The 997,472-nt window shown below is 40.5% G+C and overlaps 4 protein-coding genes, 1 long non-coding RNA gene and 1 pseudogene across 14 annotated transcripts; 3 read left to right on the top strand and 3 right to left on the bottom strand.

Moving 5' to 3' along the window:
• Positions 1-10,445: 10,445 nt before the first annotated feature.
• On the top strand, positions 10,446-82,919 carry SLC7A1 (solute carrier family 7 member 1). Of its 4 annotated transcripts, none has more exons than XM_079138579.1 (13): positions 10,600-10,732; positions 44,692-44,790; positions 60,025-60,408; positions 63,764-63,922; positions 66,350-66,524; positions 70,816-70,937; positions 71,551-71,773; positions 72,906-73,045; positions 75,697-75,799; positions 77,412-77,629; positions 77,909-78,075; positions 78,609-78,717; positions 80,216-82,919. In XM_079138579.1, the coding sequence occupies exons 3-13, from the start codon at positions 60,039-60,041 to the stop codon at positions 80,317-80,319; spliced, it is 1,890 nt and encodes a 629-aa protein (XP_078994705.1). In that variant the 5' UTR covers positions 10,600-10,732; positions 44,692-44,790; positions 60,025-60,038; the 3' UTR covers positions 80,320-82,919. The 4 variants fall into 4 exon arrangements, with proteins under 4 accessions (XP_078994704.1, XP_078994705.1, XP_078994706.1 ...); XM_079138580.1 differs by lacking the exon at positions 10,600-10,732 and adding an exon at positions 15,723-18,670; XM_079138581.1 differs by lacking the exon at positions 10,600-10,732 and adding an exon at positions 41,278-41,299.
• Positions 82,920-91,294: 8,375 nt separating this feature from the next.
• MTUS2 (microtubule associated scaffold protein 2) lies at positions 91,295-690,704 on the bottom strand. Of its 5 annotated transcripts, none has more exons than XM_079138562.1 (17): positions 689,345-690,697; positions 670,738-670,810; positions 512,530-512,584; positions 487,093-489,529; positions 481,260-481,500; positions 434,650-434,844; positions 271,867-272,028; positions 238,496-238,594; positions 219,307-219,518; positions 143,480-143,546; positions 111,187-111,401; positions 103,637-103,742; positions 99,979-100,052; positions 96,796-96,894; positions 95,169-95,288; positions 93,674-93,771; positions 91,295-91,889 (listed from the first exon to the last, which is right to left on the bottom strand). In XM_079138562.1, the coding sequence occupies exons 4-17, from the start codon at positions 489,286-489,288 to the stop codon at positions 91,676-91,678; spliced, it is 4,098 nt and encodes a 1,365-aa protein (XP_078994688.1). In that variant the 5' UTR covers positions 489,289-489,529; positions 512,530-512,584; positions 670,738-670,810; positions 689,345-690,697; the 3' UTR covers positions 91,295-91,675. The 5 variants fall into 5 exon arrangements, 4 of the variants coding, with proteins under 4 accessions (XP_078994688.1, XP_078994686.1, XP_078994687.1 ...); XM_079138560.1 differs by having other exon boundaries at positions 434,650-434,847; XM_079138561.1 differs by lacking the exons at positions 670,738-670,810; positions 689,345-690,697 and adding an exon at positions 624,653-633,311 and having other exon boundaries at positions 434,650-434,847.
• A 23,427-nt stretch (positions 690,705-714,131) lies between these two features.
• LOC306659004 (tubulin-specific chaperone E-like) lies at positions 714,132-768,866 on the bottom strand (annotated as a pseudogene). Its single transcript has 2 exons — positions 768,610-768,866; positions 714,132-715,505 (listed from the first exon to the last, which is right to left on the bottom strand). The product of its transcript is annotated as a tubulin-specific chaperone E-like (transcript).
• SLC46A3 (solute carrier family 46 member 3) lies at positions 767,842-786,504 on the top strand. 2 transcript variants are annotated; one of them, XM_079138769.1, is made up of 6 exons: positions 767,842-769,073; positions 769,779-769,991; positions 775,086-775,956; positions 777,706-777,789; positions 782,872-783,028; positions 785,474-786,370. In XM_079138769.1, the coding sequence occupies exons 2-6, from the start codon at positions 769,803-769,805 to the stop codon at positions 785,553-785,555; spliced, it is 1,383 nt and encodes a 460-aa protein (XP_078994895.1). In that variant the 5' UTR covers positions 767,842-769,073; positions 769,779-769,802; the 3' UTR covers positions 785,556-786,370. The 2 variants fall into 2 exon arrangements, with proteins under 2 accessions (XP_078994895.1, XP_078994896.1); XM_079138770.1 differs by lacking the exon at positions 767,842-769,073 and adding an exon at positions 769,368-769,521 and having other exon boundaries at positions 785,474-786,504.
• Positions 786,505-786,670: 166 nt separating this feature from the next.
• LOC306659470 lies at positions 786,671-797,847 on the top strand. The gene is made up of 2 exons (XR_013763311.1): positions 786,671-795,269; positions 796,232-797,847. It is a non-coding gene; the product is annotated as an uncharacterized lncRNA (long non-coding RNA).
• A 960-nt stretch (positions 797,848-798,807) lies between these two features.
• On the bottom strand, positions 798,808-814,242 carry POMP (proteasome maturation protein). Its single transcript, XM_079137013.1, has 6 exons — positions 814,053-814,242; positions 811,589-811,686; positions 810,236-810,296; positions 806,453-806,554; positions 803,542-803,635; positions 798,808-799,677 (listed from the first exon to the last, which is right to left on the bottom strand). The coding sequence occupies exons 1-6, from the start codon at positions 814,053-814,055 to the stop codon at positions 799,610-799,612; spliced, it is 426 nt and encodes a 141-aa protein (XP_078993139.1). The 5' UTR covers positions 814,056-814,242; the 3' UTR covers positions 798,808-799,609.
• Positions 814,243-997,472: the final 183,230 nt, after the last annotated feature.

Consider the following 997,472-nt stretch of genomic DNA (forward strand, 5'->3'; position numbering starts at 1 on the left):
AATTCAACCCATAACACACCATATGTTTTGAAATATTCTCTTTTCGTGTTTCCTGAATTAAAATGTCAACAGACATAGTGTTCATATGTTAAATAACACAGCAAATGCATGGGAAATTAAAGACTTTTTCATGGACAGCAAAACCTGCCAAGCACTGCAAGAACCCACTAGGTTATGCACCACTGGCCTTTAAATTGGAAGCAAATTAAAATTGAGAATGTTACTGAGGAAAGACCCTTTCTCCGTGGTGACTTGGGTCAGAGCTCAGGTTAGAGGTCACCATCAACCAGTGCTGGAAAACCGATGTGGTGAACAAGATTGTACCATGGGCCTCAGCAAAACAGGACCTTTAAATATAATGTGATGCTGAGGCGCAGAGGGGCAGGTGGGGGTGGGTGGCAAAAGGACAGTCAGCGTAGGTAAAGAATGATTGGATCAGGAAGATGGAGGTTGATTCAAGAGGAAATAAAATGCTAATACCTCCAGAGTACCTCCCCTTCCTCCAACCTGTTGCCAAGGTTACCTGCTTCCAGGGAATCGCTCCTGCCTGCAAGAAGTTATTAATGAATACCCCCTGAATGGGTCTCTTCCTGCCCATAGTCTCTCCACCTTTTGATCACTGGTCATGTAGGAAAGGTAAGAGGAAGAATGGGCATGAGAAGAAAGGATACCTAAAATTTATAAAAGGGGCAGGATACCCCCATTCCCTCAGACACCAACTAGGACCCCCTCCTCTGTGAAGGAACCTCTGTCTCTCTCCTGTTCTATCCTTTAAATAAAATGGTTTGCTCTTCCTCGAGGTTTCTGGGGTGTTCAATCTTCAATACCAGGGGACCAGGACTCGAACGTGATTCTCAACACCGGTATCAATGTCAAAAGGAAAAAGCTTTAAAAGGATTCAGGGTAACTTGGTGAAAGAATAGAAATCACTGGAGTCTTTCACACTTATTTCAATATGTTTGTTTTGAATTACTTGTGGGGAAGACAGGGCACCACCACCTTTTTGAGCTCATTGCCAGGGTACCTACCAGTGGTCTGCAACACGGATCAATGCTGTATACCAGGCCTACCTTTTTTCCTGAAAAACTACGGTGTTATGGTGTGGATGTGAGGTGTGTCCCAAAAGCTCATGTGTGAGACAATGCAAGAAGGTTTAGAGGAAAAATGATTGGGTTATGAGAGCCATAACCCAATCAGTGAATTAATCAGCTGATGGTATTAACTGAGCAGTCACTGAAGGCCGGTAGGGTATGGCTGGAGGAGGTGGGCATTAGGGCCACGCCTTTGGGTTATATATTTGGAATCTGGCTAGTGGAGTCTCTCTCTGCTTCCTGATCATCATATGAGCTGTTTCCTTCTGCCACACTCTTCTGCCACAATGTTCATTCAGCCTAACCTTGAGCCCCAGGAATGGAGCTGGCTGTCTATGGACTGGGATCTCTAACACTGTGAGCCTCCAAAAATATTCTCCCCTAAAATTGTTCGTCAGGTCTTTAGTCACAGCAGCAAAAAAGCTGACTGAAATATACAGGAACAGGAGGAATTGAGAGTGAAGGCTTGGAATACACCTTGGCTGTGTTCTTGAATATGTGAATGTTTGCTGGTAATTAATTTTAAGAAACACCTGAGAACATCCTGGAATATGTAGTATGATATGGACTAAATGGTGCACCCCACCACCTGCCAATTTCATATGTTGACATCCTTACCCCAGTAATTCAGTATGAGATTGAAGGCTTGGTGGTTTTTGGTTATACAGATTTTTGGAGGAAAATAAGGTCAGCATAAAATTTTATTTTGGGGTACAATTTTGATTTTTAATAAGATCTTTGGAGTATATTATAAATTTTGATTGTACAAAATTGAGGTAATATACAAAAGAACTAAAACTCCCTCTAGGGGTACATTTTACATCTCCATTCAGATTATATATAACATGTTTGTATGTGTATATGTATATGCATGTATAACATATGTAAACATACAAATGTGGGAATGTATGAATATGTAGTCATGTGCAGCATAATGATTTTTTGGTCAATGATGAATTGCATATATAAACTGGTCCCATAAGATTATATCACCTAATGACATCATAGCCATCTTAGTTTCTATAAGTACACTCTGTGATGTTCACATAGTGGTACCTAATGACACATTTTGCAGAGTATACTTATGTCTTTAAGTGGCCTGTGACAGGATATATAAAAATGGGAAGTGCATTGCAGACAAAATGTTATAATATGCTCATAATATAGCCTGAGTCCTTTCCATAACATTAAACATTATTTGAAAACATGGTTTTAATGACTGTTTAATATTCTGTTTTATGAATGCATCTGACTGTATTTAACTAATCCTTTGTTTTCAGAGATTTATAAAGTTTGTGCTTTTGCTTCGATAAACGTACAGGCACACAAGCCTTGGTGAGCATCTCTCATCATATTGACAGCTGTATATTCTTAAAAAGACATCCATGGTGGGCACATTTCTCTGGTGGTGTAGAGAAAGCACATTCTATCTTGACGCAGGCATTCAAGTGGCAGGTTTCAAAGGTCTGCAGAAAATTTTGGCAGAAATCTAATATTATTCCCTATTGATTGATCAACAGCCAGACCCTGTAAGCTCAATGCTTTGCTTTTTAATCCAAGCGTTGTCAGGTGCCTCTCACTGTTTTTTCTGCTGGGGCAATTCATTGTCAGAGCATTTCCAACTCTTCCTGTCTGGACCAGGATACACAGTTTTAAAGATAGATCTGTATAAATCAGGACATTTGTGACAGAGACCCAAAATCACATGGATCCAGCAAAAAGGAGCACCTCACTGGTTTGCATTGCAAGAAGGGGTGATCCAAAAATGTGCTTATAAAGAAGGAAGCACATACTAATAAAATGCCTTAAAAATTTACTGTAGTAGAAATTGGCTACCGCCCTGCCATTGTGCACTATCCTCATCAAAACCATTAGCATTCCTGTGCAAATGATAGTTTTTAAGTATTAGACATATATTTGAATTTCACATATATGTTTAGTTAGCATGTTATATTGAGAGAATTCAACTAGATTATGATGTGAAAATATGAGGTCATCAGAGTGCACAAGATCCTACCATTACATGTGAGCCAAGGATTTAGAAGACAATGATTCAGATGACATGAAGGTGAAAAGGAGTTTTTAGAGGTCATGTTGGGCAGGAGTCTGAAGAGTGAAAGATTTGATTGGTCATAGACATTATTTACATATGAGATTTTAAAAGAAACTTAAGAATATAATCTTACTTAAGATAATTCTTTATCCATGAATTGAAAAGAGAAACTTAATTTCTTCATTCGCTTCTTATTCTGTTATAGACAATTTGTCTCTGCAATGTCTTCACTTATTTAGCATTTGTTAATTTGTTCCACAGTATTTAAATGAAAAAATGTTTTCCTGAATATGTATACATTTCATATATTCTTGTATTCCATAAAATCTGGAAGCCACAAAAAAGGTTAGTAGACTATTATGTATAATTCAATACTTATTACCTCTAGCTGAGCTAAATTCTGAGAATAAATTTATTCTGAAAATTTAAAAAAAAAAGAAGGGGTGATCTCCATCAGCACTGCATGGGGACGCAGGGGGACTGATTCTCACTTATTTTCTCTCCTTTGGCTTCTTGCGATATCTTTACTTCATTTTCCTCAGGGCTAGAATGGTGGCTGCTGATAGCACCTGGCTGATGACTGCCCAGCTCTGCCCACAGAGAGCCAAGAGACTGCTCCTTATTACCAGCCCAAAAGCGCTTGGCAGGTTTCTGATGTGACTTCTAAGTCATCTGTTCATACATTGGAAGTACTTCCACAGTCAAGGTGTCAATTGATTGGGAGCTTTCTGTCCCCAGCACAATTCCTGTGCTGAGGAAGATGGAATTTTGTGAAATGGAAATTCCTCTTGAGGCTACAACAGGGTGGAGGTTGAGAGGAACAAGAATTTCCCAGAGGAGGAAGGCATACTGGTTCCAGAAGAATGGAAGGGAGCTGCCCAGTCAACTGTAAAGGTGCACTGAAGAATGTAGCAACAGCTGCATTTTACCTCCCCACCTGCACACCCAGGAGCCAACCCTTGCACATCCAGCTATTGGCAAAGGCTTCTAAGTGTTCATTGTGAGGGACAAAGAATACCCCTTTATTGTGGAAAAAGAATTGTCCCCACCTTAGCTTTCATGAGACACCACAGTCTACTGTCATATGTAATAATAATGCTCACCACATTTGTTCCATGTTAGGCATTGTGCTAAATGCATTATGTGAATATTATCATTTATTCATCACAGAAACTATTATCCCTATCTTAGAAATGCAGAAACCGAATGGAGAAAGGTAAAGAAATTTGCTCAAGGATATGTGGCTTAGAAGATCCAAAGTCAGGATCTGGACCCATGTCATTCAACTCAGAAGACACAAGCTTAACCTGTTGATATATTGCCTAAAAACACTCAAGAAAATGAAGGACTCCCTGTCCTTAATCAGGTTAACTGTAAGTGTTATCAATATCATTGGTGCTGGGGAGTACGAGTGCTTGCACATGACATACAGATCTGTAAGAGATACCACATATATACTTATAAATATATGCATATGTAAGTACATGTTTGAATATTTTAAAGTTTTAAATTTATAAAAATATTGCATAGAAAGGACAGAAAGTTTCCATATATTCCTTTACTGATCCCCCATTTCTCCCATTTCTCACCCAGCACTCACGTACTAAATGTGTTATAATTGATTAAATCAATATTGATTTGTTAGCCAAATTCTACAATTTATGTTAGGATATGAACCTTGATTTTGTATTGTACTTTCTACATGTATTGACAAATGCATAATGATATATATTCAACATTACAGAATTGTACAGAACATTTACACCTACCTGAAAATCTGCACCGCTTTATATATTCATCATCCTCAGCCCCAACTCCTGGCAAAAATCAATCTTTATACTCTCTCTCTATAGTTTTGTCATCCGGTATCATATAATTGAAATAATAAATTACGTAGCTTTTTCAGACTGACTTTTTACATTTAGCAGTCTGCGTAGTTCCGCCATGTTTTTTCATGATACCATGGTGCATTCCTTTCTAATTGTTGAATACCATTTTACTGTATAAATGTACCACAGTTTGGTTATCCATTCACTTATAGAAGGATATCACGATTGCTTCCAAGTTTTGGAACTAGGTGTGCTAGTCAGTTTTCCTTGACTGTGGAAAAATACCCAAAGTAATCAATAAGGGAAAAGGTTTGTTTTGGCTCACTGTTTCAGGGGTTTCAGTCATGGTCACTTGGCCCTATTGTTTTGGGGCTGGGGTCTTCATGGTGACTTAGAAGCAAAGGAAGAGACAGGGAGGGGCTGGGGTTTTAATATCCCCTTCAAGGGATGTTGGCATACAATCATACAATCATTGGGTCATATCCAATGACCTAACTTTCTTCTACTAGTTCCTACCTCAAAAGGTTCCACCACTTCCCAACAGTACCAAAGCTGGGGAATAAGACTCTAACACCTGGATCTTTAGGGGGATATTCCAAATCTAAACACAGCAGCAGGTTTTTATAGACTCATAATTTTCAACTTGTCTGGATTGTATGGTAAGACCGTTAAGCTTTGTGAGAAGTTGCCATATTGTCTTCCAAAGTGACTGTACCACTTTATATTTCAACAAGCAATGAATGAGAGTTCCTGTTGCTCCATATTCTCACCAGCATTTGATGTAATCGGTGTTTTGGATTTTAACCATTCACTGTATTGTGAATGTGTAGTCACCTCACTATTGTTTTAACTTGCAATTCCAGGAGCATATGATGTTTTTCATATACTTATTTATGGTCTGTATGTCTTCCTTGGTGCCCATTCAGATCTTTTGCTTTTTTTAAATTGGGTTGGAACATATTCTAAAATGTATATTTGGTCTTCATTCCATACAACTCCTAACATCTTGGGGTTTTCAGAATGATTGTATGCCAGTGAGATGATGGGTGGTTGGCAGGTAACTTCAGGATGGGAGCTGGTCACCAGAAATAAGATGCCGATTAAAGTGTTTAGACTTTCAGTGTAGCTCTCAACCTTCAGATCAAGGAGAGTGGCTGAAGGTTGATCCCATCATCTTGGACAATGGTTTACTCAAGCATGCCAACATAATGAAGCTTCCATGAAAACCCAAGAAGGACTAAGTTTGGGGACCTTCTGGATAGCTGGACACATGAAGGGTCGTGGTCCAGAGAGGATGTAGAAACTTCACCTCCTTTCGACATGCTTAACCCTAGGCATTTCTTCATTTTTATTAATTTGTTTATTGCAGTACTGGAGATCAAACCCAGGTCCTTGTGTCTGCAAGGCAAGCATTCTGGCACAGAACTACACCCCTAACCTGCATCTCCTCACCTGTATCCTGTTATTATATTTTTAATAACAAATTGGTAAACATAAATAAGTTTTCCCTTGAGCTCTGTGAGATGCTAGAGAAAATTAATTGAACCTGAGGAGAGAATCTTGGGCTCCCCAATGTTTAGCTGTTTGGTCAGAAGCACAGGTAAAAAACCTGGGTCTTGCAATTGGCGTCTGAAGTGAGTGATGCCAGTCTTGTGGTCTGGGCTCTTTAACCTGTGGGATCTGACACTATCTCCATGTAGTTAGTGTCAGAACCAAATCGCATCAGAGGACACTCAGCTGGGGTCCACTGTAGAACTGACTATTTAGTGTGTGGGGAAAGAAAATGCCACGTTTTGTCATAGAAGTCTTCCAAATTAATAGGAGAAATTGGTATTTTCCTCCCATGTTTGTTTTCTTACTGAGTTTTAAGAGTTCTTTGTATATTTTGGATACTAGTCCTTTATTAAATATGTGTTTTGCTAAGATTTTCTATGGCTTGTCATTTCATTCCATTTCAGTGTCTTTTGCAGAGCAGGTTTTTAATTTTAACATAGTTCAAAGTCCGACTTACCAATTATTTCTTTCATGGATCATATTTTGGTGTTGTCTTTTAAAAGTCATTACCCATTTCAAGGTCACCTAAAGTTTCTCCCATTTGTTGTCTTCTAGGAGTTTAGCAGTTTTGTGGGGAGTTTGGGGTTTTATTTTTGGTGCTAGGGATGGAACCTGGGTCCTTGCACATGCCAGGCAAGTGCTCTAGCACTAAGTTATATCTTCAACCCTGAAGTTTAGAGTTTATGGTTCATTTTGAGTTAACTTTTATGAAAGATGTCATAAGGTCTATGTCTAGATTCATTTTTTCCATGCAGATATCCAGTTATTCCGACACAGTATATTGAAGAAATTATTCTCTCTCCATTAAACGTCCTTTGCTCCTTTATCAAAGATCAATTGACTGTATTTGTATGAGTCTATTTCTAGGTTCTCTAGTATATCATACCTATATTTTTCATATTTCCCATGAAGTTTGTATCTGCCCAGCAGGGAGCAAAATTCTTATTTTGAAGATGAAGAAACTGAGGCTCAAGGTAGACAAGCACACTCTCTCCCTAGTCCAACAGCTGGTAAAAAGTAGAATCAGAATTCCAACACACATCTGTCTCACTGATTCCAGGAACTTCCTGTACCTGATGTTGCCTCGTGGTGGTAGACTGGAACATGGCCGTCAACCTTAACCTAAGACGATGCTTTCCAGGGGCTAAATTCTAGCATCTCCTTTCTTTAAGAGTCTTTGGACTCTTGACCCAGTTACTTTTTGAGTACAATCAAGACTGCTTATTACCTTTGACATGAGCTCTGACCTGTCAAAATTTACCTTTTCCTAAAATATTCAGCTGTTTTATCAGCATCCTCTGTTTTTTTCTTTTGCATATCTGTGTAACCTTGAGCATAATAATTATTTTTTCCCAGGTTCACGCTGATCCTTTTTGCTGAGAAATCACTTTCTCTTTGGCCTTGTCATTGAAGGAGTCCTATTGTCTTACTGAAGGCCAAGCCTGCTGAGCGGGATTGCTGAAATGAGCAGTGCTAAAAATCTCCTCTGTCAAATTAACTCTTTGTTAGCTCTCTGTGTTGACTCAGTAGAGCATCTCTACGATCTACTAAATTCTATTTTAATGTCAAAAGTCAGTTTAAAAATTGCAATCATATTTAAAAAACCAAGTGATAGTCTTTTGATCAGAATTGTCGAAGGACAAAATTACAACAATTTAAAGTTCCTAATTGTTTTATTTGCAATTCTAGAATTGGACAAGATTTTATTCTGTAACATAAAATGTGTTCCAATGAGCCGAGGAGAGGAAGTTGGTTTATAGACAGAAAAGAACTGAATAATGTAGGTGTTATGGTTTGGATGTGAGGTATCCCCCAAAAGCTCGCATGTGAGACAATGCAAGAAGGTTCAGAGGAGAAATGATTGGGTTGTGAGAGTCTTAACCCAATCAGTTATTTAATTCCCTGGTAGGGATTAACTGAGTGGCAACTGAAGTACCAGGATGTGGTTGGAGGAGGTGGGAATTGAGGGTGTGGCTTTGGGATAGGTATTTGTATATGGCAAGTGGAGACCTTCTCTCTGCTTTCTGATCAACTTGTGAGCTGCTTTCCTCTGCCACACTCCTCCACCATGATGTCCTGCCTCACCTGGAGCCCGGAGGAATGGAGTCAGCCATCTATGGATTAAGTCCTCTGAAACTGTGAGCTCAAAATAAAATTTTCCTCTTCTATAGTTGTTCTGGTCAGGTCTTTCAGTCACAGCAATGCAAAAGCTAACTAAAAGAGTAGGAACAAGGAAAGACTCATAGATGGGTCACTTCAAAGTTACTTTTCTTATATACCAGGACAGGGGATAGGACAATAGAAAATAACGTATCAGTTAACTTCAGTTTACTTCATGTTACATTTTTTAGTGTAAGGATTAAGGCAGAGAGAATTTTATCATCAAACCAATTGAAACTAGCCTGCATGGGAAATTTGGCTATTTCTGTAATCCTAATTTCTCAAAGATTTAGGTAAATAATTTAATTTCAGTTTGGTGATATGGAAATTCAGAGTGAGTAGCTCCATTCCGAATTTTGGCTTGGTCTGTTAGGGCCTACTACAGGAGCCTAATCTAAAACAATGGCCCCTGGAATTTTTATTAACAGAATGTAAGGTTTATAACCTCCAAACAGGGGTGAAATTGTAGTATGTCACCCAGTAAATGAAGTGGTAGAGTTCAGATTCAAATCCTCATCTGGTGCCAATGGCAAAGCAGGTGTACTTTGAATCACCAGGCTCACCTCTTGCATTGATGCCAGTGTCAGGAGGTAGCGGAGATGGCAGAAGACTTAGGATACCGACTTATGTGACCAGGGCATCATTTCGCCATGGTACAACTGAAACTGAAATTCATGGTTTTAAAATGAAGCATGTGAAGTGGCTTATTATGATTCCAAACACTGTTCAAAACGCTTTACAAATATGAACTCATCTCTATGTGTTCAATAAAACATATTCCTACTCCATGGGATGTGCCAGCAATCCCAATTACTGGGGAGGCTAGGGCAAGAGGATCACTTGAGCCTCGGAATTCAAGGCCAGCCTTGAGCCCCTGAACAATACGGGGAGAATCCTGTCTTGAAACAACAAACAAAAATCTTTTTCTGAAGTTATGAAAGAATGTACTTTACACATTTCTTGTCTAATTCCAAGGGAGTATAATACTATCAGCTATTGCCAATGAGCCACAATTACTGACCAAGGCCATTTGTGGCCCACGGACACCAAACACTTCTTTTTTGCTTTTTGTATTTTTTTCTTTACAGAGATAGATAGAGGATGGTAGTGTTGATCTGTTACCTGTTTACTTATCTCATGTTACAGATTATTGAATTTTTAAAGTTTATGGCTCTTGCTTGGTTTGGGGAGAAAACAGAGATGCACGGAGGGAGTTCGTGAGGTGAACGAGGTAGGATTAGGTACTAAAGTTTCTGCCAAGTACTGGAGAGTAACTCCCAGTAGTGAGCTGCCTTGACTAGCCCACCAGCCAGGCGTGCCTATGCCACAGCCACCGGACACAGGTGGATGGGGCTTTGGGGCCTTTCATGACAATGGACAAGAATAAGGTTTTAGCAAGGGCAAATAAAAAACGATAAACTATTCCAATGACAAGTGAAGATTCATAAACATTCCCTTAAAATCCTCGACGTACTCCCCAAATCTTTTAATTTGGAGAGGGAAACAGGTCGCCGGCCCCGGAGTTGGCACCGCGGGGCGGAGGCCCTGGCCTCTGCCCGCGCGCGGTCGGGGCTGCGGGGACCAGAAGATGCTGCAGCGCCGTAGGCGCGGACTGGCGGAGGAAAGGCCGGGAGCGGCAGCGCCGGGAGGTACCGCCCGCCGGCGGGGAATCCCAGGTTGGGGCGCGCGAAGACTCCGCCGCCCCGCCCACCGTGGGCGCGTCCGCTCTCGGCTGCCGCGCCGCGCTGCCATTGGTGCCCGGCGGTGACACGCCGGAGCGGGCCGGGGCCCCGGGCGGGCGGCGCGAGGGCGGGGGCCGGGCGCGCGGCTGATGAAACCGGCGCCGGATCCCGCCCGCCTGGCGCCCCATTCACTCCGCGCGGGCAGGTGTGAGCTGCGGACCCAGCCGGGCAGGCGGGGCACGCGGGCAGCCGGCACTCCTGACCTCCGCTCCGCTCCGGGCCGAGCGTCCGCCAGTCCGTGCGTCCGTCGGTCCGTCCACCCGCAGTCCTGCCCGCATCCCGCCGCCCACCGCCGCCCGCTCGGTGAGTGCCCTCTGCCCCCAGCGCCGGGACAGCTCCCCGGGCCCGAGTCACCTTGGAGGGGCCTCGGCGCCACGCGGGGTCGCGCGAGGAAGAAGCGGGGGCCAGGAGGGTCCGCGCGGGGGGCGTTGGCATCCTCCCGGGAGGGCGAGGGCAGGGCGGGAGCGGGATGTGCAGCGGGGCCGGTGCCCATGCGGCTGTCGCCTCCACGGAGTCCATTTTGGTTCCCTGAGGCGCGGCGTGGTGCATGATGCAACACCGGCGGAGTAAGCAGGGGGGACCTGGCGCCTCGGTGATGCCCAGCAGCGCGCCTGCCCAGGGACCCGGGCGCCGGGGCGCTCGCGGTGTTCTGTGTGGCCCGGGGCGCGCAGCGGGCGCGGGGGCCGGCCCAGGAGGCATCCAGAGCCCGCCGGCCGCGAGGGAGACCTTCCCTTACATGGCGCGGTGCGGAGCACCCCGCCCCGCCACGAGGTCCTGGGATGTGTCATCAGCCGCGGGTGGGAACCCCTCCCGGACGCTGGGAGGGTGGTCCCACGGCAGGTGGCCGGCCTGGGGACCGTGTTGCGCACCCCCGGCTTGGTGGTCGCGGCGCCTCCTGCCTCTCCTCCCCTCACCGTAGACCCCGAGACCCGCCCTGTCCCCCACCCCTTATCCAGGTTCCCCAGGGTTACTTTGAGGAAGTCACCTCAAGGTGGGCCTTCTTGTGACCCGATTTGGCCTGAGAATACACGGCTCTTCAGGCCCTCCAGATGGTTTGGAGTAGGAGGAAGTTCTTCCGGCTTCATAAAGACAACCTATTCTCAGCGTGTTCCTCTCTGCATAGTAAACTTCCCGGGCGCTGGCAGGTCACCGAGCCCTGCGTGTGCACAGAGTAGCAGCCGCACCATAGTACCACCTTGGCCTGCTGGGCGAGCCTCTGCCCCTCTGCACGGGGTGTGGGAACCTAGCGGGAGTTGTGTTTGACTTGTGTGAATTGGATAGCCAGACATGTGCCTTCAGGAAGAAAAAACTACACTTCCCAACACCCACAGTCATGCTCTCTGGTGCTAGGTTTTCTCCCAGAGGACAGGGTTGGGATTTCAATCCCAGATATATTTCCCTAAAATAAATGTGCTCTTTAAGTAAAAATTCACTAGGACTGTGTACATTGCCTTCTGGTTGAATGTTCTATTTGTAATTCAAATTATAATTTAGTTGGGATTTTATCTTAACATTGCTTGCCCTTTATGTGTGGTTTAGATAAATGGAAAACATGATACATTTATTCCCTTGATATTTTTAGTTGGTCTTAATGGAAATTATCATTATTTTCATGTGAACACACCCACCATTCTGTCATTAAAACAAAATGTTTTATTTAAGTTACACGATCAGAATAGAAATTTAGGGGAAAGGTCAACAATGGATTAAAATTCTTTTTAAAGGTTTGGCATATTGAGATGTTCAGTGATTATAAAGGTAAAGTTCAAAAGGTGTCAAAGAAGTTTTGAGTAAACAAACAGGACAGGGCTTAATAAGTAGAAGTCAGAAAAGTACTCAGTTGGCTGTATGTGAATCTTAGAGCCACATGGCTGTTTTTACGCATATGATTATTGGCTTTAGGTGAGAACAAGTCATGAAAGACAAAATCCTTGGCCTCAGGCAGTTCGAATTCTAAGACATATGTGTTTATTCCATTTTGCAGAAGATCTTATTCTTTGATGAAATTAGCACATGGTTATTGGGTATTCTAGTTTCTTTAGAGTCCAGTAAAATTAGGTAACCGTTGGAGGGCCCAGCATGTCCAATGAAATGAATCCTTTCTCATCACTAACCATGTGTTTGAAGGTATTGCTTATTAATGCCAGGAAGGAATCCGAATAGGAAGAAGTCCTTGTTATTGAGGGAAATGTTTCCTCTCACTCCACTCTGGGAATACTTGGACCTCTCATCTTGCCCAGAGGCATCTCCTGAGATATCCATCATTTCACTTCGTCCTTAGTCCTTACTCCAAGCAGGACCTACAGGTGAGACTCTAGCCTTCTCTGTATGATTGGCCCCTTCAGGCCTGGGTAAATGTGTGTGTGTGTGTGTGTGTGTGTGTGTGTGTGTGTGTGTGTGTGTGACTGTTGCTAGGGATCAAACCCAGAACCTCTCCCAAGCCAAGTGTACTCTCTACCACAGAGCTGCATTCCCAGACCCTGGTCTGGGTAAATTTTAAAGGTATACCTAGCCAGATGGGCCAGGACTCCCATTTGAAGAGTGAGAGAGATCAAGTGTTAAGTCCGAGCATGGTGGAATTTAAGGAGATTTAAGGAATTTAAGGAATTTAACGTATTTAAGGAGATGGGAAGGCTAGGAAAAGAGTGGTTGGGTGGAAGAAAGACTTGAAAAGACACAAATGATATTTTTAGAAACTTCCATTGCCAAGGGATAGGCCTGGACTAGGTGGGACCTTTGGGGGTCCTTCCAAGGTGCATGACTGTGTTGCAGCCACCTGTTCCAGGGTGATAGCCTCCTTCCCGTTCACCTCACACCAAAACTAGGAGCTCTTCTGTCTCCTCTGTTACCTGTCACCTCCTTTTAGTTCCCTTGCCCCTCCAGTGGGCAGCTTGCTGTTGGACTTTCCTGGTAGGATAGGGACCTTCTGACCTTGAGTCAGCGGCATGGGATCCTAGGTCAAGTGTCCATCTGTCCCAGGTTTTAGTTCTCCTCCAGTGAGGGAATAGAGCAGAAACATCTTTGTGGCGGGTTTTCAGCCTCATGGTAAACTTGAACTGCTTCTCTTTCTGTTCCTCTATAATCTATACCACTCCCCCACCCCCCGCCCCCTGTGCCCACAGCAGCCTGGAAAATAAATGCCTCTGCACTTGTTTGGAGAGAGTCATAATTTGTCAAGGGGGGGTCAGTGCATTTGCTCCTGGAGTGAATGCCAGAAGGATGGGCACAAATGGGGAAACCATTTGGTGGACTGCTAACTATGTCCGTTTCTCTCCCAAGGCATTGGTTCATTGCAGCACTGGCAGACTGGGGGACGCTGTTTCCTTGATCCACTGGTCAGGATTTTGTCCTCCCAGCAACACGGGCTGCCAGAAAGATGTTTCTGAGTGTTGGAAGGTTCATCTCTACTGCCACACCCAGTCGCTTGCATTGGGCTTTTCCTCTCCGCATATTATCATGGACGGTGGGGACCTGCAGATGGTACCTCCGAGGATCACACTATGCAAACCAAGTACAAGCTGTGACTGAGGGACGAGGCGTCCACCCTTTCCAGCTCAGTGCAGGCTCAGATGTTGCAGCTCTGAGGAGCCCGGTGGAGGTGGCACTGAGGCTGGGGAGTGCTGCTTTTGACTTCTGGACTTGTGACTTTGCCCCTCTCTCCCCGTGCAGACCCTGGAAAGTCATTTAGACTTTCTGAAACTTTCGCACTTGTAGGCTTCCCAGCCTCCCCAGAGAGAAGCTGGATAGCTTGAAGTCCATTCGGTTCTTTGACAAGGGTGCCAAATCAATGCAATCAGAGTTCTTTTTTTTGAAATCAGCTCAGTTTCCAGCTCTGTTTCCAGTTCTGATAATAGTGACCAGAAACCAAGTATGGGTTTATATAGGGGTGGGAGGAAAAGTGTCCCCTTTCTTAGTAGCACCGGCTCTTTCTCCACTGTCTCTCTTTCTTCAGGATGTGTTGGCATTTCCCCTCCCTTTTCTGGGGACACAGAGGGCCTAGGCAGAGTCACTTGCTTGCCTTTCCGCATTCCTTCTGCAATGCTTTCTTCAGGATGTTCCGTCAGATAGTTCCTGACCGTAAGGACAATCAGACATTTTCCCTCATGTTCAATAGTAGGTCCTAGTTCTGTGTCATAGAGAGCATCTAGCAGTGGTGACTCTGGGAGTGGCCCCTGTTGATATGGCCAACCTGAGCTTATGGCCCCACTCACCCAAACTGTGGGGTCAAAGGAGATGCTGCGACCCCTCCCAAAGAAAGGACCAAATCACAGAGTGGGCCCCACTTATAGGGATGCCTTTTCTAAAGTATTTCCAGTAGCCACATGTAAATCTTTTCCCATTCTGCTTGCACAATAATTGGTTTTAATTTTTTTTTTTTTTTTTTAATTTTTGGGGACGGCATCTCTCCATTACTGAGGCTGGTCTCCAATTCATGGGCTCAGCTTCCTGGCTAACTGGGGGGAAAAATGCCATTACACTTGGCTTTTAGTGCTTACCTTTCAGGATGGAGAGGATTAAAATGAGATAATTGATGTTACACACTTACAGCATCTGGTACCCAGTTATTTAATACAAATATTAACAATTATACTGGAAGGAAAGCTCAATTCTTTGATTTAGGTGTGGAAGAAAAATATTTTTTAAAATAACTTTAAGTTTGCTTTCCCATTTGCCATGCATTAAAATGTAGTCCCCTTTCCTTGGAATTGTGTCCAAATTAGAGGGTGTTGGGGGTCATCTGCTGACAAGTTCCCCGACCCACCTGGTCCTAGGTGGTCCTGGAGGCACCTGGAGGGCAGGATGACAGCCCTGGGTGTTTGGCTCTAATTGCCCGGATGTGCCCTGAAGCTATCACTGTGAGATCCAGGTGCCACCTTGGGGTCCACAGACTTGGGCTTGGCCACGCTGAGCATCTCTGGGAAGCTCCTTTTTTAGTGTCTGCTGTATGTGTGTGTGTGTGTGCGTGTGTGTGTTTAGCAGGGGATGTGTGTTTAGTGGGTGTGGGTACAGTGGCAACTCTCCTTATAGTCATCTTGATTCCCCATATTGAGCCCAAAAAAAGCCAAGCCCAAAAACTCAGGGCCATCTGTTTTCATCCCTTCTTTGAGGTGGTAATATCCCTATTGGGGTAAAAGTGGTGGGCTCATCATCCCTGGGGGGGGGGGGGGTCAGAGGAGGGAGGGAATCACGTTGCTATTTCATCAAACTGTTGTGACTGCTGTCATCCTTCCTATGAAGTGACTTGAACTATCTGTTAAGGTTCACTTGGAAATGTCCTCTTTCTCTTTCTCCTTATTTTCTCACCTGCCTGCCAAGTGCCATCTACCAGTTTAACACCAAATGGGAAGGAAGGTGCGGATAGACGAGGTCAGTTATCCCCAGTGCATGTTTAGTGCTTTCTGAATACTTGGCACTTGATATATTTTCTTCCAGTCCTCACAACTGCCTGGCAAGACTGGTCCAGCTGTTTTGACTGGTGGGGAATGGAGGGTCCTCCCCTCCCCTCTGGCACACAGAGAGGTAATAAGGGCAGAGGGAGGATTGGAACCCAAGCATCCTGGCACCACAGTGGCCCTCATATGTGCCATGGGACTGTGAAGCCAGCCCTGCCTGGGCTCCAGCTTCTCCCGGAACCTGCTTAGCATGCCAGGAGCCTGCTGAGTGGCAGCCCACACCTCTGACTGCTCCCCTTCGTTTCTTGGTGCATCATGGTGGTGCTTGAAGGGCCTCTCCACCACTGGCCAGCACCCTGCCGTCCCTCTCCTGGCCCTGATTTCTCTCTGCCATCTCTGAATGCAGATCTTCCCTGCACAGCTGGAGCCCCGGGGGCTCCTGGGGCAGCTGCGCTGGCAGGTGGCCAGACTCAGAAGCCAGCATGTGTGGCAGAGGCCTGGCTGCATTCTTTCTGGGTCAGTAGTTTGGCATTCACGTCACCAGCCTCTGGCTGGACACAGCGCTTCCTGCCCCAAACCACAGGGGTGCCTTGTGTGACTTATCCCCATCCGGTCATCCCTGAGCTCCACCTCCATGTCCCTGCAGGGAGAGCTCATCACAGGGGGTCTTGTGGGAACTAGAAACTGTTTATACTCCGTTCTTCTGGGGCCAGTGGCAGCTGTAATCCTGCCTCCATCTTTCATTTACTGATTTCTCCCATGTGGTGACGTGGGGAGTGTCCCCTTCCTTAGAAGACACCTCCTTGACACCCTTGGAAAGCCTGGGGCGGGAACTGTCTGACCTCAGGTGTGCTTTCCTGGGACCCAGAGCTTTTTAGATGTCAGAGGAACCTCCCACTCTCCCTTGGGATGAGAGCAGGTCCAGGAAGACGGGAGCTTTGGGTGCAGGCCTTGGGGCCTCTCAGAGAACTCCTGGAAAGGAGAAGGGACAGGTGTGCAGTAAAACTCTTTTCCACCCCTTTCCCTCTTTCTTCCTTCTTCCTCTTGGCTTTCAGCTTTTCTGGAATAACGTTTTGAATTCAAGGAAAAGCTTCCAGAGCACGAGGAGCCCGTGTGCCCTTTTCCTCCAGTTCACCAGTTCCATTTTGCCCCTTCTGCTTTTTTTCCCCACATGCACGCGCACAAGTGCACACGTGCACGTCCCTTTATTTGCCCCTGCATACTTCATCACGTGTTTCCTAAGCACAAGGATGGCCTCTTCTGTAACCACAGTGTGATATCTTCGCTTTCCGCCCCCTTTCTCAGGGCTGGTGATGGAACCGTGGAACCCAGGGCCTCGTGCAAGCTGGGCAAACCCTGTACCACCGAGCCGCACCTGCATGACGGTCTATCGAAATCAGGAAATTTAACGTTATTACAGCCATGTTATCAAATCCACAGCCCTTGTTCACCTTTGAATTGTCCACGCAGTGTTCTTTACAGCTTGGGGAGTTCCCGCTCAAAGGAACTCTAGTCGTATTCTACCTTGTGCTAATTTTCCACCTCACAAGTCTAATTTTTAAGGGCTCTCACTTTAAGAAAAAGTTTCTAAAGTTTTCTAAGCTTACTGTGAAGAAGTTGGAGCCTAGTACAGTGAAAGGAGAAAATTAAAAGTCCACGATCGCTGCCCAAAGCCTTGGCACTTGGCCAGGTGAAGGGATTGTAAGAATGGTGGTTGAAGCTCCTGGTCGTCTGGCCCTGCAGACCTGTAGTCCCCACTCCTGCCAGGAGCCCCTCTGTTGAGTCCTCAGGCTGTCTTTCATGCCCCTGCCCACTCTGGACGGTTGCCCACCTGAGCAGGCTGACAACCACCCCTCAGTAGCACTTCCCTGGTGTGTACGCACATGTACCAGGCGTGGGGAAGGGTGGAGATCATTATCACATACCCAGGACTTGTTTGAGACTTGAAATTTTGCAGGTCCTCTCTTGTCTGCTCTGTACCCCTTGCTCCGTCGACTTGGCAGAGGTTAGGATGCACACCGAGCCTGACTGAGGGCCCCGGCATTGGCCCCTCGTGGCTGTTGCATATAGTTGCAGACTTGCCCCTGGGTGAACCTCTTGGCCTTTCCAGGAGGTTCCAGGAGGCACTGGAGAAGTAAAAGGTGAAATTCTAGATTGTGTAGTTTTCTTTGTTAATGACTGTACTCGATCTCAGGCCTCCCTAGGCGAAGTTTTAAAACTGTGCAGTGGAGTCGGGGTCTTCTGTTTCATCATTTTATCCCCTCTGCCATCGCCGTCAGCACTGACAGTGGCTTCCTTTTCCTGGCCTAGAATGGGTCCTTCTAAGGGAGTCTGGTTTCTGGAATGATTTTGTTTGAGACTATTATTTCAATGTGCACAACTCTTTTATTGTTTGTACCTCAGTTTCCCCGAGCTATAAATCTACATTGTATGTGAGAAGGGGCCTCTGAAGGTCATGATCAAAAGCCTCAAGTATTTTTCCATGTGTTTGTTTGTTCTTCTCCTGCCCCAGACCCTCTCCTTGAAGAAGCTGGCCTTGACAGTGACTCCCGTGGGCAGCCGCCCAGAGTCCATGCACCCTGCTGAGCCCAGTAACTCCTAACCTGGCTGGGCCAGCACCAAGGGCTGCTCTTCAAAGAAGCCCTTTGAAGTGCAAACATTTCCTTTCCTGAAAAGAAGGGAAATTGAAATGAAAACGTATTGTTCTGTGCAGACAATGTTCTCTTCGATCAAAGAGGGAGTGGGGCTTATAAAGGCAGATTCACAAATTAGCCCTTGACGTGGGAAATGTGGCAAAACCCATGAGTATCCATCACTGTGGAGGAGTGCAGTTGGGTCTCTGAGATTGGTAAGATTGCGTTTTTCCTTTTTCCTTATGATCTTAAATCAAATTCTAACGTATTTCATTTCAAGCTGTCTCGTGGTTTTTGGAAATGACTTTAGGTGAGTTATTAGAATATTGGGTAGCCAATAAAAATGGAATTTTCAAAGAACATTTGATCTTAATGGGGAAAACTTTAATGTCGAAAGTGAAAAAACCTGATTGTAATTTTCCACGTTCACCATTATCTTAATGAGATCTGTATATTTGCACAGAAAGAAAATATGGTCAACACTGAACTTTGGGAGTTGGGAGCCTAGCTCAGTGGTAAGAGAGGACGCTTAACATTTAGATTAAGTGTCATTCGATCCCCAGCATCCCTTACTCCACAAAAGTCTTTGTTTGTTTACTGCTGTTTTTAGCACCCATAAATAGTGCTCAACAAATATTTATTGAGGTAATATTTGTATAGTTGGTACCATTGTATATTTTAAAGGAAAAATGACTGAGGTAAATAGTAACTTTTAGTGGGTCAATAGGACTATAAATTATTTTAAGTTTCTATTATAATTCTGTCCTCACATATCAGTTTGGGGTTTATTTTGTTCTTTGGTATAAGTATGTACCATATTTTGTACTTCAGTACAAATCATATAGTGAATTGGTGACTTTATCATTTCAATTTGGACTAGTCCAGCCCCGTTGCGATCTCGGTATTAGGATATTACATTTTTGCTAGGTTGGTAATCAGACACCTTCACAGATGGGGTAAAATTAGAGTTTCCTCTTAATTTACCCTGTAGTTAACCACCATTGGGCCAGCCTGTCCCATCCTGTTGTTGAGAATTTTTGCCTGATTTGCCTAGGACTGTTTTTTATCTTTGAGCATCAAAGAGTACCAAGATACACTGGCTGTATGTCATCCTGATTTCTAAATTTATAATGTTTTCTGAAAATACAGCTTCTTTTTCTGTGTATAGTATAGATTAGCCCTGGAAATGTCCCTCATTCAGGGAAGGTGGCATGAGGCTGTCGCCCGTCTTTCTGGTGAGATTGTTTTGTTCCTCCTGCAGAAGGATTCAGGCATGTGGGATTCAAGCCCCTACCAGTGCTTTCCCAGCTGTCAGCACAAGGTTCTGGAAGCCTTTCTGTGGGATGTTTGAAATGTGACTTCTGCTACCCACACACTTGTGTTCCCAAGGACAGAGACTTGGACGACAATCTATAATAAGAACTAAATTTACATTGCGATCAAGTACACACACGGTGACACACATATTGATAAAAGATTGGAAGTTTCCATGAAACAGCACCCACCCATTCTTCCTACCAATGGTGCACTCTGATAATTTTATTTTGTTTTAATTTTTACAGTCTTGGAGAGGGAACCCAGGGCCTCACATGTGCTAGGCAAGAGCTCTGCCACTTTCCTGTACCCCCCAAACTCTTGATAATTTTTATTCTTTTCTATTTCATTAAAAACATTAAAAAAGAGGGGTGCTTCTAGTGGCAACTTCCATTTTGCAAAACACTGCCCGCTTGGATGCACCAAGCCTGCAACTTCTACTAGTGGTGTTCTGGATCTCTGGTCCACTGCTGGCACTGAGGAGGTGGAAGTGATTCTCTATCTAGACCCTTCTTGAAGGAGAAAATAGTGCAGTAGAGACTTCTTTGGTGATGAGAGTTCCTGTCTGACTGGACATTATTCCCTGTGATGATTCCTAACAGGTGAGCAGGATTAAGGGCACCTGTGAATTTCCCAGCTTGCTTTGAGTGTGCAAACTGAGTTAACTCTGGCATCAGCTCTGCTTCAGAGGTGGTCTGGTCAGGGTGTGTGTGTGTGTGTGTGTGTGTGTGTGTGTGTGTGTGTGTATGTTTGTGTTTCTCCAGAAATAATGGACCTTACATTATTAATTTCAGTACTTTGAATTTCCTTGAGTTTATTTTTTTTTCAATGTGATTTGAGGAAGAACATGCCTGAAAAGTTAGCCTTCTCTTTCAGAGTTAAGGATTTGTGAGTAGAAGAGGAAAAAGATACTTTTATAGAAAAGTTAATTTTGGGATTGTCCAATCTATTGGATTAAAGTTGAACAGAGTATTGCAAATATAATATTAGCAATGACAATTTTATTATTAAATAGTACTTGGAAAGGTTGAATGGATTGTTACTTAAGAAGTGTTTGAATTTTATTTTGGCTTAGCAAATTAATATTCTTAAATAACAAAGCCCATGTATATTATTCTTAAAACAATTGTAAATCAATGGAGTTGATTCCACTGAACAAGAGCATAGTGATATAACAGAACTAGCGCAAAATAAATTGCCCTAGTTTATTAAAACAATGTACAAATATCCTTGTTCCTTGTGAACCTCTTTTATTTACTACGCTCAATAAAAATAAATTTGCTGTAAGAATTCAGAGTGCTTAATTTACAGTCTTTTAAAAAATGCATGTATAAGTTATAAATATTACCACCTTTTTTTTGAGAAGGAACCTCATAAATTCAGTTTTATGCTATTACATGCGTATCAGTATTATTTGAAATAAGTGATAATCTTTTACTGCAGTTGGGTGACACTTTCACAAATCTGTAATGTCAAATTATTAACAGCCATTTTGGTTTTCAAAAAACACTTGTTAGAAAACTTTTTCAGTTTCAGGGCCATCTTGGGTGATATTAAGAAATTTCATTAATTCTTTGAGTAACTGTCTTGAACTGGGAGAATGTTCATCTTACTGGTCTTAGAGTTTGATGCAATCAGAATTTAGAAAGTCTTCAAAACTAATTTGCAGCAGGAATCAGGCCTAATCACTGAATACCTGTGAGCTTTTGGTCTGGTGAGTGCAACTATGTGTCTTGGGCGATTATGAGTTGGGGCAGTGCCCAGTGGAGAATAACAGTCAACATGAATTGGAGTCACTTTCCTGTTCCATCTGGCTGCCCCTTAACTGTCCTGGTAGACCCTCTGCAAGGGAGATGTGGCTGTGCCACTGTACACGCTTTTGTGTTGGTGGGAGAGTTGGGGCCTCTCAGGGGCTTCTGGCTCTGACCCCCAGAGCTGTCTCTTTCTGGGGAGGTGTCCAGGTATGCAAAGGAAGGAGTATCATTTTGCCCTGGGAGGCAGAGACAGAGGGAGAGAATGGGACCCTCAACACTGATGCTTTGTGGGAGCAAGCAGTGCTGCCCCAAGTCCAGATGAATAGACTCGAACATTTTAGGTCTTGTCCCTCCTCCTAGAATTGCTCTTGCTACTAGACTTCCTTGAACTGGCAGAACTTTGTGCCCGTGTGATATGGAGTGTCAGCATGGTGCAGGCACCCTTGCCTATGCCATGTGGCCCCAGGGCCATATTCCTACTAGCTCTAGACTTCATGAAGGGCTTGCATCTCAAAGATGCAAGGTGTACATTAATAAAAGCAAAAATCTAAACCTAGGGCGAGACTAACCATAGTGTATTGTTTCTGGAAGTGTAGCACACAAAACAGGAAGCGTTTCTGTTGTAGTTGTGCATATCGGTGAATTTTGTGATGTGCCTCTTCATTATTTCTATCATTTCTTCATCACTATCTGAAGGCCATATAGGTAGCTAGGTGTATAGGGGACTGGACAGATATGCCAATGCACAGCAAGAAGGATAGAAGGAAGGACTACATCTCCCTAAGCATTTAAGTTAAGTACTTTGCATAATATGACAGGGCCTTTACTATCTTAAAGTGCAACTCTGGGTGTGCTTAAGCTATTTAGACCAGGTTTACATATAAATCCTCCCCTGGGGATCTTGCTGAAACTAGGATTCTGATTCAGGAGGCCCAGGTAGGTTCTGAGAGATTGCATTTCTAACTCCAGTATCACCTGGAGTGGCACAGCCCCTAGAAAAGGCTGGAGCCTGCAGTCATCCAGGAAGACCACAGATGGAAAGACCTCAGGCCACATCTGTCTTCGTGTCTTCTGTACCCAGAGCAGTTGACTAATACAGAATGACATTCAAAAAGTGCCCTTTCAAATGAACTGAAGAAATTGCTGTCTAGTGCCCACTTATTTTGGTGCCTTTGGAGGGACATGGTGGCCCATTCATAGTCTGCGCCTTCATTTCTGACCAGCCTGCTTATCTGTCTACAACAGATAGGAAGTTATAAGTTTCACTGCAGAGGTGGGGCTGCTGACAGTGGTGAGAACTGATAGCTGAGTGCCTGACAGCAGGGAAGAGTATAGAACACTGCAGAAAGAGACACCCTGACTCGTTAGCCACTATGGCGGGGAAAACTGAGCTGAAGGACCAGCAGCTCTGTTCCTTTCAGGAAGTCCCTGTTATGTGACCAGCAGCAACTCTGGACCTTTGTTTCCCTATTTGAAAATAGAGAGTTTGGTTTCCCACTTTGTAGGCAGTGTTGAGGATCAAAGCTTCCGGGCTGTCACCAGGCTGAGTACATGGGGACCCCATTAAGATTGGTGTCTGCAGGGTTAACCTTCGTTTCTGCCAGATGAAAAATCCCATTCCTGAGGTTGCACATAAATGTGTCTTTGCTCAGCTGGTAAAAGAGTAGGTGTCAATTAACATGCAAAGTGATTTTTCCAGAAGACTGAGGAGTGGTGAAATGAGCTAAGGAGAGGTTGCTACATGTTCCCTCTTAGTCAGGAAATTCTTCATGGAAGAGGCAAGTGTCAGGAACTTTCTAATTAAGGACGGGTGAGGGGAAGGTGAACCTGGCGTGGCGAGGGCCTGTGGGGGGCGCCATGGTGCTGACAGAGCTGGCATGGGTTGCCAGGTTTCAGGACCCCTGCTCAGGAGACCTGAAACTAGGGTGCCACCTGGAAGAACTGGCGCACATTTGGGTGTCTGCCCTTGTGGGTAAGCCTCCTTGCAGTTTGCTTATGCTTGGTTCTTAAGAAATCTCAGGAAGGGATGCCAATGGAAAAGGGGTGCCAGGGCATAGTTCCCAGCCTCCTGTACCTCCATGGAGGTGCTGGCCTCTGCCAGGAGGAGAGATTTGTCTTGAAATACTCATAACTACACCTTGGCTGTGTTAGCCTGTCACTGAGTTCAAAGCTCTCTGGCCGGCACATGAGTTGGCATAGAGAAAGTTAAAGGGTGAAGCAGAACAGTTTCTTAAAGGGCCTTGACATGGCCCGAAGCTTCCCAAGTGTTCTACTGCACATGCCTATGGAAACGCCTATAAGTTCCCTTAAATTTCTTACTCTAAGTGGTTTTCTTGTACCTTCTCACAGGAAAGTGAGGTGGGGGGTATGGGAATGGACTGTTAGGAAATGCAGGTATGTGACTTTTAGTTTTGCTGTATTGTGTAGTTCATTAATTCATATACTTATTAGAAAGCTTTTTGTTTGATAGGCTATAGAAATACCATTTAAAAAAACTAAAATAAAAACAATTAAGAGAGGCAGGAAACGCATAAGAAATGTCATTTACATGGTTCTTCGAAAACTGAAACTTACAATCACTTCTATAAAATGTGAGCCAAGGGGCTGGGGATATAGCTCAGTTGGTAGAGTGCTTGCCTCGCATGCGCAAGGATCTGGGTTCAATCCCTAGCGCCACCAAAAAAAAAAAAAAAAAAAAAAAAAAAAAAACATCTGGAAGACTCTGCAGGTTGTGGGTATAGTGGGAACTTAGGATTTACTCTGTGCCCTTTGGCAACTTGTGAATTTTGCACCAGGCATGTGTTGACTTTATAAAAATCCCATCATGGCCTTGTTTTGGGGGAAAATCAGATTAGTTTTTATGGTACTTCTTGCACGAATTTAGAGGTGGTTTATGATCACCTTTTTTACATCTTTCAGTCACTTAAAGGTGCATACTATTTATTCACCTCACCAGGCATTAGGATGGACTACAGATTGCATGGGTGGAAGTATGCAATTGGGCTCATGAACAGTCTCTCCGTTTTATAGCACTTGTCACCTTGCATGGGGAATTGGTCAGCTGAAGACTTGTGTCATGATTGTTCAGCAAAGCAGCCAGGGGAAGAAATTAGGACATGTTCAGAGGTGTGAAAAATGCTCATGGTTCACCAGACTCATGTTCCCTGGCAAAGAGCTTCTGCTGATCGGAAATGATGAGTTTCCTCATTGCCACTGTGGAGTGAGGGGTCTTGGGCCCAGCGTTTCACATTCTGATTGCCCGCTAGTGGATGCTTATCCATTCAACAGCCAGCCATTTCCTGGTGTCAGGTCAAGCTGGACAGGCAGCAGGGTTCTGTTGTGCAGGGTGTCTCCTGGGGAGGGCTGGAATGTCAGGATAGGCCATGAGAAGTTTCAGCCCTAAACTATCTCACCAAGGAGGAAGCCGACAGAGGTTATTTTTCAAAAGACTTATGAACCAGTCCTACACATCAAATACATACAGCCCTCATCAAAGGCAAAGGAAAGAAATCTCGCCTGTTTTAACCCACCCTGCTCGGATTTAGGGTGAAGCATTCCAGCAGCAGCAGCAGTCCAGCCCCACTGAAGCTCTGTAAGGAAAATTCTAGCAAGACCTGCCTTCTGCTTGAAATGTTTTTGGAAAATACTTCATGGTGTGTTTGCTTCTGTGGCTCCCCCGCCCTCTTGAGCAACAGATTTTTCCCCAGCAGAATAAAGAAAGGATAATATGAAAAGATGAGAGAGGGGGTCCTGCCCGCTTCCAGGTACTGCAGGCAGAGGAAAGGGAAACAGTGCGGAAGGAAGTCTCGTGGGGCTGAGATCAAATACAGCTCCTCAGGGGCATGGAGCACTGGAGTGTCTGGTTAGTAAAAGGTGTACGTCCAGGATACCCATTGTGACCCAGCAGCTCTCTGTTCTGTCTAGGAAGAAACTGGTTGCAAGGACATTGCATCAGATTCGCCCTATAGCAGCCCCTGCAGCTTCTCCTTGGCCTTCTCTGGACTCCTGGGTAGACTCAGCTGGAGACCATGCAGGACACCTGGTGCTTTTCACTGGCCTCCTCTATTTTACTCAAGGTCATTTAGATTTGCTGAGCAGGCCTGATCCAGCCATGACAGGGCATTTTGTTCACACATGCAGATGTGTGTGTATAAAAACAACACGCCCTTGCATCGAGGAGCACGCACTGAGCTGTGCCCCCCGTTCAGGGAAGGTTTGCAGGAGGACAAAGGATGGCAAATAGATCTGGAGGGGGAAAAAAAAATGAAGAAGCACCTCAGTTCAAGTTCAGATGTCTTCAATATCTGCTCTCTGGGCAGAAATCTGATAAGGATTGTGTTTCAGAAGGGAGGAAATGTCTAGTTTGCCAGTCCCAAAAGAAGCCTTGGCTTTTGTTTGGGGGTAGCAGAGCATTCCTAAGAGTTGGCTGGAAGATTTGAGACACCCCAAGGGTCAGAGATGAGTTGGCTGGAAGATTCGAGATACCCCGAGGGTCAGAGATGTGATCAGAGTTTCAAATGCCACAGGCCGCAGCAAAATGAACCACACTTACCAGCCAGCTTTGGAAGTCAGTGTGTGTCCTTCGTCAGGTCTTGAAAATGTTTTAGAATGAATAAAAAGCAAATAAGACTTTCCGTGGCTTGAGCACACTGACCAAACCTAGACAGTGTTGTGGGAAGGGGAGGCCGGGTTCTGAAGAATGTGGCTGCACAGCTCGCGGGCCCAGGAGTGTTTGGTGTTTATCAGGAATCTTTTGATAGTGCTATCATGGGACAAAGCTCTTTTGTGAACTTGTCCCAAGATAGGACATTTGGCCGGAGTAGACTAAGTTTGGTTGGGATATTATTTCTTATGTTCTTGGCTCCCCTAACAGGTGTTTCAGAAAGGAGCAGGGGCAAACTTGATTCCCAAGACCCCATCCGAGTTGTCTTTTTGCATTCCGTTGGACATTGTAGAGAGAGTTGCACCCCAGAATGGACACTGCCCTCTTCATTTGACTTAGGAACCCCCTCTTGGAGCATCACCTGCCTTCTCTTCCCCGTGTTCTCCCTTACTTGAGATTTCACACAGCCCACTCCAGGGAACACTGCTGCCTTCTTCCCTGTCACTGCTTCTGTCCCGAGCACCCTGCTTCCTCCACAGCCCCACCACCCACTCCCTGCTTGGAGCTTTGGCTCCTCCAGTGGGAGCCTGTGTAATCTGGTGCCCTGCTCGTGCTAAACCTGACCCTCTTGGGTCGGGGAGTTCACAGTCAGCTGGATTGCAGCCAGGCCACCAGCCCGAGCAGCTGAAAAGGCTGAGATGCCTTCGGGAACAAAGGTGATTGAAGAGAAGCTGGCCTTCTCGAGCTAATCTGACCATCAAGTTCATTCTACAGTTAGCACCTCAAGCCACAGTTAAAGATGACCACATTATGTATGGAATTTTATTTGTATTGTAAATAGACCTTATGTTGTGCTCTGGATATAGTAGTTTGTAAAACTCACAGTAATACTAATTCAGGTAATTAAAGAGAACCCAGCAGTGGAGGTGACCTGCCAGAGCAAGGATTCCTCTGACCTGGAACTACCTGAGTGGCAAGTAGAAGGACAGGGTGGCAGTGCTCTGGCATGGACATGATGCAGGAACCAGCTCCCAGCCTTCCTCTGCCACTTTCTGGGGGTCTGGGAACCTAGGGAATGACTGGTCACTTCCCAGCACGGTCCTGCGCCCTTAGAGATTGGGCAGATCTTCCCTCTTTCTATTTCTCCTTCTTCATGGTGCTGGAGATGGAGCATCTGTTGTCCGGAAAGCCCACTGGGCTCTCTCCTACCAAGACTTCTCCACAAACGAACAGGCAAGTCCACTCTCCGGAACCTCCCCCTCCCTCCCTTCTCTGACTGTCCACAGTTCCACAAAGCTGAAGTTTGATTTGAAGTTGGTAACTGCTGGTGTTGGTCTTTGGAGGGTTGGGAGAATTTGTGACCCCAAGAAGCAAGGACTGACCCCTGATGGTGGGACTGTATCAGTTGCATTAGCTAGTTCCCTGCTGATAGAAAATCGGTCATTTTTATCAGAGATAGTTGGGTGGTTCTTTCTGTCTGCAGAAGGCTTTGTTTTTCATGATGACTGCCAGTTCCCCAAGTCCTGCCCATCCCGGAGCAAGAGGAAGACTGAACGTTGATAATCTTTGGTGGAAATGAATAAAAAAATTCATCTTCAGTTCTGAATAGGGAGCTGATTGGCTGGTAGGTCCTTCCTTGGAAGTTGCAAGGCCCTAACAGATGACCACAGAGGCCACCATTGTCCCTCAAGTGAAGACAGAAATATGTCCCTTTGTGCCATGTTGAAAAAATTAGAACTAAGGACATAGACTACACTTGGAATATAAATTTTTGGGGCAGTTGCACAAAACACTTATGGATTAACTCATTTTTAGCTTAATTCTTTTATCTATATCATAAAACACCTAACAGCTTGTGCTGGAAGCGTGATATTTGTTTTATGCCAAGTAGTGTTTAATGGCATATCCAAAAGCTAAACATACTGTCCCGTGGTCCAGGCTCTATTTGTTTGTAAATTCTAAATTTGGGCTGTTTGGCGGAATGGACTGTTGAAGTAGCAAAGCAAATAAAAGTTTCTTTTGAAAAATTAAAAATATACTGGGGATTTATCATAAGTTAGCAGTACACAGTATTATCTTTTAAAAATATATGTTGTCGTCATCTCTCTCGCTCTTTATGTTCTTTTTTTTTTTTTTTTTTTGAGTTTATTGTTTTGATAAGGTGTCCCTGGGAATTCTTCCAGTGTAGATCAAGAGAAATTGGCCCTGAGTCGAATAATAATAAATAAGAAAATAAATAATAATAAATAAGAAAATTGCGGTGTTCTTAGATGTTTGTTTAGTTAAATGTTCCTGCTCCCCTTAGCTAAAGGACAGTTGCAACAGTTACACAAAAAGGGGCAGAGAAAAAAAATGCATCCTGGGAGGTGGTGGCCTTGCTCCTCTGCTTTGTTTACGAGAAGTTACCATGTGCGCCCTCAGGTGGGGCGGCAGGTGTTTTACTCATTTGTTTGGTGTAGGGCCAGCGCAGGCACTTACGATTTGTACTGGAAGTTATCCTCAGCAGCCAGACTAGTTAAGGAGTAAAAAATATTAGGTGCATTGTGCAATGTCGAGATTTACTCTAGACCTTGTTTTCAGTTGTGAGTTTTTAAATTTGAAGGTAGACTCTTTGAGAATGAAGCATCCATTCATTTATCCATTCTCGCAGCAAACATCAGCTGGGTGATTTCTAGGTGCTCACTCTGAGTTACCAAACTTCTTGCCCTTCCAGGTGGAAGTTCCCTGAGATTCTGCAGATGCTGTGATAGCACAGCAGTTGACCTTGAACCCCATTTCCTTATTGATTAAGTGAGAAGGTCAGGCTCTTTCTACCAGTTTTCATCCCTTGGACCATGTTAACGTTACTCAGAGTTACCCCTTTTTTAATTAGGGATCTAGGGATCTGTACTCGGTCCTCACTCCCTCTTGTGTCTCTGAGTTATTTCATACGGTTGGCTGTTCCTTTTCTACAGAGTCTTCCCTTTCCTGGGTCTGTCAAAGGCGACTTTCTATGGGCACAGCAGGTGAGAGGGCTTGTCACATTAAGGCAGGCGTTGCTTAGGAGAGTGGTCTGCAGAGTGCCTTTCAGAGAGGCGATCTGGGACAGTCAGGCTCCTGGCCCAGACCATTTGCCCTGGTCCAGAATGAGTGAGGGTGGAGGACCTGAGCTCTCAACACCAAGACATAGCAAATAAAAGATGCTCAGTTAGATTTGGGTCTTAGGTTAGCAGTGAATTTTTTTTTTTTTTTTTTTTTTTTTTTAGTATAATGTCTTAATGCTGAAATATTATTTGTTGGCATACCTGGGACATAATGATGATACATTTGGGACATACTTATATTTAGATTTAACGAATATATCCGATGTGATGGCTGCACACTAGGCTACATCATCAAGGCGTGCCCTGCCTGGCTCTCGGCACACTTCGCAAGGTGAGCGTGCCCAATTTAAGGGAAGCAGGTGGAGTTGAACACTCCTTGGCTTCATAGAAATAAACCTGCCTTTGAATTCTTCAGAATTGCTCATGTCCCGTTCATTACTGTGTTACTTCCTTCTTCAGCTCCTGAAATGTGGTTGTTCCCTTGACTCTGTTGACAGCCTTCTTGGCCCCCAAGAAACTCCTCCTGGCAGCGCTTTCCTCTGGTGAGCCAGCATCTCTAGTCCTGGGTTTGGATTCTCACACGCCCAGCTGCCTGGCAGGTATTTCCATCTGCTTTGCTGGACAATATTTTTTTTTGATCCAAGGGGATTTTGACTCTATCTTAGGGACAGAAGTATGTTATCAGAAATATGTCCTCTTTGATGAATTTTCAGTGAAAATCATTTACAAAGTGAACTTCAGTGTAAGGTTTTAGGTTTTTAGAGCACAGATAAGCCATTTAAAGTTTTCATTTTTAATGAAGTTATTCTTACCAGGGTTCATTATTTTCCAGTTATGTTTCTATGAAAGTTTTTTCTGCCCTTATCAGCCGTTTGTCCATAGCAAATGACTGATGGATTTTAGCTTTTGCCACTGTTTTCTTTTGTGTCTTTGTTCCTTCACTGTCCAGTTGTCTTCCATCAAATTTTGCAGATGTACGTTTTTACCAGGTGGAGTTGACCTTGGCCTGAGACGTGTGTTGATTGTTTGTAGTTAATTTGGTTTGTTGGCTGCTCTGTGTGGTGCCGAGAGCAGGCCCAAGCAGACTTCCAGTTACTTTCCTCCACCAGCCATTTGGCCATGTTCCACTCACGTTTTTTATAAGCTCTCCATCACTTTGTAGATTATGAGCCAGAGCAAAGAGAGTACTGGTGGGGTCTAAATGGCAAGGTCACAGTGTTTTACCTAGGTCTCTCTGTCTGCTCAAACTCAGTACTTGTAAATCCACACTTAGGATTTCTTCCAGTCATCCAGATTTGAGATTTGAGAGGTAGTTAACCTTTGACCCACTTCTGTCTTCTGCCCCTCATATTCCATAACTGATTGCATCTACTCAGTCCTGTCCATCAAAGCGTCTTTTTCCTCTTTCTACCACATCCCAGCGCAGACACTCCTGAGCAGTGTTTTCAGTGTCCCAACCCTCTGTCTTTCTGACATTCTCCTTTGTGGTCCCTGTGCCTTTTTGTGTGTCTTTCCTCCTCAGTTGAATCATGAACCTCTTGGGGTCAGGGACCACGTCTACACCTTTATCTGTCACCCACAGTTCCTAACAGAGGGTGTGCCCAGAGGAGAAGATGCAGTGAGTAACTCTTGAGTGTAGGACCCTGGCTCTCCCTCTGGGGGCCTGACCTGGAGCACGGAGCTTGTCTGGCTGCAGGTGGCCCAGACAGCGTGCTACGCTTGGGCCATGCGCAGGCAGCAGCCAGCCCTGTCCACCTGCCTGTGCCTGTGTCAACCTGTCACCCGTAGCCTCAGGTCTGGGCGCTGCCTCCCTGGCTGCTGGCCACCTGGCATCCTTCCCAGTGACTTTTCATTTTGACCTTTCCTTTGAAAAAGGTTTCTGAAGCAACATTGTACACATAAAGGTCAACAAAAAAGAGTGGATGATAAGTCGACAGAAATGTAAGTTAAAAGGCAGGAAGTGAGGTTGCTTAACAACCAGGCTGGGGGCAGTTATTCTTTAATCATCTGTCTTTAGAGACGTCAAGCGGGACGTGGAAACAGACATTTCCATTCAATGTATACACAGGTTGGCAAAACAAATAACTGGGCTTTGTGACTGTCCAGACCTCCCGGAAGGAGGAAAGTGGCCTCTCTCCATGGGCCACTCTTCTTCCGCCTGACTTCAGAGTGGCAGAAACTGGAGGAGCCACCTTAATGGAGGAACTGGTAAAGCCGTTTCGTTTTATTAATGAAAGTTCAAGCTTCCAGGTTTGGCCCAAGCCAAACTGAGGTGAAGAGGCCTCTGGCTGGAGTGTGACGCAGGCAGGTGACGTGTGTTTACTTCATGGAGTCTGAATGGCACATGCTGACGTTCACAGTGGCCACGGTCACTGCCAACGCCCCAGGTCACGGCCGAGGGCAGAAAGAGCTTTGGCTGTTAGTGCGAAAGAAACTAGGATGTTCAAACATGTAACTATTATAAAATAAAAATTTGCTGTTGAAACCTGAGTCATTATTAGTTATGCTTTTACAGTTTACCCATTTCATTTATATTTTTAATACTTTAAAGTCAGTTTTCGTATTTCCAGACAATTGCCCTCAATCTTGTGCCTTCTGAATTAGGGCAGATGGAAATAATTCCAACGATAAACTTTTTTTTTTTTTTTTTTGCAGTTTTGGGGCTTGAAACCAGAGCCTTCTGCTTGGTAGGCAAGCATTCTACCACTGATCTACATCTTTAGCCCTTGTAATTAAAATTTTTAAACCACATATTTGTGGAGTGCTTTGTCAATTACAAAATACCTTCATAGTGTAAAATAGTTAATTTGGGGTACTTAATCTTCCTAGCACTTTTTAAGTTGGCTATTAGTACTAGTGCCTGGTGCATTTAATATTTTATACACATTAATTCCTTTGACCCTCTTCATCTTGCAGAGATAAAAGAGTCAGCTCAAAGAAGTTAAATAACGTCCCCTTAAGCTTTCTCCTGTTTAATCTGAGATTTTGACCTCTATCTCGCCTCTGTCCCTTGATCCTCACATTAAGAACAAGTTAGGCATGGGATAAGGATGGGGGTGTAGGTGAACAGGTCATTATCCCTGTTTCATGTAGGAAAACTGAAACAGAGACACCTAGTGGCTTGTCCAAGGTCACACAGTCAGGGGCAGACAGGGTTTCAGATCTGTAGGTTGATAAAAATGTGACATGAAAATTTCCATTTGATATACACTCAGTTTCAATATTGTAGTTTGATAGGAGCTGCCAGACCCAAAGCAGGCCCTGGCATCCTTGTCCATGCCAAGTTCAGAGCAGAAATGATTCAGGAGAGGACCCCTGCATGTAGCTTATTGGTCATTTCTTTTATGTCCTAGAGATGGCGCGACTGCACCCACAAGGATCCACATTCAGGTCAAGCTCTGCTAGATCTTCTCACCTGTTGGCCCTTCCAAGTGCTACAACTATATGCTTGAGGCTGCTGGGGATTTTCTGTTGTGTGAGAAAACTTTGATCCCTGGTCCTGTTTTTCCTTTTATTACTGTAATGTGACAGGATGTCTGGACAAACTAGGTAGCTGTGAGGTGCCACTGGTCGGGGCCTGGCCAGCCTTGAAGGTGGATCCAAGGCCGCACCCAGGCAGACTGAAGAGAGCTTTGGGATGATGCTGGCCCTAGCCACTCAGCCCAGATAAGCACCATCGATCACCACTTGAGGTTCCGTGTCCTCATTTGTGGAAGGCTTGATGGCTGAGTTTCTAAGTGCAGGAAAGACCTAGCAACGTGTCTGCAGCATACCAGCTACTCAGATGTCATTTGGTTAGATTGAGGAATTTAAAATAAAACAAAAATTTCATTCTGATAATGCACTGTGTTGTAACTGATCATTAGTCTCAAGGTACTTTTGAGACCGGGTAGCGTCTTTTGGTCTTGTGAAACTTGGGAGCAGCTCACGTAATGGGGGGAGGGTGGCTTGAGCATAACACACTGCAACACCATCCTCCTTGGAGTGGGACTGTGTTCTGGGAGTTGTCATCAGTAGCTGCTGGCATCCAGAGCTCACTGTCCCTAACACTGTGGCCATTAGAGGCCCTGCAGGGAACAGATGGCATTCTTAAATTGGGCAATTTGAGATGAGTTTAATGAAGCGTCTACTTATAAAGGCAGGGCAGGGTGTCAGTAGTCTAGGGTAGAGGAAGGGTCCCTCCAGCTCCTCAGACCTGGAAAAGTATTCGGTGATCACAGCTGACAGTGTGGACAAGTGATGTAACATCAAGACACCTTGAAGTGGGGCCTCATTCATTCACCTCCCTCCCATCTTCCCAGAGAGATGAGGACGCAGACAGGTGAGCTGAGTGAAGACCCACAGGTGAGCCCTAAGGTGGGGAAGTGGACCTGGGGGCTAATGGATGTGTTTTCAGGCTAGAAGCACTATGCCAGGTACCTCCAGTGGAGTCGAGGACAAAAAGTTAATGAGTTGTGCAGCCCTATATTCTTTTATTTTTCTTTAGACAAGACATTCTTAAAATGTCAAAGTGACTGTACACAGCAGCATTGGGAAGGCATCGATGTTAGCAGCTTCTTTGGTAATCTTGGTACTCTTCCTTCACTCAGAAGCCTGAAGACCTGTGTCTCCAAGTCACTCAGCAAACTTGGCCTTGAGTTGCCTTGTGGAGAAATAAAGGCACAGATGGGCTCAGGGTTTAGCAAGCGGGTTCTGTAAGGGGCCGTATCACAAGTATTTCAGTCTTTGAAGGCTACCTGTGGCTCTGTGAGGCATGATCATCATCATCTTCCTCTTCCTCCTCCTCCTCTTGTTACCTTTTAAAATATGAACTTTAACATAAAAATAAAACCATTCTTAATTCAGGGTCAATATTAAATTGGGCCACGTGCTATAGTTTTACGGTTCCTGGAGCAGATTGTGGTTTGCCTGACCGTTCTGTGGGGGCTTCTGTCTGCAGGATGGTTTTAGGGATGGCACTAACATTTCTCTTCTAATGGTATGAACTCCGATGTGAATTAGAAAAAGGTAGGTAGGAGTCACATTGAGGGCGTCCTAGACTGCAGCCCTCGGGGTCCCGGCAAAGCAGCTGCCTCTGAAATTGGGTGATTGGAGGTGAGTTTAATATCTGACTTCTGATAATTTGGTTGTGCTCAGTTTATGAGAGTAATATGTAATTTTTTAAAAAAAATGTTTAGGCAATAAAGAAGTAGATTCCTTTAAGGAAAAATAGTAATGATGGTGTACATACCACACAGACTGGATTGGAATGGATTAGATCCGCTTGGCACTGCATTCCTTGATTACTGCATAATTCTTCTGTAGCCTCTTGGGACCGTTTTGCACAAGAGGGCAGAGCTACTTTTCAGTGAAGTCTTGGTCAGCCTATACCAGGTGTGTGGGATGCCCAATCCACCCTTCCTCTCCCTGTGGGAGATCTGAGGCATAAACCGCTCCCTGAGCTCAGGGGCACTTGACCCTCCATGCCGAGCACATTCTACGTCCCTAACTTTTCCTGTGTGGAACCATAGCAACCAGTTAGTGCTTTAGCCCCAGGAGAACAAATTACTCTTAAGTCTATAAAGGAAGTACAGAAACTCAGCGGCAGGGCTTGCGAGTGCTTGCTTAATTCCTTTCGGTGACGACAGGGCTGCGCCAGCTCCTGGTTCTTGGACCTGTGCCGCCTGCCTGGGCTGCGGGCCACATCCAGGCTGGTTTGTCTTTATGGGCATCTTTAGCGCCTCTGCCACGCTGTTCCGGATGCCTCCGTGGGAGGGAAGGGGTGGGCACTGCTGCCTGCAGGGTGTTCTACCCAGCAGCCCCATGCTCCCAGGAGGATTGCAGAAGTCACAGGCAGGTGCGTCTCGGTAGTGGCAAGGCAGTGACCAAACCCTGTGAGCTTCCCAACAGTCAGCGTGGGAAGTATCCCCAAATCTGCCTCCACCTCACTGAGCTGGGTGTTTCTTGGGCCACGTGCTATAGTTTTACGGTTCCTGAAGCAGATTGTGGTTTGCTTGGTTGCCTTAAGAGTGCCTTTTGAAGGCCCCTGGAAACAGTACCGATCAGGCCAGGGGATGGGTCCATCTCCTACTTCCTGGTGAGCTTTTACAAAGACTTCTCTTTACCTCCTAAAGCCTTCCCGTTTTCTCTGATCCTGGACCACAGGCACACACAGAGAAGATTTCCCTCTCCCCTGCACTCTGTTGGAGCTAAAAGCTTAGAAACTCTGTATGTTATATAGTACATTATTTAAAGCAACAAATGCTGCAGTATTCCTTAATTTTATTCTGTGCCCTGTCACCGTGAACCGCTCAAACCTCACGTTGAGATCAGAGCTTGCATTCACAAACCATGAGGCAGTGGTGGTAGGGAGGGTTTATTAAATAGGAGCTAATTCCGCATTCCTGAAACTCTCAAAGCAAAATGGCTGTTACACGTAATAAACGGCTGTGTGGATAGAGTGGAGAGCCTCTTACTGGGGGTAGCTGGAGCCGTAATTATTGATTTGGGGGTGGGGTGGGGTGGGTGATAACAGTTTCGACTTGAAGTTGAATTGAAGCACGTGGGAGAGAGTGCTGCGGTAACAGCTGAGCTGGTGTAGAAGGTATTGATGGGGCCTGGGCCCCATCAATAGGAAAACGATACTGTAGCTCCCCAGGGAATGGGTTTCTCTTAGCTTTCTTTCCAGCAGCTTTTAAAATATAATTTACATACCATAAAATTCACCCACTAAAGTATACATTTAATGAGTTTTCATATATGCAGAGTTATGCAACCATCTCCACAATGCTGGAATAATTTCATGCCTACCTGCCATTCATAGTCCCTCTCCATTCCCCTCCTGCTTCCCCACCCCAGCTCTAGGCAACCACTAATCTCCTTTCTGTTTCTCTTTGAGACATTTTTATATAAATGGAATAACCCAACATGTGGTCTCAGCTATCTTCTTTCACCTAGCGTGCTATTCTCAATGCCTTTTCATGTTGTAGTATGTGCCAGTACCTTTGTGGATGAGTGACATCCCATGGTATGATTGGGTCCATCACGTATTATCTGCTCATCATTCCATGGACATGTGGGTTGTTTCCATGTTGTGGCTGTTAGGAACAGCGCTGCTATGAGTGTTCGTATACATGTTTTCACATGGACACATACTTTTTATTTATTTTGGTATAAACCTAGGAGTGGGATTGTTGGGACAGGTGAACCAAACCTGAGTTAAACTTCTATGTTTAACTTTTGTGGCATCATCATTGTGGTAAAATACATGTAAGATTTACCACCCTAACCATTTCTGAGCACACAGGTCAGTGGCATTAAGAACATTGACACTATTGTATAACCATCAACATTCTTCTTCTACGTTTTATTTGTACCTCTTTTTTTTTTCTTTTTTTGCCTTGCTGGGGGTGGAACCCAGGGCCTCATGCATGCTGAGCAATAGTTCTACCATTGAGCTACACCCCAGCCTTCCTCTTGGTAAAAAGGTGGGTTACTAAGAAAAGCAAACTCAGTATCCTCTGGGAGTTCTCAGGGTCTAGAGAGAGAAATGGGTCCTTGGGCTAGACTCTAGGGCCCCTCTCTGTGTAGATGCTGCTTTTTTGAAAAACACTGGGCAAGAGGAGCAGGGTGGGGTTAACTTGGAAGTATTGCCCAAGAACTGGGAGAAGGGAAACAGCAAGGCAGGCTAGTGTCTGCATCCTGGGCAAGAGCCACGAGGTGTGCTTGAGGGTCACCGTCCTTCCCTAGCACCTCCCCTGGGCACAAGTGGAGGCACGGGGGGCTCATTTCCATAGTGGAAGATCTTCTATCAGTCCTGGGCCCTGGCAAGGGGAATTAGTGGGTCCTGTGTAATCAGGATCACAGATTGTATTTACTGAGTCATGGGAGAGTGTACAAACCTGGAGTCCCAGTGCGCGTGCCGGGGGAAGCCATCATAGAGAGAGAAGAGACCTTGAAGAAGCTTGGCCTGGACCCTTACCTCAGTGTTGCCCTCACTCTCCCCGAGCCCTGCTTGCACGCAGGGGTGGCCTCCCGTGACCACGCCAGGAGAAATTCCCCCAGGCCTCCTTCCTCTCTCCGCTGCTCATTTTGGAGATAGCCCGAAGTGTGTGTGTGTTTCACGAGGAGCTTTCTTACCTTCCAGTCACACCTTCTTCCCTTGCTGTGAAGACTGTTTTATATTCTTGGTTAAGTAACTGGCAGACTGTCATGTCATATGTCCAAAATCGGGTCATTTGTACCACTATCTACCAGAGCAGCTCATTAATGAGATAGTTCTTTTAAAATATTGACAAACTAAGTAATTAAGAGCTGATTATTTACATGTCAAACAATTCTTCATTTAAACTGGAGAATTTCTTTAAATAGCAGCTCCCCCTGGCTGCATATACCTATTTGTGTAACTGGCAAGGAAATCTCAAAACACTAGCTAAGAGCCAGTACTGCTAAGAGCAGAATGAAACGAAGAGAAAGTGCTTCTGGAATTAACATCACTTACTCAGAGAAATTCCCCAAAATGTATGTATTTCATGAAGTACTTAAGGTATTCATATGGACCATCTCCGTTTATGGATTTGTTTTTAAACAATGCTGTGAGCTTAGTTTCCCCTCTGGAGAAGTGAGGAGGCTGAGGTTCAGAATTATTCGTCCAGACTCATCCAGCTAGTCTGACTGGGCAGGAATTGATACCAGCGTCATCTTCAAAACCTTTGCCTCCTGCTTCCATAGTGTCTCACTGTATTTGCTGAGTGGGAGGATCATCCTTGTATCTAATTAAACTTTCGCTATAATTACATTATGGCCCAAGGCCCTAGGGGACTTATTATAAGTCTCACGAAGAGTTTTAGTAGTATTAAAAATAATGGAGAATCAGACACCCTGAGGTTTGACCCATGTCTCCACCTTACATCCACTTTATACAGCCAGGCTCGTCATGCGTGAAGTGGGTGTGATAGCTGTGTAAATTCAAAGGCTGGTTTGAGTATTAAGTGAGATCACACACCTACAGTGCCTCGGGAGAGGGCACTGGTATGTAGTAGGGGCTTAATATTATTATTATTATTGTCAGCGGCGCCCTGACTGCACGTGTGCATTCATCCTTGCTGGGCCAGAGGTGGAATTAGGAGGCTGGTTGAGAGAGCGTGCCCTTGTACGGAGGGAAGTGGCCCCGTGGAAAATCAGTGTGTCCTTCATGCCTCCCTTCCTCCAGCCCTTGCCCTCCCTTCCTCTTTCTCCCACTTTTCCTGCTCTCGTCAGTTTTTCCTTTTACAATCCAGGAGGATTCCTGCATTCGGTGGCTAGTTGGTCCCTTCAACAGCTTACAGTTATGATTTTGTTTTGCAGGTGGTTAGGAGTTGAATAAAGAGGTTCATGCTCACTGGCCAGGAGAGTGTCCTTGGGTGAGAAGGGTGAGAGGCTCCCTTCCCCACCCTGGGAACAGTGCCTCTCACCAGTGAAGGTTGGCTTCCACTGAAATACCAGAGCATGGGTTTGTTTGTTTGTTTTTGTTTATTTGTTTTGTTTTGATGACAAGATATTTTAATTAGATGGCATTTGGGCCTTAATTTCACCTTCTCTTAGTGACAGCACCTATCTTTGATGTGGGGATGGGTGTCCTGCCAGGAGGTTGTCCTGATCACCTGGGAGACGCTTGACAGGCCTGACAGGCCCTCAGCACGGGGCAGGTGCCCCGGTCTCTCCACATGTAGCCTCCTCTCCAGCAGTTCTTGAAGGTGGCGTTCACTCCTAGAAATGAGAACCCAGGTTAGCGTGGGAAACGCGTCTTCCTCCACACGCCATCCTTTAATTCTTTGCTTCTTGTCTTCCTCTGCTTGCCTCTTAGTGATCCTCTGTGCCGCTTTGGGGACATCCAGAGATCTCCAGGGATGTGATGACAAGGTTTTGCTTTCTCAGGAACGTGTGCTCATTTGCAGACATTGTTTGTGGTGGTGGTTCTCAGAATGTAAATAGTGAATCATTCAACAACTCAGTCAATCCGATCTGTGGAACATTTGCAGCCCCAGCTCCCCGCAGTAGGGCAGAGTTTTAGTAGGGCAGAGTTTTTCTTCATCTGGCCACCGTGGATAATTCTTTGGAAGGAGCTGCCCTGCACTGTACGATATTCAGAGCATCCTCAGCCCCGGCCTGCTGGTTGACCCCCTTCCCTCAATTCTGACAAGCAAAGCATCTCCCTCCCAGTGTCTCTAGCCACCCTTCCTGCTTAAGCCCTCTTCAGATTTCTGAGCCTTTTGATCTCAAAGGAAGGAGGAATTACGGGATTCTGAAGCCATGTGATCTTGGTGAAGAGTGGACCGAAGTAGTTTTGATTGTGGAAGGGATAAATATCTTGCTATCATCTCCTTGACCACATTTCCTTTAGAGTTTGTAATTTTTACCCCCTAATAAGTATTGGAGAACCACAAATCTCTATATAGATTGTGTGGTCTCTCAAAGAGCTTTCATACTTAAATTTTTTGGCTGCCTGAGGGAGTGGTTAGGAACTGGTGGAATCAGGAGGGACATGAGAGATGAGAACACCACAAAAATGATAACTGTGTGAGGCAGTGTATGTGTTAATTAGCCAGATTTAGTCATTCCACAATGTATATATACTCCATAATACGTTGTACACAGCAAATGCATATGTATTTTTATCTGTTAATGTAAAAAGAAAAGAAATTAAAAGAGGTGAGATACTGACATTCTCAAGCAGACACTGAAATCTATTCTATGAATTAGCCTGTGGAAGGAATCATGAGTGACAACTGTAAAACCCCCTCTTGCCAGGTAGAAGACAGTACATTTTGTCACTGAGAAAATGGTAAGTGGGACTTTGTAGTGCTGTGATAGAGCTGTGGAAGTTGGAGCATGTTTCTAGTACTATCCAGATCTGTCCCTTTTGAATATGTTATTTCACTTACCAAGAGTCTGAATAAATCTGAAATGTAGTGTGTTAACTTTCTGTTACTATAACAAAATACATGAGATAATCAGTTTACAAAGAGAAGTGGTTTGTCTTGGCTCACAGCTTTGGAGGTTTCAGTCCACGATTGATTGGCCTAGTTGCCTTGGGCCCGTGGTGAGGCAACACGTTATGGTGGAAATGTGTGGTAGAGCAGAACCACTCCTTTCATAGGTGGGGAATGGAAGAGAGAAAGAGAAAGGGACTGGGGTTCCACTATATCCTTCAAGGGCATGCCCCCAGTGCCCGGAGGACTTCCCACTAGGCCCTACCTCTTAAAGGTTCCACCCCTCCAAGTAGTGCCACAGTCTGGGACCAAGCCTTCAACATAAGGGCACATTTAAAATTCAGACCACAGCACTGCATTTCAAGGCTGGAAGGCTGAGAGATGGGGGCCAGGGGGTCACTATCAAGTTCCTGTGGTTCTTCAGGTCCTTTTCTAATCGTCCACTCATTGTGTCTGCAGGCACAGCAAGAAGGTGGTCACTTCTCAGCACAGTCCCCCCCAGTCCACAGGCTTCTAATGGGAAGGGACTGCAGGACAGGTCTGGATTTGGAGGTGATGCCCCATTTCTCGTTATTCCATGTGATTGCTTTAGGAGATCCAGGGTGTGCCACGTCCAGTTAGTGTTTCATACATTCTTGCTTTTTGAAGAGGTATTCCTAACAACCAGTGTAATCTCAACAGAGACAGGGATTGCTAGTTCCCTGCTGCATCCCCACTTTCGAGAACTGTGCCCGGCACTCAGTTCATATTTGTGGAATGAAGAATAGTGTGTCAACTCTTTCATGGGCAAGGTAGTCATGTAAGTTGCCAGGAAGTTGGGTACTGTTTATAAAATAAATCCAAGGACATTTTTGGTGCTACTATTGTAATGGAAAGATCCGACTTCTTTAATGGAAAGATCCGACTCCTTTGACTTATGAATTGGTCAGTGCAATGTGTTTGCTGATGCTTTCAGTTACTTCATTTGTGTGTTTTGCCCAAGGGTACCGGGGTCCACTATTAATATATGGTGATATAGCAACCTGCTGTCACAGACACACTGTCACAGTCCCCACCGCTTCCAGAAGCCTGTCAGAGATGGTGTTGGAATGCTGCATGCCATATTCATAAAATAAATGAGATTGAATTCTTCAGGTATGAGGTAAAGCATTTTCTTTATTCTGCTTTTAACAAAGGAATCCTCAAATCTGGAAAATCAGATTGAATCGCTTGGAACATTCTTGGATTAGAGAAGAACAGTCCTGATGAATGTATTTGCTGTGCATTCCAGTCCTGTTAATCCTGATGTGTCCGTCCTGGATCAGCGCACGCCATGCCTTTCCTGGGACTTCAGTTTAGCATTAAGCGCTTTTATGCCATGACAGGAAAATGTGACTGCAGCGAGAATTCCTTTGGCAGCCGCTTGCTTCATGCCTAATGAAGCAGGAGAGGAGCCTTCCTGCCTTCCTGTGTCCTGTCTGCATTAAGCTCTGCTGCTTCAGGCAGTGGTTCTCAAACTGTGTGGTCTCAGAACCCCTCCTGCTCTCTCTTCAAGACTCCTGAGGACTCCACAGGGCTTTGGCTTATGTGCGTTCTATCTATCCGTATTTACCACTCAGAAATTATGATTTAGAACCATCTGAAATAATTGTGTATTGGTCCTTCCACAAATAACAATGAAAAACTATTTAATGTTAATTATAGCTATTATTTTTCTGAAAAATCACTGTTTTTCAAAACAAAACAAAACAAAAACGTCCGGGGAAAAAGAGTAGCATCATTTTACATTACTTATAGATCTAATGTTTAGCTTAATCATAAAACTTATTTTATTTTATTTATTTATTTTTTCTTTTCTTCTTGCAGTACGGGGTGTGGAACCCCAAATTTCCTCATAGATGCTAGGCAAGGGCTCTACCACTGATATCCCCAACCCCATCTGGATTCTTATATCAGCTTCTTCATTTTCATCAGTTTTGATGTGTTGTTTTAGCTTAAGATATAAAGAAAATATGGCCTCTGAGGTATGTTCTTAGAAAAGGATGAATAGTAGCCTCCCCCCTTTTTTCCCTCTTTTTTTCAGTGCTAGGGATCAAATGCAGGGTTTGGAAACACTCTACCACTGAGCTGCACCCCCAACCCATAGTAGCCTCTTTAGATAATTGTGATTATTATTTTTTGATACGAAATCAAAACTCAATAGCTAGTAGTTGGTTCCACTGTGGAGTCTGAAGCCAGTGAACTTTTCGTACTCTAAGACACATGGGTGTTTTGCACTTTGAATCACTCTTTTCACCCATGCATTGTTCTGTTTTACCTGTAGATCTTCTGAACCATGTAGATCTTCTAAATCTACATTTCAGCATGTAATTTTTTAAAATATCCCATTTGTTAATATCATCCCATGTGTCTTCAGAAAACTCAATTTTCAAATAATTTGAAATCAGTGATGGATACAAATTTTGTAGAATTATGATTTTTTTTCTTGCAAGCTCACATTTTCTCGTTGGCTACAAATGTCAGTTCTAGATTCTCTCCCTGTAACTCCAGGTTATCTTCCTAAAACATAAAGCTTGAGCATGGCTCTTGGCTCTCCCTCCTTCCCATGAGAATAAAGTAGTTTTCTTGTCTTAGCAAAAGAATTAGACAACTTTACTCCAAGACCCCAGAGCTTTGACAGTTTCTAGCCTTTTTTCAAACTTTTACAATGTTTTATAAATGGATTAAACAACACAACCTTATTATCTTACAGTCTGAAGTCTGAAATGGGCACAAATCTAAGAGTTGGCAGGGCCGTGTCCCTATGTAGGAACTCTGGGGGTGAATCTCTGTCCCTGCCTTTCTGTTCTCACAGGCCTCCTGATTTCTGGCTTGTAGTGTCCTTACATATTCGTGAATTTTGTTAGTTTGTTTGAGACAGGGTCTCATCAAGTCGTTCAGGCTGGCTCTGAACTCATGATGCTTCTACCTCAGACTCCTGAGTAGCTGGGATGACAGGCATGTGTCACCATGCCTGGCTTTCCCTTTATGGATTGAGAGCTAGTGATGCTGACAGGGTTCTCAGGTCACTTCATTGGTGCTGGCTCTTCTGCTCCTTCCTCTATTCTTCAGGACCCTTGTGATCACACGGGACCCACCAGGACCATCCCTCTCTCCAGGGCAATTGCTGAGCACCTTCGTTCCCCTCGCATCCTAATTAGGCTGGTGACCTGGCATATCCAATGGACGTGGACATTTCGGGGTCATCATCACGTCTGTCACCCTGAAGCTTCTTCATCTTTGTATTCGTTACCCACTCTCTGGAACATCCATTCCCTTCCTTCCTTCCCTGCAGAAGCCATTCCTGGGCCTTCAGCTGCTTTGTGCTGGCATGTGAATCCCCACCTTGGTGCCCAGATTGCAGTAGGACATTTGGATAAACTGTCTCCCTGCTGATCTGACCTCCCTGACCTTCGTTTCCCTCAGTCCTCTCATGGCACATGATAGTCAAGCAATAGTGTATTGACATTTAGGGACAGTTGATTATGGGCTGTGTTTGGATATTATTGAATTAATACTCAGGTTATTTGGTCTGTTAAGGTCATTACAGTTGTGCAGAACAGTGTCATTCTTAGGATTTATTTACTGAAATACTTGGACGTCAGAAGTCAGATGCTGTAATAGCTGCAGCTCACTGATCTCATGATTCATGTGGCAAGTGTGTATTTACCTACAGAAAGATAAAGCAAATATGGCAAAATGTTAAATTTTGATAAATGACAATGAAGAGTTTCATTCAACTTTTCCATAAATTCCGGCATTTTCAAAAGAGAAAGTGGGAAAGGATGAAATGTACAGATGTAAAGGTACAGAAGGTTTTGGTGGGGGCAGAACGGGATTCCCATGGTTGGAGATCACTGGCTGCTCTTGGAATTCCTCAGCTTGGGATGTTGATTAGCGCTGCTTTTTGCATTCTTGGTGTAATGAGAATGCTCTCTGGGTCCGCACTAGATGCGCATGGTGCTCAGGCAGCTTAATTAAGCCCAGGCCCTGGTCCAGCTCTGGTGCCTTTCCTTCTGGTCTGTGGGCCACCCTCCAGTCACCAAGTCCTGTTTTCATCATCAGATTGCTGGTGTTTGAGGATAGGCATGTACTCCTCACTGACATGCCAGCGGGTGCATATAGGACTCCATCACCAAAGGCCAGTTGTGTGAGTTGGGGTCAGACTGAAGAAATCAGCCATGGTTTTCTGCCTCCTGATGACCTTGACCTCTGTGCCCTGTGTTTGTGGAAATAGCCTGTGTGACACTTGTACATGGCCCTCTATGAAATGGGAGGCTCTGTTTGTCCAGGTGAAATGGTGGAATCTCCTGCTGGGTCATCCTCTCCCTGACTTTTCCCAGGATTCCCTGTGCCTGGGAAGTGCCTGCCACGGGACCTGGTCATCAGTTGGCCATATAGCTAGGCAGTCCCGCCTGCTGCAGTGCTGAGCTGAATCATTCCTCCCTCTGCCAGCCCCCTGGAGATTCTGGGACCAAAACGGAAAGCACCTGACAGCTCTTCCTTGCTTTGCAGGAGTCTGAAGCCCCCATCAGAGCTCTCCTGAGACGTCTTGGCTGCCAGGCCCCAGCGATTCTCATTGAGAAGGTGATAAGGCCTCACATTCTATTCCAGGTATGGTGTGCCCATCAGTCCCCAGCAGGTGATCTCTCTGTGCTACAATTTGTCATTCATTTTGACCCAAGTTAACTGACAGTTGTAACAGGCAAGTGCTCTACCACTGAGCCACACCCCTAGTTGTCTTCTTTTTAAAATTCGTATGGCTGTTCTTTAGCTCATGAGCCCTTTGGTGTCCCCATCAACACAGCAGAAAACAGGGCTGCCTTCCATCAGTGTTTCTTACATCCCTACACTTCCCGCACACAGAACTCTTGATGTTCTATAGCTGGCAAGGCCTTCCACCCGAGTGGTCACCAGGGCATACTCTGGGGATAGGATTAGATAGGATTCAGGCTGTCCCCTCCTCAATCCTGGCCGGATGCCTGGGCAGTGCTGTGTCATGCTGCTCTGAACCTTTGACTTCTCTGTACAGCACAGTGGCAGAGATGTATCTGCTGCGGGTGCTTCTTTTTGACTTTTGGAGACTTCGCATATCTCAGGGTCAAGGGCCAGTTCCAATTTCCTTCCTTTTGAAGAACTATTCTTGCTTTTCCTCACCCTTTCACTTAAGAATTCTACACTTCTGGCTGGTTACTGGGTTTCAGTGGTACAAGGAACTGCTGTAACTCAGTTTGTTTGAGCCTAGGAGCTCAGAGTAGGGAATGTGGTAGTATTATGGTTTAGATATGAGGTGTCCCCCAAAAGATAACAGACAATGCAAGAAAGTTTAGAGGTGAAATCACCGGGTGAGAGCCTTAACCTAATCAACACATAATCCAACTGAATGGATGAACTGGGTAGTAACTACAGTTAGGTAGGGTGTACTGGAGAAGGTAGGTCACTGGGGTTGTATCTTTGGGGTATAAATTTTGTCCCTGGTGAGCAAAGCTTTCTTTGCTTCCTGATTGTCATGTCCTGAGCTGCTTTCCTTTGCCACACCCTTCTGCCATAATGTTGGGCTTCATATCAGGCACAGAGCAGTGAAGTTGGCTGTGGACTGAGACCTCTGAAACCAGAAGTCCCAGGTAAACTTTTCTTTTTCTAAAATTGTTCTTGTCAAATCTTGTAATCACAGTAGTGAAAAAACTGGTTAAAACAGATCTGGATAAGTCAAGACTGGCCAGAGAAGCTGCTCATCCCCCATCTTTCTTTAAGAGTAGCTTTGGTTTTACCTTGAGTCTTGTCTTTGGGTGCAAGTTAGGATGTATTATTTTTTAAAACTGTTACTCTGGTTATTTCCCATTAAACTTAAAAAGGTTTATTGAATATGAAGATTTTATCATTAGTGTTACTGTTTTATTCATCACAGTTTTTTTCAGTTTGGAGAAAGCCCCCGGGTAGTGGGGAAGAGCGAGTAAGTGTGTACACATGCGCATGTGTGTAACAAGTCTCCGCCTACGCTTCTTCCTGGCCCCCACATTCACACAGTCGTTTGTGGCCACTCATGTCCTTAATTCCATCCATAGCTATATTAAAAGCATTCACATAATCGGGATCAGCAGCCTGCACTGAGTCCGTAATCAGAAGGACTTTGTACCTTTGCCACATGTGAATAACTTGGAGCAGGCTGCCTTGAGGTGAGAATTAAGGGGAAAGGAGAGGCCTCCCATAAGCTCCAGGTTCCTGGGGAGGATTAGGCTATAAGTAGGCACCTTGTTTATGAGGCCGCTGCAGCCTTGTAAATGTCAGAGACAAAGGTGCAGAATTGCCGAGTGCACTTTCCCAGAGACAGTAGGTAAAATGAGATCCTTGCCAGCGGGGAAGTGGGAGGATGTTCTGCGCAGGCTGAGCCATTGTGTGCTGAACCCTGTGCGACTCTAGGGTCCTTTTCTTTCCTTCTCAATTGAGGTGCTTATTTAGTACAATTGCTTGAATTAGAGTGGGCACATTCTGCCGCTTCCTGTTGCTGGGCCAGTCCGACTCCGCTGTCCTCACAGACTGTTTGAGAACATCCTCGGTGTTACCTGACACCCAGGCTGAAGGTTGACTTCAAAGGAAAAGCCTGACTCCGACGTTTCTGTTCCTCCAGTTGAGTGGGGCAGTGCCCTGTCCAAGTGCGTAGAGAAGCCCTGGAGTGGCCCTCGGACACAGCCCTGAGCAGGTGTGAGCGAGGGAGTTCACAGCCTGACGCAGCAGGCCACACCCTTTCTTGGGAGAAGAGGTGTGGTTGAGGTGTCAGGCGCAACACAGAGAGCACACCTGCAGGAGGCGTTGGTCTTGCCCCGGTTGTTTATGTTCCTTGGTTTAGTCACATTCTGTCTTCTCTGACTGGGAGGGCACAGAGCTTCAACTGTGCTTCCTGCTACTTCCCCAGCACCTAGGAGGGGAGAGCACATATGAGGTGCAAATAATCATTTGTATGGATGGGTTACCATGTAGGGTGCTGTGTGTTCATTGTCTCCTTTAGCAAAGAATTGACAAACAGGACACAGAGGTGGCAAGCAAGCAGCAGGATTATTGCAAAGACAACAGAGGTAGACTTCTCCGGAGAGTAGGGGCCCCAGAACTGGGAATCTGTGGGTTGTTGCGATTTGGTTTTGTCTCTGGAATTCCCTCCTTTCCTTATCTTCTCCCCTTCCATACTGTCCTCACTATTATTGACTGGTGCCCCCTCTGTCCATGGGTCTGTTTTAGTTTTTCTTTTGGGTCCCCCACTTAGGAGCACAAGTATGGAAGTGTGTGTTTGACTGGGACCCCTGCATGTGTCCAGGAGCACTTCCGTCAAGCAGGAAGTTGCCCTCATCAGAAGACCCTCTCCACGCTCCTGTGTTCTGACCCTGCCCCGGATCCCCTCACTCACCATATTGCCCTGGCTGCTTAAGTCCTCAGTTCTCCCTAGATGGGTGCATACAAACAACTGCTTTCTTCTTCTTTCTAGACCGTGAGCTCTGTGAGGACAGGAACAATGTGCGGTGCATCTTTTGTAGCTCTTTTGAGTTCTAGAGTGGTGGCCCAGGGTAGAGACATTTTTCTTAATGAAACAACAGCCATTTGACATATGCCATTTTTTCTAGAAGGAGGAAATTACATTCAAATCACTGAACCTTAACCAAAGACAGTTTTAGGTGAAGTAAGGATTAGCCGCGCCACTGAAGCAGAAACCCTCACAGAAAGATGAGGCTCTGGGTTTTAGTTCAAGAGGGTTAAAGGAGAGAATAAGTGCATACTTGCTTATTATCACACACGAGCATTTGAAACACATATTGTTCATCCATTGCAGCAACTTCAAACCACACACATCTATTTTCTCACAGATTCTGTGGATCAGGAATCAGCATGGCTGGGCTGAGTTCTGTGCCTGGGGTCCATGAAGCTGTGGTCAAGGTGTTAACCAGGGCTTGGTTCTCATCTGGAGCTTCTCATCTGCTTCCAAGCTCCCTCAGGCGATTGGCCAGATCCATTTCCTCAGGGTGTAGGTCTAAGACTGACCTGACTGACCTGGAGGCTGCCCTGCGCTTTCAGAGGCTGGCTGCAGCTCATTGCAGGTGGCTTTCCCAGTGTGGCTGCTTGCTTCATCGAGCCAGGTGGAAGCTATCAGAAAACTGGAGCCTGCTATAACATGATTAACCACAGTACTGACATCCCGTTACCTTCGCCACGTTCTCTAGGTTTGAAGAAAGCTGCAGGCCCCACTCACACAGGGAACCTAGGCATGAGGTCCTGGGGCCATGTTAGGACTGTATTGCAGATCACCCTTCCTGGCTCCTTGAAATATAGATTGCAAAGTGGTTTCCATTTGCTATCAAGTTTTATAAAAAATTATTTGGTTCTTTTCTCTTTTTTTCTACAATGATCTGATTTTTAAAAATCTGTTAAGGGTCACAGCTCTATAGGCCTACTTATCCTCCAGCCAACATAGCTGTCCGTGGGCCATCACTGACCTGCTGACCGGTGACTGGCTCCGGAGTGCATGGTAGGTTAAACTGTTCTTTGTTAGCTGCCTTAGGTTCCTAACTGGTTTTATTACATTGTGTAGGAAAATGTGGTCCTCGGTATCCAGTGACTTGCTCATCAATGAACTTGTAGCAGGCAAGATATCTTCCCAGTAGGTCTTTCTGCAGCAGTGGGGACTATAAAGGTTTTCACTTAAGGCATAGGTTGAAATGTCTGTTTTCAGCTTTTTAAGAATTCCTTTTAAAGGGTGTAGCTCAGTAGAAGAGCTTGGGGTTAGCGTGCTTGAGGCTCTGGGTTCGATCTTAGCACCATAACAGCAAAACCAAAAAAGCCTCAAAAAATAGTGCAGTCATTTGTGCATGCTCTTCTCCTTCTCTAAAATGCAGAGAGGGAAGTTATTCACTGTCTGGAACATTAGGTTGAATATTGAGAGTCTCCAGGCTCAAGTTTGAGTAGCATTTTGCAGTGACATCTGTGGCTAGGGTACTGCCCCAGAGCCTTCCATGGAAGCAATGCAGGTGGCACAGCCTGTGATCTATGATAAAATATGGCCCATGTCACATGAGGAGAGCCTCTTTGCATTTGGGATGCCTTGTCCATTTCTGGCTCCACCTGGTTCTCCAGTGTTTCCTGGTTTTTGATCTTTCATCAGACATTCTGATATTTGAAGACCTTTGACTCATTGATCATTTACATCCTGATATCTCGAAGGAGTTTTAGGCACATCAGACCCCCTTCTTTTTCCTACTGGAAGCTGTTCTGTTACTGCCACTCGGACGTGTGCTCTAAGTATGTTACACAAAGAGGCTGGGAAAGTACGGCAGGTGGTAGTTGAGGACTAAAGATAGGCCAGGCGGTGAACTGAGCCAGCAGGCGTTCATGTTTCTTTCAGATTAGAATCGCTTTCCTTCTGCAGCAAGTGTCTGAGATTTTGCCACCAGTGAGGTATGGTTGTGACTAGAACAGAAAGACCTACCATAGAATGTGGCATTTCCTGTTTAAGGATTATTTGTGCATGACATATACCTCGTAGATAATTTCCATGGTAACCAGGGGCGTGTGTGTTATATGTGTATCCAGGACCGTTTGCAGGAAGGGGGAACCTGGAAAAAATGGCAGGTAAATGTAAAAGGTCATGGCATTTGCTTGTGCAAAGGTACTTTATTAGTTGGATTAAAATATCACCCCCAGAGGCGAACGTATTGATCTGTTACCAGAGAAGGCCCTCCTTGTATATAGGAGTTCAAGAAACTGGAAAGTTGTATATAGAGTTCAAGAAACTGGAAGTCCTGGGCTCAGTTTTTCCTTCTAGTGTCTTTCATGACAATACCAGAAAAATCCTTCCACAATATTATTTTGTTGATGCTCTTCTTTGATTAAAATTTTTATGTCTAGGGCTGAGGTTGTAGCTCAGAGGTACTTGCCTACCATGTGCGAGGCATACACACACACACACACACACACACACATATAAAGGATAAATCTTCGAAAAATATTTTTACCTCTAGGTAGAGGTACAAGTCCCTCGGCTGGCTGTGCAAAATTTCCCTAAGGGGTTGTTCTGCCCCTTCCTCCTGCTCCTCACTGGCCACACTGACCAGCACAGTGGCCCACTTGTCTACTGTCCAATGTGCCACCTGTGGCCACAGTGTGTGCTGTATCTCCCCACTTAGGTGGTAGGAGGAGAACCAAAGAATTCATTCATGTCCCTCAGTGTTAAGTACAAAAATGTGTGCTTAACAGTTTCTCTCTCCCTCCCTCCCTCTCTCTCTCTCTCTCTCTCTCTCTCTCTCTCTCTCTCTCTCTCTCTCTGTCTCTTTCTCTCATTGGCATTTACATCCTGGCATTTACATAGACTCAGAGAAAACGGCTAGAAGCACAGCTAGGAAGAGCTAATCAGGTCTGCTGATTAGAGATCCTTGACTGTTGGCTGTTTTTCTATAGGCAATAAAAAATGATTGAATATTAATAATTTTATATGGTTCAACCTGATCCTATATTCAAGACTATTTAACTCAAATTAATATGCAATGGTGGCTTACAATATTTACAATGCCAAATCAGCCAAATATTGTATATTATATATTATACATTATTATATATTATACAATATTATATATATTATATATTGTATATTATACAATATTTGGCTGATTTGGCATTGGGGGCATGGGGTTGGGTGGGGTATCCTCAGGACTTTCTGGGTTGCCCACAGTGAATTTATTTTTTTTTCAGTTAATTTTGGAAATTTTCAATTCTATACAAATGTAGAGAAAACCATAATAATAAAATTCCATGTTACTTATTATCAACACCTCCTAGAAAGGCTTTTTTTTCCCCCCTGGTGCATGCTAGGCAAGTGCTCTGCCACTGAGCTATGCTCGCAGCAAGTCAGAATCTTGAGATGGCTTTGACTTGTCTTTGGACCCTGGTGCCTTCCTTTCTCCCCAACTTTTTGATTTCATTAGAGGAACACTTCTTCTACTTTCATCAGAGACACAGTATGTCCAACATCACATTGAATGCACCTGCCTCCTCTAGCTTTTTCTTCCACCTTTTCCACGCCTCTACTGTTCCTGCTACCTTTGTGCCTTCTAGGACTTCCTGCCACATCCCTGGGTGGGTTCTACAGCCAACATCATCCATCTTTTACTGCAAACTGCTTCAAAGCCAGCGGGTCTTGTCCAGCAGCTGGGCGGAGTAGGTGGGTTATGCTGACTCATCCCACTGTGTGAATAGTAAGCAATTTAATTTTACAGGGATGTTGGCAGTTAAGAGGACGTTACCCCACTCAAGTCAGTCTTGAATCCATAGAATTTCAGATAGAGTAACAGAAAAGGAAAAATGGTCAGGCAGCAGGGTCAAAGTTGAGGCAAAGCCAGGTGCAGTGGTGCACCCCTGTTGTCCCGGCTGCTCAGGAGGCTGAGGCAGGAGGATCACGAGTAGCGGCCAACCTGGGCAACTAGCCAGGCTGCCTCTTATAAGAAAATTAGCGGGGTAGAGGACGAGCTCAGGGGTAGAGCACATGCTTAGCATGCTGCGGCCCCAGTTTGATTTCAGCACTGCCCACACGACCCCACAAAACAAAGAGGTTGATTCAATTTGGCACCTGTCATAGGTGATGGCTTCTGGAACCATGATGTAGGCCCAGTTCCTCCCACTGCTGATGACTTAAATGACAGAGGGCATCTGGTCTGCCACCTCAACTGCACCCTCTTATTCTCACAGGAGGCCTAACTTAGCTGCTTCATTGACCTCACGGACTGTTAGAGGAAGTAGCATGTGTATCTGGCGTGGCTCTTACTTAAGCGCTGGAGGTTGACGTGAAGCCGGTTTTATGGACGCCTGCACTCCTCAGGCCCAGGTCCTGATTGACTCTAGTTAATCAGCACGGAACTTGGGAGGCACGGGCTCCTCCCTGTGCCCCACCCAGCAGAGCGCGGATTGGCGTTTACATGCCTCCAAAGTGAGTGCGATTGGAAGGCGTGTGGCACAGAAGCTCTGTGTTCCTGGTAGAAGCTGCTGTTGCCGTGCATTTCTGCGCAGCACCGGGCGGCTCCCGAGGGACGGTGGAAAGCGGCATCCAGAGGCGGCAGTGCCCTTCGCTCACAGCCCCTTGGCTCAGGGAGGAAGCGGCTCGGGTTTATCCAGTGTTTGTGAAACACACTTAATAGTTCTTCCGGCTCCTCGTTTTTCTTGTCATTCTCTGACTTGGGTAAACAGCCTTGAAAAGGCTCAAGTGCATGAAGTACGTGGAGTTAGCCGTGCCTGTGGCCAGGCCCGGATGAATGAAGACCCGGGCCACGCAGACCCGAGCCCGCCGCGGGGCCTGGCTCTGCTTCTCTGGCACAGAGACAGTGGACCTCAAATTGTAATTGAGATTTAAAGGAAAAAAGTTATCGTGAGGAACTAATGTGGTGAAAATAATGATTCTTAGCCTTTGAATGACAGCAAATTTTGCCTTTCAGGGTGTTTCCTAATGCACTCGTGATCCTCCTGAGCACCCTGCAATAGTATGAAAGTACCATCCCTATTTTACAGAAGGGGAAACTGAGGCCCTGAGTACTGTAACTTGCTTAAGTCAATGAATTTGGGCCTTACAGAAACTCAGGGCAGGAGGAGTGGCAGGGACTGCAGCTGGTCCCCACAGTAGAGCAGGAACGACGGTCACACATGGGTGCTGAGGGTGGAGAGAGAGCTCAGCTCACGAGAGAAGCTACCTGTGAACAGTGCTTGAGAACTAGGTCAAGGCCTGCGTTAGCGTTGAAGCTAACTAGCCTCTTTGTACATTTGCATTCATTTATAGGAGCAGAAACTTACATCTTGGCCAATCAGACCATTGCGTATTAGACTACTACACTCTCCCGTGGTAGACCCTCCCAGGTTGTGGACGACTTCCTAAGACAAATGTCTACGTGTCGTCTTAGTTTCTTGAGTTTGAGGTAAATCAGTGGACAGTCACTGAGGGCCCATTACGGGCACTGCACACATTACACTCCTATAAATACCATCTGGTGCCCACTAGGCGCTCTGGGACTGGAATGTGGCCTTTGCCCTGGAGTCGAGTCCACTGCATAGAGTCAGAGGGTGTGAGGGGCTCAGCCCCATGAGGCAGGTGTGGTTCCCTCCACCTGGCCACAGTGCTGTCCATCCCCACTTCTTCTTCACACTCCCTCTCCCCACCCAGCCATGCTGTCCCTCAGCACCTATTGATCCAAAGCAGTTCCAGACTCTGGAAGGAGGAAGGTGATCTCGGCTGCACCAGTCACTTGCTGTCTGCCCCCAGGTGGGTTTCAGGGGGGAGCAACACTGAAGCTGTTTGATCTTTGGGGGGCCTGGCATCGCTGTTTTATAGAATCTTCCCGGTAGGTCGTAATGCATACACAGGGCTGAGAGTTAACGAGCTGTGTTCAAGCCTAGGCCTTGCTTATTTGATGATGTGGCAGGCAGATTAAATAAAATACATTGTGTAAAAATCTCTCATTTGGCTGGTGCCCCACGATGTTAGCTGTTCTTCATTATTACTGTTTTTTGACTTTAAAGATAACATATCATTGTATACAACATGGGGAAGATAGAAAAGGAGAAAAAGACAAAAACAGAAAATCCCTGTAATCTGAAAAATCATCTCAGCCACTAAGTGGGTATCATCCACCCCCCAGGCACACCCCAAATGCACCCACTGGGTACTGTGCTTGTTGACCTGGTGTGTGGCAGTGACATTACAGCTGCTGAGAATGGTTTTCAGACAACATACCATTTTAGCTACAGATTCACCCTTTAAAGCTTGGCTGGCTCTGTTATTCATGTGTCCAGTGTCATCAGCTCTCACTCTGGGGGTTGTCTACAGGGTGTGCATGGGGTCCTTGTGTCCCTCATGATACTCGTGGAGCCAGGAAGGATTCCCTGCTCCTTCTCTGGCTGAGGTGAGGCTGTGCCTGTGGCCTTTGCTCCCCTGTGTTGGGAGAAACAGCTGGTCCTTGGCTGACTGATTCCCGCCATTCTTTGGCTGTGGCTACATCTACAGCGGGTTCCCATGATCCTCCTGCCACACCCATCTGCTGCCATTTTGGTTTTGCTATAGAAACTCAAGAGTGGAGGGCGGTAAACACTGCCATTTGTGAGACCTAAGCCGTCTCAGGGAACCTTCCTTAGTCAGCTCCTTTTTAATTAGTAGGAAGATTCAGGTCATTGGAAGGTGAAGCTCTGGGGTTTTCTGACTATGGCTGAGGACTTTAAAGTCACCAAGGCCTGGAGAACCAGTGCACGCTGTACTGTTCAGATACCACGTTCTCCCTGTGCCCACCCCTGCCAGGCACCAGAAGTCATGTTACCTACAACCATGGATTTCTGGAGAGTACAGCGTGTCTGGACTCACCCTCCTCCTGTGGACTGCTCTGCCCTGGCTGCTCATTCCTGAAATTCTTATGTCCATTTTTAATTGGCTCCCCTATTTCATATTTTACTGTATATTATACACATTTTTTGCTATTATTCAACAGAAAGGATTTCTCCTCTTTTTTCCACTTGGTGACATCCAGGGTGATTAAATTTTATACAGCCTATGTGAGGATATTCTTCAGGATTTTCCCAATTATACTGCTCTTGAATTATCAGTTCATATCTTCTGTACACTGTGCATGAATGGGATCTTTGTGAATGGAGTTTCCCGGCGGTATATATTAAACTTGCTCAGCCAATCCTTCTATCTGATAACCCCACCCACCCCAAGTTGGTAGTGGCTTCCAAGACTTGGCTTTGTTTTGTTTTCTCTGAACATTCCATCAAGAACCTAATGACTTGTGAACACTTAAATTCCCCAGGGAGCTTAACCGATCCCTGTTGGCTCAATTCTTACATGACCTTTGATAGTCCTAGGCACTGGCCACTGTCTTTTCTTCCCTTTGTCTCTTTCTGCCCATGAGGTGACCTTGCTTGCTGCCTCCTGGGACCTCATTTTCTTTCCTTCCCCACCACCATGTCTTAGTCCTCAGTGTCTACCCACCCCAGCTGCACCCTGATTTTTCATTTTTAATTGACGTTCTGGCACCTGGGTGGCCTGACATCTGGAGGGAAATGGCTCCTGCTCTGAGATCACTTCCTTCAACACGGCTTCTTCCCCTGTCATCATTCTCCCTCTCCCCCCCATAGTGGCCAGCATCCTAGAAGGCTCCTTTTTTGGACCCTTCCGACTACCTCTGGTTCAGGTCACACAGTCACAAGCACTGTGCCCCTCCTTGTTAAAGTCGCACCCTCCAGAGCCCTTCCATGCCCCTGGGGCAGCTGCCTGCATGCCAGCTGTCTGGCTGCCCAGTCGCTCTTGCTTTAGAGGACAAGAAATGACTCTGGTGACTTTGTGCCCACCCACTCCTGGTACCCAGGAATGCCAACACCCTGGCAGACATAGTTTCTTCAGCCCAGTACAAATGTAGATAACATTCTCTCTGCCATTGGAATGATAGATTGTATTCTGGATGTTTCCCACCGGGTGCCTGGTGGGAACTAGTTGTTTGGAACCTGAGCCATTCAGAGGGCCTAGTAAAGATTTCTAGTGAAGATTTCAGGGTTAAGATTTTTTCCCAAGGATGGCATTTAGGAATGTATTCTCACAGCCTGCTTCTGACCCCTTTCCTCCCTCCTTCCCTCAAGCCATTAAGCTGGACTTTTGAGGGATGGAATCAGTGATTAAATTTGAGACTGAAAAAATATCACCCTGTTGATACCGCTCACCTTATCAGAAATCTTTAAAACAGAGCCCAGGAAACTCTTTCTCCCTGAAATCCCATTGGATCATTTCACTTCTATTTTTATGTAGTGATTACTAGAATAAAATTTGGAGTTAGACTTTCTTTGGGAAAGGAAGAGATTTTCTTTACTTTTCTAAGAGGATACCACCTAAGGCTAGCATTCTTTCATAAGTGACTGGGCAGTAAGATGCACCTGAGACCCTGGGTGTTGCAAGATTCTTGTCCAAACCTCAAATAAAAGTACAAGTCAACTTTTGTACAGATTATTCCTCCCCACAAAAAAGGGCGGCGCAGGTTCCAGATCATGTTTTCAAAGCATGCCGTCAGCTTTCTGTGTGGGTCCCAGCCGCAGGAAGTCTGTCTCGACCTGACACCACTGAGATTGGCATGGTTAGATTCGTTTTGGGCAGTGAGGGTAGTTTTTTTTGTCTCACTATTGGTTGATCAACTAGCTTTGAAGTCCTGGCACAAATAGAAGTGTAATGTGTGCAAACTGCTGATAGAAAATGCCAGTCGGAGAACGGTTTTTGCAACACCTCCAAAAAGTCACAAAGGATGCTTCTGGAAATAACCCCTGAGCTTGGTTAGCTAGTATCTTATTTTCTCCTGCCCAGGGAAGTAGAAATGAACAGCTAACTTGAGACATTTATGTTCCCCCATTATCAGCTCTGCCCCTCAATGCTGCAACAGACTGTGTCTTTGTTCTTCATCTTCCAAAGGAATTATGCTCACCCTCACTCCAGATAGCCAGCGATACTTAAGGGAGAAGTGGTGGAAAGTTAGTCCACTATCAGGATCCCTGCTGTGCCTTCTCCCACTGATACACAGAGCATTTCCCAAGTGCCAAGGACAGGATGGAAGGCAATGAGCCACCATTTGCCTATTTAAGAGAAGTGAACTGCACCCATGTGGTTACAGTTGTCTCACCAAAGAACTCCCTTTTCACCCAATGTCTAAAAACCAATATCTGTATCCAAATTTATAGTATTTAATAACCTGCCTCCTTCATTTTGAAGGTAGAGTTTAAGTTTGCCCAATTTAGCAAATTGGTTCTTCGAGTGGCCCTTTCACTTGGCAGGGGCCATCTGCGGGGGATGACATGGGTGCCTGTGTGGTTTGCATCCATGGGTGTCCAAGAGGGTCACCTTGTTCTAACACGAGGTCCCAGGGTTCACATTCTGTTCTAAGGAGACTTGGAATTCTGTTCCTGTGGCATGCATCTCACCAAGAATCCCACTGTGGGTCCCTTACAGTTTTGGTCCTGCCTAGGACGATAGCCTGCTTTCTAGAAAGGAGTGAGAACTGGGGACCAGCCTCCCAAAGGGCCCAGGACAGAAAAGCAGAGCCTGTTGAGGGATGTGTCTCTGCTTTGCATCTGGCTTTTAGAATCTACCCATTAGTAAGAGGAAATGAAATTTGGGACAGGAGGGAGTGGGCAGGTACTGTCTCTCAGTCCATCTGGCTGTCACATTTTTCAGCCAAATTAGCAACTGTGAAAGTAATAGGAGCTTTCACACACCCACTTCCCTTTAGGCTCCTGTTTACTTAAAATACTCTCCTTTCTATAAAAAGTGATGTGGAGAAGTGCGTTACAACTTGTTTTGTTTGTTTGTTGTTGTTTGCAGTGCTGGGCCTTGAACCAGGGCCTGCACGTGCTAGGCGATCACTCTATGCTGAGCTTCACCCACAACCCTGTAGCAGTTTTTGCACTCTGTCAGCACAGCCATTGTGTGGCAGTGCTGTCCCTTCCCTGTCAAAGAACTTCAGCAGCCAACAACTGTTCACTGATCAGTTTGTTGTGATTTATAATTTGACTTGAATAAACCAAGTTAAATCCTCTAAGAATGAAAAGAAAAAAGCAGTTCCAGGAGAAATTAGCTCCTGGACTTACTTCAAGCGGGCTAGAACCTTCTGGAACCTTCCAGAATCTTCTGTAGACCCTGGCAGCGGCAGGGCCTTGGTATTTCCTGCTTTTCCCTCGCACCTCCAGCAGCCTGGTCTTGACTCTAGAAAATCCACTTTTCCCAGGCATCATGAGCAGCTTGCTAGAACACCTCAGAACCTTCTCTTGCATGCTTCCAGAGGGGCACCATTGCGCTGCTGAGGACACTAGGGAGCCATCAGCCTCTCTGCTGGTTCTCCTGCGTGCCTTCTCAAACTCTGGTCCTGTGGTTTTCCCACTTGGCTGCTATTCCACAAACAGTGCTCTTCTCTCATTTCCTACCATTTCCCGCCCACCTGTCCCCACCTTGCCACACCAGGATGTCATTTCCCCCCCACCTGCAGTGCCACCGGAACCCCAGATGAGCCAGGGGCCACCGGCGCTTTCAGAACCGTGACCTTGTTTGGCACTTGGCTCTCTGAGTTACTTTTCCTCGTCTGTGCAGCGAGGGGATTCCCCGGTCTAGCTAAACACTTCACAAATCTTGAGATATTTTTCCTTTCCTTTGGTACTGTTAGATAAAGTGCAGGAAGAACCACCCCCGGTTCTTTCGTGACCTGGAGTCAACCAGGGACATGGACAACACTGAGGGGACAGGAGCCTGAGGCCTGGGAGGGTGGGAGGCGTGGGCGGGCAGTGAAGTGTCTCCGGTGGCCAGGCACGGGCTTTTCCAATGTGTGGTCTTTGTTTAAACTACTTTGCTTACCAGTGGCTTGACTGCAGCTGAGTTGGGTCAGCAAAATAAAATATCAATTAATGAAGATGAAAAAAATTGATGGTTTATTTTGTGGCACCTCGGGAGCCTCGTGTCGTGATGACCACGGGTGGTACGTGACTTATGACTGATGACCCAACATTGACACATTCACTGAAGTCCATACTTTATTCAATTCCCTTAGCTTCCCCCTGTGGCTCCCTTTCCATTCCAGGATCCCAGGATCCCACCTTGCATTTATTCGTCACACCTCTTTATGTTCTGACAGAGTGGCTCCAGCAGATTTGTTTTTGATGACCTTGACAATGCTGAGGCATGCTGTCAGCTATGAGTAGAGTTTCCAGTGGTGATTTGTCTGGTGATTTTCCCAAGGTTTGCCTGGGCTTATGGTTTTGGGGAGGCAGACTGCAGAGGTACAGTGTCCTTCACATCACATCACACGCTCAGCGTGGCTTCACAGGGTCGATGGTGACCCTGCTGGCCTGGCTAAGACCGTTGTTTGAGTTCTCCAAGCACAGGAACTGCCCCCACTTTCCATACTGTATGAGGAGGTCACTATTCACAGCCCACCCTTCAGGAGTCGGGGGTGAAACTCCACATCCCCAAGGGTGGCCACTGCCTACAGGACCAAGGCATCACTGGTAGTACCTGCCTGCCTGGGCAAGGAGGGCCACCTGCCCATCACAGGAAAGTAGTCAAAAGCTGCCATGAGTTCACAGATGCATGATGTGTTCCTGAGGTCCCCATGGAGCATGTCCCATATGACCGCAGATGACATGAGCCAGTGTGAGTGAACATGTGACGTCTCAGGAGTAGCCAGGAGCGGCTCATTCAGCACACTGCGCCAACCCCTTGGCCTCAATGGAGGTGCTTCCTGGAGTAGAATGGCTAGGAAACGCCCTCACTTGAAACAATTCAGGGTTTTGCTGCTCTGGACCCAGTTCTGTGTTAACTGATCAGTGGAAACTTGGTCCTTGACCTCAGAGGATCCTGGAAAGATCTAGAAGCATTGTCAGTGCTATTCAAGACCTCTGAGTTTGAATAATTAAATAAGATACAGTTTGGTTTGTCTTCCCTGACAGCATACTAGAAATAACATCTCATTTTTTCTTTGTATGATTACTGTAGGTCGGAACAATATTGTTAATTTATGTTTCCAATACCACTGAATTTCTGCCCATGGAAAGTTCTCAGTTAAGAACAGAAATAAAGTGGAAGCCCAGAGACCTCAGAGTAAAGGCAGCTGGGTATATTGACTTTCTAGGGCCCTTGTGAAAGTGCTGGGGAGCCCCGAGACTTGAGGAGTCTTGATTCTGACAACCAGTGGTGAAATGTTGAGTTGGAACATTTTGGCAGGAAATAATTATAAAGGGCCTTGGAGTCTTTGCATGAGGCGAGGTACATGTGAAACCTGTAGACGTGACACCTTCATTCCTTTTCTTTCTCGACAGACGTGAACAGCACAATGGGGTGCAAAGTTCTGCTCCGTCTTGGTCACCAGATGCTGCGGCGGAAGGTGGTGGACTGCAGCCGGGAGGAGAGCCGGCTGTCCCGCTGCTTGAACACCTTCGACCTGGTGGCCCTTGGCGTGGGCAGCACGCTGGGCGCTGGTGTCTACGTCTTGGCCGGAGCTGTGGCCCGTGAGGACGCCGGCCCTGCCATCGTCATCTCCTTCCTGATCGCCGCGCTGGCCTCTGTGCTGGCCGGCCTGTGCTATGGCGAGTTTGGCGCTCGGGTCCCCAAGACAGGCTCGGCCTACCTCTACAGCTACGTGACTGTGGGGGAGCTCTGGGCCTTCATCACTGGCTGGAATTTGATCCTCTCCTACATCATCGGTAGGTCCCAGCAGGCCTGGAGCTTGAGCCCTCCCCTACCATTTTTCCCACCTCCAAAGAGGTGGAGGCCCCACTCCAGTCCCAAAGAAGATTAGGGTCGTGTCCTTCCCAAGAGCCCCCCTGGCCCAGGGCTGTCCATGTTGACTTTTGTGAAGGGTGTTCAGCTGCCTATGGGCATTGCTGTAGTGATCCACCCAGGGGGTAGGGGATTGGCAAGCCTAGTTCATTCCATTCGCTCGAGAGACATAGAACTAATAGAGTGTTTCTAGTTAGTTAAAAAGTAATTTAATTTCTTTGAGTATTTTTTCTGATTATTCAATACATCACCAATTGAAAAAAACAGGAGAAATATAGAAAAGCACAAAGTAGAGCTAATTAACTTGACAACCCAGAGAAACGGGTTCTCTTATTCATTCATTCATTCATTCATTCATTCTTTTAGGAAGCACAGTGTTTCTTGAGTGTACATTCTGTGCTGGACATTAGGGATACAATGGAAGAACAAGTCTCAGAAGAGTTCATAAGAACCTACTATTTGGAGTATAACCATTGCTAACACTTTTGTGGATTTTAGTATATATTTTTGTACAATATGTCTCTTTATAAAATAAGATACAGTATATTTCTCATTGTTAGCCATTTTTCATGGTAATATTGCTAATGGTTGCATGCCATTATATAGATTTATAAACATAGCACAATTTATTGGATGTCCTTGTGGGATGTTCAGATTGTTTCCACATATGTTGTTATAACAGTTAATTATGATTTCTTTAAATATAGTCATGATTATCTTCCTGAAAACTGTCTAACAAGCAGAATGTTCAGTTCCATTTGTTTAGTTCTATGTGTTTTTAAGGTATTTGTCCCCTCTGACCCTGCGTCCTCCCAGGGAAACTGTTCCTCACAGTGCTCACCCTGGGCATTAGCATTAAACATGGCCACCCAGCAAAAGAGCAACCAAACAAAATGGTAAAAATGCTTTACTTCTCTTTATGATCTTGGTATTTCGATCACATCAACATAAAAGAAACAAACACCTAAATAGAAGAATAAGCAAAGGCTATGAACAGTCACTTCACAAAAGTAGAAGTACAGGTGGCCACTAAATGTTCTTCTTTCTTTTTTCTTTTTTTTTTTTTTTAAGCAAGCTTTCTTTAATATTGCCCAAAAAAACAGATGTGTTAAGTGGAGTCTTGTGACTCCTGGTTCATGTCTGTGTCCATTCCCTTGGGGAACCTGTACATGGTGCTACCCTCTGGGACATTTGTGGCGTCATCTCTTCATGAGGGACTCCACTGCCCAGGCCAGTTGCCAGAGATCAATGTTCAGGCCCTTTGAGAGACACCTTCTCTTTCTTTCTAGAAGCTGCAGTATCTGCTGAAAGCCAACAGAGCTTACTCTTCTGAGTTCTAAAATAAAATTCACAATGGTGTTTCTTTTCTTTTTTTTTTTTTCTTTTTTTTTTCAGTGCAACATCAAAACTTGTAACCACAAGTGGCTCTCACACTACACTGAAGTCTCTCAGTGGCAATGTAGCTATTTTAAAAGGACTGTTATGTTTTCAGAGGATTTACCTGAGCATAAAACAAAAACATTGAGCATGAAGTGTGCTGCTTCTAGACCAACAAATAAGAGTCTTTGTCAAAGTGCCGTTTGCCTGTGTAAGGCTCATGCATGTATTATGGAGATTTATTCCAAGCTTTAGCTACTGGGGAAGGGCAAATTTTCCAGTGACTTTTTTTTTTTTCAAGCCATGATTCAGAAATGGGAAGTGGGTGGGCTGGGAAGAAAGCCCAGGGCAGTCCCTGGTGTCCAGCAGGGTGAGGTCTGGAGCCCAGTTGCAGGGATCTATCCTCTTTAGGAGTGCAGGGGAGACAGTGAGACCATCTCTTTTTACTTAGGTTGTGACCTTCAGGAGCAGAATTTATAATAGGTTGTTGTTGAGGATGAAGACATGTGGTTAAGTTTCTGAGATGTTGGAAGAATACTTAGCATGAGACCAAATACTAAAATTGAATCCTGTGCAGATCACTATGGAAAAATTCTGTGGATAATTCCGACCAGTCACTGGCAAGGCCCTGGAAGTAAAGGAAAATACTATATGCAAATATTGGAATTTTAGTGACATTTCCTGACAAACACCACTGGAGAAGCAGTGACTGTCTTCAGAATTAAATAATCGAGAGAGCCAGAGAGAAAGCAGCCAGCTGCTGTTGGTCTTTGGGGTGCAGCTTCTGCTTGTGTTCCTTGTGGCTGGGGGTGCATGGAGGTAAAGAGGAGGGGCTTCGTCTGTGGTCCTGCACGGTGGGGACCCTGTGGCCTCTGAGTCAGGTGGTGAGAGCTCAGTCTCAGACCCAGAGTGGTGCTGCCACCAGCCCTGGGGTGCATGGTGGCCTTGCTTCTGTTATGGGGTCATCCCCTTCCATACTGTCCATGTAGAGGAGTTCTTGGGGTGCAGGTACAATCAGCTCTACTGCCAGAGGGGTTCCTGCAAAAGGGGCTTCCCAAGCAGACTGCCTGCTGTGTCCCAGGACTATATCACACAGTCAATTTCTCAAGTTGTCAGCAGTGTTTATTATTTTTTTAATGAAATCAAATAAAATTGATTAAAAGTTGTCAGAGTGCCTCCCAACTGGTAGGGGTAACTACTGTTTTGTAAAAATTTTATTGTTTTATATACATATATATGGGCATGTGTATATACTTATATACACATATATGCATACATGTATGCATGTGTGTTTCAACTGTATATACAGATGCTTCCCAACTTACAGTGGGCTTACAGCTTGATAAACCTTTCATTAATATGGAAATAACATAAGCTGAAAATGCACATAATCCTCCTAACATCCTAGCTTAGCAACTCAGTGCCCTGCCCTCTCACTGTGTCCCTCTGTAATCACAGGGCTGACCAAGAGCTGTGGTCACTGTTGCTGACCAACTTTGAGACAGAGGACCCTATCAAATATGGCTAGCTCCAGCAAAGATCTAAATTCAAACTTCAAAGTATAGTTTCTGCTGAACGCAGGTTGCTTTCACCCACTGTAAAGTTGAAATACTGTTAAGTCCAACCGTTGTAAACCAGGGCAAATATTTATAAATATGTACATCTGAACAGGTAGCGTCGTGTGCATGGTGGGTTCCAGGCCCTGGAAGCCTTCTTGCACTTTTCTCTTCACTCCAGCTGCTGGTTGACTCTGTTCTGGCTTAGCACACACTGTGGTCGGGCTGCTGTTGTGGGGCCCCAGCACGCCACCTGTGACCCTGCATGGGCGCTGTGAACATTGAGCCGGATGACGCGTACTCTGTTAACCGTTGTCCTCGAATTACCGCACGTGCTTTGTGGCAGGTACGTCAAGTGTAGCCAGAGCCTGGAGTGCGACCTTTGACGAGCTGATAGGCAAGCCTATTGGGGAGTTCTCACGGAGGCACATGGCCCTGAATGCCCCCGGCGTGCTGGCCGAAAACCCGGACATATTCGCTGTGATTATAATTCTCATCTTAACAGGTAAAGCCACACCTTGACAGGGAGAGTGGGTTGGTGCAGTGGGGGGAGGTTCCTTGACAAGCTTTTGTTAAGTTTCTCTTCTTTTTTTGTTGCCCTGGGGATGGAACCCAGGGCCTTGCACATGACTGGCAAGTGCTCTACCACTGAGCTGCACCCCCAGCCCTCTTCCTTTTTTTCTCGTCTTTGTCTTTTTATCCACCCTGCCACCATTTTTTTCTTTTTTGGCAATGCATGGAGACATCTGTTCATTTGTCCCATCCTAAGGGCTTCTTATAGATTCACACGGGGTCGACCTATTGAATAGCCATTGAGTTGTATGCCATTTAATTAAAAGAGTATTATGCTTTTTCATGTACAAATATACCACAATGAATCCTGTTCATATATATAATTATAAAGCACTAGTTTAAAAATAATAATAATAATAATAATAATAATAATGAGATCTGTAGAGTAGAGAAGTAGATCTGGGAAAAAGGAGGAGAGGGGAATGAGGTCTATTAACTATGTTATGTTCATGTATGAATACAGCATAATGAATCCCACTATGCACTAATGAAAAATGTTAAAAAGAATCTAAGGTATTGAACATAACTGTTCATGGAGTGAGATTTTTGTTAGCACTGAAGCTTCTTTGTGACTCAGGAATAGAACTCCTTTTGACTCAGCGGGTGACCATTTGGAAAGAAAAGTAGTTGTTTGTCTGCCAGGAAAATGCGGAGGAATGAGCTCCGTCTGTCACATCAAGGTATGACTGGGCATTTAGACTTCATGGTGGTTTCACACCTAACAACCACCAAAACACCCTTTCAATAAGTAAGTTGTGGTTAGGGTGTTTTAAAATCCCAGACACTACTTGACACAGTCAATGGTAACTTCTTATCAGTGACAGTCACGGGCATCTCGGCCACTACAATGGAGTTTTCCTTCATGGATCATGAGGCTAACACGCAGCAGATTCTCATCTGGAGTAGAAAATCTCGGATGAGTTTTAGAAACAACATGCCCTCCTTTACACACCACATAATTGAAATAATTTCACACAGGCGGCCTCAGCAGTATTTCTGGTCCAGTTGGCAGAAAAACATGTATCAGAAAATAAGTGTGCACTACTACAGCGGGAGTCATTTTCATAAACATGAAAGGGGGGACACTAGAAAACTGTATTGGCGTGTGATGACATCTCTTCCCTCTCCCTCCTGTGATTAATTACACAATTTTCTTCTAATGTCAGTATTTCATCTAATTGCAATCTAATATGTACAGCAGTTTTTATTTTAAAATGTATGAAAGGTGCCCATGGTAGGTCAATAGTCTCAAGTCCTGGTGGGCCCCCTCATGACTGTCGGAGTTTAGCCATGTGTGTTGGTCACTTTCTGTTACTGTAACATATACCCAAAATTATCATCTTAGAAAGAAGAAAGTTTCCTTTTGGCTCAGTTTTAGAGGTTTCAGGCCATGGCGGTTTTCCTTGCTGCTTTGGGCCTGTGGTGAGCAGGACATCATGAACATGTGGCTGAGCAAAACTGCTTCCCTCCTGTCTGGAAAGTGAAAGAGAGAAAGAGGAAGGCATGACCCCAGTTACCTAAAGACCTGCTAGGCTCCATTACTCCCACTAGTGCTGCTTTGGAGAGCAAGGCTTCGCCACACAGGGCTTTGGGGGACACTTAGGATCCAAACTGTGGCACCATGGAAGTCCACAAATGGCATGGTCGCCTTAAGGTGGTCCTTAAGGTGGTCCTGGAGCCTACACCTCTAAGACAGTGCTGTCATGAGGCCCCTGTGCTGTTTTATTTTACTTAGTAAGGTTTTATGTTTGTTTTGTTTTAAAATGTGAGTTTACCAGCTACAGCCAGTCTACTTAGACATGATTTTATATCCAGAGTCCAGTGAGGAACCATATGTGTTAGTGGTTCCAAAACCACAAATAGTTGTTACTGCCAACATGACTAACATCCAGAGTCCATCTGAATAATCTTTGTCATCTGAAAAACTCTCATCATACCAACAAACTGGGCACAGCTTCTCCTCAGAGAGCATAACTCTGCTCGAGCAGATCATTTCCCAGTATGTCCTTCCCAAGAGAGGGAGTGACAAGGTGTGCGCTCTTCCGTCCTCTGCTGCTCTCCATAAAAGGTAGACTGTCGTGCCCCAGATCTCTGTAGCCCTTTCAGGTCCCAAGGCGGGTATCCTTCATTCCCAAGAGGATCTGGGAAGCCAACTCGGATATCTGGGAAGCACTTCATGGACTTTGATTGTCTAGATCCCTGCCCCTAGAAAGATAATTCCCATTTCCCAAGTTTCCCAGAGGTCTTTGGAGACTCAGCACCATGTGCATTGTTTGCCACCTTGTCCCTGTCCTGTCTCTGAGGGGACTTAACGCAGAGTGTTGTCTTAACGCAAAGTTGTCTCTGTGCCCTTTTTCAGGACTCTTAACTCTTGGAGTGAAGGAGTCAGCCATGGTCAACAAAATTTTCACTTGTGTCAATGTTCTGGTCCTGGGCTTCATAATGGTGTCAGGATTTGTGAAAGGATCCATTCGAAACTGGCATTTCACCCCGGAGGAAATCCAGAATGCATCCTGCCATCCCAGTCAGAACAAGTGAGTCCTTTCTCCGAGCTCAGCATGTGATGGTTCTCTATATTTGGTATTTAACTCCCCACACACTTATTTGGGGAAGTAATTGGTTAAGATAATATGCACCTTTAAAAACTAGTATCATTCGAATTTGTCTTGTTAAGGTGATTTGCTTTGCTGCTTTTTACAGTGAAGTAGCTGAGGGTGTTTTTGGTTTGGAGTTTCTGCTAAGGTTTATTCCCTAAACCAGATAGAACATTGCCTGATAAGGAAGGCGCCCCAGCTCCATATTGTATGTAACTCAGGTTGTCAGACTCTTACAGTAATCTTTTCCCTTATTTTTGGTTACAAGACTAACCTGTGATTTCATATTCAAAAGATTTTCTCTGCAGTTCCTTGGCGATACCACTTTATTTTGAAACATCTTCCTATAGTATTATCAGTGTGGGACTTTTATCAAAGGGCTCTTTCTTTCACATTTGACTTGAGCTGCACAGCCCTGAACAGGAGGGCCCTAGCACCCTGACATTTGCCTCTCAGGATGCCCAGAGCTGAAGGGGGGTGGAAGCCAGCTGTCCCCACTGGGCTTTCCCCCAGGGAGCCCTCCCCGAGCAGCTCTGAGAGGAAACAAGGGCAGACAATCATCACGTATCTTTTTCATCTTTGTTAGATTTTTCAGGCGAATCTCAGTGTCCCACGCTGGAGAATGGGGAGCTCGATTTTATCTGTGATTGTTTTCATTAAGGCTAATGGTTGAACTGCTACATGGTGACACCCTCCTCATACGCAGTGGCTTTATTGATGGGTCAAGTCCTTTAGTGAGCACTCCTGCCGTGGCTGGCCAACCTGGAGACCCAGACTTCTGTCTTGTTCTGTCAGCCCTAAGGATGTCTTTTGTTTTCCTCCCCTGCCTGGTCAGTGCCAGGTTGTAGGCACAAGCGTGACCCTATTTTTTCAGAAGAGAAAAGAGAGGATGGGGGACAGTGTGCCCAGGACTTCGGAGGACAGACAGGGAAGACACATGTCCCTCTGTCTGCATTCCTTTGGCAGGGTCCAGTGGGTGGTCACGTCTAGCTGCAAGGGAGGCAAAGGAACACTGTGTCCCACCAGGGACCTCAGCATTCACACAAACCGAGTTGGTCATTGGTTAAGGGCCAGAGGCCCAGCCACCTCCTGCAGTTCTCTGATCAGTGAGACAGTGATGCGTGACTACTGGAACGTGAGCAGGGAGGTATTGAATTAGATGCATGGAATATCACTAATGCTGCTATTATATGGTTATCAGTTCCAATAAAAATCAGCCTTCCTTTTCTGAACACTATGACAGAGAAATGAGGACTTTTAACATATCATTCCCAAGCATTCCAGAGCCATATTTATACCAAATTTATTAGTTCAAGGTGGAGTAAAGCTGATTCAAAATATGCTTTGAAGTACTGTCATAGTAGACTTTGAGAACTTTGAGAGCTGTTTACAGGTCAGGAATGAAACGCAGAGAGCTCCTCTTGTTTCTTGGTTGCCAGTTGAAATTTAATTTTATTATCTCTATCAAGAGATTGTGTCGGTGACAGTATTACTTTCATCAGTCGTCCTTGTTCAGTTGCCCTGGAGATGATGAACTGTACTGGCCTTCTGGACAGAGCAGTGTTTGTTGCCCTGGCCTCCTGGTCTTGGGTGGTGCTCTTCGGTTCTGACTAAAGACCTCGGACATTGCTGTCGGGGTGACAAGAGACCAACCACTTTACGAAGTGGAATTCTTCAGGCCTGCAGCAAAGCTGGCTCTTTAATTTTATGAAAATTTCCAGCTTTAGATTTGTGTCTCTGACAATGGTCGTAAAGTCTTGCATGAAATTGCTTGTCCCTCGAAATACCAGGGCTTTCCCCAGCCAAATGATGACTCAGGAGCTTCCGAGCGTGAGGTTGGGAGGCCACACTGTGGGATTTTCTGATGCCTTTTCTTTCTGTGACTGGGAAGGAAGCCTTTCAGTCTAAGTTGGTTTGTCTCTGGGTCTGGGATAGGAGTGTCACCCTACTGTCTGGATAGCTCCTTGCGGCCCCAACTTGTGCCGCCTCTGGCCTTACCCAGTGTCCTGGAAATGGCTAACATGAAGTAACAGTAATTCGTTCTTGCTACCTGGGCATCTGTTGAGGTTTTGTTGCATGGCGTCTGTTAAGGTGGAACAATCACATTGACTTCCTGAGATAAAGACGTAGCTTTCTACAGTCAACACTGGACATGGTCAGTCCAACATCTTCTATTCCTTGGACCAGGAATCCAGTTCTTCCATCTTGTGGCTTTATCCATGACCCATATTCCCAAGGCCACCCCAGGGCTCACAATGGCTGCTCCTTCCACTCCATCCAGCAGGAAGGAGAAAGGAAAAGAAGAGCACCCTCCCTCCTCCACCTCACTGGGGCCTTTCTCAGAAGATGCACACACCATGTCTGCCTTGATCTCCTTGAACACAGTCACGTGACTGCACCTACAGTTGAGAATCTGAGACGTGCTCAGTCTTGATTCTGAGTGGCCACGTGGCCCATTGACATAATGAAGGGTCCCCTTGCTGTGTAGAAGAAGGGGGGATGTGGCTGTCAGGGACAGCCAACAGTTTATCTCAGGCAGCAGGGAGACGTCAGGACATCTGAGGCCTGATAGAGGATGTCAGCCCTGAGGCTGTGGGCAAGGGCCATGTGCAGGCCCCTGCCTAGGGGCACAGACCCCTACTTGTCAGTTGTCATCCTTGCTGCCTTCTCAGGAGCCACTGAGTGGAATGCAGAAAGGCTGGTCACCAGACTGCCAAGGACAGACGCTGCACTGAGGCCTGGGTTTAGCTTCTCTTTGTCACCAGCTGCCATTTGTCAGGTGGCAGGGGTGGCAGTATCTCCCATCCCCATGCCTTGACAGCGAGTCTGTTTACCCGAGGTGGCAGTGCTGGTGACACATGGACCTGAGCCTCACATGCGTGTGCCAGTTTCGTAATCGATGATATAGGAAGAGGCTTTAAAAAATACTTCCAAATGCTGTGGCTTGAGGCTCTGCAGAGCAGATTCTGTGCTCATTTTGTAATTACTGCTATGCCACTGGGATTGGTAACACCCAAACTTAAATGTTAAATTTAACTTTTTGAGTAAAATAATCGCACGGTTCATATATCATTAATGTTAAGCTTTCTATTGGAAATCTTGTTCCCATTCCTCTCTTCCTCTGCCTCGTTCTCCTGCCTACCCCGAGGGGGAGTCATTTGTTTTACTTTTGTGTGTGTAGGCTCCTAGGTTTTCTTTTCATAAATACAGGCAAGTGCAAGAGTGCATTTTACTCCTCCCCTTTCTTCACCTATTGTTTTGCACATTGTCTTTGTTACTGCAGGTCTTTGAATGCCAGGACCTTGCTCCTGTTTATAGCTGATGGTGTCCCGGCATCTGGCCTTACTAAGGTCAGGTGGGGTCTGAGGAGCAGGTGCAGCGGGGTCCCAGCTGCACTGGTTCACGGCTGCTCACAGCTCCAGGAATCCACCTGCCCCTCCATCCATCAGCTTTGGAGGTTACCTGGTGCGCCCTCATCACAGTCCTGGGAACAGTAGCTTCTTTTCTTTGGCCTCCTCCCTCCATGCGTCACCCAGGGCCCTTGCCTTCCCTCTCTCGCACGCCTTTCTTATTATCTAGCTGGATGACGAAAGTGAGTTTGGGCGCCCCTTGCCTTCTGTGAGCCCGTCTCTCCTCCTTGGCATGCAGTCCTCAGCCTTCCCAGGTGCCCCGCCTCCTGGTTGTTTAAAGCAATCATCAAGAATGACATGCCTTCATTTTTATTCACGGCACTTCAGCAGCTCATGACCTCGTGTTCAGGGGCACCTCGGGAATGATGTGGTTGACAAAGACAGTTTGCTTTTTTTAACCTGAGTCTCCAGAAATATCTGTTTTGAGACTATTGGTAAATAGGGGACCTGGGACAGGGACAGTGCAATTGACTGGTTGCTCAGATATTTTCCTGAGGGTCTGGGGAGGAGTGTGTGGGATCAATCACAGTGGCTAGAGTCTTCCTGTTTCCCGTTGGACCCCCTGCCTGTCTTTACCAAAGTCAGTACATTAAAGATGCTTCTGGAAGGGTGGCTAGCATGTACCATTGTGGCTCTGGACTCTGAAAAACAGGGAATCCTGCTCTCCATCGTGTTAGAAGGCCCTGGCCTTGGGTCTGAAGCCCCTGGGTCTAATAGTGTCGGGGGTACTGCCTGTGGTCACTTTTCTTTAGGAGATATACTCTACTTCTATGCCAGACTGCACAGCAGGTGACCTAATCTTTAACTGACTCTTTTTCTAGTGACACAAAAGAAGGGAAAGTTGATATGGGTGGATTCATGCCCTTTGGATTCTCTGGTGTCCTGTCAGGGGCAGCGACCTGCTTCTATGCCTTCGTGGGCTTTGACTGCATCGCCACCACAGGTACGCCCTCGGGTCTCCTGGATCCCTGTTCCCCCAGCAGACTGGTGGAACTTAGGCCATCTAGGCCGACACCACATGACATGTCCTTCCTGCTGGAATGTTCTAATTGCTGCTCTTTCTGCTGATGTCCCCCACCCCCTTTATCACTTCCTCGAGTGGCAGTGCCTGCCAGGAAACTGCCTCATGAACTTAACTAACAGAGCTGGTTAGCACCGGATAGCGATGGTGTGGCTGCAGCTGGGTTTCATATCTGCATCCTCTGGGAGAAACGAGGCCATTAGAAGCAGCGTCACCTGGTGGACTGAATACGCCCAGCTCCCTCTAGCCTTTCACATTTTCTTGGCCAAAGGAAACAAATGTCTGCCTTAGGTGAACCACAACACAAAGCAGAGAATACCAGCCCCCGGCTGCTGGTCAGCCCATGTGTGTCACTGAGGGCTGCCCTTCCACAATAGGAAGCTGAGAGGGCCAGTTCTGTGGGGCTGAGAGCTGTGGGGGACTGTTCTTGGTTTTGCATGGGCTCCCTGAAATTGAAGGGCTCTGGGTGTCCTGGGTCTGTGTGGGTCACTTCTCCGGGCCTGACCCTCCTTGACTGAGTCCTTGCCGATTCCAGGTGAAGAAGTCAAGAACCCGCAGAAAGCCATCCCTGTGGGCATCGTGGCATCCCTCCTGATTTGCTTCATTGCGTACTTCGGGGTGTCGGCCGCCCTCACACTCATGATGCCCTACTTCTGCCTGGACATGGACAGCCCCCTGCCTGACGCCTTCAAGCACGTGGGCTGGGAGGGCGCTAAGTACGCCGTGGCCGTCGGCTCCCTTTGCGCACTTTCCACCAGGTGAGGGGGCTTCTGTGGATGTTCTCACAGGAGCCTGGCACTTGAGGGAAGGGGGAAGGCTGGCACAAACTGTGGGAAGCCATGACACGTGGGTTCACTACTAAAAATTCCCCTTTTTCTTGAACTCAAGTCAGCACCCCAACCTGGACTATTTTTTTTTTTTTTTTTTTTCCGTTTGTTGCTTTTAATCATCCCAAAAGTTGTCCGTGTTGTTGATACAGTCATGCCTCCTTATCCATGGGGATATGCTCCAAGACTCCCAGAGGATGACTGAAACCATAGATAATATCAAACTCACACATACATGACTTTTTTCCAATGCATATGTACCTGTGATTAAGTTTAATTTATAGTTTAGGTTCAGTAAGAGATTAACTAACTAATAATGTAATGCATTAAAAATTATTTTACATTTATCAGTTGTTTATTTCTGGAATTTCTCGTGTAATTCTTTTGGCCTGTGGTTGACCATGATAACTGAAACCACAGATAGCAAGACCATGAACCAGGGGAGAGTACTGTGTTTTCATCTTGAAGAATCTGAGGCCAATGTTTGGACATGATCTAGTTAACAAGGGACTTATATCCTGATCCTAACTTTGGACAGGGCACCCTTTTTGATCCCCATATTTTGTCCTTTAGTTTGCCTATAAAGCAGGGACTACTTTGAAAAAGGGAGTAAGTGCCTTATAATGAGAAGCATTTCATCCTGAGTATTTCCTGCCAGCCTGCATAAACAGGATCTATTTGCTAAATATTGATTTGCCTGAGAGAAATCCTCATGAATGTGATGCTTTTATTTTGTTTGATTCAGCTAGAAATAATTGCACAAAGAAATACAAAACTTCCCTTTCCTAACAATCACGTCTGGATCGCAAGCTAGTTTAGATGTTCCGCATTCTATACCCTAGCCCACACTTGCTGTATGTGCTTTTCCTGGGGTTGATATGGGCTTCACATATCAACCCATAGAGAGAGAGTCAGAGAGCCAGTGTAGAGAGGAGCCAGTTCTTGGTGAGGAAAACCGGCTCCCCTCCCATCTGTGGTAAATTGTGCATGGTAGCATATGACACCTTTGTTCCTGATAAGCTCCTTTTGTTTCACTCACGTATTTGCCATTTCCTCTGCCTAGTCTTCTAGGTTCCATGTTTCCCATGCCGCGAGTTATCTACGCCATGGCTGAGGATGGACTGCTGTTTAAATTTCTGGCCAAAATCAACGATAGGACCAAAACCCCAATCATCGCCACACTGACATCAGGTGCCATTGCTGGTAAGCTCGGGAACTCACTTCACATGCTAGTGTCTTAAAATTGAGTTCTTATTCCCCAAGGAGGCACCTTGAATCACTCCTGTCCGTGAGAAGTCTTTTTAACTCTTGGTTTTTGCACTTGGAACTGGTTCATTGAGGCAGAGGCCAGTTTTACAGAGGACACGATGGAATTCCCAGACAGTGTGAGCTCTCATTATCCTCTCCAAGGACAACCTCTGTCTTTCCCCCTTTGAATGTTTCCCTCAGTAGATTTCAGCAGGCTGGCAACTTGCATTAGACAAGCCAAGTGAGGCATTTGGTTATTACCTGGAAATCCAGTGTCATGAATCTTCACTCATGGATTCTCTGGAAAATGAGTGTTCCTTAAAGTCAGTGTTTAATGAAATGTGCCACTGATTCCCTGAAGGATATGAAGGGTGTTGCTGATGAAGCCATTTACTCCTAAGTTTTTAAACAATGGCAGACCCAGGGGAGGTTTCTCTAATCAAATCAGGTTCATCTCTGAGAGGTCAGTTTTGATGAAATCAGTGGAAAGCATCAGAGGATGCTTTCATGCACACTGCTACATTCATGTGTTTATAGTTTCCTTCTTTCATGACCTTTCGTGATCATATGAGCCCTGAGAGGCAGGTTCTATTCCACTGTACAAATGGAGGCCCAGAGAGGCGGGGGGAGGATGCATACCCAGGAAGGGCGGAGCTGACCCTTGATTCCGGGTTTGTGTTTATGCCCAAAGCAGCCAGGCCAAGTAAAACTGGTTCTTTTTGATAAATTAGAACACATGACACCAGTCAGAATTGGTACTTACGTGATTTGTGGTATGGCCACTGACAAGACACTTGACCATCTTAAATGAATGAATTATTTACTGAGTGATGTTAGTACTATGCCCTAGCAACGCATGCTTAGTTGCTTAGTTATGTGGATTGATATATATATAAAAGAAAGCAATTTTTAAATTACTTAACAGGTTTTTTTTTTTTTTTTTTTTAATGTAATCTATACTCTTACAAGTGATCCAGGTGGTCAGGTTGAAGGGTGCTATGTATCAGAACATGACCAGTATATCTGAGGGATTAAGGAATTGGAAATAGTACATTTTTCCAGTGTTTACACGTAAGTTGATCGTATTAAAGGCAAGCCTTAATCTCTCAAGTAGCTATGAAGCACATGCCACTCAGCAGGCCAGGGATTTGCTTTTCTCTTCATTTGGCAAGAGTGATAAGTATTTGGTTTTCTGAAGTCACCTCACATGGAAGAAATTTGTCTTGGGTTTCTCTGTGAGTAGGAACATAGGCATCTATGGCATGCACAATTGAATACTGTTCTAATTATCCAGAAGGACTTCATTGCTCTTTAATCCTATTATTTATCCTCAATCTAAATTTGTGTGGCATTTGTGGGGCTTCAGAAATATTTGTGGAAAATAATGTTTTCACGTTTATGTTTTAACTTGTGTTGATTGCATGCTATTTGAAAAATATCCCAAAGTAGGTCTTGCCAAGTTACTTTTTAAATGGGAAACTTGACATGTTTGCTGACATAAACAGACACATGTCTTATAGAAATTATAAAGGATTTTCAAAAAGCACACTTTTTTAAAAAAATTGTTTTTAATTTTATTTTGCAGTGCTGGGGATCAAACCCAGTGCTTTGTGCATGCCAGGCAAGTGCTCTCCCACTGAGCTACAGGCCTAGTCCAAGCATGCATGTTTGATTCTTCTTGAGGCAACAGGGATATGATGACAGGGCTGATATTTGGAAAAACAGCTTTTCCAAGTTTCTCCCATGTGAAGTGATTTAACGTGAAGAATAGCTCTGCTTTCCCTGTTCACCTGCCTAGGTTAGGGGCCCCTGTGAGTCCTCCCAGAGCACCAGACTTGCCTCTGGGAACTCTGCTGCCTCCCATTTCTGTTGTCATCTGCCCTGTTTAGTGGTGCATACCTAGAATACAGTGACTGTCACAGTGCTGGATGGAGAACAGATGAATGGGTGATAAATGGATGATAGATGGATAGAAGAAAGATTGACTAGGGGAGGAGGGAGGATGGATGGCCAGGTGGATGGGTGGATGATTGATTGGATGGATGTTAGGTGGATAGATCATGGGTGGATGGATGATTGATTGATTGGATGGATGATGGGTAGATGGATGATCAATTGGATGGATGGTGGGTGGATGATAGGTGGATGGATAATTAATGGACAGATGGACTGACATGGCTATCTGTAAGTCAGTACAGTGTGGAGGACTCTGTCACAGGAACCTACTTCAGATCCTTGCACTTCCATTCACTAGCTGTGTAACCTTAGATAAGTCTCCTGAACTCTCAACTTCTGTTTCTTCATCTATAGTGTAGGGCTGGCCTTGCAAAGTTTATCAATGGAAATCAAAAAGGATAAAAGTACTTTTTACACAAATGTTAATTATTATTGTGCGTTATTATTACCATCTGTTGAAAACTGCCTATATGTTTTAATCCTGAACTTTGTCTTCCCTTGAAGCAGATCTTTCTTTGGAAAGACTGGGGTTGGGGCTGGGAATAAAAGCAGTGCCCCTCATGTGCCCTAGATCACAGGTGGGTGGTGGTCCTGGCTATTGACATGTGCAAAGGGCCATCCATGGATCCTGATGTCTGTCTTCTCCCCAGCTGTGATGGCCTTTCTCTTTGACCTGAAGGACTTGGTGGACCTCATGTCCATTGGCACTCTCCTGGCTTACTCTTTGGTGGCTGCCTGTGTTTTAGTCTTACGGTATGTACGGCGTTTCCATCTTCCGTGAAAAATGTGGGTGCATGTGATAGCCATTAACAGTCCTAATAAAAGGCTAATGTGGTGTGACTTTTAGGTTGGTGACAGCTCTTTTGGGAGCTGCCAGGAAAGCATGTGGCATGGTAGTTGGAAACACATCCTTGAAAACTGTCAGGGTGGCCCTGATCTCCCTGAATCTTGTGCCCTTGTTTTTTCTGGGTAGACGTTAAGAAGATAAGATGGGTTCTCAGCCCCACTGTTGGGTCTGGATCCTGGGATCAGAGTTTTTGAAGGTTAGGGTAATGACTGCAATTGGTCCAAGTTCTTGAGACAGAGGAGACCGGGCACTGGCCCTGGAGGGCACTGGAAGAATCCAAGGAACAGTGTGATGCTCCTGGAGCTGGATGCACCGTGGCTGAGAAGATGAAGCCCATTGCTTGGTGTGGTGGCCTAGGCTGATGTTCAGGGACACCTTCCAGGTTCCGGCTCTTTCCATCTTGAGGACAGTCACAGTAAAATGACTCCTGGGCCCAGGCTTGGTGCTTGCACTTCTTACCCCCTCCCAAAGCACAGCCTGGGCTTCAGTTTTCCTTTGCTTTGGGGAGACAGTACTTTGTTTCAGGGATGGCCCAGAAGGCACTCGTTTTGAGAACATGTGCTCATGGAGACTCCAGTGTTGGTCACCCAGCAAGAGCCTCCTCATTTTTTAGGTATTGATACTTGCGAGGCCATTGGTTCCATTTCTGATGTACTCAGCACCTAATTTACTTAAGACCTGGGCTGAGCCTCAGCAGTGGCTTTGTAGAATCAGCTAAAACTATTCTGCATGCCTCTTATTCCTTCCTTCCCTTGACACAACACTAGAATGTTCTCAGAAGTTCCCTCACTTTCTTAATTGACCAAGTCGTGTTATACAAGTGACTCAGTGCAAAAATGGTCAACTATCTTTATTGCCCACTCTAAGAATTGATTGTATGCAAAATAATTCAAAAGGCATTCTGTTTTTTGAAGCTATGGAAGAGATTTTTGTACTGTGTTCATTTGGGGCAGGAAGATAAGGAACCTCATTTAAAACAGATGCTTTTCTTGCAGGTAGCTCCTGTCTTGGAAATCAGGCCTCAGGCTTGGTCCTTCACCCAGCTCTGTAGAGTTATTTACTCCAAGGCTCTTGGAGTTTTAGAATAAATTGATCCAATTAGGTCACGCAAACAGAATTTCTCAAATCCATCAGCCTGCAGACATGATTCTCTGGCTCTCTGCACCAAATAGGATTCTAGCGTTATTGCTTTCTATTTCTGTCCAAACTCTTAGCTCCCTGCAACCATGGTTTTGCAGGAAGTGGCCTAATATCTTAACATTCAAGGGCTACTTCTACTTCACAGAGCTAGAGAAACTCTTGGGACGTTCCACTGAGCTGCCTTACAGTGGAGATCATGTTCCCCCAAAACAGAGACATAGAGGGTGTTACCCAGAAGCTGAAAGAAGTCCCCGGTCTCTGGACCATTCTGACTATCTCTGTTCCATTTCATGCCTCATGTCTTGGGCAATTCACCTTTGAAGACTTGCTGAGAAGTTCAGTTGGTACAATGATCATGCCCCATGCACCTCTCCCCAGGTATCAGCCAGAACAGCCTAACCTAGTGTACCAGATGGCCAGAACCACTGACGAGCTAGATCACGTCGACCAGAATGAACTGGTGAGCACCAGTGATTCCCAGACAGGCTTTTTACCAGAAGCAGAGAAGTTTTCTTTGAAAACCATACTGTCACCCAAAAACATGGAGCCTTCCAAGTTGTCTGGGCTAATTGTGAACATTTCGGCTGGCCTCATAGGTAAGAGCTTGCCTCTTCCCTGTAAGAGGTCTGGGTTCTTGCTTGTCGACTCTGCAGGGTTTCTTGTTAATGGGGAGGGGGCGTGGGGTCGGGGGGAGTTGCCAGAGAAGATGAATATGTGTTTTGCTAACAGACTGTGACTTCAGTTTTTATGTCCTAATTGCAGTTAATGCCACAGAAATGGAGGCTCCCTCTGGACAAGTTTTGGGGAGAACGAGGGTACCTGTGGGAACTTGAGAACTGGTTTTACTGTACCTCTCTTGTTTCTCTCCCTCTTAGCTATTCTTATCATCACTTTATGCATGGTGGCCGTGCTTGGAAGGGAGGCTCTGAGCAATGGGGAGCCATGGGCGATCTTTGTGGTGGCAGGATCTGCTGTCCTCTGTGCGATGGTTACGGGCATCATCTGGAGGCAGTCCGAGAGCAAAACCAAGCTCTCGTTCAAGGTGAGCACCTCAGCCTAATAGACCTGAGGGGACCCTCCTGCTAGGTGGCAGACCTGGTCCTGCTGGGAGGCTGACCTAGATCTTGCCGCTCCAGAGTGTGGCTCTGGCCAGCTGTTCTTGGGGAACGGGGCAGGGACCCTTAGGACACAGAGGATGTCTGCTGAGCAAGGCCGTGACTCTCAGGTGGTGGGGTGCACCTCGTCCATGGGGACTTTTTGTAAATGTCCTGGTGGATTGCATGTCATTTCCAACCCTTGGAGATGAGCACAGCTTCTATATTCTTAGATTATACAAATCATAAAATAGTTCAACCTTAGAGATAAAGTGGAAATGCCTCTTTTAGTCCTTTCTTTAGCAGAAGAATAATGAGAGGAATGTCAGAAACAAGTTCACTTTGGCCATTAGTAGCCTTGGAACCCAACTTCCACCTACTAGGATTTGCTGGTGGGCATTTCTGTATGTGAACTGGAGGGGTGGGGATGCGTGTTGGAGTCACCACACACAGGATCTGACACTGCCTCTTATCTCTGCAGGTCCCCTTCTTGCCGGTGCTCCCTGTCCTGAGCATCTTTGTGAATATCTATCTCATGATGCAGCTGGACCAGGGCACGTGGGTCCGGTTTGCAGTGTGGATGCTCATAGGTACGTTAGCTCAGGGGTCTTGCCGCCTTCTCCTGGGGCCTCCCCTTGCCCTTAGGCCTGTGTAGGCCTGCTCACTTGTCTTGCCTGCTCCTTGGCTGAGTGGTTAATGTCACAGAGCCTCCTTCATTCCAAATTTCATAACACAAGGAAACACATGTCATCTGCAGTTTTCTCTAAAACAATATTGTACCCCTGGTAGGTTGTGGGTTCTCCTCTCCCTTTTTGATCCTTTTCATTTTGAGAGTATTGCTCAGCTCGTCAGCTGGGGCTGGGGATTACCAAGCCCAAGGCTCTGAGTGTTGTTGATAAGGCACCAGTTATTCCAGTCGGAAGAATCTGGACTCTACCTCCCGAGCCTGGCTCTCTCTGGGTCTGTGTGGGACTCAGATTCTGGCAGGTGCGGGTGTCGCCAGTCTCTGCTGGATCCTCTACTGACAACAGTGTCTTCCTCGGGGAAGGACAGTACTTCAGAGCTTGGGGAAGGTCTTGCCAGGGTGTGAGGCTCTTGACAGGACTCGTTCTCTTGTTCCTGACGTGCAATGCCCAGGGCCGGCTAGTCTGGAGGTCTGCTGCTTGGGTGTCAGCAGACCCTCTCGAGGGCCGTGTCCCACTCCCTGTGGCCTCTAATCCTGGGAACTGGAGGAGCTCAACCTAGTTCCTTCCTCAGTGTCTGAGTCCTTGTGCTGATGCCCAGGAGACTGGCCCTGACCCTTGCCCCCAAGGGCTGTGTCCTTGCCAAGACTCTCAGCCCTGGGTCCAGGTGCTGTAGAAAGACAGCTGGTGCCTCTTGGTGTCCCCGGGCTCACCAGTGGCACTTTTTCTCAAGGATGTATATTCCCCTCAGGTCCAAGGGACGGGTCCTCCTCTGCGACACCTCGCCTATGTGATTAGACAGACTCTCTGGAGCACCTTTTAGGACAGCTGCTTTCAGGCCACTGTGGCCACTTGCTGTGGCCCACCACCCCTGTAGAAGTCCCTGTGAGGTCATTTCCTGAGCTTCTGGTTGCTGAGTCCTTCCTTTAGTTCTCCTCCCCTGTGTCAACCACACCAGGTGACCCTGTGGCCATTGGCCAGACCCTGGGTGGGTGACTAGAAGCACAGGTTCCAGGCCCCACCACCAACCTTTGGCGTCCTGGATGCTGGATTTTCAGGTTAAGTAGGTTTCAGTGAAATGTCATCTGCAGTCAGATGGTCACTATGTAGAAAAAACTGTCCAGGCAGAAAGCCAGGAACCTGCTGAAAATCTCACTAGGGGTTAAGCTGGGGGCCTGAGGCTCCCCACGGGGCCTCCCCCAGGCGGCTCAGGAAGGTGCAGTATGAGGACACCTGGAAGGACGTGGGTAGCTTTGCCATAGTAGAAGCAAGACAGTGGCCTTGGCTGACCCTATGTGACGTGCCATGTGTTTCTCCGGATGCAGATGTCAGCCCCGGTAGCCCTCTGCCCCTGAGCCCAGCCTGCCCACCCTGCTCACACCTCTGCTCTGCTCTTGGCCCACAGGCTTCGTCATCTACTTCGGCTATGGGCTGTGGCACAGCGAGGAGGCGTCCCTGGCCACTGACCAGGCAAGGACTCCTGACGGCAATTTGGACCAGTGCAAGTGACATGCAGCCCCGCTGGCCAGAGTTGGTGGCAGCCCCGAAGGATGTCTCCAGAGGACCTGGCAGCACCTCACTCTCTCCCAGTGTAACAGGAACCACCCACGTCCACGACACCCCCAGTGCCACCAAAGGTGCAGCTAACTGAACTGCAGCCGCAGCCAGCGCCTGAGGCCAAGCCTCCTCCAGACAGCTCCCTGGCCAGAGCCACTTGGCTGTGGTTGGTTGTATATCTCCTCACTTCCCTCTGAACAAAGAAAACAGCCCCTCTCCTCGCCAGCCGGCACCTTGCTGCTGCAGCCCCAGGCAGAGGGGAGGTCACCTTGCCTCCCTCCCTGGCGACTGCTCTGGTATTGCAGACGTACATACTCCAGACCTTCAGTAGCCATTTCCCCCTTAGCCCCAAACAGCTGGCCATAGATGCAAGATGAGTACCACAAAACAGTATGTCCCCAGCAGTGCTGCCCCCGAGCCAAGTGACAGCAGTTCATCAGAAGAGGAACAGGGCTGTTTGACTTTCCCCGCCCCCGCCCTCCAAGTTGCTTCCAGATGGGGTTGTTAGGACTGGGCATCTCTCCACAGTGCCCTCTGAGCAGGTTTGTGCTGGCACCGCTGCAGACCCCTCTCACGCAGGCTGCAGGACTGAGGGGAGGTGGTTCGTCCCAGGCACAAAAGACAGGAGGCTCCCGGTGGGAACGAAGGCTTTGTCAGGGGAGGGCTGTCCGTGCCTGCATGCATGCCCATAGACCAGGGGACATTCTCCAGTCCTGTTCCCCGGAGGCTAGGAACAGTTCCTGCTGCTTCTGGAACCTGTCACTGCTGGCCATGTGTCCTGAGTAACTGGAATACGAGACTGTATGTATTCGTGTAGGACTGTCCTCAGAAGAGTTCCAAACTGTCTTCTGTGGGTCTTTACCATTCACTAAGTCTTGCCCTCTGGTGCTTGGGCATCAGTCTTTTGGGTCTTTTAAGGTTCTCAAAGCAGGTGGCAGCTCAGTCTGCGGTTATGACCCTTCTGCCCCCTGGCATGGTCTGTTTGAATCCTCCTGTTAGTTGTTGTGAATCACTCACCAGATTAAGTTGGGGCTTAACATTAACTTGGAAAATGGCCAAATAATAACCACATGCCATTGGCCCGAGGGTCAGGGTGTGCGGTCTGCATGGGAGGCTACTTGGAGTCCTGTTGCTCTCGTGTTTCTGTGGTCCAAAGGCTGCAGAGACCTCAGTGTCCTGTGGCTCCTGTCTGCACCCTGCACTCCGTTTCCTCCTCTGCAGCTGGGTGGGGCCCGGGACCAACACCATTTTCACACACTCCTTGTAGATTGAAGCCCGCAGGAAGGATGCTGATGGAGCCTCGCTTCCATTCAGAGTGTCACTGGGGAGCCCACAGGGCCTGCATTGGCCGTGTGTGAGGGAGGCCAGCATTTTAGACACCACAGAGAAGTGACCGCTGCTTTTGAAGCTTAGACTCCTGTTTCTTTCCTGCCTGGCCGTTGATGCAAATCTGCTAGAAAGAAACTTGATCAATTGATGGCACTTGTTTTTCCCTTCTGTTCCAGGAGGTTCTTAGAGAGATGCAGGCGTTAGTGAAACTGGCCTGAGGGTTTGGCTCAATGGCAGAACTCTTGCCCAGCATGCATGAGGCCCTGAGTTTGAGCCCCAGCACCACACACACAAAAAATTAGAAAAAATTAATGAAGCAGCTAAAAGACCAGGTCAGCCAATGGACCCAGTGACCAAGGGCTGGGCATTTGTGCCCAGTTCTGACCACTTGCTGGAAGCTTTATTCCAAATAGCATCTGTGAACGATCCAGAGCGAGTATCCTAAGACTCTGAGAGTTGGGTTTCCAAAGAAAGGTATTTAAGTTTATGTAGATTGGTGCTGTAAAATATTTTGATAAATATTAACTTATTTTGTTGGGGATTTTAGTTGTCTGTTGTCTTCTTAGGACCTATTAGGTATTTGTTTGCCTGATTTTTTTTTTTCCCGGTTATTTTCTCCATAGGCAAAGAGAATGTAAAGGAATGAGGGTGAGCAATGAGGTGGTAGGGAGAAAGCATTCTTTTTTCTCTTAACTGCTTTTCTGGCTGAAATTTTTGTTCAAGACAGTGTCCAATAGTCTGTGCCAGTTGACGTGTCAGCCGGCAGCCTGTATCAGTCATCTGTCTACACAGTGGAGAGGGGTATTTTGGGGTTTGATCGTCCACAGTCTCCCGTCACAGGGACATGCTGACAACTGCCGATATATCCTCTTTTCCACAATCAGATACTTGGGTGCCACACAGTAGCTCACAGGGACCAGGCGGTGGGGGGGCTGTGGTGCCCCTGTACCCTCTCCCTTGTTGGAGGAACAATTTCTCCGTCAGAAAAGGACACATAGGATGACTTGCATGAATAATAGTTCATTGCTTTTATTAAGATTGTGTGCATTTGCCAGGGGACTTTTGTGTGTGACAGAGGCAGTGATATATGTAGTGGTATTTGGACTTTTCCTTATAACATCCCTCATTCCTTCCCCTGAAATTAAAAAAAAAAAAAAAAAAAAAAAAAAAGAGGGAGAAAGAACCAATAGTTCCACATCTCTTAACCCCTGTCCAAATAAGAATATCATTCTCCGTTTCAGGACTTGGGCAGTATTGACCTACACAGTCAGGACTTGCTTACATTCTAAAGACACACCCATCCTGCAGAATATTCTGTCATCTCTTATTGTGCACCAGTCCCATTTAGTCACTTTGGAAAGACCCATTTTTAATGAGTAAGCACCCTTCCTTGTACCAGGCCCAAACTCATGAAGAAGCCAATGGTGGGAACCCACAGGAATTCCGCAGAAGAGTAGGGGTGAGGGGTGACTCCCAAGCAGGATGGGAGACCCTGGTGATGGGGTGGGACAACAGCTAGCTCCTGAGTGTCCCCAGAGTGGAGAGGAGACGAGAGAAAGGGACTCAGTCTGCACACATGCCCATAATCCCTGTCCACGCCCTCAGGCAGACATTTGTGGATTGGATACACTGTTTCAATCTGAGAGGGAAAACTGGTGTACTCCCCTCTCCTGGGCCATCTCAGAAAGACCGCTAAACTTGCACTGTTGTCAGAATTGCTCAGAGCTATCCCCACTTTGGGGTTTGGTTTTTGCAAAAGCAGAAACTCCATTGGATCCCTTATCTCTCTCTGGCAATTGGTCACCTAGTCCCAAGTGCTGAAGCAGTGGTTTGGGCACCACAGGTCACTCCCCTGCCTGTGACCTCACCTGCCTTCCTGACCAGGGCCCTGCGCGCCCCTCCTGAACCCTTGGCATGCCACGCAGGGCCACAGAGAAGACCTGCAGCCTGGCCTGCGCCTCACTGCACTTCTTGCAGGAGCTGGGAGCCTCGTTCCCCTGACCCTGATGCCGAGCAGGCCTTCTGAATTGGCCGTGGGCTCTCGCCTAACGTGGTGAGGCTTGGAGACAGCTGGGAGTGCTGGACAGGAGCCTGGGTTCCTGGAGCAAGTGTGGAGAGGCCCCGCAGAGGCCCCAGCAGCCTTCCAGGCAAGGACCTGCATTGCTGGACACGGGGCTTGCGCTGGAGTGTTCCTGGCTCCCCACGGGGCCCGCCTTGTCTGACTTGAATGTGTTCACTGACACTCTTCTTGCTAATAGGAGCTGACAGTTCTGTTGGCACCAAAGAGCCAACAGCGTAAGTAAGGACACCAAGTGTCAGGGCACCCGTCCTCGGGTGTGTTGGTGGAGGGTGGAGGAGGGTGTTCAGGTCCACACTCTGGTGAGCTTCTGAACTCCCAGGACGGGAGTTGCTGGGCAGAGGATGTGTGATGCTTGTGCGAAACTTACAGAGTTCAAGTTCAGATGGAACTGAGGATATGGTGTGTAGACTTGTGCATGATTCAAACCCCATCTGTTTGCCATCATAACGAGTGTCTACGTGAGGCTCCCAAGGGAGAAGGACATCTTGTCAGACTCTGCGGGGTCATGAGATGCTTCACTGAGGCAGTGGTGCAAGATGCTGCACTCCAGGTGACGTGATGGTTATGGTGCCTCATGGATTCTTATGACAAAGTCACCCAGCTTTCATCTTCGTCACTCTAATCCAGAGCCTATTTGTGCCCATTGCTTCATTGAGCCACAGGCTCTCTTCCCAGAGGGACCTGGCGGGGCCAAGGAGCTCTGGGCACAGTTACCAAGGAACCCTCCAGGACTGTCCTGTTAACAGTTGAACTGCCTGCCGGTTGAAAACCCACGTGAGACGAGAGACCTTGTTCAAGCAGATGTTCTCAGGGTATTGATGTGTCCAGCAGGGTCAGGAAGCAGGGCTGGGAAGATGCATTCAGACTTTGTTAATTTATTAACAAGGTATATGATTTCGTGTTTCTCGATGACAAACTTTTTCAGTTTGGGGACTTATTTTCCCATTTGAGAAGTTATAATATATATTTAAGATACATTTCCTGCTTCCGTTGTGCCTTTTAGCTTCAATGGGTTTAAGGATCACAAAGGGTCATGATACTAATGAGGGTTGGTTTATTATCAAACCTGAATAGCTGTGGTTTCTCCAGTAAGTTTTTCTCTTCTACTGAATATGGAGCCATTACAAAAGAGTTGTGTGTTTTTTATTATGTAAATTGTATGATATTTTTTGCTTGTTTGATGTTCTATTTTTCTAATAGTTTTCTTATAGTTTCTTATAATGGTGATATTAGATTTAGATTCTGATGCAAACTGTAAATCAGGTTGGTCTCTGCTGGGCCCCTCCTGTTTTCTTATTATATTATATTTTATTTTATTTTAAGGACAAGTGCAGGTGTCATCTATCACCTTTAGAAAAAATGTGAAACTGCTCTGTTTTTTCTTTTTGCTGACTACACTGTACATTGACAACTTCCTACCATACTTTATGTTGTAAAATCAAACTATTTTGTGGTACATTATCTCATGCTTCTGCAAATTCTAATAAATTCTGTCTATGGCTTCCATGTATACTGTGTGATCTCAGGAATTCTAGCAGCTCCTGGCTGGGTCCCTCCGAAGCGTGCCCCACGGTAGAAGGTTACAAATCTCGGCTCCTTCCGAATCTTCCTGCTTTCCCGTAGTCAATGGTTTTAATCACATGGCCTCATTTTCTTGCAGCCAGTGGGGGAATCCTCATCCCAACCACCTGAGCCTCAGCTAGGGAATCCCTCAGACCCACACTTGTGTCTTCTTTCTGCTTCCTCTCCAAACTGGCTTAGATTTGGGGTTCCAGAAGTCATCAGCCATTGGGCGAATACTGGAGGGCATGGGACTCAGCAGAAGTCTCTCCACTGACGCATTGGCTGACAAGCACACTATTTTGTTAGGGGGAGTGGTGTGCATGCAGGGCATAGAGGAGCTGGAGGCAGGATTGAAGCTATTCTAATGATCAATATCCCACTCCTCCAGCTTCCTGGAGAAAGGACACTTTTTTTTTTTTTTTTTTTTTTTTTTTTTTTTTTTTTTTTTTGCACAGAAGGCAAATTCCGCCAAGTGGGTCTTAATTCCCAGACATTGAGCACAGTGATTCATACTGGAAGACCGGTTGCCTGGAAGATAAGTTTTAACCTTTGAGTTTGCTCAGCTGATGGATAGCACTAGAGCAGACACGCAGGGGGCTGAACAGGGAAGGGCAGCAAGCTGCTCTTTTCTGGTGCCCATCATGTTTATGATCAGAACTATCTAATGCGAATCTGTGCTGGGGTACTATGCACACATTTTGTTTAACTTGGCCACATAAGGAACTATAGCCCAGAGCTCAGGCAGTGTGAAAGCAAGGATGTGCAGTGTGTCCCAGGAAGATAGGGTACCTGCCACCCCCAGTGTGATTACTGTTAGACACCACTTACAGGGAGGAAAGAACCGGCATCCAAATCGTTTTACGAAATGGGCTGTCTTCATAAAGCAGCCCAGAGAGTTCTCAGTGCATCCTGGAATTGGGGAATGGGCACGGGCATAGGGCACACCTTGTTCCTGGATGTCTGTGTCTAGTAAGAAGGCAACCTCTGGACTGGGCATGACTTGGGCCAAGCACATGGAGGACCCTGGTTCCTGCAGCCACACTGCCATCTAGTGGCTGCTGCTGGGTGCTGCAAGGCAGCCTGGAAAGGCGCTCCAGTTTTTCAGCAATTTCTTAGAAAACACACTGGGGCTCCTCAAGCCCTTGTGCAGCTATTCCAATCTGCGGTACTAAGGGGACTTCACCTAAGCAAACCTTTCCTCACATAGTTCTATTATGAAATGCTTCTGGTGAATCAAAAGCTGCCTCCAAATGGCTCAGCATTTCTCCAAATGGCTCAGATGCCTCCAAATGGCTCACTAATCCTATGGAACTATGGCACAGGGGACTGCCCTGGCCTTTCAAACCCTTCAGCCACCACGCAGACCTGGGCAGCATTAGGGGTTGCAGTGGGGAGAATTGGAACCAACTGTAGATAAGCATGTCTGCCCCTTCCAGTGGAATTTGTTTAGTTTTACCAAGCCATACGTACAGCTGTAAAAAATACAATCTGAAGAAAAGCTTCCAGAGTAAAACAGACAGCATCTTTGCTAATGGAAAGAACAGCTCCAGCAAACTCCTTGGCCTCTCAGCAAGGCCAAACCCTTAATCCCAGAGGACTGAGGATGAGTAGGGAAGTAGGCAGGAGCCATGCTGGGGGTTAGGGGGCCACTGCCAGCAATGCTTTTAAATTCTCCACAACAGGCGTGAGATCTTCCCCTAGTGCAGTGAGGAAGGCAGAAAAGACTGCTTCCTGATGCATTCATTCGGGTGCAGAAAAATAAGCAGTCGTCAGGCAGAGACAGCAGCTGTGTTACAGGACTTGCTCAGGTTGTGCATTGAGTGCCCAAGAGGAAAGAAGGCAGGGGTTCCCAGGAGGGTCTCACACACACAGGTGTTCAGAGCTACAGAGCATTCCTACCTGGCTGGTGCTGGAAACGCATCCAGCCACAGGAAGCAAATGGATGGCATCTCCCTGCTGAGATGGCAATGACAGAATCTGGCGTTCTTAAACCCCAGGTGTCTTTCACTTTCGTTTTTATGTGGTCTGGGTCAAGAGGTTTGAGAGCAGCAGACTGGCTTTTAAAAAGATATTTGGCAAATGTAATTTAAGTGAATTAACTCCTCCTGTCTTCACAACCAGAATGGCTTGCCAGTCTTCGGTGATGGTGGTGGTAGTGCTGGTGATGATGGTGATGGTGGCTAGTAGTGATGGTGGTGTTGCTGCTGGTGAGGTTGATGGTGGTGATGCTGTTGGTGGTGCTGGTGAGGTTGGTGTTGGTGGTGCTGGTGATGATGGTGATGGTGGATAGCGGTGATGGTAGTGATGGTAGTGGTGGTCATGGTGGTGTGCTTCTGTTTAAACATGTGATACAGCCTCAGGAGTGGGTGGGATCCTCACCTTCTGATCAATGAATGGGAGGACGGGTGTCATTCAATGCTTGATGCTGGTGCACTGATGAAGCACCAGCTTTGCAAATGACCTTCAACTACACCTGCGTATGGAAAGCCACCCAACTCCTGGGTCCCTACCTGCACTTAACTCATCTCTATCTCTGAGATGATACAAGGTCTCCAGTACAGGATAGCTAGTCTCCAAGGCTCCTTGGAGACAAGGTGACAAATAATGGGTTGATTTCAGAGGTCTCCTCTGACTGCTCTAAATCAGCCACAGGAGGGGACAGACAGGAGAGAGTTGATGCTAATCTCATTTCCTGCATATGCCAAGGATGAGTCACCACTTGGCTCCTTTGTTAAGTGAAGTTGCTGACATCCATCTCCTTTACTGCACAGGGATGTGGCAAGGACAATGGTAGACAGCCACTCCAAAAGCACACGATATACCCCAAAAGAAACTAGGTGGGGACATGTTGACAAATAGAGCATTAATCAATAGGTGGTCTCCATTAATACTCTGGGAAGCACAGGTTATCTGGAGGGGATCCTTGGTGTTTCTTATGAGCTCAGGAAGTGACTTGAAATGTGTCCTCTACACTGGGGCTCTTCAGTGCTGTTTGACAGTGTGTTCAACCATTGGTCATGAGGGCAGGCTTGTTGAGGTCTCCCAAAAGTAGCTGCCAGTCCCACGTGCTCTGTAAACCACCACAGGGAATGGCAAACCGAGATACCAACAGGACACTCCAGGGTCAGGCCGGGCTGGTCAAGCCTGCCACACCCCTAAGTGGCAGGATGGAGGAAGGAGCACTTTCAGGTTGAAATGAGTGAACAGGTGTCCCAGGTGCACGTGGGTGTTACAGAGTGTCCCCCAGATTGCCAGCATCCCCATTGTCAGTATAGACTCCCACCAGATGGGCCCAAGGGAGGGGATTCAAATACGAATGGACAGAATTTAAGGCAGGTCAAACGCTCTGTGGGGTAGAAACATTCTCATCCAGGTCTGAATTTTAAACTTGTGTCCTCCTTCCAGCCAGCTCAACCCAGCTGGGCAGAGCAGAGCCATCAAGCTCCCTAAGTCCACAGCGCGGGCTGCCAAAGACCCCGGGTGGAAGAGTGGATGCAGGGACCTTGGACCTGCAGGGTCTGGTGACAGGGGAATCTCTAGACTCCTCTCAGTAACAACTGGCTAACCCTGGCACACACACAGAAGAGGAACCCGACCTGTAGAACACCTCTCTTGCCTCCTGCCTGGGGTCCCCAGCCTGAGAGGGAAAGGTCTCCAGTTATATCAAGTGGATATCACAGAAGGTCCCTCAAGTTCATTTTAATAGGCGTTAGATTTAAACACAAATATGCAACACAGAAACTGGAGGGACAGGAAGAGGAATGTTGTGGCCCCATTAAACTAATCCCAGAGACAGCGAGCCCCCCCACCCGACCCCATCCTGACATCCAGCCAGAACCTCCTCGTCCCAGCCTGTGGCAAGCAGTTGTTGGGGGCAGGGCGGGGCAGGTCTTCCAACCCCATGAAGAGACCGAGCGGTTGGGCAGGTCTGTCTGCAGCAGGTGGGGACGCTGTGGCATCTATATGAGGACACAGCACCCCAGCCCGGGAGGCAGACAGAGGCAGCTTTCCATGTCGAGAGAGGTCCGAATCCTAATGGTGTGGGGCAGAGGTATTAAGGAGGAGACGTGGTTGCTACTGCCGCCTGCGTTTTGGGGAGCAGTCATGACTCAGAGGAGGAGTCATACCTGATGGGCGTTGGTGATGCAGAAATGAAGCCAGGGCCGTGAGGAAATGAGCTCAAGAGCCCAGGTCAGGGCTGCTTAGAGCAGAACTCTAGTCCACCTAAAGAGGGATTCCTTAGTTCTAACATTGCTACGACTTTGACCGCAACAGCCTAACACACTGTACCACATTCTAGCATCACACACTGAAGTCTGTATTGCTGTGTAACTGCTTTTAGCATGTGCGGTTATGGAAGCGGTTCCTAATTCAGAGAGCTAAGCTGCTACTGAATTTGTGTTTGCAAGCTGTGCCTGCTGAAAGATAAAGATTGTGTGTTTAGTCACCGTGGCATGATCTACTCTAATGGAATGCCCAACTCAGTTTCACAGATCATGCAAAGCCACTAAAGGGAAAGGAACTGTTTCTCCACTGAGAAGCTACTGTGTGCGTCCCCAGAATGGGCAAGGCCCTTGGACGTTTGCTAGAAAGAAAATGTGCCTGAGGCCAAGAAGCTCAACTTGGAGTGGTGTGAGGCACATATACAGTGTCTTCCTTCACATCAGCCACACGTGTGACGTTGGGCAAGCCAGCCCTTCCTTGGGCCATGTCTTCCTGGCTCTGTGGCTCTTCTTGCCGTGGGCATGCTTGAAGATAGATCTGGGCTCAGGACAACTTTGAGGGCCTTGGGGAGAAAAGTGCAGGGTCTTTGTCACAGGAAACAAAGGCATCATTATCATCATCATATTGACTGTTAAAACTACTTCTTTCTTTTGTGTTTCATGCTCCTAATCTTCCACAGCACTACATGAATACCTTTCACATTCTAATTCTACCATTTCAGAGACAAAGGCCAGTTCAGTAGCCAGGGTCTGCTGGCTGGCTGTTTCATTGGGCTTCTCTGTTTGGGAGAACCTTCTGGTCCTAGGGTAGGACCATTGTCAGATAAGGAATTGCTTAAGCATCCAGGAGAAAGTACAGCTGGGTTTCTGGGAGATCATGTGATGATCTAGCACCTTTCAGAAATGGTCCCCCAGGGCAGTTTGGTTTTCTGGAAGCCCCTGCTAGAACCCCTGAGCCATCTCAATGTGCAATGATGTGGTTGAGATACAGAACCAAACTGAAGTGGGGTTGCCTATGAAATGCAGGCCTGAGGGTCAGATTTCGATGAGTTGACTGTTTATAGCATCCTACTGGAGCAAACCGAATGGAATGAGGAGGACGCTTTCCTACTGTGTGCCTGGTCAAATATGGATCCATCAGCAGTATTCCTGCATGAGGATAGGACATGAATGGTCTTGGTCATCTCCAAGGTCTCCTCACCCTCACTATACAAGGTCATGCTCCTCCATTTTTTTTGGAGGGTGAACTAATAGCTTATGGCCAGTTCCAAAATGCCATTTAAGAATAAAGCAAAACTTGTGTTACGATACTATATAGATGAGTCACTGTCATGAGTAACATTGGCAAAACTGCTCAACCCCTTTAGGGCTTACTATTGCCATCCCTCAACTACTCAACGACAAGAGGATTCGTAACTGAAACTTGCGAATGGAATCGTAGTGACCTCACGTCATGTGGACTAAGAAGCCAATGGTTCCAAAGGCAGTTACCATTCACAAATCGCTGGTGTTTGTGTTAGAGTACCACTTGGTGGTAGGTTGAAAGGCGCTTCTTCTCTGTATCTTTTTTTTTTTTTTTTCCTTTTTCTATTTTGGGTAGAAATATTCCTGGGAAGTTGGATAGAAATGCATTTTCATTTCCCAATAATTCTTAGGCACAAGTTAGAAAACTGCTGACCTTCACTAAAATATGTCAGCAAATCACGTTATAAAAAATGCAATTCAGAACCGCTGCATGTGTATATACGTATATCTAAATATACACACATATCGGTGCAGTACACAATGATTATTCAATGTATATTCAAAATTGAGCTATTTGTAACTAACCTGAAATTCTGCAGTGAAAGTTCATCACTCAAGAACAATTGGAGTTGTCTTTTGGCTCTAAACTATGGTAAAACGTTTTTGCACATCAGACTCTACCGTTTACACCTTCCTAAGCGCCAATACCAGGACAGTCTTACATAGGGATCAGAAGAGGATGCTGCCTAGGATGCATTATGCAGCTACTGAGCATGCGCGCAGGGCGGCTTCTGGCCCTTGGCCAGCACAAGGTCAGCACTCCCCAGGGTGGACAGAAGCCTGAGCTCCCACAGGCTGCGTGGTGACGTCATCTGGGCGTGGTGCTGATTCTGGCTGGGGAGGAGGGCCCCGAGGAGGAGCCTCGGTAAACCGGGGATGTGGGGGAGAGTTTAATTGGGCTGGTTGGGTCCCCAGTTTGTAGCTTCCAAAGCAGCTCTTCATTGGTTCGGCTCAATCTCTTCTTCTCCTGGGTTTCTTTCTCCACGTATTCCTGGAGATTAGCATTTTCCTCCGACAGCTGTCTGCATGGGGGGATGGGGATGACAAAGAGTTAGGCAGCAAGAAGCTTAGTGACACTTAACCTGAGATCGGGTGATGCATGCAGAACAAGAAGAGGAGAAGGCCATCGCCTTCATGGGGAACAAGGACAGGTCTGTCCAAGGGACCAGGAACTTTGGTTGAAAGTTCATTTCTGTCTGTCCCACTCATTCATTTCCAGAGCCTCTCTGCCAACACCTAATCTGCTCATGTGGCTTCTGGCAGGTTAGGCAATACACTGCTACCCAGTGCCCACAGAAAATGCAGAGAATGAAGAGGAAAGGAGGGAGGCAGAAGGCAGTGTCGGTGTACTGCTGGGCGGCTCAGAGGAGAGTCAGCCTCGTGGAGATGGACACTGACCACGGCCATGGCACAGCGTGGCCATGGCCTCCGGGCAGCTGGGGATGCCTTCCCCTGGCCTCCTGCCCCAGGCATGAGCTTTCACCATAGCAGTTGTCCATCCTGCTGCAGAAGCTTATCTGTGCATCTGTCCACTGCTGGATGGGGAGCCCTAGAGGACAGGGGCCAAGGCTCTGCATGTTGACTCCTTGGGTTCCCACATGGCACCTGGCACATAATAGATGCTTGGCTAATGTTTGCTGATAAAGGAGCAAACAGTTGGTGCTTTTTGTGCCTCTGTCATGAAGCTTGAGTTGCTGGTTTGTTGCACATTTTACAAAACGATAGCACTTCTGAGGAATTGACTGGAAAAAGTACGTATGCATTTGACAGTTGGACAGACTGAAGCCCAGAAAAGGCATCCCTCCAGGACAAAGCCTGCACTTGCTCTGCTGATGAGGGCGCCTTGCACATTCCAGGAGGCCAGAACCATTCTGGCACTTCCTCCCACTCTCAGCCTGTGTCACAGGGAGGCTGGCGAGAATGCCTACCTATGGCCTGGGGCTTGGGGACCCACAGGGCGACAACAATGGGACCGCCACCTCCCTGCAGTCTTTGCTGTGTGCCTCTGAGGCGGGAACCAAGAGCCGACGTCAGGGGTTCAGTGCGTGTGTGCCTGTATTTGTGCAAGAGCATGTGTGAGTAGGCCTGAGGTTAATGTGTGACCCAGGGTAGAGTGAGTGAATGTGAGTGAGCAGGAAGGCAGGTGAGTGTGCCCAAGTGTGTGTGAGCATGCCATGTCTGAGTGTGTGTGCACAAGAGGGCACACCATGGGTGCACCAAGGAGCCCAGGTCAGGAGAGTGGGCGAGGCTTCCGGCGTGAGTCTCACCAAGGTGGCTCAGCCCTGTGGATGAAATAGCCGCCAGCAGCAAGAAAGCCCAAATCCAGCATTTGGCCCATCTGGACTGCAGGAGTGAGGAGCCCGTACCCTTCCTTGAAAGTCAGGATTCCCTAGATCAGATCCTGCAGGGACAGGCAGGGTTGAGAGGGAAAGGGCAGATTCCGGAAGCCAGGAGGAATAGGGTGGCTGGTTCTCTTTTGCCTGGGAATACCCTACTGCTGCTTTTCTCCTACTCTCCAGAAACAAATCTCTTTACTTTCCAGTGCTAGTGGTGGCCCCTGCCACCTGCTCTTGCTGATTGTTCTCATTTCTCTTGGTGGGGGGCATTGCTGCCCAGCTGTCGCACCAGGGTTCAGGCTAGGGGATCACAGCTATGTAGTTTTTTTTTTTTTTTTTTTTTTTTTCTGGTCATCTAGGAAATGCACAGGGAAGCTTCGAAGCTCAGAGCAAAGCAAATGAGACAAGAAGAGGCTCAAGGGAAAGGCAACTTTGAGGGTGACACATGCTCTGTAAGTCCAGACTCCTACCTGGTGACAACCGTGTTCTGGTCGATCCTTGCTTTAAGATCTTCATTCTGCTGCTGGAGGACTTGGATCTTTTCTTCCAGAATAATGTTCTTTTCTGCCTATAATGGACACACCATATAAGACACTCTCAGCAAGGTATGCAATAAACTAGTACCCTCTGCTTCTGGGCATTGGAGGATTATCAAGAGCAGAATTTTGAAAACTGCAGTTTACAATGCACTTGTGAGTTGTAAAATCAGGTTAGAGAAATGTGATCAGCATTTCTGTTTTAAACAAAATAAGACACAATAGAAAATGCCAGGGTGCACTGTACGTAGTAAAAGTAAGCACTGTTGTATATATTGTGAGTATAAATTTTTATTTTGCATATATTAGGTATATATGTGTATTGGGCTCCGTGTAAACATATTTCTTACAGTGAGTGTCCCAGTCCATTGCCACTGTCGAGACAAATGGTGGCCAGCACCAGGACCTAGTGTGACCAATGGGTCTTATGGTTCTTCCCAAAGGATCAACTTCACTATATTGGTGTCCCTGGCCGGGCATGCAAAGGCTACCCCATACAGACTCTTCTGAATTAATAGAAGGATGGAAGTACAAACAATATGGACATTTTTTTTTTCCTTTTGGGATCAAGGGCAGCCAGGAACACAAAGCCCAAGACCAGCTTGACACAGAAAGTCCCACCAGCCCCTAGCTGTCTTTCCCACATAATTTATGACACTTTTGCTGTCAGTGTGTCCCCAGGACCTGAGACCTAGTCTTGTGCAATTTCATTCTAAAATGATTTAAAAATGAACTATATTTGGAAAGAATGTGACATGTTCACTGTTCATTTGTTAATCTTTCAAGAAAATTGTCACTTGCCCAGGATGAGGGCTTGGGAACCCTATGGCCTCTGTCCCTGATCTTTAGCAATGGATACCATCTGGCCCTCATCTTTGCTCCCAGGAAGGGAAGTGAGCAAATGAGTTCATTTGCCTGGAAAAGTGTATGGGATGAGAAGGGGGCATATCTGCAGAAAGCCTGGAACATGGCTCAGAACTGTCAGACTAAGCCAATGGCTGCTGAACGACCCAGGCAGACAACCCAGCCTGGAGGAGGAAGATGGCTGTTGTTCCCAGCATGACCAGTCCCTGCACAAGGCAGGCTGCACAGCAGGAACAGGAGTGGGAAACAAATTCTTTGCACAACACTGGGCACACATTAGTGATAGATGCTCCATTGTGCTGGCTCACCAGTGACACATTCTTCAGGGATGAAAGAGGTCCTAGTGCTTACACAGTTTTCAGGAAGCCCCAGAGATGGACAAAGTCAGGACACCTCTGAGATTCCTCACCAGAACCTCTGGGCTCAGCTATGGAATTTTCTGCTCATGTGTGACTGATAGGAAGGGAAGGGGCATGCCTGGGTGAACACTGTCAATGTTGAGGACATCAATGGCAACAGTAGGAAAATCACACCCGTTTGTCTCCCAAGTCAGTCACCAACTCACCAGCTTTTCCAACTCAATAATCTTCTTTTCCTGCTGGTGTATTTGCTGATTCTTCATTTCTAACACCTGCTTCAGACTCTTCATGTCTTCTTCCAAGTGCTGATAAGGGGCCAGTGCAATCTACAGGAGCAGAGAGCAAGGAGCTGTTTGCCAGTGTCCCTCACAAAACCCAGCATGACCCTAGGCTGTGAATGCAGCTAGATCTGGCCTGTACCGAGCTCCGCAGTAGGCAGCTGCAGCACAGGGAGAGAGCAGGAGGCTCACAGCCTTCCAAGACAAGGTGCCCTGCTAGTTTCCTGCTGAGAACTCTCGTTCAAACCCAGCTCTGGGTGGTGGGGAGCTGTGAGACCCCGCCATTGTCATGGCTGCCATCCACTGAAAGTCTGGATGCTAGAACCGTTGGATGCTGCCACCACGCCCAGAAGGAGGCTCAGGGGCAAAAAGAATCCAACACTGCCTTTGAACATTTTCCTAGACAACTTGATTCACCAGGCAAGTGGGGACCTCGTAGATGCTACATGAGCCCATGAGGCGGTCTTGCCCTCCTACATGGGAAAATAGCAAAGTGGCTTAAAATGCTGAAAAGTCATGTAAGAAAAAGGCATGTTAGGGCAGGGTTCATGGAGGCAAGCAATAAAAACCTAGGAAAACTGCAAAATTTGAATTTCAGACTATTATGGCTTGGATGTGAGGTGTCCCACAGAAGCTCACATGTGGGACAATGTAAGAAGGTTCAGAGAAGAAATGATTGGGTTTTGAGAGTCTTAACCTAATCAGTGCATTAATCCCTGATGGGATTAACTGAGTGCTAACTGGAGGCAGGTGGGGTGTGGCTGGAGGAGGTGGGAATTGGGGCATGGCTTTGGGGTATATATAAATTTGTATCTGGCAACTGGAGTCTCTCTCTGCTTCCTGATGATGAGCTGCTTCCCTCCGCCACACTCTTCCGCCATGATGTTCAGCCTCACCTGAAGCCCTGAGGAATGGAGCCGGCCTTCTGTGGCCTAAGACCCTGAAACCATGAGCCCTCAAATAAACCTTTCCTCCTCTATAATTATTCTGGTCAGATCATTTAGTCACAGCAGCGGAATAGCTGACTAAAACAAAGAGGAACAACTTTAAAAAAATTTTTTAGTGTATTTCATGGGAGATACTTGTCCTCAAAACTTCATCTACCTTCTTTCAAATTTAACTGTGTGTTCAACATTTCATCTGGCAGCACTCCACTAGAGGGAAGGGGGTTTCTAGGTTTTCTGGAAAAATCTTCCCTCAATTAATGCCTCAGCTGGTGTCATGGAGCAGGGGACAGCCTCAAGAGCAGCTGGGAGAATGGGCTAGAGGGGCCTCTGGTTGGGGTGGAGTTTCTAGACTGTTCACATCACAGGAGCCTAGGGACCCTGTCTGGGGAGTGCTGTGGGATTGGGTAAAAAAATGGCAGTTTAATGGAGAAGCCCACAGCTGCAGCCTGTCTCAGGGGAGAGCGCTGACAGGCGTTGTTTAAGCATCCCAGGGAGGTCATAATCCGCTGTCACTTCAGCAGCGGATCTGCACAGAGGCCTCGTCCTTGGGTTGGACTGCTGACACCAGGGCCTCCAAGGTGCCGGGAGGCCTGGACAGCAGTGACTACCTCCAGCTGCTCCTCGGTGTTTTTCCTCAAAGCCTCCTCGAAGCGTCGGGCTCGGTCCCGCAGAGACTGGCTCTGGAAGGTCAGGGTGTCCACCTGGTCCTGCAAGTAACAACATACTTGCGCAGTTAGTCTATTGCAAAGGATCATTCTCAGTTATAAAGCTGAAGCTGGAAAGCTTCACACCCTCCTGGGCTTCTCTCTCTGCCCTGAGACCCCTCCCATCACCATCACCCAAAACTCTAATTAGCAAGTCAGCAACTGATCAGTCCTGCCTTCTCATGTCCCTGGACCCACCGACTCTGCTCTTCCTGCTCCCTCCACCCAGGCCCAGGCACCTCTGTGGCCCCTTCCTAGCCCCAGCACTCCTTGGTTGCTCTTTTGCCTGCAGGCCACAGCCAGGCTGCTCTTGTAGCATGCAGACCTGAACCTGCCACCCCCTAGCTACACCCTCACTGTCCTCAAGGTAATGTGCCTTCATGCAACATCAGAGCCAGCGAGGTTCTAGCACCTCACATTCCAGCTTCCCAGTTGGTGGCACCTTCCTCTGCCACTTCTCGCTAATTCCCTGCTCACTTCTGGGCCCCAAGTGTCCTTCTGGCCTCAGCCTGGGCAGCATGTCCTCAATACAAGTCACTCTCTGAGCCGAGTCACCCAGCATGTCCTACCCTCTCCCCACTAGAGTGACACTCTCAGCCCCCAGCACATACCAGCAACAGGCAGCTTTCTATGTGTATACTGAAGGAACAAAGGTGTGTTTGAGGAGTCACAGAGTCCCTTTCCCAGCTCCCAGGGCAGAGGAGACTCCGCTGACCCCTTCCCACCCAACCTCAGCCATGGATCTCATCACCATGGCGAGGGAAGGATGCCAGGCAGTGGCCTTCTCATGATGCCTAAGGACAACCTCATTCTTCTGGCTCACTCAGGCTGAGTATTCCAAGGTCCTCCACCCAAGGACACCATTTCTGTAATATTAAAGCAAAGGACTAGGGTCCCCCATCCCACCAAATAGTAGGAGCAGGGTAAACAAATTTTGTGACTCTCCACAGTGACTGGTGTAAAGAGCTAGCTGCTCTGCTTCCTTCATCCATCCTGGCAAATGCCCCCATTTGCAAATATCCCTGGGCAGGTTCCTTTTCTTTCTTTTCTTTTTCCTTTCTTCCAGTTTCTTGCATTTCCTTTTTAAGAAATAAAACTCCCCACGGTACCATTAAATGCAAATGCTCATACATTAGGGCAATAGAGTTGTCAGTGGGAGTTTGTACGCACTTGACAAGCCATGGAAATCACAGCCCAGGGCAGCCCCACGGGGCCCAGCACGTCCCTTGTGCTGCTGCAGCTGCCTCCCAAAATGTGCCTATAAAAATATCTCTGTGGCTGCATGAGGCTCACGCCAAACCTCGCCAGAGCTATCCAAGGAAGCACTTCCTTGACACCTCTTTCCCACTGTTAAAAAAGCAAAGCATCAGACAATTACCACTCCGGATGGATCTAAAATACCAAACTGATTTTTTCTGACTTGTTCTCCATTATTCAAAACAGACCCACAGTGACAGAACGGTGCTGCAATAATCAGACAAGACAGGCTGTTTCTCAACTTGGGTTGCCACTTTGTGTCAGGCTGAGACACAAAGACCCAGTTGGTGGTCCTACCCAGCATGGGCCACTCCGAAGTCAACAGATGGCATGATAACAAGAGTGACAACAATAATAAATTTAACAATGGTTGCAGCTATTATAATAGCAAGAGCTGCTACTTACTAGTACTTAGCACAAGCCAAGGTAGTGCTACTCACTTTTCACACATTATTTCCTGTAATCTGCTTGCACCTTGAGAGAGGGACTATTGTCATCCCAGTTCACAAGAGAGTAAACTAACATTTATAGAAGTTATGGAATTGTCAAAGATCTCAAAACCAGGAAGAACAGACCCAGCAAAACCCAAAGCTCAAAATCTCTAACTGCCCAAACTAGCTATTTCTCTAGCTGCCAGTACCCCAAGGAATTTGGATCTAGCAACTCCATACTCCTAACACTGAATCGTCTTCAGGACAAATGGATTATGCTAGGGGAAGAGTCATAACTAAAATATGCAGAATTATGACTATATGATGTTAGTGGCAGAGGAGAGACAAAACGATGAAACAAAACTCTGTGTGTGTGTGTGTGTGTGTGTGTGTGTGTGTGTGTGTGTGTTCCCGGGGATGGAACCCAGGGCCTTGCGTGTGCAAGGCAAACTCTGCCACTGAGGCTATACCCAACCCTCTAAAGTTTTCAAATAGAGCACTCCAGATCTGGGACACTGGTATCTCCATGACCCTGGGTTCTTTTCTGGGTGGGGCAAGATCTGCCCAATGTACACTGCCAGGGAAAAGGGACCCCACATTGAAGAAGCAAAATTTCTGTTTATACATTAGTTATGGGGATCATCTTCCACAATTTCTAGGTACAGGTGTCCCTAATATGTAAAAACAACCTTACTATGACAAGACTTTCTACACTTGGAAATGAAACTGGTCCTCCTGCCCCCTCTCTGCCCCTGCCCCTGCCCATTGCTTGCAAGGCAGCAACTCCATTGGGCTGGGACTGTCACTGGCCTCTCACAGAAGCAGCTGCCCGGGGCTCTGAAAGGGAGGAGGGAGGTACACGCGACCTAGAAGGCCTGCCACCCCCTGGGAGACCAACAGGAAGCCAGGCAGCTCCTCTGGCATCTGAGACCAACGTCTTCATTAGCTGGCAGTGAGAGGCAGAAGGGGCATTTTTCATCTCGCCCACCTCCAGGTGACTGAAGTCCCTTTTAAAATTTCCAGAGTGTGATCCAGGGCTCAACCCCCTTTGCACCACCTAGGCCCCTGCCTAGAATGTTCTCTTCCCTGTGTGCTCCCCTTTCTTCAAACACACCTTAGTTACTCATCTATCTCCAACTACGGCCCTTCAGTAGCACTGTGTCGCTCATTTGGTGTGATTATGTGTTGTCTCTGGTTGCTGTCTGTTATTATTTGTGTCACTGCTCTCTGAGTAGACAACCCATTCCTAAAGGGCTGGGAATATGTCTTATTTATCTGTGTAATCTAGTGTTGAGATCAGGATCGAGTACGCAGTTGGTACTGGATAAATGTTTGTGAGTAGGAATGCTGATGCTGCTGCTGTCTTGGTATCAGTTAAGAAAATCAAGGAAATACTAACCTGTAATGACAGCCGCAGTTTTTCAAAGTTTTCTTCCAATTCTTTTTTCTCAAGTTCATGGGTAGTCATCAATTCTGGAGTGAAGATATTGTTAACATCACATTGTTAAGTTGGTTTTTCCTTTGGAAAGGATAAAACAAGATTCTTGGCAGACGAAGGCTAATATCTTTAGGTAAATAAATAACTCCTGGATATAGCAGATTCAAGGCTAAAGAGTCTCCTCCACTAGCTCGTAGGTGGTGACGGGTTGTAATGTAGCAGAAATACAGAAGCAGGAAGAAAGTAGGGGGATGGAGAGAAAAAAGGGGAAGGGAAAAGATGGAACCAGAGCACGTGTATGCATGTGCTCTCACACACATGCACATATATGTTCACGTGCATACACACACACACACACACACACACACACACACGCACTTACACATTCTGCATCCTATGGCACCACCAGCCTGGCCAGGTCAGATCCTTTGTTCACAGTACTCATCAGATCTTCCACTTTTCCTAATGTTAAAACAACTGGGTACTTGACATTAAATACCCATTTTCTCTGCCTCCCAGGACTTTTCTGGGGACCAAGGGAGGAGCTCTCCAAGGATAGTGGTCCTGCAGAACAGCTGTCTTGTCAGCCTGGTTTGCTGGACAATGGATGGGATGGACGGGACCAGTGGTGGGTCTACAAGGACCCCTTGGTGGCCTCTGGGCCACGCTCAGAGCTACAGATCCTGAGGATTTGCTTGAGCAAAGATCCAGTGTGAAGACACTCGGACAGAAAGAAAAACTAATCGAACTGGTTCCTCTTGGAGGGTTTGCAGCAATTCTATTCCATGAAATGTGTCATCCCAGAAGTAATTTGCAAGTTAGGCAGAAAGAAATGTCATGTAGGAGTTATTAAGCAAATGGATTCTATTTTCCTCCAGATGGGAAGAGTCTTATTAGCTGGGTGAAACCCATCTCATTCTGGCTATACAAGCGATTTGTTTTCATGTTATAACAAGAGAGAGGAAAGGTCATTAATCAGACTGGATCATATGCTTAGAATAGGTGAGTACTGGAGACCAGCAATTACCATTTTGGCTGGAATGAACTGCAATTAGGAAAAACTCTGTGGTTTCCATTGATCCAAATCTTTTAACTAACTGTGGTAAGAGTTGCTAAGAAATCTAGTTGCCATAGCTAAAATTTGCATCTGGGAAAATAAAGAAGTTGTGCTGATTTCATTGACATAGAACCAAGTAGCTTTCTGGTCTACCTGCTTCTATCTAATTAAGAGTCATTGAGGGCATCATCCTAATGATAATAATGATGCTTTTAGCCATTATTACATATACCCTCATTGTCCTGATGTTATATATAATTCAAAGTCTTTGCATATGGTATCTAAATAAGATTTCATTTGTGAGAAAAAAAATCTACAAGGTTTATTGATGTGAAAATCCATAAACAAAAGACAACGTGATAGATTAGCACACCATCTGCAGTCTTATTTCCTCTCCTGAGACCAGGTTTCTATAGTGCAGTGATGGGCATTTCCAGATGACCCCAGAACCCCAGGGTGAAGGAAAATCCAATATCTATTCTGAAGATGACATAAACCATAAACCATGGCTTCTTATACAATATGTGCCCCCATAATGTCATTCTTTATTTCAAGGTCATGACAGTTTGTCCTCTCTTAATACTGTGCTCTAGAACAATGGTTCTCAAATGTTGCTGCATGTTAGAATCACCTGAGGAGTTCAGAAAACTCCTGATGCTGAACCTAACAGCAAATTGAATTGGAATCTCTGAGGAGATGTGTACATGTGAGTGTGTTGTTTGTTTTAACTCTCCAAGTTGTTCTAATGTGCAGTCAACCGTAGGGACTAGTACTCCAAGGACACAGGTAATACATTTAACTAGTTCTCAGGAAACCATTCTTTCTTGCCTTCTGCTTGGACTTTTTCACTTACTAATAGTTCCCAGAGGTGGTGGGGCTGGTGCTTGAGGGAGATAATAACACAAAATGGATTACTGCCCTGTGGGTTTTGCTGTTTACTAAGACTATTTTAATAATAAAAACTTCTGATGTTAATTCTCAGATTTTAAAAAGCTATTAATCCATTGTTGAATTTCATTGTTTTTAATATATACTTTTAACAACCAGCTGATTGAGGGAAAAAATTAAAGGGAGGGGAAATTAAAAAAAAATAAGTTGCTATATTAATATAAATGCATTTGAAAGTATAAAAGGCTTCTTCTTTCCCAATGAAAAAATTGAGTAGAATTTACTAATATTATTTTTATGACTTGTATAAAACCTAAGTATAATTATATTCATCTGTTTTTTATTACCAAAATGAAATACCTGAGGCAGGTTAACTTTATAAAGAAAAAATGTTCTATATAGCTCGCAGTTTAGGCGGTTTAAAGGCATGGTGATAGCATCAGCTCAGCTCTAATGCAGGCCTTAGGTAGGAGCATTCCGTAGCATCTTAAGTGCTTGGTTCCCAGGTGGTGATGGTGAAATCTTTAAGAAGTAGAGCCTAATGGGAGGTCTCTAGATATTACAGGTATGCCTTAGAAAGTGATTGGGAGACCCTCTCCCTCTTCTCCTTCTCCTTTGCTTCCTGACCATGAGACAAGTGATTTTGCTCTGCCACCCACTCCCACCACGATGGATTGCCTCACCACAGGCCCAGAGCAATGAGGCTAATTGATTGTGGATTGCCACCTCCAAAACTGTGACCTGAAATAGTCCTTTTCTCTTTTTAAGTTAATTATTCCAGGTAGTTTGTTATAATGACAGGAAGTTGACTAACATATAGTACTGCAAGAAAATCACATCATCAAACAGAAAGCCAGGGTGACTAGAGTCCAACAATTCTTTCTGCAGGCATACCTCCAATGACCTAAGAATCTCTCACTCTCACTTGATGGCACCTCTTAATGATTCTCTTCTATTGCTACACTGGGGACCAAGCTGTTATCACACAAATAATCCACAACCAAACCACAGCACAAAGATAATTCATTTACAAAAATGTGGAAATAAAGATCTGGGGACTCAACTTATATATATGGTGGATGTGGACAAGGAGTACAAACTCTGGAGATGTTGCCTCCACCCTGAGAGCCCAACACGTGTGGGAAAAGTGCCCCCTCACTGGCATTTCCAATTGGTTTTCTAAGGCCATAGCACAAGAAGAAACCCAAGGTTACTATGCCTACTTCGGAATAGTGGTCCTCAAGTTAAGCTTCATATTAGAGCCACCCAAGAAGCCACAGGAAATTCTGATGCCCTTGCCACAGCCCAGACCAACTACATCAGGATCCTGAGTGTGGCAACAAAGCTGACATCTGTCTTTGTTATAGCTTCCCAGGGGATTTCAGTATTTAGGCAAGGTTAAGAAAAACTGCCCTGGAGTAGAGAAATAGTTACCTGGGTCCTTTTTGTTTCTTTCCAGTGCAGCAAATCAAACCATAGCATCATACAGGCTAGGCAAGTGCCCTATCACTGGTCCATCCCCAGCCCTACTTGGATCCTTAATTTCTATTTCTTGTCACAGAAACCAACACAAAGGAGGAACCGAGAAGAAAAGAAAAGAAAGAGGGAGAGGAGGGCTCCTTGCTCCGCTTGCACAGCTCACCCCTCTCTGCTGCACACAAGGCTGGTAGCTACCTTGGACTTTGTGGTCATGGTCATCCTGCAGAATCGCGATGGCAACTGTGTGGTTATTTTCCATCTCCAGGAGAGCAGCCTCATGGCTGGCGGTGATATCTTCCACCTGAAGGGGAGTCACAATTACTCGTTACCCAGAGAGGTGGGGAGTGGATGCCAGGGATATCTTCACTGCTAGGAAAACAGAGGTTCAATACAATGAGAAGAAAAAGGCCAGTGGCCTTGCATGTCAGGTGACAGTCACCCTCAACCTGGTGCCAAGGGAGAGACAGGATTTGCTGATGATGTGGCAGTTCCGAGTCATGGGGGAGTCACTGCCACAACCTGGCTGTTGGAAGGAAGGAAGATGGCAGCTCATCCACCTCTGCAGAGCCCTGGTCTAGTTTCTGGTCTATCCCCTTTCTGTTCCCATCCCTTCCTTCTGCACCAATCACTCTTTGAGGCAATGATGGAGAAAGAAAAGAAAAGCGTCCTCCCTAAGAAATGGAGGAAACTAACATTTAGTAAGCTATGTACTGTGGGTAAATCCTCAGAGACTTTATGAATGAGTATTTTTATGCACATTTTATAGATGAGGAACCAGAGGCTTAGAAAGGTATAAAATGTTTTGCCCAGGGGCTAGTGAATGGCAGAGCTAGCAGTGGGGTCCAGGTCTGCCTGACCCCAAAGGTGAAGTTCTCTCAAACACACCACTGTGGCTTCTACCCAAGTAAGACCATCAAGTAACACTAGATCCCTCCTTCAATGCCTAGGTGAGGCCAGCAGATTTCCATGAGTTTGCAAGTTCCTAAACATGAACTCCCCTGTTACAATTTGGACCTCCAACATGGGTAACTTGGAGCCTTTCTGTGAAGAGCTGCTGATGCCCTGCAGAAGGCATATTCCAGAAGTTTATTCACAAGTTGTGTAGGCAGTCGGGACTTTAAACTTCCACATTCCTGATTCTTGTACCCCGCTAATCTGTATCCATCATCTTGCCTACCATGTTGATTGTTTTCCTTATCCTGGCTATGGTTTTGTTGAACTTCAAATATAAGACTTACTGAAGTAATTGCATAAACCAACCTCTCCATAGGACAGAAAATTTCTCCTGGACATAGTACACGATATGATGATGTTTATCTGAATTATTTGTCGGTGACCCACTGTAAAAAAAAATCCCACTGTGCATTGCAACACAGCACACATGTACATGCATGTACAACTCCACATCTGAAACCAAAATGTCACAAGATAATCTTTTATTACTTAACAATAATTTGGTCTTAAAATTTTTATTCTGTCTTACAGAATGCTAGTTAAAAGACATTAAGCTTATTTCATGACCTAGGAATGTGTGAAAACATGCCATTTGAAAAACAGAATCAGACAGTGTGCCCAGGTCCTAAAGCACCTTGGTGGACCAATTAGGAACCCATTGCTTCTCTCTGGTAATATTCAGCCACCTCTGCAAGATCCTCTGGAGATAATTCATATCTCTTCTGTGATCTAGAAGAAGGAACCCTGCCATCAACCCATGAGATAATTTTTACTTAAAAATGCTAGATTTCCATTGTGGATCATATAATTTTATGGGAAAAATGTAGTGATTTTCCTTTTAAAGTAAGTGAGATTTTTATTCTTTAAAATGGGGCAAATCAATGGACAAAAGCAACAGTGGAGCCCATAGCATTTCATGGGAAAGCTACATCTCAATGTGAAAGTGAACTTGGTGTATAATAATTCACTCTTATTTACTGGACATTCTTGATTAAACAATATTCTACTTGAGGCTCAGAGCTATGAATCCCACTCAGCAGAAAGGCTTATTACAACAGTATTTAATTGTTCAATTCCTGTTTATATGGGGTTTTAATGGAATCTTTGTCCAAAGCCTTTCAGTCTGTTGGAAAATAAATCAATGGCTAAAAAAAAAAAAAAAAAAAAAAAAAAAAAAAAAAAAGAAAGAAAAAGGAAATATCATTTCTTTCTGCTCCATTACAGATGTCAGTTAAACCCACAGTAGATTCTTCTCTCTGTAGAAAAAACGTACCCACACATTATCCGGAGATGTTACAGAGTTCAGTATAATGAAAAATCTTTCATCGGTCCTCACTATGATTCTAATTTGCAGGGCTCCTACATAAGTCAACATGAGAGATTTCAGAAAAGACGGATATGTGGAAGGACTAAGTACCAGAAGAATCCATGTGCCCTTGGAGGAGGACATGCCCCAATTGGCAATACTACATCCTGTTTGTGGCTAAAATAAATGCCCTTATGGTTTGTTTGAAGGCATGTCTTTGATTTAGTTGTAATGGAATACCCCATCCAATGTATTAAGGATGATATAAGGGCATGGTATATTCACTATTGACGCTAGGAGGCGCTTTTATGAACAAAATACTGATCTCCTAAATCTAAAAGTTAAATTAAAGGAATGACCAGTATGTTTGGAAAAAAAAAAAAAAAAAACAATGAGAGCCCATGAGCTCAAAGTTGAATGCAATAATCCTTGTTTTTCAGCAATTTTTATGCACCTTGATGGTTTTCAAGGAATGTTCCCACAATGAGGAAGAGATGCTGTCCACTCTGGGCTGTCCCCTTTCCTGCCATGGTTTTAAGCACTGTGACTTCTCCTCCTGGTACCTTTCTAGATGAGGGGCTCACTGTCATGGAGCAACCAGTAAGAATTCCCAGTGTGAGAAGACCTGAAACCTTCTGAAGGTATCTGAGCAGATTTAGATACCATGAGATGTTTATACAGTGAAAACACAGGCGAGTCAAACACGGTAAGTAAGGGAATCAGAGACACAGGCACGAAACCATTGCCAGCCTATAGCAAGCTTTTTCTGACTGAAGCATTCTTCTCTTTTTGTAAGAATGGCGGGTACACAGCCTCCATTAAACTACTGCTGGCCCATCCTCTGCTTTCCTCCACAAAGACAGAGTTCTTTTTTTTTTTTTTTTTTTTTTTTTTTTAAAGACAGAGTTCTAAACTGCACCCTGGAGGAGTCTGTCAATTTGCCCATCAAATAGCCCTAGTTGTTCAGAAAACCAGCTATTCCCTGTGAGGTGACTCCATTCCCACTGCTTCTTGCTATTCAGCGGGGCTGGTTAAAATAGAGCCAATGGTTGGAAAACCACCCTGTGCACTTATTTCATTTAGCCATTTGCAAAACTTAATTATCTGGAGCTTTAGTAATTCACTTAGAGAAGACTTACATTTCGAATAAAGAAGCACGTGCTCTATATTATCTGGACTTATATTATTAAACAAAACCAGATTAGACTCCCATTGGTCCTCTTCCCAGACGTGTCCTATACTGGATGAGACAGAGGATGCTGGCTCATGCTTACTCTCTCTGGAGCTCTGCTGATGACTTTCCTTTGTCCAATAACTGGGAGACCCTCCTTCACTTTTTTGCTGCCATGGTGTCCTGGACATCAACTCAGAGCAGGGGCTAGCCATGCTGGGGCTCCCAGTCTCACTTCATCCCTCTGCCTTTTGCTCCCTCTACAGCCCACCACCCAGGCAGGTGTCCACAGAGGCTCCATCTCCCCTGCAGGGCCTCCTCCCAGCCTAGGGAGCTCCTGTGCTGGATGCTGGGAAAGTGAGGCCCCTGGAGATCTCATTCTATTTGATTACAGAGAATGTGGTTTCCTCTGCATGGCAGCTGGGAGCCTGCTGGACAGGCAGGTTAAGGAGACATAATGCAAGATGATAGACAAGTGGTCTCTACATTCAGAGGAGTCATAGGGATGTTGTTCCTGCCATTTAGTCTAAAAGGATGATTTCATTAAGGAGGGATGTCCTGGATGAGTTGAAGCAAATTTCAACTCCAAAGGATGAACACTACTCAAGGAGAAAAAAAATCTCTGCTTATATTTAGTGCAGCAGAATTCACAGTGCATCCAGTTACAAGCTGTCCCGAGGTGAGTGCCTTGGGGCAGGTCGTGGTATAAGACACACTGCCAAAGGGTCCTGGGGGATGGGCAAAGGTCACAAGTTCCATCCTTGAATATCAGGCTCTGGGGAACAACCAAAGGCAGCCCAGGATGGAGCACTGGAAGTTGGATGAAGAAGTAACAACATTCAGAGAGAAAAGGAGAAACACGTGTTTACAGTGAAGATCTGGTTGAATGCTCCAAAATGGGAATCTGTGGCAATGTGTCTTCTGTTAATGCAAAGATTGCTATAGAATGAGATATGATTTTTTAAACACCTTTATCATCACACTGTAGAGTTCTAAGCCAGGCATGGTGGCTTGGGAGGCTGAGGCGGAAGGATCACAAGTTCGAAGCCTGCCTCGGCAACTTAGTGAGACTCTGTCTTAAAATAAGAAATAAAAAGGACTGGGGATATGGTAGAGTGCCCCTGGGTTCAATCTCCAGTACCAAAAAGTAAATAAAATAAAATCAGAATTTTATCACATTTTTAAAGTCAATTAAGAAAGCCAAGATACAAGATCCTCGCCCATCTCTGCCCAAATGGCCAGCCCTGCTAAGGAGCACTTTCTGGGCTGAGGAAGATCTGCCCTTCCCTGAACAAATGGCATGGCATAGGGGAAATGTGAGGAGCCATCAAAAACAGCCCCCAGACAGGCTCCACACAGCAAGTCCAATTCAATGGGCGTGGAAGCTCTGCAAGTCCTCCAACTGATTTCCACGTGTTTCCGGGGAAAGACCTTGGTCAGGGAGACAGGACTTGCCCCTTGAGGTATTGGATGACTCAGCAAGAAGGAGATTCAACTGGTTTTGTCATAGACACATCCTACAGTGAAGCCAGAGGTCAGCCTGCCTTGGTGAGCAAGTCCCAATCTTGATAAGCTCCAAAGACTCAGAAAATGCTACATGTCAGAACTGAGGCAGGCCCCTGGCCCTGTGCTGCTGGTCTTGGGGACACTGAGTTTTGTGGAGAGGCTAGACTAGTTAACCTGATTTTTAAGGCTTGAGAAGGACAGGGATGCCATTATTCATGGGGCCAGCATTGGCATATGTGGCTGTCCATGAGAAGGAAGACCCAAGGTGGCGAGTCCAGCCTGGAGTAACTGACTTTCCACCTCAGTTATCCACTGGGGCTCTTCTCCCATGGGACCTGTGAGCACTTAATCCATCTAAAAAGCCGAGTCTTGAACTGATGTGCATTTCCTCCTCCTCACCTCCTCACCTCTTGAAAGCTCTGCTGCAGAAGCTGAAGATCAGGGAAAGGAGCTTTTGGCAGGAGAAACAGAATCAGGGGTCTGCATCATTCATAGACTTGAATTGCTGGTCCCCCAACCATGGGGTCCCTGTTGGAACCTATGAAGCATGTGGGTGCTGTCTCCACCTTGCCACCTTCCCTTGTCCTCACAGTGGGAAGTCACCTGTCAATGCCTGAGTGCGTCATCTGTGTTCCTTGGGTACTTATCCTGCCCCTGTGAAGTAACCAAGCTCACATTTTATGAACCCTGTATCTCTTGCCATACCCTGTCATGGTGTTCTGCACACAGTGGGTACTCAAATATTCTTGGCATAGGGGAGTAAATAAATAAATGGTTTTAACTCTCATAAAGGATCAAGAAGAACAGAACCAGAGCCCCCAGAAGACTGAGAACTTTTAAAATATACATAGGTAGTGTATGTAATTCTCAAATGCAGAAGTGAAGGGCTTTTTTTTTTTCCTTTCAGTTCCTTCCAGTTTGAAGTCTCCAAAAGGTTGTTGGGAGTCAGCTTAATGAACAGGGTAGGACACACCTGCCGGCGCTTGCATGGAGAGGACCTGGCCCCAGGCTGCGTCTGCCAGTGGAAGTGTTTCACTCGGTAGTGGCCCCGGCAACCACCACCTCCTGCCTACCTCCAACTTTTGGCATCTTCTCAACAGACCCAGACCTGTGGATCAGAAGTCTTTGGTAAACACAGTTATAAACACATTCTCTGTGTGAGAGTCGAGATGTGTAGCCTAGGGGTAGAGACAGAGGACAACTTGATATTGGCACCAGGTGAGACAGCAACAGGTGCTTAGTCTACTTCCAGCAGTTGCCCTCAGACAGTCTGAACAGTAGGATGCCAAGAGTTGAGTTTCCACTTTTAGCACCAGCAGGTAACTTAAGCTGTGACCTTGTCTATGTCCTAGTCTTATGTCTAAATGCCTGAAGCTGGGAGGTACCACTGCATTTTACTGGTCTCTAGAAAAGGAGAAAGACTAACCTGAGATGCTTGCTCTATCAAATAAAATACTGTGAGGTAAGAGATTCTTTTTAGACTAATGGTACCTTCTATTACTTTAAAATGACTCCTATGCTCCTCAGCATCCACAAGTCTCTGGGGCAGCAGGGAGGTGGTGCATGGTACTGCCATCTGGGCTATTGATTGGAAGTGACCCCGGGAGACAGCTTAAAGGTTCGTGATAAGTAAAGGGCCATGAAGCACTACCCCGAGTGTCACTGAGATTTAAAGGGCACTCTTCATGAATGTCAATTTCCTTGGGTGTATGATAAGCAGAACATATAATCACCAGTTAGAAGGCGGGTATCAAGGCATCTGAGCTCAGGAACTTGAAAGAAGAGAAAAGCACAGAGCAGTTTTTGTGGAAGTAGATTTGCTGGGCTTGGGTCCCACCTGTCTCTGTCATTAGTGCTCACAGTGGTAATGGCCATAGAGTGGCACATCTTGCTCCTACTGACTTTCACATTGACAGGACCCCAAGGAATCATTCCTCATTATTCCATGGATGAATTTCCCTGTCCAGTAGGATTGCTGGGCTCAGGTTAACTCCTGGAATTCATTATTTCATTTAACAGAGGCATGTTTTGTGCCTACTTTTTACAGGCACAGTTCCAGGTGTGGAGATCTAGTACAAACCTGGTGAGAAATCTAAGTTAGTGATTGGCAGCATGGACTAGGCAGCCAGTCAGAATTCCACTGTGGCTTTCTAATGAGCAGCTCTGAATCCTGATAGCTTATTTAGATCCAGGTACCCAGTTATTTCACCTGCAAAATATGGCTAAATATGGTACCTACCAGGTAGGGTGATTGTGAGGATACAGTGAACTGCTGTATATAAAGGGTTAAAAGCCATACCTGGTGCAGAACCAGGGCTGAATACGTGTGTGCCTGTTACCATCTCTGCCCTCACAGAATAATCAGATGATAAATAAGGGACAAAAAAAAAAATTTATAATATGTTAGAATGTCATGAGCACTGAAAAAACACTACAGTAGGGGTAGAGGGACAGGAAACGTTGGCATTAAGTGGGGAGGAAGTGTAATTTTAGATAGGGAAAGACCTCACTGAGAAGATGATGTTGGAGAAAAGTCTAGAAGGAGGGGAGAGAGGGAGCCATGCAATCTCTAGAGGGAGAGCATTCCAGGCAGAGGGCAGAGCAAGTGCAAAGCCCTGAGGAAGAGCAAGGAAGGCCACCTAAGGCTGGCGGAGAGGTGAGAGGGTCAGCAGAAAGAACTGTAGTTGGAGAGTGAACTTGGTCACAAGCTCACCTACTGAAGAGGACTTCCTGCTCATGTGCTACTGGCTGCCCTTCGCCTGTGCCCTGCATTGCCCAACAGCAGAGCCTGTGCCGGGGGTGACTGACCTGCTCCTGGTGCTGGCACCGGATCCGCAGCAGCTGGCTGTGGTGCTCCTCCTGCAGGCGTGCTGTCTCCATCTCAAACTGGCCCTGCAGCCGCTCCTGCAGTTCCTGGAGCTCGGCCTGCTGCTGCCAGCCCAGCCTCCGCAGCTCCTCCTCAAACCGCCGCTCCAGGTCCTCCTTCTCCTTCTGCAGCTTCTCGCATTTGGCCGTGTTGAAGGCTGGCAGGGAACAAGCTCTTCTTAACACACTGGGGAGGAGGGACCCACCGGACTCAACCCAGGCTGTGTGCTAACATCCACCCTGAGACCGCCAAGGTTAACCCAGAAACAGAGCAGGATTCCCTGGCTTCTCCTGAAAACCACACGTAATCCTCAGAAAAGACCCTGGATACTACTTTAAAACCAGGGCCCAGGGAACTGTGGAGACTTGCCCAGAGGGTGAAGTTGCTGGGAAGGCAAAGTTGAGCTTTCTGACTTCAAAGCCTGCGAACCCACTCCTAGAGTAGCTTCTCAGGTGCTCCATGGACCATGGGCATCAAAAATGGTGGGCGATTGTTAAAAATCAGGTTCAAGATGCACTCTGGGGAAAGCAGAGCCCCTGGGCCAGGATCCCAGGACCTAACCCTTTAACAAGGGCCAAGAGTGACTGTTAGGTCCCTCAGGCTTTGAGAGCTGTGTGCAAATCCATGGGCACTAGTGATAGGATGGAGCCTCGTGCTCGGCTCTTCTCTTCTGGTGGACATGCCCAATGGGACATTCTCAGAGAAGGTGTGGGGGCTTCCTTTCAGGTAACCTGAAGTTTTACGAACAACACTTTCAGAGGAATCTGTTCTTCTCCACCAGTTTGTTCAGGAAGTCGGGGAAAGGATTAGTCACTCGTTACCCCTTGGCATGGGCATTCGGCTGTAATCACAGATCACGGCTTGCATGCAGTGGGCAAGCAGCCGGCAGGGCACAAGGCAAGGACAGCCACCATTGTTCCCAGGCTCAGGTCCTCCCCCAGGCCTGATCTGCCTCGGTGCTTGTGCCTCCCCTTTCTGTGGGCAAGAGCAGAGTGTGTGCTTTCTCAAATCTCTTCCTACCTGCAAGCCTGCTTCCAAGGGGAAAAGGATCTGGGCAACCCAGGGTCTAGGTCAAATGGAGTTGATTTTACACAGACACACACACGTGCGCGCATACACACACACACACACACGAAGGTGCACACACACAGCACGAGATTCTACAAAGATCAAACACCTTTCTTCTATAGGATGAGAACTACAGAGACATTATCACTTACTTTAAAATAAAGTGAGCAAGTATATCCATTGGTTAACTGTAACTTACACTGAGTGTGGCAGCCTGTGATCAGGAACACACATCCAGGGTCATTAGACAGCATTTGAAACACCTAATCCAAAGTCCCACCCCATAGAGACAGTTCTTTCAAAGGCTTCTTCGCCACATTCAACTCTAAAAGAGTTTAGTTAGCACGAGGGACATTAAATTATGTTTTCACCCTGGAGGAATGAGCGGTGGACTGGGTAGATATTGTACAGGCATCTCACTTTTGTATGAACAGTGTGCAAGAAGCTGTCCAGACCAGCAGCCTTACACTGTCCCCAATAGCCTTTGTGGTCAAAGGCTTCATTTAGCCTAGAGTCCCGTGTCTCACCACTTAATGGGGATTCTGATCTTCCAATGCAATTAGGGTCTACCCAGGGCAGGTGACAGGAGGTGTCTACTCCACATGCAGGTAGAAAGGGGTGTGCTGTTTACAGAGTATTTAAAAGCAAAATCCCAAGCAAATTATTAATGCTAATGATTTTAAATAATGTTGGTGAAAAAAATACTGTATCAAAAAAGTCTTTTTTTGGTTCACTGTAAACAAGCATTACAATTAGTATTGAGATTTTCAAAATCAATTTTTTTATTGGAATTAAAACCCTAGGACCGGGGACATAGCTCACTGGTAGAACGCTCACCTAGTATGCATGAGGCCCTGGGATCCATCCCCAACATCAGAAAAAATAAAGAAACTAGTAAAAGTAAAAACAAAAGCCACAAACAGCAAGTTTGGAAATAGTTTACAAGGATATTATAAAAATGATGTCATCATGTATAAGATTGAAAAAGATTATTCTGATGTACAAGAAAGAAACTGGGACTGTTGGTGGGCATATAGGTGATACAGCTGCTTCAGAGAGCAAAGCTGTCTTTCACAATTTAAATGACAGGGATGAGAGAATTGATGGGTGACAGATGAGAATACAGGCTTCTTTCTGAAGTGACAAAAACATTCTAAAATAAATTTTAGTGATAGTTCTCCCACTTGAGAATATACTGAAGGTCATTGAATTGTGTATTTTAAATGGGTAAATTGTATGTAAGCACCATATCTCAGTACAATTTTTACCAAAAAAGTCAGGCACAATAGCACATACCTGTAATCCCAGCTACACAGGAGGCTGAGGCAAGAGGATTGCAAGTTCAAGTCCAGCCTCAGCAAGTTTGATTAACTATAACAATGTATAATTAATAATATCCTAATTATTGTTCACATGCTTTATGAGTAAAAATATCTTAAAAATTCCTAAAATAATTAAGGTGAACGTTGGATTTTGGAAGGTCATGGTATCCAGTGGTTAGACTTTCCCGTTTTGCTTGTGTTTTATTCGTTTAGTGGCAAGATGATTCATGGACCTGCCACTCTGTTGGGAACTCACAGATATCAGTTTTCCTTCTATCACTGTCCCTGAACTGCACTGTTGTCTTAAATAAATCATGAACAGTGCAGGCCTCGGTTTTGCTGTCTATAAAGTGGCAAAGTAATCTCTTATTGCACAGAGTTCCGAATCCTCAAATTCCCACTTGGTATTATACATTTCAAGAGAGGTGAAACTTACATTCTTCTAATGACCCTATATTGAAGGCTACTGGGTAATAAAAGCAGCTGAGGCACCAAGGGAAAAGGAGCCAATAATGGAGTCCCCAAAGAAATAAATATCCTTTTGCTCCTGGTAAACCTTCAAAAATGTATGCCCAAGACGGAGATTAATATAGGCTAATTTGAAAGCATTGAAAACATCTGGAATCTTACTTTCATTCTTTCTCTATTTCTATCCCTGAGAAACACTGGTATATTATAGTTAAGAGGCTAACGCTACCATATAAATCCCTAGAACCCAAGTATCTGAGAATAGAAATTTTTCAAATAATAGGACTATGACTGACTGAGAGAATATAACATTTTTAACTTAAAAGCATGACTTTGAAATGCAAAAAGCAAAATTAGAATCCATTCTACAGGTTTCTTTTTCCCTGGGGATTGTACTCCAGGGGTGCTTAACCACTGAGAAACATCCCCAGTCCTTTATAAATTTTTTTCATTTTAAGATAGGATCTTGCTATAGTTGCTAGGGCCTCACTAAGTTACTGAGGTTGGCTTTGAACTGGCAATTCTTCTGACTCAGCCTCACCCTCAACTCACTGAGATTACAGGTACGTGCCAATATGCTTGATTGTTCCACAGTTTTAAATAATTGAACTTTGTTGATAATGAGCAATGCACATAACACTGTGTGTGTGTGTGTGTGTGTGTGTGTGTGTGTGTGTGTGTGTTTGCAGTAAAGATATTTCAAACATTATTAAAGCTGTATTTGAAGCTGGGTGCAGTAGTGCTTGCCTGAAATCCCAGCAATTTAGAAGGCTGAGGCAGGAGGATCACAAGTTCAAGGGCAGCCTCAGTAACTTAGTGAGGCCCTAAGCAACTTAGTGAGAACTTTTCTCAAAATAAGAAATAAAAAAAGGGCTGCAGATGTGGTTCAGTGGTTAAGCACCCCTATGTTCAATCCTCAGTATCCCAAAAAGAAAAGCTGTGTTTGGAACATCCTTAGACATAGTAATATGAAGAGAACAATCTTACATTATCTATCTATCTATCTATCTATCTATCTATCTATCTATCTATCTATCTATCTATCTACCTATGATATATAATATAAAGAGACTTATGAATGTAAAACATTAAGTGGCAGTGTGGTCCTTGAGTCAACAGCAGAGCAGACCTGCTCTTGGAGCCATTTGTAAGACAAGCTTAACTTCAACCATAGTTCTTTAGTCAAGTGAGTAGGATAATACTCAGTGAGTAAGAGCAATTTGCTTTAAACACCTTTCTCAAGTGTCTCTTGAGTAATTATAACCTCTGATTGGTTTTCCAAAGAGATAGTAATGATAGGTGAGTACAGCAGTAGACTTAAGCTGAAAAGAACCATCTGGCTCTATAGCTCAGGTTAAAGGCATAAAGAATAATATTATACTGCCTGTCATGTCCTAATGAATGCTTTATATATAATGATCATAAAATAAATTATGAAAAATGACAAAATGATACTGTGCATATGAGTAGTATATATAATGCTCTTACTCTATATGTACAGTATATGTTATATTCACACACATAGTAGATATGGTATGTATATGTACATATTATATACATGTAGTACATATACACACAGTACATGTGATATATGTTACTATTAATACTATCATTACATATTGGTGGAAGGCAATGTACCTCAATTAGAAAGACTGTTTCTTCATAAGATGGGGAGTCATTGAAAAGACAAAATAACTGTTAAGAAAAAACTAACTTAAAAATGATGCATAAAGGTTGGGGGTTTAGTTTAGTGATAGAATGCTTGCCTAGCATGCATGAGGCCTTGGTTTCCATTCCTGGCACTTCAAAATAAATAGCTGAATAAATAAACAGACAAAAATGACATGCAATTTAGATACATAGAGAAAATGGAATTTTTAATCGCATAATCACTTTATAGTTTTGCAGTAGTGTATCTGTTAGGAATTCTCCATGACTTCATGTTGACCATTTCTATGGCTACCTTATATTAGCATGTTGATGTAACATAACTTTATACCCCCTTATTGTTAGGCATTTGGTTTGTTTCCGAGATTCTCTATTGTAGCTAATGTGAAAGCATGCTCACCCATGTGTCAATTTGCCTTTTTCATCAGGGTAAATTTCACTTTAAATCCCATGGGATTTAAGAGTATTAAGAGTGTGAGCATCCTGATGCAGTGAAGTTGTTTTCGCTTTTCTTTTTTGGTGGCAATGAGCCTGTAGCAAATCTGTGACCCCCAGGAGAGGTGGAGGATCTGAAAACGCCATCTGGTGGCCAATGTCCTTTCTCCAAACTTGTTAGATCACAGTTGACGAGATTGAAACATGGCGACCTGGGATCCTGAACCCACTGCCTTGAACCACCCAACTCTCTCTTAATTGCTTTTGATGAAAATGTTAAGAGGAAAGGAATGGCTGAAAATTGAGAATGCAAAGTTCATGGGCTGAGTGGACCTGAGAGGGAAGAGCCAGAGGGAGTCACTCGGCGTCTTGTCATCCTTGCAGATCCACGCAGCATCTCCAGGGCCAGGTGACTGAATGAGAGCTGGCACTGTGACAGTAATAGCATATGCACAGAGTGCTTCCTGGGTGCAAACCCTTGCCTCATCTGGACAGGTACTGTTCACAGCAACACTGCTTGGACTCCAGTAGGTAGCCTATTCTCCATTTGCAAAAAGTAGGTGAGGCCTCAAAAAAGGTAACTAACTGATCCAAGATCGAGGCATGTGAGGGATGGGCCCTAAAGACCAGAGACTGGAGTCTGACTGAGGGAGCCTCCAGGATGCTCAGGCACTGTTGTATCTCAGAGGTAAGACAACGCCTTAGCCTATGTTCTTTAAAACACCCTCCATTTTGAGTTGTAATGCATCTCTCTGTCTGTCTTCCTCACCAGTAGGGAAAACCAGTTCCATAACCCGTTTTTTGTACTTTGTGGTCAGATGGCAGGCCAGCAGTCAATAAGCAGTTCTTGAGCTGAGGATGTAGCTCAATGGTAGAGCATATACTTAACATGCAGGAAGCCCTGGATTTAATCCATAGCACCAACAATAAATAAATAAGTAGTCATTAAATTTAGGAAGCATGTGTCAAGCATAGTTCTAGGCATGGTGGAAAACAGACTCCTGTCATGGAGAGAAAGTAATGAGTATAAAATTTAGATAGCAAAATTTTAGATAGTGAAAATCTTGAGACCCTGCCAGTGAAGAAAGTCAGATAGGGCAAAGGCTAGGGAAGGACGGGGAAAGGGAAAGGCTGCTTTCTAAGGAAGGCTGCTCCAAGGACACCATTTCAGCAGACTCCAGTACCAACCAGTACAGGGAGGGGAGAATGGGCTCCAGGTAGAGACCACTCCCTGAGATGGAAGCAGTTCCAGCAGACTGAGGAACAGAAAGACAACCAGCAGGTCTCCAGCATCCAAGGAGGAGAGGGTAGAGGGAGGTTGGGTTCCAGGGGTAGACAGGGACAGGACATGCAGGGCTGGTAGTTCTTCCATGAGAGTGAGGATTACACGTTGGTAACAGATGAAAACCCCTGGAAAGTCTCAAACCAGTGTTAACAAGAATTAAACTTTAAGTCCTTCTGGTAGTTGTGTGAAAAATAGACTATGCGTGGCAAGAATGTTTTCGAGGTCCAGGCATTGAGATTCAGTGGTGACTTGGACCAGGGTTATAGACAATGGATTGACTGGGGGTACATTTCTCAGGCAAAGGCAACCTGTCTCGTGCATGAATTGGATGAGGAGGTGAGGGCCAGAGAGGAATCCAGAATGACGCAGGCTATTGGTCTGAGTGGAAATAGTGGTGCCCTTTAAGGAGATGGGGAGACTAAAGAAGTCCAACTGGGGTAAACACAGAGCCTAAGTCTTCCCTGACTTCATAACTCAATGAGTGTACATTTAGAGACCCTTCATTCACAAGTGAATTCTCCTCTGACCCACCATACTTGGGGCCTTTCTGGATGTTGTCAATTACTATGAAAAATAAAAAATTCAGGACTGCTGAGTTTTGACAAGCCCTGTGACACTTTAATGATGAATGATGAAATTCTACAGCACATGTTCATACTCTGACCATGTTCTACTTAAACAGTATTGAGATCTTCAAAGCATGAGCCCTCAGGACAGATGCTAGATACTGAGTGTGCCCTAGGGAAGCTGGGCCAAGCCTATAAATATGGTTTTCTCTCTCTGGATCTGAAAAGGGTTTTGTGGAAGGATGTGTAAGATGTGGCTATTATAAAGTGAAGAGTATTTTCTCACTGTTAGAGGTTTTGAATTCTTTGGAAAAATTTAAAAATTTCTTATGAAGGTGGTATTTTAAAGGGTACTTGCAGTTTACTCACTGGGGTCAAGCTTTGGGAATATAGCTATCAGGCTGGGGGCTTACAGAGGTCTCAAGATCCCCAGAAAGGAATCTGAAGAACTGCACTAAAGTCTCAACTCTTACTTTTCTTACTTAGAGTACATGAAATAACTTACTGGTTGGGGATGTGGCTTAGTGATTGAGTACTTGCCTAGCATGTGGAAAGTCCTGGGTTAGATCCCAGGAGCTTCAATCAATCAATCAATCCATAATCATACCCTGGATCCTAAAGGACAGAGTTTCCAGATAACAGGACATTAGAAAGAATAGGGGAAAAGTATAAGTCCAGGAAGGGAAGTAGTCAGATGAAAGGAGAACAGACAAGGCAAAAGCCAATGTTCCTGGCTGGGCCTCCAATCCAGGAGGGATAGGCATGAGTCCTGGGGGCTCCTGCAAGTCCTCAGCCTGAGTCTCAACATCACATCTGTTAAGAGAAGGGGTTGGGCACCTTTCCTGTTCAGCCCCTCCTCTGTCCTGGCTTTCTATGGGTATCATCATAATGACTCAGGGTCACCCAGGAGGATTACATTATATCCCCTGTTTTCTGCTATAAGATGGGAGGGGTTTCCATTTTAAAATATGATTTCCCTCCAAAATAGACCTCAAAAGAGAAAAGCTTCAATACAGGGAAAATGTTCTTTTTTTGCAGAATCAATCACCCACCAGAGTATGAGAAATCAGTAGTAATATCAATGCTTGGAATTTGTACGTGTTTTACAGTGTAAAATATTCTTTAAGGGTTGGGGAGGTAGCTCAGTGGGTAGGTAGAGTGGTTCCCTAGCATCCGTGGCCCTGGGTTCTATCCCCAGTACGCAAAAAAAAAAAAAAAAAAGTTATTTAAGACACAATATTAATTTGTTTAACCTCTACAGTAAATTGTGAAGCAGGATGAAGCAGCATTTTTGCTCTGATTTTGTAGAAGGGGAAATGGAAGCTTTGAGAAGTGAAGTAACTTGCCTAACATCAGATTCAATCCAGGTGTTCTGTATCTCAGTGCCGCTCTTTTGAGCAATAATAATACTGTTATTCTGCCTTATATTATGGAAAAGGGGAAAACAAAGAAATATAAGGAAGAACTGATACAAAAATCCTGAAGATCGACTATAATCATTACACATTGTGCCAATTTTTGCGTTAAGATAAAAGCTGAGCATTTCAACAAATAGATAATAACTGATCCTGTGTGGGAATAAAACTACAAAGCTTATAAGTTACTTTCTTGGCCTTAGAGGAGATAATTACAAGAATTATTTATGGGGCAAAGGAGGAAAGAGGAAATGAATTTAAGAAGGTGGTTATAAGTTTTCGAAAAGAAAAAAAATGCTGTCCAAATGAGAACTAATAACACCACTGCCCATAAATAGGAAATGGCTTTGTGGGGAATGGTTTTGCATGGAGCCTCTCCTTCCTCTCCTCCAGGGTGACCTAGGCTTGCTAAGCTTTAAAAGCATCTTCGTGGCACCAACTCGGATAACACACTACCCAGGGGCCATTCTGAGGCCCAGGCTTTGGAAAGAGCAGATAATGACTCCACATGGTTAACTGACTGTTTGTTACTTCTAATTTCTTTCTTTCTTTCTTTCTTTCTTTTCTTTCTTTCTTTCTTTCTTTCTTTCTTTCTTTCTTTTCTTTCTTTCTTTCTTCTTTCTTTCTTTTCCTGTTTTTAAAGTGGCATCAAAAGCTGACCCTTTTAATTTTATCTCAAATCAATATTTGTTACATCAATTATCTAGGTAACATCATTTCCAAGTTCAACATCCCTTTTAGAAAAAGCCTTTAATAAGTCACTGGAAATTAAAAAGCCTTTAATAAGTCACTGAAAATGGCTTAAAAAGAGGCAGGAGTTTCAGTTCTGGATCCCTCTTCACTGTGTGGAATTTACTCCACTGAGTCCTAAAACCTGAGCTTCTACCATCCAGTCATTTACTAAGTTTCCACGTCTGCCCAAGAGGCAGACTTCCATGGTAGGTTTCTAACCTCGATCCTCTACCCCATAGTGTGGGCAGCCCCATTCCCTTTATTTGCTTCCAGGTGGGAGAGAGATCCAGTGATGCTAGATAATCCATTTTAATGCCCCTGATGGTAACAGGCTCATGGGATTTCATTCCTCCTTCAGGTTGACCAACGCAATGCCCCCGGCTCTGGGTAGCCTGTTCTCCATAGCACTTGGGAGATACCTCTCTGAGGTTTGCCTAGCCTTGTGGTGGTTTTTATTTGTCGTTCATGGGTTTACTGCCTTTACTTTTGCATGGAATGAAGGATTAATGTTTTAAATCTACAGAGTCTGATTTTAAGCATGAAAGGGGTAGATTTCTCCATCAACTTATCCCAGCCTCTCCTGCTACTTCCAGACACATCAGATGGATCCCAACGAGTAAAGCAGGCCACCTCAAATTGTTCCTACCCTCTGATTTTTAGTCATAGATGGGGAAGAAGCAAGGTGTTTATTTAGACCATCAGCAAGATCCCAAGAATGTCTCTACATTTATAAATTATTATAGTTTAGAAGATTAGACTGACCAGTACTAATTAACACTGACTCAGGTGTTCATTCAACACAGTGGTCAGACTTCTGCTTGGCTGCTATGATGGTTTGGGTCTAAAATGTCCCTCAAAGTCTTGGTCCTTAATGCAACAATATTTTGAGATAGGGCTTTGGGGAAATGATTGAAATATGAGGGCGCTAACCTCATCAATGGACTAATCATCAATAGGCTAATCCATTGATGAGTTCAAAGCTTAATGGACTATTAAGAGGCCAAGGTGGAAGAAGTAGGTTACTGGGGGCATGTCCTGGAAGCATCTGTGCTGTCCCTGACCTCTTTCTTGGGTGCTGTCTATGTCCTAGCTGCTAGGATGTGAGCAGTTTGCTCCACCCTGCCCTTCCGCCATGACATCCTGCCTCACCTCAGACCCAGAAACAATGTAGCCAGCAGACCTCTGGTTGAAACCTCTGAAACCGTGAACCAAAATAAACCTTTCTTCATTTTAAGTTGTTCATCTCAGCTATTTTGTCACAGCAACTAAAAGTTGATACAGATGCCTTCATCTATGAGTTTCTATCAGTTAGGACACTTGCCAGCCAAGTGGGACATTTCCATAAATATGCACTGATTTGAAATAAACCCAGAGTCACAAACTCTCAGTCTGCTGAGGAGCTAGGTGGAAGGTCAACTCTTCCTAGCAGTAGGCCTGTCTAAAACAGCAGTCTGGGACAGCAACACCCCCTTCAGGGTACCTGAGCACTCCCACCTTCAGATGGTGGGTTGTCTTGGCCGGTGAATTTATGTCTGCAGGGTGGATTTCACTCACTTGATACTTTTTTCTCCCTAAGATACATCTAGACTAGAATGGCCTCCTCTGCTTTCATGGGGATATTGCATCTTTAGTAGTGGCTTTTCTGGCAGCCCTAGCTTCCTGCCACCATGCACACTGTTCTAATCTGCACGGTGTTCAAGACAGACTGGACCCTTAGAGAAGCACCCTTCAACTGTAACGTGAAGGTAATGCTACCTCTTAGAGTGGAGGCCAGGGTTAAGTGGATTCGTGTTCCAGAAGCACCCAGCATCGGTGTCCGGCTGGCTGAAAGCCACCACTCACCGAGGTCACTGATGGCCAAGTACAAGGCATGATTAAAGAGCTTTAGAATGTGGGGCTAGGAGAAGGGTGAGTTAGAGGAAAACAAAACAAAATTGAGGCCAGATGATGAATTGCACTGACCCCATTTTAGGACAGGACATGGGACTAGACACACAATTCCAAACAGGGACGTGCGAAGATTACAAGTTGAAAGCAGTCTACACGATGACTGGGGTGAAGTGGATTAGCCAGGACACCTCCAGGTCAGCGTTTCTCCAAGTGTGTTGCTGAGCAGCATTACTGCTCATTGGGTGACTTTCCTACTCCCTTAAGCCTCAGTTTCCTTATCTGTGAAATGCAACTTATGCTAGAACTAACCTCCCAGGCTGCAGTCAGTTTTGAATGGAGTAACTCACAGTAGTGCTTAGCTCAGTGCTGGTCTCTGAATCATTCAATCAATATTAGCCTAAGTACTTGCTGTTGATAGGACGAAGACTAGGTACTGAGTGCTCACTGCACACTGGATATCTATTGAGTACTCTATGTAGAGAAGATTATTGAACTTCACAAGACCTCTGTGAAATAGGCATGTCTCTGACTTCATGTTCCCATTTTCCAGAAAAGGAACTTGAGCAGCAGAACCAAGTAACACAAATCTGTGTGAATCTCAAGTTCATGCTTGTTTACTGCCACATCATTCTGTCCTAAGCCAGTGGTTCTCACACTTGAGCATTCAGTAAACTCACAAGCAAACAGGGCTTGTTAAAACCACTGTTGGGCCCCATACCCAGAGTTTCTGATTCAGTAGTTTTGAGGTGAGACTCATGGAATCTGCACTTCCAAGTGCTGCTGCTGGTTCAAAGATCACACTCTGAGAACTACTGAGATCAAGAAGCAAACACAGGGCTTCTTAAACTTTAATACAATGATTAGAAAGAAGAGCTTGTTAAAAATGCAGGCATTGATTCGGGCTGTGAATTAGCCCATGTTAAGCCTGGGTGGAGCCTGAGAGTCTGCATTCCAGACAAGCCCCCCGTGATACTGAGGCTGCTGGTGAAGGCACCACGTTCTGCGTGGCAAGGCCCCAGGACTCAGTACTCAGCACTCAGACCCAGAGAGCCCTGCCTCCTCGGGTGTGCAGGAGACCCCAGCCTTTACCATTTGCATCAGGAAAACTGTAAAAACAAAGCGCAGAGCCAGCGGTGTCAGCTATGGTCTGCGTGTGGTCTGAGGGCATTCCCCACTGGAGGGAGACTTGGTCCTCAGTGTGGTGGAATCTTTAAGAGGTGAAGTTTAATGGAGGTTCTCGGGGCACCTCCTTCACTGAGGAAACTGAAGTCAGTAGGCACGAAGCTCTCCTGTTCCTCATTCTGAAACTCAAAACTCAAAGCACTCCCATCAGGAAGGTGTGTCTTGTTCAAGGTGACCTTCCTCCCTCGGGACTTCTCTGCACTCTTGTTTGCATATCCTCTTGTGTATTTCCTGTGGCTCCCGGAGTGAATGACCACCAACTCGGTGGCTTCAAACAACTCAAATGTATTATCTCACAGTCGTAAAGATTAGAAGTCCAAAATGGGTCTCACGAGGCTAAAATCAAGGTGTTCTGGAGACTCTGGCAGAGTCCATCCTCTCACCCTCTGCAGCTTTTAGAGCTGCCCACATTCTTTGGCTTATGGTTTTTTCCACCATCTTCAAGGCCAAGAGCATAACTTTCTCAAATCATTCTCTGATCCCTGCTTCCACCGGCACATCCTCTTCTCTGTCTGAGCCTTCTTGTCATAAATACTCTTGTGATTCCACTAGACCCCAAAGCCTCATCTCCCATCTCTCCCCTCTCATCCTTAACTGGATCACACCTGCAAAGTCCTTCTGCTGTGAGCACAGGTTCTGGGGATCAGGATGGAAGCATTGCTCCACCTGCTGTGCCTTCTCGGCTTCTTCGGAGCCTCATCTATTGCTCTCTGGGGCTTATTCTTTCCTGCCCTGGAGCTAGTTCCTCTCCATTTTGCTTCCTCTTCATCACTGAACTCCTCAGAAAATGAACACAAACCTACTGCACTGCCTCCAATCCCTTCTCCTCCATCTGCTTTTTCAACCATTGCAATGAAGCAATAGCAATAGTGACATCAGCTCTGCCTTCTCAATATGTCTGGATTTGACCAGGCCTCCCCCTCACTGCCACCAGCCAGCTGTCGCCACCTCTCATCCTCTCTCACCCATTTGACTGTAACAGCCCTGAGCTGTCCTCTCTGCTCCAGGCCTTGCTTCTGTACCGTGTAGTCTCAACACAGCAGCCAGTTTGGAGCCTTGAGACTATGGGTCAGCATGTTGCTGCTGTGCCTGGAGCTTCCCCTCACTCAGGATCAAGGCCAAGTCATCAGGCAGTTCACCAAGACCTGCCGCATCTGGAGCTGGTGGTCTCCAGACGTTGTCTATTAGAAATCTCCCTGTGTGACGGATGATCTCGCTGATAAGTGGATGATGACACATAATGGGGGGTGGGGAGGGCAAGAATGGAGGAAGGAGGGACTGTATAGAGGGAAAAGAGGGTAGGAGGGGTGGGGGGGGAGGAAAAAATAACAGAATGAATCAAACACCTTCACCCTATGTAAATGTATGATTACGCAAATGGTATGCTGTTACTCCATGACAAACAGAAACAACATGTATCCCATTTGTTTACAATAAAAATAAATTAAAAAAAAAAAAAAAAAAAAGAAATCTCCCTGTGTTCACTCTGCTCTGGCTGCCTTTGCCTCTGTAATTTCTTGAACACTTTTATGGTTCTCAAAAGAGGGTCCCCACACCAGTAGCATCAACAACACTTGAAAAGTTGTTGAAATATAAGTTCTTGAAACCACCTCCTTTCTACTGAATTGGAAACTCGGGGCTGGGACCTGGGTACCTGCCTTTGTAAAACCCCTCCAGGTGAATGAGAACCACTGCTGCAGGCACATTCCCACCTCAGGGCCTTTGCACCTGCATTTTCCTTCACATGGCAATCTCTTCTCCTGGCTCCCTCACCAGACACTGGGCTCCCTCTCTTTGGATCTAACTCTCATCCCCAGAGATCTTTCCAAGCTCAGAGATGTAAGCACCAGCAGAGCAGTGCCCTTCAGAAGTCTGAGATCCAGCTCTTTGAAATGCCTTAGTCAAGTTTCCCAGTCTTAATAATGCCGACTTCTTCCTGAGGATCCCAGCTGTTAGTTGCAGGTGCTACATTAACGATACTGTAGTTTATGTTTTGTCTTTCTAGTTGCCCAATTAATATTTCTTCATACAGGTTAGCATCCCTAACCTCAAATTCCAAAATCTGAAATGTTCTAAAACCTAATGCTCTTTAAATGCCCATAAGATGCCCCAAGTAAAAAAATTCTGTGTGGGACCTTGTGGAATAGGTTGCACTCAAAATGCAGGTGCACTGAAAACTGAAGGTATAAAATCATCTTCAGGCTATGTGTATAAGATGTATAAGAAACAGAAGTAATTTCATAAATGAATTTCAAGTTTAGACTTTGGTCTCGTCCCCAAAATACTTCATTATATATATGCAAAAAAAAAAAAAATCTGAAATCCAAAACACCTTTCATCCTAAGCATTTCTGAGAAGGGACATTCAACCTGTATTAGATTCTCCCCGGTGAAATAACTGGTGTGGTTTCTGCCTTTGAGACAGGGCCCACCATGGCAGATGCACTCCTGAGACCTTAACTCATGACCTATTATCCATTAAAAGTATGGGGTGTGTTCTTCCTTAACCTCCTCACTCTCCCAAATAGTCTTATCACCAGAGAAACCAGGTACATCATAAACGCCAGGATGCCTTTGCCATAAAGTCTCTAAGAATGAATGAGAGAATGAGATGATTGGGGACCACCTTTGGCAAACATACTCCTGGGCCCTTGATCTATCTTATTAAAAGCACCTCACCTCCCACCATGAGATCTCTTGCAGGAGCAACGGCTCAACCTTATCGAGAGGGCGAGATGTCTGCGTAGACAGGAGGGATACAGCAGTTGCTGGGATAAGCTGACAGCCCATTCCTCAAGGACAGGGTGTTTAGTTCGCTCTAGAAAACCAGTAAAGCTTTGGTCCCCCTCTTAAAAAGTGCTGTCTCCCACCAGCTGAAGCCCGGGGTAAGCCTGGCCTGCATGTGTTCTCCATACTTGGTCAGTCTTTCTTCTATCACATCTGTGTCTGAAGATCCCATCTCTGGTGTTGGGCATGTTGGTGAATTTAGGGCTCCACACACAACTTGTAAACCAAACCAAATGCCATGTGTCCCATCCCTACCAATAAGATCAGTGACTAGCATGGAAGATTCCTTGTCGATCCAGCAGGTGTCTGTTGTGTATACTTTGAGGTACCAATTATTTGTCAATCTGTGTGTTGTGTTGGTCTGTATTTGTGTACACCGTAGGGCTGCATCCTGGGATTGAGTGACATGTTATCTAAAAACAAAACCCTTTAAAATGCCCCTGCCACCCCCAAGAAGCTGTCTGGTTTAGAAAATCACCAAAAAGAAGACAGAAAAGTAGAGAATATTGTTGCCATTTTTTTTTTTCATATTATTGATTTTTCTTCAGGCAGTGGAACTATAATAAGTATATGAATGTGCCTGTGAACTTTTTTTATTAAGAAAAAAGTCAGTTCATCCCCTAACGAACGTGGCCTCTCAATAAATGCTGGATAAAGGTACAGAGGGACCACCATTCTCTCAGCCTTTCCTGGGCACCACGTGTCTCTGGCCCCAGCTGGTCATCGTACTGCTTATGAACTTCACAATTGCACAGTACCTGAGGACTGAGAACACACTTCCTAACATGACAGATGATGCTTTTATAACTCATAGCTGCTAGGAGTAATTTAGGAAGAAGCGAGGTCTGGAGATAGAAAAGGAGGAGAAAATATTTGGTAGAGTGGGAACAGAGACTTTTGCATTGAATCTTTGATGGGAAGAATAAACTGAACAAAAGTAACTTGGAAAAAATAAATAAACTTGGACCCAAACATCAAATGCCCTGCCGGTTAGGAAGAGAGCACAGAAAGCAAAAATGAGTGGCGGGTTCCTGGGCCTTTGGGGGCTGTTAGTCTCTGGGAGGAAGGAGGGACCAGCACATCCAGTTGTGATGTTGGGAACTATTATCATGTGAGTGGAGAAGCTGAGACTAAAACAAAACAGGAACTAAGCAGAGAGGCAGAGGGCTTATGGGGACACAGTGTGGAGCTGCATAATCCATGGATCAACTGCCTGCTGTACAACTTCTAGCCTTGGGCAAGTGAACAGCATGGTCCTCTGAGCCTCAATAGTCTCGCCTATGAAATAGGGATGATGTGACTTGACTTTCAGGGTCACTGTGAGAGGTAGAACCCATGTAAGCATACTCCCTGGTGTTGCAGACATTTAGTAAGTGGCAGCTTTGATTTTGAAAGAAACCAAAATATTTTTCTCCCAAATGTGAAGGATTGTTGAGCTAAGAGAATCAAAATGCAGGGGAGTGAGAATGTTTCCTCTCTGTTTGCCTGAAGCAGGACAGACATTTATAAGAAAAAAGGTCTCTCTACTCTCCCTGCCTTTCCTAAAGAAGGGTGTGAATTCTCCTTTACAACCTTTATTAACTCAGAGGAGGTACCTGAGGAACGGGATCTGCGTGTAAGCTTTACCCATGGGTTTATTCCCAGTATATTTTCTTTCCCACACTTTCCTGCCTTTAAACTGCTTTATCTTATTACTTCTTTAAAATTTATGGTTCTTTAAAGACATATACAAGCCAGACTCTAAGGCATTGCTCTGAGTTACTTTTCTCCTGTGTGATGTATGCACTGCACTTGTTAATAAACCTACTTGTTTTTCTCTTGTTAATCCATTTTTTGGTTGTTGTTGCAGGAATCTATACCAACTATGAGCTTCTGAGGGTTTGGGAAAATTTATATTTTCTCCCCTTCATTTATGAGTGCAATTCACATGGCCTGCAAACATCTGGTGAAAATCCCAGGCAAGGAGAGCCTGGGGCATCTCCTATAAGAAATGGGAGTAAGAATTCATGTAAATGTATGAAATGCCATAGACGTTATTTTCATTTAGTCTTCTGTATCGTTTTATTTTGGTGAATGTAAAATATATTTTTTAGAGTTTTTCTTTACAGCTCTGTTTTCCCGAATCAATTTCCTCATGTGCTGTTAAATTCCTCCAGTACAAGATCTTTCACACAAAGCATTTGGGAAAGTAAGCTTCACTATTAAACATGGCCACTACCCTTGAGGGGTCCTGGTCTCATGGTGGGTAGGAGAATGGGATAGATACATGAAGGATGACAGAAGTGGGTCATGTGCTCTACCAGTGTGCCATGGAAACAGAGGAGAGCTGGGGGTAGGAACTTCTCTATGGAGAGGGAGGTGATGCAGACTCGAGCTTTCTAGGAAGCCTGCAGAGGTTGGGAGGTGAGCAGGAGAGAACAGATCAGGAAGAGGCCACTAAGTCAGAAGAACTTCCATGGGGACTGTGAGTGGGGAGCAGCAGGAGATACACCTGGGACCAGGTAGAGGGCAGTCCAAGCATGCCCTGCTGGAAACTTGAATTTTATTCATCTTATGAATGATGGAAAGCTACTGAAGCATCTCTCATGTTTTAATTTTTAGTTTTGCAGTTAAAGAAAAATAAAATTCAGTCCTATGAAAGCAAACACAATGAAAGGTCATTCCCATCCCTGGCCCCTGGTCCCTCCAGCCAGAGATAACTGCTGTTTCCCCTGAAGCAAACAAGTTTCTGGTTCCAAATGGGTTCTAACCAAAGTGGAGAAACCAGAGTTGCATTTCAAATACATTCCCAACTGTAGAGGTGGGAGGATGCACTTGGGGGCAAGGATGGGGGGCAAGGAGACCCGGGAAGAGGCTTTTGTAAAATGAAGGACTAAGTCACTATAGCAGTGAGGAGGAGAAAGCAGGATTAGGACGCACTTTCAATACTAGCCACCAGGACTGGTGGCTTATTGGATAGGAAGTACTGGCAAGGAAGGGGTCCAGGCAGGAAGACCCCAGATCACAGGAGGTCACTCTGAACTGTGATGCACCAGTAGCGCTACCAAGCTGTGGCTGAGCCTTTGGATTGTCCCCCATGTGTCCTTCCTTCTTTTATAAATAGTTCTCTTCAAGTTTTAACTGTCAAGGGTTCTTTTTCCAACTTCCCTGGCTGCTTTCTGAGACCATGGGACTGTTTGGACCGAAGTGATGCGAAGCAGTGAAATGTGATTCTTATAGGGAATCTCTAGCCCTTTACTTTCCTTCTTTCCCTTTCCTTCAGACTGAAATATGCCTTTTGTGTGTATCAGCCTCAACCACACTGATACAATAACATCCTGGGGAAGGTGGGGCCTTTGCAGAGCAGGACACCTGGACACACCTGGGTCTCTCTGCTTTGGACTCTGCCATCAGAAAAGAATACCTATCTTTTCTCCTCCATGTATTTGGGATCTAATTATCACAGAAGCTGACCTTGCACTTGCGCTAATGTGGGCTTATAGGAGAAGTAGATTTATTTTGTTTTGAGGCAGGAAATATGCGGTACCTGGCAGAATTGTGCTGTTTGTGGTTCACAAGAGGTGAGCTCCAGAGAGACGCTGAGGATACAGAGGCAGATCTGGGAGGAACAGCTAAGAGGCAATACTTGAAACCACAGATGTCACCAGAGAGATCATGGAAACTGTGAAGGAGCGAGGGCCCAGAGCAGCATCCAGGACTAACAAGGATTTGAAGGAGAGATTACATACTGCATCCTATGCTACAATCGTTTGCAGGCATGTGTCCTCCTACCTGATCATAAGTTCTCTGGGTTCATGGGTTACAATCTCTGAATGAAACACCTAGAATACATCCATGCAGCACAGGCATTGGAAATTATTTTCAGAGCATTCCTAAAATACTTTATACCTTAGCAAATGGATTTGCTTTCTATTTTTCCATTTCATGAAGTTCATTCTGAAGTCAGTGTTCTGTTTTGTTTTATCTCATTAATTTTATTTTTGCAGAGTTTTGGGTCTCACACATGCTTGGCAAATGCTCTATCACTGTGTCACACACCGGAGACACTGTCTTATCCTCTATTTCCAAAATCTGGGTCATTTAACACCCATTTCTATTGACTACTTTCCTCCCTCGGGTATGGATGGATCCTTCTTTTCAATCTTTTTAAAAAAATTGTAAGTACGACATGACAGGTGCTACACTGAAGGGGGTTGTATTACCCTGTCTTCCAAGTGGCCAGTTTTATTCTGTAAGGAAGTTAAATTCCCAGACTCTTTCACCCTCTCAGACTTGTCTTTGTTCTTTGCTAGAGTGGTTATCTTTTCACCTGTCTTTAGTCCTAGAAAGTCTTACTCTGGGTGGTGGTTCTGCTCCTAAACACTGGCTTTCTTTAGGTCTGGACGGGTTGCATAAGGTGCTCTGTGCCATCTGCCACCCTGGCTGGGCTGGAATTCCCGTCTTTGACACTGCGCTACCTCTACTTCTATCAGCTCTCGGAGAGGCAGCAGCTGCCCTCTGCAGGCCTCTCTGCATAAGTGCGGCCTATCCTTCTAGGTTATTCCCCAACCACCAAACTGCCAACCAAGCAAATTCCTGGGGCCCTTCTCTGCTTGGGTTACTCCTCTGCAACGCTAGTCTCACACTTTCTAGTCATTTCCAGGCACCTTCATTGCCCTGAATTCTGGTATTTGCTTCTTCAGCTCAGTAAGATGATGGCCATTGCTTGGAGCACCTGCTGGTCCCTGGTATAGAGAGTGGCCCGGGGAAAGACAGCTGGAGCTAACATAGGACTTATAATTAAGTTTCTCATTTCTTAAGGATAACAGGTCTAGGACATCTACTGTCCAATGCTTGGAAACAGTTGTCTGTCTCCTATATTCTGCTTGTTTCATAGCTGTATACCATGGGGCGTTAAATCCAGTAGCAGTTAACTCTGTCGTGTCTGGAGGTGGAAGGCAGAGAATGGACAGTTGATAAAAGCTTCTAACAGGCTTTCATCTCCTCCCATAGGGACCCCTGACTGTTCACTGAAGGCCTAGAAAGAAAGGCTTATGGGATGAATGGCCAAGGCTATCTCAGTGAGATGCCACTAGTATTTATACCACACAATTGATCTTGGTCCACAGAGCAGCCTATCAGGACAATAGGTAGATCTGCCTATAAGGAGACACATTTCTCATTGTAAATTAATAAATTGGCATTTTGATTTTCTACATTAGACTCCAGACCCCTCTCCTGGAGCCATCATTCTGATTGGCTAAACTTTGACCACCCTCTTTATCACCTTTTTAAAAAGCAAACAGTTGTGTTAAGAAATCCTATGATTTTTTTTTTTCCTTCCCCCTGTGATGCTGAGAATCTACCCCAGGGACTATATTAGGCAAGCACTCTACCACCGAGCCACACCCTCAGCCCTGGGACCTTTTAGATTTGATCAGATTCTCAGATTCATTTTTGCAGAAACCTAGTAAGTCTTGCATGGTTACCTGAAATGCAGAATTTGTCTAGTTATCATCTTCAGCAGAATTCACTTCCCAAAGACTGACTGTCTGACTGAAAAATTGCAATTTTTATCAAAAAGAGTCACCTGAATACTCTACAGGCACACACTACGATTTACATATCGTTTTGTTTGTATAAACTGCCAAACTTAGCGAATGGATGGTTAGTACTCTTGAATACCTGAATATGGCCCTGTGGCTCTTTGAGTGAATGAGAAAATTTCATACCACTATTAGACATGACAAGAAAAATCAAGTGCTAAAAAATCTGCCAAGAGAAAATCACTCATTTTGTATTTCAAACTCTGACCCCTGCCTTTTATGCAAGTGACTTAAAAAGTTGCCCTACAACAGTCATACGGAAAACAAAACTGTCTTCACAATTTTTCCTATTTCCCAGTAGGGAAGCTAAGTCACTGATGTCATTAGTGCCATCTTTGAGAGGGATCAAATGAATGGAAGAATAAATTGTCATGGACACTTCCTTGAAACCTAGCTGTTGTGTCCTTAGAGCTTTTACTGGTCACATAATTGGGTTACAGATCCTCCTATGGACTCCCAGACTCCTATTACCTTACTACGCTGGATTTTGATTATAGTTATCCCTCTGTATTAGTGGGGGTTGATTCCAGAATCCTCCAAGGATACCAAAATCTGCAGCTCAAGTCCCTGATATAAAATGGCATAGAATTTGCATAGAACTTATGCAATCCTCCCTTATATTTTAAATAATTTCCAGATTACTTATAATACCCAATACAATGTAAACGCAATGAAAATAGTTGTTAAAGTGTATTGTTTAGGGAATAATGACAAAAAAAATCTTGTCAGTACAGATCCATTTTTTGCATGCACGTGCATAATCAGTACAGACATAATTTTTCTGAGATATTTTTGATCCTCTGTTGATTGAATGTGTGAATGTGGAATCCATGGATACCGAGAGCTGATTCTACCTGCTTCTGTGTTTGTCTTGCCAATACACAGTCAATGCTGGAGGGCAGAGCCTTTGTTACACCCCTCCCTTCCTACTGGCATAGTGAAGGGGATCCATGTGCAAGAGAAACTTGCAAGTGGGAGTCGATTATGTTTGCATAATTTGAATGTGATAGCAATTTATAACATGCATTTTGCAAAACTGTTCTCCAGCAACATTCGAGTTAAATCTATAATACATCGTATCTTTTCCTTGCTATTTATTATCTTCCTCCAGATACCATGTAGCTCTTATAACACCAAGGCAGTCTGGTATGGTCATGGTGGAGGGAGATAAGGAGCCTGCTGTGTTATTCTTCATAGTTACATGATTTGAGGTTTGCTTCAACTCTCTGTAGTCTGGATTTATTTTCTGTTAAAATGGTGGTGGTATTAACTACCGTACCTTCTTTTTATAAAGTTTTTGTTAGGATCAAATGAAATAATGTATATGAAAGGGTTTTGTAAATTATACTCCACTATTTATGTATTATATTTCTGAGTACCACGTCCACACAGGCAGCTGGCTCCACATCTTGAGAGGCTGTTTATCCCATGGCGGTTGGCTTGGGGGCAGCCACTGGTATCTGAGCTACCCTAGTCAATCAGTTCAAGTTTGTTAAGAATCAGTCTGAAGACTATTTTGTTTGATTATTTATTTATTTATTTATTTATTTAATTTTGTGATACTGGGGTTCGAACCCAGGTCTCACTTGTACATTCTACCACTGAGCTATATCCTAGCCCTAAACCTGCAGGCTCCAAAATACTAACGTTAAACATTAACATATATGAGAAAGCAAAATTATCTCTATTCATAAAAGACTAAATATGTTAGAAGGTAACAGAACATCTCCCACACAAAATAACTAGAATTTGCTATGCATATAGATGTAACCGAATTTTATAAATATCAAAAAATGTGTTGCTGCCAACTGGAATAAATCATTGCCTCAAAGAAAGTGTAATAGTTTTGTGGAATTGTAGCTGATAATGTATTTTCCATGGCAACCAAATGCAGTCTCTGGTACATTTAAGGGAGTTGGCAGTTTTGATATTACTGTGCATGGGTAAGCACCTGTTTGGGAGAGAAACTAAAATGACTTAGGAAAATTACATTTACTAGAATAAAATTTAATTATGGAAGCTGACATCATTTGAATTTTTCCCTGCTCAGAACAGATACCATTTTCTGTAAGAAGGGCAGGATTCCCAGACCTAGCTATGCTGGATGGTCCATCTTGCAATGAAATCAGTATATTGGAAGTATATTGTCACACTCAAATTTTTGACAGTGGACTAGGCTTTCTAGATCAAAATATTTTTTCAAATAACCCTTCCCACTGCACCATCTGATTACCCATGACAGTGCTTAGTATATTTTGGGTGCCCTCTCAAATTCTGAGCAAATTGAGTAAGATTCAACTTTGCTGATTAGAGAATTTTGCATCCCACAAATTTTGGCATGTTGTGTTTATATTTTCATTCAATTTGACATATTTTCTAATTTACCCTGTAGCTCCCTCTTTGACCCATGTGTTGGTTTAAAGTATGTTTTAGGGCTGGGAGTGTGGCTCAATGGTACAGTACTTGCTTAGCATGCACAAAGCCCTAGATTCAATCACCAGCACTGCAAATAAAATAAATAAAATAAAATAAAATAAAAACATGTTGCTTAATTTCCAGATACTTGCATCTTTCCCATGTACTTTCAAGATAAATTGTGTTATATCAAAAACATTTTGTATGATTTAAATTCTTATATGTTTGTTGAGGAATGTTTTATAGACTATTTTGCTGAATGTTTCATGTGCATTTGGAAAGATTCTGCTGGAGTCGGATGGGATGTTCCAGAAATATTAGTTAGGTTAAATTGGTAGTGTAGTTCAGATCTTCAGTATCCTACTGATGTTATCCCTGTGTGTTCTATCTCTACTGAGAGAGGAATGCTGAATTCTGCAGTCATAATTGAGGACTTGTCTATTTTACCTTCAGTGTTACAAGTTTTTGTTTAATGTGTTTTGAAGTTCTTTTGTTAGGTACATAAATATATACTTTTGTCTTTTTGACAAATTTATAACTATCAAAAGTTAGAAAATGCATTATGTAATGTCCGTTTTCACCTTTGGTAATATTTCTGGGTCTAAAGTCTGCTTGGTATGATTTGAATAGACACTTGAATTTTATATTGGTAGTCTCATATCTCTTCCCCACCTTTTTACAGTACATTAGGTCTTTCAATTTGAATAGATTTCTTTATGCAGCACATAATAACTTAATCTTTCTCTTTATACAAGCTGAAACTGTCTTTAAAGTGTGCTTAGAAGAGACATTTTAATAAATCATAAAATGTTTAATAGTTTTATAATCCTAAGGTTGGCTTTTTGTTGCTGTTATTGTGTAGTTGACTTCTTGCTGTCTGCAGTTTAACTCAGTTGTTTTAAAGTTGGGAGAGGGAGGGAAAATATCACCTAAAATTTCAGGGAATCCACACCTAATGAGCCCACACTACTCTTCCAAACCCTCTTCCAGGTCCTTTGCTTGCTCCCACCTTGAGGAATAGCATGATTATCTTACTGTCAAGGCAGCTGGGCGGTGATGACACAGGCCGCCGGCATACTTTCTCCCCTTCTCCCACAGTAATAGGATAATATTTGGACAAGGTCATCGAGAAAAAGCAAAAAGCACATTTCCCAATCTTGGTTGTTTGCCTTGTGACTCAGTTCTGTCTCATGATATAACGTGAAGTGCAGCTGCTAGAACTTTCCCCCAAGCGGAGCTGACCAACACTCTCTGCATCTTGCTCATTCCTTCCTCCATCCTGTTGCCTGGAATATAGACCTGATGACCACAGCACCAACTGCACGTGGGACCAGGAGGAAGAGGGCCACCCTCCAGGGTTGGTAGGACAGTGAGCTGTGAGAAGCCTGGGTCCCGTGAGGACTGAAGAGCAGAGCCACCCTAGGTGGTCACTCCTGCTTTATGTAACAGGAAGATGAACAGCTACCTTGCTTAAGTTACCACTGTTTTGGGACTTGGGTATTTGTAGGGGAACCTAATCCTAATGGACACAGGTTAGGACCAATTATCATCACACTGTCTTATATAATTTATAATTACGTTTTTCTTTTCTTTTCTTTCCTTTTTTTTTTTTTTTTTTTTTTTTTGCACCAGAACTTGAGCCCAAGGATACCTACCACTCAGCTTGAACTACATCCTCAGCCCATTTTATATTTTATTTTGATCAAAGTTCTTGCTAAATTGCTGAGATTGACCCTGAACTTGCAACCCTCCTGCCTCAGCTTCCTCAGTTGCTGGGATTACAGATGAGTGCCACCAGACCCTAAATGCCTGTACATTTCACCAAGACTTTGGTCAGGTTGGGAGAGCATCAGGGGTCAGACAGGCATGCCAGCCAGAAGACTCCATTTGCACCAAGTGCTGCGCTGCATGACTTTCTGTCTGATGGAGTTGATCTAGTTAATAGTTTGTTTATTTGGATTTGTTGCCCTGGCTGGTCTTGAACAAATGATCCTCTTGTCTCAGCCTCTCAAGTGACTGGAACTACTGATGGGCCCCAGTCCAGCTCCATATCGATTTTTAATGCTGAGGTTTCTAGCAAGGCAGGAACAATGAGCTGATGTCATTCTTTTTCAGGTTTGCAAATAGAAAACCCTAAACATCCACTTGATGGCAGCAAACAGAACTTGAGGCATGAACTCTCCAGAGGAAATACTCTGCCTCTAGGAAGCACATCTCTTATCCATCTATCAAGGGTTATATTTTCAAAACTACATTTTCTGGAAAAATTGTAAATGTGATTTAAAAAGTCAAATGTTAATGTCCTATCAGCATGCTCGAATGAAATTAAACAAATTAGCTACAGTGGAACCAGTTTAAACAGCTCTATTTGACTTTAAAAAGAATCTATGACAGTCCGTCACTCAAAGGGTCAAAATCCTCCTGTGTGCTCTATAAACTGAGGGCACTGTGGTAACTTAGAGGCTTGGTGCCATTTTTCAGTTTCAGGTCTTTCAGTTCATGAACTATACTTTTGTATGCACAATAGACTCTTAAAATTCTATCTTGGTTTGATTTAACTTTTTCTTATGCCAAGGAACCCTGTCCCCAAGGAAGTAAAACATAACACAGATGATGGCAAATTCAGCCACTCCACAGGGACTCTATCTACTCTTGGAGCACAAATGACTTCATTCCAAACCACGCCCTGATACATAATTAGATATTATGTGTGTCTTCTCAGTTGTGTGTGCATGGAGTGAATGAGTCAGTGAGAGAGAGATTTAATTTCCTTTTGTACAAGCCAAGCCTAGCCACATGGAGATTAAATCTACCATAATATTTTATCTGGATGTACAGAAGAAATATCAAGGACTTTTTACAGGCACATGAATTTATGATACATATGAAATCCTCTCCAAATTATTGATCCATGCTTTTGAGAATATACTCCCTAGAAAATAACGCAAGAGGAAAACAGGAATTCGCAAACACTGCAGTTGCTATTGCATGACAGAAAAAAATTGGTAAAAATCCAAATACTCAAAAGGAGAGAAGCTTGTTCTAGTTTGTCAGCACTATAGAATGTTTTATGACTATGAAATAACAAGTATGAAAACTTTGATGCATGAAAACAGGATGGGAAAATGATAAATAGCAATTTTCTTTGCTTGGATGTGCCGACTAGGCTGTGCCTGAAAATGACAGTGGCACCTATTGATACAGGGCACGTTCACTGGGGTGGCAGGAGTCAGCAGGTGCGTAGTAATTGTTCTCTCTTTCCTTGCCTGCAGGCCTCTGTCTATGTCTTTGTCAACATACCAGGCCCATCTTAGCACCTCTTCTTGGGGTCTTCAATTATAAATCTTGTAAGGGTCTCAGCTCAGTCTTGCTCTCCATAGAACCCCCAGTACACAGTTGTGTTTTGTGCAAATTAGAAAAAAAAAATGTGCTTCCTGAGTGCTTAATAAATATTTGTGCAATGAATGAATGGACTGAGATGAAGGACAACTACGTTTTTCTTCTTGGTGCTCTTTACAGATATCACAGCTCTATCCAAGGTCTTTGAATAAGTCTGTTGACCAATCTCTAAAATGTGAAGGAACAGGTCATGGTCACTATGATCCCCATCAGCTCTAAAATGCTGTCACTTCTGTGCCTGCTACATGCAAGGTGCTCAGAGCCTCTTTCAATGAACTATTCTCCACAACTATAGCACCTTGTCTAGGGTTGGAATAATATATTCTTTCCCAACACAATCTCCTAAAACCCTGGGAATTTCCTGAGTGATAGGGTATCTTATATTATTGTGCATTCCTTTGAAGACACATGAATCTTGTGCTAATGGAACTTCAGGTGGGGCTCCTAGATAGCCTCAGGATGGGGATGGTCACCAGAAGTAACTAGTGATTAGAGGGGTTGGAAATGTCAACCCAACCCCACCCACTGGTTTCCACAAAGCGGGGAGGCTGGAGACACAGTGATAAAAACTCTAAAACAGTAAGATTCAGAGAGCTTCTGGGTTGATGGACACATCAAGGGGCTGGGAAGGTGATACCCTCCAGAGAGGGCCTGTGAGCTCCGCATGCCCCCATCTCATACACCTTGCCTGTGCTTCCTTCTGGTGAATCATGGAACCCGAGGAGTGGGCTGGAGGAAGCTCTATGTGTTTATGGCCAGTTGGTGAGAACTATGGGTGTCTCCTGGGACTTAAGTCCCAGGTGTCTGAAGTGGGGGCAGTGTTGCGAAATTGAGTCCTTAACCTGCAGGGTCTGCACCAACTCTGGGTAGTTAAGAGTCAGCATTAAATGGAATGGGTGGACACCCAACTGGTCTCAGAGCATTGTTTGTTGATGTGGAAAATTCTACCTCTCCCTCACATCTGGTGTCGGAAACATCACTCTGGGGATGTTCTTGAAGTTTACCTGTAAACAATTGCGAATGAATTCCTACTTAGCAAGTATCAGGAATGTTTTATCAGTGTGGGATGAAGCATCTCCAAGTCCTCCCAGTAGAGGGCACTAGTCAAACTATAGACCTGAAGATTCTGTTGTTCCACGGTAAATGTTACCAAAGAGAAAATCTTGTAAATGTGACCTGTCAGCAAACCCAACAGGGAAATACTCCCTATGGTTAGCTCCTGAAAGCCCATTTGACTCGGAAGGTAGCTGACTTGGAAGTCTGACCACCCTGGTCCAACAGGCAGGGTGAAGGAAGGAAGGGGGAAGAAAGGATATTCCTGTCCCATTTCTCGGAGCTAGGACAGGCCTATGTGTAATTTTCAGCAGGTGGGATCTGTCTTTTGCATCTTCCTTCTCTGTACTCTTCCCAACACATGAGCTTCTTCCATTGTACTCTCTGCTGCCCTCAACTATGGGAGCCTACCCTCTCAGGCCTGTTCCAAGTCACCTACTGCTGCTCCCTCACCTTGTTCCTGACCCTCTCCTTCAGTGTGTTCACTGATTCTCAGACTTCACTGTACTTCATAAATACCTGGGGTATTAAAAAAAAAAAAAAGAAGAAGAAGAAGCAGAGGCCTCCCTCTCAAATACTTATGGTAGACCCAAGTGTAGGTCTTTATTTTGATTCTGTTGTCTGGGTGGCATTCTAGGTGACTCTAATGCTCATCAGAGCTCAAAGCCTTTGGCTGAATTTACTCACCTCGAGGGTGTGGACAACCGATGGGTACTTACTAGCAGATATTGGTGGAATTTAGAGCAGCAGTTAATGGGGTATGAGAAAGTTAAAGCAGAAAGTTTTAGATTTGCAGGACAGGCCAGTCCTGCTCTGGAATCTGTAATAAATATGCCTGAACGATTCTGACTTTTGGCAGCTTCTACCTTTCTTCTATGTCTGAATTCACAGTTTTTAGAAATTACTTTTCCCCAGACTCTTTCTACATGCTCCTACTTCCAGTGACTCCCATCAGAGTAGCTAATAAGAGGTGGTCCTAAGGGTAGGGCTGCTGCTAAGGGCCTGGTGCTGACCTGGTCTTCCTCTGGATCATTCAGCAGTGAGGTGTATCAGCTTCATTCTCTTATTCCAGGAAACACAGTGCAGGTGGAGACTCCAGAACTGATGGACTTCACAGTTGACAGTGTCTCCCCACATTCCCTGTATCCCCCCTCACATATGCAATATGGACAGTGCATTGGAAACTTGCTCATGAAGTGTCCTTGGGACAGATGCTGGGCAGAATGGACCAGGTGTGCTGACAGGGCCTTCTGCCCTGCCTCCATTAGCTTTTCTTTATTTCTATTCTTAGCACTATTGCAGAAAACAAATGACTTAAAAAAAATGTAATCTTTGAGAAATCCTGGTTGCATTTAGAAGTTTCCAGAAATTCAGAGGGCTGTAGCATTGTACTTGGCACACTAAACCCAGCTGTATCAGTTGCACATACCTAGATCCAGAGTTTGCCTGTGGGAGAGCAGAAACCTCTCTAGGGAGGAATACGTTCTATCCTTTCCCAAGATAGAGGAGAATTTTGTACTCTATTTTCAGATTCAAGGTGCTATAGTTACGAGAGTCACCTTTGCTGAGTGCCACATCAGCATTTTCTTCTGTAATTGATTTTCCATTTTATGACAGGGAACCCAGAAGACAGGGAGGCCAACCAAGTCACCCTATGAAGCCCATGCTTGGAATCACCAGCCCTAGAACCTCTATATATTCATCCATTTCATGAAGAAACATACTCAGAGGCTAGCTTATAGCATTTCAGGGTTATGGACTTGGTATCCCTCAATGGAAAACTTCAGAGAAAATCTATGAAGCCAATGTTTCCCTGTAACTCCCTAAGTGACATCATGTCTAATACCATTATGTCTTGCTCAAAGAGGAACAGAAGATGGCAGGAGGTGTAATTCACATGGGTCAGGACTGTACACTTTTGTGCATGAACCAAGGAACCAATAATCATGAGCTAATTTCAGTCCCTGAGATTCTGAAGCCCACCCTTTCTTCTTATTACTATTTTTTATTTATTTTTTAATACTGAGGATTGAACCCAAGGGAGCTTAACCACTGAGTCACATCCCTAGTCCTTTGTGTGTGTGTGTGTGTGTGTGTGTGTGTGTGTGTGTGTGTGTGTGTGTCTACATTTTGAAACAAATCACACTAAGTTGCTTAGGGCCTCACTAAGTTGCTGAGGCTGGCTTTGCACATGTGATCCTCCTACCTTGCCCTCCCAAATCACTGGGATTACAGGCGTGTGCCACTGCACCTGGTTGACCCAGGCATCTTCATTCTCGAATCTCTTGACCACTAAGGACAGAAAAAGAACACTAAGCCTGTTCTTCCAAAGCTCTGTGCTGGGGTACTCTAAGCAAACTTAGGGTTAACTGCAGCAAACTCACAGGGGCATTGTGGGGTGTCTTAAAATCCAAGGGTAACACATCAATGCTGGGTCATTGTTGGTCCTCCAGGAACTCTTAGTTCACGGTTTGACATTAGCTCAACACTAGCTCACACTTCATTCCTTTTGATGATACCTAATCTTTGTGAAGCTGAGGTGTTGGATGTTGCTGTGATAAAAAGCACGGAGTGCCAAACTGTGAAACAGGAACTGTTTCTAAAGTTTGCAGGGCCCAACAGCCCACTCATACCACTAGCAAGCAATCATGGCTTCCATATGAAATGGCAATAAAATTCTTTTCTTTCAATTTATGCTCAGTTTTCAAAATGGCAATTAAGTAGTTAGGACAGAGACACTGAAGTCACCTAGATCTATTTATTTGATCAATGTAGCTGTAAGTATTTATTTGGCCTTGAGAATCTCAAAAAACTTTATGGAGACATTGGTCACTGTGAATCAAGAATTCTGGAACTTCTAGACTATGCCTCTGAACTGCCCATACAATGCCATGAGTGGCCATCTTGAAGGGTGAGGCTATGGTTTCAGAAAGACCAAGAGCTCACTGCTGTCCTCATGCTCAAGTTACCTGGGAACTGGCCTGAAGGTCAGTGTAGGTTCAACTTGTTCTTTTGCAGCTTCACCCGGGAGGGAGAGAGCTCGGAGTCACAGAGCTCGGAGTCACGGCATATTACCTACAGAGCCTGAGGTGGGGGAGGCTGAGGGGTGGGTCTTGCAGTTAGAATCTGGCAAGGAGATACTTCTTTTGGATACAATGGTCTCTATCAGTGGGAGAAGAGGGAGGAATCGTCTGTTGAAGAGGCCATGGGGAGTCATCCACGAGAAGGCCCCATTGTGTGCGCAGGTATGCAGGACGTGCACATCCACAGAATCAACAGTCCCGTTATACAGGGAGGATGGCTGCACTGGTGAATGTGGGAGAGGCCTCCGTGAAGGGGAAGGAAAACAGTCCCCAGCATTTGGCGGGCGCGCCATCAGCAAGGGTGCTGGGGTGTCCCTTCATGGAAAAGGTGTGCGTGTCTCATGGGAGTCCTCAGAGGACCTGAGTGGGATCTGGTTCGTGAGGGGGGCCACGGAGGGAAAGGAACTCCAGGGCAGACAGAGGCTGCAAGCCGGGGGCCTGACAGTGAGGTCTTGGGGGCTGCAACTGAGAACACCCTGGTTGGTACCCAAAGGGAAACAGGCTGGAAAGGGATGGTGTGACCTCAGGGAACGAGACTCGGCCACCATGAAAACGATAACAGCATTAATAAGTAAGGGTGAGGCCCCTCCAGAGGGGAGCGGGTGTCCTGTCCCTCCCTGGTGGCTGTGCTTCCACCTAACAGTGCGGGAGCTGCACCCCCCTTCTCAGGAGCTTGCCTCCCACACGCTGCCACTGCCCTTCCTGGCTGGATCACCCAGAAAAGCCTACACCTGGCTTTTTAATTCCCTGGCTCCGCCTCAGAGTGGCCGGGAGTAGGTGCCCTGCAGCTGTGGGTCCCACAGGGTGAGACTGGCATGGAGCACTGTCACTTTTTGCCTTCCAGGGTCCTGCTCATCTTTGAGGGGCGTAGTGACCATTGCTGATCTATTTCAATGACAAAAGGAGTGACAAAACCCTCTGGGGAGAAAAAATAAGTTTTGCAGAGGAGAAGGAAGAAAATAAAACCAGTGGAGAGAAAGCTACATGTGAAATCGATTGCCCCGGCCAGCACACCTGCAGACCAGCGGTCCCAGGGAAAGCTGGCTTTCTGCTTATGTGTATGGCTGGCCACCAGCTGAGGATGGCTAGGCTGGTTCAAGTCCCTTGGTTCATAGAGGAGCCACACCTGCTCAGGTGAGCTGTTTCCAGGACCACACCAGAAGGAGAAGAAAAGCTCACTGATAAAGAGAATAAAAGCAGGCCAACGGGAAGAGGCCATGATTATTTCACATTTGCTGATTGATTCCTGGGAGTCATAGGTGGTCAAGAAAGAAAATGAGATCAAGAAGTGAGAACATGCAAATACCCCATCTAGTCCTTGGGCTAGAGGGAAAGCCCATTCCTCCTCACATCCTCTCATCGGTAGGGCCTCCCAGGGCTCTGCCTGAATTAAACCATTCCACTGGTCAAAGATTAGTCATTTCAACAGGAATCCTCCTAGTTTTGACCCAAACAGATTTGTGTTTTTGATCTTGTTCTAGTTTACAGGGTATTTCATGGCAGGGTGTGTATGGTGGCGGAAGCCATGTAACATCTGCACACAGTAGGCAGCCCCGCACACTATCAGAGGTGCCTAGATGGAGGGGTGCTTGTCACAGCCAACAACGCAGACTGACGGATGTGCTGCCATCTGTGAGTAGCAGTCAAGGCGTGATTAGTTCCACTGCTAACTGTTACGAGGCTGTCTTTATAACAACACACACGTCAACATTATGGCTCCCCACAAGGCCTCGGCAGCCCACCGCTGTGCTGGGTAAGACACTTCATTCGTTCAGGCAGGTTTACACTGGCTTATTACAGGAGACATAATTGCTTTTGTTACACATTCACAGGAATCAGGAAAAGACATTCTTTATGGTCCTCATTGTCAATGCCCTACTTACCAACTTCATCCCTGATGTTTGCAAGTTCGATTGACAGCTCTTTTTCTTTCACAAGGGCACTTTCATTCTGAAAAAACAAAATGAATACCGAGAGTCCCCTAGTTTTATGCTAAATAAGTACTTTCACATGTTTAATTAATGAATCATATTAAGCAAATATTTATAAGTCCAGCCTTTAAGGAGATAATTTTTCTCATTATATAAGCATATAAAAACTTACAAAGCCAAGTCTGACTCATTCATTTGTATTCATTCAAATGACAAAGCTTGCAATATAATAGTAATAACACCCATAGTTGTGTTTTTCTCTGTTACCCTCTTGTAAATCATCCTGCCACAATTTGCTGCACATTGTGTCCTACAGATTATTAAACTGTCATATATTATTATATATGCTGCTAACTCCTATCACTAGTTGAGATTTTTGAAAAAGTTCATGTTGTCACTCTCTGAGGGGCAAAGACTTATTTTACCTTCGTCCCCTTAAACTTACCCTTTTGTCTACACCTGGTTAGCTACCTAATAAATAAAGGCAACCAGAGCAGAAGCTTTGACTTCAAACATTCTCCTTGGAATAAGATCAGCAACAGTACTTAAGGTTTCCACGTTTTTTGTTCCACTATTGTATCAGTAGAAGGGACGAGAGGAAATCACACACTGCAAATATTGCTTAGTGCAAAGAATGCCATTTGCAACTCATTGACCACTAAGATGTTTTCACATCAAATATTTCCTATGACACACAATAGAGAAATAGTTGAAGATATGCTGAAAGTGTGATCTAGGTTACTGAGTCACCACAGAGAGTTTATTATGACTTTATTCCTAAATAATACCACTAATATTAGGAATGCTGACAATAAGTCAGAGATACTAACACCTCAGAGAAAATCTGTCACTCTATAGAATGTAATCCCAAAGCAAGTTGATTTTCAGAGAGAAAATTTTGGCTACAATGTAGACCAAATACCTAGTGCAAATATCATCAGGACCTTGTGAATATTTGCTTTGCATGTTCAATGTCCCCCAAAGGCCCATGTGGTGCTGTTGAGAAATGCTGGGGGCATTTAAGAGGTAGGACCTAGTAGAGATCCTTAGGTCATTGGGGGCATTTAAGGAGACTGTGGGATCTGGCCTTTTCTTCTTTCTCTTTTGCTTCCTGGCCATGAGGTGAGCAGTTTGCTCTGCCACATGCTGTCATTGCTTTCCAGTGCCTGTAAGAAGCCCAAAGTAATGGGCTCAGTTGATCTTGGGCTGGAACCTTCAAAACTTTGAACCCAAAATAAACCTTTTGTCTTTATAAATTAGTCATCTCAGGTATTTTGTTATAGTAATAGAAAGCTAACTAAGACAATGTTCTTTCCTTATTGACCACCTTTACCTTTGGTTTTAGCACCTCTAATGAACCTGTGCTCAATGGGACTAAAGGATCTGCTGCATTTAGACTTAGGTAACAAGGGTGCTACTTAGTTCCTAGGAGTCTCAGTTTATCCAAAGGGCCTTTGCTAAGCACTGTCACAGTATTTTTAATACCAAAACCAGAACTCTTTTCATAACAAATTGATAGCTATTACAGTCATAGTTATCAACAATTATTAGCTAATAATTCTTTTAAGAAAATGTAGCAACATATCCATCATTGGAGGGACAATGGACCCTGGTATGATCTAAGCGTTTGTGTCCCCAAAATTCATGTGTTAAAATCCTAATCCCCAAGGTGATGTTGCTAGGGGCTGTGGTCTTTGGGAGGAGATTAAATCAGAGGGTGGAGCCTTTATGAATGGGATTAATGCTTAAAAAAAAAAGTCCCAGAGAACAGCCTTGCTCCCTCAGCTTGTGAGGATAGAGCAAGAAGGCACTATAAGAAAGTGGGCCCTCACCAGGCACCAGATCTGTTGGCGCCTTGATCCTGGAATTCCCAGCCACCAGAAATGTAAGAAATAAATTTCTCTTGTTTCTAAGCTCCCTAATTTATGATATTTTGTAATAACAGCCCAAATGACCTAAGACGGATCCCCCCATCTCAAATGTGAGGCCCTTCCGTTCAGTCTCCAGCAGCCTTGCTTTCTCTGAATTCAGGGTTGAGAGTGTACATTTTCCTAATGGTTAATTGACACTACCTCAATGCCATGCCCACTGCACAGGGTTGTCGTGAGGGTTAAATAAATTCACATATGTGATGCGCTTAGAAGAGTGTCCAGCACTTAGCAAGCTCATTCCAGTGTTAGGTGGTGCTATCGCTGCAGGGTTTCTTTTTCTTTTATTTGTACCTAGATAACATTCTATAACTAATAGGTGCTTTCCCATAGTAATTATCAACTGTGTTTATAATTTACATTTCATTCTTGAGCTCTGGTTTCTTGAGCACTTTCCTGGCTCTTCCCAGCCTCTACTCAATTTTGTTTTTTTTTCTTGGTGTTTGTTTTGTTTTGTTTTGTTTTGCTGTGCTGAAGATCAAGCCCAGGGGTCTCACACATGCTAGGCAACACTTTATCACTGACCCTACACTAAGTTTTGATACAGCTCAAAGAATGCAGAACGCAGAACAGGGAAAGTGTCCTAATCAAACTGATCCCAGGGGTTACACATTGTTCTAACATCAGCATAATATTGCCAGGGGACAACCAAACAACTTGTTAAAAGTTAGGAAACTTTAGTATTTTGGACAGGGGTCATTGCGCTATTTACCCTGAAACAATCTTAAACTAGTAAAAAAAAAAAAAAAAAAATTAACTTGCTTCTCCTACTGAGGATAATTTTGAATATTCATATCCTCTAATTCCCAAACACAGCCAGAAAGCTGAAACCTGTATTTATTTATCAGTTGAGAACCAGCCTTTGCCAGGTGTGGCAGTGAACATTCAGACTTGTCAAAAACAACTAACTTCAATTCCCATCCCAAAGCCAACATTTTCCTCAGCTCCTGTAGGGATGCCTGTCAGATCTTAGCAGAGTCCTGCTCCAGGGATCTTCCACATCACAACAGACCATTCTGGCTCAAATGCAGACCAAATACTGAGAGCAATTATCATCCGGGCCTTGTAAATGTTTGCTATCTTTTGCAAGTTCTATGTCCCCCATAAGTCCATGTGTTAAAGGCTTGGTCCCCAGGTGGTGCTATTGGGAGATGCTATGGAGACTTTAAGAGGCAGGACAGACTAGTCAGGCATTTGGCCTGGAAGGCCCCTTGAGTGGACAGGCCTCAGGCAGCTACCTACTGGTGGAGGAGGAGGTAGCGGATGAAGACCACAGACTCAGTCACTTCAGTGGAAAGCTAATGTCGATGCTGGTGGCCAGGCCTTTAGAAGAAACAAGTAAGATTGACAGAGAAGGAATGAGAAAGTAAAGAAAAAGAAGCAAGAGAAGAAAGAAGACAGATAAAGAAGAGATGTAAAAGTGGAAAGGAAATAGAAATGAGATTAGAGACCCCGAGCCTTTTCCATCTGAGCAAGCAAGCTTTCATCAGAGAGATCCAGTAGCCTGAATGAGGGCTGGGGGCGTGGCTCAGTGGGAGAGAGCATTGAATCTCCAGCAGCACAAAACACTCAGAAATAAAATAAATAAAGGCTGAACGAGGGTGACCCCATCCAGTATCACACAGCCATCTTTTTTAAGCTCACACTATAAAACCAACCAGTTTCGAACTAGAGTCATCAGATGCCTTACCAAGGAAGGGTGGGTTGCCAAAGATAAGTCATATAAAATTCAAGGTACATGGGGAGGGTCGGGGATGTTATTCAGTGGTGGAGCACTTGCCTAGCATGCAAGAGTCCTGGGTTTCATTCCCAGTTACTGTACTGAAAAAAGGATGGGTAGAGAAATGATTAAACTCCAATAAGTTCTGGCTAAAGATTATTTACTAGTTAATATGGGTTATTATCAAGGCTAACCTCTACCTAACACAGTCTACAGGCCAGGCCTGGTGCTGGGTGAGCCTCATTCACTATTCCAGATAGAGCTGTCCCTTAGTATCAACTGACTAGGCTCCAGGACCCCCAGCCCCAACTGAGACACCAGCATCCACAGGTGCTCAAGTCCCTGCTAGAAGATGTGTGTATTTGCATATAACCCATGCCTACCCTCCTGCAGACTTTAAATTCTCTCTAGATGATTTATAAAATCTAAAGCTAGGTAAATGGCTCTTATGCTGTGTTGTTTAGGGGATGGTTTCAAGGAAAAAGGTCTGCATGTGTTCAATCAGATGTGATTTTATTCCTGAATACGTTTGATCTGTGATTGGTCAGATCTGTGGCTGCAGAACCCACAGATGCAAGTGCCAACTGCCAACTCTACTGTCCAGTGACTCCTGGTTTTTTTTTTTTTTTCCCCCCCCCTTTTATGGCTCTTCAGGAAAGTAACCAGCCCCTGTACAACCTGCCAGGAAATGGCAAAGGTGGGGGTTCCAATCCTGCACCCTCGCTCTCCATCAGACACCAACACACCAAGACTCCTCCCTCTTCTCCTCATTTATATGAATGCAATCTCCACATTCAAACTGCACTGGTCCTCAGACTGGATCTGCACATTGTACCACACAGCTCTTCCTGTCTGACTTGGGGAGAGGCAGAGTCAGCTTCTGACTGCTCTGACTCCGTGGAACATTCCCTGGCTGCCTCACTCCTTACCCACCAGAGTCTGCAGTTCTTAATTTTTTGGTTTGCATCTTGGTACATTTCCAGTGTTTGGACCATCTTCCGCACAGCCTCCATAGGGCAGTAACTTCAGGTAGGGTAGCTGTTTAGTTATCCCTGACAGTTCCAGAAGAGCCTTTCTGATGGCCTCTGAACACATTCTTGCTGAAGATACTGGCACAGCCCAGCCGAGTACACGAAAGCCAGCCAGCCTGTGCACCTTGGCAACAGCTCTTCTTTCTTAAGTGCTTGTTTTTGAAATGATACCAACCCTTCTAGTTTATAAATTCTTTGCATCAAGCAAGCTGCTCTTGGCTTCCTGCAAGCCAAACCAGAATGACGTAGTGTGACCCTGCAAAGAAATGAGTCAACAGCGGTGACTGCAGGCACAGCAGTCCTCAGACAAGAGGTGAACTTCAAGGAACCTTCCACTTGCTATTCCGTACCAGAAGTGTTACCCCGTCCATCCCGGCTCAACAGAATCCAGCAGTGGTCTTTGTCTTGTGGGGCCCTTCAGTTATGGGGAACACTCAGGAATCCCTCTGAAAAGATCTCAAGTCACTCCTCTGTGTTGTTCCCCAACCTCAGGCAGTCCAGGGTGATGACAGGGTGGGATGACTGGAATATGAGCAAGGACTTCTCTGACAGCCCAGGGTTAGATCAGCGCTTCCCTAAATGGGAGATGAGTGGAAAATTCCTAATTGGTGCCAAGCGCATGAGCTCCTGTGTTCACTCAAGAGGGCTAAAAATAGCATACAGTACTTAACCATCCAAACTATCCTGGTGATAGAGTCCAGGAATCACGAAACTGAAGAAGGCCATTCCTCTAAAGTGGCTGTTTACTCCACGACAGGCTTAACTGGACCTGGACACGCTGGAACACTCTTCTGTAAGCCAAACCAGCAGCTGCATCTTCTTAGCTACCTCTTTTATTTAGTCACATCTCTCTCTCCTTTGTACTCTTAGTTCTCCATTCATTTCAGCATGGTCTATGTATGTCATTCAAAGATGGAGTCCAAGATGAGTTAGTCCCATGAAACGTCCAGTCACCACCCCCTTTACTTCTTCACCCAAACATATCACTGCTGGTCTGCCTCTTTTTAGACCTGGATCCCAAGGCCAAGGCCTTTCCCAAACTCCTGGGGGAATGCTGCCTTTCATTTTTCCTAGCTAGGGAAGCCTGGGAAAGCCTACAGCCTACTCATCATTCCACTAACTTCAAGCAACTGAATGTGTGGCCAGGCCCCAAGCAAAGCTGCCACACTCTGTTATTTCAACATGTTTGGTCAACGGGAGTTCTCTGCTCAGATGGTGGATGCCACCCTGTGAACCTGGTGGAAACAGGGGATGGAAATGCCTCTCATCGTTAGCATCACCCCTGAGATTCCACACTTGGGCATTGCTCACCTAAGCCCCTCCTTGACTGAGAAACCAACTGCACTGCCTGTTTACTTTTAAAAATGAATACTGGGTGATTGTGAGGTGCATTCACCCCTAATTAATCCAGCGATAGGAAACTCATTATTCCTGAGTAAAACAACACATTATTCCTCAGTGACTATAACATATCAGGCACAGTGTTTCTGCTTTTGAAGAGGTTGTCTCTCAGGAGTCAGTCGATGCATAAGCAATCACAATACAACATGATCTAACTCACTGGGGCAAGGCTGTCTTAAAGATTTAAACTGAGACCAGACGATGAATAAACAGAGAGATTTAAAGTGACAAGGGAAAGACCAGGAGAACCAGTGACACAAAACAGCACCTGAGCCTTTCTGGTACCTTCTGTCACACCACTAGATGGGCTCTTCTTACTATTTATTTATTTTGTAGTACTGGGCATTGAGTCTAAGGCCTCCCACATGCTAGGCAAGTGCTCTCCCACTGAGCTATCTATCCAGCCCTTTTTATTTTATTCTGAGACAGGGTCTCACTAAGTTGCCCAGGCTGGTCTTGAACTTTTGATCCTCTTCTGCTTCAACCTCCTGAGTAGCTGGAATTATAGGCATGTGCCACCATACTTGGCCCAGGGCCTTTCTTCTTTTTTTCTCCAGGTTCCTGCCTTTGTGATATGTCCTATAGGAATTCTTGGTTGGTTTCAAGGAGTACTAAGAACAATTTCATAAAATTCATTGTAGTTCTGAGCATTTTTATCAGCTCATATTCTTCCTCACAGGATTGTGTATGTATCTATATTTGTAGTTATACAGATACACAGATATACACACAGACTTACATATATACACACTCTCATATATATACACTCTCAATTATTTTTTCCTGTTTTTAGCTTGTTCTGAAATCAGTGCATATCTGGAAAATCCAACCACATAAGGCTCTGCCAGTTTTTCCAAAGTCAAACAAAAGAGCCACAATGAGGGATAATATGAGAAGTTTATGGAATTCTGGCATTTGAGAAAATATCTGCATCCTTTCCACTGTGAATTTTAAAAATTCACACATGACATACACACATACTAAATGGCAAAGCAAGCAGTTAAGAAAATTTTCATTCTTCCCCAAAACAATACTGCTTTTCACCCTCGACTTCAGGTTAGGGTTTATTTCAACACAGTGGAACTTTGTTTTACTATGGGAACGTTTGCTTTCCTATTTCTAAATGAGCCAGCCACAAGGTGACGTCAGCAGAATATGTACGTCTTCAGAGTTGTCTTCCTGGCACCTTTTGTGAACAGTGCATTCATTTTCAATATGAATATTATGAAGACTGGCCAGATTCATAATATGGCTCTGTGGAAAAAACCCTTGGGAGGTAGACTGACCTTTTATTTTTCATTTTAGTTATTATGGCTTGAAGGCAGCACTGATACTATGTCTGAGTTCATCAATAAATATTATTTCTTTCGCATGTAATTAACACTAAGAACACGGTACTTTTGTATAATGATTTGCTTTTCTTCTCTGAAATATAATTCAATATAAATCAATCAAAGGCAAAATATCATTCAAATTTAATACTTTTCAATACATTTAAATGCCTGTGTGCAAAACGAGCAAAGTCGAACCGTGTATTAGAAGAAATAAGAATGACTAAACTTAAAAATTCCAACCTTTGACCTCATCCACACTGCAGGGAGAGTCCATGGTTAAACAGAAACATCCAGTTTACCTAAGAGGCTGTAGGTAATGAGGCAATATCGTATCTGAGATATAAGAGAAATCCATATCTGGATTACTAATGAACAATTGGAAAGGACAGAGATTAATGGGGCCAAGGGGAAGGAATACTAATCTAAGTAAGTAATGCTGGGAAATCCTACCTCCCGGAATAAGTGCAAAAGAAAGGAAAATTAGCCCGTACCATGAATTTTAATCTGTTTACGTTGCACTGAAGAAGTTTCTTTTCTGGACTTACCTTTCTCTAATCACCTTCCCAAATGCATTACCATCAGAGCCCCACATATACCTGGGAGGAATAGAGAGGTGGCTTCTCCCAACTCCCACCTCTACCAAGAATTTAAATAAAAGGTAGATAAGATTTGCCTCTAGTTGGAACCAAGCTTACAAATGACCCATAAAAGGTTAGTTTATGCAAGGAGCTTCTACAGGGGACAGGATAGTTCTTCACCCAGCAAGACTTGGCAACACACTCAATCTGTTAAAGACAGCATGAGAAGGAACAAGTTCATGACAAGGGGAGTTGGCCAGCAAGGGAGCTCAGAAAAGACAGGCACCAGAGTCAACGGTGATCACACAGTCTCTGAAGTGCAGGCAGGAGAGGGGATGGGTCATGGGCTCTTCAGACTCAGAGGCCACTGGATACTTAAATAACATGATTTGTGGTGCAGATTTTATTTGCATCAGAATGTCTCAAAGCTAGACTTTTAATCCCCAAATGAAATAACATGTTTATCAGGCTTGTTGCCATTCGTTTGCTTGCGAGTTATATTTCTGATTGTTAAAAAACAGGTTGGCATTCTAGTTTACACATCTAGTTTTCTTTTCTTAATAATTCAGCCTTCCTAAAATGGATTGCTTCTGGGAAGTTAAGGATAAGAAGTTTTTGCACTGCAGAGTCGAGGCTTCATCCTGGACCACACTGAGTCCACAGGTGAACACGGATTCTTTGGGATCCATCCAGTGTTCCAATGACCTTCCTGGGTCATGTCTTTTTTCTCAACATACATACAGATGAATCTGTTTGCAGATTTCATCACTGCTCAAAAACTCAGGGTAAGTCCCTACTTTTAAAATAATTATTTTAAAGTTAAAAGACCTAAATCTAGAATTTTCAGAAAATCCTCCCAGGATCCCTCTGTGCTGTATTTCCCACTGTGTTTGCCCTGAGATTTCCCCTCTCGTATGTCATCCAGTTGGGTGAAAACACTTTTCCTCATGCACTCTTTGCTTGAAATTAGATTCCTTCTTCTCCTGGGTTCAGTAGAATTCCACCACAAGCTTCAAAGTGTAATTCATGTTCCAGTTTTTCCAAGAAAGTTAGTTCATGGTTCTGTGCATACTTTTCCCTGGACTATAAACAGGTGTGGTCAGAATCACAGAACTTTCGCCTACTCTTCCCCAGACTTTTTCTACTGTTTAGTTAAGTGCTCCGTATATGCTGTTGTTGCCTACCCAACTTACGGTTTCTCTGGAAAAGGTGGAAATACAACCAAACCAATAACTGACTGTACCTTTTAAGAATTCTTTAATAGTTCCCATACTAACCAAGGACAGAGTAAACCAGAAATAAATATTGCTAATCCGATGGGTTTTATAAGCTGGAAGTACATAAGCACAAATAACTTTTGCAAACTATTTGTTTAACAACAATTTTTTTTTTTCATTTTGTATTCTAGACAAGATTCTAGTTTTCTCCAATAATCCCAGTAAGCAAATGCTAAAGAAGCATGTTCAGATTCCAATTTCTTAGCCCCACCTCTGAAACTGATTATTTAAAAAGTATCTTTAAATTACCATGTTTTCCAAAACATCTTTAGCTATACAATGAATGAACTATAAAAAATTGTTTTTACTTCTCAAAAATAAGGTTTACTATTCTGTACCTATATAAAGTGCTGAGGAAGTGTTATTATTATTATTTTTTTTAAGGGAAAAAGGGAATCCGAAGATTTTCTCAACAGTTTTATCAAACCTCTTCAAACCTGCTGAAGTGGGTGGAGCTGATTAAGACCCTGAAGGGTTTTACTGTGGCATTTACAGGAGTACTGAGTTCTGAAGTTGGAAACTGCAGCAGAGTCCCATACTATCCTACTACACAATGCTTGCCCAGTAGGTAATTATCAAATAATAAATGATTCAGGCAGACTGCCTGTGAAGTTATCCTGCAAAGTAAGCAAATAAACAAAATAATCCCTTCTTTTATTTTAAAATAAGAAAGTCCTCAATTCCTTTAAAAAGCACTTATGAATATATATCTATAAAACCTCAAATGGAATGCTATTCTGAAATATAGTAAGCCAAGAAGTACAAGTGTGAACATAATGGAAAAGTTCATAGGTGTAGTATAAGTCTTTAAGTTTTCATTCATTAAAAATAATTTGTACTGAGTTAAAACATTTAAAAACTACTTAAATGCCACACTGCTAAAGAGACAAAATAACATTGAATTATTTCCCTAAATCTCTGAATTCAAGAATTATACAGGGAAAATTCTTTTCAGGAACTTGAAGTGAAAGAAAAATGGGGACAGACTCACTTTAAAATATATTTTCTTAAAGGCCTAATGTTTTACAGACTCTATTTCTAAGACTTTCCTCTCAGGGCTTAGGAATAGAAACTTTATAATATTGTTGTACACAGGGCAGATCTTTCCCTGTTATTACAATCATTGTTATAAAGCTTCCTTAGACTCCTTTTTGTGACCACTTCTCTTACAAAGAGCTTAACCCCTGCAATGTTGGGTTTGCAGATGATTGAGTGCAAATATTTTGTATTTCTGTTTGCCGTAAGAGAAATATGGCTCATACTCAGGGTGGCAAAAGTCAAACCCATTGAAATGGTTATTTGTATTGGAACAAAAGTACTAAATGACTTTTGAGGTATCAGTTTAATTTTCTGGGGTGGTATGTAAGCCTACTTTAGGTCAAAGTTCATAAGAAGAACTGATAAGTAAGATGTTCCCCAGTGACTGCCTTGTAATGAGTTTTAAATTAAGCCATATATTTTCCTTCACCTGGTCACATACTATACCCCAAGCTATCTAGTAGCTGATGTCCATGTGGGTAGAAAGGAGGCAATTTCACCCCCTGTGAAATCCCATTTCATGCATCTTTGAGAATTTCGAATGTGCATGATAATAAAATATATCATAGAGACAAGAGCTCTTGCCAACAGTTATCAAGTGCTGAAATTAAAAGAATATCCTAATCCCTCTGTAAGCTCACAGAGCAGGCAAGTGTCAAAAGCAAAGAAAGGCTTTGTGTAGGAATTGCCATACAAGTCTCATGAATACTCTATTTTCAGTTCCCTGGCTGTGAATTTTCCTTCTAGTGAATAGTTGAACACACCCTCAGACTCCCTGGCTCTTCAGATTTTCATCTGTGTTATTCAGCCCTCTCTGATGTGGGTGAACTATACCTGGGTGTGCTTTTTTCTCTGACATTAAGGATATAAATTACAAGGATGGATGCTGCGGGGAGGGGGGCGGGAGAAGGAAACTTTCAAAGTTCCAGCTTGGGGAAGAAAAACATGCCTTGCTAACCTACATTCCACTCTTGAACATCTTAGGTTTCCCAGGTACATTACAATGCATTAAGAATATTCCAAGGATTTCTTGGCAGTTTGGATTTTAAGATGTTCCTACTAATTCAGGAAAATGCAACAGTTCCATTTGTGGCCGCAGAATACAAAATTATGTAAGGCACTGCAGAGTATGTGAGACCAAATGTTTCTGTGAACACCACTCAATTCAGCACACTGGAACGGGTAAAGGGAGGGTCCTGAGCACCAACAAAGCGCACACGCATGCTAGGGAGACGAGGGACAGAGGCGGTTGGCTCGCGGCTTTCTCTCTGCCCTGGCAAAGGAGGAGGGGGAAGAAGAGAGAGAGGGAAGGCAAAGTACCGTCTTGTCCAGGCACTGAAGGCAGTTATAAGGCTTGCAGCAGCAATGGCCCATCCCGGCAGGCTGGTTGGCAAGGGGACCTCCTGCTTTCAACGTGTCAGCGGTAATTCCTAAGCAGAGGAACCGGCACACGCGAAAGGGGCGCGCCGCCGGGAGCTGTCACAACTTCCATGTGGTCCCTTCGGCTACCTTATTTCTCCTAATAACTTCAGGTATCCAGGAGCCAGAGGAATGAGAGGCAGAGGAGGGCGGAGCGGCAGCGTTTGGAATCCTGCTGCGGGAGGGAGAACTGGCGGGCGGGAGGAAGGGAGGCGACAGGCAGCCGGGAGGGTCACTTTGCCCCTGGAATCCTCAGAGTGAGGCAAATCAATAGTCGCATAACAACCGAGCATTCGCCAATGCCATCTCCCCAAGAGGACAGCCAGCCTGCTCTTAGCCGGCAGCCGCTCCCAGCCCTCCCCGAGTGCGGATGCGCCTCTGCACCACGCAGACACGCCTGGAGAGGACGCAGGACGCACACAAAAGGAGATCCTGGGCTTCCAGGGACGCTGGCCTGAGGACACCCAAAGGCTGAGAGCGGCGTGCCTCTGCTCAAATCCTGGCTTTCTGTTTTCCTAAGAAGTCACAGTGTTTGTAAGCGTGATGGCTACGGCCTCTCCTCCAAGAGCATTTGTTGTAGATGAGAACCATTTTCAAATTTCATGCCATAAACCATGTTTGACTTTCGTTGATGAGATCTTTACATTTGAAATATAATTTTGAAACAATTGTGAAATCGCTGGCCTGGGTCGACATACACACACCATTCAAGTGGCTTAGGTAATTTAAAATTGCGATTTGGGCTATATTTCTCCAGATATTTCTTCAAATCGAATTGGCACAAAAGCTTAGAGGACTTGATCTTTGAAGGCAATGTGTTATTTTTCGAACAGTTAAAAAATAAAAAAGAGAAGGGGGCAAAAGTTCTCTTCAAAACGGACTTGGTCTTTGATAATATATTTATGTCATCCTGAAAATAAAAGCTGCAAGTATTAGCAAGTTTCTAATGTCCTGATGCCCCAGAGGAGAAATTCCAAAATTTATCATTAGCAGAAATACATGATTACCTTTTCATCCAATAAATTTGCCTCGGCTAGAAGAAGACACTAGTTGCTGAAATTAGGTGATTTTTCTAATTTAACTGAGATTTTTCCAAGCAGATTTTAATTAAGTAGTTAGTACAGGCTATGTAGATTTACTTGTAAGAAAGACAAAAGTATTTGATGATCAAATACAGACAAAGTGGAATGTTTGGGATGTTTGTGCTAAATGTAACAAAATAAGTGCAAATTTTTTTTAAAGCTACCAGATAAAATAGTATAATCCTTTAGGAAGACAGTTTGGTCATACCTACCAAATTTTAAAATATCCATACACTTTGACCCAAGATTCTCCCTTCTATTCTACAGTAATACATCATGATGCAAGAGCGTAGGCATCAGGATATTCAATTCAGCATCATTTGCAACAGCATAAAAATAGGAAATACCCTAGGTTTCTGAAACCTTCCTACTTCATGGAAAGGTGATCCACTGTTGAGTGAGAAGTAAACTTTTATCAAAAGCAAAACGAACATATTCATTTGCACATGCATTCATTTATGTTTAGAATGAAGCTTTCAAAATATGCATGCTGTCTATGGAATGGCAGCCAACCCTTGCAGAATGGAAAACAAGTGAATGAGCTAATTTTTACTTTTTAGCCTCTTGCCAGCATGTTTCAGTTTTTATTGTTTTAAAAGAAGTGTACTAGGGAAAAGCCAAGGACCCCTAACTGTCTGGGCTCTGTGATGTTGGGACAGGGCTTCCTCCTCTCACAGGTTTCTATGCTCTTTGGAAGTGAGATTGGGCCAGCCTCACACCCACTATTTTGAGCTTGAACCTGGACTGAAAGATGTTCCTAGAACTTTTGAAACCTTGGAAGAAAAGTTTTACCTTGTAAGAAGCAGTTGTTTTTTACACCTATGTTCATAACGACCTTATTCACAATAGCCAAGTGTAGAAGTAACCAAATTATGTATTTAAGGATGAAGGGATAAAGAAAATGTGGTACATACATGCAATGGAATATTACTTAGCCCTAAAAAGGAAGTTTGTTTTTATTTTTCTAGTGCTGGGGATAGAACTCAGGGACTTGTTCTTGCAAAGTGCTCTACACTGAGCTGTACCCCAGCCTGAAAAGGCAGGAAATTTGACACTAGAAATTTCTACAACCTGGATGAATCTTGAAAACACTGTGCTAAGTAGAATAAGCTAAATAAAAATAATACATACTGCATGATTCCACTTATATGAGAACCTAGAGTCAGCAATTCAGAGACAGAACAATGTTGGTCATCCAGGGGGATGGGGATCTGTTTAGTGGGTGCAGACTTCGAGTTCTGCAAAATGAAGAGAGTTCTGGAAACTAAACTCAACAATACTGAACTGTGTGTTTAACAACAGTTAAAATGGTAAATTTTTAATTTGAATTTTACCAAAATTAAACAAAAATAGTGGTGACTTGAATTCACCTGGAGGCAAAGAGACCCTGTACACCAGGTATCCCTGAAGTCAAGATAAAGAGCCAGAGGGTACAGGGAGATTGCACAAAGCTAAACCTCTCCCCAGAGTAATGTAAAGAATGTTTTCTTCAGGCAAAAATGATCTTCTCCTTCAGATAGTTTGCCTTAGGAAGTTATTTCTTTCTAATTTAGAATATATATTACACCTTAGTAGAAAACTGCTGCTGCTTATTCTTGGGCCATGTATGAGAACTCTTGTTAATGCACTGTCCAAGGAGATGAGGGTGAGATTGCAGAATCATATAAAGAAAGTTTGGTTTCTCTTCCTGTGCTCTGAGAGCATTAAAGGACAAGTCTGGGGCTGACTTAGTCCATCCGGAAATTGCACACATGGTATGATCTCAGCACACATAACCACGTCGTGAGAAGTGTTCCAGTGTTCTAGAATTGGGTCTTTGTTTTGTTTCCATGTTATATAAGCATACTCAAAACAGAGATAAATACAAAGAATCTTTCTCTTGCTATGTCCAGTAACAACAATGATCAAGATTTTGGCACATCTGGGGCTGGGGTTGTGACTCAGTGGTAGAGCGCTTGCCTAGCATGTGTGAGGCATTGGGTTCGATTTTCAGCACCGCACATAAATAAATAAAGAAAACAAAAGTCAATCAACAACTAAAAGAAAATATTTGAAAACAAAGATTTTGGCACATCTGTTTCATCTATTCCTTTTTTACTTTTTTTAAAATTAACCTATCACCCAGATTCCACAATCATCAAGATTTTTGTCACCTTTCTTTTGTCCCTCTTCTTTTTCTTACTTCCACCTCTGCTAAGTATTTTAAACAGTTATATGTGCTTCAGTATATGTTGCTAAAAATTGTGAGCATTGTCTTACATAACCACAGTGTGACTAAAACACCAAATAAAATGGACAATATGTTCCTGGCATCTGACACCTAGCCTGTAACAAAATTTTGGTTTCTAACATTTAAAAAAAAAAATAGTTTGTCTCTTTGAATCAGGACCCAGACCAGGCTCATGTGTTTTATTAGGTCTTAAGTCTCTTGGGTCTCTGATGGCAGCAACCTCACCCTCTCTTCTCACTCCCTCATGCCACTACCTTGCTCAGAACCAGGCTAGCAGTCTTGAGGAAAGTCCCAGAAGCTGAATTTGCCTCTTTGCTTCCTTGTAATGTCATTTCACCCCTTCCTACAGCCCTTTAGATGGGATCTAGTTCTCAAGCCTGGGTGAGATTCAAGTTCAATTTTGCAGGGGTAATGATACTTCAGACATGACGCGGGCATCCTGCTGCCCTTGATCCGGAGGCAGGCTGCGTTAGTGAGCTGTAATGAATCAGGATTGATAACCTCATCTCCATCATTTTCAGGTTCCTCACCAACCTGTCAGCTAACAGTTTCATCTATTCATAACTACTACCTTAACTGAGTATTTCATTGGAGGGGGTGTAACATGATGTTCTGATTGTCTTTTTACACTTATTTAGTTGAAATTTTTATATGAAAATTAGTTTTGCAGGTTGGGGTATAGCTCAGTGGCAGAGCACTTACCTAGCATGTGCAAGGCACAGTTCATCCCTAGCACTGCAAAATCTTCCTCCTTCTCCTCCTCCTCCTCATCACTATCCTAATTTTTTTACTTATCAACTCGGATTATTTCAACTCCCTACAATATGGTATGTATAGAAAAGGCAAGTTAAAGGCATCTCCTCCTTTCCTTTGAAGAGTCAATTTTTGGACTAAACAACAGTACCCAGTGAGGCTGTTGTTGAGGGGGTCATTTGCCTTCCCTCACATTTTCAAAATATCATTATAAGCTATGAGGTGGCATCTTAATTTTGATATACACAATAGGCTTTGCTCCACTGAACTTATCTTTCTTAGATGCTCAGTGACTCCCATCTTTCTTGTGCCCCGAGTCCTTCAACATGACAGTCGGTCTGATTTGCTTTCTTCCCCACACTAGAAGATACCCTAGGCTCATCTTGTACAAGTCCTGGCCCAGATCTGGAATCATTCATCCGCATCCTCCCCTGAGCTCTGCTTCCCTCAGCTGGGAATGGTAATGAGATCCCATACACAGTAGGTGCTGTTATTCCCTCCCACCACCTAGAGGGAGTGACATTCCCTTAGAGAAAGTGATCCTTCCCATAGGCCAACTTCTGCTGAAGAAGAAATCAGGATGGGGCTTTGAGCTGAGGTGAGAAGGAAGCGATTCCTTCTTTGGGGGACTTCAGAAAGGAGCCTGGACTCCAGGCAGAGGCAAAATGCTCACTGACATTCCTTTTGAGGAAGCCCTATTGGCCCTTTGGAGCACAGGGGCCAGGTAAGGAATAGGAAAAAGACACCTTCTGAACAGAGATTCTCAAGAGGCTACGGGTGTAGCTCAGTGCTAGAGTGTGTGCCTCATGTGTGTAAGGTCCTGGGTTCGATCCTCAGTACCAGAAAAAATATTGATTTTTTTTCTCCAGGAAGTCCTCAGAATGCTTGGACACCTGGAAAAAAACAAACAAACAAAAAAACAAACAAAAAAAAAAACTAGACTTCTTTTTTTTTTTCATTTATTTATTTATTTATTTTTAATCATTCTTTTTTTTATTGTAAACAAATGGGATACATGTTGTTTCTCTGTTTGTACATGGCGTAAAGGCATACCATTTGTGTAATCATAAATTTACATAGAGTAATGTTGTTTGATTCATTCTGTTATTTTTTCCCTTCCCCCTTAGACTTCTTAAAAGCAAAGGAAACAGGAGTTTAGACTGTTGTGATTTGGGATAATAAGAAACTGAAATTATAGGCTCCTGAAATCAGGGACATTTTAGCTCCCAATATTTAAAAAAAATGTGTGATGATTTGTACTCCTGGCATGTTTCTTTTACACTGGGGTTGGAACAAGCATTTAGAAAAGCCACATGAAAGCCTAATGTTATGTCTCATCAGAGAAAACCATACAAACACTCTCTGATTTGGAGCAACAAATAATTGATAACAGATGCCAGGTACTGTGCTCAGGGTTTGCATGAACTAGTTCATGTAACTCTTCCAAAGCTATGTGAAATAAGCACAGAACATCTCCATTTTACAGGTGTGAAAACTGAGACTCAGAGATTGTACAACTCACAAGAAGCTAAGAAATTATTGATAGAGTGGAGTTTTTTGAATGCTGGTCTGCCTCTAAAGCTTACCTCCTGTGAGCTGGTGTTATAACCTGGAAAAGGGATCTGAGTACATGAACGTATCCAAACATGCTTATAGAATTGCTCCACGTTTTCACAGCTTGGAACCAGAGCTTCCATTTTAATTATTTTTAAGTGTGTTTACAAAAAAAATAACAATTTAAAAACGAACATAATAATAGAAACCATAATAATAGAAATCAGGTGCATGTCAATGTTAAAAGGTTCAATTTTATTACTATTTTTGTCTTAAACTTGGAATTCCTTGCCCATCTCCCAGTGAGATTCAAGTCTCTTCAACTCAAACGTAGCTCCAACCTGGCTCCCCAGCCAGCTCCATTTCACCTCCTCCAGGACCTCTCCCTGACCCCATTTGGAGTGACTTTTCTCTTTCCCTTGATTTCACGTTATTCTCTATGCCTGGCACCATGGCCTCCTGTCTCATGTAATCATAATGGTTCACATTTGTCTTCTGCCAAATATTGCAGCCCCCTTGCTGTGCCTTATTCAGTTCATCCCTCGAGGCTAGCAATTTGCCTTGAGATGGGTCTCCAGGAAGACTTCTGAAGTGATGCAGGACGGAACCCCAGAGAGTAAAGGTGGCTTATGGGAAGAGGCATTTGGTGTTTTGTGCACTTTGTGAATCTTGGTACCATTTGTAGATGATAGATGAGACTTTTTTTTTTAAAGTATCCTCTGTCATTATTTATTTGAAAAGAAAACCTTGAAAAATGGTTGTGAAAGAGTCTCTTACAGGTTGTCAAGGCAACCATCTGTTTATTTTGGTCCCATCATCAATGCCCCGCCTTTTTCCATGCATCTAACATATGAGCTGGGGTTCTGGTACTGGATGTTCACAGAGGATTGCCAGGAAAATATGCGTAACTTTTACCAAATTCAACCCATCTAGAGATTTTAATGAGGTGAGAGTGGGCCAGGCAGGGGAAATACAAAACAGGAATCTTAACCCTGGAGGCAATCTGTGGTTACGATCAACTGCATACAGACACATAGAGAGGCTTTGAAACACTTTTGATGCAATAACTTGAATTTAGAAAACTAAAAGAGAAAAAAGAAGACATATGACTTAAGTGCTTCTGTCTCCTTAGATATGTTCTTAGATACTTTTCAAAAGAAAACTAAAAAAAAAAAAATTTTTTTTGTAGTCAAATAGTAAAATTGTTATCCATGAGTTTTTTTTCCTAGTATTTTAGTCTTTGACAATACTTTTATTTTATTGTATTGTATTTTAAGACAATGAATGGCATGATCTCAGGAAGGTAGCCTCGAGTTTCTGTATTAAATGCAGCAGAGTTGACTACTCTCATAAGAGAAATGAAATTCAGTACTTTCCTAACTGGGTCAATAGGCTGGACAATTGATAGGTAGACTCAGATATGGGGATGGGAAGAAGTTGGCAAAACCAGAAAGTGCATTTTTCTATTTGACACTTATTAGATGAGAAAAGTGGTCCTAGTGTACCATAAGCTGACTAATACAAAGAGTGAGAGAAAGAAAAAGAGCAATTACAATATAGAAGACATATGGATTTCAGTTTGACTCTTTAGCTGGGTGACTTTGGGTAGTTCACTTACTCTGTCTCAGGGCCTCAGATTTCTCTTCCATAGTATAAAGACAAAATTCTCTGCCATGTAAAGTTTCTGGACTTGAATTTCTCATTTAATTAGATTTAAAGCTGCTAATGATTCTATCTATAGTAATAAAGACAGCACTGATAGTTCACAGCCAAACTGTTGAGATAACGCAAATGACTTGGCATTGGATATTCCTCCTCAACCAGAAACAAGGAGCTGGGTAACTAATGAGTATAATGATGTTGGCTGGTTACTCCTAAGGTCAGAACACAAAGTAGCATAAGAAAGGATGAGCTCAGGAATTAAAATTCCTTGCTTTGGTGTCAGATAAATAACCTAAGAGCTTCTACATGTGCCCTGAAAGAGATCCTTATCCTCTATAGTTTCAGGGCTGATATTTGCTGAAAATCAAATACAAAAATCTCATCCTGTTATGGGTTGATTGACAACACAAATTACCCTCCCAGTCATATAGGATAGATACTCTTTTTTTTCTTTCCTACAGTACTGGGGATTAGACCCAGGACCTCAAGCATACTAAGCAAGTGCTTTATCACTGAGCTCCATCCCCAGCTTTATTTTGAGACAGGGTTTTGCTAAGTTGCCCAGGCTGGCTTCAGATTTGTGATCCTCTTGCCTCGGGTTCCCGAATAGCTGGGATTACAGGTTTGTGCAACTACCCCTGGCTTGGGTGTCTACACTTAAAGCGAGAACACTGGTGGGAAAGAATGGATCTTATAAGTTGGGATGGGAATGCAAGATAACCTTGATGAAACTAGGGCTATTGGGCCCCTAAATTACTTTCAAACATCTTATAAGTGTATTATACATAACATCAAGGTTCGTTCTAACATAATCACACATGCATGGAATATAATTTGCTTCATTTCAGTTCCGAGTGCTTCCTATTTCCCTCCTCTCCTTGTTCCCCTTCCAATTACTCTACTGATCTAACTTCTATCTATTTATTGCTTTCAATTGGTGCTTTATAGACAGAAAGTTGAAATTCACTGTGATATATTCACCTATGTACATAGCATAATTTGGTCAGTTTTATCCACATTTCCTTCTCTTTCCCATCCCTCATCCCCCCCTTCTATCCCCTTCCTCTACTCCATTGATCTCCCTTCTATTGTCATGGAATCCCCCTCCCTTTCCTTCCATATTTTACTTTAGCTTCCACATGAAAGAAACATTTGATCCTTGACTTAATCTCACTTACTTCCCTTAACATGAGGTTTTCCATTTCCATCCATTTATCAGCAAATTCATAATTTCATTCTTCTTGGAGCTGGGGATATAGCTCAGTTGGTAGAGTGCTTGCCTCACAAGCACAAGGCCCTGGGTTCAATCCCCAGCAGCACCAAAAAAAAAAAAAAAATAGGACTGGGGATGTGGCTCAGTGGTTGAGTGTCTCTGAGTTCAACACTGGTACTCCCCCAACTCCGGCGAAAAAAAAAAAAGAATTGTAATTTCATTCTTCTTTATGACAAAGTAAACTCCGTGTGTGTATGTCCATCCATTCATCTGTTGACAAGCTTTTGTGCCGGTTCCCTATCTTCAGCCCCTAAATTCCATTGCATCTTCATTGCCAAAGGAAGAGGTTTCTCTTCTTCCAACAGAAGTGGTTTCCCTAACCTCAGAGGAAGTGGCCCTCCTGACTCAACTGGCACCACCAGCCTTGCAACCTGGGCTCTTGGAAGATTAATCTTCATTGCCTGGGGAAACCTTTGTGGCCTCCCTTGAGGTGGCTGTCATGCAGGACAATGCTGACTCTCAGGCCTAACCTCCACCTGCCCTCTTTACTTCCAGACCTATAATTAGACTGAAGTTCCAGAAGCCAGCTAAGGGGAGGTACAAAAGGTGATTCATTTCATTCTGAAAGAAATACTTGATTTCTCCAATTTATACAGACAAAAATCCAAGGAACAAATGTGGGAATGGATACTAAGGGCATGGGATAATGATGGAAGTAACACAAATTTGTTAACATGGGCTACTAAGGAGAAATTTTGCATTCAATGTTGCAGCTTAGGCAGTTAGAAAGGGCTCTAACAGTTTGGTTGGTTGGTTGGCTGAGACATGGAACAGAAGTTTGCTCACAATGACAAAACTAGAAGTGCTGGACATGCCTCCGTTTAATGTAAAGGGAGGGGTCTAAAGGCTTAGAGAGGCTGGAATATTACAGTGTATATAGGACCTGCACTGGGAGGGTCTAGAACAAGTGAGGTGAGGCAGAGCATCATGGTGGAACAGTGTGGCAGAGGAAAGTGGCTGGGACAAGGCCACCAAAAATCAGAGAGACACCAACCTCAGCTCACAAAGTATACACCTCAAAGGCACGTCCCCAGTGAACTACTTTCTCCAGCCTCACCTCGCCTATAGTCATCACTGGGTTAATCTCTTTCAGGGGATTAACACACTGATTAGGTTAAGACTTTCATAACCCAATCGTTTCACCTCTAAACTTTCTTGCCTTGTCTCACACATCAGGGTTTGGGGGACATCTAATATCTAAACCATAACAGATGGCAATGGTCAATTGATCATGACGTTCCTAGAAGTGAAACAGATAGGAAGTCTACAAAATTCTTCCTCGACCAGAGACACAGAACAATTCTAGGTCAAGTAAACAAAGTCAGACCTTCATTATAAAAACAGAGTCAAAGCTCCTCAATCCATTTCTACACTTGTAAAAAAAAAAAAATGTGAAAGATGTCAGACTCAAAATGGAGTTGTCAGTGTCAACCTTTTTGAAAAAAGTAAGTAGGTAAGCCAAGAGGTCATGGAAGACGAATGATCTTGCTGAGAAGCGGATGAGGACACATAAGGGGGGGTATGAGGGGTTAGCTTTAGAGTTAGGGTTAGATTTAGGGTTAGGGATAAGGAGGGTGGTAAGAATGGAGAAAGGAAGGACTGTATAGAGGGAAAAGAGGGGTGGGAGGGGTGGGGGGAAGGGAAAAAAATAACAGAATGAATCAAACAATATTGCCCTATGTAAATGTATGATTTTAAATTAAAATAAATAAATAAAAAAGAAAAAAACAAACAAACAAACAAAAAACAAGAGGTTATGGAGGAAGGAAGGGCTCTTACACATGAGGCCTTGAAAGCTCATGGAACTTTCAAGAACTGTCACCAAAGACCTGTCAGAACCACAAGCACAGATGTCACTGCACCCTTACACTCTACAAGGACATTGCCAGCATCTCTCTGTTCAGACTCAAACTGCTGTCACTCACTAATCATTGTGGCCAAAGATTATTGTTTCAAAATATCTATTAATCCTCCTCGTTTCTGTCCTAAAAAACTTCCCCTTACCTCAACCCTTTTGAATATGCCCATGGTTTACTATGGTATGCATATTCTTGTTGCAAAGTTCTGCAATTTACAAATGTCATTATTTTTGGAGACTCTCTCTCTTTCTCTGATTGCTTTTGTATTTAGGTTGACAGTCTTAGGCTAGTTTACAGATCCAGAACACTTTGAGTGAAGGGGATGCTGGACCTCCTTGTGGAAGAATCTTAGAATTCTACTGAAAATGTACCCTAAAATTTTTAACCTTTCTTCTAATCTTCTCTAAAGGAACCTATATTTGTTCAGTGGGGAAAAAGAAATAATCAGAGCTTTGGGGAACAACTGTACACTGGCTGTGAACTGACGCTGATTCCAGGAAATCCAAAACACACTGTCCCACCTGTCAGAAGAGGGGCTTAGGGAGGTCACATGATCCATGGAGCTTTAGCTCAGAGAGAAAATGCAGGGTTCTGAAAGACAAGAATACTGAAAACTCAGAGGACATAAACCCCTAGCTCCATTTACCCTGTCCCCCAGTTCACTACAGAATCTGGACTTTGTAACACATAGTAAATCATGGACTTTGAATAAAGAAAGCAAAAACCTAGGAATCTTGAACACCAACCAAACTAAACAAATAGAAAAAATGGAATAAGCAGATGCAGAATTACTATGAAAAATCAGAAAAATGAAATTCAACACACCTCAGGGGATAAAAATCACCCCCCTCCAATCATGAAGCAAGAACACTGAAAACTGAATTAAATATGCTAAAACTAGCATTTGGGATACTAAAAAAGATACTGAATAAGAAATATAAAAACAAAGAACAGAAATGAACAAGGGAGAGAAAATAGTAATAATTTAAAAAGTTGATTGAAGTTTAAAAAAATGGAAGAAAAAAGGCGAAGTTATTTCCAAAATAAATATTAAATTATAAAGTGTCCAAAAGATAAACTAAGATGAAATCTTACTAAGTGGCATTTTAAAAGTTAGGGTAACAACCAATAAAATAAAAATGAGAAAAGGATAGAAGTAAAATGGGTCATAGAGAAAATAGTGGAAATGGAAAACAGAGAAGAATTAGTGCTCATATTATTAGATTCTCTGAAAAGGAAAAACAAAACAGAACAAATACTTGAGACCTATAATACAAGAAAATTTCCCAGAGAATTGAATCTTCATATTGAAAGGGTCTACTAGATACTTAGAAAAGTTATCTAACAGATTTATCAACCTGTTAGAATTCAGAGATTAAAAGAAGAGTTAGAAAGATTTTTTACCACTCTTGGTTCAAGCTAGTGGACAAAAGTGGACAAAAAAATCCCAATATAAGATATATCTTATATATAATCAGGTAAATGTCATATTTTATATATATATAATATGAAACTTTATGTTTAATACTAGTGAATATACCTTTTTATGAATCACCTTTGATTCATTCGTAAAAATTGACCACACAGTAAACATCAGTAAGTTCCACAAATTTGAAACATTACCAAAAACACCCTGATCAAACTGCAATAAAACTAATTAACTAATTCAATAAAACAATGCTATAATTTGGATATGGTTTGAGTGTGTCCTGCAATGGCTTATGTACTCAAAGATTGGTCCCCAGTGTGGTGGTGCTGGGGTGATGAAAACTGGAAATGGTGGAGTCTCCTGGAAGATATTAAGTCACAGGGGAACCACCCTCAGAAGGAATTGATGCTGGTATCATGGAGTGAGTTAGCTTTCTCAATCATGAGTTATAATAAAGCAAATCCACCCTGTGAACTGCACCCTTTCTTCATGAGGCTGATTTCCTTTCTGTTTCTCTGTCATCTTGTGACATAGCAAGGGGACCCTCATCAGGATGCTGAATGCTGACACCACACTTTGAAACCTTATACTATCAGAATTGTAAGCAAAATAAACCTCTTTACTTTATGAAATATCCAACTTCTGGTATTTTTTTATAGCAACACAAAATAGACAAAGAGAAATAGAATTCATTAACCCAAACTGAAAATAAAAAGGTCTCCCTCTGAAAAATGTAAAAAGCCTCCTATTAAACAACTCTTAGGTGAAAGGGAAAACAAACTGAAATTAAACAATTAAAAAAACTAAAAGGTGTAACGACAACCACAATACCCAAAATACTAACAAATGTGATATCTGTAAGCTGTTATCAGGGGAAGATTCAGAACATGACACACTTTCATAGATTAAAAAATGAAAGAATGTAAATAAATGATTTAGTATCTAACTTCAAAAACTATAAAACAACAAAGTAAACTAAAAGCAAGAAGTTGGAAGGAAATAATAATGATAAAAGCAAAAATTAATAGAGAATTGAAATCCAGTAAACTTAATTGGAAAACATTGACAAAATAGCCAACTACTAACTAACCTAAACTAGAAAAAAGGGAGAAAGCACAAATTAGCAAAATAAGAAATGTCAAGAGGAAAGAGGCTATGTTGCAGATCTCTATATGAAGAAATTTAATATTAAATGGATAGTTTTCTCAGGAAATAAAAATTGTCAAAATTGTGTTCATTGGGGAGAAATAAACAGCAAATTTCAATGGAATACACAGAGACAATTATTAAAGAACTAACACACACAAAAGTCCAGGCATTTTTATCACAGTCTTCCACCATACTTTCAAAAATAAGATAGTTTCAGTGTTCTAGAAAATGTTCTGGAGTGCTAAAAATGTGGTAGGCAAAATAATGTTTCCCTTCTCCTGAACAATATTCATGCCCAAATCCCCAGAACCCAAGAGTCTGTTATGTTGTATGGCAAAGGGTAACTAAAATTGCAGATAGAATTAAGGCTCATTTCAGATGACCTTGAAAAAGGAAGATTATTTTGGATTATCCAGAAGTCCTAATGGAATCATGAGTCCTTAAATGTGGAAGAGGGAGGCAGAGTCAGTGTCAGAAGGATGTAATACAAGAAAAACTCTATGCTTACTAGTTTTGAAGATGGAAGAGAACCATAAGCATAGAAGAAACTGGTAAAAGCAAGAAAGTGGATTTTTCCCCTACAGTCTTGAGAAATAAATCAGCCTGTCTGTCCCTTGATTTTAGCTCAGTGAGACCAACTTTGGACTTCTGACCTCCAGAGCAGATAATAAACTTGTGTTGTTCAATGGTTTATTATTCAACCTCCTAACCAACAAAATCGTTTCATTTACAAGAATGTGAATGGAAATGGAAGCCATGATGTAAGGGAAATAAGCCAGACATAGAAAGACAAATACCACAAGTTCTCATTAATTTGTGGAAACTAGGAAGGCAATTTTAGAGAAGCATGGAATGGAATAGTTGTCACTAAGAGAGTGGGAAGGGCAGGGGCAAACCAAAGATGTTCAATAATAAGCACCAAAACACAGTGAGAAAGGAGTAATTAGTTTTAGGTGTTCTATTGCACAGTAGGGTAACTACAGATTAAAACATGCCATGATATATTTCAAAATGACTAGAAAAGAAAAGCACAAATTCTGATTGTGTAAAAGTGATTAATGTCTGAGGAGATGGAAATGCTTGTTACCTGGATGTGATTATTACATATTTTATACATGTATTGAATCACTATAATGTGGCCCAGAAAGATGTACAAATATTATATCTCAATAAAATAAATAAATAAATAAATTTGTGTTGTTTTTGCCACTAAGTTTGTGGTGACTTGTTATAGCAGCAAATAAAAAACAAGTTCAAAATACTAATATGAAAATAAGAAAGCCCTTTTCTTTTAATAAATTAAGTACAATCTAAGTGCAATACTTAAACCTGAAAAGCCCCACAAAAACATAGAAAAGAAAATGAACCTTGCCAACCAATGTTTCTCATGAACAGTAAAGCAAGAGGTCTAAATAATATATTAGCAAACAAAATCAAATACCACATAAAGAAAATAATACACCACAATCAAGTGGAACTTGTTTCCATAATTTAAGGTTAGTTCAATATTAGGAAATCAACACTGATAAACCTAAGAGAAAATATGATTGTTATCATAGATGTTGAAAATGCCTTCCACAAAAATTCAAAACCCACTCCTACTAAGAGCATTCAAGAAAGTAGGAATTGAAGAATGCTTTCTTAACATGATAAAACACCTTACCATGATAAGAATCCTTAATCCTAAAGCCACTATTTGACTAATATGGAAACACTAAAAGAATTTTCACTCAAATCAGGAATGAGGCAAAAATTCTTACTATCATCACTAATTGTCAATATTAAACTAGTAGCATTGACCAATTCAATTAGAAAAGCAACTAATTAGTGTCATAAGATTTGGTAAAGTAAAATAATCTCTATTTTTACAAAATATGATAATATATCTGGAAAATCCTAGAAAATCAATAGTTAATGATAAAACTGACTCAAACAATAAGAATTCATTAAGGGGGCAAAATAAAAATGTAGCAGTAATCAATACACAAACATTGACTATTTAGAGAACACAGTAGAAAGAGAAACTCCAATTTACACTAGCAGCAGAGATTAGATATATAAGAATAAACTTAACAAAAACATGTAAAACTTCCATGAGAAAAACTTTAAATGAGTCTGGAAAGATACAAAAGTAGACTAAAACAAATGAAAAGCATTTCCTATTCTTGGAGAGATAACAGCCTCCTAAAGATGTAAGTTCTCATTAAGTTGGTTTGTAAGTTTAATGGAATCTCCATGAAAACACCAGTAAGCCTATGTTTATGGAGTTAGACACATGGACACTAAAGTCCATTTGGCAAAACAAACATGCTGGAATATTCAGGAAAATACAAAGGAAAAAAAAGGAAAAAAAAGAATATCTTGAAGGGGAGTTAGATCTATCAGACATTAAAACATACCACAACACTTCTGTAATCAAAATGCTGTGGCAGTTTTACATATGGTGGATGCATAGACCACACACATATGGCATATGTGTAGGCCATAGCCCCACGGAATAGAACAGAAAATCCAGCAGTAGACTTAAGGACCTCATAAATGATAAAGCTGGCATCTCAAATCAAATGGACAAAGATAAACTTTCTAAAAAGCAGTAGCTGGACCAGGCACAGTGAGATTCACCCATAATCCCAGCTACTCAAGATGCTGAGGCAAGATGATCATAAATTCAAGGTCAGTCTGGGCAATCTAGTGAAACTCTGCCTCAGAATAAAAAAATAAAAAGGGCTGAGGATGTAGCTCATTGGTAGAATACCTCTGGGTTCAATCTTCACTAAGAAGTAATACCGGGGAACCATTTGGATAAAGATAAAACTGCATCTATAACTTACATCATACCAAAGAATAAAAAAAGAATAAAATCTAGACAGGTAAGGGATCTAAATTTGAAAACAAACCCATATGAGTACTAAAAAAAATTAGTGACTCTCTCTTTAATATAATATGGGGAAAATTTTTAGCTATGACTAAAAGTACTCATATGCAACAAAAAACTAACAATGTGACTATATGAAAGTTTTATAAGTTCAAAGGATGAAAACTTTTATAGTCATATGAGACAGACAAATGAGGAGGATGTCCAGGCAGCATTGTGACAGATTAAGGCCTGGTACTTCTAACATGCACTCTTCAAAATGGAGAACATCATGCTAAGTGAAACAAGCCAGACTCAGAAAGTCAAGGACTGAATGCTTTCATATGTGGAAGCTAGAGCAAAATTAGGAAATGCAAGTGGGGGATCCCCTGAAACAGAAGGGAGATTAGTGGAATAGAGGAAGGGAATGGGGGTGGGGGTGGGAAGAGGGATGGGAAAAAGGAGGAAAGATAGGAACTGCAGAATGAAACTGACCAAATTATGCCATGTTATACATGAATAAATCACAGTGAATTTCACCTTTCTGCATATCTATAAAGTACCAATTAAAAACAATAAATAAATAACAGAAAGATTGGTAGAGTAATTGGAAGGGGAGCAGGGAGAGGGAGGAAGGGAGGGAAAGACGAAGCAAATCATACTCCATGCATATGTGATTATGTCAAAATGAACCATGTTATTACATATAACTATAATGCACTAATAAACACATTAACATACTGAATAGCCAAGAATAAAAACCCCAGCAGAGACATGGGGATAAACAATTAACAAGAAATACAGAGATGGCCTTTACATATAGGAAAATTGCTCAAAGTTTCTCCTAATTAGGGAAATGCAAACTAAATAGCACTGAGATACTATTTCTTACCAATTAGGTTGGCTAAAATAAAAAAGTATGGGACTTATTTGATTGTAGCAAGACTTTGGGGGAACAGCATTGCTGGTGGAGATATATATATACCACAAATTATGGTGCCTTCACCCAATAAAGCATGATGGTTGAAAAAAAGAAAAGTAGGGTTGAAGAAACTTTTCATGAACTTATTTGACACAATTTGCAGGATATATTGCTAAATGACAAAAATCAAGATACAAAAGAATGTCTGCACTATTGTACGCTGTCTACCATGGAAGAAAGATAATAAGGAAGGGCAGGGCTCTGTTGGGAGGTGGTGGAACCTTTGCAGGTGGGAGCTGGTATGAGATCTTCAGGTTATTGGGGGCGTGCCCTTGTAGGGGATGGTTGGATTCCTCCCTCTCTCTCTCTCTTTTGCTTCCTGGCCCTAAGGTGAGTGGTTTGGTCCCACCATACGCTTCCACCATGATGTGCTGCCTCACCACAGCTCAAAGCAATGGGCTGAATCCATCATGGATTAAAACCTCTAAAACTGTGAGCCAAAATAAACCTTTTCTCTTTATAGGTTGTTTATCTCAGGGTGTTGTACCACTGAGCTACATCCCCAATCCTTTTTATGTTTTATTTGGGTAAGTTGTCCAGGTTGGCCTTGAACTTGCAATCCTCTGACCTTACTCTGGAATTACAGGCTTGCACTACTATGCCCAGCAGGTATTTGTTATAGTGATGGAAAACCGACTGACACAGTAGGTTTCTTCGTGGGAGGGATGCTTATAAGATCATGGAGAGGTACACAGAGGCATCTTGCCTCTAACTGAAATATTTCATTTATATCATAAAATATATGTGGCAAGAAAGTATGGCAAGATAAATGCTAAGGTTTATTAAACTTATACAGCAAATGGTCATCATTATTCTTCACACTTCTCCAAATGTTTGGGATTTTTCACATTCTGAAGGGTTTCATAAGGGTTGTACCTCTCAGTAGCAGGACACTCCACTGCCATGGCAGACCTGCTGTGGGTGATTTATACTCTCATAACTAAATAGACCAAGGCTTTTCTGAAAGGATTCATAGGTCATTCATGTGTGGCATGATTAAAATATAGGACTTCAGAAGCTTGTTTTTTTGGTTTGTATTTTTGAGTGGGCTTGGCAATGTAATTTGGATTTCCATTACAATAAATGAGAAACAGAATTGAACTTGACATTTTTATTTAAAACACAGTGATGTTTATAAACTTGTAAAATCCCTCATCTTTAGATAATGAAGAAGCCAGAAACAGGTAGGCAATAGGATTTATATCTGAAAATTTTTGTATAGGTTCTGTTAAAATGGTTTAATTAAGAAGCAAATCAAAAATGCTTAAGCCATAGCTATTTAACATGATTTATAAGTGCTGATTATTCAAATGACACTAATTAGTCACAAATTTGTGAAGAACATTCAGTTGCTCCCTGGTGGCAGAATGGGTAATTTTATTCTTTCTTTATTTATTTGCAGTACTCAGGATAGAACCTAGGGCCAGGCAAGCACACTAGCAGTGAGAAATATCCCCAGCCCTTTTTATTTTATTTTGAGACAGAGTCTTAATAAGTTACCCAAACTGGCCTCGAACTTGGGATCCTCCTGCCTCAGCCTCCCAAGTAGCTGGGATTGCGGGTGTGCTCCACTCTGCTCTGTGATTTTGCTCTTATATTGAATATATTTTCTTATTCTGGACTTAGGAAAACAACTGAAGATTTGTGAGACAATGTCTGTAGGAATATCAGAAGCAGTTTAGTTCTACAATCAATATAGGAATGGTGAATAACAAAAAAGTCTTCTTCAGGTTTAATAACTGTTACTAAAATTTACAAAAAGAACTGGCTGTCACTGCACGTCTCCAGTGACCGCTCACTCAAAATGATGTAAGGAACCGGAAGGGAGAGGGAAACCAGGCTTTCCTGTTTATTAAGGTTTAGGTTAGAGTAGCATTCTGAGTCTGTCTTCCTTTTGGTGACTGACCAGCACTTCTGTGCCATTTATTTTGTTTTGTCAGGAGGCCAAGCCCTAAGGTAGGAAGGATAAGGCCTGTCTTCTATCCACCCTTCTCCCATTCCTTGTTCTGTTTATAACCTAGAGAGAAACTCCAGAGGCTTTTCCAGAAAGCTGATGCTTCCCCAAGGACTTAGTACAGAGTGGAGTCTGCCAGCTAGGCGGCCTCAGTTTGGGTGGAAGGAGGTACAAAAGCCACCCCAGGCTCTAAGATCAAAGTTCAAATGGGATCTCTGTGGAGACAGCCTGGAACAGGGGGGACAGGCAAGGGACAAACAATGGTTTTGGATCTCAAGTAAAGGAGATTGTCCTTTATTTTGTTGATACTGTGGCCCTGGGCAGCTGCTGGGTGATTTTTAATAGGGAAGGGACATGTTCAGATTGGGCATGTTCAGATGTAGGCAGCATCCCTGTGAAGCGCCCAGTGGTTGCAATAGATGGAGCATGGATGGAGTGGCTTGGAAGAATAAGTATGTAAGTGAGTATACAGAGGTCAGAAAAATCACCAAGGAATAAAGCAAGGAGGGTGTGTTAGTGTTCTCCAGAGAAACAAAACCAGCTGGGTTTTATTTTATTTCATAAAATTTTATTGACTCTGTCTCTATATCTTTATATGTATATATAATACATATATAGATACACATATAACCATATATGTGTATATGTATTTTATACATGTATATATAACACATGAGTATTATGTATAAAATACGTATATACTTAGTATAAAATACATATATATATAATATATATAAAATACATATCAGCTCATGTAATTATGGAGGCTCATAAGTTTCAAGATCTGTACTTGGCAAGCTCAAGATGAGGAGAACCCATGGTATATAGTACAGTCTATACCATGACATACTCAAAGATGACATACTCAAGACTCGGGAAAAACTGATATTTCAGTGTGAGTCCAAAGGCAGGAAAAAAAAAAAAAAAAAAGATGTTCTAGCTCACCGGCAGGCAGGCAGAAGAAATTCTCTCTTACTTAGGCTTTTTATTCTATGCAGGTCTTTGCTTGCATGAGGGCCATCAAGTAGGGTACTCTGTTTTACTAAGTCTACCAATTCAAATGTTAATCTCATCCAAAATACCTTCATGGACACATCCAGAATAATGTTTGATCAAATGGCCAGGCACCATGGCCTAATCAGGTTGATTCATAAAATGAACCATCACATAGTGCTTACAGGTTCCAGGTTTCCTAGTTTAGGTGACTGTAGTGTTCAAATGCAACAGAATAAACAAGGTTAGGGGCACGCATGGCAGGAAACCAATCAGCATGGTTCGGGATCTGTCCAAATCATGCACCTGGAAATGGGGTGGAGACAACCAGTGGGTAGTTGGGTGCAGGAGTGGGGATGCTCGGGCTGGAGTCTGGGGAGCTCTTAGTATGTACGTAGTATCCTGGATAGGTTTACACAGAGATGGGTTGAAAATAAGAACCTAGTTTTAAAATAAAGTGTGAGAAGACATGGTCAGAAATGGTGTGAAACAAGGAAAATCAGAAGAGTGCAACATCACAAGGTAAGCTATTTCAGAATCAAGCCATGGCCAAATTTATCCTTAAGAGTCAAGAAAGTAGGGATGGAAAAAGACCCCTTGGGAGGACACAATTAGGACATGGTCAGGGATGAGTTCAGTGAAAGGAGAGCTCACAAGCAGATTACAGTGAGTGCAGGGCAGAAAGATTAGAGTAGCAGAGATGTGAGCATGCTTATAGGGTGAGAAGAAGTCAGGAGGGAAGGGAACCCAAGGAAGTGGAAGAGGAGATGATTATGAAACAGCCCCAACAATATTGGCCAGGGAGACTGATCAAAGGTACAGGTATGCATATACGGGGCCAGTAGGGGTGTTTAGGATGGGAGAATATGTTTATTTGAATTGTAGATTGGTGAGAGCAAGTGAGAATTAATATAGACATGTATAACTGGATAGCAGGGTAGGTCAATGCAGGCATAGCCTTGGGAGGGCATATCTTGTCTCCAACTCTTTCCTCTCTCTGCTTTCTAGCTGCCATGAGGAGAGCACCTTTCTTCCACCATGCCCTTCCATCATGATGTTCTGCCTCACCTCAGACCCAGAGTAATGGAGGCAGTCCATCATGAACTGAAACTTCTGAAACCATGAGCCAAAAATAAATCTTTCCTCTTTTTAAGTGGTTTATCTCAGGTATTTTGATTTTGTCCCAGCAACAGACACAGATGGCTAGCACCTGAGCTGAATTTTACTGCCTCTGGTTTTGGCTTGCTCCTTTCCCTTTACAGCTTCTGACTACTATTAACTGGTATTTCAAAAGCAAAGTCCAGAGGAGAAAGGCTTTGACTGGTTCAGAGTGGGCACTTTTCAGTACAGAGCATGTTATTGGGTAGAGTTCTTTTCTTGATGCTGGTCAAATTTGTTGGGGCCAGAATGGTGGGGTCTGGGCACCACAGTGATGTAATCAAAAAGAATTCAAATATAGGTGACTCTCGTGGAAACATAGTTGTGAAAACAAAATTGAAAGGAGTAACAGATCTACTCATAGATTTCACATTCAGACATACACAGAATAAAAGATAAAAAGTATGGATATGTACACATATACACATAAAAAGCACTCTTCATCCATGGGCGTGGCATCCATGGATGCAATCAATTGTGGATTGAAAATATTAGGGGAAAAATTATATCCGTCCTCCACATGTACAGACTCTTATCTTGTCATCATTCCCTGAATAATACAATTTAATAACTGTTAACATAGGATTTACATTGTACTAGGTATTATATGTCATCTAGAGATGATTTACAGCATACAGGAGAAGCCAGGCGCGGTGGCACCTGCCTGTGATCCTAGCTATTCAGGAGGCTGAGGCAGGAGGATCACAAGTGCAAGGCCAGCCTGGGCAACGCAGTGAGACTCTGTCTCAAAGTAAAATTAAAAGGTCTGAGGATGTAGCTCAGTGGTAGAGTGCTCTGGGTTCAATCCTCGGTTCCAAAAAAAGAACATTGGAGGCTCTGTGGGCTCTGTGTAGATTCCATGCAAATATTATGTGACTTTACATAAGATTCTTGAGCATCTGTGGGTTTTGTTATCTGTGGTGGGTCCTGGAAACAATCCACCATGGATGCCAAGGTACAACTGTATATATTATGTGCATGGATGCATGTGCATGATAAGATATATAACAATTCCTGAGTGAATGAGTTGATATCATTTCTTGAGCATCATTTATGATAATTCTAGTATCACAAGTTTTCTGCATGCCCTTCTGTTCTTATTGTTTCTGTTGACTCTAATATTTATGGGTGTGTGTGTATGTGTGTGTGTGCGTGCACAAAGGTGCATGCTGTGATTTAATTAAAAAACAAAACAAAACTGTGTGCACCTCTTTTTGTATGTGTGGGAACCCTTGAGGCTCTGTTTGGGAATGTATTTCTCATGGGGCATTTTGATTTCTTCTGTAGGAGCTCTTCTGGTCCAAGTACATTTCAAATTTAAATTCTTAGTTTACAGTTTTACAGACTAGGTAAATAGTAGAATGAAAGACATAGGGTTAGCTAGCAGTTATAAATTATCAAGGGAAACTTCTTAATTTTTCTTGGAACCAGCATGACCTTTAAAATTTTATTTTAGAACCTTACCAAACACACAGAGAAGTACAGTAAGTACTAGAACAGATACATGTATATACAACATCAGATAGTTTTCCTCTATTTATTTTCAAATTCTCTTTCTAATTTCTGAGCGTTCCAGAATTCACTCTTAGAGAACCACGTGTCAGTTCATATTAACCAAACATAACAATTATGTTCAAGGAGAATGAAAATGTGATAGAGTATAATGATTTTACTGAACACATATTAAACAAAACTAATTTATAAAGAGGATTTGTGGTTTGAGACAGGGCTTGAAGGAAATGGTAAGCAGTTGGAATAGCTGAGAGAAAATTAGGAGAGGACAAAACCAAAGGGTGGTGAATAGTTCTAAAACCCCGCCGTGGCTGGAAGCAGGGGTGGGTAACGGTTTGCAACTGTGAACTGCAACATCCACCATGGCTGGGCTTCTTATGTATGGGGTTGTCACAGGAGAGAGTTACAGAGCCACAGGTAGAGCAGTTGACTGAAGTGCTTCCCAGATTTAATGTGCATATCAATTTGTTTAAATGAAGATTCCAGTTCAGTGGGGTTGGGAGAAAGCCTGAGACCCTGGATTCCCCACAGTTGCTAGGCATCACCAACTCTGTTATTCTGGGGACTATTCTTTGAGTCACCATTGATACTGGTTATGGAGGAAATGAAGTTCAGACAAGTCCTGAGACAGTGGAAGAAAGTAGAGGGACCAAGGAACTGGAGAGAGGTCTCGGTGCAAAGTGGCAGGAAGACCTGAGAGTTGGAAAAGGGAGGAGACCAGGCAGAGGAGGCAGGACTGCTCAGGGGTGTCTGGGTTGTTGAGCATTTCTAGGGTAAGAGAGAATCCAGGGTATAGCTCATGGAGGAGGCAGCTCAAGAAGGATCGTGAAGGCATCTGGAGGTCAGGTCCAGGAATTGGAGGCTTGGTTTTCAGTTGTTGGTTGGGTAGTCATCCTAGTGAGAGCTATAGTTATTTCAGGAGGAATTGGAGTAGACAAGAGGGAAAGCCTGCTTGCAAATCTTTAAACATGGGGCAACCAGACCAATATCTAGGGTCAAATCAAGGCATGACCCAAGTGGAAAGAGCTGTGCCTCCTAAAGGGGGAGAAAGATTAAGCAAAGGAGTTGCTGGACCTGACTAACCTGTCATGGCAGAGATAAGAGTGTGGCTAGGAGTGGAGTCCAGGAGCTGGATGAAGGGCAGGAAGACATGGGGTGCTTTCCATGACAAAGGACTAAACACCCTATAGGAACCATGGACATGGTTATGATATGCTATTGAAATGTCTCATAGAAGATTGGAAAAAGCGATGGCCCACAATAAAATGAAGTGGAGGTGCCAAAATTGCCATGGAAGACTATGGAGGAAGGAAACAAAAGGCTAGAGAAGTAAGCGTGTAGAATAGACATTTTGGAAGGCTGCCTGGGCTGACGATGCTCCTCAGGAGGGCCCTGAGAGGACACCTTTTACTAAGGTGAGATCAGAAATGTGCTGCTGAGGGTTTCACTAGGATCAATGAGGAGCTCAGCAGAGGATCTCCTGGAAGTCAAGGATGACAGGAGGACATGCTCTTAGGAAACAGGTTGCTGCAGAATCACTGGGATGAGGAGGGTACCACAATGTGTATATGACATACACATTCTGACAGCACTTAACCATCAACCAGACTGGGAGGACAGTATAATGGACTGTCTTCAGGTATCTATGGAAGAGAGCAAGATAGAGAGATAGATAGAGAGATAGATAGATCTCCAAAAGAAATCAAGAATGAATGAAACAAAGATTGAGGTGAGTTATTCCAATGGAAAATCAAGATACCTTGTCCAATTTCCAGACCCAAGCCAGTTTTTAGACACAAAACTCACATATCAAAAAAGCTGGGCCCCAGGATTCTACAACACCATGGCAAGTGTAGGCAAGAGTAAGTATCACAGGTCTTCACCAAAGGGTCTTGACTTGACTGAGTGTATTGTAAATAAGGGAATACCTTGACCTTCCTAGAAAAGATGTTAGGTACAGGACTATCATAGACACTGATACCCAGTATCCTGGTTCTAAGCTCTATTATGGCTGTCCTGTCAAGTAGGAGCTCAGGTCAGGTAGTTAATGGGTTCCTGACTCTGCATGTTTTTGGTGGTGCTGGGGATCGAACCCAGGGCCCTGCACATGCTAAGCACATATTCTACCACTGAATTCATCACTAGCAGGGAAAATAATTTTGATGGGAGGTGCTGCACATCCTCCAAACCACAGTGTATAAAAGAATGAGGCTCACTTGGGTTGCCTCCTTAGATTCCACGTAGGCATGATGGGAGATAGCTACACAATAAATTTTTCCTGAATTTAATTTCATTTTAAAAGTAGCTCTATATCAACCACTACAATAGCCACATCCTAATTCTATAATGACACAAACATATGTTACAAATTGTATGATACTCTGTACAGTGCACTAAGTCTTTTTCCTGACATTGATTTATCTAGCAATTATTGAATGCCTACTACATGCCAGGTACTATTCTAGGCTAAGTTAATAATGACTCTAGTAGGACTTTTTTCCAATTCCTCATTTACCCAGGCAGATTTAAATACCAGAAATTGAAAACATCTATACCAGGAGTAATTCTGTGCAGAAGATACAATTGTCATGTTGGTATTTTTGAACGTCTTGGGACGGGGCACTCTCCTTCTTTGGATTATCAGTTTCAACGTGAGGCAGACCATGTGACTGTTCTTTTTAAAAAATCTTTTTATCCTAGTTGGCAGTGTTCTGCTCCCAGTGGATGTTCTGCAAATGCTAGTGACTGAGTGACATCCTAACTACAGCTGAGCACAACCATTCAAAAGTACAAGGTTTTTGTTCTGTAAACAACTGTGATTTGTTTCATGAAGCTTGTAAAGCAAGACCCTGAAATGGTCTCAGTGTAGAAGTACTAGCTGGGTGTAATTTCATTTCAAACCTGACAACAGAAGACATTGACAAGGATATTTTTCTCCTTTACTCAGTGTACAGATGATAAATTTTGCAGGATACCATTTTTTTTTAAAGACCAGAAAGACATCACATTTTGAAAGCATGACATGAATATGTTCCCCTATATAATGAACATTTTGATGAATTCTGACAAAAAGAGTTATGTTTTTATCTTCTTAAAACAGCCACTTAGGTAAAACAAGCATGGCCCCATAAGAGCTTACTGAGTTGCAGTACAGTGTAGCCTGGTGGCCCAATTACAGGTAGGGCTTTCGGGCATTCTGATTAGTAGGCCAAACCATGTCATGCATGAATGCTATAGATTTGCTTAATATGGAAAAACCTGGCTGTTATTCTAGATGCACCCTTACAGTGAGGAGATCCACCCTCTCCACTGGCTTCTCCCCTGGATTTCCTCATCTCAGTTTATAGCACCACAATTCATCCGCTGTCCAGACTGATAACCGAGGAGGCATCTCCAATTCCCTTTTCCTTTCAGTGCCTTCTCCAAATTGAATCTATCAACACTGTGTGTTCTAGCTTCAAAATAGAGACAGTCCACAATTTATAATGTTCCTTTCTCACTTTGGTGTAAAAATGATACACATTCGGTAGAAATCACACTTGGAATTTTGAATTTGGACCTTTTCCTGGGCTAGCACTATGAGGTCCAATCCTCTCTTGTGATACAGGGTAGCAGCAGCAATCAGCTCCCAGTCAGTCCAATGATCACGGGGTGGGTGGGGGGTGATGGGATGGTGGGCAAGTGATTCTCTACAGTGTGCTGTGTCGCTGAGCTAGGATGTTCAGTAGGTTAGGTAGACTCCATGAACTTTTGACTTATGATATTTTTTAACATTTTGCAGTGCTGTTGATAAATCCACAGCCAGTGCACACTAGGCAAGCATTCTGCCAGAGAGCTATACCCCCTGCCCAGTATTTTCAACATACAATGGGTTGATCAGGACATAAACCCATAGTAAGTGGAGGAGCATCTGTATATCCCAACTCTATCTTTCATTTTCTTCTCTACCATCACCCTGGTCCAGACCTAGACCTCTCACTTGGGTTATGATACGGATTTATTGAACCTCCTCATTCACTCTGACCTCTCCACAACCCATTTTCCACAGAGCAGCCAGGGTGATCCTTCAAACATGGAAATCAAGAGAAGCACTATCCACATTACATGGCACTTGCAATGGTGCTGACCATAGCAAATAAGCCACTCCCTGATGATAAGTCCTGAATAACTCTTGGCTTTACTTCTTCTATTCTCCTCTTTATTTCTGGAGTTCCAACCACACTTTCTTGCTATTTCTCCAACACATGAAAACCATCACTGCTTCAGGACCTGTGCCTTTTGTGACCTGTCTGCTGTGGCCTTCTTTCTTCTACATTTTCACAAGACTGGCTTTTTCATATCACTCAAGTCACCCTTCAGATGAACTTTCCAGATTATCCTCATTTATAGCAGCCCCCACACCCCATGCCTGCCTCATTCCCTTCCCCAGCATTAATGTCCTCATAGCATCTATATGAAATTCTATTCTATTATCTACGTATTATGTCTTTCCCACTGTATATAGGGTCACCAGGGCAATAACTCTGCATTGGTATGATGTTTAATTCTCTAGAGCCTACAGTAGTGTACCTGGAATATAGTAGGCATGCAATGTTTGTTCAATAAATCCATATCATGAAAATAATTACAGGCTGCAAATCTTTTATATGATAAAAACAGTAATAAAAAGCTTTCCAACAAAGAAAAGCCCACTACCTGATGCATTCTCAATTGAATTCTATCAAATCTTTAAAGAAGAACTGATAACAATGTTTCTCAAATTATTCCATAAAATATTTTATGAAGCCAGTATCAGACTCATACCAAAACCATATAAAGATACGTCAAGGAAAGAAAACTACACACCAATATCCCTGATGAACTTAGATGCAAAAATACATAATAAAACATTAGGAAAAGCCAGGTGCAGTGGCTCATGCCTGTAATTCAAACATCTCAGGAGGCCGAGTTAGGAGGATCAAGAGTTCAAAGCCAGCCTCAGCAAAATTGAGGTGCTAAGCAACTCAGTGAAACCCTGTCTCTAAATAAAATACAAAATAGGACTGGGGATGTGCCAAGTGACCGAGTTTAATCCCTGGTTACCCTCCCCCCCATCAAAAAATTAGAGAATAGTGTTCAACAACATATTAAGGAGATTGCACACCACAACCAAGTTGGTTTCATTCCAGAGATGTGAATCCAGAGATGCAAAGATGGTTGAAAATACACAAGTCAAAATAAATGTAATTCATCACATAAAGAGAATCAAGGACAAAAATCACTTAGTCATCTCATACATGCAGAGAAGGTCTTTGACAAAATTTAGCACTTATTTGTGATAAAAACAATGAAGAAACTAGGAATAAAATAGACCTACCTCAACATCATAAAAGCTATATATGAAAAACTCAAAACTAACCTCACAGTAAATGGGGAAAAACTGAAAGCATTTTTTTTTAAATTTGAGACAAGACAAGGATGTCCACTCTCACCTCTCCTATTTAATATAGTTCTAAAAATTCTAGCTAAAGCTGTTAGGCAAGAAAAGGAAATAAAAGGGATAAAAATAGAAAAGGAAGAAATCAAATTATCACTGTTTTCAGATGATATGATACTACACATAGAATATCCAAAAAGCTCAACCAAAAGACTCATAGAGCTAACAAACAAAATTGGTAAAGTAGCATGTTACAAATTCCACATACAAAAATCAATTGCTTTTCTACATAACAACAATGATTCTTTTAAGAAAGAAATTGGGAAAGTAATTTCATTCTCAATAGCCTCAAAACAAAAAAGTATTTAGGAAAAAATCTAATCAAGGAGGTGAAATACCTCTATAATGAAAACTACAGGACACTGAAGAAATAAATTGAAGACGACCTCAGAAGATGGAAAGACTTCCCATGTTCATAGATAAGCAGAATTAATATTGCTCAAATGGTCATACTGCCAAAAGCCAGATATGATTCAATACAATCCTCATCAAAATACCAATGATGTTCTTAATAGAAGTAGAAAAAAATAGTCCTAAAATTCATTTGGAAGAATAAATAACCAAATAAATTCTAAATCGAAAAAGTAATGCTATAGGTATTGCTAGAACTGACTTCAAATTATACTACAGAGCTATAGTAATAAAACTGCATGGTACTGGCATAAAAACATAGACCACTGGCACAGAGTAGAAAACACAGAGGCAAACCCACACATCTACAGTCATCTGATCCTTGACAAACTCACCCAAAACACACATTGGGAAAAAAACAGCCTTTTTAAAGAATGGTGTTAGAAAAACTGGTGATCCATATGTAGAAGAATGAAACTAGACCTGTATCTCTCACCTTGCACAAAAATTAACTCAAAATGAGTCAAAGACCTAGGAATTAGAACAGAAACTATGCAAGTCCTAGAAGAAAACATAGGGTCAACACAGGCAACAACTTTCTTAGTAGGCTCCCTAATGCCTGGGAAATAATACCAGGAGTTAATAAATGGGATGGTATCAAATTTAAAAAGCTCTGCATAGCAAAGGAAACAAGTAGGAACATGAAGAAAGAACCTACAGAATGAGAGAAGTTTTCTGCTAGCTACTTTTCTGACAGAGGATTGATGTCTAGACTATATAAATAACTAGAATAACTTCACACCCCAAAATCAAATAACCCAATTAATAAATGGGCAAATGAATAAACAGACATTTCTCAAAAGAAGAAACACAGGGCTGGGGTTGTGGCTCAGTGGTAGAGCACTTGCCTCGCATGTGTGAGGCACTGGGTTCGATTCTCAGCACTGCATAACAGATAAATAAATAAAGGTTCATTAACAACTAATAAAAATTAAAAAAAGGAGAAATACAAATGGCCAACAAATATATGAAAAAATGTTCAACATCATTAGCAATTAGGGAAATGCAAAGCAAAACTACACTGAGATTTCATCTCACATGAGTCAGAATGGCTGTTATCAAGAATACAAATAATGATAAATGCAAGAGAGGATGTGGAGAAAAAGCAACACTTTTACTCTGTTGGTGGGATTGTAAATTAGTCCAACCACTATGGAAATTAGTATGGGGTTCCTCAAAAGACTAGGAATGAAATCACCATATGACCCAGCTATACCACTTCTCAGTATTTATCCTGAAGTATAAAGTCATCTTACTACAGTGATACATGCATAACCTTGTTTATAGCAGCACAATTCACAATAGCCAAACTATGGAACCAGTCTAGATATCCATCAACAGATGAATGGATAAAGAAAATATGGTATATACACACAATGGAGTTTTATTCAGCCACAAAGAAAAATGAAATTATGTCATTAAATCATCCCTAAACTCAGTGTTTGGAGGAAGTAGCCCTATCAGGGACCTGGAATCTTTTCTCAATGTAAACCAGCCTTTGTAAACCAACTAGGAAGGAGAGGTCACACATTTCTATCTCTAAAATTTCTGCTGTTTACAGCAGGTTTATTGGAGCTTATTCTTAAGAGAATAAGTGGGCAGTTGGACTCAGTTGTTTGAGCATAGTTTGTGTTTGTATGTGTGTGTGTGTGTGTGTGTGTGTGTGTGTGTGTGTGTATAAATACAGAAAAACAAAACAAATTCATTAACGATTTTTGCCAAATACAAATTGACAAAAACTATCTTCTTGTCCAAACTTTAAACAGGGTCCTCTGAGCCATTTTTTTTGACTAGTGCTTTTCCTAGGAGTATGTAGAAAGAATTATCCCCCACCCCATCCTTGATATCTGATCACCTTGGCCTACTTTCTGTAAGAATCCCATCAAGTCAGGTTAGCAAGAATCCCCTTATCCTTGATCTCTTCCCCTAGTAATTTTCTATCCACTGACCCCATCACTCTGCTCATTGGCTATAAACCCCCAGCCATCTCTGCTCTAATTGGAGTTGATCCCCTTCTCTCTCCCCTATTGCAAAAGTCTTGATGCTTATCATGAGAGTCCTGAATAGCCTTCCTTATCATTTAAACAAGTGTCAGAATATTTTTTCTTTAACAAAGGAAATGATTTTATCTGGCAAGGGTCCTATACCTTGACATGTTCTTTCATTCATTCTTTTGTTCATTCTATATGTGCATTGTTCAAAATGGAATTTTAAATTTGTTCATTCAATCCGTTCTTTGAAAGCATTCTGAGTAGGTATTTCCTCCACCCTTCCTCCCCTGGGCTACTAGGGATTCTTCATGAAATGTTCTGTGTACACTGAAATGGGGCTTCCTGTTTGAGACAGAGGACAGAGTTTACCTTGTCTAGTATGGGACAGTGCTAGGAAATGTTTGATAAGATAGCTCAAATAATCATGTCTTTCTCCTAGGAGGTGAGAATCTTTCTCTTCTAGTAAATTTTCACTCTGTGAGAGAAAAAGATGGTGTTTGGGGGTGGTAGTGGTTTCGTCACTGATTGGGCACAGAGCTGCTCTATGCAGCAGTTCATTTAACCCTTAGCCTGGGTAGAAGGACAGCCAGCAGTGAGGGGAGTTCCAGAATCAGCAGGCAATGGACACTCTGAATTAAACACTTCAGTGACAGGGCGTTTCAAGATGGCGGCCTAGAGGGTGGCTGCATTTCATGTTGCTCCAGGACTCAGGAGTCAAAAGAGGAGATATTGAGAGACTTGGGACCAACTCAAAGCAACCGGGTGAGTCTCTCCCATTGGGGAGGCATCCCGGATGGGATGCTAGTCCCGGAATGCAGGGAACTTTGTGAAGTAGAGCTGCTGGCGAGACGCCCCTCCCCCCGCTGGAGCAGTGAACTCGGACAACTGGGAGCATCGGAGAGGAGGCCACTCAGCACAGAGCTGGGACTCGGAGCAACCACTGGGGCTCCAGTGGCTGCCCAGGGGAGGAGCGGCGAGGAGAGCTGTGTGGACTCAGAACACCGGGGCCTGCCCTGAGGAGGAGGAGGAGGAGTGTGGCCGCTTGGATTCGGAGTGACTGCACCAGAGCTACAGGTGGTTGCCAGAGGAGAAGCAGCGAGGCGAGCTGTTTGGACTCAGACCACTTCTGAACACTGGGGCCTGCCCTGAGCAGTAGGAGGAGGAGGAGGAGGAGTGCGGCGGGTCGTTTGGACTCGCAGTGACTGCATTAGAGCTCTAGGCGGCTGCTCAGAGGAGGAGGCGATTGGTGAGTGGTTTGGACTTAAAGCGACCGCTCCTGAACACAGGGGGGCTGCCTGGAGGAGGAGCACGGTGGGTCGCTTGGTCTCGAGTGGCTGCACCAGAGGTCCGGGCGGATGCCCAGAGGAGGCGTGCAGCGGGTCACGTGCATTCACAGCTACTCAGAGCGACCGCTCCTGAACACCCGGGGGGTAACCTGGAGGAGGAGGAGGAACGGGGCGGGTCACTTCCACTCGGAGTGATTGCCCAGGGCTACGGGCGGTTGGTGGGAGGAGGAGGCACACAGTGAGTTGCTCGGACTCCTAGTGACCGCACCGGAATACTGGGCGGCTGTCTGGAGGAAGAGGTGTGTGGCGGGTCTCTGGGACGCAGAGCGATTGTACGGGGCCTCAGGTGGCTGCTCAGAGGAGGGGCCGCATAGCCAGGCGATTAGGTGCAGAGCAGGGTCCCAGGATCTAGGAGGCTTCTTGGTGGAAGAGCTGCACAGAGACACGCTTAGGGTGGAGCGAAGGTTCCAGGACTGTGGGCAGATTCTCTGAGGAGGGGCAGCCTAAGGAGATTCATCTGCGAAGGGTGAGGCTCCCAGGCCCAGGAGGTAGGGCCGGGCCCCTGGGAACTTTACAGAGGAAGGCAGCCCAGCCCAGGCAGTAGCTGTAAATTGAGGGGAACCTCTAGGAGGGGAACAGACCAGCGAGACCTCCCCACCGGGTGAGTCTTCCCTGGTGGGTGAGGTTTCCCCACAAGGACAGTAAAACCAGAGACTCAGGCCCAAACAGGCCTTGCCTTAGCCCGCAGCCTAGTTCCCCTTTAGATGACCATTGGTCAACAAGTGGAGGCACCTCTGCCCACTAGCAGGGAATATACCCCACCTGAAGGCCACCACTCCTAGAGAGGCAGCTTCTTTGTGGCGCACCACATTATCAACTTCCTCCAAGACTTCAGCCTACTGAAGGCTAAGAGGGGATATATATAGAAATCTTCAAGGACATTGTAAGTCAATAGAGGAAATCTGCAATATCTCAGCGGTGCACTGATACCTGAACAATATGAGAAAACAAGGAAAGAAAATGATGCAAACAAATCTAGATGTTACATCAATAAAACCCAATGACAGCATGGCAGAAGAAATGACAGAAAAGAAGTTCAGAATGTACATAATTAAAATGATCAGGGAAGCAAACGATGAGATGAAAGAGCAAATGCATGCACTGAATGATGAGATGAAAGAGCAAATGCACGTACTGAATGATGAGATGAAAGAGCAAATGCAGGCATTGAATGATCGCACCAATCGACAGTTAAAAGAGCAAATACAGGAAGCAAAAGATCATTTCAATAAAGAGTTAGAGATATTGAAAAAAAACCAAACAGAAATCCTTGAAATGAAGGAAACAATAAACCAAATTAAGAACTCCATAGAAAGCATATCCAGTAGGATAGAACACTTGGAAGACAGAACCTCAGACATTGAAGACAAAATATTTAACCTTGAAAACAAAGTTGAACAAACAGAGAAGATGGTAAGAAATCATGAACAGAATCTACAAGAACTAAGGGATATCATGAAAAGGCCAAATTTAAGAATTATTGGGATTGAGGAAGGCCTAGAGAAACAAACCAAAGGAATGAACAATCTATTCAATGAAATAATATCAGAAATTTCCCAAATCTGAAGAATGAAATGGAAAATCAAGTTCAAGAGGCTTATAGGACTCCAAATACACAAAATTACAACAGACCCACACCAAGGCACATTATAATGAAAATACCTAACATACAAAATAAAGACAGAATTTTAAAGGCTGTGAGAGAAAAGAACCAAATTACATTCAGGGGGAAACCAATACGGATATCAGCAGATTTTTCAATCCAGACCCTAAAAGCTAGAAGGGCCTGGAATAACATTTTTCAAGTCCTGAAAGAAAATGGATGCCAACCAAGAATCTTATACCCAGCAAAACTTACCTTCAAATTTGACGATGAAATAAAATCCTTCCAAGATAAACAAAAGCTAAAAGAATTTACAAAAAGAAAGCCAGCATTACAGAACATTCTCAGAGAAATATTCCATGAGGAAGAGATGAAAAACAAAGAAGCAAATCAGCAAAGGGAGGAATTATCCTAAAGGAATTGTCAAATAAAGGAGGAACCAAGTAGTGTCAAATAAATAAATAAATAAAATTTAAAAATGAACCATATGACCGGGAAACAAAATCATATCTCAATAATAACCCTGAATGTTAATGGCCTGAATTCATCAATGAAAAGACATAGACTGGCAGATTGGATTAAAAAGAAGGATCCAACAATATGTTGCCTACAAGAGACTCACCTCATAGAAAAAGATACCCATAGACTAAAGGTGAAAGAATGGGGAAAAACATACCATGCACATGGACTCAGCAAAAAAGCTGGAGTATCCATCCTCATTTCAGATAATGTGGACTTCAAGCCAAAATTAGTCAGAAGGGATAAAGGAGGTCATTTCATACTGCTTAAGGGAAGCATAAATCAGCAAAATATAACAATCATAAACATCTATGCCCCAAACAGTGGCTCATCCATGTATGTCAAACAAATCCTTCTCAATTTCAGAAACCAAATAGACCACAACACAATAATACTAGGTGATTTTAACACACCTCTCTCACCACTGGACAGATCTTCCAGACAAAAATTGAACAAAGAAACCATAGATCTCAATAACACAATCAATAATTTAGACTTAACGGACATTTATAGAATATACCATCCAACCAAGAGCGAATACACTTTCTTCTCAGCAGCACATGGATCCTTCTCTAAAATAGACCATATATTATGCCACAAAGCTAATGCTAGCAAATACAAGAAGATAGAGACACTACCATGTATTCTATTATATCATAATGGATTGAAGTTAGAATTAAATGAAAGAGTAAAACACAGAAACTATTCCAACATCTGGAGATTAAACAATATGCTATTATATGATGAATGGATAACAGAAGATATTAGGAAGGAAATTAAAAAATTCTTAGAGGTAAATGAGAACAAAGAAATATCATATCAAAATCTCTGGGACACTATGAAAGCAGTACTTAGAGGGAAATTTATTTCATGGAGCACATTTAATAAAAGAAGTAAAACTCAATAAATAAACGACCTAACACTACAGCTCAAAGCCCTAGAAAAAGAAGAACAGACCAGCACCAAAAGTAGTAGAAGACAGAAATAGTTAAACTCAGAGCTGAAATCAATGAAATTGAAACAAAAGAAACAATACAAAAAATTGACAAAATAAATAGTTGGTTCTTCGAAAAAATAAACAAAATTGATAAACCTTTAGCCACACTAACAAAGAGAAGACGAGAGAAATCAAATCACTAAAATTCGGAATGAACAAGGAAATATCACAACAGACAGGATTGAAATACAAAACATAATTAGAAGCTATTTTGAAAATCTATACTCCAACAAAATAGAAAATTTCGAAGACATCAACAGGTTTCTAGAGACATATGAATTACCTAAACTGAATGAGGAGGCCATACACAATTTAAATAGACCAATTTCAAGTACTGAAATAGAAGAAGTCATCAAAAGCCTACCAACAAAGAAAAGTCCGGGACCAGATGGGTTCTAAGCCGAGTTCTACAAAACCTTTAAAGAAGAGCTCATTCCAATACTTCTCAAAGTATTCCATAAAATAGAAGAGGAGGGAACCCTCCCAAACTCATTCTATGAAGCCAATATCACCCTGATACCTAAACCAGACAGAGACTCATCAAGGAAAGAAAATTTCAGACCAATATCCTTAATGAACATTGATGCAAAAATTCTCAAGAAAATTTTAGCAAATCGCATACAAAAACATATTAAAAAGATAGTGCACCATAATCAAGTGGGTTTCATCCCAGGGATGCAAGGTTGGTTCAACATCAGGAAATCAATAAATGTAATTCACCATATCAATAGACTTAAAGTCAAGAATCACATGATTATTTCAATGGATGCAGAAAAAGCATTTGATAAAATACAGCACCCCTTCATGCTCAAAACACTAGAAAAAATAGGGATAGTGGGAACATTCCTTAACATTGTAAAGGCCATCTATGCTAAGCCCATGGCTAATATCATTCTAAATGGTGAAAAACTGAAAGCATTCTCCCTAAAAACTGGAACAAGTTTTCACCACTTCTCTTTCACCACTTCTATTCAACATCGTTCTTGAGACTCTAGCCAGAGCAATAAGACAGACCAAAGAAATTAAAGGGATACGAATTGGAAAAGAAGAACTCAAACTATCCCTGTTCGCTGATGACATGATTATATATTTAGAGGAACCTGGAAATTCCACCAGAAAACTTTTAGAACTCATAAGTGAATTCAGTAAAGTAGCAGGTTACAAGATCAATGCTCATAAATCCAATGCATTTTTATACGTAAGTGATGAATCTTCAGAAAGAGAAATTAGGAAAACTACCCCATTCACAATAGCCTCGAAAAAAATAAAATACTTGGGAATCAATCTCACAAAAGAGGTGAAAGACCTCTACAATGAGAACTACAGAACACTAAAGAAAGAAATTAAAGAACACCTTAGAAGATGGAAAGATCTTCCATGTTCTTGGATAGGAAGAATTAATATTGTCAAAATGGCCATACTACCTAAAGTGCTATAGAAATTCAATGCAATTCCAATTAAAATCCCAATGACGGACCTTACAGAAATAGAGCAAGCAATTATGAACTTCATCTGGAAGAATAAGAAACCCAGAATAGCTAAAGCAATCCTTAGCAGGAAGAGTGAAACAGGGGGTATTGCAATACCAGATCTTCAACTCTACTACAAAGCAATAGTAACAAAAATGGCATGGTATTGGTACCAAAATAGAAAGGTAGATCAATGGTACAGAATAGAGGACACGGACACAAACTCAAATAAATACAATTTTCTCATACTAGACAAAGGGGCCAAAAATATGCAATGGAGAAAAGATAGCCTCTTCAACAAATGGTGCTGGGAGAATTGGAAATCCATATGCAACAGAATGAAACTAAACCCATATCTCTCACCACGCACGAAACTAAACTCAAAATGGATTAAGGACCTCAGAATCAGACCAGAGACCCTGTAGATTATAGAAGAAAAAGTAGGTCCAGATCTTCAACATGTCGGCTTAGGACCAGACTTCCTTAACAGGACTCCCATAGCACAAGAAATAAAAGCAAGAATCAATAACTGGGATAGATTCAAACTAAAAAGTTTTCTCTCAGAAAGGAAATTATCATCAATGTGAAGGAAAAGCCTACAGAGTGGGAGAATATCTTTGCCAATCATACTTCAGATAGAGCGCTAATCTCCAGAATCTATAAAAAACTCAAATAACTCTAAGAATACAAATAATCCAGTCGACAAATGGGCTAAGGAAATGAATAGACACTTCACAGAAGAAGATCTACAAGAAATCAACAAATATTTGGAAAAATGTTCAACATCTCTAGTAATAAGAGAAATGCAAATCAAAACCCCCCTAAGATTCCATCTCACCCCAATTAGAATGGCGATTATCAAGAATACAAGCAACAACAGGTGTTGGCGAGGATGTGGGGAGAAAGGTACACTCATACATTGCTGGTGGGGCTGCAAATTAGTACGGCCACTCTGGAAAGCAGTGTGGAGATTCCTTAGAAAAGTTGGAATGGAACCACCATTTGACCCAGCTATCCCACTCCTTGGCCTATACCCAAAGGACTTAAAATCAGCATACTACAGAGATACAGCCACATCAATGTTTATAGCTGCTCAATTCACAATAGCCAGACTGTGGAACCAACCTAGATGTCCTTCAATTGATGAATGGATAAAGAAACTGTGATATATATATACAATGGAATATTACTCCGCCATAAAAAATGATAAAATTATGGCATTTGCAGGCAAATGGATGAAATTGGAGAATATCATGCTAAGTGAGATAAGCCAATCTCAAAAAGCCAAAGGACGAATGATATCGCTAATAAGTGGATGATGACATATAATGAGGGGAGGGGAGGGTTAGTGTTAGGGTTAGAGTTAGGGTTAGGGAGGGAGGCAAGTATGGAGGAAGGAAGGACTGTATAGAGGGAAAAGAGGGGTGGGAGGGGTGGGGGGAAGGGAAAAAAAAAAGACTTCAGTGACGGGAAATACTGGGAGCCACTGGAAAGCGTGAATGGGATGGGACGGGAGTGGCTAAAGAACTACTCTATCCGCCTTTATCTCCTTCCCTGGAGAGTAGAGAAAGATAAGTTAGAAAACGTCACGAAGAAAGTAATTGGAAACTTCTTGATTGTCCTTGTCATCTCTATTTTCTGACCACGTCTCTGCCTGGGCATTTGGATCACAAGGACATCTTAGGGGTCTGTGGGTATGGAGCATCCAGCACCAGGCCTGCTCTGAGCATCACTGAGGAGTGACGGGGCAGAGGCAGGCTCAAAGAGTTACTGTCTGTGGGTCACAGGGACAGTGGAATCAGATGTGATCTTGTAGGGCCATAGGAGCATGTGTTGGGCTATTATTTCAGCAGCACTGCCTGCTATTCTTACACATGTTGGCATGTTTTAGCCTCCTGAGAGCATCTTTATCTCACACTGATCAGCTGTAGCCTGGAGGCCTGTGTTGGTCTTGCTCTCTGCTGGACCCTGGGGCCTAGCAGCACCTGGCCCACCATGGACTCTGAAGAGAAATGTAATGAAGGATGGATTCTGACTGGGATTGGGCTTAAAACTTGATCCCAACACTAGTGCTACAAACTGATAAGGCAACTGCATTTTTAAAATTACAGCTAGATATTTTTAAGCCTCTGTATCTCAGCAAGAGATATGATCTGTTTTCAGCTAGAAATAACTGTAAAGGTAAGTGATTAAAAGGAAGACAGGCTAGGAGCATGTGTGACTGGGGACCAAGGCTGGGGCTGCCATGTTTGAAGACCTCCAGGCTGACAGACAAGGCTGTGTTTCATGGAAGCACTGGATGTCTACGGTACCCGGAGAGATGTCAGTTGTGCAGAGGCCTCATGTACCCAAGCCCTGTCAGGACTGAAGGTAGGAGGCACAAACCACACAGCACACAATTCTTAGCTATCACAAGTAATGGAGGCCTTTTCCTTTTCCTCCCTTCCTCCCTCCCTTCTCCCTTCCTCCCTTCCTTTTTTCTCTTTTCTTTTCTTTCTTTCTTTCTTTCTTTCTTTCTTTCTTTCTTTCTTTCTTTCTTTCTTTCTTTCTTTCTTTCTTCTTTTCTTCCTTCCTTCCTTCCTCCCTTCCTTCCTTCCTTCCTTCCTTCCTTCTCTTTCTTTCCTTCCTTCCTTCCTTCCTTCCTTCCTTCCTTTCTTTCTTTCCTTCCTTCCTTCCTTCCTTCCTTCCTTCCTTCCTTCCTTCCTTCCTTCCTTCCTTTCTTTCCTTCCTTCCTTCCTTCCTTCCTTCCTTCCTTCCTTCCTTCCTTTCTTTCCTTCCTTCCTTCCTTCCTTCCTTCCTTCCTTCCTTCCTTCCTTCCTTCCTTCCTTCCTTTCTTTCTTTCTTTCTTTCTTTCTTTCTTTCTTTCTTTCTTTCTTTCTTTCTTTCTTTCTTTCTCTCCTTCTCCTTCCCCTCCTCCTCCTCTTCTTCTTTCTCCCCCCCCCCCCCCCCATTTTCTCTCTCTCTCTCCTTATGGTGGTGCTAGGGAATGAAACTGAGGATCTCATGCATGCCAGAAAAGTGCTCCACCACTGAGCTACATCTCCAGTCTAAGGTCTTTAATTCTTTTAAAAATTTATTTATTATTGGTACATTATAATTATATATAATAGTGGGGATTATTATGCCACATTCATACAAGCACATAATTTGATCAATCCATTCTCCAGTGTCTTCCCTCAGTTTTTAGTTCCTGAGGTGCTCCAGACTCTGTTAATGGATGCAGAAATTCATTACATGGTTTGTATTGAATGATTCTTCTCACCTGTTTGGGTTCCCCCTCTCTTTGTGCTAAAACAGTATCAGAGCATGAAGGAACATGTAAAGTTCTGCATCTGAAGCTATTTTCTTCTGCACAAAATGTAACAGGTCAGAACCTGGGTTACAAAAAGTTCATTTTTTTATTGAGTAGGAGGCACAAAAAATGATGATTATATCAGAAAATACAGATAATACCAAAAGTCCAAAGGACATAGGATTTCTCCTGAGCTTAAATAAGTAGATGGGTTTCATCATTACTTTGTTTTGATACAAAAATGTCTCTTCCATTGGAAGAGAAGATTTTTCTCTTGACCATGTATTTTTCTCCATATTGTCTACCTCTCACAAATCATAGTCACAAAAAAAGAGTGTTTTATAAATACACACAGATTTTTTTTCTCCTTTTCTTTGGGGATTTTTCTGTGGTCTGATGAAAAAAAAAAAAAAATTCATTACCTTAAAAGCATTTTCAACATGCAACTCTACTCCAGGTTTAATTATATACAATATAGGTCACCTTATTTTAAAAGGGCCCCAAAGTGGCTGTCCCTGAACTACTTTATATAGTATGCATGAGTAAGTTTCACTTTTAGAGAGAGAACAGGCAGAAGTTAAAGACAAACGTTTTCTCTGTGTAAGTAGCCTGTGGATGATTTTCCAGGATAGTAGCAGGGAGATGGAACTGGAAGGTGCTGAGCCTCCAGGCCCTACACCTTTCCCAGGAGATTTGCAAAGTGAGCCTTACCTCGGCATAGCTCTTGCCTTGGCAGTGGTGGAGGAGACTCCCTCTCTTAGGTTCCCATGTGAGCACTTTCTGAAAGGTTCTAAAACAAGAAGGATGGTTCTATCACCTGAACGAGGGGAGGGAAGATAGCAGGCCTGATGTAGCAGAAATGTAAGGTCCCAGGATGAGAAATCTTCCCTATACAGAATGCTGTCGTTTGGATCAGTAACTCCCAAAGTCCTGTGTGTTAAAGGGTTGGTTCCTACTCGTGGTGCTATTTGGAGGTGGTGGAATCTTTAAGAGGTGGAGCCTAGTAGGAGGTCTTTTGGTCATTGGAGGTGTGACCTTGGCCCTGCCCCTTCCTCTCTCTCTCTCTTTCCCTTCTTGGTTGCCATGAGGTGAGTAGCTTTGCTCCTCTCTGTGCTCCCTGCCATGATGTTCTGTCTCCCCACAGGCACAACAGCAATGGGGCCAACTGACTGAGGGCTGGAACCTCAGAAATCATGGGACTAAATGAACTTCTTTTCTTTTTTGGTCAATTGCCTTGTGTATTTCATTATAGCAATAGAAAACTGACTAACACAGAGACTTTTTATTTAAAGCAAATGACGTTTTTCTATGTGAACCAAAATCAAAAAGAGTTTTATTCATTCTTCTCTTAGCACCACAACTCTGCCTTGCCTAGCAAAGTTGTTCATTTCTCTTGCTGTAGAACCTCCAGGTAAGCTTACAGGGTCCCCTTGGTTACCCTGATACCTGAGATTACAAAGGAGTCTGCCATGGTTTGAATGAATCCCCCCACCAAATTCACCGGCTGGAAATTGAATCCACAGTGCAATGGGTGTTGGGAGGCAGGGCCCAATGAGAGGTGTTAGGCTTTGAGGGCTCTGATCTCATGAATGGATTAACATTGCTATAAGAAATGTTTTGGGTGGGGAGTGAGCTCTCTCCCTTGGCCCTTCTGTGTTCTGTTATGTAATGAGATAGCATGAAGGCCTTTGCCAGAGGCCTGTGCCTTGATTTTTGATTTCCCTCTGGTAATGTGGGAAATAAACTACTACTTCTTTTTATTTATTTATTTATTTTTTTGGTGGTACTGTGGATTGAACCCAGGGCCTTGTGCTTGTGAAGCAATCACTCTACCAACTGAGCTATATCCCCAGCCCAGAAATAACTTCTGTTCATTATAAATTACCTAGTTTCTGGTATGCTGTTACAGTAGCACCAAACAGACTGAGACAGTCAAAATAGACAATATATTTCCTTTTCCTTTAGGCCCTCACCTCTATTTTAAAATATACCATTCTTTACTAAAGTGGCTATTAGGCACTATAATCCTTAAAGCTTTGCATGGGACATCAGACATTTATATGTGTACTCAACTTTTATGTCATTTGAACATGAATTTGCCATTTTCCATGATTAGTTTGTCCTTTAAGATCAGAAGAAGCCAATGAAATAGAAAATCAATCACCAAAAGAATATATATCTCGTTTTCAAAAACATGTCTGCATTAAATGGCTGGACTCAGATCCGATATTATGTAATATGTACACTGTAATCTACAACCATCTACAATATCACTTCCTACCAACACAGAAGAGGATTTATTCTAACTTTTTTCTCCTACTTATGATGCTGTATTGCTCTCTTGCCTCCCATTTGTCTGTAGTCTGCTGGGTTTCTCTTATTTGAGTCTCACTTTTCCCAGGAAGCCTCTCCACTCATTTCCATTTGTACTTCAGTCTTTGGTAATTAATTGTCTGTAGACTTATATTTTTCCACTGGTAAGTGTTCATCTAATTTCATGAACGAGGCACAGTCTTACATGAAGGAAGACTGTCTTTAAACCCAGCTGATGAAGGCTCACAGAAAGCACTCACTCAATCACTTTTTAAAGTCAGTGTCAGAAAAAATGACTAGCACATGGTTTTAAGAGTCCCAGCCCTATCTGACCTACCTAACATCTTCACTTGTATCAAAGGTATCCCCAACTCAGCAGCGTAAGAGCCTAATTCATAAATGTCCATGAATTCCAGTCTTCCTATCATTTCTGTGTGGATCAGTGGTACCCTGTTCACCAAAAAGGTTCCTACCAGAGACCTCAGTCGCATCCTTGGCACCCCTCTTTTCTTTACCCCTATTCTGACGTGTCACCACTCCTACTGAATTTACCTCCTACACATATCTCCAACCACCCATCATTTTCTCTCTATCCCCACATCCACCACACTGGTCCAGGGCCCATCACCCATTGCTGCATAGACTACTGTCCTGGTCTACGGATTTCCCTACCCATCTGCTCAGATCACCCTCTACTAAAAGACTCCCTTTCACTTTCAGATCAGGACTGGGCTCTCATCACTGCTTAGGTTCTGCCTGTCAACCCCTCCCAGCCTAGGGCTCTAGTCTCCCTGGCCTCCTTCCAACTCCATGCACCTCCATGCCTCTTCCTTTCACAGTATTTTTCACATGCTGACCCCCACCCCAACCTGCTGGCATTATTGCTTCTGGAACATTTTCTTCCATATCAGAACATACCTCACTTCCTTGGGGGACGTGACCACCTCCCTGACCTCCTGGACCTGGTCACACTCCCTAAGATGGCCTTTGTTTTAACAGACTCCAAGCTCTGAGAGGGCATGACATGCCCACTTGCTCTGCCTGTGTGCCCAGTGCTGCACAGTTTCCAGCCCTGAGCAGGTACTCAGTGACTTTGTGAATAAATGGTCATCAGCATGGAGTCACAGTATTTCAAACCCTTGTTATCACGTATGTTATTCCAAGTCACCCTCATGACAGACTTATTTTATCGAAACAGAGAGGTATTCTTTCCTGATGATCAGGGCTGAGAGAGACTTCGAATTCCCAATTTTGTGCTTTCTCTATGTTGCCTCTCTCACTTCGTTGTACTATCATTCCAAACAGAGACTACTAGAGGCAGTGGAATGTCACCACGAACACAGGCTTTTAATGTCATAGCCATCTGCTTCAGGTCCCAGCCCTGCTTTCATTTACTTGTGTGTCTTTAGGCAAAGTCATTCATCTCTCTAAGCCAGTGACGGTGCCCACCGCAGGGTTAATGACAGAATTAAATAGGACAATATGGAGTGAGCCCCTACCCAAGTGCATGCCACAGAGTAAGCACATATGTCAGCTAACAGTAAAAATGAATAGATGCTATGCCTTCTTCTTAGTTCCAATGCCTGTAAGTAATTCTCACATTTTGGCAGGTTCTTTTCTGAACTGCAATCTTGCTATAAGCATTCATCTTCTGATTATGTAGAATCAAACACTCCTATTTCCTTGTGTTAGGGAATTGAGCTTTTGCCTCCTTTGCTTGTCTCAGTTGCAGACTTTCTCCTCTCCTGGCCTAGTCTACTTTGCCCCAGATTTTTTTCCTGGCACAGAGCCTCCTCCCTCCTCCTCAATACCAGCTCCTGCATCTGGGCAGAAGCCCAGATGTCTGTTGCTTTAGGACCCCAGTTATAGAGTACCCGCTGCAGAAAGGATTCTAGCAGCTGCAGATTCTAATTTGGGTCATTTCACCTCCTTCTTCGCTTGCTTATCGCACAATCTTCCTAAAATCAATGTCGACTTTCCTAGAAGGGGAAGCAGAAGTGAGCAGCCACAGCTCTTGCCCAGCAGGTGAGCTGCTCCATAGCCGCATGCACTGCATCCATCTCTTCCTCACTGTCAAGGCAGAGCACCCACGAATCCATCCCCATGAGTTGTGTTCCCTCTTCTAGCACAATAACTTACCCCTTAGAGACTGAAGGTAACAAGGTGAGCAACACATCACACACAGCTCACTGAGTGTGCCAGATCAGACCCCCAGAGAAAGGAGTGCAGGTGGAGCCTTCCCCTTCTTCCCAGGAGCTCCCCAGGTTACACTATTGACTGTAAAGATGAAGCAAGTGCTAACATATTAACAACAACACAAACTCACTGAAGTGCACTTGGGTTCACCCTCTAAACCCATTAGCTAGTGCTGACTGAGAGTCAAGTTGTCCAAAGTCAGGGCTATGCTGGCCCTTCTGATGCCAGTATTCCCTGAGCCTGAGACCATTTCTCCAAGTTTCTCCACCTCTCTGCCCAGGGCAAGGGCACCCTGAGAACTGAGTGACAGGGCTACCTTGTAGTCACTTCTTGTGAGAGGCAGTGGGGCCAGAGGGAAAGAGCACAGGTGAGGGCCAGATGCGTTCCAATCCTGCTGCTGTTGCTCCTCAGATCTCAGCCTCTCTGAACTTGGGGTCTTCATCTGGAAGGTCATCTCCTATGCAGGGTGTTGTCATCACCCTGGACCCTCTTCTAGAGACTAGACACACAGCTGGTCTTCCACACCTGTGTGTGCTCCACACCCACACATCCAGCCAACTACTGATTGAAAATATTAAGAAAAACAAAACAAAAATAAACCCATCCATACTGAACATGTATGGTCTTTTGTCATTTTCCCTAAACAACACAGTATAACAACTATTTCCACAATATTTACATTTTATTAGGTACCATGTGTAATCTAGAGATAGTTTAAAGTGCACAGGAGGACGTGCATAGGTTCTATGTGAATGCCACACCATTTTATATAAAGGACTTGAGCTTCTGTGGATTCAGGTACCCTCTGGAGGTAGGAGGATCGCAAGTTTGAGGCCAGCCTGGGCAATTTAGAGAGACTCTGTCTAAAAAGACAAAACTTAAAGAGCTGGGGGTGTACTTTGGTGGTAGAGCACTTGTTTTGCCTGAAGGAGGCCCTGGGTCAAATCCCCACTACCACAAAACAAACCAACAAACAAAAACTGAAGGACAACTGCCTTACCAGACCAAGAAACCACGAGTATCACTATTTCTTCCTGTTTTCAGCTATAAGAGCCTTGTAAAAGGTATGTTACAGATAAAAATTGTATAAATTCAAAAGTATCCAAAAATATCATTTTTCTTTGCCCTTAATCTCTACTGTGAAGTCTCTATTTTCCTCAGTATTGTGAAATGTAATCTAGTTGCTCTTAGGTAAAGCATACATTTTCCGATTTAGGTTTATGTAAATCTGCTACTCTCCAGTTTGGAAGCTCCTCTCCACCTGCTTTGATTCCACACTCCAGAGGGCCTGGTATCAGAGCAGTCCTCCATCCTCTCTGAAGCTTTCAGGAGAAGCCTGCTCTGGCCTCTCTCCAGCAGTCTTTGCCACTCTCAGCCCATCGTGGCTCAAGGGAAGCCCATGAAGTTTGTAACTACAAGGGTCCAAGTCATGGGCTCCTACCACCTTGTGGTCCTCCGAATCACCAGAGTTCCATTGTGTTCTAGCCCCTCCTCTTAGACGACCTGAGGCAGATACGAAGCAGACTAATACTGAGCTCATGAGACTCTTCTGGAATACTCTTCTTGCTGTGGTTAAGATTAGTTTTAGTGTGCCTTCAAGGATTCATGTTTTGGAAGCCTAGTTCCAAGAATGGTGGTGGGACCTTTAAGAGATGGAGCCTAGCAGGAGGTCACTGAGAGTATACCCTTGGAAGGATAATTCTCCTAATTTTCATGAGACTCCAGTCACTCTTTGGCTTCCTGTCTTGTCATGTGCTCACTCTTTGTAGCACAGGCTTTGTCTATGATGCCATCCACTATGATGTGAGGCAGACTGTGGGGCATCTCACTAAAGCAATGCTGTCCTGTTTGGAGTTTCCACCTCTAACTGTGAGCTAAATAAGCCTCTTTTTATTATTATAAAGTACCCAACCTCAGGTGTTTCATTAGAGTGACAAAAAACAGACTTATACATTCCCCTTCCAAGCTTGGATCATTTCCATCTAAATGAGAGAGAATGGGAGCCTGGAGATTAATTTCTTCCTGGATTCATTGCCCATTTCACATCTTTATATGTCCGTCACCTTTTTTCAGTGTGAGGCTGAGCTCTGTGGCCACTGCAGTGAGAGCTGCCTGTGTCCTAACACAGGAGGGCAAGAGCATATTGGAGAATGCTGTGAACACCACTCACCACAAATTGGCACCTTGAACCAGCCTGCCTCACAAGCAATCTGTTCCCACAAAGAGACATCCACCCCATCAAACACTAATAAGTTGTCTTTCCTGTGAATTTCAAATGAATAAGACCTAAAGGACCAGAAGGAAATGACAACATGAATTGTGATCTCTTCTCAACATTCATTTTAAAAATTAACATAAACAATTGAATCTTTGTTGTGTGGGGGACATTTTTTGCACACAGTACTAAAATTTTAAAATCATTTTATAAATGCATGAAATTAGTACCACAATCAGAATACAAAATACACTCTTCTCCTATCTTGAACCCCTGGCTGCTACTCTGGCAAGATAGTTTTGTCTTTTAGAAAATCTCATATAAATGGAATCGAACAAGAGTAACCCTTTGAGATTGGCTTCTATCACTCAGTTCAGTGCCTTTGAGAATCATCCAAGTGGTTGTGTGTAATCATGGCTAACTCCATTTTAATGTCCGGATGAATAATCCCTATTTCATTCCTGAAACTGGAGATCTTGACATTTCTTTGTTAGCTTTACCATAGGTTTACCAATTTTATTGCTCATTTCAAAGATCTACCTTTTAGGTTCATTGATTTTCTCCATTATTTTTTCTGTTTTCAATTTCATTGATTTCCCCCCCCCCATCTTTATTATTTCTTTTCCTTTACTTGATTTGGGCTTATTTTGTGTTTTACTTTTCTGAGGCTTAGATTATTGATCTGAGAAATTTCTTCTTTTCCATTATGAGTACTTTTGATATTAAAACTACTAGATATTAATGCTCTAAGTATCTTTCTAAGCACCACTTTGCACAAATTCCCCACATTTTGACATGTTGTATTCACTTTGCTGCAATTCAAATCTTTTCTAATTTTCCTTAAGGCTTCCTCTTTGACCCATGGTTTATTTAGAAGGGTACTATTTTCCATCTGAGTGTTTGAGAGATTTTCCTGTAATCTTTCTCTTACTGATTTTTGTTTAACTTCATTATTGTCAGATAATATACTTTTCATGATTTCAATTCTTTTAAATGTACTAGTTTTCTAACAAAGAATATGTTCTGTCTTGGCAAACACTCTAAGTGCATGTGAAAAGCATGTGTATTCTGCTGCTGTTGATGGGATTATTTGATAAACATCAGCATGATGCTACTGGTTGGTGGTATTATCCAGTTCTTCCATATTCTTGCTAATCTTTTGTCTACTGCTTCTGACTGTTACTGAGAGAGGGGTATTGAAGTCTCCAAAACAATTTTGGATTCATCTATTCCTCTTTTTAGTTTTCTTACCCATTTTTTTCTTGATATATTTTAGAAATCTATAGTTAGATGCAAATGCATTTAGGGTTGTTATGTCTGCTTGGTGAATTGACCCTTTGATCAGTAAGTAATATTGCTCTTTATCCCTGGGAATTCCTTTTGCTTTAAAACCTGCTCTGTCGGATAAGAGCCACTACAGTTTGTCTTGATGTGTGGCTTCATGTTGTATCTTTTTCCATCACTTTACTCTTTTTTAGAGGGGTGATGCTAGGGACTGAGCACAGGGCCCTGCTCATGCTAGGCAGATGTTCTACTACTGAGCTACACCCTCAGACACTTTTGCTTTTAACCTTAATATACTGTTATATCTGAATCAATTTTCTTGTTGACAACATATAGTTAGGTCATGCTTTCTTAGCCATACTTTGATAATCCTGATTTTTGAATTGGTGCATTTAAACCAGAGCTCAGCAGCCTTTTCCTATAAAGGAAAGACTTTAAAGCTGGGTGGCCTTTATAGTCTGTTTTACTACCTGGATTTACTCATGTCATGAGAAAGTAGCTGCAGACAAAGGTAAGGAATGAATGTGGCCATGTTCCAATAAGACTTTAATTACAAAAGTAGGTTTGGACCATGGGCAAGTTTGCTAACCACTAGTTTAAAATCATCACATTACATTATTGATATGCTTAAATGTATATCTACCATTTAATTGTATTCTGATTGTTCCCCCTCCCCTACCACTTTTTTTTTTACTTCTGGAGATTTATTTTGGATAGAATAAAGACAGATTATAATGATGCATTGTATTAAATACTCTAAGAGAATATTTTAAGTAGGGTTCTTACATACTCATAAATAAGTTCATTCCCACACCAGCAGGGTGAGCTGACAGCCTTCTGCTCACACCCACAAGTGGAGATACTCTTTTCTCAAAAAAGTATTATTCATGAGCGATGAACTGAAGTTCCCTCATATATTTATAAAGAAAATAGTTTTTTTTCCAAAAGAAACAACATCATTACACTAATACATCTTTCTAGTTCTGTAAATCTGAAGTAATCAATCCTTCATTAAATGCAGAAATATTTCCTACTCAAAATATTGGTAATATAATGCCGTGACACAAATTTCCCACAGCTACGTAGTGTTGACCAAAGTTTTCAGCAAAGCAACAAGTGCGTTAGCTATTTTCATTGTTTTTATTTCAGTGTGTAGATTATGATTCCAACTTTATGAAATTGTACCAGACGGAACCAAGAAATAACAGCTGCAAACAGTTTAGTCAAACGAAGTCAGCTGAAAAGAACACTGCCTCTTGTCCTTTCTACCAGCTTTCCTCTTCCCAGAGAGCAAGTCCTTGACTTCAGATCTAACATGTCTCCCACTGCCTCCTCTCTCTTCCCCAAGCAAGTCATCTTCTGAGCATTCTTCTCCATGGCTTTGGTTTTCTTTACTATTCTGACATCTCGAAGACATTGAGTTTGAGAGCAACTCTGACTCCAGTCAAGAAGAGGGTGGGACAGTCTTCAGGCTTTCTTACCTATTGGTGCCTGAGATCTTCTTTGCTGGACTGTGTAGTTGAAATTGCCTTTATTATACCTGTCAATATCTATCCATCTCATTCTCCAAAACTGTGTGCTGAACATTCTTAGTAGATGGAGGCATCCTGGGTCCCTTTTCATTGGTCTGCAGAATTTTCGACTTTTCCCTCTCATTAACTTCTCCTGCTGTTGGATCTCCTCCACCCTTTGTCTTCAGGTTCAAATTCCCCATCACACTCTTCAGCGGCTGTTCTTTGCTTTCTCCTTTTCTAACTCTTCCAATGGCTTCATGATGGCAGGGTTGACATAATCAGTTGTGTGATGGCCTTCTCAGGTCTGTGGTATTTCATGGTACTATTCAGGTGAATTAGTTAAATCCCAAAACTTTTGTAGATCCAAATATACATATATTCTCCTATTTCTGATTGAAGATCTCATTCCCCTTTTCTTCTTGGGTACCCCAATTTCCATTCTTTTCTTTTGGGATAAGAGGAAGTCATTCTCTATCATCTCTATGGTAGCTAAATGCAATCCATTCAGCACCTCATTGACTTCATTTCCTTTCATTTTGTTTTCCACTAGATGAGCCAAGAGTTTACTGTAAGTCTCTATTTTAACTTTTATAACACTGTCTTTGGTGAGGGTCCTGGTCTCTATGATCTCAATTACAGGGAATCCTTCAGCCTGCAAATCTATAACTATTTTCTGTTCACCATCAGAAAGTTAAACTCATCACATTACATTCATTTGCTACAACCGGAACAGGCTTGTTGATAAATAGAGGATGGATATTCTGAAAGAGTTCAAGTTGTCTCTTAACCTGTGTCTACACTGCTCAAACACATCATATAGAGGACCCCAGTGCTGAGATGGGCCAGGAATATTATGGCTGCATTTCAGGGGCATTCTGATGCTCACTGGGATAATCCCAAATCCTTGGAGTACCAACAACCTGCTCACATAGATACTAATAATCCATGAACCTCAACAAATACTTGTTTATAAACCCACATGGCTGAACATCAACATCTGCTCTCATTACCTTACTGATGAAGTTGGACAGCCCAACATATGGATATCCAATATCCACATAAAAGCACAGTCTTTATATTTGGATTAATGGTTGGTAAATGAGATAAATGCAGATGCAAAACCAAGTACATCATAATCTGAAAGTCTGTCATGGTAATTCTGTTGAGTAAACCTGACTTTTTTCATGTAAAATATTTAATTTGGTGAATTTAGTAATGTTTATAAGTAATTGCTGGTGTCTCTAGTTGAGGCTTTGATAATATCAGGTCAATAAAGTTCTGAAGAAAAGAAGATAGTCATGTGAAGATGCGCACACTACAATAAATTTAATTATGTCAGCGATTCCTCCTCTTCTTTTGTCCTCCCAGGTAGAGCTTCAGCGTATACCTTGGTAGATAATCCCACTGTTATCTTCTGAAAACTGTGTTGTTCTATGCTACTGGGGGCTGCATGTGGAGATGAAGCACAGTAGGTAGGACTGTCTCCTCCATTTATGTTGCTCTGTTTCTCCTTTTCTGCCTTCTTTTGGGTTATTTGAACATTTTTTAGTATTCCATTTTCATTTATTTATTCTACTTTCGAATATAGCTCAAGTAATTTTTAGTTGTTGGTCTGGGAGTTATAACATGCAAACTAAACTTTTCACAGTCTACTTAGAATCAATCTTTGACTTCTTGGTGTACTGTGAAAACCTCACCACCATATGGACTCCTTTACATTCTCCCCTGTGCAGTAGTTACCTTATGAGTCACATCTACCTCCAAACTCCATCAAACAATGCTGTAATTTTGGTAAGTATATTTTGAAGAACTCAGTAAGGTAATAATACTCCATTATATTTGCCCATATATTACCATTTCTGTTGCTGCTTGCTGTCATTACTCCAAGTTTTGTTCTGGAATCAATTCCCTATGTAGAAAACTTCTTTAATAGTTCTTTTATACCAGGATTACAGATGATGAGTTCCTTCAGTTTTCCTTCATCAAAGAATGTATTTTATTTCACCATCATTTTTTAATATTTTCACTGCTAGATAAAAAATTCTGGGTTGAGTTCTTTCAGCACTTTGAGAAAGTTCCACTGTCTTCTGGCATCCATAATTTATAATGAGAAATCTGTGGAAATTCAAACTGGTGTTCCCTTACAGGTTAATGTGGGTAATGGTTACTCTTCATTTCTTTCTTTCTTTTGCAGTACTGAGAACTAGAACCCAGGGCCTTTAGCATGATAAGCAAGTGATCTACTACTGAGCTATTTAACCAGTCCTTTAATGTTTAATTTTTATTTGATAGATTTCAATATTCTTTCCTTTGCCTTTATTTTTTTTTTATCAGTTTGACTAGGGTATGTCTGAGCATGGATTTCTTTGAGTTTATCCTGTTTGAGGTTCACTGACTTCTTGAATCTGTAGGATTGTCTTTTACTAAACTTGGGATACTTTCAACCATTATTTATTTTTGTTATTCATATTGGACAACTTCTATTCATCTATCTCCAAGTTCACTGTTCTATCATCTCTAACCATTGAGTTTCTTATTTCAGTTATTGTATTTTTCAGTTCTAAAATTTCCATTTCTTTCTTTATATCTTTTATTTCTTTGACCAGATCTCTGTTATCCTGATTTTATAGTCTGTTGTTTGCCTTTTGTCAGACAAGTTGAGCTTTCCTGGTTCTGTGTATGATGAATTGATTCAGATTGTGTTCCAGGCATTTTGAACATTACATTACAAGATTCTGTGTCTTGTCTAAACCCTATGGAAAATCACTAGCAGGCAGACAATCAGATAGAGTTTAGGTCACTAGTTCCATCCAGCCTTCTGTGGGTTGTGCTTCAAAGCTTTTGAAGAGCTATTAGGATCTGTCTACAAATGAACCACACAATTGCCAGTTTGGTACTTTTTGGTTGCTAGCCTTTACTGTAGCCCAGTTCTCAAAATCTACCTGTGCTATTAGGATGAGATCCATACATGTGTAGCTCAGGGGTGAGCCCAGAGGTTCATAAACAATTTCAAGGGGTCACTTTCTCCAGTTCCTCTTTCATTCCAACCTCCAGTCCTTTCTAGTTCCCTGGTCCCTCACTTTTGGTCTTCAGCCAGAAAGCCAGGACTTCAGTTTCCCTGTTCTGCCTTGTGTCTCACAACTGTGCTCATATCTGTGACTAAGCAGAGCAAAAACAGAGGATGAAAGCAATTGGGGGCTTTCCCACCCTTTTGGGACCATGAATTCTCCAAGGGAGGAAAGTTCTCTTTCCTCAGAGTTTGGCTTTGGCAGGTTCCTGCAGCTGCCACAGGGTATGAGAAAATGGAGAAGAGGAAGGAGAAGGAGAGAAGGAAGAGGAAGAGGAGGAGGTGAAGAAGGAAGGAAGGAAGGAAGGAAGGAAGGAAGGAAGGAAGGAAGAAAGGAAGGAAGGAAAGAGAAAGGAAAAAGTAGAAAATGGAAGAGGAGCAAAGAGGAGGAGGAGGAAAAGGAGGAGAAGGAAGAAAGGAGGATGAAAGAGGAAGAAAGGAAATCAAAGAAGGAAGGAAGGAAGAGGAGGAAGAAATGGAGGATGGGGAGGAGGAGGGGATAAAAGGGAGGAGGAGGAGAAGGTGAACAACAACAAGGAGCACCAGGAAGGAGAGAGAGATTTTCTTAGCTCTCTCTGGATGCTAGAAGTTCCCTTTCCCACTTCTCTAGCCAAAACTAGAGAGTTTCTCCTGGATCTCCCTTGTTCCTATGCAGGTGCTCACTCCCAGGTTCCAAGCTGCACTGAGTTCAGGATAGCAAATACTGGAAAGAAAACTTTGTAAGTTCACCAGCAGTTCTGTGATACTTTAAATTGTGCTTTCTCTGATCCGCCTGTCACATATTCCTTTTCAGAGTCTTCTCATGGCTGCTCCAAGTGCTCTCTGCCCAGGCTGCACAGTTGCATTCAGTGGGAAGGGTGGGGGAGTGAGCTTCCTCCACCTCCCCCAGACCTGGAACTCAGTGAAGATCTTTTGGATTATCTGCTTAATTTTACGTTTGGCATGCTCATACAAGAAATGGTCATCCTGGGAGTAGGGCATGTAGCTTAGTTGTGAAGTGCTTGCCTATGGATGTGCAAGACCCTGGGTTCAATTCCTGCCACTGCCAAGCAAAATAAAACAAACCAAAGAAACAAAGAAATTGTTATTTGAGGAGCTGTTCATTGCCAATAATATATATATATATATCATATATTAATATATATGATATATATATATTTTGAAGGAGATGTAGACACAAATCCATGTCAGTTGATTAAAACAATCTTACGGTTGAATTTTGTATCTGATGTCAGCTTTGAGTTTTAGTTAAAAATAAGTAACAAGGAAAAGGTACTTTTTAATTTCATCACTTTGATCAATTTTTTTTCAAATTGGCTAAATGGATCAAAATGAAATGTGTCAATGTGAATTCAGTTACTTGTTTTTGCTAGAAATGTTATTAATGTAATAAATGTCAATGTGGGAGATAAAAAAAATTTGAAGAAGAAAAAACTTCTGATCATATAGGAAGAAAAAAATCTAATATCTTTGATCTTATCTGAAATGCCCAGGTTTTTATTTTGAAGAAAACATAGACTCAGGATTCTTACTTAATAGCCAGCTGCTTTGACACCTGACTCTCTTTCATGGTTTGCTTTGGGCATGGTGGACAGCCTTCCATGGATGGGTATTTATTCTCAGGTATGGAACAGTGTGCCAAGCTTCTGTCCAGCCTCATAATTGCAACATAGTACCACCATTACCTAGGATTTGGTAATTTAGAGCAGCAAGAAACCAATACGTTTTCTCCTTCAGTCATGGTACTAAATAGTTGTGGAGTTTGAAACATCGTTGCAGGCACTGATAATGTTTCTTCATTTTAGAACAGAAATTTCAACTTGAGATCAAGAAGTGATTTTGCATTGGGATTTTAGTCTGTTGATGTTAGGCTGATGCAGGAATAAGGGAAATCAAAGCAAAAACACTCTCACTTCTGCCCAAGAAAAAGTAGGTGTTAATACCCAGATGGCATTTTGGAAAACTGTCTCATTCTATGCAGGTTTGGTCTGAGGCAGGGCTTTGCAATAAATGGTCCACATGGTTTCTTCTGACTATGCTGAGAGGCAAATCTCCCCTCTGCATCATTCTGGCCACTGATGAATTCCACATGGTAGATCAATTTTATGTCTTTGTAAAAAAAATAAAAACAAAACCCACAGTTAGAATAGCAGAAGGTGCACATTACATTTGGAGGCAGGAAATCTGCAATGAAATATTTTTTTCCCAGTTTTTTTTAAAGGTGTACGATGTGATATCTTGGTACATGTCCACACTGTGGAATGACTACCACAATCAAGTTAATTAACATAGCCACTGTCTCACCCAGTTAACCTTTTTGTATGAGTGTATTTGGTAAGAACACTTTAGAACTATTCTCTTAGAAAATTTCAAATATGCATTACAGATATTACAGATATCAACTATAGTCACCATGCTTTACATTAGGTCTCCTGAATTTATCTGCATGAAGTATTGAGTCTACTCCTTACTATCTTGGAAACGTTTTATCAGATTTTTTTTCTTTTAGTTTGAAGCAGCAGGGCTCTTAGAACTGTAATAAGTGAACCACACCTGAATGTACAAGTCACTGGAACTCAACAGAGTCAGCCTAAAATATTCACAGCTACCTTTATGCTTTTTCTTGTCTCCTTGGAGAACTGACCCCTTTATCATTATGTAGTCCCTCTTTATCCCTAATCATCTTTCTTTTTCTGAAGTCTGTCTAAAATTCATATAGGTATTCCAACTTTTTTGATCAGCATTAACATAGTATATCTATCTCCATCCCTTCACTTTTGATCTGATCTTTATATCTAAATTGTGTTTCATATAGACAACACATAATTGGGTTCTTAAAAGAGTATTTCTTACTACCTTTTTTTTTTTTCTTTTTTTTTCTCCAGTGCTGAGGATCGATCCCAGGGCCTTGCACTAGGCAAGTGGGAGCTACTCCCCAGCCCTGCCTCTGTCTTTCCATTGCTGCATTTAAAGTATTCACAATCAAAGTGGCCACTGATGTAGTTAGATTAACACTCACAACCTCTGTGATCATTTTTTGTTCACTGCCTTTGCACACCTGCCCCACAGGCCTCTTTTTCTTCCTCCTTCCTGCTTTCAAATCAAATAGAGAACTCTGGCTTTGAAAGTCTTTCACATCGAAACACAAATTGGGGAAATACCATTGAAGGAGAATTTGAGAAATAATATCACCTCATTTCTATTTTATCAGGACATTACTGATGATTAGTCTTTGTTTTCAAAAGAACACTGTCAGGTAATAGAGTTTCATTACTTTGAGATTTTAAATGTTTCTTTTTCTACTCTTGGTAGGGCAGAGATAATGGGTTTTTGTTCTCTCCAGGGACGAAATTACATGTATAGATCGTTTTGACAGTAGGTTTGTGCAATGTATAATTGTTTTTATGAATTATAACATAGGCAAACTGCTTGCAGTGTACCACATAAATCTTATTCTTGCTGTCTTAGTAATATGATTGTCAGGAATAAAATGATGAAATGAGCTGTGTGTTTTAAATTTCAAACCTGGTTTCAATTAAGTTTGTGGAATAAGCAGGTCTGTGATTCACACCTCATCAAACAGTAGGCACTAGCACTTGCTTTCTGCACAGTTCCTTGGAATTGAAGGTAACATTTGACGAGTCTTTCCCCCAGCACAGAATTTCATTTCAGGAAGCGCCCTGTAGATGGCGCCATTGCCACTGATCACAGGGTGAAAGGCGACTTCATTCTGCAGCAGGGAGGCCAAGCTTTGCTAAACCATTGTACTGGGACCAGGAAAATGTGTGTGTGTGTGTGTGTGTGTGTGTGTGTGTGTGTGTGTGTGTGTGTGTGTGTGTGTTTTACTTTATACAGATACTTTAAATAGCCAAAGCTTCCTCATTCTGCAGCCCTTTCATTCACTGGCTAGCACCACGTATTATAACCACTCAAAACTTTCAGAAATCACTCCCTCGTCTGGCTTTCCTGAAGTGGGTTCTTCCATCTCCTCAAGTCTAGCAGACTCCTTTCTGATCATCTTCTCTCTCCTCTGGGGCCCTCTTCCCGAACTGGCTTCAACAAAGGAAGTACTGATGTTTCTTAAGACAGTCCCATATCTTCTTGGTTCTCCTGTCTGCACTCTTCTGTCAATCTCATCCCTTTTTATGTGACTTCTATGTGAATGATGCCAAGTTTACTTTCCTAGAACACCCCTTTTCTTGCCTAACATCTCAATCCCTGTTTAACTCCTTTATGAAAGGAGGACCCCCCCAGCATCATCACCCAGAAAGAATCCTAGAAATTGACCTGGGATGCTGGACCAGTCCTGGAGGGACACTGCCTGAACACAGCACACACAGGTTGGCACTTAGAACTAGACCAAGCCCAGCGTGGTGGTGCATGCTTGTAATCCCGCAGCTCAGGAGGCTGAGAGGCAGGAGGATTGTGAGTTCAAAGCCAGCCTCAGCAAAAACAGGGCACTAAGCAACTCAGTGAGACCCTGTCTCTAAATAAAAATATAAAATTAGGCTGGGGATGTAGCTCAGTGGTCAAGTGCCCCTGAGTTCAATTCCCGGCATAAAAAAAAAAAAAAAAAAAAAATCACTGAAATTTCTGGACAGGATAGGAGAGATTAGAATACCCTCAGAATATGGGATGAGGTTCCAGTCTATAGTTCCTGAATTTCAAGGGAACAAGTAATATCTGAGTTAGAAGCACACACCCTGGATCTTGAGGGTGCATGGTTTCATAAAGTATGCAGTTCCAGAGATTCATTCTTCTCTTTTATTCTTGATGCTGGGAATCAAACCCAGGGACTGGTGCATGGTATGCAAACACTTTACCACCAGCACTTAGAGATTTCTTTAAAGTGTCCTATGACTCTTAACACATTTCTGAGATCTGTATGCACACAATTACTAAGTTCTTAGCACTATCATTCCACTTTTGCTATTTTCGTGTATTGTTGGGGCTGGGTGGATAAGGATGGTTCATCCTTAACATCCAGGCATGTCATACTTGTTAATCCTACCCCCTCCCCCAATCCACTTCATTGTCAGGCCTCGCATGAGGTCCTCAACTCTGTCTCTGTGCTCTCCTTTCCATCAAAGACCCCTGGTCCCCTGACCTGCCTCACTTCTTGCCTGCATTATTCTTCTTCCAGCAGAGCTTCCTGTTTATTTTACCTGGAGCTTCCTTTCTATCACCATGTCATACTCAGCTACCATATTACTTTTCCCAATAAACAGCTTATAACACTTCAGTGTCTCTCCGAAATCTTCGGTGCCTTCTGGTGGTCTCTATGATAGCAGCCCCTCTCTTGACTTTGCTATTGAAAGTCCCCGACTTTTCTGCACCATTTGTGTCCTCAGTCTCACCCTCTAGGTGAATGGACCCATCGCCCTCCACCCTGGGGACCTCCCCAGAGGCTGTGCTGCTCTTTTTTCTGCTGCCTGGGATGCCTGATTCCTCCATTGCTGCTGGCTGAGATTTTATTTATCTTTCAGGTCCAGTTCACAAGCATCCCTGCTCTGTGCAGGGCCTCCAGTTAGCATGACTGGAGGCATCTCTGCTTCCTCCAGGTTCCCAGGAACACTGCCTCATCCCCATCACCTTCCCCTCCCTGCATGATTAGCAGGCACCTCCGCCCCCTGGGGAACTGAGCTGTGTCAGGTATGTGATGATAGCATGAGCCCTCAGAGTCAGAGCCACCACATTAAATCACAGAGCCCAGGATCTGAAAGCCCCTTCCCTCTAGTCATCCCTGAGGATGGGCTGATCATAACTGTGTTTTAGAAAAACTGAGTTCTAGGAAAGTTAATGAGCCCATTTCTCATAGGAAGGAGGCTCTGGAGCGGAGGCAACTATACTTCATCTCCTTAGCTACTAATTAGTTTCTAAAATTATCATTCCCTCTACTTGTTTTTATTGGGAGGGGAGTTTTTATCATTTAATTGATTTAAGTAAGTTTCCAGTGACATTGAAGAGAGACTTCGGTATTTGTAGAGGCCATGGGTCTAGAAAGGCTGGGTGTGTGGCCTTGTGACCCACTCTGCTGCCTGCGGTCTGCCGAAGGGTGCACTGAATTCTGCATTGCAGAGTTTTTTAAAGACATGCGCTTTATCACCAGTTTTAAACAACTGCCCCCCTGGGTCTGGGGAAAAACCAGCAGGTCACCTTTCCAAAGTGGCTGGTGGAACTCACACCTGCCCCCCATCGTGTCCATGTCCCTTCAAAATGGTGTCATTTCATTTGAAAAAACAAATGAATCATTTATGACAAAGTGTGAGAGAGATGATTCAGTAATGGGAGCAATTAGCTTTTACTTTGATCAAGTATGGATTTTTATTATGAAATCTGTATAATTGTTATTAAAGTTGGGTTTTATCAGTCTCCAAAACTGAGACTCTTCCATAAATGTTCAGAAGACTTTGTTCCTGAGTTATGTTTTTCACCCGTTGTGAAGTTTTCCATTACTGACACTCCAGGCCAGGGGTTCTTATTATTCCAAAGAGCTGCTTGGGTGTGGCCAGGGGGTTCTGTCTCTTGATTGGGGGAATATGTTGATATCTGGGGTTGGCTAGGAAGTTTCTTCAAGTGAAAGCAAACACTCCACTGGATGGGGCACTACTTCTGTGACACATAAGTCTCTTTAGAACAGTGATCACTGAAATCACCCATTTACCCTGCGACATTTTCCACCAGATTCTGTGCTGTCAGAAGCGTCAAGCTAGGTGCTTGCATTTCCAGTAAACCTTCGGTTATTTAAGATAAATTAAGGGATGAGAGGATAATGGCAGGGCACAGTTTACAAGGGGGAGAGGCACAAAATACTATATTTATATGTTCCCTTTTAGGATTTAGGGAGCTACAAAGAGTTTACAATTTCCAATTCTGATCAGGTATAATCACTGCCTCAAGAGCCCCGCTGAGGGGGAACATGTGAAATTGGACTCCCTTGGCTGAAGGGCATAATGGCTTCTCTCCTGTTTTTGGAGCTTGAGGGCAGACATTTATCCTGATGAATCCCTGAATTTAAAATCTGAATGCATTAGATGGTTAAGGCAAGCAAGCAAGCATTTTACAACCGAATTCTACCTCTGTTCTTCCTCTCTTCCTCTTTAGTGCTGCCTCCCCGGCCCCACCCGCCGGCTTGACCCAAGAATGGCAAAGAAGAAGAGAGGAGAAACAGGTAGAATCCTTTCGTAAAGGATTCTGCTTTCTTGTGGAGCATTATGAAAGATGTAAAGCTTAAAGATGGAGCTGCCCAGCTCCACCATGCAGAGATTGCCATGCATCCTGGAGGAATCACTGCCCTTCTCAAAACAGTCCCCCAGGCCTAACTCTCTGTTCATTAACCATTAACCAATTTGCGGAGAGCTTACCAAGGGGAAAGGGGATGCCACTCAGTAGACTACGGGCTTTGGGAAGTCCCTTCCCACATAGGCTCTTCCTTCCTCCTTGAGGGAACCCAAGTCCCACCCCTCTCTCCATCCTGGCTCTTCTGAGCCTCCTTCCTGTTCACAGTATCAGGCTTTCCTCTAAGCACAGAGAATTTTCTATGGCAACCAGCTAAAGACCTCTTAAGGTCCATGCTATGTAAGTGTCTAACTTTTAGATTGCCATCTCACTTATCTGGCAATTACGCTTTTCCCCCTCTTAACTGTATCAAAAGCACCTTGAAGAGGCGGCAGTTGCATTATTACGGTGGAAAGCATGGGGCACGCCTGTGGGCAAACGGGTATTTGTATCTTGGCTGCAGTAATTTCTTCAGAGGGCTACACAATCTCCCTGAGCTCACTTCCCCAAATTTCACATGAGAATAATATCGACACCCATTAGAGGCATTTTGAGAATTAAAATACTGTAAAGAACCTAGAACACAGTGGATGGTCAATCAATAGGTACTCTATTGTTATTTATGAGCTCTGCTTTTTATTTTTTTTTTAATTCTCCATAGACCCTTTCATATGTACAGGCAGCGTTTGAAGCATTGACCGAGATCCTCTGACAACTCAAGTGAATTGAGTTTGAAAGGTCAAAGTCAATATATTAAAAATATACACTCCTGACTAACAACCACAACAAAAAAACATAGATAAAGCATATGTGTTAGGATGTTAATAAGTGTTAAATATAGATGATGGTCGTTTGGGTATTACTCTTTCCACTCTTCTAAAGTTAAAAAAAAAGTTGTAGCAAAAGATCAGCAAGTAAGAGCAACAAGATTATTTTATACTTTGGGAGGAAGGAAGTCGGTGCATGTTATGGTTTAGATGTGAGGTGTCCCCCAAAAGCTTGTTGTGAGATAATGCAAGAAGTTTCAGGGGTAAAGTGATTAGATTATGAGATTTGTAGACTAATCATGGATTAATCCACTTACAGGGATTAACTGGGTGGTAACTAGGTGGACAGGGTGTGGCTGGAAGAAGTAGCTTATTGAGGGCGTGCCTTTGGGGTTTACATTTTGTACCTGGTGGGGGACTCTCTCTGCTTCTTGTCCAGTCTTGAGCTGCCTTCCTCCTCTACACCCTTTGGGCATGGTGTTCTGCCTCACCTCAGACACAGAGCAATGGAGTTGTCCATCTGAAACTCTGAAACCACGAGTGCCAAATAAAGCTCTCCCTCCTCTAAAACTTTTGTCAGGTCTTTTGGTCACAGTGGCAAAAGCTGAGTAAGACAGTGCAGGATTAATTTTTTTTTTTTTTTTTATTAGGCACAGCAAGTACCTGCTACACTTCAGATCTGGAATGTCTACTAAAGGTCCATGTGTTCAAGGGTTGGGCACCAAGGTGGTACTCTTAGGAGGTGGAGAGACATTAGGAGGTGGGGATTAGCAAGAGGTCTTTAGGTAAGGGATGGTGCCTCTGAAGGAGACTGTCTTTCTCTCTTTGCTTCCTGGCTCCTGACATGAGAAGTTCTACTCCATCATACATCCCTGCCCTACATGCTGCCTCGCGAAAGGCCTAAAGTAGAGGGCCAATCATTCTTGGCCTGAAATGTCCAAAACTTCAAGCCAAAATAAACCCTTTTTCTTTTTCTCTCTTTGCCCCCCACCCCCACCCCTGCCTTTGTACCAGGGATTGAACCAAGGGGCGCTTAATCACAGAGCCGCATCCACAGCCCTTGTTTTATTCTTTGAGACAGGGTCTCACTAAGTTGCTTAGGGCTCATTAAGTTGCTGGGGCTGGCCTTGAACTTACAATCCTGCTGCTTTAGCCTCCTGAGCCACTGGGATTACAGGCGTGTGCCACTGTGCCTGGCTAAACCCTTTTTCTTTATGAATTGATTATTCATGTATTTTGTTCTGATAATGGAAATCTGACTAACACAGTACAGAAATGCTTGACATTAATTTTCATGCCTTTTTTGCCTAAACTAATAATAACTAAAAAGCAATTTTAAAACATCACCTACTGTCACACTTATAAAATTCATGTTAAAAGGTGACAAAATCAATATGAAAAATATTTTAAAATATAATAAATCTAATTAAAATAAATACACCCTCACATGTAACATATAAAACTCGATACTGCAAGGTGAAAATAACCACTCTGTACCATTCTCTGGATAGTTTCATGGATTAACCACCAGGGGATGCTAGAGAGCAGCCTTCCCAGAAACCACACAGCAAGAGAAAAATTCAAACCATTCAACTTGACCCTGAGAAGTGTAAGTCCCAGAGAGTCACACTCATTACTACACCACCCAGAGGTCTGGGACCATGGATTTCGGCCGATCTGTTTGGCCTGTTGAGGAACATACCTTGCTGCACAGGCAAAGCTGTCTGGAGCCAATGCAAGTGTGAGGCTGGTGTTGACACCTCAGTGTGGCATCTTAGACTCTGTTGGGCTGAGGCTGTGTCAGAGCTGACAACTTTCACAGCCGCTCTGCCAGCAGCAGTGAGCATGGCGCAGGAATGGAAGATTCTTATCTGGACTTCTAAGCCTTTCTTTAGTGAAGAGATTTGTTTTTAATACATTCTTAATGGTATCAGCACATTCAGAGAAATATACAAATTGAAGAGCTATAGTAGAAAAATTATTTCTATTCTTAAAATACCATCCAGGCCAAACCCTTTATGTACATATACAGGTTGAGGATCCCTTATCTGAAATGTTTGGGACAGAAGCGTTTTGGATTTTAGACTTTTTTTTTTTTGCATTTCAGATTTTTTTTTCAGACCTTGAAATATTTGCATATACATAATAAGTTGTCTTGGGGATGGGACCCACGTCTACACATGGAGATCATTTATGTGTCATATACACCCTATATAGATAGTCCAAAGGTTAATTTTTTATAATATTCTAAAAGCGTGCCTTATTTTGATTGCGTCCTGTCACATGGCTCAGTTCATTGAATGCTTTAAGTAAAACAGAATAGAACTGACAAAAAAAAAAAAAAGCAACTTGGGCTTCCATACTAGAGGCAAGGGAGGGTGTAGGATACCATAAAAGTTAGAGTCCTCTATACTTTAAGACCAAACCAGTGGAGCATGGGGTAATATTCTTCTGCATTTTTAAACTGGGCAGAACTTCAGTTAGTTCACTTTCTTATTTGGGAGGAATTAATACTGCATTTCTACCTCTTTCCATTTATGGGCATCAGAAGGCCCATATTTAAAACTCACAATGCCCATTCATTGCTATGGTTCAGATGTGGATTCTCCCCGATTCACCCCAAAACACAAAGTCATGGCTTCTAAGGGTAAAGACTTTAAGAGAGATTCACGCTCCCCTCTCTCGAGACCAGCTTAGTTCTTATGGCACTAGATTAGTTCTTCAGAGAGTGGGTGGTTGTAATAGGCAGCTCAGCTCCTTTGTGCCTCCCTCTCTTTGCAGGTGTCGCTTGCCCTTCTGCTTCCCATCATGACCTTGACAGCACAGGGCCCTCACCAGAAGCTGAGTAGATGCTGGTGCCGTGCTCTTGGCTTTCCAGCTTCCAGAACTGTGAGTCAAAAATGAGCTCCTATTTTTTTTTTTTTTTTGACTTTTCACTAACACTGAGTGTCAGATGTTCAAGCAACAGAAAATGAACTAGAATAACCACAATATTTAAAATCTCCAATTCACTTTCAGCCCCAAGCACTCTGGAGTTGGAACCCTAATACAGTCAGATACCAGGCTGCCACCAGCCTCCATGCCATGGTGAGATGATGGGAAACTTCATTCTCCACAGACAATAGCAGACTGATTCCAGATGGCCCCAGGAGCCCCAGACACTCGCTGAGAAGAAAAAAACACTTTCTTCATTTTTCAGAGAGAATGCAAGCACAGGAAAGACTCCCAGTCCACCCCACGCTGCTTCCTGAATACTGTGAGCAGGAGCCTGGGAGCCCCTCAGACCTGTGTATTCCGTTTCCCACCAGCCAAAGGGAGAGTGCTGTGGTTCTGCCTACCTTTCATCGGAAAGGAGCAGAAATTTCAGAATCTGTCCATTTTCCTTTGAAAACAATTCTACTTTCATTTTATTTCAAAGTTCTCACCTTAAGGGGCTGGGGCTTTAGCTCAGTGGCAGAGTGCTTGCCTAGCATGTGTGAGGCACCAGATTCTATCCTTAGCACTGCATAAAGATAAACATATAAAATAAAGGCATGCTGTCCATCAACAACTACAAATTTTTTTTTTTTTTTTTAAATCTCACCTTAAAAAATACTAATGACTATCCTTCCCTTTCATTTTTACACAATTTTCTCTTTGGTGATGATGGTTATCTATTATTTTTCCCAGACTACCTTTACTGACACATGAGAGTACTCTTGGCCCCATAAACATTACAGGATGCTGCAGAAGATTCCGTGTGACCTGACAGTCAAAACAACTCCAACCCCAAACCCAAACCACGACACACACTCAACAGTCATCACCATACACGCCCTTGTCAAAGTCCCCAAACAAGATGCCCTTTGATATTCACCAAACGTGGCCTTACCTTTCCAAAGAAATGCTGAGTGGACACGGCCAGAGCATCAAAGCCACAGATCGCCCTCCTCAGCTCCCCTTGTATGAGGCCCAGCTGCCGGGCCTGCCGCTCACATCTGTCTCTCAGGCGCTGGACCAGCTGCCGCTCAGCCTCCCGGGCCTGCAGGTCAGGCTTGGGTGCAAACCCATTTCGAGGAACCACAGTCCTCTGCTTTGGGTAACCTATAAAAAACAAAAAACAAAGAACACACAAATGTGACAACAGTTTCTCGTAACAGAAAGAGTTCGTTAAGAACAAGTTTGGCAGAGAAGGAATTGCCGCACTTTGCCATGTTAAGTATTAAAAAGGAAAGGGGAGAATAAAACAGCCAGGGACTTAAATTATTCACTCTGTTTATGTGGTTCTAAGTGCAAAGTTTCATGCTTAGAAAAAGGATAACAGACAAAAATCACTGAATTCCTTCCAGCTTCTGACATTTCTTCTAGGCCTGCTTGGAAAGACTGAAGCAGGTGTGTTTTTTTTCTTTTTTCTTTTTTTCTTAAAGAGGATGGCTTTTACAAAGGAAAGACAGTGGAATGAATCTGATGTAGTGTTTCCCATGTACATATATGAAAACACAGTGAATACCACAACTACGTGCATCCATAAGAATGGGATCCTACCTAGAATAAGATACATTCCATGCTTGGATAATTATATCAGAATGGATTCTGCTGTCATGTTTAACTAAAAAGAACCAATAAAAATAAAAATAATAAAAGAGGCTTGCTTTCAGAAAATGTCAAATGGAAAATCAATCAATTAATACAGATAGAAGTCAGACTTAGGAAAACGTAGCCACGTTGTCCTTGGGTCCCAGGTGGTAACCCCTCCATACTCCTTCCGCCCTTCAGATGGCTGCTCTAGTATCATGCCTTCAATGTCAAGTTCAAATCACAACCCAGATCTACTCTGCTCCAGGGACTTCCGACTTTAAATTCCTACACAGCACCAGTGTCCTGAAAAGTCCTCTCCAATGTGTTCCCCAGTGTGATTCCATGTCACCTCAATGGCTAGTCCTACCACCCTCACCTCTCACCCTGCTTCTCATCCTTCCCTGTGCCACAGTCAGAATGGCTCTACAGATACCAGGTGGCAGTTGTCACCCTGCTGCTCTCCACTGCAGTACAACCACCTTCCTTACCCCACCAGGTCAATGTGAGAAGCTGCAGGACCACAGAAGAAGGAACCAGGAGCCCCATCTGGGACTGAGGGTCGGCATGGCAGGGGCATTAAGGAGAGTTGACTTTCAGGCTAAAGTTCGAAAGAAGAAAGGCGAGACCCCATGAAGAAGCCCAGAGGAAACGGGTCCATCCTGAGCAAGGACCCCCAGGTGAGCAGGCATCCTCCAGAAACCACTGTCACACTGGTTAGGCTCAGGTGGCCCTCCCGACCCAGGCAAGCAGAAAGTCTGTGGCTGGCCCTGGACTTACATCCCAAAGGCATGTTCTTTCCTCTGCTCAAGCAGTCACCATTACAGAGGACATGACACGGACACCGACCGTCAGATCATGAATCACCTTCAATATTTCAAATGTTCTTTCTTCCTATTTTTTCCCTTTCTAAAATATCAGGGAACAAATTATAAAACAAATGAGAAAATGATAGCCTCTTCAGTACCTGATAGGACACACAGAGCAGTAATGGGTTCATGAATACACAAGTGGCCTTATCTTTTGAGGGGAAAAATGGTTTATGAATCTAAATACTTCTGATTGTTAATTTAAGGGCTAACATGCTAATTTTCATTTAATCTTCCTTCTGTTAACAAGTCATCAGAGATTGCATTGCAACCTTATACATGACATATCTGAATCCTTGGGATTTAATGGAATAGCAGAATATGAAATTATTGCTTCTTTTTATATGAGATCAGAGTACATAATATTTCAGAAAATCAACTTGCATGTTATAAGCAAATCAATCTTCATGTGTGCTTCATCTATACATTCTCAGCACTAAAACCAAGACTAAGATAACTACCTAAAAGACACCAGGAACAAAAGGTGTGGAAATGTACAGTCTACATTGAACTCTAACATGCAGTCTAAGACCTAAAGCAGATTTTTTTCCCTCACAAGTAATGTTTGTCATCTTGTTGCTGTGGCTGGCAAATTTATAAAACACTCCAAGGCTTTAATTAATGTACTGAGGCACCAGGTACCTGACACTGTTGTGTAGAAGGTACTTCTTTTAGAAATCTAAAGGAATGATAAAACTTACTTCCAGCTCAGTGAATTAAAGCTAATTGCCACCCATAGTCTACAGCATCACCTCTGAGCTTGTGGACCTTAGTGAACACACTGTCCTGTATTTTCAGCTGTCAGACCTATTACTGGGTGGAATGTCTCCTAGGACCTATCCCTATCATCTTTAAGATGATTATTATTATATTATCTTCATCATTGTTATCATTAGGTTAGAAAGCATACTCCATGGTAAGTGGACAATATAAAGGGATTCCATAAAATCCCATCATTGGCCTTTACTTTGATATCGGTGTCATTATTAAATTGCTTCTACTCACACTCAAAATTCTAGCATTCTATGGAAAAACAGTATAGTCATCTGGCATTTCTACTCCTGGGGCCACCAAACAGCTGATGTTCTGAGCAAGACAGAGGCTCCCAAAAGATCAACTTGGGGGACCAACACACCAATCAGAAGTTGAACTGCTCTGGGACCCCCAACCACCTCATGCAAACAATACTTGTTTGGGAGCCTTGTTAAATGTGTCATGGTGCTCGGTCTCTTCCACAACAGGACAAGGACCCAGTCCCCAGAGCTAAGACTGGAAAAGCTGATAAATGAACGTGGCTGCGAAGTTATCTGCTTTTAGTTTAAGAGGGTCCAGTCATTTTCTTAATACGGTTGGTGCTCCCAGGTCCTGCATCTGAGGATTCAACCAGCTCTGAATGGAGCTGCATCCTCCTGTCACTCTTTCCCAACCAATACAGTCTACCAAGCATTTACACAGCACTCGCATTGTATTAGATCTTATAAACATCTAGAGATGACAAAGGATACAGAGGATTGTATAGGTCCTCTACAAACACCAGGCCATTTATATACAGGACTTAACCATCCTCAGACTCTGGTGTCCAAGGGGAATCCTGAAACCAGTCCCCCACTGCCCCCCGATATGGAGGGATGACTATACATAAAGTGTCACTTTGCCGAGGTCAAAAAATCTCTTTACTGTCAGAGACACATTTTTATTGTTCACTAGAAACAGCATTTTTTCTTGTGTTTTCAATTTTCACTAACTACTCTTCTAGTCGACTCCCTGAAGGATCATTCCGTCATCTATTTTCCAGTCCACCCATGTGTCAGTTTGTCCCCGGGATGGTCCATAAAGACAGTGTCACAGGTTCCTTTGCCAACATGGGGAGAAAGCTTGTGTTGAAAGTGGATGGCAGACGCATAGGCAGCCTCACCTGTGGCAAAACAGGTATTTCTTTTTGCTTTCTTGTTTTGAAAGCCAGCACATAATGAGGAGAAAAATGCCAGTCTGCTGGGAAATATGGGGTTCATGGCACGATAAAAGAGGAAGATTCTGGAAAGCAGTGGCCACCTGGAGCTTACAGACTGCACAGCAGGCACTGGAGTGAGAAGTGGTGATGGTTACTCACTCTTGACTCTGACACCTGCAATTTTTGGAAGAGTTGCCACTCGGGCTTTAAAGGAGGGCATGTTGTGCTCCCTGAAGACACCTCCACACACGGGATCTTTGTCACCATCTCCCTATTCTTTCAGGGTTTATATTGCTTCTCCTAAAAGTCAAAAGCAGCCACATGCAGGCAGAGCCTGCTCATCTGGGTCTAGCCTCTTGCCAAGGAACCAAAGCTGTGGTCTCCTACAGTATCCGAATGATTCTACCCAGTGGGGCTAGGAAACTGAGATTAGTGAATGAAGACTTTTTGAAATACAGAGCTAATTAATTATTTTGACGTCTTCATTTTTTTTTTCATATTTTTTCTTGGTGCATCATAGTTGTATGCAATGGATGGATTCATTGTTACATATTTATACATGCATGCAATATAAACATATAATTTGACCTATACCATTCCCTAGTAATGAAATCTTTAAATGAAGTGAAAAGTAAAAACCAATTTTTTATTGACTGGCTCTTGTACACTTCCCAAATATTTTTAAATTTGAAATTTATTTTTAACTGATGCATGAAAACATAAAAATTGTACATATTTATGGGGTAGGGGTACCGTGTGATTTTTGTTTTGTTCTGTTTCACTTAAATTTTTTAAATTTGTGCTAATTAGGTATACATGACAGTGGAATGCATTTATGCATTATGATAAGTCATACATAAATGGAGTATAATTTCTTACTTTTCTGATTGTACATATTGTAAGATCACATTGGTCACACAGGCATCTGTTTCACTTTTAAGCAGCTGGGGATTGAACCCAGGGCCTTGTGCATGCTAGGGAAGTGCTGTGTCACTGAGCTACAACCCCAGCCTCCAGGATGTTTTCATACATACATATATTGTATAATGTCTAAATCAACATAAACACATTGTCTCCTCAAACATTTATTATTTTTTGTAGTAAAAACATTCAAACTATTTTTTCTAGCTTTTTGAAATAGATGGTACCTTATTGTTATTTATAGTCATCCTACTACACAACAGCACCCCAGAACAACTTCTCCTGTTTAACTATAACAGTACCTATTAATCAGCCTCTTCCCATTGTTCCCACACCCCTTGTCTCCCCAGCCTCTCAAAGCCACCATGCTCCTCTAAACTTCTATGAGATCAACTGTTTTAGATTCTATATATTAATGAGATTATGTGGTGACTGTCTTTCTATGCCTGGTTTATTTCCTTTAACATGACAATCTCTAGTTCCATCCATAGTGCCTCAAATGACATGATTTCATTCCTTTATGTGACTGAATAGTATTCCATTTAAGTGTGCAAGTATGTGCAAGTGTATCACATTTTTTAGCCTATTTATCAGTTTATTCCATATCTTTGCTATTGTAAGTAGTGCTGCAATAAACATGGAAATGCAGGTATCTCTTTGATACACTGACTTAATTTCTTTTGAATATATACCCAGTAGTAGGACTGCTGGATCATATGGTAGTTCCATTTTGAGTTATTTGAGGAGCCTCCATGCTGTCTCCCATAATGACGTACTAATTTACAATCATATCATCAATATGCAAGAGTTCCCTTTTCCCAACTGTTAATTAATGTGTAATGGTTAATTTGAATTGTCAACTTGATTGGATTAAGAGATGCAGATGATTAAGAGGCTTCTGGGTGTGTCAGTGAGGGCTTGTCTTGGAATAATTGGAATGTGGGACAGTGAACTGAAGTGGAGAACTTCCCTAAGTGTGGGCAGAACCGCCCAATAGGATGGAATAGAAGCTGGAAGAACAAGGAAGCAGATGCAGATGCAAGCTCGGCTCTTCTTGAATGGGTTCTAGATTGCTGCTTCAACTCTCCCTTCTTTACTCTTCCAAAGTTACTCTGCCAGTGATTCTCCAAGGAGTTTCCAGAAGGCTTGGTCTGAGACTAGGGTAGTACTATTGGTTCTTCTTGTTCTGGGGCTTCTAACTCTTGGATTGTGCAACTACTGGTTCTTCCAGCTCTCTAACCTACAGATGGCCACTGTGGACTATCCGGCTTCTGGTGGTATAAGTCAATCTAATAAATCTCCTTTTTATAATCATACTTCCTGTTGATTCTATTCCTCTACAGAACCCTGACTAATACAAATTGTATTCCCAAAGCACTGCTTCTGAATGAAATACATAAGCAACATCTTGCCAGGCCCTACAGACACCTGATTTCTCATGGATGCTTCATGTCCTATGGTGTGTGGGCGAACAAAATGCTTGACTACTGTTTTTGAGCACCTTCTCTGTGACCAATAATGGCAAGGCATGGTGGTGAGCATCTTGGGTCTTCCAACTGCCCTCCCCCAGGGTTCTTCCCACTTCAGTGCACTGCTGAACAACTCCACATCTCTAGTACACCTCTGAGGTTCTAGGCATACTCTAAATCTAGAGTGACCTCCTACTATACAAATCTTGCCTATTCACAAATACTTTTCAGCCATCGAATTGGCTGCATATGTCTGGTGAGAGCAGATTGAATCTATGTTGATCCAAGTGACAACTGGCAGCCTGGAGGCCCCTGGGGGAAAATCCAGTAAACTGACAGCATCGCAAAGGTGAATGCAAACAGTTTGCGTGCAAAGGTTGAGCTGTAAACAGTTTGCGTGCGAAGGCTGAGCACTGGGGAGGACATAAGGTTTGAAAATGGAAAGAGAATATTAAAAATTCATCTGCAGCCATCCAGGCACTATCCAGAGGATTGGAACAGATAGAAAAGCTTGGTTTAGTTTTAAAACTGAAAAGCTTGATGGATACAATAACAGAGGGTGCCACACTGGAACCTGTATATTTATATCAGAGAACGCCCATGACCTTCACACTTGTAAACAAGAAGGAGAGTAATTAGAGGACACAGCTTTGATAGCTTCTCAGTGTAAGAAAAAACACTCTGTGAATTTGGTCAACATCCTAACAGACAGAAGGACATCCCAGGGGACACATGAGCTGAGTTCTTTATGGACTTAGATAGGATTTATTTTTTTAAACCAATTGAAACACATTTCAGAAAATGTTGTCCCATGGGACACAATTTCCCTACTTGGTCTTCGCAATTATTTACCTGAGGTTGGCAACTGAGGAGGTAAGCAAGTGAGAAATTTCCTTCCAGTCAGTCTGAAGTATGGGTGGAGGTAGGAATTATGCAATTGGGCAGCAGCCAGCCATACAATAAACCAGTGATCTATTATGCCCTAGAAAGCAGAGGTCTGTGTCTCCAACCTTCAGGAGGGAGCAGATTATTTTCTATTTTGGTGTAGAGAACAGAAAAAAAAAAAAAAAAAAAAACAGGAAGGTACAATCAGGGTTCCCAAAGCTAACCCTGAAACATTTGTTAACTAAAAAACACTGTAGATAAAATATAAGTTGGTATGAAAATATTTTCATTTTCATAAGACTTATTATTTATAAGAAGTATGGGTTCTATTTATCAAGGTTAAGTTTCTTTCTCTGAGGGTGAAAATTAGTGGTTTGATTGTGGCATGGCAGCTGCCAAACTTTCATACTAAAAATTCAGCTACTTCAGGACATGGTAGAGAAAGCAGAATCAGACTTACCCTCTTGCCCCAAAAAAATCATGGCTGAAATACACAAGGCAATGGTTTTTCAAGACAATGAACCTCAGGCAATGAAGCACAGTGATCCCTGGGAGTTGGAAATAAAGGGAAGGAGCATACAATTTACTCTGTTTATTACCTAGAGGCACTTTTCAGGTTGTGATGCAGGGAATCAGGGGACCCAAGTGGAGCCAGGGACTTCCCTGAGTTAAGAAAATGAAGTTGAAGGTTCAGGGAGGTAAGGAGGTACCTACATGGTACAGAGAGAGCAGAGCTCCACAAAGAGAGAAATGGAGAACTGAGGAGCACCCTCCAAACTCAGTCGAGACCTGATCAGGGCATATCTGTGAATAAAGTACCTAGGCTGGTGAAAGAATCCTGCACAGGACAAGAGGAACAGCCTTAGAGTTCACAGAGGTCAGAAATAGACCCTGTTCCCACTAGTCAGAGGAAATACCTCATAATGCATGGGCACCAAGGACAGTGCTCAGAGGGCTTTTGCCTCTGTAGTATGGTAAAATTCTGAAGCTAATGATGGGGTCATACCTACTCAATGAAGCTGAAATGCAAGACCCAAAGTGATCAAACTCTTTTTTGAAGTAATGCAAATTTATCTAAGAAAAAAGCTAAAAAAATTGAAATAAAAATATATGTAAGACCCAAAAAGGAAAAATTCACTATGTTTGGCATCTAAAAATTTATCAGGCATGCAAAAAAGCAGGGGCATACAAACCATAAGGAGAAATTTCAATTCTTTCAAATTGACAAATGACACAGAGAATGGAATTGCTAGACAATGATATTAAAACGATTATTATGGCTATATTTATATGCTTAAGAAGTACAGGAATGAGATCCAAGATGGTCGTCTAGAGGGAGGCTGCGTTCCTTGTCGCTCCGCAACGCCGGATTCAAGCAGAGGATATCTGTTTCTCGGTGAGACAGTTTTTGCTGCCTATCGATCCCCTGCTCTTTACCCCATTTGTCTGCTGTGATCACCTGCAATCTGCCAGCAAATCGACGCCTTTTTTGAGAGCAGATTGCTCACTGTCAGGCATCTATCATCCGCCATTTGCCTGCCTCTCGCCTGTCCATCGCCTGCCTTACCCCTATCCATTACCCAACGATCGAGGTTCACCTCCCGATCGTCCGACAGCTGCCAGCAGACTGACTGCAGACTGCCAGTGGAGAACCAGCTGCCTGCTGCTGCCTGGAAGTTCACTGTTACAGTACCTGCAGGTTTGATTACTCGTGGCTGCCGCCATTTTGAGACAATAGCCAGGCCCTGTAGGACCCCTGGCTGGACTGACTGAGTCCCGTCTCCAGGATCCCTCAGCCCGACTGATCACTCCCTGCCTGTAGGACCCTCACATCAACTGACTGCTCCCTGCCGCCAGGACTCCCAGATCAACTAACTGTGCGCTATCACCGGGAACCCAGACCAACTGATTGCACCTGGCCTCCTGGATCCCACAACCACACCAAACACACCCAACCTCCAGGACCACTGCTGGACGAACTGCATCCTGTCTCCAGGACCTCCAGCTGACCACGTCCACCCCTGAGCTGCAGCTCCCCATTTGCCAACACATTTGGAAGCCAGAGCAGCCATCTTGGATAATCCTGGAAGCTGAAGCTCCAATCTTCGGGTGGGGCAAATCCCATCCTGAGACGCCTGCTGGAGGCTTGAAGCTCATTGTCAGGTACCTCTCGTACACCAGGCTACTGAACACTGGGAGGTTTCATTAGTATATGACTGTTATACATTAGATTTTCTTTTTTCTCCTTTTTAAAAAAAAAAATAAGTTTTTATTTCTTTACATTTTTTGCTTTCTTTTCCTTCTGTTTACCTGTTCCCTCAGAGTCACTTTCTCCCTTATTTACATGCTAACATCTGATTTCTTTTGATTACACTCTCATCCTTTCTATTTTCTAGAACTTCTGTATATTCTTTTATTATCCCATTAACAGCCATATTCTTCATCCCTCTGCATCCTCTTTGTCCTCCATTAGAAACTGCAGACATTATTGTAAACCTGTTTGTTTTACCGAAGATAGCATTTGAACACATGTTGTTTATTATGACAATTTTATTATTGTCCCCATAGGGGCTATTTGGTCTATGATTGCATAGTGTCTGATTTGGGCACTGCTAATATTGATCTCCCCCTAAAGAAAGGGTTTTGGAAACCTATAGGGCCACTATAAGCCTATAGGGGGAAATCTGCAATACCCCAAATCTGCAGCGCTAGAGGGGAAGATACATGAACAACATGAAAAAACAAGGGAAGAAAATAATCCAAACAAATCTTGATTCTATAGTAATAGAATCCAATGACAGTATGTTAGAAGAAATGTCAGAAAAGGACTTCAGATTATACATGATTAAGATGATTCACAAAGCAAAGGATGAGATAAGAGAGCAAATGCAGGCAATGAATGATAATACCAATAAGCTGAAAGAGCACCTGCAGGAAGCAAAAGATCATTTCAACAAAGAGATAGAGATTCTCAAAAAAAACCAAACAGAAATCCTTGAAATGAAGGAGACAATAAACCAAATAAAAAACTCAATGGAAAGCATCACCAACAGACTAGACCACTTGGAAGACAGAACCTCAGAAAATGAAGACAAAATATTTAATCTTGAAAATAAAGTTGCCCAGAGAAGATGGTAAGAAATCATGAACAGAATCTCCAAGAACTTTGGGACATCATGAAAAGACCAAATTTAAGAATTATTGGGATTGAGGAAGGCACAGAGATACAAACCAAAGGAATGAACAACCTATTCAATGAAATAATATCAGAAAATTTCCCAAACCTGAAGAATGAAATGGAAAATCAAATACAAGAGGCTTACAGAACACCAAATGCACAGAATCACAACAGATCCACACCAAGGCACATTATAATGAAAATGCCTAACATTCAAAATAAAGATAGGATTTTGAAGGCCGCGAGAGAAAAGCATCAGATTACATATAGGGGGAGCCCAATATGGATAGCAGCCGACTTCTCAACCCAGACTCTAAAAGCTAGAAGGGCCTGGACCAACATATTTCAAACTCTGAAAGAACATGGTTGCCAACCAAGAATCCTATACCCAGTAAAACTAACCTTCAGATTTGAACATGAAATAAAATCCTTCCATGATAAACAAAAGTTAAAAGAATTTACAAATAGAAAGCCTGCACTACAGAATGTTCTCAACAAAATATTCCATGAGGAGGAAATGAAAAACAACAATGGAGTTCAGCAAAAGGAGGAACTACCTTAGAGAAAAAGCACTCAAAGGAGAAACCAAGCCAACTTAAAAACCAAAAATAAGCCAAATGACTGGGAATACAAATCATTTCTCAATAATAACCTGAACGTTAATGGCCTAAACTCATCAATCAAAAGAAGTACAGGTATGACTCAATATATTACATAGAGACAAAGAAGATGAAAAAGATCTAAATAAAAATTCTAGAGATACAGCCCCCAATGTCTAAGATGAAAAATATACCATGTGAAATTAATAGCAGATTAGACACTATTCCTAGGAAAAGATAAGTGACTTGAAAGTTCATGATAGCATTACTAACAATAGTCAACAAGTGGAGAACCCCAAAATGCCAAATGATGCATGGATAAAAAAATGTGGTATGTCCATACAGTGGAATGTTATTCAGACATAAAAAGGGATCATACGCTGATTCATGTGATGACACGGTTGATTCTTGAAAACCTAACGCTAACTGAAAAAAGCAGACATGACAGGCCACAGGTAGAATGATTCCATTTATACAAAATGTCCAGAGTAGTTACATCCATAAAGCAGAGAGCAGACAAGTGGCTGTCAGGGGCTGGTGTACGAAAGTGACTGATAATGAGTACAGAATTTCTGTTTGGGTTGATGAAAATGTTTTGGAAATAAAGATGATGATTACACAATTTTGTTAAAATATGAAAACCCACTAAAGATATTTTCACAGATGTATTTGAACACAGGGATATTTTACTACCATTTATTCTAAAATTTTCACTCATCTTTAGCTTGACACTGTGGTATGGATATTATTCCCATTTTAGAGAAGAAGAAACTGAGGCTCAGAGGAATTATGTAATATTCCCAAGGTCACACATCATGTGAATCACTGAACCAAGATTTGAGCCAGTTCAGTCTATTTTGGGCCAAGTCAACCTGGTAACATGAAAAGGTACAGGGAAAGTTTCTAGTGGAAGCCACTAAGAACTAACATTTTACAGGTGCACAAAGAGAACCAGTAGAGAGGAAGGTTCCCAGAGTCAAAGAAAGAAAAGGATTTTAAGAAGAAATAAGGAATAGAACATGTCTAATAAGACTTAATTACCAAGAAGTCATTAGTGACCTTTCCAGACCTAGGATCAATAAAATGGCAGGAAGGAGGAGGCAGTCAGTTGGCAGTGGGTTATGGAGTCATCTGTAAGATGCTGCAGTTTGGATCTTGAGTGACCTTGAAGGTCCATGTGTTTAAGGCATGGCCCCTAAAGTGATGTTATTGGGAGGTGACAGAACTTTTAGGTATTGGGGACCAGTGGGAGGACCTCAGATCACTGGGCCATGCCCATGAAAAAGACACCTTCCTCTTCCTCTCCTTTGCTCCCTGGCTTGTGATGTCAGCAGTTTTGCTCTACCACACACTCCTGCCATGGTGTACTGCTTTGCCACAGGCCCCAAAGCAATGAGGCTAATTAATCATGCCCTGGAATCTCAGCAACCATGAGACAGAATAAACCTTTTAGTTATCTCAGGTATTTTATTATAGTGATAAAAAAATCTGACAAACCCATAAGTAAAGGGACATAGATGGGGAACATGAAAAATTCTTTCATAAGCCAAATGGGAAGAGAAAATTATTAGCAATATGAGGGTTATGGGGAGTTTGTACTGGCTTTTTTTTTTTTTTTTTTTTTTTTTAAGGATAGAAGAGATGACAGAAATACAACCCTTTCCCTCGTTCGATTTACAAAGCAGCAGGAGAGAAAAGAACTCCTAAATTCACCATCCAGAGAGCATCCCCTAGCTAGATGTCATTTGAAGACTCAAAGGTCTGAGGTAGGCATTAAGTGTTTCAGTTGATCTTTGATATTCAGTGATGTGAAGAAAGAAGAGCTACTATTAAAAAGAAGTAAAGGAAGCAAGGGTTTGAGCTTGGGAGCAGGAAAACTGTATCTCCCAGATCTCTCCACTGTAGTTATGCAGCATTTCCACATTGCCATTCTCTAGGGTAGCTTGAACTCCACCTATGATAGGAGAGATCCTAAGCTGGGATTTTTCAAACTTTTGCTCCTGCATGAAAATATCCTGCTTCTATGGATTGGATGTTTGTGTTGCCTCGGAATTTATATGTTTGAGGCCCTAATCCTCAAAGTGAAGGCATTTGGAAGGTGCCTATAGAAGGCCGTAGGAGCCCTCATGAATGGAACCAGTGTTATAAGAAGAGGCATGAAGGAAGATGATCTCTTCCTTCCCCCTGTGAAGACATGGCCAGAAGGCTTTCACTTGCAAGGGAGGAAGAAAGCTTTTACCAAGAATCAAAGCAGCCAGCACTCCTAGACTCCAGAACAAAGAGAATAAATTTACCATGTTTAAGCCATATAGCCTATGACTTAACAGTCTATCACAGCTCAGGCTAAGATGCCTGCACAATTGCCTGAGTGTTAGTGGAAACTGAATATGATGAGATAGCACTCTTGTGATTATGCTATATTATTTATCAAGAAAAAGATTATTTTGAGTGAAGCTGACTTAGGTAAGACTGATTAACCAAAGTTTTCTACAAATGGTCACAGAGGGGGAAGTCAGAGATCTGAAGCTTGAGAAGGATTCAGTACAGGATCATTGCTTTGGCAAGAAATAGAGATGACCAAATAAGCTGGTCCTTCCAGCAAAGAAACAGGAACCTCAGGTGTACAGCCACAATCAGCTGGGTTCTACCAACAATCTGAATGACTTTGGAAGCAGACTTTTTTCAAAAATCTGTAGTCAAGAACTCAGCCTGGCTATCATCCTGATTTCAGCCTTGTGATACTCCGAGCAGAGAACTAGGTTAAACCACAGCTGGATTTCTGATCTACAGAACTATAAGTTAGTAAGCAGATACTATTATAAAAATTTTTAAAAGGAAAGGAAAGATTAGTGAAAAGATCATAAGATAAACTATCCAAAATGAAACACACAGAAAAAAAACCATCTCAAGAAGTGAACAGAGTATGAGTTTGGATGGGAGATACGGGCTAAGTTCAAATGGCTTAATACATGTTTAATTAGAGAACTTGAGGACAAGGGTAAGGACTGAAAATTTTTGGAAAATGATAGAAAAACAAAGGCAGACATATTCCAAATTTGATCAAATTAAGATTCAGGAGTCTCAACATCTCTCAAGTTCAAAAGGGGAAGAAAACTACGCCAAGGCATATTATAATCAAATTTTTCAACATCAGAGATAGAATATTTTTAAAGATGTGGGTGGGGTGGGGGATATGTATTATGTATAAAGGAACAAAGATAAGTATAAAAGCAGACTTTTCACTGGAAACCAGTTAAACAAGAAAATAGTGGAACAACATCTTTGCATTTTTTTTTTTAACTTGAATTCAGAACTTGAATTCTGAACAAAGTAAAATGAAGGTGAACAAAAATCAAAAGACTTAATCACAATCAAACCTCTACTGTACAAAACCTTGAAGAAATCTTTCAGATAGATGAAAAATGATACCAGATGAAAATCTGGATCTCTACAAAGGCATAAAGAACACTGAAAATGGAAACTAAAAGAGAAAACATAATTTTTTCTTATTTAAATATCTTTAAAAGAAAACTGAGTATCGGTAGTTGGCAATAATCACAATGCGCTATGAGTTTATAATGTATATAGGAGTAAAATATTTGACAACAGCACAAATGCCAGGAGGAGAGAGATAGAAGTACACTGCTATAATACATGTGGAGCAAATGCTGACAGATTTGAAAGTAGATACAGACAAGTCTACAATTATAGTTTTAGATTTCAGAGCTTTCCTCAATTACTGACAGAATGTGGAGATGGAAAACCAGGAAGAATATAGAATACTTGAACGGTGCTGTCATTCAAATTATCCTATGATATTTATAGAAAACTTTACATAGAAAAAGCAGGATAGACATTGCCTTTAAGAATGCAAGAGTCATTTATTAAGATAAATCTTGTTGCGGGTCCTAAAGCAAATCTCAATAAATTTTAAAAGGATTCAAGTCACCAAGAAGTGTATATTTGGTCTCTGCCCATCATTCCTGACACAGAGACCCTAAAATTTTTGTAATGTCCTGAGTGATCAGGTGCTAGGGGCATCCTTTGTTCTAATATTTGGTCTTTGACCCCAATTCCTGACACAGGGCTCTTAAATCCCTTGAAATTTCTTAGGAGCATCTCTCATGTTAATGAGGAGACTCTTGGTGCAGTGTGGATGGCTTCAGGATAGGGCTGGTCACTAGAAAGGTGGATAGAGGTGTGAACATTCAGCTCTATCCCCTATGTTCTGGGGAGCAGAGAGGGACTGGAAATTGAGGTAATGATCCATCATACCTATATGATAAGGTTTATGTAAAATCTCTAAACTACAAGGGTTGGGGAGCTTCTAGGTTGGTCTGTGTGGCACACCCCAACTCCATGGGTCCAGAAGCTTCTATGCTTGGCATCTTTGACTTTATCCTATGTACCTCTTCATCTGGATGTTTGCTTGTATTTTTTAGCATATCCTTTACAGTAAACTGATAAATATAAGTAAAGTGTTTCCCTGAGTTCTGTGAGCTGTTATAGCAAATTATGGAATCTAAGGTAGGGGTTGGGGGTGCCTCTGATTTGTAGCCAGACTGCACAGAAGTGCAGCATCTACTAGTTATGGCAGTTGAGGTAGGGGGAAGTCTTGTGACATTGAGCCCTTAACAGGTGGGGTTTGTGCTAACTATGGGTAGTTAGTTTCAGAACTGAAATAAATTGTAAGAAATCCAGCTGGTATTAGCAGAGGATTGGGAAAAATATTTTTGGTGTGAACACCCCACACATTTTGGTATCAGAGGTGAGTAGAGGGATAGAGCTTTCTTTTGTCATCCAAAATATGTCTTCCAGAAACAATAAAATTATAAATCGAAATAAATAAGAGAAAGATTTATTGAAAGTCCCCAAATACTTGCAAACAACAAAAAAGTCATACTTCTAAATAGTCATATGCAAAAGGAGAAATAAAAAAGGGAAATTTGAAAATATCTTGAACTCAAGAAAGATTAAAACCCAATATATCAAAATCTGTAGATTGCATCAATGGCAGTACAGAGGGAAATTTATCCTACTAAACACACTCATTAGAAAACTAAGCACATAAGCCAGTTAAACCCAGTCTAAGCAGAGGAGAAAAGAAATCATAATGACAAGAACAGAAGTCAGTTAGTTGCATATCCTTATGTAAGAAAAAAAATTCAAACCACACCTCACCCTACATACAAAAGTCAATTCAAATGGGTCATAGACTTAAATGTGAAACTTCCACCTTTAGATCTTTTAGAAGAAAATGAAGGAGAAAACCTTTGTGACTTTGAATTATGCAAATATTTTTCAGAGAAACCAAAAATCAAGATCCATAAAAGAAAAAAATGAATTTAACCTCATTAAAATTCAGAACATCTACTCTTCAAAAGACACTGTTAGGAAAAGGCAAAAAAGTCACATACAACATAATAAAACCATCAGTTATTAGGCAAATGCACATTAAAACCACAAGGAGATACCATGACACACCTCTGAGAATGCCCACAATTAAAAAGACTGACCATACTCAGTGTTGGCAGAACATGGAGGAACTGCAACTTTTACACATCACTGTTGAGAAAGTAAAAAGGTAAACTACTGTGGAAAACCATTTGGCACCTTTTAAAAAAGTTTAACAAATAGCTGCCATACGCTCTAACCATTCCACTCCTAGATATTTGCTCAAGAGAAATTAAATCAGGAATTCATATCAAGACTTGTATGGATATAATAGTAGCTTTATGTATTTGTTAATTACAATAAAAATGTTTCCAAACTGTTGCACCATGGATTTTCTTTTTTTAGGATTTTCTAGAAACAAATATTTCCATGATTTCAACCTTTTAATATTCTTACATTTTAGGTATGTATTTTGGAAATAGTCCGAATTTTTGGAAATAGTTTAAAAAGCTAGATTTTTACAGTATATAATAACCACTTAAATACCTTTTGACTACTCTATAAATGAAAGTAGACTGGGAATCAAAGTCTTTTTCCCCCCTATCTCTTTTTAGTGTTTTTATTAGTACCTTAGAACTATGCATAATAATGGGGTTCATTTTGACATATTCATAAATACATATGACATAATTTGCTCCATTCCAATCCCCAGTGCTATACCTTTCCCTCCCCCTTTCTCTCCCACTGATCTCTTCCTCTACTCCATTGGTCTTTGTTTGGTCTAGATTTTAGTTCATGTACATTTATTATGACATATTTGAGTCCTTTTGTAATTTTATTTTATTATTTGAGTTCCTCTTCTCTCTCTCTTTCTTCCTTCTTTTCTCTCCCTCTTTTCTCCATCTGTGTTAATTCCCCCAAATTATATTAATGTTTCAACCTCTTATTTCAACTTTTTCTCTTGTACTGGTTCAGAACTATACACTCTTTCATTGTTCATCCTAGAATTTTTAACATAAACATTTGAACTTAACAAAGTCTAAGATGACATAACACCTTTACTCCCATAGAATATAAAAACCTTACTCACGATGGTTGTTTCCTTGAGTGTGTACTCATTACCTATTTTAGTTTGCTATGTGGCCACAAGTTCTACAGCATTTTAAATGGAATCTTCAGAGCACAGTGGAAGCAGGGATTCCAGCTCTTAAATTGCAGCAGGACAGACTTGTTATGGTTTGGATGTGAGATGTTACTCCATAAGCTCATGTGCGAGGCAATGCAAGAAGGTTCAGGAAGAAATGATTGGGTTGAAGAGCCTTAACCCAATCAGTGGATTAATCCCCTGATGGGATTAATAGAGTGGTAACTAAAGGTGGGTAGGGTGTGGCTAAAGGAGGTGGGTATTGGGGGCATGGCTTTGTATTTGATGAGTGGGTTCTCTCTCTCTGCTTCCTGATCATCGTGCGAGCTGCTTCCATCTGCCTCACACTTCTGCCATGATGTTCTGCCTCATCTTGAGCTCTGAGGAATGTAGCTGACCTTCTATGTACTGAAACCTCTGAAACTGTGAGCCCTCCAATAAACTTTTCCTCCTCTTCGGTTGTTCTGCTTGGGTCCTTTTAGTCACAGCGGCGAAAAAGCTGACTAAAATACTTGTGGTTAGGGGTCCTCAGAAAGGGCTTGCTCCTCTCACCCTTCTTCTGTCAGAGTCGGAGCTGCATTAGGTCAGTTACCTACAGGGCTAGGTTTCTTTTTCTCCTTAATTCATCCAGCAAGAGTACTACCCTTCAGAAATTTCAGACTTATTCAGGGTCTATGGATCTGATCTCTCACCCTATTTAGGCCCCAAGCTTTGTCCCTCAATCCTTTCAGATGTGCCTTTGGTCTATTTCTTGTATATTTTTAGTCATTCAGAAACTTGAATAAGTCCTATATTTCTTCAAGCTTCCTGGAAAATGGTACAGTGACTAAGGATGCACGTTTGGAATTCCAATTGCCTGGGTTGAGACCAAGCGTTACAGCTTGGATCTGGAATGTTCCTCAAAGACTCATGTGTTGAAAACTTGGACCCCAGTGCAGCAATGTTCAGAGGTGGGGCTTTAGGGAGGTGGTTGGATCATGAGGGCTCTGACCTCAGTGGATTAATCCACGGAAGTATTCGAAGCTGAAGGGATTATTAGGAGGTGGGGGAAACTGTAGGAGGTGGGGGAAACTGTAGGAGGTACAATCTCATGGAAGGGAGTGGGTCCTTGGGGCTGTACCCTTGGACACTAGGTCTCGTCCCCATTCCCCGCCTCTCTCTGCTTCCCGCTCTCATAAGGAGTCATAAGGTGAGCGGTTTTCTTCTGCTCAGTCCTCTGCCATGTATCTGCCTGGGAGCCTGCTGACCATGGACTAAAACCTCTGAAACAGCAAATCAAAATAAATCTTTCTTCCTTTAAGATATTTTTTCTCAGGTATTTGTCACAGTGATGAAAAGCTGATTAACGCACCAAGGCTTTACTCCTTGTGACTTTATTACTCGTGACATTGGGGAAATTAGTTAAAAATCTCCATATCTCAGTTTTCTTACATGTAAAGAGACAGACAATAATGGCACATGTTTCATGGAGTTACTGGGACATTAAATAAGTTAATATATTTAAAGAGCTTAGGACAGTATCTGACATTTAATAAGAAATCAAACACAAGCTACTGTTATAGCCACTATTTTCTGGTAAAGAAAATCATTAAAATTACACCGTGGGCTATTCTACAGAGGAGTTAATGCCTTATAACATGAATATTCAAAATAAGTTTCAACTTTCAAGTGATCTTACATAGCTCATTCATGTCTGAATGTGAACAACTGTTTTCCTCACTGACAAGATAACCATCATTTGATATCCATTGTTTCTGTTTTTCTCCATTATAGAAAAAAAATGTCTTGAGGTGAGATCTTTGATATCTGATTTTCAATTATAAATTAGTTCTACATGCTGCTGAAATAGCAGATGCCCCCTACACAAAGAAATTCTCCCCCCTAAACACATCATAACATATTGTTTTTGAAGATAAAGATGATGCCAGCGACTGGCTCATTTCATCTAGAGTCAGACAGTACCAGCCTATGTACGTCAACCCCTGGACCATCATTAATAATACACAGGCTGGCATTGCTCTGTCAGTGGCATTTGAGTCAAACAAACTCCAAGTTTAAGTCTTCTCCCAGTAATGCAGATCACATTTCGTAAATACCTGGTGAATGAAGTTTGGTGGTGGAAGCTGCTGTTCTCTTAGGAGATGAAACAGTAGGTTTATTAGCATCTTGATCTTTTTGTGCTTCTTTCTTTGCTCCTATATGTAGTTTTGAGAAGAGAAATAGAAAGCAAAAGCTAGTTACAATCCAAAGGGTAAGGGAACATAAATTGTTTGTGCAAAGGGCAGCTTAACAAAAGGCAAACAGAACAATAACAACAAAATATTTGGATGATTTGTTGCTATGGTCACTATCCCCTGGGCTGGAGAAATGACATATGTGTTTATAGCAAAGGGAATTTAGTTTTGAATGGTCAGGGAAAGGATCATATTGCTGTCTCTGGTTTGATGAAAAACACCCCCTTCTCTAATGTTACCATCACCCCAGTGACCCTCACAAAGTATCTGAAAATTAAAATCTTACTGTCTTCAGCCACCAACTTGGTCTGCTGGCTTCTCTCTGCTGAAACAATTTTTCAGAAGATAGGGAAGGAAGTTGTAGCTGAACATCACTGTTAATGACTTCAGCATCATCCAGAGCCCAGCCACAGGGGACACGGTTTGAACTCTAATTAATTTGCATGCAGCTGATCCACAGAGGTGACCTAGAGAGTCTTCTAGGTCTCTTGGCTGCAGCTGAGACTTTGAGGAACCTGAGTGCAGGTGATATCTGGAAACAATGTGGATATGCCTCAAATCATGTTGGCGACAGACCGGCCACAAAGGTGGCTTCTCCCTTGTGTGCTGGTCACAACACTTACCTTCATATCACTTTCATTGCAAAGTCAAAGAACAATGGATGGAAGATTAGGGAAATCACACAGACTTAACTGTACCCAGACCTGCCTCTGCTTCCCTACTTTCATTTAAAGTACAAAGTTTGGGATGGTGTCAGACACAGAACGTAAATGTTCCCCAAACCCAACAACCAAACTGTCCTTTCCAGGGAATGCTAGCAATTTGGTGTTTATTCTCCCTGATCTTTTAATAAGTATTCATAGTTAAATAAATAAATAAATAAATAAATAAATAAATAAATGCAAATACACCTATTAGTTAAATAAATTAATCAAACATGAATTTCTTTTAAACTAACCACATTTGGGAGAGATCTTTTATAACAGCCTATTTACAGATTTTTGTTTAAAGTGCCACATCATATTCATGAGAAAAGATGTACCATAATTCATTTTACCATCCTCCCCTGGATGAATGTGCAGATTGTGTACAAGTTTTAGCTATCAAAATAACTATATGTGCTACAATAAGCATTCTGCTAATTTCACCTTTGTATACTGCACCAATGTCTTTAGAGGGAGAATGCACAGATGCACTTTTGCTGGATTATGGGGTCTACTCATTTGCAATGTGTTAGACAGCTTTCAGTTTTCTACCCAAAGGATACACTAACTCATACTTCCAAATGACCATGTATAAGAACAACTCTTCTTACAACATGCTCAGTGTCCCACCAACATTGAAGTCTAAATCTACTTTTGCCACAAATCAAGAATCCTTACATATTGGTCATATGCATTTCTTTGTTTGGAAATCACTTAATTACACAAAGTTATTTTTAGAACTACTTTGCCCATTTTCTTATTAATGTGTAAGAACTCTTCATTTATTTTGGATGGCAATCCTTTACTATTTCATATATTACATTATTAGCTTTTCAGTTTTTAAAACTTATTTACAGTATCTGTAGTTTAAAAATTTCATATGTTCAAGTAGGTCAATTTTTCCCTTTATAACTTTAAAAGCACTATTACAGATTTATATGTAAATCTATAATTTACTTATATTAGGGCTCAAGGAAGTTTGGTATTTCAACCATTTCTCCACTCCACAGAGGTCCCAGGCACCCATCAGGATACGCCATATGGGGCTAACCTTACCCATCTCTTCTGTCCCTCTGCTTTGATTTGAGGTATCAACAAATGTGGATGATACCATGACTCCTGAGAACTGAGAAGGGAAACACATTAAAGACCAAAAAAATCCACCAGAAATGCTTCCTAAATAAAGCTAAGCATGAATATTTATTTAGCCTTTCATTATTTTCCATTCAGCTTTCATAGAGTATAGTTTGTGGCCTCAAATAGAAATTTAAATATTGATCCCTTTGACCCTGCAATTCTTTCTTTCTTCTTCTTCTTCTTTTTTTTTTTGAGAAGTTCTGGGACTTTTTATATATAATGGTTACTATGACACAATTCAATAGGAACAAGCTTCCTGAGCATAGGAATTGGTCATGTTTGTGATGGAGGAGAGCATTATGCTTCACACTAAATGGCATTCAATATAAACTCAGTGACCCTGCAATTTTATTTCTACCAATGTCTCCTTGGAAAACTCCAATAAGTGTGCAAAGATGTACACTCAAAGACACTGATTACATTACTTACCAAAATGAAGATGTGTAAATAACTAAAATGCACATTGGGGAATGATTAAATAAATTATGGTATATCCAAACCATGGAGTACTTTTAAAACTACCATTGAAAACAATGAGGCAGCTCTGTAGTATGCGGGCATGGAAAAATAGCTATAGCAACAAAAATGCTAGTTGTTGAACAGAATGCATGGTATCATCCCATCTTTATAACACAAAATGTCATCTGCCTTATGTACACAGATGCATAGGTATATGTATAAATGTAAAAGTATTTGAAAGACATGCAAACTTTTTAATAGTGGTTACTTCTGAACAGTAGGACTGAGGGATTTTACTATTTATTTTAATATGCTTCCACAGTATCTCTCTTTTTTATGATGATATACATTACTTGTATAATAAGAAATAAAAACCATAAAAAGAGAGAAACCAAAATCCAAATGAAAATAATTTGTCTAATCCATGATAGGATAGGAGACACCAGTCTAGTTTAAGCAATCCTAGAGGAATAACTTGGATGGAGAGTTTCATATTCCCTCTGCCAACAAACCTCTCTGTAGGGTACAGGCTGCCTGGGGGGGAATGCCTGTGTGGTTATGGAATTCTTGAGGTCCAGAGAATTAAAGCCATTAGTCAAGACATTTCCTTCTTCTTGCAGCCTTCTTCAATCTAGATGCATCCTAAATGTTTTCTAAGTTCACCGTAAGGTACCCTTGAAATCCACAGGGTCTCTGAGTGTCTAGTAATGCTAGTGTGGTCTTTGGTCTCATGGTTTTCCCATTGTCCTTGGTCTTTGGTCTCATGGTTTTCCCGTTGTCCTTGGTCATTCTCCTTTACTTCTGTTTCTTTCATTTCCTGCATTTGAGAAAAAGTATCCCAAGCTGCTGCCCTAAACTTTTTCTGTCTCCTCTTCTGGGTGAGCTTGTCCACTCAACCTGCTTGCACCACAGGTGTCTGTACACCAGGGTCTACAAAACCTGTCATTTCTAGTGCAGGTGGACCAGATATCTCCCCTGAGATCTGGACCTGGTTCCACTGACACAGATATCAACACTAACCTACTAGATGAAAGAACCATTATAACCCAAATGGAGCTACAAAACCAGCTTCCTCTCAGACCTAGCCTTCTTCTGAGTTATCTTTCCTGGTCCATTCTTCCCCCACTCACTGACACCAGAAACCATTTGTCCTCATCCTTATTCTCCCACATCTAAGCACTCACTAGGTCTTCCTGCCTCTGCCTCTGTAGTGGTGCCTAAACTACAAAAATCTCCTGAATGGTTTCTCTGTCTCATGTTTTGCCTTCTTCATCTTTACCAAACTCATCCTCCTTAACACTTCCAGAAGGACAGTCATTAACCAGATTACATGTGTTTATTTTCAAAAGCCTTTCCAAAGCTTGTTATGGTCTTCTAGGAAGTCCCAACTCCATGGCATGGGATAAGTGACCTCCAGGATATCATATCCTCTGCCCCGTGTCCTATCTGTCATATCATAGGTCCCAGTCTGCAGGGTCATAACCCATGTTTTCCCCTTAAGTTAAAAGGTTCAACCTCTCTTGGGTCTGCCTGGTCTGCTGATTACTCTCATATTCAGCTCATTTCTCTTCTTGGAAACTTTCTTATTAGTTCCTGTTGCTGCTATTATGAAAGATTATAAACTTAGTGATTTAAAACCACCCAAATTGCAGGACACAGTGGTACACACCTATAATCCCAGCAGCTTGGGAGTCTGAGGCAGGAGGATCTTGTGCTCAAAGTCAGCCTCAGCAACTTAGCAAGGTTCTAAAGCAAATCAATGAAAGACTGTCTTTAAATAAAATACAAAAAAGGATTGGGGATGTGACTCACTGGCTAAGCACCACTGGGTTTACTCCTTGGTACCAAAAAACCAAAACCAAAACAAAACAAAACAAAAACAAACAAACAAACAAAAAAACCCAAATTTACTCTTATACTTCTGAGGGTCAGAAATCCGAGATCATTCTACTGGGCTAAAGCCAATGTGTCATCAGGAGGAGAGTTCTTTCTTTTTTTCAGCTTCTAGTGGTTTCCTTTATTCCTTGGCTCATGGTTTCTTCTTCTGTGTTCAAGGTATATCATTCCAATCCCTGCTTCCCTCATTTATATCTCCTCTAACTCCTCCTGATTACCTCTTAAAAGGATACTTTGGATTACACTAAGCTTGTCTAGATAATCCAGGATAATCTTCCTATTTCATATTCTAACTTAATCACATCTGCGGCAATACTGAAAGATTCTAGCAATAAGTACATGAAGATATTTGGGGGTCATTATTCAGCCTACCACAACTTCCCCATATAACTGAATGAAATAATGAAGAAGCTCTTTTTACTCATTAAACACACACACACACACACACACACACACACACACGCACACACTAACTTCTTGATCTATCTTAGTTCCCTGTGTTCCTAAAAAGCATTTCTGAAACTTTTTCTAACTTCCTTGACATTTCTTGGGTAGCCATCTTTCCTTAGACTTTAATCAGCTTTCCCTACTTTCTTTCCCCTTGCAGATGACATGTCTCTGGCCTGGTCTGACCAGCTCCTTTTAACAGTATCCATGCTGACCTTGGAATCACTCTTCTCTGCCCTTGATGCATGTGGTTCAGTGGGGCAGACCCACCTGGATCTGGAGGTGGGCATGTGGTCCAGATCTGCCTAATCAGAACTCAGCACCACTCTGGTGTTATGCTATGTCTTGGTTTGAGAATGAAAACAAGATCATGATATTCCTGCCTTGGAAATATTGCTGGAATTATTAGAAAAGAAATTTCTTTCTGATAGATTCCTAAGCTGGTGGGAGGTAAATCTGGAATTGCTGTTGAGCATTGTATTAGGGTTCTTTACAGAAACAAAATTAAAAGATTATATACTTGTGTGTGTGTGTGTGTGTGTGTGTCTACATATATATACACACACACAGACATATATACAGATTAGGAAATAATTATTTATTAGGAAATAACAATTATTACATAAGTTGAAAAGTTTTAAGATGGCCATTTGCAAGCTCTCCAGAGAAGAGAGCCAGAGAAGCTGGTAGTGATACTCTCCAGCAAACCAGAAGCCCCAGAACAAGCGAAGCCAATGGGGCAACCACCAGTCCTTTGGAGAGTCACTGGCACAAGTTTTAGAATCCAAATGCTAAAGAATCTGGAGTCTGATATACAAGGGTGGCAGCAGAAGAAAATGTGTCCCCACCTCTTAGGGAGGAACCAGAGAGAATTTCCCCCTTCTTTCACTTTCAGGCCCCCCAGCTGATTGGACATTAAAAGCAGGTCTTCCTCACTCAGTTCACTGACCCACATGCCAATCTTCTCTGGAAATATCCTCCCAGACCACCCAGAAGCATGTCTTACCAATTTAGGTATCCCTAAATCCAGTCAAGTTGATACCCCCAAATTAATCATCACAACTTTCTTTGTTTCTAGTGGAGGCCTTTCTAAGAAAAAAACCAGCAGAGGGGAAAGAAGGACCAGGAGATGGAACAAGATGTCTGATGCCAGTGTTGAGTACCTGGGTACAGCTGTGCCTCGCCCTGGTGTGACTTCCTGAATGGCTCAGTTATGTGAGCCAAAAACCCCTCTTCCCCCGTTTCCTTTTTTGCCCAAGGAAGTTTGAGTTAGGTCTCTATAACTTGGAACCGAAAAAGAAATGAATTATACAATGCCAGCCAGAGAAAAGAACTCCTTAATAAATACATACAAGTGCATCTCTCCCATGGGGTTGTATATGGGTCAAAACTATCATGCATGTACCTTATCTACATTGAGATTCAGAGCCAAATAAAATGATGTAAATATAAAAAGTCCAGACCCTACCTGTAGAGTTTCTGTCATGAGAAGAAGACTACAGAAGTGGAACAAAATGCCAGTCTGTCTAGTCTCAAAGGAGAAGTCCATTAGTTTAATTTGAAATATCATCCCTGATAATATTCACCCAACTCCAGACAAATGACTACAAACCCAAATGGCCTTAATGTGTTTCATGACAGACTGAAAAGCAAGAAGGAGCCCAAAGGCCTAAGGCAAAAGGTACTGGCTAGCAATCCATGAGTAGTTCTCAGAAACAAAGAAGAAAGTCAAAGCTCAGTCTGTCCTGTGGACAGGGCCTTCCCCATGATGAGCGGCTCTGACGACAGCTGGTCAGAGCTGCATTTTGCATTTTATTCCTGAACCGGCCATTATAAAAGCGACTCATGACTGGTTCATTATGACTGCTTTCAGCAAAGACAACTAGCAAGGCAGCCTTGAGAATGGAGTTTGGCCCTACAGCTGCCCAATCAAAAGTGACGGCTTGCTCTGGGGATAAGGCTGTCATTAAAAAGAAAAAAAAAAAAAAAATGAAATGACAAGTGACAACAGGTAATTCAGAATTCTCACTGGGCACATCTAAATGAAAAATAAAACAGATTTAAGGTAACAGAAGAGTGCTATCTATGCTTTTTAATAAAAGGAAAGCACATAAAAAAAATCAAAGGGAAGTTTTATAGGCTCTTAACCTCACAAAAGGCTGCAAATTTCAGTAAGTAAATCTCAGCATAAGTAAAAATGATAGGAAATAAAAAAGGATAAAGAAAATACACAGCAATGGACTTTATCCCTCAACCATCTTACGTTGTCCTCCCACATGCCTGGGAAAGTGAAGGTGACAAATCCGATCCATACCCTGGCCTGACAGACCGGCTCCCAGACCCGGTGCATGAAATCTGCAGAGAGAACAGGGAAGAGCAGCGAGAAGAATGGAATGCAAGCGCAGCAACAATGCAAGCGATTAGCATCACACCAGTGTAACTGAAGGGAGCTGAACAGAAAAAATGAACGATGTAATCAGGAGATACAGATTCCGAGGCCACTTTCCAGATAAATTGAATGGAATGACACTTCCAGGTAAGATTCACAGGGACTGAAGAGAATGCAGAAAGGAAACATTAACTAGGTAAGAATATATCAAGTAACAGAGAAACCTGAATGAGTTATAGATTAAAGAAAGCAGGGGAGGAATTAGGTGCAAGGACAAGAGGAGAAGGAAATAGTTTTAGCTGACAGTAGTAATTTTAAAAAACCATCCAAAGAAATATCTGATGTGGGGGGAGAAGGAAGTTAATGAGGGGAACGATGTGACTCTATCAGGCTGTACTCGAGAGGAGAGGGAATTTTAACCTATTCAAGGTTCATTTCAACAACCATTTATTGCTTGTATGAGGGTAAACATTGAAGCTGGATTAGAGCAGAACAAGGGGAGTTTATCTGTCCTCAAATGCCTACAAAAATCAGACCTACAATCAAGACCCAATTATTCCCTGGGATATGACTACAGAATAATTCTGAACTAATTATGGAAAGATAAGGATAGAAGAGTAAAGAAGTATTTTCAAAAATGTATGTATAGTGTTAAAAGCTTTATAAATCCCCTCCTTTCCCAAAAAATTCCATTGATTCATTCTTTATTAAGTACCAAGGACCCATTAGGCACAATGATAGACAGAGGCATGAACTGTTAGAGAGTATATTTATAAATATACTCTCTATATGTTAGAGAGTATTATTTATAAATGCCAGGTACCAGATAGCAGTTTCTTCTATGTATCTTACCTCATTTGACTCCCTCTCCAACCTCTGTGGGTATTATTATTGGTACAAGTTGTGCATCCCTAATCCAACAATCCAAAATCTAAAACATTCCAAAAGAATACAAAACCCACATAGCCCTACAAGCGGAAAATCCCACACCTGACCTATGAACAGGTCACAGTCAAAACACAGGTATCCTAAACATATTGTATGAAACTATTTCAGGCTATGTGCATAAAGCATAAGTGAGACATAAATGAACTTTGTGTTTAGATTTGGATCCCATCCCTAAGCTATCTCATTATGTACATGCAGACTGATATTCCACCCCTGCAAAAAAACAAACAAACAAACAAACAAAAAACCCTCTGAATTGAAGCACTTCTGGTCCAAGCCTTTCAGATATGGACACTCAACCTGTATCATTACTTTGCAACAAAGGAACCAAAGCAATGAAGATCATAACATATCCATGTTTGCCAGTATCTGGCTAAGCCAAAATCTGAACCTATGACTTCCTGTCCAAATTCTGGCCTCCATTTCATTACACCACTATGGCCTCAGTGAATGATATGTTCTGCTGCCTGTCTGCCCACTTGTACTGGGAGACACAATGAATCCCCATGAGTCTGACTCCATGGGGTGTTTGAAGGATGGGGCAGGAGTGAGAAGGTTTTCAGAGAGTGGGCATTCGAAGAGGAGAAGGAGAACACAGATGGTGAAGGTCTTTGTGTGTGTGTGTGTGTGTGTGTGTGTGTGTGTGTGTGTGTGTGTGTCTTGCTAGGGATGGAACCCAATGCCACACGCATGCTAAGCAAGCTCTCTTCCACTGAGCTCTAAACTTAATCTTTTTAAAACACCAAAGTTTGATATATGTACCTTTCTAAAAGCTTATTTTTATTGCTTTAACAAAAAATAAGCAGCATCTTGTCCCAAGCCTACATATGTCTTTGTAGTTATTGCTTTCAACTTTTTGAACTCTTTTTTCTCTACTGATATAAAAACACTTATACATTATATTTTTTTGAAATTTATATCTTAGGAGTATTTTGTTGATTTTCCAATACAGAAAATGACAATTTTGTTCTCTGTAGGCTTCATTCTACACTACCTTCTTTGTCATTTCATTATAGCTATATCATAGTAAGTAAAGGTAAATTAAGTAAATTAATTACGTAAAAATTAATTGTTCACCTTGCTACAGCTATGTAAATTATTTATTTACACTGAGATAGTTTTCTTACTTGAATGACCTTTGGTTTTTCCTAGATTTAATAGTTGCCTTGGTTTTTGTTTGTTTAGTTTTCTATGGCCCCATTACTAATTCTCCCCCAAACTGTCATCAGAGTATAACTTTCCTGTCACCATTATGACATGTAAGGTTATACCTCAGTTTCATTTTGTTTTTCTTACAGTCATTTTTCCTGGAGTTCATAATTTTCCATTTTATTCTAGACTGGTTATTTCTAGGCCTGTGGCATAGCTATATCTTGGAATCTTCATCATCATTTTGGGAAATTTCTTTGCTTCTTTCCTAGTTTGGGTTCCTGTTTTCTAGGCCCTGTCTTTCTTTTCATTGATCTGCTTCCTTACTTTGGTAAAGCACTTTTTTTTGTTTGTTTGTTTCCGGATAAATGTGCATGGGAAGAAAATCATGTGACACCTTCATAGCTTAGAATGTCTTTATACAATTGAGTGTTTGGCTTAACTCAAAATTTTAATGTGGCAATCATTTCTCCAAGAAATGTGAAGGTATTTCTTTTATAGCTTCCAGGGTTACTATTAGCAAGTTTGATGCTATTTTAAATCTCATATTTTTGTAAGTGATATATTTTCTCTCCTGGGAAGCTCTTGGTACCTTCTCCTTTTCCTGCACATGCCACTCTGTCTCTGTGTGGGTACATTTTTTTTCTTTTTTTTTACCCCTTATGCTGGGCATTTGGTAGATCCTTTTAATCTGCAAACTCTCATCCTACATTTCTAGGAAATTTTCTTGAACTGTTGCTTTGATCAGTTCCTCCCCCTCTGATTTCTCTGTTTTGTTTTACGGAAATTCTGATATTTGGGCTCCAGCTTCTTTAGATATCTTGCATGCACTCAACCACACTCCATATGCTTGAAGTTGAACTCAATGTCACCAAAACATGCTTCTCACTCTAATCTCTCAATGTGCCTTTGGTTTAAGCCACAACTGTTGATCTTCTCTTTGTCTCCTCTCTCTTCCTCACTCCTTTACTCTCAAGAGAATGTCAGATCTTATGAAATACACATCCTGGATCTCTCTTACATTTGGTCAACTTCTTTTTTTTTTTTTTTTTTTTTTTTCATAATCATTGTAACTTCCTTAGACAAGGGTCACCTCTCCTTAGAACTCTGTGCAGCCCCCCTAAGTTCAATGGCAAACGTCAGACCCCAACCTAGAGGTCTCTGTGTGCTGCCACGATGCTTTGGGCTACAAAGTCATTACACTGTGAACCAAATGCAGTTTTGCCTGCCCATATTTATCATTAGACAATTAATTCCATGAGAACTACCCATACGATAAAATATTTGTAAACAAGACTAAATCTTAATATATAGTCTTAAACTCCCTTACTTACTAATTATTAATTATTATTTTTTCTCTGTGGAAAATAAAATTGACCTTGAGATGAAGAGAATTCCTGGCAACTTGGAAACCTCTTCTTATTTTCTCCTCCTTATTTCTTGCCGGGTGCCTGTCTCCTCTGTCATAATAAACAGGCATGTCCTAAGTGAGTAGGGAGAAATCACTGTACACACTGAAACCAAATAAGTAAAGCTCTGAATATGATGGATTTGTGGGAAGAAAATAACCTGGTTCTCCTGGGGATTCAGGACACTGCATGATCTATTAGGTACTGAGAAATGTGCATAAATAAGTAGTGTGCGGGGCGGGGGGGGGTTACTTTGTATTTTTGAAACCACACAAATGGATATCTGGGCTCTATTCATCATGGCAGTTTTAGTTAGGTAAGCCAAAATGAAAGAAATGGTCTGGATTATTTGTCTCATTCCACTCAGTAATTTAACTTTCAAATTAATTCAAAAGCATAATAAAGCTGTATTTCTTGGAGCTCACATTTTCCCCATAACAGTGAAAAATCCCTAACAGAATTAAATGAGTGTCCTCATGTCAGCATCCTGTGGTTTTTCTCCAAAGGCTACATCATTTTTTTTTTTTTTTTTTTTTTTTTTTTAATTTTCTGAACTATTCTGTTCCTAAAAGATCCTAAGCATTCCTTCCTTCCTTCATCATATATCTGTTGGGTGGCTCCACTGCACTTGAGATGGGGTTTCCAAAGTGAAGAGGAAAAATCCTTGACTCCAGAAACTCACCTATTAGTGGGACATATAAATAAGCAATGCCAAGCTAATGTAGTGAGTGCCAGTCCAGAGTGAGGTCTGGGTAAAGATTTCTCTCTGGGAGCTCGGAGCAGCAGCCAGGTAGGGCTTCGCTGAAGAAGGCCATGTTTGAGCTGAGCTGTGAAGTATATAGATGTCTCTCTGGGGAGGAGAGGCTTCCGGGCCCCCAGCAAGGGTGTCAAGGGAGAGTGGGTGCGGGATGCAATTGGAGGGTTTGTTTCTTAAATCCAGTATGGTCTCTAGTCCTCCAAGATGTACAGAGTCACCAGAACAAGGCCAAGATTCATATTCAGTTTCCCTCCACAGAGTCTGAACTCTTCTGGAAATCCAGAGACTATTGTTCGATTAAATACTTACTGTACTGTATTTCTTTTGCCTTTTTTTTTTTAAATAAATGGGAAACTGAGATTGAGGTTTTCTATGAATGGGAATAATGACTAATAAAATTAGGAAGTAAACAGGTAAAGTGATTTTTGCCTTCTGTTACTTTTAGTTTAAACTAAGTTATCTAAGATAATGGGTCAAGACTCAGTCATCAAGTTAATAAATCTCTACTTTTTTCCTACTAAAGAATATTCATTGGAGAAAAATGAAAAGAAAAATACACTTTCTCTTCATTTGCACTATAGTCTTACCCAGCCATAACCACTATGAATTCACTGGAATCCATTGTATCAGAACAAATTAGATGTATTCATATAGATTTTCTTAATAAAATATTATAGTGCAGTTTTAAAGACTATTATTTACTATAAATACATTTTAATTTATTTAACATATAGTCTTAAACTCTTTGATACTTAGTTCCAATACTTTTTATTGTGAAGTGTGATACTCATAACGTATCTGAATAGTTCAACAAGTCACCACAAGGCCAGCGCCCCCATGCTGGTGAAGGGGTAGACATTGGAACATCACTAGCAGCAAGGAGCCTGCTTATGTTCAACTTTCCTTTCACATTTGGTAGACCACTGCCAGATGCTTTTAGTCATCATTGCATGCTTTGTACTTTTACCATTCCTGTACACAATATCCTTAAGTTTATAAATGTTGTAGAAGTAAAATCCCACTGTAAGGCTTCTCTGGTTTTGCAATTTTTCTAAACATCATGCTCAAAATTTTCTGCCTGTGGCTCTGCTTCACTCTCACTGCCAAATGGTGATCCGTCCTGCACATGTGTCTCAGTGCTGTCCTTCGCTCTACTATTGATGGAAGCTTGGGTTGCCTCTACTTTTAGCAATTCTGAATACTGCTGCTTTGAACAGACTCAGACAGTACCTGTCTCCAGGTGCACGTGTGTATAAATCCTTCAGTTATGGCCCACATGGAACTTTACTAGATAAGAGCACACTATTTTCCAAGGTAACTGATCCCATCTCCCATTCTCCACCAGTATTATAAAAGTTCCTCACTTGCTCCATCTTCACCAACACACAGGAGAGATTTTAACTGTTGCCTTTCTGAAGGTGTATCCCTCACTGTGATTTGGATTGCATTTTCCTGAAAATTAGTGAAGTGTAGCATCATTTTATATATTTATGGCCATTTGATTTTTTTTTCTTTTGTGGAATTTTGGTTAGGGGTATTTCTGTTGTTGTTGGTCTTCATATCTGCGTTTTTTTGTTTTTTTTTTTTTTTTTGCATTGTCATGCAAGGGTTGCAATATAGTCTTGCAACATGTCTTAAAACTTGATCTATTGTGATCATTTTTCAATATTCATCTACAATATTTTTGAAATGTGACAAATTCCTAACATAGTAATTTAAGTGATAACTGACAATTGAGACAGTGGCCACCATAAAATAAGAGTAGTGGTTCTGAATATCAATTATTGTTAAGTTAGAGGTAAAATAGGTAAAAAATAAAATAAAATGGGGAGGATGTTTATGGTTAAGGGCTCAGACACTCAGTTCTGCTGTGTCCTTAGTTGCTTGATCTCAGGTAGGTGACTGAAACTCTCTGAGCCTTTGTTTTTTCCTGTGCAAATGGGTAATAATAACATAGCACCCACTGGTTCATGAGGAAAAAAGAATGGGATAGTGCATTAAGAGTGCTCACCATAATGCCAGGCATTACACATGTAAAAAGTGGTGCTTGTTAACAATATTAACTTAATTATTATAAATATTTGTCTAGAACCCTCTGTGATCTGAATATTGGTGTCATCTCTCCTCCTTCACCAATTCATAAGTTGAAATCTTGTCCTCAGGGTGGTGGTATTAAGAGGCGGGGCCTTTGGGAAGTGATCAGGTCAGAAAGCACCATCCTGATGAACAGGATTAGGTCCTGATAAAATAGGCCAGGAGGATTGCTCAGCCCTCCTGCCAAGTGAGGATGCAGCAAGAAGGCACATCTATGAAGAAGACACTCACCAGAGAGTCTTCCATTCCCTTGACTGTGAGCTTCCCCACCCCAGAATTGTGAGAAATAAATGCTAGCTATTTATAAGCCACCCAGTCTATGGAATTTGTTATAGTGGTCCCAATGGACTAAGTAAGACAGAACATATGGATTTAAGCATGGTGCTAGTATATTCAATCGCTACTAAATGAGGTTGCTGTTATTCTGCCTTCTCTAATGAGGATCTGAGGGTCAGAGAAGCTAAGTAACTGAATCAAGATCATATAGCTATTAGTGGTTCAACTGTGATTAGAATCTGGGTCTCATTTCAGAGCTCACTTTCTATTACCTTTGTCATTCAATTCTATGTGATAGAAACCAACAATTTACTCTGACTTATTAATAATTTTATTCCCTTCTTTTGAGCAGTCTGTGGAAACAGAAATATGTCCAAAGTGACTTAAAAAAAGCCATAGTCAATTGAAAATAAACAGGATCTTACAATGTGTCACTTTTCCCTAAGTAAGAGGCACAAAAGTACTATGTGTTTGTTTGTCCTCTTTTGGGTGAGTTCTGAAGAAACAAGCAGAACCCTCCTGAGCCAGTCTATGAAAAAGGACAGTGTCAATACCAGATTTGCAGTCAGATGCCTGAGCTGAAATCAACGCTGCAATCTGAGTTTTGTCACCTTAGGCAAATCACCTGATACCTTTAATCTGAAGTTTCCTAATCTATAAAATAAGGTTATATACCCATGAATCATGGGTACATAGGTGAGGACAAAAGGAGATGATGGGCAGCTGGGGTTGTGGCTCAGTAGTTGAGCACTTGCCTCACATGTGTGAGGCACTGGGTTCAATCCTTAGCACCACATATAAATAAGGGAATAAATTAAAGGTCTATCAACATCAAAAAAAAAAAGGGAGATGATGGGCATAGAAAGTTCTTAATAAACGCTGGCCATTATTATTATTACAGCTGCTCATCAAGGAACCGCCAGTTTGGCCTGTTTAAGGCTATTTATCCTACTATCCCAGCTCAGATACCCAGAATGATGTTGTTACCTTACTTTCAGTTGCATACAGAGTACTTATGCTTACTTGTGCTGCACATCTTCCCTGATATGCTGACTGTTCCAAGTAGAGTTCTTCTAGGTCAGAGGACCCTGTATTTCAGGGTCCTGTCTCTGGGGTCATGTGCTACCTTCTGATGTTCAGCATGGAGTTCAGGCTTTGTGGTGGACCATAGAGTAATGCTGCAACACATGGCTCCAGGCAAATTACGTTTCTTTATTATATGTGAGAGTAATTCTAATTACATCATCTACCATGTTGTCTTCCACATTTAGCACTTCACACACCCAAAAAAAATGTGGCTTTCTTTTAAAGAGAAATTCTAATTCGCATTTTCTTGATGTTATATATTCTGGAGTCTAACATCAATATTATATGCAGCAGTCATAAGTCATGGCCAATTTCTTATTTGTCAGCAGATATTTCAATAGATAAAAGAATGTGGTATGTTCAGAAGAGAAGGGGCTGTGGAAAAAGACCTCACCACAACAAGCTTGGGTCAGAGTTTTAGTCAACATTTTTGTGGCTGTAACTAAAGGACTTGACCAGAACAACAGTAGAGAAGGAAAATCTTATTTGGGGGCTCACAGTTTCAGAGGTCTCAATCCATGGACAGCAGGCTCCATTCCTTGTGGCTCAAGGTGAGGCAGAAAAACACAGTGGAAGAGTGTGGTGGAGAGAAGTAGCTTACACAATGATTAGAAAGCAGAGATCTCCATTTGCCAAATACATATATATACCCTAAAGCCAGGCCCCCATGACCCACCTCCTCCAGCCACACCCCATCTGCCTTCAATTACTACTCAATTAATCCCATTAGGTGATTAATTCACTAATTGGGTTAAGGCTTTCATAACCCAATCATTTCTCCTATAAACCTTCTTGCACTGTCTCACACATGTGCATTTGGGGGACATCTCACATCTATACCACAACAGTCAGTTACTCTGACACTGGGAAAGACACAATTTCCTCATCTCTGAAAATGGTGTTACTATTACATTTAAGAAGAGGGTAAGGCAGAAGCCCTTAAAACAGAGTCTAGCACATTAGTGTTATAAACTGTAGAGATCATGCTTAGGATGGCCAAGGAATGATCATGGCTATGCAGCCATTATGTGGCCATCTTGAATGAGCATCAGAGGGTTGGGTAGTGGTTGGGAACAGAAAAGGAAAAAGGCCTAAGGGACAGAGGGATCAGTGAGAGCAAGGAAGGCACAAAGTCATGCCATAATTTGGCTTATTGAGGGAACTGCAGGTGCAAGGAGGTGCCATGGCAGGAGAGCAGGCAGGTGGTGGGTGAGAGGCAGCACAGTTCAGGGTTTGGCTTTGTATATGAAGGCATGGGGAGGCACCAAAGGGTCCTGAGCAGAGAAGTAACAGGACCAGATGTTCATTTACAAAGATAAAAGACCTCCACCAGATGTTCAGAGGCTGAATTTGAGGACTTTCTATTCATATCAGCTAGGTTGGTTGGATGATTGATTAGCAAAGTGTGGGGCCCAAAGTGGGTCTTAGTTCTACTGATGGCTAATGACTGATGTATGAATTAAAGGTGACAGGTGTGAAGGCAATGCAATACTTAGGGAATACGTACACTATTCTTTCCAAGTTCTCTTATAAGATGGGTTACCAGCATTTGTCTCCTTTTTATAATAGTAGCATGTTTTCCTCTACCTCCAAATATTTCAAATACTACTGTCAATTCTTGGTATTTCATCAATGTAATATAGATAGAAGAACATACAAGTCTGAAAAATGCAAAATTTTAAGACAGTAACATGTAATTTAAAGTTGCAGGTTCATCATACTCAGAGATTGGGCCAGCACCGCGGTGGTAATTTCCATAACAATGCATTTACAGCACAGTAGGCAGAATTCTGAAACATACAAGTGTCAGAAATCACAATGGAAAACAGCTTCAAAGGACCATTTGCATTAATTACTGCTGGACTGGCTCCCACAGCTCCTCAGGTTAACAGGCAGAGCGGGCCAAATACCAGGTGTGTAACCTTTCAGATAAAATATATGTATAAACTCTTAAATAAGAATTAGGATCTTACTGCCCTACTTTTGAAGAGCCTCTACAAAATAAAAAGTCTCACATCAGCCTGAAGGTGCTTCATATCAAGGCGAGTCACAGAACTAAATGATCCTCCTCTGGCACTATGGGTATGTTCTATGTGCTTCTCAAATGATACAAAACATTATTCTGGCTGGTGTCTCAATAAAAGTATTGGAAAGGCATAGCCATTTCTCTTACTTGAATCATTCTGTGGCATTTCAATTATGACAGCTAAGTAGCCTGCTGGGCCACTAAACTGGCAATAGAGAATGAAGTTATTAGGGTTTTAAATTTAAGTGCCCTAAAATAATCAAACTGTCTCACTGAATTTTACAGGACTTACCAGTAAAATTAGAGACTGATGAAGCTGCTGTGAAATTTCCGTGTAATTATTTTTATTGCTCTCTGTCTTTTGACCATTTCATAGCTTTCATGCTCCTTCATAAGAGTTGGAAGAAGAACGGCAGAGTACCTATGCACAAATTAACGTGTATTTAATTGGTAGTGGGCCTAGTCCAAGATTTTAAGGGGAAAGTTTGGAAATCTCTAACTTTACAAAGAGGGAATTCTTGACATTCACATGCATAGAATGCTATTCCCCACCATCAAGTCTGGAAGCTTCAATCCAAACTTGAGGTTTCTGCCTGTGGGCCTTGTGCACACTCCTCAGATCTCATTGTATGCTCATTTCCCTTTCACAGCACTTAGCATGACTTCAATAAAATAATCAGTTGTGTAAGCACGAGTTTATGTTTCTCGTTCCTGTGATGCCATCAGTTCCAAAGGGACAAGGACTGTCTCCATCTCATGCATTGACTTCCTCCCAGGCAGGTATCTAGCATGGTGCTCAATTAAAAGAAGGTGTTCAGTACATACTTGTTGAATGAATGAATGAATGGACAAATCCAAACATGCAGTTGTCCTCACTCCCTAAGAAGCCTGAGGGTCTTTGGTTTCTGACTCACAATGCTTCTTGGCCTTCCTTCCACTGGCTGAACAGAACAGCAAACAGGCCGTCTAGCGCGCCCACTCAGATGCTCTCTTAATGATGAAGTGGGCAGCTCCGCTCACCAGACGCCACATACATCATCCCCATCTCATCTTCGCATCTCTGTAACCTCATGCAAAGGAATGGGTCTCATATTTATTGCCTTCATTTTTCTCCTACAAAGATTCTTTTTTTAAACACCTTGCTTTCCTTCAATCTCCTCTATCCCCAAACCAATCAGTAGTTTCCCTGTTGGCCTTGCAATGACAAATAAGTCCACGCCATCATAGCAATTCAGACCCGGCCTCAGGGAGACCAGTCAACACGAAGCAATAACACCATCTCACTAAGAGCCTGGGGCAACCTAATTGCTTTGAACTTTCCTCTTCCTGGTCCCACTCCTGGGATGCTTCTGAAAACTTCTGAGTCAACAGGAAGAACTTCCATGTGGTAAGGTGCCATTATTCTTTCATTATCAGAAAATAACCTTTTCTTGGAGCTATGTATGTTAAAGCAACGCAGATTATATGCAACAGTAAGAACAACCTCCTTATCTCCTCCAACCAAGAACCCAACAGCAGTCAAGTGACCCTTTAACTTGCCCTTTTTCTAAAGCTGAATATTTCCTTTCCAGCAAACTCTTCCTCAATTTCTTCATTAAAGGTGTACCCAGATAGGGGAGGTCATTTGTGGACAGACTGGAGGACCGTGGGGAGAACTTGTACAGGCAGTTATGTCTGGCTCATGTGTACATCAAAATGCTCCAGAAGCACAACTTGGTGATGTTAACAAGTTACTTAGGCTTTGAAAATTATAGTGTGCCTGGAAATACCTAAATTTGCAGAATTTAACTTGGAGATAACAATCTGTCTTTAAAGAAGAAAAATTAATTTTCGCGATACAAGTAGAGTTTCTGTAGTCCATAGATTAGCAGCCTCATGATTGCTAGAGATTTCTTTTTTACATTAGGTAGGAGGAATCCAAATTATAAGACACCAGCTGTTCATTTTCTATATGACCATAGGAAGTCCTTCCATACCTAGACTGAATAAAGGAGTTCTATTTTCTATGCTACATCATGCCAACATAATAGAATCAGAGGGTATATTCACCAGGAAGTAATCTATATCCAGATCAATATTTTCAACTGAAAATATTTTCTTATTTGCTACAATAGTACAAATCAGAGGAGTCAAGGGCTAAAAGCCCAACTATTTGTGTACAACTGTATGTATCAATGCACTGCAGTGATTTTATATTTGACATATGAACAATGGAAATTTCTCATGAGGATTTTCAGAAAAGAATCATTGAAAGACAGGCTCCATTTCTGAATGCTTGTGAACCTCTCATTTCCACAGCCATGGACAGGACACTTTCATCATCAGCACTGAACTCACAACACCTCCCACTGGCATCATGTTGACACCAATGAGACAACAATCATTAACTTATAAGAAGATATCATGAGAGTGGGTCAAACTGGGTACAATGGTGTACATCTATAATTCCAACGACTCAGGAGGCTGAGGCAGGAGGATGACAAGTTAAAAGTCAGCCTCAGCAACTTAATGAGGCTCTCAGCAACCTAGAGAGATCCTGTCTCAGAATAAAAAATAAAAAAAGGATGGGGGTTTAACTCAGTGGCAAAGTGCTCCTGGGTTCAATCCCCAATAACTACCCCCAACCAAAAAAAAAAAAAAAAAAAAGAGTGGATCATATTTATACCTGCAAAGATGTATAACACAATGCATTAGTTCTCATCCTACATCTGAAAACTGTGGGAGAAAGGGGTATTGAAGAATCATGGAATTGTTGCAGGGACTCTGGGAAGTCATTTGTGACATAACTAGTAAGCAGAACTAAATATCTAAGATGTATTTATTAATCATGGCTATTTCAATAAAATGTAATCAACTGGCCTCCATCTAAGAATAGCAAAGCAGCATAGCACAGAGGTTAGGTCTGTCGGTTTCAGACAGACATAGATTGATTTCTACTCTGCCACAGAGAAGTGGCATGACTCTGGGGAAGTTACTTAATTTCTCTAACCCCCAGTTTCCTCTAGGATCAAGTGAGGTAGAATATATAAACCCTACAGCATATTGCAAGGTACATAGAGAATCTCCAGTAAATAAATTTAAAAAAGAAAATAACTTAAAATAGTTATTTTTATGCATTTCATAACATCCTTTCAGTTATCAACAGAATATCATACTTAAGACTAAATTGCCATCATAGATTGTACTGAGAAAATTATCACTTTAGAAGGACAGTTGTATTCACATGTTGACCATTTACTTCAAAGAGTTCTCTCATCTCTTGCTTATAAGTCAGATTTCATAAGAGGGATACTCCTAGATTATATTAGTTTCACTTCCATAATAAATCTTTTCATACAACTATTATTTAATATTGTATCACTGATTTGACTTGTGCTATAAGAAATAGCTTGGCCAAAATATTTACTATTTTTTTTATTTTTACCAATGGCATATTGATTCATAAAGCCTCATTTCAATGTAACTTGGTATTTCCACTTTTAGAAATTTAGCCTAGGGATGTACAGAAACTTGCATATCAGTATGTTTGTGGGTAAGAGATAAGTCAGCAGGACTGTATTTTTCAAACCCAGCATGTTCCCAATAAGGCCTGCTCCCAGGAGCTGAGCTCTTAGAATATGCTGACTGAGGAAGCTTGAGCCAATGCTGTAGCAGTTTGCCTATATAGTTCATACACAGAATAGGTGCTGCATGTCTGTGTGACTAATTGATAACAAAAACCTGTATAACCAGGCTTAGATGAATTTCTCTTAATGGCAAAACTCTATTCATGCTGTCACAGGTCATTGTTGAAGAAATGAAGCACATCTGTGCAGACCATTATGAGGGACTTTGGAAACTTGCACCTCCTTTCATTTGAATCTTGCCCCATGAACTTTTCTCCTGTGCTGATGCTACTCTAGATCCTTTTACTGTCATGATAAAAAAGACAAGAACTTCTGAGTCCTATGAACTCTTATAGGAAAGTCATCAAGCCTGGGGGTAGTCTTGGTGACGTACCAAAATATATGTTTTTGCAAAATAAATGTATTGTAACTCACTGCTCCAGAATAGTAAAAATTGAGAATAATTAAAATACTGAAGTTGTGTAGGTAAATAATTTTATGAATTATGGTTAATCAATGTAGTTATTATAATTACGAATTGCATTTTTACGTGCTTATAATGATACTGAAAAATTCTTAGGTTATAATGTTAAGTGTAAAAGAAGAACAAAGAGCTATATATAAAGCAAATTAAGTAAGAAAAAAATTCATATGTATATATATAGAAAAGACTGGCAGGAAATATGCCAACACTGTTTGTGGCTATTTGAACTCTGAGATTTTTAGATTTTTGTGAATTTTATCATTTTTCTGTATTCCTTGTTATTTTTTTCTCAGAACAAATTATTATCCTACTTTTATTCAGTGATTTTTTTATGTATTTTGTTGCAAAAATAAAAACACATTTGGAAAAATTCTGTCAAAATAGAAGGACACAGTTTAAATGTGAAAGTTCCTTCTCTCAGCCACCTTTCCTTCTATTTGACACAACACTAATGACAGCTATGAACACCTTAAGTGACATTTTCCACTTCTTTCTATAAATTAAAAAAAGCATACATAAAGATTTATTTTATTTTATGTTAAAAAATAACACCATGCTCTTCATTTTTCTCCCTTTAATAATAATATATTATGTACATCTTTTCATAAATTTCTGTTTAAGGGATGTTTCCTGAACCTAGTTATATATTGCCATATTGACAGATATTTAGATTGTTTCCAAATTTTAGTTTTATAATTAATGTTGTATATCCATGTTGATTAAAAGTATTTTTTAAGAGACAGTCCTAGAAGTAGAAATTCTGGATCACATGTGGTACATACTCGAATTTTCAAAGATGTTGACAAACTGCTCTCCAAACGATTGAATTTATTTACATTCCCAGTGATAGTACTAGAGGATGATCATTCTCCATATTCTTACCAACACTGGATGCAATAATTTTTTTTTACTATTTAAAAATCCAATATGAAAATACACCTAGTCATTATTGAATTTGAATATCTTTTCATGTTTAGTTATTGACCACTTCATACTTTTACTATGTGAAGTATCCATTCATATCTTTTACCCATTTTTCAAATTCAGTTGTCTTTCCTATTGATTTTCAGTTATTTAATGTATAGGCATGCTAACCTTGTATTGCAGCATTTTCTAATAGTTTATCATTCTTTTCAATGCTATGATGACTTTATTTGTAGAAAGTTTTAAATTTTTATATAAGTTAAATCTGTCATTTTAAAAATGTTTCCAGGTTTCATGTCTTGCTTAAAGGGGGCTCTCTATTCCAAAATTTTAAACTATTTTCTATTATTTTATTATCAGAAACACTTAATTCATTGTCAGTTATGTTGTTCAATGTAATTCTTTAAAATTCCAAGAATGAGGTCGGGGGGTGGGGAGGTGGTGAGAGAGTGAGAGAAGAATGGAGGAACTTTAGATTACGTAGAGGGAAATGAGAGGGAGGAGGAGGTATGAAAAATATTGGACTGAGACAGACATCATTACCCTATGTACACATATGATTACAAGAGTGGTATGAATCTACATTGTGCACAACCGTAGAAATGAAAAGTTGTACCCCATTTGTGTAAAAATAAAGAATACTTGCAGAATAATAAAATCAATAATTAATATCATAAAAACTATCTTAAAAATTTGTGCTAGGAAATAAGTTTTTCTTTTGCAATGAAATGACAGGCTCTTTCCTCCTATGTTTCTTATTTTGCCCTTGTAGTCAGGAAACTCGGAGGTTAGTTTTATCACACTTCTCTCTTTTTTAACTTGTATGCTTAGCCCCTTGCCTGTTATTCTGTGCCTTTGTCTGCAAACCACCCTGAATCTTTTCTGAAATCAGAAAGTGAACAAATAACAAATAAATTAGATAGTGATTTAAAAACAACAAATAAGATGATTAAGTAAGTCATCAAAAAACTTATTAAGTCTAAACTTTTTCAGGTCATTCTTTTCTTACCCCATCTTACTGTGAATTTCTGGTCTAGAATGAACTGGAATCCAGATAATAAGATTATAGGCCTCTAACTCTCACTCTAATTATTAGGTTACCAATCCATTTACCTTACTGTGAGTCCCTCAAGGGCAAGGGTTGTTCTAATTATCCTAATTCACCTGTGCCTTAAAGCAAGCAGATGTTTGCTGAATGAGTGAATCAGGAAAAAAGAAAATCACTTACAAAATCTCACATTAGAAATCTAGGTTAAAGGAAATAGTACTGGGCTACCAGGGTCTGTCCTGTTGCTGGTACAAGCTGAATCTCCAACAGTGGAGGACAGTCATTGAGCAGATGACACTGAGACTCTGGAGCTTAGCCATCATTAATTTGAAGTCACCAAGGGAAGCAAGCAAAGAATTACAGGTCAGAAATGTTTCTGAGACTGGGGGTGTAGCTCAGTGGTAGAGCACTTTCCTGGTATGTGTGAGGCCTGGCTTCCATCCCCTGCACTGCAAGAAAGAAAAAAGTTCCCAACAAGGGTTAAAACAAAAAAACTGTGTTATCTAAGTAATTAAAATACCTGAAATTCTTCTCAGACCCAAGAAATCCAATTATTTGGGGTTTAACTATAAGCTGCATGCCTAACTTCTGCTGTTTAGTTAGCCTGATGATAGGATAAAGTACCATAAAGCTAGATTTAAATTAGCATTTCAAACCCATGGAATACGTAAAACACAAATTCTGTAATTAAATTTACCTTTCAACAATGATCTTGAAATGCAAGGAGGTCTTAGATGTTAGAGTTGGATTAGACTTTGTCTTGAGTTTGTTTTATTTATTTATTTTTAGTGTGCGTGTGTGTGTGTGTGTAAAATGTTCTCAGTTTAAATATTTTAGCATTTTGAAAGTCTTTAAAAATTTAGGTAAAAGTAAGTTTTCTTTTTGTTGTTTTCTTGTTTTGTTTTGGTACTTGGGATTGAACCCAGGGGCCCTTAACCATTGAGCCATGTCCCCAGTCCCTTTTTATATTTTATTTAGAGACAGGGTCTTGCTAAGTTGTAAGTTGCTGAGGCTGGCTTTGAACTGGCAATCCTCCCGCCTCAGCCTCCTGAACCACTGGGATTACAGGCACATGCCACTACACCCAGGCAAGTTTTTTGAAAGACTTTACAGAAAATCAGGAGACTCTCTGAGAACTATAACCAATGTTTAGCAAAAGCAGACTGAGACTCAATGGTTTTTTAATACCTCAGTATCATGTCTGTTAATTTAAATTTTCTCATAAAAACTGAAACCAAAATAATCATTTCTAGAGGTTATTTTTCAAATGAGATTTCTGCTTGGCTTTTCCAACCCACATCCTACTCTGATAATTCCATGTTCTCTGTTTTTGGGGGGCAAAGCGTGTGTTCCTCTCCTAACCCTAGCTATGTAACAAAACAAAGTCTCCTTGTGAACCTTGGTCTCCTGATGTGGAGAAAGGACAACACAGTGAGCCTGGAAGCTTGGCCACCTTGCGAGGTTGACCAAGTCCTGCAGCTGATGGGCCTGACTGTGAACCTGCTGCAGCACTCACAGGGCTCCAGGCAGGTGCTGACCCAGTGGCTAGTGTTGGGTCCTCTGCATAGAGCATTGGGGGTGTTATTAACCCTTGTTCTACAGGACCTGGTTCCTCCTCCTCTGAGTCAATGATAGAATAATGTAGAAAAAGATTCATGCCTTGTGGAAATCAAAGGCAGAGACTTTGGGCGCCATTGAAGTCAAATTTCTGAGTAGATTTAAGGCAAGATTCACAAACTCTGCTATGCTCTACTCCCTTACTGCAGACTCCCAAGGAGGATGCTGGGATTCCTAGAGCAGTGAAGATCCTCATGGAGGGAGGCAGCTGCCCCCTGTGTCTACCTAGGGGCTTCTAATTTGCTATCCGTGGCACATGAGAAGCCAATTTCCTTGCAGCCATTCCCAAGAGGTTCAGAGCAGGTGTGTTCTGGAGGTGTCCATTAGAACTTGTACTAGCAAAAAAGGAAAGGACATGTCTCCCACTTGCCCTAAGGAATTGGGTCCTTTTGACTTCCATTCATTCAACAGGTATTTACTGAGAGGCTGCTTTGGCTGAGCACCCTGTTGGTGCTGAGTTTGGGGATAAGGAAGAGAGGCATACTGCAAGAATGAGGGGCAGAGAGATATCAGGCACATAAATCCTTAGACAATTATACTACTGAGAAGACCTATGAAGGGGGAAGTCCCTGAAGAAAGACCTGAAGAAAAGACAGAGGTCAACAAGGAGGAGGAATGGGTTGTGTGAAGAGAGGAGGGGGCCAGTAATTAGCCCATTTGGGCTACTATAACAAAATACCAGAGACCAGGTAATTTACAAACAACAAAATTTATTTCTCACAATTCTGGAGGCTGGGAAATCTAAGAAAAAGATGCCAACAGATTCAGTGTCTGATAAGGGGCTTGCAGACATCCCTGTAAGGGTTGTTCCTAACAGGGACCTACAAGAAAAAGTCACTATGATGCTACTTGTTTTCAGAGAACTCCCAACATGAAGGGAACATGATATAGAAAACTTAGCTACCTTTTAAGCGATAGGTAAGTATAAAGGATTTATGGACAAAAGGCAGCAACAATTATCACTAAGAGGAAGAGCTTCTGGGGATTTTCACTTTTTACCCTCCTAGTTTTGGAAGTGTGCAGGTCATTTTTATTGAAAGGATTTGGGACCTTGCTTAGATTATGGATCACAACATGGGTTTACTCTGCACTATGAATGAATGTTTTTGAGGAAGGAAGTTAGTTTAGGGGAAAAGGGAAGATTATTCGTGGTCAGAGCAAAGTGTGGGCAAAATGGGGAAACAAAGATCAATTTCAGTGAATACACAGTAGTTTTCAATAAAGGCCTTCTGCCTGTCCAAGGCTTCTCCTGCCTGGAAAGAACCCACAACCCCTGAAATTTCTTCACATTCTAATGAACCATCTCAGACTAAGACTCAGAGAGCACTTATTAAATATATGCCACATTTCATGTCCTTTCATTTATATTAATTTTCAAAATATGAATTCCATGGAGTATGTACTATTATTCCCTACTTTTTTTAATCAATTGAGAAACATGAAAAGTTTGCCCCAGGTCCAAAGGCTAGGATGGGTGGAGCTGGGGTTGGTGCCCCCCAGGCTTCACGGGGAAAACAGCCCATCTACCACCCTGCCTCCAGTCCATACTTGACCTGCACTGGGAAAGGATGTTTGGTCTCCTACCTATAAAAACTGAAAAGTGTATTTCGTGTGCTTTAATTACTGCTTATTCCTGGAGCTACAACAAGCCTCAGGGTTCCAGTACCGACATCCTTTACAACCATATGGTTGGAAAAGAAAAGGTATTTCAATTTGCTGTGCAAACACAGGAAAACATTTTTAGTTTTGTGACAGACTGGCAACAACTGGATTTATTTTAGCACATGCAAGTCAGTCTAGAAGTATTGATGCACTGCAATCATTAGAAGGAAGAGCGAATTGGGCTTTGCGGCAATCTCTGAGCCTGTCTTCTTCAAAAGCGGTGGCTGTGATAAGCCCAGCTGGAGAGGCTCCTCCTTGATTTTGGGTTGGGCACTTGAGGAAGGGGATGCAGGGTCAGAAAACAAGGTCAACCTTTTTGTCAAAACTCCCTCAGATCCATCTCCAAAGTCAAGTGGAGCCTTGGGGAGTGGGGGTGGAAGAGAAGAAGTGCAACTCCTTTCCTTGACCAGCCCCGACCCACCTCCATGCTGCAGGCCCCAGTCTCCTCTCCACCCTCCTCCATACCTAACACGCCTGGCTCCAGCTTGCCTTTACTTTCTTCACCTTTACTCCCTCCTCTAAACACAGAGGCTAAGTCGCACATGTTCTTCTAAACACAGAGGCTAAGTCGCGCATGTTCTAAAATCCCAGCACTTCCTGCATCTATGCTTTCCTTTCAAACAACCCCCGATTTTCTTTCCTTCACTTTTCCAGTTCATCAAAGATCAGCTTACGCTCCTGGCTTGCATTTCCTCCACTCCTTCCCCTCTCTGTGCTCTGAAAGCTCTTCTTTCTCCAGGAGGAGAATGCTTCTCCCATTCGGGTGGTCCCAAGGTGACTGTTTCAGATCTGCTCTTCCTTTGTGCTTTCCTAGGCAAATTCACATAGACCCACTGCTCCAGTTCCCAGAGCAGTGACCACGACGGCTCACAACTTCCACGTCTAAATCTTAGAGCTGCGGGCTGCTTGCTTCCAGTTCTTACTGGACATAGTTATCTGGATGTTTTCCAAGCACCTCCAACTCATCTCATCCAAAATCACATTTACCATTGTTTCTCTAAATGTGTCTTCCTTTTGCTTTCAGTCTGGTAATTAAGGGCAGTATCAGCCATCCAGTTGTCTGAGTGAGGAAGCTTTTAGCCATTCCTTATCAGCCCTCCACTTGTTAGGAATAGCTCATCAAAACACTCACCTACAATGTTTGAAATAACTGTTTCTTTGTGCTTCTCCACCAGCAACCTTGGGAGAGAGGAATCAGGTCTCATTCATTTCTCTGTTTCCAGAACATTCTACCTATCAGCATTATATTCTGGTCACTGAACCAATAAAGATAGAACAACATTTCCTATCTTAAGCTTGGAACCAGCCATTTCTTCAAGGACCCCTGTCTCCCAGTAGTGGGAAATGTATTTAGAGATCCCAATTTGCCTATGAGGGGTGCTCCCTACCTTTGATTCAGTCATTGTTTATAACTTTCTAATGGACAGAACTGAGAAATTTTTAAAAGATAAATTTCAGATGACTTCTTATCTCATCCCATAATACCTATACCATATTTATTCCACTATACAGAAATTCAGAATATCAGCAGATGCAGAACCCCAATACTGACGCTACCACCAATAATACATGACTGAAAACAGTTTAGGATTTTTGTTGTGATTCTTTCTGAACTCAGGCTATATGCTACTAGGTATGAATATCAAATTACTGGATTTTAAAGTCATCTGGATAGTTCTCTGTGTGGTCAGGTCACCAACAGGGTATGTGCTTACTATCATCTGTTTAATTTCACTTTTGATTGTTTTAGATATCATCTTTTAAAATTTAATGTTAATGTAGAATTGTGTAAAAATTATATGACTTCAAAGTCAAATCTATAAAACAAGGTATGTTCAAAGATTATCATTAGCCTCTACTCCTTTTCCCTCCTCCTGGCCCTTCTTTTCCCTTAAGGGTGATAATTATTTTTTAAATTGCAACTTATTTTTACATTGTTTTTTCCTTAGTAAAAGTGCATCTATAATATAAAATGTCCCAATTGTTAGATAAAAGGTAAACCTACCACACCCACTTTCTTCCACTTTACATTTAACCCTTGATGGTATGTCCTGAAAAATCACTTTCTGGCAGTAAATGAAGCTATTTCCCCATTCACCTAACAGCAGTACAGTACCGCACCCTGGGGAGGTCTCATGACTTATGCACCAGTCTCCAGTCATGGGTACTTGTCTTTTGCTACTCCAGACGTGCTGCCATGAATCACTTTGTGCACTGTATTTTTGCTCATCTACCTTTGGGAAAGATTCCTAGGATTGGGACTACTAAGTCAAAGAATAAATGTGCATATGGTTTTGTTAGCTGCTGACAAATTTCCCTTCATAGAAGTTGTACCTTTTTAAATTCCCCCCAGATATGTACAAGAATGCCTGTTTCCTAGAAGACTTACAAATATAGTATGTGGCCGAACTTCTGTATTTTGTGTTTAAGTGCAATATTGTGTAGTCCACTGTCGTTTTAACTTCACACTCTTTCTTATTATGAATAGAGTTGATTATCCTTTCACATGGTTAAGATTCATTTTCTACAACCTGCCTGTTTGAATCCCTAGTCTGTTTTTCTGTAAATGTAGTTCACAAAGTATGATTCCCCAGACCTCTAGGAGCAATAACATCACCTGGAAATTTGTTTGAATGCAAATTCTCAGGCCCCACATTGAACCTACTGAATGAGAAATTCTGGGGATAGGGCCCAATAATCTGCTTTTTTTCTTTTTTAAGCTCTACAGATAACTAATACAATAAAGTTTGAGAAATGTTAGTCTATAGGGTTGATTCCACAACTGCACTTTAACTCACCATGGGATCATCTGATTATTTTCCAGTTAAAGCAAGGCCAAGCTATTGATAAGCTGGAGTTGAAAGACTGAGAAGACATGTGACATCCATTCATTCTTCATTCATTCATTTATTGATTCATTCAACCATTAACCATTGATTAATTCAACCATATGTTAAGTACCTACTGTGAATCAGTCGCTGTGGCAGGCAAGGGGGATACTATTTAATCAGACATGGTCACTGCTCTAAGAAGGTTACCTTCCCCAAGGAAGAACAAAACTGAACAAGACAACTTAGATCTTTCCAAAGGGAAAAGATCTAATTATGAGGTAATACTGCAGCATAGAGCAGGGTTTTCAGGTAGCCTAATGATAGTACTTTAAACTAATATTGAGATGATACTTTATTCCCATCAAGTGGATGAAAATTTTAGGAAGGGATAAATACTGACTGTTGTGGTTTGGATATGAGGTGTCCCTCAAAAGCTCTTGTGTTAATACAGAATGTTCAGAGCTGAAATGATTGGATTGTGAGCACTACAACCTAATCAGTCAGTTTGAATGGATTAACTGGGTAGTAACTATAGGCAGGTAGGGTGAGGCTGGAGGAGGTGCCAGGGTGATGCACTGGAAGGATGCATCTTTCCTGTGGTTCCTTCCCTGACCCCTCTGCTTCCTTGCTGCCATGAGATGAGCAGCTTTCCTTGCCTGGGCCCTTCCCCCATGATGTGCTGCCTGACTGTGGACTCTGAGCAATGGAGTTGGCCACCTATGGACTGAGACCTCTGAAACCAAGAGCCCCAAATAAACTTTCCTCCTCTAAGTTGTTCTTATAAGTCATTTTTGTCATGGTGATGAGAAGTTGCCTAAAACAGAAATTGGTATCCTGAGGAGTAGGGTCCTTGCTGTGACTAACCTGACCATGTGGCTCAGAAGTGTTTGGAATTTGTTTGTATGAAGAATTTTGAAAAGTTTAGAGATGCAGATTTTTGTATGTGGAGTTTGATGGGTGACTTTTGTGGGAGCTAAGAAGGCCAGAGTGCTGAGAGGAATATAGACTATGCTCATAAGGTTTCAGAAGAAAATGAGAACTCTATTGGGAATTGAATTAAAGATGATTTGTGTTATATTCTTGCAAAAATATTGACTACATTTTTCCTATGTTCAGAGACTTTGTGTGAGTCTGAATTTAAAATGATGGGCTAATTAATCTGGTAGAGGAAATTTCAAGGCAGCACAAGATTCACTCACTGGCATGGATATTGTTGGCAGCTTTTAGCCAGGTTTCATGTGAGAATAGGAACAAGAAATAGAACTAAAAGGGTTTTAAAATTTGCAATTTGGCCAGAAAAGTACATAAGGCTTCAAGGAAGAGTGTGTTTGTCAAAGAGATTACAGTTCCTAAAGAGATGCTAAGTACTTGGTACAGAGACCATAGGAAAGATGCCTCAAGGATACTTTTCTAAGGAATTTACAGGACCACACCTACTTCAGGCTCCAGGATGTAGAAGGATAAATTCTTTTGAGAATTCCCTGCTTGCATAGGGGCTCCTAGGAAGTTGTGCATTATGCTAAGCCACATAGTCAGAATCAACTACAGCCATGATTCCAAATGACCCAGGCATTGTGTGAGCTGGCAGCAGACCTTGTCATCATTCACATGATGCTGGTTCTGCAGGAATGCAGGATGCCAAAGTTAAGGGATTATGGAAGTTTCCACCAAGATTTGAAAGGAAGACCTTGGAAATCAGGCAAAGTGTATTAAAGTGGAGTCCTTGCAGGCTGCCCCTGAGAGGGTGATTTGTGAAGTTATAAAGGTGATGCTGAAGCTGGAATGGAGACCCCAGTAACTAAGAAACAGTAGCAATGTGAATTGTGGACTGTTTACTGAGCAAAGATTCTGGCTGCAGAGAGAGTCAAACTAAAAGAGTGTCCCTTTGCACTGCAACCAACAAGGTCAAAGGGGTGGGGTTGTCAATGTCCTTTGGAAATAACACCTTGCAGCCAAGTGTCCTAGATGCTATACAAAGAATCATGGGAACTGTTTGCCTGGCTGTGTTTAGGTCTTGCTTTGGCTCCATTCCTTCTTTCTATGCCCCTATTCCTCCCTTTTGGAATGGGAATGTTTACTCTGTGCCACTGTACATTGAACATATGTAATTTGTTTCTGATTTTCACAGGGGTTCACAGAAAAGAGTTTTTCTTGACTTTCAGAGGAGACTTTGCTTGGACTTTTGGACAATACTGGAACTGTGAAGCTATGGGACTCATGGAGAAGTACTAAAAGCATTTTTCATTGTGAGATGGATATGAACTTTGGGAGGCAAGGGGTGGAGTGTTATGGTTTAGATATGAGTTGTCCCCTTTAACTCTTGTACAATACATAAATGATTGGATTGTGAGAGCTATAACCTAATCTAACTGGGTGGTAACTGTAGGCAGGTAAGCTGTGGTTAGAGGAGGTGGGTCACTGGGCATGTTCCCTGGAAGGGTTGCATCTTCCCTGCAGCCCTTCCTTCTTCCCCCTCTCTCTCTGCTTCCTGACACTGCCATGAGGTGAGCAGCTTTCCTTCTCTGGGCTTTTTCTTTATGATGTGCTGCCTCACCTTGGGTCCAGAACAATATAGTTGGCTTTAGACTGAGAACTCTGAAACTGTGAGCCCCAAATAAACTTTACCTCCTCTAAGTTGTTCTTTGGTTACAATGATGAAAAGCTGACTAAAACACCAATTCCTAGTGTAGAGATATGAGTGGAAACATGAAACATTGCAGCCTCTTTGCAAAGGAATCTAGAGAAACCTATTGGTGCTTTAAACAAAATGAGTTCATGCCTAGGAATTGATCTCATGGAAAAAATGCTGCCCATTGAGGGTTATTTAATGCAGCACTGTTCATCATGGCAAATACCCATTACAAAGTGAATGCCCACTTAGGGGGAAATGGTTAAATAAATCATGCTATATCCACACCATGCAGCCTTTGAAATGAATAGCCATATCATTGATTTGAAGGTATTTCTAAGATGTACTTTGAGTAAGAAAAGCAATATGTAGAAAAATGGGTACACAGATTGAGTATTCCTTATTCAAAATGTTTGGAACCAGAAATGTTTAGATTTTAGTTTTTTTTTTTTTTTAAAGATTTTGGAATATATGCATACAGATAATGAAATCTTGGGAATGTGACTCAAGTCTAGATATGAAATTAATTTTTGTTTAATACATACCTTATGCACATAGCCTGAAGGTAATTTTATACAACATTGTTAGTGTGCCTGAGTTTTTCTTTTGTGCCTGAGTTTTTCTTTTTTTTTTTTTTTTTCACCCTTGTTTTGACTGCAACCCATCACATCAAGATAGAATTTTCCATTTGTGGCATTGTATCAGTGTTCATAAAGTTTTAGATTTTGAAGTATACTGGATTACAGGGATGCTCAATCTGTAATGCAATCACATTTTTAAAAACTCATAAAATACATGTATATCTATGTATATACATTAATATATATGATTATATTCATAGAAGAAGAAAAATATGAAGAAAAAATACCAGAGTGAACCATCTACAGTGGATTAGGGCCCCACACCCACTCTTCCTTCCTGATACTGTGCCTCCTACAGCACAGACGATGGAAAGCTGAGAATATGCTCAGACATCCCTGCTGGTGAACAGATGCACTGTGTGAGATAAGGGAAGAGAAAGTTCGACAGGGGTCACACTTGGATGGCCTTGGCATTGTCTACAGAAGGACCTTCCTTTCTCTCATCTTTGCATAACTGAGTTCCCCATGTCCAGCCACTTGCTTCATGGCACTGGAGAGGCAGGACATGGAGATCCATGTTGCTAGCACAGCATGGCTCTTGATCCAACCCTGTTGCAGTAGAAGCCAATCTCTGGATCCTGCCCAGTTTTGAGGGTGTGAGCCTGGAGCGAGCAGCGGGCAGCAGTTCTACGTGGGGTTTGGGACTTATCCTGGAGGTGCAACCTGGAGCTTGCTTGTGCCCCAGGCTTTCTAATGATTTCATAAGTACTAGCTTCCCTGAGCCAAATGCCAGTCTGCTTAAAATAGCTTTATTCTTGCTTTCTGAAATCAAGACTGCGTGATTCAAAGGGTTACTAGACAGGGAGAAGAGTGGGAGGCGGTTGGGAGGATTTAAATACATGACTATATAAAATCGCCTTGAAAACAACTGTATTATTATTGAATTTAAATGCCATTTAAGACTCATCTGTCATCTCACCCAAATGCCTGATGTACACAGGGACTTTCAAAAGACTTTTTATGAAAGCAAAAAGGGCACTCTGCCATGGAGCCTCTCCAAGGCAGAAAGTCTTACCAGCAGGTGCAGAAGTGGACTTTGGTGCTGGAAGTAAACTCCTGCGGGGTGTTGTCACACTGGAGGATGCTGGAGGGGCTGCCCTGCTGGCCCCCTTGGGTGTGTCCTTAGAAGGCAGAGCTGCCTTCAGAGCTGGCTGTTCTTCATTCCCAAAGGTTGAACCTGTGGGAGGCAGGGAGGCAGACAGTGTGTTAATTATAACTTCATGAAAAATGGATGGACCCCTTTCCTTTGGCACGTGCCATCCAATCCTAAGCCTGCCATCTGCTTTAGAACTTGACCTCATTCTTAGTGAGTGGCCTTGAAAAGTATTTCTCTGGAACCAAATGTAGAAAAGAACTCCCTTTAGCTACTGCTTAAATATCTGTCACTCAAATCCCTGCACCAAAGGGTGCTCCACAGAAGTTGAGAGCAACCTCTCTTCTCTGAAATTTTACACAGATACACACACACACACACAGGCACACACACACACACACACACCTTGCTTATGTGTAATTGTACATGGATATAAGCATTGACAGGATAACTCACGGAAGTATGAGCATCCCCTTTTTGAAACAATGTGAGTGACCCAGGAGAGGTGAGAATAAAAAATATAGTCGTCCCTTGACATCAGTGGGTGGTTGGTTCTAGGACCCCTTGGGAATTTCAAAATCTGTAGATGCTCAAGTTCCTTATGTAAGATGGTGTGGCACTTATGTAGAATCTACACATATCCTCTCATGTATGTAAATGAATCACTTGTTGGTTTAAAATTCCCAGCAAAATGCAAATGCTGGGTATATAGTTGTTATGTTGTGTTGTTTAGGGAATAATGATAAGAAAAAAGTCTGGCCATGTTGAGCACAGATGTGATTTTTTTCCAAATACTTTTGATCTACAGTTGAATGAACCCACAGATGTGTATCCTGTGACGATATATACTTGCCCTACTAGCCCAGGAAGTTTGCTTAGAGATCCCCAAATCCCTGCTCAGTTTGCCTCTAGAATAGGAGGTGTGGGATGAAGGTAGAAAGTGGGAGCACAAGACCAAGAATCCCTTTGAAACTCATGGAAGTTATTTGTCTGAAAAGCTGAGGCCTCTCCAAGCAGATCTTCCCAGCAACCTCATTTATTTCAAAGAAAGAAGGCATGTATACATAATTGCATTAGTATTCAGTATAGAAATAGTCTTCCTCTATGGGCCAGCTTGTTACAATCCCGAAGATCTAGCCTGGGATGTGTGGCCCAGATTTAAATATGAAACGTTGTTGGGGACCAGACTTTACCTCTAGATCTTATCAAAACTGTTGTGATCTGTATTCCTTATGAATGATACTGCCATAAGTTCCCTGGTAAAAGGTAATCTTTTAAATATTTCTCTGAGTATAGCTCTGAGGTCTAATTTCTATTCTCTTTATTTAGAGAGCCTCAGTGTACTGAGGTCACTGCTTGTTTGGAATAAACATGTCCATTTATAGCACCATGACCATCTACCATGAACAAATAAGCAATGACAGCTGGGAGAAACACACAGCATTGGAATGAAAGATTAAAATGTTTGTGTTTATCATTTTAAAATAATAGTCACAACATTCTAGATAGATAGGACCTGAATACAAATTATTAGCACTATTAAGATGACTTTAGTATTTATAACATACTGGAGTTTCATTTGATAATTTAAAGTAAAAGATTGTGGTTTCTCTCCCTCTGAAGAACTGTTTTAAAATGGTGAGATTTGTGTTGTTTCTAAACAAAAGCATACTTGGAAAGGAAAAATAAAGAATGTGCTGCTTCTAAAACAGAACCTATGTCCTGTAGTTCTTTTAAGATGCTGTACAAGAATTTTAATGCTTCTAAACATGACTAAGAGAAAGAATTTGACCTCTGCAAGCTGAAAAACTGCACTGAAACTCTACCAAAAGGATCTGTACTGTCCTGAATATCAGAAAAGAAGCATACACCTTCCTGCTTCAAACCCAGTCAGGAAAGAAACACCATGTACTTGCAGAACAGTGAGTCGTAGAGTCTCAATTATCACACAGGGCCACCAGTCCAGTGCCAGAAATCAGAGAATCTGATTTGTGTGATATTTCAGGTGAGGGTAGGGTTCAGCCACTAGAAATATTTCACATGGGGTTATCTGATGTCCAACCCACTGCTGACATACTGCCAGAATAATCTATTCACTGAAATTTGCCGGAGAAGCTTAATCAAGCACAAAACAGTTCACACAGTATTTTATTTAAAAATTTATTAAATTTCTTAAAAAGAGAAATATTTCATATTATTCACAGAGTTCAAATGCCCTTTTATCAAATCCTCTTGCATCTGGCATCATTTTCTTACATGAAATTTCTCATTCAATGAACATACCAATTTAGAGATTTGGCTGCTTTCCAGGCTGGGAAGAAATTTGTCTGTGAAGTTGGTGTATCAGGGAAGCCACGTACTCCCCTCTGAAAGAGGACTTACATTACCAAAAAATGACATACAGTGAAGTAACATGAAAACTCTATTTTGTCCATCATTGTGGGACACAGTTGGCAATAAACAGTTCCACTCTTCAAACACGGGCTTCAGTTGACCAGAAATTAAAGCTGCATTATTCAGTAAATGGAAAGCATTCTGAATTTGGAAATGGTTGCTGAATTCTATAAATGTTTCAAGTACTTCACAACAATGCTGATGACATTAAGCTATTCCCTGTTAAGAGGAAGAAAACAACTGGAAAGAAACAAACTGCTTGTGTGAGTCAGAAAAATGTGCTAGAGAATGGAGACAGTGGAAGTGGTTCACAGGGCTAATTCAGTCACCTCATTTCTAGCCAACCCCAATCGACTCTGGCCTGAAAGTCCCAGGCAATTTATCCACCCTTTTACTTGGTTCCAGGGCAGCAAAAACATCAGCACAGTGAAATCATGGGAGTAAAATGATCAGAGTGTGAACATCTCCTCCACCTGCCATCTCCCTACATCTCGGCATCTTCATTCCTAAGTGGGGATCATAGCAACCTACTTCAGTAGGCTGCTGTGAAATGAAAAGAGCTAAAGCAAAGGTGTTTTGTTTTTTTTTTTTTTTGGTACTGGGAATTGAACTCAGGGGCACTCGGGCACTCGACCACTGAGCCACATCCCCAGCCCTATTTTGTATTTTATTTAGAGACAGGGTCTCACTGAGTTGCTTAGAACCTTGCTTTTGCTGAAGCTGGCTTTGAACTCGTGATCCTCTTGTCTCAGCCTCCAGAGTGCTGGGATTAAAGGTATGCACCACTGTGACCAGCTAAAGCGGAGGAATTTTTAAAAGGTTTTATATATAAGAAGTTTATACAAGAAAACAGTGTCTGGTGTATTGTATGCGCTCTATCTTAGTTTATTATCTTACATGCTAATTTTAAGCTCTTCAGATAGTCATTCAAACATATCAATTTCCATAGGAACTTAGAAAGTCTTCAAGGATTGATGTAAAATAGGTTGCTCTAAGTAAGAAAGGAAAGGATTGAGGGAAATCCAATCAGACCTGTTAGATGAAAGACTAAAGAGAAGAGCAAGATTGTCTTAAAAGTATGATGAGCTATTTCAGACACAGAAAGAGGTGAGAATCACAACACATGGACCACCAAGCTTAAGAAGTATAAAACATCACCAATTCCACTGCCAATGAAATTGCTGAGACCAAAGGAAGTTTGTTCAGCTCTCCTTGACACTCAAAACTGCTTTCCTAGTTGCTTGGTGGGCTTCACATCTACTACAGGTAGCTAATGTAGCATCACTGGACTTCAATTCTGGCAATCAAGTAAATATGATATTAACTGGTTTAAGTTAACATGGTTTTATATCTTTGACAGTCATGGCATTAAGATTTTTTGCATATAGTTATTGGACATGTAAGCTTTTTCTTTCCTAAGATGCTCACTAATAATTTTTCCTGTTTTCTACTAGAGTTTTCTACCTTAGATCTTCAAATACTCTGGATACTGATCATTTATTGGATATGTTTTTCAAATATTTTCCCAGTCTTTGGCTTGTTTTCATACTTACAATTGCTTTATTAAGAATTTTAGTGCTCTTGATTTTTATCAGTCTTTTCTGCTGTACTTTGTGTGTATTAGACACTAAGTCCCAATCCTGATATAATAAAGATGTTCTCCTATGTATTCTTCTATAAGTTTTATTTTTTACAATTAAATCATTAGTCCACCTGGAATGGGCATAGAACAGGGACTGAGCTTGTAGTTGGTTTCTGCATAGATAGACAACTATCCCAGTCCATCTTTTCAGCCCTGTGCTTAGTCCATTGTCTTAGAAGTATCTACACAGCCTTGTATGTCAAGTCCCTATGGCATCATGTATTAGGGCAAGCCAACAAATAATTTCCAAGTCTCAGTAACTTAAAACAGAAGTTTAATTTTGGATCATGAATCATCTGACATAGGTGCTCCATATGGGTCTGCTGTCCTGGCAAGGTGCCCTCTACGTGGGAACCCCAGTTCCTTCCAAAGTGTACTCTTGCCCTATTCTGGGGTTTTCAAAAGAACTTAACATTCAGATGGTAGATGGAGAGAAAATAAATTGTTCACAGGAGGATTTTATGGGCTATACCTGAGAATGAGGTGTATCATTTATGCCTTCAGTCCCCTAACTGGGATTAAGTTAGAGGAGATCAGTGAGAGAGGTTGGGAAATATAGTTCAGTTTATGTCCAGGAGAAAAGGAAAATAATTTGATGAACACATATCTTCTCTGCTATATTGTAAGGCCCCATTTCTGAGCTCTCTGTCTTATTTCATAGATCTATTTATCTATCACTATGCTAATACCATTCTGAATTTATTTACTACAATGTCAGATACAAAACAAATGCCTCAGCCTTGATCTTTTTCCTTTAAAAACCAACTTGGCTTCCACTGGTCCTTTATTGTTGCATATAGATTCCAGAATATGCTTATCAAGTTTCATGAAAAATGGTCAAATTTCAATAAACACAGTTAAGTCTGAAATCTAATGGAAGGAAGTACAAGCATAGATATAACTAAGACAAGCAAACATGCTGAAATCAGTTATACCCTAGGCACCATGTTACATAATGAAGATGCAAAGAAGACTGAGAACATAATATGAACACCAAAACAAGCATTTTGAAGAGGGGTAGCACTCTATCACAGAGGATCAAATTCATAAGGATTGAAGAAATACTGGTATTTTTATGGGTGGGGTTGTCAATACCTCTGTCAGAAGACATGCAGAAATATGGGAGACCAAGGAGAACAGATGTTAATAAATAGTAACTGGGAGGTGTGAGGTAGGGAGAAAAGACAACATTTTCAACAATCACATGTCATAAAAGGAATTTCTCAGTACTATAAACTATTGAGCTGGTTAGTTGGCAAGTCATTCCCCTTAATTCCCTGTTTTGTCCATACCAGCAATGCTCCCCACATTTGTTACACTATCATCCCCAAATGTAAAGGTATTCCCCTGTCACAGTAACTGAAGGACTATAGTCTCTAGTGTCCCTGCTGGGCAGTGGCCATCTTTTGTAGTTAACCAAATCATATCATCAATTTACCATTTGGAAGACAAATCCTCCTTCATTATAGCATAAAAATTCACATGGAATATATTTTGTATGATTACAGAATCCAGTGAAGTTCAGTTCTACATATATTTAAACTCTTGGCACTTTTTCTTTAAGTCATAAGATCAGGCTCTTCCTGCGCTAAATCCTTGGATAAAGCAAACTCCTTATTCTTTCTCCAGGGATAACTTCTAGAATTTATTCTTAACAGTGCCAGGACATCCTGAGCTCATCAAGCAAGTTTATCAAAATCTCATGGGTTTTAATCCCTACCTCACACCATATGCAAAAACCAACTTAAAATACATCAAAGTAGGCTGTTGATAAAGCCTCGTGGTAGAATTCTTGCCTAGCATGTCCAAGATTCTGGGTTTCACCCCCATCACGCAAAAATAGATAAATAAAATTTAAATACAAATAAAATAAAATAATCAAAGACCTAAGTATAACAGCAAAAAAAAAAAAAAAAAGACTTTTTAAAAAAACAGATATAAATTTTAATGACCTTGGATTAATCATTGCTTTCTTAGAAGAACATCTAAAGCACACAAACAACTAAAAAAATAGATCAACAGGACTTCACTAAAATGAAAACCCTTTAGCACTTCAGAGGACTAGTAATAAAGTGAAAGACAACCCACAAAATTGGAGAAAATATTTTCAAATCACTAGACCGATAAAGGTCTAGTGTCCATAATACGTAAGGAAATTTTATAAACTCAAAAATGAAAAGACATATCACACAATTTTAAAAGGATCATAGGTTTTAAATAGAGAATTTTCTAGATAAGATATATATAAATGACCAATAATCACACAAAAAGTACCCATTAGTCATTGGGGAACTGTAAGTCCAAATCACAATGAGATGTCATTTTAAACTCATTAGGATAGATGCAAGAAAAAATACAGGCAACAAGAAATACTGGTGGGGAGGGGAGAAAGTCAGAACCTTCATGCACTGCTGTGGGATTGTACAATGGTGCAACTGCTTTGGAAAACAGTTTGGCAGCTCCTCAAAATGTTACACATAGAGTTACTGTATGACCCAGCAGTTTTACACCTAGGTTTAGGCCCAGGAGAACTGAAAATACACATCCCACAAAAACTTGTATATAAATATTCATAGTCATAATGGTCAAAAAGTAGAAACAACTCAAATGCTCATCAACTGTTGAATGGATGAACAAAACATGGTATATCTATACCATGGAATGTTACTCAGTACTAAGAAGGAATGAAATACTGACCCATGCTATAACATGCATGAACCTTGAAAGTATTATGACAAATGAAAGAAGCCAGGCACAAAAACCACCTAGTGTATAATTCCATTTATATACAATGTCCAGAATAGGTAGTAGAATACTGGTTGCCAGGGGCTTTGGGGAAATAGAATGGGAAGCAATTGCTAAGGGGGATGGGGTTTCTTTCCAAGGTGGTGAATATGTTTGAGAATTAATAGGGGTTACCTTACATAACCCTAAAACAATCCTATTAAAAAAAAAAAGAACTATATACTTTAAAAGGGCAAATTTATGGTTTTGAATTGTACCCATTTTTGAAAACCAGCTTATCCCAGAGTAGTTCTGTCTCCTAATGGTATATTCTTATATAAGGAATAAAAAAAAATTACCCAAACCCACCACACAGTCCATTCATTACAGGACACTGATCAAGCTCATAGGAGAGAGTGATATTCTATTTATCCCTGGGCCCCTTCATTGTTCTTATTTTCTCCTACCAAATTAGGTATGACTCTGAGCCATTCTGGTCCCACATTACTGCTATCATTTTAATGTGTCCCCTCAAAATCCAGATGTTACCAAAGTGATCCTATAGAGGTGAAGCCTTTCAGATGACTGGGCCATGAGGCCTCTTCCCTCATGAATGGGATTAAGAGCTTCATGGAGGCGTGGTCTGCTTACCCTTCTGCCTTTTGCCGTGTGAGCATACACATTCCTCTGTTCTGGAGGATGCAGCCCTTATCAGACAAATAGAAAAATTGGCCACTCGATCTCAGGTTTCCAGTCTCCAGAAGATAAATCACTGTTCTTTATCTACTCTGTGGCATTTTGTTACAGCAGCACAAAGCAGACTGAGACAACCACAGAGAAAGAGAAAGGCAAATGCAAATTCAGATCAGACTTTTAGGCACTAGGAGGAAGAAGGGTCTACTCAGAGCATACCACAGAGTAATGAGCAGAGCCCACCCAGCCTCCTCACAAGGAAAATCCTAACTCTGACTGAAGTCAGGATGAGCATTCAGGGTTTCTGATATTCATATTCAATGCTCTTTTGATGTCTTCATTTATTGGGAATGTCAATAACTGAGTCTGAATTTTAGAAAGAGGAAATAATGCCATGAGGGAAAACTAACCAGACCAAAATGAGGTTTGTAAGACAGGAAAGATGTTGGGGAGGAAAACCCCCAGTTATTAATAAAGTGGTGGCTCTCTGAGAACACATTTTACTGATTTTTGAATATTTATCCATATTATAATTATTAAACTACTCTCTTCACTGACTTTTAAAAAAATAATCCCAGGCAATCAAGTTATATAACGTTCTGGCTGCATGATTAGCTAATTGATGCATATTTCATTGATTGAGCAACATTTACCACTTGGTGACAAAATTTAGTTTAATTATTAAAGTATCAACTGAATGTTTTATTTCCTTCCTTCTGCATATTTTAACCCAGGTGAATATTTTTTCTCATATTAAAGAACTAAAGTATACAGGATATCTTGCTATTTCAGCAAAACTATTTCTTTTTCAAATTAAAATATTCCACTAAGAAAAGTTGAGATTCTATAGGAAAAAATAAAATATGTGAAGTTTCAAATTCTGGATCTTTTTTTAGTTATAGGTGGACACAATACCTTTATTTTATTTTTATGTGGTGCTGAGGATCGAACCCAGAGCCTCACAGTGCTATCACTGAGCCCAACCCCAGCCCTCAAATTCTGGATCTTTTACAAAAGAAAATTATAAAGTTAAATTGTTATGGCTTGGATGTGAGGCGTTCCCCCAAAACTCCTATGTTAATGCAAGAATATTCAGAGGTGAAATGACTGATTATGAGAGCTATAATCTAATCAGTCCATCCTAGTTCGAATGAACTGACTGGGTGGTCAACTGTAGGTAGGTGGGGTGAGGCTGGAGGAGGTGGGTCACTGAGGGGCATGCCCTGGAGAGTACATTTTCTCTGTGGCCTCTTCTCCTTCCCTCTCTCTGTTTCCTGACCCCACCATGAGGTGAGCAGCACTACTGGACCCTTTGGCCATGATATGCTGCTTCTCCTTGGATTCAGAGCAATGGAATTGGTCAACTGTGGATTGAGACCTCGGAATCTGTGAGTCCAAAAAAACTTTTCCTCCTCCATTTTTTGTTTTGTTTTGTTTGTTTGTTTGTTTGTACCGGGGATTGAACTCAGGGGCGCTTGACCACTGGGCTACCCTACAGGGTCTTGCTAAGTTACTGAAGACCTCACTAAGTGACTGAGGCTAGTTTTGAATTTGTAATCCTCCTGCCTCAGCCTTCCAAGCTGCTGGGATTACAGGTGTGCACCACCATGCCTGACCTAAGTTGTTTTTGTCAGGTATTTTGTTCATAGTGATGCAAAACTAGTACACCAAGAGTGAGAGGAACATTTTTTTTTTAAGGTTTAGGCCCAATAAATCCTCACAATAAGTTTTGGTGATTATATAAATCCTCATATCATCCACTGAAACATGGATGGGTCACCGGTGACATATCAGGCATCGTGTTCAGTCACAGCAACAAAGAGATGACGGACATTTTCTCTAATCCTGAGAAGTTCACATTTAATGGGAATGTATCAACTTGCAGAATTTCAGGAAAGACACAGTCAGCATTCAGCAGATGCTGGCTGGTGTAGTTATATTGTTATATGCCCATCCACCGGGAATACACTGATGAACATGGGAACTCTTTGCTACAGTGAAGGGGCAGGACGGAAACACAAAATGCAATGACCAGGAAAAAGTGACATAGACCTTAACAAGTACCAATAATAAAGAAAAGTGAAAGCTCAGGCCACGGGCCCAGCGGGAGGAACTACTGAAGACAAAAGTGGGTCTCAATAGGAGAGATTTGGATTTGCAAAGACAGGGAAAATCTGTTACATAGACAGGACAGCAAGAAAAGGCCCTCCATAAAGTGAGCACATGCTTGGCAAGGAATCTGGTTTGGCTGAAGTGTAAGATTCAGGGAGCTAAATGGAAACAACAGAAAGAAAGGTTGAACAAAACAGTAGGAACCCTAGGGAATATGCTAAGGAGCCCATAACGGTTTTGAACAGGTGATCAAGGAATCATAAAACAAGTCAGGCACATGACACATGCATGCCTCTAAACCCAGCTGCTTGAGAGGCCCAAGCAGGTGGATCGCAAGTTCAAGGACAGCCTCAGCAATTTAGTTAGACCCTAAGCAACTTAGAAGACCCTGACTCAAAATTTTTTTAAGGGGTGATGGGGAGGTGCCCTGGAGATGTGATTCAGGGTTAAGTGCCCCTGGTTTCAATCCCCAGTACAAAAAAATAAAAATAAAAAAGTGGAAATCATAAAACAAGAAGGCCTGGTGAGACATGGACCAATGTGTCCATTTAAACCTGTTCCGGCCCAGTTCCATTCCACTCTTCTCATCAGCCTCTCGCTCACTTACCGACACTCAGTAATTGTTGCAGCGACAGAAAGTAAAAGTTAGGCCCTAATTAGAAGAGGCTGTCAGTGGGGGATGCCAGGGGATGCCACCAGAGACTGAGAGAAGAGATCAGGAAGCCAAAAAGTGCTGTAAGGATTTAATTCAAGCTCTATATTTAAAGGCATAGACTAAAAGGATGCTTGAGGTTACAGACCCCAGGAGATGACCTGAAATGAAGGAGAGGATATCACATTTAATTTTGATTTTCTAACTTAATGTTTGATAGCAAAACACATTCAAAACTCTTCTGTCCACAGCTGGGTTGAGAGAAGCCAATAATACAAGGGACAGAGAACAGGCTAATGGTGACAGATGACAAGGGAGACGCCTGGGCTTGCCCTGAGAGCACATCACAAATCCCTGACATGGCTCACCTGCCCAACCATCTGCTCAGGAGGCTGTGTGCCTGCAAGAGGGCCATGCCAGCCTCAGCACAACCAGGTACCAACCAGACACAGGGTGAGGAGCAGCAGGTCTGCAGAAAGGGCCTTGTTCTGCCAAGGAAACACCAAGCCAGCGCCACAAGCTTCTTTCCACAGGGATCACCTGCTCATGCTTTGGGGTGTTGTACAAGCCGACCCATCTGTCCCCATAGGAAGGAATAAAAGCCCTGAAAACTAGCTACTCTGGAGAACACCAACAGGGACTCCAGAGAAGGAAGTTCCAATTTGTGACTTTCTACCTTCATCCCCTTTCATCCCTTTTCTGTGGAAGAACCTAATCCCAGGATTCACTGTCACTAAAGTACACTTGGAATTTGCTCACACGGCTGTAAGAGCACTTGTGAAAATTTGATCCTGCTTGTGGCAGGCCTGTTGGGGAGGATGCTGTCCATCATGCCCAAGAGTTCCCTTAGATGCCTCCTGAGTGAAGGGAGTTCTACCACAGGGGCTCGTGGAGTTTTTCTTTGATTTGTCACCTCTTGCAGGTCCCTGTGATATGCATTTTTTTTTTTATTTTGGTAAGAGAGCATTTAACATGAGATCTGCCCTCTTAAATTTTAAGTGTACAATACATTATTGTTAACTATAGGCACAACGTTGTACAGCAGCTCTCCAGAGCTTACCCATCTTGCACACATGGAAGTTTATATCCACAAAATAGCAACTGCCCTTTTGCCCCTCCCTGCTTCCCTGACACCCGCCATTCCACTCCCTGCTTCTATGAGTCTGATGATTTTAAATACTTGGCATAAGTGAGATGGTGGAACATGTGAGCTTCTGTGAACTGGTTTATTTCACTTAGCCCAATATCCTCAAGGTTCATCCATGTTTTGGCAAATGGGAGGATTTTCTCCCTAAGTCTGAAGAGCATTTTATTGTATGAATATAACACATTTTCCTTATCCATTTATTGTTGATCGACATTGAGATTGGTTCCACATTGGCTCTTGTGAATAAATCTGTAATAAATGTGAGGGCAAATATCTCTTTGAGATCCTGATTACAACTCTTTTGGAGATATACCCAGAAGCAGGGTTGCTGAATCATTTAATAGTTAAATTTTGATTTTTTCTAGGAGCTTCACGTTTCCATGGCAGCTGCACCATTAAACTTTCCCACCAATGATGTACAAGGCTTCAGTTCCGCCACACTCTTCAGTTCCGCCACACTCTTCAGTTCCGCCACACTCTCATCACCTTACCATCTTTTGCTGTTTCAATGATACTCATTCTAACGGTTACGAGATGGTACCTCACCATGGTGCGGTATCATCCCCATGTCCTGATGCTGACTTTGGCTTTGTTTTGTTTTCTTACCCTTATTGATCTTTCCCTGATGTCCTTACCTATGTACTCTTCCTAAGTTTATTTTTTTAATTTGAGGAATAAAAGCAACAACAGAAATACTCTATCACTGATTTGTAGTCTCAGTCCCTTGAATCTCAGTCTCCTTTTAAGAAAGAAAAATACTAGGTTTAATATAACTCAGTGGACTCTTACCTACTCTCAAGTAGAGAAAGGAAGGCACTTTCAGTGTAAGAAATCAGATGAGGGCACTTGCTTAGCATGTGCAGGGTCCTGTTCAAGACACAGCATGAGCCAAAAAGAAAAAGAAGTGGGGTGAAGAGTCCACTCCAGGGATGAGTGGGCATTGGAGAATGGCTATTAGTTTTTAGGCTAGAATTCAGTACAATTTAATTTCAACTTGATGGTGCTCATTAATTTTATTATTTGATAGTATTCCCTGAGACATAGTTTTGCCACTGCTCTATCCTCTTGGAGCTGATGTTCTAGAGGGTAGGGACAGACAAGAAATGGAGTAAATGACACAGAAAGGCAGGCAGTGCAAAATACCCGAACAAGAACAGAGCGCTAGGTGGGGTGGTGATTCTGGGAGGGCCTTTGGAGCAGACTTGAGAAGGTCAGGAAGGGCAAGAGTGGAAAGCAGGCAGCGGGCATGACTGGCCAAAGGGAGAGTGTGGCCACTGACAGAGGAGGTGAGAGCAGGGGAAGGTCCCAATGGCTATGGGAGGTCTTGTGGGACCTGTGACACAGGAATCCTGGGAGGGACCTGGTTTGACTCTCAATCTCTCCTGATCCTTTTATTCCTTCCTAAAAAAATGAACCCAATATCTTCATATCTTCTCTCTCTCTCTCTCTCTCTCTCTCTCTTTCACACACACACACACACACACACACACACACACACACACACACACACACACAATTGCAATGGGATCTTGCTCTGTCGCCCTGGGCTCCAGCGATCCCCCTGCCTCAGATCCTATCTCATGCAGGCCCTACAGAAATGCCCTGGATTCACTCCTAAGTCCACCAAATCAGTAACTGAAGCAAGTTTCTACAAGTAACAGGTTTTGACACTGACAATCTTCTCTGCTGTTGTAAATTCTTAACCGCCCTGAGAGATATTTTCCCAGTGTCTGATGGATGGTCTTAGATTCTAAGTGTCCCTGGGCTGGGCACAATCCTCCCAAGCTTACTTCTTCTGACTCATATCACAACTAGATTTTGTAAAGGGGGAAAGTCTTGCTTCCTTTATTCTTCATCCCTGTCTCCATCCACCCAGGTACCCCATGTCTCCTTCTGGAATCCTTTGTAATATATGGCAAAAGAGTCATCTGTCTTATTTCTGCTCAGGAAATCAGGGGAATATGGGTGCTGATGAACTGGTAAAATAAGATTCAGCATCCTGAACACACAGGTAAAAGAGAAAGGAGTCCTGAGCGAATGACCTTCTCCATCTGAGAGAGCGGTGGTATTCTGCAGCTGTAAGCAAGTCCACCCTCCTTCACAGACAAGGTAAGTGCTACATTCTCTATGATGTCTCTTCAGTTCTGCTACGGTTTCTCCTTACCAAAACTCCTGTTGAAACTTAACCCCTCACGCTGGCAGTTTGGGGGAGGTGGGCCTAGTGGGAGCAGAGCCTTCAAGGATGGCTTGATGCTTTTCTCTTGGGAATGGTAATTGTGCTGGTTTGGCCACCTTTTTTATGTTGCCCATGTCTGCCAGTCTGCCTCCTGCCAGGCATGGAGCAGCATGAGGCCCTCACCAGAAGCTAAGCAGAGGTCATCAGCATGCTCCAGGATTTCCAGAACCAAGAACCAAAAACAAACCTCTTTTCTTTGTAAGTCAGTCTGTTATAGAAAATGGACTAACAGTTCTCTTGTGGGTAACAGAACTACTCTAAGAAGGACAGAACTAGTTAACAAAGAAGCAAAAGCCAGGGGTGCTTACACTGACTCTCTCAAAGTCACAGAAATAATCACAGAAGATCAAAGCCAGCATCACCCAGCCCAGGACTTCTGAACTCCCAGCACATAAGTGACTTAAAGCTTCCCTTTGATTTGGGAAATTCTTTTTAATATTTGCCCAGTCACATTCACAAAGGCGAGAACCTAGTCAAATATTGATGGAGGTTAGTTACTTAAAAGACCAAGGGCTAATATGATATATCAAGAGACCTTTGAGTAATTAAAAGCAACTTTGTACCATTCCTCTTTTATATCAATTAGGCCAGTTGTAATAAATCCCTTTCCCTATCCAAAGTACTTAAAAGCTTGAGCCATCATCCGTGAACACTCTAACTCTGGATCTTCATTGTGTGAATCTTTTAGTAGTTGGTACCTTGGGGAAAATATTTAAACTGGAGCATTTTAATTATATGCTTAATATGAGAGTTGTAAAAAGATAAGAGCATCTGATTTGAACTCAATTTAAATTCTGCTGAAGTTACTAATATGGCTTAAGAAATTATAGAATGATCAAGGGCTTATAGATCAGCTTTTATTAATAGAGTAATAATAGGTGCTCCATTTCTGTAGCTTGGATTTTGTGTTCTAAAATGAGATACCTTTTGTGTCACTGATCTGTTTAATTAGTCCTTTTGAGCATCCAAGGGACTCATAGATTATTATTTGTCAAATGCTCCTCTACTGAGCCACACTTTGGCAGCAAACCAAGTTCAAATCCTGAGAAACCAAGTCAAATGTTCAAAAGTGGATCACTGCAACTGAACCACAAGCCTCTTTTCCATATTTGTACCAACTGAGGGACTGCCAAGATCAGACCATACCATCTAGTTGGGGGTTCTCACACTCATACTTCATTGCTTCTGAGGAATTTGAGACCTTTAAGGGGGAAGAAATTGAACAGCCTCCCAGGAAATAAACAACTTAATGGCCTTAAGGACATGTGCCAACTTGTAAATCAAAATAATATTTCTCCCTTGAACTCTGAGCAATTTCCTCTCCCATACTGGGAATTAGAAAGCTCCATCTCTTCCTCCAGAGACTCTGAGGATGGCTGCTTTCCTTTTTTTCTTTCAACCTACTGGTTTTATTTCTCAATACAAATGCAGGACTTTTTCTTCTTAGCCTGGTTTCTCAGCAGGGGCACCAGCCTCACCTTGCACCAGATCATTGTTACCTGGAGGGGTGGGGCATCCTGTGCATTACAGGATGTTCAGAAGCATCCCTGGCCTGGACCCACTAAATGCCAGCAGTGACCCAACCTCCCTTCCCATCCCAAATAGCCACAGTCAAAAAAAATCTCCAGACATTGCCAAATGTTCTGATGGGGGGACCCCCAGCTGAGAACCACCATTTTAGCTGAATGGGGGACTGAAAGATTTGTTCAATATACAGGGCTTACTTCTCTTAGTGTAACAAATAACTGGTAATATAAAAAATCCTACTGGATCAGTTTCTAGCTAAAAACACTCATTTTGTTGATTAGTTCTTTAGATGAACTGAGACTGCATAAAAGTGGTTCTTTAATATTGAAGAACATATTAACAACTGGGAATGGAGCCTTCTCTGCTTCCCATATTTATGACACTGATCAGTCCCAATCCGAAACTGGGAAGCTAGTCTGAAATTTCCTGGCTCTGATAATACCAGTACAAAACCTTGATCCCCAGGAGATATACTACAGTCCAAATAAAAAATATCTTGGGGACATAAACGGCTATGGGTTTGGATTGAGCCAATATCGGAGAACCCCAGCAGAAAACAGGTGATGGTGCTCTTGAAGCAGTTTAAATCATCAAGGTTGAGTGGAGAATACTGCATTTTCTGGAAGACTCCTAAAGTTACATAGAGAAATAAACAGTTTTTACAGCATGAAAATTACTGAACTCATAAATCAAAACAAGACCAAGTAAAAGCTGCCTTTCTTTGCTCAGGCTGTGCTTCCCTGGCTGTTGGCTCCAGTGAAAGGAAATCATGGTCACGGAGCCCTGTGGTCACCAAGCCCTGATAGATGCTGCCACAGCACTTGAGTACCTGGCAACTCTGGGGCAGTCATTAACTTTTTGTCACCTGCATCCTCTTGTGTAACACCAGAAGAGCAAGCGTTATTGGGTCTTAAAAATCATGTATGTAGGATCTGACACGTGCCAAGCACTAAGAAATGCTAGGCTCCCCCTCCTAGCCTATAAGCCCATGGTGCCTATTCTTTGGCTGAACACACTCCTTTCCTTGAAAGTCTTTTCTAATACAATCAAAAGCTCTATTTCCACTCATTTTAATCCATGGAGCTATGACTGTTGTCTGCTATTCCAACCATCATCTGTGCAAAATAAAATCACAACTATTTAAAAATCTGTCATAAAATCACTCAAGCAAACAGTATTCAAACTGTTTTTGCAAATTATCATAAACACTCCAATAAACAAACTTTATAACCCTTAAAAAGCCTCTAAATTTTATGAAGTATAAGCAAAGGTTCAAGTTCATCACCTTCCAGAGGGAAATTCCCCTGGGAAGATGCCAGCAGCCCCAACATGAAGCCAAAGCAGTGAGGACAGCTCACTGAGACTGAGCTGGGCTCCTTGTGCACTTCAGTTCTCTGGCACACTCTTCTGCCTCTTCCTGCTTGCCTTTCCAACAAAGGCAAGGTGTGATGCTGGCTAACTGAGAGGGTGCCCACGAGACACGAGCAGACACCTGAGGGTACCCTGCTTTTCCACAGTGTCTGACCGCACATTCCTCCCTCCTCTCCACTCTCAGCCCCCAGATGGATCAACGGCAGCTAATGCCTTCTCTTTCACCTTTTATTTTTGCTGTTTCCAAATAATCCATACAATTGAGGAATGTCTGTAAAGTGAAAATAAATACTTTTTACTCACAGAATGCAACACTCATCGATTGAGGTTTATAAATGAAACCATTTTAATCAGTAGCAGAATCTGGATTTTCCATTAGTCCCAACACATGGCTGGAGGGCACAGAGGAACCTTGTCTTGCCTAAGTAGCTATAGTTTTGGGCCAGTTAGGTTGGAGGGGTAATAACTGAAACCATCTTTGTTTCCCACCCTGAATAGTAAGACACAAAGGCTGTGTGCACAGAAAGGAAAGAGTGGACCAGTCTGCAGCCCTCAGGCTTAAGCAGAAGTGGAATAAATTGTTTCCTAAAATATTTATGAAATGCAACATCTGCTGAGGGCTTCTTCCCCAAGGAGACTTCGGTAGTGTTGGGCAGCAAATAGGAACGAAAACCTGGGCTACTCCAAGGAGGAACTTTATTTGAAGTAATGGCAAATTTTGAACATACATGTAACCAAGGCATGTGTGGTAGGTGGGATGCTAAGACTGGTGCCCCCTGGTTGGATGCGACATGCATAATGACCCCAACAGTGAATGTGAGGGAATTTGACTCATGTGTTTAGGTTATATTTTGTGGCACAGCTGAGTTTAATAAAGAAAAATGTTTTTGATGGGCCTGACCTGATCATATGAGCCATTTCAAGGCTTAGTGTTTTCTCCATCTGGAGGTAGAAGAGAAGCAAGAAAGTCAAAGACCAAAGATTCAACACACTGTTGATGGCTTAAAGGTGGAGAGGACCACACAGCAAGGGGTGTGGGAGCCTCTAGTGGCTGAGTGTAGTCCCTGACTAACAGATGGTAAGCAAAGGGGGACCCAGTCCTATAAGCCCAAAGTGAGTCTGTCTACAATCTGAATGAACAGGGAAGTGGACTCCTCTCCAGACCCTGGAGATGAGAATTGAACCCACCCAACACCTCAATTTTAGCCTTTAAGATCTTGAGCAGAGAACTCAGCTCTGCCATATGTTACCTAATAAACAAGTGTTTCAGGTGGCTAGGTGTGTGGTGATTTATTAGGTAGCCACAGACCTCCTACAGACCACTGATACATCAGTCAGATAGGTATTACCAGTACTGGCCCAACAGAGTGTGGGGTGGAGATGTGCTTTGGGGAAAGGGAGGCTGTGAATCCAGGGTTCTCCAGCCTCCATGAACTTGTAACATTGAAGGGTTTAGACTCAATCCTTTCAGCATCAAAAAACCATGAATGATTTCAATAAAGGAATGTCATGGCCATGTGTACATTTTATTGCCAAAATTAGAATAAGGCAAGATGGAAGAAAGGAAAAACCCCAGAACCTGTTTCAGTAGGCCAATGAGACAAACAAAGTTAGGGTCCCATCTAAGCAGCCTCCCAGGGCATGGAAAGGCCTGGAGTAGGGAGCAATAGAGAATAGATTTGCATAGTAAAGAGTACTGGGGTACACTACCTGTTTTGCAGCAGTGGAGGCAGGGCAGAGGAAAGCAACCTCAGAGAGGAACTGTTTGGGAGCGCATGAAAGGGGCCAGTATGATTGTTGATGAACACTCCGGTTTGAGAAAACCTACTTGGACAAGTTTTTAATGGGCTGAGATGGGCTAAGAAGCTCCGATCTGGATCAATTCTAAGTCATGGTCTGGCCCTCTTTGAGGTGTGAGAAAAGTTCATTTCCAAGCAGATAAAATTGGTTTAGGATCAATTGAGACCAAACCACAGAAATCATAAACGACTTTACTGCTCCTTAGCAGTAGAGAAGTTGATGAGGGTTTTTTCCCCCAGTGAAATTCTCACCTGTCCTCTTTATAATGATTCTGGCACCATGTATAGGTACAGACCATAAAGAAGGACCTGGAAATACAATGGTGACAATAGAAGATATTGCCCTCTCCCCTCTGTTGGTGTGTTATCCTCCTCACCCCTCCAGGCCTGGCCCTTCCCTGTGACTCTGCCTAATCTGAGGCCAGTGTTACAGACTTAACCCTATAGGGTTTGGCGGCAGGACCCCCTTCAGTGCCTCAGTCCTGACACCTGCACTATCCTAATGAGCTGGCCCAGAACAAATGACCCAATGCTGGAACCAGATTTCCACTCCCCGAGTTATGTTCTCATGGACACAGACTTAAACCAAGCTGACTGCCTCTTGGTTCACTGCCCTGATTGACATTTGACAAGCTTCATGGCTGGAATCCCCCCAAAAAAGTATTTTTAAAAACTTTATTGTCTTGATATTATGTTAATTCTTCTAGGATGAGGCCTGTTTTATACTGCTCTGCTGCTTGCCCTGAAAGAAACAGGAACTAATATTGTCAGGAAGCCTGATACCTGTCAAACAATTTTATTAAGCACCTACATAGATTAACTTATGTAATCTGTGCAATCTTCTGCTCATTTGACAAAACTGAAGTGAAATCATTTGAATCAGATTAGATTATAAAGTTTATGGTCAGGATTCAAATTCAAGTCTATCCATAAATGACAGCTGTCACAGTTCACAGGGCCTGTACAGAAACTGAGGGGCTGCTCCTGACCCTCAATAGTCTAGTATCTGGGCCTGTTGGCTCTAGATGTATGTTCTAGAAATTACTGTTGTCTCATCCATGACCTTTAACTGGTCCCCTCTCAGACTGCCCCATAGACAGTAGGTATGAATTTGCAAAGTATGGAACAGTGTTCTCCTATCTTCTTCAATTGAACATGCAAGAGTAAAAGACAGTAAAACACATTCTTATTCCAAAAGAGCAAGTCCAAGGATTTTAAAAGTTTGGTCCTTAGAGATGCTTTTAATCTGGTATGTTTCTTACATTATTACTGACTCTGATTTTATTTTCCAGATGAATGTAAAATCACCACAAACAATGACACTAACGAGTCAAAGGAAATTTAGAACCAATATCTAATGGGGGAAGGAATTCTTTAATTTTGTAAATAAATAGTCAGAATTTAAGTTTCAGGATGACAGGACAGATGGACCAGGACTGGGAGGGGAAGCAGTGTGGGCAGTGTGGGGACAATGTCTGTAAGTAATCCTAATGGAAACTCATTGAGCAGAAGAGGAAAGCCTTGCTTAATCTTGTCTGTAGTGGAAAAGCCCCAGGATTAATCAGTCTCAACAACAAAGACTAACGCTTATCAAGACCCCTTCTCTTCCCTTCCCCCACCCGGAGCTTCTGTCCTCACCCTGCTCAGAAGCCGGAGATGCAGCTCCCCTGGCCAGTTCCCCTACGTCTGCCTCCAGCAATGTGGGGAGCAATTACAGTGGCTGCATTCAGAATACACTCACCGGGAACAACCTACTGCTGATGTAGTATGCACTGCAGGGGAAAATCAGTTTGCACATACCCTAGGGAATACTCAGAACTTGGCATCTTTCAGAAAAAAAAAAAAAAAAAAAATCCCAAGGCACAGTTAATTCAAGTAAACAGTTCAGGAAAACAAAATTTTGAAAAGTAATGGCATGGCTTTTTTAACTTTCAAACTACAGGATACATAGGGAGAGAGTTGAGGGAAAGAGAGAGGGAGAGAAAGCGAGGAAGTAGCAGGCAGTCCGTGACCCAAGGAGTTGGATTAGTCGCTTGGCTGGCAGTTACGCATTTCTGGATCAAGAGTACAAAACCTTGTAAAACTGCAGGGTGAGGCGAGGTGGAGGTAATCTGAGCTGGCAGTGTTTTCCTGTTTCTGTGAAGTGCTTCTCTATTTTCTTGTCACAGGAAGGAATCACTGGTGCAAACAGAAAAAGCTAAGTGGATCAGAGGTTTAGGACACAGGAGAGATACCTCTTTCTAAACTGAGATGGACTGGGAAATTCTTCCTGGAGCACACTGATGGTATGCTCCAGATCCCACTGCTTACAACAGTGAAGCACAGAGGTCACGCATGTCTAGCCTCCCCAGAGCAGCAGCCAATGGCTACGTGTTCCACCCATTTTCTAAGTCAGAAATCTCAGTGTCAGTAACACTCTGTCCCGCACTGTGGTATATCAAGTCAACTTGATTGCCAAATACCACCACCTATTCCTGCATAAAGTATTATTAAAGTATATTAAAGTATATAAAATATTAAATATTAATGTATATAAAATACAAAGTATTATTCCTGCATAAGTATTAAACCCTTTCTCTTCTTTCATCCCACAGCCTCGGTCCAGGTCCAGGTCATCTGCCTCCATCCTCCTGTTGGCTTATCTGTTCATTCACTCATTTCCTTACTCCTTCAGGCATCCCAACAGAAACACAGAATGGAAGCACCAGCCAAGCCAAACCACTTAAGAAGGAAGATGTTAAACATACAATAACACTTAAAATTATTCACAGCCATAATCGCTTCCCAATCCCCTGTCCTCAGCCTTACCTTGCTGTATTTCTTTTCCCCTTCTATCATATGATGTCATTTGGAGGCATACTATGTTCATTTACTGGGTCTTTTCTTGTTACTATGTAAATCCTGAAGGAAATTTTGTCAGTTTTGGTCACTGGTGGATCTCGAGCACCTGGGGCTCTGCCTGGCTTACTGGAGACATTTGGTAAGCATTGCTGGAATGAATGAATGAATGAATGAATGAATGAATGAATGAATAATGAATGAATAAATTTGATAAAGCCTACAGAGGAAAAACATGAGAAACTTGGAAAAAAGTAAAACTATGGGTTATAAACCTAATCTTTGGGGGGAAGGAAGGGGAAAGCCCCTTTGAAGAAGTCACATTTAAACTGAGCCCTGGAGGATGCTCTACACAATTAGCTTGCTCCAGAAAAGGTGAATTATCAGGATGAGTCCCAAAGGTTTATGCTATATATTATTGTTATCATTTGGTTACTCGGAGTTATGACTTGGTTACATTATGTGTTAACAAGGCCTAGTCTGAGAACTCAGAAAATACAATGTGTACTTGGGAATCAGTATTTCACAGGCTAATTAGAAGACAGGGCTAGAAAGTATCTCTCTATCAACTTGTATAACAAGGATTGCTACACCTGTAAAATTAGTTTAAATGAGATGAGACCTGAGAGGTTGGGAGACAAATCAGTTGTATCTCTATGCTGAGGGGATGAAGGCAAAGTTGAGAAGAATCCCAAGTACATTGTTCTAACTTCTCATTCAAAACTCAAAACAGTATGGTGTTTTCTCAAAAAATTAAATGTGTAATTACCATTTGACCTAATAACTCCACACCTAGGTATATCCTCCAAGGAACTGAAATCAGGGACTTGAATAGGTATTTGTAGACTTATGTTCGTGCAACATTATTTATAATAGCCAAAAAGTAAAAACAACTCCAGCGTCCATCAACAGGCAAATGGATAAATAAAATGTAGTCTATACATGCAATATTATTCTTCCTTAAAAAAGGAACAAAGTTCTGACAGGTGTGCCCTTGAAGGGGATACCGGAACAGCAGCCCTTTCCTGTCTCTCCCTTGCCTCAGCCACCGTGAGGTGAAAGCCTTCCACCATGATGTACTTTGCCACCATAGACCTAGAGTCAACAGGGCTAACCAACCACAAACCGAAATCTCTCAAACTGAGCCAGAACATACCTTTCCTCCTTTTAAGTTGATTATCTCAGGTATTTTTGTCACAGCAATGAGAAACTGATTAATACATGGAGTTCAAATTTAATAGATTTGTTCCCCAGAGCTTGTTTTCTTAATTTTATGTTAAGTGATGTTGTTCATATTCACTTGGCCAGAGCTTGTCTTCACTTTATAAACTCCACCAGGGGTGCACTCGTGACTTTAAAGGATAAGTCACCATTTAGTCACTTTCTTCTTTTCCTGCACTTTGAATTGTCAGTAAAAAGAAGAGGTATTTCATGTAGTTCAGGAGAATCAGTGTTTGAATGTCTGAGGAGAACAAACTTCCTGTGCAGTGCTCTTTCTGGATGGTATGATCAGTGCTGCTTAGGTGTTAATAAGCTTGGTCAACCTAGACGGTTTGCTCAGATCTGTGGGAATCGTACATCTGAGCAATGAAGATTTTTCCCCCCTAGGGGTAGGTGTTAAACTGGAATTTATAGACAAGAAAAAATTAAACTTTTTAACTAAGTTCATTTCTCCAACATAATATATTAATTTTGAAAGGTAGTTTATCCAAAGAGAGACCACAGATGGCAATGCTGATCGATATTTTTCACATAGAGAAGACATCTTTAAACTAAAATGTCTGAAAGTCTGAAATCAAAATTGTTCCTTCTTCTGTGTGAAAACTACAGAGAAGAGAGAGAAATTAGAGAAAAGAGAGGTTTTTACTTTTCTATGACGCTCTTGTCTTCATTCTCAGCCTCCACATTTGGTGCTTCACTGGGGAGAGGTGTTCATGGGAGGTGCCCCAAGATTATCCAGAGTGGAAATTTAGCCATGTGAGAGAAATGAAATGCTTGCATGATTTCCCAAGACAGATTAAGATGATGAGGCAACTCTTAATTTTTCAAGTCAACAAGAAGCATATTGTTCTGAACAGCAGTAATCAATATACTGCTCTGAGGCCATTAAAAAGGCACACAGAGATGGAAGCTTACTAATTTTCCTTGTTGCAAATCACAGTAGCAACCAAGCTCCTTGGGACTGTGGAACAGAAGGAAATGTGCCCTGCTCACTGCAGAACTGCCAGGGCCAGTGTGGATACAACATCCTCAGAGCATTTCAACTTGAATACTTTTTCTCCTCTTTCACTGCTGAAGTATCATTGTCTACCTGTTTTTCCCTCTCCATTTCTAGAAAAATCTCTCAAGACTGCTTTTGCTTGTTTCACTCTTTAAAAACCTAAGGACCCTCAGATATACTCATTTAGAAACTTGTTCCTATGAAATGAGCTTGGGGAGAGAAGTCCCCATAAGGCACTTTTTGGGTTAAGACTGGCAGGTCTGCGGTTCTTGCCATGTGTTCATTAAGAACGTTCATTAGTGACACCCACATTCTAACTTCAGGGAGCAGAGCTGGAAAAGGTTGTCTTGGAATAGCCAGTTCTCTGCCTGGCCTCTGAACTCTGTGTCTGGCAGCATCCTGAGATCTGGTGGAGGAGCTCGGAGGCCTCTCTCCAGTTCTGGAGACTCTTTTGGAGAACCCTGGAAGATCCGACTGGCATCAGGCTACGGAAGACTCATTTCAGGTCCTCCTACGTCAGACCTCTTATCTTTCCTTAGCTTTCCTTCCCCAGTGCTCTCTTAGCCAATACTCGCCTCTTTCCCAAATCTTTCCCTGCATCTTGTCCTGCATAAACATCCACTGGATCAACACTTCTGAAACCTCAGTCATTCTTGTACCATCTTTGCTATTTTTGCCACATCTGCTTGCCACCTCTTCTGTTACTTACCAAACTCTTAATAAACAAACTCACTTTAAAAGAAAAACAACTAAATTTTTTAATAAAGGATGTTCTATTATGGTACAAACACATCAAGTTCATTTTCCACAAATATAAGGTAACTATTAAAACAAATAGAAAGCCAGGTGTAGTGGCATGCACCTGAAGTCCTGACTACTCAGGAGGTTGAGACAGGAGGATGTTTTAAGTCCAGGAGTTCAAGGCCAGCCTGAGAAACATGGTACAACCAATTAAAAAAAATCTTGCTTAAAATAAATGAAAAGCTAATAAGACCGTATTGAAACCCCACTCGAAGATTGAGGGCTCTTCTTTGGTGAAAGGAAAAATTAGCAAGTGATAGAGGAGTCTTTAAACAATGGCAGCATAAACTAAGACTCTCTTCTTCATGAATTACAGGAGGGGAGGAAACTTGAAATGTGAATCAAGTTGCACATTGAGGGTCCCTGTCGTTTACTGCAGTTACTGTTTGAGGCTTTGAGAAATGCCTCTCCTCCAGCAGCCTTGACTTAGAACACACCCTGAACTTCTTGCCCACCTCAAACTGATCTCTTCCCAGGATTCTTTTTTCCTGCAGCCTTCTCTGGTCAAAGATGCTCACTCTTCCATAGCCCCATGTGAAGGAGTGGAGTTAGAAGTTTATCATCAGCGCTTTCCTCAACCTAGTCCAAACAGTTACTTAGTCACTGCCTTCCTGTAAAATCCTTCCTCACTGAGGCTGAGCATCTATGTCTCTTTGTTCGGGTAATCCTGATATACTCCCATGATTGTTTCCTCTTATCTACTGAAAACATGGGCATCTGGCTCATCTTTTAACCTCCCAAATGGTGCCCTTACTCATCTTTTAACCTCCCAAATGGTGCCCTTACCCTATATATATATATATATATGATTACACGAATGGTGTGAATCTACATTGTGTACAACCACAGAAGTGAAAAGTTGTACTCCATTTGTGTATAATGAACCAAAATGTGTCTGTAAAAATAAAAAATATTTTAATTAAAAAAAATAAAAAGAAAAAGGAAAAAGAAAACCGGTGCCCTTAACAAGATGTTTTCAATCTTAAAATAATTGCTACACCTAGTACCCTAGTTCCTTTACATCTTTCATTCAACTCACTTTTACTTTTAATCTCCTTCATTCTACCTCTGCCATAGTCCAACCCACACCTTGAGCTGATCCCTACTGGTGTTCCTTTATCATGGGAACGAACACAAGCTCTCATTCTTACGGTCTCTTCATTCCCCGAACCTCCCAGCTTTTCACATAGATTTCAGTGGCCCATTCAGCACCCTTAGCCATTTTCTCCCAACCAGCCACCATGTGCTCTCACTTGCTTCTCCATTTACTCAACAATCCATGGTTGAAAACCTGAACTACTCCATCAGTAGGGTCTTTGGGATCTACCATTCCATCCTTACTGAGCCCTTCCTTGGCAAAAGTCTATCCCTAGATCATCAGTACAATTTCTCCTCCCTACCACCTCCCTCCCTCTCCACCCACACACACTCTAGCCTTTATTTGACATGCCAGCTTTAAGTGAAAAACAAAAAAAAACTGTCAAACATATTTCCTTGAGTGTCCCATGGACCTCATATTTAGACTATCTCAAACTATCTATTTTTTTCCATTCCTTCTTTTCTGTTTCCTCAATTACTGATGGTGTTAGTCAGCTCTCTGTCGCTGTAATGAAATGCCTAGGATAATAACCAAAAAGAAGAAAGGTTTATTTTGGCCCATGGTCCTGTGGTGAGGAGTCCGTCATGGTGGGGTACATGGTGGAGAAAAACTACTCACCTCATAGGGGCAGGGAAGCAAAAGAGAGGTAGAAGGGTCGAGGGTCCCAATATCCCCTCCAAGGGCATATCTCTGATGAAGTAACTTACTCACACTAGGCTCCACTGCCTAGAAATTCTACCACCTCCCAGTAATGCCACAGGCTACAGACCAAGGCTTTCGCACAGACCTTTTTGGGACATTCCAGATCCGAACTATAGCACTAGTTCCATCATCCATTCAGTTTCATAAGCCAGAACCAGAACCCTAGGCAAGTACTTTACCTCCTGGGCCAGTTACATCTTTAAGAGGAGGAGGACAATACTATATTCCTCATAGGTTAATGTTAGAATTTAATGAAATCAGGCTCATCACATCTTTATGCCCATATCTGGAAATAGTAAGTATTCAATAAATGTTATTAATAGACTGTAAGATCCTCAAAGTTAGGGATGATGTCTTGTTTAGTTTTTCATCTTGAGAATCTAGCATAAAGGTGCTTGATAAATATTGATATTAACTCTGCACTAGAAATCACCCACTAGACAGGTTGGACTGGGTGATGCTATTCTCCAAACATATTATTCAGAGGGAGAACGGTGGCACAAAATAATGAAATTATATAGTGTTTTTGAAATATTTATTATCGAATAATTGGTTCTAAATGATAACATGACTCTATAGCTGAAAAGATAAAATATGAGGTATCTATAAAGTGGAATACTACTCAGAAATAGGAAGGAATGAACTGCTGAAACATCTACATCATGGATAAACCGCAGGAGCATCGTGCTTAATGAAAGAAGCCAGACAAAAGATAGCATATCTTGTATGGATGCACTTTATGTGGAATTTCCAGAAAAGGCAAATTTTTAGAGATAGAAAGTGGATCACAGGTTGGGGGTAGAAATGGGAATGGACTAAAAATGAGCATGAGGAATCTCTTTGGGGTAATAAGAAACATCCTAAAACTGAATCTGATAATAGCTGAACCACTCAGTAAATCTGCAAAAACAAAACATTCATAGTACTCGTGAAAATGGTAAATTTTGTGATATGCAAAGAATACACTAATGAAACTGTCGATTATTATACATATTATAAGTGAGAACAGTTCTATTAAAAACTATTTTCAAAAATTACTTCCTAATTATCAAAATATACATTATTTATAAATATATTTATATCTGGGACAATACTAAACTGAACAGGAGGGTGAGCAGGCATGAGATGGCCTGCAGTAGACAAGCCAGCACAGATAGTATCCCTTATTCTCAACCCAGAAATGGGCTGGGCTGTGGGGATCAGGGAGCAGAATTTGGGGGCATAAGTCAATACTGTACTCTAACACAACCTCCGCAACTTTAATGTTTTGAGTCACCTAAAAATTAAGCATCTAGTATGGACAGACACCATACTAGATGTTAGGGATGTGGAGAGGAGTAAGAGCATCCTTGTCTGAAACAAAGGCTTGATGAATTAAAAGAAGAAAGAAAATTAAATAAAACAAATGCAATCAAATGTATCATGTTCTTTACCAGAAATTTGTGCTAGGTAGGTGAGGACTTGAAAAGAGACAGAGACATTAGTTCTATTGAAAGGGAGCGGGGCAGATCACTTCCAACAAAGTGAAAATGCAGGGCACAAGTAAAGAACCAATGCCTGCGTGTTGACGGATGGGACTTCTTCTAAGAAGAGAGCAGTAAGGTGTGTGTGTGCGTGCAGGTAGGGTAACACTGTACTAGGCATTTAGTGTTCATTTAAAGTCACCACGGCACTCTTCTGTCCATTTTACAGATAAGAGAAACTGGCAGAGATAGGTGCTTTGCTCAAGGTCATACAGAAAGTGGCCATACCCAAACCTGGGCACCACCCCCAGGCTCTGGCACCTAGCCCCGGGGCTCTTCCGACTGTGGAAGGGTCTTCCCCTTTTGATAAATTCACATTGGGGCAACCTGTATGGATTCATATTAAATGTAAAATACATTTAAACTTATCTGTTAAATAATAGTATGGAAACAGAAGTGTAATGTCATTAAAGAAACTGAAAAGGGCAGAAAAAGGAAGAATGAGGAATTTTTTGTCCTTTAAAGAATTATAACTTCTCTTTTTCTGTCAAGTTGGATTTTCATGTATAAGGTTTTCATAAAACTGTCACACCTGCTGGTCCTTCAAAAGGAAAGCAAATCAAAGGCAAAGTGAGAGATGTGAGATTAAAAACAAAGGCAGTTTGTCAAAAAGACTCTCCATAAAATAAAATCCTAAGAAAGGTGAAAATTGCACTTGTTTGCTGAAAATGATTATTCCGCTATCAGAGTCACAGGAAATTCCCACTACTTGGGAATTTTAATCATATGCAACTACCCATGATAAAGCACTGAGATTCTTATAGTCTGCAGAGAATCCAATTAAAGAAAAATAAACATTGTATTTATTTTTGGCCTTATACTGACAAAGCTCATTTTTTTAGCATTAGGACTATGATTCTTGTAGCAAGACCACAATGGAAAAATAGTGAAAGTAGAAGCAAACACACTCAAGCAAAGATGAGACACTGAGTATCATGCTGAGACTCTTCCTGACATTGTCACATCAGCATTACATTTTCAGATGGCTTCTACAGCCTCAAACCTAGGAGCCAGGGTTTTGTATGCTGGATGTCTTACAGTTAAGTGAGGTGGATAATGAGAACAGAACCATTTTTGTCTTCTACCTGTATGGGGACTGAGTTTATAAACACCTCCACAGTTTGCTAGTAATAACGCTGGTGACCATATTAGACAGTGCTAGGAATAATAAAAGACATCCTCGTGAACCAGCAGCCACATTAACTGCAACTGTCAGCCTGTATCTGTTTATTGATAGTGTGGGTTGAAACAAAATTGCTTCTCTTTCCTGAAGCACTTGTAGCCCAAGGTTGGGACAGGTTTTGTCTTACATTGACTTCAGGAGTCCCTCCCCTGAAAGGGATCTGCAGAGGGGCTTCAGAGATCCAGAAAGCATGTACAACGTGGAGGAGTGTTTTTCCAAAAACAGGTTCCATAAGAGTTGTTATTATTATTTTTTAAGATTTTTCAAAGGAGTCTGAGAATCCTCCCAATTTAAGAAACTCTGGATTACACCCACGTCTGTCTATTTTACTGAGTTCTAATCCTCTCCCCTGCCACACAAGTGGCCTGACCCATGATTTACCCCCAACACCACAGCCAAAAATGCAAAATTCCTTCTGTTCTACTAGGAAAGAAAAGTATAGAAAGAACAGAATGGAAGAGGGACATAGGGGTAGAATAATATGCAGATGCTAATTCAAAATGGAGGCAGGTAGGGAAGAATAGAGTTACTTCAGATCAGGTAAAGGGGAGTGAAGGGAGAGGAGGGGGGGTGGGGATGAAAAGGATAGCAGAATGAATCAGACGTTATTATCCCAAGTACATATACAACTCTACAATCAGTAGGATTGTACATCATGTATAACCAGAAGAATGAGAAATTATACTCCATGATATAGGATATATCAAAGTGTATTCTACTGTCATGCATAGCTAATTAAAATTATTTTTAATTTTTTTAAAAGACAGAATAAAAAAAATCCCGAATTATTGCCTCTCTTTGATTTCTACAGATTTTATCAAAACTGTCCCCCCAAAATGCACACATATGTCCATGCTCCTTTATATCACAGTTCTAAATGTCCCCCCCCCCCCACACACACACACACAAGATCATGAGTCTTTGGCAATCAAGACTAAATCTCTTATAAAATCCAATACAGTATTGCCCCAGAATAGATTCTCATAAGTATTTGCTAAATTTAATGGAAATGAACTAATAGAGGAAGATTTATTATTACAGATAAGCCAAGACCCAGACTGAACCACTAACTGTGGGTGTCGGTATCACATCAATCCAGACTCACAGGCAATTGTGCAGACGGAAACGACACACAGACACCCTCTCCCCTTTGTTTCTCACACATGCAAATTCTGGATAAAATAAATTTTGTTTGACTTTCTAGAGCTTATTTTTTCCAGCTTTATGGAGGTATAATGGACAAATAAAATTGCATAGATTTAAGGTGTGCAACTTGATGTTTGAATATGCCTGTACATTGTGAAATAATTATCATCATTTAGCTAATTTAACACAACCACCACCCCCGAGTTGTGTGTGTGAGTGTGTATGTGTGCGTGTCTGAGCGTGTATTTATGGTGAGAGCATTTAAGACCTGCTGTCATAACAAAATTTCAATACTCAATCCAGTGTTGTTAACTACAGTCACCATGCAGCAAATTAGAGCTTCAGAACTTTTTGGTTCTGCATAACTGAACCTTTGTACCCTTTGGCTACGTCTCCCCAATTCTTCCTTCTGCCAGCCCTTGGCAACCACCATAGTACTCTCTGCTTATATTAGCTCAACATTAATAAATTTCTTATTTAAGTGAGATCCTGTAATATTTGACTTTTGAGTATGGCTGAATTCACTTAGCATAATGTCCTTTGGGTTCATTCATGTCATATAAAGGGCAGGATTCCCTTTTTTTCTTAAAACTAAATAATATGTAGTATATTTTAATCATATATATAATATATTAAATTAATTACACTAAATTAATTAAATTAAATTATAATATATTAAGAGTATATATATATATATATATATATGTATATGTATATAATGTTTTCTCTGTACATTTACCTGACAATAGACAATTACATTGTGTCTATGTCTAGGCTATGGTGATTAATGCAGTGAGGATGACATTATTTTAGGAGTACAGATATCTCTTTGACATGTTGATTTTAATTCCTTGAATATGTGCTCAGTACTGGGGTTGTGGGAATTTTACTTCTAATTTCTGTAGACCCTCCATGCTGTTTTCTTTTCTTTTTTTGTTGGAGGGGGGAGGTACCAGGGATTAAATTCAAGGGCACTCAACCACTGAGCCACATCCCCAGTCCTATTTTGTATTTTATTTAGAGACAGGGTCTCACTGAGTTGCTTAGCACCTCACTTTTGAACTCTCTATCCTCCTGCCTTAGCCTCCTGAGCAGCTGGGATTACAGGCTTATGCCACGGCGGGCAGCCTCCATGCTGTTTTCTATAACAGATGCACTAATTTACATTCCCACCAACAGTGTACAAGGATTTCCCTCTTTCCACCTCGTGTCAATACTTATCTTTCATATTTTTGATAACATCTGTCCTAATGGGTATAAGGTGATATCATTGTTTTGATTTGCATTACCATGATGGTTAGCGATGTTAAGTATCTTTTCCTGTACTCCTTGGTTATTTGTATGTCTTCTTTTGAGAAATGTCTATTCAGGTCTTTTGCACATTTTTGAATAAACTAAATTTCAATCGTATAGCTGGCCCAAAACCAAGAAAGGGAAATCTCCAGGTATGAAAAATCAAGAAGGAATAAGTCACAGAAGAAGTACCAGAGTAGGTGCAAAATCAAAATGACTTACCTGATCTCCTCTTCACTTTGGGGGTCCTAACAATCCTGTGGTCACCAAGTGCCTATCACAGACCATAGGGAGTTATAATGAATTGTCTTTCTGAAATCAGGAAATGCAGTGACCAGAGAATTCCATCCTCAGTCTGGAGAAGCAGCAGAGAAGCCTGAAATCTGCCTGGGGTCTAGATGGTACAGTCAGCAATAAAACCACAGTCCCCTTAGCCTGAGACTGGGTAGATGTTGAGACATAGAAAACCCAGCCTGAGAAATGATCATGAAAACAGACCCTGAACTAGGAAATCCCCAGGCAGACCTGGGAGAGACACAAAATGATCTGTAGTGATGCTTCCTGCTTCTTCCAGTTTGGATTTGGAATGTCCACCAAAAGCCCAGGTGCTAAAGGCTTAGCTCAGAGTTTGGCACTACTAAGAGCAGGTGGAAACTTTCAGCGATGAGGCCCAGTGGGAGGTCTTCCAGTGTTAGAGGTATGCCCTTGAAGGGAATCTTGAGACCCCAGCCTCTCCCTCTTTTTTCGTATCCCACTCAAGAGGTGAATAGTTTTGCTCTGGTGTGTACTCCTGTCCTCTACTCCCTACCAGAGCCTTAAAAGTGATGAGGCTGTCCAATCATGAACTGCAAACTTCAAACTATGAGTCAAAACAAACCTTTCCTCTTTATAACTTGGCTTATTTCAGGTATTTGTTACTCTAATGGAAAGGTGCCTAACACACCTCTGCATTCCAGAGAAGACAAGACTGTCCTGAAAAGCCACCACACAGAACATCAGTCCACAGTAAGTAAATGTTAAAAATGTTACAAAGCTCTTTAATCACCTCCAGGGATCACACTCCTAGGTGATTAGACGCAAACCTAAAATGTAAATAAGTTGGATCTGCTGAAAAATTTAAAAATGATCTTATAAACAACTCTTAGCTCAAGGAAGACATCAAAACCACATCCACAAAAAATAACAAACATTTAAAGGGGTACAGATAAATCAAGCAGCTGGCCTCTAGGAATAAGTTTTTAAAATTATTAATTGTCTATGTTTATCTTTTTACCTCTTCTCCTGCTTTCCCAACAGAAATTGAGAATTAATGCAATTGGTCATATTACAGGAGTCTGAGTGTGATTCAACTGCCAATGGCCAATATTCAAAACAGACCCATGTTCAGTCTCTCCTTTCCAGAAAACTGGGGTGGTGACCACAGCACCTGCTCATTTTCCCTTCCTTCATGGGAGACTGCTGTGGCCAAGACCAACTGGACAACAGGTGTTCTGAGCTGCTGAGATTTTTCTTGCTCCTCAAAGGCTTTCTCTATTTTCATTTCACGTAGTGATGCTGATTACCCATTCTGCTTTCCTAGTGTCATATTGGTTTTAGGCTTGCCTACTGAAAAGAATAAAATAAAACAGGACTAACCATTACCTTAATCAGAAGCAACCGAAGTCTATGATATAAGGCAGGAAAATTTAGCATTCTACACAATTCATGCTACTTTCTTGCCTGAGTTGCAAAAGGATTGAGTTCTCAGGGACGGTGTGGGAAAGGTGATGGAGTGCCTGAGGTCAGAATTCTGTTCCTTCTTACACCCAGAAATTATTTGATCCAACAGCACCAATCTCACACTAATTATTTAATAAAATCTACCGAATACAAAAATATTCAGAATAAGGTGTAACTTCTATACATCTGTACTAACTGAAGGAGAATAAAATAAATGAAGTAAGTGCTCAACAGAAAAGGTTATAAAAAGTGCAGAAAAAAATGCCCCCGGCAAGTAAAAACATTGACTGAAAAATAAAAGTGAAATTAAGAAAAAGAAAAAAAAGTGCACCTAATAAATTAAAGATTTTTCTTTTAGAAAACTACCTTGATACACTATACAACCTCTAGCTAAGAATAAAATGCTCATATTTTAATAATGGGTATAAAGGGGGAAGACAGAAATGCAGATAAAACTTAAATAGCATGCTAATAGATTAGGAGACTTGGGTGCAATGGGTAATTTTGTAGGAAAACATGTAATAGAAATTAACTGGAACATGTAAGCAAGCTAAAAAAAAATCATTGAGAAAGTTGCCAGTTACTGATTTATAATAAGCTCTAGGTCAAGATGGTTTCATGAGCAAATTATAAATAATTAGTATGCAAATTAACTAGTCCAACTACACAGAAAAAAATTTCTCTATTAGAAAATCTGTTTAAATAATTCACTACATGAACAAGTCAAGGAGAAAAACATGAAAGTCTGTCAATTAATGATTTAAATAAACACTTGTTAAAAATTTAACATTTATTCCTGATTAAAGACAGAATAATATCAGAAAAAAGAAAATTCCTAAAAATAAAACAGAGGCACGTGTTTCAGAATATCAGACAAACCCTCAAAATTAACAAATATCAAAAGCATTTCCAACAAAGCCCAAAATGAGATTAAAATATTCATGAATGCCACTATAATTTGTTATTACTTAAGTAGAACAGCTTAAACAAGAGAAATAACAAAAAGCTTTAAGTATTAGAAATGATGAGAATTACTATTTGCAAATAATGTTCTAACATACCTGATAAGTCCAAAATAATCTACTGAAAATGTTGTAAATGATAAACAGTCAATTAAATAACCAGTTAAAAATATAAATAGCAGTGGAATAGCTCGATTAATTTAAAAGATCTTATTCAAATTATTTAGATGTAAATAAAAACTTGTACATAAGATTTAACTGAGAGTGTATAACACTAATAAAAAAATGCTAACTCCTACTTTGTGAGAAGGTGACCTTGAAAACTTATTTTAAAAGCTGGCCTTGAAGAAGAAATCTGTGAGACCAGCAGGGGGTGTGAGGGGCAGAAGAGAAGGAAGAGCTGGGGGCTATACCACCAGAGAGTAAATGCTACAGTTGTTCACAGTGTGAAATAAGCAAATCCATAAAGTGGAGATTCCAGAAGAGATCCCAGCAGGTAGCAGAGGTGGCATTATAGATCAGTATAAAAAAAAAGCTGTTTCCTAAGCATTTGCACAATTGGCTAGTCTTTTGGTCACAAATCAAGCTTGACCCTATTTTAGGCTTTCCACCAAAATAAATTCCAGGTGAACCAACCGATTTATATTTTAAAGACTACAGGAAAATATGGCTGAGCAAAAAGCCAAGGTCAAAATCAAAACAAAACAACTGAATATTTCAAGAATAAGGAAAATTTTTGTCGACACTATAAAAAGAACCAAACAGAAATTAAAGATGAAGATGAATATATTTTACTGTAAAAGGCAAAAGCTTAATAATAAAATTTCCAGTGCAACTAAAGTTAAAAATAAACAATATACCTGTAAATAAAACATTTACAAAATACAAGATATGCAGATTTACTACCCTAAAACAAACTTCTTTGTAAGTTAATAGGAAAGAGATGAGCATCTCAATATAGAAATAAGTGGAATACGCATGGGTGATTAATTAAAAAAAGGAGAACAAGGAGTCAATAACGTGAAAAAATAGCCAGATTTATGGTTAATCAAAGAACTGAAAGTAAAATAATGAGATATCACTTTATGCTTATCCACTTGGCAAAAATACAAAAAGTCTGTTAATAATGTGGTGAGAATGTACAGAAAAAAAATTCATCCATGCTGGTCTGAGTATAGTGACTTACCATATGGAAATTTAGCCAATATATTAATTGGCATTTTATATAATCTTTGATTCCACTCAAGGAATCAATCTGCAGAAGGTAATGGGTCATATATGCAACATGCCTATATTGACAACAATAATACACACACACACACACACACACACACACACACACACACATACTCAAAAACTAAAAATTAAACACAGTTCAGGAACTTAGCAGCTGTCACTCTCTTTCACACAAGAAAAAAAAAAAAAAACTAAACAAATTTAAAACCAGCAACTCTTAGATTCATCAAAAAGTAAGATCACTGGGTTGATTACTCCTCCAAAAATTGGAGAGACAGATGGGCAGATGCAGAATATTATGGTTTAGATATGAGGTGTCCCCACAAAGTTCATGTGTGAAATAACTCAGGAATGTTCAGAGGTGGAATAATTATATTATGAGAGCTGGAACTTAATCAGTGGGTTAATCCATTTGAATTGATTAAGGGTTAGTAACTGTAGGAAGCCACGAGATAGCTGGAGGAAGTAGATCACTGGGGCATACCCTTGGTGATTATATTACCCCAGGGCTCCTGGCACTCAAGCTCTCTCTGTTTCCTGGCTATCATGAATTTAGCAGCTCTTCTCGCCATGCTCTTTGGTCACAATGCTCTGCCTCACCTTGGGCTCAGTTACAGAGTCATTTGACCATGGATTGACTCTCTGAACCTGTAAACCAAAATAAACTTTTGCTCTTCTTGTTGGATCTTTTGGTTACAGCAATGCAAAGTTAACTAACCCATGGAGAATCACAACTTAGTGGAGCAGAAATCTAGGAGCAGAAGCCTCCACAGGAAGTAGTTCAAGAATATGAAAAAGAAACTGTAGTTGATGAATTGCTAGAGGCTTAGTGGAGACATAGAGTCAAGAACTCCAAGGAGACCCAGTCCTTTGGAGACCTGCATACCTTTGTGAGTTTTACCTCCAAAAGATCTACATCAGGGTTTTATGGTGAATGTCAAAGAAAATTCATTTGTGCTTCTGGTAGGTGGAAGGGAAAGCAGTCATTTCAAAACAATCCCAATCCCAGAGCATTGTGTTCTTAACAAGGTTTGACTACAGAAGAAGTGATTTTACCAGGTCTAACAATGGTTGCTTGAAATATGAACATTGAAGTTGCTTCTGATAGATTTCAGATGGTAATGAGGAACCCGGTATTGGAAACTGGAGGAAAGGCAGTCCTTAGCGTGATGCTGCAGAGAACTTGGTAGAAATATGTTCTATTGTCTTGGGAAAGGTAGAACTTGTAAATGAGGAATTTATATATTTAGGTGAGCAGAGTTCTAAGCAAAGTGTCAAAGGTGAGGTCTGATTTTTGCTGCTTATACTAAAGTGCAAGAAGACAGGGCTACAAAAGGAATTGTTAAACAAAAAGGAACCAGAAATGGAAGAGCTAGAAAATTCTCAGCCTATTCATGTTGTGAAAAAAGTGAGAAGGCATGCTCTGGATTTCAGCAAAGGTATGACTGCATGAAAAACTGTGAGATGGATTAGGTGTGTAACTGTCAGAGCTACAGCAGGAACATGGCCAACTTGCCCTGAAGCCGACAGAGAAAGGAGGGAAGGAGGAAGACTGCTGAACGTCCAGGATTCTTCAGATACTGTGAACACATCTTATCCTTCAAGACAAAGAAGGGTGATGCAGCGGGTGGCTCAGGGGCCAGCCCCTCCTTGGTTCTAGAGAACAGGGCTGTCACGCTGGCCTGGGGGGCAGGGCCACAACCCATGGTGAGCATGGATGGCAGAGCTCTCCCCCTGTGGGCTCAGAAGACAGAAAGCATATTCTGAATCATAAGACCCAGTGGGTTTTACCCTGTTAGGATTCAGACTTGCATGAGACTTGTGACTTTTTTTTTTTTTCCTTAATTCCCCACTTTGGAATGGGAATGTCCAATTGATGCCTGTCCCAGTCATTTCAGTTTGGAAGCAGATAACTTGTCTGGCTTCACAAACTTACAAATAGAAAGGGATTTTGTCCTAGCATGAATCATACCCAAAGTCACATTCACACCTGATTTAAGTAATATTTAAATGAGAGTTTGAACTTAAAGTTGATGATGGAATGGGTTGGTTTAAACTTTTGGAAATCATGGAATGGGTAGATGTGTTTGTATGTGAAAAGGATACAAATTTTCAGGAGTTTAAGTATAGAATGTAAAGGATGGCTCCTTCCAAATTCATATGTTGAAGTTCTAACTCTCAGAACCTCAGACTATAGGTTTATTTGGAAAGAGGGTCAGCACTGATTGTCATTAATTAAGATGATGTGATTAGGGTGACTCTCACTGATGACCTAAGAAAAGGAGAAATTGGGACATAGACACAGGGAAAAGCTGTATGACAATAAAGGCAGAGATGGAGTGATATGTCTACAAAACCAAGAGCACCAAAGATTGCCAGAAAACCACAAAAAGCTAGGAGAGAGGGAGGGTAGATATTCTCCCTCAGAGCCCATAGAAGGAAGAATCCAGCTCTACTGACACCTGGATCTCAATCTTCCAGCCTCCAGAGCAAGGAGACAAAAATGTCTGTTGTTGAAGCCTCTCAGTTTGTGGTACTTTATTACAGTGACCTAGAAAACTGATAAAATGATCAAATGGGATTTATTCAATATATCCAAGACTGGGCCAACATTCAAAAATAAGCTGATGTGATCATCATATCAACATGCAAAAGAAGAAAAATTATATGGTCATATCAGTACGTGCAGAACAAGCATTCGGACAAAAGCCAATAACCATTCAACATAAAAACTCTAAGCAAACTGAAAATAGAAGATAACTTCCTCAGCATGATATAGGACATCTATAAAAACCCACAATTCACATCATACCTAATGGTGAGAAATTAAATATTTTTTGGGTAAGATCAGGAACAAAGTAAGGAAGCCCACTCTCACCACTTTTACTTAACATTATACTGGAAGTTCTGGCTAATTAAGTAAGTTGAGAAAAGGAAATAAAAGATATTCAGTGAGGGAAGGAAGAATTAGAACTGTCTGTTCCCAGATGGACAAAAAGATCATCCCAAAGAATTAGAAAAATACTCCTGGAACTAATGAACAATTTGACAAAGTTAGAGGATACAGAGTTAATAAGAGTCAATTGATTCTTTGTATAACATCAAGGAATAATTGGAATTTGAAATTAAAAAACACCCTATCATTTATATTAGCACTTCCCAAAATTAAATACTTAGGCATAAATCTAACAAAATATGTACAAGATACGTGTAAAGAAAACTATAAACTCTGATTAAAGAAACCACAGGAAATCTGAATAAATGAGGAGATATTTCATAAATATGGGTAGAAAGACTCAATATTGTCAAAATACCGGTTTTTCTCAACCTAAACTTTAGAGTCGATGAAATCCCATTCAAAATCCCAGAAAGTTATTTTATGAATATCAACAAATTGATTTTATAGCTTTTATGGAGAGACTTCACACCCTACACACACACACACACACACACACACACACACACACACACACACACACACATACCCCTAAAAGTGGTTCAAAGATCTAAATGTAAATAAAGTATAAAACTATAAAACCTAGAAGATAAAATGAAAGATAACATCTAGGTTACCTTGGGTTTGTCAATGAAAATTTAGATCCAACACCAAAAGCAAAAGCAAAGTCCATGAAAGAAAAAACAAAGTTGGTAAGTTGGTCCTCATTAAAATTAAAAACTTTGCCCTGTAAAATATAATATTCATAGAATGAGACCATATAGTACTGGTACATAAAATATACAAACAACCCTTAAAACTGAACTGTAATAAAATAAACCACTTATGTAAAAAATAGGCAAAAGATCTGAAGAGAAATTCCTAAAGGCAGACTACAGATGGCCAATAAGCATATGAAAAGAAGATAATATCATGTATCATCAGGGTGGAAATTAAAACCATAGGCTATCACTACACACCTATTATAATGGCAAAAAAAAAAAAAAAAAAAATCAAAGCACTGCAAACCCCAAATGCTAGCAAGGATGTGGTGCAGAAGGAACTTTCACTCACTGCTGGTGACACAGTCACGTTGGAAGACCTTTGAGCAGATCCTTACAAAACTAAGCATACAATTCAGCAATTTCACTCCTTGCCACTTAGCCCAGTGAGTTGAAAACATGCTCACACAAAAACCTGCACACAAATGTTTACAGCAGCTTTATTCATAATTGTCCAACTTGGAAGCAACCAAGATGTCCCTCAATAGGTGAGTAGATAAACAAACTGTGACAATCCATACAACAAAATATTATTTAGAAATAAAAAGAAATGAGTTATCAAGTCACAAAAAAATCATGGAGTTACCTTAAATGCATATTGCTAAGTGAAATAAGTCAGTTTGAAAAAGCTATATAATGTATGATTTCAACTATGTAACATACTGAAAAGGCAAAATTATGGAAACAGTAAAAAGATCAGTGATTGATAGGTGTGCGGGTGTTGGGGCAAAGGCAGGACACAGTGGTATTTCATGGGGGTGAAACTTCCAATGTGAAAGTGTAATGGTGGGTGCATGTCTTTATACATTTGCTAAATCCACAGAATGTGCAAGACCAAGAATGAATCCTAAGATAAGTCAAAGATTTTAGTTAATAAAAACCTATCAGTATTGATTCATCTATTTCCACAAATGCACCATACCAAAGCAAGATGCTTTATTCTTTTCTAAAGAGAGAAAACTGAGGCAGGCTGAAGAGAGATATGGGAACTCTGTACTTCCATTCATTTTTTAATGCAAACCTAAACCTGTTTCAAAAGGATACAAAACTATCAATTTTAAAAATAGCAAAACATTAATAAATAAAATAAAATAAAAATTAAATAACTTTGGAAATAATATATGTTTTCCAATAGGAAATTATTTTACCTCAATAATAATTGCATCATACAACTGAATACTATGTAGTCATTAAAGAGTATATGCGCTTCTATTCGTCAGTAAAGAATTGTCTATTGGACAGATCATATTGTTGTACAACTGCACAATAATATGAGATAATCTGCTACAAAACTATCCATAAGGTCCAGGTACATTTATCAACATGGAGTAATGCCTGGAAAATCCTGCAGGGGAATTCTCAGACACTAGTGAGAGGCCAGGGCCTCTACCACCTGGTCTGTCCATAGTAGGTGCCCAATAGGTATTGCCCTAGTGAAAAACTGAAAACAGTTCTTTCATCTAGCTTTTCATATTGCTTGACTTTTTAAAAAAACACAACATGAAACCATATTATCATTCCAATGGAAGACAGACTGGAAGCTATTTTCACTCCAGAAAAGTCAATCTTCATACTTTAGGGCATTAGCTCTTGACACTGTTTGAAATTCATTGAATAACTGCTCCATTCCCCATTTTATCTTAGGAATATTGGCCCAGACCTTGCATAGATTTTCTTCTGAGAAGCACCTACAAAAATAATTGCCTATTACTTCTGTTCGCCACATGAGGTACAGTGGTGGCAATATTCCATTTCAACCTTTCAAATGCCTTTTTCAGATGAGAATAACCTTCTGAAATGGGAACGACTAAAATGGCTCATTTTTTTCCTTTTCCAAAGCATTTAAAAGAGTTGTTTTCCTTCTTTTCCTGTTCAACCTCTGGGCAATAGGGTGGATGCACCCTCTCCCTTTCCAAATTATGGCAGAAATGTTTCTCTGGAAATAGCAACTTCTTTGAATTAAAAAGCTGAGATTGGATCACCACGAATACAAAATGTCTGTGGGCAAGTGAAAATACAAAGTCACATTTTTCGCAGCACACAGCTCTGAATTACAACTTGCCCTCAGCACCTCCAGGAGATCTTTATAAACCATTAGTGGTGATACAGTTATTCAGCTTTGTGCTTCTGATTAGCAAACCTGGAGTAAAAAGAAACCCCAAAACGACCTTCACATTGACTATGATTCGACCTGTTTTATTTCTGGGTAGATTCTGCACCGAGCACACTGGATGACTCAGTCTCCTGAATCCCACTACCATTCCTACTGTGGCATAATACACCCATTCTCACAGGCTGCCTGAGAAGAATCTCTTCTTAGTCCCCTACTTGAGCCCCCACCACAAGGAGCTTAGGAGGCTTCTTATAACGTTTTCTTAAAAATATAGAAGCCGAAATGGTATTGAACAATAATGGAGCTACAGGACGATTGCGAGAACAAAGTGGAGAGAAAGATTAAAACTTGTTAAACTTAATTTTTAGATAGGCAACAGCAAGGTCACCATGAACTCAAATACACGTTTCACATGTTATTAGCTCAGCTGTAAAATGACTTTGGGGTACTCCGGGTGCTCTTTTTCTGAAAGTCCAGGCCCCGTGGTTTCTGGGCAGGAGACACTGAATGTTTAGGAACATGTTCCATCAAATTCTTCCTAATTTAGTTGGCGGGGTGCATTCTAAATTCAAACACTTTAACTCTTGAGAAGGAAACATTCATCCCCACAATATGTAAGACAAACATTTCTCCCAGAATAGTGGTCTGTGTTCTGAAAACATAATTTTCTACTTACCTAAAAGAAACAGAAAGTAGATGGCAATTAATTCTGAATCATAGGTAATGTAAAAAAACTGAGATAGTACTAACCCACCCCCTCCCCCAACACGGTCAAATCAACTGAGGGAAAAATGAGTAAAAACTGGATAGAATTGTTCAACTATTTCAGGTAAAACATAAGCAACCAGTACTGTTGCTTGGGTCGTTTCTACTTTGACTATCTGGTTATATTAGAGTTTTTCATTAACTGTGCAGATCAAAAACATTTTCTGCTTGTTTTAGTCAGTTTTTTTTGTTTTTTGTGACTGATGTGATCTGACCAGGAAAATTTTAAAAGAGGAAAAGTCTATCTGAGGCCTCACAGTTTCAGAGGTCTCAGTTCATAGAAGGCCGGCTCCATTCCTCAGGGCTCTAGATGAGGCAGAACATCATGGAGGAAGAATGTGGCTGAGGGAAGCAGCTTGTATAATCAGGAAACAGAGAGAGAGAGAGAGACTCCACTCTCCAGATATAAAATATATACCCCAGAGCCATGCCCCAATTCCCGCCTCCTCCAGCCACATCCTACCATTTCAATTACCACTCAGTTAATCCCTATCAGGGGATTAAATCACTGATTGAGTTAAGAGTTTTACAATCAAATAATTTCTCCTCTGAACCTTCTTGCATTGTCTCACACATGAGATTTTGGGGGACACCTCACATCCAAACTATAACACTGCTAAACAGATTAGAAACCTGTATTGTCCTGAGTGGGAGTCAGGAGTCTGGGATCTGGTCTTAGTTCCTCAACTTAGTAGTAGTTGTTGATTTTTTGTACACCCTAAAGTTCCTTCCAGCCCTAATGTTCTTGTACTTTACAATGATAAATCCCATCAAACTAAGGTTCCCAAGGGATGCATGGGAGCCCAACAACTCAACAGATATATCCTGTTTGACTCACACATTGTTTTCAGAAATCACAGAATTAACTAAAAACATGCAAAGTTGTGGGTTTTCATACAAAAATATAAATTTCAAGTTTTAAAAAATTTAAAAAGCCAGGAGATCTGGGCAGTACATGGCACATAGCTGGTGTTGAGTAGAGGTTTGCTCCTTCAGACAGAACACAGCCTCTCAACTTGGCCACAGTCCCCACTGTTCTCTAGTGTCTCCACAACTCTTAGCCCTTCACATTCCATTGCTTTTGTTTTTCTTATATTTGAATAAAAATAAAGTGAATGATTTTTAAATTTATATTAGAGCAGGAATATGAAAGATCCAAAAAGTCAATTTTTTGTGTTTGTGCCATAAAAATTGAACAAAGTACTATTCTTCTCTTCCATATAAAATTATGCTGAGTGTTTAACATACAAATAAACCTATCTGTGCTGAAAGAATGAATGTAAGATGCCATTTTGAAATAAACCACAATAAATTCTGGCATAAGCAAAGATCTGTGATGAAAACTTAATTTCATGAGGAAAAGAAATGCAACTTCAATAAGATGTGCTTCTAAATGTGAGTGAAATACCTGCTGCAATTGCAATATAATGAGTTAAGTGAAAAAAAAAAACAAACAAACTGCTGAGCATTACTTCTTTTAAGGATGGTGAGTTTATAAAAGTGTTGAATGTAGCTGAAATTATGTATCCTACTCACACAGCAATAACCCTTTGTTAATATAAATGTAACTGGAAATACTGTTGACCAGGGTATTGAAGAATTAGTGGAAAACTTATAGAACAAGTAGTATTGAAAGATTAATCATTTGTGACAGTGTCTATTGCAGCTGATGAGAGCATTGTAACCTCATTTATCTGTGGCATGAGGAGAAATTTGACATGACTTAAGAACTGTTGGTGCCCATGAATAGCAGCAGGAAATTGTGTGCTGAGAAGAGTTTCTAAAAGTTTTTCTGGAAGTTTCATGTAGTAAAAATGTCTACATAGTTCTCTGCATGGTTAATTTCATAATATTATAAAGTAAAACATGTTTATGTTTTACAACATTCAATAACAATGTTTTAGAAGGGTCATTATGTCAGTTCATTGAGTCAGCAGGAAAAACTTTGTATTGAAATGTCAAAAACAAAAATCATAAAATGATGAATGAGGTGGACTCTGGTGACAGGAACCAGAGCCGTATTTGACTGGAATGTGAACTGGACATACATCATGGAATTTTACTGTATAAAATCAGGTGTACAGATAAGATATTCTTGGAAAGAATGGAAAGGAATCAATTTGTTTCCAGGTAAGAGGTACATTTCTGATGATGGAAAAGTGGATCAAAGACTTGTTGCTGTGACCCACCTAGATACTTTGAGTCCTCCTCATCTTAGGTATCCATAAGCAGTTCCCAAATAGAGGATCTCATTGGTAAGGTTATCTGGCATGAATACTTCAGCTCACTTTCCTATACAAAAATCAGTCTCCAGAAAAATAAAAATGAAAGCCTGAACTCCAGTCCCCAAATTGTGGAGGTATCATCATAATTCTTCCAAAATACTATCCAATTTCAAAGTTTATGAAAATAAATGTTTGACATTTCTCATTATCATGTGTTCCGCCTGCTTCAACTAGGTAGTTGCTTGTATCAAATCGACCTTCTTACTGAAAAATGGAAAAACCCACAGAAAATACAAAATTTGGGCCACTTGAAAGCACTGGAGAGCAACACAGCAGCCAGGATTTGACCAACTAATGTACCAGCATGAAGGAAAACACATTGAAATGTGAGTCAGACCTTTCCTTCTCTCCCCTCTCTTGGGTCCTATGCTGATTTGTAGCACAGTGCACTGAGGCAGTGAAGAAAGCAGAAATCTAGAGTTTCCAGCATTCTCATAAGGTAATATTATCAGTTTTTTTCCTCTTGGTTTTTAGTTATTTGGTCCTTGATCCTGGAATAGTTGGTTATTCTTTTTAGTCCAAAGCATTGGGTAGAAAACATTTTAGAGTCTCTTGCTGATGTCATCTTCATTTTAGAAAGGGTCTATTTTTTTTATTTGACTTCCAGTAAACATATGAGTGGATCACTACCAGATTGAAGTTTAGTAGGAAAAAGGAAGAAAGGTACAGATAAAAATGATTCACCTCTGGAGACAGTGAGTTTCCTAGAATGACAAGAAAATACTCAGATATTTTAGCCAAGCACTTTTTGGAATATTTCAGAAATGACTCTTATATTTGAGGTATGTTTGGATTATATGCCTTAAAAAAAATCTCTTCTAAAACTGGGATCCTGTGAGTTTATTTTAAGGCAAGGAAATGAACATGCTAAATTGAGACAGAATCCAACCCAAACATTCAAATTCAACCATGGGATTCATACTTCTAAAGCAATATGAAATGGAATACAGGTCTGCACGAATCTCTGTTGTTACCAGTAACACAGTTGTGTCTGAATGGTGCATGAAAGTTGATGGACAAGGAAACTGCATGTACAGTAGCATGTATTTGTTGACACTGGGAATTATTCATGCTAAGAAAGGTGTCCTTGAATCTATTTTGGTAAAATAGATGAAGAAGATAGGCTGTTGTAAGTAAGGCCAAGAAAACGAGGAAAAATGCTGGAAACAAAGTACTTTACAACAAAAAGTGGGGGTCAGATGCAGAAATTACCTGACAGAGGCCAAGACAAGATGAAAGTCAGTAACCAAAGACAGAGCTACAAAAAGAACCAGAAATTATTACCAAATGCTAGAAGTCAAATCAGGAGACACAAAAGACACAGGAGTCAGTAGAGATCCAATCCCAGAACCAAGGCACTGAGAGAACCTACAAATAATCACAGCCTGCCTCTACCGGAAAGCGCCTTCTTGTTCCCATCATGGCAAAGCCCACGGAATCAACCATTGAGGGCAGTGTGTTGGACCGTGGCTGGCAGAGCTTTGTTGTTTTCTTGTTCATGTTTCTCAAATCAATATACAACTGTTCCCAGGGCTATGCTGCTATGAGATAAGGAGATTACAAAGCCACCAAGTATGAGCCTGAACATTTTTCAAATTTGTAAGTCGGGAGACACTTTTTTATTTATACTTTGTATTATATATTTCACACACACATATAATTAAACAAGATTATATAAATGTGATATTTTCTTCCTCACTCCTAGCTTTATATTACTCTTTCCTCTTCTATCTTTTTTTCTTGTCCTCTGTTCTCCCTACAATCCTTCTACCTCAGGTAACCTGGTGACTTACTTAGTTTCTCAGGCATTAGCTATAAAACATATATACACATGTTTAGTTATTCCAGAATTGTGTTTTCAAAATAGGTTTTTATATATACTTTCTTGCATTTTGCCTTAATCATAGAAATCCCTTTAAGACATCTTACAGAGTTCCAATTCATTCTCTTTAAAGGCTGCACAATATTCCATGGTGGCTCCACAATTTCTAAGGCTCTCAAATACTCTCTTGTTGAATGTTATTCATTTTTCCCCCATTTTCCATGATGTGTAGTCATAAATATCATTATGCATATATCTTTATGCACTAGTGCTTTTATTTCTGAGTTAGAGTCCCAGGAGAAAGAATGTTGGGTGAAAAGGTGCATGTATAATAGATACTGACAAATTGCTTTCCAAAAAGGCTGTAATAATTCATAAATGTCAGTTAAAACAGTAAACTTCCATTAGTGTAAAGCATGACATATTTTGGAATAAAACAGAAAATTTACATGATTTTTTGGAAAATACATAAGAACTCAATGAAAATTTTGAACATCCATACTCAAATACTTTCTAGGACATGGGTTTCCTCTTTTCTGCTGAGCTTGAGAAGCACTAAATTACATGAAGAAATAGTACAATAGTTGGAATAGCACATGACCCTTGTGTAAGAGCAAAACCTTGGTCCCATTCCAGGGATAAAGTAACTTTCTTTCTGGAGGTTAAAGAGAGATCTGTCCTGCCTATCTTCTTACTTTTCACAGAAATAAAGAATACTCAAGTAGCACTCAGAATTTCCTCCACCTGAAGGAGGGGAAGTGGTCTTAGGAGTAACTGCAAGAAGTTGCCTTTATCAAATTTTTGGCTTCTTCCCCTGCTGAAAGAGACAATTCTCTCTGTGCAGCTCCACACAGCAGGGGCCTCAAAAACAGGCCCTAACACTGCAGACACATCCACTGTGGCAAGGAGACATTTAACCAATGATGACACTCCCAACCAGAGGCAGAGCTTTCTCCATGTATCTTGACATAATGGATTTTCCTGCTTGGAATGGAGCCACTATCCAAATTAGAGTGCAAGGTACACAGAGAAAGACAACTTTGGAATCTGCTATCAATCTGAAACCTGAGTCACCCTTCCAAGTATTCTAGGATCACACATCATCTTCACAATGGCTTAATTTTAGCATCTAAAGGAAGCTCAAATCCTTTCTACATGATGGAAATAGTATATAACCTGTAACTCTTTTTTTTGGTGTAACAGCAATACTTTGGTTCCATTCCAAAGGTAAATAAGTTCTTTCCTAGAGGCTGGAGAGAGATCTGCCCTGCCCATAATTTTCTTAAATTTTTATCTTCGTAGTTATTGCTTATTTCCACTTACTTAGATAACTTTCATTGGTTATTGAAAGGCCTAGATAGAGTTCTTCTTTCAGCAAAGATTTAAATATTTCTGAGGCTCTGAAAATAAACAAAAGTCATTCAAGTTTTGAAGAATTTATTTCCACATCTTACGAATTCTGATGAATGCTATTGAATTCTATAGTCTTGAAAGTTTTTGGAGGAAAAAATAATGTTTATTTCATGTTTAAAAATTCTAAACATCAAAGAAAAGAATGTAGGTTCTGTCTTGGGGATTCGAATGGAATGTCCTTGAAATATTGAGCGATGGTGGACTCTGACAGGGAGAGCATTAGCTCTTTGAATTCTTTATCTGAAAAGCTTTGATATTTTAATATTTAAAATCAAATGCTGCATCCTCTTCTCTCAATCATATAAATGAGAACATGAAAAGTCACTTAGAAGTTTAGCACTTAAATTTCACTATACATTTTAAATATTATTTGTGGAAACCACAGTAACTATCCTTGAGTACTTTTGTATCATTTTTTCATCTTTTAAACATTTATCTTTTTTTTTTTAAATTTTTTGTGGTGCTGAGGATGGGACCCAGGCTCTGTGAATGCTAGGTACTCTACCACTGAGCTGCACCCTTAGCTCTTAACATGCCTCTTTTTATTTAAGCTAAAAATCAATGTAAATTTCAAGATCATAAAGAACATGGAATACTATCCTTTATATGAGAATGGTTATCATGTTTTAAGATCGAATGGCATTCTGGTGATGAGATCTAGGCTAATCTTAACTCAGAAAATCACTGGAAAAGTTGAACCAGTGTTAACTTAAATTTAATATGGCATTTTTGAGACATAATACTAACTTTAAGGGACATATCAATTCCAGGTTGATTGCCATTGTTGCTCTAAATCAAAAAGCAATGAATACAAGAGTTTACTATAGAGAAGATATGATTTCTTATTTACTTAGACTGCTGACAAATTGTCAAAAAAATGCACAGGATATGGTACATCCCCCAAAGAATATAAATGCCACAATATCATTTTTGTTTCAAAAGGCAAACTAGGTAATTAATTAATAGAAAGAATTCTTTCAGTCAGCACATGAACACAGCAATAATTTACAACCAGCAAAGCAGTTAGACTTTCTAACATTGTCTTACCTAAGCTGGTAAAAACATTTTGATGCTAATTTAGTAAGACAAGAAAACTAAAGAGAATTCATTTCAGCTATTTAAATCCTGTCACTGATGTCCATGCCTTATGGCTCAGATAAACTATTCAGATGTCTCTTTCTAATCATCTTTCTTGAATTAATCTTTCAGCTGGTGGATCATGATACGATTCACTGAAAGAATGTCACCGTCAATTTTGTGATTGTAAAGACAGATGGGAGCTGGGGTGGAAAGGCTACAGAATTGCACTGTTGTGATAGGCAAATGTCAGGGTAACACCACATAACTTGGAAAATTAATATTTTTAATCAGGTTTGAGGACAAGTTGAGATGGCAAGATGTGACCATACAAAATATGATCATAGCTTCTGCTTGGAATATGCATGCCAATGGCAGGTTAACAATATAAATAGAAGTAACCATGTCATCCTTCAGATGAAGAGAGTTGAGAAACAGAAAAGGACACAAAGATGGGAGCAGACCTTGAGCACTGCACCCCAAGGCCCCATCTGGGTGCAGGCTTCTATGGGGAGATGGAGACTCATTGCACTCCAGTGTCCAGACAGGCAGTGAAGAGTCAGCTTTGTGAAGGAAGCACAGCCTAAGCTGCTGCTCACTTCTGGAACACAGCAGACCTAGTAAGGGTGGAGGATGTAGATAGAGTCTGGCGTCAGGAACCATGGCAGCTCTGTCCCATGACATCTTGGTGTGGTGATTGAATCAGTGATAAAATTTCATGGGACTGGTAGTTCAAATCAAAGCTGTGCAGACCTGGTTCTGGGTTAGAGGACCAGAGCTTAGCAGACACAACCACTAAACAGAAAGGGCAAAATCAAATCTTGCAAGATTAGTACCTATCAGTTCTAGATGCATAGGTAAATGAGAAGCCAAGTTTGTAAACACAAAATGAGTCTGAAGATAAGTTATGAAATGCATGAATGCAGAAAGACATCCAATAAAACATATATGAGTTTACTGTGAATGAATTAATTTTATAGATCAGTGTGACAAGGATTTTTAAATAAGTATGTTTAGGATATTCAGGAAAAAAAACTAAACTAAGGCACACCTTAAAAAGATAACAAAACCCCAAGACACTATGGAACAAAGCCAGGCAGAAATAAAACAACATATGGGTACAGAAGAGAACTAATTAGACTTTTTGGAAATGAAAAATTTGGCCATTTACATATATAAAAATAGTCCAGATGGGATTAAATTCTAGGCTGGACTATACAATACTGCAAAAAAAAGAAAGAGTCAAAAAAGAATAGTTAGAAAGAGGTTAAGAACATGGAAGGTAGAAGGTAGAACATGAAGGGTAGGAGAAACACATTAGAAGGAATAACGGCTGGAAAGCTATAAGGCACTCAGTATCAAATCTTAAAGAAAATGTAAAGGACAGATTGAAGTAGATTACAATATATTACTGAAGAACATAGGAATATACTTGAATGTATGCAAATATGTAGCATATTCATGGAAAAGAAAACACCATCATAAATATCAGTTGTTCCCAAATTATTTATTAACTCAAAGATTAATTTAATTTACTTTTATTGATACATTATAATTAGACATAATAGTGGTATTAACTATGGCACATTATACATGCACATAATTTTAATAATCATAACACTTCTAATTTTTTAGCTGAACAAGTTTGGTCCTAAAACTCATATGTATAAAAACAAAGGTCCAGGTGTAGCTCAGTGTGTAGTGGTAGAGCACTTGCCTAGCATGGGCAAGACCATGGGTTTCATCCCTAGTACCACAAACAAAAAACAAATAACAAAAAAAAAGGAGAAAAAGTTCCTTTGCCAGATCTCAAAACTTATGATGGAGCTATAATAAGTAAAATAGCGTGATGTTGGTGCAGGCATAAATAGATGGAATAATAGTGTAGAGTTCAGAAACAAGCCTACCCATGTGTATCCTAAGGACATGTGCAAAGAGAGTTTAATAAATAGTTCATAGATCACCAGTTATCTCTATAAAAAGATAAAATAAGACCTTCACCTCAGGCTATGCACAAAAATTGATCAATCAATTTCAGGAGAAATAAAAAGTTATGTAAAAAGTGAAACTTTATAGAAAACTACATTGGGAAAAATACGAGGTATGGAAGAATTTCTTTTTGCAAATTTTTGGCGAATTATTTTTGTACATAATGGTGTGATTTGTTTTTACATAGTCATGCATGCACATAATATAACTATATAATTTGGCTAATATCATTCTCCAGTATTTCCCTTTCCCCCTCCCCTCTTCCCCCGGCTTGGTCACTTTCCTCTACAGCTCTCCCTTCGATTTTCATGAGATCCCTCCCCCCACCTCTTTTCCTTTTTCCTCTAGTATACTAGAATTTCTAAAGAAACAGCATAAACCATAAAGGAAACTAATGACAAATGGCTAAAATTAAATGCATATTAAAAACATATAATCTGAAAAAGAAACCATAAGTAAATTTTACCATATTTTTTTGTCATATAACCAAGCATGAATTAGTAACCAGAATATATAAAGAAACCTAAGTAAGTAAAAGACAAAACTTGAATAGAAAATTTGTATGTAAATAAACTGGCAATTTATAGAATAAACCCTTATCACCAAAAGTGTATATATATGAAAGACGTGTTCATGGGGACAAAAAAATTAAAATTTAAAATTAAAACAATAAGATATCATTTATACTACTAAGTCTGGCAAAAATAACTCTTGGCAAAGGATGTGAAGAAGCAGCTTCAACAGTGCTGAAGGATGTGAGCAGGAAAATCATGTTAAATAAAGATATTTGACCCCACCTGGATGAAGGCAAGAACTATGAAGAGACACTATGACCCAAAAATTCTACTCAGAGACTTTCTCAACCTGTGATTCTCAACTGCACCATAGAAGCCAGAGACTAATTTGAAGGATTATTTTCTTATGTCTCCCAAGATGGTGTTTAACTTTTTCTAGATGCATCAGTAGGCAAGAGGCTAATTCACACAGGGGGTGATGTGGGACATTAGGGCTTAATTCTCTAGGGACTCCTGGATGAGGAAGGCTGTGAGACAAACCATATAAAGGAATGCTCACAGCCCCATTGTTGGAAATAGTTCAAAGTGAAGTAGACAACATATTCATCAATACAAGGTGTATACATTTTGTAGTATATACATGTACTTCATATATATGAACAATATATAATAATTATTAGGAAAAACTCAAAATTTATAATGTGCCAATGTGGACATGTTTTTTAAATAATGGAAAATGAAGAAAGTAAGTTATAGAACACTACATATTGTCTGATACTGCTATAGTTTGGATCTGGAATGTCATATACCTCTAAGGTCCATGTGTGAAAGGTTTGGTCCCCAGCTTGGTGCTTTGGGGAAGTGGTGGAACACGTAAGAGGAGGAACCTGGTGGGAGTTTTTAGGTCATGGGGAGTGTACCCTAAAAGGGGATTGTGGGATACTCTTCTCTTTCTGGTTTCTTGTTCATCCTGGCCATGGGATAAATGACTTTGTCCTGCTGCATGATTCCTGCCATGCTAACCTGTCTTGTCACCGACCAAAGAGCAATGGGTCTCCAAAACTGTGAGCCCAAACAAACTTTTTATCTGTTTCAGTTGATTTATTAAGGTATTTGTTATAGTAATGGAAAACTGACTAAAACAGAGCACTGATGTAAAGGTAAAAAAATACATGATAATGTCACAATATAAGTACAAACACATGTAGTAAACATATAAAATATATGCAGGGGGTTGATTAGGAGCAAATTCAGAATAAGTAAACATATTAATACTGAGGTGAAGTTCACAGGAAAATTCAACTGAACTAATTAATGTTTTGTTTCCTGAAGAAACAAATCATGGGAAATATTAATATCTATTAACCTTCTTGGTTGGAACATGAGTTTTTGCACTGTTTCTTATACTTTTCTGCATACTTCTTATAGTTTTTACTGTTACCCATTAGGATAGCTATTATAATTAAAAACTCAGACAATAATAAGTGTAAGGGGGATGTGGAGAAATTGGAACTTCTGTGCACTGCTGGAGTGGGAATAAAAAGTGGTACAATAACTGCAGAAAACAGTATGATGGGTCCTCAAAAAATTGAACATAGTTTATTGTATGATCCAACAATCCCACTCTGGATATATCCCCAAAATAACTGAAAACGGTCTGAAAAGATAACTGCACATTCATATTCAAAGCAGCATTAGCCATCGTAGCTAAAACATTGATGGATTGATGTATAGGCCAAATGTGCTATATGCATACAACAGAATACTATTCATCATTAAAAAGGAAGATAATTCCGACATATGCTACAGTGTGGATGAATCTTGAGGACACTATGCTAGGAGAAATAAGCCAGTAACAAAAAGACCAATGCTGTATGATTCCCACCCACCTTTTATCTTTCCTTTTGTTTTTTGGTGCTGGGGATTGAACCCTGGCCTTGTACATGCCAGGTAAGCACTCTACCAACTGAGCTATATCCCCAGCCCTGAATCCACTTCTATGAGATACCTAGAGTAGTCAAAAACCATAGACACAGAACGTAGAATGGTAGCTGCCATGGTCTCTGGGAGGGGAGAGTGGGAAGTTGCTGTTTACCCAGGACAGAGTTTCAGTTTTGCAAGATGAAAATGGTTCTGAATGGTGGTCATGGTTGCACCATCTTATGAATGTATTTAAAGTCACTGGACTGGGAAGTGGTTATAAAGGTAAATGTGATCTTATATGCATTTTTCAAAAAAAGAAAAAAAATTATCCTTTAAAAAATTAGTAAAGATACTCATAAAATGTATGAGTACCCATAAAATGTATGTACAGATTTTTCTGGACCCATAATATTTGCAGTAGGTTAGACGTGTGTCATCTCACCTTGGTTTTTCTGATAGCTTCTGTGATTCTGAATTTTCATCTGTCACATCTATCCTTCCCCCCCACTGCCAGAGGGATCTTTAAAACATAATTGATCACATCAGTCCCCTTTCAAAGGACTTGGCTTTGGGCTCCTCAGCAAGCACACAGGTTTTCTTTGAGGCCACCTAGAAATCCATTTCCAGACTCATCTCTAGGTTTCCCCTCATCACTTGATGCTCTCAAAATACCAGTTTCTTTTAGTCCCTTGAACACCTCACACTGTTTTTGCCTGAGCTTGTTTGCCTTTATGAAACACTCCACCATAATGTTGGTCTCACCTTCATCAGGAAGACTCCACTGATTGTTTAGACACCCTTTCTCTAGCTTTCACAGGGTCTTCCACTCTCCTCCTTTTGGTATCGGATACTCTGTATCCTTCACCACTAACCCAAAGGACTATGCCATATTAGTTATTGTAGCTCTCAAGATTTAATTCAATGACCAGTTCAGAAGTGCTTAACTGAATTCAGTGGTGTGTTCTATATTTACTCCTACTTTCCTTCTTTCTAGTTCTTTTTTTTTTTTTTTTAATTTTTATTTTTTTATATATTTTTTTTTATTGTAAACAAATGGGATACATGTTGTTTCTCTGTTTGTACATGGCGTAAAGGCATACCATTTGTGTAATCATAAATTTACATAGAGCAATGTTGTTTGATTCATTCTGTTATTTTTTTCCCTTCCCCCCACCCCTCCCACCCCTCTTTACCCTCTATACAGTAGTTCCTTCCTCCATACTTGCCCCCCTCCCTAACCCTAACTCTAACCCTTCCCTCCCCCCCATTATGTGTCAACCTCCACTTATTAGCGATATCATTCGTCCTTTGGCTTTTTGAGATTGGCTTATCTCACTTAGCATGATATTCTCCAATTTCATCCATTTGCCTGCAAATGTCATAATTTTATCATTCTTTATGGCTGAGTAATATTCCATAGTATATATATACCACAGTTTCTTTATCCACTCATCTATTGAAGGGCATCTAGGTTGGTTCCACAGTCTGGCTACTGTGAACTGAGCAGCTATGAACATTGATGTGGCTGTATTTCTGTAGTATGCAGATTTTAAGTCCTTTGGGTATAGGCCAAGGAGTGGGATAGCTGGGTCAAATGGTGGTTCCATTCCAAGTTTTCTAAGGAATCTCCACACTGCTTTCCACAGTGGCTGCACTAATTTGCAGCCCCACCAGCAGTGTATGAGTGTACCTTTCTCCCCACATCCTCGCCAACACCTGTTGTTGCTCGTATTCTTGATAATCGCCATTCTAATTGGGGTGAGATGGAATCTTAGGGTGGTTTTGATTTGCATTTCTCTTATTACTAGAGATGTTGAACATTTTTCCATATGTTTGTTGATTGCTTGTAGATCTTCTTCTGTGAAGTGTCTATTCATTTCCTTAGCCCATTTGTTGACTGGACTGTTTGAATTCTTGGAGTAGAGTTTTTTGAGTTCTTTATAGATTCTGGAGATTAGTGCTCTATCTGAAGTATGATTGGCAAAGATATTCTCCCACTCTGTAGGCTCTTTCTTCGCATTGCTGATAGTTTCCTTTGCTGAGAGAAAGCTTTTTAGTTTGAATCTATCCCAGTGGTTGATTCTAGCTTTTATTTCTTGTGCTATGGGAGTCCTGTTAAGGAAGTCTGGTCCTAGACCAACAAGGTGAAGATTTGGACCTACTTTTTCTTCTATAATCTGCAGGGTCTCTGGTCTGATTCCGAGGTCCTTAATCCATTTTGAGTTTAGTTTCGTGCACGGTGAGAGATATGGGTTTAGTTTCATTCTGTTGCATATGGATTTCCAATTCTCCCAGCACCATTTGTTGAAGAGGCTATCTTTTCTCCATTGCATATTTTTGGCCCCTTTGTCTAGTATGAGAAAATTGTATTTATTTGGGTTTGTGTCCGTGTCCTCTATTCTGTACCATTGATCTACCTTTCTATTTTGGTACCAATACCATGCCGTTTTTGTTACTATTGCTTTGTAGTAGAGTTGAAGATCTGGTATTGCAATACCCCCTGTTTCACTCTTCCTGCTAAGGATTGCTTTAGCTATTCTGGGTTTCTTATTCTTCCAGATGAATTTCATAATTGCCTGCTCTATTTCTGTAAGGTACGTCATTGGGATTTTAATTGGAATTGCATTGAATTTGTATAGCACTTTAGGTAGTATGGCCATTTTGACAATATTAATTCTTCCTATCCAAGAACATGGAAGATCTTTCCATCTTCTAAGGTGTTCTTTAATTTCTTTCTTTAGTGTTCTATAGTTCTCATTGTAGAGGTCTTTCACCTCTTTTGTGAGATTGATTCCCAAGTATTTTATTTTTTTCGAGGCTATTGTGAATGGGGTAGTTTTCCTAATTTCTCTTTCTGAAGATTCATCACTTATGTATAAAAATGCGTTGGATTTATGGGCATTGATCTTGTAACCTGCTACTTTACTGAAATCACTTATGAGTTCTAAGAGTTTTCTGGTGGAATTTCCAGGTTCCTCTAAATATATAATCATGTCATCAGCGAACAGGGATAGTTTGAGTTCTTCTTTTCCAATTCGTATCCCTTTAATTTCTTTGGTTTGTCTAATTGCTCTGGCCAGAGTCTCAAGAACGATGTTGAATAGAAGTGGTGAAAGAGGGCATCCCTGCCTTGTTCCAGTTTTCAGGGGGAATGCTTTCAGTTTTTCACCATTTAGAATGATATTAGCCATGGGCTTAGCATAAATGGCCTTTACAATATTAAGGAATGTTCCCACTATCCCTATTTTTTCTAGTGTTTTGAGCATGAAGGGGTGCTGTATTTTATCAAATGCTTTTTCTGCATCTATTGAAATAATCATGTGATTCTTGACTTTAAGTCTATTAATATGGTGAATTACGTTTATTGATTTCCTGATGTTGAACCAACCTTGCATCCCTGGGATGAAACCCACTTGATCATGGTGCACTATCTTTTAATATGTTTTTGTATGCGATTTGCTAAAATTTTGTTGAGAATTTTTGCGTCGATGTTCATTAAGGATATTGGTCTGAAATTTTCTTTCCTTGATGAGTCTCTGTCTGGTTTAGGTATCAGTGTGATATTGGCTTCATAGAATGAGTTTGGGAGGGTTCCCTCCTCTTCTATTTTATGGAATACTTTGAGAAGTATTGGAATGAGCTCTTCCTTAAAGGTTTTGTAGAACTCGGCTGAGAACCCATCTGGTCCCGGACTTTTCTTTGTTGGTAGGCTTTTGATGACTTCTTCTATTTCAGTACTTGAAATTGGTCTATTTAAATTGTTTATGTCCTCTTCATTCAGTTTAGGCAATTCATATGTCTCTAGAAACCTGTTGATGTCTTCGAAATTTTCTATTTTGTTGGAGTATAGATTTTCAAAATAGTTTCTAATTATGTTTTGTATTTCCATCCTGTCTGTTGTGATATTTCCTTGTTCATTCCGAATTTTAGTGATTTGGGTTTTCTCTCGTCTTCTCTTTGTTAGTGTGGCTAAAGGTTTATCAATTTTGTTTATTTTTTCGAAGAACCAACTATTTATTTTGTCAATTTTTTGTATTGTTTCTTTTGTTTCAATTTCATTGATTTCAGCTCTGAGTTTAACTATTTCCTGTCTTCTACTACTTTTGGTGCTGTTCTGTTCTTCTTTTTCTAAGGCTTTGAGCTGTAGTGTTAGGTTGTTTATTTGTTGAGTTTTACTTCTTTTATTAAATGCGCTCCATGAAATAAATTTCCCTCTAAGTACTGCTTTCATAGTGTCCCAGAGATTTTGATATGATGTTTCTTTGTTCTCATTTACCTCTAAGAATTTTTTAATTTCCTTCCTAATATCTTCTGTTATCCATTCATCATATAATAGCATATTGTTTAATCTCCAGATGTTGGAATAGTTTCTGTGTTTTACTCTTTCATTTATTTCTAACTTCAATCCATTATGATCTGATAGAATACATGCTAGTGTCTCTATCTTCTTGTATTTGCTAACATTAGCTTTGTGGCATAATATATGGTCTATTTTAGAGAAGGGTCCATGTGCTGCTGAGAAGAAAGTGTATTCACTCTTGGTTGGATGGAATATTCTATAAATGTCCGTTAAGTCTAAATTATTGATTGTGTTGTTGAGATCTATGGTTTCTTTGCTCAATTTTTGTCTGGAAGATCTGTCCAGTGGTGAGAGCGGCGTGTTAAAATCACCTAGTATTATTGTGTTGTGGTCTATTTGGTTTCTGAAATTGAGAAGGATTTGTTTGACATACATAGATGAGCCACTGTTTGGGGCATAGATGTTTATGATTGTTATATCTTGCTGATTTATGCTTCCCTTAAGCAGTATGAAATGACCTTCTTTATCCCTTCTGACTAACTTTGGCTTGAAGTCCACATTATCGGAAATGAGGATGGATACTCCAGGTTTTTTGCTGAGTCCATGTGCATGGTATGTTTTTCCCCATCCTTTCACCTTTAATCTATGGGTATCTTTTTCTATGAGGTGAGTCTCTTGCAGGCAACATATTGTTGGATCTTTCTTTTTAATCCAGTCTGCCAGTCTATGTCTTTTGATTGATGAATTCAGGCCATTAACATTCAGGGTTATTATAGAGAAATGATTTGGTTTCCCGGTCATTTGGTTCATTTTTAAAATTTTGTTTATTTATTTGTTTGACACAACTTGTTTCCTCCTTTATTTGACAATTCCTTTAGGATAATTCCTCCCTTTGTTGATTTGCTGCTTTGTTTTTCATCTCTTCCTCATGGAATATTTTGTTGAGAATGTTCTGTAATGCTGGCTTTCTTTTTGTAAATTCTTTTAGCTTTTGTTTATCATGGAAGGATTTTATTTCATCGTCAAATTTGAAGGTAAGTTTTGCTGGGTATAAGATTCTTGGTTGGCATCCATTTTCTTTCAGGGCTTGAAAAATGTTGTTCCAGGACCTTCTAGCTTTTACGGTCTGGATTGAAAAATCTGCTGATATGCGTATTGGTTTCCCCCTGAATGTAATTTGGTTCTTTTCTCTCACAGCCTTTAAAATTCTGTCTTTATTTTGTATGTTAGGTATTTTCATTATAATGTGCCTTGGTGTGGGTCTGTTGTAATTTTGTGTATTTGGAGTCCTGTAAGCCTCTTGAACTTGATTTTCCATTTCATTCTTCAGATTTGGGAAATTTTCTGATATTATTTCATTGAATAGGTTGTTCATTCCTTTGGCTTGTTTCTCTAGGCCTTCCTCAATCCCAATAATTCTTAAATTTGGCCTTTTCATGATATCCCATAGTTCTTGTAGATTCTGTTCATGATTTCTTACCATCTTCTCTGTTTGTTCAGCTTTGTTTTCAAGGTTAAATATTTTGTCTTCAATGTCTGAGGTTCTGTTTTCCAGGTGTTCTATCCTATTGGATATGCTTTCTATGGAGTTCTTAATTTGGTTTATTGTTTCCTTCATGTCAAGGATTTCTGTTTGGTTTTTTTTCAATATCTCTAACTCTTTATTGAAATGATCTTTTGCTTCCTGTATTTGCTCTTTTAACTGTCGATTGGTGCGATCAATCAATGCTTGCATTTGCTCTTTCATCTCATCATTCAATGCTTGCATTTGCTCTTTCATCTCCTCGTTTGCTTCTCTGATCATTTTAATTATGTACATTCTGAACTCCTTTTCTGTCATTTCTTCTGCCATGCTGTCATTGGGTTTTATTGATGTAACATCTAGATTTGTTTGCAGCATTTTCTTTCCTTGTTTTCTCATGTTGTTCAGATATCAGTGGACCGCTGAGATATTGCAGATTTCCTCTGTTGATTTACAATGACCCTGAAGATTTCTATATATATCCCCTCTTAGCCTTCAGTAGGCTGAAGTCTTGGAGGAGGTTGATAATGCGGTGCTCCACAAGGAAGCTGCCTCTCTAGGAGTGGTGGCCTTCAGGTGGGGTATATTCCCTGCTAGTGGGCAGAGGTGCCTCCACTTGTTGACCAATGGTCATCCAAAGGGGACCTAGGCTGTGGGCTGAGGCAAGGCCTGTTTGGGCCTGAGTCTCTGGTTTTACCGTCCTTGTGGGAAACCTCATCCAGCAGGGAAGACTCACCCGGTGGGGAGGTCTCGCTGGTCAGTTTCCTCCTAGAGGTTCCCCTCAATTTACAGCTACTGCCTGGGCTGGGCTGCCTTCCTCTGCAAAGTTTCCAGGGGCCCGGCCCTACCTTCTGGGCCTGGGAGCCTCACCCTTCGCAGATGAATCTCCTTAGACTGCCCCTCCTCAGAGAATTTGCCCATAGGCCTGGAACCTTCGCTCCGCCCTAAGCCTGTCTCTGTGCGGCTCTTCCACCCAGAAGCCTCCTAGATCCTGGGACCCTGTTCTGCACCTAATCGCCTGGCTGCGTGGCCCCTCCTCTGAGCAGCCACCTGTGGCCCCGAACAATCACTCTGAGTCCCAGAGACCCGCCACAGGCCTCTTCCTCCAGACAGCCGCCCAGTATGCCGGTGCGGTCACTAGGAGTCCAAGAAACTCACCTCGTGCCTCCTCCTCCCACCAACCACCCGTAGCCCGGGGCAATCAATCACTCCGAGTCGAAGTGACCCTGCCCGTTCCTCCTCCTTCTCCAGATAACCCCCCGGGTGTTCAGGAGCAGTCCCTCTGAGTGGCTTTGAATCCACGTGACCCGCTGCACGGGTCCTCTGGGCAACCGCCCGGAGCTCTGGTGTGGTCCCTCAAGACCAAGCGTCCCACCACGCTTCTCCTCCAGGCAGCCCCCCTGTGCTCAGGAGCTGTCACTTCAAGACCAAACAACTCACCACTCGCCCTCTCCTCTGAGCAGCCGCCTGGAGCGCCAATGCAGTCACTGCGAGTCCAAAGGACCCGCCGCGCTCCTTCTCCTCCTTCTCCTACTCCTCCGGGCAGGCCCCGGGGTTCAGAAGTGGTCAGGGTCCAAACAGCTCGCCACGCACGCAGCCCCTTCTCTGGCAACCGCCTGCAGTTCCCGTATAGTCACCCGAATCCAAGCGGCCGCTCCTCTTCCTCCTTGTCCTCAGGGCAGGCCCCGGTGTTCAGAAGCGTCGTTCTGATTCCAAACAGCTCGCCGCGCGGCTTCTCCTCTGGCAACCGCCTGCAGCTCTGGCGCAGTCTCTCCGAATCCAAGTGGCCACGCTCCTCTCCTCCTCCTCAGGGCAGGCCCCGGTGTCCTGAGTCCACACAGTTCTCCCCGCCACTCCTCCCCCGGGCAGCCGCCGGAGCCCCAGTGGCTGCTCCGAGTCCCAGCGCTGTGCCGAGCGGCCTCCTCTATGGCGCTCCAGCGGGGGGAGGGGCGTCTCGCCGGCAGTTCCACTTCACAAAGTTTCCTGCGTTCCGGGACCCCCGTCCCATCCGGGATGCCCCCCCAGGGGGTGAGAGTCACCCGGCTACTTTGAGTTGGTCCCAAGCGTCCCAATATCTCCTCTCTTGAATCCTGAGTTCTGGAGCAACACACAACGCAGCCACCCTCTAGGCCGCCATCTTGAAAACCCCAAGATTCATTTTCTGGTGCTCAAAAACCAGGCCTGCTCCCTGGGGATCTTCAGCACCCCCACAGCAGAGCAATCGGGGACTACAGAAAGTGAGAGTGAATCCTAGTGCCGAATGGCAGGAATGGCAGATGCAGGTCTTTCTAGTTCTGATTCAGGACTCATTACATCTTAGAAAATAAAGAATACGCTCAGGAACTCGATAGTCACTCTCCAATCAGTTTCTGCACTGTATAGTAATCACAGAGGGATCATCATGACCCCCTTTCAGTTCTGTTCACTGGTTGAAGTGCAAAATTATGCTATTGACTCAGTCTCCCCAAAGAGTTCATCTTGGATGAAAATATGAAATGTACTGTTTGCTATTTTCTTCCCATTCCTTCCTCTCACATCCATGGAGTCCAACTGTTATTCTCTTAAATTGCAATTTACCATTCATGTTTTCATCCACTCTGGGTCTAATTTATTAATTCAGTGTGCCCGTTTCCAGGTATACTGTAGGCAGCCTCATTGTACATGAGTTTAGGTTTAAAAATAAACTACTGGAATTTCTAAGCAGAATATAGGAAATGTGACAAGGTTAGCATTTTAAACAAATAGGTTTCATGTCCTGATCAGAATTGCATACCTATTGTTTTGTATATTTAACTAGTATGGTTAAGGCTTATGTACTTAAGTAACCCAGACCTTTACCAAAGCATGTCTTCACTAAATCCCAGTAGTCTCATAAAATTTGACCCAAACACTTAAGACCTAGATGAAGTTTATGAGCATATACACACACTGAAATTACTTAATTTGAGTGATTTATTACTCAATAAATTTTCCCTGAGTACTATCAATGCTGTAATAAAATATCTTAGCACAAAGCAAATTTCAAGATTTATGAGGTCTTATGGACTTCTATGCTGTTAACATCTCTCCCAAGCTTTATTTACCACTTGGGAAATAACTCACTGCATTATACTCACCACAACACTGGCAAGTATTTTTCTTGTAGATGCTGTACAAAGTTCTGTTTTACACATACTAGAGACTTCTCTATGGTAAGGGAGAAGTTATAGAAATTGATAGTTATATCATTCACAGTTACTACCCAGTCATACCCATTCAAAATAGAGACACTCAGGAAAAATGTACTCTGAGTTATTCAATTTTGTCCCTGTGTATGAATATGCAGGCTCTTGTATGCTGGAGAATAGTGGGTTGACAGTTTGCTCCACACAAGGATCTTCAGGGACCAGCATCTGGTGAGAGACCTGGGAATTCAGATCTGGCTTGATTCAACTCCAGATGGTCTCTTGGACACAGCAGCCTAGTTGACCATTTTCCCCCAGCCTGTCATTTGCACAGTAGGTGGCTCTCCTTCACAAACACTGTAAAGGACCCTCCAGTAGCTTAAAGAACACAGGAATAAATTTGTAGCTGGCAGGATGTGAACACCTCAGTTATGCAGAACCCACAGAGATGAGCTTTGAGGTCTGCTTTAATTATCACTATAAGTCTATGTTTCTCATCTTTAATTATAGATGTAATTTTACTCTTAAGTCAGTTTTCCTGTGATATTGTTATCTTAACAAAATCGTGCCAAGGGAAGTCTAGTAATGGTGATGGAATGTTGAAGCCACCAGAGACTGAGATTCTTTCTAACATTTTCCCATTTTCTATGACTTGTGATCTGAAAAGACACTCTCAAACTCATACATGAGAATGGAATGACTGAAGATGAACACAATCGGGCAAGCTAAAGCAGTACAAGATTCTAGAGGATGGGTCTGGAAGGTTCTAACAATGCCTGTGGTAAGATCTCCTGGGCTTCCCACACACAACCATGTGGCAGCTGTAAGGTAATGCTGCTCACTTCTCTGAACAGGATTCCAAAAAAGACTCTCCTTTAATGAGCATTCTCTATGGGCAAGTCACAAGCATGATATCTTCTTAGGGTAGGTCACTTGAATCTGATTGTTTGGGTTGTTATAGTTTAGATTAGGTGTCACCCTGCCCCCCCCCCAAAAAAAAAAAAAAAACAAAAACTCATGTATGAGACAATGCAAGAGAGTTTTGAGGTGAAATTATTGGGTTATGAGAGGTTATCCTAAGTAGTGCATTAATCCTGTAGGAATTAACTGGGTAGTAACTATAGGTGCGTAGGTTGTGGCTGGAGAAGATGGGTCACCAAGGATGTGCCTTGGGGTTTATATTTTGTCCCTGGTGAGGGAGCTCATTCTCTCCCTGCCCTCTCACTTCCTGGTGCCATGTCCTGAGCTGCTTTCTTCCACCATGCCTTTATGCCTTGAAATTCTGCTTCATCTCAGACCCAGAGCAATGGAGTCAGCCATCTATGGACTGAGACCTCTGAAACTGTGAACCCTAAAATAAACTTTTCCTTCTCTAACTATTCTTGTCAAGTCTTTTGATCATGGCAGAGAAAACACTGACTAAAATAGGTTGAAAGGCAAACATATATAGTTGCCAAAGTCTACTACAATGATAAAACCACTCACAGGAAATACCTTCTGGCCAAATGAGGGTCCAGACACTGCCATTCTTCCAGAAATGCTTGGAAAGCAGCCCTCTGCTGTCAGAGTTCCAGAACACTATCACCATAGCAACCTCCAAAGTACTCAAAGGGCCACATATTCAGTTACACATATGAAAATGCTCTAGCTTGAGAATTACAACATGGTAATTAGGAAACAATGCCAAGTTCAGTCAATGGACCACCCCAAGCCAACACAGCACAGCCCCTCTTCTCACCTCTGTCTTCCACCACAGGCTCCTGAGCAATATTACTGTCAGTGCAAAGATCACAGCAAGGTCAAACCAATCCTATCCTGAGCTAGTCAAGTTTCCCAACTAGCTCCATAGCACAGGGCTCAGCAGAGGTGACCGACCATGAGGGCCACAGGTTCTGGAACAAGATGCACTAGGTTTAAATCCGAGCTCTATCCTTTGCTGGGTTTATAAATCTGAGCAGGTTACATCAGCTTTTTTGCCTGATTTTTCCCATCTGACTAATATGGTTAAAATGGTAACTCATGGGGTGGTTGCAAGAATTGATTTGATCCCTAAAAAGCACTTACTATTGAAAGCACTACACACATTTTAGGTATTAGTTATGTGATATTTATTATTTCTAGAGTACATGTGTACCTCCACTCAGGCTGCTGTAACAAAATACCATAGACTGAGAAGCTCAAACAACAGACATCTATTTCTCACAGCTCTGGAGGTTGAGAAGTCCAACCTCAAGGTGCCTGCAGATTTGGGTCCTGGCAAGGTCCCTCTGGTTGGTTTACGGACATCCCAGCCTTCTCACTGTGTCTTCGCATGCTTGTAGGAGACAGAGCTCTGGTCTCTTTTGTTCTTCTAAGGACAGTAATTCCATCATGGAAGCTTCACTCTCATTACCTGATTTAAACCTAATTATTTTGCAAAGGCTCCACCTCCAAGTACACAAATTGAGGATTAGGGCTTCTATAAGAATCTGGGGACTCATACATTAAGTCCATCACAATATGAAAGAAAAATATAGGTTGACAATCTGAAGGTTAAGCCCTAAGGAAGCTTTAGTCCATGGCACCAAGTGCTTAAGGGCCACCTTGGTTGTACGCCAGAGATTCTGACTTTAATCCAAGGGGCAATGAATTATATTTTAAGAGGAGTTAAGTAGAGCAAACACAAAAACAAGTGAAGGAGCCACATCAAAGAGCAAAAGATTAGTCAAGTCAATTGGCAAATCACATAATTAGAGGTGAAAGTTTCCCTGTTCATTTTTAGTAGATTACTTTTTTCTATCCCCTTGCCTCTGTTAAAGAAAATAATTTTCATACTAGATAGATAATACCAGTTTTAACAGTGTAACTAAAGCAAAGAAAGTTTTGTAGCTTTAACATCATGAGGATAACTTGAAGAACCATTATGGGAGTTTAACTGATGAGAACATGTCACTCTATGATGCAAGATAAATTTTAAACATTGTAATTATTTCTTCCTTAGGAATGATAAAGACCTTTGGAACAAAAGAAATTACTCTTGGTTTTCTATCCTCTGAAGACTTTTAGATTTTAAAAGTTCTTAAGTGTTAATCCAGAACCTAACATTTGTGAAGGTCCTGAATATTCCCTACCCCTTCTCCTGTGGGCCACACCTTCTAAGGATGAGATCAAAATTCATTTTACAAAATGCAGATGAGCAGCTGGGCTTGTGTGAAAGTCCCCAGCCATCCCAGGACCTCAGAACCACCCCAGTTCCTGGGCACTGACTTGCCAGACACAGGTGTTTTCCCAGGACCACCACAGACGACTGCATCTTATCGGCTACCAGGACTTCCCATTCTAATTTTTCTGACATCCAGAATCTACACACTGTCTATTTATCCTTAGGATGCCTGGGTAGGGGTTCAAGTGATTCCATTTTTCTGCCTTTTCAGATTTCCCCCTTGAAGCAATGGGGGCTTCAAGCCTGGAGAGGAAGGCTGGGTTGGAGTCATCCCACGGAGGGTCTGTCAGTCAGCAGAGAGAATCCTGACCTCTCTTTTTCCAGCAGAAAATAAACATCAAATCATAGGTAAGTGAGGTAAACAGAACATCATTCTAGGATGCAAAGTCTTGGTGTCCCACAGATGTACAGAGAAATAAAAGACAGGTTTGCAACTTTGATATTATGGGAGTTATTTTATATCTATTGTGAAATAAAGGCAGAAAACTTAAAGATACTGTAAATTTTAAGGACTAATAAACTTATTATGTATTTATAATTGAATGCAATTTATAATTGTATGATCGAAACCCAGACTACATCAGAGATGCTATAACTCTAATAAGGGAGTCAGTTGTAGCTGAGATATGTTACAAGGGCAAAAGAGAATGTGAAATATCTCATTAATAGTTTTTGTATCACTTAGAGGTTGAAATGATATTTTAGCTCTATCAGGTTATATAAAAATATTATTAAATTTTATCTGCTTCCTTTAACTTTTAAAATGTGACTACTAGAAACTTTAAAATGATCTATAAGGCTTACATATTTCCACAGGGCAGTGCTCTTGGAATTTCTCCTGATTCTGTATCAATGATTACTATATTGGCAAATTTTCTTCTAAAACATCCTATATATATTAAGACTACAAGGTCTTAATATGCTAGCGACTTTGGCTTGTGTAGTCATAGCTCTGGATATTTTTAGGCATTGGTGTTTCACTTGTCCCATTCACATCATACGAACTGACAGATGCATTTGGAATAATTCAGACAGTGGCATAAGGAACCCACAGTGCACAGCCTCATCCCTTCCTAGTAGATGTTATAATTGTACTCTTCCTATAAGGCCAGTATTCAAAATATATTCTCCAAATTAAAAAATGCCTATTGCTGCTATTTGGTAAGTGCATGTACAAATGTTCCTCTTAACAACTATCTGAAAGCAAGGCTGGAAGGTATTTTCTCTTTAAAATGACTCTTCCTCAACAAAGCTCTACTCTGTTTTCAGTTTATATCTTAACAATCACCATTTGCTTGGTTTTCTCATTATTTTGCTTTTTTTTTATCAAAACATATTTTTTTAAAAAAATCACAATGAAAGAACTAAAAAATTCTCTCACTTTCTCAGGGTGGCATTGGTGGCTTTCTCACATTTCTTTGCTTTGCTTAGTTGAGGACATTATGGCTAAAAGTAATATTTAATTAGGACAGCACTTAATTTCAACTTCATGTGCTGTACTTCAGACATACAGTCAATGTTAAATGGAGGTTTATTTTAGTCAGTTTTGTGTTACTGTGAACAATATACCCAACAAGAACAATGTAGAAGGGTAAAAATTTATTGTGGCTCACAGTTTCAGAGGTTCAGTCTATGGCTGGTCAACTCCATAGCTCTGGGCCTGAGGTGAGGGAGAACATCATGGCTGAAGGGTATGGTGGAGGAGAACAGCTCAGTCATGACAGCCAGGAAGCAGAGAGAGCTTGAGTGTAATGTAATCCCCAAGGGCAGGCCCCCAGTGACCTACTTCCTCCAACATACCTACCTACAGGTGCCACCCATTAATCCATTCTAATTATTAAACCATTAAATGGATTAATCCTCTGACTAGATACAATTCTATCATTTCACCTCAGAACATTCCTACATTGTCTCACACATGAGCTTTCAGGGGACATCTAATACCCAAATCACAACAAGGTTTAAATAGAAGAATTAAAATATACGTAAGTTAGAAACTATAAAATTCTTTTCTCTCTATGATTTTATGCTATCTTCCCTCCCTCCAATGGAATAAGGAATTGTATTACCATAGAGACCTCAACACAACATATATGTGAATCTCTCTAAATACATTTCAACACACAAAGTATCAACTAATAATGCATCCCAACAACAAATAAAGGAAATAATATCAAAAATTGGTAGAATACATTAGAGTTTATGAACTGTTTTTAGTATTTAATTTTCTCAAACCTTGTGAGATTTATAATCTCATTTTATTGATGAAACATTAACTGACTTGCCCAAGGAAAGGAAGGAAATGAACATTTCTTTGATGAACCCCTATTTTATATGAGAATATGGATTAAGCACTTCCTTAAAATTATTTTATTTAATTATATTCAATTCCAACAGCCTTGGGATAGGTGAAGTTGTTAACTTCTAGTTGATGATGTGGTGTCTCAGATGGTTAAGTAGTCAGCAGCCACATAATAATGAGGAAGTAAGAAATTACAGATGCCAAATCAGTTCCTTTTGCTCCAAATCCATTATTTCCACTGAGGAAATGAAACTGAGGCTGTTGCAAGAATTATACTACTTTTTTTTTTTTTTTTTTTGGCACAGGGTCTCACTGTGTTGCCCAAGCTGGCCTTGAATTCCTTGACTTAAGTAATTCCCCTGCCTCAGCCTCTGGAGTACCTAGTATTATAGTCATATGCTACCACAACTATATTGACTTTCAAATACAATGCAAATACTATGAAAGAGAAGTAATCAAAACCAGGAGACAGTAATGAACCCAATTTGGAAATGAATTCATATATGTATATTATTAAGTTTCTAAACCTTAAAAAATAGATAGTAGTGCAATTTCCATTCTATAATTCAATGGTTATTAAAATAATGAAATGATAGGAATAAAGATAGAGAAAGATGTAACAGGAAAGCATAAAAAATTATAATAAAATCCTGGATGGGTTTCAATGCATTTGGAAGAAGACACACAGATACGGGTACTGTTTATGTTCCAGTTTGTCATGACACAAGAAGAAGTGATACCAAGAGTCAGGGGTCAAATGCTACCTTGGAATGGAGTAGAAGGAGAAAGAAGTTCTAGTTTCTTCTGGCTATCAGTTGACCTATCCCTGAAGATATTAGGGCAAATTAGATTTGTTATGGTTTGTTGCTTAAATGTCACCCAAACGTCCATATGTGAAAGACTTGGTTGCCAGCCTGTGGCACTATTGGGAGATGAAGGAGCCTTTAGATAGTGGGGCCCACTGCAAGGGAGTTAGGTCATTGGAAGTGTGCTTTTGAAGGGGATATTGGAATCCCCACCCATTCCTGTCTCGCTTTGTCGCACTTCCACCATGACGACCTGTGCTACACAATCCCAAAGTGAAAGACCAAGCAACTATGCACTGAAACCTCTGAAACATTAGCCAAGGTAAGTCTCTCCTACTTATATTTGATTATCTCAGGTATTGTGTCACAGCAATGGAAAACTGACTTATGTAAATATTTAACCTTTATATAACTAGGTCTAGAAATTACATTAAATTAAATTGGGTAAGAGGTAAAAAAAATCTTTAATGGAAACTATGGTTCTTTACTAAAACCCATTTCTGAATTTGTAAGATGAAGATAGCTAGAAATGAATATGCCTAAGTAGCTAGCATATATTTAGTAAAAACCCTTGGCCAATACATATAAGCTGTACAAACATCCCAGTTAATAGTTAAAACTATTTTATTTCTAGAAATTTTTCCATTTTATTTACATTATCTAATTTCTTGGCATACATTTAACCCTAGTATTTCCTTATAATCTTTCAAAATTTGATAAGGTTAGTTGTAATATTCCTCTTTCATTCCTGATTTTAATCATTTGGGTTTTCGCTCTTCTTTTGTTGCCCAGTCCAGCTAATGGCTTGTCAGTTTTGCTGAACTTTGCTAAGAAACAACTTTTAGGTTTGTCATTTTCTCTACTGATTTATTTCCTCTCTAATCTTGTTTCCCTCCATCTACTTGCTTTGGATTTTGTTCACTCTTCTTTCTCTACTTTCTCAGATGGAAGATTATTGATATCTTGTTTTAATATAATCACAGCTATGCATTTACTCCAAGCATGACTTGAGCTGCATCCCATGATTTTGGTGTGTTGTGTTTTCACACATCAATCTTCTCAAAGCATTTTCTAACTTTCTGCACATGATTTCTTCACTGACCCATGGATTATCTAAATGTGATATTTAACTTATATGTGTTTGTGGATGCCCCAAATTTCCTTCACCTACTGGTTCCTAATATCCTATCATTGTAGTTGTAAAACACACTTTATGTGATTGTAATCCACCTTAATTTGTTGAGTCTTATTTTATGGTCTAGCCTATGTTCTGTTGCAGAGACTGCTCCATGTACACTTGAAATAATGTGTGTTCTGCTGCTGTTTGGTGGATGTCTATAAGGTTTCTAGTGAAAAAAAAAAGTAAAACAGAACAGTGACTGTTTTTGGAGGATGGGGCAGACAGAGATTACTGGGAGGTGAATAAATGACCTATCTTGACATGCCTTATATAAAATAACAATAATAAAAATTAATATAAAATCAATATAAACTAAATTAATAAAAATTTTGGATTTGGCCTACATGTTGTATGCATTTGCCAACACTAACTGAATAGCACGCTTGAGAATATACATTTCATTCTAGGTAAATCTTAATTTTTTAAAAATGGTAAAAAGCATTGAATTTTAGATAATGATTTATATACTGGAATATTTAGGAGTAAAATGTTCTGATGATGCCAACTTACTTTGAAATGTTTAAAAATTAGTAATATGGTTTGATTTATAGAGAAAGATGTAATAAAACTAATGTGAAAATAGTATTTGTTCAACCATTTTATGTTTGAATATTTTTATAATAAAATATTGGGGGGAAAGCAGAATAGTGAAAGACATTATCTTCTACTACACAGACTTTGAAAATTCTATTTGTTATAAAATTAGGAGTCAGATAACATGGAAAAAGAATAAAGTTGAAGAAGACCTATGTGACATTATCCTTCATATGTTTTTTGCCCTAATATCTTCAGTGATAGTACCCAACTGAACACTCTCAACACAGTTTGTTTGATTGAGCTTCTGGAACACCATTCAATTTCCCTCAGTGTCACCTTTTGTTCCTTCTTGGTGTCCTCTGCTGATTCTTTTTCTTCTCCTCAACCTGTAAACCTGAGAGTGTCCCCAGACTTCCACCCTTTAGCATCCTCTTTTCCTATACTCATTCTCTTGGTGATCTCTTCCAGTCTCATGGCATGAATCCCACCTATGTGCTCACAACTTGAAATTTTATATCACCCACCACAACTTTTTCCTCTGAACTTCGGATTCTTTACTTGATCTCTCTTCCCGTTTCGAAATCTAATAGATAATTCCAATTTAACCAACACAAAATGGAAACCTGAAGTCTCCCCTGGCACCTTCCCTAACCTACTTACGCTACAGTTTTCCTTATTTCAGTTGCTATTATCTCCATCCTTTGGGATCTTCACATCAGAACCCTGACCTGAACATGGTTGTTTCAGTAACCATCCTTGACTCTTTTTTCTCTCACACCCCAATATCCAATCCATCTGAATATCACCGACATCAAAAGCAGCGAGAACTCAACTGCTTCTTGTCACCTCCACTGTGCCCACCCTGGTCCAGTGCATTATCACATCTAGCCTGGATTATTGCAACAGCCCAACTGAGTCCATTTTCAACCCAGTAGCTACCTGGATTCATGAACACATAATTCTGTTATTCCTCTGCTCAAAACTTTCCACTCAGAATAAGGCCAAAGTGTGTATGTCTCCAAAGTCCTAGATCATCCTTCTCTCCAACTCCACCCATGCTAGTCTTTCCTGGCTCACTCCCCTACAGCTGCACAGGCCTGGTTGCTACCAGTGGAAGTCACTGAGTTTGCTTCTGCCTTAGGATCTTCCCAGTGGTTGTTCCCTAGATATGTACTTGATTAATCCCTTCACCTTGTCCAAATATTTGCTTAATTCAGCCTTCTAACTAATTTAAATTTCTAACTTATTCTGGTATTTACAATTCCCTCACCTTCAGTTTTTTCCCTCAATATTTATCACCCACAAACATGTGTTCATTTACTATTTTATTTAATATTATCTCACTCCTTCAGCTCATTCTTTGTATACCAAGAATCTAGAAAAGAACTTGGCAAATAGTTAAGTTCTCAGGAAATGTTTGTTGAATGAATAACAGAGGAATGCAACATCCAAGGCAAGAAGTTGAGACTGAGTAGGAAACAATCAGTTCTTCCTCAATGGTCTGGAGAACTTAAGGATGAGAAATGTGACATGGTTTTATTGGCAAAATTGCATATGTATTACACCTGGTGCTAAGTGTGTCTTATAAGGTAGTAAACATACTGTACATACAGTTCTTGATAGCACTTAGGACCTGCTGTTCTCACAGAGACCAGAGCTGATCATCAGTAGAGACTGTGCAGATGAAGATACTAAATCCCAAGCAGAGCTTGTGCCCAACAGGCAGTCCTGGCTCTGTGTTGATGTGACTGCCAATGTGTCCTCATGGACTGGATGTTGGATGAGAGAGAGGAGAGAAAAGGTCAAGGATGACTCCCAGGGTTTTGTCTTAGCAGGAATTAGCTTCAGGTTAAGTCCTCTCCAAGCTTTAGATATCCAAATCTTCTTCTTAAGAGATATTAGAACTAGAAAAAAATATCTTCATTGCTATCCACCAGAAAGAGGACCCCAAGGGTCCAAAGGGATAGAAACAGCAATAAACTAACTAAAGCAGAAACAAAGGGGGACTTGGAAAATGGAGTAAATCCTATAATTCTTCCTGACTCTATCATTGTAATAAAAAGATATATAATGTGAGTGTACTTTCTTAGGAATATTTAACCATAAGGCAAAAATGACTGTTATACTTATTTTATATTTTAACCCCCAAACCCATGTTTATTGAAAATTCCCTGATCAAAAACTAATACACACACACACACGCACACACACGCACACGTGCGCGCACACACACACGAGGCAATAGTGCACAATTATAATTACTTTTGAAAAGATTTCACATACATTAGAATTTCATAATGCCTTTCAATGCTTTCTTTATTAGAAAACCTATTAAAATCATTCATATGGATTTTATTGTTATGGTTAAGAGTCCTAGTAACTGTATAATACTGTTTTGATTCATTAATCAAACATATTAAACAAACCTCAAAACTACTAAATCCTAATTCCTGAGACAAGCCGTCTGAGGATCTCTTTCCCAGAGCCACTTCTCTGGGGATTGAAGCTGGTCACACTTTGTCCTTCAGAATTTTAAAGCACTGGAATTAAGAAACCAACTTTTTGCAATTATAGTCTATTTGCACCCAGATTGCTGGGAGTGGGAAACTCAGGGCTCCCCAGTCTCCTGGCTGTGAGGTGAAGTGGCACAGGCTGGGGTGTGCTCCCTGACACTCACTCCCTTTTAACCAGGTTGCCAGTTTTGGTGGGTTCCTGAAGAAGATCAGTTGCTCTCGTCACCTGTGGAGATGATGGACACATCAGTAGGGCACCTGCCACCACCAGTGGCTGATGGGGTACACAGTTAATACTAAGGAAGCAGGTTCCAAAGCAGCACTGTGACCATCAGGTAGGTCAGAAGAATAAGGCTATAGCTTCCTGATACCACTCATCACCAGCTCTTTCTCTGGTCTTCAGTTTTTGAAATGGTATAAAGGGATGGAATTGCCTTACTTTTTTTTTTTTTTTCTGGAAGATTTTAACACCTTCTGACTCTTTTCTATAGAAAGGAGGAGAGAGTTCAGTCACAAGATAATTAAGGATTTTTAGAGGAGATATTGAAAGCTGAATTTCAATTAGGCTATTAAGTTCTATAATGCTTGGTTATATACTGAAGAGAGACAATTCCTGGAAAGATACTTCCATCAGAAGATGAGGCGCGAGTGTACTGATGAGGTCAGAGGTCCACCCTGAGACATCGTCTCTCAGGACACTGTTCCATGCACAGTAGCCAACCCCTTACCACACACCCATGACTGACTGACCATGCCCACCAGATCAAAGAAGCGGATTATTAGGCTGTCCAGTGGCCTAAACCAAGGAGCAAAATGACGAGTTGGGATAAACCACAGTGTCAAGTGCTGTAGACTGATCTGAAGATCAATGCAGATGTCCATATCTACCTGTGAAAGTCCGATTCTCCCAGAAAAAAAAAAGGGTCATGTGCTTCTTTTCCAAACTGAGTGACCTCAACACCTTAAGGTTCACCAAAGCAGGGCTGCAATTTATTAATTTGCTTTTGATGAAGCACAATTTCTATCTTTGCCCTACATTCTACTTTCTTCATTGTAGGGATTTTTTTCCTTATAATACTTGTATTGGTCAATTAAAATCAATATTTTGTGTGTGTCTGTATTCATGTGACCCACTTACGTGCTTGGAGGTGTGGGGGTTAAGTGACCCACTGGGCCACATGCGTCATGGAGGCATATCATTGTAAGTGTAGAGATCAATCAACCATGGCAAAGTGGTTATGAAAAGCTGGCCTTCAAGGAATAACTTTCCTTTCCAATATTAAAGATGCATAAATTATTCAGTCCCCTTCAAAGAGGGCTTTACAGGGAAATATTCAAAGTCATTAAAAATCACTTTTCTTTCTTTTTTAAAAAGAACATCTTTCTTTGGAAACCAACCAAAGACAAAAGAGTTAATCAACCAAATGTGGGACTGAGAAAGCTTTCTCTTCACTTAACACATTTTATGTTCTGAATTTTAGATAAATTTTATCCACCTCAAATGCCTACAATTATTGGTGCCTTTTAAGAACACAGCAACTGTTACTAGTTTTGATAGTTTATTTATAACTCTTCCAGAAAATTTCTCCTCCATCCAAGGAAAAAATTCATACAGACATTTTTTAAATGAAATAGTTTAGCTGTTTATATAGACAAAGAGAAATAAACCTAAAATTTTGAAAACATACATGACCTGGTCAAAAAGTATAACTATAAACAACAGTGTACCTAGTGAATAATACTAAAAGTCAAATGTATTTTCAGATTTTCCAAGCAAGAATAGCAGTCATCAGATTTTCAGTTTTGTGGGGGTTTTGTTTTGTTTTGTTGTGGAACTGGGGATGGAACCTGGGGCTTTATACATGCTATGCGAGCACTCTGCCATTGAGCTATACCCTCAACCCCAAATTTTCAGTTTATATTTAATTGTTTAAGAAAAATATTTACTTCTTTTGTTTTCCCCTAGAAAATTTCATGAATAGAGGACACATAGAACCATTGTACAATATTTTGTTTGCTGAAGATACATGTAAGAGACACTCAGTCATTGGTCTCTTTTTATTCTTTATGGAAGAACCTCTCCATGTTTATTACCTCTATTGCTATTGCTATTATATATTTCCACTGCCATTGCCCCCAAAACACCTCTTTTGGCAAAATGTATGTGAGCGATTGACCTTTAAAATGTAAACCACTTTTACATTAAAGTTTGCTCATTTCTTTCCATTTCCATACATTTACTTTGGATCTTATTACACCAATTCATGTTAAACTATCCTCTGCATGTGGTTAATATGGGGATGATTTAGGGGCAGTGTATTAATCCATTTTGTGTTGCTATAACAAAATACCTGAGGCCGATACTTTATAAAATAGAGATTTATTTGGCTCATGATTTCAGTGATTAGAAGGTCCAAACAGCATAGTGCTAGTGTCCTCATGTCTGCATCACAATGTAGCAGAATAATGGAAAAAGACATCTGTTTGTAGAAGGGATCAAGTATGTGGAGTGGCCTCACTTTATAGCAATCTGCTCTCATGAGAATAAACTCACTCTGTGAGACCAGGAATAATCCCTTTCTATGTTGATGCCTTATAATCTATTTACCTTCACAAGGCCTCACCTCTTAGAGATTCTACCAACCCAACACCCCACACTGGGGACCAGGCTTCTAGGATGTGAATCTTTGGAGGACACATTCAAATCACATCCAGGTCACAACAGACAGACCAGAGATGCATATCCTTTCTTCCTAAACCTTGGGGTCTTAACTTCATCTTGTAGTGGAATAAAACTGATCTGATTGCCTTCTCGTCAATCAGTCATCAATATACATCTGTTTTTTTATTTTTTAAGTTCTGACCTTTATATTAAGCTAATGGACACAAACAAAGTACCCTATGTAAATTTCATGTCTGAGTAAAACTCTTACATCAACAATACTGTTTCCTATAAATAAACAGCAGCATGTAGGAAACCAAAGTGGTTCTTCCACTTGGAGAACTTACATACCTGTTGGATGCATCTCTCCTGGAATGCTCTTGTGTGGTTGAACCCTAATTTGTTTAAATTCTGGGTCTCCACTGTAATTTATCTAACCTGATTAAATCTTATTCCCAGAGGACTACATCCTCTGCCATGTAGTCCTAAAAGACCACCAGATTTTCCTACATTTTCATGTCAAATATGATTTACACAATTAATCCCTGTTAGTCCATACCACTCCCACAGGACAGAGAAAAATGAAAAGAGATTTGGGAGTCTTAAAATCTGCACATGTGAGTTTGATTGTCTTAAATATGTCTTCTACAGAGAACAAAAAAAAACAAAACAGTCTTTTAGAATCATTTCTATTGACTGTGGTTCTCAGTTGGAAGTGACTTTGCTCCCCAGAGGACATCTGGCAGTATCTGGAGATATTTTTGATTGTCATGACTGGGGCTGTGGTGATACTGGACTCTAGATGGTGCAGGCCAGGGATGAACAGAACAGCAAAGGATTACCTGGTCAAAAATGTCAACAGGGCCAAGGGAAACCCTGCGTTAGACAACAGTTCCTAATTCTGGTTTTATAATTCTTATTATAAAATAATAGTGTAACTCCTGGGTTACAGGGATATTATAAAAGTCTTTGTTAAAAAAACAATTATAGCCCATTTTAATTATAGAAAAAAAATTAAGGTTATTTATATGGTGGGGGGAGTTGAGGCCATCAAACCCAAAGTGGAAAAGCAATAGAATTTAACAAGTTTGAGTTTCATGGATATAAATATTTTAGCTAAATTAAATAAGTTTTAGCTTTAAATTTTTATAGCATTCATGCTGCCATACATTCAGTATAATCTATAAATCCAGTTACCAGTAGTTCATTGTGAGGTCTACAAATATGAGCCCATGAAGACAACCAAGCAACTAGAAAGCTCTCATGAAAGACCAAACCCCAGCACCCGGGATCTGCAGACAGCAACACAGCTCCAGGACCGTGACTTATGTGCTACCAAGGATCCTACAGACTCATGGTCACCACAGTCAATGGGCTGGGAGCCTTGATGAAAAGGAAAAACTGAAGGGGAAGCTCGCTCCCACTTTTACTGGCCCATTCCCAAGTGGACGTCAGACACCAGCCTCTGAATGTGGACTTGCACCAGCTGCAATCCAGAGGCCTTTCAGGCCCTGGGTCTCAGACTGGGCCTGCAGCATTGGCGCCTCTCTCTCTCTCTCTCTCTCTCTCTGTCATCATGAGCTTCTGACCTCACGGCTGAGCAGTTACCTGGTTCTGGGCTCTCTGACCTGCCATGCTCTACTGGTTCTATTTCTCACCAGACTCCAGATCTGCCAGCACCATGATTTCCAGCCTTTAGAACTGTAAGCAGTAAATTTCTGTCATTTATAAATTATACAGTTGAAGGTATCTTGTTACAGTTCTGTAAATGGACTAAGATACTGCCAGACCCAGGGAGCAGCACCTGATACCACCTACCCCAGGAGAATAGGTAGGGGACACCACAGTAGAGGCTGCCATGACAATAAAGACTGACACAGACCAAGCGGGGGACACCTCCCATGCAGCAAAACCTGGAGGGAGAACACAAACCAGATATTCTTGACCCCCATCATGATGCCTTATAAACCTCATTCCTGACCCCCATCTTGTTGCCATATAAGACTCTTTGTCTATAGCCAAGTGCCAGTGGGGGTGCTGGTAGGGGAAGTGGAAAGAAAACCTTTTAGCTTGAAGAACAATACAGTCATAAATTTAAAATCTACCCTGAAGTTAAAATGGGAAAAAAATCAAACTGAATAATTAAATGGTATTTTCAACTGTGCATTAACTGAGCTACCTTGAACAGGAAAATTCACATAGTCTGTTATCTGCAGAGATTTTTACTCTTGTCCAAGTTGAGTTCAGTTATTTAAAAAAATTAGGATTCTCTCTATGACTAAGGTGTGACTATAAATTTCAAACCCATTATATAAGGGGATCATATAAATAAATATACGTGACTGACAGCAATATTTATAGCAGCACACTTCACAATAGCTAAGCTGTGGAACCAACCTAGATGCTCTTCAGCATGTGAATGGATAAAGAAAATGTGGTATACATATACAATGGAGCATTACTCAGCCATAAAGAAAGAACTTATGGCATTTGGGGGTAAATGAATGGAACTGAAGGCTATCGTGCCAAGTGAAATAAGCCAGATCCAGAAAGTCAAAGGTTGAATGTTTTCTTTGATATGTAGAATCTAGTTCAAAATAAGAAAAGAAAAGAGAAGTGGGGCTTCCATCAAAACAGAAGAAAGATCAGTGGAGTTAGAGGAAGGGAATTGAGGGGAAGTAAGGAAGAAAGAAATAAGTAAAAAACAGTGGAATGAATCTGACTTAACTTTCCTATGTACATATATGAGTACACCAAAGTGAATTCCACCATTATGCATATCCACAAGGCACTAATTTAAAACATCTATAAAGAAATAACAGAAAGATAAGTAGAGTAGGGGGAAGGGAATAGGGAGAGGAAAAGGAGAAGTACTGGAGACTGAGTTAGACCAAATTATATTTCATGATTTTATAATTAGGTCTAAATGAATCCTAAGGTTGTTTATAACTAAAAAGAACCAATGAAATAAATAAATAAATGCAGGTGGCTGTTGAGCTCACCCCCAATGCCAACTCGTCTCTATTACAGTTGTACTTCCATGTTTCAATAAGTGATCATTAAAAAATACGTGGATATTTAAATAAATGTTCAGCAGCCACAGCATGCTACAAGGAAACCTCTGCTGTATGTTTCAAGAAAAAACATGAAGTGTATTATTGTGAAACTGAATAAAGGAGCTTTGTGTTTCCAGACAGCACTTGTTGGCCCCTGTATATAAACATCTATTTCTGTGAGCAACACTATTGTTTTGCTCAAAGGCTCTCATTAGTGAGTTCCATTTGTCCAGCAATAAAACAAGACACTAGAAACCCTGGAGCCCTCTAATGCCAGGATGCTTCCCGAAGTCACCGATAGGCGACACAGGCAGTAACGGCAGATATCTACACCGCTGCTTTCTTTGTTACCATCCTAAGGCAATTTCTTTTCAGCCCACTTATGAAGTGGGGGACACACATTGTCAAGGCCTATTGCAACAGAGTACTATTATTTTCTTCCTCATTTCTGCCTATGAAAGTTCCCAATGGAATTGACTATAATTATGAAGGGAAGGATAGCAAATCTACCTCCCTTGGGGGTAAATGGAATCAGCCCCCCTTCCTTTATAATCAGCTATAAATATTTATGTTTCACTGTCCATTAGTCTTCACATTCCAAAAATAAAAGGCATATTCTTGTATGACTTTCATTATTCAAAGAAAAGATATAGATTTTATGTTGCTAATATGCAAAATTATGTTGGATTTCCATGTCAATTTTTGTTTTAAATTATTTTCAACTCAAAAATAACAGAATACAAATTTTCTAAAAACAGAAATAAACAATGATATATTAAGGGCCTCAAAATAGGATTCTCAGATCCTGGCTATATCTCACCTAAACTATCCATTTGGTGTATGAATGAATATATTATTGGCTGAAAATATAATTGAGGCATTGAGAAGCTGAATGATTGTCCGCAAAGGAATAGTAAGCTGCTTCAATTTAGGAACTGGGAAGATGCTGGGTAGGCACAGACATTTTATATTTACTCTGTGAAGAGTTAATCCTTATAATATGTAAATCTTTGTATAATATGTAAGTCTTTATAATGTGTAATTTTCATGAAATATAGGCCATAAATAATCACTATTTGTTCAGGGTTCTTGGCTTGACCCCCATCACTGCAAAACAAAAATGAAAGAAACAAAGAAAATAAAATAAGATAAAAAATAATTATTATTAACCCCATCAGGACAAAGAAACCAGTCCTTCAATCTATTCCACCCAAGTTTTATAATACTATGTGGAGGGGAAATTCTTGTCTGCATGTCTATAGACTATGTTGATGTTAGGAGAAAACTATGGCCCATGCTATATGCTAAATTAAAATCACTCATCAATGGAGAGCAATATATTTATTAGACAAATTGAGGGTAATTTTAGAACGAAAAGCAGAACGCGGCTTGGCTAATCTTTTATGCATATATCATTTGTTTTTATAATCCAAACCCAATCCTGTTTCTGTGGCATAAAATACTTTCAAATTCCATAATTCAATATGAACAACCATGACAAACACTAATGAATAGAGCATGCCAGCCACTCTGGCTTCCAGGACTCAATTTTTTTTTTTTTTTTTTTTTTTTTTTTTTAATGTGGAGGCTCAAATAGTGTGAAGGATTTCTCAAGGGTAAAACAGTAAATAGAAATGTGCAAACTGCCAAAGGACCCTCCTTCTTTTGTCGTCAGTAAATTGGTTTCTTGATCATCTCAGAGGTAAATAGAATACATTAAGAGAGCACCCAAACATGCAATATGTCACATTATGCAAAATAAACGGGGTAGGCATAGCATTGTATTTCTAGGTAGCATGGAAACATCTGGAATAAATGAAGCACATTTTTCCAATAAAGCAAATAAAAGCTGATTTAAAGGTAAAATAGAGCGAAACAACTGTTAACTTGTAGGTGTGATATTTTTCCTAATTAATATAAAATTAAATGAAATCAGACTGCTTTGCAAGTACCATATCACAGCTTGAGGTATGCCTTCTATGGCAGTGTAGAAGTCTATTCCCTGCAGAGAACAAGAAAAAATCATCTAAATATCTAAATATTTAGACAGAGAAAAGAGAGATAAGCAAGTCCATTAAAACCTGAATTTGGTTCTAAGAGGCTAACTCAAGGTTAACACATATCAAAGATATGCTTCTGTAATTTTAATTTCAACAAATAAAGGGAAGTTGTTTTTTAAAAAAACATAGTCATATAATCAAAGTGGGAAAAGCAATATAATTTCTTTGAATAGTAGTGCTGACCCACTGCTAACCCTCTCAGAAGGGTTCAAATAATTCTTCATCATTCATCATCTTAACCTTTGTTGGGAGAGAATCAATATGCTATTTCCATCCTAATCATTCATCCTGAACTATAATTTTTTTTTTCCTAAGGAAATGAAAGACGTTTAACACAGCAGTAAAGGCTCCAATGTCTCAGATTACTAAGTCTTTCCACTCACATATAAAATTACAGATGGTCAGACAATTGATCAAACAACTTAAGCTTTATGGTTAAATACATACATTAAAATATGATGGGTAACATTTTTAAATATTTATTATCATATAGACTTCTGAATTTGGGGTTATTTCCTTAAGACCATTAACATTTAGACCTGAAGAGAAAACAGAATGAGCTTCAAACTTGGGGGAGGTGACTTGACAATTCAAGTTGATAAGTACTTTCCGCTTCATTATTTACATATCCTAGGACTTGAACTTGCTAAATAACAGCATCCTTTCTCAATCTGTATTTGTAAACACAAACAATCCCTGACAGTAGAATGACTGACTCCCAAAAGCAAAGGTTGAGGATCCATCGATATTGATTTTAACACATTAAGCAAAATACTGATGAAGAAAAAATAACCTATTAAAGAAAATCTTTACAATAAAAATGCCCAGGTGCAATTATTTTGTAGCCAGTACAACAAGAAGTCCCAGATATAAGAAGTACGTATGTAAGGGTCCCTGCACATATGGGCACACAATAGATACATGTTGGATGGAAGAATGAATGAAACAATGATGAAAACCTGCAGAAAATGTGATTCAGTGATTTATTTATTTTTATACAAGACTACTACATACTTTCAGGACTAGTGCAGAATGACAAGGCAGGATGTCTTCTTTAAAAATTGTTAAAATTTTTAAGATAGTGACAACAGAACATTAACACGCATGGGACACCTCTGCATGTGGTGCTTTGTACAGCTGCACAGGTTGTCCACCCACTAAGCTGGCCATGCTCTTACGCATATCATTGTGAGCTGTCCAAGAGGTTCGCTAATGACTGCCAGTCATCATGGTTTTGAGTTCCAACAGCTCTTTTCTGCCCTTTTCCCTCAAGTTCCAAACACACACCAGGGCCTCCTGTCCTAATGTGCTACTGTATGTTTAGTCCTTAAATCTCTCACCTTCCCGTCTTGATCCAGAGTGGTGTAATGGACATGTCTACCCTCACCTCACATTCATTTCTCACCTTCTCCAATATGGCTTCTACTCTTACCTCCACACCTTCAGATTCTTTGCTCTCCAAGTGCAATGGACTCTTTCTGTCCCTTGCCCATATTTCTATACATAGGTATACATTTGTTCATCACCCATTCATTCCTCTAGTCCACATGTACTTGCTAAGGGCCGTCATGGCCATGAGGCTATGCTGGATACCAGGCATTTGTGGTGGCCAGAACAACCACCACGCACTGTGGAAGGACTTCTAGGAAGCATTCGCTCCTGAGTTCCCTTCTACCTTTAAGCTCCTTTTCAATTCCTTCCACTGATTTCTCTCAGTCATGCTGAGTCCGAGTCAAGACCCTCTTCCTGGGTGGGCTCAGACATTCCCATGATTTTTCCAACCATTTACACAGTGATGATTTCTATGTCTACATTTTTACCCCAAACTTGACCCTACAGTCCACTTGCCTGCTGCACATTTTCACGTAGGTGGCCCACCCACATGCTGAACGTAGCCCATCCCTGTCTGAACACATCCTCTTGCTCTGTCCTCTGTTTCTCCTCTACTTCACACTCACATCAGTCACCGTGTGGATCACACCTTAGCGGGATTTTGTGCACTTGTCTGTGACCTCACGCTAGCCTAAGAATGTCTCTTTGTTCTCAATACAGTCCCTGGCTCTTGGTAGATACAATTTTAATTGAGATAAACAATGCTCCTATCTGGAGCTCTCTTCGTAATTTTATCTCTTTTAAGAATTTCAAGCTTGAGTGTGCAATTGAATCTTATTATAATAAATTATAATGTTAATTTCAGTTGGAGCCAAGAGTCAGTCCTAAATTAAAAAAGACACTGGACTGGACATGGCCAACGTTTAATTCCCCATGAAATATCAGGTCTGACTAATCCTTTAACTCATTACATTATTTTATTCAGTTTATTAAATGCCTCAATTTGCTGGATGCATTTTCTCTTTATAGGCCAAAACACACGCACATGGACAAGAATAAATGCTTGATAAACTAAACCCCAAATAACTAAAATCATGAACCACATTGGTTCTGTTTTGACAGTCTACTTTCAGGAGGATAGAAGATCTGGCATGTGAGAGGTTCTGCACTGTGCTTTTCAAAATGATGGGATTGAAGCATGGAAAAAATGTGCAGTGACCTGACTAATGTCACATGGGGAGTCAGTAACAAAATCACCATGAGAATCCAGACACAGAGTCCCACTATACCAAGGTGTGGTTTCCACAAGACCAATACCATCCTTTGTCTCCAAACCTTATGGCAGAGACTGTGGGCTGGTTCCCCACGTGCCTTCTGCCTTCCATCCAATAACACAACCCATAATTCTGGAGAAGGATGTGGCCACCGGGAAGAAACCGGGGGGCATGTGGCTAAGTTCTGACTCAGGCTAAGTTCTTGGCTCGTGTGCATCTTTTGAAGGCTGTTTTTAAAAGAAAGGGATTAGCCTTCTTTGGATCCTATGAATTGGAATTCTGACATAATGACTAGATTTCAAGCAGCATTTTTGGACAATGAAGTAGAAGTATTAAAATAACTTTGGTCAAAAAATAGAATAGAGGGAACTTGGGTCCCTAATACTATGCCATATAAGCCCCAGGACTCCCTAGCTCCAGATTTGTTTTACACGAGAGAAAAAGAAATTCTACCTTGTTTAATTCATAAATATTTTAGATTTTGTACCATATACAGGCAAACTTAATCCCAATTCAACTAACCACAGGCCCTATATTTCCTCCACTTGACTTCCTCTACTTGTAGATCACCCCACCTCTTCTAACATCGTATCTGCTTTACCTTCCTCCATATCTGTCCCATTCCCCAACAAGTCCTACCACAGCTCACTCAGAAAGCAAAGTTCCACTGCAGATTCCCTCTCAGCTCAGTCACTTGTGCTTCCTAGGTAACAACTTGCAAAGTGCACTAGTGTTCAGAACAAGTGCCTGAGTTCTTCCAGATTCTTACTACATCAAGATTCAATTTGCCATATCTAAAAGAGGGAACCAACCTAGATGCCTTTCAGTAGATGAATGGATAAAGACAATGTGGTGTGTATGTATATAGATATATGATGGAATCTTACTCAGCTTTAAAGAAGAATGCAATTATGGTATTTGCTGGTAAATGGATGGAATTAGAGAATATCATGATAAGCAAAATGAGTCAAACCCAAAAATCCAAAGGCCCAATGTTTTCTTTGATATGTGGATGCTAATTCACAATAAGCGGGGAGATAGGGAAGAAAAGAGTTACTTTATATTCGGTAGAGGGAAGTGAAGGGAGGGGAAGGAATATGGGGGAAGGAATATGGCGGTAGGAATGATAGTAGAGTGAAACAGACATTATTACCTCATATACATATATGAGTGTATGACCTATGTGATCCTCGAATATGCATAATCAGAAAAATGAGAGATTATACTCCATTTATGTATGATATCTCAAAATGTATAAATGCATTCTACTGTCATGTACAATAAATTAGAACAAATTTTAAATTTTTTTAAAAATTCAATGTGCTTGATGTGTTGTCTTCCTAAGCCAACAGCATACAATATAACATTAAAGAAGTATTTTTCACTAGAACCTGAGCACACAAAAAAGTTCTGGTTAGCTCTACATTGACAAGAAGTTTAAATTCACTACAACAACTTCCCAGGCCACTCACCAAACTTCCCTGCTAAGTAAGATCTGGTGTTTCCAGATTATCCTCGTGAGAACATGAACAGTGTTCCATGGCGTACACATGGAAAGAAAAAAGTTGGGAAAGGTAGAGCAAGATTTTAAAAGTCAAATCCCCAGTTAGCAAGCATCTCATTTCCTGACACAAGGACTCCTGAAAGAGACAGCCATGCAGCCTCCCAACGCAAGCCTGGGATGGCTGCCACATTCGAGAAGAAGCTTTATCAATGGGGCTAAAAATAGGAAGCTGTTTCGAAGAACTACACTCCTGAATGACAACAGTGCAAAAGCTACACACTTCATGGGAAGGAAGTAAAATATCCATCACTGTCTGGGGCTAGAAGAAAATCTAGGGTCTTGCATTTCTCTAGCCACCTGTGCGTGGCCATAATACCAGATGTGAGCCTCAATCAGGAACACCTGCAAGGGAGCAGACATCCTGTCCCATTTGGGAGACCTTAAGTGGAGGTCAGCGAGGGAGCCCAGATACTATGATTTGGTCAGAAATAGGCTTAAAATTACTAACATTTATATTGTATTACACTGCACATGGCATTGTTATATACATTATACCATTGATTAAAAAATGCAGCCCCAGGGTTCCTGGGCTCTATGGAGCTCTCAGAAGCAGGTGCTGATAAATAGTGGCATGGTTACAGGGAGCCTGGGGTTAATGAGCCTCTCACTAGGAGATAAGCACCAATCCATTAGCACTCATGCAACTGTTTCAGGTTGCCTGTTCTCGGGAGGTAGAGTTAATAGTTATAGGATCTTAATAATATGATAATAATATTAATAATATGGTAGAGTAATATTGCACACTTCCTTGCATTTTGAAAGCCCTCATTAAGGAAAGCTCTTTCTGTACTTCTCCTCATCTTTTCCAGATTCTGTATGTTTTCCTCCACCTTTTCTAAATCAGCTGGTCCTTTCATGTGTGAGTGTCTTCCCTCCCAGGGCTCTCTGTCCCCATTCAGAGTTCTCATTTCTATGGCAATTCACATTTTTTAATTTATTTTTATTGTAAACAAATGGAATACATGTTGTTTCTGTTTGTACATGGAGTAACAGCATACCATTTGCATATTCATACATTTACATAGAGTAATGATGTTTGATTCATTCCGTTATTTTTTTCCTTCCCTCCACCCCTCCCACCTCTCTTTTCCCCCTATACAGTTCCTCCTTCCTCCATTCTTGCCCCCCTCCCACCTCCCATTATTTGTCATCATCCGCTTATCAGTGAAATCATTCGTCTTTTGGATTTTTGAGATTGGCTTATCTCACTTAACATGATATTCTCCAATTTCATCCATTTGCCTGCAAATGCCATAATTTTATTATTCTTTATAGCTGAGTAATATTCCATTGTATATATATACCACAGTTTCTTTATCCATTCATCAGTTGAAGGGCATCTAGGTTGGTTCCATAGTCTGGCTATTGTGAATTGAGCAGCTATGAACATTGATGTGGCTGTATCTCTGTAGTATGCTGATTTTAAGTCCTTTGGGTGTAGGCCGAGGAGTGGGATAGCTGGGTCAAATGGTAGGTCCATTCCAAGTTTTCTAAGGAATTTCCACACTGCTTTCCAGAGTGGCAGCACTAATTTGCAGCCCCACCAGCAATGTATGAGTGTACCTTTTTCCACACATCCTCGCCAACACCTATTGTTGTTTGTATTCTTGATAATTGCCATTCTAATTGGGGTGAGATGGAATCTTAGTGTAGTTTTGATTTGCATTTCTCTTATTACTAAAGATGGTGAACATTTTTTCATATGTTTGCTGATTTCTTGTAGATCTTCTTCTTTGAAGTGTCTGTTCATATCCTTAGCCCATTTGTTGATTGGGTTATTTGTATTCTTGGTGTAGAGTTTCTTGAGTTCTTTATATATTCTGGAAATTAGTGCTCTATCTGAAGTATGAGTGGCAAAGATGTTCTCCCACTCTGTAGGCTCTCTCTTCACATTACTGATAGTTTCCTTTGCTGAGAGAAAGCTATTTAGTTTGAATCTATCCCAGTTATTGATTCTCGCTTTTATTTCTTGTGCTATGGGAGTCCTGTTAAGGAAGTCTGATCCTAAACCAACAAGTTGAAGGTTTGGACCTACTTTTTCTTCTGTAAGATGCAGGGTCTCTGGTCTGATTTCAAGGTCCTTGATCCATTGTGTGTTGATTTTTGTGCAGGGTGAGAGATAGGGGTTTAATTTCATTCTGTTGCATATGGATTTCCAGTTTTCCCAGCACCATTTGTTGAAAAGGCTATCTTTTCTCCATTGCATATTTTTGGCCCCTTTGTCTAGTATGAGAAAATTGTATTTATTTGAGTTTGTATCCGTGTCCTCTATTCTGTACCATTGATCTACTTGTCTATTTTGGTGTCAATACCATGCCATTTTTGTTACTATTGCTTCGTAATAGAGTTGAAGTTCTGGTATTGTGATACCCCCTGTTTCATTCTTCCTGCTAAGGATTGCTTTAGCTATTCTGGGTTTCTTATTCTTCCAGATGAAGTTCATAATTGCTTGCTCTATTTCTGTAAGGTACATCATTGGGATTTTAATTGGAATTGCATTGAATCTCTATAGCACTTTAGGTAGTATGGCCATTTTGACAATATTAATTCTGCCTATCCAAGAACATGGGAGATCTTTCCATCTTCTAAGGTCTTCCTTAATTTCTTTCTTCAATGTTTTGTAGTTTTCATTATAGAGATCTTTTACCTCTTTGGTTAGATTGATTCCCAAGTATTTTTTTTTTTTTGAGGCTATTGCAAATGGGGTTGTTTTCCTCATTTCCCTTTCAACTGTTTTGTCGCTTGAGTATAAAAATGCTTTAGATTTATGCATGTTGATTTTATAGCCTGCTATTTTGCTGAATTCATTGATGAGATCTAGAAGTTTTCTGGAGGAGGTTTTTTGGATCCTCTAAATATAGAATCAAGTCATTCACAAATAGTGACAGCTTAAGTTCCTCTTTTCCTATTCATATCCCTTTAATTTCTTTAGTCTGCCTAATTGCTCTGGCTAGAGTTTCAAGGACAATGTTGAATAGAAGTGGTGAAAGAGGACATCACTGTCTTGTTCCCGTTTTTAAAGGGAATGGTTTCAGTTTTTCTCCATTAAGAATGATGTTGGCCATGGGCTTAGCATAAATAGCCTTTACAATGTTCAGGTATATTCCTACTATCCCTATTTTTTCTAGTGTTTTGAGCATGAAGCGGTGTTGTATTTTGTCGAACGCTTTTTCTGTGTCAATTGAAATAACCATATGATTTTTATCCTTAAGTCTATTGATATGATGGATTACGTTTATTGATTTATGAATGTTGAACCATCCTTGCATTCCAGGGATGAACCCCACTTGATCATGGTGCACAATTTTCTTAATATGTTTTTGGATACAGTTGCCAATATTTTGTGAAGGATCTTTGCATCTATATTCATCAAGGAAATTGGTCTAAAATTTTCTTTCCTTGATGTGTCTTTGCCTGGTTTGGGTATGAGGGTGATATTAGCTTCATAGAATGAGTTCGGTAGGGTACCCTCCTTTTCTATTTCCTGGAATACTTTGAGAAGTATTGAAATGAATTCGTCTTTGAAGGTCTTCTAGAACTCGGCTGAGAATCCGTCTGGTCCTGGGCTTTTCTTGGATGGTAGATTTTTAATGGCTTCTTCTATTTCATTGCTTGATAATGATCTGTTTAAATTGTGTATGCCCTCCTGGTTCAGTTTGGGAGGAGCATATGTCTCTAGAAATTTGTCAATGTCTTCGGTAGTTTCTATTTTGTTGGAATACAGATTTTCAAAGTAGTTTCTCATTATGTTCTGTATCCCAGTGGTGTCTGTTGTGATATTTCCTTTTGCATCATGTATTTTAGTAATTTGAGTCTTCTCTCTCCTTCTCTTTGTTAGTGTGGCTAAGGGTTTGTCTATTTTGTTTACTTTCTCAAAGAACCAACTTTTTGTTTTCTCAATTTTTGGAATAGTTTCTTTTCTTTCAATTTCATTGATTTCAGCTCTGATTTTAATTATTTCCTGCCTTCTACTCCTTTTGCTGTTATTCTGTTCTTCTTTTTCTAGGGCTTTGAGCTGTAATCTTAGGTCATTTAGTTGTTGACTTTTCATTCTTTTCTGGCATACGCTCCATGCAATGAATTTTCCTCTTAGTACCGCTTTTATAGTGTCCCAGAGATTTTGATATGTTGTATCATCGTTCTCATTGACCTCTAAGAATTTTTTAATCTCCTCCCTGATGTTTTTTGTTATCCATGTTTCATTCAATAGCATATTATTTAGTCTCCAGGTGTTGGAGTAATTTCTATTTTTTATTTGTCATTGATTTCTACTCTCAGCCCATTATGATCTGATAGAACACAAGGCAATATCTCTATTTTTTTGCATTTCCTTGCATTTGCATTATTGCTTTGTGGCATAACATATGGTCTATTTTCGAGAAGGTTCCATGTGCTGCTGAGAAGAAAGTGAATCTGCTCATTGATGGATGGAATATTCTATATATGTCTATTAAGACTAGGTTATTGATTGTGTTGTTGAGTTCTGTGGTTTCTTTGGTTGGATTTTGTTTGGAAGATCTATCTAGTGGTGACAGCGGTGTGTTAAAGTCACCCAGAAATATTGTGTTGTGGTCTATGTGATTCCTGAAATTGAGAAGGATTTGTTTGATGTACAGGGATGCACCATTGTTTGGGGCATAAATATTTACTATCATTATGTCTTCCTGATTTATGGTTCCCTTAAGCAGTATGAAATGCCCTTCTTTATCCCTTCTGACTAACTTTGGCTTGAAGTCCACTTTATCTGATAAAAGGATGGAAACCCCTGCTTTTTTACTGAGTCCATGTGCGTGGTAGGTTTTTTCCCATCCTTTCACCTTTAGTCTGTGGATGTCTTTTTCTATGAGATGAGTCTCTTGCAGGCAGCATATTGTTGGGTCTTTCTTTTAATCCATTCTGCCAGTCTATGTCTTTTGATTGATGAGTTTAGGCCATTAACATTCAGGGTTATTATTGAGATATGATTTGTATTCCCAGTCATTTGGCTTATTTTTGGTTTTTAAGTTGGCTTGTTTTCTCCTTTGAGTGGTTTTTCTCTAAGGTAGTTCCTCCCTTTGCTGACCTACATTGTTGTTTTTCACTTCCTCCTCATGGAATATTTTGTTGAGAACATTCTACAGTGCAGGTTTTCTTTTTGTAAATTCTTTTAACTTTTGTTTATCATGGAAGGATTTTATTTCATGTTCAAATCTGAAGGTTAGTTTTGCTGGGTATAGGATTCTTGGTTGGCAACCATGTTCTTTCAGAGCTTGAAATATGTTGGTCCAGGCCCTTCTAGCTTTTAGAGTCTGGGTTGAGAAGTCAGCTGCTATGGCAATTCATATTGAACCTTTACTTCTTTTCTCACATTGTCATCAATCACTATTGTGACCCTTCCACAAGCGTTTTCTAACATCTCAACATTTTCCTGGTAGTGAAGTGTCCAGGGGTCCCTCAAGAGGGAGATACTTAGAGTTGACAGGTTTTGGGGACTTAACTGTGAGGCAATCTGAAGGACAGATGCAAAATGTCCGATCCATGTTCTCTAGACAGCTTCCTTTGCATCACCTATACTTTTGGCAAGTGTGACTATGCAGCCTGTGTGAGGTCAGAGAGCAACCCTGAAGTCCAACACATTGAGAATTGACCAGAACTGTCCTTAATTATTTGTCCAAATTCAGGGGAATAACAGAAAATAATGTCTTTGACACTGAAGGGTTCATAATATGAGGAATACTCTAAATTGAGACTGAAATATGTATAATGTATACTCACATACAATATCTACCTGACATCTTGCTCCTGTCCTTATAAGCTCCTATATACAATGCAGATACTTGACTAAAACTTAAAAAAACATAAAAATAAAATCTAGCCTTATTTTTCTGATAAAAATTCACTCCTGCAAGTATCACCTCTCATATTCCAATACAAAGAATGAATCACACAAACAACTGTTAGTTTTCTCTAAATGCTGAGAAGCTAAGTTATCTAGATATAGTCACACTTTGTGCTTCCTTTTTTTTTTTTTTTTTTTTTTGGTAAACTAAACTAGAAGGACAGTTCACTAGAGGATCCATTAGAAGACCCTATTCTTGGGCTACTACTTTATTATTAAATTCTCCTTTTATAGCATGTCAAGCATTATTTTGTGTCTTCAACATCTTTACAATTTGTGAAAATCAGTGAAGCCTCATTTGGATGACATTTTCTTTTTGACCCCAACAAATCTAGAGCACATAAATCAGGACTAAGGCCACCATCCTATCAAAAAGCTTTTGGGCAGATCACACTAAAAAGGAAAGTTGCCTCATTTGGGGGTGCTCCAATATCTGATTCTGCGGTGTATATCAGGGCAGGGATGACATGTACATGACCTAGAAATGATAATGGCCTTACAACATTCTTTTCACATATACACATGGATTTATAAAGCAAAACGAGCCAAACAGGAGTGGTGGTGTATGCAAAACATTAGCATTCTCCCAGTGAGGCCAGGCTTAAATTGCAGAATTAGGACTCTGTAGCTTGAGTTCTTCCTCCTGTTTTCAACTTTAATATAGCAATACTAGAATGGTACTAAAGACTTAAGGAGCAATAAGGAAGAGGAAATTTGTTCACAAGGATGGAAAGAAATAATTTTGGCAGTTAACACTGTCACCTTGGAGCCCCTTTCCCATGGTCTTGCTCCAAAAGGCAGGTTTCTTTGTTTGTCCTGCAAATTAACAGATAACATGGGTAAAATTAAGTAGGAAAAGACAGGACAGAGATTTCTGAATCATGAATGCTGCCCCGTTTCCTGGCACTGCTTATGTGTTAGTAAGCTATTTAATCTGTTCCAACTGTAAGATGAAGCAAATGGCAATTACCTTCCTTGCAAGAGTGCTGAGAAAGAGAACTCACAAAAGAACATGGCTACGCTGCCAAGACCAAAGCCTTCTGAAAGTACAGAGCCATCATCGAACATTATTTATGGAGGGACTGTGGACAAGGTGCTCTTCTAAGCAGCTGTACTTGTGGGGCTTTGCTGAAATATGAAACATCATCAACGTCCCTAACAAGCACAGGGCACACTTCAGGGCTGACCTGTGTTTAGTAAGTCAGCAATTTCTTGTGTAATGACCTAAAAAGTCAAGAGCAGTCTTTCGAGTAAGCTGAAAAATCTAAAATAAAAACAGAAAACATCTCCTATATTTTCTGGGATTTAGTACGTTGTTCTGGTTTGTTTCAAAATTTGCTCATTAATACAAACATGAAGTAAAATTGTCATAACAAATAGGCTAAATGTCAGCTGATATAATTTAAAATGACATTAGCTCCACAGAATTATAAATGTCACCTTTTCTTCTTGGACTTAGGTAAAAAGGACACAAAAGCATTGGCTTTGGGGTTCCTCGTGTCCCTTCAGGAGCCCCTTATAGTTCCTTCCATATTATATATACACAAATTTGAGAAGGCAAATATAATATTACTTTATGAGGTCCTTTAATGTGGTTTACTCCTAAAACACACTGTGATTTTAATTTTTTGGCAAATGTAGAAGCCATGCAGATGTTCTTTGTTTGTTTGTTTGTTTGTTTGTTTGTTTTGGTACCAGGGGATTAAAATGAAGGGTGCTTAATCACTAAGCCACATGCCCATCCCTTTTTATTTTTTATTTATTTATTTTGAGACAGGGTCTCGCTAAGTTGCTTAGGGCCTTGCCAAGTTGCTGAGGCTGGCCTTGAACTTCAATCTGCCTGCCTCAGCCTCCCCAGTTGCTGGGATTACAGGCATGCACCACCATGCCAGCTTTAGTTTTCAATATCAGTGGGACTGCCTTACAAATTTAACTGGCACAAAGCACTAAGCTAGTTGATTTAGATGGTCATTTCTTGGAAAAAAAAAAAAAAAGATGAAAAAAATGATTACATTAGAAGTATTTCATTTTTAAAGAGCTAATAGTCAGTTCTAATGAATATTTAAGAATTAGATCTCAAGAACGCCAGGACCCATCTGTGACACTGAGGGTAAAATATATGGCTTGATAGATAGATGATTCTATTCTTGCATAAAATCACATAGTACAGTGTTAGAAAAACTGAATTAATTACACAGAAGCATAATGACAAGCAATTGAAGTTCACTTATTTTTAAAAAATCATCAGTTGAGCTGGATCTTATTTTAAAACAAAAATAGTTTTTTTCAGGACAATACATCTTTACTTCAAGAACAGATAGAACTGTGCTAAATTAAATTTATGGTTAATAATGGTAGACTACTGCTAAGATTTGGATAAATATCCCCAAAGGCCCATATGTTAAGGCCTGTCCCCAGCTTGTGGCACTATTGGAAGAGGTGGGAAAGTCAGGAGGTGGGGCCTAATGGAAGGAATTTAGGTCATCAGAGGATGTCCCCTTGAAGGGTATATCTGGACTCCAGCCCCTTCCTTTCCTCTCTTTGGTTTCCAGGACACCATGAGGTAAGCAAATTGCTCTGCCCCATACTCCTGCCGTCATGTACTGCCTCACCACTGGCCCCCAGCAGTGGGTCCAAACCCTAAAACTGTGAGCCAAAATAAAACTTTTCTCCTTATAAGTTGTTTATCCTGAGTATTGTTACAGTAACAGAAAGCTAACACAGTTATAAACCTGACAAGTATTTAAACACTAAATCCTCAAAAAGATACCTGTATAAAATCTATCTGATTTGGAAAACCTATGTGTAAATGCAGATAAATACCACACTGCAAACAGTTACTCATCTGACTTTGAAGGCAAGTAAAAATTGACCAATTTAAAGATGTTTTAGGCTCAGAACAAGTAAATTACACACATTTGAATCCTGAGAATTTGCTGCTGAGAATTACTGGAGAATGGAGAAAACTGTCAGTAGCAGTTCTGGGGCTGCTGCCCCTCAGTGAAAGCAAGAAGCCTCCTGAATCGTTCTGTTCTAGAGCTGGGGGAGCAGGGAGCCCACGTCACGGACGGCACTCTCTAAGCAGTGGTCGAAGGGCTCCGTTTTTCAGAAGGCTCACATCTGAAATTTCACTCCCACTGTCTACCACGTGAACCTGTTTCCTCTTCGATTCCACTGTTCAATTAAATTATGCTTCGCAGCTCCTATAACATGCTTCCAGTCCAAATAATAATGTTTACACATGAAATCTTAGTCCCAGGAAATAGACATGTGATGCTGTTAGAGAGCAGGATGGTTACAGCTCACAGAAACTTAAAGTCCTGTGTCCTCATTCTAATTAGGACAATTAAGCAGGTGAGTCTTTAGACTCTAAGAGCAGAGTTCTGTTTTCACCAGGAGCAGTGCCCAGACATGAGTGTTTTGGTAAAAAAAAAAATGCATCTGTTTTGTGGGAACCCAATGTATCACATTATTTAACTGTCACTAGTAGGGGGAAAAAACTACAGAGAAGCAGAAACTGCATCTCAAATGTTTCCCTTCGACCTAGAATACAGTGGACACATCGTTGATATTGCATTAATAGCAGATGCTGCAATGAGAGCCAAGTAAATGCAAAAGAAAATTTCCCTGCAACATTGTCCACCGCATCAAAATGCAGAAGTCTATTTGAAACACAGCAGGTATTTTAAAAGCAATTCCTTTATATCCAATAAGTCAGTGACTAGGAAGGTCTGCTTCAAGCGAATAGTCTTCACTTCCTACTAAAATATTTATTAAGGCATTGAAATAGACAAAAGGGATGTTGGAAGACATAAAAGTGGACTTAAGTACTAGCTCTCAAGAGCTACACAGAGGTCAAGAGACTTCATCAAACACTCTCGAATGTAACTATAACAGTACAGCTCTGATAACAGGTATACTGAAGAGGCATGTGACAGGCACATCACATCTGTAGTTAGGATAGGATAAGAGGTGGTCTAGTGAAGAAGGTCAGAATAGGATTCCTTGAAGATGACATGCTTTAGCTGAGGTCTGTTAATTACTGTAAGAGTGTAGGGAAGGTTGGCCCAAATGGGAACAGGATATGCAAAGGCCCTGGTGCAGGAGGAACAGAGAGGCACAAGCACCTGAGGACAGTCAGGGGCCACCTCTGTGGAAAGAATGAGAGCATAACTGACATTAAGGAGCAGGGAGGAGTGGCAATCACAGAGCTCCAGAGTTCCCAGTGAGCACGCAAGTTTTATTCTAAGTGCGATGGCAAGCCGTTGAGGGTAAAGCTTTGCAGTATTCTGACTCTAGAGAAATGTTCATCCCTGTTCTCAAAACTGAACCTTTAAGAATTTTTAAACAATACATTTCTACTTTAAAAAAAATTCTTTTCATCATTAAAATACTTATGCAGGGGGAGATCGAAGATGGCGGACTAGAGGGTGACTGCATCTCCAGTTGCTCCAGAACCCAGGATTCAAGAAGGGGAGGCATTGAGAGACTTGGACTAAAATAGAGCCACGGGGTGAGTCTCCCCCATCCGTGAATCTTGGCCCGGGCGGCAGGCCCGGATTCGGGCGGCTTATTAGAGTAGGGCAGGGCAGTTAGAGTCTTCCCCAGGCAGCCCTGCCACTCTGGCGGTGGGCTCCTCCCACACAGCCAGCTTCTCCAGCTTCTAGGAGCAGGCCCCCCAGTGAGAGCCTTTCTACACAGAGCCAGCCACAAGTCCCCAAGCCAGCGGAGACCTCCAACCCGCAGGCAGCATCTGGGACCAGGGCAGGGCAGCCAGAGACTTTTCCAGGTGGCCCTGCCCCCTCTGGCCACAGGCTTTTTCCACGGGGCGATCCAAGATGGCGGACTAGAGGGTGACTGCATCTCCAGTCACTCCAGAACCCAGGATTCAAGAAGGGGAGGCACTGAGAGATTCGGACTAAAATAGAGCCACGGGGTGAGTCTCCCCCACCCAGTGAAGCTCGGCCCGGGCAGCAGGCCCGGATTCGGGCAGCTTATTACAGTAGGGTAGGGCAGCTAGAGTCTTCCTCAGGCAGCCCTGCGCACTCCTGCGGTGGGCTCCTCCCACACGGCCAGCTTCACGGAGCAGGCCCCCCAGTGACAGCCTTTCCACACAGAGCCAGCTCCAAGTCCTGGAACCAGTAGCGGGCTAGGGGCAGCTTTCTTTGGAAGCACTGCATTATCAAGTTACTCCAAGACATCAGGCTACTGAAGGCTGGGAGGTGATACACTGGAAAACTACAGGGACACTATAAGCTAATAGAGGAAATCTGCAATATCACAGAGTCCCACTGACATCTGACCAATATGAGAAAACAAGGTAAGAAAATGTCCCAAACAAACCTAGATACTATATCAATAAAACCCAATTACAGCACAGCAGAAAAAATGTCAGAAAGGGAGTTCAGAATGTACATAATTAAAACAATCAGGGAAGCAAACAAGGAGATGAAAAAGCAAATGCAGGCATTGAAGGAGGAGATGAAAGAACAAATGCAGGCATTAAATGATCACACCAATCAACAGTTAAAAGAGCAAATATGGGAAGCAAGAGATCATTTCAATAAAGAGTTAGAGATACTGAAAAAAAAAAAAAACAAACAAACAGAAATCCTTGAAATGAAGGAAATAATAAACCAAGTAAAAAACTCCATAGAAAGCATAACCAATAGGATACATCACCTGGAAGACAGAACCTCAGATATTGAAGACAAAATATTTAATCTTGAAAACAAAGTTGACCAAACAGAGAAGATGGTAAGAAATATGAACAGAATCTACAAGAATTATGGGATATCATGAAAAGGCCAAATTTAAGAATTATTGGGATTGAGGAAGGCTTAGAGAAACAAACCAAAGGAATGAACAATCTATTCAATGAAATAATATCAGAAAATTTCCCAAATCTGAAGAATGAAATGGAAAACCAAGTACAAGAGGCTTATAGGACTCCAAATATACAAAATTACAACAGACCCACACCAAGGCACATTATTATGAAAATACCTAACATACAAAATAAAGACAGAATTTTAAAGGCCGCAAGAGAAAAGAATCAAATTACATTCAGGGGGAAATCAGTAAGAATATCAGCAGATTTTTCAATCCAGACCCTAAAAGCTAGAAGGGCCTGGAACAACATTTACCAAGCCCTGAAAGAAAACGGATGCCAACCAAGAGTCTTATACCCAGCAAAACTTTACTTTCAGATTTGATGATGAAATAAGATCCTTCCATGATAAACAAAAGCTAAAGGAATTTACAAAAAGAAAGCCGGCATTACAGAACATTCTCAGCAAAATATTCCATGAGGAAGAGATGAAAAACAACGATGTAAATCAGTAACGGGAGGAACTAGCCTAAACGAATAGCCAAATAAAGGAGAAACCAAATCATGCCAAAAAGCAAAAATGAGTCAAATGACTGGGAATACAAATCATATCACATTAATAACCCTGAATGTTAATGGCCTGAACTCATCAAATAAAGACATAGACTGGCAGATTGGATTAAAAAGAAAAATCCAACAATATGCTGCCTGCAAGAGACGCATCTCATAGAAAGAGATACCCGTAGACTAAAGGTGAAAGGATGGGGGAAAACATACCATGCACACGGACACAGCAAAAAAGCTGGAGTATCCATCCTCATTTCAGATAATGTGGACTTCAAGCCAAAACTAGTCAGAAGGGATAAAGAAGGACATTACATACTGCTTAAGGGAAGCATAAATCAGCAAGACATAACAATCATAAATATCTATGCCCCGAACTTTGGCTCATCCATGTACGTCAAACAAATCCTTCTCAATTTCAGAAATCAAATAGACCACAACACAATAATACTAGGTGATTTTAACACACCTCTCTCTCCGCTGGATAGATCTTCCAAACAAAAATTGAATAAAGAAACCATAGATCTTAATAACACAATCAACAATTTAGACTTAACCAACTTATATAGAATATACCATCCAACAAAGAACGAATACACTTTCTTCTCAGCAGCACATGGATCCTTCTCTAAAATAGATCATGTTTTATGCCACAAAGCTACTGTTAACAAATACAAGAAGACAGAGATACTACCTTGTACTCTATCAGATCATAATGGATTGAAATTAGAAATAAATGACAGAATAAAAAAACAGAAACTTCTCCAATGTCTGGAGATTAAATAACACACTATTATATGATGAATGGATAACAGAAGACATCAGGAGAAAATTAAAAAATTCTTATAAGTAAATGAGAACAAAGACACATCATATCAAAATCTCTGGGACACTATGAAAGCAGTATTTAGAGGAAGATTTATTTCATGGGGTGCATTCAACAAAAGAAGTAGAAATCAACAAATAAACGACTTAACACTACAGCTCAAAGCCCTAGAAAAAGAAGAGCAGACCAACACCAAAAGTAGTAGAAGATAGGAAATAGTTAAAATCAGAGCCGAAATCAACAAAATTGAAACAAAAGAAACAATCGGAAAAATTAACAAAATAAATAGTAGGTTCTTTGAAAAAATAAACAAAATTGATAAACCCTTAGCCACACTAACAAAGAGAAAGAGGGAGAAAAATCAAATTACTAAAATTCGGAATGAACAAGGAAATATCACAGACACGAGTGAAATACAAAACATAATTAGAAGCTATTTTGAAAATCTATATTCCTACAAAACAGAAAACCTCGAAGACATCAACAAGTTTCTAGAGACATATGAATTACCTAAACTGAATGAGGAGGACATACACAACTTAAATAAATCGATTTCAAGCAATGAAATAGAAGAGGTCATCAAAAGCCTACCAACAAAGAAAAGTCCAGGATCAGATGGGTTCTCAGCTGAGTTCTACAAACCTTTGAAGAAGAGCTCATTCCAATACTCCTCAAAGTATTCCATGAAATAGAAGAGGAGGGAACCCTCCCAAACTCATTCTATGAAGCCAATATCACCCTGATACCTAAACCAGACAGAGACACATCAAGGAAAGAAAATTTAAGACCAATATCCTTAATGAACATCGACGCAAAAATTCTCAACAAAATTTTAGCAAATCGCATACAGTGCACCACGATCAAGTGGGTTTTATCCCAGGGATGCAAGGTTGGTTCAACATCCAGAAATCAATAAATGTCATTCACCATATCAACAGACTAAAAGTTAAGAATCACATGATTATTTCAATAGATGCAGAAAATGCATTCGGTAAAATACAGCATCCCTTCGTGCTCAAAACAATAGAAAAAATTGGGGTAGTGGGAACATTCCTTAACATTGTAAAGGCCATCTACACTAAGCCCATGGCCAATATCATTCTAAATGGTGAAAACCTGAAAGCATTCCCCCTAAAAACTGAAACAAGGCAGGGATGCCCTCTTTCACCACTTCTATTCAACATCGTTCTTGAGACTCTAGCCAGAGCAATTAGACAAACCAAAGAAATTAAAGAATACGAATAGGAAAAGAAGAACTCAAACTATCCCTATTTGCAGATGATATGATTATATACTTAGAGGAACCAGGAAATCCCACCAGAAAACTTTTAGAACTCATAAGTGAATTCAGTAAAGTAGCGGGTTACAAGATCAATGCTCATAAATCCAATGCATTTTTATACGTAAGTGATAAATCTTCAGAAAGAGAAATTAGGAAAACTACCCCATTCACAATAGCATCGTGTGGCGGACGAGACCCGGGACCCAGGGTTACGCCATGTGCATCTAAAGATGGCGACTGGCAGAGAGCAAACGAATTCCTGATTATGCCTAGAGAGAGGCAGGAAGCGTTTACCATTGGCTGTATGATAATCAGTTCTGCCGCCTAGTGTGTGGACAGATATACTTTACATGTATGCTTGAGCGAGTGATCGCTTGACCTTTAACAGGATTGGATGGACTTATCTGGTTACAATTGCTTATGCATGAGACTGCTTATATATTGAGGGTGTGTTATCTGAATAAACAGGAGGCTGCTTCATGAACTTCGGAACTTGGTCCCGCTGGTCGGGCCAAAAGAGCAAGCAGCAGCGCCGAGCCGCTTGGAGCAATCTGGGCTGGAAGCAGCGGTTTTCCGTAGCATCGAAAAAAATACAATACTTGGGACTTAATCTCACAAAAGAGGTGAAAGACCTCTACAATGAGAACTACAGAACACTAAAGAAAGAAATTAAAGAAAACCTTAGAAGATGGAAAGATCTCCCATGTTCTTGGATAGGCAGAATTAATATTGTCAAAATGGTCATACTATATATATATAAAGTGCTATACAGATTCAATGCAATTCCAATTAAAATCCCAATGATGGACCTTACAGAAATAGAGCAAGCAATCATGAAATTCATCTGGAAGAATAAGAAACCCAGAATAGCTAAAGCAATCCTCAGTAGAAAGAGCGAAGCAGGGAGTATCGCAATACCAGTTCTTCAACTCTATTACAAAGCAATAGTAACAAAAACGGCATGGTATTGGTACCAAAATAGACAGGTAGATCAGTGGTACAGAATAGAGGACATGGACACAAACCCAAATAAATACAATTTTTCTCATACTAGACAAAGGTGCCAAAAATATGCAATGGAGAAAAGATAGCCTCTTCAACAAATGGTGCTGGGAAAACTGGAAATCCATATGCAACAGAATGAAATTAAACCCCTATCTCTCACCCTGCACAAAACTCAACTCAAAATGGATCAAGGACCTCAGAATCAGACCAGAGACCCTGCAACTTATAGAAGAAAAAGTAAGTCCAAACCTTCAACTTGTTGGCTTAGGAGCAGACTTCCTTAACAGGACTCCCATCGCATAAGAAATAAAAGCAAGAATCAACAACTGGGATAGATTCAAACTAAATAGCTTTCTTTCAGCAAAGGAAACTATCAGTAAGGTGAAGAGAGAGCCTACAGAGTGGGAGAATATCTTTGCCACTCATACTTAAGATAGAGCACTAATTTCCAAAATCTATTAAGAACTCAAAAAACTCTACACCATGAATACAAATAATCCAATCAACAAATGGGCTAAGGAAATGAACAGACACTTCACAAAAGAAGATGTACAAGCAATCAACAGATATATGAAAAAATGTTCAACATCTCTAGTAATAAGAGAAATGCAAATCAAAACTACCCTAAGATTTCATCTTACCCCAATTAGAATGGTGATTATCAAGAACACAAGCAACAATATGTGTTGGCGAGGATGTGGGGAAAAAGGTACACTCATGCATTGCTGGTGGGGTTGCAAATTAGTGCAGCCAGTCTGGAAAGCAGTATGGAGATTCCTCAGAAAGCTTGGAATGGAACCACCATTTGACCTAGCTATCCCACTCCTTGGCCTATACCCAAAGGACTTAAAATCAGCATACTACAGAGATACAGCCACATCAATGTTCATAGCTGCTCAATTCACCATAGCTAGATTGTGGAACCAACCTAGATGACCTTCAGTTGATGAATGGATAAAGAAACTGTGGCATATATATACAATGAAATATTACTCCGCCATGAAGAATGATAAAATTATGGCTTTTGCAGCCAAATGGATGAAATTGGAGAATATCATGCTAAGTGAGATAAGCTAATGTTAAAAAAATTAAAGGATGAATGATCTCGCTGATAAGCGGATAAGGACATATAATGGGGGGGTAGCAGGAGTTAGGGTTAGGGTTAAGTTTAGGTTTCGGGATAAGGAGGGGGTAAGAATGGAGGAAGGAAGGACTTATAGAGGGAAAAGAGGGGTGGGAGGGGTGGGGGGAAGGGAAAAAAATAACAGAATGAATCAAACAACATTACCTTATGTAAATTTATGGTTACACAAATGGTATGCCTTGACTCCATGTACAAATAGAGAAACAACATGTATCCCACTTGTTTAAATAATAAAAAAATAAAAAATTTAAAAAAACGCAGTTAAAAAAATTCTTTACAATGATTTCAAAATTTTTCATTTTCTACTAATGGTAGAACATCTGATTTAAAAATAATCTCACTTAAGATGGACAGAAATTATTTTCTACTTTAAATTATTAAGACTAATATATACTTATTTGCTGGTGCTAGAATTTTCCCCAGGGGTGGGGGACATTTTTCATGAAAAGCACACTTTATATTTAATATTCTACAAAAAGGGAGCTTATCGTCAGTCACTTTCTCTTTTTGGGTCCCACTCCAGTGCAAGAGTGCTGTGCATTAAATTCACACATAAGTCACCCTAGACAAAGGATCAGAATACCTGATGCTGTAAAGGCTTTTCTCCCAAGAACTCCATCAATAACCAAGCTTCAAAGTCTCATCTTTGAGTGCCATAGGAGTTTATGAGCATCGAACTCATTAGGATTTATGTAAAGGACCTATCTGTCTTTTCACTGCAATGCACATTTGCCAAAATTGCTGTCAAAAGTGTGAGCCCGTCTGCACAGTGTTGCTAACTTTCAGGACAGAAGAAATGATGCAAATGAAGGAAGCATACGGCAAAAAGGGCACCAGGAAAACTGTTGAATAGAGCCTGATAGGGACAAAGGAAAAGGGAGCCCTGTGGTCTATCGCAGGCATGGGGTCACTCCTGTGCAGGATTCATTTCTCTTTCTTCCTGAATTTTGATCTTTCTTGGTGCTGTGGATCAAACCCAGGGTCTCACATGTGCCAGGCAAGTGCTGTGCTCCTGAGCTACACCCCTATCCCTGATTGGATTCAGAGAACAGTGTGCCGTTTGCTGGTAAATCCTGCTGTTCGTTTTATTTGCTGGTTATTTCGTTTAATGTCACTGCTGCACAGCCATTCTTTTTTCTGGATTTTCTGTTTTCTTGGAGACAGTAGGAACAGACCTGTGGACTTATTATTACTCCTCTGAGCCATTTTCAGGCCAAGAAAGAAAGGGTGTGAATCAGAGTTTTCAGCATCATTCTGTTAAAGGGTGCTTGGGCTGTGGGCACAGAAGGTCAAGACAAAGGGTCCTCAACCAGTTAGTGCTTCAGGATTTATGATTCCTGGTATGGGGGAAAAGATTGTGAAAATGACTTTAAAACATCTTCCCTAACGTGTATGCTTGCATTTTTTGTGATGTCTAAAAGTGTCCCATGCATGGGTTGCAAAGTCAATTATGATTGACTAGAAAGCCCAGGTCACACATCCCTACCTGGGATATTTCAGGAATAGTCTGAAATATCCTAATCACCCTACCCTGCAGTCAGTCAAAATCACCCTGTCCCTCTAATGGAGCCGAAATAAAGTCAAACCCTAAGGCGATATTCTTAACAGAATCTAACCACACAATTCCCTGCAGATGTTCCCAAGCCAAACCCTAGAATGAAGCACATCACACACACACACACACACACACACACACACACACACACATGCACAGATATTGGCGTGCTGACCCAAGATGGAATATGAAACAAAAGAAAAAATGTGTGGTCCCATAGATATTGACTGAAATATATTCCTAAGTTTTCAGCCAAATGGGAAAAGCGCATAAAAGCTATCCAATAAAAAAATGATAATATGTAGACTTCAGATTGTCCAGTCTTTTTGAACACCATTGTCAGCCCTCATGTAAGTATGTGTGGACACACATTGGGATGGAAACAGATTAAATGTTTAGAGAAAAATCACAAAGTTACTGATTTTATAGCCTCCAGAATTCATTTGGGTCTTTAGGCTCATTCATAGCCCTAAACATACAAGGATGAACTCAACAGTGACATCAAGGCACAAGGAATCTCAGGTACAGTAAATCTTAGATTTTTGGAGGTTCCATCTCCAGTGACTGAAGAGTTCACCAGGAAGCAAGAAGTGGCACAGTTACCACTGATAACATTTTGTTACCAAATATATATGGTTGCTCCCCACCAGTCCCTGCTCTTTCACTTTCCATAACTTAGTTTCCCAAACATAGTTAGAAAATATTAAATGGAATATTCCAGAAATAAACAACTCATAAGTTTTAAATTGTGTGCCATTCTGAGTAGCATGATGAAATCTCAATCCTGTCTGGGACATGCTTCATCATTGTGTCCAGAGTATCCCCACTGTATACCTTACCCAACTGTTTTAGCAGCTTACTGGCTGCCTCAGTTATCAGATTGACTGTCATGTTATTTGCAATGTCTGTGTTGAAGTAACCTTTATAGTAGCCTATGCTACACCATAAAGCCTATGCTTCATCCCACTTCATCTCATCAAATAGGACTTGTGTCATCTTACATATCACCAGAAGAAGGGTAAGTGCAACATAATACAATATTTGGAAAAAGAGAGAATTTCACATAGCTTTTATTGCAGTAGACTTTATCCTTGTCCTATTTCATTATTATTGTTAATACCTTACTGTGCATATTATCATAGGTATATAAAGAAAAAAGAGAGTATATATGAATATAGGAAATAAAGCATATATAGTTTCATATTATTTTTTAAAATGGCTAAATATAATCTCTAATTTGATCATTTGGGATTTTGTATTTGTCTATTTGTTAAAAAAAAAAAAACATGTTGACTGACTTTGCTCACATACAGTACACCATTGAAGGGAGACAAGGAACCCCTTAATTCATTATATGAAACATAGGCACACCATAGTTTATTGTGATTCTGCTACTTTCTGGTCAAAGTACCGAGAACTCACTTTAATTTGGAGCCAAAATCTAAGAATGTTAAATTCTAAAATAAAAAGCTACCCAACAATATTAAGTCAATTATATAATTGTATAGTACATATGCTGAGTTGAATTATGTTACCTAAAATTCAGGTCCACCTGGAACAGGTGAACATGATCTTATGTGGATATAGGGTTTTCGCAGATTTACTTGAGTCAAGTTGACATTATGCTGAATTAATGGGGGTCTGAAAACCAGTATGATTGGTGTCCTTATAAGAAGAGGGAAATCTCTACAGAGACACAGATAGAGGAAGGGAAGGCAGCCTGTGAAAACAGAGGTAGAGTTGGTTGAAGGGAAGCTGCCACAGGTAAGGAATGCCAAGGATTGCTGGCAACCACCAGACGCCAAAAGAACCCAGGAAGGATTCTTGCTGAGAGTCTCTGAAGGGAGGGTGGCCCTGACTGTACCTTACTTTTGGATTTTAGACTTCCAAAACAAGAAGAATAAATTTCTGTTATGTGAAACACTGCAGACTGTGGTACTTTGCTGCAGCAGCTCTAAGAAGCTAAAAGGGTATGTCAGAGAGGGGAAGAACTACAGCAATAAGGAAGCTGGGCAGGGGGAGGGGGCTGGAAATGCTAAGTGGGAGAGTTCCACTACTTAATAGGGGAGGAAGTAGAGAAGATGGGAGTTGAGCAAAGATGGGAAGCAGCTGAGAGAACTGGTGATGTGGACATCTCGGGGAACGTGGCTGGCATACTCTTGCATGTCTGGTGCAATGAGCATGGGGCAGTTTAGAGGTGACCCGGGACACAGGGTCACTGCTGCAGGTAGGCCGGCTGCATCTTGCGGTGGAAAGTTATATGGGGTTGAATAGAGGAGTGTCATCATCTGATTTAGGTTCTAAAAGAATCATGCTGGAAGCTATTTGTAGGGCAGCAGCAGAGGCCACTGTGGGTAAAGAAGGGGTTTTTTGGGGGGTGGGGGAGTAGAGGTCAGAGATTTGGGTTGGTCAGACAAATGGTGAGGTCAAGTGTGACACTGGCCCTCAGCATCTGCTGTTCAAGAGTGAGTGAAACTGAGTCCATGCTCAGCAGGCCACAGCCTACTGCTGAACAGTGTTAGCAGTTTCCTCATTTCTAACTGCTGTGTTGGATGCTTTACAGAACATACCCCGGGAGGCCCCTTAAAGTTTGACCTAAGGATGACCCCAAGTTAGATGGAACTAAAAGTCTCAAAACAACAGAACCTTAAATTCAGGATCAGGAGTTCCTTGCACTAAAATCAAATGGAGGGGCGCTGACCACAGTACTCAAATGGTAAGAACCCTGAAAGACACTGTTCAATGAAGACCTAAGACATTGTCAGACTCCCCAAAGTCCTTAAGAATCCTCTTCACTGACTAATCAGGGAGACACATTTAAGCCCACCTCCAGTTTCCTTATCCATTAACCTTCAATAATGCTCTTTAATTTTGTAAAATCCAGCACCATAGTATTGACTTCTGTGTGCATCGGGCAACAAGCCCTTGCTAGTTATTCAAAAGAGGTGAAATGCAAAAAGAAATACAAAAGTGAGCATCGCAAGCCCATAAATGGTATTAAAGTGACAAGGGGGCCCGAAGATAAGAGAGGACCAGACACTGACCCCGGGCATTCTGCAGTATGAGGTCAGAAGTCACACAGATAATGGCAAGAAGGCCGTTATCAACCATAACCAATGATGCTAGTGGGTGACGAGAGGAAGGAACTGAGAACCTGCTCTGAAGTTGCATCATATAGCTCATTAGTAACAGTGGATCTTAGTAAAACTGCAGAGGTGAAATCCTAGTTAAAGTGAGTTTAAGAGAGGATCTGGGTACTAGGAGAATACAGATAATCCTGTCACTGAGTTTTGCTGAAAAGAGGAGCAAATTATTAATTTTATCTTGCAACAAAATAGTTTAATATTTCAAATGGATTAAATTCTATCATTAATTATTCTTATAATATACTAGTATACATTATCTATAAATTATCTACTATGTAATTACAGAAATAAGTTGCATAACATATATGAACATAAAATTATGATTTTTAATTAAGTGTTTTAAGATAACTATAGACTTAACATGCAATTAAAAGAAATAATGCAGAGAGATCTCATATAGCCTATATTCAGTTACACCCATTTCTAAGATGTAATAATAACATCTTAGAAAATTATAACATTACTATCAGGATATGGATACTGATATAATCCACTGATCTCATTCAAATTCCCATTTAAGTGTGTGTGTGTGTGTATGCACATGTTCAGTTCTGTGCAATTTCATCACATGTGGTTCTGGGTCTGGACCATCATCAAGACACAGAACAATTCCACTGCCAGTTGCACGTTTACTAACACACTTATCTCCTCTTGCTGCCCTCCCCATCCCATCCATAACCTTTTGAATTATTAGTTTGTTCTCCATCTCTATAATTTTGCCATCTCAAGAAGGTTATATGAAAGGGGTCATCTCCATCTCTGGGGATTGGCTTTTTTCAATGAACATAATCCCTGGAGATTCATTCAAGTTATTGGTTATATAAATAGTTTGTTACTTTTTACTATTGAGTAGTAACTCATGGTATGGATATACCACAGTTGTTTAACCACTTGATCATTGAAGATATTCTGGACCATTTCCAGATTTGGTCTATTGCAAATGAAGTTGCCATGAACTTTGGTGTACCAGCTTATTGTGTGAACATATGTCTTAATTACCATGGAATAAATGCCCAGGATTTATAATTGCTGGGTTATGGTAATTGAATGGTTATTTCTATACAGAACAGGCAAACTGTTTTCCATAGTATCTATACCATTTTACATTCCCTCCAGCAGTGTGAGTTACCTGTTATTTTTGCATTCTTATCAACATTTGGTGGTAGTGCGATTTTTTTATTTGAGTCATTTTGATAGGTGTGTAAAATGACATCACATTGTTGCTTTAATCTGCAATTACCAAATGGCTAATGCTTCTGAACATCTGTATATTTTATTTTCCATCTGTACATCTTCTTCAGCAAGATGGCTGTTTATGCTTTTAACCTAGATACTAACTGGATAGTTTGGGAATTCGTTATATATATTAGCCTTTGTCCCAGATATGGGCTGTAAATATTTCCATCAATCTGTACCTTGTCTATCATCTTAACAGAATAGTTTGCAAAAGAGAAGTTTTGAATTTTGATGAAGTTCAATTTATTAATTTTTACTTTTATGGACAATGCTTTTGATGTTCACCTAAAAATTCTTAGCTAAGCCCTAGATTCTCAAGTTCTTTTTCTAAGTTTTATGTTTCAACATTTAAGTACATGTGAATGTATCTATGTGTGTGTATGCACACACACATACCACACACACACACACACACACACACACACACATGAGATACCAAAATGACTCCAAACTTATTACAAAACTTACAAGTAGTTCTTGTTATATGTCTTTCCAGTTCTGTGTTTGTGTTATAAAGTTTACATTTACATACACATATATATGAATGAACTTACCAAACCAAAACTTAAGACACTATTATCTGAATTTTTCAATATCATTCATGAACTTTTTTCCTAATAATTCTGTGGCACCATTTCACAGCTGAACAGTATCCCTCTTACAGCTCGCTCCCCTCTGTTTCACAGATCCCTTACTATTGGAAGTTTATCAAGTTAAGCCTGCCTCTGTTTCTGGGCTGTGTTGATTTCTGCCAGTGAGCCAGAAACTCATGGGTGGGTTTTTCTGAAGGAGGTAGTCTGGAGCATGCTGGTCTCCATCTTTTCTTCTCATAACTATTATCCTTGGACAGTGGGTTCTCTGAGAATCTTGAAATTGAAAGGATTTAAAATTCCTTTGGCAAAATAACTAGAGCAAAAGACAATGCACTCTGGGTGAGGGCTTTAGGGTGGCTCAAGAAGCCAGACAGCCAAAGTGGCCTGCTTTTCTTTCTTTCTGCCCATCTCTTTCTTGAGGGCCAGAAGCAGTACATGACTGTCTCGGGGGGCACAGAGGTAGAAGCATGTGCCTCCCTTATTCCTTTTAGACTCACTGAGCGGATAGAACCTAGAGGTAATTGTCCTCTTTGCCTTCCTTGCTTGACAGAAAACAGCTCTCCTTAGTGGCTGCAGCCTGTTCTTTCCTGGTCCAGCTTTCTCTGTGGTCCTGATGTGGGGTCTGGCTATTCTTTCCTGGTCCAGCTTTCTCCGTGGTCCTGATGTGGGGTCTGGAGAGAGGGCAGTGAACTCCTATAGTGAGGAAGCACTCATGCCATGAGCCAAAGGTGAGTTTTTGAAAGTCAGAGACACTTCATCCAGTTTTTCATGTTTTGGAATGCTTTTCTCTTTTATAAACTTTCTGAGCTCCTGTTGACTGATGTTAGGCCCACCATAGATCTTTTTTACCTATCTGAGTCATGATTTATAGCTATACCAATCCAGATGTATACATCCACCCCAGGGATATATCAAGAAGGCAGATTCTTGGCTCTAGGTTTGGTGATTCTGACTTGGTGACCACATACAGTATTTCATTTCCTCCTCTGGAGGGTTCTGGATGGTGAGTCTTTCCAGGACAGAAGGTGTCAGAAGCCAACAGTGGCCACAGCAAGGAGAGTCCATGCTGGGGCTTCACTCAGCCTCACAACACTTGTGTCCTGGGTGATTTCTATTTCTTCAAGGTAGGTATTTAATTTGGTTGACATTAAATAGATCACTGTTGAAACAAAAAACATAATGGCCATTTGATAAAACAAATCAAGTTCTAATGTGTTTGTGACCCTATTTCTCACTTACAGAGCTTATTAAAATTTAAAAGAAATCAAAACACCCTGTCCAGGTAAGTATGTGGGGAAGTGGGAACTCTCACACCCAGTTGGAGGAAGCAGTGAAAATTGTTAGGACTACTCTGAGGGCACTTTATTTTCTAGTAATGGTAGAGGTGTGCCCGTGATCCCACAATTCCATCTCTAGCCCTTTGGGAACATTCATACAGGTGCACAAGGAGGTATGTGAGGATAAGTTCATCACAGCCTGGTTCACAGCAATCCACAGTCTTAGTCCCACCAGCAGTGGAATGCAGTGCCCTCTGTGGGGCTTAGTCCCACCAGCAGTGGAATGCAGTCCCCTCCGTGGGGCTTTTGCAGCAATGAAAATAAATGAGTAAGATCTACACACACCAACATGAATGGATCTTACAAATATGTGGAGTTAAGGAGAATATAGTTTTGCAATCTTTACCTAATATTTGAATATCCTTAAGACAATACTATAATATTATTCACAGATATACTCTACATCCACAGCAAAAGTTGTACAGCATGTCCAGGAAGTATATTTATCAGTATCTAATTTATTGATGGCTCTGGCTCTGGAAAGGGGTGAAGGGAGTGTATCCAAAATGCATATTTATTTCATTGTAAGCACATGTTTGAAAAAATTTAGAAGAATTTCTGAATGATAACAATGTAAATCTATTATTACATATCAACTAAGTAAAAATTCTTCCCATTCCAAAAGTGTTTGGGAGTTTATGAGATTCTCTGCCTACACCATAACCCAGAAGTAATCCTAAAGTAGGCAGGGAACATGTTATCAACATTTGAAGAAACAAGTTCAGAGAGGCTAGTTTCTTACCTGAGACTACACAGTCAGTAAAAGATAAAGCCAAGGGGTTAGGTGTCACCGAATGCTCTTCCAGACATCTCTACACGCACTGAGTATTTCAGTACCTTTTGTCGCATGACTCAAAGATGCTTTGGGCAATGCCAGGTTATGACTTTCATTTGGCAGACTGGAAAAGTGATATAGACAAAGCAACTCTTATAGGTGATAGACCACACAGGATAATGGTATTGGGGTCTATATTGACAGACACCTGCGGGCTTTTGATTCAGTTATGATTCATTCTTTTGAGTTGCTGTCAACCTTCCAGTTTTTAGAATCAGATTTCTTGCTATTTATAATTCGGTTCTTAGAAATACTTTAACGTGGCACAATTTGTTCATTGTGTGATTATTCATAATACTAGAAAGTGAAAGCACCCTAAATGACTAACACTACTGTAAGGGCCAGGTCATTATGGCTAATGAAGACATTAATGTTTTACTGATAGAGACTCCGCAATGATGGGCATAAATGCTTAGGATGAAGGTCAATATGTAGCCAGAGAACACAGGTCTGGGTGTGTTGCTGCTTATGGATTGTGTCCATGTCGACTAGCTACCTATGCCTCCTAAGTCAGTATCTGTGCTGTACCAGTTAAATATTTTTAATATTACACTGCTAATGATGCCACATTAAATATATTTCACACTCATTGAGATAAGTACACAACTCCTGGCATAAATAGATAACATACATATGTATGAGTGTGTGTATATATATATATATATATATTTGTATATCTAGATACATATATAAAATACATGTGAATATTTATACATATCTCTATGATTAGAACTATAATATAACGACCTCTGCTTTTATATATAGAAGTAAAAGAAAAATTCATGTGTACACACACATAATTGAGTTATGGATACAGAAATACTGGTGTTTTTTCCTCTACATTACCAATTTTTCACAATCTTATACTGATTTTATAATTTAAAGACTGAATGTTGAATGCTTATCTTAGTGTACATCTAACCCAAGACAGTCACTTCCGGGCTGTCCACTGCACCCTTTTCCCCCACTCTACTCTTTCCACAAAGGCATGGTTTTGGGAGTGGGGGAGGTAGTAGAGGTGATGCTTTGCTGAAAGAGGAGACTCAATATCTCTGCTTTGTCTTGGGTGATAAGATCAAATGCACTGGACTTATTTTATGTGTTTCCATTTTGCTAAGGATACTGCAAATTAAACAGTGATATGAAAAGACCAAATGCTATCCATCTTTTAAAATGAAATTTTGATCCTCTTATAGCTCCCAGTTCGCTCAAGTCCTTTTCTCCTTATTGGGGTGTTTCATAAACCCACACATCTCCTCAAAGTGAAAAAGCATGCTTAGAGTCCAGTTTCATCAAATATAGGTAAACCTTCCAAATCATATAAACCCTTGAGACTATATTATGTTTTATCTTTATCAACCTCCCTAACCATGAGAATTCATCCTTACAATTCAGAGGAATCAAACTGGAACATTAAAAAATGGGTTCAGGTTTCCTATTACAGATTCACAAATTCTCCGGGCATATTTTATTCCATCAGTAGGAGGCAGCATCAATTAAACTTACCTCCTGCTCCACCTACTGTGGTGAAAGGGACTGTTTTAATGTGACTTATGTCTTTGTGTTAACAGCTACTTTTCCCCTCTCTTTTTGAGGTGACTGGTTTCTTAAAAAATTGTAGACTCAAAATATAATTGAAAGCAAAGAATTATAAATTGAGAAGCACAATCACCAAACAATGGAATGCTTCACTATGTAATAGCTACCATGTAATAGCCAATCCAGTTCACTCGTATTAAATAATTTTCAGCTGTATAAATCTGCCAAACAATTGTATAAGCAAAACATCTAGTACCTGGCATGATGATAGGCAATCTGAACTCTTTCCCTGCATTGCTTCTCCAGAAAGTTCAGGTAATGTCCCAACACCTTATGTCAAGAAATCTCATTTTGCACTATCATTACAAAAGTATATCATTTATGAAATTGATTCCTGACACATGGTGTTGTGAGAAGGATAATGGTTAATTGATTTAGGCAGTGGTAAGCCTTGCTATGTTCAATAATGCATGAGATGATGGCCTTTTAATTTGTTTGTATTTCTAGTAAGACCATACACTTGCAGAGTATTATAAGAAAGATCTGTAAAATTGCTATATGAATTAATTCTTTTTGCTTTTAAGCACTTGAAAAGCATTTTCAAATCAAAGAATAACCAGACAAATGAGTTCAGATATTTTGCAATGATAATCCTCATGATGGAACCCCAGAGTTTAAAACTAGTTTTCCTATAAATCTTATATGTTCTCAACTAAGAATTTATTTCCTATTGTCAGTCTATGAATGCAATAACATTTTGTTTTATCTAATTTTGATAGTAACCAATGAGCAATATGATAGAAAGTCAGGACTGGATCAACACAATGTTAATAAACTGAACTCCAACACCTGAGCACACCTCATTTGCCACCCCGCAGAATCTTCCAGATGGGGAAAACTAGATTCTTTTAGGTGTTCATGGCCAGTTTTTCTCTTAGCAACAACCTCAGTCCCATTTTAGCCTTCAGAATTTATTTGCTGAGCAACAGGAGGTACAGGCAGTATTAGTGTTGTGTTTTATTTTTTCCTTCTTGCCAAATAAAACTGGGGGGATTTTAAAATGTCAAAAAAAAACAAAACACTGTCACTTGGTCCTTTTTCAACCTGTGTAACAGGTGATGGATATGCTGATTTGATTATTACACAGAGCACACATATATTGAAACATCACACTGTACCTCATAGATATGTACAATTATTATGACAATTAAAAATAAAATTTAAATATAAAGGAAGAAAAGGAGGAAGAGGGAGGAGGAGTGGGGGTACTGGTGTTCACTCAGCAAGTGCCAACGGGAGAACCAGAGAAGGAGCAGAGTGGATTGAGCCCATGATATGACAAGGTCAAATGAGATTGTCTTAGAGCTAGGGTCAGCACTACTATAGAAGGACCCTACTGCCAGCCCTGTTTCCCCTCCTGGAGATGATGTCAGACAATGGGAAAGAGTTATGGTCTAGGGTCTCCTGACACCCTGTGAAGCATTTGCTATTATAACACAGTATGAGAAGATGTAGGGAGGTTGACAGATAGCTAGAGAAGCTATGCCTAGAAGCCAGTAGGGAATGAGAGAGGAATTTGCTGATTTCTTTCCAAGGCAAAAATATTGTTGTGCATTTGTAGGTAGTTAATTTAAAACTATCCATTAATTCTCTCACTAGAAAAGTCAGATTTTATTGTTGTTATTATTGTTGTTGTTGCTTTTGTTTATTAACTACGGGGTTTCCTTGGGTTGTCAGGTTAACAATAATGATGCAGCAACTGCCCTACCTCTCTCCACAGGCACTTCAGCCTCTCCTTGGACCATAGTGCTGTACACTCAAGTGGCAAGACCTACCAGGACTGCTGCTTTGCCCACATCAGTGAATTTACGAAGAACCTGGAGACCACTGAAGTCGAAGGCATTACTGAATTCATCTGCGACAACACGCATTTTGTGCACGTCAATCGGTCACATTAATGATCAGCTGGAAATCCATCAAGCTCTTTTCCTCACACATTCAGAAAAACGAAGTAATCGTTATCCTTCCTACCTGTGGCAGGCCACCGCTAAGATGGTGTCCAGGGATCCCCACTTCCTGTTATGCCCTTCTGTAAGCTATAGAGGAAAGCAGTGGAACAGGAGTCTGTCCCTTCTGGGAGAAGGTATAAGAAGAGTGTGGCTTCCATGCTGGGGCTTATTCTTCTCTGATTTTAGCCTGGGGGAAAGTCAGCTGCCACATCTTCAGGCATTCCCATGGAAGGGATCATGGGGCCAGGAACTGAGAGAGGCTCTGACAAGTAGACAATGAGCAACTGAGGCCCTCAGCCCAACAACTCACATAGAACTAACCAAATCCTGCCAAGAGCCATGGGAGTGAGCTTGGAAGGGGACCCTGCTTTTATGGAGACTTCAGATAAGACAACTTTCCTGTCTCACAGTTTAAGCATAAGTTCATGAGAGATCCTGAACCACAGTCATCCAGCTCAGCTGCACCAGGATTCATGACTCTAGAAACTGTGTGAGACAACAAATGCTTGCTGTTTTAAGCCACTAAGTTTTGGTGTAATTTGTTACTCAGCAGTTGATAGTAAGGGATTTTTCTAAGTTACACACTGATTAGTCTACTAAAATCCATCAGTATTTTTCTCTCCAGATATTAAGCATTCCCAATTTTTTTTTAATGAAACAATATTTTAACATACTTTTAGGAAATTCCTTTCTATCCTCATTCCTCAGAAGGCATTTATAATAGTAAATTTTAGCACTATTTTTGAAGGAAAATTGATTGGAAACAAATCATTGATACTGGGTATAGAGAATATAAGCACAGTACATGCAAAAATCTCAAATATTCTATGACCAGGAATAGAGGAAGTGTTATTTTAGATTTTGTGCCTGAAAGATACCTGTGGCTGCAGAAATGATAACAACCAACTAGTGGATTTCATTTTATCAACTACAGAAGTTTTCTAAGGAGAGGGATTGATGTGTGGATATTGCAAGGTGCCAACTATAAACTAAGCCCAATTGATGTCTCAGCTTTGGTAGGTGAACATTAACTTCTTTTGAATGTATTTCATTGACAGTTAATAAGTGTGGTTTAAAATCAACCTCATAACAGATTCAACTTTGCCACTATAATCTATAGGCCTCATCTGAACATCTGTTACATACAAAGGTTGTTATAGGTACTTAAGTTAACAAGAGTATTTGTAACAACTGTTTTTACTTGATATTCCTTAGTTTGGTACTCATTGTGATTACCCCTCTCCCATCCTGATTAAAAATTGCCTACCACAACAATAATTATTCAATAGGACATTTGTTCATTCATTCACTCAACAAACCCATGTTGCATACATAGGAGATCTTGTGCTGTGCTAGGAACTCAGGACAAATGTGATCTTTTCATGCATAGTCCTACAACACAGATATGCTTGTGCTTTTCATACCACAGGCAGGAGATCAGTGAACTCAGGTTCATGTAGTATCAATTCCCTCTACTCAGTTTCACCAAGAAATGTGAACATCACTACCCAAATATCGTTAGTTTTCATGCTGGCATTTAGTTATGCTCAACAGGTAATAAGTGGCCTTTTCCATTGGATAATTTATCTGTCAGGTGCTAAGCAAATCATTTTCTCCATGCATGTTTACCAAACATTAATAAGGAGGTCTGACTTGAGGCTGGAAAATGGTGTAATTCTACAATAATGATGGCAGCTGCTAATGCTGGGTGCATCAGGATCCAGAGTATGGACTGTGGTTATTTTTGCTTTGAAACAGCTGTGTGAAGAGTTGAAATCTTTGGATCAAGAAATGGGAGTGCAAATCTGACTTAATTTAGAGAAACTGCTTCTTGAAGATTTAATTCTCAAATGTTTCTTAAAATAGTCAAGTTGAACAATAAGCATGCCACACGTAGGTATCAGTATTAAAAACCAGAAATCTAATGTCCCAATTTCTAAAATATTGATGGGTCCAAAATATTTGCACCTCAAGTTGTACCTGAATACTCCAGCCAAGGCAAAGCATGTTCAAGGTATAAAACTCTGTTAATTACACAGGTGTTGGTATTCTTCGGTGGATAGTAAAGATTTATTTAGCATTTTACTTGAAAATAAATTTATATTAGGAGCTTTATGTAGTGAACCAAAATAAATTAAGAACCACTGAAGCAAGAAAGTTTTATAATAAATGAAGTTGCAAAATTGTGTATAACACTAAAAGGCACAGAAAATAACAGTGTTGGCTTGAGTTATGGACCCAGGTTCTCACTTAAGGAAATAACTGAAGTCCAGGTGTCTCTTCCATTTGAAGAAATGTTTTATGAGCTACCATGGTAAGTTCTTCTTGCTTCCAAAATTATATTCTAGTTATACTTGCTATTATAACTTTGCAATTTATTTAAAATACACAAAGAGCTGAAATACAAATGCACGAAGAGATATTTCTATGAAGAAGAGGTTGAATGTTTTGCAAAGATAAAGCACAGGCAAGTTGCAGGAAAAAAATGATGGATCATCCTAAAGATTGTGGGGTAGCAGAGATATTCCAGAAGTAGTATGCACTCAGTTTACATCCAACATGTCTTTCCAAGTTTCTCAGTTGAAAAGAAACTTAATCCATAAAGTGCAAATGGACTTGGTCTTATAAAGTTGGTGTATCCATATTTATAAAATTTCAGTTAAAATAAAACAATCAAGATTGTCTTCTTTGTCTTGCTTTTCTGACAAATAATTATCATGAGTATAAGTGATCTTTGATAAAAGTTGATAGCATAACAATAAAGAGCAACCAAATGAAGATGGTTATACAGTGTTCAATGACAAAGCCATTCAGTAATCTTAAGTATTCTAACGATGCGACCAAAAGTGCAAAGAGTAATGGATGATAAGCTTCCTGAAGTATTCTTCACGTGTTCTTCACAGCCTAATGCATGACTGGCAGACAGACCCTAATGTATGACCCCATGCCTATACTATTGGCCTCCTAATGTTCATGCCCTATGTAATCCCCTAACCTTGAGCACAGCTGGGACCAGTGATTGCTTATAACCAATAGGACATGGAAAAGGTGCTGAACTATTACTCCTGTGATTAGCTCATGTTACATGTCTCCATCTTAGATTGGAGTAAGCAATCCCCCTTACTAATTCAAGAAAGTAAGTTTCATGTGGAGTGAACCCATTGTAGCAAGGAACTGTGGTTGACCTCTAAGGAACTGCAGGTGGTGCTAGGAACTAGGGGTGGCATCCAGATGATAATAAAAGAAGAGCAGACACCCCCAGTTATATAGCCACAAGCAAATCAATTCTACTGACAGCTTAGGGGAGCATGGAAAGGGATTCCTTCCAGGCTGAGTCCCCAGATGAGGATGCAAACAGCCAATACCTGGCTATAGTCTTCTGAGCCCTGAGCAGAGGACCCACATCAGCCATGCTCAGAGAAGTAAGAGACAATGTGTTTTGCTTTAAGTCACCAGGTTTGTGTCATTTGTTACACAACAATAGAAAACTAACACAGTTACTTATTTGGTGGTTTTACAGCCATCCCTGTTTACCTTTCTGTCCCTCTCTCTGGACTGTGAGCTAGTTTAAAGACAGAGTCGGTGTCTTGATTTACTTTCCCCTGCTATTTAGCATACTTGTCTGACACATAGATGGTCACTAAGTGTGAACTGAATGAAGAGTACAGCTAATGGATGTCTAAATGCTGTGCTTCATTATTCCAATACATGTTAACCACCATGGCGCACAGATTTCCCTCTTCTATCTCCGTGGCTAATCAACATGCTGAGAAAACAGAAACTATTTCCTTTTCTAAGCAAATCATTTATCTTCATTAAAATGGAGCTGCTGTCCTATTTTCTGGTCAGACTGTTTGATCAGCTCCTTCTGGAATATTTTATAGAATTCTCTCTGGCTTTTACTAGCCTACATAATTTTGTGTCATCAGCTACTTCAATGAGCTAGCTACTTCTCTACAGCTAATTATTTCATATACTAGGCACCAATTCCTGAGGCACCCCATTAGTCCTTTTCTATGAAGGGAATTTGCACAAATTTTCTTTCTCTGAACCAATTTAAATCCACATGAGAACTTGATTTCTCATTCTATCATTAGCAATAATAATTATATTCAGACTTTTCAATGATCAAAGTGCTTTATACCAATTATTTTGTTTATCTGTGTAATACCCAGAGGTAGGCTTGCTATACAATCCCACTTTTTGGATAAGAAAATAGAGGCACAAAAATATTTTTGGAGTTATCCTGTAATTTATTTGTTTAGTGAACAATCCATTATGTTTTAAAAACATGTAGAGTGTTTATTTAGAAAAAGGAAAGAAAATAGTTCTGTCCTGTTTTATCAAACTACAAGTTTCTTGTGCCTTTATCTATATTTTATCCATTCTGTTTTCTCTACTGGTATTTTCACATAAAACCTGGGATGAGCTTTCATCACCTCCTACCTAGGAAAAGGCAGTAGCTTGTGTTTGTTTTAGTGCTTGTGGCTCATCTCGACCCTTGTTTAGCTGACACAGGACTTAGGAAATGTCTTGCTAAGCTTTATTTTATTGCTGCTAGGGATCCTACTGTGAATTCTGCCTATTCAAGGCACAAATATTTTGGCTTTGCTAAACACCCTGTAAGACACCTTATTCACCTTCCTTCCCAATCTAATATTCTCTATTAATTTTTCATTAATCCATATGCAGGAATTCTCTGAGTGAGCTAACCCCTGTAAGTAAACTTATCTTCTCACTTTTTCACATGCTGTCTTCTCAAGCCAGCCACTTGGCTGGTGTTTGGTAGCCCAACTTCCTGTCCCTCCTTGAATAGCAGGTCCAATATTCATCTCATGATTAATTAGTCTAATCATCCTACTCTGACTAGGCCTTAACTTTTTGATTCTCATATACCTGATCTTCTTCAATTTTCTTGCAATTATATAAGTGGTTCCTGGATCAGCAACATCAGCATCACCTAGGAACTTATAAGAAATGCATGTTTTGGGGTACAAATATATTGAGTCAGACACACGAAGAGGGTTTCTACCAGTTCTTTTAACAGCTTTGTACATGATTCTGATGTATTCAAAAGTCTGGGAACCCCTAATTAATCATTGCATTGTAAAATATTAATTACTTAAAAATATACATGCACACACACATACACATATAGTTATATAAATGATATATCACTTAAAAAATTAGTTAGATCTCCATGTAGAATTTGACTTATTTCAGACAGCAGGAAGCATGTGAGAACATTTAATTAGTATAATTATTGTTTGTTAACATTCACAGCACCTAGAAAAGTATTTTGCATACATTGTATACAAACTACATGTTTGGTTGAATGCCACTTGTCTCTTTATTCCATCTTGATTCATCATCATTCAAGCATCCAACTTAAGTATCAATGAATTGGTTCTGCATACAGAGCTCATTGTCATGGGTCCCCAAGGGGTTATGCTTGTATATCCCATCGCATGGGGCTCCTAGAACCACCAAATACAGTCATATTGAGACTTCTGCACCTCCCCAGTAGCATCTTTAGGTTGTACCTGCTGTCTGGGAGGTCCTTTGGTGTTCCCTACCTGCCTGAATACCTCCCATGTATCCTTCAAGACCAATTTCAGAAAGCTTCTCTAACCCTTTACTCTGACATGGTGAGATGCCCCTCTCTTGTGCTCCTGGGGTCCTCTATTTACCTTTTTCCTGGCCCTTACTACACACATTATGAAGACATTTCTACCTGTCTGTCTCCTCCACTACACAACAGGCACCTTGAGATCAGGGTCATTGTTGCAATCTAGTGTTATCACATAATTGGTGATCAACACTTGTAGGATGGAAAAAATACAAGGAGGTGAAATTTGATATTGAGTGTAATTTTCTATGCTTTAATTTCCTCAACCAAATATGAACATAATTTATGACAACAAATTTAATTCAGGATAGAATGTAATTCACCTCTACTGATTGAAGAGCTTAGGGTTCCCCTGTTTCTTTATCTCTCCTCAGCTCTAGTGCCACCAACACCAATTTTCATGAGCAGGTATACCAGTAACCCAGAAAATTGATTGTAGACTTGGGATGAACATAAGCATAGACATTGTTATATTTTAAGTACAATCTGAAAACCATGAGCCAGTTTTCAGATAAGTGCTTCCCATGATGGAAGCATCCTTGAGGGTCTACTGCATGGCTCCCTTTAAGATGAAACACACTAGAGCTTATTTCTCCTAACTAACTATACTTTTGTACCTGTTACCCAACCTCTCTCTATTCCTCCTACACTTTCTAGGATCCAGTGACTGCTATTCTATTCTCAGTTGATTCTGTATCTTGACTCTTATGAAATAGTGCTGTTCTATAGCACAGGAGAGTGACTATAAATTCATCTACATACATGCACACACACACACACACACACACACACACACACACATACTGAAAGAGAAGAGTTCAATAGTTCCCAATGCAAAAATGCTAATAACTCTAATTTGATCATTACACATTATATACATACACTAAAATATCAGACTGTATCCCACAAATATATGTCAATTAAAAGTAACTATAAAGAAATATTTAAAAACTAAACATAAAGTTGAAAAAAGTAGGCAGATAACCAATCACTGTGCTCCACAGAGAAAAAGTCAGTTTCTAGAACCTGAAGCTGCCCACTCACCTCCCAGGCACTGGGGCAGGCAAGGGTAAAAAATAAACAAAGGAACAAATACATTTAAGGGATTCTCTTCTAGGCCGGCAAGCACTCATACCACTGCTGAGGACCAGGAACAATCTGTTCAGAACACCACCAAACGCTAGCAACTTGGTTTCCTACAAAAGGAAGACATTCTAAAAATAGCTGCAGAGTTTAGGACTCATTTCTGTTCTCCTTCAGTACTCTGGCATGCTTGTCTGACAGGATGTGGGACTGCAGAGGAGCCAACCTCATGGCAAAGTCATGTTTGCATTGGCCACAATGGTTTGTGAGTGGTGCCAGGAAATACTGTGGTGTTGGAGCAGCCCAGAGACTCCTTTAGCAGTCGGCCATCCCTACGAGAAGACAGCCTTTGCATCCTGGGGTTACCAATCCCTTCATAACTTATTCCTAAAAGTCTGAAGCTTCTAAATTTAACCGTTTCCTCATTTATTCCTAAATGAAGATATTCTCCTCATTTAAGAAACTGCTTATTTTGATGAAATCAGAAGAGATCTCATGCATATATTCACAAATAAATTGAATATGTTGATGGAGGAAAGTTAAAATGAGTATCTAAAATGACGTCTGGGTAGAAGAATTCATTTATCTGTATTTTCATGGATGTGAAAGTACACAAGAAAACTCATGTTTCAACCAAATGTTTGGGGAAACATCAGATATTACAGGGCAGGTGAGGTGCGACAGAGAAAAATTCAACCTAGGAAATGCAGGTGTGGTAGAGAGGGCCCCAGGAAGGGGAGGACAGTGATTCCTTTCTCCCAGATCTTCCCACTAATGCAGAGACCTAGGATCTGTACTAACTAGGAATTTAAGAGCAAAAGAATCTGGAAGTCATGGCACAAAAGTGTCAAAACAAATACAAATTTAAGTACTCCGTATACATGTCTGTAACATGGGGTCATTTTTCTTATATGTTCTGAGAAAATATAATGATTACCTAGATCTGAAGCCATAAAGTTCAAGAAGCAAAAAGAATAACAACAACCAAAACAAAAAGTAGAAAATTCCTTATTTTGAACTGGACTTGTTCCATAAAAAGTACAGAGTTCATAAATAGATAATAAATTTAGTATTATAATAAACATATAACATTATAATAAGCATATTTCACATACTGTTTTAGACTGCTAGCTAATGGTTTGTTACGTATTCAAAGTCTTTCCTAATTGCATCCCCAAATTAATTCTGAATAGGTTTAAAGATTTAAATATAGACTGTAAAGTGCTAGAAGAAAACGGAGTGTGTGGTGTGTAGAACCTTCTGAGCATCAATCCAAAGCAAACATCCAGAAAAAGTATTAATCTAAAACCAAGAGTTTGAGTTAATCTTTTTGCCTGAGTTTTCTCATCTGTGGGGTGGGGGTCTCATAAAAGAACCTCTCTTGTTAGGGTTGCAAATGTAGTGCAGCTTACCTGAGATAACACAAATAAAGAATGTAGTGAACGACTGGGAGTGTCAATAAATAATGTCAATAAATGTCAACAAAAAGATCGAAATGAGGCATATGGAAAGAAATTTAACTTAATATGTTTATTAACATAGACAGGTCCTTACTCTAATCATGAGAAAAAGGGGGAGAAACCAGTTTCGAAAGGTAGAAATTATTTTTTATCAGATGAGTTTACTGTTGTTGTAAAAATTAAAATGACTCTGAAACTTAGTATAACACTGTTTTTTTTCATTTTAAATAACTTTTATAGCTTTTCATTCTGCTTATTTCTGAATATTCATACATAGGCTGAGCATCCCTAACCTAAAAATTCAGAATCCAAAATGCCCCAAAACCCAAAATGTTTTGAGGACCAGCACATCACTACAAATGGAAAATTCTGCTTTGTGTTACACACCAAATTATTAAAATACTGTGTAAAATAACATTCATGTCTGTGTACAAGGGGTATAAAACAAAAATGAAGTTTGTGTTTGGACTTAGAGCCTACCCCCAAGATATATCATGATGTACATAAAAATATTTCAAAATCTGAGAAAATCCAAAATTGGAAACACTTATGATCCCAAGCATTTGAGATAAGGATGTTCAACTTATAGTTCTGGCTCATTTTCAGCAACATTGCTTACATAGTGGCATTTTTTAATGGGCTTTGCATTGACTTTAGCAGAGATTTTGAAAACAGATTTACCAAGACATATTTTATATGCCATAAACTTCATCTGTTTGAAGAATACAATTCAATGTTTTTAGTGTACTTACAGAGTTATACAACCATCACTATACTCTAATTTAACATATTTATCATTTCCACTCTGCATCTGAACTCATCAGTCATCCCCCACCCAATTCATCTACTTATTAATTTTAGTTTGGTCCTGTACTTGAATTTTAAAAATTCATATTTAGAGATATATATTGTAAAAGTGTATGGAGAATTCTAGAAAGATGATGAAGTAGGAAGTACCAGCAATCTGTTTCCTCACCTAGATAACATTCACTTACAGAATCTGTCAGATATAAGTATTTTGGAACTCTGGAGTCTATTGAAGACCTAAGGCTTCCAGGAGAAGGTTAGGATGGTAAATGGTGGTTAATTGTGGGCATTTCCACCTCTTATCATAGTAGCAGCTCCCCATCCTCTAACCCTTAGCCTCACGACTAAGGGTGTGCAGCTGTGCAGCACATGTTGCTGAAGCAACCCACACAGACTGCAGGAGCCAGGGTGGGCAAAAAAGATGAGAAGTCTGTACTTTGATCTGATTGTTGCTTCTGATCACAAAGGTGCAGACAAAGAGGAAGTTATCATTATTGTACCATTTCTGCACACTGTTTCAAGCCCAATCTCCTCTGACTTTCAAGGGACTTAAAGGCTGCTGCTTTTTATTTTTCTTTTCATTTTTCTCTTTTTCCTCCATTGGGAGATAGACATTGAAGATTAAGATGTCCAATGGCAAAAGCATATATGGTATAGGTTAGAAATTCACTGTTCATGCCCTGAGGAAGGTGAAAACTCTGAAAAGACCTCAAGTTAATTGAGACAGTCTACGACAGCTAAAAAAATAAAAATAAAAACCAAAAAAATAAAATGAGAAAAACCGGGAGGGTAGAATCTGATTTATTGAATTACTACTTTAAGATTCAAATGTCCAGTCTTCAACAACAACAAAAACTCACAAGTCATGCAAAGATAAAAGAAAATGTGACCCATTCAAAGGGAGTAAATAAATAAACAAAACTTGTCCCTGGAAAAGATCAGATGGGAGACCTATAAAAGTCTTAATTAAAACAACTGTGTTAAAGATACTCAAAGAACTAGAGGATGACATGGAAAAGTCAGGAAAATAATTTCTGAATTAAATGAAAACATCAGAGATAGAAAATGTAAAAATAAATAAAAAAGAAATTTCAGAGCTGAAAAGTATAATAAATGAAATGAAAACTACACAAGAGGGATTCAAAGAAAAATTTGAGTGGGAAGAATGTGTAAACTTGAAACTGAGATAATGGAAATGATCAATCCAAAGGAACAGAAGGAAAACAAGTTTGAAGAACATCAACACACATTTCTCAAAACAAAATAAAACTAAAATACAAATGGCCAACAATTATATACAAAAAATTCAGCATCTTTAGCCATCAGGGAAATGCAAATCAAATTTACATTGAGATTCCATCTTACCACAGTAAGAATGGCAATCATTAGGAATATAAAAAACATAAATGCTGACAAGATTGTGGGCGAAGAAAACAACTTTTACACACTGTTGGCACACATGCAAATTAGTATAGTCACTATGAAAACCAGTATGGAAATTCCTCAAAATCTAAAAATTGAACTATCACATGACCCAGCTATACTACTTCTTCATATTTATCCAAAAGAATAGAGTTAGACTACTTTAGGGATACATGACTATCTCTGTTTATTGTAGCACAATTCAAAATAACCAAGTTATGGAATTAGATTAAATGTCCATAGCAGATAAATGAATAAAGAAAATGTGCTATATATACACAATGGAATTTTATTTAGCCAGAAAGAGGAATAAAATTATGTCATTTACAGGAACATAGATGAAACTGAAGAACATCTGGGTAAGTGATATAAACTAAACAAAGAAAGACAAGTGTCGCAGGTTTTCTCTCATATGTAGAAGGTAGATAGGGCAGTGGGAAGGGGGAATAGAAAAAAAGGAAAGTCATAAAGTTAGATGGGAAACCATTAAGGCAGAGGAAGTGAATGGGGATGGGAGGAGGGAGGAAGGAAGGGCAAGGGGAGGATTTGGGGAGTAATATTGATCAACTTACATTATACATATGTATGAATTTGCCACAATGCAATCTACTATTCAGTATAACTAATATGCACCAACAAATTTTAAAAATCAATAGGCACTCAAAAAGAAAGAAAGAAAGAAAGAAAGAAAAGAAAAGAGAGAGAGAAAGAAAGGAAAGAAGAAAGAAGAGAACAAAAAAATAAACTGAGTTGATTGCTGATTTCCATGATCAGTAAGAATTTTTATTACTGGAAAGATAACATAAGAAAAGCATAATTCTCTCTTTATTTTTGCTAAATAATGAAGCATTTGAAGAATTTATATTCAGTTAATACAAATCAAAATAGTAAATTTAAGAGTAATAGATAAAGACAGAGTAAAAATATAGCACAGACTTTAAAAAAAAATTGAAGTGAATAGACCCCTAGAGAACTGTGAAATATCATCAAATGGACCAGTAATGCTTTGTGATAACCTTGGAAGAAAGAGAGAAAAGGGCAGAAAAAATATTTGAAGAAAAAATAATGGTCGAAAAATTCCCAAACTTGATGAAAGATAATGATATAAACATCTAAGAAGCTCCATAAACTCCAGGGAGGACAGACTCAGAGACCCACACTGAGAAACATTTTAGTTGTGTTGTTGAAAGACAAAGACAGAGAACTTTGAAAGTAGTGAAAAGTGGTTCATCACTTAAAAGAGACCTCCAGTAAGATTATCAGCAGATTTCTTATTAGAAATATGAAGATAGAAGGCATGTGCTAAGATACTCAACATACTACAAGAAAAAACTCTCAACCAAGAGTTCTTGTAATGATATAGGAAGAAATGTTTTTTCCTCTTTACTCACCACTCCCAGTCAACATGACACAGCACTTCATCTCTGGTCACCCAAATGTGTGGTGATTTCTCTCCACAACCAATGAATTAATTCTCCAGCAGATGTTGCCTGAATGCCCTCCAATTCAGTTCTGACACTATCTACCTGACCCCACAGGTTAAGGGCTCAGTCCCATAAGACTGACCCCCCTTTCCAAATAGTCACAAGTAATAGGTATTCACCTATACTTTGACTGACTTCTATAAATCAGGGGTTCCCATAACCCTGTTCTTGAGTTCACTAGAGCAGTTCAAAAAACTCAGAGAATGCATTAGTTATATTTACCCATTTATTCCAAAGAATTTCAAAAAGGATAAAGATGAATTAGCCAGATGGAAGGGATGTATAGAGCAAGATATGAAAAAAGGGGTATGGAGCCTCCAGTGCCCTCTCTGGGCACAGCACCATGAAGGCTTTTATGAATACTTTATAATGTAGACATTATTTATTAAATCATTGGCCCTTGGTGATAAACTCAACCTCTAGCCCCTCTAATCTCCCTGGCCGAAATCCCACCCCTCCAATGATGACTTGATCTTTTAGGTGAGTAGCCCCACCCTGAAGCTCTCCAGGAGCCACCAACCACCAGTCACCTCATTAGCATAGAAATGCCACTCTTATCACTCCAGAGATACCAAGATTTTAGAAGTCATGTGTTAGCAAACAGAGACAAAAATTAACTATATATTTCACACTATCACCATTCTACATCTGGCAAAACTGTCTTTCAAAAGTGAAGGAGAAATTAAGATACTCCTAGATAAACAAAAATGAAGGAATTTCATTACCACTAGACTTTCCCAGCAAGAAATGCTAAAGGGAGCATTTCAGGTTGAAATAAGAGGACACTAGAGAGTAACTTGAAGCCGTGCGAAGAAATAAAGATCTCAATAAAAATAAACACATTAGTAATTATAAAAGCCAGAGTTATTGTGACAGTGATGTGTAACTCAAGTTGTTTCCTGCATCACTTAAGAGACTAATACATGTTTACAAAAACAATTAGTCTAAAAATTAATATTACTGTAATATTGGTTTGCAACTCAACTTTTTTCTACATAATTGAAGAGATTAATGCATCAAAAAAAACGATTAGTTTATATGTTTGAATATATAATGTACAAAGATGCAATTTTATTATATCAATAACAGAAAGGGTAGGAATGGAGTCATAAAGGAGCAGAATTTTTGTATGTTATTGAAATTAAGAGTGTTATAATTTTTGGATGTTAAATGTAATCCCTATGACAATCACAAAAAAAAAAAATAGCAATGGGATATACACAAAAAGAAACAAGATGGGAGTTAAAACTGTAAAACAAATAAACAAAATCACCCAAACATAGTGAAGACAGTAATGTAGTAAATATGAGACTTAAAAAAGTTATAAGCCATAAAGAAAACAAATAACAAAAAGACAGAAGTCCTTTCTTATCAGTAATTCCTTTAAATGTAAATGAATCTAACTTTCCAATCAAAAAACAGAGATTGACAGGATGGATTAAAAAAAAAAAAAAGACCATCCAACTCTATGTTGTCTAAGAAATACTGACTTTAGAGCCAAAAACACACATAGGTTGAAAGTGAATGAATGCAAAAAGATACTCCATGAAAATATTAACCATAAGAAAGCAGAAGTGGCTATACCACCATCAGGTTAAATAGACTTTAAATTTTAAAAACTGTAAAAAAAAAAAACAAAAAAAAAAGATATTAAATAATCACCAAAAAATTCAATAGAGCAGGAAAATGTAACAATTATGAACATTTAGACACCTAATAACAGATGATCAAAATACATGATGCAAAAACTGATAGAATTGAAGGGGGGAAATAATTCAGTACTAATAGCTGATGACTGCAATACCCTGTTGTTGATGATGGATAGGAAAGACAGAAGATTAAAAAATAAAGGACGAGAGGACTTGAACAACACTACAAGCCCAGCAGTTCTAAAAGACATACAGAACACTCTACCCCACAACAAAATTCACATTTTTTTCTCAAGCGCACTAGGGAAATTTTCCAGGATAGACCATATAATAGGTTACAAAATAACCTTCATTAGATTTGTGAAAACAGATCAAAAGAGCAATTTCTTTTACCATTCCAGGATGGATAATAGGGAAAAAAAATGGAAAACCTGCAAATTTGTAGAAATTAAACAATATACTCATAACAACCAAAGGTTCAAAGAAGAAATCACAAGGGAAATTAGAAAATAACAGATACAAATGAAAAGAAAAACACACACCAAAACTTATGGGACAAGCAAAAGCAGTGCTAAGGGACAAATTCATACCAGGAACACTTACATTAAAAAATGAGAAAGATTTCTAATCAACAACCTAACTTACAACTCAAGGAGACAGAACAAACACAAATTAAAACTAGAAGAAGGAGGAAAAAAAGAAGAGTAGAACCAAGGGTAAATGGAGTCAAGGATAAAAATTAGTAGAACAAAATCAACAAAATCCAAAGCTGTTTCTTCAAAGAGATCAACAAATGGACAAACCTTGAATTGGACTGAGTGGGACAAAAAAAGAAAATTGACGATAAAAGTGGGGATATTGCTAGCGATTCTGCAGAAATAAAAAAAATTGAAAGGGAGTTCTGTGAGCAACAAGATAGAACTAGAAAAGAGACTGAATCAGTAATCACAAAGCTCCCTTCAAAGAAAATCTTCAGATTGAATGCAATCTCTATCAAAACCCAATGGTGTTTGTTGAAGAAATAGAAAACTCAGCCAAAAATTCATGTGGAATCTCCAAGGACCCTAAATTACCAAAAACAAGCTTGAAAACAACACAGCTGGATGGTTCACACTTCCTGATTTCACAACTTACTCCAGAGCTATAGAATCTTAAAAAAAAAAAAAAAAAAAAAAAAAAAAAAAAAAAAAAAAAATATTGTGGTACTAGCAAAAAGATAGAACAGAGACCAATAAAAAAAAAGAGTCCAGAATAAACCTTCACATTTATGGTCCAATAATTTTGATGTGGGTGACAAGACCAGTCAATGGGAAAGAGAAAGCCACTTCAACAAAAGGTGCTTGGAAAATGGAATATCCACGTGCAAAAGAATAAAGTTGGACTTAACCAAACACCACAAAGAGAAATTAATTTAATTAACTCAAAATGGACCGAAGACCTAAAATATAAAACCTAAACTATAAAGCTCACTGAATGAAACAGAAAAACTTCACAATATTGGATTTGATAATGATTCATTGAACATGATACCAAAAGCATAGGCAACAAAAGAGAAAATGAATAAAATGGAATTCATGGAATTTTAAAAAATTGTACCATAAAAAACTACTATCAACACAGTAAAAATGGCAACAGGATGGGAGACAATATTTGCGATTCATATATCTGATAAATATACAGAATATATAACAAACCCCTAAAACTCAACTAAAACCAAAAACCAAACAATATTATTCAAATATAGGTGGAGGACTTGATAGACATTTCTCCAAAGAAAAAACACAAAGGAAAAGATGCTTAACGTCACTAATCTTATGGAAATTGAAATAAAAACTGTAAGATCTCATTAGTATGGCTACTATCAAAAGAAATAAACCCCAGAAAAGAGCAAATGTTGCTAGGATGTAGAGAGATTAGAACCCTTTTGCACTGTTAGTGGGGTTGTAAAATGATACAACTGCTGTGGAAAATGATGTGGTTGTTTCTCAAAAAATTAAAAATAGAATTGCCACATGATCTAACAACTCCACTCCATGTATATACTCAAAGGCAATAAAGGAAGTCTTGAAGAGACATTTACATGTGCATGTTCATAGCAACATCATTTACGATAAGATGGAAGTAATATTGACAGATGAATGAATAAACAAAATGTGGAACAACCATGCAAAGGAGTATTATTTAGTTTCAAAGAAAATTCTAACACAGGCTACAAAAATGGATGAATCTTGAGGATATTATGCTAAAGAAATATGCCAAACACAGAAAGACAAACACTGTAGGGTTCCAGTTACATGAAGTACCTATGGTAATCAAGTTCATTGAGACAGAAAGTAGAATAGTTGACAGGGGCTTGAAGGATTGGGGAATGGGATTTACTGTTTAATGGGCACCAAATTCCAGTCTGTGAAGACAAAAATGTCCTGGAGATGTATGGCATTGATTGCTGTGCCACAGCGTGAACGCACCTAAAAATGTGAATTAGTAGCACTGAATGTGTACCTAAAGTAGTCAAGATGACAAATTCTGCTGTGTGTATTTTACCATACACACACAAAAAGAAAATTGGAAAAAACACATCTATAGAAAGCCCAATTAGCATTGACGGTGAATTTATAAAATTTGGAGAGAATTGACATCATTATGACACTGAATCTTTCCATCCAGGATCAGGCTATACTCTCCAAGTCTGCTTTTATTCCTTCAATATAGTTTATATTTTCTCCATAAAAAAGTGTATGTCTCTTTGTATCCAGCACACATTAATACAAACACACATACACATGTACATATAAATACTCCTTCCAAAGTTCCAGAGTAGAGAGACAAGGATTATCCCTCTTGTACAGAGGGAAATAAATAATAATGCATGTTAAAAATATGCAAGTTTTATATATAAATTGGATACATATAAAGAATAAATGTTAGAGGTGAAAAAAGAAGAGTATTGGAAATGCAGGAGCAGGGTCTGGGCTGTCATTGGTGTGGGTGGTCAGAGCAGGCTACCCTGTGCAGGTGGCACGTGAGCAGAGGCTGCAGGGAGGGACTGAAGGTCTGAGGACAAGCACTCCAGGCTCAGGGAGGAGCAAGCCTGGTGTGTGCTCAAAAAGAACAGCAAGGAGGCTGGAGCAGCTCAGCGGAGTGGGAGGGAGCACCAGAAGAGTGAAGACCAGTGAGGCCAGAAAACCTGGGGATTTGGGGACCAGGATGATGAAGATGTAGGCTTGTCACTGAATGAAAGGAAAAGTGGGAGGTTTTGGAGTGGGAGAAAACAGATTGGAATTAAATGTGTTAAACACGACCACTTATCCAAGAGCCTCTGTCAACCTTTCCTTGAAAAACAAAACTGCAACTTCCTCCCCAGCGGTGATCTATCACTTGTCTGCCAACCATAATTGTTCTGTGAGGAGAGATCATGGGGAAATCAATGATTTACTCAAAATCTACAATGTTCCTGTTCCCTTCAATAAGGGCATCCAGGGAACAGACAAATCTCCACCTCTTCTCAGACTCATCTATTCTGTCCTCAATCTGACAAGGCCAAGACAGTCCTACCCTGGTTCTTTAACTCATGGCTAAGTGAAACTCAAGGTCACAAAGCTCTCTGAAAACACAGAGGGTCAAGGTTCCCTGATAGCAATGATAGGGTCACCCCAGGATTCGGAGGGGCCCTAGGGTTTCATCTAAGTATAAAAAGAAAACCAACTTCATTGTTGACCCTAATGGACCATGACTCCCTTTCTCTTTCCCCCACCATTATTTTCTGAAAAGAGTCTATTTTCTGCTTCACTAAGTCAGCAAAGATTAGAATAGCACATCCTGGTGAAACCCAGGGCCTGCCCCCAAGGATCCAATTCTTGTGCCCAGGACACTTTTGTTAACTAGCCAGATGTGATTTTGTCCTCCTTTCACTCACATATTCTACCAGCTAATAAAAAAACCATCGCTCACTGAATAGGTTGAACCTCTTTGTATCCACAATAATGATATAAGGAAGCTCGATTTGATTGGGCAGTGTATTCTAAATGGAAGACTACCCTCCAGTGTGTTGCATGGGGAAGTGGCCTTCACAAAAGATTACCATCATGAACACAAATTTTCTGTCTTATAACTCCAATTGTGGAAAGATGATCGGACTATCATTCTACAAAATTTGGGCCCTGGCCCAATGATAGAAAAACAGAATTACAGTTCTTCCAAATAACACAACTAAATGACAGCCAGTCCTTTCTGAATCTTAATGTCATTCCAGATGAAAAAACAGACTGCCAGGGAAAAATAGCTCTGCAGCAATCCCTGGATTTATGAGTAATCATGGTACTAAATATTTATAAACCATGGAAAGTGCACACAGTGTCCATCACTCTGTGAAATTGTGCTTGCCACAACATTTAGAAAAATCTAAAGAAATGCTCTATCAGACTCCATGTTTAGAGCAGTGGTTTGAACAATTCCTTTTTTTTTCTAATCATTTGCAATTTTCTTTCAAAATAGGGTCATCTTTTGATGCAGAATAAAAAGGCGCCAGAGATGAAGGGTTTCTTCTTTCTCTTATTTCCTATTTAATCACTGAATACATTTAGTACTGGCTCAGTTTTAGGTATGAGCAACATACCAAGGCTTGGGAAAAATAAAAGCTGGGAGAGAGCCCAATTTAATGAATATATTTGAAGGCAACCTGGCATTCTTTTATATTCAAACTAACTACACAATATTATGTGACTGTCATCGAACATGTTAAATATATTAAGAAGGAAAGGAAGGAAAAAACTCAAATCACCCCAAATGCCAGAAAATCAGATAGGTTCACAATATCTGGGAATATGTTAGCTTTCTATTACTATAACAAAATATGTGAGATAATTAACTTCCAGAGATAGAGGTTAACTCTGGCTCACTCTTTGGGAAGTTTTAGTCCATGACCAATGGGCCCTATTGATTTGGGGCTGTGGAAATACAGTACACAGTGGCAGGAACATGTGACAGAACAAACCACTTACCTCATACTCACCAGAAAGTGAAAGGAAAAAAGGCCCACAGCCCCCTTTGAGGACATGCCCCAGTGACCTAAAACCTCTCAGCCCCAGCCTCTCCAGGTTCCATCACCTCCCAATAGTGCCCTGCTGGAGAGCAAGCCTTTCCCCTGTGGGCCTTTGGCAGATATGTCAAATCCAAACTATTGTAGGGAAGTTCTATTTTTTATTCATCTTTGCCCATGTCAATACTGACAGTTCTTTTTTTCTTTCTTCTGTTCATTAAGATATGATTCACATACCATAAGATGGTTCTTTATTACAACCACATTGGGATTAACTTAATGCAATGATATCTCTCTACATTCCTACATTTTCTGATACTATATAATGTATAAAACAAGACAATATAAAGCCCTCGCATACCCAGCCTTTCTTCTCTATCCTGACACTGTTTGATTACTGTCACATCACCTGTCCCCAGGTTAATCAACCTGGTCTCCTCTTCTCTAGTTTTCCTTTCCTCTAGTCTATTTCCATATTGCCTGTCACATGGTCTCTAACTCACAAATATGACTGTGCCTGTGAATTCTATTTCATGTTCCCCTCTCATCCATTCATGGCCTGAGCCTGCCTGCCTTGAATGGCAATGAGTCCCTGGGTCTCCTTCCCTTCTGGCTGCTCAACATAACAGCCTTCCCTGAATTCACACTACTCTACTCTCTGTTCATCCCATCCTACAATCCCTACTGTTCCTTCAGGTGTGCCTCCTTCTCCACTGCCTTCTCTGGTGTCCTGCACCTTTTCAACATTGTCACTCTGGACACAACTCTACTGCAGCATCTTATGGACATACACTTCAACACTAACCTCTCCTGCAGCTCTTCAAAAGTAGGGATAGGCTCTTTCCAGGCTTGTATCTGTAACACCTCACAAGGTACGTGACATACAGAACATATTCAATCAACATTTACTGAACGTATCAATCTTTAAAACCACCCTGAGTACCAGGAAGGACGGGATTATTGTTCCCATTTTACACAAGCAGAAATTAAAGCACAAGATCATCAGAACTCTGGAGTTACTCATTTGGGATTCACATCCACACTACGTCAGCATTCTTTTTACATGATAGAGATAGCCTAAGTTGTAGCCAGGATGGGTAAACTTAGCTTAATATCCTGGTTCTATTTCAGAATTTGTATGGCTTGTGAATAAGTCATTCTAGAAACAATTAAAAATTAGAAGTTTTCAAGAATGAGAACCATGCTCCCTATCCCTTATCAACTTGCATGGGTGATTCATGCAGCAAAGCTCACATTCTACTAGTGGTGATGATGCTATCAAACATTCCAAAGATTTAAGTTCAAAATCCAGCTCGTCCTCCTCCTCTACAACCCCTCTTTCCCTTGATCTCCCTTAACTATTGCCCACCTCCTGCTCACTAAGTCCAACACTGAGAACAGGCCCTCAAACGCTAGTGACCTCTTGAGATTCAGCCCCCTATACCCTTTTTTGACATTGAACCCTTCTTAGGGCCAGGGAAGCATGTGGACTGAAGAGATCCTCAAGGACATAGGCCACTGACCTCCACTGTCTAAGTACATTGTGGCTCCTGGAGCTGGATCCAGGGAGGCTGTTTTCCAAGAAGCAGGAGACAAAATGAATAGAACTCCTTCCAAAAGAGAAATGTCCTGAAACATTTCTCTCCCTGTAAAGCTATTTTTAGTTCTACAAGTGTCTCTGGATCCAAACAATTCAAGGAACTGCCTGAGTTCATAGCTTCAACATGTTCCAACTTTGACAAAATACATTATGTCATGTGGAAAGAGATCCAACCAGTCCTAATGGTCTCAAGGACCTACAATGTCAGCTCAGAAATAGGATCTTATCAGTGCTGCCAGTGGCTGGAGATGGTTCCTGGGCACTGATGGCCCCTTGGTAATAAGTGTCTATAAAAATAAACAAGCATAAGTCAAACTTTGGACTTACGTTAGACAGCTTGATCAACTAAGAAATAGCACCAACAAATACCAGGGTAATGCAACTTCCAAATGAAAAATAAAAATGTCATAAAATAGCATTAAAGAGAAATCTGGACTTCAAAGTAAATATACATTACAAACCCACCCCAGCATCTCCATGAGCATATCTGGCCTGAGCCTGAGTTTCAGCAGGTCTTTTGCCAGAACTCTCAAAGAATCCTATTATAGAAAAGGGAAAATCTAGTGAAGGATGAAGTAGGAAACAAAAAATCACCCAGCTCTGAACAGCTGTTTATAAACTGTTCTCATCCAAATGATCTATGTGTAGGAAAACCAAAGAGCTAAGTCCCAAAATGGGTTGTTCAGAAGTGAAAAGGATAAATCATGATCTCAAATACAGGTTGAGTATCCCTTACCCAAAATACTTGGAACCAAAACAATTTCAGGTTTCAAAGTTTTTAAGATTTCTGTCTATTTATGTATACATAATAAGATATCTCAGGCATAGGACCCAAGTCTAAATACAAAATTCAAATGTTTTCTGTAATGTACACTTTATATACATAGGCTGTAGGTAATTTTAGACAATATTTTTAGTGCAGTAAATTTTGACTGTGGTCTATCCCATGAGGTCAGGTATGGAAATTTCCACTTGTGACATGTTGGTTGCTCAAATGTTTTGTATTTGGGATTTTTTTATATTAAGAATGGCTATCCTGTAAATGAATGATTCTATCTCTGAGGTCAGTCTGCAAAACAGAAGGTAAATAGTCATGGCCCTCATGGACAAGATAAGAACACCCATCTGTGAGGATTCCCTCTATAAGGGAGATGAGAATAGTGCCAGTTATCAGTTATTTTTGATGAGAAAATTCCTATTATGCTCAAGGATGTGCTGTTAAACATTCTGTCCTGCCCTTGAATTCATTCATTCAATATAAACTGAGATGTGGAACAGGCACACAGAGCTGCTGCCCATCCCAAGCAGTGTACCCAGGAGCACAAAGGGCTCAATGCAGCCTGTGTGCTGAAAGGCTGTATCAAGCAAGTTCTCCAAAAAGGCAAAACCAGGAGAATATGAAACACAAAGTGTGCACATACACACACACACACACACACACACACACACACACACACACACATACACACTGATTTCAGAGAAGATCTTATTCATAGTGGGGGCTGGCAAGTCTGAAAATCCATAGTGCAAATCTGAGGGTGGAAACTCTGGGGCAGGAGCTGACCCTGAAGTCTTGAGGCCAAATTTCTTCTTCAAGGAAGTCTATTTTCCTCTTGAAGTCCTTCAGAATGATTGGATGGGGCCCACCTAGATTATAGAAGATAACCTCCTTTACTTCAAGTCAACCACATTGACAAAATACCTCCACAGCAATACCTAGCTTAGTATTTGAGTGGATAACTAGGTACTATAGTATAGATTAGCATGTTGATTGAATAACTGGGTACTCCAGCCTAACTGCATTGACATATGAAACTGGCCAACCCAGAGGGGAAGTTCACAGGAGAATTGGTCCAGGAGATGGGGTTAAAATAAGAAGTCAGATAAGGCTCCCGTGGAGGAACTTCTATTAAAGCTGAGTCTTCAAGGCTGAAGAGACAGTAAAGGAGTGGTATGGGAGTCAGGTAGAGCCAGAGGAAACAAGAGAGTATGCAAAGGAAAGCCCAGGAGCCAGGCAGAAGGATACCCATAGCAGCACAAGAGGTAGAGGGGTGAAGATGTTGTTGCTGGTGATCCCAGAATTGAACCCTGGCTGAGCTCTGACCTCATGCAGACTCCATGCCATGTGCTTCCCATGCACCATCTCTTCTAATCCTAACAAGTACCCTATGATGAAGGGACCATTAGCCATGTTTGCTGATGGAAAGCTGGTGCACAAACAGGTCAACAGATCTCCCAAGGTCACATGACTCTTAAGTAGGAAAACAGAGCCCCTTTTACCTGGAAGAAGGATCTTCAGGTTGAGGGAAGGAGTAGAATGAAGGCCTAGAGGGAGAAAGTATTTAGCTTTGGAAAGAAACAGGGAAGAAAGAACTAAAGATGAGCATGAGGTGGGGAGAAGTCAAGTAGGAATTCTAGGTGGAGTTTTGGAGTAGCCTGTGAAAAATGGGGAGAGAGGAGAGGCTGGGAGGTGGGGGCCACAGACTAGGCAGACAAGGCACAGGGTGCGAAGGGTTAGCTTGGAATCAACAATCACTGGAATCATAGAGAGTAGGTGTGTGGGATATTCCAGGTCATTCCTTTGGGCTCCCAGAAGAGGGCAGGAACCAACACAAAGAGGAATTTACACTTGTGTGAGGACTTTCAAAATATCACACCATACTCCAAAAATATGTACAATTAATAGTGTCAATTAAAAATTAAAAATAATTCATATACTTAACTATATTCTGGATGAAGTCAGTTAAATACAATGATGAGAGTGGTTTGCTTTCCAAAGAATCTACTTTCTTCTACAGGGATACTTCAACCATTCCAATTTGCTTTGGTTTGAGTATGGTTTGTCCTTTTGAAACTCATACTGAAATTTAATCCCCATTATGCAATATTAAGAGTGAGACCAGGTAGGATCTTTAAGAGGTGATTAAAGCTTTCCCTCCATGAATGGACTAATTTGGTTGAATGAATTATGATTGGATTCATGGATTAATGGATTAATGGATGAATTAATGGATTATTTAATGATGTGATGAATGGCTGGATTAATGGTTTCATAGGCTAATGGTTACCTTGAGAGTGGGCCTGCTATAAAAGCCAATTTGGTTAGGCCTTGCATGTGTTCCCTGACTCTGGCCATGTGATGCTCTGCACTGCCTCAGGACTGCCAGCAAGAAGGCCAAGGTCCTTAACTTTGGATCAGAGCCATGAACAAAAATTAGCTCCTTTTCTTTACAATTTATCCAGTCTGTGGTATTTCTGTTGCTGATAAGCAACAGAAAATGGATGAAGACGCAGCTTGAAATCATTTCAGTCATGAACATTTATTACTGACTATTTCTGTGGACCATAGACTTCACTAAGGGGATGCTTCAAACAAAAAGCTCTCTCACTTAAATCTGTTGTTACTCTGTGTAGGAAGTACAATGAGTAACCTATTGTTTTTGTTTCTAAGCTTAACCTAAAAGAAGTTCCCTGAATAAAAAACAAAAACAAAAAACAACTCATCATTTAGAAAAGAGTTTGCCATTTAGTTAGTGTCTTTATTTCACTGAGTTATTTTAGAATTTCTCATATAAGCTATTAGTTCCCATGGAGTAAATCCAGGAGCAGGTATCCACATGTCACCTCTGGTCTCCTGAAAGACTAAATGTGCTTTGGTAAAGAAAACAAAATCCGAGGTTGTTCATGAAATGTTGTTCTTGTAGATATAGCACAGTATGTTCTTGACAAAGTGTTTATATTATTCAGTAGAATGTGGAGAAATGAAAACATTTAGATTCAATATTTCTTCTATCATTGTAAGAGATATAAAATTAATGTTAGATTTGCTTCTGCTGACAGCAGTCATATGTTGCTTGGCAACCCTAAGTGTTTCTTAGGATGAATTACAAACTACTCAAGCAGCTACTGATTTTAAACCAATGAAGTTGCTCTAGAAGCTGACTGGGATTCTTGTCACATGCAAATCTCACATTTATGCAGGCTACTTATTGGTAAACTGCCACCACTATTGGATATGACACCCATGCCCCATTGGCCCTGTAAACTATCTTGAAGTCATCAAAGTGACCTTTAGCCCACTTGATTTAGCTTTCTGTTTACTTATTAATTACTGCATCACTGGCTCTCACTGGATTTTTAAAAAATATTTTTTAACTCTGATCAAATACATAAAATATAAAACTTATCATCTCAAAAGGCATATAACTTGACCAAATCTTAAGTGGACAGCTGAGGGGAATTCAGAATACATTTACATTGTTCTACAAATTTTACCACCATCAATCTCCAGAATCTTTGCATCTTCCCAAACTGAAACCCTGGATCATTAAATAATTCCCCATTCCCTTCTCTCACAGCCCCTGGAAACAACCATTCTGCTGTCTGTTTTTTATACATTTAACTACTCTAGGCACTTCATATAGGTAGAATCACACAGTACTTGTCCTTTTGTGTCTGGCTTATTTCATTTAGCATATATCCCCTAAGTTCATCCATGTTGTAACATGTGGCAGATTTTCTTTTCTAAGACTGAATAATATTCCATTATATGGTTTTACAATTTCTTTATTCATTTATCCATTGATGGATATCCATTGATCCACTTGAATTGCTTCCACCTTTTGTCTATTTTGAATAATGCTGCTAAGAACATGGTTATGCAAATATCTCTTCAATTCTTTGGGATTGAGAGATAACATGGTAATTTTCTTTTTAATTTTTTGAGGAAATGCCATACTTTTTCCACAGCAGTTGTACCATTTTAGTGTCACCAACAATGCAAAAAAGTCTCACCAACACTTTATATTTTATTTTTAATAGCAGTAGCTATTCTAAAGGGCATACTATGACCACTAGCTTTTAGACTTTATTTTTCATATCTGACTTCTTCAATATGGCACCATATTGTTATAATTTATATTAAATAGAATGTCCATATCCTCCTCCACTGATTTACAACCTCCTCAATGGCAACAGTCAAGTCTTCTTCGTCCTTAAAACATCCAATCAAAACAGAGAGCCAACAACATGTAAGACTCATGAAGATCTATCCTATTCCTTGTTACCAATGGAATAAGAAAGCTTTGGGTAATAGGTTCAGAGTGGACTGAGGAAGATTTTGGATACCAGACTAAGGTGGTTAGCCTTTCAACAGGGAGAGTAACTATCTGTTGTTTCTGTGAAAAGATGATATAACCCAACATTCAGCAATGGCATGGTGACCAGAGTACCTGAAACCAGTCCAATTACCTGGCTGGACAGTCACACCAGGGATAGGAACAGTGAGTGCCTGGATAAGAATGGTAGCCTAGGGGAGGACCTGGGGAGGACTGTGGTCATGTTATCAGAACACTATGGTTTTATTCTCCAAGGAAACTGCCAGTGTAATGCAGCAGTCTCCATGTATGATTGAGATGAATGTGCTTTTCAAATGTTTGTTTTTAAATATTCAAATAGCAATATCATTGTGGTAAGTTAAGAAATGGTGATAAAACCTCAAAATGAGAACAAATATTAATAAAAAATAAGAAGACATTGAATCAGAATACTTTGAATTTGTTGAAAAATGACAAAATGAAATCAGTTGATGATATAAATGGGAAGCAGTAACCTTTAAATATAAGAACAGAGAAAGGAAGCAAAACATACTCGCTAGAGAAACTAAATGAGTTCTAGTATAAACTTGAATAAAATATATTAAGTATGGTTGGGCGAAGAGTAACACAAAACAAGAGGCATCAAAATAAACTGAACCACACAAAGTTCAAGGATAAAGAGAGGGGAAAAGTTGGAAATTATAGTTTGATTTTTATCAAAGTTTTAAAATTATTTCTGTGTCAGCTTTTTGTCACTGTGACCAAAATACCTGCACAAATTATTCAGAGGAGGAAAAGTTTATTTTGGCTCACAGAGGTTCAGAGGTTCAGTGTCAGAGGTTCAGTCCATGGTCAGCAGACTCCATCACTCTGGGCCCAAGAAGAGGCAGAACATCATGGCAGAAGGATGTGACAGAGGAAAGCTGCTCAGTTCACGACAGCCAGGAAACAGAGAGAGAGAGAGAGAGAGAGAGAGAGAGAGAGAGAGAAGAGCCAGGGGGACAATATAACAATATATAATCCCCAAGGACGTGCCCCCAATGACCCATCTCCTCCAGCTATGCCCCACCTACCTATGGTTACCACCCAGTAGAGTACTCCTTTCAAATTATTAATATATCAAGTAGATATTTCACTGATTATGTTACAGCTTTCATAATATAATCATTTCACCTCCAACCATTAACTTTTAGAAACTTTTGGAGGATGCCTCATATCCACACCATACCTATTACAAATTTTTAAACACGTATTTAACACATAGTAGAGAGCAGTAGTGGAACTAGGCTCTGGAGACCCAATGATTGATGATCAGGTATCATTCACAAAAGCTGTATTTTAAAATTCTCTTCCCAAATGATAAATTCCTCTGAAGGAAAGAATTAGTGATATGAGCAGGGATGTGAATTTGTTTAGATAAGGTGGTATACTATTTAGCTTCTTTTCTGTTTCTGATCATTAGGCAAGTGAAAATTTCAACTTCTTTAAGCACATCTAAGAATTAATCAAAAAACTCAGTTTTGGGGGCTGTTTCTTACCTGTCTGTCTCCCTTCCTTAGCTAGATGAAGAGAGACTTCTATGAATATAAATACCTGTTCTTGGCAACCTTGGCAAAAACTCTGTGTCTCATTCATATTAACAGAAGCCATTGAGGAGGGAAATAAAAGCAACCTAGATCTTCCCAGAATGGCTACATATATAGGTAGGGGGTAAATGTGTCTTGCTCTGAATAGTAGGGAGAGTCTATTTCTTCAGCAACAAAAACAGCTCAGATGGCTAGTGCAAATGTAGTAAGCTGTAGGTTGTGAGCTAGTTCAGCCAGATCTCATTAGCAACTCATGGCCTTGATGAGTTTCCATGATTTCCATCCACCCAAAGTCTCCATCCTTTATGACTCGTGTGTATCCCAGGCCCTTCTCTCTTCAGAGCCTTAGCTGCTCCCCTGGAACATCCAGCTCCTACTCAGGAAGACTGGCTCAATCCAGGGGCTGTTTTGGACATCAACAAAGAGTATGACTTTCTGCAATTGGGGAGTATTCCTGTCTTTATGATATGTGATATTCTTTAACCTACAAAAAGCCTCAATTACATATTTCATTTTCATAATACAGGAGGAAATGAGAAAGGATAAGTGAGAAAGAAACAGAGTGAATGAGTGAGTGAATGACAAGAGTGGGGACTTCAACCTGGATCTTCTCCCTGGTACCCCTGTATTCTTCCCATACCCCAACAATAGCCTGAAATACACCTTGTACAAAACCTAACTTCATTTTATTTCTTTTTAAAATTCCCCATATGAATCTACATTACACTACCTGTACAAAATCAACCAAGACTTGCTTTTTGGTATCCACAGGAGACTGGTTCCCAGGACCACCCACCATCTTGGATATTTACATAGAACCTATGCATGTCCTTATTTATACTTTAAATCATCTCTAGATTACTTACTATACTTAATACCATGTAACTGCCATGTAATTAGTTTTTGTGGTATTGTTCAGGGATTAACAACAAGAAAGGAAAGTATTTGCCTATTCAGTTCAGGTATATTTTTTCCCCAATATTTTTGATCTGCGGTTGATTGATTTCATAATTTCAGAACACATGGATACTGTATATATAAATCTTCATATAAAATTAATTTTATATGGGGAAAATAATTTTTAATCAACATAAGTATTAGCTCCTAATTACCCAGACTCCTACCTTCCATATCTATTTCTATCTTGTTACTCAAGTACCCAGTACAGAATAAAGTCAATAGGATCTTAATTGATATTTTCAGAGTTTTTTAAATATGAGAGCAAAGACATTTTCAGACAAATAATAAAAAACAGATATTTTCAGGGATCCATGACTGATAACTTCTGACAAGTCTAAACCAAGATACTTTCCTAAGGGATAAATGAGAATTGTTTCTTATAAATGTCACATAAAGCATAAAATAGTAATAAGGAATTATTGGGAGCTTTACGATTACAGAAATGACATCCGCTTGAGAAATACAGGAAGATGGCTATATTTCAAATGTGCAGGGGTTTTGGAAGTGTTAACTGATCCACCTTGTGATTCAGGATGCAAGGGGAACAGCCCCAAGGGAAAGAGATGCTTGGTGGGTGGGTGGGGTCTCAGGGAACACACCCTAGGAAGATCCAGCTGCTTGGGGAAGAGATAGGGACTTACTTTTGTACTTATTTGGAAAATTTAATACAGACTCTGGTTTAAAAAGTTATAAAAGTTACAAGGGGGAGGTGATCCCTCCTATTCCCATTCTCACATTTCCACTCCCAGAGGAACCTGCTACCAATTGCTAATATGATCTTCCAGAGATTACCCATGCTGACACCGGCAGCCTAACTTCCACTCTTTGCATGAATAATAGTAAGCTCCATTTCTGCACAAACACTACAACTTGCTTTTTTCCACTTTTAGGTTTCTTAAAAAACATTTCACATCAATAGGCAAAGACCTACTTCACTTTTTTTTTTTATTGCTTGATCATAGTTTAGTCCTTTGCTAAGCATTTAAGATATTCCTTCCTTAGGGCTGCTGCTTGTCCACAGTGAACATCTTTGTACCAGTGCCATGTTGCACAGATGAGTTATATGCATAGAATAAATATCTCAGAGTGCAACTGCCCAATGAAAGGTTGTGTGCATTTTAATTTGGATGAATATTAACACATCCCCCTTTATGAAATTATGTCAGTTTATCTTCCCACAGAAATGAGGGAGAAATGTTTGTTTCCTCACACCCTCACCAATACAGCATGTTATTACGCTTTTTTGATCTTTGTTAAAAAAAAAAAAAAAAAGAATTCCAGTGCTCCTACACTTCGTTAGGAAAGTGCTCTGACATTTTGTTCCATGTATTGCCAATTTCATAGCATGACATGACTTTTAAGAATGGCTTTTATCAAAGTCTTTTGTGAACATATATGCAGGTTGTGCTTTCTCTTGCTCTATCAATTATTTTATTCAGTCCTCTTTCATCTTTTAATTTTTGTCGGAATGTTGTTGGGATTATGCCTGCCTCACTTTGATCTCCACTGCCAGGATGAGCGAAATTCAATAACACAGGGAACCGCAAGGCATACCAGTCCCTGAGGGGATCGGGTCACACACAAGTGGTGAACGCCCCCCACTTCATCAGGGATTTGAACTCCTCCTCGGGTCCTGGTAACCATGGGGCAATTAACCTTCTTTTCATCCTCCTTTCTTTTTATCATTTCCTTCTTTTCAAGATGTGATATATTTCCACCTTCATGTGTTTCTTCTCACTTCAGTTCCCATGTTCAGAAAAGATAAGTAGATAAGCGAACATTTTTTTAAGTCTCCCATAACTCAGAGAACAGAATCTAGGCATTTATCTCTGTTTGTAACAAATAGGCTCCTACATACACACTATTCTTATTTTTTCCATTTAAATAATGGATCTTTATGCATAAATATACACCTACATCACCACTTTTAAGGGTTTCATAGTATTCAATTATGTGGATATATCATTTTTGCTTAATCAAATATTCTCTGGTAGTCTTCAGTTGTTGCAGGATTTTGCTATTATAACAAGAATGAAGGAGCAGCATTGTTTGGATACAACTGTTTGTTTACTCTTTTAAGACAATCTCTCACATGGAATTTCTTGAAAACAAGGTATTCATAATATTAAGAATTTTCTTTTAAAATATTACTAAAGATTCTTCCTTAAATATAGCACCAATTTCTGAATTTAACCTCAGTCTGGGAGACTTCCCAATTTCCCATATAGTCATTAATACTATTTTATAATCTTTTTTAATCTCTGTCAATCTAACAGGGGAAAATATCATATTTAATTGGTTTTATTACATAAATAAATAATGATGATAAAAATAAATTTGTTGGATACTGGCTTCACTTTTCTCACTGAATGTCCATTCCTCTCCTCAACCCATCTTAACTATTGAACACAGTTGAATTTTATGCAATTTTACTGATTTGTAACAGTTCTTTACATGTGAGGCATGATGATTAATTTTGTCAAAACTGGGCTACAGCACAAACATCTGGATAAACATTAGTACTAGGTGTGTCTCTGGGGGTGTTTCTAGAAGTTACTAGCATTTGAATTAATGGATTGAGTAAAGGTCTGCCTTCCTCAATGTGGGTGAACATCACTCAATCCTCTGAGGGTCTAAACAGAACAAAAAAGATGGAGAAAGACTGAACTTGCTCTCACATCACCATTTGAGCTACAACATCCATCTTCACCTGCCCCAGTGCTCCTGGTTTGCAGGACTTCAGACCTGCACTGACATCTAACCATTGGCTCTAAAACTTTCAGGTCTTCAAACCACACCATCAGCTTTTCTGCGTTTCCCCAGCCTGCACACAGCAGATGGTAGGACTTCTCAGTCCATAACTGTGTGAGCCAATACCTTATAATAAATTTCATTCTATACATAGCCTACTGTTTCTGTTTTTCTGGAGAATCCTGACTAACATGCTAAGGATAGTAATCATTGTTCAAAAAATTACAAATGCTTCCCACTTTATTATTTGTCTTATATTTTATCACCTATGGAAGCTTTAATTTTTATGGCGGCTGAAAAAATTTGAAAGGAACCTTTCATCTTTTTATGTAGAGTAACATTATTGAAATAGTCTTTAACCATTGTCTTTATCGTCTCTGCTTTTGGTGTCATGTTTAGAAAGACCTTACTCCTTTAAGACAATCTTAAGATTACAAGAAAACCTGTATTGTCTTCCAGTGTATTGTGGTTTTATTTTTGTTTTTAGTTTATACTTATAATTCATCTTAAAGTCATTTATTGTGGTATGATAGGAGATAGAGATCAAACTTATTTTTTAATACATTATACCTATTTAAAAATCTGCCATTTCCTTATTAAGTAAGTGCATTATATATGTATATGTATATGCACACAATACATATAATACACAAAGAGATTGGCTGGCTTGGTGAGTTGACTGACTTATTTCTGGATCTTCAGTTTCAGTCTATTGAGATGCTGTATATATTTTAATTGTTCCAAATATTACAATATAGTTTAAATTGGAAAGGCAAATATCTCTTAATTACTTTGTATTTTCAAATATTTTCTGATAATCTTTATAAATTTATCCATTTGGATGATCCTTTTTGTCAAGTCTGAGATTATGATTGACATTGTAGTAAACACATTCTTGGGTTCATGGGGAAGGATTTGATGTCTTTACCATTTTGAATCTTCCCATTCAGAAACCAGGTATGTTTCCATTTACTTTTCTGTGTCTCAGTAAATTTCTGCAGTTTCCTTCACAGTCCTGAACCATATCTAGTTTAATTTTGGGATTTCTGTTTCTTCGTTGGTATTATCTGGGGCTTCCCACACCCACCTTCTCTTTTAGCAGGCAAATAGTACTACTACTACTTTTTTATTCTGAATATTGTTAACTGAGCTCCTTATTTAACTGATTTGGGAAATATTTCAGTTCCTTTGATTTTTCTATAAGCAGTGTCATATCAAAATGATCATAATAGTTTGTCTCCTCCTTTGCAATCTTTACAGTATTGCTTTCTTCTAACTTAATTGGAATTCACCAGCATTTTTAAAACAAGAGAACTTAATACTGATGATGGTAGATTTCCTTGTCTCATTCCCAATCTTCATAAGCATGATCAGGCTATTCCCAATCTCCATAGTCAAGATCCGGGCAGCTTCTGACATTTGCTAATTGCATGTCTTTATTAATTTGTTTCATCTCTTAAAGTTATAACTACAGACAGGATGTTGGGGGGATAAAATTTACACAGTCATGTGCTTGAAAACTAGACAAGTAGTAAGCTGTAGGGCACTTGGGGTGTCAGACTATGATTTGTCTTCAGTTATAAGAGGCATAAACATAAAATTCACACATATCAAATTTTTAAGTTATAACACTTAGCCAAAGTTTTTAAATCACTAAATCTCATAAGAGGTAAATTTCAAAAATATTTCATAAAAGGATATATAGAAACATTTTGTCATACATGCTTCTGAAATTCATAATTTGTAATATTAAATATCTAACTACATTTTGACCTATATTAGGTGCCGTAGGTCATTTCTTTGCATGAAGTTCATACAAGATACAACATCAAAAGAAACTACATGGAATCAATCTAACTTTACCATCACTTAGATTTCTTAAATTAATTTTTCAGAATGTATTCCTCAGCTAAACTGGTGTTTTAGTCAGTTTTTTATTTTTGTTTTTTTTTTTGTTTTGTTTTGTTTTGCTGCTGTGATTAAATGATCTGACCCACATAATTATAGAGGAGTAAAGGTTTATTTGAGGACTCAAGGTTTCAGAGGTCTTAGTCCACGGAAGGCTGGCTCTGTTCCTCAGGGCTTGAGGTGAGGCAGAACATCACGGCAGAAGAGTGTGGCAGAGGGAAGCAACTCACATAATCAGGAAACGAGAGAGAGGGAGAGAGAAAGAGAGAGAGAGAGAGAGGGAGAGAGAGAGTCTCTACTCTCCAGATACAAAATATATACCCCAAAGCCACACCCCAATTTCAACCTTCTCTAGCCACACCCTACCACTTCAGTTACCACTCAGCTTAATCTCTGTCTGGGGATTAAATCACTGATTGGGTTAAGACTCTTACAATCCAATCATTTCTCCTCTGAACCTTCTTTCATTGTCTCACACTGTAAGCTTTTGGGGGATACCTCACATTCAAACCATAACAACTGGCCTGAAGTATATTCATGTATTGAGACTCAGGATTAGATCCTCTTAGTCATATAGTCATCGTGTCATTTAATGACAGGGATATACCACAGTGTGTATTCACACAAACCACCACAAGCTGTATGGCCTGTTGCTCCCCAGGCCATACTCATCTCATGATGAGTCAAACAGCATGAGATCAAGTCAAAAACAAGTGAGAACAATGCAATCAAGAAATGTAGTAAATGTAAGATTAATGAGGCTGCTGCCAACATCACCTGGCACACTATTTTACAGTAAACTATTTTTTAATGAGAATACACTTAAATGATGGTGAAAAGTACAGTATAGTGAATATATGTGTTACGGTTTAGATATGAGCTATCCCCAAACACTCATGTGTGAAACATGCAAGAATGTTCAGAGGTGAAATGATTAGACTATGAGAGCTAGAACCTTTTCAGTGGATTAAGTCACTGATATGAATTAACAGTGTTAACTGTAGGCAGCTACAGTAGGAACTCTCTCCCTGGTTGCTGTGTCTTCAATCACACCCTTCTGCCATGATGTTCTACACCTCAGCTTGCAGCTATGGATTTACCCAACCACAGACTGAACCTCTGAAACTGTGAGCCAAAATAAACTTTCCCTTCTCTCAGATTTTCTTGTTGGATATTTTGGTCACAGTGATATAAAACTAAAACAATACATAAACCTTTGACATAATCATTTACTGTCATTATTGAGTATCATACACTGTACAAAATTATGCATGTTATACTTTAATATAATTGGTAGTGCAATTGGGTGATTTGCCCAGGATCTCCACAAGCATTGCCCTAAGATATCCACTAGGTGATATGGTTTTTTAGCTTCATTCCAATCTTTTGGGACTACCATCACATATGCAGCTTATCCATGACAGAAATGTAGCTATGTGGTTCATGACTGCATTATCTGAAGAACTTAAATTTTCTTAAATGGAAAAAATATAATAGTTGTATGTTTAAGGCATATGGTCCTGCAATTATCAATTTTTATTGACAATAACATATAATAAATGCATACACATATATATCATAACTTTTATGTCCTCCAATTGTGATTTTTTAAAATATGGAAAATATAAAGGATCTTTCCTGATAGTTTATAAGTAAAGACATGAAAAGAAAAAACTTGTGTTCTAGAGGTGCTGGGACCTCCTTAGAACCCTCTTCTCTGAAGTCATGGGACCAGAGGTTTAGGATTCATGAAGGAATCTTGGAAACCACTGTCCCAACCCCTAACATTATAGGGAAGACACTAAGCACCCAGAAAGATTATGTGATTTATCCAGGGTGATAGCCCAGAACAGTACCAGGCTATCTGCTCTCCTAACCACTTAGAAACTATTCACCCATATCACTGCCTCTCTTAAGTCTTTGAGAAGAACCACAGTTCCTGCTAATTTCTTTGTTTGCCACATACTCACCCTCATCCCCTGCTCTCTAGGGACTGCTCTTTGGGACCTTAAACCAATATCCACTTGCTACTAGTAAATGGACTTCCATATTTAGAACAGCTGAAAAAGGAATGTCATGGGCAAGAGAGATTCTAGTGGTTGTCAATTTATGGTACAGGACCTCAACAATGGAATCTCCTCATCCTGAGGCTCAACCTACCGACAGAATGAGTATACTTTCCTGCAATAAACCCCAGACGCACATTTTGTGGCTCTCACCCTGGTGAGTACCATGGGATGAGGATGTGAGAGCACAGTTACAGCCTGGATCCCTTACTGACTCCCCCCTAGATGGTGACAAGTCCTCTTACCTCTCCTGAACCTGTCTGCTCCTCTGTGGAATGATCATGGTCATCTGAACAACATCTAAGGTACATCAGCACTCTATCCTCCTGTGATGGTGAACAAGGGCTCCGGGAGAACCACACAGCTAAGAGCATGTGAAGAAGGATGCTGGTGCAGAAGGTTAAGGATGCCTGAGAGCTGTAGAGGACTGTTAAAAGACAATTTACAGTTCCTGGACGAGTAACCTGTCTCTGGTCAGTGAGCACATCTTTCTCTTTCTCATGCACTTTCAGAGCCACTATTGGACACAAACTAATAGCACCTGCTTGAAACAACAGCTGCTCTTTGACCTCCAGCTTAATTAGCCAATTTCTTCAGGGAAACCATTGTGACAGGGTCTATCCAGGCTCATTTGCCTTCATTAACAAACCTTACTGGTGGCAACAGAAGTCTTCTGTGTCAACACCAACTTTAGAGGCTTACCTTGCGGCTGACAGCACCCAAGATGTGTTGGCATTTTTCATTTTCTAATCAAAGGGGTCAGAGTCAATGGGTGTTGGCAGTTGGCGGCTGCAGCTGTCTGGCATGTCAACTCCCTGCCACACACAGCTTCAAATAAATAGTGCTAGGAAGAGGATTCAAGCCTCAGATTTCTGTCACAGGGCTGTGTGGGAGATCCTAGGGTGGCTGCTTTCCTATCAAAAATCCCTCAGTATCCACTGGGCACTGGTTCCAGGACCTCTGAAGATACCAAAGCACGCACAGAGTCTATACGCATTCTTATGTGTAATTTAAATCATCTCTTGATGACTATATTGCATAATACAGTGAAATGCTATGTAAATAGTTGTTTGATTTCCATTGTTTAGGAAATAATAGCAAGAAAGAAAAGTCAGGACATGTGCAGTACAGATACATTTTTTTTTTTTTAAATGTTTCTGGATCCAAGGTTGGATGCATCTGCAGATGCAGAACCTATGAATACAGAAGGCAGAATGTATCTGGCAAGGGCAAGAGATGAAGGTAGGTAGACTTCATCTCCACTTTGGACAAACTTGTAAATGTGTGTGCACACACACTTATATCCACAAGCACACAAACACACACACATACAGGAATGTGATTGAGAAGGCTCACATAACCAGTCACATGTTTAGTAGCCAACCCAGTGAGTGGGGAGAGTGCCGGCATACTTAACATGACCATGGAAGTTACTGGAGGCATGGAGGAGAGGAGGGTCACACTTTCCCCCAGCTCTGAGCTGCAGGAGGCTCTCCACTACCACACACTGGTGGTAAGGACAGGGCCCTGAGGCCAGTCAGGTTAGGACAGGGTGTACTTAACCAGAGGTCCCCACAGTGGCAGCAGGTAGGGAAATGTTGGGGGCTGTGCCATGTTGGCGGCACCGGGATGGCACCTGATCACATTGGCAGCGAGGAGGTTAATTGACATAAGCACACTCAGGTGATTTTCTCATCCACGCACACAATGTATGCACATGTGTTCTCCAGCACTAATTGCCTGCTCGGAGCGTCTCGCCTAATCTTTGCGTAAGAGGCGTGGCCCTGCTCTCTGCCTCCTGGAGGTGATATAAGCGTAGGCGGAGCAAGACAGACACAGCAGCCATTAGCAGAAAAGCAGTAGAAGAAGACTCACGCACGGAAGCAGCTAGACACACGGGCGGCAGCAGCGAGTAGGGACAGCGGCAGAAGGCAGATCGCGGAACGGAGAACTGAGACGCATCACTGGGGCACCTTAGGTAGACACACCCTTAGTTCACAGGATGCAGGATGCACCAGTAAGCAGTAGACCTTAAGCAGGCATAGCAAGTCTCTCTTCCTCTGGGCTCTAAGTAAAGCCTGTCCTTCTCTCAAGGTCTCTCTTAAGCAAAGTCTCTCTCTCTCTCCTCTCAAAGCAAGTAAACCTCATTTCCTCTATCCTCTATAAACAAACAAGAAAGAAAGCAGTGCACTAAAGAGAAAGATAGAAGTGCCTCAGTTTCCACTCCACCACCCATAAGACACGTGCAAGTTGTTGCTGCAAGCGGTGACAAATATCCACGGATTTTGGAACCGCAAAGAGCCAGCGACAGGGAAACACCAAATAAGGTGCGCACCACACTGATGCTAGAAAGCTTCATCCTAACCTCACACCCATGTTAAGAACCTACATATAGGAGGATTATAAAATATCTCACTTTTGCCCACAGAACCACACACACACAGAAGGGAAACACAGCACTCAAGCTAGAGAAAGCTCCAAGTACACTAAAGAAAGGCTCTCATGTGGAACAGTAAAGGAAGTAAAGAAATTTCTAAGAACTTTTTGGAAGAAATAACCCAACTTAGCAATACTGTGAAGAAACGCTGAACTTAGAGGCAACTTTAAATTAATACATAAACAGAACGTGGATTAAGGGCCCTAATGTAAGAAAGCAAGATCTCGGTGTCTCAGATGTGCTGTGAGAAGTTTCTCACCAGTTCCTAGGAAGAACTAGACACTTACATCCAGACCTCCATAGATCTAAGTTTGTTGAACATATTTAGGATAAATGTAATTTATAGTAAATGCATATAATTCCATCTTGCAGGTTGAACTTTTCTCCGTGTATCCCTGTTATCTTCACAAAGTCCTGAATACCTTGACAAGCAGACATCTGAGCCGAATACCATGCAGCCCTCACACAGCTGAAATGGTGGGGCCTGGTGGGCCAGGCGTGGAGGCAGATTTATGGAAGGCTGGATCACATTTTATTTATGTCTCTGTGTGCTCCAAGTTAAAATAGCACAGCATTCACACATATCTACACATCAACACAGAAAAGATTTAGTAATAACCCTATAATGCCTGGTTGATCTGGTTGATATCATGCTTTGTTATGGCACTGTAACCAGTAAGTAGAATAAACACACACATCCTGACACTCAGTTTAACCTTGGTGGGACTTTTTTGTGTGTATTAGAACCACACTTGGAAAGAGTGTTGAATACTACTGTGCTCAGACACCTCTTTTTTTTTTATTGTAAACAAATCGGATACATGTTGTTTCTCTGTTTGTACTTGGCATAAAGGCATACCATTTGTGTAATCATAAATTTACATAGGGTAATGTTGTTTGATTCATTCTGCTTTTTTTCCCTTCCCCCCACCCCTCCAACCCCTCTTTTCCCTCTATACAGTCCTTCCTTCCTCCATTCTTGCCCCCCTCCCTAACCCTAACTCTAACCCTAACACTAATCCCTCCCACTCCCCATTATGTGTCATCATCCACTTATTAGCGATATCATTTGTCCTTTGGTTTTTTGAGACTGGCTTATCTCACTTAGCATGATATTCTCCAATTTCATCCATTTGCCGGCAAATGCCATAATTCTATCATTCTTTATGGCTGAGTAATATTCCATTGTGTGTGTGTGTGTGTGTGAGTGTGTGTGTATATATATATATATATATATATATATATATATATATATATATATATATATCACAGTTTCTTTATCCATTCATCAATTGAAGGACATCTAGGTTGGTTCCACAATTTGGCCATTGTGAATTGAGCAGCTATGAACATTGATGTGGCTGTATCTCTGTAGTATGCTGATTTTAAGTCCTTTGGGTATAGGCCAAGGAGTGGGATAGCTGGGTCAAATGGTGGTTCCATTCCAAGTTTTCTAAGGAATCTGACACCTCTTTTCACCAATGAAGAACCTGAGGTCCAAACAAATAAGTTAACCTGCCCAACACACAAGCTAATTGGTATAAGAGGTGAGGTTGAGGCCCAGTAGTCCTGGCTACTAGTCCAACTCTCCTTTTTTATATTTTATCATCTCACTAATTTAAAACAGGTGGAGGAAATCAAAACAAAAAATTTTCACATACAATTGCAAAAGAGTCATTAGATACAAACATAAAAGACAGCTTATCTTCAGTGCATGCGAACCATTTTTTCCAGTAGTCAAATCAGTCATATTTAGTTTTTTTTAGAAGTTTTCATTTTAAAACCACATAGAAAATGAATATGATGAATTAAAACTAAAAGAAAATAAAGAGTAATGCCCAGTGTTTAACAATGCTGGTTATTGGTTACCCTGTAATGTGTGGCTGGTTTATAAGCCAAAATCATCCTGACTACATGGTTGGAAAGGAACTTTCAGATGTCAACTTTCAATGCCAATTCACCCAGGCATGGAGCACTCCTTGATATTCAAATGCCAATTACTGAAGCTACTTTACTGAAGTCAACAACAACAAACTCTCACACACATGCAAGCTGCACACCCAACTGTGTAAGAACATTCCATAAAATGTGTTAGTTTGGCATGGAGAATTTATCGCATTCACATGATACAATTTTTGGTATCTACTGGTTAAACAGATGCATTAATAGCTTTACAAGAGTAATGGGATCTAGACATTCTTGATTGCAAAGGCTGAAATATTTAACTTCAGTGGCAGTAGCTACTAGCAGAGAGAGTTCTGGGTTCACTTCATTCCGACTCTGTGTTTCGCTCATGTCCTCTTTTCCACTTGGGCTGCTCTCACCCAAGAAGTACAACACAAGGCACCTAAAGTAGTTGAATGGTTTCCTCGTCTAGAAGGCAAATTCAAGGAGTAAGATGTGCATTTCACAGGACCAAAGTGTTCTTTTAATCTGTAAGCACCCATTTCAGATTTTTTGTTTGCTTGAACAGGATCCCAGCAATAGTCTGGCATCTCCCTTAATTGAAAACACAAATGGTCTTTCAAGAGAACCTAAGAGGCACCTTTAGCTCATACTTCAGTTTTGTCTCTTTCTTCTTGGGTCTCTGCCTCGGGGAGGGTAGGACAGGAGAGCGGCTTGGCAGGGGGTCATCAAGAAAACCAGAAAGAGGTGATGGACACCCCTCTCAGTTGTTGCTCATCACAGATTTCTTACCATCTAAACCTCCCCTTCCATTTTTCCTTTGATTTACTACATTTCTCTTTTTATCCAACCTTTTTTCTTCTACTTTGGTATTTTCCAACTCTACCCAGATAGATCTGGAACTAAGCTATTATGTTTATACTCCATGAAGATATTTTGAATAAAATGTTAAATTATATTTATTCTGCTGTTCTTGTAAATGAAGATGTTGGCTGTGTTCCCTATTGCTATGGATGATTTATTCCATCTTCTGTGACCTAGTCTTATGATAAATGTTATGAACTTATTAAACAACCAATAAGGGATAAAGGCAGCATCTAGGTTTTAGAATAGTGTCCTCAGACCTAACCCATATATAAAGATTTAAAGGGAACAAATGTGAGGTCTTAATTAATTCTGTCTCATCAATCTAGTATCCTAAAATCATTTAGGATTCATGTGGAACTTCTCCAAAGGAGGAAATACCTGTCATTACAAATCTTAACAGATGTTATGATTAAAAGTATTATTTGCCTTTTAGAAAATCCTAACTGATAATACAATCCAGAATTGTGATGTCCAACTGGGGAATCATTAGCCATGTGTGGCTATTTAGAGGTAAAGTCATTTCATTCATGAAATTGAGGATTCAGTTCTTCAGTTACACTAGCCACATTTCAATGGTTCAGTGGTTCATGTGATTAGTAGTTACTGTACCAAGAGCAAGATATAGAACATTTCATAATTGCAGGAAATTCAATCAGGCTGAGCTGATCTAGAGACACACAATGACCTTCATGCCAACCAGTAAACATGAAAATGCCTTCACTGGTAATGATAATTAGGAATTTAAATTTTAGAATTTACCCTTCTGACAGGAGTGGTGACTTCTCCTCCAGTTCTTGAGTCAACTGGACATGCTTGCCATACAACCAATGATTTCCAATTGTGCTCCAGGGGTTCCCTTAGGGATTTGTCCTGTGGCATGGAACAGGGAAGGGGAGAAGCAGAGAGGGCTCAGGGCTCCCTCCCACCAGCACCCTAACTTCCATGGAGTAGTATTTAACTATTACTTTACTGGAATGTCCTGAGAAATGTTAAATTTTCACTCTGGATTTTTAATTGCCATAATATACAGTACTATGGAGGTAAGAACTAAAAAGAAGGATCCTCTACCACTTCATGAGAGAAAGTCCCAGAAAATCCTAAAATCTGTTACATGGTTTCTAACTTAAAAAATCATGTTCTCTGACCTCAAGTGGGTGGGTCTTCCATGCAACTCTGCAGTTCTCCCATTCACCTCACTGACTTGAAGCATATCACTCAAAGCAATCATTATAGCTTTTTACTTAATGCAACCCGACACCCCAATCCTTCATGTTTGCTCTTTGTAACAACACTACCTTTGAATTACCTGGGATAAATGAGGTCACCTAATGTGGTCTTCCGTCCAAAATTTCTCCACACTCATCCTTTATCCCTTTCTTTCTGACTTCGTGGCTGACAGTTCCACTTGTATACCTGACTTCGTTCCCTTCTATTTGCCCCAGGAATCGCTCTGCCTACTCTCCTCACTTACTTTCATCTTTAATTTCTTAAATTTATTCCTTGCTACCAGATTCTACCTCGAAGCACAAGCATTCTTGTAAATTTTTAAAATGTCGCAAAAACTAAACATAAAACTCCCCCTGCAACTCTACTGAGTCCTCCACAATCCTTCTCTTTCCCTCCCGCAAACTTCTCTATCATCTACATTCTTACCTTTACCTTCCTTGCCCCCTTACAACCTGAGTTCTCCCTTTCAACATTTTGTTCAAACTCACTTCAAAACTACCAGTGAGTTAATCATTGATTCTGGAGACCCATTTTAATCCTCCCTTTTCCCCTCCTCACCCCTCTTCTTATCTGCTCTGACATCGAACCAATGATCCCAGAGGCCCAGCATTAGGTAAAGCGTGGGGCAAGTAATTTCCAAGTATCTAATGGTCCCGGGCCTGCATTTTATAGAAAACGTCTGGGACAGTAAAACCTTTGAACGCGTTTTTTGTCTGTTAGTGTTCCGAAATTTCCATCCCAGTGTGGCAGGAAAAAAATAACAAAAGTAATGTCTGGCTCAACAGGGAAGCATCCCTGATGTTGGCGGCACTAAGGTCTCTGATACCCAGTTTCCTGTCTCCAAACTACTTTACTCACCATTCTCATCTTGATCTTCCTCTAAATAGAATTATGATCATTCCTTCCTTAAGACCATAATGATTTCATAAGTTTCACAGAATAAAGTCACAGAATCCCAGCTCTTAGACAATACATTTAATCCAGTTCCTCCCAACTTTATAATAAGTATTTGTTTTAGTCATCTCTCCACTGCTATTGACAAAGAGCTGATAAAAACGATGTCAGTGAAGGAAAGATTTCTTTGGGGCCATGGTCTCAGAGGTTTCAATCCATGATTACTTGACCCTGTTGCCTTGGGACTTTGGTGAGACAATACATCGTGGTAGGAGCACATGGTGAAGAACCTGTTCACCTCATGGCAGCCAGAGGCAGCCAGATCCAGGAAGGAGCCAGGATCCCAACACCCCCTCAAGGACATGGCCCCAGTGACCTAACTGCCTCCCACTAGGCCTCACCTCTTAAAGGTTCCACCACCTCCCAATCGCATACAGACTGGTGACCAAGCCTTTAACACATGGCCTTTGGGGGACACTTACCCAAATCATAGCAATATCTGAGTCCAGTGAGGTTAACTTGACTTTTCAAAAACTCTTATCATAAAGTCTGGTTTTGATACATGTCATGTATGCAAGTGCAGCACAGTCCTCATCTTAACTACTATTTGCTTAGCTCCAGGAAGGCATCCTTTCTTCATTAAACAGCAAGACAAAATATAACACTTATACACCAAACAAATCTCTTCAGGGACAATGTGATTTCTAATCATTTCACTCAGCTCTCTGAGTGGAGATGGATAAGTGTTACTTATACAATAAAAAAATTATTTTCACTTGTAAGCAATGCTAAATAATATTCAGAAAAAAAAAGTCATGCTTTCCTTTGTAAATGTGTGTGAAGGAAGTGAAGAGAAAGGAAAGAACTGAATGTGTGGGAATCATTGGGAAAGTATCAGCAAGAGTCAGTGAAAATGATTCTATTTTTGCTTTAGAAAGAATACTTTAAATTACATAATTATAGATTCCAGGGAACTAGATACTTAAATCCATCAGCGACATTTGTTTGACTTCCTCATTTCCAGAGAAAATCAGATCCTTATTTTGGTTTTTGTTCACACTCTTCACTTTTCCCCACCCACCCTAATTCGACTGAGATATTCAACAAAGCCAACCCTAGTGCAATGGAAATTAGACTCTAGCAAAATGAGGAGCTGTGTGAAGCCCTTCACATACTGTGAAATCAAATGTTCCCATTTTTTCTCCAACAGAAAGTGGAAAGGCACAGAAACAAAGTCATATCCAACTCTCAGTTCTATTTTGAGCAGAAGTTTTAAATGCCATCAGCTGAGATTAATGTGCTATGTATTAGTCACCTCAAATGAATATGCTTCATTTAAAGGGAACCCAGTTGAATGTATTTCCTTAAATGATAATGTGCTAAAGAGCTGGCACAGCCCTCAAAAAAACTCTCCTTGCCTTTATTTTATAATTGTCCAAACAAGCACAAGCTGATTGTCCAGAAGTAAGAGGCTCCCATGAAAATCAACTTATCAACTTCCATCTTTATGTCTCATAAGTGATACATTTTCAATACCCAGAAAACGATTCACCACGTGAGAGGCGATCATTAAATTTTAGAACTGGAAGGGATATCATCTCCCTGACTTAAATGTTACCATACTGTTTTCCTTACTCTCCACAGACACTTCTCATACAACACGACCATATTTTCAACTAAACTTTTGAATCTTCAACATCAAACTTCATGCACATGGCCAATGGATAGAAATGGCCTCAGGAAGATTATTATTATTGTGCCAAGTCCTTTAAGCACTTTGCATATATTAATTCCATTTAATGTTCACAACAAATCCATTGATGATTTTAAGTCTCACTTTCATTATTATTGATATTACTATTATTTAATATGAGGAACAGAGAAGTTAAGTCACTTAGGCAAAACCACAGAGCTAGTATATGACAAGGATGGGATATAAAACCAGGTAGTCTGTCTCCAGAGTCCATGTGCTTGACCATTATTCTGCATCATCTCTTGAAAATGGAGAGATATTGGTCAAAGGGTACAAAGTTTCATTTATGCAGAATGAAATAAGTTCTGGAGCTCGAATGTGAAACGTGGGGCCAATAGTCAACGATACTGTGTTGCGTGCTTGAAATTTGCTAACAGAGTACCTCTTCATTCTTGCCCCTCCACATACATAAACGGTAACTGGGAGATGATGGATATGCTAATGAGCTTGATGGTAGTAAAATCATTTCGCAATGTATGCACATATCAAAATAACACATTGTACCCTGAAAATACATGCAGTATATTTTGTCCATTATACCACAATAAAAGTGGGGAAAAAAGAAGACAGTCATCTAAGATCTTTTAAATACAAAAATATGAAATTAAATAAAGGAAACAGAAGAAATAAAAGCCAGTAGAGGGAGAAGGAAGGATTCCAACCTTTCTTACAGAAACTTCAAACACACACAAAAAGTGAAGTTCAAATGGGTCCTCATGGGTCTGTCATCAGTTTCAAGGATTTTCAAAGACGGCTGGTCATGTTTCATCTATCTTTCCCCACCTCTAGTTTTTTTTTTTTTTTTTTTTTTTCTGTACAGCAAAACAAAAAAATAATGTCTTTATAGCAAACTCAGAATGTTGCCATTCCCTGAACAATCAAATCTAAAGACACAACGCAGTAGTACTGAGCCAGCCTGGGGAGGTCCTGTAAGAGGTGAGTCCTCTTCCACCCCATCCTGCACGCCAAATGCCATGCAGTCTTCAATTACAACCATGCTAACATTCCCCAGCACGGGTTTATTTGCATAATCCTACTTCCCCAGTCCCCACAAGGATGAGGATCCTAGTGTCAGGGTCAGAGTAGTTTCGGCGCTGAACCTGTATTTAGCATGTGGTAGATGCTTATAGTGTGCAGCATCGTGGAAGAGGACGTCAACAACCTAATCTTCATAAAACAGCACCGTCAAGGAAGAAGCAGTCATTCAATTAGACATTATTTTTTCTATAAATAAAAATACGCTTCTCAAACTTTCAGTTTATCTTACAACCATAAATGGTCAACTTAATTAAAAGCAAAGCAAAACAAGTTTTTACTTTAATCCCATCTCCGGGTGGACTTGATCTTTGTCTGAGTGTTTTGAAAGGTAATGAACAAAGCCACCAGTAAGGGCAATTGCAAATAGGCAATAGCTTCTCTGAAATCTGACCTCACAAGCCACTTTCAGCTCCTTTTTCCATGAATAAAAAATGACTCCCTCTTTGCCAATGAAACATGAGATAGGTTAATGGTTGTTTCTGTAGGAGTTATTAATAACACTTCTTGTCAACTCTGATCTTACTTAAAATGCACATCAGACATAGAATATCAAATGAGCTATGTATGTAAATGCATTTTATAATATTAATGAGCATAAATGCTGAGATAACATTGCAGAAAGCTTTTATTTTAACCCTCATTTTCATTGATTAACCTTCCAAAGAAGCAAGTAATTTTCCACCTCAGATTATTATCCTCAGAACCCAAATCCTATTCAATAATTAAAAGAAGACCTACTTATTTAAATATTAAAACAAGAAACAAAATTCTAGAATTTAATAACGATATTTAACCTTTCTTAATCAAGATCTCCTAATTTTGGAAACTTTGAAATTCTCTCATGAATAGCTTTAACAGTAAGAATTTTAGCCCAATTCTTTTAAATGACAGATTCTGTGCAAGAGACAGGTTATTAGATATTTGTGACATTCAGATCAATCTATATTATAATTTATTTCTAAATATAATTATACGTAAATGATCTATTACCTTTTCTACTTTTTAACTTGTGTAAATTATTTATAGGTATACCAGAGTAAATGAAAATAATATTTCAGAGATCCTAGAAATTGTGAAAACCATAATTATGAACTATCAACATATGTAAATAAAGTAAAAATGTGTTCCCAACATAAAGCATTCTGGAAACTGTTCAAATTTCTCTCAAAGGTCTTTTTTCTCCACACATTCTTACATGAGAGAAAATATTTCTCTTAGTAGAGGACTTCTCTTAAAATTCTACTTGTGTAAAGGACAGCATTCTTCAGGGATGAGAGATTAAAATTATTATGAAGTATAGCCCCTATGCTCAAAGTGTTTCTAATCTATAAGGGAGTGGAGGATACAGAAACAAATAACTACAATATCTGGTGTGATAAGTAATACAAGCAAAGAGCTCTAGGAGTTCCCAGGAGGAAAGTGATTATATTGGGCTGGCTTTTTCAAGGAATCTAAAATATACCTGAAGATGATATACTCTAGAGAGACAGAGGGAACTTGGCATAGGTGGGAGGGGAGCACATTCAGAGAGAATGGTTTAAACCCAAATCCACAGGCAGGAAAAACCCAAATTCCTCAGAGTAAAATGTGAACAACTCTGGTTGGCCAACTGTGGCTGTCTGTTGGGGTATCATGTGACAGAAATTGCTGAGGCCAGAGCTAACAGAGCTTAGTAGAAATCCTGAGATTCCTACTAAGATGATGAGCAAAGATAGATCCCAGATAGAGAGAATTGACAAGAACTGATTGTTGAATAAATGAAGTCAAAAGCAAGTAGAAGATAACATTCACTCTGAAATTTCCAGTCCATTGCCAGAAGATCACAGATATCATTTAAAGATGGAGCAACTGCGAAAGCAGGTGTTGGTTTATAAAACAAAAAGAAGAAATTGGATTTGGAAAAAGCTCGGGCTGAGGTATACTTGGGTCACCTGGTTGGAGATACATGATTGATCATTTGAAAAGGAGATAAGTGGTTCTATAAAGAGGTCAAGGATGTAGAAATGGATTGGGTTACTTGTCCAAAATACTGAGAGCTGCCACTCTAGATGAGATGACCCAGGGGAAGATTAGAGAACCAGAATAGACATATTCTGAGAACAAAGTGTGAGATGCTCAAAAAGGGGTCCTTAGTAGTTGTGAGACAGCATCATGATGAACAGCAGGCTGCGCCAGTGGTGGCAACTCCTTAAATTCCAATGGGCTTCCAGATGCACCAATAGCCTCTGCCTCCCAAATACTGCCCAACCTTCAGCTCTCTCTGAGAAACTCCCTCATTGTCCTCATCAGGAATTAGCCCCCCACCTCCAGCCCTCAACTCTGCACCGATTTTCAGGATCTGAGAACACATATCCTTGCATCCTGAGTATTTATACAAACCACCTACCTCCCCAGCTGTACCCTACATCTCCACCATTATACTAATTTTCTGACCAGGAAATGGAATAGGACAGAAAAAATAATTTTCCATTTGTACCTTTGAAATTCTTTGTCTTGTTGATAATAGTCTTAGGCAACTCCAAAAAGAAAATATGACAGTATTTGGAAAAAGAGAGCTACAAATGTCCTATGCTTCATGTACTTTTCTAATAGGAATTTCCATTTCTTAAGCACCCAGTAATTCAGGCCCAATTCAGAATATACAACAAAATAGATCCTTTGCATAAATTATTCTATCCTGGGGTGACATAATCTATTTTCATTAATGATTGCGTCATGAAATCCTGTCTTCCAAGTTTCCCTCCACAGGTCCTCCCTGGAAGATTTGACTTTAAGTTATACCCACTTACTCACTGAGAAAATCAAGTCTATAACCTAATTATTGATTAATTTGACAACCAAGTATAAGTCAGTCTATAGTATGTTATCAATACTAAATTCTATGGCAATTGTTCTTCTTTTTAAGTTTCTGTCATCTAAAGTATATCTGGAATTTTTATCCTTCTTTGAAAATCGTCAAAGATTTAGGAGCCATACACTGGGTCAGACCTGTGCATTTGAGTTTAAAGTTAAAAGTTATAAGTTACAAGATTGCTTTTTCCTCTTCGATTTAAATTGAAAAACAGAAAAACCGTGGGACACTAACTAGCATAATTTGAAGTTTTACTTGAGGCTCTAAATAGACCAACCGAATGATGAACCTGTAAAGGAGGGAGCATTCTGGATTGCAGAGGAGATGTGTGAATTCTCAGGACCTGTGGCTGCAGGTCAGAAATCACAGGGAGGGAGCTTGAACCCATTGCAAGTACTTCCTAACAATGAGAGGTGCCCAGCCTCGGGGGTGGCTTCTTCACCAACAGGATGCTATGCAGCAATTTAGGGAGCTCACCCTGGGGCTGGCCGACAACCTGGGAAATCAGGGAAGGGGTGGTTTTGGCCTGTGGGACTTCTCAAGACAGCTCTGACTTCAAGATTTGCTTAACTAAGAGAAAGGAAAGATGTTTATGAATATGTACTTCCCAGCTTTGCACAGGAAACAGGAACCCAAAGCAAGGCAAGCTAATCTCAGTTTGCCCAGTTATGAAATGAAAGGTCACCCAGACAGTAAGATACCTTCAAATTCTAACAATCTATGAACATAATTCATTTGCTGTGTCCTCTCCATTTACCAAAACTGATGGAAAAAAAAAATAGGCACTTGACTTTGAAAGTCACTTCTTAGCAGAGTTGAACTAGAGACACAAGCCTGAGCCAAGAATGGAGGGAAATGCCCACATGGAACAGTTGAGACCCAAATGGCCCCTGCCCCTCCTATCCGGGGGTCATTTAGTGTCCCCTCTGGACACTCATCATCATTTGACTCTTAGAATCTAGAAAGACAGCACAAAAAGTGTTGCAATTAAGGCACAGTTACCTAGGAAACACTAATAAATTCATAATGAATCACCTAAAAGTATCCAATATAGCATGCCACAGTGAGTGGGGACATTGTTTAAAAGTGCATATGAGCATAAGTATCTAAAAGTATGAATTATACATTTGCAAATAGCTCCCTATTATAGTCATGTTTCTGATTTTTGAGTTGTCTACTGTGCTATGATGTAATGCCTAAATACAGTGTATTCCTAAAATGAATCCTATGTGACATAGTGTCTGCAAAAGACCAACTTTCCAAGAAGTAAAAAGTAACCAATTCTGATATTGAATTGGCATTACCACAAGCTGAACCAGCAAATGATCTAAGAACATCATTAAAGCATCATTCACTAAAGAATTGAAACAGTTTTTCTTTGCATTAAATCTAATAACAAGTATAAATACAATGGCAGGCTCAGACACTAATTCAGATACATGTGAAGTTTTTCTGTAACTCACTGGTGAAGTACAAATTTTATTTATAATAGGTGGCAAAATTATAAATTATAAATCAATTCTATTTTTAAAAAAACAGAAAATAATTCCTAATACAGTAAATATCACTTTTACTATGAAGTCTTTAAAACTGGAAGTTATTTTCTCTGGCACATAACAGTTCTTGTCCCCTCAGGTCTTCAGGGGTCCCTCCCTGCTCTCCTTTGAAGCAGAGGTGAGAAGTGCCCTAAGCACACCTGGAATTGCTCTGCCCACACCTGTCAGCTTTGCTTTGGTAAAAGCTGCTGTCATGGATTAGCTCACCTTGAGGTTATCTTTTTTTTTTTTTTTTTTAAGAAATTGAAATCTGAACTCCTTCCTTAGAAAGATACACATACCATGAGATTTTTTGTCTTTGATGCTTTCTCAAAATAGAAGCATGCTGTTGGAAATTCTGTTACTAAAACTCGTGACAAGGCTAATTCTCTCAGCAAATATTTAAAACTCAGTATGTTTCATGATAGCACTATACAGTCATGCCTTTCTTGGATATTTCTTTGACCGCTTACCTAAGAATTCATAAAGCAAAGGGCTTCTGGAATCAGTCTCTGGGTAAGTCATTTTCTAGATTGTAAGAGGTGCTTTAAAATCTTTTCCTGGCACATGAACTCACCATCAATGAAAAGAAGATAATGACAAATAGGCTATTTTCCTTAAGTGGTTGGTAGAGTAAGGGAGTCGATCAAAATTATTAGTCACACAAAGAAAACGACACATAGGGAACCAGGTATGTTGATTTATCTTCAGCATGTGGTCTGGAGACAGGTACAGGTGCCCAACCCCTTCACCCCTGCCCCACTTACGGGTGGCTGGACGGCTCTGCTCCGGCTGCACACTGTCAGCTGACTGGGTGCTAGAGACTGAGGACACGCTAGAGCTCCGGACAAAACCAAAGGCCGCCAGCTTGGCTGCTGGTAGACGTGAGTATCCAGGAGGTCGAAGTCCAGATTTCGGTAGACTGGATTTTGCAGCATTTGAACTGGAAGCTTTCTTTAAATCTGCTAAAACAAACCAAACCAAAACAGAAAAACAAAACCCTGAGAAATATATACATATATAAATATGACTAAAATTAATCTTGCAAGATTCAATTCTACACATTTGCAACAAACAAATCTTTAAGAGAAAGGCCCCTTACCATGGGCCAGGTGCTTCAGAGAACTCAGGAGGAGGAGGGGCAGTCCCAGCCCAAAGAATTCACAGTCCAATTAGGCAGATGAGTTGAGGACAGATAAACGACCCTACTCTAAAGCCTTAGGAAAGGTATAAAGTGCTTTGGATGTTGAATGGCAAGAGAATATTGAATGTTAAAATTACCCCCAGGTCTTTGAAATTGAGATACACCTTAAAATTTGACATACAATAGGCAAAGAACTCTTGCAGAAAATACTCATTAGTGATTTTAACTTTTAGTGTGATAGGTCTTTTAGAAACGTGTACAGAATCATCCTACTAACCTGTAGGTTGCAGGGATCCAGGGGTAGGGCTAGCCAGATTGAAATCTGAGCGCTTTCAATTACTAGCTGTGTAACCCTGAGCCCTGTCACTGAGAACCAACTTCCTCCTATAAAGAATGATAATAAAAAGGACCACCCAGGTTTAGTATTACTGTTTGTAACACAGATCTTGATAGGCACTCAGATGAATGTTAGGTTTTCTTCCTTTTCCATTATTTGCTTTTATTTTAGTCCAAACTTCAAAATTAGTTCCTAGATATATACAAAACCAGTTTGTTTCAGGGTGACAAAATATGCTGTCAATCCAAGATCTCAGAACCACCATTCTCTTAGTCTGAGCTGAGCTCCATCAGCAGCCTTTTGGATGATCATCATGACCCTAGGAGAAGGCTCAGAGCAGAGAAACCCCAAATCAAAAATACTCTGATATGAAAATTAAAAGACCCAAGTTTCCTAGTATTTTGTATAATTGACCTTTGGGAGGTATTTAACAACTTTTACCAGCAACCATATTTACCCTGAGGGTACACAGAATAGTCCATGGCATTCTTATTTTGCAGCTAATCCATTCTTTATTATAAAAAAGTAATGTATTTCACACTAAACTTAATTTAAATAATGATCCTTTCATAAAAACCAACAAGTCCACGTATAAAAAGTCAATGAAGAAACTACATATTAGAAAGCATCTAAATGTAGAAATACAGAGAGAACCAGTAGATGCCATGCTAGTCTATGGTGGCCCCTGGGGACTCTTCCTCTACCAGTTAGTCCTCCTGGAAATGAGGCTCCAGCCAGCTGTGTGTCCAGGTGAAGATGGAATCCACATAGCTGTGGTTTCCTGACTCCTGGATCAGGACTGGGAAGAGAATGAATCAGGCGATCACAGAAAAAGGGAGGGCACAAGGATCTGGGGCTGCAAATATCCCCAGTTTGGGGCTATTCTAATGATTTTAAAATGCTCCACTAAAAAAAAAAAAAAAGAAAGAAAGAAAGAAAGAAAGAAAGAAAGAGAAAAAAAGGAATAATGCACCTTTTAACAAGTAGTAATGGCCATTCTGTATCAGTTATTATTAATGCCATATTCTATACCTTCAAATTGTTCTCGTATATTTGGGAAAAAAAGAAAAGTCAGCATTCCTAACCAAGAACTTTGACATGTGGAAAGCATTCACTTAATATTTACAAAATAAAAATGAAAATTAGGTTAAGTCATTCTGTAAGACAATAAAAAGTCATTGAATGTGTAAAATAAAAATGTGTCCTACTCTACCCTTACCCACATTTAGTTGTTCATTCCATCAGTGGAAGGGTAGCTTTGGAACATGCAAGAGAGAAGGGGAGGGTGGATGACACAGGATTCTGGTATACAGGAAGCAGTCTCCTAATTATTATCTAGGCCTTTTTTCCTCCTAGTCCAGCATTTCCTTTTGGTAAAGGCAAATAGAGTTAGCCTTTAATATCCAAGGGTTCCATATATACAGATTCAAAAAAACAAAAAGCTGATTAAAAATATTTAAAAACACTGCATATTCCCTGAGCCTGTAGGAACTTTTTTTCATTGCTGTTCCCAAAATAATACAGAATAACAACTACTTGCATAGCATTTACTTTATATTAAGTATGATATGTAATCTAGAGATGGCTAAGAGTGCCAGGGAGGATGTGCTTAGGTTTCATGCAAGTTCTGTTTTACGTAAGAAACTTAAACATCCATGGTTTTGCAGGGAATTAAGGTGGGGGGGGGCAGTTCCTGGAACAAATCTACCATGGATACTGAGGGATGACTGTATTGCTTTGTGTTATGTGTTTGTGTGTGTGTTTGTGTGTGTGTGTGTGTGTATGTGTGTGTGCATGAAAATGCATGTTTAGGCTACTTGTAGGAGTATATCTTGCCCCAAATTCATGTGTACAATTTTCATAAAGTTAATGTAACTTATACTATACATCAAGTTACTATATAATTGTCTTACCTTCTACAAGATTAATTTCATGAATAGAACAGATGCTTACAGGATTGGAGGAGCAAGTCTTATTCTTTTTATGTGACCAACATCTAGCACAGTGATTCTACAATTTCTTGTTCAATAAATGTTTAGTTGAAGTCTATTACCAAGATCGTACTACATTAATTTAGCCCAAAGTATGAGTCAGATATCTCCACAAATCTCTCTGCATGAGGGATTAGTCTGGAGAGAACTAAAAAAATTTTGCCTGTTAAACCAATTGATTAAAGGATTTTGATTCAGGTGGTTGTTGAAACATACTTTGAAAACTTCAACAGAAGATGTCAACTCACTTGTGAAATAATTGCATTTGACAACTCCAATTAAATTGCATTAACTTAATCTTAGTTTATCATAAAAAGAACTTATTTATTAAAAAAAAAAAAACTGTAGTCCTTATTATTTCTCAAACAAGTCCAGCATTATGGACCAAATGTTTGTGTCCCCCCCAGTATTCACAGATGAAATTCTAACCCTCCCAATGTTGGTGTTTGGAGTCAGGGCCTTAGGGAGGTAATAAGGGTGTAAGGGTAGAACTGTCATGTATGAGATTTGTGCGCATGTTAAAAAGATGCCTGAGGGCTAACTCACTGTCTTCCCACCAAATGGATAAACAACGAGAAGATCACAGTCTGTAACCTCGATCTCAGATTTCTAGTCCCCAGAATAGTGAGAAATGCATTTCTGTTGTTTATATGCCACCCAGTATATAGTACTGTGTTATAGCAGCCCCGCAAAAGACATCCAGCATGTCAGAGATATATATTTTCCAAGTATTTAGTGTTCTTGTACTATTCTAGGACATATATTTTGGAAGAAATAATAGTATATCAAGGGGGCGATCCAAGATGGCGGACTAGAGGGTGACTGCATCTCCAGTCCCTCCAGAACCCAGGATTCAAGAAGGGGAGGCATTGAGAGACTCGGACTAAAATAGAGCCACGGGGTGAGTCTCCCCCACTCGGTGAAGTGCTGCCCGGGCGGCAGGCCCGGATTCGGGTGGCTTATTAAGTAGGGTAGGGCAGTTAGAGTCTTCCCCAGGCAGCTCTGTGCACTCAATCTGGCGGTGGACTCCTCCCACAGGGCCAGATTCTCCAGCATCTCGGAGCAAGGCCCCCAGTGAGAGCCTTTCTGCACAGAACCAAGCTTCAAGTCCCTGAATCAGGGCGGTGAGTTCCTGCCCGTAGGTTGCTTCAGGGACCAAACAGGGCAGCAAGGGACTTCCCCAAGCAGCCCACAGCCTGGCACCCTCTGGCAGGAAGTGCCTTTCCAGGGTAGCTTCTCAGAGCAGGCCCCCAGTGAGAGCCTTTCCACACAGAGCCAGCTCCAAGTCCTGGAACCAGTAGCGAGCTAGGGGCAGCTTTCTTCGGAAGCACTGCATTATCAAGTTACTCCAAGACTTCAGGCTACTGAAGGCAGGAAGGTGATACACTGGAAATCTACAGGGACACTATAAGCCAATAGAAGAATTCTGCAATATCACAAAGTCCCACTGACATCTGACCGATATGAGAAAACAAGGGAAGAAAATGTCCCAAACAAACCTAGAAACTATATCAATAAAACCCAATGACAGCACAGCAGAAGAAATGTCAGAAAGGGAGCTCAGAATGTACATAATTAAAACAATCAGGGAAGCAAACAAGGAGATGAAAGAGCAAATGCAGACATTGAAGGAGGAGATGAAAGAGCAAATGCAGACATTGAAGGAAGATATGAAAGAGCAAATGCAGGCATTAAATGATCACACCAATCAACAGTTAAAGGAGCAAATGTGGGAAGCAAGAGATCATTTCAATAAAGAGTTAAAGATACTGAAAAAAAAAAAAAAAACAGAAATCCTTGAAATGAAGGAAACAATAAACCAAGTTAAAAACTCCACAGAAAGCATAACCAATAGGATAGAACACCTGGAAGACAGAACCTCAGATATTAAAGACAACATATTTAATCTTGAAAACAAAGTTGACCAAACAGAGAAGATGGTAAGAAATCATGAACAGAATCTACAAGAATTATGGGATATCATGAAAAGGCCAAATTTAACAATTACTGGGATTGAGGAAGGCTTAGAGAAACAAACCAAAGGAATGAACAATCTATTCAATGAAATAAATTAAGAAAATTTCCCAAATCTGTAGAATGAAATGGAAAACCAAGTACAAGAGGCTTATAGGACTCCAAATATACAAAATTACAACAGACCCACACCAAGGCACATTATTATGAAAATACCTAACATACAAAATAAAGACAGAATTTTAAAGGCTGCGAGAGAAAAGAATCAAATTTCATTCAGGGGGAAACCAATAAGAATATCAGCAGATTTTTCAATCCAGACCCTAAAAGCTAGAAGGGCCTGGAACAACATTTACCAAGACCTGAAAGAAAATGGATGCCAACCAAGAATCTTATACCCAGCAAAACTTACTTTCAGATTTGACGATGAAATAAGATCCTTCCATGATAAACAAAAGCTAAAGGAATTTACAAAAAGAAAGCCAGCATTACAGAACATTCTCAACAAAATATTCCATGAGGAAGACATGAAAAACAACGATGCAAATCAGCAATGGGAGGAACTAGCCTAAAGGAATAGCCAAATAAAGGGGAAACCAAATCATGTCAAAAAACAAAAATGAGTCAAATGACTGGGAATACAAATCATATCACAATAATAACCCTGAATGTTAATGGCCTGAACTCATCAATCAAAAGACATAGACTGGCAGATTGGATTAAAAAGAAAAATCCAACAATTTGCTGCCTGCAAGAGACTCATCTCATAGAAAGAGATACCCATAGACTAAAGGTGAAAGGATGGGAAAAAACATTCCATGCACACAGGCACAGTAAAAAAGCTGGAGTATCCATCCTCATTTCCGATAATGTGGACTTCAAGGCAAAACTAGTCAGAAGGGATAAAGAAGGACATTACATACTGCTTAAGGGAAGCATAAATCAGCAAGACATAACAATCATAAATATCTATGCCACGAACATTGGCTCATCCATGTACGTCAAACAAATCCTTCTCAATTCTAGAAATCAAATAGACCACAACACAATAAAACTAGGCGATTTTAACATACCTCTCTCACCACAGGATAGATCGTCCAAACAAAAATTGAATAAAGAAACCATAGATCTCAATAACACAATCAACAATTTAGACTTAACCAACTTATATAGAATATACCATCCAACAAAGAACGAATACACTTTCTTCTCAGCAGCACATGGATCCTTCTCTAAAATAGACCATGTTTTATGCCACAAAGCTACTGTTAGCAAATACAAGAAGATAGAGATATTACCTTGTACTCTATCAGATCATAATGGATTGAAATTAGAAATAAATGACAGAATAAAAAACAGAAACTTCTTCAATACCTGGAGATTAAATAATACACTATTATATGATGAATGGATAACAGAAGACATCAGGAGGGAAATTAAAAAATTCTTAGAGGTAAACGAGAACAAAGACACATCATATCAAAATCTTTGGGACACTATGAAAGCAGTATTTAGAGGAAGATTTATTTCATGGGGCGCATTCAACAAAAGAAGTAGAAATCAACAAATAAGTGACTTAACACTACAGCTCAAAGCCCTAGAAAAAGAAGAGCAGACCAACACCAAAAGTAGTAGAAGACAGGAAATAGTTAAAATCAGAGCCGAAATGAACAAAATTGAAACAAAAGAAACAGTCAGAAAAATTAACAAAATAAATAGTTGGTTCTTTGAAAAAATAAACAAAATTGATAAACCCTTAGCCACACTAACAAAGAGAAAGAGGGAGAAAACTCAAATTACTAAAATTTGGAATGAACAAGGAAATATCACAACAGACAGGAGTGAAATACAAAACATAATTAGAAGCTATTTTGAAAATCTATACTCCAACAAAACAGAAAACCTCGAAGACATCAACAAGTTTCTAGAGACATATGAATTACCTAAACTGAATGAGGAGGACATACACAACTTAAATAAATCAATTTCAAGCAATGAAATAGAAGAGGTCATCAAAAGCCTACCAACAAAGAAAAGTCCGGGACCAGATGGGTTCTCAGCTGAGTTCTACAAAACCTTTAAAGAAGAGCTCATTCCAATATCTTGGATAGGCAGAATTAATATTGTCAAAATGGCCATACTACCTAAAGTGCTATACAGATTCAATGCAATTCCAATTAAAATCCCAATGATGTACCTTACATAAATAGATGCAATTATGAAATTCATCTGGAAGAATAAGAAACCCAGAATATCTAAAGCAATCCTCAGTAGAAAGAGCGAAGCAGGGGGTATCGCAATACCAGAGCTTCGACTCTACTACAAAGCAATAGTAACAAAAACGGCATGGTATTGGTACCAAAATAGACAGGTAGATCAATGTACAGAATAGAGGACATGGACACAAACCCAAATAAATACAATTTTCTCATACTAGACAAAGGTGCCAAAAATATGCAATGGAGAAAAGATAGCCTCTTCAACAAATGGTGCTGGGAAAACTGGATATCCATATGCAACAGAATGAAATTAAACCCCTATCTCTCACCCTGCACAAAACTCAACTCAAAATGGATCAAGGACCTCGGAATCAGACCAGAGACCCTGCATCTTGTAGAAGAAAAAGTAGGTCCAAACCTTCAACTTGTTGGCTTAGGATCAGACTTCCTTAACAGGACTCCCATAGCACAAGAAATAAAAGCTAGAATCAACCACTGGGATAGATTCAAACTAAAAAGCTTTCTCTCAGCAAAGGAAACTATCAGTAATGTGAAGAGAGAGCCTACAGAGTGGGAGAATATCTTTGCCACTCATACTTCAGATAGAGCGCTAATTTCCAGAATCTATAAAGAACTCAAAAAACACTACACCAAGAATACAAATAATCCAGTGAACAAATGGGCTAAGGAAATGAACAGACACTTCACAGAAGAAGATGTACAAGCAATCAACAGATATATGAAAAAATGTTCAACATCTCTAGTAATAAGAGAAATGCAAATCAAAACTACACTAAGATTTCACCCCAATTAGAATGGCGGTTATCAAGAACACAAGCAACAATAGGTGTTGGCGAGGATGTGGGGAAAAAGGTACACTCATACATTGCTGGTGGGGTTGCAAATTAGTGCAGCTACTCTGGAAAGCAGTATGGAGATTCCTCAGAAAGCTTGGAATGGAACCACCATTTGACCCAGCTATCCCACTCCTTGGCCTAGACCCAAAGGACTTAAAATCAGCATACTACAGAGATACAGCCACATCAATGTTCATAGCTGCTCAATTCACTATAACCAGATTGTGGAACCAACCTAGATGCCCTTCAGTTGATGAATGGATAAAGAAAATGTGGCATATATATACAATGGAATACTACTCCGCCAGGAAGAATGATAAAATTATGGCATTTGCAGGCAAATGGATGAAATTGGAGAATATCATGCTAAGTGAGATAAGCCAATCTCAAAAATCTAAAGGGCAAATGATCTCACTGATAAGCGGATGAGGACATATAAGGGGGGTATGAGGGGTTTTCGTTAGGGTTAGGGCTAGGCTTAGGGTTAGGGATAAGGAGGGTGGTAAGAATGGAGGAAGGAAGGACTGTATAGAAGGAAAAGAGGGGTGGGAGGGGTGGGGGGAGGAAAAAAAAACAATGAATCAAACAATATTGCCCTATGTAAATTTATGATTTTTAATTAAAATAAATTTTAAAAAAATTTAAAAACATGTATTCTCAAAAATACTCTATTTCTTAAGTTTGCAAACTTTGGTGCTGAGACTTCTATAATTTTCAAATGAGTGTGATGACAGAAGGAAAAAAGTAATTGGAATTTTAGTTGAAGTGGGTACTCTGCAGAATTTTCTTTCACTAATTTAAATAAATCAACATTTTTCCTTGTATGTAAAATTTTTTAAATAAATGCAAAATTGTGTTAAAAAAATAGTGTATCAAATGCAAAGCAAGTTCTCAATAAATAAATTATGACTTTTAGTATCACAATAAGCTAAGGGGATACACAAGAAAGAGACTTTACAGAATGACAGTTTGAGAATCCCATATCATTCTCTCCAGTGAAACAATCATAACTAGTAAAAACTCTTTTAAAAAGTTTTACAGTCTTTGGCAAATATTCTAAGAGTATATCACACATAAGAAAATTAACCAAATCTCAATGAGGATAGTGAGAGTTAGAGGCACTTGAACCATGACCCACTTTGTTCCCCACCACCAATCTCCCAACACAAGATAACGGAAGCTCTACTCTGGTAGGTGTGGCCAGAAGAATGGGTTTCCTCTTCCTGGAGGTAAGGGCTACTGTATCTCCCTAGGATCATCAGGACACCACACTTCTCATCCCCATCCCACCCCATCTTCAGTTCTATGTTGCAGATGCTAAATTATATGCAAATGTTGTCAGCAGGTCAGAGGGACCCTTCTTCACCCAGCCACAACTTACAGGGTAGAGGACTACACAGGTACAGCATGCCAAAAAATATCGGGGCCCAAATCACACTGCCTTCCTTCATTTACAGGCTAGAGGTTCAACTCCAGGAAAGATAAAGAGAGAAAAGTAGAGGGTACAATCCCTACCTAGCATCTCACTGGTAATCTAAGGGTTTTTCTCTAAGAGAAGTAGGCTGCTGTCTCCATCCTTAGCAGCAAAGTCATAACTAAGAGATTTTTGCCCAAGGACACAGGCGGGACCAGGAGAATAGGGATCTCTGCAAAAGAACTAAGTTTATTTGGAACAATATTTGCATGAAGTTTAAACCTAATGGAATTCTTAGAAGCAGTGGAGATTTTGATGGTGAGCAACAAGGAAGAGGCTGGTAGCTCCTTGGAAACAAAACAATAAACTGTAGGAAAGCAAGTTTACCAGAGATAACTAGTGAAAAAGCTAGAAGACATCACTACTGATCATACAGAAATAAAAAGGATTATAACGGAATACTATGAACAACTATATCTCAACAAATTAGATATAATCTAGTGAAATGGACAAATCTCAAAAATACACAAACTATGAAAATTAACTCCAATATAAACAGAAAATCTGAATCTATGTATACCAAAAAGATTTAATGAATCATTTAAAAATTTCTGGCAAAGTACAGCCTAGGCCCAGATGTCTTCATTAGTGAATTCTATCAATCATTTACATAAAAATTAATGGCAATTATTTTTAAATTATTGGGAAACGGAGAAGAGAAGGAAGGGAGAGAGCAGAAGTGGGGAGAAAGAGGACAAGGAGGAAGAAACACTTCCAAACTCATCCTGTAAAATCCACATCATCTTGATATCAAAACCAGACGGAGACATCACAAGAAAACAAAAATTGTAGACCAATGCCTCTTGTAGGTGCAGAATTTTCATCAAAAACTAGCAAATTAAAACTAGAAACCTATATAAAGAATTACATGACCAAGCAAGATTTCTTCTAGAAATACAAATTGGTTTAATATACAGAAATCAATATATTATACCATATTAATAAAGAAAAACAAAACCCATGATCAACTTAATATGAGCAGAAAAAATACTTACAAATTCCAATATCAGTGCATGATGAAAAAAAAACTGTTAGTGGTTAGTGAGCTAGACTAGAAGAAAATGCCTTTGATCTGATAAGGGTGGCCAAGTTTATACTTAATGGTAAAAGACTGAAAGCTTTCCCTCAACATCAGGAACAACGATCTCTTCTCTCACCCTTTCTATTCACATTCCACGGGAGGTCCTAGAGAGAGCAATGAAGCAAGAAAAGAAAAGATGTGCATATTGGAAATCAGAAGCAAAACTTTCTCTTTGCAGTTGACATGGTCTTGTATATAGAAAATCCTAGGTAATGCATTTAATGAACTATTACCGAATGAACTAGCTCATCAAGGTCACAGAATAAAAATATCCATGTGCAAAAATCAACTGGACTTCTACATTCTCGCAGTGAAAAATCCAAAAATGAAATTCGGAAGGCAATTTTATTTATAAAGGACCAAAGAGAAGAAAATGCTGAAGAATTGTAATAAAGGGTCAGACTCCATATTTTTAAAAAATGTTTGACTGCTAGCAGCTGCTAGCCTCAACACCCCTCAACCCTGCTCTACTCCCACCCACTCTTTACCCCACACCTGGGAAAGCTGGTAAGAAAGTCCAGTGCTCCCCTCTCCCATGCTGGGAGGTGTGAGGGGTATTTAGATTCAAGCCACCTAAGCTGCTACCCATTTGCACAGGAATGCTCATTGCTCCCCCACCCCCTAATGACAAATAAAACCAGGAGCCAGCACGCTTTCCTTCTCTCTGAAGCCATTTTCAGCTTGTTTGAGAGGCCTGTTCCGCTCTCCCCACAATCCCCAGTTAGGTGAGTATAAGCTTTCTCATACCCTCTTGCCTTGTTTGCAGCATCATCACTTGACATTCAAACCAAATTTTGGGGATGAGGGTCCGCTCTGCATGTTCAGGGTGGCTACAACCAGAGCAGCTGCAAGCAGGAAGCTGAGCCCATGGCCACCATCACTCGGGGTCTCCCTTCTTGCTTTGGCTTGTTGGCTCTGCTGCCTCAGCGAACACAGGCACCTTCGGCTGTGGCTTGCTGGCCAGCCTGTGCTTCACTGGCTGCTGTGCTGCACTGAGTCCTACAGACCTTCTGTTACAGCTTCTGCTCATCTAAGCTTGAAGTTTAAATATTTAATTGTTTTTGAGGACAAATAATATAGGATTGGGGAGGGGTCCTTTTTAAGGTTTTCTCAGGAATGTCTCATCCTGGACCTACGTGCATGTCAGAAATGAAGCTGTGTCTGATGCCAGACTTAGGGCAAAGGCTACTCTGTGACCAATTGGTTGCATTTCTCAGCTAGGTATTGGCTCTAGATTTATAGAGCACTCTGGACAACAACTAGATCCTGTACAAGATATAGGACCATTGAGTAAAAGCTCACGAAAGAGCAGTCATGAAGGAAGAAAAGAAAAACAAAAGAAAAGAAGGTCAACGTGTTGGCATTCCTACAAGCAGTTGACTCTGCAGGATCATTAAGTAACTTGATTGCTGTTGCTGTCTATGCCTCTGTTGCTTCAAAAATCCCAATCCTTTGACTTATAGAAAAAGCATACATGACTCATGCTGGCACAGCAAAAGGGTTAATTCAGACCTTAATTAAACCCAGTGTCCTTAAACCCTATAAAGCAACCATTGCATGGGGGAGACCCCTAACCTTGATAATGGAGAAAGGAATTTATAAATAGGAGCAAAGCAGACAGAATTCCCAGAAAGGACAATAAAGAAAAGAAAGAGATGCAGGGAGGGGACGAGAGAGAGAAAGAAACCTGATTATGGAGGTGGAACAAGTCCTGGAACAGAGTTCATAGCTGGACCCAGTTGAAAATCCAAAATTTACTAAATTTATACAACAAAAGATAAAGGACACTGATAGGCTTTTGTGCTTCCACAAAATAGGTTCTGAATTAACTTTAATAACTGCTTAATGTACCAATGGGCAGATCTTCATGGCTTTAATTCTGGGGCTCAAACTACAGTTATTTCTGGGGATCTCATTAAATATAAACAAGGTATTACCTATAGTTTCAATATATAATATAGACTTAATGAATTTTTCATTTATAGATTGAGATTCTATAATCTTAGGGGAGTTACCAAACAAAAAACAGAAGACATATAAGTACATTTCAAATTAGTCACAAAATGATCCTCTTCCCTAAATTTTGCTAGGGCCACAGTAGCCATATCTTAAAATATCCCCTAGTGAGTATGTATTCTCTTGAAACAGAGATCCTGAATTTCCTCATACTGAGAATAAAAACAATCCCCCTGGTCTGCCCAGTCACAAAGGAGGCTAAAACTCACATGTTCTCTGGTTAACTAAACTACACATGTACATCACCTGGCTTTTGTTTCTACAAATTATAACCACTTCTGTGTGATGCATGAGAAACAATCTAGCTGCTTCTCCCCAGTTTGATCAAACTGCATAAAATTCATTTTCCCTTTTTCTATCACTTGCCTATTTCTTATGAGGGAATGCAGCCAAATCCTGGATCGAGGCAACACACTGACCTAATGATTAATATACTGAAAAAAGTTCATGACACAATCAAGTTGATGTGGCAAAATGCCTCCACCCAGGCCATTCCTTCTCTCAAATAGTTACCATAGCTCAATGTAAATTTAAACAGGTCTTCTAGGGTTGAGACCTATTACATGCCTCCACTGCTTCCCAATTTAACAGTCCAATTTGTCCTGTTTCTTAATGTGGAATTAGTAATACCTCACAGAGGATTATGCAATGATAGATACTATTCATTAAAAAAAACCCTCGACACAATATTATTGACGTTACTGATGTCAACTAATAAGCAATTGAAAACATTTTGCCATTACAGATTTGGTTACTAAGTTCTATTCAATTTCTATTTCAAGAGCTTCTCAGTAATAGTTTTCCTTTACCTTCAAAGGAATGCAACGCGTCTTCACCTGGTGGCTACCCACAAGATTCCACAACATCTTTGCCATGCCACACAATATTTGCAGGGAAAATCTTAATTGCATCCTACTTTCTTCAGCCCCACAGGTATGTCATTACATTGATGACATCCTCCTTGAGGACATTCATTTGACATACTCATTAGGAATACAAAGACATTCACAAAAATGGATAGGCCATTGTCCTATGCATAAGGCGTTGTTCTCATACCTTAAATTTCTGAATATTGCAGGGTAAACCACTGGGCACTTTATTCCTGATTCTGTCAAGAACAACTAATATTTGAACAAATGAAAAATAAATTAAAAAGAAACAATTAAAGATCCTATCAGCACCTAAAATATTAAATGAAGCTCAGGATCTTTTAGACTCCTAAGGTTCAGGAAGCAAAAATATTCCTCATTTGCTAACTTTAATCGAGCCCATCTTTAATGTGGTTCCCCCTGCCCAAAGGCTCTAGACTCTGTCCAAATTGCAATCAACACGCGTTCCCTCACTGCCTTATAGAAAACCTGTCTATAGAGGCTTTAACAATCTCTTATGCTTCCTGGTGTCTGTTGAACAACAATAATGGATATAAAGTTGCCCAAGGGCTACTGATTCAGGAAACTCTTCCCCTTGGCTCTGCCATATACAACATGAGATTGGCAAATACTGGAAACATGCCAATCTCTCCTAAAAAAGACCAGCACCTGTGTGCCCTGAACATGTGGCCCTCCACACCCAGGTCCCCATGATGCCTGGTGTTAAAGAAGTACATCCTGCAAGCTCAGCCCAGCTACCAAGGCCTCCTTGCTATAGGCTGGAGCCAAACCTGGGCCTTCCTGCATATTCTACCTACAGGAGGGGATGGCCTCCCTTCTCTCAGCACTGCCTGATGCCACAGTGCTGTAGGAGGTCACCCCTCTCTCAGACTCCTTGGCTACCTGCAAAACCACTTGAGATCAACTGATGAACAGCAGTGGGAGTTCGTTCACTCCACAGGTGAAACCATCACCATCACACATGACGGAGCTCACTGGATAGCCGCTGCTTTTCATTTCTTAACCAGAATTTGTGTGATAAGAAATGTGGCCAGTCTCAGTCAACTTAGGCTTTCATAACAAAGAACCACAGACTAGGTGCTTTAAACCACAATTTATGCCTTGTAGTTCTGGAGGTTAAAAGTCCAAGAGCAGGATACCAGCATGGTTGGGTTTCAGTTAGGGAGGGCCCTCTTCCTGGCTTTCAGACAGCAGCCTTCTTGCTGTGTCATTGAATGGAAGAGAGAAGAAGCTCTGATGTCTCCTTGTTCTTTCATCCATCATAGGGCCTCCACCCTCATGACCTCACCTAAATCTAACCCCAAAGCCCAAGTCCTAATACCATCACATTGGAGAGCAGTGCTTCAGTATAGGAACTTTAGGAGGACACAAACATCAGAACACAACAGGACCCAAGGGTCAGCACGACTGCAAAAATTTCAGGCAGTTGTGTAACACTGGCTGCTCCGGCCAAAAGACAGTTACATCTGTGTATTTTTATACTGCCTGGCCATTACCAATGGTCGGAATGCATTACCAATAGTCCGAATGTTTGGTCTAACAGATAGCAGCAACAATTTGTTGTTCAAGATTGACCCCAATAGAATGAGACACAAAACAAAACAAAGAAAAAAATATAAAAATCCACAAAGCATTATTTGGTCCAGATAATATACACTTCAAATATGAATTATACGGAGAATATGGTCCCTGAATAAAAACTCTGAGTCATTCTGCTTGATGATCTTACTTTCATTGAGTTTTCCCTCTATAACCTTACTCTTGCTTCTCTTCTGGCCCTCCCTCCCACTTACCTTAGGCTGTGGTTACCCTATGACTATGTTCCTCTGCTCCAGAGGGTTGTCAGCCTTCCTTGAGGGCCACACATTCTTTGAATTTTTCACAACTTTGTGAAATGCTTTGCCAATGGTAGGTGGAAAATCTACCTGGGAATGTCTTGCCTCACAGATGCCCAAAATATAAATCAAGGTCAATCGTCTCCACGTCTACTAAAGCCACAACACAAGGCTTTACCGAAGACACTCCTTATCTACTTGGGATGTCCAGACATTACTGATAGTGAAGGAGGCATTCATTTCACTTCTCAGAACATATAACACTGGACTTTCAAATTAGACTTTGCCTTCCTTAATGACCTCAGGCTGCAAGCCTCATGGATCACCATAAACAAGTTCAAATTCAATTAAATGAAATGTATATTTGTGTCATCAAACATCAGGAGTGACCTGAAATAGAGAGAGAGATTCTAATTTTTGAAGAACAATAACAATAACAATAAAAGTAAGAGTGGGAAGGAGTATTTGCAAATCAAATATCTGATAAATGGCTAGTGTCCAAAATGAATAATGGACTAGTTCAACAGTGAAAATAAAAAGAACCAGATTTTATAACTAGTGAAGGATTTCAATAGATACCTCACACAGAAGACATCTAAATAGTCAATAAGCACATGACAAGATGCAAACCTCTCTAGCCATAAGGAAAATGCAAATCCACACCACAGTGAGATACTACTATGCATCCTTTGGAAGAGAAAGATAGACGATAAAAAGTGTTGTCAGGAGACAGAGGGGTTGGTGTAGCAAGTTTGGAAAACAGTCTGGCAGTTCCTGAACAGGTTAACTACAGAAGTATTACCTGCATGAGTAATTCTACTCCTAAGTGTACCCTAGTGAAAACAAACCAGGTAAAAACATGTGTCTGTATCCAACTTACACATCAATTTTTACAGTGGCATTTGATAAAAGGTGGAAATATCACAAATGTATGTTAACTGATAAGCAGATAAACAAAATGTGAAATATCTATACACTGGAATATTTTTCATCCATAAAAAGGATGAATATATGCTACAATATGCATAAAACTCAAAAATATTAAAGCCAAACACAAAGGACTGTATATGATATGATTCCTTATTTGAAATGTCTAGAATAGACAAATCAATAGAGACAGAAAGCAGATTAGTAGTTCCCCATGACCAGAGTTTGGGGAAATGAGTAGGAGTCTGCTAATGGATACAGAGCTTCTTTCTTTGGGTGAGGATGAAGATGTTCTAAAATTAAATGTGGCGATGATTGCAAAATTCTTTGACTGTCCTACAAACCACTGAACTGTGCCTTTTAAAAGATGAATTATAACCAGTATGTGAATTATATCTCAATAAAGCTGTTATATTAAAACAAAAGTTTAAAAATAGATAACATAATTTTTTATCTTCAGTTAAGTAACAGATTTAAGATAGAACCATGGTGATTTCCCCAATCTGTATCAATATTTTCACTTTTAAGAGCCTGTATCAGAGAGATAATCTGATCTGTCATTGTGTGTCCTCTATAACAACACTCCTATTGGATAGGTAAAATAAATGTTTTGTACAGCAGATCAAAAACCCTTTCAAATAAGCATAGCTATAATGGTAAAACTAATTAAAATAAATTTGAAAGTTAATAAACACTTTTTGAAACTCTAAGATCAAATATTAAAATCTCATTCAGAAAAGCTATAATGAGCAAATTTATTTTATTTTATCGAGGCTTTATACTCTGACAAGATTTTGCCAAAAAAAATTAAAAAGATGAAAATTCCTGTTTAATCAACAAAAGAGATTTTGCTGCCTATTGAAGTTGTAAAAGTTGTGTTGCTCTTTCAAAGTAATATTATTTTTTTCTTGAAAGATGAATCCTTTCAAGAAAGCAAAACTTCCCATTTTGATGAAATTTGAATTATATTTGTTTTGGCTTTTTCCTTTTTATATTGATTCTCTTTCTTAAATTATGACTGTAAGGTTAGAAAATATCTCAATCAATTAGAATCTGATTGTAGTGCTCAAGGCTCAATATTACATTAATAACGATCCATCCATCATTGTCCAACATCCTTGATATCCCAAGAAGAAAAATACACAGGAAAATAAATGCATATTAATTCAACTCAATATGCACTCACATATACCTCCATTGGCGAGGCGCTTCACCGTGCCACGTGAAATTCAAAGAAGGAGTGGTCCCCAAGTGGGACTGACAACCCACTGGAGTGCAGTATATATTCATAGATAACCACAGCCCAGGATAAGGGGAGGGCAGGGCCAGAACAGAGGCTAAGGCTATGGAGGGAAAAACTCAATGAAAGCAAGAGCATCAGGAAGGATGACTAAGGGTTTTTATTCAAGGACCATTTTTTTTTCCCCTTACAATTTTGGATTTGAAGTGGTGTGTGTGTGTGTGTGTGTGTGTGTGTGTGTGTGTGTTTTAGCATATTTGCACATACATTACTTGGGCCAAATGATTTTCTCTAATTATACAAGAGTTCTTCCTCACTGCTTTCATAAGCAGTTGCTCCTCTCACAGATACGTTGTAGCGGGGTCATTCACTTTGCTAAAACCATGTGGCTGAGAAGCATTTCTGCCTCCCTTCACCTTGCTTGGGAATAAGAACAATCAGCAGTTTTCAGCCACCTCCTGTCACACTGGGACAAAACTGCAAACAAGATCCTTTGATATTAAGGCTGTAGCTCTCCAAAAGGAGAACAGAAGGACACAATTAAGTAAAGCAAGTAGCCTGTTTCAGAATTGCATTACAGATCTGGATTTGATGTGATCATTACTAAGTATATGGTCTCAGATTAGGTTCGAACTCTCTGTACCTCAGTTTCCTCATGTGAAAATGGAATAATACCTTCCACCATTAACAGGACAGAAGAAAAAAACTGCACCTAAAGTGCTTATCATATTGTCCAATGCATTATAAACACCCAATAAATACAAGGCTAGTGCATTGCTATTTTTGCTATCACTAATGACATGGTTGCAATTTTAACTCCAAATCAATTTTGGTAGGGGTGCATCCCCCCACCAAATAAATAAACAAAACACAGGTCAAGGTGCAAAGTATCTAACTTCCAAGATGGCTCTCCAATGATTCTCACCAATGAATCAGGACTGACCTATGTGGCCAATGATATACTGTAGAAGTGACAGTGTGCTGATCTCAGAGTCTAGGTCATAGAAGATACTGCAGATTCATGCTCGTGCTCTCAGGTTGCTCACTCAGGGAGAGGCCAGCCATGCCATAAGGACATTTAAACATTCCTTCGCACAGGTCTACATGGTGAGGAACTGGGCCTCTTGCCAACAGCACCAATTTGACAGCCATATAAGTAATCACTTCATCTTGGAAGTGGGTCAGCATACTTAGTCAAACCTTAGGAGGATTATAGATTTAACCAATTCTGACTGCAACCTCCTGAGAGACTCCAAGTGAGAATCACCCATTCAAGCTCTTTCCAAATGCTGACCCACAGAAACCATTAGATGGTTATTAAGATTTGGGGTGATCTGTTATTCAGAAATATATATGATGCAGATTTTGGTATTTGGAAGAGGGCTGCTACCATAAGAACCTAATTATGTAGAAATGACTTCAGAACCAGGCAGAAGTAGAAACTGTACTGTACGTTAAGATAACATTAGTGTAAGCCTAATGAACTTCAAAGAGACTTTTAGAAGGAGACTTATGGCCTTTGAGGAAGCTGTCAATGAGGTTTAAAGAAAAGTGAGGAAACTAATGGGAAGTTAATCTTCATTAATCTCTGGCAGAAAATTTAGAAATAATGTTACCTGCTGAAATATGAAATGTAGAGATTCTAGGTAATCAGTTTAGAATCTAGTTAAGAAGATTTTAAGATAGAATTCTGAAGGTGCTACCCAGCATCTTCTTACTGTTCTGGTAATGAGAGTAGGGCTAAGTTAAAGACTCCAATATAAAGAAGCCATTGAACATAAAGGGGCTAGGATTTGTTAAGTTTGAAAATTCTCAGTTTTTTCACATAGTAAATGATACCAAACTTAAGAAATGACTTCTGGTCAATGATCATATTCAGAAAACATGGCCTAATGATGAAGCCAAAAATGGGTCTATAAAATCCTTTGGTAAGACTTCAGAAAAGATCTAAGGCAGTGTCTTAAATGATTGTTAAACAATAAGTCTTCTGAAAAACTCAAGGTTGTTGTCCCTCACTAGCCTTAGCAAAATTCTAAGACTGGAAAAGTTTTATCTTGAGGTGGTTTGGGGAGGTGGCTTTTGTCTAATTAAGTGAATCCAATAACATATATAGGAAACTCACAAACTTCTTAATAAAATTATACTAACAGAAACATTAGCAGCTTAGACAGAAATAGAGACAACACTAATTAAAATAAGATCTTTAGACAACCAATATTATAGAGAAATCAGGCCAAGAACACCCCTTAGATTCAAATCTGTTCTTGAAAAGTAATGAAGAGGGCAGAACATACAGTGGGGGAGCAAGAGCCACCAAAAATCATTCAGGCAATGAATTAAGGAACTATTGACAGGTTTTTCACTGCATTTCAGAATTGCCATGGGCAAGTGACTCTTCTGTGCCTCCCTTCATACCCCTTTCTTAAATGAGAGAATCTACTGAAGTTATACAATGGCCTATATAACCATTGTCTATTGGATGGGGTATAACTTGTCTCTTTAGTTAGGTTTTCAATTGAAGATGAACCGGATTCAAGGCGATATCTAAGTAGCTTCATTCACACCTGACCTAATTCAGATGATAGCATTCTGAACATTTAGCTTATATTATCATGAGAACACTTAAGCCACCTTGTGTACAGATCCCCAAAGAAGGAACTGAGGCTTCTTGCTGACAGCCAAAACCCACTTGTCAGTCATGTGAATGAGCCACCTTGGAACTTGGTCCTGCTGCCTTCAGTTTTCAAGTGACTGCAGCTCAACTTGCATCTAAGTCTCTGGATTTGAGGACAAGGTTCAATTCCTTTGGGTAGTCTCTCCACCAGGCAGGGATGCCTAGCTTTACATAGGGACCGTCCCAGTTTTAACTCTAAAAATTCCACATCTTGGAAAACACTTCAGCATAAAAAGAAAAAAATAAAACAGGATAGCTGTTACCCTACAGTTTAGAGTTCTCAGGCTTAGCTAGTAGCTTTAACATCTATAAAGGAGGTGGGAAAGTCCCTGAGTATGAAGAGTGATTACGATGTGATACTTGATCAGGAATGAACTGCCAACCAACAGTTGGGACAAATTCTCTATCAGCTAAGAATGACTTCAATGTACAGTAAAATCAAACCACTAACATTTAAAAGAGATGCTCCAGGGGTAGAACAAGTGAATATTCACATGAAAGGAATATAGTTGGGTTGCACCTCTACTCAATATCTAAAATTTAGCTTAAAATTGATGATAGACTTACATATAAGAGATAAAACCATAAAACTCTTAGAAGAAAACAGTCATAAATCTTGAGTTTTGCAAAGCCTTCTTTAATAGAATAGCAAAAGCATAAGCACAAAAGATAAATAAATAGCATGTGATCAAAAACAAAAACATTTTTATTTCAAGGGACATGATCAAGAAAGTAAAAGGACAACTTACAAAAAAGAAAAAAATTGCAAGTCATATATGTAATAAGGGACTTGTATTGAAAAATATATTAAGAACTACAACTCAACAATGGAAAGACAATCCACTTGAAAAATTGGCAAAGGATCTGAACCAATATTTTTGCAAAGAAGTTACACAAAGGACCAATAAGCACACAAAAAAGATGGTCAATATCATCAGTCATTGTGGAAGTGCAGATCAAAACCACAATGAGATGCCACTACACATGCGATTTTAGTCAGATTTTTTTACTGCTATGACCAGAAGCCCTGATAAGAACCATTAGAGAAGGAAAAGTTTATTTCAGGGCTCATGGTCCCAGAGGTCTCAGTTCTTAAGACAGCTGACTCCATTGCCTCATACTCCAGTATGAGGCAGAACATCATGGTGGAAAGGCATGGCAGAGGAAAGCAATTCAGGATACTGCCTGAGGAAGCAGAGAGGGAGCTCCTCACCATGCATAAAACATAAACCACCAGGGCACCTGCACATTGACACAACTTCTACAGCCACACCCTACCTGCGTACAGTTACCACCCAGTTAATTCCTATTAGAGTATTAATGCACTAATTAGGTTAAGATTCTCATAACCTAATCAATTTCACCTCTAAACTTTCTTGCATTGCCTCACACATGAGTTTTGGGGGAACACCACATATCTAAACCATAACATATGCTCTATAATCATAATACTATATGACCCAGCAATCCCATTCCCAGGTATATACCCAAAATAAACAAAAATAAATGTCTACACAAAAACTTGTACACAAATATTCACAGTGACATTAATAGTAAAAACAAATCCAAATGCCCAAAAACTATTGAAGCTATAAATTGTGGCAAATCCATACAATGAAATATTGTTCAACAATAAAAAGGAATTATTATGAACTGAAATAAATCACTACAAAATTTATATGTTGCAGCCCTAATCCCCAATGTGACATGGATTCAGAGACTTTAATGAGGTAATTAAAGTTAAATAAGGATATGGAGATGGAACTCAATTTTTTTTTGACTGGTGTTCTTATAAAAAGGGGAAGAGACATTAGTGTATATTCCTTGCACATGCATAGAGAAAAGGTGAGGACAAAGCAGGAGGACGGTCATCTGTGAGGCAAGGAGAGAGGTCTCATTAGAAACCAACCATGCTGGTATCTTAATCTGGAACTTCAAGTCTCTAGAACTATGAGAAAAAAAATTTCAAAGTCGTTTAGTTTGTGGAAGTCTAACACGGCAGTGGTAGTCTAGAGGACACTAATACAGGAATGAAATATTGATATATGCTATAAATTGGATGAATCTTGGAAAGCATTAAGGCAAGCAAAAGAGCCACATGTAAAATTCCATATATTGTACGCTTCCATTATGTGAGATGTCTAGAAAGGGGAAATCTATAGAGACAGAAAGTAGATTAGTAGTTGCCAGGTACCTGAGGAAAATCTAGAGGGATAGCAAATTAATGTTTCCTTTTGGAGTAGTGAAATGTTCTAAAATCACTGTAGTAATGGTTGCACAACTCTGCACATAGAGGTAAAATCATTGTATTTACACTTTAAATGGGCAAAATAGGTAGTATGTAAACTGTTGCAGGAAGTCATTCATGAACCATGTGTGGGAAGTGAGCAATGTTGGAGCCAATGGGCAGGGAAGTGTGGTTTTGGGACAACCCTCTGGTTCCAGAACACCCAATTCACCTGGTGCCCTGTCGTACCTCACAGCTCAAGTTTAAACACAGCTTCCCAGAGATGGGTGTAGCCTACCAAATGCCAGTCAACCTGTTTACTGCAAGACCCCTGCCACACCCAGAAACAAGGACTGAAACAAAACTCCTCCCACAGAAACCTTCTCCTGCCTTTAATGTACTCCCCTTTAAATAAAGAATGGGGCCTTTTTCGGTTGTTCAGTTCCAGTCCCCATCAGGACTGGAAGACCCAACAGTTGCTCTGCTTTTTAAATCTAATCTCTAGCTTGGTCTCATTTCTTACTGATTATTTCAGACCTTTTATTTCCTCTCACACCTCCTGAGCAGCAACCTGTTCTGTTGGGGTGCAGGTTACCCTATCAAATGGTAACTCAATAAATTTGAGAAAGAGCCAGAGAGAGGTAAAAGATTAAGAGAGAAAGGCCAAGAGCACTGGAGCTAGTCAGCTAGGTTAGCAGTCCAGGAAAGGAATACAGGGACAAGAAAGAAGATAAAGAGGATGGGTGACTAGATTAGCCCTTCTCAACCTAGGACAAGGCACTAAAGCAGAGCCATTTGTGGTGCCAGCAAATATGGCAGCCACTTGACAACAGCACAGAGATAAGAGAATATTACCTGGAACAGAGTGAAATGAAGTGGAAGAGGCAAGAGAAGAGCAGAACTGCATCTCCCCTGGCTTCATTCAATGCATCTGAGTTCTGGAAACACTGACTGAACACAGATCATGTGCCATGTCAGTTCTTGCAAAAATGTATTTAATAAATGGGCCACCATCCCTGCTAACACCACTATGAGACCCTCACAAGCAGAAAATGACATGAACACCAAAATGGAGGCATGATCCCAGACCTGTGGGAGCACAAGGAGGAGTGGAACCCGAGCTGGGCTGGGCTGGTCAAGGAACAAATTTGTGGAGGAGGCAGACTTGAGCTGAGTCATAAGGATGAACAGAAGCAAGCCAGTCAAGAGATGAGAGGGGAAGGGGGTATTAGGGAAGGGTCCTGCAAAGGTAGGCTAGACCAGCCTTGACTGATATTAGGACACTTGGTCCTCCTCAGGACAAAACAGAGTCAATAAAGAATTTTAAAGAAAGAGGACCGGGTTTGATTTGCTATGTGGGATGGTTTGGACAGGAGCAGGACAGAGGGCAGGGAAATCGTGGGGTGGCAGGCAGAGAGAAACCTGACCTGCTGACAACAGGGTTGAGATGGAATGATGGACTGAAGTTAAAGTTACAGAACAGCAGGTCTTGCTGAGTGCTTAGGTTTGAGTAGTGGGATAAGGAAAGGATGGGCCTCTTTGTTTCTGTAACGAGAAAGTCTACATACCCAGAAGATCTCCATGGGAACCACTGTAGTTAAACCATGCCCCCAGTGAGATCATGCAGACCTGAAAGTACACTGGTTTGCAGGGACTTGAGGAAACTGATCAGGAAAGTCTTCAGGATGGCGCTCCAATAGTGTGGTGGGTCGGTTTGCAAGGTCACTCCCTTTGCTCAGTAGAACAAACCCAGAAAGGTGCATAATAAAGAAGAGTCAAATGTATACCTGATGCCCAAACAGGCAGGTTGTGAACAGATGGAAGGGGCTTAGCCCCTATGCTGTTGATTTAAAAATTCTGTCTAGCCAAAGGTAAAAGACAAGTGTGTATGAACACATGCACACACACACACACACACACACACACACACACATTTTCTTTAACCTCTTTAAGCAAGTGTACATAACATGAGAATGATGAGCCAAAGAAAACCTTATCAGACTATGGTAGCTCGTTGGCATTATTTGATATCCAGCCCAGAAAGGGAAACTAATAAAAGTTTGTTGTGTTCTATTATGCTATTATGTTAACGCTTTTGGAATTGTAAACAGATTGGTGTAAGTAAAAGCATAAAACTGTGCTAAATGCGCAATAATCTCCAAGACCAAAGAAACCTATGTATGCAGTGTGTTTTTAATTGAGGTCAAAACCTTGAGTTTACTGTCTTGTAACAACCTAAAAAAATAAACATTTTTGGATTATTAGAATAAATAGGATCCAAGTGTCTACATTTGCATTTCTATTTAGGGCTTGTTAATATCACCTAAAGTGACTTGGGTTTAATTCAGAGGTTGACAAATATTCACTGACATATTTTCCACCGGATTTGAATAAAACAACTGCCAGTATATAAATGAATCAAAACCTCTGTGTCAGAGAAGGGAATTGAAAAGTGGGAGGGTCAGGGGATGAGCATGAAAGAGTCCTATCAACAGAAGGAAAAGAGCAGAAGGTACAAGTGATATCAGTACTGCAAATGTTAGGCTTTGCTGCTGGACAGAGCTGCTTATAAATAGAAGCTACTTCAAAAGATATATCAAATCCAGGGTGACCTTGCACTTTCTCATCTTTCAGAATTAGAAGAGTTAGCCAACCATTAACAGATTCTAAATTTATTCATGCCACTAAACTAATGTATTATAAATGCAAACTGATAAAGCTCTGGTCCTATTTATACTAGTGATTTTTAGGGAAATTATCTGAATCTGTTTTCCGATTATGACTTTAGCATTTCAAAATGAAAGAAGAATCAAAGCAGGTACTCTATTCGCTAAGGAAAAAATATCAGAAAATTATAATATGATGACATAAGATGTCATTTCCATAAAGTACATTTAAAAACACAGTTCTCATTAACGATTTTACAACAATGCATTCATACTATAATACTGAGTAGCACCCTAAGGGCTTCTGGACATCAATGTCGACTTAAGTAGAGTGGGAGACCACTGACCGCTCAAGATGGTAGACAGAACACAGGTCATTTTATCCTCTTTAACCAAAAGATGCTTAAAAATGAGAATAATTCCATTTTAAGAGGTAAAATTCAAAATCACAGTTAGTATTTCTTGATGGCTTTCTATTAAGCACTTTATATATTTAAACCTGAATAACAGAGCCTTGATTGGAAAAGAGGTGGGTACTTACTGAGGCAGATATCCCAACAATTTCTGGAACATAGAACACAGATGGAGGCCCCTGCCTGATGAGCAGAGTAGAAGCGCAGCCTGCAGCAGATGAGACAGCAGTGCTGCAGTAGAGGAAGGTACCTGCTGACCTCCCAGCCTGGATAACCAGGGGCTCAGAGATGCAGAACTGGGAGGTGGAGCAAGAACTATAGTGCGAAAGGAGGGTGCACCTACACCCACCACTTCCTCCTCTCTGCATGGAGTATGTGTTCAGGACCTGACGTTTTACCTCCTCCCTTCATCCCACCAACCCAAATCCCAGAGTAGGAGGAAGCAGACTCCTAAGAATTTGAACAAATAATTCTAAGTTCATCCAACTCAACTACAAGAGTGAATGATCACAGAGAATTTGGGAAAATCTTCCAGCATCAAACAAATAAACAAAGAGCAAAGAGAAAAATTGCCCTAGAGAATATAAAGAGAATCCAAGCAAAAAAATATATGATTAATATCCTTAAAGAATCTGGGAGATATTATAATAACAAAAAAAGAGCAATATGCTATGAAAAGAAGCAGTGAGAGACCAAGAAAACATTCTTTGAAATGACCAAAACAAAAATTCAACAGAAGAGTTAGAAAAAAGTCAAGTAAGATTATCTAAAACATAGAAGGAAAACATGAGGTAGAGAAAATCAGACAAGAAAATGGTAACATCACAAGTAATCACTTGAGAGGTCCAAAACCAAATAATAGAAATTCCAGAAGGAAAAATGGAAGAAACAGAGAAGAAATAATGCAGAATGGATGCACTGAGCTGAAGAAAGACATAAGTCTTCAAAGAGTTCAACAAGTACTTAGCAAGATAAACCTCTCCCTCTTTCTTTCTCTGATGTATGTGGACACACAAATGGGTATACCTGTGTGTATTATGTGTGCACATGTACATACAACTAGAAATTGTCAAAATACCAAGGATATGAGAAGATTCTAAGACTTCCAGAAAGAGGAAAAAAAATCAGATCACCTACAAAATATTTACCAGACTGGCATCATTGTGTCTCTTGAACAACATTGGAAGTCTCTACATTGTGAAAGAAAACTATTTTCAACCTAGAAAATTACTTTTAATTTAGTGAATACAGATTAAAGACAGTTTCAAAGATGCAAAAACTCTGCAGCTTTGCTCTCTTTGAATTCTCTCTTAGGAAATTACCAAGGATGTACTCCAGCAAAACAAACAAGTAAACTGAAGAGGTGGAAAGCATGGATTCATCTCAGGAAAAGAGGATGAGAAGTTTCAGAACTACATCTGGTTGAGAAGGTAAATGGGATCAAAAGTCGAGGGGGAGGCACCAGGAGAAATAGGAAAAGGCATCCTGAGGATAGAAAGCCCAGGACACAGTCTGTGCCCACTAAATATTTATTACATGATTTTATTCCCTCACTCCAGTGTGAGACTCCACCTACCCAAAGCACTCAGCACTCTCCAACTTCTGAACCTGTACTTGGAAGTCATGGTTTTGGAATAAGGAAGGAAGAGAGGAGTACATAAAGATAAGGAGACAGTCCTGCCTTAATCAGCTTTCCATTACTAAAACAAACTGCCTGACATAATCAACTAACAAAGAGAAAAGATTTATTTTGGCTCAAAGTTTTAGAAGTTTTAGAGATCTACCATGATTAGGTAGACCTACTGCTTATTTAAACCTCTGATGGGGTGCTGGGTGGCAGTGACAGCTAACATGTGAAAGAGCAAAGTGCTTGCCTCATGGCGAGGAAGCAAAAGAAAAGGAAGAAGTAACTGGGATGCCGAAAGCCCCTTTTAATGCACATCCATAATGACCTAAGGTCTACCACTAAGTCCTACCTCTCAAAAGTTCCAGCACCTCAGGAAAGTACCACGTGGGGACCAAGAATTCAACACATGAACCTTAGAAGAACATTCTAGATCCAGACTAGAGCAAGTCCCTTTCCATTATATAAAGTCAGGAACACAAGCCTTGTGCTAGGTGCTTGTATGCACTGAAGAACAAGACAGACATCTTGAGAATCCACATCAACCAAAGGCCAAAGATAACAGAATAAAAAACCCAAATTATTTACTTTTTCCATCTTACATTTATCTATTTATTTATTCATCTTTACATTTATCTATTTATTTATTTATGTAACTAGCTAGTTACATCTCTAGTCCTTTTTACTTTTCATTTGAGACAGGATCTGACTAAATTACTATCATGTTAAAAAGCAAATACAATTATAGATGGATCAGTTAATTACAAGGATCATACTTCAGCAGGGTTCCTTAGAATTAGTAATGGATCTTTGCCATAGAGTTGAGCTAGGGTTGTTGTTATTCTTCCTTGATTTTTCTTCTGTAATTCTTTTCCTTCTGATCCATTCTGATGTGAACCTGGCCACAGGTTCAGGAGTCATAATGGTTAATTGTACATGTCAACCTGTTTGGGGCATGGGCTACTCAGATGTCTGGTTAAACATTATTTTGAGTGTGTCTGAAGGTGTTCCCAGAATAGATCAGCATTTGAATTGGTGGACTGAATTGAGCAGATGACCCTCTTCAATGTGAGTAGGCACTATCCAATTTGTTGAAAGTCTAAATAAACCAAAAAGGTTGAAGAAGATTGAACTCATTCTCCGTGTGACCACTTGAGCTGGGACATTGGTCTTTTCCTGCCCTCTTGGCTCCCAGTTGTTAGGCTTTTCTAGTTTGTAGACAGCAGGTCACAGGACTCCTCAGTCTCCATAATCACAAGAATCAGTATCTTATGATTTTTTTAAAATCTCCTATTGGTTCTGTTTCTCTGGAAAACTGATGAATACAGATTAATCAAATCCACCTCTAAAACACATTTCTCTCCATCCACTCAATCATCTCGGTTGGGCTATACTTAACAGCATTTTTCAAAAACTACTAAAAGGTCTCTGTCCCCAAGCCATCCCATTCTTTTACTCCAAACTTCAGTCTGACTAATATTTCAAAAAGAAATATGGTCTTACCAATGCATTGCTCAAACCCTTCGATGTTACCATCTTGCTCTTAGGATAAATGGCAAAATCCTAAGCACAGCGTTACCACAATCTTCTCCAGTCTTTTTCTCATTCTTCCCCCAACACTCTGTGGTCCAGCTTTGCATATACCATCTCTCTGCCTCCAACACCCTTTCTTCCATTTTTTGGCATATCCTCATCCCTCACTCCCACACTTCAAATTCTCACCCTTCATATTAAACTACACTTTGTAGACTCAAACTTGGAGTCAGATTTACCTCTTGTGTCCTCCCAATCTCAGAAGACTACCATCACAACATTCGATCATGCTGTATTATAATTGTTTGTGGGAACACTTATGCTTTGTTCATGAGTGTATCTTCATTGCCTAAGACACCTTGACATATAGCAGGTGCTCAGTAAATACTTATTAAATACAAAGATAATATTGTTTCAGTAAATAGAGAAACAAGTATAATGTCTGGGATCTATTCCAGAACCATTGAAGCCGGTTCTCTGGGCCTGGCAAAGGAAACTTGTTTTTTTAACACATTTCTCCAAGACACTATTAGGCATTCTCAGTTGCAATTAAAAGAAGAAAGATATGGCAGCTTTGTTTTTGCAATTCACAATTAAAAAAATAGGTATGGCTAATATCCATTGTCAATGTCCATTTCAACAGAGAAATGGGTAACACTGAGATATGTTCTAAGACAAACACCAGAAGTAAATGGTTCTATTGCAGCTTCCAAGATAAGTCCCAAGGTCATCTGCTTTCACTGAGATGCCAAAGGAACTGTAACTGGGCCCTGTTCTCTTTTACTATCTCAGTAACTCACCAGCTTGTCATCTGACTTAGTTTCCAGTGAAGTGGCATTCAGGTGATGTCGACAAATTGTTTTCATTCATAACAGAGGGATCAACACTTAGCCCACTCTATTTTGCATCTGTTCTTCCCCTGCCCTTTGCCTTAGAAGAATCAATGTCACACTTATTTCTTAGGGTTCACCCTTCTGAACATGATCTTGATCCCACCATTCACCACCTTCCAGGAGATCTTGTCTAACAATTGTCACACTGGTCACCAACTTCTCTCCACAGGCAGGTCTCTCTGTCTCCCTCTCTCCCGCCTCTCCCTCTCTCTTTCTTTCTTTCCCCCCTTCCATCCCTCCCCATATTTTGAATTAGCTCCAAGCTCTCCCACCACACTCCAGGACATAAAATGAAGCCGCCCTGCTCCGCCCTCCAGCTAGCACCCATGGCTCTTTCCTCCATCCGCACATTTTTAGAAACAGCAGTCTATTCTCATCGCTTCCACTTCCTCACTTTTCATTCACTTCTCAACCTACTAATATGTGACTTCCACCCCCATGTTTTACTAAAATTGCTCATTCAAATCTAGGTCACCAACTGCTGCCTAATTTCCAATCCCAACAGCCTCTTTGCATTTTTTACTTGCCCTCTCTCCGTGAGACAATTTTGACCATTTTCTACTTTGGAAATTCCCTCTTAACTTAGACTCTCATATATTTTCCAACTCCTTCCAAACAATTGGCTCTCTCTCTCTCTCTCTCTCTCTCTCTCTCTCTCTCTCTCTCTCTCTCTCTCTCTCTCTCTCTCTTTTTCTTCAAATGCCCCTTAAGTGTGAACATAAAGCTCCCTTCTAGATCTCCTCATTGATCCTCACAGCTTCAACTCACATCTCTCAGATACAAAAGACCCTACATTTATATGTTTGCCTCAGACTTCTCTTTGGCCCCAGTTACTTGCCTTTTGGATATTTCTATCTAAATGTCTTTTAGGAATCTCAAATTAAGCATATGTCAAATAACTAACTGTTCACTCCCACCTTCAATCCTAAAAAACATTTCACAATAGTTCTTCAGAATAAATGGTCTCTATAAGGGTCCTAATCACCCCAGCTAATGGCCTCTCTCTTTGACAGGTATATACATACGGTACATCTTTGACCTTTCGTAGTCTGGAAAACTCCTATTTATACTTCAATATTCAGCACAACTCACTTCATTTACAAAATCTTTCCAGAGCCCCTCTCTGCACAAGGCGCACTGGGTACCCCTCTCTGTGTGCATGTTCAAGTGTTTCTACCAAGTACTTCTCTTTGCTTGGCAATTATTTATTTATTATTCACTAGATCCCCATGAGTCATGGACTGTATGTTTAATCTAAGCATCCTAAACACATGGACCAGTACCTGGCCAGAAACAGGCCCTCAGAAGATCTCTGAAAGAATACTGCATTCAAAAGAAAGGACGGGACCTGCTTATCTCAAAGGCTGGTGATTCTTCAAAAATAACAGCCATTTGGCAAACTACAGTCCATCATCACGTCACCTTTTTTTGTAAAAAGAGTTCTACAGAAGTATATCCATACTGAGTGTTTTACATATTGTCTGTGGCTGCCTTGGACTACAATGACGATGTTTAAGAGTTGCAACAGAAACTGTAAAGGCTGAAATACTTAATATCTAGCTTTTGCTTTGCCCACCCCAGCTCCAAAACATCTCAAGATCTTATCACCTCTTGATAATGATGAGAAAAGCAATAACATCTGCCATTACTGGGCTGCTGTTATTAACATTGATTCCAACAGATATAGAGGTTTTAAAGTCCCTCTGTTCTCGTAGAATATACATTGCAGTGGGTTAATAGAGAATAAATACATAAAAGCAAAATGAGATAATTACACACTATGATAAAGGCAGCAAAGGAAACAACAGGATAATGTGCTATCAAGTCTTTGACGAAGGAGGGGTCACTGGAGAGAGGGTGATTAGGATAGCCTGTCTCTGGGTGAAGCGGAGACATCATGATGAATCCTAAAGGAGGAGGAGCTTGCCTTGGAGAGTGTTGGAAGTATTTTCTAGAAGGTGTGGCAAACACAAAGACTCAAGTCCATAAGAATGTGGCATGCCTGGAAAACCAAACAGAGTTGACTATGGGCTACATTAGTGAGAAAAGGGAAAAGGGTGAAAACAGGAAGCAGGGAGAAGGAGCAGGAGACTCGACCTGGGAGTCCTTAGAGGTCAGATGAGGTTTTTTGATTTGTTGATTACATTCTGAGTGCCAGACACTAAGAGCTTCCACTCAATCTTCCCAACAATTAAGTGCCTTAGGTTCTATTATTATTCTCATCTTAGAGATGAAGACACTGAGGCTCAGAGTTATATATTAAGTAACTAATATGTAGGGGATGTGGGATAAGATTCAGAGCATAAGGACTAACTGTTATGGCTTGGATGTGAGGTGTCCCCCAAAAGCTCACATGTGTGACAATGCAGGAAGGTTCAGAGGAGAAATGATTGGGTTGTGAGGGTCTTAACCCAATCAGTGAATTAATCCCTGGTGGGATTAATTGAAGTGGTAGCGTGTGGTTGGAGGAGGTGGGACTTGGGATGTGTCTATGGAGTATATATTTTGTATCTGAAGGAGTGGAGTCTCTCTCTCCTTCCTGATGATGCAAGCTGCTTCCCTCTGCCATGCTCTTTCACCATGATGTTTTGCCTCATGTCGAGTCCCAAGGAATGGAGCCGGCCTTCTGTGGACTAAGACCTCTGAAACCGTGAGCCCTCAAATAAACCTTTCCTCCTCTATAATTGTGCTGGTCAGATCATTTAGTCACAGCAGTGAAAAAACTGACTAAGACACTGACCAAGAGATGAGACATCTCTCTTGCTCATCTGCTCCCCCTGATTTCTGTAGTATCAACTTTAAATTATGATGATCACAAAAGCAATTTATGGCATTCTAATCTAGAAAATATAAAAAATATAAAAACACTATCTCATGTTTACACAATGACAGTAGTTTTCTTGTTGGCCCCCCTACAATGATTCTTAACTACCTCTTCAAAATATATGATAAAATATATGATTATGTAAATTCTCCATTTAGAAACCTAAAGTTTTCCAATTCCCTACCTCTGACCTATCACTCCCCCCCACCAAAAAAGACCTCTAATTAAAAAAAAAAAAAAAATCCTCCAAACAGCCTGGAACAGAAATCTCTTCACCATTTGGTATTGTTTCCAGTGACACCAACCCACACACGCTCCATCCACCCATAAAACCGGCCCTGCTTCCTGAAGAGGCACAAACTCCAGTGTATGTCATTTTCTTCCTAAAAGGACCTCACTATTTCACTGTGTCCATCCCATGAACTCATCCACGCCCACTCTTATTCCTCTTGGAGCTTTCCTGCACTTGTCAATCCAGGATAAGCTGCCATCTCACATTCTTCCTCCCCGAATAACTTTCCTACAGCACACACCAGTGCTCTGCACAGAGCCAATGCTAGGGACAGGCTTCCTGAATGAATCAATGCATCCCAGGCCTCATTCTTTCTACCACTGAGCTCTGTTAGATGAAGAAGAAGCAGAGAAAGTCTTGCTGCTCTCAGGGGTATCCACGGGATTGCATAGTAATATCCTTCACAGCCCTTAAAGGCATTAAAACTTGAAACTAGTCTGCTTATACAAATCAGAAGATTCAGAATTATTATGTGCTTTGGCACTAAAACAGCAAATGTCATAAGGGAGAAAATAACATTGCCATTTAAGAATTTTTACAGCAAAAATACTGAGCATATGCTTACAGTTTGCTAAATTTCTAATGCTATCAAAACCATTCAGGTTGTACTTGCTTAAATTATTCAACCAAGTTTATTTGCTCTTCAGAATATGTTAGTAATTTCATTAACTACATTTCAAAACATGGTAGGATTCATTCTGTTTATTGTTTAAATGTTTTTGTTATTGCACTATTGTTATTTATAATATTGGGGCTCATTTTAACATAACGATGCATGCAAAGAACATAATTTGCCCCATCTCAGTCCTTATTACTTTCTCTTTTCCTCCTCTTCTATGTCCCCTGTTCCCCTTCCTTTACTCTATAGCCTTCTTTCTATTTAAAATCAGCAAAGAGGAAAGTTGACCCAGCATGTCAAACCCCCAAATAAAATATATTTTAATAAGCAATGTCCATAACAAGATTGTAAGTTGAGAAAAATTGTCTGAAATTTCTTATCTGACTGAATTTCTCTGGTTATTGATAGAATGCAGTATTATCATCTATTCTTTTTTAAAAAAAAGCTTTCTGACATTTCAACTATTCTGATAAAAAAATGTTAAAGTTCTTTTCTTGTATTGGTTCATAAAAAACCATTATGCTTTTAGAAATATTGGGTATATTTTAAGTGCATTTATTATGCCCCCAAATTACATCCTGTAGCTCTGTACACTGTATAGGTTAACATGTTTTACAAGTTTCAGGCCACTAGGGACGTTTTTCTGAAGAAAAACATAAAACATATAGACCCACTAAAAGGCAGTTCAGAAAAATGTGTCTCTTCACTCCTTAAAAGTGAAGTATCTAACGGCAAGTTGTCTGTACACACATCTTGGGTTCTACTAATCAGACTTTGTGTCCACCTAAAGGGAATTAACAGCCTGGCTGTACTCTGAGCACTCAACACAGCATCTTCAGTTTCTCACCCAGGCCCAATGGCAGTAAAAACATTACAGCATTAGCATGAGGGAGAGTTCAGAAAGCACTGGAGTTAGAAACACAACAATGATCTACAACAATGCTAAATAACAATAAGACAAACAACTAGACGTTTTAAATGGCCCAAGTATTTGAACACATTTCACCAAAGTAGCTATATAAACATAAGTAAACACATAAAAAGATGTTCAAAATCATTAATCATATCTGGGTGCAGTTGTACACATCTGTAATCCCAGCAGCTTGGGAGACTAAGGCAAGAGGACAGCACGTTCAAAGCCAGCCTCAGCGACTTAGCAAGATTCTGTCTCAAAATTTTTTTAAAAATTTAAAAAGGGCCAGGGATGTGGCTCACTGGTTAAGTGCCCCTGGCTTCACTTTCCAGTACAAAAAAAGATCATTAATCATTAGATAAATACAAATTTAAATTACACTGAAAAGACTAACAATATCATATCTGGTGAAGATATGAAGCATCTGCAACTCTCATAAATTGCTCATGGGAATGCAAGATTTAAAAAAACGCTTTGGAAATAGCTTGGAAATTTCATGTAAAATTCAACATACATTTACTGTATACCAGCAATTGCACTCCCATGTGTTTCCCCAAAAGAAATAAATTCATGTGTCCATGAAAAGACCTGTACATGAATACTCACAGTACTTCATTTGTCATATACAGACATGGAAAACAACTCAAATGTCTATCAACAGATGAATGGATTATCAAAGTGTGGTATATACATTTACACAATACTCAACAACAACAAAAAAAGGAATGAACTACAGATACACATAACAATATGAGTGGATCTCAAAAATGCTGAGTGATAGATATCAGACAGAAGAATAGTACAACCTGTGTCATTCCATGTATATGACAGTCAGGAAAAAAATAAATACCATAAATCATGACAGAGAGCAGATTGGTATTTGCCTGTGGAAGGGAAATTTGGTGGATTTAGAAAAGGTTCTGTGTCTAGGTTTAGCCTGGACTTGCAAACTTGCTGATACTATATTATATTATACCTATCTACTCCAGGGAAAGAGCAAATTGAGCCCTCTAGTTGCAGCTGAATGACAGTGCTGTCATTCTGATGGTGAATAACATGAATTAACAAACACACAGATCTCAGTTTGAGTACTACTTCCCTGAATTCCAAGATTTGTGATCTGAGCCTTATTCTTAAAACAAGTCCCTTATCTATCAAACAGAAAGCAAACAACAAAAAAGTATCTCATATGGTTGTTTGCAAATGACATAAAATAGTGTTTTATATAATAACCATTCTGCATAATGACAGTCATCATCTTCATCATCATTATACTTTGTTGTCAAAAATAATTCCGTGTACAAATTTATCCTTAAAACAAACCATTACTTTCACTGAGGTGATTCACAGTGATTCTTCTCCCTAAGCCCCAAGGCCTACAGTAAGCATCTTTCCCTGCTCAGGTTGACAGTTTGCTTAACTTCTATTTATCTTCTGAAATGTGGTGGTAAACCATTCAGATACTCTGTTCATTTGCTTGGGCCATTTTCATTTTCTTTACTTACCTAAGCTCTCCTTTTCTGTCTATTTTAATTTTCTAAAAGTCGAGCAAATAGACCAGAAAAATAACTGCACACAGTATTTTTCACATTGACAGCAAAAAGTTAAATATGTCAATTACCTGAAAATTTAATAGAATTTTTTCTGATCCATAACACACTTGGGTACAGTGCTTCTTATGTTTGGGTCAAAGTCAATACAGAGGCAGCTTTCAAGGAAATGCTACACATTAACTCAATCATCCCAAATTACCAGAGGCACTTTCCAGAAATCCTGACCAATTCTCTTCCAGTCATATTTGGTATTTGCCTCTTATATCCATAAGCTTGAGTCGATTACACATGGGTGTCAACTTCCTTCTACCTGGATAATGAGATTTTGTCTCATTACTCTATTTATTTGTATCTATAAAGGCATCCGTGGCTTCCATTTTGCCTGATTCATGGATCCTTTCTTCGCCCTTAAAGTACTCACTGCCTCAGCGACATTCAAAATTGTTGACCTCTCCTTGCATCTGTTGGATATTTTCTTCTTACAGTTTTCAGGTCATGGTATTCTTCTAGGTGTCCTCATTTTACACTGATTGTTGCTTCCCAGTCTTCTCTCCTTTAGATCTCTAAATGCTGGGATGTTATAGGGTCCCACCCTGGGATGCCTTCCTCTCTCAGCTGTACTTCCCCAACTTCAGTTAGTATCTGATGAACCCCAAATTTTAGTCTCCTGTCCTGACCTCTCCCAGAACTACAGGCTCATATATCTCATTACCTCCATGAAAACCATTAGAATTCTCAAAGCATAATTTTTTAAAATGTCTTCCCAGACCCAGTCTTTCCCTGTGACCTCCTTACTCAACCTCTGTTAATAAAAGGCATCAATGGCATCAGATCCCCTCTCACCTCCTGCCCATTGTTTGAGTCTTATCCCTCAGGGTCAGTGCTCTGCTCCGTGGGCTCCTCTGTAACCTGTCCTGAGACCTGAAGCTGAATGCCTTCTCTGCATTTGACAGCCCTTCATTGATTGCAGTGGTTTGGATACAGATTGTAAAGTTAATTTTAGGTGTTGACTGGATCAAGGGAGACCTATAAAATTGAAAAGTATACTTCTGGGTGTGTACTTCCACAGAAAATTGACTCATGGGTCAATTAACTGAGTGGAGAAGACCAATCCTGAAATTTGGGTGGCACCATCCAGAAGGCTGGGGGCCTGGCTGGAACATGAAAGCAGAAGAGGGAATTTCGTGCCTGTGTACACTTGACTCTTTCTAAGCAGATGCTGCATTGTTGTTGTTGTTGTTTTTACTGTTGCTCATGGAGATTGGGATTATTATTACTATTGCTCATGGACATCAGACTCCAGATTCTTCAGCCTTCGAATATGGACTTGCACCAGTGGCTCTACAGGGACCTCCAGGCCTTCAGTTTTAGTCTGGGGCTACATCACTGGTGCCTCTTATTCTGAGTTTTCAGCTTCTTGGATTGAGTAGCAACCAGTTTCCTGGCTCTGGAGCCTATAGGTGGCCATTGTGGGACTATTCAGCCTCTGTTTGTATAGGTTAGCCTAATAAATTTCCTCATATAATATTCTGTTGGTTCTGTTCCTATGGAGAACCTTAACTAAAACACAAATATTTCTAGATTTATTAAAGATGATATTTATATTGTTCTCTTCTTGTTGTTGTTGTTGTTGTTGTTGTTGTTGTTTTGGAGGGGACTTCTTGGAAAAGAAAATGGCTATAACTTCTACATTCTACCATCTTAAAATTATCTAAGAAAATTAGGAGTCTTGAAAAGAGATAGAAGAAGAGTCCTAGAGACCCTTTTAATGCTTTCCCAATAGGTTTTTTGCTGAGCATCTGTTGTGGTTTGGATGTGAGGTGTCCCCCAAAAGCTCATGTGTGAAACAATGCAAGATTTAGAGGAGAAATGATGACAGTCAGCCCAATCAGTGCATTGATTCCCCTAGTTGAATTAATTGAGCAGTGATTGAAGACAGGTGGGGTGTGACTGGAGGAGGTGTGGTTTTGTGATATATTTTTGTATCTGGCACGTGGAGATCTCTCTGCTTTCTGACCATTATGTGAGCCACTTCCCTCCGCCACACTCTTCCACCATGATGTTCTACCTCACTTTGAGTCCCCAGGAATGCAGTGAGCCTTCTATGGACTGGGACTTCTAAAACTGTGAGCCCCAAAATAAACAATTCTCCTCTACAATTGTGCTAGTTGGGTCTTTTAGTCACATCAGTGAAAAATCTGACCAAAATAGCATCTTAACCACTCAATTTGTCTACCTGATATTTTGTGTGAGACTGACAGTCACCCGCAGATGTCCTGCCAGTTTTCCAGAGATGCGTGACCTCAGACTTTCTAAAGACCTACCATGTCTACAGTGCTCTTGGGCCCCCCTGGCACCAGTGCAGTCCTGTTATCTTTGTGTTGGGATAGCTAAATTCAGAAGAAATAAAGACAGGAAAGAAGAAAAAGGGAAGGAAGGAAGGGATAGAGGGAAAGTTCTCTGAAAAGATTAATTATGCTATGGATGCTATGGATAACATCTAAATTCATCTTGTCTTCCATACCTAGACTTTCATTGATCAAAAAGTTTCAACGTCTGCCATTACTTTTTCAGCCTAAATGATATCACAGTAAAGGGCAAACTGACAATAATCAGAGGAAGATCAACATACTGTATCTTAGAGATCCAGACAGTAAATATTTCAGGCTCCTAGGCAAAATCCTATTTCTGCAAAAATAACTCAACTATGGAAGCAGCCAGTAAGCAAAGAGATGCAGGTGTATAATATAATTTATTTTAAAAATCAGGTTGCCAGCCCATGAGCCATAATTCTGAGGCACAGAAAATCCACAAAAGTTGACCTTATAAAATAAAGATACTGCAGGATTATAAGAACTAGCACAGTTGATGGACATTATCTAGTGTTGAGGTTAAGAACCAAATGTGCTGAGAGAGTTTTGAGTTTCAGTCTTGGCAGTATGACTTACAAGTTGCAAGACAAAGAACAAGGTATTTAGCCTATATTTCACTTTCCTCATTCATCATGTAAAAATAATAATAGTACCGAACTCATGGTACTACATGTGTGGTATAGTCCTTCAATAGTGTCCCTTAACTACATTATTTTTATAGCAAAATGAATGAATATTTGCAATAAGTAAGATAAGTAAAAATAGAAAGTTAGGTTCTCTTAATTTTCAAGTTAAGGAGAACTATTAACATTTTTTGGTGGGTAATGACTTTGGTTCTGCATTGCATGGAATATCTAAGTCTACTATAAAATAAAAAGAAAACAAAGTTTGAAAAGAAAAGGAACATCTCTAAATAAAGCATGAAGAAAATGAAAGAATTTGTCCAGGAAGAAAAGAAATGAATGAGAAAAGCTACTGCCAAAACAGATGATAAATTCTTGGGGAATTCCAGCAAAGTTGCCCAAGAAAGGGGAGGGCCTACTGTCTGGGATCAGGCCAGTGAGCCAGCCAAGCAAAGGTCATGGATGGTTCCACTGCCCAGGAAAAATGGGAATTGCATCACTGCCTTTTATAGCCCCCTAGTATCTGGAGTAAGAACCTCTCGTAGTCTGTTTCAGAGCCTCTGCCAGGTGATCCTCCCCACAGAACTAAGATAGGATCTGACATTTTCCATGTCTTCCTGCCAGATTTTCTTAATCTCCAATGATGACTCATGGGACACACACTGCTCTCTGAATCAAGACACACAGAAGCCCTATAGGGCCCCTGAAGGAGTAGGGATGGGAGAGCCCCTCACACGTGGATCTCCAAGAACTGAACTGAACTTTGAAGAAGTGCCACCCTGACCACAAATGTGTGAATACAAATAAGCCAGCCTCAGAAGGACTCCATCTGTCTGCCTCTACTGGCTAGTGGTATTTTTATGCAAGTGGTATATTCTTAAAACCTTGACTATTGCAAAACGAATCCCAACTAAGTTTATTTTTAGGGATTTGAAGTTAGTTCACATTTTGTGCATAAAATAAAACCATCAACATGTGTTACATCATACTATTTCAGAAGCCCATAATTCAAGTTAACATCATATTTATAACTTAATGATGGAGGTGCAGAGGCAGGCCAGTGAAGAGAACCATCGTGACTTTAAATGCCCCCTACCTGCTGATCACTAGCACTTTTGCATCTCTAGCCAGATCCCGACTTCTCAGCTTTAGTCCCAAAGATGCAATACTTTATCTCACAGGCTGACAGATGCATTCCCACCTTCACATGCCATAACTTGGCTCCTGCATACCCTTCTAAACTTCCACCTCTCTATGTAGCACTGCATTCTTCTAGTGGCTCAGGTCTAAAACCCCACTGTCACCCTACATTGCTCCTTTTCTCTCAGGGCCCATGCCCAGTCAGCAAGAAACACCATGTTTTTCCTACTCTCATTGCAGGATGGTTCAAGGCCCTGCCCTTTCTCACCTGGATCACTACATTGCCTCCTGACCATTCTCCTTGCTTCAGTCTTTGTGCCCTTTATAGTCTGCCTTGAACAAGGGAGTCAGAGACCCTGCTTAAACTAAAGTAAGGTCATGCCAGGCCAGCTCCAAACCCTTTGTTGATTTTGTTCTAAGAGTTAAGAGTCAAATCCTTATAATGGCACTGGGCCTTATATGACCCCCATTACCCAAACCAACCCCCTCTCTATTTCTCTATACACATCTCCTACCACTCACCTCTCTACTCATTCTGCTCCACTTCCTTGCCTTTTTCCCCCTCAGGGCCTTTGCACTGGTCCTTCCCTCTGCCTGGAATGCAATATCCTTGACATCCATGGGGTCTCTCCCTCACTTACTTTTAGGATTGGTGTAAATTTCACCTTCTCAGGAAGGTCTTTTCCAACCACGATATTTAAAATTGCAATATACCTACCTTCTTGTCTCAAGCCTCCTGTATCCTGTCTCTAATGTCTCACTTATATCTCCCAAGAGACCATGTAATTTATTAAAAACTTTTAAAACTTGCCCCCCTTTATAAAATTTAAACTCTACCTGGGCAAGGATTTTTGTCTATTTTAACTGCTTTGTCCTCACACCTGAACCAGGTCCTGACAGTTCCTCAGGAACCACTGCTGAGTGAGTATCTGAATCACATAACTGACCCACACCAGTCCTGAAACAGGAAAGTCCATAAAATGTACACATATCATGGAACCATCAAAAGTCAGTGTGATTTTTAATAGAAATTCTTGTCAGAAAAACCACTAAGACTATCAATGGTTGCTTGCATAAATGATAATGTATAAAGTGATACAATACTATCAATCAATCAAATAGACCTAGCAGATGTGTAAAGAATATTTCATCCATCAAAAACTGAATTAACTTTCTTCTCAGTTAGACGTAGAATCTTCTTCAAAATATACCATATTTTAGGGCAGAAAGCAAGTCTTAGCAAATAAAAAAAAAAATCAAGATAACTTCTAGAATCTTGAAATTTAGAAATCGATAACAAGATAAAAACAAGGCATGAGTCATAGAAGAAATCAGGGGAGAAATAAAAATCTTAGAAACAAGTGAGAACAGAGATACAAAAAATCAAAACTCCAAACACTATGAAGCCAGGTCTAAAGCAAAAACTTTTAGCATTGAGTATCTACCTTAAAGGAAAAAGAAAAAGAAAGATCCCAAATAAACAATCTAATGTTATATCTCAAGGTCCTGGAAAATCAAGAACAAACTAATTCCCAAAACAGTAGAAAACTGGAAATAATTAAGAGTAGACATAAAATTAATTAAATTGAAGATAAAACAATGTAAAGGGTCAATGCACAAAGAGTTGGTTTTTTTTTTTAAACTGAACAATATTTATAAACTCTTGGCCAAACTAACCAAAAGAAAGAGAACACTCAGATTAACAACATTAGAGGTGAAAAATAAGATTATACCACAGACAATTCTGAAATCCAGAGGATCATTAGAAACTATTTTGAAAATGGATACTCCAAAAAAATTGGAAAATCTAGAAGACGTTTATAAAATTATTACCTACCCAAATTGAACCATAGGATATAAAAAACATAACAACAAGAGTGAAGCAGGAATAAAAAGTCTCCCAACAAAGAAAAGTTTAGGACCAGATGGATTCTCAGCCTAGTCCTACCAGCCCTTTAAAGAACTAATGCTAATCCTCCTCAAATTATCCCATGAGATAAGAAGGGAGGGAGCATTTCCAAATTTATTCTATCAAGCCAGTACCCTTATACCAAAACCAGACAAAGAAAGAAAACTACAGATCAATAATCCCGATGAACATAAACACAAAAATTCTTAATGAAATATTAGCAATCTGTACTCAAAAACACATAAGAAGACTGTACACCATCATCCAGTTGGTTTCATTTCAAGGATGCAAAGTTGGTTCAATATACATAAATCAATGTAATTCATCACATAAATAGGAGTAAGGAGAAAAATCATATGGTCATCTCAAAAGATGCAGAAAAAGCCTTCAGCAAAATCCAGTACCCATTCATGTTAAACACACTAGAAAAACGAGGGAGTGAAGGGAGGGGAGGGGCATGGGAGTCGGAATGACAGTAGAATGAGTCAGACATTATGACCCTATGTGCATACATGATTACATGACTATATAACTCTACATCATATACAACCAGATGAATGAGAAGTTATACTCCATTTATGTATGATGTGTCAAAATGCATTCTACTGTCATGTATAACTAATTTCAACAGATTTAAAAAAAAATAAAAACTAAGGATAAAAGGAAATGAACCTCAATATCAGGAAGGCAATATATACAACAAACTCAAAGCCAACATCATACTGAATGGAGAAAAACAATTTCCTCTAAAATAGGAATAAGAAAAGAATGCCCACTCTCACCATCCTATTCAAAATAGTTCTTGCCAGGTTTGGTGATGCACACCACCATCCTAGTGGCTTGGGAGGCTAAGGCAGGAGGATCACAAGTCAAAGCCAGCCTCAGCAATTTAGTGAGACCCTGTCTCAAAATAAAAAATAAAAAAATGGACTGTGGGATGTGGCTCAGTGTTTAAGCATCCCTATCTCTCATACCCCTAAAAGTTTTAAATAAAAATAATAATAAATAAATAAAAATTAAAAATAGTTACTGAAACTCTAGACAGAGCAATCAGGCAAGAGAAGGAAATTAAAGGGATGCAAATAGGAAAACATGTCAAGTTAACTCTGTTTGCTGATGACTTGATCCTATACTTAGAAGACCCCAAAATTTCCACCAGACTTTTAGAACTACTAAGCAAATTAAGTCAAGTAGCAGATTCAGGATTGACATCAAAAATCAATCTTTTCTATATTCTAATAATAAATCTTCTGAGAAAGAAATAAAGAAAATGATTCTATTCACAATTGCCTAAAAATCAAATAATTGGGAACAAATCTAACTAAAAAGGTGAAAGACCTCTACAATTAGAATTTTAAAACACTGAAGAAAAAAATTAAAGAAAACCTTAGAAGATGGAAAGACCTACCATGCTCTTGGATAGGCAGAATAATATTGTCAAAATGGCCATATTACCAAAAGCAGGATACAGATTCAATGTTATCCTCACCCAAATGACATTCTTCACAGAACTAGATAAAATGCTCCTAAAATTCATATGGAAGAATAAAAAATCCAGCATAGCCAAAGCAATATAGATCAATACGATTAATGCTGAAAACAATTCCTGATCTCAAATTATACTACAAAGCTATACGGTAACAAAAGCAGCATGATGTTGGCATAAAAACAGACATGAAGACCAAAGCAATAGACCAGAAGACATAGAGACTGTGATGGTTTGACATATTTGACTCCATGGAAATGTATAGGCCAGGCTATATGGGCAATGACTAAACAGACTCCATTTTACCTCAAGACTCCATGTTCTGTAGGAAATGTTTCTTCACAGGAACGCCCACCTCTGTACCCATCATCAGTTGCTTAGCATGACATGCTTGGCAACACAAAATGACAATTCTTATGTGATGAAAAATGGTTCTCCTTTTGATTCCTATTTCTCCTAAACAATGCACCATATGAACGGTGATGTCAACAATGATTGTTTGGATTTTAGTACCATTCTTTAGTTTGTACCTAGGTAGGGTCGTTTTGACCCGCTTCCCCTTCTGTTGATGACTTTAGATTTCATGATGTTAGTTTGTAATTTTGAATCATAGTAATAGACACTTATGATTGATGTACCGACTTATGGTATAAAAAACCCCTGCAACCCTATGGTCCGGGCTGTTCTCCCAATAGCCATTTTTGGGGCATTGTATGAGACAGTCAGTGGGCCAGATAATAAAGACTCTCAAATTTGGACTTCTCATTGGTGATCAGTCTGTTCTTAAGTTGCACCCCATAACAAGACAAATGTAGATATAATATAATGGATGACTATAATATAGTTATCTAATTCTTGACAAAAGTGCCAAAAATATGCACTGGAGAAAAAATAGCATTTTTAATAAATGGTGCGGGGAAGGCTGGCTATCCATATAAAGAAGAATGGAAACGGATCCCAATCTCTCACCCTGAACACAATCCAACTCAAAGTGGATGAAAGACCAAGGAATCAGACCAGAAACACAGCAACTGCTAAAGAAAATATAGAGTCAACATTTTAATATACTGGAGTAGGCACTAACTTCCTTATTAAGATTCCTAAAGCTCAAGAAATAAAAGCCAAAATCATGAAATGGGATGGCATCAAATTAAAAAGCTTCTACACAGAATAAGAAACAAGTAAAAGCAAGAGCTTACAGAATGGGAGAGAAATCTTTGCCAGTTAGTCTTTCAACAGGAGAGTAATATACCGAATCCATATAGAACTTAAAACCTTAACACAAAAAAAAACACAAATAACTCAAATTAATAAATGAACTAAACAGACATTTCTCAAAAGAAGAAATACAAATGTCAACAGACATGTGAAAAATTTTTCAACATCCTTAGCAATCACGTATAACTATAATGTACCAATTGAAAAGTAAATTGCTAGAAGGAAGAGCAATAGAGTAAAGGGCTCAGAGGAAAGAAGAAGTGGGAGAAAATTATGTTACATCCATCTATGAAAATGTCAGAATGAACCCTACCATTAGGGATAGCTATCATCCATTAATAAAAATATGAATTAATAAACATAAAAATACAGAACTTAAAAACAACATTAAGACCATCAATAATTTTCTGAGTAAATGATGATATATTAAGTGATACAATGGCAAACAGAAGAAGATTTCCTCTCAAACAATAACAAAAGAAGTGAAATAATAATGGTAATGCTCAATACTGGCAAGAATATGGCAAGAAAACCTCCCTCTGAAGAAGCACTCTCATGAAAACAATCGTTTCAAGTTTTCTAGAAAGCTGGTTGGCCTTAAAAAATGTTCAGATGTACTTTCATCCAATAATAACTTCAGATCATTTGTCCCCAGAAAACAATATAAATGAAGAGAAATAATTTGTGATGGGCTGACAGATCTGACTCCATGAGAATGTTATAGGCCAGACTCTAAGGGAAATGACTAAACAGACTCCATTTTGCTCTGAGACTCCATGTTATGGAGGAAATAAGCTTCTCCCATGGGAACACCCCGCCTCTATACCCATCATCAGTTACTTGGTGTGACATGTTTAATAATATACAATGGCAACTCCTATGTAGTGAAAATTGCTCTCTTTTGATCTCTATTGCTCTTAACCAATGTACCATGTGAATAGTGATTGTGTGGATGTTAGTAACCATTCTTTAGTTTGTACCTAGGTAAAGGTCATTTTGACCCACTTCCCCTTCTGTCAATGATCTCATGATGTTAATGTGTAATTTCAAATCATAGCAACAGACACTTATGATTGATGTGATTTTTGGTATAAGAACCCCTACAACCCTGTGGTCGGGGCTATTCTCCTAATAGCCATTTTTTGGGGCATTGTGTTAGACAGTCAGCCGGCTGGATTAATAAAGACTCTCAAATTTGGGCTTCTCAGTGGTGATCGGTCTGTTCTTAAGTTGTGCCCCATAACAATTATATACAAAAATGCAAATTTTAGCACTATTTCAAGTAGTATAAAATAAGCAGAACCCAATAGACAATAGTTGAAAAATGATTAAATAAATTCTATTTTTTCCCCAGTCATCCCCCTTCCTCCTTCCTCCAAGAGGCTGCCCTGAAGCACCTGCATGCCACCACATGAGTGTCTAGTTACAACTTCTCAATCATTTTCTTCCATGATTTCATAACCCTTGTCAAGTTTACATACCACACAGTAAGTATAATACACAACATGCTACACATAACATCTAATATACAATAAGATAAAAGAAAACATTCCATAATGTCAACACTAGCCAAGTTCTAATAATGTAAGCAGAATGTTTCTTCTTCCTATGTGTCTACTTTAGAATTTTGTCATATTGGTCTATCTTTGTCATATTTGTCCATATCCAAACTTTTTTACAAATGGTATATATTACTTCTGTAATACGATAATATATAACACCTAGAGGAAACCACAGGAGCAGAAGACAGCAAAGGAGTACAGAGGAGGGTAGGGAAGACCTGGCTGCTCCTACAGTACAGGGGCTGAGGGCCAGGTAGGGCAACAGGCTTTCTTTGCAAGCAGATATAGGGTTTTCAAGATGGGCAGACTGATGAAAAGGGTGAGATGGCCAGTGTTACACCCTAGAAAGAATCTCTCCAGCCAACTAGAGCCAACTGAGGACCGGTCATCCAGCCCCCACCTTGTTGTAAATGAAGCTGTGCTGGCATATACCTGCTCACTCACATATGACCTGGGACTGCCTTCAGGCTACAATGGCAGCTATAAGTAGTGATGACATGGATTTTTGTTTTCTATTTTTGCTTTTGCTGGTTTTTTTTTTTTTTTTGACCCCTGAACTATAAAATATTTACCACCTGGCCCCTGGCAGAAGCAGCCTTCTGAACACCGGTCTACAAGGTATTTTAGAGAAGGGAAAAACTACAAGAAGTCAGGAGATGATAATAAGGGCTGGCATTGTAAAGGTGACATGAAGGACAGCAGATGCAGACAGATGAGTTTTAACAAATGTCTGTATCTACCAACAGACGAATGAACAGGGAAGTTTCTTCTTATGGGATGAGAGGCATTTCCATTTTCCACAGTTACCACATTTTTTTTTTAAGAAAAGACAGTAATTGCTAGACTGTTACCTGAAGGATCAGAACTGTAGAGACTGGCAGCTGTGGTTATGGGTCCTGGTGGATGGATGGCACTTGCTGAAGACCTCTGACTCGCTATCAGAATCCTGCTCTTTGCAGAGGGTAGACGGGACATGGCACCCAGTCCCAGCTGGGGCTTAAGAAGCATGGCAGATCGATAGAAAGTTGGAGGGACTTCATAGTGAGTGTAGGGAGGAGAACAAAATTCTTCTTTTCCAGGATGGTCTGTCACCTATAATAAATGATTAAAAGCTCAATCAGGAACTTCATGTCACAGTATGACACTAAACAGGATCAGAAGACTCAGGCTCCAACAATATCTACGCTGCTACCAATGAGCTGCTTGATTGCAGATCTCTTCCAGTCTCTGAGCCGCCAGCATCTTCATCCCTAAGTTGATAACACAACTAGATGATCTCTTGGGTTGTTTCAGTTCTAATACCCTATGAATCTATAGTCCATTGGAAGAAAAAATGAACTCCCTCTATAAGATTCTTTAATTCCATTGTTACAAAATCATTGGAATTGGAGTTGGCATTCAACCTTTAAATCAACAGTATCAATGAAACAAGAATATAGCAAATGTTCATAAAATTATGAAATTTTCACCACACCTGCATAGCAAAGGAAACTAGGAATGGAATAAATAGATGAACTTTATCAATTTATCTTTACAAAGTAATGTAGAAAATAAAATATGCATTGTTAATAAGGGAGAAATGGCTATTTTGGAAAAAAAATAGAGAAGTTATAATGTTACTGTTACTTTCTTCTGTACTTACCAGTTTGGACTAGAATACAACTTGTAGGTACCATTTATATATGCAATCCTGTTTTCACAATGTCTGTTCACAAACTGGTGTTTCTTTTCTTTTTTTTTTTGCCATTCAGGGGATGGAACCCAGGTCTTGCACATGCTAGGTAAGCACTCTAACGTGAAACTACTCTCCAGCCCATCGCTTCTTTATATCAAACATAAAAAAAAGTCAGAACTACATACTCTATTTTCTTTTAGTTATGAGTGAAAAAAACAGTGCTAGGGGCAATACATGAAAAGCTACATCTGTTAATTAATTCTGCACTAAATCACAACACATTTTATATGTCAAACTTCTATCTATTCAAGAATCACAAACATTTGACAATATTCTTTAATAGGGGTTATAAAAGCTTTGATCCAAGCTGTAGAAGAAATAAACTCTTACTTAATTTGATACTCTTTTAACATTGAAATGAAGTTCTCCTGAAAACTGACACTATTGAAACAAAAGATTAAGTGTTGAAGGTTTTACCATAATCACATTGCAAGAGATGCATGACTGTTATAGAAGATAGACTGTATGTAACTCAGGCTATGGAAAATTATATTCCAGTGAAAGAGCATTCTATATCTGCTTTCTGATAAAATTTTTGCCATTCTTTACTGTCTTACTATTGATCTCTGGCTTTTCGCTTATATTCATACACCCTCTGTTTCTTTGTTTTAATTTTTATTTTGAGTGTGCTCATTGCTTTGAGCAGGTGCTCTCATGAGGAATTAATATTGATTCCAACCCACATCAGTAGGGTTTTTAGGATGAAAATACGCTGTTCTCAGTAATTACTTGGTTCCTTGGAACTGGACACTTTTCAAAGGTCAAAACCCATCACACTCTCACTCAAAAATGACTTTTGTGATTTTGATAACTTCAATGCCTATCTTTCGATTGGGTAATTTATTTCTGGTAAGAGCATAAATTCTTCAAAAAGGCAAAAAGTATGCCTTCGATGCCTAGTTTATGTATTTTTAATGAGACAAGGGAATCTACAAAAAGCTTCCTACTCTTCCCTTTCATCTTTACTGACAGAACATAACAGGGCACCCTGCACTGTCATAAACATAGACATCAGTGCCAAGTGCTGCCTTTCCCCCCTGCTCCAAGGGAGCATTTTTAGAGAAAACTTTAAAAGTAAGCAAAAGAACCCTATGATTTCAAACAAATTCCTAAAATCAAGGTGTACAAGCATATAAATTCTTCTTGGATTGGCCTCTTCCTAGCTCCCACGCCCCATTTCCCCTGGGATTGTGGCTGGGCAGATACAGGGTAAATGAAGCCTCACTGAGCAGCCCCTGGGGTAGGAACGGGGAGGAGGGTGCCCGTGATGGTTAATATTATGCTTTAATTTGGGTAAACCCCAGAGCCCCATTAGTTGGTCAAACATTATCCTAGATGTTGCTGTGAAGATAATTCTTAGATGAGATTCACATTTAAATCGGCAGACCTTGAATAAAGCAGATCACCCTTCATAGTATAGGTGAGCCTCATCCAATCAGCTGAAGGCCTTAATAATTCAGACTGACTTCGCTTGAAGAAGAGGAGATTCAAATTCAAACTGCGGGACTACATCTTTCCTGGGTCTCCAGGCTGCTGGCCTGCCTGTAGAACTTGCACATGCTGTCTTCCACAGTCACGTGCGCGAGTTCTCTAAATACATTTGGTCCTTGGTGTCTGAGAGAGATTGGTTCCAGGACTCACTGTGGATACCAAAATCCAAGGATACTCAAGTCTCTTGTATAAAGTGGTGTGTTGTTTACTTATAACTTACTCACAACTTCCCATATACTTTAAATCATCTCTTGATTACTTACAATACCTAATACAATGTTAATATTATGTAAATTGTTGCTATACTTCTATTTTTAGGACTAGTGACAAGAAAAATGTCGGCACATTTCAGTACACAATTTCTTCCTGAATATTTTCAATATTCACTTTCAATGTGAAGGGCTCTCTCTCTCTCTCTCTCTCTCTCTCTCTCTCTCACACACACACACACACACACACACACACACACACACACACACACACACTTCTATCTCCCATTGGTTCTATTTCTCTGGAGAGTTCTGATCATACTGATCATAATCGTGCCCCAGCAAGGGGAGAGGGGACCCGCCCTGCATCCCACATCTGCAGACTGTGAGACACTACCTTCCCTGTCCTTCATTCCTAGTCCCTTCTTCCCACCTCCCTTCCCTAAAGTTACCGGCGGAAGAGTGGCCCTGGGACCTGTGGAGAGTCAAAAGCAGAGAACAGTATAAACAAGGGAGCATATTTCTTTATCCTGACATGACTAGATCCCAGATAATCTCAGAAGTCACTTCTGGAAACTTTCAATGCCTGTGCTGTTTTTGCCAACCAACAAGAGACTCCCTCCTTTGAGCACTCACTCTGGATTTCTCTGTATTTATCCAAGCTATCTAACTGGGTGGGGGAGAGGTCTGTCAATAATAATGGAAAAATATGAAACTAGTCTGGGTTTTTATTTTTTAAGTTTCTCCCCTTTTATCAAAAAATATACAGCTGCTATAATTGAAAAGCAGTTCTTTCGCAGCTGGTCAGAAATGTGTTCTTTCTTCAGCAACTGACTGGAGCCACTGGTGGGGAGCTCAGGGCACACTGGCAGGGGAGGATGGCTTTTGGATCTCCCTGCACTGGGTTCCCCCAAGGTGCAGCTATAGGAGCAAATGCCCAAGGGCCAGCCTGCTCTCCTCTTCTGATTAAAGTTATCACAGAGATTAGCATAATGCCCAGATGCCCAGGGCTCCCTGCTACACACTATGGCCTGAAGAAAGGAACTGCCTGGCCATAGATGTCCTGATTACAGCAGAAAACATTCCCCTGACAGGTGTCTGGTGCGAGGCTGTGAGGCTTTCACCGTACCAACAGGGTCTCTCCCTCAGAACCACTAATGCCACACGTCTGCCTACTCCCAACCCCTCCACTTGCTCCTTCCAGTCTTCTGGAGGAGAAAGAAAGAAAATGGTTTTGGCAAAATATGCATGTGGTAATTATTCTCAGAGGGAACAGAAGCAACCTAGAAAAGGAACATATGGAACAGAAATAAAGGAGGCCCCAGAGAAAGAACTGCAGATAGTAATGGGATTTTTGTCTTCATCTTCAAATCAAGTTTCCCTCATGAGGGTGTTTGGCAGAGAAAAGTCTAAGGTCTTTTCATGGAAGGTCTTTGAGAAGGAGGTGCCTATAGGCCTCAGGAGGGTCAGGTCCAAGGGACTTGTGGGGAGTGCCCAGCGTCAGAAACCTGATGCTGGCCTTGAAGGCCCAGGTGGATGAGTATTTGGAAATTTGAGAATGACTCACCTTAACCAAATTCAGAGACAGACGTATAAAACCAGAATGGTAGTTGGTCCAGTGTTACTGAGATGCCACTGCCTAGCACCAGACCCAGGTGTTCTCTGGCCAGAACATGCTCTCACAGGGGTCAGTGCAGGAAAAGCCCATCATGACAGGAGGCCATCAGACCATGCTGTGCAAGCCTGCATTGAAAATGTCAGCATTTTCAATCAAGCTGGAGTCCGGCATTGGACTCAGTCCTCCTATTTCTAGTCTCAGTGTATTTTTATTTGGATTCAGTCACATAAGGAGCTCATAAATGAACTACCTACCCTTCAACATATGTGTGTGTGTGTGTGTGTGTGTGTGTGTGTGGTGCTAGGGATCAAACACATGCTAGGCAAGCGCTCTACCACTGAGCTACACCCTGTCCCCATTCAATGTCTTTTGAGCATTTATTTATACCAAACACCATTCTAAAGTCTGAGAACCCAGTAGCGAACAAAACATTGAAAAGAATATCCACTTTCATGAAATTTAAATTTTCAGTGCAGAAATAACTACATGTCAGACAGAGGAAAGTTCTGGGAAGAAATAAACCAGAGAACATGGATTGAGAGGGAAGGTGAGGGGACTATGAGATGATATCTGAGCACAGACCTAAAGAAAGTGAGGGAGAGAGTCACTTGGATAACTGGAAGAACATTCTAAGCAGAAGGAAGTGAAAAGGTCCAGAGGCAGCAGAGTGAGGAGAGTGGGTAGGTAGGAAATGAAACCACACTAAGCACATCCTAAAGGCTGAGCCATCCTACACGTTCTTGGTTGTGTTCAGGTGTCTTGGGTAGCCCTGGAGGTGTTAGAGAGAGGATGATCTGATTCACCTTCATTTTAACTGACCTCCCTGCTCCCATGAAGAGACCATTTCAGCAGACTTCTGAGGTCTTCAAGGATAACTCACCATAGCACCCTGGCACTGACAGGGACAGTATGGTACAGTCTGCAACTGTACAGGCCTGAATGAGAAGCTCAGTGCTTTCCTTGATTTGTAGCCTTAAGTCCACACATTCATGTCTACAATGATAAAATCTGCAATACCAACCTTCAGAGAATTACCATCAGGGTTAGTGAAGACTGACAAAGACTGGTTATAGATTATATGGGCCCGGAGCACAGTAGACAATCAGCTAAATATTGTAATTATTTTTACTAAAAACAAAGAGTCCATGCATAACCCATTATTTCCTGCTCATTCCTGATGTTCTTCACATGTATGAATAGAAGATTCTCCCAAAAAGGAAATACTGTCCATCAGAGGATGTCTGATCATTTTGAAAAGAATCCAATTACTTTGAATTCCTTCTTGCTTTAACCTGGCTCACAGAATTATGCTCTCTTATTTAAACATGGAAGCCAAATTAAATGCATATTTATTTAATTTCATATGGATTATACTGAGTGAAATTTAATTTGGGTCTCCTTAGATGTTGGGTGCTTCTTATCTTGACATCAAACTCTTCAAGTCAAAACTCTCCATTTCTCTAAATGATCTCCTCCAATCAAAAACATCTACTTCTATAAATGTATATCCATGAACATCTGAAACTCAACTTGCTTAGAGAGGATGTGATTTTGTTTTCTCAATGTATTAAATACCTAAAAGTCTTTAGGACATACAACTTGTAGATCATATCACAATGACATTCTCTTACCTCCTGCAAGAACTTTTCACTTATTTGACTGAAGTGATGTCCTGGGGGCTTGATACCAGACACCATCAATCCAGAACTGAAGACCCTTGGCTTCTGCAAGTCTGGCTTGAATTTCTCATAGAGGTTAGCCGGCGGCTTAAGGTCTCCACTTGCCACCTTGTCCTCCTGGGGAAGAGGCATGCTACATGCTGGTGGGGCATAGGGAAGCCCCACAGGGACCAGTGAAGTGTCCACCTGGCCCAAGGCCTGCGGATTCCTCCGGATGTAGGTGATGATCTTGGGCCTCACATGCTTGGGCTTGGGCATGATGATGGGCTTCACGTCTGTCCTTTCTTCTGTTTTTTCAACCTGATGTTTCTCCATTCCTTCCTCCGAGGAAGGTGGATCCTTGGAAGGTACAACAACAGGCTTAGGTATCCCACTGGGGCAGGTGTTCTTCTCAGGCACTTTTGGGGATGTGTTGAACAGCCGCATGCTGTCAGTGGCAGGTGGGATTGCTGAGGGTGACCCTGTGTTCACACTGAACACACCAAGGTCCTGAAAACTGCTACTAGGTGACGTGGGCTGGTGGGTCATGTTCACAGTTGTCTCTGGGTGGAGAGGAGCTGGGATATTGAGAATTGAATCTGCTCTTGATGGGGTGATTTCAGTCTTGGCTGCATCTTCTGGAAGGTTTCCATTTTCAACCATTTCAACCATTTTCTCTTTTTCCTCTACTCCTAAGCAGCTGCTTTGAGGACTCAGGGGCTCAGGAATCTCAGTTTTGCTCTCTCCTATAGAAGGATCTGATGCCAATACCATGGTCCTTTCCCTGTTTCCACTCTCCATTCTCTTTTTCTCCTCACTGACATCCCAGGGCTTGCTGTCAGTCAAATCATTAGGAACAAAAGCTAAATGGCCATCACTGGGTAAAAAGTTGCTGGATGTCATTTCTTTCAACTTCTTACCTGTACTTGGTGACACTTTGCCAGTAGGAAGATTTCCAGCCACTTCTAAGGAAGCAGAGCCCTGTTTGGGGGTAACTTGGAGAAGATCCTCTACACCTGCATTGATTCCTGTCTTCTCTCCACTGATTCTCCCCACCCCAAGATGGTGGTGGCTGCTATTTGATGGGTTGCTAACTGCAAACATGGCTTCTTTGTGTGCTTCCCCACGTGGCTCCTTTCTGTCTTGGTGTGATGTACTCTCTTCCTTGTGACATCCCAGGGCCCCTGCCTGGGTCAACTTTAGCTCCTGCCCAGTCCTGGGTTGAACATATTTTAGTTCCAGCTTTGGTTCCTCCTTCCCCTCACTTAATTGTGCTTCTGAATAACTCAGGATTTCCTTCAATGCCAAAGCTGAATTCAGAGCAGGCTCTGGATGGGCAGCACGTGATGGGCGCTCATTGCAAACATTCAGTCTGTGTGCCCCTTCTGTCTGGGTCTCTGAGGGACTGGTCTCCTTGGCTTCTGAGGTAGATGGTTTAGGAGGACACACACTCTTTCCCTCTGAGGTATTATCAGCTGGAAGGAAAGCTGCCCCTGGAGAGTGGTCAGTCAATGTCCTCTGTGGTCGTTCCCCACCCCCAGGCACATGACTCCGGGGTTCAAGGACATCCAGTTGTGCAGGCTGCTGATGCTGCAGAGTCAAGCTCCCAAATGCAGCTACAGAGCTGCTTGCTCTTTCCAAAGAATGTCTTCTCAATTCCTCATTGTCAAGGGTCTTTGCCAATTTATCCTTGGGTACATGCCTGGGAATTTCAACATCCCTTTTAGCCAAAACCTCTAGACTAGCCTCAGCCATTGCAGTCCTCCAACTCGACAGGCTTGGTCCTTGAACATTCCAAGGGTTCTGCAGGATATCTGTGCTTCTCTCCCTTGTGTGCTCTTCATGTAGCTCCATATGGACAGTCGGAGAAAGTTTAAAATCTTTTAAACTGGTGGAGGCAGCCTGAGATCCTTTCCCAAGACTCTGAAGTTGGTGAGGTTCCTTATGGAATTGGGTGTGGTGTTCTGGCCCACTTGAATTTGCATTTCCAATTTCATCCACCAGGTCATGTGTCTTGGACTCACCCTGAGAGGAGCTGACCTCCAACATGATTTGATTGGCATTTGTGTCTCCCAGACTTAGGATGTTCTCATTATTATTTTTCGCACCATTTCTGTTGTCCCGCAACTGATTGAAACATGATTTCTTAGGAGCTGCTGGGATGCTCATTGTCAACTCTTCAGTGGGGGCTGCTGGCCATGCAGTCCCACTTAATGGAAAGGGGGTTCCTTCAAGCTGTGATGTGATTAACAGGAAATTCTCAAGCTGTTTGTCCTCCTCTGACAATGTCACATTGCAACACAGCTTTGATCATTTTCAGAAGTTTTTAAACCAAGCATTGTCTTGATACACAGTGGAATGACTTATCTGTTAGGTTGCTGCTGAATGAGAGCCAATTAGTCCATGAGACCTAGAGAGAAATAAAAATGCATTTGTGTTAGATTAACAAGTAGAGATACTTGGAGAAAACATGGTAAGCACAGATATGTTTCTCACTTCATACTGTTCTTTCCTTCACTTGATAATTTTCTCAAAAACTTTTCTGATAGGGGCTCCTGCTGGCCAAATATGGAAAAACAGAAACATCAAAATGGCAAATATCAGAAATGTGTTAAAAATGCATGTTGTCTTAAATTCAAATTTTAAAAGTCCACAAGTATGTAATGATACTGATTAGAAAGGGTAGAGGAGAAGGAAAGGTTCTTCTTCAGAGAAGAATATCAACTGATGTATAGAAAATTACAGAATTCAAAAAACCACTGTTTGGTAATCACCAGAAGATAGCTGTGTCTTAGGACACAAATTGATGGTAGAAACATAGGGTAAAATGCCACTGGGGAACAAGATATTCACAGAATCTTAAAGTATCATCTCCCACATGACCTTATTTCCCACAAAAGGGAAATTTCGTCTATACGACAGAGAAATCTGGTGCATGGCACTGTAACTGAATGATCAAATTTAACACCATTGATAATGGAAATTGGCATTATGTGTCCCCGCCGTGAGGTACTTCACCCCATCTCAGGAATATTCTTGCATGAATGTTCAGACTGAATTTAATCACAAGGAAATAGTCAGACAAAGTTAAATTGAGGGATGTTTTATAAAATAACTGGCCTAATGGACTCCCAAAATGCAATAGATTATGGATTTTTTGTTGTTGTTGTTAGCAAAGGACATTACTGGAACAATTACACTTAAATATAGACTGTACATTAGGTGACAGTATGTTATCAACATTAACACTCAGTGTACAATAATACTGATTATTCAGAGGTTATCTTTGTTCTTGGAAAAATACATGCTTTAGAATTTAGAGGGTAGTACAACATAATCTCAATTCAGCAAAGTGTGTGAGAAAGAAAAAAAGAGAGAGCAACAGGCACATGGCAAATATAAATCATTGGAAATACTAGGTAATAGACTTTATCTTTTCTATAGTTATTCTGAGAGAAAAAAAAGAAAGACCACATTTGAATAAATTGTATTCCAGTGCATTGTTATAATCATTCTATTATCATTCATTGTTGTTCGTCTCTTTGTTCATCCTAGTTTATAAAATAGATATTACCATAGGCATACATTTCTTATGATTTGGATCTGAAATGTCCCCCAAAGCTCATATACTGAAGGCTTGGTCCCCAGTACAGTAGGGCTCAGAGGTGGGCCCTTGGAAGAAGATTGAACTGTGGGAGCTCTTACCTCATCAATGGATTAATCCATGGATGAACTCATACCTTAGTGGGCTTTTGGGAAGTGGTATAAATTTTAGGAGGAAGTAGGTCATTGGGGTTTAGAGGAAGTAGGTCATTGGGGTTGTGTCCCGGAAGGATATGTTTTGTCTTTGATCCCTTCCTTCTCTTCCATTCTTGGTTTCCAGGTCATGATAAAGTGAATAGCTCTGCTCCACCACATACAATTCCTCATTGTCAAGGGTCTTGCCACCAGGATGTCTTGCCTTACCACCAGCACAAAGTAATGGGATCAAGAGACTGAAACCTCTGAAACTGTGAACCAAAATAAATCTCTCCTCTTTTTAAGTTGTTTTTCTTGGGTATTTTGTCACAGTGACTACCACAGTTTGTGTAGGGGAAAACACATTAGAGGCTTTGCTACTATCCGCAGCTCCCAGGATCTACTGGGGGTCTTCAGATGTATCCCCCATGAATAAAGGTGAATTACTGTATAAATGAACACCAGAGAATCCCTCACCCAACCCAAAGATCTCGTAGCTACTGCAGTACCCCTCTCCATCTCAGCCCCCTTACTTACCAGATGAACTTCTGGTTTAACAACCTACAATGAATGTCCCTACAACTGATAGAACCCTCTTTTCCATTCACTTCTTTTCCATCTATACATAAACATGTATTGTTTTACATATGTGAGATTCTTTCCTATAAGCTGGTGGATTTTTCTGGTCAGATTTTTTTTTTTTTCTGATTTGTCTATGCTTTCCAAAGAAGCATTAACACACTGGTCTAGATCTTTCCACTATCTATGTGATCTTGGGGAAAATACACACATGTACATGCACATGTGTTTTCATTCCCTGCCTTTCTGCTCTTCTGCTCTTTTCACGTCTCACTTGTGATCCTCATCCTCCACACTCCCTCATTCTTTTCTTCCTTCTCTTCTTCTCTTTCCAGGCCTATCTTCAGGAAGCTGGTGGCACCCCCAGATGCAGACTGACCCTCAAACAAGGAGCTGATAGCTGATCCCAGTTCCAATTTCCTGACACACAGCAGATTCTCTACAACTTCTGTTTTCTTTATTAAATTTTGAATATGTTTCCCTTGAAGATACACATGTCCTCTGGGCAGAAGTACAAACAGCATGTACGCAAGCAAAGCAATAAGACAGCTATTTAAAAGAATGCTATGCTCTCTGAGCTAGGAAATGGGTGTCCCAGAAAGCCAAGGGGAGCAAGAAACTCCACAAAAGGGCAGCACCTCAGAACTCTCTGTGGATGGACATATAAACATGCTGCCAGGAGCTCTCTAGTTTGAACTGCCAGGCTGGGAGAAAGAAATAAATTCTGTTCAGCAGGGAGAAACAAAAACAGAGCATCATAAACTACAAGGCACATGATTGCTAGAAAGTGACAAACAGGAACAAATCAGTGTTTAGCTAGAAAAAACTGTAAAAATTAATTTTTAGAGAATTACATCATAGACATTTGTTATCAGTAAACAATAACTATTCATTAATAAGGTGGAAAAGTAAACCTTCTAGGGTCAGCAGATAGACATGTGTAAAATTTAGTTTTTAAATTATAGGTTTATAATTTGCTATGGCATTTCCCCTTTAAAACTCATGTTGAAATTTCCTGTCCATTGTGAGATATTATGAAGGTGGAAATTTAATCCAACTATGGTGTTTAGAGGTGGAGCCTTTAGGAAGTGAGTAGTACTAATTAAGTCATCACAATTGAGCCCCAGTGATTGAATTCTGGTGACTTTAAAAGAGTGAGAGAGAGACTACAGCATACACATGCACACTCCCAGTGCTATGGTTTGGATCTGAGGGGTCCCCCAGAAGCTCTTGTATGAGATGAGGCAAGAATATTTAGAGGTGAAATGATTAGGTTACGAACACTGAAACCTAATTGGTATTAATTACCTTGAATAAATTGACTGGGTGGCAACTGTAAGTAAGTAGGGTGTGGCTGGAGGAAGTAGGTCACTGGGGACATGCTTTTGGGTTTATATTTTGTCCCTGGTGCACACCTTTCTCTCCACCCCCTCACCCCCCACATTTCCTTCCAGGTTGCCACATCCTGAGCTGCTTTCCTCTTCCATGCCCTTCCACCATTACATTCTGTCTCACTTCAGCCTCAAAGCAATGGAGTCAGGTGACCATGAACTGAACCTTTGAAACCATAAACCAAAATAAACTTCTCCTCCTCTAAGTTGTTCTTGTTGACTCTCTTGGCCAAACAGATGTAATGTTGATTAAAGCAAAAATTGGTACTGGAAAGTGGGATCATAACTGTGACTAACCTAACTATGTGGTTCAGAGCACTTGGAACAGGTTTGTGGGAGAGTTTGGAAAAGTTTAGAAATGAAGGTTGGAGAAGCCTCAGAGTATTGTAAACAAAGCTTAATGGGAGATTCTGGTACAAAATCAAAAGACCAGAATGTCAGGACTGTGGACAGTAAAAACTGGGCTCATGAGATTGTGAGGGGAAAAGGGACTCTACTGAATATTGAAATAGAGGTCATTTGTGTTACATTCTAGCAAAGAAGTTGTCTACCTTTTGCCCGTATCCTGAGACTTTCTTTGAGGCTGAATTTAATGGTAATGGACAAAGTAATCTGGAAGAAAAAATTTCAAGGAAACATAGCATTTAGATGGTGCATGGATATTGTTGACAGCTTTTACTTTTACCAATTTTACTGTGAGAAACAAAAAGCAGAGCATAAAGATTTTAAAAACTTATAATTCACCATAAAAGTGCATGTAAATTGGGTAACAAGGAAGGTGTGGTTGTTGAAAAGATTATAACCACTAAAGAGATGCTAAGTACTTTACACAGATATAATACAAAAGATGGCTTGAGGGCATCTCTGGAATTGGCAAGACCATATCCATAGCAGGCTCAAGTGTTTAAAGATAAAAATTTCTTTAAGAAAGACCATGGGGGCACACTTCTTACCCAAGGTGTACTAGGAAGTTGTTTCACCATGATATTCAGACACTCAAAGGTTAATGTAGCCATGGTTCCAAGAGATCTGGCTACTGCTTGACATGGCATGGCTATCCATTTGGTGCTTGTTCTGCAGGAACGCAGGATGATGAAGTTACTAGGGTCATGGAGGCTTCCACTGAGATTTCAAAGGAAGGTCTGGGAGGCCAGGCAAAGTTTAGTGTGGTCAGAATCCCTATAGGCAGCCCTCAACAGGGTGATGCATGCAGATGTGAGAAATTGAAGCTGCAGAGGAGATTCCTGAGATTAAGAAATGCCAGTAATGTGGAACATCTGCCAAGGAAAGTGGCAACAAGCCGAGAGAGGCCATGTGGCCTGAAACCAGCAAGACTACAGAGGTGGAGCTACACAAGCCCTTTGGAGAGAACATCATGACATCATGTGCCCCAGATGCTGGACATGGAACTAAAGGACTTGATTGCCCTGCTGGATTTCAGTCTTGTATTAGTCCATCCCTTGTATGTCCCTGTTTCTCCCTTTTGGAATGGAAGTGATTACTCTGTGCCGTCACATATTGGATATACGTAACTTGCTTTTGATCTTTATAGGGGCTCACAGTCAACAGGTTGCCTTGAGTCTCAAATGAGATTTTGGACTTGGAATTCTGGCAATGCTAGAACTGTTAAAACTGATGATTCCTGAAAATGGGCTAAATTAATTTTGTATTATAAGAAGGGCAAGAGTTTTTTGGGCCAGGGGTGGAATTTTGTGGTTTGAATATGAAAAATCCCTCAAAAGCTCTTGTGTGAGACAATGCAGGAAAGTTCAGAAGTGAAATGATTAGATTAGGAGAGCTGTAACCTAATGGGTGGATTAATTCACATAATTGATTAAACGGGTGGTAAGTGTTGACTGGTAGTGTGTGGCTGGAGGAGGCATGTCACTGGGGGTGTGCCTTTGCAAGGCTTTGCTGGTTAAGCATCCCTAAACTGAAAATCTGAAATCCAAAATGCTCCAAAACGATCTTTGAATTAAGGATGCTCAACCTGTACCACATATGCTATCCTAAACTTAACACTCAATCCTACATTTGTTGCCAGCTTTTCGCACCCCTGGATAGGACCCTAAGAATATATCTTTCAAACTTCATCTTGTTGGTCTCACTGCATCTTTCTATCCTGTTTTAAAACTTTCAGTGCCCATTGTTGATTTTTCGTCCAAAATATTTGCAATGCATTCTGTTTTCATACCATCTTTGAAGAGAGAGAAGTGGCTTCCATATCATTATTCATGTTGCTGATACTAATGTTAGCAGAACAGGCCAGGAGACAAAGCCACAGCTGCTGGTGCCATGAGAGGTAACCACAATGCCCCTCATCTGACCAATCCCCCTGCCAACCTGTCCCTGCAGTCACTGTTCATGTCCCCACAAGAGCTGAATCCTAAGAGAAGAAACACTGTCCTCATGCTGTGAAATGTTAATAATTATAACATCATCCAAAAGGAAAAAGGCAGAATATGAGAGTGAAGAAAGAAAAGGAAAGAGGCTGAGCTATCAACCTGTTCCACAAAATCGCCTACCATCTTGTAAGGCCCACCATTCATTTTCCTCACTACTCATAACTCATTGATCACCAATGTTTTAGAAAACCCACATGGCTCAGCATCAGGGGCACTGGCATGAATAGACATTTGTCACTAAATGATGGGACACATTAGGAGAAACTCATCTTATGACTGCATTGTATGAACACTATCGATTGAACACAAACCAAAATGGTCTGAGTCAATCACTTATGTGGTCTCTTGATGTCATCAAGAGACATGGAAAACATGGGAAGGACAGGCTGCTGCCAGCATACTGCTTACACCAAAAAAATTATATAAGTAGAAGGAGTAAAATCCAAAATAATGATAAAACTGTAACATAGTAAGTGCATAAGCCAGTAACATAGTTGCTTATTATCACTGTTAAGTATCATTACTGTACATAATTGTAAGTGCTATACTTTTCAGTGACTGGCACTTCACAAAGGAAGATCTACAAGCAATCAACAGATATATGAAAAAATGTTCAACATTTCTGGTAATAAGAGAAAGGCAAATCAAAACTACCCTAAGATTTCATCTTGCCCCAATTAGAATGGTGATTATAAAGAATATAGGCAACAATAGATGTTGGCAAGGATGTGGGGGAAAAAGTACACTCATACATTGCTGGTGGGATTGCAAATTAGTGCAGTCACTCTGGAAAGCAGTGTGGAGATTCCTTAGAAAACTTGGAATGGAACCACCATTTAACCCAGCTATCCCACTCCTTGGCCCATACCCAAAGGACTTAAAATCAGCATACTACAGAGATACAGCCACATCAATGTTCATAGCTGCTCAATTCACTATCGCCAGATTGTGGAACCAACCTAGATGCCCTTCAGTTGATGAATGGATAAAGAAACTGTGGTATATATATACAATGGAATTTACTCAGTCATAAAGAAGGATAAAATTATGGCATTTGCAGGTAAATGGATGAAGTTGGAGAATATCATGCCAAGTGAGATAAGCCAATCCTAAAAAAAACAAAGGCCGAATAATCTCTCTAATAAGCAGATATGATACATAAGGGGGGGTGGGAGAGAGGCAAGAATGGAGGAAGAATGGATTGTATAGAGGAAAAAGAGGGATGGAGGAAGGAAAAATAACAGAATGGGACAAACATCATTACCCTATGTACATGTACGATTACACAAATGGTATGACTCTACTTCATGTACAACCAGAGAAACAAGTTGTACCCCATTTGTTTACAATGAATCAAAATAAATAATTTAAAAAGCCAATGAAACCTGCCAGATATGTGTAAATTGTTGACCAAAAATGTCATTATGCAGCATATGAGTACAATTGAGCACTATGCTCTCTCCTTGCTAAAAAACAAAATTGTCTTTCCCATCTTTAATAATCGGCAGTCTTCAGTTGTCCTGAGTTCACAATCTTCAAAAATAGTTTGGCCTTCTCATTTAGAATTTTTTTCAGTTGAATGCATATTCATTTTTAAATCCTGAAATGGATCAATAGACCTTGATGCTCATACATACTCTCTTCATCCATTTTGGGCTTCAATTTCCTGTTACCCATGTTTGTTCCAGCCAATGTAGCATGAAAGGCATTCTCAGATAAAGAGAAACGCTGGCACTGCCACTGTACCATGCCCAACATCATCCTGAGGTTACCTGGCTAAATGACAAGCTAAAGCCAGGCTTCTCAGCTTGACGTGCAAGGTCTCATGAGCACTTGGCCCATCTATGATCCCAGACTTAATCCCCTTCACCCTTCTACCTGCTGAGTAAAATCACCTTCTCTGCACAATAGCTCCAACTTCTGAGCACAGAAGAAATCCAACTCAAAGGCCACTTCTTCCTAAAGCTACTCCTAAATTATCTCCCCTTCCCCTCCCAAAATGGGGGAAGAGCTAGATATTATCTCTCAAGCCCTGAATCTGCAGATCTTTTGGGACTGTCATATATGCTTTTTATCATAGCTCTGTACACTATTCCCTCAGTGTCCACGGGGCACTCGTTCTAGGATCCTTCCGGGATCATTCACCTGAGGATGCTCAAGTCCTATATAAGATGACATAATAGCCCGGCCCGGTGACACCCACCTGTAATCCCAGTGACTCAGAAGGCTGAGGCAGGAGGATCCTGAGTTCAAAGCCAGCCTCAGCAACTTAGCAAGGCCCTAGGCAATTTAGCAAGACCCTGTCTCTACATAAAATACAAAAAAGGGCTGGGGATGTGGCTTGGTGGTTTAGTGCTCCTGGGTTCAATCCCCAGTATAAAAACAAAAATGACATAATACTTGCATGGAACCAACATACATCATTCCACATAAATCATCTCTAGAAGACTCATAATAACTAATACAGTATGTTATATTCTTTAGGAAATGATGATGAGGAAAAGTCTGCACATGTTCACTACGGATGTATTTTTTCCCTTTTTTCCATATTTTTAATTGGTACATTATAATTGTACATGATGGTGGGATTCAACATGATATAACAATATAGTTTGGAATTCTCCTTCCTCCCCGACTCCCTCCCCAAGTTCCTTTCCTCTCTTCTACTGATCTCCCTTTGATTTTCATGATCTCACTCCACCTTGCTTTTCCTTTTCCCTCTGTAGCTTCCATATATGAGAGAAAACATATAGCCCTTGACCCTTTGACCCTGGTTTATTTCTTTTAGCATAATGTCTTCAAGTTCCACTATTTTCCTGTAAATGACATCATTTCATTCTTCTTCATGGCAGATGCATTTTAAAGATATTTGTGATCTGTGGTTGGTTGAATCCACAGATCAAAAATCACAAAGATGGAGGGTCATTTCTGTTTTTTTAAATCACAGCTATGCGTCTTGTTAACATACTATGTGTGTCTTACTTTCTTTAGGTTAACAGATTAGATGCTTCTGTTTCCTGTGTGGCTTCTGGGACAGCACTTTGTACATGGTAGACACTTTGGGTGAAGCAACCTCATTCTAACTTGAGCTCAAAAAGTGAATGTTCTTGCTATTCTCAACAGATTATAGACTCTATGTTTTTTTCAATGTCTTAAGGTGGAGAATGGAGAGTTACCCCTCTCAGCTGAGGTCACCTGCCTCTCCCAGGACCAAATCAGAATATTCAGGACTGAATATAATGAAAAATACATTCCAATCATCATTTGTCCTAATAATTATTTAGAAAAAAAAAAAAAACTAAAGGAAGTCTGGAAGATTTTGATGTTATTGACTGGAGGAATGGGTTTTAAAGGATTGAGAAATATGTTCTTACAGCATTTCTTAGCTGCCTGGTCTGCTACGCAATGTGTAATCAGTGTGAGTTTTCATGTACATACACCCTGTGCCTCTGTTTGTGAAAGCAATTCCATCTGAATCAATAAAACTTAGTTGCCAAAGAAGCTTCTGCCATGCAATAAATTATCCTTTAGGAAACCTCAGGATATAGAAAAATCCATAGGCTATGAATCCAAATTTCAATTGTAAACATAATAATAATACAAAAAATTCAAAATCCTAGATTTAATATCTTACTTAATATCTCTACTTAGCAAATATTTGGAGTCTATAATGTTCTACCACAATGAATAGAATACATTATGTGTAATCATATATAATATTTACTTATAAAATCATTTTCTTACCTGTTTTTAAAAAGTGCATGGCAATAATACCCCTGCAATTAAAATTACTTAACAATAATCAGGTTCTAGATACTGTTTTATAATATTTTACAGGTTAAGTATTCCTTATCCAAAACATTTGAGAACAGAGTTTTTCAGGTTTTGGATTTTTTCCAGATTTAGGGATATTTGAATACACACAATGCGATACCCAAGCCTAAACATGAAATTCATTCATGTTTCATACAGGCTTTATATACATATCCTGAAGGTAATTTTATTCAACATTCTTAGTGCAGCTGCATTTGACTGCAACCCATCACCAGAGGTCAGGTATGGAAATTTATGCTTATAGCATCTTGGCAGGTTTTGGAGCATTTTGGATTTCAGAATTTCATGAGGGATGTTCAATGTGTATATGTCCATTCTCAACAGGCGTGATTGTAGCTGGTCTAAAACTTTATGTTCTGCAGACTAAATGAACTGCACAACTTCAGTGTCATGATAGGGTTAAAAATCAAATTACTGATTGGGGCATGTTAAGATATATATTCAGAGATTCTGTAGCTGTCTGTGGTGCTGAATTTAATGAAAGTGTGCCAAATAACACACAATGTAACAGCTCTCTGGAGCCCTCTTTGCTCTCCTTATCTTATGTACACAACATGGATAACTATCAAATTTTATTCTAATATATAAACAAGACCGTATTCAGAACATCCTCTTTTTAAACAGTAGAGGCTATTTTATTTCTATGTCGCTTGAATAAAAAGAGTTGAAATGCTGTTATTTTCCATTTACAGAGGACCAGGAGAGAAAGAAACAGTTTTTCATAGGTCAGATAAATCCAACATTTAAGCAAAATATCACATCTATTGATAAAGTTTCCCCAACAAAAATGTTGCATGCTTCTCCAAAAGAAGTTTCATTCATACTTGCCAACAAAAAGCATTTGTTTTCCCCATTAAAATACAAATCCTTTATAGAACAGAAATTCACCTGCAAAATTCAGGGTGTTTACTCCATGCCTATTCTAGTTAATATTTACTTTGTTTTTTGGTTTTTCTTGGATGGTATTTTCTCTTACGTGGATATGTTTATATTGCCAGTTGTTTTCAAAAGTGAGCTTGTATTGTATCAAAAAGCGTAAAAATATAGCTACATCCCTTAACTCCACCCCAAGTAATTTAGTTTAATGTATATTATCTCAGATTTTTTTTAACACTCATGAAATGAGTTCTATAACTCTAATTTTTTACTTTCATGTCCGAGCCTTCTTCCCATACAAGTAGTAAGTACATGCAGTAAATAAATAATCATTTTTCATGATCACTTGTGCCATAATTTACCCATCACTTTGGCTATTTTTGAACTTCAGTTTGTTTTCAGGGTTTGCCTTTTTAAATAATTCTTCCTAGAAAATCGAGGCATGGACACTGCTATGTCACCCTTTATTTCCTTCAGATATATTCCTAAAGGTAGAATCCCTTTGTAAACTGGTATGCACAGCACATTCACATCTTACAACAGAATTCTAAGCTCCACCAGGGAGGTTTGTTTTGTTACCAGGAGAGGTTGACACGTAATGGCTGCCCTGTAATTACCTGATGAATAAATACATAATGTCCTCAAGGACAAAAGTGTCAATCTCCATCCTATCCCTGGACTTCCCCACTTCCTGCTCTAGCCCCTCCCTTGAAAAATTTTGTAATTAGAGTGACCACATTGTTTATCATTCAAATGGGAACATTTTTTTCTTGCTCAGGAAATTTTTCTTCATTTTTTTACTAAACTCTAATTTACAAACTGCAGAATTCACCATTTTTTACTGTACAGTTCTGCAAATTTTGGCAAACACAATCCTATACCTCACCCCACCACAATCAAGATGCAAAACGGTTCCCTGGGCTCAGAACAAACCTTTCAATCCCCAGCCCCCATCTGGTTTCTGTTCCTACAAATTTGCCTTTTCCAGAACATTCCTCCCATGTAACTATCCAGAATGTGGCCTTTGTGTCTAGCTTCTTCCATCCAGGAGGTTGGGTCTATGTACAGTTTTTTCCTGTCTAGGGTAGAAGAGGATTCCACTCTTCACATCAAGGTCTGTTCCACTCCCATGTGAGAGACCCTCAGTTGTTTCCAAGTTTGGGTAATTATGAGTAAAGCTACTATAAACATTCGCCCACAGGTTTTTGTGTGTGAAACTGGAACACTTTTGAGAGTTCAAAATGCTAAGTCAGAGGAATGCCTCATGGACACTGGACAGAAGGTCAGTCCCCATTCAGAATGCACTTCTCACCTCCCGAGATGATCTGCTCCTCCTGCTCACTTGCTGTCTGTGATCTGCCTTCCCTGAGTCCTATAGGGGACCCCTTGGGACAGGCAACACCACCTCTCCATTGGCCATTCTACCTCCAAGCCCACAATTGCCCACTTCCCATTACCATCTGCTGTTTGTTCATTGTATTATTATATTTAATCTTTATAACAATCTTTGAGCAACATTGTTATTCAGTTTTACTGACAAGGAAATTAAGACAGAGAGAAGCTAAAAGAACTCTGAAAGTAACTAGAAGTACTGGGATTTGAACATGCAGTCTCTGTCCTTTATCAAGCCACCTTAGAATCATCGGGTTTCAAAATTAATAGAAAAAAAAAAAAAGTCTTGCTATTTTAGTTTTACTTTACCTCGAGCAAAATTGCACATCATTTCACATGGTATTTGGTCACTTATAGTTCTTCATTTTGCATATCTCTGAAGTGAAATTATTTTTAACTATTATATTACATGGTAAATCTGGAAGATAGGCTATTTGTAAATTTCAGATTTTGTCAAAGGGAACTGAGATATTAGAAATTGAAGGATGTGCTCCAAGGTATTAGGGCCAGAGGAAAGACCCCTTGCCTCATGCCCAGTTCATACTCCCAGTCTCTTGTCTGGGTTATTGGTGCCACCATCTCCCTCACCACCAAAGTCAGAAATCTAGAAACTTCCTTGGATCCTAGAACTAGAAGAGGGGAGCCTGAAGGCCTCAAACACAAAGAAATAATAAACGTATAAGACATGCTAATCACTACAATTTGATCATTATACCTTATGTATATATGTATTAAATTATCATTCTTTTAACTATAAATATACACAATTATTATGTGTCATTTTAAAGAAAAATTTTAAAATGAATGAAAAAGCAAGAGCCATTCTCCCTCCACCAGCACATTTCCAGGCTACAAACCCTTCAATAGCATCCTTGCCCTGAACTCTCTGACCCTGTGAAAATTCCCTCACCTGCTGCCACTCTCCCCCACATTTGGCCCTAGCCACAGGGGCCTCCCACGCCAATGCCTTTCTGCCTGAGTCTGCATTGCTGTCCTCGTGGCTCTGCACACTCCATGTCTGACTCTACACTTGGCAGGACCCTTCTTACAGTTCAGATCTCAGCTTAAAAGTGCCCTCACTAAGCAGGTTTCCCTGGGTGTCATCCTCTACCTCCAATCCCAGCCCTTTGTCAATTATTTCACAGGCTTTATCAGGTATTCTCTGTCTTGCCTGTTGGTTCATTGTCTTTCTCTCTTACTAAATGAAAGCTCCATTAAGATAAAGATAAGTCCTACTCACCAAGATCCTAGTGAACAGACTAGTATCCAGCATACTGTGGACACTCAATAAATATTTGCTGAATGAATTAATAGGGTAGCATCATTGAATCTTTCCAAATTTACTTAGCTCTCTGGGTAATGCCATGCTGAGAATATATTCATCACAGAGTCACTAAGTGCTAGAAGCGGGAGGGAACTGAGAACACAATTCTCTCATTTTGTAGCTCAGGAAACTGCAGACTGAAGAGGCTGCATGATTTACTCAAGCCCTAGTTATGGACCCTGTGCAGGGTGCGGGTAAAGCTCCTCATGTCCCAGTCTAGTGCTCACTCACCTTCTCAGACCTGGAACAGGCCTCCTGGGCTAGGAAGGTAAGAAAAACAGGCAACATAAATATAGGGCTCAAGGCTCTGAGATGGACCTAATTTATTGAGTATCCAATGAGTATTTAAAAGCACACAGTGCAAGAAACAATAGAAAATAAAACATAAAGAGTCCTAATCTTACAGAAATTGCAAAGTCCTGAAGGAAAAGGATATAATTATATAAAACTAATGACGATGGTGATAAAAGCAAGTCAGTTGTGTAATAAAATGTGCCATTAAACACAAATACCAAGCACCATATCATGGCAAAAAGGAGCTAGAAATTCCAGTTGAAAGGGCATCTTTGGTTCTTCTTGCTATGTGTGTGTGTGTGTGTGTGTGTGTATAGTTTTACAAAGACTCAAATTGACCCCCTGGCACACAATCCAGAGGGGTGCCTTGTTTGGAGCCTGGTTGTTGGCTTTGCAGGTGGTACTGGAGTTGCATGACCCCACTGTTGGCCCAGTTACCCACTTCCTTAATCTCTATTTACTTGCTATTCCCCCAGTGGTGAAGTGCAAAGGAAAGGAAGCCACTATGAAACTCAAATCTGTCAAACACTGCATGCTCTAAAAAGGATTTTATGAGGAAAGAGGGCAAAATAATATCTAAAACGAGGTCTGGGGATTATCTATGGATTTCAATTATCTTTGCAATCCCTATCTTCTTTGCCAGAAAAACTGGGAGTTATCTCTTCTGGCGAAGAGGAATAAATTTTTTTCACCTTGTTTAAATGATTGACGGTTTCAAAAGGCAGCAAGAACACTGCCCTGACCATCAAGAGAGTGTGATAAATTCTCTGCCGTGACTTTGGGAGACCGGTGAGAGGAGCTAACCCATTGAAGATTAATATTCTATCTACAAAAACACGAGATGAGATGGGAACCGTTCCAGTAACAGTATTTTGTGTTTGTGTTTACTAAAATGAGATCAAAGAGAGAGACATGAATTCCAAATCTAGATAAAGGTAAACAATTTTTGAATTATGAAAAGAAAATATATTTAGATATAGTTCTATTAATTGGATCTCTAGGGGCTAAATCAGAAAAGGTTTCTATTTTGGTCACTTTGGAGGAGTGGGCAGCAGTTGTTTAAGAATGAACTTCAAATGTCTGATCGCAGGCCATGAGCTCTTCCCTTCTGCAGCAGATGCTTGGGCCTATTAACTCAACCTGGGTGTTTCATAGTCTCTGCTACCCAGGTGGCTCCTGAATACAAGTGAGGCTAGACTCACTCTTAGATTTAAAGTATGTCTTTCTATTTATTCACCTGGTCTAGTATTAATACAACAGGATAATAGTTCATTAATTTTTTCCTTCCTCGTCTTTAACCACACATACTTTCAATAATCCCAACAAACTCTGTTCCTTTCTTTCCTGCCATTGGTGCAATGGCCCAGCCTGTCGCCTCTGCAAAGTGGATGAGCTAAATCAAGCAGCCACAAGAATTTCTCAAAATCTTCCTGAACAGGGAGGGAAGGAAGCTGATTTCTAAGGGGCTGGGGGCTGGTCATGGGGAGGTGGGGGCTAGCTTGATACACACTGGGAAAAAAAAAAAAAAGATACTCTCTCAAGCTCTGCTACTGAGCCCTGCTCCAACCCAGCTTCTCCAAGAGAGCTCCCTTTATAGCAGTAGGAATGCTTGACTCTTCTGTGCACCGGGGCCCCACAGAATGTATTCATGGAGGAGGCAGCACATGACCCCTGCTTATCTATGGGACCACAGGCTATAATCCTCAGGGATCATGTGCTATCTGAAAGGAGGAAAGAAATATTGCCAACATTATCAGCAATAAAGCAATGATCACCCAGAGCTCCAAAGCCTGCACTAGGTCACTGTCAACAGGGCTCCTTCAAATTTCTCTCTCTTTTTTTTCCCAGTAGGTGAATTTCTTTTATCTTGCATCAAAAGTTCATAACCTTTCTTCTGTCAAATAAACCAGATGGCTAGAAGGATTAAGCTAAATATTTAACACCATGATGCTGCCTGAGCAAAAAAAAAAAAAAAAAAAAAAGGTCTAAAAGAAAGCAAATAAATTAATGGCACAAGTGAGTGCAAAACTTCCAACTAAGTGGAAATGTATACACTTTACACTTTCATGTCCCAGGGCCTTTCATAAGAGTGTCTGTATTTTCATTAGTTACACTATGTAAAGAGCAAGGCATTTGTGGATCGGCATGCTTGAAATATCTTTATCTATAAGGAAGATAAAAAGAAATGAAGAAAAATTCAAAGAGAAAAAGTATATTATACAGTCAGGAGCCAACTCAACCTGAAAACATGGAAGAAAAATAAATGATAAAAGTTAGGGAGATTGATGGATTTTTCTGTTCAGATAAATGAATAATATCATCTTGGTAAATTTGTAAGAATCCTCCAACATTTCACCAAAGCTTAAAGGAAAATAGTGAAAAATACCTATATTCCAGAGAAAATTTAAGAATGCTTTTGAAAACAGCAACTTGTTGACAATGTGTTGAATAGCCTCCCATCAATAACCCCGGGTTAGGAAACTGCCTTGCTAGTGTTTTCAGGAGGGCACTGAGGCTTTGTACACACTTGTCAACATGGATAACTTCCCTAGACAACAAAAAGCAAATATTCCCAATACAAACCTGAATAAAAGTGAATTTGAATGGTGTGAATTAAATATGCAAAACCACAGCTTAAAAATCCACCATTAAATAAAACTCCCAAACTCTTCCATTTTAATCAAAGACTCAAAGAAATGTCATAATGCTTATACTTATCTCTTAAATAAAACAACTTTTATACAACTTGAATAATTAACTTCTGGTAATTATTCAATTCTGCTTCATGATGCATAATCACATGCTTACACGAATGAATGTATGCACACGTTAGGCATGGAATGGGAATATAGATGCTAGTGGACCTGCTGTGTGTTTCTTCACACAGGGGCATCATCATCCCGGATAGTTCTCCATGCAGTAGCTGGAACTAGCATATCTACACACTGACTACTGACTGGAGGAATCTATTTAAGGTCCAGTATTTGTGCTTCAATTAGTCAGCTTTGCATTGCCATAATGTATTGGATTAGTCAGCTTTGTGTTACCATAAGGAAATACCTGAGGCAATTAACTTATAAAGAGAAAGGTTTATTTTGGTATATAGTTCTATGAGTTTTGATAAATGTACAGGGAAACCATTAATATAATCAAAATACAAAATAGCTGTATCACCCCAGAAACCTCTCTCAGGATATTCCTTTGTAATCAGTCCCTCCCAACAACCACTAGCAAATATTGATAAAGTACTTTTCCCCAGAATGCCATGTAAATATAATCATATAGCATGTTACCTTTTAAATCTGGCGTCTTTCAGTTTTAATATGAATGAATTTAAATTGTATTATTATATTATTAATATTACTGATATTGATTTGATATGGTATCACATTCATTATATCAATATTATTAATATTAGTATAGAATGCACCTTGCATCCAAGATTTATCCATATTATTACATGTATCAATAGTTCTTCCATTTTTATTGCTGAGTAATAGTCTATTTCATGACTATAGAAAGTTTTAAAAATTCATTTATCAGTTGAAAGAGGAAAACATTTTTAAAAATTATAATTAATTATCTCAGAAAGAGATGAGTTTCTGTAAAGCAAAATAGTGTGCTATAGACAAGGACAAGAATTCATTTAATTAAATAGAAGAAATTAGAAATATTACAATTAAGATGTTAAAAATCAATAGGCAGCTTTAAGGACTTTAAAAATAAAATATAGAAAATCTCTCAGAAAGTAAAACCCTCCAAAAGAAGAAATTAGCAGAGAAAAGATGAAATGATTATAGGATCTATCTAGGAGTTCTACAATATCAAAGATATGCAGAGGTGGGAAGGAACAGAGAAATAAAGAAGATAAAATTACCAAAGAAACAAAACAATAAAATTCTCAACACTGAAAAACACAAGTCTCCAGATTTAAAGGACCACAAGGGCATAGGAAATAAAAATACTGAAAAGGACAACACCAAGTAATTTCAGGGCCTTAAGACTGAAAGAAAGTCCTATCCTTCGTCCATGGAGATAAAATACATTACAAATAAAAGGAATCACACTGGCAACAGATTTAATAGTAAAACAAACATTCAAAGGCAGGGGGACTCATGGTAATGCTGTAGAAATCATGATTTTGACCTAGAATTCTATAATTTGCTAAACTATTGCCAAGAAGAAGTATAGAATAAATACATTTTCAAATATAAAATAATTCAAATACAGTGATGCACTGCTTGATAACAGATATAATCTGAGAAATGCATCATTAGACAAATTTCATTGTTGTGTGAACATCATAGAAGGCAGTGACCCAAACTAAGATAGCTACGATGTCACTAGGGGATGTAATCTCATGGGATGACATTATATATATATGGTCTGTCATTGGATGAAATGCTATTACTAGGAATCGTTTCTATTCTTGCTAGAGAAAATCAGGATAACTCATTCTAGGATCTCAACGTAAGTAACAGTCCCACATCAGAGGCTTGTGCCTATCGAGACTTACATGTGTCCCCAGAGAAACAGACCTCATGGGAGCTGTGCTTGTCATTATTATGTGGCAATAATTGCATATTTATATTTCCTAACTACTGAAGAGTGAGCTTCTGGAAAATAATGATGTAAAAAAAGAAAGAAGACAGAGGAGCCAGGACAGGTGGGCCAAAAGAAAACAGGTGGTGACTAGGACCAGAAATGAATCAGTTCAGACTGGATCAGAGGTTGTAGAAAGTGGATCCAGTGATAAAAAATACAACTGATGGCTTTGAGGGGTTTGGATATTTGTGTTTAGTAAGTGTCCTGCAGATTTTTAGAACTCTTTTCTCCAAGTATAGAAGAGGCTATTTTTTCCTTGTCTGCCTAAGATCAAAGAAACCTTCCCTAGGAACAATGGGCACAGGCTCTTCCTGAAGGACAGGGATCAGGATCCTGGAGATTGGCTTGGCATAATCAGGACTTGCTAATTCAAGTAGTAAAGGGATGGACACAGGAACAAGATCAGGGATCAGCCAGCACAAAGGAAAAGGAAATGGCCAATGGGCAGCAGCTAGCAATGACTGCCTCACGTGGCATTTATTAACCTTAGAGGGGGAATTTATTTTAAGTTACATGGATAAAGATCATCATAGCATGCTAATGGGATCATCAGCAAATTTCAAATAATAGTTACATATGTAAATAGTTACTGCTGACATACAAATTTTGAAATTCTGGGGGAAGGAGATGGGAGAAGGGTTGTACAGTGAAAAACTGAATTCTGCACTGCTGCAATGAGAAACCTCTTGCAAATGTCCAAAACCGATGTTTCAAAACCATAATACAAACAGAACACCTTCTTAGAATGGTGACACTAGATATTGGGAAAAGCAGCAAAATGATTTGGACTCTGTGGCCTCTGAGGAGTGGGACTTGGAATGGGAAGGAAACAGGAAAGGATGGCAGTTTCTTGTTACAAGGCTTTTATCACCAAATTAAGTTTAAAAATTTAATTTCTTATGGAATAGTTAGAGAAAACTTCAAAGTGTGAAGATTTAGACCATTCCAAGGAAAGACTAAAACTACCAACTGATTAAAAAGATTGACTTTGCAAGTTCCCAGTTTAAATTGAAATTTAAAATTTAAGGCGTCTGGGGAGATCATTATATTGGTTGCCTGGAGATGCTACAGGTTAGATGTTCTTGTTGAAATGAGGGGATAACTGGAGCTGAAACAAAATTAGCAGGAGGGATGGGTTGGTTTGGAGCAGAGCAGACCCAGGGTTTCCCAGTGGCTGAACAGGCAAATCGAGATGCAGATTCCTTCTGTTCCTGAGTGCCAAAGAAGGATTTTGAAGAAATTCTGAGCTGGATAAATGAAAATGAAATCACAATGTCAGAAGGGAGTCGTGTGCTTTGACACCTCTGAAGCAAATTTTAAGATTTTCCAGCTGCCTGTGGAGCAGCATGTGAATTATCCAGCATGTTCTATCTGGTAAGCATGCTCCCTCCCTATCCTGTCTTAAAAAGCTAAAACCTGTCTGTCTCTCATCAGGCCTCCCAGAATGCCTTCATAAGGACCACCGTAAACACAAGGACAGGAAAGGGGTCTGCTAGATTAAAGAAAGGAGAAGGTGGCACCCTCTGTCCTCCTCTGGCTATGTGCTAACTCACTAATCTCATCCTGTCTCCTTGTCTGCAGTTTAATGCCACTAAAAAGAGTGGCTTGTGAGGACAAGAAGAAAACACATCTAACACACCCATCACCTAGTGGGTATTACATAAGAGGTAGTATTGTGCCGCTGCACCAAAAAACACGTGCGGACTCACTGCTACATGGCTAACTGGACCTTGGAAGGGGGGTATGCCCACAGAGCAAGAATGGGTTTTGCTGCTGCTACTTTTGCTGGTTCCCACCTCTTCTGGTAGAAGAGCTGCACTTCCCCTTTGCAGTAGCTTGGCGCATCCTCCTCTGGTACCTTGCCTTTTCTTTTGCTCATTTTCAACCCAACCCTGGAGATGACCTGTTTCCACCTGCCCTCATGTTATGTCACACCCTTCTCTCCATTCTATAACTTGCAGAGCCCATCAATGCAGAGTAAGTTTTTCACCTCTGTTCAGAGATGGGCTCTTTACACAGTAAAGAACTGGGGAGTATCTTTTAGGCAGAATTTCATATTTAAAAGAATTGGTTATGGACTGGGGAGATAGCTCAGTTGGTAGAGTGTTTGCCTCACAAGCACAAGGCAAGTTATAGGCTGGGGAGATAGCTCATTTGGTAGAGTGCTTGCCTTCCAAGCACAAGGCCCTGGGTTCAATCCCCAGTGCCGCAAAAAAAAAAAAAAAAAAAAAAAAAAGAATTGGTTATAATCAGAAAAAAAAATTTGTTACTATGGACCATCTGCTAGAACATAAAAATAGTCTTGTTTTGAAAAAGCTAATGAAATAGTACTATCCTTTTTCCACATTATCTCCATGGTGCATGTTCCTGGAGAGCATATTCTGTACTTAACAGTCCCCCAGTACAAACAAGGACTTGAATGAATGCAGTGCAGTAGGTTAACAGTACTAGGTTCATTTAATTAATAAAGAGCCAAGTTTCAACACATAGCCCACATAGTGCCTGATTCATACTTGCCAAAGTCAATTAGAGTCCCCAGCTGGATATGGCCAAGGCCACTGACTCTACTCTCTCTGCCTATGCCTCACCCACAGCACCATCCTTTCCTGTCTATTTCTTATGGTTAATTTCTGTATATGCCTCATCCATATTCCTCCCTGCCTACTTTATTTGTGGGAGTGGACAGTTCTTTAGCGTAGGGTTCTTGCCTGTCAATCCCTGCTGGCCCCAGAATTTTTACCTAAAAGACACTCAACAAACTTCTCAGATAAAACCTGTCATTTCTGATTTTGGAATGGGCAAATACTATCATCAAAGCCATGCCTGTGAACTCCAGCCCCAATCTGGCTGTTGGGCTGGCATTACTTCTGCAAAGAAGTCCCATGCCCCCTGTAACTCCATGGAGTCCCTTGCAGGAACCCTTGGTCAGAACACTAAGCTCTAACCACCTCCATAGGAACTCTGCCAAAACGAGGTTAATCTGTCTACTCAGTACTGACTGGGTACCAAAGTGCCAAGGGTGACCTAGGTACTAGGAACAAAGAGGGCTAGGATAGGAATCCTCCCTGCAGACAGGCCCTGTGGTCTGTAAGCCTGTGAATCCCTGTGGTCTCATCAGCTGCACCATGGAACAGGTGACAGGGAGGTCTCTCTGATAGTCCCTTTGTCCTTTGTTCCAAAGAACCTGTTCAATAGGAACTAGACACGTTCCTCTGAACTCCTGTGCATCTTATTTATTCTTTTTTATTCTTTTTTCATGATTCTTATCTCTTTATAATGGATATAACTATTGTCTACATCCTTGTCTTTTCTTCTAGACTCTCAGCTTCTAGAGACCAGGATTTCAGCCCTGTTCACCACTGTATCTGTCATAATACACAGCAAAGTGCTTCATTCAGGACAGTTTTCAGTTCATATTTGTTAAGAGTTGAACTATTACTACTTAAGAGATACAAAAAACTAAAACACATCACTTCCTAGCAAACTTATAATTTCCTGGCAAACTATATAAACAAATATGCTGAAGTATTACATTAGGTACTTCTGATGATACAATCAGATATTCTGTTTGGAAATTACAAACTAGTTTTTTATTACATAAGAAATGTATATTTTCTTTCTCATTTTTGCCTACTTTGTTATCAAGGTAATAAATGCCAAACTTCAAGGATCTATTTTGCAAACATTCATTTAAGGAACAGAATTGTGAAAAGGTTCAACTGTCACACAAGTAAGCATTTATCTAAGTAAAACTACTTATTGGGAGTATTTTGAATACTATTTAGAGAATGCTATAGAGTTGAACTTGAATCAATGTAGTAAGTTATGACCAGCATTTTAAGAAATGAGAATATAATGGAAAATGTTAGTTGCTCACATTTCCTGGGTAAGAATTGTTTCCTGAAGCCTTTTCAGTTAAATGTCTATATGTCCATGTGTGCACATGGATGTACACATGCATGTACATTTATTCTATTTGGGCTGCAGACAAAAATGTTACAGCAACAAGTTGTAGGGATAATCCTGGCTGCTGGGAACCAAACCAAGTTCCTACTTTCAGGCAATTCTCAATGCTGTCAGTCTAGCCAGATGTAAGGAACCTATATTACATTAAAGAAGCAAAATGAGGTTGCTCCTCATCCTTGTTTTTCCCTGGGGAAGCCAGCCAGGCTGGGTCAAGTGTCTGCTCTCACTTGAGATTTTGAATCTCAAGCATTTGACCCAGGGACCGTAATGATGGTGAGAGTGGATATGAGATGCCCAGTGAGTGGCAGCTGCAGCAGCTGTAACCACCAATGGCAGCCTTCCCAGCAGTGGAGGTTATACCAGGGCAGAGCAGGGGTCAGCAGAGCATCTTGTCCTCACTTGTCCTGCTGCCTCTGCTTGGGGTTCCCTGGCTCTTGCCCATCACCCAGGGAACATACACAGCCTTTCTCTTCTGCTCAGAGTTACCAGACAGGGTTTCTCCTTCTCACAACTGTGAATCTTGAATGATAAAAATATCATGCTTGGGAATTAGGCCCCTATTCTATAGGATACTGGAAAATGATAGTTTTAAACAAGAAGGATGCCATCTGGTGAGGCAGTACTGTATCAACTGGATTAAGGATCAGAGTCAGCAAAGAACAAATACACTACTGGCCCAGACCAGGATACAGAGGAGGACTTGAGGGCTGGGTATATAGCTCAGTTGGTAGAGTGCTTGCCTCGCAAGCACAAGGCCCTGGGTTCAATCCCCAGTACCTGAAAAAAAAAAAAAAAAAAAAAAAAAAAAGAGGAGGACTTGAACTAGGACAGGAAGTGTTAAAGAGAAATCCCATTAACACCTTCTGCATGGACTACACTTCAAAGGCACCGAGTAGAAAAGAGGCAATGCCAACATGTAAGTGAAAAGATGAATAAAGACAGAGCAGCACACAGTTGAAAGCACTGGCTCCACAGCCTGCCTCCCTGCACTGGAATCTAGACTTACCAGCTGGATGAACTTGAGTTTATTACTTGATCTCTCTGTGCCTCAGTTCTGCCATCTGTAAAAGGGAACAATGACAGTATTTCACTCACAAAATTATTTTTATGAGAATTAAAATTGGTTAATATATGCAAAGGTCTTAGAAAGGAACTAGGCAGGATGTAACTTCTTGTTAATTTGTGTACAATGAATCCAAATGCAGTCTGTAAAAAATTAAAAGATAAATTAAAAAAATAAAAGACTTAAAAATCACCCCATATGCTATCGCAAACTTGTTGCTCAGGTCTACCTTGGGTAGTGAACTCCCAGTCTGTTGTTCCTGGACAATTTTAACTCTATTTTAGTTATCCACAGTTCTGCAGATAAAGCTTTTTGCAAAGGACCTGTGTACCGTCAGAGCTTAATCTTCAAATATCTCGCTCACATTACTATTTGTGAATTTATCCACTGCTAAAATTCAATGATAATTTATTATCTAGTATCACTGGAGAACTAAGTGTTCCACCTCAGTTAATTGTCTAGCAACTGAAACATCTAAGGCAATGTACTCAAAATTTGAATTATGCCAAGAGATAGCTTGTAAAATACGTGGTACAATTTCCTACTATCTGCAAGTTTGCATCAATTAATGGTGATGTATTCTTTTCATGGTGACCATTTTGGACTCATGCTGCAATAATAGTGATGGTTTTAGGAATTAACTACTATACTTTTAAGATCAGTTTGCCCCTAAACTATCAACTCAGATACAATTGTATTATACAATTGTATTTGTATGTTTCTTTAACTTTCCCTGAATCTTCGCTACTAGTTAAATATTATGTCTTTTATCTGTTACTTTCTGCTTCAGACAATAACTTTTTCTGTTTTATTATAATATGAAAATACTTGCAATATATATTAAAATTCTGTATGAAGCAAAAAGTATGTAGCATATGGTTTTACAGCATATCAGTTATAATATGGACAGGAGTCACCAGTCAAAAGCAGGAAACTTGTGCTATACAGTATTGGAAATTCACTTAGCTATTCCACTTAGCTACTATTTCTAGATTGTTACTGTTAAGAAAGTTGAGGCTTCCAAAACAGCACTGATATTTTGACTATTAGTAATTGACAATGGAAGTGAAGGAAGTTCAGGGTTCCCAGAACTATAGACATATATAATACAGCCTACTTGACATCTCTACTGTATTAGTTTCATAATGCTGCTGTAACAAATTGTCAAAACTTAATGACTTAACACAAATTTTTTATCCTGCAGTTTTGGAGAGCAGAGGTTTCAAATGAGTCTTAACAGATTAAAATCAAAGTACTAGCATGGTAGTGTTCTTCTGAAGACTTCAGGAGAGAATCTATTTCTATGCCTTTTCAAGTCAGATATAGAAAAAAGGATTTCACAAAATATACAGAGGCTGCCTGCCTTGCTTACTTAGCTTGTGGTCTCATGTTCTTAACTTCAAAGTCTATCACTCCAACTTCTGTTTTGATCATCAGGTTTTCTTCTCTGACTTTGACATTCCCACTGCCTTCTTGTAAGAACCCCTGTGACTTTGTGAATCCACACGGATAATCCAGGAAAATCTCCCATCTCAACATCCATAACTTCATCACATCTGCAAAGTCACCATTGCCATATGTGGTAACATGTTGCCACATGGAGATCTTTGGGGGTCGTGCTTCTGCTTACCATGTTAGCATAGGTGTTGAGTAGATCTCAGAACTAAGCAACTGATCTTTCCACACCCACTGCCCCTGTTCAAACCTTTCTACCTACAGTCAGCCTGCATTTCAGTAGATGGCAGGTTCACCTTTCTAGTGGCCCAGGGCAAATAACCTTCAGTCACCACCAACCCCTCTCTTTCTCTCATATTCCACCTGCAACTGTCATCAGTGTTCTCTGGTATCCTTTCAAAAACAAATCCAGCAGCTGACTACCTCCCCTGTATCCACAGGCAGCACCAATCCACTCCACCATCTTCTCTCAGTGGAATCCCTGGAACCCCTGCCCGCAGAGTCTCCCAGGTCCCACCCTACAGGCTACAGCCAAGAGGGTCTTTAAAAGTACAAATTATATCATATAACTTCTCTCTTCAAACTCCTTCAGTGTCTCTCCATCTCATTCAGTATAAAAGCTAAAGTTCTTATGACAATTACAGTAATAAAGAGGCAAGGAAGAGCAGTTTTTCAGGAAATGAAAGCCACTGGTATGGCCTGAGCAGACTGTGAGAGGGAATGAAACAAGTAAGGGCACATGAGCGAGGGCTGGGTACCCAGCTAGGAACCTGACCTGATCCTAAGGACCAGTACTCAGCAAAGCCTTGGCATAAACAGGTCAGCACTTCAGGAACTTAGCTCTGATCACATACTGAGATGAGAAAAAGTGGGCAGGGTAAAGGAATGGACAAGGACTGGGAGGCCAGTGGAGGGGCCCAGCAGAGAGGACCATGGTAGCAGAGAAAAGGGGGAGTGGACAGATGTGTGGCCATTTAGAAGGCAGAAATGGCAAGCTCAGAGAGGGCTCAAATGTGTGGTCAAGGGCAACACCCAGGTTGGGACTTCAGTCAGTGGGTGTCTAAGGTGGCAGTGTTCTCATGAGCCGGGTGGGAAACTCTGCAGGAAGAGCAGCTGGTTCTGACTGGCTGAGATCAAGGTGTGTGGGAGATATTCAAGACAGAATACTAGTAAGTGATTTGCCATATGGAATTGGGTGAAAACTTAAGAGATATTGGCTGGAGATATAGACTTGGAAATTTTCAGTTTGCAAATGGTTATTTAAACCATGGAAATAGTTATTTTTTTTAATCACCCAGCATGAGCATACTGAAAGAAAAGAGAAGAGATCTTAGGACTGAGTCATTTAAGGGAAAGAGAAGTGTACAAAGGAGACTGAGAAAGAAGAGTTGGAGAGATAGGGAGAACAGCTACTAGAATCAGGTCTCACAGACAAATGCAAGAGAAACCAGAATTTTAAAGAACAGTTCTTACTATGAATAAACGCTGCCAACAGGTTAAGCAAAAAAGAACTGAAAATAGTTCATTGGATTTAGTGTTAAGTGAGCTTTTAGAGATCTTTCCAAAAGTCACCCCAGTGGAGTTCAAGCCAGACTGCATTGGTCTATAAAAGGAGGAAGGGAAAAAGGCAAGAGAAGAGAACTCTCACAAAGTTTCACTAGAGGCAGAGATGGGGCCGTTAAGGCAGTGTCCGGAGAGGAAGCAAAAGTCAAAAAAGAATTTTTACTCATTCCATCTTCTTTCTTTCCTCCCTTTCTTTCTTGATTACTTACTTCCTTCTAAAGTGTCAAAGATATACATGGCTAAATTCTAATGGGAAGAAGTCATCAAATAGAAAAACAGGAGATTATAGTGCAAGAGAAGGAAAGAGAAGGCTCTAAACATGGGTAGGAAAATTACCTTTGGGTCTCTACTCAAATGCCACTTGTCAGATAGCCATTGCTTGACACTAGAAAATAGTTCATCCATCTCTGTGCAAGGCACTAGAAATAAAATGAAGCTTCCATTCGTTAGTAGGAGCAGAAGCCATTAACCAGAAGACACTAACAGTTTACATATCCCATGGTAAGTGACTGCTGTAGTAGCACGGCAACCAGGGAGAGGATTCTGAGAAGGTGACAGAGTAGGAAGTATCAGGAATACGTCTCCCTGTCTAATCAACATTTGTTCAATGTCACTGTTTTGGGACTCTGGAGTCTATTGAACAATTGCAACATCCAGGAGAAGTCTTGGACTGTAAATCATCCTTAATAACAGTCAATTTCAGATCTTAGCAGCTGAACTAAGTCCACGGCAGACAACCATGCATATGTTCCTGGAGTGGCTTTCCTGCATCTTGTGGGAACCATAACATGTAGACTCTGCCTTTCAAATACTGAGTATCGGTGTTCTGATTACTGATTGCTGCTTGTGATCAGGGAGGTGTAGAAACAGAGGCAGCAGGCACCTCTCAGACTGAAGTGATTTCAAGGGGATTTAAAAGGCTACCATCTTTTACTATTTCATTTTTCTCTTTTCCCCCACGTGGGCAACAGATATTAAGATCGGGACGTTCAAAATCAACTGCATGTATGGGGAAAATTAGAAAGGCACCACACAAGCCTAGGGAAAGACGCAGGCTTTGATAGTCCTGAAGTTTAAACCTCAGGCTGGCCCTCAGCACCAAGACAGCATACAGTGATTAAAAACAAAACAGCAAAGACTGGAGAAGGGTGAGAATCTGATTCCCAAAGCTGTCAAATGTTCAATTTTTAACAACAACAACACAATCACAAAGCATACAAACATAAAAATTATGGCTCATTCAAAAGAATTTTTAAAAAGGCAAGAGAAATTGTCCCCATGATAGACTCAGTGGCAGATTGACTAGGAAAAAGAAAGCATTTAAAATAACGGCTGCAAAGAAGTTTGAAGAAGGAAAGAAAGACAAGGAGAAAGTCAAGAAAATGGTGTATCAGCAAATTTAAATATCAGTAAAGTGATAGAAAAACCTAAAAAGAAACAAACAAACAAAAAAAGCTGAAGATGGACAGGACAATAACCAAAACTGAACTCTCACTAGAGGGATTCAGAATAGAGCAGGAACAAGACATAATAAATCTGAAGCTAGTACAATAAAAATTACTGAGGCTGAGGAACAGAAACAAAGGTTGAACAAAAGTGAAGAGAGGCTAAAGGACCCGTGGGGACACCATCAAGAGGACAAGCAGATGCATTGTGGGAGCTCCAGAAGGAGAAGGGGATGGACAGAGAGAATATTTGAGAAATAATAGGTAAAAGTTACCCAGAAGTATGAATGTGCTGAATATAAACATCTAAGAAGCTCAACAAACTCCAAATAAGATCAACCTAAAGAGACCCACAGTGAGATATCTTATACTCAAATTATAGGACAGCAAATGCAAAGAGAATCTTCAAAGTGGTAAGGGAGTAATGACTTGTCACACACAAATTATTCTCAATAAGATAATTAGCAGATTCCTCAGGAGAAACACTGGAGGCCAGAAGACAAACGGCTGATACGTTCTAAGCGCTAAGACAAAAACAATGCCAACCAAGAAATGTCTAGCAAAACTGTCCGGCAAAACTGTCCTTTAAAAGTGAGGAGTAAATTAAAGACATTTGAGGGCTAGGGAGATAGCTCAGTTGGTAGAGTGCTTGCCTTGCAAGCACAAGGCCCTGGGTTCAATCCCCAGCACCGCAAAAAAAAAAAAAAAAAAAAAAAAAAAAAGACATTTGAAGGTAAAAAAAAAGACCTTTGAAGGTAAACAAAAGCAAGGGAGCTCATCACTACCAGATCTGCCCTTCAAGAAATTCTAAAGAAACTCTGGCTGGTTAAAATGAAAGAACTCTAGACAGCAACTGGAAGTTGTATGGAAAAACAAAGATTATAGTAAAAGTAAATATAGGGGCAAGTATACATGTTCGAATGCTTTTGCCTTTAGTTTGCAATTTGACATTTTCCTTTCTATGTAATTTAAGAGATATGTGTTTTGAAAATTACTATTAGCTTGTGTATTTGGACATGCAATGTATAAAGATGTTATTTTGTGATGTCAACAACTAAAGAGGGTAGGAACAGGACTAAAAAAAGCAGAGTTTTATCCACTGCTGAAGTCAAGATGATAAAAATTTGGGTTGTTAAGCATAATCCTTATACTAGGCACAAGGAAAATAGCTAGAAAATATACATAAAAGGAAATGAGAAGAGAATGAAAATGCTTGACTACAAAAAATAAATAAAACATGAAAGACATAAATACAGGAAATAAGGACCAGAAGAGTCATTATGATAGAAGTTTTTCATTATCATTTATTATTTTAAATGTAAGTAAACTCTCCAATTAAAAGTCAGAGACTCAAATAATTTATTTTTTTAAAAAATGATCGTTTATTTGTTGAGTTTTACTTCTTTTATTAAATGCACTCCATGAAATAAATTTTCCTCTAAGTACTGCTTTCATAGTGTCCCAGAGATTTTGATATGATGTTTCTTTGTCCTCATTTACCTCTAAGAATTTTTTAATTTCCTTCCTAATATCTTCTGTTATCCATTCATCATATAATAGCATATTGTTTAATCTCCAGGTGTTGGAATAGTTTCTGTTTTTTACTCTTTCATTCATTTCTAACTTCAATCCATTATGATCTGATAGAATACAAGGTAGTGTCTCTATCTTCTTGTATTTGCTAACATTAGCTTTGTGGCATAAAACATGGTCTATTTTAGAGAAGGATCCATGATCTACTCTATACTGTTTATAAGATACTTATTTTAGATCCAAAGACATGCATAAGTTGAAAGTAAATGGAAAAAGATACCCCATGTAAACAGTGTCAACACATGGGAATAGGGAAAGCTATACTAGATTCAGAGGGAAAAAACTTTAAACAAAAAAAAATTTACCAAAGACAAAACAAAATATCAGCACAGCAGAGGGTATTACAATTATCAACATTCACATACATGACAGTTGATCATCAAGATACATAAAACAAAAATTGACAGAATTGAAGAAAGAAACAGTACCACAAGAACAGTTGGAGAAGTCAATACCCTATTCTTTTTATTCTTGAATTTTGTTTTTAGTTGTAGATGGACATGACACATTTTATTTATTTATTTATTTATTTATTTATTTATTTATTTATTTATTTATTTATTTATTTTTATGTGGTGCTGAGGATTGAACCCAGTGCCTCACATATGCTATGTAAGCACTCTTTCACTGAGCCACAACCCCAGCCCCAACACCCTATTCTTAATAATGGAACATTATACAGAAGGACCTTAATAACACAATAAATCAACTATATCTAACAGATCTATACTGCCCAACACACTACCCAACAACAATAGCATGCACATTAATGCAGATGCACATGGAAAAATATTTAGCATATATCATATGTAGGCCACAAATTAATATCCAAATCTAAAATTAAGACTATGTTTAAAAATATAGACACCAAAGTATCTTCTTTAACCACAATGAGATAATGTTAGAAATTAATAACAGGAGGAAAACTGAGAATTTTATAAATTTGTAAAATCTTAAATACACTCTTAAACAACCAATAGGTCAAAGAAGAAATCATAAAGGATATCAGCAAGTAATTACAGTTGAATGAAAATGAAAATTATATTCAAAATTTATGGGATACAGCAAAAGCTAAGGGAAAAATTTATAGCTAAAAGCACACTAAAGATAAATAACCTATATTTATAACTTAAGGAAGCAAATTGAAGGAACTAGAAAAAAAAACAAAAAATTGGTTCTTTGAAAAGATCATCAAAATTAAGAAACCTTTAACTATATTGATTAAGGTAAAAGAGAAAAACTCAAATAACTATCATTGAAAGTTATAGTGGGGACATTACCACTATTTCTAAAGAATTAGAAAGGGTTATAAAAGAGTACTATGAACAATTATACACACAAAAAATTGGATAACCTAGATGAAATGACAAGTTGCTAGTTTTCATGACAAAACCTACTACGTCATGAAAAAATAGAAAGTCTAAATAGACCCACAACCAGTAAAAAGACTAAATTGGTGATCAAAAATTTACCAACAAATAAAAGCCCCGGACCTGATAGCCTACTGGTTAATTCTGATGAACATATAAAGAAGGATTAACACCAGTATACTTCAAACTTATCCAAAAAATTGAAGAAGACTGAATACTTCCTAATTCATTCTGTGAGGTCATCTTAACCCCTGCAGAAAAGCCAGGCAAAGAACTACATGAAAGTAAAACTAAAGATCAATACCATGTATGAAAACTGATATGAAAATCCTCAACAAAATACTGGGAAGCCAAACTTAGCAGCATATTTAAAGGATTATACATCATTTATCCCCAGTATTTATCCCTAGAAAGCAAGGATGATTAAACGTGAAAACTGATCAGTACACCACATTAACCGAATATAGGGGGAAAAACAAACATTTCAATTGATTCAGCAATAGCATTTGTAAACATTTGATATCATTCATGATAAAAACTCAAAAAACTAGGAATAGAAGGAATTTACCTGAACACAATAAAAGCCATACATGAAAAATCCACAGCACATGTCATTCTCAATAGTGAAAGCTTTTCCTCTAAGATCATCAATAAAAGCAAGGATGCGTATCCTCACTTATTGTATTCAACACAATACTGGAAGTTCTAACCAAAGCAACGAGGCAGGAAAAAGAAAAAAACATAAACATGGGAATGGAAGAAGTAAAATTACCTCTTTTAACAAATGATGTGCTCTTCTATGTAGCAAACTCTGAGGGACCCATATCCTTCATAGTTAGAACTAATACAAATTCAGAAAAAACAGCAGAATGAAAGTAATCATACAAAATCAGTTACATTTCCATAAAATAACAATTAAAACTCCAGAAAAGAAATTTTCAAAACAATTTCATTTGTAACATCAAAAATTAAAGAATAAAATACTTAGGAAATAACTTAGCCAAAAAGGCAAAAGACTTGTACAATAAAAATGATATAACAATACTGAAAGAAATTAAAGAAAACATAAATAAATAAATATACATTCCATGTTCATGAAATGGAAGACAATATTTTAAGTTATCAACACTATCCAAAAGAATCTCCATATTCAATATAATTTATAAAAAGATAAAAATGGCATTTTTTACATAAATTGAAAATCCTTCCTGAAATTCATATGGAATGTCAAAGGAACTTGAATCATCAAAACAATCTTGAAAAAAGGAACAAAGCTGGAGAACTCACACTTCGTGATTTTACAATTTTCTACAAAGCTATGATGATAAAAGTGCTGTGGTCTGCCATGGAAACAAACAAGAAGATCAGTGTAATAGAGTTGAGTCCAGAAACTTGGATATGTAGCCGAATAATTTTTTTATAAGGGCACTATAACCATTCAAGGGGAAAAGACAGTCTCTTCAACTAATGGTGCTGAGAAAACTGATATCCACCTGCAGAAGACTGACATAAGAGCTTTACCTAACACCAAATTCAAAAATCAATTCAAAATGATCAAAGACCTAAAGGTGAGGTCTAAAACTTTCCTAGAGCAATTAGAGGGAAAAATCCTGAGGACACTGGAGTTGGCAATGATTTCATCAGTATGACACACAGGACAAAGGAGAAACAAAAAACAGAGAAACCAGACTGCATAAAATTCTTTTAACTTCTATTTATTAAAAGATACTATCTTTTGATATTTATTTGAACCTAAAACTGCACTAAAATAAGTCTCTCACAAAAGACCCTATCAACCGAATAAAAAGGCAACCTATAGAATAGAAAAAATATTTATAAATCATATATATGACTAATATCCAGAATATAGAGAGAACTCCTAACATTCCACAGAAACAACACAGAACAACCTGATTTAAAAAATGAACAAGGAACTTGAATAGACATTTCCAAAAAAGATGTGCAAATGGCCAATAAGCACACAAAAGGATTCTCAAGATCACTCTAACCATTAGGAAATGCAAATAAAAACTTTCAATGGGACAACACCTCATACCTACTAGGTGGCTACTATAAAAAATAACAAGTATGGATACCAGTGTGGACAAATTGGAATCCTCGTGCTTTGTTGATGATTATAAAGTGGTATAGTTTCCAATGAAAACATTGGTGGCTGCCCCCCACTCCCACCAAATTAAAAGTAGAATTACCATAAAATTAGAGTCTCAAAAATATATTCGTACACCCCACCTTCAAAGCAGCATTAGTCACATAGTTAAAACATTGAAGCCACACATATGTCCATCAAAAGATGAATGGATAAATAAAGTATGGTATATACATACAACAGAATATTATTCAGTTTTATAAAGGAATGAAATTCTGAAGCATGCCACACCATCAATGAACCCTGGGGACGCCATGAGAGTCTAACCAGTCACAAAAAGATAAATACCATATGATTCTGTTTATATGAAGTACCAAGAGTAATTAAATTCGCATGGAATAGAGTGGGGTTGCCAGAAGCTGCGGGGAGGGCAAAGGTGATTTGTTGTTTAAGAGTTCTAGACATAGATGGTGGTGATGGTTGCTCAACAATGGGAATGTACTTTATTCCACCAAATGGGGCACATAGAAATGATAAAGATTGTAAATATTATGTCATGTTTATTTTGCCATGATAAAAACAAATAACTAAAAAGAGCAACCAAGACTAGAGTCTTCCCAGGACCTGGGGAAGCAGAGGAGGGGTGGCCAAACCAAGTCCTATAAATGGCCAAGCATAATCCAAGCTGTTTGAGGTGGCTGTGAACTACTGAAATGACAGCCATTAAGGAAATATTCGTTAGCACCTTCCTAGGAATATGACAGGCGTGGAATCAGTTCACAGTGTGAGATTCTGCTGCAGCTCCCTGTTTCTGGTCTGTGAGCCACCATCAGAAACATCTCTTTCCCCTCAGCCCACTCCCCCTTCCTCTCTGCGGCCCCAGCTGGCAAAGGATCTGTGGACCAGGTGGGTCCTGGCTTCCTCTTCCCCTCTCTCCCTTTCCCATAGTCCTCATTTCTGTTGCCTTTAGGCTCTGAAACTTACTGTGTGGATTTGGATCCTTCCTCCCTAAATCTCATGTGCTGGGTAAAGCAGCAGTGTTCAGAGATAAAGACTGGATCATGAGGACCCTGACCTCAACAGTGGATTAATCCACTTGATAGGTTGATAATTTGAATGGATCACTGGGAGGTAGTGAAAACTATAGGCAGATGGGGCATGGCTGCAGGAAGTAGGTCACCCGGGTTGTGGCCTTGGGGATATATCTGTCCCTGTCTTTCCTCTGCCACACCCTCCCTCTGTGACGCTTTTGCCTTGGAGCCAACCATGGACGGAATCTTCTGAAACTGTGAGCCAAAATAAATCTTTCCTCCTCTAAATTGTTCTCCTCAGGTGGTTCAGTCACAGCAATAAAAGGCTAACACAGAAGTGAGACAGTAACACTGATGTGTCACCATGAAAACACACTTGTTGAAATATTAATGCATTTCTTTCTTCTATGCTTTCTCTGACTCCCCCAAGCAGGCTCAGTGCTCTCCCATCCCTGGGCAGCTTGGTGACTCTCAAAGAGCAGGAATCACCAGGAAGACACATTCCTTCTTGGATTTGGTTTCCAAACGCTAAAACCCATGGAAGAGAAAGGAGTGTCAGTCAGATGAGAGGAGGAACTTCTGTAGGAACTACAGAGAAGAACCCAGAGATTGAGAGAGTGCACCAAAATAAATTTCTGAAGCCACAAAGCAAAGAGGGCTTGGTTCACAGAGGCAGGCAGGCTAATGTATTGGTTGCTCTCCTGCTAGTAAAAACTGGGAAGGAAGAAACAGCTGCAGCCAGGACCAGGCTGGGATCCCAAGAAGCACAAGTTCCTGGGTACAGAAGACAGGTAGCACACTGGCTGACCCAAGGTGACCTTGTACATCTCAGAGGTAAGGACTGTAGACTTGAGATTCATAATCAAAAGAATGTGTGACTAGGTGCTACCTCTGACCCCAGGACCTTTGTACAAAGAAGAAGAAGGGTAAATTCTATAGAGGAGCTAAGATTAAATCTCCTTGTAGTTCAGAGTAGAGAAATTGTTTAGAGTCAAAATTAAGCCATAGAAAATAAAGAGACCCATCTAAGATCCATCACTGGTACACTAGCCCGATTTAAATAAAATGGAGAAATCGCATCCTTAATCAAGGGAAACATTTGTTCAACTTGTGCTGGACAATGAAGGACAGTCCACCTCACGTACACATGACCCTGTGATGTTCACTTACATTCTATCCTGCAGGACCAAGAGTAACAGGGAATGTGCCTGAACAAGTTAACACGATGGCCGTCTTAAATGAACTGCCTAATTCCAGCCCTCAGGTTAAACACACACTGGCTCTCCTGCTTCACCTTCCTCTTCTGCCTGGCAGCAGTTGGAGTCATTTTTTTAAATGTGTGAATGATCATGTCACTGCTCTACCAAGAAGCTCCCTTTTACACTTACAGCAAGACCCAAACCACTGTGCCACCAAAAATCCTTCAGTCTCCAGCCGTGATTTATTTTGTCAATGCCACAACCCCCTGCCCGCCATTCTCTCACACTGACCTTCTCTCTGTACCCACATTTTAAAGGATCGTTCCATGAATAGACCAACTCCTTCTAATGTCCCAGGTCTCTAACATCTCGCCTGCCTGGCTTTCCCTAGGTCTCCACCTACCTAGTGCCTGGCCCTGAGTGGTCAGTCAGTAAATACTGAATGACTCAGTGAGGCCCCAAACCACAGCACAGTGCCTTATAGGGAGAAGGTGCCAGTGCTCTCCTTCCTCACAAGCCCCTCGTTAGGAAGGGCAGGGGCAGAGAGACAGGTACATGGGCCAAATCTGTCCTACAGAGACATTTTAAGTGACCCTCACCATGTAATGATTTGCACTCATAAATCAAGGAAATCTACATAAAATATCCAGATGCCCAACTTAAGGTGGAAAATGAGATGACCTGGTACTGATGGCTCAGTGTTCCTATGCAGTGGTGAATCGTGGACACTGTGCCCACGGATATACCCACAATACAACAGGCACAGTACACACTAATGGCCCAGTGATTCTAGGCAGAACCATCAGCAGAGCCCCCCAGGAGAAGCACACACTTCCCTGTCCACCCACCCTTGCCCCTCATACTGCCACTCCAGTGGAAGGTACAAGGTGGCTTCCATTTGACCTCAGCATCCCAACCAGCTTCCCCTGACTGGGTCCTACGGACCCCCAAAGAGAGTACATTTGGAGCAGAAGACTCAACCTCATCACATCTAGACCCAGATTCATGGGTCATCCCTATCACCAGTAAGCCAAATCTAACTTACTTCACACCTGTGTCCCCCAACTTCCTACATTTTGCTGGGGGATCTTTTTCTGAGGCCAGGAAGCTAGTAAGGAACTCCACTAGTAAAGGCAAATTCATTTTCTATTTCTTAGCTATGTATCTGAAATATGTGTATCCATAATATTTCCTTATATGTTTTATCCCTCATCTAAAAAGGCATTACTATGTTGTTCTGATCTTCATAAGTTTCTTTCTCTGGTTAAGTCTTAGGAAAGATGAAAATTCATCCCTAAAGGTCCACAATAACTAAGCAACAATTTTCTGAGGCTGTCTAGACTCCCCGGCGCCTCATTCCAACAGTTGACCCCCATGCAGAATCTTAGCCCCTGGTGTACTCGCAGCTCACCAACGTTATCAAGCACACCCAAGGAAGCATCTTAAGTTATAGGGAATCAATATAAATCCCCCTCTGCAGACAGATCTAAGCTGGTTAAACTGTTCACAAGAAACCATTTGCATCTCTTGATTAGAGGCTGGTCCAAAACCAGTTGAGTCCAAGTACTGCAGAGCTCTATTAAGAACCAATTGCTTGCAATGACAAAGAAAGCTGAATAAACAACATCTCAGCTGCAAAGGGGCCTGTTCTCATATTAAACTAATATTTAAACACAAGCTTACAAAACTTCAAACTACATTACATTCAGGTGGAGGGGGATGAAGTTCCATTTCCCCCCTGAATTATTCAAAATCTTTAGTTTTTAGTACACATAAATATAATATCCCCTAATAAAAAATACTCTCTCTCGGAACCACTTCAGGACTTTGTTTAATCCAAAGGCATTACTTTGAATGATTTGATAATCAATTACCAAAAATATTTGGTAATTTTTAAAGTGATAATGAAATAACAGTTCATATTCAGTTAATATTTTGGTGGCGATCAGTTTTCTAAAAACTTTTCTAGTGACTCTATATATTTACATTCTAATCTTTTTCCCGATCTCTTCCTTCACAAATCCATTTCTCTAACTTTCTGTTTTCTCAATAACTTCTTTGGGTGGTGGTATAGGGACAGAAATGGAAAGGTAGGAATGATAACATTCCTAAGATGTTATCACTAATGAGGATGGCACTTTTGCTTTACAAGACATGTACAGGTTTTCAGAAACAAGAAGATTTGGTGATAAACCTAGGTGGCTCAAACAGCATTCCCCACTTTACAACTGGAGAAATTAAAGGACAGCCACGCTCAACTACTAGACACAATGAACATCTCTCTCACTCTTGCTGCAATATCCTCATATCCCTAGTCAAATAACAATCTACCCACAGTCTTTTATTGCTTTAGTCCAAGTAATGGAGGGATTCCTACACAGATCCCTATGTTATTCTTTTCTGTCTCTACCTTTCAGTTACTTCATCTTCCATATTAGGGGCTCTCAGTATGGATGCACACAGGAACCACCTATTTGTTTTAAAGAATTCTGATGCCTGGGTCCTTCCTCTGCATACTCTGACTTTACTGTTCTGTGTTGTGTCCTGAGCTTTAGGTTAGTTTTCCATTGAAAAACCAAGGTAAAGAGTCATGCAGGACCTATGGCCCTAGCCCAGAGTCAGACTCACAGCTTGAATGCCAAAATACCTCAGGGACACATGCTCCGTGTTGGTTGATTGGTTGGCTGGTAACATTGACCATTTCAGCCATTTTTAAGTGCACAGTTCTATAGCTTCATTCACTTTGTTCTACAACAGAATGTTTGCTTTTTATGCAAGAAGTATATTATATTATTTTAAATGTGTTTATAATTAGGACATTGCATATAAAAATACAGATGTCTGGTCTGTGGCAACCAAAAGCTAACATGGCCTCCCAGCAACAGTCTCTGGGATAGGGTGACGACACCCTCTTCAGGTGGGGCAAGTGTCTCTAGGTTGCCTCCTCATCCTGAAGTCACTCCCAGCCTGCTTTCTATAGACAGGCCATTAGTAGGGCCATGCCTTTTCAAGCCTAAAAATATCCCATCTTTTGATCTCACGCCCCTTTCCAGCCACTGCCTCTGTCTCTCTCTTCCTCTTCCTCATCTCCCATTCATTCACTCCTCAAAACCCTGAACTCTGTCTTTGTCCTCCTCCATTGCACTGAAACCACTCTGTCAAAGACCAATGACCGTATGCTGCCAAATCACAGGGACAACTGCAACTGACTCTAATGCTCTGTGCCCACTAGATCTCAAACACTGCGTCCCTGGGGAGTCTCTATGACCATGCTGAGTCCTGCCCCCCTTTCCTCCTCTCCATGCAGGGTTCCCTTTTGCCCCACAGCAAGAGGGGAGATTTCTTGTACTTGGTGGCTTGCTCCCACCCACTAACAAGTTCAAATACAATGGATTCATCAAGGGCTCAAGGACAGTCCAACAGACCTGGTTCTGAGTTCTCAGCTCTGTCACTTACATGACATATACACTGGGAGTCAGGGCCAGTTATGCAACTTGAGCCCTAATGTTTCTATTTTAAAAAATGGGGATAATTTCCACTCCAAAACAAAGCAAGGGTATGTGAAAATGTACACAGAGGTCTGTCCAGTAGAACTTTATGAGAAAATGGCGACATCCCGCACACAGGCTGGTCAATACGGAAGCTTCTAGAGGTACATGTGGCCATTGAACACTGGCAGTGTGTCTTAATTTTATTTAGTATTTATTAATTTAAATTTAATTTTGTTTAATTATACAGGGCCAGTGGCTCCATGTTGGACAGCACAGCTCTGGAGGGATAAACAGTAAAGAAGTATCAGCAAACACAGCTAATATCATAGTCACTATAGGAGATGGAATAAAAAGAGCCAACTTCTCTAGTTCAAACCTCCCACCTGAGCCTCAGGCTCTGCAGAACAAGTTGAGTCCTAGTCCTGTTAGAAGATCTTATGCTTAGAAAAGTGGTTAAAATTCATCAGAGGACACAATAAACATTCAACAATTGTTTTGTTCGAACAATTTGCATCTGGTGAGGAGGCAGGCATGGGGTCATGGTTTCCAGGACAATGGGGAATGGAACTTCACTACAATCATGTAGAGATCCCCACTGCTGGTTTCTCTCTAGATCCAATTATACTATTACACAGGGCCAGTGGGTCCACAATGGCTAGCACAGCTCTGGAGTGATACACACTAAAGAAGCATCAGCACATGCTCGCATCTGGAGCATACACTGGGCTTCTGTTCTGTGCAGCAGATAAGTTCCTACATCTGTGTTTATCAACATCTTTCTGTGAATCACCATCACCTGTGACCAAGTCTAATCCAAATGACCCCCAGATACTTTCATGTGGATACCCACCACCTTCCAAAGCCCTGGATGAAGCTCATCATCTTTAACACCTTCCCAGAGTTAACTCCCCTCCCTACTCCATCCTATCAACTAACCAAGCCTGAGCCATTCTAGACAGCTTCCAAGCACCAAATCCAGCTGTATAAACCCAAATTACTTCACATGCTATTAGAGGAAACCTTGAAGATTACCTTCTCCCATTTTCTGATTCTAGAAATTAAGAAACCAAAAAGAGATCAATAAAGGTAAATTCATTAGGGTTCTCTGGAGAAACAGAATCAATAGGGTGCGTGTTTGCATGCACTTGCAAATGTGTGGAGAGAGAGAAAAAAAATTTAAGGAATTGTCTCACACAATTATAGAGTTTGGGAGGTTCAAAATCTGCAGGGCAGGCCAACAGGCTGGAGACTGAGAAAGAGCCAATATTGCAGTTCAAGTCCATAGGCCATCTGCTGGCAGAATTGCTTCTTACTTCGGGGAGGAAGGGTGTCAATCTTTTCTTCTCTTCAGGCCCTCAGCTGACAGCGTGAAGCCTATCCACCTTATGGAAGACAATCTGCTTTACACAAGTCCACCAATTTGAAAGTTGATTTTATCCAAAAAATGCCCTCACAGAAACATCCAGAATCATGTTTGACCAGATAACTGGGCACTGTGGCCCAACCAAGTTGACACATAAAATTAGCCACTGCCAAGTTGAGGTGACTTGACCAAAGGCACTGAAATAAAGCCAGAGAAAAACCTAAGATAAGCTTTATTAAAATACAAGAATATCATTTCCTTCATAGCTAAAAGTGTTTTTTAAAACATAAAGAGAAATGTTTGATAAAAGCATCTATACCTGTTATAAAACAGGCAGCTTTACTTATTATTAACATTTGTAATTATAGTAACAATATAATACATAGTTCATATTTATTGAGTTAGTAAGGACCGTACTCTGTGCTTACAGCTTTCATAGTATCATGTTTAGTCATCACTGCAAATCTATTGTAGATTTTTGCAATCACTGCGTATTCTGTTTTCGAGTTAGCATGCATATAGAGCCAGATTCAAAGGTGCATTTCAATTGGGATGATTTATTTTTGTTCCTAAAAATTAAAACCATAACATTAACCACTGATACCTGCCCATATATGCTTCTGAACATTAAAGCACTGCTCCCTTAAGGTTCCTGGCAACAAAATCGACTTTAAAAGGTGGACATGCATCACCTCTTTGGAATCTTTTCCAAATTCATCAGACATTTCCAAAATAAACCAAATCTGTACATTTGCTAATCTGAGTTTATGCCATTCTTTCATACAACACAGTCACTACCAAAGTCCACAACCTCTTATCCAAAAGCTTAAATACCAAAAGGATCTAAAAACAGAAAGATTTTATACTTCATTTAATAGCAAAACATAACCTAAGCCCATATAAAGCTATTTATACTCTGCTTCAAAATCCCATTTAGTACATGTGTTCATGTTTCACTTCAGAAATATTAATGTATTTAATGCAAGATGTTGTCCCAGCCCTACTAGGAATGTCATGTCATGCTGTATATGATACAGGCATAAGCTAAAAATGTGAAGAAGTGACAATTCCTGCACATACTGGTCCTAAAATCTACATAGGCCCCATTTTACAAATGAGGTCTCCAAGGTACAAAAAGAAGCCAAATATAGCCCCATCAGATGTCAAAGCCAGTTCAGGGATTCCTGACCACTGTCCCCTATCCATTCACACTTCCGCATGCAATTACAGAAAGTGGGCAGCAGGCCATCATGCAGCACTGGAACCAGGAACTCTATTTTGTGAACTGGGAGTTAAAAGCACTGGAAGGTCCATGATTTGCTCACACATATGTGATCTCATCAAAACCAAATACAGAAGTCTCATGCATACCCCTCTTATTGATTCTAGGAAGAAACCAAAAATTTCTCCCAAAAGAAATAAAAGAGGAAAGGAAGGAAGGAAAGACAAATTTGGAGTTTTTCATTTCCCCCAAAAGATACTCAACTACATGAGATTTCAAAAACTGCTGATAATTCTGTATTTTTCCCCAACTTACTCTTCTCCACATCTTTCCATGCTTCCTACCTAAGTAGAATGAAGAGAATTCACCAAAGCTCACTTGATTACTCAGCAACCATCATTATATCAGGTAGCAGAAATAGGCAAGGATGACCACAGACCTTTGTCCCAGGCAGTAATGAAAAGGGAAGGTCAAATTGCTGCCAAATCTACTGAAGATGTGGCCAGAAATGGGCAAAGAAACAAAGTAAACCAGGAGCCAGAGGAGCCTTAAAAACGAAAAGATACAAGGAGAACACAGAGCAAAGCCAGAGCCCAAACAAGTGCTCAGTCTGGGAATGTTGTGCAGTGCCCATGGCTAATTTGCCCCTGCTGCCCTTCCTATGGTGAGCTGTAATTAAAGAGAAAGGTGCTCAGTAGCAATGATAAGACAAACTTGTAGTCTTTATAGTTGTTAAAATAATACTCTGGCCTACATTCCCAGATACCAGCTGGCTCTTCCCTGCTCTCTTCCCTTCTTATCCATTTCCTTTCATTGTAAGTGCTTCAATGCAACAAGTAGTGACCTAGGAACCAACTGAGATACAGCTCTTGTTCTCAGTCTTCAGCCTGTCTCAGAATCACCTGGAGCATGTCAAGAGATTGCCGGCCCTACTCTCAGAGTTTCTGATTTCAAAGGCCTGGGCTGGGGGGTCCAGTAACCGGCATTTCTAACAAGTTCCCAGATGCTACTGCTGACCTAGGAGAGTGCTACTCAAGAGAAAGACAAGGTGAGCCGAACATGCAATTTAAAATTATCTAATGGCCACATTACAAAAGTAAAATCTAACGAGTGAGATTAATTTTAACAACACATTCACTTCACAGAGCTCCCAAAATGTTATCATTTCAACATGTTAACAACATGACATTATTAATGGGAGATTTCACATTCTTTTTGTCAGACTAAGTCCTCAAAATCGAGTGCGCATTCTGTGTTACAGCGCCTCTCACTTCGGACTAGCCGTGTTAAAAGTGCTCAACAGCCACATTTGGCTTCAGACTCTGTACTAGACAGCATGGGTACAGAGATGGTCACTGCATAGGAACAGTAATGCACACAGCAGGCTGATTGGCTTATGGCGGAGTGACAGTACCTGGTACAGAGAAGTTAGGCCTCTCTAGGGGATGGGAAGGTGAAACTGCCAGGAACTCTATTTGAGCGATCAGAGGCCTTTTGATACAAGAAAGCAGAGACCCTTGTGCTTCATTCTGCATGAGAGGGACCAGAGACTTCGGATCCTCATGAAGTCCTGCCCACGGCCCTCGGCCCAAGGCCTAGGTAGAAGGCCTGTTATGCTATCATGCTAAGCCCAGGTAAGACTATTATAAACAAACCCCTGCACCTCTTCTGACTGTAGCATGTGCTCCCTTGCCTAGGTTCAGGCAATCCCGCCTTTTTCAACTGTCTCACTTTCTCCATGACTGGCTTCTGCTTACCTGTGGGACTCTCTATTATGGGCCATCTATACATTCTAATTACTTGGTCCAAATAGCACCTTAGCAATTCACTGGCATCCTCTGTCACAGTCAAGATTGATTCGCTGCCTAAGAATCCATTTCCTACCCCCAACAAAGAAAGGAGATAGAATCCTTAGGGCACGCAGGAAAGGCCGCAGGACTGGGAAGCAGTCCTCTGGCTTCTGTGCTCCATCCGCACAGAACAGAACCAGATGCCTTCACACCCGTGTTAGCCCTGGGGTGACACATTAGTTGGCCAGGCTAGCCCTGGGCCTGCGACCTTGGCATCACCAAGAATAACACAGGCCAGACAAATCCTCACAGTGCCAGTTTCCTGAGGCGGCAGGGCCACTGATGACAGTTAGAAAAATGCAAGTGACACAGTGGTCACCAGGCAAAAAGCCCATTGGCAAGTGCCACTCAGGTCACAGTGCCCTTGCCCATATCAGAATAGCAGTCTAGGCATGCCATTGTGCCCCAAGCTCAACGGAAACAATACTCCTGGCTTTGGTTTTCATCCATCTCTTTATTCATGTTTTATTAAGGTATAATTTACATACAATCAAATTCACTCCTTTTGATGTAGTTCTGTGAGTTTTGACACAGTCATGTAACTACAGCACAATTAAATTACAGAACAGTTCCATTGCCCTCCTGATTCTTTGTAGTCAGCCCTCCCTAATCCCCGAGTCCCTGGAAATTATTGATCTGCCTTATGTTTCCATAATTTTGCTTTTCTAGAATATTATCAAAATAGAGGCATATAATATGTAGCTTCCTCAGATTGTATTCTTTGGTTTTGCATAATTTGCAATTTACCTGTACAGGTTCATGTATGTTCCTACTATTTTAAGTTTTTTAAATTGTGGCAAATTATACATAATATAGAATTGACCAACATCCTGTTGGAAAAGATATGAATGAATCAAGACACATCTGAGAAAACCCAGTAAAGTCCAAGCTCTAGTCTATAGTTCTAGTGTTATTAATAGAGCCACTTTTCATCCTCAGAAGTATCTAGAGTTTGGATATAAAAAGGAGATGACTGTGTCTGCCACAGGTAAAAAGTTTCTCTGAAACATTACTGGGGGAAAGAGAACATTTTAAGTCTCCAGGGGAAGGATTTGACAATGCATACACAGCTGATACTCACTTCTAAGATTTTATCTGCACATGCCTATAAAACATCACAGCACCAGAAGCAAAACAAAAACAAGAACAGTACCAGAAGCAATCCAAGTAGGCACCTATAGAAAGCTGGTTACATAAACTGTGGTGTATCTACTCCCCCCAAAATAATGAAGCTCCCTATCACTCTGATATGAAAAGAGCTGCATGATATGACTTTAAGTAAAACAAAGACCAAGATACCGAGTATACTATTTCTTTTGTGTAAGAAAGGGGGATGGTGAGAGGATCAATGTACAAAGAAACTCCTTCCTCTAGCTATGGAGGAAGGGGTGGGCTGGGTGGGCTAGAAGTGGGGGTTGGGAGCAATAACTCTTCTTTAGATATACTTTCTAATATTTTAAAATATTTTTCAACAGTGTTTAGTAAGTAAAAAGAAAAAACTAGACTGAAATATTCCTTGCAAAAAGAACTTCCAAATTTAATGGTATGAACTTTTTTTTATAATCAATTTATTTCCAATATTCAGACAATCAATACATTTACCCTTTAAGCGCTAAATATACTCAATAGCCCTCAAATATCTGGAAAATTACTTCCTTTAAAAAAATTCATTCTGTGATTATTCCTTTTCAAAATTCATCATATAGTTTGAGCATGAGAAAGTTCCTCCTGATCAGGTGCCAAGAATCTGAACACATACAAAAAAAGTGACTCCCTAATTCTCTTCAGGAGCCCATGCTCATTTCTTTTGAGGAGCAATGTACACTGAAAAGAAGAATCAGGTAAAAGCAAACCAAAAAAAAAAGTTGCTCCAAATTTAAAAACAGTCTTAATATTGTTTCAATTTGTGCATCAAATGGCAACATGAAAATAATGTCAAGCATTTTCTAAGCCATTAAATCCAGATTCTTACTTTTCTTTATTTTTTCAATTTTAAATCTGGGAATCACACTAGAACTAAGAGGACTGACCATGAGATAGCTCCCCCAAACCTAAATTGATACTGACTCCACGTTTTACCATTAAACTATTAACTAGCAGGGATTTTAAAATCTTGTCCTCAAGAGAATCTCTGAATTTCTAAATTTTTTTTTTTGCAAAAAAATAAAAAAGCATTGGTTTTAGCTGAGAAGAAGCAATATACCTTAAAGTATATGGTATACTTTACACACAATTTTATTCTTTAAAATGGGAAGGGCCTGATAATGGTTTTCAGGATGCAAAGGCACTATTAACTTTCAAGGATAATTCCTGTTTATATAATTTTTAAGAAACATAGGAAAGCACTAATTTGGTGGCTTTCCGGTTGGATTTATAAGCATGAATAGAAGTCAATAGCGACTTGGTCATGGGAACCATCTCTCTCACTGCAGAGTACCTGGCAGTTTTAAGTCCTCAGCTATGGTTGATCACAATACCTGCCTCAAACAAGCCTCTCTCCATTAAGCTTTCTTTCAACCTTCAGCTCCTTAATAAAACCATGTGTAATCTAGAAGTCATCCTAACATGCTCATCAGGGCTCCCTGCAAAGCCCAGGTCCAGAGACTACAGATACCTTTGAGGAACAGGGGAAAGAGAGACTTGCCACACTGACCAGAGCACATAGGTGGTTCACTCTGGAAAGGTCATATTGAGTGAAATGAGGTGGTAAATTCCAGGAAAGGAGCCACACTGGCTGGCTGTCCTCAAGTGACTGTGACTGTCAGAGCCTAACAGCTTTGATAGCATCCCTGGCAAGGACCTGGGCAGATGGTGCAGAGTCTACTGATCAGTCACAAGAAGAGGAGTAATGAGACCACAGAGCCGTGAATGTAGTCCATTAGGTCATTGAGGCCTAGAGACATGCTGTCATCTTTTAACAAAAGGAAATTATCATGAAGAATCACACTCCACGGGATGTGCATACCTGTAATACATTGGGGTCTCTATTTTAAAATACACTATAAACCATCATATCACAGTAAGTTCCAACAGATGTGAGAGATCACTATCTTGATCAAGTTCCATGATGAGAAAGATGTGCCTGCTAGGCAGATAAAATGCTGTAAGAATTCACACAAGGCCAGTTATATGAGTTCTACATTTTAAGGAAGAAACAAACACATAAATGTTGCCCCCTTCCCATTCTCTTTCCTGTAAATGACATTCAAGCTCTTTGTTTTATGTCATTTAATAGTCAAAGTTTGCATTCTGAGGCTATTTCTTTAGATATTCTATTCTGTTCACTAATCAGCATTGTATCTACAAAGTGAAAGGTCAGGGTTCAGTCTGTTTCATCCTTGTCTGAATTGTTGGGTAGGACTAGAAAGGTATCTTCGACATTTGTCTGTTTCACTTAACTTGCTATGTTCTTAATACACTCTTGAATGTCAAGGATGAAAAAAAAATTTTTTAAACAGTTGAAATACACATGTGTCAAGAAAATGCAATAGAAAAAAATATATTTTTTTTTAATTTGGCAGGGAAATTCTTTCGCAGAGCAATGCCACTGCACTTCGTGCAACATTGGGATTTAGAAGTCATTTTTCCATCTTAGAGAACATTGCTGGGTTATGAGTCTCTTGCAGAAGGCTGTGGTGATCTGAGAAAGAAATAACAACTACATTAAAACTGGAAAAAATATGATGCTGAGAGAGGTTCAATTTAATAATTAGTATTTTTAAGCCAAAAACATTAAATAGGCAAAGATGACATCTTTTTAAGTTAATAAGGTTTCAATTTCCCATTTAAAAAATAATAAACCCTGGGCTTCACCAGCTCAAAAAAATGAATTAGTACACTACTGGGTCTTTTAAATTATCTTTTTACTTATCTTTCTTCACCCAGTGAAGGAATTTTTAAAAATTTATTATTTTGATTATAATAAAGGTTTTTATCTTCACTTGATATGATAGCAAAATAACACTGTGATGATTGCTGTTCATGTGAACTATAACAGTATATAAATGTCTTTTACAAAATTCTATTCTGTCAATTAACTGCTTAATAGAAAGCAAATTAAGAAACCAATCACCACATAGGCTATGTTTTAGAAATGCTAGAAGTTGCTGGGAACTAAGAAAACATTTTCCTATTAAATACACACACACACACACACACACACACACACACTCAAACACACGCGCATGTGCACACACACACGTGGGGTCTAGGTTAATTTCCCCAAACTAAATTGAATCCATCGGCAGTGAATTATTGCTAAGTCTGGTCATTAAGATTTTCCTTTTCTTCTTCCAAGGACCAGCTAAGAGCTTCTGGATGAAGACTGTTAGCAGTGGACAAAATGTCTACAAAGCTTCTGGGCTGTCCTCTGTGCTTTCTCTGAAAGTCTGTCTCCCAGCTCTTCACTCCTGGAGTCTTTCTGCGCCTCATGCCATAACTTTCCTATCCAGACTGCACTCTTCCCCCAAATGGGTTGGGATCTCAAATTGCCCAGCTCTTGGGCTTCTTAATCCCAATGCCAGAAACCTGATTTACCTGAAACTCAAAGCTGCAGCATCCCCTGATCCAATCCGTCTCCCAGCCTTACTCCCAGGGAAGTCATCTATACCACGAATGTGTCCCACTGCGATCTATCCAAAGACACCTGCATCTTTAAAAAGTTGACAAAGTAAAGCAAAGGATTGTGTAATCTGATACAATTTCAGGCAACATGAACAATAAGCATGGAAACACCTGAGCCAGGACCTCTACAGCAGCAAGTCAGCACTGCCCTAAGTCTGCTCCGGGGTCAATTCTTCTGGCTTGCACTGCTCTCCACAGCTGCCCCTCCCTCTCTGTGGAATCAAAGGCAGAAGCTGGGAAGGATGGGACCAGGAAGGAGGCAAGTGAAACCAGTGCCTCAGTGGAAGGTTGGCGGATGGACTGGTGGTTCTGTCACTGTAACTAAAGGAATAGCTCTGGTGGCTGCCTTCTGTCCTATTCCTGTTAAATTTCTCTGCCAAATTAAAGAACTGTATACATTTTTTCTATCACGTCTTTCTTTTTACTAAGCTAAAATTCCTATTCTCAAAATTGGTCTAAATAAAAACCAGTTGAGTTGAAATATTTTACAACACTGGGTGGTTTCAAGTGAAAAAAAGACACAATCATGAGAGTCATTGATCATAACTACTTAAATCTACTATGACAAAAATAAATACAGCTGACTGCTCACCAACTCTCCCCTCCTCCACCCACAGCCAACTAGATACCCCTGCTGTCTTGCCTGCATTTGTGAACCTGAGGTTATGCATAGCTCACTTCTCTTCCTCAGTCCTCCCACCAAATCCAGAGCCATACATTGTGGAGAGTAGGTCACATACGTCCATGGACAAAGTTCAAAAGGGGAAAGCACATATCATCAAGTCCAAGTCCCCTGCACTTTCCCTCCTCCCAACCACCTGTCCTCCACAAAGGCAACCCATACCTCCCTCCAGGGTTAGCCTACACATATTTCTTTATCATTAGGATTAGCAAAACATACAGATTATTTTGTTCCTACCTACTGAAACCACTTCCAATACCTTGGAATTTTACCCATTCTGGACCACATACAACTTTGTTATTACTTTTAACAGCTAATCATATGTCCTTATATGTATGTAATATAACTTGATTATTCCCTCACCAATAATCAAATAGATACTTACAGTCCTGCTTATTTTAACTTCTAAATGTTTCTCATACCTACTCTCTTTCTTTTTTTTTGAAACAGGGTTTCACTAAGTTACCCGGGCTGTCCTCTGACTCAAAATCTTCCTGCCTCAGTCTCCCAGATGACTGGGATTACAGGCATGCACCTCCATGCCTCACTGCATATCCGCTCTCCCCTGTCTCTTGCTCCTGCACTTCTGCTGACTTTACTCTGTGCCTCAGCATCCCTCCCGGACTACCACAGTAGGCTTGCAATTGACCTCCTTTGTTTCTTGTCCTCCCTCTTATCCATCCTTCAAAATGCACCACAGCGTATGGAATCACAATCCTTTCCACATCTGTCTCAGGCTTAAAATTCTTCAGCAGCTGCAACTACACACCCACTGAAGACCAGGTTCATTTGCACCCTATCCATGATCCCTACAATGTAGTCAAGCTGATTTAGTAACATCAAACTGTGGTCCTCAGACAACATCAGGCCACCTACCTCTCTGCCTTTGCTCATACTGTGCCCTCCTCCTGGAACACACTCAGGTCCCATTCATCTAACTCTTCACCAGGGCTTCAAGACAGCTACACTCCCCGCACAGGAGGTCACCTTTGACTCTTAGAATGAGCCAGGCTTCCCCAGCTGCCTGTGCCTGCCTGCTCCAGCCTCCCCTCGTATGACAACACAGCATAATCTCTTTCTCTTCACTGTGAGCTCCAGCAGAGGAAGAATCCTGCATGGCTCACCTTTAGGACGCTCATGTGGTCCATTCTCCATGAACTGATACAGAAAGCAAAAGAGAAGCTAAGAGGCAATAGGAGATGGTGGCAAGGCTGGTTTGGGAACTGAAAACTCCCAAATGAGAAAACTGTTTAAAGAAGTCACTGTGAAAAAAAAAAAGAAGTCACTGTGCGTGTCAGAGGAGAAGACTATTAGGACTCTAGGCTAGGGAGGGGGTCGAGCGTAGGAAGCAAACAAGTCAATGGCAGGAGCATTTAGAGGCTGGCCAGTTAGCAGATGAGGTCCTCATGTAGGGACCTTCGGATAAAGAAGAGAGGAGAATGAAGGACATCTCTGGATTGGTTTTAGGATCAAGAAACAAAATAAATGCAGTATCTTGACCACTAGGGTTGGAAAGGATAGTGATTCAAATTCCAACCCACTCAACACTAACGGTTTCAATAACATCCTGCTGCCGCCAATCCAGTCGGGCTGCCTACTGGGTTAAGTGCGGAAGTGTTAATTGTCTAGAATTTCCTCAGCACTGCAATTTCCTGGGCTTGATCAAACGCCCATATGGAACTTCATTTTCTCCTTTTATGACTGAAGGATTATCACTCAGTCCTCACATTTCCCCTAGGGAAGCAAAGGCTCCAGATGCGCCAACCCTCGTTATATGATTTTCCAAGAGCTATGCATATTTTCTTTGTATATGTAGCTTTGCCATTTATTATTCATTCTACCAACTATCTAATCTATTAATGTGCTGAGCTTTCTTTATAAATCATGAATTAGCTAGGTGGCATTTTGGTGAACAGTAAAATTGTCAGGGTGCGATGTGTGGAAGCCTTGTGCAGCAGAAATTTCCTTTTGCTATCTGTCCTCAGAAAAGAACACAAAACTGTCCAAAAGTAAGTGTGTGTGTGTGTGTGTGTTTTAAGATTGTCAGTTCTAAAGGAATATAGAAGCTGTATGTTTTCTTCGTTCACTTATTCATTGGAACAAATATTTATTATGAGCCTACCACATAACAAGCCCTGCATTTGGTGCTAAGGAATGAAAATGAATGAACATAATTCAGTATTTTACAGATCCTTCAACACTCAGTTATGTACCGAAGTCATAACTGGGTCACAAGATGTAGTCTAGTTCTGTTCCCTTAACACAGAAAGTGCAAATTCATGGCCCACAGAGTAAATTCCAACATGATTCATTTGACCCAAATTGTGTTTTTAAAAATGTGACTCAGTATTTTAAAAAACTAAATCAAGAGATTTCACAAAATTAAACTAATTTTAATATTTCCGCCTTCTCTTGGAAAACACAGTATAATATCTACAATACTGAATTCACATTCTCACAAAACACAAGTCCCCCAGAGCCAAGTTGCAGCTGCTCCTCTGTATGGGGTTAGGCTTTCTGCAGAAATGCAACCCAACCCTCAGGACACCAGCACTGGCAGCTTTCTGCATCTGCACTAGTTATCCAAAGTGAACAATAAGAGGCAGACTGAGAGGACAGTGCGAGTCAAGAAAACCAGCAGAGAGACTGATTCTCTGAAGCAGTGAAGAACCCTCCTGCATGCTGATATGCAAACGTGGTACACACAGCACAGTTCACTCATGTATGTAAAACTGGGGCTGCCAGGGGTATCTGTATCTCCATCCTCTGCTCCAAAAGTAATTCATCACCTACTGGACAATAGAGAGCATCATTAATTTCAGTCCTTTTCTAGGACTGAAGTCCTTAACATCTGATATCAAAATAGAGATATTTCTTATCTTCTTTCTTCCCTATCAAGCTGTAAGGATCCTATCTTCTACTCCCCACTTGCTTTGGTTATTTTTCTATGAGTATCCAAAGCTATGCTAAAATAAAATGTGACCATTCTCCCCATTCATCTAAAACACTTAGAATTGACCTGTTCTCAGTCTCATTAGTAATCAGAAAAAGCAAATTAAAATTACAGATAGGAAACCTGGTCACAAAAATCCATGGCCAGAATGTGATGAAATAAGGAAACTTGAAAGTAAGATGTAGTCACTTTCAAGAGCAGTTGGCAATAATCAGTAAGGTTGAAGAGGCAGATGCTCTGTGACTCACAGTGGGACTTGTAGTACGTGCCCCAGGAGCAGTGACTTACGACCTTTTCCCTATGACCCTCAGTGAGGAATACATTTTACATCGTGACGCAGTGCTGCTGAGTCCGTGCGCGCACACACACATGCACACATTTAATGGAAAAAATCATTTAACGAAACACCTTTTTAATGCACAAGTTATTGTTTATACAATATATAATTTATAATCTTAATTTTTATGTTAGTTACAATCTATTAATTTGACTTCATGACTCATTAATGGATGACAGCTTGAAAAACAGTGGCCTAGGAATACCTCTCAGGTGTCTAAAGGCATTATCAATCAGAAATTTTGTTACATTAATTTTGCCAAGATTTTAAAATTAAAAATAGTCTCAGTGTCTATCAACTTCAGACAGGAAAAATAAAATATCATATTCACATGATGTTCATACCACAGAACAGTTAAAAAATAATATGAATGCATCTATTTTAGGGTTGGGGATATAGCTCAGTTGGTAGAGTGCTAGCCTTGTATGCACAAGGCCCTGGGTTCTAATCCCCAGCACCACAAAAAAAAAAAAAAAAAAAGCATCTATTTTAACCCCCTGCAAAAAAATGGTAGTATTTTCTTTTCTTAGAAAAGCAAGCTACATATACTAGTACACTTTAATCACACAAAATAAAACTGTATATATTTCCTTGGATATATACATACACAAAGTAAAAGGATAATATCATTTAAGGAAATGTTCACACCTATTTCTGAATAGTGGTTTTCTTGAGGATGGTACTAAGGGAAGGGATTCAGATAGGGATTTGAAGCTGTAGTTGCATTCAAAATATTTTATTTCTATTTTTTATTCTTTATCAAATGCCAAAAAATCATAAGATGTACATTCAATACAGACATGCATTCAAAGTGAATATTGTCTATTTTTTTAAAAGTCATGAAATAAAAATCTAAAATATGTTTTAAAAGATTAACTTTTCAAGGTATACTTTCTCTCCAAAGACAGGAATTAAGCAAACATCAGAGGTTTTGAAATCATTCTCTAACACCCTGCAGCTCTCAGAAGGGGGGTATCAACAAGACGCTTTGACATTAATATTTCAGTTTTATAGCACCTTGGGCCAGAAGGTAAAATGAACTTAAGTGGTTGGTTTTTAGAACTAGATAAAACTGAACCTTTGGAGAAACTTAAGATCGCCTGGGGTTTCTGAACATTAAAATGTCCTACTCCCAAACATGCACTGCTTATTCTGAAACTCTGATAGTTGAAATGCTGCCTGGTGCTGAACGTGCATGATTTTAGCTGACTCCTTGCATGGCCACCTGCTAAAATAATGTAGAAGGACTTTGCAGGAACCAATTACTTGTGGATTAATAATGCTGACTATTTTCTGTGGGCAAGGCTTCTAGAAAAACAGGAGGGTCACTTATTAGAGATGCCATCCATTCTCCTACCTGTGACTGCTGTGACTCTAAGGGTTGGCATTTCCCCTACCCTGAGTATGGACCCCACCACCATCTTCACTCTCCAGAAACAGCTTTGTGCAGACCTAAACGCTGAGCAGTATCCAAACTTGGTTTGACCTAGCAAATAGTCTTCAACAGTCGTTCTGTGTGTATAGTTTTAGCACTTCCAAGCTCAATCCATATCTTGTGAAATTTGTAAGTTCTCCTTAATAATAAAGCCATAAATTATATGCTAGAATTCACCATTAATTATTTACACTTGGAATCAGAGTTACTGTGACTTGTCTGTCTAGCATAGCTATTTGTATGCAACACACAAATTTCATCCACTATCTTATTTTCAAAGGAAGCCTTGGGATCATAGAAAGAACATGGTCAATGGGATAAAAGCAACTAAATTTGTGTTGCATTTGGCCACATAGAAGCTTTCTGACTTTGGACAGATGTTCACTGTTTTGAAACTTAGGTTCTTTGTCTGTACTTTCTCACATATTTGTATGAGAATCAAATAAGTTCATGTAGGTGGGAAATTCCACACAAAATAAGCATTATGAAAACAGAATGGTGCTTTTATTTGTGGCAACAGTAATGCATGTAGTGTCTACATCCCATTATGTGATGCAAATTAATACAGGAGATTGCTATTTCCATATTTGTACATTATAGCCCATTTAATTTTTTCTATAGCTCTTATTGCCGCACTCCTAATGAGTTTAATATTTCTATCAACTATTAATTTGAATTCTTTCTATTTTACAATTTCTTTTTCATTTTGAGAGAACAGGCACTCAGATTATTTCTCAAAATGAAAACCTGAGGATTCCTTTCAATGTATCCCAGGTACCTGGCTCACCAGACCATTGAGTGATATTTGCTTTCTTTATGAAACAGTTCATTTTGTTGTGTGTCATTGGCCTCAAACCATATATCTGGCTTCAGTTTACCAATATTAAGGGAAAAAATACTACCAAGGAGTTGTTATAGTTTTATTTTATTTTTAATACCCTAAGGCCAGATATCTTTTAAAAATTTTCAAGTGATTAAAATGATGAAGCTTCCCCATCTTGGAAAATCCCAAATCCAACACCCACCTCTTATTTCTGGTACTGTTTTTCAGGGTGCATGGAGACATGGAGTACATAACACTGACTTGTGAGCAATGTTTGGATCAAAACACAAGTGACTTAGCAAGCCAAACAGTGATAACTGCTCTTACCTCCATTTGCATCAGATGTCCCTGAAAATCACAAATACATAAGATAAATGCCACATGCGGGCGCCTCTGTCACTCTGGGTCCTTCCCTCAACATGGGCACAGCAGGGTCTCTAACCCCGAGGATCTCCTCTGGTCATTAACACCAAGCAGACCCCAGGGAAGCACATTTGTACAGCCCTTGCCACGCGGCCCTGAAATGAAATCACCAGCCTGCTTTCAGAGGATACATTTATTTTGGCTCACATTTTTGTAGGTTTTAGTCCATGATCCCTTGGCTATACTGCTGTGGCCTGTGGTAACATAGCAAGCATGCACAGAAGAGGAAGTTGTCAAGTCCTGGTGGCCAGAAAGCAAAAAAGAGAGAAATAAGAGGCCAGGGTTCCAATATCCCCTCCAAGGAAGCATTCCCAAGACCTAACCTCCTTCCTCTAGGCTTCACCTGCTAAAGGTTCTTCCACCTCGTAGTATACCAATGGCTGGGACCAAACCTTCAACACAGGTCTTTGGGGGACACTTATCTGAAGAACAGTACTTGCACAAAACGTTCCATCTCCCAGTAGGGTCAGACTTTCGTTTTCTTGCATTCCTTCATGTTCTAATTCACAGTTCAATAGAAGGAAGCAAACTCTTCTCTAAAAGGTGACAGAGTGAATACTTTAGGCTCTGTGGGTCACACAATCTCTGTCATGGAAAATCTATTATTGTAGTATGAAGGCAGTATAAACAAAATGATAAGGCTGGCTGGGTTTCAGTTCAATACCATTCACAGACACAGATGGCAGGACAGATCTGGTTGGTATTCGGGTCACAGGGAGCTGACCCCTGTTCTACAGATACTCACAGATTAGCCTCAGATTCGCCAGTGTGATTGGTGGCTAAGGACTGTTTCACAATACTAAACCATTCATATTATTCTTTGTCTACGTAAATATCTAGAAACTGCATGCATATAGCTTAATACTTATTGTTTTACACTGACACTTAGACAATATTTGCAAAAAAATCCTTTCCATAAAAAATATTTAATGAGACTTAAAATTTCAAAATATTGAAATTGCAGCTTTATTAAGAACAATGCTATTCAAAACTTTGATGTGATGAATTATAATCAGTGTTCTGCCTTTTATTTTTATTGCATAACTGAATATTTTAGTGAAGACGATTTGGAAAAACTTAATTTTCACATTTGCTTTTCTTTGTATTTTTGATAAAAATGTATTTTATATTTTGCATACTTTGGATAAAATTATATTTTCTAATTCTCTAGACAATCAAGTGAAGATTGTTTTAGAAATAGAAATTATGAAATTAAAATTCAGAAAATAAAAAGGTTAAAGTTTTAAATGTTTAAAAATTGTTTTTTAATGTTAAAATGAAGGCAAACAGTCTTCTAGAGAATGAGCCACATAGAGTTCATCAACAGAACATGGTAATTTGCTTATTTAATGAAGATTCAATGACTGATCAAGGAACTAAAAATGAGTAAGAAAAATATCTTCCATGCAGTCCAAGTTCTCAACTGGTAAGATAAAAATCCCAAGAACATCAGATTCTTTATTAAATCAAAACTTAATGATATTAGCTTCCCATTTTTCTGAATGTAATAATAGTACAAAATAATAAATTCTGTCATTTGGTCTTTTTATGACATTCATGCATACAAAAATCATAACTTTCTTCATTTTTCAAAAGTTCCATTGCAACTATACAGTCATCAAGGTACGAGAACAGAACATATTTTATTTAACAGTTTGTTCACTCAATTGATAACTTTAAATGTATAAGTATACAGTATGTGGGCCTCCCTTTGTACTTTGACCCAGCCTCATTGCATAAAATATGTTTTGGTTCATTCAAATAATAAAAAACACACATTAAAAATTAATTTTTGAATTGAATTTTTGTAGAAAAATATGTTTGAAATGCAATGTTACCTAAAAAAAAAAGAATTACTACTGTAAATGTATGCAAAAAACAAATTGGAAATACTTGATGGCTTTATACTATAAAGTTAGCAGGGATGGTTTTGAGTTGTGGGAGCATGAATAATGTTTATTCATTGCATGTTTCAATTATATAAACATAATCTAATACTAATAAGCAACAACTATTATTAAAATGAATACTAGAGTATAGTTCTGTATCTCCAACATTCTCTCTTTTTCCTCTTTTTTTTTGGTTGTCATTTTTTGTTTTTGGTACCAGAGATTAAACCCAGATACACTTTACCACGAGCTACTTCCCCAGTCCTTTTTATTTTCTTATTGTGAGACAGGGTCTCACTCATCTGGTTAGAACCTCACCAAGACACTGAGGTTGGTCTTGAACTTGCAATCCGCCTGCCTTAGCCTCCCAAGTCACTGGGATTACAGGTAGGTGGTACCACACCTGGCACCAACATTTTCATGTCTGTACATGTCTTTATATGTTATTTATAACACACAGGGACCACAATCATATACTCCATTTTAAATAAACTGCTCTCTATATATACAGGGTCCTCCTTATCCGTGGGGGATGTATTCCAAGATCCCCAGTGATACCTGAGACCACAGATAGTACTGAGCTTTCTGTGAACTGTTTTTCCTATACTTATAATCCTATGATAAAGTCGATTTATAAATTAGGCACAGTAAAAACTAACAAAGACTATTATGAAATAGAATAATTATAACAATATACTGTAATAAAATTATGCGAATGTTCTCTCTAAATACCCTGTGCTCTTCTACTGTATTTTTGGACCACAGTTGACTGTGGGTAACTAAAATCTTGGAAACTAAGTCATGAATATAAGCTGAGCTGCATCTTCCTGTGGCAATGTGTATTTTGCACAGCACATTATCTGGGGAGCAGGGACACATGTGTGAAATGAATGGCTAGGACAGTGTGACATGGGAATGGCCCCGGGGCTATAACACTAGATCCTGCCTCTGATTTCTCACACCAATTTCTAACGCCATCAGCCACACAGGCAGAATTGTGCTTTTGGTGAAGAAACATCCAGAATGTCTTCCAACAAATGACAGAGTCTTTTTCAAATGGCAATGATGACGAAGATGACATAGGCAGTGAGGCTTTGATCCCTCCAGCTGTTCCTCTCCTGGGGAAATCAAGAGTGTTTAGAGCAGACCAGAGCTTCCTTTTGTTCTTAGCAGCAAGACCACGGGGATAACCGCAGGGCAGCGCACCTCCTAAATCCAACATCCAGCAGACCACAATTACACTTTGTTGCTCTACACCATCATGGAAGGCCACTGATTGATGATTACACAGTGTCAGCAAGTGTCTCCCTCCTTCCATTAAAAACAAGAGAATGTTGCAATGAGATGTTAATAGTCAGGCTCAGAGTGTGCTACGCGTTCAAAGTAAAAGAAGTTCAATTTAGTGTGTGTGAGACTCATCTCCATAACCAACAGAGCTCTTGACGGACAGTTCCATCACTACTCCCACCCATCACTGAATTATGTGGTAACAACTTATTGGAACTACATTATTCTTACATTGTCAAGGGTACGGCCTGGTATATCTTCGAGGGAGTTTCATGACCCAGTTAATGATGTCTAGAATGTCACTCCCAGACCATGGGAACCAGGTTCAAGATATTCTCACCTTTACCAAGATATTCTCACCTTTTCATCAAGGAAAATTTTACTACTATTCTCAATGAATTCAGCTTATATAAAATTCCTCTGAGGACTATTTTCCCTCAAATCAAAAAGCAATATGTGATTTGTAAACTTCCTAAATATTGTAGAGTGGATATCATTTCCGTAAGGTATAGGTTCAGGCTTGCAAAGACAGGCATTAAATATGTGAGTCTGAGAAATGTTCAAAAGAGAACAATAAGCTTAAAAATAAAGCGTTAATTAAAATAACAATCCAAAATTATCTAAGAACTTAAATAAAAATCACCATTTGCAAATCAAAGAATATGTAAGTAAGTTGTTTATCTGTAAGGAAGTCTCCAAAATTAAAGGTTGTGACAAGTTAAATCCATTCTTCTGAGCAACAAAAGAATTTTCTAGGAATTGATCATTTTTTGCTATTTTGGTGCTGATACAAAAGGGGAAGGTCACATCTTTAATTTACTAAGTACTAAATTTCTGATGCAGGGCATCAAAAATGTAACAATACAATGAAAGACTCTGGCTTTGCTTTATTACTTTATTCCATTATCATCATTTGGTTAAAAATGCTAAGGAAAATATAAACACCCCCTTTTTATAGACACTAGAGATCTCTTAGTAAAGATGCCATCTTTGAGCACTGTCTAGTTGACCAAGGTGACAGTTAATTCTATGCATCCAAATGCCAACCCATGATGGTCAATTCTAGATGGAGGTCAACCAGTCTAGATGTTGCTGCAAAGATATTTTTTAGATATGATTAACATTTAAATAAATAGGGAGAGTTTGAGTAAAGCAAATTACATTCTATAATTTAAGAAGGCTACACCTAATCTGATGATGTCCTCAAGAGGAAGACTGAGGTTCCCAGAGGAAAAAGAGAGGCAGCCTCCAGGTGGCCTTCACATTGGAGCTGCAATATCAACCTTCCACAGGTCTCCAGCTTGGTGACCTGCCCAGGAGGGTGCAGACTTGCCAGTGCCCACCATTGTATGAGCCAATTCCTAAAAATAAATCTATTACACACTCACACACATTGTATTGTTTATGTTTCTCTGAAGAGCCTTGACTAATACAATCACTCAGGCAGACATTTCTGAATTGCTGAAATGCAATTCAAAGCAGCTTCCCAGTGATTCTTTGATAATCACTGTTATAACCACTATATGCTTCAGACAGGGATCAATGCACACCTAAGACAGGCAGACAGGAGCAAGAAATACTTGAAAGCCCACTACGAAGTACATATACTGAGATTCAAGATCTGGGCCCACTTTGTACAACAAACCTTAACAAAGGGTTGAGAGACTCTGCCACAGTTTCCCTGTGCACTGAATGATACACCTGCTATCTCTCCTGCCCGCCTCGGGAGGCTCCAGTTAAGATCAGGCTTACCATAAGAAGAACTTTGTAAACGGCAAAGAAATGTACATTGGCAGAAGAGCTGGAAGAGAGCAAATACTAAATCACAACCATCCGCATGAACCTAATTATAACCAAGCAGGTTAAAACAAGAGGCACTTCCCGTTACACTTCTAAAATGGAAAGTGTCACACTTATGTCATGGGGTAACTGCAATTACTGTGCAGTTCATCAGCTAAAGGGAGCAATTGATTGCACACAACCTGTGTGTTTCTAAAATGGGAGCCACATCAAAACTGAGAAAGCATATGGAACCATCAGCTATACATGCACAGCATGAAACCCTGCCAAGATGCAGCGGGGCTGAGCTGGGGAATGTAGTGATTCTGTTCAGGAATGTACAAGCAAGAAAGGCCGGCCATCACTGCATGGTATGCGACTTTGGCATTTGGGTCCTTCTAACCTAAAACTCAGGTGTCAAAAACACAGAAAAGCTTCCTGTCCACAAATAAAACTCAGAAAGATTGGAATATTGATCCAGTTCACATCAGGCCACGGCAGCAAAGCATGAAAGCCCTAATGGACTAGTTCAGTCCCACGTCAACTATAACTCTGTGGCTACACCCATAGTCATGGTCCTTTGTAATATAGAGCACCTCCAAGATGCAAGGTACTGCCTGCTACTGTGGTAGGTCAATGACCAAGACAAGACCTCCCACAGGGATTGCTAAGCCAGCCAGGGGAGAGGTGGCCTGCTGGGACCCTCTGCCTCTCCTTCAATGAATGAAGTCACATAGGGGACAAAAGAGTGGAAAAGCAGAGACACCAAGTGCCAATGGCACTATCATGGCAGCAACACTATCTAATAACTTAACAATTATAATTAAGAAATCGGAAGCTTCTGCCAGGCATCCTGTAACCGTGAGAGAGCCTGCTGAGAATTAAGCTTATTCCAATGCAGATCCAATCATGGAGAATGGTCATGCTGTTGGGGTCCTAGATGGAGTCAGCCCTGAAGGAGGAGATACCCCTGAGCCCTTCAGCTGTGTGAGTCAATACAGTCTCCTGAGACAGGAAAAAGGACATTACCAGCAAGTTCAACAAACAGAGGCACTGACAGACAGGCTGTCGGGTCAGGATCTGACACTAAGTGGTATGGGAATGACAACACCTGTCTTCCACTTTTGAAAGCTCTTTAAATTGCAGAATGAAAACCAGACCCATGGGACAGATATAAGGAGCAGTGGCTCGGACTAGGATAAGAGCAGTGAAGAAGGAGCTCGGAGCCTCTTTTGAAAGTAAAGGCCAAAGGAGTTGTGAGGTTGTTGACTCGGGCAGCAGAGCTGACAGAGCCATTATCCACTGGAATGGGGAGGCCTAGTGCGGAACAAACTCATTGGGGAAGAATTAGGAGTCCTATTTTGGAAATGTTACTTTTGAGATTATCTGATTAGCTAAAAAAGTACAAAGTTCAGTGGAATGGATGGGGCCAGCGATCGAAATTTTAGAGAAATCACAGCTTTTTACACCTAGGGTCTGGGTGAGACGATATGGGAAAAGAGGAAGTGAAGAAAGGATACAGAGCCCGCTGCTGAGCTTAGGACACACTCACAGTCAGAGGACAAGAAGAAGGACACACACTGCCCTACTAGACAGAGCAGTGTGGCCACCAAGAAGCACAAAGCCAGAGGTGACACTGAGAGTTTCAGGAAGGAGAGTATTTGGGTTTGGGTCCTGAATGTCCCCCCAAGCTTTGAAGACTTTGGCACCATTGGGAGGTGGTAGACACCTAGTGGGAGGAAGTTAGGTCACTGGGTCAGGGTGTGCCCTTGAAGGGGATTTGGGGACCCTGGCCCCTTACTTCTCTCATTTGCTTCTTGACCCCCATGAAGTGAGTAGACCTCTTCTGACACACGCTCCCCACCATGGTGAACTGTGCTGCCATTGGCCCAAAGCAATGGGTCCTAGTGAGCAAGGACTGAAACCTCTGAAACTGTAAGCAGAGATAAACCTTTACTCCCTTGAAGTTGATTTTCCCAAGCATGTTTGTCATAGCAATAGAAAGCTGACCAAGACAGAGGGAGGGAATGGGCCAACGTACAAAGGCTTACAAAATGAAAAGTTGACAACTAGTGAGCACTGGAGTTGCTGAATGGTAGTTACTGGTGAAGCTGACCAGAACAGCTCTCATGAAATGACAGTATGAGCGCCTGACCAAAGAGGATAGGAGGCAGACAGATCTTTCAAAATCACTCTACAAACAACTGCAAACGGATGGAGGAGTGAGGCCAAGGGAGAGGCTTTGTTTTGTTTTGTAGGAAAGGATATATTCACACACCCAAACACTCTCACACACAGAGAGATGCACGTCTCACTCATGTTCACAGGTGCAAATATTATGCTGGGTTGAAACAGAACAATATTTGCCCCCACAGAAAGGACCTGAGTACCTGATGTGAGAGGGACTTTGACTTTTCACTATAAGACTTTTTATATTATTTACATATATGCAGACACTCTTATTTTCATTAAAAGATTGAGTTTTGAAATCAAACTTTTACAAAAAAGAAGAAAAGAAGTGAGAGTGGGGCTCTATTATAGCTCCAGCATTTCTGAGTGTCATTTGGGAATAACAGAGTAGAAGGGAGACATCAATGGTGCACGGTACGGGAGAGAGGACCCATGGGCTTCCTTAGGACCTTCAGCCTGCAAGCTCAGCCCCAGCGGTCCCCAGGGCTGGGCAGGATGCAGTGCACACAGGCCAAGAGAGGCTCTCACACTGCTGTGATCCAGCGCCTCTAAGCATCCCAGGGCAAGGCTGGGTGGACAGGGCTCTGCAACCTTCGCCTAACACGCCTCCCCACATCTTGGTTTACTAAGTGCAGCAATTTTGGATTATATTCCAATAATGTAAACAGGTACAGAAATTTGTCAAAATATGCCAAGAAAAATTTAAATGTTTACTCTCTTCAATCCAAGAATTCTACTTTTTTTCCACAGAAGAAGAAATGCAAATGGCCAACAAATATATGAAACAATGTTCAACATCTCTAGCAATTAAAGAAATGCAAATCAAAACTACACTGAGATTCCATCTCACTCCAGTCAGAATGGCAATTGTCAAGAATAGGTAAATGTTGGAAAGGACGTGGGGGAAAAGGGACACTCATACATTGCTGTGGGACTGCAAATTGCTGCAACCCATCTGGAAAGCAGTTTGAGGATTCCTCAGAAAACTAAGAATGGAACCACCATTTGACCCAGTCATCCGACTCCTTGGCATATACCCAAAGGACTTAAAATCAGCATACTATAGTGACGCAGTCACATCAGTGTTTATAGCAGCTCAATTCACAATAGCTAAGCTATGGACAACCTAGATGCCCTTCAGCAGATGAATGGATAAAGAAAATGTGGTACACACACACACACACACACACAATGGAATATTACTCAGCCTTAAAGAAGAATGAAATATGAAATAATGGCATTTGCCTGCAAATGGATGGATCTGAAGATGATCATGCTAAGTGAAGTAAGCCAATCCCCAAAACCAAAAGTCAAATGTTTTCTGGGATGGGTGGAAGCTAACCCACAATGCGGAGGAGGTTGGTAATAGAAGTATGGTAGGCAATGGGGGATGGAGGAAAGGGAGGGGAATAAGCAAGGGTAAGACAGTAGAATGAATCTGACAGTTTTCCCATGTACATGTATGACAACACAGTGAATCCCACACCATGTACATCCATAAGAATGGGACTCTAAGTAGTATAAGATATATTCTATGCTAGTATAATTATATTGAAATAGAATCTGCTGTCATGTATAACTAAACAGAACCAATAATAAATAAATAGAATATTACTCTGAAGACCCCATCCTAAGAAAATAACCAGAGAGATGGTCAAAGTTTTTTATCCAGTGATGTGCATAGAGTATGGTTTAAAAGGATTTAAAATCAGCATACTATAGTGAGCAGCCACATCAATGTTTACAGCAGCTCAATTCACAATAGCTAGATTGTGGAACCAACCAAAACGCCCTTCAATAGATGAATGGATAAAGAAACTGTGGTGTATATATACACAATGGAATATTACTCAACTGTAAAGAAGTTAAAATTATGGCATTTGCAGGTAAATGGATGAAGTTGGAGAATATCATGCTCAGTGAAATAAGAGAATCCTAAAAACACAAAGGCCAAAAGTTTTCTCTGATAAGTGGATGCTGATACATAATGGGGAGAAGGGGGAAAGGGAAGAACGGAGGAATGTTGGATTGTGTAGAGGGAAATGAGGGGTGGAATGGGGGGAAGGAAAGATGGTGGAATGAGACAAACGTCCTTATCCCGTGTACATGTATGATCACACAAACAGTGTGACTACATCGTGTGCAACCAGAGAAATGAAAAGTATTCCATTTGTGTACAATGAATCCAAATGCATTCTGCTGTCATGTATAACTAAATAGAACAATTAAAAATAAACAAACATTAAATAAATACAATAACAAAAATGATATTTCCCAAAGATAACATGAAAAGGTCAGCAGTTACATGAAAAGGTGTATCACATTATGAAGCGTCAGGGAAATGCAAATTAAGACCACCATGGGGTGCCATCTCACACTTGTTAGCACGTCCACTATCAAAATGTCAGAAGGTAACAAGCACTGGTGGGACGTGGAGGAAAGGGAGCTCTCGCACACTGCTGGTGGGTCTGGGGAGAGCCATGGCGGAAAACAGTAGGAGGTGTGTTTAACAATCAAAAACGGAACTACCCTGTGACCCAGGCAGCCCCTTCTTCCTAATAGATACTCAAAGGAAAATGAAACCACCACCTCGCAAAGAAATCTGTACTACCATGTTCATTGCAGCATTATTCACAATAGCCCAGATAGGCAAACATCCTAAGTACTGAGCAATGAACAGATGAGGAAACCATGGTGTGTGTGTGTGTGTGTGTGTGTGTGTGTGTGTGTGTGTGTAAAATGGAATATTATTCAGTCCTTAAAAAGAACAGGATCTTGGGAGCCCGGTCCCTGCCACCACAGACATGGAATGTCACAGGAGGGCCACCAAAGCCTCTGAGGGTTCTGGAATCTGTGCACCTTATTTAACCACACTCCAAAATTCCATTTTATTTTAACCTTTGATTCTGCTCTGTGTACATAATCAATATATCTATATCTATATTTATACCTATTTTTTTTAATCATCTACATGTAAATGAAGCAATAAAATTCTAACAAGGCCAAGAATGAGGCAAATGGGGTTATGGTTTTTAAAGGTAAATACGGGTATTGTTTTTAATTATTACCTTTTATTAATTGTGGGCTTTAAAACCTAATGAAACCTATTATCTACTTCTCTGTGCCATATATTTCCCATGTTACCAAAAATGCTCAGACTCTTTAGCTAAAAAGAAGTCTGACCCTCCAGTTCCCATGGTCCTCTCGGTTACCAGATTACAACGTAGCCTTCTGGGCAGGTATTTTTTTACATTTAAGATCCGGGACAGGATTCCTTGGGTTTGCGGACTCCTGCCCACTATGATGTCATGACATCTCTGGCCAGGCCTAGAGTCGGGGGTGCCCCAGCACTCCTGACCATGCTAATGCTCCGTCTTCCATTGCTCTGGAATCCTGTGTGTTGGTCTGTGGTTTCACACACTAGCTGTTCTTAAATAATGCATTTGTATACTAATAATAAACACACCTGCCATGGTTGATGGTTCGGTGGGGAAGCCCTTTGACATGGTGCGATTTTTGATGAGATGGACTTTTGGGAATGATACCCTATGACACGACTTGTCACGGTTGCAGCATTTGAACTTTGGGTGTAAAGGAGAAGTCTGTAAGTCTGTACATTGGCAACAATTTACAACCCTGTATTTTAAAGATGGCTTTCTAATAAAATCCAGAAACATACACACACACACACACACAGAACAGGATCTTGCTATTTACCAGAACATGGATGGCATAGGACATTATGGTAAGTGAAATAAGTCAGGACTCAGAAGGGAAACTATTGTATGATTGCACTTCTATGTGGAATCTTTTATAAATTCAAATATACAGAGATAGAGAACAAAGTAGTGGTTATCAGGAGACAGAGAGAATATGAAGATATGCCCTTCAGAGTATCTATACAAAGTTACATCTACACAGGATGAACAAATCTAGGGAAACAATGTACCACAAGAGAACCACAGGTAATAAAACTGTACTGGATATGGAAGTCATGCAAAATAAGTAGATTTTAGCTTCTCTTACTTAAAAAGAAAAAGAATTGGGTAGCTGTTATGTTTTAGATCTGGGATGCCCCCCAAATTTCTCATGCATTGAAGGCTTGGGTCCCAGAGCAATGCGTCTAGAGTTGGACTTGGAAAGTGATCTGATCATCAGGACTCTGAGCTCATTGGTGGATTAATCCATCAATAGTGGATGGACTGCTGGGAGGTGGCAGAAACTCTAGATGGTGGAGGAGGGCTGCAGGAAGTAGGTCACTGGGGGCGGGCCCTGGACAAGGGTATTGCTTGTCCCCAGCGTCTTGCCCTTTCTTTCTCACTCTCCTTCCCAGCTGCCGTGAGCTGAGCAGCTTTCCTTTATCAGCCCTTTCCACCATGATGCTCTGCCTCACAGGACCAAAATCAGCCGGCCATGGACTGAAACCTCTGAAACTGTGAGCCAACATAAATCTTTCCTCCACTAAATTGTTGTTCTCAGATGTTTGTCACTGTAATGAAAAGCCATTAGTACAGGATAGCTATGTTAATTTGTTTCACTGTAGTAACTTTTTGACTCTCTTTAATTGTCCCACAACGTCATGCCCCAAGCCTTAAATATTCCCAATAAAATTTATCTTCAAAAATAATAAAAATTCACAAGCCATCAAAATGATCCAACAAATCATGGTTTACCCTCAGAAATATGGAAGTTTTGAAGTCATTTAAAAATCATGTTCCTGAATTGAAAAGTTGAACTGCAATTCAACAGATCTAGGACAGTCTTGGGTTTGTTACAGCATATGATTTTTTAAAAAAATCTAAAAAGTTAACAATTGATTTTCCGGGTGGTAAGGAGCAATTTGCATTTTCTCTATGTTACTCTGTATTCCCCAACTTATCAGCAATAAAAATCTTATTTTTATAGAGCGGAGATTTGTAATTAAAAACTTTTAAGATTCAGCTGAACGGGAGGGCGAGTTGGTAGAAGTAATTTACAATTGTAGTAAAACAAAACATGCCTAGATTTCCTTCTTTCTGACCTCCATGGCCCTGGGGTGAAATCCATATGTCTAATTGTTTCTCCTGCTCAGGTAATTACAGTTTCTCTAAGGCTGCATTCAGTATCTTTTTTTTTTTTGTTTTGTTTTTTGTTTGTAGAAGCTTAACTGGAGTATTATCCTGTATCGGATTATTTTTAGATTATCTTGTCTGGGATTTTTCTTTGCTCTCTTTACCAAATTTGGCCATTCCTTGATACTTTTTCAGAATGCCCTCTTTCTCCTCTCTTTCCAAGGATCTCTAATGACAAAAAAATGTCATCAACCATCTTTTGTTAGAATCCCCACGAATCCAGACATCTGTAATTTCTTTATTTTTCCCTCTGTTTAGAAGAGGTAATTTCTACTATGAATCTTTCCATTAAACCCAATTTCTTTTCTGTTTCCTTCATTCTGGTTTTGAGCCCCATTTTGAAGTTCTTTTTTTTTTTTTTTTTTTAATTGGGTTACTTTTTAAGTTTTAAAATTTCCTTTTTTGGTTTTTCTTCTTTACATCTTCTATTTCTGGATGTGACTTATTTTTTTCATGTTCATGTATATTTGTAATTTCTTTTTCAAAACACTGAAGTGTTTGAGATGTAATTTTGCATACTGTAGCACTCATTATTTTTAAACTGTACAGTTTGGTGGCTTTAGTATATTTACAAAGTGCAAATATCACTGCTACCTAATTCCAAACATTTGTATCACGCCAAAATAAATCCCATGCCTATCAGCAATTGCCTATTCACCCCTCTTTCTTCACAGTTCCTGGAACTCATTAATCTACTTGCTGTCTCTGAGGATTTACTATCCTAGCCATTTAACATCAATGGACTCTTACAACATTGATACAGTTAGATATGAGGTGTCCCCCAAAAGCTCACATTGATCCAATGCGAGAAAGTTCAGAGGGGAAATGATTGGGTGAGGAGAACTTTAACCTTAATCAGTACATTAATCACCTGATGTGGATTAACTGGGTGGGTAACTGTAGGCAGGTAGGGTGTGGCTGGAGGTTGGCCACTGGGGAAGTGTCTTTAGGTATATATTTTGTCTGTGTGAACAGAGTTTCTCTCTCTCTCTCTCTCTCTCTCTCTCTCTATCTCTCTCTCTCTCTCTCTCTCTCCTTCCTGGTACTATGTCCTGAGGCACTTTCCTCCACCACACTCTTCTGCCATGGAATTCTACCTCACCTCAAGCCCAGAGCAATGGAACCAGCTGTCTATGGACTGAGACCGCTGAGCCCCCAAATAAAATTTTCCTCTTCTAATAATTCTTGTCAGATTTTTTGATCACAGCAGCAAAAAAAATCTGACTAAAACAAACATGTAATATTTTGTGTGTACTTTCTTCTAGTTAGCACAACATTTTCAAAGTTCATCCATGTTAGAGCATAAGTAAGTACTTTATTCATAGCAGAAAAACATTTCATTCTATGGGCACAGAATATTTTGTGTGTGCATTCATCAGATGATGGACATTTGTATTGCCTCTGTGTTTGAACAATGCTATAAGTATGCTGTGAACATTGTGAACAATGCTATAAATATCTCTGTGCAAGTTTTGGATAGACATATGCTTTCATACTCTTGGTTATACAACTAGGAGCAGAATTACTGGATCATATAGTAACTTTAACTTTTAGAGGAACAGCCAAACTGCTTTCCAAAGCAGCTGTACCATCTTACGCTCCCCCAGGAAAGTGTGAGGGTTCCAATTCCCCTCATTATCACCAGCATTCTTATTGTCTTTCTTCCTTATTTCAGCCCTCCCAGCAGGTCTGAAGTAATATCTCATTATGGTTTTGATTTGCATCTCCCTAACGGTGTTGAGCATCTTTTCATGGGTTACTGAAGCATTTTTGTTAGGGCTGCTTTAAAATTTTTGTCAATTTCAACATCTGTAATCTCAGTAAGATGTCAATAGACTGGCATGTCTTTTTGCATTTGATTTGAGATCTTCCAGGTTCTTGGAATGGTGGATACTTCTTTACTAAAGCCTGGACAGGTGGCATATTATGATATGAGGAGGTGACTCTTATGTAAACCTTCTGACAATTCTCTGGCAGAAGACATGGGGGTAGGGAGGAAGCGCCCTTCTCCTTACTGATCTGTAGTACTAGAAGTTCAGATTCCCCATTGAGCCATAGGAGGGGTGTGTGACCTCATTGTCCCTGGAGGTGTGGCACACATCCCTGACTCCTCTCTAGGCCTCCTCAGACACAACCACAGTGGGAGGGGAGGGCCCCTTGTCAGTGCCAGGTGTTGGGGTGAAAGTTCACTTGGGCGGAGCCATGGAGATGCCTAGATTCACAGCCTCACATGGTCAAGTCTGGGCTCCCCTCTTGATCATTACTGGCATGGTGGGTGCAAGTGGGACCACAATTTTTTCTGTGATCTTTTGCCAGGGTAGAGTGGTTACCATCTAAGTTTTCTGACTCACTCAAACTGCTCCTTTTCTGTCCCTCAAAGTCACATTATAGGTGATTGGGTTGAATCGAGGAAATGGAGGCCAGTTTGGATCCAAGAAGTTGGAGACCACCCCTGGGAGATTGGAAAGTCAGTGTCTCCAGACCCTTTGTTCACCAAGGTTACCTGCTTATAGTGCCCCCCCCAAAAAACTGCACGCAGGAAATTGCTAATTAATGTCTCCCCCTGGGCTGCTACCCTTTTTGCCATCCCATCAATCTCCTGGGCTAGTCAGGTCGACAGGAAGGAGAGAGATAAAGGGGAGAGAGCAGGAGAACAAAGGAAACTGTAGTCTACAGGAGGCAGGATGCTCTCACTTCTGGGGATTCCAGAAACACCCGCCATGGCCCCCTTCTCCCTCCCAGGAGAAGTCTGTGTTACTACCTTGAAATAAAACCTGTTCTCTATGCTTCCCTCGGCGTGCTTCTCTAATTGGTATCACCTCTGGTGTTTTTTGTCTGTACCCATTGGCTGTTCTGGGTTTATAGTCCTCTTGTACTCAAAGTCAGATGGGAGCTTAATGACAACCCTGGGACCTCAACAACGTGTCATCCCTCAGGTCATGAGGTCCCCAAACGGCCTGCCTTCTCTCCTTTTGAGACACTTTTTTGTATATTTCCAATAAATAAAGTATAGGAGCTTAGTTCTATCTGGGGAGAAATACGGGGAAGTGTACCTACCATCTTCCTAGAAGCAGAAGTTCAGCTTGTCTTTTCAAACACAATTTTAAAAAAGAATTTTTGCTACATCTTAAACATAGAGATGCTTTAAAGTGAACTATGCATTGCTTTATCCTTCTGAAACATAGGCCCATAAAATTGAATTTTTTTTTCTCAACAATACAAAAGGCCATAGTTACATGTTTGTTTATTCCACAAGACACACTATGAGTTTGTTAGGTGATAATCATGCTTCCATTTACCGTCACGTTAAATGGGACTTGTTGACCCAGTTTTGGAAGTTCCTATAATTGCTGGTTCTATTTCCTATTTCTCACTCTTGTCAATGTGGCTGCCTCCACAGAATCCCCACACCTTTTAATCTGCTTCTTCAACAGTGTGCAGGCTGGGAAACCAGACAGTCGAATCTTTCCAGATATTTTTAAACAATAGTAAACAGGCTAAGAATAACAGACTCTCCACTTCAGACACACATTTTCCAGCATATCTCTGGGTTGCTCAAATGTCCTTTTGGTTTAATGACAATCCTCTCATCGTCCAGCTAGCTAAAGTTGAACATAAATGATCTCAAATAACATGTGCCACAGTCATTACAGATTTATTTTACCTTAAGATAAATCAAGCACACAGTAGACCCATGGGAAATCAGGTGGCCTGTGCCAAATGGAGTTACTGGACATACATGCTGCTACTGGTGGCTTTATGAACCCACTGCCCAGAAGGATGCCAGAGATCACAGACAAGCTGGAAGCTAGGGACTCCAAACTATTGTGCTAATTAAGCAGGAAGAATAGATTAACTATAGATGCTTAGTAAGCATTTTGAATTTTTTTTTCTTGCCCTTTTATTGTGAGAGAATAACCAAAGCTGACAACTCCAGCACAACGGGTCAGAGCATCTGCTAGTTTCAGAAAATAGGCTCAGAAACCCTCCCCAGAGGCCTGTTTTTGCAATATGCCTGGGCTAAGGATTACTTAAAGAGCCACCATAGAGCTTAGCTCCACATCTTCTACCCCATGAATATCACAAAATAGAGAACCTCGCACTCCTCTTCTAATGCCTACATCTCATGGCATTCAGAAGCAATGCCTGATATCACAGGCCGGGCTCATGCTTCGGAAAATGTGGGGCCTGAGAAAGAGAGTGCGTTGGGAAGTCAAGTTCTAAATTCACCTCTGTGGCTGCAAGTTACTGAATATTTTCCTCATCTGTTTAGAAGAAGGAAAGCCTACCTACTGTACTGAGTTATGATGAAATTTGGAGAGAAAACCACAGTCCAAAAGAAACATGGGGGGTGGAACGAGGGATGTAGCTCATGGCAGAGTAACTTGCCTAGCATGCCCAAGGCCCTGGTTTAATCCCCAGGCACTGGGAAAATAGGAGGGAAGGGAGGGAGGGAGGGAGGGAGGGAGGAGAGAATGGAAGGAAAGGAAGATGGGTTTTTCAAGGAATGGCAATTATCACTGCTAGTATTGTTTATGTGCAAGGAAAATAACCACCTCCCATGAAGGGAAAAAATATCAGTTGCTACAACCCAGTCCTTAGCATCTGGACCAGTGTGCTGGGTTGACTTTCAGTCTCCTTTGAATGCACTCTGCATCTCCTTCAGTCACATGGTGGAAAGGCAGAGGTGAAGCCCCCAGGCCACGGAAGCCTGCGCATCTTCCTCCAGGATGACACGTTTCCCTCGTCCACAGCACACATTCTCCGACCAGCTCATCCATACGACCACTCCATGACCACCTCCCAGACTCCCTCACTCATTCCCTCTCCACTCCTACAAGTTTCCAAATTATCATGTTTTGTTTTCCACAGTCACACCTACTGCCTAGAGTTTTGAATCATCGTTCTGTATGTCCTTTATCCACCAGTCCCTCTCCTTTCAAATCTCCAATCCTATGGATTCTGTTCTTTCTAGAAAGAGGGACACTACACTGGTGAAAAAACACCAAAGTTCTGAAGGAATGTTCTATAAAAGGTGGGGACCCAACCTACAGTGAAGGAGGGGTAAACAGACACCAGAAGGAGCACAGAATTGCTGCCAACACACCTAATTGATGTGGAACAACCTCCAGCCTCTGGCAAGTTGTGTGTGACTGCCTCGGGGTGATGATTGACAAAGGCTGATGAGAACCAGTGCAGAGAAGATGTTATGATTGAACCAAGAAAATTCCTCAGCAAGGTTCCCACAACTGCCAGAGCAGAAAGGAAACATGCCACAACATCCAGCAATGGCTCCTCTTAGGTCTCAGGACAGGTCTCAGGGGCGCTTCTCTCTGGAACCCACTCAAGTGGATACTGAAGTTCTCCATGGCATGTGAGACTGATGAGGCCAGAAAGGAATGACTGAGAGACAACAGGACCTGAAGATCAGGGGCAAAGAAATGACTGCCTGAGAAACGAGTTTTCACATCAGCCATGAAAACTACCTTGAACATAGCCATCAATCTTGCCAGACACGATACCTAGAAAACATCACCTATATGGGTCACACACAGCTCCTCAGTTATAGCATCTTTTTATGGCAGCATCATTATGCTATTTATAGTGAGCAATTAAAGAGAATCTAAGTGGGCCACCACATTCCTATCTTGCGGGCTACGGCTGGCACGGCACAATGCTGACAATGAGATAAAAGGCTTTTCTTAAACACCATGCTACACAAAGGCTGTCTCCAGATAGTTATAAATCCACTTTCAGTTGGTATTTATGTTTTATTTTTAAAGTCAATTCAATTATGCATGGGGCGAATGTGTATAATGTGAGTACATATGGGAAACGTCACAAAATTATTTAATGCCAGGCTTGCATTACAGCATGCAGGTGGCAAGCACTCCAAGGTACCAAGCTGCAGGAGAGGGTAGATGTGCCATAGGGTGGAAAGGGCACAGCCTTTGGATCCACACAGCCAGACTGAATCACAGCTCTGCCAATGGACATAACTCTGGGAAAGCTAGCCTGGTAAACTTCACTTTTTCTAATTTTGTAATACCAGGTTCCAGCCGCTGACTTCAGTGCTCTGAGCATAAGAAGTGCCTAATGAACTTTGACACCCTGACAATACCTCTGTAGTTGTCTTAGGGCACAGTCAACAGAACACAAACAAAATGATGGTGAGGTTAGGTTGAGACATTTGGATGTACCTCCCAAGCGCCTAGAGGTGAACTTCCAGAAAACAGACTCAGTGCCCTACGTTAAGTCCCCATGCCAGGAGCCCCATCTCTGATCACTCACTCCTAACCTGATCACTGCTCTCTCCCAGCAGGGACAGTTCACTGTGCACATCCGCTTACGTCACTTGGTTTCAGAAGGTCACCTTCCCCCATCCTCCAATATCTACCTGTTTAAAATCCTACCTCTGCTTCCTGGCTCCACTTCTCAGATGCTCCACAACAATCCCTTCCTCCTGAGAACCTCTCGGCACTGCCCCACCCCCCACATGGGTCACCGCAAGTACATCGATAAATAAAGGAACCCATCCCAATTCAGTCAGGCTTGTGCTCAGTTAGTAAGGTGATTGCCAATGCTCTCGTGCGCCTAAAATAAGGGGCAGAAATGAACAGAAGAAAACTTCACTGTCTGTGTCATCCTTAGTGTCTTGAAATTAAGAAGAAAACACACTCAGACTTGGCAACATGCACAGTGTGGAGCCAGGAAATGGTTTTGATTTTCTCTGCACTATCACTAAAATTCATTCAAGATGAGCCACTGAGAATTTCTTGAGCAAAGATTCTGCATTTTTTTCCATGGAATTTGTTGGCAAATGACATAGGAATTATGTGTGTTGTTAGTAAAAATAAACACACTCTGCAAATTCTAACTCCCATCCCAGAATTTTCTAGAAAGTAGATTTCTCTTAAATATTTCACTCTCTTACCAATGAGGACAGACATCATTACCCTATGTACATGTATGCTTACATGAATGGCATGAATCTACATCTTGCACAACCATAGAAACAAAATGATGTACCCCATTGTGTACAATGGATCAAAATGCAGTCTGTAAAAATAAAACATTTTTAAAAATATACTTTGTATATATTAAAATTTTACCCTCCACCAGGATCTATTTCTGGAGTCTCCATTCTTTTCTATTGATACAGTTTTCTCAGTTTCCATGAGGACTGATTCCAGGATCTTTCCAAGATACCAAAATCCACAGGTGTGTTCAAGTCCCTTATACAAATTACATCACTTTTGTCATAGAACTCACACACATCCCATATATGTTAAGTCGTCTCCAGATCCTTTATAATATTTAATACAATGTAATGGTGTGCAATCTGTATTGCTCAGGGTATATAAACAAGAAAAAATGTCTGTGCACATTCAGTATACATGCAATTTTTAAATACTCTGAATCCATGATGTGGAGCATGTAGATCAAGAGGGTCCTCTGTATTTTGTCTATCATATTGATTGACTATAGTAGCTTTATACTGTGCTTTAATGTGCAATGAGGAAAGTTTCAAATCCATCGTCAATATATTTTTGGACCCTTAATAAATGGTGCTGGCCCCTCAGCTGACTACTTGGAAGAAAATTAATTTCTTTTCTTGCCTCATATATAAAATGAATTATATAATGGTAAAAGTTAGATGTGAAAAATAAACCAACAGGCTCTAAAAGAAAATTTATGGAGGGGGACTATGTGTATAATCTAGGGAAACATTGAAGTTCTTATTTCAAAAACACATAAACAAAACAAAAGATATATATTTGGCTATATGAAAATCTAAAACTTCTATAAAAAACAAAATCTTTCACAAGCAAGGGTGTAAAGTAATAAATCTAAGAAAACATTTGTAATAGCAATTTTAAATAAATTCTAATAATGATAATATGAAGATCTCTCTTAGAAATAGGAAAAATCATAACAGTAAGAAATGTCCCAAAAGAAATGCACAGGCAATCTCTCAGAAAACCCAAATCCAAAAGATCAAGTATACTGAAACCTGCTCAAATCCAATCTTTCCATTCAAATCAACATAATACATAAAAGAATGTATGGTTACTGCAGACAGAGATGTCAGAACAGAACACTCTCATAAATTGCTACTGGCAGTTGTTATGAAAATTTTAGAATCAATCTGGCGACATCTATGTTAAAGATATGCTTAATGGGATTTCAAATACTGTAATGTTAAAATAAAAATACCAGCACAAATGTGCAAATAAGTTTATTGTACCACTATTCTTAAGGGCAGAAAGGAAATCAAGACTAACAGTTGAATAATTAGTGATGGGGTTCTATATCATAGAATATTATGCAGCCATCAGAGAATGAATTAAGCTATAAAAGTTGAGTTGGCCCCATTTGTGTACAATGAATCAAAATGCAGTTCTGTAAAAAAAAAAAAAAGATAAATAAAAAAAAAGTTGAGTTGGATGGTACTTCTATTAGGTTGAGTTAAAGTGGAAATTAAGATACAGAAAAGTATTTTTAATATACCAAAAATAGGCAAGTTATTCCCAGCCCATTTGGGTTTATATGTTCAAATATGGTTATTTGGGCATAGAGAAAAAGCACAGGAAGATACTACACAATTCACAGGGGCTGACTTAGGGTTATGAACAGAAATAAGTGAAATCAGGAAAAAAAAAATCTCAAAGAACCATCCAATATGTATATGCCTCTCATGTATACCAGAAAAAAAAATAAATAATAACGGGGGTTAGACTGTTTCTATCATTTTGCAAGAATGTGCATGACTATTGTTATATTGAAAAATCAAATTGCAAAAAATGTAAAAAAATGATTCTGTTTAGACAAAATACCAGTGTATATACAAAAAATAAAAAAGGTTTATTTCTGTGGAGAAAGGAAAAAGACTTTGGAAAGGTATGTACTAGGCTATTACCACTGATTATCTTAGGAAGTTTGCATTGGATTGGAAAGAGAATTGGGTCAATCGCTTTTGCTCAAGTATGATCTTTGTATCAAGTTTTTCTGTGCACTAACTTAGTAAAATAACTTACTAAACTTTGTATCAAGTTTTCTGCCGCACTTAGTAAAGCAAATATGTATTGCACCTCTAATTAAAAGTACCAAATAAGGAAATTTTCTTTTCTAAAAAAGGAAAAATAGGCATAATAGTGACACGGAATAGAAAACACATGCTGGTACTATTTTTTTTTTTTTTCCAAATGTCACCCTAGCACCATTTAGCACTGGTACACTCCCATAGAAAAGATGCACCCCATGAGCAGGCCGCACATCATTGCTAATCACGCCCTCAACAAATCTTTTCCACTCTGGCCAGTAGGCTCTGTCAACTGGCATCACTTACTTACAGATAGCATGTTCAAGTCAGGTCTTCTGACTTGGTTTCCCTAATCATGGTACTTGGGAAAATTCAAGTGGTTAAAGACTGAAAGCTTTTCTTCTAACATGAGTGACAAGACAGGAATGTCCACTCTCACCATTTGTATTCAACACAGTACCAGAAGTCCTAGAGGAAGTAGGCAAAAATAAATAAGTAAATAAGTAAAAAGAAAGAAAAGAAGAAGAAAAAAGAAAAGGCATCCAAATGAGAAAGGAGGAAATAAAATTATCTCCATTTGCTTATGGCATGATCTTGCACACAGAAAACCCTGAAGAATCTACTAAGAAAAGAATGAATAAATTTGGCAAAGTCACAGGATGCAAAGTGATCACAAAAACATCGGTTGCATTTCTATGAACTAACAATGAATAATTCAAAAAGAAAGCAGATCCACTTACAATAGCATCAAAAGGAATAAAATATTTAGGAAGTAATTTCATCAGGGAAACAAAAGACTCATACTCTGAAAAATATAAAACATGTTACCATATGATCCAGCAATCCCACTTTTGAATATATATCCCCCAAAATTGAAAATAAGGTCTTAAAATATATTTGCATATTCATGTTCACAGCAGCATTATTCACAATTACTAAGAATTGGAATAACCCAGTGTTTACCAACAGATGAACAGATAAAGAAGCTGGGCTATATACATACAGTGGGAAATCATTCGGCCTTAAAAAGGAAATCCTGGCACCTGCTACAACATGGGTGTAATCAAATTCATAGTGATAGAAATTAGAACGGGTGGGTGCCAGTTCTGGATGAAGGAGAGACATAGGAAATTCTTGTCAATGGGAAGAGTTTCATCTTTGCAAGATGAAAAGGAGTTCTAGAGCCGTGGGGAGCACAGCAATGGGACTTTACATGATGGAACTGTCAATTAAAATGGTTAAGATGGCAAACTTCAGTCACTGTCATAAATTTTACCCCAAACAAAATGTGTTTAAAACATCAAGAGAATAGTATATGATTATTTAAAGATAACAAGACATGAGAAATAGTGGGGAAGTATTGGACTGGAAACAGAGAGAAGCAGAAAAAAAGTGAGCGAACCCTAACACATTTTAAAAGCCAGGTCCTAAACAGGAGCGTGGGTCCCATTTGGAATAACTTAGCTGCCCATTAAACCAGTGTCCAAATCATATGCAACAACAAAAAAACTGACTCCCATTGCTCAAAGGCAATGCCGAGCACCCAGTTGATGGGAGAAGAGATGTTTATACTCAATCCTAGAGAAGGTTATCCCCCACAAAAATGCCCAAAAGAATCCTTTCCTATGCAGCAAAAATAGAAAACGAAATTTTTTTAAAGTACAAACACTTATATCCTATTACAAATTGAGCACCCCTAATCCTAAAAAGTCTGAAATCCAAAATGTAGATAGATTTAGAAGCATTCTGGACTTCAGATTTTAGGATTAGGGATGCTTAACCAACGAAGTCCATGGAAACATTCCAACATTCAAAAACCTCTGAAATCTGAAACAGTTCTGGTGCCAAGCATTTTGGATTAGGGATAATCAATCTGTATACATATACATATTCTGTTTTATATCTGAAGAAGTATACATATTCTCTACAAGGTAAAAGAAAAATGAAGTGTTGTTAAGCAATATTGTAAGTTGGTAGAGCTCCCAGGACAATTTTAAGTCCAAAAAAATTCAGTGGACATTCAACAGGGGGATGGGGAGGGGTGGTGGGGGCACACAGACCGTCCTTGGGATCTGAATTGAGCTTATACAGCTGCAAACCAGGATGGACACCTGTTCTAATATATAAAGCCACATGGGACTTTGAAACATGTTTCCTTTCCTCCTCCCCAACCCCAATTCCTATGCAATAAGCCATGTCTGACATCACCATAAACAAAAGCTAAGTATTAACTGTCCCCCATCACCCTTGAAAATACGTTTCCAACAAAGTTATAAAGACACCTCTGGCTGGCATTTAAACAGACTGGAAGCAGTTTATTTTATGGAGGTATGGAAAGAAGCTATACAAGCATAAGGAAAACTCTCCGAAGTCACCAAGGCTGATTTCCTGCCTAACAGAGGAATCCCACCCACAGATCCTCTGACAGGTAGGTGTCTGCCATATGCTTGAGCAATTCTAATTGTAGGTACTGTCACTGTCTAAGAAGACAGCCCATTCTATTTTTGTGCAGCCCTAAAGAGTTATAAAGTTCCTTCTCATACAGAACCTAAAATTGCCTCCTTTTAAACTTCTATCTTTGGGCCTGAGCCTGATCTTTTTAAAATAGAGAGATTATTTAAAATTTTGTAGATGAATTAGATTAGTTGAAGACCTCCCTATCCACCATCTGAGGTAAAGTATTATTTGCTTGGAGGACTATGGAAGTCACATAAGTGGGTGAACAATTGTTCAGTGGGCACTGGGTTATAGGATTCCTGCCTTGAAGGAGCTTATACTGTGGAAGTCAGACTAACAGCAAAATTATTTAACAGTGAGAAAATAGCAAACATCATTGATAATTTTTGACTGCATAAGTATGCTGTGAAAATGAACTATCATCTCTTCTGTTTCCAAATTACAGTTGGAAAGTTGTCTTAAGCCTTGGAAAAAATTTAACGATGGGGCCATACACCCCATTTTTTAAAAGGCTTTGGTAGACTGTATTTTCAAAAGCATCTTCAAAATCTTAAACAAAGCAATCATAGCAAACATAAAATTATTTATTATTTTCCTTTCTGTAGTGAAAGATATGAGAAGTAAAATAAAGCAAAAAATTGTCTTCTTATCTTTTTCTTAAATGTAAAAATTTTAAATGTCAATTAACTTACACTGGCAAGACCTGTGAGGTACTGCAGATACAAGTGCTACTTGGCACTAGAGTTTTACACATTGAGTGTGTTAAATTAAATGTATGTGATGGGTTGATGTTGTACTCAGTTGCAGAGTGCTTGCCTATTATGCTTAAGGCCCTGGTTCAATTTCCAGTACTCCAAAACAAAAACAAAAACAAAAAACAATGCATACGATTAGGAGCCTGCTTTGGGCCCATGGTTAAAGCTCACTCATAGTTTGTTTCCATTAATAGTAACAGACTTTTTTTTAATTTTGCAAAAACTGAAATCCTCATGTGGCTTTGATAGATACTTTGAAGAACTGTTCACTAATCAACAAATCGTTTACAAACATATTGAATGTTACCTTTGCATATACTTCATCAAAATTAAATTATAAAATTTATTTTCTCAAGCATTATCCTTCTATAAAATTGACACTAGCTCACATGTCACAAAGCAACAGCCCAGCCCCTAATCTCTAATTCAGGTCCAAGTTACATAGCCGTCACTAAGCACCTGCCAAGTGCCAAGACCTTTGGCAGCATTCTTGCCTGTAGGAACCAGGCATACATTTCAGCTATAGTCCCTCACAGCTGAAACATGAAATTCCAGTGAAATTTTAATTAACACATTCAAGGTTTAAATTAAGACATTCATACGAAGTAACATAAAATCTTATGTAAGCCACAGTAATGAGACCAAACTCAATCACAATAAAGAAACAGTTAAGTGAAAATATTTTAATTATTGTGTATTCAGTCATGTATATAGGGTAGCATCAAAGACAATTAAATATCCTCAGGAGCCAGAAATTAACATAAAGAGCCCAAGCATATTTCTTCGCTTACCATCCTAGAGTCTCCAGTTAATTTTATTTCTCCAAATTGCTGTTCCCAGCCTAGTCACACAGACTTTTCCCCATCTCAGAAGTCTGCTCCTTTGGCTGTTTCAACATGTCACGCAAAAAGGACCAAGTTAGCCATACTTACCCAAGTGTATCAGACTTGGGCACTTGATACATGGTTTTATCCCAGAGCCTGTTAAAACTGTAGACTCTTAGGCTCTGTTCCAGACCTGGGAAATCTGAATCTGCATTTTAACAAGCTCTTCAAATGATTCCCAAGCACATTAAAGTCTGAGCACCACTGCATTGGACCAGACCCGCAGCACCAACATGACCTGAGCGTTTGCTAGAAACGCAAACTCTTGAGCCTGACCCTCCTGAATTAAAAATTCTGGGAGTAGGACCTAGCGACTTGTGTTTAACAAGTCCTCTAGGAGATTCCAACTTAAAGTATTTGAGTACCACCACCTTAGATAAGTGGTTGACAAGTTTTGTTCTTTGAAAGACCAGATAGTAAATTTAGGCTCTGAGGGACAGATGGTCTTTGCTGCAACTTCTCAATTTTGCCATTGTAGCATGAAAACAGCCACAGACAATATGTAGACAAAGAACTTTGGCTGGGTTCCAGTAGAACTTATGGACACTAAATTTGATTGTATATAATTTTCACATGTCATAAAACAGCACTCTTCTTTTGATTTTTTTTCAACCATCTAAAATGTAAAGCCATTCTCAGGTAATAGGCCATGCAGAGCTGCAGTATACCAACCCTGCTTTCCTCAGGAGGTGGTTCTCTCCCCCAGTTCCCACTGACCTCCTTTTTTGACAAGCCAGATTCCTTAATGTCATCCCACAGGACCCATGTAAAGCAGAGTCTCAACAACGCAGTGACATTTGAAACACATGCTATAATTTGTGGAGACAATCTTACAGAGGAAGGTACACCAATCTTCCATACTAATAATACTTAGGAAATAAAGTGAGATTTTTGTTGAGAAAGTGCAAAACACTTGTTGAGTTTTTCTAAAACTTAATTACAAGAGTCTACGGTATGGGGAAAGCAAATGAAAGAATCCAAAATACTCCCTAACCAGCCCAACCCACCTCTCTAATGTTACTACCCTCTACCCATGACCTCTTCCTAGTCTCCAACCCAATGCAAACTTTCTCTCTTCTCACATCACATTCTGAACATTTCCACAGACCTCTCTCTGTCCCATTCTCCATTGGGAACACCCTGTTCCTTCAGCTCCCTGTATCCAAACCCTAAACATTCCTAATGTCTTCCTTAATGAAACATTCCAGATCCCTCAGCTAAAATTAACCCTCGTATTTCTATTATCTTGATAAATGAAGCACTCTATGCTTTATTTGTATATGCCTTACTGGACCAATGAGGTTGTTGGGGGAGGGACTATATTACTCGTCTTTTATTTCGTTTAGCACGATTAGTCCACTAAGAGAGGGACATCATAGCTACGTATTTTCTGAAATGATTTAGATTAAGTTTAACAACCATGTGAAAATAATTACAGAGATGACAGAAGCAGCAGCGACGCATTCTTGAGTCCCTCCAGTCTGACATTTTATATGAAGTTATCTGCAACCTCTTAGCAAAACTTCTATTAAGGTGGGAAAGAATTCTCGGGCCTATTCTGCAGAGAACACACTGGGGATCTGAACACTTAAGATGACTGCCCAGGTCGGTAGTTCTCAAGGTGCTGCCCGCAGAAGAATAACATGGGAATGAATCACGTGGAAACTTGTCAGAAATGAAATATACAGGCCCTCACCAGTCGGGTGTTTCTTTTTACTCAGGAAAGGATACTGAACTTGGTAAGATCTTGCCACAGCATGAACACAAAAATGCAGTAAGTAATTCTTTGATCCAGTCTCTTCTAGAGACTGTTTTGTTCCCCGATATCTTCCTGACAGTCTCTGAGTGGACACACTGCTTACTTACTGTTCACCCCAGCAACCCAACCATACAGAGCACTGTGGACAGAGAGATACAGAATCATGCACAGGAGATTTATGCACAGCTACTTTAACCGGGTAAAAGGTCCAAATGAGAACACACTTCATGAAGACTTCTTGATCTCAGACTGCAGTGACGGGGTGAAACATTAATGGTGTATAGAAAGCAAAAACGCAAAGACATAAAGTCATCTATTCCAGCTGGGGGTACCAGAGGAACCACTAATGGTAAGGCAGAAGTATTTCCTAAGTCCTATTTGGGAAAAAATAATAAAGTAAGCTCAACTAAGATAAAGGCTAAAGTATAGGTTTTAATATCAAAGTGCTTCATCAAAAAGATGTGTGTTAAGTGGAGCACAGATGCCTCTGGTTACAGGTGCAGCAACTTAACTACAAAGTACATTTACTGTGCATTTTGTCATTTGCCACAGTGAGATTTAACTATCTTATGTAGACCAGAGAGGTAGTAAGAAAAGGAAGATTTATTTCTGAGTTTTTTTTTTTAACCATGTTTTATTATTCTCTTCTTCTTTGCCATGTCTTTTCTTTCACACTTGCAACTGTGTGCTTTTAGTTTAGGTAACTTGAAGCATTACCGAAACCATTTAGGCCAATATTTGCCAGAGATATGAAAGAAATGTGTCCATATTCATGGGCTCTGGGATGTCTTCATTTATCTTGAGTCTCACTTCGCAAAGTTCATAAGCAAATTCCATAAATAAGACTGTCAAAGCGAACCTTCAAGCAGAATGAGAAATAGTCATTAGAGGCACAAGACAAAGGCAGTTCCACTGAGAAGCAGAAATTCAGCAAGATGTGGTAAATATAAGTGATAGTAAACCACATTTTTCTTAGAAAAGAATAAAATTGAGAGCTCGATATAGGAAATCATATGTGCCTTTAGTGCAGCTGATTCAAAAAGGCATGGAATTCCTTCACAGTTGCCTCCTGTGATAAGCCACCTACCCCATGGACCAACAGCAATGAGAAACATCAAAATGGTTGGCCTCAGAATGAAACTTACTTAAGGGAAATAAACATCTTTCTGAATAAAATGGCCCAACCAGTCTTCATTATGTTGTGTATTTAAACAATTAATAATTAATTAAAATAAATAAACACATTCCTCTGTGGAGCACATTTCAAACACAGTCATATCACTAATTTTTATAAGCACGAATAATCATGGACACATGGGTTGCCATTGTAATTACAGTGGTTCTATTTGCTTTCATTTTATAGTAAACCCAGAGGAGCGGGGCTGGGAGAACTCCCACAAAACTGAGGCGACATGGCAGATTGGAAAGGGAATTCACTCTATTCTTGGGGGTGCCTTTCACTCTCCGCAGCTTGCGTTGTACATTTGTAAAGTGTGGTTAAGCATGAACACCCACCTCACAGGTGTTGAGTAAACATCGAATGAGAAACAAGATAGGCACTCTGGGGATGCTAAAGCTCTCGACCAAGGAGAGTCCTTTCCGCTGGGGAATAGTTCACAGCCAATGAATGAAGGGCAGCAATTAAAAACTGTTGACTGATTGATCTCATAGAAGCTGATAGTGGAATACTAGTTTCCAGAACTAGGGAGAAGAGGGGAGTGGAGGGGGAGGGAGAGACATGGACCAAGCAAGATAAATTCCTTTTCCAATCTTCCATGTGTCCAAAGTTTGTCAGAGTTCACCTGGACCTGTTCCTCATGGTTTTCTGTAATGTTACTATTTGATAGGGCACGAAGTTCTGGTGTTTTATGACACGACAGGATGAATACAATCAACAATGATACATTATATATCTCAAAATAGAAGACAGAAATAAATTTGCATGTAGTTGGCATATAGAAATGAAAAAAGTTGAAGGTGATGGTTATGCCATTTATCCTGAGTTAATCACTACTCAGTACCTACATGAATCAAAACATCACATTGGACCTTACAAATATGTACGAAGATTGAGTCAATAACAAATAACTAAGAAATATTTTTAAAAACCAGTTGACTTATTACTAGAGAAATTGAACATTTTTTCATATGTTTGTTGATTGCTTGTAGATCTTCTGGGAAGGGTCTGTTCATATCCTTAGCCCATTTGTTGATTGGGTTATTTGTATTCTTCGTGTAGAGTTTCTTGAGTTCTTTATATATTCTGGAAATTAGTGCTCTATCTGAAGTATGAGTGGCAAAGATATTCTCCCACTCTGAAGGCTCTCTCTTCACATTGCTGATAGTTTCCTTTGCTGAGAGAAAGCTTTTTAGTTTGAATCTATCCCAGTTATTGATTCTTGCTTTTATGTCTTGTGCTATGAGAGTCCTGTTAAGGAAGTCTGATCCTGGGCCGACATGATAAAGATTTGAACCTACTTTTTCTTCTATAAGATGCAGGGTCTCTAATCAGATTCCAAGGTCCTTGATCCATTTTGAGTTGAGTTTTGTGCAGGGTGAGAGATAGGGGTTTAGTTTCATTCTGCTACATATGGACTTCCAGTTTTCCCAGCACCATTTGTTGAAGAGGTTGTCTTTTCTCTATTGCATATTTTTGGCACCTTTGTCTAGTATGAGAAAATTGTATTTATTTGGGTTTGTGTCCATGTCCTCTATTCTATACCATTGATCTACCTGTCTATTTTGATGCCAATACCATGCCGTTTTTGTTACTATTGCTTTGTAGTAGAGTCGAAGCTCTGGTATTGTGATACCCCCTGCTTCACTCTTCCTGCTAAGGATTGCTTTAGCTATTCTGGGTTTCTTATTCTTCCAGAGGAATTTCATGATTGCTTGTTCAAAACTACCCTAAGATTCCATCTCACCCCAATTAGAATGGCAATTATCAAGAATACAAGCAACAATAGGTGTTGGTGAGGATGTGGGGAAAAAGGTATACTCATACATTGCTGGTGGGGTTGCAAATTAGTGCAGCCAATCTGGAAAGCAGTGTGGAGATTCCTCAGAAAGCTTGAAATGGAACCACCATTTGACCCAGCTATTCCACTCCTCGGCTTATACCCAAAGGACTTAAAATCAGCATACTACAAAGATGCAGCCACATCAATGTTCATAGCTGCTCAATTTACAATAGCCAGATTGTGGAACCAACCTAGATGCCCTTCAATTGATGAATGGATAAAGAAACTGTGGTATATTTATACGATGGATTATTACTCAGCCATAAAAAATAATAAAATTATGGCATTTGTAGGCAAATGGATGAAATTGGAGAATATCATGCTAAGTGAGATAAGCCAATCTCAAAAAACCAAAGGAAGAATGATCTCGCTGGTAAGCAGATGATGACACATAATGGGGGGGAGGGGGCAAGAATAGAGGAAGAAGGGACTGTATAGAGGGAAAAGAGGGGTGGGAGGGGTGGAGGGAAGGGAAAAATAACAGAATGAATCAAACAACATTACCCTATGTAAATGTATGATTACACAAATGGTACGCCTTTACTCCATGTACAGAGAAACAACATGTATCCCATTTGTTTACAATAAAAAAATTTTTTAAAAACCCAGTTGACTGATTTCTGCTATTCTGTTTAAGTAACATCTGAATTTCAAGTTGTTTCAGAAAATTACTAACTCTTTACAGCAACCTATGAAAAACTGAAACATTTTCTGGTTCTGTCAAAGATGATCTGCTTACAGGTAAATAATAGGAACATGTCACACAAAAGAGGCTATTCACCATATTTGAAGAACACTCACAACGCTGACCAAGCTGACTCCCTCAAACTCATACCATGCTCCTCTGAAGGATCTACTGAAGAAGTACGTTTGTAAATTACCTCAGCTTTCAAAGTCCTATTCCCTTACATCCCTCAGCCCTACCTTTCAGCAGGTACTGAAGAGAGAGAGAAAGAGATGGACAGATGAAGACAAGTAACAGCACCGTTGAAATTCTAGCTAGCCTCATTAATTTAAGTGTCTTCCACAGGCTACTTTTTGTTCTGAGTCGGCAATCTACACAACATCGAGGACGCAGCTTCTTCCTAGAGTTGATGCTTCTGTTACCACGAATCTCAGGATTGTAACATTGCCATGCAAGATCCTATGGCACATACGCAGCTGTGTGCTAAATGCACTACTGAGTGTAGCTTCACCATGAGGCAAAGTTCTCTCCCAAAGCACTAAAAGAGTGTTTTTTAAAGATGTACTTGTCATGAGTGAGTGGTGTTTGTAGTAAAAACCATGCTAGTTCAGACCTCTGTGACAAGTTGCGTGACTGAGCCTGCTGAGAACACTGCTAGGCCCAACCAATAAACATAAAAGGAGAAACTAAGAAGCATGAGTTTTAATCTGCAAAACACAATTTTGTGGCATAAATAAACAATGTGACATTGACATAAAAAGAGAAAGCAACAGAACAGAATAACTCAGAAGTAAATCTCATTATGTACAAGAACATAATATATGACAATAGATTCCACACTAGGAATGGGAAATGCTTAATAAATGACTTGGGAATTACTAGCAAGCAAAGCAATTATTCATATGCATGTATATGAATATCTATTTCATATACATATGCATATGTATATACATACATAAATGATTTAGATACTTCATTCCAAGCAAAAAAAATTAACTTGGTACCATCTGATATGTGGAAGCTAATTCACAATAAGAAGGGTGGGTAGGGAAGAACAGAGTTACTTTATACGAGGTAGAGGGGAGTGCAGGGAGGGGAAGGGGTATGGGGGTAGGAAGGATGGATAGTAGAGTGAAACAGCCATTATTACCTCATGTGCATGTGTAACAGCATGACCAGTATGATTCCTGCAATATGTATAATCAGAAAAATGAGAGATTATACTCCATTTATGTATGATCTATCAAAATGTAAAAATATAAATAATAAATAAATAAAAGCAAAGGAAAACAAAAACTAAAATCACAATTGAAAATTTCTCAGTATCTACACTTACAAATTCCAAAGGAAAAGTAGCACAAGTCTGTACATGAAAATTGATCACCATATTTTTTTGAAAAGCAAACAAAAGACTAGTGTGTTAAGTGTTCACTGCTGTAACAAATACTTGAGACAATCAACTTATGAAGAGGAAAGGTTTATTTTGGCTCATCATTCTAGAGGTTTCCATCATGGTTAGTTGGTCCATTGTCTCTAGGCCAGTGGCAAGGAAGAACACCATGGCTGGAGTACATGGCAGAGCAGAGCTACTCACCTCATGGTGATGACCAGAAAGCAGAGAGAGAGACGGGAAGAGGCCATGTTTCTAACATCCCCTTCAAGGGCACCCCCAGCAAGCTAATTTCTTCTAGGCCTCTCACTTAAAGGTTCCTTCACGTCCCAATAGCACCACAGGCTGGCAACCACACTTTCAACACATGGACCTTTGAGAGGCATTCAAGATCCAAACTATAGCAACTAGAAAAAAATACTTTTGCAAAAATGACAGGTTTTTTTTTTTTTTTTTCTTGGTGAAGTAAAAAATAAATTTCTTTCTTTTTTCATTATCCCTTAAAAGGCAAGCAAGTAATGGATAAAAGTACTCTCGATCTTCCTACAGAAAAACTCTTTAACCTGGCCTTCCCAGTCCTCCAGGACCCAGGCCCATCTTCTCTTCCAGCTACACCTCTAGCCTTCTTCCCTTGCACCCCACACTCCTGATACACTGAACAACTTAAAGTCTCGAGGTGAGTCAAAGCCCTTCTTCACTGTGCTTTCACTCTGCTGAAATGGCCAAATCTCCATCCTACCACCTGGAGATTCATCCTTCAGAACAGCTAAAGGGCTGCAGATGTACCTCAGTGGTAGAGCATTTGCCTACCATGCACAAGGCCCTGGGTTCAATCCCCAGCTCTGAAAAAAAATAGACAATTCAAGTCTCATTCCACCTGGACACCTACAAATTCCACCTCTTATCATTTGGCTTATCCAACACTTTCCAAAAGAACTCTCTGCAATGATGGAAATGCTCCATATTGGTGCTGTCTAATATGGCAGCCCCTAGCCACATGGGGCTTCAGAGTATTTAAAATGCAACTAGTTCAACGCGGACCCTAGAGTTTTTAATTTTAATCTTAGTTGTCATGTGTGGCTAGGGGTGCCATGTTAGAAAGTACGGTTGTCCTTCAGGAATGTGCTCATTTTTCCTTATTTTTCCCTGTATCCCCATGTGAGCAGAAACAAAAGTAAATGTTTACCAAATGAAAAATTTAAGGTGTTAATTATGAACCGAACACAATGCTGAGTACATTAAATATATTATCTACCTGGTCCTAAAAACAAAATTAAATAATAATGACGGCTATTCAAATGCCTGTTTTACTGTTGAAGAATTACAGAAGGGAGCACCTTGTTCCACTCACACACCTCATGAAGAAAGAATTCTAACGACAACGATGAACAAAGGTAACGGAAGCATTGTGGTATTGTGCTCTTTGAACTGTTGCCAAGCTTTTTGTGATATGGTTAACTTTTGAATATGCATTTCTTTCTTAATATTAACATATCTTCACATAAACTTTGGTTAAAGTATAAAATACAAAAAGAAAAGGATGTAAGTAGTTAAATGAATCAACACAAAGTCAGGAAATAGAGTCTCACCCTCTCAGATTCATCCACCCTATCCCACCTACAGGTAACACTATCCTGACTTTTTACACAATGGCTTAGCTTTGCCTGTGTCTGACCTTGATAAAAAGCGAAATAATATACTACATACTCCTTTGTGTCTGGCTCCATTCACTACACACTTTGTGAGATGTATCCATGTCACTATTTGTAGCAATGGATTGGATTGACTGTTGTATAGGATTCCATTGTAAGAATATACCCCAGGCTACTGATCCTCTTACTGAAGGACATTTGGGTTGTTTCCAGTTAGAGGCTGTTAGGATTACTGGTGCCATGCACATTCCTGTGTGTGTCTTTTGATGCATGTAAGTGCCTCATTTCCATTATATCCTAAGAATGGAATTACTGGGCTACAGGGCATGCAAATATTCAGCTTCTGACTGACAGTTTTACAAATTGGTGTAGCAATATCACACATACCAAAAATTTAGAGTTTCGATATTCTCCAATACTGTCAATATTGATATTTTCATCTTTTTAGTTATAGTAATTTTAAGGGGCTGCCTATATTGTATTTCATTGTGGTTTTGTTGAATTTTTCTGATACTAGTGAAGATGAGCATCACTACATTTACTGGTCATTTGAATATCCTATTTTATGAAGTGCATCAAGTCTTCCATCCAGATTTCTACTGTTCTATCCTAATTATTGTTATAGTTATTTTGAAGTAGTTAAATATTTTGGATTTAAGATCTTTGTAACTTGCATGCATTACAAGTTATCTTTGCTTATTCTGTAGCTTACCATTTCACAGTTGCCAATGTTTTCCTGGTAAACAAAATTCCTCATTTTAATTAAACCAAAAATTTCTGATGAGATTGATGGTTGTGAGTTTTTAATAACATACAATGAAATATCTCAACATTTAAAAGATCTACATAACTCAGTAAATATTTTCCAAATGACAAATGTATAGTGTTACAAAATCCTGAATGAGTAAATAATTCAAAGTGCAAAACAGAGCAATGAATTTTTACTAAATGTAGTATTAAAAGTTCATTGATCCATGGCTTCAAATTCCACTTTGCAACTAAACTTGAAGAACATACCACTTATCACACTTGGTGTATCAAAGAATAGCCACAATTATTGAAAACAATAATAAAATATTCCCCTCTTTAAGGATTTTTGTGAGGCTGGATTTTCTTCATATTTTTTAACCAAAGCAACCTATCAAAACAGAGTTATATGTAGAAGAAAATGGGGGGGGTATGAAAAATGGTGGAATGAGACAGACATCATTGCCCTATGTACATGTATGATTACATGAATGGTATGAATCTGCATTGTGTACAACCATAGAAACGAAATTATGTACCCCAATTATGTACAATGAATCAAAATGTAGTCTGTAAAAAATTAAAAGCTAAATAAAATAATTTTAAAAAAATAAAAAACAGTTTGTTCAATTTTCTGTTTCTTCATTGAGCTTGACATTAACAAGATTTACAGAATTATAAAATAATTACAATCTTTTTACTAAATTTTATGTTAAGAAAAGGTAGTTATTTACATTAAAATGTATTACTATGAATATGTATTGGTTAGTTTTTAAGTATATATCTATGTATTATATGTTCACAATATTTTTGAATTCCTAAGTTAATTTTCATAGTACATACTCATACACATCATAATGGTATATAATACATTAAATATCGTAAATATAACCCTCATAAACAAAAGCTCTTTAGAGTTCTTAAAAATTTTTGAAGTTTATAAGGGCCCTAAGACCAATAAGTTAGAGAATTGCTAGTGTAATTGTTCTACAAATTACTAAAAGAAAGGTGTGAAATTTTCAACAGTGGTTATGGATTTGCTGATTTCTCCTTTTGGGTTATTTTTATTTGCTTTGTTTGCTTTAAGAGTTACCTATCAGTCAACTATATATTTAGAATAATTATTCGTTTTCTCTAGTAATGATCCTTGCCTCAATATCTAATCATATGATAATATTACAGTTAGCACTCACTTTCTTTCGGTTAATGTATTCATGGTGCATACTTTCAATCATTTTCTAGTCAAACATTATTTATTTCTTCTTCCCTTCTCTGTCCCTCTTTCCTCATTTTCTGGGAGTCCACACCTATGTGCACTAGATCTTTTTACAATGTCCCATGCATTTCTTACACTTGATTCTGTTTGGCATTTTTTGAAATTCTTTTTCATGTTCATGTTTTAGCCTGGACATTAATCCATGTTCTACATCACTATTTCTCTCTTTATCTGCATCTAATCTGCACTTAAATTGTTATTGAGTTCTTAATTTCAGTTAAAATTTTAGATCTAGGCTTTTATACTTTCCAATATTTTCTAGTTTTTTCTTGCTTATAGGTCTCATCCAATTCTTCATGTTATTTAATTGCCTGAATAGTAATCATAGTTATTTTAAAGTCTGAATTTGATAACTCTAATAACAAAGTCTGTTTCTTTTGTCCATTTTGTTGTGTGGTTTCATTCATTTCATGCGTATCCATACTAATTATTTACTGGTGGCTAGAAATTATGCATGAAAAATGTTAATCATAGCTTAGGCTTGGAGAATATAATCTTTCTGCAGAGAGGATATTACTTCTTTTCTTGCAGGCACTTACGAGAAGGAAGGAGATTGTGCTAGGCTTCTGTCTTTGTGGTGGCTGGCCTATTTCCAGCTCACTCACATGTTTAGATTATGACATAATTTGGATCTGGAATATCTCCTGAAAGGCTGATGTGTTAAAAGCGTGGTCCCCACCTAGTGATGTTATTGGGAGGTGGTAAAAACTTTAGGAGGTGGGGCCTAGTGGTAGGAAGTAGGTCACCAGGGGCATGTCTTTGAAGGGTATATTTTGACTTTGAGCCCTTCCTGGCCCCTGCAATTCCCTGCCCCCTCCACTCTTTCTCCCTATCTCTCTCTCTGCTTCCTGAATACCATGAGGTAAGTAGTTCTGCTCTGCCATGTACCTGCCTGTCATGATGTTCTCCCTCATCATTGGCCCAGAAATAACACAGCCATGTTACCATGGACTCAAACCTCTGAAACCATGGGCCAAAATAAACCTTTACTCTTCAAAGTTGATTTTCTTAGGCATTGTGTCACAGTCATAGAAAGTAAATACAGATTACAATTCTTTAGTAGTCACAAATGAAAACATATCTTTTCAGCCATTTTCTTTTCAAAGAGGACCCTCGACTTTTGGCAGGCTCTTAACTACATTTTTCATCTCTGACACTCTGAGTATTCTAGCAGCTTTATGCAGTTTGAACTGGTGTATATACGTCAAGGAAAAAAAAACTGTTGGCAAAAGTCAGACTTATTTCTCTGAGATCTTGGTTCCATGATTGCCTTTTTATTTTTTAATTATAATTGAGGTAAAGTTCACACAAAAATTAACCATTTTAAAGTAAGTAATTTGTTAGAATTTAATACATTAACAGTGAGACTGCCATGTCTATCTAGTTGTAAAACACTTTTCTCACTGTGAAAGGAAACCTATATCCATTAGGCAGTTACTTCCTATTCTCCCTGGCAATCTGCTAATATCTGTGGATTTTCCTATTTGCAATATCTTCTATAAAGGAATCACATAAATGTGACCTTTTGTGTCTGTCTTATTTCATGTAGCATGTTTTAGAAGTTAATCCATACTATAGCTTTATCAGTATCTCATCATTCCTCTTCATGGATAATATTACTTTACAATACGTAGAAACCACAATTCATTTATTCATTTATGCTGATGGATATTTGGGTTATATTTGCCTTTTGGCTATTGTTAATAGCACTACTATGAACATGAGTAAAACAAACCCAGGTTTTTGTTTGTCTTCATTTATGTTTTCTTTTATATTATTAATTTTTATTTAACCAGAGGTAGAACTCAAATTTAAATTTTATTTTGCAAAACTGCAATATAAAAAATTGATCCTAAACTCATAACTAACAAGAAGTCTTGGAGTGTAAAACAAGTAATCAACATCAAATGATTTGGGAAACATTTGGCAACCGCTTTGTCAATGCTTTTTCAGTATTACCCAAACTTCCCTTAGGCCTAAATACAGAAACAATTAGTAGTGTAAAAATCAACTCAACCCCAGAGACATATGCTACCCAAATTAAAATATGAAAATTCCCATATATACACAAAAATGAAAACAAATAGTCTTGAGCATTTATCCTTTTATTTCTTCAATTAAAATGCCAAGTTTTTAGCTATCTTGCTCTCACACTAAAAGAGTACTACAGTGGCTGCAAGGACTTTTGACTATTAAAAATTAGCATTTGACAGAAAAGAAATAATGTTTTAATATAAGGAAGAGAACTTGGGCAGAAGCAACCCAGACTCCAGTACAATGGAGAAACTTGAGCTTAAGAATGACAAAAGCTAAATGTAAAATGTGAGACATTGTAAAGTGAAGATGAAATGGAAATGCAAAAATAGACATGCCTAACAAAAAAAGAGAAAGATGGTTATAGGGCTGTACCAGAGTACTTTGGTTTATACCCAAAAAGTCTACAAATGGGAAGTAGAATGAAGACTTACAAGTATGGAAATCTGACTTCAGTTTGTCTTATTGCTATATAGCTACATGATTGAAAACTGATAGAGAATTCATTTGAAAAGCATAGTATTAAACTATGGATTCCCATTTATTTAAGTAAATAAAATTATCTCATATGCCTTTTTAATGTTTCAAACTGAGTCTTAGTCATCCCAAAGCATTTAATTCATTGCTTGACTGACAAAAATAGCTGATATAGTTAATTATAATTATTGTAATTCTTATTTGGCCTTTTGTGGCTTTCTGTTCCTCAATTTCTCCAGCAATAAATTTATTTCTGTTTCTGGAACTGAAGATTCCACATAGGATGTTTGGAAAATCCCATTGTTGTGTACCATGCATACTAGTAATAAAGGGAAATGAGGCAATATTTTAATAATGAATTTAATTTTTCTATTTCCTCCAGACTACTGTCTTAAATTTAACATTCTTTGATCTATACCCCCTGGTGGTTTTAAAGAGGGCAAAAAAATGTCCTTATTCCAATTAATATCACAATAATAAGAAAAATAGATAAATCCTTCTTGTGGTAAATTCACTAGGAAAATGAATCTATTTTTGTAATGAAGTCAGTTGTGTTAATAAACTGAACTTTAATTTTCTGTTCTCGGGGTCCTGCATACACAAGGGGTTGGGTTAGGGCAACATTTTTATTCCTGGGGATACAGGATTATTGGATAAACGGGAAGCTGTGGGCCAGGGGAATCTCCCAGAGATACTCTTCTTTTCAAGGGGGAAGTGACTAAGTCTCTGACCCATCAAACTCAGCATCTTCCTTCTGCCCTACCCAAGTCCTGGTCTTCTGCCCTAGAGATGAGCTGACCCCTGTCCTGGACCCACAGGTCATAGGAGCCCATCCCTGCCTCGTAATCATAAACCATCTCCCATCAGCCACCAAGCAGGCAGCTGGTCTTGCCCAGGCTCACTCCAGGTTGTGCTCCCAGGACACATGAAATTCACCCTGCACTGCCCCCAAAATGGCTGGAAACTTCAGCTTGGTGCCAAGAGGTCGGAAACCACAGAGTTAGGAAGCCCATCAGGTGGCTTGAACCTCCTTCCTTCTCCTTGGCATGGTTGCTTTTTATTTAGTGTAAAGTCACAAGAATCTTCTCCCCTTAGTTGTCCTTGGGACAATATTCCCACAGTGTATTCTCAGCTGGCTTTGCCTTCTAGTGTTCAGAATGTTTCGCTACTAAAGCCCCTGTGTCAGATTTTTCAAGACTATGTCCAAAAAACCTGACAAGAACAATGTAGGGAAGGAAAAGTTTATTTGGGGGTTCACAGTTTCAGAGGTTTCAGTCCATAGACAACCAACCCCATTGTTCTGGGTGAGGCAGAACACCAAGGAGGAAGGGTAGGGCAGAGGAAAACAGCTCAGGATATGGCACCAGGAAGCCAAGAAAACATTCACCCACTAGAAGGCATGTCCCCGGCTACTCATCTCCTCCAGCCACACCCTACCTGCCTATAGTCACCACCCGCTTCATCTATTCAAGTGGATTCATGCACTGAATAGGTTAAGGCTCTCATAACCCAATCGTTTCACCTCTGAACTTTCTTGCATTTTTCACAACTGAGCTTTGGGAGAACATTTCATATCTAAACCATAACACCCCATTTCTTCCATTATCCTAACAGCTCCACTTAAAGGGGAAAAAGTGCATCACACATAGAAAATCGTATTATTACAGCATAGGAGGGACATACCAGAACTGCAAGTGGTGACACCATTCTGAAATAATAACAAATGGGTTTCCACCCTCTCCTGTACTCCGCCAACCCTCCCTGGGGCACGGACCTCATTCAGGTGGCAGGCATTCTGAACCATCTCCTCAGGACCAATATCTCAGAAAGAGAACAGAGACAGTCAAGTCAACTCTTAGCCTTCAGGTTTCCAGAGTCTCAGGGGACACTGAAAAAAATTGATGAGAGGAAGGCTGACTTGTGACACCCCACACACCCCTTCCAGAAGCCCTGCAGGACAGGATGCATTCTAGATCAGAGAGTAGAAGGGGAAGGCCAGGGGAGTATTTGCCAGTTCCAAGAAAGGCACTCTGCTCTCTTCTCCATGGTGGGCCCTCTGCACCCCAGCACTGAGCTCAGCAAAAGGCACAGACATGGAAGGACGGGGAGGAGGCTGGCATCACGACTTTCTTTGCTGCAAACCTCAGACAGCCCTGGAGACTGCTAGAGATGACAAGAGCAACTGGAGTCCCTGTCAAACTAGGTCAGGATAAAAGATAAGCTGTTTTAATTCCAAGTAAAACATGTAACCAAGAGAAACCCAAATTACAATCATAAGATAAAAAGAAAGATATAAACCAAGTTGGCTTTCAGGCTTTGGGTGGGGGGCAGTAAGTAGGAGGTGACAGAAGTATTCCTGCTGGCATGACATCTACTTTCTTGCTAATATCATGACCATGTGAACATCACAGCAACTAACAGAGTTGCTCGGGGGCCAAAAAGGAATAAGGTGGGAAACCATTTCAAGTCATAATACCTCTCTTTGTTTCTCTAATACAAAAATCTAGCCCCCCCAAAACACACCTGTTCTTGAGGCACCAGCTCAGAAGGAAGGCAGATGCAATCACGAACACTTTAACTCAGGATCCACATCCACACTCCGAACCATCACAGGGTAGGTCATCTGAGAGTAGTCCATGGGGATTTATAGAAAGGACTTGCTAGGAGCAGCATACAGCTTAAGAACCAAATCATGAGGGACAGCATGTGATGACTATTTCTACCAGTCACTTACACCACTCTATAAATGCATTCAGAAGGACTGGTCTGTGAATGATATTTTCAAACCAAATTTAAAAGCAAGTGTTGGTGATGATGTGGCATCACTGGAACATCAAACATCACTCATGATAGTATAAATCTATACAACCACCCTCAAAAACTGGAGGTATCTCCTAAAACTAAACCTAAGCATACCCAATGACTGAGCAATTTCTCTCTTGAGTGTATACCAAAATAAATGAGTAGTTATATTGACTAAAAAATATGGATGAAAATAGTACTAGTCAGCTTCTTGTTGTGGTAGCCAAATTACCTGACAAGAACAACTTAGAAAAGGGAGAGTTCCAAAGGTTTAGTCCATGGTAGGTCAACTCCATTGCTGTGGGCCCAAGGTAAGGCAGAACATGGTGGAAGTGCAGGTGGAGGTGCTGCTTCATTCCTGACAACCAGGAAGCAGAGAGAGAGGGAAAGGGGGCCACAGGGAAGATAAACCCTTCCAGGGCACACCCCCAGTGGCCCACCTCCTCCAGCCATGCCCCACCTGCCTGCAGTTACCGCCCAGTCCATTTAAATTACAATGGACTAGGTTACAGCTTTCATAATCCAATTATTTTACCCCTGGATATTCCTGTATTAACACATAAACTTTGGGGGGACATCTCATATTAAACCATAACAAAAATGTTCATAGCAGTATTAAGCAGAAGAGCTAAAAAGTTGAAAACTCAAATATCCATCAATAGAACGTATAAGGTAACTGCAGATTATTCATTGAATAGAATACTTCAATAAAGATTAGAACACTAGCAATAAAGAAAATAACAACAAATACCATACACTGCAGGCATAAGGTGCAGCAAAAGAAGACAGACACATAAGCATGTACTGTGTGATTCCATTTGTATGAAGTTCAAGTGTAGGCAAGACATCCCATGGTAGTAGATAGTCTATGACTGGGGAGAGGCTGGACAGGGATATACAAGAGCCTGCAGTCTATATCTTGATGAGGTTGGTGGTTACACAGGTCTGTAGGTATGTAAAAATTGATTGGGCCGTGTACTTCAATGTGTGCCATTATTATGTGTAAATTATAACTCAATGCAAAAAATAAACTTGAAATAAAGTAAATCACATTGCATATTCACCACCAAAATGACCTGCTATTCCCAGAGGTAAACACTATCTATGTCTACTATACAACACTGAGTGAGTTCAAAAGGATTATTCTTTCTACCAGTGTGATCTGGAAAACAGGAAAAAGCATACTAACATATAAAATGCACAATGAGTAAGACCCAAGAAGGAGGACACACATGAGAACACAATGCTATGGTAGGGATCCATGAATTAAGCTTTGACAATCAATATCACCACTATGCAGAAACAGTAGGCCGAATTTGTGTTATTCTGTGCAACTAATTATTGTTTACAGGCATAGACAATAGATTTATTTCATGTCCTGACAAGGCCCTCAATGGATGATGGTATTTGTTAAGAGTGAGAACTAATTCCATTAAGTCCACTACTTGGAAGGATCACCTGATGATATAAAATATGCACATACAAATGCCTTTACCATGCATTGTATTTAAAGTTTACATCAATAAATTTCCATTTCATTAGTCCAATTGACTAACAGTCATCCAGGCACGAAGTCAAGGAATCATGAGTCAACTTCTATAGGAGATTCCCATATAAGCCACTGTCCACTGAATGGTGGTCATTAGCTTCAGGGAAATGGTCTCCCTTGAGAAGCAGCACAGGGAATGGAAATAGTCAAATCTTTTGAGAGGACAAATGTGTAACCTTAGTTAAATGATTTACTTCCCTGAGCCTTCATTTCCTCATTGGCTAAATGGTAGCAAACAAGGCAACTTTACAGAACTTCTGCAAAGTTAAAACAAGATAACGGTCACTGGACTCTATATGAAGACTCTAATGAAGGCAGGCCCCTGGTCAATATTGTTACATCACTGCTTCCAATCACACAGAAGGCATCCCATAAACATTTGTTGTGATGGTTCATTTTATGTGCAGTTAGGTTAAGCTATGGCGCACATACACCAGTCAGGATGTTGCTGTGGAGGTGTATTGTAATTAACATTTATGATGAATTAACTTTAAGTAGATGGCCTCCATAACATGGGCAGGCCTCATCTAACCAGGGCAAGTCCTTAGCAGTAGAGACTGAGGTTTCCCAATTCTGAAGGAATTCTGCCATCACCTGCACATAGAAACCCCACCAAGTTTCCAGCCTGCCTGGCCTGCAGAGATGGGATTCAAGACAACACTATCACTCTGAACTGAGTTTCTAGGCTGCCAGCCTACCTTCAAATCACAGACATACTAGCCCTCACAATTGTGTGAGCCAATCCCAATAAATAAATAGATAAGTACATATGTGTGTGTGTGTGTATGTGCATGCACCCAAACGATAAGGAGTTACTGGGAGACACACAACAATCTGAGAGCCTTACCTTTCTTCCTCTTAATTCCCCACTGTATAAAAAGTATGCCCTTGGTTTCATGTTCAATGCCCTGGGTTCCATCCACAGCACCAGCCAGAAAAAAAAAAAAGATATATATATATACACACACACACACACACACACACACACACACACACACACACATATGTATAGATATATATATATACATATCACTTATTTGGGGGTGTATTGTACATCTCATGTGTAAATTATTAAAAATAGTTATAACTTCTTTATACCTGATTTCTGCAAGTCAAGCATACTACTGACAAGATGGTTTTATTTTAAGCCTTAGAAGTACCTTGTGAAGGAAAGAAGATAATTCCTGTTGTACAGAATGGGAAAGAGGCAAATGGGAAAGGGTATTAGCTCTCAAACTCTACAATGATGCCACAAAACATACCCCAAACTCAGTGGCTTATCATCACAGACATTCACTTTGTTCATACTTGAGTTGAAGATCAGCTAATCCAGGCTGAACTCACCTGTGGGGCTCCAGGTTAATGTTCCCTGGTTCTCATTCTGGGGACTCAGAGTCAAGGGGCAGCAATTCCAGGGCATCTCAGTGCTTATCATTAGAGCACAAGCCCAGGTACACTGGCACCTCAAGCTTCCTCATGCATCACATCTGCTAGTGTTTCATTAGACAGAACAAGTCACAAGGCCATGCCTGAAGTCCAGGAAGTATGCTCCAGCAAACCTTAGGCTCTGACCACAGCGTATAATTCCATAACAGGGGGGAAACTTGGGGCTCGATTATTCAATCAACCACAAGGAACTTGTCCATAGTCATAGAACAGACAGTTAAAACTAGGACCCAGGCCCATCTAACTGGAGGTCCCCCTAGCTCTTCTAATCCTTCTATGTCAACAGGCACACTGATTCTCAACCCGCCCTGGTAGGAACTATTGCCTTTCAACTGTATATGTTTTACAGCAAACTACGGCCCATCAGCTATACTGTCTCTCCCAACCCCACCCTATGCTCACCCCAATCCCGTAGACAATAGTACCCTATGGTTGTTAATAGAAACATCAATGCTATCCACCAATTAACCCTATCCAATCAAGAAAAAAATGTTCAGCTTCTACAACAAAAATTCCATGTAGAATTCTACTACTAAGAACAAGGCAGGTACTCAAAAATCACTGAACTAAACTAAAAATCACTGATCTTACAAAATCTCCTATCAGTGCCTGAAGGGCTAAACAAATCTTAGATGTGTGAAATCTTCTCACTAAATCACCAACCATTTCCTTATAGAGTTCCATGTACTTTCACTCAACCTTTGCTTCACACCAAGACCCATGATTTTAAATATGGAAACAGAAGTGCCTGCCCCCATTTCTTAAGACTCACCCCTCATAACACAATACTCTTGTTCACAAGTTAACTCAGTGATAAACCATTTATGGATAGATACCACCACCAGCTTCCAGGAAACTCTTCAGTCCACCTTCAGGGAAAATGATCAGAAAGCTTCTCAATGTCGCTAAGGGTCAGTTCTGCCTGGACAATCCCATTTTTAGTCGATAAAACACACTGCCATTTTTCTCTATTTAATAAATAATTTCATTTAGGAACATACCTAATTTTACTACATGAGGCTAAAAAAAGTTATTCTGAAGAAGGGGAAATGAAAGACTGTACCCACAATTATATTTGTTTTCTTTAATGCTCTCACATAAAAAGAGATGGCTCATGACTGGACTAGACCTTTGGAATCCATCTTGGTACCATCTGGGATTACACCTGCTCCTCTTCCTTCCCCTCCTACTCTGTGTCCCAGTCTCCTCAGGCTTGTCCTTCTCTTCCTGCTGGCCCTGCATCTACCTCTCTGTCCAACCTTTCCATCCACAACTCACCAGTTTTCTTCATAAACACCCATCAGCTCCTGTAACTCTCACAAGCACAAAACAGCTCCCAGAGACACAGCACAGCAGGGCTGCCCACCAAAGGTTCAGCTTCCATAGAACAGGCCTGTGTGTGCCTGCACCATCAAGGCAGGTCAAGTGGCCAGCACGCACCTGGCGCCCAGTAGGCACCTGGCGCCCAGCAGGTGCTGAGAATTGCTTATGACTGAGCGAATCAACTTGGGTTTCCACATGCATTTCCTACTTATTAAATAAAGCCCTCCCTCATTCACCAAAGCTCTCTCTCTACCACTCCCCAGGAGCAGCACGGGCTTCTCCTCCACACCTGAGCTCAGACAGGCTCTCAGCCTAGAAGGACATTTCCGCCATTTTCTGTGCAACAAAATCCTTACTTCAGATCCTTATACTAAGCATATATTTATTTTTTCAGTAGGAATAATTTTATCTCTTTTTAGAACAGATTTCCTAGTGTTTCATATTATTGTTTATTCATCTGTGTCTTCCATGATAAAGAACTTGTAAGCAGTCTTGTTTGTTAATTCATCTTTACATGTTTCTTGTGCTTCACATAATCTTCAAAACAGTAAGAAATTTTTAAAAATTATTGAATCAGATCTTGTGTGCTGCAAAATTCATAAAGTATGCTTCTATTTACATTAGCCAAAAAAGAATTTTATGTTATACCAGCTATACATTTAAATGGAAGAAAATCTGATTACTAAACACTAAAGTAACTGGTTAGATCCACAAGGGTAACAAAAAATCTTGATTATGTGCTGCCTTTCTGTATTCAATACTCTAGGGAAACAAGAATCTAATAAACTGACAAAGATTAGAATCCCATTTACAGCCACATTGCTAAAAAGACCCCCAAACACCAAAATAAAAAGGTTTTAATGGTCTTTAGATACACTATTTAAGAAATATGCAATTGTTATTTCAACAACTAAACACCTTCACTAAAATAAGTTCCTTACATCAAATTACATTTTATATAAAAAATTGTACTATATCATTTTTAGCATATTTCTATAAAGAGAATTTGAGGAGATTTATAAAAAAATTCAAATACTGAAAAGATAATAAGTCCTCTCATTCAAGAGGTTAATTCAGGAATATACAAATCAAGTATGAATGTTAGCTAAATTTATCTTTAAAAAATATTAAGGGGAAAAAAAAACAGATAACAAAATGGCTGGCCACTTGCTTCCACACTATCCGTGACTGAGTTTATGTGATTAAAACGTGAAGGAGAATTTACCTGATTAAAATTAAGTATGAGTTGTCTTATTTGATTAGCTCTCTCCTTCACACTCATGGGCCCCATAACTGAATGCCCTGGTGCTGGCTCTTGTACACAGCTGCCATTCTAATGGAAATAGACTTCAATAAATTCAGCAAATTTCTGTCCACCACCAATTGTTCAATCCATGTCAATCTCATTTCACAGCCAGAAAAGCTATTATGAACTTGTCAGCACTCTAATTTCCCTAAATGATTTTAATTGATTTTTTTATTACTCATTTGGTAGTAACATCATCTTCTCTTAATAACAAAATAAAACAAAATTAACTGCCATAAATACACACTCTTTTTAAATCCACACCTTTCAGGAACAGATGGGGGTTTGTGTCTTCCATAGTTAATATTCAGTTTGATCATCATGAAGACCATAATGAGAAGCTGAGGAGGATTCCCACCCTGGGATGGAGGGAGCATGTCAGAAGTGGGGAGAGACGATCAGCCAGCCAGGCTCTGTTAATTCAGACAGGGCAACACGCCATCAAGTTAAATCTGAGTCCACAGAATCTTTACTACTCATGCAGAATACTCAAGATCTTGGTGAGAGACAATGGTGCCAAGGGGATTTTATCTTTCAGTGCTTATTTGAACCCCACAAACATGTTTTCTTTGGTTTCTGCTGTGTTTGGATGTGGTTTGTCCCTGAGTTTTCATGTGCTGGTCCTTATTGTGGGGACACTGGGGTGGTAAAATCTGTAAGAGGTGGAGCTTAGAAGGAGCCACCCTCAGAAGGGATTATGTAGTTCTGGTGCGACCCCAGGTAGTTCCCATGACAAGGTTGTTTAAGAAAGAGAAAGACTGGCACTCCCATCCTCTGCTTCTTGTCTTGCTATGTGATAGGTCGTGCCATGACACCATCCCCCATGTGACACAGCCAAGGGTCCATTGACAGAGCTGAGCAGATGGTGGTACCATGCTCTTGGGCCTCCAGAAATCTGAGCTAGATAGACTTCTTTTCTTTAAAAATTATTCAACCTCAGATATTGCATTACAGCAACAGAACTAATATAGTTCCATTTTATTGTAACAGGACTAATACAGTTTCATAATAACAATACCCAACCACCACAAGAAAAGCCAACAGCTATAGTGTGTTTGCCATAAGCAAGATACCGTTCTAAATGCTTTTCATACATTGTTATATTTAGTACTCACAAAATTTAAACTATATTTCTTCAGGGTGTGTGTGTGTATGTGTGTGTGTGTGTACACATATATGGAAACTGGGGCCCCAGAGATGAGTTAATTTGCTTGAGGCCTGAATTTTATAAATAATACAACCAGATACACAGTCATTTCATGGACCCAGACCCGAATCCTTAACCATGAGGTAGAATTTCTCTCATCAATGTCCTCAGAGTGGGAAGAACATGATTCACCCCACCAAGCCATGAGAGTCACTCACTCAGAAGGAAGCTAGGATTTTCAAAGTATAGTATCAGATATTTAGTAAATGTTTAATCCCTTTAAAAAATCATTAATGATTAGTTAATTATGTGTTAATTTAAAATACTTAAATTTAGTCTACTTACTGAATTTCACACTTATATATAAGTGTCAAACCCATTTTCATGTACTCAAAGAAAATATTAGCCTTACACAAAATAGAAAATACAGGAACAATCAGGAACTTACTGATTCTTAATCGTTACATTAATAGAGTCAGAATCAATAGATTTCAAATTCTTTTCTTAAGGTAGCTTTAATTCCACTCACTCCTACAAATCAAGGATGGTGAACAGCTTCTTGTGTCAGAATACTTAAGCACAACATCTCAATTCTGGGTAAAATGCAAAACTGAACTGACCCAAAAATATCTTACATGGCTCAAATCATAACCCCAAGGTAAACAAGGCATCTCTCATCTTACTGTCCTCTGTGCAGTAGGAAAAGGAGCTAGGAGAGGAGCAGAAATGAAATTATTTATTTTGCAATTCAGGACATAGTGGAATCAGTCTTCCTAATAGAACACATCATGCCTGACAAGACAAATTTGAGGCTGGTTTATCTTTCAGAACAGAAGGCAATGTGCATGTCCTTTTTAAAAGGAAAAACTGCCATCCACTAGAGATCTCATCTTCTTCTATAATACTTGCTAATCTTAAAATGATTTCTACACTTTTCCCATTCCTTTTCAGTGCCCAAAGTACAGGAATTACCTCCAGATAAGCCAAAGATAGTCCTTAAACTATGGACCCTCAGTGATTGAAACTGCAAGTGATTTCCAGTTATTGAACTGCAAAGCCAGATGACCACATCCCTCCCCAGCAGCCAGGACCAGCACTGACCACAAATACAGTGCCAGGAAAGGACAAAGGCAGTTCAGCTCACCCTTCCCCTTAGCAGGGTTGGGGGCGGGCAACTGCAGCTCCCTCATTTATTCGCTTTTTTGTTTGTTTGTTTTCTCCTTTTACAGAGCTGGCATCAAACTCAGGGCCTCTCAAATGCAAAGCCACATGCCTAGCCCAGCTCCCTCCATTTAAATTTCTATTCTAAGGGACTTAAACTTTCATTTTTAAATTAATCAAACACCATGACTCCATGTCCACAATATAAATTCAGTTGAGTGGATACACAAGAGCACTGAGATCTGTACTCAAGAGTAAGAGGATACAGGGCCACTCTCAAACCATCACAAGAAAAAGGAGGTAAGCACAAGTCCAGAAAAGAAAGTTAAACAAAAAATATATTTGTCTGGACAAGATAAGCATAAATCCAGAAAGGAAAGATAAAAAATTCATTTGTCTGGACAGGATAGTTCAAACTCATTTCTCCCTGCTTCTCCATGCTAAGCACAACTATATATCCTGGATGTAAACCAAGAGTCAACCAAAGAATTTCAAAAAGAGTAAAGAGGAAGCAGGAATAGTCAGGGACCCTAAGTCTGAATGAGCAGAAAGGGTGTCTTAATACCCCACCCCAAAGCAGAAAACAACCCAGCCTAGCATTTCCTGATTCTCAACCCAGAAACAGAAATCCAGGCAGCTCATTCCTCCCCTGAATCCAATGGGAATCCTTATGCCAACACCCAGCACTGTGCTTTGAATATGGTTTAACTGTGTCACATGAACTCACAAAGGTTCAACTGATTGAAGGCTTTGTCCATAGGGTGGTGCTATTAAGAGGTGGTGTGGAAGCTTTAGGAGGTGGGGTCTAGTAAGAGGTCCTTAGGTCACTGGACGTGTGCTTTTGGAAAGTAGTTCTTATGTGACTTGAGTTCTTGCAAGAACACTCTTGTAAAAGGAGCAAGCCTTGTCCCACTGATGGCTCTCTGGTTTCTGTCTGAGAAGTAATCCGTTTGCTCCTGCAACTGCTCCCACCATTGCCATTCTGCATGAGGCAATGAAGTCAAGGAGGATTCTCTTAGATCTGGAATAAGGCAAGGATGCCCACTTTTTCCATTCTTATTCAAAATAGTACTGGAGTTGCAAATCAGAGCAGTTAGGCAAGAGAAAGTAATAAAAGGCACTCAAATTTAAAAGGAGCAGTTCAAATTGTACCTATCCGTTGATGTAGACCACATCATCGTGTATGTCAAAAATCCTAAAGACATCACCAAAAACCAAAACCAAAAACAGAACATGTCAGTCCAGGAACGTTGCAGAATACGAGGTACAAATTCAACATATAAAACCCATTAGTGTTTATATACAACCATAGTTAATCAGCTGAAAAACAAATCAAGAAAGCAATCTCATTTTTAAGAGTTATAGAAATATCCAGGAATAAATTTAACCAAGTAAACGAAAGATCTGTATGAAACCACAAAAGACCTTGAATAGCCAATGTAATCATGAGCAGAAATAACAATTCTTGAGGCATCACAATACTTGACTTCAAAACATACTACAAAGCCACAAAACCAAAACAGCATGTACTGGCATAAACAAACACATAGACCAATGGATAGAACAGAGAGTCCAGGAATAAATTCACATATTTACAAATTCACATATTTACAACCCATCTTTTTTTATTTTTTTTTCTTTTTGTTTTTGTTTTTTTTGTTTTGTTTTGTTTTTTACTGGGGCACCATGAATATACAGTGAAGAAAGAACATTCTCTTCAAAATATGGTGCTGGGAAATCTGAATATGCAGGGGAATAAACCAGACCACTAGTTGTCATCATACAAAAGTAAACTCAGAATGGATGAAAGTCTTAAATGTAAGACCTAAAACTATGCAACAACTAGAAGAAAACATAAGGGAAAACATCTCTGGATATTAATATGTGGAAAGATATTTTTGGAATAAGACCTCAAAAGCATAAGTAACAAAAGCAAAAATAGACAAATTGGATTACATCAAACTAAGAAGTTTCTGCACAGCAAAAGAAAACAACCAACATCCTGAAGAGACAATTTGTAGAATGGATAAAATATTGCAAACTATTCATTTGGCAGGGGATTAATATCCAGAGCATATAAGAAACTTTAAAAACTCAAGAGCAAAAACCAAATAGTGCAATTAATAATGAGTGAATGACCTGAATAGACAATTCTCAAAAAAAAAAAAAAAAAAACATACATACATACAGATGGTGAAGAAGCACACACACACACACACACACAAATGTTCAACATCACTAATAAGTGGGGAAATGAGAATCAAAACTACAATGAGATATCATCACATCTCACCACATATAAAATGGCTATTATATAAAGAAAAAACAATAAATGTTGGTAAGGATGTAGAGAAAGGAGAACTCACATACACAGTTGGTAGAAATGTGAATTCAGGAGATCCAAGATGGCGGACTAGAGGAAGGCTGCGTTCCTTGTTGTTCCATAATTCTGGTTTCAAGCAGAGGATATCTGTTTCTTGGTGAGGCAGTTTTTGCTGCTTATCAATCCCCTGCTGTTTACCCCATTTGTCTGTTGTGATCACCTGCAGACTGCCAACATATGGATGCCTTTTTTGAGTGCTGATTGCTCACTGTCAGGCACCTATCATCCGCCATTTGCCTGCCTCTCGCCTATCCATCACCTGCCTTACACCTATCCATCACCCAATGCACCAGGTTCACTTCCTGATCATCTGACAATAGTCAACAAACTGATCGCCGACCACCAGTGGAGCACCAGCTGCCTGCTGTTGCCTGGAAGTTCACTGTCACAGTACCTGAAGGTTTGATTACACGTGGCTGCCGCCATTTTGAGACAACAGCCAGGCCCCGTAGGACCCCTGGCTGGACTGACTGAGCCCTGTATCCAGGATCCCTCAGACTGGCCAATCACTCCCTGCCTCTGGAGCCCTCACATGGACTGACTGCTCCCTGCCACCAGGACCCCCAGACCAACTGACTGCGCTGAATCATCAGGACCCCAGACCGACTGATTGCATCCACCTCCAGGATTCCACAACCACACCAAACACACCCGACCTCCAGGACCCCTGTCTGACCAACTGCACCCCGCCTCCAGGACCTCCACCTGACCACGTCCACACCCTGAGCTGCAGCTCCCCATTTGCCAACACATTTCGAAGCCAGAGCGGCCATCTTGGATAATCCTGGAAGCCATAGCTCTGATCTTTAGGTGGGGCAAATCCCATCCTGAGATGCCTGCTGGAGACTTGAAGCTCATTGTCAGGTACCTCTCATGCATCAGGCTACTGAACACTGGGAGGTTTCATTACTATATGACTGTTACACTACAGATTTTCTTTTTTCTCCTTATTGAAAAAATTTGTTTTTATTTCTTTACTTTTCTTGCTCTCTTTTCCTTTTGTTTACCTGTTCCCTCAGAGTCTCTTTCTCCCTTTTTTGCATGTTAACATCCGATTTCTTTTGATTACACTCTCACCCTTTCTATTTTCTAGAACTTCTGTATATTCTTTTCTGATCCCATTAACAGCCACATTCTACATCCCTCTGCATCCTCTTTGTCCTCCATTAGAAACTGCAGACCTTATTGCAAACCTGTTTGTTTTACCGAAGATAATATTTGAACTCACTTTGTTTATTATGACAATTTTGTTATTGTCTCCATAGGGGCTATTTGGTCTAGGATTGCAGAGTGTCTGATTTGGGCACTGCTAATATTGATCGCCCCTTAAAGAAAGGGTTTTGGAAACCTATAGGGCCACTATAAGCCTATAGGGGGGAATCTGCAATACCCCAGATCTGCACTGCTAGAGGGGAAGATACATGAACAACATGAAAAAACAAGGGAAGAAAATGATCCAAACAAATCTAGATTCTATAGTAATAGAATCCAATGACATTATGTTAGAAGAAATGTCAGAAAAGGACTTTAGACTATACATGATTAAGATGATTCATGAAGCAAAGGATGAGATAAGAGAGCAAATGCAGGCAATGAATAATAATACCAATAAGCTGAAAGAGCAACTGCAGGAAGCAAAAGATCATTTCAACAAAGAGATAGAGATTCTAAAAAAAAAAAAAAAAAAAAAAAAAAACCCAAATGGAAATCCTTGAAAAGAGGGAAACAATAAATCAAATAAAAAACTCAATGGAAAGCATCACCAAAAGACTAGACCACTTGGAAGACAGAACCTCAGACAATGAAGACAAAATATTTAATCTTGAAAATGAAGTTGCCCAAACAGAGAAGATAGTAAGAAATAATGAACAGAATCTCCAAGAACTATGGGACATCATGAAAAGACCAAATTTAAGAATTATTGGGACAGAGGAAGGCACAGAGATACAAACCAAAGGAATGAACAACCTATTCAATGAAATAATATCAGAAAATTTCCCAAACCTGAAGAATGAAATGGAAAATCAAATACAAGAAGCTTACAGAATACCAAATGCACAGAATCACAACAGATCCACACCAAGGCACATTATAATGATAATGCCTAACATTCAAAATAAAGATAGGATTTTGAAGGCTGCAAGAGAAAAGCATCAGATTACACATAGGGGGAAACCAATACAGATAGCAGCCAACTTCTCAACCCAGACTCTAAAAGCTAGAAGGGCCTGGACCAACATATTTCAAGCTCTGAAAGAACATGGTTGCCAACCAAGAATCCTATACCCAGCAAAACTAACCTTCAGATTTGAACATGAAATAAAATCCTTCCATGATAAACAAAAGTTAAAAGAATTTACAAATAGAAAGCCTGCGCTGTAGAATGTTCTCAACAAAATATTCCATAAGGAGGAAATGAAAAACAACAATGGAGGTCAGCAAAAGGAGGAACTACCTTAGAGAAAAACCACTCAAAGGAGAAAACAAGCCAAATTAAAAACCAAAAATAAGCCAAATGACTGGGAATACAAATCATATCTCAATAATTACCCTGAACGTTAATGGCCTAAACTCATCAAGCAAAAGACATAGACTGGGGGCTGGGGAGATAGCTCAGTCGGTAGAGTGCTTGCCTTGCATACACAAGGCCCTGGGTTTGATCCCCAGCCCCGCAAAAAAAAAAAAAAAAGACATAGACTGGCAGAATGGATTAAAAAGAAAGACCCAACAATATGCTGCCTGCAAGAGACTCATCTCATAGAAAAAGACATCCAGACTAAAGGTGAAAGGATGGGAAGAAACCTACCACGCACATGGACTCAGTAAAAAAGCGGGGATTTCCATCCTTATATCAGATAAAGTGGACTTCAGCCAAAGTTAGTCAGAAGGGATAAAGAAGGACATTTCATACTGCTTAAGGGAACCATAAATCAGGAAGACATAATGATAGTAAATATTTATGCCCCAAACAATGGTGCATCCCTGTACATCAAACCAATCCTTCTCAATTTCAGGAATCACATAGACCACAACACAATATTTCTGGGTGACTTTAACACACCGCTGTCACCACTAGATAGATCTTCCAAACAAAAACCAACCAAAGAAACCATAGAACTCAATAACACAATCAATAACCTAGACTTAATAGACATATATAGAATATTGCATCCATCAAAGAGCAGATTCACTTTCTTCTCAGCAGCACATGGAATCTTCATGAAAATAGACCATATGTTATGCCACAAAGCAGCCCTTAGGAAATGCAAAAATATAGAGATACTGCCTTGTGTTCTATCAGATCATAATGGACTGAGAGTAGAAATCAAGGACAAATAACAGAAATTACTCCAACACCTGGAGACTAAATAATATGCTATTGAATGAAACATGGATAACAGAAAACATCAGGGAGGAGATAAAAAAATTCTTAGAGGTCAATGAGAACGATGATACAACATATCAAAATCTCTGGGACACTATGAAAGCAGTAATAAGAGGAAAATTCATTGCATGGAACACATTCCAGAAAAGAATGAAAAGTCAACAACTAAATGACCTAACATTACAGCTCAAAGCCCTAGAAAAAGAAGAACAGAATAACAGCAAAAGTAGTAGAAGACAGGAAATACTTAAAATCAGAGCTGAAATCAATGAAATTGAAACAAAAGAAACAATTCAAAAAATTGACAAAACAAAAAGTTGGTTCTTTGAGAAAGTAAACAAAATAGATAAACCCTTAGCCACACTAACAAAGAGGAGAGAGAAGACTCAAATTACTAAAATTCATGATGAAAAAGGAAATATCATGACAGACACCACTGAGATACATAACATAATGAGAAGCTACTTTGAAAAAATCGAATGTTTGAATGTTCTCAACAAAATAGAAACTACCAAAGACACTGACAAATTTCTACAGATATACGCTCCTCCCAAACTGAACCTGGAGGACATACACAATTTAAACAGATCAATATCAAGCAATGAAATAGAAGAAGCCATTAAAAACCTACCATCCAAGAAAAGCCCAGGACCAGATGGATTCTCAGCCAAGTTCTACAAGACCTTCAAAGAAGAACTCATTCCAATACTTCTCAAAGTATTCCAGGAAATAGAAAAGGAGGGTACCCTACCAAATTCATTCTATGAAGCCAATATCACCCTCATACACAAACCAGGAAAAGATACATGAAGGAAAGAAAATTTTAGACCAATATCCTGAATATAGATGCAAAGATCCTTAACAAAATATTGGCAAACCGTATCCAAAAACATATTAAGAAAATCATGCACCACGATCAAGTGTGGTTCATCCCTAGAATGCAAGGATGGCTTAACATCCATAAATCAATAAACATAATCCATCATGTCAATAGACTTAAGGATAAGAATCATGGTTATTTCAATTGACGCAGAAAAAGCGTTCGAAAAAATACAACACCCCTTCATGCTCAAAACACTAGAAAAAATAGGTCTAGTGGGAACATACCTGAATATTGTAAAGGCTATTTATGCTAAACCCATGGCCAACATCATTCTTAATGGAGAAAAACTGAAACCATTCCCTTTAAAAATGGAAACAAGACAGGGATGTCCTCTTTCACCACTTCTATTCAACATTGTCCTCGAAACTCTAGCCAGAGCAATTAGGCAGACTAAAGAAATTAAAGGGATACGAATAGGAAGAGAGGATCTTAAGCTGTCACTATTTGTGAATGACATGATTCTATATTTAGAGGATCCAAAAAACTCCTCCAGAAAACTTCTAGACCTCATCAACAAACTCAGCAAAATAGCAGGCCATAAATCAACACGCATAAATCTAAAGCAATTTTATATGCAAGCGACGAAACAGTTGAAAAGGAAATGAGGAAAACAACTCCATTTGCAATAGCCTCAAAAAAAATAAAATACTTAGTCATCAATCTAATCAAAGAGGTAAAAGATATCTACAATGAAAACTACAAAACATTGAAGAAAGAAATTGAGGAGGACCTTAGAAGATGGAAAGATCTCCCATGTTCTTGGATAGGCAGAATTAATATTGTCAAAATGGCCATACTACCAAAAGTGCTATACAGATTCAATGCAATTCCAATTAAAATCCCAATGATGTACCTTACAGAAATAGAGCAAGCAATCATGAAATTCATCTGAAAGAATAAGAAACCCAGAATAGCTAAAGCAATCCTTAGCAGGAAGAATGAAACAGGGGGTATCACAGTACCAGAACTTCAACTATACTACAAAGCAATAGTAACAAAAATGGCATGGTATTGGCACCAAAATAGACAGGTAGATCAATGGTACAGAATAGAGGACATGGACACAAACCCAAATAAATACAATTTTCTCATACTAGAAAAAGGTGCAAAAAATATGCAATGGAGAAAAGATAGCTTCTTCAACAAATGGTGCTGGGAAAACTGGAAAACTATATGCAACAGAATGAAATTAAACCCCTATCTCTCACCCTGCACAAAAATCAACTCAAAATGGATCAAGGACCTCGGAATCAGACCAGAGACCCTGCATCTTATAGAAGAAAAAGTAGGTCCAAATCTTCAACATGTTGGCTTAGGATCAGACTTCTTTAACAGGATTCCCTTAGCACAAGAAATAAAAGCAAGAATCAATAACTGGGATAGATTCAAACTAAATAGCTTTCTCTCAGCAAAGGAAACTATCAGCAATGCGAAGAGAGAGCCTACAGAGTGGGAGAACATCTTTGCCACTCATACTTCAGATAGAGCACTAATTTCCAGAATATATAAAGAACTCAAGAAACTCTACACGAAGAATACAAATAACCCAATCAACAAATGGGCTAAGGATATGAACAGACCCTTCACAGAAAGATCTACAAGCAATCAACAAACATATGAAAAAATGTTCACCATCTTTACTAATAAGAGAAATGCAAATCAAAACTACACTAAGATTCTATCTCACCCCAATTTGAATGTGATTATGAATACTACAAGCAACAATAGGTGTTGGCAAGGATGTGTGGAAAAAGGTACACTCATACATTGCTGGTGGGGTTGCAAATTAGTGCAGCCACTCTGGAAAGCAGTATGGAGATTCCTCAGAAAGCTTGGAATGGAACCACCATTTGACCCAGCTATCCCACTCCTTGGCCTATACCCAAAGGACTTAAAATCAGCATACTACAGAGATGCAGCCACATCAATGTTCATTGCTCCTCAATTCATAATAGCCAGATTGTGGAACCAACCTAGATGCCCTTCAGTTGATGAATGGATAAAGAAACTGTGATATATATATATATATATATATATATATATATATATATATATACACAATGGAATATTACTCTGACATGAAGAATGATAAAATTATGGCATTTGCAGGCAAATGGATGAAATTGGAGGATATCATGCTAAGTGAGATAAGCCAATCTCAAAAAACTAAAGAACGAATGATCTCACTGATAAGCGGATGAGGACATATAATGGGGGGTAGGAGGGGTTAGCATTAGGATTAGGGTTAGGCTTAGGGTTAGGGATAAGGAGGGTGGTAAGAATGGAGGAAGGAAAGACTGTATAGAAGGGAAAAGAGGGGTGGGAGGGGTTGGGGGAAGGGAAAAAAAATAACAGAATGAGTCAAACAACATTGCCCTATGTAAATTTATGATTTTTAATAAAAAAAAGAATAAAAAGAATACTAAATGCTGGGGAGAAGGTGGGAGAAAAAGGAAGACATTTACACTGTTGATGGGATTGTCAACTAGTGCAACCACTATGTAAATCAGTATGGAGTTTCCTCAAAAGGCTCAAGAAACCATTATATGACTGAGCTAAACCTCTTACTATTTACCATGAAGAATTAAAGTCATCTAATTACAGTGAAAAAAAAAAAATACAAGCAACAATAGGTGTTGGCGAGGATGTGGGGAAAAAGGTACGCTCATACATTGCTGGTAGGGCTGCAAATTAGTGCAGCCACTCTGGAAAGCAGTATGGAGATTCCTCAGAAAGCTTGGAATGGAACCACCATTTGACCCAGCTATCCCACTCCTTGGCCTATACCCAAAAGACTTAAAATCAGCATACTACAGAGATACAGCCACATCAATGTTCATTGCTGCTCAATTCACCATAGCCAGACTGTGGAATCAACCTAGATGTCCTTCAATTGATGAATGGATAAAGAAACTGTGATATATATATATATATATATATATATATATATATATATATATATATATATAATAGAATATTACTCAGCTATGAAGAATAATAAAATTATGGCATTTGCAGGCAAATGGATGAAATTGGAGAATATCATGCTAAATGAGATAAGCGAATCTCAAAAATCCAAAAGGCGAATGATCTCACTGATAAGTGGATGATGACACATAATCAGGGGTGGGAGGGGGGCAAGAATGGAGGAAGGAGGGGCTGTATAGAGGGAAAAGAGGGGTGGGGGGTGGGGGGGAGGAAAAAATAACAGAATGAATCAAACATCATTACCCTATGTAAATGTATGACTATGCAAATGGTATGCTGTTACTCCATGTACAAACAGAAACAACATGTATCCCATTTGTTTACAATAAAAATAAATTAAAATTAAAAAAATTTAAAAATTTTAAGAAAAGAAATGTGAATTCATAGTCATTGTGGAAAACAGGGTGGAGGTTCTTTGAAAAATTAAAAATAGAACTACCATATGATCTAGCCAACCCACTACTGGGTATGTATCTAAAGGAAAGGGAATTAGTATACTACAGAGGTATCTGCACTCTCAGGTTTACTGTAGCACTACTTACAATAGAGGACTCATGGAATCCAATGAAGTGTCTATTACTGAATGAATGGATAACGAAAATGGGGCATATATACATAATATTTTATTCACCCATAAAAATAAATGAAATCCTGTCGTTTGTAGTGAAGTGGATGGAAATGGAGGACATTATGTTAGTGAATAAGCCATTCACAGAAAGACAACTACTGCAAGGTCTTACTTATATGTGAAATCTAAACATGTTAATCTCACAGAGGTAGAGAGTAGAATAGAAGTTAACAGATCCTGAAAAGGGGAATGGGTCAGGAAGGAGAGAGATTGGTTAACATGTACGAAAATAGATTAAGTTCCAGTATTTTATAGCATAGTGGGTGAATATAGATAACAATAATTTATTGTTTCAAAATAGCTAGAAGAAAGGATTCTGTTTATTTGTTTATTTTCTAATTTGTTCTAATTAGTTATACATGACAGTAGTTATACATGACTGTAGAATGCATTTTGACACACTGTACACAAATGGAGTACAACTTCTCCTTCCTCTGGTTGAACATGGTGCAGAGTCACACCGGTACCGTAATCATACATGTATAAGGGGTGATAATGTCCATCTCTTTCCACCCTCCTTCCCATCCCCATACCTCCTCCCCTCCCCTCACTGTTCTCTGCACAATCCAAAGTTTCTTCATCCTAGAAAAAAGGATTATAAATGTTCCCAACACAAATAATTGATAAATATTTGAGATAATGAATATGCTAATTACTTGACTGATCATTATACATTGTATAAAATATCACACTGTACCCCATAAATGTGTAAAATTACTATGTGCTGAGTTTCAAAAATTAAAATAAGAGGTGGGGTTGTGGCTCAGTGGTAAAGCACCTGCCTAGCATGTATGAGATACTGGGTTTAGTCCTCAGCACCACATGAAAACAAAGGTATTGTGTCCATCTACAATTAAAAATATTTTAAAAATTAAAATAAATAACTGCTGAAAGTATCACAAAATTGGTAAAATAAATAAATCTACAAAATCAAAACAAGTTGCATGAATCCCAAAGAGTTTTCAATAAACTCAAATCCATACCAAGACACATCATGATTAAATTTCTCAAAAGTAAACACAAAGAAAAGTCTTGAAAGCCAGTGAGTAACAACAGATTACCTACAGAGAAACACCAATTCCTACTCATCTGAAACCAGGAAGGAAGTGGTTTGAAGTTTTTCAAATGCTAGAAAATGATTGCCAACTTCAAATTCTTTATCCAGCAAAAGTATTCCCTCAGGAATTAAAGGGGAAAGAAAGATAATTTCACATGAAGGAAAATAAGACAATCTAATGCTAAAAGACCTATCCTTAAAGAGCAGAAGTTCCTCAACTAGAAAATAAATCATAAAAGAAGAACTCTTAAATGAAATGGACCAATTCCTTTAAGGCTATCAATTACCACAATACAATCAATATCAAAGAAATAATCTGAATAGTCCTATAACTATTGAAGAATTCAATTCATAATGTAAAAGCCTCCCAAAGGAAATATCCACCTACCTGGTTTCACTGGAGAATTCTACCAATGTTTAAAAAATTAACATCATCAATAAAATCTCCTCCAGAAAGTAGAAAATGAAAGAACACCTCTCAACTCATTTCAAGAAGCCAGTATTACCAACACCAACTTAGTACAAAAAGAAAAGAATTCTACAGACCAATATCTCTTTTCTTACAAAAATCTCAAACAAAATGTTGGCAAATTGAATCCAATAGTGTATAAAAGGAATCATACAGCATGACTCATAGAATTTGTTAGAGGCACACATTTGAAACTCAACATAATCTATGACATATACCAGCTAAAGAAGATAATCATATCAATTGATGAAATCCAATTCCAATTTATGAAAAAACCCTAGCAAGTTAGGAGTAGAGGGACATTTCCTCAACCTGATAGAGAATGCACACATATACCCTACCATAAACACCACACATTAAAAAGTAATTTTTTTTATCTTCCTGCCCCCAAATGCTGGGGATCAAACCCAAGGCTTCCAAAAAGAAATGACTGTGCACTTCTGTACTTGCTGTGCAATTCATAGTGGATCTTTTTTTTTCCCCTAGTGTTGGGGATTTAACTGAGAGCCTCAAGCATGCTAGGCAATCCCTCTTCTATGAAACATCATTCCAGTCAAAAAATGATTTTTTTTTTTTTTCTTTTTGGGATGGAGTCTTAGAGATGGTCTCAAATTCCTGGGGCGCAAGTGACCCTTCAGGCTCAGTATTCCAAGTAGCTGGAATTACAGGAACATGCCCCAACCCCTAGCTTAAAATGATTTTTTGCAAAGTCTGAATGTTTTCCCCCTAAGATAAAGAACAAGGAAGGGGAAGGGGGTCTGGGGGTAGGGAGGATAGTAGAATGAATCGGACATTATTACCCCATATACATATATAACTACACAACCAGTGGTATTCTACATCATGTATATAACCAGAAGAATGAGAAATTATACTCCATTATATATGATATATCAAAGTGCATTCTACTGTCATGTATAACTAATTAAAACAAATTTCAAAAGTTTTTTAAAAATTAAAAAAGAACAAGTCCAGGTAGTTTAATCTCATCTCTTATTCAACATAGTACTAACCAGCACAATATGGTAGAAAAAAACAAATAAATTTGGATTGAAAAGGAAAAAATAACTCTCCTAATTTGCATGTGACATGTTTTTCTACATAGAATTTTCCAAAACAAATATAAAAAAAAAAATTCTCCTGAAAATAATAAATGAGTTCAGCAAAGTCACAGGATACAAGATTAATTCATAAATAGCAATTGCACTTCTACATGCTAACAAAGACATAGTTACCAAAATTAAAAACACAAGATGGACTATTTCTCCAGAGAAAATGAAATACCTATGTGAGAACTTAGCAAAACAAGTACAGGATCGTCTGCTGAGAATTACATGCTGATGAAAGAAATCAAAGATCAAAATAAAGGGAGAGACATGTCGTTTTCATGGATTGGAAGATTCAACATGGTAAAAATGTAAATTCTCCCCAAATTCATCTAATGTTATTACTATTAAATTCAAGTGAGATTTTTGATTGTTTTTTTGTGGGCATAAACAGGTTTACTCTAAAATTTATATGCAAAGGCATAATTCCCAATCCTTTTTAAAAACGCAACATATTAGGAAGAACTACTCTACCCATTGTTAAGACTTAATTTATCATCAAAGTAATCAAAATAATGAGGTAACAGCAGAGGAATGGGAACAAATCAATGGAACACAGTACAGAACCAGAAATAGATTCCCCAAAATACGCCTACCTCACATTTCACAATAATGCAAAAGCAAGTTAATGGGAGACAAAAAGCCTTTCCAACAAATGTCCTGGAGCAACTGGACGTCCATAGACAGAACAAAGAACCTCAACCTAACCATGTCTTACAGCAAAAACGAACTCAAATAGGATCACAGATTCAGGTATAAAATCTGACATTTTTATTTTAAAAATCATAGAAGAAAATCTTTGAGGTCTTGGGTTAGAGAAAAAGTTGTTAGACTTCCTTCCAAAGGTACAGTCCACAGAAAGAACAATGGATAAACTGAACTTCACCAAAATTAAACACTTTTGTTCTGTGAAAGATCCTGTTAAAAGTATGAGAAGACAAACTACATATTCGGATAAAATATTTGCAAACCACGAATTTGAAAATGCATTGGTAACTAGAATACATAAGGACTTTCAAAAGTCAACAACAAAAAAAATCTAAAAATAAGCAAAAGATATGAACAGACTCTTCTTCAGAGAGTCTGATCTCTTATTTCATGGCAAATAAGCACATGAAAAGATGTTCAGCATCATTCACCACTAAGGAAATGCAGATCAAAACCTCAGTGAGACATCACTTATCAGAATGGCAAAAATAAAAAGTAGTAACACCAAATAATGCTGACAATGTGGAAAAAATGGATCACTCATACAGTGCTGGTGGGAATATAAACTGGTATAGTTATTCCAACACAGCTTGGCACTTCTTTAAAAATTTAATATTGCAATTAACATACAACCCAGAAACTGCACCCTCGGGCACTTATCCCATTGAAAATGATATTCACTAAAAAACCGATACATGAATGTTAAATGCTGAATTGAGTCCATCCCACCCTCCAAATTCATAAGCTAAAGTCCTAAACATGTGTTGACTCATCTAGATTTCTGTTAGATACTTTGTTATGACAACCTAGTCAACTTACACAATGAACATTCAAAGCAGCTTTACTTGTGACACCTTAAAGCTAGAAAATACCTGGATGTCCTTATAACAAACTGTGGTACATCCAGACCATAAATACTACTCAGCAGGAAAAGGGAACAAACCATTGATACGCAAACTTAAATTAACATATAGGTAAATATACTGAAAAAAAGGCAATCGAGGGATTGAATCCTGGGATTTGGACATGCTATGCAAGCATTCTACCATGGAACCACACCCTAGCCATGGTATATTTTAAATAATTTAAGTACATAATTGGCCATTCTCTACAGCTCAACAGTGCTGGAGATTGAACTCACAGGCTTGTGCATATCGGGCAAGCACTCTACCACTGAACTACACCCCTCACCCTTTCTGTGCATTTTGACCTTTTGAAGACTTACTCATGCAGCATCAGTGAGAAGACATGTGATATGGGGGTTAAGAATCCAGACTCTGGGGGTTTCAAGATGGCGGCCTAGAGGGTGGCTGCATTTCATGTTGCTCCAGGACTCAGGATTCAAAAGAGGAGATATTGAGACACTTGGGACCAACTCAAAGCAGCCGGGTGAGTCTCTCCCATTGGGGAGGCGTCCCGGATGGGACAGTGGTCCCGGAACGCAGGAAACTTTGTGAAGTAGAGCTGCCGGTGAGACGCCCCTCCCCCCGCTGGAGCAGTGAACTCGGACAACTAGGAGCGCCGAAAAGGAGGCCGCTCAGCACAGCGCTGGGACTCGGAGCAACCACTGGGGATCCGGCGGCTGCCCAGGGGAGGAGTGGCGAGGAGAACTGTGTGGACTCAGGACACCGGGGCCTGCCCTGAGGAGGAGGAGGAGGAGCGTGGCCACTTGGATTCGGAGAGACTGCACCAGAGCTACAGGCGGTTGCCAGAAGAGAAACTCCAGGGCGAGCTGTTTGGACTCAGAACGACACTTCTGAACCCCGGGGCCTGCCCTGAGGACGAGGAGGAGGAAGAGGAACGCGGCCGCTTGGATTCGGGGTGACTACACCAGAGCTTCAGGCGGTTGCCAGAGGAGAGGCTGCGTGCCGGGCTGTTTGGACTCGGACCACTTCTGAACCCCGGGGCCTGCTCGGAGGAGGAGGAGGAGAAGCGCGGCGGGTCCTTTGGACTCGCAGTGACTGCATTGGCGCTCCAGGCGGCTGCTTAGAGGAGAAGGCGAGTGGTGAGTTGTTTGGACTTAAAGGGACAGCGCCTGAACACAGGGGGGCTGCCTGGAGAGGAAGCGTGGTGGGTCGCTTGGTCTTGAGTGGCCGCACCAAGAGCTCCGGGCGGTTGCCCATAGGACCCGTGCAGCGGGTCACGTGGATTCAGAGCCACCCAGAGCGACCACTCCTGAACACTCGGGGGGTTATCTGGAGGAGGAGGAGGAACGGGGAGTGTCACTTCGACTCGGAGTGATTGATTGCCCAGGGCTACGGGTGGTTGGTGGGAGGTGGAGGCACGCAGTGAGTTTCTTGGACTCCTAGTGACCTCACCGGAATACTGGGCAGCTGTCTGGAGGAAGAGGCGTGTGGCGGGTCTCTGGGACTCAGAGAGATTGTACGGGGCCCCAGGTGGCTGCTCAGAGGAGGGGCCGCATAGCCAGGAAATTAGGGGCAGAGCAGGGTCCCAGGATCTAGGAGGCTTCTGGGTGGAAGAGCCGCACAGAGACAGGCTTAGGGCGGAGCAAAGGTTCCAGGCCTGAGGGCATATTCTCTGAGGAGGGGCAGCCTAAGGAGATTCATCTGCGAAGGGTGAGGCTCCCAGGCCCAGGAGGTAGGGCTGGGCCCCTGAGAACTTTGCAGAGGAAGGCAGCCCAGCCCAGGCAGTAGCTGTAAATTGAGGGGAACCTCTAGGAGGGTACTGACCAGCGAGACCTCCCCACCGGGTGAGTCTTCCCTGCTGGGTGAGGTTTCCCCACAAGGACGGTAAAACTAGAGACTCAGGCCCAAACAGGCCTTGCCTCAGCCCACAGCCTAGGTCCCCTTTGGATGACCATTGGTCAACAAGTGGAGGCACCTCTGCCCACTAGCAGGGAATATACCCCTCCTGAAGGCCACCACTCCTAGAGAGGCAGCTTCCTTGTGGAGCTCCGCATTATCAACTTCCTCCAAGACTTCAGCCTACTGAAGGCTAAGGGGGGATATATATAGAAATCTTCAGGGACATTGTAAGTCAATAGAGGAAATCTGCAATATCTCAGCGGTCAACTGATACCTGAACAATATGAGAAAACAAGGAAAGAAAATGCTGCAAACAAATCTAGATGTTACATCAATAAAACCCAATGACAGCATGGCAGAAGAAATGACAGAAAAGGAGTTCAGAATGTACATAATTAAAATGATCAGAGAAGCAAACGATGAGATGAAAGAGCAAATGCAAGCATTGAATGATCGCACCAATCGACAGTTAAAAGAGCAAATACAGGAAGCAAAAGATCGTTTCAATAAAGAGTTAGAGATATTGAAAAAAAACCAAACAGAAATCCTTGACATGAAAGAAACAATAAACCAAATTAAGAACTCCATAGAAAGCATATCCAATAGGATAGAACACCTGGAAGACAGAACCTCAGACATTGAAGACAAAATATTTAACCTTGAAAACAAAGTTGAACAAACAGAGAAGATGGTAAGAAATCATGAACAGAATCTACAAGAACTATGGGATATCATGAAAAGGCCAAATTTAAGAATTATTGGGATTGAGGAAGGCCTAGAGAAACAAGCCAAAGGAATGAACAATTTATTCAATGAAATAATATCAGAAAATTTCCCAAATCTGAAGAATGAAATGGAAAATCAAGTTCAAGAGGCTTATAGGACTCCAAATACACAAAATTACAACAGACCCACACCAAGGCACATTATAATGAAAATACCTAACATACAAAATAAAGACAGAATTTTAAAAGCTGTGAGAGAAAAGAACCAAATTACATTCAGGGGGAAACCAATACGGATATCAGCAGACTTTTCAATCCAGACCCTAAAAGCTAGAAGGGCCTGGAACAACATTTTTCAAGCCCTGAAAGAAAATGGATGCCAACCAAGAATCTTATACCCAGCAAAACTTACCTTCAAATTTGACGATGAAAAAAAGGCAATCTTAAAGGTTACATACTGTATTATTATGTTTATTTAATCTTGGAAAGACAGCATGATGGAACTGGAGAACAGACCTAGGGATGTCACCTAAGGATGATGGGTGGGGAGTGTAGTTGCTGTGGGTTTTAAAAGGTGAGGAAATGTGAGGAATCTTGGTGATGGAATCTTCAGAACCATGGTGGTGATATATGAACCTACACTTTTGATAAAACTGCACAGAACACACACACACAAGTGCAGGTGAAGTTAGGGAAATCTGAACAAGATGGGTGGATTGAATGAATGTCGATATCCTGGGTGTCATATTATACTACAGTTTTTGTAAAATATAACTAATGAGGAAAATTGGGTAAAGGACATGAGACATCTCTGTTATTTCTTACAACTGCATGTGAATCTATAATTATCTCACAGTGAAAATCTAAACAATGTCAAGGAGAAATGTGATTATTGCCTAGAGAAGTAAAACAGAGACCCTGACCTTGCCAATCCAGGGTGACAAGAAATGGTGGGAGTAAAGAGAATTTAAATTATTTGCCAAATAAAAGTGTGCATCTTCATCAGGTTTGTATTATTTTACTATGAATCTCCTTACTATTATTTTACTATGAATCACCCATATGGCAGGCAAATATCCTAGGTAATCACTACTGTGCAGATGAAAAGGCTATCTATGCACAAACTGATCACATATTTAACCAGCAAAGACACCACACATCAAAGCTCATGTGAAATCAGAACTAAGTGTCAAAATTTTCCATCCTATTACATTGTATTATTTTTTTTAATGTCCAAAATAAAAACAATGCCTCCACAGCAATTTCTGCTTTGCTTTTTAATTTGGAGTGATAAATCCTTGAAGTCACTCAAAACAGAAGGGAGAGCTCTGGCACAACTCTCAACTAATGTACTGATGAATGTCAGCCCTCAGCTAACATGACACTCAGATGGTACGTTCTAAACTCCATCATTCATTTTCCTCAAAGACTTAATACTTGCAATCAAGGGATGAAAGAGCTCACCATGCATTCTTGATTTTCATTATAGCCAGAAAAATAACACTATCTTCAGTGGTATGCTCAGCAAGGGAAGACAAGTTACTGGGTCAATGGCAGGACTCTAGCCACAAACACAAACCTATGAGGAACACACCATTCTTGGATATTGTGCTGCTGAGTTGACAAAAGTGAGTTTCAATAGTGTTTCTAGCCATATATCTTATTAATTGCCTGTTTAACCCTATCAATTTGGGCTAATTTATCATCCCTCAAACCAAGGCCAACTTCATGCCAAGTAATCTGTGATTTGGAAAGACCCTGTGCTTGGTTTCATCCCCTGCTGCTGTTGTGTGTAAATCCTTAATAATCCGTTAACAGAAGACTCCACATTTTCATTTTGCAGTGGGTCCTGCATATTATAGAACTGCTCCTGCCTCAAACACATCTTATGCTATCCTGTCCCACTCCCCAACAAAGCTGCATCCATAGTCTTCTGTTGGAATTCTCTGGTTGCTTATTTGAACATTCAGTAAGTCACAACTCTTCCCTGACCATCTCAGCACACCATCTTATATCATTTATTACCCATAAAATTACTCTGATAATTAATCACATGCTACACAGAGACACTGCTGATAAAATGCCCTTTCTTCCATTACTCCTTTTCTACATCTCTTTGGTCTAGATGTCAAATAGATTAAAATTAATTGGAAGTATAGAAAATGGTCTCTCACAGCATCATCTGCTAGAAGTTCCCATGAAGGTGGAAATGTGCCACATCTGCACTGTCTCATAGAGGAGCCACCAGCTGTCATTGCTAACAAGCACTGAAAATGTAGTTTCTGCAGCTAAGGAACTAAATTTTTATGGTATATAACTTTTTGAAATTTTTGGTCAACATGTAGTAACTATACATAGTCACAGAATAATACAATGTGATATCCCAACACATGCACACAGTGTACACGATCCAACTGGGTAATTACTGTCTCCCTCTCTTTGTCATTACTCTGTGATTGAGACCATTGAGTTCTTCTCTTCCAGATCTTCATAAAGTTTATAATAGGTTATTGTGAACTATGGTTACCCCACTGCGCTGTAGGACACCAGAACTTATTCCTTCGTATCTCACTGTACCTGGGTACCTGTTATCCAATCTCCCTCTATCCTCCTTCTCCTCCACCCTTCCCAGCCTCTAGTAATCCCTGTTCTACATTCAGATCAACCTTTTAAAATTCCGCAAATGAGAGGGAGCACACAGTACGTGTCTTTGTGTCTGGTTTATTTAATCTGATATAATATCCTCCAGGTCCACTCATTTTGCCACAGATGACAGAATTTCATTCTTTTCTATGGCTGAATAATATTCCATTGTCTACATACACTAAATTTTCTTAATCCAGTCATCTGTTAATGAGCACCTAGATTGATTCCACATATTAGCTATAATGATTCAAAGGAGATGAAATCAGCATTCTAAAATAGATATTGTATTTAACTTCAGTTGCCTTTAAGTTTCCACCTGTGCCAGTGGCCACTTTAATGGACAGCTCAAGTCTAATGCTTCTCTTTAGCTTCCAGAGAGTCTGGTGCAGCCTTGAGCACAATGAACAGCTCAGCTGTTTTGATCTGATTGCTCAAAAATTAACTCTCACCTTCATAGACCTACAAGGAGGTCAAACAAATTTTAAGGTCACTGGGTTTTCAATAAGTTATAAACTAAATCTCCCCACTGCTTAAATTATTCCTGATAGGCACACATTATTTATTAGTATTATCTAATCAAAAAGAATGGAATTGTCTTAGCTGTCTGAATTAATGTTAAGGACCTACGTGATTCCAAATTCATAATACCTATCTATAATTTTCTTTGGATTATAGAATTTCTTAGAAAAGCTTTCCATGTTCTAAAACTACATGTGAAGCACAGCTCATTATTGCACAAATTAGAAAAATAAATAAATAAAGCCTACAAAATACTGCCAGTCTATCAGCCTAGCACAAGAAAAGACTTGTGTGATATGTTCTCTTCTGAGAAAGCGGCTGCCTCTAAGGGCCCATGAGAGTGTTCTGAGGGAGTCACACTGCATTTAAAATCTAGAAGGTAGAAAACACAGCTGGGACCACCTCCACATATGGATATGAGCTTTTCCTTCCACCCTTGTTTTTCTAAACATAACTTGGCATCTATGTGGCTGGCCTTCAGCCACTGTGAATGGATGATTTTTAGCAGAGCGAAAACTGACAGATGGATTTTAAGCTCTTTGAAATACTTTCATACTTCTTTTGATCCTTCTTTCTGTTTTAAACTATCTTATCTAAGTACTTCTTTTACTGCTACAGGACCGTGGCCTCCAAACTACCAACTCACTAATCTTACTGTACACCTAAAACTCTCTACTTAAATATTAAGCTATATAGACAACAATGCATTGAATATTTCTTAAAAATTACAAGAATTTTGAATGTTTTCATCATAAAGAAATGATAATGTTTATAGAGATAGATGTTTACCATGATTTGAAATGTACACATATATACATGTATCAAAATGTCACACAGTACCCCATAAATATGCAAAATTTTAATGTATCAGTTAAAATGTTTTTAAAATTACAATTTTGAGGGGGCAGGTACCCAGGATTGAACTCAGGGGCCCTCAACCACTGAGCCACATCCACAGCCCTATTTTGTATTTTGTTTAGAGACAGGATCTCACTGAGTTGCTTAGCACCTCACTTTTGCTGAGGCTGGCTTTGAACTTGCCATCCTACTGCCTCAGCCTCCCAAGTTGTTGGTATTACAGGCATGTGTCACTGTACCGGGCTACAATTACAATTTTGAAAAAAATTTAAAAATGTAAAGTATTAAGCTAGTCAAATATGCAAATAACACTAAGTAAGTTTCCAAACTTAGTGTTTACAGTGTCCCGAACTGCAAGAATTTTATCAGTTCTTAAGCAATGCTTGCCCTCCCCTTTACTATAATTTGTCACACAAATGAATCATTTCTCCCTGTCTCTATCAGACATTTTATGACAAAAATATGTTATGTAATATAGCATAGTCAAGGAATGGTGCAGTATTTCTCTGTAGTAAGCACAAGACCATGACCCCTCAGTTGTGTTCATGATAGTCTGTATTAGTAAACATTGGCTGCCATAACGAAATACCATAAGCTGGGTGGTTCAAACAATAGAAATTTATTTTTCAGTTCTCAAGGTTGGAAGTCTGAAATCAAGGTGTCAGGATGGTTGGGTTCTACTATCTTTCTGGCTTACAGATGGCTACCTTCTTGCTGTGTTCTCACAGGGCAGGGAAAGTGAGCTCTGGACTCTCTTCCTCTTCTTTGAAAAACACTAATCCCATCATGGGGGCTCCATTGTAATGACCTCAGCTAAGCTCAATTACTCCCCAAAGGCCTCATCCTTTACTTTGGGAGTTAGGGCTTCAACACATGAATTTGGGGGTTTGGGTCCCCCAAATTCAGTCCATAGCAGGGGTAGAGATGAAGAAGAAAGGTAAATAGTAAGGAGAAGCCTGGCAGATTCTGAGGAGACAAATGATACAATCTGGTAAGTTCTCAAAAACCAAGTTACTCTAGGTGCCTTGTGCCCATTGCAAAACAAACTAAGTGTGATTTATTTGCTGTACATGCAAAATTCCAAGTCTTTAGCAAAGGCAAAACAATGTCTATCTGGCTCCTGGCTTTACAACATATTTCTCTGAGTCATAAAAATTTGCAAATCTGCACATGGTAGAAACTTAGCCTCACAACTCAATGATATAAATAATTATAATCATGTTCTATTCATATGGAAAGTCTGTTTAACCTGTCTTCTCCCTTAGCCAGCTGTAGCTTTAAAAACCATTTGGATGGTATCTCAATATGCAGACTGATTCTCTCTGATGTTTGGGAATCCAAACTTCTGTAAGGAACCAGCAAAGCACAATGTCTCAGGAAGCCTAGTGTTTCAGGGGGCACTTCTGTTCCTATATTTCAGAAAGAGTTTCAGAATTACTCATTATCAAACCTTCCAACAATGACATGGCAGACCAAAGTTGATAGAAATGTACATGGGGAGCCCACACCTGGTAACTTCAAGACACTTCTCACCACAAATCTATGTTGATCGACAGCTTTACCTTTGGCACTCAGGCAAAGACGGTTGTTTTTATTGATTCCTTCATCATTTCCAATCTATGCTTGCCCTGTGCCATTTTCTGCATTAAATGCAGCATAGAAATCATCCTTTAAAAAATCTGCTCACAGCTCCATATGCCAGAGTTAGTTTCCTTCCTGCTTCTGATGATTCTTTTCCTTATGCAAATGCCTCTTGCCCAGCTGACTAATAAGTAGCTTTTCAAACTAGTTTTCCCATCTAGTTAGGACCCCTGACTCCAACTACAGATCTAAAACATCAACTGCATGCCTAAAAACCTTCAGTGGCTCCCACCTGCCAAAACAAAGTCCAAACTTCCCACCTGACATTTAAGAGCCTCCATAATCTACTCACAAGTGAAGCCCTCCAATCACATGGAAGAGAGTCGTTGCCTGGATACACTGCAGGCTGTTCTGACTTCCAATATTTGCTGATGCTCTTTTCCTCCCAGGGAATGTCCACCACCCTCACCCGCCCACTTAACACCCAGCACCCCATGTCTCCATACACCTAAATTTCTCATGCTAAAAATAAATGCAATTCCAGCCACAAAGCCTTCTTTGATCTTCCCTAGATGGGAGTAAGCCTCCTTCCTGTGAACTCCCGTAGACCCCAGTGAGTTTTCTTCTGACTTTGATCACTATCTGCCTTACATCACGGTCCTCTACATGAGGTTCATTGCAAGTCAATAAGCTCCTCGCTCTGGTCTCTCAAATGTCTGCAGAATATCTTTTATATCATTGATTGTTACAGAAATTATGAGAGAAGAAACAGAGGAGGGCCAGGAAGGGAGAAATACCCTGTCCCAATAAACTACTCATTTAACCACATCAGGGGGTCCCAAATATACTCACAAACAAATCAATTAAAAAACAAACTCAGAGTCGTTTTCATTCTGAAATAAACATTAAAGAGGGAATTAGCACAAACTTTTTTTTACTAATTTACATAAACATTTGATATGTTGTGCTACAAAATATTAGACTGTTTTGGATTAAAATATTTTTTAGAATGGGTTGTTCTAAAAAGATGACCTCAGTCATGCCTCTGTGCCCTTGGACTTACTATTTGCTTTGCTGAGAAGGTGGTCCCTTTCCTCTCCACCTGGCAAATGTGTGCAGAGACCCTGGGTGACTCAAACACCAGCTGACTCTTAATACCTCACACCTCAGCCCCAAGTCCACGGGGGGGCAAGTTGCTCATTCAGTAAATGCACAGCTCATGTGCTGTCCATGCTGGGCATCTCACAGACCCTAGTAGTATAGATACTAATGGGACAGTCTCTCTGCTGTGGTTTGAATGTAGCTGGTCCCCTCTAAAACTCAAGTTAAAATTAGATTCCCAGCCTGGTAATGTTGGCAGGTAGGACCTTTCAGAGGTGATTAGATGTTAAGAGGAATTCCTGTAGTGCTCCCGGGACTAGATTAGTTACTGAGTGAGCAGTTACAAAATGAGTTCGGCCATTGTGTCCCTTCTCTTCCAAACATGCCCACTTTCCCTTCTAGCTTCATCCATTTTAAGGCAGAAGGGTCTCACCAGATGCAGTCACGGACCCTGAACTTCCAGCTTCCAGAAATGTGAGCCCAAATAAACCTCTTTACTTTTATAAGTTACTCATTCTCAGGTATTCTGTTACAGCAACAGAAAACAAAATAAGACCCCCTCTTCCAGAATTTTGGGAGGAAAGATAAAGTAAAGAAAGCTAAAAGGTAAATAGACCATTATGACAGGCTATGGTAAGTGGATTCACAGGGGTCTGGTCTGCACAGAATGCTCAGAAAATGGGAAGGGAGGCCTCCAACCAGCCTGATTGAGGAGGTTAGAGAGTTAAGAAGGCTTTCCAGGGAGAAATAACACCTGAGCTAGATCTTTAGGGAGAAGGAGGAAATTGCCAGACCAAAAGGGGTGCGTATAGGTGCAGGCTAGAGATGAAGTTCTGTTCTTTCTGTTATTTGCATTTATTTGGGCTTCTCCTTTCAGAACACTGCTCCTATTATCTTTCTGTTCCCTTAATCAGGCACTTAGCATTTACAAAGCTTCCTCATGTTATTTTTCTTAAAGCTTTCCAGTTCCAATAGTCTATGATTCTGCCTCTATGTGTGTGTGTGTGTGTGTGTGTGTGTGTGTGTGTGTGTGTGAACTTTTTAGGTAACACACTGTATGAACAACACAAAAGAGAAAACATGAAAAATAAGTTCACCTGCCATCTAGTTCCTTTCATAGAGGTAACCACAAACACTGGTTTTCTATGATGTTTTCATCATTAATGGCTCTAAATGAGAATATTGGAAATATCCCCTTTCTACCTGTAACTTTTGCATCTGAAGGCATTGGATGTGTGTAGCTTCCAGGTGCTTAGAGAGTCTATGAGTCCTAATTAGTAAAAGCAAAGATATCTAATATGTCCTTGGACAAATCTCCTCTCCCACAGCTTCCCATGCAAAAGGATGACATGAGACAAGTTAGACAGGCTGGGGCCCTTCCTGAGGGAGAAGCTGACACTGTCTAGAGATAAAAAAGAGAATGCTCTGGGAGGAATGACAGCTTTCTTCAATTATGTCAAGGGCTGTAATAGAGAAGAGAGACTGGAGTTGGTCCCTGCGATGTCAAAGGGTAAAACAGGACCCATGGGAAGAACTATGGAGTCCCATGAAGTGGCTGCCTAACAGTCACAGCTGGCTAAAATGGAAAAGAATCCCTACTGGCCTTAATCCAAGGTATTGTGGGAAAGAACCAAGCACCAAAATAAGCATGAGACTCGACAGGAACAGCGCAGCTCACAAAAAGACAGCCATCTCCTACTAATACAATGCAACCTGACTTTAGGTGGAATGAGAGTGATTTTTTTTTTTTTTGTCTTTATGGTTAAATATTTTCATGATTACTACATAAATATATAACTAATAATAACCATGGGCATTGTGAGTACTCACTATGTGTTAGCCATTATTATAACTCTTCTACTTTTTTCATTTAATCCTCATAAGAACACTATGAGACAGACACTATTATTTTCCCTATTTTAATTAGAGAAACAGAGACACAAGAAAGACGGATTGGCTTGCTCAAGGTCATGTGGAGCCAGGGCTTGAACCCAGGCAGTCTGGCTCCAGAGTCCCACAATGCAACATTGTGAAATCCAGACAGTGTGTTAGCATAAAGCTAAACCCATAAAGGGATATAATCTACAAAAACATGTGTAAGTAAATAATTGCACAGGCAGTTCTTGGATATGGCAAAGACCATGAATATAGTACTGAAATCTCTGATGTTTGAAAGTTATCTAGATATTTCACCAAGGTACCTTTCAAGCCTTCTTCAAGAATTATGATATGAGCACCAAGATCTCTTAAAACTTATGCCATTTTATAATCATAGAGCACAAATCATCAGAAGTGAAGCTAAACTACCAAAGTAAAGATCATTCCAGAGACAATAATGTGTTTTACAGTCCAATAAAAAGTTGCTACCTTGCATAGAAACTTTCCTACTGCATCCTCCAAAACAAACACTGGAATGCAGGTGTGGGTGAATGCAGCCAAGACTCTAATAAATATCACAGGGGCGCACCCCACATCCTGCACACCCTTACCCCAATCACACACACACACACACACACACACACACACACACACACACACACCCTGCGGTGGAACAGATCTGCCTTTTTATGCTCAAACCCTGCTAAAGAGCAGAACACATACACATGTATGTATCAACAGGGAACTTTACGGGGTGATGTCAGGTTTTCTATGAGCTACTCTTATCCTTATTGCTATTTTATTATGGAATCACTTAGAATCACAAAATTAGAGCATCTCAGAGTTTAATGTTTTTTCATATCTCCCAGGGCACTGCTGCCCTTCACTCCAAGAAAAAGAATCCCTTGCCCTTTCTTTTGAAATGCAAACCCCAGCATGCAGTATAAAGCATTGCTCTATGTTTACTACATGTTTGCAGTAAAGATATAAAGGGAGGGGAAACATGGAAGCCTTAGAAAAGAGACACACCCATGCTCAGCTCACACATGAGCTTCCTCACAACTTCAGAGGTAAGCCCGACAATAGTGAGTTATTCTCTAATAACTAGGCAGCTCACTGAAATCGGTAATGACTGCTACGATTAGAAAGTCAGAAATAATGAACACATACCTACCAGCTTGATGCTTGCACAGAAGAGAAGATGCTACCATGGAAATGAGCTTAATGATTCTGGCTCAGGACCCATATCTTAATTCAGTCATCTTGGCAAGTCAACTGAACCCCTAAATGCTTCTGAGGTATATTCCCCCTGGAATGGGGTGCCACCAATATGAGGTCCATCCTTTTTCTTCTGAAGCCTTCCCTACATAGACTAGGAGCAGGTGAAGAGTTTTGCCCCCTTGGAGGGCTGAGAGCAAGTGAACAATGAGCCTGTCACCACCATCATCACAAAAAGTTAAAAAGAAATGAAAACAAATGATTTCTGCGAAGCACCCTCAGTGAATGCTAATTACTTGTAGATTCTTGGGTTGTCAGACTTCAATATCAATTCCACATTTTCCTGGGGGTGGAGGACTCAATTAGGATACAACTTTACTTATTTTTCCTTAATCTTTCCAAATGCTGTGTTTGATCCTTCTCTTTGCCCTGGACATTGACGATGCAATTCTAAACGTAAAGGAAGAGACCCAAAGATTGATTATAATATCCCAGGGAACCAATTCTCTCAAAATTCCTCTTGTTTTTAAGATTCAGATTTTCTGTGAAGGGTCTCCAGTCAGAATAATGATCAACAACATTCTCTAACTAGGATGCTGAGGGGAAAACTAAATAAATGGGTTTTTTCCATCTGATACTTTCTCATTCTATATTAGATATGGCTCTTTCTGTTCTGATTTTCAATGTCCTATTTAAAGCATTTTCACCAGTTTCAATAGCTATTTTTATTCTGCTCCTAGACCACTTTTAGTAAAACTCTTAGTCCCAAATATGATGTGAAGCACCAGCAATAAGCAGTCTAGAAGGATCTAATTCATTAAGAACACACATAAATAAACCATGGACAATGGTACAAGCCAATAGTATAAGAAGAAGGATGGACAGTGTTTTATGAGGTCTGCCAAAGAAGATGGGGTAGGAATAAACAGCTAGAAAAGTTTTTGCAGAAAAGTAGCCTTGAAGCTGTTTCGACAGCCAACGGAGGGTGGAAAAGACGTCTGGGACATGGAAAAAACCCAACGACAAGTAGAACCCCAAGCCTGTACACTGTACTTGAAGAATGGCCAAGTGGAAAAAATTTAGGACACATGAAGTTTGTTCTGCCTTCAGGATATCCAGTTAAAGAGGTGGTGCCAGTGAGGAAATCTGGTTATCATGAGGTGGCAAGAGGAAGAGACAACTGCCCAGAGGGCAGCTGAGGCCAAGGTCCTAGGGCAGACCTCAAGGGCCCTGCCACACTCAGTCACACTGGCCTTTGCTCCTTCTTGCGTGCAAGAAGCTCATTCCCACCACAGGGATGTGGCCCAAGCCCCCATGGCTTGGAATGCCCTTCCTCTTCCTTCTACCCAACATTACTCAGGTCTCAGACCTTGATTTTGAAAACCCTTATTCATGGGCCACCCCTGCCCCCTCTTCAGTGCACTTGCGCAGTAGTGTGTGTTATTCACTGGATGTCTGCCCCGCCTAGACCCTGCCTGCTTTGTCCTCTGAGTCCAGCCTGAGGTCTGCAGCACAGTGGACTCCCATTGCATATTTACTGAGTAAATGAGGGGAACCTCAGGTCAGAGAGATTAGAAGTGAATCGGGGATGAGTAGCACACAGGAAGTCAGAAGTTGCAAGTGTACCAGGAAGAATATAGCCAAGGATGTCAAAGCTACCCAGAGAACAAGCACAATTAGACACCAAAGCCCACAACTTCGAAGAAATTTGATGGGAACAATTAAATTTCCTGTGGCAGAAATTCAATCAGGTCAACCACTCAAATCGAATCCTTTCAGTCATGGGGCATGATCTGCAAAATGAAGGCCAAATTCCTCAGCCAACACCCAGAGCCTTTGGCACCCTGAATGCATTTCCAACCTTCACCCCCACTAATCTACAACTCAAAGTCTCGTGTTGGCAAACATGGTTTCTTCCCTGTTGTTGAATCCTAACTCTGTTCTTGGATCACTCTCAGTCTGGCTTCCCAATCCTCTGACCTGCCAAACACTACAAATACTTCAAAACTAAGGAAGAGTGCCAGTTCCTCATCGAAATCCACCTAATCCTAACACTGTTGTACTCCATGGTGATCATTTCTCATCTCAACTCCTAAAGCAGTTTCGATCTCATTTAATCTTAAATGATATGTGCTTTTTTAAATATGAGGACTTTATCTCTCCTAATTTATCAGCATAGCCCTGGAGAGTAAGAACCACAGCTTGTACTCAAAGTGATACCATCTTGATTTGCATAGAGGTAACACTCATTTCCTCTTGGTATTCTCATACTTCATCCAAAACTGAGCTCCTAACCTACCCCTCCCTCAGCCCACCCTGTCTCAGCCAATGGCATCCACAACTTCATCTCTTTCCCTGCTTAGACCACAGAGCTTACAGTGCTTCTTGATATTCTCATTCTCTCGTGCCTTGTGAGAGATTCATCAGCAAGTCCTGTGGGATCAACCTGGAGACTATCATCAGAATCTGACCCCCTCTCACCACTGCATGCAGACTCGAGCCTGTGTGATGCAGTGGCCTCTAACCAGTGTCCCTGTTTCCTCCTGGCTCCTTCAGTCTCTTTTCTGTGAAGCCCTGGAGTTATTTTTTTCAAAATTAAATCAGATGAATACATTTTTCTGCTCAAAATCCTCCTGCCTCCTCCCATCCCACGCACATCCTAATGATGCAAGGCCCCTCCTGATGTGCTGACAAATTTTTCCTCTTCCTGTTGACTTGTTTTCCCAAATTTTCCAAAGCATATATTACATTAGACTTGTTTTTCCTTTCAGAAGATGCATGGATCTTCAATGTTTAATTTCCTTTTCTTTCTAACCTTTGCTTTTTGATCTAAGACCTAGGCATGAACATGTCTATGAACCATGAATCCAAGATTATGCTTTTCTACTTCACAAAATCAATGATAGAACAACAAATGTTATTTAATTTACTTTATTCGTTTGCTGTTGTATTTTATAAATATTCAATAATCAACCTTACTGATCTTAAGAAAATACATTTTATTTTTCTGCATTAGCCTCAAGTAATATGCAAATAGGAAACAATAACTAATAGTCAAAAAGAAAATGAAATTTGAGTTTCATCAACAGTAAATGCTTTTTCTGTATTTTTTAGAGTTGGCATGAGTCAAACATGATGAATACAGATTATTTCCTTTAATCATTTTACTAACCAAAATGTGTTGATCAAGACAGTAAGACCACTTGTTGGTGAAATAAAGTATCGGCAACAGTTAGCTAAATGTACACTGAAATGGTGAATGGAGTCTTTATACATAGTTGAAGCTCTGTCTTCTCTCAATGTAACAGAGCCTTCCTAGATTTATTTCTTTGCCCCATCATCACAATCTATCACTTCAGGTAATAACGGTGCAAAACCCCTCTCTTACTCCCTTGTCTCCCTGACTTGGAAAGTCTATCCACTGTAGTTTGACTATTGTGCCGGGCTAGCTCAGATGTGGGTAAGACCCAGACTCCAGGAGTTGGGTGGAAGCATGCTTGTGGCAAGCAGCCTACAAACTCGTTTATTGCAGGAATAGCTATACATTTTATAGGTTTATTGCCCAATCACAATGTGCCACAGGGGTTCAGACCACCAGGCTCCTATACGGGTTCCCTTGGTAACACTGAGTCAACTTGGGGCAGTTGTTTACTTTCCTAGTGGGAGAAATGGAATGCTCCTCCCTGCAAGTTTTCCTTACACACTTGAGACATTCACTGCTGCCAGCCAAGAAATAGGATTTCTCCCAACACATCCACCTCTATCTTCCTTGTTTTCCTCTACCTGGGTTATTGAGCTCTGGTCAGGAAAGCAATGTAACTGTGCCAATTAGGCTTGAACATCTCTCTACTGCCAATGTCAACTGGGCACTTCAAACTAACAGCAAGTTCTTTTATCACATTTTAGAGAGTTATCTCTCTTTCTCATCAACTTGCAACTTCTACTAAATCATGAAGGGCTTCTACTATTTGATGAACAGCATTGAAATCTCTCAAAGCACATATAGGAATATACACGATTCTGGAAAATTTTATTTCTATCAAATCTGCAGAAATCATGTTTCAAGAATGTTTCCAAACAAAGAGATCCCCCAGGTCAAGTTTCGAACATCAACATTACTTATCACCCATACATGAAAGAATGGGTCAGGAAAAGTACCTCTTGGCAACCAAGAAAACATGGTCTAAATAAATCCCCAGACCCTGACCTACCTATGATACTCTGAACCTAATTCAGTTTCTAAAATGTGAACTTCCTAATTGAGATTAAAAACACAAAGGAACATGAACAGCAGAAAAAGAGAAGAAGTTTAGATAATGCATTAGTCCATTTTCTGTTTATCACAAAGTTCTGTTGCTGGGTACTTTATAAAGAAAGGAGATTTATTTAGTTCACAATTTGGGAGGCTGAAAGTCCAAATAGCACAATGCCAGCTCTGGTCACCTTGAGTACATTATATTATGGAGGATGGCATGGTGGGAGGATGTGTGAGAGGGAAAGATCATATGATGAGACAGGAAGCCAGAGAGCAGGGAGAGGCAAGTCTTGCTTTTTTATAATTCATTCTCGCAGGAACTAACCAGGATCCCCTGAGAACTACCTGAACCCCCTTCTAAGAGCAGTGTCCCCAGTGATCTAATAACCTTGCACTATCCATATTACCATACATTGCCCCACCTCTTAAAAATTCTACCACCTCCCAGCACCACCACACTGAGGATTAAGCCTCCAACATGTGTCTCTTGAAGAACAAAACACATCCATCTCATGACAAATCGTAATTAAGATACTACAGGTAGAATCTTAATATTATAGATAGTATCTTAAGACTATCACCAGTGGACTTGTTTTTAGATAGTTCCCCACTTGTTCCATAAATGATCTGTAGAACAGTCCATTCTCACCTCGATTTTCTTATCTCCATTTTAATATTTTTAAGCCACAAGGCTTAATATTTGGAAGCATTCTAGGCTGTTAGACTAAAGGCATATCATGCTGTTTTTTCAGAGCCACAAAGCATGCATCTTTACTCACCAGCCATTACTCAAATGATCAACCCAGTATCACAATAAAAGAAAACACCTAAGACCACGCTCTGAGCTCAGGTCATCAGCAGCCTCACTTCCAACTGCATAGGAGCACATTTTTGCTTGTGGCAAAATAAAGTCGCCAGCATCTCTCAGACTTGTACTGCCTACAAGACAGGTACCAAGGTAAAGAATAAGCCAAGGAATCCATTATCAGGAAGCTAAACTTTTATTAAGTAAACCAACAATGGCATCAGTGACAGAATAATTTAATTATGATTATGACATCAAGAGATAAAATATACCTATATCCATACTACCATACATTAGTAAGAAAGCTTTTGAGAAGCTTCTTGTGGATTCATTTGCCAAAGCAACATTATCACTATATTAGTTACATGATTTATAACAATCTCACAGTAAATTCACTTCTTTTAACTGAACAAGAATCAACAAGTAATGTGAGATTTTATGGTTCTTACCATATGCCATCACTATAATATGACATTCTCAGTTATAATTCTACCATCTTACAAGTTATAAATAATAGATCAGATTCACTTCCTGAGCATGACTAATAATGAGCCTTTAGACTAAGACGTGCTAGCAAAGTTGTCTAAACATAAAAATTTGCCACATTGTTTTAATTGTAAATTATTTTGAATAATTTCATTAATTGGGAGATAACAGGCTATTTAAATCACTGTTTTAACTGCATTCAAAGGTAAAAATATATAATAAGAAATGTATAAATGTTTACCTTCCAGAAAATAAAAACTATTATAGAATTCAAGAAACTAAATCAGAAGAGAAAGGAGCAAATCGTTTAATAAACATTTACTGACAACCTACATTTGTCAGGCTTTTTTCTAGGCTCTGAAAACACAGCAAAGAGTGGCAAAGACTCTAAGAACATCACTGGTCACCTTCCAGCATGTGTATCCTCTTCTTAGTTTAATCCTGATACTGTTCAGGTATTTAGAACCCAAATCCTCCAATGCTTCTCCTCAGAAGTCAGCTCTGCTCCCTAACTCCACTGGTAGATCGGACTGATGAAAGACTAAACCCATTTTCATCAACAGAAATGGGTTAGGAATGAACCAGCCTAGACCAAAGACCCACAGAGACTGCTTTCAGGGTATCTTCCTCGATCTTCTGCGACCTTAAGGAAACTACTCTCTCTTCCTCTACACAGTGTGGTAAGGAGAAAGCCTTGGAACTGCTTCTACCATCTTTAGGATGTGAAGGAGGGGAGAGCCAGGACAGTCACATACACATGGAGTTGGAACGCCTAGATAATGTCACACCAAACCCTACCCTACCTCTCCACATCCATGTTTATGTTTGCTAATAAAACCCATTATCTAACCAATCTTAACAGATGTTCTGTGCAAATATCAGAAAGCAGCTGTTGCAGTCATATGTGCTCCCTATGCTTCAGAATTTACAGTTAAATAAGGGAATACAGTCACCCAAAACCAGTAGTCGGTATTAGGCTCCAGCTGATACATAGTATTCCCAGCTTATCTCAGTGTTCCCAGCTCACTGAGGAACCAATAATGAACTCACATATCACACTACACTTGGAAACCAAATGCCAAGAAGGAGAAAGACAAGTTCAGGGCAAAAGATTAGAGGAGCTAACACAGTCCTCCTCAAGGGTCATGTTTTAGTTATTAGCTAAACCCATTTGGAAAAGAGCATCTCAAAATAATAGTGTGCAGGTAGCTGTAGGAATTTGGTCCTTTCTGTCATTTAGACACACATTCAAAGCTCATGAATTTTTAAATTTTAAAAATTTAAGAAGTTTATGAAAATGGTAGACTAGAAGCATTCAGAGCATAACAACTGCTACCCAAGATTGAAACAAAATACAGTTATGCAGCATGATGAGGTAGGTAGGAGGGTCCATGTATGCTGGAGTGCAACTTGATAGAGTGATTGACCAGGTGAAATTCAAAAATACTGGGTTTTACAACAACAAAAGAATTAATAAAAGAAATAGGCTGCATCAGTATTGGGCACATAGAGGCTCAGTGGGGGATGGGAAGTTCCTCTCTGGTGACTGAAAGAGAGTACCAGCAATCTCAAGGAATGTGGACTCCACTCTCAGGCAAATAAATGTGCAGTATGAACAGAAAGGAGACTTAGATTCTGCATAGCAAGCTAGAGTGGGAGAATAGTATTAGTTATACTATCATTAATGCCTAAGTTTTAAACCTATTCTATATTATTATTCCCCCTTTCTTCCCTTTGGCTAGTGAAGTCATTGTCAATGTTTTTATTACAATTGATATTTGGTTTGCTCTTTAGTTATTGCTGTTATGGTGGTTATTCTTTCCCCTCAAAGCATTGCTGGTTACTGAATCAAGCACTTAAATCACTCTGAGCAAGTGCTTTGATATAACTCCAGCCCAGGGCACATCATAAAGGAAAAAACTAGTCATAAAGGGACCCTCACTTAATAGTGGAAGAGAAATCCATCCCAACAGATGCACAAATCCCCACATAAAAATATAAGAAACATGGGGAAACAAGCCAAAAAGACAACTCCAAAAGATCATGACTCCTCAATTACTGAATCCACAAACACCAAAACAAAGAATTTTAAAAATCGATTATAAAAGTGATTTATGAATTCAAAGAAGATACAAATAAACAACTGAATAAATTAAGACAATACAGGATATAAATTAGAAATTCAATAAAGAGAGATTCTAAAAAAGAACCAAACAGAAATCTTGGAAATGAAAAGTTTAATAAGTCAAATAAAAAACTTAGTTCAAAGTCTCACCAATAGACTAGATCAAGCAGAAAATGATTGCAGAGCTTCAAGACAAGGTGGATGAACTAGAACAGAGAGTAAAAAAGAAAAAATAAGAAATTATAAACAAAATATATATAAGAACTTTTACGCAACATTATAAGACCTTTCTTAAGACTCATAGGTCTTGAGGAAGGAGTAGAGAGAAATGCAAGTAAGTGGCATAAAAAATCCTATTCAGTAAATACCAGAAAAGTTCCCAAGTTTGGGGAAATGAACATTCAGATACTAGAGGAATTTAGAACCCCAAGTAGACAAGAATTTCTCCATGACATATTGTAGTTAAAATGCCAAAAATTGAGAAAAATTAAGAAATTTTAAAAACTGTGAGAAAGTGCCAAGTAATTTAAAAAGCAAAAATACCAGAATAACAGTGGATGTCTCAGCAAGAACTCTAAAGGTCAGGAGGTCATGGAGTGTTGTATTTCAGATTTTGAAGTAAAATAATTGTCAACCTAGATTACTATATCCAGAAAAGATATCATTCAAAATCAAAAAGAAATGAAGACCTTCAAATGTAAGTGTAAACTAAAGGAATTCATGACCACTAAGCCAGCATTAGGAAGATATTTTAAAGCATTCTACATACATAAGAGGAAGATAAACACAACCACATGAGCAGGAGAAAGAAAAAATATCATAAGAAGAGTAGAAAAGCAAATAAGAATTAAGAATAAAATAAGTAACATTAGAACAAAAAAAGACAAGAATAAGTACTATCTTTCAATAATAAGCCTGAATGTAAATGATCTTAATTTGCCAATCAAATGATACAGACTGGTGGACAAACTCAATTGTTTTTTGCATGCAAGAAATGCACCTTACTTGAGGCTGGGGTTGTGGCTCAGTGGTGGAGTGCTTACCTAGCATGTGTGAGGTACTGGGTTCAATTCTCAGCAACGCATATAAACAAATAAAATAAAGGTCCATAAACAATTAAAAAATATATATTAAAAAAAGGAAATACATCTTACTGGCAAAGATATAGACAGAAAGTGAGAGTATAGAAAGTGACATTTCAAGCAAATGGAATCTGCAGGCAAGAAGCAGCAGCTACACTCATATTCAATGATGACAACTTCAAACCAAAATTAGTCAAAGAGCCAAAGGTCACATCTTGGTAAAAAAAAAAAAAAAATTCATCAAAATATATAATGATTGTAAATATATAGTACATGTTAGTGCATCCAATTTCATAAAACAAACACTACTAAAAAGAAAGGGATGGACAGACCCCATTATAATAGTAGTAGATGACTTCAATACCCTCTCTCACAAATAGGAGATCCAGACAAAAGAAAAATGAAAAACAACAAAGAAACAAAATACTTAACTACACTTTATATCAAATGCACTTAGCAGACTTCTACAGAATATTCCATCCAACAATAGGAGAATGCATATTCTTTTCAGCAGCTCATGGAACTTTCTCCAAAACAGATTATATTTTAGGCCATAAAGGAAGTCTTAGCAAATATTTAAAAAATTGAAATAATTTCTTGCATTTTATCAGATCATAATAGAATGAATTTAGAAATCAACAACAAGAAAATTACAGACATTACACAAACGCATGGAGACAGAACAATATACTTTTGAATGGAGAAGAAATGGAGGAGGGGGGCAGTAAAAATTGCTAGAATCAAGCAAAAATAGAAACACAAAACATCCCAGTCTGTGGGATAAAACAAAGAGAGTGCTAACAGGGAAATGTATAGCCATGAGTGCATACATTAAAATATTAGAGAGATCTCAAATACATAACCTAATAATACATTTCAAGTTCTTAGAAAAACATGAACCAACCAAACTCAAAACCAGTAAAAGGAAAGAAAAAATAAATAACAATCAAGATCAGAGCTGAAATTAGTGAAATATAGACTAAAATAACAATACAAAGAATCAATGAATCCAAGAGTGGTTCTTTGAAAAGATGAGCAATACTGATTAAAACCCTTAGCCAAACTAACCAAAATAAAGGGAGAAAAGACCCAAATTAATAAAATTAGACACAAAAATGGGAATATTACAAGATACCACCAAAATTCAGAGGATCATTAGAAATTATTTTGAAAATTTATATTTCAACAAACTGGAAAATCTAGAAGAAATGGATGAATTTCTAGACAAATATTATGTACCAAAATTGAACCAAGATGATATTAAAAATATAAAGAAATTAAAAATAAGCAGTATGATTGAAACAGTAACATAGTCTTCCGACAACAACAACAAAGCCCAGACCCAGACAGATTTACTTCTGAGTTTTATCAAACCCTTAAAGAAGAAATAACATCAATTCTCCTCAAACTATTACATGAATTAGAAAGGAAAGAAACATTTTCGAAAACTAATTCTACAAAACCAGCATCACCTCATACTAAAAACAACAATAGAAAGTTACAGACCAAAATCAACGCTGAACATATATTCAAAACTCCTCAAAAAAACACTTGAAACTGAATTCAGCAGCATCTTAAAAAGACCATACAATGTGGGCACATTGCTTTCATTCCAGAATTGTTCAACATACACAAATCAATGAAAGTAACACAAACCCAAAGTCAACATCATACTGAAAGAGGAAAAACTTAAATCAGTTCCTCTAAAATCAGGAATAAGACAAGGATGTCCACTATTACCACTGCTATTCAATACAGTATTCAAAATGTTAGCCAGAACAATTAGATAAAAGAAATAAAATGAGTAAAAGTAGAAAAGGAAGAAATTAAATGTTACCGTTTGAATGTAAGTTATCCCCCAAAAGCTCATATGTGAGTCAATGCAAGAAGGTTTAGAGGAGAAACGATTGGGTTATGAGAGTCTTAACACAATCAGCAAATTAATCCCCTGATAGGATTACTAAGTGGTAGCTGAAAGCCAGAAGAGTGTGGCTGGAGGCAGTGAACCATTAGGGGTGGCTTTGGAGTATACATTTTGTATCTGGTGAGTGGAGTCTCTCTCTCTCTCTCTCTCTCTGCTTCCTGATCATCACGTGAGCCACCCTCTGCCACACTCTTCCACCATGATGTTCAGCCTCACCTTGAGTCCCAAGGAATGGAGCCCACTGTCTATGGACAGAGACCTCTGAAACCATGAGCACTCAAATAAACTTTTCCTCCTCTACCATTGTTCTGGTTGAATCTTTAAGTCATAGCAGTATAAAAGCTGACTAAAACATTAAATTATCCCTATTTGTAGATGATATGACCCTATGCTTAGAAGGCCCTTAAAATGCCACCAGCAGACATTTACATCTTACAAAAAAATTCAACAAATTAACAGGATATAAAATTAACATACAAAATCAGTGGCTTTTCTATACACCAATCATGAAAACACAAGGAAAGAAATCAGGTAAATAATTCTATTCCCAAAAGCTTCAAAAATGAAATAAAATACCTAAGAATAAACCAAACCAAGGAGATGAAAGTTTCCTACAGTAAAAATTACAGAACACCGAAAAAAGAAATTGAAGAAGACACTAGAAAAGGGAAAAACCTCCAACATTCATGGATCAACAGAATTAATATTGTTAACATAGACATATTACCAAAAGTGATCTACAGATTTAATGTAACCCCCTCAAAATACCAATGATATTCTGCTCTTGAATAGAACAACCTTAAATTCATAATGGAAGCTTTCTCTGCTTCACAGTGGTCATGTCCTAAGCAACCTTCCTGCACCATGCCCTTCTGTTCTGCCATGATGTTCTACTTATCTCAAGACCAGAAGAATGAAGCCCCAAATAAACTTTTCCTCCTCTAATTTTTCTTGTCAGGTCTTTTGGTCAAAGCAGTGAAAACACTAAATAAAACCGAAACTGGTACCAAGAAAAGAGGTTGTTGCTGTAACTAACCTGATGGTGTGATTCAGAAGCTTTTGCAGGTTTTTGGAATTTGTAGGAGGAATTTTGAAAACCTTAGAGATGCAAGCTGGAAAAGTTCTAGATTATTGTAAGCAGATCTTAATAAGCTATTTTGGTGGGAATTCAGAAGACTGAAATGTCCTTAGGGCTGCAGACACTAAAGACAGGGCTCATGAGATTTCAGAAGGAAAGGAGGACTATACTGGAAATTGGAATAGAGGTCATTCACGTTATGTTCTGGTTGAGAAGTTGTCTATAATTTGCCTATGCCCTGAGATTTTGTGTGAGGCTCAATTAAAGGTGATGGACAAATTATTCTAGCAGAGGCAACTTCAAGGCAGCCCAGCCTTCAGGGGTGGCATGGATATTGCTGGTGTCTTTTAGCCAAGTTTATTATGATACTCAGGAGCAGAAAGATTTTTTAAAACTTGTAATTTGGCCATAAAACTGAATAAAACTGGGGATAAGGAATGGGTGGCTATTAAAGACATTACAGCCACTAAAGAAACACAAGAGACTTTGCCCAGAGATAATAGGAAAGATGACTTGAGGGCCTCTCAGGAATTGGTCAAGACCACTCCTATCTCTGGCTCAAAAGTGTTAAAGTAAAAATTCTTTTGAGAAGAGACCAGTGGGGCAGCCTGCTTGCACAGGGAAGCCTGGAAAGTTCTTTCATCATGCTCAGTGGCATTCAGAGGCTGCTGCACCCAGGGTTCCAGGAGGCTTGACTATTGCTCAAGATGGCGGCAGACCTTGGCATCAATCATGTGGTTCTTGTTCCACAGAAACAGAGGATGCTGGAGTTGGGGGTCATGCAGGACTCCACTGAGATTACAAAGGAAAACCTGGGAGGCCAGACAAGTGCAGCAGGGTTGGAGTCTGTGTGGGCTACCCCTGATAGGAAGATACATGGAGATGTGAGGAGGAAGCCAAAGCTGCAGTGAAAACCCCTGAGATTAGGAAATGCCAAGCTGAGCATGGTGGTGCATGCCTATAATCTCAGCAGCTCAGGAGGCTGAGGCAGGAGAATTGCAAGTTCAAAGCCAGCCTCAGAAACTTGTCTCAAAGTAAAATACTTAAAAGTGGGTGGGGATGTGGGTCAGTGGTTAAGTGCCCCTGTGATCAGTCCCCAGTACCAAAATAAATGAAAAAAAAAGAAAGAAAGAAAAATGAAATGGCAGTGCCGTAGAATGTCTGCCAAGGAAAACTTCAGGAATTGAGCAGAGATAAGCCAAAAGAAACACTGTGTAAACTACAACCGGCAAAGCTATCTAGGGGCAGATATGCACAGCCCTCTGGAGAGAACATCACGATGCCATGTGCACCAGATGCAGGACATGGAACTAGAGGACTTGTCTGCCCTGCTGGATTTCATTCCTGCCTTGGTCCCATCCTTTCTTTCTACGCCCCTGTCTCTGCATAGAAATGTTTAATTTGTGCCTTTATGTATTGAATATATTTAACTTCCTTTGGATTTTTACAGGGACTCAAGTTGAGAGTTTGCCTTGAGTCTTAGTGAAGACGTTGGACTTGGGTTTTTGGACAATCCCAGAACTGTTAAGACTATAGGGACTCTTGAAAATGGGCTGAACGTATTGTATTATGAGGTGGGCATGAGCTTTGGGGAGCCAGGGGCAGAATGTTATGGTTTAGATATGAGGTGTTCCCCAAAATCTCATGTCTGAGACATGCAAGAGGATGTGGAGGTAAAGTTATTGAGTATGAGAGTCTTAACCTAATTAGTGCATTGATCCACTGATAGGGATTAAGAGTGGTAACCATAGGCAGGTAGGGTATGTTTCTCTCTCCCCTTCATGTTGGACATATCCTGAGCCACTTTTTCCATTACACTCTTCTGTCATGATGTCCTGCCTCACTTTGGGCCCAGAGCAATGGAGTTGGCCATCTATAAACTGAGACCTCTGAAATCATGGGCTGCAAAATAATTTTTTCCTCCTCTAAAACACAGAGAGAGAGAGAGAGAGAGAGAGAGAGAGAGAGAGAGAGAGAGAGAGAGAGAGAGAGAGAGAAACAAGAAATCCAAAGCAAAAAAAAGAGCGAGAGAAAGAAAAAGAAATCCTGAGCAAAAAGAACAATGCTGAAAGTATTACAATACCTGATTTCAAAATACATTACAAAGTCATAGTAACAAAAACAAGATACTGGCATAAAAACAGACACATGACAGAGATAATATATCCATTCAGCTACAGACATCTGATTCTTGATAAAGGTGCCAAAAACATAAGTTGGAGAAACAACAGGTTGTTCAACAAATGATGTAAAGGGGTGGGGACTGTATATCTATATGTAGAAGAATGAAACTAGATCACTCTCTCATGCTGTACAAAAAAAAAATCAATTCAATATGGATCAAAGACCTACGTACAAGATCTGCAACACTAAAACTGCTAGACAAAATCGTAAAGGAAACATTTTGAAATACAGATGTGGGCAACTGCTTTTTGAATAGGACTCTACAGCTCAGGAAATAAATAGTATGAGTTGAAAAACAGAATGGCAAAAAATTCAAAAGCTTTTGCAGAGCAAACAACAGAGTGAAGAGACAAATTACAAAATGAAAGAAAATTTTTACCTTTCTTCTGACAGAAGATTAATATCTAAAATGTAGAGAAAATTAAAAAAAAAAACAACCAATTAATAAATGCACAGATAAACTAAACAGACACGTTCCAGAAGAAGTAAAAGTGGCTAATAAAATTACCTAAAGAAAATGTTCAACATCTTTATCCATCAGGGAGATGCAAATCAAAACTGTTTTGAGATTCCATCTTACCCCAGTCAGAATGGCAATTCAATAGATGCTGGTGAGGATGTAGAGGAAAGGAACTCTTAAGCAGTATTAGTGGTAATACAAATTAGTTACAGCCACTATGGAAATCAGTATGCAGGTTCCTCAAAAACCTAACATTAGAACCACCATACCACCCAGCTATACCACTCCTTTGGTATATATATATATATCCAAAAGAATTAGTGAGCATAGTATTAGCGACACCTGCATACCCTTGTTTATTGCAGCACAATTCTCAATAGCCAAGTTATGGAATCAGATGAACAGATAAAGAAAATCTGGAACACACAGATGCACAATGGAGGATCATTCTGCTGTAAATAATGAACTCATATCATTTGCAGGAAAATGAATGGAACTAGAGATCACTTTAAGCAAAACAAGCCAGACTTAGAAAGACAAGTATCACGTGTTCTCTTACACATGGAATCTAGAACAAACTATAAAATATGAAACAAAATTAGAAGGAAGACTATTAGTAAAGGGGAAAGGAGATTGTGGTGGAGGGTAAGGGTTGGCAATGGGGGAGTTGAAAATGACCAAAATATGATTTGTGCATATACAAATATGACACAATGAAGCCCACTACCCTTTATAATCATATGAACTAACAAAAAATAAAATGCCCGAGATAGTGCTCACCTCAAAAAAATTTAACAGGTTTTAGTAGACAAATCATGAATAAGATGAATTCTATATCATGAGCAAAACCTACAAAATAATCACTTAAATAATTATAAACCCTTTTAATAATTCCTTGTTACTAATATATTCTTAACATCAATGAACAGAAACCAATTTTTCATTTAAAGAAGCAGTTTTATCTTCCTTACTTGCCCCAAAGTATTGAAATGGTCATCAATATTCTTGAGTAATACCAAATGATCAATTACAGAATTCAGCTGAACAATTTTCTCCCCGGGAAGAAGATAAATCCATATCAATTTAATAGCATATATTTACTTATGAGGGTTTTTTTTTCCTACTCCACAATATCCTAGATTAAGTTAATCCTTAAACAAATATTTACATGCATATAGAACACTTGAAACACAGGCTTACTGAAACAGCAAGGCAAGGGCATAGCCAGGATGATAAACAAAAGTGAATTCATTTCCTCTGTTTGATGTTTCTCTAACCAAAAACAAATAACATCTACTGAGTTCATTTATTCATTCATTTAAGACACTTGTACTAAGCACCTACTGTGCACCAGGTACAATGCTAGTTCATGGTGATACATGGGACCCTGCCTCCAGAAGACACTGTCTAGAGAGGGAGACAAGAAAATAACTCCCTCAGTTCAGGTAAATTACATCTGTGGCACTATAGTTTGATCTTGAATGTCTCTAAGGGCCTATGGGTAAAGGTTCATCTCCAGGGTGGCATTTATGGAGAGGTGGTAGAACTTTTAGGAGGTGGGGTCTAAAGGAATTGCCTTAGGTCATCGACAGCATGCCCTTAATGGGATTATGGGACTCTGTGCTCTTCCTCATTCTTTTTGCTCCCTGGTCATTAGGCATTGTTCTGCCACACCCTCCACCATTATGTGCTGCCTCACCCCAGGCCCAAAGTAAATGGGGCCAATCGATTTTACACTGGAATATCCAAAATAGTCAAAATAAATGTTTTCTCTTTAAAAGTTAATTATCTCAGGTATTTTGTTATAGTGATGGAAAACTACCTAACACATAGAATGGAAACAAAAGGATGGTTCAGGTGGTTCTACTTATCTCAGCATAATGACATCAAATCAAGGCCCCTTAGAGTGAATCCAATTATAACAAAAAATATTCTTTGTGAGTTATAAATAATACAGGATAATTTGTATGTCAGCCATCCCCAAGATTGTCCCAAATGATCCATGATTCCTCATACTCTTTCCCTTGTGTAGTTCCATCCCACAGTGAACCAGGGTTAACCCAGTGTGACCAACTGTAGATGTGAATGACAGTCTGTGGCTTCTGATGCTAGACCATAAAAGACATTTCTGCTTCTATATTGGACTCTTATATTCCTTGCTCTGGAGGAAGCCAGCAACCAGGCCATGAAGACACACACCTCAGAAGCCCCATAAAAAGACTCACATGGAGAGAAAGTGAGGCCCCTGGTCAGTAGCCAGTCACCTGAGTGAGCCCCTGCAGCCTAGTCACACCCATGGATGATTGCTGCCTCTGTAATTATGTGACTGGAACTATCTGGAAGACATGATCCTACTACTGGTCAATCCTTCCTGCATCCCTGGATAGCAGAAACCATTAAAAGAGAGATTTAAAAAAAAATGATAAAGATAGAGATTAAAAAACTGATTGGCACAGTGTCAAGCTATTAATTTTTGTGACATTTATTACACATTAAATAAATTGAAGAATTTATCTTGAAAAACAGTTAAATGAAAATAAGTGTATTTCATCTGATATTTAGAAATACTTAAGAAAATTATTCTTTTTTATTTTTTTTTTTTATTTTTTTACAGACTTCATTTTGATTCATTGCACACAAATGAGGTACATCATTTTGTCTCTATGGTTGTACATGATATAGATTCACACCATCTGTGTAATCATGCATGTACATAGGGTAATGATGTCTGTCTCATTCCACAATTTTTCATATCCCCCCTCTCATTTCACTTGACATAATCTAAAGTTCCTCCATTCTTCTCTCACTCCCCAGCCCAAACCCCTATTATATATCATCATCCATTTATCAGGGAAAACATTCAGCCTTTGGTTTTTTGGGATTGGTTTATTTCACATAAAACTTGGACTGGACCCACCTTTTGACCAAGTTATCCCACTCCTCGGTTTATACTCAAAGGACTTAAAATTAGCATACTACAGGATCGCAGCCACATCAATATTTATAGCAGATCAATTCACAAAAGCTAGATTGTGGAACCAACCTAGATGCCCTTCAACAGATGAATGGATAAAGAAACTATGGTATATATACACAATGGAATATTATTCAGCTGTAAAGAAGAATAATATTATGGCATTTGCAGATAACTGGATGGAATTGGAGAAAATTATTCTTAAAACAAAAATATGAAATAAGTATTGATTATAGGGGTGGATAACATTTCCCCCAAAAAACTGCATAACAGAATAATATAAAACCCTATTGTCACTTCAAACTTTTAGAGGACTACAAGGAAGAGATAGATTTTTGTAAAAATAATTTTCTCAAAATCTTCTTTGTAATTCTTTCACTTCCAAATTATTGTCTATGAAAAGTCCTTGTCCATTTTATCTTCTTGGAATTATAAACTAGAATAACTCTGCCTGATCTTTATTGATCACTACCTTTGCCTGTGGTTCTGGTACTTCGACATCATGGCCATCAAATTCCAGAAACTGCACAGCTGGTCATGTGTGTGATTTTACTTGAGAACCAGTCTCCCTGTATTGTTGTAACATCCAGCTGTCAGCCAGAGATCAACATACAGGAGAGGTTGAGAGGATGAACACTAGCGTTTAAGGAAAAGGTATGAGTGGGAATTCATTTTATACGCTCTCGGTTCACAAATACTTTCATGTTAGGAGAGTAACTTCCCCACCCTGTTGTGGAGACTACAGCCATTTGTACTTGATATTATGACAATCTTTACAGGAAGACTTGACCTGGTTCCAAACTATATCGGGTATGAGAGAAGGCTTCTGGGGTGGAGTATCTGTGTTTCTCTTTAAATGATGAGAGTGGGTTAACTCAATAAGAGAGGCGAGAAAAACATCAGTCAGGGAAAATAGGACGTGCCTTAAGTTCTCTTCAAAGAGGGGCACTGTTCCCTTGGGGCATGTACAAGGAACTCGAAGATGTGTCATTTAAACGTATTATCCCCTCTTATATCTCCATGTTTCTGACTGCTAAAAATATCTTTTTCTGTTTTAATTTGTCTGAAAATACCTTCATTTTGCCTGTGTCTTCAAAGGATATTTTCACTGAAATAAGAGTGAGTGTACTTACAATTCCTTTTGAAAAATATGTTGGTGGATGCATGAGATTTTAATTCGGAAATTATTTTCGTTTAGTTTGAAAGATGACATTGTCCTCCGGTTTGTATTGTTTCTATTGAGAAGTTGGCTGTCAGTTTTATGGGTCCTCTGTGGAAGAGGTATTTGGGGTTGTGGAGTTTCTTGAATCTAGGGATGTCCTTAATCAGATTTGGAAAATTCTCAGCCATTACCTCTTCAAATATGGCTTATGCCCCAGTGATCTCACCTTGGATATCCAATATAGGGCTCCAAAACCTATCCCAAAAAGACCCTTCTGTTTTTCTCCCTAAAACCTATTATTCTCCAAGTCTTCCCCTTTTAAATAAAGGCCATCACATCTACCCAATTGCTCAGGGCAAAAATTTAGTAGTGCTCCTGATTCCTCTCTTCACCTCACATCCCCCTTAAGTCCACCCCTCCCCTTATCTCCAAAATTCATTCTGTTTGCCCACTCCTATCTGCTGCAAGACTCCACAGCACTCATGGCTGATCTAGGTCTTGTAGGGGAGCGTCCTGACTGGGCTCCAGGTCGTATACTATCCACATGTAACCACGGTCAGGTAGAATAAACTCCACTCTTTAGCATGATGTACCCTGCCTACCTCTGCCTACCTCTCAGCCTCATTCTTCCCTCTCCCTCTAGTTTGAGCCATACTGACCTCTCTGTGGGTTCTTGATCCTACCACAGGACTTTAATACTTGCTCTTCTCTCTACCTGAACCTTTCCTCCCCTGAGATATCTGAACGGGCTCTTTCACATCATGCAGGTCTCTGTTCAAATGACACCTGTAGAGAGAGGCCTTTCCTTCTCACCCAAAAGTAATTCCCTCTGGCAATCTTCTCTACCTTCCTTACCCTGTATTTTCTTAATAGCAATTATTACTATGTACAATTTTATTTCCGTAGGTGTATTTGTTAATGTTCATCTCCTTCTGCTGAAATATAAGCTCCACAGGGTCACTACTTTATTGCCCACTACTAAATCCTGAGTGATCAATAGAGGGGTTGGCATATAGTAAAGTACTCAATATTTATTGAATAAATGAATGTAAATCTCTTTAAGACAGATACCCTCTATAATTTCTCTCAGCCTTCTGTTTCTCTCCTGTCCATTATCACTTTTAGAATGTATTCATTACTTGACACCTCTATTCTATGGTGAGCCCCCATACCCCACAAAATTAAGTCCAGGCTGGAACAAAGTCCAGGCTCCACACCTGACATGAAGAGCTCCTCGTAACCAAGACACTTCTAGCTTTTATTTTCCCCTTTTCCCTACATAAACCTTTCACTTACCGGAAATAGCATTAAAAAGATGGAAGAGGCATGTGAGTCGGAGAATCTCAATGCCACCAATTTTGTGTCCTATGGCATGTTCCTTAATTTACCTGTTGTGAGGTTGTAAGAATCACACAAGATAAAGTGGCAGTGATTTCAGCATGGATCAGAAGCTTAATAAGTGTTCACTACATCATTCACATTGGCGGGGACCATGTCTCTCACATCTTTGCATTCCCAACAAGCACAGTCTTGGGTAGTGAAAAACTCAATAGACATTTGATATTGATGCATCAAAATTCTCTCCTTTGCTGTCAAAATCAATTTGAACATGATAGAAATTATGACAAATTCCAATAGGAGCAAAATTCCAATAGGAGCAATTCCAATGTTTATACTGTATAAACATTACAGTGGGGTGGTTTCAAAAGAAATCCCAGAGAAGTTTCTGGCAGGATCTTGGATTCTACCTCAATGTTCACCAACCACCTCCTTTTGGCTTGCTCCTAAGAATGATGGGAAATAGAGCATTGTGCACACACACAAGTCAGATCAAGATCTAAAACTGAACAACTAGTTATCACCCATCAGGAGGGACAGATGGAAGAGGATTTCAAAGAAATTTATTTTCCCCTCTCAGAAAATGAACTAGTCCATTTAATCAGTCTTTCCAAACTTCAATAAATTACAGCTCAGTAGTTCTTCCACTGCTAGTCAGTCTCTGGTCTCATCCCAAAGCACCCCACTCTCCAGCTCACAAGCTTTGCCTACAAACACCTCTGTCTTTCTAAACACTCTTCCTGTTGTGGTGTAGATATCAGGTGTCCCCCAAAAGCTTATGTGTGTGGCAATGCAAGAAGTTTTAGGTTATGAGAAGTTTAAGTGAATTAATCCACTGACAGGGATTAACTGAGTGGTAACTGAAGATGGGTAGGGTGTGGCTGGAGAAAGTAGGTCATTGGGGGGTGCCTTTAGAGTACATATTTTGTCGCTAGAGAGTGGAGTCTCTCTCTCTCTTTCTCTTTCTGCTTCCTGGTGCCATGGGCCTAACCGCTTTCCTGCCAAACCCTTCTGCCATGATATGCTGACTCACCATGAGCCATGAAGAATGGAGTTGACCATCTATGGACTGAGACCTCTGAAACCATGAGCCCCAAATGAACTTTTCTTACCTCAAATTGTTTTTGTCAGGTCTTTTGGTCACAGCAGCAAAACAGTTGATTAAAACACTGACCAATTAAAAATCTAAACTAACACACTAAATCACAACTGATCAACAGGCTTTATCGCCACCTAAGGCACAGACACTGATCATCGGGTCAATCAATGCAAGATGGTGTATGGACCAACCAGGGAACTTCATGAGGAAGAGATGGAAGAGACTGCAACACAGACTTCCACTCCAGAGGGCCATCCTTCCTCCCCCACATTCTGTCCTCTGCATCCCCAAGTGAGGTCAACTATCCAATCATTTGGCTACTGAAAATAATATCAAGACCGTTTTTGTGTTATTACTCAAATAATAAAAGGCATTTCATGTGGATTCCTCCTTTCTACCTAGGACAATAAAATGTGAAGAAGAAGAACAACAACAAGAACAAGCAGAACAAGAAGAAGAAGGAGGAGGAGGAGGAGGAGAAAAGAGGAGGAGGAAGAGTGGGGGGGAGGAAGGAACTTCATTCACTTTTGATCTAATAATATTCCACATACCTTTCTACTAATAGGTATGAAGAAATCAAAGTCTTCCTCAGTCCAAGAATGAACATTTTAAAGTAATTTAAATACATGATGATAAAGTGGTTTCTGTGTTGAACAGAAGACAGGCGCATAAAATAGAAGGATGTGCTACTTTGTTTTATCGTTTAACTATTTATTTTATGAATATTACTAAAAGAATAAAGAGTCTTCATAATGATAAGTGACTTACAAATGAACTTTGCCCAGCCATTATAGAAGTATTTAAGGACAAGTTAAAATGAACTGGAATTTAAGAGCTTTGAATGGGCCCTGTGAGTCATGCCAATGTGGAGTCTATGAACAGTGAGCATCCAGTCAAACTCATTAGGACCTGGGAGAGCAGCTTCAGTTACTAGGGCAGGCTGAGAGTGCTAGTCCCACTAGCTTGGGAGTAGAAGTGAGGGTCAGGGTTCCAGAGGTGTGGCACTAAATGCTTCCTGCATTTGAGAAGGATTTGCAGCTAATCTGCAGGCTATCACATCAACACTGTGTTAACATTTCAGTGAGGTGGTTTCAAAAGAAATCCCAGAGAAGTTTCTGGCAGCATCTTGGATTCTACCTCAATGTTCACCAACCTTCTCCTTTTGACTTGCTCCTAAGAATGATGGAAATAGAGCATTATGCACACACACAAGTCAGGAACCAGGCAACTCAGAGGAGTACCAGAGATCACCAGGCCGAATGCACCCTAATGCTGTTCTGAAATAAAGTTTTTGTCTATTGGCCTATGGTGAAATGATAATTTTAAAAATGAAACTTTTCATGAAGCTAATCTAATTCCATTTCTAAAGGACTTGTGTCTAAGCTTAAAGTTCTGCTTTCTGGAATAAAACTTCTTTTAATAAACTTTCTATGGGCAAGGAAAGTAAAGAGACAATGACAAGATGGTGATAGCGTAACACTGGCTGACTCAGCCCCTTCCTCCTACAGCTCAACCCAGCAAGAGAAGAGGGAGCCTCCTGGACTCTGGTGCACATGGACAGAAAACATCCAGCAATGTCATGATGATGGTGCCTTCCAATAGCTCAGGTGAGAGCTAAGCCACCCTAGAAATGCAGTTTCCAAGGCCAGAAACAGGTGGAATGGTTGTAAAGGATTGACGACACCATAATAAATGACACATGATGAAGCCACAGTGTGAATCTTCACCTGAATAGACTAAAATGCATATCCAAAATCTAGGTTCTTTTAATTCAAGAGAAAATACTCTTTCTGACATCCATTTCCTCCCTCTTTTTTTTTTTTTTTTTTTTCTTTAAAGCAGCCCCATAACCCCTGCCTCTGTGGCGCAAGAAGATAAAGATGATGGGAACAGAAAAGTGCTCTGACCTCCTTAGAAACAGGCAAGAAGTTTGCAACTGTCTGATTATGTGTTCAGTCTTTTCAGGCTTCCCTTTATTGTTTCAGGACCTCAAACCACCAGGGTCCTGGATTCTGAGCAGACAACATCATGCATGGTGGGGGTGCAAAACAGTGGTACAGTCGCTCCCCTGGCTCCTGGCACCAGCACTTGAGCATGAAGAGCCAGATTTGCAACTGTGCTACACATGGGACACAGGTGTGAAAGTCACCCCCATCCTCCTGACAATGGAATGGACTCACACTGTCTGGATTCTCAGCCTCCTTCAAGGAAAACATCACACTCGGCCTGACATAGGAACTTTCTGTGTCCTGCTTCATTGTAGTACAGAAACTCCATACTTGATGATTAACAGTTACAATGGAATTTAAATACACGTCTTCTAATATGGAAAGCTCACACCATTTCTTTCAGTGGATATTTGTAAGCTAAAGTGATATCTGACCGGAACAATAAAATCAGCAGTGAGAATTTGAATTAGAGGTTTACTGAAATTCCCAATGGTCTTCCCTTCTCCCAAAAAAGCCAGCAGGCACACTGAGTGGTCTAGAATTTTTACTTCATATTGTTCATCAATACAATGCCTCCCTCCTCCACAATTTTTCCCATAATTTTTTTTCTGAAATTTCTAACTCATATTAAGTTAAATATATGGGGGGAAATGAGAAGGAGAGAAAGAAAGCTTTGTTGCATACCCCAGAGGGCTAGAACCATAAACAAGTTTTATTGAGCAGTAACAATGATGGAAGTGGTTGCTTAATATTAAGAGCAAAGGTCTTTTAGAAGCTAAAAACATTGCTGTTCTTGGAAAACGTCTTGCAAAGACTCACATTCTTTTGTTCTCGTCCTGCCCTCCACTGTCTACCAGGTACCCCTGAAATAAAACTTTCTTATGATTTCATATTCTTGCAGGGATTTGGGGATCATTTATGTAACTTAAACATTTACCTCAGGTCAGAGATGGAAGATGCTGTTTGATTTATTCATGATCCCACTGCTGCCCTTAAAAACTTTTATCTGAATTTTTAAATTCATTTTGCACTTTCAATCAATCCTCATGATAAATTATTAAATGTATTTCTAAGGAGGAGGTAGCAACTTTAACATGCAGACACAGAGGTCACATACAGAAGAATATCTTCTCATCAAATCATAAAAGACAGAGAAAACAGTCAAGTTCTCAACCCAAAGTAAAGGCTAAATGAAAACCACTGCAAGTTAAGGTGAAAACTGTATGTACTTTGTCTAAAAACCATGCCAAAAAAATATGTGTATATATGTATATATTGCAAACATACCGATGACATCTTTATATGCTACAAACCTTATATAAAACCATCTTTAAAATCAGATAATTACATAAAGACTACTTATACTAAATGCAAGTATTTACTGCAAACCATTTCAAAATAACTTGAAAACTAGCTTAAAAATCAAGACTTGGTTACTTCAAAATTCTAATAGAGAATATTTCTAATCCATAATCCCAGCACCCAAGGACACAGATGCCTTGGACACAGATCAATAATATAAGGTATAAGACAGAGGCCACTGTCAGGAAGTACTCAGCAGCAGTCAAATAGTTGGTAAGCACAAATGCTTACCAACTATTTGAAGTTCAGGAAAACGATGCTCCAATCATTTGAATTTCACTAACGGGAGGGAAAAAAGTGGCGTGGTTTATGGTGAACTATGGCTAAAATGACATCAACACAAGCAAAGTCAAAACAATGAGATAGTGCAGTAAACAGCACCTGAAAGCGACATCATCTCCTAGCAGATGCAGATCACAGAGCGCCCTGCATGTGTGGTGTGCTCCGCACAGAGCATCTTCTCGCTAATTAGCATCAGAGTCATCCACGTGGGGAAGCGTGAAAGTACTCTCCTCAGGAAAAATTAAATGTCATTGATGAACACCCCTCCCCCTTTTGTATGTATATGAAGTGGGAAATGCTTTGAAAAACATGCACTTAGTTTTGAAATGGGGAAAAGTAGGAATCCAAGCTCTAAGCCGAATTCTCCAATAGCCTCAGCTGGTTCATTTCTAGTTTTGTTTTCAAGAGAACAGTCTGGCTCATTCATCAAGGAAACCACAAGAGAAAAGCAATTACAAGACCTGCAGCAGCTGAGCATGCAAGAGCCCATCACTCTAGTGTAGCCGGTCCTTCTCCAAATGTCACCATGGGGAAAACATCACAGTCTGTTCCCAATGACACTGCTCCTTCTTCATCAGCTCAATCGATGGGCTCATTTTGAGTGGAATACCCCAGACACGCCACAACCCATGGCAGGGTGCGAGAGATTCCACCAGCAGCCAAAGTACTGAGTGTTGCATAGCACCAGTTGTATTTTTACCCCAATTAAAATGTGCATCCCATGATGGATACTTGGTACTAAAAAATTTGCATAACTAAGCTCAGCCTCTTATTATCGAGCACTTCTCAAAGGAATCATTAAGTCATGCTGGAAAGCACCAATGGCTAACACAGCTGATTGCCAACTTCACAAGGAGATTTCATATTTCCTAGGTATTTCATGGCTTTAATTTGATTCTGAAAGTGAAGACCTCAAGATTGAAGGAAGAAGTAGAACCAGGAAAATAAAAAAGAAAGGAACCCCATGCTCATGTCTCAAAAGCAACTATTCTTTAAATCACAGCCCTCTACATCACCTGCATTCCAGTCAATGATCATGCTTAACAGAAATGTAAAGTCCTGAACCCAGCCCAGAGCTACTCAACCAGAGTCTCAAGAGCCAGAGCCCAGAATCTATACTCATAATTCTTAGGCACATTAAAATTTGCACCACGAGCTACCTATACTGGCCTATTGCTGAAGGAAAGAGTTATTGATTATGTCATCTGCCTCACAGGTTGATCTGCTGAAGCACACCACAGACCTACACACAGGTACACACACATATAGATACACAAAAATATGCACACACAAATAATGCTTGCAATTGTAATCACTTACAAGAATTTTGTTTGATTTCAAGTTTTAAGTCAAAAGTACAGGTTCATATTCTTGAAGAGTTGCTAGGTTTATACTAACTGAAAAAAATCAATTATTGGCAGCTGCCAATTACATACATAGAGGCAAAAGCAAACCATTTTCTTACAAAAAGGCAACATCATGAAAATGAAGTGTTGATCACAAGACTGAAAAATCATATTTCATATTGGCCAGTCTTAACCAAATAACACTTCTCCCTCCCTACAGAATCAGCCAATTTTTCCCAGGAGAGGACTGGAGGGAAAACACCCCCATTGTACTAAAGGAACTGGCTCACATTTTAGGTGTGAAGAATCTGAGGGGGTTATTTTGTCTACTAAGTTTAAAAGCCCTACAATTTCTTGATCAAGCACAATCTAGGGCCCACACCTTTTCAATCTTCCCTCGATTTCATTTGGTTTTTTTGTTAAGTTACCATCACAGGGTTTTAAAATTCATGATTTTCAGTCATTTATTTAGTGCATTTTAACTTATGCTTTTACCAACTATGACTTATTTAAAGTTTATCAAATGATACAAAAAAAAATACAGAAAGGACTTTTAAAAGTGTTTTTTGCTCCACAGCTTATTAAAAAAAGAATCTTTGAATAAGATGGAGAACTAACATCCCCTTATTCTTTGCAGGTAACTAAAAGGCTAGAGCAATCTAAGATTTATTCTAAGAACTTGGATTCAGGATTCGTTATGGCAGATCCTAAAACATCAGTTGAGCCCCCATGGGAGCCCTGTGACTTGATCCCCTTCCAGTTCACAGGACTGATTTTTGAAGTGACTTGCACCCTGGAATTATGATGATAAATAGCTATCATTATTTATTTATATTTATCTGATTCCCAAAACACAGCTAAAGCATCTTACATAAGGTCGCCATAAAAATCCTGTCACCTCGACAGACAATAAGTTCATATAATGACCACAGCTCTCCGATTTATTTTGGCTCAAAACATTTTACTGAACCTCTAGAATATTCTGTTCCCTCTAATTCTTGTCCTCCTACACACAGCATAGCAAGAAACAGGGTTGTATTTTTAGAAGTTGTTTTAAAGAGAAATGAACACCTTTCTTGTGTCCCTTTCCATACTAAAGACCTCTGCTGAGTTAATGGCTGAGCTCTCAGGTGGCTCTGTTCAGCTCTGAGGACAGAGCTGAAGGATTGCTTATTCCTTGCAATGATTTTATGGAACACTCCATCTGGCAGTTTGACTTTTAATCACTCAGAGGATAAATTCAGATGGAAACGAACCCACCAGAACATAAAGCCCTTATTCCATTATATTACAGACAACCTCAAGCTAAGCATAGTTTGGTTGAGGATTTTTTGACTTTACAAGGATACAAAGTATTCAGTAGAAACCATTCTTCAAATTCTGAACATAGATCTTTTTTTCCAGGGGCCAGCAACATGCAGTACTATACTCTTTCAGGATGCTCTGCCATAAGCTGCAGCTCCCATTAAATACCAGCATCCTGAGGGGAAACCACTGAGCTAGGGTGTGGGTAGGTTGATGGACCACCTGTGTTTTCAATGCATTATATTTTCAGTGAAAGATGATTTATTGGACGTAGTCCCATGTTAAGTTGAGGAGCATCTGTATTCTGAAATGGAATACTAAATTAAATGACTCACCTTTGATGAAAAAGAAAAACTACAAAAACTGTCAAAAGTGCTTTCCAGGACTGGAATTGTGGCTCAGTGGTAGAGCACTTGCCTAGCATGTGTGAGGCACTGGGTTCAATTCTCAGCACCACATACAAATAAATAAAGAAAGGTTCATCAACATCTAATAATTTTTTTTTTTTTTAAAGTGCTTTCCAGAGAGAGTGATTCACTGAACTAAGCCATGTACAATCTAAGTTGGGCCTCTTGGCGACAAACAATAGACAACGGCAAGACAGCCAGCAAGAGGCAAGGGTCCTGCCTGGGAGCAAACAGCAGTGTCTTAAACCTGCCCACATGTGGACTGAATATAGCTTGATGGGTTCATCTGAGTGGGCTGAACTGCCCAAAGCTGGGTTCAAGATATTGGGAAAGAAACATGAGGTCAGCAATGGTGGATAATAGGAACTCAATAAATATATATGGAGAAAATGAAGTCAGGGTCTTGCAAAAGTGGGTACCCTTCAAGTTCTTCCTGTGAGATATATATGCATCTAGCTCCTCAATCTCTCAGTTCCACTAAATCGCCCAGGCACCCAGTAGGACCCAGGTGATCACAGGAGCAGCAGAACCCTGGAAAGTTACAGCAACTGCTCCTCCCCTACCAGGATGAGCCTGGAGGCCAGGGTGCCAACCATGTGCCACAAGACTGTCTTAAAGCATGAAGATCTCCTGGCTAGACAGCTCTCAGCTCCCTTTTTAGGTTAACAGAAATCCTGAAATCAGGTCAACCTGCTTTCCCCATAAAATGGTGCAGAAAACAACCCATTGCCCTTTCACTCTTCATGGATCTGAGCATGTGCTTGCCGTGGCTGGTGTCACTTAACCTTTGTCACAGTGTCCTCACTATTGCTCATGTTTCCTGCATTTGTGAACATCCTGCATTTGTGAAGGTAAGGATGGATAGAAATCCATCTTCATAGATTCTCCAGAAACGGGCAAAGTGGCAGAAGAGTAGAGCCTGAATCGTGGGAGTGTATTTATTAGCGATTCCTAACCGTGGCTTCTGAATCTAAGGAAATGCACAGGGGCTGAGGACTGATAATCAACTTTACATTAACTCATATCTGTTTTCAGCAGCACCTAAAATCACTCATGGCACCTGTGAAACATTATTTTGCTAAAATGAGTTCTCTTATCCTCCCTGGCAAATGTAGGAAGGAAGGTACACAAAGCAGAGGAGCAGGAACACCTCCTGTAAACACAGGCTGGAGTCTAAGGTCAAGTTCCTCAGCCTTGGGCTACGTTAGAATGCTCGCCTGCTTGTCGCAAACACATTATCAATGGGCTCAGGGTGGGAGCGGCTGGCCCAGCTCATGATTTATGTCCATCTCATTAGTTTTCCAGTGGGCTAGATGTGTGCTCAACCAACAAATTCTCGCCGAGGGGGAGGGCTGTAGAGATGACCTGAGAGGTTTGAATCAGAAAATGGACTGGATTTTTTTAAATAAGGAATGATTTACTTGTCTGGAAGACAAAGCAGCCCCTAGAACTGCTGGGAGTCTAAAAAACCAATTGCTTAGGAAACAAGGGAAAGCTGGAAGCAGGAAAGAAAGCAGAAATCTTGAATTTGATGAGCTTGGGCTTTGTTTTCACCATCTTTGGAGAAAGAGGAAACTTAACTGCCCAAGTCCTCCAATTCTTAGGGACAAAAAATGAGAAAGCATGTGAATGACAATCGGAGGTCTGCATTTCCTGTAATTTCTTCTTTTTGATCTTCCTTCTCAGAACAATGGTATTTAAATATATAATGTTCAAAATTATAAACAAATAATAAAATTTTAGCACACTTGAGAAATAGGAAAAAGGAAAATTCACAAAACAATTGCTCTATTGGGAAATATCTCTTAAGTATTTCTTAGTTTTTATACATGTTTAACCAGTCATTTTGAACATAAAATTATGAGTCCTGTTTATCAGTTAATATTACAGGAAACTTTTCAACATTACAATAATCTTCAATACCCCCACTTCTAATGACAGAGAATTCACCTGGGGAATACATCCCAAACTTTGAGCTCTTAAAGTGTTTCTAACTTTCCACTATTATAAATAAAGATATCGTCAACAACTCATGTACAGAGGGTTTTCTTTTCTGTACTAATGCCTTAGGAGAAAATCCCAGAAGGGAGGCCATAAGTTATTAGATGTCCACACATTCACTGATTTTTGGATTACCTGTCAAATCGCTTTTCAAAAGCTCAAAAACATAGAAGAGTATCCCTTTACCAGTCCAAATACTGGTTTAATTGAATTTTGTTTTTCAAATTTAGTAGATAGAAAGGGTAGCTTCTTCCCATTTGAAATTTTTATTCTACTGAGACTAACATATTTCTACATGCTCAAATTTGGTTTTCCATGTTCTTTGCCCATTTATCTAATATTACTCCATTTAAATAAAACTCTTCATTTAGCAAATAATTTAATACTTGATTATACATTGGTAAATAGATCTCCCACTCTGGCTATATTTTGTTTTCATATCAGACAACTTAACTTTCAAATTCCTTGATCACTTAAAATGCTTGAAAGTTCTCTGTTTTTTAAGATTAATAATGGAATTCTATTTTTTTTTTTTTTCTGGCTTTCCTAAGATTGTGGTGTTGTTATTCTTCTTCTTCTCTACTATTGAGTCAGATGGCATTTGGGTATATCCTATTTGCATGGAAAACACTCACCTCCTCACTTTCACCTGACTCTTCCACACGCCCTGTAAGTACCAAAGCACCCACTATGCATCAAGCACTGTTCTAGAATCAGTAGAAACACCATCAAGCCAAGATTCTGGATTCCTGATTTACAACAAGTATTCCCAGCAACCACATTTGGGCCCCCAAAATAATAGCAGCTATTGCCTGGTGATTGCCTTTTCGATGCCAGATATTTTATTTCCTTGTTCACATGCACACAAAATCATCCAGTGTAATCCTCAAAGCAACCCTTGGGCTGGTTGTTATCCCCTGTAAGAATAAAAGAAACTGAGGTTCTGAAAGGCTACATGCCTATACAAGGCCCCAAAGTGACAGAATTGTACTTGCCTGGCCCTTCAGCCTCCCAGCTACAAGCACTGTAATAATTTTGTAGCACTTTACATGAACGTTCAGACTACCTGCAATTAATTCTCCAACACAATTCTGGCCACCATTGTTAAATGAGCAATTAATCAACATAATCAAACATGAATATTTTTAAAGTACAAATGTACAATATTTTTCCACATACTGTTCCCCATATTATATGACATTCTACCCCCAGGGGGCTACTTTTTATGCCACAGTGCTAGGAAGAAAACTACCCCCCTGGAGGGGTCCCAAGAAAATCTCCTGCAAGGAGCTTGCCCTTCATGGTCCCAGTCCCTGACCCTCTCTCCAGCAGACTGATAAGAGTCCCTTATAGACCAATTACCTGATAAGAACAGCATTTCTTAACTGATGGAGTCAGCAAGGGATGTCTGCCTGCCATTTGTGAGGTTCCCTTCTCAGGTTTATTATGACTGCCCAACACAAAACGCAAGATGCACACATTGAATCCCTGTCACATCTTACCCCATCAGTCTACAAAAAATGCACAGGAAGAGATTGCACATTCACATTAGACAGTTCAACTCAAGATTTTTCAACTTTGCAATGCTGCAAAAACAATACCCATTCAATAGAAACCATACTTGGAATTAGAAATTTGTTTTTTTTGTCAAACTAGTAATATTGAGTCCAATCCTCTCTTGTGATGCTAGACAGCAGCAGGAGTCTCAGCTCCAAGTTAGCCACAGGATAATGAAGGGAAGCAACCCATGCTGGACAGTGGGCTGTGTTGCTCAGCTGTGGTGATCAGCAGGTTAGGTGCCTTCGATGCATTTTCCACTTACAATATTTTCAACTTATGATAGGTTTTATCAAGATATAACCTCACCATACCTGAAGGAGCATCTGTATCTATTCAGTAAGTTTCCCTAAAAGCACTCCAAGAAGTTTGTCCTAGTTCCTTCAATATCCAGCACACAGAGTCTGGCAAGGCGGGTGGTCAGAGAGAAGGGTGCAGGTAGTTTCCACACATCACTTCAGAGCTGCAGGGTGAGCCTGGCTCAGCTCACTTGAAGCTGATAAGAGCAGCCATAGCAGTGATATGCTCAGGGGTACTCTGCTCCTTGCTTTCCCCGTAAGACTGAAGGCAAGACAGCGAGTCCCAGGTACATGGTCCACACTTGTAGGTATCATGAAGCTGGATTTGTCCACTGGTTTCACCATGAAAAGTTTGAAAACATCCAGCTGGGCATGGTGGCACACGCCTATAATCTCAGCAGCTCAGGAGGCTGAGGTAAGAGAATGGCAAGTTCAAAACCAGCCTCAGCCAAAGCGAGGCACTAAGCAACTCAGTGAGACCTTCTCTCTAAATAAAATATAAAATAGGGCTGAGGATGTGGCTCAGTGAGCTAAATTCAATCCCTGGCACCCCCCCCCAAAAAAAAAAGAAGAGTCTGAAAACATCAAGACCTAGATCTCTTCTCCAAACCACTCTTGCTAGCCTGGTGACAGCTCCTGCCTCCAGTGTTCTCGGCTCCTGTCATTTCAGACACTGTCTTCTAAAGAGGAAAAAAATAAACCAGACTGATTCTGACCAAAAAATCTAGAGGAAGTGACTCTGAAGAATGCTGACTCATTTTTCCTCTAACATTCCAGTCGTTTGCATATTTTCACGGAAAATGAACACAGTTGTATGGTAAGAAGAAAGCAACCCTGTTTGTTTAGGGAAGGAGAACCCCCAATGAAATCCAGAAGTTTCATTTCGATTCTCTCTCCAAATGGAAGCTCTCCTTGCAGATGTCAGAACCTCCTGGCAAAGAGCAATTAAGCAAATCCTAAATCCATCCTGTCAAATATATCTACCACTTTGTCTAACCGATCACAACTAAATGTAATTTTAATCCTTCCCCTCCAGCCCCACCTCCACGGGGAACGAAGGTTTGCAACAAAATGTGGAATGAAGCTTATTGATCGCAGGATTAATTCTGAAATGAATCCCAGCAGTCTCTGTCTCTCTAACTGGGCTTCAGGAGGAACCTGGCTCAGAAAAGCAGCCACACTTCTGGGACCTGCACATCCGCACCATCCCACAGAAACATTTTTCTTGAACATGCATATTCCCCCATTATATCTCTTCTAGAGGCATGATGTGAAACTCCTTAAATAAACCCGCCTCGCTCTCCTACTTCAGTTAAGGATGATTTATGCCAGGCCTTTATAAACTCAATACACTTCAGGAAAATTAATTTTACCTCAGTAGTTAAGTTTAATAGTAGACACTTCTACCCTGCATTACACAGAGTTCTGGGATCTCAGAAAAGCCTGTGTTCAGAAAGCTGGCAGATATCCACATGCAAACAGCCTCATGAGAGAACATGTGTCTGAAGACCCCCAGTCTCTGGATGCACGAGAGCATGCAGACACTTAGCTTACAAATGTCTATAACACATTTTTCTACAGCAATTATTGGACTAGAGGGATGGGGCTCCCAAGCCAGTCCCCACAGTCCTCTGTTCACCACGTCCCTGAGGAATTCAGCCATGCCTGACCACCACAGGGGTTGCTTTAAGGCATCCAAGTCTAGACATTGCCACCAGCAGCTCACAGTCCCCAACAAGGCCCATTGACCCCTGCAGGGCTGACCACTGAACCCAGGCAACAGAGGGTCAAGGCCCTGCTGGGTGCCATTCACGGGGCCTTGACTTCCCTCTGTAAAATGGAGCAGCAACCTGCACCTCAGATAGAGCATTAATCTCCAGGATATATAAAGAACTCAAAAAATTCAACACCAAAAAAAACAAATAACCCAACCAATAAATGGGCAAAGGAACTGAACAGACACCTCATGAGGAAGAAATACGATCAGCCAACAAATATATGAAAAAAATGTCCAACATCACTAGTTAACCCTGCCCCATCCAACCCCCACCCTGGTGGCGGCAGCTCAGCTCAGGCATTGGCACAGAGGAGGAACTGGCAGATCTGGCCTCCACACTGGCTTCCCCACTTCCCAGTGAAGCAGAGCTCACCCTCTGTGAACCTGCTACCCACCTCCTTTGACTCCTAACTAAATCTCACTCCTTCAAGATTTTGTAGGAAGTTCCTTCCACCCCCAACTCCTCCCCAAACTACCCTCCCCAGAACACACATATGTTCTGAGTTAGGGGTTCCTCTCTCATGTTCTGATAATGCCTATTCATCCTAATTTCAGAGAAATAAACACAGTATATTTGAAAGTGTTTGTCTCCCTCTCTGGACACTGAATTCTAAAGAGGAAGGGGATAGGTGGGAGGAACCTAAAATTTTATTTTATCCTCCAACATAGCACATCCTCATGATGCATTTGATGTTGCTGGAGATAACAGAACCATGTCCTGCCTGTCTTACCTACTGGGCGGTAAGAGGATCCAGAAAAGGAAGCGGAGGTTGGGAGAGAGCAAAGGTACAAGCTTAAATCACAACATGAAAGCATTTGGCCAACTATTTCTTGCTATGCAAATGTCAGTCATATTTTATGTAGCGGATCAGTGAAAAATATAAATTTTCAAGTCAATGCTTTTGTCCAGTTATGATTTTAATCCTGAACCACAATCATATACTGGTATAAACTAAATTTTTTAAAACTTATTAATAAACAAAAAAGAAGTGGCTTTTGATCCCTGAATACCTTCACCCAAGAATCCTTTTTGTAAACTAATTCCAACCTTTGGAAAGATCTACATATGCTGAAATCCCAAAGGAATGAGGACTCAGCCTCAGGAAATAGCACACCCTCACTCATTGGCTTTTCCTCTCTTTGACCAGGTCACCTCCCTGTACATGCATCCAGAGCACCACAGGGCTCTCCTGCATGGTCCCTCGGGCTATGATAATTGGATCCTTGTGCTTCTGAATGAGACTTAATGCAGCAAGGGCCATTTGTGGCTTCATTTACTAAAAAACGTCTTCAGTGCCACACCCAAGGTCTAGCAGGTAGCAGGTATTTAAGGGTATTTATGGAAAGAATGGATGGAAGGAAGGAAGGTGGATGGGTGGTCACATGGACAGACCAATATGGAAGATGAATAGATTAACAGGAGGAAGTTTAATGACTACTAACACTGAAAATATCAAAATGATGCTATAAGGTGAGATTCTGCACAGAGCACAGGAGCAAACTTGAATTTGGGTGCATGTCTCTCCTGACCTCTCATCCCCTAAGTACTTTCTTACATATTGATCAAAACTCCAAGAACAAGTCCTTCAGCATGTCTACACTCCTGTATCAAATGTGGTTTCATTCTATTTTTTACTTCTTAAAGAACTGGAAAAAGGAAGTTCTGTTGTTTGACTTTCGAAACAATTAGCTACTTCTCCCTTACCTCAAAAGGCAGCCTGCTTCCTAGTCCTGGCTGCCTCGGATACTAGTTTAAAGTCCTCTGTATTCATGAATATCCCCCTTGATAACTTTACCTCCTTTCCTTCCCTCCCTCCCCCTCTTTCCCTTTCCTTCTTTCTTTTTTTATATCTTTTTTTTTTTTTTTCTTAAGAGCCAACTTTGTTCCATTTCCCACAGGATATCTTTCAAAAATCCAACCAACTGATCTTTAATTCCTCTGGACAGCTCACGGACACTACAACTTTGACATCTGGGATTTTTAGAAAGAAGAATATGACTTGAAAGAACGAATTTCCACATTTAAGAAGACTTCCCTTTGCCTCCCAGAGGTATCAACTTCAATTCTTCAGTTGGCACAACATTCCCCACAAGAAGCCACCAATTCCACACCCACATCCTTTGAAGCAATATTAATTGATACTGTAAATTAAATTTAAGCTTGTCTCAATACACTGAATGCCAAGGTCCTCCCTTTCCAGGCAAGCCAGGAAACGGGCAATCAGACCCCTTGAGAAACAGCAATGTCTCCATGAACAATCAGCAGCTAATTTGCTCAACTGCTCAGATGCTTTGGTGTCGTGGTTAAGAAGTTGTGTATTTAAGCCAAGAGGGCCAGTTCAATTTCAGCTATGCCTCCTATTATCTGTACAGCTATAGACAGGCTACTTCACATGATCTCAGCTTGCCCATCAATAAAAGAGGCTCAATAACCATAGCTACCTGACAAGTTCAAGGTCAGAATTAAACAAATTTGAAGCACATGATCACACATTATGGCGCCTGCCTCCATCAGTACAAAATAAAGAACAGGAGTCTCACCTGCTGGGGGCGGGCAGTATTGTTGGGGTTTTCCAGGGGTGGGAGGGAGTATTTTAAGTTCTACTCCTTTCATTCAATTTAATAAGAATTAAAATTCTGGATATATTTGCAGCTTCTAAAAATCCTAACAAAAAGCAGACAAAAATGTTAAATTGTAGTCTTTTGGGGGAAGGACTTTAAGACCAATAGAACAAAGTATTTCTTTAGGCTGTTTTCATTTCGGTTGGTACATTAGTCTGTTTCCTGTTGCTATAATGAAACAGCTGAGACATTGTAAGTTCACAAAGAAAAGAGGTTAATTTAGACCACAGTTCTGAAGATTCAAGCAAGGTATCATATGCAAGAGAGAGGAAGTGTGCATGAAACTATATGTGTTCCCTATCCCCTCTTCTCTCTCATCTTAGAAATCATAGGGGCTCCACCCTGATGACCTTACTGAATTCTAACTGACTCCTAAAAGCCTACCTCTAAGCACCACAGTTCGATTAAGTTTCCACTCACTTAATACCTCACAACAGGAATTAAATGTCAACATACGAAACCTTAAGGGATACACTCAAACCATATCCAAACCATACAAGTTGGTTAGTCAATAAAATGCATATTTTAATATTCTGTAAACAAATTTGTCAAAGATATTTCCCCAGATAAGTGGCAGAGTTCCAAAGCAAAGCCACAGATGCACACAACTGCAAACATCAGCATCACTGCTGTTGCTGCTGGCAGAGGGAGAACAGGAGCCTGCTCTGCTCTCTGCTGATGGCCCCTTATTCTTGGGCTTCCCAGATCTTGCCTGCTCCTCCTGCAGCCTGATCTACTCAGCCAACTATAAACTGCAGCCTCCGGATGTGTCAGACTGAACTTGCATTTCACTTAGTTGGCTACATTTGGGACCTATCACCACCCCAGATTTACTAGACAGTCTGGGACTTCGGTACATAGGTGGCTATCCACTCACTCAAAATAACACTTAGTGTGCCTAAATCTGCAATATCCATTTTTTTTGCAAGACAGCAATCTTCAAAATGCCGCTCACAAAGATTTTTCAAGGGTTCATTTTAAGGGAACCGATTTACAAGTCCTTATCTTCTATTTGCAATTTTTCCCAACACTGTTCTGCTTGCAAACATCTTTCTTCCTCATAATCACCCCTCTTCCAGGTTTTAAAGAGAGGTGCCTTCCTCCTGCATCCTGAATCCTCCTGTAGGTATAAAATATTCCAGAATCAATAGGACAATTGCACATACTGATATATCGATAAAGATTGGCATATCTTACAATAAAAATGAATTTAAAAAAAAAGATTGGCATATCTATCAGGCAGAATGTAATCAGGAAAAAACAGAATCCACTTTATTTGGCACAGAGAGAATCAGTGCAGGGAACTGGTCAAAGGATGAAGGAAGAGCTGAGTGGCTTCCTCCACTCCCCCACCTCCCATCAAGAGCCTATTACATCGCCTGGTATCTGGGCTCCACTAACTAGACTGAAAACAGTGATGTTACCAGAACCATAATTTTAAATGATGTTAATGTTTGCAATAACCAAGGAATTACTTTGCAACCTTTTATACTTATGATGAAACTTTCAGTATAATCTTTGAAAACATGATGGTCTATATAATATTTCATGACACTTTTAGGAAATAGATGAGCAAAAATTTTAAAGACCCATGCTGGGAAATACAAAGATGAGGCACAGTTATCCCTTTCCAAGGCATTCACAGAGGAGAGAAAGAGAGATGGAACAACAGTTCTTAAGGATGCTACATATGCACACCATCCTTACCACTCTCTGGGGAGGCAGGAGTGTCTCAATTTTAAACAGGGTCTAGGAGTGTAGTACTGCTGCCTAAGGTCAACTTCATAATAACAGAACTGGAATCCAAAATCACCTTTTTGGTTCCACATTTTTGTATGGGAAGGATGTACAGAGGAGGCAGGCTATAACACACTGCTGAAAGCAGCATTTCCCAAACATGAATCCACATCACCTGGGAACCTTGAGCTGTGGGTTCTGATTCTGGAAGATTGGGGTGAGGCCTTAGAGTCTGTATTTCTAAAGGATTCTCAGGTGATGCCTCCTTTGAATAGCAAGACCCTTGAGCAATTGAGGCTAAGCTTTCTTGAATGGACACCCCTAATGGTATGAAGCTGTGAGCCTGCATCCCTAATATATGCACACTTGCTTATTTATACATTGTATAAACACACATTCTGACCAACAACTAACATAAAAAGACACCCTCCTCTGATTATGGCAAGACACAGTTCTGCTGCCTTAACAGCTATACATCTACATTTCAAATAATCTTCTTGGTAATATAGAAGACTGTTGTATTACTAACACACTCAAACCATTTGTCCCATGGACAAAAAGTTGTATGGCCAACTTTTTGTCCATGGGATTAGATTATCATTGTTTTTCACTTAGCTAAGGGAGTGATCAGGAAAGCAGTAGGGGGAGCAATATCAATTCTGTCATATTTTTGGTGCTCAATTGCACACTGTCCCTTTTCAGTATGATGGTCAGTTTCTGTTCTTTGTTTGTTTGTTTGTTTGTTTTGATACCAGGGATTTAACTCAGGGGCACTCAACCATTGAGCCACATCCCCAACCCTATTTTGTATTTTATTCAGAGACAGGGTCTCACTGATTGCTTAACGCCCCTCCATTGGTGAGGCTGGCTTTGAACTCTCAATCTTCCTGCCTTAGCCTTCTGAGGAGCTGGGATTACAGGCATGTACCACCACATCCAGAGAGTTTCTGTTTCTTTAAGCCATTTATCTATTTGATGAAGGATAATTCAGCTAAAAGTATATTAAATAATTTGAAAATCTACTTAATCCCATACATATATACTGCAAGAGGGACAGGGTGTGAAGGTGCTTCTGCTCCATGTGATAAATCTCTCATGAGCTCCTACTGGGCACCTCAGTTCAGGACACTCCAGGCAACCAAGTCAAGCTGTCTGTGTCAGTCAAAACACAATAAAGCTTGGTTTTGCTTTCATTATCCACCCCAAATGGATTTAGGAGCCTCCCCAGAGCACCAAGGTTGAACACTACCATCCTAGAGAAGAGGCTGACTGTAAAGAACACAGAGCACATCCACATTTCAACATGCTGCTACTTTCATGACTGAATGCCTTTTCAAAATGTTTAACAAATGCTTAATCAGTGGGAGAAACAAAGTAGGTGGAATTTTTTTAATCTCTTGAAAATTACATTCTCCCCAAACCCCCAGACACACACACTCGGAACTTTTTCCTCCCTTTCTCACTCCTCAAATTTAAAATCTCTTCTATCCAGATTCAAAATGCAAGCCTTGGAACCTAAACAGAATATTTCATATAGGTGTTAATTATCATATATTCAGATCAACTTTGATGCTGTCTGTCTATAGGACTCTGGGAGGTAAATTTTTTTTCTGAAGAATTGAAAAGTTCTATAAATTTATGTTGATAGAAATAAAAAACATATTTTTCACCTTTTAAGACATTGAGCTAGAGAGGATGGACCTCCCAGCTACTGTCCCCATACCAAAACTCTCCATTCTTTCCATCCACTTCTTCACCTATTCTTCACCTAGCACATAATGAATGTCCCCTATGTGTCAAGCCTGCTCAAGGTGCAAGGGACATAGCAGAGAGCCAGAGCTCGCCGGCAGCCTCCCAGAGCCTCCATTCCACTTGGGGAGACAAACAAACAACTATATAACTTGTGATAATGCTCCAAAGAAAGGGAATCAGAACTAAGAGGACAGAGAATACAGAGGTGCTCAGATAGCACAGTCAAGAGGGGCCCCTCTAGGAAGGACATGGTGGAACTACTCAGTTTTCTAGTCCCATAATGAAATACAAGGCAATTAACTTATACAGAGAAAATGTTTATTAACTCATGATTTTGGAGTTCCAGTTCATGATCAAGTGTCCCCATTTCTTTGTGCCTCTGGTGAAGTAGCACGTCGTGGTGGAGTGAGTGATGGGCCAAAACACTCACTTCCTCATCCAAGAAGCAGAGAGAGGAGACTGAGGTCCTATGATCCCCTTAAAAGGCTTGTTCCAGGGACCTCAGGATCGCCCATAATGACCCACCTCCTAACAGTGTCACCTTGGAGACCAAGACTTTAGCACATGGACACTTATCCAAACCACAGCGTAAGGGAAGGCAGCAAAGGAGCAAGTCCTGTGCTGAATATGGAGAGAAATCCAGCATAGAGGATTTCCTGATGCAGGAAAATGATTGACAGCTCACAAGGACAGTAAGGAACACGAGGAGCAAGGAGGAGGAGAAGGACAGACAGGTTTGATTCTGAGTGTGGGGGAAAGCAAGTACAGCAGGGCAGTGCCGTCACCTGAGTTGGGTTTTAAAGGCTCACACAGGCTGCTGAGTATAGAACACACTTTGGGGGAACAAGAGTGGAAACAAAGTACCCACAGGGATGCCTCTTCAGGAAGTGGTGTCCATGGCCCAGAGGTGCCCATGGCCCACTCAAGGCTCCTAACCCCTTACAGCTCACAAGACCTAAGGGAAGCTGATACTGGAGAGTTCCTCACTGCATGGCCCTTTGAAATATACATTCATCTCTGCCAAATTCTCTTTTCATAAGTTGGACTGTTTTTTGAAGAGAGGCTCTAGAATTGTGCTTGCCTCGGAAGCCTGGTCCAGCCCTCTATACCTGCTTCACCACCCAACTGTATCTTCTCTTGGATCCTAAGCTCCCGGTGGGCAAGAACCATATCATCTTTACCTCTATATCCATGACAGCTACATACAGTCATCACTCAATACATGTTTTCTGAATTATTTTGTGTGCTTGTGTGTGTGTGTGTGTGTAGATATATACGTATCTGATGTGATTGAAAGAAGTGCTCAGGTTTCTTTTCTCTACAGATCAGCAGCGCCAAAGTGTTGAACACCCTTGATCATTTAATAAGATGAATCTCACTGAGGTCAATGGCCAAGTGCATGTCTACATAGTGGCATTTTCTGACACAACCTAGAATCCTTCACCATCGCTACCCCATGTTTAAATTAAGCAAACATTACAGGTCTTATTATTTTTCACAGGTTCGCTTCAGATATTTTTTTATCATCTTCCTCTACAGGCTTCACTGCTAAGACACTAAATAAAACAGCACAGTACAGCCCTCTGAAATGCTCCCAGTCTTTAGGGAACAAGCAAACTTCAGGGAAGAGCAAATGTCCATCCTTTTCAGAATACATTTTTAACCTGCAAATAAATGATCATTCTCAGTTAATAGTGATATTCCCCTCCTCCTTGGCAACTGAGAGATACACTCAGCTGCACACAAAACAGGAAAATTGTCATCTAAAAATAAATGAAACCACGGTAAATAGGCAACTGAATATTCTGAATGCAAAAAAAATCAAGGTGAATTTTCTCTACTCAATGATCTCATAGGAATAGCAGACAAATTATTGTAATAAGGACAGGTATGATCATGAAAATTTAGCACCCAGCATGAGGTTTTAATTTTAATATCTGTTTGAGGTGCTGCTGTAAAATGAATCAACTGTCTAAAGACTGGTCTCCAGGATAGTGTAAACACATCCTTAAGAAATGCTGTACAACAAATGGAAGTTCTCTGTAGCAAAATTAAACTGCATATTTACAAGTCCCTTTTCCCTTCTATTGTTTAACACTTTAATGTTAAGCATACCCTCTGGGCAATTTATGATTTTAATATTGTTTTTGTAAATAGAGCTGATCAAAACCCATTGCTGTTGGAACTGTTGTGCAATATGGCAAAGTTGTGAGTTGCATCTGGGGAGAGGATCCCTGGTGATACTGACAGAATGCCTCGCCCAGAGGGGCTGGCTCCAAACAATTTGCAAAGCCTGGCCTCTCTCCCTGAGTTTGCTAAGGCCAGAGCACAGCCAGAAGTACACACACCTTCCATGTTATAGATGCACTGCGGGAAAACATGGTTTGGCTTGATTCCACCTGTATCGGAAAACGAAAGGGATAGGGTCCCAAGCAAAGGGAAATTTCTTTCATACTAATGTCTGTCTCACATTAGGACAGCATTTACATCTTTGTGTGTCTCTAGATCTGAAGTTTGTAGGCAAGATATAAGTCTTCCTCCAGAACCCTTCTGTCTCAAGGTAGAATTTCCTCTCCCGTCTTAAGCAAATAGGCAGAATGCCGTACACAGGCATTCATCCAATCGGCTCCTGCTGGAAAGAAAGAAGATGCTCACCTATCCTTATAGCCTGCTCCAATAAGCATTAAAAATGAATTTGGACCCAGGTTTCCTTCCCCCATGCTGGGGATCAAACCTGGGGACTTGCATGCTGGGCAAGCACTCTACCACAGGGCTATGGCCCCAGCCCAGCATCTGAGGTTTCTATAGAATGGATCTTCCTTGTGTTCTTATCTTTGCCCACCTCTTTATTGCTGACACACACCCACACCCATGAGTCCCAGCAATAAACCATGACTGCCAGTTGTTTCCTAAATTTAGAGTGGGTAGAAGAGAGAGAACTCAGACTGTAAAAGATTTATGTTGTAGAAAAACTTGGGAAGACTCAACTCCTATACCCTTTGTATACAGAACTGGAGCTGAGCTTTGTAAAATAAAACTGAGAGGCAGAGAAAAGACAGAAAATAATAGTGCACTGAACAGAAGAAAGTTGTGAGCAAACACAGAGTCAGCATGAGCTCATGTGGAAAAGAAGCAGGGAAATCTGGCTGGAGCAAAAAGAGCACACAGGAAAAGGTAAGAGAGAGACTGGGAAGAGCAGGGAACTAGCTTTCCCCATGCCTGAACCAGGGCAGACGGTGTCCCGCAGGACAGCGTGAGGTACTGTCCAAGCTGGCTCCTCCATTCACCGTCTGTGCCCCTGGCCACTGGTTCTGCTGTCGTTTTTCTAAGCTTCCATTCCCTCTGAGGACTTCATATCATGCCCACTTATCTTCCTATTGTAGGTTTGTGTTGAGTTTGCTTTTTGGTACAGATGTTTGCTTATAGCATATTCCTCTGTGGCTCTAGACCGAGTGGGTTTTCAGGAACGTCTGCTGTGCTTTTGCCTGTTCAGCTTTCCAGGCAAGCTGATAAAATCAACTGCTACACTTTCTAGCACTGCCCTTTTGGAGAGCAGGTGTCTGATTTTTACTGACCTAACACTTTAAATCTTAAAAATCACGTTCATGAACTCTGGCAGCATTTTCCATTTCGATAACTATAGAAGTAGAAGAGGAATATTTGGAAAACACAAAATGTTACTATCTCCAAGAACATATGCAATGATGTATTTGTACTTTCACCCGACAAATTGTGGATTATACACAAATTTATACACAAATTGTGGATTATGTTACAAGGTCTGTGCCAGACACAAGGATGCATTAGTAAAGTTCTCCAAAACATGCTAAGCAATAATCAAAACAATTGATTTTATGAATTAAGTAATAAAAGCAAAGTTGTTATAAGGAAACCATGCAGTGAAAGCCAAAATAAAATAAGAGGCCAATGATGAAAAATCTCTACCATCTCCTACCTCCCACCTAGCCCTCCAACTCATTACTTCAAGGTTTTTCTGTCTTTATGGGCGCACATGATTTTGGTTCTTGGGATTTTTTTCTCTTGTATGAGCAATACAGCCTACTCATCCACACTAGGCTTTCTCAACCTCGGCACTATTGACACTTTGGAATCGGAGATTCCTTCAGGGGGGACTACAAAGCTATGCATGAGAGGTTGATGGGCAGCATCCCTAGCCTCCAACCACTGGATGCTAGCAGTACCTCCCATCCCCCATGGGAACCAAAAACATCTCCAGAAGTGCCAAGGGTCCACTTGCAGAGGAAGCAAAATCACTCCAGGTAGAAATCTACACCACTGAGGCCAAAGATGTTTTACCACCAATAGCAGAGGGATTAGTGGAGAAGGAAATGAAGCAGGAATATTATAAAATATCATTACTAGGAATGTCTACTGGAAGCTCTTGTGACTAATTTTCTTTTAAACTCAACAATCACTATCTATTGTTACTGAAAATATTTTCCCATTATTACTCTTCTTTCCCTGTCACACTGGGAACCATTAACCGAGTATAATTTACTCCATTTGACTATTAGTGTTCTTCTAGTATCTGCAATTACTTTCGAGAACAGCAATTATTGCCATCCAGTACTATATACATAAAATCCAGTATCAAGCCAAGACTGAGTGACACCGCAAACATACTAGCCACGAGCAGCTTTGGTAGAAAGAAGGAAAAGGGGGCTTGTGAGTTCCACCTCTCTTCCTTCCCATTAATATTCCTTTAAGCCCATCTTCTGAAATTGTAACATGTTGGGCTATTCCATCAGATCAAAAGTTCTTAGAAAGCAGGAGCCAAATTTTTCTCCTTGTTATGTTCTCAGCATCTAGTACACTGAATATCCCAAAGCAGGCATTACAAAAATACTTAAATACCTGAACTTAAAAGGGAGAATGTAGCAGAAAATATGGATAAGACACAGAGTGTGTCCTGTATCCCTCTGTTTCTGCTAAGGAATCAGGGCATATACTGGAGTTAAACATAAGGAGAGGTTGGACAACAGGAGGCTGACGCTGGCAGAGGCAAGAAGCCCAGGTAAATGCCAGTCTGTATCCTGGCAAGCAGGCCTAGCTACTCTCCTTCTGCCCACTCTCCTTCCAGGCTGAGCTTTGCCAATGATGGGCACCTGGATGCTGCAGCTATGCAAATCCCAACCAGCATTAAAAGGAGTAAGTCTGGAGTGCTGTCAATCTTCAGGGCTGCTGCCTGTTTCTTCCAACAGAGCCCCAGTGGGAGATGCGCCTGGCAAGTGTTGAAAAGCCAAGGATGGAAAGAAGTTCAGGAAGATGCTAACAAGAGAGTCACAGATGGAGGAACTAGACCATGTCAAGAAAGAAATGAGGCCTGCCCTGCAAAACCACTCTGCCAACTCTCTATCAATTCCCAATCATTTGCCAGAGCAATGAAAGACAAAAGACAAGGAGCAAACAACAGACAAAGAGCCAGAGTTACAAAACCGAAGAAGCCCTGAGAGTCAAAGGTTACCCTGAGTGTCCTCCAGACTCTAGTCTAGGCCAGATTCCACTGAGCATTTTGTGTTTTGCCTTGCTTTTTCCTTTGGATCACTGACCCTTTTTCTGCCCTCACATTGACAGAATCGGAATCAGAGCTCCTATACCTCCTGCCCCTTTATCTGGAAAGTAAGACCTTAGACTCCACCCTCATCTGCATCTTCTCATCTGCACTAGAGCCAACAAGAAATATAAGAGACACAAAAAACCTCAAGTGATACTGACTTTATTAGCAGAAACTCCAAATCATTCATGCCAATTTCACAAAGGAAGTTAACCTCAGGTGATTTGGGGGCAAGCTTCTTGCCATTCTAAATATAGTACAGCACAACAGCTCAGCCAGGACTTAACAAGAACACAGACTCTTCCACATCATCCCCATCTTAAACCAGGAGAACCAAAAACAACAGATCCAGCCCTCTGTGCTTTAATGAGAGAATCTTTAATCATGCACCAAATATTTATTGAGCCCCATAATGTGTAAAGCACTTTGCAAAATAACACTGGGAACGAATAAGACAGCTTTTGCACTTCTGAAGAAGCTTGTGTCAAATAAGGAAAGGATGTGTTTGCAAATAACTACAGTACCAGGTAAAGGAGTTACCATTCCTGGGTATGATGAAGAGCTCTAGAGCTGGAATGAATTGATGCATTTAACAGACTGCCATTTTTGTTCAGTCCGCCCTTAAGGAAGAGGATGAGTCCTGATACTCTTTTCCTATTAAAATTAATTGGTTTAGTTAAGTGTGCATTTTTTTTAAATGAAAGATGGCTTTGTTTTCTGAATGCATAACAAGAACTGCTTCTACATGAAGTGGAAGAAAACAGGAGTTCTTCTGACAAACAGTCTATTAAAAATGCACCACAAGTGGTATATTATTCACACATTTATAACCATCTGTGGAGATGAACCTACCCAGAGAATTTAATTCCTCCCAAAGAGAAAAGAAGAAAACATCACTAAAATATTGAAAGCACACATACAGCTTTTGACTGGATGGACTCAGAAGATGGTATCTGTCTATTCTGTGCATGCGAAAACGCTCTAGTGAACTGAAATGCGTCTTAGAATTCGTAATTAGCCAAATGTTTCCATCCCAATTCTTTCATGTGTTTTAGTTATTATGGAGCATTACTGTTCCTTTAAACTCTGAGGAGAAAGCTGCCCCGGATTGGCAGACCTCAAAAATTTAGTTTAGATTTCCCCACGGTCTCTCACGTGGCTTCCATTTTTGAGAATGTCGGGTCATTAACAAACTAGATCAGATGGGCACAGTTATGTAAAAGCCTAAATGTGCTCCACAAGGCCATATGACAACACAGGTAGCTCGACTCCTCTACAGGACTATTAAATATGCCCTATTCTGAGGGAGGATGTTAAAAGGAAACAGCCAGATAGCGTGTCTTGAAATGTCAACATCTCAAAGGAGATTGAAACCCAACTTCATTCAGAAGGGAAAAGTGGTATTCACTTTGCATCAGGAAGCATTATATTATTATTGGATGTTCTCCCTTGTTATCTCATGGAATCCTTACAGAGCTATGAAGCTAGAGTGATGCTCTATAATAACTAGAACACAGAGCTACAGCCATCCCATTTTAAGGTAAAGAAACTGTAACATAAGCAAGGTCACACACTGCAAAATGTCAGAGCCAAGAAACATTTTCTGAGTGCCCAAAACATGTCAGGTATTCATTGATCAAAGAGCTAGGAGCATGTTATTGAAAATCCCTGCCCTGGTAAAACTAGCATCCCAGTGACGAGTGGAAGCACAGAGATCAGAGAATGTTGCATCCCTCCCCACGTGACAGCGCTGCTCCCCAAGCCACCTGGGCTCCACAGCTACTTCTGAGGAAAACATTCTTGGTACTGGGGATGAAACTTAGTGGTAGAGCACTTGCCTAGTATGGTGAACCCTGGGTTTCATCCCCAGCACCATAAAGCAAAATCATTTTTTCTCTCCTGGCATTTAAGAGGTATATCCCTATATTAGAAGCTTAACATGAATCACACACACGCAGAGCATTTAAAAATCAGTATGCTAAGCACAATAAACAACTATATAACTATGATAAAGAATTAAATGCAAAATCCTTTTCAGGCAGATCTTAAAAAGCCATTTTTTTAAAGTCATTTAGTTCATTCACCTATCGCTAGCTAGACCACGCTAAACCTTCAAAAGCAGAACTATAAACAGATCTCCAACTGATCTCCCTGTGCAAAATCCCAAGCTTCTGCCCCAGGAAATCGCTGCCAAGCAGCTGGTGTCAGCTCAGACTCTAAAGTGTTTCTAAAAGGACGGGCGGGGGGATCCGTATTGTATTAAAAATGTGCAAGTTGAAGCAATAGCTTATAAAACACTTGAATAATAACCCATTCATTTTTAATTCTGGAACTTCTGTGATAATTTCAAATGCAAGGAACTTCTCTGACATATGAGTCTATCACAGGAACTCTTCCAAGGCTCCTGCTGTAATTCATCATTAACAGGATGGGTGCTCAACTATCACACCCCATCCAGGTACCTGCTAGCTGCTTCTACTAGTAGGAGTGAAGTCATTTTGTTTGTCTGCTGGCATACTTACCCATTTAATTACCGAAGATGGCAGAGTGCCAGTGTGACCCAGCCCTCTGTGTGTGTGCCCTGATGACCCAGTTTAATAAAATCTGGCCTTGCATCAAACAGACCAAAGGTTTAATTCCTCGCTACAGTGGCTGGTTAACAGTACACAGCTGAGAGCAGTGCTGGGATATTGCACTGTCCTATGCACCATTTAAAAATGGACAACAAAGAAGCTTATGTGTGCTTCGTAGCATCATAACAAAATCGCCCACGTGACATTTATTGACTTTGTCTTGCCTTCTCCCCAACAACCAACTTTCTAAAATCCTGGGCTCTGGATCTGTGGGTTTAAATATTAAAATGTGCTTGGTCTTTTCTTTTCCTGTGTTTTTGACCTAAGGAAAATATGGATCAGAAAAAGATGAACCTCACCCTCTCTTAAATAATGGGCTCAAATCCCTGGTATGTCTAACTGATTACTTGAGGACAATTTTAAAACAGACAAAAGAGATTCACACACATGGTGGGGTTTCTCCTTGTACTCCAAATCTGAGGGTGCTTCAGTACTATCTGACATTTAGCTATTTCAGTAGCACAGGAGCTTCTTTGGAGGGAAAAAATGGTAGCATATAAAAATCTCTAAAGTCTCTAGAAAACATTACAACCAACAATTCCCTCCCATTTCATTACATGGCATGCATTTATTTCTAGGATTCCCCTGACCTTGCTCAGCTGATACCCTCTAAAGCAGAATTATCTGCTCAATTTTAAAATAGTTCTGAGGGATGGGACAGGCTTTTCTGAAATGCATAGAACTAGGGAAATGAGAAAGACCTTGGAGAGTGGAACTTGTCCAAGGTCCAATGAGGCAAGTAAGCCTGGTGGTGACAGATATGTCTGGATGCAGCCTCAGCTAAACCTCTCCTCACTCAGGAGACGGAATCACCTGCCTCAGAAGGTGTTGAAAGATGCAAACTATGAGGAGTTCTAGACTCAGCACAACACAGACAGAAGTCATTACCTTTGAGCATTGTAAGGTCATCCTCATCCATTAAACACACAGGAAGCTGAAGACACTGTGTACCTAACAGACTCCATCACAGAATAACCCACTAACTTGCCGTTGTAAGATGCTACTATTTATGTCTAAATCTCTCTTCCTGCCAAATATGTATATCTTTACACAACCACAAAAAAAGAATCTCTTCTCAAAAATAATCAGGACAATTATTTGGACCACATAGTGGTAAGATATTTCAATCCAAAAAGTATGAAGCTCAATGACACTGAGAACATCAGATTGTCATCAAGTTTATCATTCTTGTTTCATTTTAACTTTCATTAAGCTGATGTTTTCACAAATATTCCCTCAGTGTTTTCTAATCACAAATATCATTCTCTTCACTAAAAAGTAAGGAAAAATGGAACACAAAATTATTAGTTCAATATCACAGGTGACAAACATCTGCTCCAAAATGTCTTCATATTCTTACTTTTCTCATGGTATTCTACATCCAGAGTACAATTAAAAGCTAAGCAATTATGAGGGGGTGGTTATTATAAGGCTTCCTTATCCTGTTTTCCCTTATCTTTCTGCCCCCTCCTCTCACTTTTTAAAAAATCTGCTTAATTTTTTCCTTCAAAGCCTAGATGATGTGTTGGTAGAGAGAAGGAAATTTCCAATGTAAACAACACCAGAGCCTTTCACCTTAAATCTCATAAGTGATTCTCTTAATTGATCACATTCCTATGCTTCTGTATTCCCACTAACAAATCTCCCACCATCAGCAAGAGCGATGGCAGGGATGTGGGCCAGGAGGAGGACAGCAGTAAACATCAGCGTTTACGGGAATGGGGGCTGTTCTCCAAGGTCTCTTCATTGATGTCCTTAAAGAAAGGTGGTATCCTTCTGGGAGGAAGGGGATGAGAAACTGTCCCACCAAGAGGTGGTCCCTTGAGTTTCCCTCTGATCAGTTCTGTCCTCAGCACCCATGGTAGCAGAAGTTTCTTTCTTTTCCACTGGCCATTTCTTTCCTCCCTGTGAGTCCTCAGAACCACGGGCCCCCACTGCCTCCGCACACTGCCCTGTGGCCACCACCCTACCCTGATTCCAGTCTGTCACACAGCAGGATACTTTTCCATAGATATTTCTTTATTCCTTATATTTTTCTATCCTCACATACTCTGACTGCCCCCTTTATCTGTCCCCAAATACTGCTGCATCCCCCTTCCCCTGTATCGGTCAATCAGCATCTACCGAGACACTGTTATTACTACATTAACATCAACATACTAGTTTTCTGTTTCATCAGAAGATTAATTACAAAAATGTGCAAGTAAGAAAGAGCCATTTGCCATAAACACACTCAACACTCTGCAAGGCAAGTCCCTTTTTCGGAAAAGAAATTCAAGTTTCAATAGTCTTTGAGAAGAACATCACACAGGTGGCAACTTGAGTCAAGAATGGGAAATCTGAAAGTACACACTATGCATCACTAATTAGAAATCTGTCATAAATTTAGTTTAAAACACAATTTTAACTTTTCTTCCCTAGTTTTATGCCTAGGATGCTCAGGCAACCACCTTTGAGCAAACCTGTAGAAGACACTGTGCCTTTGCTAAGTTTCTTTCAAGCCACCTCAGTTTCCAATAAAAGCCACTAAGAACAGATTTCAACATTAAGCCCCTTCTTTAGAGTCTTTCATGAGTTGAATCCCAACAAAGCAGAGCTGACCAGCTGGTTGTTCAGGCTATGTCCTCTGCAAGGGCACCACATTTAAGGGGGGTGCCAGTCACAGCCTGAGCCTTTATATTATTTTAAAATTTGCTTATGTTTTTCTTAAAACTTGAATACAAAGATGGGTGGTTTAATTATTTATGTTGCAATTTTCTAGCATATGGCAATAAAGTGTCTTGTTCTAAAAATCAATATAGTTCGACAATTTCCCATTGGACAGAAATAAAGTGCCTTGAGGACGGGGTGCTTTGGTCACATTTGCACTTATGGGCTAGCAGCAATTCTCAGAAGAGCTTCTCTCAAATGTCTTAAACTCCTGTCACCTTGGCTGATCACTACTACTTCAGCTCTTAGTTGAATGGAGTCTGGACAGCAATGACTTCCCCCCAATCTGGTCTTTTTCTCTTAGTCCTTATTTATCATGTACATTCTCCACTCCAAGCAAGCCCCCACACGCTACGGCATCTCTTGTCCTCGTTCTGTCAACCGATCCTACTGAGCCCATGATAACAATAGCACTATAACCTTTTGTTGCAGCAGAAGATTAATTATCACTGAGAAAGAGACGTCCGTTGGAAGTACGCTCCACACACTTAAAATCATTAACAAAACATGATGTTTGAACTTGGGTTTCAGTCACCCTCTGAACAGATTCCTCACATTTTCAAAAAAGGCAAAATGAAATTAAGCTTTTAAAAGAGAATTCATTTGCACTGACTTATTTCATTAATAATATCATCTATAATAAAACCACCACCAGTGCGGGTGGAACACAGTGGTAGAGCACTTGCCTAAAATGTGTTAGGTCAAGCATTCCACCTCCAGCACTGCAAACAAATAAAATGAAACTACCACCCGGAAGAGTAAAATATTTAAGAGGCAGTTGCAGACCCGAGTCAAATGGAATAATAAATCAAGTAGAATTCCACATAAACTCACCTTGACCCCCCGAAAACAAGTTTTACTGCCATTGGTGACAATTTGACCTAGTAGACAATCCAGCTGTGGAAACCTTAAAAAGAAAAAGACACAGGAAAATTTACAAGACAGGAGAAAGATTCAGGAAAGCATAAACAGTAACTTCCTTACATTATTTCTCACTGGAAACTGAAGTTAGTTTAGAAAGTCCCTGACTCTATGCTGTAATTGTACCACAAATAAACTCTTCTGTGTTGAAGTCATTGCATAAAAGTCACCATTTTTCCATTGTTTGAGTCTAGGATTTTAGAGATACTTAATCTTATTTTCAGATTAATCCTCAATGGATTACGTGACTTCAATTTTCTTTCTATCTTAATCCCTTCAGTAGTTAATGATCTGAAAACTGATTCTTAAATACACCATATAAATGAAGTATCTTAAGGACTTAAGACACAGCTTTTGTCAGGGGAAGAATACCTCTGATACATGAATAATCATATCCATTTTGTAGATCTTAATTTTCTTAAATTGTACCAAATTTATATTCTGTCATGCTTCTTAATTTTTTCTAACTCAGAACAAATTAAAAATGAGAGGAACTATGAATCTTATAATATTGATAATATCAATATTAATTAGATCCTTAAGAAAATTTTATTTAAAAAAAACAGCAAAAATTAATCTTTTTTTCCCTAAATTGTCCAACAGAAAGATCAGCCATTAAGTGACAGAAAAGATATAAACTTTCTTCAAAAATGTTACTGGGGTAAGATACCTTGGAATTCCTGCTAGTATTAGGCCGAGTCATAAAAGACTGCCAATATGCAACCATTTTTCACCTATATTGACATCAATTTTATAATTTTTTAAACCAGAAAATAGGCAGGATTGGAAAAACCCAGTGATCATGAAATAAGTAGATTTTCAAAACTACCTAATGCTCAACATACATCATTTTTCTGAGCAGCATCAATTGTCTGGGTATTATTATTAACTGCAGTTATTCCAACTTATCACCAATGGTACTAAAAGATAATGAACAAATTCCCTCCAGAATTTAGAAGGGGTTAATGTGCCCCTTTTTAATTCTTTCTATTTATTTGGTCCCAATTAACTGGCGAAGCCCTCTCAGCTTCCTCTCAGCCATATAAGAGACTTTTTCAAGAACTTAAAAATGGCAGAAAGAAGAGATGAAAATAGGAAGGAGAGGCGAGAGGAAGAATACTGATCTCCACAAAGGGCAGGCCAACAGAAGCACAGAGCAAGTGAGCGACCTGAGCAGGGGCAGACCCAGGAAGGAGTAAGAGAGAAAGGGAAGTCAGCAAAGGGGACCCACTGCCAGTCCTCAAATGGTGGGTTCCAGCGCACCACACCAAGGAAATCGAGCAGCTCCAGGGCCAAGCTCAGATGGCATGGGAGGTCTGCCCCTGTCTAATACTGTATTTAGTCACCCATCTACCTGAAGACCTACCACAACCACTATCGACGTACATTACAGCACCAACAACCCCACTGGAAAGAAACACCAACAGCAGAGAAGCCATGCGAGTACCCAGAGTAAAGTCACGTGTTCACAAAAGGCACTTCCTTCTGAGAAGGAGGAAGAAAAGATTTAAATCATTTCCCCCACAAAACTGAAAGGTTGTTTTATTTGGGGGTTTTGTACGAAAGAGCACCCACTAACAAAATAAACTTCTGATCTCTTTTGAGGACCATTCCTTTATTTTTCAGTACCTATTTTTCAATGTGAGGATAAGGTATAAGATCAAAATCAGCTTTCAGAGACAAAAGTCTAAAGTTGACACACTAGGTGAAACCTATCACTTTATTCATACCCAGTCAGAATCCTAAAGACCACAAAAGAAAATGGAAGCAGGGTCAAACTGACGTTCACGGGCTCTCTGTTCTGTCCCAAAAGTGACTTTCCCCTTAACATAGATGTTTTGATCTATGGACTACTGTAACATTGAAGGTAGATGCATCAATGATAGCAAAAGCTGAATGATGGCACTAAAAAATACAGAAAAAGGAAATGATGAAGAAGAAGAAGAAGAGGAGGAGGAGGAGGAGGAGGAGGAGGAGGAGGGGAAGAAGGAGAAGGAGAAGGAGAAGGAGAAGGAGAAGAAGAAGAAGAAGAAGAGGAAGGGGAGGAGGAGGAGGCGGCAGCAGCAGCAGTGTGGTCACACAGAGTTGCTACAAATACAACAGCTCTGAATTCCAGGTGGAAAAACACTACGCCTCATAGAGAAGAGAGAGAAGGTGATTTTGTGTTATGAAAGAAATTCAACAGGATGTGAACAGAGTTAAGAAGTACTATCTAAGTCTGTGACGATTATGTATGCAGAGGTGGAAACAGCGGCTAACTAAATGACAGCACTCTGTGAAGGTCCGAAGTCTGCCTGAGAACCAACTGGTCTACCTCATACAGCGCAACCAGACCACTGGGATTTACCACTGTGGCCAGAGCAGGGTCTACAGAACACCAGTGGCAGAACATAGGAGCTGGTATAGGACACTGGGAGACCAGATGTTTCCTAACTGCCCAGAGTCCTGTATAAAAGGACTGAGGTGATAAATTCTGCACACTGCTCAGCAAACTGATCACAGGTATCTGCATAACAATCACTGAGTGAATTTGTTAAACGTAGAGATTCTTGTGCTCCAAGAATTGATATTACTGAAAGTTTTCCCTAGGTTTTACTGGAGTGCCACCTCATTGAAGAACCAGTGCTAGGCCGATCTAGGGGAATTACCAGAGAAGCAGTCTCTCAGTTGACGAGGAATCTGAGTCAGACCATCAGGCACGTGATAGATACTGGTCCACTTACTCTTTATGGCAACTCCCTAAGTAGACTTCAACATTCCAGTTTTGCAGAACAGGAAACTGAAGGGAGGCCCCCAAATTCAAATTTGCCCAAGACGTGAAAGCAAGAAAGAATAAATCCCGCTTTGCGGCTCCCTTCTTGAAGCTCTCCGCTGCTGGGTGCCCCTGGCCTGATAGGGATGCATTCTACACCCCCTCACAGGTGCCCTCCTGTACCATGGGCCCCAACTCCCGCTCAGCCCCACCACTCCTTCAGCCACTCTCTCACTCAAGTCCCTGCTCCAGGTGAACCAAGCTCCTAAGCAATTCCCTGGGCAACACTGTTGCAAACTCACTGCCTGTGTGCCTGCCTTCTGAGATGCCTCTGTCCTTCATCTACCTCCCATTCCAGCGGGTACCTCAGGCTTCGCCTCTTTATGAAGCCCTGACCCAGCTAGAACTGACCCCTTCCTAGGTTGAGTTCTACAGCAATTCGTACAAGAAAATAACTCTACACTTCTCTCCAGTATTTAACGTCTGACCATGGAAATAGACTGGAATTTTTGAGAATAGATTTCAGTAAATGTTTTAAGAATAAACACATGCAGTCCTCGAGCCACAGCCAGAATTTCAATCTGCATCCAACTCAAAACCAGTACCCTGTGCTGTGTTTCTAGAAGCCTGCAGTCTATAAAAGTCATTCTACAGCTGTCAACACAGCCACTGAGTGAGAGGTGGCTCCTGAGCACTTGGGATGCAGTTAGTCTGAACTGAGATGTACTGTAAGGATAAAACACATGATTTTGAAAATTCAAGATGAAAAGAATGCACAATATTTCCACGTGTTAAAATGATCATATTTTGAATATACTTGGTTACCATGAAATGTCTTAAAATTAATTATATCTGTTCATTATTCACTTTTTAAAGTAGCTAATAGAAAACTTTACATGTGTAGCTTATATTAAATTCATCTTGGACAGAACTAGTCTGCAAAGTATGGCCTTTCTCTTATCAATAAGTCTGCTATGATGATGAGCATAATTTGACCTTTCCTAATGATACAGAGCCACGGGCATCATGGGCTGCATGGCAGTGGTATTCAGCAAGGCCTGCCTGGATAGAGTTTCCCCTACCCTCAAAGCTCACAGATAATTATTCTCAGAATCCCATCAATGCACTGGATTTCTTCTTTACTATAGCTATTAACATTTCACATGTAACTCCAATCTGGATATTTTGCTGAATTCTGAAGCAATGGGCTCATAGGAAAAAGCAGGGCAGAACCAGCGTGAGGCAGGGCACTTGCCCTAGGCACAAAGTTTATGGAGAATAAAAACTCAGTGCAATGGTTTGGATGTGGTTTGTCCTGCAAGGGTTCATGTGTCAGAGACTTGGTCCTCAGTGTGGTGGGACCTTTAAGAGGCGGAGCCTGAGGGAAGGTTGTTAATGCCTGGGGTGTCTACCCTTGGAAGACATTAAGGTAGTTCTTGTGGGACCCCAGTTAGTTCCTGCCAGAGTGAGTTGTTATAAAAGTGGGACTGCTGAGAAGATCAGTCCCCTCCCCAGCCTATAAAATCCTGTCTCGCTCTCACTATTGTGATGCCATCTGCCATGAGGTACTCACCAGAGGCCGGTCCATAGAGCCACTCATTCTTAGAATTTCAGCCCTGAAGTTCCAACTAAATAAACCCCTTTTATGAAGTACCTAGACTTGGTTATTTTGTTACAGCAACAGAAAACTGACTAATCAGTAATAAAGACAAATTTTTAAAAAATAAGTTTCACTGATATGTAATTCACAAATCATTAAATTTACTATTTTAGTTTTTAGATTTTGTTGGTTCACTTTTGTTTTGAGGCAGAATCTCACTATGTTGCCCAAGTTGGTCTCACACTTGTGAGCTCAAGTGATCCTTCCACCTCAGCCTCCTGAGTAGCTAGATGCATGCCACCATGCCTGAAAAATTCGCCATTTTAAAGGATAAAATTCAGTGGATTTTGGTATAAACACAAGGTTGTGCAACCATCACTACTATCAAATTCCAGAACATTTTAATCATGCCCAAAAAGAAGCCATTAGCTGACATACCATAGTCCTTTCTATGCCCAGTTAGTTGCTGACAACTAATGTGTTTTGTCTCTATAAATTTGTCTGTTCTGAAATTTTTACATAAATGGAATCTTACAATATGTGGTCTTTGTATCTGATGTCTTTCACTTAACAAAATATTTTCAAAGTTCAGTCATACTATACCATGAATCAGGATTTCATTGCTTTTTATGGCTAAATGATATTCCAGCATAAGAATGTTCCACATTTTATGTATTAATCAGTTGATGAATATTGGGTTATTTCCAGTTTGGGGCTAATTATGTCTATGTCTGTGTACACATTTTTATATGAATTTTGGTTTTCAATTCTCTTAAGTATATACTTAGGATGGAATTGCTGGAACATATTATATTTCTCTAATTTAAAAAGTAACTACCAATTGATTTCCAAAGTGGATAATCATTTCATAGTACCTTCAGCAATCTATCAGAGTTACAGTGCACCAACATCTTCACAAACACTTGTTCTCTTTTTAATCTTAGCATCTTAGTGGGTATGTGGTTTTGATTTGCATTTCCCTAATGACAATGCTGACTGCCTTTTCATATGCTTATTGTCCATTTGTGTATCTTCTCTGAAGAAATGTTAACTCAAATCTTTGCCCAAAATTTTACTGAGCTGTTTGTCTCTATCGCCTCTAAAAGTTATACTGCTGAGTGTGATCATTCTTTATATAATCCAGACAGAAATCTCTTAGCAGATAAATGCTTTTCAAAAAAATTCTACTGTTCTGTGGGATGTGTTTTCCTTCTTGATATCCTCTAAAGGAAAGAGTTGGAGACTTTTATGAAACCCAGATCTTATGATTTTTCTTCTGTCACTTCTGCTTTTAGTGTTATATAAGAAACAATTACCTAAACCTATATTATGAAGACTTACTCGTGTTTTTTTTTTATTCCTGAGAGTTTAACTGTTCTCATTCTTACATTTAGATCAATGGCCATTCTGAGTTAGTTTTCACACTTGGTATGAAGTAGGTCAGTGTCATCCTTCTACATGTGAATATTCTGGCGTCACTCTTAAAAAACTTCTTTCTCCACTGAAGTAGCATCACCCCTGTTAAAATCAGCATACTACAGTGATGCAGCCACATTGATGTTCATAGCTGCTCAATTTACAATAGCCAGATTGTGGAACCAACCTAGATGCCCCTCAATTGATGACTGGATAAAGAAACTGTGGTATATATACACAATGGAATATTACTCAGCCATAAAGAAGAATAAAATTATGGTATTTGAAGGTAAATGGATGCAGTTGGAGAATATCATGCTAAGTGAGATAAGCCAATCCCAAAAAAACAAAAGCTGAATGATCTCCCTAATAAGTGGATGATGATACATAATGGGGGGTGGGAGGGAGGCAAGAATGGAGGAAAGATGGATTGTATAGAGGAAAAAGAGGGGTGGGGAGGGGGTCGGGGAAGGAAAAATAACAGAATGAGACAAACATCATTACCCCATGTACATGTATGATTACACAAATGGTGCAATTCTACTTCATGTACTACCAGAGAAACAACAGTTACACCCCATTTGTGTACAATGAATCAAAATAAATAAATATTTTTAATAAACAATTAATTGTAAGTTCAAGACTTTATTTCACAATATTATACCATAAATATACAGGTTATTCTTTCACCTGTACCACACTGTCTTGATTAATTTAGTTTTGCAGTAAGTTTTGAGATCAGGTAGTGATAATCCTTCAACTATGTTCTGCTTTTTCAGTATTGCATTAACTGTTATGGGTCTGTTACATTTCTTGGAGGCATAGGAAAAGGCTGCTGTGATTTTTGTAGGGATTACATAGATCAATTTGGAGAACATTAATATCTGAACAATTTTAAGTCAAAAAAGATTTCCTTCCATTTATTTGGGTTCTCTTTAATTTCTTTCAACATTTTGCAGTACTCAAGATACGAGTCTTGAATGTCTGTTGTTACGTTCATTCCTAAGTATTTTGGTATTTTTGACACTTTTATATGAATTTTTTTTTTAATTTTCATACTGTTCATTGTAAATGCATGTAAATACAATTGACTTTTATGCACCCTGTATCCTGCCACTTTGCTGAACATACTAGTTCTAATGGTTTTTAAGTGTGAGTGAGCATGGGTGTGTTGTGTGTGAGCCCATGTGATTTTCCATAGTAAACAAGATTATATCATCTACAAATATAGTTTTACTTCTACCTTTCATCTACATGACTATATTTTTCTTGCCTAATTACCTTGGCTAGAACCTCCAGCCTGATGCTGAATAAATGTGACAAGAGAGGTGTCCTTGATTGATTCCTAAACTTAGAAGGAAAACAGTCTTCTGCCACTAAGTATGATGTTAGCCATGGAACTTTCATAGCTGCCCTTCCTGTGACTGAGGACTTTCCCTTCCATTACTAGTTTTGCAAGTGTTTTTATGATAAAGCACCGTTAGAATTTGTCAAGTGCTTGCCTGCACCTACTGAAATAATTATATGGTTTTGTACTTTATTCTGCTAATATGGTTTATTACACTGATTTTTATATTGCATTGATCAGATAAATCCCACTTGATAATGTTGTATGATCATTTTATATGTTGCTATTTCCTATTTGGGGATATTTAGTGCAGATTTTACAACCATATTCATAAGGAATACTAGTCTGCATTTATCTTGTGATGTCTTTGATTACCAAAGTAATACTAACCTCAAAGAGTGAGTTGGGAATATTATCCCCTTTTCCATTTTCAGGGAGAGATTACACAAAAATGCTCTTAATTCTTTAAGCAGAATTTACCCAAGTAGCCCCCTTGGTTTGGACTTTTCTTTGTGGTAATTTTATTATTATTATTTCAATCTCTTTTCTTGTTATAGGTCACTTCATATTTTTCATTTCTTCTTGAGTCAGTTTGGCAATGTGTGTTCTTCCTAGAGTCTGTCCAATTTGTTTAGGTTATCTACTTTGCTGGCATAAAATTATTCATCACATTCCTACATAATGCATTTTCTCTCTCTCCACTCATTCTGATTTTAGTAACTGAGTCTTCCCTCTTTTTCTATTAGCCAGTAAGGTAAAAGTTTCTCAACTTCATTGATCTTTTCAAAAGGAAAGATTTTTGTTTACATTGATTTTTCTCTACTGTTTTTCTACTTCATTTATTTCTGTTTTAGTCTTTACCATTTTTCCCCCTCTGCTTATTTTGGGTTTAGTCCGCATTTCTTTTTATACCTCTTAAAATGAAAGGTAAGGTTATTGATTTGAGTTCTTTCTTTTTTGCCAACATGGGCATTTACAACAAAAAATTTCCCTCTAGGTACTAATTTATTTACATTCCATAAGGCTTAGTATATTGTATTTTTGTTTCCATTCATCTCAAAATATATTACATTTTGCTTTGTGATTTCTTCCTTGAAAGATCGGTTACTTAGGAAGGTATTGTTTCTACATTTTATAACTTTCTGAAATCTCTTCCTACTAGTGATTTCTAATATTCCACTGTGATCAGAGAACACACTTTGTATGATTTCAATCCCTTTAAGTTCAACAATACTTATTCTATAACCTAATATGTGAGTTATTTAAAGAATTTCCCATGTGTACTTGAGAACAATGTGTATTCTGTTGTAAGATGGTATTCTATAGATGTCTGTTAGTTCCATTTGATTTACAGAGTAGTTCTAGTTTTCTATTTCCATGCTGATATTCTGCTAGTTCCAATTCTTTATTGAAAATCTTCAACTACTGTTGCTAAATTTTCTATTTCTCCTTTCAGTATGTTTTTTTCAGTACTAGGGATTGACCACAGGGGTGCTCTACCAGTAAGGCACATCCTCACCTCTTTTTCATTTTTTATTCTGAGACAGGGTCTCGCTGAGTTGCTAATGCTGGCCTCAAACTTGTGATTCTCCTGCCTCAACCTCCCAAGTAGCTGGGATTGCGGGTATACCCCTATACCCAGTATACCACTATACCCAGTTCCATTTTCATTTAGAGTAATTACTGGTAGGACAAGATTTATAACTGCTATTTTGTTATTTGCTTTCTATTTTTCTTATGTATTTTTGCTCCTCTATTCCTGCCCCCTTTAAATAAAATATATTTTTTCCTGAAAACCATATTAATTCCCTTGTTTCTTTTACTGTCTTTAGTGGCACTCTTTATTTTTTCCTATAGATTTGAGTTACTGGCTAGTGTCCTTTCGTTGAAATCTGAAAGACTTCCTTTAATATGTCTTGTGGGGCAGGTTTTCTGGTGACAAATTTTCCGTTATTTTCTGAGATGTCTCATTTTGTTTTGAAGAATAGCTTTGCTGGATATAGAATTCTTGAATATTTCTTTCTTTCATTACTTTGAACACATCATCCCAATACCTTCTGGACCCATGATTTCAGATGACAAGTCAGTCGTTGATCTTATTTTGGATCTCCCATTTGTGATGATTCACTTTCTTCTTGCTGCTTTCTCTCTGTTTTGACTTCTGACAGCTTGCACTTGGATGTGGATCTCTTTGTGCTTACACTCAGAGTGCATGGTGCTTCTTGAACATGCAGACTAATGTTTTAAATAAAATTTGGGGAATGTTTCACCATTGTTTCGTAAGTAGTGTTTTTGGCCCTTTTTTCCTCTCTCTCCTCCTTCTGAGTCTTCCATTATGTATATGTTAGTACTCATAAGTCGGAGGTTCTGTTTACTTTCATTTATTGTCTTTCTGTTCCTAAAACTAAATAATTTCAATTAATCTATTTTCAAGTTTGCGTATTGTTTCTTCTGCTAGTTCAAATCTACTGATGAGTCTCTTTAGTGATTTAATTTTAATCACTGTACCTTTCGACTTCATAATTTTTAATAATCTCTCTCTACTATTATTCTATTGGTGAAATATCATTTTCATACTTTCTTTTGGTTTTTAACATGCAGTTTCTTCGAGCTACTTGAATATATTTATAACGGCTGATTTAAATTGTTTGTCTAATAAGGCCAATGATCTTTTTTTTATTTCCTTCCCTGCATAGTTACTTTCCATATTTCTTTAAGCATGCTGTAATTTTGTATTGAAAAACCAGATTCTAAGTAATAAGACAACTTCAAATATCAAATTCAACCCTCCACACTAAAGTTTTTATTGTTTATATTTGTTGTTTTTGTCATTCCTATTACTGTTTTCCAATTTCCTGGACTAATTATTTTAGGTCTATTTTCTTTATCATGTGCAGCAATTGAAGTCTAGCATCAATGTTCAACAAAAGATAAGACAGATGTGTCTCTAAAACCTTGAGCCAATGTGTCTCACAACCTTTTCTGAGGGTCTCTGTGTGTCTGTACATGTTTTCAACACTCCACAAGGGAATTTACAACTCTGCATTAGCCTTTTCTTCCAACTTGTGCAGAGCTTCAATGTCAGCTAGTCTTTCCTGAATATGCACATGCACATGAACCTTCTAGATTCCAGGGACTATCTAAAAGATTTTTTAAGCCATCCTAGATATCTCCTTTCCCAGTTTTTCCTTTTAAAATTTTTGGTCAAACTTTTGCTAACCCCAACTGCCACCACCACCTCAGGCAGTTATGTGTCAAACAATTGCTGATAACTCTTCAACAAAACGCCTCAGGGCTGTCACATAGAATGAGTTTGAGGTAGGTTAAATTAAAAAAAAACTTAAAGAATTAAGTTTTTCGAAAACTGCCAGACAGGCCATACTATAGCCATTTCATGAGAACACAGCTTTTGGAGAGCTGCAAATTTGCTCCTTCCCTTTGAATGCTTTCTAGGTTATTTTTCAAAATATGGATACTGCTAGATGGAGCAGTAGGGGGTGAATGGAAATAAGGTGAGTTTAAATGCCATAAAGTTCACTGTTCTCACTGAAATTCAGTCCTTTTTCTTGAAAAAACACTCCTCAGATTGCTGAAAGATTTCAGTTAATTTTACAGTTCAAAAAATATTGTCTTTAGTTTATTTTTACCAGTTTTCCCTTTGCTGATGTATAAGAGAGAAATTTTTAATTAATTTTATTCATGCCCTATAATCATAAGTAAGAAGGAAATTCATTGTAACATATTTGTACATGCTTATAATTTGGTCAATTTCATAGACAGAATTTTCAGAATATCCTTTACTTCATCACAGATGTACTTCTGAGATAAATATCTTAATGCAATATTTTTAAAATCAAAATTAAAGCAAAAATTCCATGATGATCCAAGTATCAAAATTCTAAGAGAACACAGGATCAACCCTATTGATTTTTCCGTTTGTGTCAGGCTCCAATACGATCTTGACTTCAATTAAAATTTTGGTAGTTTGTTCGTTATGGACATTTTGTATGGATTTTTATTATTTCAATTACATGAAAATTTTATTTTTATTTCTGAACTTTTTTAGTACCTCCTTAAATTTTGTGTCTGAGTCAAGTGCCTGAGTAGCCCCTCAGAGCTAAATGTGATTTTCAGATCACATTTCTGGGTTTTGTTTGTTTGTTTGTTTGCTTGCTTGTTTGTTTTTTTTTAATTCACTAAACTGAGATACTAGTTCTAACTCACATTTATATTCCATTGCAATATCTCAGGCTATTTTCAATATTATAATCTTAAAATCAAGCAGATTTTCAGTATGAAGTTTGGGGATGGAAGACAATGTACTTACACTAAAATAACTTCATAAATCTTGTAGTAGAGGAAAGTTAGGTAACTCAGTAAAAAAAATTCATTACTGGTTTTCAGGTAAACTAATATGATGTGGGTTTTTTTAAAAAATAATTCTTACTAGTGTTATTCAGGAAACTAAATGTAATGTTTGGCATATTCACCACACAAACTTCCCAAGACACCACAGAACACCAAGAGAAAATGTATTAGGTTTAGAAATATCAGTTTCAACTAAAATTATTCTGCTTCATGATTTCAGTTTTCAAATTAATTTCCTCTGAACATAAACTGATTGTAATATAAGAATTAGGAGTTAAAAAAAAATGTGTCTGGCTTAATACATGGCAAAATTTCCAACCCGAGAATACAATTATTTGTGGGTAGGGGAAGATTGCCTATGTTGAAAGAAGCTATTTTGAGTGAGTGATTTCAAACAGCTTAGTACAAAAGCAATTAATTCTGGATGATTTGAGATTACTTCTCCTAAACTGTCATTAACAGAGATAGTGTTCATATTAAGTTTTCAGATTAGTACTTTGCAATAGCAGTCAGGGAAAGTGTGGAAATTTAACTTCCCCATTAAGTGTGCATTATTTGCCTCTGTTGCTTTATTGTCGTTTCTTGTAATTCATGGCTCTAAACTTCACACTCTCCACTGAGCTTTTGAAAAGCTCTTAAAATCACTGTATCAATATTAGCTTATTTCTGGAAAAATTTATTTGCTTCATTACAGTCCTTATAAAAACTAAGGAGCTGCATTGGATTTTCCTTTCTGCAGGTGAGCTTCTGAAAGTCACTATCAAACTGTCATGAACACTGGTTTGGCCCTAATCACATATACTGTAAACACTTTTGTTTCTGTACAGGAACCAAACCCACTGTTTCAACAGACCTCTAGGTACACAAAGGATAGTAAGACTAAGAAAAGTCAAAAGGGGTAATACCACCTATCCTCTCTGGGACAATGGAAGTACATTTGCCTGAAAGACAATAATCAATCTTTTCTTAAAAATAAAACAGATAGAGCTAACGATTTACAAGCTCTTCTACTTATAACCAAACTCTGATGATAAAACATACATTAGAAATAAGAGGCCAGCATAATCACTTATTTTATTTATTCATTCATCTAATCATATATTTACTTACTACTTATTTAGCAAATGATAGAATTGTCTATCTAGAAAATATAAGGAAAAAAACCTCAAGAAGGTTAGAATAGATAAGAGTTTGAAAACATGATGATATCTTAAAATCAAAAGCCTTTGGTATATCAATCATTCATGTTATATAAAAATGTTAAACTAATTGGTTATATAACAAAAGCAATTAGAAGGTCCACTCACAAAAGCTAAAGAATATCAAACACATAGGAAGAGCCTTGAATCCTTCAAATTTCATGTTTGAAACTTGAAGGGCATGTGAGAGACACAAAGAAGCCACATGAAGTGATGATGAAGCCCAAATTAAAGACAGGCAGTTAGGATAGACAGGTGATCGTGGAATTCAGGAAGTGGAGGCTGCTTTGGATCTGGGAAGTTAGAGACTGTCTCTGGGAGATTAGAATGCCAATGTCTCCAGAACCCTTTGATCACCAAGATCACCTGCCTATCCTACCCCTCCCAAAAGGTTGTGGACAGGGAATGGCTAATTAATGCCCCCTGGGTGGTGGGGAGGCTGCATCCTGCCTGGATCACTCCCTTTGGCTCTTCCCCCTGCCCAGCTGCTTCTCACCTTTTAGTCATTCCACCAGCATCTCCTGGGCCAAGTAGGCAGGAAGGAGAGAGATAAGGGGGGAGAGAGCAGAAGAACAAGGAAACTTTAGTCTATAAGAGGCAGGGTGCTCTCACTTCTGGGGATTCCAGAACACCAGCCATGGCTCCTTTCCCCTCCTGGAAGAAGTCTGTGTTACTACCTTGAAATAAAACCTACTCCTTATGCTTGCCTCGACGTGCTTCTTTCATGTTCAAACTTCAATATTTGAGGAAGCAGAACTCGTCACCGATGACCAGCGGTGCCAGTGATGAACCCAGGGGCAAGAACTCTAGTCTCCCATTGGTGTCACCTTTGTGATGTCACCCACAAATGTGCTCAGGCAGGCTGCTAAGATGCTCCCTACCCACCAGCAAACGATTCAGAGAACCTCCAGGTAGAAGATTTTCTTTGGCTCTTGAGGGTTAAAGATGGTTATAAGCTAATGGCCTGAAAAAGTAAACGGCTACCCGTCTCTGTCCCACACCCCTGTCCCACACCCCGGTGTGTCCAGCAAGGCTGTAACTAACACCAGGAAGTTCCTGGCTACTGCTCCCAGTGTCTTCCTCACCACCTGCACTGAGAGATCCATGAGCGCCTGAGCCAGGTCCACACATGTGTGTGTGTGTGTTTTCCGTTTATCGGATGTAAGGTAGCCATCTGGGCGGCCAGGGGCCTCAGTCAGCCCCTGAACAATTTCTCTTCCTCCAACTCAAGTTACCTTTGGGCCAGGGGGTTCGCTCTGGCTCAGTGTCACTCAAAGTCACTCTTGATTCCAGGCATTAAGATATTCCTCGGGCAAGAGTAGTGTGGTCCCCACTGTCAACATCCTTTTTCTGTTTTTCCATCACAGATCTAATGTGTTCCTAGAAGGACTGCAGGGATTCCAAGCTGAAATGGAACTTGCCTGCTGGTCCCTTTGCAATGACAGGTCAGTGGAAGCTGTCAATGAAGATACACAACCTCCCTCCCTGCTCCTCTTTAGATGATGGTCCAGGCTGGATTCCAGATGCCCTTGGAGGCCCTTGGTTGCTCCTGGTTCCTAGCCACCACAGAACCTGAGAACCTAGAGCAACACCAGCATTCACTGACACAATCTCAGGCAGTGGGAAATCGCAGTTCTCTATCTCACACTCTTCTTCTCCCATATTTGATATATTTTTCTCCATAGTACCATCCCTTACCTGAGCTATTAAACACTTCACTTCATTCACCTAATTATATTATACTGTAAGTTCTTCAGGGACACAGTTTTTGTCTGTTCTGTTCACTGTTCTATACCTAATGACTTAAACAGTACCTGGCACACAGAGACACTCAGAAGTATTTGCAGGATGGTCTTTTTAAAACGAGGAGAAGCCAAGTGCTGGGGTGTACACCTGTAATCCCAGTGGCCTGGTAGAATGAGGCAAGAGAATCTCAAGTTCAAAGCCAGCCTCAGCAACTTAAGTGAGGCACTCAGCCATTCAGTGAGACCCTGTCTCTAAATAATATATGAAAAGGGACTGGGAATGTAACTCAGTGGTTAAGCACCTCTGGATTCAATCTCCATGCCACAAAAAATAAAATAAAATAAAATATAATAAAATAAAATAAAGGGAGAAAACCTAGATACTAGTTAAAGGCAATAAAGACAAATTTTATCCAGTAGTACAGGATAAAAACTTCAGTAGAGAAATGAACTCTGCTCTGATTCTGCAGAGATGACTGGATGTTTTAAAGGGAGAATGAGGAAGGAGCAATGACTGCTAGCTCAGAGAAAAGAAGTCAAAACTTATAAAAAGCAAGCAAAGTGGATGGCCAGTGTCAACACAATTTGGCCCTCTGTGTCTATTAACTAATGCTTGCCAAAGTTAGGTCCTATTCTCCCTCAGAGAATGGAACAGAGCCCTATCCTTCCTGATGAGCACATTTCAAAGGAATGGCCTCAGGTCCTTGAGAAAGAGACTCCTGGGCAGCAGGACACACATATCCATGACAAAGGGACAGAGAAAGGACTTACAACTGTATTTGTTTTCTTTCTTAAATGAATGCTCTAAGTAAAAGAAGCAAGAGTCTATTGTCCTATGTTAGCTAGAACAAAAGCTAAATTCTTTGAGGACAACTGAATTTTTCCAGGCAGGGACTCATGGAGGGCTGTGTCACTCCATGGCCATGGTCTTGGATTTCTAGAAACCCCGTTAGAGAGTTTTCAAGTCCCTTATTTGGGTGCATGGGGAGGATAAAATAATTCGTCATAAGACTAAAATCGAAGCCTAGCTGGAAAATGTGTTCATAGGGGGACCCTGACTAAAGTCAGGTCAAGGAGTTTCTGTGGATGGATGGATAATGGGTGGATGGATGATGAATGGTGAATGACTAATGGGTGTATGATGGATGATGGACGGGGTCCATGAGATGCATGCATTGATGGGAAGGTTCAAGAAGAAAAGATCTGAAGACATTCAAATTCAGATATAAAGTAGAAATCATTTCAGAAAAAAAGGGAAACTCCTCAACTCTTCAGCAACTCTCTCAAACGTGGTTTGATGACTATAATAAGATGCACTTGCTCATAAAAACTGCTAATCAGAGCAAGTTGATAGTTCATAGCTCATGTAGTGACCTGCTTTGTCTCCTGCAGGGTATTTTCTAGATCTGAGTATGTCTGCTCACTATTTAAAGTTCCTACTAGAGACAGAGCTAAGGAGCTTACACAAAGGTCTCCCATGGACCCGATGCTATCTGTTCCTATTAACTTTTAATTAATGAAACATTTAGTAGTTGTTGTTTTTTTTTGTTTTGTTTTGTTTTGTTTTTGTTTTTGTTTTCCTTCCTTTCCCCTTGGCAGTCTGCCTCTGAGATGTGGAAGAGTTTTAACCCACTTTCCTCACATCCCCGCCCACTTCTCTGCTGTACTCCACCTCTGGCTCATACTCAGATCCAAAAAAGTCCCCTTCATGGGATAACAAGGCTCAGGGCTGGTTCTCCCTCCAGGAAATGTCCCAATTTCAGGAGTTCTCCACGATCCTAGGTTCTAGCAATCTGCATTGCTACAACATTGCAACTACAACATTGGCCCAGATTTCTTTTCCTTTGGTTATCTTTTCATACATAACAAAAAAATAAATAAAATAAGAAAAGGTGATTTTATAAGTTAGCATTTGAACATAACTCGGAGGCAGGAGTAGACCCAGGGTTTGTGGAACCTCAGATTTATATAATTGTGGAATTTGGGGGGGAGCAACCTCGCTATTTAAAAAAGAATTCAAAACGACAAGTACAAACTTATGTATGACCCTGTGAGCACCCCTCCCATGGCTTCCAAAGATGCCTGGGTGAGGGACCTGAAGTTTAAGATTCATTAGCTTCCCAGTCAATCCCCCTCTGCTGGGAGATATAAAAGACTGGAGAGGTTTCTACTGCGGCATTCAAATCTCTAGAAAATCACTAAGCATAACAGTTTTCTATTACATCAATCCTCCAGACGCTATTCTTATCTCCCTTTCACAAACCACCATCTCTGCTGTTCCCTCTAATTTGGCAGCAGCAATTCATTATAAAACTCTGTGTGTGTGTGTATGTGGGACTGGGTTTGTGCAACCTCCCCCGATTTTGGCTTCAACAGCCCAGTTCCGTGTCAATTATGTAATAGCCAAAACAGGGAGTTTAATAGAGTACCAAAAGCACAGTTGTAGTTCTTACATAAGCCTACCATAAACCATAAAGCATACGATCTGCTCCCAGGTTTGGATATCTGAAATTACATAAGGTAAACCAAAAACAGATTCAGCAGGAAGATTTCCTTCCAAGCTTAAAAACAGTGAAAACCTTTTTACACTTAATTGACTAGTTTATACTGCAATAACATAGTAAGTTTTCAATTTGATAGGAAAAATAATCTTTAATGAGATTTGATTATTTTATCATGTAAACATAGAGGAATATTCTGGTACCGCTACTCAACTTTAACAGCTACCTCTGCTCACTGAACTGTACTCCTCAGGGCTCCCATTAGTATTCTACGTGGATTAGGGGTCCCTGATAAACATCAATGATTCTTGACAGAAAAAAAGTAAAAAAATTATTTAGATGAAATACATAAACATACATGGCAAAATTCGTCAACATAGCTCCTTTCCAATACCATTTTTCTCTTCTCATGGTTCAAATCCCACATTTTTTACTTACCTTAAACCACTGTAGCCACACCTTAGGTTACAAAGTAACAAACGAAACAGTGCCCTCCAATGGGTGCCACTTCTGGCTACACATAAGAATCTCCAGGAGAGCTATTAACCTAATAGATGCCAAGGCATTACCCCAAATCCATTAGAACAGAATATGGTGGTGACAAAAGGGGATGCCTAAACATCAGTGTGACTGATGCTTTCTACTTGTGTCTTCTTCTTACCTGAAAAAATAACTATAAATGTGAGCAGAGGGCGAGTGAAGAGAAATCTTTAATAACTGGAAACTCATGATTACTAATTCTCCATCAAATGACAAAATAAATGCATCCAGTAGTTTGAAAGTCATAAAGGAAATCCGTGGGCTCTTTTCTATCACTATCCGTGAGAGGTCAAAAGAATTCTCACCAATTTTCATAATAGACTTTACAAAACCTGTTTTGTGTTTTAAACCTTAGAGTTCTTCCTAATGAATATTTTAAAGGGCCCTATATTATCTGAAAATGCTATCTCTAGTTAAGGTCATGCTTATCTTCAAGGAAAGTTTTGATTTGAAGCAGAAATTACAGGTCTGACTTCCTGCGCTCTTCTCAGATGCTCTGGTAATTACTCATAACTTTACCAATGAGCAAATATTTTTAAAGCACTTATATAACATGGAGTACAGGCGCCTTTGGTATCCTGCCAAGTGTACTTCTTTCCGTGTTTGTATTTAAAATAGAATGGTAGTAACATCACTTGTGAGCCTGAAATTCCTTCTGCGCACAGGCTCAGAAGGGGGGGGGGGGGGGCATAGCTCCAAGGAAATAACACATTCATACTATATTAAGACGAAGACACAGATCAAATTATCCACAACTGGGGGTGGGGGGTCGCGTTAACCAACCTACCATCGCTTCTGAAACACGGGGTGTTCAACCTGGCAGCCCGCGAAGGTGCCAAATGAGCTGCAAGGTCTCAGTCGGAGCAGGTGATGTGGGCAAAAAAGAATGAATGTTCTGATGACAGAAAAGCCAACAAATGCTGCGCTGCCCGGATCCTGGCCGCCTCATTCCCTAACTCAGCACCTGTCTTCCGGTCGGATCCAGAAGGCAGGCGCCGGAGTCCAGCGCGATCGCAATCACGCTGGACAGTGCAGAAGAGGATTTGCTCACCTTGGTCAGAAAGAGCCAAGAAAGATGTCCACAGGCCACCACTGCCCTTAAGAAGACTCTCATCCTGGACCAGGTTCCGACACGCTTCCTCCTCCTCCTTCCCAGCAGGAGTTTTCAATTAACCGACACGTCTGGACTCCTGACTGACCGGTCAAGATTTCCGCAAAAGGGGACCACAAACTTGCCCAGAGAGCCGGCAGAGGTGGCGCTGGAGGAGAGCGCGGGGCGCCCCCGCACCTGGAGACGCTCCCGTACGCTGTCACCTCCGCCCGCCCACGCTCGCCCGCGGCGGCTGCGCTGGGCTCCGCGCCCCCGCACTCACCTCGGCTCAGCACCGCCCAGGCCACCGCCCAGCTCTGGGAGCAGGGGTCAGCCCGGCGCCGAGGCCGGGACCTCGGGCACCACGCCTGGGCGCTTGCCGCGTCGGCCGCGGTAGCGGCTGATGCTCCGGACGCCTCGCCCGGACAAAGAGAAGCCGCGGGTCCGGCGGCCGCCCAGCCAGAGCCTCGGAGCGCGCCGCGCACCCCGCGCTCCTTGCTCGGGAGGTGCTGTCCGCGGTGACAGCGGCCGGGCGGCGAGATAACCGCGCGGGAGGGCGGCGCGGGGCGACAGCGCTGCGCACCCCCTCCTGGCCGCCCGGAGACGCACAAGCCGAACCCCGGGCGCCTCCTCCCGGCCCGCGCCCCTCGCCCCGCGCCACAGACCGCAGTCCCGCCGCCGGGAGCCTGCGCGCCCTCTGCTGGCCGCTCCGCACTCGCTCCTGCGCGCGCGCCGTCCAGCTCCAGCTCCTGGAGAGCGGTGGGCGCGGCACCGGCCGCTGTCCCTGACCAGTGCTGTCCCCAAGCGTAGGGAGACTCCAGGAAAAGGAATAAGACTGAGTTGGCGCCCACTGGGCAGGGAACGTAAGAGTGGGATCTGCTGTTTTCCGCTTAGGACAGAAGAGGGAGCAGCTTCTCACTACAGGCACCAGGAAAATTGGGGGTTCAGAATTGGGACGAACTTTGAAAGGCGGTAGGATTCCTAATTCATCGGAGCCCAAAGCGGTCTTTGAAAGGGCTTGTGGAATAGGCAGGCGATTCTCTAAAAGCAGGCTTATTTCTGTGTTTCACAAGCACCAAATGTGCCTATGCACTGTTGAATGGATTCAAGCAAGCCTTGACCCCATTCTTAGTAAATAAATAAATTGATGACTTCTCAGAGATCCAGTTCTACCTGAAATGTTGAGGTTCCCCTAAGCAGTGCAGCTAGAAGGTTTGAAAAAGCAAGCGAGACTGGAGCCTCTGGGTTCAAACGACAATGGAATAAAAGTCCATCTTTGCCCAATTTAGGTTGTTCTTTGTTGTTGTTGTCTAGGGAGTGTCGTTTTTTCAGACTATTGAGCAATATTTTATACAAGTTCTTTTCTTAGTAACCTGAATTACATGGTGAAGGGAAATCATGAAATAGTACTACTTTTTTTCACACTATTGTCTTTTCAAATTATTCTATCCTATTTCCCTTTTCCTTTGGAAGAATCTAGGGCAGATTTTATAGCTTTTCCTGTCACTTTCAGGAGTTAATAAACATTCTGATTTGCTGGTATTCCAGTGTCTAGTCCAGTCCAAATCAAAACCTCAATCTTGCTCCATTTAGCCTTCTCCAGTTTCCTCCCACCATCCACCAGCCTGACCCAAATCCAGAAGCCCATGTGAGAAGCCAAGACCCTTTGTAAGCTTTGCTTTCCTTTTCTGTGTCCCCTCCACAAGTGAAGCCTGTATTCTCCCAGGTGGTAGTGGAGCCCTGTCCTCTCCCTGCAGCCTCCTCTTCAGCTTCCTCTCTGTTGGTCCAGCTCAAAAACAACCTCTGCAGGGCAACATGCCCTGGTAGGCAGACCCAGCAGCCTTCCCTGCATCCACGCTGGCCCACAGATGACACTTGCATTTTTCACCCATCAAACTCTACACGTTCAGGCTGAAGACACTGCAGCTCGGTGTCCTCATTCTCCAGTCACAGGTAACTCTGACTGGCCTGTGTCCTTGAAGCTTCTCAGGCAACTCTGGGCTCACATGTGTCCCCAAACTCTGAATAATACATACCAGGAGTTCTTCAAGAAGTTCTCCAGAAGCATGCCTCCCTTTACACAAAGTGGGTGAGCCTTCCCTCCTCTCCCTGACACCCTGTCAATCTCACTTCCATCCTTCTCCCTTGGTCATTCTGTGCTATCCTTCAGTTTGAGCTAAGATGGTAGAAACCTCGCTTGGCAAATTCTCGGTGATGGTCCAATACCTCTATTTCTAGGTGGAGATTCTTATCTCAGTGGCATCATGAAGGTGACTCCCACAGGTCTCAAATCACAAGCGCATCACTGTCTCTAGTTGTCACACTCTAGGATCCAACACGGTGTTCACACCAGGGTCACACGTCCCCCAGCAGTTCCCAGCCCTTGACTGAGCCTGGTAGGAACATGGGAGCTGCACCACTTCTGCCTGATACAAGCTCCCAGCACTCCCACCATCCCTCAGAGCTCCTTTACAATTGAGCCACCTTGGAGCTCTTCATCCCACATCATTCCCCACACCTTCTCTTCATTCCCAAGTGCCACACCTGCACCACATGCCAGACCTTTGCCCTCCTTCCCTCCTGCACGGATTTTTCTTTTCTAATACAGGTTTATCCAATACAGTTCTTCAGTGTCTGGAAAATTGATTCTAGGACCCACTGTAGGTACCAAAATATGAGCATGTTCAAGTTCCTTAGATAAACTTGTATAGCCTTGGCATAGAACTTTTACACATCCTCCAATAGACTTTCCATTGTCTCTAGATGACTTATCATGCCCAACACAGTGTCAATTCTATGGAAATAGTAGTTGTACTGTATTATTTGGAAAATAGTTGCAAGAAAAAAAATTCATACATGTTCAGTACAAATGCAGCCACCATAGGCCTAATAACATTTGTGATCAGTGAGAAGGACCTGCAGATATGAATAGACAGCTGTATATCTTTTGCACATCTAACCAATTCTGCCTGGGCATCTGCTTCTCAGAGGTTCCAAACCAGCACCATCAATTATGGTACCCAGAAGCTAGTCCAATATAAGTGCTATTTTAATATTTGCTGTATTTAACATTGTGCTATATTTAGAAACTATGGAGAGAAGAGTAGAATGTTCTTCTGTGGGGAAAAACTGGAATCCAGCAGATATCTTAGTAGAGGTCCTCTCCCAAACCCCAAAGCAGAGAATGATGGAACTCAGATGCAGACAGTTTACTCTGGAAGGTGATGTGAGGAAGAAGGAGTAACAAAACTGAAATTTATGAGACAGGAAAACATGAAAAGGTAATATAAAGGCCATTCCCATTGGCAACAGTTCACAGATGCACAATACCACTGTGATCTCCAAGAAGCTTAGGAAAAGTCCTCTCAGAATGATTATTTCAAAGTCATGAGCTTGAGTATTCACTGTCTGGCTCCTGTTCTCAGCTGATCAGAATTGCCTTTGAGACTTAAAGCTCCAAGGGCATCCAGGGCTTTAGAAAAACAGAGGGACCTTTGGCAGCATCCTTCAGGTAGGATGTAGTAAACTTAAACTCAGGAGGTTACATCCATCAGAGCCTGGCAGAGAATAGACAAAAGAGAATGTGGTAGAGAGCATCAAGGGCATGCCCCAGGAGCTGAGAGGTAAGAGGCCCTGAGTTTGGTCCCCAGCACCACAAAAAAGTCATGAATGACACCTGGGCAGAAGACTGGCTGACTAAACAGCCCAGAAGTTATTGGATACATGCCTGTGGAAAGGGTCAGAAGCTAGGATTGGAAAGAGGGACAGGCTGAACTGTGACCTACTCTGAGAGCCTCAGTCAAGAGCCCGGGGAACTCTGGAGCATATATGGGACAGGGTGCTAAAGTCTGTTCCTACCAGCTCACAAGTGACAATTGTGACATTTTTAGGAATTTTGTGGGCCAATCGTTAAATAGAATCATTATTAGAGATTAGATTATCTAAATCTACAATTATATATATACATGTATCTATATATGTGTGTGTGTATATGTAATATTGAAAATAAACACTCAAAGCTCATTACTTCTCAATTACTACATGACTGGAAAAGTAGGTTCTTGAGTTTATTTACAGCTACCATGTGTATCATAGAAAGTCCACATGATACGTACTATTTGCATCTATTCCCACCTCCAAATTCAGTGATATCATTTTTATAGGTTAAAATCACAGAAATTGGCAGCTCTGCAAATCAGGGTGTTTTCCCTCCAAGGCAGTGATGGAGCACTTCCCGCTGCAGAGATGACATGAGCAGAGCTGTCCCAGGCAGGGCTGAAAGGCTAGACCTCCGCCCTTCTGGAGCCACCCCTGGAGGCTGACTCCTGGGAAAGGTGTTCTCTTACTGAGGGACCCTCTGCAGGCCAGGCAGGCATTGAAGCAGTCACCATCCAGGCCATTTCCTCCCAATATTACCAACAGCTGGAGTGACAGGGCCTGGAAACGAACTCTAGGCTGAGCTTCTCTGTATCCCCCACAACTGGCATAGAATTGCTATATTTCCTTCTTTAAAATTTAATATCTTACTCCATCAAAATACCAATGACATTCTTCACAAAACTAGAAGAAAAAAAAAAAAACCATCCTAAAATTCATTTGGAAGAATAAAATACCCAGAACAGCCAAAGCAATTCTAAGCCAAAAGAGCAATGCGGGAGGCATCACAACACCTGACTTCAAATTACAGTACAGAGCTATAGTAACAAACTGCATGGGACTGGCATAAAAACAGACACACAGACCAATGGTGCAGAAGACACTCAGGCAAACCCACACAGATGCAGTCACGTGATCCTTGACAAAGGTGACAAAAACTCACATTGGAGAAAAGATAACTTTTCTAAAAAAATTATTGTTATTTGCAGCAAGATAATTTTCAAACAGTGGGGATAATTTTCAAAACAGTTCCTCTCCCTGAACAAAGAAAGCAAGGGACTTTTGTTAGGGAAACATACATATTTATAGAGGAAATATTCATCATCACATGTAGAGGTGGGTACATTGTTGGGCATGCTCAGTTCAGTATCAGCCTTCATACATGCATGTTCAAAAATGGCTGGACAGGGGATGTAGCTCAGTGGTAGAACACTTTCCTGGTGTGTGCAAAGCCCTGGACTCCATCCCAGCACCAAAAGTAAAGAAAAAAACCAAACTCACAACCTGGGTGGAGAATTCAGTGTTACAATAAAATGATAATAAGCAAAGTTTACCTTCGGTTGCCTAGAAAAGGGTTGGATGCTTAGATTGGTTGAACAAATGGTGCTGGGAAAACTGGTTATCCATATGTAGAAGAATGAAACCAGACCTTATCTCTCACTCTGCACAAAAATCAACTCAAAATGGAACAAAGACCTAAGAATTAAAACAAAACTTTGCAACTCTCAGAGGAAAACATAGAATCAACACACTAGCAGATAAGCACAGACAGTGACTTTCTCAACAGGACCCCTACAGCTCAGGAAATAATGCCAGGAGTTAATAAATGGGATGGCATTGAATTAGAAAGCTTCTGCACAGCAAAGAAAACAATTAGGAATGTGAAGAGAGAACCTACAGAATGGGAGAAAATCTTTGCTAGCTACACTTCTGACAGAGGATCAATATCTAAAATATATAAAGAACTCACAAAACTTTACACCAAAAAAGTCCAATAACCCAATTAATAAATGGGCAAAAGATCTAAACAGACACTTCAAAAAGAAGAAATACAAATAGAAAAAAAATGCGTGAAAAAAATGTTCAATATCAATGCAATTAGGCAAATGCAAAGCAAAACTACACTGAGATTTCATCTCATGCCAGTCAAAATGGCAGTCATCAAGAATACAGACAATAATAAATGCTGGAGAGGGTGTGGAGAAAAAGGAATACTTTCACACAGTTGGTGGGATTGTAAATTAGTACAACCACCACAGAAACCACTAGGCAAAAGACTAGGAATGGAACCAACATGTGACCCAGCTATGCTACTCCTTGGAATTCAACCTAAAGAGGTATGTGATTAATTTACATAGAATAATATATGCAGTTTCTAGTTTAAAACTTGAAAGAAAAATAATTAATGTCATTATACTATAGCAATACATGTTTTCCGTGTTTATAGTAGCATAATTCTCAATAGCCAAACTATGGAACAAGCCTGAATGGATAAAGAAAATGTGGTATATAGGCACAATGGAGTTTTATTCAGCCATAAAGAAGAATGAAATTATGTCCTTTGAAGGACATAATTTGTCCTTCAAAGAAGGACAAATGAAAGAAGAATGAAATTATGTCCTTTGAATGAATGGAACTAGAGATGATTATGTTAAGCAAAATAAGTCAAACTCAAGTCAAGGGATGTATGTTTTCTCTCATATGCAGAAGCTGGAGAGGAAAAAGGAAAAAATGCGGGTTGGATCTCATGGAAATCAAAGGGAGATCAGTAAAAAAGAGGGAGCAAGAAGTGGGAAGCGGGGAGCAAGGGGGAGGAAGTGCTGGGGGATGATATTGACCAACATTGTTATATTGTGTTTATGTACCAATATGTAACAATGAATTCCATCTCAACCATAATGCACCAATAAAAATATGAAAAAAATTTAATGGGTCTTTTTTACAATTCACCCTTTCACGGATGATGTAGCCCCTAGAGGCTCTCTATGTAGAGGTCCTATTTCTCCCTGCATAAAGCAAAGACCTAATCCACCTCTAAAACAATCAAAAACTTAAAGCTCATAGGCAGTCTGTTTATTGAGTACTCATCACTCTGGCTTCAGCTTACTTTCTTGTGAGCTTGACTGTGTGTTAAAATGCATTATGAATGACCTGAATTCTCCTAAACACACAACATGAGACAAAGACTTGCGTGTAGGTAGTTTCTTTGGGGAGTGATCTCAAGAAAAAGCAAAAAGGTACCAAAGAAGGAGGGGGAAAAACAACATTGAAAATCATAGATTTAGTCACTATTCCAGATGACATAGGTTCAATTTTACTCGCTTCATATAAAATGCATCTTGGCTATGTCTCCTTGCCCCATTTACATCTCTTGTTCTTTCCATTAAGTTGAATCCATCAGAGTTCCCTTCACGTCAGTGGCTAGTAGTAATCCCTAAAAAGATTTAAAAGCAGTTAGCTAGAGAAGCAAGTCATAGTCTACTCTGTTGTACCTGATTCTTAGAAGGTAATGAAAATCAACATTTTCTTCCTCTACCTCCCTTTTCAAATTGTCTTTGGTTCTGCCAGGACTTTGGACAGGTTAGGTTGCTTACTGGATTGAGTGACCCTGACCTTCTGCCCCAAGGGACCTGGACCGTCATTTGCCTTGCCTTTGCTGAGCCATGACTGCTACAGTTGTCCATTCATCGCTGTTGCTGGGTGTGAAAGTACCAAAGATGCCCAGTGAGTCCCCTGCATGCTAGTATTCTCCTTTTTGCTCCCAATGATCAGCAACAATGTTAGCTTCTCATAATGATCAGTCTCAATATCTCCTGCCAGAGTAATAACTCCTTCTTTTGCCTACTGGTCTTTGACATGGAGAGCTCAAAGTGGCCGGATGGTGGTAGTAGCTTTGAGTTCTTTGAAACCATTATGATAACTCAGTCACTAGTAGCTTCAAATTCTTAAGAACCATTATGATGACTCAGTCATCAAAAAATTCAAGGTTTCAAAGGAAGCACAAATTAGGAGTGGGTGACCGGCAGTATTGATGAGAAGACCTAATCCTACTTTGCTCTATGGGTTTTGACCTATCTGGTCAATGCATTATTTTTTCATCACAGTGACAAAGTGCCTGAGAAGAACTTGGAGGAGGAAATGTTTACTTTGGCTCATGGTGTCAGGTTTTAGTCCCGGTGCCATTGCTTTGGACCTGAGGCAAGCAGAAAGCAAGAAAGGTGGGTTGGAGGAAAGTTGCTCAGTTTATGGCAGCTGGGAAGCAGAGAGAAAAAGAGGAACTGAGCTCAAGAAATACCCTTCCAGGGCACAACCCCAGTGACCTACTTCCTCCAACCATGCCTCACCACCACCAGTTTCCACTACCTCCTTGTCATCCATTCAGCTATGAATGAATTAATGCACTCATTAGATCAGAACCCTCGTGATGCAATCACTTCCCTAAAGCCCCACCTCTGAGTGCTGCTGCATTGGGGACCTCAATACATGAGCCTTTGAGAGATACTCCAAACCACACAGTGCTGACCGTCAGGCAATGGGACATTCTTCCACAGAACTCACTCATCCTTCAGTAACTGCACAACTGGATACCAAAATCTGTGGATGCACAAGTTTCCTAAGAAATGACATAGTAATACTCACTTTGGCAGTACATAAACAAAAATTGGAATGAAACTGAGAAGATTCGCCTGGCCTCCATGTGAGGAGGACAGACAAATTAGAGAAACGTTGCAAATTTTTAAATTAAAAAAAAAATGGTGTAGTATTTGTGTACAACCTACATACATCCTCCCACATACTTTCAAATCATCTCTAGATTACTTGTAATACCTAATATGATACAAATGTTATGCAAATAGTTGTTGCACTGTATTTTTTAGGGAACAATGATAAGAAAAACAATTTGTCATGTTCAGTACGGATGCAATTTTTTAAGATATTTTCAATTCAAGTTTGGTTGAATCTATGTATGTGAACACTGCAGATGTGGAGGGCTGTGTGTGGGGCATTTGTGCGCGCATGTGTGTGTGTGTGTGTGTATGTAAGCTTTATCTTGCTAGAGGAAGGTCTGTATTTTTCTGTTCAGGCTGAGCTCAGAGCTGACTTTGGGTATGAGTCTGGAGGCAGTAGAGGGACAGTGTGGGCATAAAGGACCACAGCATAACTTTGGAGACCCTTGCCTTAGGTGATGTTTACAGGAAATCAATCAGAACTTTCTCTCCTCTAGCAAGAGGGACAGGTCGGTTTCTGCAGGTTCAAATAGCTCAAGCAAAACAGGAACTTAAAATACATGGGCTTGTCAGCCCAAACATCCCCATTCAAGACCTCAGGACCTGACTTGTGTCACATCAGGATCCAGACTGACATGGGAGGCCAGATGAGGCTGTGCCTTCAATCTCCTAGGTAGCTTCACCATAATCTGTATAATTATTTTGGCCCCAAATTGTTAAGTGCTAAACCTACTGCGAAGTTTCTACCTTTGCCTCAGTCTAGTCCACTACATGAGAGAATATTAATATATTTGGTGCTACTACATGCCAGATTATCACTTCCTATTTCTACCTCAATGGAGTCCTTATTGTCTGACTGGGAAAGGATCAGTCAAGATCCCATCCTGAGGCTCTGCTTCCCAGAACTACTTCTAGAACTTACCATCCTAGCAGAGATTCCCCTGAAAGCAAAGCCTGAGAGAGCAAAAGAGGAAGTTTGTGTTCAAGTGTATTATTGGGCAAGTGAACCCAAAAAGCAGCTCTATAAGGAATTGTAGAAGATGGAAGGAGCGTAAACCAGTATTAGATACAGTATTGAGTTGGTCGCTGCTAAGGATAAAAGGTAACAGATGGTCCCAGGTCTTTGAAAAACATTTTATGGAATGCATCTTGGGAATGCCTTCCTGGAGGATAGAGGGTAAATGACACTCTTTAACTATTGGGCAAGTGTGGTCCTCAAGTTTAACTCATCCACTACTCAAAACATGCATGTATAAGAGACGAGACATGCCTTCATGTAGCCCATGCCATAATACCAGAGATTCTACAAGGAGGAACACATAAGAGATGTCCAGGGGGAATCAAGATGAGGTGCAATCTGGTTGTACTGACCAGAAACTGATCCAAGCCTCTTGATGTTCCTTGCTGCAGCAGCATTGGCACCAACAGCAGGACTCAGAGGGTTCACAGAGGTCCCTAGGCAGTGGCCATTACAGATATTAATGGGACATTACCTAGCATTCTAAAGTATTTGAGTCTGGAGTTGTTTTTCCCCTAGAATATCGAGTCATACATCCAGGAGAATAACCACATGGGTCTCTGTGCCTGTGCCTCTGCAGTGGACTGGAGAAGTCTCACCATGGCATAGGAAAGGAACCAAATGGGCCAAATCGGAAGGTGGAGCTGGGGGTGTAGCTCAGTGGTAGAGTGCTTGCCTAGTGAGGTCCTGGGTTCAATCCCCAGTACTGCAAAAAAAAAAAAAAAAAAAAAAAAACAGGTATTTCCAGTATGACAGTGGCTATCTAACCTGGGCAGATTAGTGCCTAAGAGTCCCAGTTTCTCCACCTATAAAAGGAGGAAATATGAAAGCCATATTACATACCTTGTAGGATGGGAATCAAAGAGTAATAAATACAAGAGTTTTATATGGTGTTAAGTGCCACACAGATATCATTTATGATAGCTGTCAACCTTAAAGCTTCATCTTAGTGGCATGATTATTCTCTGTCCCCTTTCCCAGAATCAAAACCATACTAAGTCCAAAGTTTTTCATAAGAAAAAACTTGACATGAGATGTATATTTGAGGAGAGGGAAAAAGAGAAAAAGAATAAAGCAGATATGATGATAGCATTTTTTAAATGAAGCAAACATGTCCCCGTAGTATACTTTGTCATATAAAACGTAACCAGGGGCAAGGATGTGGATAAATCAGAACCTTTGTGCACTGTTGGTAGGAATGTGAAATGGTGCCACTGCTATAGAGAACAGTATGATGGTTCCTCGAAAAAAATAAAAAATATCCCAGCAGTTTTGGAGGTTGAGGCAGGAGGATCTTGAGTTCCAGGCCAGCCTCAGCAAAATGAGGTGCTAAGCAACTCAGTGAGACCCTGTTTCTAAATAAAATACAAAATAGGGCTGGGGATGTGGCTCAGTGGTTGAGTGCCCCTGAGGTTTTTCCCCAGTACCAATAAATAAATAAATGAATAAAAAAATAATAAAAATACAACTATCATATGATCTATCAGTTCCTCTTCTGAGTATACACCTAAAAGAATTGACAGTAGGGATTCAAACAGATATTTGTACACCTATGTTCATAGCAGCATTATTTATAATAACCAAAATGTGGAAGAACTCCAAGTGTCTGTGAATGGATAGGCAAAATGTGGTATACCCCTACAATGGAGCATCATTTATCTCTTAAAAGGAAGGAAATTCTGACACACTTGACGACATGGATAGAAAGGAGGACATTATGCTAAGTGAAATAAACCAGTCACCCAAAAACAAATAATTCATGACTGTATTCATATGAGGGTTCAAGACTAGTTGACTCCCAAGAGACAGAAAGTAGAATGGAGGTTTCCAGGGGCTGAGGGAGGGGAGGGACTGGGAGTCGGTGTTTCATCAGCGCAGAGATTCTGGGGAAGCTTCCACGGATGGATAGTGGTGGCGTCCGCACAACAGTGTGATACATAATGCCCCTCAACTGGGTACTTAAGATTATTAAGATGGTAAATTTTATGTCACGCATATTTTGCCACAATTTAAAAAAATGTAACCAGGGATTGAAATAATACAGAAGGCCAAAGGGTGGTTTTCACAATCAGAAAACCCACTGCATCAGGCCTTCGGGTCAGGTGACCCACAGCTTTCTGGAAGTCTAGTCCTGGGCCTGTGTGAGGTTTGGGAGTGTGTGCAGCTGGGTCCACCCAGTGACCAGGACCCACCTCTCCCAGTTCTGAACACGTGCTCAGCACATAGGTGAACGTTTCCTGCGAGGCCTGGGGCACACACAGGGTCTGGGCTTCTGCCCTGCTCTGCATCCCTGTCGCTGCTCTGCCACTACCAGTCTGGCTCAGGGAGGAGGGAAATCCTTTCCACAGAGCAGGGAACTTAAAACAGAAGAAGCAGAGGCCCAACTTCCCTGGCTCTGGAGTTGGCCTTCACTGTCTGTTTCCCCTCCCTTGTCAGGGTTCACTGGACACTAGCTGCAGTTTTGAAATGCTACCTCTATCCAGTGCGGATGCCACCGTTGGTCAGGGCTCTTGACTGCCTGTGATCTACCCTTCAATCATGGCTTAAAGACTTTGTTTTTTCTTCTGAAATCCACTTGCAATTTAGAGTACTATAGTTACTATTCTAAAAGACCCTGAATCTTGGCTGGGTGTTGCCTCAGTGGTTCAAACACTTCTCTCACATTTGCCCTGAAGGTCTGTTTTGCCTCTTGTTGGAGTCCTCTCTACTTTTTGGTTTCTGGTGGCATGAAGTATGGAAAATGATACAAAATCATAAATTCTGTTCCTTCACCTAAGGTAAATTCCCCCAGGCCATTATGTTTCCAATGGATGAAACAACAGTGAAATAAAAATGACTGCAATCTTCTTCTATGCTATTTGAATTTCAGATGCATAATGAGTCTCTTGAGAATGTGGCATTAATTTAGGACCATCGGTAAAATACTATGTATCTAAAAACATGTTCTTGTTTCCCTTTGCCTGTTTCATGCACGTACAATGGAATAAACTTCAGTGATTGCTGCAAAACCTACTGAAAAGTGTATGCATAGATTTTAACACAATCTATAGCATACAAATGATCCTTCTCAGGAACCCAGCTTTACTAATGTCCCAGATAACCCACTTGTCACTTTATGTTACAGTTTCTAAAAACAATCACAGAAGACCTTGTAAGAGATTTTTTAACAATAAGACTCCCCTAGCATTTTATCTAAGATCTCAGAAAGGCATTTCTCTGGAGAACGGTAAGTATTGACCAAAAACAAAATTTTAACCATGATTACAAAATTTGCACAGTGCTGGTATATTTTTTCCAGGCCTTTCATATTTTAACCAATTTGGTCCAAGAAAATTCATTTCTTCTTTTATTAGGCATTGATGTCTCAATGGGTGTTTATTAGGCACCTCCTTTACAACAGTATAAAGTGACTGCAACAGTCACATTGGCTACAGTTCCTGCTCTTAGGGAATTTATATCCTAGGCAATTCCAGATTATGCAAGGGCTGTGGACAAATAAATAAGATGATACTGAGAGAAACTCGAAGGACTGAGTGTGTACTTTGGACATGAGAAGAGTTCTCCACAGGTGCTTTGGATGCATGTGTCATGTTACAGGTACCAGGGGAACAGCCTTCCAGGCAGAGTGAAGAGAAAGTGACACATTTCTAAAGCAGAAAAGAACTTGACAATCCTATCTTTACACCATAACGTTTTTAAAATTTCAGGATTTTTTAAAAAGTCTTTTTTTATAGTATTTTTTAAAAAACTCTTTATTTCCCCAGAACAGAATCATTTAGGATACAGCATTTAGTATCTTTATGGTTTCACGTAGTAGATTCTATACACACATGTACATGTATGTATATAGAGAGTTAACTAAAAACCTGCACCAATTTATACTGCCGACATTGGTGTACAGAAAAGACTATTTCACCTTTTTAATGTCCTCTTAAAATTTTTCAAACTTGATAAATAAAAATAGCACATTTCTCTCCTTGTTGTTACAATTTTAAATATAACATTGAAAAACACATGAGAATTTATGCAACATATATGTAAGCTATAAAACAATATAACTGTGCACTCATGACCCAACCCACTAAGTTTCATCCACACCAACCCCTCCCCCAATGTCAGTTTCTCCTGAATTTTATGCCATTCGTCTCTTTCTTTCAAAATAACTTTATCACATACATACGTACACATAACTGAATAAAATATTGGCAAAGCTTCTTTTTAGCTTTAGAATGGACATCATACTAAATAGGGTTCTGAAACTTGCTCTTCTTACTGGACATAATGTTTCAAGATTGATCTATGTTGTGGCACGTAATGGAGTACATTCATTTTTCACTGCTATATAATATTCCATTATTTTTTATTGGGTTGTTTTCCATTTTTGTTATGAGTCCATATGAACATTTCATAAAAATCTCTTTATCAGAAAGTATTCAAATTAATGCCAAATATTTTCCCATGTGATTGTATAAACAAACATTCCCACCAGCAGCATATAAGCATTCTCATTTATTCTCATCTTCTCCAACACTTGATGTGGTCAGATTTCTTGATTTTTGGAAATCTAGTGGGTAAAATTATTTAACCATGGTCCTGCTTGGTTTTTCCCTGGTTATTAATGAGACAGAGCACCTCTTCTTACGGTTAGGTGCCAAATATTTTTTCTCTCTTGTGAAATACCAGCTCATTTGTATGTGGTAATCTATCCCATAGATTTGTAGAAGTGCATTGCATATTTGCTTATATATGTTAAATATACTCCTTTTTTTTTCTTTTTGTGGTGGTGGTAGTTGAACCCAGGGCTCCCAAGTATGCCTTGACTCTCATTTTCTTTAAAGAAGCCTTAATTTTTCAGGTAGTCAATTTTTTCAAGTAGTCAATTTTTTTCTTTCATGAGTTAATGTGTCTTGTTTAAGAAATTCAAAGGTTAGAAGGATATACTATATTTTGTTCTAAAAGTATTGAATTTCTGCTTTTCACATCTCAAGCACTTAATCAAGTAGAATTGATTTTTGTGTTTTGTGGGAGGTGAGAATCCATTTCAATTTTATCCATATGGATACTCAAATGTTCCAGAACCATTTATTAAATAATATTTTCTTCTTGCAATTATCTGCAGTGCTACTTCTGTTATATATCAAAGATCTGTAAGTACGTGGGCTTCTTTCTGAGCACTCTGTTTTGTTCTGCTGGTCAATTTTTCTATCCCTGCACCAATACCTAATGGATAAATGCCACAAATTTATAATGTCTTTATATCAGCTGGGAAAAATCCATCTACCTTATACTTCAGGGCTACTTTTGGCCCTTTTCTCTTTCATGTAAATTTTGAAGCAATATGCCAACTGTGGTGAAAATCCCATTTAACTTTTATTTGGAGATAATTAATAACTTCATGATATCAAGGATTCCTCTCCAAAAGCATGAATATCATTCAGTTGACCTAAATGTTCTTTAATAATATTTTCCAGCGAGATCATATGATATTCTCCAGGTAGGTCTTCCACGTCTTTTTCACAGTTACTTTTAGTGTGGCAGCCAGTTGCTCCAAAAACTTTCATTCTCCTCTTCCTGGGCCTTTGTCCATCCAGTGAAAGATTCTGTTCACCCCAAGAGTGAAGGTGCAATCTCTAAGGGCCTCCTGCTTAAAGAAATGCTGCTTTCTTGGACTCCAGCTTTTCACACTGGAGTTCACCACAACATCGACATGGGAATGACCCAGACTTCATCAGTCAGATGTGAACAGTGCTCTTTGGAACAACTTACACAAAGTTGTAGGAAACTCAGCCTGACCATCCCACCAGATAGACCAGACAGTGTAAAACTGTCCTTCTCTTCAAACCGCAGTGTTTGGGGTATCTTGTTATGGTGCACTATCTTTTTATACACTATTAGGTTGTCATTAGTGATATACATCTCAGAGTTTTCCATCTGTGCTTAAGAGTGAGGTTGAACTGTTATTTGCCTTTATTCTCATGTTCTGTTCTTGTTTTGACGTTATAAAAAAACATTAAGAATATTTCCTCTCTAAATTCTCTGAATTTACAGAAGATGGAGTGATCTGTTCCTAGAAAATTCAGTTGAGCTGCACTGTAAAATTACCTGTGTTGTCTGTTGTTCTTCTTGGGAAGAATTTTTACTATTGAGTAATTTAATTACTTTCATACTCTCTTTGTTAATAAATGATATTTCAGTGCAGCTTTAAGTTCCATGTCTTACATTGCTAAAGATGCTGATCATCTTTCCATTTATCTGTTGTGTATTTCCTATTTTGTGTTGCCCGTCTGTTGCTTTTTCTCCTGATCATTTGGATTAATTCCCCTTCCTCTCCTCCTGTAGATGGAATAGTATTGTCCAGTCACCTTGGTTTTGCCCATATTAATTGCTTTGGCCAGTAGAAGGTTAGCAATTATGGTATAAGCAAGGGTTTTAACTCTACTTTCTTGGTTGCTTCATCTCTTGCTTTTTGGCCATCACGTTGAGAACCAGCCCTGGGCCATTCTTGGTCTTCCAATGATGAGACAATGGAGTGGATCTGGACCCAATCAGAATTCAGGAGCCAAACCTACCGCTACCCTACAGCCTGAGGCAGTCACCATCCTATCTTCACCCGGCACAATCAAAGCATAGTATGAAAAAATGCTGCTGTTGTAAGTCATTGAGTTTTAAGGGGATTTGTTATGTGTAATTGCTGTAGCAATTCCCAATAAATGCAGCTATTTATCACAGAGTTAGGAGAATTTCTCTTCAATTTTTAGGATTTGAATGTAATTATTAGCTTATTGCTGTAACTCTTCTCCCCTGTATTATGCTTTGCCTTACATTTTGATAGTCTCTTAGAGTTTACATGAGGAAAGGTTCATTTTCAGTTAAATTTGTCTATATTTTTCCTTTGATATTTTTCTATTTTTGAACAATCCTTTCCAATTCTGAGATTTAACAGATAACCAATTTCACTTTCTGTTTTCCTAACACTTTAAAAATATGTAATTCTCTGCTCTGTCTGGAGTAAGAAAGGTGTATTAATCATTTCTAGATCCTCTTATTTTCTCCTGAGTTCAATGTAATAATGTGGGGGCCTTAAAATTAATTCTATTTCCAATTGGAAAAATGTTTAAGTTGAAAAATCATTAAGATTATATAAGTAGTTACCCTTTTAGCTAGCATGTTTGTTCTCTACTTTAAATTTTTAATTAAATTAGCATACCAATTTAACTACTCCAAATACACTGTGTTTAGCCAAGCTGAAACTAAACTTTCAATTGCTGCCCAATTCCTCTAGAGAATTTTAAGTTTACCAGAAACGCCTAGTAATAATCTACATCGCTCTTCTTTATTAGCCAAAATAATGTAGTTGCTTTAAAAAATATTTTTTCCAGCTCTGTGACACTCTTGTCTGTACAACCCAAAATTGAAGGATGTATATTTTATTATGAAAAGGACTAGAAAACTGTTGTGTGAACAGCAATTCCGACTGAAGTGTGCTGACATGAGTAGCACCTTCCCTGATTCTCCAGGTGGCATTTGTTGTGTAGACTCGCAGCAGTGTGTATGTGGGTCTCACACTGCAATGCACTTCTGTCTACATATCTGTTTACCCACTGCACTGAGCTCACACCCTATTCATTTCTAGTTGTCTAACACCTTTCCTGGTACCTAGCACATAGAAGCTGTTCAGTCAAGATTGGTTAATGGATGATCAACAGATTGGAAGTTTGCACTGGGGGACGTGAAAGTGAACAGCCTCTTTACTTAGCTTCTATCCTCTGTCCAGAACAGTTAGACCATGACCGATGTGCAATTCATTTCACTTTTGTCGAAATGATCATTCCTCTATGTCTCTCACTCTAAGTATTGTTTGGAGGTCCCAAACAACATAGGAAGTAGGAAAGGGGGAATTCAAAAAGATTGTCCCCAGCTTACAGCAGGTCATTTCCTTCCCCGGGCTGCAGTTTTACCATCTGTGAATTGCAATGTGCCATCACTTTATACAATCTGTTAAGTCCTCACAACTTTAATGCTCTACAAAACTAATCAAAGTTAGAGGCATTCATTAGGCAGTCATCTTGCATATGGAAAGATGACTTTGGAGTAAGTCAGGTCTGGCATTGACTCCAATCTGTCGGTCACCAGCTTCACAAACTTATACAATTGATTTAACTTCATTGACCCCCAGTTTTCTATGGGAATTATAAATACCTCCCTTACAAAGTTGCTGTGAAATGTGAGATAAGGTAGATAAAGTTCAAACCACAGTGCTCAGCAAACAGCAGGGTCTAGCCAAGGACATGAATTATGTAAATCACACTCCTATGAACATACCCAGAAGATGTTCACATTTACCTTTCACTTATGCTTTACTATCGCTGTGCACACACAGAACAAAATAGGTAAAGACAGCAGAAGACCACCAAATGCAATGTAGTTTCTTCCTATGGTTCTCATATCATCATCGTTGCCATAAAAGAGAGGCTATCACAGAGAGATTTAATGGCTAAATATCAGTCTTTTTTTTTTTTTTTGGTAGGGGGATTAAACTCAGGGGCACTCCACCACTGAGCCACATCCCCAGCCCCATTTTGTATCTTATTTAGAGACAGGGTCTCACTGAGTTGCCTAGTGCCAGATCCTCCTATCTCAACCTACTGAGCCACTGGGATTACAGTGCTCAGCAATATATCACATTCTTTATGTTTTTCAATCATTAAGTAAATATTCCCCATGTACTCTTCCAATGTCCAATAAAATAAAAAGTCATCAGATATATAGAACTTAGAAATGGATTCAATAAATTCTTTAATCCTGGACAAAGTTACCATTAATGGGTTTGGCTTGCTCTGACCATTAATAAGTAGGCCCAATCCAGTAATAATTTTTAAATACTATAAAGAATATTTCATACACAGTGAGCAGGATTACATGGTGGCAAAATAAAACAGTACCAGCAACTGTTCAAAATGTTAGTTTCTGCTGCACTTTACAGCTTACAACTGGATACTAAAGTGTTGTGACTGCTTGTTTTGAGACACAAATTACCTACATAAGGATGATTCAATTTTAAATTTGTATATTCAAATCTACAGCAGCCTTCAAAAGTCCAGAGAGAGAAAAGCAATGATTAAATCAATGTCTAAGATCCGGTTTTGAAATTTCCTGGCATGGGAGCATTTTCTTCAGATTCTGAAGTAGAGTTAATACCCGGTCTGTCCAGCAGAGGGCAACAAGACCCACAAGACCGGTTGGTTTTTAATAGAAGACTTCACAGATGGTCAGCAGAAAGTGGTGGCCAAGAGGGATGACGCTCTGTTCCTAATCAAAAGGACACCAAAGGGTATGAGTAAAATACAGATGCGGATCTTTTGTTCCAAAAACAGGAAAAAGTTTTTGCTTGGTTCTGCAGTCTCTCTCCATCTGTCCCGCTGTCCTCGGGTGCTAGTTAATGTCACACGCCCTCAGGCATACCGGGATATTGTCAGGCGGGGCGCAGATCCGCAGCACCCTAGGAACTGGCCGGTGACCAGGTGAGCAGAGGGTGTGTTCGCCCGCCCTCCAGCCACCGTGAGGGCGCTTGGGTGCAGGGCTGCTGCAGGTGACCCGCGCCCGGGTCGCGCGTCGTGCAGAAGGAGGCGGGATGGCGCAGGAACCCCGAGAACCCGGCTCTGAGCCTTCTGCACTGGCTCCATCGCGGGGTCGGACTTCACTTACAAACGCAAAGACAGAAAAAACGTATTAAGCGTTTCCAGGCGATGGCCACAGAGCCTTGGAACCCAAAAGGCACCTAGTGGGAGCACACTGGTCAGTGTACGCTAAATCCAGTCTGTGCTGTCCCCTACGTACTTCCCAGTAACTGGAAGAAAGGGAGTTGTTAACGCTCGGTGGCGCTTACTAATGCCACTAAGGCCACAGGTTCCTCGTCTCTCCTCCCTGTTCCTCCATGATCCTTGAACACACAAGGTTGCTTTCCATGGGGCCCCTAATTGTCGCTCCCCAGAGGCCCCCGGACTCCTGCCTTTCTTGAATTGGCTCTGTGCAGATGTCACCTTAACAGGGAAACTTTTCCCAGCAAAAACAGCAGCCCCGTCCACACACTCTTCCCTTTAACCAGCTTTGTTTTTCCTCATAGCGCTTAACACTAACCCCCGAGGTGTTAGGTGAATTTTGTAGGTTGGTTTGTTTGCTTGCTCTCCGTCCATATGATCCCACCCATGTCCAAGAGAGCAGGGTTTGAGGTGTCTGGGTGGTGTTTTATTCACACCTCCAGGTCCTAGAACAGCGTCTAGCCTGTGTGAACACTCAAATGTTGAAATAAGAGTACTGGTCTTAACAACTCATCTGCCTGAAAGCAGAGCAGACAGCGGTGTGCCAAAACACAAACCCTGGCAGGTCCTGCTATCAGGCAGGGTCAGGTGAGTGGCTTGGGTGGGAAAGAAGATGTCTTTACTTGTATACAGGTTTCCTCTAAAGAGCAAAGCCAACTTCACATAGCATCTTTAAATTTTCCCATCTCCTAGTCTGTGTTATTTTTATAACAACCAGAGTGACTTGGTCACACCCTTTACAGGTGAAATAAATAAGGCCCAGAGAAGTGAAGAATCTTAAAGTCACAGCAGTTCAAGGTGGTGGAACCAAACAACATAAAAATCCAAGACTCCTGAGTTTAATCTTTGAACTTTTTTCAGAGATCAAACTGTGATTTGAATGTGTTGGTCTGCAACCTAAGCATAGTACTTTTATTCTGGGGTGACGAGACAGCCAATAAGCACTTCTGCCCCCAACAATTCTACTTAGCGGCCCAGCACCTTGGGACTTGAGTTCACTTGTTTGCAGAGATCAGTCAGCTTTGCCTGGGGTTCAGTGCACAGTCAGCATATTAATAATTATTTATTAATAAGACCAAGCACATGATGTTTCCAGCAATTGCATGTTGAACGTGAAGAGAAAATAGAGGGCAGTGCACTGTGTATTGCAAAACATTGCAATAGGCATATTCTAAGTTATGTGACTCTGAGCTCTTGCTTCCTAAATGATCATTGATCTCTGGCCCCTGCGGAGTTCATTGTCTAGCCCTGAGCAAAGCACTTGTTCCAGCCCATATACTGTAGCTAATTAGCCACAACTACATTTCACACGAGGGTTTCCTTTGTGCTGAACTTTAATATTCAGCAGGAGGATAGACACTGCATTCCTTTAATTGAGTCTTCCTAATTAAATTGCAAATTGTGATTGCTTCTTCCTCTTGAAATGAAGATCTTAGATTTCATTTGAGTTTCTATGCTTGTTTTATCCTAGCCATTTTTAAAACCTTGATACAATGAAGTAACCAAATAGACTACACTATTCATAATGTTTAGATAAGTATCGAACTTCCTATTTGATAATAATCATCATAACATGATTACCTAGTAGTGTCTGATGTGTAAGTATTATAAAAAGGACAAGAATCATATACTTCAGTTGAAGAAGACAAAACCAAATATATCCTACTCTTGTCTATGAACCACCAGCTTCTCATTGGAAATTCCATCTGACTTTATATAACTTAAAAGAAGATTATGAAGATGAGCCCTCTCAGAAAAAAAATAAATTATATAGAATAAATTTTGGCAGCAAATATACAATGTAAATAATATTATTATTTACAGCATGCCTATAAATAAGAGATTGGTAAAAATGAGATTCATAGAACACAAAATTTTTAAATTGGGAGAGATCCCAAAGATGATCTGATTCAAACTGATTTTACAGAAGCATCAACAAAAATGCAGAAATATCAAATTATCAGAGTTTCAGTTACCTATTTTAACATTATTTCTACAATGAAGTCTTTCCTAGGATAAAATCCAGTAATAAATTATAAAGAGGAATTGAATCCTGCTACTAACTCATTTAGTATCATCACAATAGTGAAGCAACTGTTATCTCTTTTCTGGCCTCCAGATTAAAGAGGTTCCTTTAACTCCTCTTAATACATCAGGCTTCCTAGACCCTTCGCCACCCTGATTACCTGGGATGTGGTTTAAATCGTCAGGGTCCTTCAAAATAAGTGAGCTTCCATTCTCAGCCTTCTTCCCCTCATGATAGGGAGCTGTGTGGTTGTTCCTGTCTCTAAATCCAGATAGACCTAATCAATGGAACCAAAATCACATCCAATTTGGGAAAATCTGCAATAGTTAAAACCCCTGGGCCTCTTCTAATAAAAGGGCGGTAAATCAGGGAGAGCAGTTCTGTCTGCTTCAAATCTGCTTTTCTGACTTCTGCAACAGCATCACAGTTTTTCTTTGGGGAATTATTAACCTATTCATTGCGAGGCACTGTTAGAGCAGAGGTTCTGAGCTACTCTGGCCATGAATTGCACTTCCGACTCCAGCTAGACCAACCCATAGCTCCCTCGCTCCCCCACCCCTGCCTGTCTGTTTCTCCTCCTCACCCACCAACTTGACCCCGGAGATACTAATTGCAGCTCACTGATTCCAGTGGAAATGTTGAAATGAAAGGGTCACTTTTGGTTTTCTGGATCCTCAAAGTTATTCTGGCTTTGGAGGTTCCAAATCTTGGTTATTAGGCTTTTCCTTTGAGTCTATGAATAACTCGACATCTTCCCAGGAATTTCCTCTTTCTGCATTTTGTTAAAGTCAGTGTCAGTTGCTGTTAACCAAAATCGCTACCTGACACACCTGGCCCGCAGCCTGAATGTTTCTGCAGTATTTGTTTCCTTTATGTTTCTGCCCCTGACCCCTCATCTGGCCGCCCTGTTCTCTGGTGGAACCAAGAACTGTGTTGGTGACCTGCAAAACTCTCAAGAAATACACGTTAAATGACCAACAGTTTCCTAAACAATCCTGTTGTCAAATCCAAGTGCCTTGGGATGACAAACTGAAGAAAGGGGACTTTTTTTAGTTAATTTCTTTAAAAAATAAAGAAGAAAAAGAAATGGGGAGAATCTACATGAGAGTATTCAAAATCTGATTCTCATTAAATCCGAGTCTTATTTTCTGCCAAATTAACCTTGGAATTGAGTGGTTGGGCAAACGACAGAGAAAACTTGGTGACAAAGTGGATGGTTCTGCTCATTCTGCCTCAGAGCAGCTGAGCCCCCATGCTAGAGCCAGGAGCCAGGAGAAAGCAGCTGAGTGGACATAATCCATGTAGAAATGACGTTGCATGTCTGCACTTGCTTCATGATCCGGGATTTAAAGTGGACCTAAAATTATTCTCAATTAAAAAACAAGTGAGGAGATGTTTAACAATATTAATAATGACTACAAAATGGACAAATGATCTGAATAGACATTTCCTAAAAGAATATATATGAGGGTCCAAAAAGAATAGGAAAATGAAATCAGTATATCAAAGAAAGATCTGCATTTCCATGTTTATTGCTATTGTTCCATGTTTATTCACAGAAGTAGAAAGTAGAACAGTGGTCACTAGAGGCTAAAAGAGTAGGGAGATGGAGATTGGACAATAGGTACCAAAACAGTTAAGGTGGCAGGAATAGTTCTAATGTTCTTAGCACAATAGCATGACTATATTTTACAACAATGTGTTACATACTTCCAAATAACTAGAAGAGTTTGAAGTCTCCAAAAAAAAAAAAGAAAGAAAGAAAAAAAGAAATGATAAATGTTTGAGGAGATGGAAATGGTAATTACTCTGATTTGATGATGTGATAATTACACATTGTATATATGTATCAAATTATCACACTCTGCCCCATAAATATGTGCAACCATTGTGTCAATTAATTTTTTTAAACAAAGAAAATAAGGATGTGTTGTGCAGATATGAAATATGAGACCAATTGTTAGCTAAGAATGATAATTGGATGAATATTGGAGACATAAGAGCAATAAGAAGATGTTCACAGACACCCACCTCTAAATAGAGAACAAAATTTCAATGATTAGTACTACAGAACCCACAAAAAGTTGCAAAGTGGATTTTGCACCACATGGTTGCTAACTCACAGAGGTCCAACATATTTGTTCGTTAATAATAGTGTACGTAAACAGTTATTGTGTATGAGATGCTGACTGTGCTAAGTGATTTGCATGTTTCTTGTGCAAGCACACAATCTCCTGGGGTTGGTACTACTATCATCTCCCATTTTACAAGTTAGGAAAGTGAGGCTTTAGAGAGTGATACAATTGTTGCTCACTTTAAGTTATCATAGGTGTCCTATGTATGGGACACTGGGACATGAGGGGTTAAGCCAACCTGCAAAAGGTCAAGTAGCTAGCAAGACTTCAACTGGCTAGCAAGAGATGTTTATCTGTAGAGAAAGAGGACCAGACAAAGGACAGAATCCAGTGAGATCAAAGTATCACCCACATTACGGATATGAAAAGGAAATTAGGGGAGAAAAGGAAATTAGGCAAGGAGAAAACCAGAGTAGAGTCTTAGAGTATTCAAACTGCCAGCCTTCATAAGGACCTCATTGTGTCCTGAGTCCTTCAAAAATGCTGCTGCTCATTTTCCATGCTAGTCCCTCTTTCTTTGCTTCCAAACCACTTCTTGTCCACACTTACCAAAATTATCTGCCACCCCCTTGTAGCAAACTAACCTGAGAAATGTGCTGTTGTGGCTTCTGCTTCTGTCCCACTGAAAAATAACATCTTTTGTTAGTTCCTTTCAGAAAGCAACCCTGCCTTTGAGTCTGGAAGACTCTTGACCCAGAAATGGCAGATCATTGGAGACGCCCAAATTTTTGAGAAAGAGAAGATATGACCCATGCAGCCCAAGAAAAAATCAGATCCTCTAAATAGAGGTTCTTAAATGCCATCCTGGGACCCATGGGGAACCCCAAGATCCTTTCAGTGGATCTAGGAGGTTAAAACTATTTCTTTTCATAAGAGCAGAATGATATTCAGCTTTTTCACTTTATTTTTCTCATAAGTATTCAACAGATTAAATGCAGAAGAAATGAGAATCCTACTATCCTCTATTCATTCGAATTTTAGAGTGCTACCTCCCTAACTACTCCTCAGCCTCATTTATGGCTTCTTTGCCTAGGCTTAAGAATGTTGGTATTCTTTAGAATTCTTATGAGCCCCTATGCTCTCTCCCTGGAAAATCTTATTTTCTACAACATCTCAACTAACAACTACCCATGGATCATTTGATGGGGGATGATTTTTGCTTTGGTTTTAGTAGTTAACACCTTTATTTTTGCTGTTGTATACAAGCCTAAAAATGGTCTCTTCCCAATGAAAAAATGCATCCTTTGTTATACTTTGGGCAAGTAGTAAAACCTAATTTTTTTTTTTGCAGTAGAACTATTCCAATAAATCATTTCTTTTCAGGGAACCTCAGTCATGATTAATAGTCTGGTCCTCAAATTGTTAAAGGTGGTTGACCATCTCACTAATAGACAATTTCCATTTTACACAGAATAAAACTGCAACGACTGTAGTCATATCCTGGTGCTGGCAGTTGATTTGTTAGGATCTTCTGATCATGTTGGTTTGCATATTTTATCTTCCTTTTACAGCAGAGAAGTTGGTATCTAGGATGGGCTGTAAGAAATTCTTCGTTTGGTCTGTTTTTCTCTGGATTCTGATGTCTACCAATCTTTTTCCACTCATTTCCAAAAGTTATTTGGTAATCAAGCTCAGTTTCTCACCTTTCTTCTGAAAGAATCTCACATTTATTCAGGGCCTTCAGCTGACCAGTTTTGGCAACAATGAGCTGCCAAGTGGTCTGTGCTCCTTTGCTTCCTTCAGTCAGGGGATTTTTTAGGCAGGACAGAGCTTGCAGGTTCTGTACCTTATCTAGCTCATTTGATAAATGACCATAGTGATATCTGATTGTCATTTACTGCAAAGCACTTCAGAGACAGGAACAAGGATGTTTTGCACCCAATTTCATCATCTAAAAATGTATAGAGGAAATTTCAACATCAAAGAGGATTAGTTGTTCTAATCTGGGCAGACAGGCTTTCGGGAACAGCTGGTTTTCATCAATTGACAGATTAAAGGTCTAATAACGAGCATCTGTAGAGCATCATTTGGCCTTTCTGTAATGAAGATGCTGAAGTCCAGGTTCAGCTCCTCAAGAACTGGTCACCCAGGGGCACACTGCAGCATCCTGACCCATTTGAGAACTAAAACCTTCAGTGTAGTATGCGTTCCAGTTAGAGATGGCGAGCCAGAGGGAAACTGCAGTTTATTTTCACTGTGTTAATAGGGACCAAGTTTTTGAGCTGATCAGCAATATGGATCACTTCATCCCATGATGACAGCAGGGTTTTTTGATACATTCACTCTTGTAATATTAGGATATGTTTTGGCATTTCCTCCTTTTTGACCAGAACGAATTACTGCACAGTTCCTTAGAGAAGTTTCTTGCAACTTGCTCAGTTGACGCTGCTGCTGAATCCCAAGAGTAAAAACCAATGGTTTCCACAGGTTTCTTCCCAGTCGTAGCAATTTGCTCTTTCCTGTCATCTTCTGGGCCATATTCTAACACACGGTGGTTCTTAATTGCAGTGAGAATGTTCACTCCAAAATTCACCTTGTTTGAATGAATAAAGGATCCTCCTGTTGGATGCCTGCTTTAAAATACGCAGTTGCTTCATGGTCCCATCATGCTTTGCTCTCTCTCTGGATTGTCCACTCTACTCCTAACCAGAGTCCTGCCACAGGATGGACAATGCCAGAAAAGCACAATGTTGCATGTTCTCCATCATCTTCAACCAATGATATCTAACATCAAAGTGTCACTCGTTATAAGACAGCCAGGATCCAAAACATGAAATCTTCAAAGTGTCTTTTTGCTCACATATCATTGGGAATAACACACAAAGGAACCCTGTGGTTCTGCTCTATTTGTTTGACTATATCACATCTCTGCCTGTAGCACCTTGGTAGTTCATGTGGCCCCTCGTATGAAGCCAACAACCACATGGATGACTTTTGAATCAACATCCCCAGACTAGAAATTTTTCCTATACATATAAATGACCATTAGAAAACTCTTCCTGAATGTCTCACAGAAACCTCAAATTCAAATGTTCAAAACTGAGCCTGTTGTCCTCCCCAAATCTTCCTGTTCCTGTGTGCTTATGACAGTTAATGGCACCTGAACCTGACTCCTCCTGCCCCTTCAGATGGCTCAAACAGTCAATCCCCTAGAGATTTCACCTGCAAAATCTCTCTCCAGTCTGTCCAGATTCCAAACTTAGCATCTTTATTTGGACCAACCTCCTACCATCTCCCCTACCTCTAGTCTTGAGCCAATCCAACTAATTCTCAAACCATAGCCAGAATCTTTCTAAAACCACAATCTGAATGTATTCCTCCCCTTGCTTAAAACCTTTTGGTCATCTGCTGGGGCAGATCAGATTTCCCAAAGAGCTATGACAACATCGCCCATTCCACCTGGTCCCTACAATGCCACCTTGCCTCTCCTCCATCAAAAGACGGAGGCTTGTTCCCCTTCCCCTGGATCTGGGCTGGTCTTTTGATTGTGTAATCAAAAGAAAACAACAGAAGTGATTCCGTGTCATGTCCAAGGCAAGAGGACAGGGAGCCTTGCAGATTTAGCCCAGGTCTCTTGATATGGTAGCTCCACAGATACTTGCTCTCAAAACCCAGCAGCACAATATAAGGAACCCAAGCAAGCTTTGGAGAAAGGCCACCTGGGAGTCTACAATCTACAGCCCAGCTGAGCCTAACCTTTGAGCCATCCCAGCCCACATACCAGATAGATGAGGAAAGAAGCTTTAGGTGACTCCAGCCCCCCAGCCATTTGCTCTATATCTGGCCGTTCAATATTTGGGCTAAGGCCTAAGATACCATAAAACAGAGACAAGCCATCGGCTATCATTGGACCTTAAATGTTTCCTAAAGGCCCATGTGTTAAAGGCTTGGTCCCAGGACCACAGTTTTGGGAGATTGTGGAATCTTTAAGAGGTGGGACCTAATGGAAGGTCTTAGGTCATTGAGGGCATGCCCTTGAAGGAGATTGTGAAACCCTGTCTCCTTCTCTATTCTGTCTTTTGGTTCCTCTCTTTTGGTCCCAGGTGAGTGGTTTTGCTCTGCCATGCACTCCCACCATGATGCGCTGCCTCACCACAGGCCCAAAGCAACAGGAAACAAACCATGCACTAGAAACTCCAAAACTGTGAGCAAAAATAAAATCTTTTCTCCTGGTAAGTTGATTATCTCAGGTATTTGTTATAGTGGTGGAAAGCTGACTAATACAACACCTCCTCTGTGCCTCTTCAGAATGCTGGACTCACAGAAACTGTGCATGTAACAAATGTTTATTGTGTGATGCTACTTAAGTTTGAAGTGGCCTGTTATGTAACCATATATATGTAATTTCCTCCAATGTCTTCAAGATGTCAATCTAAATAACAAACAGAGCAGCTTTCCAAAACAGGATTTAACTGGGAATAGCAAGCCATTGCAATGTGAAATGTGCATGCCTTTGCAACTATGGACACATTCAGGGAAGCAAAGGGAGGCGAGGATTTTTTAAGGTAAAATGAGGAGTATACATAAGTTGTTTTGAGACAAAGGGAATGCTGGTTGCAGGGGTTTATCATGGAAATTGATGTTAGTTGGTTAGTGGAGATGGAAACTGTTTTCATATATCTGGATGTCTTCATAACTCATGTAGCAAGCCACAGACTGGAAAGTCCTTGGCAAAAGTTCTTGTTACAGGCCTATGTAAGAGCCAACAGAGAGTCTTTGTAATTGTTCTTGCAGACATGAGTGCATAAGTGCTGAACCTTCTTAGTCTCCTAGTTTGTGTGGGTTTGACACAAGTGACTCCATCTTGATATTGACAACTTTCCCAAAGGTAAACTCATTGTTCTGTCTTTCATAATGCCATCTGTGCTCCACTGTCACCTTTTGCCCCTTCCTTGCTCAAGTCCATCCTCCAACCCTGCTTACCAGTCTGTTCTCTGATCAAACCATGCTCCTCCACCACCAGCCCTTTGTACACTTATGGCCACCCTGATTGATTGACACATTCCCTCTCAGCATCCACCTCCCTTCCATTTCCATGACAGTAACAGGATAGCAAAATGCTCCTATTTCCAGGCTTCCATGCAGGTAGGACAGTCATTTGTGACACTGTCTGACCCATGGAAATGAAGCCATAGTCTTCTAGGGAAGCTTTTGCTTTGCAATTTAAAGGAGAGACTTTGCTCACAGCATTTCCTCATTTGTTGGGCCTTGAATACCAAAATGATATTAGGGCAGCAACTGCTATATTGTGACCATAAAGGAAATGCCCAGAGAATCACAAGTTCTGGCCTGACATGGATCTGCTAAACCAAGGCCAGAAGCTGCCTCCTCCTAGTCCTTATATGTGAAGAAAATAGATCCCTAATTCTTCAAGTCATCTGTGATCAGCATACTCTTATTTGAAGCTGAAGTCATTCCTAACTGATGCAATGTCACTCCTTCTGCCTGGACACTCTGCCTCTCTCCTCTTAGTCCCACGAGCTCCTTCTAAAGCTTCATGTCCACGCTGAGATTTCAGCTCCCCAGGAATTCTCCCCCGGCCTTCGGAGTCTGGATCTGAGCATGCCACAACAGCGTTCATTTCCCTGCTATAGCACTTACCACAGTTTTCCTTTTTGAGATACTCTGCATCACACCCTGTGTATATTGGATACCTAATCCCCAGTAGCTCAGAATGTGACTGTATTTGGAGACAGGGCCTTTAAAGAGATAATGAAGGTAAAATGAGGTCATATGGGTGGACCCTAATCCAATATGACTGGGGTCCTGAAGAGAAGAGGAGATTAGGACACAGATGTGCACAGAGAGAGACCATGTGAAGACCAAAGGAAAGGACATCTACAAGGCCAGGAGAGAGACCTCAGGAGAAATCAACCCTAAAAACACCTTAAGTCAGACTTCCAGCTTTCAGAACTGTGAGGAAAAGCCTCTATTATTTAAGCCACCTAATCTGTAGTGGCTTGCTATAGTAACTCGAGTAGACTAAAGCACAGCTAATATGACCAATGTGATAGGACATCACTCCCCTTTAATTAGGTCACCTTATATAAGAATCTGTCATCACTGCTTGCAGGGGTGTGGGGATTGACTCTTAAGCGGGTCTCAAGGAAGCAAAGAGCAAACTACCATGAAGCCTGTGGACCTGAGGGTGACCTCCAGCCAAAAGCAGGAAGGAAGCCAGAGCCCTCAGTTCTATAAGCATAAAGAAGTGGATTCTGCCAACGACCATGAAAGCCTGAGGAGAAAGAACTCCAAGATTCAGCCTGGGCCATACCTGAATTAAAGCCACGTGGAGCTAAGCCATGCCTAGACTCCCCCACATCAGATCATGAGATTATAAATGGGTGACACTTCAAGCCACCAGGCTTGAGGTAATTGACTACACAGCATAGAAAACTAATATATGCCTGCTGGTGAGTTTTCTGTTTCCTGGTAGGGATTAGGGAGGCTCCGTGTTTTAGTCAGCTTTTTCACTGACCAGAAAAATTGTAGAGGAGGAAAGGTTTATTTAGGGGCTCACAGTTTCAGAGTTCTCAATCCATAGACAGCAGACTCCATTCCTCAGGTGTCAAGGTGAGGCAGGACATCATGGCAGAAGAGTGTGGCAGAGGGAACCAGCTCACATGATGATCAGAAAGCAGAGAAAACTGCAATCTCCAGATACAAAATATATAACCCATAGCCAAAATATATACCCCAATGAACCACTTCCTCCAGCTACACCCCACCTGCCTCCAGTTACCACTCAGTTAATCCCGTCAGGGATTAATTCACTGATTATGTTCAGGCTATAACCCAATCATTTGTCCTCCAAACCTTCTTACATTATCTCACACGTGAGTTTTGGGGGTACACCACTTCTAAACCATAACACCAGGCAAGTGATTTTCATATGACTTCAAGCTGTAGTGTTCATTGGAAATTCAGGAATTACACTGGTGCAGAGAAGAGAAAGGGAAATGATAGATATTGTGAGACACTCTACCACCTCCAAACATATTTTTCTCTCAATGTTTGATGGAGTGAATAACTAGCATAGTGTAATTTGAAGAGCATTAAGAAGCTGTCAAAATAAATCTGCCCCACCTTCCTATCTTGACACCTAAGAAGTCCATCTGTAGGGTGAATCTGTATGCAATAAGAAGCATGTGGAGTCCTTTTTCTAATACGCATGTCTGAGCCTCGCCCAACAACCACAAAACCAAAGCCTACATTCTTACTGAGGATATCCAGGGGCTTCACATACTTACATGTGGGACTATCCCTTGAGAATCACCTTGGAGGACATTATGTTAAGTAAACTGTTAGACACAAAAAGATACATACTGCATGCTCTGACTTATATGTGGAAGTTAAAAGTCCAACTCATGAAAATAGAGAGTAGAACAGTGGTTACCAAAGCCCAGGAAGCGGGCAGCAGGGGTGGGAGGTGAGATGGAGAGAGGGTGGTTAAGGTATGGAGTGCAGTTGGATAGGCTGGTAATGTTCTATAGCACAATAGGATAACTATGGTTGATGACAAGTGATGAAATACTTCAAAATAACTAGAAGAAAGGACTGTGTTCCCAACAAAAGAAATGATACATTTTTAAGGTGATGATGATCTGGTCATCACACATCGTATACATGTATTGAAATGTCTCACTGTATCCCATAAATAGGTATAATTGTTATGTGTTGATTAAAATTTTTATTAAAAAATCACTTCAAGCTCTCTCAGGAGACATATATATTACAATTGCAATGAGGCAATCAAGGGTGCAGAAACACGAACATTCGGATCATCTCTACTAGTAGAAAGTGGCCTTCTCCCCTTTCAGTCCAGTTCTGATCCCAGGGCCTGTCCTGGAGCCACGTCTGACTCCATGGTCCCTGTCAGGACTTGTTGCCAGGCTCTTAGGCTGATGTCCAGCCTGTTCAGACCTCTGCTCAGCAGAGAGGGTGGATGCCCTGTCCCCTCTCTGGAGCTGCTCTCAGCCAATACATGGCCTTCTAATTGGATTCCTTGAGCCTGGGAGCAGCAGGACCCACACCCAGGTCAGTCCCTTCAGCTCCATAAACAGAATCTCTGGGTCCGACTGACTGACTGCAGCTGACCTGGTTTCAGATCCTGCAACACTACCCCACAGAAGAGCCCGGAGGCCTGAGAGAGGAGCTCTTTGGTAGTTCACCTCAGACAGATCTGGCCCTCCCCAACTGGTTTTTCTCACAGCTCCTCCTCGGACCTGTTGTGATATTTACAACATCGCCAAGCTGGGAGGCCCAATCAGCTGCCCTGATGTCCCATTGCCAAGAATGTCAGAAAAGTACTGGTGACACTTTCCGTGTGCTCCCAGCCTTATCCCACCTCCCCCTCCCTGTCACCTGCATTCCTGCTGTCCCTCAAGGGGCAGGCCTTTCTTTTTAACTTTTTATTGGTACATTATAATTATACATAATAATGGGTTTCATTATGCCATTTTCATTTATGTATATAACCTAATTTGATCAATCTCATTCCCCAGAACCTTCCTTTTCTCTCCCCTTCTCCCTTCCCCCCATCTGCTTGCTCTAAGCTGTTGATCTCCCTTCTGTTTTTATTATTTCAATTATTACATTGTAATTATATATATATATATATATATATATATATATATATAGGCATTTCTAACAAGTCTTCAAGGCATTCAAATAAAGCACCAGAAATACCATCAGCGCCCTCTAGTGAATCACCCCAGATTGGGCTGAGGACAGGCACTTGCTAGTGCCTTCCTTCTACTTCTTACCTAGAAAAATTGAAACTGCTCCCAAGAGCAGAGACCCAGGATTAATTAGAATTTGGGGATGAGTCCAAATTTCTTACTGAAAGCTTTGTTATTGGCTTGAGCTATTGTGTATAATGACAGGCATAGAGTCTCAGGGAAAACAGTATTTGAAAACCGTGATTGTGAAGGTTGTGGATGAGTTTAGGGTCGGTGGGTCTCCCCCTGACCTACAGGATATCATAAATTATGTGTAAAGAAGAAAGGAAAGTTTTTGCCTCTAAAAAGTGATTTATATTTTAAAGAAGTAATGATTTTTTAGAAAATGAGACCCAACAATGAGCTTTCTCTCAATGATTTAAGGGGAAAAAAATCATTTCTTTGTATTTTTGGAAATACGGAGTACTTTCTATGTAAATTTGCCATGTAAGTCACAAATTGCATGACGAGTACAATTCTTTTTATGGCAATATTTAACTCTATAAAATATTCTTACCTGATGATAAAAGCAATGGCTGTCTTATAGTTTATGCTATTTTACAGTTCACAAAGCCCATTTTATGTACCTTTATAATAATTGATCAAGGAAGGTAATGTTTGATGAACAAGGAACTGAGTAAGTGGCCCCCCAGGGCACACAGCCCTGGGGAGAGCAGCAAATCCTAACCTCTCTCCGTGTTTCATGTGCTTCCTTTCTTGTTCATCCATTCTTAAGTTCCCCAAAATGACCTTGAGATAGTTTTACTTGGCCCGACCTTTGTTTTAGTTGTTGTTGCAGGAAGAAACAATAATTTTGAGGTGAATCAACACATTTCCCTTCAGATATAGAATACTTTTCATTCATCTTTTTCCAAAAGGTCATACAATTTATGACTTAGTTACCTTGTTTAGGTTGTTGTTGTTTTGTTTGGCTTTGGTTTCTTTTCCTCCCTTCTGAGCCTCCTCAAGCCTTCAGTCCAAGTTACTCTGGAATGCAGTGAGTCACTGGGACACAGACACTGAGCCACCTGTGAGCAGTTTTAGTCAATGATTCCTCCAAAATCATAAAACTCATTTATTAGTGGAGTTTTCAGGATACATTATGTTCAAGTATCTGAAAAGATTAGTGCGCATGCATTTCATGGCCAGTGGAGATTTCATCTGGTTGTGTTCTTCCAGACGGAGACCCACTTAATGCCAGGACCCATGGCTTAATCAAACTTTGGTTCCAAGACCTAGTGTAGTTCCTGGCACATGATAGACATTTAATAAGTGTGTAATAAATCTATTTGGGTTGAGTTGCAAAATTCAAGACCCTGCCAATCCATGAATAAGTGGGGAGACCAAATGAGTTATAACATGCTACTAAGACAACCAAACACCCCACAGTTGGAGAACAAATTTTTGCTGGTTCACCTCTTGGATATTCGTCAATTCCTTTGCTTGTTGACTCCTTCAGCTGCCCTATTCACCTCCTTCTCCCCCAACCAGGCTGCAAGGCAGAAGGCCAGAGAGGGTATGAAAGTTCCCAAAGAGTCCACTATAAATATTAAAATGACTCATGTTGGTCTGCTAATATACACTTCTGGTGTCCAGAACTGAATAGTCTCATAGTGGTTGCCAATCATTTATAAATCTTAATATGTAGATAATTATCTTTTTAAAATTTAAAAATTTTTTTACAAATTTTTAAAAAGATAATTATCTTTTTAAAATAATAATTAACTAAATTATTTATTATTCTAGTCAATATTTAAACATGTATTTCTACCAAGTCAGAATCAATGGTTATACTATAAACTAGTGGATGTGCTCATTTTTCCTTGACTAGTATATACTGCACCTGTCATGGCAATGGTAAGTCAGTGCTTTATTACACTGAGATATTACTGTTTGCTTAACATACGCTATTCATTTGTTTTGGGGGTTGCTCCAATATTCACTACTAAGAATTGTGCCATGATAAACATATTTGTGTGACTTTCCTTTTTGTCTGGTTTTTAATATCTTTGGAATCTATTTCTTAGACTATCTTCCTAGAAACAAGATAGCCAAGGCAAAGGAGTTAATGGATTATCACTCACACATATATCCAGAGTCATGCCACTTTATAGAAAGAGAACCAAGTGTTGGTTTCTATTTGGCAACATTTTTCAGGGAAGAATTTTTAAAAACTTACTTATAAAAAGTTGTAGTCTTAGAATTTAAGAAATGGAATACTTCTTGAGAGTAAAAGAAGTGCCTTCTTCAACATTGCAATTTCTTGTTGTCACAATTAGTTATGATAGGTTGTTTAGATTGAAGTATATGACAAAATTAAGCCTCATACAGATATGTGGTTGTAAAAGGATAAGTATTTTAATAGCCTTTTCAGATAGCTGTGTGTGTAATTTTTTGATATTACCAATGGCTAGTTTCAATATAGAATCTGAAACTTTATGAATGAATTTTCATGCTCTGTTTCATTAAAATTCATTAGGCTATCTTGCACTTTGAATGGTTCTTATATCAACCCATGATTTTATAGTATCATGCATTGTTCAGTTGGAAAAATTTGGTTTACTAATATGGAAACCTTCTAAATACTGAAGCATTTTATTATACAATATCAAAAACTCACTTTGCCAGAAGCAGTTGTCACATCCCTGTAATCCCAGAAGCTCAGGAGGCTAATGCAGGAGGATCATGAGTTCAAAGCCAGCCTCAGCAAAAGCAAAGCATTAAGCAACTCAGTGAGACCCTGTCTCTAAATAAAATACAAAATGTGGCTGGAGGTGTGGTTTGATGGTCAAGTGCTCCTGAGTTCAATCCCCAGGACCCTCCTAAAAAAATCTCACTTTGACCCAGGACTAGATGACTTACTGGATAATCCCACAAAACATTTCAAAAAGAATTAACACCAATCCTTTCAAACTCTGAAAAATTAAAGAAGAAACATTTCCAAACTCAATTTATGAGGTCAACATTTACTCTCATAACAATATCAGACAAAGATAGTCTAAGAAAACTACAGACCCATATCCCTGATGCATTGGATGCAAAAAAAAAAAAAAAATCCTCAACAAAATACTAGCAAACCAAATTCAACAATGTGTTAAAGAGAATATATACCACGACAAAGTGGAATTTAGTCCTGGAATGCAAGGAAATCAATCCATGTAATATAGTACATTAACAGAAAAAAAGGACAAAAACCACATGATCATCTCAAAGTACCCAGGAAAAAAGCATTTGAAAAAAATTCAACATCCTTTAATAAATAATATACTCAACAAGTTAGGAATAGAAGGAAACCACCCCAACACAATAAAGGCCATATACAAACACCCCACAGTTAGCATTATATCAATGGTGAAAAGTTAAAAGTTTTCCCTCTAAGATCAGGAACAAGGTAAAAATGGCTATATTCACTTTTATATTCAATATGGCACTGGAAATCCTAGCCAGAGCAATATGGCAAGAAAAGGAGGGGGAAGCATCCAAATTCAAAAAGAGGAAGTTAAATTGTCTCTATACAAATGTCATGACTGTCTATGTAGAAAACCATAAAGATTGCACACATATACACACAACTGTTAAAATTAATAAATTCAACAATATTATAGAAATCAAAAATCAATTGAATGATTAATAAACCAAACTAAGAAAATAATTCCATTTGCAATAGCATTATAAAGAAAATACTTTGGAATAAACTTAACTAAGGAGAAAAAATGCTTGTGTACTGAAAACTACAAATGCTGCTGAAATAAATTAAAGAAGACACAAATAAAGGGAAACACATTCTGTGTTTATGGATTGGAAGACAATATTATTAAAATGTCTATATAATCATGTGACCCACAGATTTTGAAAACCCAATCAAAATCCCATGGCATTTTTTAAAGAAATAGGAAAAAAAGTCCTAAAATTCATATGGAATCTTAAAGGACGCTAAATAGTTGGATCAATCTTGTAAAAGAAGAACAAAACTGGAGACTTCATACTTTCTGGTTTCAAAATATATCACAAAGATACAGGAATCAAAACAGTATGGTTCTGGCATGTAAACAAATATATAGACCAATGGAACATAAGAGAAAGCCCAGAATAAACCTTCACATCTGTGGTTGAATGATTTTTGACAAAGGTGCCAAGTATACAGAATAGAGGAAGAACTGTCTTTTTAACAAATAGCACTGGAAAAACCAGATATCCACATGTAAAAGAATGTATATGATCCTTTATTTTATACCATATATAAAAATTAATTCAAAATTGATTAAAGATCTAAAGGTTAACACCTGAAACCACAAATCTTATAGAAGAAAACATTCCAGAAAAGCTTCATGGCATTCGATTTGGCAAGGATCTTGGATATGACACCAAAGTAAAGGCAACAAAAGCAAAAACAGACAAGTAGGATTATCCAAACTTAAAAATGTCTGCACAGCAAAGGAAACAATCAGTGGCATGAAAAGACAGTCTAAAGAATGGGAAAAAATATTTTCAAGCCACATAACCTGATAAGGTGTTAATAGCTATAAAATGTAAATAACTTGTTCAACTCAATAACACATAAATAACTTGATTAAAAATGGGCAAAGAACTTGGCAGTTCTCCAGAGAAGATATACAAATGGTCAAAACACCCATGAAAATATGTTCAACATCACCAATCATTAGGAAAATGCAAGTCAAATCTATAACCAATTACTACCTCACACCCATTAGAATGGCTATTATCAGAAAAACAGAAAATAACACATGTGAACGAGGATGCAGAGAAATTTGAATTGTCATGGACTGTTGTGGAAATGTAAAATGGTGCAGCCACTGTGGGAAACAGTGTGGAGATTCCTCTAAAAATTAAAATTGTCAAAGGGGTCCAGCATTCTCACTTCTGGGTACATATCTAAAAGAACTGAAAACAGAGTCTCAAGAGATGTTTGTACACTTCTATTCAGAGCAGTATTGTTCGCAAATAGCCAAGAGGTAGAAGTCACCTGAATGTCCACTGATGTATGAATAATGAAGAAAGTGCAGACATGAGTACAGGGTAATACTGTGTAGTCTTTAAAAAGAGCAAATCCTTTCTGAAGTATGTGATATTTGTAGAAATTCTGATGTGGAAGGGGAAAAAAGAAAGAAAAAGAAAGGGAAGGAAATCCTGTCGCATGCTACTGCATAGGGGATTGAGGACGTCACACTGTGAATTAAGCCAATCACGAAAAGGCCAAAACAGCATGATTCCACTCACATGTGGCATCTAAAGTAGTTGGATCCTTAGAAACAAAAAGTGCCAGGTACCAGGGTAAGAGCCTGTTCCATGAGTGAATCTGTTGCACAAGTCACAGATATATATATATATATATATATATATATATATATATATATACACACACATTTGCATATGTTACATATATATTATGATTTTTATATAATTATACATATAATTATTAACATATATTACATGTGACTTGTGCAATATATATTATAATAATATATATATATATATATTTGCCGAACACACACACACAAAGGTTAGTCAATGTGGGCAGAGGGAAATGAGGAGTGAACAGGTAGAACAGGTGTAAGGGAGGAAGAATATTATTTTCCCTACCCACCTAGGTTCATCACTGAGGGCCCTAAAACAAAAGATTGCTTGATTAGCAGGAGAAATGCACACAAATGCATTTCACATAAGTTTTACATGACACAGAAGCCTTCAGAAAGAAATGAAGATCTGAAGAAGTGGCCAAATAGAGCTATTCTTATGCTAGATGTGATAAAGAGTGGACAGTCTTAGAGAAATACTACTGGACAACAAATGTGCTCCAGCAGTAATAAACCAGGGGAAACTTAGCAAGGCAGGATATTTGGATTCTTCCCTGTGACCCTCCATCTTCAGAGATAAGGATGCTCCCTTCTCATGGATATAGAAAGAGCATCCCTCAAATAGGGCCTTATGACTTGCCTCGGGAAGGTCTGAAATCCCTCCTAGATTTGATGACCTGCTTCAGGGGAAAATGAGAAGAGAAAGGCAAATGGCCCCACGTCATATAATAGTGTGACCTTAGTTTTTGTAGCTTTCTCAAATTCCTTCAGCTTAAAAATACAACCATATGTCACTTAACAATGGCTGTATGCTCTAAGATTTGTGTTGTTAGGCAATTTTGTCATTATGAGAACATTAGAGAATGTACTCATACAAACTACAATAGCCATGACATCACAAGGCAGAATAATCTTATGGGACCGCCACTGTATCTGCAGCCAATCATTTACAAAAAATCATTAAGGCAGCACCTGACTGTTTTCAATATGCCAAGAGGCCAGATTTTGGGGTACCATGGCCTTGTTCTCCATCACAGGGATTTTTATAATAGTGAAACCTTTCAATAATGGTTCTGTAATGGTAGACATATCATGAAATTATGCATTTGAAAAACCCATAAAATTGCAAAACACACAAAGAATGAATCCTAAACTATGGATTTTAGTTACTTATAATATATCAATACTAGTTCATCAACCATAATAGATACCACAGTTAAAATAAGACATTAGTAACAGCAGAAACTAGCAAGGGGAAGATATGAAAACTGTACTTTTTGTTCAATATTTCAGTAAACCTAAAACTGCCCTAAAAAATAAAGTCTATTAATTTTTTAATCACATTGGTTAGCATCATTGATCTCATCAGAAAATTGTTAAGTATTGGGAAACTGTCAAGTTTGTGATAGGCAGATTGCTAATTATCTCTTGAAATTTGAATTTCATCATAGCAAAAAATACTGTCAGTTGTCTGCTTTGACATGACAGACTCACTGCTTTACTTTTCAAAAACGTTTGCCAAGTATCCAGAACTGGATAACAATAATTTGACTATTCATCGTTTCTTTAAGTAAAATTAGTGTTCCATGGGGAGAAACAGCAGCTAGTTGAGCTTATGTCTCAAATAAGGGCTCTTCCTCAAAATAAGTGTTATTCTTAATGTAGTCTGACCACTTCGTCAGGTCTTCCACTTCCTGTGGCCTCAGCAGCGGATTAATCCTGCAAGAAGTAGTTCATGGTCCCTTTCTCCCACCCTCTCTCTCTCTGTCCTCCCCAGTTACCATGAGCTGAGCAGCTCTCCTGCATCACACCCCTCCAGCATGATATTCTCTCTCACCTCTGGCCCAAAGCAATGGAGTCAGCTAACCATGGACTGGACCTCTGACAGTGTGCATGGACTGGACCTCTCAAAGTGTGAGCCCAAAATAAACTTTTCTTCCCTAAGTTATTCTTGCCAAGTATTTTGGTCACAGTAACAGGAAACTGACATACTGCTAAAACAGTTTGACACTGCCCTGCTTCAGCAAGTAAGCAGGTTAATCATGACTGTCATACGATAGCATGACCTTAATCTTTTAGAGCTGATGTCAATTTTTCTATTATTCCCATGCTGACACTTACACTTATCATCACCCACCATTTACAGATCAGACACTGAGGTACAGAAAGGTTATTAACTCCCCAAAGTCTTCAAGGTTATCAGCCAGCAGTACAAACTCCTTTGGGAAGAATTCACAATATTTTCACTATGAAACACACCAGACATCAACCCTAATTGACTTAGCCCCACAGAGCCCTACCATTTCCTAAAAGAGACCCTAGCAGTGGCCCCGAGTGATATGTTATGTGCAAACTATAGAAGTACACAACATATATGAATTCAGTTGGTAGCAGCTTAGGAATAACTTATGATGATTTTACATTTACTTTCTTTTGGAGGAAGGGTACCAGGGGATTGAACCAAGAGTTCTGGAACCACTGAGCCACAACCCCAGCCCTTTTTTTAAATTTTTTATTTTGAGAGTTTCACTAAGTTGCTGAGGCTGCCTTTGAACTTGTGATCCTCCTGCCTCAGCCTCCTGAGTTGCCAGAATTACAGGCATGCTCCACGGCAGCCAGCTACATGTAGATTTTTAAAAATAGCCTTAAATCTCCACAACAAACCTCTTCTGCCACACATAGGAATAAAATTACATGCCAACTATAAATTAAAGGTGGATTTCAACTGAAGAACTCTAAATAACTCTATGATGGCCTACTTGTGAATCGACTTGCTGTGATTTACTTGGGTAGATACACCCCTAACTCCTGGAAGTTATCTTTCATTCTGATAATATTAAAGAAATTTTTAAACCCTGTACTTCTATGCTCATGAGTATCACATGAAAATTTGCAACATTACAAACCTGAAAGGCAACATTTAAAACTTGGGGTAAGTGCCTTCCTCTTCCTGCTCATTTCACATATACAGTCAATATTTCAAAAGCAAAAGAAAATGTCTTGCTACTATGATGTTAATACACTGCAGTTTTTTTTTTTCTCTAGCCTATTTCTTTGAATTGAAGGTGTTTTTGATACATTTAATATGAATATTCAGAAGGGTTAATGCAAAGGTATGAATGACAGCAAGTCAGCCTCCAGGCCTCTTCAGTTCTTTCTTCTTTTAAAATATTTTTTAGTTGTTGACGGACCTTTATTTAATTTGTTTATTTATATGTGGTGCTGAGAATTGAACCCAGGGCCTCACTCATGCTAGGAAAGTGCTCTACCACTGAGCCACCACCCAGCCCCTTCAGTTCTTTTTCACTCTTTTTGATATGGAGGCTGCTCAACCTTCCCATCCCTGGATCCCCTTTCCTGCAGCCTTCTTCCTTCCTCTGCCACCATTGAAACCATCAGACTTGGTATTCAGTCAGTACATTTATGTTTTATGGAGTACTTTCCCATCCATCATCTCCTTTGGGTTTTGAACTTTGACTTACTTTGTAAGATAATCATCCTGCCCACTTTTCCTCAGGAATAGAAGGCTCTGAGAGGAAGTAATTTGCAAACACGAGTGTAATTAACCCTTCTCTCCTTCCCTTAAGATCCTTCCAGTTGCCAATAAACTAACTTACACTGGGTTTTACATGATAGCTAGTTCCTTCACATGTTCCCTTCACGAAAATTAGACTACTACAAGAAATTTTTTTCCATGTTTTTATTGGTGCATTATGGTTGTGAGCAATCGTGGAATTTATTGTTACATATCCATATATGTACACATGTGCACCATATAACAATATAATTTGATCGACATCATTCCCTAGCACTTCCTCTCTCCCTCTTCTCACCCCCCATCCCTTTCCTCTACTCTACTGATCTTCCTTCAGTTTTCATCAGATTTCTTCTCCCACCTCTCTTTCCCTTTTTCCTCTCTAGCTTCCACATATGAGAGAAAACATATGACCCTTGACCCTCTGAGTTTGGCTTATTTTGCTTGACATAACTCAAGTTCCACCCATTTTCCAGCAAATGACATAATTTTATTCTTCATGGTTGAATAAAACTCTATTGTGTATGCACACCACATTTTCTTTATCCATTCTTCATTGATGCACACCTAGGCTAGCTCCATAGTTTGACTATTGAATTTTGCTGATATAAACATGGGTATGCATCTATCACTGTAGTAAGATGGCTTTAATTCTTTAGGATGAATACTGAAAAGTGGTATCCCTGGGTCATATGGTGATTACATGCCTATTCATTTGATGCACCTCTATAGTGATTTCCATAGTAGTTGTATTAACTCACAGTCCCACCAAGAGTGTAAAAGTGTTCCTTTTCCTCCACATCCTCTCCAGCATTTATTATTGTTTGTATTCTTGACTGCCATTCTGACTGAAATAAGATTAAATCTCAGAGTAGTTTCGCTTTGCATTTCTCCAATTACTAATGATGTTAAATATATTTTTAATATATTCATTAACCTCTTATATTTCTTATTTTGAGAAGTGTCTGTTTAGTTAAAAAATTTGCCCCTTTATTAAATGGATTTTTCTTTTTCTTTCTTTTTCTTTTTGGTATGTGTTTTTGTTTGTTTGTTTTTAGTTCTATATGTATTCTGGATATTAATTCTCTGTCAGAAGAGTAGCTAGCAAAGATTTCCCCTCATTCTGTAGGTTCTCTTTTCACACTCTCAGTTGTTTCAACAAAAAAATAAAAATTATATATATATAATATATAATTATTGCTTATATATATAAGCAACATGCCTTTGGCCTCACAGTAACATCTGAAGATGGCATGCTTTCTCCTCTGAAGTCCCAAACAATAGAAAAACGTGTTCAGATTGGATACACACAGAGTTTTAGCAGTAATTGAATGAAATTCAATAATCATGCTCTTTTTATAGCCTCCAGAACATTCGGCAGCACAACTAAATGCCCAATTAGAGGAAACATAAAGAGTTAAAAGAAAATAGCCTATGAGCCTAAAGCTGGGAGGCTGGGCCTTTGATCTTCTTTTTCAAGACTCTGGCCAGGGGAGGGAGTACTTTAAACTGAGGAAACAGGAAGTGCCTAGATAAAAAGTTTGTTTTGTTTTGTTTGGGGTGGGGGGAGGTGCCTTTCTAGAAGCACTCTTCCAGGAAAACAGTCCTTTCCCACCTAGAGGCTGAAGTTTCCTGAGAAAATATAAATAGCTTCTCTGGCATGAGGTAGAGAATCGGCTAGTGAGTAAAGAGCTGCAGAAAGCAAGCTTGCCTTCCTGGATGTTATCAGCACACAGGAAATGGAGGGGCGACTTTGAAGAGAGAGCCTGGGGGGAAGAGGCTGGAGTGTAGGCCAGTCAGCTGGAGATTTGAAGAGGCCACAAAAGCTGTGACAGAAATAAGCAGTCGGGTGTGTGTTCACATGGCTGTACTACAGGGCTGGGCTCCATTCTCCTGGCGGGGAGTGTCATCGTAGAAGATGGCTGAGTTAAGCATCGCAGGGAACATCCACTGCGGAACCCAGAGCCTAAACTCAAAGCGTTCTCAAATCGTTCCCTTTTGTCGGTGACGCCACAGGAAGTGCCTAGAATGGGTGGGTTTTCGTGGATCACAGTGCCCCCTGGTGGACATGTGTTTGAAGTGCAACCCGCTGGGGGAGTTTGGGTGTCCCGTTGGACTGGGCAAAATGAGGGTACACAGGTTGTAATGGGGTTACAAAGAGGTATGGCTTCTTTGACAAGTACAGTCTTCATGTTCTCAAATATCAGATTGCTTACCAAAGTAAGCCAACTGCAGCTGTATCTGTACACTACTTCCATCTTAGAGTTATTCCCCATTCCCACCCCACCCCCATGGTCAACTTGCCATGGTATTTAGTCAACTCCACCCTTGCCCTGGATCAGATTATTCACATGTCTCTCCTTCTCAACATTTTACCCATAAGTCCCTAAGTTGGAATCCCTCTTCCCTCAGCTTCATCTTTCCCCTTGAATCCCCAACAAGCTGTTTCTATTCTGATCAGAATAAACTCAGTTTCCCTTTACATCTCCTATCTCTTAAGTCCGCTTTTAAATGAATCCTGCTAGTAGTATGGGTATCTTTTAAAGAAAAAAAGTATTCTTCATTATACTTGTTAAAGCAGGGCAAGGCAGATTTTATTCGGGACCAACACAATAGGTATAGGGACCACCACACAATGGGATTTTATAGTGGGAGACAGAGATTGAACTTGACTCCCCATACAGCCTGGGAAAGTGTGAATTTATAGCCAAGGAACAGGATGGGAATTAGCACATAGAAAATTACTAAGGGGATGGAGAATTCTGGCTAAACTGATCTAATGGATGACATTATCTGAGGAATGGCGGTTGATAGGGAACCTGATCAGACATCAAAGGTGGTTGAATATCTAAGATGAGGGATTCATCAGTTTAGTTCTTACTAAACTAACTTAGCAGGGCTCTTTGCTAAAATTGGATTTTACAAATAAGTATACAGATGGACCCACTAGAGGGTTTGTTACCCAACCAAGCCTGTTTTGCCTTCAATGTGTCAATCACTGAAGCCATGAGTTTTGCAAAAAGAATTTGTTCATGAGGCACTACTAATGCAGAGGTGGGAGCCCCCAGATGCAAATCCACTTCTCTGAATTTAGGGGTATTCATGAGATAAAGAAAAAGGGCATTCAGAGGTGATTGGAGGTAAGAAAATGTGAAGAGGGTGGTCTGTGCATGTGTGATCACATTCATGGAATACATGTTCCAAAAGTGGTGGTGGAATTTTTGACCCTCTGGCATCAAGTGGTCACCCATCCAAATACTTGGGCAGGTGCAGGAGAAGGGGTCAGCAGCTTCAGTGGGTTTGAACCAGACAAATCCCATGCATCGAAGATGCTATCCATAGGAAAGCTAGGAGAGGCTATTACTTTATTGTTTAAGGACCTTGTGACATCAGTGATGAAAGATAATAACCAGAAGCAAGTGAAGCTAATGGGTTCATTCAGGTTCTCCTGGGTTCAAAAGAAAGAATGGACTTTATTTGATTTTTAAACTTAAGGGAGAGAGTTCAGCTCAAGCCTCTTACAGAGAAATAAAAATAATTCATTTAATTGTGGGGACTTGATTCCAGGTTCAGAAGCCTGACTAAAGTTTGGCTACACTTAGCCAAATTCTTCATCAGGATCCACCAACTTTTCTCAGTGGTCTTTGCATTTGTCAAAAGTTTCCTAAGGGGCTGGGGGTGTAGCTCAATGACACAGTACTTACTGAGCATGCCTGAGGCCCTGGGTTCCATCTTGAGCACCACCCACCCCCTACTGGAAAAAAAAATAAATTAAAAAAAATGATCTCTCAACCACATGAGCTGTGCCAGCACAGTAAGGGGCTCTGTCCCGTCACAAGTGAGACTGTTCAGAGGCAAAGAAGGCTCATGCGGATTTTTTCCAGCTCCTGGCTGGCATCACCTAGCCAGGGGCAGGAGAGGCAATGACTGGGTGCATCTGCACTCCAGGGCAGGGACGCTTGTGTCTGAATGTCTGGAAGATTTAGCATTATTCATGAATAAACTTAGTGCTGGCATTTCAAGAGAAGTAAAAGTAGTACCTGCCTTGACCCATGACATTTGATTGAATGTCTGTAACAGATGAAAAAGAAATGCTGTTGTCCTCATGTTTTATTTGTAACACAATATAGGAATTAAGATGAACGTGGAGTGTCTTGGAGGTGTGCAGAGATGACGAATTATCTCTGCTTAATTACAAAACATTTGGAGATTTCACCAATAAACAAGAAAAGGAAAAACACCCTCATAGCGCCATTTTGATAATCATAAAATAAAGTAGGAAACAAACCTGAATAAATATATAGAATAGAAAAACAAGTCTCTGTAGTCTAAATATAAGATACAAGGTAATTCCTTTAAACTTCCAGTACAAAATGTACCTCAGACCAAATAGGACGTACTGAATTAACCCAAACAATTCTCGTTTTAGATGTCCAAGCCATGCCATTTCTGGCATAGGATCAGGATAGGCAGGAAAATGTATGCATCTGAGAGATGGGTTATAAGGTGCTTGCAAGAACTCATGGAAGTCTCAAATTTATTTTGTCCCAAAGGCGTTTGTTTTTTGGAGAGTTTCTGGGAAACCATATTAGATCATTTAAAAAATAATAATTCCTGGGTGTTGCCCTGTTGAGAGCCAACATAAACACTGCATCCCTAGATCAAAGAAGCTACCCCATCAAAGAAAAACTAGACAACACCAGGAATTAAATCTTTCAAACTGTTAGAGAAAGGCCGCCAAAAGAGGAAAGCATAGGATGTTTATTTAAATGCTGAGAATTTTTTAAAATAACAACAATAATGATGATGACTGGTATGTAGTCAGCATTTTGTATGACCCAGCACTATTCTATAAGAATTTTACACATACTCTTTCGTTTTAGCCTTGCAAAATTCCTCTGAGGTCAGTACTATTATTGTCCTCATTTGAGAGATAAGCAAACAGAAGCACAGAGAGGTCATTAACCTGCTTAAGGCCACAGAGGCAGTCAGATGTAATGACCTGTAATCTTGCCTGGGCCATTTTGCCTCCGCCATCTTGCCTCCTTCCTGGGCTATACAGTAGGCAGTGCTTCCAACCCTTGCAGATCCCCAGGCATCTTCCAAAGTACTTTGTGAGTGTTTCCTCCTTTAGTGAAACAGAAGTAAGCAATAGCCAATAAAAGACACACTGTTTTAACTTCATTTTACAGATGGGGAACTAAGACCCAGCAAGGCCAAGTAAGCTACCCAAGATCACCTAGTGACAAAGTGGTGACAGGTACTGAATTCAAACTCAGAGACCAAAATCTTAATCACAATACTATATTTTTTGCAACTAAAAAAACTTTTTCAGTCTTGCCTGTGTACCTTCCGAATTGCAAATAAGTCAAACAACAGGGAGAATGAGTATTTTCTTTACTCATATTCATTTCAAACCCAGGAAGGACTAAAGAAAGACGTGGCAGGGGATGGCCACCAGAGGATAGAATTAGTCATTACCAGCTACTGGTAATGTCAGTAGAAGTGAGATAGAGTGAGTAGAAAATTTAGGTGAGGATTTTGGTGAGAAAGTCAAAGAAGTGCCAGGCCATCACAAGACAGAAGAAAAACAGTACCTAAACTTGTGCACTAGCTAGGGATCCCAAAGTATTTGCTAAATGGAACAGAAGCAATAAAATACCCAGGCTGGTATAGTACCTAACTGTGCCCCCCAAAATAACTCCAGTACTCTTGAGTTTATCCTCCTTTTAAAGAATTGTGGAGACTCTGGTTGACTGAGCCTGACTACCTTTTAATCTCTTCCATTGAAGATCGGGTCTATCCAGATCCAGTATATGTGTGAGCCGTGTTGGAATGAACAGGAATGTGCTCTAGAGAGTTAAAGTGTATTTTTTAAATAAACAAATATTTGTGCAGTCCTTACCATGTACAAGAATGAATTTCATCTCTTGGCTGAAGTATCAGCCAGCTGTTTGAGAAGATGAGGAAATGATTCTTCATGTTGGTTATGATAATTATAGCCCTAAAGTTGAAAAAAAAATCATGCTTTTGCCCTTCCCCCACCCCACAATAGAAAATGAAGACTACACCAAGAGGAAAATTCCCGGCAGCCCTGTTCAACTGAATGGATCTGCCCATACTGGTTAGCTGAGACTGCTGTAACACACACACACACACACACACACACACACACACACACACACACTACATCAGTGGATTAACACAAGGGTTTATGTCTAGCTCTTTCTGCATGTACAGCGTAGGACAGGTCAGAGGAGTGTGATGGAAAGCTCTTCTCATCCTAACCAACCAAAATCCCAAACTGATGGCTGACGGAGAGTCCTTTGAGGTCAACACTTCCACCACCCTAAAAGAATGGGAACAGAATCGCCACAGGCTCTCAACTTTGACTTCCCGGAAATAACACATAACTTGCTCCCACAGTTCACGGGCCAAAGAAAGTCACAGGATGTGCCTAACTTTTTAAAAGAAACAACAAAATGCAAATATAACAATGTGCTCAGAAATAAGGAGAATGAAAATACTCACTTAGGTGCAATTCTAATGACTAAGACATTAAGTAAATGTCATTTAGTAAAAAAAAAAAAAAATTGTACGACAGAATATGGAAACATATGATCACCCAAAAAGACCCCTTTTAACTTTGTGACTCTCAAATTAAAGACCCACCTGAAGAGTTTCTCAAGAATAATTTTAGTGTTTAAAAAATCAATTGGAAGGCTATAGAACTTGAGGGTCTGGGTTCTTAACAAGCCAGAGCCGAACTTGGAGTAACCTGTAAGCTTAACTGATCAGAAAGCACCAGCTAGCCTGTAACTAGGGGCTTTCCACTGGAGTGAGCCAAATGAGGCCACAGCTCCACTTTGACAAATCGAACATCTTTGTCCTGCTTCTGAGTTCATCTAATAAAATACTCTCCCCACACCCAGCTCTTTGTCAGAGCTGTGAACTGCCTGAGGTCTGGAGCTGCCCAATTCATGAATCACTGTCTGCTCAAATAAAGTCTTACTAGTTTAATAAGCCTCAGTTTAGCTTTCAGTACAAGAGTGTTTTAGCAGGTGCATATGGACCTGGGGAAAGGGAGGGAGGGACTGGTGGCTGCCAGTGAATATCCTGACAAGATCAATAGAAACCAAATGCACCGTTACCAGCGTCAAAACTTGCAACTGGACCCTGAGGTTGCCAGGTAGGCCCTGAAGTCTCAGAGTCTTCCTAAGAGGCATTTGTGAACTTCAGGCAAAGGGAATAGTTGAGACTATTTTGCCCACAACCCTGTGACTCTTAATGAAATATCTAGTAATAAAGAATAAAAGTTTTGGGTCTGTTTGTTTGTTTGTTAAGTATAAAAGTAAACACAGACCTGGCAGTCTGTAGGATTTGGTGTGATCTCTCCTGGTTAGACTTCAAGACTTCGGCCTTGATCTTTGACTCATTGAATATCCAGAGTCCCTGGTGCTCCCTACGCCACAGGCCTCTGGGACAAAAAGATCTGTCATTCCTGATAAATTTTAACTCAGGCTGTTCCTATAAGAATGTAGGAAGGAAAATGAGAAAATGAGAGCCCACTGTGGGAAGGATATGTTCACAGCCTCATCCCCCAGGGCTTCTCCCAAAGGATGCTGCTTGTAGGCCTCGCTTTCTCTGTGCCATGGAAACGCTATTGCATGTGATGATGTTGCGGAATTATCATCCATCTGCATCACTCCTCTGGCTGCGCTCCGACCCCTCGAGGAAGTATAAAGCCCACGTTAAGTCTCAAAATGAGTTCTCAGTTTGATTAACAATAGAGCCAAACACGTTGACAGCTGAGAGGGCCTGAGCTCCTCTTCCTGTCTTCAGGGCTTTCTACTCTGCCTCTGGGAGAGAATGCAAAGACCTGTTGCTAATCATGGAGGCAGGGATTCCGGCAGGCGGGTTCCCCACTCCAAAAGGCAGAGCAGGAGAGAAAGCCCTGGAAAGTGCTGACTCACTATTCAAAGCCTGGTCCTCTAGCCAGCCATATCAGCAACACCCAGGGAGCTTGCTAGAAGCACAGAACCTCAGCACATCCCCACCCCCACCCCAAGCATGTGGAAACCAGAATCTGCATTTTAGCAGTGTTAACAAGTGAGAGGAACCCATTTTAAAGGCTGAGAAACTGTTTTCTGGAACTTTAGGACACCTGGGAAACAATTCATTGCTACTGTTTTTATTGTTGTTGTTGTTTTAATTAGTTGCACATGACAGTAGAATGCACTTTGATACATCATATATAATGGAAGAAAATTTCTTATTCTGCTGGTTATACATGATGTAGAATACACTGGTCGTATAGTTGAATTTGTACATGGGGTAATAATGTCTCATTCATTCTACTACTATTCTTTTTTAAACAGAAGGAAGAAGATTCCAAGTCTTCCCCAGCCTGCCTTCTCTTCCCGTCTTCTTAAACAGTAACATTAGTCCCAAACAGCCAACAAATAATGCACCTGCCCCAGGGCCTTTATAAAATAGCCAATATTTATAGGAATGAAACCACACTTTCTAAGAATAAACCTACTTCATTATGTCCCTGCATCTACCAAAAGTACAGTTTCGAAATTGGTTTTAAGTGCTTGCTTCCTTAAACTGTACATTTGGGCTGAGAAGGGAGGGAGATTAAGCTCAGTGGCCCGGCATGTGTCTGGCATGCAGGATGCCCCGTGTTTGATCCTCAGTGCTACTGAGCATGTGTGTGCGCACACACATACACACACACACAAAGAAAGAAAAAGAAAAAAACTATAAGCAGTATATTAATCCCTCCCAGTCTATTGATTAGCACATACATCTGGATCATTTTATTTCTAACTTTCTTCTCTGCATCAACATTTTCCAAGTGCAGATGGAGGTGGGGGCAGTTTGCATAAAGCACATTTCTATTTACAGGGGTTCAATGGAATGTTGCCTTTGTGTTTTGCTCTGTTTTCTTTGAGGCTGGCTGGGCAGTCTGGACTGTGTCCTGCTTTGCTTAATTCCTCTGGTCCAGTCTAATATCCGTGTCTAGAGGGCTCAGCAGATTGCTGAGAGGTGCCACAAGGGAGGAAGCTCAAGGGAGCTACTCTCCGTATTCCTAAAAACTCATGAACCATCATGCTTTACCTTAAAAGGGTAAATTAAAAACCACTCAACAACAGAGTAGTTTAATATGAAAAGAAGGTTTTATTGTGTTTTGGAAAACATTGTCATGATGCATGTACCAATTACATCTTCACCTGCTTTGGGAATTTAAATGAAGCGAACTCAAACTCACGGAATCCACATTTTAAAAGATATTTTGTTTTTCGTTAGTATTTACTTTTTAACTTCTCTGCCCCCAAAAGATGAAGTTGGTAATGATGGGGGTTCAGAGCATGCTAACCCAAAATATGTGACCTTGGTAATTGAGAAAATAAAAGCAGAAAGGTCACTTTCACCTTGCCCTCCCCCTTCTCCCCTGAGGCAGGTCATGGAAACTGGAGGCAGGCTGGGAATGGAGCCGAGTGGTAGAACACATGCTTAGCACATGCAAGGCCCTGGGTTCAATCCTAGCACCAAAAATTAATAACAATATCACAGGAAAGGTCCTCTGACCTTCCCCTGCGGAGGTCATAAGACCCTGATCTGAAGCAAAAAGGGCATCCTTATTCCTGAAGACACAGGGTCACAAAGAAGAACCTGAAGATGAAGGTCTTGTCAAGTTCCCCGCACTTTAAATACTAGATCACGTTACCAATCACACTTCTCCATGACTATCCACTTCTTCACCCAAACTAGCAGAAAATGAGTTGAACCCAGTCTGTCCCCACCCCGTGGAAGACCCCATTTCAGTGGCCCCAGGACCTATCACCATGTCCTCTCACAAATAAAGTCTGCCTTACCATCTTAAAAATAAAAATAAAAAAATACACAAGTCTACTTTGTTCACTGGGTCTTTATTTCCTTATGAAGTCTTCTGTGTGACATAAAACTGATATTAAAGACATTTGCACACTTTTCTCTCATTAATCTGTCTTTTGTCACAGGGGTCTCAGCCATGAAGATTTTGACTTTCCCCTATCACAGGTGCTCTGAACATGTGTTTCAACATTACTGGCGGCAAACAGAAAACAGTGTTCTCTGGAGGGTATCTGTGACACACTGTCCTCCACAGCTCTCAATAATCTCTAATGAAACAGTGGAGAGAAGATTTCCAGGGGACAATGGGACTGGAAGTGATATGACGTTTGTACGTGATGTGATACTCATTTTTCTGAAATAAAGACTCCGTGAAGAGAGGAATCATGACTAGTATTCACAACAACTTTTCATAAACATCCCTAAATTCCAGGCACAAGACAAAAGGCATGACTCAGAGCACAGCGGGCGCTGTGGCCAGGGAAGTGGCCCTTGTGAAGATTGCTTCCCTAATGCCTGAGAATGGCTCTTGGGAGATCTGTAGGAAGCTGATAATAGGGTATTTCAGCTGAGTATCACCAGTAAAAATCTGGGTTTTGATCAAGAGCATTTCCTTGGCCAAAAATGTCATCTTTCCAGACCCCGATTTGAGTTTCCAGTAGATTGTAATTGAAAAGACTGAAAACTTGATTAAAAAAATATGGAGGATTTTAATCCTCTAGTGTGTGTTATTTGAGTCCACAATGAGGTCATCCCCACAGGTGTGCGTTTGGGGGACTAGGAAGGTCCTCAGTCCCCTGTGGCCCTCAGCCGCCCACATGCACCTGGAGGAAGCTGTCCTGTGGCCCAGGTTGTAGCTGCACAGGAGAGAGTCTGAAAGCCCAGGGCCGAGGAAGAGACTGCCCGCCTGCTGGAGCCCTGGGCTCCTTCCCCAGCACCACAAAGAGAAAAAAGTCCACACCCAAAACCCCAGTCTAAGCAGGTCTGAAGTGGGGTTAGGAGTCTGCATTGATTTAATCAGCACTCCCAACAATTCTGAGAAGGCGATCTCCAGAACACGTTTAGAGAAACATTGACACATTAACTGAAATCCAGTCAGTTTCTCATTAAGGAAAAAAAAAAAAAAAATTACTATATGAGTCATGAATTCCATTTCTGGCTCTATATACAAAAGAATTGAAAGCAGTTTGTTGACATGGGATTTGTGTATTCACGTACATGGCCGCATTATCAAAACAGCAAGAAGTAAAAGCGGCCCAGGTGTCTATTAATGGATGAATGGATGGATAAACAAAATGTAATTTGTACATTCAATGGACTATTACTGAGCCTTAAAAAGGAAGGAAATTCTGACACATGCTACAATGTGGATGAACTGTGGGGACATTGTGCTAATGAAAGAAACCAGTCACAAGGACTCTATTGTATTATTCCACCCATATGAGTACCTCATAGGAATTTTAAATGTCAAATTCATAGAGTAGAATAAGATGAATTCTAGAGATGGATGGTAGTGATGGTTGTACAATAACATAAATATAATACATACCACGGAAATGGTGGATTGCACTTAAAATGTTGGATTGAAAACTGTTAAGTGTATTTTACCACGATCTTTAAAAATAATTTTTAAAAACAATATAATGTCCCTTAAATGGAAAGGACATTATGACAAGAAAAAATTATTAGCTCTGTGACTTTGTTTATCAAGCAGGAGTCGGGGAAAAATAATATGAGCCAAAGGTCTCTTAAGGAATCCAGGATGCATAGGTTAAACAGCTTGCTCAGGTCAGACGACTAATCCACAGTATAGTCCAGATCTGAACCCAGCAAGCAGACTGGAAGACCCTCCATGCCCAACCCTGGTCCCCTCTGGCTCATTCCTATTTGGATGTAAGGGATAAGAGAGTGTCAAGAGGACTCTGAGGCTTCAAGTTTGGGTTATTGAAAGACAGGCCTCCAGTTTACAAAACTGAGAAATCCAGAGGAAGCTGTTACTATGCAGAGGGAGGAGAAGGAAAAAAGACTCCATTTTGTCTTTGTTCAAGACAATAGGTTGTTGGAAATGTTGGCCTGGCAAAGAAAGGGGGGAATTTAGTAAATAGTGTTGGGCTAGGTATAAAAAAATGGAAGCAGAATGTGGGTAAGCTCAACAGGCAGGGGAAGGAGGAAGAAGGACAGGAATAGGGAGAAGAGAAATCAAGGTTCAAAGGTAGAAGCTGGGGAAACCCCCACACTCTTCAGCAAGCAGGCAAGGGAGAGGAGGCAGAGTGGAGAGGAAAGGACCCAGGTGCACCAGGTAAACCTGCCCCTGAGGCTGTCAGAGGCCAACAGCAGCTTCAGGGGGTGTCTAGTCCAAGTTAGCATAGCACATTGGAATGTCCACGGTAGCTAAGCGAGGCAAGCCAGAGAATTATCATTCTCATTTTACTGATAAATAAAGTGAGCCACAACCATCTTGGTCAATTTCTCAAGATCATACACCTACACTCACGTCTAGATCTCCAGAGTCCCTTTCTGTCCCAAATGGGGGGAGGGGGGAGGGGGAGGGTGGCAGCCAGGAGAAAGCCATGAAAGGATGCATCATTGGTAGGGACAAAAACATTCATAGAACCAACAAAAGTTCACATCACTTTCCTAATTAGCACACACTCTTAATTCTACACAAAATGCACCTCCCAGAAAATCATTTTGTAGTTTAAGTTCTAAATAATTAAAGAGTTTTATTAATAAATAGTCATCCCTCAGTGTCTGAGGATCCCTCTCCCTTGAGGATACCAAAATCCAAGGATGCTCAAGTGCCTTATATAAAATGATGTATTTGCATAAAATACTATGCCCATCCTTCCAGAGAATTCAAATCATCTCTAGTTTCTGATAATACCAAAGTATGCATACATACTATGTTGTTATACTGTATTGTTTAAGAGATAATGGCAGGAAAAAAAGTTTGTACATGTTCAGTACAATTTTTTTTGTAATATGTTTGGTCCACGGTTGGTTGAATCCAAGGATTTGAAATCAAGGAATAAGGAAGGCCACTGTTTATATAAGCTTCAAGTTAGCACACTGGAATCATTCATCATTTTGTAATCATTGCATTACATATAGAAGGCAATTTGGAGACTCCTCAGTCATTGTGACTTACAGGGACTCACCTACATGCAGCTGTTTTGAGAATAAGTCGATAATATTTTGAAATCCCTTTGGAACCATTTCCTGCCTCCAACCCTCTGGTACCCAATGTGACTGATTTGCAAAGCCAATTTGAAATCAATGATAATAGCACAGGGATAGAAAAGATGAAGAAACAGAACTTGCCATACTTCCATTTTGTCATTTTATGTGATCCTTGTAACCTGTTTGTGTGCTTGAAATGTGAGAGTGAAACAGGGTGCCTACTGTAAAGTGTAACATTTTTATTTGGTAAATGCAAATTCTAGATTACACAGAAAATATGATATTTTATGGAACTTGAATCATACCTCTAAAATTAAAATACATTCTTTTTAGTCGAGACTATAATGATTATTCTGTTGCAAACACATTCTTGTTTGATTCAGATGAAATTGACATTGATGTCTCTGCAATATAGTTTGCTTTAAATTTTCCAGTTACAGGTCACACACACATGTATTCATCAATCTCTCCATGTACACAAGCAGCAATACATCTTTCACACATACACACATATATTTAGTAACAATATTTTATATATGCATACTAAGCTGGTTCTATATGTGTATCTATATACCTATGTCTATAAAATCATAGGATGGTTGAGAGTGATCTTTGGAAGAAAATTCTGACCTATGAATCCAATGTATTTTCATCACACGTCATGGAGTGATGCGCACACACGCCACCTCACAGGACTGCAAAACTCAGAGGAGACTCCTCTCTCCCCCAGAGGTTAAAAGGTGCCTACCACCAAAATAATTAAAAGAAAATAACTCCCTATAACAGCAGAGCTCTTTTCAACTGACTATAAAATGTCAAAGGTGTGGACTGGGTAAGTTATAAACAAAGACAGACACACTACCTAGAGAATGTTGGGAAGCATTCCAGTCGAATGCTAAAGCAAAGCCAGAGGACTGAGTGATCCAGATGTTTGGGCACGCCCCAGGAGGGTTCTGAGCCTGCTGATATGTAACCAAGACATCAGCCAGTCTGGAGTTTACTGGACAAATCTAGCTCAGCCTTAAATTCCCAGTCAGGATTGAAGTTACTTCAAAGAATCCTAATGAAACAGGACGATTGATTGATTGATTGTTTGATTGATTGATTGATTGATTGATTGATTTAGTACCAGGGATTGAACCCAAAGGCATTTAACCACTAAGCCACATTCCCAGCCCTTTTTATGTTTAAAGGCTTTTTATGTTTTGACACAGGATCTTGCTAAGTTGCTGAGCCTGGTTTTGAATTTGAGATTCTCGTGCCTCAGCCTCCCAAGCAGCTGGGATTACAGGCACACACCACCACACCCAGCTGAGATAGGGCAATTTATAAGTTCTTTGGAATCTCTTAAAATTTTAAGCTCACTTCAGAGCATATAGCCCAACTCAACCCAAATCTTCCCTGTTCCCGAAGGACTTCTAGAAACTCTCCATGCGCCCAAGCCTTGAGTCTTTAAACTCAAAGAAAGTAATGGTAGGTCCCCAGGCAAGCTGATAATGCCCAGTGAAAGTCTCCAAGGTTTGGGCTTCAGAGCTGTCCCAAAATTTATACTCATGCCTCTTGAGGTCATTCATTAGACTTTCTACCAATCTCCACCTGCCTTAATCCTCCCTTGACAATGTACTGTAAATCCCAGAGCAGAGATAGACTCTTCCTGCTTGGCTGTAGTTCCACTAGGAGCCAACAGAGGGCAGGAGATGGACTGTACAGCTTAATCTTGATGCTTTTCTCCTATTCAATTTTAAGGTTTCCTCCTAAATCTTTGAGAGTTTCCTGTACTCATTACTTCAGTTACGTGTTTGGCTCGAAGTAGTTTTTTTTTTTTTTTCTTTTTTTTAAGGACATATATAGGACTCCTGGAGGAAACAGGACAGACATAAATACACTACTTGTTGAGGCTATGGGTTCTGTGAACAATAGCAGAAGGTGGTACAACAGAGCAACTGAGAAAGATGTTACTCTTTTTTTGTCTGAATATAGAAACATAATCTTTATGTTTACCCCATATTTGTTTCCAAAGATCTCAAAGAGGTCATTTTTCAGGTAATTTGTAAGAGCTTTTCAACCCACTGTACACACCAAGTGAGGGAAACTTGGTCCAAAGAAAGCACCCATGGATCCGGTTTCTCCACTAAGTCATCCTCCAAGGATACATCCTGCAGAGTTGGGACGAATGGTCACAAATCCTTAACTGATGTCAATGACAAGGTACAGAGAGCTAAGAGGTCCCATTGCAGGGGTTACCCCGGGGCACAGGACCTAGGTTTCACTTTGATTTCTAGAAGCAGGGCCATCATCACCAGATCTCCTAGGTTGCTCAATGCCACCCCTCTGGCCTGTCCTCTCATGACAATGACAAGTATCACTTTGAACATTACTCTTCTCCATCGGCTCTGTGATGACTTTAGAGAAGGATTTTCTTCTGCTCCTTTTGTATTCCCTGTGGTCGAGCACCCTGCCTAGAATAAGAGTAGATCCCCAGTGAGTTTCACTCCAGTGTCATGCTCATTACCAGAGTTGATTGTGACATCCCAAATCCCTTCTTAGTTTGTACAAGAAGGGTAAATAAGGAGAAAAAGAACCTGGGACCCACTGGGAGCCTGGGAGGGAAAGGAGCTAACTTTGACTTAAGAACAACAGAATCCTACAGGGTACGGTGGTGCACACCTGTAATCCCAGCAGCTCAGGAGGCTGAGGCAGGAGGATCATAAGATTGAGGCCAGCTTCAGCAACTTAGTGAAACCCTGTCTCAAAATAAAAAATAGATATGGCTGAAGATATAGCTCAGCAGTAAAACACCCCTGGGTCCAATCCCCAGGACCTCCCCTGCCAAACAAAAAGAACAACAAGAGAACAGGCATATGATGTGTAACTTCTGCTTTCACAGAAGTTGTGCCCTAACACTCTCTATTTAAGGAAGAGGTCTGGGGTGGCAGTGAGTTAGGATAGGCAAATGCCATAAAAGGGCCCACAAGTCACCTTGTCAGAATCCATTTCTTTTGAATTGCCTCCCCTGCTGGTCACCCCTCAGGGAAACTGCAGTTTGAGGAAGCAGTATTTGTAGGAGTCGCCTTCTTGAGATGCCGCCAGTGTCCTTCCCCAAGAGAAAATAGAGAAAAGGTGGAGGACATGTCTTGGGTCTGTTTCCCAGGACGCGGGAAGGAAGTCAATCCTGAGATGGAACTTTGGGTGTAGGCAGCTACTGAGGAGTGTCCTGAGAGGGAGCAAGGCTCCCAGGAGAGGTAGGGACTGCAAAGACTTCCTGAGGCCTCCAGGAACTCTGGATCCATGTAGGTCCTTTGGAGTTGTTCTGATCTGAGACAGGAGGTCTGGAGATAAATCACCTCCTGTTAGGGAGTATATTATGCCCCCTCAATTCCTGTATTGGAGACAGGGCCTGGATGGAGGTAATTTAGGGCAGATGAGGTAGTAGTGATAGGCCCTAATCCAACGTGACTGGCGTCCTTATAAGAAGAGGGAGAGGTTCCAGAATGCCTGTGCACAGAGGAATGGTCACGTGAGAAGATAGCTGTGCTGGTCAGCTTTTTGTCACAGTGACCAAAATATCTGACACAACTTGGAGAAGGAAAGATTCATTCTGGCTTGTGATTTCAAAGGCTTCAGTCCATGGTTGGCCCTATTGTTTTGGGCCTCAAGCAAGGCAGAACATCATGGCTAACGGGTATGACAGAGGAAAGCTGCTCAGCTCATGGCAGCCAGAGACAGAGACAGAAGAGATGGAGGCAGGGAGGAAAGGGCCAGGGACAAGTCATAGTCTCCAAGGGCACACCCCCAATGTCCTCCTCCTTCAACCATGCCCTACCTCCTACGACTCTTAACACATTCCAATAATCCATTCAAATTGTTGCCAGCACTGGGCTGATCCATCGATGAGATCAGTGGCTTATTGATCCAATCACTTCCTGAAACTGAGACCTCTGAACATTGCTGCACTGGGGCCTAAGCCTTTGGGGGATATTTCAAACCACAACAATGGCCATCTCCCAATCAAGGACAGAAGTCTCAGAAGAAACCCACCCTGCTGACTCCTTGATCTCAGACTTCCAGCTTCCAACAGAAAAAATTAATTTCTGTTGCCTAAGCCACCCAGACTGAAGTATTCTGCTACGGCAACTGAACCAACCAATCCATACCTCCTTGGCTCATACCCTTTGATCCCCCTTGTGAGTTGCCCCCATGGAGGTTCTGTGTTGGGTGAGGAACCTCCCTTTACCTGAGGCATATGATTTCCTGGATAGGGACTGAGTTCAGAGCTTAGGAGCCAGGACTGGGTCCCACAGGAACCAGGCCTCATAGACAGCATCCTGTAAAGCAAGGCGCCATGACAGTGTGACAAAACCAGATGATTCAAAATGATTACGAGGAAAAATATTCCAAGGATGAGCACAGTACCACAGCAATGATCTCAGGGATTCGCATCAATTTGGATCTTTAAAATCTTGAATAAATTTACATTCATACAGTAGCATTTCAGACTATTTATTTATTTAGAGACAGGGTCTTGCTAAATTGCCCAGGCTGGTCTAGAACTTGGGATCCTCCTGCTTCAACCTCAAGAGTAGCTGGGTCACAGGCATTTACCAGTGTGTACTATTATAGCTGGTATTTCAGACTCTGAAGGAATCTTCTAGATGGTTCCCTTGAAGCCTTTCCTTAAAAACTGAGAGCAAAGAGGTTTAGAGATGTGGAGATGCTCCCGAGGTTTATATGCAACCTGAAAATCAAGCTGGACCCAGGACCCAAGCTTCCCAGTGCATTCTCCAAAGTATCATGTCTAGCTGAAGCCAACTTTGTAGTTACCGCAACCGCAGTGGATCTAAATACAGTTTTTAATTAAAGGTCCCAGCTTGAAAACATCCAGCTCAATGTAAATTGCACAGTTTGTAATTTGGCAGTGTTATCCACAAGCTGGGATTCTGCCCCACGAGGAAGATCCACAGGAAACCTCAGTGCTCATTGCCAATCTGCCCCCAGAACCGAAAACATGCAGCAAACTTCCTTTTGTGAATTTGTGAATTTGGGGACAGATCTCCCACAGGGCCCCCCATCAGGTTAAGGATGAACCCTGAATAAACCATCCGTTGCCCTTGATCATAGGGGCCTCAGGGATAACAGCTGGTACTGACCGCTGCTGGAATTAGTTATTGTCACTGGAGTGACATTTTTATTTATTTGTTTGTTTGTTTATTTAGTTAGTTATTTATCTTTGGTAGCAGAGATTGAACCCAGGGGCACTTAACTACTGAGCCACATCCCCAGGCCTTTTTTATTTTTATTTTTTATTTTGAGACAGGGTCTTGCTAAGTTCCTTAGGGCTTCATTAAGTAGCTGAGGTTGGCTTTGAACTTGCGATCCTCCTACCTCAGCCTCCCCAATCACTGACGCCCAGCTGCAGCAGGAGTTAAATTGACTAGGGGGAGGAAGCTGTCCCAAAGGGGTCCTGATCACAGCCCCACCGTCTTTGCCTTGGAATCTCAAGCAGGTATTGGGCGGAAGGTGTCCATGGCAGGTAGAGCTTCCAGGTACTTGGCGAAAGCTAGTGGGGATCATTTGCAGAGTAAGCACCTCTATCCCAGACTCCTTGGGGTCCTCGGACATCATTTTTCAAGGGCAAAGTAGCCTTTGCACAAATATAAATGTCAAAACAGGAAATGATTCTGAGAGAAAAGTCAGTGTAAACAAGAAGCAGCAGAAACAGACCTACACAAACTTTAAAAAACTTTATCAGAGCCAGGACTGGTGGCACGTGCCTATAATCCTAGCAGCTCCAGAGGCTGAGGCAGGTAGATTGCAAGTTCAAGCCAACTTCAGCAACTTAGTGAAATCCTATCTCAAAATAAAAAATAAAAGGGACTGGGGATGTGGCTCAGTGGTTAAGCACCCGGGTACCAAAGAAATAAAAGAAAACCTTATTGGAGACACGTTGTAAAGCTGTTTCAAGAAAGTAAGTGAAAAGTCCAGAGAAAAGCATGCTGTGTTATTGCATAGTTCAGCAACTCAACAATTCATTCAGGAATCTAAATCCTTCCTGTCTTCCCATTCAGTCCTCTCTCCTCAGCATCTTGGCTGTTCTCTAATAACTTACCCTCCTGGTCACAAGATGGCTGCAGTAGCTCCAAGTTTCACAACCATAAAACTTTCAGAGGCAAAAAGGAAAAAGTATGTTTCTGCATATCCCCTTTTAACTGAGAAGCACCCCAGCAGACTTTGCACATATCAGGGACCAGGATTACAGCATATACCCATTGTTAAAGTAACCAAGAGAGGAAAAGAGTGGTTAGATTAAACCAATAATGATTTAACCTCTTGGACTAGGGATGGGGGATTATGGCCTTGAAACCAAGGACTTGTGGAGAAGGATAAATATCTGAACAAAATGTAAGCTGTAACGGCAAGGTTAAAGTAAATGTGTGTGTGGTGGGAAGGAGTGGGGACAGAGGGAGGAACCCATCTGTCACCTCCCTCTACCAGGTTTTTAAAACGTGCAGTTTACTGATAGCAAGTTCTAACTGTACTTTTGGCCTCTGGTCATCTGACAATTGCTACCAGCAAAATGTTACCTCTGTTCTCTGCCAAGGCAGATATTTCAACACCTGTAAGATAAGTGCATGCTTTCATTGTCCTTGTGCTGATTATTAACGTTTCATGGGACACGTTGTTAGTATTTTTCAGGGTCTATGCTGCGTCTGGAGAGGAAATGCCACTTTGTAAAACCCAATCCCAAGGCACAGAACTGGTGATGAGCTTCAATTCCAGATGCATCAATCAGCAGGACTTTACGGTCCAAGCACTGAATCTAATCCAAGGGTTAAAACATACATCCAAAAACTTAGAGAAATAGGATCCATGAGTGGCAGTTAAAGGAGGGAAGCAGAGGGTGGCGGCCTTCCCGGGGATCTCTGACAAACAGCTATTATTTCAATAGAAAGTTTGACTTTTGGACTTTTCGAATTGGCAAATACATGATTTATGCCAGGTAATCATGGAGGGAAAGTTTGGCAAGAGTATTAAATTCCCAAGCAGCTTGGTCTGTAGTATAAAAGGAGGAAGTAATGGTAATAAAGGTAGAAAGTGACAATATGTCAAATCCAGGGTCCAGAACCATGGACATAACTGATTTAGTAGCAAGGACTTCACGGATTGTCTTCACTCCACACCTGGTGCTGGCTTTTCTGAGGATGTACCCACCACCCCCAGAAAAGGTGTTGATGATGAAACAGTAGAGATAAGAATAAGGAAGAGGCGTGCCAGCAGTTACAGGAGACCACCGAGGAGGAGACCCTCCTAGTACAAGTTGCCTCTCACACTCACAGACACTTGTGAGAATGAGATGTTGCTGTTGGTAATTGTGCCAAGATAACAGGTGGCCAGGTGGAAATGGGGACTTAGGACCACAGCAGGTTTAATGCCACTCTCGGGGCTCGGTGTACAGGCATGGGGGAAGGTAGTGGGAGGGCTACATTTAAACACTTCTAAAAGAAGGTACTGCTCTTATTTTTTCTTTCTTCTTTCTTTCTTTTTATTTTTCTACTGGGGATTGAACACAGGGTGCTTAACCACTGAACCACATCCCCATCCCCTTTTATTTAGGGTCTCACTAAATTGCTCAGGGTTGCCAAGTTCCTAAGACTGGCTTTAAACTGGTGATCCTCCTGCTTCAGCCTCCTGAGTTGCTGGGATCACAGATGTGCACCACCACACCTGGCCCTGCTCTGAAATTTTACAGTATTGAACACCTAAACTAAGGCAGGTGCAGTGACACATGTCTGTAATCCCAGTAGCTCAGGAGGCTGAGGCAGGAGGATTATGGGCTCAAGGCCAGCCTGGGAAACTTAGCAAGATCCTGCCTCAAAAGAAAAAAAAAAAAAGAACTGGGTGTAGCTCGGTGGTAGAGTCCCTCTGGGTTCAATCCCTAAGGCAGCAAAATAAAATAAAATAAAATAAACACCTAAAATGACACTACATAATGTAATGCACTATCATAGACAATATTGTTTGCCAAAAAATTGATGGTTGAAGACTTAAATGTCAGTGTGACTTTGTTTGGATGTAGGTCTTACAAGAAGTAACAAGGTAATTAATGAGACCTTTGGGGTGGGCCTTAACTCAACAGGACATGTGTCCTTGTATGAGGAAGAGGCCCAAGGGTACACATGTAGGGAGAAAGACCCTGTACAGAGGCCACCAATAAACCAGGGAGAGAGGCCTCAGCTGAGCCCACCACGCTGACACCTGATCTTGAACTTCCAGCCTTCAGAATCCCAAGAAAATAAAAATCTGTTTTTTTAAGCCCCTAGTCTGTGGTATTTTAAGACAGTCCTAGTAAACTAATCCACAAACAAGTGTTAAGATTCATTTCTTTCTTATTCATAGCTTACTATTCAGTCATGAATCTCAGAGGGAAAAGAAAGCAACAAGGAGATATTTGGAGTGTTCTATAGTTTCCTGGATATGTGACCTTCCTCTTCATTAAGGTCATCTTTAGTCTTTATGTTGGTCTACACAGCAAAGCTGTCTTACGGAAGCTTGGACACGCTGTGCACGTTGCCCTAATATGCTGACTATCGAGGCTTCTCCTAATGGAACAGTGAATCCCATCGTCCAGGCCTGGGGGGCTGCTGGAGTCCAGCAGGGGAACTCCAGGGCTGAGGCCTCATTTCCCGACTGCTGGGGGTGTCAGCCTCTGGGAATTCTCCTCAGGATGACACCCTCTTCCAGGGGGACACTTTTCTCTCTTCTTCCTGCTCACACTGGCCTCACCTCTCTGCTGCCATGCTGGGTGAACGTCCCTGCAGGGCCTTACCTGAGCTGGTCCCTGTGTCCAGGGGGATCTTCTCCCAGCTGTCTGCAGGCAGACTGTCAGGCTTGCCGCAGGTCTTTGTCTAATCTCTCTTCTGGGTGAGGCCTCCCCGGCTCAGCCTGGATAATCCCACCACCTGCTCCCTACTCCACTCCTGCACGTCCACCTTGGCTGTCCCACTTGCCTTTCTTCTCCGCCCCGCAAAGCACTTCCCTGGTTCTGTTTTTGTTTTTTTGTTTTTTCCCTGCTAAGACTGTGAGTTTGATGCAGGCAGAAGTCTGTTTTCACCATCTCTCTGTCCTCTAAGTGTAGCAGGTTTTTTTTTTTTTTTTTAATGTTTTTTAGTTGTCAGTGGATCTTTTATTTTATTTATGTATTTATATGTGGTCCTGAGGATCGAACCCAGGGCCTCACACATGCCAGACAAGTGCGCTACCACAGAGCCACACCTCCAGTCCCCCTTCCCTGGTTCTAACCTACTGCACACTGTTGCCCTCATGGTCTTGCTGCCCTGGAAGTCTCCTCACAAGCCTGCGCCCTCTTCAGTTCACAGATACTTCTGAACACAAAACAGATATTCAAGAAACCTGTCGAATTGATGGATTATCATCAGTTTAGAGAGGAATATGATTCCAACCTTCGTTTACATGATGTAACTCTGACATCAGAAAGAACCATAGAGAAGAAAATAGTCTTGTTTACATATTGAGGATTGCATGTTGCCTCATGGAATTCTGAGTCTCAGATTCAAACGCTATAAATAAGCCAAGGCATGAAACCTAGCATATTTGACAACTGTAACAAATCATCTGCTTCACCCTGCCTTAGCTATAAATAATTAAATTATTTTCAGTAATTGCTGAAAATAATTTTATTTTTAAACTTAATTATATATTTGTTGGCTTGACTCCTTCTTTAGCTTTTTATTTGTATTTTGAGACAAGGTCTCACTACGTTGCCTAGGCTGGTCTTAAACACCTGGGCTCAAGCAAACTCACCTGCCTCAGCCTTTTGAGTGGCTGGGCCTCCAGTTGTATGGCACTACTGCTGGCTCTCCTTCAGTTTCAAAACAACTAAGAGAAATAAATTTCCACTTGAAGATAGACTTCATATTCTGTAAATATATCATTTATGAACTAAAATTTTCACTTTCCAAAGAAATATTAAATCCAGCCAGCATTCAGGAGCAGGGACCTGGGTTCCACCCCTCAAGGAAGGAGTATTGAAGAATTTGCAAATGTCTTTTTAAAAGTTAGCTTTAAAAAAACTATTATTGTGGGGGGAGCAAAGACAGTGGAATGAGACAGATATCATTACCCTATGTACATGTACGATTACACAAATGGTGTGAATCTACATCGTGTACAACATAGAAACGAAATGATGTACCCCATTTGTGTACAATGAATCAAAATGCAGTCTGTAAAAATTAAAATTTTTAAAAATTTTAAAAACTATTATTTAGAACCCACTAACAGATTTGGGGTGGGTGGGTGGTATTTTATTCACTGATGTTTAAAAGTTCTGGCCCAAATTAATAACAAAAAGAAAACCATCTTTGAGTCATTTTTATTCTGTGTTTACACTTTTCAGAGACAATATTCCCTTGTCCTTTGCACCTGGGGAAGAACAAGCTTTATTTACTTCACTCCACTTGTTAAACCACTGACTAATGGAAAACAGATGTAGCAGACGTAAGTGTTATTGTTGGATCGCATTCCCCAGTGAAGTTCTAACTACCAGTACATCAGATCCTGATCTTATTTGCAAATAGGATAACAGTAGATGTAAATTAGTTAAAATGGGGGTCACACTGGAGCAGATGGACCTCAATTCCATACGTCTGTTGCCCTTATAAGAAAGGCAGGGCTGGGGAGATAGCTCAGCTGGTAGAGTGCTCGCCTCGCAAGCACAAGGCCCTGCGTTCAATCCGCAGTACGGGGGGAGGGAGGCAGACCCTAGACGAAGGGAGAGGGCCCTGCGTGATGATGGAGGCAGAGATTGGGACGGTGCCTTAATAAGCCACAGATGCCACAGAGTGCCAGTCATCACCAGAAGCCAAGAGGAAGTCACAGGATAGATTCTCCCTCAGAGTCGTCCACAAGGAACCAGCCATGCCAATCACTTGATTTTGGACTTCTGATCTAAAGAACTGAGAGGGAATACATTTCCATTGTCTAGGTAACCAGTTTGTGGTACATGATTATGGCAATGGCATAACACAGGTCCTAGGAAACACTCATAAGTCTTCCAAAAACCCCTATGTAGTCCAGTTTCTGATTTTGAGTACTTAGCATGGGAACACCCTTCTCACTGGGGAAGCTGAAAAGAGAAGTGATTCCTTTCCCTCCCCCACGACCACATCACAGACAGCGCTCAAACATGGTGATGCAGAGTCTCCCTGAGACTGAATCCTGACAGAGTGACTGAGTCACCACCTTGAGGTTATAGAGGTGGCCATTCAGAAGATAATGGCAAATGTCCCAGGACACCACACGAGCCTCAGGGTCTGAGTGGGCCATTCCTGTGGCAAATTCTTGCCTATGTCTATGACTCTCCAATCTTCCTGTTTTAGTAAGCTCCTAATCCCCTTCTAGAAGATTCTTTCTCTTCTTGAGTGAACCTGAGTCAACTTCTGTTCTTTGTAACTGTGGATCCTGGATTACCCTGGAAACTGGTTCTTAAATCTCTGTTGTAGTTTTGTTTCTTGGAGTTCCCATTTGCTTCCCTCCTGTAAGCCTTCAATATTAACACATCCACCAAACATTTACCAATTGACTTTCTATGAAAGACAAAGCACTCGGTGCTTTAAATACCTAGTCTATGCAAACATGAAGACATGATTCCTGACTTGAAAGAACTCACAGCTGAGTCCAAGGCAGATTGTCAAGAAATAGGTGAGTAGGATGCAGTGTGGTCTGTGCTGTGCCAGACCTAAGGGGCACCTAGCTGATAAGGCGGGAGAGGAAGGAAGATGGGGAAACCTTTCTGTGGCCAGTGATCCTTGAATTGTGTCTTCAAGGATAAACTGGATGGCAAGAGGAGGGAATGTGGGGTCCTCTCTGCCACAGCCTGCATGGAGGAGAAAAGGGTTAACTGCCAGAGAAGGATGTTGGTGGTTTTTCTATCTATTACCCCAAAAACTTATCTACTCAATAAACACACAAGAGCCAATACTTTTTTAATATGAGAGGGGGCGTGATGGGTCTGGCCATACTACCTCTGGTTTCTTACAACAACAACTCGCCCACTCTCTTTTATCTATAATATACAGGTAGAGGGGGCAAGGACCACGGGGAGCTTCTTCCGTGGTGGACAGGATAGGGTAGAGTTAGGGGAGCCATTCTCTTGGGGGAAAATTCCCAGACAGGGAACAACTCCCACGCAGCACCACATGCTTCCCGGCAGTTCCTAGAAGCCAGACTTCTGCATCCCAAGGCTCAATCTAGTCTGATTCTGCTAAATAAGAACAGCTTCCCACAAGGGACATTCCATTAAGAGAGGAACTCAGCAGATCAAAATGTGAAGTCACTGAATCAGAGTCCAGTGTGTCTGTAAATAAAATTCTAGGTGTGGGGTGATGAAAGTTGGAGCTCTGGAACTAGACAGAGGTCAGAGTTGCACATTTTGCCTAGGAAACAGGACTTTATCCCAAGAGCAACAAATTATTCATAAAACTGGAGAAAGCAGTCTGTTTTATATTTGAGGTTGATTTTTCTGGCAGTAGTACAAAGAATTAATTGGAACAGGGCAAGAGTGAAAAGCAAGAAGACTAGTTGTGAAAGTGTTAGTGCAATCCAGGCGATGCCTTAAAACTAAAGGTCAGAACTGGGATAGTGGTACATAGAGAAGAGGGAAGGAAGGACAGAGATGGGTTTGAGAGATGAATGGAGAGTGACTTAGTTGATCTTCTGTTTCTATAACTCAGTACCTGAGACTGAGAAATTTATAAAGAAAACAAGTTTATTTCTTACAGTTCTGGATGCTTGGAAGTCCAACAGCTTGGCACTAGCCTCTGGGGAGGGTCTTCTGGCTACCACATAACATATAGAGGTATCACATGGCAAGAGACAGCAAGCACACTAGCTCATGTCTCCTTTCATAAGGCCTCAGCCTCATCTAATTCAAATTACCTCCCAAAGACCCTGCCTCTGAATACCACTAACATATAAAAAGAGGAATTAAGTTTCTAACTTGGACACTTTGGAGGGGACACATAGAAACCACAGTCGATTTATTCTGAATTCTCTCATTGGCTGTAAGTAAGGCAGAATATGCCAATCAATGTGAGATACACAGAGGCATCCAATTCAATTTGATCCCTCTTCAACTGCACTGATTCTTTCATTGGTCGTGTCCAGTGTATAGTAGAATCTATTAAAGAAAGGCATGTTCTCATTTCTGTTTCAGTGATTTTGATTTCTATTCTTTCCTTTGGTTCTTTCCTAGAGTTTCTATATCCATGCTTACATTACGCATCAGTTCTTGCAAATTGTCTACTTTTTCCAGGAGGACCCTGAATGTATAAATTATAGTTATTTTAAATGCCTGACCAATATTTTTTTTTAAACTCTGCTATTTTGGAGTCTAGGTTTCCTTGCTTCAGATTGTATTTCTGTTTTCCTTTAGCCTGCTTTGCAATCTTTTTTGTTGAAAGGTGGACTTGACCTATTAGATGGATGAGAACTGGGTGAGGAGACCTTAGGCATGAGCTTTCCTGTTACCCTGGTTAGAGAATAGGCTGTGCTCTATCTTTGTTTCAGCCTGAGGAACCAGAGGCTTCTGAGCAGATTCTGCTTTGCAGCTCTTTCAGTTGTAATTTCACATGTTATCTGTTATTTTATTGGAGCTTGCTCACAGTGGTAAGGTGTGCAGGAGGACTGAGAATCTAATATAATCTTACAATTAATATTGATCATTTAGTGGACCTGTGGTTCTGGGCTGTGACTTTCACAAGAATTGGTTGGATTATTTTTCTCTTTTAGATGAGACAGGCAGGCTAGAAGCAGGCAGGAGTCAGAATAATGTCCTTCCCCAGTGGGGATAAGGCCCCAGTGTAGTCTTTTATCTGGAGAGAAGGGCCTTCTTGGGAGAATATTCTGGGTATGTTTCAAAATGGTATATAACCCCCATCCCCTCCCCTGCCAGAGTCACAAGGGGATCTTTCTTGTCCCTTCATGCTGAGAACCTAGCAGGCTTTCTGGAGACAAAGCCCACAAAAGTGTGGGGCCCCTGCACACTTACCTGGGTTTTTTACTCTCAAGATAGTCCACACCTCAAAATTGTGGCCAGCAACTTATGAAACTGACTATGTAAGAACTTATGTTCATTAGAGGCTTAGGGTCTTCTGTTCCAGATAAGACATCTCTGTCGGGCCTCCTTGGTCCTGCTGGCTGTCTGTCCAGAGAGTGCAGTGTAGGTGTGCCTTATGACCACAATTTCTCTGATAGTCCTAGAAAGGGCACTGATTTTCAGTTTGCTCAGCTTTTTCTTCCTCTGGAGATAGGAGCGACGATTCTCAAGCTCTTTACATGCAAAATTTGACAAAGACTCTCCTTTAACCAAATCTTCAACCAGGCTTCTCTCAGTCCTCTCTCTGATTAGAACGGATCTTGTCTAGGACTACACCTGACTGACTAGACCTTCCCTTTCTGTCCTTCCCTTCTGTTCCCTTTCTGTCCTTGTGTAGTTTGACCAAGAATCCTGGTAAGTCAGTTTGCCAAAACTCCTCCACCCTGGTGGAATTTGACCATTCTTGATATCTTAGCACCTACCTGCAGCAGGAATCCTGTGGAGTCAGTTGAGCCAGGAACCCCTTATCCTTGATGTTTACCCTTAGTGATTTTAAGCCCCTTCCTTTGGTTATAAATCCCCACTTGTCCTTGTCAATGTTTGAATTCAGCCCAGTTTCTCCCTCCCACTGAAGGACTGTGTTGCTGTGGTCACTATACCTATTGCCATGGCTCCCTTTAAATAAAGACTGAATTACTATCTGTTGGCATCAGATCTGCTATTTTGCTGCTGCCATTATTCTCCCTCCCCCACACCACTTTACAACCCAGATTGTTAGCCCACCAACTTCCTCGCCAGCCATTGGTCTGTTTTTATTAGCCCACAAAATTCCACTACTTAAGAATGGCTCCCCCACCATTTTCTCTCTCTCTCCTCCTGGCTTTCACTCCCTCTCTTGCGCTCTCTTTCTCTCTCTCTGACTCTCTCTCTCTCTCTCTTTCTCTCTCATTTTTCTCTCTCTCACCATGCAGGGAGACACTGCCTGTCCACTGTTCACTTAATAAAATCTCTTACGTGAGTTCCTGCGTCCGGAGTGGTTTCTGGGTGCTTTTCAGCTTCATTAACAAGTATCTTGAAAAATTTCTTCTTTAATGAGCTGACCCTAGAAGTTCCTTCATATATCTTTACTGAATGAATAAAAAGTAAAATAAACAAGTCCAAATGAACAATGCTGTGGAAAGGATGGAGGCAGGGTCCAGCTATGATGCCAAGAGATCAGTAGATAGGGTAGCAGAGAATATAAGGAGGGAAAATATGGTTTTAAAAGAACAGCAAAGAAAAAGGTGATTAGTAGAGGTTCTGCTTAGTTATGCTCTGAACCCAGTCCTTGATATCCAAGGGGGTTCCAGGACCCCCCATAGAAACCAAAATCTGAGTATGCTGAGGCCACTTCTATAAAATAATGTAGAATTTGCATATAACCTAGCACATTCTCCCATTTACTTTCAATTATCTCTAGGTTCCTTCTACCTAATACAATGTAAATGCTAGGTAAACAACTGTTATGCTGGTTTTTATGGAATAATAACAAGGAAAAAAAGTCCATACGTGTTCAGTGCAGACGAATTTCTTTCCCCAAATATTGTCAGTGTACGATGGGTTGAATCTATGGATGCAGAACCCACAGATGCAAAGAGCCAACAGTACTTGCAGGTCCTATTCTGTTTACCTGAAGTTGTTCTGCATATTATGAATCTACTATCAGGATTACAGGGAGACAGGAATACAAGAAACCATAATGGATCAAGATTGACACAAATGCTGACAAAACAAATTCTATCTCCCTTCATTTATTTTTTAAAAAATATTTTGTTTTGGTTGTAGGTGGACACAATACCTTTATTTTATTTTTATGTGGTGCTGAGGATCGAATCTAGGGTTTCCTGCATGCTAGGCAAGCACTCTACCACTGAGCTGCAACACCAGCTCACCCTTCATTTAAAAATACCCAAGGGTGGGCTCTCCCAGGTGACAGAGTCAGGGTGGGTGATATGATTGCCCTGTTTTCATGACCCTGGGGAGTGCAGTGACCACAAGGACACAGCAGTAAAAACTTGAGTAATGATGGAAGCAGCTGCAGGGGTGGAAAGATAAGAGTACGTTTTACCTTCCTGCATGTGCCTGGATCCACCTTCCCCTTAAAACACCTTAAACTGCTTAACCACCACCTAACTCTCCTTAAATACTTCCTTTCCTGTTAGGAAAATAAAAGCGGAGAGGTAGATGGTGGGAGAGCCTGGCTGCCAAGGAGGATCCGGTCCACAGCTCTCTTCGTGGAGGACTAGAAGATGACAGATGTGTTCAGGAAGATGACAGTTATTTCGACATTAGTTTCAGTTTTCTTTTGGGTGAGGTTCAGGTGTTGAACTGGAGGATTTCTGTGCTCTCTGTGTCTCCCTGTCTGGTTTAGACTGATCCAGGCAGCCCCAGAGTACACACTAATTCCTCCTGTTGTTTCAGAATGATTATTTTTCCATTCTCAGCAAAATGTTTCTAGATAAAGGGCTCCTGATTGCTCATGGGTAATTAGCATCCATCCTGATTTATCTTGGACCACCTGTGATTGTCCAAGAATGTCATTTTGCCATGTGGTTGCTGAGTCAACTTTAAACCTTGTAGAACCACTGGGAAAATGTCAGTGTTTGAGAAAGTCTGCAGTATTTTTTTTTTGGGGGGGGGGGGTTGTTTCTAAAGCTTTTTAATGAATATAAATGATATAGCATGTACCTCTTTTATTATTTACCTCCATTTCTTCTTAAATAGATTATTTTTCTGACTATTTTTATTGTTGAAAATATGAAAAATATAGTTATATTAGGACATTTAATATGCAAATAAAAATTATTAGTAATCCTACCATTTAGAGATAATTGGTATTAGTATTTTATATATTACATTATGGCTTTTTTCTATGTATTCATATGTATATTTTTTAATAAAATTGGGGTATAATAATAAATGTATTTTTGGTTGCCTGTTCTTTTTTTTAACTTAATATCATAGCATGAATTTACATATTTCCTTAAATATTTCATGAAAATATAATGATCTTCTTAAACACACAATTAAATGTGTACACTATACCACTATTATTTTATATGTGTATATATATATTAATACTTACATATTAGTATATGTTTCGGTCTTTTGCTTTTCTGGTAGGGAATTGAACCCAGGGGGCACTTTAGACAGAGGTACATCCCCAGCCCTTTTTATTTTTGAGACAGGGTCTCACTAAGTTGCTGGGGGTCTTAAAAAGTTACCAAGTCTGGCCTTGAACTTGTGATTCTCCTGCCTCAAACTTCCAAGTCTCTAGGATATTAGGCATGTACCACTGTGCCTGGCTATTTAGGTATTTTCATATTAAACAAACTTGTGATAAAAATTCAATTAGCCAAATTGCTACATAACTCATATTATTTCATCAATAGGACTTTCTAGGTATACAATGTATAATAATTTAGTACATATTATTAAATTATTGCTCTGAAAAAATTACTTTTTTCCCAGCAGTATATGACAGTTTGTTCATTTCACCTCAAGCTAGGCAAATGAATATTATCTAAAAACAAAATATTTGCCCATTTGGAAGGTAAAAGATGATATCTTAATTATTGTCCTAATGTGTATCTATTTGATTATTAGTGAGACTGAACATTTTCCCCTCTTCTTCTAGTACAGAATAAAATTTCAGATAGAATCATAATTAGCATGGGATTTCAACCTTTAGATTGGTTTTATGAATAAAAATATTTCCATTTCTGTCATTATTGTATATCATATTTGAATACTGTTTCTAATAATAGTTTGCTGAAGGTTCTGCTCCCCCTTTATTTTAAGTGATTCAACAGGTCAGACATAAACTACGTATAAACTAGTCTGTAGGAAAATAAACATGTCAGATTTACTTATTCTCTGTAATTTAGTGTACAGTTCCTTAATTTGGGAGTATTGAACAAAACACCTCATTTCATTCATTTGACAAACATTTACCATGACCAGCCACCATTCCAAATGTGGGCATAGTCACAAACAAGTCAGCCATAGTCCCAGTGTGCATGGTGCGTCCATTCTAGTGCAAGGCACAGGTGACAAAAGGAAATGAACACACAAATAAACAAAATAATATAGAAGGTGAAATGTTAAAAGAAACTGAACAAGAAAACGTTAAGCTAGAAAACAGCATGAGGGAACTCACTACCCTACTTTGTCCCTAAGACAGCATTTAAGCTAACTCCTAAAGGTTCTGTGGTCTGAGTATATCTCTCCGAAGTTCATGTGTGGAAACTTAATCTTCAAAGCCGTATGTTAATGGTATTTGGAGGTGGGACCTTTGGGAGGTAAATAGGATTAGACAAGGTCATAAGGGTAGGGCCCCTATGATGGCATTAATGGCTTTGTAAGAAGAGGCAGAGAAACCCAAGATAGCATGCCATGTGATGCCCTCTATCATGTCACGGTGCAGCAAGAAGATCCTCATCAGATGCCAGTACCATGCACTTGGAGTTTCCAGCCTTTGAAACTATATGCCAAATAAACTTATTTCCTTTATAAATTACCCTATGTCAGGTATTTTGCTATAGCAACAGAAAATGAACTAAGACGAAAAGAAAGTAGAGGTTTAGTGATCCTGTTGTGGGAGGGAATTTGTCTGACCAAGTGTGCAGAATGGAGAGCAGCCAGATCATTTGGGATCTTTCAAGCCCTGGTAAAGAGGTTGGGTTTTATTCTGGATTCAATGGGGAAGGCTTTGAAGGGTTTCAAAAGAAGGCCATGCTTTGTTGCTCTGTAGAAAATGGATTGAAGAATAGAGGAAGAGTGTGTAGGTGAGAATCTGTATAGCAATGTAGGAGAGAGGCAGTGATGGCCTAGGATAAGAGGCTAGAGATGGAAGGAGGGAGGCAAGCCTCTAAGTCCATCTTCATTATGGAGCCGTGTGCACGTGAATTTAACTTTCTCTATTGGCTGCAAACCCTTCCTACTCCCACACCCAAACCCATTCAAGGTTGGACTGACTGCTTTAAAGAGGAAGTGCCCATTTAGAGCAATTGTCAGGTCAGCCTCTATAACTTGTCAAAGACAGTACTATGTGTGCCTGATCAAGCAAAATTTAGACACGAATCCAAACATTGTTGAAAACCCACCAAATGTCAGGTCCTTTGGGGGAGTTTTTGCATATATCATAGTTCACCAGCTGTAGTGGGCACTAAAGTCATGTTTAAGCCACTACATCAATAAATCCAACTGAAACCAGAGTTTGTCTGCTTCTGAGGGTAGGTGGGGTCGGCAAAGCCGCAGGCCTCAGCAGCAAAGAAATGTGTTGCAGCAGACCTCATCAGCTCACAACTAATTTCTTCTTTCTGGGTTCTTGTCTTGCAAATTTGAAGAAGAGGATGAGTGACTGTAAGAGCAGGATTTATTCAAGTGTGAAGAGAAACAGAACTCCCAAAGAGGAAGGGGGGCCCAGTAGGGGTTGCCACCTGAGTGTGCTAGTCTAGGGGTTTATATAGCACTTGGGTCAACCCTCTAGATCCAAATTTATGCTAATCAGGGTTTGGAAAAGTACTAACTCTATTGGTTAAAATTTATGCTAATCAGGGAAGCTTAGTTGTCAGAAATGTCAGATAAGGGCTGCAATAGTATTTTTTTTTTAAATAAATATAGATAGTATAGCATCTGATGAGGATCTTTTTGCTGCACCGTGACATGATGGAGGGCATCACATGGCATGCTATCTTGGGTTTCTCTGCCTCTTCTTACAAAGCCATTAATGCCATCATAGGGGCCCCGCCCTTGTGACCTTGTACTTTTTTTTTTTTTTTTTTGGAAAAAGTACTAATGCAGCCAGGTGTGGTAGCACACGCCTGTAATCCCAGTGGTTCGGGAGGCTGAGGCAGGAGGATCACAAATTCAAGACCAGTCTCAGCAACTTAGCAAGGCCCTAAGCAACTCTGCAAGACTCTGTCTCTAAATAAAATATTTTTAAAAAGGGCTGGGGATGTTGCTCAGTGGTTAAGCCCTACTGGGTTCAATTGCTGGTACCAAAAATAAAACAGAGGAAGAAAAAATACTAAGAGTCTGCACTTCTATTCAAGCTTGCCCTACATCTGTTTTCCCACCTCTAGGGACGTGGGAGGCTGAGGTCTTTGAGGTTCCAGGCTGTACCTTGTGTGGAATGGGCATCTGCACTGACTCAGCTTGCCTGCCTGGGAGTGACAGTCAACCCGCCCTTGCTTGCCTTGGTCCTGGTTCACTGCAACTTAGACCCACTCTGGTGGGCTCTGCCGGGTGAGGGCCAGTGCTCGCCACCACACTGCAGCCTCTCTGGGATACTGTAGGACAAGGACTTGGCTTCACTACTGCTGAGAGAAGTCCATTCATTCTCTGAGCACTCTTGTCCTTGAGAAGTGAAACCCTCTGGATGCTTACTTAGTCCATTTGAATTAGTCCTATTTGCTATTATTCAGGAAAAGAATGAAAAAGTGAGGTGGTTCTGCCTAAGTTTCCAATCTCCCCTTTGGTGAGGCTGGTACAGAAAACAGAAAGACTAGTTCTCAGGTGTAAAGAGCATCGCAATAGTTATTCCACCGCATGGGACACTGGGTACCTCGTTATAACTCTAGTTATATATAACTTCATTTATGGTTAATCAGCAATTTCTCTTAAGTAACTCCAAGGTCCAATGTGGTAGATGTCCAAATTCATTACTCTCTTCATGCCTGATTCTCCCCTAGGACAAGACAGGCCCTGCAGTTAAGGTTGGTTCTGCACCAGCGCCAACACCACCATCACAGTTCAGTTCTTCCTGACAGCCCTTATCCGACATTCCTGACAACCAAGCTTCCTTGGGTCATCCCACCCTATTAAAAGTGTAATAATTTCCAGCCTTAAAGAAAAAGGATCAGGATTTCTGATCTACAAAGGAGTGCTCTGGTCCCTTTGCATATTTTCCCACCTCCAACAACTTTAAAATGCTAATTACCAATGGAGCAATGGCAAGATATCATAGCCCCCCACCAGAGCCAAGCCAAAACAGAGCTGTTTAACCTAAAAGCTCTAAAACCAGGAGCCTTACTGCCTTGTAGACACACACTAAAAGCAGGTGAAGATAATGCCAGTTATATCTACAATGTAAAACATTCACCAGGCACGTGGTGACCAAGAAGTGAGGGATGACTCCCATATCTCTATTTATTGGACGGTGAGCATTGACTGAAATAGGTATTACAAAAGGGTATCAGATTTATCAGGAAGATGATATTTGCTATGGACATTTAAAGCATACATTTTTTAAAAATATAAGTTGAAAATCTGAAATCTGAAATGCTCCTAAATCCAAAACTTCTTGAGCACTGACATGACACACAAAAAATTTCACATTTCAGAGCATTTCAAATTTCAGATTTTTTAATTAGTGATACTCAAATGGTTAAATCTACACAAATTTTCCAGAATCCAAAATTCTCTGAAATCTGAAATACCTCTTATCCCAAGCATTTTGGATAGCTGATGCTTAACCTGTATTCAGGTGGCTGCTCTGAGTGACAGGTTGGAGAAAGAGGGTAGGTTTGAGATAGGAGATTTGAGAATGCTCAGCACATTTGTGATATGAGTCACAAGTATAGATGAGATTGACTAAGGAGAAGAAGGGAGCTGAGACAGAACCTGAGAAACAGCATGAATTGAGAAGTAGGATCACAGAGAAAACCTAAAGGGAGTTCTCCAAGGGGCAGGAAGACAGAGTCTGTCCATAGAATCTAAAGGGAAAGAATATTTCCCAAAGAAGGAATCTGTTTAACAGTGTCTAATGCAACAGAGGTCAAGAAAGACAAAGGTTGAAGTCAGGTTATGAATTTCTCAAATAAATAAGACCTACTCAGGTCTCTTCTGGAAAATTATTGACCAGGATCATATGATCAGATTACATATTCTTTTAACAATTTGTACTTGGAATTGAGTCACATTTGACTTATCTTATTAACAATCACCTAGTAAGCAGCAATTGGGATAACTAGGGTTTTTCCATTACATCTTTGCCCATTTCATAAGAAGTGAAAAAACAAAGTTCTTGAAACAAACAGTCTCCTAACCACTGTATTCTGTTTTGATTTTTTCCACCTGAATATGGCGCTGTCCAGCACAGCATGGATTATTTTGTTTAGAACATGCTTCGTGTGTCAGGAGAGGGCTCATATCTTGCCCCAGTTTTTATTGAAATAGTATAAAAACTTCTCTTGAACAACATGTGACATTCTTTGGTCTTCACATAGGTTGGGTATATCCTTTATATACTTATTCCCAAAGTTTAACAGTATTAAAGTACTCCTGCTAAAAGCCAATGGGACCAAAAGTAAAAATACAAATACAGACACTGACATCATGCAGTACTTGATTATAAGACAATTCATAAAATGCTTACATTAAATTTTCTAGGATTCTGGGCTGGGGTGTGGCTCAGTGGCAGAGTGCTTGCCTGGCATGCATGAGGCACTGGGTTCAATTCTCAGCACCACATATAAATAAATAAAAAGGTCCATCAACAACTTAAAAAATAAAAAAATATTCTAGGACATTGAGCTGAAGACACAAAATTTCAAAATCTCCTGGAGGCTCCTGCCCTGAATACCTGTTGACCCACATTTCAGAAAACACTGTTAGGAAAATTATATCTCATGGATGGCTGTTGCTCCTGGCCCAGTTAGCCCTTTCTATTTTTTCTCCTCTCAGTCTTTGAAGGAAGAAAATTTGAGCCTGTGAGAGGTAATGACTATAGTGGGTGAACAGGAGTAATAGGTTTCTGATGATTTCCAGATCTTTTTTTTAGAATCATCTTTACTCCCTTCACATATTTCCACCTTTTCTTACCAAAGAAAGGGAAACTTCTTTGATGATTAACAATGGTGTATGACTTCTTTTGTTTCACCCACAATACCCAGTATAGTGAGATTCCAATAAAGAGTTGATTAAGACTTCTTCAATTTATACACAGTATTATTTGGGGAAAAAAAAAAAAAAAAAGGCTCGCAAAACAATTGTCACCAGAGCGATAGGCAGCAGAATACATTAGGAAGGCCTGACTTCCTTCTTTTTGTATAAAAGTAAGGATAGCAAGGCACAGAAGTATATTGGATACAAATCTTTCTGCCCCATAAAAAAGAAAATCTTCTAAACACCTTTTTCTTTCTATTGATTTTCATGAGAAATTATGGCCTGAGGACATGGAAGAAATTAAGAGTCATTATCATTATTATCCCTTCCTCTGAACCCATGATAGGACTGCAGTTCTCCACATGGTCCTGAGACTGTTCAGGCCAGTGGGATGTGAGCAAAAGTACCATTTCTAAGGAAAACCATTAAGAGCTGGTATCAGATTCATCATATTTCCTTCTCTCTGCTCTTGTGCCAACAATAATATTCAGAAGATGGCTCCATCAGCCCACGTCTATGAGTGAAAATGATAGGAAGTGAAACTTCCCAGTAACCCAAAATGGACATAGAGTTTGAGAGATACTCTTTTGCTATTCCAAAATAGTAAGGTTTGAGGCATGACCTTGATCTTGTTGATTTCACAGGAGCCAAACCCTGAAATGATCATTTCACTCCTGATCAGGCAAGATATTCAGAAAATAGATTCACTAGCACAATATTGATGTTATTTTAGTAACAATAATTAAGATCATAGAGTGCTTTTGACAACTGTCAAAAGTACTGCTGCATAGATTGTTCCCTGTACTCTCTTTTGTGTTCTTGTGGGTAGTCAGATCACTCTTTCTCTGATCCATACCAACTCCTTCTGTTAGAATCAGCTATTCTCAGTGGCCCCTCCCACCTTAAATACAACTCTAATCTACCCCCTAGCACAATGCACTGCGATTTTAAAATGTTATGTCTTCAGCGTGGTGAAGCCTGTGTGATCTGGGAGGCTGAGGCAGGAGGATCAACAGCTCAAGACCAGCCTCAGTAAATTAGTGAAGTCCTAAGTAACTTAGTGAAACACTGTGTCAAAATGAAGACAAAATAAAAAGGGTTAGCCATTTAATGGTAAAACAACCCTGGGTTAAATCATATATATATATATATACACACACTATGTCTTCACAGTAAACCACCTTATTCACTTTTAATTACCTTCTTTCCAACATCTGTGTTCCATCGTACTTCAAAGGTGCTCATCTGAAGAAACTGAGAATCAAGTTCGGGGCTAGTCCAAGGCTACGAGTTATTAAGTAGCTATCAGGATTCAATCCAAAGACTTTGGACTCTACATTCAGTGACATAACTATCACTTAATGGATATTGAGAAAGAGAAAGTGGCTCTGGCACCCAGGTGCTGGTTTGGAACTATGAGTTGCTGTTTTTCTGGACCACAGCGTTCTGTTGACTAAAAGGAACACCAATACCAGACAAGGTCATTCTGGACCAGGACCAAGACAAAACTAAGATCACTCCATAGTCTTGTCTGAACAGACAAAACTTGACCATTGCCTAAAATGATAAATATTCATGACTGTTGCCTTCTTTATTAATTATGACTCTAGCTTCCATCTGATTGGACTCCTTCTAGACAAAATTTCTTAAGATACTAACCAAAGAGTGGTTGGTTGGTTGCTTCCGGAGAGTAAGTACTCCGGAAAGCTTTGTTTTCTTTCTTGAACAGTTTCTCGAATCACAAACACGAGCCCACAGTAAATCCTGACACTTTCTTACTGTGTTGCTCCGGGTTCCCTACGTAGGCATTCACCAGTGGGAGGGCACTGACGCGCCTGTTTCATCGGCTCAGCTGTGTATGTACTTGGAGGTTTTAATTACAGCTCTGTAAAACTTCTTATCCCGCCTTGACAAAGAAATGGAGGTTCTTAGAGATTTAAATTGTGTCCCCAGGCCACCACCAAGGGAGAAGTCAGGGATCACATTCCAGAGCAGGACTAACTTTTTGCCAGGAGCACTCTCCCGTACTCTCCACCAGCACTACATCTCTGGTCCTCTGTCTGCTACGTTTCTTCTGGGGGCTGCCGGGCCGACGGGTGTGCTACAGTGAGCTGCAGCGCAAACGTGCCACTCGGCCACAGACCTTCCGTGTGCTACCGCGGAACACCATATTCGGATGTCGCAGTGTTTTGTACTGCAGAACAGCCGCGCGAGCTCACAGAGCGACTCCGCAAACCAGCATCTGGGCATCTGGGCACCCGGGGCCCCTCAGCGCGGGCTTCACCCGGAGCCCGAGGGGGCGGGAACACGAGAGTGACGTCGAGGCGGACCAATCCCCGCGGGGGCGCCGGCCGCAGAGCCCAATCGCAGGAGAGTCGGGTCGGACAGTGACAGGGCAGGCAGTCGCGTTCCATCCTCCTGCATGGGTCCCGATGCTTCGCAGGCGGCCGCTGAGTCACCGCCAAGCGCTACCAGGGCGGGTCGCAGACTGTCTAGTCAAGAGCAAGGAAGAGCAGCTGCCGCCGGCGCCTCCGGGAGCTGGCTGAGACCAAGTCCACAGCGCCGCGGAGGAGCACAGGGCAGCGCAGTCACTGTCGCAGGTGTCATTCTGGACGCAGGAAGTACGCTTGTTTTGGTTTGCTTTAAAACAGGGTTCGTGCTTCCCCGACAGGCGTATGCGATCCCCTCCCCGCCCCTCTGCAGCCCCGGCCCTTTCCCCAGCACCCGGGCTGTAGCCCCTCGCGGCTGCCAGCGCCCCGGCTGCCGCAGCCTAGAGCCCCGCAGGCGCTGCGCCGGCGCGAGGCGTACGGAGTCTGACCCCGAAAACCCCGGACCTCCTAGCCCGGCAGGAAGACTAATCGCGGGGTGAGTCACAGAAAGGAAGAAGAAAAAAGCCCTTCCGATTAGGAGTTTTGCTTTTTAAGACTCCGTCCCTGCCCGTTACCATGCAGCAAAACGACAACAGTTGCATAACTGTCGTGTCACAAGGAAACTTCATTGTTTACCTTATGAAAAACGGCTGATGAGATACAATGTTACCACTGACTCCCCAACATCGGTGAGAAATTGGTAAGATCATTACAAAGAATCTTCTCAAGGACGGCTTCAGTGTTTAAACGTCCCATACTTAAATACCCAAAGAGTGACCGTCGTCACAACAGAGTAGCCCAAAGTAAGAGTGATTCTCCTAGGAAGTGCTCACTGCTTTTCTGTTCTCTAGTTTGCTTCTGTAATGTTTACTCCAAAAAATTGTTCTAGCTTCCCCATCTTTGAAAAATTAATCTCTGAGATAATTACCTTTCTCCTTTTTCTTTCTTTTTTTAAAGAATTCAGCTACATACCCAAACAATATGAAGATTTTATATGTTGAACCTGCCATTTTCCTTAGCTCTTTTGCTATGTCTTTGACCAGCCCACTGACGACACAGTACCTGTATAGGAGAATATGGGAAGAAACAAGCAACTACAGCTTTGCACTTGATAACAATATTTCTGAGTGTGACAAAAACAAAAGCAGCCCAATTTTTGCAGTCCAGAAGGTAAGAAATTAAAATTTCCCTAAAATGTAGTGAAAGAGGGTATGACGCGCATACTTTGGCCTCTCAAGAGTATCCATCAAACTCCCAAGTTGCAGACCAACAGCTTTCACTGGGTTCTCATCTCATTTGACATTTCTGTAACCTGACTTCTTTTCTTTTCTTTCTTTTTTTTTTTTTTTTTTTTTTTTTTTTTTTTTTTTTTTTTTTGGATATGGGGGTCTTGCTTAGTTGCCAAGGTTGACCCAGAGTTCACAATGTTTCTGTCTCAGCCTCCCAAGTAGCTGGGATTACAGGCACAGAAAGGAAAAAGAAAAAAGCCCTTCTGATTAGGAGTTTTGCTTTTTAAGTCTCCTTCCCTGCCCATTAACATGAGCAAAATGACAACAATAGTTGCATAACTGTCTGTCACAAGGAACCTTCAAAAGCAGCTGGTGAGATACATTGTGACCACCGACTCACCACAACTGTCAGTTTGCCTCTTCTCCAAACCACTTTTTGTGAAACACAAGCTCTTCTTTCTCTTAGAAAATCTCAGCACAGTCTCATCTCCTCTCTTATTACCCCTTCCTCTGTCCTTAAAAAAAAAAAAAAAAAACAAGGAGTCTGAACATTAGACCAAATCCTGCTGCAATGAGCTACTTGGCGAACGTGGTGGACAGAGGCAGGTGAAACATGGGATGTCTACCTCTCCCTTGCCCACTTCCTACCAGTTCCCTTCTATTGCACCTGCATGTCACAGGTTTCAGGTACTTCAGAAGTGACCCATCACTGAAAACTGGCCCAGTGTCTGTCATGGGGCAGAAGTGGGGCAGCATGTGTCACTTGTCATCTGGTAGTGTTAAGAAATCAGCCTCGGCTCCCACATGTTGGACAGTGTGAGGTTGTCTAGAGTGGGGAGTACTCACTTTTTCTCCATGGACACTGAAAATGTTTAGCTAGATGCGATGGGGCCTTCCCACCTCCCCCTTACTTTTTATTTGTTTGCAACAGGAGGGACTTCACCATCCTCCTGGTCCTTGCAGCAGTTTTTGACCAAAGTCTACTGATGTCCAAATGCAAAGGAAGTGGTTTTCAGATTTGGAAATGCTTTTCTCTATAATGCCTCAAAAAATAAACCATGCATATAAACTCAGAACTCTTCCTCCTGGGGATATTTTGTGGTGGCAGGAATGGTACTGCCACTCATAGATAAGAAGAGTTTAAGGAAATCGAGTGGCCTCCCCTAGCTGTGAAAGTTCACCCATGAAAGGCGATGAGTCTGAGGCCAGGAAGTGCCAGAGAGTCCCAGCAGGGCTGAGCTCACCCCCATGTGTCCCCAGGTGCCAAGTGGAAGCTAGCTGGAGGGAGGCCCAGGTGTTTGGCTCCATCCCTGACCTTATTTATTTCCTCACTTCCACTTTCCTGAAACTGCTGAATTCTGGGCAGCTGTGCACACAGCAAGGTTCTGGTCTAAAGTGAGGTTGTGAAGACAGAAGGGCCTCCCTGAGGAGTTTTTTGTCCCTTCCAGGATGTCTCATTATACATCCTTCCCATGAGCAAGAAGGCTCCATGGGCTCATCATTCCTGTGTTTGGTTCTTTGTTTCCTTCACCTGGCTCCTAGGAGCAGGCCCCCTTGTTCCTGTGGGAGGGACCTGGGTAGAAAGGAGCTGAATATCTGCTGCGCCCGCCCTCCTGGGCTCAGGGAAGACTGGCCTTGGTCCAGCCACCTTGGTGGCCTCTGCAGCTAAGCAAGTGAAGGGTGAGAGTCCCTACCTCCAGCCTGGCCCAGCTGCTAACCTCCAGCCTGGCCCAGCTGTTGAGAGGCCCCTACAGTCTAGAGCAATAATATCATTTAGAAGATTTTGGCCCAACTTTCAAACTGATTTTTTTCATTTGTTATTTTATTTATTTTTTGGGGGGGGGGAGGTACTGGGGATTGAACTCAGGGACACTGAGCCATATCCCCAGCCCTATCATGTATTTTATTTAGAGACAGGGTCTCACTGAGTTTCTTAGCACCTCACGGTTGCTGAGGTTGGCTTTGAACTAGTGATCCTCCTGCCTCAGCCTCCCCAGCCACTGGGATTACAGGGATGCAGCTCATTAAATATTTTTAATTGGATTTATACTCAAGAGAACACAATACTCTCCATCCCTTCTCTTAAAGCTGGGACTCTTAGACCCCTGGTGCTTTTCCTCAGAGTGGGGAACTACAAACCACCCCTCCCCCCTCTCTGGTACTCGCAGCTGTGACAGAGACCTGGTGTGTGGGGAGACATGTCTTTTACAAAGGAACATGTTTGTAAAGAAACCACCATCACCTTCAGCACTTTCTTTGGGCCCCTTTTCAGGATCTATCCCTGCTCTGCTCAGAGAACACCCTCTCCCTCTAAATCCATGAGCAAATGTGTCCTTTTCCCTCAACTTCCATCTCTAACATCCAGCTTAGTTGGTTGGGCTCTGGCATTCCAAGTTTAGGGCTTTGTAGACTGTTTTTAAAACTGTACAGGTAAGAGATATCACAGTATGGGGTGAGTGCCTAATAAAATAAACAGGTCAATTATTTTTTCAGCTCAAATTTTTCTCGTCTTCCTCCCCAAAAGATCAATTGCATATAAAAGGACAGTGAAAATCATGACAAAGAACTCCTTATCACAGTGCCATATTCATTTATCCTTCCTACATAGCCAACACACACACACACACACACACACACACACACACACACACACGCCTTTGTGTTAGAACGCAAAATACTATTATGAATTTCAGGATACAGATAGAATAAACTGAGCTCTCGCACTTACGTTTGACATTTTGAAAGTTTATGTGAATGAAAGTCTTATTTTTCAACCCATTTTGCATTTATACATGCACATATACGTACATCTGTAAACACACACTCATAGAAATAACAATATTGATCGAACCTATTTTTAAAATCAAGTTTTCTGAGCCTTCCAACTGGAAGGTACACCTGTATATTTCTCCTCAGCAATGGGGTTAATCTCCTGAGGACCTTTAACAAAAAGGCAAGGCCGTGGCAGGGAACTTTGGCTGGGGAACAAAGACAGAAGGAATTTTGGGCATAGGTGTTGACTTTTCTGAAGGAAGGAATTTTTAACCCCCTTACCATTCCTTCCTTCTCTTGTTAAATTTGTTTCAAAGGAATAAATTGGCAAATGAATCTGTTCTTTTTAGACAGCTTTTGAGACAGGGACTCTGCTGTTGGAGAGGAGAAACACAACAGATCATGAAGTTGTTCTTGCTCTGGAATTTGTAAGCCTTTTAATAACTAACCTTGTTAACTTATTCTTACTTAGGAAAAGTGATATGGAATATTTTCTACTCAATTGTAATTCAATTATACATCTTATCCTGTGAAATTATAGCTTCTTTCAAAATAGATATTGTTTTCCCTTCATTTATTCTTACCTTAGGATAAGGTAATCTTGTGCAAGTATCACTCTGTGCAATCTTGGATAAAAAATAGTATTTTTTAAACTTCTCCTGTCTATACTTCTGTTATACTTAACTATCTTCCTCCAGAGTTTATACACACACACACACACACACACACACACACACACACACATACATTTTTTTTCTTATGTTTCAATTATGATTTATGGCGGAATATGCTTTGAGTTTGTCCTTGTTAAAATCTGTATTTTAAAATGTAGATTATGGATGAGGAAGTAGTCTGTGCACAAGATTGGGTTAGGAATGGGAATAAAAAGGGGAAGACAGAACTTGGGTAGTGAGGTAGAAATGGGAGAAGGAAAGCAAAACTAGAACATCTGGTTCAGAAGTTGATCAGAAGGTAAACTTTTATTATTTATTTTTTCAATAAATATTTACTTAATGGCCACTCTATCTGTAGGAGAAACAAAGATATATTCAAAAAGTTTAACCTAGAAAAAGTAAACAGGTCAAATTAATTGAGCAGTAACTGGGCTAGGGCCTTGTTTATGTTTATATGTTTAGCATCTTATGTTTATTTTAAATGTAACCCTCCCCCAGTAGCTTGTGAAATAGGGACATTGGTATTCATACCTGTCAGATGAAGAAACTGTGGAGATAAATAATTTGGTCAGATCCCACACATCCAGCAAGTTACAGAGTCCTTATTTCATGACCATTCATTCATTATCTACTGAGTGCCTGCCCACCTGTCCTGTGCCTGGCACTGTCCTTGGGGCTGCTGGTACTGTGGTGAAGAAGACTAAGTTCCTGTCTTCCTCTAGGTTCTTCTTGTAGGGGAAGAAACATCTGATACTCATTTAGGCTGTTTTCTATATAGCAAGTGAATAAATCTTTTGTTTATAATGAGCTTAGTATTTTTTGTTATAAAAATTGCACATACTCTATTTTGAATTTGGAACACACAGAGAAGTGGCAAACTGAAAGTTGTTTTTTTTTTTTTTTTTAATCACCCAAAATTCTTGCTATAAAATGACTAGGATGTCAATCTTCACAGCTCATGTACTCATCTGTTATCGCCATTTTGGTCCTTGGAGATTGAGTTTATGACCACTTATCATCTTTAGTCAATGCAAGTACCCTCTGTGGGATTTACCTTTTAAATTTTTTTTAATTTAGTCAATAAAGGAATACATTTCTCACTAATCTATTTGTGGAGATAGAGATCAAGTAACAGAACTCTTTCTAAATAAAGACCTGTCAAGCATAGCATCTATATGAGTTATTCACTCTCCTTTAGCATAGGCAGAAAGACCTATTACAGGAAAGTGTGTCATTTTTGCTCTAGAACAGTAGCCATGATCTCCTAGTGCAAACTTCATAGAAGGAAGAAACCTCATACTATGGCCAATATCAGAGGCCTTGGGGTGCATAGGTCTTTTGTGCAAGAGACACACACCAGTATACACATTTTACTTTTCGTAGATTCAGGTGGCCACTTGAATATCATGACTGGGTGTGAATGCTTATGTCGCTTTTTGATACCTGCTTTGTGAACTAAGTGAAGTTAAGCTGTTTCAGATCTCCATGGACCAGATTCCCCACCATGACTTACTGGCCATGTCAAGAAAAGTATGCATCATGATATTTTTTATGCACACTGTATAAACCTTCTTTTTTTGTCTTTGCAGGAAGTTCAGCAAAAAGTGTCTTTATTTAGCCTACAGATGGAGATGAGTGGGTTAATTCCTGGCCTGATGTCTACATTCATTCTTCTGTCTAGTAGTGATCGCCATGGGCGAAAATTCCCTATGATTTTATCTTCTGTGGGTGCTCTTGCAACCAGCATCTGGATCTATTTGCTTTCCTATTTTGCCTTTCCATTCCAGCTTTTGATTGCATCTACCTTCATTGGTGCATTCTGTGGCAATTACACAACATTTTATGGAGCTTGCTTTGCCTATATAGTTGATCAGTGTAAAGAATCCAAACAAAAAACAATTCGAATAGCTATAATTGATTTTATGCTTGGACTTGTTACTGGACTAACAGGGCTGTCATCTGGCTATTTTATTAGAGAACTAGGTTTTGTATGGTCATTTTTAATTATTGCTATAGTTCTTACTGTTAACTTGACCTATATTTTATTTTTCCTTTATGATCCAATGAAAGAATCTTTACCTCAGAATGTTACCATATCATGTAGTGAAGGCTTTAAAGACCTATTTTACAGAACTTACATGCTTTTTAAAAATGCCTCTGGTAAACGACAGCTCTTGCTCTGTTTGTTACTTTTTACAATGGTCACTTATTTTTTCCTGGTATTTGGAATTTCCCCAGTTTTTATCCTTTATGAATTGGGTTCCCCACTTTGCTGGAATGAAATTTTTATAGGTTATGGATCAGCCTTGAGTAGTATCTCTTTTTTGAGTAGCTTCCTAGGAATATGGCTTTTTTCTTATTGCATGGAAGATATTCATATCGCCTTCATTGGAATTTTTACCACCACAGCAGGAATGGCTATAGCTGCTTTTGCTAGAACCACACTGATGATGTTTTTAGGTGAGTTACAAATGTAGCCTTAGAACTAACTGTGTTTTTGATTTTATATAAGACGAATTTAGTCTTATGGGACAGAACCTTTAATATAAAGCTCTCTATTTAACCCATTCCAGTTTGATTAAAGTTCAAAAGCTAGTTTGCCAGAAGCAAATAAACTGAAGAAAAACAAAGTATTCACTGAGTTGACCACAATTTTCCAAATTTACATGTTTGCCAAAAAATTTTGAGAGACAGTCTTCACATGAATTAGTTCTTCAATATAGCTTTCACCAAAAGTCAGTTTGCCAAAGTAAACATTTTTAAAATGCTACTAAGAAGGCTACTTCCCATAAAAATATTTAGAACAATTATATAAAGTATACCTAAAAGATTTATAAGAAAAATTCATATTTGTTGAATATATTCAAGAAGAAAACTCCTCCCCCCCAAGTATTCTGTTTGTCTTGTGCTATTTTTAAAAATATTCTGATGAGCTCCACCAAATTAATTTCAACATCCAATAATACATTGTGACCAGAATGGAAAATACTGTTATAAACTTTACACAAAATCAGAAATCACAAACTTTGCTTCCAAAGAGATAAAGGAAGCAAGAAGTACTTGGCGTTTGCTCTGAGGGTCCCATCTCCCTCAGTGCCAAAAAGAGTGGCTCCAATCCCTTCAAGAAGAAATTTCTTTGGGGAGGTTTTGCAAATTGACCTATCAGCAAACCGATCATTTCATGAATTGATTTGTGATGAATTGCTACTTGGCAAACTGAACTGCTTCCTTGACTACACACCTCAAAACTATTTTTGTAGAGTTTGGGTGAGATCCTGCATTGGAAAGGGCTATGGAACTATGAGGTGGCACTTTGAGAAAGGATGAATTTAGTCTTTTTTACAAAGGAAATGTTAACCTCCTTCTACCTGGTGTAGAAGCAGTGTGACCAAACAGAATTGACCTTAATTTCCACAAAGGGCCCTAGGTGACCTTCAGCAAGTTACTTAACTCCTCTGAGCCCTCATTTTCTCATTTGTAAAATGCACATGATAATGCCTCATTCAGAGGATTATAATGAATATTAGATTACTATAAAACACTTCACACAATGCCTACTATTCAGTAAATGCCAGTTTTCCTCTGTCTCACTAAGCTGCCAAGGCCATGTAAGTTGAGATATGTGAAAACACTTTGAAAACCTTAACGCCATCTGCAAATATAATACATCACTATTTCATTATGTAATCTAAGATGCTATCGGTGGTTACGGATCATAATTTAAGAACAGAGGCCATTTGAATTTACGAAGTTATTTAGACACGAAGACGAGCCAGCAAGATGATAAGGAGCCAGTTACCAATAAATGAACCTGCAGTAAAGGAATGCTAACACTGTGTTGAGTGTGGAAAAACAAGAACAAAAAACAAACAGACAAAAACTAGCTAGCAGTCACAACTTGCTAAGCAAGAGGTGACCACATCATTACAAGAATAGGCTGCTCAGTTTCAGTTGGCAAATTATATAGATCTGGACCTAAAACTTACATGAGCACTTGTTCTTAGTATCGGACTAAGAACTCTAGAGTAAAATAACCTTTGACTGCCCTGTCCGTAGCATTTTAATCCGTTAAACAGAACTCTACACTTAACTGACTCAATCTTTAGATGCAGTGAGCTAGGAGACTGGAAGGAAATGAAATGTTTAGACTGAGCATGTTTCCCATGTACCACGTGCCCAAAGCGTTCTGATCAGTCGTTTCTCTCACAGTCCGGGCGGCGTTCCTTTTCGCTATTATGCCACTCTCTGCCCTGCGATCCATGTTGTCAAAAGTGGTCCATCCTACTGAACAAGGTAAGTTTAAGTGATTTAAGGAATATAATGAATGTAAAACACCAATCTATGTATGATAGATGCTTGATGCTTCAACAACCCTTTTCTGCCCAGATCTCCTTTTGAATTAAGTGGTAAGCTCTGTCAGGAAGAGGTTGACACTCAGGTAAAGAAAACCCTACCAAGGGCCTTTATTTTAGAGGGCTGCTCTGACCTTATCTTTGGCTGTACCCTAACCCAAGAGGAGAGGAGAGGTAAGGGCCAAGTGGATATGCCCCCTGGGCGCCCAAAACACCCCTGCCCCTTCACACTGCACTCTGGCTACCTGGGTCTCCATAATCTCCATCCATACAGCTCTGGGCTCATGCCCAGTGTGTATGCATGATCCTCTCCATGGATATGCCCCCATTTGTGCTTTCCTGTAGACCAGAGTCCTAGCAACGACTCTTCATAGGAAGGTCTCACCCAAACTTGGAATCACAGAGCAAGGGTGCCTGCACCCATGTGTCATTGACCTTCTGAGCAAGATGGATCAAGAGGTAGAACAGAATAGGGTGGGCTGTAGGTTGGGGATAGATGGCTAAGGGCCAGCTCTACCATGCTGTCCTGTTCCTATATGGAATTCTAAAAAGGTCTGAGAATTCTACATTTGTGTTGCCATCTTCCAGATTATTACAGAGGTATTTTTTTCCACAGTAGAGGGACACAATGTATTTTATAATGATTGGTTCATTAGCCAGATTTGTAACTTTTAAATACAGTTGTCCCTTAATATCTGAGGGATATTGGTTCCAGGATCCTTCATAAACACAAAAATCCACAGTTCTCAAGCCCTTAAGTAATACTATATATTATATGCACATAAACTGCACATATCCTCCTATATACTTTAAATCATCTCTAATGACTTATAATACCTAATACAATGTAAATACTATGTAAATAGTTGTTATGCTATATTTCTTAGGAAATAATGATAAGAAAATGATGTCTGTACAAGTTTAGTAGAGACACAACCATCACAGGCCTAACTATATTTTTTTATGTACAGTGGGTTGAATCTTTAGATGTGTAACTCATGGATATGACTGGCTGGCTGTACTTAGACTATATATATAGGCTTCAAATTATATTCTTACTCTGGAGCCAAATCAGAGTCCTATAGGAAATAGGATCCCACCCAACTAGCTCAAATCAGAGACTTCCAGGAATGGCATTATAGCAATGGGCACTGTGGAGGCCCCAAGAGACATGCCCCAAATAGGAAGGGAGGACAGAAAACACAACATAGCCTTGTTCTCCTCCTTCATACTTTTGACCTAGAACAATAGGAAACTGGGCCAACAAGGAAGTCCTAGTCATAAAACATGAGGGTCAGCCTCCCAAGTGCAGATCAGGAAATGGGCCAAAACAGTTGAAAAGGCAGACAGAACATAAACATGTACAGAAAGAAGACAAGAATTAAATTTCTAATTATAACTAGTAGATATTAGCATATGGGGTTGTCCTCCTGTCCTTCTGTATCATATGAGTATTAGTAGACATAAGCACTTTCTTTTGTTTCATATCAGTCTGGTTCCTATTTGATTGTTTATGAAAAATTCATAAGTGTGCTTTTGTATTTATGCCAGTTTAGTCAACACCAGGGTAAGCTGCATAATTCAATAACCTAAAAATATATTTCTTGATTCTTTTCCACTCATAAGCTGTAGCTGCATAGTTAAATAACTGTTTATAGATCATGTGATGATAGCTACCTTGAGAACTACTTAGGAATAGAAAAATTTGTTATTATACTATGTAAAAATCTACCTGTTTCCTTGGATTATGCACTCGTTTCTTAGCTATGAACCAAAAGCCCAACAAAAGAAAAACATAAGTACATTAGATTCAGTAAAGACTTCATTCAAAATTTTTGTGCTTTAAAGAACAGTGTGAAAAAAATGAAGGGAGGCACAGAATGGGAGAAAATATTTGCAAATCACATGTCTGATAGGGAACTTGTATTCAGCATATGTAAAGATGCTTACAACTCAATAACAAAAAGACAAATGATGCAATTAAAAATGGGCATAGGATTTGAGTGGACATTTCTCCAAAGAAGATATACAAATGGTTAATAAGCACATGAAAAAAAAAGCAGAATATCAGTAACCATCAGGGAAATGCAAATCAAATCCACAATGAGGCATACTTGGATAGCCAGAATTAAAAAATGACCATAACAAGTGTGAGTGAGGAAGTTGAGACAGTGGAACCTCCATACACTAATGGGAATGAGTGGTTCAGCCACTTTTGCAAAGCAGTTTGGCAGTTCCTCAGAAAGTTAGTTCCCTTATGATCCAGCAATGCCACCTCCATGTATGTACCAAAGAGAAATGAAAACACATGTCCAAACCAGATCTTGTATACAGATATTCACAGAAGTATTATTCATGATAGCCAAATAGTAGAAACAATGCAAATGGCCATGCTATATCTGTCAATAGACTATTATTCATCCATCAAAAGAATTAATGTTCCAACACATGCTACAACATGGGTGAACTCTGAGATCATTATTCCAAATGAGAGTAGCTAGTCACAAAAGGTCACACATTATCATATGATTGTGACTCAGTTTATATGAAATATCCAGAATAGGCAAGTCCACAGAGACACACAGAAATTAGACTGGGGGTTGCCTGGAACTGGGGAGAAGAGAAGTAACTGCTATTGGGTATAGATTTTCTTTTTGGGGTGACGAAAATATTCCACATTTAGAAAATAGTGATGGTCACACAACTCTGCCAATATACCAAATATACTAAATAATACACTAAATATATTACATAATGCTAAATACTGAATTTTGCACTTTAAAAGAGTGATCTTCATGGTATATAAATTATATTTCAGTAAGCTATTAAGAAAAAATGTTTACATACTTTGACTTAAAGCTAAAATGAACTTGTCAGGATGTATGTTTTTGTTCATATTTTGTAGAGTTTATAAAGTCTTTTTAAAAAATCATCTCATTATTAACTATAATAACATTGAAACATGCTTAGTTTGCATTTGGGCATTTCTTATTCTAAATGGCAATAACCTTGTGAACTGTGACTCCATTATTCTAGGATAGGGTTAAGTACTCTCTATTCCTAACTGTAAATTAAGAAGTACTTTGGACAGTGTTAACATTTCTGTAACAAAATGTATTTGTATCTTTCATGATTTAGTAAAAATGACCATTTTGTGAAACTATTATGTATTTTATAATAATCAGAGGACAGGGAAATACCAAGAGGCTTTCAGATGCCCTTTAGTATCTCTGTTACACTAAATGAAAGGGAAGGAGCAGGGGTGGAGCTCAGTGGTACAGCAAGTGCTTAGCACACACAAGGCCCTGAGTTCAATTCAGCATCAAAAAAAAAAAAAAGTGAAAAGGTAGAATTTGGGTAATTATTTAAAAATCTCTGTGCCTGCTGGGCACCATGATGCACACCTGTAATTTCACACCTGTAATTTCAGTGATTCAGGAGGCTGAGGCAGGAGGATCTTAAGTTCAAAGCCAGCCTCAGCAACTTAGGCCCTCAGCAACTTAGTGAGACCCAATCTCAAAATTTAAAAAAAATAAATAAATTAATTTTAAAAAGGGCTGGGGACTTAGCTCAATGGTAAAGCACCCTGGTTTCAATTCCCAGTTAGGGAAAAAAAAAAAATCTCTGTGTGCTATACAGATGTGAAATTCATAGCTTCAAGTCATCTTGGACTAGCTATTTTGCCTTGGCATCATTCATGAACTCCTTTGATTATAAGATTATAAATTGAAATACAATAAAACAGTCTTGACCTTTTGAGTTCTATTGGATTTAAAAAAAAAAAAAAAAAAAAAAAACCCTAGAAGATAAACTCCACTCCACTGCCCTTCTGAATCCTGCTGATCTCTGCAACTACTAAACAAGTTGAAGTGCTCAGAGAAGTTCAGCAACAAGCCTGAGCTACTTCATAATGGTACTCTGTGTCAGACAGATGGTGCCCTGTCTGACCTGTTTCCCATCAAGAATGGATTAACGCCCTCGCATAATAGAACTAGCCCTGTGCAGTCTGCCTTCCACAGCACAGCACCATTCCTGGCTATAACAAGAGATCATAAATAAAAGAAAATAATATTGTAGTTGGGCAAGTAGGAGAACTTCCTTCCAATTAAACTGACTTAGCATATTATCATAAATCATGGAGGCAGTAAATCTATATGCTACTTGATGATTGATAAGTGAGATCCCGAATTAAGCTTTTATTCATTTACTAGGCAAATATTTATTAAATGTCTACCATGGACCAGGACAGCTGGGCCCTGGGGACACAGCAGCAACCAAGAAAGAAGTGCACTTTGCATGAACAGAGCTTTCATTGTAGCCAAAAGAAGATAATAAATGACCATATACTATTGTGTGGAGAGATTTATGTTCTATGAATGCATATCCTATTGTTTAATGAAGAAATTTGAAGAATATATAAGCATGTGTCTAATAGAATGGAAAGGTCTAAATAGAAAATCAGCACACAGCCTGAAAGACTGTGGGGATAATCGGATGATAGAGTCTGCAGAAAGCAAAAACCACATGGGAACATAGACTGAGAAAGTCATGTCAGTATGACTAAAAATGGTCACAAACTTTAACACCTAGTGATGCCAAATACAACAAAGGAAAAAAAGCATATCAAGACAACTAGCCTATCTTTTGGAGGTTTAACTCTTCAGTCAGTATAGTCTTGGATTCCAGCCACGGCCAAAATTTGGTTGACTAATGTGTATTTCTCTCAGATTGTAAGCTTGGACTTCTTGAACAATGCTCCTACGTACAGTAGAACTCAGCTACTTTGGATTTTCAACATCTCTCACATTGAGTCCCAGGAGAGCTCTTGGTCTCAACTTCTTCATCTGTGAAGCAGGTTACTGACATCTCAGGAATCGTGAGGGAAGAGTTTTCATTCACCATCAGTGTCCCCATGTTTGCAGTTTTCAATGAATAACAATTTTTCTCCATTAGTTTGTTTCTTGTTTTGTAATCCAGTCTTTTTTCCCCCACCCACCACCCAACATCCCTCTACCCCAAACAGGTACCCTGTTTGCTTGTATTGCATTCCTAGAAACACTTGGTGGAGTCACTGCGACATCTGCTTTTAATGGAATTTATTCAGCCACTGTTGCTTGGTTCCCTGGCTTCACTTTCCTGCTGTCTGCTGGCCTATTATTCATTCCAATGATCAGTCTATGGTATGTGATGATTTTTAATCATTTTATCAAAGAGCATCTGGATTAAGTGAATTCCCTAACCCCATCAATAAAATTACATAGATCTTTTGACATTTTGCCTCAGAATGTGCATTTCTAAAGAACTTTTGGACATGAAGTTATCAGTTAATTATTTTGAAGAATTTAAGAAGGAAAAGATGGTGACGTACATGGCTAACCAAAGAAAGATTGAGTCAGAGAACCTGAGAAGTTATCCCTGTCTTTTTAAATAAAAACAGCTAAGCCAGGTTTGGTGGTGCACACCTGCAATTCCAGCAACTCAGTTGAGGCAAGAGGATCACAAGTTTGAGTCCCACCTCAGCAACTGAGTGAGGCCCTAAGCCACTTAGCAAGACCTTGTCTCAAAATTTTTAAAAAGGGTTGGGGATGTAGCTCAGTGGTAAAGCACCCCTCGGTTTAATCCCTAACACCAAATAAATAAATAAATAAACAACTTATTAAATTAGCACCTAAGAACAGAAATGTATACAGTTAATCTAAGATTCCCCCAGAGTACAATACCTCCTCAAAGGTCAAAGATTGCTGTCATAAGATTGACTTTAATGTGGATTCCTGAATAAGTGAGAGAATGCACCAGATATTGAGAATTCTCTTTCCTGGCTGTGGGCTTGTTTAATGACTGTCTTTTTAAGTGTAAACATTCAAATATTCAAATACAAAGTACAAAATTCTGTTCACAAATAATACACATATTAGAGCTAGGGTTGTGGCTCAGTGGCAGAGCACTTGCCTAGCACTTGGGAAGCACTGGATTTGATCCTCAGCACCTCATAAAAATAAATTTAAAAAATAAAGGTATTGTGTCCATCTACAACTAAAAATATTTTTAAAGCCACTGCTTCTTTAAAAAAATAGTATACATATTAAAGAGATCAGTGACAAAAACATAGAAGAAATACTTCTTCCTGCTTCCAAATTAACAAAAAGTGTTAGCCAACTAGGTAAGTGTTCACAAAATTATCAAAGTAAACATATTTGTAGGGCCAAAGTAGTGAGCTAAGAGGGCATTAATCTGCTCTGAAGAGATTTGTCTATTTCACATGACTGCACAGCATGGTGATAGGTATCCCGGGACAGGGGTCACAAGAAGCCAAGCCTTGGGCTGGGGTTGTGGCTCAGTGGTAGAGCATTTGCCAAGCATGTCGGAGGTACTGGGTTCAATTCTCAGTACCACATAAAAATAAATAAACAAAATAAATATATTGTGTCCATCTACAGTTAAAAATATGTATAAAAAAACAGAAGAAGAAGAAGAAGCCAGGCCTTCTCTGCTTCTCCTAAGCACTTTGGGGTGAGACTGTGAGTAAAGGAGAAAGCTACCTCCAAGTATGGGCATTAAGCATTCTTCCCAGACTCAGAACTCCATGAAGGGCTGGCCTACATTTTCATAGTAGGCACTTGACAGATACTGTCTCAACTGAATTCTGCTACCTAGATCTGTATCAGATGGGGTACAAGAGTGTTTGAAGTTCCTCTAATTCTAACAAAAAAGTGTATTGATTAGGTATCTTTTTTTTTTAAAGAGACAATTCAGCTATTGAATTATCAAAATTATAAATCCATGCTGTGCCATCAAGCACATGAAGACACAGTCCATCCTATACATTGTTGGTAGTTGTGTTATTCAGTTCTATCACAAGGCAATTCAGAATGCCTATCAGAAGACTTGAAAAAGTTCATAGTGATTTGTCCAGTGATTTCTTTTAAAATATATCCTAAGAAAATAATCAAGAATATTGTCAAAAAATGATAAAAGACATTCATTACACCAAAAAACATTAAATGACCAAAATGTCATTTAACAACAGGAGAATGTTTAAACTAATGATATAACAGCTATATCATGAAAAATGACCTAATAAGAAGTGCATGTGTGGGGACAGAAGTATGAATAATTTTATTCTTTGCATATATATATATATATATATATATGTCACTTTTGTTAGAAATGGATGGATAAAAGGTAGTTTTCTTTTTAATAATGCTTTTAATAAGATAAGTGTAGATGGAGTCTTTTTTAACCGTATGCTCTCAATATTTTCAAAATTAAAATTACATATTGTTTTAATTATTTCCAAAGGTCCTTGCTTTCTAGATTCAATTCCAGCTTTTGAACAGGAACTTCATTAGTAGCTTTAGTTGTATTTTATGGGGACTCCACAGAGGAGACAGCAGGACAGAAGAACTATTTTAGAGGTCCAGAGAGAATAAAACTCTAAAACTCATGCAGATTTTTTATTTTCAGAACACAGTGCTTAATGAGTCAGTTGGATTCAAAATGCCAATCCTGATTTGCACAATTTGCATGATTTATTAGAAGCTATGTAACCGTGGAAAAGATGGACTAGAATGCTTATTCATGCATTGCTTCAATATCCACTTCACAATGCCTCTTTGCCTTTGTAGGGCTGTCAAGTGCATGAACTGGAGGGAGGAGAGCGAACTTCTCACACAGGAAGAGCCCAGTGATGACACTTCAGACAGATGACTGTGTACAGGAACACACCCCTCGTATACTGAGACTCTGAGCACGGTCGGTGCTTCAGGAACAGTCAATATTACATATCCTTCCTTTCTCATAAACGAAACAGTCAGAGAAACAGCACCTGGCTTCTGCTTTGAGCCCTTTGTGCTTATCATGCACTATATTTCCAATACAGTGAAGGACAATCTTCAGGGCACTTTTGGACTTAGAAAAGAAACTGAAACTAAAGAGTGGAAGGAGGGATTAAGAATCTCTGACACGGTCAAAAGCAATAATTTCACTGCCGTACTCCAGTCTGTCATGCTGAAGCCAAGGAGACGTTTTTACCTGTTTCTTCACCTGCAAAATGGGTTTCTGACTCTCTCAGGGATTCTGAAGGTACAATGAAAAATTATATTGAATAACTCACCGATATGAAAATAGTGGTGTAAGTTTCAAGTATTTATCATTTTGTCTCTCCCTGAATAATGTTTTGTTTCATGGAGCCCATCAAGGTAGTCAAAGCTTTTAAAAGTACAAAAAGAGAAGCACTTTAAAGCATAATCATATTTTTATATGTCACACAGGGGTCACTGGGGAAACAAATAAGATTATAAATAAAAATGTTCTGAAGAAATTTAAAATCTGAGCAAACAGCTCATTGTGGCCAAAACACCCTAATATTACAGAGTCAATATTCATTCCTTACATCAGTAGAAAGACATTCACATTCCATAAACCCCAGCTGAGAATTCTACCTCTAATCTTTCCTACCCACTTCTTGCTCATCCTCCCCACTGTACTGAAAAGGGCATTCTGAAACACAGATTTTGCATCCTAAGTTAGAATTCTTCAATGGCTAGCACTCACAGGAAAATCACCAAACAAGCAAACTACCGCGATTTGACTCCTCCCTATTTCATAGTGAAAAGTCCATCCTGGGATCCCCTTTGGTCCAGGAAAACACGGTGATCTCTCACAATTCCATGTTTTTGTTTTTTTTTTGGGGGGGGGGTGTGTGTGGGGGTAGAGAGAGAGAGGATTAGACCCAGAGGTGCTTAACCACTGAGCCACATCCTCAGCTGGTTTTTTGTTTTTTGTTTTTTGTTTTTTTTTTTTTGAGAGAAGGTCTTGCTAAGTTGCTCAGGGCTCACTAAATTGCTGAGGCAGATCTCAAACTTGTGATTGTCCTGCCTCAGCCTCCCAAGTTGCTGGGATTTACAGGCATGCGCCACCATGCCTAGCCCATGTTTGTTCTTTTTTTCTGTTTGTTTTTTTGGTACCAGGGGCACTTTACCACTGAGCTACATCCCCAGCTTTTTAATTTTTTATTTTGAGATAGGGCCTCACTAAGTTGCCGAGGCTGTCCTGAACTTGTGACCCTCCTGCCTCAGCCTCCCGAGTCACTGGGATTACAGTCATGTACCATTGCACCTCCATGTCTTTTTATGTGGTTTTATTTGCCCTACCTCCCACCTAACATTAAAACTTCTATGTCTCAGCAAAAATGTTGCTTCCCTTGAAGTTAGAGTGTCCTTGACATTTGTCAACAATTCCCAAGCCCCTGTAGGACACCCATGTCGCTTGTGTGTACAGTACCTCCACTCTAGCATTTTCTATCATCTTGTAATTGTTTGTTTCTCCTACTGGACAGTCATCTCCTCAAGGACAGGAACACTCTGACTACTCACAGTAATAATGCTCAGTAAATGTTTTGGGGCTAAACTAAATGACAACAAAATTTTATTTGTAAAACTCATTTAAAGGTATCTATTTAATGTTCTATGAGGGTAACCACTAATATCATGCCATAGTCATTAAGTCAGTCTTGCAATAAATTGAAATATATTCTAGGGTATGTACTTTTTCAGTTGGCTTATAGTATTTTCATAGGTACTTCAATTTTCTAATTTGTCATATGTAATAACACAAATCCACTCAAGTACCACTAAGCAGATACAGTCTTCTATTTTATAGTACTGCTTAGGAATTTTTTTTTTAACTGTAAGAAAAATGATTGCTTGATTAGCAAATAGTACTTGTAATTTAATATATTACAAATTCTAATTTCCAAGGCTATTCCTTTTAGGTTTAGCTAATGACTTCTGGGCTGAGGGGTCCAAGTAATAACTAAATGATTCTCTGATTGATCTTTGTTTTCCTTATTTAACAGATGAAGGTAAGGCTCAGGGAGATTTGGCTCGGCCATGGTCATTCAACTATCCATCCTGCAGTACTACTGTACATGAATGGACTGGAAACTACTGGGGTTCTTCCTAGCTAGGGTGTGCACAGAACAGATTATAATCCCAAAACAAGGACTCTGCCATGTAGAGTATGAAGTGCCCACTGAAAACACATCAGTACTCCTTGTGCTCAGCTAAACCGCCTAAATTACTGCTTTTCTGAAGTTAGACATGATGGTCCATAAAGTACCTTCTAGCTTGATGTTCACGATTACACATTTCATCTGCACTGCAGAGAGCATGGATTGGTACTGTTTAATACAGTTCAGGGTTAATAGGCAGTTCCCAGTTGAGTAAATACTCAAGTATTTTGAGGGACTGAACTGAGGTAGCCCAGGACAAAAATATAGCAATGAGCATATCCATCTCCAAAGTGTCTACTCTAAGAGATCATTACTAAATATGATGCTAAAAGATGAAAGAAAAAACTCAGGACAGAAACAAACCAAAATAGCTGTCATCTAATCTCTTCAATGTAACCAGATTGTCTAAAATAAAAAGGAATATCAAGGAATAATTAGACTTTATGGGGTACAAATACAAGGAAACCAAAAAGGGGAAACATGGTCCTTTTTACCGAACAGCGTACAAAAGACGTACCATAACTACTGGAAGGAATATTCTCATCACTGGAGAGGGGTGATTCTACTTCTACGAGGATCATCCACAGCCTGTGTCTCTCAGCAAAATCACCCAAATCCTCACTCCACTCCTATGTAGTCTTCCCTTATCTTTGGTTTTGCTCTTGGTTTTAGTTACTATAATCAACCAAGGTCCAAAAATATTAGTATATATCTTGTCTCTTTCAAGAGAGAGACCACAGTCATATAATTTTTAGTATAGTATGTTATTATAATTGTTCTACTTGTTAATTTTTTTTTTGTTTTGCCTAATTTATAAAGTAAACTTTATCACAGGTATGCATGTATATGGAAAAAAAACATAGTATATGTCAGATTAGACACTATCCACAGTTTCAGGCATCTATGGGGGGTGGTAGAATGCATTCCCAAGGGTAAAGGGGGTCTAATTACCTACTAACATTACCTTCTAATTACCTACTCAACATCCAAAAATCTTGGTAATAAGAATAGGATATCCTTGGTTCAACATTCTTCTAAAGAAATGCCTGTATATCAGAAAGAAAAAAATTTCCTGGCCTTATGTCAGATTCAAATACATCAACTGCAATGGTGTGTCTTAGAATCTATTTTTTAAAACTCCCAAGGTAACTAATACACATTCCCACTGGGAACTATTGTCTAGATAACTGTTTTCAACCCCAAATGCATATTAGAATAATCAGTGTAGGGCTGGGCAGTGAAATAATACAAAGCCTATTCTAGGTCAATGGCTCTCAACCTTGCCTGCCAAGTCAAACTGCCCGGGGATTTTTTAACATTTCCAATGTCCTGGTCTCAGCCCAAACCAATTAAATCAGAATTTCTGGGATTGAAATCCTAGATAGATTTTCTCCCCTTTCTTCAGGTGACTCCAAAATGTGGCCAGGATTGAGAATCACTACTCTAGGTCAGGGGTCAGCAAACTGTTTCTGTAAAAGGCCAAAGGGCATCTATGGGTGTAACCCATAGAAGACAGGCATAAATAAATGGGCACAGCTACAGCTGTGCTCCACTAAACCCTTATTTACTGAACAGGCAATAAGTGGAATTTGACCCATGGACTCCTCTGGAGAGATGACATATTCTACCTCCAGGAAAGTTATCTTCATTGTAAACATTGGCACTATGGAATGCATAAAATAATAGAAACATAAAACTTTTAGTATAGTGTCCAGTTTGGTGGGGGCTCAAAGTCAGTCTCATTTGCCTAGCTCAAGACAGACAATGGTTCTGGTTGTACTGAAAGAAACAAACTGATTGACCTATGTAGCCTCAAATCATTGCTTATAATGCATTGCCAGGGAGGATAGGTAGCTAGAGTGTGATTGAGATGGGCCCTAGTCCACATGGTCTCATTGCCAAATATTTAAGGAACAAACAAATCAATTCTACACAAACTTTTCCAAAAAATAGAAGCAGGAAATGCTTTCTAACTCATTATCTGAGATCATTATTATTCTCATGCAAAATCAGAAAAAGGAACTATAAGAAAACTAGAGACTAATATCCCTCTTGAATATAACAAATTCACAAAAAAAATTAATAAAGCAATGTATAAAAAGGACTATACAACCTGAACAATGGGGTTTAAACAGACAACTCAAGTCTAGTTCAACATCTGAAAATCTCTCATTGAGATACATGGTATTAAGAGAGTAGAGAAGGGGGAGAAAATCCACATGCTCATACATAAGGATGAAGAGAAATATTTAACAAAATTCAAAGTCCATTCATGATAAAAATTCTCAAGAAACTAGGAGTAGAGCTGATAAAGGGCATCAACAAAAAATATTTACAGCAAATGATACTTTATGGTAAAACAGTGGCTGCTTCCCCCTAGACTTGGAATAAAGCAAGGAAATTCAGTTTCATGACTCCAATTCAGCATAATCCTAGAAGTTTCAGCAATAAAACAAGAGAAGAAAATAAATGGCATGTAAACTGGGAAGGAAGAGTAAAATTGTTAAATGCATATAATGTAACAGAAATTTCTAAAGAATCATCAATTTAAAACTTAAAAAGAAGCCACTAGAATAAATTAATTTAGAAAAGTCAAAGAATATAAAGCCATTATACAAGAATCTTATATTTCAATATGCTTACCAACAATGACTAAAAAAATTAACAATAGAGCAAATCATTTAACAATAGCATCAAAAAAACCCATAAAATCAGAATAAATTTAATGAAACAGGTGAAAGACTTGTATACTGAAAACTACATTGCTGAGAGAGATTAAATGGAAAGAGATACTATGTTCATGGATTAGAAGACACAACATTGTTAAAATATCTAAGTTTATATAAAACTCCTGGAAGAAAACATCAAGAAAATCTTTGTAACCTTAGGTTAGAAAAAAGTTTTAGAAAGAACACCAAAAGTAAAAAATACGAATACATACAAATAGATTAGATTTTATCTAAATTAAATTTTCTGCTTTTGAAATATGCCATTAAGAAAATGAAAAGACAGACTCCAAAGATACTTGCAATAACATATATCTGATAAATGCTTTATATTGAGAATATATAGATGACTTTTAATTCAAAGAGACAAGCAAACTAAAAAGTGGAACAGATGGGATTGGGTTTAAGATAAGTCAAAAAAAGATAAAATACTCAATAACACAGGTAAGTTTTAAAAACTGATACAAAGCAAAAGAAACCAGAGACAAAATAATCGATAAATACACGCACACTATATGGTTCTACTTAAATGAGATTATTTAAAACAAATAATCACCAGTGTCAAAAAGCAGATGAAGGGTTACCTGGCGCTCTGAGCAGGAGCGACAGGGATAAAAAAGGATAGGAGAGAATTTGGGGGGATGAAAACATTCCATATTTTAATTGTTATGGTAGTTACATAGTTGTGTACATATTTGTCAAAACACAAATAACTGTATAATTTGAGTACATTGTTTTTATGTAAAGTATACAACAAAGTTATTTTTTTTATTCTGAAGAGGAACTTTTTTGTTTATTTAAATTTAAAGACTTTATTGGTACTTTTGGAAAGGATAGCAAGTAGAGAGAGAGTTTACATAAGCAAATGACTCGACATTCCTGTCTGTCAAAGTTTGATTTCTTCCCTCTACACCAGTGATCCTCAAAGATGGTTCTTGGGTTAGTAGCATCACCACTGCCTGGGAACTTACTAGAAATGCAAATTCTCAGGCTTCAGCTCAACCACAAACTCTAGGTACAAGGCTCAAAAGCAATGTATTTTGAAAAGCCTTCCTGTGATTCTGGCACACACAGAAGTTTGAAAATCACTGTCTATAATATGCTAAGGACCTCTGGCACCTCAGTTTCATTTAGCATGTACCTGAGTTGAGTCTAATTTTGCAAATGATTGAAACCAAATCCATTTTCTTGAGTTATTTGAGTCTAGAATTATCTTATGTAAGGGTAGCATGCTGATATTCTAAAAGTATGTTCATAATCTACTTCTTCATGTGTTCCTGAATTTCTTGTAGCTAGAAAATGGCAAAGACCCCAAATTCTTTCTTTATGTTAGATTTCTCTGGATTTGATCCCCAAGAGGAATACTGCACTCTATCATTGGCTATGGGTCAGAAACAAAGGGGACCATGGCAAGAGAGGAACTAGCTTTCTCAGGTAAATGGATCTCTTTGGGGGAAGGATGTCTTAATGGAGAAAGGAACACTCTCCTTCTAAGTGAAGAAACTACTTCCTCAGTCCTATTCCCACTTAATTTTGGGGATATTACAGATCCTAATCAATGCTCCGGTTTTCACAGAATAGATCTGGTGACTCTGAAGACTCAGATCTTGTTTTTTACTGAGTATTGTATCAGTAATAAATGAAATCCTTTAGGATGTTGTAGCTTGATATGGGGATTTGAACTTGTTATTCACTTGCTTCAACCCCCATCCTACCAATGCTCTTAGAAGCAGCCACCCAAGAAATACTGACTTTTCTTAGTCTGGTTGCCCAGAATCTTACTATGAAATGAGTCTGTAATTTCATGGAACCAGATACGATAGCTATTCTTCAATTGCCTGCCAAAGGCAGCTAGATTTCCTACCTAGAGTCACTATGTAAACTATCAGTCAGATAACTAATCTACCAATGTCTCTGGGGACTTGTTCCTATAATGCCAGCTGCCTGATACCATTACTCATTCAGAGACCTGAGTGCAAGCAAAAAAATGTACTCTTCTATGTATAAAGGGCTTTACTATAATAACACTAAAGGGTCACAGCTTCAGTAGCAAACGAAGGAGTATGCCAAGAAACAATCAGGAACCAAAGGAGCTTCACAAATAGAGCTGCAGAAACCACAGTGATGATATGCGTGAGGGCACACTATTTGGGTAGTGATGAGGCCCCTACCTCACACTGGTCTCCTCCTCCTGGACTCAGGAGTCCCAGGCTAGGCAGAAGACGTAGGGAAGGCGCAGTAAAGATCAAAAGGGGAAGTATGCCTGACGTTTTATAAAACAGTTCCTGTTTCTCAGAAAAGGTGTAAATTTCCATCTCACCAAAAGCAACTGCATAATTCATAATCCAGCCTTGCCTACCATGGGCCAACTGAAGTAACAAAAACTAAAGTACTCAGAAGAGCTTACCAGCTTCTCCCCATGTGCCTTTAAACGGAGGAGCATGGTAAGCCTTAAATGCCCTGCACTGGGAGTTTTGAATCTTTCTCCCATTTTCCTTTTTAATAAAATTCCTGCTAACTTGCTTACCTTGGCAGCATTCGAGGTGTTCACTCTTCTACTCCAGGGAACAGAAACCCAATCCGGACTCCCGCAAGTAACACTAAGAGAGAAGTATGGCTGACTAGGTCACAGGTCTGCCCTCTGCAGGACCCAGGAGCAGAGAGGAAAGTCAACCTGCCTAGAGGAGAGAGGCACTGTCTCCTAAGGAGTTTTAGCAACTTTCCTTCAGAATTCAGGGTGCTGTTAGGAATTAGGGTGGACCCAGGCAGTCAAAAGACAATGAATGAGTTCTACAATGTGGTGAATGAAATAGAGGGTAATGGACTCTGGTGGCTCATCTTGCCATATCTTTTCCCCAGAGATAAACCCTGGAGGTGTTCAGTTTTTGTTTTTGCAAGGAAGAGAAACAAAGAAAGCCTCTTAAGACAGGCCTAGTTCCAAAAATGGTCATTTTGTCTGTGATCTTTGAATCTTTGTGAAAAACAAGCAAACTATCATGGTTTGACTGCAAAGTGTCCCCCAAAAGTTTATGTGTGAAACAATGCAGGAAGCTTTAGAGAAGGAATGATTGAGTTATAAGAGCCTTAACCCAGTGAATTAATCCCATGACAGGATTAACTAGGTTGTATCTGAAGGTAAGTAAGGTGTGGCTGGAGGAGGTGGGTCCCAAGCAGTGTGACTTTGGGGTATATATTTTGTATCTGGTGGGTGAAGTCTCTCTCTCTGCTTCCTGATCATGTGAGCTACTTCCCTCCACCATACTTTTCCACGTTATACTCTTCCACCACGATGTTCAACCTCGCCTCTAGCCCTTAAGAATTAAGCTGGATGTTTATGGACTGTGACCTCTGAAACTGTGAGCTCTCAAAGAAACGTTTCCTCCTCTAATTGTTCTTGTCAGGTCTTTTAGTCACAGAAGAAAAATAGGTGACTAAAACACAAATAAAATAAATTGAAACACTAATATATATCCTCCATATTGATACTGACAACAAAAATTGGTCACTGTTAGAGAATAGCCCAATTTTTATTCTTGCATAAATATAAATTTTGTATTTTGAAAATTGTTAGATTTTGGTGGGGGGTGCAGTGAATATCTGGGATTGAACCCAATAGCACTTAATCACTGAGTCACCTCCCCAGTTCTTTTTTTTATTTTGAGACAGGCACTTGCTTAACTGCTTAGGGCCTAATTGCTAAGGTTAACTGAACTTGCAATCCTCCTGCCTCAGGAAAAATTGCTAGCAATAAAAAGGAATAATACAGTATATTTTTCCCTGCCTTTCCAACATAATTTTACCCCTAAGTAAGCAGATAATAATAGGAAATTTCACTAAGTACGTACTCCAGCAAAAAAAAAAAAAAAAAAGAAGAAGAAAAAAAGAAATGACAGATTTAGAATCAGGGTTTTGCAGCCCATTTGGATCTATGTGTTGTAATGCATCAAGAGTCTTCAGTATCACAAAATAAGAGTGGTTAGGTTTCCAAAAATAATGAACCTGAACCTAATCAAGTCTGTACATTCAACTAGCAATTTATAGGAAATACAAGAGAGGAACATGTTCAACTGTATCACAAAGATGCAAACAGCAAAATCTACTGTAGGAAATTCTACAACTTGGTGCATTCAACAACTAGCATTAAGTGAAAGAGATAGAAATAGAACCTATAAAAGACATTTGGCACAAAATCCAATCATCATGTGTAGCTGATCTACAGGATCTGATTCAAACAAAACAGGCTTATTAGACCACGATAAATTTGAACACTGGGTATTTGACTGTAAGGAATTATTAATTTAGACATAATAGTTTTGTTATATGTTTATGTTAGTGTTATAAATTGAAATACTTACTGTAGAAATTATGTCTAGAATTTCTTTCAAAATACCTTTGAAGGGGGAAAATGGGTTAAAAATTGTAGATGAAATAAGATTGACACTGAGTATATTATCGAAGCCAGATGATAGGGACATAGGATTATATATTTTTATTTACTTTTAGATAATTGAAAATTTTCATATTAAGTATTAAAAGAACAAATGTGTACCATTTTGTATGCCTTATCCTCTGTCATCTCTGAAATTTCAATACTATGGTGCCTCTGAAACCGTGTAAAATGGAGGAACAACCACAGGTTGCTTGACCTTGCCTCTGTGATCTGGCAAAACCTCAGTAGTTAAGGTCAGCCCTGGTTCCCCTAAGACAAAATAGATTTTTTTGGTGATAACACCCTTGACAACCAACTATGGTAACTATCTCAATAATATTTATTATTCCACAAAATAACAATAGTGCTACAAATTAAATTTAGCACTTGTACACTATTATAATTTTCTTTTAAAAGCACTATTTATTGTAATGATTGGGTTTAGAGCATGGAAAGGGTATTGACAGAGATTTTAAACATTAAATAAGAATACATGAGTATATAAGGATACTTGAGAGAGAGGAAATGTGTGGTGACTTTGCTTTACAGAAACTTGTCAGCCAATACAAATAGAAGAAATAATAAAGATGATTTTGCAGTCCTCTCTTGACCTCCACAGCCATGTAAATGATTAGGGCAAAAATTTTCCATGGACACTAAAACCTTTGTGTCAAAGTTCTTGGGGAACTAACCAGAACAACAACAAAAAGTTCTTGGTGGAAAAGAATATATCTCAAATTATTACTTCACAGATTATTAATTACAAATGAAAATTATTTTTATAATGGAAAGCTCTGATAGCCATCAGCTGTTAAACTCAGCATTACCAAGTGGGACTTGTGATGATACACAGTAAGAAGTACTTACTACCCACTTTGTGGACTTCTTGCCAAAAATGTTTATCCTGAATCTACACATGAGGAAGACGATACGCTAACAAGTGGTAAATCTACATGAAGGTTATGTGGGTGTTCTTTCAGAATTAATAAAGTTGATGAAAAACTTTAGGTTTTACAAGATTTCTATATAGTACAGAAAATAAACAAAAAGTGTCATGTAAGTCTTGGGGTTAAAATTAATTCATCTCTCCAAAAACAAGTGTAGCCAAAGTTAAAGCAGAATTCTACCTGATCTTCCACTGACCCAGAGTCATATCCCCTATGTGACCTTTATTTTGTCAGTCATAAACAATATAGCTTTTTCCTGTCTCCATTAGGTCATGACACCAGAATGAAGTAAAAAGACAAAGTACAGCTAACAGAGCACGTCTACCGGTTCAGAAATAAATTCAAGATCTGGAAGTAAACTTTAAACTTTCAAAACTTGATCCTTCATTTTTAAAAGTTTTAAAGTCCCTTATACTTTTTGAATTGCAGGGAGGGAAGAACTTAGGGAAATTCTATTTGAAAAACTAACAGTATGCTGTCATTCTTTAATATTTAAGGATCTATAATAAGACGAAAGCATTTATTACACATAAAGAAACTTGAATTTAAATTTTGAAATCACAAACTAAACACAATGAAGACTAGCAGCATTTTTTGGTTTTCCTTTATTAAAAAACAAATCAAAATTTGGTATACATTTCATGTCTGAAAAAAACACTTATCCAGTTGTAGATTTAAAAGACAAATCAGAATTGTTTCATTTTTCCTAATAATTTTTTCAGATCATCTTTTTACATTTTTGAATATCTGCATTCAAAGGAATAAAATTCAGTGAACAGTGGGCTGTATATTTGCTCATCCTACTAAAAAAGGTAACATTAACAGCAAAGGGCAAAATTAATGAAAAGTGATAAGGTTATTAATTTATATTTTGTACAGAAGCAGGAATGTAGAGGTGTGTTTGTTCAAAGAGCCACACCACAGTATGCCAAATAATTCTCAATTATATACTAACCCCTCAATACTTCCAGATGGTAAAACCTACCAACTCCTTTGTTCTCATATGTATTAAAAGGCTGAATATAGCATTAGACTGCCTCACCATTAGGTATGCTTCTATCTCTTACCATTTTAATGTTAATAAATTTTTATCAGGCACTGATATTGATGAGAAGCTTGGAACATTCCCCACAATCCCTCCTTCCCTAGGATGAGAAGTGGGAAGTGGGGCTGCGGATAGAGTTATATAAACCAGTCATGACTACATAATGAAGGTTCCATAAAAATCCCTGAAGATGAGGCTCAGAACTTACAGGTTTGTGAATACGTGGAGAGTGTCACACCTGGAGAGGAATGGAAGCCTCTTCCCACATACTTTGCCCTGTGTATCTCTTCCACCTGTCCATCTGTCCTTTGTACCAGCCTTTAAAGTAAATAGCTGTTTCCCTTAGTTCTGTGAGCTGTCCTCCCAAACTACTGAACCTGAGGAGGATCATGAGAACCCCAAATGTATAGCCAGTCCACAGAAGCACAGGTCACAACCCTGGACTTGAGATTGGTACCTAAAGTGGCAGTGGTCTTATGGAACGAACTCCAATTAAAGGGAGATAGGGTCAGAACTGAATTAAATAATCGGACACCCTACTGGAGTCTGCTGTAGAACTGCTGACACATTTGGTGTCAGACATGAAATGCTGAGAGCTTGAGTGCAAAAGCAGAAAACTCAGTTATTCCATCAGGTTGGACACCAACCTGTGAAGGACCCTGAACCCAGACTAGTATTTAAGAAACATAAGAGTGGCAAGAAAAATACTAAACTAATTCTCCAAACTCACAACATCTAAAAGGAAAAAAAAAAAAAAAAAAAAAAGCCTAATTGAAAATTTTGGAGGCAACTCAGAGGGACCTGCAACTGCCCTTTGAAGGAATTCAAATAATTTCCTACTGTAGATTGCAGATTAAGAAACACTAGAAAACTTCTGAGTAACTTATGCTAATAAGAAGGGAAAGCAAGTAAGAAAAGAAAAGCAGGCATGTAAATCAAAGGGTCTCAACCCAGAAGAGTGTCTCAAAAACGTGCTTCTGAGGATCCACTCTAGACTAGTCCTTATGTGCATTCAGGAATGAGAACCGATGACATAAAAAAAAGAAAGAGGAAAAGAGAGGAAGCAAAAAGGTCGTCAGAAAGTAAACACTATCCAAGAGAACCATTTTCTAAATTTAAAACTTCAGATTTTCCATTCAAACTATACTCATTAACTTCATAACACCCTCTACTGGTCAGGAGGGGAATGTATTTTTTCTACAACAAGGCAACAAAAATCTCCAACTGTAGTTGAAAGCAAATATATCTAGAAATAATCAATTAATGAACCTTTGTTATTTCTATATTTTTTCATTGTTTAGGTATAGAGTGAATTGGCAAAGACAATTTTAAGTTTAATCTCAAAACCAAAGCAAAAGAGGTTTTTTTTGTTTGTTTTTTAAACGTTATCATCTGATTTATCAAGATTTGACTACCTTGGTAAAACTGACATTTTTAAACCAAATAAATTTTGGTTGCAGAGAGTAAACTGTAGATGCAGACAATTCTAGAATATTCATTGCTAATGTTTTTTTTTAAGACATAGAAGGCTACCATGCTACCATTTTAATAAAAATTGAGATTTAAAGTCATTTCTCTAGTGTCTTCAGTTTGTTACAAGATCATAAATTAATTGGCCTATGCATTGTAGCTATATTTCTGGCTCATATCCACTAGATGCCAGCAGCAGCCCACCTAAAGTTGTGACACCAAAAATGTCTCTAAATACTGATAATTTTAAATCAATAATTACCTAAAAGATGCTCCTAAAAAACTAATAATCAAAATTATTTTAGAATTAGTGAAAAATGACCCATGCACTAATGTTCTAAAAATCGTTAATTTTTATATGGCAAGTTCATAAAGAATACTTCATAAGAAGAGGAATCATGGTGAAAATTACTTAAAACAAATTATTATGAAATTCGTTCAGGTATGTATAGTATGTATAAAAATGAGTTTTACTTTTCTTTAACAGTGTTGCTTACTCATATATCAAGCACGTATTAAAACCATAAAGTATAAGAGTTTAATCTACATCTGCTGGTTGCTTTAATTTTTCAGCTAAAGACAAAATCAAAACCCTTGAAATTACACTTTTCATCATAGAAGAATCAAATAGCCATAATTCTAAAATACCATCAATATAACAAATATTCTTCTCACAGACTATACTGAAACATGATAAATATCAATGTACTCAATTTGAGGTGCTGTCATTGAAATCAATTACAAATGTTTATTCTGAAAGATGTTGCTATGAAGCTGTTGACTGAAATATTGATACTGGTTATTTTTAAATATTAAACTTAATATTGAAATATCTAGAAAGTAGGTTGAATTAGAACCTGTTGACAGTTTATAATATTCCTGAAGAAGAATTCTGAATGACAAAGAAAGTCATGGTTTCAATATAAATTAGGAGCTTGAAAATCATCTTCCTTTAGTGCTTTCAACTGTCACATGGTCATAAATTGAAGACTCAAATAATTTCAAATAATCACAGATACTTTTTAGGCAGAATCTCATGTGTCAGTACTTTTTAATGTTGTATACATCGAATTATAACAAAAGACAACTATAACAAGATGAAACCCCTCTGATTCATGAACAGCACACTATCTTACAGTAAACCGAGTTTATATTCCACCATCAAATGTGGTTCGCCCATTAGTTCACTCTGAGATGGATCTGAAAGCAAACAAAAACAAACATTTTAAAAGATTCTCAAAAAAAGATAAATTCAATGACCTCACTCTCATGAAAACTGAGAACAGACAAAACTAATCCAAAGTGACAGAAAAGAGAACAGTGGTTGCCTGGGGTCAGGGTTAGGTGACTAACACAAAGGGACCAAGTTAACTTTCTGGAGTAATGAAAACATTCTACAGCTTGATTGGGGGAACCCAGCTAAATGCACTTATTAAAATCCACAGAACTGTACATTTAAAAGCAGGTTCATGAAATGGCATGTCAGATATATCTCAATATAGCTGATTTAAAAAGAAAAAACAGATTGAAAAGTTCTCCTTTTTCAAGATTCTTAAAAAAAGAATTCCCATTCACATTATAACAGTGATTATCAAGAATAACCGTTCAGTATAACCAATGTCGAAGTTTCCTTACTGGACTACCTAAGAGATTGGAGATTATTCTATCACATCAGTTCAGCTGTCAATACTCCACATCTGTTACACCACAAAAGCAGCCTTAGTGACACTGCCATGATTATTAGTAATAAACTGCTGTATACATTGCAAGCATTCAAACTATAAAACTTTTTAAAAGATGCCTACACATGAGTACAAAGCAAAGGCAAATATGTCTATAGACACTGTTTTGTTTAATGGATGATGAAAAAATAAGAACCATATATATGTGTGTGTTTGTGTGTGTGTGAGAGAGTATAATATGTACTTCAAGATATACACAGTACAATGCTAACTGTATATACCTATCAAAAAAAAAAAAAAGAAAAAGAAAAAGGTAGCCGGGCACAGTGATGCATGCCTGTAATCTTAGTGGCTTGGGAGGCTGAGGCAGGAGGATCCCAAGTTCAAAGCCAGCCTTAGCAAGAACAAAGTGCTAAGCAACTTAGTGAGGCTCTGTCTCTAAATAAAATACAAAATAGGACTGGGGATGTGGCTCAGTGGTTGAATGCCCCTGAGTTCAATTCCTGGTACCAAAACAACAATAAAAAAGATAAATACAAAGCAATGCCAAGTATTTTCTGACTATACGTATTTCTACAAAGACACAGGAAAAAAGTCTAGAAGAAAAAAGTAACACCAGGGAACTAAGGAATGAGGCACAGAAACAGGATCTGGATAATCATGAGAAATCTGAGTTTCATAGGTAAAGTTTTAAATTCTTAAGCACAGAACATTTATTTAACTACAACTTTCTTTTTAACTTTACTTTTTAAAACATCTTTCTTTATAAAGAATGAGCTATCCCTTGCACACCATGAAAACAAGGTATGCAGAGTGAGGTTTCAGCATCAGTTTTGTCTTGTGAACTCACTGTAAGACTGAGGGAGGACCAATGAGCCTTGGTTTATCCATCTTAAAAGTGAAAAGGACTAAAGTGAATGAAAAGCACTAAGACAAAGTCCACTTTTGACTTTACCAGTGGTCCTCCTGGTTAAATGAACAGAATTTTCTTGGTCCAGTATTTCACTGAGGAATAAGCAAAAATTTCATTTTATCTCCAACAGACTTCATACAGTACTTATATTAACAAACTACTTCCTCATTATAGACTTAAAACTATACTCTGGGTCAGAGTTGTTGATGAGAGTGGTACACATGGAAGAGCTTTAAACACTATGGAACAAGCACCTTACAAATAAACAAGACAAATATCAAGAAGTACTATACAAAGAATTAATATAAGATGAGATGACAAAGAGAATGGGGATACTTTAGGTAGTCAAAGAAAGCCTCTCTGAAGAAGTGACATTAAAGATGGAATCTGAAAAGTGAGGAGAAAAAAATATTCTAAGCAGAAGAAAGAACCTAAGTTCTAAGTTACCTGTATCTTATGTAGTTACCCACAAAAGGTAAACCACCCAAAGGGCAATGCAGTAGTCTCGTTGGGATAAAAAATCATCTACCACAATGGGGTATCTTTCCAGCTTAATAACTATCTTAGAGAGATGCAAGGAATTAATTAAACAAGATGTCCACCAGACAGTTAAAGACTTTTTAAACATGAAATTATATCACTTTACACCTCTGCTTAAAACCATTCAATGGCTTTGAGCTGCAATATGAATAAACTCCAGGCTTCTGTTCATGGTCTGCAGGCCTTGGCTTATTTGTTCCCTATCTAGGTCAAAGACCTTGCATTATTCCACTCTATTTTGCTCAAAAACTCCAGTCATATGAGTCTTCTTACAGTGCTCTCAAGTGTACTAGGAGACAATTCTCGACTGGTCTCTCACAACTCTGCAACTCATGGGAGCACAGATATTGCCATTGCTCTGGACTATCTTTTAAAGGCTGTTTCCTAAGTGCATAGCCAAAGCAAAGGCGCACAGAATGGGCAGATTTCATGTCCATTCTGAGATTCAGGTACCTGAATATGCAGTTCTTCTTGAGAAACAAAATACACCACTTACGTAGGCATTGCCTGACCCTCTGTTACCATGCTGTCCTGTGGGAAGTGGGAAACCAAAAGAAATGCTGATACTCTGGCTCTTGTTATTGCTATGAGTAATAAATTGTCCTTTGTTTCCAGGAGTCTGGTGGCTTCTGCCAGTGTCTGTGAAACCACGGCAGGCTAACTTGTTAGCTTATAAGTAGGTAAAAGCTCAAACCCTTCAGAGTTCTTTAGTTTGTTAGGCTACAGCAGACCTTGGACATATTATTTCTTCTGCCTGAAAGTCTTTCCTTTACTTTTAACTCAACTAATTCATGTATCTTTCAGAAATTAACTTGGAAATGTCATATTCCCAGAATTTATCACAATTTCTAATTATATGTCAGTTGTTTTCTCTGCTTAACATCTGCCTCAATTAGAAAGAAGATACTTACTTTGTTCACCATTGGATACTGAGCCTAGCCCAAATGCCTGACATATATTTAATTGATTAAATAAATCTTCAGTAAGTTCCTCTTCCTTTCTTGGTACAGAATTACAGAAGCATATTTTCAAATGAATGTATTTGTGTAGCTAAATAAAAGTAATAGTAATGCACCAATAAAAAAAAAATGGGAAAAATACAATGTAAGTGATGACTGAGGGTAGAAACTTAAAAAAAAAGAATATGCAGACCTATCACCTTACTAGTTTCAAAAAAGCTTAGAAATCCAGGCTTTCCTGCATTCAAAAAGTTCCCTCAGGGAAGATTCCCAAAGAGACTCACTAGACTTCGGTTGTGTCCACAGCATTTCCTTACCAGACATAAGCAGTCAAGCAAAACTAATAAAACTTAATCCTGTTGTTGAGTTTTCCGTTTTTTCTGTACTGCAGGGCTTAAGAGTAGAGACAGTACTGCACAAGATTCTATTTGTTTATCTTCCTCAGAACCAGAAAAAATAGAGAATACTGCTCATTGTTCATTAAGTCATTAATCTTACACATAATACAATCACTTAGGGATTTTGTTAAGAATGACACTCTCCTCACCACCTAATGAAACACAAAAATTATTTATGGGGACTATTTAAATATAGAAAAATTTAATCTTATTTGTTTCAGTCATGTTAAAAACTAGTTACATCCTACAAATGCTGTGAAAACTGAAACAACAATCATTGTTTAACCAACAGAGGATTACTATATCAGACTAACACATCAGATTTGATGCTTACAACATGAAATGAATGACCATCTTGACTGAAATGGCTATGACCACAGAATTCACAAGAACAATCTTCACTTTAAAAACAGTTCAAGGACAGTTATTACCATTAAATTTTACCTTACTGTTGTGAATAAGAACAAGTGAATTCAATCAATGTAAGCTCTATCAACACAAGAATTGTTTTGTTTGCAGTTGTGACTTTGTATATTACAGAGTTCCACAAAAAGATGCTGAATGACACTTACCATTAAGAATATCTTCAAATCCAATAGTCTCATCATTACCCCTTAAAATATCCAGGGAAAGATTTGAGCTTGAAAGAAATGGAAGACGCTGAACCTTTGAGAAAAGCAGGAAAGAGCAAAATTAGGAAAAAAAAAACCAAGGGAAAAAGCCAGATGTGAATATGAAATCTGATTTCATATTTTTTGTTCTATTTGAAAAGTTCACAAAATAGTAATTTAACCAGTGAGGAAGAAAAAAGTCACTTCATTTTTTAGATACAAATCAAACTTTCAAAAAATTTCTCAGGATTTTTTTTTTTTCAAAATATGCCAAGATACAGAAATTGTAGCTCATATTAACACTTAATCCCATCAGGTCTGCACATATTTTGAAGTTTGGCTACTATCCAGGAAAACTACAGTATGTATGACATGATAAGATGAAAATCCTAGAGTTTATTAACACCTTGGCTTGTTCCTGATACACATGGGATGATCAAATTCTTGAACAAATTCCAATTCAGTGAAAACATTATTCTACTTGCTAAAAGAATTATTTCATTTTGTGTTTTGTCTTGTATAACTCATAGTACAAATATTAGGTATATCCCTTCAAACAGTGATGGTAACCAGAAATGTCAACCAAAGTCACTTTTGAAGCCTTTAAAAATATGATGTCTCCCTGAATCAATGTGATCTCTTTTTTTCAAGTATTACATTAATGCACCATAGACTGGTACCCAAGTACAATATAGTGAAGAAAACATGGGCTTGGAGGCAGAACAATATGGATTCAAATTCTGACTTTTTCACTTAACCAATCACATAGCTTTATCCAAGTTATCTGACCCATTCCAGTCTGTTTCCTCATCTAAAACTTTAAAATTATGTACATGGCATATGGCACTACACAACAAAGTTTAATGTAGCCAATCCAAAATTTCAAGTCTTTGTTCTTGTTAGTTGTCCAGCAGTTGTAACTGAAATCAGTGCAGATACTTTTGGATACTGCCAAAAGACTTCCAAAAGAGTAATAGATGGTCAATGACTAATGACAGCAGGATTTTGCAAACAATTACACATTCAGAATCTAAGGAGATAGTTATAATCAGACTTTCCCTTACAAAACATGTACTCAGACTGAAGGCATTAATGCTTTTCAATTACTAATGGCCTATAATACTATATAGTCTTTATAATGTGGAAAAAATTCTCTAGTCTATCAAACCAAAAAGAAAAAAGGGAAATGGGGAGAAAAGTGGAGAGGAAAAAGAAACAGAAACAAAAGCCTATAAATTAAGCTAGCAGGAACTGCAGGTAGTTTAGGAAGGTGTGGAAACAGTTCAAAGAAGCCAATTCACAAACAGAGTCACATTAAGGAGCTGAGTTTTACTTTGAGGGCAAAGTAAGGTGAGTAACATGATAAAATTTGTTTTACAAAGCTTATTCTGGCTACAGTGTGAATAGGTTTGAGGGGCAGCAGGGTGAATGTTGCCATAATCCAGATGAAGCAAGGCAGGTTAAGAATCAGCACAGTACATAGCACACACCTGTAATCCCAGAGACTCAGGACACTGAGGCAGGAGGATCACAAGTCTAAAGCCAGCCTCAGAACTTAGTGAGACCCCCATCTCAAAATAAAACATAAAAGGGCCAGGGTTGTAGCTCAGTGAAAAATCAGCATAGCAGATATAGTGGATATGATGAGAAGATCATATAATGTGCTGGCTGTTTTGGGGAAGAGAGGTGGTGAAGGAGTTGGGGAAGAGGCACTGAGTGAGATAACCAAGGCCAATACTTCCATTTCTGCCCAAGGGAGAAATCTATCCGTATGTGATATGGAGTATGCAAGGAATGATGAGTTATTCTGTATTTACACATGTGAAATGTAAGGTACCTGTAGGACTTCCAATTGGAAAAGTGGGTAGGTTTGTAGCTCATAAGAATTTTAACTTGGGAACCATCAGCATGTAAATAACTAAAGCAATAGGAACAGGTAGGAAATAGGGTGAGGAGAGGACCAAAGATGGGGTACTAACAAAATTGGCATTTAAGGGAATGGACAAAACAAAGGAACCTACAGAGAGACACCTGAGAATAAGATTTCAGAGAGGAGGGGAACATCAGGAAAATGCGGCATTCTTAAAAGCCAAAAAGCCGTGAGGGTCAAATACTACTACTGAGAGCTCAAATCAAATGACAGATAAACAATGTCCACATTGCTTTTACCAATTTTCTAGTGTGATGGAAGTCAGAATACAGTGGGTTGAATGTATAGGAGGGAAAGGGCCACATATAGGTAACTTAGGCAACTTCTTAAGAAGTTCAACTTGCAGAAGCAAACAATGTAAGAGAAGTTTCCATGAAGAAATTTGGGATTTACATAATTTTTGTTTTATTTTAAAAGACAAACAAGATTTTAATATATGTAAATGCTGCTGGTGAGACCACAAGGAGAAAAAGAGTTTGAAAGCATCAACCACAGAAAGGGAATTCCCTGAAGTAAAGTGATGTAATATAATCCAGAACACAGGTAGGGGGCAGTTCTAAAACACTTGGAAGGAACAACTTCCAAGTACTTTTTCTTTTGCAACAAGTATACCCAGATATAAACTACATAACTCAATACTACCTGTTGGATACTCCTATAGCATCTCAAGTTCAACATAACCCATAAAAAGCAGAAAAACAATGAACAGTAGATACAGGTTAAGATTTCCAAACTGAGCCTGTAAGTCGAGGGAGTTTTTCATTTAATGAACTCTTTTTTAATTCTCTGATGGAGGAATTAAGGTTCTATCCTAAAAAAGGGGGAAGCAGAATAAGTTAAAAGGGAACAAAGAAAGTAATACTTACACTGCTATTATGAAAATAGAAGCGTCTTTCGACTAATGTCAATAGGACAAATCATAACTAAGCTCCATAAACTCACCTGCTGCACTGCCTTAAATTCCATTTGCAATTTTAGAGGAGCAAATAGACCTTGGATGTTTCTCAGTGTAGAAAAATTCATTTTATCTTGGTTGAGCTGGAACTACAAAAGATAAATTAAGTATTTACACTCAATATTCTGCTTTCAAAACAGATTGATACATATACAACACATAACACTTGGATGAAAGATTTTAATATTCATAACTAAAATTAAAACTTTGAGTAGTTTCTTCTGACTAATTTTGGAACATTTCTGAGCATATTATCCAGCTTACAGGTAGATTTCACCAGTGTAAAATTATTACCTGAATTTTAGATTTATAAAACTAATAAATTAAGGAATGTTTTTCACTTTGCAAAAGGATACTTATAAGGCATAATTATATTTCAGTGCTTTTGAGCAGGAATATCGCAAAACTGGCAGAGCAAAGAAAATACATAAATAAGTTGAGATCCAGAAACCATCACACAGAGGACAAACTTAACCAAGAATTTCTAAGCATGAAAGCATATTATTTCAACCGACTTCAATAAAATAAATAATTACACATTGTAATATGTTGTTAATTAAACTTCAATATTTAAATTCCACTTTTGGGAGGGCAGTCTTTTTTGGGGGTACCTTTAAAAAGGCTATTCAATTGGTATTGGTTACTAATTAGCAATTTTTTTTTCTGGAATCCTATTTTTACTAAGCAGATATTAAGAAACCTTGATCCTAATTTAATATTCCTCAGACAAAATAAATTGACATGACTCTGGATCTAAAATGTGGTTTCCCAAAGTAGTTCTTAAAGACTGAAGATCTGAATTAGCCAATATAATTATAATGAGATAAAGTGAATTCTTGCGATTTTTTTTTATTATACTATACACTCTTGGAAGATTTGTTTCTAATAGTCATCAAAAAAATCATATTCATCAAAAATCTACTGAGAGATCAGTGCTTGTCTGGAATATGACTGGGAGCCACAAATACAAAAATGTGAAAATAAGATATCTAGCAATACTGTTTTACATCAGCTTGACATAGCAAAATTTTCACAGAAGGTCCTTAGGGAGAATTTGTAATATTTTATGATATAATCTGAAGGATTTTCTTTAGAGTTACCCTCATGATAAATAAATATAATTTCATGCAAAAAATTCAATTTATATAAATTCTGATGAGTGCATTCAACTTATATGATGTTAAAATGCAAGTATCAGTAAGATATACTCCACATATGTATTATATGTCAAAATGTACTCTACTGTCATGTGTGTCTAAAGAGAATAAATTTTTTTAAAATGCAATTATCAACCAACACATAAATTAGCAATCATGTGCAAATTTAGGTTTTATGGTGATGCATAACAAAACAGAAGACACCACTACTGACATTGTGGAACAAGTAGTTCTTGTACTATAGGATGTTTGGCAGCACCCTGACCTCTACCCAACAGACACCAGCATTAACAATCCCCCACAGCCATGCCATCTATGAAGATAAAAAACATTTTCTGACATTTCCTGCTGGGGTGCAAAATACCCCTACTGCTGAAAATCACTGTTAAAGATGATAAGGATGATTGATTCATCACTGTCACACTGCAGCTCCAATCATGGAGAGTTGCTAGAGGGTAGCAATATGGCAAGGAAAATGCTATTGCTAACTCCCTTTTACAAATGAGACTAAAACTTAAGAGCGATTAAGCAATTTGTCCAAGTTTACTTAGTTAATAAGCATGATGTCAATGTAGTTCAACTACACAACCCATGCTAAAGAACTTCAACAAATAACAAGTACTACAAAAGTTCAAGAGAGAGGGGATGGAGGGAAGAAAGACAGCTGTTAAGTGATTAAAGAAAAGTACAGAGAGAGAACACCTAAGCAGAATCTCCAAAGACCTAAGAAGTTTCTAGACTCTTCACCATTTTGGCCAGTCTCACTCAGATTTGTCAAAGTGTCTCTTAACATGTATTGCTTAGAACAGAACCAATATTCCAGACTTAGTGGTCAGACTAATGCATAGGAAAGTGAGAATATAATCTTCCTTGATTTAAGCCTTGTCTTATTATTAGTAGAGGCCAAGAAAATGTCTTTTCAGTAGCTAATGCAACTTGCTGGCTTATAATAAGCATACAGTCAATTAAATTGTCAGGTTTTATACAGTAAGTCATGCTTACCCCATCTAAATATGTATAATTCACTTTTTTTTTTTTTTTTTTGGTAACCCAAATGCAGAACTTTACACTCACCTCCATTAATGTTTTTCTTAAAGTTTTAGCCTAGCCTTTTGCTTTATTCTGCCTCCATGATACAATTCAATAATTTGTCAAAATGAACTACCCATAAGCATTTTTTTTCCCCCCGAAAACCCAATTTACATGCTTTCTATGGTTACCATCAAGCATCTATAAAACACTTAGCCTTCCTAAGTGTTCGCCATACTACCTAAGATGCAGGTAGAGGTCAAGATCCCTACCAAAATGCTCCCTCTAAATTGACAATTCTTTAGCCATTGTTGTCTGGGTACAGTTGCCAACCAAAAACACGCTTACTCAGTCCATAATCTACCATCTTATCCTCAAGTTTATCCCAGGGAGGATAATTTGATCCTTTGATTGGCCTACTTGGTAATTCAATTTAAAAAATGAACAAAGATTAACTTGTTATGAGTAGTGATCACTGCTTACTGTACTAAATGCTCCCAGTCATCTACTTCGCAATCTACTTAAGAACAGTGCCAGGGATCAATTTACTACAAACTACTTTTTGATTAGATCCCTTTTAGAAAAGTGGAACAGTTATCCATCTTTAGTCTACAGACAATTTTCACTTCTCCATTATTTCTCAAAGATGATCAACTATGGTTTCATAATCATACGTGCTTTTCAGTCTATTCTGGGTTATTAACTTCTGAGCCTAAAACCTGACTGCACTAAAAGCAACTAGGAGTTCTATTTTCTCATATTTGAACCTCTACTTCATAATTCTATCATATGTTCTACTTTTTCTTATATAACAAGATTTTTCCCCTTGCTAAAGAGGAAGGAAAAAGAAAGAAAGGAATAAGTGAACTGTTACCTAGGTGACACTCCATCATCCCCAGGAGTGAGATACAGCTTTCTTATTCTAAATGTATATTTAAAACCTCTTAATCTGCTTTTAGATCATCTGTACATGCTATTCCCTCCTTGGGAGTGACCTTTTCCCATTCATGTACTTGGTGAACACCAATCTAAACTGTTCAAACTCCCCTCCTAAATAAAGTCTTCCAAAAACCCTAAGCAGAAGTGGTTGTTGCATCCTTGGTCTTCTCTAGCATTTTATGCAGCCTCCTAGCCACTGCTTATCTTCCCTATTAAATTTAAAGTTTCTTAAGAATGGGGATTATGCCATAGACATCTGTGTAACTATGGATATGTCTCTCAGCAATTTGGAAATGCAAGGCTTGACAACGAGGTCAAAGCTAGAGAAAAGTACTCAGAACTCAAGAGCAAAAATGGTAGGGAAAAAATTGTTTTTTTTAAATGAGAAAAATATTATGAGAGGAACAGAAAAATGGACCAATCTTTAGATTTGTCTGTAAAATAGGTAAAAAAGGATGTGTTGAAAGGGAGATTTAGTGAAGCAGTCTAAAGATAATTCAAAAGTCTATGCCAGAAGGCAAACTGAAAATAAAGCCTCATTGTCAAATCCTCACCAGAATTGTTTTAATCAATCACAAAATTTTACTAAAAGTAATCTACTTTTCTAGTAGAGGATAAAATTAAAAACATAGGTAACATACTTACATTTTTTTCTGATAATTCAAGAGGATGACTGGGCAAAAGTTCATTTTTCACACAAGAAAAACTGGAAGGAAACCATATTTAAAAGATTATAGATCACTCACTACCCACTGCTCAAAGCTGCATCTATCGAGGGTATGACTACAACAGTATGCCATAAGGGTTGAGGTGCAACTGAGTCATGGAGTGAGTACTTAGCATGCACAAGGCCCAGAGTTAAATCCCCAGGGTCAACACACAAACAATAAAAAGTATGATATGAGAAAGCTTTATATGGGTGATAAAACTATCCTGTATTTTTACTATGGTGACAGTTACAGGAATGGACGCATATATTAAAATTCATAAGACACAATAAAAGAAAAAAGGTCAAACATTCTATATCATAATTGTTCAAAAATGCATTTACTGTAGACATTGTTGGTCCAGACTTCAATCACTAGAGCTGCTAAACAATGCTCTATATCTAGAAAGAATGTAACAAATGTGTTTATCATTACTATATCTTTTGTTACAAAACTGTAAGAAATTATATATGTCCCAAGACACCAGCTTAAGAATGCCATTCTACCATAATAAAAGCAAAGCCTTAAAATTAGATTTTAAAAATTCAAAAACACATTTATGGGGGAGGAGGCATTAACCCTATTTGGGTTAGCAGAAAAGTGACCTGCCAAGAGAAAGAACTACCAGAAACATGTATCTAAACATATTTTAAAGACACAGAAACATAAAGTATAAAGGGACAAAACCGTGAGTTAAAGCTAGGGGGGAAGAAAAACAGCAGACAACGCTTACTGAGTGCTTACTAATGCCAGGTACTGTTTTAAGTATTTTTCAGGTATTAACGTACTTATTTTTCAAAATAAGATACATACTATTATTAGCCTAGTTCATAGATGAGGACACTGGGACACAGAGCAATTAAGTAACCTACCCAAAAGCATACATCCATTAAATAGCAGAGCTGGGTTACAAATCTAGGTAGTCTGAGTCTAGAGTTCATCCTCTTAACTGCTATGTTCTAGTATCTCCCAAATAAAAGTAAATTACTCTAATAGTTAATAAGATAAGGAGCCAAACTGCCTTCCAAGTTACCAGTAGCAAAAAGAAAACCCTCCCAAAGGACACTACTGGATACCATATACTAAAAGGATGCCTTATGCTAGGAAGATGCTTCTTCCACTACAGGAAACATCTAAGCCTCTTTCCCTTTCCATCTAAGGTATATTACTTGTTATCTCCCAATTTAAATATTCATTAATAACCCATCAAAATATTTAAAGCATTTTGTGGAAAACAATTCAGAGAAACATTTAATACAACAAAGTTAAAAGTCACAATTCCGCCATGTACCCTTTCCGAAGAAGATCATGACTTTCAAAAGGCCCACTTGCTGAAAGTTCTGAAACTGGAATACTGTCTTTTAGTTGAGATCCAAGTCCTCTGGCATTCTACAACACAAATCAAAAACATTATTAAATACAGATTTTTTTTCACAGAGAACACCTATGAAGAAAAAAAAAAGAAAAAGAAAAGGCATTTTTTAAGCAAGAGAGGGAGAGAAAAGATAAGGACTGTGTTCTCAAGGAGTCCACAATCCAGACAATTAGAACAGGAACATACAAGGTACAAGAAATAATAACAAAATTGGGAAAGAACTCCTGAGCTGATCTCTAAAGATTGACAGATTAAATGCTGGCAAAATTTTAAAATGTAAAGTCTTACATTGACGTTTACTCTAAAATTGATAGTCATTTACTCTAAAAATGATAGATCAGATTTGCTTTCACTGAAGAGATCCCTCTCTTAGGTTGCAATGTCGTAACAGAATGAAAAAGTTGAGAACAGAATCCTGGAGAATATCATTCCTTACAGACAAAAAACAAAGAAATGGGATTAAGAACAGACAGGACAATTAAAAAGGTAGTCCAGAAGATAAAAGAAAGAGGGAATTTCAGAAAGTTTGGTTTCTATAAGAATGCATAACCTATTTTTTACAAATTTCTCTCATCAAGGCAATGTAAAACAAAAAATTAAGAAGAAAAAAATGGAGCATTCGGAACTATACATTGTCATTCTATATATTTATACTATGAAACTTTTAAATACCAAATATTTATTAGGTACCTATTTGTGCCAGTTACTCTGCTAGATGCTGAAGAACGCATCTACCTCACAGAGCTTCATCTATCGAAGAGATATTAACAAACTAATAAAACATAGTAAATATTACAACAGGAAAAGCACAAGATGCTGACTTTAATTACTGGTTGCTTAAGTACAAAATTCCTGGAATTCTGCATAAAAATGCAAACCAGCTACAGGCAATGTGGTATCTAATCTTACACTATACCAGGAAAAACTATTCTGAGAAATCAGCTTTCTGACTTTTTAATTCATTTGTATACTTGTTTGGTCAGCTACTTTATCCTGTTTAGTGGTTTTTCATTCTCCCACGCCTGTCCAGGGAAAATTTCAACAGCACTCTACTGGGTCTTGCTGCTTGGGCTCACTCATTCTCCAAATCTGTGTAGCAAGGTTTTCATAATATACACAACTTGCCCTACCAAAACTGGTTCCAAAAAAAAAAAAACACACACACACACACACAAATTTACTGATTCATCAATATCAATGTCCGAATAATAAAAGTCCAGAATCCTTAGTGTGGAACTCAAAATCTGCACAACAGGTTCCCACTCTCCTACATACAGTCATGGCAGATCAGGAAAAGAATCTGGAATCAGGAAGAATTTGGAATCTAGTGTGAATCCTCACTAATCTACTTTGTGACTGCTAGCAAACCATACACTTTTCTGGCCTTTAGCACCAGGCAGCTGAACTCATTCCAGGACTAGAGTTGGATGGTTGTAGCTTTCCAAATGTTAACTTCTATTACAGTCTTACATGGATGTTCTACTGCCAAAGTGCTTTACAGTAAGCAACTAAAAAAAAGTTCTATGCAAAAGAAAAGGGATTCTAATCTCTGGGTTCTACTGTTATCTTTCTAATTACCTTCTTTAAAATATCAGGATTAATACTTAAGGTTTCTAATAAAGTAGCAAAGTAAAACAAATTGGTGAAAACCTAATAGCCAGTTAAATCTGGGTTCTTTATCAAACTTCTTTACAGTAATTATCAAAATTTACCAACACAAACTTTCTAGATTTGGATGAATGGTCTACCAGCACTGCTGATGTCAGAGTCAGTGGCAAAGGTGCTTCAGGAGTCTTTAAAAATATCACAATTTTTAAATAGAAAAGAAAGAGAAAGTAAAGAGAAAAGAGCGAGCAAACAGGAGAGGCAAGAGCGGATACTGACAAACTGATTTTTCCCTCCAAACATAGAATACTACGAACTCTGAAAAACGTGAAGTAAGGCTGAATCATACAACTGCAACCTGTACTTGTGGGTTGGTTATCAAGCAGTTAACAAGACGGGGAAAAGCGAGGATAGGTTTTGAGGGCTCTGGGCTCAACAGAGGTCATCCTCAGGAAAGGGTAGTCGGAGGTGACAAGCCACAGAACGTTGCTCTATCGGGTTTGCCCTTTCCAAAGACTGTAAAACTCACAGAGGAGCAAGAGGAACAGGATAAAGCCGAATCGCTGCTCGCGGGAACAGAGCCTCAGCCCGGAGGCCCCAAAGGCAGCCCCGGCCCGCCCCAACCCAGTGACTCGACAGATCTTGGCGCACGAGGCCGGCCTCGTCCCCAGGCCACAGCCGCCAGGCAGGATCAGGCTGGGACGTGGCGGCCTGTTCCTGCCGGGCCATCGGGCCGAGCCCGCCTGAAGTTCGGGAGGCCCGGAGGCTCACTCACCATGTTCACACCGCTCAGGGAACACCGCTCAGCCCCGTTACCGTCAGTCGGCCCTGCCCTCACTTCCGTTTCCGGCCCCCCCACATCCGCCGGAAGTGCGTCCGTCCGGGCGAGGAAGGAAGGAGGGCGCGGGTCGCTGGAGGGAGCCGCGCGGGGCCGGGGCTCCCACGCCTGCAATCCCGAGGGGCCGAGGGCCAAGGGCGCAGTAAGGGTGTGGGCTGGGGAGAGGGCGGGGTGCGGACGGGACGTGCCGGAGGGGAGGGAGGACACGAACTCCGCTTTTTAAATAAACATCTACGGTTCGTTCGGCATTTTAAGTCGTGTCATCTGCTTTTGTAGGTATATCGCATTATTTTATACAAAATCTTTTACGGGTGGGCATTGCCTGAGACTGTCTAGCTAGTAAGGCAAAAGCGGGACACAGGCTTTTGCCAATTTGTTTTTTAAAATCATATATCAAAGATTTGCTATGTTAGGAACCATGTGCTGAGGCTAAGACAAAAAATGAAGGACTAGACTGCGTCCATGGACTAGAGGAGAATGGGGACTCCAAGGTCTGGATCAGGGAAGGCGAGGACTTGCATCTTAGTAAATGTCATCATTTGACAAATATTTGTTGGGCTCTTCGAACTACATATCAACACAATTCTAGGTGCCTTACAGGAATTATCTCCTTCAGTGAGGTGGATAAACTGCTGTTTTTAGGTGAGGAAATCAAGACATAAAGAGATTTTTAAAAGTATGTCCAAGAACCCAGACTGAGCCATAAGCTATGGTCATAAAGCTGTTGCTTTCCAAATGTAATGAGATGAAAGACCTTACACTCTGCTACCATGTAATGGAGATGACTTAAAGAATTCCTGGATTGATAGTCAAAAAATAAGACCGACTGGACTCTGGAGCCAGAGGCAGGAAGATCACAAGTTTGAGGCCAACCTCAGCAACTTAGCAAGACTCTGTCTCAAAAAATAAAAAGGGCTATGGATGTCCAGCATCCATCCCTGGGTTCAACCTCCAGTACAAAAAAAAAAAAAAAAAAAACTGACCAGTTTGGGTAGAAGGGCATTACTGGCAGATTACCTGTTTTAAAAAAAAAAAAAAAGAGTAAGGTAGAGAGTAGTGTGAGATGAGACCAAGTGGATGGAGGCAAGTTTAGGGATGAGGCTTTGTATTTAAAAAACCATTGAAAGATTTTAGGGAGGGGATAAGGTCATATATGTTTTATCCACTGCCATGATTATACAACTTCTGAAGTTCTAAGTTAATCCGCATACTAAGTATTAAGCACTGCTATCCTTATATGTCTTCTGGTCCTTCAAAATATCCATATTTACCTTGAGAATCGAGCTTGAGAGCTCAAATTGGTATGTTCTTCTGTTCAATCTGTTCCAGCTAAGGAGAAATTTTTAAAACTGTGCCTTAAAAAAAAAATCATTTTCATGTTTGTTGATTATGCACAATGAAGTCCATGAATCTCGTCTGATACCAGATAATGGAACTATAGAGAAGAAAGGGGCCTTTGGCTATACATGAAATGCTAATACTTTTCTAGAGGAATAGACATTTAAGTAAGCACTTAAAATACAAAGTGGTAAAGGCTTAATAAAAAGAACTGGGTCATGAAATAGCTGGGAAATGGAAAAAATTACCTTCAAGGAAGAGGAACTGTGGAAAGGCAGAGATTTGTGAAAGAATGTTATAATTTGTGCAATGGAGAACATTTCCATGTGGTTGGAGTTCCGAATGAGCAGGTAGAACAAGATGAACGGAAGTTGGAGCAATTGGGGGGCAAAAACAAGAGCCTTGTGTGATATGCTGAGGCATGGGAGTTTTTCTCGTGGGCAACAAGTCTCTTTACAAATATTTGGGGGTCTGGTGGCAGCATGACAGGTAGCCTGGGATTGAGAAGAAGTTAAAAACAGGTTATCATTTACACTATTGGAATAGTCCAACCCAAAGACAGTGAAGGTATAAGTTGGTAGTAAAGCATATTAGAAAGGCTTTGGAAGCAGGAAAAATTAGGGATGAACCTGAGAATTAACATAATTGGAAAGGGAGCCAGAGGGGACTGTGCCTGGAGACAGAAGAAGTTGGTCAGGGAGTAAGGAAGAAAACCAAACCAAAGTAGTATCTGAGAATTCAGAGGGTAAGAAAGCATCAAGAGGTTGGAAAGTAGTCCAAAAGAAGGGTTAGAAAATAGTTCAAAAGGGGCTAAAAAAGAGATCCTGAAGTCCTGAAAAATGTGTCTTTGGTGGCCACAGTGAAGACAGTTGTTTTAATAGTGCAGCAAGGAGAATAAAGTGCAACACACACACCAGCATCTATATCCTATTTTAAAAGTTTTGTTGCAGCATTAACTAATGCAGGGCATTTCTGAGTATGCTAAATAGTCAAATTTGATACCAGAATGACTTGCTATGTTTACCTATAATATGTTATATAGTTTGCAGGTGTGAAAATAATAGCATCTAACACCCTATGCTCAGTTCCATATACACATTTAAGTTAATCCTTAGTTACTCAGTGAGGTGGGCAGTACTGTTATTCACATTTCACAGAAGAAACTCATTATATGAGAAAAAGTACACTTTTTTTGTGTGGCATGCTGGGAATTGAACCCCAGGCCTTGTGCATGCAAGGCAAGCACTCTACCAACTGAGCTATATCCCCAGTCCTGTTTTTTACTTTTTGTTGTCTTCCTTGACTTTACGGTTAAGCCAGTCTGATGACCTATATAGGCCAACTGAGGACAAGTTCAGCTTCATTCAAAAACATCTGGCAAGAAGGTCCCTCCCATATTCTACCTTCTTTCTCATTTGTCACCTTTAGCTCTCCCATTTGGATCCTTTCCTGTACTTCATCTTGCCAACAGAATCTGGGTCTCCTGACTTAAATTTCAGTGCTCTCTAAAGACCTAGAATTACATTTACCCCATTTTGTTCTTTGAGATCAGTCCTGGGCACCCAAACTCTATTGTATCATGCCTGTACCCTCTCCTGAGGATGTTTTGTCCTTTTGACACAGTGCCTTGCATACTTTAGGCAAGGCACTCAAAAAGGCTTTAAAATCTAATATGTAGTGATTGTCTTTCTAGAACCCTCTAGAACTTGGGAGACCCTAGAAGAGGTGTGGAGAGGAGAGGTAGGAAAATGTTCAGAGCTAAGGAATTGTCTGGGGCCAAGGAAGGTACAGTGTTAAGATAAACAAGTGACTGATGATGGCAACTCCAAAATCAATGGAGTTGTGCAAATGACATGTCACTTGTATGATCTAGTGAACAAATTAAGTAAAATGATGGGAGCAGAAAGCAAATTCCTAGGAATCATGAACTACAGTACTGCTCTTTATCTTCAGGGGATATATTCTAAGAAAGCCAGTGGGTGCCTGAAACTTCAGATGGAGCTGAACCTTTTATGTTCTGTTTTTCCTACATGTACCTAAAATAAAGTTTAATTTCTAAGTTTATTTTTAATCTAAGTGAGAGATTAACAACAACAATAATAATAGAACAATTGTTACAATATAGTATAATAAAGCTTATGTGAATGAGGTCTCTCAAAATATTGTACTGTAGATTTTAGCATCAGCAGATGATTTTTCTTCTTATTAAATCTAGAACTTCCATCTTTTCACTCAAAGGAAGCACTTTATGGCTTCTCTTTGGCATATCTGACTAGCCAGCATCACTCTTCTTCTACCTTGTGGCCATTTTTAAGTAAAATAAAGGTTATGTGAACCCACAAACCAAAACTGATAAGTGAGATGCCTACTAAGTAACTAACAGACCAGTGGTATTCACTGGACAAAGGGATGACTCATGTCCTGGGAAGAATGGAGTGGAAAGGCATATTTCATCACACTGCTCAGAATGTAGCAATTCAAAGCTTACAAATTGTTTATTTCTGAAGTTTTTCATTTAATATTTTCAGATCCATGAGGGTAACTGGAATTGAAAGCAAAACTTGGGGTAACAGAACTACTGTAGTGATACAAATATGGAGGTAGCAAAGTTTTGTGCCTCAATCTTTTCAGAAAGTTGTCAGTTTCAGAAAGAAGTAACAGGATTTAGGTTTTAAGATGAGTTCCATTTCATGTACATGGTGGGAGAGACCAAAGTTTATTAAGCAGGTGTTAGAAAGTGTCAGTGAAGGGGCAAGAGTGACAATAGCCAGGAAGGAGCAGCAGCCAGAAGGAACAACCAGGGTGCTGACTTCTCAGACACCCAGGGCAGGTGAGAGGGGGTCTGTGGCAGGGATGGAGTCCTTAGGAATAGGAGAATAGATGGAAAACATGGTGAAGGAGAAGTCCTGACTGTAGAGGAGGAACATGGGAACTACAATCTGATCACTACTGTTAATAGTGATGGGAGAGAGGCTGGTGGCTTCACAAGATGAGCTGAAAAGTCACCATGGAGAATATAGTAGCAGATTGGTAATTACAAGAACTGCTCAGGCCATGAGGACATAAATGAGGGTGAGTGACATCAATTCATAAGAAGCAGTTTCCCTGTTTCCTGCAGCAATTCATAGCAATGTGGGTTAAGTAAAGAGGGGTCACAAACCAGACATCAGAAGGAGTAAGCAGGGCAGGGATTTTTGGTGATGATGTGGTACAAGGGGGTCAGAAAGGAAAAGAAAGTGATTAGAAGGAGTAGGGTCCAGTGGTATACCCCTGGTATACAGCAACTGCTTCCTGATCTGATATCCCTTTTCATTGAAAACCTTTTTTACTAGATTATTTCTCTGTACTTCAGGCTCCTTGAGAGTGTATCTAGACAGATCACAGTCTTTAAATATCCACTCCTTGGCACAAGAATTTCCTTGGAGGCATGTTCTGGAAAATAGAATCCTTGTAGAGTGTAGACTGGTGATGGAACATAAGTAGGTGAATCAGTACCGCTGAGAATGGTTATAAAGAGATGTAAAAGCACACTGGGCTGAAAATTTTCCATGTCGAGGGTTGACTCCTCGTCCCCTCAAACATTGAGAAAGGGTAGTGAAACCACACACATGGGAGAAAGTAGTGGTTGCATGATTAATGAGAAGCAGTAATACTGAGGAGCAAGAGCCTGGGTGGGCACTTTTCTTGCCCTGAAAGTCAAGAAAAGTGGGAGGAAGAGGAGACATCACTGGATAAACTTTTGAGGAAAGTGGCATCATTTATGAGAAAGCCAGATTTCAGTGAGGACCAGGAGTTGAAAAAAAAAAAAGTACTTGAAGCAAAATATACCAGGAAGTCCAGTGGAAGGAGCTAGTGAAGAGGAAGATAGAAATGAATAGTGGGTTCAGAGGCAGGCAGATAACAGTAGCAGAGGAGCTGGTGGCATAGAGAAGTCAAGGTTCCTTTATGTGCCAATCACCTTTAACATTTGGTCACATCGACCTATTCCTATGTCTATCTCTTCACTCCCATAACTCCTGAAGTCAAGGACTATACCTTAACATTATTGTATACAAACAATAGAAAACAATAAGTGTTTATTGAATGAAGAGCTTAGGAATGAAAGATTGAATGATTAATTGTGCCCAACAGGCAAGACAGACTAGCCTGGTTGGGAAATGGGTGATGCAGGATAACAGGTTTGGAGCCATCTTCAGAAGCATCCTCCTGCGTCTGGAGACTGACTCTCAAGCTTGGCACTACAAGCCAGGGTCTTGACTCCTTGTCTGGTTCCAGTGATATCTCCTTCCAGTGGGTCTGGACTCTATAAGAAAAGGCATCCCACCACAAAGTCCACATCATTCTGACATGCACTGACATCAACAAGGACAGAAGTGTGTGATAGAATGAACACTATTAATGCACAAGTGTGCCTCACCTTATTGCTCCTTGCCGGCAACCTCTTCTCTCCAAGCCTGCTTGGTCTTTTTCCCTCCCAGGCTCAGAGGACAGTTTTCTCAGCTGGATGGATTCCTTTGGGCTTTGAAAACAGAATGGGGGTTTGAAGAGGGATTGGCAGCAGGGACTGGTAGAATTTCTTCAGAGTTTAGGATACGAGAAGCATGAGAACTCCATTGTTGGAAAGGGATGGGAAGGGAAAATTATTAGTGTAAAACTATTTTCTCCAAGCTGGGCACCTAATAATTACAATGTTGCATGGTGGTGTTAAGTTTCAGAAATTGTGCTCCCCTACTAGTTTGGGAAGAGGAGCTTATGTGAGCATTGTGGTACAAATCTTAACCAATAAGATAGTTACTGCTTCAGTGAACCTGTAAAGCATCTGCAAATTATAAATAATACATCCAAATCTTCTTTAAACAACCTAAATTCTTGCAGTGTTGGGAAAGGTTCAATGTGCTTAATTTAACATACATCATATTTACACATCTTTTTTTGCAGGTCCCTCCCTATGTGTTAAGAGATGGAGAAGTACTTTACATCAAGTTTATTTGACAGGCCCTTTTCCTTAACCCTAAGGGATGAGTGTTTCATATTTCTTCTGAAATACTTTGCTGACTACGATTTTAGATGAAGCTGCTTTTAAAAGAGTGTCATCTGAATACGAAAAGCTGGTTTTGAGAATAAGTACCAGAGTGGACTACTTTGAGTCCAGGTGTTTTGTTTTATTATTTCACATCTGCACTGCATTACACCCAGTTGAGTTTAGCATTTTGTTTTCCATGCTTTTTTTGTAGTCCAATTTCAAGTCTGTCTGTACTTAAAGAGTGGTTTATATTTTCACAATAGTCTTTATTAGAGGACATAGTTCATAGATTATATGCAATGAATTTTAAATTCTAGACCTGTTTATTTTACCGTAACTTTCTCCCTTCATTTGCCAACTGAAATGTAGTGGCTTAGAATCATTTTAATATTAGCCCACAATAATTTGGGAGAGGAAGTTTACTCTCCTAAAAGCATCATGTGCAGTACCTTACAAAGCTTAATATGTGTGTATATGTGACATTTCATGTCCCTCTGGTTTTTGAATACTAGTATTAATATCCCCCTCCACTGCCATGAATAGTTAAGAGGAGAAGTTTTTATAGTTCTGAAAATTCCAAAATTTACTCTCTGAAGGCTATAAAGACTTAAGGAGAGAAATTTTGCCAATATTCAAAACACACTAAAAGGTTTTCTCAAAAGTACCTCTGAGTGAGTTTACAGTAATCTTACATAGAGCCAGAAAGCTGAGTCAAAAAAACTGGAAAAGATAGCCCATGAGGTTCTGATTGTATGGTTGGTCTCTTCAACTACTTTGTTCTTCTTCCTAAAAAGCAATGCATGCTCATCACAGATGAAAATGACAAAAGGCAAAAAGAAAAGAATAGAGAGTACTCATCATTCACCACCAGAACCACTGTGAATGAATTGGTGGATATGACAGAATGTCTTTTTTGTTTGTTTGTTTGTTTGTTTGTTTGGAGAGATTGACTTCATCTTCTAAGCAAGTTGGGAAGTTGTTTCTTGGCTTTCTTTTTTTAATGACCATGTTATTTATCTATCAAAATATGTCATTCTGGAGCCTTAAAAGCACCCTTCCTTTCCTTTGTCAGGCGGGGGAATTACATGTAAGCCATTTACTCAGCTTTCTTCATTGTCAGGATGTCTGGAAGTCAATGGCTACAGAATAATTTTTGAAGGTATGCTTTTCTGATATCAGGCCAGAGAAATCATTACTCTTAAAATCCTCCATAACCCTAACCATACAATTAGATTTATGGATGGATACTATGTTCCATATTTGTTGTTTTCTCACTGATTCATTGTCTGGGATTGATGCCAAAGACCATTCAGCTCACTCCATTTATTAAATCAGAGTATACAACAAAGTTTATACAGTGGAGTTTAGGGGGGGGAAAAAAAGACATGCTTGTTTACCATTCTAGGTAAACAATCTAGAAAGATGTTATTTATAAAATACTTCTCCTGGGCATGGTGATGCATGCCAGTAATCCCACTGATTGGGGAGGCTGAAACGGGAGGGATCGCAAGTTCAAGTCCAGCCTGGGCAATTTAGTGAGAGCCTGTCTCAAAATAAAAAATGTTAAAAGGGCCGGGGATGCAGCTCAGTGAACACCCTTGGGTTCAATACCTATCACTGCAACATAAATAAATAAATAACCCATCAACCTCTGTGAATTTGCCTTACTGAGAAATACGGGTTTGATGGTTCATGGAATCAATGACCCAATGCATCAGCCACAAGCGGAGTTTCTTGCCTTATTCCAAACCATCTTCCATACTGCTGCCAAAGGTATTTTGTTCTCTAAAGATCAAATCCATTATTTCCCTCTGCAAAGCTCTTCCATAGATCTCCATTGCCTGCCTTGGGATTAATTTCAGACACCTAGAAGGGAAACAGGCTTTCTGTGTTCTGCCAACCTCATTCCTAAATCCTCTACTCCAGTTGTATCAAATACTGGGAATTCTCTATGAACGTCATTGGTGTCATGCCCCCGTACTTCCCCTTTTTTGGAGTGCTCTGCAGCACCCTTACAGGCCAAACGTCATTTCCTCTATGAAACCTTTCCTACTGTCCTGTTTTCCTGGCTTCCAGGGACACTAGACCCTTGTGCCCCTTTACATGTGTACAAAATTGTATGGCAGCAGCTGAAACACATTGAACTTCTTGTTTTCACACGTGCCTCTTTTTGATGGACTATTTCCTCCCTTCACTACCTTTTGGGAGATGATTGTCTTTTCGTAGTTGTCATCTTTCCTGAGGAGCACTGTGATAGCCTTTCAGCTAGCCTGCCTCCCTCCATTCATACTCATCGGCTCCCTGGCTCCCTCATTTGCTGTCTGCATGTCCAGGGTAAGCGGGCTCTGCAAACATTGCCTCTGAAAGACCTGGTGGTAGCGACAGGGTGAAATTGAGCCCCTGGGCACAATTAGCACGGGGACTAAGTTATTGACTACAATTCATATGATGACCACCTGGTCTTCACACATACCCAAGAAGGATGAGGCGAGGGGAAGGAGTAGGAGTGAGTGGAGAAGGGGGACTGTGAAAAACTAGGCAAAGGATCCGGTATGGACAGCTTGTGAGGCAATGATCCAAAAAGCTATAGTCAGCCAGAGATCAACCAGGGCTGCCGTCACCTGACAGTGCTTTCAGTGCCTCCATGAGGTCAGGTTTTGGAGTGATAATGAAGTCAAACAAAAACACGGTCCAGTGACCAAAAGTAGTAGCACAATTCTGTTTGGATCCCATACAAACATGTTTCCCTAACCACTCGTGTATACATTTATTCTCTCAAATTTTATTCCAAACATTTATTGCTTTATTTTGCACATTTTAATTTTTAATCCATTTTTTGAATATGGATTAAATAGGAGTCTAATTTTATTTTCCCCTCCTGATGGCTATATTAAAATTATTTATTAAGCCAATACATAATAATCATTGATAAATAATAATTGCTATAAATCATTATTTATTAAATTATTTATTAAAATTCATGTAGCCATCAAGAGGGAAATAAAATTAAAATCTCATTTTAATATAGATCCATTTGGTACTCTCCATTCTTAATGTCTAATTTTTTCCCCAACTATGAAACTAACAAACATGATTGAGTATATATATGAGCCAAATACTGTCCTACACACTTTACATATTTTAGCTTATTTAATCTTAGCAGTAACATTGTGAGCAAACTCAGTTATTCTTCATGAACTTTAAAATGCCTTTACCAAATTAAAGAGAAAACATTTGGATTATGATTGCAATTACATTATATATTGGTTTAGGAGAACTGACAATTTATAAACTTCAATAATATTTTATGGCTTTCTTCATATGTCTTAAGCCTGTCTTTTCATATTTAGCTTTAAGTATTCTGTACACTTATCACTTTTACAAGTAGAATTTATATTTTTCCATATTTACTTCTATGCTGATATTGCTACAAGCATTCTCACTGATGCAATAAGGACAGAATGTGTATTAGCTTTGAGTAAATGATGATAGTGACAAACACCCAAACATCTCTGTGGCATACAATAATAATTTCTTGCTCATTCTGCCGGCCCATCCCAAGCTGGCTCTGATTCACATCATTCGCAAGACACACGCTCACATCTGACACTGAAGTATGAGGGATTCATAATTCTCCCACGAGGAAGTCCCACACACGTGTGGATATATATTCATTTGTCCATAATACGATGTAGGACAAGGTCCTTTTCTTTAACTGTGGCTCCACTCTTGGGCATTCCAAGATATCTTTCTTGCATACACCACATTTATAAGGCACCATATACAGTTTCTGGTTTGGATCTCTAGCATGGATCCAGGACTTAAAAAAATAACATAGAAAAACAAAAATACAGAATCTTACAATTTTCCCATCTTCTTTTACAATTGCTGTGCCCAAACCAGCAGCACTTTTTGTAACTTGTTTTTACTGAAACCTTATAAAGCATGAAGCCTACTTTTCAGAGAAACAAAAAATTATTCTTTTCACATTATTATTTATTACACACACACACACACACACACGTGTGTGTGTCTGTATCATATTTATATTGTGTCCAGTTAAATTACTCAATTTGTAATTGTAAGAAACTCTTTTTAAAAGTGTATATTGGAATTTCTAAATCTGTAGTCATATTATTGACAAAAAGATAATCTCTTCTTTCTCAGATTTATGCTTTTTCCTTTCCTTATCTTACTAACTTGCTGCAATCTCCAAAATAATGTTGAATAAATAATGGTGATAGGGCTGTCTCTGTCTTTTTCCTGATTTTAGTGGAAGTATAGTGTTTCCCTCTCAGGAGACTACTAATCCGCTTTTTGGTAATGTCTTTGATATTCTAGGCACTTATTTTCTGTGGCAGGGACTAGCTAGCTGCTCACTCAATCCTTTTCCTTAATTCCTGGGAACACAACTAGTCTATTTTCCAGGTAGACCCAACCTAACTGAATATCCATAAGAAGAATTTGTCCTTAACTCTGAGCCTCCCTTGTGATTCTCCATGCTGTCTCCTCTTCTCTGTCTGTCAGATGCAGATGTAGAAATCAAGGTCCTAGGCAGAGTTACCAATGGCAAGAAGTCAAGTCTCTGAATGGAGTTAAGAGAGCTCTGTCGCTGACCCACAGTACCCTGTGAAGTGAGAAGAAACAAACTTAATGTATGAATGCACTAAAGTTCAAGGTTATTTGTAAGATGAGTTAGCCTATGCTAACTAATACATCTACTGGTCAGATTCTGTAGAGGAATTCCTGTATTGTAGAGTGTACATTAGCTGCTAGATAGTTTTTATTTGGAATGCTTTCTTCTTTTTCAAATGCCTTTTCATCACCCATTTATGCAATATTATTTTTTCCCACAAATTTGTAGTTAGTTATGTTGACAAGTTTGTTAATATTGAACCAGTTCTGAATTCCTGGAATAATTCTACATGGTTATAATAAAATGTTCTTTTGTTATTCTAAAATATTCTATTTACTGAAATTGTATTCAGAATTTTTGCACTGCTCTTCTTAAGCGAGGTAGTTTTTCTGTATTTTCCTTCATTATACTGTTTTTTTTAAATCAGATATTCAGATTAAAAGACTGTTGTTTGTGCAGTTTAACCTCATTGAGCACTGTACTGTGCACCTTTAGACTTTAGGAGGAAAAAAATATGTCTTTTGGGCTTAAATTACACTCTTTGTCCAGGCATTCTGTTATATCCAAAAACAAAACTGAAATTTCTCCTCTGACATTCACCAGAACATTGTATGGGAGTAAATCCTCAATAATATTTTTCAAATTACTACTGATCATTTTGCATCATGTACACAGAAATATTTTTTCTCTTGGAGCCTATGTCTAAATTAATGACTAGTAAGAAGAGATAAATCATTGACTGAAGACAATTTTATGGTATGATTTTCCCTTCAACTGAAAAACTATTGGGAAAACTGTATTTCTTGGAATTACTTTTTAAATTTGGTGTTAAGATTCCTACTGTCGTTTAAACAGAAGTCTTGGGTCTTCAAACTGAATGGGGGTCATTCCTTTGTTATTTTGCTTGCTGGCACACTCATGCCTGCCACTAATTTTCCAGAAGATTCATTTTTAAGGAGCAGACACTGTGAGAATATACTTACCTTGTTCAGACAAAGTCATTCGAGTGCAGGAAAATAATTATTTCTAGTAGTTAACAGCTGTGGAGAGTCTGGTTTATGCATATGTATAAAAACTCCTCCTTTGTTTGAATGTCTTGGTAAAGTAGCCATTAAAAGGTCAGCAATTCTGTTGAAGGGTGCAGAGTACTTGGCTCCAAGTGCTCATTTGAATTATGTCTCCATAAATCTGCACACTATATTCAAGTGATCTGCACTTGACATTTGAAAAATAACATCCCAACAAATTACTCCAAGCAGAGCTTAATAATTAAACACCGGTTTAGATTCGTATATATTTTCTTATTATTTTATGGCATTTATCCATAGCCTTCCTTCCTTTGCTGATGAACAATGACTTTATTCACTGGTTTCACCATTTACTTATCTTAATTTTATGTAATTTTTCTTTTTGTGTTTTTACCGGTGTAATATAATTATATATGATGATGGGATTAATTGCGATATATTCATATTTGCACACAACATAATTTTCTCAATTTCACTTCCCAGTACTTCCCTTTTCCTCTCCTCTTTCCCCTGGTGTCCCCTTCCTCTACTCTACTGATCTCCCTTCCATTTATTTATGTTTTTATTTTACCAAATGTTTATCAACTGAAGTGTCTACTAGGCTAGCTTCCGGGGCTACTGTGCTTGCCAGACATGGTTCCCCTACTCATGGAGTTTCAGCCTAGTGGGGAGCACACAGCCATTAAAAAAAAATCAATTAAGAAAGAATAACACTGACACTCCAGCAGGGCCACAAAACAAGAAGTAAATGGCCCTCAAGAAGTCAGAAATGGTCTTCAGTGAGCTCCCAAAGTCTTCCCTTATCTGATGAGTAGAATTTAACTGAATGAAGAAGGGAAGACGTGAGATCAGACATAGGCAAAGATGGAGCCTGGCGACTACACAAGAAACTAGAACAAGGTCAGTGTGACTGGAGCGGAAAGACAGGCTGTTGGTTATAGGGCCAGAACATGTGGGGTCTTATAAGGAGAGAGGCCAGAATAGGGTGTGGCTTAGAATGATGAGGAGGCCGAAAAAGAAAGGCTGGGAATAGCTTGAGGATGGACTTGAGAGGTTTTTAGAAGTGAAGGATGTCAAGATTGGATGATGAATTGGCTAGAGGAACTCAGGGAGAGGTGAAGGATCACTCAGAAGTCTCTAATTTGTGCAACTTAATGGATGTAGGGGCATTTGCTCATACACAAGACACTGGGAAAGTACCAAGTTTGGTAGGAAGGGGATAATCTTGAATTTTACTTTAGATGTATGTGTTTGCACCTAGGAGATATCCAAAAGGAGATTCTAAGTTAGTAGCTGGATGTACAGGTTTGATACCCAGAGAAGATACAGAATGGTGAGGCTCCTGTGTAGAGGTGATAACCAAAGTTCTAGGCATAGAGACCATCCCCCAAAGAGAGAATGCTATAAAACCAGGGGGGAAATGGAGCTAAAAGGGAGAGAGCCATCACCTAACAGTACTTCTCAGAGTTCTCCACTGAAAACAACCCTAAAACAGAAAAAAAGTGAGTATGAACCAGGGTGAAGCTAGAGAGGAAGAATGTGGGCATGATTTTAAACTGTTGACTGCAAGACTATAATTCATGCATCCTTGTTTGATTCTACAAAGCTACAACAGAAAAAAATTGAATGCTATTTACCCTCAAATGAAGTGGATGCTCTAAGAAGGTATTTGTCTTTTATCTATGCACACCCTCTGACCCAATCCTGAACTCTCCTATCTAGAGGTATGAAATTCCATTTTAAGAATCATGAGAGTACAATTCTTTTTTGGGAAGCCAGAAAATTGTAAAGTCAGGGAAGCTAGAAGACAGCCCCAAATTTGCGCATCAAATTGGTGGTAGAATGCTGACATCCTGGTTCTCATGATTCTTTACCAGCATTCAACCATCAACAAACATCATATATTCAACACAAGTTGATAAGTAAATGCTCATCAAATACCTACTATCAGATAGTGTTCCTTCCACCAAAGCACGGCCATGTTACACTTAACTGGAATTTTATGACCCATTGCTACAGTCTGAGGTATGGGAAATACAAGACCCTCATAATATGTAGGAGTAGCATGTACTCACTGAGACCAGCTAGTCATTCTTAGGGGGTCGGAGGTGACTTGGAAACCTGCAGTCTGGCTTGGAGTTTGAGAGCTGGCTCTTGTGTTAACTGTATTCTCTGCAGTGCCCACGACTGACGCCTGAGTGAAAGGACCACCCTCCCCTCTTCTCTCTGGGTCACCTAACTCCCCAGACTTGCTTTGTTTTTTTTTTTTTTTTTTTTTTTTTTTTCAGTACTGGGGATTTGAACCCACGGCCTTGTGCAAGGCAAGCACTCTACCAACTGAGCTATGTCCCCACCCCACCCCAGACTTGATTGATGTAGCCCAGTCCTTAGTGGGTCAAAATGGCAGACATTTTAAACAATTGATGGAGTCATGTGTTCAAACAGGCAAAACAGCCCCCTGTGAGCATCCACCAGCATGATGAAGATTGCAATTTACCTGCTGGTGAAGGGAATGGCTGCTGGAGGAGTGTTTGCATTTCCTTCAACTTCTACTACGCCTCTGGTCATAAAATGGGGGATTCCATGGAGTTCAAAGTTACTTTTCATAGAAAGCACATTCAGTACTAGTACAAATGTTTTCCTTTCTCCAGCCACTGGAGAACTCCACTCTCAGTGATTGCTGGTAAATCCAAGCATCAGCCTCTTCTGTTCAATACCAACAAGTCCTGCACTTCGACATCGCTGACCTCAAAAGGATCCATAAAAAAGAGTATGTCTGCACTTTTCCCCTTTTACAGAAAGCAACATCAGAAGCAGTCTGATTTCTTTGTACACTTAGATACATATGAAAAAATGAGTCACTCCAAGATTCTATCTTTAGTTCATAGAAACAAAGCACTGAATCATGTAACTTGTCAGGGAAGACCCAGATATAGTTTGATCTAGATAACATTCATTGTCAAAGAACCTGAAATTCTATTTTTGTGGTAGAGTTATGGGATTGGCACTACAACTGTCTACTGATACCTTGGCTGATCCGGATGCGACTATAAAGAAGCTTCCAACAGAAATATCATATGATAATCTCATAACTCAGTCTACCCACATTTAGAATCAGCCACACCTCAGGTCAGAGCTTGTCCCTTACATTCAGATCTGGGAAGAAACTATGAAATTGACATTGGGAAAAACATTCACAGACTCAGTCTACATAATAATGATGCTGGGGAAGAAATAAGGTACTTTTTAAAATAATATTTTTATTTTATTCCATTGATCTAGGTGTCTATTTTAACAAATCCACATAGACATAGTCATCTGATCTTTGAGGAAGGTGCCAAAAACATACACTGGAGAAAAGTTTGCCTTTTAAATAAATGGTGCTAAGAAAACTAGATATCCATATATAGAAGAATGAAGCTGGACCCCTGTTTCTCACCCTGCACAAAAATCAACTCAGAGTGAACCAAAGACCTAGGAATTAAACCAGAAACACTGCAATCGTTAGAAGAAAATGTAGGGTCAACACTCCAGCATATTGGCACAAGGACTGACTTCTTTATAAGACTCCTAAGGTTCAATAAAAGCAAGAACCAATTAGTGGGATGGTATCAAATTAAAAAGCTTCTGCACAGCAAAGGAAACAATTAATGTGAAGAAAGAGCCTACAGAATGGGAGAAAATCTTTGCAGCTTCTCTTCCAACAGGGGATTAATATCCAGAATATATAAAGAACCCAAAAAACTGAACACCAAAAACTAAAATAAAACAAATGAACAAACGAATTAACCAACTATCCCAATCAATCAATGGGGCAATGAACTAAAGTCATTTCTCAAAAGAAGAAACACTAATGTCCATCAAATATATGAAAAAATGTTCCAGCATCCTTAACAATCAGAGAAATGCAAATCAATACTACACTGAGTTTTAACCTCACTCTAGTTAGAATGATAATCATCAAGAATACAAGTAACAATAAATTCTGGTGAGGATGTGAGGGGGAAAGTACACTCATACCTTGTTGGTGGGACTGCAAATTATTATAACCATCTTGAAAGCAGTATGGAGAATCTTCAAAAGACTAGGAACGGAACCACCATATGACCCAGCTATCCTAATCCTTGATACTTATTCAGAAGAACTAAAATCATCATACTATAGTGATACATGCATACCAATGTCATAGCTATTCACAATAGCCAAGTTATGGAACCAACCTAGCTGCCTGTCAATAGACAAATAAAGAAAAAGTGGTATATATGCACAACAGAGTTTTACTCAGCCATAAAGAAAAATGAAAAAATTTTAATTTGCTGGTAGGTGGATAGAACTGGAGAACATCATGCTAGGTGAAATAAGCCAGACTCAGAGAGTCAAGGATCCAAAGTTTTCTATCATTTGTGGAAGCAAGAGAGAGGGAAAGAGAGAGAAGGAATTCAAAGAAAAGGAGGGGGCAGTGCTCATGAAAATAGAAGGGAGATCAACAGAATAGGAAGGGGATCGAGAGAGGGAGGAGGGAGGGCATGGGGAAGTACAGGGGAATGAAATATACCGTGTATAAATGTTCTACAGTAAATTCCATATATATAGTGATAATGCACCAATTAAAATAATAGAAGTAATAATAGAAGAGAGATTAATCGAATAGAGCAAGTAAATCAGGGAAAGAGAGGAAGGAGAGAAATGGAAGGTCCTGGGGAAGGAGATTGAGCACATTATGTGCATGTACATACGGCACAATGAATCCCACTATTAGTATAATCATAATACATGAATAAGAATAAAAGATAAGCAAAAAGAATTTTTAAAATGTAGAATTCAAAAAATCATATTTTCAGTCTATTGGAAACCAAGTAAGAACCTACTTATAGAACACATTAAGCCGATAAAAAATTAAGGCTTCAGAATATTCTCTTGCCCAATCTAAACTCAGGTCTTTCTCCGAACCAAAACTTTTATTTTAGAAGCCTGACATATCAGAATTTGTCCACCAAATCGAAACTCATCCTATTTTCCAAATCCTCCCTCATAAAGTAGTCATCTCCCACTCTGTCCCTAATACTTCGGAAACTTCCTTTTATTGGGGCTGAGGGTGTAGCTCAGTGGTGGAGCACTTGCCTTGCCCTGGGTTCAATCCCCAGCAAAACAAAAGAAAACAAAAGCAATGTTCTCTTGTCATCTCTAATACACATTGAACTAGCTTCCCTGCTCTCCTGATGAGCATGCAATTATAAAATGTCAATGAACAATCACAAGCAATTTTTTATCTACTCAATTCATGCCATATGTAGATTTTTATTTGGTTTCCAAAGACTGAAAAAATGATTTTTAAAAAGTGCTTCATTTCTTCCACAACATCATTGACATTATTATGATTATTATTTAGACTGAGTCCATAAATATTTTTCCCAATATTGCTTCCATAGTTTCTTCTCGGTTCCAGATGTGAAACTAAAAAAATTTAAAAATCAAAACTGTGAAATAATTTTTAAAGTAAAATAACCATTAAACACATTTCACCATTCTGCCACACAACCAACTTCTCATTAAAGTAAATTAAGAAAAACAAAGTAATTTGCTGACCCCATGCATTCCACAGCTATGATTTGGAAAGTATTCACTTTTTGAAATTTTTGTATCACTCTTCTCCCAATTGCAAGAGGTGTGGGATTTTTGGTTTGTTTTTTGTTTTTCCGCAAGATTTCCTAAAGCCCCAGGACATCATTTATAACACACTGCAATTACATCCAGTCCAGTGTAGAATCTTAAAGAATGATAAATTCAACAAAACCTCTTTAGCATGAATATTTTGTCAGGTCTATATTTTTCAAGGTCACTCTCTCTGCTTGGTGACTTTCTTCCTTCTTTGGACCCTCACAGCATGAACCTGTAGACTACCTATAGCTGTGCATTCTATTAAGAACTTCCATATCATCCATGAGATGATAACAGAAAGGAAATGAGCTGGAAAGAGAGGTAGTGTTAGTTCCCTATGCTACTACCTAAGTCTTTTAGTTTCTCTGTAATTGATGTAAAGACGTGGATGCATATCCTTATGAATCATACTAAATTATTACGCAATGGTTTCTTTCTAGTACTGTCCCTGTGCCAAGTTCCTTGCATGAATTCATTCCAACCTCACAACAACCTCTCAAGTGAAGGCCTATTAATATTTGCCGTTTTGAAAATGAGCAAATAAAGACTGAGAAAGCTTCATTGACTTGGTCAGATCATGCAAGTCAATTAGAGTTTGGTTCTAGAACTCAGACTCTTAATCACTTTACTATACTGCCTGGATAGGACATTCAGAAGTGAAATGATAAAAATCCAGGAATCACAATCTGGCCATGTGCAAAATAAACATCTATTGAAACTTTTATTTGTAAAGAAAGCAAACATTTTGAAGCTGTTTCAAGGTGACACATATAAGAAAAACAAAAACCAAATTTTGACTCACTTCAAACGTTGTTTTTGCAGGACTAGATAGGTCCATGTGAGAGCTACAGATGGAAATGACCAGGTATGACATCAGCCAAAGTTGCTGTACCTGATTACAGTGACCCCATAAAGAAAGGGATTACCAAATTCATCTTTGTGTGTGTGTGTGTGTGTGTGTGTGTGTGTGTGTGTGTGTGTGTGTTAGTTACTGGGAATTGAACTCAGGGGCACTCTACTACTAAACTACATCCCCAGGTCTTTTTATTTTTTATTTTCAGATTCAATCTCACTAAGTTGTCCAAGCTGGCCTTGAACTTGCAATCCTCCTGCCTCTACCTCCTTAATAGCTGGGATTACAGGTGTGCATCATTGTGCTGGGCCACATATCCGGCTCTTACAGGCCACTGCAAACTGGACTGAGAATATATTTTGATCTTGTCCTATTCTGCCCTGTCAGTTCCTAGCTGACTTAAATAACATCACTACCTTAAAGAAAACCCAATCTGCAGGGATTTAGGGGAAAAGTGAACTTTCATTGTTTAAAAACAAAAACTCTTTCTTCCTTTCTTTACCAAAGGTGACATTAAAATCAGTTCGTCATGAGTGGGTGGAATTGGAAAGCATGTGCTGTCCACGATGGACATAGCAGCCCATGCAACTGGTTACCACTCAGCGCTGCACTGATAATGTACTCCTCTTGCTCAAAGTAAGGCAAAGGCCAAGATATCATCTCTCCTCCCAGTTTTGAATCAGACTGAATGACATGCTCAACAATGTCATTGGCTTGAATCACAAGCTATCTTCAATCAAATCCCAGCATTCTATATTTCTAAACATGCAGAGCAGCTTTTAAATGTCAAAAAGGAAAATTTCCCAGCTCTGTGAATATGAAGTGTAGGAAACCTTTGTCCTGATGGGGGTAGGGACAATAAAAACTTCTAGTCTCCTTCAATAGCCACCTGAATCCCTTAAAGTGAAAGTACTTGTTATTTGTCTTTAGCAAATAAAACAAACAATAATCCTTTGATTTTTAGGAAGCCCTTTCTTGTTGAGGTAACATTTTGTCTGACTTTAATGTTTCAGCATTCATTGTATATTTAATTATTTTTAAAAGTTTTGTTTTAAACTATTAAACCTTTTCAGCATTTCAGATAAACATGAGCAGGCTTTGTTAGAGATTAAAAATAAATTTCACACAAAACCGCAAAATGTGGCAAAGATAATACCACATGGGGTTGGTATGTTCCAAAACATGATTCTCAAGGGGCCCCTCTCAGCACACTGCCGCATTAGAGTTCTTGTTCTGAAAAGTTTCAGGAAGGCCCTGACTGTAACCCACCCTTTCCTGAAACCGGTGAAAGTATGAAAAAAAAAAAAAAATTACCACCAAAGTGAAAAAAGAAGAAGAATCTCAATACATCAGGGAGGCATGTTTTGTCTGTCTTCAGACTTCCAGCATTTTCAAAATGTTGATGCTGACCTTGCAATGACTTTCAGACAGGGGACACCTGGAATGGGCATCGTTAAAACAAAGAGGTTTAAATCTCTCCACAGACATGCTATCAAACAACTGCTTTTAATTCAGTTTAAGAAAAAGTGAGTAGATCTTGTTATTACATTAAAAGTATCTCTTCATTTCAGAGTATTGTACTTTGGTTGTGATCTTTCATAAATAAGACTTCCTTTTTGAAAATATTAAAATAGAGGTAGAGCTGGGTGTGGTGGCACTGTAATTCCAGTGGCTGGGGAGGTTGAAGTAGAAGAATCCGTGAGTTCAAAGCCAGTCTCAGTAATTTAGCAAGGCCTTAAGCAACTTAGCAAGACTTTGTCTCTAAATAAAATACTTAGAAAAAGCTGGAGATGTGGTTCACGAGTTGAGTGCCCCTGGGTTCACTCTCTGGTACCAAAAAAAATAATTAATTAATTAATTTAATTTAATAGAAGTAGAGACATAGGTTTCCATAGGTGACTAGTTTTTCAGGCTTATTCCCCAGAATCCGGGAGTGATCATTCATTCATCCATTTTATTCTTATTTTCAATTCCAGTACATTTTCTCTTTGAGTTTTGTAGTTGGGTTTGGGACTAGGATGTCTGAAATGTTCATGCAGTTCTCTGAAAGGACAGTAGGTGGCGATAAAAAGCCACGGCTCTAAACCAGATTTCTTTTTCTGGAAGTTCAAGTCAGATGGCTCTAAACCAGTTTTCTTTTCTGGAAGTTTCAAGTCAGAAGTGTTAATGGGATGGGAAGAGCATTCTACCTAGGACAGAAAGACAGACTGGAGACCAGAAAATATGGGTATTTATTCTTCCTGCAATACCCACATTAATGGCTAGAACCTAGCTTCCAACTTTCTAGTGGAAAACAATTCTACTCTAAATCAAGATTTCTACCCCAATTAAGGAAATTAAATATTTAGACCCAAATGGACACTTTGTTAAAGGAATTTATATACTTCACACCAATGATGTTACATCAAATACTCTGTGTTGTTTGCTAAAACTAAACAAAGACATGTACATGTGAATTCAATAAAGTATAAAAAGTGGTTTTTAAAAGTTTAAAATTACAAGAGTCCTTTTACAGATTCAGTCCTAGTCTCAGATTCCTGGAAGGAAATATTTTCCAAAGGGAATAATGAAATAGAAATGGTTTCTAGGTTTCTCTAAGAGAACAGTTAGAAAATGGATTACCCAAAGATGTAAAGTGGATCTGTAACAATGGTACTTAGCTCAGGGTGCAATGTGATAGGACGTCAGAGAGGAATGCCATCTGGGTTTGCTGGAATGAAGTGGGATTTACTAGCTATTCTTTCCCAGGATCAAAAATTGACAATTGGTTGGCCTAAATAAAATTGTTGCTATTTGGACAGGGTTGTGGGAATAAGAAAGAAGACTTAAAAAGCAACAAGTTTAAGCACATTAGTGTTCTGGCTTCAGGCCACCATACAGTCTCTGAAAAGTATAGCTAAAAGCAAATTAACTCAGTACTAAATCTTTATAAAAACTGGAATTATATAATCTTGGAATTAGAGATGCCATGTGTTCTGACCTCTTTCCAAAAGCAAGACTTCCCAGAAGAACACCTCTGAAGGAAGACTTTCCAGGAATTTTCTGGAACACTTTAAATAAAGAAGCTCTGACAACTTTTCAGAGCACCTTTATTTATTCTTGAACCCCTGGTTTCAGCATTTCTTAAACTGTGGGGGTAGGATTCATAGATATTAGAGGTCTAAGAGTTCTAGATAAGATCTGTAAAGTTTGTCTTTTGACTTGGATACTGATCTAAAAAGAAGTAACATATAAACATGTTGTAGTGACCACTGGTTTTTTTAGATCACTTTTTTTAATGGCAGATTTTTTTTTTTCTTTGAGTAGTTGTTAGGTTTACAGAGAAACTGAATGAAAAGCATCAAGAGTTCCCATACACCCCCTTGGCTCCTAACCCACAACTTCCTTTTTTTGGGGGGGGGGAGGGGCAGTGCTGGGAATCAAACCCAGGGCCTCAAGCACACCAAGCAAAGGCTTTACCACTGAGCCACATCCCCAGCCCAACTGCCCTTATTTTTAACATCTTACATTAATTTGAACATTTATCACAATTTATGAGTCAATGTTAACACATTAACTAAAGTTCACACTTTCCATCAAGGGTCACTCTGTGTTGTACATTCCTATCGACAAGTATAGTAAGCACTTTTTATTCAAGGACTACCCTAAAATATTTTTCAGTGCTTATTTTTGTTTCTATATTATGAAAATAGTTCTACTTTAATTGAGATGAGTAAGAATGCAACAGAGTTGTACTGAATAGGTAACAACAGATGATGTCACTTTCAGTGAAGGAAGGTGACATCATAGCATGTCTCGTAAATGAATCTTGCTCTGTGATTCAGGGAAAAAAAATGTGTTTGGTTTGTGTTATCACAAATCCTGCAGTGCCTATGCCTGCTCAAGACAGATGCCCCTGGTAGGATATCCATACTCTGAATGATGGTTTTGTTTTAGCAAAACATCACCTACTAAAATAAGGTTGTTTATTTAAATATTGTTGACATGGTAACTTTGCTTGTCATTAATTTATAAATTTGTAAATGTAGTTTATAAATTTAACTTATGAATTTATATAACTGTAAACATAAGAACTTTGCACATAGGTGCATGTTTGCCCATAATTTTAAAACATTATAGGAAAATAATTCCTAAACCCTGGAGAACTGCATAATTTTTTTTCCTTTATCAGGGGGTCTGCACATGACTCAGATTTAAGAAATGCTCTTCTAAGTGTTAAATAGTTTCTCCCTATTTGGAGTGTAAAACAGCCTCCCTGTAAATTGCACATACTTACCCTGGCTCTGCCCTCTGAAAGCTTATTCTTCCTCTACACAACAGCCTTCTAAGTATTAACTGTAGCAATTACTCAATTTGAAGCCTTCTCTTTTCTATTTTAAAGAGCTGAAGCAGATTAATAAAGGCTGGATATATGTGTGATTCCTGGCAGTGGAGGGAACTAGTTACAACTCTGTCCTCTTCCCTTTTCCAGTGATTGTCACACTCCAGAGTATTAAGATTTATTTCTGATTTACCAGCTGCTGTAGTTTGAATCTGAAATATCCTCTTTAGGCCCATGTGTTGAAAGCTTACTTCCCAGATTGGCGCTATTGGAAGATGGTGGAAACTTTAGGAGGTGAGTCCTGGTGGGAGGAAGTTAGATTGTTGTGGGTGTGCCCTTGAAGGGGATATTAGGACCCTGACCTGTTCCTCTCTCTTCCCAACCTCCATGAAGTGATCAGCCTCCTCCATTACCCACTCCCACCATTATGCACAGTGCTGTCCCAGGCTCGAAGCAGCAAGGCCAAGTGACCAACTTCTGAAACCATAAACCAAAATAAACCTTTCCTTCTTTTAAGTCATTTATCTCAGGTGCTCTGTCACAGTGATGGAAACTTTAACACACCTGCCTTCCCCAAGATGAAAATGGAGCCAATCTGTCCCTGACTAGTTCTTAGTGAATTCACATTGACTCTAGAGAGTTCTTCTTGGATTTCTTTTCTGAAAGCTTGCAGTCTTGTCCAAAGAGTGAGGGGTTGGGGGGTTGGTAAGTGGAAAAGTTTACAGTCTCTGTAAGACAGCCTGTTCCCATTTGAAAACTGGAACCCTGTGACCAGTTTCCTGGAAACTGTGCTATTTCAAAAGATTTATCAAAGAGAACTGAGTATGATTTCTCATGTGACTATTCCAAGTGCTAGTTTTAATTACCTGGGCCTTGAAGCAGGGCTTTCTGGAGGGAACAGTGTCAACTATAACATGAGTTAAGGAGCTACAATACCTTTCTTTTCCTTTCTGACTGAAGCCATGTATCCTTCTACATCAGAAGAGCCTTACCTCCTATGTCCTCCACTGAGGCCCAAAGAAGGTCTGGTGGGATTCCAAGGAGACCATTGAAGTCACCAACTTCCATTGGCAGATCCAGAAACTGAGCTAAGATGGGCTGATCCTCCGTGAGCCTATACCTAGACATTCCTGGACTTGATGCCGGAAAAATATTTTGGTTTTCCAGAAAGACAAGCAGAAGGGGCACAGGTAAGAGAAAGGGTAGAGCCCATGATGGATGGAGTGTGGAGAAGGTAACCCCGGGGAGGAGGAGGTAACCTGTGTGCAGCTGAAGATACTGTGACTCTGAGAAGATTGACACTAGGTGTATCAAGTCTGTACCTGAAGGGGAAGGGGAATGTGTTCAAAGGCAAGCACATTCTCACATCCATATGCTGAAGGCAGACAAGTCCCACAGGAAGTCCTGGGCAACCAGGCTGATGCCTGCAGGTACCAGAGCCAGGAAGCATGCCTCCAAGCAAGAAGGTGGAGGTCATTGAGACTCTGTACAAGGAGGAAAAGGTCAAGAAATAAAGCTCCCCTTCATGTGTCTGGACACAGTAGCCTTGGTGATTATGTAGATCAAGTACTAAAATAAAGGAAGCTTTTATCTGCTTAAAACAAAGCAAAACAAAGAGTTACTACCTAGAGCTATTGCTGCTTCAGTTGAGGGTCAACTCTGAGACTCTGAGTCAAGGTAGGTAGTGACCAAAGGTTACACAGAATTGGGAGAGGTATTAGCTGGTTGCTAAGATGGAAAATAAGGCACCTGTGTCAAAAGAACCTGGATTTACAACCTGAAAGATCACAGTGGATCTTATGCCAAGAAGTGACAAAAGAAGAAATGGAAGTCAGTGACGTAAAGAGGAGAGAACAGGCTGGGATGAAATTGAAACAAAAGAATTCCTTCTAATATAAGGTTGAGGACTGAGCTTGTAGAGGGGAATTTGTCCTGGAGACCCATTTACACTGGGTGTCCAGTGTGTGTGTGGGGGAGCGTGTAAATGTGTGTGCCTGGGTGACCCAGAATGGGAGGCAATGTCCCACGCAGGCCAAACCTACCCAATCTAACCCTAGATGGGCAGGAGAAGGGGAATTAAACATTCTTGTCCACTCCCTTTTCAGTAGTGTAATTTTAACTTGTGTTTATAATTACATGAGACACTTTAGAAGAAACTACTAGTTTTGATGCTTCAAAATCAGGATGTCACTCCTGTGAGGCTGTGGTGATAGGAAGGCTGTGGGGGAAGCCAGGGTCTCCCAAGTAGTCTGGCAATTCAGGGATGGTGGGGCATGCCCCTTATTACATGAAGATGAACCTATGACACAAAGCGTGAATTTTGGAGACAGTCAAGTTTGGATAAGAGTCTTTGTTCCAATATCTACCAGTCATGTGACCTTGAGAAAGCCATTTGACTTCTCTGTTCCACAGTTTCTTCCTCAGTAAAATAGGAGGATAATAGTACCCATAGCTCCTATGGTGGTTGTGTAAATTAAATGAGTTAATATAAAGTACTTAAAGAGGGGCACATGGAAAGTGCTTCAGCTTCTGTAAGAATTCTTAGATTTTAGTTTTGCCATCCCTAACTGCGAAGGAGCCTGGGAATGTGAATATGTTGCAAAGAAGAATGGAATAATGCAAGTGACTGGAATGAATCACAATTATCTCCTGGGTTTATTCAGGACTAATTCCTTGGAATCAGGGACTCTCCAGTAGACACCTACATAAAATTTGTGCCAGCAAGGAAGAAAAGGGTGGGTGGAAATGGCTAGAAGAGAAGTTGCAGACTATCTACCACACTTCTTGACTTACAGGTGCAGCCCAGAAATGCACTGAGATCTCCCCAAGCTGAGATAGCAACTGTAGCAAAGTCCAGGGCTCTTGTTTCAATATAACTTTTTGGCACAAAAGGATTTAATAGCTGCTGTCTCAGTCCGTTTTCTGTTACCGTAACAGAATCCCTGAAACTGGCTAATTTGTAATAGAAACAGGTTTATTTCAATCATAGTTTTGGAGGCTAGAAAGTAAAAGATCTGGCAGCTATATCTCAAGAGAGCCTCATGCTGCTCAACTCATTGCAGAAAGAGGGCAAGTAGGCACAGCAGAAGAGAGAAAAGAGTAAATAGCTAATTCATTCCCCTGAGAAAAGCATTAACCCATTCACAAGAACTCTGCCTCATGGCCCATACACCTCCTGCTGGTTCCCACCTCCCAGTACTGCCACAATAATTAAATTTCATCTTGAGTTTCAGAGAGGATAAATCAACTATAGCAACTATCTGTATGCTTCTTGACTATCAAGGTCCTGGTACAAAGTTTTGATATACAAAATTTATAGACCTTATAAATCCTGAAGAACAAAGTACTGCATAATCTATTGCCTGATCACATATGGGCAATTAAAGTGTCACCCTAAATAACAGCACATATTGCATAGGCTACTTGCTTATGATTTTCAGGTTCATAATTCTCACTTACCTACAGTGTTCTGCTTGACTGACTGGATCAGAGAACTTCCAAAATTTTGAACATAACATTGCAGCTCTTGTTTTTACAATTTGGATGGAAATGAGCCAGGTCCTATTGCCAAAGCACCCATTCCATTTTGAAACCACCTAAATATCCAATATTAAAGGGGTAGTTAAGTTATGATTCCATTATGAAATATTATGCAGAAATTAATCTCATAAGTGTCAAGAGTGTGTGGCAACCAGGAAGTGTTTGTGTTGTAACTAATGTTAAGTGAACAAAGCAGGATAGCAGACACTCTGGGTCCGCCCATGTCACTTAGGGCTCTCAGTGTGTTCCAGCTAACCACCCCCGACTGTGGACACCCACATAGCTGAGGAATCAAATCCCCCTTCTTTGCCCCCAGCAGACTTCAAACAATGACCATGGGGAGTTGACACATAAATATCCTAGCATCACCCTTAGAATAGGATAATTTTGAGATGCAGGGTTTTGTACCATATCCCCAAATTTCCTTGGGGATTAAACTTCTATCATGCATAAGTACTTTCTTTATTGGTTGCCTTTACCCCACAGCATTGGTTTCCCAGAACCCAAATAGTGTTATCTGGGCCTCCTTAATAGACCATCTTCTTGTCATGAATCCTTTTCTCAGGGTCTGCTTCTGGGAAAATTCAAGCTCAGACATGCTGAATAGGGAATGTAGACGAATCCCAGTTTGCCACCATATAGATGTCGCGTGTGGACATAGGCTGAGAAGGAGCACATGGAAATGGTGGGAGGTGGATAGGATGACAGGAAGGCAGAAGATTTGTCTGCTGTACTTCCTGAAATTCCTATCAGGCTGTTACATGGTTTTAAAATATTTTTGTTAGATATTTTCAAACAATAATTTTTTAAAAATCTGTGTACCCCCAATCCACATGCACAGAAGGCTAAAACAGAAGTGAGAAATAACTTTTGGAGAAATGGGCTGTCCTTAGAATGGTGTCACAAGGAAGAGAGGGGTAAGAAGTAAGGGGCAGTGAAGTTCCTGGAGCCAGGCAGGGGTGGGGAACATGACTTATAGAAACTAGACTTCAATCTGGTCCACAGCTAAAATCCATATAAATTCAAAGTTTATGTTGTTAAGTGCCCCAAGATACAAAAATGCCTATTTTTTTTTAAAGCGCAAACTATGTATACAATCACATGATGTGTTCCTTCCCTTTTTCCCCTAAATCCCAAATACCTGAGCATTTTCTTTGAAAAATTACTTCACACATAAGTAAAATAATCTGTTCTAAAATTGTGATTTATAGTTTACATGATCAGAAGTGCCTTTGTTTGCTGATCTGTTTTCCACATAAAACCTATTTTTAATCTGAGGAAGAAACTTTAGTTATCTTGTTTCTAGGAACATTACAGCAGGCTGTAGAAGCTAATATATCACTGTGTTGTTTCATCCTTTCTTCCTTAGAACTTTTGGTTAAAAAGAAAGTACATACACACACAGTTAATCCCATTGCAAAGAGATTTAAACACAAAACTTAGAGTAAAACAGATTATACATGGAAAACCAAACTATTTGAGCATATGGTCAGTGATAAAATATTGTACCCACAATGTTGCTTTTTGAAATGGGGAGGAGCGGATAGTTACTGCATCCAAGAGGATCAGTAATTTTATTTGAAAGGCTAATTAACTCAACTTACAAGTTTTTCTTCCTGGTAGGCAGAGAGTAGATGGAGTAACTTTCTATCAGCAAAATGAGGAAGAAAAATGTGCTCCTTCTACCATCTTTTTCTCACAGGAAGATCAATACAGGCTGTTTAATGAAGTGATGAGACAGCCCATGTTTTAGACCTAGATTGATCTGGACTGTAATCCTGGTTCACCAACTTACCGGCTAGAAAATATTGAGTGGAGTTGCTTAACTTCTCTGTGCCTCACTTTCTTTCTCTGTAAAATGGACAGTATACCCAAGAGAAGCAGACTTTCATAATGTCGAAAAAATGGAAAGCAGTCAAAATGCCCACCAGCAGACAGTATGGAAAAATGACAGAACAGAGAAAATGAATGAACTCTAGTGACATGTGGCAACATTGATGAATCTAAGAAATAGGATCCTGAGCAAATAAATAAATAAGGTTCAAAATAAAACTAAGCAATAGGTATTTAGGTATATATTGGAAAAACAAGGAAATACAAAATTCTGAATAATGGTTGCAGGTGGGGAGAGTAGAAGAATGGGATGGAAGGGTCATACAGGTGGATACAGATCACTCATGTTTTAGTTGTTGGGTTGGGCCATCAGTTAATTATTCAAAATATGGCTAACTACATAAAAGACGAATGAAAGAGTGCCATGCTTGGAACAATGGCCTGAACCAAAAATTATGGTTATGCAGTGATAGTGCATCTGAAGTGGGGAGGAGGTGAAATAGTGAATATAGTACCCACCACATGGAGTTGATACAAAAATTAAATGGGAAATACACGTCAAGTGCTTAACATACTACTTGACAGTGCATTTTTAAAAGATGAGATTTCAGTCTCTCTCAATTTATTAGAAGTTATCTCAATGGCTGTTTTGCAAGACAATAGGTTTCAGACTATTTCAAACTTTTGAAAATGTCCTATTTACTCAGCATGTATCAGTTTCCAACAAGCTAGTTAAATGATGGAGCTGTGCTTTGGGCTTAGGTCTATACATATTACAGATGACTAAAACAGATCCTGGAATTCAATCATTCTTCTTTGACAGCCTGCAATGTGTCAGATATTGCTTTGAGTTCTTGAGACCATGGAGAGTTGTCAGAGCTTGTGTTTGCCATGTGGGGTACACAGCGTGGTGAAGGAGGAACCAACAATGGCAGTCCTGTGGCCTAATGCTGGGACTCATTCTGATAATTGTATTAAACCATTTTGTTATTGTGAGAACATTGTAGATGTAGATGTACTTACACAAATTAAGAGTTATGGCATCACTAGGTGATACAGTCTTATTGGAGCACATTCTATTGACATTCCATCATTGAAACATTGCTGTACAGTATGACATTAGAGCAACAAAAGAAAGAAACGTCACACAAATGAGACCTGGAGTCACTGATCCGCAGAGCAGCAGCACAGCTCTAGAGGTAGGGTGGAAGAAGCAGGTGGCATGGATGGTCCTGGCTGTTAAAGGGCCACAATCCCAGCTCCACATCCCTGGGCAAGTGACAAGCTCAGGACTGTGAGGTGTTTACGTTGGCATGTGTCAAGCCTTGGAGTGTACCTGGCACTTGAGGTTGGTATAATAATGAAACAAGTGTGCACATTGTAAGGGGCCAGCCCCCACTTCCATTTTTAAACACTACACACAGAGACTACTTATCTGTAAAAATGGGTTGATCTTTTTTTCTTCCTCTGGTGTTGAGAAGCATTGAATGAAGACTCTGTGTTAAGTGCAAAGCACAACACAACATCCACAAGGTCATTATTATTATTATTACTTTTCCCTTCACAGCAATCTTAGAGAACGATTAGCTAGTTTTATATATTCAATTCAAGGAAATGGTGCTGGAAGCCCTTGTCTACATAGATGCCCCATCACAGGGGGATTGTGAGCAGAAATACTGTAAGACTCCACCTTCACTTCCTCATCCCCAGACTCCAGCAGGAGCACTAATGCCACAGAGCATGGACCCCTTCCAACTCTCAGGGTCTGACCAGTGGCAGGACACTTCAAGACTCATTTGGGGCTGTTTTTGATGAAGAGAGCCACAGATACATGGTCACCCTGCAGCCAAAGGTCACAAAGGTCTCCACTACCATCTCTTCTCTGCCTGTCTCCACTCCCACCCATGAAAGGCCAGTAAGAAACAATGTGGGTGAATTGATCCACAAACTTGAAAAGTATTACCCATAATGTAAGAAAATCAGCAATACACTGAGTATAAAAGACAGGTGTGATGAGCATATAAACCCCAATTTATTCTATCCAACAAAATTGCTAGAGACATTTGGCTGTAATCACTGAGACACTTTTCATTCAATAAATGCTCCTTAAGCATTATGGTGCTTATCTAGACCCTGTATAAAGAGGTATTTGCTGTCACTTATCACTTGGAATTGTACTCATAATCAGTGTATGAGATTACTCATAATAAGCTTTTAAATGCATTTCTCTGCTTATGTGCCACACGCTATGCATGGTTGATTCTGGTTGGGGGCATTACCATATGGAAAATGAATACTTAAACACCATGGGATGAAGATCCAGTGACTTCTTAATTCAACACCAAAATAGTACCCTATTCTTGGCTCAGAAACTGAAAGGACTACAAGAAGCTGGCTAGGACTGTAACTTCAAACAAGGGAAGAACATGTTGAGTCTGCTTCTTCTCCATTACTGTGAAAAAGCAGTAGATAAGTAGTGCAAATGGTAGATGTTTTTTATAAGCACCCTTTGCATAAAAGGCAAAGCAAATGTTTGTCGAGTGAGGAGTGATTGAAGTTTAATCCTCTAGATCCAGAAATGCCCAGCGGAGTCCCAGCCACTTTATGGCTATCAGGGCGGTGACTCCAGGTGTCCCACCTCCACCCCCAAGTCACCCAGTCCCAGGACCTACAAAGGACAGGAAATTGCCTTTGCCATTAGCCCCTCTGCCCTGCCTTGACTTTGATGTAAAATAAAATAAAATTTAAATTTGCCTTCCCTCCACATCCCCAATATCATGTTCCCACTCAGCATACACACAAGCACTGTAATGCTTGGAATTATTGAGTCCTTTAACTAAACCTGTGCTGTCATATTAAACTTGATTCATCTTTCCTTATTCTCTGTGCAATGTCTGTCTCTTGCCTGCACAAGCAAGTGAAGCAGAGCAGGCAGAGCTGTGTGGTGGGATATGCTTGGTGGTGAGGCTGGTAAGGCAGGGGAGGGGACTTTGGAGCTACTGCTCCCTGGGGCCTGGGGCCTGGGGCCTGACCATTAAAGTGGCAGGCTCCATCTAGGTCACCTCTAAAGCCTCTTCCAAAGGACCTAATTCACAGGTCATCCATGTCTATGGCTGTTGACTGGGTGCCTCATTTGTACAGAGGAGAGGAATTCCACAGAATTGGCAATGATGGTGGCTTAACTCACAGGCCTGGTCTTCTGTTTCTTCTTCAAGGTGAGACTGTGGGTCATGCCAGTGCAACTAACTCAGTCACTTCTCGCTTCAACTCTTGTTTTAGAGAAACCTCAGTAGGATCTGTGAAGGTCATTGACCTCCAGTGAGGATCCACCCCTGAGGTCCAGAGTGCTGCCCTATGTCTCTGCTGATGGAGAAGCTTCCCCCTGGTTGCAATGTCCTGCACATGGTCCCCGCTTTGGACAGCCTCTCAGCCACTTCTCAGATCCCAAGCTGGGGAAGAGCACTGGGCAAGTCCGGAATGCTCCCTCAGCATGGTGTTCAAATGCTGGGCTCCCCCACAGTGCCCAGAGCCTTTCACTGGGAATTCTCCCTTGTCCTTAGGGGTGAACCCTGAATGTAAGCATCTCATGACAGCTCTAAACTTATCTGAAATTTCTATCAGTGTTTGCTTTGCTAAAACAGACTGTACCTTTCTCAGGGGCCCATCAGCATCTGGACCCCAGTCCCATTCCCTCCAGTCTTGCTCTTTCCCTGTTCAACTCAGATGGGCTATGAAATAGCTCTTATGTTAGCTTGAATCACCTCCTGCCTGATTTGTTTGTGGCATAACTTATTTATGGCATAATATAAGCCAAGAGAATAGGAAGCCACCTGGGAATATTAAGAATAGATCTCATTCATTCTCCAAGGAACTTAAAATTTTTTTAACTGACACATAATGATTATACATATTCACGGGGTACAGTATATCTTGCCACATATATAGAATGTACCATGATAAAATCAAGGTAATTAGCATATCCATCACCTCAAAAAGAAAGATAAACTTGTAGATGGTATAAAAAATATAAAAAGAGATAGAATAATAATAGTGAAATATGTAAGCTTGAAGATTAGAAACAAGAACATGGGTGGGATTAATCTAGGTTGCAATCTGAAGAGAGGGAAGAGAGAGTAGAGATTCACTTGTACAATGGAAGAGAAAAGCATCCCAGTTCTTGGAGGTGATTCAGATGAGTGTCCATGGATTGTTGCAAGTTGACTCTAAGCACAGTGGATTGGGGGTCACGGGGCAGGTGAAGGCAGAAAATCCTCTCAATCAGAACCAAGTTGCTCCAAGAGGGTGTAGGTGAAAATGGAGGCTAATGGATAAGCAACTGGAGAAACAGCAGAGTGGCACAGTGTTGACTGGTTAGTGAGCTGTCCAGAGAAGAACAATATGGCAAGTGGGAGAAACAGCTACAGACAGGGGTTGGGGAAGAATACGAGGAGCCAAGGTACAGTTGCAAAGACATCAGGGCCTGGTCTTGGGATTTTAGATGGGATTCTGGGGAAGGGGAAGGATAGGCAGATGTGAGGCAGGCTACGGGGACTCTGACTGCTCTCCATGGCAACTGATGGCATGTAATAAAACTAGAGACAGATTACCAAGACTTGAGACTTGCGGAAGGGATCAGACACTGGCTCAGCTCAGGACAGGGAAGTTAGGCAACAGGAAGGCAGGGTGAGGAAAGGGTGGGGAGCATGAGGTCTCAGGGCTACTTATATTCAGTGGGCGATGTCCCAGAGCCCTTGATACGTGACTTACAGAAGAGGAAAGGCCAGGGTGTGCACAGGGGTAGGAGGTGGTGGGAAGCAGTCATGGGCTGGGTGAGGTCAGTGGAGGAGTGAGGAGCAGTTCTCCATCCAAAAAGAAAAAAAGAGCACCCCACTCAGAAATGAGAAATCAGCTAAGGACCTCGTCATCTCTCAACTTGGAATGGTGAGGACAGGCCTGGGACATCACTGTCTCATTTCACTTTCATTTTATATGTATGTGATATTTGTTTACCTTTCATTTACAGCATTAACAAGGTGGCACAGTTTACTCACAAACTTGGATGAAAATCTAGCTCTGTAAGAAAAAATGTAGTCCATCCATACAATGGGAACATTATTTAGCCTTAAAAAGGAAGGAAATTCTGATTCATGCTCTGATATAGATGAACCTTGAAGACATTGTGCGAGTGAAATAAACCAGCCACAAAAAAGATAATCACTGTATGATTCCACTTATATGAGGGACTTAGAGCATTCAAAATAAGACACAAAATAGAATGGTGGGCTGGAGCTGTGGCTCAGTGATAGAGCACTTGCCTGGCATGTGTGAGGCCCTGGGTTTGATACTCAGCATCACATATAAATAAATAAGATAAAAGATCCATCGACAACTAAAAAAATACATATATATGCATATATATATATATTCTTTCTATATATATATTCTACATATATATATATTACATATTCTACACACACACATATATATATAATGGTGTTTTCTGGAGCTGGGGGAAGAGGAAATGAAGAGTTATTGTTATGATGGGTACAGAATTTCAGTTTAGGATGATGAAAAATGTCTGAGGATTGTTGCAAAACAATGAGTGTATAGTTAACACTACTGTACACTTCAAAGTGGTTAAGATGGGAATTTTCATGTTATATTTTTTTACTTCAATTTCTAAAATATTTAAGATCTGGTTTTTGGGAGTGAATGACCTTACCCCTGTTCAGGTTGACTAATTTCTTAGAGTTTCAGTTTCCCATCAGTAAGAAGGGCATAGGCTACCTGCTCAGAGATATCCTGAGGTTTAAAAGAAAGCATCTATGTAAAGCTCCTAACATACCACCAAGTACAATAAAAGGTATTCAATTTTAGTTAGATTAAATTCACTTGATTGAGTTCCCAATCAGGCAAACTTTGATTTTGTAAAATGACCTAGACCTCTCTGGGCTCTTAGCGGTGCATCTTAGTGCAGCCCACACAATACCAAGGACAAAATGATTCATAGGAACAACTCTGAGTTGCTACGCCCAAACGATTTGTAATAGGGCTACACAAGATGTGCCCCCAGCGTTCCTGGTTTTGATGGGAGGAGGACTCCAAATAAAGAAGTCACCCTTCTTGTCAAAAGAAATTAAATATAATCCTTCTGACCACACAATTTAGGAAGAGGTCAAATGCAACTGGCCAGAACACTGGGTTCTCAGACGTACAAGGCCTCAAATCAAAGAGAAGCCCTTTGCAAAGAAGGAGACATCAAAGAAGTGTCAAGCATTTCAGTGAGTCTGAGGAAAGAAGGAACAAACTTTCTTTGGAAGAAGACTGCTAAATATTTAGTGCTTAAAATGAAACTGGAACAGGTCCCAATGTAGAGGCAGGTCTTAATGAAAATATCCTACAAACTCAATGCAGAATATATTTGCGAGAATTACCAGAATTTGAAGACACAAGATGTAGAGAAATTCATACCAATTGGAACAGAGAGCATCCTCTTAATTGCCCCCTGGCAAAGAGTTGTTTTATAACTTACAGAGAAAAATGTGGGAGATTATGTCAAAATGCCTTTCAATATGACTTGTGGTTTTAACTATGATAAAAATCATAGTTAACTGGAAGTAACTGGATTGTATTATTTCATAGCATGGGTTCAAATACTCTCAGTACTTCCTTTTGTTACCTTCAGAAAGTCCTGGGCTAAGGACAGCCTCCAGCTATTATTATAGTGAGATACCTGCGCAGGGTGGACCCCTTCTTACTAGTGCAGTTCAAATTCTGGTGCCCGGAGTTTCCAGGTAAGCAGCAACCCTCACACAATGTTGTCTGGGTGTGCGGCATGTGTAACAATAGTGTACCACACCCAGAAAGACAATATGCCAAAATACTAAAACATCCTACTCAGTCACTGTGTCACGTAGAACACGCATGGCCCGGCACAAGCCAGTCCCTCTTTAGGTGCCGGAGCCCTTGACAGGGTCAGTGGCCGGCTCACGTGATACTTTCGTGCTGCTCTCAACTTTCTTGGGCTATTTTCTTAGGGTATCTTGTGGTCCTTCCCTGCCTTGGATGAAAACATGGCAGTAAAGATGGAGTAAGGGGCTTTGGCATCAGGTGGAACTGAGTTGGAATTTCATTTCTCCTCCCTTCAGTGGCTGTGCAAACCGATCAAATTACTCAATCTCTCTGAGCCTCAGAACTCTGCATCCATAAAGGATCCAATGAGCAACTTCCAACTAAAGGAGAGGAGAGACCACCGAGAGGAAGGGGCAACACTGCCTCCCCAGGGGCCACTCCCTAAAGGCTAGTTGCTCCTTCCACCTCTTTGCTATGTCATCCCCTCATTTCTTGCTTCATTCTTCCTAATCCCCAGAACCTGCTCTCAGGCCTTGACCTCTTTCTTTGATAAACACTCTCATTCATGGACACTCCTGTTCTCACACACGTCCACAGATTATCTGATAGACGCCCTTCAGGCTCACAAAGATTTCACCTTCCTTTACACACATTCTCCCCTCATCAATTTCCCCCCTTGAAAAGGAAACAGTCTGGCCCCTTAAGTTCATGCTTGTCCCAAATACTTAAGATGAGGTCAGTGGATGGCTGAGACTTCAGCCCTTTCTCATGGGGCTGTGACCAGGATGTGGGTCCTTTTCATTGCATCTCTTATCACGAACGTACCTGGTCTCAAGGGCAGGCAGGATCATTTGTTTGGTGTTCCTGAACTCTGTGTGTGGGGGGGAAGGCATGTGTGTTTTCTCAAACGTGTCTGTTTTTCTCTCTTAAATGCCAGGACCCTTTTAAAATCTGGACCCTGCGTGCCATTTGTCGTCAGAGGCCCAGCAGGACGGTTCAGCCCCTACGTGCACTCTGGCCAGCTGCCCCTTCCACCTCAGCATCCTGCTCGGGAACTTTCTCCTAAGTAGCCCTGGCTAATTAACTCGACCTGAACCCTGGGTTTCACAGCTACGTGTTCAAATGAGGGGGCTGTGGAGACAGCAAGGATCTCTCTGCTTCCTGCAGAGGGAAGATCAATCTCTCCTTCTCCCTTTAACTTGCAGTTGACTTCCTCCAGGAAGCGGGCGTTCCTTAGAATATGTCAGAAGTTCCAGTTAAATATTGGCTTTTTTTTTTTTTTTCTTATATGAGAAGTCTAAGGGTTTTAAAAAGTGCTGAAAAGCAGGCACTTTCCCCTCAGCCTTGCCCATGTAACTATGTCTGGCTCCTGTCGACTCCTGCGAACTATAAACGTGTCTCTGATTTGCAGTGGTCTCCCCACATCAGTACCACCAAGGCCTTTGTCATCTGCAAAGCTTATTTGTTCTTTCTCATGCACCAAACAAAAGCATGTCGCTGTTTTTGACTGAGGCCTGCCCTGACATTTAGAAATCACAAGATGGGCTATTAGTCCCCTGCTGTCAGTTCTGGGGAGAAGATGGAAGGAGAGGAGGAGATTTGATAAGACCTGGGCCCAGCCTCCTGCAGCTTTGAAAGAGCGTGTGCAGGAGAGCGATGGGGGGGCTCTGCCCGGCAGCCCCTGGTGAGCGCTGCTTTCTCCACAGACATCCCTGGACACATATGGTTACTGTTTTTGTTTTGACTAATTTTGATTTTTTTAATGCCCTCATGGTTGAAAGAAAAAACAATTTTTAAAAATGACCTAATCTTTGTCCAGTGTTATTTCATGGGAAATCATGAACCTCATGAAAGCTCAAAGTCAGAGCTGAGCTGTGTAAGGGATAGAGATTTGGGGTAAGGAATCCTCCACCCTGTTTATTAATCACCCAACTACTGTGTGATTTGGACCTTGGTTCCTCACTCACAAGAATAGGAGTTACCATTGGTTGGCTGCCAGGTTTAAATCAAAAGGAAATTTTAAAATATTTCAGTGACAAGATCTACATAGATCACGTAGATTATTATTATGTTAACAATAGGTAATATGTAGGTATTGCTCTTTTTGTGAGGATATCTGATTTTCACAAAACCTCTTAGTGGATGTTGTTATTATCCTTCATTAACAGAGGAGGGGTCAAAGGATAGGGAAGTGAGCCAGGGGAAGACAGAAATGTGGTTCCTTCAGGACCCTAGAACTTTTGCCCTCACCCAACACACTACTGGTTATGGGTACCTCTGTATTGACTCATAAATTATTTTTTTCCTAGTTTTCATTAGTGCACTATAGTTGCCCATAATGGTAGGATTCATCGTTACATATTCTTATATACACACAATATAACAATAGAATTTGGGCAATGTCATTCTGCAGTATTTCCCCTTAACTCATAAATTATAAATTATAAAGATAATTCATGTTCCTGTTAAAAGAAATCCACACAACAGAAATATTGAACTATCAGAAATGGGTAGGCAGTTGGATGAACATCCATCTGGATTTCTTTCAATGTGTGCACACTGAGGATGGCTTAAACAAAAGTTAGCACACACTCTGGGATTGTTCCTCACGACAGTGACATCTTTATTTTTAGCTGGAAGCCATATTGGGTGCTAAGTGCAGCCCCTGTCCTAAAGTCGTATTTAACTTCGTTGAATCTCATCTTTAAAATGGACCTCATGTTATTTACCTTTCAGGGATCTTATGAAGTCAGAGGTGATGGATGTAAAATGCCAGGCATATACTAATTAGTGGGTATCATTATCATTTTTAATAAACTTTTGAAATTCTAGAGTATTTTTCATCCTTGAACAACAAAAATACTAGATTTTTCTCTTGAATAAGATGGATTGTAGTCAATAAAGACACTGTCAGATACTTTATTCTGATGAATTCTCAGTGGGGTTCATTCCTGTTTTCTTTTCTAAATCAGTGTTTTTCAAACTTGGATTCACATTAGAATTACTTGGTAAGCTTGTAATAAAAATCCAAACCAGGCCCTGCTCCAAACCAACTACATCAGAATCTCTGCTCGCAGGAGGAAAGAAATCTTTTTTGTTTTCGAATTTTATTTTATTTTTGATATATAATAATTGTACATATTTATTTGGTATGGTCTAACATTTTCATACATATACACTTTTTTGATTAACATATACTAATTATACATTTTAATGGACATTTTAAATATTTTTTTAAGCACTAATCTTTGGTTAAAGCTTGCCAAGCGACCCCAATATTTAGACAAGCTAGAGAATCATCACTTTATAGGATACGCTCTGTGATTTTGACAAATAAACATACAAACAAGAATGAAATGAATTTGCCAAATGTGCTTGAATTAAAGAGTTCACTATCTCTTCCTTATTAATATAGTACAGTTAATATTTAAATACACATGCAGAAGGAGTCAGATAAATCAAATCAAATCAAATGGAGTATTATAAATTATTAAGCATATTCTATATTTTTCATTATAAAAGTTCTTTTGATTATAGAAACTATTCAGAAATTTTTAAAGAAGAAAATAATTCTCCATAGTCCTACCACTTTAATATGTACATATATTTTAATATAAATATTTTGAAATATATATATTTACATACATAAATTTATATTTTTATATAATTTTTTACTGGTGCACTAGTGTTGGTGTATTTCTTTTTTCCTGTAAATAGACTTTAAATTGATTCCATGACCTTTTTCCATAGTGAAGACATGGCTTGATAGAGAAATTGGCTTCAGGCTCAAATCTCAGCAGCCAGAGGAGCCTGCTGTTTCCTAGCAAAGTACAATTCAATTCCCCATATTTTTGTCCACAGTGGGGAATCCCCATTCATTTAAAACCTCCTTATTACTTTGATTCATTCTGTCTTTCAGATTGGATAACTGAATGGGAAGGTGAAGATAGAGATTGGCTAGGATCAGGAGAAAAGCAAAGAGAGCTGTTTCTTCAAGTACCTGTGATGCTGTATTCTATTAATTTGTCCTCGGTGGTGATAGTCACACTTCTTAGAACATCTTTAAAAAACAGCAGGGACAGTGCCCAAGCAACAAGCAATGGAGGCCACTTGTGGAGGGAGCTCAGTGGCCCGGGAGAGGATTCACCTAAACCCTTCCACCCTTAGTGACACACCACAATCTATTAAAACAATCTACCTTTTAATACCAATAACCACCTGAATTGTCTCTTCTCTGGAATAGTGTGGTGTTTATACATGTTCCTCATTTGCCTTTTATACATTTCCCTTGTAATATTTATTGTGCAAATAAACAAACAGTTCTTGACCTCTGGCAGCTGACTGACAAATCAGTCCGCAGGAATGTGGAGGAACCAAGGAAAAACAGTAGATGACTTGCTAGGTGCCAGCCACAGGCGGGTGTATTAGAGGGAACATGTCGTGGGAAGAACATGCTTAGACGGGGCGGGGCCAGAGGGAAATCACCTTTCTTTCCAAGGGATTTCAGGGAAGGAAGGAAGATTGCATAGGTTATTTCAGGGGCTGAGGAGACCTTTGTGCAGTGTGGGAGAGGAAGGACAATCCAGACAGTAGTGGGGCTGACTTAGAGCAATATCACATCTGTCGAGGGACATAAGCTCAGAAAGTTTCCTTTGCCCTTCCTTCATCGTAGAGTGAACCTGGTGGGAATGTAAGACAGTTTTTGGAACAACTTCAAGCTGGTTGGCTGGCAGTAGCTGACCACTTGCAGTTGACCCCAGAAGGGCGGGGGCTTTACTCGGCCTTGGTGATCTGGGAAGATGGTACCTTTATGCCTACGCTCATAATTGAATGAAAGGCAAAAGAACAGAGGTGCCATTGAAAAGTAGTCTGGGCCCTTTAGGCATCCCAGGGCTCCCAGGTGAAGGGCCTGAGACAGAGGGCCCAGCTCCTGATGCCTCTTGGGAAGAGAAATAGTCAGCCATTAGCTGGGAAGAAGGAGAAATTTTAGAATTGAATGAATGTCCCCCAGGTAGCCCACCACAGACTATTCTCTGCTCAGGTCCTCACTAAGCATTTGCAGGTTCTTGTTGGCAGAATGAAGAACAAAGGTGGAAGCCCATTCTTAGCTGTTTTCATGGCTCCCTAGAGTGTCCCCTCACTAGGCACCTTGTCATCAGCTGGCTTCTTGCAGGATTCATGACATTCTGCTACAGGTTGGTCCCTTCATTTTTATCTCTTACTTATTTCCTTCAGCTCTTATTACAACTTGCAGATATTTTATGTCTTTTTTTTTTTTCTTGTTTTTCTTTTTACCCCACTGGACAGTGAACTCTAAATATGGGGACTGCAGCAAGCATGTGGGTTAATTATCTCAGGAATAGACACAAGACACATATAAGGAATTTAACACATATTTGCTGTATTAAAAAAGTAAATGAAAGAATAGTAAAGAAGAACTCAATACATGAATAGATGGAATTTGTTAGCTTAGTTGAGCACAGGATTAAACTATAGGGTGAAATATATGTGATCATTCAGAATCGTTTGGGATTTTGAACTTTATGGGTTTTGGAATATTGGCATATACATAATAACATATCTTAGGCATATCCCCAAGTCTAAATGTGAAATTCATATGTTTCATATACACTTATTTACAGAACCTGAAGATAACTTTACACAATAATTTAAATAATTTTAAAATTTTTGTTAATTCCATACATGAAAGTTTGTATACTTTGAACATTCAGACTTGTGGTATCACATCAGCACTCGAATTTTGCAGCATTTCAGATTTTGGATTTTCAGATTAGGGATGCTCAACTGTCCCAATCATTCTCCTGTTTCACTCTATCTTCACCCATGCCCTGTGGCTTCTACTCTAATCCTAGCACTTGAGGTCACTATTTGATTGATGCTTACCTACCAAGAGAATATAATCCTGCAGGAAGGACATCAGGAGTAGAAAGCCAGCCCCTACCACCCTGCACAATCTGGTCCCTCTGGCCTCCTCTCTGTTCCTTTGTGATACCTTCCAACCATGATGAAGACCTTCCAGATCCAAATGCACCATGCTCCCCCAGTTCTTTACATGTTCTGTGCCTTCTGTTGTCTTCCTGTCCCTGCCTTTGGCCCCCCACAACTGCCCTACAACATCCTGTGTCTCTGATTTCCATGCTTAGTTCATTGGACTCTAACTTCATGTTTTATTATGCATTCATTCAACAAATATTTTTGAGCATCCATGATGTTTTTAGGCACTGTCCTAGGTACTGAGGATGTAGAATTCACAAAATAAACAAATTCCCTGCCTTTTGGAGCTTACACTTCAGTGAAAACAAATAAGCAATTAATAAAAACCTAGTTCTATAAAATGTCCCATATTGAAAGTGAAATGGGAAAGGCAGATAAGAATAGTGGTGGGGAGGCTATCTTAGATTAAGTGGTCATGAAAGGCACTAGTAAGGAAACATTCAATCAGACGCTTGCAGGAAGCAAGAGAAGAAGCCATGAACCAGAGGTATGAGGTTCAAGTGATGAAAATAACCAATGCAAAGGTTGAGGCAGGAATGGGCTTGATATGTTCAGGAAACACCAAAGATGCCAAATGTGGTAGAGCAGAGAGACCACATCACATGCTAATTCAGGGTGTGAGCTCCATTAGATCAGAGACCATGTGTCTGATACTTCACTAAAGGCTTCACATGGATTAGCTTTGCATGATCATTACAGAGACAAAGAGAAGGTATTTTCATTTTCCAGATGAACAAGTTGACATCTGGAGAGGTCAAGTAACTTGTTCAAAGTTACACAACAAATTTCAGAAACAAGCAATGAGCCCAGGTAATGTGCTTTGGATCCTTCGTTCTTAATGCCCTGTTCTTAAGCTTCTCTTAAGCCCTTTGCCCTCAATTACTTCTCCCTCTTCCTGTCCCATCATGGTGGAATGGTACAGGCATTGCACAGAGATTAGACCTCAGATGTAAGTTATGATACCAATTCAGTATGTTTTCAGATCAAATGACAACAACCATTCCATGTTTTTTCTTTTATTTTTTATTTTTTACTATATTGGGATCAAGCCTATAGAAATGAGTGCAAGAACCAACTACAGTGAGAGGGAAGTCTTTGTCAAGGAATTTCTGACCCATGAGGTTTTAAATGGACCAAGGAAAGAACACCTCACTAGGAGGAAACCTGGTGTTAAAAAGCAGTTGTGCCAAACACCTGGGAACACCTGGGACTTTTCATGGAAAATGGCAGCATAGTCCTGGAAAAACCTTGTCATGCTCTGCCTGTCCAAGACACAGATGAAACAAGATGCTTGGTTCTCCCACTGGGACAAACACTGACAGCAAGGACAGCAGTACTCACCGAAGGGATCAAGATATGCCTTCAAAACCAACAGCTGCTGACTCATGAGCTGAGAATACAAAGGACACAGTGGAAATATGTTGGCTATTGACACATGGCCTTACTTCCAAGTCCTACACTGTGAATTAGGAAGGAAATGGTGGAATGGAAGTTGGTGAGATTGCTCATCTAACAGGATCAAAACCCTATTCAAAGGGTGTATGGAACTTGTGAAGGTGACTAACCCAAGCCTTGATGAATGTCGAGAGTTCCCTGAGAAATCCTCTGAAAGGAACAATAAGCACTTTTCCCATCTCTATCTACTTCCCTCTGGAGAATCTCTAAAGACAAAAATCAAAGAGACGAGGGCAGGAAGTAGCCTTTATCCTGTGATCTCACTGGGGCTTTAGTGCCCAAAGGGAGGCCTCTTCCCTGAAGTGATAAGCAGAGTTGCTTTCTTGAGGATCTGAGTGGTCCTTGCAGCTTCTGGTGCTCTTGTCAGCAGGATGCTGGTCGCTTGATCAAGGGTCTGAATCATAATCTCTAGGAGATTCTAAACTGAGGCGTTGACATGAAGGCAAAAGCTGTGAAAGAACCCATCCCCCAGGCTGAAGGCAAACAGTGTGTGAGTGCAAGATGCTGGGCCAGTCCCTCACAGCATCACACAGGACTTGAAACCCTTCCGGCCCTTCCACCTACCTTCTAGATTTTCTGTGAGAACACTGATAGCTTTATCAGGAAAGGATGTGTGAGCATCAAGCCCTCAGAGGAGTGGAGCCCTTTAACAACCATCAGGAGTAAAACGCCAGCACCCGAATACGTCGTAATGGGAAGAACTACAACATCTGCCTCTGTGTGGTCCAGAAGTGGTGCAGTTAAAGCAGGATGTGGCACCATTAATTTAGAGCAGATTGCCAGAATCCAGTCACTCTGAGCTTCACGAACCACAGGATGAACTTTGTGAATTTGAAGTACTGTGTGTGTGTGTGTGTGTGTGTGTGTGTGTGTGTGTGTGTGAAGAAACAAATCAAGAGGCAGTAGTTAATATCAGGAAGTCACGTCACACTTTCAAACACAATACAATGTAGTTTTTTTTTTTTTTTTCTTTTTTAAAAAGAAAGAAGAAGAAGAGAAAGGGGGGAGGGGAAAATGTGGTTCTATTGATCCTCAGCAATAAAGAGTATGGAAGTAAGAGGAAACTTGGATCTGGTTTTGGTTTTGCTACTAACTGGACACTCTCCAGCATTTCAAGTTCTTTGGGACCACACCATCTGATGCCTTGAGGTAAACATCACTGGGAGATGTAAAGAAGAACCATTCAAAGCATCTGTACTCCAGGAACTTCATCCCAATTGAGGAGAACCATTCAAAGCATCTGTACTCCAGGAACTTCATCCCAATTGAGGAGACAGGCAGATTTCTAAAATCCAGAAAATAAGGGAAACGGTGGTAGATAAAATTTCTAAAACATAAAGTACAAAGTATTTTGTATGAAAATAAAAGTAAAGTATGAATGTAGTAATGAGGAGATTGATTTCAACGGTCAGGATATTTTAATATGTACCTTAGTGATAAAGCACCCATGATTTCAATCCCCAGTGGCAAATAATAATAATAATAATAATAATTCATGGAGACAGAAGTTGATTGGGGGGTAGGAGGAAATGAAGAGTTTCAGTTTTGCAAGATAAAAAGAGTTCTGTGAATGGACGGTGGCACAATTACCCAGCAATGTGCATGTACTTGATGTTACTGAACTGTACACTGGAAATCTTAAGATGGAGCTGAGGGTAAGGCTGAGTTGTACTACGCTTATCTAGCATGTATAAGACCCTGGGTTTGATCCCTAGCATTGCAGAGAGAGAGAAAAGGAGTTAAGGAAATTTTGGATTATATGTATGTTATCACAATAGAAGGAGGAAGAGGAGGAGGGGGAAGAGGAGAAGAGGAAAAAAAGTGGTGGAGGAGGAAGAAGAAGAGAAAGGGGGAGGGGAAAAGAAAGAGGAAGAGGAGGGGGAGGAGGAGGAGATAGAAAAGGTTCATTCAAGATGGGCCATCTATGGGGAGAAATACCTTTCGTCTTGAAAATGACACAATAAAGTATAGTGTTTGATGTTAGTAAATTTGATGCTCTAGATGTAGATCATGGGACTCTCCCAGGGTCATTTGTGCTACTGGGGTGGAAAAGAAGGCAGAGAGATTCTTATGCCATTGAGAAAAGTCCTAGAGTGTCCTGTGGTCCTCCTTACCCATGACACAGGCAAGCAACTCTCCACTCAAATGTGTATCAGGTGACTATCCAAGATGGCACATCTAAATTAGGATAATTAGAGGAAGGGAGAATAAAGGGACCCTACAAAGATGTGAGTGGGGCTCAGGGGAGTTGTGTTCTGCAGCTAGACCTACAGGTGAGGGGAGGGAGTGGTTGCTGGACCACAAAGAATGAGTGGCATGGTCAGTGGCTCTCTTGGGAGGTACAGTGAATTTGGGTGCACTAATGCAGCCAGACCTGAACAATCCTGCAGAGAAGGAACGAACCTGGGGGAAAAGTAACTCTTAACTCATTCCTTCTGTCTGGGGTCCCTGCCAGGCTTTGCCATCAAGAAAGGCCCAAATGGAAACCAAGGCTAAACAACCTTTCTGATGTCACCCAGTGGCTCTCTAACTTCGGCATCTCTCATTGTCTTCTGAAAGGCTCTGTAAAACACAGATTTCTGATATGGAAAAATGTTCAACATCTCTAGTAATAAGAGAAATGCAAATCAAAACCACCCTAAGATTCCATCTCACCCCAATTAGAATGGCGATTATCAAGAATACGAGCAACAACAGGTGTTGGCGAGGATGTGGGGAGAAAGGTACACTCATACACTGCTGGTGGGGCTGCAAATTAGTGCAGCCACTATGGAAAGCAGTGTGGAGATTCCTTAGAAAACTTGGAATGGAAACACCATTTGACCCAGCTATCCCACTCCTTGGCCTATACCCAAAGGACTTAAAATCTGCATACTACAGAAATACAGCCACATCAATGTTCATAGCTGCTCAATTCACAATAGCCAGACTGTGGAACCAACCTAGATGCCCTTCAATTGATGAGTGGATAAAGAAACTGTGGTATATATATACTATGGAATATTACTCAGCCATAAAGAATGATAAAATTATGACATTTGCAGGCAAATGGATGAAATTGGAGAATATCATGCTAAGTGAGATAAGCCAATCTCAAAAAGCCAAAGGACGAATGATATCGCTAATAAGTGGAGGTTGACACATAATGGGGGGGAGGGAAGGGTTAGAGTTAGGGTTAGGGAGGGGGGCAAGTATGGAGGAAGGAACTACTGTATAGAGGGTAAAGAGGGGTGGGAGGGGTGGGGGGAAGGGAAAAAATAACAGAATGAATCAAACAACATTGCTCTATGTAAATTTATGATTACACAAATGGTATGCCTTTACGCCATGTACAAACAGAGAAACAACATGTATCCCATTTGTTTACAATAAAAAAAAAAAAAAAAAAAAAAAAAAAAAAAAAAAAAAAAAAAACCACAGTTCCTTGTAAAACAAAAAAATGGGACGGGATATATAGCTCAGTTGGTAGAGTGCCTGCCTCGCAAAGCATAACACCCTAGGTTCAATCCCCAGCACCACAAAAAAAAAAAAAAAAAAAAAAAAAAAAAGAATAAAACAGTCACTGACCCAAAAAAAAAAAAAAACACAGATTTCTGACCTGAGAAATGCATTTTTAATAAGCTCCCAGGGGTCTGGGGACCTCACTTTGAAAACCACTGATGTAGTTCTCAGTAGATAAGGAAAGGTAAGCCTGTTAAATTAAAGGTGTGGATGGTCTCACGTTAGCATCACAACATTTGCAGCCTCAGTTTACTCACCCATAATAAGAGAGATCTGAAAGATGCCCTCTAGCTCATTCTGTGATCCCATAAACCCAAGGCTGTGGAACCTAAAGCCTCCTCCCCTGAGTAGTCATGAAAAATTATTTCTACTGGTGAAGCAGTTAGAACCTCTGCAGACTGTGCAGTGGTTCATTGAATTGTGTATTGTACTATTTTTTTTTTTTATGTCTTCCACTTTTTTTTTCCTGTTGGACTTAAATCTATTTGGGAAAAGACACAAACATTCGACTTTTCCAGAACATTTCTCTATAGATGAAAGGAGGCATTCTCTACCTCAGATAAACTATGTTCCAAACTGAGAGAGGCCCCATTCAATTTGTGTAAAACCAGACAACAAGGAAATCATTTTAAATAATATAAGAGAAAGTGCCTAATTAGTGAAAGTCCAGAGGGTTTATAGTAATTATACCTGTAAAATTGCTATTCAAGGGAACTTCTGAAATACTTTTATCTTTTCAAAAGCCCATTTGCAAAAAAACAAGAGACCCCAGTGGTCCTCCAGATCATCCATGACTGCACATGTGTGAGCATGCGTGAGTGCCAAATGTTTACAAATGTCTTCACGGGTGTTTGTTTTTGTGACCCACATATTTACAGTGATGCAGATGATATATGGACATGGCTGAAAGGGTTTGGAAAATTCCCATGCATTCCTTGGTTTCCTTTTGTCTCTATTCATTTTTTTTTTCCCCCTGTTCTTAAATTCTTATGTAATGGCTGGTGGAAAATAGACCCTCTCACAGCAGTTGTAAACTGGAACCCTCAGGAGTCTTAAAACATCTTTCAAACAATCATTTTGCTTTCTCTTCAGGGTATCTTTGACCAGAAATTGAAGCTGCTCTGAAATCACTGATTTGTGTATTCATTCATTGATTTGTGGCTGTGAAATCCATCCAGGGCTTAAGGATACATCATGGCTCCTAGAGAGTTTGCAGCTGAGATACGTATGTTCTGATTCTGAGAGGTTGAGTCTCAGGTGTCTTTAGGGTAAGTCTTTCATTAGGAGCTTTCAGAAGTCTGGGCCTGTGGGAAGCCTGCCTCGATCGATCTGTTTCGTTCACTCATCAGACCTTCTGGAGAACCTGCAGTGGCTGCAGATCTTTCTTGGTGTGAGGTAGGGGCTCCTCAAGTCACTGACATAAACTTGTACTGGAGAAGCCAGAGTACTAGGCGATGAGTTCTCCCAATAGACTCCGGAGGTCCCTGAGGACAGAAGCTGGGTTGGTTGATTCATGTTTACACACCCAGTTACTAGCACATCCGGCCTTCTCAATTAATAATTGCTGACTGACTTCAGTATTAAAAATAAACTAAGACCTGTGGGAGCAGGGAGGAGGGGTTGCTTCATCCTGCCTTGGCTGGGGGAAGGGAGCCCTGGACGAATGCCACTCCTCCAGGAGAAGAAGGTAGGGGGCAGACATTCACACCTTTGACCTTCAGAGGAGGCCCAGGAGCAGCCAATCCTGTTCTGAGCTCTATGCCTTCTCTTTAAAAGTTCTGTTTGTTTTGAACAACAAACAAAAGAGACAAAGAAAACAAGTTTGGATTGTGTCCTAAACATATTGCTTCAAATTATGAAGACTAAGAGCCTGAAAATGTCTGTAGACCTTTTCCATGGAAATACCAGTCTTTCAATGTTCCACTTGACTCTATGGTAGGGGTGACAGATTCAAACCCAATTTCTTATAACTTAAAAATTCATTTACGATGAATGGAAGGGACCCCCATGTGACCTTTCTGAAGAGTGTAGAGATGATATTAAATCATTTGTCATTCCATCTACCCTCTTCTTGTTCCAGGATTATTTTTCCTTGGATGTGAGCCTGGTGTGGGGTAGAATAGTAAGGGATGCAGATAAACATAAAGAGGATCACAAATCCAGATTTTTTTTTTTTTTTTTTATAGGAAGAAAAGAAAAAGAAGATTCCCCATTTATTTAGAGTTTTTTAGAAATTGCCTGATTCTGGATTAGGAAGGCCCAGAGTTCTGTTCAGCAAAGGGAGAGGGCACAGGACCAAAGGAGGAGTAAGAACTTTGCCCATTTCTCTCCTCTTCCTTGGAGCAACCACAGACTGAAATAAACCAGGGCACTGTGGTTCCTGGAGCCAATTTGTACCACCTCATGAGAGCCAGTTTGTTAAATTCTCAGAAATTATGCAAATTGGCTGATAAATACATCCATCATCAAAAAATAATGACATACATATCAATTAAATAAATTATATTAAAAATGAAAGTGTTAAATGCTCCAACTTGTAATTTCCTAATTACTATATGTTTTACTATTTGTTGTGCTTTAAGAGTTGTTTACATCTATTACATCTACATAGTGGAAATACTAGAGATGATAATCTCTTCCCCAATGCTTTGCTCAATGACCTCATGTTAGTAGCTAGAAATTGGTTATGGTGGGAGAGTTTACACCAGGGAAATTAGCAAATATTGCATACCAGGGCCTTTCCCCTTCATCAGCGACAGTCCAATATTAGACATTTACATGCACATCACTGTATAGTACCCGCTGGAGTTTCTTAGGAATAGGCTTGGTTATGTTTCCATAGACCTGCGACCATCCAGCTTAATGGTCTCTGAGAACAAGTATACGGAGCAATATTTCCTTAACCATATGATTGGGGCTTCATTTGGGATCCGATTGTTGTATACTGGAGCCTTATATCATTTTGAAGTTGAAATATGTAATCAATCAGAGAGAAAACAATTCTAAATAGACTTTCATCAGCTCTGTTGAGACATAATTCATCTGCCACATATGATTTTTAGAATATTCAGAGTTACACATCACAATCAATTTTAGATTAGGCTCATCACCCCAATGCTGTGCCCATTAGCAGTCATTTCTTCCCAGTCTTTTTTCTTTTCTCCTTCAATCCCTAGGGAACCACCAATCTATTTTTTTGTCACTGTCAATTTGTTCATCTGGACATTTCATACAATAGCCTCATATGATAGGTGACCTTAGTATGACTGACTTCTTCCACATCAAATAATGAACATAAGTTTTATCCACATTGCAGCAAATATCAATACTTCATTTCTTTTTGTTGCTGAATATTATTTCACTACATTTGTGCTTTCATCAGTTGATGGATATTTGTGTTGTTTCCATTTTTACTTATTATAATAATGCTGCTATGGACATTCATCTGCAAATTTTATCTGGACCTAAGTGTTCATTTCCGTTAGGATACATTTATGCAGGAATAGAAATGTTAAGTGATATGATAATGCTATGTTTAACAATTTAAAGAACTGCAACATGTTCTCCGTAGAGGCCACTATTTGTATTCCCACCAGCAATGTACGAGGGTTTTAATCTCTCCACATCCTTGACAATACTTGTTATTGTCTGGGGTTTTTTTGTTTTGTTTTGTTTTGTTTTTTAATTTTAGCCATCCTAGTGGGTGTGACGTGGTATCCCATTATGGTTTTGATTTGTACTTCCCTAGCAATTAATGACATTGAGTACATTTTCATGTGTTTATTGGCCATTTGTACATTTTCTTTGGAGAAATATTTATTTAGATTATTTGCATATTTTTAAATCAAGTGTTTTGCCTTCTTAGTATTGAGTTGTGATAGTTCTGGGTACAAGTCCCTTATGAGATACGTGGTTTGCAATTACTTCCTCCCCCTGTGTGATTTGTCTTCACTTTCTTGATGGTGTTCTTTGAATTGTGAAAAAATTTCAATTTTGGTGAAGTCTAATTTAATAATATTTTTCTTTTGCTGTTGTGCTTTTGATATTGCGGTTGTGCTTATAAAGTTTTCACCTAACCCAAAACCACAAGGACTTACTCCTGTTTTCTTCTCACAGTTTTATAGTTTTTGCTCTTGAATTTAGGCCCATGACATATTTAGAGTTAATTCATAATGGCAGTACAAAGAAGCCTAGCTTCATTCCTTCAAATGTGGGTATCCAGTTGTTCTGGCACCATTTGTTAAAAAGAATGTTCTTTCCATATTGAGTTGTCTTGGTGTGGAATAGACTTTCATGTTATCTTACATTTTCACCAGTTTCTTTAAACATTTATTTCTTTGCTTTCAAAGTTTCTGTCCCTGCAGCTTGGACCACATGGCCAGGTCTTCCCATTGGCCACTATCTAAACACACACACTGGCATACTGTCTCCATGTGTATCTGTCAGGATAGACCAACTACTGTAACAAACAACCCCCTTCATCTCAGTAGCCCAATACACAGTAAAAATTTGTTTCCTTCCCCTTGTAGCTCAGAGTGTGTTGATGGGGGAGGGCATGTTCTGCATGGTCACTCAGGGCTCAGACTCCTTCCAGTTTGTGGCACTGTTGCAACTACTTCCTCCCTCTATGTGAAGTGTCATCATATGTCCTTTGAATGGTGTCCTTTGAATCACACACACACAAAAAAATAATTTTCATGAAATCTATTTACTTATTTTTTATTTTATTGTTGTGCTCCTGATATCCTATTTAAGAAGGTTCTACCTAATCCAAGACCACAAAGACTTACTCCTATGTTTTCTTCTAAGAGTTTTACAGTTTTTAACTCTTGAATTTGGGTCTATGATATATTTAGGGCTTCATGTTTCTTCACTGGATCTGATCAACAGTCAAGAAACAGAAGAGAGAAAACACGGAGGATATCTGGGAGTTGCTTCTAAGGGCCCAATCTAGAAATGGCACACACACTCCTCCTCCCTTTTCTCCTCCCCAGAACTCAGTCACACAGCCCCAAAGTGACTACAAGAGAAACTCCCTGTTTACTGGGAAGCAAAGTTATTGCAGCGCTATTCACAATAACCAGGAAAAAAAGACAATAATCTAAGCATCCATCAATGGATGAATGAATGAAAAAAATGTACATATACTCAATGGCATACTATTGAGTCATAAAAAGAAAGAAATCCTGCCATCAGTAGTAACATGGATGGAATTGAGGTCATTATGCTAAGTGAAATAAGCCAGGCACAGAAAGACAAGCACAGCATGTTCTCACTATTATGCAGAATATAAAAAAATTTGATCCCACAGAAGTTGAGAGCAGAATAATGGTTACCAGAGTCTGGGGAGAGTAGGTGGAGGAAGAAGAGAGATATATCAGTGGGTGCTGAGTTATAGTTAAGCAAGAGCAAGAAGTTCTGGGATGCTCTTGCATAGCAGGGTGACTACAGATAACAACAATGTACTGAGTATTTCAGAAACCTAGAAGAAAGGATTTGAAATGTTTTTACCATAAAGAAATGATCATGTTGGAGGAGCTAGATATGTTTACCCTGATGCAAACATTATACAATGTATACATGTATCAAAACAGCACGTAGTACTCCATAAATATTTTTTTATTTATCAATTTAAAACAATTTAATTAAAAATTTTGAAGACCAGCAATGTCTTCCATACTGTCTACATAATCTATCTAAGAATTGTGTGCACATGCCTGGTAGCTCCCAGCTGCTGCACAGATTCTTCGCCAACAAGCACTTTCTGGAGGAGAACATCCCTCTTCCCTGGTGGCTCAGACTCAGCTGTGAGCCCCACTGGGAGGAAATTGCTGGTTTAAAGAAAAGCAAAGGTCTGTCTGAGCGGAAGGGAGAGCAGAAGCACCACAGAGTGAATGGGAAATGCAGTAGGACCTAAAATTCCAGGGGGAGGGAGCTGGTTTCCTGAAACCTCATCTCCAGGGGACCTGAAAGCTATATAACAATAAATCTTGAGGTATTGGGTATGCTAAGGTTAGGGTCTGTGTTACAAATCTGGACCTTGCAAATGCTCCTTTATTGAATGTCATAAACTGAGGGATCTTGGACAAACACAGCATGAATACAGAGGTGGGTTCTTCTTTCCAGGAAGAACCCTGAGAAATCAAATTCCATAACCTTCTGATCAAACTCTTCCTTTATAATCACTGATTTTTTTTTTTTTTTTTTCTTCGTCTGTATTGTACTCTTCAGCTGAAACTGAAATCCTTCCTTCTACTCTGCCATTAACGGAGTGGAGAAGCAGTCACCATATTGTTCCCAGGAAAGGAAGAGGCACCAGGTATCCCCTAAGCCATCAGCTACCCTGCTACCAGCCCAGCACCCTTGGCTGTTCCTCATGGGGCCTCAATGGCCAGTCTCCTTTCAACAGGCTCCAAGCCCCCTGTACCTTGCTCTAACTCGGGACCCTCACTGAATCAATACCCACACTAGTCGAAACACATCTGTGTGCTTCTGAAAGACTCTCTTTGACAACTCTTCAAAAAGCTTCCCTTCAGATCCTATCCATAACTGGCTCCTTCACTGCTGATTTGGAATACTGTAGCATGGGGCATGTGTCTCCTCTCCTCTCCTCTCCTCTGTCTCTCCATTGAACTCTCTCAGGCCCCACACACCCCGTCCCCGCCAATGCCCTTTCCCTCCTACATCAAAACCTCCCTCCTACAGATATTCAGATAATTCTAAAACCATATTTCTCTCACAGAGCCTTTCCCAATAGACCAGACCAGGATGGTGGTTCCCCCCACCCCCAAAAGCCATCCTGCCAGGACTTGCCAAGCACAGGTCGCTCATCGCACAGCCACACCAAAAACTCTTGCACCATTTCTTTATTCATTCCATTTCAGCAGTCAACACACTTGTTATTTCTCTCAGCTGGTTTGCCCAGTCCTAGCTGTTAATCTGAATCCGTGAGTTCCATCTTCTTACACTGCAGAACTTTAGAAGAAGGTATCCCTTCATGTTCAGTTACAGCCACAAGTAATACCGTTCTGTGTTCATTTGGGTTCTGGCCTGTGGTCACATGAAATAACAGAACTGAAGCAATGTCTTTTGCTCCCATGGTGCCTATATTAAGGGAAGAGAAAGGGAAGAAAGGGAAGCTGAGTGAGACCAACATTTATTAAGACCCTCCGTCTTGCACTCTGCTTTAAACATAGCATCTTAGGGATCAACGAGGAGCATAGGTAACCTCTCTTGAGTATCTTTGTTTTCTCAATGAGACCCAGAGAGTTTACATAGCTCATCCCAAATCAAACTGTAAGTTTTGGAGTCAATATGCATATCCATGTCTGTCTGAATTTCCCAGGTGGCCTCCCTAGCATGTGATAGACGTTGATATTCCCCACACTTGTTTATAATAAATAAACTCAGCTTTCTCTAAACGCATGTGTTGAACATAAAGGAGGGAGGATAGCAGCAAAAATTGATCTCTTGCGTTAAGACTGTTAGCTCAATGCATATAATGAGGATGGCTGAGTGGTTTCATTTAGGTACAAGAAAGCAAGTGCAGGGAAATGTGTATAGACACTGTTTCACATGATGGAGCTGAATAGTATTTTCATACAGACAAGTCATATGGGTCATAAAAACACTTTGGGAACCAATTCTTTCCTACAGGATGGCAAGAATGGATTACTATTTATGGACCAGAAAGTCCCTTTCTCAGCACTTCACTGGCTTGTACCATTCTTCATTAGCTTACAGCAGTGACACAAGTAGCATAAAGATGTGTTGAAAGAGTTTTAGGAAGATTCCATTAAAACTATCGTAGAAAAGTGTGCGCTTCCTGATCATCAGCAACTGGGTATCCAATCAGGACAGGCAGAAGGATGGTTTACTCCCAAGGGGACACTTCTGTCATCTGTCAAATCTTCTTCCAGACCCTCCACCTCCCAACCACCACCTGGGAAGATGTTGGGGGGCAGGGGTGGGGGAGCAATAACAACTCCTTTTACCAACCTCTGATTTTTTTCACCCTTGGGTTTTGTAAAAGTTTTAAATATCTACCTTTTATTTTTAAATATCTACCTTTTATTTTTAAATGAAAATGACATAAAGCACTAAAGCTACCATTAAAGTTTATGTGCAGCGTGAATGAATTTAAACTCTCTCTTGATAGCATGCTTTGATAGGCAAACAGAAGGATGTTGACCAGGGATAAGACTGTATGATGTTTGCATGTGGGTGGGTGGCGGAGGTCGTAGAGGTAGGGTTTACAAAGTAGCTTTGAGCTCTGGAGCTTCAGTTCCCATGCTTCTTGGGGACAGATTTTGGCACAGCTTTGACAGTGGTTCAGAGTTCTCTCAGTAACTAGGAAGGATCTGGAGCAGCCCCGTCCAATAGAAATGTAATGTGAGCCACAAATATGAGCAGTATTCATAATTTTAAATCTTCTCAGAGCCACTTTTTAGCAAACCAAAAAGAAACATATGAAACTAATTTTAATATGTTTCATTTAATTTCCTATATCCAAAATATTATTATTTCAACATGTAGTCAATTTTTAAATTAACAAGATATATTGCATTGCTTTTTTTTTTTTTCACATGAAGCCTTAAAACTCCAGGGTATATTTTACATTTATAGCACATTTTAATTTGGATTAGCTACATTCCAAGTGCTCAGTAGCCACATGTGGCTGGTGGCTACCATATTGGCCAGCACAGATTGGCACTGTTATTTCTTCTGTGATTCCATCCTGTGCTTTGAATGTGTTCATGTATTGGAAACTTAATCCCCAAATTCATACATTAGTGATATTTGGAAGTGGGGTTTTGGGGAAGTAGTTGAAGGTCTGATGGCATTAGTGGCTTTAATAATAGCATTAAGAGAGGTCTGAGGATGTAGTTTAGTAAACTGAAGACCCTGGGTTCTATCCCCAGTGAGGAAGGAGGAAGAGGAGGAGGAGGAGGAGGAGGAGGAAGAGGAGGAGAAGGAGAAGAAGAAGAAGAAGAAGAAGAAGAAGAAGAAGAAGAAGAAGAAGAGGAGGAGGAGGAGGAGGAGGAGGAGGAGGAAGAAGAAGAAGAAGAGGAGGAGGAGGAGGAGGAGGAAGAAAGAACTGAGAACTGAGATTGCATTCTCTGGCTCTCTCCATTTGAAGCCCTCTGCTATGTTATGACATTATAAAGACCTACACCAGAAACACAACAGATCTTGAATTTGCCAGCTTCCAGAATCATGAGCCAAATAAACTCTGTATGTTTATATATTATTTGATCTCAAGTGTTTTGTTATAGCAACAGAAAAAGCCAAGACAATCATCAAAGTCATTGCAGCTTCTGCCTTGCTTAATTGGATCACTCACTTTGGGGAAGTCAGGCACCATGACATAAGGACTCTCAGTCAACTATATAGAGAAGTCCATATCATGAGGAACTGAGACCTCCTACCAACAGTCAATATTGACCTGCCAGTCACCTGAATGCACCATCTGAGAAGCCGACACCCAGGCCCAGTCAAACCTTCCACTGTCTACAGCCCTGTTGGAGACCCGGAGCCTAAACCATCAGCTAAGCCACTCCTAAATCCCTGATCCACACTAAGTATGAGATAATAAATGTTTTTTATTGTTTTAGGCTGCTAAGTTTTGGGATAATTTGTTATGCAGCAATAAGTAACTAATATAATCACCTACTAACTTTATTTAGAGATACTAATTAATCTGTCATATTTTGAGTACATAGAAAATTAAATTTATTTGTCTTAAAAACAAAATCCAAAATTTTCCCCTAAAGAATCAATAGATCTTGACTTTTATATAAAAATATTTAAAATATAAATGCCATCAAAAGAAAAAGAAAAAAAAGTAATTTTCTTAAACTTTTCCCAAGTCATGTCATAGCTATTAAAATACATCCTAACCTTGAAGTGGTATCGATTGCTAACAAATAATACTATAGACTTTGATAGTACTGTTAATGGTATGAACTTCCATTATATGTCTCGATGTTTTTCTTATGCTTTCTTTTTGCTTTTAAAGTGTTCTAGTTTTTCTGTGTCCAGTATCCTTCCTCTTTTTGGTAGAGACTTCCAAATCTTGAGAAATTAAAAATTCAGTCATAGGACTCAGGTATAGCTTAGTGGTCGAGCAAGGCCCTAGGTTCCATCCCCAGCACCGAAAAAAAAAAAAAAAATACAGTTATGAGCTTTGCAGTTATGCTTTCAATCACATCTATTCAAATATCAAGTAAATACCTCACCAGCTGCTTCTCAGGCAGGAACGTGCTTATCTTTCACGGTCTAAGCTATTGCATCAGGTTTTCCTGGTGATTTTTACTGTGGTTTTAAAGAAACTGAAACAATTACAAAAAAGTTTGTTACTGTTTACAATGTCAGCTGAGTATTTTGCCTTTTTTATTTTACTTGAATCTATTTCAATAGCTTTTGTTGCTTGTTCTTTTGTTTTAAATCCACAAAACTAAATTCCTTTATGTCTCTAGTAGATTTTTAATGTGGTACTCATGTAAATGGCAGTGCTACATTTCCCAATCCAGAAAAGATTAATAATTTTGAGAAATATTTCCTGATACATTAGAAATAGTATTAAAATGAGAGGATTTAATAACGATATGTACATTAAGTTTTTCACAATTCCTGTATCCTATTCAGAAAGTCAATAAATTCTAACTTGAATATCTATGTTGCTATTTATCTATCCATGTATCATTCTATTATCTCCTGATCCATCATTCTTTCTATCCCTCAATCCATCCACTTATCTACCTGTCTGTCTCCTAACCAGGTAAGCTTTTTTTGACATTTTATTATAGGACATATTTAGAGGTTAAGACCTCAACTTTTAGCTGGGATTAGTGGTGCATGCCTATAATCCCAGTGACATGGAAGACTAAAACAGAAGGATGAAGACTTTGAGGTCAGCATCTGCAATTCAGTGAGACCCTGTCTCAAATTAAAATAAAAAGAACCGGGAATGTAGCTCAAAGGTAGAATGTTCCTGGGTTCAATCCTCAGTATTGCAAGATAACAACAAAAAAAGAGAAATCAACTTTATTTTTAAAGTTTATTTATTTGTTTACTTTTGCAGTGCCAAAGATAGAACCCAGGGCCTCCCTCATGCTGAGCAAGAACTCTACGGTTCAGCTATGACTCCTTCCCCCAGAACTCAACTTGGAGAATCAAATGGAGCAAGAGTTGAATCCCAGCTCCAATATTTACTAAAGCAGTTTCTCTAAGATTTGGTTCACTCATCTCTAACTAGAAAAAATGCTACATTCCCTGTGGGGCTGTTGGGGGATTGCATGAGGTAACATGAAATGCTTCATATTATACCTGTGCTACTAAGTGATATCTGCTCTTATCTTTGCAGTACCATGCTATGTGTGTTTCTTAAAACTTCCATACGGGTTATTAGTTTCGTGCTAGGAAGTACACTTTCATAGTAGGAAAATTCATATTAACTTTATGCTTCTTAGCGTATTAAACTCTTTCTACCCATAAAATAAACCCAAAAAAAGTTGAAATATGAATTATGAGAGATTCTTTCATTAAGCACTGAGTAATTTTAAAAAAGAAACTTAGAAACACACTTATTCCAGTTGCCAGTTCTATATATAGCTCATGAAATTCCGACTCTCTATTTGGAAAAATTCCAGCTAGTAGAATTTAATCATAGGCTCAATCTGGCCAAATTTTACAGGTTTTTAAAAATCATTTATTTAATCTTTCAATAAATGAAGAGAGAGACCCTAAGACGATCAATTGCAAAGAGTGGGTTCGCCCAACCTGACCCCAACCCCACTCCCAGTCCCGATTACCTTTTGTATAAAGGTTGTACTGACATCTTCGGATGCTGCCCAGATGTGGAAAAAGATACAGAAGAGACAGCCAAGAGGGCATGTGCCAGTTGGGCAGCCTGCATTTCCTCCAATTGACACAAACGTGACACCTGAACTTCCCGGGGGGTTGTGGACAGCTCAGAGGTGGCTAGACGTAAGTTATCTTCAGGTAACTTCCCACAAGCTTGTTGTCCCTTCAGGCAGGAGCAACCCTTGGAGCTGGGGCTGTGGTTGGGACAGAAAAGCTCAAACGGAGGCTAGAGCCAGATAGATGTTCATGCCAGAGAGATGTGCAGCAGGAAAAGACCTCTGAAGACTCGACTAGAAAACACACAGATGTGTCCCAAGAGAGAACGATGTGTCCCAGCACGCAAATGGCCATTCAGAATGGCCAGAATGTGTGAAGAGGCTATAGCATCTGAGGAGGCTCCTCCTCATCCTGGCAGCCCAGTGAGGTCCTGTCCCTGCGTGTGCTGTCCACCTCTGTCGCAACCCAGCAGGGCAGGTACAGGGAAAGGAGAGGGGAAAGTGTTTGCAGACCATGTCCCATTCCCTAGGCTCAGCTGTTGCGGGGAATGGGGAGGACTTTAGGCAGAATATAAGCTTAACATTTTAAAAAGAAAACTTCATACATGGAAAATTTCATACCTGGAGATAGAAAGAATAATGTGATTTCCCTCGGTCAAGCTTCAATGTCTTCAATTTCTCCACCCCAAGTTATTTTGAAACCAGTCTCAGCTTATTGTACTGTTTCATTCATAAGTATTTTTATTATATAACTCCCAAAGTAAGATTTTAAAATAATTATTAAATTTCAGAATAATATCAAATATTCCCTAATTGTATCATAATTTAAATTTTTTTAAAAAATAAGGATCCACATGAGTTCCGTACATTGCAATTGCATATTTATGTCTTTCAAATTTCTTTCAATCTACAGTTTCCTCCTTCTTTCTCCCCTTGCAATTTATTTATTGAAAAACTCAGTAGTTTTTTCCTATAGAATTTCCCACAGTCTGCATTTTGCTGATTGCAACCATGTGACTTTGTTAAACATGATTCTCTGTTCTGCATCTTTATAAACCAGTAGTTAGATTCAAAGGCTTGATCAGATTTGAATTGGTTTGATATTTTTTGGCAAGACCATTTCACAGGTGACGATATGTTCTTCCTTGGAAGAAATGCAATATCTAATTGTCTCCATATCCCCCCCTCCTCTTTTTTTGACTGTGGTAAAATAATAAAACCATACACAAAAAATTACTATCTTAACCACTTTAAAGCGCACGATGGTGGCATTAAGTTTGTTCACATTGTTATGAAACCATCACCAGCACTCATCTCCACAACTTTTTCATCTTTTCACACTGAAAATCTATACCCATTTAAAAACTCCACATTCCTTCTATCCATGTTATAGTTCCAGTGTGAGGTGTCCCCCAAAAGCTCACACATGAGACAATGCAAGAAGGTTCAGAGGAGAAATGATTGGGTTAACTACTTTATTTTAGTTGATATAATATCCTCAAAATCCATCTATGTTATAGCATGTGCAGAACTAACTTCCCTTTTAAGGTCCAGTAAAACAGTAATATTCCATTGTATGTACGGATCACATTTTGTTTATTTTTTCATCCATCAATGAATACTTGGATTGTTTCCACCAGTCAGTTATGTGGATAATGCTGTTATGAACATGAGTACTTAAATAGCTCTTTAAGATCTTGTTTTTAATTCTTTTGTATATATAACCAGAAATGGAATTGCTGAATCATATGGTAATTCTATCCTTAATTTTTTAAGGAATGTCTATGTTATTTTTCACAATGGCTGTACCATTTTACATTCCTACAAATAAATAATCTACAAGTGTTCCAATTTCTCCACATCATCACCAACACTTATTATCTTTTATTTTTTATAGTAGCCATCCTAATGGATATAAGGTAATATTTCATAGTTTTGATTTGTATTTCCCTAATGATTAGTGATGTTGAGCATCTCTATAGATGTTTGTTGGTTATTTATATATTATCTTTAAAGAAATATCTATTCAAATCCGTTGTCCATTTTTTAATCAAGTTGTTTTTTGTTGTTGATCTATAGGAGTTCTTTATGTACTATGGATACTAATCCCTTATTGGATAAAGGAAGAGTAAATATGATCTTCTATTCTACTGGTTATCTTTTTTTTTTTTTTAGTGTCCTTTGGTGCACAGAAATTTTAAATTTTCATGTAATCCCATTTGTCTATTTTTACTTTTGTTGTCTGTTCTTTTGCTGCTAGATCCAGGAAATACTGCCAAATCCAATGTCATGAGGCAGAGTTTTCATTTGCAGTCCTCATTTTAGCCATCATTGATGATCATTGCCAAGAACAATTATTTCATTGGAGATTCCAGAAAAATGTGATTTTCTAATTCAGTCCTTCTCCATTTATTAGTTGGAACACAGTACATCCATGAAGAGAAACTTCCATCATTAACTACTTTGTTGCCCTGAGGTTCATTTGATACTTGGAGTACTTTTTTTCCTTTGTATTTACAAAGTCATCAAAACAATGTGTTGCTTCCCTATCATCCCTCAAAGGTGACAAATGAGTAGAGATTTTAGAAGTGTCCTTATGGACTTAGAGATTTAATAATAATTTTGTTTGTTTTAGTCCACAGCAGTTATGATTTTTATTGTTGTTCAAGTGTTTCTATCTTTAGACAGAAGGAGACTCTTCAAGTTGGCTCCTGAATTCTTTTGGCACAACCCTAGGATGCGTTGATAGATTCCTTGCTTTCTGTATCCCAAGACACTTCAGGCCTATTTTACACTTTCCTATCCCAGACAGAGAATCAGCCACTGAGATAATACTTAAATATAAACAGTTCTGAACTTTTTAAAAATCTAGAATGGAATTGCTTTAATAATCAGAACATTGTGTAACTGGACTGAACTACCCCCAAGATTCTTGACGATCAAGGATAGGATAATCAGGGCAGTTATAGGAAAACATGAAATGATTTCATGTGTCTACCCCCATTGAATTTAAAATTCTCAATAAACTGTTGTAGTCATGTAAGTGGAGAGTCAAGGAGGCAGCTGGAAGCCTAATTTGGGGCTTAGTGGAAGCCCAGGCTCAAAGTACAGAGTTCTCCTGTTGAGTGAGCTGATCTAGGCAGGAAGTGCTGAGAGAAAGAAAAGAAGGCCAAGGACAGAACCTTGGGGTGCACTGACAGTGAGCCTTTGAGAAGAGATGCAGTCAGCAAAGGGATCCAAATGTTCAGTGAGGTAGGACACCAGGACGTGGAGGTGGTCTTGAAAACCAGAATCAAGTAGATTTCAAGAAGGAAATTAACCACATCAAAGAGAGAGGTTGCAAGAGACAAAGAAAAGTGGCCATGGCATGTGTCAGAGTAGAAGTACTTTGTGACTTTGACAAGAAGGGCTGCCAAGGCTGGCAGGGATGGAGACATGGGTAGAGTGGGCTGAGGAGATAGGCTGTCCTCATGGAGCCCACAGCATGGCCAGCTCACAGTTATCCCATGACACCAAGTGACAGTCTCATTTTCAAAGGCCCAGCCTACACACAAGGAAACAGAGTTCCAGGCTCAAGTGGTCAGCCTGACACACAAAGGGGCAGCCCACCCTGGACATACCAACTCCACCCCTTATTTACTTTCTTTTACCTTTCAGTTAAACACACACACACACACACACACACACACACGACATAAAACTTACCATCTTAACCATTTTCGAAGTGTACGATTCACTAGCATTAGTGAATATTCATTGTTGTGCAATGGGTCACCAGGGATTTTTTTCATCTCACAAGACTGAACTTTGTGTCCATCAAACAACTCCTCATCCTGCCCTCCCCTCAGACCCTAGCCCCCCACCTTCCGCTTTGTGTCTCTGTGAATTGGACTGCTCCAGGTGTCTCACAGAAGTTGCTTGCTTATCTAAGATTACTGAACTCAACTCCCAAAGATCTACGTTCGTGAAGGCTCCTACAGACAGATTGTACTGAGAAAACATCAGCACAGGTCTGCCAGGCCCAGCTAAGGAAGGTCCGGCTAACTGTGAGCATTTTGGGATCCCAGAGATAAACCAGTCCCCTGGGTACACAGGATGGTTCCCCAACTAGCAACTTCCTGGGCCATGAGCCTGGGAGGACCCAGGATAGCCTGGGAGAGAAGCAAGATTCAATTCCTCACATCAAGAGAAGGAGGCAGCAGCAAGTGACCATGGGGACCCCATCAAGAAGCAGAGCAACTCGAGGCGGCTTTGGCAAGAGGTGAAAAAATCTCCCCAGGGAGGAAGGTTCTCTCCTGTCAAATGAATGCTTTGAAAGAGAAGGTCGAAACCCAAAACAATGTGCCTATCCTGATGAAAAGCCAAGGGCCTGCTGGGTCTGATTAGATGGGTCAGTGGAGGTGGCCCGTCTGCTTTAGAGTAAGTGCTCAGTCCTTCTACAGGAGTGTCCCTTGAGGGCTGGGCTATGTGGTCCTTCCAGAACCTGCATCCAAACCTGGGCTCATCTTTCAAAAGGGCCTCCTGAAGTGAAGATGACAAGTGCTACACCCAGAGTCTCAGGTCCTTCAGACCTGGTGTGGCCACCTGGGAGACCCAGTCTGAGCCCCCCTGTCACCCACTTCAAGCCTACGCTGCAAGGGCAGGGGTCTGGGTGACAAGAGGTTTCATGTGGTAATACTAACAAATGCCTTTCAGCCACCATACCAAATAACTAATGTTCTGTGTTGCAACCTGCTTTTAATTTTCAGTCCTGGTAACTTTGCTGGGGTTAAAAAAAAAACCTTGGTTCTCATCCCAACCCTGTCACTTTATATGATCTTTGCCAAGTCGCTCAACTTCTCTGAGTCTTCATAGTAGATCTGTGAGGGGAATAAACAAGGCCTGCACCCCAGAATAATTTTAACAAATGAAATTACATATGTAATGCTATTTTATTGACTCTAAATTATCACCAAGTTCAGATTCTAGTTTTTAGCTTAAAAATGCATTTTACTACTGGGTGCAGTGGTGCACGCCTGTAATCCCAGCAGCTCAGTAGGCTGGAGCAGGAGGATCAAGAGTCCAAAGCCAGCCTCAGCAAAAGTGAGGTGCTAAGCAATCAGTGAGACCCTGTCTTCAAATAAAATACAAAATACAGCTGGAGATGTTGCTCAGTGGCCAAGTGCCCCTGAGTTCAATCCCCAGTACCAAAAAAAACATTTTAACAAATAATCAATAAAGCCCTCCTAGGGCTCCCCATTGTTCCTAGTATAAAATTCAGCCTTCTTGCCTGGACCTGAGGGTGAATGTGATCTGATCTGGCTCCGACCTCACTCTAACCTCACTCCTTACCACCCTCCTACTCTCTTTATGCATACACTTGCCACACGGGATTTGTTTCTGTTCCTTTCACCTCCCGATACTGTATCCACCTCAGGATTCTGCATCTGCTCACTCTCCTGCCTGGAATGATTCTCACTCTGGTCTCAACTCAAATATAATTTCTTCAGAATCAGTCATGGTATCTAATGTTGTCCTCTGGCCTGCTGACAGGCTGTATCCCAAGGACCTATTTTATTTTCTTCAGGATATTATTGCCCTCTTATTTATGTATGTCTTACTTATGTATTGTCTGTCTTCCTACCAAAAAGGACAAAAAGACTAGAATTTTTGTCTTATTCACTTCTGTATCTCTCACCTAGAAAGAAGAGTGCCTTGTTTATAGTAGAAATTTATTAGATATTATAGAACAAATTAATTACTAGTAGGGAAATTCCATTAGATTTTTCAGTAGACTCAGGGAAGCAAGATTCGTTTCAAACTTAATAACTTTATATCACAAAGAATCTGATTTTCAACCTTTCTACATATTTTAACCAAATATTATATTATACCGAACACATTATTTTGATATGCACTTTTATTTCAACATCTCTGAATGTTTCTTCCACAGCATCATTTCGTTTGAAATGTTTGAAATGTGTTTTGCTTCCCTGAGTGAGACTACTTAATAATCAATAGACAGACCAGGTGCACTGGTACACAACTGTAACCCCAGTGATTCTGGAGGCTGATGCAGAAGGACCAAAAGTTTCAGGTCAACCTCAGCAACTTAGTGAGACCCTGTCTCAAATTAAAAAATAAAAAGGACTGGGAGGGTAGCTCAGTGGTGAAGCATACCTGGTAATCCCTAGTACCAAAAAAAAAAAAAAAAAAAAAAAAAAAAAATCAGTAGAGAGAATTTCCTTAATAGTAAATTATTTGTGGATGCACCATAGTTTGTTGAACTAATTCCCTGTGGTGCACATAATGAGAGCCACTGACAAACACCTCAGATTTCCCTCTGGAAAGGCTATGCCAATATACAATCCTATCAACAGTGTAAAAAGACATTTCCTAATGATTGTCAATACTGAATTCTATATTTAACAAAACAAAAGGTTTACTAGTTTGGTAAGTGAAAAAGGATCTTGTTATTGCTTTATTTTGCATTTTTTTTTGGTTACTTGCAAGTTTCAAATGTTTTTCTTCATTTGATTTTTTTGTAGTGTTGTAGTTTTTCCCTTATATATTATCTCTTGGTTTGTTTTGTTGGTTTTGGTTGCTTTTTATGTTATTTATATTTTATTGATTTGCAAGAGCTCTTTTTATATTAAGGCAATTTACTCATATCACAAATTGCACATATATTCTCAATATGTTGATTTCCTTTAATTTTGTTTTTAGACCTAGAGCAATATAAATCCCTAACTAGACTCATGTCCTACCCAGACAATGGAAAAGTTTACCGCAATATAGTATAAGTCTCAGCATAGCAGGCCATGGACAACATAAGAAGCAGTTAGGATGTGTGAGATATCAAATAATTCACAACTAAAGATTCCTATGGTAACCAACTGCCTTTTATTTGTAGCGATGGACCCTACTTCTTAACCAGGGCTATTTAAATTTTAAACAGAAACTTAAATATTTAAAGGAATGAAGCTATAATGGTGAAATAAGAGGCAATGGAATTTTTTAAAATTATTTAATCATTTTTTCCAAAAAGGTCAGTCTTCTTCTGCCTTCCTGCGTGGCCATATGCAATAGTAACAAGACCTATGAACAGAGTTGAGCTTCAAGGAACGTGTGCGTTGTGTATGTGCGAGGGAGGACATGACATACCTGCCATCTCAAAGGATCATGGGGATGTCTTCAGATAGGTACCTCTTTCTTTCCATGTGTCAAAGACTTCTGGAAGTTTGATCCAATCAAACTCCTCTTGGACAGGAGCTTCCCTGCCCACTATCGAGCTCTTGGGACCTTTTTAAAGTCACCTCCAGCCATCCCACCTCTCAGCTAAATAAAGGCTGCAGCTTTGGCCTTTCATCTACCTGAGGGCTCATTTCCCAAACCTAGGCAGCTGGTTTCTCTTCATTTCTGTGGTTCTGCTGTGTCAGGAGCTTCAGAGGAGGGGGAAGAAGATGAGTTAGGGGTGGTGGGCAGGCCAGATGTGAGAAAAGGCCCCAACAGTGATTGTGACTCTGGAACAGAATCTAATTTGCTCCTAGTCCCTGGGGCCAGGAATCCCCAGGTGCTAACAAGGGCTTTTCCTGGGTTGAAAAAGAAGAAAGAAAAAAGACCCATGACCTCTGCAATCCAGAATCTCAATTGACCAGGAAGCATGGAGTCTTCCAGCTATACCAAACTTCCCCCTTGGGGTCTGTCTTGTGTTAAAATAAGCTGCCTTCATGAAGCATTTAGCAAGAGCTGTTGAAGAGTTTCATAAATACGATGTAACATATGAATTTCCTATGAAAATTTGAATAAATGCATGTGTTTTGACAGAGATTGAAATTTAAGATGTGCCAAATATTCCTGCCTAAATCTCCTCCCTGGCTGTGCTATTAACATACCTAGTGCAGACCGCTGCTTTAGACATGTTGCAGAATTGGTGTGTGTGTGTGTGTGTGTGTGTGTGTGTGTGTGTGTGTGTGTTGTACACCTACAAAGCTTTAACTAAGCTTCAGAAAGCTAGCCTTTGTAATTAATCTATTTTTTCTAAAGTACAAAAGTGTTACAAAACAACAGATACTGTTATTCACTGTCTGGAGTCCACTCTGGTCTCTCTGCCATTTCCTCCAGCAACCAGCCCATTGGCTACTATTTCTGAGGTGTAAACATGTTTTCACCTGGGCCCCTGCAAAAACCCGTTTCAACAGCTCACTGGTATTTGCTATTTTATTCTGTTACTTCTTTATAATAATAATAAGTTTGGAAGCAGCCTGCTCGTATTTCCCCAAACAGCCTGGCCAGGTGCTAGAGTTTCCAGATCGCCCTGTGAAGGCCTCTATAAAGAAAGACACCCAAGGGAAGAAGGATGTCAGGCTCAGAGGAGAGCACTGTTCTGCCAAAATCTCACTAAATTCCCCCATTTTATCTGTCCTTTTCTCATTTCCTTTGTACATTTTTTTCTTAATCTCTAGTTAATGTTTTCCACCCTGCAGCCTTCCTAACAATTCCATCCATCTCCCCTACTAACAACATACTTGGGATTTAAAAAGTTTGCTAGTAATGCCACAAATGAAATCAGATTATAACCAAGTGGTTATTTGATAAACCAAGAGATTTAAACTCTAGGCAGCCAGACTCTCTTATTGGAAGTAATCTTGTAATGATTTATTTTATGACCTTTTAGAGTTTGCAGAATTGGAATTTGACTTGTAACAGCCCTGGAATGTGGTATCAGGTTCCTTTTATACTGTAAATCCCAGAAAACCGAAGGTCATGATAAAGAACACAATAAGCAGTTTAGAGGTCCCACTTAGAAGAGTAACGTGGATACTTAGTGCTAAATGCACGCTATGGGAGAAGTAGTCCACAGGAATTAGCTTAGGTGACCTGTATCCACCCACCTCTTGGAAGGTTAACACAACGAACTGTGGAAGAGAAGCACTTTCATGCAGGTGTGCACACACTCGGTGTGCTGTTTCTGTAATTACATTTGTAGGGGAGGGAAAATTTCCCCTCCACCCTCTGAGGGATCGATCACTGAGACTGGGAAATGAAATGATAGCAGGCAGATAACCGGACAAAACACATTTACTGTGTGCACAGGGGCATCAGTGGAAAGAGAAATGACCACCCAAATACTCAGTGAGACCTAGGAGCTTGGGTACCCCATAGAGGAGAGGGGCAGGGGATGCAGGCTACTTAGGGAAGGTCAATGGTTTGGGGGAAGATGAATGGGCCCTGAGAAGACCTGGTGAAAGTGTGTTTAGTGTCCACCTCCAGCTCCTCTCCTGTAGCATGATCTGATCTTTCCTGGCTGATGAGATTCCTGGGGAGATTCATGAAGATGAAGTTTCTTTTGGGGGATCTTCTCCTAGGAAGATGAGCGGATTTGGGGGAAAGCTCCTCCCTGCATTGCTGTTGTCAGCACTCCTAAGCAGCATAATCCGGGGTGGCGTTTCCTTCACTCTTTCACAGTCAGTAAGTAACGAGCACTTAGATCTGCAAGGCAGTGTGTTGGGAACCCAAGTGGAAGTTCCTGGTTTGGCACCTAGCAGCGTTAGGTGCTCTGTCACCCCAATGCCAGGCAGCACGTGGCAAGAATCACAGAGATGTCTGAGCAGTAAAATTCAGAGGTAAGAGCCCCGCTTCAGCCAGGCACAGTGTCCACGCCTGTAACCCCAACAACTCAGGACACTGAGGAAGGAGGATCACAAAGTCAAGGCCATCCTTGGCAAGTTAGCGAGACCCTGTTCCAAAATAAAAAGACAAAAATGGTAGGGTTACTGCTCAGTGGTAAATCCTGAGTTCAATCCCAGTGCCACTAAATAAATAAATACTTTTAAATTAAAAAAAAAAAAAAAAGAGGCCCCTTTCAGCTAATGTGAGAAAGGCCAGCTTTGCCATTGAGGAGGCATGTTCTCTGGGCAGAGTGGACAGGAAGGGGAAGAAATGAGAAGGTCTAATGGGAAGGGAAAGGGAGAGGAACGAGGAGAAGTTACAAAACTCTTGTCTAGGGATCCAAGGCAGAAGGAGAAGAAAAGGAAGAGGACAAAACTCACGCAGACTTAAGAAAAACAGTAAGAACCATTTATTGAATATTTAATAGGCACCTTGCTTTCCATACGTTAACTCTGATTCATTCTCTGCCCTGCCCCCAATTTACAAGTAACAGCATTGAGGCCTGGGGAGAAAGCATGGCTTCCAAGTCACCCAGGACTGGGATTGAGCTGGGGTGAGTCTGACCCTAAGGCCATGTTTTCTTTACTGTGTCCTGTTTCCAAGTAGCCATGAAAATGGTGATTTCTCAGCAGACTTGGAAAAAGGAATTCTCAAGATCAGCCATGGTATAGTATCTGTTTATTTTCATGCCTTGTCTGCTCATTGTTCTATTAATTCTCCTCAGTAATTCGGTCCCTGCCAGATTGGTGGGTCACCTCGTCCTCCAGACTGCCTCGTGGGCGTATGTGCGTATAGGACAGTTTCTCCCACTGCTGAGTTGTCTTACGAATGTTTACTTAAGAGAAAATTCTGGATATCACCATGCCCATGAGGCCAGAATCCTGGGGACTGCGAGTCCACAAAATCTCCCTTTAGCTTGCTTTCTTTCTGTTGCCAAGCGAGTGTGTGAACCTCAAGGTGCCCTGGATACTGTCAGGCGCTCCCCACCTTTCATGAGAGCCGGATCCTGCAGGAGGCTGAAGCCCCAGACAGCTCTGCCCTGGTGGAACATGCTCTTTTCTCTGGTTCTGCCTTCTGACTACATCAAATTACGGTTGTTTCACTGTCTGTGGAGTGAACAGCGAGGGCCAGCAACTCCTGGTCCACCGGTGCCCAGGCAGCCCTCTGATGCAGCTTCGGGACCTTGGCAGGTTGAACAGAGCATTATGTCCTCTTCCTTCATTGCTTTCCTCCGGTTCTGGGGCAGCCACTGGTCTGCTCCATCTCCCAGACCCCCTCTCCAGCACATGCTGTGCCACAGCCTCATTGCGTAACCCATCTTTCCCAGGGAACAAGGTCTCCTTGAAAACTGGACTATCTCTAATTTAGCTGAAGGCTGTGGGTCCCAGCTCAGGATTTGGCTCCTTTTGCTCCACCCTGCACCCATCCCTATTTGCTGAATGAATAAACAAACGCCAGAGTGTTCAATGAGGTACGGATGGGACCTCCAAGGGGACATGCTTATCAGGCTGCTTGGATCTGTGCCACTAGAATTTGGGAGTAAATTCAGGGCTAGTGATAGGATTTTGCAAACACAGACACTGAGAGACTGTCTGAAGCACTTAAGGAAAAGTGAGAGAGAAAACAAGAGTTGGGACATCCCAGGACACTGCAGAGGGAGAGGGGAACTTCAAATATTGATGAATATTCAGATTTGGGTGATGCTAACAATCCTGGGATTCAGAAATGCTTTATTTTCTAACGAAATTTAATCATTCATGCTGCACTCAATGTATTTGCTGGAGATCTAAAATCAGAAGATGAATTTTAGCCCCTACTGCTCTATACTGGGGAAAGGAAGAAAGACCAAGAGAACTAATAATGATGGAGTAACTTTAGACTGTAGACCTTTCTTGTGCTATTTTAACGCAAGATGAGATCAAGACAAGGAAACTGAGTCTCAAAGAAAGAAATAATCACCCAGCATTTCTCCAATGTGAATTCTGATGTACAAACTTCAAAGAGCTGTGCCTCTCCTCCCACTTGAGTCCTCTTCATATTTTTATCCTTTTAGTAAAGCCTTCATTTACTGTCCCCACATCCCAGCCAACTGCTGGAAAAGTTCCGACTGATTTCAATTCAGTTACAACATAGGACCCGGACCCCCTGGTAGCTGTGAGGTGAGATCTCAACGTGGTATTAATTTGCATTTCCTTGATGATTGATGTTGAGCTTTTTTTCATATATCTGATCCCCATCTGTCTTCTTTTAAGAAATAAGTAAACAAGAGGATTCAAATGTTCTCACCATAAAGAAATGATAAATATTTGAGGTGGTGGGTATGTTAATCACCTTGATATAATAAGTCCACAACGTACATGTATTGTGACATCACATTGTACCTTATAAATCTATATAAATGTTATTTGTCGATTACAAATAAAACTCAAAATCCTGGCGTGGTATAACACGGTTGTAATCCCAGCGACTCAGGAGGCTGAGGCAGGAGGATCAAACTTTCGAAGCCAGCCTCAAAATAAAAAATAAAAAGGGCTGGGGATGTAGCTCAGTGGTAGAGTGCTCCTGAGTTCAGTCCTCAGTACTGTGAAAAATAAATTAATTAATTTAATTAATTATTAATTTAATTAAAAAATAAAACTAAAACTCAAAGTTTTTAAAAAATTTATTCAAAGAGAGATAGAACCTGGAAATCTCTGGAGGGTGTTCCCTCCTCTGCTTTTAGGTAAAACGTGTGACTTCCTTGTGTCTGCAGTCTCTCCTGCAGACAGAGGAGGTATGTTCTGTGACTTTGGGGATCTTCTGGCTCCCTGAGGGGGTCCCCACTCCGTCTCATTTACATAGGCTGCTGTTTATTTTGTGCTTTTTAACAAGTGGCTTCCTGACCTTTGTCTAATTTTCTTTCTACTTGAGACTGAGGTTAGCAAAAGACTATAATTTGGGATTACATAAAACACTACTAGAGTAAACCAAAAGGCTTCAATAACCATGAATAATCATACATGAAAAGGGGATTCAGGCTTTGTACTACGCTGGTCTGAAGATAAGCAACTTCACACGTCTGAACCCGAAGGCCTGGCTTCCCGGCCCTGCTTGCAACACAAGGCCGGGAGGAAGGAACAGAGGGCCTGTTCCCACCCGGCTCCTCACTGGCTCATGACCTTGGACCCGCCTGTGACCTCACAGAACAGCAAAACTCTGTGCTATCATTTAAATGTGTCCCCCACTGGAAATGTACTCCCTAGTGCAATGGTGTCAATGGGTAGGCACTCCTGGGAGGCATTTGGGTAATGGGGGCCCCACCCACAGGACTGGATGAACGCCATGTAGCAGCAGGGGATTCTGAATAAAAGGATGCGTTTGGCCCTCTTGCTGGCTCTCTGCCCATATGACACTCTCCATCAGGTTATGACATAGCAACTTGCCAGATACTGCCACCCTGATCGTGGACTTCCCAGACTCCAGAATGAAGAGCCAATTAATTTCTGTTCATTATAAATGACCCAGGTATTCTGCTATAGCCGCACAAAGCAGACTAAGATACACAGGCAGTTGGAAGATAATACAGTGAGAGCTCTTTGGAAACATTATCAAGTTTTTCTTTCTAGACCTACTCCTTTTGGGTTTGTTTGTTTGTTTGTTTGTTTGTTTGTTTGTTTTTTCCTTTATTTTCATGGACTTTCTTTCCTCCAACTTTATTCATGTATAATTTTTAAAAAATCAAAATTGAACATATTTGCCACGTGCAAATATTTTGGCCCTTGGTTGTTTTTAATCATTCCAGGTCTCCCTCTCTTTTAATTGGCGTAGTTAGTATGTTCGTAAATATTTTGATTACTCGATGCATTTGGACTTGTTTCTACCATCTTGTTTTCGTTTTTCTGTATTTCCTTCCCCTACCCCACTTTATTTTTTATCACCACTTCTTATTGCTCTGCAGATTTGGAAATGCTACAGTGTATTTCTGATTCTTTAATAGTCCTCAAATTTGAGTGTGCAATACAATTGTCTGCAAGGCTTCTTCACATAGACCCCTTCCGTCTAGGTCCCTCCTCCAGGTTTCTGATGAGCCAATCTAAATTGTGGCCTGATAATCTGTATTTCTAATAAAGTCAGGGTAGTGGCAAAAGATGTGCAGCCAGGAAATTGGGGCTTAAAGCTCTGTTGTCACCATGCTTGATGCTTTCTTCTGGGGACATGATTTTAAAACTACTGTTCTAGAACACAGATTCATTAGCTTTGGTGAATGGAGATAACTTTGAAAATATTTAAAACTCCTAATCGTCTCCTTCCCCGCATTACCTGTACCCTCGAAATTCTGCATTCAGTCTTCAGGATTCCCAGGTCAATCCAAAGATTGCCTAGGAGCTCCTGTGGCGCTCTAGTTAAGAGCTGCTGCTTTACAGAATAATTGCATTATCAGGAGAAACTGGTGGGAGGGTTCCGGGTTTACAGCCTCAGACAGTTACAATAACTTGAGCATACAACTTCAACTCTCTCATTCACTGATTTAGCCAGTACATATTTTCCTGTATTTTCTGAAACAAAGTCTTGCCATTGTCCAAATTGGCCTCCAACCCCTTGGCTGAAATCCTGCCTGGGCCTCCAGAGTAGCTGGGACTGCAGGCAGGTGCCCCTGGGCTCAGCTAGCCAGCAAATACTCTCTGAGCGCTTAGCGTGTGCCGAACTTTGTGTTCCAGAATGAGGATGAAAACCAACCCCCATAGCAAGCTCAGAGAGCAAGGGAACGCAGATGCAGAGCCCAGGCCGACACGGTGGCACGTTATAAGTGCCACCAGGAGAGGGAAGTGTTCCTGACAGCACAATCACCAAGGCTCCCAGCCCAGCCCCAGCGGGTCTCTTCTTTTTGTGACATGTGTGACTGGCCCTGCCACATGAATTTCCTTCTACCTTTGATCTTTGTGCTGCAGGGTCAGATAAATGAAGCCTTTAAACAAGAGGGTGGTGGAATGTTTTCTGGAGAAAATGATGTTGAAACCAAGACCTCAAGGATGCACCAGATTTAGGCTGGGGAACATGGGAGGAGGGAACAAACATGTCCAGGCTGTGAGAACAGTATGTCAGGGGCCTAAAAGTGAAAGCCAGTTACAGCGCTAGGGTGGTTTTTGGTTGTTTTTTTTTTTTTTTTTAATCTCTCTCTCTCTCTAAAAATAGAACATAAACCACTCCAGGATTTCAGAGATGGGAGGGAAGAGTCAGGGCCAGCAGCATGGACATGTGAGCCGGGGTAGTTGCAAAGGATGTACACCCAGAAGTCTGGGGGTTAAAGCTCTGTAGACACCATCTGGAAATTCTGGAGCATTTTCTCTCTGACCTGTGTTCTGTAAGTGAGGTGTAACGGGACAATGGAGTGTGCTGGGGGACGGGGCAGTTAGGAGCCTCTCTCCTCATGTCTGGCCCGGGTCTTGCTGTTTCCCTGACTCGCAGGAGGCATTCTTAGCCCGTGCTCCCTGTCCTCTGGGGCCCCAGCTCTGCTCAGCTCCCCTCCTGCTATGGCTCCAGTCGGCCATCTGTGGAGACTGCTGGGCACATGGAAGGGAGGCAGTCGGTTCCATCTTTACCCTCCACCCCCGGTGGGGCCTAGGTGCACACCCAAGTCCTCTTTTTTTTTTCCACTATATAATCACATAATTTTATTTTTTACTATATGCTCATATTAATTGTACTAAGTAGTAGGTTTCACTGCAACATTTTCATACATGCATATATCACCATATCCACCCTCTCTACTACCCTCTCTTGCCCTCTCTCTCATCCCTTCCCTCTTCTCCTGGTGGTTCTCTTCTCCAATAGCCCATCTTCTACTTTCAGATTTCTTTTTTTAAGTTTCTACATAGGAAAGAAAATACACAATACTGATCTTTCTGTGTCTGGTTTATTTTGCTTAACATGGTGATCTCCAGTTCCATCCATTTTCCTGAAAATGACATGATTCACTCTTCTTTATGGCTGAATACTATTCTACCGTGTATTGATACCATATTTTCTTTATCTTCCGTGTATTGATACAGTGTTTTCTTTATCCGTTCATCTGTGGACAGGCCCCTAGGCTGATTTCACATCTTGCCTATTGTGAATAGTGCTATAATAAAGATAGGCACGCAGGTGTCTGATTTCATTTCCTTTGGATAAACACCCAGGAGTGGCATTGCTGGATCACGTGCTAGTTCCATCTTTAGTTTTTTGGGGAACCTCCACACTGTTTTCCACAGTGGCTCTGTTAGTTTACATCTCCACCAACAGTGTATAAATAAGGATTCCTTTTTCTCCACATCCTGGCCCGCATTTGTTATTTACTTATTTATTTTTCATGCCAGCCATTCTGACTGGGCGGAGGTAGAATCTCGGTGTAGTTTTGATTTGCATTTTTTCATATATTTACTGACCATATGTACTTCTTCTTTTGAGACATGCCTGTTCAGATCATTTGTCCAATTTTGGTTGGCTTAGGTGACAAATTTTGTGATTCCTCTATATTCCTTTATATTTTCTGTCAGATGAATAACTGGAAAAGATTTTTCTCGCATTCTGTAGGTTGTCTCTTTACTCTGCTGATTGTTTCCTTTGCTGTGCAGAAGTTTTAATTTGATGTAATCCCATTTGTCAATTCTTGCTTTTATTTCCTGAACTATTGGAGTCCTATTCAGGAAATCATTGTCTGTGCCAATATCTTGGAGTGTTTCCCCTATGTTTTCCTCTAGTAGTTGCAGAGTTTCAGGTCTTAGATTAAGGTCCATTTTGAGTTTATTACAGGGTGAGATACAGGGGTCTAGTTTCGATCTTCTGCAGGTGGACATCCAGTTTTCCCAGCGCCATTTGTTGAAGAGGGTGTCTTTTCTCCAACACACATTTTTGGTGCCTTTATTCCAATCCATTTTGAGTTGCTCTAACAGGACATCTGAGACTGGGTAATATGCAAAGAACAGAAATTTATTATCTCATGGCCCTGAAGACTGGGAAGTCCAAGATCAAGGCACTAGTATCTGGTGTGAGCTTCTTACTGCATCTTCACATGGCAGAAGGCAGAAGTGCAAGAACGTGTCCACTCATAAGGACAGAACCCTCGAAACTAAACACCTTCCAAAGGCCCCACCTCCTAGCACTGTTGCACTAAGGATTAAGCTTCTAACACATAAAATTGGAGGGGACAAAAACATTCAAACCGTAGCCGCTGGACCCATGGCTTGCAGCACTTCAGACCAAGCGAAGCAGCTGTTGTTGGCTTCCAGACACACTCAGTGGGCAACGCAGAGAGGGCCTCATGCCAACCCCAACCAAGGCACCAAGTGCATCCCAGGGTGGAGGTTGCAGTTCCTGAGAAGTAGGTTATCACCTCGGACTGGGGCAGTCAAACCCCTGCGAAGGAGAGATTGGCATCCCAACCTCAAGCTGGAGCTTGGCATTTTCATTTTTCACCTGGGCCTTGAAAATTACAAAACTTTCCTGGTCCTTGAGGAATTATGAGGAGCAGATCCTTGATGTCCACTTTCACTGGACTTCTAAGTGCAGAGTGGGAAACAAATGTGTTGTGAGAGGGGTTTGGTTGTTATCACAGCATAGCCTAGCCCATGCTGCCTGGAATTTCTTCCAAACTTTCACTTCTCTCCATGTACCTCCATCCCTAGCATGTCCCCATTCACTCTCAGACCTGTGTCCCCTTCACTGAGCAGATGGGGACCCTCGGGGCAAAGCCCCTCAGTGTTGCTGTCAAGCACTGAGGAAACTTCCTGCTCTTCGCCACAGGCCTTTGCCCCCTCTCCAGCAGTCTCAGTGGCACTTTATCCCAGCACCACAGGATTCCTGCTTGCTATGCTTTCTAGTCCTCGCCCCTCATCTCATCCCCTCCTGCAGCTTTGGGAACGTGTCTCCAGACACAAGTCTCTCTTCTGCCTACATTTCAACCTGTCTCTCCACTGACTCTTCTCCTCTCAGCACCTAAACTTCAGTTTTCTCCCATCTTAAAAAAAAAAAAAAAAAAAAAGGACATCATTCTGAATCCCTCCATAGTTAAGTTTCATGAAGAATCAGTATCTTGTTTATTTATGTTTATTTATTTGCTCACCTTACATTTATTGATACTTTAGTACAAACTCAGCCACTCCACTGGTTACCATGAATACAAATGATGGATTCAATGTGGTTCCTATCTTCAAGGAGCTGGGGATGGGGTGGAGAGGAAGAGGACCATCAAGTGACAGCAGTGACTGTGGGGTGTCATGCTACAGATGAGCACAGGGTGCTAAGAGAGGTGAAGCAAGAGAGGGCACCGTGTGGTCCCAACCTGAGCAGTGCTGAGCGGCTCTGGGAAGGAGTAGACAGGAGCAGGAGACAGGGAGGGTGGAGGCCAGAGAGGAATTCAGGGGCCCACCATGAAGGCCCCTGGGAGGGGGCCACCCGGGGAGGCACAAGGAGAAGTAGGCACTTGGAAGAGAATGGCTTCACATTCTTATCAATACAAATTGACTTTTATCCCCATCACCCTGCTGAACTGCTCTAAGGTCCCCAGCAGCTGCCAGAATGACAAGCCCAAGTCCCTACTTTACTTTTCAGAGACCATCTGAAATACCGGATGTCAGCTACCACATCATAAAGCCCACCTCAAATCAATGCATCTTCTCCCACAAACGCTACATTCCTCTCATTCCCGAGACAAGGTGCCCACTCTGGCCCTAATCCAGCCGGGACTCTGGGGGTGGCTTTCATTCACCTCTCTCATCTAATCAGTTATGGAATCCCATCCGCAATGTCTCACAAATGTGTCCCACGTCGGATCCTGCTCCTCACTGGCTGGCCACCATCTTGTTCAGACCCTCACCATTTCTCACCAGGGCCACTGAAGTCCCCACTTCGCGGGTCCCCCTTGCTCCTTCCCTGCACCCCCCCACCGCAACCCTGCCACCTGAAATGTCATTTTCAAACAAGAATCCAATCTGTCCTAGCCCTAGTTAGAATCTCTGAGTGATTTTTTTATAGCTTTCCCAAGACAATATTCAAACACCTTAGCTCTGCTCACGAGTCCCTCCTTGATGGACCCCCATTTCCTCTCCAGCCTCAACTCTGGGCTATTGTTGCTCTGAGGGAATGTAATTTTCTGTTTCTGACATCATCTTGGGCTTTCTCACTTCAGGGTGTCTCTCCACTACAGTTCTGACCTGAAGAGTACCCCCCTCATTTCTTCATCCAGAACCTAAATCCTAGTTAACCCTTTCTTGTCCTTCCAAATTTAGCTCAGGTCCCAACTCCCAGGAACCTTTCTTTGAGTACTTATTCTGAACTCAATATCCCTCCTCTGGGTCTCTGGGTGTCTGTGGTATTGCTCTCTACCTGAGAGCTTGCCAACAGTGCTGTGGTAATTGTTTACCTAGATGCTTTTCTCTCTTGAACTAGATTTGTCCTCCACATCCAGCATAGTTTCTGACACATAAGAAAAGTCCAATAATCAACCATGTAACAAGGTGGCTTACTGGTGCAAAGCATCATTTGGTGTGCAGACAAAAACGGAATGATTTTGTTTGGTCCATAATTAACCTGATTATTTTCTCATGCCTGCATGCAATGGCTACTGGGAAAGTTTTGATGAAATGTCTTATTTGGATTAAATCTTAGTCTGTCTGATAATTTGAATTATTTCTTCAGGCAGTACTTGGCTTCTCAGGCAGAATTGCTCAGTCTCTCCAATAGCTATCTCATCCCCTAGCTTCTTTCCCTAAAATGGCATCTGGTGTTTGGGGAGGCATGTGTGGCTTATTTGTCCTGTGACAGATAGGGAGGTCCTCTAAACTCCTGCTGGTGCTGGGGTATATGCTCTGTGGCATCTGCTGGCCTCTGCGTAAAGTCTCTCATCTGCTTGGTGTTTGCTTGCCCTGCCTGCCTGCAAGCCTGCTGGTTGTGTTTCTGGTGAGTTCATGGCCTGCTCTTGGCACTGGTTGTGGTCCTAGTGGTAGCAGGCTGACTCCATCGCCCCTTGTTCCCAATAATTGCAAATACCTTAGTATTCTTAATAGGAAAAATCACTGATCATAGTTCCCAGAACTCAGTGGTTCAGCCTTTAAGATGCACTCCACGAAACTTTGAATCCCTCTTCTAAATATTCACAACAGGAAATATTTTGTCCAGTCATAGTTCATGAATTTGGATTATTAAAGCAGTATTAATAATAGTCGAGTGTGCTTTTAAAAACTGTTGTAGTTTGGGCTTTAGTTTCCCAAAGCCCCTTGTGTTAAAGACTTGGTCTCCAGGATGGTGCATTTGTGAGGCAGTAGAAACTTTAAGGTGGAGGGCCTCGCGTGAAGTCTTTGGGTCACTGGGGACATGCTCTCAAGGAGAATGGTGAGACCCCAGGGTCTTCCTCTTTCTCTTTTTTGCTTCTTAGACATGAGGTGAGTGGTTTTGCTCTGCAGTGTATTCCAGCCATGATGCACTGCCTCACCACAGGCCAAAAGCAATGAGACAAAATAATCCCTTTCTCTTTGCAAGTTGGTTATCCCAGGTATTTGTCATAATAATGAAAAACTGACTATCACAAAAACTGAGACGCATTCCTCCAGAGAGGTTGCTGTCGACCTCACTGAGCACCCCTGAGAAAGGATGCCAGTCCATCATCTATAATGTGTTCACTGGTATGAAGTCCCCAGGTCCTCTGTACAAGAAGCATCGGAAACTTCCTGTTCCCAGGGGAAAGGATTTCACCTAACATTCCCAATGAAATCTAGTAAATAGAGGTGTGAGTCATTTGATTGAGTCCTCTGAAGAAAGGGTCAATGAATAGACCTTTTTGTGAGTCATCAAGTTCCACAGCCAGACAAGAGCCCTCTAAAAGCAGTTTCCACAAAGGCCATCCGAGAGATGTGTCAAACGTTTCCGCTTCCTTCAGAACACGTGTGAGAGGAAGTGCGGGGTACACATGGTGCTGTAGGTGAGCATGTGCCCTGGGCCCTGTCTTGCATCATCATCCTTGGGTTCCGGATCTAGTTGCGGGTCCAAGGTAGCCTCAGCCAGAGCTCCACACTGGAGGTCAGAAGAACAACTCAGAAGTCAGAAATGTGGAGAATCAAGGAATACGAAAGCAAAAACAAAGGTCAAGTAGCAAAGAGGTGAAGTAAGGGGAGTCATTTTCTTTTTGACTCTTTATTACCCTTTTGAGAATGTCCAGAAAACCCCCTCACGTGCCCACAATGTCCCACCTAAGGACACACAAGGACTGGGAAGTTAAGATCCATTCTGGCACCAAAAAAAAAAAAAAAAAAGACCTGGAGATAACAGAGAAAATTTGAAAGACCCCCATGTATGTGGGCTAATATTAGAACAAGTCTTGGAAGAGGCCTTGGATTTGAGTCCAGAGATTAGACAGATCATACGTCTAGAAGTGTCAAAGTGTTGAAGTTAGGAAGAAAGGGACTGAGAGAGAGGGAGGGAAAGAGAGAGGCTGAGCTGAAGATGTTGTTCAAAGTGGGAGAAGACTGGGTACATTGGGACCAGGAAGGGAGCTGGGGAGCTGCAGAGCGCTGGCTGTCAAGGCCATAATCTATCATGAGTCAGGGGCTGTGGATTGAGAGGAGAACAGGGCCACCATCTCTCAGAGCCATCTATCAGGTGGGTGCTATTGGGTGGCATCATGGCCGCCAGCTCCATTAGCACAGAGCTTCCCACTCAGAAGGGACGGTGCTGCTAATGCTCTGCCGTCACCTTCTTGAAACTCTTCATAATTTTTGAACAAGGGCCTGTCATTTTCACCTGGTCCTGGGTCCCACAAACGGAGCCAGTCCTGGGTGGGGACATTTAGGATTTTGTCTGCACATTCCAGGACAAACAACCCCTGACTCATGATAGATTAACCTCCCGCTGCCTCCCAAGCAAGGAAAGAAGTTTCTTGTCTGCTACCATTTAAGGAATTTCAACTTTGTACATATCCACTTAGCAAGAAAGATGCTTGGGAAGGAGGCCTCTTCAGCTTACGTGGTGTCTGGCAGCAGAGGGACTGTGCTGGTGGCGGAAGCCATCTTCAGCCTCCATTCAGAGGGGCTCATTTTAAAGAATTCTCAGTACATCCTTTCAGAAAAATTCCCCAAAGAAACATCAATTTGCTTTCTACATGTTTGGTTTTATATACTTAATAAATAAACATAAAAGCATATATTTGTGCTCTATTTTAGTTGTTAATATTTGGTATTTTACGGTATGAATTTATTCTCTAATGATAACATATGAGCAAAGGAAATAAGGAAATAACAGCTTGAATTGCAACATAAGCAATTAAGATATTTCATTCTGGGTAACTTGAATTTTCAAAATAATTAGAAACAGAGCAAAACCCCCAAAGACTCACCAATTTCTTTTTATCTCCAGTCACACACTCACCACACACACACACACACACACACGCACACACACACACACACACACTCCCACTATCTAGGGCAAAGTATTATTGTTTTTTTCTCTCAAAGCACGGTGTTCTTACTAGACAAAGATGCAACTAATGAAACCATACAGATGAAAATGATTCTGTATCCTCAATGTCAAACACAGCATTAAATCAACATTTGTAGAATGAATGAGTGAAGGAATGAAAAGCATTTGACTGAAAATATACTAGGTTGGTCGTGGTTTAAATGCCCAATTTTGCAGTGATTTCAAAGGATTGGCTGATACCATGCATGGTGGGAATGGTGTTGATGTGTCTGTGGGTATGCACAGAATACCTATGTGCACACACAAGGGAGAGAAGTAATAGCAGAGAAATAGATGGGCAGGATGGACTCTGGGAAAAAAAACAATATAGAAGAAAATTTTCAGCCAGGCACAGTGGTGCATGTCTATAGTCACAGCTACTTGGGAGGCTGACTCAGGAGGATCACTTGGGCCCAGGGGTTCAAGGTCAAACTGAGTAACACAGTGAGACATCATCTCTAAAAATCAAAAACAGGCTAGGTGTGGTGGCGCACACCTGTATTCCCAGTGGCTCAGGAGGCTGAGGCAGGACGATCAAGTGTTCGAAACCAGCCTCAGCAACTTAGTAAGATCCTAAGCAACTCAGTGAGATCCAGTCTCTAAGTAAAATATAAAAAGCACTGGAGATGTGGCTCAGTGGTTGAGTACCCTGAGTTCAATTCCTGGTACCGCCCCCCGCCCCTGCAAAAAAAAAATTAAAAGCAAATGATCTTCGGCCTCACTTTTTGCTTCATCTCCTCCCCCACCACCAACTCCCCTTCCCCTAAATCCATGTCTCTCTAGCTTCCTTTCCCCAAGGCGTCCCATCTGTTTCTTTTTCTAATGAAATAAGAAAAGCATGGTATCTTATAAACTCACTTATACTAAAGTATGAATGTGTGCTACCATTTTTTGAATGAGCTGTCTGTAATAGAAGAATTTAATAGAAGATTGGCTTGTATTACAAACTGTGGCATTCCCAGAATTAAGAAGTGCTATTGAGATTGAGGTAGGTGAGTAGAAAAGAAGAGATACTTCTAGTCCCCACAGGTAGAAAAAATACTGCTTTATAAATAAGAATCACTCTGCTTTGCAATCGAGTAACTGCTCAAATGGAGTGGGGAAGCATTGTCATAGACTCTACCATACCTTTTCCTCCTATTAATTTGTTTATTTTCATACCAGAGATTGAACCTAAGGGCACTCTACATTAAGCTATATCCCCAGCCCCTTTTTATTTTTCATTTTGAGACAGGGTATCACTAAGTTGCTGAGACTGACCTCAAATTTGTGATCCTCCTGCCTCAGCCTCCCAAGTTGCTGGGATTACAGGCATGTGCCACCACACCCTGCTCCATTCCTCTCTCTTACATGCAGTTACCCTTGGCTTTCCCAGACCCTCTCAGTTATCTTTTTCTTCTCAGGAAAGAAGAGATGGTAAATTTTTGGTTGCTCCACACTGGAGACATGGGAATTTGCAGGGCTGTTTCAGACCTTCCCCAGGTAGACCAACCGACCAGACTGCCATGGTCACCTCCCTGCTGCTCTATCCAACCAGCACACGGGTCCCTCCAGCCACCCAGGCCCCTCCCACTACAATTTCTCAACCTGCCTAGGAACTCTGCCATCCCTGCCTCCCTAGGATGTCATCCTTCCTGCCTGCTTCATGTTCCGAATTACTCTTTTGGAAAGCAAAAATTCTTCCCATCTGATCATTCAGTCTTCTAACTATGTTGTTTATAGCACAAACATCAAGGCCTTGTTTCCTGAGACTTAAAACTTTCTCACTTAAACTCCCGTCTCTGCTGTGAGACTCAAAGTCTATTCTGAAACCCAAACCTGAGTGTGGATTTATTTGATTTTTTTCTGATTTTCTGCTCTAACCCATCAACCCTGAGGATTCTGAAACCAGAGCCCCTTACTGCTGTCTCATTGCATTTTCTGGTAGAAAATACCAGAGAGGGAAGTGCAGACAAACCGATTTAAAAGATTCTACTTCTGCATTACTATTGTATTGCTAAATCATTGCTGAGTGCATATATTCTTGAATGTTAATAAAAGACATTTAAATTAATATAGAAAGACCAATAATGCTTTAAAGCAATGTTTAAATTTTTTTTTTCATTTTATTGCTTCTCTACTGAATGCAAGAGTTTCCACATACATTCTCATTTAATGCTGTTGAATCTCTTTTAAAATTTGACCTTTTCAAATGAAAAAACAAAAACAAAAACAAAAAACTGATACCCAAAGAAATTAAAGAACGTGCCTGTGTACCCCCAGTGGTAAGGGATGGCATAAAAAGGACCCAGGTCCCTGGCTTTTAATCCCCAGAGTCCTTCCCATTGCATAGCAAAACCAGACAGGGGCAGGAGAAAAGACAGGCTCTTGAGTCAGCTTGGCTGAACGGCCTCATCAGGGAGGTGGTGTTGATGGAGCAACTTTTGCATTTTGGCTGCAAGACTGCCTGCGTTTGTCTGGGTTCTTTGTGGCAGTTTTCATTTAGCAGTGCCTTTTCCTTAGCAGAACTTGAGCTGTCATCAAGCCATATTGGACTCCGATTCTGTCCACGTGAAGCCTTCTGGATAAGAAATGTGGACGCTGTAGATGAACGAGCCGGGCACCAGACTCCCAGAACGGTCACGAGACTGCCAACTTCCTTTGCGCTGGCCTGGCCAACACCAATCAACCACGTTTGGTAAGCAAGTCCTGAGCCACAGGACCCAGAAGGAAATTTGAGATATAATTCAGTCCTAAACTTAGCTTCTCTGATTGTCTGCTAAATTAAGACCAGCTATTCATCTGACAGATGGTTAGTATCCAGAATTTACAAAGAAATCCAAAAACTTATCAACATAAGAACAACGAATCCATTCAAAATTGGGCAAATGATCCACATAGACACTTCTCAAAAAAAGTACAAATGGTCAGTAAATACATGAAAAAATGCTCAACATCTTTAGACATCGAAAAGGAAATTAAAACTACACTGAGATTCTACCTCGGCCCAGTCAGAATGGCTGGCATGAAAAATAAATAAATAAATAACAAATGCGGGCCAGGATGTGGAGAAAAAGGAATCCTTATTTATACACTGTTGGTGGAGATGTAAACTAACAGAGCCACTGTGGAAAACAGTGTGGAGGTTCCCCAAAAAACTAAAGATGGAACTAGCACGTGATCCAGCAATGCCACTCCTGGGTGTTTATCCAAAGGAAATGAAGTCAGCATACAAAAGAGGCACCTGCGTGCCTATCTTTATTATAGCACTATTCACAATAGGCAAGATGTGAAATCAGCCTAGGGGCCTGTCCACAGATGAACGGATAAAGAAAATATGGTATCAATACACAGTAGAATAGTATTCAGCCATTAAGAAGAGTGAACCCATGTCATTTTCAGGAAAATGGATGGAACTGGAGATCATCATGTTGAGTGAAATTAGCCAGACCCAGAAAGATCAGTATTGCATGTTTTCTCTCATATGTGGAAAGAAAGAAAGAGGGAGGGAGGGAGAGAGAGACAGAAAAGAAGGGAGGAACAGATGGAGGGAAGGAGGGAGGAAGGAGACTTGAGAGTAAAAGAAGGAGCATTAGGGAAGGGGAAGAGGAATGGGGAAGGGGAGCAGAGGGAGTAAGGGGTGGGCAGATATGATCTAAGCATATATTCCTGTATGTCACAGTTAACCCCATTAATTTGTGCATATTTGTGCAATATGTTAATAGTTATGATTTTTAAAAAGGAGGATGCAGAAGGTTGTTTCATGGTCAAACACGGGTCTGGATTAGGTGCTGAGGCGGAGCTGCTGTGTGCCAGTCCTGCGGCTGACCTCGGGGACAGACCTAATCACCCTCAATTCCCGTTGAAAGACCAGAGTGTGCGTGCCTTTCGGCAGGCCAGACCTGGTGGTGCAGGCGATGCTGAAGCTGAACCTGCCAGCCCCAGGCGGAACGGACCGAACAGATCTGCGTGGGACAGATAACCCGGTGGGGGGTACGGTGGACGACAGCGGAAGGCTGCTCCTGCCGGGACGGGAATCCTGCACCAGGGAGGGGAGAGCGCGTTTGCCTGGAGGGTGGGCGATTTGATCAGGAAAGCTTCACACAGGCTGTGGAGGAGGGAGAAGCGTGCTCAGGAAAACTCGCGAAACCGGTTTCTGTGAGGGAAGCAGGAGTGACAGGGCAGACAGCATGAGCACAGGAGGGCCGGCCATTCCCGGGGAAGAAGCCAACACTGCTCCTCACGGGGTCAGTGAACGCCCTGCCTGTGCTCCCAGAGCAAGGAGAAGGAGCAAAATGGACTCACGGCCAGGCCACAGAAAGGCCACTCCAATCTAGGTGGCACTGGCAATCGCAGCAGGTCTCAGGGCATGCAGGTAGAGGGGTGTCCAGCTAGTGCACCGTGGGCGGGGCTGACCACAGCACGACAAGAGCCTCCATCACAGACACCTCAACATGCACCCGACTTAGCCACTCCCGTGTTCCCTCCCGGACTTCGTGTTTGGTCTTAGACATGGCATCAGCAGGCACCATGTCCCCATGTAGTCAGTTCCTGTTGTGAAAATACCAGAGAAGATCCACTTACCGCGGGGAAAGACCCGTTTGGGCTCACGGCGGTTTCAGAGGCATCAGTCCACGGGTCACCAGGCATCATGGCGAGAGTGCGTGGTGTTGGAGCAGCTCACCTCGTGCAGCCAGGAAGTGAAAGAAACAGGAAGGGGCTGGGGTTCCAGTGTCCCCTCCAAGTCACCCCCAGTCACCTAGCTTCCTCCCACTGGTGCCACCTTGTCGAGGTTCCACTATCTCTCAATAGCGCCGCAGGCTGGTGACCACACCTTTAGCAGAGGGGCCTTTGCGGGACATTCCAAGTCCAAATGGTAGCAGTTTTCAAGCCAGAAATCAGCTTCTCCTTTCCCTGGTCCCCCAGGCTGATCAGGCTGATCCGGAAATCTCTCTCTGCCTCTGCTCTCCTCTCCTCTACGCCCCAAGGTCGCTTCTCCATTCTCAAGGTCTTCTCCTCTTTTGTCTCTGGTCACTGCCTCTGTCTCCCAGGAGGTCCTCTGGTCCCCAGTTTTCCGGACTGTTGCTGGGGAACACTTACCAAATACAAAATAGATAATGTCCCTCTGCTTCAAATCCTTCAGAGTTCCTGCTGTGGTTTGGTTGTAGCTCGTCCCTCCAAAACTCATCTTGAAATTTGCTTCCCAGAGCAACGGTTGTCAAGAGGTGGTGGGCCTTTAAGAGCTGAGTAGGTCATTAAGAGGGACTAGTGCGGTTCTCCAGGACCTGTGTTCCTTGCCTCAGCAGGTTGCTTTTAAGCAAGGCGGCCCCTGTGTTTTCTCTTTTCTGCATGTGCCCATTTGCCTTTCTACTTTTCTGCACATTAGGATGCAGCATTAGGTCCTTGCCAGAAGTGGTCAACTGATCTTTGGGCTTTCAGTCTCTAGAATCATGAACCAAAATAAACTTCTTTCTTTTATAAACTATCCAGTCTCAGGTACTCTGTTATAGCAACAGAAAACAGACTTATTGCCTGGGGGTGAAATATAAAAGGACTTAATAATACTTTTCAGAATTCTTTCTCTACCTATCTCCTCAGCTTCATTTCTTACCTGTAGGCTGCAGAAACTCCATGTTGCGGTCATTCTGAGCAGCATGGAGGTCCCCAGACGTCTGCACTTGCCATTCCCTCACCCACCTCTGCATTTGCTCCTGCTCCTGGTTGACTGCTCTTTCTAGCCCACAGCCTCTCACAGTCTCAGATGCCTAGTGGGTCTCTAGACTCAGCTCATTTGCCACTTTTTTAGAAAAGAAGTCTACCCTGCCCTTAATCTGGGTGTGAACCCCTCCTATGGGCTTCCTAGCCCCAAGTTTCCTTTTGTGGGCACTTACACACTGTACCCAGACCCCTGCACTTGGAGGCTTTGTGGCTGTGGCGAGGCTGGCACAGATGCCCACCTTTCCCCAGACTGTGTTCTCAGTGCAGATCCCCCCAGGAGAAACCAAGTTCCACCTGCCCACCACTTTTCACAGGAGAGGAATTCTTCCTCATTCCCAACTACTGTCACCAGTGACAAGGAGCCCAGTGCAATAGGCCCTGGCTTTCAGGCAAGCGCCCAGTGGCTGGTAGCCAGTAGGACTCCAGGATTGCAGTGAGTTCTTCCAGGCTCACAGTCAGCTGCCGACTGCAGGGACACCTGGAGAAGAGCGGGGTCCAGGAAACTCCCTCTTGGGCCTGCTAGGTTGCCCCTCCCCCCTCACCGACCAATCATCATCCTGAGCCACTATTTCCAGGGAGTGAGGGGGTGGGGGGCCCAGAGAGAAGCTGGACGCCCTCCTCCTTCCCTTTCTTCTTGGGGAACAGTGTGGATGTAATCCCACCCTTCTGTGAGAAATTGAGAGTGGGAAGTGGGTCCCCCCACCCAGTATCCAGGGCCTAGGATTTTCCCCTTACTCTCTGTATCTGGGGTTTATCCTAGCACACAATAGTTGTTAAATAAATTCTTGCGAATAATACAAACACATGAACCTCCAGATACTTGTGTAGTGCATGGTTTGAGAACGTGCGGGTTCTGAAATTAGACAGCCTGTGCTCAAAGTCACATACTGTGTGACCTGAGCAGATGGCTTAAACTTTCTGTGACTTTAGCTGAAAAATGACTGTAATAGTAATACCCATATTTTAGAATTATGAAAATCAAATGCTTCAATATATGTAAATCAATTAGACCAAGTGCTTGGCACATAACAAAAGTCAGTCTCTTGGATTGAATTGGCAGGTAGGATCCAAGTTGTTGTTCCCAAAGCCAAGCAATCCAAAGAGAATTTTTTCTCTGTAAAAGGAAAAAGAAATATGGTTAAATTGTAATGGCAGAGACCCTAGCAGAAGAAATAAACATTACTCTTTAATGGCTGTTTCTTTTATTTACTCCAGGAAGACTCCAAACTCAAATTCCTTAAGTTCAGACATCTCCCAAGGACGCCTGGGAAATGAATGTGTTAATATGCAGATGTGATTTTTTTTTTTTTTTGAACTGGGGATTGAACAGAGTGTTTCACCCCTGAGCTAACATTCCCCCACCTTTTTTATTTACAACAGGGTCTCACTAAGACTGGCCTCAAATGTGCAATCCTCCTCCTCAGCCTCCCAACTTGCTGTTCATTACAGGCATTGCAACCACCACAAAGGTTATGAACCTTATTTTTTGGTTTTTGTTTTCATAAAGAGGAATACATTTTTAAGATAGAATGCCAAAACACCCTGAGGCATTTCTTTTTAGACGAATGCAATTTGGAATTTTGCCATTGGAAGCATGGAAGCACCTTTTGGACTGAGTCCATCTCAAGAGAAAAATGAGAGCATGAATAACCCTAGCTCAATATAATGTCTTTCCTCTCCAAAATATAGTGGAAATCCAGTCTGAGCTGAATCGTGTCCACCCTAGATTTATTCAAACTTGGAGAGAAAAGTAGGAGCCCCCACAAGATAGTGTTTTTGTCTTTTCACTTTTAATTGACGAATAATAATTGTTATATTTGAGGTAGGATGTGACATTTTGGTCTACATGGTAGGATACACTGTAGCGACAGGATATGTTTTACTAAAGGAGAGAAATGAGAGTATCTTGATAGAAGACAACTTTATACAAGTGTGGTCAGAGATCCATATGCTCATGTGTGGGGGTAGGGCAGGGACAGCTGGTGCTGCCAGACAGCCCTACAGCCATTCGCAGGGCTTCTTATCTCCCAGTGAGGGCTCTAGCCTGAACTGTGATAAAGGGGCTGCTATAAATAAATAATAAATAAATAAATAAAGCAAATACAGGAGAGAAGAACGAGACAAGCGTAGGGCAAGGCGTTGGCAACCTCGAAGCTGACATCCCAGACAAGAGTTGGCCGCAGTGTATGCCCAGCCGGCTTCGGTAGCCTGGAAGCTGGCACCATGAGCACCAGCTGCAGGCACTGCCCAGAAGGACTCCATGCCCTCAGAAGTCAAGAGTGGCAGAAGGGCACAGGCAAAGCCACAACTCCGAGGAGCGTGAGTTCCTGAAGCCCCCGAGACGCAGCCCTTGGTGAGGCTCCCAGAAGGTCTGAAGAATTCAAGGGGTGCATGAGGGAAGCTAGAGGTCCTTCTAGGTGTAGCAGAAAATGCTCCATTTTCATAGGCCTTGGGATTTATGGAGAGCTCGAGACAGGACAGCCTGCCGTGGAAGCAGGAGTGTGAACCAGGTAGGCCCAAGGGGAGCTGTGGCCAAGAGCCGGCAGAAGACAGATGGGAACACGGAATCTTGGGCTGGGATTCCCATTTCACACCTGTGCTCAGGACTGATGTCAGAGTTCCAGCTCTGTCCTCCATGGATTCCTATCTCTAAACAGGAAGCTGCACCTTTGGCCTGGATTGTCTTTAGAAGAAAACACCCGGGGATCAGCAAGGCATTGGGAATGAGATTAGACTATCCCGCAGACATCCACGCCAAGGATGTGTAGAACCTTGGACGTGGAGGAAGGTGTGGGCCTGGGGCCTGGTGATTGACACAGTGTTCCCTGGCCTGTTCGCTGAGAATCTGTACTTCACACAACTCAACAACGAAAATCATGGTTAAAAACATGTTAAAAACTTGGACAACATGGTTAAAAAATTTTAAGCAAAGGACCGGGAACCAGACATTTCTCCAAGAAGAGAGACCAATGGCCAAGAAGACATGAAAAGATGCTCAACAGCACTAATCATTAGGGAAATGCAAATCATGCCATGATAGAGACTGTCTCAAAGCAGGAGAGAAAGGACGCAAAAGTGTTGTATATCTTATACTGTGAAATATCATTGGCTAACAAAAGGAAGGAATTTATTTTTGTTTGGATTTATTATTTTTTATTTTTACAGACTGCATTTTGATTCATTGTACACAAATGGGGTACATTGTTTCATTTCTGTGGTTGTGCACGATGTAGATTCACACCACTGGTGTAAGCATGCATGTACACAGGGTAATGGTGTCTGCCTCACTCCACCATTTTTCATACCCCCCTCCCTCTCATTTCCCTTTGTGTAATCTAAAGTTCCTCCATTCTCCTCTCACCCCACCCCACCCCACCCATTATTTATATCATCATCCACTAATCAGGGAAAACATTTGGCCTTTGGTTCTTGGAGACCGGCTTATTTCATCTAGCATAATATTCTTCAATTCCACCCATTTTTCTGCAAATGCCATATTATTCTTCTTTATGGCTGAATAATATTCCATTGTGTATATATGCCACAGTTTCTTTATCTGACATATGCTATCACATGGATGAACTTCGAGAAATCTTGGTATTATAGGATGTATGTAGAGTGAACACATTTATAAATGCAGGAGAGTAGAAATGTGGATTTCAAGGGCTAAGGGAAATAGGGAGCTATTTTTAATAGATCCAGAGCTCCAGTCTGGGAAATAGAAAAAGTTCTGGAGACAGATGGTGGTGATGGTTGCACAACATCGTGCATGTGCTTAATGCCACTGGATGGGACACTTGAAAAGAGATAAGATGGTGACCTTGATGTTGTGTATATTTGACAACATTTTTAAGAAGAAAAAAATGTGTCTATATACACATACCTGTGTATGCACACATATACACAAACACACACACATATATACAGGTATATGTGTCTATATGTATAGATTATATATAAATGCAGTAAGATATTCAATACTCTGGGGATATGTCCTTTATGCTATTTTGATGTTAAAATGTCCTTTATCTCACAAAATGATCATGATACTAAATGAGAAATTTTTTTCATGTCTTGACAAACAAAAATATATACTGGTTCCACAAGTGTTTCTGGAATGTTCCTGGTCTGTGGTTACAAAGCCCAGGAACAGGAGGCTCCTGGTCTCAGTCAGGATGCTGGACACTTTGGGACACTGATTCTCACCATTGGCTGCACATCAGCATCATCTCCGGAGTTCTTAAAGAACGGATGCCTTGGTCCAAGCTCCAGGGATGCTAATGTCATAGATTTGGGTATCAGTACTTCAAAATCTGGCCAAGGAGAGACAGGTGGGTGAGCGAGGCAGGGAGCCAGATGGCAGCCATGTGCTTTCTTTTCTTTTCTTGTCTTTTTTTTTTTTTTTAGTTCTCTAATCAAATACATACCCCTCTTTCTTCATCACTTCCAGAGTGGAAAAACAGAAGAAAAAAACACAGGAGTGAGAAAGGGCAGAGAGTGGAAAGAAAAAGCAGCAAAACATTTGTCTTCTAATTGATTAGCATTTTGAAACCATATCTTATCAACCACCTTTCCGTTTTCTACGATCTGGAATTAGGAACCACTTTATTCCTCATTATGTGGGATAAAATCTGATTCTTTTCTCATATCATTTGTAAATAACTTTTCATAGGAACTAAAACAACACAAGGGAAAAATCTCTCAAAATACTGCCAAACAGTCTTTGGTATTCCTCTTCATTCCTTGATTATGACATCATCCAAAACATTTGGTCACCCAGAAATGTACTCTTGGCTTTTAAAATTCCTTTATACTAAGACACATTTCTAATTATATTTCAAATAAAAAACAGATGTTTTGAACACTTTAACTTGAAACTTCTTTTTGAGACTTGTCTAAAAACTCTTGGGGTGGGGGGGTGGCCTTTAGCTCACCCTTCCCTTACTCATTCTGTGTAGTTCTCAAAGCTTTAACATTCTCAGATATTTTTCCTGGAAACTTAGAAGTTTGTCTCTAGTGAAAGATCATTGACACCAACTAACCTTTTGCAAGGCTCAACCGTGAGTATTAAGAGAAGAAAAGAGTTAATTTTGTGGGTTGTGGTATTTCTGGAGTTTTCGGTGCCATTTCTAGAACTGGCTAGCTGACTAGCCTCTTCTCTTTGTCAAGTCTTGACTTTCACCTTTCTTGTCAATGGAACAAGACTGCTTTGTTGTAAAGCTCACATCCACTCAAGTCCCATCTTGCCTCAAGCATGCTTACTGTTCCAGGAATAGAGAAGTACCAAATAATACGGGGACAATTAGTTTTAACTTAGAATGCAAATGTCTTTTCCTCCTGGGATCTTGCCAGATCACTACTAGTTCAAGATCACATCAGCCTACATCGGTTCAAGGCTTTCCCACATCTTGAATGGCACTGAGCGTGAGCAGGGGCAATAGCTGGGTTTGGGTGTTAAGGGGAGTCCCCCAGAAGGTAGGACCAATAGCAAGAGAGACTTCTTGGGTTTTCACTGCTGTGATACTTATTGTGCCCAAGAGGCTGTAAAGGAGAAGTGACTAGGGGAAGGCCTGGGAAGAGTGGTGGGACTAACCCTTGTCCCACCAGTCACCTGTGTTCACTTTGATTTTTTCCTGTGACTCATCGGGGCCTCCTGCATAGAACAGGTGTAGGAGACTCAAGGTGATCCCATCTTCTGGCAGGTACACAGGGTGGAAACATCGACTCAAGCCTTCCAGTACTTGTCTCATAGAACATGCAGGCACAAAGGAGAAGTTTAGCCCCAGACCTCATCCTTGGCCTTGATTCCCCTTCCCCTCTTCCTCTTGCCTCGACCCTCACTCTGCAAGGCTTCTCTCTTCTTTGGGGCCTAGTGAACTCACACTCCATGCTTGAGACCCAGGCCAAATGCCACCTTCTCCCATTCCCCAAATGGGTCAGCTGTTGCTTGGTTCAAATCCCAAATGCAAGTTCTCCTGGATTGGTTTCATCCCCTAGGTAAAATCAGCTTCAGGATTCACCTAACTCTCTGGTTGCCCTTTCCCATAGATTTCCACCTAGAGCTTTCCAGAAGCCATTTTGCTTTGTTTTGTTTGTATTGTGGAGAGGGGGATGAATCCAGGGTCTTGCAGATGCTAGGCAAGCACTCTATCACTGAGCTACCTGCCCCACCGACCCAGAAGGTTTTGTTTTCATGGAAGTATTTTACCCAGGGTTTTTAGCTGTTTACAGCAGGTAGACTATTTCAAATAACCTACCCTACTCTTTCCTGGAAATGGAAGTGTTTTCTGTTTTGTTTCCTAAATGAACTTATTAAACCTTACTCTTGTTTATTGTCTGACTCATCCAGGGAGAACGTTCATTCCACTACACTTTGTCTTGGTCGATTGTGCATCCCCAGGGAAGGCCTGGAATAGCACCTGTCGTGACATAGACATCTCATCAATCAGTGTGAAAGATGAGCATTAAAGGTAATAATCACAGTGAAATAATAACAGTGAAAGATCCTAAATATGGGACTCATGTGTTGTCTTAACTGACAGCTCTGCACCAGTCTCCCTGTTTCCCCAGACCATCCTCCATGTGCTGGGAAATTCAACTCTGAGGTTCCCCTTTGCCTTAGAGACCCTATTTCTTTGCCTGGTACCCCCAGAAGTCTGCACATAAACTAATTTTCTAAACTTTTTGTGTCCTATATTCCCAATCCCCTGTCCCCCACCCCTGTAAAAAAACTGGATAATCGGTGCAATGGTTTGAATATACCCACCCCACCCCCCAAAGTTCACAAGTTAGAAACTTAATCCCCAAATTCATAGATTGATGATATTTTGAGAATGGACCTTTAGGAGTTATTTAAGGTTACATGAGGTCATGAGAGTGCCCCCCCCCCACCATGGATTTGGTGGCTTTATAAGAGGAGGAGAAGCCTAACCTAGCATACTCCCTTGCCATGTAATGCCCTCCACCCTGGCACAGAGGTCCTCACCAGAGGCTGGCAGCTTGATATTAGACTAAGCAGCCTCCAAAATTGTAAAAACCAATTTCTTTTTCCTATAAATTACCCAGTCAGTGGAATTCTGTTATAGCAGCACAAAACAGACTAAGACATATCCCCCAAACATGCAAAACACTTTGCTCTCACCAATTTCCCTGCCTTGACAGTTCTTCCAATTATCTCTTCCTTCTGTCTCAAACTCACTATTCCTTTGATATACCACTTCCTCTAAGATTCCTTCTCACATTTCCTGGCAGGAAACAATGCTCCTTTCTTTAAACTCCCAGGGCATGTGGGGATTTTTATCTTATCACATGTGCTTTGTATTATGGTCATTAATTTACTTGGATCAATGCTCCCCCAAAACTTTGATGGTGCTTTGCATACACCAGGCACTCAGAAGAAGTGATAGAATCAGTGCATCATCAAAACAGACTTCAGAGGCCTGGACTGTAGCTCTGTGGTGGAGCTCTTGCCTGCCATGTGTGAGGCCCTGGTTCAATCCCCTGCACCATGGTGGAGAAGGGGGAGCTTAAATTTTGTATCCCAATCAGTATCCAAATGAGTGACTCTTTGTCTACCAATAGTCAAAGTTACCTTATCTCCTAGTGTCATGTAGGCTTCTGAATACAGCGAGTGGGGTTAGGCAGTCACCATGCTAAGAGACACAAGCTATTTAAAATTATTATCATGTTCCAGTTGGTTGACACCTATTACAGCATGGTCGAGGGCCCTGATGTTCTTTTTTGTGTTTGTGGTTTATATTAAAGCACACAGTGGATTTCATTTATATTCCCTAAACACATGTTGTGTAGGGGAATTAACTGGAAGTTCATGCTAATGTTACCCATACCAATTTAACTTTGGTGACAGTAGAGTCTCTTGCACGTTTGGGAAATACCAAGCACATTAGTCTGCTTCATGCTGCTGTGACTCTGACTCATGCTTCTGGTCAGTAGCTCCTGTGCCCTTTTTGAGTGGCTCATTTCTACTATTACTACCCTGAAAGTCACCACCCTGGAAAACAGAAACCAAGACCACATTTCTCTTGTTTCCAACAGCCTTTTTTTTTTTTTTTTTTTTTTTTTTAGGAGTGATTTTAGAATTGTTAAGAAAAAGGATGCATCTTTCTTATTATTATTAATGGTGCTTATATTAATTATACAGATAGTAAACTTCATTATAGCATATTCATACATGCATACAACATAATTTGATCACATTTAATCCCTAACACTTTCTCTTACCCTCCTCAGAAGCTGGATTTTATTTTTATTTTATTTTTGGTATTGAATATCAAACCCAGGGCTGTTCTCTCACTGAGCTACATCCACAGTCCTTTTTATTTTTTATTTTGAGACAGTGTCTTGATAAACTGCAGGCTACCCTTGAACTTACAGTCCTTCTACCTCAGACTGGAATTACAGGCTTGGGTCACTGCATCCGGCCAGAAGTGAGGTTTTAAAAGTAAAAAAATCCAAGTTATAAAAGTGAGCAGCTGAAAACCTGTATCTTCAAGAGAATTGTGGTGGTTTTTCCTCTGAAACAGAAGTTGGCAGCTATCTAACAAGTAAATTAATTCCAAAGAATTGATGGTTTTATCATGTTTGGTTGACAACTAAGAATCTCTAAGTTCTACAGAAAAAGACTTGTGGTCAATGTATTCCCTAGGTACTTATAAATGGGCTTATAGAAGGAAGGAGGAATACTGATAAAGCTATTACTACTAATATTATTATTACTCCTACATGAATCAAGATCAGATAGTGCTATGCCTTTTATTCATTTTTTTTATTTTATATATATAGTGGTGCTAGGGAATGAACCCAGGTCTTGTACATGTGGGGCAAGCACTCTACCAATTGAGCTATATCCCCAGCCCTTGATATGCTTTTTTTTTTTTTTTTGTCTGGTATGGGGGATTGAACCCAGGGGCACTCAACCACCGAGTTGCATCCTCAGCCCTATTTTGTATTTTATTTAGAGACCAGGTCTCACTGAGTAGCTTAGTGCCTTGCCATTGCTGAGGCTGGCTTTGAACTCCTGATCCTCCTGCCTCAGCCTCCTGAGCCTCGGACTACAGGCCACTGCGCTAGGCTCAATATGCCTTTTAATTGTATTTTTAAAAGGAAACACCCTGGGGGACTGGGGATGTAGCTCAGTGGCACAGCACTTGCTTAGAATGCATGACACCCTAGGTTTCATCCCGAGCTTCTCAAAAAGAAACTGGAAGTAGTATTTTTGAGCTGACAACCTGACAAGTAAGGGAAATGAATCCTACAAGAGGAGCAGTTTTACGAATCACAAATGTGAGAGAGAAATGAACACAGGAGAAGAAAATACTGAGGAAATGTGAAATTACATCTCCGAGAGAACTAAGGTAGGAATATCATTGGTCAAGAAATTAAAATTTGATGTCAGAAATCTGAACCAAAACTTGGGATCTCCTATGAAAGTTAAGAGTTCAGTGATTGGGAAGATGCCAAATGATGCTTGATGGAATTCCAGTCTGCCTAGAGGTTAAATCAGGTAATGTCTCATAGGATCTCAAGCCTGACATCTTGTTAATGCTGGAGGCACACTAGTGTGGAATGTGTTATATCCAAGCAAGGTTACATGGCTCAAATCCATTCTTATTACAATCATGGCCAGAAGTCCGGGCCTGTCTGGACACCCAGGATAGTGCCCCCTACTTCCAAAGGGACCCAGCCGGACCTCCTCTCCACCATGGCTAACCCCTGTGGCCCACTCCAGAAGTTCTACCTCCTTCCTGTTCCATTGCAGCCCCAGGGGCTGGACACACACACACACACACACACACCTTGGAACCCAGGACCAAAATCAAATGTCGATTCATCCCACTCACAGGCTGCCTCCTCCTCCTCCTCTTCCTCCCATGACTGTCATACACAGATGTCCAGAATCCCAACCCTGCTCCCCCACACCTTGTGTATTTGTTAAATCAAACTGAATTTGGCCAGAGGAAGCCTCCCTTGGTCCTCACAAGATGCAAAGTACCAGAACCTAAGCAAACTGAAGGTCTCACTTAGGAATTTGCCTCTGTGACAAATAGCTGAGTCTCAGTCAAGCACAGCAGCCAAGCTCCAGCCAATCACAGGCAGCCAGCTGTTCAGAGTGCGTTCGCTTAAATAAGGCGAATGCCTGGCTAGAGCCCATCCAGCTGTCTTTGTCCCTCACTTCCACTTTCCCTTGGTCATTTCCTCTTTAGCTATAAATATAACCTGCACCAACCACTTTGGGGATCGGCCACTGCTCAATTCTAGAATTGCAAATAAAATCCAACTAATAGCTGCAAAATTAAATTTGTTGTAATTTTGTCTTCTACCATCATGAAGGCTCCTGGCTGCCTGGCCTCCTTTCCACCCAGCATTGTAGCCGCTTGGCTGCATGAAGAGATGGCACATCCGCCATGATGGCCACGCAGGCCCTGGAGCCTCCCGCAGCAGCGACACCCTGGCCTTGTCATCATTCTCCGCCGCCCCCCCCGCCAGTCTCTAATCCCAGGGCCCCTCTCACGCACAGCACCGTCCTACCCTTCTCCTGCTCCTGTCCAAATACCTGGGCCACAGCAATCCCTCCGCTCCATCAAGAGCATGTTCAACCGTCAGTCCTCATGTTCCGTTGACGGCCTTTTCCCTTTGTCCTGAGAAAACAGAAGTGGAGTGGGCGCCCTGCTCTTCCCACGCCCGCCCTTGTTCTCTCCTGTCTCCACTTCCCTCCCTATGCGTTTGCTGTCCTGAAAGGACACCCTCTTGCTCAGGACCATTTCCGAGAGCTTAGCATATGTTTCAGAGTCTGCCATTCCGAGAAGACTCCCTCCTGGTGCAGCTGTGTGCCGGAGCTGGCTCAGCACTGGCTCCTGAAATCAAAGTGTTCCATGTTCAGAAATTCTGCTAGCTGCTTGACATTGGTAACTTGAAATTAGCCATGGTGACAGTGTTTATTCTACTACAAATAAAGGTTTTGGTTTTCCCAACAGAGGCTTGGGAAGCATTTCCCAGCACACCATGAATTCTCAATTCCTTCACCAACAGGCAAATGAATTCCTCTCCCCCGCTTCCCTGTCTCCGTAGCCTGTGGCTCCATTAAGTTGCTTACATGAGCTGGAAATGTGGACACCATCCATGATTCCTTCCTCCAGCCCCTACATCCAAAGCATCATGGAGGCCTGGCATTTCTGCCTCCAAGGGAGGCCATGCATCTCAGTCCCTCCCTTCTCCAGAGAGCCACTCACAGTCACCAGGGCCACACACATGACCCACCTGGCTTTTCACAATGGCCTCCTTGCTGATCTCAGTTTCACTGCTGTCTCCACTGTATGTCCTCCTCCAATCAGTCAGAGTAAACTTTCGAAAAAGAAAATGCTGGAAATTAAGATGACACTGGACAACTTTAAGAATAAATAGAAAAGTATTTCACTATTACATGGCCGATTGCATGAATGTAGATGGTCCCTGACTTACAATTTTATGATCTTTTCACTTTCAGCATTCAATAAATTACATGAAATATGCAATGTTGTATTACAAAATGGCTTTGTGGTAGATGGGTTTTCCTAACCGTTGGCTAATGAAAGGGTTCTGAGCACATTGACGCCAGGTTCTGCTAAGCTAGGATATTCAGTAATTCAGGTAGATTGGATGCATTTTTACTTTTGATATTTTTAACTTATGATGGGCTTATTTGGACATGATGCTATCATAAGTTGAAAAATTCCTATTTGTAAAATAATCTACAAGTAAAACAGTTTTTAAAATTATATAGAAATAGTTGGGTGTGGTGGCACACACCTGTAATCCCAGTGATTCTGGAGGCTGAGGGCAGGATCACAAGTTCAAAGTCAGCCTCAGCAAATTAGTGAGTCCCTAAGCAACTTAGGGAACTTAGGGAGACCCTGTCTCAAAATAAAAGATAAAAAGGACCAGGGGTGTGGTTGCGTGCTAAGAAAGTACCTCAGGGTTCAATCCCCAGTACCTCCCCCCAAAGAGAGAGAGAGAGAGAGAGAGAGAGAGAGAGAAACGAACACGCTTATGAAGATTTCAATGGAAAGCCAAAAGAAAAATCACCTGAATGCACCATCTGAGAAGCCGACACCCAGGCCCAGTCAAACCTTCCACTGTCTACAGCCCTGTTGGAGACCTGGAGCCTAAACCATCAGCTAAGCCACTCCTAAATCCCTGATCCACACTAAGTATGAGATAATAAATGTTTTTTATTGTTTTAGGCTGCTAAGTTTTGGGATAATTTGTTATGCAGCAAAGTAACTAATATAATCACCTACTAACTTTATTTAGAGATACTAATTAATCTGTCATATTTTGAGTACATAGAAAATTAAATTTATTTGTCTTAAAAACAAAATCCAAAATTTTCCCCTAAAGAATCAATAGATCTTGACTTTTATATAAAAATATTTAAAATATAAATGCCATCAAAAGAAAAAGAAAAAAAAGTAATTTTCTTAAACTTTTCCCAAGTCATGTCATAGCTATTAAAATACATCCTAACCTTGAAGTGGTATCGATTGCTAACAAATAATACTATAGACTTTGATAGTACTGTTAATGGTATGAACTTCCATTATATGTCTCGATGTTTTTCTTATGCTTTCTTTTTGCTTTTAAAGTGTTCTAGTTTTCTGTGTCCAGTATCCTTCCTCTTTTTGGTAGAGACTTCCAAATCTTGAGAAATTAAAAATTCAGTCATAGGACTCAGGTATAGCTTAGTGGTAGAGCAAGGCCCTAGGTTCCATCCCCAGCACCGAAAAAAAAAAAAAAATACAGTTATGAGCTTTGCAGTTATGCTTTCAATCACATCTATTCAAATATCAAGTAAATACCTCACCAGCTGCTTCTCAGGCAGGAACGTGCTTATCTTTCACGGTCTAAGCTATTGCATCAGGTTTTCCTGGTGTTTTTACTGTGGTTTTAAAGAAACTGAAACAATTACAAAAAGTTTGTTACTGTTTACAATGTCAGCTGAGTATTTTGCCTTTTTTATTTTACTTGAATCTATTTCAATAGCTTTTGTTGCTTGTTCTTTTGTTTTAAATCCACAAAACTAAATTCCTTTATGTCTCTAGTAGATTTTTAATGTGGTACTCATGTAAATGGCAGTGCTACATTTCCCAATCCAGAAAAGATTAATAATTTTGAGAAATATTTCCTGATACATTAGAAATAGTATTAAAATGAGAGGATTTAATAACGATATGTACATTAAGTTTTTCACAATTCCTGTATCCTATTCAGAAAGTCAATAAATTCTAACTTGAATATCTATGTTGCTATTTATCTATCCATGTATCATTCTATTATCTCCTGATCCATCATTCTTTCTATCTCAATCCATCCACTTATCTACCTGTCTGTCTCCTAACCAGGTAAGCTTTTTTTGACATTTTATTATAGGACATATTTAGAGGTTAAGACCTCAACTTTTAGCTGGGATTAGTGGTGCATGCCTATAATCCCAGTGACATGGAAGACTAAAACAGAAGGATGAAGACTTTGAGGTCAGCATCTGCAATTCAGTGAGACCCTGTCTCAAATTAAAATAAAAAGAACCGGGAATGTAGCTCAAAGGTAGAATGTTCCTGGGTTCAATCCTCAGTATTGCAAGATAACAACAAAAAAAGAGAAATCAACTTTATTTTTAAAGTTTATTATTTACTTTTGCAGTGCCAAAGATAGAACCCAGGGCCTCCCTCATGCTGAGCAAGAACTCTACGGTTCAGCTATGACTCCTTCCCCCAGAACTCAACTTGGAGAATCAAATGGAGCAAGAGTTGAATCCCAGCTCCAATATTTACTAAAGCAGTTTCTCTAAGATTTGGTTCACTCATCTCTAACTAGAAAAAATGCTACATTCCCTGTGGGGCTGTTGGGGGATTGCATGAGGTAACATGAAATGCTTCATATTATACCTGTGCTACTAAGTGATATCTGCTCTTATCTTTGCAGTACCATGCTATGTGTGTTTCTTAAAACTTCCATACGGGTTATTAGTTTCGTGCTAGGAAGACACTTTCATAGTAGGAAAATTCATATTAACTTTATGCTTCTTAGCGTATTAAACTCTTTCTACCCATAAAATAAACCCAAAAAAAGTTGAAATATGAATTATGAGAGATTCTTTCATTAAGCACTGAGTAATTTTAAAAAAGAAACTTAGAAACACACTTATTCCAGTTGCCAGTTCTATATAGCTCATGAAATTCCGACTCTCTATTTGGAAAAATTCCAGCTAGTAGAATTTAATCATAGGCTCAATCTGGCCAAATTTTACAGGTTTTTAAAAATCATTTATTTAATCTTTCAATAAATGAAGGAGAGACCCTAAGACGATCAATTGCAAAGAGTGGGTTCGCCCAACCTGACCCCAACCCCACTCCCAGTCCCGATTACCTTTTGTATAAAGGTTGTACTGACATCTTCGGATGCTGCCCAGATGTGGAAAAAGATACAGAAGAGACAGCCAAGAGGGCATGTGCCAGTTGGGCAGCCTGCATTTCCTCCGATTGACACAAACGTGACACCTGAACTTCCCGGGGGGTTGTGGACAGCTCAGAGGTGGCTAGACGTAAGTTATCTTCAGGTAACTTCCCACAAGCTTGCTGTCCCTTCAGGCAGGAGCAACCCTTGGAGCTGGGGCTGTGGTTGGGACAGAAAAGCTCAAACGGAGGCTAGAGCCAGATAGATGTTCATGCCAGAGAGATGTGCAGCAGGAAAGACCTCTGAAGACTCGACTAGAAAACACACAGATGTGTCCCAAGAGAGAACGATGTGTCCCAGCACGCAAATGGCCATTCAGAATGGCCAGAATGTGTGAAGAGGCTATAGCATCTGAGGAGGCTCCTCCTCATCCTGGCAGCCCAGTGAGGTCCTGTCCCTGCGTGTGCTGTCCACCTCTGTCGCAACCCAGCAGGGCAGGTACAGGGAAAGGAGAGGGGAAAGTGTTTGCAGACCATGTCCCATTCCCTAGGCTCAGCTGTTGCGGGGAATGGGGAGGACTTTAGGCAGAATATAAGCTTAACATTTTAAAAAGAAAACTTCATACATGGAAAATTTCATACCTGGAGATAGAAAGAATAATGTGATTTCCCTCGGTCAAGCTTCAATGTCTTCAATTTCTCCACCCCAAGTTATTTTGAAACCAGTCTCAGCTTATTGTACTGTTTCATTCATAAGTATTTTTATTATATAACTCCCAAAGTAAGATTTTAAAATAATTATTAAATTTCAGAATAATATCAAATATTCCCTAATTGTATCATAATTTAAATTTTTTTAAAAAATAAGGATCCACATGAGTTCCGTACATTGCAATTGCATATTTATGTCTTTCAAATTTCTTTCAATCTACAGTTTCCTCCTTCTTTCTCCCCTTGCAATTTATTTATTGAAAAACTCAGTAGTTTTTCCTATAGAATTTCCCACAGTCTGCATTTTGCTGATTGCAACCATGTGACTTTGTTAAACATGATTCTCTGTTCTGCATCTTTATAAACCAGTAGTTAGATTCAAAGGCTTGATCAGATTTGAATTGGTTTGATTTTTTTGGCAAGACCATTTCACAGGTGACGATATGTTCTTCCTTGGAAGAAATGCAATATCTAATTGTCTCCATATCCCCCCCTCCTCTTTTTTTGACTGTGGTAAAATAATAAAACCATACACAAAAAATTACTATCTTAACCACTTTAAAGCGCACGATGGTGGCATTAAGTTTGTTCACATTGTTATGAAACCATCACCAGCACTCATCTCCACAACTTTTTCATCTTTTCACACTGAAAATCTATACCCATTTAAAAACTCCACATTCCTTCTATCCATGTTATAGTTCCAGTGTGAGGTGTCCCCCAAAAGCTCACACATGAGACAATGCAAGAAGGTTCAGAGGAGAAATGATTGGGTTAACTACTTTATTTTAGTTGATATAATATCCTCAAAATCCATCTATGTTATAGCATGTGCAGAACTAACTTCCCTTTTAAGGTCCAGTAAAACAGTAATATTCCATTGTATGTACGGATCACATTTTGTTTATTTTTTCATCCATCAATGAATACTTGGATTGTTTCCACCAGTCAGTTATGTGGATAATGCTGTTATGAACATGAGTACTTAAATAGCTCTTTAAGATCTTGTTTTTAATTCTTTTGTATATATAACCAGAAATGGAATTGCTGAATCATATGGTAATTCTATCCTTAATTTTTTAAGGAATGTCTATGTTATTTTTCACAATGGCTGTACCATTTTACATTCCTACAAATAAATAATCTACAAGTGTTCCAATTTCTCCACATCATCACCAACACTTATTATCTTTTATTTTTTATAGTAGCCATCCTAATGGATATAAGGTAATATTTCATAGTTTTGATTTGTATTTCCCTAATGATTAGTGATGTTGAGCATCTCTATAGATGTTTGTTGGTTATTTATATATTATCTTTAAAGAAATATCTATTCAAATCCGTTGTCCATTTTTTAATCAAGTTTTTTTGTTGTTGATCTATAGGAGTTCTTTATGTACTATGGATACTAATCCCTTATTGGATAAAGGAAGAGTAAATATGATCTTCTATTCTACTGGTTATCTTTTTTTTTTTTTTAGTGTCCTTTGGTGCACAGAAATTTTAAATTTTCATGTAATCCCATTTGTCTATTTTTACTTTTGTTGTCTGTTCTTTTGCTGCTAGATCCAGGAAATACTGCCAAATCCAATGTCATGAGGCAGAGTTTTCATTTGCAGTCCTCATTTTAGCCATCATTGATGATCATTGCCAAGAACAATTATTTCATTGGAGATTCCAGAAAAATGTGATTTTCTAATTCAGTCCTTCTCCATTTATTAGTTGGAACACAGTACATCCATGAAGAGAAACTTCCATCATTAACTACTTTGTTGCCCTGAGGTTCATTTGATACTTGGAGTACTTTTTTTCCTTTGTATTTACAAAGTCATCAAAACAATGTGTTGCTTCCCTATCCTCAAAGGTGACAAATGAGTAGAGATTTTAGAAGTGTCCTTATGGACTTAGAGATTTAATAATAATTTTGTTTGTTTTAGTCCACAGCAGTTATGATTTTTATTGTTGTTCAAGTGTTTCTATCTTTAGACAGAAGGAGACTCTTCAAGTTGGCTCCTGAATTCTTTTGGCACAACCCTAGGATGCGTTGATAGATTCCTTGCTTTCTGTATCCCAAGACACTTCAGGCCTATTTTACACTTTCCTATCCCAGACAGAGAATCAGCCACTGAGATAATACTTAAATATAAACAGTTCTGAACTTTTTAAAAATCTAGAATGGAATTGCTTTAATAATCAGAACATTGTGTAACTGGACTGAACTACCCCCAAGATTCTTGACGATCAAGGATAGGATAATCAGGGCAGTTATAGGAAAACATGAAATGATTTCATGTGTCTACCCCCATTGAATTTAAAATTCTCAATAAACTGTTGTAGTCATGTAAGTGGAGAGTCAAGGAGGCAGCTGGAAGCCTAATTTGGGGCTTAGTGGAAGCCCAGGCTCAAAGTACAGAGTTCTCCTGTTGAGTGAGCTGATCTAGGCAGGAAGTGCTGAGAGAAAGAAAAGAAGGCCAAGGACAGAACCTTGGGGTGCACTGACAGTGAGCCTTTGAGAAGAGATGCAGTCAGCAAAGGGATCCAAATGTTCAGTGAGGTAGGACACCAGGACGTGGAGGTGGTCTTGAAAACCAGAATCAAGTAGATTTCAAGAAGGAAATTAACCACATCAAAGAGAGAGGTTGCAAGAGACAAAGAAAAGTGGCCATGGCATGTGTCAGAGTAGAAGTACTTTGTGACTTTGACAAGAAGGGCTGCCAAGGCTGGCGGGGATGGAGACATGGGTAGAGTGGGCTGAGGAGCTAGGCTGTCCTCATGGAGCCCACAGCATGGCCAGCTCACAGTTATCCCATGACACCAAGTGACAGTCTCATTTTCAAAGGCCCAGCCTACACACAAGGAAACAGAGTTCCAGGCTCAAGTGGTCAGCCTGACACACAAAGGGGCAGCCCACCCTGGACATACCAACTCCACCCCTTATTTACTTTCTTTTACCTTTCAGTTAAACACACACACACACACACACACACGACATAAAACTTACCATCTTAACCATTTTCGAAGTGTACGATTCACTAGCATTAGTGAATATTCATTGTTGTGCAATGGGTCACCAGGGATTTTTTTCATCTCACAAGACTGAACTTTGTGTCCATCAAACAACTCCTCATCCTGCCCTCCCTCAGACCCTAGCCCCCCACCTTCCGCTTTGTGTCTCTGTGAATTGGACTGCTCCAGGTGTCTCACAGAAGTTGCTTGCTTATCTAAGATTACTGAACTCAACTCCCAAAGATCTACGTTCGTGAAGGCTCCTACAGACAGATTGTACTGAGAAAACATCAGCACAGGTCTGCCAGGCCCAGCTAAGGAAGGTCCGGCTAACTGTGAGCATTTTGGGATCCCAGAGATAAACCAGTCCCCTGGGTACACAGGATGGTTCCCCAACTAGCAACTTCCTGGGCCATGAGCCTGGGAGGACCCAGGATAGCCTGGGAGAGAAGCAAGATTCAATTCCTCACATCAAGAGAAGGAGGCAGCAGCAAGTGACCATGGGGACCCCATCAAGAAGCAGAGCAACTGAGGCGGCTTTGGCAAGAGGTGAAAAAATCTCCCAGGGAGGAAGGTTCTCTCCTGTCAAATGAATGCTTTGAAAGAGAAGGTCGAAACCCAAAACAATGTGCCTATCCTGATGAAAAGCCAAGGGCCTGCTGGGTCTGATTAGATGGGTCAGTGGAGGTGGCCCGTCTGCTTTAGAGTAAGTGCTCAGTCCTTCTACAGGAGTGTCCCTTGAGGGCTGGGCTATGTGGTCCTTCCAGAACCTGCATCCAAACCTGGGCTCATCTTTCAAAAGGGCCTCCTGAAGTGAAGATGACAAGTGCTACACCAGAGTCTCAGGTCCTTCAGACCTGGTGTGGCCACCTGGGAGACCCAGTCTGAGCCCCCCTGTCACCCACTTCAAGCCTACGCTGCAAGGGCAGGGGTCTGGGTGACAGAGGTTTCATGTGGTAATACTAACAAATGCCTTTTCAGCACCATACCAAATAACTAATGTTCTGTGTTGCAACTGCTGTTTTAATTTTCAGTCCTGGTAACTTTGCTGGGGTTAAAAAAAAAACCTTGGTTCTCATCCCAACCCTGTCACTTTATATGATCTTTGCCAAGTCGCTCAACTTCTCTGAGTCTTCATAGTAGATCTGTGAGGGGAATAAACAAGGCCTGCACCCCAGAATAATTTTAACAAATGAAATTACATATGTAATGCTATTTTATTGACTCTAAATTATCACCAAGTTCAGATTCTAGTTTTTAGCTTAAAAATGCATTTTACTACTGGGTGCAGTGGTGCACGCCTGTAATCCCAGCCAGCTCAGTAGGCTGGAGCAGGAGGATCAAGAGTCCAAAGCCAGCCTCAGCAAAAGTGAGGTGCTAAGCAATCAGTGAGACCCTGTCTTCAAATAAAATACAAAATACAGCTGGAGATGTTGCTCAGTGGCCAAGTGCCCCTGAGTTCAATCCCCAGTACCAAAAAAAACATTTTAACAAATAATCAATAAAGCCCTCCTAGGGCTCCCCATTGTTCCTAGTATAAAATTCAGCCTTCTTGCCTGGACCTGAGGGTGAATGTGATCTGATCTGGCTCCGACCTCACTCTGACCTCACTCCTTACCACCCTCCTACTCTCTTTATGCATACACTTGCCACACGGATTTGTTTCTGTTCCTTTCACCTCCCGATACTGTATCCACCTCAGGATTCTGCATCTGCTCACTCTCCTGCCTGGAATGATTCTCACTCTGGTCTCAACTCAAATATAATTTCTTCAGAATCAGTCATGGTATCTAATGTTGTCCTCTGGCCTGCTGACAGGCTGTATCCCAAGGACCTATTTTATTTTCTTCAGGATATTATTGCCCTCTTATTTATGTATGTCTTACTTATGTATTGTCTGTCTTCCTACCAAAAAGGACAAAAAGACTAGAATTTTTGTCTTATTCACTTCTGTATCTCTCACCTAGAAAGAAGAGTGCCTTGTTTATAGTAGAAATTTATTAGATATTATAGAACAAATTAATTACTAGTAGGGAAATTCCATTAGATTTTTCAGTAGACTCAGGGAAGCAAGATTCGTTTCAAACTTAATAACTTTATATCACAAAGAATCTGATTTTCAACCTTTCTACATATTTTAACCAAATATTATATTATACCGAAACATTATTTGATATGCACTTTATTTCAACATCTCTGAATGTTTCTTCCACAGCATCATTTCGTTTGAAATGTTGAAATGTGTTTTGCTTCCTGAGTGAGACTACTTAATAATCAATAGACAGACCAGGTGCACTGGTACACAACTGTAACCCCAGTGATTCTGGAGGCTGATGCAGAAGGACCAAAGTTTCAGGTCAACCTCAGCAACTTAGTGAGACCCTGTCAAATTAAAAAATAAAAAGGACGGGGAGGGGAGCTCAGTGGTGAAGCATACCTGGTAATCCCTAGTACCAAAAAAAAAAAAAAAAAAAAAAAAAAATCAGTAGAGAGAATTTCCTTAATAGTAAATTATTTGTGGATGCACCATAGTTTGTTGAACTAATTCCCTGTGGTGCACATAATGAGAGCCACTGACAAACACCTCAGATTTCCCTCTGGAAAGGCTATGCCAATATACAATCCTATCAACAGTGTAAAAAGACATTTCCTAATGATTGTCAATACTGAATTCTATATTTAACAAAACAAAAGGTTTACTAGTTTGGTAAGTGAAAAAGGATCTTGTTATTGCTTTATTTTGCATTTTTTTTGGTTACTTGCAAGTTTCAAATGTTTTCTTCATTTGATTTTTTTGTAGTGTTGTAGTTTTTCCCTTATATATTATCTCTTGGTTGTTTTGTTGGTTTTGGTTGCTTTTTATGTTATTATATTTTATTGATTTGCAAGAGCTCTTTTTATATTAAGGCAATTTACTCATATCACAAATTGCACATATATCTCAATATGTTGATTTCCTTTAATTTTGTTTTTAGACCTAGAGCAATATAAATCCCTAACTAGACTCATGTCCTACCCAGACAATGGAAAAGTTTACCGCAATATAGTATAAGTCTCAGCATAGCAGGCCATGGACAACATAAGAAGCAGTTAGGATGTGTGAGATATCAAATAATTCACAACTAAAGATTCCTATGGTAACCAACTGCCTTTTATTTGTAGCGATGGACCCTACTTCTTAACCAGGGCTATTTAAATTTTAAACAGAAACTTAATATTTAAAGGAATGAAGCTATAATGGTGAAATAAGAGGCAATGGAATTTTTTAAAATTATTTAATCATTTTTTCCAAAAAGGTCAGTCTTCTTCTGCCTTCCTGCGTGGCCATATGCAATAGAAACAAGACCTATGAACAGAGTTGAGCTTCAAGGAACGTGTGCGTTGTGTATGTGCGAGGGAGGACATGACATACCTGCCATCTCAAAGGATCATGGGGATGTCTTCAGATAGGTACCTCTTTCTTTCCATGTGTCAAAGACTTCTGGAAGTTTGATCCAATCAAACTCCTCTTGGACAGGAGCTTCCCTGCCCACTATCGAGCTCTTGGGACCTTTTTAAAGTCACCTCCAGCCATCCCACCTCTCAGCTAAATAAAGGCTGCAGCTTTGGCCTTTCATCTACCTGAGGGCTCATTTCCCAAACCTAGGCAGCTGGTTTCTCTTCATTTCTGTGGTTTGCTGTGTCAGGAGCTTCAGAGGAGGGGGAAGAGATGAGTTAGGGGTGGTGGGCAGGCCAGATGTGAGAAAAGGCCCCAACAGTGATTGTGACTCTGGAACAGAATCTAATTTGCTCCTAGTCCCTGGGGCCAGGAATCCCCAGGTGCTAATAAGGGCTTTTCCTGGGTTGAAAAAGAAGAAAGAAAAAAGACCCATGACCTCTGCAATCCAGAATCTCAATTGACCAGGAAGCATGGAGTCTTCCAGCTATACCAAACTTCCCCTTGGGGTCTGTCTTGTGTTAAAATAAGCTGCCTTCATGAAGCATTTAGCAAGAGCTGTTGAAGAGTTTCATAAATACGATGTAACATATGAATTTCCTATGAAAATTTGAATAAATGCATGTGTTTTGACAGAGATTGAAATTTAAGATGTGCCAAATATTCCTGCCTAAATCTCCTCCCTGGCTGTGCTATTAACATACCTAGTGCAGACCTGCTTTAGACATGTTGCAGAATTGGTGTGTGTGTGTGTGTGTGTGTGTGTGTGTGTGTGTGTGTGTGTTGTACACCTACAAAGCTTTAACTAAGCTTCAGAAAGCTAGCCTTTGTAATTAATCTATTTTTTCTAAAGTACAAAAGTGTTACAAAACAACAGATACTGTTATTCACTGTCTGGAGTCCACTCTGGTCTCTCTGCCATTTCCTCCAGCAACCAGCCCATTGGCTACTATTTCTGAGGTGTAAACATGTTTTCACCTGGGCCCCTGCAAAAACCCGTTTCAACAGCTCACTGGTATTTGCTATTTTATTCTGTTACTTCTTTATAATAATAAGTTTGGAAGCAGCCTGCTCGTATTTCCCCAAACAGCCTGGCCAGGTGCTAGAGTTTCCAGATCGCCCTGTGAAGGCCTCTATAAAGAAAGACACCCAAGGGAAGAAGGATGTCAGGCTCAGAGGAGAGCACTGTTCTGCCAAAATCTCACTAAATTCCCCCATTTTATCTGTCCTTTTCTCATTTCCTTTGTACATTTTTTCTTAATCTCTAGTTAATGTTTTCCACCCTGCAGCCTTCCTAACAATTCCATCCATCTCCCCTACTAACAACATACTTGGGATTTAAAAAGTTTGCTAGTAATGCCACAAATGAAATCAGATTATAACCAAGTGGTTATTTGATAAACCAAGAGATTTAAACTCTAGGCAGCCAGACTCTCTTATTGGAAGTAATCTTGTAATGATTTATTTTATGACCTTTTAGAGTTTTGCAGAATTGGAATTTGACTTGTAACAGCCCTGGAATGTGGTATCAGGTTCCTTTTTATACTGTAAATCCCAGAAAACCGAAGGTCATGATAAAGAACACAATAAGCAGTTTAGAGGTCCCACTTAGAAGAGTAACGTGGATACTTAGTGCTAAATGCACGCTATGGGAGAAGTAGTCCACAGGAATTAGCTTAGGTGACCTGTATCCACCCACCTCTTGGAAGGTTAACACAACGAACTGTGGAAGAGAAGCACTTTCATGCAGGTGTGCACACACTCGGTGTGCTTTCTGTAATTACATTTGTAGGGGAGGGAAAATTTCCCCTCCACCCTCTGAGGGATCGATCACTGAGACTGGGAAATGAAATGATAGCAGGCAGATAACGGACAAAACACATTTACTGTGTGCACAGGGGCATCAGTGGAAAGAGAAATGACCACCCAAATACTCAGTGAGACCTAGGAGCTTGGGTACCCCATAGAGGAGAGGGGCAGGGGATGCAGGCTACTTAGGGAAGGTCAATGGTTTGGGGGAAGATGAATGGGCCCTGAGAAGACCTGGTGAAAGTGTGTTTAGTGTCCACCTCCAGCTCCTCTCCTGTAGCATGATCTGATCTTTCCTGGCTGATGAGATTCCTGGGGAGATTCATGAAGATGAAGTTTCTTTTGGGGGATCTTCTCCTAGGAAGATGAGCGGATTTGGGGGAAAGCTCCTCCCTGCATTGCTGTTGTCAGCACTCCTAAGCAGCATAATCCGGGGTGGCGTTTCCTTCACTCTTTCACAGTCAGTAAGTAACGAGCACTTAGATCTGCAAGGCAGTGTGTTGGGAACCCAAGTGGAAGTTCCTGGTTTGGCACCTAGCAGCGTTAGGTGCTCTGTCACCCCAATGCCAGGCAGCACGTGGCAAGAATCACAGAGATGTCTGAGCAGTAAAATTCAGAGGTAAGAGCCCCGCTTCAGCCAGGCACAGTGTCCACGCCTGTAACCCCAACAACTCAGGACACTGAGGAAGGAGGATCACAAAGTCAAGGCCATCCTTGGCAAGTTAGCGAGACCCTGTTCCAAAATAAAAAGACAAAAATGGTAGGGTTACTGCTCAGTGGTAAATCCTGAGTTCAATCCCAGTGCCACTAATAATAAAAAATACTTTTAAATTAAAAAAAAAAAAAAAAGAGGCCCCTTTCAGCTAATGTGAGAAAGGCCAGCTTTGCCATTGAGGAGGCATGTTCTCTGGGCAGAGTGGACAGGAAGGGGAAGAAATGAGAAGGTATAATGGGAAGGGAAAGGGAGAGGAACGAGGAGAAGTTACAAAACTCTTGTCTAGGGATCCAAGGCAGAAGGAGAAGAAAGGAAGAGGACAAAACTCACGCAGACTTAAAAAAACAGTAAGAACCATTTATTGAATATTTAATAGGCACCTTGCTTTCCATACGTTAACTCTGATTCATTCTCTGCCCTGCCCCCAATTTACAAGTAACAGCATTGAGGCCTGGGGAGAAAGCATGGCTTCCAAGTCACCCAGGACTGGGATTGAGCTGGGGTGAGTCTGACCCTAAGGCCATGTTTTCTTTACTGTGTCCTGTTTCCAAGTAGCCATGAAAATGGTGATTTCTCAGCAGACTTGGAAAAAGGAATTCTCAAGATCAGCCATGGTATAGTATCTGTTTATTTTCATGCCTTGTCTGCTCATTGTTCTATTAATTCTCCTCAGTAATTCGGTCCCTGCCAGATTGGTGGGTCACCTCGTCCTCCAGACTGCCTCGTGGGCGTATGTGCGTATAGGACAGTTTCTCCCACTGCTGAGTTGTCTTACGAATGTTTACTTAAGAGAAAATTCTGGATATCACCATGCCCATGAGGCCAGAATCCTGGGGACTGCGAGTCCACAAAATCTCCCTTTAGCTTGCTTTCTTTCTGTTGCCAAGCGAGTGTGTGAACCTCAAGGTGCCCTGGATACTGTCAGGCGCTCCCCACCTTTCATGAGAGCCGGATCCTGCAGGAGGCTGAAGCCCCAGACAGCTCTGCCCTGGTGGAACATGCTCTTTTCTCTGGTTCTGCCTTCTGACTACATCAAATTACGGTTGTTTCACTGTCTGTGGAGTGAACAGCGAGGGCCAGCAACTCCTGGTCCACCGGTGCCCAGGCAGCCCTCTGATGCAGCTTCGGGACCTTGGCAGGTTGAACAGAGCATTATGTCCTCTTCCTTCATTGCTTTCCTCCGGTTCTGGGGCAGCCACTGGTCTGCTCCATCTCCCAGACCCCCTCTCCAGCACATGCTGTGCCACAGCCTCATTGCGTAACCCATCTTTCCCAGGGAACAAGGTCTCCTTGAAAACTGGACTATCTCTAATTTAGCTGAAGGCTGTGGGTCCCAGCTCAGGATTTGGCTCCTTTTGCTCCACCCTGCACCCATCCCTATTTGCTGAATAAACAAACGCCAGAGTGTTCAATGAGGTACGGATGGGACCTCCAAGGGGACATGCTTATCAGGCTGCTTGGATCTGTGCCACTAGAATTTGGGAGTAAATTCAGGGCTAGTGATAGGATTTTGCAAACACAGACACTGAGAGACTGTCTGAAGCACTTAAGGAAAAGTGAGAGAGAAAACAAGAGTTGGGACATCCCAGGACACTGCAGAGGAGAGGGGAACTTCAAATATTGATGAATATTCAGATTTGGGTGATGCTAACAATCCTGGGATTCAGAAATGCTTTATTTTCTAACGAAATTTAATCATTCATGCTGCACTCAATGTATTTGCTGGAGATCTAAAATCAGAAGATGAATTTTAGCCCCTACTGCTCTATACTGGGGAAAGGAAGAAAGACCAAGAGAACTAATAATGATGGAGTAACTTTAGACTGTAGACCTTTCTTGTGCTATTTTAACGCAAGATGAGATCAAGACAAGGAAACTGAGTCTCAAAGAAAGAAATAATCACCCAGCATTTCTCCAATGTGAATTCTGATGTACAAACTTCAAAGAGCTGTGCCTCTCCTCCCACTTGAGTCCTCTTCATATTTTTATCCTTTTAGTAAAGCCTTCATTTACTGTCCCCACATCCCAGCCAACTGCTGGAAAAGTTCCGACTGATTTCAATTCAGTTACAACATAGGACCCGGACCCCCTGGTAGCTGTGAGGTGAGATCTCAACGTGGTATTAATTTGCATTTCCTTGATGATTGATGTTGAGCTTTTTTTCATATATCTGATCCCCATCTGTCTTCTTTTAAGAAATAAGTAAACAAGAGGATTCAAATGTTCTCACCATAAAGAAATGATAAATATTTGAGGTGGTGGGTATGTTAATCACCTTGATATAATAAGTCCACAACGTACATGTATTGTGACATCACATTGTACCTTATAAATCTATATAATGTTATTTGTCGATTACAAATAAAACTCAAAATCCTGGCGTGATAACACGGTTGTAATCCCAGCGACTCAGGAGGCTGAGGCAGGAGGATCAAACTTTCGAAGCCAGCCTCAAAATAAAAAATAAAAAGGGCTGGGGATGTAGCTCAGTGGTAGAGTGCTCCTGAGTTCAGTCCTCAGTACTGTGAAAAATAAATTAATTAATTTAATTAATTATTAATTTAATTAAAAAATAAAACTAAAACTCAAAGTTTTTAAAAAATTTATTCAAAGAGAGATAGAACCTGGAAATCTCTGGAGGGTGTTCCCTCCTCTGCTTTTAGGTAAAACGTGTGACTTCCTTGTGTCTGCAGTCTCTCCTGCAGACAGAGGAGGTATGTTCTGTGACTTTGGGGATCTTCTGGCTCCCTGAGGGGGTCCCCACTCCGTCTCATTTACATAGGCTGCTGTTTATTTTGTGCTTTTTAACAAGTGGCTTCCTGACCTTTGTCTAATTTTCTTTCTACTTGAGACTGAGGTTAGCAAAAGACTATAATTTGGGATTACATAAAACACTACTAGAGAGTAAACCAAAAGGCTTCAATAACCATGAATAATCATACATGAAAAGGGGATTCAGGCTTTGTACTACGCTGGTCTGAAGATAAGCAACTTCACACGTCTGAACCCGAAGGCCTGGCTTCCCGGCCCTGCTTGCAACACAAGGCCGGGAGGAAGGAACAGAGGGCCTTTCCCACCCGGCTCCTCACTGGCTCATGACCTTGGACCCGCCTGTGACCTCACAGAACAGCAAAACTCTGTGCTATCATTTAAATGTGTCCCCCACTGGAAATGTACTCCCTAGTGCAATGGTGTCATGGGTAGGCACTCCTGGGAGGCATTTGGGTAATGGGGGCCCCACCCACAGGACTGGATGAACGCCATGTAGCAGCAGGGGATTCTGAATAAAAGGATGCGTTTGGCCCTCTTGCTGGCTCTCTGCCCATATGACACTCTCCATCAGGTTATGACATAGCAACTTGCCAGATACTGCCACCCTGATCGTGGACTTCCCAGACTCCAGAATGAAGAGCCAATTAATTTCTGTTCATTATAAATGACCCAGGTATTCTGCTATAGCCGCACAAAGCAGACTAAGATACACAGGCAGTTGGAAGATAATACAGTGAGAGCTCTTTGGAAACATTATCAAGTTTTTCTTTCTAGACCTACTCCTTTTTGTTTGTTGTTTGTTGTTTGTTTGTTTTTTTCCTTTATTTTCATGGACTTTCTTTCCTCCAACTTTATTCATGTATAATTTTTAAAAAATCAAAATTGAACATATTTGCCACGTGCAAATATTTTGGCCCTTGGTTGTTTTAATCATTCCAGGTCTCCCTCTCTTTTAATTGGCGTAGTTAGTATGTTCGTAAATATTTTGATTACTCGATGCATTTGGACTTGTTTCTACCATCTTGTTTTCGTTTTTCTGTATTTCCTTCCCCTACCCCACTTTATTTTTTATCACCACTTCTTATTGCTCTGCAGATTTGGAAATGCTACAGTGTATTTCTGATTCTTTAATAGTCCTCAAATTTGAGTGTGCAATACAATTGTCTGCAAGGCTTCTTCACATAGACCCCTTCCGTCTAGGCCCCTCCTCCAGGTTTCTGATGAGCCAATCTAAATTGTGGCCTGATAATCTGTATTTCTAATAAAGTCAGGGTAGTGGCAAAAGATGTGCAGCCAGGAAATTGGGGCTTAAAGCTCTGTTGTCACCATGCTTGATGCTTTCTTCTGGGGACATGATTTTAAAACTACTGTTCTAGAACACAGATTCATTAGCTTTGGTGAATGGAGATAACTTTGAAAATATTTAAAACTCCTAATCGTCTCCTTCCCCGCATTACCTGTACCCTCGAAATTCTGCATTCAGTCTTCAGGATTCCCAGGTCAATCCAAAGATTGCCTAGGAGCTCCTGTGGCGCTCTAGTTAAGAGCTGCTGCTTTACAGAATAATTGCATTATCAGGAGAAACTGGTGGGAGGGTTCCGGGTTTACAGCCTCAGACAGTTACAATAACTTGAGCATACAACTTCAACTCTCTCATTCACTGATTTAGCCAGTACATATTTTCCTGTATTTTCTGAAACAAAGTCTTGCCATTGTCCAAATTGGCCTCCAACCCCTTGGCTGAAATCCTGCCTGGGCCTCCAGAGTAGCTGGGACTGCAGGCAGGTGCCCCTGGGCTCAGCTAGCCAGCAAATACTCTCTGAGCGCTTAGCGTGTGCCGAACTTTGTGTTCCAGAATGAGGATGAAAACCAACCCCCATAGCAAGCTCAGAGAGCAAGGGAACGCAGATGCAGAGCCCAGGCCGACACGGTGGCACGTATAAGTGCCACCAGGAGAGGGAAGTGTTACTGACAGCACAATCACCAAGGCTCCCAGCCCAGCCCCAGCGGGTCTCTTCTTTTTGTGACATGTGTGACTGGCCCTGCCACATGAATTTCCTTCTACCTTTGATCTTTGTGCTGCAGGGTCAGATAAATGAAGCCTTTAAACAAGAGGGTGGTGGAATGTTTTCTGGAGAAAATGATGTTGAAACCAAGACCTCAAGGATGCACCAGATTTAGGCTGGGGAACATGGGAGGAGGGAACAAACATGTCCAGGCTGTGAGAACAGTATGTCAGGGGCCTAAAAGTGAAAGCCAGTTACAGCGCTAGGGTGGTTTTTGGTTGTTTTTTTTTTTTTTTTTTAATCTCTCTCTCTCTCTAAAAATAGAACATAAACCACTCCAGGATTTCAGAGATGGGAGGGAACAGTCAGGGCCAGCAGCATGGACATGTGAGCCAGGGTAGTTGCAAAGGATGTACACCCAGAAGTCTGGGGGTTAAAGCTCTGTAGACACCATCTGGAAATTCTGGAGCATTTTCTCTCTGACCTGTGTTCTGTAAGTGAGGTGTAACGGGACAATGGAGTGTGCTGGGGGACGGGGCAGTTAGGAGCCTCTCTCCTCATGTCTGGCCCGGGTCTTGCTGTTTCCCTGACTCGCAGGAGGCATTCTTAGCCCTGCTCCCTGTCCTCTGGGGCCCCAGCTCTGCTCAGCTCCCCTCCTGCTATGGCTCCAGTCGGCCATCTGTGGAGACTGGGCACATGGAAGGGAGGCAGTCGGTTCCATCTTTACCCTCCACCCCCGGTGGGGCCTAGGTGCACACCCAAGTCCTTTTTTTTTTTCCACTATATAATCACATAATTTTATTTTTACTATATGCTCATATTAATTGTACTAAGTAGTAGGTTTCACTGCAACATTTTCATACATGCATATATCACCATATCCACCCTCTCTACTACCCTCTCTTGCCCTCTCTCTCATCCCTTCCCTCTTCTCCTGGTGGTTCTCTTCTCCAATAGCCCATCTTCTACTTTCAGATTTCTTTTTTAAGTTTCTACATAGGAAAGAAAATACACAATACTGATCTTTCTGTGTCTGGTTTATTTTGCTTAACATGGTGATCTCCAGTTCCATCCATTTTCCTGAAAATGACATGATTCACTCTTCTTTATGGCTGAATACTATTCTACCGTGTATTGATACCATATTTTCTTTATCTTCCGTGTATTGATACAGTGTTTTCTTTATCCGTTCATCTGTGGACAGGCCCCTAGGCTGATTTCACATCTTGCCTATTGTGAATAGTGCTATAATAAAGATAGGCACGCAGGTGTCTGATTTCATTTCCTTTGGATAAACACCCAGGAGTGGCATTGCTGGATCACGTGCTAGTTCCATCTTTAGTTTTTTGGGGAACCTCCACACTGTTTTCCACAGTGGCTCTGTTAGTTTACATCTCCACCAACAGTGTATAAATAAGGATTCCTTTTTCTCCACATCCTGGCCCGCATTTGTTATTTACTTATTTATTTTTCATGCCAGCCATTCTGACTGGGCGGAGGTAGAATCTCGGTGTAGTTTTGATTTGCATTTTTTCATATATTTACTGACCATATGTACTTCTTCTTTTGAGACATGCCTGTTCAGATCATTTGTCCAATTTTGGTTGGCTTAGGTGACAAATTTTGTGATTCCTCTATATTCCTTTATATTTTCTGTCAGATGAATAACTGGAAAAGATTTTTCTCGCATTCTGTAGGTTGTCTCTTTACTCTGCTGATTGTTTCCTTTGCTGTGCAGAAGTTTTAATTTGATGTAATCCCATTTGTCAATTCTTGCTTTTATTTCCTGAACTATTGGAGTCCTATTCAGGAAATCATTGTCTGTGCCAATATCTTGGAGTGTTTCCCCTATGTTTTCCTCTAGTAGTTGCAGAGTTTCAGGTCTTAGATTAAGGTCCATTTTGAGTTTATTACAGGGTGAGATACAGGGGTCTAGTTTCGATCTTCTGCAGGTGGACATCCAGTTTTCCCAGCGCCATTTGTTGAAGAGGGTGTTTTTCTCCAACACACATTTTTGGTGCCTTTATTCCAATCCATTTTGAGTTGCTCTAACAGGACATCTGAGACTGGGTAATATGCAAAGAACAGAAATTTATTATCTCATGGCCCTGAAGACTGGGAAGTCCAAGATCAAGGCACTAGTATCTGGTGTGAGCTTCTTACTGCATCTTCACATGGCAGAAGGCAGAAGTGCAAGAACGTGTCCACTCATAAGGACAGAACCCTCGAAACTAAACACCTTCCAAAGGCCCCACCTCCTAGCACTGTTGCACTAAGGATTAAGCTTCTAACACATAAAATTGGAGGGGACAAAAACATTCAAACCGTAGCCGCTGGACCCATGGCTTGCAGCACTTCAGACCAAGCGAAGCAGCTGTTGTTGGCTTCCAGACACACTCAGTGGGCAATGCAGAGAGGGCCTCATGCCAACCCCAACCAAGGCACCAAGTGCATCCCAGGGTGGAGGTTGCAGTTCCTGAGAAGTAGGTTATCACCTCGGACTGGGGCAGTCAAACCCCTGCGAAGGAGAGATTGGCATCCCAACCTCAAGCTGGAGCTTGGCATTTTCATTTTTCACCTGGGCCTTGAAAATTACAAAACTTTCCTGGTCCTTGAGGAATTATGAGGAGCAGATCCTTGATGTCCACTTTCACTGGACTTCTAAGTGCAGAGTGGGAAACAAATGTGTTGTGAGAGGGGTTTGGTTGTTATCACAGCATAGCCTAGCCCATGCTGCCTGGAATTTCTTCCAAACTTTCACTTCTCTCCATGTACCTCCATCCCTAGCATGTCCCCATTCACTCTCAGACCTGTGCCCCTTCACTGAGCAGATGGGGACCCTCGGGGCAAAGCCCCTCAGTGTTGCTGTCAAGCACTGAGGAAACTTCCTGCTCTTCGCCACAGGCCTTTGCCCCCTCTCCAGCAGTCTCAGTGGCACTTTATCCCAGCACCACAGGATTCCTGCTTGCTATGCTTTCTAGTCCTCGCCCCTCATCTCATCCCTCCTGCAGCTTTGGGAACGTGTCTCCAGACACAAGTCTCTCTTCTGCCTACATTTCAACCTGTCTCTCCACTGACTCTTCTCCTCTCAGCACCTAAACTTCAGTTTTCTCCCATCTTAAAAAAAAAAAAAAAAAAAAAAGGACATCATTCTGAATCCCTCCATAGTTAAGTTTCATGAAGAATCAGTATCTTGTTTATTTATGTTTATTTATTTGCTCACCTTACATTTATTGATACTTTAGTACAAACTCAGCCACTCCACTGGTTACCATGAATACAAATGATGGATTCAATGTGGTTCCTATCTTCAAGGAGCTGGGGATGGGGTGGAGAGGAAGAGGACCATCAAGTGACAGCAGTGACTGTGGGGTGTCATGCTACAGATGAGCACAGGGTGCTAAGAGAGGTGAAGCAAGAGAGGGCACCGTGTGGTCCCAACCTGAGCAGTGCTGAGCGGCTCTGGGAAGGAGTAGACAGGAGCAGGAGACAGGGAGGGTGGAGGCCAGAGAGGAATTCAGGGGCCCACCATGAAGGCCCCTGGGAGGGGGCCACCCGGGGAGGCACAAGGAGAAGTAGGCACTGGAAGAGAATGGCTTCACATTCTTATCAATACAAATTGACTTTTATCCCCATCACCCTGCTGAACTGCTCTAAGGTCCCCAGCAGCTGCCAGAATGACAAGCCCAAGTCCCTACTTTACTTTTCAGAGACCATCTGAAATACCGGATGTCAGCTACCACATCATAAAGCCCACCTCAAATCAATGCATCTTCTCCCACAAACGCTACATTCCTCTCATTCCCGAGACAAGGTGCCCACTCTGGCCCTAATCCAGCCGGGACTCTGGGGTGGCTTTCATTCACCTCTCTCATCTAATCGGTTATGGAATCCCATCCGCAATGTCTCACAATGTGTCCCACGTCGGATCCTGCTCCTCACTGGCTGGCCACCATCTTGTTCAGACCCTCACCATTTCTCACCAGGGCCACTGAAGTCCCCACTTCGCGGGTCCCCTTGCTCCTTCCCTGCACCCCCCCATCGCAACCCTGCCACCTGAAATGTCATTTTCAAACAAGAATCCTATCTGTCCTAGCCCTAGTTAGAATCTCTGAGTGATTTTTTTATAGCTTTCCCAAGACAACATTCAAACACCTTAGCTCTGCTCACGAGTCCCTCCTTGATGGACCCCCATTTCCTCTCCAGCCTCAACTCTGGGCTATTGTTGCTCTGAGGGAATGTAATTTTCTGTTTCTGACATCATCTTGGGCTTTCTCACTTCAGGGTGTCTCTCCACTACAGTTCTGACCTGAAGAGTACCCCCCTCATTTCTTCATCCAGAACCTAAATCCTAGTTAACCCTTTCTTGTCCTTCCAAATTTAGCTCAGGTCCCAACTCCCAGGAACCTTTCTGAGTACTTATTCTGAACTCAATATCCCTCCTCTGGGTCTCTGGGTGTCTGGGTATTGCTCTCTATCTGAGAGCTTGCCAACAGTGCTGTGGTAATTGTTTACCTAGATGCTTTTCTCTCTTGAACTAGATTTGTCCTCCACATCCAGCATAGTTTCTGACACATAAGAAAAGTCCAATAATCAACCATGTAACAAGGTGGCTTACTGGTGCAAAGCATCATTTGGTGTGCAGACAAAAACGGAATGATTTTGTTTGGTCCATAATTAACCTGATTATTTTCTCATGCCTGCATGCAATGGCTACTGGGAAAGTTTTGATGAAATGTCTTATTTGGATTAAATCTTAGTCTGTCTGATAATTTGAATTATTTCTTCAGGCAGTACTTGGCTTCTCAGGCACAATTGCTCAGTCTCTCCAATAGCTATCTCATCCCCTAGCTTCTTTCCCTAAAATGGCATCTGGTGTTTGGGGAGGCATGTGTGGCTTATTTGTCCTGTGACAGATAGGGAGGTCCTCTAAACTCCTGCTGGTGCTGGGGTATATGCTCTGTGGCATCTGCTGGCCTCTGCGTAAAGTCTCTCATCTGCTTGGTGTTTGCTTGCCCTGCCTGCCTGCAAGCCTGCTGGTTGTGTTTCTGGTGAGTTCATGGCCTGCTCTTGGCACTGGTTGTGGTCCTAGTGGTAGCAGGCTGACTCCATCGCCCCTTGTTCCCAATAATTGCAAATACCTTAGTATTCTTAATAGGAAAAATCACTGATCATAGTTCCCAGAACTCAGTGGTTCAGCCTTTAAGATGCACTCCACGAAACTTTGAATCCCTCTTCTAAATATTCACAATAGGAAATATTTTGTCCAGTCATAGTTCATGAATTTGGATTATTAAAGCAGTATTAATAATAGTCGAGTGTGCTTTTAAAAACTGTTGTAGTTTGGGCTTTAGTTTCCCAAACCCCTTGTGTTAAAGACTTGGTCTCCAGGATGGTGCATTTGTGAGGCAGTAGAAACTTTAAGGTGGAGGGCCTCGCGTGAAGTCTTTGGGTCACTGGGGACATGCTCTCAAGGAGAATGGTGAGACCCCAGGGTCTTCCTCTTTCTCTTTTTTGCTTCTTAGACATGAGGTGAGTGGTTTTGCTCTGCAGTGTATTCCAGCCATGATGCACTGCCTCACCACAGGCCAAAAGCAATGAGACAAAATAATCCCTTTCTTTGCAAGTTGGTTATCCCAGGTATTTGTCATAATAATGAAAAACTGACTATCACAAAAACTGAGACGCATTCCTCCAGAGAGGTTGCTGTCGACCTCACTGAGCACCCCTGAGAAAGGATGCCAGTCCATCATCTATAATGTGTTCACTGGTATGAAGTCCCCAGGTCCTCTGTACAAGAAGCATCGGAAACTTCCTGTTCCCAGGGGAAAGGATTTCACCTAACATTCCCAATGAAATCTAGTAAATAGAGGTGTGAGTCATTTGATTGAGTCCTCTGAAGAAAGGGTCAATGAATAGACCTTTTTGTGAGTCATCAAGTTCCACAGCCAGACAAGAGCCCTCTAAAAGCAGTTTCCACAAAGGCCATCCGAGAGATGTGTCAAACGTTTCCGCTTCCTTCAGAACACGTGTGAGAGGAAGTGCGGGGTACACATGGTGCTGTAGGTGAGCATGTGCCCTGGGCCCTGTCTTGCATCATCATCCTTGGGTTCCAGATCTAGTTGCGGTCCAAGGTAGCCTCAGCCAGAGCTCCACACTGGAGGTCAGAAGAACAACTCAGAAGTCAGAAATGTGGAGAATCAAGGAATACGAAAGCAAAAACAAAGGTCAAGTAGCAAAGAGGTGAAGTAAGGGGAGTCATTTTCTTTTTGACTCTTTATTACCCTTTTGAGAATGTCCAGAAAACCCCCTCACGTGCCCACAATGTCCCACCTAAGGACACACAAGGACTGGGAAGTTAAGATCCATTCTGGCAAAAAAAAAAAAAAAAAAGACCTGGAGATAACAGAGAAAATTTGAAAGACCCCCATGTATGTGGGCTAATATTAGAACAAGTCTTGGAAGAGGCCTTGGATTTGAGTCCAGAGATTAGACAGATCATACGTCTAGAAGTGTCAAAGTGTTGAAGTTAGGAAGAAAGGGACTGAGAGAGGGAGGGAAAGAGAGAGGCTGAGCTGAAGATGTTGTTCAAGTGGGAGAAGACTGGGTACATTGGGACCAGGAAGGGAGCTGGGGAGCTGCAGAGCGCTGGCTGTCAAGGCCATAATCTATCATGAGTCAGGGGCTGTGGATTGAGAGGAGAACAGGGCCACCATCTCTCAGAGCCATCTATCAGGTGGGTGCTATTGGGTGGCATCATGGCCGCCAGCTCCATTAGCACAGAGCTTCCCACTCAGAAGGGACGGTGCTGCTAATGCTCTGCCGTCACCTTCTTGAAACTCTTCATAATTTTTGAACAAGGGCCTGTCATTTTCACCTGGTCCTGGGTCCCACAAACGGAGCCAGTCCTGGGTGGGGACATTTAGGATTTTGTCTGCACATTCCAGGACAAACAACCCCTGACTCATGATAGATTAACCTCCCGCTGCCTCCCAAGCAAGGAAAGAAGTTTCTTGTCTACTACCATTTAAGGAATTTCAACTTTGTACATATCCACTTAGCAAGAAAGATGCTTGGGAAGGAGGCCTCTTCAGCTTACGTGGTGTCTGGCAGCAGAGGGACTGTGCTGGTGGCGGAAGCCATCTTCAGCCTCCATTCAGAGGGGCTCATTTTAAAGAATTCTCAGTACATCCTTTCAGAAAAATTCCCCAAAGAAACATCAATTTGCTTTCTACATGTTTGGTTTTATATACTTAATAAATAAACATAAAAGCATATTTGTGCTCTATTTTGTTGTTAATATTTGGTATTTTACGGTATGAATTTATTCTCTAATGATAACATATGAGCAAAGGAAATAAGGAAATAACAGCTTGAATTGCAACATAAGCAATTAAGATATTTCATTCTGGGTAACTTGAATTTTCAAAATAATTAGAAACAGAGCAAAACCCCCAAAGACTCACCAATTTCTTTTTATCTCCAGTCACACACTCACACACACACACACACACACACACACACACACACACTCCCACTATCTAGGGCAAAGTATTATTGTTTTTTCTCTCAAAGCACGGTGTTCTTACTAGACAAAGATGCAACTAATGAAACCATACAGACGAAAATGATTCTGTATCCTCAATGTCAAACACAGCATTAAATCAACATTTGTAGAATGAATGAGTGAAGGAATGAAAAGCATTTGACTGAAAATATACTAGGTTGGTCGTGGTTTAAATGCCCAATTTTGCAGTGATTTCAAAGGATTGGCTGATACCATGCATGGTGGGAATGGTGTTGATGTGTCTGTGGGTATGCACAGAATACCTATGTGCACACACAAGGGAGAGAAGTAATAGCAGAGATAGATATGATGGGAAAAAAACATATAGAAGAAATTTTCAGCCAGGCACAGTGGTGCATGTCTATAGTCACAGCTACTTGGGAGGCTGACTCAGGAGGATCACTTGGGCCCAGGGGTTCAAGGTCAAACTGAGTAACACAGACATCATCTCTAAAAATCAAAAACAGGCTAGGTGTGGTGGCACACCTGTATTCCCAGTGGCTCAGGAGGCTGAGGCAGGACGATCAAGTGTTCGAAACCAGCCTCAGCAACTTAGTAAGATCCTAAGCAACTCAGTAAGATCCAGTCTCTAAGTAAAATATAAAAAGCACTGGAGATGTGGCTCAGTGGTTGAGTACCCTGAGTTCAATTCCTGGTACCGCCCCCCGTCCCCGCAAAAAAAAATTAAAAGCAAATGATCTTCGGCCTCACTTTTTGCTTCATCTCCTCCCCCACCACCAACTCCCCTTCCCCTAAATCCATGTCTCTCTAGCTTCCTTTCCCCAAGGCGTCCCATCTGTTTCTTTTTCTAATGAATAAGAAAAGCATGGTATCTTATAAACTCACTTATACTAAAGTATGAATGGGTGCTACCATTTTTTGAATGAGCTGTCTGTAATAGAAGAATTTAATAGAAGATTGGCTTGTATTACAAACTGTGGCATTCCCAGAATTAAGAAGTGCTATTGAGATTGAGGTAGGTGAGTAGAAAAGAAGAGATACTTCTAGTCCCCACAGGTAGAAAAAATACTGCTTTATAAATAAGAATCACTCTGCTTTGCAATCGAGTAACTGCTCAAATGGAGTGGGGAAGCATTGTCATAGACTCTACCATACCTTTTCCTCCTATTAATTTGTTTATTTTCATACCAGAGATTGAACCTAAGGGCACTCTACATTAAGCTATATCCCCAGCCCCTTTTTATTTTTCATTTTGAGACAGGGTATCACTAAGTTGCTGAGACTGACCTCAAATTTGTGATCCTCCTGCCTCAGCCTCCCAAGTTGCTGGGATTACAGGCATGTGCCACCACACCCTGCTCCATTCCTCTCTCTTACATGCAGTTACCCTTGGCTTTCCCAGACCCTCTCAGTTATCTTTTTCTTCTCAGGAAAGAAGAGATGGTAAATTTTTGGTTGCTCCACACTGGAGACATGGGAATTTGCAGGGCTGTTTCAGACCTTCCCCAGGTAGACCAACCGACCAGACTGCCATGGTCACCTCCCTGCTGCTCTATCCAACCAGCACACGGGTCCCTCCAGCCACCCAGGCCCCTCCCACTACAATTTCTCAACCTGCCTAGGAACTCTGCCATCCCTGCCTCCCCTAGGATGTCATCCTTCCTGCCTGCTTCATGTTCCGAATTACTCTTTTGGAAAGCAAAAATTCTTCCCATCTGATCATTCAGTCTTCTAACTATGTTGTTTATAGCACAAACATCAAGGCCTTGTTTCTGAGACTTAAAACTTTCTCACTTAAACTCCCGTCTCTGCTGTGAGACTCAAAGTCTATTCTGAAACCCAAACCTGAGTGTGGATTTATTTGATTTTTTTCTGATTTTCTGCTCTAACCCATCAACCCTGAGGACTCTGAAACCAGAGCCCCTTACTGCTGTCTCATTGCATTTTCTGGTAGAAAATACCAGAGAGGGAAGTGCAGACAAACCGATTTAAAAGATTATACTTCTGCATTACTATTGTATTGCTAAATCATTGCTGAGTGCATATATCTTGAATGTTAATAAAAGACATTTAAATTAATATAGAAAGATCAATAATGCTTTAAAGCAATGTTTAAATTTTTTTTTCATTTTATTGCTTCTCTACTGAATGCAAGAGTTTCCACATACATTCTCATTTAATGCTGTTGAATCTCTTTTAAAATTTGACCTTTTCAAATGAAAAAACAAAAACAAAAACAAAAAACTGATACCCAAAGAAATTAAAGAACGTGCCTGTGTACCCCCAGTGGTAAGGGATGGCATAAAAAGGACCCAGGTCCCTGGCTTTTAATCCCCAGAGTCCTTCCCATTGCATAGCAAAACCAGACAGGGGCAGGAGAAAAGACAGGCTCTTGAGTCAGCTTGGCTGAACGGCCTCATCAGGGAGGTGGTGTTGATGGAGCAACTTTTGCATTTTGGCTGCAAGACTGCCTGCGTTTGTCTGGGTTCTTTGTGGCAGTTTTCATTTAGCAGTGCCTTTTCCTTAGCAGAACTTGAGCTGTCATCAAGCCATATTGGACTCCGATTCTGTCCACGTGAAGCCTTCTGGATAAGAAATGTGGACGCTGTAGATGAACGAGCCGGGCACCAGACTCCCAGAACGGTCACGAGACTGCCAACTTCCTTTGCGCTGGCCTGGCCAACACCAATCAACCACGTTTGGTAAGCAAGTCCTGAGCCACAGGACCCAGAAGGAAATTTGAGATATAATTCAGTCCTAAACTTAGCTTCTCTGATTGTCTGCTAAAATTAAGACCAGCTATTCATCTGACAGATGGTTAGTATCCAGAATTTACAAAGAAATCCAAAAACTTATCAACATAAGAACAACGAATCCATTCAAAATTGGGCAAATGATCCACATAGACACTTCTCAAAAAAAGTACAAATGGTCAGTAAATACATGAAAAAATGCTCAACATCTTTAGACATCGAAAAGGAAATTAAAACTACACTGAGATTCTACCTCGGCCCAGTCAGAATGGCTGGCATGAAAAATAAATAAATAAATAACAAATGCGGGCCAGGATGTGGAGAAAAAGGAATCCTTATTTATACACTGTTGGTGGAGATGTAAACTAACAGAGCCACTGTGGAAAACAGTGTGGAGGTTCCCCAAAAAAACTAAAGATGGAACTAGCACGTGATCCAGCAATGCCACTCCTGGGTTGTTTATCCAAAGGAATGAAGTCAGCATACAAAAGAGGCACCTGCGTGCCTATCTTTATTATAGCACTATTCACAATAGGCAAGATGTGAAATCAGCCTAGGGGCCTGTCCCCAGATGAACGGATAAAGAAAATATGGTATCAATACACAGTAGAATAGTATTCAGCCATTAAGAAGAGTGAACCCATGTCATTTTCAGGAGAAATGGATGGAACTGGAGATCATCATGTTGAGTGAAATTAGCCAGACCCAGAAAGATCAGTATTGCATGTTTTCTCTCATATGTGGAAAGAAAGAAAGAGGGAGGGAGGGAGAGAGAGACAGAAAAGAAGGGAGGAACAGATGAGGGGAAGGAGGGAGGAAGGAGACTTGAGAGTAAAAGAAGGAGCATTAGGGAAGGGGAAGAGGAATGGGGAAGGGGAGCAGAGGGAGTAAGGGGTGGGCAGATATGATCTAAGCATATATTCCTGTATGTCAACAGTTAACCCCATTAATTTGTGCATATTTGTGCAATATGTTAATAGTTATGATTTTTAAAAAAGGAGGATGCAGGAAGGTTGTTTCATGGTCAAAAACACGGGTCTGGATTAGGTGCTGAGGCGGAGCTGCTGTGTGCCAGTCCTGCGGCTGACCTCGGGGGACAGACCTAATCACCCTCAATTCCCGTTGAAAGACCAGAGTGTGCGTGCCTTTCGGCAGGCCAGACCTGGTGGTGCAGGCGATGCTGAAGCTGAACCTGCCAGCCCCAGGCGGAACGGACCGAACAGATCTGCGTGGGACAGATAACCCGGTGGGGGGTACGGTGGACGACAGCGGAAGGCTGCTCCTGCCGGGACGGGAATCCTGCACCAGGGAGGGGAGAGCGCGTTTGCCTGGAGGGTGGGCGATTTGATCAGGAAAGCTTCACACAGGCTGTGAGGAGGGAGAAGCGTGCTCAGGAGAAAACTCGCGAAACCGGTTTCTGTGAGGGAAGCAGGAGTGACAGGGCAGACAGCATGAGCACAGGAGGGGCCGGCCATTCCCGGGGAAGAAGCCAACACTGCTCCTCACGGGGTCAGTGAACGCCCTGCCTGTGCTCCCAGAGCAAGGAGAAGGAGCAAAATGGACTCACGGCCAGGCCACAGAAAGGCCACTCCAATCTAGGTGGCACTGGCAATCGCAGCAGGTCTCAGGGCATGCAGGTAGAGGGGTGTCCAGCTAGTGCACCGTGGGCGGGGCTGACCACAGCACGACAAGAGCCTCCATCACAGACACCTCAACATGCACCCGACTTAGCCACTCCCGTGTTCCCTCCCGGACTTCGTGTTTGGTCTTAGACATGGCATCAGCAGGCACCATGTCCCCATGTAGTCAGTTCCTGTTGTGAAAAATACCAGAGAAGATCCACTTACGCGGGGGAAAGACCCGTTTGGGCTCACGGCGGTTTCAGAGGCATCAGTCCACGGGTCACCAGGCATCATGGCGAGAGTGCGTGGTGTTGGAGCAGCTCACCTCGTGGCAGCCAGGAAGTGAAAGAAACAGGAAGGGGCTGGGGTTCCAGTGTCCCCTCCAAGTCACCCCCAGTCACCTAGCTTCCTCCCACTGGTGCCACCTTGTCGAGGTTCCACTATCTCTCAATAGCGCCGCAGGCTGGTGACCACACCTTTAGCAGAGGGGCCTTTGCGGGACATTCCAAGTCCAATGGTAGCAGTTTTCAAGCCAGAAATCAGCTTCTCCTTTCCCTGGTCCCCCAGGCTGATCAGGCTGATCCGGAAATCTCTCTCTGCCTCTGCTCTCTCTCCTCTACGCCCCAAGGTCGCTTCTCCATCTCAAGGTCTTCTCCTCTTTTGTCTCTGGTCACTGCCTCTGTCTCCCAGGAGGTCCTCTGGTCCCCAGTTTTCCGGACTGTTGCTGGGGAACACTTACCAAATACAAAATAGATAATGTCCCTCTGCTTCAAATCCTTCAGAGTTCCTGCTGTGGTTTGGTTGTAGCTCGTCCCTCCAAAACTCATCTTGAAATTTGCTTCCCAGAGGCACGGTTGTCAAGAGGTGGTGGGCCTTTAAGAGCTGAGTAGGTCATTAAGAGGGACTAGTGCGGTTCTCCAGGACCTGTGTTCCTTGGCCTCAGCAGGTTGCTTTTAAGCAAGGCGGCCCCTGTGTTTTCTCTTTTCTGCATGTGCCCATTTGCCTTTCTACTTTTCTGCACATTAGGATGCAGCATTAGGTCCTTGCCAGAAGTGGTCAACTGATCTTTGGGCTTCAGTCTCTAGAATCATGAACCAAAATAAACTTCTTTCTTTTATAAACTATCCAGTCTCAGGTACTCTGTTATAGCAACAGAAACAGACTTATTGCCTGGGGGTGAAATATAAAAGGACTTAATAATACTTTTCAGAATTCTTTCTCTACCTATCTCCTCAGCTTTCATTTCCTTACCTGTAGGCTGCAGAAACTCCATGTTGCGGTCATTCTGAGCAGCATGGAGGTCCCCAGACGTCTGCACTTGCCATTCCCCTCACCCACCTCTGCATTTGCTCCTGCTCCTGGTTGACTGCTCTTTCTAGCCCACAGCCTCTCACAGTCTCAGATGCCTAGTGGGTCTCTAGACTCAGCTCATTTGCCCACTTTTTTAGAAAAGAAGTCTACCCTGCCCTTAATCTGGGTGTGAACCCCTCCTATGGCTTCCTAGCCCCAAGTTTCCTTTTGTGGGCACTTACACACTGTACCCAGACCCCTGCACTTGGAGGCTTTGTGGCTGTGGCGAGGCTGGCACAGATGCCCACCTTTCCCCAGACTGTGTTCTCAGTGCAGATCCCCCAGGAGAAACCAAGTTCCACCTGCCCACCACTTTTCACAGGAGAGGAATTCTTCCTCATTCCCAACTACTGTCACCAGTGACAAGGAGCCCAGTGCAATAGGCCCTGGCTTTCAGGCAAGCGCCCAGTGGCTGGTAGCCAGTAGGACTCCAGGATTGCAGTGAGTTCTTCCAGGCTCACAGTCAGCTGCCGACTGCAGGGACACCTGGAGAAGAGCGGGGTCCAGGAAACTCCCTCTTGGGCCTGCTAGGTTGCCCCTCCCCCCTCACCGACCAATCATCATCCTGAGCCACTGATTTCCAGGAGTGAGGGGGTGGGGGGCCCAGAGAGAAGCTGGACGCCCTCCTCCTTCCCTTTCTTCTTGGGGAACAGTGTGGATGTAATCCCACCCTTCTGTGAGAAATTGAGAGTGGGAAGTGTGTCCCCCACCCAGTATCCAGGGCCTAGGATTTTCCCCTTACTCTCTGTATCCTGGGGTTTATCCTAGCACACAATAGTTGTTAAATAAATTCTTGCTGAATAATACAACACATGAACCTCCAGATACTTGTGTAGTGCATGGTGAGAACGTGCGGTTCTGAAATTAGACAGCCTGTGCTCAAAGTCACATACTGTGTGACCTGGAGCAGATGGCTTAAACTTTCTGTGACTTTAGCTGAAAAATGACTGTAATAGTAATACCCATATTTTAGAATTATGAAAATCAAATGCTTCAATATATGTAAATCAATTAGACAAGTGCTTGGCACATAACAAAAGTCAGTCTCTTGGATGGAATTGGCAGGTAGGATCCAAGTTGTTGTTCCCAAAGCCAAGCAATCCAAAGAGAATTTTTCTCTGTAAAAGGGAAAAAGAAATATGGTTAAATTGTAATGGCAGAGACCCTAGCAGAAGAAATAAAACATTACTCTTTAATGGCTGTTCTTTTATTTACTCCAGGAAGACTCCAAACTCAAATTCCTTAAGTTCAGACATCTCCCAAGGACGCCTGGGAAATGAATGTGTTAATATGCAGATGTGATTTTTTTTTTTTTTTGAACTGGGGATTGAACCAGAGTGTTTCACCCCTGAGCTACATCCCCCACCTTTTTTATTTTACAACAGGGTCTCACTAAGACTGGCCTCAAATGTGCAATCCTCCTCCCTCAGCCTCCCAACTTGCTTTCATTACAGGCATGCAACCACCACAAAAGGTTATGAACCTTTTTTTGGTTTTTGTTTTTCATAAAGAGGAATACATTTTAAGATAGAATGCCAAAACACCTGAGGCATTTCTTTTTAGACGAATGCAATTTGGAATTTGCCATTGGAAGCATGGAAGCACCTTTGGACTGAGTCATCTCAAGAGAAAAATGAGAGCATGAATAACCATAGCTCAATATAATGTCTTTCTCTCCAAAATATAGTGGAATCCAGTCTGAGCTGAATCTGTGTCCACCCTAAGATTTATTCAAACTTGGAGAAAAAGTAGGAGCCCCCACAAGATAGTGTTTTTGTCTTTTCACTTTTAATTGACGAATAATAATTGTTATATTTGAGGTAGGATGTGACATTTTGGTCTACATGGTAGGATACACTGTAGCGACAGGATATGTTTTACTAAAGGAGAGAAATGAGAGTATCTTGATAGAAGACAACTTTATACAAGTGTGGTCAGAGATCCATATGCTCATGTCGGTGGGGTAGGGCAGGGACAGCTGGTGCTGCCAGACAGCCCTACAGCCATTCGCAGGGCTTCTTATCTCCCAGTGAGGGCTCTAGCCTGAACTGTGATAAAGGGGCTGCTATAAATAAATAATAAATAAATAAATAAAGCAAATACAGGAGAGAAGAACGAGACAAGCGTAGGGCAAGGCGTTGGCAACCTCGAAGCTGACATCCCAGACAAGAGTTGGCCGCAGTGTATGCCCAGCCGGCTTCGGTAGCCTGGAAGCTGGCACCATGAGCACCAGCTGCAGGCACTGCCCAGAAGACTCCATGCCTCAGAAGTCAAGAGTGGCAGAAGGGCACAGGCAAAGCCACAACTCCGAGAGCGTGAGTTCCTGAAGCCCCCGAGACGCAGCCCTTGGTGAGGCTCCCAGGAAGGTCTGGAAGAATTCAAGGGGTGCATGAGGGAAGCTAGAGGTCCTTCTAGGTGTAGCAGAAATGCTCCATTTTCATAGGCCTTGGGATTTATGGAGAGCTCGAGACAGGACAGCCTGCCTGGGAAGCAGGAGTGTGAACCAGGTAGGCCAAGGGGAGCTGTGGCCAAGAGCCGGCAGAAGACGAGAGGAACACGGGAATCTTGGGCTGGGATTTCCCATTTCACACCTGTGCTCAGACTGATGTCAGAGTTCCAGCTCTGTCCTCCATGGATTCCTATCTCTAAACAGAAGCTGCACCTTTGGCCTGGATGTCTTTAGAAGAAACACCCGGGGATCAGCAAGGCATTGGAATGAGATTAGACTATCCCGCAGACATCCACGCCAAGGATGTGTAGAAACCTTGGACGTGGAGGAAGGTGTGGGCCTGGGGCTGGTGATTGACACAGTGTTCCCTGGCCTGTTCGCTGAGAATCTGTACTTCACACAACTCAACAACGAAAATCATGGTTAAAAACATGTTAAAAAATTGGACAACATGGTTAAAAAAATTTTAAGCAAAGGACGGGAACAGACATTTCTCCAAAGAAGAGAGACCAATGGCCAAGAAGACATGAAAAGATGCTCAACAGCACTAATCATTAGGGAAATGCAAATCAATGCCATGATAAGAGACTGTCTCAAAGCAGGAGAAAGGACGCAAAGTGTTGTATATCTTATACTGTGAAATATCATTTGGCTACAAAAAGGAAGGAATTTATTTTTTTTGATTATTATTTTTTATTTTTACAGACTGCATTTTGATTCATTGTACACAAATGGGGTACATTGTTTCATTTCTGTGGTTGTGCACGATGTAGATTCACACCACTGGTTGTAAGCATGCATGTACACAGGGTAATGGTGTCTGCCTCACTCCACCATTTTTCATACCCCCCTCCCTCTCATTTCCCTTTGTGTAATCTAAAGTTCCTCCATTCTCCTCTCACCCCACCCCACCCCACCCATTATTTATATCATCATCCACTAATCAGGGAAAACATTTGGCCTTTGGTTCTTGGAGACCGGCTTATTTCATCTAGCATAATATTCTTCAATTCCACCCATTTTTCTGCAAATGCCATATTATTCTTCTTTATGGCTGAATAATATTCCATTGTGTATATATGCCACAGTTTCTTTATCTGACATATGCTATCACATGGATGAACTTCGAGAACATCTTGGTATTATAGGATGTATGTAGAGTGAACACATTTATAAATGCAGGAGAGTAGAAATGTGGATTTCAAGGGCTAAGGGAAATAGGGAGCTATTTTTAATAGATCCAGAGCTCCAGTCTGGGAAATAGAAAAAGTTCTGGAGACAGATGGTGGTGATGGTTGCACAACATCGTGCATGTGCTTAATGCCACTGGATGGGACACTTGAAAAGAGATAAGATGGTGACCTTGATGTTGTGTATATTTGACAACATTTTAAGAAGAAAAAAAATGTGTCTATATACACATACCTGTGTATGCACACATATACACAAACACACACACATATATACAGGTATATGTGTCTATATGTATAGATTATATATAAATGCAGTAAGATATTCAATACTCTGGGGATATGTCCTTTATGCTATTTTGATGTTAAAATGTCCTTTATCTCACAAAATGATCATGATACTAAATGAGAAATTTTTTTCATGTCTTGACAAACAAAATATATACTGGTTCCACAAGTGTTTCTGGAATGTTCCTGGTCTGTGGTTACAAAGCCCAGGAACAGGAGGCTCCTGGTCTCAGTCAGGATGCTGGACACTTTGGGACACTGATTCTCACCATTGGCTGCACATCAGCATCATCTCCGGAGTTCTTAAAGAACGGATGCCTTGGTCCAAGCTCCAGGGATGCTAATGTCATAGATTTGGGTATCAGTACTTCAAAATCTGGCCAAGGAGAGACAGGTGGGTGAGCGAGGCAGGGAGCCAGATGGCAGCCATGTGCTTTCTTTTCTTTTCTTGTCTTTTTTTTTTTTTTAGTTCTCTAATCAAATACATACCCCTCTTTCTTCATCACTTCCAGAGTGGAAAAACAGAAGAAAAACAAACAGGAGTGAGAAAGGGCAGAGAGTGGAAAGAAAAAGCAGCAAAACATTTGTCTTCTAATTGATTAGCATTTTGAAACCATATCTTATCAACCACCTTTCCGTTTTCTACGATCTGGAATTAGGAACCACTTTATTCCTCATTATGTGGGATAAAATCTGATTCTTTTCTCATATCATTTGTAATAACTTTCATAGGAACAATAAAACAACACAAGGGAAAAATCTCTCAAAATACTGCCAAACAGTCTTTGGTATTCCCTCTTCATTCCTTGATTATGACATCATCCAAAACATTTGGTCACCCAGAAATGTACTTCCTCTTGGCTTTTAAAATTCCTTATATACTAAGACACATTTCTAATTATATTTCAAATAAAAAACAGATGTTTTGAACACCTTTAACTTGAAAACTTCTTTTTGAGACTTGTCTAAAAACTCTTGGGGTGGGGGGGTGGCCTTTAGCTCACCCTTCCCTTACTCATTCTGTGTAGTTCTCAAAGCTTTACATTCTCAGATATTTTTCCTGGAAACTTAGAGTTTGTCTCTAGTGAAAGATCATTGCACACCAACTAACCTTTTGCAAGGCTCACCGTGAGTATTAAGAGAAGAAAAGAGTTAATTTTGTGGGTTGTGGTATTTCTCTGGAGTTTTCGGTGCCATTTCTAGAACTGGCTAGCTGACTAGCCTCTCTCTTTGTCAAGTCTTGACTTTCACCTTTCTTGTCAATGGAACAAGACTGCTTTGTTGTAAAGCTCACATCCCCTCAAGTCCCATCTTGCCTCAAGCATGCTTACTGTTCCAGGAATAGAGAAGTACCAAATAATACGGGGACAATTAGTTTTAACTTAGAATGCAAATGTCTTTTCCTCCTGGGATCTTGCCAGATCACTACTAGTTCAAGATCACATATCAGCCTACATCGGTTCAAGGCTTTCCCACATCTTGAATGGCACTGAGCGTGAGCAGGGGCAATAGCTGGGTTTGGGTGTTAAGGGGAGTCCCCCAGAAGGTAGGACCAATAGCAAGAGAGACTTCTTGGGTTTTCACTGCTGTGATACTTATTGTGCCCAAGAGGCTGTAAAGGAGAAGTGACTAGGGAAGGCCTGGGAAGAGTGGTGGGACTAACCCTTGTCCCACCAGTCACCTGTGTTCACTTTGATTTTTTCCTGTGACTCATCGGGGCCTCCTGCATAGAACAGGTGTAGGAGACTCAAGGTGATCCCATCTTCTGGCAGGTACACAGGGTGGAAACATCGACTCAAGCCTTCCAGTACTTGTCTCATAGAACATGCAGGCACAAAGGAGAAGTTTAGCCCCAGACCTCATCCTTGGCCTTGATTCCCCTTCCCCTCTTCCTCTTGCCTCGACCCTCACTCTGCAAGGCTTCTCTCTTCTTTGGGGCCTAGTGAACTCACACTCCATGCTTGAGACCCAGGCCAAATGCCACCTTCTCCCATTCCCCAAATGGGTCAGCTGTTGCTTGGTTCAAATCCCAAATGCAAGTTCCTCCTGGATTGGTTTCATCCCCTAGGTAAAATCAGCTTCAGGATTCACCTAACTCTCTGGTTGCCCTTTCCCATAGATTTCCACCTAGAGCTTTCCAGAAGCCATTTTGCTTTGTTTTGTTTGTATTGTGGAGAGGGGGATGAATCCAGGGTCTTGCAGATGCTAGGCAAGCACTCTATCACTGAGCTACCTGCCCCACCGACCCCAGAAGGTTTTGTTTTCATGGAAGTATTTTACCCAGGGTTTTTAGCTGTTTACAGCAGGTAGACTATTTCAAATAACCTACCCTACTCTTTCCTGGAAATGGAAGTGTTTTCTGTTTTGTTTCCTAAATGAACTTATTAAACCTTACTCTTGTTTATTGTCTGACTCATCCAGGGAGAACGTTCATTCCACTACACTTTGTCTTGTCGATTGTGCATCCCCAGGGAAGGCCTGGAATAGCACTGTCGTGACATAGACATCTCATCAATCAGTGTGAAAGATGAGCATTAAAGGTAATAATCACAGTGAAATAATAACAGTGGAAAGATCCTAAATATGGGACTCATGTGTGTTCTTAACTGCAGCTCTGCACCAGTCTCCCTGTTTCCCCAGACCATCCTCCATGTGCTGGGAAATTCAACTCTGAGGTTCCCCTTTGCCTTAGAGACCCTATTTCTTTGCCTGGTACCCCCAGAAGTCTGCACATAAACTAATTTTCTAAACTTTTTGTGTCCTATATTCCCAATCCCCTGTCCCCCACCCCTGTAAAAAAACTGGATAATCGGTGCAATGGTTTGAATATACCCACCCCACCCCCCAAAGTTCACAAGTTAGAAACTTAATCCCCAAATTCATAGATTGATGATATTTTGAGAATGGACCTTTAGGAGTTATTTAAGGTTACATGAGGTCATGAGAGTGCCCCCCCCCACCATGGATTTGGTGGCTTTATAAGAGGAGGAGAAGCCTAACCTAGCATACTCCCTTGCCATGTAATGCCCTCCACCCTGGCACAGAGGTCCTCACCAGAGGCTGGCAGCTTGATATTAGACTAAGCAGCCTCCAAAATTGTAAAAACCAATTTCTTTTCCTATAAATTACCCAGTCAGTGGAATTCTGTTATAGCAGCACAAAACAGACTAAGACATATCCCCCAAACATGCAAAACACTTTGCTCTCACCAATTTCCCTGCCTTGACAGTTCTTCCAATTATCTCTTCCTTCTGTCTCAAACTCACTATTCCTTTGATATACCACTTCCTCTAAGATTCCTTCTCACATTTCCTGGCAGGAAACAATGCTCCTTTCTTTAAACTCCCAGGGCATGTGGGGATTCCTTTTTATCTCTTATCACATGTGCTTTGTATTATGGTCATTAATTTACTTGGATCAATGCTCCCCCAAAACTTTGATGGTGCTTTGCATACACCAGGCACTCAGAAGACATGAGTAGAATCAGTGCATCATCAAAACAGACTTCAGAGGCCTGGACTGTAGCTCTGTGGTGGAGCTCTTGCCTGCCATGTGTGAGGCCCTGGTTCAATCCCCTGCACCATGGTGGAGAAGGGGGAGCTTAAATTTTGTATCCCAATCAGTATCCAAATGAGTGACTCTTTGTCTACCAATAGTCAAAGTTACCTTATCCTCCTAGTGTCATGTAGGCTTCTGAATACAGCGAGTGGGGGTTAGGCAGTCACCATGCTAAGAGACACAAGCTATTTAAAATTATTATCATGTTCCAGTTGGTTGACACCTATTACAGCATGGTCGAGGGCCCTGATGTTCTTTTTTGTGTTTGTGGTTTATATTAAAGCACACAGTGGATTTCATTTATATTCCCTAAACACATGTTGTGTAGGGGAATTAACTGGAAGTTCATGCTAATGTTACCCATACCAATTTAACTTTGGTGACAGTAGAGTCTCTTGCACGTTTGGGAAATACCAAGCACATTAGTCTGCTTCATGCTGCTGTGACTCTGACTCATGCTTCTGGTCAGTAGCTCCTGTGCCCTTTTTGAGTGGCTCATTTCTACTATTACTACCCTGAAAGTCACCACCCTGGAAAACAGAAACCAAGACCACATTTCTCTTGTTTCCAACAGCCGTTTTTTTTTTTTTTTTTTTTTTTTTTTTTTAGGAGTGATTTTAGAATTGTTAAGAAAAAGGATGCATCTTTCTTATTATTATTAATGGTGCTTATATTAATTATACAGATAGTAAACTTCATTATAGCATATTCATACATGCATACAACATAATTTGATCACATTAATCCCATAACACTTTCTCTTACCCTCCTCAGAAGCTGGATTTTATTTTTATTTTATTTTTGGTATTGAATATCAAACCCAGGGCTGTTCTCTCACTGAGCTACATCCACAGTCCTTTTTATTTTTTATTTTGAGACAGTGTCTTGATAAACTGCAGGCTACCCTTGAAACTTACAGTCCTTCTACCTCAGACTGGAATTACAGGCTTGGGTCACTGCATCCGGCCAGAAGTGAGGTTTTAAAAGTAAAAAATCCAAGTTATAAAAGTGAGCAGCTGAAAACCTGTATCTTCAAGAGAATTGTGGTGGTTTTTCCTCTGAAACAGAAGGTTGGCAGCTATCTAACAAGTAAATTAATTCCAAAGAATTGATGGTTTTATCATGTTTGGTTGACAACTAAGAATCTCTAAGTTCTACAGAAAAAGACTTGTGGTCAATGTATTCCCTAGGTACTTATAAATGGGCTTATAGAAGGAAGGAGGAATACTGATAAAGCTATTACTACTAATATTATTATTACTCCTACATGAATCAAGATCAGATAGTGCTATGCCTTTTATTCATTTTTTTTATTTTATATATATAGTGGTGCTAGGGAATGAACCAGGTCTTGTACATGTGGGGCAAGCACTCTACCAATTGAGCTATATCCCCAGCCCTTGATATGCTTTTTTTTTTTTTTTTTTGTCTGGTATGGGGGATTGAACCCAGGGGCACTCAACCACCGAGTTGCATCCTCAGCCCTATTTTGTATTTTATTTAGAGACCAGGTCTCACTGAGTAGCTTAGTGCCTTGCCATTGCTGAGGCTGGCTTTGAACTCCTGATCCTCCTGCCTCAGCCTCCTGAGCCTCGGACTACAGGCCACTGCGCTAGGCTCAATATGCCTTTTAATTGTATTTTTAAAAGGAAACACCCTGGGGGACTGGGGATGTAGCTCAGTGGCACAGCACTTGCTTAGAATGCATGACACCCTAGGTTTCATCCCGAGCTTCTCAAAAAGAAACTGGAAGTAGTATGTTTTGAGCTGACAACCTGACAAGTAAGGGGAAATGAATCCTACAAGAGGAGCAGTTTTACGAATCACAAATGTGAGAGAGAAATGAACACAGGAGAAGAAAATACTGAGGAAATGTGAAATTACATCTCCGAGAGAACTAAGGTAGGAATATCATTGGTCAAGAAATTAAAATTTGATGTCAGAAATCTGAACCAAAACTTGGGATCTCCTATGAAAGTTAAGAGTTCAGTGATTGGGAAGATGCCAAATGATGCTTGATGGAATTCCAGTCTGCCTAGAGGTTAAATCAGGTAATGTCTCATAGGATCTCAAGCCTGACATCTTGTTAATGCTGGAGGCACACTAGTGTGGAATGTGTTATATCCAAGCAAGGTTACATGGCTCAAATCCATTCTTATTACAATCATGGCCAGAAGTCCGGGCCTGTCTGGACACCCAGGATAGTGCCCCCTACTTCCAAAGGGACCCAGCCGGACCTCCTCTCCACCATGGCTAACCCCTGTGGCCCACTCCAGAAGTTCTACCTCCTTCCTGTTCCATTGCAGCCCCAGGGGCTGGACACACACACACACACACACACACACCTTGGAACCCAGGACCAAAATCAAATGTCGATTCATCCCACTCACAGGCTGCCTCCTCCTCCTCCTCTTCCTCCCATGACTGTCATACACAGATGTCCAGAATCCCAACCCTGCTCCCCCACACCTTGTGTATTTGTTAAATCAAACTGAATTTGGCCAGAGGAAGCCTCCCTTGGTCCTCACAAGATGCAAAGTACCAGAAACCTAAGCAAACTGAAGGTCTCACTTAGGAATTTGCCTCTGTGACAAATAGCTGAGTCTCAGTCAAGCACAGCAGCCAAGCTCCAGCCAATCACAGGCAGCCAGCTGTTCAGAGTGCGTTCGCTTAAATAAGGCGAATGCCTGGCTAGAGCCCATCCAGCTGTCTTTGTCCCTCACTTCCACTTTCCCTTGGTCATTTCCTCTTTAGCTATAAATATAACCTGCAACCAACCACTTTGGGGATCGGCCACTGCTCAATTCTAGAATTGCAAATAAAATCCAACTAATAGCTGCAAAATTAAATTTGTTGTAATTTTGTCTTCTACCATCATGAAGGCTCCTGGCTGCCTGGCCTCCTTTCCACCCAGCATTGTAGCCGCTTGGCTGCATGAAGAGATGGCACATCCGCCATGATGGCCACGCAGGCCCTGGAGCCTCCCGCAGCAGCGACACCCTGGCCTTGTCATCATTCTCCGCCGCCCCCCCCGCCAGTCTCTAATCCCAGGGCCCCTCTCACGCACAGCACCGTCCTACCCTTCTCCTGCTCCTGTCCAAATACCTGGGCCACAGCAATCCCTCCGCTCCATCAAGAGCATGTTCAACCGTCAGTCCTCATGTTCCGTTGACGGCCTTTTCCCTTTGTCCTGAGAAAACAGAAGTGGAGTGGGCGCCCTGCTCTTCCCACGCCCGCCCTTGTTCTCTCCTGTCTCCACTTCCCTCCCTATGCGTTTGCTGTCCTGAAAGGACACCTCTTGCTCAGGACCATTTCCGAGAGCTTAGCATATGTTTCAGAGTCTGCCATTCCGAGAAGACTCCCTCCTGTGCAGCTGTGTGCCGGAGCTGCTCAGCACTGGCTCCTGAAATCAAAGTGTTCCATGTTCAGAAATTCTGCTAGCTGCTTGACATTGGTAACTTGAAATTAGCCATGGTGACAGTGTTTATTCTACTACAAATAAAGGTTTTGGTTTTCCCAACAGAGGCTTGGGAAGCATTTCCCAGCACACCATGAAATTCTCAATTCCTTCACCAACAGGCAAATGAATTCCTCTCCCCCGCTTCCCTGTCTCCGTAGCCTGTGGCTCCATTAAGTTGCTTACATGAGCTGGAAATGTGGACACCATCCATGATTCCTTCTTCCTCAGCCCCTACATCCAAAGCATCATGGAGGCCTGGCATTTCTGCCTCCAAGGGAGGCCATGCATCTCAGTCCCCTCCCTTCTCCAGAGAGCCACTCACAGTCACCAGGGCCACACACATGACCCACCTGGCTTTTCACAATGGCCTCCTTGCTGATCTCAGTTTCACTGCTGTCTCCACTGTATGTCCTCCTCCAATCAGTCAGAGTAAAACTTTCGAAAAAGAAAATGCTGGAAATTAAGATGACACTGGACAACTTTAAGAATAAATAGAAAAGTATTTCACTATTACATGGCCGATTGCATGAATGTAGATGGTCCCTGACTTACAATTTTATGATCTTTTCACTTTCAGCATTCAATAAATTACATGAAATATGCAATGTTGTATTACAAAATGGCTTTGTGGTAGATGGGTTTTCCTAACCGTTGGCTAATGAAAGGGTTCTGAGCACATTGACGCCAGGTTCTGCTAAGCTAGGATATTCAGTAATTCAGGTAGATTGGATGCATTTTTACTTTTGATATTTTTAACTTATGATGGGCTTATTTGGACATGATGCTATCATAAGTTGAAAAATTCCTATTTGTAAAATAATCTACAAGTAAAACAGTTTTTAAAATTATATAGAAATAGTTGGGTGTGGTGGCACACACCTGTAATCCCAGTGATTCTGGAGGCTGAGGGCAGGATCACAAGTTCAAAGTCAGCCTCAGCAAATTAGTGAGTCCCTAAGCAACTTAGGGAACTTAGGGAGACCCTGTCTCAAAATAAAAGATAGAAAGGACCAGGGGTGTGGTTGCGTGCTAAGAAAGTACCTCAGGGTTCAATCCCCAGTACCTCCCCCCAAAAGAGAGAGAGAGAGAGAGAGAGAGAGAGAGAAACGAACACGCTTATGTAAGATTTCAAATGAGAAAGTCCAAAAGAAAAATGTTGCCTGTTTGATAGAAATGATCTATTATTATCTATTATTTCCATTGCATTAGCTTCCGCTTTGGGATAGTAGCTGTCATTTTAGAAACCGCAACATATGCAAGCAGAATTCTACAACTCAAGGCTTAAGAGAACCCTTGCAAATGATCACCAAAGTCTTCTGCAGAGGAACACTCCAAAGAAAATTCTTGAATACAAGTCTACCTGAAATAATCTAATCAAACAAAAAGTCCTCAAGTAATGTTAAATCCTTTGCTATGGAATAAAAAAAGAAAATGAAAACCTCAGAAAGTCTTCATATACCCATGGGCTTTAGTAAATTCACATTTTAAAACAAATCAGCTACCCATGCTTTACATGCCTAGAAGTTAAAATGACTTTAAACAATTCCAAAGATACACGGAAAAGTCCTTTTAGCCTTGAAACCTTTAATAATTTTTCCTTGGAAACTACTGAATTTTACCTATTGACACTGAAGACCCCAGAGTCAATCCTTTTTTAAAACAGAAAACAGATCGTTTTTATTACACTGCCTGAAACCTTCCCTTTACATCTTAGATAAGATCCACATGTTTTCCCTACAAGGCTCTGCATGGTCTGGTTTTCACCTTCCTCTCCAACTCTATCCCATCCTCCCTTCCCAGCATCAGGTAGGTACAATAGCCTCCCCTTGGTCGCTGGGACCCCCTTCTGTGTTGAGTGCATGGGATTAATGGAGATAGTAGGGGAAGGCTTTTTTTTTTTTTTTTTTTTTTTTTTTTGCCTCAGGGCCTTTGCACAAGCTCCTCCCTCTATCCAGGAACACATTCCCTTTCATTTTCTTCTGATTTCATCTCATCTTTCAGGACTTATCTCAAATACCACCTTCCCAAGATAGCCCTGCAGACAGAAGTTCTGGTAGAGCAATGATGGGCAGATTAGGTAAACACTCAGCACGTCCTTCTCTTTAAAGTAGGTAAATGTGTATCTTAAATTCACTGTCTGGTTGGTAAAGCAAGACTGTGGACTTCATGTTTATACATCAATTCCTTGAGGGCAAGGATTAACATCAGGATGAAAATATGCAGCCAACATTCATGACAATTACCGTGTACCAGTACTTACTGTGTGCCAGGCATTCCAGGCACACCGCACTTACCTGGATAAGCACATTGATGCTCACCATAACCCGAGAAGAAGTGAACATCCTTATTCTTGTTTTAAAGATAATGAAACAGAATCAAAGAGAAGCAAGAACTTTGCCCAAGTTCCCAGGAGAGCAAGTGACGGAGCTGGGAATGTAAGCAGTTCCATCCCAGAATCTACTTTCTGAAGCGTTAGAGGGATTAGGCAAATTCCAGTGCACTGCAAGATTTCTTTCTTTCTTTCTTTCTTTCTTTCTCCTTTCTTCTTTTCTTTCTTATTTCTTTCTTTCGTTCTTTCTGTCCTTCCTTCCTCCTTCCTTCACTTCGGTCCTTCATCCCTCCCTCCCTCCCTACATTCCTTTCTTTCTTTTCTGAATTGTGTCTGCGGGTTGAACCCCGGAGCCTGCACTTGAGGCTAGGTCAATAGTGCTCTATTACTGATCTACCACCCCACCACCAAATTCCTACTAGGTACTAGGGATATAACATAGAAAGAGGACTGTTTCCTGAGCTCAAGAATTGTAAATTGGTAAGGAAGACACTGCAACTAAACAATCCCAGTAGCGTGTAATTTATCTTAGATGAACTGAGAATGGCAATTAGAACCACGAGAAAGGATTTCAAGTTCAGTTCTCAGGACCTTCAGGGTCGAGCAGGAGACTTGCCAGGTGTCCGTGGAGGAAGATTACGGGAAGGCAGAGGGACCAGCATGTTCCTCAGGGCCATGCTTCAAGAGCTGAAAGTACAAGAAGAGAACGGTAAGAGGCATGCAGGAAAGGTAGGCAATCCTGAAGACCACTATCATGGCAATGGATGGTTGGCCTTCACCTTGTAGGTGATGGGGTGTCTTTAAGAACTGCTCAGCTCCAGACTGCTGTGGTGGTCATGGATGTCTGGGAGACAAGAGGCAGGGGGTGATGAACAAGGAAAGGGAGGCAAAGCAGGTTGTCTCCACTGGATAATCTTCATTAACTAACTAAAACTGGAAGTGTAACCAATTTATACTGTCCCACTGGCTTCTCTGGTCCAATGTGCTGTTAAAGTCCATTCCTGGAACTGGCTTTTGGTTGGTCAGTGCTTGTCTGAGCACCCTGGGTGCCAGTGGCCACTGGCAGAGATGCTCTTGGGGGGTCAGTCCAGCCCCTTTCCGCTGCCATGGAGTGAGTAGTGTTTGACTGATCCTTCCCATGTTTTACTATCTGCCCATTGACAATTGTTAATCATGGCCAAAGACATGGCAAGGACAGGTCCCAGGAGCAGAGCTGAGATGGGGATTTCTTGCCCAGGTTGTTTTGTGGGGAGTGCTCTCAGGAGGAATCTGTTGGGAGATGAGAGAAGGAAGAACAAGGCAGGCAGCTAAGAAAAGATGTGCTGTCTTAGTCTGTTCAGGCATCCATAACACATGACCACAGGCTGATCAGCTTAAGTGACCAACACGTTTCTCACAGTTCCGGAGGGTGGGAGTCTAAGATCAGGACACACTTCGCTCTTACAGAAGGATTCCTTCTCTCTATCCTCATATGGTGGAGAGAGCAAGCTAGTTCTCTGGCCTCTCATACGGGCATCAAACCCCATCCATGTGGGTTCCATCTCATGACCCTCCCAAAAGCCTCTTCCACATACCGTCATACTGGGGATTTGGGTTTCTACATATGAATTTTGGGGTGAGGGAGGAAGGGGCAAAAGCATTGTCCAATGCCTGTGGTTTCAGCTCAAGCCCAGGCTCAGCCTGATCCCACAGATGCTCTGGAACATGAATAGAACCACAGAGTTGCTCCTCTTTGAACCCAGGGATCTGGGCTTTGGGACCCCTGTATCAGTCAGACACTGATTTGCCTTGGTAGATGTTGAATGAAGGGACAGGTACCCTTGCAGACATGGAGGTGGCTCCTGTCTGCACAGGGTTTAGCTGTGAGCTGTTAGAAATCACTGGGGTTTGGTGCATCCTCCAGTAAGGGGGATCTGCAGAGGGAATCAAAAGCTTAGAATCACCTCAGGGCGGGATTTTTCAGTTGAATTTAGGCTGGATATTCTTCATTGAAGGAAGATTGTCCCATGCACTCTAGGATGTTAGCAGCATCCCTGGCCTCTGCCTACTACATACTAGCAGCACCCCACACCATTATCCCAGTCTCTAGACTTGCCAAAGCCCCCCCTGGGTGAAAATGGCCCTCCTTTCTGTTTAGCAAACAGCATTAATAGAATTAAATGTTGTGTAACTACCATGTCAAGGGGAGGATTAGTTTCCTCAGAGAGGGAGCACCTGCAAGACCCCCCTCCCCCCAATTTTCACTTCTCCATAATTGACTTCACTAAACAGCAGAACTCCCACACAGATCCACTCAATACAAACTTTATGTAATGACCAGAAGATAACTTAAACATGAGGACAGAGCTCTTTTCCTGAAGTCAGTGTTTTTAGATATAATTTACATAGAGTAAAATTTACCCTTTTGGGTGGACAGTTTTTCTGAGTTAGACATCATAAGGTTACACTACCACAAACAAGATTACAGAGTATTTTCACTGCCACCCCAATAGTTCTTGGGGGCCCTTCAGAGTCAATCCCTCCCCACACCCCAGCAGCTGGAAATCACTAATCTGATTTTTGTACCTCTAGATTCTACCTTTTCCAAATGTCACATAAATGAAATCATACAGTTTGTACCTTCCCCTCCCCCATCCTGCCCCTACTAGTACTGGGGATTGAAACCAGGGGCACTCTACCACTGAGCTACATCCCCAGTCCTTTTATTTTTTATTTTGAGACAAGGCCTTAGTAAATTGTCCAGGCTGGCCTCTAACTTGCGATCCTCCAACCTTAGCCTCCTGAGTCCTGGGATTATAGGCCTGTGCCACCATGCCCAGCTAGGATGTAGCTTTTGTGACAGACTTTTTTCACTTAAGAGAGAATGCTTTTGAGATTCACCCATATCTGTGCATGTATCCATAATTCATTCCTTTTTACTGTTGAGTAGTACTCCATTGTGTGGATGTACCACAATTTATCCATTTACTAGAGGATGAAAATTTGAATTATTTCCAGTTGGGGCATTATGAATAATGTTACTACAAAACATTTGCATATGGGTCTTTGTGTGGACATATGCTCTCATTTCTCTTGGATATATACCTAAGTAAAACAACTGAGTTATTAGAAGAGTGTATGTTTAAATTTATTTTTTAAAAAACTGTCCAATTGTTTTCTAAAATGGTTGTACCCTTTTATATTCTTACTAGGCACACATGAGTTCCAGTTGTTTTGTATTCTCACCAGCCAGTCAAAGCTTCTTGAAAATATCAGCATCTTAATTATTTTATCTGCCATAGCCATAAACATTACATTATCTGTAATGAACAGTTGGATCTTTTTATGGTGCAATGCTGGAGATGGAACCCAGGACATTTCCCATGCTAGGCAAGTGCTCTACCTCTGAGTTACATCCTCAGCTCAAGTCATTATGCCTTGAAACATCCCAATCTATAAGCTAGGGCCCAGAAACTTGCATTTTAGTTGTTTTCCATAATGCACATATTCCTTTATAAAACAGCCATATGAAAGCACCTTAAGTCTCATTAGGATTAAGAAGTTGCAGCAAGACAGAGTCACGCCCTGGCAAAATAAAAGTGGACAGATCATAGGATAGTACAGGCTGTGGTGTAGAAAGGATGGGACCCTGCTCCCAGGGGCTCCAGGGGAATACTTGAGCCCCACCTTCGTTACCAACAGATACAATCACCAACAGTTGTGTGACTGTGGACTGTCACTCTCGTTCGGTGCTTCTTTGGCAGGTCCTGCTATCTCGGGGACCACTTGGACCATTTGCAAGGTCTGGTAGTGGTGGTGCCGGTATGTATCTGAGTCCAATCAGTTTTTCTAAAGCTTTTGTTCCCTGATCTCTGAGGTATGGGAACATATATAATTTCAACCTCCCTTTGTATCTGATATCTTTTCAAATATTTGAAAACAGGTCTCATGTCTCCTAAAATATCTTCTCTTTTTCAGACTCAGCCTCACTAGTTCTTTGACCACCCGTAGACAACATGACTATTGAGGTCCTTCTCCATCTGGTTTCTCTCCTTTCAGTGGATTTGACTCTATCTTAATCACTCCTCAAAATGGGGAGCTCAGTACTGATCCCAGAACTCGCTAGGTCTACCAAACACAAGATAGATGCTAAGTCACAGCCTCTACTTTTAATGCAGGATTAGGCCACATTCACTTTTTGACAGATGACTCTAGTGCCTCATGTTAAACTTGCTGTGAACTCCATTGTGTGGAGCTGGCTACTTAGTTGTAGCTTTTGCTGTCTGTATTTGCAGAATCAAAACTTGAGAGATAGAAGAGAAGGGCCGTAAGTGTCCTCCTTATAGAATATAGAGATCCAATGCTCCAATGTGCTAGGTCTATGGGTGACCCTAATTTTATAATCAATTATGTATACTATCTTAACTTCTTGACAGCTCCAAATTTGATCAACAAGTCCATACTATTTTTGTTCTACAGTATTCATTGAGCACCTACTATGTTCCATGCAGTCAGCCAGGCTCTGGGAATACAAAATGAACCACATGGACCTCTTCCCTAGCAGAACATAGTCCAAAGTAGATGACCCGGTAGTTCACCACACATGGCAGCTTCCCATAGGATTGCATCAGTGTGGCCTTCAGAACACCATGGGTCCTGTCCTCCAACCGTTCACTAATCTACCTACATGTGCCCACATCCAACCCAGGATGTTTCCATTTTGCCCACATGGTTAGCATAAGAAAGCCTGAAGAATATGCCATGATCTAGATACGATATGTTATAGGTCACTGCTGAGCTTGGGGTCAGAGTGGTCCAAAAGAGTAAAGGACATCAGGTTGACATGTATTGTCCTTAGTAACTGGCCATGCCACACTCTCACCCACATCCTCCCTCCCCTCTATCTTTAGCCCCCTCCCCTGATTAAAAGAAATTACATAAACTCATTTGCCATGGAGGTAAAGATCACTGAAAAGACACGAACAGTATGCAAGAGCTAGCTGCATCTTCACAGAAGAGAGGCCCAGAAAGTGCTGCAGCAGGGACTCACAGGGCCCAGGGCCAGGCTGGCTCACAGAAGGCAAAAGCTGGCCAGGCATGGCAGAGGATGAGGCAGCAGGATCACAATCCCAGGTCAGCCACCTTGTCTCCAACTACAACAAAGAGGGCTGGGGATGTAGCTCAGTGGTGAAGTACTTGCCCTAGCATTCCCAAACACCTGGGTTCATTCACACACACACACACACACACACACACACACACACACACACACACACACAAATGCACACAGAAGACAGAAGGCAAAGGGCTGCTTGGGGTTCTCAAACTTTAGGTGGGGAGAAAGTCAATGTCACCAGTTAAACCTTTTAAGAATGTGTCTTTCCACGGACATCTTATTGTACCCATGGAGCATCTGTAGCTCTCTGGTTTGGATTTGGGGGTCCTCCTTTCTGTTTAAATGGATAGCTCTCCATACATTGAGACATCAGGATGGGGCCACAGATAAAAGGGTGATGTTAGTCTCTGGCAGCTGCAAACCCAGAGAGTAAACCTTTGGGGAGAAAAAGTTTTATTCTGGGGGAAATTCTTTCTCAGCCTTCTCTTCCAGAAAATCCCTTCATTTCAACGCCTACTCCTGCAGAGCCCAGGAAACAATTTTTTTACTGGGAGCTTGACGGTTTTGAATCGCTTTAAAGGACAGTGAGAACCGGGTGTGGGGGGTCTGTGTGTGTGTGTGTGTGTGTGTGTGTGTGTGTGTGTGTGTGTGTGTGTGTGTGTCACTCATTTCCACTGGAAGAAACCCCCACCAGTGAGAGCAGAGGGGAAGCAGACAGCCTCTGAATCTCCGCCGGCCAAGGCTGCGTGCGTGAACTCTTTTGGCTCCGTTGTTTACTTACTTCTCCCAGAGTTTTTGTTCAGCCGGGGAAGCTGTGCCGCGGCTCCTCAGATGTTATTTATCTTTTCCTGCGAGGGACTTGTGACAGTCCAGGGTGTTGTGTATCCTGTGCGATTGTTTATCGCCCAGCCCATGCCCTGGCCGGAGCAGCCTCCTCGCCGGCACTTCACGTCCCGAACCCCGGGACTACGTGAGCGCGTGGAGGGCGGGGAGGTGACACCGGTGCTGGGGTGAACCCGCGGCCTCTGGAGCGCGGCGCCGTGTCCTCAGGCCGAGGCCCTGACCCCAGGGCACCCAGGTGGGATGAACCCCACAACGCGCGCCGCTCCCTCACCCCCGCCCGCCCCTCAGAGCCACCTCGGACGGGCGCCCCAGTGTGGGGCGCAGCGCCCCCAGCCGGTGCCGTCTGATTCCCCGCAGCGCACGGGACGTTTGCTGTCCTGCGTCGCCCGCGGGTCAGGGGGGCTGGGGAGCAGGGTGGGGGTTCGATCCTGGGTGAGAAGCTGCTGACACCCCGACGCCGCGGGGCTGAGCATCCACAGCCCCGGCTCTGCTCGCCGGCTCACCCCCGCGCGCGGGCGGGCGCGGCGCGGACACAGGCACCCGAACTTTCCACTCTGCTTGGGACCCTGGCTGAAAACAAGCCCCCGGGGTGACTTTAGGGCAGTTTTCTTTTCTCTTTTCTTTCCCCCCCCCCTTTTTTTTTTTTTTTTTTCTTTCCTTTTCTATTCTTTTTTCTGCTCTCTCCTTTCCTGCTCCTTGTTTTTCTTGAAGGTTTGTTAGACGGCTAGCTCTCTTCCTACCTTTGGGAGCCCGCCAGGGAGCACAGGCAAGGCGAAAGGGGCAGAGTCCTCCCCTCACCAGCCTGACTACCCCTACACACACATCGACACCTACACACCCACACACTACTTACACACCACACTTGCAAAGACACACACACGCACGCCCCTATGGGGAAGGATCAAACGCTCACAGCGGCCCCAGGTCTGTTTTCTCAGGCGTCCTTCCCCATCACCACATTGTTAGCGGGACAATGGGCTCCTGTGTCAGTCTTGTTGGCACCCAGTTTTTGTACGATGCAGGGAAACAGCATTTCCTCTCGGCGCTGGAAAATTAACTTGGATCGTGCTTTTCCCTTTTTATTGAGAATCCGCACACACCCCGGGAAACCCAAGCTCCCGGAGAGGGGAAGGAGCGGCAGCAATAGACATCCCGAAGGCTCCTGCCGCGTCCCGTCCCCTTCCCGCTCAGCTCGCCGCTCTGCCCCTGCCAAAAGAGGAAGCCTGGCCTGAAACAATGAGATGGGGCCAGTGTCTCAGCCGTGACCCTCCCACTGGGGCTATCAGGACTGGCCGTGCCAAGCCTCCCTGCCCGGAGCGGCCAGGTCTGGTTGGAAAAGAGTTTGGCAGAGGGGGTCCCAGCCGCTAGGAGACCCCATCTCTCCAGGTACCCGCTGTCTGCTCCAAGCAGCCCAAGTATGGGCAGTGGAGTGAGCTGTCTAGATGGTCGCCAAACATCTGAACAATTCTTCTCACAAAACTACTAGTTAGCATTCTCCTCTTCCAGGGGCTGAAAGTGTACTGGCTTAAGCGTGGGCCAGACCCTGGGTTCATGTCCAGCACCAAAAAGAAGGAAAATTTTCTTTATTCCACTTGAAACTCCTATTTTGATATTCATCTCACTCCGCCTTGAATTATAGTACTTCTGGTCTCTTGGAATAGCACTTAATTGTGAAATCGTGTAAAGAGGGAGGGATCTTCCTTATCTTTGCATTTCTCTTACATGGGCCTGGCACATAGTAGGTACTTTATAGTTATAAATGAGCACTAAATGCATAGACATTCTTTCCTGTCCCAGCTAGCCCTTCTCATCATCTCCTGTTGTCCACATTTGTAGGCTGGATACTAACAGCTCATAGTTGGACATACACAGAGAAGTTGTATGTGTACCTATGGGGTTTTATATGCACCACATGTATGCACACACATTCCTATTACAGTATGTGTTTCGGAACTGCAATACCACCTCCATCCCACTCTCCTCTGCCCTGCCCTCCTCCAGAGAGATCTCTGAAGAAAATGGAAATGACATTTGAAAGCTATCTAGAGGCAGTCTCCTCATTAATCTTCTGACACAAGTTCTTCATTTTATGGAAATTGGTTTATTAAAAAATGTTATTTCCCATCAAATTTTGTTTGAAGTGCTGGGGATCTAACCCAAAGTCTCACACATGTTAAGCAAGTATATTACCACTGAGCTACACCCCCAGCCCAACCCTCGATTTTAGAGTTTATCATCATGTCTAATTGATATTAAGATCAAAACAGAGAAGGTTGACAAAGCACATAGAGGACTTTCTATCCTATCTAAGAGGGATATCAGCAAGTTATAGGCATTACTGATCTGTTGCTGGCAAAGGCTTCTAATACTTCAGGTTTAAATCTTTGCTTTTCTTCCCTGACCACCCCCATACTCCTCTGTCCTCCCCAGCTGCAAGAGTTAATGGTCTGTAAAACAGTACTTAAATATTTAAATCCTCTGGGGAAGCACTAAAAGGAACCCTCTGGGACTCTTTGTAATGTGAAAATCATCCTCTAATTGCTTGGCTCCCAGGTGCTCTGGGCTGTCCTGCGATATCTTCTGCCCAAGAAGCTGAGTCAAGCCAGAGGTAAAAACCAAAGCTGTTCGATGCTTCTTGAGTAAGTGAATGAATGATCGTGCTCATTCTATGTTGTTCTTATGTTATTGACAATCCTAGAAAAAAAAGATTATAGCTTGTGGTTTGTAGGAATAGATGTAGAGGGAAATAGGTGGAGTAATCCCTAAGCAGTATAAATTAGGTGCATCCTAATTGTTCAATAAACACATCTTAATAAGGAAAGCTGGTATTCATTCCTATGGCTAGCTAAGATGAAGTGAAACATAGGGTAGTAGGTGTGCAAAATTCATACTGTGAGTTCACCTTCTTCAAAGACTTCTTGCTTTTGCAAAATATTTGCTTTCTATCCCTGAGAGTCCTGTTGCCATGACTTTTTGTTACCATGTACTTCTGATTTGAACCTGTTAGAGCTATTATTTATCTTTTCATATGCACGTTCCAACTAGACGTGAGCCTTTAAAGATCTCCTTGTATCTGCAAACTTAAAAACATTTCCTGCACAGAGAAATAGACCAATACATATCTGATGGTGAAAATGGGAATCATGTGGGGACGCTGGTGAAATGATTTCAGAGATCAAAAGTCATCATGCAGCAAATTAAATGATGTCAGACGCCAGTGGTGGCAGTTTGCAATGGCATTCCATGGGAGTGTTCAAGGGGCCAGTGAAGAAGAGATTTTCTACTAGAGCAGTTATATTTGGGTCCTACTGCTCAGGACAATTTTGCAAACAGCTGTCACAAAAGAATGACAGCAGCAGGCAAAGGCAAGTTGCCAAACCTATTATTGTAGGGGGCATATTTAGGATTAAATTTTCCCCATCATCAGCCCTTAATTGTTTTTTTTTTTTTTTTTCTTCCTGAACATGCCCTACACTCTACAAACTAGAAAGAACAGAAAACTTCAGAAAAGAGCTGCTCAGAGCTGGGTGGAGAAACAAGGGAAGGTTTGAATCCTTTGTTCTCTTCGGTAGAATAGCTGTCTGTATCCAGCAGGACCTCATTCCAGTCTCCATCTGTTCCCCACCCTATGGGCACTTCCATCTCACTTTATTGCCGCCAGCAGGTCATTCCCCACAGTCTTCTTTCAAAAGGATTAGCCAGAATTTAAACTCCACAAGTCAGGGGGTCACTGGGTTGCAGGACTTCTTTGATAACCTTGGTCTAGGGGATCCTGGGCTCCTCTGCAGCCTGCAAATGCAGAACATCAGCGCTTCAGCTTGTCCTCCAATGCTGGCTTCCCTGTCCAGGTGACTGTAGATGAATCTTTCTTCTTACACTGCAGAAGCTATCAGTAAAGCTGTTCATTGTCTCCAATCAGTAGAGGTCTGTATGCTATAAATCAATTCCAGGACTTAACAACAGATTCTCCCTTGGTACCTGAGGTGCCCCACTCCCTAACCACTGCGCACACCGACCCCCCAACCCTGCATTCCTGGACCGTGCATCTGGCCCTGGCTTCCCGCCTAGTAATCATCTCCTTCGAGGTCTGTTGCCAGGTCCCTTTTTCTAGAATTCTGATCCTGAGGCTGGAGGCTGTTTGCCAGCTCTGCCAGACACCTCTTGCCTAATACCTTCTGTGAAACTCAGATTCACACTGTGCTCTTCTACCCGTGTTGTCAGAATCCTTTCTCTTCATCTTAAGCTCCTTTTCCCATTGCTGACGAATTTCCTGGACTTGGACTAAAGATCACGATCAGCTGCGGTTGCTCCTGCAGCATGCGTATCCTCAGCAGTGTCCACTCCTGGTCTCAGTTCCACTCACATCCTGGGACTGCCTTCTTCACTCACCGCTGTTTGTTATGAGTCTTCTCTGACCATTTTCCAGGACCCAGTGACAAGCTCAAACCTATCTGAAAGGAGGCAGGTCTCGTTTTTGTTTTTTTTTTTTAACAGAGGATCATTATCATGGCACCCATTGTTGGAAAATAACTTTGCTTTGCTTTGAGGAAATACAAAAATGTGGTTTTTTGTTGTTATTGTGGTTGGTTTTTTTTTTTTTTTTTTTTTTTTGTGATGCTGGGGATCGAACCCAGGACCTTGTGTTTGCCAGGCAAGCACTCTGCCAACTGAGCTATATCCCCAGCCCTAAAAATGTGTTTTTCTGAACACTGTGCCCCAGGAACTCAAACTCAAGTTACCCAGAAAGACGTGATTTGCTTTGTTTTTCAAAGTAGATTACACAAGGTCTTATAGGCCCAACAGAAAGTCGGTGGCATCATCAAATAGGCAGACTACAAAGAGGCAGGGGATCTATAAGACTCAGGTATTTTCAACAAACCAAAGAAAATCCCCTGCGGGATTCAGGTAGGGATTCATTCCCAGCCCAAAGATTTGGAGAGGCCTGAGGTCCATCAAGCTTAGTATACCTTAATCCAGTTGTTGCAAAAACGCTAATTCAGACACAGAAGCTAGCAAAATGATTGTCACAAAGGACCAAAGACCATCCAATACAACCTTAGCTTACCAGTCTATTCCATCTCTCCATGAGGTTTTGATGCTCCAGTTAGTGAAATTCAAACAACCTGGAAGCTTCCAAATACCAACTCACCCTCTGTGGAGAACTTCAGTTCACACACCTTAAAAAACACCAACATGTGAGTCACAACAAAATTTGAAATACTCAGTGATGTTTGCAACAGTCTTGAAGGTTTGGTTTTATTTATTTCCTCCTTTAGTTGTTTCTGCTCACAGTTTAAGCAAGCCACCACATTTTTAGCAGATGATCACTGGTATGCTGCATTTGTTTGCTCTTGATTTTGTGTGTTTTACTGTGCCAGGAATAGAAACCCAGGACCTTTTGCATGTCAGACCTTTTGCACTTGCTCTGCCATTGAGATAACTCCCCAAGTACACCTTAGATTTTTAAATGGCTGTATTATCACATAAAACTCAGTAAATCCAAGAGTATAGCATACTACAAGTTAATAATTTATGCATATAAAAGATGAGCATCTTAATATAGAGACTTTCAGTGTACTACATCTTCTTTAAAATTCTTTAACTTGAATATTAATGAGTAATATGTTAACCTCCTCTTGGCAATGACTGACAATATTTTGTTTTAATTCTAATGTGAGTCTTCCCTGTCCTGAGTAGTTCAGGATCTACAAGTTAGCTTAAACTTATTACTTAAAACATAATTTAATTAAGTAAACATCCAGATAAAATATGGTAATAAATACAATTCGGGAACTCTGTTGTCAAGGTTCAGCATGTTCAGCTTTTGGTTCTAGGTATATATTTGAGTTGAAGACACCTTTATAATGCACCCCAAACCTTTCTTGGCTCTGGTTTTCTGCTCTGTGCCCACCATCCTCACAAGCCCCCTCCCTGTATTAACTCAGGGTTGGTTCTTCACCTATGTAGTTGGAACTTTTTTGATAAAAACGCCTTGTGCTGCAAGTGCAACTCAGTGAGAGAGCACTTGTCTGTCATGTGCAAGGCCCTGGGTTTGATCCCCAACACTGCAAAAAAAAAATCGCAAACATAAAAACACCTCCCAACTCCACCCCCACCCCTTCTCTCTCTGGCTTCCGGCCTCCCTCTCACCCTCCATTCAGTCTGGGCTGCTTTGACAAATCTCTATAGACTGGGAAGCTAAAAAAACAAAACAAAAAAAAACTACCGTTTACTTCTCACAGTTATGGAAACTGGAAGTCTAAGGTCAAGGTGCCAGTCTGGTGGGGGGTCTGCTGAGGGCCCTTTCCTGTCTTGCAGATGGTCACTTTCTCACATGTCAGAGAAGGAGCTTGCCTTCTGGATTCTTCTTTGGAGAGCATGAATCCCGTTGATGATGAGGGCTCTACTCCCATCACCTGATTACCTGCTAAAGCCTCACCTCCAAACACCATCACATTGGAATTAGGGTTCCCACATATGAATCCAGAGTGATATGTTAATCTGTTGAATCCCCCAAGGGCCCCAAAAGGTGAAATGGCAGCTCAGGGCCCAACAGGAGCACACAGTTGTCTTTATTCATCCAGAAGATTTTACTTTTTGGCCACTTTTTGCTTATATTTATTGGTGTTGGGGATGGGACCTAGGGCCTCTCTCATGTAAGGCAAGTGCTCTACCACTGAGCTATACCACCTGCTCCTGGCCACATTTTAAAACTAGACTCTTGGACAGTTAGAGTTCATGTTCAGATATCAGAAATGCTGGTGTACTCCTCTGTGTGTGTGCATAGACACATGCACACTCACACACACACCCCTCTCACCAAACCCAGGACAAACCCATCCACAGGCTTGACTGAGACAACAAAATTCAATCTCTTGAAAATTCAAACCATGCGAAGTTACAGTCTGAGGCAATTGATAAATGGGGCATTTTAACAGGGAAACCCTAATGATTATAAATACCTTGGATTGGTGGCCACATTAACTACCTCCTTGCCTTTTCTTTTTCTTCTCCTCCTCCTCCCCTTCTTCCTCCACCTTCTCTTCTTTTTTTTCCCCCTATCTTGTGGCCTATTTATCTGTGTTGGTTTTTGTTCCCAAAATTTTTAGTGATGCATTATAGTTGTACATAATTGGTGGGATTCACTATTACATATTCATACATACACACAATATCATATCATAATCTGACCAATATCATTCTCTGGTATTTCCCTTTTCCCTTCTCTCCTCCCTCCCCTGGTCCCTTTCCTTTACTGATATCCCTTTGATTTTCATCAGGCCAACCCGGACACACACCTTTTTTCCCCTTTTTTCTCTCTAGCTTCCACATATGAAAGAAAACAGATAACCTTTGATTTTCTGAGTATGTTTCTCTTAATATAATGTTCTCAAGTTCCATCCATTTTCCTGCAAGTAACATAATTTCATTTTTAAAATTTTATGGCTGAATAAAACTTCATTGTATATTTATACCACATTTTCTTTATTCATTCATCCTTTCATGGACACCTAGGCTGGTTCCATCGTCTGGCTATTATGAATTAAGCTGCTATAAATCTGGGTATGTGTGTATCACTACAATATGATGACTTTAATTCTTTAGGATAAATATTTGAGGAGTGATATAGCTGGGTCATACGGTAGTTCCATTCAGTCTTTTGAGGAGCCTCTATTCTGATTTCCACAGTGTTGTAGTAATTTATAATTCCACCAACAGTGTAAAGATATTCCTTTTTCTCCATATCCTCCCCAGCATTTATTATTATGTGTTTTCCTGATGGCTGCCATTATAACCAGAATGATGGAATTTCAGTATAGTTTTGGTTTGCATTTCCCTCGTATAGGACTGTTGAACATACTTTCACGTTTTATTGGCCACTTGCATTTCTTCTTTTGAGAAGTGTCTGTTTAGTTCATTTGCCCTTTTATTAATTGTGTTATATATCTTTTTTCTTTCTTTTTTTGCTATTAAGATTTTGAATTCTTTATATATTCTATTAATCCTCTTTTAGAAGAGTAGCAAGCCAATATTTGCTCCCATTCTGTAGATTCTTTCTACATTCTTGATTATTTCCTTAGCTGTGCAGAAGTTTTTTATGCCATCCCATTTATTAATTCTTGGTGTAATTTCCTATGCTTTAGGAGTCCTATTGAGGAAGTTGCTGCCTGTGTCTATATGTTGGAATGTTAACCCTACATTTTCTTCTAGGAGTTGCATAGTTTCTTGTCTAATTCCTAGGTCTTTGATTCATTATGAGTTGACTTTTTTCAGGATGAACGACAAGGATCTAGTCTCAGTCTTCTACATATGGATAACCAGTTTTCCAAGCACCATTTGGTGAAAAGGCTGTCTTTACTCCAGTGTATGCTTTTCGGTGCCTTTGCAAAGGAACACATGACCGTGTCTGTGTGGGTTTGCCTCTGTTGCGATACCTCCAGCATTGCTTTTATGGCTTAGAATTGCTTTGGCTCTTCTGGGTCTTTTATTTTTCTGAATTTTAATACTGCTTTTTCTAGTTCTGTGAAAAAAGTCATGATATTTTGATGGGGAGGGCATTGAATATGCATGTTGATTTTGATACTATGATCATTTTAACAATATTAATTCTGCCTATCCATGATCATGGGAGGTTTTTCCATCTTCTGGGGTTTCCAATTTATTTCTTTAATATTCTATAATTTTCAGTGTAGAGATCTTTCACCTCCCTGGTTAGATTTATTTGTAGGATTTTTTTTGGGGGGGGTTGTTTATTTGTTTTTAGGCTATTGTGAATGAAATTATTTTCCTGATTTCTTTCTCAGCAGATTACATATTGGTATATAAGAAAGTTATTGATTCTTGTATGTTAACTATTTGTTTTTGCTTTTTGTTGTTATTGTTTGTACCAGGGATTGAATTCAGGTAGGCTGAACCACTGGGCCACATCCCTAGCTGCTTATTTTAATTTTTTAATTTTAATATAGGGTCTTGCTAAATAGCTTAGGGCCTTGCTAAGTTGCTGAGGCTGGCTTTGGTGATCCTCCTGTCTCAGCCTCCCAAGTCAGTGAGACTACAGGCATGCACCACCATACCTGGCTTTATATTCATTTTGTAACCTGCTACTTTGCTGAATTTGTTTATTAGCTGTAGCAGTCTTCTTGTTAAGCTTTTTGGATCTTCTAAGTATAGAGTTATATACTTAGAAGATGTCATCTTCAAACAGAGATCATTTGACTTCTTCCTTTCCTATTTTTATCCTTTCTATTTCCTTCTCTTGCCTAATTGCTCTGGCAAGAATTTCTAGTTCTATGTAGAACAAGAGTGGTGAGAGTAAACATCCTTGTCCATCCTTGTCTTGTTGCAGATTTTAAAGGAAATGCTCTCAGTTTGTTTTTTTGTTTGTTTGTTTTTCCCATTCACTATGATGCTGGTCTTGGGTTTGTTGTATACATAAACTTTATGATGTTGCTAGGTTTCTTCTATCCATGAATGCTGCATTTTGTCAGAGACTCTGCATCTATTGAGATGACAATGTAATTATTGTCCTTAATTCTATTTATGTTATGAATTAGACTTATTGATTTTGTACATGTTAAGCCATCTTTGCATCCCTGGGATAAAACCAACTTGGTCATGATATACAATCTTCTTAATATTTTGCTGAATACAATTTGCTAGTATTTTATTAAGGATTTTTGCATCTAAGTTCATTAGTGATATTGATCCTTAGTTTTCTTTCCTTGATGTTTCTCTATCTGATTTTGGTATTGGTGTGATACTGGCTTCATAGAATGAATGTGCAAGTGTTCCATTCCTTTCTATTTCATGGAATAATTTAAGGAGAACTGGTATTAGTTCTTCTTTAAAGGTCTGGTAGAATTCATCTGAGAATCCATCTGGTCCTGGACTTTTCTTTGTTGAAAAGCTTTATGTTACTACTTCTATCTCATTGCTAGTTATTGGTCTGTTTAGGTTTTCTGTGTCCTTTTGATTCAATTTTGGCAAGTCCTATGTGTCTGGAAATGTATCCATTTCTTGTAGGTTTTCCAAATAATTGGAATACTAGTTTTCAAAATAGTTTCTAGTGCTTCTCTAGGATTCTGTGATATCTATGGTAATTTATTCTTTTTCATCTCTAATTTCTTAATTTGGGTCTTCTCTTTTTCTTTTGGTTAGTTTGACTAAGTGTTTATCAATCTTGTTTATCTTTTCAAAGAACCAACTCAGTTTCATTGATTCTTTGTATTGCTTTTTTACTCTCAATTTCATTGATTTCAGCTCTGATCTTAATTATTTCCTTCCTTCTATTTATTTTGGAACTGGTGTGACTTTTTAAGGGCCATGAGATGAATCATTAGGTTGCTTATTTAGGATCTTTCTGATTTTCTTATTAAGCATTTGTAACTATAAACTTTGCTTATAGAATTACTCCCATACTGTCCCAGAGCTTATGCTGTGTTGTACCGATATTCATTTGAATCTAAGAACTTAACTTTCTCCCCAATTTCTTCTAGAATCTTTTCATCATTCTAAAGTGTACTGTTCAATCTCCATCTGTTTATATAGTTTCTGTATGGTTTTCTGGTACTGGTTTCTAATTTTAATCCATTATGATCAGATAAGATGCAGAGAATTACATCAACTTTTTGTATTTTCTATGAGTTACTTTTTGGCCTAAAATATGGCTTATTTTGGAGAAAGTTCCATGAAGTGCTGAGAAAAAAGTGTAATTCGGCTGTTGTTGGGTGAAATATCCTATAGCTATCTGTCAATTCCATTTGATTTATAATATTTTTCAGGTCCAAAGAGTCTTAACTAAGTTTATGTATGGCTGACCTATCTTTTGGTGAGAGAGAGGTGTTAAAATCACCCAGTATTATTGCGCTGGGGTCTTTGAGTAGTGTCTGTTTTATGTTATTAGACACACCATTGTTTTGGGCATATTTACTATCACTATATTTTCTTGATGGATTGTTCCCTTTACCAGTTGAAGTGACCTTCTTTGTCTCTTCTGATTAATTTTGCCTTGATATTTGCTTTGTCGACTATGGGAGTAGCTATTGCTCCTTGCTTTAAAGCTTCATTTGCATGATATATCAATTTCTATCCTTTCACTTTCAGTCTATGGCTATCTTTATTTATAAGGTGAGTCTCTTGCAAACACATAGTTGGGTCTTGTTTTTGAATCCATTCTCTCAGCCTTTGTTTTTTAATTGGAGAGTTGAAGCCATTTATATTCAATGATATTATAGAGAGATGTTTATTAATTCCAGTCACTTTTATTTATTTATAATGTTTCTATTTCTCATTTACTTAGCTACTCTTCAAATGGGATTTTCCAATTGTGAACTCTGGAGTTTGTTTTTGATTTCTTCTGTGTGGAGTTTTCTTTATTTTCTGTAGTGCTGGTTTAGTGAATTATTTTAGTTTCTGTTTATCTTGAAAGGGTTTTTTATTTCTTTTATTCTGAAGGATATCTTTGCTCAATACAGCAACCTTTGTTGACATTTTTTTTTTTCTTTCAAGGTTTGGAACACATCATTCCAAGCCCTTCTGGATTTTAGAATTTGTGCTAAGAAATTCAGAAGTAACTGATTGGCTTACCTCTAAATGTGACCTGATGATTTTCTCTTGAGGTTTTTAAAATTCTATCCTTGTTCTGTTTGTTAGACATTTTAATTAGAATGTGTCTTGGAGATGTGTGTGTATCCAATCAACACAGCAAGAACATTAAAAAAAGAAAAAGGAAAAAACATTGTTAATGAAAATTAAAGAATTGTCTCCAATAATAAAATAGTTGACAAGGATGGGTGGTCACTGCCTATGCCCAAGTGTCCTTTGTCCTTCTTTCCATTTCTTTTTGGGTTAGGCATTGAGAAAGCAAGAGCTGGGAGTTATTAACCCCTTCCTCCTTTTGTGTTGCTCACTGTGCTGCCAGCTGGAATGGCCTGAAACAGGCTGGTTGAAAAGGCTCCCAGCTTCCCTTCTTACCAGTATGAGGTAAGATGGAATGGGAAGTACTGTCAACTGGAGTTTTGTTTGGATAGACCAGATCTATGCACTCCCCAGAGTGGGGCTGCTACAGAGTTATAAGAGGGGAGTTTCAGTAGCTGGGGTTTAGGTCTAATCAAACTTTAGGGACTTTGTTGGATGTTATCTGCTCTGGAGAGATTAGATCAACAAACCCCTAGATCCAGGCAGATGCTGATCTTTGCTGGGAGTCTGGATCTCAGGAGCCACCCAAGAATTCTACTCACAGGGCAGGAAAGCCAACCCTCTGCACACCCTCCTGCTCATGAACCCAGTCTTTCCAGGCTAAGTCCCTGAGTGCATTGACGCCCATCTGTTCAGATTCTTGATCCTCTTCAGCTGGTCACATGAGCCCCCCAGACTTAAAGGGAAAGCAAGTTGCACTCTCCATTTTTCTGACTTGACACCCCTCGGTACAATCTTCTCTTTGCCATTTCACTCACAGTCTGCTAAGTACATCCTAGGGCACAGGGTAGGTGCTTGCTGGGACAGTATGACAATGTTTGCTATGCTCTCCCAGGATCCAGCAGCAAACTGCAGGGTGGCCTCCTTAACATGTCTCCTGTCTCAGTCTTTGCTTGCTAGTTGAGAAGCACAGAGCACTTTTCAAATACCAGTTTGCTGTGCATCCTCTGGATCAGCCAAGGTCAGAGCAGTTTTCTGATCTACAGCTCTTTCCATGCCATATTTGTCTGTTGTGTTTCTCTCTGTGTTACCCCTCCCCTATGTGGTGAACCAGCACTGCTGCTGTAACTGGCTTGGCTCCAGCATCCTTTCTTCTTTGTTCAATGCACCCCAAATTTTGAATCTCTTAGATACTCTTGACTGCCTGCTATTGAATTTCAGTGAATTCCCTCTTTCACACACCTCACTGAGAAGCAATAGTCCTGCTGCTTGACTCTGGAGCCATGGAGTCACTGGAAAGGCAGCTTCCTCTCATCCACCATCTTGAATCCTCCTGTCTTTTCCATTACCACCCTGTGACGGATATACTGCTCTTATCCCTGTTTTACAAATGAGAAAACTGAGTCTCAGAGCTCTTATGTCCCTTGACCAATTTACCCCACTGGTTAGGTCAGAGGCAGAGTATAAAACATTCTTACTTCCTGGTAATGAGAGGGAAGACCCTGGCCCTAGTTGCTAAAGTTTCCCAGGCCCAGCTATCAGAGGTTATTGTGCAGATTTCCCTGGATCCCACAAGATCTTACCTGTGACAACCCATTTCCTCTGCTACCTTGTGTTATCTCATCTTGTTTTTGTTTTGTTTTGGTTTTTGGTCTCCAGTTGGCATCTAAGAACTCTTCAGAGTCATCATGGAGAGTCTGAGGCCTGCTCTGTTTGAGGAACTAAAAAGCTTTTAAATCATTCTAACTTCATGGATGCAAATAGGAAAGGATTATATAAAATGAAGGAGGCTTAGTAAAGAAAATTCCTAAGACGTTAGACAGGAGGGATAAGTTCAGGAAACCTATTGTACAACATGATGACTACAATTAATAGCAATGTATTGTGTTCTTGAAAAGTATTAAGAGAGTAAATCTTAAGTGCTCTCACCACAAAGAAAAGCAAGCAAGAAAAGTTAGGTAATACATACGTTAGCCCAATCCAGCTATTACACAATGTATACATATTTCAAAACATCATGTTGCACACCATAAACATATACAATTTTTATTTGTAAATTAAAAAGAAAGGGAAAAAAAGAAAATTCCCAAGATGAATGAGAAGATAACTATCACTAATATAATAGAATTCAGTGAAACTGGTATGAAAAAGATCATGAATCAGGATTACTTGACTGTCTTCATATACTCAAAACAGAGTGAAACTCTATGATATTTTCTCCTTAAGTCACCAGATTGCTCACATACTTTTCATTTGTGTGACTTCTCACTTGTCCTCTAATTTTTTTTTTTAGTTACATATAATGGTGTTTTGTAACTTTTTATTTTATGATACTAACATCTAGTTGCACATCTTTGTCAGCTAGAAATACTGAACAAAATTAGGCCATAGATTGCAGGGAATCCTGAAATGAGTAAAGAGTCAAATTTGCCACATACTTAAAATAGTGAACGAAGAAACAAGTTTGAATTTTTTAAAAAATAGGTTTAAAGTTTTTTGTTTTATTAGAACTTCACTTTTTTAGAGCAGTTTAAGGTTCACATTGAAACAGAAAAGAAAATACAGGGAGTTTTCACATGTCCCCTTTCCCAAAAACCACACAGCCCACACAGCCACCATCCCTCTCCATCAATACCCCGCGCCAGAGTAGGGCATTTGTCACAATCACTAAAGCTGTGTGACACATCGTCATCACCCAAAGCCAATAGTTGACATTAGGGTTCATTCTTGGTGTTGTACATAGTGTGAATTTGTTCAAATGTACGATGATATGGAGCACCTTACAATCATGGAGTTCTTTAACCTGCTAAAATTTAAACAATAAATTCAGTAATGAAGGCAGTGATCATGAGCATTTAAATAAGCTTACATTGGTTATTTATTATGAATCACATTTTATGCTACTTCTTTTGCATAGATTATCCCATATAATCCTCACGATGTAATACTATTATTCTATTGTTAGAGTTTGGATACTAAATGTCCCCCAAAGGCCCATATGCTAAAGGCTTGTTCACCAGTCTGTGGTGCTATTAGGAGGTGGTAGAGTAGGTGGGGCCTAGGGGAGGAAGTTAGGCCATGGGGGGTGGGGTAACCTTAGAAGGATATTAGGACCATGTTCCTTCTTATCTCTTTTTTGCTTCCCAGGCACCCTGCACACACCGTCATGATATACTGGGTGGCAAGAGATCATGGACTAAAACTTCTGAAACCACCAGCTAAAATAAATATTCCTTCTAGTAAGTTTATTTTCTCAAATAATTTGTTGCAGAAACCGAAAGCTGACAAACACAACTATGAGTATGCTCATTTTACTGAGGAGTGAAGTAATTTATACCAAGTGGAAGCAGATGCAGGTTTTGTGGGGAACCAGACACTTATGCAATATTTTGGGGGGTATAGGGAATTGAACTCAGGGGCACTAGACTACTGAGCCACATCCCCAGCCCTATTTTGTATTTTATTTAGAGACAGGGTCTCACTGAGTTGCTTAGCACCTCACTTTTGCTAAGGCTGGCTTCAAACTCACGATCCTCCTGCCTCAGCCTCCTGAGCTGCTGGGATTACAGGTGGGTACATTGTGCCCAGCCACCTATGTAATTTAAAGGCCGCCTTTTAAGAAAAGGATTATGTAAGCATGAAAACAAATTGGGTACAGAGCTTTGGGTGAAAGTCCAGAAGTTTACACTTCTCATATTATTGACCTCTGGCCTATGACCTCTCAACTCAGATCTAAGCAAGTCAGAGTTGATCCAGGGATTCTGACACCAAAGATCATGACTTGAACCTCTGTTATGCTGCCCCTGGGCAGGTAAACACAATTTTCTTCCCAGATTTTATGGCCAGTTACACTAAATTATTGGATAGGGAGGTAGAAAGCAAGTATCAAGGCTGTGAGAAATATTTGACATAATTTTTTTCTGAAATAGAGAAAAAAGGTTCCATTAAGCTAGTATTTTCTGCAAATTTCTGCTCAAAACTTTGGTCCAATTCCTGGGCACCAGAGTTTCATGGGAACATAGTTTATAAACTTTTGATCTAAACTCTTCAACTGAAAAGACCTCCTACATGGTTTTCAAAGATCTTGGAGGACAAATGACTCACAATAGGGACATCTATATTTGTTGCATGAATAATTTGCCTCATCAGGAAGTCATTTTTCTGTCCTAACTTAATGCCACATCCACCTCTTGATAGCATCTCTGGTTTGCAGAACACTTCTGTGTCCTCCTTCTGAGATGTTACTGCCTGAAATAAATGAAGATAAAAATGCCATATTGTGTCTGCCCCATATCTTCCCAGCTCTGAGTCTGATGAATGCCAGGGGCCACGGGGCGGTTTGGGGAAATCATGTCAATGATCCTTTATGGTCTTGACTTCAGGAGATGGGACCATTCCTAGCCTATGACCCAGTAGTAGGGTAGCCAAGGACAAAATACTTGGGCTTGAGTTCTTGCTCTGCCACTTCCTTGTATGTGATCTTGTGCAAATCACTTACCCGCTCTCAGAATCAGTGTTCACATCTTCTAATTTGTGTCTTTAGAGTTCCTGGTGTGGCATCCAGTGTATCTGAATAACAGTGTTCTCTGTTATCCTAATATCTTTCGATATCAAGATAGTTCTGAAGCTGGGCACTGTGATACACACCTGTAATCCCAGCAACTTGAGAGGCTGAAGCAGGAAGCTCGCAAGTTCAAAGAGAGCCTCAACAACTTGATGAGATGCTGTCTCAAAATAAAATTTTTAAAGATGGGGGTGGAGGAAGTGACTGGAGATGTAGCTCAGTGGTAGAGTGCCCCTCTGTTCAATCCCTAGTACCACACAAAATAGTTTTGAAAATATGACTATGACCTTTCAGATCACTACAGAGTGTTGATTTATTATCTGAATGACAGAATTATCCATAGAATGAACTGAATTGAACTAGGCTCCCTCTGTTTCATTTCTCATGATTGAGAACTGGACTGGGAAGGGCTTGTGTCATGAGAACATAGGTTATTGGATCAAGCATGCCTGGCACCCTCTTGTCCCCATGATGCAGTCCATTTATAGAACTTACGTTCCCCTTCAAGATAATGCTTTAGAGTTTTTATAGCTTGATTTGTGATTCAACTATTGAGAGTGGAAACAGTTTAAGTTGCTCAATGGCACATATTCAGAGAAAAATAGCCCTCCAGGCTCTAGCCTGCCAGACTAATCTTGGTCATAAAATTTCTACCCTCAAGAGTCACAGTGGACACATGACTGGGGGGGGAAAATGTGTGTTTAGACCAACCACACTCTTCACAGTCTCATGGATTTGGTCATATGCCCATACCATCTTCTTTTGAGCCTGAGGAATCCACATTGTCTTAGTATATCTTCAAGGACCAACAGAGCTAGCTGATTATTTCGCTTACCCTTCTATGCAGGCCTGACTACGATTTGCAAATCCAGTGCAAAATGAAAATGTGTAGCTCCTTTTCAAAAAAGCATTTCAAGACAACAAATAAAGCATGCGGTCCTTCTGAACTTGGGGCTTTGTGTGAGTGAATGGTGGCTCCCCAAGCCAGCCCTGCTTCTATCCCTTTCTTGGAGACTTAGTCCATTTAGGCTTGCTATGACAAAATAGCTTGGACAGGGTAGCTTATAAACAACAAAAATTTATTTGTTGTAGTTCTAGAGTCCAGGAAGTCTAAGATCAAGACACTGATAGATTCAGTATCTGGTGAGGGTCTACTCCTCATAGATAGTACTTCACTATGTCTTCAAAAGTTCTATCTCTTAAGACCAGCACATTGGGGATTAGATTTCAACATATGAATTTTGAAGCAATACAAACATTCAGACCATAGCAGGGACTTATGAAGGATGTTACTGGTGACAACATATAAAGTTTAATCATATTTTTTGTGATGTAAGGCTATACTTTCTTTTCTTCAAAATCGTATGTTTTCTTATATTTTGACTTTCTGAGCCAATAACCTGGAACTTCTTTTTTTTTTTTTAAATCAGAATATATATTTTTCTTTTCTTTTAATCACTGTGCAGTGGAATAATCTCTAAATTATCACTGTTTTTCTGTATCTCTTAAAAAGTATGGATACCAAAATTATACCCAATGCTCAGGTACATATTTTTCTGTTCCTTACAAGTGTTCAAGACAATAGAATCAGTCACTGTGATTACAACATCAAAATGTGTGATTTTTCTTTCTTTGACTTACTAATACTTCTGCATCTAATGTTCATAAGTGAAACTGGTTTATAGCTTTATTTTTACACTTTTTTATTTGGTTTTGGAAGCAAGGTTATAGTAATCTTATACAATAAAATAGGTAGTTTTACTCCTCTTCCCTACATTAGTTTTATGAAATAAAGATGACCTTGTTCTTCAATATTTATTAAACATAAATATCTAGAAAACTATATGAGATATGTATTTTGGGGAAGTAGAAAAGAAATGGAATTTTTGATATTAATTAGTCTCATCAATAGATTAAGTTTCCTAGTTTTCTTAAGTCAAAGTTTTAGGCTGCTTGCATTTTTATTGGAATTGTTAAAAAAAAAAAGCAAAAAAAGTAAAAATAAGAAACAATAATCCAAATTTCTATTAGTACTTTAGTACCTTTTTTTTCCCAAAATACATGTTTTCTTGGGAAGATAGAAGATAGAGTAGAAATAGGGAAGAGGATGCATTTTTATGGGTTCTTTTCAGTTATACTTTTAGAGTACATTTTGATAAAATTATGCATGCATGGATCATTTTAATACTTCAATATGTATGATCAATGTTTTTTGAGAAAAAAATCACTGTGTTCATTGTGTCAAGATACTACATACAGAGCAGGGCAAAAAATGAAAGTTTCCTTTTTAAAGTTACTCCAAACCCCACCAATAAGAAATAATTATTGATATCTAGGTCAACATTTTTCCAGAAATCTTCACTACATTCATACAGATAGAAGTTTGGTTGGATAGATGGATATTTACTAAAACTATTTTTAGAAAGATAAATGAGAGAATATTTATGAATGTTGTTAATTCAAGTCAAATTTATTCAAAGAATAAAGAAACTAAAGTGAATCTGGACTGCAAAATAAGAGATTAATTCCTCTTGATTTTTGAAAATCAAGATACAAGAACCATTTGGTATTCTTGGTGATCATTTTTAAACAAAAATATAGACTTTAAAACAAAAATATGCTTTCTTTGCCATAAAAGAAGAGGAAATGGTATGTTTTTACTCCTCCCGCTCCTTCACCATTTTGCCAAGGTTTCCTCATCCCTCAGTTCTTATATTCGATTATTTTTTTAATTGGCTGAATTTGTCAAGTAATGCAACTTTTCCAAGAGGAAGAATGGAAATCAAGACCTCTGAGTTCTTTCATGATTGAGAAATGCCTGTCTCTACCTTCTGCTTTAATAGCATCTTGCCCTGGCCTGCCATCCTTCTTTCCCTGAGAACTGTGCAGGCTATACTCTGATTTTCTCTGCCTCTACATGCTGTGGTGGTTAGAAATCTTTATTCTCTTGCTTTTGTGCCTGAATATCTGATAAATTCTTTCTTCTTCCTTGAATGTCAATAGTTTAAAATATGTCTTCCTTGGTATTGTGAGGTATTAAATTTCCCCAGAATGTTATTTGTTCTTTTGATCTGTAAGTCCATTTTTTTTCCTTATTTTATAGAATTTTTTCTTATATATGTTCAGTAAACATTGACTTTTATTTTTAGATTTTTTTCCTTCAAGAATACCAATTATCGATCTCACTGATAAGCCGACAATGACACATAATGGGGGGTGGGAGGGGGGCAAGAATGGAGGAAGGAGGGACTGTATAGAGAGGAAAGAGGGGTGGGAAGGGTGGGGGGGAAGGAAAAAATAACAGAATGAATCAAACATCATTACCCTATGTAAATGTATGACTACGCAAATGATATGCTGTTACTCCATGTACAATCAGAAACAACATGTGTCCCATTTGTTTACAATAAAATAAATTAAAATTTAAAAAAAAGAATACCAATTATCTCTGAGTTGGAATATCTTACTATTTTCATCTATTATTTTCTCATTAATTTTTAATAACAATCTTTTCCATATGCATCCACTTCAAATATCACAACTTTTTGTCAGCAATCGGATGTTCAGTGGCATTTACATGTTTTTTCTGTCCATATCTATCTAGCTACTCTGGCCCATTCTTACATGTAAAGAACTTGGAAGTTGCCACTCCCTCCCAACAAGTAAAAAACTTAAAAAAACTAGAAAAAAACTCAACAATTCTTCTTAGACCTTTAAGGGAAGTGAAGTCACAGGGAAAATCACTGCCCCCCCAAATCAGACAGACAGACAGCTAAATGTGAAGAATCTCAGTCTGCTGGAGGGAGAACCTCTGTAGCAGCCAGGGCTGCAGCAGGAAAACCCCACATGAGCCATGAATGGCTCGAGGCTCAGGCGACAAGTCTGAGGGTTTGAGACTCCAGGTGGACAGGTCACAGGTGGCCTTCGTACGTTTGTGAGTTTCACCTCCGAGAGCTTGACCAGACTCTTCCTGTAAATATCAGAGAAACACCTCACCCACCTTGTACTTTTTCAGCAGGGGAAGTGGGAAGGACTGTTCTGAACTACTTCCGGGAATGCTCCGTTCTTCTGCAGAGGCCTGCCACCAGGAGAAACCAGTGAAGTGGAGCCTCACCTGCTGGGGCTTTGTCAGCCTAAGTGGCCCAAGGGAAGGGAAGTGCTCAACTCCAGCCAGATCTAGCCATCCTGCTCCACTGAACTGGAGAGGAAAGAAGCTGGAAAGTCCTTGGGAAGGTCACATGCCAGAGGCACAGACTCACCAAGCTTGAGACCTGATCACACAGCCACAGAAGCAGCCTTACTTTCACACTACTAAAGGCCTGTCCACAACAGTTCGTCTTACTCAGGATACCACGTCAGTTACCCAGGAAAAACTACAAGGCAGACTAACAGCAAAAAGCAAAGCGTGAAGAGACAGAGCAAGCTTCTGAACCAGACGTGGCAGGGATGCTAGAGTTATCAGACAGGGAATTCAAAACTGAAAGGTTATGGAAAATAATATTCCTGCAAGATAGACCCCGAAGAAAAATGGAGAGAGGTGTGGCTCAGGAGGAGGAAGGGGAAACTAGCCAAGGATTAACCTCCCAGCAGATCCTTTTCCTGATAACAATGGGCCCTGGGGGGAGGGGCTGATACTGAATGCTGGGCCCTAAACCTTGACCTCCCCTCCTGGCAAATTAGTCCTACCCTATAAAACCAAAATCCCCTCTGTAACTGACAGCCATTTTCGCATCTGCAAAATGAGCCCCAACGGTGCTGGAGTCCGCGAATAAATGAGGCTTCTCTGAATCCATTCAGGTCTGCATCCCGTCCTTTTGCCCTTACAAAAAACAACTCTGACTAACATGCTAAGGGCTCTAAAGGGAGGAAGTAGGAAGTATGCAGGAACATATGAGCAATGTACACAGAAGAAAGAAATCCCCAGAACCCAAAAGCAGTGCTAGAGGTCAAAAATGCTAACCAATGAAAAATGCCTTTGATGGGTCCATTAGTAGAATGGACCGAGCTGAGGAAAGAATCTCTGAGTTTGAGGATATATTGATAGAAACCTCCCAAACTGAAACGAAAAGAAAACAAAGGCTGAGAAAGATTTTAAAAGAACAGAATATCCACAGACTGTGGAACTACAAAAACAGCAATGTGGGACCAATGGAAATATCAGTTCATTAGTCTGCTTTCTGTGGCCGGCACAAGGTATCTGAAATAGACAACTTACAATGATGGAAAGTTTATTTTGTCTCACAGTTCTTTCCGTTCATGGTTGATTGGTCCATTGCTTTTGGGGCTGTGGTAAGACAGTACATCATGGTAGGAGCATATGAGAGAGGAAGCTGCTTACCTAGTGACAGCTGGGAAGCAAAGAGAGAGGAAGAGGATGGACTGGAGTCCCACAGTCTCCTTTAAGGGCACACTCCAATAACCTAACTACCTTCCTCTATGTCTCACCTCCTAAAGATTCCACCACCTCCCCATAGTGCCATAGGTTCAGGATCAGGCCTTAAGCTTTGGGGGATACATCAGATCCAAAATGAAGAAGATTATGTGTGTGCGTGCGTGCGTGCGTGCGTGCGTGTGTGTGTGTGTGTGTGTGTGTTTTACTAGGGATTTATCTATGCTGGACAAGCACTCTGCCACTGAGCTACATTCCAGCCTTTTAAAACTTAATTTTATTTCAAGACAGAATCTTATTATGTTACCTAGACTGACCTTAGAACTGGGATTCTTCTACTTTAACCTCCTGAGTAGCTGGGGTTACAGGTAACACAAATATGCTTATATGTTTATCATAATATGTATGTTTTTATATGTTAATATATATAATTTAAATGAATGACAGCAATGATATAAGAGACAAGAGAGAGGAATTAGGATTATTTTATTATTTTAAGGTACACATAATACCTGCCAACTGATACAGCAAGTGGGTTTGAATTTGTCATAAATATATATTGCAAACTCTATGTCAATCACAAAAAAAGTTTTAAAAAAAGGAAGTATAGTTAGTATGTGAAGAATCAAAAATGAAATCATAAAATGTTCCCTCTAACTCAGTAGGCAGAAAGGAGAGGAACACAAAGACAGAAAAAAAAGAACAAAGGCAACCAATAGAAAACAGTCACAATTATGGTAGAAATTAATCCAATTATATTAATAATCACTTTGAACAGTAATGGTCTCAATGCACCAATCAAAGCACACAGAATGTCAGAGGGGGGTTAAAAAGCAAAAGAACAACTTTAAATATAAAGACAATCATTAAAAGTAAACAGGTAGAGAAAAATACCATGCTAACAGTAATCAAAAGAAAGCAGGAGTGATTATGTTAATTCAGACAGAGTAAATTTTAAAGCAAGGGATACTGTCAGGCATAAAGAACATCAATACAGAATGATAAAAGGGCCAGTTCTCCAAGAAAACACCCTTAATGTGTATGCATCTAACAAGAAGGCATCAAAATACATGAGGCAAAAACTGATAGCACTATGAAAAATAATAGACAAATCCACTATTAGCTGGAAATTACAATGGCTATCCAAAAATGGACAGATCCAATGGGCAAAAAATCTTTAAGGATATAGTCAAACTCAAACTCAACAGTACTATAAGTCAACTGGACATAGCTGACATCTATAGACTACATCCAAAACAAAATAACACACATTCTCCTCAAATGCATACGGGACATTCACCAAGATAGATCATGTTTTAGATCATAAAAACACACCTTAATAAATTTTAAAAAATAGAAATTATACAGTGTCTGCTGTCAGACCACAATAGAATTAAACTTGAAATATATAGCAGAAAGATAACTAGAAAAAAATTCAAAATAAACACACTGTTAAATAACGTGTCAAAGAAGAAATCTCAAAAAAAAAAAAAAATTTAATGTTTGAACTAAGTGAAAATGAAAACACAACTTACCAGATTTGCAGAAGGCAGCAAACCAGTGGTCTGAGGGAAACATAGTTTAGAAAATATATATTAGGAAAGAATAAAAATCTAAAATCAACAATCTAAGCTGCTTCTTAGTAAACCAGAAAAAGAACAAACTAAAGTCAAAGTAAGTAGAAGAAAAGAAACGAAAGCAGAAATCAATGAAATTGAAAGCAGCAAATCAATAGAGAAAATAAATGAAACCAAAAGTTGGTTATTTGAAACAAAGTTGATTAACCTTTAGCCAATCTAGCTATGAAGAAAAGAGCCACAAATTGCTACTTCAGAAATGAAAGAGGAGACATCACTATTTCCTGTAGATACTTAAAGTATAATAAAGATTATTAACAACTCTATGCCCACAAATTCATAGCATAGATGATGAGATGAACCAATTCTTGAAAGACGCAAAAGTTACATAAGAGGGCTGGTGGTGTAGCTCAGCAGTGGAGCTGAGTGGAGGCACCGAGTTTGATCCGCAGCACTATATAAAAAATAAATAAATAAAATAAAGTTATAAAATAAGGTCACGTAAGAAGCAAACAAGAGCTGGAGTTATGGATCAGGAGTGGAGCACTTGCCTAGCATGTGTGAGGCACTGGGTTCAATTCTCAGCACCACATACAAATAACTAAAATAAAGGTCCATTGACAACAAAAAAATATTTAAAAAAAAAAAAAAAAAGAAGAAGAAGAAGAAGAAGCAGACAAGCTGAATAGACTTCTATCAAAGAGATTGCATCATTAATTAATAACCTTCCAAAACAGAAAGTACCAGGTACAGATGGATTTGCTGGTGAATGCTGCCAAACATTTAAGGAAGAAATTAAACCAATTCTCAGTAGCTATTATGTAATAATGGCAATTGGGTATTCAGCTGCTTTCCTTATGTCTGCAAACTCTTTGATTTCATTTTGCTGTTTCATTATTTAGTCAGGATAGGCTGGTTTATGCTACAGTAACAAATGTAACCACAACTTTTCAGTGGCTGCCTGCATGGAAGTTTATTTCTCATGCAAAGTGGCTATCAGCTGTGGGCTGATAGCTTTCAGAGCACTTTCTTTCACCACATGGAACCTATGGCTTCTAAGTTGCAGAGGCAGAAGAAAGGTCTATAGAAAGGTCTCATACCCACTGGCCTGGCACTGGGCGAATTGACCGGAAATTTTCACATATCACTTACATTTATTGCTAGAATGTACACTTGGGCCAGAACTGTTTAGTTGACTCTATTAACTTTAAGGCAGTCAAAGGAATGTAAAATGCCTGTGTGCCCAGGAAAAAGAAAAGGACATAAGATTTAGTGACGACATAGCATTTTTTCTGTCACATTTACCAAATCATATCATCCTTGAGTTTTGTTGACGTCATAGTTTTGTTTTATTTTAAAAATTATTCTCTAGTGTAAAGAGACTGAAAAGAATTCTCTTCTTCTGAGTTAAATTTCTTTTAAATTATTCTTTGCCAGTCTTGTGCTTGTCTTTCTGTCTGCTTATTTCTCTCTTGCTTCTTTCCTCCCTCCCTTCCCTCCTTCCTTCCTTTTCTCTTTCTTTTCTTTTTTCTGTCACCTCTCTTCCTCCTTCTCTCCCCCTCTTTCTGCTTTTTCTTTATCCCTTCCTCTTTTCCTCCTTCTTCTCTCTTTGGGTAATATATTTACATAGTCATCATGTCATTTATTTTCCTCTTGAATATTTCAGTTCATAACTTTTTTTTTCCTTTTACATTTACTTCTTTTCCACTATATCTAAAAACCAGTTTTTTCTCCGCCAAGTTTTGGTTTGTGAGTTGAATACTCTTTCTCTCTCTAGCTCTCTCTCTCTCTCTCTCTCTCTCTCTCTCTCTCTCTCTCTCTCTGCGTATGTGTGTTTAATAGGAAGAGTGTATAGTTGGAGAGTTTATCTGTGGTGTTAAGTAGTATTGGTTAGAACATAGAACCCTTTTCTCTCGAGATTTTGTTAAAATGCTCACAGCAGGATTTACAGTGCCCATGGGAATGTTCTCAGGTTTGGGACAGTTTCCATAATATGCTCATTTGTTTTTTTATAGCTATGTCTCTTTAGAAAAGAAGATGAGGACAAATGTAGCTCGCTGCTCTCCAGTGAGAATTAGTGGAGTTATTAGTGAGAATTCTTGGAACTTGAGATGCTGAGGTGGGACTAGAACCCTAGCTTTGCTGTGCTTCTCTGCCCAAGAAGTTCCTTGGTCATTAATATTTGCAGTGTATTTCATTAAGGTGCAATTTCATCCTCCCCTGTTTGCTGTTCGTTCATATTTTAGAACTGGGTCTCATGAGTTTTCTCTTAAACTATGGAGGGGGGAATATTCTTTTATATAAATCCCATTTATTATTTTAACTTAGATATCTCTTCAGTTTAACATTGAGATTTTTTCATGTAAATAATTCTCAATTTAATCTAAATGATTTGCTTGCTTTAGTTCAGAGTTTTCTTATTTTTAAAACTCTGGACTCTATCTGTGGATTTGTATTCCTTGTCTCCTCTGCCTTTTTATTCCTTGCAATCCTGCTTAAAGATTTGCTAACTTTTGGTTTCAAAATCACACCAACAATAGAAGTTCTAAAAAAGTTTAAGACAGGTTCTCTATCCTTGGTGAACTTTTAACAAAGGTGTAAATATTAGAAGACTAAGATTTAAATAGTTCAGTTATTGACTTGAAGACAAAAGTGTAAAATTAAGAATTAGGAAAGCAAGCCTGGAGCTGTGTCACACACCTGTGACCCTAGCTAATCCAGAGACTGAAGCAGGAGGATCAAAATTTTGAGGCCAGCCTCAGCAACTTAGTGAGACCTGTCTCAAAATAAAAAATAAAAACGGGCTGGGTGATGTAGCTAGTGGTCAAGCACCCCAGGGTTCAATCCCCAATACCACCAGAATAAACAAAAGAATTAGGAAAGCAATTGGGCTTAAGTAAAGTATTAATTTGCTAGGGCTGCACAGTGAAACCTCAAAGACTGAGTGGGTTAAATAGCAGACGTTTATTTTTCACACTTCTGGAGGTTGGAGATGCAAGATCAAGACGTTAGCAGGTTTGACCTCTTTCCTTTTTTTATCCTTGGCTTGTAGTTTTCTGCCTTTTCCCTGTGTCTTCCTATGTCCTCTCTCTGTCCCAATTGATATCCAAATGTCCAGACAGATTGGATTAGGGCCCACTCTAATGACCTCATTTTATCTTAATCACTTCTTTAAAGCCCCCATCTCCAAATACACTTGTATTCTAAGTCCTGAGGGTTAGACTTTAGAAGATGACATTTGGGGAAAGTCAGGAAAGACTTTCTTACTCATCAAGCAAAGAGTGAAAACTATAGTGACTCAAAAGGAAGAAGTTACGTTATTTTTTCTCATGAAAGTGGATGACACAGTGCTTCTTCCCTGTCATCCAGAGGGCCACGTCACTCTTGGTTGTTGCTCATTCATTTCCCAGAGAATGGCTCTCCCCCAGTGCCTGGACCTGGGCAGGCATTCAGTGCATGCCTAATGGTCCAACTGAATGAATGAAGAGCTTGGCGTGATCTGGGACAATGAGGGACAGGCTTAAAGGAAGTAAGAATTTTGATAGGGGGGCTGGGGAGATAACTCAGTCGGTAGAGTGCTTGCCTTGCAAGCTCAAGGCCCTGGGTTCGATCCCCAGCACCCAAAAAAAAAAAAAAAAGAATTTTCATAGGAATAAGTAGGCAGGAAATATGATTAAATATAGATGGAGGAGGCCTTGAAAGTCATAGGGGACTTAAGAGGTTTGGGAATCAACAGGGGTGCTGCAAATCCAACTCATTCATTGTACACAAATGAGAAACTTAGGACCCAGGAAAATGAATTGATTTACTGACATAGCTAATAAGTCATCAGTTCTGTTATTCCAAGTTAAAGACACTGCTTTTCCTACCATTTTAGGTAGAATAGAATATGGACACAGAATCTGAGAGGTGAAATGGTGTTTGCTATGTTTTAGGAAGGCCGACTTTCATGACTCTTAGGCGTCATTCATCAATGGTTATCCATGTGTTCACTGGGACTGATTGTACTCACACACAATATAATCTGTAACCCTCTTGATAGTTAACAGTCCCCCATCTTGTTCATTGTGGTGAGAGGGGAAAGAAAAGCCTTTGTTCTAAGAAATTCTGTGTGTTGGGAGGCAGGGATAAACCTCCTTGGCCTAAGCCAGTCATGTTAGGGTCATTCCCCTTTACCAGTGATTGGTCTAAGGGTTGACATGTGAGACCCAGCCAGTGAGATGTAAAGAAGATTCTACTGGGCTGCTCCTTGGAGAGATTTTCTTACAAATAACTAGGTAGAACTCAATGAGAAGACCACTTTGCCCCACATCCTGCCTTGAAAGCAGTTGTGCAATTTACCTCATTGATCATAAGGCAACATCAGTGATGGTAGGGCAGAAAGACACAGAAGCCCTGCTTGGGTACATCATCACATTGTGAAATTGTCACATCCCTCTTGAAACAGCCATCTGCAGACTCTTTGACATGTGAGATCATTAAATTTTATCTTTACTGCTTAAGTTGTTATTGGTCAACGGTGCTGTTACTTGCAACCAAAAGCATTCCTAACTTATTATTATGTGTGCTTTTTAAACAAGCATTTAAATGACTAAAAGCATGCCTTGCAATCCCTACAGTGTCTAAATAAGAAAGTATAAAATAAAAAAATTCACAACATGGTGAAGAGAGGGGGTCTGGTTGACCAGAGGGTTTAGGAAAGTTCTCATAGGGCATATGTCAGCTGGAGTAGCACTCACACTGTGGGCAAGAGTTAAGCAGATGAAAATTGTCAGGGTGTCCCAAGAGCAGGTGGAAGTTTCCAGCATGAGCAAATGATGGCTCCTTTGGACACTGTGGAAGACCTGGATTTTGGTCTGCCTTACACTCTTACCTGAGTGTTGTACCTCCAGGAGATGCCACAGGAAGCTGCTCCTTCAGTCTTACAGCTCTCCTTAAGGACTCCAGGCAGCCATGTGTTGAGGTAGGAAGCTCAGAGGCTGACCAGCTTGATAACAGTCCTCCTCTTTATCCCCTACTCCAGGCTGCAGCACCTGCCAATGGCTCTTTCTGAGTGAGTTTCCTGCCTAACATCTTCCTTCTGGGGCTGAAGTCTTTATCTCTTTCCTTTATATCAGAGTCTTAATCTTTGTGTTGGAGGATCAGACCTATAGCCTGGAAATTTCCTTCATGGTCCTGGTCTTTCATGTCTTCTGAGACAAAAGACTCTCTTAGTGACTTGTTGGAAACTTTCCAATTTCTAATCTCCTCAAATCATCTCACACTGTTCATGATGAAAAACACCAAAGGTGACAAAAAAAAAATAAATAAATAAAACCATGCTTTAGGTGATTCTTCACTGTGAGACCTGCCACTATGGTAACAGCAGCAAAGGCTGGTGTCTAGGGCTGATGGGCCACTAGTGGAGCTATGTGGTCTTCATTGGATGCATCGCTTAATATTTGGGGGCTTCACTTTCTTCACTTATAAGTAAAAAGTTACAGGGGCTTTGCTAAACTGAAATTGTATCTTTGGTGGTTGTTAACTAGAATTGCTGTTCTTAGATACTGAAATCACAGGATCCCACTTTTTCCTCATCTACCATCATTTTAAAACTGAGATCGTATTTTAAGTACAGAAAATGAAATAAATAAAGGCAAAAGCAAGCTTTGGCTTGCCAGCAGGGCAGAAGGGATTGGTGTCCAATACCTCAGTGTTCCGAGGTGGGGCCTTTGGGCAGTGATTGGATCATGAGGGCTATGACTCTAGGAATGGATTAATCCATTTGTGGATTCATAACTTAATGAATTATTGGGAGGTGGTAGAAACTTTAGGAGGAGAATGTAGGAGAAGGAACTTTAGTTGGAGGAGGCAGGTCAGTGGGGGCATGCCTTTGAAGGGGATATTGGGATGCTGTCCCCTTCCTCTTCCTCTCTCTTTGCTTCCTGGCTGCCATAAAGTGAGTGGATTTGTTCCACTGTGCACTCCCTGTCTTGATGCATAGCCTCCCCCAGGTCCAAATCATGGACTGAAATCTCTGAAACCATGAGCTTGAATAAAACCTTTCCTCCTTTAAATTGATTTCTCTCAGATATTTTGCAGCAGTAATACAAAACCAACTAACACAATGACCTGGCTTCAACATTGTCAATACATGCCCATCTTGTTTCATTCTTATTCCTCTCAGATAATTTTGAAGCAAATATCAGATATTTTAATTCATCATCTGAATTACTCTGGTATATGAAGCACAGAAATATTCTTTAAACAATAAGCTACTATTTGGGTAGGTTTTAAATTCTAGCATGAAAACTACACTATTTGACTTGATGTTTCAGACACTGCATCTTATGTTTCAAAACAAAATTTGGGTCTTATTTTGAGATTAACTTTTTTTTCTCTTATGTGGAAAAAGAGCAGTTAGAATAAATTTTTTTAAAAAATACATAAACAGAGATATCCATCTTTTAATTAGGTGTTCTGAAGACTACTTTATCATAGAAATGATAGAAACAAAGTTTACTTATAGCCTAAAAGTTAATGTAAACAACCTTATGATGTTGTAATTTTCAGGTAATAATTGGAAGCAATGTTCTAGTTTAGTAAAACTTGATTTTATGGACTATTATTTCTTCAACAGAAAAAAAAAAAATCTACAGCCACTTATTCTTAAGTCTTTCCTCCAGGGTGGGGTTGAGGGGATGAGGGATCTAACTTTCTTACAAATGTCAGATATGTCTGTGGCATATCTGAATATGGTTGAGAGGGCCACAAGGGCCAGGTTCTTGCAGTCTGGCTGACCATCAGGTGGGACAGTCCAGCGCTCCAGCAGAATGTAGTACCAGAAAGGCTCCTTGGGGACTTCTGCAGCTGCTGTTGCTGCTAGTCACGAAGTGTGCATCTAGGAGGAGCCTGGAAGAGGTGCAGGAAGGAAAGGGCTGGTCTTCCACTGAAGTTGCCAGCAGACCTGCCCCGAGGGTGTGTCTGGAGTTAGGGGAACTTTTGAAGAAGGAAGTCTGCAAGAGAACTCTGCTATCGCCCTTCTTATTCAGAGGTAAAATTAAATTCATGGCCTTTTTTTTTTAGCACTGGGTATTGAACCCAGGGGTACTTTGCCACTGAGCTACATCCCCAGTTCATTTTATTTTTTACTTTGAGACTGGGTCTCACTAAGCTGCTGGGAGTCTTGCTAAGATGCCAAGGTTGGCCTCAAACTCACCGTCCTCCTGCCTCAGCCTCCCAAGTTGTTGGGATTACAGGTGTGCTCCACAGCGCCTGGTTAAATTCAGTCTTTTAATAAATTTCCTAGTCAAAACCCAGTCATTACACAAAACTCAGTCTGTCTATCCCTCAATTTACCTAGCCGCCTATCTCCATAATATCTATCAATATCATCTATTATCTGTTATTTATCTCTATCATCTATCTCCATCAATCATCATATTATCTATTTATCATCTCATATATGTGTGATTTTGTCCAGAGTTACAGCCATCCATTACATTTCTAGTTTATTATGTTTGGACCTGAGCCATAGTATCCCTTTAGACTTCGCTTAAGTAGGAACATAGATTGTCTTCAGTTGCCTCCTCTCCACGTGGCTGAAAAGAGGTCCCCTCTGCAGCCCAGCACCCTCCCCAGCCTCCCGGCAGGCAATGCTCTGCTTCCTCAGAGGCCTTCTTGAGTTCTCACAGGCCCTCTCCACGCCCTCTCTCCACCCAGAGTTCATGCTCTCTGCACCCTTTCTCTGAACCACTGATCAAAGCTGCCCTGCAGCCCACCCTGTTCATCACAGTGTCACTCCTAGGCTGTCACCTCAATGATTTTTCTTCATAAATTTATTTTGCCATAGGTTATTCCTTTCCCCTAGGTCTTACTCCCCTTGAATCCACTATTTTCCAATGTACCCATCCTAAAGTCGTCCCTTGAAGTATTGGGAGGATGAAACAGATTTAAATGTATCTACCAAGCAATCCAGGGGAAAAGGCCCTGGCCCTTATCCACTGATTCCTCACCCTCTGTTCTCTGGCACCTTCCATCTTCAGCTGCTATCTCCCCACACACTCTCCCTCTCTTAGTCGCTGGTTTTATTCCCTTTTCCTCTTTTCCAGAATGCCTTCTCCTCTCTGCTGATATAAATCTGTTACTACCCTTCAAAACCATTTCCCAATTTAGTAATGAATAAGCCCTTTTAGCATTTATAACTGTATCTTACTTTTAATTGCCTTAGAATTGTTTCCTAATGCTTCATGTAAGCCTGGCCGTCTCAAATTTATTGTAAGGTCTTCTAGGGCAATGATTAGATCTTCCATGTTACTATTTCAATCAGACTAGCACAGTATTGTGTATGGGGCATGTGCTCAAAAAATATTTACTGAATGAAAGACTACATTTCCTGGATCATGCACCATGACATGAACCATTTCCTTCTGACTGCTCAGCCAGTTCCCTATTAGATGGAGCTGGTGGAAGGGCTCAAGTTACAGAGGAATCAGGAATATGGATGAGTGTGCGTGTGGGTGTGTGTGTGTGCCCTGGCCTGATTAACAAACATTCCAATGTCAAATTAAATTTATTTTGGGGTTATTTATAATACAGAAACTGAGATATGTAGCAGTAGGATAAATTTTGCAGCTATTAGATATAATAGTTATGAAGGCTCTATACAAACAAGGAAAAATATAAACATTCTACCTGAAAAAAAGCCACTGTGACAAACACCAAACCAATCACAGAAATTTTGACTCATCCTCCCTGTCTTTTCGTCTTTCTAAAATGTTTTAAAATAAAAGAGTAACAAAATACAAAAAAAGTTGATAGCTGGCTGTCGAATGATGAAATAAAATGGACCTTAGACAAGATGGTTAATTATAATGATTAAACAACCACTATGCAGATCTCTTTAGTTGTTTTTCTTTTACATATTATTTGCTTATCTGTTTTGCCTTTTCTCTTGCTCCATGCTTCTTTAATTATCTCAGTTTTGAGTTGTCTTTTTTTTTTTTTCTTTCATAGAATAACTTGGAGAAAACATTCTTCTGTAGTTTCCTCTGGCCACGACCAATTATTCCTACACAATGACTGGCAAATGATAATGAGTTCACATTCATCCTCCTTTGGTGAACATACATTTAGATATAATACACAAAGAAATAATTTGAATTCTCCCCTGGTTTACTGAACCCCCACAGATCTCTATTTTCATTCATTCATTCATTCATTCAGCACTGTCCTTAGTCAATGTTTTCTGTTCTTTGTTTTTAATAGGAAAAAGAACACTGCAAAGTTTACTACATGCCTAAGGCATGGAAGTCAATGATTTCGATGATGATTCAGAAGGCACATTATCAACTTTACGGAATATTAGCTGCAAGAGGTACTGAAAATCGGCTGAATAGTAGAATCAGAAACAAAACGATTTCAATGGGTTGGAAAGATGGATAAAATAAAACAGGAATGAGTCAGTGAGTATAAGGATGTTCAATGACCATCAAGCACTGTTTACAGAAATAAATGCCCAACCTTTCTGGTGAAAAGGCCTCAGAGTCTTAACCAGGAGGAAGTTCCAGTCAGAGCCCCAAGTATGAAGATGCTGTAAGTAGTAGCTCCTTTGATCTCAGGTCACAGTGACAGAAGTACAGTAGTCCCATCAGGGAGGAGGAGGAGCAGGGCAAACCAGGAGTCCAGAGCTGGGGCATACACCCTCAGAAAACAGCCAAAATCCTGAATAAATCAAAAGATCTTAAAAATAGCAGCAGCAATGTAAGCGAGGGAGATGGTAGTCAGAAACAAACAGAAGCTTCCGCAGTAGGACCCAGAGGCATGAGGATTCCCGTGGCCCCTGACCAGCAGCAGCAGCAGCAGCAGATGTGGGTGCTGCTCCTGGACTCTGTGGCACTGGCCCCATGTCTCAGAGCAGGCTTCCCCTGTGCTCCCAGCCCCCTCACTGCTGTTTCCATCTGAACTACTTTTCCTTCCTTGCTTCCCTCTGGGTCTTCCCGCATTCTTTTCTCTCTGCCTGGAAGAAAAAAACTACCTTTAGGAGAAGGGAAATAATGTGAAGCATGTTCAGTCCTGAGGATCTCACCTGTAGAGAGGCTGACAAGCTGGAACCTTCAAAGGGAAACTGGAAGGAGTTTCTAGAACTTTCTGTGTGAGCAGTGACCAATGGGACATGAACAAGAAGCCTGGAAAGAATATACCAAGACAGGAGATGTTTCTGAGTGTCCAGTACATTATCATGTGATGATATCAGAGCATTGAGCAAGCTGTAGGGCATGCTTACAGTATATGCCTCTAGTCCTACTTACCTAGGAGGCTGAGTGGAAGGACCACTTGAGCCTAGCAAGTTCAAGATCATATGTTGGGCAACATAGCAAAACCGCATCTCAGACAAAAATAAGATTCTAAAGGAAATCTGGGAACTAGCTCACTAAATGAATCTCTTTTTCTTTTTTCTTCTTGGAACTGGGGATCTAACCTAGAGACGCTTTATCACTGAGCTATGTCCCCAAACCTTTTTTATTTATTTATTTTTCTATTTTTTGAGACAGGGTCTCACTAAGTTGCTAAGGCTAGCCTCAAACTTGGATCCTCCTGTCTCAGAGTTCCCAAGTTTCTGGGATTTCAGGTGTGTGCCACTGCACTCAGCTCTTGAATAGCTTTCTAAGACCCATGCCAGGTGTTTAAGTTCTTTGAAATAGGAACATGTTTAGCCAAAGTGGAAGGATAATGTAAGCAAGACTTCTGTGCCAGTGGGCTGACCAACTTCTGATCAATAAAACTATAAATGTGCCTGCCTGGTGAGCTCAGCAGATTTGAGAAGGTGTGCTTCTTAGAACAAGGAGTTCGAACTGTCCAGAGGATATGTAACGTGAGGGGTTTTCAATAACACAAGAAGGACTTAATATGATCATTTGGTTCTTCTTAGTCTACCTTACGTATTTGGGCTATGCACTGTGCAGCTACACTGTATATTTTTGCTTTGGTATCCAGCTATTAAACTCATGTGGGGATGAAATTCCTGACTAAGCCTCAGCTACTGCAAGCTGAGCTGCTTCACGGTCGGGGTGTTGTAGGAAGTCAGGCCTGGGCTCCCTTCTGTCTCTGACACTGATGCTCCGCCACTTCTACTTGGTCTACGATATTAAAGCTGTTGGCTGTACCAACAGTGTGCTCCTGAATAGGGGCGAGAAAGAAACCTCAAGAGAATGTTTGTAGCTGATAACAAGAGAGAGTGTCTGGTTTTGCTAACCAAATAGGAGATGAAATGTTCTTTTGTATGTGAGCAGGAAGCAAACAGATAGTCTACTTCAATAGCTTTTTATATCCACCAGGCGTGTTGAATTTGATCTTTTCCATCAGTATTATCTATACAACCTCTTTCATGAGTGATTTAGTTAGAAGAGTCCTGTGGCCCATTATTCAAAGGTATTATCTCTTTCAGAGACAGGATTGAGAGTTAGACCCCATATCGAAGTGAAAACGAAATCACGAAGAAAACCTTGTAACAATCTGTGCCATTTTCTAGCTCTTTATGAGAATGCTAATAAAACTCACAAAAGAAGTAGTGTGCGAAGAAATTGCTGGCTATAGTTAAAAACCCACAACTTTTCAAAAGAAGAGTTTGGGAATCTGTGAAGGCCCGTAACTTCTGCAGCATGGTTTTCATATAATCCTAAGTTAGATTTGACTGTGATTCTATTAGGGTTAAATAATTAGGCGAGCATTAGCATTGTTGATGAGCATATTCGATTATAAAGATCAGCTGATCTGCTTATCAGATACCTGTCTGGCTTTACCAACTCAATGTGGATTCATTTCTGGCAGCAGGTTTGGGAAATGTCTTTTTTTTTTTTTTTTTTTTTTTTAAGTTGCATTTGAAAAAAAGAAACACTAAATAAAAACTTTGTCAGTTGTATTATGAGACCCTTTCCCTCACAGTCTGCTGTGTCTTGCCTGAGAAACCCTCCTTGATTTTCCCCTGCAAACGGTCATACCTGTTCTCCTGGCCCATGGTGGGCTTCACACCCCTCCAGCACTGTGAGTTGGGCACTGCATTGTCATGGTCACTTCATTTGACAGCTTCCTCCCTAGATTCCAAGCCCCTTAGACAGCAAAGAGAGATTCAAGGACATCTTAGCATTGGATTGTTCTTGGCCCTAACAACACCTGGTTCCTGCAGGGTGCTACAGAAGAGCAATGCTGTCAGCTTGTCCTTGGAAAGAGGGTGTGGGAATGACAAGCGGCTCTGAGGTGAGGCAGAAGGACACCTTGGCTCTGTGGGTGTGTCCCAGACTGCCGGGAGCTGGCAACCAGTTGGAAGAAGGATCAGCTGCCAGCCATTCTGTGGATGATTAAGTGGTTTTAGAGCAACCAGGTGTGCTGATGGGCAGAGAAAGGGGGCAGGGGCCGTAGTGAGGGGCAATGGAAAATCCAAAGGGAAGATGAATGGTGAAGTCACAGGTGAGGGTGGCTCTCTAGGGGTGTTTTCTTTTAAACAGGGAGGGAATCTAGGGAATCTAGGGATGGTGCCTCCGGTGCTGCTGCTCCAGATGTCCGGTCCAGCATTGCCTGTGTGGAGCTGCAGGTGGCTACTGCCTCTCCTTGCCCATAGATGTGGCAAGTTCAAGTTGCCCAATCTTCCCAGGTGCGGAGGTAGTCCAGTCCTTCAGGAAGAGTCGCTGGCCCCATTTAGGAGACATCGCTGTTCCTTTTATCACAGACATCTAGTAGGTTCCAATGTAACTACTTTTTAAACCTGCAGTATTTACAAGGACAAGACTGGGCTGCTCCGTGGTGCCTGGGACGACTTCAGCCTTTGAGCTAATGGAGATATAATTGAGGAACAACGTGAAATTAGTGTCATCGCGAATGATCTAGTGCCTCAAGTTAATTTCACCCCGTTTTGTTCCAAGAGCAGCACTCACTCATCTTGCTAGCAAGCTGCCACCAGAAAGATTTCTTTCTGAGCATTTAGGAAATAAAGTTCAAGTACTCGGCCCTTACACGTTGAATGAGCAGTTTCATGCCTCGGCCTTTTAAAGGTAACTTGTTATTCCCTGTTTTGCTTCGAGGAAGCACAGGGTTGAGGAAATGACTTGGGCGGGTGCAT

This window comes from Sciurus vulgaris, assembly GCF_902686455.1.
Source record: "Sciurus vulgaris genome assembly, chromosome: 4".
NCBI lineage: Eukaryota > Metazoa > Chordata > Mammalia > Rodentia > Sciuridae > Sciurus > Sciurus vulgaris.

Excerpts from the sequence above, each read along its gene's own strand:
- SLC7A1 (XM_079138578.1), top strand. The coding sequence starts at position 10,519 with ATGAAACCGGCGCCGGATCCCGCCCGCCTGGCGCCCCATTCACTCCGC. Across the intron at positions 66,525-70,815 it reads TGCCATCCCAGTCAGAACAA|TGACACAAAAGAAGGGAAAG; the intron begins GTGAGTCCTTTC and ends CTCTTTTTCTAG. Across the intron at positions 77,630-77,908 it reads CATTTCGGCTGGCCTCATAG|CTATTCTTATCATCACTTTA; the intron begins GTAAGAGCTTGC and ends TCTCCCTCTTAG.
- MTUS2 (XM_079138560.1), bottom strand. The coding sequence starts at position 489,288 with ATGAGCATCCCAGCAGCTCCTAAGAAATCATGTTTCAATCAGTTGCGG. Across the intron at positions 103,743-111,186 it reads GGTGCCAGCACCAGGAGCAG|GTGGAAGATATCACCGCCAG; the intron begins GTCAGTCACCCC and ends ACTCCCCTTCAG. Across the intron at positions 93,772-95,168 it reads TTATTGAGTTGGAAAAGCTG|GCAGAAAAGAACATTATTCT; the intron begins GTGAGTTGGTGA and ends TGTCCATTATAG.
- SLC46A3 (XM_079138769.1), top strand. The coding sequence starts at position 769,803 with ATGAAGATTTTATATGTTGAACCTGCCATTTTCCTTAGCTCTTTTGCT. Across the intron at positions 775,957-777,705 it reads CACACTGATGATGTTTTTAG|TCCGGGCGGCGTTCCTTTTC; the intron begins GTGAGTTACAAA and ends TTTCTCTCACAG. Across the intron at positions 777,790-782,871 it reads GGTCCATCCTACTGAACAAG|GTACCCTGTTTGCTTGTATT; the intron begins GTAAGTTTAAGT and ends TACCCCAAACAG.
- POMP (XM_079137013.1), bottom strand. Across the intron at positions 803,636-806,452 it reads AATTTAAGGCAGTGCAGCAG|GTTCAGCGTCTTCCATTTCT; the intron begins GTGAGTTTATGG and ends CTTTTCTCAAAG. Across the intron at positions 799,678-803,541 it reads ATTTGAAGATATTCTTAATG|ATCCATCTCAGAGTGAACTA; the intron begins GTAAGTGTCATT and ends GTTTGCTTTCAG.